The following is a 1,153,433-nucleotide window of genomic DNA, read 5'->3' on the forward strand; positions in this document are numbered from 1 at the left end:
TTGGAGGCTCAACCAGAGGGTATTTCAGGCTCTGATGACGCGATGGGGCCCTTGTAAGGTGGATTTGTTTGCTTCCAGATGGAACACACAGCTTCCCTCTCTACTTCAGCTGGAGACCGGATCCCGGGGTGGGGGCAGTGAATGCCTCCCTCCAGGACTGGTCGATGGATCAAGCTTACGCCTTTCCTCCCTTTCTCCTGATTCAGCAAGTGGCAGCTCAAGTCAGGCGTCAGAGGGCTTCTCTGGTACTGATCACTCCTGTATGGCAATCACATGCATGGTTCCCTTCTCTCCTGGAACTGGTGTTGGCTCCTCCTGCAATCCTTTCCTGTGACCCTGATGGATCCCCTGGGCCATCCACATGCTCTGGTTCTTCAGGGCCATCTTCATCTCATGGCATGGAGGATTTCAGGCGACGTTGGAAAGACTTTAGGCAGTGAGCTGAATTCCTCATCGAACAGGCGTAGGATCCAAGGACTACCAAGAGGGGCAGATTGGCTTGGAGGAGGTGGGTTTGTTGGTGTGTGTGGAGAAACACCTGGATCCCGTGGACACCAGTATTACTGACATCACAAATTGTTTGGCTGAGCTTTTCCATGAGGGACTGGCGTATTGTACCATTCACTCTTTCAGGTCAGCTATTTCAGAGGGCCAAGGGCCGGTGAACAATGTTCCGGTAGGTGAATATCCTTGAGTAAGCAAATATCTCATAGGCATCAGGATATCTCGTCCTGCGGAGCCTGGGTACTCCGGCCTCTGGGATGTAAATCTATTCTTTCACTCGTTATCCTCCCGGCAAGATAACCAGTACCTTTCTAGGAAGGAAATCTCTGCAAAGCTGGCTATGCTGCTCTGTCTGATATCTTGTAAGAGACCTTTAGATGTGTTAACCTTAGACCTGTCAGCTAGGATCTTTACTACGGAGGGGGTTACCTTCACCATTTCCAGGAGAACGAGTACCAGGTCAGTTTCTTATCCAGCTTTCTAGAGGTCCCCAAGTTGTGTGTGGTCAGGTGCCTGAAGGCATATGAGTACTAAAGAGAGATGGGCAGCGCACTCCTGTTATCTAACTATTCAAAAGGTATCTACTAGATGATATAGGTGCTGCAGCGTAATGCCCGCTGTCAATCGGGCAAGTACGAAACTGAATGAAAGAGGACAACCAACTAGTGATTGACGCTGCACACTGTGCTAGGGGTAACTACGTTACAAATGATTAATCTCATTCACAAAACATCAAAAATGCAAAACAGTGATATTCGTTTAAACATATATTTTTCAGCATATATGTAAAGAACATCAAATTACATCATCATGAGGAAATCAACAAATGTACATAATGGTAGTCATCTACCATAAGCAATGCAATAATGTGCATTGCTTTCCCATATATATTATACTATATTGTTTTCCCATATCTTTTTCAGCTATTCCACACCATTTGTTAAATACATCATATAGTTGGTAAGTTGAATTCCCTCTTCTTTTCCTCACGCGTTATTTTTTACACGTGCACTTGCATTTACTTCGTTGTTCTCTTCATTTTTTCATTTTTTAGTTGCAGTTAGCTGCATTCATTTCTGTTTCTCTCATGGCTCCGTAAACATAATATTCGAGGTGAGGTTATAAACCACTCTATCTATATGTCATTACTTTTCATCAGACACTTACTCTGGACTTCTCTCACATTTTCTAGCTCTGTATCGTTTTTCATTTCTAGCTCTTGAGTCACATTCAACAGCTTTACATTCACGCTATTGGGTGTCTGAACTAATATTTTCCTTCAGCTAACGTAGCGTCTATCCACCATATGTGTGGGTCATGGAAAAGTATTGTTTAACATGTTAATCGCACGGTTCTTCACCATGTACTCTTCTTGTATAAATATATTAAGCTTTTTTCTATTGATCATGTAATATATGTACTTTTTCCGCAGATTGCCCCTGACGAAGGGACAGTTAAGTCCCGAAATGCATTGGGCTCACCAACACATCAACTTGTGATTAACTTGAAATATTATGTAGCATATCACATTATTGCATTGCTTATGGTAGATGACTACCATTATGTACATTTGTTGATTTCCTCATGATGATGTAATTTGATGTTCTTTACATATATGCTGAAAAATATATGTTTAAACGAATATCACTGTTTTGCATTTTTGATGTTTTGTGAATGAGATTAATCATTTGTAACTTACAGGCACATGCATCAAAAAGAGAGTTTGCGAGTCCTTATTTGCGAATTTTAAGGAATCGCAAATAAAGACTCGCAAAACACGATGCAACAAAAACATTGCGAGAATATTGCGAATCGCTAAAAATCGCTAAATAAATTGCGATTTCGGCATTTGCGAACTCGCTATTAGCGATTTCGCAATTAGCGAAATCGCTAATACCGAAGTCGCTTTTTGATGCATCCTGATGACATCACAACCAGGAAGTGAGCAGCACCAGCCTCATTTCCAGTGCACAGTGTCAGGGAGAGGAGGGAGCTGGCTCTGGGAGCAGAACAGGAGTGTGACAGAGACAGAAGAAAAACTTGTGATATCAAATGGAAGCCTCACAAACAGCAGAGGAGAGCCAAACAGGCAGGAAACGCAAAATTAAATTTGCAGAAAAAGAAATTGACACCCTCATTGAGGGAGTAGTCCACAGCCATGACAAGCTGTTTGGAAAGGCATCATTGAAAGTGGCAGAGCAGGAGAAAAGGAAAATCTGGCTCCGGATCCAAAACAGGGTCAATGCCATTGGGGTGACACACCGCACCATTGAAGAACTCAAAAAACGATGGTACGACTTGCGCAGTCGGGCTAAGGTGCGCATAGCTGACCGCCTGAAGGAGGCAAAGAAGACAGGAGGGGGAACACCAACAGACACTGGGAACACTCCCATGGAGGACTTGATTGAATCCACCATCCAGCCAGAAGCTGTTGTTGGTGTGACCCAGCTGGACACGTCCGGAGCAGCAAACACATCTGAAGGTAAGATGAATGTATGTTTTCTTAGTGTTACAAAATGTAAAGGTAGAACTCGACCACAGCACAGCCCAAGTGCAGACCCTGAACATCCAGTACACAATGCATTCAGTAGGTGAGGGGCATTATGGGAGATGTAGTCAGGTCAAGCAGTTAAAATGTCAAATCTCAGAGTAACAACCCAAAAAAGCTTAATAGAGTATAAAATCATTTACAAAGGCAGAAATTTATTACTGTGCAATTAATATCACAGACATGAAATAATACAGTGTTGCACTGTTTCACCTCACAGATGCACAACGTGTAGAAGATGTGGATAGCGATTCCCCAGACATGCAGGACACCAGCGCAGGTGAACAGATGGACACACCTGTGGTGCAAATAAATCCCTCACGTCCAACAAAGTCACGCAGGGCTACTGTTCCATCCCTAGTCACCATGGAGTGTGAAGATGATGAGGCTGATGCAACACCAGGTGGCAGCCATGGCCAGACAACTTCCATCACACAAACACAACCACAGGTCCCCAGAACTAATCACAGAGCCCGGCGTAGGAGAGGAAGAGCACTCAGGACACAGCAGGAGGAGCAACCAAGTGATGTCTGGGGTGGTCTTGAGGGACAGATGCTCCGTATGCAGCGCCTGCAGACAAAAAACACACGATTAGTACAATTGCAAGTTGGCAAGATGGCTAGCAACATAGCAGTACTGTCAGAAAGTGTGCAGCAACTGAGCAAGGTGATGCATGAGGGAAATGTATCCCAGAAGAGACAGCATCGTCAACTAATGCTGCAATTGAAAATGTTTGCTAAATCAAACAATAGATTGGCCACGACAACTGCACTGCTGGCACGTAGGTCTGTGACCATGCAAACTGAAATGTGCCATTGGAGCGGCGATGTGGCTAAAGCACTGGACCAGGTCACCAATGCAGTTGATTTGCTAAATGCTTCCACAATTGCGGCCAACAATTCCACGCCCGAAGAGGGTAGTGAGGGTGGCTCAAGCCTAAGTAGTGTGGCAGTTCCAGTCCGCACTGCAGGAAGACGCAACACACGCAGCAGTACCCCCGCCGCTTCCAACATAACGGATGACAATGCTGGGTCTGACAGGCGTCTGGGTGTTCGTGGGAAAAAGCGCTAGACTGGCATGTACAAGTGCATTCCACTATGGTGACGTAACCATTTATTTGGATTTGACTTTTCACAGAGTGACAAGTGAATTGACATTTGCAAACCACTTATGTCCATTGCACTGGTCAGATTACAAGTGTGCTTGAACACTCATAGCAATTTTATTTAATTAAAGAATACTCTGATAGCAATAGTCAGTTTCTGTGTCATCATTACTCACCTCAGAAATAATTTTGTGTGATGTCAAATCTTCTCCTACGCCCTTCTGCTGCGCCTGCCCCTTGTGCTGCATGGTGTTGTGGCACTTGCTGGTTCCCATCCTCCGAATCGCTGTCAGACACCTCGATGTCCATTCCTCCCCTTGTCGCTATGTTGTGCAGCATGGCACATGCCGCTACTATCTTGCAGCATTGTTCAGGGTTGTACTTCAGTGCTCCACCGGTCTTATGTAGACATCTGAATCGGCTCTTCAACAGCCCAAATGTGCGCTCTATGATGTTCCTTGTCGAAATATGTGCTGCATTGTACCTCTGTTGATTGGCAGTTGTGGGATTGAGGTAAGGCGTCATTAGGTAATTACGCAAGGCGTATGCGCTGTCACCTACATGTAATGGAGCAAAGAGTCAGTGGCAGCTTCACATTGACATACGTACAATGACAGTGATAAACTATAACACATATTTACCAAGCAGATGTCCCTCTCCAAATTTTCCCCTGACAAGACGGGTGTGTATGCCACTTTGCCTGAAGATATAAGAGTCATGTGCACTCCCTGGAAATTGCGCAACAATGTCAGTGATAATGTTTTTGGCATTGCAAACAACCTGAATATTGAGGGAATGGTAAGATTTCCTATTTCTATATATATATTCCTGTGTTGCAGGGGGACATATTGCAACGTGGGTGCAATCAATACAACCCAAAACATGTGGGAAACGAGCTATCTGGTAGAACTCCTGTTTGGTTTTTGCAAGGTCAAGCGCGGTGGTAGGGAACTTGATATGAGACCCGATCACGGCCATCATGGCATCAAGGAATGCTTTCAATATTCTTGAAAGTGCGCTTTGTGACACACCTCCCGCAACAGCAATGACCCCCTGAAAACTGCCTGACGCCAGAAGGTGTAGGCAACATAGGACCTGCACATGCGTTGGGATGGCATTGGTCCTACGTGTCTGTCGTTGCATTATGGGGTCCAATTCATTGATTAGGTCATGGATCATTGCTGCATTGAGCCTATACTTGTCGTATATCTCATCCTCTTGCTGGCCTAGCAAAGTTATGCGGACTCTGAAGATGCGCTCATTCATTCGCCTCCGTCTCTGTGCGGCAGCCTGCAGCCTCATCCTCCTCGCCATCAGGTAAATCCCTGCCATTGTGAACAGTGCTGGCTCATTCTGGGTGTGTTTAAATGGGTTTCAGTTGGTTTTCACCTGTCTGTGATTTGCACTCATGATTACCACCTGGTTGTGATCCTTCTTATTTAGCGATCGCTAATTTGCGATTTTCATGGAAATCGCTATTTGCGATTTGTCATGCATACATTTTGCGATTCGTTGTTTGCGATTCGGTAATTGGGACACGCTAATACCGATTCGCTATTTGATTCGCAGAATGTTTTGCGATTCCTTATATTTGCGAAAAAATGGATTTTCGCAAATATACAGTTGATGCATTTCAACACTGACTTTTGCGATCGCAAACGGCCTATTTTTGCGATTCGCACCCTTTGCGATCGCAAAAAGGTTTGATGCATGTGCCTGATAGTTACCCCTAGCACAGTGCGCAGCGTCAATCACTAGTTTGTTGTCCTCTTTCATGAAGGCATATGAGGACATAACAATGGAGGTTCAACCTCCAGGGGAATGGCAACTCTTGATTGCCATTAAAAAACTATTCTAGGCGGTGTCCTCACCAACCATTGCCCGTTGGGTAAAATGGATCATGGCAGAGGCCGGCATTGACACCACTGCTTTTGGGGCATACTCGACTAATGTGGCTATGGCTTCCAAGGCTGTCCAGGTAGGTGGCAGGCTTGAGGATTATATGAATGCAGCGGATTGGTACCCAGACTCCACTTTTAAAAGGTTCTAATTTAAACCTATCTATGACTCGGCCGCATTGGTGGTAAGTAAGCTTTAAACATACATAATCCTCGCCTCCAGTCCTGACATAGAATGAAAAATGTCCTAATTAACATGAAGGAAAATTTCAATTCTATTCTATTAAGGACGCGGATGCAAGGATTATCACCCTAGCATGTTATCTCTATGCTATCCCGCCCTGTAGGATTTACAGGGATATTTTTATATTAACAACTTGAGACGGTGAAATGGATTCCGTGATTAATAGAGAAGTACTGTGGTCTTTATTCAAAGACAAACTGTTATTTGGTATTGTTGTTTAGAGGTTCCTTTTTTCTCGACCTTGCAGGTCTGCATATACTGTGAGATTATATCTTATGGCGGCAGAGTTTGCGCCTAATGTTATGGACTTAAGTTAATAGTTGTAAATGTCATTTATATGTCTTACTGTAGATTAATGAAGTTATGACTCTACATGTCTTTGACAGAGGATTATATGTTCCGTTGGAAGTGTCTTAACGATCTCCATATCCTCTTAGGCTCGGATAGAAAGGCGGCTTGAGGTCCAGCGTACTTAACTTCCTTCAGTAAAGAAGAGGAAGGACTACGGCATGGATTGTGTTATATGGACTAATGGACTGTTACAGGATTGGCTTATGGTCACGATGGTTACTCCCTGTGGTTCATGGGAGTTGTAATACACTGTATAATGGTGTTTTAGTTTTTACTTGTGAACTTTGAACTTGCTGTTTACAAAAAGTGAAGAAACTAATGCATAATCCTCGCCTCCTCATCCTTAATAGAATTGAAATTTTCCTTCATGTTAACTAGGAAATTTTTCATTCTTTCCTTTAAATATACCCCATCCCAGGAGAACTATGTATAGTTGCTGACATGTAAAAAATACTGCAACAACTGCTAGACAGTAAACTAGTACCACAATTAATGTATGTTAAGTAAATTTGTCTTGCCCATCTTTAAGTAGTGCTTAGTACTATTGATAATTCTGACACAAGCATATTCCTTATTTTTATATAAGTGTCATCCTTATTACTAATTTTCTACTGTGACATCTACACTATAGCAAATCACCACGTCTCATTAAAGTCATTTAAAAGTAAAAACATACCAAGTACTCGACTGTCACATGATATGAAAACCAGAGTTCATTCAGCAAATCCACGTCGGACATCTTTAAATCAGACCCATTATTATCTGTACATCTATCACAGGATTCAGTTAAAGGGGGTACCTAATGGCCATTTATAATTGATAAAACGTCATCCTAAGCAGCTAGTACATTAAACAGAATTGCACAATGGAGGAACTTTAGGTTCATTTTTCAGTCATTTTGTATTGGGAATAAACGGACTTAAAGTGAAGCCATATAGTTGGATGCTCCACACAAAATCTATATCAAATTTAAACTCCTTACGCCACATACAATACGGCCAACGCTTCAAGGTGAGTAAAGATACTCAAATCATACTTATAATAGTGTTATCAAATCCAAGTAAAGAAAAGGCACCATGTAATACTTCACTCCTTAAAATATGCCCCAATTGGAATAATTACATGTACGTGACTGACATGAAAGAAACAGCGCACCAAGTTATAAACTCAACCAGTGACATAATTAAGGTCAGTTATACAAATCTGTGTCAGCCATTTTTAGGAAATACTCAGTACTATTAATACATCCTTCACGAGCGTCATCCTTATTTGTATTGCTGTACCTTGCACAACCCCCCAAATATCCAAACATCTCCAAGCAAAAATAGCACCACTTAATTGAGGTGTTTGAAATAGAAACGTGCCAAGCACTGAACTAACAAATGTTATAATGACTAGATTAAGCAGCTCTGTGTCAACCTTCTTTAGGTAAAACCCAGTACTATAGGTACATCTATCACGACGACTATCTATAAGTCATATTAGAGGCACCTCCAAATAGGAACATGAAGAGTACTAAGCTGTCAACTAATAGTATCAGCCGAGTCCGTAAAGCAAGACTATGTCAGCCATCTTGGAGTCCTATATATTAATATACTCAGGGCATGCACTTGGGCGACATTGTATTATCCATTTTGGAAAGTATCGAAATTCAAAATGCCCTAGATATAGATCCTATTGGCCACTAATAAACCCACAAATAAAAAACATATATTAATTGATCTATGTTTATTGCACTCTCACATTATGGGTTCAAACTCCAAACCAATACAGTCTTAGCAACCTAAGTGCTCTTAGGCTGTGCACTGTTAGAGTGATTCTCTCACTGCCAGAGGATAAGCTGTAGAAAATGATGGTATTCACATTCTCTATTGAGTCCATACTGTACTGGTCTAAGGTGACAGATCCATTCAGCCTCACATTGTCTCAAAGAGCGGTCCCACTCACGACCTCTCACATTGCTCAGTATATAATCAGCACCATGGAATTGAAAAGATTATCTACCATTAACGCAATGACAATGGATAAGTGGTATTTTTCTACATGCTCTAAGATGTTTCAAAATCTCAACTCGCTGAGGTACTGCCCACATAGATCCTAATGCAGCCGCAAATAATTACATAAATCACACAATTAGTGAGCCAATTGATGAAATGTCTAATTTTATACGCCCGAGCAGAATTGTATTTAAATTGGATGGTCTTATTCACACTCAGCTTGCATATCGAGCAGGTTGTACAGGTAAAGAAACCCCATGGTTGTTCATGCATCCAGGTTTTGGGACCAATTCGGAATGGGGAGGTGTAACAGGGACTTATAATTACCCTGATGATATGATATATGAAGAAGTTTAAATGTTTTACATTTTGTGTGCTGCTAACTTTTTTATATTATGTATCTACTTTATTATTACTTTTTTATAATTTTTTATTACGTTTTCAGAAAAAGAAAACATATTAATCAAATGAACACATTATGAACAAAATACCACAATGTATTTAAGGAGAAAATATGAGTAAGCAATTTATTGGAGGAAAAGATAAAAAATTAGTAAATAATTCGGTAGATGATAAGATGAAAAGGGGTGAAAAGAAAGAAAAAAGAAAAAGGAACGAAGAAAAGAAGAGGAAAGAAAGATATAGAGGAGAAGAAGAAAAGAAAGGAGAAAGGAATAAGAAATTAGGAGAAAATAAGAAATTAAGTTGTAGGTGCATGTGAAGAAAGATATGAGGTCAAAGGTAGCCAAAGTAGGTCAGATTAATTTTCTGAGAAAGAGAGAAGAAACAGTAGCAATTCTGTGTTCATCACAAATAAAGTTCTGCCAAGTTAATAATGATAATTTAGAGCTATCTTTCCAACAGGACAAAATCACTTTAAATGCTTTAGCAATGAATAAATCAAACAACAAAGTAATATGATTAGAAACATCAAAATCAGGTGAGGAGGAACCTAGAAAATCATTTTGTATCGTTAATGGAATATTACATTGAAAAATTATCATACATTTGGACCAAATAGATTGCCAAAACTAATACATTCGAACATTCATAAAGTTGATGAACTAACGTCCCAGTAGATTCAGAACAAGACCAACATAGGGATGAGGAAGTAGGGGAAAACTTGGAAATATAAACTGGGGTAATAACAGCTCTACTATAAATAAAGTAAAGGGATTGAGTAATACGTGCGGCAATAGAAGTTTTAAATAACTTGAGCCATATTTTATCCCAAGCAGAGAAAAGGAGTGATAAGGATAAATCTGCTTCCCAGAGTAATTCAACATGGGATTTAGGACGTTCAGGAGCTTGAGATAACAATATCTTATAAATAAAAGCAGCCTTAGGCCTATGCTCCTGAGAAACACTATATAACGTTGAGGGTGAAATGAGTAAGGAAGAAGTTAAAGGGAAATTATTGGAAGATAAATAAGACTGCAAAGCTGTTGATATTAAAAGATACTCATTAAAGAATGAGTCAGGTAAACTATATTGTGATTGTAACTCATGAAAGAGAATAACTGAATTATGTTGGATTAGTTGATGAATAGAAATAATTCCCTTCTCCTTCCAATGTTTGTAATAAAATGATTTACATTTATATTTGATACATTTGTTATACCAAATAGTGGAAGACAAAAAACATTGATATGAATCTAAACCGACGGAAAAAATATTATATAATAATTGTCTGGAGTATTTTAAAATAGGATTATCTGATATGAAGGTGCAGTTAGACATATAAAATATCTCTTGAAAGGAAAAATCTTTTAATAGGGAGCGTTCAAAACCAATCCAACGAGGGATAGGGATAACAGCAAAATCAGAAGTCAAAGCAAAAAATTGACGAATTAAAAATGCAGAGTGATGAGATTTAAAATCAGGAAAACATACGCCACCTTCTGTTTTGGGACGCTTAAGTTTCATGAGAGCAATGCGGCGGCGTTATTCCATAAAAACTTTGCACAAATAGAGTTAATTTGTGAAAAATATGAAGCAGGAATCCGGAAGGGTAACATGGATATTGTATAGAGGACATGGGGTACAATCATCATTTTAATAGTATCTAGTCTACCCCACCATGACAAATGAAGGGGAGACCAAGAAAGAAGTAGTGATTGTATTTTGGTAATTAGGACTTTGAACATATAACTAATGGTAGTAGATAAGGTAGATGAAAACCAAATACCAAGATATTTAATTTTTGAGGGACACCAGGTAAAACCAGTGTTATTAAACATATATTGATAACAGAGAGAGTTCAAGGGTAGGACCTCAGTCTTAGTTAAGTTCAACTTATATCCAGAGATACTAGAATATAACCGAACTTCATCCAGAAAGGAAGGGAGGGAGGTATTAGGATCAGACATACATACCAGGATATAATCAGCATATGCTGACAACTTGGTTTCTATAGAGTGATGTGAGAAGCCAGAGATACATGAATTGATTCGAATACGTTCAAGGAAAGGTTCAAGACATAAAATGAATAACAGGGGTGAAAGGGGAAAGCCTTGGCGTGTGCCTCTATGTAGCGGAAAGGATTTAGAAAAACGGTTTTTAACATAAATACTGGCACGAGGAAAAGAATATAACAATATAACATAAGTAATCAAATTTGGACCAAAACCAAACCATTTGAGTGTGATGAACATGAATTGCCAGTTTATGCGATCAAAAGCCTTTTCGGCATCCAATGACAAAGCTGCAAGTGGGGATTTGTACTTTCTTCCGAAGGAGATAACATTAGCAAACATGCGAGCATTGTCTGAAGCCAATCTGCCCTTAACAAAACCAGTTTGATCTGTCTTAACCAATAGTGGGATAATACTCTCAAGACGAGTGGCAAGGATTTTAGCAAATATCTTACAGTCATAATTGATTAATGAAATAGGGCGATAATTTTTACACAGGGAATTATCCTTATCGGGTTTGGGAATAAGGACTATTAAAGGTTCCATAAAAGAGCCAGATGCATTGGAGTCACTAATTAATGAGTTAAAAAGTGCCAGAAGTTTAGGAGCAAAAATAGAGGAAAAAGTGGAAAAAAATTCAACAGAGAGACCATCGGGACCTAGTGCTTTAGATTCTTTTAAGGAATTAATGGCTTCTATCATCTCCTTAAGAGTAACCTCTGCTTCTAGTAATTCAAATTTATCAGGAAGCAAAGGTGGATTAGACAGGCCCGAAAACAAGGTGTGTAAATTTTGAGCAGAGGGATTCTTATCATCATAATATAATGATTGGTAATAATCATGGAGGGTAGTTGCAATATCATCATCAGAGGCCACTAAATTCTTAGTAGACTCATTTAAGATCGGACCTATATTTTTACGTTCAGATTTAATTTTTAAATAATTGGCCAACATTTTGCCAGCTTTATTTTGGCCCCCATGATACTTAGATTTAATTTTAAGAAGAACATTGCATGCATCAATTGTGGCGAGCTTGTTAAGAGCAGATTTGGCCTTAATCAATTCATGAAGAACAGAGGAGCATTTAGAAGTAAAATAGTTATGTTCCAATAGTTTCAGTTGTTGTAATAAAGTTGCATACTTGGCTTTAGCTGTTTTCTTCTTTTTTGCTGAGCATGCAATAGCAAAAGCACGGAAAGAAGCCTTAAAGGCATCCCAATTATTAGAAAAGGTGGTGTCTCAAGCGTTGTTAATATTAAAAAACTCATTAATAAATGTAGTACCTTCAGCTACAAAAACAGTGTCTGACAATAAAAAATTATTACGTTTCCAACGACCAAATTTTGGAGAACTCAGGGAAAGATCAATAGTAGAAATAACGGGGGCATGATCAGAAATAAAAATAGATCAAATCTCAGAGGATTGAATAGATGGGCGTAAGGGTTTACTAACCAAAATATAATCAATTCTAGAGTGAGTATGGTGAACATTAGAAAAAAAAGTTAACTCAAGGGTATCAGGGTTACAAGTCTTCCAAACATTGTATAATGAATGAGAGGCAATGGCAGATTGAAATGATTTATGAGTTTTGTCAGGATTAAATTTCCATTTAGATTGTCTGTCCGAAAAAGGGGCTAACCATTGATTAAAGTCTCCAGCAACAATAATATTAGGGTCATAAATGGAGGATAGTAAGATCTTAATACTATTCCAAAAGTCCGGGTCTGGTTTAACAGGGCCGTAAATATTCAATAAAACAAGTACTTTATTTTGTATAACAACCGTAGCCATTACCCAGAGTCTATCACTATCACATTGTGTAGATAAAAGTGGCAATTACGATCCGGTAAAAAATTTCCCCGTACGACTCGTATCCGGTCTTTTTACCGTACGAATCGTACAAGTGCCGTACAAACTGCCAATTACGATTCGCATGGGAAAAAGACCATACGAATCGCATTGGGAATAACTCCCCACACGTCCTCGGGTCGGAAAATGTGTCCGACACGTCCCCGGACGATTTACCGTACAAATGTGAAATGTGAAGTCCGACCGGGGAATCACGATCCATCCCGTGCGTCCGATGTTACAACCGCATGGAAAAAACACCGTCCGCACCGAACACCCATAGCAACCATGGAGACATGTGCCCGCATACGCGCCCAACACTCCCCCCAGCCCCCGTACGTTCGAGTCGTACCCCCCGTGTATGTACACCCGTGTACGTGTCGTACCCCCGTGTATGTACACCCCTGTACGTGTCGTACCCCTCTGTGTATGTACACCCCTGTACGTGTCGTACCCCCGTGTATGTACATCCGTGTACGTGCCGTACCCCCGTGTATGTACACCCCTGTACGTGACGTACCTCCTGTGTATGTACACCCCTGTATGTGTCGTACCCCCGTGTATGTACACCCCTGTACGTGTCGTACCCCCGTGTATGTACACCCGTGTACGTGTCGTACCCCCCCGTGTATGTACACCCCTGTACGTGACGTACCCCCCGTGTATGTACACCCCTGTACGTGTCGTACCCCCGTGTATGTACACCCCTGTACGTGTCGTACCCCCGTGTATGTACACCCATGTACGTGTCGTACCTCTCCGTGTATGTACACCCCTGTACGTGTCGTACCCCCCCGTGTATGTACACCCGTGTACGTGTCATGCCCCTCCGTGTATGTACACCCGTGTACGTGTCGTACCCCTCCGTGTATGTACACCCCTGTACGTGTCGTACCCCCGTGTATGTACACCCGTGTACGTGTCGTACCCCCGTGTATGTACACCCCTGTACGTGTCGTACCCCCACATGTATGTTCACCCCTGTACGTGTCGTACCCCCCGTGTATGTACACCCATGTACGTGTCGTACCCCTCCGTGTATGTACACCCCTGTACGTGTCGTACCCCCCGTGTATGTACACCCCTGTACGTGTCGTACCCCCCGTGTATGTACACCCCTGTACGTGTCGTACCACCCCGTGTATGTACACCCCTGTACGTGTCGTACCCCCCCGTGTATGTACACCCGGGTATATTAGAGTCGTACCCCCACCCGTGTATGTACACCCGTGTACGTGTCGTACCCCCCGTGTATGTACACCCCTGTACGTGTCGTACCCCCCGTGTATGTACACCCCTGTACGTGTCGTACCCCTCCGTGTATGTACACCCCTGTACGTGTCGTACCCCCGTGTATGTACACCCCTGTACCTGTCGTACCCCCCGTGTATGTACACCCTTGTACGTGTCGTACCCCTCCGTGTATGTACACCCCTGTACGTGTCGTACCCCCCCGTGTATGTACACCCCTGTACGTGTCGTACCCCCGTGTATGTACACCCCTGTACGTGTCGTACCCCCGTGTATGTACACCCGTGTACGTGTCGTACTCCCCGTGTATGTACACCTGTGTACATTAGAGTCGTACCCCCACCCGTGTATGTACACCCGTGTACGTTAGAGTCGTACCCCCACCACAACATCCTAAGTACGGAGCGCACCCCAGGCCCCAACATCACAACCGCATGTACGAGTCGTACCAAGCCACACACAAGGACAGCACTGTACAACAAAATGGCCCATGTACACCCCGTACACACGCTAAAAACGCACGTACACAACCAGGACAAACCAAAACAACACAAGAATACACCATTCGAATGGCACAAAGCCACTAAACATGTCCAACAACCACTAAAACAACACATTCACTGACCTGCAACTGCCAAAAACAAACAGAGGACCAAAACACCACCACTCCTTATAACACACCCACCCAAAGTTCAAACACAGCCACACCCACCAATGGACCAATAAAAAGGGCCCACACACACAAACCATGAGCCTTTGCAACAGACTAACTGCTGCCAGACCCCACAGACAACCTACAGCACCATACTAGAAGCTTTACCACACCTTACACTTGCACACCTTCACACAACCACCTTCACAAACACCCCCTCATCACATTCACACACACACCTGCACAACCACAACCACACACCCACAACCATCCACACACCCCCCCCACCATCCACACCCACACCCCTCACCATGCCCACTAACAAGAATCCAAAGTTCAGTAACCGAGAGTTGGAGGTCCTTGTCGATGAAATCCTCAGAGTCGAGCCACACCTCTTTGGAACATTGGTCAGACAGACCAGCATTTCAGAAAAAACAGCCATGTGGCAGACCATCGTCGATGCTGTGAATGCTGTTGCGGACACCAGAAGGAACAAGCAGGAATGCCAAGCCAGGTGGTACGATCTGCGGAGGAGGGTTTGAGCCAAGATGACGGATGAACACAACCAGGCCAACGTCACTGGAGGAGGGCCGTCCCGCAGACCCGTACACTACCATCCCTGGGAGGAGAGGGTGATGGCCATACTGCCGGTGGAGGCAGTCGAAGGATTAGGAGGACTCCGAGACCCGGGTGAGTACACAAACAACGCACCTCACATGGGGGGGAACGTCATCCACAACCAAACTCACAAACAGGCACGCAACCACCCCAAGCTATCGCATGACTCAACCACACTCCATGAACACGCAACTGGCTCCACCATGCCCCATGCACCCAGCTGGACAATGTCAAGTCACAGGCCACAGAAGACACCAACACATGACACGATAAGCCGGATGGCGGGAGGGTGGGCCCCAAAAATCACATAGTGCAACTCAGAAGCAGACAACAATGCCCTCTGCCCATATGGCCTAGGTCACAGCCTGACAAACAGTGTGTCCCCACACAGGAAAGACTCGCCAGCAAATGGCGGACGCCTTCCATCAACACATGGGGGTGAAGGCACTGTTTTGCACATGACAGCAGCTAATGAACAGCGAACACTGTGAAAGAGTGGCAGCACACACCACCACAGCAGCAGCGCAGACACACACACTACACCCAATGGGTGCCTGGAGATCAGAAACAAACTCACAGCAACAATCCAAGGGCCATTCAAAGAACTGCTAACAGTGTGTGCCCAGGAAGCTGGGCTGAGGTGACAGAGGGTGACACACAGAGGGAGGGAGAGGGGGACAGAGAGGGAGGGAGAGGGGGACAGAGAGGGAGGGAGACACAGGGAGACGGACAGAGGGAGGAGGCTGACACACAGAGGGAGGGAGAAGGGGACAGAGAGGGAGGGAGAGGGGGACAGAGAGGGAGACACAGGGAGAGCAAATCAGCCTTGTGGTGTGTGGGAATGTCTGCTTGTCAGCAGGTGGACTGCGTGCATGTAGACAAGGGTGGCCAGTGCCAGCACACCCCCTCTCCTCCATGGCAAAACACAGGGCCATGTCACAACCTGTGCACGAGCACAACGACAGCTACCTGCATCATTGAAGTGTGTGGAACAACTTCATGTGCCCACGTACAGTGCAACACGGAAGGCGCCAATGCACGGCTCGCCACACCTGCCCACTCCACTGCTGACTGCAGTCACACTTGACGCAGCAAGTAAGACTGTGCCACACATAGTTAAAGGTGCCAAAGCTGTGCCCAAGGGACACACCCATGCACAAGTGCACTGTGAGTGGAATGCAAGACAGATCCAAATTCCCAGAGGAAAAGTTCCAACTTTGAAACTGATGAAACATGGATGTTGCATGGACCAAAATTAACATTGTCTCTCTCACACACAGGTCAACCTCGTGGTTCACCCCCCAACACTGGGGGGGAAGACTCACAGGACCCGGCTCTGCGGGAGGCCGATCCCACCGGCAGCGACGACTCTCACCACTCTGTGGACGACCCCGACCAACCTGGCCCCTCTGGTGTCCAACGACCTGCGTCAGGTACAACGGGGCCAACTACCACCCCCACTCCTGCCACATCCCAGGAGACACCCAGGATCCCTGCCCCACCACCACAAAGCAGCCAGGCTGGCCAGGAGGGACACGGTGTCCCGGGCACCCAGGAGGAGGCAGACGACAATGCCAATGCCACCCCTCAGGGGTCCCAGAGACCCGATGTGCCCACAAGGGCAGGCCAGGTGCAAGTGGGCAGGGGTGGTGGGAGTGGAGGACGGCGGAGGCGCCAGCCTGACCAGTTGGCTGGGGATCCGGTATATTCCCATTTCCGAAACATCCTGGACACATACCGGCAGGACACCACGGGCATGGCCCAGGTTGTGTCCGTCCTCGAGGGGATCAAGACCCAGCAGGCCCAGCAACATGTGGAGCTACATGCCTGTCTACTGCAACACCAACGGAGGGTGGAGGACAGACAGGCTGAGCTCGTGACGGTGTTCACGGGAATTCACAGTACACTCCGTCGGATGGCCGACAACATGGGCAACCCTCCCTGTGCCAGAAGGCGTAGAACATCACCACCCACAGGGAGGGATCAGGAGGAGGAGGAGGAAACATCCGATGGAGCATCCCAAACATCGTCATGGCCTGCTTCTGAGGGTCCCCGCAGGAGGGCGGGTCGTCCACGGAAAAGACCGTGAGGGTCGGCGCTACAGCACCATCTCCCAGGACACCTGGCCTGGCACCTGGCCCACTGGAGCAACAGCAGCACAGCATCAAAAGACATTCTCTGCCACATGGCCTTGCTGGTCACTGTCTGACCAATGTTGACAAAGACTGTGGCATGGACTCTGAGGATTTCCAATGGCAAGGACACCAACTCCCCTACTGAACTTTGGATTCCAAACACCCGGAAAGCCCGTCATGTCATACCCCCCCCCCCCCCCACACTAAAATTAAAAGTCACACCATGAAGAGAAGATGCCTGCTGGTTGCATTATTACCTTACATGTGTCTTGTAAAGTCTAAACATGCCTGAGTTCTCATTTGACTTCAACCATCCACACCCTGGGGCCTGAGTCTGGCACAGGACACACGGGTCACAGTGTATTAGGCAAGACAGACATGGAGCACCATACACACCCGTGATAGGCCCAACCAGCTGAGGGGGTGGCCGCACAACCGTGCCGACAGACATATTGAGTACAGCAACAGTCATGCGCAGAGGTCAGGGATCATGTCCAGTGTCCTGGGGGGCACCCAGGTATGTGTAGACAGGTGGCAGAACCATGTCCTGCAAGCTTGAGTCCGGTGGATGCAGATAATGGGGGCCTGGCCAACGTTGGATGCATGGGGATGGCACATGTCACAATACCCACACAGTCATGGACATCATGCACAATACACAGTCTCATCCCACACACACAGCTTGCATCTTGCTACTCGACACATAGACACATAGCCACTATCAGGGAAAACCATGCCAGACATGCCGGAAGCACCGTGGCAACACACCAGCATTGACTGAGAAGAGGCACCTTGGAGGCATAGGGACACCTTTATTAGTCATGTATTCGGGAATGCAGAGGCAACTCGGAGTACACATCCACAGGTCATGTGGAGTAACATGTGGGTCCAACACTGGCACCCCCCTTCTGCAGCACAAATGCGTGATAGCCATGGAACTGGCACACAAGTGTCGGCTAACAGCTAAACACCCCCTGCTGCTCACGGAGAGGCTGCCATACACCATTGATCCTCTGATGTGGAAGTCCCACACCATGTCAAGCCAATGCAAACCGTATGTATCCGAGGGCAGTGTTCCACACATTGATGCCATCATCACAATCCACTATCCCATCACAGATGACTGTCAACTAGTCTGACCATCTATTCAGGTGTACCCAGCTGCATGTCATGTGTACCATGGTGATGCAACATGTCTGCAGAGGAACCAAACATCGACAGGGGCAGTGTGCACACATCGTAAACAACTGCCACACCCAATACACCCCTGATGCATCCCTTACCCTAAGGAGACTTCCAAACTTGTCTGTGCGTGTAACGCTGAGTCAGCACACGATGACGTGTCCATGAGGAATAGCAGTGCCACAACAATGCAAGCAGCAGACGGCATGCGCAAGTACCTGGGGAAGAGAGACACACAAGAAGTCAGCCACAAAAAGCACAGCCACTTGCATGCGCATTTACTCGACACGTATGGATGACAACATGCTAGGTCACAATTATGACTGGGGAAATACAACCATCACTGGCACCATCACTCCAGTGACACACCCACACACACCACGGACTCACGTGCCATACATGCATGTGGAGACACACATCACAACACATGCCACACGGGGACCAATGCGTGCACACTCAGACACTGGTACTCACCACTAAGCAAAGAAGTCGCGTATGAGCCGAGTCCGGATGTCCTCTTGCGGCTCCACATCCTCCACATCACTAGCCCCATTGCCAAGACCTTCGTCCTCCACGGGTGGATGGTCCTCGTCATCTTGATCCAGGATGAGTGGCACAGCTTTCTCAACTGCCATGTTGTGCAGCATGCAGCAGACCATGATGATTTTGCAGACCTTCGCCGGGGCATATGGGAGGGCGCCGCCGGTCTTGTGTAGGCACCTGAATCGGCTCTTCAGGAGGCCAAATGTCCTCTCTATCACTGGCCTTGTCCGGCCATGGGCGGTGTTGTAGCGGAGCTGGGCCGGCGTGATGGGGTTGCGGAGAGGTGTGATCAGCCATGGCATGTTGGGATAGCCAGCGTCCCCTACATGGAAAGCACATGGACATAAGCAGGACAGGAGAAGCGGTCGTGCTGGAAGTCTAAGCAAAATACAGGACAGACAGACTGTACCCACCAACAACACATGCTCGTTCGTTGCGCAGCTGCGTCATCATTTCAGGCACCCTGCTACGCCTCATGATGTAGGCATCGTGTGCTGATCCTGGAAAACGAGCACAGACATGTGAAATCACCATGTTGGACAGACACACCACAAGGGCATTGATGGAGTGGTAGTGCTTGCGATTACGGTACGCTACCTCCTGTGCCTGTGGTGGTACCAAAGCAACATGTGTCCCATCTATGGACCCAATGACATGGGGCATCCCTCCCAGGGCATAGAATCCACGCTTGACCCCAGTCAACATTTCAGGGGTAGGAAAATGGATGAAGTCATCCAGGTGAATCAACATGGCCTCTAAGAAATCATGCAGCACACGGCAGAACATGCTCTGGGACATGCCACCAACATGAGCTATGGTATTTTGAAAGGTACCCGTGGCTAGAAAATGTAGGACTGCCATTACCTTCAGCTTGGGTGTCAGTGCCGTAGGATACCTGTGCAGCGGTTGCAGGTGTGGTGCCAGTCTCGCCGTCAAATCCAGAATCAACCGTTGGGGGAAGCGGTAGCACCGGATACAGTCATTCTCCCGCATGGCAGCCAAGTCCGGAATTGCTCGGGGAAGATGCGGCGCTCAGCAGTAATTTGGAAGTGACAAGGAAGAGTGAGTGCACCACAACAACAATTATTTTGTACTGAGCACATGTTAATCTGTCTATACACATATGCTACATACGGAGTCAGGTATGTGCCACATGCCCTGGACAAGTATGGCTGCCAGGTGACACTCCTACCAAGACCCAGCTACACACGGAGATTCTGAACCTCCACATGCCATGGCATGGGATTAGCTGTGTCCCAGTGCAAGTGAACAGCCGGACGCAACACAGGAGTGACATACATCCACACATCAGCAGAAGTAGGATGTCGATTGCAGAGACTGGTAGCGGAACACTAGAGCCACAGGTCACATGACATTACACTAGGACAGCCCACACACCTTGCCATGAAGGTGTACATGTCATGACTCACCACACATTCATAGAGAGGATGCAGACATGTCCTTGTTACGCTACTCTGTGTCCCATGCATACATATGCACCTCACATCCGATACCACATGTGGCATGGTGTGCGGAGCAGTGTGCAATGTCAATCTACACACAGACACATGTTGGTTGCTGCAACAGCTGCAGCTTTTGAGGGTGCTCCAACATCAACCTAATGGGAACCCCCCACACATACATGACATAGTCACATCGTGCACCGTGGGTAGTGACATGTCAGGTGTGGTAACCCCTGTACCGGGCATCAGGGGACACTTCCGTGTGTTGGTGTCCGTGCCATGTCAGTGACGCTCATCCCAAGTGTGCAGTACGACATGCACACATGTCAAAGGAGTCAAGGGCATGCCTGGCACACATTGCACCGTCACACATTACATCTGTACACATCTCATCATACATCTGGTGCCTTCTCGACTCAGGAGTAATGTGCCACATCACAGCCTGTCACACCTGTGCCCCACACATGTAGTACTGCCCAGACAATGCCTTGATGTCCATCCATGGACAAGTATGTCAGCCCTATTCCTTCCTGTGTGCTGCCTGTCACCACTGTGATGTGTGAAAACCACCGTACTGCTGCTAAGAGGGCCTGTGTACATTCCCATATCACTATGGGAGTGCTGCCGTATGTGTACCCATAGTGATGGTGAGCGTACAGGCATGTGTACGGTCAGTAAGTACGCATACGCAAGAACACCCATAGTGGTACGGCCCGTACAGGCGTGCGTACGTTCACTATCACCATGGGTGTCCTCGCGTATGCGTACTCGCAGTGGTACGGCCCGTACACACGCCTGTACGCTCACTATCACTATGGGTGTCCTCGCGTATGCGTACTCGTACTGGTACGGCCCGTACACACGCCTGTACGTTCATTATCACTACGAGTACGCATACGCGAGAACACCCATAGTGGTACGGACCGTACACACGCCTGTACGTTCACTATCACCATGGGTGTCCTCGCGTATGCGTACTCGTAGTGATAGTGAACGTACAGGCGTGTGTACGGTCCGTACCACTATGGGTGTTCTCGCGTATGCGTACTCGTAGTGATAGTGAACGTACAGGCGTGTGTACGGGCCGTACCACTGCGAGTACGCATACGCGAGGACACCCATGGTGATAGTGAACGTACAGGCGTGTGTACGGTCCGTACCACTATGGGTGTTCTCGCGTATGCGTACTCGTAGTAATAGTGAACGTACAGGCGTGTGTACGGGCCGTACCAGTACGAGTACTCATACGCGAGGACATCCAAAGTGATAGTGAACGTACGCACGCCTGTACGGGCCGTTGCTATGCATTTGGGGTGCCCTAGGGGCCCGGAACGCACCGTACCTGTGGGTGAAGCTCAATTTTACATAGGGGACACATGAGGGACAAGTATTAAGGCCTACATGCATGCTGGTTGTCATGGAGACCAAGTTTTAGGTTTGAATTTGTTCTGGAAGGTGCACAGCAGAAGTCAGTTGGAATGAATCTACTTTGTTGCAATGTGTTTGTGGGGTTGACATCATGCTGAAGAAAAAACACAATAAGAACCCACTGACTGTGCTAGGTTTGAAGGGATTGGAGGAAACATAGGATGCAAAGGTGAGTGACCCATCACTCTGTACTCCTGTGCATGAAACAGGCCAGCAAGGCAGATATAACGCAGCCAGGTCCCATGAGGGAGCACTTGCCTGCACATATTTCGATTCTACCACACTGCTGCTGCTCCTGATTCCCTTGAACCATGTCAAGGTCTGTGGAGAGGTCACAGCCATTCACCCTGGAGGAGAACCTGGCATTGCTGGATGTGATCCTCCCACAGTACCCCCTGCTGTATGGGCGACCAGGGTATCAGGTGAGTGCAGAGCTACTAGCTCAGACTGTGTCCCATTTTTTGTGACTGTGACTTCTGCCATTGTGTCCAGGTGTGACACACATGCTATGTACTGTAGGGGGGGTCCCGGGGGGGGGGGAATGCCTGATGTCTCCCAGCTGTGCCCAGAGTCAGGAGGGGTGGGTGCCTATCACTCCCAGCAGTGCCCAGTGACAGGAGGGGTGGGTGCCTATCACTCCCAGCAGTGCCCAGAGACAGGAGGGGTGGGTGCAGAGTCCTCCCACCAGTGCCCAGAGACAGGAGGGGTGGGTGCAGAGTCCTCCCAGCAGTGCCCAGAGTCAGGAGGGGTGGGTGCCTATCACTCCCAGCAGTGCCCAGAGACAGGAGGGGTGGGTGCCTATCACTCCCAGCAGTGCCCAGAGACAGGAGGGGTGTGTGCAGAGTCCTCCCAGCAGTTCCCAGAGACAGGAGGGGTGGGTGCCTATCACTCCCAGCAGTGCCCAGAGACAGGAGGGGTGGGTGCCTATCACTCCCAGCAGTGCCCAGAGACAGGAGGGGTGTGTGCAGAGTCCTCCCAGCAGTTCCCAGAGACAGGAGGGGTGGGTGCCTATCACTCCCAGCAGTGCCCAGAGACAGGAGGGGTGTGTGCAGAGTCCTCCCATCAGGGCCCAGAGACAGGGGGGGTGTGTGCAGAGTCCTCCCAGCAGTGGCCAGAGACAGGAGGGGTGTGTGCAGAGTCCTCCCAGCAGTGCCCAGAGACAGGAGGGGAGGGTGGGATGCACAGTGTGAGCCTTTATAATTGATTGTGTCTTTGCCCTCATTCCACCTGTGTACTTTCACTGGCACGTACTGCTTTTGCCCTCCCCCAGAGGAGTATGTCCCTATGGCAAAGGTGCAATGCGTTGGCTGCATGACATGCCTTGTTGTAACCAGCTAATTTGTTCTCATATGTGTCTCTGTGACATGTTGCTGGTGTATTGATGTAGGGTCACTTGTTCATCCTCACAGGTAGGCGCCTCTGCCAAGGAGCAGATCTGGCTGACCGCCGTCAGTGCCGTGAGGAGTGCGGATGGTCGGAAGCGGCGCCTGTCCCAGGTGAGGAAACGCTGGCAGGATATCCGGTGCTGGACGCGGAGGATCGCACGGGTCCTGCTGGGGGACTCACCTGAGAGCCATAAGAACCGCGGGCGCCGCCGTCTCTCCCACATCCACAAGCGTGTGCTGGCGGTGGTATTTCCAGACTTGGACAGGCGCTTACAGGAGATGCAGCAGCAGGAAGGGGGTAGGTACATGTGTGTTTGTTGTGTTTCACCAGCATTTGTAAGTGCACTGTTCCATGGATGCACTGCCAGGGTTTAATGGTGCTGTGCAGATCCTGTTACCCACAGTATTGCAGTGCTCTCCTGCCTCCCTTCCCCTCCTTGCAATGTGTTCCCTGGTCTGTGTGAAGTCACTCCGTCACAAGGTTATGTAGCCTGGCACCTTCTCCACGTGTACAATGCCTGCAGCATCATGTGTGGGGGTGGTGTGTAACAGGTTTTGGGACCTTGCCTGTGCCCTGTCCAGTTCTGGTCTTGTGGGTTCCATGTCAGTTGGCACTAATGCTGAGTCCAGACATGGGAGTTAGTCTCTCAAGTGTGAGGCCTTACAGCACGCATGTCCTATGTGGTGGCCTGTGACATGATGTGCATGAGTGTGCGGTACGCATAGTGCGGGGATGGTAGCGTGTGTTGCAGTCATTCCCATTCAGGAGCATGGAGTTGTGTGGCCACTACTGTCCCCAGGGGCATATTTTCCTAGGTCTCATGTGTGTAATCCGAATATGTTGACAATCTCTGTGTCTACAGCATAGGTTGTGCTCTGTGCCATTGTCCCCTGGCCAAATGTATATTGACGTGAAATGTAGTACAAGTGTCCACTGTACAGACTGACCTGATTTTCCTTGTTCATACTCACGGTGGACATTGCCTATGTGTCTTGTTTCAATCATCTGATAATGCCCATTTGTACATGATTATTTGGACAGGCGCACCTTGGGTATTTTGTGTGCAACCTTGATTTGTTGCATCCCATGTGTATTTCACCCAGACTAAGGGATGTAAGTGCTTCCTGTGTCTCCAAATAATAGTCTCATGTAGGGGGTGGGTGGTGCGGGCATGGCCTTCATGTCACAACCTGATATCTCCTTGCTAGGACTGGCCAGTGTGTGATGTTTGTCTGGACATGCACTCAAGGTGCAGTGGGCCAGTCATGGTGGGCATGTTTTCAGTTTAACCTATGCTGCATGTGCCTCTTGTTCCTGGATATGGTCCCTGCTCATCCCTATTTCCTGCCACGCTGTGTGGTGCAGATGCAGTGCTGGATTGTCCCCAGGGCCTTGCTCCTCAGTCAAAATTCCATTCCATCTCATTTGCTATTGTGTCATGCTCTCCATAGTTTTTCGGTGGCATGGTGGGTCAAACAACTGTGTCTTGCATGCCCTACATATGTACCTTGTTTTGTAGATTTAACTCTTCTTTTGTTTCAGGCTATGCACTGTGACCTATGTAGATTGGACTCATGTGACATATGTATACAGGTGTATGATTAATTTCTGTCTCGTCACCCTGCCCACAGCATCGTCGGGGGACACGGAGGGAGACATGGGCACAGACGGAGCAGAGGGACCGAGCACCAGTGCCAGCGGTGACATCGGGGCTGGCACATCAAGTGGGACTGAGGCGGAGGAGAGTGAAGCCGGGGACCTGTCGACTGGCACAACAGAGTATGAAGCTGACGGGTCCGAGGATGATCTCTCCGAGTGGGCGGCGGCTGCACCAGCAGCTGACAGCGGCACTACATCTCGCCCCGCCCCCTCCATTGCCATCAGCCGCCTCCCACTTGCTCGTGTCCCTTCCCAACGTGCCCGGTCACCACATGTCTCCTTCCTGCCAGGCACCGCACCCCCTGCCCCTGTCTCCACTGCTGCCGCCAATGCCGAGTCTGTGGACATCCAGCGGCAGTTGCAGGTTGGTCAGGCTGCGATCCTTAATGTCCTCCATGGCCACAGCCAAGTACTGCACAACATGGAGGCATACTTGGAGGGCATTCATTCATCGCAGGCTGACCAACGCAGCTTGCTGAGGTCGATAGACTCGACACTGACTGCAGCAGTGGGTCTCCTGCAGCGCTACGTCCCACCCCCTACCCCTGCCCCATCCACACTTCCCACTCCCATGCCTGTCCCACGTACACCCAGACGTCAGCATGCACCCACCACAACACACACAGGTACCACACCAGCAGGGAAGGTCCACCGCACACCTCCTGACACGCACACACAGGGTGATGTAGGCACACCCACTGGGTCAGGGGGCAAACGTGTGACACGCAGCCAGAGTGGGAGTCCGCATTCCACCCAATCCACTCCCTCCAAATCCCCTCCCCTCAGCTCTCCTGGCCACATCTCCCCCAAAGACTCCTTCATGGCCGCTCTGTCCCTGAGCCCCACAGTGACGCCACCACGCAAGCGGTCAAGGAAGTCCTCGGTCAGGGTGGTTGATTCCCCCCCCCCTGTCTACACCCTCCCCCAGTGGCGCTGCGACCCCTCCCTCTGACCCCCCCCCCTCCTTGGGGCCTGTGGTTCCTTCAGGTGCAGGGGATTCCCTGGAGGACCTTGCTAAGGTGTGCAGCGAGATCCTGGCCTCCACCTTTGGCCCTGCCCCACCCCCTGTGGTGGAGTCCTCCATCCCTGCACCCACGACGCCTACCCTTCACCCTCCTGTCCCTGCGGTGCCTGTTTCTTCCCCCCCACATGATGCCCTCACCCCTGTGGAAGACGACGGAATGTAACTATGCAGGCAAGCTAGGGGACACGCATCCCACTGTGTCCCCCATCCAGCTGTGACTTCTGGACTGCCCTATGGGCTGTGTAAATATTGAACTTTCTACTAACATACAATTTTTGATCATGCTGATTAAAGCCATTTTTGTTTCCTTTGAACACTACTGCTTTTCTGATATTGCTGTTGGTGGGGCTGCTACATGATTTTGGGTGGTGATCATGTGTTGGTTGTGTGGGCAATGTAGTAGTGTGCTGGTCATAGGGGGGACCCTGGGATCTGTGTGCCATCACACGGTGTTAGCTAGGTTTTTGTGTTCATGTAAGCAGTTGCTGCATGGTGACATTGTCCAAAGGTGTATTCCTTCCTCTGTGTACCCTGACATCTTCCCTGCAGGGTGTTCCCAATATTTAGCGCAGAGCTGTGTGTACATTAGCTGGGTGTGTGACGGACTCCTTCTACTTTGCGCATGCATGCTGAGCGATGTCTCCACATGCATCATTCCTGGCATTCTTGGTAGTCATTGTACTTGTGTATGTGGACTATTGACATGACTTCATGTGTACATGTTTTCTTTTCTGCGCTATGCATGCGTATACTCCCAGCCTCGCACACATGTGGTACATGTACTGCAGGGTCTTTGTGCACCTGACTGAAATTTGTGGGCATGGTATCTGTGGCTACTCCACCCTTTGCGTTTCATGGGCACTGCTGTGAGTGTTAGGCACACACCCCTCCTGACTCTGGGCACTGCTGGGAGGACTCTGCACACACCCCTCCTGACTCTGGGCACTGCTGGGAGGACTCTGCACCCACCCCTCCTGTCTCTGGGCACTGCTGGGAGGACTCTGCACACACCCCTCCTGTCTCTGGCCACTGCTGGGAGGACTCTGCACACACCCCTCCTGTCTCTGGGCACTGCTGGGAGGACTCTGTACACACCCTTCCTGTCTCTGGGCACTGCTGGGAGTGATAGGCACCCACCCCTCCTGTGTCTGGGCACTGCTGGGAGGACTCTGCACACACCCCTCCTGTCTCTGCCCACTGCTGGGAGGACTCTGCACACACCCCTCCTGTCTCTGGGCACTGCTGGGAGGACTCTGCACACCCCCCCCTGTCTCTGGGCACTGCTGGGAGTGGTAGGCACCCACCCCTCCTGTCTCTGGGCACTGCTGGGAGTGATAGGCACCCACCCCTCCTGTCTCTGGGCACTGCTGGGAGTGATAGGCACACACCCCTCCTGTCTCTGGACACTGCTGGGAGTGATAGGCACCCACCCCTCCTGTCTCTGGGCACTGCTGGGAGTGATAGGCACCCACCCCTCCTGTGTCTGGGCACTGCTGGGAGGACTCTGCACACACCCCTCCTGACTCTGGGCACTGCTGGGAGGACTCTGCACACACCCCTCCTGACTCTGGGCACTGCTGGGAGGACTCTGCACACACCCCTCCTGACTCTGGGCACTGCTGGGAGGACTCTGCACACACCCCTCCTGTCTCTGGGCACTGCTGGGAGGACTCTGCACACACCCCTCCTGTCTCTGGGCACTGCTGGGAGTGATAGGCACCCACCCCTCCTGTCTCTGGGCACTGCTGGGAGGACTCTGCACACACCCCTCCTGTCTCTGGCCACTGCTGGGAGGACTCTGCACACACCCCTCCTGTCTCTGGGCACTGCTGGGAGGACTCTGCACACACCCCTCCTGTCTCTGGGCACTGCTGGGAGTGATAGGCACCCACCCCTCCTGTCTCTGGGCACTGCTGGGAGTGATAGGCACCCACCCCTCCTGACTCTGGGCACTGCTGGGAGGACTCTGCACACACCCCTCCTGACTCTGGGCACTGCTGGGAGGACTCTGCACACACCCCTCCTGTCTCTGGGCACTGCTGGGAGTGATAGGCACACACTCCTCCTATTTAACAATATGTACGCTTAGTCCATACACGTGTGTGGGTTCGCTCCATGGGGGTACGGGTCGTACTTACACTGTTGGGGTGGGAGGTACGCTCCATACGTACGCGGGTGAGGGTACGGGTCGTACTTACACTGTTGGGGTGGGAGGTACGCTCCATACGTACGCGGGTGAGGGTACGGGTCGTACTTACACTGTTGGGGTGGGGGTATGCTCCATACGTACGCGGGTGAGAGTACGGGTCGTACTTACACTGCTGGGGTGGAGGTACGCTCCATACGTACGCGGGTGGGGGTACGGGTCGTACTTACACTGTTGGGGTGGAGGTACGCTCCATACGTACGCGGGTGGGGGTACGGGTCGTACTTACACTGTTGGGGTGGAGGTACGCTCCATACGTACGCGGGTGGGGGTACGGGTCGTACTTACACTGTTGGGGTGGGGGGTACGCTCCATACGTACGCGGGTGGGGGTACGGGTCGTACTTGCACTGTTGGGGTGGGGGGTATGCTCCATACGTACGCGGGTGAGGGTACGGGTCGTACTTACACTGTTGGGGTGGGGGGTACGCTCCATACATACGCGGGTGGGGGTACGGGTCGTACTTACACTGTTGGGGTGGGGGGTATGCTCTATACGTAAGCGGGTGAGGGTACGGGTCGTACTTACACTGTTGGGGTGGGGGTACGCTCCATATGTACGCGGGTGAGGGTACGGGTCGTACTTACACTGTTGGGGTTGGGGGTACGCTCCATGCATACGGTGGTGGGGGTACGGTCCGTACATATCCATACCCACGCTATGTGATGCTTGTGCGGGCCGTACCCAGGCCTTTGCCACGTGGGTACAGCCGTCCCGCCATTGTTGGGGTGACGTAGGTGTGGGCGTGGTACGACTCGTACCCACGCTCTTAAGGCGTGGGTACAGGACGTACCTGTATAGTTGTGTTGCCGGTTCGCGTCGTCAGGCACTTCCTTTGTGGCGGACGCTGGCTTTGCTGGACACTCCCCCACCCCCTGGTGGTGACCAGGGCATGGGGGTCAGGTATGTCCAGGGCATGTGCGCTGTGTGACATTGGTGGTGGTTTTGTGGCCTGCCCCTGGTCCTGCCCCCCCCTTTCCCCTCCTTTCCCCCCCTCCCTTAGTTGTTTTGACCTTCTGCGGCGTCTGCGTCGTAACCTGTAGAGGAGGTCGACTGCTATGAGGGCCGGGATGACACGTAGGTTCGGGTCCATGTCTGTCCGTCGCGTACAGGTACTCCTTGTTTGCGTCGTCCTGATTTCCCCCAGTTTTTGGCAGCCGGAAAATATTCACCGTGCGGGATGACGTTGGTGCGAATCGTAATTCCTGGTTCGTGAATGGTAGGCTGCGTGCATCCCGACGTCATGTCGGCGCTTTCCCGGATCGCATTTGTATGTTTATTTTCGTCGGTCGGGGTTTTGTACGATTCGTACGGAAATGGTGTTTCCGTGCGAATCGTAATTCCATGTTTGTACATTTTGACGACCGGGTACGCGTCGGACGGAGAATTTGCTCCGTCCGACGGTTCGTACCCGGTTTTTACAGGATCGTGATCGGCACCAAAATGTGTACATGAATCGATTTATGAAAAAGTATAGCTACACCACCTTTCCGGTTAGAGGCTGGAGAATAAACAACTTGGCCCACCCATTGTATTTTCAATTTAAGTGATTCTATATCATTACAATGTGTTTCTTGAATAAATGAAACATGAGAATTCAATTTAGATAAATGAGAGAGTACCTTTTGTCTTTTGACGGGGTTTCCAAGACCACGAATGTTCCACGTGACAACATTACACATAATGGAGGGAAGGGAGGGTGCAACATGAATGGAGATGATACACTTCAGGAGAACAACTGGAAGCAAAAAAACACCACTTATTAGGTAAATACAAAAAACAAAATGTACAACAGCAACAAACACTAATAGACACAGGCAACAAGCAAAATATTAAAGAAAGATAAGCACTTGAAAAAAAATAATGAAAAACATTTATACAAATAAAAAATTGATTTTGAAAATGCACCATAGAAAAAGAGTAGAAAGACAATAGGATAATAGGAGAAGGAAGAAAGAGATTAAAGGGAGAAAAACAGAAAAATAAGGGAAGTTAGCAGATCAAGGAAAAGAATGCAGATCTGAGGATAAACAAGCAACAAGATGTAGGGGGCAAGATGACGACACAGGCAAGGACAGCGGTACAAAATAAATAAATAATGTAAATCCTTAGAAATAGGCAAAATGAGCAATAATAATAGGAAAAATAGAGTAAAGAAAAAGATTTGAGGAAATAGAAAAAATTGTTTAAAGGAAGAACAAGTAAGAGAAAGAGGAGAAAGGCATATTTATAGGAGTTACAACAACCAATTAACTAGTAAACCTAAGAAATGATTAAAACATTAGTTTTCCATATTACAAGGAGAGGTATTATTGAGAAAGAGTTTCAGTTTAGTAGGATCATCAAAAGAACGTGACCTTCCTTCATGAATAATTTTGCAGAGACAAGGGTGGAGAATACCATATTGAATGTTCAAGAGTCTCATCTGGGGACGGAGAGCCATACATTCCTTGCGTCGTGCATTCGTTGCATTTGAAACATCTTGTAAGATTAAAATATTATGACCTGACCATATGAGGCGTCGTTTGGATTTAACTGCTTTCAAGACATGCATCAATTCAGTAAATTCTAAGAAAACCATGATGATACCACGTGGTTTGTTAGAGTTAGGTTGAAGACGACCCAAACAAAGCGTCCGTTGTATGTTACGAGGTGATGAAGATTGAAGATCTAAGAGTTCCGGCAGCAACTTTTTCAAAAAGGATAGCATATCTGGACCCTCAATATTTTCTGGCAGGCCATAAAGGCGAAGATTGTTCCTTCGATTGCGATTTTTCAAATCTTCGGTATGATGTTTAAGTTTATGAATTTCTTGCTCTAACAAAGGAATTTTAGTAGAGACATCTTGGAGATCCCCAACTCGTTGTTCAAGCTCCGTGACCTTGCCCTCCATGATTATCCATCGGTCTTCAATCTGTTTCAACTTTTCGTTAGTAGCAACCATAAAGGGCTGAAGACCACGTACCTCCTCTAAAATAGAGTCCAGAACAGGATTTTGTGAGGTATGAATGGGGGAGGGTGGGTCATTCTTATGTCTTAGGTTTAGTGCCTGAGGAGGAGGATCTAGATGATGTGTGAAGGTCATTTGCCATCTTGATTTGTGGAAGAGATCGATGAGTAATAAATAATAGCTGACGAATACGACCCATACACCACAGGAGAAGAAGGTAGAAATAGTGACCATGCAAAGAGGAGTAGAAGTGTTGGATTGAGTAGAGGCACAATAGTATATTACTATAGTCAATGGAGACAAAAGGAATAATATCCAATATTACCTCAGAACGAAGTAATGCCGTCACCACAAAAAATACGATAAGTAATATGTGAAAATATGAAGGATGTACTCATTACAATTCAAAAAATGGAAGATTTGCATTCAGCGCAAAATAATAATAGCAAAGAGTTCTTCCTAAAACATGACCCACAATCTGCCGCAAATTGGCAAAAGTAAGCTGTTATAAAAAAGGCTGCCATCAAAGCATGCCGGAACATGAAGAATTCATGAAAAACTGGGAAAAGCTTTTTCTATTTTCCTTTTGTTAACCCCTCTTCGTGAAATTCATAGTAAAAACGAGCAGAAAAAGGGAGCAGCATTAATTGAGAAGTCATTTGAGACTATTGCAATGAAAGCAACATACCGGCAGCATGTTAGTGAAGGCCATTATATGAAGGCGGTATTCGTTGTCTGAGGAAAAACTGAACGTGAGCGCCGCGTCTTAAAATGGCAGACGCCCGTGTTTCCTTGAGATAGAAATCACCGCCGCAGCCTCAGGCTTCGTGCTACATCTGATGGTGAATAAACACGGCTGCTACATGCACCGGGGTTTCTGGTGTACGGGGCTGCCATTCACGCCGTATACTCCGTAATTTGCGTCGAAGAAGATCAAAGAGGCTCCGCGTTTTAGCGGAACTCAAATGATGTCCGCCATCATGCTGTGGCATCCAAGCCACGCCCCCATGTATCTACTTTATTAATCTGTTAATATTATTTAATTGTTTAAAAAAATCTAGGTGTTATACACCCCCAGGGATCCACGGACCGCAGGTTAACAAATGCTGCTGCAGCTCATCATAAATATTTACCACAGACTCACGGGGGCAAAGGCGAACCACAGACCGAGAGCAGCTGGTGTTCGCAGTGCGTTAGCTTTCTGCACTTATTTTTAGTGCAAAATGCATCCTTTTGCCCAAAGTGGCTTGAGGACTAATTTCAAGCTAAAATACAGTGCCAAATTCCAGGTCTGTATTTTGCGCAATTTCACCCAGTTTTACCAAACATTTGTGTAATTACGCAAATTTTGCACACCCCTAATAATTTCACTATTCCAGGTTCAGGCATTTCTGGAACCACTTTGAGAACATTTACTTATTGGGGCTCCTATGCGCATAGAAACTGTTTTATTATAATTTGAGGTTAAGTGACTTATCATCTACTTATTCTGCTAGCTGTGCACTTAGACCCAGGTGAAGTAATATGTCCAGGAACACTTGAATAACCCAGAGAAAATAAGTGATTCTGACATTTCAAGGAACAGCAGGAGCTCTACTCCGATCAGTGGGCCCGCATATTGAATGCTCATCGGCAGGAAACAGGGGACTGGTATTGCATCCATGCCAACATTTTAAAACAGGAAAGTGGGAGATTCTCAAAAATATGGGGGGGAATGTATTTTACCCATTTACATCTATTAAAGCAGAGGCAATGGTAGGTGAGAGACAGGTACAATAAAGCCATTTTTGGCTTCCACAATCGAGAGTCTCCCTACTGAATCGGGTCTGTTGGCATGTATAGCAATTCTCTGCATCCCCACACAGTGTGGGAAGCGGTGCCCGTGCCAAGGAGGCCCAGATTTATCACACTTTCATGCAACGCAAGGCAGCAGGCAACCTTGCTGTACTGCACTGCGTGAAAGGGAAAGGGCATGAATGTGCTGTATTTAACATTATACGGCGCATTCCTGTTCTTTCCTTCCGCTGGCACATAATTGGGTTGCATTGCACCAATGGAGGTACCCGTGCGTCATGGTGCAAGGGTGCCTGTTTTGTAAGCAGGATCATTTTGTGCAGGAAGGAACTCCTTCCTGCACAAAAACAATCCGCAGAGGCATTTTCCTTTTTCGACGTGGAGAAATAAAGTCATTTCTCCTTGTGAGGTGCAGCATTTTGATGCATTCCCAGGTCTACCCTTCATGGTAAATCTGGGAATGCACCAAAATCCATGGGTAGATGCATGGGGACAACCATGGTCCACCCATGGACCACCTCCCTGGGGCAGAGTAACGCAAGGCAGTGATTTATAAATCTGACTTTAGTGTAGCGTCGCCCTTGCCAGGGCCGGACATGGAACAGAAACCGGCCCTGGAAAACTGCTCGGCTGGCTCCCCTGGAAGGAGAGGGAGGGGTGCGGCCGTGATGTTTGCTAGCGCCGGTTTTGGCCAATTTTGTTACGGGGGGCGATATTGCCAACCCCCAGTAAAATAAATCAACCCCCAGGGGACGAAAACCAGCCCCCACCCTGGTGACCCACCGGGGAAACGACCGGTGCCCAGTCCGGCCTTGGCCTTTGCACCCCCTTTCTAGGGTGACACAACACTATGATAAAAAAAGAGCCTGAGAAACAAGGGGGAGCAGCCACCAGTTATCATCGCCCTTGGCACTAATTGCATGTATTTGAAAATACCGAAGGGCGCCCTCTCCCAAATAAAAATGAATGTCTGCCTAAGGGTGGGGGCCACCGTGTATTTCATAAGTATGAGATCCTTGGATTTCGCTACGGCCATTCTAGGAAATAGGGCATTTCCATTTTCCATGTTACAGGTGTCTTCTTTATGACACAGAAGAACTGCGCACTTTCGCCCCATGGTGTGTGTGATCCTGATAAAATGATACACGAAGCTTAACGTCTCTTTTATGATGGTTGCACATCCTTTGTTCCTCTAGGCGAAAGTACCCCAGCAAAGTTGAAAAAAAGTTTAATAATATCTCAAACATGTTAATCTAAAAGAAAACAGTCAGTGGCGAGTGAAGAATGGACGACTTCCTTGCCAGTCTCGGGGTTAGGCCGATAACCCCGCCAAGCTTGTGTTCACAGAAAGCCAATGCGGAAGCAGTGTGCGCCAGGCCGGAAGCAATCCAGGAGTTGGTTCACAAAACAGGGCCCGTCTATTATTCTCTGCTCTGATAAGGAAGGATCACGCCGCTCTCAAGGTTGTGGAGTGACGTGTAACCCCAGCCCAGCTCCACAAATGCTTGAAAAATCAAGAAGACGAGTCTGAGGTGAGGCGAGTGTACAGACAGCTGAAAACGGGGAGACTGCAGCTTGTGACCTGGTGTGAACCTACACCCTATGTACAAGAGGTGAACAGTAAAGAAAACCGAATATTGCGACAGCCCAGGACTGTGTGCAAGACAGGTTTCAGTCATGAACTATGTAGGGTCTGTACTGCAGCAACTCTTTCATCCTGAGGTGTGATAACAGCTGAGGAAATGCAGTGCTTAATTTGAGCTGGTGGTTTCAGGTGCTCTGCACCGGCTCTTGACAGTCTGCCAAAGGTGTCACTGTCGGACTAATTTAGAGATGACCACAATAACAGTTAACTAATAATTCAGTATACATTAAAAATTACTATTACGTGCCACGTACACCATTCCTATAGTTTTGGAGGACTGAAATTGTGTAAGGCTTGTAAGAGCAAGATGATTAGTAGTGGTGTTGTTACTATCACCGGCAGCGTTGGGAGGGGCAATGTGTGGTGCAAACTGGGGTGGCCTCCTGAGGAGAGCCGTGGCATTTTTTTTTTTTTACAAACTAAGCACTGAAGAAATGGCGAGACTAGCAATGGAGCAGATATGACACCACAAGCCCTAAAACATACTAAACGGCTGTCCATACTCCGTTCTGGTGGCGATAAAAAACAGATATATTTGTGGCGTAATGAACTCATCACACCACTGTATCCTGGTGCCAGCACACCTGCAGAGTTATTGATACTGTTAAGGATTTTTATGCATTTATGTTATAGTGCATTAACAACGTCAATGAGCAGCACTCATTCAAGCACAATTTTGTTTGTTTATTTTTATTTTCATTGTTCATGCTTTTCTCAATTAATCCTCCCCGGCTCAGTTATGAAACTGTATCTTGTTCCAGGTCCTTCTGTCAACTCATTGTGCCCTATTCATTCACAATAACTTTCTGTAGTTTATGTATCAATTTTGTTCCATCATCTCTGGATGGCATTAGCATAGAGTGTGTTAGTACTTAGGGTGCTAACTGTGGCGGCTGGTGACATTTGAAAGTGGTAGGGCGTAAAAGTCGTGGATGAGTGCTACGTCGCAATACATTTTTGAAAAAAAAAATGGGCAAATGGAACATTTAAGGCAAAATTGAGAGAGCAAGAAGAAGGTTTATAAAGCAATTGTGAATCTGTAGACTTGAAATAGTTAAACACATAACAAAATACCCCATATCCTTCTGCATTAAATATGTTCAACAGTTAGGTTACTGTGGTGTGCAATTCCGCTTTATTAGCTGTAATTAACAAGTGAGTCCTGTGATGTAAGGCTCAGGCAGAGCGGGTAACAGAATGAACATGCACGCCCACGCCAAGTCTGCACTAAGCTGGTTTTACATCTGTCCTTGCACTGGCTCTGTGACTTTTAAGCGCTACAGTAATGCTCCAGTCCAGTGGAAAGGTTCTGATACATTGTTCTAGACTAGAATTTTGTGTCATCTAAATAGGTGAATGTGTCCATGTGTAATGTAACTTGTTCATGTAAAGTGCTCCAATACTTTCGAGTCAAATATAGGCTATATAAAACTGCAAAAATGATATATATCTTTTGAATAGTTCTACTTCCTGTGTTTACCCCATGCATTCCTGGTTGACACGTGGTGCACAATTGCATTGGCATGTGTAGCAGAGCGACTGCAATGGAAAGAGGAGTCCAACAGCTACTACAATCGGATCTATTCTATAAAAGCGCCAATTAAATGCAGACAGTGCATTGTGAGGTAAACACATGCACAACCTTGGACAAATATGACATCTTTTAGACTTTCGAAAGCTCATTAAATCAGCTTTTTAAACAGTAATTGAGCATTAGGGTGCTGCCAAAAGCTTTCTCTTCACATCATATAAGCGCCACAGCCCACAGTACTACCTACTTTTGAATGTACCAAGTTCAAATTGTGGCCTTGGTTCATAAGTCATAATCATGTAATTTCGGGCAAATTGCTTTCCCTCTATGCTTAAAAAGGAAAAAATGTCCTGTAGCCTTCTTTGCGCCGTGACTAAGCCGTGGAGGGTTTCAAGAGCCAAATGTTGACTTTCATACACGTGCTGACAACCGGTATCGCAGTTTACAATGCAGGCCATTCATCCAGAGTGTTACATAAGATCGAGGGACTCACAAGCAGGGCTCTCCTGATTTCTAGGTTCATTGTACCTGCCGGTTCTCACACCACGCAGACAAATTAAGCACAATGGGACGAGTGGCAAAATTAACGAAGGTGGGACAATGAGCCTGTAGTTTTAATCAAGGTTTCCCACTCAACCAATTGAGTGTTCCTGTGCACTCCACTTCTCACGAAGCTGACAAAATTTGCATATTAAAGTCTAAATAGACGTAATCGCCTCGCCACCTTTCATGAATCATGACATCTGTGAAAAGGAACACATTCTAGCCGGATTATTCATGTCACACATAAATTTGGACCGAAATAAGGAGTTCATATTTTAAAGCATTACATTCTAATAATGGTATTTTAGCGCAAGAGGTATCTTACTCTCCACTGCACACAACTCAAACGTGTGCATTTGAAAACACTGGGAGTCATGCTGGCCTGAAAAAGCACACAACATTGGTTTATTCCAGGCCTCGCCATTTTTTTTCTTTGCAGTTTTATATACATAAAGTATTGGAGCGCTTTTCAAGAGCACCACTTACATTACACAAGGTCACATACATATTATTAGGCATGGGGAGATTAAGTAATTTGCCAATAATCAAGGGATACTGCAGTCGCAGCCAGCATTACGGGTAGGTGGGGGGGTGGAAATGGGGTCGTTGCGCCACGGGGTTTGAGGCGGGAGGGGTTTAATGAAAAAAAAAATACATAAAATAAAACTTACCGTCCCGCGCCATCTTCTGGATGGGTCCCGACTCCCGCCGTCCGGTCCCGACTCCTGCTGCGTTTTCCAGTTCCGGGCCGGCCCTCATCATCAGCCCTCCCTCCCCTCCACCAATCACAACTTGTGAGGCGAATCTGAGCCATTTCTATGTAGGCTGCTGCATTCAGCAACCTACATAGAGAAGAGGGAGAGTGGGCGTTCCTGCTCGAGGGCAGGGCGGGGTAGGGGCTTGCCCATTGTTGTGCATACTGACTGGTCGGCCCCAGGTCTTCCATACGTTATACAAAGGCACTGGGATTTCTAGAATTGCCAACACTCATCCTCCACCTTTAAATCCCAGCAGCAGAACAGTGGTTTTCTTCCAACATCTGCATTTTTCAGTAGCAACATTACATATTCCTTGCATTTAATCTCAACATGGTTGTAATACCCAATAAACTAAACCATGCAATTACTAGTCCTGTACTTACAAAAATAAAAACATGGAATCTCTTGCATTATTCAAAACCATGTCTCCAAAAGTATAGTTAGAATTCTATCCTCCAAGAAGTAGTCATTAAGCAATTATCCTCTTACCTGGAATTAAATATTCAGCTTCCAATGTGGACTTCATTTCAGCCATGGCATGTGATGGGACGTAAAAGTCCTCTGCATGATAAAGACATGTACCCCTGCCCTGAGTGCCCAATTGTATTGTAGTCTAGATCAGTAATACTGATTTATTTGTCATGGGCGAACACGGATGATGTGTGTGCGTCATGACATTGGCCTGTCTCATGGATTGAGGTCTTTTTGGACCTGCAGGGGCACCCAAAGCACTACACTCGTATCTACTGCCTTCACCAGGAGTTACAGTATATTGAAAAATTGGTCACAGTAGCAACATTTTTTCAAAATGAGAAACATAATGAAGAGCATTCACAATACCAATGTGACTTAGTCTGCAGTGAATGCAATTTATTTTCAAAGCAAATATTCACTTCTGTTTCGGCAACGCAGTTGCTCCTTCATAAAGCGACAATTTAAATATTTCAAGGTGCTCTAGTGTGGGGAAAGGAAAGGGTGGTTTGCTTGAGGTAACAGTGAAAAAGTGATGGTAGTGGACAAGGGAAAGGTGATGTGACATATAAACATCTGATTCACATTGTAAGGCCAATCCGGCCTAATGCAGGTCAATTGTTCCAGTTACATCACATAGCATTTCATAGACACTGATACTGAATTTCAGTCGTCGTGGCTTGTTTAATAGTGGTAGTCAATGTTTTGACCTCTCAAAAGTCCTAGGATTGCGTCCTCGCTTCTCTGGCTTTTTCTCCTTAATTTTTTTTGCTACTGTGACCAATTTTTCAATATACTGCAATTCTGACCCGGGTCTGGTAGCATTTCGGGTAACCCCAATGAAACATAATTCACCAGGAGATAAACAGCTCAAGGGTGGTGGTGGCAATATACCGCGTGATGATTAGAAAAAGTGTCCAGGTTTTGTTGCCCTATGTCATTGGAGTGAGGCCTGCCGGCTACCTCAACCTTTTAAAAGTTTTGCTGCTGTGTGTTTAACTCACCCTTGGTCTACATTGGGGGCACTAGAAAGCCCACAGCAAGATGGCCACACTATAGAGCAGCATTTCCCGGTCGGGCGTTTATATCCAAAAATTATCCTTCCATCCAATACCTTAAATGAGGAAATCTTAACAGAAAAGAGCTGAGGTAAATGAGAGTATTCGTGAAGCCTAATATTGCAGCTCTGCTTTCCTCTCTGATGGGGAGAGTGGCCAGCAGCTGCTGATCACGTGGGCTAAGCAGAGACAGGCAAGGGGCTGCACCACGTGGGAAGCAAATGACGCCGAGGAGAGGGCAGTCGGCGCCCAGAAACTTTGGTGGCCCCATATCCCTGAAGAGGATTTTGCTGCCCTGGGAAGCCGCGGGGGCTGGGTGGATGACCGGCCATTAACAGACGATGTGAGCGCTGCAGGAGCTGGCCCACGGACTGCCCAGGTGGGGCGTCGTAGCAGTCTACCTACTGCCAGACTAGGAAAATGGCAGGAGCCCCTTCTGTGCTTTGGTCCGGTCCCGGAAAATGGCAGGAGCCCCTTCTGTGCTTTGGTCTGGTCCCGCGGACAGAGGTAGCAGCCTGCGACTGCTGTCTGTGTGGACCCCGGGTTGGGGAGTGGCCCAGCCTGCCATGGAAAAAAGAGACACTGCTGCCTGGGGCGCTGATGTGCAACAGCAGGTCACTGAGCCTAAGCAGTCTGCATGGGTGACTCTCTGACTGGCAGTGAGCAGCAGAGCAGGTTCAGCTGTAAACGTACGACGCGAAGGGTCCCATCTGCCATATATCTGCCAAGAGTGTAAGGGCCAGTGCAACTAGAGGCCTGTGCACCGTTGGGTGTGTTGCATGGTGAGTGTGAACCATGCACAGCAGATGGCTTGTAAGTGCTCTACCTGTGAAGCCCTGAAGTACGGAAGAATTGAAATCCTAGAGATAATAACTTTTAAACTCACGCTACAGAATTAAAGGCACACTTGGAGTGGGGGTGTCCTTCTTCATGATCTAAGCCCGGCTGTAGAGGAGTGTATTAGGCAGCTTACAACCAGAAGGTACTGGCGCCCTTTCAGAGCGTGCATCCAGTCATTTGTCCTCTACTATACTGCACAGTGGATTACGAAAACTAACTAGGGGATAAGGGAGGTGCAATTGCAGAGCTTCACTGGTTTAGCCGTGGAGGGCGGACGACACCTATTTGCTTGTCTATTCGATCAGCACCCTGGGAAGAATCCTCCTAGCGCCTATTCATCTGAATACACTGTGCTTATGGTGAATCTACTATCCTAGTGAAGTATACGACCTGGGAGCAGAGACGGAAGTTAGCGGAGGTGCCTACCTACCACTCAACTATTTCAATGCACCTCTATATCTCCTGAGTATAGACCAGGGGCAGTGACATTTTAGAGTCAACAAGGGTTAAACTGCTGGGAGAGCCTCTGGAGTGAGCAGCGATAGCCTTATTGATGACATGCGGAAAACAGAAAGCAGCCAAACACACCTGAACTTTGACAGACAGCGGTCTGCTAAGTCATCACAGAATACCAAGCTGGATCAGGAAAGGGACTTGAACTCACAAGGTGCAACCACAGTACAGTCCACACTGATGGTGATGCAGCAGAGCCTCCAGTCGAACAACTGAGAAATGGAGTCCTTGAAACCTAGCATGGACCACACATGAGCAAAACTGGACAAACAGTTGATGCGCCTCAATGTGGTGGAGCAGAGGATCTCCACTGCTGAGGAGCAGAGGATCTCCACTGCTGAGGATAAGTTATAATCTGTACGAATGAAATGCTTAAACATGGAAAAGGTCTTTGTGGTGATTCAAGCCAAGATTGAAGACCTGGAAGTCGACTCGCGTAGCAATAATTTGCGCATCACCAGAGTCCCAAAGTCGACAAACATGACTCAAGATGGAGACCTATGTGGGACCAACCTCACTGTGCTCTTTGGCTCAGAAAGGATGTTGCTTTTACTTGTGGTGGAAAGAGCGAGTCGCTTAGTCATGGCGGGGCTGCCTCCTGGAAAGCCCCCACACCCAATCATAGCGAAATTGTTAAACTACTGCAATCAGGGTACAGTGCTCAGGCTGTCACAGGAGAAGAAGGACCTAAACATGAAAGGGAACCAGATAGCTTTCTATCCAGTCTTTACGGTGGCAGTGCAGGTGGTCTGCTGATAATTTCTTCCCATTAAAAGACAGGTTTAAAAGGCCAAGATTTCGTACACCATGCTTTACCCGGCGAGGAACCGTATTGATTATGGCAAAAACTACAACATTTTTGCAAACCCCAAGGCTGAAAAGGAATATCTCAAAACTCTGAATCTACGTAAACGAGGCCAATCTACAGAGGACAATGACGAGGAAGACATTTAAAAATGTGCACAATAGCGGGCTGTGGCAACTTCATCTGGAAAAGAACTGGGAACCTTCATAATTGTGCACCCCGAATGGTTATGAGAAGTAGAACTGTTATGATGTGTTACTCAATGTTAATGTTGAAATTCCAAAATCAAAAACTTTGATGTGCAATGGAAGCCATAGGCAAATTTGTGATGCTGACATGGGATGTCTGTTTGTTGTTATACACGACACCAGAGTACTGTTACGACATTAATACCATGGTGTGCTATACACTGCTTATTAGGTTCCATCATGCTGCATCCAAACTCTTAATGGTGATATAACCCAACACATGGGACATGTAACCCTATTGACTTGAACATTCTGAGACTAAATAATTAACAAAAAACCTGACTAGTGCTCTCCTACTTAGATCGACACAAAATCCAGATTGCTTTTTGCAGGAAACTTATTTGAAAGGAAGTACAGAACATGCCATTGAAACACGTTGGGCATTGTACAAGCTGACATCATCCTATTACTTCTACGCAAGAGGAGTTATGATATTGGTGAAATGGGGAGTGCTATTTACAGTTAACCATTCTGTTGTAGATGATCAGGGCCACTTGTATGTTTCCCCTATAACCTTCGAAAAGACATATGGCCCCAATGTAGACAATCCAAGTTTTTTCATCACTCTTTGGCAACATATTCACAAATTGGCATGACAAATATTGTGTGGGGGGGACGGCAAGCAGCTTGCTAGGGTAGTCCGGGATGGGCTGACGAATATTGCCTGGTGGACATTTGGCAGCTACGACACCCAACATTGCGCGAGGGCATGTACACCTCTTCTGTACATGGGTCCTGGTCACAACTAGACTACTGGTTGGTGTTCTGTGAGATGTGCACATGGGTGGAGGCGGCCACATACATGCCCAAGACACTGTCAGATCATGTGCCAGTGCATTAGCGGATATTGATTCCTGCTCTGACACATGCCCCATTTACGTGGAGATTTCAGGTGACATTACTGCTGGACCCCGTGTTTTGGGATGGGCTTCGTCCGCTATTGTTAAATATTTTGACGGGATGGGCACATTATGGGAGGCATTTAAAGCCATACTTAGGGGAATATGCATAAGCACGCAGGCAGGAATATTAAAGGCGAAACGCACAAAACCACAAAAAACAGAAGATACCTTGCGCTCATTAGAAAGTGACTATGAGTGTGACCGAAGGCATGCCACCCCTGCTGCTATATGGTGGGGCACATCACCACATTTAATGACTTAGCAGCACAAGAGTTGCTGTTCTTATCAAAGCACCACATAGCTCGTGCATACGGGGAGGAAGGTCAACCGGACGTAGCTTGGCTGAGAAGATGTGAAAACCGAAAGGATGAGAACATATAGCGAAAATTGTCACCCGAGGCTACATAACACTACAGTACACCCCCTATTCTCATTGATTTCATACGTTTCCACACTTACGCTATAGCACCCATTCATCAGCTACGACGGATGAGATAGGTGCCTATCTGGAGGATATTACACTAGCATGGGTGTCCACTGGACAGAGTGCATTCTTAGAGCAACCATTAACATTTAATGAGATTAAAGAAACCAAATGCAAGCTCCCAAATGGTAAGGCCCCAGGACTAGATGGCCCAACTGAAGAGTTCTATAAAGAGTTTGCTGATCTTCTGACCCCACACTTACAAGCCATGTATGTGGAGGGATATCAAAAGCAGATTTTGTCCCCTTCCTTACGCAAAGCAATTATAGTGGCTTTGCTGAAGCCTGAGAAAATGCCAGAACTTGGTGAGTCATACAGGCCGATATCATTAATTAATATCGATACAAAAATTCTAGCTAAGGCAATGGCAACACGCCTCCAACCGTTACTCCTCAAATTGATAATGCCGGATTAGTCCAGGTTCCTGCGGCCAGATCCACTGCACATAGCTTGCGCACCATTTTTGCTTTGCTGCACCAATCCGCCCCTCCCTGCAGGCAGCGGCGGTCCTATTGGACACCACAAAAGCCTTTGACTCTATCAAATGGAATTATATGTTCACCATCATGGCTCGTATGGAGATTCAGGCAGCATTTCTGTGCTAGATTCACTTACTATACACTAACCCAGTAACCCGAGTGCAAATTGATGGTCACACCTCAGAGGGATTACACATACACAAGGGTGCAAGAAATGGGGGCTCTTTGTCGCCAATATTATTTATGATAACGTTGGAACCACTGGCCTATGTCATTCAACGGAGGCATGCTGCCTCTGCATAACATTTTCTGCTGCATCCCCCTTGTACAATGGTACTCAAAGTACGGCCCAAGGGCCACATGCGGGCCACCCTGACCTTTACATGTGGCCCCCCAACTGAACAACCACACTGGGCTCCTGAGAGCACTTGCATCATAAAGGTGTTAATTAAATTGGCAAGCGTTTATGTACACTAACTGAAAAAGTTGAAAATAAGCAAATAAGGTGTACTCCACTCCTTTGGAACACATTAATTTTTAAGACATCTTTCAACAAACCTGTAAAAAAAAGTATTTCGAAACTTTTTAAAAGTGTATTTCATTAACATACGTTTCACCTTAGTACATCAGATTATATCTATGCTTTAAAATGCATTTTTTAAACGGCACAGTTTGCAGCAATGAACATAGAAACAGTCATGCCACCAACACTGAACTAAGAGGCAAATCAGCTATCATGATAAACCCTCTGTGTGATCTGGGTTATTATAGATGGTCAACATTATGGTTTAATAAATCAAACACAAGAGAAAGTTATAAAACATCTTATATCTTGCCCACGTGTATTTCGAGGTGCTCGTATATGTCAAAATGAAGAAAAAGGAGACAAAAATAAAATAGACAATTGTCTAGGATCACACAATTTGGTCAAGTGGGGAGCCATGATTAATCCCAGGTTTTAGGGTTCCATATTGTGCAATTCTATTTCATTCCAGTTCAACAATTAAGTTATCTCCTTATAACACTTGACCCTCCCAAAGTAAGGATTGCAAGCAAAGAAGGCTTACCCTGAGGTGCGGTAGAGGGACTGCGATTCAGATACAGCGTCATAAAAAGTCCCACTGCCCCCATGCTGGCATTAATGTGGCCCTTGGGCACACCACAGATCTTACTCTGTGGCCTCATGGAAGATGTTTACGAGTACCCATGCCTTAGTATATCCCTCTATACCAATGTCATGGTGCTGTACGTCAGAGATCCCCCATGCATTTGGCACCTGTGATTATTGAATACGTCCGGATTGAAAGCTACTCTGGGCTGAGTATCAATTGCTTATATTCCCACTAACAACTAGCACTAACACCTAGCACTAGAGTTTCCATTAGTGTGGAACATGAGCCCTGTTAAATATCTTGGCATATGGATTCATAGTGACCCAGAACTGGTAATTAGGTACAACTATTGTAGGGTTTTTTCCAAAATAGAAGAATTGGTATCCATGTGACTTGGGTGTCAGTATTTTAAATAAACAATGGTCCTTCTAAAGAGGCCGGATAGAGCTGTGATTAATATAGACTAGAATCAGTGCTATATTAATGCTGTCCAGCCAGACAGTAAATTTAATGAATAAGCAAAGCCAGAACAGATAAACACACAACAATAAGGTGGGACACAATCCTGTGTCCTACAAAATCAAAAGACATATACATTTAGAAGAAAACATACAGGAAAGACAAAAACTACTTGTAAAAAATGCAAATGGTTATAATAAGTTTAGAGACGACAACTATTAAACTTGTTTTATCACAATCGATTAATGTGCAAGCTGTTTTAACAAGTCGACTACGTTTTGATCCTTTGAACCAATACTAGGATCATCATCAGGACGGTTTAATACAAGCCTGAATTTTAGTGCCTCGTGATAAGTTATGAGCAAGCGCGTTATTTCTTGACTCGCTAGATAGGAACCTGGGATTGCTTCAAGGGCTGGCCTTAATGCGGAGGAGATGCGACGCGGTGTCGGTGCACCAAGCGGCTAACACGAAGGGAGCTGCATGATTGGCAGGGCAGAGATTGAGGTCTACGGTGACAGTACACGGATAGACCGGAAGGAGGCGATTCTAAGTCCGGAGCTCAGTGGCTGGGATGATGTCATGCCTGTAGGTTTTCTTCTAAATGAAAATATGAAAATCCGATAATTCATCCGGAAATGTAATAGTTGTGAACAAATCTAAGCGTAAGTACATAGGCAGTGTTTTCTTTAGGAGAAGCCAGATTACCAGGATTTATTTTCCATTTTTTCTCACATAAAAAGCTAATGGCAAAATACTTGGATAGAAAATGGCCATGTATAATCTACAGAAAATCAGTACTAGCCTATTTAGGTTTAGATCATAATATTGGACACTATAGTAACTAATATAGTGTACATTAGTGGCAAGAGAGCACAATCTGCAGGGATCTACTAGGCACAGCCATTTCTCCTCACCACCAGAGAACTAGGAGATGGCCATCATACAAACATCCATAAAATGAACCACACGACATTTAGGATTAGATGCCTGGAACCACATGAGGTTCATTTAGAAGCCCATGCTAGGAATACTGTAGAAGGTGACCTCAGCTAGGCCTACCAGTGCAAGGGGTTCGCCCTTCTCTGCACAGAGTCCTCAGACCAATAGGAAGAAGTTGGCACAGAAACTGGAATAGAAAATACAAAGTTTAATAAACCTCATGAGGTGGAACTACATTCACACAGCACCCTTCGGTATTGAATGAAGTAGCACACTGAACAGAAGGAGCATGGTCCTTTTATACCCACACAGGGGCTTAAAAGAGGGCGGTACAAGTACAGGAGAAGGTTTTATGTCATATAAGGTCATATAGAAATGCACAGTCGACAAGTAGGAGGAGTTAACAGTTTGCCAATGCTAGTAAACACATCCTGACAGTTACATACTACTAACAGCTGCAAGTACAGCTGAAAACTCACTGGGCATGTGCAAAGGTGGAAGATGCTAAATATAGTTCGTTTCTAGGCAGATTACAAGAGCAGTCAACACTGAGGGAGGACAGAGCACATGGTGAGCACGTGGCAGCTCATGGCAAACAAAATGGCTACCAGAAATACCAAATGGATTCCACAAAATGGACAAGATAGCCTCTAAATACAAGATGGATTCCGCTAATGCTAACCCAATCGCTGCCAATTTACAGTCGACCCTTTTAGCATTAGCTGAAGACATTCGTTCCTCTGGGGTAATCTAAATATGCATCCTGTACATCTATTAACATTATTTCGGCCACCTCTTTATTCAACATTTGTTGGGCCTTTGTTTCTGCAACATTCCTTTTGACAGGTATACAGACAGAGATGCAAATGGAGCAAAGCATTGGACCACATTGGATACATACACAGCATGTAAAAAGTATCGTAATCATTACACACAGGATAGTCAGTAGCTTCCAGCCCCAAGCAGAAACAAGAGTCCAAAACCATCCAGCCAAAGTCCAAGTACCAGTCTCCGGATGAATTTCTGCAGCAATCTTATGCAGTTTTGATATTGCGTCATATACTGAAGGTGAGTGATCCGGTATGAATACGCAACAGCTGCTACCGATGATGTGACATGCACCACCTTGATCAGCCAGAACCACATCTAGAACCATTCGGTTCTGGAGAGCTACAATCCTTGCAATTTGCAGCTCTTCCGTAATGTTCCCAAGTGCCATAGCTGTTTGATTGGTAACAGCTTCCACAACTCTAGTCAATTGTCTTATTTTCCTACTCTTTAATGCAGCACCCACAAAGAAGAACAAACCTAAATTAAAATCGACATATTTTTGCAGAGTGGTATCAGTTTGGTCTACTTCGTCAGCACTTATTGTCCTTTTATATCTATTTCTAGAGATATCGTTGAATAATTTAAGGTCCCGGTGGTATGATGCAGGTGCCAGAAACACAGGGGGCAATAGAAAGAACACATAGCACACACCTGACCACCCAGCAGGTACTTGATAATATCCGTGGCTACCACAGATAAAGTAAGTATTATGTGAGGCTATAAAACTACTGTTGTTTACACCTTCAATAGTCAGAATTACAGTACATTCACTTTTCCCCACTGGATTTATTCCAATACTGCTTACACATAGATCTGCTTTAGCTCTAGTAACAGAAATCACAAATTGTTCATTACTGGTAAAAGTTCTCATATTTGTGAAGACATATGGTGTTGAAATATTGTCCGGTTGATACTCTTCCCATTCCCATTTGGTCCCTTTGGCTTGAGGATAACCATCTTTATCTTGGTAGCATACTTTATTAAGGCGAAAAAGAAGCCCGCCTACTGTACGTCTTCCAGATGCAAACAAAAGCGCATACCAAGCTTGACAAGAACAATTATGAGAAAAGGGAAGAGGAATAAAAGGTGTTCCACCTTTCTTTTGATGTGCAATTATCATCCCACACACCCAACAGTTGGTAGTATTTGTGGCATTATGAGTATGATGCAAGATCTGGATAAAGGTATTATTTAAATAAGATTGTTGATGCTTCTGCTCATGGTAGGGAAGCGTAAAGTAGTGGTGTTCAACTGATACTGGAGTAGTGGCGATCAAAAGCTCTCGAGCAGGAGCCACTTTCTCAACAAACTAAGTTATTACTGCTACAGCCACCATAGCAACGACAAAACCTATAGCACAAATAATCTTTCTCTTAGCAACAGTTGATCTCATTGTGGACATGATCAGCTTGTCGTTGGAAACAATCGTTGGAGCTCTTATCCCTGGGCAGCCGTTGGTTTCTTCACCGAGGGTCAAGACGGGTGTCGCTACACTATACAGGACTGATCCCCCCCCCTTGCCACATTGGCATTCCGTTTCACAAACCCAGGGAGGTTGCTCAACCAGTCTATTTCGACGATGCAGGCTCTTTCCATGGTCTCAGTTGGTATTGGGATACTCCAGGAATCGTGTGGTCCGGGAAGACTTCCTCAGGTTCGTCAGGTAATATGGCTTGGCCTCTCTCTGTATCCAGGATGTCCCAATGGTCGATTAAGGCAGCAGGATCCACCAAGGTAGACGGCACTTTCTTACAGTGGGTGGAGTGCACCCAGTTCCTCCTGTTCGTCACTCAGACCGCAGTTCTCGTTGAAAGGAGCACCTGCTCCGGGCCGCGCCACCTCGGTTCCAAGCTGCTCGACCTCTGGAATGATCGGATCATCACCTGGTCTCCAGGTCGAAGTCCATGGCCTTCACCTGCAGACCTATCAGGAAGGGCTTCTCGAACCTGTTGATGAATAGAAATCAAACTGTCAGTCAATTGTGATAAGTAGTCACTCATCAACACACATGGTACATCATGTATGGGACGTGGTTTAGGAATTCCCCAAATGTTTATAGGTCTTCCAAACACCACCTCATATGGTGTAAGACCAGATCGCGAATGTGGCACTGATCTAATGGACAACAGTGTCAAAGGTAATGCGTCTGGCCAACTCAAGGATGTGGAAGCCAGTATTTTTGCTAGTTTTAGTTTAATGGTGGCATTATACCTTTCCACTAGCCCTGCTGATTGTGGATGGAAAAAAGCGTGAAATTTTTGCTTAATTCCTAGTCCCTTCAGGACATATTCGACAACTTTTCCAATAAAATGGGGTCCATTATCGCTCCATAAAAGTTTACACACACCAAATCTAGGGAAGAATTCCTTCAAAAGTACCTTTGCTGTAGTGAGAGCTGTATTGTCCTTCATAGGGTATGCCTCTATCCATTTACTGAAGGCACATACCACTACCAAAACATACTTTAAGTTGTTACAGCGCTCAAGCTGGATATAATCCATTTGCAAAACTTCCAAAGGTGCGGTTGCCGTAACAAACCCTCCTGTAGGAGTTTGTGTCCCTTTACCAGGATTATGCTGAAGACAAATCAGACAAGACTGCACCATCTTTTTAGTTGTGCCGGCAATTTCTGGATGCTCCCAAACTTGCGTGAGCAATTTCGCTATCGAGGAGGCTCCAACATGTGCCGGCCCATGTGCCATATGAATCATAGGTTGTAAATAGGCTGTAGGCAATCTCCACTTGCTCATCTCTTTATTCCTCCAACAGCCCTCATTGTCCAATGTTCCCTCCTTAGACCATTGCTCAATTTCTTCTGCAGAAGCAGATCTCTGCATATCTAGCACTTCCTGTCTGGTATCATGCCAGCGTTCAGCCTGTGACTTCACTACTTACATAGACGTGGTGCTTCGCTGCATGGCAGTTTCACAGGCTGTTTGGTCTGCAAAAGCATTGCCTTGTCCTATCTTATCAGTTACTTTCTTATGTGCGCTACATTTAACAATTGCTATTCTCTTCGGGTATGTTAAAGCAGTCAAGAGATTATGTACTAATTCTCCATGCATTATTTGCATCCCGTGGGATGTAAGAAAGCCCCTCTCCTTCCAGAGTAGCCCAAAATCATGAGCCACTCCGAAAGCATAGCGGCTCTCTGTATAAATGTTCACAGATAAGTCAGTACTAAGTTCACACGCTCGTGTTAAAGCTATTAGCTCAGCTGCCTGAGCTGACTTCTGTGGAATACGAGCTGTCTCAACTACCGTCTGAATTGTTGTAATTGCATATGCAGCTGACCTTGTACCATCTGGTAACTTCAAACAGGACCCATCAACCCATAGTTCCCCATCAACACTTGAAAGGGGCGTGTCTTGCAAATCGACACAACCCTTTGTCTGTTCCTCAGTAAGGAATATACAATCATGAGACTCCTGTGACTGAGACTGAGTCACCGGGTATGGCAACAAAGTGGCTGGGTTTAGTGTAGCACATCTCTTTAGAGTAATGTGTGGGGCCAACAATGTCAATTCGTGTCCTGTCAGACGAGCACTAGTTAAATGCTGCGTCTTCGTCTGATATAAAAGGGCATCAACCGCATGGGGTACTAGCACCACCAGCTTATGTGACAAAACTATCCCTTCACTCTGACGTATTGACACAGCTGTTGCTGCAACTGAACGGAAGCATCCAGGTAACGCACGAGCAACAGGATCAAGTACTGCTGAAAAATATGCACAGGGACACTGTTTGTCACCGTGTGTCTGCACTAAAACTGACAATGCGCATTCATCTTTCTCATGTACAGAGAGTGTAAAAGGCTTCGTATAATCTGGAGTACCTAACACTGGTGCTGAACAAAGAGCTTGTCGTAACTGTCGGAAAGCAGTCTCACATTCATCGGTCCATGGGAGGGGCATTGGAGTATCTTTTGTCAAAAGTGCTAGCAAGGGTTTAACAATGTGTGAAAACCCTAATATCCATTGCCTACAAAAAGAAGTAAGACCAATGAATGCACGGACATCTTTCTGAGTACGGGGCACTGGTGTGTCTAAAATAGCTTGAATGCGATCTGGTGTGAGTGCACGGCCCTACTTAGACAGAAGGTGACCTAAGTAGGTTACCTTCGGTCTACAATATTGCAATTTCTTTCGTGACACTTTGTGATGATGGGAAGCAAGAAAAGAAAGCAAGGACAAAGTACATTTTTCACACTGTTCAGGGGTATCGGCTGCCAACAAGATGTCATCGACATATTGTATGAGAGCCACACCTTCAGGCAAAACGAAAAAATCAAGTTGTCTTTTTAATGCTTGACTGTAAATACTAGGACTCTCAGTATAGCCTTGAGGAACTCTACAAAATCTATACGAACGATTATTCAAAGTGAAAAAGAACAAATATCGGCTTTCAGGATGAATAGGGATCGAAAAGAAAGCATTCTTCAAGTCTATCACAGAGAATGTAGTTGCTGTCGGAGGAACCAAAGTAAGAAGTCTCTTTATGTCAGAAACCACGGGGTATTGTGGTACTACAATCTTGTTAACTTCTCGCGAATCAATAATGAATCGGTAAGTCCTAGTGTCAGTATCTTTTTTCAGAATAGGAAGAATCGGACTGTTACAAACATTGTAAGGAACTTCCTCAACAACCCCCACTTCAACGAGATCATGGACAATGCGTATGAGTGCTTCTTCACCTTCCTGTGAAATTTTGTATTGAGGCAAACGTGGCAGCACAGCGCCCTCCTTGACACTAATATGTACTGGTGGAATAACCATTTGCCCTACATCAGTGTCTGAAGTAGCCCACAAATTACTAGGGAGTGAAGGTAATGCAATATCCTCTTTAACAAGACAAGCTCTCTCCTTCACAGGATGGTTGCCATTCAAGATCACACGTACACCTTCTGGAGAACATCGTATCGTAGCCCTGAAATACTTGAGCATATCAAGACCCACAATATTGTCTGGTGTATTCGGGGAAAGCAAAAATGGACATGGAGCAGTAAATTTATCCACATGGAATGCAAGTGGTTGTGACAGTGGGCTAAGGGAAGGGGTTCCATCGAAACCTATCGATGTAATGGTTAAGCCAGACAGGGGAGCCTTTGGAACCAATTGTTTAGACAAGGTGCTACGAGTAGCTCCTGTATCAACCAGAAACTGATCAGTAGAACCCAAAACATGTGCTGTAACATAGGAACCCCTCTGATCTACTGGAACTTCAACTGATTCCTAACCCCATCCTAGGCAATCCTATGCATAAGCAGAATCTTGAGAATCAGACGGCACATAGTCGGACATTTGATATTGGTTCCTTCTATCAAAAGTATTAAACCCATCCTGCCCACGTATATTAGCATCAAATCTAGCACGATCACCTGTGCTTCCTCTAGGCCCTGAATATCCTGAACGATTTCACATTTGTCCCCGACCACGTGGACACTGCTGAGCACGCAGTGCTGGACAATCGGAAGCCCAATGCCCAAATTTCTTACAGTATGCGCACTGGTCAGCAGACAAATTCAAACGAGTATAAGAAGGGAAAGACAAACCATGAGATCCGCGTCCACCTCTATCACTACCTCTAAAAGGCGGACCATAAGCCTGAGCCAACATAACCTTTGTTTTAATTCTTTAGTCTTCTTATCCTCATTACCCTTTGCTTCTAATTCCTGGCGTTCATAATACTGAGCCATAGTCAAGAGAGAAACCGGAGAAGAGGTAGTCCATGAACTCTCACTGGCTTTTAAGCGACTAGCTATTCCTGGCAACAGGTTTGCGACATATTTATCGACAAACAGATGTCTGACCGTGTCATCTGTCAATGACTGGCCACTAAAATCGTGCAATGCTTCTTCAAAGTGTGTAAAGAAATCAGAGACCGATTCATCTGCCTTTTGCTTACAAGACGCTAAAACAGTCCAATCTATCTTTTTACGGGGAATAATCGTTTTTAACTTAACTAGTATAGTTGCAGGAAGATCTAAAATTAACTGACATGGCTTCTGTGCGGGTTCCTTTTCTACATCCATTTGTTCTAAGTCTTTCCATAACGCCCCAAAAGCTGCACGATCATCAATTTTATGAACAGTTCTCCACATATCAGGCGGTAATATCAATCCGAAAAATAAATCAATATCAGGCAAAGTCATAGTACAAGAGCTAATAGCACCCTCAACTTCCTCATAAAAAGCGGCTGGATTTTTTCGCGGATCAGGCAATGCAGTTTTAAGTGCCATGACATCCGTCCTATTCCAAGGAGCGTAAACCCAATTATAAATAAAATAACCCTTAGCATCGATAGAAGCCTTATCATCACTTGTACCCTGTCCTTTAGGAGGAACATACAAAGGCTTGGCCTCCCGCATAGGTTTCGCATGAACTATCATAGTTTTATCTGTTCCGGAGATAGAAGCTTGTGCCATGCCGGTCTGAGATGTCTGTGCAGCTACGTCTGCAGCCTTTTTCTCCTCTCGCAAACGGACTGCATCAACACGCAGTTTAACCAAACGCCTGATTGTATCATTCACCTGGGGGAAAACAAAAAGACCATCACACATTTGCTTACAATTAACTGCTACATCGTCGGGCTCTAACTTCTCAGAATATTTCCTAAACAGCTCAAGGACCTCTGCGGCAAATACCTCAGTAAAATACAGCTGCTCCCTTTCCTGCCACCCTTTCATACTATCTAGATGTTCAGAGGCGGGGGCAATGCTACGAACTGTATTACGAGCAGCAGATCTAAGCTTGGACGCACGCTCAGCGGTCAACATAGAATGAGTTTCTCGTGCCTTGTGTTCCTCCGAACCGGAATCCTCATCTGACTCATGAGGGGCAGAAGGAACAGTATACGGAGGTGGAGGACGATCTAATAATAAGAAATCATCTTGTGGTTTATTAAGTATAGGATAAAGGGGCCGCCGAACAGCGTATTGGCCAGTTACCTGTAAATTGCGCTCCCTATCTTCTCTCTCTTTTAACTCTTTTATTTCTTTGTTTTTCAGCTCTAATGCTTTCGCATAAATGTTCTTTTGCTGTTCTTTTTCAATCAAGGCTTGCTCACGCTTCAGTCGTTCACGCACTTCTTTCTCCCACATTCGTACACAGTCAAACATATCTTGCCTAGTCTTTCGCTTAAACATACATTGTTCCACATACTCAATCTTTCGTAAATCAAATGACCCATGCATAGGCCAACGCAACTTAGGATCCTTACGAGTGTATTTATTCCATAATCTGCTGTACAATATAGAAGAAAGACCATACTTAATATACATATCCCTATTAGGCATCCCCTTCGGGGGGGCCGGTTGTGCTTCATCGAGTCTCAAATTGGTACCACTACAAAAGCAACACATCCTACGAAGTGTGCTGAAAACAGGCATGCCAAAAATAGTGCAGAATATGCAGTATTATAATCAAAGTAGCACTTAAGGTACCTTTAGTACGATGTGCCGGTCAAATCAATTCAGATAGAGAAAATTCTCCTCATTACCTGCCTATATAAATTGCAATTTATATATGAATCACATAGAAATCTAAGTTGGCCAACACAAATTCCAAAATACAAAAGCCGCAGTAAGTGTTACTAAACTACCTTACCAATCCCAGGCATAAAAACCAACAGCAAGCGCCGCAGAATGACACTTACCAATCACTTGGTGTCCAGGTTCCAACTGCCAAGTTCTAAAATCGACCAAATGGTCACTGCACAGTGAATCAACAGAAGAGATCTCAGTCGAGGACTGGCACCACCTGGATGGTCAGATCAGAAAGAAAGGAAAAACGCCGTGGTTGCCAAGACTCGGGTCTCATCGGGCAGCGATCGCGTCCAGAGCGAGATTCCAATCCTTTGTCGCGACCAATCCTTTGGGCATCCGAGTCGCCGATGAGCCCCACTGGTTGGGTGTCAATTTGTAGAAGGTGACCTCAGCTAGGCCTACCAGTGCAAGGGGTTCGCCCTTCTCTGCACAGAGTCCTCAGACCAATAGGAAGAAGTTGGCAAAGAAACTGGAATAGAAAATACAAAGTTTAATAAACCTCATGAGGTGGAACTACATTCACACAGCACCCTTCGGTATTGAATGAAGTAGCACACTGAACAGAAGGAACATGTTCCTTTTATACCCACACAGGGGCTTAAAAGAGGGCGGTACAAGTACAGGAGAAGGTTTCATGTACATATAAGGTCATATAGAAATGAACAGTCGACAAGTAGGAGGAGTTAACAGTTTGCCAATGCTAGTAAACACATCCTGACAGTTACATACTACTAACAGCTGCAAGTACAGCTGAAAACTCACTGGGCATGTGCAAAGGTGGAAGATGCTAAATAGGGTTCGTTTCTAGGCAGATTACAAGAGCAGTCAACACTGAGGGAGGACAGAGCACATGGTGAGCACGTGGCAGCACATGGCAAACAAAATGGCTGCCAGAAATACAAAATGGATTCCACAAAATGGACAAGATAGCCTCTAAATACAAGATGGATTACGCTAATGCTAACCCAATTGCTGCCAATTTACAACAATACAAACACAAACAGTTTGAACCCCATGACTAATGCAACGTCTCCTTAAATAATAACTTAACCTTCTCCTCGGATCATCGGAACAATGTCGGAGCAATGTTGGATATCTTGCATTGGTGGAGATAAATACAGTGTTTAAATCATGTCACGAGAGTTTTTATACCAAGTGCTATTCAAAACATATATTCGCTCTCTTAATATTATAGCTCACAACACTGTCTGTAAGGTCAAAGAACAAACATCACAAATAGCCACTGAAAGATGGTGAGATCTTTAGGAGAGAATTAAGCCCAGTCCGTCAATTCAGGTCACGTGCTTGTTTCACGCTACGCCACTTAAAACGGCAGTTGCGCCCGCGGGTCAATCCTTTCACGCGTATCGGGATGGAAAACACCGGCAGCACGGACGGCCAGCAAAGTAACAAAAAGCAGGTAAGTGAGACCCGCAGAATAGGAAACCCTAACTCACAGAGGGGGGCACAAAAAAGAGTTCTAAGGGACCACACAAAGTATTCTGCCATAGCGGGAGTCTACAAACTTAGCAGCCAAAATCTGGGGAAAAGCGTGAAGGCATCGGTTCCCAATGATAGAAATGCTCACTTTCTAATGCACTTTTCGCTAAAAAGGGCAGTGCGAAGATAAAAAGGGAGAGGACTAGCGAATCAAAGAATACACACTCATGTTTATGTAATAAGATCAGTGCACTGCCAAAACAGACCGGGGCAAGACTTCTCCTAATGAGACCTGTTGATAAAATTGAAAGAATAGTTGAAAGATGAGCATGATTTTCCACAAAAATAAAAATATTTGATTAGGACTGTTCTTTTAAAAAGGGTACCGCTCAAAATAAGAAACGGTTTAGAAAAAGTGCATTAGGGAACCCGCTTTGATGTTCAAACCATAAGATCAGTGCTTGAAAAAACACATCTATTTTTAAAGTAGTATATGCAGTGCTATACACTTAAGCATAGCTTCTTGAACTTATGTTTCTGATGTGACCATTCTGCAAAAACGATAGAAACCCTCTGATAAATAGGTTACTACTATGCTGACATCTAGGAGTAAAATTACATAAGGAACCTGCCCCCATGTATAAATAGTAAGATTAGAGCAGCTACAAGCAACGCCCTAAGTAACATCTGCCCTCATATAATATTATTCAGTGTCAGGTGTTAAGGCAAAACCTAGTAACAGCTCTATAAATCCAACGTCTGTCTGATATGCATATATTGTAACAAAAGATATTATCTCTTTTATCTCCTTAAGATCTCAATTGTAGAAGAAACTAATACTACAATATAGAAAGTCATCATAAACTTCGCCTACATTCCTATGAAGTAGAGTGAGGCAAAGTAGACCGAAACAGTATAAATCTTCCACGTGTCAAGGCTGGACCAATACAACTTATATGAAAAATCTTACCAAAAAAAGGTAATAAATAGCTTTTTTCTATTCATATTTATAAGCAAGATCTATCACTAGCATAGATAAATAAGGTATACAACAGTAAATACAAAATATGTATTACTTCTGCATTTAGAGCTACGGGGCCAAAATATTATTGAAGAGAAATCAGAATTTACACAGGTGAGTGAGGGTTTCTCAACCCCCGCACCGGATCACAATAGAAGACCGTGATTACATACATCGTATTCTGGGTCAGTAAAAATACCTATTCTTGCACATGTGACAACAAAATATAATATAAATAGGACTAAGCATGAAGCCCATTAAAACACAATAAAATGAGAGAGATATAAGGTGAAAATACATCTATTGCTTTGTCTAGCATGCTGCAAAAACCCTTTCTTTCCCCCCGCTCTAACTTGTGTTTTTACAAAGAAATTCATTCCTCTAAAAAATTTCTGACAAGCAGGACGATTGTCCTATAAGAAGTTTTATGAAGCTTTGGTGCAGGATGGTATCCCCTTTTTAAAAAAAAAAAAATATTTTATTCATCATCTTTTGCGGTGAGAGTGGTAGCTATTTCCATTGTAAAATTAAGTACTTAAGGGTATCCCCCCTTTTTCTAAAGCAATATGTTTTACCTACAGGTTCCCCATTACCCTCCGCTAAAATTTAATCGACAAGGAGTGGTCCTGAAGAAGGTGGTTGTGAATTTACTAACCCACCGAAATGTGCGTCGACATTACAGACATCCAGCGGGCAACAGAATCATGAATAACCTATGAGGGATTCTTACCCGTGATTTATAACAAAAGAAGTGTATGCTCTTATAGCTGGATGAACTAAGTGTGTGAAGTGTATATGTACGAGTATGCTAGTTTAGGTTATGATGAGATGTGAGGTAGTTGTGGTGTAAGGTGGATCACAGCACGGGGTTTCTATGTAAACAGTGTACACAATGCATATTGTGTTGAAATGTTGAAATGATGAACTGCATACAGAAATACTGTACTACTTTAAGGTCTGGGAGAAGGGGAAAGAAACAAGCAACAACATGAGCTACAAGAGCACTCCAACTCGACCTATGTCTAGTGCACTGGTGGCGTAGACAAGTTCACTGGGCTCCCCTTTCCTGTATTGTCACAGTAATAACAACAATCATTTTATTTCAAATTCTTTCGTATTTATTATATTCATTTTATCAAAAGTTAAAACAATTTTTATACGAAAATCAGAAAAAAAGAAAGATTTTTTGTAAAAAAATAGTTTTAACTTAAATCTTACGTTTTAGTGCATTGAGATTGTGTACACAAGTATGAGGGATAGTAGGGGAAAACCATACACCCAGATATTTGATTTTAGATGGAAACCATTTGAAGTTGGTGTCGGAAAACATGAATTGATAGCATATGGAGTTTAAAGGTAAGACCTCAGTTTTGGAAAAGTTTAGTTGATAGCCAGATACTTTAGAGTATAAATCAATTTCCTGTAAAAAAGGAGGCAGAGAAGAAGCAGGTTTAGAGAGATATATCAAGATATCATCTGCATAGGCAGATAATTTGCTGCTGTGAAATTTGTGTTGAAAACCTGTTATTAGGGGGTTGTGACGGATGCGTTCAAGAAAAGGTTCAAGGCATAAAAGAGGGGAAAGGGGGCAACCTTGTCTGGTACCTCAGTGTAGATTAAAATATGAGGACAAAAGACCATTAACAGAAACAGATGCTCATGGTTCTGAGTATAATAATTTAATAAATGAAGAAAATTTTGGACTGAAACAAAACCACTGAAGAGTTTTGAACATAAATGGCCAGTTTATACGATCAAATGCTTTTTCTGCATCAAGGGATAATGCATCTAAAGGATCAGGATATTTTTCCCCAACGTAAGGATATCAGGAAACATCCTAGCGTTATCAAAAAGAAGTCTACCTCTAATAAAGCCGGACTGATTGGGTTTAATTAGTAACGTCATCTAATCTAGAAGCAAGAATTTTCGCAAAAATTTTACAATCATAATTAATTAATGAGATTGGGCGATAATGTTGGCATAGGGTATTATCCTTGTCTGGTTTAGGTATGATTACATACGACGGCAGGCGGTGTGTACAGTAGGTTTACACGCGGTGGCGGATCCTTGACGAATGTGTGACTACAGGACGCTACCGTGACACACAAGACCTGCATGATGCTAATTAGCATCTACCAGTAGAAAATCTATTGGAGATCGGGTGCAAGAATTTAGGTGAGTGCATTAAGCCTCATGATTGGTATGCATGAAGTAAATGCGTAAACACAAGGCAGGGACCTTAAAGTAAGGAACAGAACAACAAAGCCCTGACGAAGGCCCCAGACCCGATAGGGCTAGCAACGTGGGCCGAAACATGTTGGCATTTTAACGAGGGTACATTTGAAAAATTACGTTCAAAAGAACCCCAGTACATGATTTTAATGATACCATAAGTACCCCAAGAATAAAATATTGGAGCGGGGTATACCTGTAGGTATTTTTAACATATCACAACATCTGGTTCCCTGCTTAACCAGCTATTATCTTATATAAGAACTCCCAAAACATCTTTGGTTGAGTCCGCCCAGATAGTACCACCTTATCTGGGTGTGGAGAAAACATCTATGATGAAGCATGTCACTATTAGTGAGTGAGGCGTTTTCTTCAATATCTTGAACATTCCACCCGACTAAGTGAACACTTCAATATATAAGATATCTAGACATCTGGTGATAAAAACAACAGATTTCTCGGTAAAACTGTATGTCCTCGTGGGATTACAGTTCAACAACAGTTGCCTTTAGTGATAAAAAATGATTACAATCAGAGCATCTAAAAAAGATCCTTCAGGTTTTGATTTTGATACAAAGGAATTAAAAAGTACAAGTAAATGAGGGGCAAAAATAGAGGAGAAAGAAGAAATCAGTTCAATAGAAAAACATCAGGACCAGGAGCCCTGGCCCTCCTTATAGATTTAATGGCATCAAGCATCTCTTGAAGAGATGTATAGCATCCGGCACAGAAGGGGGGAGGGAAGATCATCAAAGAAAGACTGAGTGTCACTGTCAGAAGGATGTGTATCATCCATATATAGTGAGTGATAGTAGGATTGAAAAGCATTAACAATATCTGAATCAGAGTGAAGTAAGTTATTAGTAGTAGTGTTACGAACAGGGCCAATAGATTTTGTTTTCCATTTTAATTTTTAAATAGTTGGCCAACATTTTACCCGCTTTATTTTGACCCCCATGATATTTAGGTTTTATTTTAAGTAGAATATTACAAGCATCAGTTGTAGCTAATTTATTTAAGTCTGATTTTGCCTTAATAAGGTCATGGAGATGTGTGGGGCAATTAGATGTAAAGAAAGAGTGTTCAAGAGATTTAATATGTTTGAGGGTAGAGAGATACTGAGAGTTTAATATTTTCTTTTTGGCAGTGTAGGCAATAGTGAAGGCTCTAAATGATGCCTTAAAGGCGTCCCAGTTCTTGTGAATAGAAGTATCGCTAGGCTTATTAAACAGAAACAAATCATTAATGAAAGAAGTAGCTTCAGAAATATAGGATTGATCAGATAGGAGTGAGTTGTTAAATCTCCATCTGGCATGTTAGGAGGTGGTATGGGATAGATCAAATGACAAAGAGACAGGGGCATGGTCAGAAATAAAGATGGATCCAATTTCAGAAGATTGAACAGAGGGTAGTAGGGATTTTGAAACCAAGATATAATCAATATGTGACATAGTATGGTGAACATTTGAGAAAAATGTAAATTCATATTTATCAGGATTGCAGGTCTTCCATACATCATAAAGTGGACAAGAGGCAATAGCAGACTGAAATACTTTATGCGACTTATCAGGTTTGAATTTGCAACTTGATTTTCTGTCCGAAAAAGGGTCTAGCCAATTGTTCAAGTCTCTAGCAACAATAATATTCAGGTTGGTCATGGAGGATAATTTTAATTTGATCATATTCCAAAAATCAGGGTCAGATTAGACTGGTCCATAAATCTTAAAAAAGTGATCGTTTTATTATGGACCTTGGCTTGAAGTATTGCCTATCGTCCATTTGTGTCACATTCAGTAGATAAAATTTGAATCTTTAGGGATTTTTGACATAGGATTGCGACCCCACTCTTACGGTTGAAGCAGGTGAAAAAACAACTTCGCCCACCCATTGACGTTTGAGTTTAAGAGATTCAATATCATTACAGTGGGTTCCCTGCAAAAAAGCAACTTGACAATTTAATTTCGATAAATGAGAGAGTACCTTTTGACGCTTGACAGGGTGACCCAGACCACGGACGTTCAACGACACAACATTAAGCATGTGTCATTTTAAAGACAAGGGTGCAGGAACAATGATGACACACTGCAGAGACAATAATGGAAATAAAAAGACACCATATATAAATGACCAAGTAACAGAAGAATTATAAAGAACATGAAAAGATGAAGGTAAGAGACCCATATGAAGTTGTAAAAAGGGAAAGAGGAGGAAGAAAGTGATAATAGGAAAAGGAGAGAAAAGGATAGCAAAAAAGGGGACATGAGAAAAATTAGACAGCTAGAGGAAAAAAGAGATAGATCAGGAACAAAAAGGCAGATCTGAAGCAAAAAGAGAATCCGATGAGAAACAGGCATGTCAACACCTAGAAACAAGAACAACAGCGGAGAGAAGAGAAACAATTACAAAATAGAAGTAATTCAGCCACGTAAGCTTATGTTTGTAGAGCAAAACTAGGGAATAAAACAAGCCATGTAATAGAAACAGTAATATAACAGCTTTAGGAAGAATGAGCATTTGTGTCCATAGGTGTTCCAGTGATGGATTGCAGGAACAGTCTTAACTTAGTCGGATCATCAAATGAGCGGGAGACACCTTCATATGTAATCTTACATAGACAAGGATGAAGAATGCCATAACGAAAATTCAGGGATCTCATTTGAGGACGAAGTGACAGAAATTCCTTATGTCTAGCATTGGTTGCATTTGACAGGTCCTGAGATATAAATATATTGTGACCAGACCAAACAGGACAACGTTTCTCTCTGGCGCACTTCAGAACATGCATCAGATCTGTGAATTCTAAAAAGAGCATTTTGATACCACGTGGTCTGGTAGAATGAAGTTGGGGATGACCAAGATGATGTGCTTGTTGAATGTTTCAAGTTGTAGTGGACGGAAGATTCAGAAGGTCAGGCAAAAATTTCTTTAAAAATGAGAGTATGTCAGGGCCTTCAATATTCTCTGGTTAGTCATAAAGACGTAGGTTATTCCTCCTGTTGCGATTTTCAAGGTCCTCTGTGTGGAGTTTAAGCTTTTGGATTTCTTGTTTCAGCAAAGGAATTTTGGTTGCTACGTCCTGAATTTGGCCCACACGTTGTTCCATTTCAGTTATTTTGCCTTCCATATTAATCCATCTATCCTCAATTAATTGAAGTTTTTCATTGGTGGTAGTCATGAAAAGTTTGAGAGCACGTAGTTCATCCAAAATTGCATCCAGGAAAGGATTTGAAGATGAGTGGACTGGAGACAGAGAATCATTTTTAGCCCTTTTAGGTTTGGTGCCAGAAGCAGATGTCTTAGAAAGATTAAGCGAGTCGTTAGACATTTTAATAGAACATGACTGGCGTTGAGAGATCCTTGTAATGGTAACAAGCCTGCCCATACAATGAGTGGTATGACTCTACAAATAGCAATAGCAGAGCAAGCACCACTAAAAGGTGCGGAGGCATAGAAGGAAATCCGCTGACTGAAAACCTGTAAGGAGCACCTCACAACGCGTGCATCAGGTACACCATTCCTCAAAAGCCATCAAAAGAGGTGCAAATAGAGCTGACTCAGCAACAGTTTATGACCAAAAACATGCTCCAGGTCACAAACTGAATACACCACATGAACACAAATACCAAGATGTGTGTAGACATAGTAGGTAGCAAATTCATTTCACTTTAGTAATATAAGAAAATATATTAAGGACCAACTGGTGCAAATACAGTGAGAAAATCAAACAAAACAAGCACCAAAGCACAGGTTTGGAGGAGAATCATGACTTCAGGCAAAGGTGCAGAACAAATGGTGAGTTAGAGCGAAGTTACGAAGGAGGCTCACCCAAATGTTCTTGGCCGCATGACGAGCACGGAGTAGAGACTCGCATAAAACACCACTCAAAATGCCGGCCGTTCGCGAGTGAGGAGATCCGATATTGGGGTGTAAAAAGATGAATAAAGAGCTCCCAATTTCGTTCAATAGCTCACCATGAACATTAGGCGTCAGGGACCCGTCTTGTAGGCTCTGGAGGAGGTCTGAATGCGACCATCTTGTTTCGGCGCTCAAGCCACGCCTCCACTCTCCTCATTTTTGAACCTCGTAGGCTGACCCCATGGTTTCTGATAAAATGCCTTTAGGTCATGGCCCTTACTGTCACTCGAGGGAAGGAGGAGTTCTGCAGTGGCCTGAATGTCTGTCAATACTTGGAAAACCTAGGTGGGGAAAAGGATGTCTGATGAGGCGCACCCTGTTTTTTTTTTTTCCATAGCGGATAAACTGTTGCGCCTCACACACCGAAGCAGCACATGCTTTTAACTTGAAAAATAAGAGCTCACCGATACCTAGAGAAATGTAGGTTTTAAAAGCAAACCACGAATCAGCATGTGCATAACAAGGTAGTAGGTGAAGCTTCCTGGCCAATTACTCGCATGACGCATTCCCTGTGTTGGTGCTAGAAGCACCAGTTGACGACACTGGTAAATCATAGCCAGACAGAACTAAAAAGAAGTGGCTCAAATTGTACATGTGATGGCTCACCAGGACTGAAGGCAAGATTTAGATTGTTAAACTGAAGTTATGGTGCATTGGAGGGAGTTAGGTTTGCACTGTGTGACTTCCAGTGGTTGGTAGTTGAGAAAAGATTTTCTATGTCAGATGTAATGTAGTGTATTTAAGGTGGATTTGTAGAACAATGCTTGTAACGCGTGAGGGCATCCAGGCACTGAGTAGGTGAGTATAGGTGTGTGGTGAGGCTAGGCCTGAATACTGGCAGGCTCGCTGGTCCCACGAGTAGACTAATTGAAAAGACAGGAATGTGAAGATGTATTGTTTGTAATGAGTTGAATGTAATGTTTGGGTGTACTATATGGCATGGCTGTGCTGCCTTGCCGTGGAATACATTCGCAGAAACTGTCTTGGGTCCAGTCAGACTCATTTCCACAACCTTAAGCTCAACCCAGGGTAGATATGGCTTCAAGCAGCAAGGCTTGAACAAAGGAACCAGTGTAAAGCATTTTACAGTACCAAAAAAAATAAGAAAGCCACGCAACACAAGAAAGACGACACCAATTTATAAAAATAGATTATATTCTTATGAAGTTTTTGAGCCCAAGATGAGCAAAATGCACAAGGATTCCAGAAATGAAGATCTTTGAAGAAAACTTAATTTTTAATCCAAATGCAAACAAACATTGCTAACCGTAAAATTTGTAAACTTTTAAAAAGTGTGTTTGGCTATTCTGGCCTGGCTTGGGTGACCAAATCCAACAGAGAGATGGTCGGGGGAGGCCAATGGAGTAGATATGGACAGTTACCTGACCACCAGTGCATTTTCCAGTCCAGTTCTGAACTTTAGAGCACAACAGTCATGGACTTCAATGGAGTGGTCCTGATGCTTCAGATGAAGCAGATGAAGATGCTCAAGGATGCTCCGGGTTCTGCGCGGTCAACTAGTGTGCCTTTGCGTTTATTTTTCAAGCCACAGATCAGGTCCCTCAAAGTCCTCTTTTGAACCGTAGAAGGTCAGCAGCGACTGAGCTGCCAGTCTCGGTCCACAGCAATCCCCAGGCTATACTTTGGTAGGAACTGGTGTTCCTCTTGGACGACCAATCTGGACTCAGACAGCACTTTCTGGTCTGGCTGACTCAAGTGCAACTTTGGCCATCAAGGAGCAGCCTCTAGGGATGCACAGCAGCAGCTAGTAGTGAATTTTCTGTTGAGGCTACCAACTTGCTGATGAGGGCTTCTTCAGTTGTTTTGACCCTGGTGCGGGTTCAAGGGGGGCAGTTTGTTGTTCTTTTGAGTCACTCTTAGGTCTGGAGCTGGGGCACGACTTTTCATAGAGCCAGGAGCCACAGGCACAGTCCTCTTTTCGCTAGCCGAAGGTGTAGCAGGTGCAGTCCAGCAGACCATGCAGCCTCTCTGTGTGCAGTACCATGGGCATTAGGGCAGTCCTTCTTCAGTCCTTGTTCCAGGTCCGACGTGATGCAAGTGTCAGGGTGCCAGGAATGCCATAATTATTCCCAGAAAGTGCTCTGGGGATGAAGTGGTCATTAGCCAATGGGATACAGGTCCCTCTCTTGGTGATGACTTTCTGGCTATGTGTGGCATCTAACAATCCCAAAGTGCACTATTCTGCCCCTCTAAAGATGACCGGACCCCCCTTGAATGCCAGGAGCTTGGTAGCCCACCCTAGAGGTGTGGCTACCTGTGGGCTAAATGACCACTGGAAAACTGGATTGGCACTGGTCTCCCCTCTCTTTCCCTGTTTGCAGCCCGTCCACCTGACCGAAGCGCAGTCCTTCTGGAGTGTGAATGTCATTTGCCCACCAAAAGTGCCTTTGCCTTTGAAGCTTGCCTTTTGGGCTAACACCCTGAGTGGCTTACTGTGAAGTGGAGGTGACACCTTACCCTGAAGCAGGCTGCTATTGTTCATAAGTCTGTGAGTCATTCACACTACTTCCCAGACAAGCAGAAAGCAGTTTGTTGGCCAGTGACTCTGTCAGGCCAAACTGGGTCACAGAGTGGCAACTTTCTAAAAGTTCTTTAATAGTGACATTCATTTTGACTTGGGCATCAAGTCGGGTTTGATGCCACAATTAATTTGACACCTTACAGTACCCAGCTAGGTTGTTCCATTCAGAAGTAAGCAGGGCTGAAGGGTCAGCAGGTAAAACTGTGTTAGTCATTGGGGCTACTAGCCTTTCCACAGCAAAACACACATCTTTAAGTGCTGCTATTAAGACATATATAAAAATACATGTCCTACTTAATAAAATACAGCTCCCTGCCTGAGGACTCAAAAAGCCTTTCGCAAGGGAGACTTACATATCTTGCTAAGGGAAGTGGGGCTTTGCCATTAGTTTAAATGACAAAGTCGAACTAGCACTGCCCTTCTAGTCTACAGTGGCAGGCTGGGAACCATTTTGTACATTGTCATACACTGGTTGGCACAAGCGGTGCCGCAGCCCTGGGTGGATACAGCCTTACATGCCCTGGGAACCCTGGGTACCATATACTAGGGTCTTATAAGTAAGTCAGTCCTTGTCAATTGCAGATAGCCAATTCAACATACACTTTGTAATGGGGTAAAACGCTAGCACTGAGTTCTGATTGGCAGGCCTCAGTGAGCACTCGGAGTCGATAAACCAGCAACATCAGTCTAAAAGTGTGGAGGTGATTAAGCAAAAAGAGGCATTTCCTGACATGGCCTACGTCCAGATGAAAGACAATGAGCAACTAACCCTTTTCCTGGTAGTTCTCATCATCTAAACGAAAGAACCTGGAAAGGCCATCTGCACTGGCATGGTCAGTCCCAGGTCTGCGTTACACTGTAAAGCCCTACCCCAGTGGCGGTGGCATGCACCAAGAGTGCTGGGACAGGGGGCACAAAAAAAAAACATAGACTTACTTTCTTGCCTTGCTGCACGACGTCCTCCTCACTTGGGTCTTCTCTCCTTGAAACAGGCTCCAACACGGGACCCAGCCAGCTCCCCAAACCAATCCTGGTGCTGCTCTCATGCTGTTAAACAGCATGAGAGAAGTGCCAGTATTGGAGGGAGCGGCCTCACTTAGCGCTCTTAAGAGCACTGGAGACCTGTACTTTCTCCAGCTGTCTATGACAACTGGGTTGGAGAGGTTTACAATGTGCATGTCTAGCTGGCCATGGAAAAACTGCCGGACAAAGGGACATGCCCATTTCATGTTTTAGCACACAGCTCCCTGCTGCCACTCGGCAGCAATGGTCCCACCCCATCCTGACACTCAGTTCAGGGTGGGTTACTGAAAAATAACATGTTGATAAAGAAACGTTATTACCATTTTATTTTTCAGCTCTGGGGATTGTGAGGCGACGCTCCTTGGCTCAGATGTAGGAGCGCCCCCGTCATACCCTTTAGGGAGATGGATCATCTCAACAGTTTGGGGTTCTCTGCACTCATCTGCATCAGCCATCTAAGAGGCCTGTGGTCAGTTTAAACTCGAAGTGAGTTCCGGGTAGGGTCTCAGCTTCCTCAGGGACCAAACAACAGCAAATCTTCCCTCTCAATGGCACTTCAACACTGCTCTCTGGGGAGGAGTTGCCTGCTGATAAAGACAACAGGTTGATCTTGACCCTGGTCATTCAGCTGTGACAGTACTACCCCAATCCGATGTTCTGAAGCATTAGTTTGGACAACAAACTCTTTGCTAATGTTAATTGCCTTCAGGACAGGTGCTGAGCACAAAGTTTCCTTACGAGACCTTTTGACATTGATCAGTCCATATTTCCTTTCTTGGCTGCTTTTTGAAGGTTAGCTCTGTTAAGGGTGTCCCTATGGTACCATACCCTTTCAGAAATCTCTTGTAATATCCAGTCAGGCAAAGAGAGGCTCTGACTTGGATATGTCTCTTCGGAGCTTCCGAGAACAGAATTGTCTGGATCTTGGGTTTAAGAGGTTGTGCATGGCCTCCACCTGCGTGGTGGCCCAAGTACACTACAGACCCTTGCCCTATCTGGCCTTGATAGTCAGCCCTGCCTGTTGAAGGGCTTGAAGTACTTCCCTGAGGTGGACCAGGTGATCCTCCTATGTGGAACTAAAGACAGCAATATTATCCAGATATACCGCACTGAAGCCTTTCAAACATGGGAGTACTCTGTTCACCAACCACTGGTAGGTGACAGGGGCCTTTTACAATGCACCTGCAATGCACATCACCTTGAACTGAAAGTGTCCTCTAGTATGAGGGCTATCTGGCAAATAACCTGAAGTCAGTTCCAAGATACTCAGACATTTTGCAGCTCCAACTTATCTATGAGCTTATCTGATCTTGGAATGGGGTGGGCATCAGTCTTAATGACTCCGTTTAAGCCTCTGTAGTCCACACATAATCTTATTTATGGCTTTCCCCCTTTGGTTCTTGACTTAGGCACCAGAATATCAGGGCTAGACCATGGACAACTAGAGGGCTCAATCACCCCCAACTCTAGCATCTTTCCAACCTCAGCCTTGATGCTAGCTTTGACCTGGTCTGACAACCTGTATATTTAGCTTTTGACAGGTAAACTGTCACCGGTGTCCATATCGAGGGTTCACCGTGTTGTCAAACCAGAGGCCAAGGAAAAGAGATCGAAAGGTTGTAACAGTCTTTCTGCTGTTGCTGTGTTAAGGTGGAAGAGAGGACTGATACTTCCACTTATTTATCCTTGACATTGGTAGGCAGTAGGCCAGGGAGAGGCTCACTCTCTTCCTCTTCTCCTCCATCTGTCACCAAGAGAATAGTGATGTCGGCTCTGTCATGATGGAGCTTGAGCCTATTCACATGTATTACCCTATGGGGTATCTGGGGGTTCCCAAATCCACTGGATTGTGACTTCACCCTTCTTTCCTAAGATAGGGTAAGGCCCAGTCCACTTATCTTGGTGGGCCCAGGGTGCTACAGACTCTAGGACCTATACCAGTTGTCCAGCCTAGTACTCAACCATGGAATACTTCTTGTAATACCAGTTCTTGACAAGCTTCTGTCTTGCCTCCAAGTTTTGTTTCATCATGCACTCAGCTATTCTGGAACGAATGATTAATACATAGTCCGAAATGTCTAGTTGAGCTCTGTGAGGGGTCTCTATTGCCCTTCTCTTACCAAACTTAAAGGACCTCTTACAGAATATCCAAAGAGTAGCTCAGATGGGCTGAAACCTACTCCTTTCTGAGGGACCTCCCTGTATGAAAACAGCAGGCATGGTAGGAGAAGATCCCATCTCCTTCTGAGTTTCTAAGGTAAACCCATGATCATGCCTTTCATGGTCTTGTTGAACCTCTCTATACGGCCATTCCTTTGTGGATGGTAGCAGGTAGTGGACTTATAAGTCACTCCACACTCATACCACATGGTTTCAGACAGGCAGACATGATGTTTGTGCCTCTATCAGAAATGACCTCTTTAGGGAACCCCACCCTGGTAAAGATGCCAATCAGGGCCTTAGCTACTACAGGAGCAGTAATTGTCCTAATGGGAATTGCTTCTGGGTATCTGGAGGCATGGTCCACTATCACAAAGATTATCCTATTTCCAGAGGCAGTAGAGGGGATCTAGGGGGCCAACAATGTTGATCTCTACCCTCTCAAAGGGGTCCCTACCACAGGCAGTGGTATGAGGGGAGCCTTTGGCTTGTTACCTACCTTGACACTGGCTTGGCAGGTGACACAGGAACGACAAAACACCTTTACCTTTTCTGACACCTGAGGCCATTAAAAGTGATTGATAAGCCTGTCCAGGTCTTGGTCTGCCCCAGATGTCCTCCAGCTAAGGGAATGTCATGGGCCAGGTTGAGGAGGTGTTAGGAAACCACTCACCTGAAATCAAGGCTGTTCCTTTGGTTAGACAAATGACTCCCACACCCCTTAGACTCCTCCCTGACAACAATGATACAAAAGACAAATGATGTCTGGGAAGACTCCAAGGGGAAGGGGATTGGAATGAGAGAAGACAAAACAAACCGGACTGGATTCTGTCCTTCAAATGATAATGGCCTATCTTGAGCCAGCGATCCCAACAACAGAATGAGAATTGCAGGAGATCTTGGCTATCTAAGAAGGAAATGAGAAGTTGTTATTATTGGTGAAACCATATACTGCTTTCGCTTTCAATTACATTAGTCTTGCAAAAAAAATATAAACACATGCCTTTTGAATAATGACTTGACAGTATTCCGATTTTACTATAAATTTCTTAGTAAGGTTATTGGTACACTAGTATTCAACAGCATGTGACTTCAAGTGTCTCTGACGCAGCTTAAGTGTTTTTTTCTTTTTTTTTAGGTTTCCAGATTCTTGCTCCGGAAGCACTGAAAACAGGCAGAGAACGATGTCCGGGAGACGGGAGGACGGGGCGTGGCCAAAGACTTGGACTGGACGAAGTGCAGAACGCCAAATGACATTGTCAGGGAACCGGGGCAAACAGACTCGGGAGAGATCCACGAGCCGAGATATCGCTTGCAAAACTGCCCACAACGGAGGAGAGGAACTGATAGACCGCTGGATTCCAGGTAAGTGTTCTTCAGGAGAAATGAGGCCAAGCACCTCATGTATGTATCAGCTCCTATTTATAGGGCCGAACAAAATGTGGTGGGTGTACCGGTTTTGATCCTCACAAGGATTCCATTAGACTTGCTTTTTTACCTCATGTGTAACAACGGTTCAGTAAAGCACGTTACCGGCCTGAGTCCATGTTGTGCTACTGACAGGAAGTGCATGGTAGAAGAAATAATACAAAGGTCCTTTTGATTAATAAACATTGGTGGCATATAATAATGAAATTTGTTTTTACCGAATATGCATACATTGGACCAGTCTTATATGTTAAACCCAGAAAGATGACATGCCATTTCATTCTGTAGCAGCACTGTTCATATGCAGATTCATGACAGGAGGAACTATCTGTGATGTTGTGGGACCACCACTCTCCTGCTTGACCCTGGTTTAGGCCCACTTGCCTCACTGTACAGGATTCCCTCTTCCCAGTACACCTCATGGGTTCTTGTGACATCATCTTACTCCTGTTTGACAGCCAGCTGTCTCAGTCCCTTCTGGAGGGACCACCTGCTCCTTGGCGTTCTGCCAGGTGAGGCATATCTCATAGAGAAGCACCCTCCTGTTTAGATACCAGGCCCTCTCCCTGAGGGTTGGGCTCCTTCTGGTTCCTGGGACTCTGGGAAGGTCCCTTGCCAGACTTCCTATCTTCTCTCATGGTACTAGAGCCTTGGGCTCTTTTTCCTGCTTCAAAGTCCCTTGACATTCACTTAAGGTCTTTTGTCCTCTACTGGATACGCACGCCCATTCAGGGAGACCCAGCATTGCAGCATGAGTCCTCTCCACCTCTGCCAAGGCAGACGTTTCAAAGTCATTGGTCGGCAGACACTCCACTAGGCTGGCAGGGGACACAGCTACTTTCTTAGGACCAGTAACTCCTCCTCACTCAAAGTCCACCACAGTTACGGGATGCGGCCTTGTAACATTGTCAGAGTTTACTATTTGATGCACCTCATCATGAATTATCTAACCTGGGGAAGCCAGCTTAGCCATAAAAATGGTGATGCTGGCACCTGTATCCCTCAAGTCCTGCACCTCAGTCCCATTGATTCTTGGCCACTGCCTGTGCTTTACCAGGCTGGCATTCCATAATGGACTAAAGGATCAACTTCCACCTCACCCATGAAGACTAAAGTGGCTTCAGTGTAACCTCTGCATCATTAGGGACAACTTCCACCCTCATCCCTACACTGGCAACGCCCTTGGGAGGGTCACCACTGGGTGACTACTTGGTGCATGCAAAATCTCCCCTTTTGTGCCCTGGCTATCTACAGTCATAAAACACCCCAGCCTTTGAATGTTCATAGTTCTTTCCCAGGTACCCTCTTCCCTTTGACTGTGAGGTGACTCTGGGCTCCCCTCCTGTAGCATCTTTTGGGGACTCTGGTTGTTTCTGTCCTCTTTAACTTGGTCCTATCTTTGCCTTGAAGGGTGGGCCTGCCCTCCCATCTTGTGTTCACCGCCCTGGGACATTTTGGGCACCCTAGTGCATACCCATTCACCAACCATCTTCCCCACCTTTCCGGGGCCAGATAGCTTAGAATATACCAGATGCTTATATAACTGCCACAAGATACAATTTATAAGTATGTGCATGCTCTTTTACCACCAAATTGCAGAGACCCTAATATTCATCCACCCTGTTACCCTTAATCTGCCTTCCAGTGACTTCACAGAGGCATCTACAATATCCACCCATGTCTGAATTGACCCCTTGTGTGCATTCCTGAACTTTTGTCTTGGGTCCTCTGGGATCAACAAATAGCTTGAGGGGTCCCTCTCTCATGTGGTTATATAACCCACCTTACCCTCCAGTGTCAGCCCCTTATCTCTTCCTACTGTTGGAATCAGTTCCCACAATAAGGACCCCCAATATTCGCTACACACCCTTTTCATAGGATACCAGCCCTTTGTCTATGTCATCTCATCTACATACTCTGGAACAATACCCTTGGGCAACCTGTGATCATAGGCACCACCCTCTGCATTCACCTCTGGATCCTTGTTGCTGTCAGCATGTCCTTGGGTTTTATCCCCAGGTTGACCCTTTTCTCTTCTAGGGTCAATCTCCTTTCTTCTGGAGCCAGCTTCTTCTCCTGCATTTTTAGGATTTTGAGCTGTGCTTCCAGGTCCTTGGGTCTCCTTACAGAAGTGGAGCTTCTTTCCATTCCAGATATGGAGTCATGCCTTGATCGAATTGTGAGGGCCATCCTCTCATTGTCCCCCTCTGTTTCAAAGGGATCTCTGCCATCCTCTTCATCCATTCAAACTGTAGGGGTGATCTCTTCTTCCAGTGGAGCCTGAGCTCTCCTTGCTTCTTCCCAGGGTCTGAGGGCCTTCTCTAGGTCTTTCTTGGCAGTGATCCCTGGGCTGATTTCCCTATCCCTGCAGAGCACCATCAAATCATTGTCCCTTAGTGTGGGCAGGGTAGCCAAATCGATTTACCTGTTTTCCATCTTTGAAGTTCTTGCAAAACTTTTTGCCACTTTGTGAAGACTTTGTGGTTGACTTTTTAGCTTCTAAAAAACGGTAACTTGAATATACAGAACTTGGCAACTTTTGAAACCTTTTGCTCAGTGTCGACTTGTCAGGTACGTTTGGTGGTTGCTAACTTATTAATTGTCTGGTACAGCCAAACTCAAGTTCTGGATCCTACCGCTGGGCAACAATGTAAGGATTTGGGTGTATTATGTGGTATGGGTGTGCAGCCTTATGGTGGAATACACTGTCTTCGGTCCAGGCAGACTCATTTGTACAACCTTAAGCTCAACCCTGGTTATCTATGCCTTTGAACAGCAAAGCTTCAACAAAGGAACTAGTGTAAAGCATTTAATAATATCAAACAACAAAATAAGAAAGCCATGCATCACGAAAAAAATACAACACCACTTTATATAAACAGATTATATTTTTATGAATTTTTTGAGTTCAAGATGACCAAACTCTTGGAATGTCCCGGGGATACACATTTTTAAGGAAAACATAATTTTTAATCCAACCACAAAAAAGCAATGATAACTGTAAAGTTTGTAAACTTTTAAAAAGTTTGTAAACGTTAGTTCTCTACTCTGGCCTATCTTGGGTGGCCAAATCCGACATGGAGAATGTGTGGGTGGCGAGGGGGGGGGGGGGGCAATGGGCTAGTCTTGGACAGGTACTTGGCAACCAGAACATTTTCCAGTCCAGTTCCAAACTTAACAGTACGACCAACATAGAGTTCAATGGAGTGGTCATGATGCTGTGGATGCAGGAGATGAAGATGCTCAAGTATGCTCCAGGTGCTGTGTGGTCGACGGGGGTGCCTTTGTGGTTATGCCTTGGTCCACAGGTTAGGTGGAGCGACTTTGGCCACAGAGGTTAGGGTCCCACAAAGTCCTCTTTGAGACGGTAGAAGGTAAGCAGCGGAGGGGGCACTGGTTTCTGTCCACAGCTGACCCCGCAATATCATTAAGTGGGGGCTGATGTCCCTCTTGGATGACCAATCTGGACTCAGATAGCAGTCCCAGGTCCGGCTGTCTTGAGTGCAACTTTTGGCCATTGAGGATCGGTATCTTGGGATGCCCAGCTGTAGCTTCAGCGAATCTTCTGTAGTGGATACCAACCTGCTGACGTCGGCTACTTCCGTTGTTCTGACCCTGGTGCAGGTTCCAGGGGGTCATTCCACATTCTTTTTGATACACTCCTTTGGTCTTGGGCATGACTTTTCCCTGAGCCACGAGCCACAGGCACAGTCTTCTTTTCGCTAGCCCAAGGTGCAGCAGGTGCAGTCCAGCACACAGTGCAGCATCTCTTTGTGCAGTCCAGGGGCTGCAGAGCAGTCCTTCTTCAGTACCTGATTCTTGTTTCAGTTCCGACGTCAGGTCAGGGTGCCGGGGTTACCTTATTTTTCCCCTGAAAGTGCCTTGAGAGGATAACGTGGTCACTAGCCAATGGACTATCAGGTCCCCTCCCTCTGGGTGATGCCTTTCTGGCTACATATGGCTTCTAGAAATCACAGAGTGCACTATTGTGTCCCCTCTAAAGATGTTGGGCGCCTTGCTCGGATTTCAGAAGTTTGATAGCTCACCATAGAGGTGTGGCTACCTGTAGGCTACACACCTATAGGCAAACTGGTTTGAACTCTGGTCTTCCCTCCAGGTTCCTGTTGCCAGCCTCTATCCTGGTCAAAGGGCATCCCCTCAGAGTGTGAACGTCATTTGCCCAACAAAGGCTGCTTTGCCTTTGAACCTTTCCTTTTGGGCTAACACCCTGAGTGGCTTCCTGCGAAGGGGAGATGACACCTAGCTCTGTAGCAGGCTGCTATTATTCGTAAGCCTGGGAGTCAGTCACACAACTCCCAAGATGGGCAGAAAGCTGTCTGTTTGCTGGTGACCATGTGAGGCCACTGGACAACTGGGTCACAAAGTGGCAACTTTCTAAAAGTTGCATTTCTTTTATAGTGACATTACATTTGACCTGGGCATCAAGACGGGTTTAATGCCACAAATAATTTGATACCTTACAGTACCCACCTAGGTAGTCCCATTCAGAAGTTAGCTGGGCTGAGGGGTTGGCAGGTAGCCCTGTGTTAGCCAATAGGGCTAATAACTCTTCAACAGCAAAACAACAATTTAGACGTGTTGCTATTAGAACATATATAAAAATACATGTCCTACATAATAATATGCAGCTACGTGCCTTAGGGTCAATAGGCCTTCTTTAGGGGAGACACAAGTGCAGGCTTTGCCATTAGTTTAAATGGCATAGTTGAACTAGAAGTGTTACTACTTCCCTTCTAGTCTGCAGTGGCAGGCTGGGAGGCATTTTGTACATTGTCAAACACAGGTTGGCAAAAGCAGTGCTACAGTCCTGGGTGGACACTCTGCCTTACATGCCCTGGGTACCATGTACTAGGGACTGATAAGTAAATCAATCCTTGAGAATTGGGGATAGCCAATTCGACATACACTTTGTAATGGGTTAGAACACAGGCACTGAGGTCTGATTATCAGGCCTCTGTGTACTCTCAGCGTCGATAAAATAGCAGCATCAGTCCATAACTGTGAGTGTGAACTTGCAAAAAGAGGCATTTCCTTGCACCAGGTCTTCAGCTTCTTGCAGAACTCAAGAAGTGAGGAAGAGCCCTGATGTGTTGGAGAGGTCGTTGCAGGATTTGGTGGCTTGATAGGAAAATGATTGCCCTCCCGTTCTGCATCTGTGGATGTGGGATATGTGTGTGAGTGAGAGTGATGCTGAGTGAAGTTGTCTGGTGGTTGGTTCAAGTGAAGCTGGTGATTGAGGTATACGGGACCCATATTGTGTAGTGACTTGCATGATTGTGTGAGAAGTTTGAACTGGTAGCGCTTCTAGATGGGTAGCCAGTGGAGCTCTCTGAGGAGTGGTGTGGATTCAGTGCAAGAGGTCAAGAAAGAGCCTAGCGGCAGAATTTTCGAAGGTTTGAAGTCTGTGAAGGAGATGGGTTGGGTTGCCGGCACAGACTGTGTTGTCATAGCCCAATCTGCTTGTGATTAGGGCCTGCTTGATGGTAAGTCTGGTGTCTAGTGGGAGCCAATGGAAGAGTTATCGCAACATGTGGAGGATGTGGAAGCATGAGGAGGTGACGGTGTTGAGCTGAGACTTCATGGTGAGGTTGGTGTCCAGGATAAAGCCTAAGTTCCTAGTGTGGTTTGTTGGGATGGGTGTGGGTCCAATATTGATGGGCACTTGAGTTTTGTTGGTGCTGATCTTGAGGCAGTTTTCTTTCATCCAATTGGCCACACTGGTCATGCGTTATTTGAAGTTTGTATTGGTGCTGATAGTGGAGTCCGAGAGGGAAAAAATTAGTTGGGTGTTGTCTGTGATGTTGATTCCATGGGATCTGAAAATGTTTGCCAGAGGAGTGATGTACATGTTGAAGAGTTTGGGGTGGAGTGATGATTCTGTGGGACTCCGCAAATGAGGCCCTTGGGTTTTAAAGTAAACAGCGACAGCCTAACTTGTTGTGTTTTTCCAGAGACAAAGGAAGCTATCCATTTGAGTGCTGGTCCTTGTATTCCAGCTGTGTGAAGTCTGGTGATTAGTGTGTGGTTGTGTGGTGGGAGAGGGTGTCGAAATTGGTGGAGATGTCGAGGAAGATGAGGGCGGTGGTCTGTCCATGGTTGAGGATGGTACACATGTCATCTGTGGCAGCGATGAGGGCTGTTTCGATGCTGTGGTTGTTTCGGAATTCTGATTGCAAGTTGTCCAGGAGTCTGTGGTGTTCTAGGTGATCAGAGAGTTAGTTGTCTGTTGATGGTCTCCTTGATGACTTTGGCTGGGAAGTTAAGATGGGCTGCTAGTTACTGAGTACTTTGGTGTCAGCAGAGGAATTTGAGGAGGGCGGTGACTTCTGCATGTTTCCAGTTGTCTGTGAAGGTGTCTGTCTTGAGGGAGGTATTGCTGATGGAAGTGAGTGCAGCGCTGATCATGCTTATTCCGGAGTTTTAGATATGGTAGAAGCAGGGGTCTGTGTGAGCTCCTGAGTGGACTGAGTACATCATTGCTGAGTGTCCTCAATGGATAAAGAGTTCCATGCTGTCAGTTGGTCGTGTCTGGTTGATGAGGTCAGCAGACTCAGAAACTCAATGGGGGTGTCTAAGATTCGAAGTTGCCATTAATCTTGGTGATATTTTATGGAAGATGTCGGAGAGGTTGTTGCAGCGTTCTTGTGTGTGGGTGAAGGTTTGGTTCCAGCTGTTGGGTTGGTGTATACTTTGATGATGGCGTAAAGTTCCTTGCAGTTGTTGGAGCTAAATTCAATTCTCAGGGTCAGGGCCTTTTTCTTGGTCTCTTTTACTTGATGGTGATAATGTCTAAGTGCAGCCTTGTAGGTGTTTCTTGCAGTGGTTCCTCAGGTGGCTCTTCATCTGAATCTTGAAGTGAATGTGTTCCATGAAAGTGGCTTCTAAGTCAATATAAGAGGCACACTTGAAGGTGTCTCTATTGATGATAGTAAATCCTCTTCCTGGTTTATAGGTTTGGTTCTGGGGCAGGATTTTGGATTCAGTAGGGATTGCTGCAGCAATGTCCAGCGCTGATATGGAGTTGAGCCAGGTTTTGGTGAGGAAGAGGAGGTCCAGTGTGTTGGAATGAATGAGGTCCCAAATCTCAGTGGAGTGCTTGCTGAGTGAGCATGTGTTGAGGAGCATGCATGTGAGTGAGTGTTGAGTGTGTAGTGATGTGTGAGTGCGTATCTTGAGTTATGACTTTGTGAGGGGTGCTGTGTGTGTGGGCGGTGGGAGTGAGTTTGTGGAGGCAGGCAAAGTGACAATGTGAGCAGGCAAAGGTGCCCACCGTGGACTGAGGTGTGGCTGGGAAGCAGTGTTCATGACGGCGTCCAGGGTTGAGCAGGTGGAGCTTGTCAACTATGTAGCTGCTGGAGGCATATGAACAAGGCAGGGGCGGCTGGTGACATTTGAAAGAGGTGGGGCGTAAAATGATTGGCATACTGCACATACCATCAGGAGAAATGCCAACCCGCAGAGGCGACTCGTTTAAAGAAATGGCAGCACACAATCAGCATGTTTACCCAGCTAACAACTTCTGAAAGTGCCCAATTTCCCGGTCCATTAGCCTTGTTGAAAAGTGTAACCGAAAAAGATGCGCACAAACTCAGGAACAGCTGTTGTTGCATCACCTGTCAGCCACATGCATCAGAACCCATCAGCCACATGAATTCACTTCACGCAGTAATTGCCTAATACAAACAAAACCCACTGGTACAAGGGTCTGTTTAGCTTCATTAATTCATTTGGTATTGCTCTTTTCATGACGCTAGCGTAACAAGAAATACTATTTGCAAAACATATAGGGCCCTAAGATATGAACGGACCACCCCGCACCCCCAATCAACATGTGTTAATAAAAAACAGCTATAATTTGGGGATGCAATGGGCCCCTCTGATTCCGGGGTTGTGGTGCCACTGACCTTGCTGCACGTTTGATATCTACGTCTCTTGCTGTAAGGAAGGGAAAGTAATGAAATCAGGAATGCGGATAATATATACCAAATCGCTTTATTTATGTAAACATTGTTTTTTTACCTGGGAATGGGACAGCAAGCCGTTGCATACAAAAAGGCAAGAATCAGAAAACTCTGCAGTTACGAAGCGCTCTATAAATTTCCACACAATGGAATACAATGTTCTGGTAAATGGCGCTGTCTCTTAAAAAATTAAACACTGTTGAGACACACTGGACTTGCATTGATTAATTAACACCGCAAACAATGCAGGCCGTTAACTTGTAAGACACTACGCTAATGGAGTAGACGTGGGTTCATGGATGTTCTTCAAGTGACAACAAAACACAACCAGAAACAGCATAGAGTCCCCCCCTCCGCGTACCACCAACAGAAGAAGTGCAGACAGAGATCATGAGACGCCAGCTGTCCAGCGACAGGACAGCCTACCCAGTCAGTAAAACACAAAACTTTCAATCCCAGTGATAGAACCCTCTCAACCAAAAACTGAAGCGCCAAATACCGCACAAAGCCAATGATAGCACGAGAAACCAGCAAGGAGTGGGGAGCACTGGACCACACGCACGCAGTGACTGGAGAACCAACAGACAGTGTCAGTGAAAGCTCGAGAACCCACCCGAACAGGGACAGGAAACTCGGCAGGGTAATTACAAGAAAACGCACCCAGGCAGGGAATTAAGATCCCACCCAACTAAATCACTGACTTGATTCACTTCACATCAATAAATAATACGGGGGCCGGCGCCGCGGCCAAAGGCAGCGACGGCCCGGGTCACAGTCAGGAAACCACCCTAAAATAAATTAAAAAACACTTACCTGACCGGTGACCGCCTCGTCTTCTCCTGGCCCGCGTTGGCGCCTCTCTGCTCCTTCAAACGGTCCGGAACACCACGTCCACGTGACGCAACAGTGACAGTGACAGTGACTGCCTGCAACCCGGCCCTCAGCCAATCCTGGCGTTGCAGCAGCGCCAGGATTGGCTGACGGCACCGCCTACTCCTCGCCCGCCGTCTGCCCATTAGGAGACCGAGGGGCTCCTAATGGGCATGCGCAAGGCAGCAAAACCTTAAGCACGCATGACTGGGCACGGAGTAAAAATTAAGCTCCATGCCCACTCATGCGCACTTGTGCTGCCTTTCCTAAAGGCGTCTGACAATGATGTCAGTCAACATGACGCCGGACCGCCCACGGTCCGACGTCATGCTGACTGACATTCACAGAGGAGGGAGAGCCTGACATTCACAGAGGAGAGGAGGGAGAGCTGCAGGCGCGAGGCGCGGGCGGGGGGGCTACGTCCCCACGCCCCAATGGACGCATCGCGCCTGGAACAAGGGTTCCTCACGCTGGGCTCAGTCCAGGTACAGACTGGCATAGATGAGCTTGCCTTTGGCAAGTGTGCAGCCTCCATTAAGTCGAGCCTTGGGGAGTGTGAGGGGAGCTTGGGAGGGTGTGGGCGCAGCAAGGGTGGGAAAGTCTGGCAGGGAGAGTGGGAAAGTCAGGCAGAAAGTCAGGAAAATGCGAACGGTAGAGCACGTCTGGTGGCAAAAACTGACACAAAAGACTAGGATGAAGCACTACGAGGAACAAAAGATGCAAAAAGGAGCAGTTAAACAGAGATAGGGGCAGATAGAAAAGACAGAACAAAGAAGGAAGAGCAGTTACTGAGTGGGGGCAGAAAGAGCATCTAACAAGAAAAACAGCAGGAGAGAGACACCAACATGAGTCAGACAGGCAAGGCAAGGCAAGGTTGCACTGAAGCAGAAGAGAGATGCCTGGTCACCTACTCAATTGAGTTGCTTTGTGGCCTCCATTTAGTAGGGCCTAGAGAGTGGGCGTAGCTGGGCGGCAGTGGGCTCACTCAGCAAGATTGAAAACGTCTGCCTGGGAGAGCAGAATAGCCCGGCAGGCAGTTACGAGGAACAAAGGATGCAAAAAGAAGCAGTTAAACAGAGACAGAGGGCAGATGGAACAGATGCCACAAACAATAAAGTGCCGTTACCGAGTTAGGGGCAGAGCAAATAGCTAACAAAAGAAATGTCAAGAGACAGACACCAACACGAGTCAGAAGCGCAAGGTGAGGTCAAGGTCGCACTAAGGCAGAAAGAGAGACCTGGGCACCAACTCAATGGGGTGGCACTGTGGCCTCCATTAAACAGGGCCTTGAAGAGTGGGGGTGGTGGGCTCTCTGAGCAAGAGCGGGAAAGTCCAGCCGGTAGAGAGGGAAATTCCAGTGGCAAGACCGGAAAACACAATCGACGGAGCAAGTCGGAGAAGCAAAAACTGACAGAAGAGACCAAGATGGAAAGCGGAGAAGTAAGAGGAGAACAAAATTGCAAAAATGGACAGTTAAGAGGAGCAAATGATGTAGAACGGAGTAGTGGAACATAGACAGAGGGCAGATAGAACAGACGGCACAAAGAAGAAAGAGCACTTACTGAGTCGGGGCAGAACAGGCAGCTAACAAGAGAAACAGCAAGAGACAAATACCAACACGAGTCAGAAGAGCGAAGCGAGATCAAGGTCTCATTGAACCACAAAAGACATGCCTGGGCACGCACTGGATGAAATGGACTGTTTAGGATATTGAGTTCTAAAAATGGTCACGGACCAGGCTGATTGTTTTCATGATTTGTAATGCGTTCTGCACACATGATCGCAGTGAATTGTGTTCTTTTCTAATCTAGGATGTATATTGTGCCAAGTCTGATGCCAAGTTTGCAACACAATCCTAACTCTTAAGGCGACATTTGCATAATTTAATTCGAAATTCAGATAAAGGAGTGTCAGCTCACAATGAGTGTGGATAAAAGGTTGATGACAAGATTAACCACAATGTGCTAAATGAGATGACTATTGAAGCTAGGACACAAAGATGCTTGTTTATATTATGGAGTTAATGGAGGCATTGCTTGTTGCAAATAGGTGTAGTAGTCCAAACTGTGTTTGTAGATAGTAGTGCCACTGTAAAATCTGTGTTATTTTTAAGGAAAGTTAATGGGTGTCGGGCTTGCGTCCAGAACTGGAGTGCAATTTTCATCAATTGGCAGAACAGGAAAGCACCTCTTTATGACCCACACCCAATATGGTGCATAAAACAGATAAACAGAATGATGTAATACTACTTTAAAAAAATAAAAAATAAAAATTGTTAAGTACAACAACACTTGAAAACCAGAGTTCATCTAATGCATCTTCAATCTACATATACTTACTTCCTTAATGCATCTATATACCTTCCATGTACTTGGATCTATATATATATTACTTTTCTCCTAAAAAGCATATTCAATGCGCTATCCTATTTTTCACTCCTATCAATATCTTTAATCTACATATACTTACTTCCTTTATGCATCTATATACGTTCCATGTACTTATGGATCTATATATTTATTATGTTCTTTTAATTCAGCATTTCCAATGTACTACCCTATTTCTCACCCTATGACTCTCTCAATGTATCTTCTACCTCAACCCTCTGACTAATCTCAAACCTCTTTCTACTAATCTTTCCAATGCACTACCCTATTTCTCACCCTATATAGTAATGGGTGCCAGGATCGCTTTCCAGAAATGGAGTGCAATTCTCCTCAAATGGCAGAACTGGAAAGCACCTCTTAATGGCCCACATCCAATGTGAGGCATCAAACAGACCAGCAGAATGATGTAATACTATGATGAGCAAATGCATCGATTTAGAGCAAGCCTGGCAAGACCTCATGGCCAAGAAACCTTTGAAATGGAAATGTGGGTACTGCTAAAGCACTTCAAAGCTTTGACACACAAAATAACTTTTTACAGATTAGGTCGGCTACACTATTCTGGTCAAAGGGCCTTAGGTGCTTCTCTGGCCAGGGACAACTTAAGAGGGTGACGTTTTATTCAATTAATAAAAAGTTGCTTTCTTATTCTTGAAGTCTGGTCCTAATGGATCCCTAATGGAAGGATATGCTTGATACTTTGCATGTATAATAACAAAAGTAGTTCTGTTATGTTATGTTGTTATGTTATGTTAAAATAATTTTATAATGTGCACAGCTACCCAAAAAGGGTTTCCCAGAGCAGGATTAAGGTCAATGGAAGAGAAAAGTCAAAAGTTTATTGATTAAATAACCAGGTTTTGAGTAATTTGCGAAAATTCGTGTATACTGTTTCTCTACGAATCGTTATAGGGAGAGAGTTCCACAAGAGAGGGCCGAGATAGGAGAAGGAACGACCACCCATTCTTGCAAGCTTGACCCTAGGGACCACAAATGTTTCCTGAGTGGTGGATCGTAACAAGTGAGAAGGTTGATAAGGACGGACTAACTTTTGCAGGTAGTGGGGAGCAGTACCTGTCTTGATCTTGAACATATAGTTCAGAGCTTTAAATTTAGTCCGGTTTTCCACTCTGAGCCAATGAAGAGCTCTCAAGGCAATAGTGGTGGAGGTCATTCTAGGAAGTTTACAAAGCAATCTTGCGGACGAATTTTGAACCACCTGAAGCTTACGTAGTACATCCCTATTTGCACCCAAAAAAAGAATATTTCCGTAGTCCAGTCTAGATGTTACAAGTGCCTGGACAACTGTCTTTTGGGTAGTGTTAGGGAGCATCCAAATGATTTTCTTCAACCATTTGAGCATGGTGAAGCAGGTGGCCGCCATTTTAACCGCATGTTGTTTCATGGAAAGATTACTGTCCATGATAGATCCTAGGTTGCTGACTTGAGAGGAGGGCACAGGGTGAGGACCCTTTGCAGTGGGCCAATGTTGGGGTCCCCATAGGTCTTTGTTTTTACCTAGGATAAGGACCTTGTTTTTTTCGCCGTTGAGCTTGAGAAGATTGCTTTGCATCCAAGATGCAATCTTACTCTAGCCAGTTTGAACAGTAGAAGGGCCTAACTGCTTTTCTGCTGAGAGGGAAAAAATTATATGGGTGTCATCGGCGTACGAAAAGAGACAGCCCAGCCTCTTCTGCAATTGCTGCCAAAGGTTGCGCATAAATATTGAACAGAAGAGGACTAAGGATGGACCCCTGAGGCACACCATAAGGTGAAGAATGGATTTTTGAGGTGGGTCTAGAGGAAAAGACTTGAAAAGTTCGTCTTGATAGAAAAGAGGACAACCAACCAAGTGCCATGCCACAAACACCGAGAGGTCAAAGACTTTATTAACACGGTATGGGAGACCGTGTCAAATGCAGCACTCAAGTCCAACAAAACAAGGGCTGCTGTGTTACCTTTATCTAAGTGTTGTCGTAACAATTCAGTAACACCAAGAAGAGTTGTTTCAGTTGAAAAGTCTGCACGAAAGCCAGACTGGGGTGAATGTAAAAAATTAGAAGATTCGACAAACTCGGTAAGCTGTAGATTACAGTGTTTCTCTAGAATCTTGGAAAAGATAGGGAGTAAAGAGATGGGCCTAAAATTAGAAAGCTGAGAAGGGTCAGCATTGAACTTTTTCAGGAGTGGTAGGACCATAGCATGTTTCCAGTCAGGCGGGACTATGACCTCTTGGAGCGATGCATTAAGTAGCCTCATAATAATTTCCAAAGATGGCAACTCAAATTGTTGAAGTACAAAAGCCGGAAGAAGATCACAAGGGGACCCTGACTTAAGACTGTTTAAAATCTTTCTTAGAGAATCAATATTAAGAGACCACGTTTTGATTTTAGTTGTCAATTTATTCGAAGAAATGGGCTCAGACTCGGGGGCTAACTGGATAGGCACTAGAGGCCTAGTTTTATCTAATATTAAATATATTTGCTCCACTTTATTTATAAAGAAATTAGCAAGACTGTTGCATTGTAACTCATCTAAAGTAGGCGGGATGGGCTGTGTATCTGAGCCAGCTAACTTTTTAATCATAGCAAATAATGTACGTGGACAATTTTTTGCATTGGAAATAGTGGAGGATACATATTCCGCTCTAGCCAGTTTACATAAAGCCTGGTATTTTTTTAAAGCGGTTCTATATATGGTTTTAGATTCAGGAGAATAATTTTTCCTCCAACATCTTTCCAGTGCTTTGCATTTACTTTTTTCAATTTTTAGTTGTCCAGTAAACCAGTAGTCCTTTAGTTCAAAGGTGCATATTTATAATAAAGTTGCGCAGCACAGCAAGTCACCTTGCTGCGCAGCGCTGCCTGAAAGGGAAAGAGCAGGAATGTGCCGTATTTAAAAGAAAACAGTGCATTCCTGCCTTTGTCCATGTGCCAGCGCCATTTTGGCTGCCAAGCGACAACTCAGGCACCCTTGCATCATAGTGTAAGGGTGCCTGTGTTATAAGAAGTATTGTTTTTGTGCAGGAAGGGACAACTTCCTACACAAAATCAATCCCCTGTGGCATTTTTGTCTTTCTGTGAGTACTGCAGAATGCAGCACTCATAGATAGAGAAAGTACAGAGGAGAAATAAAGATATTTCTCCTTGTTACACCTCACCTGGGAAAGCGTAGCATTCTGGCACATTTGCAGGTCTACAACTTTTGGTAAATCTGGGAATGCATTAAAATCCATGGATGTTGCGTAGGAACACCAACGCAACACCCATGGAACACTTCCCTGGTGCAGAGTAATGCAAATCAGTGATTTGCACAGTGTTGAGTAACTCTGAATTTATTAGCACTGAATCAGCTATGACCCACATAATTGACGACGCTTTAACAATCCTGGACCAAAACGAAGCCTGTCTACTAATCTTGCTTGACCTATCCTCGGCCTTTAACACCAACAAGCACGACAACTTGCTTGACCTCCTGAAATACAGAATGGGTCTATCAGGTTCTGTCCTTAATTGGTTCTCCTCCTTCCTTCAAGATAGAACACAAAGAGTCAAGATCAATCTATCCCTATCCAAGCCCACTTCAGTCACCTTAGGAGTACCGCAGGGATCATCCCTCTCGCCTACACTTTTCAACCTCTCTTATGGAACCACTCACCGAACTGCTCAGGTCTTCAAATGTCCATTATCACATGTATGCAGATGATACACAACTCTACATAAAGATCCACTCATTTGAGGACATCAAATCTCTCAATGCAACGCTCCAACAAACACAGACCTGGCTGGCCAAAAACCATCTGAAACTAAACACCCTCGAAACCGAATTCCTTTTAACCGCCCCTCCCCAGTCAATTAACCATCATCCTCGATTGGCTGAAACACTTGACAGCACTCAACGGTCAACCTCTCATTATCGAGTCAGCGAAATTGCTGGGAGTAATTCTAGATAGTAAACTAAATATGCTGAAACACATCAGCGCCTCCACAAAAAGAGCACATTTTCAGTTGAACACCTTGAGGAAACTCAAACCCTTCCTGCCCGCAAATGACTTTAAGCAGGCAGTTCAAGCGCTGGTAATCCCTAGAGTGGACTATGGGAGTGTCGCTCTCTGCGGCCTTCCCAGATTGACGAGGCCTCTCTAAGAGCTTCAATCAATTCAGCAGCGAGACTCATCACAGGCTCCAAAAGAAACTGTCACATTTCCCCTGACCTTCGTGCCCTCAACTGGCTACCTTTTGAGGCAAGAATCCACTTGAAAATCGCCTGTATGACGCACAGAGCATTACATCACAATACACCTAGTTACCTAGCTGACAAATTGGTGCTATCTTGTGGTAACAGATCCACCATGAGCTTAAATAACCTGTTACTGAAACCACAACGTTTTGCTAAGAAGAAAACTTACACTTGGACCTTCTCAGGAATGGCTCCCAGCATTTGGAATGCCTTGCCCCCAGAAACAAGACGGAACCCTTCCACGGCATTCTTCAAAAAAGAAGTAAAATCTTTTCTCATGGCCAAATTCACCTGAAATATTGGTATATCCTTGTATACATTTGTTAATTTGTATTAGTTTACTATTATTGTCTTTATTCTACACTATATTGTGTTATGCGTGTTTCGATTATGCACATTTGCCTGTAAAGCGCTCTGATAACCGTTAGGGCCTTGTTCGCGCTATACAAAACTTTAAAAATAAAATAAATAAATAAATTAGGCCACTCAAGGTGGTCTTGCATGGCTTTATAAATCCCATATTGCATTGCGTGCAAGCGCATGTCAACCTTACTCATACAACACGCCCCAAAGCGTTTTGTAAGTTGTCCCGTGAGTTTTGGACCAATGTCTGAGAGAATTGCTGTATGTAAGTAAGTCTGTCAAAGGCCATCTCCCTCGGAATGCTGCAAGTGGACCTCTTGCTCTATCTAGGCAGGGACAGAAGAAGACACTACCAGTTAATTATTATAACTTAGTTTTAATTAAAAGTTGCATTATAATCATAGTTCACCAGGCAATATTTAATCTACCCTCATCAGTATCTCTTGATACATAGTCAATGTGATGTTTGACACTAATTATACAAGCCTCAAGTGGGCAACTGTACCTTTTCACAGATAAAGAATCATTTTCTCTTTACCACAGCGGTGGAGTTCAGATGATCTAGGCCTAGCGGAATTAAAAAGAGAATAGTTCAGATAAATCAAAACACAACAAGGAGATGGAATCTATTGCAGTATGGGCCAAGTAAAGGCGCCTCCTCGTTAGAATTCTGAGGTACAGTAGGACTGTGTGCCAGACTTTCAGCCAAGTGGGCATTTTCTAACTAAGCCCAGCTTTAGGTATTAATAATAGCACAGGGAGGTTTCTGGTTGAGCATTAGCATGGTAGTCAACACAAGATCTCAGATAAACAGTGTTAGTCACAACTGGTACGTTGTAAATATATAGCACCAAAAGATTATAGGGGGACATTAGTATCATGCTCCACATGGTACTAAACGTGCAATTGAAGAATAAAACCCCAAAATATGTTTCATTTGGAAAATGTGCTCATTACAGCAGAACACATGTCTGAGTGATGGATGTGGGTTGTGCGGGGACAGTAAATGGAAATCCTGAAACTGGCAGCCAGTAATGCATGACTTTTGTACTTTCCCTGTGTAACACTTTTGCAAGATACCACCTCTTTTACTGGAACTTGCTACACCTGCTGCAAGAGCGCTATAAAGTGCACTGCTGGGTCCCGCAGCGCAAGAGAATCTGTGTTGGGACTCCGAGTCCCAGGAGTCAGTGAGGGCTTGGAGGCGGCCCTTCTTTTACTGGAACATGCTGCACCTGCTGCCAGCCTGCTGCACGAGTGCTATAAATCACACTGCTGGTTCCCGCAGCGAGGGACACGTGCAGGACATGCCCATGTGTTGCCTGGACAAAGACCTGGCCAAGAGCGGGCCTGTATGAGCCTAGAGGGTGGTGGTTTGGGCCCGGTATCTTTGGTTTCCCACTCTGCAGGTACATTTTCTTTCTGTATTATTTTAGTCTGGTAAATTAATTTGATCCTATTTAGTGATATTTGGTTTCTCATTGTTTTACAAGTGGGGCACATCAAGTGTGTACCATAACCTCAAAGTCAGTCATGGGTAAAAGGAAACACTAACTTCAACAACATCCTCCTTGTCGACTGGCCAGACCACCACATCATTCTGTTCCACATCAACACAGCACTTCACCACCAATCGTCCTAAAAAAAAAAAAGAAAACTTCAATGGGTGAGAAACATGAGACAATTTCCCCTAGCCAACCTCTAAGAATGAGCAGCCAACCTCTAAGAATGAGCAGCCAACCCCCCCGCCATCAGACAACCTCTCAACAACCATACTCACCTCACCACCCATTACAACTCAACGATGTTCTCCATACTGGACCAAGTAGCCCCTCTAAAACTTAAAAGGATGAGAAACACACCCTCGAGATCCTGGTTTAACAAAGACCTCAGCACAGCTTAGAGTGACAGAAAGACTCTGGCGAACTAACCCAGCCACAGCCCATCTAGTTCAGCTCAGGATGGAATGCAGAAAATACAAAAAAAACACATTTTGACAGAAAAAATTACCATCTTGCGCAACACTCTAGCTAAGGCCAAAAACTGCCATAAAGAGCTTTTCAATATCATCAAGCAACAACCCTCCAAGTCACCCCCAAAAGAACGGCGTGACAACTTCTCCAATTTTTCAATGATAAAATCCCGAAAATAGAGCACGTAATTGAAGATCACAACCAAACTTCCAACAGAAACCCTCCTCCTAGAAAGGCAGATAAGAACTGCCCTTCTCACTCAACTTTCACCCTGTCAACGTGCACCTCACAGGAAATCCAAAGATGTATTCATAACCAAGAGCCCCAAAAAACTCCTAAAAACTAGAAGGTATTCAACCCAATCTCGGAGAAGGACATTTCTACTCTGTTAGCTAAGTCCAAACCCTCCTATCTTGTGTACCACCTCTCAGCATCCCTGGCAAAAAAAACTCAACGATGCTCTAACCCTCCTTTGGACTAAGATCATAAACAGCTCCCTGATGACTGGAGTGATGCCAGACTGCCTTAAACTCGGTCAAGTCACATTACTGCTGAAAAAAACAGGAGCAGACCCAAACAACCTCATCAACTTCAGACCTGTCTCCAATCTCCCCTTCCAAGCCAAAACCCTAGATATTTGTGTTTTCTCTCAACTAAACCAACACATCGAAAACTACAATCACCTAGACCCTCATCAATCGGGCTTCAGAAAGGGCTGCAGCATGGAAACAGCTATTCTCAACATAGTGAATGGCCTACACAAATTCCTGAACACTGACCGATGCTGCCTGCTCATACTCATAGATCTATCAGTGGCATTCAATAAGGTCGACCACAAACTTCTCTTGGACCCCCTCCAAAAGAGGATCGGTGTGGAAGGGGTGGTTCTAAGCTGATTCACATCCTTTCTACAAAACCGCTCTCAACAAATAAAAATAAGCAATATGACTTCTGTAAAAATGAAAGTCACATTGGGTGTCTCACAAAGCTCTGTCCTCTCGCCTACACTGTTCAATATCTACATGGAGCCCCTTACCATCATTTTCAACCAAGCAAACATCCCCTTCAAGCTCTACGCAGATGACACTTAGCTTTATTTGGAAAACACTGGCAATCTTTCAACCACCTACAAACTCAACCAAGATAAGACAAAAAAAATTCTGCTCATATCAAACTCAAAGCAATCCTCCCAAATGCAAGAATTGCTAAACTCCCTAGATGCTCTTAACTGCAATCTTACCCTAACCGACTCCGCTAAGTCTCTCTGAATAACATTTGACCCGAAACTGACCATGAAAGATCATATAAAGAACAGGGCAAGAGTGCATTCTACAACATGAAACTTCTGAACAAAATCAAACGCTACCTACTGCCAAACAACCTCAAATCTGCCACAAAAGCGATGGTGCTGTCAATATTAGACAATGGAAATGCCACCCTCACAGTTACTGTGAAACCCCACCTCGCACCCCTTAGACCCACTCTTAATGCAGCAGCCAGAGTGGGCATCGCTTCTCCCCTGCCTTGAAAGAACTGAAATGCCTCCAAACTGAAGCTCACTGCGGCTTAAGAACCGCCTGTCTCACTCACAAAGCCTTTCATACTGGTAAAACAGCTTACCTCGGCTCAAAACTAAAAAAAGGCTGGCCTGTCAAGAAACCTAAGAAGCTCCAATACCCTATTCCTTATCCCACCTAAAGCCCACAAACAAACAAACATTGCTCGCTCTTTCTCTTGCAATGCCCCTCAAATCTGGAACTCCATTCCAGTGAGCTTCAAGAGACAGCTAAAGGATCTCCTCCTCAGCCAACATCTCAACTAGCAGGATGTCAAGCAACCATTAAGACATTAACCCTCCTGCTCGACCACTGTTGTATTTCTATCTTATCCCAAATGTGTGGTTATTTGTAATTATCCTGCACTGATGTAAAGTGCTCGGATACCCCCGAGTCTTGCACTCAGAAAATAAATAAATAAATAAAAAGGCTTCAGGAGTGCTGGCAACCTTCACTCCAGAAGAAATGCACCTCCATTTAATGGATGTTGGAAAGCGTAGTGGGAGTAATTAACACCAAAATAGCCCTTACCGATAGAAGCTTGTCCTTTAACTCTGGCATTATTCCCCCGCGAGTTGACAATATTCTTTCTCACCACAGCCCTTATTTCAGCCATCCTGCTGTCGACATCAGCGCAGCCTACATGTTGGACTTTCCAACCGGCTCTTCAGTGGTGGTAAAGCCCGATTCGTCTGTTGTATTTAGTCCTAAGGCTCCCTGCAAGAGGAAAAAATCTACGCAGGGTCCCAGGGGCAGCCTGACTGTTGCAACTACCCAGATGAATATTTAGCCAGCATCAGCTGATGCGGCACAACCGCCACTTCTTTCTATGGGTTACTTATTTGCGACCTCTTCGCCCCAATGGCAGTGAGTCCCCTCCGAGGGATTTCCAACTTAATCTCAAGGCTATCCTGCGGGACGAGCTTTCCCCTTTTTTAGAGTGAATGAGGGCTATTGAATCCCAACTTCAACTCCTTCTGCCTCTGCACTTCCATTCTACCAGCAATTCTTTGGCACCCATCATACCAAATAATGTTCCCAGCACTGCTGTACCATCCATACACCCAAAGCCACCAGGTGTTTGTCCGCGATTGACACCCGTGGGTACATTTCCTCTGCTCCCTCCACGATTCAGGTGGCCCAGGTAACTCAGGCATCAGCAGTTGTGCCCCAGGTTGGGGAGCGTGAGGCTAATGGATGCCTGTATTGGGATATTTTAAATTCCACCACCCACTGCTTGCCCCTACATTGAGGTTTTAATCAATATTCCCCTTTTACGGAAAAACCTGGAGGAATCCTATGTGGAGCTGTGCAACAAAGTATTTAACTGGCTTGCCAGAAACAGGGACTTTTCTTTTTCACTATCTGAGGAGATTTTGTTCACTCAAAGAATTGGCTGGATTGGTTCTGGCCTCACCACTGCCCAAGGAGACTGCATCATCATCAACTTCAAATCTCCCCCTATTGACCAGGATATTTTGTGTTGGAACAAAAGTGTGCATGGCTCTGGGAGCCGTATGGTCTCTGTTCCTCTTGGTTACTTCTATACCTGTCTGTACCTCTTCTGAGCTGCAAGCTTTGGCGCCTCTGAGTAACAGGCCTGCTGAAACTTTGGGGTTGACGCCCGACATAGTACAGCCTGGCCAACACCCTTCTTCATCTGTCTCTGGTAACACCCAGTTTACTGTGTCTGTGGAGAGTACGGGCTGATGTATTATCTGAAGTGGACTGACTCTCTGACTTTCTGATTATCCCATAGGCAGTCGGTTATCTGGTTTACTCGTGAAGACATTGCCTGGGATAAGGGATCTGTGGTCGTCCCCGCTGAATCCCGAAACCATTTCTCTCTTGTGAACTGGAACATAGTCTGTCTTAAAGACAAGTTGACAATTCCAAACTGGCTGTACTTTATACATAAGTTTTTTTTTGTTGTTTGGCTGGAAACGTGGGATACTTCACCCAGTTTTTGTATAGGTTTCACTTGCTATTCTTCCCCTGCATTACCCTCCCCTTATGGGAGAGCCAAAGGGGGCCTTTCTATATGGGTGACATCAAACTTGAGGGTGACAGCGACCCCATAAACACAAACAACTCCGCTTTCCAAGCCGTACTCATTAAAGAGTCTGTAAACTCCTTTTACTTTTATATAGTGAACATCAATAATAATGATTTTACTAATTCATTTTTCCATGTTTTTGAGGGGCTGTTCAAGTTTATAGCGACTTGAGCCTATTGGTCCTAGTTTTACCTTACAACCTAGATTCTTACTCTCTGAAGATTTTAATGCCAAATTGGGGAAATAGGCCCTAGGGGTTCTAATGCTAATGACGACCATGTTGATAATTGGAGACACGAGTTGAGGCATTTTTTTTTTTTTTTGCATCAAACGATCTTGTTGATTTAGTACAATTTTCTCTGGATGCCGGCTCAAGTATTACCACTTTCAGGGGGAGAGGGCGGCTTTCCATCATTGAATATATCTTTGCTCCAAGGAGCCTCCTTGAGTGGCTTTCTATGTGTGCCATCCTAGATTCACAGTGGGGGTATCATAACCCACTATGTTTACAAGGGGTTTTTCCTATGAGAACGTTTTGAAAAAGATCATCATTCAAGGGATGAGCTCAGGCTGATTTGGTTCCTTAAAGACCCCAAGAACACATTTAGTCTTCTTCTTAGTAAACACTTGCTTTATGGATTGTCTCATTGAGAACTCAGGAGACGTTCTTTTTGGAGCCTTTCAACTTCTATGCTCAAGTATTAAGAGCCATCTAATGAAACCTGTCCATACAGCCCCAGACTGACCGAGTTGGTTTGATGGAGCTTGCTCCGCGGCCAACAGATGTCTAAGGAAAGTTCTTTCTGAACAACCAAGAGCAGTGGCGGCTCCTCCACAATGGCCTAGGAGCACCGCCCCACTGCCTGGCTCAGAGCCAGAAAATGTAAAATAATACGATGTTCCTGCATCGTTTAATTTTACATGTGCTGGCTCTTAGCCAGTGGTGTTGGGAGGGGCAGGGCCGAGGCATGGGAGGGGGTGTGAGGAGTGCTAGTGCACTTCACACCCTAAGTGCTCATGTGTGTTAGTGTCAGATCACCGATAGAATAACCACTAACCTTTGAAGCCGGATACAGCGGGATCGATGAATGATGCTGCCTAACCCTATCCCCAATATGGAGTGAACTGTGAGTATGTAGTTATCACTCAGCAGACAACACCATGACAGGGGAAAGGGAAAATAAAGGGACAAAGGAAACAAAGACCCAGCTGCGAAATCACACGGTGGGGAATGAACCTGGAGCTGTAGACCTCACTCCTAGTTCTGTCACTTCAGCTGACTAGCCCCATGTTCCCTTTAAGAAGACACAAGCACAACACATGTATAACAACCACAACCTGTAGAGAGTTAAACATATATAGGCTATGTGTTTGTACTTGTGTGTTAAACCTTCCGCATTCGTACTAATGCAAAAGTACAAAGTTCGAAAAATAAACCATAAACAAAAATAACCAAGTTTTCAATTAACAATATTAAGCCTGCACCCTATCCTGTAGTAACACAGATTCCCAGAATGAACAGAAAATAAATGTACTTAGCTGAGATAGTCTTCTTCTGCTATGGTAGATGTGTCTTCAGAAATAGGGCTTACTTACAGCCACCACATTATGCCAGGAGCTTGCCAAGCTGATCCTGCGTGTCAAGTATTGCAAAGAAGAATTATGGGGTAATCCTATGAGCCTCACAACGTCTTTGAGACATGCTCCAACGCTCTCAAAGTGAATTAGCTCGACAACCGGAAATAATATTAAAATAAGGAATCCGAGCCTTTCAAGCAGCTCCTAGACGTGCTCCAGTGCGTTAAATAGACAGGTTTAGAGGGAAACCGCGAGTGAGGGAAACTGCGAGTGGAAAGGCCTAAGAAGCCCAGGGCAATGCAGGTTAGTTCTAGGCTCCCATGAGCGGTCCACAGGACCATAACCTTTTCAATCAATGATATAAAGCACCCTCCCTCTGACGAGTTTGGAGTCGAGAATACGCCTGACTTCGTATTCCTCGTCCCCGTCAATGTCTAGTGGCAATGGCTTTGAGTATAGCCTGGTATGTGGAAGGCAAGGCTGTAGCAGGGAAATATGAAAAATGGGATGGATGTGCCAAGAAGAAGGGAGTGTCAATCTCATCGCCACAGGGTTGATTACTTTGACGATAGGATAAGGACCCACGACTTTAGGTTTCAACCGGGTGTTACCCTTAATTCTCAAATGTTTAGTATTTTGCCACACTCTGTCCTCCACGCTATAAGAAGGCCCTGGGAACGTTTCCCATCAGCGTAGCTTTTGTCATGGGTTTGGGCCTTGCCTAACTGAGCTTTAGCGTCCTGTAAAACTGTTTAGAGATGTGCATGGTGTTCCTGAATGGTAGGGTGTCTGGACTGCATAGGCCATTCAAAGGGCAGCATGTTTGGGTGGCATGCTCCATTTCTCTTCGTGTTGTAGAGTAAAGCATCTAAGATACTGTTCAGGCGTTTGGTTCAGTCTTTCGGTTTTGCCGTCTGTCTGCAGATGGTAGCTGGTGGAGTTGTGAGCATCTACTTTCATAACTTCACATAACGCCTTCCGAAATCGTGAGGTAAACTGGGTTCCTCTGTCTGTAATGAGAACCGCTGGGATTCCTTAAGAACGCACAATATTTTGCAAAAACACCTTGCCCAATTCCACTGAGGTTGGGAGTTTTGTTATGGCAATAAAGTGTCCCATCTTGGTCAAATGATCGATGACGACCAGTATGGTATTATAACCTGAACTAGGAGGCATGTCCACCATGAAATCCGTGGAAAGCGTATTCCAAGGTATGGGTATGGGTCAAAGTAATCCACAGGGTTTGGTATGTTGGGCCTTACCTTGGGTACAAATGGCACATTCCGAAACGTATTTGGAGGTGTCTGCTTGCAACATCACCCACCAGAAATGCCTTTTCATAGTCTGAACAGTTTTCTGAATACCCCATGTGTCCACCCAGTGTAGAGTCATGGATCCATCGCAATGCTTGTTGTTGTAAAGGACCATTTGGTACATACAGACTGTCATCGTGGTATAGTGTTTTATTAATGGCCGACCGTTTTTTGGGTTCTTTGTTTATCCATGCCTGGATATTTATTCCTGCTATTTGTTTTATCACCTCAGCCACAAAGTCTTGTGCAATTGTCAAGGCTAGGATCTGTTCAGGGAAGGATGCTTTATGCAATGTTACGGGAGGTTCGTCCACTGGGACTTGACTGGATTCCAAAGACAGAGCTGGCCTTGACAGTGCATCTGCTTTGCCGTTTTGTGGTCCGGGACGATATTTGATCACAAAGTCAAAGTCAGAAAAGAATAGCAAGAAGCGGAGTTGTCTAGGTGTTAATGCTCTGGCAGTCTTTAGAAATAGCAGGTTCCGGTGATCGGTGAATATCTCCACGGTGTGCTTAGCCCCCAATAGGTAGTGCCTCCACTCTTCACACACCCTCTTTATAGCCAGGAGTTTTTTTATCCGTAATACTATAGTTGACCTCACAGGATGACAACATCTTGGAAAAGTAGGCCACAGGATGGAGTTGGCAAGTGTCCAGATGTCTTTGGGATAGGATGCCCCCAATGGCGTAATGGGATGCGTCCGTCTCTACCACAAAGGGAAGAGTGGCATGTGGATGTCTCAACACTGGTGTTTGTGTGAAGCAGTTCTTGAGAGTCTAGAAGGCCTGTTCTGCTGAGTCCATCCTGAGAAACGTAGCTCCTTTCTTCAACAGGTGTGTTAATGGGTGTATAATCCAGGAGAACTCTTTTATGAACCTTCGATAAAAGTTTGCAAAGCCTAGAAAGCTCTGTAAGGTATTTGCACTGGAGGGCGATTCCCACTGAATAATAGCCTGAATCTTTTTGTTATCCATACATAGGCCATTTGGTCCTATGATGCACCCTAGAAATTCCACTTCAGTGGCGTGGAAGAGGCACTTCTCCAACTTGGCATAAAGTGTGTACTCTTGCAAACGTTCCAATACTGCAGTCACATGACATACGTGTTCTTCTTTGGATGCTGAATAAATCAGAATGTTGTCGATCTAGACGATGCAGAACACGTCCAACAGCCCTCGCAGTACTTCATCCATAAAGAACTGAAAAGTGGCATGTGAGTTGCAGAGTCCGAAGGGCATGACCTGATATTCGTATAACCCAAACTTCATCCGAAAGGCTGTCTTCCATTCGTCATCACGCCTCACCCACACTAGATGGTATGCACCTCTTCGGCCCACTTTTGTGAATATCTTGGCTCCCTTCTACTGGTCCAATAAAACAGGTATTAAGGGCAGTGGATACCTGTTCTTTATGGTGACTCTGTTAACGGCTGTATAGTCTATGCAAGCCATTAAACCGCCTTCCTTCTTAGGTATGAAGAAGAGTGGCGAGGAGGCCGGGGAGGAAGAAGGGCGTATGGAGCCGGAGGACAGCAACTCCTTAAGATACTGTTGTAGATATGTAGTCTCAGCCTCCGTAAGAGGGTAAACACGACTGCATGGAATGAAGGCTCCTGGCTCCAGGTCGATAACACAATCATAGTCCCTATGAGGGGGCAGCTTCCCTGCATCCTGCTTACTGAATATGGAATGGAACCGTTCATATTCAGCAAGTAGTGTGGAAACACGACACAAGACCTTTTCATTGTATCCTAAAGCGAGCAGGCCAGCAGGATTCACAACAACTTCAGCGTTTTGTACCTTGTCTCTGGTGCAGTGTTCTCTACAGAACGAGGAGTTCATGGAGACAGTGCGTGCTGCCCATTGTACCAAAGGATCATGATAAGTCAGCCAGGGCATTCCCAATATAAGTTTGAAGTGGGGAGCATCAATCAGGTCGAACTGGATATATTCAAAGTGGTGCACCCCTACTTGGATCAGAATCAATTGTGTATGGAAACGTACAGGACCTGATGTTAACGCTGTACCATCTACCGCCTTCACTGGTTCGGGTGTTTTCTTTTTTATACAGGGGACTCCTATTTCCTGGGTGTACTGCTAATCAATGAAATTGGCAGTAGCTCCAGTATCCAACAATGCATGGACCACAAGAGGCTCCCCATTGGGCAGTTCCAGTGAAATGCACAAGTTCATATGAGCCACGGCAGCTTGTACGGTGTTAGCTACTGCTGAAGAGACCACTTCCTTAGTGGGCCTCAAACAAGGGGTCTCGGACTTGTTTGAGTACGTCAGTTTCCCGAATTCTCTGTGGCGTAGTCTACCACGGTGAGGTTTCGAGCTTCGGGGTTTGCCTTATTCACGAACTTGGATTAGTTCTTACGTTCCTTGATGAAATGTCCGGGTTTCCCGCAGTACATGCACAATCTTGATCTTTTTCTTTTTTCTCTTTCCACTTGGCTTAAGGGTCCTCGTTTTCCACCGATTTGCATAGGTTCTGTTCCATCGGTGGTATGCAAGTGTTCTTCCTGAACTGGCTTAGGGCGAGGTAGGTAGACCTTTGCTTCTGTTCGGTATTTGTCTCCTTTCCATTCTTGGAGTCTATGATCCAACTGAACCGTGAGGTCTACGAGTTCCTCGCAGTTATTAGGTATATGCACAACTTATGCCAATACATCTTTCAATTCCCCTTTCAACCCTTGATAGAACATGGATGTTCTTTTTTCCACCGGCCAATTGGTTTCAACAAGGAGTCTGTTGAAAGTCATGATATATGTGAGCAAGTCTTGTGTGCGCTGTTTGAGGGTGATGAATTCCTTATCTAAAGATAGTTGATGCACTTTTCTGTCAAACCGCTTGCGCATTTCAATGCAGAAATCCAAAAAGTTATACAGGACAGGATCATCTCTCTCTATCAGAGGGAAAGACCAGCTAGCCGCATTACCACCCAAATAGACATGACAAAGGTTGTCTTGGCCTGGTCATTAGGAAACACAGCAGGTCTGCACCTGAAATGTAGCCTACACTGACCCAAAAATATCCCAAACTTTTTGGGGTCCCCAAAGAATCTTTCAGGAGGGGCAAGGGCCAGCTGCATGGGCTGTATCCGATGTACGGAAGAGGATCCTGCTTGGGAAGGAGTTGGAAAAAGAGGAGGTATAGGGCCCAGCACCATGTTTACCCCCTCCTTCTACTTGATCCGTGCGACTGGAATCAGTGTTATGGGAAGTTAAAGGAGGTGGTAGCGTCCAGTCCTTCATATAAGTGCCGCTCCCCCTAACACCGGAAGGGCTCACACGAGATAGACCCACTACCTCACGCCTCATAGTGCCCATCTAGTTTCTTATGCTAAATTCTCCCCACTGAAGGCATCTACCTCCATCCGCAATGCGTTTAAGGTCTCCAACACTGAGGTAAGAACAGTGGAAGTATCCATCGCTCAGGCCGTAGTTAACCGTGGGCTTGTCAATCTGTCAGACCACCGACAGGATAAAAACTAACCTTTGAAGCCGGATACAGCGGGAGCGATGAATGATGCTGCCTAACCCTATCCACAATATGGAGTAAACTGGAAGTATGTAGTTATTACTCAGCAGACAACACCATGACAGGGGAAAGGGGAAAAAAGGGACAAAGGTAACAATAAAGACGCGGCTGCGAAATCACGCGATGGGGAATGAACCTCTCCTAGTTCTGTCACTCCAGCTGACTAACCCCGTGTTCCCTGTAATAAGACACAAGCACACACAACACATGTATAACCACTACACCCTGTAGAGAGAGTAAAACATATATAGGCTATGCGTTTGCACTTACGTGTTTAACCTGCAGCATTCGTACTAATGCAAAAGTACAAAGTTCGAAAATAAACCATAAACAAAAATAACCACGTTTTCAATAAACAATATTGAGCCTGCCGCCTATCCTGTAGTAACACAGCTTCCCAGAAAGAACCCGGGCCGGGTAGGCAAAGCCGGACCCGATAGGGGCCCGGGCAAAACGCCGTCCGGGGGCGGCGCCCCTCCCCCGGCCAACCCCCTCAGGGATTTGAATAAGGGCTAGGCCGACGGGTGCCAGGATTGGCCCCGAAGGCGTGAGCGAGCCCCCCCCAATCAGGGGTCGTGCTCGAGGGCCAGGGGGGGGAATAAAAGGGGGGTCACCGGGATAGGTGCTCACAAATCCCCCCCCCGGGCCAAGGGCGAACAAAGAAGAGGGGAGAACCCAGTAGAAGATAGATGAGAGGCTCTCGCAATGCCTTGGGGATGCCGCACGGCAGGGGCACTGAGGGAGCCAAAAGGGCGGCACGCCGCCAACAAGGATTAGAGACAATACTCTCCCCATGACCCTTGGGATGCCTCACGGCAGGGGCTCAGAAGGAGACAAAAACAAAGGACCCAGTCACAAGAAGTGAAAGTAGATACACAAGAAAGGCCCTTGGGATGCCAGCCGGCAGGGGCCTCTGGGAGAAGGGAGGGCCCATGTAAGGTCACAGGGCGAGCGGGACGGCACTTGCGGCCCGGACAGGTCCAAACGGAGACCCGCCCAATCGGTAGCAAGCTGAAGCCTAAACCCGGAAGCAGGAAACGCAGAAAGGGTTCCCTCCCCTCCCAGTTGATTGATAGAACTGGGGCAAGAATAACCATGCAATATGTACATGACCATGAACAATGCGTTACGATTGTATAAAGTTTTTTGTGATATGAATAAACTGCGACCTTTTCAGGCACCCAACAGAAGTTGTCAGTGGTGATTTGAGGTAGCAGAGCATAGCAGGAGGGTAAGAGGGGGGGAAAGCAGGGAGGGGAGATCCGCCGCCTGGATGGGGTTTGAACAGAAAATAAATGTACTTTGCTGAGAAAGTCCTCTTCTGCTATAGTAGACGTGTCTTCAGAAATAGGGCTTACTTACAGCCACCACATTATGCCAGGAGCTTGCCACGCTGATCCTGCTTGATAAGTATTGCAAAGAAGAATTACGGGGCAATCCTCTGAGCCTCATGATGTCTTTGAGACGCGCTCCAATGCTCTCAAAGTGAATTAGATCGACAACCAGAAAGAATATTGAAATGAGGTATCTGAGCCTTTCAAATGGCTCCTGGACGCGCTTACCGCGCGTTAAATAGATTCTGCCCAACAAAACTCGAGAACCAATCCAAAAGATATCCGAGCCTTTCAAGCGGCTCCAGGACGCGCTCCTGCGCATTTACTTATGTAAATGTAACAACGGGTGAAAAGCGACTGAAATCAAGTCCGAGCCATGCAAAGGCTCGGGACGCACTTCAGCGCGTTTGAATAATAACCGTCAGGAAAACACAGGTGCTGCGGAATCAATCGTGCGACGGTTCCCAGATGGCACAAGTCTTTGGAATGAAATGCAGCAGAGAGTAAGAAGGTTAATTCCTTCTTGCAGGCACTCAAGACACGGAGTCCCGAACAGATACTGAGAGTAGCTTTCAAAATTGACTAGCACCCGGCAGCTTGTAGGTGGTGCTTAAATAGGGCTCGTGAAGCAGAGCCCTCGGGTCAATCCTCACAGGATTATGGGACATGTAGTCAGTTGGATACACAAAATGCCAGACCCCATGCATACCGTGCCATGTGTGGTCCCAACCCTTCTACCTACGCCTCAACGTGACAGTTTGGCCGGCCGTCTCAGGCAAACCAAAACACACATGCTCACTTAGGTTTTCTCCAGCCCAGAGGAGAGGCAGCGCGATGAGACGTGAAGCTGGAGGCGGCCGGCGGCAAAAGGTAGGTTTACTTTTTTAGTATTGTATTTTTCACCTCCCCCCTGAGCTACCCCACCTGCCCCACCACCCATCGTTTATGGTGGCCGCCGCAGGCCATGAGAAGGGGTGAAGATGCGGAAGGCAATGAGGGTATTTATCATACCATTAAGAACAGGAAAAGGTCTTTAAATAACAGAAGGATGTATCATCTAACCAACCTTTGATATGCGATATATCTGGTGCAAAGAGGGTCTAACGCTTTTCAGTAATCTATCGGTTAGTCGAGGATAAGACCCGAACAGTTGTTGGGGGAAATCGACCCCCACTCCAGGTATCCTTGGAAGAAGTAGAATCAGCCATCAGGCAGAGTTTGGCTGCCAAAGCCCCTGGGCCAGATGGGATACCCATGGACCTCATCAAGTTTAACACTGAGATTTGGGGCACCTTGCTAACTAACCTGTTGAACAGTTCTTTTTTGTACCAGGTTAACAAGTTTGTGGACACTTTCAATTGTTTTTGCCATCTTCAAAAAGGGGGACCGTGGGTCTCCAAAGTGTTATCAGCCAGTTTAGCTTTTTAAAAGTTCAGGAAAAATACTGGGGAGCGAATCAGTAATCACCTACAGACCTGGATTAGTCATAATAATAGACTGTCCCCATGCCAGTATGGCTTACATCCATGGCGCGTAGTACATTGGACCAGTGCCTGAACCTGTATCCAATTGTGGGGAAGTACACCATCTCCAGGCTCTGTGCACTGTACCTGGTCTTCATGGACCGGTCTACAGCTTTTGACAGGGTCAACAGGCCAAAATTATGGCTGATTGTATTAGAGCTGGGAGATGTAGGACCCTCTGATGAAACATTCCGTATACCCTGCATTATGATTTAGGGGCTGGGGTGCGATATTGCTGTGCAAGGAAATCTACTGAGGTTTCCTCTCCATCCAGTGGGGTGCGCCAGGTGTGCATTCATGCTCCTTTACTTTTTATCATTTATATTAATGAGTTAAGCAGTAATTTTTCTGTAGCTGCCAAAGATTTGCCAAAAATATATATAATGTTTTTGTCCCAGCGCTTTTCTAATGGCACGCACCTCAGGCGCCCTACGGGTCTAGGTTGAATCATTTGTTGCTTTCATGGGGAAGCCTAGATAGGTCTACCAATGTTGTGAAGTTCCATATTATCACATTTGGCCCTGGGAAAAAGAACGTAGGTTTCCTACGGATCGCAGACCCATCTATGAGCTCTGTGCAGAACTTTAGCTATCTTAGGACTACCTTCAATACATCAGGCTCGTGGCAGCCCCAGGTAATCGCGGGGTTCGCCTGAAAATGAGCAGGGCGGAAGGATGTTTTTTTAACCTTGTGCAGAAAGCAGGCTGCAGTCATATCATTCCCTACATTAAGATCTATTACTTGCAGTGTGTCCCAGCAGCCACGCAAGGAGCAGGGGTGTGGAGGTTTCATACCGCCTCCCCAATTCAGGTGGAGAAAAGGGTTACTGAATCTCCCAACTACTAGCTCCAATTTCATTCTGCATTCGGAGCTTGATTTGCAATATGTTTTGGACTCCAATAAGCTGCCCCCACTTTTGTTATGAGTTAAGATATGGAGCAGTGCTAGCTTCTGTTTTAACAGGGAGGTTGTCTAGGACTGCCTCAGCCTTGATAGGTCAGTTCCTTGGCTGAGGTATATTATCTCAGGATGGGAAAGGTCACTGGTCTTCATATTCAGGGCAAGCACAGTATGGTGGTTATTGTGTGTTCCTTGACAATTCCAAGGTTTGGAGGAACAATTTAACAGTCTGCCCTTACGAGGGTGCTACAGATAAATCGTTATTGCATTTTATGTTCTTTTATAAATTCCACCAACCTCTATTTTTAATCTGTTAAAACACATCCGGACACCACTGGCGTTCCAGATATGTAATGATGCTTTATTGTATTTGCAGTCGTTAGTCAGCCCAAAAGCTTGTTATGCTGCATGCCGCTTTTAAGAAATGGCTGTTGGACACAGGAAATCAATGGAAGGATAAGGAGTGTTTTTTATGCTTTGCTTTACAATTGTAACTCTCGCTATGTATTTCTGGGGGTACTTTGTCTGTACAAATTAATCCTCTTCTTTGAAACACTGCACTTTATAGGGATTGGGCTCCTCTTCATTCAGTGGTGTTATTATTAGCCTTTGTATTAGTTTCAATGGATGTTACACGCTTGATTCATGGTATCCGTCTTGTTTTAGGTTTGATTCTTTAATGATTTAATTTTTTTAATCGAATAAAGAAGGGGTGTATAAGGAAAGCTAAATGAACTAAAGGCTACCGAAAAGTCTTGGCATCTGGCTAGTATACTTTAAAAGGTGGTTAGTATTATTAAAGATACTATATAAGAGAGGGGTAAAGTAGTGGTTTACCTGATTCAGGATGATTTATGACTCAGAGGGGAATTGTAACAACATTCATCCCGTAGAAAGAGGATATACATTTGAAGGGTCATTACCCCCCCCCCCCTTATTTTTTCTCTATTTTAATTGCCTCTTGTGTGGTTTTACATTTAAAAAAAATTCATTTTCAATTGACAGAAATGTTAAAGAGACCCTTATATATAGGTAATGCTATTTTTAGTTATGTGTTTAATGGATTTTAATACGAAATAAACAATTTAAATGGAATAAAGAATTATTTGATTTGATTGAGCAAGGTTTCGAGACATCTCTTGGGTGCACTGCAGCACTTCTGGAAAATGTGTGTGGAACTTGAGTGGATTGAGATCAAAGGTTGTCTTATCTGTAATTGACAATGCTTTACCCAGTGAAGCGGAAGATGCATATTATTAACTAGAATCTCAATTGGAAGGTAACACATATAGAGACCCCCATTGTCTCATATGTTGCATTGCAAAACTGTTAGATTCAGGAGGTGTCAGAACAACCTATTTAACAAATATTAAGAAGGCATGTGGTCCCAATATACTGACTACAAACACAAGGATGGTAGCTTGCAAGGAGCAGCAGACCACCAACACTCTGCTTGCATTCGCATTCAAAAAGAGGTAACATGTTTCTTAAAGGAACTGGTGTGCAGCTTTGAAAAAACAAAAAGGTTTCCTATTGGGAAAACATGGGGAGATAGCAGGCAGTGGTACTCTGGACCACGGCCTGCTCCCCATGAGGCTGGCAAAACCATTCACAAAGGGAAAGGTGTCCCTAGGTGGGTCGCCTTCCACACTACAAATAAGTTGCCACTTCATTCAAGGTGTGTGTAACTGGTGAATGTTTTTCAACTACATTTGTGGTCACAAACTATTAATACATACGATTACGACTTTCAATATAGAGGGAATGTCCCTTTCACACTCCTTCCTAAGTGCAATTTAATCTGGGTCGGTAAACCCATTTTAAGAGGTGGAAAAGGTTTTGTGGCTCATAAAGAAGATAAATACATACCAAAAATCAATTTTGCAATTGCAAACCTGTATTTGTGTGAATCGCATCGTTAGAAATTGTAAAATGGCCTAGAACATCTGGCCCTTTGCTTCTTAGTGTGATGATCTCTTTTTCTGCAGATAAGAATAAAAAACTGTGTTTTTGTTATGATGCATGCAAACAACATTGTTAATGAAATTTTATAAAAACATGCACGGCCCGAATAGCAAAGGTAATGTTAGACATTTGGTCTAAACTTAGACCAAACGTCTAAGTTTACCACTTTGGGAATTCACAAAGGGCATTTACGAATACCATCTTTATATCCGCACTTGTACGGAGATCCGGCCAGAGTGTGGACATAAAGTTAGTATTCATAAATGCCCTTTGGGAATTCCCACAGTCGTAAACATAGACATTTGGTCTAAGGGGCTCATTATGATGGCGGATGGACTGCCACCGCCAGCCGTGCGGTGGCGATCCGTCCGCCACCAAACGTGAATTGACTGCCTGCCAGATTAGGATGGCGGGCAGATCCACACTGTGACCGTGGCAGACGCAAAGACCGTCCGCCATGGAACCACCACAGGCAGAGCATTCTGCATCCATAAAATTGTGGCGGTGCCTAGCAGGGACGTCCACCATATTATGATGCAGGCTTGATCTAGCCTTTCCATGACGGCGAAACTGTCGTGAAAAGGCTGGCGAAGATTCTATTTGGAGGCCCGCATGTGTTGGGGGGGGAGGTGTGTGCGCACTGGGGGTACCCATGGTACCCTCCTACATTTCAGTGCATTAAGTGGCAGGAACCATGTGGTGCCTACCACGTTGTGCACAAGCTTCATTTCCAACAATGCAGCGGGTGCTGCTGTCAGCAACACCCACCGCAATGTTAAAATGCAAGATGCGACCGCCATGGCGGCGGTCACACCCTAATTTGGTGTAAAGAACCGCCGCATGTATTGCGGACGGTCCCGGTCACCACCACGATGGTGGACGGACTCCAGTCCATCCACCATCGTAATCGACCCCTAAGTTTAGACCAAACCTCTAACTATACCTTTGTGAATCAGGCCCATAATCTTTTTGCTTTTGAATACTTATATGCTTATGTGGTATAACCTTCATGCTTACAATTTTGAAAAAAGCCAACTGTAAAGTGGGAGTTTGTAAAAAAAAAAACCTGTCTGACTAAATAGGCCTAGAAACGCCGAAAAATTATTTGCGTTGAAACAATATATATTGTTGCACAATACATAAATCCCTAAACACAATTTAAAATATTCATAATAATTTATTACTAAAAGATTTTTATATATGTAATATCAACAATTGAAATCTAAGGAATCTCAGAAGTGTCCCTAAATAATTATTAAATCGTCATAGATCATTTAAAGTGATGAAATACAGATATTGTTACAAATGCATCACTGCATAAGTCAGTATCAATCAATAAGCTTTATTCGGCAATTAAGTCATAAAAGCACATTTACAATAATTACATAAAATGATAGTTAATAAATTACCTAAAAAAGAGTTAAAATACAATTAAATTTAGACAACCGTCAAGCTAACAAAATTTGTTTAAAACAGAACAAAAAAGAGGGAACATTCTTTATAGGGTCAGCCCAAGGAGACTTGTGTTACATGGAAATTAGCAAGGTTGAGTTTTACGGACACATGGCTTATCTACTTATATGTGCTATTTATTTTATTTATTTATTTTATAGTTTTATATAGCGCTGAATCACCCAGAAGGGTATCTCTGCGCTTGCGACAGCTGACTATCTTGGGCTAGAAGAGGTATGTTTTCATCAGCTTTCTAAAACAAAGAAGGGACATATCCGTACGAAAATATTGGGGAAGTCTGTTCCAAAACAAAGGGGCAAGGTACGAAAAAGCTCTGCCACCAGAACGGGCCTTATATATTCTAGGAACAGCAAGCAGAGCTTTTGATCCTGATCTAAGTGAAGATATAGGATTGTAGGCTTTTAGTTTCGTAGTTAGATAACGGGGACTCAGCTCATTTAGAGCCTTAAAAATCAAGCAACCTGTTTTAAATTGCACTCTTTTCCTAATAGGCAACCAGTGTAATTCATGCAACAGAGGCAGAGAAGGGGTTCTGGCCGGAGAATCCGTAACCAGTCGCGCAGCTGTGTTTTGAATGATCTGCAATTTATCCAGAGAGGCAGCATGAGCAGAGAGAAGAAGGGCATTGCAATAATCAATTTTGCTCATGAGCAAGGCCTGAATTAGAGTCTTCCTGGTGGATAATGGAAGCAACGGAAAAACTCTTCTAAGGAGACTTAGAGTGTGGTAGCAAGACCCAGCCACAGTGTTAACATGGGTCTGCAATGTGAGTTTATTATCTAGCTTAATGCCCAGATTTTTAGCCACCTCTTTAGGTGCAGGGGCTTTACCCAGCTCCTCCGGCCACCAGCTAGGTGACCAGCAGATGTTCGCCCCTCCGAACAACAGAATCTCAGATTTCTCAGAGTTTAACTGGAGATAGTTGGCTTTCATCCAGGAGGCAATAGCCATCATACCCTGAGAAAAGATGGTTTGTGTGTCTGACCTCCCTTTGTCGAAGGTGAGGAGGAGCTGAGTGTCATCTGCGTAAGAGATGGGATTAAATCCCAAGTCCCTCATCAGTATTGCCAGGGGCGTCACATAGATATTAAAAAGCGTAGGGCTCAAACAAGAGCCCTGCGGGACGCCCCTGGTAACCTGTGAGCGAGCAGATGTGAAAGGACCCATTGACACTGCCTGAGTGCGGTTGGACAAGAAGTCTGACAGCCAGCTTAGTGCGGATCCGCAAATGCCACACTCTAATAGTCTATGCAAGAGAACCTGGTGAGAGATGGTATCGAATGCCGCTGAAAGGTCAAGCAGCACCAGGAGTGCCGCTTGACCTTGATCCAGGGCCATTCTGATATTATCCGTCACCTCCACCAAGGCAGTCTCTGTGCTATGTTTTGCTCGAAAGCCGGACTGCGAAATGTCCAAAGCACCAGAAGACTCAAGGAAAGCAGATAAGTGTTTGTTGATGTGCTTCTCCGCAATCTTGCTCTGTAGAGGAAGCAATGAGATCGGGCGATAGTTTGACACTTCCCCGGGAGAGATGTTAGCATTTTTGCGAATAGGCAAAATTTGTGCGTGTTTCCATGTTTGGGGGAGACAGGCAGATCTTAAAGAAGTGTTAATTATGGAGCAAAATGGGGGCGCCAACTGAGCAGCAAATCTGGAGGAGATTTTAGCGGGAATGGCATCCAGAGGGGATCCGGATTTGGTGGATTCCAATAGAGTTTGCACTTCTGAGATGGTAACAGCAGGAAATGAAGTCAAATAAGGTCCATCCCTATTGGGGTGAAGAGTAGTCTCCGCGGGAATAGAGGTAGGAGTATTAGAGAGGATGATATTTTGATAGATTTTCTCAATTTTTTGTACAAAAAAGGAGGAGATGTCATCACATAGTGTCTGAGAAAATCTAACCGTAGTCTGACAGGATTTAGGGTTGGTAAAATCCTGTACTATTTGAAAAAGCATCCTAGCATTATTACCAGCCTGTTGTAGAGTTTCAGCAATGTGGATTTTACGGGCCAATTTAACATTTTTATGATAAATTGCCATGGCTGCTTTATAAGAAATTTTAGCTTGCTACATAGGATAGAGTTCAATAATGTCATTAGATTTTAGGAGGGGAGGGTTACAGCATTCCTCAAGGTTTTTGACCTTATGCCCCAGGCCCACCCTAGAAATTTGGCCACAGCTATACAGATCGGGGGTGCAGGGTCTGTACTTAGGATGCGAAGAGCTATAGCATACCTTCTGATGCCCAGGAGTTTACAAATTGGCTTTATCCATCTTTCCCGGGGTGCTACATACATTGGGCAGAAGAATAATACATGCCCTATAGTCTCGCATTCTTCCAGACAATTATAGCACCTATCATTCTTACTTCCTTTGCCCCCCCCATCTAGAAGTAAATTCTGCAACGGGTAAAGTACCCACCCGTAGCTGGAAATATAGCTTGCGATCTATAGTTTTTTCGATAATATCCCAATACTCCTCTAAAAGAGGGTAGGTTTTTAGATCGAAAAAACGGCACAATAGCTGGGAGGAAAGACCTTGGGAAATTTCCAGCTTGTAAGCCCATTCCCAATATAATGTTTTCAGATTTTCTTTAGATGGGAAAACAGCATTTGCGGGATCTTTCCAAAGTTCAATCAAGCCTAAACTACCCAGGAGGAGTTTGATCCTGTGTAACCACTTTATTTTTTGGGACCTGTCAGATTCAATTAAGTCCACAAAGCCACTCCTGTAATCTACAAGTTCATCTGTACACCAAAGTCGACGCCAATATAGTATTGGACGGAGCTTCGCCAGGTGTTCAAGTGGCTTTTTGCCAAGGTCCAGAAGTAGAGGTCGCATCGGTGTACTTGAAGGTAGGTTTGTAACCTTGCGTAAAAACGCATTTTCTAGTGTCTTCAAGCTATTCAGATTGTCAAGGCCCCAAAGCTCGGCACCATACAGGCAAGAGCTCAGGACCTTTGTCCCATAAATTTCTAAAACTGGAGAAATTGGCTTAGTAAACGAAGATTTAAATCTCGACATAAGGGCACCTGATTTTTGTTTATGTTGCAACATAACACGGTCTAGTTGACAGCCCCACTGCATATCTTTCTGTAATGTTATACCTAGATATGTGAATGAGGTGACCTCCTCCAAAGGTAGCTTATTCATAAAAAATTTTCATTTGAAGGATTTGTGGACATTAAAAGACATGAACTTCGTTTTTCCTGTATTAATTTCCAGGCCCCTTTCTGTACAAAATTCTTCAAAACACCCAAGGGCCTTTTGTAAACCGCTAGGGGTCTTTGAGATAATTAACGTGTCATCCGCGAACATGAGGATAGGAATGCGCACTCCTGCCAAAGCCGGCGCGTCGGTGGGGGTAAGCGAGAGGCGGCCGGCCACCCCGTTGACAAAGAGCGAGAACAGGGTCGGTGCCAAAACGCAACCCTGCCTCACACCCCTGCCAACCGGGAAATCCTCGGTCACCTCCCCCACACCCCCCCACCGCACCCGAGCGATATTTCCCTCATGCAGGCGGATAATCACGGTAAGAAGCTCAGGAGCAATGCCCATTTCCCTCAATACCTGCCAGAGCTTTATACGTGGGACCAAATCAAAAGCAGCTTTGAGGTCCACGAACACCGCATAAAGGGCTCCGTGCCCCAAGACCACAGTCTTCCAATATAAGTTGACAAAACTAAAAACTTGGTCAATTGTGCTTGTTCGGGATCGGAACCCTGCCTGCATTGGGCTTAAGATATCCTGGTCGTCCATCCAAGTTTGAATTACATTTAGAAACATACGGCCTATGATCTTTTGGATCGAATCCATCAAGCTAATTGGTCTATAGTTACTTGCAATTGATTTGTCCCCTTTTTTGAATACTGGGACAATTTGAGCCCCCTTCCACGAGGGGGGAATATCCGCTCCCTGTGCAATTGCGTTGGCAAGTAACATAATGTAGCTGGACCAAAGGCTTCTACCATTGATAAACGCATCCGCAGGGATTCCGTCTATGCCAGGAGATTTTCCCCCAGCCACTTTGTCTAGGGCTCTGTCAACATCTTTCAATGAGAATATTGCCTTGTCATAATACACATGGGCAAACTTCTCACTAGGGGTGTTTTCACAGGGTGCAGCATATTGGGGTTTAAAGTAGTCGACCCATGCATTCTGGGCCACGTTGTTCTGTGGTTGCTCTGCTAGGCCACCCCTGTCCCACTTATATATGTCCCAGAAGTCCTTGCTGTTCTTGGACCTACATGCATCAAGAAGATCCTTCCATTTTTCATTGTCCCACAATTTCTTTGCCTCCTTCTTTGTCTTCCCATAGTTTGACCTAGCAGATCTTACAAGTAGCGTGTCTTTCTGCTTAAGTGCATTACCTAGTCCAACCCGGGCCTTCCTGCAATCGGAATTATACCATCCCTCTTTTCTTTTGTATTTACAGTTAATTTTGGGAATGGATTTAAAAAAGTATTTTTTTAGGCCCAGGAAAAGCCTGTTATGAACTTCCACCACTAACTGACAAGGACTTTGATACTTAATTGCACTACCCAACGCTTCAAGTGTAGCAGTTACCTCATCGTTTATTGTTTGCACAGTCATTGGGTCTGCTACGATCCGATCCCATTTTAAATGGCGCATATTGTTAGACAGAAGGTGGTCGGGCTCATAAGAAATTTGTTGCAGTATAGGATTACCCATTAAGGACCTATTAAATGATGAGACCAATGGGTGATGGTCGCTCTCATGGTGATTGACTACCTTCATGTCTCTAAAAAAAATGCCAAAGTGCGACATGAATAAGCAAATAATCTATCCTGCTTGCCCTGCGACCATTATCGAAAGTATTTGCCCCAGATTTATCAGAAATACTTCTGCCATTGGCAGCTCTCATATGATTTCCTAGACATAGTCCGTTTAATTGGATGGCCGCCTCCGTCCATCTTTTTACGGGTGAAATCTCTAGAGGCGGAATACCCCAGCTGACGTCTTCATCGACAGTGAGCTGAGGCATTTCATGGTCCAGGGGCTCAAAACATGTATTAAAATCACTGACTACAATAGGTAGAATATTCGGGGGCAAGGAGTCAATTTCTTCTTCCAGTAACTTTACAACTGGAGACTTTTTTCCCCCCGGCTGACCTCGTGCGTAGACATTGAAAATTTCTATCGTATTCCCTGATTTCGGGGTGATCTTAACAGATAAAATGTCATCACTAATTCTAGGTCCTTGAATAGCTCGACATCCCAGATCTTGTTTTAACCATATAGTAAGGCCGCCAAACGGGCGACCTCTCACGTTTTTTGATGCAGGGACGTGATAATTTAAAAACCCATTACATAACAAGGGATCTATTGCCCACGTCTCTTGAAAGAGACATATGTCAAATTTAGATATAAAACCCAGCCAGTCAGGGTCTACCATTTTTGGCCCTAGTCCTGCAATATTCCAGGATATAATGGACAGTACGCCACTCTCGCTGTTCCCTCCTAAGATAAGGCTTGAGCTCCCTGGTAGAAGATAGGTACTTTCATTCTCTAGGTGACCTAAATTGTCCTTAGTGGTACTACATACGATGGTTTCAGTACCAAACTCTTCTTCCACGTCTAAATCTAAGACACAGCTTATAAGAGATGTCTCTCCGGCCCTAATATTCGATTGCTTTTCCTCATCTATCTGGCACTGGTCAAATGTTGTTTTCTCGGCAATTTCTTTGCTAAAATCACATGTTCCAGTTGGGATAGTACAAACAACCCGTTTTCCTACAGATTTTGAAGCTGATTTGCTTATTATTTTTTCCTTCTTACTGAGGGGATTTGGGCGTCAATCACAATCCTCTAATCCAGAGGTCCCTGAAACCCTATACTGGGCATTAGGTCTTCTGTTATGTCTAGGCCAAGTGCCAATACCTCTCTGACCACAATCAGTTAAATTGGGCTGTTGATGGTCAGAATAAAAAAAAGACAGAGGCAGGGAGAGAATGGGGGTACAAGAGGTATGATTCTGCCACTTGCAGATGTGTTCCACTACCCTTATATCTCTGAAGTTAATTACTATGCAATCTCCCTCTAATGTTTTCCTCTTCGGGCCTACCCAGTTAACTCGTCGTGCAAAGGGGATTTCAGTTGAAACATGCTGGGGTAAAGGGCGGTTACAATTTAACCAAAAGACGCATTTATTTTTCAGTTCCCCATAGTCTTCCCTACTATCTTGACCCAGGGGCTTAACCCTTGCCAAAATTATCACATAAGGACTTGATTCTGGGGGGAGGTGTATACTTGGCAGTTTTCTTATATCGGGGGTTTCGAACGCTGCCCTCTCTGGTTGCTTTCCTGCTTGATTATCGCTTACTGTAAGCAGGGCACTCCCTCCAACCTCTGTGTTACATGCTGCTGGTTTAATGAGATTATTAATTGGTTGGTCCATTATACGCGGGTTATCTTTAGCTATAGTTGGGACAAGAGGGGGAAAGACATTAACAGATGTAGTACTTTTGTTAGAAGGCGTGACAGATAATTTGTTACACACCTGACAATTTCTGGAACATTTCTGACGAGTCTGAGTTGACGCATACGCCAGCTCCAGACAGGTCAGTCTGTTTTCAATACCATCCATTCTATCATATATTGGTTGACAGGTTTTATAAAATATTGACTCAATCTTCCCCCAGAAATCATCTTCTCCAACATTTTGTAGATCCTTTGGTAGTGCTAAAAATTACGATCTTAATGTTGCGGTCTTTCCATTGTCCTTTCCACCAATTAGGGTTATTCCTGAGAGGGGGGGGACATTTCAGAGGTGTCCTCTGGAGTAATACGCCTTGTCTTAGCATTTTGGCCTCCATTTGACAGTTCACCGCATTTTCTTTTAGTTCTCTGTTTTCTCGTAGTTACCCCGCTTTTTAGAGGTGGTATTTTTGTCTTGGAGTTCGTAGCAGACCTGGTCTTGACACTCTCGGATACACCAGCAGATTGAGTTGGATTTATTTGATCCGGTCTTGATCTAGTACTAAGGTTAGATCCTTCAGATTCCGGGATACATTGGGTAGATTTTCCATGTGTGGGAGAAATTATTTTCCCTGGCGCACATAACACTGGACTGGCAACTTTGTTTGACCCCTGAGTTGTGCTATGGACCGGGGAACATGCATGAGTCAAGTGGCCCAAAGAAGAACGTCTATCTGCAAGTGGTCCCAGGGATAAACGCTTCTCTGTATAGTCAATTTCCTTGTCCAAAATAGATGACACCCTTACCAAGAATTGATCTAATGTGCCAGCAAGGGACTTCCGTCCTGTATCAGAAGCTGCAGTCATTATATGGGCGTTGAATGTAGTTGGCTCAGCCTAAACCCCAATAACACTCTGCAGACTACTGCGCATACAACACGTAATAGATATAAATATATCCTTTGGGCGTGTGAATCTTATCAGGGGCAAAGTATAACTGACCTTGCTGCGGAGGTTGAAGGGGGGGTGGCCCGTCCCGTCCTCACACGTCCTCTAACAGGCTCAAACGGGCCCGCCCGGGCGCTGCCCGCGCGCGTCCCGCGCTGCGTGAGCACCTGTTCGATTTTAAGGTGTTCCGGCGCTGGGTAGCGTCGTCATCAACAGGCGCTGCAACGAAGAATGCTGGGAAATGGAGTTTGCTCTGGCCGTTCCCCTCACGGCGACCAAACTCCAAGGAAGCACAGCCCAGCAGCCCCTCTGCGAGCCGTTCCCCTCACGGCAGGTAAGTGTTTGTAAGGCTCAGTGATCTGCACAAGCGTGTTTTGTTATAGTCTGTCAGCGTTCTTGGCTGAGTGGCTGCCTGTACTAGACCTGCTCTGCCTGTCTGTGCTGCTGAACTATCAGTGCTATACCCTGAGTGGTTGGTTGTGGAAGTCCTGGTGTGCACAAGTTGTTGTACTCTATCAGCATGAGTTGTTGCACTCTGTCAGTGCTTTACCCTGAATGGTTGGTTGTTGAAGTCCTGGTGTGCACGAGTTGTTGTACTCTGTCGGTGTGCTTCCTGAGTTGTTGGTTGTGGTAGCCCTGATGTGCACGAGTTGTAGCACTCTGTCGGTGCTCTCTACCCTGAGTGGTGGGTTGTTGAAGTCCTGGTGTGCACGATTTGTTGTCTCCTGTCGGTGCTCTACCCTGAGTGGTTGGTTGTGGAGTCCTGGTGTGCACGAGTTGTTGTGCTCGGTCGGTGCGCTGGCTGAGTGGTTGTTGTACTCCTGTTGTGCACGAGTTGTTGTCCCCTGTCAGTGCGCTGGCTGAGTGGCTGGCCGGACGGCTACGCATGTCCTGCTGTTGCTCTCTAGTGGTTAGTGGTGAGTCCATGAGTTAGGCTCTTGAAAAGTTTTTGCAATAAAACACAGCACCGCCCATGGCAAGAGAAGCCTTCCTCTTCTTCCGCCAAGAGACGGGGGTGGAGCGAGATCTTTCACCAGAGCCTGGTTGCTTGCTGCACCAGGAAGTGGTTTAGGGACCTTGTTGTGAAAAGGAAATGACTAAAAACGTCTGTATTCATTTTTAGCGTTCCTCTTATAGTGCAGAAATCTGTGGGAGCCGAGGGCCGTAAAAGCAGCTGAGCTGTCTGTTGCAGCAATATCAGGCTGTCATAGATTTTAGTCCTTTATTTATAATGGGCGAAGAAAAAAAAGCACAAGTAATGGAAAGCAAAGTAGCAGGACTAGCAAAGAACTGTGGACTGGAGTAGCACATCGTTCATGGACCTCTGAAACCTGTCAGTATCATATTCAACCAATTGGAACTTTGCATTGTGTAAACACTTATCTTTAGAAAATTAGTCGATTTCTCTGTTTTCTCCACAATGTATATTGCCAGGTTTTATATTTTTGTGATGAAGTGGTCAGCCAGGGTCACATAATGATTGGGTGTTTTTGGGAGTCATGGTTCTTGAGCTCATTAATCATTTTATGAAGTTTACTTGATGGACAAGAGGCTTCTCAGACGCTGGACAAATGTTATTATCTTTTTGCTATTTTGACCATGTCTTTATAGATTCCGGAATGGCACTTGTGGGCCAGTTTGTCATTACCGCTGTAGGACTCATTCTAAAGGCTTTTCAGCATTCTTCTATTTAGTTTTTGTGAGTTTCCTTCGGATGTCAACCACTTAGATTTCCTAAGTGGTTTTCTATCTGGGGTGGATTTGAGTGAGATGAGGTTGTGGAGGACGATGACAGTCAATGGTATATTTGCTAAATTGTTATTGTCTGGCTTGTGATTCAGCAGGGAGAAAATAGGGAGCAAACGGAGAACACGTGCAGTTTTTCTTCAAGGCCTTACACATATTAGGTGGTTTGAGGGTTTGTTTACTTTTGGTGTCTACGGAATGGAAAGGATGAATACGATTATATGAAAGTCAGTCCAGGTTATGGGATAGTTCAGTCTCTGACAAGGTGTTAAGTGAGACAAATATTGCATTTTAAACGGATCCAGAGACTAGCTGCACGAAGGTAAATTCTAGGCATTTTGCGTCAAATTTTGAAGTCAAGTGGCGAAGCCTTCAAGTATGGACATGTATCAATGCTTTCAGGTAATCTCTGCAATGAGGAATGAGGTCCAAGAGGAGATCAGCAAAGGCCAGGTTAAATGGCAGGCGTTTGTAGATTAGGTTAATGGGCGTGTTTAGGTGGCCAAATGGTGATTCACACTCAGTGGCCGTATAGTCCTCTATCGATTTGGTGAGATGGAGGGGGTTGTCAGCAATGGCTAGACATCCACCAGTCCTTTTGGAAAAACAATTTTCTAGATGTATTTTATAGGTTGTGGGGATCATTTCATTGATAATAGGTGTGAAATCATCATATAGACATGTTAATAGTTTTTTAAAGCACTCGATTACCCAGAGGTGTCTTGGCGCTAGCAGCAGAAGCATCACTGAAAAGAGCTCTGCTTTGAATTAGTGGTTAAAAATCCAGGTTTCCACTTGCTTTCTAAAGGCAAGCAATATGGGAGCAACTTTAATATGCAGTGAGAGGGAATTTCAAATTTTAGAAGCTCGAAGGGTGAAGCTGCTTCCACCCCACTTTGATTTCTTAAATCTGGAAACTACAAAAAATTATTTAAAAAATACCAGTGCCTTGATTCTTACGCCAACGTTTTGCAACCTGTCAATTAGGACTGAGAGATCTACCATATCAAATGCAGCCGACAAGTCAAGAAGAACAAGCGCAGCTGTTTCTCCACTATCCAGCGCGGCCCTATACTCCTCTGTGGGATTTATAAGTGCCATCCCAGTACTATGGCCTGGTCTGAACCCAAATTGTGTTGGGTCCAGAAGTTGGTTGTTTTGGATAAAGGCCATTAGTTGTTAGTTCATGAGTTTTTCTATTGTTTTTGCCAGGAACGGCAAACGAGATATGGGCCTATAGTTAGTTAGGTCCTCAGAATTGAGTCTAAGTTTTCTTAGAACAGGAAGGAATGAGGCTTTCTTCTACACTGGTGGGGGAAGGATCTGTTAGTGATCCAGATTTGAATATCCTAATTAACTCCACTACTTGTTCAGGAGTTACTGCGGTGAACTCCAAAAACTGTGGCTGATGGAGATCTGTTGGAAGATTTCCTTCCTTAGGATTGAGTGCTTTCATAATATTAATCCTGGAGTTTGAATTACTCCTAGTGACAAATTCTGTATAGATTAGATCTACTTTATCCCAAAACACCGGGCAAGTGAATCACAAAAAGCTTGACTATTGTTATCTCCCTTGTAGCCTGGGGGTTTCGTGACCTTAGTAACTACCTAGAATAGTTCTTTGGTGGAATTTTGTGCATTGTCAATCGGCTGAGTGAAATACATTGTTTTGTCTTTTATAAGAACATTTTTATATTTGGACAGAGAGGTTTAGTATATTTCCTTATCAAGTTCATTAAACTGAGCCCTCCATTTCCCTCCTAGTCTTCTACAGTTGTGTTTTTTCATGCAGAAGTGCCTCAGTAAACCAGGGGGCTGATTTTTTTTTCTACTTGTTTTTGATGTCCTAAAAGGGACTGCTACAGAAATTGCTTCACTAAGCCGTTTAGGATAATCTCTTGAGGCTGCCTCTGCATAGTTATAGGATTTTATTAAGTGCGCATATCACCCGGGGGTCTCAAAGTGCTAGCCAAAACCATAGAAGGGATGGAGAGATGGCGGCAGAAGAAGAGTGGTGACCAAAAGAGCCACCAGGTTTTTAGCCTTTTCTGAAACTGACTATGGTCGGTGACCAGACCCAACTGCAAAGGGAGTGCGTTCCACAAGGTAGGGGCAAGATGTGAAAAGGATCTGCCACCATTTCTGGTGGTACGGATCTTGAGAGGAGTGAGGAGATGTTTGGTTTCTGATCTGAGGGTTCTGTTAGGTAGGTGTTCAGTTGAGTTTTTTTGCCAGGTAACTTGGCCCGTTCCAGTGAATGGTTTTGTGTAACAGACTGATGATCTTGAAACAAATTAGCTTCCTGATGGGGAGCCAGTGAAGAGCTCTCAAACTCGGGGCCGATGTGGACCGTGACGGTAGATTTAGTGCTAGTCTGGCGACAGTATTCTGTAGCAGTTGGAGTTTGGCAAGAAATTCTTCGTTGATGGAAGCCATCAGGGCGTTCCTCTAGTCGAGCCGACTGATGATTAAACCTTGCACAAGCAGTTTCCTAGATTCGACTGGGATCCATTGGAAGACCATGCGTAGGCTTCACATTAGTCCATAGCAAATGCCTGTTACATGGTTAACATGGTCTTTCATGGACAGTTTGTTATCGATCATCACTCCTAAGTTACGAACTATGAGGTTAGGGGAAGGACAGGGGCCAAGATTCTGGGGCCACCAGTCACTGGACCAAGATTCATAGGCCTTCCCGAAGTGGATTATCTCCGTCTTACTGGCATTGAGCTGAAGGTGGTTGGATTGCATCCAGGTGCCGATATGTGCCATGCGGTTTATAAATCTAAGATTTAGTGTCTGATGGATCTGCGCCAAGGGTGATGAATAGTGGAGTGTCATTTGCATACGACACTGTCGAATCCATGGGATCCGATCACCCTGGCCTGGGGTGCCACATAAAGATTAAAAAGCGTGGGACTCAAGATAGATCCCTGGGGTACTCCCTTGTTCACCATACAACTTTGAGAGACAAAAGTAACAATTTGACCAATTGAAGTTCGATCCGCTAGATAGCTCCTGAACCAGTTTAGGGCATTTCTCCTGACTCCCTTCTCCCACAGTCGATGTATTAGAGTCCTGTGGGAGATGGTGTCAAGAGCAGCTGACAGATCAAGTAGGACAAGCATAGCTGACTGCCCATTGTCCTGGGCAAGTCTTATATTGTCCACTATCTCTATCAACGATGTTTCTATGCTGTGGGCTGCCCTAAACCCCGATTGAGAGGGGTCCAACAATGTGTTGCTTTCTAGGAAGGTTACAAGTTTCTTATTAACCAAGGACTCCAGGCCTTTCCGAAAAAAGGGAAGGAGAGGACGGTTGATAGTTGCTCGGTTCTTTAGGGTCAATAGGTTTGACCCTGGCTGCCTTCCAATTTAAGGGAACAGTGGCCCAGTTTAGAGATAGATTGAAAAGGTCAGTAAGAATTTTGAGGAGAGCTGGGGCAATGTTGGACAGGATATAGGGTGAGACAGGGTACGTCAGAGAGCCTGATATGACTTTGGAAAGGGCAAGACTCAGGTCCTCCTGAGTGAGTTTAGAGAAGTCATTTAAATAATTTAAGGTAGGTAGGTGCCAGATTGTTAATGGGCACATTATACTGGTATTCCGTGGTCGAATTAGGAAATTGGTCATAAATAGTGTTAATCTTTTCCTCAAAGAAGGCGGAAAGTGCGTTAGCCTAATCTGTTGATAAGATGGTTGCTGAGCAGCAAGTTGCGATAGCAGCTGCTCACTGTCCACCTTTTTCTAGTCCCGTAGTGAGTATTATCATTACAATTTTTTGGGGGCTTTCTGTTTAAGAAGGCAGAGGTTTCTAAGATTATAACGAAGTGGTCTGACCAAGCCATCTTTTGCAAGTAGCTCATATCTAGATTATTATATTTACAGATGTTCAGATGGTTTATATTCATTGATTTAGAGTTAAGGAAAATACTGAAGATAACAATAATAGGTTTCATTTGTAGAAGGGAGTAGATGGCAGAGTGACTAATGGGTTCAAGAGAAGCAGTGGAGGATATGGTAATCACAATTATTGTTGATACTGTTGTGCTGATTAGGGAATTAGAAGTGAGCATGTTAGTCGAGTAGTTAGATTTTGGAAGAAATAAAATGAAAGGGTACTTTAGCATAAATTGCAGTTAAATTATAATTCGTCATCTGTGCATTGTAGGTAAAGCAGATAGCATTGATTCTCATATATACAAGATGATGGACTTAAGAAGCAGACATAAATTGTACTCCCTTATGTCTTGGCATGACAAAAGTAATAACACTACAAATAGAATGTTGTCCATTATTTGGAATTTGCTGTATAATATGGTCCATTTCAAAGAGTAAAGTAATTGTGACATTAGCCTACAAATTAACACCTACTTTATTATCTAAAGAAATGGCAGGCTTTTCTCTTGTTCCTAAAATTAATTGTGTTAGTATTATTTTTATTTCTTTGCTGCTAATGTTGTTAGTGATATCATTAGTTTCTCTTTTGAGAGACATTTTCAGGAATGTTGTAAGGTGGTAAATTAGGTGTTTAAATCCTCCATCTCTGTCATAACCATGAAGGTCTGCGTGGGGACTCCAAACTTGGGGTATTGAGGGATCAAAAGACACTGGGATCAGGAAGGTCTTGATGAATGCTGTTGTGACCTAAAATTGTGGGCACGTGACAACCAGCAGATACATGTTGACAATCTGGCAGTAAGGAGGGGTGAAGGAACTCCTAATACTTTCCTGTCACCACCATCCTTCACGTTTTTAATCCTAGTCAGTGGGCACAGGAATAAATTATTTAACAAAGATACCACTGAACTAGTTTTAATCTTCACTGCACTTTTTATTTCGGTGATCCCAGAACCCATTACCAATATTATTTTACAATGTTTGCATTGTCTTCTCCTCCCTTTTGTTCCACCCCAGATGTTGGTCCTCACAGGGGTGTTTTGAAGCAAGCCCGATGATGAAGCATGTCACAATTTTGTGAGTGAGGGCAGTATTTTTGCACTGAGCACGTGCCACCTCTCTCAAAGAGAACCCTACACACTACTCCTGTGTGTGTGTGTTACAGGGTGTTGCAGTACCAGTGATTGGCCATGTGTAGTATTGGACTTACTGCAGCTTTGAGCTGGAGTACATAAAGAACTGTTTTGGGTCCTTTTTGGGTATAGTCTTTATAGAAGGGCAGTTTGTGAATAGTGGGCATACTCTTGTGTGCAGATCCCTCCCTAAACATGTCCAAAACCTTTCCGTGGCCCCTCTTTACTCCTTCCTTATCTCTTCCTATTAAGTGTTAAGTATTCATTATTTTCCAGTCACTCCTCCATCTGTCGCACATTTACTACTAAAACTAAAACGTATGTGTACATCTGCTCCTTAGTTGAGGCCGAGATCTCTGCACACAAAAGATAGGAGAGACAGAGGTGGAGACTTCCGCATGTAGGTTTGTAAATAGTATATATTAAATTAGTACTAAGGGAATACTACTAAATGTACTACAAAATGCAGTTTCCAAATAGGCCCTTTTTGTCAACATTATTCAATAATATCCTTTTTTGGTTTCAACAACTTAATTACAATGAATGAGAAGATTTGGTTGTGCTAGCTTTAACAAACTGACTTTGTAGCATTCCATTCAATAATTGTGATTGTTACATGTGTTACATTTGGCTTGTATGTAGTTTATAATAGTAAAAGTCAATTGGATTTCTTTTTAAGACTTCAGAACAATTTGGATTGTAATGTGCTATGTTTTTAGTCAAAAAAGGCAAATAATGTGTTCTGCGTGAAGCAGAGTCTAGACTGAGCTATAAAATATTAATGCTCTTTCCACACAAAAGGCATCCTGCAAGATAACCAGCTGTTTCATACAATCTTCATTCTCTTTGCACTGACATTCTCAGGCATTAACTGCACAGTTTTCCCTAAACTTTTTTTTCTTGAAAAGTTTTGTATTTTCTTCATCGTCAAGGGTTAGATATTACCATTCCTTAGCCATGGTTTCCTTATGCGGTAATGTATTTCCTTTTAGTTTGTAACAGAACGCAGTTTGGACAGGATTTTAAATATGTTAAGTTGTTAGAGTGCTTTTGGCACTTAAATATTGCATTCTGTTTAGGTTCCTTCTTGATGGTATAGTATTTTTTTGATAATAGAAAACAATGTGTGCCATTGGCGCCATAGAGTGACAAGCATATACATCGACAGTATTGAAAGCCTATTGGGCATGTGTTCCATAGCCAGTATAGTCTGTATCATGATCAGCTGGTTGGAATTGAAACCAACAATGTGGGTCGTAAAGCCTCGATTGGCTCATTTTACTTTCACTGGCTACATGTTCATGGGGCTATCTCTGACCCGCCGAGCACATAGGAAGGGCGTTCCTAAGTAGGGAACCACCCACTAGACACCCGGGAGGGGGGAGCAGCGTTTGCTTTCCCCCATTATAATCTGGCAATTATCAGTCTTCCTGCCCCCCCAGGGGACATATGGGGAAGAAGCCCCCAATCTGCCCCCCTGGGGGCGGGGGCGGAGAAAGCACACTAGGCACCAGGGATTTCTTTTTGTGCGCAAACGTAGGGGTGGGAGCTGTCCTAAATTGGCAATATGATGCCCCCACACCTCTCAAATATTGGCACAGTCTTTCTGCCCCCTAGGAGGGCAGAAAGCCCACTATGTACCAAGAATTGTTTTTTTATTTTTTAATAATGGAGGGTTGGAGGCTGCCCACAATGGGCATGCCAACGCCCCACGGTCCAACACAAAATATGTGTCGGTCCAGTGATTCACAACTTTCCCACACAGAGATTTGAGGAAAGTGTTATTTGTTTTAGTGGAATTTGAAGTTTGCAGGGGGATTCTGGGGTAAAAACATGTTGGGAGATCCACCTCCTTGGACTCCCCCGGGTGCCTAGTTTTCGGAAATGTCTGGGTTGGGTAGGTTTCCCTAGATAACCCCAAGCCTGGGACCAAAAGCGCAGGTGACTCCCCCACAAATGAATCTCACACAACCAGAAGGGGTGGAGAGGCAAAATTTCCCTACTCCAACCTCCCCTATCGATAACCACAACACAGACAAAGGAGTAGGGAAATGTACTTCAAAGGTGGCACGTACTCAGTGAGGAAAATAATGCCCTCACTCACAAAGTTGTGACATGCTTCATCATTGGGCTTGCTTCAATACACCCCTGCGCATACCAATGCCTGGGGTGGAGCAAAAGGCAGGGGAAAACAATACAAACATAAAAATTGGGATCACCGAAGAACAGTGCAGTGAAAGTTAAAACTAGCTCTGATGTGTCCCCACTTGAAAAAGTATTTCCGGGCCATCTGGCTAGGTTAAAAAAAAAGACATGAAGGATGGTGGTGATAGGAGAAGATTAAGAGTTCCTTCACCCCTCCTTACTGCCAAGGTTACAACATGTTTCTGCCTTCTGATATGTGCCCACAGTGTTGGGTCGCTCCGGCATTCATCAGGACCCTTCGGATCCCAAAATGCATGAACCTCTCTACCTAGCTAAGGTTCGGAGGATTCCCCTAAGTAACGCACACTATATCACCTGTGGTGGGAAAAAAACAACAAACTGGGTGAAGAACAAGTTACTTACCTTCAGTAACGATGTGTCTGTAAAACATTAGTCAGTTAGATTCCTCACCTTAGAATATCCCCAGGCGTCAGGCTGGATCCGGAAAGATTTTTCGTCAGCAATACCCCTTGCTCATCGCTAGGTGTCGTCTGCGGCTCCGCGTCCGTCATCGGCGTCGTGCGCCGGAATGACGGAGTACTTAGACTCCGCCCTCGTGCGCTGACGTCAGTTCTTGTACATAGCTTTCCCCGCCAGGAACGCAGAGCCATGAAAGAGACCGACACTGGTGCCAAAAATGTCTAGGGCCCTGAAAAGGACAACCTTAACCCTAGATGTCAGTTCGCAGAAAGGGGAGGATGGGTGAGTCGGTGAGGAATCTAACTAACTAATGTTTCTTACAGATACATCGTTACCGAAGGTAAGTAACTTGTTCATCTGAAAGAAACACGTTAGTTAGATTCCTCACCTTAGAATAGATACCCCAGCAATACTAACCCCGGTGGTGGGTCTGCGAACCAAGATCACACCAGAAAGTCCTGGAGAACAGAACGGCCAAAGAAGCCGTCTCTCCGGACTTGGCTGTCCAGGCAATAATGCTTGGCAAACGTGTGCAGCGAGGCCCACGTTGCTGCCTGACAAATGTCCTGCAAGGGGACTCCCCGACCCAGGGCAGTCGTCGCTGCTGTGGCCAGAGTGAAATGGGCCCTCAGCCCAACAGGAGGTTCCTTTTTAGCTAAGGAGTAACAAGCTTTGATGCACAAAACGACCCACCGAGAGATGGTCCGCTTGTGCACCGCCCGCCCCTTCTTAGCGCCCACGTAGCCAACGAAGAGTTGGTCATCCACCCGGAACTGTTTTGTGCGGTCCAGATAGAAGGAGAGCGCACGTTTTGGGTCCAGACGGTGGAGCCGCTCTTCCTCTTTCGAGGGAGGGGGAGGCGGAAAGAAGATAGGCAGCGTAACAGACTGCCCGATGTGAAAGGCAGTCACAACCTAAGGAAGGGCGAGTGCGGAGCACAACCTTGTCCGGATGAATAGAAAGGAAAGGAGGCTTAGAAGAGAGCCTGGAGCTCACTCACCCTTCTAGCAGAGGTGATGGCTACCAGGAAAGCAGTCTTAAGCGTCAAGAGACGAAGAGCACAATTATGAAGTGGCTCAAAGGGAGCGCACATCAGATATGTCAAAACAAGATTCAAATCCCACTGAGGCATTACGAAAGGGACAGGAGGAAACATGTGAGTAATGCCCTTAAGGAATCAAGAAACAACAGGGGATTTGAAGAGAGAAGACTGATCAGGAAGCCGAAGGAAGGCAGAGATAGCAGAAAGATAACCTTTAAGAGTGCCCAGAGCAGAGCCCTGCTGTGCCAAAGAAAGAAGGAAGAGGAGAACCTCCGAAAGAGGGGCAGAAAGGGGATCCACAGCCTTTGCTGTGCACCATGCCACAAATTTGTTCCACCTACAGGCGTATACCGTTTTATTGGAGGGACGCATGGCTGCCAGAATCACATCGCAGACTTCAGGAGGCAAGTCAAATGGCATCAACTGTCGCCGCTCAATCTCCACACATGAAGGTGGAGACTGGACAGGTTCAGGTGGAGGACCGTCCCCTGCTGCTACGACAGAAGGTCCTCCTGAAGAGGCAGTCGTATCGGGGGATCGATTGACAGACCGAGTAGCTCGGGATACCAGTACCTTAGTGCCCAATCCGGAGCCACCAAGATGACTTGGGCCCGGTCGCGCCTGATCTTCTTCTGCCCAGAATGCTGAAGTGGTATAGGCGGAATGGCGTACAACAGACCGCAACTCCACTTGCGCCGAAAAGCGTCCCCGAGCGAGTGCCGCCTTGGAAACTCCAACACGCAGAACTGTTGACATTGCACGTTCTCTTCGGTGGCGCATAGATCTAACCAAGGCTCTCCCCATTGCCGAAAGAGGCCTTGCGCCACGTCCGAGTTGAGACACCATTCGTGATCCATCATGCACCGGCGGTTGAGTTCGTCTGCTCTGGCGTTCAGAGAGCCCGCCAGATGTTGAACCACCAGGGTGATGCCCTGATGTTCCAGCCATGTCCAGAGACGCAGAGCCTCCTGACAAAGGGTCCACAACCCCACCCCAGTCTGTTTGTTGCAATACCACATGGCGGTGGTGTTGTCCGTGAACACCTGCACCACACTTCCCCGGACAACGGGAAGGAATGCCTTCAGTGCAAGTCGGATCGCTCTCAGCTCCAAAAGGTTGATATGGAGCCGAGACTCCGCCGGAGACCAGAGTCCTCTGATCTCCGCCTCCCCCATGTGGCCTTCCCATCACAGGAGGGACGCATCCGTCACCACTACGTGCTCCGGGTGGGGTAGGGAGAGGGATCTGCCGCTGATCCAATCGCAGTTCGTAAGCCACCACTGCAACTGTTTTGCAGTGCCCTCCGAGATCAAGACATGGTTGGACAGGTTGCCCCGATGCTGGGCCCACTGAAACTTCAGGTCCCACTGCAGAGCCCCCATTCGCCACCTGGCGTGATGCACTAACAGGAGGCCATCAGACCCAGAAGCCGCAGCACCAACCTGACCGAAACCCGGGATGGAGGCTGAAAGATGGGAATCAGAGCCTGAATATCCCAGACCCGCTGCTCCGGAGGATAAGCCCGGAACTGCGCCGAGTCCAGAACCGCCCCGATGAAAAGGAGCTTCTGGGAGGGACTCAGATGCGACTTCGGCACGTTGATGGAGAGGTCAGCCGTAGTCTGGAGGTGGGAGACTACCTGCTGGGGCGAGCCCGCCTTCAACAGCCAGTCGTCGAGATAGGGGAAGACTGGAACCCCTGATCTGCACAGATGAGCTGCGACCACCGCCATCACTTTCGTGAACACCCGAGGGGCACTGGTGATGCCGAAGGGGAGCACCATGAACTGAAAATGCTCCTGACCCACCGTGAACCGCAGGTAACGCCGGTGGGCCAGCAGGACGGGAATGTGAAAATAAGCGTCCTGCAAGTCCAACGCTACCATCCAGCCTCCTGGATTCAGGGCAGCCAGAACCTGAGCTAGGGTAAGCATCTTGAACCTCTCCTTCCGGAGGAAGGCGTTGACGCTCCTGAGGTCCATGATAGGGCGTAGGCCCCCTTTGCCCTTTCTTGGGAACCAGAAAGTGGTGAGAATAGCAACCACGACCTACTTCTGGACCAGGAACGCGCTCGACCAGCCCCTTGGCCAAGAGGGCTGCAACTTCCTCCCGTAGAAGATTCAAGGGATCCCCCGACATGCGGTGGCACTGCGGTGGCATGACTGGAGGAGTCGTCTCCAAGGGGAGGGAGTAGCCCCTTCTGACGATTTGCAGCACCCACCTGTCCGTCGTGATGGAACGCCAGTAGAGCAGGTGATGGCAAACTGCCTCCCACTGGCGTGGAATGGGCCTGAAAGCACTGACTAGGAGGGCTTTGAGGCGGATGCTGCCGGGGTGGATGTGGACTGACCGGCATGTTGACCCCCGGTACCACCTCGGCAGAATCCACGTCTGCAGCCGGTGGCTAGGCGGACGTGAGGGGGTGCCCCTTCCTTGGCCACGAAAGGGGCGAAAGGCGGAAGTTTGCGGACGCGGCCCCGAGAGGCCCAAGGACTTGGCCGTAGCCCGGGAGTCCTTGAAGCGCACCAGTGCACTATCCGCCTTCGACAAAAAGGCGAGTGCCATCAAAGGGCATATCCATGAGGGTGCTCTGGACATCCCCTGAGAAAGACGTGGACCGCAGCCAGGCGTGGCGGCGGAGCGCCACCGTGGTTGACATCGCCCTACCCAGCGAGTCCGTAGTGTCTAGTCCACATCGAATAGCATGTCGTGCTGCATCCCGCCCGTCGGCAAGAGCCTGGGCGAGCCGCGTCCGGGTCTCCTCCGGACACTGGGGCAGCACGTCCTCCACCGTATCCCACAGAGTGAGAATAATGGTCCAAGAGGCAAGCGGTGTTCAAGGACCGCAGTCTCAAACTAAGGGAAGAGAACAGCTTCTTACCGAACTGCTCTAGCCTCTTGGATTCCCGATCCGGGGGAGCGGACGGGAAGGAGGATTGGGAAGAAGAGGCCTGGATAACCAGGCTCTCGGGCGTGGGGTGTTAGGACAGAAAATTGGGGTCGCCCGGAGCAGGGCGGTGGCGCCGGGCCACGTTCCGATCCACAGGAGGTACTGTGGAGGGCTTGGACCAGGTGCCCTTCAGACCCCTCCCAGTCACCCCCGTCATCCGATTCCTGATAAACAGGGGTAATAATCGGAGCTAGACGGTAGATGAAATTGTCATTCATCGGCGTCTGCTGCGGCGCCGGACCGGTGCCAGGCCCGGACCGGGGCTGAACCAGGGAACGGGAACCGGTGTCGGCGGAGGCGTTGTGAGGTCAACCGGCACCAACTTAGATCCAGGCCTGGAAGGGGACCTGCGGCGTCGGGACCGAAGTCAACGACTGCGCCGGGGCTGGAGCCGCCAGCTTGCTATGTCACCCAGTCGAGCCCGTGGGGCCCGAAGGCGCGCCGGCAGGCATAGCCAGGCCCCTCATGGCCGAGAGGAAGGCACTGATCTCCGCCGGAGTCACGTCAGTCCCAGGGACCGGTGGGTATGGGGATGGACGCGGCTCCTGCGGCGCCGCAGGGGGTGGTACCACCCGGACCCTCGACCGAGTCGCGCGACTGGCGAGGGGAGTCCGAAGAGCGGTGTCGCCTCTTGGACATCTTAGCATGCTTCGACTTACCCGAAGACTTCGATTCCGATGAGCGGTGGTGGTGGCTGCGGCTCCGCAACCGGCCCTTCGACCTCCTCCTGGACCGGGACCATGAACGGCGCGGAGCAGAGTGTCGGAACTCGAGAAGCTTACGGTACCGCTCCCACCTAGCCTTCGAGGTCAAGGCCTGGCAGTCGAGGCACGACTCCGCATCGTGGTCGGCCCCCAGGCAGTAAAGGCACCGGCGGTGGTGGTCCGTCACCGACATCAGTCGATGACAGGAGTCACAGGCTTTAAAACCAGGCATCCTACCGGCACCAGTTCGAATTGAGTAGACAAAAGAGTCCAAAACGTTTTAGTCAAAAAGTGACTAAAGGGGTAAGCTCTTCCCGGATCGGCGCTGTCTGGCCCAGAAAAAAAGAACTGACGTCCGCGCGCCAGGGCGGCGTCTAAGTACTCCGACAACGTCATTCCGGCGCACGACGCCGGACGCGGAGCCGTAGACGACGCCTAGCGAATCGCAAGGGGTATTGCTGACGAAAAATCTTTACGGATCCAGCCTGACGCCTGGGGATATTCTAAGGTGAGGAATCTAACCAACGTGTTTCTTTCAGTTACTTATAGAGAGGCTCACTGTGCCTTCAATACGTGTCCATAAGCAGAAAATTACCATTCCCTGATTGTTTATTCCCATATTACACCACTATCACGAGCCACCACGATGCTCACTATTCCCAATTTGGTGTAGATTGTTAGCATCACGTCCAAATTCGGACCGAACATTCAAAGTGGAACAATGGTCACAAAATATTATACGCAGGAACACGTTTTTTCCATGACCGAAATCCAATTCAAACCCTCGCATCTACTTGTACTGCGCGAGAAAAGCATTAACTCACCAATTCTCCTTTACTAAATCGCTCAAACTACCGAAATGTTGGAAGTGACCCCCCTGTAGTCAAACTCTATAAGGAAATAAAACATAGACATAATGGGGTTAAATAGGAGCATGATTATACCCTCAGGGATGGGTAATCAAGTTAATTTTTATTCATAGTATAAATGCATGTAGCAATAAGGGTTGTGACAGCTGAAAGCGATTCCTGGAATAAAGTGAACAACGGTTAAGGTTAAAACATATCAACCCGTCTACCACCGGGGTCTATTATCTAAGTACAAAACCAAAAATACCCGTATGGAGTACCAAAACAAAGCCCGTCCCGTATTTTAAAATAGCCTCCATTAGATGTTTCGTCCCGCGGGACCACACCCCCAGCTCCTTACTTCATGAAAGTGGGTGCACTGTATGGATAGTGTTCAGATCTGGCCATGTAGGTAGCGAAATCCTCATCATCTCCTCCCCTCTTACAGCAGGAGTTCCAGTCACGTGAGCGGAGTCGCGTGTCACATGACCACAACGTCCGCAACGTCATGCGCTTAGTTTTCCGATCTGCTGCCCGTCAGTGTTTTTTTTCCAATGCTGGCAAGGCAACTTTATTTAGTAACAGAAGGCCTGGCTCCACGATAACCAAACAAGGAACTCCCCTGATGTGTTACTTGACTGTTTATTTCAATGCTGGTGGTGCTGTTGTGTATAATGTCAGTAGCAAGAGAACTGATTTATCGGCAGCACATGGAGAATAATTCCTTCGCTATAAGTAGGCTTTCCTGTTTTCAGTTTCTATTTTTGGTAAATTCTGGTGGGGTTTCAATACCTTAAAAAACAGTGGTTATCAGTGGCTACACATTTTCGCGCCATTAAAAACAACGGACAGTGTTTTTTCGGTGTTTATGGAATTTTATTTTAAATTATTGCTTGCTTTCTGCACTGATAGTGCATGTGTATAGGTAGGGTGTGCACAGGGTATATGAGGACCAAATACATGTTTACTGCACCAGAATGGACTACTAAGTCAATAGCATTCTTCATTAACTCTGAAGATGTAAAGATGCTTTCAGCATACCATCTAGCAAGTGACCAGGATCTCTTACAGGGAAGCACTTCAGCTCAGGTATCGATTTTGACAGGCCATCATACAACTTGTTCATATACGTAGCTGAATAAAAGCAAATACAAACAATATCAGTCCATCTTTATTGAATTTGGTAGTAACTTTTTTCAGAAGCATTCCAAGTGACACTGTGTTCCATGTTTACCAAACGCCTGGTTTCATGTTTTTACCACTATCTCAGATGCTTGGTGACATTCTTTCACATATACCTGTCACTACATCTTGCATTGAATGTTTGAAAATTGGGGTGTTTGGCAATTCACTTACAATCAATACCGACTCACTAGAAAAGGGGGCAGATGTATCAAAGGATTTAACCCATTCTCGATCTGTGGGTAAATGTGATGCTACATATTAGGAAAGATTCTAATGAAACCAGCCATTTTACCCATCAGTGAAGTCAAATATAGTCAACATTTCAAATATGATTTTGATATTTCCCCGATTCTCTACAGTTTATAAAATAACTAAATAAGACCTAAAACATCTTCTAAACACTGCATCTTTAGACCAAAGACCACAAAACTAAAATAGAAGAAGGAAAAAGAGACAATGTTTTAGTGACATTCCTAAACAACAAAACTCAAGCAGAATAATGTTAGCCCAGTCTTTCTTGATACTACCTTGTATAACAAAGCTACATTGTATTGGCCCCTTAAGGACGAAATAAAAAGGACTCTTTCACTCATCTTTTCCTTTCTTTGAATGGCACTTTGTTTGTGGTTACAAAGGTGTTTTCTCAGTGTTTATATGATTGCACCAGTGATGGCTATTTTCCTTTCGGTGGGGTTTTATCAGTTATTATAGGTTTAAATCTAAAACCAATTAGCCTAGCTACAAGTCGACAAAAGAAAAAATGTCAGTCTATTACCCCAAAAAATTTACTTTTAATGTTCACAAACCAACTTTATTGAATATTAGTAACAGACCACTTGGCTTTCTGGTCGTGCAAAAAAAAAAATATATCCTTCATAACTTAGTCACCAATAAAAAGTTTAAATAAAGTGTTTGGCATACTAATTACTCTGGTGTTTGGACATAAAGTATATACATGTTCCAGCTGAATATTGTACAGAAAGAGCGCCATAAGAGTGAGAATACCCCTGCCCTGACAGCAAACAGATATTTCATACAACCCTACCTGTTCAAGGTGTTCCATGAAATGTCATCATTCAATCCCACCTCTTGGCTCTTTAATCTGCTCCCTCATTAGAAGTAGGCCCAGTACGGATCTATCTTTGTAGTCAATACAGTGTGTACAGTGGGGTGACCACTATCAGGGACACACCGCAACAGGGCTGGGGCAATGTAAGTTTTCAAAGTATTTTTGGAAAGGGAGAGAGGGTGCCACAAAATAAGGGAAGTTGCACTCAGCAGTGCCAAAACAGGTATGCCAGGCCATTTGCAGTGACTGTAGAAACAAGCAGCGATGGGAGGAAAGGGGGGGGGGGCGTGGGGGGCACCGCACAGGGAGACCAGGAAACGGAGAGCAGGAAACTTAAAAATAAAAAAATAAAAAAGATGGTAGCTTAAGTTGAACACGCAAGGCGCCAAAGACATGAGCTGGGCTTGCACTGCATGGAAGGGCAGCAGAAGAAAAAGAGTTCTCCTGAAAAACAGATAAGCCCTGAAAGGATAAGGAAGCTGAACTTGACCAGTGCTCCTCAGCCTTCAACAGAAGTGACATAACAGCCTTTGCTGTGCACCATGCCACAAACTTGTTCCATCGACAGGCGTATACCGTTTTCGTGGAGGGATGCCTGACTGCCAAAATGACATCACAGACATCGGGAGGAAGGTCAAACGCTGTCAACAGTCGCCGCTCAATCTCCACTCAAGGAAGTGGAGGCTGGACAGGTTCGGGCGGAGGACCGTCCCATACGCAGTCCGATAAGAGGATCCATAGCCATGCTCAGGAGCTCGGGGTACCAGACTCTTCATGCCCAGTATGGTGCCACAAGAATGACTTGGGCCCGGTCCCGCTTGATCTTCTTCAGCACTTGGGGCAGAAGTGGTACAGGCAGAAAGGTGTACAGGAGACCGCAACTCCACTTGCAAAGAAAAGCATTGCAGAGCCAGCACCGCCTTGGAGATTCAAACGCGCAGAACTGCTGACATTGCGCATTCTCTTCGGTGGCGAACAGATGTAACCAAGGCTCTCCCAGCTGAAAGAGACCTTGCACCACCTCCGAGTGAAAACGTCATTCGTGATCCACCAGGCACCGACAGCTGAGTTTGTCTGCCCTGGCATTCAGAGAACCTTCCAGGTGTTGAAACACCAGGGTCATGCCCGATGTTCCAGCCATGTCTAAAGGCGAAGAGCCTCTTGACAAAGGGTCCACGACCCCACCCCACAGTACCACATGGCGGTGGTGTTGTCTGTGAACACCTGCACTGCCTTCCCCTTGAGGGAGGAAAGGAATGCCTTCAGTTGCAAGCAGATCGCCTGGAGCTCCAACAGGTTGATTTGGAGCTCGGACTCCACCGGAGACCAGACTTCACTGATCTCTGCCTCTCCCAGGTGGCCACACCATCCTAGGAGTGATGCATCGATCACCACCGTGAGGCCTGGATGGGGAAGGGAGAGGGATCTGCCTGAGATCCAATGCTGGTTCGTTAGCCACCACTGCAGTTGTTGTGCAGTTCCCACCGAGATCTGGACGTAGTCAAAAAGATTCCCCTGAAGCTGCGCTCAATGGAACTTCAGGTCCCACTGGTGAGCAGCAGGATGCAGGAGGTCATGAGGCCCAGCAGCCTTTGGGTCATTCTCACTGAAATCCGGGATAGAGGCTGAAACATCGGTATGAAAGGCCGAATATACCGAACCCGCTGTTTGGGAGGATAAGCCAGAAACTGCACTGTGTCCAGAATAGCTCCTATGAAAGGGAGTAACTGAGAGGGAGTCAGGGCTGACTTTGGCATATTGATAGTGAACCCCAGCGAATGAACGAGGTCCACTGTAGTCCGGAGTTGGGAGACGACAGCTTGGTACAACTATACAAAGGGACCGGGGGTCTAACAAGGGCACAATAAGTGATGTGTCTGCAACCTGAAGGCCTTGAGTTATCCCTGGCGATCCGAGCTGAGCATGATTGCCATCAAATTATTACAAGTGATAGAGCTAAATTGTCAAGCCCTGTAAGTCATTGTTATCACTTGGTAATCAGCCACATCCTTGAGGATGACCGTTAGAACGTAAGGGCCTCCTCCGTGGCGAGCTCAAATGCTCTCCGTGGATGCCATTCCCCACCAAGGCAAACAATTCATGCCATCAAATATGCAAAATAACATAGAAAAACCATGAAAAAACTATGTGGTGCAGTGCGGTAAAGAATAAAAAGATTATGAGAAAAGATGTTGGAACAGTGTCTCTTTCCTCACACCTATTAAAACCTGAAGGAGTTAGATCAGGCTCTTACTATTACTTCATAGTCGAGCGCTATGACTCCTTCTCAGAGGTCAACATGTTTCAGCCTAAGTGGAAGTGATCCAGGCTTTCATCAGGACCAAATAAAGCTACTGCATAATAATTCAAGAAAAATTCTCAACACTGTAAGAAACCATACAACCTCGCCTGGTGCGAAGCCTTCATATGCAGGATGCAATCATCACCTAAAATGAGATAAACCAATGATCATACATTGTGCTAAGTAGGACATCAGAGATCAACAGGCATACTAATACGTCCTAAATTCCTCAGATGTGTCAGCTTACCCTGATGATTCAAGGTCCAAACCTCACCTCCCAGGAACCTTCCTCGGGTATAGATGAGGCCCCGCTCTACAGTGAAACAGGGGAAAAATAAAAGAAAAAGAGTGGGCGCTTCAGCCAATCTCAGGCTTACACAGCCAAGGAAACCCCATCCAAAGTATAGGGTCCATTAAGGTAAGGTACCTAATTATACTTCCCAGCTTTACCCTCTTCATCATTAGAGCAAAATCCTGTCGGATGTCACAGACCCAATTTAATCGAGCCTACTAATGTTATATGCAGGAAGCGCAATCGCAAACACTCCTCGCTATATATACCTCTTATGTAGTACTCAGTCCTCATTGCTCGCCTATAGGTTGTATTGTATTATGGAATAATGGACTGAGCTACGATCTTAATCACAAATATGACTTGTTTTACATTGACTCCGTGTCAGAATACATTGCTACTGTACAGTGGCGAAGAAAGTATCACGATTACAAATTGATCGAGCCTGCTAATGTTATACGAAGGAAGACGACAGCTTGGGGCAAGCCCGCCTTTAACAGCCGGTCGTTGAGCTAGGGGGAAGACTGGAAGCCCGGATACGCGCAGATGAGCTGCGACCAACGCCATCAGTTCCGTGAACACCCGAGGGGCACCGGGAAGGCCGAAGGGGAGCACGGTGAGCTGAAATAGGGCCTTCTGTGAACCGTAGGTAACGTCTGTGGCTGGCAGGATGGGAATGTGAAAATAGGCGTCCTGCAAGTCCAATGCCACCTTCCAGGGTCGAGGGCAGATAGAACGTGAGCCAAGGTTAACATTTTGAACTTTTCCTTCTGGAGGAAGCGGTTGAGGGCCCTGAGATCCAGGATAGGACGCAGGCCTTTGTCCTTGGGCACCAGAAAGTAGCGGGAATAGCAACCACGACCTACTTCTGGTGCAGGGGCAATCTCAATACCTCCCTTAGCCAAGAGAGCTGAGACTTCCTGGCGGAGAAGCGACAAATGATCCTCCAACATGCAATCGAAAGATGGTGGCATGGCAGGAGGGGTAGTCTGGAAGGGGAGGGAGTAGCCCCTATGGGCTATCTGCAAAACCCACCTGTCTGACGTGATGGATTGCCAGAGAGGGAGGTGATGGAGAATCCTGCCATCCATTGGCTGCTGGTGGGTCTGAAAAGTCAGATTAGGAGGGTTTGGAGGCTGCTGCAAGGGGGGAAAAGGGTGCACTGGCCCAACCGCTGGTTGCCAGACCCACATTGCTGGGTCCTACGTCCGGGGCAATGCAGAGGTTGGCAGCTTGCATGGGCTGGTGGCTAGACTGGGTCGGATGTAGTGGGGTGCCCCTCCCGTAGCTATGAAAGGGGCGAAAGGCAGACTGTGGAAGACAGGAAGATGCAGCGAGGCCTAAGGATCTGGCCATAGCCCCAGCATACTTGAAGCGCGCCAGCGCCGAGTCTGCCTTGTCACCAAAAAGGTGCCGCCCATCGAAGGGCATGTCCAGCAGGGTCGCTTGAACATCCCCCGAAAAACCAGATGTCCTCAACCAGGCGTAGCGTCGAAGGGCTACCGATGTGGCAATTGTTCTGCCTAGTGAGTCGGCGCTATCCAGTCCACATCTGATCGTAAATTTGGCTGTGTCTCTCCCATCCACCACTGCCTGGGAGAGAATAGCCCAGGCCTCCTAACGGCACTGAGCAGGACCTGAGTGACCGCATCCCAGACTGTATGGGTGTAGCGGCCCAAGAGGCATGCTGTATTCACAGATTGCAGTGCCAAACTGGAGGAAGAGAAGAAACGCTTCCCTTGATGATCCAGCTTCTTGGATTCCCTGTCCGGGGTGCAGAAGGGAATACACCCTTGGAAGAATAAGCTTGGAACACCAAGCTCTCAGGGTAAGGAAAATGGGATCGCCCGGAGCCAGGCGGTGGCAGCGGCCAATCATCCATTCCACAGGAGCCCCTATGCTGGGCTTGGACCAAGTGCCCAGAAGGACGTCTGTGAGGGCTTCATTAAAGGGCAAGAGAAGTTGCTGCCAGTTGAAGCACCTTCATCAGGAGGTTAGTCCTGACTGCCACTGTAGGGAGCTCTAGGCCGAAGGCCTCGGCTGCCCTACGAACCACCCCTGCATAGGATGCCCCCTCCTCCCTAGCCACGGTAGGGGAGAAAGCATGCCAATGTCTGGGGAGGTGTCGAGACCACTGCCATCACCAATTCCTCTCTCCGGTTCAGTTCGTCCAGCTGGTCTGCCAAAGGGTCCAGCGACCACTCCCAGTTCTCATCACCACCCTCAGGGTGATAGGGAACACCTGGGGTGAACAAGGGAACAAAAGTACCCTGCGGTGTCGGATTAGACATTGATCCAGCTCCGTGTCCATCTCGGGGATGGGGACGGCATCGACCGGGGGCAAGGCTGGCGCCGGGGGTGTAGTCACTGGGATTGGCTCCCGCAAAGACTTCGGTTTCATGGCCCGACAGTCGGAGCACGGCTTCGGGTCGTGGTTGCGCTGCAGGCACCAGAGGCACACGAGGTTCGGGTCCGTCACGGACATCAGCTTGTGACAGGATTCACAAGGCCTGAAGCTGGTTCGCCTATGAGACATCCCTCGCTCATCAGGGTTTGAAGACTTGAAAAAAAGAAGAAGTCGACAAAAGTAAAAAAAAAGCTAGTCAAAAAATTACTAAGGGGCAAGTTCTCTCCGGATCTGCGCTAGGATGGTGCGTCAGCGCGCAGGGGCGGTATTTAAGTAGACACTGCGACGTCATCCCAGCGACTACAAGGCTGACGACGGATGCGGAGTCAACCAACGCCACCTTTCGATGCACAGGGGTCCTGCTAGAGAAATATTCTCTGGATGCAGTCGGACGCCTGTGGCTAATTCCAAGGTAAGGAACCTATAGCTAATAGTCTCTTACAGATAGAAGCAACTTCAGGCCACTGTTCGAATAAAAGGGTATTGTGTGGCCCATCCTGTGCAGCAGATGAATGCTTCTTCCAAAGATGTTGCAAGCTGTGCCATCAATGCAGGACGGATCCAGTCAGAACCTCTCTAAGTGAACAGCAACCAGATCCAAGCAATGAACATTCAGCAGTAAGCACTGAATTGACTGAAAATGCTATTTAATTAGAACTTACTCTGATTCAGAATTATCTGCATGTGAGACTTTTGCTGTAAACTAGTTAGCTACAGAACAGCCTAGTAATATATTTGAAATAACTGCTCTACAAAGCCCACAGTGAAGCAGATGAGTAAAAGCAAGATGTGTAATGGAAAGGTAAGCAAAGCCCGCAGACTTATATCTGAATAGTACTAACGACAATTTCATTTCTGATTTGGTGAACAATTATGGTGCTTTTAATAAAGATGGAGTGTTGAGAAATTGAGAATCCTGATCTAGCAGCAGGAAAGCCGAACAAGCATGAAGGGAGTCTTTAGAGTGACTAAAAGTAAATTGATGGCCAAAATGCAGCAAGATGTTGTCTATTGTAAGGACCTGGACACACACCTTTTGTTGAATTTAGAAGACATCCCAGTGACTAGGAGAGGCAAACTACATAGCACTTGCATGTCGATCTACATTCTCATTGATCCATGCATGATGCAGATCCTCATCTCATGTGAACAACTACATACATTTTGGATTTCTATGGTCAATATCAAGAAATTAGCTAATTCTGCAAGGGGAGAAGTAACAAGAATATTCAAGGAACACTTTGTGTGATAGACGCTGATCTTTAAGAAAGAATATATTTCGTTACAGAGCTACTACTGTGACTTTAAAATTGTAAAGGACATTTGAAAGTTATAAACCTGAGTAATAACACTACAAAGAAATATCTGCATTGCAATCTGCTTTGCAGGATTTGAAGTCACAGAGTGTCACACAATTTTTTAATCCTATAAATTAAATAAGCATCAAAATACAAAGCAAACATGATTCAATTTACAGCTTGGTCTCCATAAAAGTTGTCACTGTTTAGTTCTTATGAACAACAAAGTGTTCAATAAGTTTATAAAAATACCAATAAATGCTTCACATTTTGACGGTTGCCCCCTGAAAAAAGAAAGAGGATGCTATACAGGGAAAATGCAATAGTAACTGCATTGAAAAGAACAACCCATTTATTTGAAAGTGAAGAACTATTATAATCTACTGGGATTTTGTCTCTTCTATAAAGAATGTAACACAACTAATAACAGGGTTTTTTTTCCAGTCGAGACAACACCTGGAATGTCTGCTGATCTTCATGTGGCGCAGGACTGTAAGCGAGTGCCAGGGATCCATTGCATCCTGATTATTGCAGATTTTTCATGGCCACCGAGGGGCCAGGGTTCTATTTTTCCTGTTTGCGTCATTGTCCATAAGACCCCTGCTATGCCACTGACTGTGAAAGCACAAACCTAAGCACCACTTCCTGTCACAGTTTATAATTGATCACCTTTTCTGTTCAATTTTGCTCATTGTTTGTGTGCAATCACATCTTGTGCCCTTACTACCCTTTTAGGCGTATGCCACTGCCCCAACTTGTGTGCCTCTCTGCACCCTGCAGGACAGAGGGGCAGGCCAGTGCCCTCTCAGTTAGCTGAGGTGCAGGCCATGGTAATTTTAATTAATTTAGTTAATGCTACATGTGACAACAGCAGCTTAAATTGTGCCAGTGGTTGCAAGTGTTGGGTACTGGACCCTTTTTCTGAAGAGCAGAACTTATTTGTTTATCATCAGACACTGACACAAAGCAAGAGAGGGGAAAAGGGGAGGAGCCTAGCGCGCAACCAAGATGGCCGCGTAGGTGCGAAGCTCCCGAGGACCTCCGCGACCTCCTGAATTAATCCTGATTATATCCTGTCTTTGATGAGGGGACTGTGTCTGTGTACCCGAGCTGAGGCGGCACCCGTTTTCCGTTTTCGAATCGGACCCCGGACACCGGTGGGAGCACCGATCGAAGATTGCGGCCTTCTCCGCGCCGGCCCCCCGGATTGGAGTTGTGGGGCGATCCGGGGACAAAGCGAACAACAGCGGCGGGCAGGGCTGGGCGACTCGCGTACCCCGCGCTTTCACTTTCGCTTTTGCGCCCTCCTTGCCCTCAAGCGAGGTAGGGTTGCGGAGCGGGGTGCGGTGGTGTGGCCTTGTCCCGGTGCCCGGCTGACCCGCCGGCTGTGAGTTGTCCTGCGGTCCAGTGGTCACCCCCCCCCCGGAACCCGTGAACTGGTTTATCGGCCCTTTCGAGGAGATTGGCACGACTTTGGGAGTGCGACATGTCCACAAAGCAAGATGGCGACCGGGAAAAGGTGAAATCGACCCGCCGTGGCCCAGCACATCAGTCTAACAGCATGGACCGCTACACCCTCCAGAAGGGATCTCCAGAGGCACCGCGTACATCCCCCGCGGGCCCGACTGAGGCGTCTGCTCAGCCCGCGGGTCTGACCCTCCGGGACGTCATGGGCGCCATTGCCGAGATGAAGGCCTCGGTGGACCAGCGCTTTGATACTCTGGCGCAGAAGATAGACTCGGCCCTGGTGGATGTGGGCCTGGTGAGAGCCGACTTGTCTAAAACAAATGACCGGGTCGATTCCCTGGCCCACACTACCTCGAGTCTCACTACAGACGTGGCGGCCCTTCAAAAGGAGGTGCACCGGCTTGGCCAGGCGAGCGCCCTGATGGACCGTCGATTGGAGGACTCCGAGGGTCGGGCCCGGAGGAACAACGTTCGCATTGTCGGGGTGCCGGAGGGACGGGAGGAGGAGGCGGCAGATTTGTTTGTGGAAGACCTGATCCTCACCCGTCTCCAGCCCCGGGGGCTGAGTAAACTTTTTGCGGTGGAACGTGCTCACAGGGTCCCCGGAGGAAGACCTAAGGCCGGAGCCCCGCCGCGGCCTCTCATTGCCCGGATTTTTAACTTTCGGGACAGAGACGCTATCCTGCAGACTTCCAGGCTACAGGGACCGGTCAAGCTCGATAATATGGACGTGAATTTCTACCCTGACTTTACTCAGACGGTCCAAAAGCAGAGACTGAGTTTTCTCGGAGTTAAACGTCGCCTACGGGACCTGAACCTTAAGTACTCAATGCTTTTTCCAGCTAAGCTGAGGGTGGAGGTGGATGGTCGCACGCACTTTTTTGACCGTCCCGAGGCGGCTGGGGACTGGTTGGATACTCTGCCTGGGGATCGGGGCCGGGGGGTGGGGGGGGTGCGGTTGGCGGGGAGGGCTCGCCGGATCAGAACTGAGGGGTGAATAGTAGGCCTTGCTCTGGACAACATTCCGGTTACCATTCACTGATCGTGTATGTTCCCCTCCTATGGAGGTCGTACGGGGTCCATTGGGGGCTTTCCCTCCTCCTCTGGGGGACTAGTTAGTTTTTCGTCTATGGGGCGACAGGCACACTGCACTTTGGGGGGGCTGTCTGGGCTCATGCAGGGGTGCAGGGAGGGGGGAGTTCTGTTGGGATGGGTGGGCGGGGGTGGAGTGTGGTTTGTTTGCACCGCAAGGCGAACCCTTTACTGTATTGTTGTTTTCGAGATGCTCTTTGGGGGACGACTGATGGCTTCCATGTATGATGGGGGGTAGGGATTTGACTGTGTTATCATGGAACGTTAACGGACTGGGGGATAGGATTAAGCGTGGTGTGGTCCTGCAGTATCTGAAACGAATTTCACCAGATGTGGTCTTCCTGCAGGAGACACACCTTATAGGTAATTCCTTTCATGCCATGAATCGGCGAGGCTATCGCTTGGTGGCCCATTCGGGCTTCACTTCGGGCTCGCGGGGGGTGGGCATCATGATTAAGAACTCGCTCCCATTGGAGATTGATGAGGTGCGCCATGATGAGAGGGGACGTTACACTGTCTTGGTGGGTAGAATGGAGGGCAGAGTGGTCGTTTTTGTATCAGTGTACGTTCCGCCGGGGTTGCAATCTACCACGTTTGCGGACCTGGGGCGCCTCCTCCTTGACCTCCCGGGTGGGCTTCTGGTAGTTGGGGGGGGACTTCAATGCAGTGGCTTCTGGGTCTATGGATCGTCATCCCCCCAGGGACCTCCCCCGGGCACAGGCGTGGCTGTCCGGCCTTTTAGATACACTAGGATTGGTGGATTGCTGGCGACTAAAGCATCCCGCGCAGCTGCAATACACCTTCCACTCGGGTGCCCATGGTAGCCTCTCGCGGCTTGATTATGTCCTTGTCCCTGCGGCCTATGCTGGGAGAGTGGGAGAGGTGCGCCATTTGGCGCGGGGTATTTCAGATCACTCCCCACTACTGTTGCACTTTGATGTCTTCCCGAGGGGGGAGGGCAGGGTAGCCCCAATCAATGCCTGGTACCTGCGCGACCCCACTTGAGGAGAATGTGGGGTCTGTCCCTTCGGCTATCTCCCTGTGGGAGGCTTTTAAGGTAGTTCTCAGAGGGGAGGCCCTCTCCTTTATCTCCCATGCCCGGAGGCGCGAGCGGGAGGAGGTAACCCGGGTGGAGGCCGAAATTACTGAACTAGAGGGTGACCTGGGGAGCGGGGTGACGGATGCCACATTGCATGTTCTACACCTCAAGCAGGCGGCCTATAGGGCCCTCGTCACGGAGGCGGCCAGGGGCCTCAGTAGAGAGCAACAGGGGCGACTGTATGATGTGGGTGATAAGGCTGGTAAATTGATTGCGTGGTTGGACAAAAAGGAGAGAGCGAGTCGTGTGGTTCCGTTGATCGAGAGGATGGATGGTGTGTGTGTCACCGAGCCGGACGCCATTGTCTCCTGCTTCGCGGATTATTTCCGCGAGGTGTATTCCCCGGTTTCTCCCTGCTCGGAGGAGGATTCCCATGCCCTGCTTCGGGACATCGCGCTGCCCTCCCTTTCGGTGGAGGACAGGGATTCGCTGGACGCTCCTCCCACCTCGGACGAAATCGCCCTTGCTATCCGCTCGGTCGCATCTGGCAAGGCCATGGGCCCCAATGGCATCCCTATCGAGCTGTATAAGCTGCGACCGGATGTACTGGCGCCCCACCTGCGCGCGATGTTCCTGGCGGCCCGCTCGCGGGGTTCCCTTCCGCCGGACCAGCGTCTGGCCACGATCGTGGTGATCCACAAGGAGGGGAGACCCCGTGAGCGGGTCACATCCTATAGGCCTATCTCGCTCTTGAACGCGGAGCCCAAAATCCTCGCCAAGGTGCTGGCCAACCGGCTGGTCGGCGTGGTGGGCGATTTGGTCCACCAAGACCAGTCCGGCTTCATACCCCATCGCAACACGGCCCTTAATCTGCGACGCTTGCACGGGGTGCTCGCGCGTGTCCCGTTCGTGCGGGAACCGGCCATCTTGGCGTCCTTGGACGCCACCATGGCGTTTGATACGCTCGAGTGGCCATACATTTGGGCGATGCTGGCGAAGTTTGGCTTCGGACCGGGCTTCATCAGCTGGGTCAAGTTGTTGTATTCCGGCCCATTGGCGCAGGTGGTGGTGAATGGACGAGTTTCGGCCCCATTCGCACTGGGACGGGGCACGCGACAGGGTTGCCCCCTGTCGCCTCTCCTGTTTGCACTGGCCCTGGAGCCCCTGGCGGAGTGGCTGCGGTGGCACCCTTCCATCCGTGGTCTCCGCTGGACCCCCGAGCATGAGGACCGTGTGTCCCTCTACGCTGATGATATCCTTCTATATCTCGCCTCCCCGCGTAAATCACTGATCGTCCTAGTTGATGTTTTGCGCTCATTCGGTCGCAACTCAGGCCTCGTCATCAACTGGGCGAAATCCTGTGTATATGTGCTTGCCGGGGAGGCTCCGGTCCTACCACGGGACTGTCCGATCCAGATTGCCTCCCAGGGGTTTCAGTACCTGGGTATATATATTACTCTGGACCCGGAGGCCCGCTAAGAGCGGAATTTGCTGCCCCCCCTCCAGCGCTTGAAGGAGGACGTGGTGCGTTGGCGGCGTCTGCCGCTTTCGCCGCTCGGCTGAGCGGCCTTGTTTAAGATGATGTCGTTGCCGCGCTTTCTGTACGCTCTCCAGAACACTATGGACTTGGTCCCGGCGCGCTACTTCCGTGAGGTGGAGAGTTTGCAGCGTCGCCTGTTCTGGGACGGGAGGCCACGTATTGCCTTGGCTAAATTGACGCTCCCGTGGTACGATGGGGGGGTTGCCCTCCCGGATATTAAACGGTATTACTGGGCCTCCCAGCTAGCTGCGATTAATCATGGCCTTTACGGGCCCGCCCTGAACCCGGCATTTGAAATGGACAAGATGCTCCTGCCCGGTGGCGACTACAATCGAGCGCTCTACTCTGGCGCGCCGGACCCTCGCCTGACGGGACCGACGCGTGTCATGGTGCGTGTATGGCACGCGGCTAACGCAGCTATGGGGTGGAAGGACCGTTTGACCCGGGCGTCACCGCTATATGCGTCTGCGAGGTTGGGCTCCCTGTGGACCTCGAAGGGCTTCGAGAAGTGGGACACGATCGGCATCAGCACGGTGGGAGATCTCTGGACGAGGGGGGGATTCAAAACTTTCGAGACGCTGCAGACGGAGTTTCAGTTGCAAGGCAGTGAGTACTTTCGGTACTTACAAGTCCGCCACGCGCTGGGCTCCGTCTTCCCGGATGTCGCGTCCATTCCGGAGTCTTCCCCCCTGGAGGACAGAGTGCTGGATGGCCATGTCCCAGACAGCACGATCTCCCTTATATATAAAAAACTGATCAACGACCGATCGGGCCTGCTGACTGGCCTCCGCGAGGCCTGGGTTGCCGATGGGCTGGAATTGGACGACGAGGACTGGATTTCCGCGGTGGCCTCTCCGAAGGAGGTGGCCATCCCGGCTCGCCTTCGCTTCGTCCAGCTTAAGATCCTCCACCGGGTTTACGTGACGGGGCCAAGGCTTCTACGTATGGGCTTTGCTGAGGATGGACTGTGTAAGCGTGGCTGTGGTGCTTTGGCTACTTTCTTGCATATTCTGTGGGAATGCCCAAAGGTGGAGCGATTCTGGCGTGGTGTGCACGAGGTCCTGCGAGTGGTTACGCGTGTCGCGCTGTTGCCTGAAGCGAGGAGATGCTTGCTGAATGTGTGGGAGCCAACTGACTACTCGGTTCCGCAGACGCGGTGGGTGACTCTGGGATACATGATAGCTAAGCGTGACATTGCTCAATTGTGGGGATCCCAGAGGCCCCCGGCGGTGTCGGCCTGGAAAGAACACATGGATTGGTGTATGTTTCGTGAAAAGGTGGTGTATGTTGCGAGGGGTAAGCCTGGGGCGTGGGTGAAAATCTGGGGCCCCTGGAACGCCTATCGCGGGGGTATTTGCGAGCCGCCACTGCTGCCGGCTGCCTCACCAGCTCCGTCCCCCTAGCCGACCCCCTCCCCCAGCCACGGGCACGTGGTTCCCCAGTCCCTGATCTGTTCTCATTCCCCTCTTCAGAGTTTGGCGATTGGTTGGGCTCCCCCACTTAAGGAGCGCGTGCTGTCACTTGGGATTGCGGGTTGCCTTGCGGGTGTGGTTTTTTTGTGTTGTTGTGTTTCGACAAAAGGAAACCGTATTGTGGGTTTGGAGTTATGTGGCCTGCACTACTGATATCTCCTGATTTACCTTTTTGCACCGCCAAGAGATTTTTCTGTATATATGTCATATGCTTCTGCCACTCTAGCGGCCGGCCAGACGGTTGTAGGCCCATACCTGTAACTATTTGAGATTGCAATAAACGGTTTCAAAAAAAAAAAAAAAAAAAAGAGGGGAAAAGCAGAAAAGTGAGAAAGAGGGTGGCAGAAAGACAGTTAAAACTTGACAAAGGGCTAAAGCAGGGATAAAAAAACATAACCTGCAAGAGAAAGGAAGGTGAAGGTTGTAGTCGGAGGTATGAGGTTGCATCAACATTAGGCTGCTTTAGCCACTCGCAAACACCAGCAGGCACAAATTAAAAATCTGCACTTGTGTTTTCAACAAATCATTGAGAAGCCATGACTGTTTCACAGGAGTGTCATTTGTGATCATTTGCTCAACCAGGTCCTCCCTCATCCTGCATCCCTTGTATCCGTGCTCTAGATCCCATTTAAGCATATGAGGAATGATGAGGTTAGAATAAAAACAACCATCAGCTCATTTATTTTACATTATTTTCTCCTCTTGTCAGTGCTCGCAGTATACTTACCATGTGCATGTTTTGAAAGGTACTTGGAAATTTAACCAGGCAACAATGTAATTTTCAAAATGGCCATTGCGTAGGCATAGCTTTTTTTTGTACTGTTAAAACACATTTACATCAGGGGGGGCAAGGGTTAAGAAACGGATTGATATCCGATCCTGGAAAAGAATGGACAATGGAGCTTTCCAGGAACTCCTTATTGCTACATCTACTCACTCAAGTCTAGGAGCAGAGGAGGGGGCGATCACGTATACTAAGTGGGTAGAAAATGCTTGTAATAAGTTAGCCCCAGTTAGGAGCATTGTACCCAAGAGATTGACTCCGTCTGCCCCCTGGTTTTCAGAGGAACTGATACATGGTACACTCATGTGTAAACGTCTAGAACGTTTATGGAGGAGAGAATAGAAGGAAGTTGATAAGCTGGCTTATAGAAAGGGATTAGCAAACTACAAGCAACTTTTGTTTGCTACTAAACAAAAATTCTTTGTCAATAAAATCGAGCTGGCAAAAGAACTAGTTAAAGTATTATTTAAAACTGTTCTTGATCTCTCCTCCCCGCGTCCTGTTCTATTACAGCCCAGTCAGGAACTCAGCGAAAAAAATTGCCACATTTTTTCCGAATAAAGTTGAAGTTATCTTTTCGGCTTTAAATGGATCTATGGCAATAGGAAGCGACCGGGATAAGGAAGATCTGGGGCAGAGTAACGCCTCTATTGTAGTCCTCGAGAAATTTGAGTACCTGCCTTTAGATCAAGTACGTGGTCTTCTGGAAACGGCTAGATCTGGATCACCTTAGGACCCCTGTCCGGTGGCCATTGCTAAACTAGCAGTAGAACCACTTAGTATGGCTTTTACACCAGTTTTTAATTCCATGATTGATACCAGGTGTTTTCCTAGGCTTTGGAAAAGGGCGTCAATTTTACCCCTTCTAAAAAAGCCCTATCTAGACCCGGTCGACCCCTCAAATTTTTGCCCAATATCTAGGCTCCCTCTACCAGCTAAAATGATAGAAAAGGCATTAAATTCACAATTGGGAGCTTTTCTTCGTAGAACCCAGGCATTGGATGCAACCCAATATGGTTTCAGAAGTGGCCATAGCACGGAGTCAGCCCTTTTGAAGACCACGGACGAGATCAGGAAGGTTGTTGATCTGGGTGGAAGGGCCGCCCTGATATTATTAGATCTGTCCGCTGCCTTTGACACGGTCCACCATGAGCTTTTGGTGGACCGGTTAAGGTCATGCGGTCTTCAGGGTAAGGCCTTGAATCTTATAAAATCCTTCCTTACTGATAGATCTCAAGTGGTCTCCATGGGTGAGCACTGTTCAAGGCCATTTGTGTTGCCCTGTGGGGTTCCACAGGGATCTTCATTGAGCCCGACCCTGTTTAATGTCTATGTTTCATCCCTGGCCCCTATTATTAAGACCTTGGGCTTTGATCTTACATCCTATGCCGATGATACCCAAATTGTGGTATCTCTTCGGCCAGGATTGGAGAAGGGCATGGAAAACTGCTTTCATGAATGCATGATGGCAGTGAGTGGCTGGATGGCAGAAAACTGCTTGAAGCTAAATTCTGATAAAACAGAGGTGATAATGTTCGGAAATATCCCCAATTTTTGGAATGCAAATTGGTAGACTGTTACTATGGGGAAACTCCCTGCCCTGGTTCAGAAAGTAAAACATTTGGGAGTAATTGTCGATGACAAAATGAATTTGGGTGCCCAAATTAATTCTGTTTCTTCTTCTACAGCCTTTGTCTTGAGGACGGTGAAAAAGATTCTGCCGTTCTTGCCAGCAGGGAGTCAGAGAACAATGGTCACTGCCCTTGTGCTGTCAAAGCTTGACTACTGTAATGGCCTCTACTTAAATATTCAGGAACCTTTCTTGAATAAATTGCAAAGGCTTCAAAATGCAGCCGCCAGACTACTTACCGGGGTCCCTAAGTTTGCAGCTATTTCCAAGGAAATTCAAAAGTTACACTGGCTCCCGGTTAGGAAGAGGGTACTCGTTAAATCTTTGAGCACCGTTTTTAAAGCACTTCATGGGGTTGATCCAGGATATTTACAGAATCAATTTAAATGGTATACACCCACAAGAAATTTACGCTCTTCAGGTGCTAAAATGGTGACTGTCCCGAAGATAAAAAAAAGGTCTCCTGGGGAGGCCGAAGATTTGTATTCGGAGCAGCTAAGGCGTGGAATGATCTTCCGGCTCAGCTTAGAAATGCACCGGATCTGTTGTCTTTTAGAAGGGCGCTGAAGACTTGGTTGTTTAACCATTAGAATTTCTCCACTGCCATTTAATAGTCTGACTCTTCTTGGTAATGGCCAGTAGGAAAGGTAACTAGCGCCAGGACACCCCAGGGTAACCGTTGCGCTTTACAAATTAACATAACATTTAGTTTACAATTAGTTCAGTGTCTCAATTAAAGGCTCACATAAACCCATTGTACCAGCCCCTCCAACAATTTCTCTTCCGTTTTTCCTGACAACAAAAACTGAGCCATGCTATACCAAAGCAAGGCGACTGACTAAATTCCTTTGTCTAGGAAGTATGCATTTATATAGTATGTGTGTGCGCTTGCCAGCTGATTGATTTATTCACTAAAGCTTGAGTTTTTATCAGTGCGGCCTGTCCCAGTGGGCCAAAGAGCCATGCTGCACAGATTTAAAAAAGAAAAGATAATGAGGTGTTAACGAGGACATGCACGCTCTCTCCTCAATTAAGTTCTCATGCTAGGGTGGAGGAAAAGACAAGCATTTGCAATGCCATAGATCTCGCATTTACAAGAGTTAAAGCTATTGTCATTTACAATGGCATTAGCTCAAACTCTTGTAAACGCAAGACCTATTTCACTTCAAAGAAGAGGCCATGGCGTGGAAAGCACGTCATGCCTGCAGTAGGAGAAACTCGTTAGAGAAAAGAGTGCTTACAAACTATAAGTCCTACCATGTTGCATCGAAGTAAAAGGGCCAGTCGCCATGGGAGGTTACAAATGCAGTCAAGGCTGTACCTAGAACAGACTAACAACCCTAAGAAAGACTTGCAAGCCAGCGTTTACGAAGGACAATGACACAAGCCAATGAAAAATATGGGCGGAGAGTGCAAGGGGAAGGCATTAACTCAGTTCAAAGGTAAATAAAGTTATCAAAACACTCAAGAATGAGTCTGCGGAGCTGATGAAGAGCTCTTCCTCTGCACAAAGTGCTCTTCAACACTCCTCCAACAAATGCAACTGAACCAGGCTCAAGCAAAAGCAAACCAGCAGTGGGTGATAGTGAAGGAAAGGGAATCCACACTATGGTGGTTACCACCCACTGCTTCCTTGTCCTTATTGATCTGCTCCACTACAGCACTTTACTTTGAGTTCTGCAGTCTCCACCCATGGCCAGATTTATGAAAGCCCAAATGCAAACAGATTTAGCACTGCTAAACCATCCCGCACTCACCACTGTGATGTCACTGCCCTGGCTTATGCATGAAGGGTGGGCTTTCCTCCCAGGGCTCTCTAATTCTAGCGCCAATCCCTCACCGCAGAACAACAAAACAATGTAAGCTATTTTATTTAACATGAGCTGCTTGAACTTCCTTCCCAATGATGGTAGGGCAACATCCCTTTTGCCCTAGAACACCTGCCATCACTGTTTTTATAAACAGAGAAAAGCTCTGAGCACTCAAATAATAACCATCCAATTTCTGAAGTTACGAAGATTTAAATATTCCATATCCATTATGTAGTTCATGAAACGTTGATAGAAGAACAGCCAACACGTTTTGTCGTATGGCACGTATGCCCTCGACTTCCTCGGGGCTACAATGTGAAATCAAAATTATCTATGGGAGAACTACTGATTCATTGAATTGAGGACATACCATCACCCACCAAAAGGTGTCAGTGAATCCAGAAAGTGTGAAAGAGTTAACATAATGGCTAGGATAACCACCAAAGGAAGCATGCAATCTAATGCTTATAAGTATTCCTAAGCACAAAATAGCGACATAATGAGATAATGGGAGAAAATTCAAAGAGTAAATAGTGACATAAGGTGATCAACAAAAAAAAAAAACATCTCATCAGCATGCATTTCATTATAGCCTTCAAACCACCAGTGCACCTTGAGATTAACAACCAGATTAAAAAGGAAAGTGTATATATGTATGTATATAGAAGAAAAATAACCTGAAAGTCGGACTGCGTTGAGTAGTTTCTAGTAAGGCCAAAACGCCAAAAACAGTTCCAGTCACCAAACAGTTTCTATTCAAGAATACATATAGTATATTACAAGGCTACGGTTAAAGTATCCGACAAGCACTAATTGCTGCTTCTTGTTAGAAAGAAACTTTTTTTTTTTAAAAACACTATTTGATACCTATCATAAAACTAGTATTAAACCCAGAAATGTGACATATTACCCAATAGTGTAACACAATTGCTACCCAATCATTTCAAACAGTAAGTAAAGAATAGTCAACAGTCACATCTACCAAAATGTGTCTACTTGATAACTCGACACACGAGAGACCATGAGTCACCGTCAGACTCAATTCTATACTATATGCCCAACTTCGGCAGCCATCTTAAAGTGGTCCTAATTTAATACTGTTCGCTCAACTCCTGCAGCCATCTTAATGTGGTCCAAATTTTACAATTTATTTTCATCATAGAGCAGCGCTATTAAAAACTATTATATATACTATTTCTTAATTAAAGAAAGCGATGCGTATGAGCATACTGTAACTGAAAAAGCACTACCATTACATCACTGGAAGTACAATACAAACAAAACACAGAAATAAATAAAAATCATACGTTCAAAAGAAAGATGAACTAAACCAGAGAAGTGAAAGTCACCCAGGGTGAGAAAATCAACTAGTAAATTGTATTGTGTGGAAAATCACACCAATGTACTCTTGTACCAGTTCTCCACTCACATATGGTCCATCAGAGTACATTCTAAGCAAAAGTACAAACAATTTACAAAGTAGATGGTAAACACATTAAATACAACATCTATTAATACAAACTTTGATACTCTATCAGAGTACAGTATAAGCAAAAGTATAGACAATTACAGAGTGGATGGTGAACACAGCAGGAAGTACAACACCTACTAATACAAACTAGCATTGCAGTGCACTAAAACTCATCTATCTCATCACAACAATAGATTCATTGCACGAGTCCCATTGCAACCTTGTCCTACTACAATACAGTGTGTACTATCGATCTAGACAAAACATATAGTAAACGTCTCAGGCAATATAATCACAGACCAAAGTAATGTTTTTAGAATAACACACAATTCTCTCCAAGTCCAGATGTCAGTAGTCTATTCACCTAGAAAGTACTGCAATACATTGTCTATATTCAGCCCTTGATCCACAGATTTTAATTTAATGATCCAAGTAGCCACACATCGTCCGAGCTCACGGTTACCCCCCACATCCCCCAGGATACATTCTAATATGGTCAATCCCATGGAATCTGAAGTTATGCGGATGTCCATTAGTCTCCTAATCAAGGGTATGCAAAATAATGGGGGTATTTATGTCATTTTGCTTCATGGCACGAAAGGGTTCAGACATCCGTTCACATATTGGCTTAATCGTACTGCCGCATACATTTTTGAGACATTGACTCATGATCACATACTACATATTTTCTACAACAATCAAAGTGCATCTTAATCAGATGTCTGCAACTCTCATTGTAGTTGAAAAACAGTCTTAGCTTCTGCCAATCTGCAAACACTGCAATGGCCACATTTATGAAAATCCTTATTGTGATCTGTAAGCCAATCCTGGCTTAATGGTATGCCTGGAAAGCTGCTGTTATAATGTAGTCACATTCAGCGGAGTCACTGGAACCAACATGGCATCATTGATACCTTGAGACTCCACAAGAAGTGACATGCCGACTTGAAATAAGGTGATGTCAGTTCCACCAACTCTCCACAGCCACAAAGATGTTAAAAAACAGGCACATTTTATTGTTGCAGACTGGGCACATTGCCCAGGGTATCTAGATTTTTTTAATGCATACTATTGCCACATCTCTGCCTGTTATGTTATATAACTTCTAAAGCGCATGAATACCCGTGGATGTCTTGACGCTAAGTTGGGTATTGCAGTGCAGCAGGAACAGGAAAAGGTTAGGCATTGCAAATCCAAGTTTTTAAGTTTCCTGAAATTCAATAGAGTGGGAGCAGCTTTGATATGTATAGGCAAACTGTTCTATCTCTGCCTGTTTCCAACAGAGATGATGTCTTGACACAAAGAAGGAAGGTTGCTTCATCCGAATATCAATACTCTCAGTGACGGAGTCTGAAACTTGAGAGGTCCGTTCTTCCTCATGCTGCAGAAGTGTTGGCTGTCTTTAGTGGCTCACACACACCATGTACACAGGTGGTATAGTCCAAAAAATGGCTACTTTGGTTCTGTTAGCATTTAGTAGACCCACTGCAGGCACAAGTTTTCCTTTTCTTGCCATTTCCCTTGTGGAAAAGGCCTGTAATATTAATAAAGTTAAGGGTTACTTAGTTGCTGTCCTTGCAGGTTTGTTTTTTACCAGCCCAGGGCTCTTTGTTTAGGTCCCGAAGTGCGAGTGTGCAAAGGACATAATGTGGATGCCCTCAGCATTAACTTTCCTTCCCACTAGGGCTATAGCTGCTTTCAGTGTGATCGGTGCTCAGGGAAATAGCTCAGCCGCCTGAGTACTTGTAACCAGAAGAGATGTACCTTTTGGGAGGGGAAGAATCTCCCCTTTCCAACAGTATCTTTCCTTAGAGGAACATTGCGGATAACTCTCCATAATAGAGTCTCAAGGTCCATTCCAATGAGATAGCAACCACAAAAGGCTGCTGCAACAGGGTGCTCTCTTGAACAGAACTGACAGTGTTTTTGCTGGTTGCAAACAGTTTATACCTGGCTAATCCCACAATTGAAATATCAGCGCTACCTCTGATATAAGACTAAGACAATCTACAGTCACATTCTACTTTCCTTCTAGATGAGCTAGTAGCTCAATCAAATTTTCTAGCATTTAATACCCAAACAGTGATTGAGAACCTACACCTTCTTATTTCTTGAAGTACTACATCACAATGGAGTTGTCTGTCAAGATTTGAACAAACTGGACTGGATTAAACAAAAGAAAACCCATCATTCAAGCTTGATGCCTCTCCGCTCCAGAACATGACCTTTGGCCATGGAGGATAAACACTCGCTCCCTTCTGGAGATTCTATGTACACTTCCACTGTAGGAAATCCATTACAACCTTGAAATTAAAGCAGATGTTCTTCAAATCTCCACAGACCTGGCTCCATTGACTATTTGGATTCTATCGAAGAGGCTGGACAGTGATGTGTGGCACTTCCAGACATCACCTCCTTACGTGCATTGTGCGTGGTGTTGTTCAAGAAAGCCGATGGCCATGCTTATGCTCCCACATCTGGCTTTTGGCTTGACTTCTTTCCAGTTGTCTGGCCGTTGACCGCTTACCTCTTCCTGGGTTAACCTGAACCCATCATTTGCCTGGTATTGTTTGCTTTGATGCCTTGATTTGATTTAGTTGCCTGGTTCTTCAGCTTACGGCTTGCTGCCGACGGTTGCAATTCGCCTCATTCTGCAGATGAGCCCTGGCACCAAAGCATTTAGGTTCTAAGCCCCAAGCACTAGTCCTCAGAGCGCCACAAGGCACTGGAGGATCCGGTAGATGGTGGAAAGCCCCGTGACAGTAAAGACGAAGGTCTCACCTAGCCAGGGGGCATTTAGGAGGAGCCGGAGGCCAAGTGTTGAGTGAGTCAGGCATCACAGATCAGGATTTAGTAATGACGTCATCTGGTGGCTGTTGTTAAGACGGACTGAAGAAAAAAGGTACAGGTCTTAGTATTGCATGTGCAGGGCTCGAAAAATCCACTCATTTCTGAGCCAGATTTAATTAGGGCAAGCAATTTTTAGGTTCTACTCGCCCTTTCTGGCGAGTAGGAAAATAAACTGACTTTTGACCTCTGTCTCTGAAAGCAGAGGAAAATTGACAAGAGAGCAAGATTTAAAGACATCTTTATTGCTCACAAAGTAAATGAGCAATAATACTGCCTTTAAATCTTGTTAACTTGCCACATTTGCTTGCTTTCACCGACCGAGGTCAAATGCATGTCAGTTAGGTCGAGTAGATTTTGTAGGTTACTAGACCTGCAGGTCTAGTAAAAATTTAAATATTTCTAGAGCCCTGATGCGCGTGCCCAGGAGTACACTGTGAGAGGTATATGAGCGGTGGCAGCATCTGGCAATATCTGAAGCTCCCTCACCAGTAGTCACCTGGCCAGCTCTATGAGCTCAGGGAACTACATTGGATCTGTTTTTTAATTGCGGTTTATACTGTAAACAGTCTGAGTGAACTAGAGATTTATGAATTCATATAGAAGTAAATAATGACATTACCCAAGTTACGATTACTTACCATGGTGCCCAGGAGGTCCTACACGTAGGAAGGCTGACTTAGTAATAGCAATACAGGCGGCACATACCATATCTAATCTGCCAGGAGACGGACAGGTTAGCTTTATCAACAGCAATATTAACCTCACCTTTGAGCTCAGGCAATTCTACACCTATGAACATTACTGAAGAGCTTGCTTCCTCAGCTGAGCTTGCGGCACCATGGATGACCTCATCAAACTCAAAAGCAGCAAAGCAGATATTACTTGCAGAAAAAGGTTCAGTTTAATATATAATTCGCCCTGGAAGCTAAAGGCCCTTATCACTGATGAATCCAAAGTGCTCTAATGAACAGTATCAATTGAGAGGTCCAGTGACGATTTCTTCCAATTCACAGATAGTCCCACATTTTGCAAAAAGGTGATTTTACTTGGGTGATTCCTCAGAAACAAAACACTGGGAACTGGCCTTTATTGATCAGCCATCTCAATAAGGGTAAACAGTGACCAATGAAGGTTTCCAACGGTGAATCTCAAACTGTTTATGTGACAGATATTGGAGTGCACAAATAGGCGCACTGAAGATCTGAGAACACTATTCAGTATAGTTTGCTAAGGCAGCCAGAATCTGTTTAACAGTCAGTATTTTCTATTTGCCTTTTTTCATAAACTGGTTTAGAAACAGATTCAACACAAACCTCTCAAAACCCAAGGCCTTAGCTATTATACAACTGTCTAAAATGTTTGAGAAACATGTGCTTTCTCACCAAATAAACTCTCCCCATCAAACAGGTATGATAATTGTGCTTGAATGCCCGATAAGAAACCGGTTGTTCAGATACCAGCATGGCGTCTTGAGGCAACAAATGTGCCAACTCAACACACTACTGCACCAACATCTATTCACATTTGCATGGACTGATAGGAGGCATCCATACCATCCTGAACCAATTTTTTCAAAGGACTCTTCTGCCAGTAAAGGTACAGCAAACGTTTCCAAATGACACAAAGCATAATTGAAATATGCATGTAGTATTTGGAGGAAAAAAAGTGCCAAATTGCCAGATGCAAACATCTTTATTTTCAGAGCTTCCAACTTTCCATACTATGAAAGTATGGCACACATGACACTGTTAAAGATCACAAAGAAAACTCCCAGAAAGACTAATGCGATGTCTCGGCAGGAGTTGTTGCAAATATTTTTAACATTGTCTTTTTAAAAGGCTTCAATCTGCTGCACTGACATACCAGCAGTTGAAAAACTTGCCAGCGAGACTGGCTCCGTTACAGGGACTGGCTCCGTTACAGGGACTGGCTCCGTTACAGGGACTGGCTCCGTTACAGGGACTTGACGAATCCCATTCCTCTTCCTACTGTTTTCTGAGCATGTTTTCCTTATGTTTCTTCTGACATCTCTGTGAATAACACAGATCTACACATTTGAGTTTTGAGCTTGAGCATTTAAAAGGAGAACAACCCCCCTTTTTCACCAACACTAAGAAATGTGTCTTTCGCTCAATGCCTTTTGATGAATTCCTTGGCAAAGGTCACAATGCTGCTGACTCAAGAGACCATATTGATATTTAGCCCGACGACATATACCAGTTTGTCCTAAATATGACAAATACAGCAATTAAAAGTGGAGTAAACACAATGGCACTGGATCCTCGTCTTTTAAGGGGGGGGGGGGGCGGGGGACTGATGTCACCAGTGAAGGTGTTCTAGCAGGAATATTAAGAACACTTGACCTCAAAGAACACAAGTAACCATACAACTCTAGAAGATGGCAGAGTAAATCTAATGGTTTTCCCGATCTAGGAAAGGGCCTTCAACACCATTTTCCCTTAATAAGCATCAAATGCAGATCGCGGTCACTATCCAGCCATAGGTCTGTCTTGTGTAAACAGATACTAACATTTATGACTGAGATAGCAGCTTCCAAACAATCGCTTCATCTGCTACAGGGTATTACATGGGTAAGTGATTCCATCCCATCATTAAATCTCCACTCTCAAGTGGTGGAAGGTATTAAACATACCTACAAATAATCCAAAGCAAGTTTATAAAATCTCACACGTCCATCATAGTAAAAGAAAAGTGGATTAAGACACTGTCTCCAGCAGAGCCCTGCAAGTACATGCTGTATGGCGACAGAGAACGCAAAACGAAATCTAGAAAGGAGTGGGGTGTCTAATCACACTGCGCCATCAAGTTCATTGCTACATTATTAAGAGCACCGTATTGCTTATGAGCCACATGACAAGCAGAGGAAGCAGCTCATCAGCTCTTGAACCTATTTAATGTCAAGATTATCTCATATTCCTGACTATTTTCAAGCACATATCGAGTAGAACACAAAACACTCTTTTAGAAAGTGTATCTAGATACTCTCTAGGAGCTACTTATGTTCAATGAAAATTATCCCTAGCTACTATTATTAGTATTGTAATAATGACAACATCAAACAAGATTAGTGGCCATCCTATGCAGGACTACAAGCAGTGAATACCTAAACGAGCCAGGAAGTGTTACCAGCAGCAACGTAAAACAAGCATTTGCAATGCAATAGGTCTCGCATTTACGCAAGTTTTAAGTATTTGGCATTGTAAATGACAATGCGTTTTATTTATTTAAAAACCAAAACATAAATAAAAGGCATTGTCATTTACAATGCCAATAGCTCAAACTCGCGTAAATGCGAGACCTATTGGATTGCAAATGGTAGGCATGACGGACAACGGGAAGGAGGGGGAGAAGGCACGGATAATGGGAGGGAGGGCGGGCGGAGCAACTAAAACAATACATATGCAAATTGAAGCGTGCTGTACCCCTGTGAGCGCCTAAAATGACAAAACGTATTTCATTTTAATAAGTGAACTTGATGTGAGTGATTGCGTAAGAGGTCCTAGGAGTCCGGCTGTTGGGTGGAGTGTGTAAAAGTGAGTTTTCATGAGGTTTCCATGGAGTGGTCGGTCTGTTTAGACTGATGTGTTTCACTATTTAAATTAATTCAAGGCGTGGTGTGTCGTTACATTTCAGAATGAGTGTTTTCAGTGTTCTATTTAGTTTGCACGCAGCCTGTAATCGTAGAATGATTTTATTGATGACTAACTACAGTTAGGAAGCTCAGGAGTATGAGGTGATGACAAGGGGGCAGAGAAATAGGGGTGGGCTCAGTATGTTGCAGCAAAAGTATTAATGAGGAGAGTTGATTTTAACAGCTTCAACCTATAGCTGCGATGATTCTGTGGGAACGATTTACACGTCCAATTGAGTCCTTACCCTTGCACTATGACGCAGTTCATTAAATCAGATTATAAATACATATTCATTTACCGAGCACACCCGCTTCCCCTCCTCACCTACTGTCGGTGCCGACCGTGGTAGTGGTTGCGGTAGCGTACGAAGTCGGCAGATCTCAGGCACTGAGGGGCGCGTCATTGCAAGCCACCAAGAAAGCAGCTCCGGGCTGGGGAGGAGACCTGGGAGGGCTGCCCGCGCATGCGCAGTACCTGTCACTTTCGTGTGCAGCCGGTGTGGGAGCTGAAGTCCCGGGTCCCAGGAGGGGGCCCGGGTGAAGAGCGGCAGATAGCAGTGCGGGGCTCCCATGCAGAAGGAGAGAGCCCCGCGTGGTGCTGGCAGTAGTGGAGCTGGAGTGCTCCGGAAGCCGCCGTTCAGAAGGATTCCCCCCGCAGACCGGGTGAGTTCTCCATATGTCGAAAGTGAAACTAAATGCTGGCTTGCGAGGGAAGAGGGTCAGGAGATGTGCACGCCGCGTGGCTGTAGGCGCGTACACCAACTCAAATCCGCCAAAAGCCTGCGCGTGCACATCTCCTGTCCCCCTTCCGAGGCAAGTCAGCAACAATAGATCTCGCTGGCGACAGCAGCGCTTCGCGCTGTGTTCGCCAGGCGAGACCTAAAAAGGTGCGGTTCATTTGGAATGCCTTTACATAGGTAATACTTAACAGCCATAGCTGCAATACTCATGGGCTAAGGTAATAAAGCTTCCCAACACTACATGATTTATCACTCAAATATCAGCTTTACAATTACTTTGTAAATTCAACCATTTTCTTTCAGACATCTTTTATGAGTATGAAAGTAAGGAATATATTACTTGCCCTATAAGCATCTATACGTGGCATGTAGATTTACATGCTCTGCTTACTTCCACCATCTAGTGTTGGTTCAGGATGTGTGCAAGTTGTTTTTCTTTAAAGAAATCCTTCGAGTCACGAGACAAAATGATTCCTCCTCTTGGTGAACATTTGCATGGGCATCGTCTCCATTGTTTTCCCGCAGGCGGATTAGACCAGAGCGAGAGTAAGTATCAGTAAAGAAATGTCCATGCACATAAAAGTCAAAAGACACTGCAATGGCCACAGGTGTCTGGGTAGGATGGTGGGCGCATGTGAATCTCCAGCACTTCAGTGAGATATTCCGTTTGGGGCATGTGTGGCTGTAGATACACATGCTCTGCATTAACTGTAAAGCAGTCCCTCTCTAAAAGCAGTGGCTAACCTGTGGGTTTTGCAGTTGTTTGAAATAGAGGACGTAGCACTGCCTGACCTACATCGGCTAGTTGGCGTGCCAAGAAATTCACACAATAATGTTTGGTGAAAGTGTGCAGTGTCAACCAGGTGCAGGTGCAATTCCTCTTTTAAGGCCTTCCATAAATGCCTTAATAACTGGTACCCTTGAAAAAAGATAAGTGTTGCCGGTTTTGTAGATGGGCAGCAACTGCAGCTAGATGTGGATGTATTAAAGTGTTAGGCAGACCAGAGGTCTGCAAATCAAGAAGGTAGCAAACAATGTTTTGCACAGTTGCATCAAATTGATTAATTTGTTTACTGCAACAGCAGAAGACAAATCTTTTCCACTTCACTGTGTAGCATGCTTTAGTTGCAGGCCAATGAGCATCTTAAAAAAAATGGCTTTATATTCAGGTGGGAGATTAAGGTAATCAAATTCTATGACCTAAGAAGCCAAATCGCAAAAGTCGAGCTCCTTTGGATTTGGGTGCCTGATTTCACAATGTTTCTAAGTGAGAAGGTCTGGATTGAGAGGAAGATTCTCGTGGGGAACAACAGAGTTTGAGCAGTGTAATGAACCATGGTTGGCGAGCCCAAGTGGGAGTTACTAGAACAAGGGTGAGACATTTGCCTGAACTTCCAAACCACAAATGGAAGAGGCAGAGGTGGAAAAGCATAGGCAAATATCCCTGACCAGTTCATCCACCGAGCATTGCCTTTGAATACTCAGTGTACGAACCTGGAGGTGAAGTGTTGGCATTTTGAGTTGTCTGCAGTTGCCGACAGGTCTATCTGTGGAAACTCCCACTTTTGAAAGTATGGGAGGGGAACTTGGGAGTGGAGTTCCCACTCGTGGACTTGTCGCTGCATCCTGCTGAGGTCAGCAAAGTGGTTGTCCTTCCCCGTGAGGTGTTCGGCTAGCAGGTGGATGCGGTGACGTATTGCCCAACACCAAATCGTCTGAGATAGGTTTGATAGCTGTAGCGAGTGTGTTCCAATCCCCCCCCCCCCCCCCTTTGGTTTTTGTAAACAGTACATAGTTGGCATGTTGTCTGCACCAAGACAAACTTGTCTGCCAGGTGAGTTAGAAATGCTTCTAATGCTAGGTGAACAGCTTGAGGTAGATGATTAGGAGATTGTGGTGTTTGCTATTCCCGAGGCACTGAACTGTGAGAACCTGTAGGTGAGCCCCACATCCTGTAAGGGATGCAGCCACTGTGAGAATGCCACCCCCTTGATAGGTTTTGATTGTTCCACCACTGCAGAGAGCGATGAGTGTAGCTGTCTACCAACACTAGATCTTTTAGCTGACCCTGTGATTGAGACTACTGGTGTTCCCAGACATTCTTGCAGAGGGCGCATATGTTGTCGAGCATGTGGCACTATTGCAATGCAGGATGGCATCATGCCTAAGAAACGTTGTGAGCAAAACTATAATGTTCTGCATTCTGTCCATCAATTCTTGTTTTTGCATTTGTCACCCCGAGTGGGAAGGGTATTCCCAGACGTGGGTCCCTTGCTCTCCATGCCACTGGAATCAAGCTATCCTGGCTGAAGAGGGGTGAAACCCCGAAACTGGTCCTAGGATGCTTGTTTCCAGTCCAGGGAGGACCTGGTTTGGCAGTTCGGGCTGGACTGTTCTCATGAGGCACAGGGTCAAGACTGATTTGCATATGGCTGGGTTCAAACTGGAACGGCATGGTGAGCAAAAAAACTATGGATTTAGGCCCAGATCTCTGTACTGGGGTGAATGTATGACATTGTTCTGCATTCTGTCCATCAATTCTTGTTTTTGCATTTGTCACCCCGAGTGGGAAGGGTATGCCCAGACGTGGGTCCCTTGCTCTCCATGCCACTGGAATCAAGCTATCCTGGCTGAAGAGGGGTGAAACCCCGAAACCGGTCCTAGGATGCTTGTTTCCAGTCCAGGGAGGACCTGGTTTGGCAGTTCGGGCTGGACTGTTCTCATGAGGCACAGGGTCAAGACTGATTTGCATATGGCTGGGTTCAAACTGGAACGGCATGGTGAGAAAAAAAACTATGGATTTAGGCCCAGATCTCTGTACTGGGGTGAATGTATGACATTGTTCTGCATTCTGTCCATCAATTCTTGTTTTTGCATTTGTCACCCCGAGTGGGAAGGGTATGCCCAGACGTGGGTCCCTTGCTCTCCATGCCACTGGAATCAAGCTATCCTGGCTGAAGAGGGGTGAAACCCCGAAACCGGTCCTAGGATGCTTGTTTCCAGTCCAGGGAGGACCTGGCTTGGCAGTTCTAGCTGGACTGTTCCCATGAGGCACAGGGTCAAGACTGATTTGCATATGGCTGGGTTCAAACTGGAACGGCATGGTGAGCAAAAATACGATGGATTTAGGCCCAGATCTCTGTACTGGGGTGAATGTATGACATTGCTCTGCATTCTGTCCATCAATTCTTGTTTTTGCATTTGTCCCCCCGAGTGGGAAGGGTATGCCCAGACGTGGGTCCCTTGCTTTCCATGCCACTGGAATCAAGCTATCCTGGCTGAAGAGGGGTGAACACCCGAAACCGGTCCTCGGATGCTTGTTTCCAGTCCAGGGAGGACCTGGCTTGGCAGTTCGGGCTGGACTGTTCCCATGAGGCACAGGGTCAAGACTGATTTGCATATGGCTGGGTTCAAACTGGAACGGCATGGTGAGCAAAAAAACGATGGATTTAGGCCCAGATCTCTGTACTGGGGTGAATGTATGACATTGTTCTGCATTCTGTCCATCAATTCTTGTTTTTGCATTTGTCACCCCGAGTGGGAAGGGTATGCCCAGACGTGGGTCCCTTGCTCTCCATGCCACAGGAATCAAGCTATCCTGGCTGAAGAGGGGTGAACACCCGAAACCGGTCCTCGGATGCTTGTTTCCAGTCCAGGGAGGACCTGGCTTGGCAGTTCGGGCTGGACTGTTCCCATGAGGCACAGGGTCAAGACTGATTTGCATATGGCTGGGTTCAAACTGGAACGGCATGGTGAGCAAAAAAACGATGGATTTAGGCCCAGATCTCTGTACTGGGGTGAATGTATGACATTGTTCTGCATTCTGTCCATCAATTCTTGTTTTTGCATTTGTCACCCCGAGTGGGAAGGGTATGCCCAGACGTGGGTCCCTTGCTCTCCATGCCACTGGAATCAAGCTATCCTGGCTGAAGAGGGGTGAAACCCTGAAACCGGTCCTAGGATGCTTGTTTCCAGTCCAGGGAGGACCTGGCTTGGCAGCTCAGGCTGGACTGTTCCCATGAGGCACAGGGTCAAGACTGATTTGCATATGGCTGGGCTCAAACTGGAATGGCATGGTGAGCAAAAAAACGATGGATTTAGGCCCAGATCTCTGAAATGGGGTGAATGTATGACATTGTTCTGCATTCTGTCCATCAATTCTTGTTTGTTCAATGTACAAAATTTGTTTATTTGTATTGTATATGATTTTTGTGAAACGTAAAAATTTGGTAAATAAATGACCAAAGAAATTTATAATAATTGAATACAAAAATAAAATGAAAGATTGAATCCAACAACGTGAGTCCAACCCACTTATAGTTTTGCTCATAGGTGAGGAGCCTAAATAGTTAGCTTTATTAAGCTTAGCAGCATTGGCAATTTTTTGGTATATAGATAAGGCAGTGGTTTGGCCTTACTGCTTGGGAACCCATACCCAGTGGTGTCATATAGTAAGAAACGTTGTAGCAGGGTTTGAATATTTAGAATCCTGGCCACATTTGGGTATGCTAACCCCAACCATCTGTCGAGCAAGCCCCCAAATACAGCTGAATCTGTAAAGGCTGAAGGTATGACTTCTGTATGTTGACAGTAACCCCCAGTTGATGGACAGTAGTTGGAGTGTGTTGCCGACACATGAGAAGTGTACTGGCTTTGATAAGCCAGTCGTCCAGATATTGGAAGACATGAATGTTCTGTCTGCACAGATGTGCTGCTACCACTGCTAGGCCTTTGGTGAACACACTGGTTGCAGTAGTGTCGCCAAATGATAGTACTTTGAACTTGTAATGCCTTACAGCTATAAAGAATCTGAGGAATTTGGGATGAGCTAGAAGGATTGGGATGTGAAATCATGCGTTCTTCAAGTCAAGAACTGACTTAAAGGTGTCTTTTTGAAGGAATGGGATCATGTCCTGAAGAGGGACCATATGGAAGTGTTCTTACAGTATGTAATGATTTAGAGGCTTGTAGTCTAAGATGGGCCAGTGATCCGTCCTTTTTGGAAATTAGATAGTATAGGGTATACACTCCGGAACCTTGCTGTGGGATAGGGATGGGCTCTGTGGCTCCTTTGAACAACAGACCCTGCACTTCTTATTTGAGCAGGCTTTGCTGTTCCATGGAGAGATTGTGTCTGCGAGGTGGAATGTTTGGAGGTGTGGTGATGAGCTCCAGACAATAACTATGTTGGATAATATCCAACACCCACTGATCTGATGTTATAGTTTTCCAAGTAGGGAAGAAATGTTGTAGTTGACCCCTCCGACAAGTGCTAAATGGTCAGGGTGGGGATGAGAAGAGAGTGGAGGGTGCAGTGCGTGCAGAGGCACCCTTACAGTGACCCTTGGAATTGTTTCCTCTATATGTAACTCAGTAGTATCCCCTTGAGAGGGAGGTCTGATGCGGCCTATACGGGGAGGTAGAGGCACCAGGGGGGGGGGTGTAGTTTTGGTGCCCTGTTTGTATGAGGGATGTGGAATGGAGCCACATGAAGCAAAGATTTGGAGAACCCCCTTTGATTAGGCTACTTTGGTGTCCTTTTCCCTTTTTTCAATGCTTGGTCTACCTGGGTCCTAAAACATGTCAGAGTGGAGCAGCATGCCCTTGAGCATAGGAAGATATTGGCATGATCTGTGTGTTCTTGACAATGTTTCAAAACAGAAATCGTCCTCAATAGGGTCTTTGTGTAAGGGGACCTGGTGATATGCTACTACCCTAACAATGAGGTCTCGATAGGATGAAGCATCATAAGGGGGTGATGGTTTGGCTGGGTAGAGATCTGGGTCAGTATCACCCAGGGGGATCAATATCACAATAAACCCAAGGATCTGTGGGCTGTGGATAAGAATGATCTTGTGCCCCATCCCCACAAATGATCATCAGTGGAAGTCTGTGGGGACTCCTGAAGTGTAATGTCTCCTGGGTCATCATGTGAATGAGGTGGCGGTAAGAGGGTGGTGGAAGTGGCTGAGGTGGTGGAGAAAGAGGAAGATGCAGCAGGCTGGCCGCTATGTCCTTTTTTTGGAGGCACTGGTAAAACTATACTATAACCTCTTCAAAAGAAAGCCGGTGCTTAGATGGTTGGGGCGCCGGATGCACAGTCTTAACTAAAATACAGACAGTGCGTGGCTGTATATGCTGTTTTTTCTTTTAAAGATCGAGTCGTTTCTGCATGATTTGGAAGATTGGTTCCGTAGGCAACTTGGGTGTCGATGCCAAGGTTTTCGGTGCCAAAACAGACTTCTTTTTGGGAGCTCAGGTGCTCAGAGCTGACAGCAGAGTGCTTGAACCAAGGAGACAGATGGTCGGCTCGGTAACAAGTCTGGCCGGCTCTATGCAGAAGGGAGTGCCTTTGCTTTCAGTGACAAGTCTGAGAGTGGGGAGTCCGCAGCAGATGGTCAGTGCCTACCATGGCCTTTTGGCAGTGGTGGCCCGCGAGCCATACATTTGTTCGAAACCAAGTGTCTTTTGGCTCATTGAACAAACGGCATGGGTACTCACGGTAAGCTGGCCGGAGGAAGATCCTGGATTTGGAGAATGATGTCAAGGTCGGAGTCCTGGATGGAAAAAGCCTCTTCCTCATCTGCAGAGGGCTTATGGAGCTCTTCCTGTTCCTCCCCAACACATTGTTGTCTGAAGAGGTCGGGCGTTTCTTCGATGTCCCTGTGCTGCATCTCTATGCGACATGCCCAACGGTCTCACAAAGTCTTTTTTGACGGAATGGGTTGACAAGCCTCAAAGTCCGCTTCCTGATAGTCTGGAGACAGACATAAGTTGCAAATCTGATGGAAGGGCGGTTCTCGGGTACTTCGTGTGGCACCTGGGGCAGAAGTGAAATGGAGTCCGTTCAATTAGCAGTGCATTCTCGGTTGAAGCCGGTGATATAAAGAGTAGGCCCCAAGGCTGTGAGCGGAGCACATCGAATCGACGGGCAAACGTTTTCTGGTTTTAAGCACACAACAATGGAAATGCAGCCTAAACAATACAGACGAGGGTCGAACTGAACAGTGAACCAAAGTAAGCCTGAGACGGTCTTGAACCTACAGCGCTATAAATCATGTCCGTACCCGATGACTGAAAGAAAACAATCTAATGGAGACGATACCCATGTACATTATCACCAAGAGGAGGAGTCACTTTGTCTCGTGACTCGAAAGACTTCTTAAAAGAAAAACAACTTGCACACACCCAGAACCAACACTAGATGGCGGAAGTATGCAGAGCATGTGTATCTACATTCACACATGCCTCAAACACATTTTCATTTTGCATACATACTTTTCAATTTTGGTATAAATATATCAACTATGTCAAGCAAAATCTTCGAATTGAATAGACTGGGCCAAAGACAGGAGAGCTACTCAAAGGTGGCTGGAGAGCTACCAGTAGCTCGCAAGCTACTCGTTCGAAAAGCCTGCTTTATCCCCTTTCAAAAGTGCCCTTAAAAGCTGGAGACTAACAGTTAACTCACATGATTTTTTTTACCTATACAGACTCACACGGAAACCTATTCTATATCATGCCTTAATAATTTAAACCTATTGACAGACATGCAGATGACAAGTTGATGGATTAAAATATTAAGCTTAAGCACTGATAGTAGGAGTTGGACCAATACACTAAGGCTCAATGCAGACAAGACTGAATTGCTGGCCATTGTCTGATCAGTCTCCACGGTCGACAGACTAGTGGACCAAAAGTCTTGCTGCTGCTCCTGTACCAGGGTCCTCTGTAAAATTTGAACTTCATCTGGCCCATGCTTTATCTATATCCAGTAAGATCAATAATGTTGCACCTGTCTGCTCTTACTTTATGAAAATGCTTCACAAGATGTGTTCACTTCTTCCACTTTCCTGCTGGAAGGTAGTATTTCAGTCTATGCTACTATCTCACTTAGAGTACGCCAAATTGCAATAATTTGGTACCTCATGAGAGCTACTTGCTAGTTTGAAAAGCTTCATGTTTAAATGTCTTTACTTTGTTAATCAGGCCTTTGCTCAGTAAGAATCCATCTACTGACAAACTAAATTTCATCCTTATCCATCCTCATCCCGACAGCCGCTTCTTTTTGTACCTTCTGCCATTAAAATGGAACTTCTTACCACCTAACTTACCTCTTATAGACAACCTAGTAGTGTTTCGTAAATCTCTGAAGACCTTTTTCTCTTTTATTGATGAATCTCGTTTTCAGTCTCATTCCCGTTGAGAGAGGGCACCCTGTCTGTATTTTCACTTCTAAATTCTCCATGAAGTCAAATATTTATAACCATCGCAATCGGAGAACAGTAAAAAAAAAAAAAAAAAGCAAGTACAACCTTAAACAATGAGAAACAAAGGAACAGTGTAAAGGTCACCATTGAGAATACCAAGTGCATAACTTTAATCTCTTGACCCCGGAGATTTAGAGCGTGGAAGGCGATTAATGGAATCCTGTACCACTCACTGATTTTCAGAGTAAGTAGTAGTTCAAATAAGAGGACAGCAACCTAATATAAATCTCTTAAAAAGGCACATTATTAATCTTGTATCAAGGATACATCGAAAAAGTACTTCCCATGACCCATTTACTCTTTTTTAATATATAATGGAACCTTTGCTTTGCTAGAACAAAAATAAAAACGTAATGGTAATTAACATGAACATTAAAAGACAGTGGCTGGTCTTTTAAAAATGTGGGACTAAATTACAGTTCAGAATTGAGGCGTCACTATTAAGTTATAGCTATCGACTGACAGAAAACGTGGTTGCAAATAGGTTAAGCAAAATGCTTTTTGCATTTCTTTGCAAAAGTGAGGTAAGTTCTGTAGGAGAGAATGTCAATATGACGCATGGTCTGATGCCAGTGTAGCTTAAAAATAAGGAAGGTGTTCTTTCAAGCTACTTTCTGTTCAAGTGCAGAATAGATTAACAGCCTAAAAAGTAGCAACTATTGTATTGCAGTAATTGGGGTCTTTCCTATAGAGAGCATGTCATAGACATCAGGTCAAAGGCAGTGCATGGTGTACTACGGACGTGTCTTGGGGGAGGATTGTAATCAAGTATCCTTGTTTCTTTGAAAACACCGTTCTGGCTGCAGTACTTTGGGTGGCATAAACAACATACTTGGTATTGCAGCATTTGAAGGATTGTTTTTTTTCCCCAAGAGTTGAATTTCTGGTTTTATGAATTTCCTAATGTTATTAACTTGTTCTTTTAAAGGCTTAAGAAGGTCTGGCATCCAATAAGATGGAGGGGAAGTGGAAGAGCTTGACAACTAATCCATTCTGGTCCGTAGTGCCATGGGCAAATCGAGAACGATCGTGAGGGGTCAGGCTCACTCATCTGAGAATCGTTATTAACCTTATGCAAAAGTCCAAAAAACATATAACACACTTCTAATTGTTTCATTTCCAGAGCATTTCCTTTTTACCTATTCTTCACAAGAACTTGAAGTACATTAACATCTTAAAATGTATAAATATATATCTTGCCAAATAATATGGTATATTAGGTGTATGTGGGCATTCTTGGTCATACAAGCTAACATATCTATAGAACAGACCTGTGTGGTTAATGATGCATATATAATGGTGATTATAGCAGTGGTTTCTCATATGAAAAAATATCGAACCCTACACAAACAAGAATCTTAGACCCACACATGTAGAAATTAACCTCTTGAAAATCTTGATGCGCGCAGATTGTCAATGATGGTCTTTGAGAATTTTACTGACTTATTTTGAGGGGGAAACCCATTTTGCTTTGTAGGATTATTCTTGAAATCCGTACGACTAAAACTTGTAATATTGGTCACTTTAGTTGAAAACATGACAACGGTTTTTCTTCAGTGCTACTCAGTGATATTTGCATAAACCTTCATAACAGACTTTGGGAAAAGGATTCACACAATATATCGTGATTTTACAATGTAGCTTACAATTAACATACTGGATTTGAAACCTCAATATTCAATGTCCATTCAGAGTAAAAAAAAATGTAAACACAAGACAACATTTTAAATATCAGTTTCCTAAAAGACGGCTATGCAGGTGTCAAGATATCTTTAAATAAACAACAAAAGCAATTAAATAAGAAGACTGTATTGCTTGAATTTCCATCCAAGAAAGTTTTCATGATTTAATACAAAACGTTCTAGTTCAAATATTTATAAAAGGTACAAACTTCATTACTTAAAAAATAAAACGCGTGTTTTTGTAAGAATAGTGTTCAAAAGTTCATCCAATAATGTTTTAGTCCAACATGACTACATTATTTTCAAAATCCTCACTAAAATGTCTGTTTTCAATAGAAAAAGTGATAATATCCTCTACAAAATACTCAATATTATGATGATATCTTACAAAAATGTTTACTAATGAAGCATTCAAAGGCACAGTGATTTGGGAGATGGGCTTCATTCCCAAAGGCGTAGCTTTCATGCATTGTAGTCTTTGTCATGAAATCCTGATTAAACGTCCGTCATGACAGCCTAGAGGAATTTATGGACCCTGAATGCCGATTCTCTTTTGGTTTCTCAATAGTCCCTGAACCTCTGGGAAAGGTTTCGAGTTGTCATTTGCTTTAAACATAGGCGCCAAGAGCTGCATGGAACTCGGTGAGGCATTGCACCAACTGCTGGAATTTGGGTCGTTCTTCTGCATCCAATGCCCAACAGCAGGCCATGACAGCAAACCTACAAGAACACAGAAGACAAAATCAATGTAAAAATAATTGCTGGCTAGCTTGTTGCAGATCTGAAATAGATGTTCAGCTCAAGGAAATTCCTCACAAGGTCTGATAGAAAAGGTTACCCATGACAAGCTGAGGACTGAACTGCTAGCCCATGAAGGAATGCCTCTTAAAATGTATGCGTAGTTATTTAAACTACACTTAAGAAATGGAATATGCCTGAAAGCTTTGGAATAGAGGTAGTTATAGGAAGATCAGTGAAGGAAAGACATAACATGTAAAGCCCTTCACAACAAGTTGCCGTGTGAGATTCCCAGGGAAAAGAGTAGCTCCTCTAAGTCCCATCCCATTCTCACCCCAATTAAACACTTGGCCTAGGGAGATGCCACAGGAAATCTGTTAACATTCAGGAGTTTCCTTGTGTTCACTCCTGATTTTTTTTAAAATGTAGCCCATAAGGATACAAAGTTCTCAAACTGGGCACCTAGAAAAAACAAAAAAAGTTACTTACCTTCGATAATGTCTTTTTGATAGATACTCAAACTGCAGATTCCACACCATATGAATCCTTCCAGGACTCAGAGAAGAGACAGACATTTGTGCAATGGCTCCAGCACACTGATAGGTGGTGTTGGCAGCCTCCTTGTTAGTTTCGTACTGCCTCAAGATATGACAACATGGAACACCACATCTTCATGCAAACGGCTGGTTTCTCTTTTACACATTTGGCACCCTCAGGTGCTGGGTGACAAACAATTAAGAAAATAGTGTACAACCCCTGATACGTGGAATATTGGTCACTTTAGTTGAAAACAGGGTAAGAGGTGTGGTGCAGCAGCCATAGCAACTGACTCCGGAACCCAGGGGCTCACGGTTCGATCACCAGTGCCAGTGGCAGATCAGCCCAGCACCACGTGACTCTGGGCAATAGCTCGCCTAATCTTCCCGACAGACCCCAGCGCCTTGACACCCTCGGGTAATTGTTTGCGCTTTACAAATACTGGACATTTACATTCATGAGGAAGCACTCATCCTCATGCATCTTGATAATTTAAGTGCCCCTGAGTGAACATTCTTTCCTTACCAACCAAAACTTATTCTTAAACCCCAACATTGCTTTATAATCTTCTGATAGCTCTTACAATTTAGTAACCCCTCTTCTCTAATTGCAATGCTTCACACAACATTGTGCCTCTGTTTCCAAAATGTAACAAATTATGCATTTGGATGTTTAAAAAAAAAAAGACATCTTGTCAAAATCAGACCCCAAAGAATACTCTGGATGTTTCACGATGAATGGCTGGTGAGCAAATAAATGGATTACTAATTTTTGCTACATAATTCAAAATCTGTTTTTACGCACACATTCCAAACACAATTCAATCAAGATTCAAAATATAGAGGTTCTGTAAACTTCCTAAATACAAAAACCTCAAAATAACATCTCCAAAATATACACTGAAAAACATCACTTACAGTTCATCAGGACAGTTGATTGGTTGAGCTATTCTGTAGCCATCTTTAAGATATGCAGCCATCTCAAAAGGATCTATGTCGACGTAGGGGGTCTGTCCTAAGGTCATCAGCTCCCATAGTGTGACCCCAAACGCCCACTGAAGGAATAAACAAAAATATACTTTCTATTATGTTAAGCCTCACGTCATTAGAGGACCAGTTAAGCACTTTTTCTAAAGGCATGGTCCAAAAACACTGCAGATGACCAACACAATGGTTTATTTTGTGCTCAATCGCATCAGTGCTTTGTTACAGATCAAGTACAAGTTTACATTCGACTAGAAGTGGACTAGATGCCATGCACTGATTTTCAAACGCTCACAGGTAAACTTTTCCTGCAGTTAAAATACAAATGTAAATTGCTGTAGAAAAATAAAATAGAATCTTGATGTTGACCTGAAAAGTCGTCACCTTAGAATTGGTTAGTAGGACATGATGAAAATGGATCTCTTCAGTATTTAACGACAGCAGTTGAACAGTGCCAGTGAATAACAAAATCAGAAGGAAGGGCAGTGGAATTCACAGAGAGGTGAATAGTAGAAGCACCATGAAAAACCAAAAGGAACTCGATGTACAAAATGGGAACAAGACGCTTGCAATGTATTAAGTGCAACGATGTGGTTCGCAAATGGAACTATTCGACTATTTCTGTCAAACTGAAAACAACTGAAGTCACTTCAGCAACTGAAGCTGGAATCAGTATGTTTGCTCCACAAAAGAAAAGGCTTGGATTTTGTTATAGGAGCGTGGATAACGGTATCTCTTACTACAAAAAGGAAAGGGTGTCAAATTGTATGTGCAAACAATGTGCAGATCGACCTATTTCACAGAGGAACAACATAGTATCTTTAACGTTATTTAGAAAAATATATATTTAAATTACACACATGAAGCCCCAAAAATCCTTGAAATATTCAAGCAGAATATTAGAATTTTTCACCGAATATCTTAATGTTGGTCTGGTGATACGGACGCAACATAACGTGTGTTATTGCACTACGTTGGTTTAACAACTGGACATACAAAGGCTGTAGCATTCATCCAAAAGGAAACATACGTTTCATTGCTTGTAATCAAAGCTGCCTTCAAGCTACCAGAAAACAAACATAAAAACATATGTTTTCGTAGAAAGGCATGCGTGAACAAGGCCGAGAGGATATTGGGCAAAGAAACAATGTTTGTGTTTCAACTTGCCCGACTACCTGTTTTATAGAAGCGGGCGGCGATTCCAGCAGATAAGAGTGCGGACTCCAAAGGGTCTGTGATGCACAATTTACCGTCAGGAAAACGGAGTGTCTGAACAACTTCAGAAAACAGAGTTTTCAGAAGCGAGGCCCAACACACGAACATCGCCAAGTTCCGCAAGCCCCATTTACTCCTGCTTTTAAATGTTTAAGGAGTAAAGCAAGGAGAATGCATTACGATCTAACCAGTATAGACAGGGGTGTAGCTTGGCCACTGAGATTGGGGATGAGGGAATGGGGAATGAGCTTCAGGTTTTCCAACAATCACTCTGAATAGAGTGTTAAAGTACATTATAGACAAGCAGGGAGCGTGAGAGGGGCTTCAGGGGCACTGTAAAGGGAGGAAAATACGAATTCCTGGAGATACTAGGTGAGAGAAAACACAATATTTTTTTAATTCACCAATATTTTTGAAGGCTTTCAAAACAGAGGGGGAGAACTCTCCAACTCTTTCCCCCTCTGTTTTAAAAGTCTTCAGTTTTGGTCTGGGTGTGTTAAAATTACTTGAGAAATCCGACGGACACTTCACCATTTCCGACTGAAAGCACCTGTACCCAACTATGTTCCATAAAATACATTTGTTAGGTGGGTGTAACACCCCTAACACCCCTCCTGAAGCCACGCCCCTTAGCATAGAGTTCTACTTATACAGTGGAATTTTACATATTCATATAAGTTTGATATATTAACAGGTGACAATTGCATCGACTGATTTCACAAACCTTTATCTTTCAGCACAGATTATAAAAGTCTCAATAGACCATGTAAGGGTTCCTACTGAAACCAAAAGCTGCATCTTGGTAAATCAAAATAGGAGGGTAACATTTAAAAAAAATTCAAGACCAAACCAACACTGACAGAACACAACACAAACAACCAATACATGGTAACATCAATTCACTGCACCTCAATCATAAAAAAATAATTACAAATACGTAGGGGGTGTGCAGTCAGGCTTGTTGGCTGTGGAATTCATATGGAAGCTCTGACCATCGTTCGTCCCCTGAGACCGCTTATGTCAGTGGTCGCAGGTAGGAGAAATGTGCATGCGGCATCAGACGAAAGAGCAATAGATGAATCAGGAGACAACACATTTGCAACACACGGAACATCAGCAGGTCTCACCCCTCCTACTAAAAGGAACGTTCCATGCACCCAGAAGACAGACAAAGGTAACAGGGTGGGGCTGTGAACATCGAGAGCACATACATAGTGGTGAACCTACACTAAAGCGGTGCACTATTGGAGGGTAATGGAAAAGATACAAGAGAATCAGAGTGTGAACGCTCGTGGAAAAGGACCCCAACACCATAGGTATCAAAAGAGAAACATTCCATTCCATAAAATGCTTTTTAAGATTAACGATTATTAACGAGGAAGAGTAACGTGAAGCGAACCGGCTTGTTGCAAAACTCTTGATAAGGACGTGTGGAGAACATTAATAGTTAGCACTGCTGAAGTTGACAAATGTTCTCTTTAGTTTCTATATATAATGTCTGCATTTTATTCCAATTCAATAATGTTGCAATTCATCCCTTCTATTAATTTAAGATATAATATTGTGCGAATGTATAGCTGGAAATGTTTTGTGCTTTAGGATTCCTACTTGTTTACTGTGTTTGTATTTTTTACCTGAAAACGCCACAAAGGGGAGTAGCACGGTATAAATTCTCATAAAATGAAGTAACCCAATTCTTAAGATGTAAAATACAGATTTCAATGATCAATCTAAAGAAACAGGACTCTCTCGGAGAAAAATGTGAACACAGTAGGTAAGCAGCACTAACACAAAATTAAAATCATAAAAGTAAACACTAACATTCCCAAACTAGTTTAGTAAAAGGAAGACATGTTCAAAAACCAAAACATCTGACTGGTAAACATAAGTCAAAGAGTTAAATAGTTATGATTTTTTTTTAAAGTAAATGTCAAAAACTACCTACAAGGAAGAAAGACAAGTCAATGTTTCCCTGTAGTGTGTAATCAGGTCCTAGGTGCCTTTAGGGCCAACAGCGATGGAGCACGGAACGGTTACAGTATAGAGGTTCCCCTCAATAAAATATTTTGCTTCAGTACTTAGTGGGCAAAGCAGGATGCTTTGTGGCCCGGGCTTCACAGGGCCAGACATGCTGAAGGAGTCCTGCAGCCCCTCAGTTTTGACACCAAGTACTCAGAGCAGGCTCTAATAGAAATCCGAAGGTCGCTTTAACAACAAGGTAACTTGGATGCCTCTTCTGGCTAACACTGTGTGTACCTTTTCTGAAGTTCAAAATCCTCAAGTAAAGCAAGACAGAACATGGAGGCTGAGCAAGGATTTTCACAAGGTCAGGTATGTTTGATTCAAGTTCATACTGAAGCCTTGGGTTTTAACGATACCAAAGGGGATGATGGACGGAGCGTTTGAGCAAATCAAACACTCACCCCCAGTCAACTGATCTGGGTTTAATCCATCATCATTCTTTAGCTCACTCCACCACCCCATTCAGACATGGCCATATGCAAATCAGTCTGACCCGGTGCCTCGTGGGAACAGTCCAGCCCGAACTGCCAAGCCATGTCTTCCCTGGACCGGAAACAAGCATCCTGGGACCGGTTTCGGGTTCATAACCCTAATCAGCCAGGCTATCTTGAATCCAGTGGCAAAGTGAGCAAGGGACCCACGTCTGGGCATACCCTGCCAACTAAGGGCGAACAACGCGATACCAAAGGGGATAATGGAATTGCTCACTTTGCCACTGGATTCAAGATAGCCTGGCTGACGAGGGTTATGAACCCGAAACCGGTCCCAGGATGCTTGTTTCCGGTCCAGGGAAGACATGGCTTGGCAGTTAGGGCTGGACTGTTCCCATGAGGCACAGGGTCAGACTGATTTGCATATGGCCATGTCTAAACTGGGGTGGTGGAGTGAGCTAAAGAATGATGATGGATTAAACCCATATCAGTTGACTGGGGGTGAGTGTTTGATTTGCTCAAGCGCTCCGTCCATTATCCCCTTTCGTATCGCTTGGGTTTTAACAGCAAAAAAACAGTGAGTGGAACAAATTCCCTTTGCTGTGGTCACCTCAACTCTTTCTCCTTCTACTATTGGACACATTTTTGAATTTTAAATGTTATACCTGGGCAAGCAAAGTTCCATGAGGCCAGATGCATCCTCTACAAGGTCTGGCGGCAGCTTGTATTCTTGTAACACAACTCTGAGCTGGACTAACAAGAAAATCTTGCCTGACTATCTTTGCCCTGATTCTCTGGAGGATGAAAATTGTTCTCAGTCTAAAACTTTTCAAGGTACTGGGCGGCTTCCACCCGGTCACTTCTGAACATCACAGTCCGATAGAGAGAGCTTCTATGATAGCTTGCCACAGATAGCAGTGGTAGACATGCACGGCTACTTACTCCAGCTAGCGCCAAGCCGAAGTTAATTCTCCAACGCTTCCATTCTTTGTCCTTACACAGCGAGTGCAATGGCAGTGATTAACCTGTACTGCCGAGAGTAGAGCCTGCTGTCCCATTAAATAGACTGGCGCCTCAACTTACTTTAGACATTCACATGGCAATGTTATCTGAGAAACTATTATAAGTGCAGCCTGGATGACATTCAATGAAGCCGAGCCAGTCATCTGACACTGAGTGTACCATGTGGTGTTGCAGCGTGGTCACTGAGGTGATGCACAATTAACAAATCCAGACTCACCAGTGCCATTATGTGAATCCCGGGGTCGGTGCTTTGCCTAATTGACCCTTAGGCAGAGTGAGGAAGCGAATGGCAGCTTTTTTTTTTCTTGCAGTTGAGCAGACTTAGAATTGCTGCTCTTCCCAGCAAGACCCCTTCACAGTGGTGCTCACTCTGTGGGGGAGGGTCAGGCAGGATGTTATTCTGGACCTGGCAGCCAGGGCTATTGCTAGAGTCCTGCCGGTTCACCCACCACCTCAACCTTCTATGGCACCAGAGAAGAAATCAACTTCTCACATCCTGCTTTGGTCACATGGTGTGTTTGTTGACGGCATCGTTGTCCGCACAGTGTCCAGTCCCGGCGTGCATAATTCAGTATTTGAAAGCACGCATGGACCACCAGTTTAGCTACTGCCACCACCCCTATGTTGACAGCTCCTCAGCTCTGCCTAAGAGCAGGACAGACTGACTACCAGAACTTGAGGCCGCAGAAACCTGTTGTAGGTGGGAATGCTCAGCACGACAATGGCACACTATCTTTGCAAGCAGCAGCAGTTTATGGCTGCAAGCAGTTAATGTCCTCCTGATAACAGTGCAGAGACAGCAGCATTTGAAAGGCTACTGTGGTAAATGGCCAGTCCAGAGCTTCTCATATTGGTGTTAGTGGTGGTCGTGATAACGTAGAGCCCTCCTGCAGTACTTGGCAACCAGCTCAGTCATTTGAGGCAAGTGGTGGGGAGGAGGCCTCGCTGCTCAAAATTGTATATATTTTTTCATTTTCACTTTCCATGCACTCTTGTTTGGTTTTAATCAAGAGAAAGTGTCACTCTAAGTATCACACATTTGGTCATGAATAGCGACTGAAACCATGGAAATATCACACTCAAGCAATCTGCAAACTTGGCAGCTATAGTGAAGCAAAGGGACTTACGACTATTTTAGGACAGTCCCCACATTCAATTCAAAACTGTTTTGTAGACAATTCCTGGGAGAGGGGTTGGCCTAACGGCTAGGGCGGTCGACCTTGAATCTGGGGAACTGGGTTTGAGTCTTGGCAATGGCGCTGTACATCCTGTGATTCTGGGCAAATCACTTAATCTCTCCGTGCCTAACAAAAAAATTAAATGTGTCCTCATGTAATGCAACTTGTGCTATGTATAGTGGTCCGATACCCAATTCGGGTCAAGTTCCCGCTATATAAAACTCTGTAAAATAAAAAATAAATACAAATAAAATTTCCTGCAACTTTACAGCAAAACAATTCCAGAAAGCATTATGAAGGGGGCTTCCAAAGATGGCAATATGCTGTTTCCCCAGTTGAGATCTGTCAGCCCTCCAGGGGTCTGGCCCTTTAAAACAAGCAGCATTCCTCTTCTTAGCATTTGAAAATCTACAAATACTGGTTCTGGGTCCAAGTTGCGTCCTGGGTTGACAGTCTGGAGTCTAGTGTTGGCTAAGAGAAAGTCATCATCAGAAGCAAGTGCTGTGTTTGACAAACATGCAAATATCAAAGTTCATGCTTGACGTTTCTGTGGTAATCTGTTGTCTCCACTTTCTTACATTTCCAAGGTAAGTAGCAGTGTGCGTTCCTGTAATTAACCTCCCTCAGTCTTCCTGCCAGGAATATTCCTTCAGGGAGATGCCCTAAAAGGATTTTTTGTTCTCTAGATCCACTCAAATGTCCTCCATGGAATGTTGAAATCAATGTAGGGTTGGCAGACTGGCAGATCCACTCTGGATGCTGCCTAGGTTCACATGTCTGAGATAAATAATGTTAGAAGCCGTATTTTCAACATATTAACAAAACGTTAATGTTAACCTGTGAGGTAGAATTTTAATAAAGAAATCCTACACAAGTGTATTTTATAGCTAATCCAAAAACCTATAGGAATAGATAAGAGTAGATCTTCATGAAAATAGAAGGGCTGCACCAGTTGTGTATTAAATAGCTCTTGTGAATCCTGGTTGACAGATGCATACCGGACTCATATTTAGCATATCTCACTTCAACACATTAGACATTAATGACTTGAGGGTCTCAAAATATCGCTTGCATGTAACCTAGTTAATTTTAGAAGCAGGCTTTTAAACATGCTGCAAGAGCTTATTTTAAAAATGACTTGCTGCAGCATGGTCTGCGACCAGTGAAGGTTCTATGCGTAGGACAGGTGCCATGCTTTTAGTGCCCTTCACGTGGTTGGTGCAAGTCTGCATTCAACCCACATTTGGCATCTGACTTTTAGGTGACGGGTACGAATTCCGCAGCTGTGTACTTTGGACTTACCTAAACATCAGGCAGGCCAACTGGGTTACTCAATCAGTTAGTATTTTAGGTGTCGGTGCACATGCAATCAGGGATGTTTAGCAGCCTTCGAGTCCCCAGCGTCAGTCAATCAAGTATATAAACAAAAGGGCATCATGCAAAAAGATGGTCTTTTCTACATGATCAAATACAGTAAATCCAAAGAAGAGACAACAAGTTCAAACAAAGGCGATACACTGTGGTGTTAAAGATGACATGCTAGAGCATGATATAGTGGCAATTGCTTCACAGAGGTCAAATGTAAATGTCGTAGCAAAGTATATTCACATCTTTATGAGTGACCTGCAACATGGAAACAAAAGGCTGAAGTTGTCCTGATAGAGAACAGAAGCCCTCACAAAACCTACATAGATATAAAAGCCCATCAAATGCTGACCATGTGCAGAGGTGCAGGCATATTCCTAAAAAGTGCCATAGATTCACCATTTGCAATTATAGGTTGAAAAGTGCAATCTTGTGCTACATCAGTGAAGGTATATGCAATTTTGCAAGCAAGGTCTCGGGGAAAAAAATATTGTCTCAGTTTGGTGATGAAACCAAAAGCTAATCCTCTTGTTAATTCTCTAGTCTCACTTTTCTTTTAAACACTGATATCCAAAGTCATGGAAACTGAAGCTAAACTTCAACTATGTGTTTCTTGAAGCAAATTCTCGAGACTACTTAGGGTTGGTGGGCCCTTTCTGTAGTAAACGGGGCCTTAAACAGCCATCACTCTTTTCCTCACTAAGAGAACAGACTGTTGCTTTGGCCTCTTTCAGTTCTGCTTTTTACCCTATTACCTGCGAGGTCCCTCTGGATTATTCCCTTAGAAATACACACTGTTTTTACGACCACCTTACAATGGTTTTACATTGTGCACTGAGCATAGAGAAATTCATAAGGTAAAATATGTAGACTGAAAAATGGGTATCAAGGAAACCTGTGTATTTCTACAATGAGCTCCAGATCTGGTGGTTAGGAGCAGTGGTTATTTGCACATCTCTGAATTGGAGGGTACCCATACTAGCATGTATTTCAGAGGGCATTTTTCAAAAGTAGTTCTTTCTTATACACTGACTAACATTTGGGAAGGCACAAATGGAGCAAAATCAAATTGGCAATAATGTTCTATTATTCTATGTTCCTACATGACTTGTGATAAAAATGGCACCTCACTTGTGTGGGTAGGCCTACTGCCCGCGACAGGAAATGGCCCAAAATGGAATATGGACACATCACATTTTCCCACTGAAAACGGACCTTTTTTCCAATGTGGGTAGATGTGGATTTTGGGCCCCTTTGAGGGGGATTGACCATCGGGACTGGCCAATGATCATGCGCATCGTGGAGTTGGCTGCACTCAGGGGCGTGGCCGCAGACAGGCCCAAAAGCAAACCCCTTCTGTGCATGACTGAATGCGCTGTGTAGTGTGGGGTTGTAAATGTAAATGTACAGGAATTTATATAGCGCAAATCACCAAGCGGTCTCTAAGCGCTTGCTTAGGGAACCCGTCCTGGTATTCCCCTGTGAGATAACCCGGCCGGGCATCCGCAAGGTGAAAGCCAGGCATCCCGCCGCGAGGGGCCCATGTGGAGATTAAGCAAGCTATTGCCCAGAGTCACAGAGTGTGAACCCATGAATCAAGTATGCACTGGAGCGAGAATTATCGAGTCCATGGACATTTATGGACTCAAGACCCAGCCGAGCCGGGAATTGAACCCTGGTCCCAGGCTGACCTCTGCTTCCAAGTCTGCCTCCTCTAACCAGTGAGCCACACTTCTCCACGACCTTCTGGCTAACCCCCCACTGTGCATGGCCAGATTCTGTGCGCAGTGTGGGGTGGGCCTAACCTTCTTGCCAACCCCCCCACTGTTCATGGCCAAACGCCGTGAGCAGTGTGGGGTTGGATGCATGGGGGGGCTGCAGGCTAGACCCTGCTGCACTTGTGGGAGGCCCAAAGGCACCCCCCCACTCCTGAGTGGTCCATAAAGTGAAGCTATAGCTAGGCATTGTAATAATATCTTACTTTACAAATAAAATTCCTTAGAAATTCACGAAAAAAACAAAGGCTAAAAGGACATTACGTCAAAACTCCAGTTAACACAATGTTTTAAACTAACAAATAAATTCACCAGCTATAGTTATTTCAAGTGACCAACTCGTGCTCTCGCCATGAACAGTATTATTATAAATGATTTCATTTCAGATGCCAATAGTGGAGAAGTGTAGCTCACTGGTTAGAGGAGGCATACCCTGAAGCAGAGGTCAGACCCGGGACCAGGGTTCAATTCCCGACGCGGCAGGGTCCGGAGCCCAATTGTCCACGGACTCTATAATTCTCGCTTCGGTGCCCACTCTAAGCACAAGTTCACACTATGCAGCTCTGGGCAACAAGCTTGCTTAATCTCCACAACGGCCCCCCCGCGGCGGGATGCCTGGCTTTCACCTTGGGGATGCCCAGTATGGGTTATCTCACAGGGAAAAACCAGGACGGGTTCCCAATGCAAGCGCCAAGATGCCCAAGGGTAAGTTGAGCGCTATATAAGAACACATAATAATAATAATAATAATAATGATATCAATGCAGTCATTTAACATGTCATGAGCGATGTACTATGTGAGGGCACAAGCAGTGCATGGCCAGGGTGTCCGTTATAGCTACTATAGGGGACAAGGGCTCCTGGTCTGCAAGGTATGAGGAGGAGAAAGAGGAGAACCCGTAACAGCTGCTCTACTCTTTCATAAGTCTACAAGAAAACAAACTCGAAAACAACTCGAAGCCAAAAAGGCGAAATCATGAATTCGTTACAATTTTAGCTTACGGCGACACCAACATTTTTCATTACTTCTCAAAGTGTACACCCTTTATTAACACTACTTTCTCGAAAATATCTTTAATAACATAGAATGCCTTATTAAATAGTAGAAAAATGTGAACTACTGCGAAAATACAGCAGAAGAATCTGTTGGAACTCTTCTAAACGATGACCACACACACACACACACACACACACACACACACACACACACACACACACACACACACACACACACACACACACACACACACACACACACACACACACACACACACACACACACACACACACACACACACACACACACACACACACACACACACACACACACACACACACACACACACACACACACACACACACACACACACACACACACACACACACACACACACACACACACACACACACACACACACACACACACACACACACACACTTCTGCATGCTTCCCTATATGGAATGGGTCTCAATTCCGAAACAACGTAGTTTATGAAAAATAGAAGGATATTTTACTGGGTAAGCACTATAACAAACATTGAAAGTGACACGCCAAATGCACATACATACAATGCATGACAAAAGGCACATTTATTTGACTTAAACATTTAAATAATGCCACGCAAACCCATTTGATTGACAAAGTCCCAACAAATTAAGAACCGAGATAATCTGCTGCATGAATGAATTGACAACTGTTTTCATGGTTCGGCTCGTGAACATGGATCTGAGAGACAAGCCAGACCCGGGCTCGTCCCTCCCTATTCATTTGTGGGCTTGCCCACCTCTAGCAGGTAGTTCAAGCTAACAATCTTCTACATTGCTGTTTTTGTGGTCCACACTGCTAACTGAGAAGAGTCCGCCATGTAACCGGTACAGTAAGACATGGTTAGTAACTTGGACCACAGGAAGAACACAACAATACATAAGATAAACTCCCCATTCCGGAAATTGAAACATAAGCATTATTAAACTTAGAATTAGGAAAAGCCAGACTCACCACATCACTGGCACTGGAAAATTCGTTATTCATGAGGCTCTCCAGAGCCATCCAGCGAACCGGCCTGTTCTCATTGTCCCCGAGGCAGTGGTAATCCATAGGGAACAAATCCCGGGACAGCGCATTGTCGGTTATCTTAACCTGAAGTGCGTCGTCAATGCTGAAGGGAAGAGAAGAGAGACCTGGTTAACTGTACTGCAACTTGTACAACGAGCAATGCTTCATGGGCACACTTTTGATCGGACCAAAAGCACCACCTCGATGCACTATGGCTACCACACTCCAAAATGCACCATCAGGAGCAGCTCGTAAAAACACGGTTGCGCATTGTGAAATGTGCATTCTGGAGTTTGAAGTTCTGTCCCTGCAGTCGGACCGTGTCGCAGAGTTGTCATGAACATCTATTGCCTGGTTAAGATCTTGAACTGATAGAACAGAAAGTAAGAAACCTACTATACAACACCCATGGGACAATCTCATTCGCACAGTGCAATATTGCACTTGATGTGTTTGGTATCACAAATAGGAACCGAGCCTATGTACTGAACTGACAGCGCTCGCACGGCTCCCACCAGCTATAGGCACCATGCATAGGTGCCTCAGTTGTTTCATTTTAGTTGCCATTCATACCCGAAACCCAGATGTTTGTTTACCAGTAAGAGATGAACTTACACGCAATTTCGGGCTGCTAGATCTTTGTGAATAACTTCTCTTCTGGCCAAGTAGCTCATTCCGCAGGCAACCTGAATAGCCATATGTACAAGGTCCTGCTGTGAGATTGCCTGAAGAAACAAAAACAAAACACATGAGCGTTTGGGCACAAAGAAAGATACATCACGTGCAATCTCACAAAATGTATTATTTATTAAAAGTTTATCAGTTCCTATGAATAAAATTGTGTGCTACTTCGGACCTAGGCCCTTGTGGTACCTCAAGCACTTTGAGAAAGCGGATCTACCTTGTTATATTTGGCTGATCTCAATTAAAGTGGTCTGTAGCCAGAGTTCACGTCATCAACGTACCAATACACTGCTTTAACTAGCCCAATACAGCAATCGCATGCCTTGTGCCAACCCCCTTCCAGCATTGCTTCTTTTAAGTGTGTTTAGCATTCTGGACCAGCTCACTGGAGAATTGTGCAGGTTTAAATTTCGCAGTGATGACAACAAAAAATATTCAAACAAAGGAGGGGGGATGGGGCATTGAATAAAGGCCAACATGCCAATGACTTTTCCCATGTCTACCCACACATTTTGAAATACATATTTTTGTGAGTATAAGAGGAGAACAGAAAAGTGGGCAATCCCAGCCCAACGCAGCGTGATGTGCATATAAACCCTGGCACGGTTCCTTCTTGGGAGATGCACGTTAATAACTACTGAAAGACATGACACCAAACTTTTAAAGACTGCAGGGCAGGTCAAGGACTGCAGGAGAAACCGGTTGCCAATATGGCATATATTCTCGAGTGGGCACAACATAAATTCCTTTTAATTCAATGGCTTCTTTACTGTTATGGCAGCGATGAGCGTATTTTCTACCTGTATCACTGGGAGCATTTCAATGGTACGCACTGAATACACTTAAGATACGTCAGCATGAAAACAATTGTATTACATTTTCCTTTCTTTGAATGCTCTTGGCTTTGCTTTCCGCTGCAGAATCTTGAGTGCAGAAGACTGTCACCCATGCAACTTTAGTTGCAATAAGGTGGAGGTTAAACAGGATCACTAAGTGCAGGAAGAACAAGATACTTACCATGGGAAAAGATCTTTCACGTGGACACTAACGTCTAACCACAGATTTCCCACCTTTAAAATATAACCCCAGGCATGCAACTGGATCCAGAAACTTTAAACCAGTACTCCTGATAGCCGGTAGGCGGAGTCGTACAGCACCACACCAACATAGTTTAGATCTGGGAGTGATGAGCGGAGTATATAAGCGCTACCAATGTCCACTGACGTTAGTTGCCTTTTTAGGCTGTCCGTGACCGATGATGAAGAGGCCATCAGCAGACAGGCATGATCAGCGTATCGCTAGACTGAGCTTTTTAGATGTAATAGTTCGGATCACATAATGGAAAGGCAGGATGGTCGGTGAGGAATCTGCAGTTACGTATTCGTCACAACGTAACTTGTTCTTCTCATTGACACTTCTAAGCACAGATTCCTCACCTTGGGATTTAATACCATAGTATTACCTCCCAGGTAGTGAGTCTGAACTATCTCAGATCAAAACGTCATGCAGGACCGAATGGGCAAAATAACCCCTCTCGACAGACCTGACTTTCAAGACAGTAGTGCTTTGTAATCTTATGTAACAATGGCCACGTAGCCTCCTGGCAAATGTCCAGTACCGGTATTTCCGAATGCTAGCACAATGGTAGCAGCCTTATCTCTGCAGATTGAGCAGGTAAGCCTTCTGGAGGCTGCTTTTCCGCCAGTGCATAGCAGACAATTGTGTTGAGCACAATCCATCGAGAGATGGTCCGGTTTTGCACTATCATCCTCCTTTGCCCCAGAGGTCTCCACAAACACATGATCGTCCACCTGATGGTATTTGGTACGAAGCTTAGGACTCTCTTAGGGTCCAACTGATGGAGTTTGTCTTCCTCCTTAGAGAGATGAAGTGGGGCATAGAATCCCGGAAGCATGATAGCCTGCCCACCATGAAATGGAGATACCACTTTCGGCAGAAATGAAGCTCAGGTCCTAGACACCAACTTAGGCAAGTTTGTTGTATAAGGTGGGTTGACAGAAATATGCCTAGCTGATCAGAAAGACTGTTTTCAAAGTAAGAAGCCTTAATAAACAACTGTGCAGCTGCTCAAAAGGGGTGCACAGTAAAAAAGTGAGAATCAAATTCAAGTGCCGCCGTGGTATCACAAATGGCGATAGTGGTAACATGTTGAAAACATTTTTTTAAAAATCTCATCACAATAGGTTATCTAAATAAAGAAGGATGATCTGGCAACATGAAGAAGCAAGTCTCAAGGACTGGCTTACACTGATTTTGTACAGCGACACCTCTCAACCTCAGGAGAAAGGTCAAATGAGGTAAACTGCCAATGCTCAATCTCCAAGCATGGAGATGCAGACTGCCGAGGGACAAGTGTATCACTCTGCTCAGCTAGTGTGACAGAAGATGACTTGGTCGTTTCTGATCTTCAGAAATCTGGGCAGCAGAGGCAACGGAAGGAAGGCAAAGAGGAGGCTCAAGCTCCACTCTAGGTGGAAAGCATCTCAAGAGAACCTTCTTGAGCACGCAGACCTGCAAAAGTGCCGACATTGTGCATTCTCAGCAGTGGAGAAAAGATCGGAACAGGGTTCTCCGCATTGATGAAAGATGCCCTGTGTAACCGCCAGACGTAACAGCCATTTGTGGTCTACTAAGCTTAGGTGGCTGACATTATCCGTCCTGGAGTTTTGAGAGCCCATCAGGTGGTTACCAACAGAAACTCCCTGATGGTTCAGCCATCTCCAGAGTCATGGAGCCTGCTGGCAAAGGACACAAGAACACACCCAGTCCTACTTGTTGTACCACCACATAGCAGTGATGGTGTCTGTGAGCACCTGTACCAGTCTTCCTCTGATGGTGGGCAGGAAGACGTTCAATGCTAAGTGAACCACCCTCAACTCCAACAAACTGATGTGGAGTCCGGCTTCCACTGGAGAGGTGATTCAGTGTCAGTGCCATACAGCTTGTGTATGGTAAGGGCAAGGTATCTGTAGCAGAAGGCTGCCTGTGGGAGAAGGGCAAGGCCTTGGTCGAGGTGGATTACGCTGAGAGTCAGAAAGCACGAAAAGCTGTACATTTTTCTCCTGCATCAACACTGGTGAAAGGTTCAGTGGGTAATGCAGGAACCGAAGTAGTCATTGGAGTGGGAGCAGAACTTGAAGTGGGTTCAAGGGATACAGATGGCGCACAGGGAAGACCCACCAGCTAAAGTCTTACTGGAAGCACCTGAGGATTGTTAAGGCCAGAAGGCACACCAGAGGGAGCCAGTAAAGTGCTGACAATGACCAGCATGGCCTCCCTAAAATTGTTTACTTGTGTCAACGTGAACTAAAGACCCAGAGATTTGGGGTACATGGGGATGAGACTCAGAATCAGCTCCGCTGGAGATCAGGAATGAGACTGGGTGGCACGTTGACTGCCTTGCATCCAGTTAAGAATTTGAGAGTGGTGGGAAGCAGACAATTCCCACTTTGATTTCTTGTGCTTTTTCTACCCAAGTACTTCGAAAATGGGCATGGGAATAACTTTGGGGACAGGAGCTTCCTTACGACATTGACTGTTACAGCATAGTCTTTTGATGTTTAGTGACAGTTTCGTCTTGCAGTCCCATATGGCTGTTGGATTCACCAGGCGCAACTGTGACAGGCCTGAAAACGTGCTCCAACATCAGACATACTTCAGAGACATCTGTCACAGACATCTGGTTGTGAAAGTTACTGCATGGCTTAAACCCGGTTGTCTTAAGAGGTTGGATTTTCCCTTGTACACTGGTCAAATGTACAAAAAAGGGTCTTCAAAAGACTAAGGAGTAACTTCGGATCCGCAGAAAGGACAGACGTCTGCACATGGATGCCGCACATATGCTTTTCTGCTAGTCACTTCAGGAGTTGAATGACGCTGAGCACTACCTCCAGACACCCAGGAGTACTGCTTTACACTTTTCGGATCCAATTTGACCCTATTGAGGACACTACTGTTAGATGTATCCATCAGAATGTACTTTTTTGCTTCTATTTATGCAGATGTGACCAATGTCACCTCCTGCAATAGGATCTAAACATTACAAAATGGTCTCGATTGTGTGCGTTGGCGCTTGCAAATACTGTACCAACCAGTGGTGGACCTTATAAACAGGTCACCAGACATGCTCATATCTTAACAGACTTGATCAGGTTTTTTTGATGCCACATTTAGGAGCTGATACAAATTATCTCTTAATAAACGCACCAGAAGCCTGGGAATGAGCTGGGACAAACAGCACCCCTTTAGGACTACACTTCTGCAATTCAGAATAATACTAGGTATCAACAAATGCTTGTTTGCCTAACTGAATCAGGGGTAATGGAAAGGGCTGACACCGCATGTCATACAATACTTACTAAATATAGCCTACTCTAAAAGTGAAAATGGGTACCCATAAAGCAGCTTAGGAATGGGCAAAACGTTAGTATGAAGCACTAAACAAGATAATTCATACATCAGAGCTTCCGAATAATGTAATATGGTGTCTTGTCCATACGGAGTAGTGGAATAAAAGGACACTTCTGGGCAGGTTTTAATTGGAAGTATTCCCATAAATGACAATCAATAAAGGGGATCACTGTTCATTATGGTAGACACCATAAACACTGTTAGACTTTAAAAAACAACTTGTATTTACTTCCAACAACACGGACATAAAAGATCCAAAGACATTTCCATCAAGTTTACTAGAAGATAAACCGAACAGCAGCCATCTAAGCTCAGAATCCAGCTTAACTGAGTCCAATCATCACATCTATCGGTTACACTCCAGAGTGGTTACTCATCCATTCGCAAACAAATCCTGCTACTTGACCTGGCGATCAGCATTCACAGAATATAATGTTTCTGGGCTCAAAGTTTTAAATATGCTCAAACCTTTCTCCCTTACTTTGACCATGTCCATTTCAGGTAATCGTGCTGTATTATAATCTTCATAGAAGCTTCCATACTTTGAGGCCAGCTCTTCCACCACCTACTACCCGGCAACACCACACAACTAGCATATTACTCTCTGTACTTTGCTTCTCTCTCTCTGATGTTTCACTGCTTTCTTGATTTTCACTTTAACAAGCTCGTCGCACTCTGTCAACCAGGACACAGAGGCGCCCTTAAAATTCTCGGCCAGGTCATAACAGTTAAACCTACACTTTTGTAGACCTGAATCATGAATCCACAGTACTTCAAAGTTTTTCTCAAAATCTCTTGGTAATTGAACTTACTCACACTGTTCAAACAGTAACCAGTGATCAACGATTCTATAGATTAATTGCACAGCGATTGTACAAACAAAGCAGTCGTGTTGTGGGCCTCAGCATGCCGATACAAATTAACACACTGCTCTACTGAGCAACACAGCACAACATTAGCAGACACTTTCCAAAATCTGAATTACTTTTTGAGTCATCAACTTAAGCAAAAACTGAACCTCATTCATTGTGAAAAATGAGGTACCAGAACAAGATTATACCTTCGTCCACTGTTAAACAGGCACAAGATACCCAGCGCAATGTTTTACAAGGCTATCCGTGGCATTTCAACCAGTTGCAATGGCACCACTTGTTTCTATTCAAATACACTGCAAAAGACTACTTTAACATTCTAGGGCCACTAAGCTTAGTTGACCTCAAAAAGAGGGCTGAAGTATTAAAAAGAACCTGAGCTAGATGGGGGGTCTTTTGACAAAGTTACTTAAAAATGTGACCGATTCCTAGAGAGGTATCAACAGACAAAAGGCTACAGGTCACGGCAGTGTGCAAACTAATATTTTTTTTGGGGAAACATTTTATTATCAGTAACAAAAATAAAATAATACAAAAGAAATAGTTGGGTACATTAGGCATTGCCTACATCATATGAGTCCAGTGCGGGTCAGTTACACAGGTATAATAATATCACAAAGTGTTGTAAGTTACATACTAAGATATAGCAATAGAAAAATTTTCAGTGCGCCGATCCCGGCCTTTGCTCCGCCTCCTTGTTGGACCCCTTGGGTTAATCGCTCAGGTCAAGGTCCGAGTCTGGTGTTGGAGGGGCACAGATGTTACCACGGAATGAGTTCCATCTACCCCATACCCGTGCCCACTTTTGGGGACACCCTCTGCGTATGAAGACTGCTTTTTCGGCCAGCATTGAGATATCCATGTCCCGACACCATCGTCCCCTCTGGGGAGCCGTCGGTACCCCCCAGTGTTGTGCAATATTACGTTTTGCCAGCATGATCCCCAAAGTTGCCCAGTCTTGTGCTGCATGATTCAGGTCAGTCGGTTCCCATATATTGAGGAGGCGCCGCTTTGGTTCGGGAGGAACTGGGAAACCACTCACACTCGTAATTGTGTCCATCACCTCCTCCCAAAAAAATGCTATGTGCGGGCATTCCCAGAATGTATGGTAGAATGTGCAAACTAATTTTAACAATAAGGACACCCATTTGGCCTTAAAACGTTTAGCAGCCTAAAACCTTCCAGGTGTCTTTGAAGTGCAGCCTCTGTTTTGAGGTAAATCCTTTCTTTGCTGCCTACTACTCCATAACGCTCTCTTAGCTGTTTCCTACTGGCACATTGTTTGGCCTCTTAGGCAGAGGCGAGGCTCTATCCTCTCTGGGCGTTAACGTTTTCCTATTCCAACCTTAACTGCAACAGACAAGTCCCAACAGATGAATTTTTGTGGCCACATGCGCTCACCCTCAGTCTCTGAACACACAGAGGAGAATAAAGATCTTACTAGGGTGGGTTTAGTGAGTGCTAGTCAGGGGTGGAGTGCTTGCCAGGGCTAGTCTAATGCTACGGACAGACAGTCAGCCAGAAGAGAAAGGCTGAACAGGGTCAGTGCCTCACATACGCAGACAACTCTCACCTCCCCATTCACTTGGTAAATGAGCACAAACTCTTTAAGAAATCCCACAGCTCCGTTTAGGTCAAAATATCAGAAAGTTTGCTTCCTTTTATCTTGTCTTTTTAGGTCTCACATGCAACAGTGCATGCATTGCATGCACTCTCACTTGCGAGAGATATTCTATACAACAAACATCAAAAAGTTTGCTTCGCTTTATCTGGTCTTTTTAGGTCTTTACTGTGACAGTGGATGTGCTCTCGCTGTAAGAGATATTGTATACAACAAGGGGATTATTTGCGCTCCATTGTTGATCATTTGTTGGCTTCTTTGTCACTCTTTTTTGCTGCCTCCTAATTAGCCACCAAGTGCTTCCTCTTCTTTCGGCTGGAGGATGAACTCAGTACTGATTGCTTCAGCTTGATTGCTGTCCTTCGGTTGATTGCGATGTGACTGAGGCACTACTTTTATTTATTTTTCTTCCCCGTCATCCTAGCTGAACTGCTTGCCATTTGTAGCTATATTTTTATAATGCCACGTTTATTTAAAAGAAGCCCTTTTATCATGTGAAATGGATTTTTATTGTGACAATAGATGTGATCTCCCTTTATTGTGACAACAGACGTTATCTGCTTCCAAATGTATTTTCATTAAGCCATGGACATAGGAGCAATTGCAACTTCATGTAATAGGATTGTTTTACCAAATGTCAAATTTTTATGGTCTGGCTTGACAGAGTAGCTGTCGCCAGACAATGGTGTGGGAGCCACCAGGAATGGGACTTTGATCCGCCCATATGTTGTAAACCAGGACTACATATTCTGATTGGGCAGAAGCTGTGCATTTGCATACAATAAGTGTTTGCTCTCCACACAGCTGTGATCATTTTGTTTATTTACCCATCTGCCAGTGCTTGAACTTTTCAGGGGCACACATGGCATTGTAATGCTATTAAAGTGTCTCAGTAACTAGAGAAAGTATGCTTTATTTGCTCTGGCAGAGGCACACATGGGACTAGAGCAGTCATTAACCTATATAGATGTTTAGGTCTGGCTTGACAGTGCGACTGTCACCTGACTTTTTAACTTTCACCAATATTATTCTAAAACTCTTGGGTTCCATACAAATACATAGACAGTGCTCAGCTATTTACTTGTAATGCTTTAAATCTCTATATAACTTTCCTTTAAAACCTGACTTGTTGGCATTACCAATGATTGTTTTTTGTTTTAAACACAAGGGGAGATTAACTGATTTACTCAGAATCACAGGGTGTTGTGCAGGGACCTAACAAACATTGGCAAAACCAATAGTTATCGCCTTTGAGACTAATGACTCTGCCACTGCCTTTTGTTCACGGTGTAGAGCATGGGCATTGCTGAGTATGGCAATGATTTGTAGTCATGCTGAATAGCAGTGTGGCTGCAATGCAGCATGGCTAAAAATGATTAAAAAAAAAAGGACATGATGCATCCAACACCAATCCACTTAAAAAACAAAACAAAAAAGCACATTAGCACTAGCTAAGTCATAACGCTTCATTAAATTAGTTTTAGCCACACTGGAAAGCATCCATGCAGCTGTAGATCAGGGCTACAAAACATTGCCAAAGCCAACAGCTCTCTTAGGTGTGACCTATTGACTTTGTCAGAGCTGGTTTTTCCTGTAGTGCACAAAACACACTGGACTCAGAAGAAGCATGAATGTGCTGTACTCAAGTAGTCTATTCTTTCTGCTTTTGTCCTAGAGGCGCTTTATAAGTTCAATTTTCAGGTTTTCAAAATAAGCACTTTTCACCTTTGGAGGGAATCAAGTTAATGTAAGCATTTATAATGCTGATATGCAAAATGCTGATTACTATGAATTTATAAAATAATGGCCTACCACGTTTTATTTAAAAAATAAAATTCATGATCATCACTTCAATTGTTGGAGGTTTGGATAGAATTAACTTTTCTTGATAAACCCCGTTTATCCTAGTTAATCAAACATTTGCTGGTGCAAATGGTGTTTTATTTATAAGGTAAATCGAGCTGTTTGTATCACTAAAGGAATAGCAATATAATGATTTGCCATGAGGTAAGATATACTAATAACAAGCACTGGCATAGCCAATAGGTCTCGCTTTTGGGACCTTATAAGTATTTAATTATGCAGCAGAATATCGTTGGCGCAACAACACCAACTGTTGCATGGCTAAACATTTATAAGGTCCCAAATGCGAGACCTATTGGCAATGCCATTGCCTGTTTGTTGTTAATTGCGCCCTGCATGAGGTTGTAAGACTAGCACACACTGCTACCTAGAACAGCACTTGGACGTCTGGAGAAAGAGAGATTGGGAAGATAAACAGGGAGGCGGTATCCGCTCCCACTGCAGCCCGGGCCACACTCAGAGGAAGAAAGCTGAAAGCAGTTGTAATTTCTTCCTGAATCCTGAAAACCGTAACTTTTCTATCTTATATTAACCTAAAATACCTCTTATTAGCAACGTTTAAGTTTTCTTTCACAGCTGTTTATTACGGATATGGCTTAGCACTTTGATGCACACCTGGGCCACGCCAAATCAAATCCCCAAATGAAAAAATAAATAGAGACATGAAGGCTGAGAAGGGGCTACAGAAAGCAAGAGATTGATAAAAGATGTATCTAAGAAAATAGAGAAAGTTCGAGAGAAGAGTGTGAGAAAATGGGAAATAGAACGAGTGAAAAAAACCTGAGAGATGCGAAGGGCGAATTGCGGGAGAGAAAAAGAGCGCATCGAATGAAGACAGATGAAGGGACAGAGATGGAGAGATAGATAAGAACACAGAATGGGTGCATAAATGAGTAGAGGGGAAGTAAGGACAAGAAGATAGAAAGAAAAGTGATGGAGTGGGACAAACAGGGAGCACGAAAGGGAACAGGAGAGTGAGTGAAAGCAGAATTTAGCCTTAGAAGAAGGAAATGGTGACCTTTAAGTAAAACCATAGAAAGGAAGGCAGATTTAGGGGGGGGCTTCAAGAAGAAAAGAGAGCAGGGAGTCACGGGTGAAGGAAATAGATTGGGAACAATGTGATAAGAAATGTGTGGCTATCAAGTGAGAAGAAGAAATGATGAAAGGAGATGGGCGGCAGGTATCGGCTCCCTCATCTAATTGCCTGCAGTGAAGCCTCACCCACAATATGCTTTGTTAATTGCTTGCATTGTCGCTGTCCTCCGCACGGAGGGGTCCCGGGCGAAGCCTCCCATCTGCCACCTTTGATTTGGAAAAGTTCTGATTAAAAGGAAGAGCAGAGGGAAGTGTCTTGTTGGTTTCTTCCCCTCCCAGCTGTGTTTACCCACTGTCCCTGGAGAGGCTGGCGGGGCCTTGCCTGCATCTTGAAAGGCGGGCACACAAACAGCTCCCAGCCCTGTCAAGACACTCTTTTGTTGCGCTTCTTGGAATAGAAAACTGTTCGTTAAGGCATGAAACAAAGAGAAAAATGGAGAAAGAAGGCAAGAGCAAGCCAAACAGCAGCAGTCGGTATGACACAGAGAGGCACATGTTGGTTTTTAAATGGAAGAAGTGCCTTCCCATTGGGATATTTTGTTGTCAAATTCCTACTACTGAGATATTGTTAAACAAGCATTGGAAAGTAAAAGCGATCGCGCATGTGTGCGTGCCCGCGCATTCAGCTCTTTTTCAAAGCACATACTCGTGCTTGTGGCGCGCCGCTGTGCACTCCCGCAAGCTGTATGCCGCCACAAGCACGAGTATGTGCTTTGAAAAAGAGCTGCACGACGGCTAAAGGTCTCCTATGCAGTGCATGCGCACTGCGTAGGCGAGACCTAAAAAACAGGAAATACAAGTGATCTTTACAGTTCATTCTCACTACATTTTAGTTAAGTTAGTTGTAATTGGTTGTGTTATATGCACCCTTTGGATATTTCCATAGTGGAATGAGGTTCAAAGGGTAGAGGGGCACTGACCTACACAGATACACAAGATTAGAGACTGCACAACTGTTCTTTGTATTTAGGAGAGGCTCACCTGTGCCCGAGATAGGAATGCAGGGTGCTGTGTTCCCAGTGAGCAACTCCTCCATGTGCCAGAAGGAGGCAGACACCTTATTCACTTAAACTTGTAATGCCCCCACCAGGTTTTACACACAGCATAATTGATTCTTACCTTTCAATAAACACATCATGCAAGTTGGAATAAAATGAATGTTCATTAGACAACAAAAAAGGGTGCAGGTCAGCAGTCCGAAAGGGGTACTGTGGAGAAACCGGGGCTCCGTTTCAGAAGAGGTGGTTAATTTCAACTAGACCCTCTGGAAAACCTGGATCTTTCACACACTCCAAACCCTAGTGGTCTCTCACCAGGAACACAAATACTGACAAGTAGGTCCGAGACCTAGCAGATCTAGTCTTGAGCTTATTGTAACACTGAGCTGCCTGCGCTTTGTCATACTTTGTTCTGGTAGCTTGGTTAGTGGAGTTCCATCACTACTACAGAAGAAACAGAAGACACACTATGGGTGAGCATAGTTAGGCCATAGAAAGACATTCCCTCAAACCTCAAACTAGGGTATCTATACTATCTATAGACTGCCAAGACTTTTTTGTAAACGCCATATAACTGAACCTAACAGCAGAGCCCTGCTGATTCTATGAAGCAGCACCCTACCAGGATTAACGGGAAGAACTGACCTGGCCACAGCAGTTGTTTACACTGTTAAACTTGCACAGTATCTGGGTGGACAACACCACCGACACATTTTTACTTAAGTTATGCTTTGGGCATAATGCTTTGATCCATTTTCTTGTAGTGTCTGGTATACATTTCCGGGTGGACTCAAGCTGTGCCATGTAACCATCGTGATCTATGCCACTCCAAACCAGTAGAAGTGGGTGGGAACAAGGCTCGCTTGGGGAATAATCAACTTTACTAGTGTATTATATGTTGAACTATTTGACTATGCCCCAGTCCTGTTCCAGAGTCGTGAGGGTGGGTTGGATTTGATTTTGGAGGTGTTTGGTGGGCAGGGAGGGTGGGTGGGGATTAGGCCAGCGGCTCCTTGGAAAAACAAACAATATTTTGAGTATTTGGATGAAATCACTCCATTTCTAAAGTTTCTCATATACCGTCTCTCAGAAGAACTGGCTCAGACATCAAAAGATCCTCTCACCCAGAGACTTATGGCCAACCCCTTGAACCACAACGAATCACACTTGAATCATGCATGGTGACAACCATACCCACCCAGAGAATCTACCACAACATCCTTTTCATACTTGTGAGCTAGAGACAGCATCCGCTACACATTCACTCTGAAAGGTAGGCTCCTTGAACATAAAGAAACGAAATACCATTACCTGGTTAATGAAATTCTCCAATGTGGGCTGAAGCCAATAACTAATGGGCTTTTATTAATCCCCCAGTCCACATTATTTTTCAAGGAAGGGCGTCTATGATGATCCTTGTCAAGTTGTTGCCCTGACTTCCAATTAAAGTTGGCATGGCTGACATCCTGTGGGAGGACAACATAGGGCGGCCATATCATTAACAGAGCCCTTGAGAGATTAGCACTCTGTGTACAGAAAGGGAAGCTGGCACACGGGCACTGCAGTCCCCAGTATCCTGATGTTTTATTTTAGTAGGCACAGATTATCAGCTAGGAAGGACGCCGTTATAGCGGCTGGATGTGAACGAACTCCCAAACTGGAAGGTTATCATTGCAAAAAATATGGCAGCTCTCCTTGTTGGATGATCGTCGTCAGACATTCAGATTTTCCTTTAGAACAGACTATAGTATTTGTTCTCCTTGGCTCTCTCTCGTTTTTCCAGGAATAACTAAGAGTCCAAATTTAAACCGAAAGACACAACTTTTGATCTGCTAAGTGTTCTAAACTCAATCATGAAACATTCTGTAGGTAACTGACAGAATCTAATGAGAATAATTCTTTCAGTAGAGATTTCTTTACACTGAAGTCACATCCATTATAAAAATAGAGGTGGAGCCCACTCAAGTGTGGTTGTGGCTGCCCAAAGGGAAGGAGAAGAGCCACTGGCAGTCAATCTACCCCCTCCACATCGCAGGCCTTGAGTCAGCCTGAGTGGGAACCAACTCTGTGGCGCCGCTATTGCACAGTGTTCAAAAAGGCAGGAGAGGGCTGGGGGAGGCCCCAGCACCAGCCAAGGCCAATTGCACACCTCAGAGGGGGCTTTGTGTCCCAGCACCGCTGAGAAGGTCACTGTCGTCACTCCAAAGGTAAGAGCGTGATGTGAGGGCTGGTAGGACAGGCCCCATCTCCCCAAGGCTTGTGTCGCCGTTCCAGGGTCGTACGCACAAGGCGACCCTGCCTCCGCAATGACAGTCCCCGCAGTGGCCTGCTGTTTCTCATTCTAGCCCCTTGGGGAAGACCTATCGCCAAGCCTCAGAATTCTGATCAGGTGAGTATGCCCTAAAACCTAAAAATCTGGAACATGGCATCCCTGAAAGCTGCAACTTGCTGCAGAATAGACTATGGCACAGGGAACTTTGGATGCATCAGCTCCAGGATTGAAATTGGATCTGAGAGAAAGACAAAGCCAGAGTCGAGCTTTTTAACCATTAACTGACCGTTGGGTCACTACAGTGGTAATACTTGCACATCAAAGAGTCATGTATTCTCCTTTTGTTCCTTCTTTGACTTTCCCCTCAACTTTTCGTCAGTCTTGAATGACAAGAACAATTTGAACAGAGGATAAATGTGTGAGCTGGATTGGGACAGACCTAGCAGCTTGTGTTAGCCAAAGCAGAGTTTGCGTCCCTAATGGTTCAACAATAACCAGCCAGACACTGTGCAGGTCAATAACCGGCACCGGCTTACACTACTCATGACATGGCTTAAAACCATTAGTCTTCGTAGGTGTCAAAATAATTTGATGAAACAAAAAGGCTTCGTAAAAGACCCAAAAACAGCATCTGCGTTTGAAAGCATGGAAGAACTGACGTAAGTGTGCAGGGTTGGCACCTATATGACTGTAGGTCATCGTGTCTAGTGAGGGAATGTAGTAATGCAAGACATTTATGGTGCATCTGTCTACGCAAAGGAGATACTTGCAAGAGCTTTCGGATCTAATCAGATGCATAGGGAGATTCACAGGGTGAGGAATCTAGTTGAAGAATGCTCATCAGAACGTCACTTCTTTCAGCTGACTATTTTGAAATAGGATCTCAAGTTATTGTTGATTCTATTAATTAATATGCATATTCTTAGAACATATTCTGGTATCTCATGGAAACGATTCATGCTAACAAATATTTGAAATAAATACAATAAATAAAAACATTACCTCGCAACAACAAACAAGTTCCTTATGCACTGGCCTCCGTTTCTGAGCAGTACACTAAAGATGCACTCAACATTTGGGCATAACATGCCACATGGCGTTTGTATGAGCTGCAGCAATAACCCAGATAGGGCATCAAACATCTGACAATACCCTGGATGGAGTCCTATAACAGGACAACACTTCAGATACGGACACAATACGGCACACATGGCCTTTGAAGATAATAGTAATACTCCAAGTGTGGCGCAGAGAACGAGATACTATTCTAGATGAGCTCTCAAGAACAGAACATTACTACAATATTTTCAGCTAGCTTTATTACCTTTCTGCAACAAAATATTCGTATTGCTTTCCTCGTGGAGAAACATGCACACAACCTAATAGCAGAAAGCAAGAACTGCATTGGACTAAGAAGCTCCAATTTGAAATCAGATCTTTCCCTCTGCTAGACGCCTGTGGTTTTGTAAATATCCAATAAACGAGTGAACTGACAATGCAAAGAACACAGGAAGAAACTAAACATCACTGAGAATGGTTGGTGGGTATGGGTGCAGTACTAGCAGGTCAATGGATTAAAGCAGGGAGGAATAAAGGAACAGTAGGAAACGCAAGCTAAGGTAAAGCAAGACTCAGGCGTCCCAAGGGTTAGGATTCCTGTAGAAGTATAGTGATGCCCTATACATTAATCTATGATGTCTTGGGTCCAGTGCACTTTCCCCAAAGGTGTGGTTGTATAGTGCTCTTTCTCCGCCATGGTGGTTGCAGGCCATGAGGTGCATGTGCTGTACTGAAGCATTCACAGCTACTATGCTCAAACATTTCACAAAGATGTGAGCTAATTCATCACTATGGTACTTTAGTTTCTACTTTTGGCAACATGCTTGGGCTGAAGATAAATCTAAAAGGTGTCCTTTCTGCAGAAATTAAAACAATGAACGGTTGATGCCGGTGCTGGTAGTTCCTGTGATGGGGAAACTGGACACTGTAGGGGTCAGTCCAGGTGAGCTGTGAGATGTGGTTGTACTTGACTGTTACAGGACATAAAAATGGGGGTCAAGCGTGTGTCCTGCGATGTGGATGGGGTCGGTGACCTGTTGCTTGAGGCCGATGCTGCTGAAGGTTTCCAGGAGGTAAATTGTGTCGCTGGGGTCATTGAGGAGGAAGTTAAGATCCCCAAGGAAGATGTAGCATTCTGAGTCGATGGCAATCGGAGTGATGGGGTCAGGGATGGAGTTGCAGAAGCTGGGGCATGGTCCTGGTAGTCTGTAGCTGAAGGTGCCTCCGATGGTGCTTTTTCTAGTCTGTGTGAAGTTGGAAGTTGAGATGCTCTATTATCAGGGTCGGGTCGGCTGGGGAGTTCATACAGCGGATAATGTCCTCGTAGATGATGGCAAGTCTGAAAATTTGTCATGGATATGGCCATCCCAGACCTATGGAGCTCAATCCTCGTTGAACCAGTACAGTTTTGAATACTGCATAGTAAAATTAAAGAAAACATGGGGAAAAGCCCTAATGTCCCATGATACTTTAAGATGTAGATTGTTAATGGAAGGCACTCCTTACTTCAGAAATTAGGTCAATAGAAAATTGCGTTTAGCTATCACAGACACATTTGCTTCAAAACTACTTCATATGCCGGAAAAGGTAGCTAGCAATATCTTGAATTTACTGTACATTTTTAGCACAACTAACCAGTTAATTTGTGTATTAAAAATTACAGCATTCAAATTATACTACCTATGCTGCTTAGTGGAAATGCATGTAGAAGCAGTACATAATAGCTATAAAGTCTCCGTTTTATACGCGACGTAAACAGGATACTGTTCGAGAATAAATATCTATTAACTATAATTCCTGTACTGAGTTCCTCAAAACATTTTAGTTATGTGCAGATAGTATATGTATATGCGCGAGTGTGTATGTGTGTGTGTATATATATATATATATCTAGCTATCTATCCAAAACAAACACCAGTTCCCTTGGAGAAACCGGACACCGACACCGCTGATTCAGGTTACTTATCCAACGTTTATTAGCTAAGTTGCTGTGCTGTTACGTGTTTCGACAGATCCCCTGTCTTGCTCACACAAAGAGCTCCACAACTCTCCTCCCTTTGTTTGGAGTTACAGGTCACATGATATGATGCACACAGACAACACTAGGAGATTATAAATCATACAATATCATATACTTCTTAAGCAAATGCCTAACAGAAAATACTTTCCCCTTAATTCATGCTTAATTATATTTCATCAACACATGAATAATAAAATTGCAGTTTTTTTGATAATTCACTTCAATATTTGTTTTTTTAACAATGTTTTCTGTTCTATGTGGCTGCTATGCTGTGTCCTATTTTACATTTTTCTATTTTTCTCATTTTTACTCATGCCACGAAAATAATTTAATTTAAACTGAGTTGGAGTAAAGCAATGCTGTGCCCACTGCTCATCGGTGTGTGTAACTCAGATGTCATTTCAGCTATGCACCGACATTGACCCTTGCCCCCTCTATTTAAAATTGTTTCATATATATAAATATATGTACACACACACACACACACACACACACACACACACACACACACACACAAAGACAGATTTAAACATTTTAGGCAAATGATTACCTTCTAATGAAAGGTAATTAGACAAATCAATGTGTGTGGCAAGGTGCACTGCCCGTTTTTCTGTGTCACCTCCAGGCACATTCAGCAGCTGTGGTGGTGGGGCACACTGTGTGGGGGGGGGGGCGTGGAGCTCAAAATGAAATGGGGTACGTGCCTTATGCCTCTAGAGAGGACATGGAATGTAATAAGTGCAAACTCCATGCTATGGCGGGGTCTGAGACCACATTGGATGGAACCATAATTTAGCACTGTGAAAGGAAGAGAGGATATTATTGGGGTGTTTCTATAGGATCTTGATTTGGAAGTATAAAAGTGATACTGGAATGGTTATTGCAGGGAAAGGAGGGGCGGAAGATGGTTTCTTAAGTTTCTGAGCTATAACCAGCCCTCCATATTAGGGGCCCTCTCTTCCTTCACCTACATGCTAGTTCATCTCAATAATGCGGCCTGTGTCTGGTAATTAATCTGTACAGAGGACTTGCAAATCACAGATACATTAAAATTGAAGGACTTCTTTGAACTCCTGAAGTTGAAATGGACATAGGACTTGTCTTAGCAGGCGCACAGAAAGGAAAGAAGGACTTCAGGCTCACTAACAAGGCAACCACTCCTGAGACTTAAAAGAACAGCTAAATTTGAATGGTATTTTGGGCTATTTCCGTACACCAATTCGGAATTGTATTGCTACTTGTCTGTTAGTCATTTTAATTTCTACAAACATTACTAGCTGAAAGTTTTGCCCCATCATCTCAAATTCTTTGGCCGTTTATCAGTTTTATGATGTTAGTCAGAGTTGGTTCCTTTCCAGTATCTACGCTTTCGTTTAATCTTTGTCACCCTGTTTGCACTTCTCTGGACTTCTGTGCTGGATATCGTACTAGTTCATAACTACCCCACACCTCCCACAGCAAAACTTGGACTGCTTAGCCTCTCTGGCAGGAAAAGTACATACTACGAAGAAATGTGACTTATTTTCTCAATTGGGAGTGTATTATGGAACATCCAAGAGGCAGTTTTGGATAAATATGTGCACAGGACACTTGTTGATAGCCTGTTGAGTTGGACAATAAATCATTTCTATCGCTTAAATTGTTATACCAGTTGACACCATGGATTAAAACATCTTAAGTACAAGTGAAAGCTAGCTGTCACAAGTAGGCTGCAATGTGTTCAAGATTAAATGCCCCCTAACCCATCTAAAAACTGCAAACAAACTACTTAAACGGAATCCTGAAACGCTCAATTCTGATGTCTACTTCTGTGCGAATAAAGAAATTGTAATCACTGATTTATTCTTTATCAACACAAGAGCACAATGGAGGAAAGCCATTGCCTCAACACTCAGGATTAACGCATCTAGAAAAACACCACATGGCCTACTAATGTCCATTACCCCTCTCCGATTTTCATGGCCGAAGCTACCATCTCCCTTTACAACAAGGGAAACCTTCTCACGCAATCATCTGACCGCAACATAGAGCTCTGACTAAATAGTCTTGAGGGTCAAAAATACATTGTCGAGCGATGTCCCCTTCTCCTCCAAAAGTCCACATCTCCCCTCCTGCTCCTCGATGGAAACACAGGCATCTTCCGGACCCACTTCTACCACATCACCTATGTTTCCTCCTGACCACACTCCATTCCAACACTGGAACAATCACGGACGGCTCCAGACCACCATCTCCAAGAGAAGGCTCCTCTCCTTCCCCTTTAATCCACTTATTTTACCTGTCTCCACCCTTAGCTCATATAAGAACCAAAACCCACAACGTTATATCTGGTAACTGCCTTAGCCCAGAGATACTCACTGACACTATGCTGCATCCCTCGATCAATGACACACCCTCCCCTTCTACAACCCAATGAGTGATCAGGTTGGTCACCTCGACAGAAAGCGCTGTCCGTTGCTGGCATTCTTAGGAGACTTTTTACGACTCCTCTTACTATCACCACCCCTAAAAGTCTCTCTCAAATCCCTCATGTTCCTAAGCCTTCCCCTATCACACCCTGCACGTTCTCCGATCCTGCTGATCGACAGACTCCTCCTTCCGCCCCAGAGAGGGCTCACAGGTCTTCCACCCCTAGGCGTACTACAGTCCCTTAGGAACTGATTACGCCCTTCCCTGGAGACTAAACTACCTGATCTTAGTAAAGACTTTCAGCAATTAAAGCCAATCTTCAGAACCTTCTTGACACTGCCTCAAAGCTTGAGAAGCTTCTAAAACTCAACTTGACCTCTTGGACTAAAAGACCCCACTCACCAAACAACATAACTTGCCCCCAGTCGGATGGCCGATCTACTCCTGGCATGCAACTTCATACATCTTCATACATCGAAGAGTCTCTGAACTTAAACTGAAACTCAACCCCATCTTAATCCCAGCTCCAGACCCCAGAGGGTTACTGACCACCTAGCTGATGCGGACATTAACTCCCTTGAGCTATCTTATAGCACCACACATAGGGATTCGCCACCTATGCCAGTCACGATCCAGACTATCCTCTCCAACCCTCTCAGAGAACCTTGTAAAAACAAAAGAACCTTGCACGAGAACAACCAACTACATGTTCTCATAACTCATTGTGAAGCTTTTGTTACCAAATCTCATCTTAGGTCTTTGCTTCTCAACTGCAGGTCGGCTATTAAACACACAGCTGACATTGCGGATCTCATTCTCACACAACGCCTTGACCTCCTCATACTAACCGAAACGTGGCTCAATGAGACCTCTCAACTTTCTTGGACATTCTAGTCCCACCCAACTATGACATCATCAGACTGGACAGAACTGGGGTGGGGGTGAGGGGGCTTACCATGCGTTTACCACTCCATGCTCACCCTGACAAATTCACAAACAGGGCTAATGTCTTCTTGTGAGTACCTTGGTATCTAAATAGTGGGCAAAAACAAGATAGTGTGCAAACTATACACTATTTACCATCCATCTGAAAACAACTTACTTTTCATTGAGCAAATAATGCAGACCATCTCCTCTAACTCGTATCAGCACACCAACCATATCTTCTTAGGGGATTGCAATATACGCTGGAATAACTCTAATGACTTCCTAATGAACACCTTCAAGGTCTTCCTCACAGACCTCAACCTTACCCAGTCATTTAATGGCCCAACACATAATAGAGGCTCCACCCTCGATCTAATCATCTCTAAGCACGACACCATTCAACTTGAGTCCATAACCCCATGCGATTGGTCTGACCACTACAGAATCACCTTACTCATCCTGGAGAAGGTGCTACCTAGAAAGGGCCAACCTCTTAAACACAGACAATGGTCCAGAGACTTGAGAAATACTAATCTCTTAACTTCTACTAGCAACAAGATCTTTCTGCCTCCCACACACTTGACGAATGTGAATGATCTTAATAATCATTCCATACATTCCATGTCTGACCTACTTGATATGATTGCTCCTAAACTGCTTTAAAGAATACCGAGCTGACACTCCAAACCCTGGTTCTATGGCAGCCTTAATGAGGAAAGACCTAACTTAAGGCTAGCAGAGAGATCATGGAGAAGCTCTCTTTATCGCACACCTCAAGCACCTGAGGTTATGTTATGTTACATCCACTTATAACGCGCACGGCTACTCATGAGTGTCCCGGCGCGGTGCCACAAAGGTGAAAGAGAAAGGGTTTTAAGCAAACAGATGAGTCTTCAATCTCCGTTTAAACAGTACAGGGTCCTGAATAGAGCGTAAGTCGAGGGGAAGAGCATTCCAGGCCAAACTGGCCTTAACAGCAAAGGAGCTTCCCTCGAGCCTCTGAAGCTCAAAGCTCAAAACCTGGGCAAGGCGAAGGGACATAAAAAGAAAAACGTTTCTGAAGATAGAGAGGGCCGCGCCCATGGAGAGCCCGATGAGCCAAGACCAGAGATTTAAATTTTATTCTATGCGCCACCGGGAGCCAATGAAGAGAGCGCAGATGATTATGCACGCTGATCCTTTCTGAAATGCCCAGTTGCAGTCTGGCCGCCGTATTCTGCATGACCTGAAGTTTTTTCAGCAAGTAGGCCGGAATACCAACATAGAGGGCATTAGCGTAGTCCAAGCATGACAAAATCAGAGCACAAGTAACTGTTTCTTTCGCCGCCTGTGGGAGAAGCGGAAAGAAAGTCCTAAGAGACTTAAAAAGGCCAAAACAGCAACCGGTCAGTTTCTTAATGAGGTCAACAAGAAGCTCCTTTACCAAACACATCTGAAGTTCCAAAGCAGAATAGTTTAGAGCTCAACTAGACAATGCAAAAAACAGACCCAAAATATTTAACAAGATAGTCAAATAAGAAGCAGGTTTGCAAATGTAACCAACTATCGGTTGACACTGGATCCTTGCCTAGCAGCGAGGATTTCTCCTCCTATTTCATAGGAAAGACCAAGAGAATTTAATCAGATCTGCATCGCACCTCCCAACCAGCTAACCTAGACTGCTGTACAGTCTCCTTCCTGTACAGCACCAGGCTATATTCCCTCCTTTAGGCTATACTACTAAAAACAATGCTACTTGGAGTGCCTTCAAAATCATGATTGAAGCAGCCCGACTCACAATATTAACAATAAGGCCCTCCAACCATTTCATTGTTCCTCTGCCCGCCAAGCTCAAACTACTCAGCCCTTCCATACTCCCTCTTTGGACTAAGATTGTTAATGCATCTCTCAGGACTTGTTTCCTGACTGCTTAAAGATAGGACAGGTCACTCCTATTGTAAAAAAACTGAATGCGGCCTGTCTGACCTCACAAATTACCATCCAATCACAAACATCCCAACACTAGCAAAGCTACTAGAGAAACACGTTCACTTGCAACCACCACAAGCAATTTCAACTCCAAGATCATCATCAATCTGGGGTAAATTTCAGGAGACTTATTAAAACGGACTGTCCAAGAGCTGTCATACTCTACTTACTCTCAATGCACTGAACCCACATAACAAAGGGGTTCTCCCTCTGCCACCTAGAGCCCCTGGGATGGTATCTTAAGTATTGCATACTGCAGGTGCATTGATTAGTTCGATATTAAAATTAAGAGAATTACCACACTATTTGAAAGCACTGAATTTACACTACATTTTCGTTGAAGTGCTTATGATTTATTAAAAGATACAATTAAATCAATTGAAAACATGGCAACAAAATGATTTGTAAAATTTCAGGACCTGGAGATTTATAGGTGATCTTTTCAGACAGTGTGGAAAGAAGATCATCAAAGGGTTAGATATGGACAGGATGAGTATTCCACATTTTGGTGTAAAGGGGAACAATGGAAACAGGATGAAGCACAAGGAAACAAAAGTGAATAAAGGTAAGTTGGGTTGACAAGAGAGACACAGGGTATAGGCAGTACATGATATCTGAAGAGGAAACAACCTCTGGAAACAGCAACTTCCATGCAAATCCTGGGACAATGAGGTAGCCAAGAGAGCTATGAATTATTTGAAGCTAGATATTCTTGGGGACTGCAATGTTTCTGGAAAGCATAAACAGATCCCACCAGAACTCCACAGACCCTCATAGTCCAAGGATCTGAAACATAAAATGTGTGCCTTTAACATACAGCACTGTGTTAGTGGTGCACAAGACAATTGGATCAATTGTTTAATGGAGTTCTACCGTTGAAGGCTATACAGAATTCCCAGGATGTACTACATCCCGAGCAATGAGGCACTACTGCCATCCACATAAAGGGACAGAAGAGCATGGAAGTAACAGCTTTCTCATGGCCATCTTTATCACCATCTGTTCAAGGCCCCCGTAGCACACAGATCATCAAAATCTTCCAGAATTCAATTCCTGTCAGTTAGAACTCTGAACCGTTTTGAGCTACACAATTCTTTGCTTATATATCATGGGGCACACCATTCTGTAAAACAAAAAATAAGTGGTGCGTAGCACTTAGGAGTTGTTTGTGCAGCCATTAAGAGGGAGTGTAACCTAGCAGTTGAAGCAGTCCTATGCCTTTTTGAAAGGGTATGACCGATTTGCACATGGTTGGTCTCTTTTGTAATGCACAGATCCCCTAAACAATGTATAGGAATGCACTGACAACACATAACCCAGTGACTCAAATTATTTCAGCATATCCATAAATTATTCTGTCTAAGCAAGTCACTAAGTAGTATGTTACTCAAGACCTGTATTCTGAGTTCTCTAAGCCAAGCCTTCTAAGGATTTACATTAACAATGAGGCCAAATGTGGCTGAAATGCATCAGTGGTTGCGTGGGTTTTGTTCAGCATGGGTAAAGCATAGCAGTTTGGGGTGCGTTGTCACTTTTCAGATGGAACCACAACTGATTTGCAGATGGTTGGTTGCTGTCTGCATTGACACAGGAGCTAAATAATTATGGAATGGAACCAGAGAAATTAATATTGGTTCTATAATAAAATCAGCACTCAATAAGCAATTTCTTTCCTGGGGATTACAGCACTCCAACAATTACAACACAGAAATCACAGTGGGACAACACTGTTAGAAGGGAAAAAATATTATTTTTCCATCGCTTGCCATTCATCACAGCCACCCACAATGGAACAGATCTATTCCTTGCATTACTGGCTGAAGTATCACTCACCATAGCCAGCAGAGCTATCGCGTGTCATAGTCAGCAGAGCTACCAATCACTTGCTCTGCTGGCTGATCTTTCTTACTGTAGACAAGAGAGTGATCTCAATCTTATGACAGAAGACCTACCCCTATCTTGCACAGCTTCCGCTCACCTGCCACAGACAATAGATTCCCCTTCCAGAAAAAACAAACTTTTAACTAATCTTTCTCAGTAGTGGTCTGCATACTAATAGAAAACTCAACCTCAGAACATCAGAAGACTTCAGCAAACCTAATCTTTAAATGACGCTTGAAATGCTACACTGCCCCCCATCCCGCACAGGCATTAAGAAAAAAAAAAAGTTATGACTATGACTCTCCATCATACCTTTCTTGTTATAAAACCTAGTGATCTTTCTTTTATCATAGTTTTGTTTATCAGATGCTGCTAGTGCAATTATACCCCGGATTTCGTTTAGCCCCCACATTCATTTTTTTACCTATTTTCACTCTTGTTCACTTGCAAGCATCTATCTATATGGTTTAATTTGTTTTCCAGGTTGGTCTCGTGTATATATGCCTTGTGTGTGAGTGAGTGAGTGAGTGAGTGAGTGTGAAATAAAATACTTTATTGTATTACTCATTTGATTACAATAAAAAAACGCGAGACATTAGAAGAATAAATAGTTGGTGATTAAAACTGCTTATAAATAAGATACACATTTCATATTACCTTATTTACATATATATACATATATACACACACATATATATATATATATATATATATATATATAAAATAAAAAGCCGTCTAAACAATTAATGCTTTATAGGCATGCTCTAAGAACAGTACCGTCCTTATTATTGCACTGTCCTCTTTGAGCCTGAAACAGTATTGTACGGCCTCTGCAGTTGTTCTTGTTTTAGCATTATTAAACAAGGGGCGTAAATATGTCCTCCGTATGGGCAGCCGCTCCAGGCAGATGCATATTAAAAGTTCAAGCGTTTCCTTACCAGTTCCACAAAGCCGACATGCTTGAGCAGAATTATATTTTAGCAGATTTGTGCAAAACAAACCTCGAAATAAAAAAATGTCAGTGCATATAACATACCATTACCTCACCTGTTTCAAAAAGAGGAGCCTACCGTTCACAAACAGCAGCACTGTACCTTATTGGTTACAGACAGCAGTTATGCCTTGCTTCTGCTGAGATATCTCTGAATAGGCGCCTACCTGTTTGTTTTTTCTACATCTAACCCAAGGAGAATGTGTTCTAAAGGCAACGCGATGAGGACTCCTCAGGAGCATGGAGCAGACCTTAGGAAAGAGCCTGAGCAGCAGCTCTGGTGTGACAGGGAAAACCAGGGGAGAGGGAGTCATAGTAGCAGAGGAACCCTCACAACTAAGTGACATAAGGCAGGGAAAAATCGCTCACAGAAACACAGGGACTTTGCTCTGAAAAACAACAAATAGTGCAAAACAGGGAAACACTAGTTGCTACTACAAGGAGTCAGAGAAACAGGAGGAGAAAGTTTCTATTACAACTTAGATCATTAACACCACACCTAGAAGAAAAACACACTATATATTCACAAACTCTGAACCACAAATCTTGGCAGGCAAACAGACAAGGAAGGTCACAAGATCTATGAACATCGCCAATGCTGACAAATGTTAGGCAACGGGTCCCTATGACTGAAGTATAATGTGAAATAAACCAGAGAAAACTCACTAAAACTAAATACGGACACAGGTTAGGTTGGAAGGTCGCATGGTCAACTCCCCTCCTTTTTTATGGAACACCTCCGATTATTTTATGGAAAATCACTGTGAGGATGTGTTACACCCTTTAAGCCATCCACTCACAAAGTGGTTCAAGAAAATGCCAGAGTGGAGAACCACCACTGGATGCATCACACTCAGAAGCTGATGTCTCCAGAGTGACAAAAGGCAAAGAAACTGGTGAATGCTGCACTGTACGAATAATAAAAACATAAAACCAAAGAATGTTTGAAGCAGCTCTCTCTCTTTCATGAAAAATAAGGCAACTATGTGGGGTGTTAATGTGATATATAAGAGGTGGCAAAGCTGGATGTGTAATGATTGGACAAGCACAGCTCCGACCCTGCATTAAATAATAAGCAATGCATGTTGGATGGTGGTAGTTCCGATCAACTGGAAATGGGATAGAGTAGGAGGTAAGCGTAGTTTTCGTGTAATAAGATCCAAAAGAGCTTGATGCTACAACAGGTATCTTCTTTGCTCCTAGTTCTGCGCCCCATTTTACTTTAACTCAGAAGTCTGCGTGCTATGTTGGTGACGGACATTCCGGGAGTCTGCCAGCCCCTTTGATTTTAGCTGTGGCCTGCGGCCAGCCGTCCCATAGAGCAGACTGCAACCACCTGCACTTGTGGAGGAGCAGGGCCTGTCAGCGTAATGTATGGCCCTACTGCAGAGAGTGCAAAGGAGCATCGGTCTCCCCTTTACTGAGAAATGACACAAGTTTCCATTAGGGCTCTAGCCAAACTGCGAGCTGCACTGTACTGATACTTCTAGAACCAGCTGCGTAATGAGTTCATTATTAACCTGACATACTTTGTTGAAGTGTTACCATTACTGACGATTCATGGACCATCATTCACCTGATCTTCCAACCTGAGAGGCACTTCTCTCTCACTAAATGAACTCCGTGTTCTGATATTAAACGTCTCAGCAGATGTACACTCCTTCATGACCTAGACTTACTCCTTATCAATTAATCTTAAAATTCCTTTTAAAAAGCGTGTCCAGAAATAAGGAATCAAACTGACGTTTACCTAGCTTGAAACAAACACCTCACTCTTTATTTACATACTCATATCTAGGTTTTACTATCTCACAACTGAATAAGAGCACTCTGCCTACCAACGGATGTATGACGGAACCATGCAAACCAATACCGCGCATGGCTTCACAACGCGGTCATTACAACAGCCCCGACACTACCACAAAAGCCTTTACCACACATGCCTTAACAACAACATTTGTGTTAAAGCATGCATGGTAGAGGCATATGAGTGGTAAAAACTTACCAGGTAAGAGTAACCCTAAATTAAATATAAATATATATATATATATATATATATATATATATATATATATATATATATATATATATGCAGAAAAGAAGGAGAGAACTCTGGGTAGTTCCCAAGTTTAGGTGGAAGGCAGTTCCTGTACAGAGCACCCTCAACACCAGCGACACTCTATATTTCCTCAACACAAATGTCTGCTTTTCTAACAAAGTTTTTAAGCATAGGATTAGCACAGTGCCATCCACGCCGAGATAGAAATGGACAAAGTCTTTTGCCATTTGTACAGCTGGTGTTGAGGGTGCTCTGTACAGAAGCTGCCTTCCACCTAAACTTGGGAACTACCCAGAGTTCTCTCCTTTTCTGCATAATTCCCGCTCCAGTGTTAAAGACCTGAGCCGAAGGTGAGGGACTTTAACAAGGGAGCGGGACTTTAATAGCCGGTATAGCCCAGCTTAGAAGGGCTATAAGGCTAATAGAACATTCTGCCACTAGAGGGCAGAATGTTCTAACAAATAAAACAAAGGCGTCACGTGACAGAGTGATGATGAGCTTAGTGTCATCCGCATAGGAGATGGTAAACTCAGAGTTGGCTGACCTTAGCCAAACGGCGCATGTACATTTTAAAAAGGGTTGGACTCAAAGAAGAGCCCTGCAGCCCTCTTTACTGCAAAGGAAGCACTTTTGACTGAAAGGATTTTTCAGACCTCTGAAAGGTGCGCTCCTACAAGAAAGAGGCAACCAAGCTTCAGCCAACAGTCCGAGGGTGAGAACCTGTATTTTTTACAGCAGGTCTCAGCCTTAACACCGTCTAGCACGCGGTAACAGGCGTTAGGCAGGCAAGTAGCGTGATTCAGAAGTTCTAGTTTAGAGTACTGTAAGGGGGTTAGCTCATAACCACCAGGGTTCCAGGCTTCTGGTACCGTCCAGGCGCAGACGGGCTTGCCTTTCGCGCCGGAGGTGTGCCTGCACTATCATGGCCGTTTCATAGTTAGTTGAAAACGTTAATTCAGACATGCCATGTTAAACCATAAAACCACTGACATTTACCAGTTCTACTTCTCCCAGGTAGCTATAACTAATGCCCTAAAGAAACTATGACCATAACTAAGGTTTTTTTTTCTGTTAAATTTAAAATAAGATATTAAAACAATTCCCAACTATAAAGTACTTCTAACCTTTGTTTTTTCCCCAATAAATTTCTCTGTTTTAAAAAAAAAACTTAAAGTAAGATGTTCATTGCCATGTGTGGCATGGGGTTGGACGCCCAAAGCCTTTGGCTGTGCAAGGGGTGGGTTGTATGTCCTGGCCTGTGGCCACAACCTGCACCCAACTTCCCGCTGCCGCTCAACCCCCCTGCAGCCCCCCACCCTTCAACCCCACATGGCTTCTGGCCCCAGTTGGTGACAAAGGGTCATTTTAAGTAAGGAAGGCCTACTGGCTTTGTCAAAGGGTAAAAACACTAAAATATACAAATCAGCCATATGTTTTGAAAATATATTTTAAACCTCATTTTCTCAAAAACAACTGAAGGGATTTTCACCTAATCGCAAAAGGCATGCTTTCTGGATAAAGGTCTAGCTTTCTTCCAAATTTGGTGAAATTCATTTCGGCTCTTTCGGCTGTCGTTGTGTCTAATTTTCCAATGAAAAACTGATTGGGAAAACGTGTTTTGAGACCATCCTTTTTTCTCGGTCCTTGCTTTACGGATCACACTGAAACTTTTCCAGGAAGGGCCGGAGGTGGATGAGATTTTGTTTTGGGAAGTTGTGTGAAGATTCGCCATATGGCGACACAGCTAAACAAGCATTGGCATAGCCAATGGGTCTCGCCTTTGGGACCTTATAAGTGTTTAGACATGCAACAGTTAATGTTGTTGCAGTAAGGATATTGTGCTGCATAACTAAATACTTATAAGGTCACAAAGGCAAGACCTATTGGCTATGCCAATGCTTGTTTAAAACTGGTGGTGTATGTCAACATGTCCCTCAACAATGAAGTCTTACACACACCATGGCAAAACAAAGCAAGCATTGACAAGACCAAAAGGCTGGCAGCCAATGCCAGACCTATTTGTTTTTCGAATTCTTGTTTGTTTGTGCTGTAAGTGCCCAGCTGGGAATTGCAAGAGGCTGTTGTGACTTATGCATGGTAAGGGGAATTAACAGAATCCTGTCACAATGGTATATCGAGTTAAATATGAGCAGAAATGCAGGTAAGAAAAATGTGCCCCCGTCCATGTATTGGGTACTAAGAAAGAAACATTACTGAGGTTCTGTGAGTCATTCAAAACTCTGAATTCACCACTGCACCTGCTGCACTAATGAGAACTCTGCCCTTGATGTGTGCATGGCATGAGTTTACATGACAGTGTCACATATGTACATGGCATGGGCATTACAGGAGGGTTTTGTTACATGGTAATTGTAGAAGTGTTTCCTAACAGGTGTTTAGCCTGAGAATCACAGAAGAATGATGTAGCATGTGTGTGGTTTAAGGAATGCAGGAAGAGTTCGTGACAGGAGCATGGCACAAGCTTTCCGTGAGGTTTCTTATGACTGGTGTGCAGACAAGACAAGGCCAGAAAGGTATTGTGTTTGGTTTGCAATATGTAGGTGCCTGAGATGAGGATCATGGGAGGCTGTTGTATTTGGAGTATGGCTTCAGGATCCTCGGAGGGTGTTGTGGAATGTGCATGGTATGAGGATCACAGAAGGGTTTTGTGTCAAAAGTGTGGATTAAGAGTTCTACAACAGCGGTTCTTTACCTTTTGACTTCCGTGGACCCTCACTGAATCATTACAGGAATCTGGGAACCCCCACTGAGTCAATATCGGAAGACTGGGACCCTCACTTAGTCATTATCGGAAGTCGGGAAAACTGGTCTAAGCTATTTCTATTATGTGAACCTCAAATACACAAAAATGCAAAAACAAGTATAACAAATGCCCAAACATTGAAATAGTTTGTAAAATAAAATTCACAATCACATGTTCAATGGGGTCTCCTTATTTGTATATACTTTACTAATTTTAGTTGATTAATTTGAATAATATTTAATTTTGTAAAACAGTCGCGAATCCTCTGAGTAGGCCTTGCAGACCCCCAGAGGTCCTAAGACTACAGGTTAAGAACCACTGTTCGGGAAGGGTGTTGTGGGAGGTGTGCAGCATGAGGATCAAAGAACAGTGTTAATAGTAGGGCACAGTAGGAAGGTGCACCACTTGAGGCTCATGAGAGTGTTGTATCAAGGGTACTACTTAAAAATCCTAGGAGAGTGTTGAAGAAGTTGCGTGATATGAAGATAACAGAAGGGTGTGTGTATGGTGCCCAGTGTGCAGGTGCGTCACTTGAATGGAGCATTATCATTTCAGGAGGATGCTAGACCCCTTTGCAGTTGAATGTTGCATAGTTGTATAGTGAAAGTTTCACACATGAAGATTAAGTAAGGGCGTGTCTGTTGTGTGTATCATAGGTTAACATGGAGAATTCTGGGGCATGTATGCAGGCAGTTGTTGGCAAATGGCTCAACTGCCTACGTGACAACTCTGAGGCATCCTACATGTTGCTGCACAGCTCATCAACGGTTTGAGGAAATTCACCCACAATATCCCAACTCTAAAGGAATTCAATTATCTCTCCATCCAGGCACGATCAAGACCAGTTGCAACACCTACAAGGCCATCATAAACAATACTACAAAAAACGTGGTCAAGAATCTAACCTCCTAAAATGCACAACGTCATACCAGAAACCGGGACATTGCTAAAGTGAGGACAAATAACGTAAAAAAGGGGGAAACAGAAGCAGGAATTCTCCTGCTACACTCCTATGACTTGGACCAGCATCACTACCAACATGCGAGCTACTTCAACCCTCATTCGATTCAGGAAGAGGCTGAGGCCTCCTCTCTTCAAAGATCAGGTCTCCTTGCTCCTTACCTAGTTTTTCGTTTTACAAATACCCTTATTCACGTACATAAACCGAAGGCTGCATGACCACAGAACGATGTTGTGTCTGGTGTGCGGCATGAGTGCTGCGGGTGGATTTTGGGTGTGTGTGTACGAATGACGGTTCCATGAGTATGCTGTGGAAGGTGCATCGAGTATGATTACAGAAAGGTGTCGTGGTAGTGAGCAGCATGAGGCTGGTGGATAGTTTGTGGCAGGTGCACAGCAGAAGGGTTGCGGGATATTGTCATGCAAGATGCACAGCACAGGAATTAGACAAGAAAATTGAGCAAGTTGCACACCACTAGAATCGTACGATGATGCTACAGTGGTGGGTAACACACATTTCACAGACGTACTGTGGCAGGCGTGCAGCACAAGCAGCACAGGAACATGTTGAGGTGGGCATATGGCACGACTGCTGCATGAGGTTGTCAGGGAAGGCGGGGCAATAAGCAAAGCACAGGGATAGCACATGCATCGCACTAACGCTGTGTTTGTTTTCCATGTGCCATGTTTGAATGGGACATATGGCGTGCATGTTGGGTGGGTGGCAGCGCTGGTTGTGTAGTGCCTTCAAAAGCGTGCAGGAGAAATGGGAAGCAGGGACCGGAGTGGGGGACAATAAAGAAAACACACAATATATAGAGACAGAACGACACACGCTGTAAATATACAGCCAGCCCCAATTTAATACTAGACGCACGCGTTGCACAGACACAAACACACAATATACAGACATAGTCAAAACACAGACATAATACATATAAATACCCCACTAGTACACAGAGACACAAACACACACTCAATATTAGACATACTATACAAACAAGTTCCTTACCTCCGGTAACGATATATCTGTAAGAAACATTAGTTAGTTAGATTCCTCACCTTAGAATATCCCCAGGCGTCAGGCTGGATCCGGAAAGATTTTTCGTCAGCAATACCCTTGCGCGTCGCTAGGCGTTGTCTGCGGCTCCGCGTAAGTCGTCGGCGCTGGGATGACGCCGGAGTACTTAGACGCCGTCCTCGCGCGCTGACGTCAGTTCTTGTACATAGCTTTCCGCGCCAGGAACGCAGAGCCATTCAAGAGACCGACACAGGTGCCAAAAAATTCTAGGGCCCTGAAAGGGATGACCTCAACCCTAGATATCGGTTCGCAGAATGGGGAGGATGGGTGGGTCGGTGAGGAATCTAACTAATGTTTCTTACAGATATATCGTTACCGAAGGTAAGTAACTTGTTCATCTGAAAGAAACACGTTAGTTAGATTCCTCACCTTAGAATAGATACCCCAGCAATACCAACCCAGGTGGTGGGTCTGCGAATCAAGATCACACCAGAAAGTCCTGGAGAACAGAACGGCCAAAGAAGCAGTCTCTTCGGACTTGGCTGTCCAGGCAGTAATGCTTGGCAAACGTGTGCAGCGAGGCCCACGTTGCAGCCTGACAGATGTCCTGCAAGGTGACTCCCCGGCCCAGGACAGTGGTCGCCGCTGTGGCCCGAGTGGAATGGGCCCTCAGCCCTACAGGAGGTTCCTTTTTAGCTAAGGAGTAACAGGCCTTGATACACAAAACGACCCACCGAGAGATGGTTTGTTTCTGCACCGCCCGCCCCGTCTTAGCGCCCACGTAGCCAACAAAGAGTTGGTCGTCCACCCGGAACTGTTTGGTGGGGTCCAGATGGAAAGACAGCCCCCGATTTGGGTCCAGACGGTGGAGCCTCTCTTCCTCCTTCGAGGGATGCGGAGGCGGAAAGAAGGTGGGCAGAGTAACAGACTGGCCGATGTGAAAGGCAGTTACCACCTTAGGGAGAAAAGAAGGACGAGTCCTGAGAACAACTTTGTCCGGATGGACAGAAAGGAAAGGAGGCTTAGAAGAGAGATCCTGGAGCACACTCACACGTCTAGCAGAGATGATGGCAACCAGGAAAGCAGTCTTAAGAGTGAGAAGACAAAGGGGACAATTATGAAGTGGCTCAAAGGGAGCGCACATCAGAAAGGTTAAAACAAGGTTCAAATCCCACTGAGGCATTACGAAAGGGACAGGAGGAAACATGTGAGTAATGCCCTTAAAGAATCTAGAAACAACAGGAGATTTGAAAAGAGAAGGCTGATCCGGAAGCCGTAAGAAAGCAGAAATAGCTGAAAGATATCCCTTGAGGATGCCCAGAGCAGAGCCCTGCTGGGCCAAGTAAAGAAGAAAGAGGAGAACCTCAGAAAGAGGGGCGGAAAGGGGATCCACAGCCTTTGCTGTGCACCATGCCACAAATTTGTTTCACCTGCAGGCGTCTACCGATTTTGTGGAGGGACGCCTGGCTGCCAGAATAACATTACAGACTTCAGGAGGCAAGTCAAATGGTATCAACTGCCGCCGCTCAATCTCCACGCATGGAGGTGGAGGCTGGACAGGTTCGGGTGGAGGACCGTCCCCTGCTGCTGCGACAGAAGGTCCTCCTGAAGAGGCAGTCGTATCGGGGGATCGATTTACAGACTGAGCAGCTCGGGATACCAGTACCTTCGTGCCCAATCCGGAGCCACCAAGATGACTTGGGCCCGGTCACGCCTGATCTTCTTCAGCACTCTGGGCAGCAGTGGTATAGGCGGAAAGGCGTACAACAGACCGCAACTCCACTTGCGACGAAAGGCGTCCCCGAGCGAGCGCCGCCTTGGAAACTCCAACGCGCAGAACTGCTGACATTGCGTGTTCTCTTCGGTCGCGAATAGATCTAACCAAGGCTCTCCCCACTGCTGAAAGAGGCCTTGCGCCACGTCCAAGTTTAGACGCCATTCGTGATCCATCATGCACCGGTGGCCGAGTTCGTCTGCTCTGGCGTTCAGAGAGCCCGCCAGATGTTGAACCACCAGGGTGATGCCCTGACGTTCCAGCCATGTCCAGAGGCGCAGAGCCTCCTGACAAAGGGTCCACAACCCCACCCTGCCTTGTTTGTTGCAATACCACATGGCAGTGGTGTTGTTCATGAACACCTGCACTACACTTCCCGGACAGAAGGAAGGAATGCCTTCAGTGCAAGTCGTATTGCCCTCAGCTCCAGAAGGTTGATATGGAGCCGGGACTCCGCCGGAGACCAGAGGCCTCTGATCTCCGCCTCTCCCATGTGGTCCGCCCCGCCCCCATCCCAGGAGGGATGCATCCGTCACTACTACGTGCTCCGGTTGGGGTAGGGAGAGGGATCTGCCACCGACCCAATCGCGGTCTGTGAGCCACCACTGCAACTGTCTCACAGTGCCCTCCGAGATCAGGACGTGGTCGGACAGTTTACCCCGATGCTGGGCCCACTGAAACTTCAGGTCCCACTGCAGAGCCCGCATTCGCCATCTGGCGTGATGCACCAACAGGATGCAGGAGGCCATCAGACCCAGAAGCCGCAGGACCAACCTGACCGAAACCCAGAATAGAGGCAGAAAGATGGGAGGCAGAAAGATGGGAATCAGAGCCTGAATATCCCGGACCCGCTGTTCCGGAGGATAGGCCCGAAACTGCGCCAAGTCCAGAACCGCTCCGATGAAGAGGAGCTGCTGGGAGGGACTCAGATGCGACTTCAGCACATTGATGGAGAACCCCAGCAAATGCAAGAGGTCGGCCTCAGTCTGGAGGTGGGAGACGACTACCTGGGGTGAGCCCACCTTCAACAACCAGTCGTCTAGATAGGGGAAGACTGGAACCCCCAATCTGTGCAGATGAGCTGCGACCACTGCCATCACTTTCGTGAACACCCGAGGGGCACTGGTGAGGCCGAAGGGGAGCACGGTAAACTGAAATTGCTCCTGGTCCACTGTGAACCGCAGGTAACGCCGGTGGGCCGGCAGGACGGGGATTTGGAAATATGCGTCCTGCAAGTCCAACGCTACCATCCAGTCTCCAGGGTCTAGGGCAGCCAGAACCTGAGCTACATTGAGCATCTTGAACTTCTCCTTCCAGAGGAAGGTGTTGACGCTCCTGAGGTCCAAGATAGGGCGTAGGCCCCCTTTGCCCTTCTTGGGCCAGAAAGTAGTGGGAATAACAACCACGACCTACTTCTGGACCAGGAACGCGCGCGATGGCCCCCTTGGCCAAGAGGGCCATAACTTCCTCCTGCAGAAGCTGCAAGTGATCCCCCGAAATTCGGTGGCACTGCAGTGGCATGGCTGGAAGGGGTCGCCTCCAAGGGGAGGGAGTAGCCCCATCGGACGATTTGCAGCACCCACCTGTCCGATGTGATGGTGCGCCAGTGGAGCAGGTGATGGCGAACTCTGCCTCCCACTGGCGTGGAATGGACCTGAAAGCTCGGACTAGGAGGGCTTTGAGGCGGATGCTGCTGGGGTAGATGTGGACGGACCGGCACGGTGTTCCCCAGTACCGCCTCGGCGGAACCCACGTCCGCGACCGCGTGGAGGTTGATTCTGCGGCCTGTGGCTAGTCGGACGTGAGGGGGCGCCCCTGCCTTGGCCACGAATGGGACAAAAAGCAGATGTTTGCGGGCGCGGGGCTGAAAGGCCCAAGGACTTGCCCGTAGCCCTGGAGTCCTTAAAGTGCTCCAGCGCACTATCCGCTTTGTCGCCAAAAAGGCGACTGCCATCGAAGGGCATGTCCATGAGGGTGCTCTGGACATCCCCGGAAAAACTCGTGAACCGCAGCCAGGCGTTGCCGACATTGCCCTGCCCAGCGAGTCTGTTGTGTCCAGTCCACATCGGATTGCATGCCGTGCTGCATCCCGGCCCTCTGCAAGAGCCTGGGCGAGTCGTGTCCGGGTCTCCTCCGGACACTGGGGCAGCACGTCCTCCACCGTATCCCACAGGGAGTGGGAGTAACGGTCCAAAAGACACTCTGTGTTGATAGACCACAATCCCAAACTAAGAGAGAACAGCTTCTTCCCAAACTGTTCTAGCCGTTTGGATTCCCGATCCGGGGTAGCGGACGGGAAGGAGGTCTGGGAGGTAGTGGGGCGTTGGGACAGAAAACTGGGGTCGCCCGGTGCAGGGCGGTGGCGCCGGGCCACGTTCCGGTCCACAGGAGGAACTGTGGAGGGCTTGGACCAGATGCCCTTCAGAACGTCAATGAGTGCCTCATTGAACTGCAGCAGGGGCTCCAAGGAGCTTGCTGACGTTTGAAGCACTCACGGCCACAGCAGGCAGTTCTAACCCTAGGGCTTCGGCCGCCTTGCGCAGCACCACAGAAAATGCAGCATCTTCCTCCGAAGCCACGGTCGGAGGAGAGATGAAGCCAGTGTCAGGGGAGGTATCAAGACCACTGGAATCCCCCAGCTCGTCTGCCCAGTCCTGAGATAACTGGCCCTGCCGGGCCAGAGGGTCCTCAGACCCCTCCCAGTCGTCACCGTCATCCGATTCCTGGTAGACAGGTGGAATGATCGGAGCCGGGTGGAAGAGGAAATTGCCACCCATCGGCGTCTGGTGTGGCACCGGATGGCGCCGCTCCGACGCCGGGCCCGGACCGGGACTAAACTGGGGAACGGCGTAGTCTGGGGACGGCGCCGGGGGCGGCACCAGAGGAGCGGCACTGACAAAGGGGTCGTGAGGTCGACCGGCGCCGACTGGTATCCAGGCCTGGATCCCCCAGGGACCTGCGGCGTCGGGACCGGAGTCGACGACGGCACCGGAGCCGCCGGCTTGCTAGGCCTCCCAGTCGGGCCCGAAGGCGTCGACGGCGGAGCCAGGTTCCTCATGGCCATGAGGAAGGCACTGACCTCCGCCGGAGTCGCGTCAGTCCCAGGGACCGGAGGGTATGGGAACGGACGGGACCCCTGCAGCTCCGACGGAGCCGTGCGGGTGGTGCCACCTGAACCCTCAGTCGAGTCACGCGACTGGCGAGGGGAGTCAGAAGAGCAATGTCGCTTCTTCGACTTCTTGCTGTGATTCGACTTACCAGATCCCGAAGAGCGGTGGTGGCTGCGGCCGGTCCCTCGACCGGGACCTTGAGCGGCGCGGAGCCGACTGCCGGTACTCGAGTAGCTTGCGGGACCGCTCCCGCCTAGCTTTCGAAGTCAAGGCCCGGCAGTCGAGACACGGCCCGGCGTCGTGGTCGGTTCCAAGGCAATAGAGGCACCGGCGGTGGTGGTCCGTGACCAACATCAGTCGGTGTCAGGAGTCACAAGCCTTAAAGCCAGGCATCCCTACCGGCACCAGAGTCGATGTCGCCAAGAATAGAACCAAAAGAGTTCAAAAAAGTTTAGTCAAAAAGTGACTAAAAGGGTATGCTCTTCCCGGATCAGCGCTTACTGGTGCGGATTCTGGGCAAATCACGTCATCTCCCTGTACCTAAAAAATGAATGTGTCCGTCTGTAATGCAGTTGGTGCTCATGTAAAGAGCTCCGATGATGACTACGGGTCGTGTTTGCGCTATATAAAACTGCAAATAAAAAAAACAAGTTCCGTTCTGGAACAAGCTGGTCCTGATGGTCTACCCTCGTAGTCATAAGTATTACGTCACCCTACAATCAAATGGATACATTGTGTGGAGAACGTGGAAAAGGACATCAGAATACTTTTTTTGGGGGGTGGGGGTTGAGGCAAGGGCTTTGGACTATAAAGTTTAACTGACAGCCCAGCATAAGCAATGAGGCGTATCATCATAACCACTAAACAGGGATCAGAACTCTACACAGCCTGCTAATGCCAAGAGACACCTGGCTGCCTACTACAAAGATGATATGCCAATTTAAACAACATGTAGAAATGGAAAGAGTTAGTCACAGATGGGCACAGCCGCTGCCTTAGGCAGGTGACGAGGCACCTGAAAACCAACTGTGTAAGACACCACAAGCATGAACAAGCGAGCGTGGCAGCAGGGGGAGGGAAGAGAGGAGGGGGCCTGCGAGATTCACTTGCGGGAGCGAGCGGCTGGCGCCGCGATAATTGATAACATATGGCGCCAGCCGCTCGCTCCCACAAGTGAATCTCCAGACGTGCACGCGTTGCCATTAGAAGCAATGCAACGCGTGCACGTTTTTGCAGGGAAAGCTGTGCCGATGACTAAAGGTCTCTTTCCTATGCAGCGCATGCGCGCTGCGTAGGTGAGACCTAAAAACGAAGCTAAAAAAATTCAATTTCTTTTGGCAAAGTGGTTCCATCTCTTTATCTGTCTAGCTCACTGCCCCCAACTAGGTCTCCGGTTTGCAATCATCCGCCTATGCCCCTGCTCCATAAAATTCTTAAGCTACTGAAGTGGTGCAATTGCTTTTATAAAAATTAAAAAATGTGCTTTAAAGAGGAAAATATATGACTAGAAGAACAAACTGACAAAATCAATAAGTCTCACTTTCAATGGCATTACCTAAACTTTAAGCTTTGCCAATCCTTTTGCCTTTGTAACCCTGTATCCACGTATGTGTGTGTCATGAGGAGGTAACCACTTTATTTTAGTTTTAATTTACCGTTCCAAGATGGATTTTTGCCCAAAAGTATCATCTCAGCATCAAAACAAAATGCAGTTACCAAGCCTGGTAAAAAAAAAAACATTTAAAAAAAGGGAGAAATGTGGCGTGAGGAGCAACAATTGAGAGGGTGGGAAGGGGAAGTAAGTTAACACCAAAGAGCAGCATGGGGCTTGGCCCGGTGGCAACGGATGGGGAGCAACTGGCGAGATCTGGTGGATGATCAACACAGCACAGGGGTGCAATGATAACAAGCATTGGCATAGACATAGGTCTCGCCTTTGGGGCGTTATAAGTGTTTAGACAACGCTATAGGCTTTGTTAACGTTTTTAATATGTGTTGTATAGTATTGTGAATGTTGTGCAGCATGTTTAAAAGTTATAAGTTATGATTAAAAAAAAGTGTTATAACCATTTCTGGCACCTTATATATAACCTAAAAAAACATTATATACAACTGAAGTATCGTAGGTTAGGTTTGCTCTATAAGCATCGGTATTAATAATTAAGTGCCTTGGTAAGTCCCGGAAACCACCAGCTCAAATTAAGCACTATAGGTTACAAAATGCAAAAAGCATATTAAACGGCACACACAATAACAGCATTGCAGTCTATAAATAAAAGCTATATCAGAAATGCGTTTTACTTGTGCGCGTTATAAAAGCCAAAGAGCATGTAAAACATTGCGCACAATAACATCGCAGTTTATAAATAAAAAATATATCAGAAATGAGTTTCACTTGTGCGTGTTATAATGTGTTTTAATATATCTTTAATTGGTGCTTATAAAAAGCACTCCAAAACCTTTGGGTCCAGTTTGCACGGTAAGTGCCGGTGTTGACAATTAAATGCGGTGGGGAGTGCAGGAAAACACCAGCTTAAATTAGCACTATTGTAAAAAAAAAAAAAAAAAAAAAAGAAGAACAGATTAGGATAAGCAAATGTCATTGGGGAAAGCCATCGTGTAACAGGCAAAGATGCAGACTTTAGAGATGGGGAAGAAAGTGCTAGTCTTGGAGTTGGATCAACATCCTGTGATCTTGGGCCAATCACTTAATTTCTATGTTTGTACCACAAATTCTTATGCCCTTAAGTGGTACTTATAAAAAGAACAGTGTTTGTTCCATAAAGTAATATGTTCTTAAGTAATGCTTATAAAAAGCATTCCAGAAACACTGGGTCCAGTTTATGCTATAAGTGCCAGTGTTTATAATTAAGTGCTGTGGTGAGTTCTGGAAAGTACCTGCTCAAATTAAGCACTACTATAGGAAAAGTAATAGATTAGGAGAGGCAAATGCCATTTGGGAAAAGCTATAATATAGCACTGAAAGGTGCCGACTTCAGAGCTAGGGAACAAAGTTTGAGTTTTGGCACTTGCCCAACATCCTGTGCAAATCACTTAGTCTCCACTTTTGTACCAGAAAATATTATGCCCTTAAGTTATGCTCATAAAAATAATTCCAATATTTGTAGGTCCAGTTTGCTGTATAAGTGCCAGTGTTATTTAAATGCTGTGGCGAGTCCTGCAATCTACCGGCTCAAAAAAAGCACTGACGGTTACAAAATCAAAGCACCATATTAAACACCATAAAAAATGAGAATATCAAGATCTGAAAATAAAAAGCATCTCAAAACCCCGAACTCTGACTTGCTCTGCCTCAGCACCGTCGGCCTTTCAGAAGCAATGTCCTGTCCTGATTTCCCTAGACCCCCTGCATCCACCGACAACTTTCACTGTGGTTTCAAGATCCAGCAGGGAACCGTTGGGCTTATTAAGAAATAGAAAATATGAGTGACAGGGAGAGCGAAGGGGAAGAAAGGTGATTTCAGAGGATGAATACTCGAGATTTTATGCAGAAGGGAAAGGAGTAACATAAGCGGAGTGGTAATATATAGGCAAGCATAGGAGAAGCTACAGCATCATTACCGAGCATGGACAGAGGAATGCGCGACTGACGGATCATGGCCGCAGTCCAGATGAAGAACAGGGAACACTGGATAGTTATTACTGCGGAGTGATTAAGGACGGAGTAAGATTGACCACAAATGGAAGGGAGTGAGACTGACCGCTTATTACTGCAGACTGAACAGGCGAAACGGAGCACAAGTGACTGGTGAGCACTACAGATTGCATGAAGGAGGAGTAAGAGAGTGTCACATCATTCATGCATGCGGCACAAGCAGCGGGAGTGACTGATCACTACTCCAGAGTGCACAAAAACCAGACTGAGCACCAGACTGCAGACTGAGAAAAACACTGATGGCGAAAAAGTGACCGATAATTACCAAGTAAGAACTGCCGAAGTAATTTCAACGAAATGGTCAGGTAAAATACAATAGATTGAATACACACAGTAAATCACATCCACAGTACTGAGTTATTCAGAGTCCAATAGATCGGAATTCCAATTTATTGTACAGTGTAATTTCCTTTTTCGTTTGTGGCAACACAGCTGCTCAATGCTCCTAAACTGGTACTAATATTTATAGATATTTACACTATTTGGTGCTCAGGGTAGGGTAATGGGAAAAGGAGTGCTTGTGAACATGGAGGAGTTGTGAGGGTAGTGGACATGGACAGGGTAGTGTGACATATATCCATCACATTTGCATGGCGATACTGATCCGGCCTAAACATAGGTCAGATGTCCCATATATATTACATAGCTTTTCATGGACACCGTCAATAATTTACAATTGTCCTCTCTTGTAATCAGATAGGTAGTTGTCGACGTTTTGACCCCTGTATATTGAACTAGGTGAATCCAGCCTTAGGGTGGGGTCTTCATCAGGACTGTGATAGAGCACCTAGAGGCAATGGAATACTATGTGTTAGGGTGGTGATAGTGTTATCTCGCTGTAGTGGATGTGAAAGCAATGTGTAAAATAAATTATCTAATTGGACTTCCAGCATGTGCCTTGTAGCTGGGGAATTGAAAGAGAATGTGGGCTCGACAGAGCTCCTAAATGCAGAGAAAAAGTCATGGTAAGTATAAAAAAGAAACACAGTGAATGGCTGACTATGCACCCTATGTAGATTGGCACTTACTCAGAGGGGTGAGTGTACGGCCTTCCGTGCACGTACGTGTTGGGTGGCAGATCATAAGATCACTGGCATCATACAGATGTATCTGTAATATTAAAGGACAACAAAGGGTCTGTGGTATTATCAAGTCGATATTTAATAGTAAACACCACATCAATAATGGAGAGAAAAAAAGCCTAGGTTACAAAAGGGTCAAAAAATCTTAGTAAGGAGACCAGGAGAACCCTCCGGTGTCCGTCGAGTGTTCAGCTGTCAAGCACCATGCGAGGTGAGTCAAGGGCCAAAGGCCATTGTGAGCGGCACTGGACTGCAAGCGCAGCCGCGTGTTAGAACAAGGGTAAATAATTCTATAAGCGGCCGGGATGGGTCCGCGAAAGTTAAATTATGCAGGTAGAATGAGCTTAACGCTGGGGCATCGCTGTGCGTTAAACGAAGATTTAAATACAAGTAAAAGAGCGGCGCTGATCTAAGAGTGCAGCCGCGTGTTTGGACAAGAATAAATGAATAATTAACCATGCGGCCGTGATGGGTCCGCGGCAGTCAGAATGTGCAAATATAATGCGCTTTACGCTGGGGCATCGCTGTGTGTAAGACGAAGAGTTATATACATCAGGATCGAGCGTGGATATCCTAAAAGGTTAGTCAAACCGGCCAGGAAACGGGCCTGGTACTATGACCGAGAAGCTCTCCTAACACCAAAACAACGACCAACAGAGATCTCAAGAATGATATGTGTAACCACTTTTTGCACTAGGAGCAACGAAATGAAGAAGATCGTGAATAAACACTGGAACCTTATCTCAGATGATGTGGATATTGCGGACGCTCCCCTACATTCCTTCAAAAAAGCAAAAAGTGTCAGAGATCATGTCATCCAGTCATTGTTAGATATACCTCCACAACCTACCATCCAAGCACTATGGAATCTACCAGAAATAATGGGACATTTTAAATGCACCAAATGCAAGGCATGTAAGCGGACTGTTGAGACAAATTTGTTTTGCTACAAACACCATACTATCGATTTGAAAGTTCACTCAAATTGCAATACAACCAATGTGATCTATGGCATCCTGTGCCCCTGTGACGAACTGTATATTGGTCAAACAAGACAAAAAGTCAAAACAAGAATACTACAACATTGTAGCAGGATTAGATGTGGAACAGTAGGAGCACCCCTAGTTGAGCACTTTACCACCAAACTACATAAACCTGATTCACTGAGATGGCTGGTCCTCGAGAAAGTGACCTTGGGTAACAGGGGACATTAATTCCATCTTAAACACAAAGAAATGTAAATGGATGCATAAATTGGACACTGTAAATAATGGCCTCAATGAACTAGAGGGTACATATGCCCAAATGTCTACCCTTGCTACTAAATAAACACCAATAATGTTTGTCAGTACAGAATTACTAGGTTACCAATGTGTTTTTAAGTGGACCTTTATGTTTACATGGTGTTTTTAACAATTATTCAACTACTGTTTATGAAATATAAGTCTCACATGAGTCATTTTGACACTTCCAGAACATCTGGGCTACAAGGGGCATGTTTAAGAAATTGTTTGTGTTTAAACTGTACACAAAGACAATCGGCACAACCCAATACCTATGCTCCTGCCATAAAATTTAATATACCGACCAGCGCGTTATCAGCAAGCTGCTGTACGCTAAAGACTTATCCTTGCTACTGAATAATAACACTATTAAAGACCGTACAGAGTTATTTTGGTACTAATGAGTTTTTATCTATATGCCTAGCATTTGATGCATTTATCTTTTATTTACAAAATGTAACTCTCGCCCATGAGGCTTTGCGAACCACCATGTGGGACACTTCAGGTAGATACATATACATATTACATGCGAACCATTGTCGTTCCATCTTGGTTAAGATGCAGTTTCAATAACATTGTACTTTTTAAAATTAATTTTATGTACACAGACAACGGGCACAACCCATTATCCATGCCCTTATCAAAAAGCATAAACTTCCACAGCATTTTTGCCAGTCACATTAGTCAGGTCCCACACGTCCACCAACGTGCACTCACTGAGCTGCTGCACCCGACGTGCACGTTTATCCACCGCATCTATTTAATGTACCCGACAACCGCTGGCTCATTCTGCTGCCGGATCTGCAGACTGTTAGAAAGTTTATTAGGTAAGGGATTCCTCTGTCTGCAGCAATCCGGATGTATATAACTCGTCTTACGCACAGCGATGCCCCAGCGTAAAGCGCATTATATTTGCACATTCTGACTGCCGCTGACCCATCACAGCCGCATGTTTACTTATTCATTTATTCTTGTCCAAACACACTGCTGCGCTCTTAGATCAGCGCCGCTCTTTTACTTGTATTTAAATCTTCGTTTAACGCACAACGATGCCCCAGCGTTAAGCGCATTCTACCTGCATAATTTGACTTTCGCGGACCCATCCCGAACGCTTATTGAACTATTTACCCTTGTTCTAACACGCGGCTGCGCTCGCAGTCCAGCGCCACTCACAATAGCCTTTGGCCCTTGACTCACCTTGCATGCTGCTTGACAGCTGGACCCTCGGCAGACGCCGGAGTGTCCCCCTGGTCTGCTAAGATTTTATGACCCTTTTGTAACCTAGGCTTTTTTCCTCTCCATTAATGATGTGGTGTTTACCATTAAATATCGACTTGATAATAACACAGAACCTTTGTTGTCCTTTAATAATACAGATTCATCAGTATGATGCCAGTGATCTTATGACCTGCCATCCAACACATACGCGCACGGAAGGCCGTACACTCACCTCTCTGAGTGTCAATCTACATAGGGTGCATAGTCAGCCATACATTGCGTTTCTTTTTTATACTTACCATGACTTTCTCTGCATTTGGGAGCTCTGTCGAACCCCACATCATCTTTCAATTCCCCAGCAACCAGGCACATGCTGGAAGTACAATTAGGTAATTTATTTTACACATTGCTTTCACATCCACTACCGCGAGATAACACTATCACCACCCTAACACATAGTATTCCATTGCCTCTAGGTGCAATATCACAGTCCTGATGAAGACCTCACCCTAAGGCTTGATTCACCTAGTTCAATATACAAGCGAGGACAATTGTAAATTATTGACGGTGTCCATGAAAAGCTATGTAATATATGCGAAACAACTGACCTATGTTTAAGGCCGGATCAGTATCACCATGTAAATGTGATGGATATATGTAACACTACCCTGTCCATGTCCCCTACCCACACAACTCCACCATGTTCACAAGCACTCCTTTTCCCATGACCCTACCCTGAGCACCAAATAGTTTAAATAGCTGTAAATATTAGTACCAGTTTAGGAGCATTGAGCAACTATTGCCACAAACAAACACAAAAATTACACTGTATAATAAATTGGAGTTCCGATCTATTGGCCTCTGAATAACTTAGAGGAAGGAAAGTCGTCAATTAAGATGAAAGCATTTGAAACAGCAAGAAAGATAACCAATGGTAAGCAATCAGCAGAATCTTAACCCACTCTAAGTATTGGTATTGTTTAGAAAAGTTCTTTGACAACAGACAGCTAAAAGCTGCTAGTAGGCGAGACCTACATTGACCTGATAAAGGTCTCATCTTGGTGAAACACAGCGGAAGCCTAATTAAAGACATCCAACGAGGGGAATGTAAGGGGAAGAATGAAGATCAATAGAGTGAGAAATCTGTCCTCACATTTCCAGACAGCGAAGTTCTTTTTAAAGTTGTCCGACAAGACAATGAAAACAGCAAGTAGTCAGAACGTATATTGTAACCTTACAAGTCCCAAAAGCCTAGTGAATATAAAACGGTGATGGATAGCCAGTTTTTATTAAGACTTTCGAATTTTGGAATAAAACTATTTTTTCAGGGGTTTTCATTAATTCTGTAGAAAATGGTTTATTTCACAGTTAACAGTTTTCCATACCAACAATCAGGTTACTCCTCAATCTTTCAAAAACATCAACAGACCTTTCACCTTGGCTGTAATTAGCTTGCCAAAAAAACACTTTCATTTTAACCCAGACATGGAGCGCAAGATACGAGTGGAAATGTAAGGAATGTAAAACACTAAACTCGTACTTAAAGGAAGAGAAGGCAGCGGATTATCATTCGATCTTCAATAACATGTTATAATAATGTTAGGAACATTTGTCAAACGAAATGAAGTATGTTTTTCTCAAACACCCAGTTATAGAAAAACAAGCAGCCGAAATCGGGCTCATCTGCTTTACAGTTGCACAACGTATAATAATAAATGCATATGAAGACAACCAATGTGCATATAAAGACTAACCAAGTGAATATAAAGACTAACAAAGTGCACAAGATCCAGAAGTGAACGCATAAGTAAGAGGGAAAGAAAGACAAAGACGCCTGCCTTTTCTGAAGAAATCGTATTAATATGGAGAAGAAAAAGCTTGGCAAAGGTATATTATATAACCTTTGGTTGATTTTCAAGCCGACACATTTCAGGACTATGTGTAATTTTCCAAACACTTACTTCTTTTTAAGACTTTATTAATGCTGTGAGACATGACCCTCAAACATAAAAAAGGCTTTCAAAGTCTCTCACTAGAAAGCTTTCTCTATTGTACCAAGTTGAGACAATAAAACCATAACCTTAAATAATTTAACAAGTAGTGGGAATATGAGACAGTTGAATTTGATAATCTACATATTTTAAATAGAAATATCCTTTTGTACACAAGGAAGACTATAACTACTCTTCTAGTTGAATTGATTAGCATCCAAGAAACTCCAATGTTGCATCGCTAAGAACACTGGCGCCAGTCTAAGCTGTAAACAATTTAGAAGTTACTAAACATTTTACACAGAAAGGTTCAAATACATCACATTTATCAGCAATCCTAAAAAATACTATCTGGGGGGGACTAAATCTCAACCAGTCTGTGTATCTTACAGAGGTAACATTTGTGTTTCAATAACAAGGACGATATACTATTTTAAAGGAAAGCACATTTTATTTATTATTCACTTTCCCCCCACAAACCCTCCAAATCCTTTTTTTGCAATCTGCAGCAATATTTTGTGAGGAAAAAGGGGACAATAACTTTTATTCAGGCAATATGGTGCAGACTGATCGAGGGAGCAAGGTTTTAAAGGAGGTAGCAAAAAGTGTTTGAGTTTCATTGCGGAAATCATCATAAGCAACAAAACAAAAACAACTAAAAAATAACTAAGGGTTAAGTTACAAAATCTGGAAAGGACATATGGCTCAGGCTCATTCAATGCCATTTTCAAATTGGTTCCATCAATTTTAAGGAAATGGCAAACCTTTAGCCTTCTGATCTGCATGTGCATGTTATACATATATACTTTAGTCCGCTTGGGAACATTAAGAAAATCGGTTGAATTTTGCAAACTATTTTAGGAGCTGAAAACTCCTTATTTCAAGAAGAAGCTTCATATTTGATCACAGACATCATGATGTTCACAAATCAAATTATTGATATAAAACAACATGTTTAGTTTCCTTCCCTAAACACACAATGTGAACCCTTCAAAAATGGCTGACGAGTTGTAGCAAGGTCTTGTTAACGGGCAAAATGCCCGATTACAAAATATTAGCTGTTTGGTAGGCAACAGGTACATTAAGAAAAACAAAAGCAAGAGCAGAACTGGACCATGCAGGAGTGGCTTAGCCTTAACCACTTATGCACGATCTAACCCTGGCTGTCACAGAAGCAGGGCGGAGGTCAAAACTTAATCAACCAACAGCGTGGCAAGGGACAGAGGAGATAACAAATACGCTCCCATTTTGACAATGAGCTGTGAAGGGTTGTCGTGGTTTAACTTAATCTTTTAACGCTCTGTGCCATGGAGAAGTCCCTAAGAGCAATAGCTTTTTTTTCTCCTCTTAGTTGAAGGAGGGATAAACATGTAAGCCAACTTTTACCCACCCTTCTGGCTGTTAACAGTCATCGGTAGTTGGGGCCATTAATGCTGAGGCAATCAAGATTCGTTACTCCCTGGGACCATTGCTGCTCTTTAAAGTCTGGCGCCAGGGATGCGAATTAATACCTGGGTTGAACGTTCTCCTCCTTACTCCCAAAGTCCACAAATACTTCCTACTATCAGGAGGCAATTCCCCAGTCGTTTGACAAGGGAGTGGGTGAGTATGGCTTGTGTACCCATGAACATCCCCCTTGACTAGGCACCCATTCTTCTGTATCCTGTATCAATGCATTCTTCAACTTTCCTCACTAAATTGAAACTATTTTAAGTTTACAGGATTGGGATTGATTAAAAAAATCTTTGGAAATTCCCTGAAAAACCATTAGTGAAACATTAGTTAACAGGAGGAACAGCAGCAAATTCACCAGCTAACAAAACCTCTTGCACATTATTTCACAAACTTCTTTACTGCGATATCTAAAGTATGTCTATTATTGTATTGTTGACACAAATAAGAAATTACATTTCGAGGGGTAAAAATAAGTGCAACACCACCATACAATTAATAACAACGAAAATGTAATGCTGTATGGTGAAGTGATCAAAGGCAAGCATGCCTACGGATCATTCCATCAATGTGACAATGTAGAAAATAATGTACACAAACGATTGCACAATTACCAATTAACTTCAGTTCTCCCTCCATGAACGTGGTCACGCAAACATTAAAACACACATGCACTCTTCTTCACATATTCGAACGACCTCTGACACCTAATAGCATGAGTGGGAGTCAAGCTTACATTATTACCTCAACTTGAAAATGTTATCTTTGTAAGACTCTGTGTTGTTCACACTATTATCCCAATCAACTTTAAAGATTTTGAACACATTAAAAAACGGCACAACTGATACAAATCTGAACACCAGTTTAACACACCCAAAAAGCCTGCTTACCAACTTAAGTGGAAGAACAGAGCATACAAATACCACAAATATAAATAAATGCGGTCTTTAATTTTCAGTACTTACAATGGCAAATACGACTGCTTACCTTGAAATATGTACACAAATTCACTATTTTTGTGTGCATAGTAACCAAGTATTAATCCGGAAATATATCCATTTGACCACTTAATAGGGTACATCTGACATTAACACTCAATATAAAAGTTACTTACCTTCGGTGACAATATTGGTGTTGGGTATATAACCTTTCTTCAAATTCTGTCAACTTATGAATACTCCTTCAAGGCTTCAGACTTGTATTGTAAACTGTTTCACCAGCAATGACTCTCCAGCACCCACACATGGCTTCAGCCATGACTCCGCCTCTGGAAGTGATAACACACACCAGAGCACAATAGCACAATAGGGAACGGCCACCTCGCTAGTGTCAGTTCCTAAAAATGTTTTGCTGCTCATCGAGTGCCACAATAGTAAGAAAAACAGCACTTAACATGTTTGTATACAGTGGGATCTTATTAACCATCAAACTCACTTATAGAGGAGAGGAGTGGGCAGTGAGGCATACGAGAGGTTTATGAACCCACCAGAAATATCGCTGCCAAAGGTAAGTACCTTTTCCTTCTGTTGGATACATCTTCCCATAGGTTCCTCAGCTTACGAACGAGTCTCAAAGCAGTACCTCCTTGGGAGAGGAGATTGAGTAGCGCCGGTTCACCAAGGATATCAACCGACATACCTTGGCCAAAGTGTTTGTTACTGCATGCCTGACTGAGGAGAAAACAGTGTTTTGCAAAAGTATGCAAGCATGACCACGTAGCTACCCAGACACCAAGTAGAATGAGCCAGAATGATTTATAGAGTGGGTTTTTCTTGGCTTTTGCCCACGGCTCAGCAGATCCTAACATAGTGTTTAGACCAATGAGAAATATGCATTCATTCATCATCATCTATGCGGCTGTAATAAGTATTCATCTTAGCGAAAGCATCTGAGTCGGATTCAAAAATCTCCAAACGGATCAAGCTTTGTACATTGCAGTGGTACAAACAATATAGTCACCTTTAAAATTAGACTTAACCTTCTCCTATGCAGCACAGATAATACTTACCCCCAACTTCTTCTTGGCACCCGTTTGAGTTAGCTGTGGGCAGCATTGCTATTGACTTTTAAATATGTTCTGAAGAAAGCTCAAATTAAAAGGGCAGGGATCTAGCCAATTGTGAAACCGATTTAAGGCACTGGGGCCAAAATCCATGGAAACGCTGCGTCAGGGGGCACTAGGGGTCAGACCTGCCGTCAAGAACACACCCCCTCAGGGTTTTTTTCCAGCATTACTAGCTGGAAAGCCTTGCTGCGCTGGGTCGACAGGAGGGCCAGGGAGCTCCGGTCTCATCTTTTAAGGTGTATGGGGTCACTCGAGGAAGAGCCCAGCATGGTGGAATGGTGTTGAGACTCAACACTCCCAGGAGCAGGACTGCTTCTTCAAGTAAGAAGACCTCTTACAGCAGTTTGTGTGGTAAGATATTTTAAGAGAATGCTCCCTCGAAGGAACCCTTCCATTGGGAGGAGAGGTCCACATGAAACTCTGCCTCTTGATCCCAGATGGCCTTTAGGTACATGAAAGCACAAGAGTTACAGGCCATAACACTACATTTAGTCGGTGGGGGAATCCGCAAGACATCTATTTGCAGCAGCACCATTTGTAAGGCTTGAAAGCTGGGGCATTTTGAGGCGATATTTGACCTAGTCGCTGACAAAAACTGAGACATTTGTTATAGAGACAGCAAGAGTGCTGCCGACCACATTAATAAAGCATGGGAAAATAGGTACTGCCATTAATCTGCTGACTCTCACCTAATATACTCTGGTGAGAATATCAGGCGGAACAGTGGTAGCCGGAGACACTTGGTGCCATGTGGTTGTTTGTTCTGGAGAGTTATAGCGGAGGGGAAAAAAACTAATTCCTTACCAGTCTGAAAGAGCAAAGGATTATTTATAAGATGAGGAATCCGAGGGAAGATGTATCCATAAGAACTTTAAAACTAATGTGTGGGCATGTTCAACCCGCAAACACCTAGGATGTAATATCCAAACGGAAATATACAAAGAGTACTCAAAACACAACATGAACCATGTTTCTACTAGACACTAGCAGCACACCTCAAACAAACATTGGAACATATATTGATCAGAGGCAAGACTGAACCTTTAGATTAGAACAAGCTGAAGTACCTTCCACATCTCTCAACTTCGGAGGACATTCATAATATGGCAAATGGACACCAAGACATGCCAACATATAATTAGTACATTAGGACGATTTCCCAAGTCAAATCCACACTGGCATCTTCTGTGTACAAAATAACTGCTCAATTCTAGATTAATTTATTTCATCTAGGCCACAAGGATAATTGTCATTGTCAATCTTATATTCTGCTGACAACCTGTAGCTGATAACCAAACAAATATAATCCAAATTAGCTTCGATTACTGCTCCTAACGTGAAGAGCTACTTTTCTCAAGTGGGCAGTAGTCTACTAGCCTGCCAATAAACACCAATATGTTTAATATGAGACCACATGACCTTTGTGAGAATATGTCAAGCATGGTTTGTTGGGCTCTAACTCCTTAGTACCTGAGGGTTGTTGGCCTCCACTAGTTTGCACTGTCGAAGAAACAGTTTGAGATTTCCCCAGTTTAAGTATGGAAGCAGAACCATTGGTTTTTCGGACTCTTCTATGCACACATGGTTGATGGGAAGAAGATTCCTGTGAAAGAAGAAAAGAAAGTGAGTCAAGTTTGGGGGGAAAAAAAGCATAAATCGACAGATATTTGCTGTCAACTGACTTAGACAAATGTTAGCAATTATTGTCTGTGTGTCTAAAATATATACTACAGATCGCTGTATAATTGTAGGAGGCGTTACCTGACAGAGTATACTCAATGAGGCGTAAAAGGCAGAAACTTAGTGACACCCTTCCCTTACAACCTAAAATAACTATAAAAGTGATCAAATTCATTTGTTCAGGGGCCTGGAGCAAAACTAAACACGGCCCCGTGTAATCTGAAAAGGAATAAAGGATGAATGTGAAATAATGGCTTGCATTTGTATGTATAGAATAGATACAGGTTGGGAGAACAAGCATTGGAAATTTAGTGAATAATCCTTTGGCCAGTAGGACAACATGGTTAGGATCCCTATTTTCAAAGTAAACAAGGGTCCAGACTGTTTTGAAAAAGGTAATACACACGTTTTACCCCAGCCACACATCTTTGTTTTGTAGTTTAAAAGCCAAGCTATTTCATTCACAAGAAGAAACGTGTAGTGGTGGTAGAAGAACAAGTTACCTTCAGTAGCCCTTTTTCTGGTGGATACTCTGTCTGCAGATTTCTCAACCTGGAGTACTTCCCAGGTACCAAACTGGATCTGGAAACTTTTCTTAGCAGTACTCCTGCATGTCACTAGTTGGTGATGTGCTGCTCCGCACTGCCGCATATACGGGTCACCCCTGCTTGTTGATGTCAGTTTGTTTTTCCCGGTCGCCAGATGCAGAGCGCAAACAACGGTTGGTACCGGTATGGTGAACACTAACCATGGGACCATTTTAGATGTTAAAAAAGGCTACTCCACAGAACGGGAGGTGGAAGGGCAGTAAAGAATCTGAGGTTAGATGTTCACCAGAAAGAGCATTATTGAAGGTAAGTACCTTGTTCTTTTGATGGATACTTCTAACCGCAGATTCCTCACCTTAGAAGAGACACCAAAGCAGTACTTTGCCAGGTGAAGTGTCTGTGGAGAGGACTCGCATCTAAAGTCCTGCAGGACCCAGTGAACAAAGCATCTTTTCTGCCAGATCTGGTTGTCAAGGCAGTAGTGTTTCAGGACATATGCACAGACACACGTCGCAACCTAGCAAATGTCAAGGAGTGAGTTAGCGCAGTAATTGCAGCCTTAGCTCTGGTGGAACAGGCTCTCGGATCTTCCAGGGAGCTGCTTCTTGGCTATTGCATAGCAGAGGAATAGCCACCTCGACAGTGGATGTTTTATACAGCTTTCACTTTATTTGCTGCAGAGAACCTCAAAAAAAGTCATCATCTAAATGGTGTTCCTTGGTATGATCAACGTAAAATGTAAAGCTCTTCTGGGGTGCAGTTGATGGAGCCCCATCTCTTTCGAGAGGTGTGGGAAAGAGAAGAAGGCTGACAGAGTGATGACTTGCCCTATGTGAAAGAGTCATGACTTTTGGCAAGAATACCTACTCCGCTCATACGCTTTAACATTCAGGGACCCTACCAAGTGGTTCACGATCAGCGAAATACCCAGGTACCCCAACCAACTTCAGGGGCACACAACTCCAATTGATTGATGTGACGCTGGGTTTCCGTCGGTGATGAAAATCCTCTCATCTTCACCTCTCCCAGAAGACCTCCCTAGCCCAGCAGAGACACGACCATCAGCTCCGGGTCAGGAAGGGAGATGACCCTGTGGCTGAACCAACTGTGTTTGAGCAGTCAACACTGCAGATTGTGAGCAGCCTTCTTCAAGAACTGGATACAACTGTCAGATTTCTATGATGCTGGGACCACTGGAACTTCACATTCCAGTGCCACCAGGCAAAGCTGACAAGGAGAATGCAGGAGGCTAATGGGCCAAGAGGACTCAGATGCTCTCATCGAGATCCAGGACTAAGGCTAAAACAATGGGATCAAAGCCGGACTATCCTGCCGTGTGTCCAGGATAGCGTCAATGTCGGAAGTCTCTGCATAAGAGGTAGCAGTGACTTCGGCTCATCGAAAGTAAACCTCAATGAGATCAGGATGTTCACAATCATCTGGAGGAGGTTGACAACTTTGGCGCTTCCACCTTCAACAGCCAGTCGCAAAGACAGGGAAAACCTGGCAACCCAGACTGCCTGAGGTGGGCAGCAATCACCACCATCACTTTAGAGAACACCAGAGAGTCACTGGTGAAGCAGGAAGGGATCATGGCAAAGGAAATGCTCAAAGTCTACCTTGAACCAGTATGCAGGACTGCATTACGGGTGTATGAACATACGCATTCAGCAGTCCAGGGTCACCATTGGGATGCTGAGTTATAGGGGAAACAGCATCTGAGCCAGAGTGAGCATTTCAAATTGGTCCTTTTGCATGAAGGCATTTGAAGTCTGAAGATCCAAAAAAGGCCTGAGCCACTCCTGACCTACATCTGCACAAGTAAATAGCAAGACTAACAACTTTCTACCCTTCTCAAGTACAGTATCCTCCTGATAGCATGCTTGTAGGGTCTTGCACCTCTAGCAGCAGAATGAAATTCACGCTAGTGAAATTCACTCTGAATCAGGCGGAATATTTGGCAGGGAAAACGAGAAGGCAGGGCACTGCCATGTTAAATGATTTATAACACCCATCTGTCAGACGTGATGGATCACCACACTTGGAGGGAATGATGATTTCTGCACCCTACTAGATAAGCATGCGTCACCAAGGGCAGACTTGGTGGCTGTTGCAGCAGGAGAAGAGAAATGGAAGGACGGATACCCCTGCTGGCCGGCGCACAGCCCAACATCCATGGCTATGAAACAACTATAGTGACTGTTGTACCAGTTGGGGATACTATCTCCAACTACACACCAGCCCTATAAACTTACTGAATTGGTGTAGAAACTGCTTGGTAGAGGTCAACAGAATCAAGGAGCACTCAGTGACTCCACTTGTCTTAAAGAGCTCCAAACACATTTTGTGTTCTCACTGAAAAGTCATATCTATGAAGGAGGCCTGGACATCAACAGAATATCCTAATATCAGCTAAGGAAACAGTTCTGTTACCACAGAACTTGAAGGTGAATTACTCACATCTAAAAGTCCTCATGCCTTCTCTTTAGTTCAGAGTGGCAGGATGGAGTAGAGTTGTGTTTTGTTTTTATCTGTTTTTGCTTGGACTTCAACTTTGACTTACCAGGGGATTTTGGATGTTTTTGGCAGGAAAGGTTGAGCATGCAGGGAACATGCCAGCGTCATGGAAGAACCTTTGGACTAAGTGCATGACCACCATAATTGCCTGCCACATCTACTTTGTTGGTTGCATTTCAGCTTAAGGATGTGCAGCAGTAAGGTATGTGAATTAATGTAAAAATGAAAACTGAGAAACCACATAGGAGGAAACCAAAATGATGGCAAATTAACTAACCTAAGGTTTTTTTTAGGGTCCAGGAATGGGTGGAGGTTAGGACTGGCGAGTGCTTTTAAAGTTCAATAATAGGTAGAGTTTTGGGGTGGTGAAAGGATTTTAGAGTTCAGAAATGTGTGGAGTTTAAGGCTGGTGTGGGGGTTTTAAGGGTTCAGGGAGAGGTTAAGTTTAGATGTAGAAGTTTTTTTTAGGGTTGAGGGATGGAGGAGTTTAGGGGTGGAGGGGTTTTAGGTTGTCATGAATAGGTGGGTTTCAGGGGAGATGACTACTTTAATGGTTCAGGTACGAGTAAGGTTTAATGGCGGTGCATTGTTTTGAGGGCTCAGGGACGTATGGTGTCTAGACATAGAAGGGGTTTATTTAGGGTTTAGGAATTGATGGAGTTAAGGGGTAGTGATGGGGTTTAGGTTAAATGTTGCGTGGCGTTTAGGAGTAGAGAGGTTTTGGGGTATAAGGGTCGAAGATGAGTGAAGTTTAAGTGTTGAGGGGTTTTTAGGGTTCAGGGCTGGGTGGAGTTTAGGGTTAAAAAGAACTTTTAAGGTTAAGGGATTGTGTAGTATAGGGGTCAAGGATGGGTGTTTTTTATGCATGGGGCTGCATTTTTAGTGGGCAGAGATGGGTGGTATTTATGGATGTGAGGGTTCAGAAAATTAAAAGCATCCAAAGTAATTGTTTGACAATGTAAAAGATATAAATCTTAAATAAAGTCCCCTGACAAAGGATTAAAATAATTAACGTCGACAAATATGTTTCTGAAGGTAAGAACCGCAACCATTTCATTTACACCTTAAAAAAATAAATATGGAAAAACCAATTAAAAAGAAAGATTCTATGAAGTGGTTTCTATGAAATGGTAAATGCCAATCCTCCTGAAAATTTCCATTAAGCGATCTATATGAAATAGTTTCTCAGTAATAGTATTTCATGAAATCGTTTTTCTATCAAATCACATACAACTGTGCAGCGGAGCCCATCAGTGGCACAGGTGTGATCCACAGGATGGTATCTAAGTAAGCAAGTACGGTGGTCACGTATGTAATATGCAAGAGGACTCTTCTGCTGCCATTCGTTCCAATTTACCAGACCAAACCTGTGAAAGTGCATCTGAAGTTTGATTTTGCAACATATACTCTGTTCTCTTCAAAGACGGAATGGCTTCCTTTGCTTGAAACATGTGGCTCTCCCTCACTTTTCCCATTTCCACTTGTTCTTGACCTCCGTTAGCAGCTAGTCTTACATGGGTTTACTTAATGCTACTTTTGTGTCTTTTCACGGCTTTCTCATCCTGTTGCACAAGATTGCAAGCCAATATATGAATGTGGTCAAACAATTTTGTGACAAGATGGAGGTTATCTTTAGTTATATTTCATAGCTCTTTGACAACATACTTACACTTTACTCTATCCCTTGCCAATGCTACTCAAAGCAAGAAGCTCCACTGATCCCCGATAATCCACAACAAAGTAGATGTGCCTAAAATGTGTACATAATAAGCCAGGCGATGTACAGCTGCCATGTGATCGCTGTGATTACTTCATTCTTTCTTTTTTTATAGGTTCTATTTTTCAGAAGCAAAAGAAATGAAAAAAAAGAAAATTAAGCGCCACATGGGTTCAAGTGTGTGCAAGTTCAATGGGAGTACATAATACCCAACATGAGATACACAACATAAGCATTGGCTTAGCCAATAGGTCTCGCCTTTGGGACCTTATAAGTGTTTAGCCATGCAACAGTTGATGTTGTTGCACCAAGGATATTGTGCTGGATAACTAAACACTTATAAGGTCCCAAAGGTGAGAACTATTGGCTATGCCAATGCTTGTTTTGTTATGGGGTGCATAAATAACAGAAGGCTGAAGCTTTGGAAATAGTACCTGTGTAACAGTTAGTGTGATAGTTAGTTTGTTAATGAGTTAGTGAGAGAGTGAGCGAGTTAGTGAGAGAGAACGTTAGTTAGTGCGAGTAGAGAGAGAGAGAGTTAGTTAGTTAGTGAGAGATAGAGAGTTATTTAGTGGGGGAGAGAGATAGTTAGAGAGTTAGTTTGGAGAGAGTCCGTGAGAGAGAGATAGCTTGAATTAGTGTTTTTAAAGAGAGTTTGATAGTGAGAGAGTTAGTGAGAGGGATTGAGATAATTAGTAAAAGCGTTCACAGCAGCTGTCAAAAATGCTCAAGGAATGTGGTGGGCATAGGTACTGAGAACTACAAAAACACAGCATGCTGGTGCCTAGTGTTGCAGTCCATGCCCATGTCTGAGCTCTCAGTGAGTGCAACAATCAAGCGGGGCCAGAACCTCTGGCGGAGAGGCAGAGTTCCAATAGGTTTAATATCCAATGGAAATGGAATGCTGCAACGCCCACATTTACAAGAGATGCACACAAACACACATGACTATGACCCGTGAGAGCTACACATGCACCTCTGAGAAACGTCCCACAGACATATGCCAGAAGCAAGATTTCCAAATATTGAATATGCTACTTGCCAGTATGCATCTGTTCTTGGCATGTAGGGCTGCTGACATTCATATCTGTGCATAGATCGCCGCCTAGTGTTGGGTCCGGATGTTTGCACGTTGTTGTCCTGGAAGAGTCTTCGAAGTATCCTGAGATAGGTGACTCCTCCCCTGGACCACAGTGCGCATGGGCATCCTCTCCATCCTCAGATTGTTTTTCGCCATTGTGGCAGTGATGGAGTAGATACAGAAAGTGATGACCATGCTTACAGTAATTCTGAGAGCTGCAGCTGCTACAGGCGCCGGGGAGGAGGGTGGGCGATATGAATGTCAGCAGCCCTACATGCCAAGAACAGATGCATACTGGTAAGTAGCATATTCAGTTCGAGGCATGTGGGCTGCTGAATTCATATCTGTGCATAGAATATATAGCAGTACCCTCTATTAGCGGCGGCTACCAGTGCCAGCTGCAGCGGTCTGAAAAAGAGTTTTGAGAACAGCCGGTCCTACAGCTGCCTGCTGTTTCGATTGCACATCTACACAATAGTGTTTGGTAAATGTGTGTGTAGTGGACCAGGTGGCTGCTCTACATATATCATGCAAAGGAATGTTTCCCAGGAAAGCCATGGAGGCCCCTAACTTACGTGTTGAGTGGGCTCATGGGGGAATCGTTAATGTGCGTTTAGCTTTTTGATAGCAAATTTGAATACATTTAACGATCCATCTGGCTATACCTGCTTTGGAGATGGTGTTACCTTTGTGGTGTGGGGCAAAGGCAACGAAATGTTGTTTTGTTTTCCTAAAGACTTTAGTCCTGTCTATATAGTACATGAGGGCTCTCTTTACATCCAGTGTATGGAGTGCTCTTTCTGCGACAGTTTGTGGGTTTTGAAAGAAAACAGGCAGTTCAATAGTTTGATTCATGTGGAACTGCGATATCACCTTGGGCATGAATTTGGGGTTGGTACGTAGTACGACCCTGTTGGCGTGAACCTGTATGAATGGCTCTTGAACGGTTAGTGCCTGGAGTTCACTAACTCTCCTCAAAGAAGTGATCACTACTAGGAAAGCTACTTTCCAGGTTAGGAATTGAATTTCGCATGAGTGTAGAGGTTCGAAGGGTGGACCCATCAGGCGTGTGAGGACCAAGTTGAGGTTCCACATTGGAGCTGGTGGGTGGCTTGGAGGAATTACTCGTTTGAGTCCTTCCAAGAATGCTTTGATGGCAGGCACTCTGAATAAAGAGGTGCTGCCTGTTCTGGAGATAGGCTGATATTGCGGTCAAATGGACACGTATTGAGGTGTATGCCAGATTGCATCGGTATAGGTGTAAGAGGTAACAAATTATGTTTTGGATGGATGCGTCTAGCGGGTTAATGTCATTGTTATTGCAATAAATTACGAACCTTTTCCATTTGGCTGCATAGCAAGCTCTGGTAGTGGGTCTTCTAGCTTCCTTAATGATGTCCATACAGTCAGGTGGCAGGTTTAGGTAGCCAAACTCTAGGACTTCAGGAGCCAGATTGCCAGGTTCAGCTGTTGCGGATCTGGGTGCTGAATCTCTCCATGGTTCTGCGTCAAATGCGTGGGTTTGATCCGCAGCCTTTGATGCGGCACCACGGAAAGTTCGAGGAAGGTGGTGTACCATGGTTGGCGTGCCCATGTTGGAGCAACCAGGACGAGTGTCAGTGAGTGTTGTCTGAGTTTGCGTGCCACCAGCGGTATCAATGGTGCTGGGGGAAAAGCGTACGCAAATCTGCCGGACCAGTTCATCCATATCGCATTGCCCTGCGACTGTGGATGTGGGAACCTGGCGGCAAAGCTTTGGCATTTTGCGTTTTCGCTTGTGGCGAATAGGTCTATCTCTGGATGACCCCATTGCTGGAAGTACGGTTGGAGTACTGATGGGTGTAACTCCCACTCGTGCATCTGGTGGCTGTGTCTGCTGAGCAGATCCGCCATCTGGTTGTCCTTGCCGGGGAGGTGTTCCGCCATGAGGAACATGTTCCTCTGAATGGCCCACTTCCACATGCTCTGAGCCAGATGAGACCACTGTGGAGAGTATGTTCCTCCCTGCTTCTGTATGTAGTACATGGCAGTCATGTTGTCCGTCCGGATCAACACGACTTTGTTGCACAAGTGTACTTTGAATGCTTTCATTGCCAGGAAGATTGCCATCAGTTCTAGAAGGTTTGTTGTATTGTCCATAGTCCCTGCACTGTGTAGTTGAGTACATGAGCTCCCCATCCCTGGAGAGACGCGTCCGCTGTCAGTATTATTTGTGGAACAGGCTCTTGGAACGGTCGGCCCTTGCAAAGGTTTTGTGGATTCCACCAATGCAGAGAGTTGTATGCCCGACCGCTCACCAACACTAGGTCTTTTAGTTGCCCGTGAGCCTGATTCCATTGACGTGCTAAGCACTCCTGAAGCGGGCGCATATGTAGTCTCGCGTGTGGGACTATGAAAATGCAGGAGGCCATCATGCCTATCAACTGCATGAACACTCGCGCAGGAAGGGAGTGTTGGGGTTTGAACTTGGAAATCAGCATTTGCATGCTGTTGATCCTCACTAAATTTGGCTGAGCTGTGGCTGCCAGAGTGTCTATGGTCGCACCTAGGTACTGTTGTACGTGTGCGGGTTGGAGATGTGATTTTGGGTAATTTAGTGAGAACCCCAGACTGTGAAGAAGGTGAATGGTGCGGGACGTGTGGCTGGCACATTGCTGGGCTGACTTTGCCTGAACAAGCCAGTCGTCCAGGTAAGGGTAGACGTGAATGTGTTGCCTCCGTAGATGTGCAGCCACAGTAGCTAGGCACTTTGTGAAAACTCTGGGTGCTGTTGTCACGCCGAAGGGAAGAACCTTGAATTGGTAGTGCTGCCCTTGAATAGTGAACCTGAGATATTTTCTGTGTGAGGGGTGAATGGGTATGTGGAAATACGCATCTTTGAGGTCTAGCGTGGCCAGGAAGTCTCCCTGTTTGAGCAGCGGGAGGACTTGTTGTAGGGTGAGCATGTGGAAATGCTCTGAGAGAATGTAGAGGTTGAGGGGTCTCAGGTCTAGTATAGGTCTGAGTGACCCGTCCTTTTTTGGTATTAAGTAGTACAGGGAGTACACCCCCGTACCTTGCTCGTGTGCGGGTACGACCTCTATTGCGCCTTTTTCCAGCATACTTCGCACTTCCTGCTGTAATAGCGCTAAGTGCTCTGAGGACATAGGACAGTTTTGGCGGTATTGTGGGTGGAGTGGAGGTTAATTCTAGGCAGTAACCGTGTTTGATAATATCTTTGACCCACCTGTCTGTGGTGATGGTGTTCCACGTGGACAGGAACCTTTGTAGCCTTCCCCCCGACAGGTGTTATGTGGTCGGGAGGAAGGGAGAGGGCGTCACTGTTTGTTCTTGGGGGAGGACCTGGTATTGCCGTATCCGCGTCCTCTGCCCTTTGTGCTGGAGCCACGATAACCACCCCGGGTGTTTTTATCATAGGTACTTTGTGTGTTGCCCTTGTTGTAGGTTTGCTGTGACCCCTGTCCTCTACCTGCTCCTCTATTTCCGGGGCGACGAAAGGAGCCACTCCGAAAGGTCTGCGTTTGGAGAGCCCCCCATGGACTTTGCAGTGTCTGTGTCCTTTTTTATTTTTTCTAGGGTGGTGTCAACCTCTGGTCCGAATAAGTAGTCGGGGTTGACCGGCTGATTGAGGATGTTATTTTGAACCTCAGGTTTGAATCCGGAGATTCGTAACCAGGCGTGTCGTCGTAGCATGACGCTGGTGTTTATTGCTCTGGCAGCTGTATCTGCGGCATCCAGTGCACACTTAATGGATGCGTTCGTGAGGAGTTGTCCCTCCCTGATGAGGATCTCTGCTCCCTCTTTGTATTGGTCAGGGAGATGTTGGAGTAGGGTTTCCAATGTGTCATAGTGTGCGCGATCGTAGCGAGCTAGGAGCGCCTGGGTATTGGCAATACGCCATATGTTAGCTGCCTGGGCTGCAACCCGTTTGCCGGAGGTCTCTAGCACCTTGGACTCTTTGTCCGGGGGAGGAGCATCCCCAGTTGTCTGCGAGTGCGCCCGTTTGCGAGCATTAGCGACTACGATGGAATCCAGAGGCAACTGGCCTCTAATGTACGTAGGGTCCCCAGGCGCCGACCTATATTTCTTGTCGATCCTGGGGTTTATTACTCTTGCCCTGGTGGGTTCTTTGAAAATGTCCTTTGCTGGTTTGAGGACACCTTTCAACATGGGTAGAGTTTTGATATTCCTTTCTGAGGATGCGAAAGTATCCATTAGAAAATCGTCCTCGATTGTGTCAGAGTGGAGTTGCACACCATGATTGGCCGCAGCACGTTCAATGAGGGCGTTGAATGCGGCAGTGTCCTCTGTGGGAGACGTTTTCGCGCCATATAGCTGCGTGTCCTGTGTATCCATAGGTGCACCCGGGTCTACAGGGTCATCCCAAGCCTGGTCAGGGTCCTGTTGGCCTTCAGGGTCCATCTCCCTAGGGTAGGGGACGTCGTCACCCATGTAGTCCTCCAAAACGTCGGTTTCGGAGGGTGTCAGAGAGAAGGGCTGTGGATCTAGGTAAGAGGTATGGAGACGTTCGTAAAGAACTGGTTCCGAATCCGCTGGCAGCTTTTTCTTTAGCGGAATCCGGTAGGAGTCCAAAGCTCGCTCGGAAGATATTCTCCGCTTGTGGAGCATAATTCTGCCGGTGTCGGCATCGATGATGTGGGATGGTGATGGCTCCGTGGGAGAGCGTTCGGCAGGTGTGATCCTAGTTTGGGTGACACGTGTTCTGATTTCAAACATTTTGGGCTCCGTGGAATGGCGGCAGGCCAAAAGTGATGTCGGGTGTTGCTGGAGAAGCTTTTTGAGCTTTTTTCGGCTCGGAGCCCGACGTGTCCTGGAGGGCTGCCTTTTCTTTGATGCGTTGCAAGGACGCTGCAACTTGACGCACCTGGAACGCCGACGGTTCTTTGGCGCCGAGCGGTTCTGTAGAGGCAGGCGTGGACTTCTTCGGGGCCACGGGGTCATCGAGTCGAGGAGAGGTAGTAGCTGTCGACGGCGTCGATGATTGGGCCTTAGGTGCTGCTTTCGAAGTGGTGTGCGACGCAGCGGCCATTTTGACCTTCGTGGCCGGAGCCGATTGTTTCGGTGCCGGGTGCCGAGGCGGTTTGGCGGTTCCGATGGCCTTTTTCCGTGTGTCGGCGCCGACGTCGGCTGCTGCGAGTTGGGCACCGAAGTCCCGTTTGGTGCGGTCGGTGCCGACGGGTTTGGCTGGCGTCGAAGGTGTAGTGGGCTTCGATCCGACCAGTGTCAATTTCAGTTTCGGTTTCTGCGGAACCGATACGACTATTGGTTTCGGTTTCGAGGAAGGAAAACCAGTCGTTTTGGGCACTAATGGCTTTCGCTGAATGTCCGAGGCCGGGCCAGAGGGCGGGGCCGAAGAACTGCGGGATAGGTCTTGGGTAAGGCCCGAAGGCGATCCCTCGACCGGAGCCATAGACTGACGCACTGGGATATCCTCCGTCTGTACGGGTAGGCCTTGCTCGTCACCGGAGCCACTTTCTTCGGCCCCTAAGGCCTCATCGTAGTCTCCTACCTCGGTGTCGGCTTCTTCCCTGTGAAAGAGTTGGTCTTTGATGTCTTCCGATCCGGAATCGCGTTCGGAAGCGGGGCTGGAGGGTAGGTTCTCCATGCCTTCCACATCTTCGTCCTCGGCGCTGAAGATGTTGGTCGGGGCCGGTGCAGCTTGCTGCGCTTCGAGTCTCGCTGCTCGTCGATTCCGGAGAGTCTTTTTGGATCGGAATCGGGCACAGGCCATACATGTGGATTCGTCATGATCCGGTGAAAGGCATTTGTTGCACACCGGGTGGACGTCGACATGGGGATATTTCGCATTGCAAACAGGACACCGCTTGAATTCCATCGTCGATGTTGGGGTCGATGGTCGGATATGATGCGAAAAAGTTGTTCTTGAAGTCAGTAAACTAACAAGTAACTGTCGATACCGATCGGGAACAGTACCGACGCGAACTAAAGGCCTTTTGGCCTGAAAAAAAGTTTTCCCTAACTTGAGTCAAGATAAGCACATCCGAACCCAATGGCGGAAAAAAACAATCTGAGGATGGAGAGGATGCCCATGCGCACTGTGGTCCAGGGGAGGAGTCACCTATCTCAGGATACTTCGAAGACTCTTCCAGGACAACAACGTGCAAACATCCGGACCCAACACTAGGCGGCGATCTATGCACAGATATGAATTCAGCAGCCCACATGCCTCGAACATTATAAGACCAGAGTATGCCGAACGAACAAGCCAGTGGCAGCCAAACAGAGGACCAGGCGAGTTCAACACTAAAGACGCTTAGCTCAAAGCCAAACATTAAAAACAAAACGACTTTGCAAACACAATTTATTTTGCCAACACATGCTGTACCTGCCCGTGGAGCTTCTCCACCCGGTACCCGAAGAGGATCGGCTCATAACAGCCACTTAGGAGCCGTACACGCCACTCCATGGTGCGAAAACTTTAGACAACAAGAGTGCGGCGAGAGAGCACGAAGCACATGTGAGAGTCATTTGGCGCTAGGCTATGACTGCAGCACGAAAAGAAGACATCTTGGAAGGGAGTCAGATTAAGGAAATAAGTAGAGCGATGCCACATATTTATATTTATCTGTACAGAAATTTCTTAACAAAGATTTGTACATAATGACAATCATGTAGAGAGACTTGTGAAATATTACATTTATCTAGCCCGGCTGTGATACGCAGATTTTCAATCAGTCGACTATCATGAACAGACACTACTAAAAGCTTGAATGAATACAATTCACGAAAAAGTACCATTCTTTCAATGTTCTTTGTGCTAGCAAAGTGGATAAAACATATTACTAAAGGTTGTCTGCCTTTCGTTTAATATATCGTCTGTACATGAGGCTTAAAGAATCAGTCCACTTTCTCTGCAGTGAGGAACAAAGGCGCGTGCGAGTAAGAGGCTGCACGGCTTTCTTTGATGAACACGGCGCACAGGGAGGAGAGCGAACAAATCGGGTGCTATTAACCATAAATAAAAATAAATAAAAAGCATATGCATGTGCATAAATTACAAGTGTAGCGTCCGAAGTGCTTGATTACATTGAAGTGCTTACTAAGTGGGACAGTGTCATGCAGCATGTAATGGGCTGGCTCATGCCTGTTTGGTAAGCGCTCGTAATGAAAACACCCGCGGCCCCCAAAGTGAAAGTCCATTGTGCATGTACAGCGTTTCCCTTCTTTTCAAGCTCGTACCTGTGCTCAGCTGTTTTGAAGCACACTCGTGCTTGTGGCACCATCCGCCTTGCGGGAGCGAGCAACAGCTAATTAGCATGCACGCCGCTGCTCGCTCCTGCAAGGTGGATGCCGCCACAAGCACGAGTATGTGCTTCAAAAAGAGCGCGCTGCGTAGGCGAGACCTAAAAAGCATCCATTCACAGGAAATAAAGTTGAAAACACCAACTGCAGCCCTCTCCACACAGATGTACCACTGCCAATCAAGCCTCCTGACTTGAGGCAAGTCCAGGGTCACCATCCAGAGAGTCCAGTGCATTAAACTCCATCCAGCACCCCCAAATCTTGCAAAACTTACAGGACTATCCCTACTGCGGTAGGTAACCTTTTTTGCAGCCATTTATAAATCAATGCCCCGTCTCCACTTGTACTTCCGGTGCCCCCCTCCAGAGCTTGGCAACATCCAGGTTAGCCACCACCAGACCGAGAACACTAAAGGAGTTTAAAACATGGGACATCTACATCATTACGAATTCCCAGCAGCATTTATTTTGGGTCAAGCAGGAGAGTAACTTCCAATATAGCGATGAGTTCCCGAATAAATGCTACCCAGTAAGCCTGTATGAGAGGACACTCTCAAAGTGTTTATAGGACGCAGACATATTGGCCCTGTACATATTGTGCAAACTGCCCCAATCGTAATATACTCTGCGCATTATGTTAAATTGCATTACGCGAAGACAAGATTTTATGGCCACCTTTCTAGGAAGCATAGGCGCCACCTCGTAGTCACTGTCCTCAAGCTCCACCACGTCCCATAGCCATCTTCCGGAGGGTGATTCTAGATTGTCTGGCATAGTATTATTTAATGTCTTGTAAGTTAGCAAGATTGCTCCCCTGCCCATTGCCTCCAGCAGTATCTCCCCTTCTAGTGGGGCGTATGCCAGGATCTCCATCCCCCCCAACCCCTCAGCCCATCAAGAGTTTCGAAACTGAGCGTATCTCAAGAATCGAGTCGGGAGTAGACTATATTCCAGTTGAAAAGAGGTAAAGGGCATTAGCTCTCCATCTTCTAGTATATCTCCAATGAAAGATATAGCAATGCTATCCCAGGATCCAAATCCCTAGAGTTGCGCCAACTCGCCCAGCCATGTACTCCCCCCCCCCCCCCCCAAACGGGTGGCAACCTGGTGACACTGCGCACCCAACCAATCATTTTCATTGCCTTATGCCAGGCAGCCAAAGACACCTGAGGTGCCAGTGGCACCCAGACAACCCCCCGCCAACCATAGAGGTAGTGTAAATGCGATCTGGGTTCCAACTTAGCCAGTTCCAACCTAAAAGTAGAGTGATCATGGGGTGCGAAGATCCAGTCATGGATATTAATTGAGTTGCCCAATAATATGCCTCTGTCAGGGAGAGAGCCTCAATCTTCTAAGCCACACTGTAAGGTGGCCCCCATCCCAGATCAGAGTCCTCACTTCCCAATTTATTCTAGTGAACAAGACTGGCACAAACTTATAATAGGTGTTCTGGAGCCGAGAGCGCAACGGGGGGGGGGGGGGGGGGGAGGAGTGTAATCATTTTAAAAGAGTGCCGCCCGTCCAAGCAAAGACAAAGGAAGTCCCCCCCCAGCACACAAGATCAGCTTGAAAATTTAGCACCATTCTCTCCAGATTGCGGAAAAAAAACAAGCTCCTTCCGCAATTTCACAGAAAACCCCAGGTATTTCAAACCATCCTCAACCTCTGTGGAAGTGGCAACCCCGTGTGGAGTACAGCACTGATTTATCCTAATTAATCGTATACCAGAGTGCACCCCATAGTCCCTAAAAATCTGGACGAACGCCGGGATTGTGGTTTCTGGGTCAGTGATATATAAAAGTATATCAGCAGCGTAGAACAATATTTTTTCTTCGCTCGTCAGCGTCCGATGTGTGGAATCCCCTGACATTTGGGAGTGAACCCACAGTACAAGCAAGTGACTCCAAAGAGAGGGCGAATAGGAGTAGGGACAGGGGATATCCTTGTCGGGTCCCACTGCAAATCAGGAACTTAGAGGCCAGCACCCCATTCACTCTAACTGCTACTACTGGGTCGCAATACAGCACCCCAACCTACTTTTTAAAGTTCGGGCTGAACCCAAACCTCTGAAGTGTTTGCTCCATATAGGGCCTATGCACTGCATCAAACGCCTTTTTGGTATCTTGAGGGCAAAAGACATGGGAGCCTGGTGACTCTGCACTGTTTCCAACCAATTGTGCGTGTACTTTATTCCTCTTTGCACTAGATGTCTTGATGCTATGGAGACAGGCAGGACCTACATAAGAATTTTCAGTGCTATAGTTAACATATATTTCGGTATTCTGGAGTGCTGCTCAAACACTTATAAAGGCCCATGTTCCGTTACCCCTAGGTTGTGCCCTGGCCTAAATCAATAGACTTATGGAAGCACCAACCATGCTAGTGGAAGGGCTGGGGTAGAGGTGGCAAAGAGCGATGAGACAGGCTAACAATAGAGTAGAGTCTTAGTGTGTGAAAACGAGATAGCTGTGAGTCAGTGAGGGGTCACCGAAACAAAAGATCAGGCATGGACTTGTCACAAGCGGGAGTATCATGGGAAGGGACAGAGAACCATAGCACGAACAAGAGGGCGAAGTACTGCTCAATAAAGCCATGATAAACCCACAGTAAAGCAAGCAAGAGGGAAAGCCCAGCAAAAGAGAAGTGAGATAAGGTGCATGGGAGTATACAGAGTGTGCCACAATAGGAATCGGTGGCAAGAAAGCAATGAAAGTGTACAGCTAGAAAACTGTTGCATTTAGGAGGGCAGGATCTTCAAACAAGGGTCTGGAGCCTCTCAGGTAGACGTATGTTCCTTATTTCAGGTCAGGCCCTTAGGATACGTCAACAGCAGGTAGATTCTGTAAGGATGTCATCCTCCCCCCTATTGTCTATCTCTGGGCTTCACTGGCAGACTACACACCAACATCCTATTGCACCATTAACTCAGCATTCCAGACACCAGGAAGAGTTGCAAAGTGTATAATCTGCATTGGTATAAAGTGGTAAAGCTGTTAGCCTGGCAGTGGTTGGGGGTCTCTTGAGAATAAATCCTCATCTTAACCTCAATGTGCTTAGTGTTCTCTGGACTGATACCACAAAGACACTTTATTGAATAGCTTCAATCACATGTATGTTCATTTTTAACGTAAATATTGAGATGAACCAACTCATTTAGTCCACGGCTCTGACCAAGCTCCTTTCACAAATCTGAAATGTCTGAGTCGTACCGATTCCTCTTAACTGGCTCCATCCATTCTGTGCAAGGAACGTCTCTTGGTAAAGTTCACACCTTTTCCCTCCATTGCAGTTAAGCAGATATGACACTAATGTGGATATTTATAGACTGCACCGTAACTGTATAATTCAAATGTCAAAGTCGCGGGTAATCAAGAGTTCATTAATGACGGAACAAAATAGCCAACTAGAATTAAAAGTGAGAAAGCACAGAGAATAACCACTTCTGTGGCAATATTATGGGACACTATGACTGAAGTTGCCACACATCTTCATAATTGCTGATAAGCATGTTGTCTTGAAGATTTACATTTTATTATGAAAACTAATATAAATATTTTTTTTTTTTTTAAATGGTTTCCATATACACGACTTCTACCTCAACCCCTGAAAAACATAGAAAGAAACCTGAAAAAGGCATCTACCATGACTTTCCATGAACCTGTGAGGCTTCCCACATCCTATCAGTTTAACTGAGAACAAGCATTTGGGGTTACCTATGATGAAGACCTCGCAGTTTGCAGCTTTCTGTCAGCATCATGGTCACTTGCGCCTCAGAGGCTTGATCTGAAGAAAAAAAAGACAGAATGCTGTAAGGGACAAATAGGGAAAAGGTACTTACGTTAGTACGAAATGCTTTCAAGAAAACTATGTGCACTAAAATGCTTTCTTTACCCCTAACAATTTTTTTCAGTCACTGTGTAAATTTGCTTTAACAAGAATGTTTTAGGCAAGCGGCCGGAGGGCATGGCTCTGTCTGCATAAACACTTCAGTGTGGCTTTAAAAAAAATGTTTGTTCAAATTCCTTCATTATACATTTCCACTCGATTGTTCAGCGTGTTGTTTCAGACTAGCCCAAATTGTCTGGGCAGGTTCCAGTGAGTTACATCACGCCATGTTATTTGAAATACAAATACGTGCTCCCCAGGTACAAATAGCGTCCAAGACTGCGGCCACTACTGGAGACCTGCTGAAAGCTCCATTATCCATAAACACACGATGCAATCCTTTCACAATATCGCAATGCACATTAAGGAGCTACGGACAAAGAACGTCAGTCAGCAATCAGTGCAATCACTGCTAAACCAGAGGCACCGTCATACTCCTTTTTTCAAACGTAAATCTGTGTTTTGTTCTAATCACGCCTTGAATAACGTCCGTGTCACAAAACAGATAAAAGCTTCAATGTCAAACTGGAGTTGTAGAAGGTCGTATGAAGGATAGCCAACCACCGTAGCCAAGCTCATGTGATCCTCCAACAACCATCACGAACATACAACTTTTATCTATGCCGAAAATCGGGGGTCATTCTGTTTGCCTCTGGTAAGTCGATGCCCATTTCCACGCTCAACAATCTCTGCAAACACACGCACAGATATTTTATATACATTATGCTGCTGTAATCTGATTAAACACGTTGATGGATTAAGAGTCCTGGCTGTCTTGTGTGTCAATACGTGGACTGCATATGAACAGCGGAAGACGTGTAAGGTATAATTAGGGGCTAGCCACCCCGCTGAGGACTTGCCATCTTAAGTGGCTTGAAAATCGGCGGTATATATTAACCTTAAAAATAATATATATGTATATATATATATATATATATATATATACTTTCACTGGAAAAAACACAGGTTTCAGGGACATTATAGTTAGGCTGATATTTTACTTGTACAAAACCAGAGAAATTCAGCCGTTATAGTTAACTGAGCTAACTATAACTCGCGACCCCGCAATGCACTGCTGATGGTGTCACATGTTACATGGTGAGTGACATCACTGATGTAATCTCAAATGACATCACCGATGACATCATCCAGTGACAGTGTTTCTATAAAGTTTATGCCAAGGTGTATATAAGAATGAGTGGGTGTATGAGTGTCTGAATAGATGATTTAGTGGTGCGTGACTGACTGTATAAGTGAGTGATTAAATGTGTCTTAGTGAATACATGGGTGAATGACTAATCTGTGTGAATGACTAATCATGACTAATCTGTGTGAATGTCTATCAGTATGTCAGTTGGTGTGTAAGTGGCTGCATGGGTTGCTGAGTAGCTACAGGGGTGTCTATATGGGTTAATGATTGGTTGTCTGAGTACATGTATGGGTGTGTGACTCCTTGCATGGATGTGTGAGTGGGTGATTCACTGGGTGTATGAGTTCATGAGTGCATGGGTGAGTGAGTGTGGGTATGGCTGTGTTGGTGAGTGAATGGATGTCTCAGTGGTATATGTTTGAGTAACTACATATGTGTAAGGTAGTATATGTGAGTGTTGGAGTATATAAGTGACTATATGTGAAAGTGAGTGATGGTGAGAGTGGTTGTATGGATGAGTGCGTTTGTGTCCGTGATTGTAGAAGAGATTAAGTATGTGTTAGTATCTGTTAGTATCTGTATGAATAAGTGAGGTGGTGTGTGTATAACTGTATAGGTGAGTAAATGGCAGTGTTATTGATTCTTTAGGTGACTGACAAGGTGTGTGAGTAACTATGGGTGAGTGGCGGTGTGAGTGTGTCTGTATGGGTGTACGAGTACATACATCAATGGCTGTATTGATGAGTGACTGCATGCATGAGTGACTGTATGGGTTACAGAGTAGATGTATGTGTAGACCTATGAATCAGTAAGTGGGTATGCACTAACTGGTATTTGTGGGTGAATGGTAGCCTGTATTTTAGAGTGCATGTGTGAAAGGTTATATTAGGGTGTTAGGAGCTGTATCAGATATGAATTGGATGATGTTATCAGATGTCATCAGTGATGTCATCAGATATGTCACTGACCATGACATGAGTGATGTTATATGTGACGTCATCAGCAGGGCATTGCAGGGGGGGCGTGGCTAAGCACGCGATGAAAGCGGACGTGCCCGGGTAGAGCTCCCGATCGAGCCCTCCTGCCCCGGGCCGTTTCTCCGCTGCAATACTCCTAAACGTTGCGGATTTGGTCGGCGGGCCATCCACGGAGCCTTCTCCGCCACCTGGCCGAGTTTGCGGCGAATCGGCGGTGGAACACCGCGCCGGCCCCGCGGACGAGGCCGCGACCGCACTGCAGGACGCGCGGCCGCGGCTCGCGGCTACGCAAGACCGGGGCGCTGCCCTGTCCCTTAGGCCCGAGGCTGCAATCTGGGGAGGAGCTGCCGCGACGCCGAGCGGCGGCCTACGACTGCGGCGAGGGCGGCCTGGCGACGGGGAGGCCACGCTTGGACCCACCTGGGGGACCCCCCTGTGACACCACGGAAAAGACGGTGACGGACAACGGCACCCCCCTGAGACCGCGTGACCGCACCACTGGCGACGGGTGGGCCTGCGCCTGAACCCCAACGACGACTGCCTGCACAGCACAGGTAGCTGCAGCGTCCTACGAGGACTGGAGGTGCCATAGGGGAGCAGCAGCGGCAGCCCCCCGGATCTGGGGAAACACGCACGGACCTGCCTCCCCGCGCCACACTCTGCCGGGACAGGAGACGCACTGAGGCGGTTCTCCTCTTGGTGACCCTGGCGCTTCAGCAACACGACGCGCCAACACACGCTGCCACCGCCCGCGGAGCCCTGGAACCGCTGTGGAAGCGCCGACCTGGGCCTCCTTGGCACGCACACACAACGCGACCCCTGCGCCACGCGCTAAGGTACGAGCCGACGCGGGAAGAAGGACTCAAGGGGGCCCTGCGGACTGGAAGAGAGACACTGAGAGCTGACCCGGCTGAGACTGAGCCCCCCACTGGCTGAGCCCCTGAACGCGCAGCGAAGGCGACACGGCCTGGCTGGCCGAGGCGGTGAGACAAGGCGAGGTGGGCCGCTCCCATTCCGTTGGAGCAGGGCATCAACGGAGCAACACCCCCCCTACCCCACGACGACGGGGGGGACGTCTTCCGCACGCCGCTGGCTCCATGCCTAGAGGAGCGCGAACCCGCTCCGGACCGGGGTCGACGGCGGAGAGGAGGCGCCACGAGCCACCGAGGCCCGCGATGGATACGGACCATGTGACGGCGAAACTAGACAGTGTCCTGGCAGCTATGGAGAGGATGGAGGAATCGCTGCAGCAGACGCGCACCTCCCTGGAGACCCGCATAGACAGTGTGGCAATTGACCTGACGCACCTCAGAGCCGACCATAAAAAGCTGCAAACGCGAACCACCGCGCTGGAAGACGCCATGGCGGAGGTCGAGCCGGCGACGAAACGGGCCGAAGCCGGAGTGAGCGAACTTCTACACCGGGTGGAACTACTAGAGGGACGGGCTGAGGATGCGGAAGGCCGGGCACGAAGGATCAACATCCGCCTGGTGGGCGTCCCGGAACGATGGGAAGGGGCGAATCCTGTCCGCAAGGTCGAGGACTGGCTACGAGACCTATTACCGGACAACACGCTCTCCCCGCACTTCGTGGTGGAAAGGGCCCATCGCGTCCCCGCGAAACCACCACCTCCGGGCTCTAACCCTCGGCCGTTTCTCCTCCGAGTCCTCAACTACAGGGACCGCGATGCCATCCTGCGAGGGGCCAGAAACCTAGGGGACATTACCATTGACAACGCGACGGTGATGTTTTTCCCGGACTACACGGCGCGAGTACAGCGGCAAAGACACTCTTTCCTGCCCATCAAACGACGGCTGCGTGAAGCGGCCCTCCAGTACTCGCTGCTCTTCCCAGCCAAACTGCGAGTGGTGGCGCACAACAAAACCCATTTCTTCACGAGTCCCGAAGACGCGGAGGCCTGGCTTGATGGCGGAATGCCAGCCGCGCCACGACGGATGACGGGGGCAGGAGCGATGGAAAGATCGAGGGGACCAAGACGACGACGCCACCGCGGGTCGCCCACGCCGCCGCCAACCGGCGGGACACCGAGCCACTCCCCGCCAGCGGACCTTGTTCATCAGGAGCAGCGGGACGCCCTGCGCAGGGTGGCAGAGATCAGCAACTCTCCGGCGTCGTCGGCTCGGCCGGACGCCAGCCCGACGGCCCACTCAACGGACGACGAGGCAATCTACGGCATCCCGGACATACAGGACTCTGGAGGACCCCCGGAGGTCACACCGCAAACGGCGGACCTCTTTGGCTGAGGTGCTCCGGAAATGGGCTGCCACCTGACGTACATTGCCAACCTCCCGAACCCCTGCGGGACGACCCCTCACGGAACTGAATCTGCTGGAAGGGCCCAGGCACCTATGCTGACAACGCCGCGGGGGGGCCCGCCCGTGGGGCCGGACACTGTAAGTACAATCTCTACTTATGGCCGCAAGGCCTACACACACCTGATTTACAACCACGCAGAGACGCCTTTTAGTGCCGCGTGCTCGGCTTGCTGCGGCTACTGGGGGGTCGCGGGGGGGACCGTGCCCGCGTCCTCCCCCTTCCCCCCCCCCCCTCTCCGGGGGCATTCCAGCCCCCCGCTGACCTGATGGCCGGGCACGCAACTGCTACGGCCTTGAACTATGGCCATCGGACGCCCGCCGGCCGGCAGCAGCATGTACACAACGCCTGGGAGACATGCGAGGCGCTTCCGAACCTGCATTGTTTCCGTTCTTGTTCAGAAGATACTTTACCCACCCCCCGAGACTGTCTAGTTCGTAAGCTCGCTTGAGTGTTTGGACGGCGACCTGTTGTGCAGCCGACCTTTTGGTATTCTACAAGTTCTTATCTCTCTTTATTTAGTTGCCATGTTTCGCCTTTCTATGCACCCTTTCTTCCCTCTCCCCACACCCTGTTGGAGATCACGACACTGCATGCACATCACTAGCTTTAGCTGCGCGGCGGGTGCGGGCTGCTGGCCCCGGGGGGCCCTTAAGATGGGGGGATGCGCTCTTGGGGGCGGAGGGAGACCCCCACACACAGGACAGTAATGGCTAGTACCCAAATATGCACCTGGAATGTCAGGGGGATGCACACACCGGCTAGGCGCTACCATATTTATTCGTACCTAAAGCGGCACAGGATTAACGTAGCGCTGCTCCAGGAGACGCATCTGAACGGCGCTGAGGTGAGGGCACTACACCGTAGATGGCGGGGACAACTATACGCTACGGAATACTCCTCATTCGCGCGCGGAACACTGATATGGATCCGCCCGGGGACCCCGTGGGAGGCCACAGACACTGCGATAGACAGCGAGGGCAGATACACGGCCGCGCGAGGCAGGCTAGATGGCCATCCTATCACGCTGATATCCCTCTACTCCCCAAACATCGAACAAGCAGGCTTCCTGGTGCGGCTATCAACGACTATGGCGCCCTGGCATGACACTTCGTGGATTATAGGGGGCGATTATAATTGCACCTTAGACACCACGCTGGATCGCTCCTTCCCGCCCCCCGTGAACACCCCTACCAGGGGAGCCACGAGGGCGTTGCTGGAGTGGGCTGCGCAATGGGGCTTACACGATGTCTGGCGACAGCGCAATCCGGGGACGCGGTCGTACTCCTATTATTCTGGCGCTCACGACTTATACGTCCGCCTAGACCGCTTCATGGTATCCACAGACCTCCTACCTCATGTGACGGACGCGCAATACATGGGCCGCACACACTCAGACCACAACCCACACTTCATGTCCGTAGCCTGGGCCCACCCACACCCCCCTGTCCCCACATGGCGCCTGCAGCCAGCGCTGCTACTAGATGCGGCTTTTCGCGCTGCCCTACTCGAGCGTACCGCGCAGTACTTCGAGGACAACACTGGCACAGCAACTGACTCGAGGGTGGAGTGGGATGCCTTCAAAGCCGTGATACGGGGCCACTGTCTGCGCACCCAGGGGCAGATCAGACACCAACTAGAGGGAGATCTCACTAAGCTGGAAACAAGTTTACTTGCGCGGGAGGGGGAGGCGGCGGAGGGAGACGAGGGCCCGCTGCAGGACGCCCGCTCGGAGCATGCACGCCTCCTGGAGCGACTTCGCCATGTCAACTATGCGGCACACTCGGCGAGGACTCACCGCCTTGGTGACAGACCAGGCAAGCTTCTGGCGTGGCTGATTTCGCGGGATGCCCGCTCCCAGCCGGTGACGGCTATACTGGGCGAGGGTGGGGAACTGGAGTACACGCAAGCTGGTATCCATGATACTTTTACTGCCCACTATACCGCATTGTACCGCTCCCGACTCGCGGTTCCCTACGCTGCTATTACAGACTATCTCTCCCCCCTGCCGATGCCGCAACTGACTATCGCTCAGCAAGACGAACTCGGCGCTCCACTGGAGGCGGACGAGCTTAGAGAGGCCATCTTTCAGCTCTCCAACGGGAAAACTCCGGGCCCGGACGGGCTACCGGCTGAATTCTACAAGGCTGGCTCGGATATCTTAATCCCGGAGCTCCTGCGCATGTACGCGGCGGCGGCGGAGGGAGCTGCCCTGCCCCCAACATTGAACGAAGCCACGCTGGTCTCTATACTTAAGCCAGACAGGGACGGCACGCGGGTGGGCTCTTACCGTCCATTGGCTCTACTAAACACAGACTATAAGATCCTTGCTTCTGCACTGGCTAGGAGGCTGGCCCCTCACGTACCCACTCTTGTACACCGGGACCAAAATGGGTTCGTCCCCACACGCCATACCTCCCACAACATCCGCAGGCTCTTCCGGGTACAGGAATACGCCACGCGGCAGTGGCCCAGGGCGGGATGCCTGATACTGGACTTGGAGAAAGCCTTCGACTCCGTCGAGTGGCCATACCTAAGGGCAGTCACGGAGAAATACCAACTGGGGGGCGGCTATAACGCCATGATCGCCCTGCTTTACAGTGAGCCGACCGTCCGGGTCCGCACGGGCCGCATCCTCTCGACCGCCATCCGAGTTCGCAGAGGCACCCGCCAGGGCTGCCCGTTGTCGCCGTTGCTATTTGCACTGGCAATGGAACCCCTGGCTGCGACACTCCGAGCACACGGGCTGGAATGGGGAATTCCATTGCCGGACGGCCTACACACGGTGTCCCTATATGCAGATGACCTGCTGCTATATGTCAGAGACATGACCGCCATCCCTGCTTCCCTCGCTGACGTTTTCCGCACCTTCGAAGCACTGTCGGGCCTGAGGGTTAACTGGGCCAAGTCGGGAGCCTACCCCTTTGGCTCGGAGACACCTGAGTGTGACGTCCACCTGGGAGGAGACAGGCTGCGGTGGTACCCCACCACCTTCCGCTACCTGGGGATACGGGTCTACAGGACCCCGGCGGACGTCCTGGATGGGAACCTCCTCAGAGCAATCACGTCCGTGCGCACGCAGGTTGGCTACTGGAACACCCTGCCCCTCAGCGTGCCTAGCAGGGTAGCACTGACCAAAATGATAGTGCTGCCTCGCCTCTTGTACTACTTTGCAAACCTGCCCTTGTATGTGCCCGTCAGAATATTCCGCGACCTGGAGGTATTGCTGCGCACCCTAATCTGGAACAAGGGGAGGCCGCGGGTAGCACTGACCAAACTGTACATGCCTGCTGACTCTGGGGGGCTAGCGGTCCCCAATATGGAGCTATATTATCTAGCAGCGCAGATGCAATGGGTGGCGGGGTGGCTGAGCGGCAAGCAACTAGAGGACACTGCTTCGCACGCGGCTGCTTGGACGCGGACGCAAGTCCACGTGCTGTTCCATCCGCTGACTCGTGCGCCCTGCCCCACCCAGGTTTATCTGGCGGTAGCGCGCAGGTGTTTCCAGAGGTGCCTTCGCCTCACGCGCGCGACCACACCGTACGCTCCGGAGTTACCATTACTGGGCATGCCTAGCCCGACGGGACCCCTCACGGAGGCCCATTTGGCAGGGTGGGAACAGGCAGGTGTAGATACGCTAGGTGACCTGTATGAGGACGGCGGCTTGCTGACGTTTGCCGCCCTGACGGACGGCACGGCGCTCCCAGCAGGACAGTTTCTCCTGCATGCCTCCCTCATGCAGACGCTCTCGGCCTCTTGGGGCGACATGACGACGGAGCTACCGACGCATACCTTCATCCAATATCTGCATATTATGGGCAATGGCGCACATGTCATACACTGGCTGGTGCAGGCACTCCTCGCACACTCACGACTGACCACCTCGACATTAAGGGAACGCTGGGCGACGGACAGGGGCAGAGACTGGACAGATAAAGAATGGGCGATGATACTGGCCAGCCCGGTTAACGTTCCACGCAACCCCCGCTTCAAGCTCATACAATATTACATATTGCAGCGAGCGTATCTCACTCCGGAGAAGATCAATAAATATTTCCTGCGGACGGATGCCGCCTGCCCACGGTGCTCGTCACCAGGAGCGGACCTCTTGCATATGCTCTGGCACTGTGCTGACGTGCAGACGTATTGGAGCGACGTGCTGTCACTGATCGAGCGCGGCGCGGATGGATGGCTGCCACGTACGTGGGAAGCGTGTGTCTTGGGCCTGTACAAGCGCACAAAAGCGAATAGAGTACAGGCGCGCTTTTGGGACATGGAACTTGTTACAGCCAAACGCTTGCTCACCAAGCACTGGAAGGCGACGGCCCCTCCGCACATCAGGCACTGGAGGGCGTCCTTCGTCAACTGGGCGCAGGCGGAAAGTGCAGTGCTCCTCCGTGAGGAAACTGCGGGACTCAGGCAGTACCCCATCGCTCACCTTTGGGATGGCCTCCTCGCCACCTTTCAGACGGCCTGCCGAACCCGTGGGATAACCTAAACACCAGGCGGACACTGATACACTACTAGATCGCTGGCGACATGTCTGAGACCCTGGTGCGGTTAGCTCCTGGCCCCCTCGACCTGCATATTCCCCTGACACATCTCCCATGCCACGCGACAGGCTACTACTGTCGGATACTTCTTGCGCTGTGCTCTGGCGCACGCGCGGGACTTACCGCCGCTGCTACCCGAGAAGGCGCGCACACTGAAGAACCCCCCCCTCCTCTTCTCCCCCCCCCCCCCCCTCACGACCGGCCACTCGACGCGCTCCCCGAGCGGCCGGCTACGCCCTGCTGGACAGCCCCTATCTCCTCATACATTGCTGCACGCGGATCTCCACTTCCCCCCCCACCCCCCCCCCTCACCCTTCTTCTGGCCCCTACCCGAGTTCTCGACCCTGACCTTGATCCCTAAAGTTTACGTTGCACACCCGGGGCACAATTCGGCGACTGACTACACTCCCTAGCAGAGAATGTGTTCCATCATAGCAACGGTCGCCACGCGCACCCTTGCGAACTACGCTGCAACCTCCTTGATGCGCTCCACCCCACGCTGCACGCGGGCCACTGGGACTCCGATGCCCACAAAGCAGGGCACTTGACGGGCAACCAAGCACCCAGCACACATCCTTATGTGAGCCCAGGAGCTAGCTGACAACGCTACGCAACGGGCGGATGCGAAGCGCCCCTCTCACACGCGGACAATGCGCTTTAGCTGAGAAACAACGCGACACATATCAGAAAAGCACCACCGATTCGCTTACACGCAATGTACACACCTGAAACCTCTATCTAGGTACAACTGAGATCCGCCGCCGGACCTCCGGGTTGTCGGCTAAACGGCTGTGTTTAAACATTTGACAGTATGTACTCGAACATTGCTGACCTGATGCTCTGTCGCAGAATTGTACATTGCCAATTGATGCAACTATGGTTAATAAAAGTTATCAAAAAAAAAAAAAAATCAGCAGGGCATTGCAGGGGCGCAAGTTATAGTTAGCTCAGCTAACTAGAACGGCTGAATTTCTCTGGGTTTTGTACAAGCAAAATGTCAGCCTAACTAGAACGTCCCTGAAACCTGTGGTTTTTTCAATGAAATAGCTAAGTTTTTATAATGCTGATTACTAACTATAACGTCCCTGAAAACTTGTTTTTCAGTTAATTTCTAAGGTGTTTTTTAATGCTAATTTCCAACTATGCCTACATAGGTAGGACATAGACAGAAAGAGGAAGAAAGCTGCAGAAAGAAGCAAGAGGGGTGCAGAAAGAGGCAAGAGGGGTGCAGAAAGAGGCAACCGAGGTGCAGAAAGAAGCAAGTGAGGTGCAGAAAGAAGCAAGTGAGGTGCAGAAAGAAGCAAGAGAAGTGCAGAAAGAAGCAAGAGAAGTGAGCAAAGAGGCAAGAGAAGTGCTGAAAGAAGCAACAGAGGTGTAGAAAGAAGCAAGAGAAGTGGTGAGAGACAAGAGTGTTGCAGAAAGAAAGAGGTGCAGAAACAGACACGTGAGGTGCAGAAACAGACACGTGAGGTGCAGAAACAGGCACGTGAGGTGCAGAAACAGGCACGTGAGGTGCAGAAACAGGCACGTGAGGTGCAGAAACAGGCACGTGAGGTGCAGAAACCGTTAAGAGGAGTGCAGAAAGAGGCAAGAGAAGTGCGTAAAGAAGCAACAGAGAAACAGAAGGATGCAAGAGGGGTGCGGCAAGAGGGGTGCAGAAAGAGGCAAGAGGGGTGCAGAAAGAGGCAACCGAGGTGCAGAAAGAGGCAACCGAGGTGCAGAAAGAGGCAACCGAGGTGCAGAAAGAGGCAACCGAGGTGCAGAAACAGGCAAGAGCCGTGAGGAAAGAGGCAAGAGGAGTGCTGAAAGAAGCAAGAGAAGTGCTGAAAGAAGCAAGAGAAGTGCTGAAAGAAGCAAGAGAAGTGCTGAAAGAATTAAGAGAAGTGCTGAAAGAAGCAAGAGAGGTGTAAAAAGAAGCAAGAGAAGTGTAAAAAGAAGCAAGAGAAGTGCTGAAAGAAGCAACAGAGGTGTAGAACGAAGCAAGAGAAGTGATGAGAGACAAGAGTGTTGCAGAAAGAAAGAGGTGCAGAAACCGGCACGTGAGGTGCAGAAACCGTTGAGGGGTGCAGAAAGAGGCAAGAGAAGTGCGTAAAGAAGCAACAGAGTAACAAAAGGATGCAAGAGAACTGCAGAAACAGGCAAGAGAGGGGCCGAAACAGGCAAGAGAGGAGCAGGAAGAGGGGTGCAGAAAGAGGGAAGAGGGGTGCAGAAAGAGGGAAGAGGGGTGCAGAAAGAGGGACGATGGGTGCAGAAAGAAGCAAGAGAGGCGCAGAAAGAAGCAAGAGAGGCGCAGAAAGAAGCAAGAGGTTTGCGCACCATTTGTACCAATTTAACACCCACATTTAGAAATAAGTAACATGTGACAAGTCCAGCTTTGCAAAGGGCCTTCCACCACGATATAAAGGTGTCACTGCATTTTTGGTAACATTTGAACCATTTCAGGTAGAAACAAGTTTTTTTTGTTCAAATCTGCATATTATGCGGCAGATGATGGATTATGTGGTAAATGCAGAAAATGTAGAATTATGTGAAAATCGGAGCGGCCGAACAGTAGCATAATTCCAGTGGCCCTCCTCATACCTGACTCAGTCCACAAGAGCTCTTCTGTGGTTGCGCCTTTTTTTGTGTCTTTTTCAATTTATAGTGTAGCTTCTATGGAAACGAGGAAGACTTAACCTGAGGTTCCCACTCCATACCACAATCATTCTCCATAACACACAATCCCACTCCACATAATTCCTATACACTAAATACCACATACTTTCTAGCCACAATTTCGCTGCACAACATACAACATAATTTCACTACACAAAACGTACAACCACTCCAAAAAACATTAGTAAACTTACATTTACAACGCCAATAGCTTTAACTCTCGCAAATGCAAGACGTATTACATTGCAAATGTTTGTTGAACTAATAGTCGTGTTTGCAGAGTTGTGGAGAAAGGGGGCTGGGCCTACAAGCAGTGCTCCGGACTTCCGCTGCGTAAGACTTACAGGAGGTACCAGGAGGGCTTCTTGGCCCCCAGAGTCCCTCAGGAGTAAAGTGGACTTCATCACCCAACCAATAGTGTGCTAGAAGGCACATTTGCAGCGTGGTGGAGAAAGGGGGGCGCGGCCTTCTAAGACTTCTTCGCAATCCCACGGTCTGTGATTTACTGGAGGTAAGAGGAGGTGTAGTTGGCCCCAAGGATGCCCCTGGGGGGCAACTACCCCTCCTATTACCTCCAGTAAGTCACACAGCAGAATTGTTAAGTACTCATAGCAGGCCACGAGCCCTTTGCCCTCCTCTCTGCAAACGCGCTACCTGGTGCGCTCTTGGATGGGGATTGAAATCCCCTTGCCTTTTGAGAGTCCCTGGGGGCCAGCTAGCCCTCCTGTTACCTCCAGTAAGCCCCACACAGCTGGATTGCTGAGAGGTGGACACAGGCCACGCCCCCTTTCTCCACAATTCTGCATACACGCCTCCTAGCACGCTGTTTGTTGGAGGATGAAGAACCCTTGCCTCTTGAGGGTCCCTGGGGGTCAACTAACCCTCCTGCTACCTCCAGTAAGACCAACACAGCTGGACTGCTAAGAGGGGCTCAGAGGCCACGCCCCCTTTCTACACCACTCTGCAAACATGTCTCCTGGTGCACTTCTGCTAGGGGGATGAAGTCCACTTAAGTCCTGAAGTCCTCAGGACACAGGGGGACCTCATCGCCCCACTAGCAGTGCGCCAATAGGCGCGTTTGCAGAGTGGTGTAAAAAGGGGCGTGGCCTACTACCACCTCTCAACAATCCCACTGTGTGGGGCTTACTGGAGGTACCTGGTGGGCTAGTTGGCCCCTAAGGACCCACACCAGTTAAGGGGACTTCATCCCCCCCCCACACCCCCAACGGGCCAGAAGGTGCGTTTGCTCGTGCAAGGAGGGTGCGGGGCATCCAGCGAGTTGCCGGTTTCTTTTATTTTTTTCGTATTTCAAGAAGGGGGGCTGTGTGGACCCACTTCCCTTGACCCTTTTGGGCCCCGAGACCCCATCCCCTGGGGCCATTAAAAAAAAAGGAGAAAAAAAAAATAAAAATGAAGGGAGGGGGCTGTGCAGCCCCCCCTTCCCAGGCCGATTTCGGCCCCGAGGACCCCATCCCCCAGGGCCAGGCCATTTTTTTTTTTTAATTAAGAAAAAGAAGGGGGACCGATGGCCCCCCTATCCCTGGCCATTTTCGGCCCTGGGGACCCCATCCCTGGGGACCCCATCCCTGGGGACCCCATCCCTGGGGCATGGCCTCTGTGTTGGGGACGGCAGGGGAGCCCCATGGCCAAGAAGGGCTCCTGGAGGTGGGCCGCGCAGAGCCCCACCCATCTTCTGTGCAGTCCCGGGGAGGTGGGGGTCCCCGAGGCTTGGGAGGGCCCGCAAGCCCCCCCCCCCACAATAATTATTAAAGCTGGGGAGGTGGCAGTCCCTGGGGCAGCGCGGGGGGGGGGCAGGAGCCCCCTCCACAATTGTTTTTTAATAAAGCCCTGGGGAGGTGGCAGTGCCCAGGGGGGGGGCACGTGGCCCCCTGCATATTAGCATAGCGCTGGGGAGGTGGCGGTCCCCGGGGCTGGGGGGGCCTCCGCATCATAATCCAGCATTGACTGCGACTGATATACTTGTAAAGTGCGCGATTGCCGAGGCGTCTTGGCACAGAGGTGAGAAGATACCGATGCGCAGGCTCGCCAGCCAAATAGCTTAGGGGAAAAGCCAGGTCTTTACCAGTTTCCTAAAAAGAGACCTATTCGGTTGTAGTCTAGGTTGGGAGGGAATTCCAGAGTTTGGCTGCTCGTGGGAGAAGCTATTGCCGCCCCCCCACCATCTGGCTTTTTTTTTTATCTTAAGAACCAGTAGCAGTCCTGCGTTGGCTGATCTAAGACTGCGTCGCGGTGTAAACCAGGAAAATAAGTATTGAATGTCTGCAGCTCCCCCTCCATATAGAGCCCTATGTACTAGACAAAGGCATTGCCCCCGGGACCTTGCCCACCCGGGCGATTCAAGAAAATGAAACATTTTCAGCGGGATTCATGGATCCTTCGTGGAACATTAAAAATAAAAATGCTTTTTTTGGCCTGCTTTTTTAGGCCTGCTCAGGGGGTCCAGGCCTAGGATATTCTACCCTGCCCCCTTTTCTTCATTTTTAGCCTATTTTTCTTGTGACTCGGTTCAACCGAGTCACAGGAAGGCTACCAACACTTCCTGGGTGGAACTGTTGGCAGCCAATCATATTGCAAGGCTCGAGATTGGGAGGGTTCGCAGATCATTCGCGTTGACATAGTTATCTGTAAATATTTTATTTTCTCAAAACTACTGAACGGATTTACACCATTTAACAAAAAGGTCGCTTTCTAAACCAAGAGCTATCCTTTTGCTATATTTGGTGTAATTCCGTTCAGCAGTTCGGTCTGTAGATTTGTCTAAAGTTTACTATGGAAATAAACACGGAGAAAACACGTTTTGGGATACCCCTTTATTCTCGGCCCCCGCTTGACTAATCACCCCGAAACTTTTAAGACAGGAGCTGACTTGAGCGTCCCATTGGTTTAGAAAATTTCATGAAGATTCGTCAAACGGCGCCAACGATATTTGCAACTAGGTCCTAACTAGAACTACCTACTGGCTACTGATATATATATATATATAGTTTAGTATCACAAAAAGCAGCTGTGTAAAAATCTAGACTTCACAGAGTACTGTACAATAATGCACATAGTTACCTCTGAAATACGGATTTCAGCATCATAACAACAACCCCCAAAACCCTCTGCAGAGCTTTAACATTGTAGGGGCAACTAGGTTTATGCAGCATGGATGACAATATCATGCAGGTTGATTAAAATATGCAGCAAAAATGCTAATTGTTCTATGCAATCTGTGAGGCAGTAAAGTGTTTTACCGGTCATGTCGATGTAACTGTATTGGTGTAATAAACTCAAAATCAACTTTTGCACTGTAGGAACTGTTCATTTATTGGTACAGTTCCTCCAAATAAAATGTCTCATTGGGCTGCATTTAGTTTCAAGGGAGGGGGAGGCGTGTGTGTGCATGTTTTCACTGAAAAAGACAAAGGTTAAACTAACATAGTTAGGTGAATAGGTCGGTGGACAATATTAATGTTAAGCCAAGCTAACTATAACTTGCGCCCGCACCATGCACTGCTTATGACATCACTTGAGAAATGTTCTATAACATCACTGATGATACCACTGATAACATCTCAAATTATATCATTGATTACATCATCCAAAATTCATTTGTACACATTGCTGTATAAACATGGATAGCAATAGAGCTATGAAAGTGCAAAATAGCTCAAAAGAACATGAAGCGTCATTACTGCTAACATACATGCAACCCTCATAGGTAAACCAAGCTTGTGTTATGTGCAACATTGACCCTATATTTTGCACTTCAAGGGTAGCCGAGTTCATGTTGACTATGAGCTACAAATGAAAGGGTAACCTATCCGCACACAGTGTTCAATCTGTATACATCTGTTCTGGTAAAACAACGTTTCTTAACATACTGAAGCCCTCAAACCCCCAACTGTCACTGAACGCACATTGAGAAATAAAGTAAATATAAGTAGAAAAGTGGGTACGGTTAACACAGCTTACTCTATGGAGAGAGTTTACTCTGTACCACACTGCTTGTAGACAGTGAAACTCTCATAAGAAATACAAAACGTGTCCAAAGAGAGAGACTATTCACTTAACATACCCAAGGTCTGACGATGCTAAAGATCACATTACTTTCAGCCTTCATAGTGTGGTGAAAACTTTACAGATATCCCATATTCTGAAGCAAAACAATGATGTGTACACAGGTTAGTACCTGGTGCGCACAGTCTATGTTAAGTAGAAATTGTCATGATAAGAAGCTTCTAATAACTCAAGACTGCTTACAATACTTAATACGTAGTACGTAGAATTATTGCCTGCTGGAAACTTTTTATGCAGTACCAAAACACTTGTGTGGAAGATAATGAACACAAGCCGTCAATTGTTACCTGTGCACAGTTATTTTTCAATACACATCTTTATAACTTGTTCAGTACCTCAAAACACCTATGGTGCTTTAGGAGCACATGCATTTTGTAAACAATTACATCGAATAGCAGGACACTCATTGCATGATGTAATCAGTGATGTCATTTGAGGGGTCATCAGTGAGGTAATAAAGGTCAGGAATGAGGTTATATGTGAAGTCATAAGCAGTGGATGGCGGGGTCCTATGCAGCTCTGCTAACTAGAACTGGTGAACTACTGTGTGTTTGTTTTTTTTGTTCAAAACTTTAATGTTGTCACTGACATTCACCTAACTGTAACGTTAGTTTAACCTTTGGTCTATTTCAGCGACTTTTAAAGTTTTTTAAAATACCCAGATCTTTATATCTCCCCCAACTATAATGATATTTTATTACCATACTTAAAGCCAACCCCCCCACCACGCATGGTCAAAGGCAGTGTGTGTGTGGGGCTTGCCAACCGTGCGTATGTTTTTTAAAGGCTAGGGAGGCCATGTGCCACCCCCTTCCAGAGCCTTATTGGGCCCTGGGGACCCCTTGCCCCTTTTTTATTTTTTAAAGGGGAGGGGGTCTTCGTGGCCCTCTCCGCGAGCCTCATTAGAACCTGGGGACTCCAATTTTCAGGGCCTTTTTTTAATGAAAAGGGAGAAAGGCACATGGCTTCCCTCCCCAAGCCTTTTAGGCCCTGGGGACCCCATCCCGAGGGCCTTATAATTTTAACTAAAGGGGAGGAGGGAAGCATGGCCCGCACCCAGAGCCTTATTAGGCTGGAGGGACCCTTCCTCTGTGGGATAAGGTAACATACATAACCCTTATGGGGCTCTAGAGACCCTTGTTAGGTTCTGGGGACATTCCCATAGGGCACTTAAAAAGAAAAATGTAAGGGGAGGAGGACCATGCAGCCCCCTTCCTAGAGTCTAGTTAGGCCCTAGGGACCCCATCCCCCAGACACAGTAGTAAAAATAAAGGGAAGGGTGGGGGGACGCACTGTGCCCTCCTCATGCCTGGTTAGGCCCTGGGGTCCCCATCCTCCAGGGCTACTAGTAAATTTAAAGGGAAGAAGGGGCAGTATGGCCCCCTCCCCAAACCTTGGTTGTACCAAGGGACCACATCTCTCAGGGCCAATAATCACAATAAAGGGGACGGGGACCCTCTCAGAGCCATTCTCGAACCGGGGGCCCCAAACACTGGTACCTGCACTATTAAAGGTGGGTGCCCCGGGGACCACCTAGAGTACCCACCATGCACTTTTTGGGGGGGCAGCGGGAGGAGCCACAGGCCCCCAGCTGGCCCCCTGCATGGTGCGGGAGCTGGCAGTGCTCCCACCCGGAGGGAACAGCTACTAGATCAAAAGTCTGTTCCAATCCTGCTAGAGCATTTTCAAAGCTCCCGCCGGCACGGATCAGACTGTTTGCTACCATTTGGCAGGAGATTCAAAAATGCTCCCGCCAAGTGGGAGCAAACACGTTTCTCTGTCCGGTCTGGTGTGAGCAGGTAAACTGTAATGTATCGGGGACTGGCTCCACCCGGACATACCAAGTGAGATGGCTCCGGAGGATGAGGTCCACGGGGCTATTAATAGCAGAAGGAGTAGGGCTGCGTGGCTCCTCCCTTTTAAGTAGTTAACTTGGCCCTTTTTAAAAAACAATGCCCCCGGAGGGCTTCTGAGGGCCTTTAATGGCGTAGGGGGTGGGCGGGGTGCCCCTTTATTAATGGAATTGCCTTCAGGGGTTGGGCTCCTGGGCCATTTAGAGGCGCCCCCCCCCTCCTTCTATGCAAACTGTAGCCCAGCAGGTAGGCTCCATGGGGCCTTTATGGGCTTTGGGGGGGGGGGGGGGGTTAGCTCCCTGGGACCTCTAATTAATGCAACCCAGCTGCCATTTTCTTTTTTATTTTCAAATCCTGCGTGAGCCCCGTGGGATTGAGGCATTCTTTGGCATATTTTTTGGGCCCCTGGGGGGGAAGGGTCCCTCATGGGTCCCCCCATGGGGTCTATGGGCCAGGGTATTCCTACCCTGTCCACTTATGGAAAATGTTACTTACCCAGTAAGCATCTGTTCTTGGCATGTAGAGCTGTAGATTCACATGCTTTGCCTACTCCTGCCTTCTAGTGTTGGGTCCGGATGTTTGCAAGTTCTTTGTCTTTGACAAAGTCTTTCCAGTCACGAGGTAAGGTGACTCCTCCTTTCGGTGATGGTGCGCATGGGCATCGACTCCATTGTTCAATTGTTTTTCCTCCGAGGGTGAGAATTGAGTTAGTAAGAGTAGAATAAAGATGTCCTTGCATATGTATATAAGTAGGAAACTGCAACAGGTACCCGGGGAGGTGGGTGGGCACATGTGAATCTACAGCTCTACATGCCAAGAACAGATGCTTACTGGGTAAGTAACATTTTCAGTTCGAGGCATGTGAGCTGTGGATCACATGCTTTGCATAGACTATATAGCAGTATTCTCCCAAAGCGGTTGCTAACCTGTAGCTGTTGTCTGAAAGAGTCTTCTAAGTACTGCCTGGCCTACATTAGCTTGCTGCCTCGCTAACACATCTACACAATCGTGCTTGGTGAATGTGTGCGGTGAATACCATGTTGCAGCTTTACAGATGTCACCTATGGGAATGTTTCCTAAGAACGCCATAGTAGCCCCTATTTTGCGAGTGGAATGCGCTCTGGGGGCATTGGTAAAGTTCTCTTTGCTTTTGCATAACAAGTTTGAATACATTTAACAATCCAGCTAGCAATACCTGATTTGGATATAGGTTGCCTTTGTGAGGTGGAGCAAAAGGACAAAGATGTTTTGTCTTGCAAAATGGTTTTATTCTTTATATGAAACAACAATATAACAAAGCTCTTCTAACATCTAATGTGTGTAGAGCTCGTTCTGCCACTGAATCTGGTTGAGGAAAGAACACCGGTAACTCAACCGATTGATTGATGTGAAAGGCAGATACTACTTTAGGTAGAAATGTAGGGTTAGTACGAAGAACCACTGTCTTTGTGAAGTTGGAAATAAGGTTCTTCTATGGTTAGTGCCTGTAGCTCACCTACTTTCCTCAGTAAAGTAACTGGAATGAGGAAAGCGACTTTCCATGATAGAAATTGCAGTTCATATTTATGCATTGGTTCAAAAGGTAGACCCATTAATCGTGTAAGGACTATGTTAAGGTTCAACACTGGGGCAGGTGGAAGTCTTGGTGGTATAACTCTTTTTAGTCCTTCCATAAAGGCTTTGATAACTTGTACTCTAAACAGGGACAAATACTGTCTATTTTGTAGGTACGCAGCTACTGCAGCGAGATGTAAGTGGATGGATGTATAAGCTAATCCGGACTGCGGCAAGTGTAATGAATAACAGATGATATTTTGTATGGAAGAATCCTAAGGATTGGTATTGTTATTATTACAATATATAACAAATCGTTTCCATTTAGCTGCATAGCTCTTGTTGTAGGCCTTCTGGCCTTTTGTATGATGTTCATACAGTCTGGTGGAAGATTCAGATAACCAAACTCTGACTTCAGGAGCCAGATCGCTAGGTTCAGTTCTTTGGGATCTCGGTGTCTGATTTCTACATGGCTCTGGGTGAGGAGAAAGGATGTGAGATGCAGCTTTTGATGTGTAACTACTGACAGCTCCAGCAGGGTTGTGAACCAAGGTTGACGGGCCCATGTGGGAGCTATTAGAATTAATCGGAGGGATCTTTGCCTGAGCTTCCAAACCACTAGTGGAATGAGTGGGAGAGGCGGAAAAGCATAGGCAAATATCCCTGACCAGTTCATCCATAGTGCATTGCCTTTGGAGAGTGGGTGTGGATATCTGGAGGTGAAGCTTGGGCATTTTGTGTTTGTGTGTGGCAAACAGATTATTTAAGGAAAACCCCAATTTTGAACGTATGGGAGGAGAACTTGAGGGTGAAGTTCTCACTCGTGGATTTGCTGCCTTTGTCTGCTAAGAAGGTCGGCAATCTGATTGTTTACTCCTGGAAGGTGTTCTGCTAGGAGATAAATTCTGTGGTGTATGGCTCAGTTCCAAATGGCCTGTTCTATGTGTGACAGTTGAAGAGTGTGTGTCCACCCTTGTTTTTGTATATAGCTGTCATGTTGTCGGTGCAGACTAAGACAGCTTTGCCTAGGAGGTGAATTTGAAAGGCTCTGAGCGGTAGAAACACTACTAACAGCAGCTCTAAATGATTTATGTGGAGATCCTTTTGATTTTGACTCCACAGCCTTGAATTGTGTGATTTTAGAAATGAGCTCCCCAACCAGTGAAGGACGCGTATGCTGTTAACACTGTCTGTGGAAAGATGGAAGGGCTACCCTTTGGATAGATTTTGTGGGCTCCACCACTGCAGAGAGCGATGGGTGTGGCAGTTTACAAGCACTAGATTGGTAAAATGACCCTGCGACTGGTTCCACTGACTCTCTAAGCATTCCTGAAGAGGACGCTTCATGATGCAAGACAGCATCATTCCCAGCAGTTGTAATATACACTCGAGCTGGTAGTGAGTGGCTGGGCTGAAACTGAACGAATAGAGTCTGAATATTGTGAATTCTGGCTGCATTTGGAAAAGCTAAAGCTTTTTGAGTATCTAAAGTGGCTCCTAGATAGGTTTGTGTGTTGGAAGGTTCGAAATGAGACTTCAACACATTGACTGTAAACCCCAGTTGGTGCAGTAATTATGTAAGTGTACTGGAGACACTTTGGGTAAGCGCTGGCTTTGATGAGTCAGTCGTCCAAGTATGGGAAGACATGAATGTGTTGTCTTCTCAGGTGAGCAGAGACTACTGCTAAGCATTTGGTGAAAACTCTGGGAGGAGTGGTGATTCCACATGGAAGCACTTTGAACTGGTAATGCTGCCCACTATCACAAATCTGAGATATTTGCGATGGGCGGGATGTATTGGAATGTGCAAATATGCATCCTTTAAGTATAGAGAAGACAAAGTTGCCTTGCTGTAGAAGTGGGAGCCCTTGTTGAAGTGTCACCATGTGAAAATGATCTGATTGTATGTAATGATTTAGCTCTCTGAGGTCTAGAATGGGTCAGAGAGTCGTCCTTCCTGGCTATTAGAAAGTACAGGGAGTATATGCCTGACCCTTGATATTGTTCAGTACAGGCTCTATGGCTCCTTTTAAAAGGAGAGACTGAACCTCTGGTTTGACGAGGTGTAGATGATCTAGTGACTTTTGTGTGAACGTGGGGGAATGTTTGGAGGATTGGTGGTAAGCTCCAGGCAATAACCAGGTTGGATAATTCCTAGCACCCATTTGTCTGTAGTTATTGATTGCCAGATGGGGAGGAATTGTGAAAGACGTCCCCCGACAGGTGTTGAGTGATCGGGGGAAGCGTAAGCAAGTAACCGTTTGTTAGGTGAAGGGGAGGTTCATGTTGTGGAACCTTTACCTCTACCCTGGTCGTTGTTGCCTCTGTACCCTCCTCTACAGAAACCTCTTGAGGAAGAGGACTGATTGTTGCCTTTGTATGGTGTAGAGGCAGTGTCTGAAGAAATATTCTTGGACCCTCCACAATAGAAGGAGCGACGAAAGGAACCACGGTTGGAAGGGGACTGTAGGGCTCCCATAGATTTTGCTACGTCTGTGTCTTTCTTCATCTTCTCGAAGGACGTGTCTACCACAGGACGAAAGAATGTTGTTTGTCGAATGGCGTGTACAGAATGGAAGCTTAGACTTCGGGTTTAAACCTGGAACTCCTCAACCATGCGTGTCTTCTTAATAATACACTAATTAAAGAATGTGAGATGAGCTTCCCTTCTTGAATCAAGTCCTGAGCTTTGGATATATGCTCATCTGGCAGATATTGGAGAAACTGCTCCATGTCGTCCCAGTGCGCTCAGTCGTACCTGGCACGAAGGGCCTGGGTGTGAGCAATACACCAGTGATTTGCTGCTTGTGAAGCTACTCTCTTCCCGGAGGCGCCTATAAGTTTCGACTCTTTGGCTGGATGGGGGGGCATCCCTTGACGTTTGTGAATGTGCTCGCTTATGGGCATTAGAGACTACTAAAGATTCTAAAGGTAACTGGCCTTTAATGAAAACTGGATCTGATGGTGCAGGCTTATATTTGTTATCTATTTTTGGGGTGAGAATGCATGCACGAACAGGGTCTTTAAATATGTCGTCTGCATGTCTAAACATGCCTTTGATCATAGGGAGTGTGTAGGTTGATCTTTGTGAACTACTAAGGGTCTCAAAGAGAAAATCCTCTTCTAGGGATTCCTTATGTAATTGTACCCCATGATATTCAGTAGCGGTGATTAACAGCTCTATATAACCTACATTGTCATCTGGTGTGGAAGGCTTTGTAGGATAAAGGTCAGGATCATTATCTATGGGTGAGTCAGTATTATAATCCTTCCAGGGGTCTGCAGGTAAAGGATCATCTCCCCATCCACATCATTCTGATCATCAGGTGTTTGTGGCGAATTAGTAGGTGTAATCAGTAAAAGCTGGTTTTGTGGGGAAGGAGGTGATGGAGGAGAAGAATGGTTAGCACCAGCATGCTTCCTTTTTAAAGGAATGAGATAAGTGTCTCCTGACTCAGGTTTATGTTTATGTGGCAATTTAGTAGAAATATGTCAAGTTTTAGGGTTAATATAGAGCTCCTTCTGTTTCGGGTCCGGTTTTGAAGGCAGGACGTCGAAACGGGGCTCTTGTTGTAGTACCGGAGCATCTTTGTGTTAGGCGCAGAATTTTCGGTGCCGATGTTTTTGGTGCCGAAGATTTTGGATCCGCAGTTGATTTTTGCTTCGGTGTCGAAGGATTCAGCTCAGAGTGTGGTTTCGATTTCAGGGCCGAAGGTTTTGGCTCAGTGCCAGAGTGTGAGCGGCACGATCACGAGCTGGAAGGATTTAGTGTTTGTTTCAGTGCCGAGCCAGAAGGCGGGCGTTGGAAACATTTTCTCGTTGCCGACCATGGCCCAAAGTCAGAGGTGTGTTCAGAGCCTTTTTCTTGGGCTGAGTAAGACTTTGGGGCAAGGGAGGTTCGGTACTCACGATACGCTGACCTCGTGGAACCACTTCGTTCACTTCGGTGCTGGATTCTGAGACGGATGCAGGATCTTCCTGTTCTTCTTCTGCCCCCAGTGCATCGTAGGTCTCTGGCTCGGAATCTTCCCTGAAGAAGTCTGGAATGGATCCAATGTTTTGGCTCTGCATTTCACAATGTCAAACCGGACAGTCGCGGGGCGCTTTCTGTGAGCGGAGCGGTCTACATTCGTCGCAGTCCTGTTCGTTGTGCTCCGGAGATAAGCACAAGTTGCACACTTTGCATGAGTCGGTGAGCGGAAACTTCGCACGGCACAGAGGGCAGAATTTAAATGGAGTCCGTTTCATTGACTGCAAGGTGGACCGACGCGGTTAGGCCAGACAGCCTTCCACGAATTTCCCGTTCAAAATAGAGTTTTTATATATCAGACACGGTACGGGAAGAAATGGGATACGGGATTGAAAACTATACTGTTGAGAGTAAGTGAATTGCGCACCGAGGGAAACCCGCTGAACAGTTTAGAACCGGAGCGCAGCAATACATGTCCGAACCCTATGGGGGAAAAATAATCTAACAATGGAGTAGATGTCCATCCGCACTACCACCGAAAGGAGGAGTCACCTTACCTCGTGACTGGAAAGACTTCTTCGAAGACAAACAACTTGCAAACATCCGGACCAAACACCAGATGGCAGGAGTTTGCAAAGCATGTGATCTACAGCTCACATGCCTCGAACATTATTTTTCTTTTGACTGGAGTATGGTAGATTGAAGTGGGGTGGGGCAGAGTGGAGGTAGATATATTGGAGTGGTGTAGGTTGTGGTAGATTTAAGCACAATAGAGTAGGGCTGATATGAGTGGGAGAAATTGCAGTGGAGAATCGATTGTAGTGGAGTGCAGTAAACTGGAGTGGGGTAAATTGGACTAGGGTAGATTGTAGTGGAGTATGGAAGACTGCGAGGGAGTTTGGCAGATTGTACTTGGGTAGTTTGGACTGAAGTGGGGTAGACTGGGGTGGAGTGGAATGGGGTACTGTTGGGTAGAGTGGGGTGGACTGGGGTAGATTGGACTGTGGTGGGCTGGAATGGGGTAAATTGGAGTGGACCAGAGTGGGGTGGGGGAGATTGGAGTGCAGTGTGGTAAATTGGGGTTGACTGTGTTAAATTGAGTAGAGTGGGGTAGACTGAAAAGGAGTGGAGCAGATCGGAGTGGAGTAAATCGGAGTGGAGTGGGGTAGGTTGGGTGGAGAGGTAGATTGGGGTGGAGAGGTAGATTGGGGTGGAGAGGTAGACTGAGGTAGCGTGGAGTGGGTAGATTGAGAGAAGACAAATGTAGTGGAGTGTGGTAGGTTGGAGTGGGGTAAATTGGAAAGGGGTAAATTGGGGTGGACTGGGTTGGATTGGGGTAGATTGGAGTGGGAAAAATCAGAGTGGAGTGGGAAAGATTGAAGTGAGGTAGATTTGAGTGGAGTGTGGTAGGGGTAGATTGAGTAGAGTGGGGTAGATTGGAGAGGAGTGCAGTGGTGTAGATTGGAGTGGGGTAGATTGGGTTGGACTGGATTAGAGTGGGTTAGATTGGAGTGGGGTAGATTGGGATGGAGTGGAAAGGGTAGATTGTCTTAAAGTAGGGTAGAGTGGGATACACTGGAGTGGTGTGGGGTAGATTGGAGAGGAGAGTGGCAGATTGTGAGTAGATTGAAATATAGTGGAGTGTGGTATATTGGAGTGGGCAGATTGGATTAGAGTGGGGTGGGATAAATTAAAGTGGGGTTAATTGGAGTGGGCAGATTGGATTAGAATGGAGTGGGGTAGACCTAAGGAGTGGGGTAGATGAAAGTGGAGTGGGGTAGATGAAAGTGGAGTGGGGTAGATGAAAGTGGAGTGGGGTAGATGAAAGTGGAGTGGGGTAGATGAAAGTGGTGGAGTGGGGTAGATGAAAGTGGTGGAGTGGGGTAGATGAAAGTGGTGGAGTGGGGTCGATTTAATTGGTTTGGGGGAGATTCAAGTAGAGTGGGGTAGGGTATGCTTACGTGGAGTGGGGTAGATTTATTTGGTCTGTGGAGATTTAAGTGGAGTGAGTAGATTGGTGTGGAATAGATAAGAATGGGGTAGATTGGGGTAGACTGGGTGGAGTAGAGTATTGTGGAGTAGATTGCAGTGGGCTGGGATGGGGTAGATTGGAGTGGAATTTTCTGGTGTGGGGTAGATTGAGTGGGGTACAGTGGAGCAGAGTGGAGTATATTGTAGTGGAGTGGGGTAGATTTGAGCAGAATAAATTGGAGTGGGGCGGAGAAGGGTAGAGTGGTGTAGATTGTAGTGAAGTGGTGTAGATTGTAGTGAAGTGGGGTAGATTTGACTGGGTTGTGGAAGACTGGATTGGAGTGGGATAGATTGGGGTAGATTAGAGTGGATGGGGTAGATCGGAGCGGATTGGGGTAGATTGGAGCGGATTGGGGAAGACTGGACAGAATGGAATAGATTGAGATAGATGGGAGTTGAGTGGGGTAGATTGGAGTGGAGAGGGATATGTGGTGTGGAGTGAAGTAGAGTGTTGTGAGGATATACAGGCCCCTTCCATTTTACATGCCCATGTTAGAAGTGTACATCATTTGGGATGATGACCTTAAACACTCATTTGCTTGTGCAGTCTCATGGGATAAAGTACTCAAAACCGTTAAATTTCTTCGTAGGAATATTATCTGGCCTTATAACATTCTGTACAAGGACTTAGGACACTGCGCAAAATGTTATTTGTTGTTGTCCATTCAGTGACAGTTCCTGGTGGATAGAATCAACGACAGCAGGACTGAGGCACGGAATGATCGAGTGCAGCTTATTATATAAACACTACCCCTCTGTTTAGGCAGAGGAGCCTCTCGATGGATTGTCGAAGGTCACCACATGCCTGAATTCTAGCCCAGCTGAATTCCTACACCATCCTTAACCTCTTCAGTGCCCATGACGAGATAGTCTCGTCATGGAGCACGGTTGCGCTGTGCCCATGACGAGACTATCTCGTCATGAACCCCACCCACTAGTGCAACGCCCGGCACAGGAGGGGGAAAGGGCGTGGCACTGAAGGGGTTAAGAGGACGGCAACCTGTCCTCCACCAAGTCTGGCTGCCAGATGACACGGCTGTAGGAAAATGGGGAGTTAGACCACTCTAAGGTATTCTGGCAGACCCGCACACCCTATGCTTTATAGGATAGGCAGCGCTGGGGAAGAGTGCAATTATATGTATTTATATAAACTAATGCAAAGGCACTATGGTTGAATTATTCATTCTGCTTAACATTCTTGTAATGCTGGTAACATTGTTTTGTTCCATTCTATTAATCATTGCAGAGCACATATTTTACACAAGAGTACAATTGCTTCAAGAAATGTTTGAAATGCCAATTTGCCTACTTCTTGTGTCTCCCATTGGGCATGCCTGGTCGTGTAATTCCTAAAAATACATAGGATCTGCTAGTCTGTTTGGACAACATAAACTAAGAGACTGGTGTTTAGACTGATTCTGGACGCCCCCACAGGATAGAGACCAGCTAGCTCAAAGTGCCACTATAAGCCCTCAAACCTTACCAAGGAGCGAATAGTTTCTGGCAACCATTGAGAATGACAACCCTAGACACTTCAGGGATCGTGGAATACAGTACTTTTCGCTCAGTCAGTCGTGCTCACTTAGTCTCAGAGATACACTGAATAAATGTTGGGGATGTTTTTCAATAAGCATTTATTGAACCATCGCCATTCTAATATAGAACATGTTTGCTGTGACGATCAATAAACAGAAGCAAATGTATGCGATTACAAGCACCAATAGAGTAAACAGAAGGTAGAATTCTACTATGGTGATAAAACAGTGAATATATGCAGGCATATAAATATGACAGTAATCAAGCGTACTCCTACGATGCGGACTTTATCTAAGTGTACCTAGCATGTGTGTGAGTGTAAAGCCAAGAAGCCCCTAGGAAAGAGCCAACTCCATTACCTGATGGGAGAGAATGAAGGACCCCGTCTTGGTCACAAGTTGGAAACCCCACAAGGGATGTCAGACCGCTGCGTGTTGAAGCATCAGCGTGCAGGGACCTCAGTGTCTGTCAGCGTGGAAGCGTCTCCTCTAGTTACCTACTGAAGGTGCGGTTCTTTTACTCCAAAAGGGTAGCCTTGGAGTTTCTACCAGAATCAATATGTTGTGAGTAAGATTATGCAAATGAGCCTAAATTAATTGAATTATGCAAAGTAGCCCTGTCGCCCAAGGATGAAGAGAGCGTTGACTTTTGAACTGAGTATAGTAATCCTGTTATGTACGTCATGTGCAAGGCATTTTACCAAGAATCCTCATACATAATAAATGACTAGTTTCAAAGAAACCAATCAACATTTATTCAGCATATAAGTGGTTAAAATGTCAGTGCTAGTACTAATATGCAGAGCAAGGTAGGACAAATGTAGGTGAAAGGTCACTTTGTTACTTAGGCCTAGGTTAGGGAACATAGCCTGAGTTACTAACGGAAGGGTAGCATCTGTTTCCACAAATTCCTTGGGGGAATTAGGGTTGACATGTTCTGAGGTTTCAGACACCATCCCGTGCCCTGCCAATTTAGGGGCCCACATGGCACACTGTGAGCTAGCCAGGAATAAGTCAACATATTCTGGTGGTATGAGTGGACTCAGTTCCACATAGTTTTGAAGCTTATGTTGCCTAAACGCACAGTCTTAATAAGAAAGTAGGAACCGTACGACAAGAGTGGCGACCGAGCAGAGCGGCGACCGAGCAGAGCGGCGACAGAGCAGAGTGGCGACAGAGCGGCGCAGACTCGAGTGGCGACAGAGTGGCGCAGACTCGAGTGGCGACAGAGCGGCGCAGACTCGAGTGGCGACAGAGCGGCGCAGACTCGAGTGGCGACAGAGCGGCGCAGACTCGAGTGGCGACAGAGCGGCGCAGACTCGAGTGGCGACAGAGCGGCGCAGACTCGAGTGGCGACAGAGCGGCGCAGACTCGAGTGGCGACAGAGCGGCGCAGACTCGAGTGGCGACAGAGCGGCGCAGACTCGAGTGGCGACAGAGCGGCGCAGACTCGAGTGGCGACAGAGCGGCGCAGACTCGAGTGGCGACAGAGCGGCGCAGACTCGAGTGGCGACAGAGCGGCGCAGACTCGAGTGGCGCAGACTCGAGTGGCGCAGACTCGAGTGGCGCAGACTCGAGTGGCGCAGACTCGAGTGGCGCAGACTCGAGTGGCGCAGACTCGAGTGGCGCAGACTCGAGTGGCGCAGACTCGAGGGGCGCAGACTCGAGGGGCGCAGACTCGAGTGGCGCAGACTCGAGTGGCGCAGACTCGAGTGGCGCAGACTGTCTTCAAGTGGAGGGGCGTGGAGTGGCATGTCAAGGAATGTTGTAGAGTGGTGTGGCGTACAGTGGAAGGGCATAGAGTGGAGTACAGTGCAGTAGAGTGGTGTAAAGTTGAGTGGCATAGTGTGGAGTAGGCATGGTGTGTTAGCACACTGCCTTTACAGACAATTTAATTGACCGTTTCATTTGCACCAACATAGTTTTACTACGCACAAAAGATAACATGTGGAAATGTAATCACCTAGTGTATTGATGTGCTTTGATAGCATTCACTTACTTGTTTACACCACACTTCAGAATTACAATAAAATGTGCTTCATTTGTACTTTCCAAATTCTGATATATTCTGAAACATCTGCACAGTTAATTTTTATTTTGTGCTAGAACAAATAAAATGCTACTCCCTCTCCTCTCACATGAGTACTCAGCAGGATTTTCAGATACATTTTCTCAATTCGAAGTCAGAAAGAAAAGTAAACACCGAGCTCCCTCAGAAGACAGAGCCTGACATTTGACCTCTATGTTTGAATGCACAACAAATGTTATGCAATGTTAAGCAATGGGAGAAATCCATTCCCAGGGAAGCTTTCAGAATGCCCACAAGAAGTCGTAAGCAAACAGTGCTGTCTGGCAGATTTTGACCTAAAAAAGGCTTAACAGAATTACACTAAATTTGTCAGAAAGCTAGATCTTTACCCATAAAGTGTGCTTTTTGTGATTTGGTGTAAATCTGCTCATAAGTTTTTGAGAAATGTATGTAAAAAATGTATAGCACCAAGGGACTACCGCTAGACTAGCAGATCAAAAGAGAACGATCTGATTGGTTGGTCTCAACATTAACAGATGTTAGGCAAACATTTTAGGACTTAGGAACTTGTTCCTCGTGTTGTGAAAAGTAACTTAAGGAACAGGGTAGGAATACCCTAACCCCATAGCCATCGTGTTTCAATTAGTGGTGTGGTGGGGAGGGGGACAAATCAGGAATCAAAATAGCATGATGTGGTTCTGCTGGAATACTGCATGACCCCAGAAAAAACGTACCTCAACTGATTGGTTAATAGGAAAACCAGAAACTACTTTGGGAAGTAATTTGGGATTGGTGCGAAGAACTACCCTGTCTTTGTGGAGCTGAAAGAAGGGTTACTCTAAGGTTAATGCCTGTAGCTCATCAACTCTCCTCAAAGGGATCGCAATGAGGAAAGCAACTTTTTATGAAAGAAACTGTAAAGGACAAATATGCAAAGGTTCAAAAGTTGGACCCATAAGCCTTGTAAGGACAATATATAGATTCCACACTGTTGCAGGGGGAATTCTTGGTGGTATTACCCTTTTCAAGTCTTCCATGAAGGCTTTGATTACTGGAACTTTGAATAGGGATAAATGCTGTATGGTCTGCAAATACGCAGCTACCGCGGCAAGGTGCAAACAAATAGATGTATAAATAAGCCAGTCCAGTTTGCTGTAAGTGTAACAGGTAACAGATAATGTTTTGCACAGAAACATCTAGAGGATTGATTTTATTGTTATTACGATAGAAAACAAATCTTTCCCACTTTTCTGCATAACACACTCTAGTAGTAGGCTTTCTTGCTTCCTTTAGAATAGTCATACAGTCAGGTGGTAGATTTTAATAACCAAATTCTGACTTCAGGAGCCAGATCGCTAGGTTTAGTGCTTTGGGATTTGGATGCTTGATTTCTCCATGGTTCTGAGCGAAGAGCCTGGAGGTGAGATGCAACTTTTGATGTGGAACTACTGATTATCAGTAGTACCATGGTTGATGGGCCCATGGGGGAGCTACTAGAATCAGTGTGAGGGGTTTTTGCCTGAGCTTGCAAAAAAAGAAACATGAGCGGGAGAGGTGGAAAAGCATAGATAAATATTCCTGACCAGTTCATCCACAGGGCATTGCCTTTGGAGAGTGGGTGTGGGAACCTGGAGGCGAAGTTTGGGCATTATGCGTTCTCGACTGTGGCAAAAAAGTCTATTTGTGGGGAATCCGCATTGTTGGAAGTATGGAAGGAGAACTTGGTGATGAAGTTACCACCCATGAATTTGCTGCCTCTTTCTGCTGAGGAGGTCAGCAAATTGATGGTTTACCCCTGGAAAGTGTTCTGCCAGAAGGTACATCCTGTGAAGGATTACCCAATTCCAAATGGCTTGAGAGAGGCGTGACAGTTGGAGTGTTTCCCCCCCCCCCCCCCCCCCCCTGGTTTGCTGTCATGTTGTCCGTGCGGGCTAGGACAACTTTGCCTATGAGGTGAGTTTGAAAAGCTTTGCGTGCTAGAAACAGTCCTAGAAGTTCCGGGTAGTTGATGTGGAGAGTTTTGTGATTGTTGCTCCACAGACCCTGACAGACCCTGAATTGTGTAATCTTGAAGATGGGCACCCCAACCAGTCAGGGATGCGTCTGCTGTTAGCACGATCTGTGTAATAGGGTCGATGAAGGGCCACCTTTTTGATACATTTCGTGGGTTCCACCACAGCAGAGCGCGATGGGTGCGGCTGTCTACCAACACTAGATCGGTTAATTGACCCTGTGACTGATTCCACGGACGTGCTGAGCATGCTTGTAGAAATTGTGATGCAAGATGCCATCATTCCCAGCAGTTGCATGAATACTCTGGCTGGTAATGTTTGGTTGGATTGAAACTGTAGCATCAGACAATGTTTTGAATTCTGGCTACACTGGGAGAGGCTAGTGCTTTGAGAGTGTCGACAGTGCCTCCTAGATAAGACTGCATCTGTGAAGGATGCAGGTGAGATTTCTGTGCATTGACCGTGAAGCCCAATTGATGAAGTAGGTCTATTGTGGTCTGAGAGTGTAGTAGACAGTTCTGGTAAGTGCTGGTTTTGATGAGCCAGTCGTTCACGGAGGGGAAGACGTAAATATGTGGTCTTCTGAGGTGAGCTGCGACTACTGCCAGACATTTGGTAAATACTCTGGGAGCAGTGGTCACTCCGAACGGGAGTACTTTAAACTGGTAATGTTTGTTTGCTATCACAAATTAGGAATGTGCAATGAGCTGGATGAATTGAAATGTGAAAATATTAGTCTTTTAAGTCTAGAATAGACATAAAATCACCCTACTGTAAAAGTGGAAGTACCCATTGAAGGGTTACCACGTTAAAGTGCCCGAAAGTATGTATTGGTTTAACTCTCGGAGATCCAGAATTGGTCTTAAGGAGCAGTCCTTTTTGGGGATCAGAAAGTAGAGAGAGAGAACCCCTGAACCTTAGTACTGTAGTGGAACTGGTTCTATGGCTCCCTTTAGAAAAGAGACTTCTTGTTCGAGAAACTGCAAATGGTCTGGGGACAATTTGTTAGAATGAGGTGGAATGTTTGGAGGATTGGCGGTAAGCTCCAGGCAATAACCATGTTGGATAATTCCAAACACCCATTTGTTGGAGAGAAACTGTTGAAGTCTTCCTCGGACAGGTGTGGAATAGTCGGAGGGAAGCGTGGGGAAGTCACTGCTTGGTAGGGAAAGGGGTTTTACAGGGTGTGATGCCCTTACGCCTGCCTTTGGAGTGGTTTCCTCTATACCCCCCCTCTGTAAAAGCCTCTTGAGGAAGAGGACTGGTTGTTACCTTTGTAAGAGGAAGCATTCTGGTATGAAGGTGTGGGTTTGGACCCTCCCTGATAAAAGGAGTGACAAAAGGCGGCCCTATTTGAAGGAGACTGGAGAGCTCCCATGGACTTTGCCACTTCGGTGTCCTTTTTCATTTTCTCAAGCACCTGATCTACCTCAGGACCTAAAAGATGTTCTTTGTCAAAGGTGGTAGTTAAAATAAATTGTTGGACTTAACCAAGTATGCCTTCTGAGTAGGACACTAGTGTTGACCTCTCTGTCTACGGTGTCCGCAGCATCTAGAGCACACCTTACTGAAGAATTGGAAATTAACTTTCCTTCCCGTACCAAATCTTGCGCTTTTGCTTTATGCTTATCTGGGAGATATGGGAGCAATTGCTCCATTTCATCTCAGTGCGCCCTGTCATATCTGGCTAAAAGGCCCTGCATGTTTGCAATGCGCCATTGGCAGTTTAAGCTGCTATGCGTTTGCCAGAAGCGTCTGTTAGCTTGGATTCTTTATCTGGGGGAGCAGCATCCCCAGAGGTTTGGGAATTAGCTCGCTTAAGAGCACTGGACACCATAAGGGAGTCTAGAGATAACTGGCCTTTAATAAATGCAGGATCTGTTGGGGAAGGTTTATATTTTTTATAGACTCCAGGAGTCCAGATGCGTGCATGCACGGGATCTTTAAAAAATGTGTCAATGTGTCTCATCATACCCTTAAGTATTGGGAGTGTTTGGCTCTACCAGTGAGTGGATCCAAGTATCTAAAATAAAAAATCCTCCTCTAAGGATTCTTGGTGTGGTACCACCCCATAGTGTTCTGCAGCGCTGGTAATGAGTTCTTGATATCAGATCGAGATGGTTTGGAAGGGTAAAGGTCTGGATCATAATCCAATGAAGGGGGAGGGGGCGGTGGGTCAATTGTGCAATCCCTCCATGGATCTACTGGTAAAAGCATGTACTCCTCATCAATATCGTCCCTGTCAGGCTGAGATTGTGGAAAATCCTGAGGTATGATGTGCAAAGGATCTAGAGTTGGAGAAGAGGGTGGTGGTAAATGCGAAGGACTGGTACCAACATTATTTTTCTTTAAAGAAATCTTGTAATGACTGTAGTCATCAGGAAGCTTGTGTCTAAGAGGCAGTTTGGTGTGAATATGCCCTGTATCTGAGTTAATATAAAGTCTCTTGATTGGGATCCAATTTGGGAGAGACAATGTCTAAATTTGGATCTGAAGGGACATGTTTCGGCACAGACTGTTTCGGTGTAGAGATGGAATGACCTTTGGATGTAGAAGGTCCGGCTCCGAAGGCTGTTTCTTTTTCGGCGTGGAGGGTTTCCGCTCCGAACCAGATTTGGGCTTCGAACCGGAGGGATTCGGATCCAAAGAGGATTAGGGTCGACTTGGTCCCAAGCCGGAAGGCTTGACTGGGTGTTGACTAGGTGTTTCATAGCCGAGCCGGAAGGGGCGTCGAAAACTGTCTCATGCCAACTTTGGGCAGAGGTGGTGCAGAAGCTTTAGGTTTTTTGGGTGTGGGTTGATGGGACGAGTGGTCTTCATTACACACGTTACCCTGGACCTGCGGGATTTCTTCGCGGTGGAGGTCTATCTTGAGCTCCAAGTCCGACTTGCTCCTTCACCACTGATGCATCAATTTCTTCTTGCTCGTACTCTTCACTTCATCAAAGATATCCGTCATATCCTCGATATTTTGATGCTGCATTTCCCAACGTCGAGCCAGACAATCACAAAGGGTTTTCTTCGTCCAAAACTATCTGCAAGCGTCGCAGTCAAATCAAATCAAAGAACTTTATTCGGTTATTGAATAATACACGTAACCATAAAGTACAATTTATAAATCTCAGACAACTTCCATAATTGGGATAAAAAAGATAAATACAGCTAAAAACAAATAAATAGGAATTCATATCACAATTGATTTACGAAATTTAAAAATAGTTTTTAAAAAGGTAGTGACAGAAGCAACAGAAGATACAGTATCTAATTTCTGTAACGCCAGAAATGCCGGGCGGCAGCGTCTCAGTTCCATTCTATTCATCTTTTCCTGGGTATAGAATAAAATTTGCAGAAAAACAGAATATGTTTAGATGACTGGGCTGATATATCATCCCAAGGGCAATTACAAAATGATCTAGACCAGTCATTTACCTCAGGGAAGCTCAGGGTTCTATGCAAGATGTTAAGTCTAAAACGTGTTAACAGGTACCTGTCAAAATCCTTAGTAGTTAACAAGATGTAAGGCTCTATTTTGACTGATCAATGTAAGGTGATGTGCCACCACCGTGGATTTAGTCATTTCACTAGTAAATCTAAGTTCACTCAAATATGACATGCATAAATCCTTTAGATCCTTTCTGGGTACCTGGCGCATAGATAAAGGTTCATTAAAATAATCCCTATGACCTATTTGAGTTAAAAACATCTTAACATAATGTAGCCATCTTATCTTGTTAACCCCATCAGTACCCAATGCATCCTTTAAAATTAGACGGTTAAATGCAGATTCTTTATTGGTCCAGACCCTATGCCACAGAAAGACAGGTTGTGTTTTAATCACGTCCTCGAGGTAAGGTAAGCCAAGTTCTGTGCAACAGATAAGTGTAGACTTGCTGTCCAGTACTGCCAGAAGAAACCGAAGGAAAGTATTTTCAGCTTTTTGTAGCGAACTAACATTAGCATACCCCCATATGCCTGCGCCATAGGTGGCAATCACAACACATGTTGCCCTGTAAATGCATAATAATTCCCCTGGCAAACATCTACCCATTTTCTTAATAAAATTTGTTAAAGCCATCAGTGACTTGCAGAATAAGAGCCTTCTAGTCTTAATTGCATTACTCCAAGAGCCAGACTGATCAAACAGAATTCCTAAACAGGAAAATGTATTGGAATTTTCCAAAGCCTTCGAATTAATAAATATTGAGTTTTTCTTTTTATTTGCCCCAGGCCCACATCTCATCGAGAACGTTTTGGAGCAGTTAATTGTCAGGCCCAAATTTATCATGAATTGTGAAAAAGATGTTACAACCCTTTGCAGACCAATGGGCGTGAGGGCCAGCAAAACCGCATCGTCTGCATAGAGGAGTGCAGGGATTGGGCGAGCAGAAGGCAGATCCCTGCACTCCTTAAGTAGGATACCTTCTAAACCATTGATATATAAAGTAAACAGGAATGGAGCAAGGACGCACCCCTGCCGCACACCTCTCTCGAGATTTGAAAGTCCCTGGTACAGTTCCCATTCTGTCCAAAGCAAACCTTCGCTCTCGCCCCTGAATAAAGCTGCCTAAGGAAGAAAACTATATGATCATCCACCCCCAGCCTTTCCATAATTGCCCAGAGCTTATTGTGGACGACGCAATCAAATGCTAATGTCAAATCAACAAAAGTTAAAAACAGCCTTTCCCCTTTAGCTTTCGTATATTTGTCTAAAAGAATGTGAAGGTTTAGGCCCTGATCAATGGTGCCCAAACCTTTGCGAAAACCATACTGGAGATCACTAATAGCTGATTGTTCCTCCTTCCACGTTTGGAGTCTGTTTAAGACCACACGATCTATTATCTTGACCGTAGAATCCAATAAAAATATAGGGCGGTAGCAAGCTGGACTTGTTCTATCACCCTTTTTAAAGATAGGAACAATAATAGGTTCATACCATGTCAATAGCAGACCCATTGAACATAATGCATTGAAAAGTTGAGTAAGCAGTGGTCCCCATATTGTCACATTGTTTTTAAACAGATCAACCGGGACACCATCAGGGCCTGGTGCCTTGCCGCCCATGCTGGCCATAATGACCTCACTCAAAGTGAAATCCATTCTAAAATTATTTCTAGAGGAAAGGAGCTCTAAGTCTACCTCTGTCTCCGGCAATGCTTGATCATTTAATGATTGATTAGTGTAGAGTTTAGAGTAATGTAATATCCACTCCTCCTCCGGGATGGCAATATCAATGACTGCTTTAGTTTTATCAATAAGGAAAGGCGCATTAACCGCCTTCCAAAATGCAGCGCAATCGCGGTTCTTCGTGGCCTCATGCAGGGCAGTCCATGCTTCCTCTTTTAGTTCATCTTTTCTTTTTGTTAGAGCCCTCTTGCAGTTCCTTCTAGCTTCTCTAATTAGGTTCTGGTCCTTAACTCTGGCTTTTAAAACATATTTAAGTCTAGAGTAGGCCTTAATGCAGATAGAGTCAATCCATCCTTCACTATTATTGCCGCGTCTTTTAGCATTTACCCAAAGATAATTTTTAATTTGGGATGTAATAGTGATAAAGTCCTCTATTATTACTGAATGGGAGGAGTTTTCATCTAAACAAACACTAAAATTGTTTTTACACGTCATCAGTAATTTAGAGAGAAATTCCTCTGGTATCACTTTCGTCCACTTCAATTTATATCCATTTTTTCTACTCAAGATGATATTAATCAGAAATTGTGTGGATCTATTGTTCCTATTAAAGTCTTGGTTAAACACTAAAATATCAACACTTAACGGAAAATGATCACTTGAGGCGTTGTCATGGGTGATAAAGTTCCTGACACGAGCTGAGTAACTACAGGATATCAGGATGTAGTCAATAGTTGAAAAAACACCTTACCGTTAAAAGTTGGGCTAAAAGGGACCTCAGGAGAACAGACTATTTGCAAACCCCAAATCACAAGAGAATATAATGTCATTCAGGAGACGCCCTGCAATGAATGTGAGAAGTGCGGGAGACCAGTATCTTTACCAAAACTAATCCCACATACTCCCCTATGTCCCTTGTTACATAGGGGACAATTAAAGTCACCACCCCAGATTACAAAAACATCCTTGGAAGTCTGCTTGAATAAGTCTTTCACATCACTACATAAATCTTTCACATCACTACATAAATTTCCCAGTACCTCCTCCACCATTTCAACGGGGGAATTATTATAAAAATTCAAGATAATCACACAGGAAGCCTTATCCACATGTAACCTAATAATATGATAATAGCTGTTATTAACCACCATCTCGACTTTCCTGATGTTCAAATAATTGGAGATGTAAGTACAAAGACCCCCTTTCGCTCTGCCATGTGCCGATCTAATTGCTGGGGTATGCAGTGTTTTATAGCCCATCAGATGGATTGGTTTCTCAACCCAGGTCTCTTGTAAGCCAAATATCTCATATTTGCTTACATACTCCACCCACGCAGTGTTGGTCACTTTTGATTTCAAACCAGCCACGTTTCAAAACATGATCTGACATTTGGGGTTGTTTATAGTAGTGCCCAAAATGCCACCAGTGCCCTCACCAAAAGTGAGAATAATTTCATTGTTGAGGATGGAAGTATTGACATAATCATCCCCCTTCTCTTCGTGAATGACCGCTATGGTGGCTGTTGTTTCTAGGGGAAATTGCACTATTCTAACACGACTAGGGCTGACTATTAGTGGGCCTATATAACGGGTGCCATCAAGTGGGCTAATAGTATCTGCTTCATTAGATGCCCCAGAGCTCAGTCAGTCAACTTCTTTAAGCTCGTTAAGGCTGTCAAAGCGATTGTGAGTGGGAATATTAAACTGACTCCTATTGGACGGCATATGGTTCTCCCTATTTAGCCTTTGTAGATTATGTTGTGGTGGTTAATAAAAATATCCTATAGGGACAACCCTGATCTGAGTTTTCCATAGTGTTATCTCCAATTCTATTCAAAATTAGTCTTACAAAATTTGGGGTTTTAAATGTCAACACAATGCAATCCCCTTGGTCATTTTTTGGCCCTCTCCCTAACCAGCCTACCCTCCTGGCCATTTAGAACTCATCAAATAGTTTTCCAGTTAGGCCTGCCCTACGACCCAGCCACTGTAGGGACTTATTCCTTAGATTCACCCATGATTCTCCCAACTCATCATCTAAAGCAGGGACGTTAACTAGAATCACTACATAAGGTGTAGCTGCAGGTGGTAGATCTAAACGTGTAACATGATTTACCCCCGGATTCTGTTTCGCACTACTTGGATTTATTAGATAAGGAATTATTTTTGACTTCAAAGAGGCTGGGGTACTAATCTCTAAATGTACCAATGGATTAGCAGCAAATATATTTTGTGTTGGTTGAGGAGGGGCAATTACATGAGCCTTAAAAGTAGTACTATCAGGAGCAATATGTCTTATATATAAGCTGTATCCAAATGGTCTTTTCCAGTTGTATGATCGACCGAGTTCATTCTACCGGATACTGCAAGCTGCGCGGTATCTAAGAATTTAGCTAGAGATGCCTCGATTGTGCCAATTCTAGTTATCAGGTTACCTACACTATCTCTAATCAATATATCTAGGGCGTCCAGTTTAGTTTTTAATTTTTCTACCTCAACTTGCGTACTTAAATTGGTATTAATTAATGTTTTCTCCCAATTTTCAGATTTAGTTACTGGAAATGACTTAATCCTTTTCAGAGCCCTTTTCCGGGTTTTCGGGGAAAACCTTCCTGCTACAATAGGGTCTGTAGCTCCCCCCCCCCTTTAATATTTGTGCAAATGTTATGACATTTACTCGGATTCCTGGCACGCTTATTTGGCGGTTGGTGCTGCACATCTGATTCTAACTCGCTACCTGACAAATGATCATAGGTATTCACCACGCAGCCATTAATGCCCAGATTACTTCTCTGCTCCTCAACTAATTCAGGGCTCATCAACCCCAGGTTTCAGAGCCTCCTCGACCGTATTAATCTGGCGTTCTATGGCGCCTACAGCACCAGTAAGGTAACTGAGTAGAGACTGGCGAGAATGCTCTCCTGTGATAACTGGTTTCTTGTTCTGTGTGGACATTATTTTCCTCTTCCCCATAATAAATAAATCACAAAAAAAAAAAAAAAACGCGAAAAAGGAGCCCAGTACTTAACCGTGGGTCAAAAATCCTGAGCCTAACCAAAGTTGTATCAAATGTCTATGGACTTCCAAACCTTAATGGTTATTATACCTTTAGGGAAGGTTATTCAAAGTCACAGTACCTTGGGTCGTGGGTTTCAGAGCTGGGACCCAGCCCAGCCCGGCCTCTGTCGGACTATGACGGGCAAGGACGGGCCTGCCCTTGGCCCGGGCTTCGCCCGCCCGCGTCCTGCGCTGCGGGAGGCTAGGGCCGCTTATGAGCTGTCTCCCGGTGTGGTGCGCAGCGTCAGTAAGAGGCGCCTGGCAAAGGTTGCTGGGATACGTAGTTCATGTATCCAAACGCCATTCCCCTCACGGCTGGAAGACCGGGAAATGTAGGTGTTGGCCGTTGCCCTCACGGCGGCTGAGCTGAGAAGTACAAGTGAATCGCGTCGCAGTCTTCTCTGTGCTCTGGAGACAAGCACAAGTTACACACCTGGTGTGAGTTGGTGCGCGGACACTTTGCGCAGCGCCGAGGACAGAATTTGAACGTAGTCCTCTCCATCCTCGAAGAGCTAGACTGATGCGGTTAGGCCCAAAGGCCGCCCACAAAGTTATCTGATCGAAATGGAGAATACGTTGATAGAAACAATACGTGAAACGAAACAATACCAGAGGGTAGAGTGGATTGTGCTCCGAAGGGAACCCGAAGGCCAGCTTCGCACCGGTGCGCGGATATACACATCCAAACCCGATGGCGGAAAAAAAGCAATCTAACAATGGAGTCTATGCCCATGCGCAGTATCATCGAAAGGAGTTGTCACCTTACCTCGTTACCGGAAAGACTTCTTCAAAGAAAAAACAACTTGCAAACATCCGGACCAAACACTAGGTGGCAGGAGTATGCAAAGCATGTGTATTTACAGCACACGCCTCGATCATTTAGTTATTAAAAAAAAAAAACCTGTGGCCGGCTCCCACATCGGCCACAAGGTAGGTGCTGGCTGGGGAACCCACGGAGACGGCGGACTGTGGAGTACTTCGCACTCCAGCTGTGGCTGCCAATGAGAGCATGAGTTGTGGGTGGCCAGGGTGGGAACGGGTACGGATAAAATATAAGAAAACGAAACACTGAGGCTGAAAACTAAGAGAGCAAAGCGGTTTGCTTATAAAATATTCCCTGCTCCAAAGAGGAGTGACCCTTACTGCCCTGCAAGGGCTTTGTTTATGAAGTATTACTTCCTAGTGGTGCCCCAAGGAGGGACAGGAGCACATGCACCGATTTATTAAAATATTGTAGGGTGCTCCTGGCAGTGCCAAGACCTCTTAGGTTGGTCCTATGACTATGCTGTGTGTGCGACAGAATGTTAAAGAAACATGTTTATGGTGGTTTTGATTAGGAGTGCTTTATTTAAAATAATTTAGTGACAATGAATAAACATTGCAATGTGTGCATTACATTAATAATTAATGCATTGGATTATAGTTATCGATTCCCTTGGTTTAATGGTAAATTATGACATGAGTTATTAATGAGGTGACCCTTGCATAAAGCCATTCGGGCTGGCTATGTATGTGATATAGTGAAACCAGTGACAAAGCGAAAAGGCCTGCCTTTTATGTACTGATGTGGTGACCCTTTGACAAAGCCAGTAGGCCCAGCTTATTTAAAAGGTCAACTCCCCTTACGCTGCGAGGCTATATCTGGTGCGGGTGAGGGGATTGCTATTATTGTAGTCATGACCCACTAGGGGTCAAATGTGATTTGAGCGTGTCAACTAAGCTATTTCTAGGTACTGGAACAAAGCGTAGCTTTTAGTATTGTGTGTTTGTAATAAATGTGTGTTTGTAATAAATGTTCCTATTTTTTTTATTTATTTTTTACTAGAAAGAGTACTTTACTGGACCATAAGTTATTCAATGCTCTTGTTGGGTGCCAGCGAATTTGGGATTGTTAGTCCACAACACCTTCCTGGATTAGGCCTTCGACTGTACTGCTACACTACCCTGACCGCGTCAACTGCTACAAGAGGGTATTTGGTTCTCGGTAAGGAGACAATTGTGGACTTACTGCTTGTAATAAGATCTTAATTATATTAAAAAACCTTAGAAATTCAGACAAAAAAACTCAAAAGTTAAAGGGATGTTATAGTTGGGTGATAATGGCAGACATGGTGTTGAGTTTTAAACCTGAAAAGCCACTGAGATTAGCCAGTTTTAGTAGTGAGCTAGCTATAACTTGCGCTCACCCTTTGCACTACTCATGACCTCACATATTAAATCACTCATGACATCTCAAATAACATCACTAATGCCATCTAAACTATTGCTCTTCTGCTTACATGATAAACCAGTTAAAGATTTAACATACGTAAAGAAGTAGTAAATGGTGCAGAATGATGTAACGCGCGAATTACATACATTGATGTGCATATATAAAATGATTAGTGAAGTTCATCCAAAGTACAAAGATGATTTATGTGAACAAACCACTCTCCACTACAGCCCGCGCTGTGGACAGAATCACTCACGAAGACCACACTCCCTCCAGACAACCAAGTTTCATTAGGTGGCCAAGCCACTGGTACACAGTCTTTGCTTTGTGCACAATTTTTCAAAGACAGTTCAAGCCCCTTAGGTGGGCAAGCTCTTACTCTGTAATGTCACTGCAGTGTGTACAACTCTTTAAGAAGAGCACACTACCTCCTGATGCACAAACCATGTTATGTGGTCAAGTCCATTCTGCCCACAGAATTTGACCTCTGCACAGCTCTTCATAGTGCGCCAACTCCCTCCAGATACCCAAGCCCCGTTAGGTGACCAAGCCCCTACCATGCACGGCCTTTTCTCTGTGCACAGGTCTTCACAGAGAGCAGACTCCTAGACACACAAGTATGTTGCAAAGTTTACTCCAATTGGCAATACAAAAGGCACAGAAAATTTGGTCTACATGTATCTTACTAAATGTCTTTCAGTGTGATAAGTGTATAGCAAACCGTCATACTCACCGGACGATGTCACCAATTATGTCATTTGAGAGGTAATGAGTGATGTGATTGAACAGGTCATTAATGATGTAATATGTGAGGCCATAAATAGTACATGGCAGGAAAGTAAGTTATAGTTAGCTCACTGAAATATAACTGGTGAATCTCAGTGGCTTTTCAGGATTAAAACTTAACACTATGAAGGACACTGTCACCTAACTATAACGTTCCTCTAACCTTTGGTCAGGGGGAAAAAAAAAATGTATTTTTGGAAACGGGAAAAAACAAAGGTTAGAAGGACGTTCTAGTTAGTCTGACATTTCCCTCGTACAAAACCAGAAAAATTCAGCTGTTATAGTTAGCTGAGTTAAGTATAACTCGCGCCCCTGCAATGCACTATTGATGACGTCACATATTACATAAATCATGATATGGTCAATGACATCACTCATGACATCACTGATGACATCTCAAATGACATCATCCAGTGACTGAGTGTTTCTAAAAAATTTAAGAATGAGATTTATATATATAGATGGACTTATCTAAATAAATCTGCACCGTATCTGTGGTCCGTGCTTGATCAGAGAAGCAGTGGGAGTTGTCTGGATATATAAATATTTATATATATTTTTATTACCTACTGGCAGTCGCCAGTAGGTAGTTATAGTTAGGACCTATTTTCCGTAGGAAATCCGCAACATTCTATTCCCAATAACTTTGGTGCCGGTTGACTAATCTTCGCAAAATTTTCAAAACTTTTGGCCAGCTCTGGTCCGCTCCTATCCTGAAAGTCTTGGGGTGATTCGTCAAGCGGGGGGGGGCGAGAAAAAAGGGGGGTCCCAAAACTTGTTTTCCCCATGTAATTTTCCATAGGAACCTTTAGTCACAGCTACAGCTTGAACTGCTAAACAGAATTACACCAAATTTGGCAAAAAGGTAGCCCTTGGTTCAGAGTCGTGCCTTTTGGTTAAATGGTGTAAATCCGTTCAGTAGTTCCTGAGAAAATCATAAATAAAATCACATATATATCTGGGCGGAGCCTAACCACACATCTCATCATGAGATCGGATTGTCTGTCAGCACTTCATCCAAGAAGTGTTGGCAGCCATCTTGGGACCAATATACATAATAGCACCTCAGTAAAAAGCATTGCAGTTAATAGAAGGTTTTAAGACTTTAGTTACATTATAAATCATTTGTTGATGGTACCATACTCATTTTAGGAATTGTGGTGTGTTCTAAGGTGATTTTACCATGTGAAAAAGCCTTCTGCTGGGATATCATAAATCATGTTTAAGAGAATACTATTTTCTCACGCTTTTCCCACAGAGGTTTGGAAGGTGATCTATAAGCTAAACTGAGAGCATATTTTCTGTAAATTCACATTATCTTTCTCAGTCATGTTAGAATGAAGTCTGACATTCTCAGTAAAACATGTACATCCAACAAGGGCAGAGACTGTCAGTTGATTCCTTTGTGTTCTACTGCAGCTTCCCAGAGTGTTCTAAAGAACTAGAGCGCTAACAGTCCTACTTATGACAAACGTATTGCACACCTGAAGCCATCTTGATTGGAATAAAGTGGTAACTCTTAAAACATTTAATTTAAAAAGGAACAAAATGAGGGGGTTCATTTTGCCATAGAAAATATGATTAGTGCTGCAGAAAGAAAAATGAGGGCACAAGTTGACTGACTTCTCAAATCCTCTTCTATTTCATTAAAAATTCTGACATGCAGACTGAAAAATGCACTTTGAATAGCAGCAGCAGACTTCCCTGGTGAGCAGTAGCTTTACTACAGTGATCTAATGGGCAACTAGAGTGCTAACATTCAGAATTTATGGCAAATGTGTGACATATCTGAATACCTTCTTGATGGAATCAAAGTAAAAAACAAAAAGCATTTCCTACTGAGGAGACTGCAGTAAATGAGGAAATTAGGAAACTTCATAACAAATAAATCTCCCAAGATGGCCACCAGACACAAAAGAGCCCAAATGCAGCACAAATATCACCCAGATGTAGCCCAATGACAGAAGTGTGCAAAACACTTATTATTTTGTGTTTTTGCAGTTTTATATAGTGCAGACTTGTCAGGTATTGGAGTGCTTTACATGAGCATTGGTTACATCACACAAGATCAAATTCATTTTGGTTGTAGACATGGGGAGATTAAGTGATTTGCCCAGAATCACAGAATGTCGAGCTGAACCAGAAACTCCATCCTGGTTCCCCAGTTGCAAAGTCTGCAGCTCTGGAGGTAACACCACATTCTCTCCCATAAGTGCAACATTTAATCAAGTGGTCAACTGGATAAAAAAAAAAACAAAGATAACAATTTAAAAGTGCTTTGTCGCTATTTGAAAACTCAGAAAATATGTCCTCATTTTAGTTTTTTAGAGCACTAACCATAAATTTGATGCAAATAAGACCCTCTCATATATGTAATTTCTAAAGGAAATGCTCTAGGTATTACAATTTTGATTACATCAAGATGACGTCAGGCGATCCACACTTTTGTAATAAATATAGAATGTTAGCAATCTAGTTGTTCATTAGGATACTGTTGAGAGGCAGAGGCCAGGGGCACGGACTCGGAAAATTGAAAGCAGGTGGGAGGGTGCAGAGGCAACAATTTGACCACACTGGGCAGGCAGGAAGGGCAGGGGCAGCAGAACAGACAATGGGGGCAGTGGCAAGGGGGGCAGGGGCAACAAACCAACAATACAGGACTTGCAAGAGAGGCTGTGGCAATATAATAGACCCCTGTGGGCAGAAGGAAGAGGCAGTGGTAGTACAACCATACATGCCAACAGACCCGATTCAGCAAGGAAACGTCCAATGTTTTTAAGCTCAAATGGGCTTTATTTGATCTGTCTCCCGTCTACAATCTCCTCTTTTTCAATGTAACTCAAAGGGGAAAATCAATACCTCCGTTTTTTCCAAAATCTCCCTCTTACCAAGTTCAAAATGTACGCAAGTATGGTACATTGGATCATGGAAGGAAGGAGGAATTGGGGTAGGGACATGGTCACAGATAACAGAGGACAGGAGGGACATGGAGAGGTGCACCAAACTGACCCTACACGGCAGGCATCAGGGTTTGCAGCAGCACAATACACCACACAGGGCATGCGGGACGGGAGTGCAGCACAAAAATCCATAGAAAGCAATAGGGAGGGGACAGAACCATGCACATGGACAACAGAGAACAGAGGGGAAAGAGGCAGTGGTAGCTAGCTGACCATAATAAACAGACATGAGAGAAAGGTGCAGCATAACAGACCATAAAGGGCAGGAGGGACGGATCAGGTGCATTGCAATGGGACAGACAAGCAAGGAGGGAGGGAATAGGGGTCTGCACATGGAAACAGAGGGCTGGGGGCAGGGCAGGAGCAGCAAGATGACCATGGAGGTCAGGCAGGATGGGCACTAGAAGCAAGACACACCAAGGAGAGCAAAAGTGAGACTATGATGGCATACCCACAGACCATGGAGGGAAGGTGGGAGGGGGTCAGGGGCAGCTAGCTAAAAAGTTGTAAAAAGGGCCGTGGCCTCTGAACACCTCTCTGCAACGCTGCTCTCTGGCGCATACTGGAGGTACCTGGTGGGCTAGTTGCCCCCCACGGACCCTCAGGATTGAGGAGGAATTAATTCTCCAACTTAAAACGCGCCACAGGGCGTGTTCGCAGACATGTCACATCAGCCACGCCCCCTTCCTTCACCATTGTGCAAACGCGCCCCGTGGCACGTTGTAAGTTGGGGAATTAATTATCTTTCAATACTAAGGGTCTCTGAGGGCCAACTAGACTAACAGGTATCTCCAGTATGCACCAGGGAGCTGCGTTGCAGACAGGTGTTCTGAGGCCACGCCCCTTTTTACACCTCTATGCAACGCAGCTCTGTGGCGCTTACTGGAGGTACCTAGTGGGCTAATTTGCCCCTAGGGACCCTCAGGATTCAAGGGGAATTAATATCCCAACTTAAAACGGCCACAGGGTGTATTTACACAGTGGGGAAGGGAGGGGACGGGTCCTGAGGTGACGTGTGCAAACACGCCCTATGGTACGTTTTAAGTTGGGGAAATAAGTCCCCTTCAATACCGAGGGCTCCTGGGGGCTAACTAGCCCACCAGGTGCTTCCAGTAAGCGCCCAGGCCGTGCCACTTTTTACACCTCTCTGCAACGCAACTCTGTGGCGCTTACTGGAGGCACCTAGTGGGCTAGTTCGACCCTAGAAACCCTCAGGGACACATCACCTCAGGTGCCACCCTCCCTTCATCAGTGTGCAAACACACCCCGTGGCGCGTTTTAGGAGGTAGTTTTAATACCCTGCCCTATTATATACTAGGGGCTTACAGAGTAGGTCATGCTAATCACAAGGATACCACAACGCATAGTGTTCCCTAGTGTATGTAGGTGTTTTCACTGTATTCTAAGTATCTATTAGCATAGCACCGGCTCTAGGACTGGTTAGTCAGAGTCAGTTACCACCAGTACCCGTCTGAAAAAGTTGAGGGTACAGGATGATTTTGCAACAAGGCTTCTTTCTGCTCCTCGGTTTGTTCTTTCTGCACGTCTTCCTTCTTCCTGCACTTTTCTTTGTCTTTGAGGACTTCTGTTGCTTCTTTCTGCATTTCTTTTTTTTCCTTTCTGTGCGTTTTTTCTTCTTTCTTCACATGTCCTAACTGTGTAGGCATAGTTAGAGAAACTAGCATTTAAAACACCTTAGAAATTAACTGAAAAAAACATAGGTTTCAGGCACGCTTAAGTTAGAAATTAGCGTTTAAAAAACCATTGAAATTCACTGAAAAAACCATAGGTTTCTGGCACGTTATAGTTGGAAATTAGCATTTAAAAAATCTTAGAAATTCACTGAGAAAACCATAGGTTTCAGGGGCGTTATAGTTAGCTGGACATTTCGCTTGTACAAAACCATTGAAATTCCCCCGTTATAGTTAGTTCAGCTAACTATAACTCACGCGCCCGCAATGCACTGCTGATGACATCACATATTACATCACTCATGACCTGGTCAGTGTCATGTCATGAGTGATGTCACTGACCATGTCATGAGTTATGTAATATGTGACGTAATCAGCAGTGCATTGCAGGGGCGCAAGTTATAGTTAGCTCAGCTAACTAGAACGGCTGAATTTCTCTGGTTTTGTACGAGTGAAATGTCATAAGGACTATAACGTCCCTCTAACCTTTGTTTTTTTCCGTGAATTTTCAGGTTTTTAAAATTCTAATTCCGAACTTTAACATCCCTGAAACCAGTGTTTTTTTCAGTGAAGTTCTATGTTTTTTTAACTAGCAGTCACGTTAGCAGAGTGGGGGAGAAAGGGGGCTGGGCCTCCGAACAGCGCTCAGGAATACTGCTGCGCAGGACTTACAGGAGGTACCGGGAGGGCTTCTTGGCCCCCTAAGGTCCCTCAGGAGTGAAGTGGACTTCATCCCCCAACTAGTAGTGCACCAGGAGGTGCATTTGCAGTGTGGTGGAGAAAGGGGGACGTGGCCTCCAAAAACCTCTTAGCAATTTATTTATTTATTTTACTTATAGAGCGCCCAAATCACCCCCTAAGGGGTATCTCCACGCTGTAGGAAGTGCAGCTGTCAGAACAGACCAGGAGCTGAAAATTTAGAAGAGCTTAGTCTTAAGAAGTTTTCTAAATGAAAAATATTCTGGGCACTTGCGGAGATGAATCGTGGATTCCAGTAGTAGGGGGCTAAGTAGAAGAAAGCTATCCCACCCATACGAGATTTCTTGAAATGGGGAATGAGGAGCAGAGATTTCTCCCCTGATCAAGGAATTTATTTGGCTGATATTGGATGAGTTTTTCAGCTAGATAACTAGGTCCTTTATAGTTTAACGCTTTGTGCACAATACAACATACCTTAAATCTAACCCGCTTACGTATCGGTAGCCAATGCAGATGTTGTAGAAGGGGGAGGGAGGAGAGAGGCTGTTCTGGCTGGTAGGTTCTTGGCTAGACAGGCTGCTGTGTTTTGAACTACCTGGAGTTTGTTTAGTGAAGACTCACATGCTGCAATCAAGAGGGCATTGCAGTAATCCAGGCACCTTATCACCAGTGTTTGAACAAGTGTTTTACACAAGGTGAGGGGAAGAAAAGGAAATACTTTGCGGAAGAGGCTTAGTATTTGGAAGCAGGAACCTACGGTTGCTATCACCTGATCTTTTATCGTAAGTTTCTGGTCCAGGCATATGCCTAAGTTCTTGACCTCTGTCTTAAGGACAAGGGCAGCGTCTAGGTCAGGTGACCACCACTCTGGAGACCAGAGCATCACCAAAAAGCATGACCTCGTCTTTTTGCAGCATTTAACTGTAGATAATTATTTGTCATCCATGCAGCAATTGCGGTCATGCCTTCTGAGAAAGAGGCCCGAGTATTCCTAGAGTTTTTATCAAATGATAGTAGAAGCTGGGTGTCATCAGCATATGAAATTGGAATAAAGCCAAGCTTCCGGAGTGGTTTTGCCAGTGGTGCCACATAAATATTGAATAAGGTGGGGCCAAGGCAAGATTCCTGAGGCACTCCTTAAGTAAGCTCCATAGTACAAGAGCGGAATGAGCTAAGATTAATGGTATGTGTCCAATGGGTTAGAAAGCACGAGAACCATTGAAATGCTTTTCCACAAATCCCAATTTCTTTGAGTCTCCTGAGGAAAATAGAATAGGATACCGAGTCGGAAGCCGCAGACAGATCCAGCAACACCAATTGAACTGCCTGGCAGTTGTCAAGGGAGTGTCCTACATTATCAGTGATAGCAATCAGTGCTGACTATGTGCTGTACATTGGTCTAAACCCAGACTGTGAGGAATCGAGGCATCCAGTGGTTTCAATATATTCTGAGAGTTGTTTGTTGATATGTTTTTCTAATAGTTTACTCAGAGGAGGCAAAGAGATAGGGCGGTAGTTAGATAGATCCTCTACTGGGGCATTAGCCTTATTTCGGATAGGGATTATTTGTGTGGCCTTCCACTCTAGTAGGAGTTGGCCCTCCCTCAGAGAAATTCAGTATTGAGCAGATAGACGGAGCCAGCTGTTTATGCAGTAGAAAAGAGATTCTAGATGGAATAACATCCATAGGTGATCTGGACTTAGCTGTTTTCAACACTGTCATTACTATATCTACTGTGAGTGGAGTAAAACTCACCAAGAGATGACCGTAGGTCAAAGTCAGAGGACAGAGGTTTAAAGTTTCATTCACTGCTCCTGCCTTCAGTAAATTTGTCATAGAAGAGATTGATTAGATGTTCAAAATGATTGGCCATCTCATCACAAAGTTCTTGAGATGGAGGAACTTCATTATTACAAGCCTTCGGGTTAGTGAAAGATTTGAGGATTTGATATAATTCTTTAGGGGCATTCCCTGCATGGCTAAGCTGTGATGCAATATAAGCTCTGCCGGTATTTTTTAGGTTCTTATGATAAAGAGCTACTGAGGTCTTACACATTTCTCTGTCGTTCTGATCATGGGAGTGACGCCACCGTCTCTCCAAATTTTTACCAAGGCATTTCTCCTTACCCAGTTCCTGTGAATACCAGGTTGCATATGTTCGCCGGGTAGTATTAGAATGAGGATTCAGTGGGGCCAGATTATCTACGGCTAATTTTACTGTGGTATGGTAGTCAGTTAAGCAATCGTCAATGTTCCTAATTCCTGGATAACATTTACCGACCATTTTTCATAAAGCGGGAGGCCCCTTGGGGGCCAACTACCTCTCCTATTACCTCCAGTAAGTCCCACACAGCAGGATTGCGGAGTTCTGATACCAGGCCACACCCCCTTTGTCCACCGCTCTGTAAGCACACCTTTTGGCATGCTCTTTGTTGGGGGGATGATGTCACCTTCGCTGCAGGGGGTCCTTAGGGGCAAACTAGCCTACCTGTTACCTCCAGTAAGCACCACATGGTGGGACTGCTGAGAGGTGGTCTCAGGCCACGCCCCCTTTCTCCACCACTCTGCAAACGCGCCTCCTGAAGTCCCCTTGCCTCTTAAGGTCCCTGGGGGCCAACTAGCCCCCCTGTTACCTCCAGTACGCCAGACACAGCTGGATTGCTGAGAGGTGGTCAGAGGCCATGCCTCCTTTTTACACCACTCTGCAAACGCGCATCCTGGCCCACTGCTGCTTGGGGATAAAGTCCACATTAGTCCTGAAGTCCTCAGGGCACAAGGGGACCTCAACACCCCAACAGCAGTACGCAAGGAGAGACGTTTACAGAGTGGTGTGAAAAGAGGCGTGGCCTTCGACCACCTCTCAGCAATCCCACTGTGTGGGGCTTACTGAAGGTAACAGGTAGGCTAGTTGGCCCATAAGGGCCCTCAGCATCGACGGGACTTCATCCCACAACCAAGAGCAGGCCAGGAGGTGCGTTTGCAGAGAGGGGGTGGGGCTCCCAGTGAGTTTCTGGCTTCCCTTTTGATCCCTATTTTAGGATGGGAACGGTGTGCCCCCCACCCCTCCAGAGGCAGATTTCTGTCCCGGGGACCTGATCCCCCGGAGCGTGCAGTTTATTTTAATTTTTGGAGGGGTGCCGTGCTGCCCCCCATACTGAGGCCAATATTGCTCCGGGGACCCCATGCCCTGGGTCTTGCCCTTTATTTTTGGACGGGGCCGCATGGCCCCCCCCATGAGGCTGATATTGCCCCAGGGACTCCATCCCCTGGGGCATGGCCACATCGCTGGGGACTTCAGGGGGAGCCTTAAGGCCCCTGCAGTCCCTGCCAGCTCCCTGTTTCCTGCAGAGCCGGCATTGTTTTTGGCAGAGGGTTCTGCAAACCCGCAGCCCCTTCTGCCCAAAAGTAATTCTGCTTCGCTTCATGGAAGCGAGAGCATTTTTCCTGCTCTTGCTTCCATGAAGCGAAGCAGAGTTTTCTATTGCTTCCATAGCAAACTGCAATGCCCCGGGGGTGGGCATCCCGGGACATCTTGTCTGTAGCCCCGGGGAGGTGGTGGTCCCCAGGGCAGCAGGGGGGGCGGGGCATGATCCCCCCCATTTGAATGAAAATAGCCCCAGGTAGGTGGTGGTCTTGGGGGCTTCATAGAGGGCAGGAGCCCCCCATGCAATCATTTTAAAAAGAAAGCACTGGGAGGTGGTGGCCCCCCCCGAGCCCCGGGGAGATGTCGGTCCCCGGGGCATGTGGGGGCCCGCGCAGGCCCCTGCCTCTCATTTGTCATTGCTCCCGGGACCTGGCCACACAGGGGCTTAAAAAAATGAAGTGTGGTGGCCCGCTGGAGACAGCAGCCTCCAACAGGATCAAGGCAGTCTGACTCCTATCCCTACAATGAGGGTGATGCATAGGGATTAGGATGTCTTTCCGACAGCCTGTTCATGGCGGTTCAGCCGAATTGTGCCATCCACTTACGGAGTCCTTTAAACATGTCTGAGGACTTGCAGCCTGTTTGTGCAGCTTTAAACTGTCATTTCTACCTGGTAAAAGAATGCTTTTGCCAGGCCTAACCCTTCCTTTTTAATACATAAGTCACCTCTAGGGCAGGCCCTGGAAAGACCAAAGGGCAGGTTACAGTCCATTTAAAACGTTTGACATGTACTTTTAAGGTTTATATGTCCTGGTAGTGAAAAACTCAAATTCATTTTCACTACTGCAAGGCCTACCTCTCCCACAGGATAACATTGGAGTTACCTCATTACGTTTCGTAAACTGTACTTCGAAATGGGAACAGTTAACCTGTTCATGTTTGGTGTTTTTGGAATCGTAATGAAAAATCCTCTTATGGTAAAGTAGGATTTTAAATTTCAATTATGAAAATGCCACTTTTAAAATGTTGGCATTTAACTGCCTTAGCCATTTAGTGCTTGTAGCCTGTCACCGGGTCACATGACTGGGTGTAGCTGGCTGTTGGGGTTTGTGTATCTCTCCTAGACAGCCACACAGAACAGATAGCTTAAGTGGGCCCGGATGGGCCATCACTGGCAGGATAGGAGGGCAGAGCTTGGCACAACCCTACTTACACTTAAGTAGGCTGTGTCCTGTCTCCACACAAAGGGCTGCATACCCCCTGTAGTTAGTCTCTAACCAGAGTATGGTAGGCAGCAAGGCACCCACTTAAAAGGAAGAGCTGGGTCTAAATATTGGTTATCAGACACCAATTATTCAGTAAACTTCTAGACCTTTGGAAGACTCTGCCAGGAAGGAGGACCGCTGCTGTGCTGAAAGGACTGTCACTCTGCTGTACTGCTGCTCTGAAGAACTGCTGCATGCTGTGCTGATCTGCTGCCCTCTTGCCTGGGTGAGCCGGAATGGACCTGCAACCTGAACCCAGGACCACCATAGTTACTCCAAGGTGTAGTCTCTTGCTCTTGTATATAGCACCTGGACTCTGCAACTGGGAGTTCTACCCTACCAAGTGGTGCCACCCTAGTCCTGGACCCTTGGAGGTGGGCCTGGAGGCGCTCTGCCAGCCCATCTGTGGACCCAGCAGAATCAATACATTGACTCTGCGTCAAGGGTTCTCTCAGCACAAGAACTTTGGACCAACCTCGCAACCCGAATCAGAATCTGAGGAAGGCCCTTGATTTGCAAATCTCTCACCAACAGCAGCCTCAACAATGCTGTGGGTTCTCGCATCACAGATTCCCAGCTCTTTGGAACTGGTGCATTGCCTTGACCGTGTGACGCATCCTTGACAACGTATCATCGATGACGCAGGACATCGCATCGCAGCTACTCAGAATCGAGGACTGCCTCTGCTGCATGACATCCTTGATTCTGGACCTCGCAACGCTCTGCAAACCAGAATTTAAAGTACTCTTGTTCAGCAGACCTAAATACATTGCGGTCAGCCTGAACTGTGACTTTGTGCCAGTCCGGCACGACTAGATATCCACAGTTGGTGCTTTGTGGTGCTATTTTCATTGAAATCTTTAAATGTGCATATCTGCAGTTCTACTGATTTGATGTTTGGCATTTTTCTCTGGTTTTATTTTTGTTAAATGACTATTTTTCTAAATTGGTGTGATATCCTTTTGTGGTGTGTTTCCACTGTGTTACTGTGTGAACTGTTGCGCAAAACACCTTACACATTGCTTCGAGGTTAAGCCTGACTGCTCTGTGCCAAGCTACCCGAGGGTTGAGCACAGGTTAATTTAGGGTACGCTTGTGACTTCATCCTTACAAGGAAAATGGTTACTGCTTCAGTAGGGGTTCACCCCCTCAACGAGTAACCCAATTTCTTACACATCAAACTCTGCACAACTAGAAAAGTATATGTTCCACTTCAACAGCCTACTCAGCATCAGATTTTTACTTAAGTAACCAATTTGCAACCAAAACAGTCAACTTGCTCATTCTTTAGAAAATACACACCACTAAATCTCAAGATTCATAGCAGGAATGACCACTCTGCTGGGGACTGCAGAAGATCTCTCTCACATATCTCAGGACCCATTGGTGTTTAAGTTGCAGCCATGCATTGCTAGTGCACCAAAAACATGTCCATTCAGCACTGCTACAGAGGCCTACGCACAAATACAAGAGGTTTATCAAAACCCCTTTGAGAGCGACTTCCTGCTGTAGAAATAGTGCCAACTGTTCAATATAGTTCAACATCTGCGACAGTACAGACAAAGTCACTGTATCCTCAGAGTGGGTTACAATGAATCTCTAGATGAAAGGCACATGCCAAAAAATGAACATAAATTGCAAAGAGCTCCACAAAAAATGGGTGTTGCCTTCACCCATTCTTCAGTACTTCTTCTTCAATCAGTACAAAACTGATGAGGCTTGTTGGATAACCCGCAATACATAATTTGTGTTCACCATCACACAACAACAGAGCTAGTCCACAGGTCAACATGGTGCACCCATCTGACAAACAAAAGCAGCAAGATCCGTGGTACATTGGCTATAGTATGTGTGTTGAGGTGGGGAGGAAGAAGGAATGAGTATGCCCTTCTTTGGTGCACTGCAATGGGTCATAAGACCTTAAGCGGCTTGGCATGTGCAAGGACACGCAACACTTCTCCAATGAATGCAAGAGAAGTGATGTGATTTTCAACCTTTGTTATGGTTGTCTGGAACGTGCTGCTGTGTGTGATGCCATTTTTTTAATCAAATGTTTCAAGTCCTTAATAGAGTATGGGTTTTAGGAGTTGCTTATGGGTGTCCTTATCCATTGTATGGTTTGGTTCTGTAGGTGATCGTATAGAAGGGTGCAGACTTGTGTCCACACTTTGTCTATATATCTATTTCCGAGTCATTATAATGGATAGGAGATTGTTTCTGCGTATGTGTATTGCAAAACAGCTCTGCTGCAGAATTGAGGGCATGGATTGTATGACATCAGTGTGCCTGGTAGTTCAGTGTGTGAGGTTGTGCAGAAAAGCCATCCTGTTCTTAGCAGGGCACCATATAAATCTTTGTAATACTGTAAATAAAATACGGAATGAGAGCTACTTATCCTGTGCCCAAAACAGATGTAGGTGGGTGAAGCAGAGGCCCTTTAAATATGAGATGAGTTTAAAATATTTAAAGACACGCCGCCAGATTGGGCCAAGTCGTTATAGGGGTGCAAACGTAATTGCTTGCCTCGTACTTTGTTACACTAGCAGATTGAAGCTGGATGCAGTATGTTAAGAATTGAGGTCACTGATGCCTATATTGAAGGGAAAGAGAGACCCCTCTACTGTTTGCATAATAGGGGGATAGGGGATAGGGGTTTGTAGGTCGTCCTTAATTTAAAAATAACATTGGCAGAAAGAAAAAGTATGGTTTCACATAGCACACATTACCATACTAGTCCCTGGCACTGAAGGAAATACTTTGCATGTGAAAGTAAGAGAGCAAGCAGAAGAGTGACCTGAAATAAAAACGAACAACGTCTTCAAATAGAGAGCAGATGGGGGGGACCATGAAACAGCGCATCGTAATGATACCGAAGCAGTGTCTATAATGGCTTAGCCAGAAAGTACGTACACTAAAACTGAGCATACAAAAGACACTGAGCATAGGACTGAATGAAAGCGCACCAAAGTGATGAGGGAGATCACTGTGGAAATACGTGAAAGAGCAGGGAGGGGACATTTGCACCTGAGTAAATGGAGCCTGAAAGTGCCGGAAAGTTATGATAAATTAGAGCAAAGGGGCACCAGGTTTAAAGGAAGAAAAACACAAATTAAAAATATTTCTGAATGAACAATTTTTGTACAACGGTGGATACATACGGTGGAGTAGAGTCTTGCCGGTGGCAGTGGCAGGCTCTATCCGCTTGCGCTGTGTCATCTTGGAGCTGTGAGTTCAAAGGCTAACGCTGCTTCACAGCGTGATATTTTAAAATTGTACAAGTCGCTACATTTTAAAAATCATTGTGTGTTTTATTTGTAATACCTGTTTCCTGATACTCACCTCACTGTTAACTCCCGCCCCGGTCCGCCGCGTCCATTATGGGCGATTGATGCGGAGGGTGAGGAGGAGCCAGCACTTCCGGCTCGAGCGGCCAGGTTAGCGCTCTAGTAGCATTTCTAGGGAAGTGTATATAACTCTCTGTCTCACGCAGTCGCGCTGTGGAGTAGAGTCTTGCCGGTGGCAGTGGCAGGCTCTATCCGCTTGCGCTGTGTCATCTTGGAGCTGTGAGTTCAAAGGCTAACGCTGCTTCACAGCGTGATATTTTAAAATTGTACAAGTCGCTACATTTTAAAAATCATTGTGTGTTTTATTTGTAATACCTGTTTCCTGATACTCACCTCACTGTTAACTCCCGCCCCGGTCCGCCGCGTCCATTATGGGCGATTGATGCGGAGGGTGAGGAGGAGCCAGCACTTCCGGCTCGAGCGGCCAGGTTAGCGCTCTAGTAGCATTTCTAGGGAAGTGTATATAACTCTCTGTCTCACGCAGTCGCGCTGTGGAGTAGAGTCTTGCCGGTGGCAGTGGCAGGCTCTATCCGCTTGCGCTGTGTCATCTTGGAGCTGTGAGTTCAAAGGCTAACGCTGCTTCACAGCGTGATATTTTAAAATTGTACAAGTCGCTACATTTTAAAAATCATTGTGTGTTTTATTTGTAATACCTGTTTCCTGATACTCACCTCACTGTTAACTCCCGCCCCGGTCCGCCGCGTCCATTATGGGCGATTGATGCGGAGGGTGAGGAGGAGCCAGCACTTCCGGCTCGAGCGGCCAGGTTAGCGCTCTAGTAGCATTTCTAGGGAAGTGTATATAACTCTCTGTCTCACGCAGTCGCGCTGTGGAGTAGAGTCTTGCCGGTGGCAGTGGCAGGCTCTATCCGCTTGCGCTGTGTCATCTTGGAGCTGTGAGTTCAAAGGCTAACGCTGCTTCACAGCGTGATATTTTAAAATTGTACAAGTCGCTACATTTTAAAAATCATTGTGTGTTTTATTTGTAATACCTGTTTCCTGATACTCACCTCACTGTTAACTCCCGCCCCGGTCCGCCGCGTCCATTATGGGCGATTGATGCGGAGGGTGAGGAGGAGCCAGCACTTCCGGCTCGAGCGGCCAGGTTAGCGCTCTAGTAGCATTTCTAGGGAAGTGTATATAACTCTCTGTCTCACGCAGTCGCGCTGTGGAGTAGAGTCTTGCCGGTGGCAGTGGCAGGCTCTATCCGCTTGCGCTGTGTCATCTTGGAGCTGTGAGTTCAAAGGCTAACGCTGCTTCACAGCGTGATATTTTAAAATTGTACAAGTCGCTACATTTTAAAAATCATTGTGTGTTTTATTTGTAATACCTGTTTCCTGATACTCACCTCACTGTTAACTCCCGCCCCGGTCCGCCGCGTCCATTATGGGCGATTGATGCGGAGGGTGAGGAGGAGCCAGCACTTCCGGCTCGAGCGGCCAGGTTAGCGCTCTAGTTGCCCCTACTGCCTATTAATGTGTGTGGGCCAGCGACCGCGCAGCGGACGCGTGCAGCGGGCGCGCCGGAAGCGCGCCGAAGTCGAGCCAAAGTCTAGCCCGTCTGCGCCCGTCCGCGGCCGGACGGGGCGCGGGGCCAGACACCCTGGCCTCCACATACAGTATGATCAACATACTTTGTTGAATCTCCGCCCTACTACACCTCTACCATGCTTACACTCTATGCAGGCTTTATCACTACATAACTGCTCCATGTGCCCTTTTACTCCTGAAATGGGCTCCACAATAGTCCCTCCAAAAAAATTGATAAAAGCCGCTCTGCTTAACTGTAGATCTCTCAGTAAGCACTGCAATCAGATCTACAACCTACTTGAGGATGAGGCATTGGATATACTGCTGCTAACTGAGACCTGGCTTGGCGAATTTTCTGACCCAGACATCATAGAGGCGTTGCCTCCAAGATACTCTCTCGCCAGGCTCGACAGGCAGGAAGGTAGGGGTGGTGGAATAGCTATTGCTGTTAAGGCCCCACTGGAGTGCTCCCTACTCCCCCTAACTATTGACCACTGCGAAGCTGCTTCATTTAGTATTTCACTGGGACCTCAACATTCCCTTTCAGGTATTCTTATATATCGACCCCCAGGTAGACTATTTGATTTTACAGCTAGTCTAGTAGAGGCGACAGCACATCTCGCCCTGAGGAAATCCAAACTCCTGGTTCTGGGCGACATGAACATTCATTTTGATGATGTCCAAGATAAGGACGCCTCCTATATAAAAGATGAATTACTCTCCCTGCAGCTCACTCTTAAGAACCAAGAGCCTACCCACAAACAAGGTCATCTGATCGACCCCATATTTGGTAATTGGAATGGAGTAGAAACGCTTCCTCCAATACCCGTGCCTTGGTCGGACCATCTTGTCATTCCCTTACGAATTTGGCTGTCCGAGCCTGAAACTAGGAGTGATAGTACGCAGCTTTACCAATGTCGTAAGTGGAAAAATTTCAACATAGATACTTTCATCGACATTCTTGCTGCGGCTGAACCTCCTGGAGGGTCAGACTGTGAGGCTGCCTATTCATGCCTAAAGAACCATGTCATAACTGCCCTAGATAAGACTGCTCCTATCCGCAGTTCACGAATCACCAGGCAAACTAGAAAACCTTCCCCGTGGTTTACTTCGGAACTTCAGGTGGCAAAATCCGCCTGTAAAAAACTGGAACGAGAATGGCGCATTAACTTCTGCCCCAAAGCCAAATCTCAATATAAAATAGCGCAAGCAGGATATTACAAACTTATTCGTTCCTCTAAAGCACGGTATTATAAGACCCGCATTGGAGAGGCTGAGAACTCCTCAAAGGAGCTCTTTAAAATCTTTAAGGAGATTTCGGTAGTATCTAGTGAGAGTAATACCCAGAATGACTCTGTTGAAGCATGTAACGATATTGCGAGATACTTTGCTAGCAAAATTACTAACATCTATGCTAATTTTTCAAAGGATCTGCCCTCGGGCTCTGCGTTCACTGAGAATCTGGAGATCACGCAGGATATGGCATGCCTTGATCGCTTTACTGTTCCTTGCACTAAAACCTTAATGAACATCTGTATAAGCATTAAGTCAGGGTCCCCTCGTGATCCTGCGCCTCCTAAGATCTTAGCAGCTAGCCTTAAAGTCCTGGAGCAACATTTTAGATATATTCTCCAACTCTCCTTTTCTACGGCCTTCCTCCCCACGGAGTGGAAGCAAGCCATTGTGCTTCCTATAAAGAAGAAACCCAACCTAAGGCAGGATACCCTTGAAAACTTACGGCCTATCTCGCTGCTACCGTATCTGGCGAAGGTGGCCGAAAAAATAGCTAACAACCAACTCATGGCCCATCTAGAGTCGAATAAGGCCTTCCACAGCTCTCAATCTGGGTTCAGGGCAGGTTTTTCCACAGAAACCGCCCTTCTGAGAGCAACCGAAACTTTACGTGCAGGTGCGGACGCGGGCCAGACTATGGCTTTGATTATGCTTGACCTTAGCGCCGCGTTCGACACTGTGGCACATTCCATCTTGCTGCAGTGTCTGAACAAAGCCGGGGTCACCCAGGAAGCGCTGGGCTGGCTTAAAGCCTTTCTTACAAACCGATGCTTCCAGGTTCAGAGAGGCATACATCGCTCTAATAGTATAACACTAGAACAGGGGGTACCTCAGGGCTCTGCCCTGAGCCCCACCCTGTTCAATCTCTATATGGCCCCGCTGGCGGAAGTGGTTGAATCGTACGGCATTGAATTAGTTTCATATGCCGACGATACCCAACTCCTGCTCTCCCTGTCTCAAGCACCCTCCACTGATGCTAACAACTTTAAAACCTGCATGCAGGCTCTGGCAGGCTGGATGACCCAGCATTGCCTAAAGCTTAATGGTTCAAAAACGGAGGTTCTGGTAATTGGGGGAAGGGAGGCGAGCTGGACCAAGGAGTGGTGGCCATCATGCCTGGGACCGCTGCCTACTCCCTGTAAAGCAGCTAAGAATCTGGGTATCTGGGTTGATCCCAGACTTTCTTATGACAACCACGTACATAAAGTGGTTGGGAAATGCTTTGGGATAATGAAGACCCTGAACCGCACCCTAGATCTTCTCCCCCTGGAAGCCAGGCGCATCATGACCCATGCTTTAGTGACCTCGAGGATAGACTACGGCAATGTGCTCTTGCTTGGAACCTCACAAAAAAATTTTAGGAGACTTCAAGTACTCCAAAATACAGCAGCACGCCTAGTCCTTAGACTTCCGAAAAGGTCAGCCTCTATGCCAGCCCTAGCCACTCTGCACTGGCTACCAATAAAAAAGAGAGTCCTATTTAAAGCGCTTCTAACCTGCTATAGGATTATCTCTCACAAAGCTCCCTCTTATATGACAGATCTGGCTATTCCATATGAGCCTACTAGAATTCTCCGCTCGGGGGGAACTGGTCTGCTTAAAATTCCCCGCGTCAAGAAAGCCAGAATGGGCGGATGCTCCTTTCGTGTTATGGCTGCAAAAGAATGGAACTCTCTTCCCATGAATATCAGGCAAGCGGATTCAGAGCCCTTATTTAGGAAACTTTTAAAAACCTATCTGTTTTCTTCCTAAACTACCCTATCTTGGCTCTGACTTTTCTCCACAGCGCGGGGACACGCCGAGATGGCGTCACCATGCGCTTTACAAGCTTCTTTATATATAATTATACTGCACCATCATAAAAAGGTCACTGGGATTTCAAACAAGTGTATGCCGGTATGTTCTCTCAAATGTGGCAGTCCTGCTGGCATTTCATGATGTGGCTCCATATGGTTTCTATTTAGAGCATCGTCGGCAACCGGAGATTTAATATTAGGGAAGGCGGTTAAGAATCCAAGAAAGGAGCAATTGAGTAAAAGAAAACAGAGGTTGATGTTGATGGATACGGGAGCTCATATACAGGTGGGAGTCGAAAAACGGAGAATGGAAGGTGCATAAAAAACCCCATGATGCGCCGTTGCCTTCACCCCTCGTGTTATTCTCCCACATATCGCCTTATATTCATTACAGGTCAAGACCCTCATAAAGTGCTTAAGGGGCCGTCGGCCGGCAAGCACCATACACTCAACCCAAGTCGAAAAATTACTTTTTCCGCGAGGGTCTGTAATCTCTTTAGGGGCTAGGGTGTTGAGATAATGAAACGATTAACATCAAAAGCCAGGAAATACCGCTAAAAATCAAAAGCCAGGATGTTCCACAAACGTATTAGTAGGACTGCCTTTTCCACTGACCGTGAGGCACACTAGGGCTTCATCAGCAGCGCTCAGAATGGCCGAAATGGGAAATGAAGCAAAGGCAGCCCTGGCAAAAATGCAACAAGCATTGTCCGCGCGCGCGCCTCGCGCTCAAAGTTAAAAAACAAGCCTGGGTGTTGCCTGCGCGCGCATTGACTTAATAACTATTGCGGTTTTGTCATCGGAGAACGGTAGATCTTAATCACTGTTTATATTTAATATTTAAATATTCTATACAAACGGCATCCTTTGTTATTCGAGAAAACATTTTTAAAAAACGAAAACTAGTTTGAATAAACTGACATCCGTTCTTCCCTTCATCTTTTTAAATTCAAAGAGTCAGTGTAATGGATTGTTCATCTCGCTGCCTGCTGAGGCCGAAACTCCATCTTAAGATGGCTGGTACTTTGCAGCTTGTGGCAGGTCACTTTTCTAGTGATTTGTAAACACGTTACAGTAGCGGCTCTTGAGCCGCCACCGAGGCTCCATAAGGCCCGGGCGAAGATGCCCAAATACTGCAAGGCTGCCCATTCTTACAACTGCGCCGGACATCTTTCTGCGGAGAACCGCAAGCTCAGCTTTTACAAGTGAGAGCTACGTGGAAGTGAGGAGGGGGAAGCAAAGCAAAAACCATGGTTGGGGCCCTTTTGAAAGGGAGGGGGCATTTACAGCACAGTTTAATACAAACCCGCGCTTAAAGAAAAACAAGCATTGGCCGCGGGAAGCTTGTAGTAATGTTAAAAAAAAAAAGCGGGTGATGTGCGCGCAACAGCACGTGAAAGTGTTCGCACAAGAAGGGAGGCAGATGGCGGCTGCGGGCGTGCATGCTCGTGTGAACGCAAACGCTAGGCAACCAAAAGCCTGTGGCAGCACTTTGGAAACCCGTACACTAAATGTCTCGCAGAGCAGCACATGCGCTGGCTCAGCGAGACCTAAAAATGATAAAAAGAAGCTATTTGAACAGATTCAGTAGTTTGACCACAAGACAGCTCTGCCAATTAACTTCAACTGTGACTGTTGCCCGGTCTTCTCAGCAATGGGACCCTACGTAGCTTTATCAGCACATTCCAATGTGTATCTGGGTTGCCACCCTCCACCTGCTAAATACTCAAAATGGTCATCAAACATGCTGCACTATTTTTATATTTTTAAAAGTTAGCCAACTTGAAATCAAATCTCTACATTAATTCCTTCTCACTTCAGCAATGAAACAGAAATATGTGCTTTCCCTATCTATAGTAGTCACACAATGTTAATCTTGCTCAGAAACGGACTAAAAAGTCCATTGTTTTCCTCTAGTTCCAATGAAGTATGGTAGTTCATTGTGAGCGGGTTCTGAGATTAAAGATTGACTGCTGCTCAAGTATATAAAGAAAGGCAAATCTTATCAGCTTAACCAGTTCTAGTATCCGTATTGTATGCATCCTCTTATCAATAAGATTTCCTTCTGATCTCTCTGTAATTCAACCTGCTTCTCAAGGAACACAGCAAAAACATTTTTTCATGTTTTCTCTCTAAACACAATGCCATGGCTGGGAATTCAAATTCTAGCACACAAGGGGAAAACCTTAGAAACCGAGAATAGGAAACAAAACATCAGGTGACATCCTGCTCAGTGCTGGGATCACTTGATTTACTGAGATTTAAAGGTACAGTAACAGATTTATAAAGGGATACCCTTAAAACTGGAAAAGTTATAGGTCTGGAAGAAGCTTTAAGAGACTCATCTTTTGAGGTTTCAAAGTGCTGCCAAATGTCGGAGATAAACTGCACAAACATCTAGGTTTATGTCTTTTTATGCAATTGGGGTTTTAATAGATTATAGGTTTTTAGTATACTTAATAAAATGTTAGTGTATAAAACCCTGTTTATAGTTCTTGAAATGGGTTTGACTAAAAATAGATAAGCAGCCCAATCTGAAAATTCACAGGGAAACCAGAGCAGGGTTTGGCCCAGGCCTTTAAGAGGGTGTCGATAAAGGCCTCATTGACAGGCAACAGGGACTCAGTATTGGTTTACACTGATTGGAGGACTTCGATCAGGACATTTAGCCTTCAAGGTGGGGAACATGAGGCAGAGAACCTAGTCTGCCCTCTGCATGACCATTGTGAAGGAGGCACTTACAGAGCATGGGCGTGAGACACGGCAGGTGACAGGGGAGTTGGCAAGGCCACTGGCATCCTGGAGGTCCTCATATTAGTTTTCTTCATAGTAAGGTTGTACAAATTCATCCCCCCACATCATACTCATTGCCAGAACCCGTCCCAAAAAAGGAATATAGTGTATGAGACCTGCCCAGTAGAACTGGGACATTAAGCAACTCCGATTAATCAATCTGGGATTTAGAGCGCAATACTTAACCGTGAGGGTCTCAAGGCGCTGGGGTGGGGTGGGGGGGGGGGGGGGGGGTGACGGGATGCAACTTGGGCAGCTCCGGTCATCAGAAAAGCCAGGCCTTGAGGCACTTCCTGAAAGCTTGCAGAGTGGGGCTACGTCTGATGCTAAGGGGGAGATCGTTACAGGTCTTGGCAGCCACGTAGGAGAAGGATCTGCCTCCCGTTCTGGTTTTGTGGATGCGGGGTCATAGAAGGAGATTCTTTAGTTGAGGTCTTAGGGTCGTGTGTTGTGCAGAGCTTTGTAGGTGTGTGTGTGAGCAGCTTGAAGGTCACTTGTTTTCTGACGGGGAGCCAGGAGAGTTCTCGTAGGTGCTGGGTGATGTGGTCTTGTCGCGCATGCTGAGGACGATTCTGGCTGTGGCGTTCTGGGCAGTCTGGAGTTTGTGGAGTAGAGATATGTTGTTTCCTGCATAGTGGGAGTTCCCCTAGTCCAGCCTGCTGGTGAGGAGTGCGTGGGTTGCAGCCTACCTGGATTCGGGGGGATCCATTTGAAGGTCTTGTGGAGCATGCGGAGGGTGCTGAAGCATTTGGAGGATATGGAGCTGATCTGTCAGTTCATGGTGAGGGAGGAGTCTAGTATGATGCAGAGATTGCGGGAGTGGTACGTAGGAGAAGTAGGGGGTGCAGGGGGCCACCTGGTGTTGTCCCAGGCGGAGGGGGTGGATCCGAGGATGAGGACTTCTGTTCTCTCAGAGTTGAGCTTCAGGCAGCTGCTGTTTATCCAGGTTGCAACGTTATTCATTCCTTCCTGGATTTTCTCCTGGTGGGATCTGGTTACTTGGTAAGGGAGAGGATGAGGTGGGTGTCGTCGGCGTAGGATACTAGGCTGTGTCTGTGTTTTATGACGATGGTTGTGAGGGGGGCCCTGTAGATTTTTAAGTGCGAGGGGCTGAGGGAGGATCTTGGGGTACTCTGCATCTGATCTCTGAGTTCTGAGTGACAGGGCAGGAGTCTAATTCTTTGAGTACGGCCTGAGAGGAGGGAGCGGATCCAGTCTAGAGCAGTTCCCTGTATGCCGGTGTCATGGAGTCTGGCGGCTAGTGTGCAGTTGGAGATGTCTAATGCTGCTGAGAGGTCTAGTAGAATGAGGGCTGCAGTGAGGCCTTGGTCGAGGAGTGTGCGGATGTTGTCCGTGGCAGCTAGGAGGGCGGTCTCGTTGCAGTGGTTGCTGCGGGAGCCAGACTGGGATATGTTGAGGATATTGACTGCCTTCTCTGTGACTTTGGCGGCGAAGGGGAGGATGGAGATGGGCCTGTAGTTCTTGAGGTCCGTTGGGTCTGCGGAGGGCTTCTTGAGGAGGGTTTGACTTTTGCGTGTTTCCAGTCATCGGGGAACATGCCTGTTTCGAGTGAGAAGTTGATTGTCCGTCGTAGTTCTGGTGTGATGGCGGAGGTGGCCCTGTGGAAGATTGATTTGTGGAGGGCAGGGGTGAGTGGATGCTCCAGAGTGTATGCTCCTCATGGTTGAGGTGTCTTCTGTGGTGACCGGGGTCCAGGCTAGGATGGCCGGCTGAGTGGAGTTACTGGTGGAAGGTGTTAGGTTGGTGCCTTGGTTCTGTTCGTCGAAGTAGTCGTAGAGGGTCCTGATCTTGCGGTGGAAGAAGGAGCTGATTTTGTTGTAGAGGTCCTGGAGGGTGGAGGGGGCCTCTGGTGAATTCCTGTATGATGTTGAAGAGTTAAGGACTAGCTACAGTGGTATATTTGTAGGTTTGTGGGCGCCAATAAGAAGAATATCACTGATTAATTAGTTAGGATAGCTATATCTGGGTGACGGTGCTCGCAGGGTGGGGAGAACCACAAGCCTCCTCAGAATTCAATCTCTGTGACCAAGGCCAACAAAAACATTCAAAAATAAGATTACAGAAATAAGCACAGAGTATCTTGAATACAGGTAATGTTTCTTGTTCTTTATTTCCTGTGTGTCTCCAGGCTGAAAGATCTCTTAAGACAGTGGCAGCCAACACTTGTTTCGTCGCAAAAGGGTAATATCCCGTGACTTTTTAAAGGCTCTGTCTTTTAAATAAAGGCTTGTAGATCGTGGTTTTAATTCCGTCCCACGGGGGATAAAATCATCTTAATCATAGCCGTATGATGTCCAAAGGTCAGGATGCTGAACAATATCACATTTAGCGAATCCAGTGTTTAGATGAAGGAGTGTCGTAGGCTCAAGGACAGTCTATGTCTCCAAAGCAGAGTGTTGAAGAGTTCCCTGGAGTTGCGGGAGTTGGAGAGGATTTTGTCCTGGATGAAGTTCCTCTTTGTAGATCTGATGAGTTGGTGGTGTCCTGTAGGCGGTGTGTGCTTCCAGGGTTTTGCTGTTCCACCGCGCTTTCTCGAGTCGAAGGGATGCGTGTTTGGATTCTCGGCTGTCCGTGGTGAACCAGTTGGCTTTAGTGGTGTGTTACCTGTTGGAGTTCTGGAGGGGGGCGAGCATGTTGGAGCAGTTGGCGACCCATTTGTGGAGTTCGTTGGCTGCAGAATTGAAGTCGGTCGTGGTGGGAGGGGGGAGGAGTGCGGCGGCGAGGTGCTCTTCGATGGAGGGGGCAAAGGCTCTGGTTCAATAGACACCGAGCACGGTCTCTGTAAAATTAGGGACAGCGCTGACTAAGTCGGAGAGCATAATAGAATGCTTCTCGTCCTCCGACGTTAATGGAGTCTGCACCGGTGTTGTTTCAGGAACTGGTGTGGTGTGTGGAGCCATAAATGGAGTCAGCAAAGGTAACCATAGATGTCTGCCAGTGGTAACAGAGGTTCGAACTGGTGCCAAAGGTGACCCACTGGCAGTATGCTAGATGGAGGGCTTCTTAGCTGCGTGGGGCCAGCAGTCGAGCCAGAGGGAGTCAGAAGGGATTCAAAAGAGTTGTGACATGGCCTTACGGAACTCTTAAATCTGCCTTGGAGTCACAGACTGCCCCCAAAAACTTTGGTTGAGCTAGGACAAGTTGAATGATTGACTCAGACGTCTACCGACTTCAAGAGCAGGATGGAGGGGCATGGCGATGCCCCCTGCCACTGCTGTCCACCTATTCAGGAGTACAACAGTGGCAGGAAGGGGTCAAGTCCCTCTTGGATTTTCTATGTTTTTACTGAACTTACCCCAGGATTTGGGTCGTAAAGACGATTGAATTAGAGACTGGATTTTGGACCGTGAATGGGCCTGACCTTTGGAATTGGACCAGTCCTGACACTGGATCCTCCAATGCTTACTGACGTATAGCTTCGCCTCACGGTCCTCAATGACCATCAGATTAATCGACGTGCCATCATTGCAAGCCTAACAGTGGTGGCTTGACCCCAGGCTAAAATGATGTGGATCTGTCAGATATGTGCTTGCTACAGGCCTTACAAGGTTTAAAACATGTTATTTTGGAAGGTGAAACTTCACTTGTACAGCCTATACGTTTTGAAGCAAATAAGTATGTAAAGATACAAGAGAAAGCTCAGAAATTGTGTCTGGTGGCGTGGAAATGAAGGAACTGACGTCACTGCGCAGTAGTGGAACCAATATAGGCTCCCCAGGCCATGTCCAGAACAGAATGGTGTGAGAGGAGCCGCACAGCACCACCAGACAGCATGAGGAAGTACAGCTCAAAAGTGCCCAGATCCAATCTGATGCCCGGGGAAGTATTGAAAAGTTGAGGACTCTGCAGCTAGAAGTAACTATCAAAATGAGAGATCAGTAAAAAAAAAATAATTATAATAATAAAAGGGCAGTAATCCGGGTTTGAAGAAAAGCCCTAGTAATGACTGAGTGGAAATGCAGATTTAATGGGAGACACCAACCTAGGTGGCGGCATCCTTGCTCGAGACATCACAAAGCATGTAAAGAATCAAATTTAACCAGGATATCAGGAGAGAGTTGCCAAATGGACTACCTTACTGTGAGGAAAGCGGATTATTATATGGTGTAGTTCAGTGCTTACTTTGTGTCGGTGTTATCCGGTGCTGGGCACCTGCACATAACTCTAAACATGGGGCACTGGTTTATGAAAATAAACCTCATGCTGGAGCTCTGTGTTTTTCCCAGCCAAGCATCAATAGTTTTGCAATACGCAGTATAAAAAAATGATACAACTTATCCTTCCATGCCATCCCTATAACCTGGGTTGACCTGCAATAGTCTATACTGTCACAATTAAGTAATAGTAAGTAGGAAATGCTGGCACTGTAATTTGGTAGCAGTGTAAGTAGGAAGTGCTCGCACTGCCATTCAGCAGCAGTGGCAGAAGCTGTGTGGGTGGTGAGGTAGAAGCGGAATACCTTGAGTCCTGGCACTTACATTTTTAAAAATTAAGCACTGGTGTGGTTGTGGGACCGAATCGTATAATAAACTCATAAACCAGTCTTTGGTCCAGACAGGTTCTTTTGTAAAACATTAGCTCAACCACAGGCAGCGGTGGCTTCAAGCAGTTAGGCTTCGTCTAAGGAACAAGTGCAGAGCATTTAGAAGTACCAAAACTGTTTAAAAAGCAAGATAAAATCTGACCCAAATTAATAACAAGCACTGGAAATGCAATAGGTCTTTTTTTGAGTTAGAGGGGAGCTCATTATACTTGGAATCTTTTGCCAGGAATCATTTTTTGCTGCCTGCCTGCAGCCACCGGATCGGATATTCGCTGCTGAACACTGCGACGGTGAGACCTGGGGGAAAACGCTACTTCCCAGAACACCAAGCGACGCGCTTGCCGCTGATGCCACATCATGCGCCAAGAGGCGCTTAAGTACGAGCTAGGTCTCCCGCAGCACGGGGCGCACGCGGTCAGGCCCGGGCGAAGCCCGGGTCCGTCTGGTACAGGAGGCGGCAGGGCTGGGCCACCCCCCTTGGTTGTGTTAAAGGATCCCAAGTAAAAGCTTGGTAAGGTGATTTTTCGACTGTATTGATATTGCTGTGTCACCCTCCAAGTCGGAAAAATGGAAGAGGAAGCAACCGCAATCTATGGGGAAGCCACATTCAGATAATATGCCCATTATGAAGTATCTAAAATCTGCTGTGGGAATGATTGACAGTGAGATTGTCCTCGTGAAAGAAGAACTGTCAGCGATTAAAACTGCACTTGATGCCGCCCTGATGGTATCAGTACCAGAGGTCAGTCGAGATTCTATGACTCATGTGTCTATAGGTAATGAGGTCTCAGATCCAGTGCAAGCTAGTAATATTGTAACCAAAAAGGACATAGCTACGAGTGCAGGTAATCCGTGTATCTTAACGTCGACGCTGGAGATCTCAGTTTTATCTAACACAGATTTAGTTTCACCACCAGCAAAAAAAGCAAAACTACCCAAAACGAAGAATAGTTCTGAGGAAAGTAAGGGTGTGGGACCCAGTCAGTCAGTCAAATACTCTTTATTCGAATCGTTAGACTCATAAAAGACATATTAAAAACAGCAATACAAATACAATCATCAAATACATATAGGAACATTCAATACAATTTTACATAAAAGGGAAACAAACCCTAAAAAGTACCGGGCGAGTGTTTAATCGTTATTTAAAAAACTGTTTAAAACCTCACTTATTTCATTATTACCATGAGGGGGAGTTTTCTTTCTGATCCTAAGGGCTGCCACTAAAAAGCTTGCCACACAAAACATAATACGGGGGATCCCAGGTGTTGGAGATAAACCAAAGCAGGCCTGACCTGTATGAAGCCAGCCTCTTTCAATAATGGGACCAAATAGCTTTTCCTTATGTTTCTAAAGTTCTCACAAAACATAATGAAGTGTAAAGACCCAAAACAAAGGAGAAGACAAAGGAAGTTGGTAAGCCTGTCGGAATGCCAAAGGGAGAGAGTAATGTAATAGAGAGTGTACAAGGGATGCATAATTTTGAGATATTATTCTAAAAAGTACACTCCAAATTGGACAGTATTGAACGTCGAGTAATGTCAGAGATGAAACTGGTTCAAAAAGACGTAACTTTTCTAACAGACCTGGTGTCGGGACTATTTTCCTCTAAAAATCCAAGGTTGCCCATTGAGAGTGGCAACCCATTAATAAGGCAAAAGGAATAGTGTGGTACTATAATTGCAACCCAAAGTAAGCAAGGAATGACTTCCCACTAAGCTTCCTATAAGGGACAGTTTACAATCTATTCAAACCCAAAGGTCGAGTAATGAACATAAAACTCCCCCCTACAGCACCAAAAGAAACTAATAAAATGGAGAAACCAATCAGGACTATGAACTCAGGCACCACTGCAGATGAGCCTCTACACCTCCCACCTCAGGCGACATCTTACGTTATCCTTAAAACGTGCCAAGGCTGGAAAATAAGAATCGTGAATCCTATGGGAAACTCAAAAAATCAAGTGAGATACTGGTTTACAGTAAACACGAACACTGACATTAATGTCTTACAACGAAACGTAATGCTGAGAAGAGTGAGCTGGGTGGGCAGTTCTAGGAAACAATGTGCGGGAGACTGTTTAGTGGTGAATTTCGCAGTAGGGAGCTGGTAGGGAATCTGATAGAGATATTTGCAAATAATGCTATAGTAACAAACTCTAATATGATGGAATACATAACTGCTGTCCCGCTGGGTTACTTTTATAGGGTAAGTTATGCAAAGGCAAATAGTTTTTATTTGCACAAGTCGATTTCAACCGTCCCTACTTACAATAGGTACGAATGACTTAGATCTTGTAGAGAGATCGATTGACTTAGGGAAAATGTAGAAAGTATTTCTGATCGATTTCCAGAACACATTCCCCCTGCAAATAAGTTAGACGTAGTCTGTGCGCACAAATACAGAGTCAGGACCGACAAGACCTAATAGCTCATAAAAAGGATACCACCTCTGTAACCTTTACTAGGGGATATGGAGGAGGCTGTGTTAAGCCGTCCAAGTATACAAATTCACGAGTCCACGAACATCATGTCTTGGAACGTAGCGGGAATTAAAAATAAGATAAATGATGTATGGCATAAAACAATAGAGGGGTGCGCTGTAATCATGATTCAGGAAACATGGAATATCGGGACCTTTTTTAGGTCTCGCCTAGCGACGCAGCGCATGCGCTGCACGCCTTGGCGAGATCTATTGTCGTGGGTTTTGCGCCCAAAAAGGGACAGGAGATGTGCACGCGTGTCTCTTTTCCTTGCATTAGCACAAGAGACGGCAGATGTGCACGTACGGAGGACAGGAGATGTGCACCCGTACGGCTGAGGGCGTTAGCACAACTCCTGCTCGCTCGCTCCCTCTCTCCCTCCCTGTCTGCGCGTACGGAGGACAGGAGATGTGCATGCCTACGGGTCGGTTAGCGCCGTGCCTGCCTGCCTGCGGTGGACGCAAGAACTCCTGCCACATATACGTTAATTTGCAGCATTCGGATACAAAGAGCCCGTGGCTAAGCACTCGCATCGCCATTAATACAAGCATTAGTTCCTTTTGACTTATTATCTGCCTTTGTGAGGAGGGAGTCGGCGTCGTTCGTTAAGTGTTTTCCCGTGACTAAACGACGCCGCGAAGATAGATCGCCGCAGCACTACGCCCGCGCTACCCATAGACCCTTAAGAGCAAAAAGGATTTATTTCACTTAGATGCTACATTTGATTCCATTGCAGCTCGTACTCTTATTCTAATTTTGGAGCCTAAATAATACTCAGTTTGTGCCTTTGCGACCCATGGTGCTCGACAGCAATAACAGTAGAAGCCTCGCTCTCCGCTTCTACACCAGGGAAAAAACTGCAGTAAATTATACTTTCTGCGGTCTCTAATAAAGATTTTGGATGTAACAGAAGAGTTGTGTTGAGGGCTACCAGAGGACGCTTGTAGGAAGGTGGAATCTGACTAATGTTTGCCCTCAACTTTTTTCCTGGTATTTGAGTGGTTTTTGACAAGTCTGGCTGGGATCCTGCTATCCAGGACCCCAGCCTATCTGCTTTCTCCTTAAAACTGATGTGAGTACCCAAGGTACAAACCAATTGGATGCTGAGGATGCCCTGACAATCCCTTGTAGATGGTACCCTAGGTACCCAGGGCATGGGTCCCTCAGTAGGCCTACCAGGGCTGCAGCACTTATTGTGCCACCCTGGGACAGCCATACAAACTGACACCACCAGACCACTACTGTAGTCTGGGTAAGGTGGCGCTAGCACCCCTTACAGGGATATAGGTACCCTATATCCCACCCCATTACAACACATATACTCTCATAGGTCACCCCTATAGCAGGCCTTGCTAATCCTACAAGGCAGGGTGCTGAGGTATGTGTGAGGGGGGACCCCTACCTGAGTAGGGCCTCTCTGCAACCCTCGTAAAACCATTGCTGGGTTGTTTGTAGTGTAGCCATACCATATACTCTTAACCGTCTATCGCGATAGCGTGATAACTTGAGAATGGCTACACAGAACCATATCGTGTTTGGTGTCAAACATGTAGGAATCCTACCCCCAGTCCAGCCATGGGCATGAGGGCACGATTCCCCCCTGCTAGAGGGGCGATATGGGAAAAGCGGCAGAATTCAGGCACCAATTTAAAAGTGCACAAGTAGTACAAAATGGCTACTACCCGCCACCCACACGACTGTGGCTGGCTGTTGTTGGGGAAAACCCCAGCCTCGCCAGCTGGACAATAGGGCTCCTGTGGCAGGGAGGTGCTAGCATCTCCCCAGACAGGATATGTGGATTGGAACAGGGTGGGTGCACCAAAGTTGCCTTTCAGAGTTGCACGTAGGCAGCTACAGCGCCTACATTCTGCATACACCGCCTGGAACCGGTTCAGGGGCATCCTGCCCATCGCCCAGGCGGGAAACACACATAGGGGAGAAGGTGTAGCCACCCTTTCCCGCCTCACCTCTCATTGGGGACACTACTCTGGACACTCACCTAATCTTGGGGATAAAGGTGAATAACGTTGCCCCAGAGCCTCAGATTAATCTTGGACTTCACAGACTTGATCTTCGATGAGCTGCTGCCCAGCTGACTGAAGAAATCTCCCTTGGGGTAAAGGAGTTACCCCCCTGCTTGGCAGGCACCTGAAACACTGCAAGTGACCCGGTTGGAACTTCGCTGCTCTCACGAACTTCGTCGACTTCCAGCACCCTCGAGGTGGGTTTCCTAAGCATCCCAGAGGCCAGTGAGTGTGCACAGCAAACCTGAGCACCGTGGACCGCGTGGGTGCCGAGATTCCCAATACCCCAGGACACCGGCCACCTCTTGCATAGCACACGATCCTGACCAGTGAGAAAGTTGTGCTTCGGCCCATTTTTGAGCCAACCACCAAGCAGCAATTGTGCCAAAGATTAGCGCCCTAGCCCCCTCCGGTGGCCCGTGGGCTCCCTTTTACGCACTCCATTTTGCTGCCTTCCGCGGTCCCTTGTCTCTCGACTTGTGGGTCCGACATTTAAGAGTTCCCTGGTTGCTCCAGGCCTGCTCTACAGTATCTCCAAAGGAGCCCTCTCACAGACCTCGTGGGTCTGCACCAGTAGCTGATTTGTTCATCTTGCGTGGGTTGCGGTTGCCAAGGCTTAGTGGATCCAATCCGGACACTAACACCGCAGCGATCCTCATCCGACGTGGGACAGTCGCCCTATCGAAGCTGGCCTTCCTTGAAGCCTCCCGGAGCCCGTGGCTGCAGAGCCAAGCTACACCTCTTTCCACTTGAAGCACCGGACATTGAAGGGCTCTTTCCTTTGAGCTCCCTGGTCACTGTGCCGTGACCCAGACTCTGTCCCCTCTGCTTTCAGGTTCTTCTCTACAAGATCTACAACTTCAATCTTCAAGGCATCATCGGCGCTTTTGGCTAGCAGCAGTTTTGAACATTTTCCCATTGAAAATCAGCCCACGACCCGACATCGAAAATGACCTAGGCACCCGGCTTCCCTGGGGCAGGTAACAGTGGTACCTCGGTACTCTCGTGGTAGTGGGCTCCTCAAAAGCTTAACTCTAAAGTTTTAACTTTGTACTCCTGCTAGAAGTGACTTTAATCTGTTTAAATCAAACCGCGACATTCTCCATAGGCTTTAATAGAGATCCCGATAGGAGCTATTTCCACTGCACGCGCCTCCCGTGGGTCCCCTTCCTCATAACCTGGGGTGGATTCTTAAGGGGCCAGCGATCCTAAATGCCCTAGGCATTGTCTGTAGAATGGTCGTGGTTCTTATACCACTTTTTTAATATATGGCTTGGCCCCCCCCCGGGGCCCTATGATTCCAGTGCTATTTATTGTATCTATCAATGCTTGTTTGAATTGTAACTTTGCCTCAGCCTCATAAAGAGACTTGTGGGATTCTGTTTAGAATAAATACATATATTTTATAAATATACCTGTGTGGGCTACTCTTTCATTTGGTCATTCAAGAGGTTATCTATGGTAAAACAATAAGCTTAACACTCCTTCAAGACTTAGCCTGAAGGCTGCTCTCCACAGCTACCACTAGGATAGCTTTCTTTAAAGGTTGTCTTAAACCTATCATCAAAAAGAGTCGAATTGGACTGGTGCAAGGTGTCCCCTATAACTAGGAGACAGCATATGCCAGGCCAACTTCTCACAACGCTAGGTCACCAGGAAGCCTGGTTTCATGCGCAGGGTTTTATCTAATAGAGCAGTCAGGAGATTGGTTGCCTTCCTACAGCTCCTTGACCCAACTGAGCTCTTGCTCACAGCATCATTTTTTAGCGCAGCCCAAGGCTGGATAAGTCTGGCTTCCTGTGACCGGGACTCCTCTGTACAGATATATGCAGAAGTCGAGTTTTATTTTTTGGGGTGTCGTCACAGTGATTTATTTGTAATACATAAATAGGTGTCGAAGCCCAACGTTTATCCTCCACTGCTGGCACCGCCCACACCACCGCCGGGTGCCAGACACCTGCCGGTGCTTGGGTACCTGCTAGCGCCTTCACTGCTGGGCTGCCAATCTCAGACATTGGGGGGGGGAGGGGGGAGCTTACATTTCCACCAGCACCTAGCGGTGTCAGCTATCTTTCAACCCCTGTGTTGCCTTAATGACACATCTTTGTGCCGTAGAGGAGCTGGACGCTCGTTGGATTCAATTTTTTAGTCCATGAAACACTCCAGTGTGTGTGTCCTTGTTGTGTGCCTGTGCCCCAGCAAGGAGTCAGGAGTGGTTTGCATTTTTAAGTAGACAAAGAAAAAGTCCATACTGCACCTGGTTCCTTACTGGAGCATGGAACTGTATCCATCTATGTCCGTTCAAGGAGCCAGCATGGAACTCTTTTCTATGCCCCTGCAAAGAACCAGCAGGGAACTGTATTTCTATGCCCGTGCAATGAACCAGCATGGAACTGTTTTTCTAATCCCCTGCAAAGAACCAGAATGGAACTGTATTTCTATTCCCCTGCAAACAACCAGCATGGAACTTTATTTCTATGCCCCTGCAAAGAACCACCCCAACCCCTTCACAGATACCCAACCAACAGCTGCTCCTGTGCCAGTCAACCTGCCACCATGCACCCACCCCAACCCACACACACACCCAACCACCCGCAGCTCCTGAGCCAGTCATCCTGCCACCATGCACCCACCCCAACCCCTCCCCAGACACCAAACCACCTGCAGCTCCTGTGCCAGTCACCCTGCCACCATGCACCCACCCCCTCCCCAGACACCAAACCACCCGCAGCTCCTGTGCCAGTCACCCTGCCACCATGCACCCACCCCAACCCCTCCCCGGACACCCAACCACCTGCAGCTCCTGTGCCAGTCACCATGCAGCCACCCCAACCCCTCCCAGACACCAAACGACCCGCAGCTCCTGTGCCAGTCACCCTGCCACCATGCACCCACCCCAACCCCTCCCCAGACACCCATCCACCCACAGCTCCTGTGCCAGTCACCCTGCCACCATGCACCCACCCCAACACCTCCCCAGACACCCATCCACCCACAGCTCCTGTGCCAGTCACCCTGCCACCATGCACCCACTCCTTATTACTTTTTGTTCTCCTGAGCTCCCTGTTAGCTCCGCTCCCTTCTGTTTCAACTGGGACGCCATTTGGACACCTTTTTCTTGCACATAAAAGGCCCAGGGGGTGGGGAGAGCTCTTTACTAAAAACAATATCTGTGACAGAAATTACTGGCTGTGGAAAAGATGAACCTCATTAGTACCAGTTTAGTACTTGAGTCTAACAATCAGCAGCTGTATAGTAACGGATTGAACTTGGAGAGACCATTCCAGTGCCCAGCACCATCTGTCAGGCTTTTTTGTTAACTTTCGTTTAAGCTACGTTGTGTTTGTTGTAATCTGAGATTCTGCATTAGATTGTGGATTCCGCGTCGTTTGTGAAATACATAGTGCTGTTTAAAATGTTGTGGCTGCAGCAGCATATAATTCCATTGTTGTTCCTTTTTTCTCCGAACAGCATACTTCTCTTGTCTCCACTCCCTCAACCTATTTCCCATGTTCTGGTTCTCCGGCGCCGCTAGGTCATACGAATGGAAATAGCGCTATGCAGATATCATCACTCCACTACATACAAAAACACAAATGAAAAACACTGCCATTTTTAACAGCAACTGCTCTAGCTTTCACAAATGCGAGACCTGTTGCATTGCAAATGCTTGTTATTAATGGTTTTAAAGTCTATTGCACTAATGCTAGTTCCTCGAGAAGGGGGAGAGCAAAAGGAGGCTTAGCAACTCTAATAGCCATTACTACGCCTCTGATAGTTAAGGAAGTTAATGTCAAGTCACAGAATTATCAGCTGATTCATCTATATTCGGAAGGGAAACAGACAATTGTTTTGATTGATTTTTACAATAATGTTTTCGATAGTACTAGACCAAGGGTAATCAAAGCCCTAGAAGTACATCTGGAGCACTTTGTAAAGCAACTGGGGGGGGGGGGGGTATAGCGATTGTTTTGGTGACCGAATCCTTCATTTTCCACACGACCCAAATGGGGAAGCAATAAATAACAGCATTTTCAAATACAATCTAGTATTTATGGAACCAGAAAATTCAGAGGGTGAAACAGCTATATATACTTGTGAATGGGGGAGAGCATCATCAAACATTGATCACTTTATTGTGTCAGCAAAATGTAAGGGTTTGTTGGAAAAATGTATAATTAGTGAAAATCTGCTTCGTGACCATCATCCACTGACGCTGAGGCTTAGCCTGGCTCAACAACACAGGGGTAAGTCTTCTGGCAGACATGAAACCGCAAGGAAAAAATGCAGTTTCTATTAAATGGTCAGGTGTAGATCCAACAACCTTTTCGGCTAATCTCAAAGGGAACAAGCATTTGCAATGCAATATGTCTCGCATTACTAAAAGTTTGAGTTATTGGTGTTGCATAATTATTTGCAAAGCCAATATCTCAAACTTTCAGTAATGCTAGACTTATTGTATTGCAAATGCTTTACCTTTGGTATAATCGCGGCACCCGAGCTTTACTTATAACATTAAAAGTAAAGTGCGGGTGCCGCGATTATACCGAAAGTAAAGACCTAGAAAAAAAAAATCTATTTCTTTACCTTTGGTATAATCGCGGCACCTGCGCTTTACTTTTGATGTTATAAGTAAAGCGCGGGTGCCGTGATTATACCAAAAGTAAAGAAATAGAAAAAAAAAAATCTATTTCTTTACCTTTGGTATAATCGCGGCACCCGCGCTTTACTTATATCAAAAGTAAAGCGCGGGTGCCGCGCTTATACCAAAAGTAAAGAAAAACAAGTGGCGCGTGCTTCACGCCAGTGTCTGGGCATGATCATAGCTCCTCCCACGGCCTATCGGTGTCTATTACGCGCTTTGTGCGCATAATAGACACTAATAGGCCCTGGGAGGAGCTATGCGCGCGCCTCGGGCCAATTGCGTGCAGTCTTTTAGAAGAAGAAGCACGCAAAGGCCAATGGGGGAGCTGAAAAGGAAACGCACACGCACGAGCGTGTGCAATTCCTAGGTCAGCTTGATTTCCCCGTTTTTCACCTACTAAAGGTATCGCGACCTGCGCAGTGCAACGCAGGTCGCAAGACCTAAAAACAAAAGGATATTAACATTTGTATGAATAGCTCTTCTATAGATACGACAATTATAAATGCATTTACAATATTATCACTGAAATTGCGGGCGATTGAACTCTGAAAAAGAAGAAAACGGTACGTGATAACCCAAGATGGTTCAATAGGGAATGCTCTAGGCTAAACAGGGATTTAAAAACAGCCCTCAAAGTAAAACCAAGGGGTTGTGCTAAAATTAGCACCCTGAGCAAAGATTATAAAAAGAATTTAAACCAAAGAAAAAGTGAAATCCGTGAGGATGCTTCGGCTAGTTTAATAAAGGCTGCAGAAACAAGAAATGCGGCTTCATTTTGGCAGACAAGTGTCCATCCATTTTTCAAGGCTAATGCAATATTGAAAACAGAAATTGCCATACCCCCAGAAGATTGGATTGCACATTTTGAGCGTATTTTTAACCCAGAAGCTACTAATGTCACCACAACAAAAAATAGAAATTTTATATTAGTCAAACCCGTAAAATCTCTGGCAATTACGGAAGAGGAAATTAAATCTGCACTCCAGAAAAATACAACCAGGAAAGCCGCAGGTCCAGATGGGGTACCTATTGATGTTTTTAAATGTAATATGGATTTTTGGACCCCTATTTTACTAAATGTTTTTAATGCTGCTATGGGAGGGGCTCTACCTGCATCATGGTTAGAAATCATTATTGTAATAATTTTTAAAAAAGGAGAAGAGGGAAGGCAAATTGCTACCGTCCCATATCCCTTCTTGACTCAACCTCAAAACTGATGGGAAGAATTCTCCTGGGGAGGTTGGAAGAATGGGTCAATGAGAACAATATCCTCTCAGAAGCCCAGTATGGTTTCAGAAGGGGTATTGGAACGGTAGAACAGTGTTTATATCTGGAGTTACTAATAGGAAAATATACCCTAGCCAAGGAGGGGGCTCTACATCTTTGCTTCGTAGACCTCACAAGTGTGTTCGATCTTGTTAATCATGCCAAATTGTGGTAAACCCTGAAAGAACAAGGAGCACCAATGATATTGTTATATATTTATCCCAGATCTACACTTTTTTAACTTCAAGAGTACGATTTGGAACGAAGGGTGAATGCACACAGGATGTTAGGGTTACAAGGGGAATACGCCAGAGTGGTGTATTTGCGCCACTGTTTTCTTTATAAATCAATAATGTGGACCCTTTTTTACAAAAGCAAATTGTAGACAGCCCAAAAGTTGGAAAACTTACTACCACAGTATGCGGATGATGCTGTCCTATCAAGGACAGCTAATGGACTACAATGTCTAATCGAGAAATTTGCTCAGTACATGTCAAAAAAGGATTTGCAGCTAAACCTTACTAAAACAATTTATTATGACATGTAGGAGCTCTAAGCTGAAGCATAGACAACATCATGTGGGAGGAGTAGTTATAGGTAGAGTTCCAACTTTTTCTTATTTAGGTCTTCTTTTTAATAGAAAGGGCAGCTGGAAATCACACTTTGACTCATGTAATTTGAAATTTTTAAGAACTTGTGCGGGAATTTTTTGATTTTCGGCTAAAATGGGAAATAAACCCATAAGGGAAATTCTCACCCTGTATAGAAACAAGTGTGTGACGGGTGCCTGTTATGGGGCTGCAATATGGGGAGAGCAAATATCACGTCCCTACAAATACAAGAAAATACATTTTTAAAAAGAGTGCTGGCGGTTCCAAATTCAACAACCAACTATATAGTACACAAAGAAGTGTCTGTATCGTACACAAGTGATTTTATTAATGTAGCAGGACTCATATTCTGGCGAGGGTTGTGGGTTAAAGAAGAGAAAACATACCACGGATCTAATAAAGGATTGTTTTGCCCTCGACCATGGGAAATAAATCCCCTGGCTAGAGTATATCCATAACTTATTAACATCTTGTATGATCGACTGACAACATGGATCCGGTGTCTAGTAAGCTTTTTCAATGCAATAGGTCTCGCATTTACGAGAGTTTGAGCTATTGGCAATGCCTTTCCTTTGTGTTGTTTTTAAAACGGATAAATAAAAGGCATTGTCATTTACAATACCAATGGCTTAAACTCTCGCAAATGCAAGACCTATTGCATTGCAAACTTGTTTATTTATTTTATTTGAAAGCGTTAGGAGAGAGCGTGTCCAGCCTGCAGGAGCAGACAGGACAAAGCTATTTGAAAAAATAGTGCTCGGAGGCGGTAATTAAAGCCTATCACATGTAACAGGTGGTGTCGCCATGGGAGGTTACAAAATGAGACAAGACGGTACTAAGGTTGGACTACTAAGCCTATTGACCAATGAACAGCCACAGTTTACAGGTCTCGCCTTTTGGACCTTAGACATGTGTAGTCATGCAGCACATTATCCCGAGTACTGTGCCACCAGGGATTGAAGAACTATACAATTACTACACACTGTTTTTAACTTGGACTTTGGCTGGGGTGTTAATTGATTTTGAAATAATTTCCAATAGTAGAGCCACGCCCACAGGTTCGGAATTAATTAGGATAGCGTGCTGTATGTAATCACACTCCTGCAACAGGTTTACGTGATACCTTTGAACAGTCCTGGCTTTTTAGCCAAAAGAATATATGGATTCTGGGACTTGTAGTTTTGGTTTGCTCGTTCTAGGTATGCCTCCCACTTTTAAATCTCAGCATGCTGAGTGTTAGCTAAAAATACTGGCTAGGACGGCCCACATGACTTCCTTGGAGGGGTTATGATAGAGCACCCCTTGTTTTCAAGCACTACAAATCTGCCGATAGGAAGCAGCAAGTGCCATGAATAACAAATAGGAGCATATTTTTAAAGCTTGTACCAGCACAACTCATGACCAATATGGAAACTTCAGTAAAACTCCATGAAGTACAGGGGATCCAGCAGCAGAGAGCTTTGGGCACAGCCCCCTTTAAATTACTGCAGCTCTGCTGAGGAGTCATGATTCATTACAGTGCTGCAGCCCATCTGAAAGAGCCTGTTTGGGCATCATTATTGTCTTAAAGTTTGCACATAAAGGCGAGTAGGGGTGCAACAGTGAAGCATGGAAGTGTCTGCAGCAGGGTCCCAGACACAGCTAAGACTTGCTGGCATCTGCACATTAAAAATACTGCAACTCTGATGAGTAGTGCTGGGCTTGTTCAGGGAGAAGAGCTGGTCCTGCGCCATAGAAAGACTTGCACTTCTTTTCTTCACAAATACAGACTTGCAGGTACTCACTATTCCAGAGTACCTGCTGATGGTTCTTTCCAGTTCACTGGAAGTACAGCAGCCCAGTGGAGATGTGCTTGTGCCCACTGAAGCAAATGAAACATGGCAGTGCTCAGTATCTGCCCATGTTAAGCATGTGTACTGTTTGATACTATTACATGAACTGGTCAGTATAGTCATCAAGTACTGGTCAATATAGAGCCATTATCCCAGACATCAATAAAGGCATCATTTAACAAATAAAAGTGCCTAGCAGTGGTTTGCAATTTAAAGGATCAGCTAAAATATATGTGACTTTTTTTCTGATTTATAAACAAATTGGCAGTTCTGTAATCTCTCCTTTATGTGTCGTTCAGATTGAAAATAATTCAGTTTTTCCTGTTTTCGGAAGCATTGTTTTGTCATTCCCCCAATTTATTTGTAGCAAAGATGTAGCACTCGTGTGAAATGCTCTTAATGAAATAACCAAGCAGGAATGAGGGAGGGGCGGGGCAAGGGAACAGGTGCCCTCTGAAAAAGTGTCCGAAATCTGTTTTCGGTCTCTAAATGCTATGCAAATGTGATGAGGTAAGAAGAAGATTTACAGGGCTGTTTACAAAAATGGAGCGGAGTTCGGAGCAAAAATGCTCTGCAAATGAAAAGGGAAACTTTGCAAGTCTAAAAAGCTGCTGGCTTTGCCGTAAACACGCAAGAGTTTGCAGCACATGGACCAACATAGGGTGCAGGGAGAGGATGCAAAACGTTGAAAATGTAAGCACTCCTTTCAGTTTGTGTTGCCCTTCCGCAACCCCCACGGTTGTGTCTCAATGTTGTGTTTTGTCAAGCGCTAGCTTGTAATTCACTTTTCTGGGGCATGGGTGGGGGGAGATGGGAGAAGGACAGGGGTGGTATAAAAACGCAAAGGAAGTGGCCAAGTGGGCTGTTTGTACACAGCACCTTTTCACACCAGTGGTGTTCTGTCAGCAAAGAGTTCACAGGGGGCACGGAAGAGGCACCCTCTAAAAACAGGGTCTTACATTTTCTGCTTGGTCTTTAAATGCTCTGTAAATGTGACAAGATAAGAAAAAGATTAGGTCTGTTTACAAAAAGGGAGACGCGCTCTGAGCGAGAATGCTCTGCAAATGAAACGGGACAATAAGAAACAATAGTGCCCCAACGCGAACAAATAAGTACCAAAGAGGAAAGATACCAGTAGTTGGGTGCTGCTCCATGAGAGGAAACAAACAACAACAAGGAGGAACAAAAAGGAAAGATTACCCACTAGCAAGCAAGTCTTTTTAAAGGACAATCACAGCAACAAATAAAAAGGCAATGCTCGGGCTGCAAGCCCACAAAGTGTACACAACATGTCTCAAAGAGACAGTGCAAGTGCTGCCTGACTGTCATTAGTTGAAATGGCAAAGTCGAGCTAGCAGCTCGAAAACTGCTCTGCCAACAAGAAATGGCAGGCTAGTAGTCTTGCTTTGCCACACTCGTGGTGGCACATTAAGTGCTGCAGTCCACAAGGTACAGTAATGAACAGGCCCTGGTTACCCCTGGAACCATATAGTAAGGACTTATAAGCAGGTTAACTAATGGCAATTGTAGGTGAGACATCAGACATACACTTAAGGGTCAACGCACTGGCACTGAAGCCTGTTTGGCAGTGCTTAGTGCACCTTCAGAGTCGCAAAAGGGCAGCATTAGTCCAAACCAAAACTTTAGGGATGATCATGCAAAAAGAGGCATTTCCTTACAATTACATTTGGAAAGCTCATGAATGAGCTTGTTCTAGATAACCATGAGTTCTACAAATTCCCTAAGTTGGGGCATATACTGGAGAATCACCTCAAACTCAGGCCGTAGACGCAGAACTAATTCCTCTATAATTAATTACCACCATTAACAAGCTGGAGGCATGTCAAATATCAAGCATTTGTGAGACACTCAAATAATACTCCGGACTCGATTAGCAAGCCAAGAGCGGTGACAATTAGATATATTGGACCTTTTGGAGGTAGGCCTTAATTCGCCTCAGAGACAGCATACAATGTAAGCTTTGACCATATTCACTTAAGCAGATACGGAGAGCAAAATAAAGGAGAATTTGATTGATGGAGCTTGCCCAGTTACTTTTTGGAGCTGTACAGGCGTTCACTTATTTTGTGTTCGCCCGCGGTGGGGAGAATACTTGCTTAGATGACAGAATTGCTGCTGAAACTTGAACAGAATATGGCACTTTTTTAGATCTTCGTAGACAGGAAGGCTTCAGGAATTTTGTTTCAAATTTACAGCTAGGGAGGCAAGGGTAATTTTAGCCTTTAGGGGTGGGCAGTGGAAAAAGGTAGGTATGGGTAAATTGAGGTTCTGGGGTGGCTAGTGGTATAGGAAGGTTAGGAGTAAATAAAATGGGACACACACACACAGGGAGGGTGTGTCTGTCTGCGTCTGTCTGTGTCTCTCTCTCTCTCCATGTGTGGTAAAGGAATTCATGGTAATGGCATTTGCGGTATACCAAGCGTGGACAAGGCATTGATGTCCTACAATCATGTTTAAAAAAACAAAAAGGGAAATGTCGAGGCTGCACAAATAAGTATAAAAAATGTGGGGTCGTGAGTAGTACCACAAAATTGACAGTGTGTGCTACAGGATTCTGTGGGATGAGTTAAAGATGCAATAAACAGGGCAAAATAGATTGTTTGAGCCCCAGTGAAAGGAATTGACCTGGGCAATGTAAATCGTTGGATGTTATTAGTCGTTACATACACCTTTTTAAGTGAAAATTATTTCTAAGATGTCAAAAGTGTAGGTATAAATATTTATATAACTACACTTACACTGGTGGTATTATAGTTAGGGTGACCAGAGATGGATTTTTTTACTTTTGTCGGTTAATAACTTTGCACCCGTTTGATAAATGTGCACCCGAATGACGAATGTGCATGAAACCTGCTGCCCCAGTTTCACTTTGGGAGGACTAAAGGTTTTGTGGTGTTTGGCCAAGGGGGTATAAAAAAAAAAAAAGGAGGTTCCAAAACAGGGTTGAAATGCAATACTTTTTCCGTAGACCTTTGCATTTCACGTAGCGCGAAAATCGGCAGTTTGATTTTTATGACATTTGCCAGTATTGCATATAAGGGGTACAGATGTTTCCGTGGGGTAGTGCAGGTAAGTCGAGTAAGTATTTCTTAAGTTAAAAGTTTTCAACTTAGTAATATCATGAAGCACAATAGTGCTAAAAGTAGCAAGGAAACCCAAGAAATAAACTAAACTGCACATGCAAAGTTTCAGATTTACAATATGAACAAGTTCAATACCAGTTTATGGTCACATGCTAATGGAAACCTACAAATAAATACATAACAAATGGAACATATTAATCTACATAGTTTTCTTTGCATGCTATCTGACTCACAAAATCAAAGTGGCCCAACAAGCCACACAAAAACAATTTTTCTTGTGCACCCCTGTGCAACAAAATGAAAAACTGACTTGGCAGTAAAGCACAAACAACTATTTGGAGGACATGATTATTGGCCACTAGGGAAGAAATAATGTCATTTTTTAGAACAATACCAATGATGGGCTTTCATTCACTTTGGGCATCATATGTAGCACGATCCTACTGAAAGAAGGAAGAAAGCCCAAAAAATAAACTAGACTGCTTATGTAAAGTATCAAAATTACAGTATGAACAACTAAAAGGCAAATTTATGGTCACGTGATGAACTAATTACTCACCTTCGGTAACAATATAGCTGTAAGATACATAGATTAGTTATAGAATTCTTACCTGAGAATTACCCCCAGGCGTCGGACTGGATCCGAAGAATTTTTTCGTCAGCAATACCCCTGCACGCCGAAAGGTGGCGTCGGTCGGCTCCACGTTAGTCATTTACGTCGTGGTTGCCGGGATGACGTCGCGGTAGCTACTTAGACGCTGCCCTCGTGTGCTGACATCAGTTCTTTTACACAGCATTCCACGACAGAAGCGCAGAGCCATGCAAGACACTGACCACTGGTACACAGAACTAGGGCCCTGAAAGGGCGTCCCTGACACTAGAAATCAGTTCGCAGAACAGGGAGGATGGGTGGGGCGGTAAGGAATCTATAACTAATCTATGTCTCTTACAGATATATCGTTGCTGAAGGTAAGTAACTTGTTCATTTGAATTAGACAATTAGTTATAGATTCCTTACATTAGAATAGATACCCCAGCAATAACAACCCCGGAGGTGAGTCTGCGAACCAAGTTCACACCAGAAAGTCCTGGAGAACAGAACGGCCAAAGAAGCTGTCTCTCCAGACTTGGCTGTCCAGGCAATAGTGTTTTGTGAACATGTGCAGAGATGCACACGTAGCTGCCTGGCAAATGTCATTAGAGGTGATGGCAAATAGAAAGGCAGTCTTTAAAGTGAGAAGTCTGAAAGGACAGTTATGAAGCGGCTCAAAGGGAGCGCACATCAGATAAGTAAGAACCAGGTTCAAGTCCCACTGAGGCAATACAAAGGGAACAGGAGGAAAAAGAGGAGTAATGCCCTCAAGAAAGCGATTTAAAATAGGGGACTTGAAAAGAGAAGGCTGATTAGGAAGCCTAAGAAAGGCTGAAATGGCTAAGAGGTAGCCCTTTAGAGTGCCCAGAGCATAACCCTGCTGGGCCAAAGAAAGGAGGAACAAGAGAACCTCAGAAAGAGGGGCAGAAAGGGGATCCACAGCCTTTGCTGTGCCTCATGCCACAAATTTGTTCCATTTGCAGACGTATAAGGTCTTAGTGGAGGGATGCCTGGCTGCCAAGATAACATCACAGACTTCAGGAGGAAGATCGAAGGCAGTCAACTGTCGCCGCTCAATCTCCACGCAAGGAGGTGGAGGCTGGACAGGTTCGGGTGGCGGACCGTCACCTGCTGCTGTGACAGAAGATCCTCACGAAGAGGCAGTCTGATAGGAGGATCGAGGGCCATGTGTAACAGCTCGGGATACCAGACTCTTCAAGCCCAATCCGGAGCCACAAGGATGACTTTGGCCTGGTCGCGCTTGAACTTCTTCAGCACTCTGGGCAGAAGTGGCATAGGCAGAAAGGCATAAAGAAGACCGCAACTCCACTCGCGACGAAAAGCGTCGACTAGCGAGTGCCGCTTTGGAAATTCCTACGTTCAGAATTGCTGACATTGTGTGTTCTCTTCGGTGGCGAATGGATCTAACCTAGGCTCTCGCCACTTTAGAAAGAGACCCCGAACCACCTCAGAGTGAAGACACCATTCGTGATCCATCATGCACCTGTGGCTGAGTTCGTCCGCCCTGGCGTTCAGAGAACCTGCCAGGTGTTGAACCACCAGGGATATGCCCTGATGTTCCAGCCATGTCCAGAGATGGAAAGCCTCTTGACATAGGGTCCACGACTCCACCCCGCCCTGTTTGTTGCAGTACCACATGGCGGTAGTTTTGTCCGAGAACACCTGCACTGCTCTTGCCCGGACAGAGGGAAGGAATGCCTTTAGTGCAAAACTGATCGCCCAGAGCTCCAGAAGGTTGATGTGGAGCCCGGACTCTACCGGAGGCCTCTGATCTCCGCCTCCCTCATTTGGCCGCCCCATCCCAGGAGTGATGCGTCCGTCACCACTGTGTACTCTGGCTGGGGAAGGGAGAGGGATCTGCAGTTTATCCAATCCAGGTCAGGTAGCCACCACTGCAATTGTCGTGCAGTGCCCGCCGAGATCTGAACGCAATCGGACAGATTTCCTTGATGCTGCGTCCACTGGAACTTCAGGTCCCACTGCAGTGCTCGCATATGCCACCTGGCATGATCTACCAGCAGGATGCAGGAGGCCATGAGGCTCAGCAGCCTCAGAGTCATTCTGACCGAAACCCTGGGATAGATGCTGAAAGATCAGAATCATAGCCCGAATATCCCAGACTCTCTGCTCGGAGGATAAACTCGAAATTGCTTCATGTCCAGAACCACTCCGACGAAAAGAAGCTTCTGCGAGGGAATCAGGTGTGACTTCGGCACATTGATGGTGAACCTCAGCGAATGCAGGTCGGCCGGCCGTAGTCTGGAGGTGGGATACAACAGCCTGGGGCGAGCACGCCTTCAACAGCCAGTCATCGAGATAGGGGAAGACTGGAACCCCTGATCTGCGCAGATGAGCTGCGACCACCGCCATCACTTTTGTAACCACCTGAGGGGCGTTGGTAAGGCCAAAGGGGAGCACGGTAAACTGAAAGTGCTTGTGGCCTACCGTGAACCGCAGGTAACGCCGGTGGACAGGCAGTACGGGGATGTGAAAATAAGAGTCCTGCAAGTCCAACGCTGCCATCCAGTCTCCAGGGCCGAGAGCAGACAGGACGTGAGCAAGCGTCAACATTTTGAACTTCTCCTTCCGGAGGAAGCGGTTGACGCTCCTGAGATCCAAGATAGGACGCAGGCCTTTGTCCTTCTTGGGCACCAGAAAGTAGTGGGAATAGCAACCACAACCTACTTCTGGGGGCAGGAACTCGCTCGATGGCTCCCTTGGCCAAGAGAGCCGTAACTTCCTGTTGGAGAAGGGCCAGATGATCCTCTGACATGCAATGGTACTGAGGTGGCATTGCGGGGGGGGGAGGGGGGTAGTCTCGAAGGGGAGGGAGTATTCCGTTCGGACTATCTGCAAAACCCACCTGTTTGACGTGATGGTGCACCAGTGAGGGAGGTGATGGCGAATCCTGCCGCCCACTGGAGATTGGTGGCCCAGAAAGGTCAGACTAGGAGGGTTTGGAGGCTGCTGCAGAGGGGGTGCTGGTAAACTGGCCCACTTGCTGGCCGCAGTTCCACACCAGTCGGTCCCACGTCCCCGGCCGCGCAGGGGCTGAGCAACTTGTGCCGGCCTGTGGCTCTGGGCGGAACGTGGTGGGGCACCCCTTCCATAGCCACGAAAGGGGCAAAAAGCAGACTGCGCAGGATGGGGGGTGGAGAGGCCCAAGGACTCGGCCGCAACCCGAGAGTCCTTGAAGCGTTCTAACGCGCTGTCTGCTTTGTCGCCAAACAGACAACGGCCATCAAAGGGCATGTCCATCAGGGTAGCCTGGACATCCCCAGAAAAAAAACAGTCTACCTCAGCCAGGCATAGCGTCAAAGGGCTACCGACGTTGAAATAGTCCTGCCTAGAGAGTCAGTTAAATGGTCTCCCGACCCCTCCCAGTCCTCCTCACCCTCCTCTGGTAGCCCATCTGGCCTGAAAGGAACACCAGGGTAGAACAGGGGTACAAAAGTACCAGTTGGCGCCGGAACTGGCATCAGTCGATGTCAGTCCGGCTCCATGTTGATGTCAGGGTGGAGGCCGGGGTTGACGCCGGCTGGGGACGTGGTTCCGGTGGAATTGGCACCGGGAGAGGTGTTATCAGGTTGACCAGCGCTGATCCGGATCCAGGCCTGGATCCAAGGGGATCCTGCGGTGCTGGGGCCAGAGCCGCCGGCGTCCAATGCCCAGGGCCCCCAGGTGAGTCCACGGGCCCGAAGGCGCGCCAGCGGAGTCGAGCTGGCAAAGATGATATGCATCTCTTCATAAAAGCTTCGAAGATGGGCAGGGGTCGCTCTGGCTCCCGGAGAGGGAGGAAAACTCTGAGCCGACCATTCGGGCTCCGCACGCGGAACGGGCACCGTCCACATCCCTTGTAGCATAGGGTGACGGACAGGGAGAAGTCTAAGAGCGACGATGCTTCTTCAACGACTTCTTGTGCTTCGACTTACCTGAGGAGTGCGAAGACTCAAAGCACCACAGGCACAGGCGATGTGGATCCGTCACCGACATCAGCTTTAGGCAGGAACCGTAAGCCTTGAAACCGGGCATTCCTATGTGCACCAGGAGTTGATAAGACTCAAAAACTGTGTCGACAAAAGTCACAGAAAAGTCAGTCAAAAAGTGACTGGAGGTACCGCTCTCTCCGGATCTGTGCTGGCTGATTCGGAAAAAGAAAGAACTGGCGCCAGTGCGCAAGGGCAGCGTCTAAGTAGCTACTGCAACGTCATCCCGGCAACCACGACGCCAACGACGAACGCAGAGCAGGCTAATGCCAACTTTCGAAGTGCAGGGGTACTGCTGATGAAAAAATTCTCTGGATCCAGTCTGACGCCTGGGGATAATTCTAAGGTAATGAATCGATAACTAATTGACTCTTTCAGATTATGTAATCAAATTAACAAAACAATAACAAATACAACAGATAAAAAGAAAGATCACATTAAATAAGATTCTCACTCTGTAGTTAGAGTTAGAATTCCCAAAGAGAGGAATTCCTTGCATATTAGTTCCCTAATAATTTTCCACCCGTTTGACGAATCACGACAAAACTTTCCAGACCTTTAGTATTTTCTACACTTTGGGATTATGTAAATTTTTGTGGTGAATTTGGCAGGAATATACATTATGGTGCAGAAATAATGCTTTTTGTGAACTGCAGTTACGTAAAGTTAGTATTTTTAAAGTTATATTTGCGGTACTTTTGCGGAATTTCACAAATTTGTGTGAAACTACTGGGGTACATGGGCATAAACTTATTTTAAAATATATTTTAAAAAAATGTAAATAATTCCCATACCTATTTCCACTTTAATAAAGCGGTAGGTACCTACTATTTACCTATATCGATTGCCCTAACACTAAACACAGCCAGAGTGTAGGAAAAACAATATGTCGGCCTTTCCATTCTCTAAAAAAACACATACCCCATTCTATACTGACTTGTCATTGCCATGTACTACAGAATACTACAAAGTTATCACTGTATACCATGGCCCAAAATATAACTAATGCAATACTTAAGTTATATTTACAAAGGAACGCAAGGCTACCACATGCATCTACTGGTAAATCTGGAGAAATGAAAGGCAGCACAATTTTACTCTGCACAACATAATCCAGTGACGACTGCTACGGGACATACGTGAGGGTTTAGAAAGAAAGGAAAAAAAAGGAAAGAAGACTTACCTGCCGAACGTCAGCCGCCACCTCTCCTCTGTCCTCTGTCTGTTCCTGGCTCCCGGCGGCACCCAGGCTCCCCTAGCCAGTCACGTCACTGCTGTCACCCTCATGACAGCAGTGTCCCGATTGGTCTCAGCGGCCTGGTTCGGTGCTTAAACAGGGAATGGGTGCCTGTGCATGTTCTCCAAACAGGTTGTGCAATACAGCTAGGTGGAGAACATGCACAGAGCGCATGACAGTTTGGTCGGCTCAAGATGGCCGGGCAAACTGTCATGTGCACTTAAGTGCACCAACCACTCCTCCCCATGCTGGCTGTGATTACAGCCCAGCACCGCAAAACGGCCTCAGTACGGCAAAATAAATTGACAATAATACTTATTTTATTTTTCCTTTTTGTGGGGGAGGCGTACTGCGCCTTAGCGGAGCCACCGCTGCCATAATCTACACTGCTGCAAAATTCCACATACATCTCTATGCAATGCCACTGTAGCCACGCAACTATACACCACTCCGCTCTATTCTATTACACTGTATGCAATTCCATTGTATGCCACTCCAGTCTACGCCACTTTACTACACCCTTCTCCACTGTACGCTATTCCACTCTACACCATTTTACTGTCTGCCATTCCACTTTATTCTATTCCACTGCATGCCACGCCGCTGTACACTGCTCCGCGCCACTCCACTCCAGCGTATGGCACTCCACGCCACTTCATTGTACGCTATTCGATTGGACGCCACTTCAATGTACGATATTACACCCTACCCCACGTCACTGTATGCCACTCCAGTCTACACCACTCCATTATACGCCACTCCAGTCTACACCAGTACATTATATGCCACTCCACTATACACTATTACACTCTACACCACTCCACAACACTCTGCTCTACGCCACACCACGCTACGCTGTGCATAACTCCACTCTACACTACGCAATTATACTGTATACAACTCTATTCTATGCCTCGGTAGTGTACGCCACTCCATTGTATGCATCTCCGCTATACGCTACTCCAGTATATGCTATTCCACCTACGCCATTCCACTCCATTGTACCCCACTCCAGTGTATAGCACTCCACTCTACGTCACTTAATTCTACATTATTCGATCGGACCCCAATCCAATGAACGCCACTGTATGCTATTACAATTTACACATCAACACTGTACGCCACTACAGTCTACGCCACTCCACTGTACGTCACTTCACTGTACAACACCACTTTATGCCTGTCCACTCTACATTATTACACTGTATGCAACTCCACTCTATGCTTCTTCAGTGTACGCCACTCCACTGTATGCTATTACACTCTACTCCCTGTGTACGCCACTCCAGTCTACACCACTTCACTGAACGCCAGTGCTCTGTAAGCTACACCACTATGTGCTATTACACTCTACACCACTCCACTGTACGCTACAACACTATAAGCTATTACACTCTCTACCATTCCACTGTACACCACTCCAGTCTACGCTCGCTACTCCACTCTACGCTATTCTACTTTATGCCACTCCACTCTAATTCACTCTAGTGTACTGTCCTCCAATCTATATAACTACACTCTACAAAACTCTACTACACTATATGCCATTCTATCCCCGTACACTCCACTGTTCAATTTTGCACTTGACTCTGCCCGCACACTCTATTGCACAACACTACTCCACTATACACCGGTTTCCAAAACCCTATGACACTGCACTCTACTCTGTAAGACATCACTCCAATGTAAAGTATTCCACTGTATGCTAGTCCACTTTACGGTAATCCACTCAACACCACACCAGCGTACACCACTCCACAATACGCCACTCCATTCTAAGACACAATCCTCCACTCTATATAATTCCATTCCATAAAGGTCACCACATTTCATGGCACACTACAACATTCTGCTCCATTGTGTCCCTCCTCCATCATCCACTACCTCTTGCTGAGACTCTTATTCTTCATTGGTCTTCAGCCTGAAATCGTGGTATAGTATTTAACTCATCCCTATCTTTCTTTATCCCACTAATCACTGTGGCTTACATTTGCCGACAACAGCTTTGCAATCCAATGAATATTTGGCCTTTTTTGCTAAACAAAAATCTCATAGTAATTGTTATTTTCAGGATTACTAGTCTCTTACCTCTGGCTATTCTCGTAACCCCTTTCAATCTATCTTTAACCTTTCCCGAAGGCTCCTCTCTCATCTTTCTACAGGGAAGTCTAACCTGGCACTCCTTTCATCCATTATCAGGATGGGCATTATTGTTTCTTCTAGAACACCATCTTTTTGTATAAAAGGTTTTATGTTTTGTAGAGAGATACTGTGAAATCTGTATATAGATTTGATAAAATGACAAGGAACACGTAGTACAATTGATGTAGTGTACAACACAAAGTAAAGTACCTCTTAGAAAGTAATGTCAAGCACAGACAGTCCACTGCATGACTTGCGTTAAGCCATATCATGTACATATTCATGTGCGAGAAACTGCAATTGAACTGCGGTTACAGCTTATACAGTGATTCACTTTGAGATCGAGAGAGAAAGCAGATCGAGAAACGAGACCTGTCTAATAAATCAGCAGAAAAGACTGTGCCTTAATCCTAGTAAATTTCAGCTTAAGCTGTTTCCATTAGTGGGTCTATTCGCTGGCAAGTTGTTCATCTTCCACTCTAAACACCACTAATCATTCAGGGTGCCTTGCACAAATCAGAAAATCCAGATATTGTTCAATACACAGTACAGCTCACTCACCCCCCCCACAATCATTGTCTCCACCCTTTCAAAAAAGAAGAGAAATACTAGAAATGCCTGCAGAAATGCATGCATCGCCTGTACTTGCAAGCATTCACAAGATCATGAAAGTATTTAAAATCAACACGGTATAAAAGACAAGTGAAATCTCACTGAACACATACTACTTAGATAAAGTACTGGACAGCCTTCTTCATGTTAAGTGCCTATGTTTAACTAAACACAATATGTAAATTTGCGAGATCTTCAAATGTTTGTGTTGCAGGGCTATGGGAGAAGATGCATAAAGCCACACAATTTAACCAATAAAAGACTCCAGGCTTTGTCTGGGTGAAGTATCCCAAAGGTTGAAAAACCAGCCAGTGTACTCTGACTTTTTGGGGGGTTTCACTTTTTGCCTTGGATCAATGCAGTTCTGAAACCTTCGTCTTCAACAGTAATGACTCACAAAAAGGTATAATGGTACCTTCCTTTCCTAAATTTCCCTCACCTGCAGTCAAGACAATTTTATTATCAAGACCGAACTAATCCAATACCATTGATCAAGACCTGCCACAAATCCTGGTGACAACTACACAGTACAATATGCTGCTGCCCTCATGCTCATGAAAGAAGAGTAAAAAGCATAGCTCTTCTGAGATGGTGGCACTGCGCTGGCTTCCTCGGAGACACACACTTGCATACAACATGCCAGGTTCATCAAAGCAACATGGAATTACTACAATCTGGCTAAAATCCCAAGAACTTAAAGCAAAGAGCATATACAGGCGTCACTACTTTTAATGAAAAAAACTCAGGCTGATGCATAATCTCTGCTAGAAACTTGTGGGACATTATCTCCTGAAATAAACAGACGAATACAGATTATTCAAAAGGGTAAACCAGGCATCGCAATACACGTAATAAATGTCTGGCTCAATTCTGAGCCATAGATTCAGGACTATTCTCTGAGAGCTGTGAGGATACTAAGCACTCAAACACCTAATCTTAAAACTTTGCAAACAGCAGACTCAGATTTGTTGTACTTTTTCATTTCCTTCTGTGGCTTTCTTTTCACCAGTTAATTTCATGTCTTGAAACCATTTACAAAACAATTACGGCTTTCGGGCAAGAGGTGGGGAAAAGATAAAAACGATTGGGACACATGTCCTGGCGTGGCAAAGATGATGCTTCTCCCTAACATGCACCTCTTTAGATGTTCATTGTTTCCTGAAAACAATGTTTTTCCAACTGTGAGCAGCGAAGCGTTTGTTTCTGACAGCAGGCTTTTAAAACATCCATCCAAGCAACAAACAGAAAGCAAAACTGAAACCGGGGATCTTTTAATTGGATGGCACTACCAGACATTAATTTCGCACATACCCCCGAAGAAAGTTACATTTACATTCCACGGTACATGTAAAACATTACACACTATCTTGAATTACTGCGAATTTAAACCTATGGGTGACAATAGGGAGAACGAAAGGTTTATCAATTGTGTTCAGAAATGTGAAAAAACACCTCGGAACAAGGCATTTCTAGCCAGCAGGTTCTTTGCTGTAGGACGCAGTGGAGAGGGTTTAAGGTAAGTTAGTCTGTCTCCGAGTTCCACAGAGTAGCTTCGGCCTCAGCTGTAAGGCAAGAAGCATCCTACTGGTGCTATGGTGAGTCCTGGAAGTTATGGAAATCTGTAAGGTATAGCTTGGAGCCTTGTATGACTTTTTTTCTCTTGTGCTAGAAATGGTTTGAGCCATCATGTAAAAGCTAGAACAGAGGTACAAATCATATAGTACTGATCAGAGACTACACCACTCACTGCCATGTCTTCAAACGTAGACATCTTTGGACTGAGAATGTGCTCAGCATCATGTAGTTACCTACCTAGTGCATATTCTATCTACAGATTACTCACCTACAGAAAATCCCCAGGTGTCGGAGTGGATTTGGAGAATCTTACAATAATACTCCCAATGTGACAATAGATGGCGCTGTGCAACTCTATAGTGACTCTGAACAACAATGGAAGTGATAAAGCAAAGCCACATATCAGCAGCACGCTGGGCGCCAATGTCAATTTTAAAATCTTTCTTTCTTTTTCCATGTCCTCAGATGCGGGGCACTTTGAACAAATTGCAGGCGACAGTGTGCCAACTTCTAGCTTGGGACCTTATTAGGATGTGTAAGAGTCCACCCACATAATGGGGAGGGCAGTGAGATATCGGAGGTGATGGATACTTTTAACTTCAGATTCCTCACCTTTAGAATAGTTATCACATCAGTCACCTAACCCTCCACTGGCCCCAAAGGTTGAGGGACAGGGGTAGACTCATACCAAAAACTCTTTATGGATCGATATGGCAAAATAGTCCTGTCAAGGCAGTAGTGTTTTGCAAATGCATGCACCAATGCACGTCAGATGTCCACCTCCGATACTCGCATTGTGCAGCCAATGTAGCTATTTAAAGTCCTTTAGGGCCCAACCAATAGAGCCTATCCTCTTGAAAGATTAGATGGCACAAAAACCATTTTCAGTGATAGATTGGCCGATATGAAAAGGACTCACAGCTTTGGGTAAGAAGGCAACTCATGTCCTCAGGACTAACTTGCATGGAAAGGAAGTGGTGTAGGGCTGTTGCATCAACAGGGCCTGCAATTCACTCTAGAGGTGATAGCAATGAGGAAAACTGTTCTGAGTATCTGTAGCTCCAATGAGCAGCTGTGCATCGCTTCAAAGGATGGGCTTCGGGAGAAATTTGCAAGTCAGACCTCAGATACAATTCATCACACAGGTGATTTAAAAGGAGAAAGTTGATCAGGTAAATACAAAAAAGCCCAAAGAACTGACTGAGCATAATTACATGTGCCCACTATAAGGCTTGGCTGGGACAACGTTCGAACAAACAATACATATGAAAGTTGGGCCTGGAGAAGGTAGGGAATGACTAGCACCAAATAAAGCAAGAAATTTCTCCCAGTGCTTACTATAGATGGACTTTTTGCCAGTGCTCATCAAGAATCAATGAGATACAGGATGCAATGACTTAGATGAAGAAGTCTCCCCTGTTGCTGCGACAAGAGGTTCTCCCAAAATGTTAACCGGATCAGAGGGATAATGCTCATTGTTCAAGAGTTCTGGGTATCTTGCTCTCCAAAATCAGTTAAAGGTGAATACTGGGGCAGGTTCTTCGTCAGAACTCAAAGCAGGAGAGGTAGACGTGAGACTTCAGCCGGAATGCTTCTCCAATTACCTTTTCTGGAGAAAATTACAATATGCACTAGTTTCCACACTGCACATTTGACAGTGGCGAAAAGATCTAACCAAGACAATCAACACTGATTGTAGATGTCCCTTGGCATGCAGATGCCACTGCTGATCCACCACCAGCAGAGGTCTCCTCATCTGCCCAGGCAATTAGAGATACCTGCTAGATGGTTGTCTTCCAGAAAAATGTTCTGCTGGTCTAGCCACCTCCAGAGACACAGGACATCCAGGCACATGATCTAGGATCACACTCCGATCTGCTTGTTGCACCACATGGAGGGTGTGTTGTTCATGAGGACTTGCTCCAGCCCCCTCTACCTCCATAACGATGGAAGGCAGGTATATTTTCAAGGGCAGATGGATAGTCTGAAGAGCCACAAAACTGATATAGAGCCAGCTCTTTACTGGAAATCAGAGGCTTCAGATTTCCACCTTCGCTCAAGGTGATACCCCCGCTTCCCAATTCAGCAATGATGCATCTGTCACATCCATTTAGTCTGGGTGGAGAAGAGAAAGTGGTCTATCGCAGGTCAGGTTGGAGCTTCTCTACCACCACAAATGATACTGAGTCATCTCCAACGAGATCTGGATGGCGTTTGGGACCCAGCCCAGATGTGCAAACCAATGAAATCTGACGTTCTACTGCAGGCTTGTATATGTAGACTGGAGCTAGAGATAAGGAGGATGCACAAGGCAAGAAGTCCAAGTTGCCTCAGAAACGTCCTCACTGAGAGGCAGGATTGAATCTGAAACATCAGGATCATACCCTGAGAGCTGTGGGGTTGGAAAACCTTAAAGGACACCGTCACTAGGACAGTTCCAGTCAAGGAAATCCTCGGCATGGAGCTCAGATGGGACTGACTCTTTTTGATCGTTTGATAGAAAGAATCAAAGACATAAGGAGTTCCACTCTTGGTGGACCACATCTGACTAAAGTAAGCCCGCATTGAGCAGCCAGTTGTCAAGGTTTAAGAACTTGTGTATACCCGAGATCTAAGGTGGGCAGTGACCATTGCCGTCACTTTTGTGAACACCTGTGGAGCGGAGGTAAGGCCAAAGGGGAGAACAGCAAATTGGAAATATTCTGACAATGGGTGAGCTGCATATTACACCAGTGGGTGAGCTGCATATCACACCAGTGTTAGAGCAAGAAAGGCCAATAAAAACATGTGTCCAACAAGTATACAGATATCATCCACATTCCTGGGTCCGTAGCAGAAACGATCTGATAAAAAAGCATGAGCATTTTTTTATTTGTTTTTCCTTATAAAAGCATGCAGTGGGCGGAGATCTAGTCAAGGCCTGAAGCCTCCTTCATTTGGCATGAGCAAGTAGAGTAGCACCCCTTTCCTCTCTTAATCCAGCAACTGCTCGATGGAACCCTTGGCCAGAGGAAGCTTGACTTCTTGCAGCAAGATTACAGAACAGTCCGCTGTATGTATGGGGTGAGAACAGAGCAGGGAAGAAACAAAACTCATGGCATAGTCCCTTTAAATATTTTCAAGACCCATCTGTCTGATATGATGGATCTCTAGGCTAGAGGGGGGAATGTAGATTTTGTCTTACGGGCTGAGACTGGACCTGTGAGGGCAATTTAAAGAAGAATGGCAGTCCCTGCAGCAGGAGAGGAAGAGCTAGAAGACAGCTTTCTTTGCTGGTGGAATCGGCCTCTGCTGCCGCACCATGACCTCTGCCCCAAGAGGACTGGGTCTGCTGTTGCTGTATATGTTGGGAGAGCTGACATTTTCTGTAAGCTAGCCCCCTGGATTAACCCCTACATTTTCTGTACTGTTGGTTGAACTACTTGGCAGAAGACATGAATCCCTAGGATTGTAGTATGGCTCAGGTGTCCTTAAATCATTTGAGCACTGAATCGGCCTTGTCTCCAAACAATCTGGAGCCATCAAAGGGCATGTCCATCAAGGATGCTTGGACATATTCAGGCAATCACTCTGTCTCCTACCACAGAAACTGCGCAAGACTCCATGACTCAGGCATCAATGTCCTAGAATGGATCCACTCCTTCCTCACCGACCAAACACAGAGTCAGACTTCCACCGTTCAACTCAGAACCTACAGAGATCAGCCTCGGAGTGCCTCAGAAATCCTCCCTGAGCCCCACCCTCTTCAACATCTACATGGCCCGGCTTGCAGCAATCGTCAGAAGCCATGGACTAAACTTCGTCTCATACGCAGACCACACCCAGCTGATTCTCTCCCTCACAGACTAACCCACAGCTGCCAAGAGCAACTTCCACAACTGGATGAAGGCTGTCACCACCTGGATGATGGACAGCGCATAGAGCTTAACTCAGACAAGACCCAAGCCCTCATCCTGGGCTCCACTCCCTCTGACTGGGACAACTGCTGGTGGCCCATAGATCTCTGAACCCCCCACCCCCTACCCCACAGACCAGGCACACAACCTCGGCATCATCATGGACTACTCCCTCTCAATGAACCGCCAAATCAATGCTGTGTTGTCCTCCTGCCTCCACGTGCTTCGCAAGCATCATAAGATCTTTAAGTGGATCCCCACAGAGTCCAGGAAAAAAGTCACCCAAGTGCTCATCAGCAGCAGAATTGACTACAGCAATGCACTCTGCGCCAGCACTGCCAAGAAACTGCAGAACATCCAGAACGCCTCCGCCAGACTCATCGTGAACTCCCAAGCCACTGTCACATCGCCGGCCACTTGAGACCCCTGCACTGGCAACCTATCAACAAAAAGATCACCTTTAAGATCCTCACACATGCCTATAAAGCCCTCCACAACGCCAGACCTACATACCTCAATCACCGCCTTTCCTTCTACACTCCCCCCAGACATCTCTCCAACCAACTGGCCCAGGTCACCATCTCACGGATCCACCAAACCACAGCTGGAGGAATATCCTTTTCTACCTCACTGCAAAGACCTGGAACTCCCTGGCTCTGCACCTCAGGCAATCACCATCGCTGCCGCAATTCAGAAAGGACCTAAAGACCTGGCTCTTAGACGGAACCACAGATTCTTCTCCCCCCCCCCCCCACACACACTCAGCACCTTGAGACCTTCACAGGTGAGTACTCACGTTTTATAAGAGCACTGATCGATGGATTCTAAGCACTACACTGATGCCAAGAGATCGCTACCAGAGTTTGTATTGTGGAAGATGGCAGTTAAGACAAACTTTGCTGTATTCTGGCCCTCATGCATCTTTTGAGCCAGCAAGGCTCGGAGGTCTTCTGGGAAGGCCAGCAGTATTCTCGCTGAACAAGTCCAATAAAGCAACTTTGACGTACTAGCCCACAAGGCACACTGCATTCAAGGAGACAACTACCAGAAGATAGCCTTCTTTTTCCAAAGGCATTAACACGTTTTGACTTTCAAGTCAGAAGGCTCACTGGAATGCCATTAGCAATTACTTTACGGGTCAAATCCCGGACCACCACAGTTTCAGGCATAGTCTGCCTTGCCATCAAATCTGGATCACCAGTCTAAAATAGTCTGGCCAGCTCGACTGACTGAAGGGCCAAATTATTCATAAGAATCTTTTTTACTGGGAATAGGTAGGACCCGATTGAAGGATTTCAGTTAATATATTTGTCTTAGTTTCAATAGTAGGCAACTGTAAATCTAGCACGTCTGCTGCCCATTGCAAAACTATTGCGAAAGAGGCACTTTCTATTGTTTGTGGCCCAAGTGGAGAGTCTAGTTCAAGCCCCGAAAAAATATCTAGCCCATTGCATCCTGGAGATCCAGATATAGCTGGTCATCAGTATTGTGAAGGGGCAGCAGATGCAGATACTCTTCCTTCTCCTCCTCCTCCTCCTCATCCTCATCCTCCACGTCTTGGGGGACATTTTGCATACCCTGGACTGCTTCAGAGTCAGATCCTAATAAGGTCTCTAGCCTCTGATGGTACTGGCGTTGAAGCAAAGGCTGAGGATTAGAGTCTGGTTACGTACTGACTGGTAGTGCTTGTGTAATCTTCTACCCGGACATAGAGAACATGTGGTGGGGTTGAGTCAAGTCCCGTACAGCTTTTCTTGCATTTATGGCATATTTTTTATTTTGACTTACCGGAGACTTTGAACAAGAAAGAGCTCCCCATTGGATTGGCTTCTTAAAGAACGTGAACAGAACCACAAATTGGAGCAGAGCTTTTGTTTTGACTTTAACCTCTTGTTATACTCGGGATGAAGAATTTCACCTCTCTCTCCTGGATCGCTTTGGGTGCATAAGGGCACATTTATTGCAGGACATCCAGTCGTGAGCACCAAAGAATAAGCCCAAGCACCAAAGAAGCACATTCTATGGGTCTGTGACAGTAATATGCTTGCTGCAGTCGTGGAAGAGCTTAAATCCTGTCATTCTGGGGATAGACATCCCCGTTGGCTCACTGACAAATTATGGGATCAGCAGAAAACAGACATTTGGAGCGGTATTCCAAATCCACATCTCAGGGCGCAAAAAGAAAAACTGATATCAGTATTCAGGGGTGGCACTTATATGCGGCTCACTTCCTTCACCTCCAGGGTGGTAGAGAATGAAAACAAAGCAGCAAGGGGGCCACTTAGCGTGCAGGAGCATTGCTTTAATATTACCCGGATCCAGCCCAGAACCTGGGGGAAATTCTAAACTGTGGTTAGAAGTATAAATCAGGAACGCAATGATCTTCAAATATACAGAGTGCAGCCTGCATCAATGCGTTAAATCCTAAGAGAAAGCCAGAGATAGGGACTTATTCCAGAAACATTTCTGCATTCTGAACAATTCTTGTAAACAGTGAGCATTTTCCCCTCATTTCTGATATGTAAAAGCTCTTTCTTCCTCCCAAAGAGGCCCTCTGCAAGGATATCGAAGGCAACAAATATCTGTACGTAGCAATCAATGGGGGTTGAGTAGATTTCCTAAAAATGAATCAAGTTTAAAATGTCCAATCACATAGCAGGAAGAGGAAAGGGTGAACAGGAATAATACATTAAATGCAATAAAAGAGCAGGGATTTGTTTAAAACACCACGATTTAATGGTCAAATTATATTTGGGGTTCAACTAATTCTTGTTCATCATTGACAGCGTGCAAGTTGGGACATGGCAGTAACTCAGAGCTCAACTCGGGATTTGATTTCTCAACTCTGAATACAGAAAAATCTACTTGCTTCAGTTTATACAAATGGCCAGAAGGTAAAAGGTTTAGCTTTACGCGGATGTTGTGAGGAGACCAATCCATGAAAGAATGTGGTATAAATCTCACCTTTGACTGTTTTGACAAAGACGCGCTTCTCTTTGCTGGGGTCTTTTTCATCCACAAGAATCCCATTAAATATTCTACCAAAAGTACCTGAAAAAGAAGCAGAAAGATTTAGTAGAGTTCTTAGTCATCACTCAAAAAAAGATCACAAAGAAGTGTCACACCTTAATCGATGGTGGTGTTCTTTAAGACTTGCATCACAGTTCCCTTAAAATAGGTTTCTGCTTATAAATAGGAAAATTGGCACCATGGCACAACAGAACCTGATGACAGCTGAAATATGAATCTTTATTCAAAAATGTGGTCTATCCGGTCTACATAATCTACATGGATTTGATGTGACTAAGCCTTTAACATGTAGTTGCATCTTCCTAAAAAGGGTAGAATACATAGCCTTAAGAAGCTTTTCAGACAAAGATAACCAAAGTTTAGTAAATAGCTAAATTTAAAAAACACTGCCTCCTGAAACAAGCAGACTAATCCAGAGGATTCAGAAAGCTATCCAAGATCTGGCTCTCCACACACAAAGATGTTTGGTTCATTACTGAACCAAAGATTAAATGACTTCCCTCAGTGCTCAGAGAATAATCAGTATTAAAAAGACTAATCTCAAACTTCACAAAAAAATATAAATCATTTGTGCTTTCTTTACCTTTTGTGGCTTCCCTTTTGGGGGGAAGCTGAGTGTTTTACAAAATGAAATAATTTCATGCATGCTCAATGTAATAAACCATTTTATTAGCTAATGCTCAAAAGATGGTTTGTGGAAAGAGGTCAGCATATATGGTGGTGAGCTAAAGTTACTACTAACTAGATCAAAATCGACTTGATTGTGAATTTGCACTCTCTTAATAGGTAGCCAGTCAGTGGTAGCTAATTGAAGCTGCACTGCAACAGAGGTGCTTCCAGCCAATTACTTTATTAAAAGGATTATATAAATGTAATAAAATTAACAAATGTCAGACATGTAGGTGGTTTGGAATTAGGGTTGACTTGGAGAGCGCTTTAGATTAAGTGACCTTAAAGGTAACTGTATCTTGCTACTAAGCCCAGCCTCTCATTTAGTACCAAACAATTGGTAGATCCGATAGTATGAGGAAGAAAATTAAAGAAGAAGAAAGGGAGCATCTATGCAAACAGGTAACACAAAGACTCTTTATCAACTGTGCTTTGCTTAATTATAAAGCATTAAGAGCATGCATGCCAAATGTGTGTCATATAACCCTCACACCCGTTCTGCAGATATCTCTGATGAGTATATACCTGAAAAAGCAATTAGTTACTTTGGCTTTAGTAGCATGTGCGCAGGAGGTGAAAACCAAAGCATTTGTAACTAGCTGTTGGAACAGAAAAGTGCCCTACATGGCAATGGACATGCACCCCTGCCTTCAGTACCCAACTGTACTATTGTCTGGATCCCCAATACTGATTTTTGTTGTTGTCCTAGACAGACATGGATCAAGCGTGTGCGCCATCACATTGGTATGTTTCACGGATTACGGTTTTGTTGGACTGGAGGGGCACCCAGAGCGCTACCCCCATAGTGGTGGAAGGATATTGCCTTCAAGAGTTAAGAAGCATGAACAAAGTGGTGGCAGAATACAGAGTAGGGATCAGTAGGAAAGAACAGGTACTTTTTAACCTGTGTCACTGGAGAAGGCCTACAGGCTCACTCACCTTTTTAAAAGTTCCGCTGTGGTTTGCTTAAGTCACCATCAGCTGACATCGGTTAGAAGTAAAGTGCTGCACAGGGCAGGAGTGGTGACTCTGCACTGGTTGTATGTGTGCCTGGAAAGAGGACAGTGACAGAGCAGTGCTGTGCAGTACATGTGTGGTGAGTGCATGTACTGGTACATGAACGATGGTGAATGTACGTTGGCAGTGTGTGTACCTGCAACTAGTACACCATGACAATACAGAGAGGATACAGCAATGAACAGCACGCGCAGATTGAATGTATGTGCTGAGTGCAATGTTGTCTGTGGAGGCACAAAGCATGGAGGTAACAGTACTGGATAGTGTGTGTTCTGTATAAATAGAGTGCAAGTGTGCCTATAATGGTACATTACATAGAGGTCACTGGGTCCAAATTTGGGAAGCCCAGGCCAGCACGGTGAGGACATGAGGTTGTAGAGGAATCCCCCTTAGATTTATTGCTCTTTCCTGTGAGCTGGGTGAGACACTCTAGAGAAGGGAGAGACAGTCTCTTCCCATGCACTTCATAGGGTGATCTTTGATTCAGTGCGAGATTATAAGGAAGGGGCCTGGATACATCTCAGGTAGGAGATGGGGCTGATAAGGAAGTCAAAGAGTAGGGCTGGGAGCCCAGGATTAATCTTTTGATGCACATATCACTGTGGCTGATATCCAGGTGTGAACTAGTCACTCCAATGGCCTGTGTTGTGGGACTATTAGCTTTGTAATCTCTCCTGCTGTGACAGACTGCTTACCAAGAGGAAGAGAGATGAGAAGCGTGTACTTCAAAAGAAGCATAATCCCAACTTAAAACTTCAAAGACTCTGACCCTAAATCACATTTGGTGTCTGGAAATGGACTTTAAGAAGGCGAGGTTGAGTCTTAAAATATTCGTCATCTGCCAAGCAGCCAGACGAGCTGTATCAGAATGGGAAGCTCTGCAAGAATCCTGCCTGTGATCAGAACTGAGGGCCTAGGCCTGCTAGTCTATCTGCTGGGTAAGGGGACATTACCAAGAAAGACCCCCTGCTCTGGAGCATGAAGCACCATCACATGCCTACTTTTCAAGAACGTGCCCTATGAAGAAGAGGGGAGCATTAGAGGGAGTGAGGTCCAGTCCAGGTCGCAATGTTGAGTGGACTACCAGTGAGAGTTGTAAGGAGATGGCTGCTGCACCTATCGGGTCGTTGCCCGTCGGCATATTAAAGTTGGTAATCCTCCAGGAGAGGACCGATGCGAAGATAGCCATGAGCACAGTGCAAGAAGAATAAACCTGTGCATCCTCGCTGCTGCCCCGCATACCAGGCGAAGCTGCTGTGGAAGATACTGCCAGATAACTGGGGCTGAAGCCTGATTGGAACCCTAGAGGTGACGTCGTATGCCAGCAGGGGTCCACTGTGGTATGGACTGCTGTACAGTGAGGTCAGGAGGCTTGCTTGGTGGTGTTCCAACAAAACAGAGGCAGAGGGGGCTGCCGCTATTGAGTGCTGTGAGAATGTGGCCTCCGAAATGATAAGCTGTGTGAGTCATAGGTCCACAAGGAAGCATTGAGGATTGCGCCCGATCTGCCCCCGTGAACTGAGGAGGAGGTCGTGGGTCCATCACCACATCATTAGGATCCTAATCAGAAGCATCAGAATCCAACCCCCCCTTCCCCCATTGGGAAGCACAGAACCGAAAGTGCAGGAGTAGCACTGGAGCACATCCGATAGTTGCTGGAGTCAACTGCGCAAGCTCCAGAGCCTCGACCTGAAGGGGAAATGGGTTATTGTTTTTACATGCCAACATTTATTTGAATGCGGAGAGTTAGAAATAAAATACTTTATTTTAAAAATACGTTTTTGACTGGACATTGATTTATTGGCACTTGAGTTGGAAGTAGTGTTCACTAACCTGTATTCACATGCCCCCCTCTACCTGCCCACCCCATGGAGCCTTTAGCTGCTCATCCACAGCTCCCACTGAGAGTCAAGTGCAGAAGGGGTACTTGGCCCAGTTGCTCAAGGCCCATAGTAGGTAGGGCCCCGGTACATCAGGAGTAAAAGGTCTCAACCCCCAAGATTGGGCCCAGTCACCCCTGTGTGCCAGAGTTCCTCTGAAAGTGGTTCTGACACTTATTTACTTTAGTACGGCATTGTTTTGTTCATTATGTGTCAATCAACTGGAGAGGTCCCAAGATGGGCAGTTCCACAATAGGAGGGGTGGGGAAGTGAATTGGGGGATGCAGCAGGTAAGAGTCAGGATAGGGAGGACTGAGTTTAGTCTCTCAACATTCTACTGAACCCATGTGATTGTAAGGTTGGCAATGGTTGTGAGTGGCAAGGTAGGTGTAGGACCTCTCTCTTAAATGTGTTCTTTGGGTTGTTCCATCTGAGGAGCTCTCCCAAAACCTAAATATTACTTCAAGTTGTGTGGCTGTTGAAGACCAGTCCAATATTTTGTGTGGTTTAGTTTGGGACTAATTAGTGATGTGTTCAGCTGGATGGCACAGACAGTGAAGAATATGCAACAGAACCTACTTGAGAGTAGTTGGTATGCTGTGACAAGGCATTCTATATGACAAACTGAACTGGATCGCAGTGTGGTTTGATGTGGTTCAGGTCTGCAGTATGGTGCAGAGGATACTCCTATTGATTGAGGGCATTATGGAAAGAGGCTATTATGGTGTATTAGGCTGTAGTATTTTGCTACATACCAAATTCTCTTGGCATGGATGAACCCATAGGACAGACATGGTAAAAGTGATAGCACAAGGGTTGTGGTTCTGGGTCATAAGATGGGGTGGATGAAGTATGTTGAACAGAGATTCTAACAGGATATCCTAGTGTTTTTACCTGCTTAATTGTGTCTCAAAACAGTTCTACAGGTGAAGAAGATTATTCACCAGAGATTTGGGGGGTGGGGGGGTCCCATGAATTAAACTGTGCAGTCTAAGATATGTGAAGTGTTCTATATGAAGAATTTTCCATTAGCAGAAAATAACAAGCATTTGCAATGCAATCGGTCTCGCATTTGTGAAAGTTAGTTCTCTTTTTTAAAAAGTATCTTTATAGAACATAAGCAAACAAAAGAACAGTCGGCATAAGCACATCTGTTAGGAAAAATTGACATAATAGTGATTACAGTCAGACAACGTATAGGACCACAGTGACGATCATTTACTGTTTGAGTTGCATCAAGGGGGCAGCGGCTCCTCCTCTGAGGAGTGCGCAGGGGCTACACAAATTCCACCCCGATAGTCGTTCCACCTGGCCCACACTGCGGACCACTTTCTAGGGCATCCTCGTGCTACGTATACAGTTGTCTCCCTAAACATGCACCAGTCCAGACTCCTCTTCCAGGAAACCAGAGTTGGAGGAGCAGAAGCCCCCCACAGCTGAGCTCTATCTCGTTTGGCCACCATTGCCCCCAACGTTGCTCAGAGCCTCTCCATACTGGTTAAGTCAGTGGGTCCCCACATGTTCAAGAGGCATCTTTTAGCCTCAAGACGGTTAGATTTATTTAGCACTTCTTCCATCACTTCATGTATTTCCCGCCAATACTTTTGTATCTGCTCACATTCCCATATTATATAGATGAAGGTACCTACGTGCCCGCAATGAAAGTCCGCTCTCGACGTTGAAAATGGAAAAAAAAAATCTTTTGTTCTTTCATTTGGAGTGGAGTGATTATATTTGCATAGCGCTATTGCCATTTGTAGGACAATGCTGCGCTGGAGAACCAGAAAATGGGATATAGGTTATATGGTTAGGGAGGGGGGGGGGGGGTGCGTGGTTTGCCAGCCAACATGGCGGACGGGAGCTCTTAGTGCTCTGGCCGAGATCTCCGGTAATCCGGCGCAATTATCCTTGAAGTGCGCCATCCAAGCCTGTAGAGTGTGGCACCAGACAGCAGAGGTGTAGAGGAGGCCAGGAGACTCTTTATCGAGTCGTTTCCACAGCCGAGGACGCGGTGGCAGACATGAAGGCGGGCGCGGACTGTGTGTGGTGAGGCCGTGCAACGGAGACCCCTGCTGGGTGGCGGCCGCTTGTGCGCGGAAGGTGACTGTTGCTGTGGATACGGCACCAGCGGCGAAGAGGTTGCGGCGGGCTCCCTGCGGTCCCTGCCTCGCGAGGCGGACAGGCCTGTACTACCTCCGCGGGAGGTGCGGCGTCTGGCGAGACCGCCCGCAGCACAGGTGCGGTGTGGTGTGGTATGCGGCCTGCGAACCGCTGACACCCGGAGGAGCAGAGACCCGGAGCGGTCCATCTGGTGAGGAGTGCAGGCGGCCCCCGGGCAGTAATCAGTTGTGCCTGCAGAACGGACCTAAGTGGCGGAGGAGGGGCTGAACCGCCGAGAGACCGCGCGACCCTCATGGGTCCCATCCCGGCCCAGAGGGACCCCTGAGGAGTGTGAGGCTGTAGTGGCAGGGGGCCAAGAAGCAGCGACCCCCGACGGAGCGGAGTTCACCATGCAGGAGAGCATTTAATTTGCAGACCCCCCAGTGGCTCCCCACCAGGAGGCAGGTCGGGAAACAACGCAAAGAACAAGTTACTTACCTTCGGCAACGATGTATCTGTAAGAAACAGTTAGATTCCTTGCCTTAGAATAACCCCAGGCGTCAGGCTGGATCCGGAAAGATTTTTCGTCAGCAATACCTTTGCGCGTCGCTATGCGTCGTCTGCGGCTCCGCGTCCGGCGCCGTGATCGCCAGGATGACGGAGTACTTATACGCCGCCCTCGTGCGCTGACGTCAGTTCTTGTACATAGCTTTCCGCGCAAGGAACGCAGAGCCATGCAAGAGACCGACACTGGTGCCATGAATCTAGGGCCCTGAAAGGGATGACCTTAACCCTAGATATCAGTTCGCAGAACGGGGAGGATGGGTGGGGCGATAAGGAATCTAACCAACTAATGTTTCTTACAGATATATCGTTACCGAAGGTATGTAACTTGTTCATCTGAAAGAAACACGTTAGTTCGATTCCTCACCTTTGAATAGATACCCCAGCAATACCAACCCAGGTGGTGGGTCTGCGAATCGAGATCACACCAGGAAGTCCTAGAGAACGGAACGGCCAAAGAAGCCGTCTCTCCGTACTTGGCTGTCCAGGCAGTAATGCTTGGCAAACGTGTGCAGCGAGGCCCACGTTGCTGCCTGACAAATGTCCTGCAGAGGGACTCCCCGTCCCAGGGCAGTAGTAGCTGCCGTGGCCCGGGTGGAATGGGACCTCAGCCCCACAGGAGGATCCTTCTTAGCCAAGGAATAACAGGTCTTAATGCACAAAACGACCCACCGAGAGATGGTTCGCTTGTGCACTGCCCGCCCCTTCTTAGCACCCACGTAGCCAACATTGAGTTGGTCGTCCACCCGGAACAGTTTTGTGCGGTCCAGATAGGACAGCGCCTGTTTTGGGTCCAGACGGTGGAGCCTCTCTTCCTCTTTCGAGGGATGCGGAGGCGGAAAGAAGGTGGGCAGTGTAACAGACTGGCCGATGTGAAAAGCAGTTACCACCTTAGGGAGAAAGGAAGGACAAGTCCTGAGAACAACTTTGTCCGGATGGACAGAAAGGAAAGGAGGCTTAGAAGATAGAGCCTGGAGCTCACTCACCCGTCTAGCAGAGGTGACGGCAACCAGGAAAGCAGTCTTAATAGTCAGAAGACGAAGAGGACAATTATGAAGTGGCTCAAAGGGAGCGCACATCAGATAGATTAACACCAGGTTCAAATCCCACTGAGGCATTACGAAAGGGACAGGAGGAAACATACGAGTAATGCCTTTAAAGAATCGAGCAACAACAGGGGATTTGAAAAGAGAAGGCTGATCAGGAAGCCGTAAGAAGGCAGAAATAGCTGAAAGATATCCCTTGAGGGTGCCCAGAGCAGAGCCCTGCTGGGCCAGGGAAATAAAGAGGAGAACCTCAGAAAGAGGGGTGAAAAGGGTATCCACAGCCTTTGCTGTGCACCATGCCACAAATTTGTTCCACCTGCAGGCGAATACCGTTTTAGTGGAGGGACGCCTGGCTGCCAGAATGACATCCCAGACTTCAGGAGGCAAGTCAAATTGCATCAACTGCCGCCGCTCAATCTCCACGCATGGAGGTTGAGGCTGGGCAGGTTCGGGTGGAGGACCGTCCCCTCCTGCTGCGACAGAAGGTCCTCCTGAAGAGGCAGTCGAATCGGGGGATCGATTGACAGACTGAGTAGCTCGGGATACCAGTATCTCAGTGCCCAATCCGGAGCCACAAGGATGACTTGGGCCTGGTCGCGCCTGATCTTCTTCAGCACTCTGGGCAGAAGTGGTATAGGCGGAAAGGCGTACAATAGACCGCAACTCCACTCGCGAAGAAAAGCGTCTCCGAGCAAGTGCCGCCTTGGAAATTCCAAGATGCAGAACTGATGACATTGCGCGTTCTCTTCGGTGGCGAATAGATCTAACCAAGGCTCTCCCCAATGCCGAAAGAGTCCTTGCGCCACGTCCGAGTTCAGACATCGTTCGTGATCCATCATGCACCGGGGGCTAAGTTCGTCCGCCCTGGCGTTCAGAGAGCCCGCCAGGTGTTGAACCACCAGGGTGATGCCCTGATGTTCCAGCCATGTCCAGAGGCGCAGAGCCTCCTGACAAAGGGTCCACGACCCCACTCCGCCCTGTTTGTTGCAATACCACATGGCGGTGGTGTTGTCCGTGAACACCTGCACTACACTTCCCGGAACAGAGGGAAGGAATGCCTTCAGTGCAAGCCGGATCGCCCGCAGCTCCAATAGGTTGATATGGAGCCGGGACTGCGCCGGAGACCAGAGGCCTCTGATCTCCGCCTCCCCAATGTGGTCCCCCCATCCCAGGAGGGACGCATCAGTCACCACGAAGTGCTCCGGTTGGGGTAGGGAGAGGGATCTGCCACTGACCCAATCGCAGTCCGTGAGCCACCACTGCAACTGTCTTGCAGCGCCCTCTGAGATCAAGACATGGTCGGACAGGTTGCCCCGATGCTGGGCCCACTGAAACTTCAGGTCCCACTGCAGAGCCCGCATCCGCCACCTGGCGTGATGTACCAGCAGGATGCAGGAGGCCATCAGACCCAGTAGCCGCAGTACCAACCTGCCCAAAACCCGGGATAAAGGCTGAAAGATCAGAATCGGAGCCTGAATATCCCGAACCCGCTGTTCCGGAGGATAGACCCGGAACTGCGCAGAGCCCAGAACCGCTCCGATGAAAAGGACCTTCTGGGAGGGACTTCGGCACGTTGATGGAGAACCCCAGCAAATGCAGGAGGTCGGCTGTAGTCTGGAGGTGGGAGACATCTGCCTGGGGGCGAGCCCACCTTCAACAGCCAGTCGTCGAGATTGGGGAAGACTGGAACCCCTAATCTGCGCAGATGAGCTGCGACCACCGCCATCACTTTCGTGAACACCCGAGGGGCACTGGTGAGGCCGAAGGGGAGCACGGTAAACTGAAAGTGCTCGTGGCCTACCGTGAACTGCAGGTAACGCCGGTGGGCCGGCAGGACAGGGATGTGGAAATATGAGTCCTGCAAGTGCAACGCTACCATCCAGTCTCCAGGGCAGCCAGAACCTGAGCTAAGGTGAGCATCTTGAACTTCTCCTTCCGGAGGAAGGCGTTGACGCTCCTGAGGTCCAAGATGGGGCATAGGCCCCCTTTACCCTTCTTGGGAACCAGAAAGTAGTGGGAATAACAACCCCGACCTACTTCTGGGCCAGGAACGCGCTCGATGGCCCCCTTGGCCAAGAAGGCCGTAACTTCCTCCTGCAGAAGTTGCAAGTGATCCCCCGACATGCGGTGGTACTGCGGTGGCATGGCTGGAGGGGGTCGCCTCGAAGGGGAGGGAGTAGCCCCTTCGGACGATTTGCAGCACCCACCTGTCCCATGTGATGGTACGCCAGTGGAGCAAGTGATGGCGAACTCTGCCTCCCACTGGCGTAAAATGAGCCTGAAAGCTCGGACTAGGAAGGCTTTGAGGCAGATGCTGCTGGGGCAGATGTGGGCTAACCGGCTCTGTCCCCCTGCTCCGCCTCGGCGGAATCCACGTCCGCGACTGCGTTGAGGCTGGTTCTGCGGCCTGTGGCTAGACGGACATGTGGGGGAGCCCCTTCCTTGGCCCCGAAAGGGGCGAAAAGCGGAAGTTTGCGGGCGCGGGCCGAGAGGCCCAAGGACTTGGCCGTAGCCCTGGAGTCCTTAAAGTGCTACAGCGCACTATCAGCTTGGTCGCGAAAAAGGCAACGGCCATCAAAGGGCATGTCCATGAGGGTGCTCTGGACATCCCCGGAGAAATTCGTGGACCTCAGCCAGGCATGGCGATGAATCGCCACCGTGGTCACAATCGCCCTACCTAGCTAGTCCGTTGTGTCAAGCCCACATCGTATCGGCCGCATTCCGCCGCTCTGCAAGAGCCTGGGCGAGCCGTGTCTGGGCCTCCTCCGGACACTGGGGCAGCACGTCCGCCACCGTATCCCACAAAGAGTGGGTGTAACGGTCCAAAAGGCACAAGGTGTTGATAGACCGCAACCCCAAACTAAGGGAGGAGAACAGTTTCTTTCCAAACTGTTCCAACCTTTTGGATTCCCGATCCGGGTAAGCAGACGGGAAGGTGGTGTGGGAGGTAGAGGCCTGGATAACCAGGCTCTCAGGCATGGGGTGCACCGACAGAAAGCTGGGGTCGCCCGGTGCGGAGCGGTGGCGCCGGGCCACGTTCCGGTCCACATGAAGGACTGTGGAGGGCTTGGACCAGGTGCCCATCAGAACGTCCGTCAGAGCTTCATTGAACTGCAGCAGAGGCTCCGAGGAGCTTACCGGTGGTTGAAGCACTTCAGTGAGGAGGTTAGTCTTCACGGCCACTGCAGGGAGCTCCAGCTGAAGGGCTTCAGCAGCCCTGCGTAGCACCACAGAATAGGTAGCACCCTCCTCCGTAGCCACGGAGGGAGGAGAGATGAAGCCAGTGTCACGGGAGGTGTCAAGACCACTGGCATCCCCCAGCTCTTCTGCCCAGTCCTGAGATAACTGGCACTGCTGTGCCAGAGGGTCCTCAGACCCCTCCCAGTCGTCCCTGGTAGACAGGTGGAAAGGTCGGAGTTGGGCGGTAGATGAATCTGTCATCCATCGGCGCCGGACCAGGACCAAACCGGGGGACGACGTCCTAAGACGGCGCCGGGGGCAGCACCGAAGGGGTCAGCGCCGGCGGAGGGGTAGTAAGGTCGACCGGGATCCCCCAGGGGCCTGTGGCGTCGGGACCGAACTAGACGACGGCGCCGGAGCTGCCGCCTCGCCAGGCCCCCCAGTCGGACCTGCAGGGCTGAAGGTGCGCCGGCAGGCCTTGATGGCGGAGCGAGACTCCTCATGGCCACGAGGAAGTCTCGGATCTCCGTCTGAGTCGCATCAGGCCCAGGGACCGGAGGGTATGGGGCCGGATGCTACTCTTGCGGCTCCGACTGAGCCACCCGAACCCTCAGCCGGGTCACGCGACCGGTGAGGGGAGTCAGAAGAGCGAGGTCGCCTCTTCGACTTCTTGCTGTGCCTCGACTTACCGGAATGCGAGGACTTCGACCCCGACGAGCGGTGATGGCTGCGGATCCTCAGGCGGCACGGAGCTGACTGCCGGACCTCGAGCAACTTGCGGGACCGCTCCCGCCTAGCCTTCGAGGTCAAGGCCCGGCAGTGGAGGCACGACTCTGCATCGTGATCGGCCCCAAGGCAGTAGAGACACCGGCGGTGGTGATCCGTGACCGACATCAGGCGGTGACGGGCGTCGCACGGCTTGAACCCAGGCATCCCTACCGGCACCAGGAGTCGAGGTAGACTCGAAATAGGATCCAAAAAAGTTCAAAAAGTTTAGTCAAAAAGTGACTACATGGTATGCTCTTCCCGGATCTGCGCTTACTGGTGCGGAAAAAAGAAGAACTGACGTCAGCGCGCGAGGGCGGCGGGTAAGTACTCAGACAACGTCACCCCGGCGATCACGACGCCGACGACGGACGCAGAGCCGCAGACGACGCCTAGCGACACGCAAGGGTATTGCTGATGAAAAATCTTTCCGGATCCAGCCTTACGCCTGTGGTTATTCTAAGGTAAGGAATCTAACGTGTTTCTTTCAGATCCTGTGTGCGCCGCCATTAAGCTAACTGGCAAATGCGAGCACCTGTAGCTGCGCCTGGGGCCCCGGAGGCAGTTGCACTGACCAAACTGAGGAGATGGTGATCGGCGGAGCCCGTTTCAACAGACCCAGCAAGTGGTGAATAGAGGTGAGACTTGAGGCCTATGCACCCGAGGTGGGACTTGCGGCCTATGCGCCCTGGCGCTCACGCAACAATATCAGGTGAAGCCTTGACAGCATTGGTGGAGAGCTGCAGTGAGACGTGAAGGTACCTTTGAGACGAGGTGGAGGTCAAAGGGGTACTCCCTGTTGTCAGTCTGAGCCAGGCATCTCGAGAAGAGCGCCCAGCTGCCTGAGTAAGGGAGGTCCAGGATAAACACGCAAGTTTCCCGCCCTCCCAGACACGCTGAACAGTTCCAGACATGATCGGTGTTCGGGGGGCCCCTGCCGGATGCCGCTAACAGCAAACGCTTGTGAAGGGACCTGCCTTTGCAACCACACAGCCCAGTGAAGCACCTATTGCGGAGTGCGCCTTATGCTGCGTGCACTGATTCTAAGACTGTGATCACACGGACACATAGCGGACGAGCGCTCGCTGCCCTTCTACATGCTAAGACCCGCCCAGCCCCTAACGGACGCAAGACCCCAATCGCGTGGGGCCATATCCAGTGCCTCGGGAGAGGGAGACACGGCTGGCACCCGGGCAATGGTCGCAGTCGCGGGCAGCCAACGGTCCCTCATTGCACGGCAGGCCAGCTGGGAATAATCGACGCGGACACGTGTCTGGAGTAGCCCTCGTGGGCCAAAGCTACTGCCCACAATCAACACATCCTGAGACGGACTGCCAAAACAAAAGGGCCACAAAACTCTAACCTCATGGGGCGGGACTATTCAGTGCCCAGAGGACGGGAGAAAAGGCTGGCACTCTGGTAATGACCATCATAACAAATCGTCAACAGTCCCTCATTGCACACCAAGCTACCTGGGAACAATAGATACGTGCACATCTCTGGAATTGCCCTTGATTGCCAGAGTCACCACTTGTGTGCATTCCGTAATTACCGCACCCCGAGGCGGACTGCCACGAACAGGACCAGGTGCTAGGAGAGGATACCGGCTGTCGCAAGTAGGAAGAGCGAATTGCACAGTGACCGTGGGACCGGTATCGGAGGGCATTAGTCGGCTAAAGCTGTGCAATTAGTACTGTCATCGGACTGAATAGATCACGTGTTGCACGCCTAGGCAGCGGAAGATCCCTGGCCTGAGCTCCTGATGTAGTCGAGTCGCTTGCGCGGGGACCTTGCCAGGCGCTAGCTGTGAATGCCCACGGCGCAACAGCTTGTGATGGGCAGCATGCGAGCCAAGATGCAACAAGGGCAGCCGTGAGCTGGCAGCCTGGATCCCTCACACCGGAGAAGTGAAAGCGACATGGAGCCGACATCCACGGCACTGGCGGCCAAACCAGACTCTGTCCTTGCAGCCGTGGAGAAAATAGGGACTACTCTAGACCATACCAGGGCATCCTTGTAGACCCGGATCGAGAACGTTATTTCTGACTTCACACTTCTACATGCAGACCACCGCAAGCTGGTGGATAAGGTCGCTGCCCAGGGTCAAGTGCACACGGAACTCCAACCAGTCACTCACAACCATGCGGCTACGCTGCAAGACATGATGGAACGAATACATGCCCTTGAGGACAGAGCGGAGGACGCTGAAGGGCGTTCGCGGCGCAACAACATTCGCGTCGTGGGATTGCCAGAAGGAGAAGAAGGAAGACACCCTGAACAGTATACCGAGAACTGGCTGCGTGACCTTATTCCGCAGGGAACACTGTCAAAGCACTTTGCGGTGGAAAGAGCCCACCGAGTGCCTGCGCAGAGGCCTCAACTGGGAGCTAGACCGCACCAGTTTCTGTTCAAGCTCCTCAACTACAGAGACAGGGACGCGGTGCTACGTGAAACCCGGAAATTGGACGACCAGACAGTCAGTGGTTGCCGTGTCATGATCTTCCCTGACTACACAGCACTGGTGCAACGCTGAAGAAACAACTACATGGCGGTGAAGCGACAACTCAGACAGCTGGAGCTGCCATACTCCCTGTTGTTCCCTGCCAGGCTGCGAGTGGTCGCAAAGGGTAAAACTCACTTTTTTGACTCACCGGCGGAGATGTGGAACTGGCTAGAAGAATCTAGGCTCTGGGCGGGAACGAGGCCGGCGGAACCAGATGACTGCATAGCAGTAGGCAAAAGAAGCAGGCGCCGACCAAGACGAAGGATGACACGCGGAGCAGCACCAAGAACGGTGGCCCCAAGCCCGGAGAGAATGAGAATGGAGCGCCAAAACGTACTGAAAGCGGTGATGACACTCGGCACTCCAAATACTCAGCACCGCCTGGAATCTTTCGTGCAACGCACGGTGGTGTCGAGTGGTTCATGGACACCGTCGACCGAAGTCTCGGAAGAACTATGCATGCCGGTGGTCATCCCACAGACCGCGGATGGTATCCTGGGATGAGAGCGCTACACTGATGAACTCTGTGGACGATTGATCACGCAAGTAGCATGTTGTCGGTTATAATGGTTTGTTTATAACATGCAGGGAGCAGGGGTGGATAACTGTGGACACTGCCTGCAGATGCCAGTTAGTTGTTCTTTGGGGATACCTGCGCTTATGCCTCAAACACCTTGCGAGTCTCTGTAAGGCAATCCCACACGGGTGCGTTGATAACGCGCACTTGTAACGGAGTGCTACTGGCTACGTGGGCTTTACTAACAGGTCGTTTGTGAGGCGCACCACACACGGGGCAAGAGGGGGACAGACAGTAGAACGTTGCCTGCGCGCACACCCCACCAGGCCACACATTGACCTAGTTCCTCCATATGCATGGCTATAGAGTTTGGACGGACAACCACACGAAGTTCGCCCCGAACATTATATTGTTTGCAGTTCACAAGTTGTTTTGGTTAAAAAAAAACGGTTCATACATGCTTGGACAGGCTCCGTGCTTACTAAGGCATATCCCACCCCTAGCCTCCCAGCAGACTGCATATCCCAACAATGACACAGGTTGACATATTCACGTGGAACATACGCGGCATGCACACTCCCACACGACGATACTCCATATTTGCCTATCTCCAGAGGCATTCGGTCGGAATCGCCTTACTACAAGAAACGCACATGACACAGCTGGAACTGGAAAGACTGCGCTGGAGAGGGCAGGTGTATGGTACAGGGTACTCCGCCCATGCTAGGGGCACACTTATTTGGGGGAGAGCGGGAGTCCCATTTGTTTGCACAGACACGGTAATAGACTCTGAAGGCAGGTACACTCTGGTGCATGGAACGCTCAACGGTCAGCACATACTGTTAGCTCCATGCCCCGAATATCGATCAAGCATCATTCCTGACGCAAATGTCGCTGGTGCTTACTCCTTATGCTGGTCTCCCCTGGTTACTGGGAGGCGACTTTATCTCAGTGTTGGACGTACACATTGATAGATCCTTCCCTCCTCTCCGCACAACATCGGCGGTGTCAAATGCGCGGGCGCTTAAGGACTGGCTCTCGCACTCGACATTGTCAGACATGTGGCGGGTCCTCCACCCAGCTGACCGTATTTAGTCCTACTAGTCAGCGACACACGACCAATATGTCAGACTAGATAGGGTGGTGGGGTCCCAGTCTTTACTACCATTAATCGAAACCTTGGAGTATTTAGGACAGACGCACTCCGATCACAATCCCCTGCGGATTCAACTCTGTTGGGAGGCTGATCGTCCCCCTATTACCCACTTGGCGCCTCCAGACCGCTGCGCTGGAAGACTCTGAATATCGCTCCTCACTAGGGACAACTATCCTGACATATTTTGAGCTTAACGAGGGCACAGAAAGTAGCGCACTGGTTGTGTGGGATGCCCTCAAAACTACACTCAGGGGTCACTGTTTAGGCACCACGTGGAATTTGCGGAGAGAGCTGGAGAAGTCCATCACCCGCCTCGAATCCCAACTGTTGCAATATGACCGCGAGGGGGAGGGAGGGGGCAGGTACTCGCATCAACTAGAGGCCCTTCGGAAGCAGCTTGCGGAGCTTCTGGAGCGCTTGCAGTGTCATAACTTTGCAGCCCACACAGCACGCACACACGCCACTGCAGACAGGGTGGGCCGTTTTCTCACCTGGCTGCTCAAACAAGACAGCACTCGCGCTCCGATTGCAGCTATAAGTATGCGGGAAGGAGAATTGGTGTACACGCAAAGGGAGATATAGAGTCATGGTGGAGCATTATACACAGTTGTATCGGTCAAGATTCTACTCTTCGGACCACGAGTTTGAGAGATTCCTCGAACAGATCCAGCTACCCACCACCCCGGACATACATCAGGAGGCACTCAATTGGCCCCTCACTCTGGAGGAGATAGGGGAGGCGATTGCATCCGGGAAAACGCCGGGTCCGGACGGCCTGCCAGCCGAATTTTATAAGGCTTACCGGGAGTCCCTGGTGGCGCATTTGCACACGCTTTACGCAACAGCGTTGGCGGAAGACGAGCTGCCCCCTTCGATGCACAAGGCATACTTGGTGTCCATGCTAAAGCCAGATAGAGATCCCAGGACCTTGGGATCTTATAGACTGCTGGCACTTCTTAATGCGGACTATAAGATACTGGACAAGGCACTTGCGGAGCGCTTGGCGCCAGTGGTTTCGGCCCTGGTCCATATTGACCAAAACGGATTCGTCGCAAAGCGGAGCACGTCACAGAACCTGTGGAGGTTCTTTCGAGTGGCTACGGATAGTGTAAGGGAATGGCCAAAGGCGGGTTGTTTAATGTTGGACCTGGAAAAAGCCTTTGAATACCTGGAGTTGAGGTACTGGTCAGCGTTGCTACAGCGGTATGATTTGGGGCTGGAATTTTTACAAATGGAGGGCCTCTTGTATAAGAACCCTACAGTCCGGGTAAGGTTGGATTCGTACATATCTGATGCTGTGCCCATATGCAGAGGCACCAGGCAGGTGTGCCCACTCCTGTTCACGCTAGCGATCGAACCTCTGGCGGCTGTCCTCCGCGCAACATTAAGGGACGGCATACCGCTGGGAGACGCAGTACACCAAGTGTCGTTGTATGCAGATGACCTGCTGGTGTAAGTGAGAGACGGAGAATATCCAGGACCAGTTGGCCAGCATCCTGCGGAGTTTTGCTGCTATCTCAGGCCTTCAGGTAAACGCCAGTAAGTCCTGTCTTTATGCATTCGGGGAGGGGAGACAAGACCCGGGATACACCCTCAATGGTACGAGAGCACAATGGAAGGGGGATACCTTCCGATACCTGGGAATACAGATATACCGTAAGCTGAGGGACCTTTCTGATGGCAACCTGGGTAGGGCCTCCACAGCCAACAAATCACAAATGTGATTCTGGAGCACACTGCCGCCAACTGTCACGGGCAGAGTGGTGCTAACCAAGATGGTGATTCTCCCCAGGTTACTGTATTACTTTGCTAACCTACCTTTATATATACCTGCGGCATTTTTTGCCACATTCTCCAAGTTAATCATGGACTTCATATGGGGGAGCAGTAGACACAGGCTGTCGCTAGCGAAACTATACCTTCCCACAGATCAAGGGGGGCTAGCAGCACCTTGCTTAGAACACTACTAAGCTGCATAGCTGCAATGGATAGCCCACTGGTTTGCGGATAGGGGTCGGGAGGATACAGCATCTACACTGCCTCCATGCTCCCTGGAGAGGCTCCTTGCAATCTTCCACCCAGCCACCAGGGCCGTGACGCCGACGCCACTCCTTCTGGCGGTGGCGTACAAATGCTACCATAGAAGCCTATTTCTCACCAGAGCGCTGGTCCCATACGCACCAGCGTTACCGCTAGAAGGTTCCCCTAGCGGGATGCAAACATTCACCTCCTTTACACTGACGAGACGCTGGCATACAGACATTGGGAGAGTTGTATCGAGGATGAGGGATTATCACCAGGGCAGTTCCTAATGCACCGCTCACTGATTGCAACCCTGACCGCTAAATGGGGAGACATGTCCACAGAACCCAGCCAGCACCTTACCATACAATACCTCCACGTTAGGGGGCGAGTCAGGCACCTGATCCACTGGTTTGGGGCATCATTGCGAACCCATGCGGCGATCAACTTAGACCCTCTCAGACGCAAATGAGAAGTTGACCTGGGGAGACCGCTGGAAGATAGGGAATGGGAACGGGTATTGAAGAGCCCAGTGCGCATACCCAGGAATATGAGGTTTCGACAGATTCAGTTGTTCATACATAGGGCATACCTCACACCCGAGACGATCAATAGGTATTTCCATCGTACCGATGCAGTGTGTCCTAGATGTACCGAACCTGGGTGGGCCTGATTCACATGCTATAGAGTTGCCACAAGCTACACTCGTACGGGCACACAATCAGCGAGCTGCTACGCGTCAGCACAGGTCGTAACCTACCTTTTGACTGTACTGTTTATCTGTTGCACCAGCTCCGTAGAACCCCAGCCACGAAAGTTACGTCCCGATTCCTGGATCTGGGGTTTGTGGTCGCTAAGCGATTGCTCACCAAGAGATGGAAGGCACAGGACCCACCTCACACGCGTGCATGGAGACATTCGCTCTCCGCATGGGCTAGGGTGGAGGGTACTGCCATCAGACGGGAAGAAACGTTGGGATTGCGGAAGGAGCCCATAGCTGCGCAGTGGGAGGGGCTGCTCCAGACACTTCAGCATATTGAGGAAGCATGCTCAGCAGGGCAGTTCGAGGGGAGGGGTGGGGACCCGGAGTAGATGTCAGGACCTATGAAGGTGTGCGGCTGTACTGTTCCATGTATGTGTTAATTAGCGCTAACACCAAGGGGAGCGCAATAGATGTCAATGCGGGGGAGTAACAGTCAGTCTGTAATGCGGAGATGCGTTGTTGAGGAAACAAGGGGAGGTGGGGGGGTGGGGATATTGGGACTAATGCCGGTCTGTGTTGGGGTTGTTGGGTGTTACCTGTTTTGATCATATTATGTCTGTTCTGAAGTCCACGCTGCACCAGCAGAAAGACACTACTCGTTGGACTGCCGAAACCATGCAGAAACCGGACTGGACTTCATCTTATGTATGGAATGAGCAAAATATTATCATTATATGTATTCCGGTGTGATAGGCACATTTTGTATGTCTACAATGCTCAGTCTTCGTGTAGCAAGAATATGTTTCCATTGCTATTAAGAGCCACCATGCGTAGACACTGCTACAAGTATAATGCCTTTCATGTATCTGTAACTTCAAAAGTTAATAAAAACAGATTACACAAAAAAAAAATAAGGTTAGGGAGACCGGAGTAATAAACTGCCTGAAGAAAGTAAGAAAAAACAACATCCTGGAAAAAGCAAATACTCATAGGGATTTCAAGATTAAGGAAAGCATGTCAGAAGTAAGCAGAGCAACATAGTTACCTGAATATGTTTACACTTATTTAAAACACACAAGATGATGGCCGGAATGTTGCACAATGGCAAAACATTCACCCCCAGTCACAGATCTGGGTTTAATCCCTCTTCAGCCAGGATAGCTTGACTCCAGTGGCGTAGTGAGCATAGGACCCACGTCTGGGCATACCCTTCCCACATAGGGTGAACAGCAGAACACACAAGATGATGGACGGAATATTGCACAATGGCAAAACATTCACCCCCAGTCACAGATCTGGGTTTATTTAGACATTAATGAGTGTTTTTGCCTAAAACGTAAAGGACATGACTACAGGGCCCGGGAAGAGACTACAGGGGCCATCATGCACCGCTAAAAGCCAACAAAGGCTTATCATGCCAATTACGAGAAGTGTGTATGAAAAGAGCAACAAGTGAGATGAAAAGAGCGACAAACTCAAGCCTAAACCAGTGACCCAAATAGGATAACTATAAATCGGTAATCCAATAAGACAATGGACTCACAAACTAACCTTGTAGTTAACGAAAAGCTCATAATCAAAACGAAACGCAGGGGAATTTGGTATTGTGGAACTGTAAAAAAACATGTGCAAAATAAGTGCTAAGATGAAACTTTAAACGGACACATGTGACTACCCTTATTGACAGAAGCACGAAATACCTGAGCCGATGAGCAAACAATTAACCAGTGCAAATGGAAAGACATGGTGCTTCCCAAGGTCCGATAACTGAAACGCCAATGTTCACACCCTTGTGTGTATAATCAAAAGAATGAAGTTTATTGCGGAGCCGTTTGTAAGTAATAAGAGACGCCAAGACGTAAGTGCGTGATCATAAAAACCAAAACAGACACAAATAAAGTGTACAAAACTAACAGAATACAATGAAAAATGCATAATGCGAATTTCCTTGAGTTTCCAAAACAACATTTCTAGCATGCTGACAGTTGAGATACAAATGTAGTTAAGCCGAAATTAAAGCACAAAAGACATTTGAAAATTAAACAAGATGTTGTTCTATGCTATTCAGGTGTGAGACGAAACACCCTATTGGTTGAAGGACAGGAAGCAATGATGGGAGGGATGGGGTGTGAGCGAGGGGCAACAGATGGCCAGAGATGGACAACAAAAGCAAACAATGACTGAAATCACAAGCAGTGGCACAGGAAGGAAGGCAGCAATGATAAGAGGGAGGGCGTGCGACCAAAGAGGCAACAGATGGCCAGAGCTAGCCAACCAAAACAACTAATCGGTGAAGTCCCCTGGGAGGGAACCAAGCACCCAAAGGCGAGACAGATGGACACAATTGAACAACCAGAGGAAAGGAATTTAGAAACCAGAAGCGGTGGGCATGTTGAGAAGCCCATAGACTGAATACAACATGCCTAGCAGAGCAGACCATGCGCTGCCCAGGCTTGAGCTAAAAAAACAGAGGGGCTATATAGGAGATTTGAGGACCCTTATACGTCTAAAAAGACCAACATGTTTCTGCCTAAAACTTTCACCAGTCATGCAGAGGGGTATTAACCAGCACAACGACAACATCATAATAACTCTTGTTCAATGTAGTAACAGTAATGGGAAATAAACATACAACCAGAGTCATGATATAGACCGTAGTTCAATCGTTGGCATAATGACCTGTAGAAGAGCAAATGAGAACTTCATATCAACATTATGTCAAACGTATTTTCTCATTAGAACACCATGCTCTGAGGTTACAGTTCTATCCTTAACACATCTACTACATAACTGTATTCCTTTAAACCATATGATGAATCACCATTACACTTCTGAAATCTGCTTCTTGACAACAAGAAAGCTTGCAAATACATTAGGTAATTCGGTTAGAACCTCAAAGTAAAAAAATATCCTCAGTTAAGAGTGACTATGATGAAGCATGTGTTATATCGTGGGTGAGTGGCTAAAGTTGTAAAGTAAAAACTGCGTAAGGGAAAGGTCACATATTACTCACACTCATATGTCATAAAGCAATGTGTCAAATTTTAAGGACAATATCCTAGGATATTCTAGGTGTAAGCATTCCACTTCAAGCTAGCCAACCATAGCATAAAGATTATTCCTGTTTCAATTTCTTATAAAAGGAACCAAAGCCTGTGCTCACTAGTATAAGATTAACTTAATTTCTTTTTTCTTTCACAGTAAAGATGGAAAGATTGCTTGGAGCTAAGCTGTGGAGTTTATTGAGCTTGCCCTGAACTCCCATCACATTCTTGCTGCATTAGTAGCTCTTTAGGGACTGCCAAGTGAGAAGCTGAGAGAAGAAAGCATGTAGTGCTCACATGGTCACCTTGCAGTCAGGCACTACCCATCCTCCATGACGCCAACAGGGGCTGTTCCTAGTCTAGCCCCACCTCGTAAAAAGAGCTGTCACTGTGTACATGTACTGTTCCATCACATCTTGATGTTATTTCACACATCTGCAAAGATAGGCATCTGCTTTTCATCTGCTAATGCAGGGCAACAATGGCATGCACAATTGATGTTGGCATGATTCCGCACATAAAAACCAGACCTTGCTAATGCTGGTTACTGCACAGTGATGTGATGGCTAGCCCCGGACTAAAGTTGATATTAAACGTCACAGATCAGCTGCTGCAGCAGCAGTAGAGCACAACACATGGCAGCATGTCATATGAGTTGTCAATGGAAAACTTCACACACCCCACTATCTTACACCTCAGACATTTTAAGTACAGCAAAAGAAGCAAGTCAGAGTGTAACGTTTTGTGTGGCTTACATCCAAGTTAACTTGCCAGACTATTAAACTACACGTTTCTTGCATGAGCAGCCAATTCAGAAATTCTCCTAAGTCTGTGGTGGGGAGTTATCTTGAACTAATGCGAACTCAGCTGCTGAATGATGCACTTACCTAAAGGCTCATGTGTTGGCAGCTCTTGTGGCCCCATCGGTTTTTGCAAACCTGGCCACTACTTACGAGTAAGCAACATGCGTTTTTTGCTCTATATCAATGCTCTACGTGCTCTGCACCACATGTGTGTCAAGCTGTTTAACATTATTCTTTACCTATAGTGTTAGGTCTTAAAGTTTAATTGTGCATATTAGAAACCATCATCTTTAGGTATCTTAGTCCATACGAGTATGAATTATAAGAAACCCAAGATGAAGCCCATGTCTGCAGCATCTGGCAGTGTGGAACCCTCTAATCTACTGGCTACCTTTTACTCTCCTGGCCTGTTAGGCCTGGTACTTTCCATGTTCTCTTCATCAGTGTCTTCTTTTTCTGGTGTTAATTCCATTCTTTTTACTTATTCACTTCTCTATGAAGTACCCATTGTTCTATCCCGAGTCTCTTGCTTTTCCTATCGTATACATCTGCCATCTTAACATTTTAAATGCATCTTTTCACATGCAACCGTTTTTCATCGTGTTTTCTTTCTACTCTGTACTTCACGACACTCAAACTGTCTGACTTCCACTAGTTGCTTGAATGGGAGTTGGGGGAGGGTAGCATTTTCTTCCCTTTCGTATTTTCCATCTGCCATCAGAGCCAATTCTTGGTATCATTTTCTACAATTTCTCTTTTGCCTAGCACATTTCCCTGTTTCCTCCTATCAGCCCACAAATGTGCTATCATATGTTACTGAATTAAAAGTGGACTCCTACAGCTGGCTGTCTTTCTATGCCAATATACCGTCTACCATACAGAATTCACTTTTTTCATATTCCAAAGATAAAGAGGAGCAATGAGCAGTAAAAAAAAAAAAAAAACATGAAACTTTTTCTGCAGTAACAACCGTAGTTCTGTTTGAAGACAGTCTGTTGGGAGTTCTTTTGTTATAGAATTAACTGCAGTTATACCCACTTCACAACTGTGTTTGTGGCAGACTTCCTTTTGTGGCTAATGAGAAAGAGACCTGCACAATTACCAACATAAGAGACATTTTGCTAAGCCTTATACAAATGCGTCAGGCAACGGATGAACAAGAGGGTTACTTTACATGCATCATCAAAAGATTTATAAAGGCAGACAAAGGTGTGAAGCCAATGTGGTGTTATCCACCTAATCTTGGAGTGCCGCACAGACTTAAAACGATTCCCTGAACAGTTATAGGCATTTGTCTCAAAGGATGATTTTTAGGTCTCCAGGAGGCTCCTTCTGCTCTTGGCATTTGAGTCGCATGAAGTTTGTGTTAAGGCCTCTTTCCAGCTTTAAATTGTGTATTACAAACTCAAGGCTCAAGCATTTCCGAATACAATGATTTTCCAAATGCAGCTGTTGGTTAAGGACTTTAAATGACACATCAGCGATACCAAGGGGATTAAAAGAAATATTGGAATCTGGTTCCAACTGAAACCTATACAATGAGAATACAAACTGTAGTCTTGTTCACTTCAGTCTGACTCTGCAGAGAGTGGGCAATGACAGCATGCAAGGTCTGCTATATCTGCATATTAAAAAAAAAAGTCAAGGTCAATACAACTGTGGGTGTAGAATCCGTGAGCCAGCATCCATTAATGAGTGGGAATTCTATGAGGTACATGCGTCATGGCTGCAACGCACACAAACCTATTTATTTGAAAACTATTACTGCAAAAATGCATGAAATAAATCACTATCTACTCCACAACACTTTCCTGAGGCACATACTTCAACACCGCCGGGCACATTTTCAAGAGGTGTGGAGTACTGCTGCGACACGGACGCAGAACAGTCACCTAATCCATCAAAGACAGAAGAACATTCAGGTCACATTCCTGCAAACTTCATATTTCTTTCTGCTGACAAATAGATTTGTCATGAATGGTTCTAACAAGCCACTAAGGCCTAAAATAAAAAGAAACCGTCATGTTGGGCATCATCTAGTTTCACGCAATGCAACAAAAGGTTTTAAGCCAACTATTGAAGCCGGATTCGAAAGACACACTGATGAGCTGGTAGATTATATCCTCTTAGGAAACAACTGCCTCACAGTAGAATACAGTTCAGTTCATATAAATGTTTATTTGAACCAATTTTCCAGAAATACAATCTCATATAAAACATATCTGAAAAAAATATTTTTTTTTCTTTTTTTTTTTTTTTTAGCTTTAACAAAACCTTTATTCAGCAAATAAAGTCAGCACACAGCGTTTCGCCTACATTCACCTCGGGCCGGCAGCGTATCATAATGAGCAGAGGAATAAAGTTGTACTCCGCGAAATGCCAACAACCCGAAAGGCCAGCCGCGCTACAGTATAGATGAGTTTTGCATTTTAATAGAACAAAGAGATTATCCCCCAATAACCCAAAAAAATACCAACTAAATACCCCATTCAGAACCAGCTTCACGGTGAGAGCAGTAATAGTCCAACCAGGAAGACTCGGAACGAGCCAGGAAGCATCTGGGTCAATAGACCTCAATCGTGAGGTCGGAATCACTGTCGTGCATATCTGAAACAGCAATATTATCCATCCCTTAGGCAGCCTTAGTGCCGCACCAAAAGATCGAAGCCGGTCGCGCAAGAGCCCCAATTGCCCCAGCACCCATGCAGCCGTTGCATGGAACCTGACACCAGGAGGCCACAGCAACCTCCCAAGGGCCATCAAGCCCGTTCATACACCCTCTGCACACTATGCAGTCTCTAGTCCAGTCGGGGGAGGAGGGGTCTCCTCATCAGGCAGCAGCGGATTATGCAGCAAGTACGCCTTCAAGGGGTCCCATATGTCCCGGGGGCGGGAACCAGTCGGGAGGAGGTCAGAGTAAAGAGTGAGTTGGTCTTGCCAAAGGATCATTGTTTCCAGCCAATCTTTGAATTTAGGTGCCCTCCCCTGCCCCATCTGCAGGCTATCCTCCATTTAGCAAGGAGAAAGCACAGCGAAGCAAATTTCCTATGCAAGACTGGGAGGCTTGCTGTATACCCCAAAATGCCCATCAACGGAGCAGGGGGCAGCACGGTGCCTAGCATTTTCCCCACTGCCTCAAAGACCTGTTCCCAGTATAACTGAAAGGCCGGGCAGCCCCAGGCCAAGTGCAGCATATCGGCACAGTCTGTGCGGCATCTGTCACAGCGAGCGTCCTCCCGGAGCCCATACCTTTGCAGTCTAGCAGGGGTATAATAGTATCTTTGCAGGAATTTGAAATGCGTGATGCGCAGCCTGCCACTAGCTGGCACCCTCTCCGTTTGTGTACAGCAGTAGTGCCATTCCCGGTCCGTGATGTCCCGTCAGAGTTCGCCAGCCCATTTAGCCCGAGCAGGGCTATGCTAAGTGCCAAGTTCGACATATATAGACCGGTATAAAGTGGACACCAAGTGGGAAGCAGTTTTCGCTCCCAGTAGGGCATGTAGCTGAGGGAGCATCGGCGGCTCACGCGGGTAGTCCGGTGTACAAGCCCGTATCCCCTCCCGTAAACGGGCATAGATGAATGTCTCCATCCCAGTCGGGGGGGGAGGGGGGGGCGGGTTCAGCGCACATCTGCTGGAGGGTAGCGAACCTACCATTCTTGTACAGATCTCCCCACGCCCCGATCCCCCCACAGCCGTTGGAATCTTTTAAAAATGCCCTCCTGCAGGAGGGTCAGTCGGGGATGAAACGCCAATGGCAGGCGGGGGGAGTAAATCATTGGGGCTTGCATTCTGCGCGCAATCCAATTCCATGCCCGCACCGTGCAGTCCACAGTTGTAGGGTCTCGCTCGCGCCGCACAGTCTGAAACAAGAGCGCCCCCTCCAGCGGGACGGGCTCCACAAGCCAGTGTTCCGTAGCCACATGGGCCGTATATTTCGGGCCGTGGAACCAGTAGTGCGCGTAATGTGCTTGCGCACAGATGTAATAGAGTTCAAAGTTAGGGAGCTCAAGGCCCCCCACCTCATAAGGGCTGGCCAGCGTCTCCCAGCTAACCCGCGGCTGCCTGCCCCCCCAGACAAGGCGCAGAAGCTCAGTTCGCAATGTGGAGAAAAAGGCGCGGCCTGGATGGTAGGGGATGTTCAGGAAATAGTAAAGAAACTTAGGCAACACAGTCATCTTAATCAAGGAGATTCTGTCAGCAATGGACAATGGCATAGCGACCATCTAGTTATAGAATCTCGTAATGCGTCTATGGCTCGGCCGTAATTGTCAGCTCTTCCCGACCCAGGGCGACGTTCACCCCCAGGTTCCTAACAGAGGAATCGCACCATTCCAAGGGGAAATCGACCGCAAAGGGAGCGGCAGCCGGAGTGAGGGGCAGGATCTGAGATTTCGCACAGTTAATGTGTATGCTAGAAAGGCCACCAAATCGTACAAATTCTCGCAGAAGCGGGTTGAGGTTATTAATCGGGTCCTTTACGTACAGGGTAACATCGTCCGCATACAGTGAAATCAGTATGGGACGCAGCAGGCACCTCAGGGCTTTCTCCCGATGGTGCTGGCGCACCCTAGCCGCCAGCGGCTCCATCGCCAGGGCGAGCAGCAGCGGCGACAGCGGGCACCCCTGTCTGGTGCCCCGCGACAGCGATATTGCCGGAGATGTGTGACCATTGATCTGCACCCGTGCCACTGGGTCAGTATAGAGTAGTTTGAGCAAGGCGGAGAAACCAACTGGGAACCCCATACAGCGAAGCACTGCATGTAGGTAGTCCCACTCCACCGAGTCGAATGCCTTAGTGGCGTCTAAAAAGACAGCTGCCAGCGGCAACTGTGGATCTACCTGCTGGAAGATCGAGAAAAGAGTACGAAGGTTGTGGGATGTAGAATGTCCAGGAATAAATCCCGCCTGATCCGGCAGTACTAGTTTGTCCATCAGTAGATTCAGCCGATTAGCTACCATTTTAGTGAGAATTTTACTGTCCACGTTAATGAGGGACAGCGGTCGATAGCAGTCACACTTGTTAGCTGGTTTCCCCGGCTTCAAAATGGACAGGATAAGGGCCTCTCTCATTGTGGGCGGCAGCGCCTGAGTCTCCTGTGCCTCAGCATACACTTCCCGAAGAACGGGGGCCAGCTGGTCTATGAATAGCTTGTAAAAATCGCTCGGCAGCCCATCCGGGCCGGGCGCCCTGCCAGACCGCAGCTAGAGGATCGCCTCTCTAATTTCCTCAGTCGTGAAGGGGACACACAGGAACTCTCTCGGATTGTCACTCAAGTACCCCAGCGTGATCTTACCAAAGAACTGCGGGAAATCAGCTGCATTGACCCCCTTTGAGCGGTAGAGCTCCGCGTAGAAGTCAGTGAAGGTCTGCAGTATTTGGGCGCTATCTTTCTGGCAATTTCCATCCCCGTCCTCCACAATCTAGGTAGCATAGCGAGGTTGTCTTATGTCCTGCGCCAAGGCTTTCCCAGGCCTCCTCCCCTCCCCATATCGTCGCGCCTGGGTGTACTTTCCTCTGAACCTCACCTCTGTCCGCCGTGTCTGTGTATTCAGTCAATAGCTCTCTCATCTTGGCCCTGCCCTCTCCAGTCCCCCTCCGCCACATATCTACCTCTAAGTCTTTGAGCGTCTTTTCTAGTAGGTGAAGCCTTCCGCGGATATCGTGGAGTACTCCAAAACTTTTGGCCATATATACCCCTCGTATGGTGACTTTAAACGCCTCCCAGAGTGTACCAACTTGTGCGACCGAACCCTTATTCTGGTCAAAGACATCTGTAATTGCCTCTCCCAGCTCAGTTCTGAATACCTCGTCGAGCAACGCCTCGGGGGCAAGTCTCCAGCATCCGAGACTGGTAGCCAAAGCCGGGACATCCAACACCAGGCACACCGGGGAATGATCAGACAAGGTGCGAGCCAGGTGATTTACAGTCCATACCCAAGAGCACAGCCCCCTAGACCCCAGCCAGTAGTCCAGTCTCGACCAAGACTCGTGCACTGTGGAGTGAAATGTCCCCTCCCGCTTCCCGGAATGTCTGTACCTCCACAAGTCCACTAGCCCGCCGCTCTCCAGCAGTCTCCTCAGTGCGCCTTGGCTTCTCGTATAGTGATGAGGTAGGTGTGAGGAGCGGTCGAGTGTTGGGTCACAAACTGTGTTAAAGTCGCCCACCCAGAGTATGTGAGTGGCTGCCACTGCAAGTATCTGCCCCCACAGTACATTCAAGACGTCCGGGTTGTCTATGTTAGGGCCATAATAGCTGACAATCACAGACTGCGCGCCCAGGGCGCCCCCACATCATGCAGAACCTGCCCTCCCCATCACCCCGCGTACCAGCGCATCGAAAGGGGGTGCCTCTCTTAACCAGAATGGCCGTGCCACGAGCGTAGGTAGAGTAAGCAGAAAAAATCCTATCTGAAGCCCATCTACTACCAAAGGTGGGGGAACCTCTAGGGTCAGTGTGAGTTTCCTGTAGTGCCACTATGCTGATGTCGTGCCGGTCAAGGTAGGAAAGTATTTGCCGCCTCTTCCTGGGATCCCTCAACCCCCTCACATTCCATGATAAAAGCTTCAGGCTGTTTCTCCGATCCCCCTCCATTGTCGTACAGCAGTGCAGTTGAGAATCGCACGAGCCTCCCCAGCGAACAGCTAACCAGTCTCAAGGGCTGCGCCTCGCGCTGACGCACTAGCTGCTATGGTGCAGTGTATCAATGTTTTAAAAGTGTGTCCTGGACCTCCACTGTGTTCCTCTCTCTCTGCTCCGTGAAACTGTCCCATAGCCCTCCCTCCCAACTTCCCCTCCCACAACGGTGCCCCAAATGCGCCGGTATCCCATTGCCCGCTCCCCTCTCCTCCCTCCCGCAACATTAATCAAATAAACTAACAAAGCACCGCAGTGCAACAAAATAAAATCGAACCAAACACTAGATCTAGTCTAGTTCTTGAGTTTTGAATACAGGGGACCACCCTCAGTGGGGCGCTAGAGTGCCTTTGAAGCCCCCGTGTCCCACCGTACAGTAGGACTCTCTCTATCTCCTCCCCAGGAAGGCTGGTATGGAGGAGGATTAGAGTCGGGGGTGCCCTCCCCAATAAAGCAGACCCCTTCAAGCCCAGTGCAGCATAAACAGTCAGACTACTTTAACATAAGCATGAACAGCCCAAGCAAAGCCGTCCAACAGGGTTTCCAAAGGGTAACAGCAGAAGATATCTGTTTAAAAATCAGCACACAAGATACTCATCTGGCGATGGCAGTCCAAGCAGAAGGGACCTCTGCGTTCAGGCAGGAGCCCAGCAGTACATCACAGTCCCTGGCCTCGGCCACATGTTCCATCGACAGTTCCATCTCAAGGCACTCCGGAGGCGACCCAGTCTCCCCCGCGGTCGTGGCGCTAAGCAACGGACCATTGTGACTCTTTTAAACATTCAAGCATATTGGCCCAGGGTCTTCAATCCTCGGCCATGGGTGAGTGCGAACCCGAACGCACCTGTTGGAAGGCGGACCCCGAGGAGTCGGCGAGACCACTCAGGGGGGGGCCCCCACACTGTACGAAGTAGCCGAGCGCTGCAGAGAAGCCTCCTGGGAGATCCTTCTCCTATTCTGTACTAGCACAGCAACACCACCACACCGGACTCAAGGAGGTTGTCTCAAGATGAGCAATTCTTTATCAGTACTTTAAAAGGTTACGGGTTCAATATTACACAAAACGGGGATCAAGGGATCCGCAAAAAGTCTCAGTGTCTCTTTTAGGAGGGAAGGGGTAGCGGGACAGTCTTAGGCAGGAGCTTGGTACGAGGGTACCTGGGGCCCAGTTCTTATCCTCAAGCTGGAGGACCTCCGGGTCTCGGAGGTGTCGAGCCGCGACGGTGTCAGCAGGGCTCTGGCGTTCAGTTCGTGGGGAGCCGCGACCAGGTCAGCGGGACTCTCAAGATGGTTTCTGCTCAGCTCGAGCCGCGACGTCGTCAGCAGGGCTCCGAGGGAGGCTTCAGCGAGGTTGGGCCGCGACAGCGTCAGCAGGGCCCCGATGTTCCGGGGGGCTTCAAGGTTTCAGCAAGAAGGAGCCGCGACGCAGTCTGCAGGGCTCGTGGTGGTTTCAAGCAAGAGTTCTTCTCCGTAGGGTCGGCCGCGATTCAATCAGCAGGGCTCTCGACTCCGGGATACAACTGCCGGTCTGTGGCGGGGTCTCCCCAGATATAGGTCTGGAGCCCTTTGATGTCCGGACCCTTGCGCCGGGGGGGCGGAGAGGCCGGGTTGGGAGCGGCCAGACGCCCAGCAGGAGAGGCGCCCGGCCCAGGAGAGGTGGAGGCCGATCGCACCTCGGTGGGTGGGGACGGTTGGGGGTACCATCGATACAGCCCTCCGCCAGGGCGATGAGGTGTTCACGTGACACCCCCTGGCCAGTTCTTGGTGCCTCAATGTCTGGGCCTTGCTGGGGCCGAGGCCGGGTTGAGCGGAGTCATGAGGACTGGTGTGCAGGGTCACGTGGCAGGTGACAACATGGCGGAGCCCCGAGGTGTAGGTGACCTCGTGCGGCCCGGACGGGTAGCTCGTGGAGGCTAGGGCGGGGAACGGGCCCAACCCCCGGGAAGTCAGGACCACGCCACGAGGCCGGGTCCAACAGGCGTCCCCCCCAGCCGAAGGCAGGGAGAGTCACCCATCTTCTTGGGGATTCTCCTCGTCAAGGCGGAAGAAGCGGGACAGGCCGTCCGCGTTGGCGTGGTCATTGCCGGGTCGGTGCTCAACCGAAAAGTCCATCCCTTGCAGGGCAATGGACCACCGCAGCAGCTTGGGATTCTCGCCTCATTTGCATTAACCACCGCAAGGGCCGGTGGTCGGTCTGGACCCGAAAGTGGGTACCGAAGAGATAGGGCCGGAGCTTCTTAAGGGCCCCCACTATGGCGAAGGCCTCGCGCTTGATGGTGCTCCATCGTTGCTCCTGGGGCAGCAGCCGTCGGCTGATGAAGGCCACCGGGCGGTCGAGTCCCTTCTCATTAACCTGAGACAGGACGGCCCCGATCCCATATTCGGAGGCGTCTGTCTGCACGATGAACTCCTTACTGTAGTCAGGGGCCTGGAGCACAGGGGCAGTGCACATCGCTGCCTTGAGAGTCTCGAAAGCTGATTGGCAGCGGGGAGTCCAGTGCACCTTCTTGGGCTGTTTCTTCGAGGTGAGCTCTGTGAGAGGCCCAACAATGCTCCCATAGTCCCGGATGAACCGCCGGTAGTATCCAGTGAGGCCCAGGAAGGCCCGCACAGCGGTCTGGGTAGTGGGGGGTTCCCATGCCTGGATGGCATCGACTTTTGGCTGGAGAGGGGCCACCTGACCGCTTCCCACCTGATGGCACAGGTAGGTCACCGATCCTTGGCCGATCTGGCATTTGCTGGCCTTGATCGTGAGCCCGGCCCTTTGGAGGGCGGCCAGGACGGCTTTGAGGTAAATTAGGTGCTCAGCCCAGTGGTTGCTGTACACGGCAATGTCATCCAAATAGGCCGCGCTGAAGGCCTCGAGCCCGGCCAGAACCTTGTTTACCAGTCTCTGAAAAGTGGCCGGGGCGTTCTTCAGGCCGAAGGGCATCACCCGAAAGTGGTAATGCCCATCAGGGGTAGAAAAGGCGGATCTTTCTCGGGCGCCGGGGGTGAGCTGGATCTGCCAGTATCCGGCGGTGAGGTCCAGCGTGCTCAGGTAGCGGGCGGACCCCAAGCGGTCGATGAGTTCGTCGGCCCGGGGTATAGGATGGGCGTCCGTCTTGGTCACAGCATTCAGGGCTCGGTAGTCTACACAAAATCGTAACTCCGGGGGATGGCCGGGGGCTGCGGCCTTTGGTACCAGGACGACAGGGCTGGCCCACGGGCTGTCAGAGGGCTCGATGACCCCCAGCTTCGCTACTTCGGCCTGGATGCATGCCTGTACTCGGTCGGGTACCCGGTAGACTCGGTGTCGCACGGGGGGGCTGCCCCCGGTGTCGACGTCGTGGACGCACCAGTGGGTCACCCCCGGGGTGAGGGAGAAGAGGGCTGCGTAGTCCTGCAGCAGCTGTTGACAGTCGATACGCTGTTCCGGGGTCAGGGAAGAGGAGAGTTGGACACCTTTGATGGATCCGTCGTGGACGTTGTTCTGCAAGAGGTCGGGTAGGGGCTCGGAGTCGTCCTCGCCCCCCTCGTCGGTCGCCAGTAGCAGGCTCAGTTCGGTCCGGGCAAAGTGGGGTTTGAGCCTGTTAGCATGTAGAACCCGGAGGGGGTTCCGGGGGGACTCTAGGTCGACTAGGTAGGTGACGGGGCTTTTCTTCTCCACCACCTTGAAGGGCCCGGTCCACTTGTCCTGGAGGGCGCAGGGCTCAACAGGGGCCATGACCCAGACTCTCTGGCCTGGCTCGAACTCGATTGTAGAGGTGTTCCGATCGTACCACCGCTTCATGTCCTCCTGGCTGGCCTCAAGGTTGGCTTCGGCCATGGCTCGGAACTTGCAGGTCTGGTTTCGTAGGGTCAGGAGGTATCGGTAGACGTCAGGAGGGGCGCCTGGGACTGGGAGCTTCGTCTCCCAGCCCTCCTTGACCAGGCTGAGCGGTCCGCGGACCGGGTGTCCGTACAATAGTTCAAACGGGCTGAACCCCAGGGACTTCTGCGGGACCTCCCGATAGGCGAACAGGAGGCATGGTAGTAGGACATCCCATCTCCGCCGGAGGGGCTCTTCCAAGCCCTGAATCATCCCCTTCAGGGTTCTGTTAAAGCGCTCGACCAGCCCGTTCCCCTGAGGGTGATAGGAGGTTGTGAATTTGTACGTGACCCCGCACTGCTGCCACAGGGACCGCATGTACTTGGAAATTAAGTTTGTGCCCCTGTCGCAAACCACTTCGCGGGGAAATCCCACTCGGGAGAAGATCCCCATCAAGGCCCGGCCTACCACGGGGGCCGTCACAGTTCTTAGCGGGACCGCCTCCGGGTACCTGGTGGCGTGGTCCACGAGGACCAGGATGAAGCGGTGGCCCAGGGCAGTCTGGGGGTCCAGGGGCCCCACGATGTCAATCCCGACCCGTTCGAACGGGGTGCTGACGGCTGGAAAGGGCTGGAGTGGGGCCTTGACCCGACCCCCCGTCTTTCCGCTGGCTTGGCAGGTCTGGCAGGACCGGCAGTGGTTGTCCACATCTCTCCGCATCCGGGGCCAGTAGAAGTGGGTCACCAGACGGCTGTAAGTTTTATCTTGCCCTAGGTGTCCGGCGAGGGGCACGTCATGTGCCAGGTTGAGAAGGAACTCCCGGAAGCGGAGGGGGACCACCAACACGCGGCTGGCCCTGAGTTCTGCCACTTTCTGTTCACTGTACAACAGGCCCTCGGCCCAGTAGACCCAGTGGGTACCGGTCTGGTCCCCGTTGGCTTGTGCGGACGCTTGTTGTCGGACCCCTTCGAGAGAGGGACAGGACTGCTGGTCTTGCTGGAACTGCTCACGGGTGGGGCCCCCTTCGTGGCGCCATTGTGCAAGTTCTGGTAGGGCGCCGAGGGAAGCAATCTCTTCGGGGGAGGGTTCAGTAGGTCCAGTGTCGGTGTTCGCCTCCCCCTCGCTGCAGGCGGGGGGTGGTGCGAGCCCCTCGGGCGGGGCGGCACCGGGGGCCAGGGACGAGCGGGGGGCCCGGGCGGTCATGGACCGGGTGATGGCGCAGGCCCATTCGGATAGTCCCAGCATTCGGAGGTGCTCTTGTCGCTCCACTTGAGCCCAGGGGGAACTCTCCAGGTCGTTCCCCAGGAGGCAGTCTACTGGTGCGTCGTCGCGGACAGTCACTTTTAGTAGGCCTGTCACCCCTCCCCACTCGAAAGGGACTAGGGCCATCTGGCACAGGCTTTCGCTGTTGTCGGCCGTCCGGACGGGGCACAGCACATTGGGTAGGATCTGTTCGGGGGTCACCAGGTGGCAGCGGACAGCGGTGACACTGGCGCCGGTGTCACGAAGGGCTTCGGCCCGTTGTCCATTGACGGTGACCTGCTGCCGGTACTTCTGGGTGTTGCTTGGGATGGGGGTGCGGGGCACCATTTCTCGGCTGCCCAGGCAGACCAGGGACATGGCCGCCGGCTCCCATTCGGTGGTTCCTCGGTCGAGGGTTTCTTCCTCTTCTTCTCCTTCCCCCAGGGCGGTGGCCGCCAGCTGTCGGGGCGGGGGCCCGCCGGCCCCGCTCCTTCGGTTCAGGGGTCAGACCGGATCGCTGGCATAGTGTCCGGTTTGTTGGCAGCCGTAGCAGGTTGCTGGGGGCCGTAGTCCGGTTCTGGCTGGGGTCGCCCCTCTTCGGGCTAGGCTCGGGGAGAGGTGTTGCTGCGGCGGCCCTCGAGGTGGGCTCCTGGGGGCCCCTGCGGGGGGGTCCCGGTTCCTGTTCGGCCCTCCCCCTCCACCGCGTTGGCGGGGAGGTCCGGTGGGGTTCCTCTGGTACTCCCCCATCGAGTTCCAGGGGACTCGGGTGTTGACCCATCGATCGGCCTCGACGGCGAGTTTTCGTGGGTCGGTCATCTTGCTGTCGAGGAGGTGTTGCCTTAGCTCCACGAAGCAATTGTTGGAGAGATGTTCCCAAACAATGAGGTCGACCAGCTGCCCGTAGGTGGTGACTTTGCTACCCTTGATCCATCCTTCTAGGGCCCGGCTGAAAAAGTCCACATACTCCACCCAGGTAGTACCCGGGATCTTCTTGCAGTCTCTGAACCGCTGGCGGTACATTTCCGCGGTTAACCCGTAGCGGGTGAGCAGGGCCTCCTTCATGTGGTCGTAGGAGGTCATCACCTCCTCTGGCAGCTGGAGCAGCGTGTCTCGACCTTCACTCAGGAACCGGCGCCCCAGTCCTTTCGGGGCACCCGATGGGAGGTCATGGCCACCTCGTATGCCCTGAACCATTGTTGGATGTCGTCATTCTTATAGTACTCCTTGACGACATCTTTCGGGATATGTACCTTGGCCTCGGCAGGCGGTAGGGTTTCTCTATTACTGGGGGTGTCGGTCCCCCCGTTCTTTGCCTTGATTTCGAGCTCTTTGAGACTTCGCTCGTGCTCAAGGGTCAGTCTTTTTTCCTCCAACTCTCGGTGCCGTCTCTTCTCTTCTATTTCCTCTTGTAGCCGTAGCTGCTCTAGGGCCAGTTTCTTTTCCGCCAGCTGGAGTTCGCCGTCCAGCCGCAGTCGTGCGGGCTCTAGTTCGTGGTTCCGGACCTTCTCCCGCTCTCGTATCTCCTCTTCGGAGAGGCCGGTTTCTAGGCTCTTTCTTCCTCCGGTTTCCGGAGTCGGTGTGGTTGATGTGGCCACAGTCAGGGGCAGGGGACCTTCTTCCTGGGAGTGGCCTGCCTCGGCCTCCAGCCAGGTTCTCAGGGCTTTCTGCATCTCCTCTTTGGTACCTAGGCCGGTGGTTGCAATGCCTTTGTCCTTGCAGAACTGTTCCAATTCTTTGTGCGTGTATTCCTCCAACCGTTCGGGCTGGAACTCCGTGGTCGCGTTGTTTTCTTGGTTGCTCATGACTTCTGTTTGTCTGGATGGGTAGCTAGTGGGTTACTGGCTGGTACGTACTGCGTTCGGCTCGGATCCTGTCGCTGGCCACCAAATGTTGGAAGACGGACCCCGAGGAGTCGGCGAGACCACTCAGGGGGGGCCCCCACACTGTACGAAGTAGCCGAGCGCTGCAGAGAAGCCTCCTGGGAGATCCTTCTCCTATTCTGTACTAGCACAGCAACACCACCACACCGGACTCAAGGAGGTTGTCTCAAGATGAGCAATTCTTTATCAGTACTTTAAAAGGTTACGGGTTCAATATTACACAAAACGGGGATCAAGGGATCCGCAAAAAGTCTCAGTGTCTCTTTTAGGAGGGAAGGGGTAGCGGGACAGTCTTAGGCAGGAGCTTGGTACGAGGGTACCTGGGGCCCAGTTCTTATCCTCAAGCTGGAGGACCTCCGGGACTCGGAGGTGTCGAGCCGCGACGGTGTCAGCAGGGCTCTGGCGTTCAGTTCTTGGGGAGCCGCGACCAGGTCAGCGGGACTCTCAAGATGGTTTCTGCTCAGCTCGAGCCGCGACGTCGTCAGCAGGGCTCCGAAGGAGGCTTCAGCGAGGTTGGGCCGCGACAGCGTCAGCAGGGCCCCGATGTTCCGGGGGGCTTCAAGGTTTCAGCAAGAAGGAGCCGTGACGCAGTCTGCAGGGCTCGTGGTGGTTTCAAGCAAGAGTTCTTCTCCGTAGGGTCGGCCGCGATTCAATCAGCAGGGCTCTCGACTTCGGGATACAACTGCCGGTCTGTGGCGGGGTCGCCCCAGATAAAGGTCTGGAGCCCTTTGATGTCCGGACCCTTGCGCCCGGGGGGGCGGAGAGGCCGGGTTGGGAGCGGCCAGACGCCCAGCAGGATAGGCGCCCGGCCCAGGAGAGGTGGAGGCCGATCTCACCTCGGTGTGTGGGGACGGTTGGGGGTACCATCGATACCGCCCTCCGCCAGGGCGATGAGGTGTTCACGTGACACCCCCTGGCCAGTTCTTGGTGCCTCAATGTCTGGGCCTTGCTGGGGCCGAGGCCGGGTTGAGCGGAGTCATGAGGACTGGTGTGCAGGGTCACGTGGCAGGTGACAACATGGCGGAGCCCCGAGGTGTAGGTGACCTCGTGCGGCCCGGACGGGTAGCTCGTGGAGGCTAGGGCGGGGAACGGGCCCAACCCCCGGGAAGTCAGGACCACGCCACGAGGCCGGGTCCAACAGCACCCCATTATTTCCGTGTGTCGGAGACGGTCGTCTCAAGGTCTTAAGGAAATCCTCTGCCTGCTGTGGGTTCGTGCAGATTATTGTGCGGTCCCGGTGCCGTATCCGCAGCTTGGCCGGGTATAGTAGAGCGTACTCTATGTTCGCCTGTCGCAGTCTCTGTTTCACCGGTATATATTTCCGGCGAGCATCTTGGACCGCCAGAGTGAAATCTGGATAAATGGAGAACGGGTTGCCGTCATATTGCAGGTTCGATAGTTCTCTCGCCCTGCGCAGGGCTACGTCTCGATCCCTGTAGTTGAGCAGCCTTGCAACTATGGGTCTCGGAGGGGCTCCAGCCGGAGACCGCGGGCCCAGCGTTCTATGCAGGTATTAACGTCTCCTTCGCCGCTCAGGGCACCCAGCCCCGTGCAGCCGCCAAGTCAGATCTTTCGAGGAGCCTCTTCCCCCACGTCCGTCGGAGCAGCGCCCTGCAGCGCTCCGTGCGGTCGCAGCGAGCCTTGGCAGCCCAAATATATCAGCGCATGGAGCACGGCAATTCCAGGGGTGGCATCAGCAATCCTCCATCCTCCGCACTTTATCTCTGTATAGTTCGCCGGCCGGAACCCTCTCAGCAGGTCATGTAGCATTTATATTCCGCCGTCAGGCCTGTTACCTCGTGGCCGCGGCGGCCCCCGAGTAGCCCGCAGAGCCGTCGCGATCGTCTGCCGGAGGGACACTCTTCCTCCCCTAGGCAGGTCAGGGCTCGATATTTCCCCAGGAAAATGTCGCTGTGTCACCCAGCTTTCAGCGAGTCTTCCTACGCCGCAGCCGCCCGCTAATTCATGCTGCGTAGTCGTGGGCGAGGGGTCCTTGCACGGATGTTTGGCGGATGACAGGGTCAGGCGTCCAGAGCCTCAGATCGGTGCGGCCATCTTGGTTTAGCGCCACCTAGCGCCCCCCATCTGAATAAAATCTAACAAAATTCATACATATAAAATTCATTAATCGCGGCATTAATCATTTCACCTTTCTATTTAAAATACCATATATCATATAAATATCTATGAGAGATTTCGATTCTATTCACCTTAAAGGCTTAAAAAAAAAGATAGTTTTTACTTTTTTGAGGAACTACCCAATGACACATGCTATATCCAAATTATTCATTTCAATTAGAAGATCTACCGCTTGTGACCGATTTTTAATACCATACTTGTTAAAAATTGGACATACAAACATTTTCTTTATATCCAAGACTCCGGCAGTCCAATAAAATGAGTAATATGTTGCATGTGGTGCCCAGATTACAAGTGCACTTCCCTTTAGAATCAATGATAGCTCTTTTCACCCCGTCGTTAGCATACCAGGGGTTAATACCAATTCTTAACCTTAATAGTTCTCTTCTAATACACTGAAAGGGGAGTACGTCAACATATGGGAAACATATGGGAAATGTTTTCCATTTTGCCATGAATTGGCCATGAAGTGTACAGATTTTTCCTCATAAGATAATGCTGATCAAGAGATTTCTCTCCCTTGTGCCCAGAGTTCCCTCTTGTCTACCTCGATTTGTAAATTCTGTGGGCACAACTTGATCCTCAGAACTCTACAGGCTTTAGTTATGGTTTCCCTTGTCCCCTTTGCCCACTTCAGCGCACACTGCAGTATCTCATTTCTACACCACTGTGATATTTTGTACTCTTAGCCACAGCCCAGGCACTGCCAGAATCTTAATATCGCCATACATGCCATTATATCCCATGATACAATTCCGGTTTTCAGTCTTACTGCCTGGACCATTGAAGACATGGGCAACGGTAATACATTTGCCAAACATTTCCATTCTTTGACGTCCCATCTATTTTTACCACTCAAATATAACTATTCTGCTTCCATATTGAAACTGTGGAGGGATCATGGCTGTATAAGCTGTATGGCTGGGCATTGAGATCTCCAATAAACATAACGAACACAAATCATCTGGAGTGTTCTACGTTCATTATTGTGTTCAAACTAATTTGCAATGAACATTATAATAGCCATACTTGGATCAAGAATTGGACAGTACTAGTTGTCTATATCTAACCACGTTGTGTGCACAGGCCATTGAGTATAAATTGTGGGGCATTTTTGCCCCTTATGAAGGGTTGAGGGTTTTCTCTTTGCCTGTAGCACCACATTGATTTTTGAAATTTGTAAATCTTGCGGGTGTTTGGGAGGCGCCATCGCATACAGCATTATTAATAACCCTTCAGTTTACTCGTGCTTTTAAAACCTGTCTGTCAGACATATCTCCATAGTCTGTTAAATTTTTTCAGTCCAATAACAGAAGCAATAGCCCTTACTTTCAGTGCATCTAGGTGAATATGCCAATTCAAATTTTTCTCAAACCACATCCCTAGGTACCTATATTCATTTACCTTTTCCAACTTCGTGGAACCCAAGACCCAACTAACCTTATTATTCTTTTACCAAAGCTCAGTACCTTTGTCTGTTCCATATTTACTACAGGTTTTTTCAGGCTCCAGTATTCATTAAACGTATTCAACTTTCTTTGCAGGCCTATCTCTGTCCAATTGGGATTTTCAGCAATAGGGTCCCCTCTATATCCAGAATTACCCGCGCCCAATTACAGGTATGTAGCATTTGGATTATCATCAACAGATCTTTAAGAATGTTGTATCTAATCAACATCTCCCATAGCTTCTTACAGTCCACCAAATCAAATGTTGCGCAAAAGTCTACGAAGCAGTAGGACAAACTGCCCCTCTGCTCCATAGACTTCCGCTCAATGGTCCAGAGCACAAAACAGTGATCGACTGTAGAATGACCCTCTTTAAAACCCCCCTGTTCTAGGGGCACAATCTGGTTTACTTCTACCCAGTCCTTGAGTCTTTCCGAAATTATTTTAGCAAATACCTTTTCTCCTACATTCAGTAGATTAATGAACTATTGTTCTTCAGAGCTTTTATATCTCCTCGTTTGTGAGCAGATCTTATAATTGCTCCTCTCCAATTTTCAGGTATATGACCAGAGTTAAGTATGCCAAGGAACATCTTTGAAAAGAATTCTGCCCACCGCTCCGGCCTGGTTTTTATAATCACTGCTAGAAGATTGTCTGGGCCTGCGGCTTGAGTCAGGGTTAGGTTAGCTATCATTGTTTTAACATTACCAGTTGCAAAGAGACCCTTAATATCCTCCTACATACCTGGCCAGATTGTAGTTCTCAACCTCTCTGCTCCAACCCATTTTCCATATATTTCCCTCAGGTATCTTCCGGCCACTCTCCCCATTCTAGAACTCCATAGGGCAAAAGGTTTAGGTGCAGCCTTTTATGGGGCGGAGTTATGGGGGCTGGAAAATTTGAAAGATATGGTCCTCGCCGAAAATAATTTTTTTAGGGCAACACTGAACCTGCCTGTAAACACTCCCCTCCTGCCACTTAGACTCGATCTTGGCCTTAGACCGATCAGCCATTTTGCTATTATTAGGGCACTCCTGTTCTGAGTTAGGATTTGGACTAGTGACACTCTGGTCTCGCTCAGAAAGCTCTGGCAGAATTAATTACTCTTCAAAGACAAACAGGTCGCATTAAATGGCTTAATAGGATTAAGGATTGGTTTCTAGGGTTAGGATTAGGGCTCTTATGGGAGGACCCAGGGTCCATTAGAAAATCAATGGTTCCTCTACTTAAAAAAAGGTTCTGGAAGTACACAGATTGTCAAAGTTTAGAAAGTCACACACATGGCATTTTAACCTCCAGTTTTCTTGATTTTAAAGGATATGTTGGTTTTGAGCCATTTATGGATGTCATTGAACCACCCCAGACAAGAGCCTTATATATCCAATTTAGGTATGGTTCATTGCCTCTAAATTCAAGAAGTAGTATCTGGGAAAACGCATCCATATTGCCAGTATGTCCCACCTGCCAAGATGCCACTGAGACCCTTATACATTTTTTATTCTTTTGCCTGTCTTGTGTTGATCATTGGAAAAAATTGATTTTGCGTGTATGTCCCTCCTTAAGCTTCACACGCCCAAATGATGCACTAAGAATTTTTGTGTCTGACTCCACTAGTTGGTTGGTCTTTGCAATCTCAATATACTTATTGTTTGCTTGGTGGAAAAGATCCAAACTAATCAAAAATGCATCCGTGATCAACTTACAACCTTAACAAACGATTTTTATTGAATTGTCCTATGAATTTTTTTTAATATGGCAAAATATAAACTGTTTTTTAAAAAAAGCTACAATGCTGCTATCTATGTTACGGGATGCTTTAAATCAATTTTATTTTGAAAATTATGTATTGTACTGTAATTTTAATTGTTTTACTCATATGATGTGTTTTGATTTCACGATGTAAATGATCATACGTTTGATCGAAATAAAAAAATATATATATAATTCAAGTACCCCTGTATTTTGCCAGCACGTTCTTGAACCAACTTCCAAAATCCTTTTAGGTCTTTGGATTCTGTTGTTGCCAAACATTTTACCCAACAACTCTGTGTTTTATTTTTTTGTTTCCGATTATCATTTTATATCTTTTCCTTAAATTATGGAGGTTGTGGAGCGACTCTACGTCATACTTTCCCCTAAGTCTTCTTTCCCCTTTTCTTACACTTGCTTTTAGTTTACGACATTTTTCATCAAAACAGGTCTCATCTTTGCTCTGGTTTCAATTTTTCCTACCGTCACCCGAATATTTCTTTTCATTTTGACCCTTAGGCATCCAATAGTTGGCTAATTATATTTTCAAACTTCCACTATCCTTAAAGTTAGGGATACTGCTGTACGGTGACTAATCTTTCAATGTGCTCCCCTGATGTACGGGTTGTGAGTAGCATTAGGTTATCAATTGTTTTTTACTTGCTCCAAATATCTCCATCTTTGATGGGTAGGGATCGCATGTAGAAATGCATAATCTATCGGGCATAATTGATGGCCTGTCGTAAACGTGCGATTTGCTGGTCGATCTGTCTCCATTCTACCATTTGTGCAAACTAAACCCATTGAGCCCCGAGTTTTCCCCAGAGCCATATCTTGTACTGATAAATCCATCATAGGAAAGATGGCATCATTTATCTTATATGAAGACAGCAACTCCTTGCACCATGGGTCAATTCTACGAGGGTCTAATTTATGATTTAAATCATCCAGCAAAATAAGTACATCTCTCTGGAAGCGGTCAAGGACAATAGGTCTTCTTGAAATTTTTCCAGTTCTGGCTTATATTCTTTCTTTTTCCCTTCTGTATATAAACATTTACAATAACAATACCTTCATATCGTGGGTCTGGGACTAACAGGAGCACTCTACAAACCATTGCCCAGTTGCATTCTACTTCCAGGGGGACTACCTTCCTGGCAATTTTTGTAGCCATCAACGTTATTTGCCCACTGGAAGGTCATCCAAATTGCTTCTTCTTTGCTGACTTATACTGTTGGACAAACCCTTCAATCATTGGGGTTTCGTCGCACAGCCAGGTCTCCTGAAAACTCACAATCTCATTACTGTTAATAGCTCCTTTAAAGCTTTCCAGTTTCATTATTCTACTACATTTTTTGACGTTCCAGGACAGTATAGCCAGGCTGTGCAAAGGCCCCCATCTCTTAATCGATCTCATCTAGCTAACCATTTAACTCATTTACCAGGGATGCAAGAATCATGTATCCATTTGCCACGAGTAAGCCCTCCCTATATCTATCTGTACCGTTGCACCTTATGGTGATTTCAAGAGCTTCCTTGATGTCCTAACCCCGATCAATCAGCCTTACCTGGCTTATGGTTGTTACAGTACAGCATTTCTGTCCATTGTACTAGTCTGATACCTTCCTTATGTAAGTCGTGCTCTGCATTTACTAGTGCTGACTTCATCAACCATGAATCTAGAAGAACCTTTCCTGTTTACAGTCAATCCCACTTGTCTGAGATCTTCAGAGCCTATGTTCTGTAAACTTGCTCATTTAGATAGGGAAAATAGCAGTTGTGACCGGTATATGGATTTAATTTCCTCACTTTTTGCCGCCTTACCCCATGCACATCGGTTCGAAGAATAACCACAGATCCTGTCTGGTTCTATTCTCAATTTCTAGTGGCCCCCTTCTACCTAGTTGTTCTATTTCCTTCCCTCGACCCATTTGGTCTTTGCAAGTTCCTATTCCTCTTTGCCCATCTGTCTCAATACTCATATCCTTGTCACCCTCTTCCTTACTCATTGATTTTGTCTTAGAACTTTTTTTTCTATCCTAAGGTTCCCCCACTTCTCTCTCCTTCCTCTCCATTTTTTATGAGTTACAAGTAGCTGGTTCTCTTACAGGGGTATTTCCCCCCCCCAAGTTTTTACCACAACCTTGTTAAGCTCTTATTCTGCAACTACATCCTTTTTTCCCTCCTGTTTTATAGTTAGGCCCTTCTTTAGTCCTTTACTCCATCTCCATGGTCGCGGTATATACTGCTTATAACTCACTGTTTCTCCCCGTTTCTTTATAATCATTGGGTATCATGATGTAAATATGCTTTGCTCCTCCTTCCGCGTTGGGGTACCATTCTTCACCCCTTCCTGCTGGGATTTCTCTTTCCCCGCTTGTTGGTCCCCACCCACTGGCCTAACTATGGAGGGCATGAGGTCTTTCAGTCCCCCCACTAAATTTGAAGCATTTCTTTTTGAGTTTTTAAAATGTGATTATTCCTTACCGATACCTCAAACAGGCCTTGCATTATCTTTTGCAGGATTAACATTACTTCCAGCATTGAGGCACTTGAAGTTCCTGTGATCTCAAAGTTTACCATGGATGGATCCGAAGAGTCATTTACTCTATCATGAGGCATTTCCACTTTTTACTCCTTACTTTGTGAGAGTCCCCATCTATGCCTCTCCCCTCACCCTCTACTCCTGATTCTTGATCATCAGAAGGGGGAAGAGTCGGAGTGATGAAGATAGTCTTGGGTCCAAGAATAATTCGGATATATTGGGATGAGTTTGGTATAGAGAGTGGCAGATGTTAGCTGTTTTTCCCCACCCAGCTGCCCTTCTATTAGCGGTTTATTCTTTTTAAAATGTTCCCCCACAAAGTCTTTGATCGACTTTGTGACAGAAGACCGTCCTTTTACCCCACCTAACTCACTTTCCTTGTGAGTTTTGTTCAGTGGCAGTTTTTTCCTTTGTGTGGCTTTTTTGCATGGGATTACTTCTCCTTGGGGACAATTGACTCTTCCCTGCTCTTTCTGGTTTGCTTCCATTCCCATTGACCCCACTTCATTGGCGTTAGGCTTTTTAATACTCTTTCATCCTTTACGCGATTTTGTTCTCCCTGATACCATCTCTTTTTTTAGGATCCTTTTTATATATATCATCCGTTTTAGAAGTCCTCCGGATGTTTCACTTATCCTTGTGCTTTTCAGACGTGGCTCTTCCGGCTCACTTTCTGCCCAATTTTGACCTGGGACACTTACCCTTTAATTACCGAAACGTTCACTGCCCCCAGTCCTCCTTGTACTTACCTCTGCTCCCCTATGTGCTACGCTGCCCTTCTGAATCCTACCAGAGTCAGGGTTTTTATTATTTTCCTCTGTTGCTCCCAATTCCAGGTCCTCTTTGTTTGCTAGAATCCACTTGATGCACTGCCATAGAGTACCAAAGAGTGCCCTGCCCCGTATTGACTCCCCCCACCCTATCCACCAGGGGCCACGGGGGCGACGACACAAACACACAATCTGTAGGCAGCGACTAGACACTGATATAGTTGCTTCTTTTCCTGCAGCTTTTTCTTCCAGTCTAGTCCAGCCCCTATTGCACCCAAGTCTGTACCAGGGGGGCTGAAGGGAGGGGGCAGGCAGGCTTACGAGCGTCGGCGTCAATGTCAGTGACTATGCTGGTAGCGTTGCGTAGCCTCAGGGGGACAGAGAATAGAATTTCATTTTAGGGAAACCACGAATACATGTTAGAGCTGTGGTAGATCGGAATAAAAAGAAACAGTCATGTTGGGCATCATCTAGTTTCAAGCAATGCAACAAAAGGTTTTAAGCAGACAATTGAAGCCGGATTCGAAAGACACACTGATGAGCTGGTAGATACTATCCTCTTAGGAAACAACTGCATCACAGTAGAAAACAAAAGACTGCCAGGTCCAAGAAAAGCCCATAGAACATCAGCATCAAAGTTTGAAATAAAACAGGTGGAAATGAATTTCAGAAAAAAAGTCCAAAAGATCAAGAGCTTTTGTAGATTACAGTTAGACATAAAGGGGCTTCATTAAAATGGCCTAAAATATTTTTAAGTACAAAGAGGGGATTGAGAGAGTGGAGAAAAACTCAGAATAGCCAAAATTTTGGGGTGAAGCCAAAAAAGTAAAGCATCCCTCAAAACTGCCCACAAATAAGTACCTTCAATGAGCAAATCTGCTGGCAATGTGACCTACCTCAAGGTACAACACTCACTAACAGCAGACAGTGAGTTCACATTGCAAAACGCAGACACTTACACCAGAATGGGTAGATTGTTACATTGGAGTTGGATGACAACACAACGCAAAGGCCTCAGCAGCTGAGTTATGCAGCTAAGGCATGGGGAGATTTCATTTTCAAGAGGTCATTTGCAAAGGGGGTGGGGTGAGGGAATTCAAGTGGTACACATCTGCTTCCGATTTATATTTAAAATGTGGCAATAAAACTTTGGCATAGAAGCAAATCTAAATAGATAAGTTTGCTGCATGGAGTAAAGTAGATAAGGTTGTGTTACAGAGCATGGATAAGATTCCTGCGCCTTCCACCTATTTCTGAATAATCCAGGAGTGTTGTTCCTATACCCAACTATATCCTTTTCTAGTGTCTGCAAAAACAAAATTCGTTTTTATTTGTTCTCTTCACATTTCCCACAAGACACCCCCTGATAAGTTATCATTTTTGCTTACAGCCAGAACTTGCCTTTACCAATGAGGGAATGAAAAGCAATGCAATACCATTTACAGCTGCATTGTACTGAATGCCTTTCAATTTCAATCTTAGTCCATCAAATGCTGTTATAGAGCGGTCACTGACATTGTTAAAACTTCTCAATGTTATCCTATAACTTTAATTGCAATAATGGCATTTCTATGACAATTTTGTTAATGGGAGGACACCAGAGATCTGGTAACGATGACATGATACCAGATCATGCCGTGACAATGCACAATATGGAGCAAAATTAATGTTGGCTACAACAGACTTTCACAATTGGCATTCCCCAGGAGCTAAATCTTCAAACTGATGCACTGGCCCATACCTGGGACATTTAACATCAATAATTGAGATCTTTACTGCCAAACATTCATCCCTAAATGGAAAAAATGAATTCAAAGAATATCACTACCTAGAGGAACCCGATGCAACCATGGAGCATTCATGAACTGAAGTTTATTCCTCAATGTCATGGACACTAGTCTTTAGCTCTGGGTAGCAGCTAGAATCTGGGTGCAGACTGTACTCCTCTTTCTATGCAAACTGAACCCTCTCACTCTTGCTCTATCCAAACCACCATTGTTTTACGAACAGGGTGAAAGTGACACACCTGACCCTCACACCTCTAATACAGTTTTTCAAGCATGAGAAATGATGGCTCGTTTTCAAATGAAAATTATTGTGTATGCCTATTTAATTTTTTAACATTTACATGTTAACATATTAAAATGCATTTTACCACGAAAAACAGGACTCTGTCTCCTTGACTCTCTCACCGACCAATGAAATAATCCGTAGTTCTTTGATTCAATCTTTAGCCTGAAATTGCTTCAAGGTCTGGGAAGGCAGTTAGGTGGTGTTCTGCAGACTGGCACCGGCTCATCCACACATAGCCGCACATCCAAAACGAGTTTTGTATTATTTTTTTTCCCTCAAGAAATGTCCCCCCTCATGCGCTAGGGGCAGCTCCCATCTTCTCTACTTTTTGAGACTGTGGCTGCGAGTTAGGAGCTACGTTGTACGTTCATCAGCAGAACCCGGACAGTACTGCTGCAGGGATTAAGAACAGAGGGCAAGTAAAAAGTTGTTTATCAAAAAAAAGTACAGAGGGCAATGGCTGCACAGTCATTCGAAGCTGCTGGGTTCATCCTCTATTCCCTTTTGTGTTAGTCACGTTAGGACTGGGCCTTCCATTTATACAGGCAACCAACCGAGGATGGAGGATGTTCACTTCAATCAAACAATGACTACAATGCTTCTCGTTACAGGGTTTTCTTTGGGTATTTAAAGCAACAGTTCCTTCAAGGCCTAGCTACATCACAACGCTTGTTATCTCTTTGTCAGCACAGTCATTACCTCCATTCCTTAGAGTTTGTTACTAAATGCATTTTCTTTGGTTTTCTTCTAAAGCCTTGCCTACCGATATGCTGCAGTATGATAGCAGTTCAATTCCTTTAAGCGTGGTCAAACTCTGGGTAAAGGTTCTAACTGCAACTGGTAGTCTTTTGTTCGGTTACTAATTTCACTCATCTCTTTTCAGGAGGTTTTTATCGCATTGGATTTTTACGCCTTTTACTTGCGACCTCTTGGAAGCACTCCCTAACAGGATGTAGTATTCTAACTAGATGCCAAAGTGGGTGATTTTGGGAGTAGAATATGTAACATTTTTGTATTTAATTACGGCTGGTGTCTCATGCAATTGCAGTGCCCGCCATATTGCAGGATTAGTTTTAATGCTTCTTCAAAGTGAGCTTTCAGAATGGTGGAACAATGGCATACTCTTAAGTGGTGGGTCTGAGGTAAGGGAGAATGACAGCAAGGTCTGTATGCAGGAGCATAAAAAAAAAATCCATTGAGGTACCCTGCATTGAAAAATTCGAGGGACGGCCGAGGTTTGTTAGATATGGTCAATGTTTTCCTTGATTTTTTTTTTTTTTTTTTTTTTGAAAAATTTTTTATTGAACAATAATTCGGTTACAAGTACGGGCCTACAACCACCCGGGCCGGCTTGATTTAACCTATTTTATAGTGAAGAATTCACTGATTGCACTGAAGAGGTCAAACAAGTGAGGAAAGTGAGAGACAGGATGGGAATGATACACTTGATTATGTTGCAATTAACTCCTAGGTTAATTATAGGTTGTGTTGAGGAGTTTTCTGGGAGAGAACTGAAACCTTTCAGTGTCGATGAGTTATTTTGGAGTTGAATTTTATGTAAAACCTTTGCTTGTGAATCGCTTGCTTGTGTTTGGTGGACTACTAGCAATATATTGGTGCAATGGTCTTCTATTTCATGGTGCACAGCCTCAAGGGGGCACAAGCGTTGACAATTTTTAAGGCTGAGGTTTACTGACTTTCTGTGGCACTCATACCTGTGCATTTATCTGTTACTTTAGAAGAGCAGATAAGTGTAGAATAGGAAAGGTACAGGTACAACTAAGTGTTCAACTAAGTGTTCACCGATTTACCCTGCATTCACTTGCCCACGTATCAGGGAAACATTAGGTTCTTATCTTATTGGTTTTACTTAGGGATGCAGAATAATCGGTATGCATTGTGGAACTAACATTTAAAAGTGACATCACTGCATGAAAACATTTGATTATCTTATCTCTAATCAGTCTAACATTCTGCCACACGTTTTGAGGACTCTTTTCCTGGCATAAGTCGCATTCGTGGCTGTAAAATGGATTAGGAGTCAGACCCTGTACGGTTAGGTTAAAGACTGCAAGGTGACTCAGATTTAAATGCTCACTGCTGAGACATGCAGGGACCTTCCGTCTACGAGTAATAACAGTGGCAAGGTCAGATCCGCCTCCTACCAAGGCACAATAAATTAAGTGAAAACTGAGCATGGATAAACAGGTTAACAAGTAGAACAAGGAAATTAGTGGGGCACCAAAATTACATCGTATAACAAACCATAATAATAAGGGTATATTACGGAAATAGTCTACTGTAAAACCGGATGTCATTTTGGAACAGTTAATGTTGAATAATAGGGTCCAAATTGAGGAGTGTTTGAATAGCCCTATTAATCCAATTTGTACGCTTGCGGCCTATGCTATCACTCAGTCAATAAACAAAGCATTACAGGGGGGCAGAAGATTCACTTCACGAAAAGTTTCTAAATGGTTTGACAACCACTGCAAACAGGTTCACAGCAATCTTAGAATGGCCTTATAGCACAAGCTGAGGGACAATGTAAGGGTAAGATTCTGTAGACACTCTTACAAACAAGCTCTTGTGAGTCGTAAGATGACTATTAGACAGGAGACATGGGGAAAAAACTCTAAAGCCAGCATCAATAAGGATGCAAGTCTATTTTGGAAGACTGTTAATGCCCCCTTCTTTCAGGAGAGCTATAATAGCACCCTTGATGCTGTTATTTCCCCTGAGAGATGGGTTGAGCATTTTTCAACAGTATACAGAAGTGAGGGGGGCTCTTTACAGCCTTTAAAGCTTATGGGTGATTACTCAGATGTTAATGTGGGGTACTTGTCTCCACCCACCAATGATCTCTGGATGCCAGTGTTAACCAATATTCTGGGGGGTGTAGCACTTTTGGGCCCACTCAAATCATGGACTAATGTGATAATAGTACTCATTTTTAAGAAAGGGGATAAGGCAGATCCCAAATGCTATCTCCCAATTTCGGTGATTGACTGAACCTTTAAGTTAATGGGAAGGGTCATATTGCACCGCTTGGAATCCTGGGTAGCCGAGAGAGGGAAGTTTTCTGATATCCAATACGGTTTCAGAAGAGGCTTCGGCACTGTTGAGCAGTGCCTAAATCTCCATTTAATTATGAGCAAGTATATGCTATCTAAGAACGGAGCACTCTATCTAGTTTCATGGATCTAACATCTGCCTTTGAATGGGTGGACAGAGGGGAAATTGTGGAAGAAAATGTTAGATATGGGGATAGATGCCCCTTTGGTCCATTTTTGAGTGCAGATGCAATTAGATGTAAGTGACAGAGTTAGATATGGAGCCGACCCATTAAAATGAATTGCGGAGTAAGTCATGGGTGTGTGTTAGGCCCATTCCTATTTTGTCTCTATATCAATGACTTGGAGAACCATCTCAGGCAGGGGCAGGCTGGCGTCCCAAGGGTGGGGTCAGGATTTTGCTAGCCTTGCTCCATGCCGATGAATGTGTTCTGCTGGCTAGAAGTGGTATTGGCATTGCAAATGTTTTTAAGCAGATTCAATGACTTCATGTGTGATCCTGGTTTAAAAACTAACACAGCTAAGTCTTACGTCATGGTGGTAGAGAACCTTCCCCGTTCTTTGAAGTCCTGTTTCATTAATGGCGATAAACTGTCTTATGTTCCAACCTTTTCGTATTCAGGCAATCCCTTTGATCAGAAAGTAACCTGGTGTCACCTTGTGGATTCAAGGAAAAGATGCTATGAATGGAATGTAGCGGTACAAAAGGGGGTGGTGATGGACGGAGCATCAGAACCAATCAAACACTCACACCCAGTCAACAGATCTGGGTTTGATCCATCACCGTTCTTTAGCCCACTCTGCCACCCCAGTTCAGACATGGCCATATGCAAATCAGTCTGACCCTGTGCCTCATGGGAACAGTCCAGCCCGAACTGCCAAGCCATGCCTTCCCTGGACCGGAAACAAGCTTCCTAGGACCGGTTTCTGGCATTTCAGCCGTCTTCAGCCAGGCTTGCTTGAGTCCAGTGGCAAAGTGAGCAAGGGACTCACGTCTGAGCATACCCTGCCAACTTATGGCGAACAAAGCGGTACAAAAGGGGGTGGTGATGGACGGAGCATCAGAACCAATCAAACACTCACACCCAGTCAACAGATCTGGGTTTGATCCATCACCGTTCTTTAGCCCACTCTGCCACCCCAGTTCAGACATGGCCATATGCAAATCAGTCTGACCCTGTGCCTCATGGGAACAGTCCAGCCCGAACTGCCAAGCCATGCCTTCCCTGGACCGGAAACAAGCTTCCTAGGACCGGTTTCTGGCATTTCAGCCGTCTTCAGCCAGGCTTGCTTGAGTCCAGTGGCAAAGTGAGCAAGGGACTCACGTCTGAGCATACCCTGCCAACTTATGGCGAACAAAGCGGTACAAAAGGGGGTGGTGATGGACGGAGCATCAGAACCAATCAAACACTCACACCCAGTCAACAGATCTGGGTTTGATCCATCACCGTTCTTTAGCCCACTCTGCCACCCCAGTTCAGACATGGCCATATGCAAATCAGTCTGACCCTGTGCCTCATGGGAACAGTCCAGCCCGAACTGCCAAGCCATGCCTTCCCTGGACCGGAAACAAGCTTCCTAGGACCGGTTTCTGGCATTTCAGCCGTCTTCAGCCAGGCTTGCTTGAGTCCAGTGGCAAAGTGAGCAAGGGACTCACGTCTGAGCATACCCTGCCAACTTATGGCGAACAAAGCGGTACAAAAGGGGGTGGTGATGGACGGAGCATCAGAACCAATCAAACACTCACACCCAGTCAACAGATCTGGGTTTGATCCATCACCGTTCTTTAGCCCACTCTGCCACCCCAGTTCAGACATGGCCATATGCAAATCAGTCTGACCCTGTGCCTCATGGGAACAGTCCAGCCTGAACTGCCAAGCCATGCCTTCCCTGGACCGGAAACAAGCTTCCTAGGACCGGTTTCTGGCATTTCAGCCGTCTTCAGCCAGGCTTGCTTGAGTCCAGTGGCAAAGTGAGCAAGGGACTCACGTCTGAGCATACCCTGCCAACTTATGGCGAACAAAGCGGTACAAAAGGGGGTGGTGATGGACGGAGCATCAGAACCAATCAAACACTCACACCCAGTCGACAGGTGTGGCAGAACTGGGGTGGCAGAGTGGGCTAAAGAATGGTGATGGATCAAACCCAGATCTGTTGCTTGGGTGTGAGTGTTTGATTGGTTCTGATGCTCCGTCCATCACCACCCCCTTTTATACCGCTTTGTTCGCCATAAGTTGGCAGGGTATGCTCAGACGTGAGTCCCTTGCTCACTTTGCCACTGGATTCAAGCAAGCCTGGCTGAAGACGGCTGAAATGCCAGAAACCGGTCCTAGGAAGCTTGTTTCTGGTCCAGGGAAGGCATGGCTTGGCAGTTCGGGCTGGACTGTTCCCATGAGGCACAGGGTCAGACTGATTTGCATATGGCCATGTCTGAACTGGGGTGGCAGAGTGGGCTAAAGAATGGTGATGGATCAAACCCAGATCTGTTGACTGGGTGTGAGTGTTTGATTGGTTCTGATGCTCCGTCCATCACCACCCCCTTTTATACCGCTTTGTTCGCCATAAGTTGGCAGGGTATGCTCAGACGTGAGTCCCTTGCTCACTTTGCCACTGGATTCAAGCAAGCCTGGCTGAAGACGGCTGAAATGCCAGAAACCGGTCCTAGGAAGCTTGTTTCTGGTCCAGGGAAGGCATGGCTTGGCAGTTCGGGCTGGACTGTTCCCATGAGGCACAGGGTCAGACTGATTTGCATATGGCCATGTCTGAACTGGGGTGGCAGAGTGGGCTAAAGAATGGTGATGGATCAAACCCAGATCTGTTGACTGGGTGTGAGTGTTTGATTGGTTCTGATGCTCCGTCCATCACCACCCCCTTTTATACCGCTATGTTCGCCATAAGTTGGCAGGGTATGCTCAGACGTGAGTCCCTTGCTCACTTTGCCACTGGATTCAAGCAAGCCTGGCTGAAGACGGCTGAAATGCCAGAAACCGGTCCTAGGAAGCTTGTTTCTGGTCCAGGGAAGGCATGGCTTGGCAGTTCGGGCTGGACTGTTCCCATGAGGCACAGGGTCAGACTGATTTGCATATGGCCATGTCTGAACTGGGGTGTCAGAGTGGGCTAAAGAATGGTGATGGATCAAACCCAGATCTGTTGACTGGGTGTGAGTGTTTGATTGGTTCTGATGCTCCGTCCATCACCACCCCCTTTTATACCGCTTTGTTCGCCATAAGTTGGCAGGGTATGCTCAGACGTGAGTCCCTTGCTCACTTTGCCACTGGATTCAAGCAAGCCTGGCTGAAGACGGCTGAAATGCCAGAAACCGGTCCTAGGAAGCTTGTTTCTGGTCCAGGGAAGGCATGGCTTGGCAGTTCGGGCTGGACTGTTCCCATGAGGCACAGGGTCAGACTGATTTGCATATGGCCATGTCTGAACTGGGGTGGCAGAGTGGGCTAAAGAATGGTGATGGATCAAACCCAGATCTGTTGACTGGGTGTGAGTGTTTGATTGGTTCTGATGCTCCGTCCATCACCACCCCCTTTTATACCGATGAATGGAATGTAGACACACTATTTAGGTTTGCAAAGAAACTGGGCTTTAAACCTATAGACTCGCTAATTAACATCTATAAGGTCCGCTCATGTTCTGTTCTATATGGGGCAGGAATGTGGGGCTTCTGTAATTCATCGTGTCTTAAGGTAGCAGAAAACTATTCTTGGATGTCTTTTGTTGGTGCCCAAGACTACGCCATCTATATTATGCAAAATTGAATTAGGTTTAATTCCCTCGACTCATTGTTTAAAAATTGCTCCTACGATGCTGTGGCATTCTTTGTGGGTAGCCTTCACCCTGGTAGAATGAGCCCTTAATTCCTCCGGAGGCTGCTTTTTTGGCCAGTGCACAGCAGAGCCTGATGCAGAGTACTATCCACCTTGACAAAGTCTTGTTCTTCACTACATTGCCTTGGTTTGCCCTAGAGAACCCCACAAAGAGCTTATTGTTGACCTGGTGGTCTTTGGCAGGATCGATGTAAAAGCTTAAATCTGTTTTCGGGTCCAGCCCATGAAGTCTCTCCACTTTCAAGGGGCGAAGAGGGACAAAGAACGTTAGGAAAGGAAGGCATTGCCCAGTGCAAACAACAACCCCAACTTTAGGCAAAATGGGCCTCCATGGTCCTCAGCACCACTTCGACTGAGGAAAAAAGTTTATGTGCCCGGATTAGGACCATGTAGCGAAGCGGCTCATCTTACATTGTCCTATTGTTCACAATAACATTTCTGCCGTGACCTTTTGCACATATTTGTGTGCACGACAATGCTGGATTAGTTTCTCTGAAACTACTTTGCTTACACATCTAGCTTTGCACAACATTATCACAATGCCTCGAATGCCATGTACAAGGCCCTTCTACACAGTATGTGCAAAAGGCGTTCTATTTACCTTGACGAGGTGACACGGATATCTACATAGCCACAACATCACTGATCTATACGGACATCGCAAGGCTGCTTTCTAGTATAAATAAAGAGCATCCCAAAAGATTTGCAGAGGAGGCACTTCAGCTGACCCAGAGGGTCCCTTGCAAGCTGAGACTTCATCAGGTAGCGGTCGGACATCTCCAAGATGGGGTGCACAGTTCAGGCCCTGTACAGGCTCCTACATTCTCTCCCACCAGGTAACGGGGTTGGATCGCCCTTTGGGGGGGGGATTCTTGGCTTCACACCTACACACACCCTAGGTACACTCAAGAGTAGGGTCTGCCTGGTGGGAGTACACCAGATTACTGCTTTGTTTATATGTCTGCATATATACACTGTTTTAGCACCATGGTAGAAATGTATCTACTATTTACACTTTTGGTGCTTGTAATCACTTTCATCTGCTTCCGTCTACCGATTATCGCAGCACATGTATTCTATAGCGAATGTTGGTTCAATAAATATATTGAAAATGTCCTACTGTGTATTCTCTGTATATTTCTCTGGGCACAAGTAAGCACAAGTGATTGAGCGAAAGGTTCTGATCGGTTTCCACGATTCCGGAGGGGTCAGGGTGGTCATGTTCAGTGGTTGCAAGAAACCATTTACTCCCAGGTAAGGTTAGGGGGCCTTGTGATGGCCCTGTGAGCACTGTTGCTCGGAATCGGTCTAGGCACCTCACCCAAAGTTTGTTGTCCAACAAACTTGCAGGTCCTACGGATTAGTGTGAACTACACGACACGGTGGTGTGAGGTGGCTGCACAGGGGGAGCTTGAAATTCACTCATGCGATTATTTAGAGTCAGGAGACTTTGTGGACAGTTGTGCATAGGTTCCAATGGTGAGCACATGAGAAAATTGAGAACCAAATTAAAATCCCACTGGGGCATCAAAAAGGGTTTGGGATAAAAACAACTCATTCAGGCTTTTTAGAAACCTCATCACAAAAGGGGATTTGAACAAGAATGACTGGTCCAGTAAATGTAAAAAGGCCCAAAGGGCCAACAAATATTCTTTAACCATGCTCACTGCTAGTCTCTGCTAGGCCAGGGATAAAACAAATGCAAAGACATCGACCATTTGGTCTGTAGCGTGTCAATATTGCGGGTGCCACACTAAGCAACAAACTTGGCTTAGCAACCGTCGTAGATGGACTTTGTAGAGGGATGCCCGACAGAAAGAATGACATCAACAACCTTGGAAGTAAAGTTGAACACAGTCAAATGCCACCACTCAATCTCCCCACATGGCAGTGCATATTGCATAGAATTGGGTGCAGGTCCCTGCCCTGCTTCTGTGAAAGGGGTTCCTGCCTAAGTGGAAGCATGATTGGAGGACAGTTGCTCATGACCTGAAGTTTCAGGTGCCACACTCTTGTCCTAACACAAAACCACCAGGATGACTTCGATCTGGTCGTTCTGCAGTCTGGGCAAGAGAGGCAGAAGCAGCAGAAGCAAAAAGGCCTATACTTCGCTTTGTCAGGAATGTGTCTTAGAGAGCCTTTCTAGAAACTCCAGCGCCAGGCAATAACAAGCAACTCCAACAGGATGATGTGGAAATGGGTCTCCGCTGAAGATCAGATACATCCGATTTTCACCTTTCACAGATTATTTCCTCATCCCTGCAGTGACCCATCCAACACCACTATCACTTCTGGATTTTTCTCATTGAATAAGAGAAGAGATTTCCTGGCCGTCCCCATTGCCAGTGCTGAGAATTCCTCTAGGGAAGTTTTTAAATCGTGAAATCCTTCATGAACCCCTCGGCTCTTATGCACCCTGCTGTTCCTTAATTGGTGCTGTGTAACAGCCTCTCAAATTTATTTGAGGATAAAATCTCTCAAATCTATGCCTCCTTCCCTGCGGCTCCCTACCCTGGTGAAGAAGGAGTCTCTCGTGGCCATAGCCAGAACCAGCCGGTGTTTGCTGAGTTCTCTACGATTCCCGTTGATGAATCACTCGCTGAACTTCAGAAATGCAAATCCGGGTCACCTGGTGATCCCTGGCCAGCTAGACAATAGGGCTTATTCGCAGAGTGGCTTAATCCACCCCTCAATGCCATCTGGAACTCCTCACTAAGGCTTGGGGTTTTTCCATCAACCTGGAAACATGCGTTCCTACTTCCCATACTGAAGAAACCCAACGCTGAGCCTGAAGTTGCCAGTAAATTCAGGCCCATTTCTCTTCTTTCAGCCCCCACTAAAGTCCTAGAGATCTTAGCTCATCAGCAGCTGGCTGCCTTTATTGAATCCAATGGGCTACTGCATGACTCCCAGTCCGGCTTTCGCCCTGGCTACAGCACTGAATCCGCACAGATTGAGATGGCGGATTCCATTCGCTGGGCAGTGGATGGGGGCTCTGCAATCATGCTGGTACTCCTCGACTTGTCTGCAGCGTTTGAGACAGTGTCTCATTCCATCTTGCTTGATCGTCTTAAGCAAATTGACATACGTGGGAACAGCGCTGGACTGGATCGCTTCTTATTCCATGGCCGAGACCAACAAGTCTTTCTCCACCCTTTCACCTCTGCTGCAAAACCGCTTAGATGGGGGGGTGCCTCAGGGCTCGGCTCGAAGCCCACTACTCTATAATATCTACCTGGCACCTCTGGCGGAGCTCATTACTAATATGGTGATCAAGGTGATATCCTATGCGCATGACACCCAACTCATGTTCTCCTTCAGCAAGGTGTCGTCTTCAGTCTTTGACTCCTTCAGAGACTGTCTCAAAAGCACTTACGTCTAGATCAACATTTTTTTTAAAGTTTAATGCCGATAAGACGGAGGTTCTGTTTTTCAACCAAGCAGTCCAGCCCCTGGCTGCCTTGTGGTGGCCTGCAGAACTGGGGACTGGGGACTGCTCCTGTACCCAAAGACTCGGTCAGCAACCTTGGAAACAGATGAGACAGACTTCTCTCCTTCTGCCCATGCCCAGCAAGTATCTGATGCCTGCTTTGGCAAGATGAAAACGATTAGAAAATTCATCGACTTCTTGCCAGAGCAATCCTGTAGTAGTGTAGTACATGCGTTAGTCACCTTACATCTCTACCTAGGCCTGCCTAGCGGCTTGATTTGAAGGTTCCTCTCCGCCAGCATATCTTCCCCCACCTCAGACAAATTAATTGGCTCCCTATTAATTGGCTCCCTATGGCCAAGAGAGTGGAAATAAAGGCACTTACGTTCGCTTTCTGGGCCTGCCAAGGCCCTATCTATCTGTGGGAGAGACTTCGCCCTTACCAGCAGGGCAGATCACTGAGGTCCAACAATAAACGCTACCTCACCATCTCCCACTTTGCTAAAGCCAGGGTGGGGCTGGGGGTGGGAGGGGAGGGGGGGGGGGGGGAGGAGAATGTTTTGAGGTGGGAAACTCCAAATGTTGTAATGACTTGCCTCTTTCACTACTTGTGATGCACTCTGAACAAGAGTTCAGAAAGGCCTTGAAGACCTGGCTGTTTACGCGTAGGGACTAGCTCTTCACCAGCTCTGCCCGGTTATCCGCTTTTGCGCCAAACACTTCAGTCGAGGTAGCTGTGCGCTCTACAAATGTCTTTATATTATTATTGTGCGGCAGGGAGAGAGGTCTGCTGCTGGTCCAACTTCAGTTCAGCCACCAATGCAGATCTTTCACAGTCTCATCCAAAACCTGGGTGTAGTCCGACAGGTTCCTCATGTGCTGGGCCCACTAAGTCTTCGGGTTCCACTATAGAGCCTGCATATGCCTCCTGGCAAAGTCTACAACCAGGATGCCAAGAGGCCCAAAAGCCTCTGAGTCACTCTCACCGAGAATAAAACATCAGAATTATAGCAGGAATGACCTGGACTCATTGTGGTGGAGGAAAGGCCTGAAAACTGCACTGTATGAGGACGACGCCAATGAAAGACATCCTCTGTAAAAGAGTCAGGTGCGACTTCAGCATGTTAATAGTGAACCCCAATGATGTCAGGAGGTTCGCAGTCGTCCTAAGGTGAGCTACAATGCATAGTGGTTAGACCGTGTTCGTCGGCCTGGTGTCAAAGTGGTGGAAAACTGGTATTCCCAAACTTCAAAGGTGTTCTGCGACCACCGCCATCACCTTCAAAAATGCCGAAGGGGAGCACGGCAAATTGGAAATGCTCCTGGCCCACCCTTAGCACCAAGTAGTGTCTTTGAGACTGCAGGACATATACATGAAAGTTGGTGTCTTGCACAGCCTAGGCAACCATCTAGTCACCTCGATCTAGGGCAGACATAACATGGGCCAGTTTGAGCATCTTTAATTTGTACAACCTCAAAAAGGCGTTCAGAGAGAAGCGATATAAAGTTGGACAAAGGCCTCAGTCTTCCTTCAACACAAGGAAATACCAGGAATAATAGCCAGTCACTATTTCCGGGGGCCCAGAACCTCTCTGTGGCTCCTTTAGCCAAAAGAGCCTGCACTTCTTGGAGTAAAATTGACAGGTACTCCTTTGAAAGATGTTCTGATGTGGGTAGATGAGAAGGCAGGTAAAATAGGAATGGCAGGGCTTAGCGTTGTTGACCAGCATAAATCAGGGCCAATCTAAACCTTGGTTTAACGAGTCTATCTAAAGCTAAAAAACACTGCAAACAGCTTGAGCAAGTGTGGAGACGTACGTATGATGCAGCAGAGAAAACCAACTATCGGATGGCTATTAAATATTATCATAAGTTAATTCGGAGAGCAAGGGCTGAGTATGTTGGTAATAAAATCTTAGTTAGTTCTAATCCATCTAAGACAATATTCTCCCTGCTCAAGAATATGAAGAATGGTGGTGCGTCCGGGATCTCTCCTATTTCATCCAATAGCCAGTGCAATGACCTGGCCAAATATTTTGTCAACAAGGTTGGAAAAAATATATCAAAGTCTCCCCCAATGGCTAGTTCTGGCAGGAAGATCAGGCTTGATGTCCCGGTCCCCTAAAGACCAAACAGCCTGCTATCGTTTCCTCTGTTATCTCTCGCAGATCTGGAAATCCTTTGCAGGAAAATTAAATCAGGCTCACCAATTGACCCATTGACACCGAACCTCTTCGGTCAATTCCTTCCGACGATCATGCCAGTATGCTTGGAACTGGTTAACCTTTCTCTGGCCTCAGCTACAGCACCAGCATCATGGAAACATGCGAAAGTCACTCCCCTGCTGAAGAAACCATCTCTGGATCCGGTCGAGCCTAGAAATTATCGCCCTATTTCACAACTTCCTTTTCTGTCAAAAGTGGTGGAATTGCATGTACATATTACTCTTACTGAGTTTATCGAGCAGAATGCAATTCTTGACCCTTCACAGAATGGTTTTAGAGCCCGCCACGGCACAGAATCTGCTCTGTTGTCTGTGACGGAGGAAATCCGAGGGATTCTGGATGCTGGTGACTCTGCGGCCTTGGTTCTTCTAGATCTAAGTGCCGCTTTTGACACTGTCTCCCACGAAATTCTGTTGAAGCGCTTGTATGACATCGGAGTGAGAGATCGGGCTCTGGATTGGTGTTGAGCCTTTCTGACAGGAAGATCTTTCCAGATTTGGGTGCCACCATTTCAATCTCAGAGGTGTGCTCTGCAACAGGGTGTGCCTCAAGGTTCCATCCTGAGCCCCCTTCTGTTTAATATCTATATGCAACCTCTTGCACAGGTGGCCAGGGGGAGAGGGATGTCATTGGTGTCATACACTGATGACACCCAATTGGTGATCGCCTTTTCTAAAAAAAGACAACACCAGCTTAGGAAGGTTTAAGGAGGACCTGGTAGAGGTTGCAGGCTGGATGGCTAATAACTGCCTTCAGTTGAATGCCAGTAAATTTGAGGTGCTGTTATTTGGGAAAGACCGAGACCTGTGGTCCGAGCAGTGTTGGCCAGACAGCCTTAAACCGGCCCCCGTGCCTAAAGAGGCAGTTAAGAACCTGGGGGTCTGGATCGATAGCGGACTTACGTTTGATATACAAGCTAAAGCCGTGGCAGGGACATGTTTTGGCCTACTGCGCGGCCTGAAGCCTTTACTTGGCTTTTTCCCCCCTAGGGTACGCCAGACCATTATCCAGGCGACAATTTTGTCCAGACTGGATTATGGCAATTCATTGTATCTTGGGGCCAATAAGTCTTGCGTTCACCGTTTGCAGAGGATCCAGAATGCTGCGGCACGCATTCTGGTGACACTACCGAGATCTGCCTCTGTCTCCCATGTCCTGCCCAAGTTACATTGGTTGCCTGTTGAGAAACTAATCCAATTTATAACTCTTTTCGTTTCACATAAGATCCTTACTCAACAGGCTCCCCTGGGTCTGTCCAAGTTGCTTCAGCTTCATGTGCCTCGGCAGCCTCTTAGATCTGCCAATCAGGCCTTAGTAAGTGTCCCTCGTGTTGTGAGAGCGAGAGCTGCGGGCCGCTCGTTCCGTTGTCTTGCGGCGCAACTCTGGAATCTGCTTCCTGTTTCGATCAGAGAGATCCAGAGTCATCTGGTTTTCCGAAAAGCTATCAAGACCTGGCTTTTCCCTACTCTTGCATAACTGCCCTCTCGCCAGCCACCCTCATTGTCTTTGGTCGCGCTGGGACGCCCCATCGCTGGGGCAGCTATGCTCTATACAAATCTGACAAATAAATAAATAAAGGTGTGGTGCGTTCGGTATGTACTTTTACCTCAAGCAGGGCTTCTTGGTTCTGGTTCCTAGCAAGTTTCTTGGTGTTCTCGATTATTCTTTTGGGGTATCCGCGTTCTTGTAGTTTTTGGGCCAGGTCAGTTGCTTGTTTAGTGTAGTCTCTGCTGGTACTGCAATTGCGTCTGATGCGCAAAAATTGCCCGAATGGGAGGTTCTCCCTTGGGTGTCGTGTGTCGTGGGTGAAAGCTATTGAACTGCAGTAGAGAGTTTCCTCGATGTTGGTTTGTAATATGTGGTGGTGGGGAGTTTTCCACCCTTAGCCTCAATCATGAGGTCGAGGAAAGGTAGTTGTTGCTGGTTGTGCTGGTAAAGCGTAAGAATGGGTCTCGTGTGTTGAGCATGGTTAGGAAGTTGTTTAGGGTACAGCCACCAGTCACGCTGCCTCCAGCAGCAACGGAGTGTGCCTTTCGTTTTATCGCTCTCAGCGCAGACCAGGTTTCACCTGCTCACATGCTTGTTTTCTTCTTTTCCTTAACCCCAAGAGTGCACAGGATTCTCGGACCCCCGGCAGAGACCCTGGGAGTTTGTCCTTTGAAATTAGGAGTAAGCATTGACACTGTATATATAATTATTTTCTCGCCACCATTAACACAGCAAATGACTACCGCCCATAGGTATTAGCACCTTTACCGCATAAAAAAACCTTGTACAAATGCCACATAAACCATCACCACCGCCTATCACTGTTGAATTTCCGATTTGCACATTAGGCACCAGGCGCCGCCTCACATATCAGGTGCCTAAACAAACGTGTCGCTAACTACATGTGTCTGTGGTTGTCTTGTCCTGTCCTTTTTTCCACAGGTACAAACGGAGAGGAAACACCTCTCACAGTTATTACCTTAGTGTGTGCTACACATACAGGGTACTGACAACATATAGGTCCCCTGTATCACCCCTACACATAAACGGTCCTGAAGAAAGCCAGTTTAGAAAAAAGGCCTGGCTGAAACTAGTAGACCACACTGGGCGTGGGAGACCACAAGTCCATCCCTACACGTCCAAAAGCCTTTGTTTTTAACTCTGCCAGGGGCCCACCAATGAAATAACTGTTCGGGACCCCTAGGACAGATTTTAAAACCTCACTCTACACACCAGCACTCACACTCGCGTAACAAAACTCGTCCGCTGTAACCAGGCGTCGCAACACACCTGAGGTACACTCGGTACCTCGGGTGGGGCCCGAAGATGAAGCATGCCAACAACTAGGTTGGTGGGTGAGGGCCTTCATATAAAACCAATTGGTTTCCCTCGCAGACACATACTACACGTATATTGTCCTAGTAGCTAGTTTTTCTTGTTTATTTCATTAATCCCTAGGGGAAACGAACTAGCTACTCTAGTTACTCTCGCTCTCCTTTGATTACAAAACTAAAATTGAGGTGGACCTTTGTGTGGTGTCAAAGGTGTCCATGAGAAAATCTTCCTCCACTGGGTCTGTATGAAGGGCAACCCCGTGGTACTGCGCAGCTCTGTGAAGGAGCTGGTTGAAGCCGACATTGTCCTCTGGAGGGGAAGGACTCGAGGGATAGATGTCATCCTGTGGGGTGTAAGGGACGTCTGGGATACTATAATCCTCCCAGGGGTTTGGGGAGCCAGTAGGGGTAGGGTCCCCTAGGGGTTGATCGTCCGCACCTCCCCCTGCATCATCTGAGGTGTTATCATCATCTACTGGAGTAAGTGATGGTGTAGAAGAGCGGTGTGGTGGGGGAGGAGGAGGAGGAGGAGGAGAAGGAGGAGAAGAAGGAATCCTTAATGGAGAGGTAGCAAATTCTATCTTTTTCGGTGGTGGAGCCGGTGCAGGCGTATCTAGGGGTCTGTTCTTGATGCTAAGCATTAAGTGACCAGTCTTAGGATCCTTCACAAGAGTCTTTTGGGTAGGATCTGGACGAAACAGTTCTTATGTGGGAGGCAGATCCTTCGGAGTCGACGGCTTCGGTGCTGTATGCTTTTTCGGCGCCGACTCGGTAGCGGTTCTAGGTTTGGAACCGTGCAGTTTTGCAGTGTCTTTGTCTGATGCAACCTGTTGTTTTTTCGGTTCCGAGGTCTTTGGCTTCGAAGAATGGGAGTCGGGGGCCCTTTGGTGGTCGTGTTTTGGTCGGCTTCAAGGGTGAGGAACCGGTGCTAGCCTTCGACGCCGAGTGCTTAGATGTCAAAGCAGCGGTCGGCGTGGCTGAGTAAGAGGACGTCTTCTTTTTCAGTGCCTATGTATGTTTTTCGGCACCAAGGGTAGGCTGACTCGAGCCAGAGTCACCAAAAGGCTTAGTAGGCTTCTTTACCGGGCCCGAAGGCGGGGCATGGGAAGCAGTCTTTCGGTGTGCACCTGGGCCCGAAGGTGAAGGTGGTACCGAAACCTTTTTTGATAGTGTCGAGGAGGGGTTTGGGTCGGGGTCGACGTCTGTACTCACGGCCCACTGAGCTGGAGTGATGTCCTTGACGTCGGAGTCATCTGCTTCAGAGGCGCTGATGAGGCCTTCTTCGACCCGACCTTGCTCTGAAACATCGACGCCTTCTTGGAAGATGTCGTCAGGGATCGAAGATGCCGAGGGAGCCATTGTTCTTCTAGATAGTCGGTCCCGGATCGTCTTCTTGAAGCGGTAGGAGGCGCAAACTGGACAGTCTCTGGCCTCGTGATCCGGTGAGAGGCAGAGGTTGCACACCTCATACAGGTCGGTGTGGGGAAACTTCGACCCATATCGAGGACACATTTTGAATGGCGTCCTTTCCAAGAGCCGGAGATGAGGCCCAGGTAGGCCCGAAGGCCTTAGTCGACGACCAGAATCGAAGACTTCGAAGCTGAAGAGTCGCGTAGATTGGGAAAACGCAATCAAAACAATACCGTCCAGAAGAGAAGGATTGCGCGTCGAAAGAGAAAACCGTTAACGGTTCCGAACTGGAGCACGAGAACACATCAGAGCCAGATGGCGGAAAAAAACAATCTGAGGATAGAGCCGATGCCCATGCGCGCTATGATACAAAGGAGGAGTCACCTACCTCGTGACTTCCAAAGACTTTCCAAGACAAAAACAAGTGCAAACATCCGGGCCCAACACCAGATGGCGATCTATGCATAGTGTGTAATCTGCAGGTAATATGCCTCGAACATTGGGGTTCACTCTCCTGGTGGAAGCCTGAAGCACCAAACTTTCATATGTAGGGGGCTATGTCGATGTCAGATCTGCCTAGCAGAGGCACTTGGTTGTCTGGCAACCTGCCAATTCTCTGGTGAACAGAAACAAGGCTGAGACCAGGGGAGGGCTTTATTAAATGGGAGTAAAGGTCAGATGTAGTTTGCCCAGGTTACAAAACGCCCGTTAGCACGTTAGTTTTTACTTCTATAGTTGGCAGTTGTAAATACAATACCTCCACTGTCTCTCAATACCACAGCAAAGGAGGCATTCTCATCCGCTGCAGTTCTAGAGAGAACACAGCCCAGTGTCCATCTCACTGGCCATCTACAAGTCCATTAATAATCATCATCAACATAGTATTAGGGAAAATTTCATCCTCATCTCTACTGTCGTCTCCAAAGGCTGGTTGGCCATGGTCAGAGCCTGAAACAAAAAATTGTTTAATTGCTGGTGCACAGCTCCAAGGCAAATGCATAGTTCAATTGGAGTTTCATTGAATTGGGGCTGGGAATTTGAATGCGCAACCTTGGCCAGGGTCAAGGTCAATTTGGGGAGAAGTCTGATAGGACTATAGGAACGGAGGCTTCTGCCAGCGGTGCGAGATTCAGCATCTGTGTCCAGGGGACCGGTATGTATTTTGATGCCGAATTGGAAGGCAGCTCCAGCATCAGAACGGGATCCAAGGTAGATTCAAGAGGTAGAGTCAACACAAAGGGTAGATTCGCTAGCAGTATCCCTACTAGGGACCTTCACGGATCCTTGGAGGCCAAAAGCGTGCCAGAGGGAACCAGAGAAGTGCCAAAAGTACGCAGCATGATCTGTTTAGAGCCCTGTTGCAATGTCACCGATTCATCCTGAAACTTGTGGTGCCATTCGGATTGGCAACCCGACAGGGGGACAGGGAGCAAAACTACAAAGCACCCTAAGGCACCCTGATGTTCTCTTGACTTCTCAGGCTGAGAGTCGTGGGAGAGGGACGAATCCGGAATGGTGCTTTGACTTTTCAGAAGACTTGGAATGCAATGAGGACCTGTCGCTGGATTGTCCTCGTATGGGAATGGGTCAGTCCCATTTGAGCAAGATCAGGACTTTAAGACTTCTTTCGCTGTTCGGTGACATAGTTGTGCACCAAACCCAACCCCCAGAGACGCACCTTGTGGGGATCTGTCACAGATGTCTGTTGGTGATAGTCCCTACAAGGATTAAACCCTGTAATTTTAGGAAAGGAGATAATTCCCTTGCACACGGAAAAGGAAAATGCTACTTACCCAGTATGCATCTGTTCTTGGCATGTAGAGTCACATGCTGTGCATAGCCCCAATCTAGTGCTGGGACCAGATGTTCGCACTTTGTTTTTGTTCGAAGAAGTCTTTTCCAGTCATGAGGTTGGCGACTCCTCCTTTCGGTGATAGTCGCATGGGCATCGACTCCATTGTTAGATTGTTTGCTGCAGAGGGTGATGATGGAGTTAGTAAGAGATGTCCATGTATGTATGTATCCAAGTAAGATATAACTGCAACAGGGATAAGTACCCGGGGAGACGGTTGGGCGCATGTGGCTCAACAGCTCTACATGCCAAGATCATATGCATACTGGGTAAGTAGCATTTTCCGTTCGAGGCATGCGAGCTGTAGATCACATGCTGTGCATAGACTACAAAGCAGTTATCTACCAAAGCGGTGGCTAACCTGTAGCTGTTGAAGTGCTTTGAAATAGTGTAAGTAAAACTGCTTGGCACACACTAGCTTGCCGTCTTGCTAACACATCTACACAATAGTGTTTTGTGAATGTGTGAGGTGTAGACCATGGTGCAGCTTTGCAGATATATCTGGGTATGTTTCCTAGAAATGCCATAGAAGCCCATAGTTTGCGAGTGGAGTGTGCTCTAGGGGGAAGTTATTTTTGCTTTTTCATAGCATATCTGAAGGCATTTGACTATCCACCTTGCAATTCCTGACTTTGATATTGGATTGCCTTTATGTGGTGGAGCAAAAGCGACAAATAGTTGTTTTGTTTTGCGGAAAGGTTTTGTCCTTTCTATATAGTAAAGAATAGCTCTTTTCACATCTAAGGTGTGTAAAGCGCGTTCTGCCACAGAATCTGGTTGATGGAACACAGGCAACTCAACAGATAGGTTGAAATTACTTTTGGAAGAAATTTAGGGTTGGGCTACAGAACCACTTTGTTTTGATGTATTTGTAAGAATGGTTCTTCTATAGTTAGTGCCTGAAGCTCGCTCGCTCTCCTCAGAGACGTGATAGCTATCAGGAAAGCTACCTCCCAAGTAAGAAATTGTATTTCACATTTATGCAATGATTCAAAGGGTAGACCCATTAGCCTGGTGAGGACAGTGTTGAGATTCCACACTGGAGCAGGTGGACGTATTGGAGGAATGATTCTTTTAAGTCCCTCCATAAGTGCTTTGATGACAGGCACTCTAAAAAAGAGACAGATGTCTGTTCTGTAGGTATGCAGCTATCGCAGCAAGATGTAAGCATATGGAAGAGTCTCTAAATTGAACGCTGCAGATGTAGTAAATAGCAAATAATGTTTTGAACTGAAGCGCCCAGTGATCTATTTGATTGTTATTGCGGTATATCACAAATGGCTTCCACTTTGCTGCATAGCATGCTCTTGTGGTAGGACGTCTAGCCTCTTTGATAATATTTATACAGTCTGGCGGAAGATTATGGTAGCCAAACTCTAAGATTACAGGTGCCAGATCGCAAGGTTGAGATGGCTGGGATCTGGATGTCCTATATCTCCAGTGATCGGAGTGAGCATATTGGGAGTGAGGTGTAGTTTTTGGAGAGGAACTACTGAGAGCTCCAACTGGGTTGTGAACCAGGGTTGTCAAGCCCATGTGGGAGCAACTAGGATTAATGTCAGGGACGCCTGTCTGAGCTTCCGAACCACTAGTAGAATGAGTGAGAGAGGCGGAAAAACGTAGGCAAATATCCCTGACCAATTCATCAATAGTGCCCTTGGACAATGGGTGTGGCTATCTGGATGCGAAGTTTGGGCATTTTGCGTTTAGGTTTGCGGCGAACAGATCCATGTCTGGAAAGCCCCACATTTGAAAAAATGAGAGGAGAACTTTAGGGTGGAGTTCCCATTTGTGGATCTGTTGTCTCTGATGACTGAGCAGATCTGCAAGCTGTTTGTTTACTCCTGGAAGGTGTTCTGCCAGCAGAAACATTCTGTGACGTATGGCCCATCTCCAGATGGTCTGTGCTAGTTGTGACAGCTGGAGAGTGTGTCCCCTTTGTTTTTGTATGCAGTACATTGCTGTCATGTCTGTACAGATGAGCACAGCTTTACCTACTAGATGAACTTGAAACGCTTTGAGCGCTAGAAACATTGTTAGCAACTCTAGGTGGTTTATGTGGAGCTGCTTTTGCTGCAGGCTCCATATGCCCTAAATTGTATGTGTTTGGAGATGAGCCCCCCCAACCAGTGAGCGATGCATCTGCTGTTAGCACTATCTGTGGAACCAGGTCGATGAAGGGCCGCCCTTTTGAAACGTTGTGTATTCCACCACTGCAGAGAGCAATGTGTGCGCCATCCACCAATACTAGATCCCCATAACCGACCCTAGCCTGGTTCTACTGACGTGCTAAGCACTCTTGAAGGGGACGCATGTGAAGTCTTGCATAAGGGACTATTAGTATGCAAGACGCCATCATCCCTAGTAACTGCATGAACACTCGAGCTGTTAATGAGTGATGATCCTGAAACTGGCACAGCAGAGCCTGCATGTTGCTGATTGTGGCCGGATTGGGGTAGGCCAAAGCCTTTTGTGTATCTATTGTGGCTCCCAGATACACCTGTGTGTTGGATGGCTGTATATGAGACTTGGAAAGGTTTACTGTGAATCCAAGATCATGGAGCAACTGCACTGTTTTGGGAGTGTGACGGACACAGCTTTTTTTCAAGCTGGCTTTCATGAGCCAGTCATCCAGATATGGGAAGACGTGAATGTGTTGTCTTCGAAGGTGAGATGCGACTACTGCTAAGCATGTGGTGAAAACTCTGGGGGCGATTGTTACTCCAAATGGGAGCACCATGAACTGATAATGCTGTCCTGCTACCACAAACCTTAGGTATTTGCGATGAGCAGGATGTATTGGGATATGGAAATAGGTGTCCTTAAAGTCCAGAGTGGATAGTAAGTCGCCCTGTTGAAGGAGTGGAAGTACTTGTTGTAGAGTGACCATGTGAAAGTGGTCTGATTGTATGTATAGAATGAGGTCTCCGAGGTCTAGTATAGGCCTGAGCGATTAGTCTTTCTTGGGAATTAAGAAGTATAGGGAGTATACTCCGGTTCCTTGATGTTCTAATGGGACTGGCTCTATTGCTCCTTTTTCTAACGGAGGTTGAACCTTTTTTTTTTTTCCTTTTTTTTTTTTTTTTTTTTTTTAAATCGGCGAGATGTTCCTGTGACACTGCATGTGATCTTGGAAGAATGTTTGGGGGAGTGTCTGTAAGTTCCAGGCAGAAACCACATTGGATAATTTGTAGAACCCATTTGTCTGAGGTGATGGTGTGCCAGACAGAGAAATTGAGAGAGACATCCCCGACAGGAGTGGAATGATCGGAGGGTAGTGGAAGCAAGTCACTGTTTGTTATTAGCAGGTGAAGTGCGTGTGGAGTTGCCTCTGCCTCTTCCCTTACCATTGTTTCCTCTAAAACCTCCTCTACAATATCCTCTTGATGAGGGCAATTGATTGTTGCCCTTGCAAGAGGAAGGATTTTCTGTGGTAACAGTTTTGGAACCACCCCTGTACAAGGAGCGGCGAAAGGAACCTCTACTAGCATGCGATTGTAAAGCCCCCATGGACTTTGCGACCTCAGTGTCCTTTTTAGGTCTCGCGCCTAGCGATGCAGTGCGCAGCACTGCTCGCGCAGGCGAGAGTCCTTTTGAGGAGGGTTCCAAAACGGACCCTGGAATCACACACGCTTGTGCGTGTGCGATTCCTTTTGGTCCGCGGTATTGGCGTTTGCGGTTGTCTTTTTCAGAAAGACAGCACACAATAGGCCAAAGGCGGTCGCGTTGCTCTGCCCATGGCCTATTGGTGTCTGTTACCCACACGCCTATATCTGTTTTCAATTATCGTGCCCAGACACGGGCGCGATAATTGAAAACAGATCGCTCGCTGTGGCGCGCGCGCACCACTCGTTCTGCTTGTTCTTCTTCTCAGAGTTGTTATGCTGGGCTCTTTATTTTTGGGTTTTTTCCTCTTAGCAGGCCGAGGCTGGGGCTTCTCCGCGCACATTATAGCAGCAGGTTTGCACTAAGGCGCAGCAAGCCCACTTGTTTACAAGGGCGGAGTGGCCGTACCGGTAAGGTGACCAGAATTTTGAAGCCAAAAAACCGAGACGTTTCATAAAAATGAAAGAAGGGCTACAATTAAAACTCAAGTGATGTCCCTCTTCTATATCGCCAGCTTTTTCCTGTTCTCTTTTTATGTCTACTTACTTTCCGCTCCTCTCTTCAAGTCCTTCCTCTTTGTCTGTGAAGTTTGATGTCTTAGTTTGAGCAATGGCGGTGGAGTTGCTGCAGCCTACACCTCTGAAGCCTGTGCCTACTCCCCTGGAGCCTATGCCTACTCCTGCGCCCCTTCCGCTTCCAGTCACAAAGCCACCGCTGCCAGATTGCGCCGAGCGGAGGGAACAGCTACGGAGGGAACTCAGCGACTTTGCAGACTCCTGCGACCGGGAGCTGGCAGGTGTAATGGCTGCTTTTGGATGGAGCCCGGAAGCCACTGGAGGGACGGTACTGCAGCATAGGTGGCCCAAGACATGCTTACAACAGCACCAAGCTCATTCTTGATGACTTCAGCCGTCTCTGCACTGCACCAACCTCCCTTCGGCTCACCGGACACCCACTTTCACTCCCTTTTCTGACCATGGCGCCCTCTCGTCTCTTCGGGACCCTGGTGCTCTCTCGTCTCTTCGGGACCCTGGTGCTCCCCTCCCATGTGGTGTTCTGGCAGGTGGAGAGGACAAGGGAGGCGTTGGTGGAAGACCCTAGACAGGGGCACGGTGGTGTATCGGGAGTGGGTCTGTAGAGAGCATGTGGGTTGCGACCGTGTTTGGCGTGTTAGTTATTTATTTCCCATAATCGCTTCACGCTCAGACATGCATTCACTGACTCGCTTTACTTACTAAGCATAAATGTACGGGGCTACTGCAGTAGGCGTGCAAGGGGACAATGTTGATCCAGTGAGCGCCAAATGAAGGAGACCTTCATATCTAACTTCAGGTGTTGCTGCCTGTCTATCACAGTAGCCAGGTAGAACTGTCTATCACCAAGACTAGTAATAGCAGGTCAGTGCTTCTCTCCTCACTAACACCTGTGCAGTTTCCATTCCTTTTCCAGTGATCTGCACATTTTCCCCACCCTGCACATAACTTTATATGCCCAGTGCCCTCCCCTAATCTCCTCTGCTTACATTCACCGGCAAGTGTGGCAGCACCCATGAGGTGCATGAAGATCTGATCTTGTTGTTGCCCCGGTTACTTACTGGTAATCTTTATTACTAAGAGTGTAGTCTTCCTCATCACATGAGTCACTACATCATTTCTGTAGCAAGGAAGACTTACGAGGAGGTAATTGTTGTAATGGAAGGACATCCAGGTAGCCATAGGGTAGATTGTAGAATAAGGTTTATTAAGACTTGGTTACAGGATTAAGATGGAAAGTAAGTAGCAGATAGCCCCCCCAGGAGCAGCCTCCTTGATGCTCAGCCCACACACTCCAATTGACAATCTCTCAACCACACCAGGCATTCCAGCATTGCATTACCAAGCACTCCAGCATTTCACTACATCATATCCATACTGGCTGAGCAGCAGGGAACAGGTAACTGAGGGAAAGGATGCATAGTAACAATTCAAGTCACAACAGTAACGTCCGGGTTACTTACCGATAATCTTCATTACTCAGAGTGTAGTCTTCCTCACCACAGTAAAGACGTAGTGACCTATGTGGCGAGGAAGACTTACGAGGAAGTTATGACCCTGCACTCACTGGCCTCTTAGTAGCCTCGCTTTGATTCTTCTTGAGTTGACACATACTTTAGCCCCTTTCCCTTGGGCCAAACCTGACCCAACGTATGTTGGTGAGGCAGAAATAACTGGAGAGGAGCCAGGACCACCACGCTATGATCTTTCTGGTGAATTAGGATGCAGTTTCATAGAAGTGCTGCTAACTTGTCCCTTACATAGGTAGTTTGGATAGGTGAGACAAACGTGTGTTGACAAGTTCATGGGGGTGAGAAAAAAACCATCAGACTTTGGGTGACATGTGGTTGGTTGATGGGGAGCTTCATAGAGTTTCGGTGGGGTTGTAGCAGTAGGGAGATGCTGTTGGGAGCACACTGTTGATAGGGGGCTGAGCTTACGGAATACCAAAAGGGTCTGTGGTTGATGGTCGTGGGTGCTCCTGCAAAGCATTTAAGAGGAGTATTGATGGAGGCAACATTAAACAAGCATTTGCAATGCAATGGGTCTCACATTTGGGAGAGTTTGGGCTATTGGCATTGTAAATCACAATGCCTTTTATTTATGTGTTGGTTTTCTAAACAGATAAATAAAAGGCATTGTCATTTACAATGCCAATAACAAACTGTAGCAAATGAGACCTATTGCATTGTAGATGCTTGTTCATTTGGGCCAAATAGGTGTTCCTTGTCAAAAGGTTGATTAAGAATAGAGACCTTTACCTCAGGTTTGAAACCTGATATTCTTAACCATGAGTGTCTGCGTAGCAACACGCTTGTGTTTACTGCACGTGCTGCTGTGTCTGCTGCATCGAATGCACATTTGATGAAGGTATTGGTAATGAGTTTTCCTTCTTGTATGAGATCATTTGCCCCATCTTTATGCTCATTAGGCAGATATTGGATACGTTTTTCCAACTCATAATGAGCTCTATCATATCTGGCTAGCAAAGCCTGAGCATTGGCAATGTGCCAGTGATTAGCTGCCTAAGAAGCTACCCTTTTACCAGAGGCATCGATTATCATGAGGAGGGGCCTCACCTGTTTGTGAATTTGTTCTTTAACGAGCATTAGAGACCACCAAAGAGTCTAAGGGCAGTTGACCTTTGATGTAAGCAGGGTCAGTAGGTGCCGGTTTATATTTTATCTCAAGCCTGGGGGAGATAATTCTTGCCCTGACCGGGTCTTTGAAAATCTCATCTGCATGCTTAAGCATCCCCTTAAGCATTGGTAAAGTGTGTGTTGTTTTTTGAGTGGAGCTTAATGTCTTGAATAAGAAGTCCTCCTCTCAAATTTCATTATGTAATTCCACCCCACGATAGTGAGCAGCCCTATTAAGAAGCTCAATATAACTTCTATTGTCATCAGGAGGTGAGGGCCTAGATGGATACAAATCAGGATCAGTGTCTGTATGTGGATCAGTATTATAATCCTCCCATGGATCAGCATCTTGTGGCCTGTTATCATCCCCATCCCCCTCATCCTGTGGGTCGGGTGATAGTGGTGGTGGTGAATTGGTGGGGATAATAAGTAGGTGAGGATTAGTAGGTGAAGGAGGTGGAATATCAGGTGGTGATGGGTTTGTACCCATATTCCTTTTCTTTAGCTGTATAAGCTCATCCTGATGTGCCAATTTCCTTTTTTCAGGTAATTTGGCATGAATATGTCCAGTATCTGGGTTGATAACCAGTTATTTATGTTTCGGATCTGGAGGTGGAACATCGGACCGAAAAAATTTTGTTGGAGTATTTTTCTCTTTAGTTGTAGTTTTCGGCGTCGAGAGTTTCAGCTCCGAACTCTTCAGCACTGAAGATTAAGGCTTGGAAAAAGATGGAGGATGGGCATCCTTGGTTTTTGGCACTGAGGATTTCAGTTCGGTGCCAATAGGTGGCCAACTCGATCCCGAGCCGGAAGGCTTTTCTTTGTGTTTTGGAGCCGGGCCCGAGGGCGTGGTGCTCAAAACTTTTTCTTGGTGCCGAACTTGGCCCGCAGGCAGAGGAAGGACCGGAGTCATTTTAGATTTTGGTTGTTGGGACAAGGGAGTTCCTGCACTCGCGGTACGCTGACCCGGTGTAACTTGCTCCTCTTCTTCCATGTTGAAGTCTGCTTCGGACACGAAGACATGTTATGCTTCTTCGGCTCCTTGAGTGTGTTCTTGCTCGGAATCTTCTCCGAAGATGTCCGGTACAGAGCCACCTTGTTGTTGCATTTCATGACGTCGAGCCAGACGGTCACGGAGCGTCTTCTTCAATCGAAACCATCGGCACGCATCATGTCCTGGGGACAAACATAGATTGCACACTTCCTGCAGGTCGGTGCACGGAAACTTGGCGCGACACTCGGACAGAGCTTGAATGGAGTCTGTTTCACCGACTCGTAGCGAGCCCGGCGCGGGTAGGCCCAATGGCCCTCCATGAGTTTTCCAATCGAAGATTCTTGGTTCGAAACGATACACGGAGAATTGGAAACGCGATCGAGAAACAATTCCGTCGAGGGTAGCGGATTGTGTATCGAAGGGAACCCGAGAAACGGTGCCGAACCGAAGCACAGCAATTCACATCTGAGCCCGATGGCAGCAAAAAACAATTAACAATGGAGTCGATGCCCATGAGCACCATCACCGAAAGGAGGAGTCACCTACCTTGTGACTGGATAAGACTTCTTCGAACAAAAATAAGTGCAAACATCCTGACCCAACACTAGATGGCGGGCTATGCACAGCATGTGATCTACAGCTCACATGCCTTGAACATATATTTTTGTATTAAAAAAGTGTTTACTGATGAGGAAAATGTTGGGAGTGAGCGAGCTCTGAATTAGCAATGAAGGCAAGGAAAAAAAAACTATGCGGACGCACAGGGGCGGTGCTTATATGCATCTCATTCACTTACAGGGTCGAACTAAGTTCATGTGGAGCCGCATTGCACCACCCACTGGTGCATTGGCACAATACGGTTTAAATCTTCTGGATCCAGTCTAACACTCAAGACATTCCATAGAGAGGAATCTGTGGATTAAACTATCCATCAGTAGTACTTTCTTTTTAAAAAATTCAAAGCGAAACACTAGGTCGGACATTCACTTTAGTGGGTCTGCCGGTTGATTGTTAAGCTCTGAGATCGACCAGCTACACACTACCTTCCTGAGAAGCATGTGACTGCTTGTCCTACTACCTTAAGAGCTAAGTGCAGAAGGTGCACCAGTGTGCAGAGCCTCAGTAGGATGGTCCACGGACAGCAGCCGGAAACAACCTCAACCCTCACGGCTGAGGCTTAGTGCTGCCGCCCCTCCCCCATATTGGGTCTGACAGTGACCAAATAGGTTATATAATAATGACAGTGCCTCACCTTTCATGCAAGGTGGCTTGCCTTGGATTGGAAACATGTTGATGCAACTGTTAATAAATGGCATACAAGTGCATTTCCACTAATAGCCAATTGTTAAATTATGAACATGACTGTACTTCGGCACTCTTCCTTTATATTAATGACCAAGACAGATAATTTTAGCACCTCTTTACCTCCTGTAGGTAATATATAAGTGTCCTGCGCACGTTCAATGTGCAGGGTCTATTTGGCCTGTCTTGGCCTCTTGAAAGAAGGCCAACTGCTTTGGATGACGTGAAAATGGATTGGTTCTGAAAACCACCTCCTCTTTATGAATTTGAAGGTTCAGTTCAAATATGGTGAGAAATAGTAATTTGCTGACTTTGCGCATCGAAGTGATGGTTATTAGGAAGGCCATCTTTAGTTTTAGGAACCTGAGGTCTGCCTTGTGTATAGGCTCGAAGGGCTCGGTCATCAGTTGTAGGAGCACAATGTTTAAGTTGCACGATGGTGTTGAATAAACTCTGGGTGGGGCTACCTTCTTTAACGCCTCCAGGAATCTCTTCACCACTGGTACATTGAAGAAACTATTAATTGCAAGTCCTCTGGCATAACTCAAGATAGCAGATAGGTGAATCTTTAGTTTCTTGTAGATTAATCTGTTGCCCATTAGGGAGGTGAGGGTACATTAGTACGGTGATGTCCTCCATTCTGGTTTCAAACCTTCAGCGACGCTTAGAGCCAGTGCAAGTATCTGTTCCATTATGCAGTGTAGCATTTTTGTGTGCTCAGTTTTCTTGCCTCTTTGAGGATTTCCATTGTCATGTAAGGGAGCTGGAGATGGCTGAATTCAGGTATCAGGCTACTAGGTGGAGTGTGGTCGGTTTTGGGAGACCCGTTAGGCACCCCTGAATTAACAGCAGATCTTCTGTGTTTTTTAGGAGTGTTCTCTCAATCCAAGATCTCTACAAGCGCTGAGTAACATGTCTGTCAGGCACATTGTGGGGCGAGGCGGGTGAGTGACATGTCCATTTTACTGAACTTGTCTAGCACTCTTGAGATCAGGGGAATCGGTGGAAAGGCGTAGCCAAATGTCCATGACATGTCTATCGACAGGGCATTCCCCTTGAAATGGTGGTGTGGGTATCTGGGTGCAGTCTTGGCATTTTGCATTCTTTGAACTTATGAAGAGGTCTATGCTTAGATATGCTTCACTTTCCGAAAATATCGTCAAATACTTCCTGCTTTAGCTCCAAACTGTGGGATGCTTATTTTGTCTGCTTCACTGCTTTGTATACCTGGGAGGTGTTATTGCTACCAGGGTTGTAGCGCTTTGAATTTCCTATTTCCATAGGTCTTGTGCTAGCTATAATAGTTGGAAAGCTCTTGTCCCTACTTGTTTGGGCTGGCAGAACATTGTTGTGTTGTCCATCTTCATCAACACAGTTTTCCTCTTCATGTGTGCTCGGAAGACTATCAAGGATAGGAACATGATCTTTAGTTCCAGGTGTTTTATGTGTGTTGCCACCTCTGTGTGGCTCGAGAGACATCTGCTCCTCAGGTAGTTTATGTGTGCTTCCCACCTTGTGCTGGATGATTCCTTAGTTATGGTTGAAGAAGGGGTTGGTATCTGGAAGAGTCTCCCCAGGGTTACATTTTCCTTGTTGCACCAGTCCATCTTATTCTGAACTATTGCAGTGGCAGCCACTAGATCCTTCCAACGGCCAGCTACCATCTGTAGTTGTCACTCTTGGATTCGCTGCCTGTGTAGCCTTGCTTGCAGTAGGAGGGTAATGCATGAGGCCATCATGCCAATTAAGTTCATTATAGTCCTCACTATCAGAGACTGACAAATCGGGTGAAGGCGAGTTTGCTCTGCTACCGCTTTCACTCTTGTGGGCACTGGTTAGGGCTGTGTTGTCCTCTAGGTTAGGTTTGCCGCTAGAAGCACCGAATCCTGTTCTGGTTGTGGGAGAGCTTTCCATATTTATGATGAAAAACAGCAGCACCCTGAACGCTAGTGTACCCTGTTTATGATAAATCTGCAGTACTGTCTGAGTCCTTGATTCATTGGTATATGTAGGTAGGCATCCTTTAGGTCTATCATGGCCATGAAGCCTTCATTCCCTTAGTCGCGATATTACCACCTGCTGTGTTGTCATTTAAGAGTTTGGCCTTTATGAACTTGTATCTGAGGTCCAGAATTGTTATTAGGGTTAGGTCCTGTTTTGGTACTAAAATTATACAGAGCAGATGCCTCTTCCGGTCTCCCACTGAGGAACTCTATGGCTCAATTTTTGCCTTTTGGCGTGGATGTTTTAGTTGCTCTCCTCACAGCGGTGTACTCATAAGTGGTGCAAGAGGTGGTCTTTCGAAGAGTTCTATTCAGCAGCCATATTTTATTATATTCAGTATCCACTTGTCGGAGGGGATTGACCTCCACTCCTAGAGTAATCCCCCAATTCTCTCCCTCCACAGGTATTTTGTGTTGGGGGGTGTTGCCAGCGAGAGTCACTTGATTGACTGGCCTCCGCTCTTCTGGATTGACCTCTCCTACTTCCTCTTCCGCGAAAGGGCTGTCGTGCGGTCTACTGCCATTGTTGATGGGCTGTGTGGGCAGTTGTCTGTTTGTTGCCCAAACCCCTGTCGTTGTTGGGAACAGCTCTGTGTTGGTAGCCTCCTCTACCCGAGTCTCTTCTGGTAAACATGTTCCTTTGTTTAAAGAATTCTGGAATTGTAAGTCACCTATTGCCTTTGCAGATTCATGGTCCTTCTTAACCTGCTACAGTCTCCGTTCACTGCTTGCCCAAAGAGTTCCCAGTAAAAGCATCTTGATGCACAAGGCCTGTACCTCAGTCTTTAACAATGAGGCTCTCAATTATAAGTGCCTGCGTGTTTTCCTGTGCATATTTGTCTGCTTGATGTGTTGGCCGTGTCGAGTTTAGACACGATTTGGTGATGTTCGTGCCCTCTTGCATGAACGCTTCTGCCCTCTTTGTACTCTTCTGGGGAGCAGTGACATGGGAGCTTCCAGCTCATTCCATTGTTCGTGCTCATAGTGGTTGAGGAGGGTGTTACAGTTGGTAATCATCCACAGAGTTGTGGCCTCCGTCCATCTTCCTGCTCACTAGGACAATCTTATTGCTCATTCTGTGTGGTGGTGGGCCAACTGACGTTGGTGCATTGCTGTTGCCACTGTGATAGAATCAGCTGGCACAGTGCCATTTATACGAATGGGGTCCTGAAACTAGTGTGTACACTGCTTGATGCACGGAGTAACCGCCTTCACCGCTGCTGGTTCCAGAAAGGCCTTTCGTTGGTAGAGGATGCTTGGTAGCATGGGCAGGTAAAGGGTCGCCTTCTGGAATGGCATTTGTTTCTCTAGGAGAAAGCAGGAACCCTCCTCCACATTCAATTCAATCAGACAGGTGTCAGCTGCTCTCCATTGCACATGGAGAGGTCTTCTGGCAGCAAGTCTTGACGGATAGTTGTTTATACCTTCCTCTGGGGATTCAGTGTTGAGATCCTGCTGTTCTTGCTCCTCACAGGTAGCAGAGTCTTCATCTTCATAGCTGAAGACCTTTCCTTGTTCTTACTCATGTGGTTCATGCGTCAAGGGGAGTTGGGGTGAGGTGGAGGTAGAGATAGTGATTTCTTGCAGACATTATCCCCCCTTCGGATTCCACAGCTTCTGCAGGATCCAAACCTCCTTGAGGGACGCGTCAAAGTCCTTCTTCCTTAGCAAGGGTACTGCCACTTTGGCTTTAAACCATTGTTTCTTCTGCTCGACTTGGAGCCCCTTGTGTTCAGCATTGGTCAGCAACAGTGCCTTCATCCATCTAGTCTGTGGCTCTTTGGCTTGTGCTCCTTTTGCTTCTACCTTTCTTTGATACCTATGGGTGTCGAGGAGGTTTTCTGAGGGTTTTCCCTTTTCGGTGTCCTTTTATTAGGACACGTGGGGCTCCTTGGATTTAGGCCGTTCTTCAAGTGTCAAAGATTTCAATGTCCGCACTTGGGCGCGCTTAGCGTAATCAGTCAGTGGGCCTCTGGGGCTTATTTACTTACCTTCAGGTTCTTCAGTGCTCAGGTTTCTTTGCTGCCCTCGTCGTGGCCTCCAGCCCCTTGATGACACCCTCCTTGGGGTCCGACTCTCCTCCTTGCACCATCTCGGGTCCTCTGGGGTTCTCCCCCTTTTCCTCGCTTGACAGGCACAGATTCCTCAAAGACTATTGTTTTATCTGCTCAACCATGAAATAGTGTGCTAGGCATGGCCTCTGCTTCACCTTCAGTGTCTTGGGTTAGAATTCAGCACAAGCCTCGCAAGTGCAGATCTCATGTGGGTCTTTTTGTGCAAAATTGTGGTGAGAGTTGTTGCAGACCTCAAAATGGGGTATTCTCTATGCCCCCCTTCCATCCCGCCTCAGTACATTCTCCAGCCACTTGTTCCCGGTCCGATGAGACCCCCTAGTACTGAGAAGGGGTCCACCAATGCCTTGAAACCCTGTGGTGTTCGGTGATAGTTGAAAGGAAAAACAGGGAAGTACTGACTATCAGTCGTGTTGTTCAAATTTTTCTCTTAGCTCCTCCATCTAGCGTCCAGACCTAACGACGAAAAAAAGAATCAGAAGATGGCAACAATGCACAGGAACGTACGTGGCACACGTCTTGGAGCATAGAGAGGATCGACTTCCGACCAAATGGTGGTCGAAAAAGCCCAAAGGAGGTCACAATTCCGGACTTGACCACTAAATGAAGGAATAATACAAAGCAAGTGAATCCAGAAAAGGATTCATGTTGCAAATGTTTTAATGCTGGCAAGTTAGAAGTTTGCAGGACAATTGCAGATCTACAAGGTTTAAGAAATATGCACTGTCTAGGGTAGAAAATCCAAGGGCTATGCGTACAGAAATGTGTTCTTTTGAATCAGCCAGGGTTTTGGTTTTTATTTTAACCCAAGGCCTCGCTAACATTTCAGATGCCAAAGTAGTGCACGTAAGCCCATACACAAGAAACTTACATTAAGCGTGTGTTCACTATTAAATTATTTGCAATGGTGTACGGTACTTCTTGGGTGGTGCCACAGTCTCCTTATAATTAGGTTGAAGAAACTGAAAGGGATCAAGTACATTTTAAAGTAAACACAAGCGATACAAAGGAGGATTCTTGATGACCCCCTTCTGCAAAATGGGAGACAGAGAATCTTGCAAAGATGTTAAAAAAGTAGTTCAATCAACTATCACATTTAAGGCATTCAGCCCAAAAGGGAATTTTTACTTGAATGATTTAATCGTTTGACAAGGCTATGGAGTTCTTATTGATGCACACTGTACTGCTTTCAGCTAAATGATACATTTAAAAAACAAAGTGCCTCACAGTATTTTCACGTTGCATCAAGACCCAGGTATAAAAAATAAAGCAAGTATCGTACCCTCTTGCAGAACATCTTGTAGAGTGACCCGCTCCCTGGAAATGGCAATATCTTTTACTTTTGCCTTGGCCTCCATGAGGGTGACACTTTTCAGGTCATTCTTCTCTATCCGTAGTGATGGATAACCTGAGGAGCCAGCAGATCCAAACAAAAGAAGTGTAAATAGCCTTATTACAAAAAGCATCCACTTTGTGTTCATGAGGGTTCTTCCAATCACATTTTACATTTATCAAAGTTAATGTATTAGGCAGGAAACAGATAGAAGGACAACCCCTCTTAAACCTGCATGGGAAGAAAATATATCAGCTTGTTTTCTTGGCCAATGGGGACACAAAACATACAATCAAATTAATTAATTACAAGCTAAAAGATTTGGCAGAAAATGGGGAAACGGTCGGAATGTGAAAGCAGGAGGGTAATTTTCCTTAGTCTGTACTCCCAGGAGCTGGAACAAAATTCCTGTATCCATCGGGACCACCATAACCCTCCTCCAATTTAATAATCAGTTGAAGATACACCTTTTTAAAGAGCACTGCATCATAAACCAGTAACAGAACACTTCTGCTTCGAGAACCAGCTCCGCCTGACAACACTCACTGACAGTATATTTACCTTTGCAGCCCCTTAGCTAGATACGTGCTGTACAAATAACATGCATATATTTCAAATATTTTCTTTGTAATGAACTTTGTGAGAAACTCTATCATCCCAAAAACACAAACTTACATTAAGAAATCAAGATTCAAGACTAACATCCGTCCCTGTCTGGTCAAAACATGAAACGGAGAACTCTGATCTCCCTTCTGAAAGATGAATAAACATTAGGGAACGCCAATAGCATTAATGCACACTCTACTGCTATAGACAAGCTTCATTAAACATCTTCTGAAACTCACCAGCCTGTCATAAATTAACAATTCTGGGGCTCGTTCTAATTTCTGTCAAAGTCCCTTTACAAGACTCAAGTGGTATATTCTGCTTTATTCCGCCCTTCTTTTTCAGGAATACAGTGTTGCAATCTTGAGAAGTGTGATTTTGCTTTTAGAAAATGCATTTATTGTACTTTATTTCTTTCCTTTTTTTGGCCCCTGTTTGGTATCTTCATCACTTACACCCTGGTTTAAGCGTTAATGTTTGTGGTTCTCACAAACTGATTGTCTTTTGAGAGCTGACTGTTGGTGATGTAGTAAGAAATAAACTGATCTTCAGGTACTGAAGATTAGTTTATTTCTGATCTTCATGTACCTGAAATTCCGAGCGCCATACATGGATCCCGGACATCTGATTTGTACAACTGGAGATTTGGGAAATGCGTGGAGTTTGGCAAATCATTACATATATGGCTACAGCATTTTTCAAAATGCATGCACCTAATGTATGTCGATTGTATTGTACAGAGCCAAATACTCATTTTTGCACGATCTCTATATAAAACGGTTTCAAAAGATATAATTTGTTAGGCCAATATGAAGCAAGTTACTTACCAGTAACAATAGTTTTGAAATTAGAGCGTTGACCATAGGTGGAGGCACTCATACACCCACAATGGCAGACTATGATGCAATCACCTTCAATTACTATTTCCAAACAATGTAAAAAGTATGTGAGCAATGGTATAATGGAGATATTTGCAAACTGAAAAAAGAATTAACTGGACATGAAGAGGATGTTGGCACCGGAAGACATGTGCATCAACACTGAAAAGGGACTGAAGTGAATTTCCGTTGTTTTTTCTTATCAAGATATTTTGCAAAAAATGACAACAAATTTAAATCCAGCGTCTGTGGATATCAATTCATTAGTACATTGTTAGGCTTCAAATTTGTCAGTCACACCTAGAAACAAGAGTGAGCAGCACCTTAGACATAAGAGTATACACACCATTTTAAAAAAATTATTATTTTCCAGTCTTCGAAATTGAAAACAAATTCATCACTTTTATGTGAAAAAATGAAACAAATTACTTATCTGTTACAATAGTTTTGCAACTTAAAGCAATTGTAACTTCACATACTTTGGATTACTCTCCCAAGCTCTTGGTTGGCTTCAAAAAACATGTTGGGGAAAATAAATCTTTGGTTCTGGGTATCAACCATTGGTGGAGTTAGTATTGCACATTGGGATGTCGACCACAAGCACATACCATTGCAGTATCCTCTAGCATTCTCTCTTTGATTTTCTGGTTCAATCAATCAATACAAACGTTATGCGGTTTAAAAATAAATAATAAAATACATAAAAATGCAACAACTCCATCACAAGCAAATAGCTACAACCATTACATATAAATACCATTAGATGCAGAGAGCAAAAAGGATCACAAATAGATAAATATCATACGCAATCAAATTCCATCCGAACAATCAGTAAAAGCTCATGGTACCACTGCTGGGGCAACTACCATCGTCTACGATAAATAAATCAGAAAGCCATCTCAAAACGTTTCTCAAGATGCCAACATACTACGAGTGTATGACTGCTAACCAGTGAATATAGACTAATAATACAATTTATGTATCTTCAGCATCGTCATACACAGGGCCTACAAGTTCCCTAGTTAACAATTGATCATGACAGGGCAAGGTACAATAAAGAACATTAAAAAAACAAGGATCACAGCTGAAACCACAAACCTGATTAGATTGCATACTGGATCTACTACGAACTGCACACTTAGAGAACGATCCAACCGCTGTATAGATGTTAGGGTGACACATTTTGTAAAATCAGTAAGGCACGCCTATATTGTATAAAGTGGCACTTTTTTTCAATACGGTCATGAGAAACCATCTAGTGTTTTTAATATAAAAGCCACACAAAAAAATGCGAAATGCAAACAAGGTTGGGGAGGTGGGTTGTCACAGGACAAGGTGGTACATTGGTAACCCAATGCTGACCTAATAGGACACAGACAATTTCTGATAGTTTCGAATCGGAATCTCAACAGCAGCCCTCATTCCCATGGATTAAGTGTGGTAACCAAATAATGTTCTACAGCCATTGAGGGGTTTTTGAGACTCCACCACTGCCCCCTGACTTATTCTTTCCTCAAGGAAAGCAGTTTTCAGCCAAAGCACATCCGATTTCCTAATGCTTTTGGGGGTCATCAAATAAGGCTGGTCAGCCCAGGCTTAGAAAAGTAGATTTAATGTGCAAAAGCCATGGAATAGGTCTTCCTTGTCACAGTTCAAGTAGTCCAGAATAAGTAGTTGATTAAAAATCGCCTTTTGATTGCCCCACATTTGCAACCAGTTTCTAAGGAGCAAGCCCAATTAAATCCTCACTATAACTCATCCCAAGCTCTTTGTGGCACACAAAATATGGACAACAGGGTGGTTGGGGTAATAACCTGCAACAAAAGCGGTTTTCTTCAGTCTGAAGAAATACAGCATTGTAGTATCCCAGCCCTGGCGCCACAGGGATGCGCTGAGTATTGTATATTGCTAAATGTGCTATTTAGGTACTGTTCGATTAAAAAGAGCACCAATCATTTTAACACAGTTTAGACATCTAACAGTGATGTTACTGTTCCAGGTTCCGGATGTGTCAAAGTTTATACCTAGGGAAGGAAAACTGGTAACCACTGACAAGACATTTCCATCACTCATTTGGTCTCACATCTGATTTCTTATCGCCCCAAATCATGTGACCATATTTACTATAATTGATATCCACAAATTGGTCAAAAAGGTATAAAAAAAAAAAAAGACTGCAAAAGCCGCTAAAGACCCAATTGTGTCTAAACTAATAAAGCAGCATCTGCGTAGAATAGAGCAGGCACCGACTGCCTCCCTACATTCTGCCTGATTTGTACCAAATGGGTGCTATGGTTGTTTATGTGAACAGCACTTAAAATGGTTGGAACTCATACTGGGCAAGGAGTAGACTGCAGAAAAATGCTGTACCCATCGTTCAGCAGCAACATGTCCACTCAAAGGAGTCTTGCTGTGGAAGAGCATCCAACGTGGGTTATGGCTGACCAAAAAAGTCTGGCATCTTGAAGTTCGTTGGCTTCCAAAAGAGTACTTTGGTTATTAGCCCTAATCTCTTCCTTCTAAGTGCGAAGACTACATTTATAACTAGCCCTACGTGCTCTGATCCAGTCATTATTCCTGGATATAAAAGACAATGTGCTGCTCAACCTTCTGTTCGCAGCTGAGCTACAGGAATCAAACCATCTGGGAACTGGCTTTTCCATAGACACTGGTTTCAGACGCATATCTTTCACTATACAGCATAAATTAACAAAAGCCTGTAACACCCTTGATGCCTTAGCTAGGTAAAGTTCAAATAATAATAGTTGTTGATTAGCACTGAAAGGAATTATGTTTTGTTTCGCAATTTCCAAACCAATCTCTTGTTGTTATCCTTGGTAAACATTTGGATACCCATAACAGACCAGGTTATAATAGGGATCAAAGAGCAATCAATATTAAAGAAATGGGATTATGATCACCAGAGCAAAGATTAACAGTCTCACATTTATTGATTAAAAGAATCTGAGATCTGAATATCAAAATATGGTCAATGACTGTGAAACAGCCATGACCAAAACAATTGCAGTACAGAATGGTATTCAGATGGACTACGTTTGTGGGTACTAATTAGGCCCCTTTCCAAAATACAATTGGCCAACTTTTGCCCCCTCTTGATAGACTCAAATGACAGATCGGGTTGAGTACACATCTGAGACTCCAAATCAAAGCTTTCGATGGTTACCAAAGCATTAAAATCTCCACAGATTAAAAAACACTCTCCTGTAAAAAAAATATTCTATGAGAAGCAAGCAAATTATCCATTACTTCAAAAAATATACCAAAGTTTGTAATGTTAAAATAAGAAAAATCATCATTATAAAATTTAACAAACAAACAGAAAAAGGATTACAACATTCAATGTACAGCCTTTCCACCTGGCGTGGAGAATCCGAGATGGCTGCACTCTTGATATCTGCCCGGCTTGATTTCTGCCACGGTCATGTCGCTCTGCTGTACTTCAAAATATCTCCCATCTTAAGGCCCCTTCAAGCGTTGAAGCCAAGGTCCTTTTCCTTGCAGCTGGTCACACCCACCATTAAAAACTGGTGCGTGATATATATATATATATATATATACTTTGTAGCTGCGCATGTTGTTTTTCTACAAACTCAGCTCTGCAATCCTACGACCTCCCAACAGGTCTCGCAAAATTAATTAGTTAAATGTAGTGATAGCATTTTCTCCATGAATTGCTCCGGCCAGGTATTACAGACAAGTTGTAAATTTTAAATTTGACCTCGTTGCTGCTTTAACTCTGATATTGAGCAAGTACCACTTTGTGGATGGAACTCCGCGGAGTGAAACTCTGCAAACTCCGCCCACCCTACGGCTGTCTGCATATTCATCATTCATGGATGTAAATCTGATCTGAGGGAGTCTTGTATGCATCATAAATGTCTCGAGCACAGACTACGGAAAAGTCAATTCTATTTTATTTGTCATTTGACTTACTCTTAAGCCCATGACATTCAGATAGATCTGCCTTCCTGTGCCAGTAAGAGTCTTCCCATAGCGACTCAAGATTTCAGGTTGGGCGGGACTGGTTAGAATAAAGGGATAGATGTTCCATGGAGATTCTTCAATATTCTAGACCTTTCCCTGGTAATGTATACTGTGCTATGCCTAAGAGACAAACTAAGCGTATGTCTCAGGAATTGGGAGGAGATGTTCAGCAAAGAGTTTCCAATGAAGGAATGATTGACTGGACTTTGTGGAGCACTAAGGCTACTCCAAGGAGTGTACCAGTGCTATATAAAGATAAAACAAACCAGCCAACAGTCTAAAGTAGCAAATAGCCTAATTTTTAGAAATACACTGAGCAGTATCTTATTGCTGGTGCAGCGCAGGTTCACAAGGAGAAGATTCCATGCCTTGGTGGCCAGTAGAGAAAATGAAAGGCATCCCAACCTGGAAGGACTAAACCTGGGAATGTGTGGCAACAAGACCGCAGAGGATCTAAGAGTTCTGGCTGGTCGTTAATGGAGAACATGGTCCGAGGGGTACTTAGGACCGGAATTGCAAAACGTGCGATGAGCCGTAACTAAGCGACAATAACGCAGGCGACCTGCACATAATGTGCAAAGTTTCGATAACGTGAGATCTAACTAAATACTGGAACATAATATATTTTGCAAAAATTGTATACTTTTGCAGTGAAGGCGTAGAGTTCGGCTGTGTATTAGACCAAAGGACTTCAATGATTTGGAAAGAAAACACAGCATTTGTTGCATTGGGGCTATAGGCACAGCTGCCACAGAATTTCCTCTGAATAAGAACCCAAATTCATCTGCACAGGCCTAACAGATTCCTACATTCTGCCAGGGAGGTAAAACTAACAAGCTCTCAACACACAAAGGAACTATCAGGTCAAACGGCTTTTTTAGTATTAGCAGTCAAAAGGTGTAATGTGCTTCCAACTGCATGGAGATTATAGACAACTCTTTTGAGCAAGGTAACCTGAACAGTGGGAAGTCAAAACAGTTGACAATATGGAAAACAGATACGCTATTTAAATAGCAGAACAGAACAAGCAAATCCAGGACACTCACTGAAACCAACGTTGTTGGACAGAAAGGTTTATTCTAATACCCTCTGGAAAATGCTTTAATCCAATTGTATAATTTTTTCTTCAATTTGTTGCTCCAGACAGGAACCGACCATATGCAAATTAGTCCTTGCACTGTTCCAAAATGGGCAGTCCAACCAAACTGCTAGGTAACGTCCTCTCATGGGAAAACAAGACTACCTGAAGCACAGAAAGGCTGTTAAAATTTCCAATACAAAAACAATGTTAACTATTGGAGGACGGCTATCATACAGTATGTGAAACAATCAGTCACAGCAACCTGCACAGAGTTAACATACAGCCTTAAAAGCAACCTCAAATAATATAGCATCAATTGCGAACACTACAAAATGTGCTTCGGAGCCTAGCTTCACTCCTTCACTAATCTGTGAGCAATAAGAACATACTTGACAAACATGAGATTACCAAGGGCCGTCCCGAGCTGTTAAAGAGCTCTTGAATTTCTCAACGTGCTGAAAGACAACCTGTCTTCAATGGGTAGCATAACACAGATGCATGGCTTTTATAACTGTCCCCTCAGGCAGTACTTCTCAGTTATTGGCCTAAAAACCAGTTTGAACAATGTTTATGTAGGTGCTGGCCCTGAGCCCAGATTCATTATTTACGTGATAACTTGCCTGGCTGACGTCAAAACTTACAGAGGAATTTCTTGCTCCTTTAAGGATCAGTACCTGCTCTTCCGAAATCTGCAAAACACTTGAGATTCAGCTATCTAGACAAAAGGCCAACAAACTTTATAGCTTATTTGCACTTTCACACTGAACGTAATGTGATTCATTGCTCCTTTTCCCTAAATATCCCATTTGTAAACTCACTCACATAGCACTGGGCCCACCTGGTCTTTAATGAAGAGATTAGTCAGCCCAGGTTAGATAGTCAGGAAAAACAATAGGTGTATGCATTGTTGCAACATTACTTTAGCCACATAACTGAGGGCCCTGATAATATGAAAGTTGATCTGACTAAGAACCACACAAATTTGGTGCATATGTGGGCTGTACAGCCAGTGGCGGCTGGCATCTACGGGGGAGTGGTAGGCAGGCAAATGGGTGGTGGGTAACAAAAAATAAATACCTGCGACATGTCCAACTGCGACCCCTTCCTCGCAGCACGTCTTCCTCCTGCAGCTCGAGCCCCTGAGAAGTGCCTTAACCAATCCTGGCGCTGCTCTTATGCTGTAAATGCAGCACCCTGATTGGAGGGAGTGGACTCATTCACCGCTCCCAAGGACACTAAAGCCCTGCACTTATTCTAACCCAGATGTATTTAGACAGCTGGGTTAGAGGTTTTAAAGTGCGCATGTCTGGCTGGTGATGGAGCAGGGGAAAAACAAAGTATTGTACCCCCTTCGAAGTTAATGACCTCATACCTTCAAAAACACTACCTGTTTGAATGCATGAATTAATCAATAAATGCACCTTTAATTAGACACTACACGCGGGATACTAACTGGCATTGCAAAAATCTAATTTATTTACAAATGTGAAATTAAATTAACATAGGTTTGTGATTCGTGTAGGAAGTAAATTGCATGTATTTCGTTTGTAGTCAAATATATTGTGGCAAAGAATGCAGATGGTAAGTAAAATGGCTTCAAATGTCACCTATGCTAGGTAACACCTAACACGGGTCATTAGAATGGTGGGTGGTAAACAGAAGGGCTTATTTTCTATGTCTAATTTTTGCTATGTTGTTTTATATTAGTTCCGTTCGGGCCTGCTAGGCCTCGCTGGGAAAATGGCCGCTGTCGAGAGACGTGATTGCGTGCGCAGAATAAACATCCCCCGCGCATGAGCAGAGTGGAAGTTCCAGTCACGAGTGTGTGGCCTATGCCCGGAGTGAGAGATGTCAAGGACAGACTGACCTAAGACAAGAGTTGTGCCAAAAAATTCTGCATGAAAGCCTGGGAACAGATGGGAGACTCGAACTCCAGAAGATGAACCAATTCATGACTATCGAAATATGTTGCAAATATATTAAAGTTAAAAAGGACTTGTGGACTTGATGAATCACAAGAGTTTTGTATGAATGGATTATTTGCAGAACCGGTTCACGCAAGGAGGACAATGAGGTGACCATGACCACCCCTCCAATGGACCAATCAGGATGAATGTAGCCCCTAAAAAGTTTAAATTTTGGGTATAGCAAGTTAGTGAAAGGGTATAAAAGAGCTTGTGCTTACAATTATAGGGTTCGGAGCACTTATTCTACATCGATCTATTCAACACAACACTCTGTTGAGACATTTTTCTTCCTGATGCTGAAAAGACTGACAATTTTGGACTTCGAACTTTGATGGGGAAAAGGAACGAGACCGTCGCGGGATTCTAGCCTGGGAGGAATACGTCCGAGGGGGTTAGAGGGACAGTCAGTCAGTTTTGGGTACCTATCCTGTGATCTTCGATTCATGTTCTGGTGAATCATTCTCCTCATCGCCCTAAGGCCAAGGGTAATGAGTATTTTCCGTTTCTATTCAAATCTTTACTTAAATGCTTATGAAAATAATGTTTAGAATATTTGTCTAATAAAATTTTGCTTATTCAATTTATTCAATGAATCTAGATAAATTCTCATGTTAACTCAAACTGAGTCTGGGGTTATTAGAATTAAAGTTATGATCAATAATTGTTAAAAGGTTTTAATTGTGATTGAGCTGGACTTAATCGTCATCAACGGATTCCTACTAGTTGGTCCATCGACCCACATAGCGGAGTACCTTGATGTTTAGAACCGACAATTCCATAGTCAAATGTATATAGTTATTATTTAGGTAAAAATATTAACAAGGTACCCTGTATGTCTTGCAGCTCGTCTACTTATCACTGATCCAGAAAACTGAGTGAGTGTGTGTTTCGGTGTTGTGGGTCCCACCGATGAACAAGCGGTGTAAGGGTTTTTCTGAGTTGATGTCATAAGGAAAGGTTTTTATAATAGCCGCGCTGCAACACTGGCCGTAGCAAGACGGCCAGCCAAAAAGACATGAGCACTCTGAAAAGTGTTGAGGAAGCCCACCCCAATCTTGTCACAAATTTAGTACCATTTTATTTATTCTGGGGCATGGAGGGACATTTTAACCAGTGGGGCCATATATATGGATAATAAAAAGGTGAGGGGAAAAAACTGTTTGGATAAGGAATCAAGTACAACAGGTTCAGAAAAACATATGTGGTCAACTGGTTTGCCATTTCCTCAATAAAGGGGTAATCCATCTGACTATCTTTTGTACCTCACTACATGTTTTGCAAATGCAAATGCTGCCACCAAAGTGATCTCAATGGGGATATTTTCTAATCCTTGGGATTTGAGATGTACTTTTAAAAAGTGATTTAGTGAGGATGCAAGTCAACTTTCTTTAATTTTTGAAGAATTGACCCGCTGCTTCATCTTCTCGACGTGCTGGTCGGAATCCCTAAAGGAATTTGATGGAGCAAGTTAAATGAGCTTAATATATGTAATAAGCCTGTGAAAATGAAAAAACGAGGAATGCCCCCAAACAAGGAAAAATGGAAAATGTGCCTTTCATTTAACATGCGAATTGATGGGCATGATTATTTTTTTGTATTAAGCATCCATTTCTATCGTATTTACATTGTCAAGCTAAACTAGGCCTCATTTCTCCATTTTCTACATTGCCTCTATTTCGATCGGTCTTAAACACGCACATTGGCAAGATGCTGAATGATGCAGTATTAAATAATTCACGTTAGCTTCATTATACATGTCATCTTTGTAGAATGTGCCGACTTTAATATGCTTCCTTTCATTCCTGAGCTACATGTTCTCATTGTATTTGGCTAGATTTTAGATGCAATTTATTCACAGTAATAAATACCAAGAGTATATTAAAAGGACAAGATACTTTCCTTCGGTAACGATTTATCTGTAAGAGACATATATTAGTTAAAGATTCCTTACATAAGAATTACCCCCAGGCGTCAGACTGGATCCGGAGAATTACAATGTCCGTCGTGGTGGTTGCCGGGATGACATCTCATTGCCTACTTAGACACTGCCACTGTGCACTGAAGTCAGTTCTGACACGACTTTCCACGCCAGAAGCGCAGAGCCATGAAAGACTGACCACTGGTGCGCCACACTAGGACCCTATAAGGGTGTCCCTAACTCTAGAAGTCAGTTCGCAGAGTGGGGAGGATTGGTGGGGCAATAAGGAATCTATAACTAATATATGTCTCTTACAGATACATGGTTACCAAAGGCAAGTAACTTGTTCATCTGAAAGAGAATATTAGTTATAGATTCCTTATCTTACAATAGATACCCCAGCAGAATCTATGTCGCATTCCCGCCGTCTTTTTCCCTGCAGGGAATCACAACGCGGTCGTTACAACGACCGCGGTGTGATTCCGCATACCATTACTCCGCAAGTCGGAACAATGACTTGCGGAGGGGGGGCGCTGGATGTTGGAGTAGAATAATTTACTATTCCAACTCCAGTCTGTGCGGACACTAGGGAAGGTGTTGGATTTTAAATCCAACACCTTCCCCCCCCCCCCTCCGCAAGTCGTTGTTCCGGCTTGCGGAGTAATGGTATGTGGAATCACAACGCGGTCATTGTAACAACCGCGTTGTGATTCCCTGCGGGGAAAAAGTTTTGTGGTAAACGTTGTTTACCACCCCAGCAATACCATCCCTGGAGGACGGCCTGCGAACCAAGTTCACACCAGAAAATCCTGGAGAACAGAACTAGCAAAGTAGCCGTCCATCCGGACTGGACTATCCAGGCTGTAATGTCTGGTAAACGTGTGCATAGAAGCCCATGTGGTCGCCTGACAGATCGATGAGTGGAACTCTCTGCGACAAAGCAGTGGTTGCTGCCGTAGCTCTAGTGGAATGAGCGCGCAGCCCCACAGGCCAAACCGTAACAAATCTTGATACAAAGGACTGCCCATCGAGAGATGGTACGCTTCTGAACAGCCCTACCTTTTTTTGCGCCGACATAGCAAACTAAGAGTTGATCATCCACCCAGAAATCTTTTGTGTGGTCAAGGCAGAAGGACAGCGCATGTTTTGGGTCCAGACGGTGGAGTCTCTCCGCCTCCTTGGAAGGGTGCAGAGGTGGGGAAAAAGGTGGGCAGAGTAATAGTCTGCCTGATGTGAAAGGGAGTGACTACCTTAGGCAAGAAAGAGGATCTTGTTTGGAGCACCACCTTGTCCGGATGGACTGAAAGGAAAGGAGGCTTAGAAGAAAGGGCATAAAGTTCACTCATTCTGCGAGCAGAGGTGACGACAACAAGAAAGGCAGTCTTCAGAGTGAGAAGCCTGAGAGGACAGTTGTGATGAGGCTCAAAGTGAGCATACATAAGGTGAGAAGTCAAGACAAGGTTCAAGTCTGACCGAGGCATTATGAAAGGAGATGGAGGAAAGAAATGAAAAATGCCTTTAAAGAAGTGACTTACAATAGGGGACTTGAACAAAGAGGGCTGATCTGTCAGCCGAAAAAAAAGCAGAAATGGCTGCCAGGTAGCCTTTAAGAGTGCCCAGAGCAGAGCCCTGCTGGGCCAAAGAAAGACGGAATAAAAGAACCTCAAAGCCTATGCTGTGCACCATGCAACAAACTTAGTCCATCAACAGGTGTACACCTTTTTAGTGGAGGGATGCCTGGCTGCCAAGTTAACATTACAAACTTCAGGAGGAAGGTCCAAAGTGGTCAACTGCAGCTGCTCAAACTCCACGCAAGGAGGTGGAGGCTGGACAGGTTCGGGTGAAGGACTGTTCCCTGCTGCTGCAACAGAAGATCCTCCTGAAGGGGCAGTCTAATCGGAGGATCGATGGCCATGCTCAGGTTACCAGACTCTTCTTGCTCAGTCCGGTGCCACAAGAATGAGTTGGACCCAGTCACGCCTGATCTTCTACAGCACTCGGGGCAGAAGTGGTACAGGCGGAAAGGCATACAGGAGGCTGCAGCTCCATTTGTGACGAAAAAAGTCGCAGAGAGAGTGCCACCTTGCAAACTCCAAAGCGCAGAAGTGCTGACATTGCACGTTCTCTTCGGTGGCTAACAGATCTAACCAAGGCTCTCCCCACTACTGAAAGATACCTCGCACCACCTCTGAGTGAAGAAGCCATTCGTGATCCACCAGGCCCGACGGCTAAGTTTGTCCACCCTGGTGTTCAGAGAACCCGCCAGGTATTGAACCACCAGGGTTATGCCCTGATGTTCCACCCATGTTCAATGGCGAAGAGCCTCTTGACAAAGGGTCCACGACCCTACCCCGCCTCTTTTGTTGCAGTACCACATGGCAGTGGTGTTGTCTGCGAACACCTGCACTGCCTTCCCCTTGAGGGAGGGAAGGAATGCCTTCAGTGCCAGGCGAATCACCCGGAGCTCCAACAGGTTGATCTGGAGACCGGACTTCGCCGGAGACGAGACTCCTCTGATCTCCGACTCCCTCAGGTGGCTGCCCCATCCCAGGAGTGATGCATCGGTCACCACCGTAAGGTCTGGTTGGGGAAGGAAGAGGGAGCTGCCTCTGACTCAATTCTGGTTTGTTAACCACCACTGCAGCTGATGCGCAGACCCTCCATGTTGTCTGAAAGATTCCCCTGATGCTGTTCCCACTGGAACTCCAGGTCCCACTGCAGAGCCCGCCTACGCCATCTGGCTCGATCTACCAGCAGAATGCACGCGGCCATGAGGCACAGCAGCCGCAGAGTCATTCTCTCCGAAATCTGGGATAGAGGCTGAAACATCAGTATCATAGCCCGAATGTCCCAGACTCGCTACTCTGGAGGATAAGCCTGAATCTGCACTGTGCCCTGAGCAGCTCAGATGAAAAGAAGTGACTAAGAGGGATTCAGGTGTGACTTCTGCACGTTGATAGTGAATCCCAGTGAATGCTGGAGGCCCGTCGTATTCTGGAGGTGGGAGACGACCGCCTGGGGCGAGCCAGTCTTCAACAGCCAGTCGTCTAGATAGGGGAAGACAGGAACCCCCGATCTGCGCAGATGAGCTGCGACCACCGCCATCACTTTCGTGAAAACCCGAGGGGCACTAGTAAGGCCAAAGGGGAGCACGGTGAACTCAAACTGCTCGTGGCGTACCATGAACCGTAGGCACGCCTTTGGGAAGGCAGGACCGGGATGTGAAAATTAGCATCCGCGAGTCTAACACTGCTATACAGTCTCCAGGGTCGAAGGCAGACAGGACCTGAGCCAAGGATAGCATTTTGAACTTCTCCTTCCGGAGGAAGCGGTTGAGGGCCCTGTGGTCCAAGATAGGACGCAGGCCTTTGTCCTTCTTGGGTACCACAAAGTAGTGGGATACCAACCACAACCTACTTCTGACGCAAGTACCCTCTTGATAGCTCCCTTGGCCAAGAGAGCTGAAACTTCTCCTGGCGAGAAGCGCCAAACGATCCTCCGACAAGCAATTGAGAGACCGTGGCATGGAGGAAGGGTTAGTCTGGAAGGGGAGGGAGAATCCCCTTCAAACTATCTGCAAAACCCACCTGTCTGACGTGATGAATTGCCAGCGTGCGAGGTGATGGCGAATCCTGCCATCCATTGGCTGCTGATGGCCCTCAAAGGTCAGACTAGGAGGGTTTGGAGGCTGATGCAGGGGGGGAAAGGATGGACTGGCCTGCCCGCTGGTTCCCAGAACCACTTCACTGGGTCCCACGTCCGTGGCCACGCAGAGGCTGGGCATCTTGCGTGGCCCGGTGGGTGGACGGGGTCGGACGTGGTGGGATGCCCCTTCCGTAGCCACAAAAGTGACGAAAGGCAGACTGTGGAGGACACAAGGCCTAAGGATCTGGCCGTAGCACAAAAATCCTTAGAACGCTAAAGTGCCAAGTCCGCCTTGTCACCAAAAAGGCGATGGCCATCGAAGGGCATGTCCAGCAAACTTGCCTGAACATCCCCCGAAAAACCAGACGTCCTCAGCCAGGCGTAGCGCTGAAGGGCTATTGACGTGGCAATCGTGCTGCCTAGAGAGTCCACGCTGTCCAGTCCACAGAAGATTGTGAATTTTGCTGCATCTCTCCCGTCCGCCACTGCTGGGAGAGAATGGCCTGGGGCTCCTTCGGACACTGAGGGAGCACCTGCGCAACCGTATCGAAAACTGTATGGGTATAGTGGCCCAAGAGGCATGCAGTATTCATGGACCGCAGCCCAAAGCTGAAGGAAGAGAACATACGCTTCCCAATTCGATCCAGCTTCTTGGATTCCCTATCCGTGGATGTGGAAGGGAATGCGCCTATTGGGGGGGGGGGGGGGTTAGAGGCTTAGATCACCAAGCTCTCGGGGGAAGGGTGTTGGGAGAGGAAATGGGATCACCAGCAGCCGGGCAGCAGCGGCTGGCAATCGTCTGTTCCACATGAGCCCCTGTTCTGGGTCTGGACCAGGTGCCCAGAAGGACATCCGTGAGGGCTTCATTAAAGGGCAAGAGACGTTCAGTGGAAGTTGCTGCCGGCTGAAGCACCTCTGTCAGGAGGTTAGTCCTGACTTCCACCGTAGGGAGCTCCAGGCCCAAGACCTCAGCTGCCCTATGCAAAACCACTGCATAGGACGCTCCCTCCTCCATAGCCACAGTAAGGGAAGAAAGCATGCCAAAGTCTGGGGAGGTATCCAGACCACTGGCTTCACCCAATTTGTCTCTTCAGTCCGGCTCTTCCAGCCGGTCTGCTAAAGGGTACAGCGAACCCTCCCGGTCCTCATCTCCACCCTCAGGGCGATAGGGAACACCTAGGATTAACAAGGGAACAAAAGTACCCACCAGCGTCGGCTGACGTCTATCCGGCTCCAGGTCCATCTCGGGGATGAGGATTGGGACGACGTCGGCAGGGGGCACGACCGACATCGGAGAATTCAGTGCTGTGATCGGTGGAAAGGTCGAGAGGCGTCGATCCATATCCAGGCCTTGGATCCATGGGGACCCTACAGCCACGGGGCCGAAGCCACTGGCATCGAAAGCCCAGGGCCCCAAACCGGCTCTGCGGGGCCCGAAGGCGGACTAGTGGAGTCGGGCTGCCCAAAGATGAAGATGTAAAATGCACAAAGCTGGGCAGGGGACGACCCGGCTCCCAGAAATGGGGGGGAGGCGCGGAGTCATCCCGGAATCAGGCACAGGAGAAGGAGCCTTAGAGCGACGACGCTCCAGTTCCCGCACTGGCCAACCGACAGGCAGAGGCAAAGAGCGGCAGTGCTTCTCCACCTTCTTCTTGTGCATCGACTTACCCGATATGAGTGAGAAGATTTTGACGAGGGGTGATGGCTCCGCGACCGGTCTCGAGACCTTCCCTCTAGCGAGACCTGAAGTGATGAGGAGCCAACTGCCGGGCCTCCAAAAGCTTTTGGGATCGCTCCCGCAAAGACTTCGGATTCACGGCCTGACAGTCAGTGCACGACTTTGGGTCGTGGTCACGCTCCAGGCACCAGAGGCACACAAAGTGCGGATCCGTAACAGAAATCAGTTTGTGACAGGAGTCACAAGGCTTCAATCAGGTTCGACAATGGGACATCCCTCGCACACCAAGAGCCGAGGACTTGAAAAAAGGACATCGACAAAACAAAAAAAAAGTTTCGTCAAAAAATGACAAAGGGGCAAACTCTCTCCGGATCTGCACTAGACTATTGTGATAAAAGAAAGAACTTACATTAGAGCGCAGGGGAAGCGTCCAAGTAGGCACCCTGGTACCATCCGAGCAACCACGATGCCGACGACAGACATGGAGTCGACAGATGCCACCTACCGACACACAGGGGTATTGCTGAAGAAAAGATTCTCCGGATCCAGTCTGGCGCCTGGGGGTAATTCTAAAATAAGGAATCTATAACTAATAGTCTCTTTCAGATAACTTATTTATCTAATTTTCTAATCTGAATAAAGAGATTATAAACCAAATTCCTAACAATAAAGGTTTTAAAATTAATCTAAACTCATTAATTGACTAAATATAATAAGTGGTGCTCAAATTTGATACTGACTTGTGCACCATTCCAAAACTGTGGCAAAGATCCAGTTGAACTGAAGAACAACAGGTGAGGAGTTCGAGACCACCTTTGTAAGTGAAGGGTTGAACTGATTTAAAGAAAAGATAGTTACGCGCCAGCAAACTTAAGGAGGTCTTTGCCAGGACTAAGCTCCAGACCCATTTTAGATTTCGGAGGGTTCTTATATTAATGACTGCACTGACTGTAAATAGACCAGTTGTATATTTTGCATGAAATAGCATGCAGATCCACTGCATCATTACTAATTGTGAGACACCTGCACACATTTTATTTCACGCAAGTCACAACAAATAAGTAAAGGCAGGCTAGCCTCATCTGTGGCACTGCCACTCCCTGAAGCAAGGACAGCCTTAAGCACAGCCACCATTGGCTGATTTAAGCCAAGGCTGTCCAGACCAGACTACAGCTATATTTACAGTTAATTCAAAATCAAATCAAATCTTTATTCAGTTTTAGACTATTAAAACCATAAAAGCACATGTTAAATATAGTGGTACAGTAGGAACATCAATTTAAAAAACAATCCTCACAGGGATCAGCCAGCGAATTAAAAAATAACTTGAACCAATGGGAGTGCAAAAATTCAATGGCTCCAATATCATTCATGCGGTACCAATAAAATATTTCAACCAGGATCAATACAGTAAAAGAGAAGAAGCTAGTTAATTGCAAATGGATCTGAGTCGGATGGCGGATTTTAAGAATTTGAGTACATAAAACACAATGCTACCCGTCAGCATTTGTAAAAAGATAAAAACAGTTAAATATGCCACATTTTCAATACAGATCAAGACGCTGACTGAGGCTTGGGACAGGTTGCTTGGTCTCTTGTCGGAAAGGGAAATCTGATTAAGAGAATCATAACTAAAGTGCCAGATCCTTTCCAAAGCAGTGCTGTGTTACCTGGCCATGACATTTTTCAATCTCTCAAATGCTACAGTTTCAAGGCTTAAACTGAGTCAGTAAAAGTGCATGGGTAGAGGAAAGAGACTCACTGTACTCTGTTCTGAGGTGGTTGGGTCCTAACACACACCAAAAAATGTGTTACAATTATGACAGTGTTGTAAATGATATAGTCGATTGATAAAGAGCTGTCTCAAGGAATGGACAACTGTTTAAATATAGAAAAGGTCGGCCTCCAATGCAGGAGAAAACCCGCTGTGTGGGCATCCTAAATATTTTTTTTTAATGCCAATATCTCGTGATTTAGAAAATGTTGTAGATGTATTGCTTTAGAGATAAAAGATCTGTGTAGTCTCAGGTGACAACTCTGTGGCACAATCTAATTACCCCTATTAGAAAACAGATGGCTGTAATTACTGTCCATAGAGAGGCAAGTGTGAAACTGGGAGATATTAAAGGTGATATATTTAAATCTTTTACCGAATTGCACCTTGAACTTGGACAGCCTCAGCAGAGCCTTCTTTCTATGAATATCTGCAACTGAGGAATTCTCTATTAGCCTATCATGAGGCAATATCTTGAGTCATCTATTGTTTGCAGAAATCTGCAATATGGAAAAGGATTGCAACTACTTTTGCAGCTCTCCTACATGCTGAAGACGATCCATTCCGAGAAATACAAAGATGGAGTCAGTTTAAACTCAGAGTTGAAGGCAATAGGCCGTAAGACGCTAATTTATTGAAGGGGGCAACGTTTGGCACTCAAAGCATTATACCACATGTTGATGTATTACATTACGCCACTCCTCACTCGGTTCCAAGAAGCTAGTCGCAACGGTTTGCATTGTAGAAATCAAAAGGGTATGTGGAACATAGGTTCGCAGAATGCCTACAAGATACAAGATTATTGGGCCCAGGTCGAGTAATTGTCAGGGGAGTAATGAGAGAGAGCTTGAAAATGCCAGCTAAAACTGTACCTACCAGAATGTCAGTCATGTCTAGGGCTGGGAGGTCCATTCTTGATCAATCATTCCTTCTCTGCTTGCTAACCGCCTGGCGAAGGAGTGACAAAAGATGGACAGCATAATTCCTCTACCTTTGCTGAATGAAAGCTTGCAATGAAAGCCTCTGCAGTCTGGGAAAATGTTATTAAGCAAGAAGGGGTCTCATGATTAATGGGGATCATGAGTGACTTAACTAAGAGTGTTGGATGGTGAAAGCAATGATATAATTCTATTGTCCATTTCACCATTTTACATCCATCAGTAATCCATTCTATGCAAAAGACATTTCAGCAGAAGCACTTTAAAAAAGACGCTTTGGCAAAGCCAATTGGTAGGTTTGCTACCAGCTTTTGGCTTTGTCAATGGTCGTTTTGGTTTGACAGTTTTTGTAAAACTATTTTTGGAGCAGCTGCCTGGCCTTAAGCAATTGAAAAAAATGGCTTGAACCAAAAATATTTATGGAACTCAAAAAATCACATATTGACCTAACACTTCCTGGCACAGAACTATTTTGAGTGAGATGTGCTCCGTGTGAAAGAGAAGAATGTTATCATTCAAAATGAAGCAAACACAAGGAGATGGACGGAGTGCTGAAACTTTTCAAACACTCACCCCCAGTCACAGATCTGGGTTGAATCCATCATCTTTCTTTAGCTCACTTTGCCACCCCAGTTCAGACACAGCTATATGCAAATCAGTCTTGACCCTGTGCCCGATGGGAACAGTCCAGACCGAACTGCTGAGCCATGTCTTCACTGGACCGGAAACAAGCATCCTGGGACCGGTTTCGGGCTAACAGCCCTCATCAGCCAGGCTAGCTTGAATCCAGTGGCAGAGTGTGCAAGGGACCCACATCTGGGCATACCCTGCCAACTTAGGGCGAACAAAGCAAAACACAAGGAGATGATGGACGGAGTGCTGAAACTTTTCAAACACTCACCCCCCAGTCACAGATCTGGGTTGAATCCATCATCATTCTTTAGCTCACTTTGCCACCCCAGTTCAGACACAGTTCTCGACTGGGGGTGAATGTTTCGATTTGTTCTGGATTCCGTCCATCAATTGTGCGTCTTTTGCTTTCCCGTCCTAAGAGCGCCAGGTATGCCCAGATGTGCGTCCTGGGCTCACTGTGCCACTGGAATCAAGCTATCCTGGCTGAAAAGGGGTGAAACCCCGAAACCGATCCTAGGATGCTTGTTTCCGGTCCAGGAAGGACCTGGCTAGGCAGTTCGGGCTGGACTGTTCCCATGAGGCACAGGGTCAAGACTGATTTGCATATGGCCAGGTTTAAACTGGGGTGGCATGGTGAGCAAAAGAATGATGGATTTAACCCAGATCTCTTGACTGGAGGTGAATGTTTTCATTTGTTCTGCATTCCGTCCATCAATTGAGTGTCTTTTGCTTATCATTCAAAATGAAGCAGCCAATGGCTGAAGTGGGCAGACCCACTGTCCTATGCTGTGGCGGGCAGAAGACAAATATGAATGACAGACGAATGAAGGAGGAGGCTGAAAGCACCTATACATATGTAACATGTTTTCTTTTAGTGAAATCAAAAGACCTAGGCTAAGGCCAGACATAAATATGCACTTTATAGCACAGCACATTAATAACATCCACTTTACGATGGCGCATATATACAAATTCTAGAATTTGAATGTGACATGCTTTTAAGACTATGGGCATTTGCGGCTTTAATAGATTTTTGGATTCAAATTATTGATAAGACACTACTGAGCTTAAAAATATTCATAAGTCAAAAAGAATGGTAATAACAAGGCCATCTGTATGTATGGGGGTGGCAACAATTGTCCTGGCTTAGGATAAAGCTATGCTAGTCTGCCTTCTCAAAGCCTATTTAATTCTCACTAATCAACATGGTTTTATCAATTCTTAACTGATCAATTTTCGTAATGTAGTTACCACAACACTAGTGTCGGATTGTTAGCCTAGAACGTTATTAAAAAAATGATGAAAGTTGTTGGGCTGCCATGTGCCTGTGTCTGGGATTTTCTTGTTGCGGCTGTCCCACCAAACAGAACCTGTGCTTATTACAGTTTTAATGGAATGGAGTGAGAGCGGCCACAGAGGCCCAAAAGCCTGCTTCTGAGCAGGAGCACAATGTGCAGACAGTTTTAGTGATCACAAAAAAAACAAGCATTGGCATAGCCAATAGGTCTCGCCTTTGGGACCTTATAAGTGTTTAGCCATGCAACAGTTGCATAACTAAATACTTGTAAGGTCCCAAAAGCGAGACCTATTGGCAATGCAAAGCAGCCGCGAAAGTGATCGCGATCACAATCAAACATCAAAGCGGCCGTGAAAGTGAAAGTAATCGCGGTAATGCGTGGCGCGCGCGCCAGCGCACATGCACTGTAGCTCTAGGCTGGCCTGGTAGCACTTTTTGGAGCCCTCTCAATAAGTCTTGCCAGACCAGCGCATGCACTGGGTCAGGCGAGACCTAAAAAATACAGACTAAAGTGACTGCACCATAATCTCTTGGTACTAGCGAGGAGAAAAATGGAGGGCCTCTCTAGTGGTCTGTGCAGGGTCAAGCCAAATAAAGGGGAAACAAGAGTGTCACAATGTATTGTAATGTACAAGAGTGTCACAATGTTTTTTGTGGCGGGAGAACGTTTTGGTAAGCCTGAGTAAACTTTTGCAACAAAAGAAACCAGCAGACATTTTTGAAAAGAGATCCTGTCCCTTACTAATTATAGCTGTGGAACAAACCCAGGCTAGCTATGGTGCAATGACAGGCAAAAGCTAATGGGTGAGAGAGGGCCAGTCAGCCAAAAGTATCATGACATGGTAGAAAATCCCACACTCGCCCTTCTTACACCATGTAAAATTCAGAGAGGATTCTGGACCCCAACCCAGCTGCACAAGCAGAAATTTAGAAAAATTCCTACTAGCTGGAATTTTCACCATATTATGTTGTATGGTAATTGCATTTATATAGCGCTTACTACCCCTGACGAGGCGTTGAAGCGCTTTTTCGGCAAGTAGCACGCTACTCCGGAACCCAAGAAGGATTAGCGTTGAATTAGTATAGTGAAATATGAAAGTAATTTGAGTGGTGGATAGTTTAGTCAGTTATTTGGATTCAGAAGATTAGCGGAGGGATAGAAGAGGGAAAAAGGTTTGCATTTATATAGAGCTGGTTACCACTGATGGTGTGTTGAACTGCTTTTTTGGGCGAGTAGCACGTTACTCCGGAACCCATAAAGGATTAGTGGTGAATTAGTATATTGAAATATGAAAGTCATTTGAGTGCTGGAATGCTTTTTTAGTGCTCATCCTTGTCAAAATTCTGGAAGGACGTTCTTGAGCTCATCAGAACCCTCGTTCAAACCCACCCGCAAAGAATTTCTGTTCTTATGAATGGGTTCTTTTGATCCACACTTGGAAAAAAAGTACGAGATAGATATTTATCAGATCTTTTACTCACACTAGAATGTAAAATTATCCTTGGTGACTGAAAAAATACAGCTGCCCTCAAAGCTGCAGCCTAGAACTGGATTACCTTCATCAGGGGAGCTGGCAACATTTCGCTACAAACTTTCCCCTGGAAAGGAAAATCAAGATCGGTTTGGTCCACGCTAGGCAATTTTATGGCTAACAAGAGGTCCCGTGAATAACCTCCACCTTGAGTCCAGAATGGATTGGGGAACATATAACAGTGGCGCTAGTGGTATTAACCGTACCCACAACATTAGCTGCTCCGGATCCCTCCACCATATTCCAGCCTGCGCAATTTGCTGCTCTTGATTATTATAATTATTATTGTTATTATTAGCGTATTCAATTAACTTCTACTTGTGATTGCGACCGCAGAGCGTGCTGTCCGACTGCCAGTCAGCCTGCATTAACTGTATATGACAGCTAGGTTACAAATCCCACGCCTTACATGAATTCAAACCTAGCATGAGCTTCTACATACTTATGTTTTTATTAACATCTTGTTGTTTCTGCTAAAAATGTAATAAAGGTTTCTAAAATTAAAAGGAAAGGCTAGACTCCTGTGTTCGTGGAGTGCTCGTGTGAATTACCATCAGCCTTCGGAATTCAGTTTATCGGACAGATGCAGGCAGCGGTGACAGTGCAAGAAGTCCCGAGCGGAAAGAAGTAAATGATGGGGGAGAAATGGACAGTGAAACCACCTTCTACACCCGTATGAGAAGGGAGAAGACAACTTGGATAGATGAAGCTACATTTCATCACACTGCGTTTTTCAGCTCTCCTCTGGTGGGCGAAAAAAAACAAAAACTAAGGACTGTGTGCAGCCCTCACGTAGCTTAGTGACAAACAAGAATATAGAAACAAGACACAGAAGTTAGAAGCTGGACAAATTCTGCATCTAGATAATTAACTTCTCACTATCACCCTATTTTTCATCTACCTTACAATCCAGAATTCACTTAATTTATTTGATTAGCCTGTTTGCAAAGCACAACTTTTTAACACGGCATTAAATCGTTATTATTATTCGAGGGATACTCGCCTGATGCCAGATTTGATTGACTGGCTTAGGGTCAGCCAGTCATGTTTAAATCACTTTGTGCCAAACAGGAAACACTTGTTTTGAAGACCCGTCTTTATCACCTATTTGGTGAATGGCATGAAGTTAATCCTATATTCCTCCTTCGCTCGCTCTCTCCAAAAGGGAGCACAAGGGAAATACAATATCTCGAAGATATTACATTACTAATTTAGACCAGCATGTTTTATTCCAACTGCTGGGAGAGTCTGAAACATACACTATTTACTAGAGACTGGCGCCCTCTAGTGTACGTGTCAAATTAATGAACACTTTTCTAGCGTACCAGTGCAAAAAGGCACCACGCACGCCACATAAACACATGTACAGTGTATCAAAGACCTTTTTTGCATGCGAACCTTTTCCGTCTAGGATTTCCACTTTAAATGTCCTTGTGCCTTTAAAAATTATCAGTGTTCTGTATGCACTAGCTTCACAAGATGTTTGCCGTCATCAACCGACAGTGAAATGCTGCGCTCTACTGTTTATGTTAAGATAGTCCTCGCCAGGGCCGGGCTGACTACCGGGCGTTTTGGAATTCTGCCAAACAGGGGGCTGATTTCGTTGATGGGGACCTGTGTGTACTGAACGAAATTCGTTTTGCTTTAATTATTTCTAAGTACACGCAGGTCTCCACGAACTAAATCAGCCCCCTGCTCGGCAGAATTCCAAAACGCCCGGTAGTCAGTCCAGCCCTGGTCCTCGCTCGCCGTTCAGGAACATTCCCCGATGAGTGAATTCGAAGTTGTACTATTATGTGGAGCCTCAGATCAAAGGCTGCAATTATTTCGAACCAGTCTTTCTTTGAGGGGCTTGATGCTTGGAGAGAAGGAAAGGGTTGTAAGAAAATTAATGCGCACGTTAACGTTTGCATGCAAAAATAGGACAAGATGGCAGTCAGACATATCATTTACAATAAAATTCGCAGATAAAGTGCATACACATCTTCAAACAAGATTGGTAAATCCACCATATCTGGCATATATTTTGACTAACAAATATTTTTTTAAATCTTACTGGACCAAAAACGAATTCTTTCTGTATACATTGCAGCTACAATAAACAAGCACTGAAAATGCAATAGGTTTCGCCTTTAATTAACCCCTTCCCCGCTCATGACGGAACCACTCCGTCATGAGCCACGGGTGCGCTGTGCTCATGACGGAGTGGTTCCGTCATGCTGCGGCCGTTGGCGGCCGCTCCTCCCACGTGGCACTAATTCCCCGCCTGTGCAGGCGATTAGCGCAGCGGGTGGAGTCATGACGGAACCACGCCGTCATGAGCACAGCTCACCCGTGACTCATGACGGCGTGGTTCCGTCATGAGCACAGCGGCGCCGTCAACCCCCCCAAACCCCCCCAGCGCTACGGCGGAATTCGCGCCGCAGCGAAGGGGTTAAGTTAAAGCCATTTGCTTTGCTAATGGTATTGTATAGCAAAGCAAATGGCTTTAACTTAATAAAAGGCGAGACCTATTGCATTTTTAATGCTTGTTTAAACTAGTTTTCATTCGTCTCTATCATCTTTTCTTTTTTGTACTGTTTTCCTCATCTTGTTTTCCTTCTCTCTCTCCGTTTAATACCGCTCACTCCCCATCTGTCCATTTCCTCCCTTTCTATTGTTCTGTTTGCGCCATTTTTATTTCTTTGGGTCTTTTTTACTGTTCTCTTCCCATCTTTTTTGCTCTGCTCTTCTCACTTGCTACGCTCTCAATTACTTTTCTGCCTTCTCTCTTTTGGAGCTATTATTTCATGCTCTGTATGTTTAGTGCTCTAAATGGAAATCTACAAGCGGTGGTAACTAGGAGCCCTAATCATGATACACATGTGCATAAAGACACAGCTATGCTGTTTAGCATGGGCAATTTTTATTTTTCTGGTTTGAAAGAGCATTGGCAAAACCCATTTGCAAAGCTAATAAGTCTGCATTAGCAAAGTCAAGAGGGAAGCCCTAACAATTGGCTTTGCTAATTCTTGTTCTGCTGGGGACTCCCTCGCTTCCAGTCTTCCCACACATCTCTCCATCTCCTTTCCCTATTCATGCCTTCATTTCTCATGCTGTTCCTATGTCTTGGTGTCTCTTTTCCAGCCTCTCTTTCTTAACCCGTCTCCAACTCTTTCTTTCCAGACAAATCTCTGCCTTTTCCTAGCTTACTTTTCCTATCTCTTGCGACTTGGCCTAGCTCCTCTTCTCCCTATACCTGCGGATTTCTCTGATCTATTTTATTGTCATTATTTTGTCTCCCTCCCTTAATCACTGCCTCTTTCACTTTTCCTGCCTTGCTTAGGTCTCAGGAATCTCTCTTCTTGTCTCCCTCGCTTCTCTGGTCTCTCTTCCTGCCTCACCCCTCTCTCACATTAGGGTTTTTTTCTTGAAGTCCTCTTCCATCCTTTGCTTCAGTTCTGTCTCTTCATGTCAGCTTTTCTAGTTTTACTAATATTTCTTTCTCACGTCTTCCTTTTTTTCACCTTTCTTGTCTCTCTCCCTGCTTTTACCTCGCTCTCTTCATGTCTCCTTCACCTGTGTCTCATTATGTACCCTCCCCTCTCTTATCCTGTCTCTTTTCCTCCTCAGGCTCCCTGTCTCCTTGCCTTCATTTCCTCTCCACGGGTCCCATCCCTGCCTCCTCTTACTCTACTCCCCTCTCTCCAGGTGTCCATCTCTCGCTTTACTTCCAGCTCTGTCTCTCTCGTGCTCCTCTATATTCATATATACTCCTTGCGCTGCTAACACCTCGCCTGCGGCTAGCCCATCATGCACAGACCGAGGAACTCAGGGGGGGGGGGGGGGGGATTTGGGGGGGTGACAACACAAAACAAGGTATCCTATCTCACGCTCTGCCAAAGCGGAAGTCAGGCAATAACGGGCCAAAAAGCAGGTGGCCAATGGGACGCCCACATTTAGGAAGGAACGATCCTGACAAATGAATGGCTTCAGGATGTAGATATGAATTATGAATGAATGAAATTCTATTTGCATAGCGCATGGCTACCCTAAGGCCTCCCAGCGCTGCTCAAAAGTAACACAGAGGAAAGGACAGAGGCCATGCTGCTACGGAAGCATCTTGAAAAGGTGGGTTTTCAGGAGCCTCCGGAAAGCCAAGAGATTATTATTCTCATGAAGAGTGAGGGGGAGAGTGTTCCAGATCTTGGCGGCATTAAATAAGAATGAGCGACCACCCCATCTAGATCTTTGTATTTTCTTGGGGGTGGCCATGCACAAGGAGCTGGAACGCAGAGTCCTGTGGGGAAGATAGGGAGTGACCAGGGAATGCATGATGACCGAACCAGTTTTCCAGATGGCTTTGTGAGCCAGGCACATAGCTTTAAACTGTATCCTGGCAGAAATAGGCAGCCAATGAAGATTCTTTAGTGCTGGTGTTGCAGACTGCCACCGCGGTGTCTGGAAGAGCATGCGCGTTGCACAGTTCTGCATTACTTGTAGTTTGTGGATAGTAAATTGGGGGGCCCCGAGATAAAGGGCATTCCCGTAGTCAAGGCGAGAGAGAATAAGGGCTTGTACCATAATTCTCCGCCTGAAAGGGAAGGAGGGGGATGATTTTCCGCAACATTCTCATCAGTCCATAGCAGGTGGCTGAGAGCTTGGTGGCCTGCTGGTTGAAATCAAGAGAGCTGTCAAGCCACATGCCAAGGCTCTTGATCTGAGTCTTTGGAGGTGGAGCAGGGCCTAAGCGGACCAGCCACAGAGAAACAGGGATAGGGGATGGAGGATTACCCAGGAACATAATCTCCGTTTTGTCTCCATTGAGCCTGAGGCAGGAGAGTTCCATCCACTCGGCCACCGCCTCTAGGCAAGGGCCTAGGGTGCTAGACGACCCCTCAGAGTAATTTAGTGCTACCACTAAGTGTCGTAGTTTGTAAACTCTGGAATTCAATGAAAGCCATGCAAATTGTGGCGATTTACTCTTATTTAGAAAAGGCCAGCAGGTGTAGTGGCACCAGGGCACCAGAGCTACAGCATTCTTTGCACAAAAGACACAGGAAGGAAGCATTTCCTCCTGGTTCCACTTATTTGCACCCTTGCTAATCTGAGCGGGCATTTGGCCAACCTGAAGAAATTAATTTTCTTACTATGCCCGAGCCAACGTTAAGATGGAGTTCCTTTAGGGTGGGAAGCAGCCTGGCTCCTGCAACTGCCACTCTCCCACTATGTGAATGAAGCAATAAGTCACACAGCGTGTGCGCTCACACTTTGAGTGCCAGGGGTTCTCTCACACTCAAGAGCATCAAGGAGTTTTCACACTGCGAGAGTCAGGGGCTCCCTCACACTCAGAGTATAGGGGGAGTTCTCACACTGTGAGAGTGAGGGTCCCCCTTTCACTGCTAGTGTCAGGTCAGCTCACCGTTCGTGTCAGGTCAGCGCGGAAGGTTTGTATCAGGCTCTTCTCTCGATCAAAGTGCGTCTGTGGGGTCCTTCCCACAGCCTCCTGTGGCTGTCTCTTTGGATGCAGCGGGTGTCTCTTAAATCGTAAAAGTAATTGCTTGGTGAAGTTAGGCAGCGACGTTGAGCTGACGTCTCTCTAGGCTCTCTCTGACAGTGGATGTCTCCTTCAAGTTGTAGGCAGCTAGTCACCGGGTGTCTCCGTCCAGTTGTAGGTTGTCCGTCTCTCGCAGTGGGCATCTAGTCTCGGTACAGCTGTGAGTGGCGCGTCTCTGGCAGTGAGTGTCTCTGTACAGCTGCAAGTCGCCCGTCTCTAGCAGTGCGTGTCTCCGTACAGCTGTTGGTCTCCTTTCCCTGGTGATTAGTCTATAGCGCGCTAGGAGTCTCGCCGTAGCTGCATGTTTATTTTATTCGGTGGAGTTGTGCTGTCTCTGCCAGTCTGCTCTCTCCGTACATGCCTGTGGTCTCGGCTGGCAGTCCATGCGCCTCGCTTCATTACCTACCCACCCTCCCCCAGGACCCTGCGGGCTGTAACCTAACCCCTGGGAGGCGCTGAGCAACATTTTGGCGGCCACTGCAAGCCTTGTATCAGAGCCCAGCTTGTTTCTAGTAGTGAAACTGAGTGAAATGCAATCTCCGGAGAATGTGCAATAAGAGGCAGGCGCAGAAACTTGGCTGGAATCTCGGGGCCGGCTAAGCATCGTGTGATTCTGGGCAAATTACTTAATCTCCCCGTGCCTAAAACCCCTGTTTAATGTATCTGGTGCTCACGCTCTAATACCTCCGGGACCATTTTGCTCTAAATAAAACTACAAAACAAACTAAAAACGGGAGCAATACATTCGTGCTGCCCATGTTTTAGCGCTCGCCAGGCAGCTGATGTAGACTTTTCTGTTTCTGCCGTCCCACTTGGACTGCCTGCTTTCCTTCTGAAGTAAAAGGTTTATTATCTTTATGGGGCCATGTGTTGCTCATAAAGATAAGAAACCTTTTACTTCAGGAGGAAAGCAGGCGAGCCAGTCCAAGTGGGACGGCTCAAAAAGAGAAAAGTGTACATCATAAAGAGCTCCTCCCCAATGGCTGACCACCGTTTACCATAAACGGTGGCGCCGGCCAATGGGAAAGAGGGGCGGGGCTTAAAGCCCGATAGTCAAAGCCCCTTAAAATCATAAGATCTCGCCAGCGAGACTGCGCAGCCTACGCAGGCGAAACCTAAAAATGTAGCAGGTGATGATTCAATGTATTTTTGAGATATAAAATAGTTCTGCAGAGCAAGAACTTTGTAGAAAGAAGATAATACGAAGTGCAAAATAGTACGCCTGTGTACTCCAAAAAGTGGATATCTTTGCAAATTGGGGTCAAATCAAATCCGATTTTTGATACAATAAAAATCATAAAAGCACATTTTTAAGAAGATAAAAACTTTTCACATTATATTACACAATACGGAATCATAAAAAACAAATATATATATATATATATATATATATATATATATATATATATATATATATAATCTACTGGCGGTCGCCAGTAGATAGTTATAGTTAGGACCGTGTTTCCATAGGAAATCCGCAACATTCTATTTGGAATAAATTTGGCGCCGGTTGACGAATCCTCGCAAAATTTTCAAAATAGGTGGGGCGCTCCGCTCCTACCCTGAAAGTCTCGGGGTGATTCATCAAGCAGTGGCCGAGAAAAAAGGGGAGTCCCAAAACACGTTTTTCCCATGCAATTTTCCATAGGGACCTTTAGTCCAAGGTACAGCCCGAACGGCTGAACAGAATTACTTGAAATTTGGCAGAGAGGTAGTCCTCAGGTCAGGGATGTGCCTTTTGCAGGACGGGTGTCAATCTGTTCAGTAGTTCCTGAGAAAATCAAAAGTAAAATCATATATATATGTGGGCGGAGCCTAACCACACATCTAATCCTGCGATCTGATTGGCTGTCAGCACTTCATCCAAGAAGTGTTGGCAGCCATCTTGGGACCAATATACATGATAGCACATCATTAAAAAGCATTGCAGTTAATAGAAGGTTTTAAGTCTTTAGTTACATTATAAATCATTTGTTGATGGTACCATACTCATTTTAGGAATTGTGGTATGTTCTAAGGTGATTTCACCATGTGAAAAAGCCTTCTGCTGGGATATCATGATTGAGAGAAAAATATTTTCTCATGCTTTTCCCACAGAGGTTTGGAAGGTGATCTATAAGCTAAACTGAGAGCTTATTTTCTGTAAATTCACATTATCTTTCTCAGTCATGTGAGAATGAAGTCTGACATTCTCAGTAAAACATGTACATCCAACAAGGGCAGAGACTGTCAGTTGATTCCTTTGTGTTCTACTGCAGCTTCCCAGAGTGTTCCAAAGAACAACTAGAGCGCTAACAGTCCTACTTATGATAAACGTATGGCACACCTGAAGCCATCTTGCTTAAATTAAAGTGGTAACTCTTAAAACATTTAATTTAAAAAGGAACAAAATGAGGGGGTTCATTTTTCCATAAAAAGTATGATTAGTGCTGCAGAAAGAAAAATTAGGGCACATTTTGAGTGACTTCTCAAATCCTCTTCTATTTCATTAAAACATTCTGACATACAGACTGAAACATGCACTTTCAATACCAGCAGCAGTTTCCCCTGGTGAGCAGTAGCTTTACTACAGTGATCTAATGAGCAAAAAGAGTGCTAACATTCTGAAAATATGGCAAACGTGTGACACATCTGAATGCCTTCTTGATGGAATCAAAGTAAAGAACTGAAAGTATTTCCTACTGAGGAGACTGCAGTAAATGAGGAAATTAGGAAACTTCATAACAAATAAGTCTCCCAAGATGGCCACCAGAGACAAAAAAGCCCAAATATCACCCAGATGTAGCCCAAGTATAGCCCAATGACAGAATGTCCCAGAGTGTTCTTAAAAACAACTAGAGCGCTTACTGTCTTCATTATGACAAAAGTATGGCACACCTGAAGCCATCTTGATTGGAATAAATTGGTAACACTCAAAACATTTAATTTAAAAAGGAACACAATGAGGGGTTCATTTTGCCATAGAAATTATGATTAATGCTGAAGAAAGAAAATGAGGGCACATTTTGAGTGACTTCTCAAATCCTCTTCTATTTCATTAAAACATTCTGACATGCAGACTGAAACATGCACTTTTAATACCAGGAGCAGACTTCCATGGTGAACAGTAGTTGTACTACAGTGATATAATGAGCAACTAGAGTGCTAACATTCAGAATTTATGGCAAATGTGTGATATATCTGAATACCCTCATGATGGAATCAAAGTAAAAAACTGAAAGCATTTCCTACTGAGGAGACTGCAGTACATGAGGAAATTAGGAAACTTCATAACAAATAAATCTCCCAAGATGGCCACCGGAGACAAAAGAGCCCAAATGTAGCCCAAAATCACCCAGATGTAGCCCACATATAGCCCAATGACAGAAGTGTGCAAAACACTTATTATTTTGTGTTTTTGCAGTGTTATATAGTGCAGACTTGTGAGGTATTGGAGTGCTTTACATGAGCATTGGTTACATCACACAAGAACAAATTCATTTTGGTTGTAGACATGGGGAGACTAAGTGATTTGACCAGAATCACAGAATGTCGAGCTGAAGCAGAAACTCCAACCTGGTCCCCAGTTGCAAAGTCTGCAGTTCTGGAAGTAACACCACATCCTCTCCCCTAAGTGCAACATTTATTCAAGTGGTCAACTGGATAAAAAAACAAAGATAACAAATAATTTAAAAGTGCTTTGTCGCTATTTGAAAACTCAGAAAATATGTCCTTATTTTAGTCTTTTAGAGCACTAACCATATATGTAATTTCTAAAGGAAATGCTCTAGGCATTACAGTTTTGATTACATCAAGATGACGTCAGGCGTTCCACACTTTTGTAATAAATATAGAATGTTAGCAATCTAGTTGTTCATTAGGATACTGTTGAGAGGCAGAGGCCAGGGGCACGGACTCTGAAAATTGAAGGCAGGTAGGAGGGTGAAAAGGCAACAATTTAACCACACTGAGCAGGCAGGAAGGGCCGTGGCAGCACAACAGACTATGAAGGGCAGTGGAAAGGGGGGCAGGGGCAACAAACCAACAATACAGGACTTGCAAGAGAGGCTGTGGCAATGTAATAGACCATTGTGGGCAGAAGGAAGAGGCAATGGTAGTACAACCATACATGCCAACAGACCCGATTCAGCCAGGAAACGTCCAATGTTTTTAAGCTTAAATGGGCTTTATTTGATCTGTCTCCTGTCTACAATCTCCTCTTTTTCAATGTAACTCAAAGGGGAAAATCAATACCCCAGTTTTTTTCCAAAATCTCCCTCTTACCAAGTTTAAAATGTTCGCAAGTATGGTACATTGGATCATGGAAGGAAATAGGGTAGGGACATGGACTTGGATAACAGGAGGAGGGACATGGAGAGGTGCACCAAACTGACCCTGCAGGGCAGGCATCAGGGTTTGCAGCAGCACAATACACCACATAGGGCATGCGGGACGGGAGTGCAGCACAACAATCCATAGAAAGCAAGAGGGAGGGGACAGGACCATGCACATGGACAACAGAGAACAAGAGAGGGGCAATGGTAGCTAGCTGACCATAATGGACAGACAGGAGAGAAAGCTGCAGCATAACAGACCATAAAGGGCAGGAGGGACGGATCAGGGGCATTACAATGGAACAGACAAGCCAGGAGGGAGGGAGTAGGGGTCTGCACATCTAAACAGAGGGCTGGGGGCAAGGGGGCAGGGCAGGAGCAGCAAGATAGCCATGGAGGTCAGGCAGGATGGACACTAGAAGCAAGACACACCATGAAGAGCAACAGTGAGACTGTGATGGCATACACACAGACCATGGAGGGAAGGTGGGAGGGGGTCGGGGGCAGCAAACTGACCACACAGGGAAGGTGGGAGGGGCCATGGCAGCACAGAAGACCATGCATGGCAAGTGGGAGGGTTAGTGGCAGCACAATGGCTATGATGGGCAAGAAGGAGGGTGCAGGGGCATGCACAAAGGACGATGGAGGATAGAAGGGAGGGTCAGGACCTGTGCACAGACAAGAAAGTTCAGGGGAAGGGGCCTCACAACAGACTGTACGGGGCAGGCAGGAGGAGCAGTTGCAGCACAACAGACCAGGGAGGGCAGAAGGGTGTGGCAGTACAATGGACCATGTAGGACAGGAGGAAGAGGATAGGGGCATGGCATGTGGACAGGCAGGGTGGAGGTGGCAGGGACAGGTTACAGTCATCTGACAATGCTAGGCAGGTGGGAGGGGAGTGGCAGCTCAATAGAACACTCAGAGTAGATAGGAGTGGCAGGTCCATGGAACATGGTGGGCAAGAAGGCTGGAGCAGGAGCATGCACAAAGACATCGGAGGGCAGGGGGAAGGAGAATAGGGGCAGCAAGCTAAGCACAGAGTTTAAGCAGGAGGTCAATGATGGGGCATATAATTGGGCAATGGAGGGCAGGAGGAGTGGACAGGTAAATCATACTAAATTGAGGGCAGTGGCAGCACATCAGACCATGCATGGGAGGAGGCTAGTCTATGGATTCACACAACAGAGGATAGGGAGGAGGGGGATGGGGCAGCAAGCTAACTGTTCAGAGAAGGCGGGTATTAGGAACTTTATTGTTTTTAAAACATGTGTCGGTGCGAACTACTTAAAATATGAACAAGTATGCAGCATAATCTCACTTTTATTCAGGAAGAAGAGGACGTTTGTGACTGTGACTCCGGGCTCACTTGGCAGAAACACCCCCTGACCCTCCACCCCCTATCGCAAAATGTAATGCCCGTGAAAAGGGTAGGTGAACACAGTGTTATATAGAACATAGTCCTGAGAGCACGATTGTAAATGAAAACTAGATATAGTGTATGGTATAAACTATGCACCAAAAAGTGTGATATAAGATGAACCGGGCGTGAAATATAATATGCAATACATTGTGCGCAATGACAGATTCATTGGAGAGCGCGAGATAGCACAGGCTCTAGCACATGCTATGCGATATGCGCCTTGGGAGTGTAATATGCACAGGGCAGTGTTGTGTAACCTAACTAGTCTGTAAAGTTGTAATACAAAATATGTGCTGGGGATTGTAACGTTGCATTTGCACTGTGACAAAGATATGGATCCCAGATTGTAATATGTATGGCATAGCACTGTGCGTTATAACATAGGCATCAAGGAAGGCACGTTAGATGGGGCAATATAACCCGTGCGAAGACAAGTGTGGCATGACATATTCACGGGGTGGTGTTACAGTGCACATGGGCTAGAGAGTGTCATAGCATATGCACTAGCTAGTGGAATACAACACAGAGGTGTGTGGCACTCAGCAGGCAATGGTGGGTGTAACACAGCATTGGGCTCTGCCAGGAGCGCGCTGTGACTCTCAAGTGATGTTCGTCCCCTTTCCAGAGAGTAAAATAAAAAGTATTACACATCCGGCAGTGGATGTGTGTTTTATTAACCGTGAGGGGGGTTTCTTGCATAGTTTGTCGAATTTTTGTCGAATCCCCTTTGAATGGCTTGGTGTGCATGTGTATTAAATGTGCCCGTCAATAGCTACCCATGTTTGTATAAATAAACGACAAGGGTGTCTACCGGGATTAGGCACGGTAGGGCATCAGACATGTCAGAGCTTTACTAGTGGTGTAAATACATTCCACGTGGATTCATTGTATGCATAGTCGCCTTTTAATGAATATCATGCAAATCGTCATGGTGATAGGTACGTACGGTTTGTCCAGCATGTCCTAGGTGTGTCTATAAATATATATTTTTTAAAAATAATAAAAAAAACAGTGGCCGGCCCTGGGGATTGGGGTCAAAAAAATATAATTAGGAGACAGGCCCTGGGGGATGGGGTCATCAGGGCCAATAAATTAGAAGAAGGGGAAGCACACAGCCCCCCTTCTTAAAAAACTTAAAATATATAAAAGACTGGCATCGTGCCGGAGGCCATGCCCCCTCCTTGCAGCACTCTGCAAACGCGCCCCCTGGCGAGTTGTAAGTTGGGGAATTAATTCCTCTTCAATACTGAGGGTCCCTGAGGGCCAACTAGCCCAACAGGCATCTCCAGTATGCGCCAGGGAGCTGCGCTGCAGACAGGTGTTCTGAGGCCAAGCCCCTTTTTACATCTCTCTGCAACGCAGCTCTGTGGCGCTTACTGGAGGTACCTAATGGCCCAGTTTGACCCTAGTGACCCTTAGGATTCAAGGGGACTTAATCTCTCAACTTAGAACAGCCACAGGGCGCGTTTACACAGTGGTGAAGGGAGGGGACGGGGCCTGAGGTGACGTGTGCAAACACGCACTATGGCACGTTTTAAATTGGGGGTATAATTTTCCTTCAATACTGAGGGCCCCTGGGGGCTAACTAGCCCACCAAGTGCTTCCAGTAAGCGCCACTGAGCTGCATTGCAGAGAGGTGGTCCAGGCCGTGCCACTTTTTACACCTCTCTGCAACGCAGCTCTGTGGCACTTACTCGAGGTACCTAGTGGGCTAGTTGGACCCTAGGGACCCTCAGGATTCAAATGAACTTAATCTCCCAACTAAAAACGGACACAGGGCGTGTTTACACAGTGGTGAAGGGAGGGGACGGGGCCTGAGTTAACGTGTGCAAAAACGCCCTGTGGCCTGTTTTAAGAGGTAGTTTTAATCCCCCTGCCCTATTATATACTAGGGGCTTACAGAGGAGGTCATGCTAATCACAGGGGGACCCCAACGCATAATGTTCGCTAGTGTATGTAGGTGTTTTCACTGTATTCTAAGTGTCTTTTAACATAGCACTGGCTCTAGGACTGGTTAGTCAGACTCAGTTACCACCAGTATCCGTCTGAAAAAGTTGAGGGTACAGGATGATTTTGCAACAAGGCTTCTTTCTGCTCTTCTTTTTGTTCTTTCTGCACGTTATCCTTCTTCCTGCACTTTTCTTCGTCTTTGAGGACTTCTGTTGCTTCTTTCTGCACTTTTTTTTTCTTTCTGTGCATTTTTTCTTCTTTCTTCACATGTCCTATCTCTGTAGGCATAGTTCGAAATTAGCATTTAAAAAACCTTTGAAATTCACTGAAAAAAAAACATAGGTTTCAGGGGTGTTATAGTTAGCTGGACTTTTCACTTGTATAAAACCATTGAAATTCCCCCGTTATAGTTAGTTCAGCTAACTATAACTCGCGTGCCCGCAATGCGCTGCTGATGACGTCACATATTACATCACTCATGACATGGTCAGTGACATCACTCATGACATCACTGATGACATCTCAAATGACATCACTGATGACATCACTGATTACATCATCCTTGTGATAGAGTGGCAGACCTCCTCTCACCCTAATATAACCTTTGATACACACATTCAAAACTAGAGACTCAAATTTTTAAAACAATGGACATACCAATACCAGTTACAACAACCTCTTCAGTAATTCTAAGATCCACATACACATCCACTCATTCACCAACAGTCCTATACAGTCACTCATACATGTACTCACTCATCATATGTACTCATACACCTATACATCCTGTTACACAATTCCACTCATCCATAGAGTTACTCACACACATAGTCACTCATGCTAATAAAGAATCAAACATACATTTACTTGCATATACAGTTATACAAACACCACCACACTTACTTCTACGGAAACTTACAAATACTTAGTCTTTTAAACAATCACTTATAGAAACACATACTTATTCATACAGGAACTCTTTCAATCTCTCACTCTCACATATACTCACTTATATACACCAATAGTCACATATACTAGTTTAAAACATATGTAGTTACTCATAAAGACACTATTGAGACAGTCATTCACTCACTAACACACCCATGCACACACCCATACACCCATACAGTCCTGCACACATGCTGTCTTCAACACATACAAACAGTGAGTCACTCATTCATGCACCTATGCACTACGTAATACCCCCCACCGAACCATGCAGACACTCAGACTGATACTCAAAAAACCAACTAATAACCTATATAGACACCCATGTAGCTACTCACCAACCCATGCAGCCACTTATACACAAAGTGAGAGACTGATACAGATATTTACATATTTAAACATTACTCACTAAGCCATGTATTCACTATGATACACTTAATCAGTCAGTTATACAATCAATTTTTCAAAAACAAATCCATTTAGACACTTATATACCCATTTATTCTTCCATCGACCTTGAGATATACATATATAAAACATATTTAATTTTCAGAAAAACACACATTCACTGGATGATGTCATCAGTGATGTCATCAGTGATGTCATTTGAGATGTCATCAGTGATGTCATGAGTGATGTCACTGACCATGTCAGGAGTGATGTAATATGTGACGTCATCAGCAGTGCATTGCGGGCGCGCGAGTTCTAGTTAGTTGAACTAACTATAACGGGGGAATTTCAATGGTTTTATACAAGTGAAAAGTCCAGCTAACTATAACACCCCTGAAACCTATGGTTTTTTCAGTGAATATATATATATATATATATATATATATATATATATATATATATATATATATATATATATATACACACATACATACATATACACATATATATATATATATATTACCTACTGGCGGTCGCCAGTAGGTAGTTATAGTTAGGACCACGTTTCCATAGGAAAAGCTCAAGATTCTATTTTGAATAACTTTGGCGCCGGTCGACGAATCCTCGCGAATTTCTCAAAATAGGTGGGGCGCTACGCTCCGCTCCTACCCTGAAAGTCTCGGGGGGATCCGTCAAGCGGGGGCTGAGATAAAAGGGGGGTCCCAAAACGCGTTTTTCCCATGCATTTTTCCATAGGACCTTTAGAACGAGCTACAGCCCGAACGGCTGAACAGAATTACTCAAAATTTGGCAGAGAGGTAGTCCCTAGGTCAAGGAAGTGCCTTTTGTAGGTTTGGTGTAAATCTGTTCAGTAGATTCTGAGAAAATAGCCTTTAAATCAATATATATATCTGAGCCCGCTTACGGTACGCTTACCGTACGCTTACGGTAAGCGTACGGTGGCGTGCGCGAGCGCGATTCTGATTGGCTCTTAGATCTTAGTAAACATTCGAATCGGCCGAAACCAGGAAGCGGCGGCCGCCATTTTCTGTTTCACTCTGAAAAAAAAAAGAGTGAAAAGAAGAAAAGGGGGCAATGAGGAGAGTTACAGACCCCCTAACATTTGTAAGGGGGTCAAAGAAGGACAGAAAAGTACAAAAAAAACATTAATTGATTTTAAAAAAAATCACGGGGTACGCTTACGGTAAGCGTACGGTAAAAAAAAAAAAAAAATAAATAAATGAAAATCAGATTTAAGAGTTTAGAAATTAGGGAGCTCTAAAAAGAGCTGTTGTGTTTATGGAGTCATTTTTTTAGTGGTACCTACAAGTAAGTACCGATGCAGAGTCTAAGGTTCAAGAGGAAGACTCTGTTCCCTTCATCATTGAAGTGCACACCATCTCCTCTATAAATGTCTTGCATGTTGTAACGCAAGTTGTTGTGGTAAATGGCACCCATACCATAGTCACGGAGGAAAGCAGAAACAGATTTGTTGACGTGCTTTCTTGCTTTGTCAATCTGCGGACAGAAATGATTGGACCAGTTCCATTTTTGCCTTTGGCATATGTTGGAAAACACAAAGGCAGTTTTAGGGAAAAGTGAAAACAGTTGTGCAAAGGTGTCCTTCATAAGCATTTCCAGACCTACCCCAGTCAAAGTGCCTAGGTCATTTCCACCACAGTGCACTATTATGAGGTCAGGGTGTTGGTTTTGCATGAAGGATTTCACCAATGGCATCAATTGGTGCCACTTTAACCCTCTCTGACCAATCCATTTAATGTCTACATTTGGCAAAGCAAGGTCTCTCACCATATCTGTTTTCTCTGCAAACTTTTCACTCCAGAAGACATAGCTGTGCCCTACAATCCACACTGTGAACATCTTCAAAGGAGAACTGGATGCACTCAGGAGGTGTCTTTCAGTAGAATGGCAATATGAAAAGAAAGACAGTTTGGAAATGGAGGCATACATATTTTTTTCAAAACAAAAAGAACTGATTGGCTGTTTCATACCATTCTAGAATAAAAACTAGGCTGTATGTGAAAATTAATAGAAGCATGTTTTGTATTGGTACAAAAAAATGTGTAACCAAAGAACAGTACTATGGATTTGCTGTTAGGTTTGAAAAGTCAAGCACTCTTGCTCTGTGGAATTGAAACATTGTGTGTCGAACTTCTGACCTAACTGCACACAGCAGTGTTCCATGAGCTGTTGCTATGGTAGCAGGCAGAAGTCAAGTTGGGGGAAGGGTACTAGGCAGAAGTCAAGTTGGGGGAAGGGTACTTTTGGAAAAGGGTTCGTTTTCAACCAATAGAAATGTGTCATTACATTTGAAAAAAAGGGGGAAGCACTGAGATTTGAAACTTACATGTATATGTGTGGAAAAATAGAGGGAAAGTTTGCCATTATCTGGTTCTGCTGAGAGGAGAGAGGTGAACACAACAGAGATCCTGGCTCTGATAATCTGCTGTTTGAGTGCCACATTTCTTTCACAACTAACTAAATTAAAAGGTGAGTTTACAGTTTGAGAGGGGATGTATGTGGTAACTTAAGAAATGAATAATAGAAATGGGAATTGTTTTTGTTGTAGTTACATAATGTGTCAGTCTGTAAAAGTGATTTCAAATTGAAAAAAGAGATATACACTTGCCCCCGAAAAAAAAAGAGCAGTAAGTGTGCTTTCAAATTGGCAAAGAAATTTCGTTTTGGCACTAATGTGAAAACATGACTCTGTGTGCATAGAAGAATTATAGGCAGAAATGTATTGCGTCTTGCTCTGGTGATTTCACAGTTGCAGTAGATGGAAAAGAGGAGCGAATTTTTGGGGGAAGAAGCAGAGGTTTAGCACACACCCATGTGCTTGCCATGTATAGTCATGCACAGTAATTAGAAGCGAGTGGGGTTTTCAGGTTTAAGTCTGTAATGCAAATACATTCAGCATCACTAAGGCTGGTTGCCCCTGCTGGAGTGTAGGCAGTCACAGAGAATACACACGGTGGTGGTCTGAAAAAAAAACAGCTTGGACATGTGCATTTAAATAAATTTAAAAAAAAGGTTTCAGAATGTGTCAGTCTGTAAAAGTGATTTCAAAGTGTAAAAAGAGATTTTCACTTGGCCCGAAAAAAAAAGAGCAGTAAGTGTGCTTTCAAATTGGCTAAGAAATTTCGTTTTGGCACTAATGTGAAAACATGACTCTGTGTGCATAGAAGAATTATAGGCAGAAATGTATTGCGTCTTGCTCTGGTGATTTCACAGTTGCAGTAGATGGAAAAGAGGAGCGAATTTTTGGGGGAAGAAGCAGAGGTTTAGCACACACCCATGTGCTTGCCATGTATAGTCATGCACAGTAATTAGAAGCGAGTGGGGTTTTCAGGTTTAAGTCTGTAATGCAAATACATTCAGCATCACTAAGGCTGGTTGCCCCTGCTGGAGTGTAGGCAGTCACAGAGAATACACACGGTGGTGGTCTGAAAAAAAAACAGCTTGGACATGTGCATTTAAATAAATTTAAAAAAAAGGTTTCAGAATGTGTCAGTCTGTAAAAGTGATTTCAAAGTGTAAAAAGAGATTTTCACTTGGCCCGAAAAAAAAAGAGCAGTAAGTGTGCTTTCAAATTGGCAAAGAAATTTCGTTTTGGCACTAATGTGAAAACATGACTCTGTGTGCATAGAAGAATCATAGGCAGAAATGTATTGCGTCTTGCTCTGGTGATTTCACAGTTGCAGTAGATGGAAAAGAGGAGCGAATTTTTGGGGGAAGAAGCAGAGGTTTAGCACACACCCATGTGCTTGCCATGTATAGTCATGCACAGTAATTAGAAGCGAGTGGGGTTTTCAGGTTTAAGTCTGTAATGCAAATACATTCAGCATCACTAAGGCTGGTTGCCCCTGCTGGAGTGTAGGCAGTCACAGAGAATACACACGGTGGTGGTCTGAAAAAAAAACAGCTTGGACATGTGCATTTAAATAAATTTAAAAAAAAAGGTTTCAGAATGTGTCAGTCTGTAAAAGTGATTTCAAAGTGTAAAAAGAGATTTTCACTTGGCCCGAAAAAAAAAGAGCAGTAAGTGTGCTTTCAAATTGGCAAAGAAATTTCGTTTTGGCACTAATGTGAAAACATGACTCTGTGTGCATAGAAGAATTATAGGCAGAAATGTATTGCGTCTTGCTCTGGTGATTTCACAGTTGCAGTAGATGGAAAAGAGGAGCGAATTTTTGGGGGAAGAAGCAGAGGTTTAGCACACACCCATGTGCTTGCCATGTATAGTCATGCACAGTAATTAGAAGCGAGTGGGGTTTTCAGGTTTAAGTCTGTAATGCAAATACATTCAGCATCACTAAGGCTGGTTGCCCCTGCTGGAGTGTAGGCAGTCACAGAGAATACACACGGTGGTGGTCTGAAAAAAAAACAGCTTGGACATGTGCATTTAAATAAATTTTAAAAAAAAGGTTTCAGAATGTGTCAGTCTGTAAAAGTGATTTCAAAGTGTAAAAAGAGATTTTCACTTGGCCCGAAAAAAAAAGAGCAGTAAGTGTGCTTTCAAATTGGCAAAGAAATTTCGTTTTGGCACTAATGTGAAAACATGACTGTGTGCATAGAGGAATTATAGGCAGAAATGTATTGCGTCTTGCTCTGGTGATTTCACAGTTGCAGTAGATGGAAAAGAGGTGCGAATTTTTGGGGGAAGAAGCAGAGGTTTAGCACACACCCATGTGCTTGCCATGTATAGTCATGCACAGTAATTAGAAGCGAGTGGGGTTTTCAGGTTTAAGTCTGTAATGCAAATACATTCAGCATCACTAAGGCTGTTTGCCCCTGCTGGAGTGTAGGCAGTCACAGAGAATACACACGGTGGTGGTCTGAAAAAAAAAACTGCTTGGACATGTGCATTTAAATAAATTTAAAAAAAAGGTTTCAGAATGTGTCAGTCTGTAAAAGTGATTTCAAATTGAAAAAAGAGATATACACTTGCCCCCGAAAAAAAAAGAGCAGTAAGTGTGCTTTCAAATTGGCAAAGAAATTTCGTTTTGGCACTAATGTGAAAACATGACTCTGTGTGCATAGAAGAATTATAGGCAGAAATGTATTGCGTCTTGCTCTGGTGATTTCACAGTTGCAGTAGATGGAAAAGAGGAGCGAATTTTTGGGGGAAGAAGCAGAGGTTTAGCACACACCCATGTGCTTGCCATGTATAGTCATGCACAGTAATTAGAAGCGAGTGGGGTTTTCAGGTTTAAGTCTGTAATGCAAATACATTCAGCATCACTAAGGCTGGTTGCCCCTGCTGGAGTGTAGGCAGTCACAGAGAATACACACGGTGGTGGTCTGAAAAAAAAACAGCTTGGACATGAGCATTTAAATAAATTTAAAAAAAAAGGTTTCAGAATGTGTCAGTCTGTAAAAGTGATTTCAAAGTGTAAAAAGAGATTTTCACTTGGCCCGAAAAAAAAAGAGCAGTAAGTGTGCTTTCAAATTGGCAAAGAAATTTCGTTTTGGCACTAATGTGAAAACATGACTCTGTGTGCATAGAAGAATTATAGGCAGAAATGTATTGCGTCTTGCTCTGGTGATTTCACAGTTGCAGTAGATGGAAAAGAGGAGCGAATTTTTGGGGGAAGAAGCAGAGGTTTAGCACACACCCATGTGCTTGCCATGTATAGTCATGCACAGTAATTAGAAGCGAGTGGGGTTTTCAGGTTTAAGTCTGTAATGCAAATACATTCAGCATCACTAAGGCTGGTTGCCCCTGCTGGAGTGTAGGCAGTCTCAGAGAATACACACGGTGGTGGTCTGAAAAAAAAACAGCTTGGACATGTGCATTTAAATAAATTTAAAAAAAAAGGTTTCAGAATGTGTCAGTCTGTAAAAGTGATTTCAAAGTGTAAAAAGAGATTTTCACTTGGCCCGAAAAAAAAAAGAGCAGTAAGTGTGCTTTCAAATTGGCAAAGAAATTTCGTTTTGGCACTAATGTGAAAACATGACTCTGTGTGCATAGAAGAATTATAGGCAGAAATGTATTGCGTCTTGCTCTGGTGATTTCACAGTTGCAGTAGATGGAAAAGAGGAGCGAATTTTTGGGGGAAGAAGCAGAGGTTTAGCACACACCCATGTGCTTGCCATGTATAGTCATGCACAGTAATTAGAAGCGAGTGGGGTTTTCAGGTTTAAGTCTGTAATGCAAATACATTCAGCATCACTAAGGCTGTTTGCCCCTGCTGGAGTGTAGGCAGTCACAGAGAATACACACGGTGGTGGTCTGAAAAAAAAACTGCTTGGACATGTGCATTTAAATAAATTTAAAAAAAAAGGTTTCAGAATGTGTCAGTCTGTAAAAGTGATTTCAAAGTGTAAAAAGAGATTTTCACTTGGCCCGAAAAAAAAAGAGCAGTAAGTGTGCTTTCAAATTGGCAAAGAAATTTCGTTTTGGCACTAATGTGAAAACATGACTCTGTGTGCATAGAAGAATTATAGGCAGAAATGTATTGCGTCTTGCTCTGGTGATTTCACAGTTGCAGTAGATGGAAAAGAGGAGCGAATTTTTGGGGGAAGAAGCAGAGGTTTAGCACACACCCATGTGCTTGCCATGTATAGTCATGCACAGTAATTAGAAGCGAGTGGGGTTTTCAGGTTTAAGTCTGTAATGCAAATACATTCAGCATCACTAAGGCTGGTTGCCCCTGCTGGAGTGTAGGCAGTCACAGAGAATACACACGGTGGTGGTCTGAAAAAAAAACAGCTTGGTTTCATAATGTGACAGTTTGTTATACAGATTTTCACTTGCCCAAAAAAAATGAGGAGTTTGTGTGCATTCAAATTGGCAAAGAAATTTCGTTTTGTGACTATTGTGAAAAGAAATGTAGTAATATATTTAAATACAATAAAGGATTTTTTTTTTAGTTTTTTTGCAGGTATTGCTGAAGAACAGTGAACAAAATTTAAGATGCCTACAAAATCTCGAGTTCAAAAAACGCTAAAAAAAAAACTATATTTGAAGACAACTGGAGGACCAAAGTTAGTAGAAGATGCTGATGTAGGGAAAAAGAAAAAATCTTCTGGTAAGCAAAAAAAACAATTTATAAACAAATTATTCAAAACAAAGAAAAATGTACAAAATGTCTGTTGTCGGAAAAATGTAAAAAAACCTACAGAACAGCAAAAAATTGAGGATTTAGTTAATGCAAATATACCTTCTGCAATTGAAAAGTTTAACATAAACAGAAAAACAGCATTTAAAGAGATACGTAGAAAAATGTTTCAGAGAAGAGTTATGTCCAATTTGATAAAGGATATAAAGAAATATAAGCAAAAGGCTAAATTTTACAAGAGAAAAAAAGAAATTGAAGCCATTGCAGCAAAAGCATTAGAATTAAAAAGGAAACTATTCATATTAATTTTGAATAGGATGCGTACATTAGATAAAATGGTTAATGTACTGAAATCACAAAGCAAAAGCAAAAGAGTAGTGAACAGAACAAATTTTTGTAAAGTGTTTTTAGGAAAGTGGATGCATAGCTCAAGTAGTGAACCTTTTTTTAATGAAGAGAGCTATTTTCAAAGTAATAGTTTGCTGCATGCAGTTGACACCAGAGGTCGTTCATACGAAGTAAAAAATGGTTGCATAATGGAGAAGGAGATAATGGTTCCAAGAGATGAGGTACAAGTGATGGCAGATGAGGCAATGGGGAGACGTCCTAAAGCCCCAGTGTACACTTGGAATTGTAGTAGTATTTGCACTGTGCGTCAGGAATCTATTGACAGATTTCGAGAGTTTCTAAGAGAATATAGTAAAAAAAGTGTAAAACAAAAGATTAAGGTGCTTCAAAGTCTGGATCCATGCAGAGTGAGAGAGAATACTGGTTTGCAGGGTCATTCTCTTGCTTGTCTATCTAGAAAAGTGTGCAATAGTGTTTTCCATCATTTTAGGATGCTGGCTGTTCATCATACTGAAATGAGAAAGTTTGTGAGACGGTTGTATTTTGCCAAAAGTCCAGCAATAAAGTTAAATGAATTGAATAGGGCTCTGTTCCGAGGAACGGTATCAGATGTAGAGAAGGTTGTTGATGAAATTCAGTTTTGTTACTTTGGTCCTGAACAAAACAGTGCAGAGAAGGACACAGTAAATGAGGCAGAAGTGGAAGAGAATGTAGAACCTTGTGTAAGTAAGACATTTAATGATCACATAACAAAATTTGCAATAGTCTCTAATGAAAGACCAAATGTTACTTGTATTTGTTGCCGCAGAACTCATTATAGAAAACAAACTAGGAATGTTGATCTCTACAGAAAGAGTGAAAATGAAGATAATTATAAGTGGATGGATTTTGCAACATATATATTTCTTGAAAATTGTTTTGAATTGGGTGAAGATCAGCGTATTTGTAAATACTGCTACAACAAGTTAGAGGAAAATAGAATGCCGACCAGAGCTGTACATAATAATTTAGAATTGGATGCTATTCCTGCTGAACTTTCTGAATTAAATACATATGAGTCTATACTCATTCAATGTGTTCATCCGTTCCAGACCATAGTACGTATGGAGCCCAAAACTGGTAAATTACCTCCTTCAGATTTACTGAGAGGTTTAAAAGGTAGAGTGGTGTATTTGCCCTTGGATTTGAAAAAAAATATGGAAACTATTGATGCGGATACTTTGGAAACTGAACCATTAATTATTCTGGTTAATGGTGTACCTACAAAGAATAAGAAGATTTGGCAGGAGCTGGTAGATGTGCGGAAAGTACAAAGAGCAAATTTGTATTTGAAAAAAAATAACAAATGGTATGAATCAATTTATATAGTAGAAGAAGAAGATTTACAAGGAGATACAGAAACACCAAGTGGACAAATTGAAAAAGTGGACAAGTCAAAGGAAGAAGAAATTTATGAACATTTTAGCATACATCCTCTCCATTCGAAAGAAGTTATGGGAGACAATATTGATCTCTTTCAGATGAAGAAAGCAAAAGGAAATCCCGTGAGTGTATGGGAGGAGAGCTTGGAAGCTCGATGTTTTCCCCAGCTGTTTCCTAAAGGAAAAGGAGGACGATACGATGAACGTCCGGAACAGATTCCAGCTTCTGAGTATCGGACTACAAGACTATATGCTGAAGATCCCAGATTTCGACAAAGTATCCCTTATTTGTTCCATCTTTTATTTGAAAGCGACTTGTCTGCACTGTCTTATGCAGTAAATCACATTTTAAAAAGTGGAGTACATTTACAAAATGTGTCTGCTAAGGATTTTATGGAGAAAGTGCAGCACCGAGATGATCATTTGGAAACACAACTGATCAATCTGATGGCTTGTCAGCGTGGGACAAATGAATATTGGTACCGACGCCATGGTGAACTAAAATGCATGTTACGCAATTTAGGAACACCAACATGGTTCCTTACCCTAAGCTGCGCCGAGTACGCTTGGGATGATTTACTGGATTTTCTACGAGAGGCCAATTCAAACATTGAAAACATCGAATACAAGACAGCAGGAGAACTGTGCTCATTGGATCCGGTTAATGTTTGCAGATATTTCAATCATAGATTTGAGGCTATGATGTCCTTCATCTGCAATAAAAAAAATCCACCCCTTGGAGAAGTAGTGGATTTCTTTTGGAGAAAAGAGTACCAGGCAAGAGGTGCTCCTCATATTCATATGCTGCTGTGGATCAAGGATGCCCCAAAGTTTGGAACAGATACTGATGAAGCAGTGTTATCTTACATTGAAGAATATGCAATATGTGCTATACCTAAAAGCACAGAAGAGTACAAGTTAAAGGAGCAAGTTCTACGTTTCCAAAGTCATCGGTGTGGAAAATACTGTCGACGGAAATACAAGAGCAAAGAAAAATACTACACTAAATGTCGATTTGGATTTCCTAGACCTGTTCTTACAAATGGAAGAGTCAACAGTTTTATGTCAGCTGTGAGACATACTATCACAAGAAAATCACCTAAGAATACCTACAACCTTAAAAGAAAAGAAGAATCAAAAAATATAAATGACTACAACCCAGTCATTTTATCAATGTGGAACGCTAACATGGATATACAGTATGTTGCTGACAATTCCATTGCTGTTGCTCGATATGTAACGTCTTACATTACGAAATCAGAAAAAACAGAATTGAAGGAAATGTGGGAAGAGATTTCTCACGAGAAGACTGTCAGTAAGAAGCTGTACAGTTTCAGTTTGAAGATGTTATCGCATCGAGAAATTGGATCCTACGAATGTTCAGATAGATTATCTTCTGCAAGTCTCTACTCGAAGTCAAGAAGAATAATTTGGGCAAGTTTAGGCCTTGCAGCAATGAGAAATCGGGTACTGAAATCTGTTGGAGAAATTGAATATTTGGCACAGTTCGAACCTGAAAGTACAGATATATTGAAAACAAACATGTTGGACACATATTATCCCAAGAGAAGTCATCATCTGGAGAACATGTGTCTCTATGAAGTGCTGCAGAACTACATTTATTCACGGAAAGCTGCAGAAGACATCAATAATGGAAAATATAAAGTCGTTGGTGAAGAAGGATGTTTGGTGAAGCAAACCAAAGGAAGTTTGATAAATCACCGGAAGCTGAGTTGCGACACTACCGACAAGAAAGAATTTTACTACTTGGCTCTTTTACAGTTGTTTAAACCATGGCGTTCAGAGGATGAACTACTGGGAGAATTCCAGAGCTATGAAGATTCTTTTAATGCTTGCAAAGACAGCATACAATGCAGTACATTCTCAACTTATCTGCAAATGTTAAATGAAGAAATTGAACAGGAAACTACAATTGCAGCAGAAATAGCTAGAGACAGTTCTCAGGACAGCCAAAGTTCAGGAACATACAGTCAAGATCCCCTAGGACAACCAATCGTTGAAAATGAAGCATCAATAGCCATGAATGAAGTGGAAACGGCTATGAATCAAGCTCAAGAAGAATTTATAGACTTAGAAAATTTGGAAAGACAACTGAATCAAGAGCAGCAACAAATTTATGAAGAGATCAAAAACAAAATTGATCACGGATTTCTACATGAAAAAAAAGAGTGCTCATGCACATCATTTCATCCAATCAGGATGTATGTAAGCGGACAAGCTGGCACTGGAAAAAGTTTCCTAATTAAAGTCATCAGAAGCTACCTAAAGCAAAAAACAGATTCTACTTTGTCTTGTGTGGTTACTGCTCCAACTGGGTTAGCAGCATATAACATAAAAGGAATCACCTTACATCGTTTGCTAATGTTACCAGTGGAGCATGAGAACAAAATACAATTCAACAAGCTAACTGGAGAAGCATGCTTGGAAGTTTCAAGAGTATTGAAGAAGATGCAAGTTCTCATTATTGATGAGGTGAGCATGGTATCAAACTTAATGCTTGCCTTTGTGCATTTAAGAATGCAGCAAATTTTGAAGACAGACTATGACGTGTTATTTGGTGGAAAACACGTCATAGTTTTTGGGGATCTTTTGCAACTTACTCCGGTTAAAGGACAACCAGTGTTTAATACTGTGACACATGAAGACACGAAGAAGTCATTGGGAAGCATTGGAAATACAAATATTTGGTCCTTCTTTGAGTACAAGGAACTTACAACTAATATGAGGCAAGCAAACGATGAAGAATATGGAAGTATTCTGAAAGATATCAGGATTGGACTACTCACGGAAGTTGGGAAAAAAGCATTACAGAGTCGGCTGTTACATAACTTATTTCCAAAGGAAGAAATAGTTGCAGAGAAAATATACAAGAATATTGCAGAAAACAAAAGTGTCATCTGCTTAATGCCAACTCTACGTGAATGCTCAATATTTAATGAGGAGCTTTTGAAATTGGAAAAGGAAGAGATCAGGAAATTGGAAGCAGTGGACAAAATTGAGGATGGAAGAATTACTGTCACAGTAACAGGCAAACTGAAAAATAAATTGGACTCACTAGAGAAGAACATCTCCAAAACAGCAGGATTAGAAAAAAATCTATATGTTTGCATGAACTGTAGAGTGTTTTTAAGGAGAAATTTGGATGTTGAAAAAGGCTTAGTAAATGGAGCGATGGGAAGAGTTGTGGGTTTTATTAATTATCAGAAAAAAGATGGAATTGAATGGTTAAAAATAAAATTTGATCAGATAGAGGAAGTTAAAGACATTTGTCGTTGTTCAGTTCGTTTCATGCTTGTGAAAGACTTATATGTACGTAGGAAGCAGTTTCCGTTTTCGCTAGCATATGCTGTAACTATTCACAAGTCTCAAGGATTGACTGTAGATTGTGCATTTGTGAACATTGGTTCAACTGTGTTCAAAGAAGGTATGGCATATGTTGCTTTGTCACGAGTCAAAACATTATCAGGTTTATTCATGATAGACTTCGATGACTCAAAAGTTAGTGCTGATACAAACTGTGTAAAGGAGTATAATAGATTAAGAAGAAGCTATGCTCCTCATTTAGGTCAGTATCCTGTGTTGGAGAAACGTGTAGTTTCTCGTAAAAGGAGAAATGAGAATATCTGTAATGAAGATGTAGAGAGGAGGAAAAAAAAGAGGAGTGATGTAATTGCAAGCAGAAAGAATAAGGAAAATGAAGAACAGGTTGTAGGATGTCATTTTGAAAATAGCTCTGGTGTCAACTGCTACGCAAATGTAGTGCTGAATGTTGCTTTTTATCTGGAAAGTTTGCAAGAGCAGATAATAATAAATCAGGGAAAAAGATTCTGTTCAGAGCTCAGTCTCCTTTTTCAAAAGCTGAGTAAAGATAAAACTCAAATAGAAAGTGCTACTGATATTAGAAAACTTTTAGATGTATGTTCAGGACGAACACAGTTTTCTCAAAATGAACAGCAAGATGCTCACGAATTTTTGATGTATTTTCTTCAGGTAGTGGAAGAAGAAGGAGTTCCCATTGACATTTTTTTTGGTCTCTCTTATAAATGGGAACATAGTTGTGATAATTGTTATAATATAAGTGGTTCTATTGTTGATAATGAAAGGTTTATTTATTTGACATTGCCAGAGAGTAAAACAGTCACTTTTGCAAACTTAGTTAAAGATGCTAATCATAGCATGAAATGTGGTGAGTGTAATTCTGACATGTTATCAACATTAATTTTAAGGGAATACGGACAGTATGTAATTTTAATGATGCAACGATGTAGAGCTGATGGATCAAAATTGGATACTTTAATAAAGAAGTTTACAGGACAGCAATTATCAATTTCAGGAAAAACTTTTGTAACTGTTGCAATAATTTTCCATGATGGACCTACTGTTACTTCTGGACATTACACAGTTTATCTAAAATGTGAAAAAGGATGGACACTGTGTAATGATTCCCAATTGATTTTCAAACAACGTTTGCCTTTTGATTTAGCAAATTCCTATCTAATCTTCCTGAAACCTAAATTTTAGAGAGACTTGGCAAGATCTGGACAAAATAATTTTACCATTTTACTGGATTACCATTGCAATTTTGTAGAAAAAATATTTTTAAAATTATCATTTGGCCTAAAGGAAAGATAACCAATTGTAATGTGGACTTTTTAAATTTTTAATGCAATTTTGAAAAACCAATAATTTAGAGATTATCGGTAACTTCTGCACATTTTAAATTTTGGAATGTTATTGGACTGCCATTGGAAATTTTTTCAAAAATGATTTAAAAAATTACTATTTGGCCATGTGGAAAAGTAAGCAATTCTATTGTGGACTAAATAAATTATTCAAAAAATTTTCGTGAACCAAAATGTTACAGAGAATCGGTGAGATCTGGACAGATTAAACTTTAGAATTTTAATGGTTTTCCCTTGGAAATTTATTCCAGGGAAAGAATAAAAAATACTATTTAGCCTAAAGGAAATAAAATCAGATGTATTTTGGAGTTATTTGAGATATATTATTGTGAATGTACTTCTGAAACAAAAATATCAGACGGTATTTTAAAGAAAAAAGTATTGTTTTTAGATGACATTTTTTTAGAATAATATGCATTTCTGTAATGATAAGTTTAAATGAGAAGAGATTCTGGGCTTTTTTAATACAATCTTTGAGATTGTTAATTTTTTTTGCCCGCTGTAAAATGATGAATGCAATTGCTTTCACAATTTATAGTGAAATGCAATATATTCTGAAAACAGCAAAAATAAGGCAAAAATTATTTTTGGGTAAAAAATGTAAATATGTGTACTGTATTATAAATTGTTATAAAAATATTAATACTTTTTTCTTTTTTTCCAGATCGATATAGAAAATTTTCGTAAACTACAACCATTTTAAAAACTATTTTTTAAAAAAACAAATGAATAAATTTTTCTTTGAGTGAGTATGGTAAGTCAATAGTAATAATTGTAGTCTCTCAAAGACCTTGTAATGTGATAAATTATTTTTAGTGTTTTTTTTAAAAAAAAAAAAAAAATTACGCGTACCGTACGCGTACGGTAAAAAAAAAAAATAAAAAAAGTTTTTAAAAACATGTAAAAAAAAGATGAAAGATAAGGTTGGCTCTTAAAAGAACCGTTGTGTTCATGCAGGGACAGAGGAAAGAAAGATTGGGAATATTAGACAGTACGACAAGTGTGCTGATCTATTTTACTGTTCACCAGGGAAACACTAGTCTCCCTATAAGTAATTAGATCGTGACAAGTGGCGCACCGTACTTCAACCCTCGCAAACCGAGGATTAATTTCCAGAGGGCCAGCAAAAGGAGATTCTCCCCCCACAGATGAAGGGCTCACCTGACCTGCAGAAGAAGGAGTCAGCCCTGCAGATGATGGTCCAGGCTGAGCTGCTGTGGATGTACTGGCTCGTCTTTCTGAAGAGTTACCTCCAAAAAGATGACCATGTGTCCTTCTGTGTACTTCTTTGAGGTGCCTCATCATGGTGTGATTCCCAAAGGAATACTTCCTGTCAGGATTACCTCTAGAAAGTACACGCTTACACAGAATGCAAGTAACTAAGGGTGCATTCACCTTTTGCTGGCCTTCTGGAAAAGTAAAATAATCCCAAACATAAGAAGGCTTTACTTTCCTCGCTCTCTGCCTCAAGACAGTGCTGCTGGTGCTAGCCTCACTCTCAGAAGGGCTCTGCTGTTCTGCCATCGTATCCCAAAGACAAACCAGCTCCTTCTCCTAAGGGATCACAAGCAGAAATGAGGGGAATGGGTGTGGTGTAGGAGAGTTCTAGAACTGAAAGTAGTTTCAACCAATCAAAAGTTGTGTTTCATGATCACATGACCTACCGTACGCTTACGGTACGCTTACGGTGCGCTTACGGCAAAAAGTACGCGTGCGCGTAAAAAAGACACACGCTTCCGCACATGCGCATAACAGTCACTCCCCGGCACTACCGCGTAACGTGCGCGTGTTGCGTAAGCGCGCACGCGTCCCACGCGCGGCTACGCAAAGTGCGTTACTCTACGCAACCAGCGTGGATAGATTACGGACGTTGCGTAAACCGTACGCTTACCGTAAGCTTACGGTACGCGTAATAAAAAAAAAAAAAAAAAAAAAAATAGAATTACATTTTACTTGTTTATTTTAAAAATTATATATAAAAAAAATATTAATACATTTTTAAAAAAAAGCATAGTCTTTATAAAAGATAAATAAATTAAATTAAAAATATGTTTGAAAAAAATGAAGAATAAAAAAAAAAAAAGCATTTAAAAAACCTTGCAAATTCACTGAAAAAACCATGGGTTTCAAACACGTTATAGTTAGGAATTAGCATTTAAAAAACCTTGCAAATTCACTGAAAAAACCATGGGTTTCACACACGTTATAGTTAGGAATTAGCATTTAAAAAACCTTAGAAATTCACTGAAAAAACCATAGGTTTCACACACGTTATAGTTAGGAATTAGCATTTAAAAAACCTTAGAAATTCAGTGAAAAAACCATAGGTTTCACACACGTTATAGTTAGGAATTAGCATTTAAAAAACCTTAGAAATTCAGTGAAAAAACCATAGGTTTCACACATGTTATAGTTAGCTGGACATTTTACTCGTAAAAAACCAATGAAATTTCCCCGTTATAGTTAGTTCAGCTAACTATAACTCGCGCGCCCGCAATGCACTGCTGATGACGTCACATATTACATCACTCATGACATGGTCAGTGACATCACTCATGACATCACTGATGACATCTCAAATGACATCACTGATGACATCACTGATGACATCATCCTTGTGATAGAGTGGCAGACCTCCTCTCACCCTAATATAACCTTTGATACACACATTCAAAAATAGAGACTAAAATTTTCAAAACAATGGACATACCAATACCAGTTACAACAACCTCTTCAGGAATTCTAAGATCCACATACACATCCACTCATTCACCAATAGACCAATACAGTCACTCATACATATACTCACTCATCATATGTACTCATACACCTATACATCCTGTTACACAATGCCACACATCCATAGAGTTACTCACACACATAGTCACTCATGCTAATAAAGAATCAAACATACATTTACTTGCATATATAGTTATACACACACCACCATACTTACTTCTACGGAAACTTACACATACTTAGTCTTTTAAACAATCACTTATAGAAACACATACTTATTCATACAGGAACTCTTTCAATCTCTCTCTCACATATACTCACATATATACACCAATAGTCACATATACTAGTTTAAAACATATGTAGTTACTCATAAAGACACTATTGAGACAGTCATTCACTCACTAACACACCCATACACACACTCATCCACCCATACAGTCCTGCACACATGCTGTGTTCAACACATACAAACAGTGAGTCACTCATTCATGCACCGATGCACTACGTAATACCCCCCACCGAACCATGCAGACACTCAGACTGATACTCAAAAAAACAACTAATAACCTAAATAGGCACCCATGTAGCTACTCACCAACCCATGCAGCCACTTATACACAAAGTGAGAGACTGATACAGATATATACACATTTAAACATTACTCACAAAGCCATGTATTCACTAAGATACACTTAATCAGTCAGTTACACAATCAATTTTTCAAAAACAAATCATCCATTTAGACACTTATATACCCATTTATTCTTCCATCAACCTTGAGTTATACATAAATAAAAAAAATATATAATTTTCACAAAAACACACAATCACTGGATGATGTCATCAGTGATGTCATCAGTGATGTCATTTGAGATGTCATCAGTGATGTCATCAGTGATGTCATGAGTGATGTCACTGACCATGTCATGAGTGATGTAATATGTGACGTCATCAGCAGTGCATTGCGGGCGCGCGAGTTATAGTTAGCTGAACTAACTATAACGGGGAAATTTCATTGGTTTTTTACGAGTAAAATGTCCAGCTAACTATAACATGTGTGAAACCTATGGTTTTTTCACTGAATTTCTAAGGTTTTTTAAATGCTAATTCCTAACTATAACGTGTGTGAAACCTATGGTTTTTTCACTGATATATATATACATACATATACATACACACACAGAACAGTGCCAAGGAACTCATAACAAAGCTTTACATTGTATTCCGGTATCTAATAGCAGCCCTTAAAAAGGAGGAAAAGGCCGTGATAGTTTGTTCATTTTCCAAGAGTTGTAACCTTAGGAAAGCTGTTCTACATTGTCTTAGGCCCCAGCTTTTGAGGGTGGGCATTAAAAACATTTTCCTCGGTGCAACGTAATATTTACAAAACAAAATGCAGTGCAAAGTTGATTGTATTGAGGTATCATCAAACGGACATAGGGGCACATTTTTGGTCCAGTCATTGGTTTCTGGAAATACGATCATTCTAAAAAAAGACCCACAACGGAAACGAGCTAAAAGCATACGACAAAAACTACTCTGAACCTGTACCAGATAAAGTTGTAACCCTAGACATGTTGTCATCAGATGGTTATCCATGACTGTTTTTTTCTCTCTCTCTCTCTCTCTCTCTCTCTCTCTCTCTCTCTCTCTCTCTCTCTCTCTCTCTCTCTCTCTCAGTAAGCCATCGCTTATTCTCTAAGTGATTCAGGCAGTATGCTTTTAATGTTTGTCTGGATATCTTTTCCATACTGTCTGGAGAGTCAAAATATTCCGGATGGCCGAGATCGTGCGACATTCTTTTTATATAATTAATCCATGTTAAACTAGCCACCCTATCCAATTTAAGACAGTCCAAAATTACATCTCTGTTAAAACCTGTCTCCCTAGATACCCACACCTTATGCCACAATAATAGGGGATTAATTCTAGTAATGTCAGAAATGTATGGAAGGCCAAGTTTCCTATGACAACTAAAAGTAGCAGTAGAGCTTGAGACCACCAGCAGGTATCGGATGAAAGTGTTTTCACAACGCTGAATTTGTTCTACTTCTGCAGTACCCCAGATACCTGCCCCATATGTCCCTGTTGAAATGCATTTAGATTTATAGATATCTAGTAACTCTGGGACAGGTCTGCCACCTAATTTCTTAGAGAAATTAATAACTGCTCCTATTGCTCTAGAGAAGGTCAATTTCCTTGCGTTCATAGCCTCTTTCCAAGAACCATTCCTATCAAAATGTATACCCAAATAGGAAAATCTGTCCGTGCTTTCAATTTTTTTTTTATCATCAATAAAAATGTCACATGTGTTGCACCTTTTTGTTCCACAACTCATTGTATAGGTCTTTCTGAGGTTTACCTTTAAGCCCCTGTCTTTCATATATGCAATAAAACTGGTGACAGATCTTTGTAGACCTAGCTGCGTCCGTGCCATAATGACTGCGTCGTCCGCATACAAGAAAATAGGGACAGGGGTATTCTTAATGGTTGGGTAATCATGTTGATATTCACTCAAGTGTTGTCCTAGGCAATTAATATATAGCGAAAAGAGAAAAGGGGCGAGTATGCACCCGTGCCTCACCCCCTTTTTTTTTTATACAAAACTTTGAACACTCCCAGTCTCCCACAGCGAACCCTCTCCCCTGCCCCCCTGTACAGTTCCTTAATGAACAATAGCAAAGGTGGGTCAACCTCCATCTCTTTAAGAATGCTCCACAGCTTATGTTTAACACAATCGAATTCTGAACTTAAAATCAACAAACGTTAAGAAAAGTTTACCCTTCTTTGCTTGTGTATATTTACCGATGATTAGTGACAAATTAAGTCCCTGCTCGGTTGTACCGAGACCTGAGCGAAATCCATATTGATAATTTGATAACACTCCTGTTTCTTCGGCCTATGTCAGTAATTTATTTAAAATGACCCTCTCTGCAACTTTCATAAAAGCATCCAATAAAGAAATTGGGCGATAGCAGCTTGGTTCATTTCTGTCCCCCTTTTTAAATATGGGGATCACAATTACGTCCATCCAGGTGGGAATGAACCTATGGCGATTACAGTTGATTAGAACATTCGTTAATAACGGGGCCCATAACCCTATATTGGTTTTATAAACATCCATTGGGATGCCATCCGGCCCCGGTGCTTTCCCAGAGGTGCTCTTGGTTATGGCCCTAGTGACCTCCTTAAGGAAAAGATCAATATCTAGGGGAAATACTCTACATTGTATGATATCTGCAGTCCCCATTACCACGGTCGCTGTCTCATTATCAGTAGTCTCATCTTTATAGAGGCCCGCAAAGAATTCTACCCACTTATCCTCTGTGATTGCCATATCTATGATATCGGTCTGCCTATTCCTAAAGAAGGAAGCATTAACCGCTCTCCAGAAGCCGATATTATCTTTCTTTATGCATGCCTGATGCAGCGCCTGCCAAGCTTCCCTTTTTAATTGCGCCTTCAGTTTTTTTTTTTTAAAGGCTAATCGGTACAGGATTCTAGCCGGTCTCATTTCTTCCTTACATCTAGATTCACTATGCAGGACATTTTTCAGATGGGTATACGCCTTAGTACATTCTTTGTCGAACCAGCCCTGTGATTTACACACTCCTTGTCGCTGCTCCCTTGTTAATAATTTCCAGGCCTCTTCTGTTATCTTAAGCAGATTGGGGTCATATCTAATATATCTAAGTAGATTAGATCAAATATACAGTATTTTTAAGTCACTCCCAAAGCTCTGTTAAAATATCTTTAAAATACATACTATTGGTTTATCACGTTAGAAAAAGCGAGCAATCTATGACCTGGCCACACAATCTAGTCACATTTTACTCAAGATCTGTTGTTAACGAGGTACTAGCCTCAGCAGATGATCGGAAACTTTCAGGGTACGATGTATACGAAAAGTTAATGGAAAATCCAAGGCCCTCACCCGGCAATGGATGTGAAACGGGTTTACTTCCAAGGTCGGAGACATACCAGTTGATTATAGAATTGGTAATAACGTACACCCAATTAACAATATGCCTCCAGGTAAGAGAATTCTAATAACAAAATAAGCATCGGGTAGACATATTGCTGTGACTTAACTGTTGCCATTCCTTTTCCTTAACTACATCGTCCCTACTGCTCAGCCAGGATGAGTGCTGGAGTGCTTGGTGATGAATGGAGTGCTGAATGCTTGGTGATGTCACAGAATGCATGGGTGCCTGGTGATTTACTGAGTGTCAGTTGGAGTGTGCAGGCTGAGCAGCAGGGAGGCTGCTCCTGGTGGGGCTGGTATCTCCCTACTTACCTGGAACTTACCTTGTAACTAAGCTTAAATAAACCATCTATAGGATATACACCTCGCCTAATAGACTTCTGATTACCACACACATCTACATTAAAGACAGAGAAAGTGCGCCAATTAATCAAAAAGACTGGTCCAGAGTAGCTGCAGCCATAAATCAGGACCACACAGTAGTGAAGCCTAATGGATTCCGGTTAAAAAAAAAAAAGAAAGGTTTATACCAAGACAGATGCTAGTAGACTCATCAGGTGACAATAGGGGGAACAGATTTACAAGCATGGTTGATATCTCAAATGTCACAAAAATCAATGGAAGAACAGAGTGATCATCCTGGGAGACACACATCTGACATTGGTAGAACTACTTCGCTAATAGACTAAGCTGTAATTTCCACTGAACATCTTCACCTCAAACAATATGGTGATTGGATACTTGTTCGGAAGTGATCATAAATACCAGAGTCTAACTTTATTCTATATCAAGGAAAAATGGTGATCAGATATAGTGTATGAATAATATAAGGGCTGTTTGATCAACAGTAATGAAAAGGGCAACAGTTACATTGTTGGCCGATCACTTAATCTCTCTCAGGCAGTAAAACTAAAAAACTCTCCTATAGGAATACGAAAGATTAATATGTGCTATTAGACAAACCGTGGCCCCATCAAAGAAAGAAGAATATCGTCTAAGGGATCGAAAGAGATCTTCAAAAGAGAAAGCAAAAATCCTGTTGAATAAGAATATTAGGGGGCCTTTTAAAAAGTATGCAAAAACGAGATTAAACACCATAGAAAGGAGGATCAGAACAAACGTAAAAAGATTGTTTGGAATGAAAAAGAGAAAGTGTGGACAGAAGCGATAACAGCCCTCAGACATAGGAAAATTGTTCTGGAAAATTGTAAGCAAAACAAAGGATATTGAAGAACCTCTAGTCACGGAAGAGAAATGCTGCAAATTTATAATGAGCTCTACAGAGTAATAAAAAAAAGTGAGTAATGAAATCCGAAACCTTGTGCTATTTAAGCTAAATTTACAGTGCCCCATTACTCAAACGGACTTTGAAAATGTAATACCATCTGTAAAGGAAGTTGAACTAATTATAAAAAGTGTGCAAAGTTCAGAGGCACAAGAACCAGATGGCTTATGTGCCGACATATTAAACACACTACACAGGGAATGAACAGAAATTCTAACCCCAGTCTTCGGAGCCATAATAAAGGGTCATGACACTGCTGTTTCCTAGAAGGGCAGTATAAGGGTGTCAATGAATAAAAAAGGTGCATGCTCTTCCTCTACAAACTCTAGTTTAATGTTTGGATATACCCGGCAAAGTATAAACTAAACATTTGTTAAATTTCTTTAGAGGAATGGGTGAGAGAAAAAGCACTTTTACCTAAGACCCAGCTTGGATTTAGGAAAGGTGGATGGGTGTTTTGCACTAAAATTATTTCTGTAAGATCACACTGTTAGGAGGAGGGAGCCAATTTCTGCTGCCTATATCGATCTATCCTCTACATTAGATGTCATAAACCGGGAGCACTTCTAGAAGAAAATGTTAAATCAAAATGATCTTACTAGTCCTACTGAAACTGATAAAGCAACTATATGATGGTCATGGATGTCAATTCACCAAAATGGCAAGGGTACCGGAAGTGACATTGCATGCCATTTGACCTTTACTTTGACACACACGCTTACACATACTAACACATTCACACACTCTTGTGTGTAAAAACACTCACACCCGAAGCATGCATACAACATACATTCAACATCCTTTTTTATGTACCTTAGCTTCCAGATAGGGTCATATTCCAGCGAATGTAGTCTATTTTGTATTACACCAATAGTGAATAACACTATTCACTATTTGTATATAGAAAAATTGACAGAAACCAGGCAAGTGGAGCTCCAACCAGCATCCATTAGGTAGAGCTGCCCCCGTGTTCCAGGCACTGATTTTGGCACTTCTGAGTCCAGGGGTCACAATAGCAGAGCCAAAGGGTAAGTCTGGGGTCCCAAACTGCGACCCCTGATTGAAGTCTAGGATGATGGTGCATAGACAAGAGTGGTAGCTGGTAATAACAGATGACCGACTAAAAAAAGTCATACGCCGAACAGGCTACATCAAGGCTGTATGCTGGCACCTCTCCTCTCCTCTATACATACATTGCAGACACACCCAAGGCTTTAAATCATATACAATCTTTCTCCCCAAAATTGGAAGGGGGGCATATCTCTTCAATATTTTATGCTGACAATACGTTTCTACTGGATTTGCCCCCAGTTGGCCTTCAACGGTAACTAAATGCTTTTGCAGAATACTGTGATAATGATCTATTTAATATCTAAAAAGCGAAAATGACTGTTTTTACATCAACTGAATTGGAAACCAAAAATGCACTGTTGGCTTAGGGGTGAGGAACTGCAAACAGTGTTGGAGTATAGATATTTAGGTATGGTTTTTAAGTATAATCACATTTTTAACTAGTACAATATACTGAATGCGTCAGATGGCTCACTCGACAATTGATTAAACAGCATCTACAATTAAAAGCCCAAATTCCATAGTTGGTAAACCTAAAAAGGATACTGGCAAATTTGGATGCTAATATAGAAGTATAGTTGGGTGAAGGAACCGCACAAAAGAGGAAGCATTTATAAACATTATGCTGCAGACAAAAGGCCATAATGAAGGACTTCGAGGACTGAAGGGGCAGGCCTCAACTTTCTCATCTCTTGGATACGACTGTGTTTGCACTATTCTTGAAAAACACAAAAAGATGTTCGGTGACCAGATGGATGCTGAAGCTAAGACTAGGTCAAGTGCTGGCTTTTATAGTATGGAAGCCGATGGTTGGAAATTGTGACTACGATTGGTAATCCAAGCACATGTCCTTTTTGCCAATTGAGTACCTTGTTGACTTGTACACGTGATTATTTTTTGTACAACATTTGACTACGTAAGGAAAAAAAAATATTGCTTCCAGTGTTTAGAGATTCGCTGAGTGAAGAAACTGATCATTTGTGAAGAGATGTGACAACATAAGACTTCACCTGGGGAAATTCCTTTATACTGTAAAGGACAAACTGGCCAATTTATAATAATTTGTTGCCATCTAAAGCTCTCCAGATCAATAAAGCTAAGTATCAGCTAGTGAATTGGAGGCATACGTTCAATTTAAGGAATTGCACTAGGCACTGTGCACTTTTTTTTTATACAGTCATTTTTTTAAATCAGAATCATCTTTTTAAATCCTAATTTGAGCTGTAGGTACAAGGATGTTTGTACATATGAGGTGTTTGCACCAGGTTTTTGGTTCTTTCTGAAATTTTGTTTCCATGGTTTATAAAGTATTTTTAAATGTTACAACTGAATTTGACAGTGGATGAAGCATCTGATTAATGAATAAAAGATGTACAGTCATAGGATATAAAGAGAGAATATTTTTTACCTTGCCACAATTGTTTAGACTTAAGGGTGATGGAAGTGATAAATGTCTGGATGAAGAGGACTGTTAAGAAGAAAGAATAGCAACAATACATTTAGTAGTCATAAGATAGTTATTTTTCACAGTGATTTCATGGCACACATGATCTTGAATCTTCTTCATAATAGTATTAAAATAATTTCTATATGGAGTTAAGGCTACAAAGAATATGCAGCCTGCACTTTATTCAAACTTTCGCTGGCGTAATGAAAGAATTTCTGGTTTCCCCATTTTAGCTAGGCTAACAAGATGGGAGGAGAAAGATAATAGAAGGAACTATCAAAATTATTGGTCTGGCATTAATTCTTTACAGAGGCTTCTATATTTTTAATGGACAGATGAAATGTTATACAGAGTGTAGCGGTGGGTAGGCTTCCTGGGGCATGTTATGATTGAAAGTATAAATTGGATCAGTTTGTTGTTTTTTATCTCGTGACCTGTATAACTTATTTAAACTTGAAATTAAACATTTACATATTTGGAGTTTTTTTTTTTTTAGATGCAAATGATAATTGACAGCTTTCTACATTTTTTTTTGTAAATTTGGCTTGTGTGTGTTGATTGTAATATGTATTTTGCCATGTCTGCAATAGATAAAGAAAAAAAAAAAAGAAAAAATCAAAACAAACTGTTGTGTTTCTTTGCTGCAACATTTTTTTATATTGGTATTTTATGTCTTATGTTTGGAATAAGCTAATAAAGACCAGATTAAAAAAAAAATTGGAAAAAACCATGGTTAATTAAGGGCGACTTCAATGCCACTTAATGAACTCGATGCAGGTTCTATGCGACAGCAGGAGTAGGATAGCAAACACAAGGAGGTGATGGACGGAGTGCTGAAACTTTTGAGACACTCACCTCAGTCGCATATCTGTGTTGAATCCATCATCATTATTTAGCTCACTTTGCCACCCCAGTTCAGACCCAGCTATATGCAAATCAGTCTTGACCCTGTGCCTTATGGGAACAGTCCAGACCGAACTGCCAAGCCAGGTCTTCCCTGGACCGGAAACAAGAATCCTGGGACCAGTTTCGGGGCAACACCCCTGATCAGCCAGGCTAGCTTGAATACAGTGGTAAAGTGAGCAAGGGACCCACGTCAGGGCATAGCCTGTCAACTTATGACAAACAAAGCAAACACAAGGAGATGATGGACAGAGCGCTGAAACTTTTCAGACACTCACCCCCAGTCACAGAACTGGGTTGAATCCATCATCATCCTTTAGCTCACTTTGTCACCCCAGTTCAGATCAAGCTATATGCAAATCAGTCTTGACCCTGTACCTCATGGGAAGAGTCCAGATGGAATTCCCAAGCCAGGTCTTCCCTGGACCAGAACCAATGCAACTTGGGACCGGTTTTGGTTGGCAGGGTATGCCCAGATGTGGGTCCCTTGCTCACTTTGCCACTGGGGATTGCCCCGGGATTATAACTGACGCCCTGTGTACACTGGGTTTTGCCGACTGTTAAGTGGAGAAGTGCTTTACACAGCGGTAAGTGTAAAAAAAAAAAAAGCAGACTGGTGGGGAAACACCAAACACAATCAAGGGCAGTGGTGGGGAGAGGGAGGGAAGAGAAGAAACAGACTGGGGTAGAGGGGTGAAAGATAGCAGCAACATGGAGAAGAGAGAAGGCAAAACTGGCATTACAGTTGCGACTGCAGCTCCTAGCCTGCTTGCAGCTCTGCCTTGAATGTGCGGCCCGGGGCTACAAACTACTAAAAATGTAAAATTAGGTTGCCTTGTCATTTTGGGCAGCAATTGCCGTTCATGATCTAACCACTTTTTTTGCATGCATGCATTTTAGTGCTATGTGAGTATGTGTACAAATATGCATAGTTTATGCAATGGGCTGTGTGTACACATGCATATAAGCATTTTCTACATCTACACTGGTGGGGAAAAGCGGAGGAAGGCGAAGGAAGGCTAGGGTCACTGAAACCAAGAGAGTCTTCAAATATGTTGACAGTAAGGTACAAAGCTATTTTTGGATTAACCAGGATTCACATGACTGCCAAATAGGTTGTGACGCCTTCACATCGTGTTATTAGTCAACCGTACGTTGCATTCTGGGACTTGTAGTTTTTGCCCACCACGAGAATTAGCTAAAAATCACACCAATCAGAGCACAGTTGACACAAAAACCATGACTGAATGGGCCCCCAGGACCTGTGGTTACACTGTAAACTCTACAGCAATCTGTACGCAGTATGCTCCTCAAGCCCCAGTGCCACTGCACCAAGAATAGATATACCCCTGGTGGACAGGCTGTGTCATGTATGCCATGGTATGGGCCATGCACGGACGCATTCTGGGAGGTCCTCCGTGACGTCTGCTACCCACGCATTAGCTATCACTGGCTGGGCCATTGGTGCAAGTTTGAAGTGACCGCAAGATGGCACATTTCTTGGAGCCTTTTGTTATCTGGTTGTCTACCACTTTGTCGAACTGCGCTGGACACACACCGCCGCCAAGGGTGGGGCTGGTGATGGTGCGCCCCTGGTCAATCTATGGGGCTGGTAATGGAGCGCCCCTGGCCAATCGATCACTGCGCAGTCAAACAGTCAAGTCAGACTCTTCCAAATTCCTCCATTCAAAAAGTGTTGGGGAATCTGTATCCATCGGAAAATCCCCAGTTTCCTCCCTTTTAGCCAGTAATTAACCACTGAACCAATTTGCAACTTATTCTAAGTGCCCACCTTCTCCCCCAAGGGCCTGCAACTTGGGGTATGCTAGCAAATTATTTTGAAAGTTACCTCACTCCCACCACTCACAAAACAATGGAGCAAGACCTGTTAATTCCTTTACCTGATGGCCTCTCTCTATTCCCCTCAAACTTAGCTGGACAGCTGCAGTTCTTTACTAAACACCACTCACTGTTTTGTTTTTCCTCGAGAAGGTGCAGAGCCTTGCAGACTATGGTTTTCAAGACTGTCCAAGAGATTTCCTACGAAGCTGTTTTTCAACATACAATAAGCGGAGGGAGGGTAGAGAAGAAACAGATGGGGGCAGAGGGTATAAAAAGAAAAGCAGCACCACGGATCAGGGAGACCGCTTGAAAACACAAGTATTTTTATTTAGTGCCTGAAAAAAAAGGAAAAAAAAATAGCTCCAAAAACCGGGTGCAGTGTAAGGAGACATGTACTTGGTACATGCACTATGGGAGGGCCAAACACAAGAAGAGTGCATGACGCTTTCATACCATGACAAATGGCATCAAAGAAAATGATAGCGATGCTGAAGTTCACCAATGGTAGAGATGGGCGGGCTGTAATCCCACAGATGAAACACAACACGTCTCATCACGACAGCGCATGCGCTGTCTAGCCGAGACCTAAAAAGTTACAGGCCAATAAACTGACAGAGAAGGAAAACAGACAGGCCAAATTACAAAGAGCTGGTCAGACTTGTGATGTGGTCCTGTCAATTAAGTACATAAGAGCTCTTAACTATTGCAAGTATATCTGAATCTGGTTGTGAAAGTAGACTGGAAACTCTATTGCATGACTGAGCTGTGTTGTGATGGAAAAGTCCTCCGCATGGTAATAGACATGCACTCCTGGCTCTGTGCCCAGATGTACTAATGTCTGGATTCTTAATGCTGATTTTAGTTGTCATGAGCTAACACAGGTCATGCATGTGCTCCATGACAAAGGCCCGTCTTTCGGAGTGCAGTCTTATTTGACAGGCAGGGGTACCCAAAGCGCTACCCTCATAGTGGTGGAAGGCTACATACAGCCTTTACCAGGAGTTATGGTTACTTTAGTTATTATAGTACTTTTTTAAAAAATAACCATGACAGCGCAGTGGGTGTGTAGTGAGAAACTTTTTTGGTGCTCTAATGACACACATGAAAATCAGTGATCAAAAATGTGTATCATAAAACAAGACCAACACAGCCCATTTATTCTATATACAATCATTAAAAGAGTCCGTGGTGGTAGTCGACGTTTCGATCATGTGGTTCTTAGGCACAGGTTCCGGAGGGGCCTCCGAAGAGGATTCTTCAAAGGCAAGCCTTTTCTTGCGTGGGAGTGCCTGACTGGAAAGGAAGTTTCACAGCAATCTTGCTGGTGACAAGGAGGATAAAAGAAATGTTTCTGCCTGGTGTCATGCTCGACTTGTATGGAACCTCTGTAGTGTGGATGCCTCCGACTCCTTAGATCCTGCAGTCAAAGCTTTTGGCATCAACTGATCTTTGGTGCTGGCTTAAGGGTGTGTACTCGAAACACAATTCATGTGTAAGCCGAGAAGATCAAAGCCCTTGGATTTAGTAGGGCTCAAGGATCGGCAAGGCTCATCGGCCTTCAGATGAGGCTTGATACACTTCAAAGCCTTCTCTCAGTGTCAGAATGCATCAGAGGACCTAGAGGAGGCAGTCATTTTTTGTCAGAGCTCGGGGTTCGATGCCAGACTCCTTCAGGAGCAGTGCTCTACCTCAGCAGAGGACTTTTAAAACAACCTTCATTAGATGGCACATTTTTGGAGACAGGTTTACGATGATCCAGGACATTTTCTTTGATCGAGGGCCAGAAGCATTTGGTGTCTGTTTGAATTTCTCCTCCTAATCGAGCACTGATTCGCTCGAGGATACCATCTGCGGGGTGATCTGCTGGGGTTCCAAATGGACCAGAGTCATCGCCTTCTTTGGTGCCAAAGGGATTTTGTGTGAAAATGCCAGGAATTACAGAGGATGCTAACTGGTTCATTTTGAGGTGTTCACAGTACCTTCCCTAAGGAAACTTATGGTCAACTTTGAGAGGAAGGTGAAGCAGAACTTGCAGGAGGTGTTGCCGTGTTTGTGGGAGAATTACAGATGACAGACGTCATGGTGATCTGACCACAGAGAGTTCAATTTACAATATGGGCAACATTGGAATGGTGTCAGTTTCTCCAGCCCTTCCAGTCTGCGTTCTACACTGTTGATGGTCAAAGGAGGACAAACAGTACCCAAAGGGGGCAGTGTAACGCCAAGTGTTCAGGTAGTCTGCGGTCCACCAAATATGTGCGGTGAAGTAGAGCAACAGAGGCGCAGCATGGACTGTTCTTCCAAAACGTCTGTGTTGAAATGTACCACGGGGGCCCGAAAAAACATGTAAGGAACACAATGCACTTTGAGACGTCTTGGTGTACACACAGACCCAATAACAAGCACAAAACAAAAGGATAAATAATCCAAAATGGAGTCCTACATAAGCATTGTGGACCAAGTGTGGACTTACTGCAATTTCATGGCTTAAAAGATTTCTTCGAAGAAAAAAACTTGCAAACATCTGAGCCCAACACTAGATGGCAGGTGTAAGCATAGCATGTGAATCTAAAGCCAAATATGCTAGGAACAAGGAACTTGCTCATTTTATTAGCAAAAGTCTCAGAAAAAAATGTCTAGATTTCTGTTCGAATTTCTTTAGTAAATTAAAACAATAGTAAGCAGAAAAAACCCTTCACTATTGATATCCTCATCTAAGGCAATTTCGGATTTCATCCACACCTCCCACAACCTCTATGTCCAAACTCCTGAACATGACCAGTTCAAATGTATTTTTTATGTAGTTTTGAAAAGTACAAGTGTACCATCCTTACTGCCACAGTACCAGCATTGTGCCTAATCTTTTAAACCCCCCCCTTGTATAGCTTGTCGGGGGCACCTAGGGTTTGTGCAGACGGTGGTGTCGCACTTGTTTAAACGGATTAGCTATTTTCTTCTTGGTGATAACAGCTTATTCCTTTTGAGAATGTTTCTTGTGTCTGCTCTTCATCTCTTACATCTCAGTCATGTTTTAGCTTTTTCATTACTATCAACCAGTGCAGTATTCGATTCATACTTTGTGGATTAACTTCAAACTATATAGGTTTTTGAATACAGACCACTGTTTCAACTGGAAAGAACAGATCAGTTAGCGCATACATGGTTATTCATTGAATTTATCTTAAACAGCAATCCGTTTGCAGTAAAATATTTCAAACACATTAACTCTTACTGGTGACTGGGGTGGCATTGTTAGGTGTGTCCGCTCGAAGATATTGTGTGGTTTGAGTGGAGGGCTGAGATAACCCTTGGGAGCTTCCACTGTCGCTCATGCTGAAAGAGGAAAAGGCAAAAACAGAATATTAGTCAACTAATATTTTGACAATTATGCAGAAGTATCTTTCTTCATAAGGGGCATCCAACATAAGCAAGGCTAAATATACTACAGATAATCACTACAAGCATTCATACAAGTATTAGCTCATAATTCACAGGGGAAGTTACATTAGCCTTGGTTTCATCATAATTAAAGTCTCCAAACTTTGCAAATGAATGTATATATGATGATTCCTTTAATGATTTTAATGCTAGCATACACCTTTTGGGACATAATGCTATTGTTCCAGTTTATTACTAGGTAGGTTTCAAAGGTGCTAGCTTTCAGCACAGGTAGATTTGGTGGTACTTTCAGGCAACCCTTGGTGCAGCAGAGGTAAGAAGGTGCACCAATAAAACATTAGTGGAAGGAGGTGAGTCAATGACCATGACTTACTTATTGGTATGGAAATGTTCCCAGGGAACAATTGGGAAAGGCCAACACAATAGGAATGGGTGCTTATTTACAAAAGGAGAAATTCAATCAAGCAGGAGTGGCAGCAAGCTAGATGTTTTAAGCATGAGGTTGCAATCTTAGAGTTGATTGGATAGATGACAAGGTTGACAGAATGACATCTTATTTTGATGACCTTGGTGACTGGAGATGTTAGAGTAAGTTAGCAGCAGCTTGGGTGTGACGAAAAAATACTGGAGGCACTGAGCAGCGCCACTGAATTAAACACTTTGAGGCAGTTGTGTTTGTGTTAATGTTTTGCAAGCAATTTAGTTAATGCCTGGTACAACGGAGTGCCGCGAGGCAAAAAATGAACTCGTATTGGCAACAATAATCAACAATGTCGTGGCCTTAACCCCTTCGATGCTCATGACGGAACCGCTCCGTCATGAGCACAACCCCTGGGGGAAGCGCTGGCGCTTCCCCCCTGGGACATCGATCTTGCCCCCACAGAGGGGGATGGCAGCGGAAGAGTTTCCGCTCCCACCCCCGACCCCCCACGCTTCCCCATGATGTCAGCGCGCACAGCGCTCGCCGACGTCATGAGGAAGCGCTGGTATGCCTGGAAGCCATTTGCTTCCAGGCGTCCCAGCAGGAGGAGGTAGATTTTGCTCTCCGGTGGGGAAGCGGGGGGGATTTTTTTTTTAAGTATTGAGGCATTGGGGGAGAGTATTTCCTCTCCCCTGATGTCTCAATACACGGCATTCCTGCAGCACGATCGCGCACAGCGTCGCGATCGTGCTGCAGCAATGCCCCCAGAAAACCCTACTAGGCACCAGGGATTTATTTTGCATGGGGGGGCATATTGTTGTCTGCTGTTTTCTGCCCCGCCCTTAGACAAGCTCACCCGATCCCTTGGGCAAGTTTACCCCCATTTTTGCAAAGTCCTATTAGAAGGCCCATCTGGCAGATTGACCAATTGGGTAGTGACAGTGTGTTATGTTAATTCTTTTATTTTTTGTGAATTTCAATTGTAATGCTTTTTTTCTCCCTTTTTGTTCTAGTTGAAAGCTTTTACTCTTTAGACTGTTACAGGTCGAGGTTTCGTTACTTTTGGTTCTGCGGTTTGTGTAGTTGCTTGTGTTTGGTAAGAGACTTTTTGTACAATGTAAATCTTTTTCATTTCTCTGCATGAATGTGTTTTTTGCAAATGATGTAAGAATTGCAGTATGTTTCGCTTCTGTTTTTTGAGTGTCAAAAACGTTTTGCATTTGTGCTCGATGTGTATGTTCTTTTGTGAGTAATTGTTTTTTTTTTTCTTTCTTTCTAGTGGGATATCGTTTTTGCGGTCTCTGCAGAGTAGGTGCTGGTGAGTGTAGTGGTCTCTTGCAAGTGAATCGTATAGTTTGAGTATATTGATCTTTGTGATAAAGGCACACATTTTTTTTTTTTTAACTTACTTATTTTGCACAGTGTTGGTTGTTGTTGACTTGTTTGTGCAGTTTCCTTTCTTAGTAAGGATAATGGCTAGCCGCAGGATTACTGCTCAGCAGGTTCTTGGTATGCTTTTTGAGTCTTCCTCTGACTGGTCCAGAGACTGACTCTGATTCTGAGGTAGAGGTGGGAGGGGAAGATTCAGGCAGTGAGTTTTCTCTCCACATGGCATCATCGGATGAGGAAGCTACTCTTAGTGCGGATGAAGCTAATCTTAGTGCAGATGAAGTGCCAGTGTTAGAGGAGGACACTGATTGGCCGATAGTGCGGCAAGAAGCATCTGGGCTACAGCCTGGGGCTGCAAGGCTCCCCATTGGTATAGTGCCGCAAGATACATCTGGGCTGCAAGGCTTCCCGTTAGTGTAGTGCGGCAAGAGGGATCTGGGGCTGCAAGGCTTCCCGTTGGTATAGTGCGGCAAGAGGCATCTGGACTTCAGCCTGGGGCTGCAAGGCTTCCCGTTGAAAGTGCGGACGTCTGGGTTGCCTCAGGGATGGTGCAGCCAGCATTGCCAGACTTTACTGGTGTTCCAGGGTGTAGAGTGAATACTGAAACCTTTTTGCCGATAAATTTTTTTCAGTTTATGGATGATGTATTTTTGGCAGAGATTGTTGAGCAGACTAATTTGTATGCCTATCACTTTTTGAGGGACAACAGTGCCGGCCTTAAGCCCCACTCTAGAGCTACCCGGTGGACTCCCACAAATCTGGATGAGATGAAGTTCTTGGGTTTAACTTTTTTGATGGGCTTGCTAAGGAAGCCATCATGTCTTCATATTGGTCTACTAGTCCCTTGATGGCAACTGCTATATTTCCGGCAGTCATGAGTCATGATCGGTATTTGCTTCTGCTTCGGATGATGCATTTTGTTGATAATGGTTTAGCGTTGCCACGAGATCACCCTCATTGTGACCGTCTTTTTAAGATTCGGCCTGTCCCTGATCACTTTGTTGATCGATTTTCTGAGATTTATTCTCCACGGAAAGAAATAGCAGTGGAGGAGTCTTTGGTGTTGTTCAAGGACCGCTTGATTTTTAGGCAATACATTCCTAGTAAGAGGGCACGTTATGGAACTAAGCTGTATATGGTGTGTGACAGTAGGACTGGATATGTCTCTAATTTCAGGGTGTACACCGGTAAGGAATCCAGGATTAACCCCCCTGGTTGTCCGTCCACTTTTGTAGTGACTGAGAAAATTGTGTGGGAACTTGGTAGAGGATTTTTTAGCAAAGGCCACCATTTATATGTAGATAACTTCTACACTGGTGTGCGGTTGTTCAGGGAATTGGCCAAAGTGGACACTGTTGCTTGTGGCACAATCCGCTCTAACCTTAAAGGTTTCCCAAAAGAACTTGTTTGTCAAAAGCTTGTGCTGGGACAGTGCAGTGCGTTGCGAGGAGCTTCTAGCTGTGAAGTTTTCAGACAGGATAGATGTCTACATGCTGACTACCCTACATGATGAAAGCACTTCACCTGTGACTGTTTGGGGTCAGGTTGCTGAAGTGCGCAAAGCTGTGTGCGTTTTAGACTATAATAGGCACATGGGTGGTGTTGACAGTAGATCAGAGGTTGGAACCTTATGCTGCTCTTCGTAAGGCTTACATTTGGTACAAGAAGTTGGCTATCCATCTTTTCCACTTGGCAACCTTTAATGCTTTTGATGTGTTCCAGGATTCTTGTCCTGAGTCAAAGATGACTTTTGCTAAGTTTCAGGAGTCTGCAATAGGCAGCCTTGTTTTAGTGGAACAGGCAAGTGTTTCTAGAGTTGGAGTGGTGGAGGATGTTGCTAGATTGAAAGATCGCCACTTTCCTGATCACATTCCTCCCACACCCTCAAAAGACTTTCCCAGTAGGAGATGTAGAGTCTTTTGGTGAAGAGGTATGCGGAAGGAGACTCGTATGTACTGCCCCGAATGTCCTGCTAACCCTGGGCTGTGTGTGCCTGCTTGTTTTAGAATGTACCACACGCAAAATAATTTTTGGGAGCATCCATGATTGGTAAAGTGACCTGCCTGCCCTCTATTGTTTAATATTTTTTGTTCAGTTTCAAGGTTGGCATTTGTGTAGTGTATTTAGTTTCAGTTTTTATGTTAGTAGATTTGTATCTATTTGCAATTTGTTTGTGATTTCTTATTTATATAAAAAAAAATCCTAAATGTGATGGCAGTGTGCGCGGACTGGCGCTTGGCTGGCGGTGTGGTGTGCGTGGACTGGCGCTTGGCTGGCAGTGTGCGCGGACTGGCGCTTGGCTGGCAGTGTGCGCGGACTGGCGCTTGGCTGGCAGTGTGCGCGGACTGGCGCTTGGCTGGCAGTGTGCGCGGACTGGCGCTTGGCTGGCAGTGTGCGCGGACTGGCGCTTGGCTGGCAGTGTGCGCGGACTGGCGCTTGGCTGGCGGTGTGCGCGGACTGGCGCTTGGCTGGCGGTGTGCGCGGACTGGCGCTTGGCTGGCGGTGTGCGCGGACTGGCACTTGGCTGGCGGTGTGCGCGGACTAGCGCTTGGCTGGCGGTGTGCGCGGACTGGCGCTTGGCTGGCGGTGTGCGCGGACTGGCGCTTGGCTGGCGGTGTGCGCGGACTGGCGCTTGGCTGGCGGTGTGCGCGGACTGTCAATGACCATGACTTACTTATTGGTATGGAAATGTTCCCAGGGAACAATTGGGAAAGGCCAACACAATAGGAATGGGTGCTTATTTACAAAAGGAGAAATTCAATCAAGCAGGAGTGGCAGCAAGCTAGATGTTTTAAGCATGAGGTTGCAATCTTAGAGTTGATTGGATAGATGACAAGGTTGACAGAATGACATCTTATTTTGATGACCTTGGTGACTGGAGATGTTAGAGTAAGTTAGCAGCAGCTTGGGTGTGACGAAAAAATACTGGAGGCACTGAGCAGCGCCACTGAATTAAACACTTTGAGGCAGTTGTGTTTGTGTTAATGTTTTGCAAGCAATTTAGTTAATGCCTGGTACAACGGAGTGCCGCGAGGCAAAAAATGAACTCGTATTGGCAACAATAATCAACAATGTCGTGGCCTTAACCCCTTCGATGCTCATGACGGAACCGCTCCGTCATGAGCACAACCCCTGGGGGAAGCGCTGGCGCTTCCCCCCTGGGACATCGATCTTGCCCCCACAGAGGGGGATGGCAGCGGAAGAGTTTCCGCTCCCACCCCCGACCCCCCACGCTTCCCCATGATGTCAGCGCGCACAGCGCTCGCCGACGTCATGAGGAAGCGCTGGTATGCCTGGAAGCCATTTGCTTCCAGGCGTCCCAGCAGGAGGAGGTAGATTTTGCTCTCCGGTGGGGAAGCGGGGGGGATTTTTTTTTTTAAGTATTGAGGCATTGGGGGAGAGTATTTCCTCTCCCCTGATGTCTCAATACACGGCATTCCTGCAGCACGATCGCGCACAGCGTCGCGATCGTGCTGCAGCAATGCCCCCAGAAAACCCTACTAGGCACCAGGGATTTATTTTGCATGGGGGGGCATATTGTTGTCTGCTGTTTTCTGCCCCGCCCTTAGACAAGCTCACCCGATCCCTTGGGCAAGTTCACCCCCATTTTTGCAAAGTCCTATTAGAAGGCCCATCTGGCAGATTGACCAATTGGGTAGTGACAGTGTGTTATGTTAATTCTTTTATTTTTTGTGAATTTCAATTGTAATGCTTTTTTTCTCCCTTTTTGTTCTAGTTGAAAGCTTTTACTCTTTAGACTGTTACAGGTCGAGGTTTCGTTACTTTTGGTTCTGCGGTTTGTGTAGTTGCTTGTGTTTGGTAAGAGACTTTTTGTACAATGTAAATCTTTTTCATTTCTCTGCATGAATGTGTTTTTTGCAAATGATGTAAGAATTGCAGTATGTTTCGCTTCTGTTTTTTGAGTGTCAAAAACGTTTTGCATTTGTGCTCGATGTGTATGTTCTTTTGTGAGTAATTGTTTTTTTTTTTCTTTCTTTCTAGTGGGATATCGTTTTTGCGGTCTCTGCAGAGTAGGTGCTGGTGAGTGTAGTGGTCTCTTGCAAGTGAATCGTATAGTTTTTGAGTATATTGATCTTTGTGATAAAGGCACACATTTTTTTTTTTTAACTTACTTATTTTGCACAATGTTGGTTGTTGTTGACTTGTTTGTGCAGTTTCCTTTCTTAGTAAGGATAATGGCTAGCCGCAGGATTACTGCTCAGCAGGTTCTTGGTATGCTTTTTGAGTCTTCCTCTGACTGGTCCAGAGACTGACTCTGATTCTGAGGTAGAGGTGGGAGGGGAAGATTCAGGCAGTGAGTTTTCTCTCCACATGGCATCATCGGATGAGGAAGCTACTCTTAGTGCGGATGAAGCTAATCTTAGTGCAGATGAAGTGCCAGTGTTAGAGGAGGACACTGATTGGCCGATAGTGCGGCAAGAAGCATCTGGGCTACAGCCTGGGGCTGCAAGGCTCCCCATTGGTATAGTGCCGCAAGATACATCTGGGCTGCAAGGCTTCCCGTTAGTGTAGTGCGGCAAGAGGGATCTGGGGCTGCAAGGCTTCCCGTTGGTATAGTGCGGCAAGAGGCATCTGGACTTCAGCCTGGGGCTGCAAGGCTTCCCGTTGAAAGTGCGGACGTCTGGGTTGCCTCAGGGATGGTGCAGCCAGCATTGCCAGACTTTACTGGTGTTCCAGGGTGTAGAGTGAATACTGAAACCTTTTTGCCGATAAATTTTTTTCAGTTTATGGATGATGTATTTTTGGCAGAGATTGTTGAGCAGACTAATTTGTATGCCTATCACTTTTTGAGGGACAACAGTGCCGGCCTTAAGCCCCACTCTAGAGCTACCCGGTGGACTCCCACAAATCTGGATGAGATGAAGTTCTTGGGTTTAACTTTTTTGATGGGCTTGCTAAGGAAGCCATCATGTCTTCATATTGGTCTACTAGTCCCTTGATGGCAACTGCTATATTTCCGGCAGTCATGAGTCATGATCGGTATTTGCTTCTGCTTCGGATGATGCATTTTGTTGATAATGGTTTAGCGTTGCCACGAGATCACCCTCATTGTGACCGTCTTTTTAAGATTCGGCCTGTCCCTGATCACTTTGTTGATCGATTTTCTGAGATTTATTCTCCACGGAAAGAAATAGCAGTGGAGGAGTCTTTGGTGTTGTTCAAGGACCGCTTGATTTTTAGGCAATACATTCCTAGTAAGAGGGCACGTTATGGAACTAAGCTGTATATGGTGTGTGACAGTAGGACTGGATATGTCTCTAATTTCAGGGTGTACACCGGTAAGGAATCCAGGATTAACCCCCCTGGTTGTCCGTCCACTTTTGTAGTGACTGAGAAAATTGTGTGGGAACTTGGTAGAGGATTTTTTAGCAAAGGCCACCATTTATATGTAGATAACTTCTACACTGGTGTGCGGTTGTTCAGGGAATTGGCCAAAGTGGACACTGTTGCTTGTGGCACAATCCGCTCTAACCTTAAAGGTTTCCCAAAAGAACTTGTTTGTCAAAAGCTTGTGCTGGGACAGTGCAGTGCGTTGCGAGGAGCTTCTAGCTGTGAAGTTTTCAGACAGGATAGATGTCTACATGCTGACTACCCTACATGATGAAAGCACTTCACCTGTGACTGTTTGGGGTCAGGTTGCTGAAGTGCGCAAAGCTGTGTGCGTTTTAGACTATAATAGGCACATGGGTGGTGTTGACAGTAGATCAGAGGTTGGAACCTTATGCTGCTCTTCGTAAGGCTTACATTTGGTACAAGAAGTTGGCTATCCATCTTTTCCACTTGGCAACCTTTAATGCTTTTGATGTGTTCCAGGATTCTTGTCCTGAGTCAAAGATGACTTTTGCTAAGTTTCAGGAGTCTGCAATAGGCAGCCTTGTTTTAGTGGAACAGGCAAGTGTTTCTAGAGTTGGAGTGGTGGAGGATGTTGCTAGATTGAAAGATCGCCACTTTCCTGATCACATTCCTCCCACACCCTCAAAAGACTTTCCCAGTAGGAGATGTAGAGTCTTTTGGTGAAGAGGTATGCGGAAGGAGACTCGTATGTACTGCCCCGAATGTCCTGCTAACCCTGGGCTGTGTGTGCCTGCTTGTTTTAGAATGTACCACACGCAAAATAATTTTTGGGAGCATCCATGATTGGTAAAGTGACCTGCCTGCCCTCTATTGTTTAATATTTTTTGTTCAGTTTCAAGGTTGGCATTTGTGTAGTGTATTTAGTTTCAGTTTTTATGTTAGTAGATTTGTATCTATTTGCAATTTGTTTGTGATTTCTTATTTATATAAAAAAAAATCCTAAATGTGATGGCAGTGTGCGCGGACTGGCGCTTGGCTGGCGGTGTGGTGTGCGTGGACTGGCGCTTGGCTGGCAGTGTGCGCGGACTGGCGCTTGGCTGGCGGTGTGCGCGGACTGGCGCTTGGCTGGCGGTGTGCGCGGACTGGCGCTTGGCTGGCGGTGTGCGCGGACTGGCGCTTGGCTGGCGGTGTGCGCGGACTGGCGCTTGGCTGGCGGTGTGCGCGGACTGGCGCTTGGCTGGCGGTGTGCGCGGACTGGCGCTTGGCTGGCGGTGTGCGCGGACTGGCGCTTGGCTGGCGGTGTGCGCGGACTGGCGCTTGGCTGGCGGTGTGCGCGGACTGGCGCCTGGCTGGCGGTGTGCGCGGACTGGCGCCTGGCTGGCGGTGTGCGCGGACTGGCGCCTGGCTGGCGGTGTGCGCGGACTGGCGCCTGGCTGGCGGTGTGCGCGGACTGGCGCCTGGCTGGCGGTGTGCGCGGACTGGCGCCTGGCTGGCGGTGTGCGCGGACTGGCGCCTGGCTGGCAGTGTGCGCGGACTGGCGCTTGGCTGGCAGTGTGCGCGGACTGGCGCTTGGCTGGCAGTGTGCGCGGACTGGCGCTTGGCTGGCAGTGTGCGCGGACTGGCGCTTGGCTGGCAGTGTGCGCGGACTGGCGCTTGGCTGGCAGTGTGCGCGGACTGGCGCTTGGCTGGCAGTGTGCGCGGACTGGCGCTTGGCTGGCAGTGTGCGCGGACTGGCGCTTGGCTGGCAGTGTGCGCGGACTGGCGCTTGGCTGGCGGTGTGCGCGGACTGGCGCCTGGCTGGCGGTGTGCGCGGACTGGCGCCTGGCTGGCGGTGTGCGCGGACTGGCGCCTGGCTGGCGGTGTGCGCGGACTAGCGCCTGGCTGGTGGTGTGCGCGGACTGGCGCTTGGCTGGCGGTGTATTTGGACTGGCGCTTGGCTGGCGGTGTATTTGGACTGGCGCTTGGCTGGCGGTGTATTTGGACTGGCGCTTGGCTGGCGGTGTGCGCGGACTGGCGCCTGGCTGGCGGTGTGCGCGGACTGGCGGCTGGCTGGCAGTGTGCGCGGACTGGCGCTTGGCTGGCGGTGTGCGCTTGACTGGCGCTTGGCTGGCGCTTGGCTGGCGGTGTGCGCGGACTGGCGCTTGGCTGGCGCTTGGCTGGCGGTGTGCGCGGACTGGCGCTTGGCTGGCGGTGTGCGCGGACTGGCGCCTGGCTGGCGGTGTGCGCGGACTGGCGCCTGGCTGGCGGTGTGCGCGGACTGGCGCCTGGCTGGCGGTGTGCGCGGACTGGCGCTTGGCTGGCGTTTGTACTGGCGCTTGGCTGGCGGTGTATTTGGACTGGCGCTTGGCTGGCGGTGTATTTGGACTGGCGCTTGGCTGGCGGTGTATTTGGACTGACGCTTGGCTGGCGGTGTATTTGGACTGGCGCCTGGCTGGCGGTGTATTTGGACTGGCGCCTGGCTGGCGGTGTGCGCGGACTGGCGGCTGGCTGGCGGTGTGCGCGGACTGGCGCTTGGCTGGCGGTGTGCGCGGACTGGCGCTTGGCTGGCGGTGTGCGCGGACTGGCGCTTGGCTGGCGGTGTGCGCTTGACTGGCGCTTGGCTGGCGGTGTGCGCTTGACTGGCGCTTGGCTGGCGGTGTGCGCTTGACTGGCGCCTGGCTGGCGGTGTGCGCGGACTGGCGCCTGGCTGGCGGTGTGCGCGGACTGGCGCCTGGCTGGCGTTTGTACTGGCGCTTGGCTGGCGTTTGTACTGGCGCTTGGCTGGCGTTTGGACTGGCGCTTGGCTGGCGGTGTATTTGGACTGGCGCTTGGCTGGCGGTGTATTTGGACTGGCGCTTGGCTGGCGGTGTGCGCGGACTGGCGCCTGGCTGGCGGTGTGCGCGGACTGGCGGCTGGCTGGCGGTGTGCGCGGACTGGCGCTTGGCTGGCGGTGTGCGCTTGACTGGCGCTTGGCTGGCGCTTGGCTGGCGCTTGGCTGGCGGTGTGCGCTTGACTGGCGCTTGGCTGGCGCTTGGCTGGCGCTTGGCTGGCGGTGTGCGCTTGACTGGCGCTTGGCTGGCGCTTGGCTGGCGCTTGGCTGGCGGTGTGCGCTTGACTGGCGCTTGGCTGGCGCTTGGCTGGCGGTGTGCGCTTGACTGGCGCTTGGCTGGCGCTTGGCTGGCGGTGTGCGCGGACTGGCGCTTGGCTGGCGGTGTGCGCGGACTGGCGCCTGGCTGGCGCTTGGCTGGCGCTTGGCTGGCGGTGTGCGCTTGACTGGCGCTTGGCTGGCGCTTGGCTGGCGCTTGGCTGGCGGTGTGCGCTTGACTGGCGCTTGGCTGGCGCTTGGCTGGCGCTTGGCTGGCGGTGTGCGCTTGACTGGCGCTTGGCTGGCGCTTGGCTGGCGGTGTGCGCTTGACTGGCGCTTGGCTGGCGCTTGGCTGGCGGTGTGCGCGGACTGGCGCTTGGCTGGCGGTGTGCGCGGACTGGCGCCTGTCTGGCGGTGTGCGCGGACTGGCGCCTGGCTGGCGGTGTGCGCGGACTGGCGCCTGGCTGGCGGTGTGCGCGGACTGGCGCCTGGCTGGCGGTGTGCGCGGACTGGCGCCTGGCTGGCGGTGTGCGCGGACTGGCGCCTGGCTGGCGGTGTGCGCGGACTGGCGCCTGGCTGGCGGTGTGCGCGGACTGGCGCCTGGCTGGCGTTTGTACTGGCGCTTGGCTGGCGGTGTATTTGGACTGGCGCTTGGCTGGCGGTGTATTTGGACTGGCGCTTGGCTGGCGGTGTATTTGGACTGGCGCTTGGCTGGCGGTGTATTTGGACTGGCGCTTGGCTGGCGGTGTATTTGGACTGGCGCTTGGCTGGCGGTGTGCGCGGACTGGCGGCTGGCTGGCGGTGTGCGCGGACTGGCGGCTGGCTGGCGGTGTGCGCGGACTGGCGCTTGGCTGGCGGTGTGCGCGGACTGGCGCTTGGCTGGCAGTGTGCGCGGACTGGCGCGTGGCTGGCAGTGTGCGCGGACTGGCGCGTGGCTGGCAGTGTGCGCGGACTGGCGCGTGGCTGGCAGTGTGCGCGGACTGGCGCTTGGCTGGCAGTGTGGTATGCGTGGACTGGCGCTTGGCTGGCAGTGTGGTATGCGTGGACTGGCGCTTGGCTGGCAGTGTGCGCGGACTGGCGCCTGGCTGGCGGTGTGCGCGGACTGGCGCCTGGCTGGCGGTGTGCGCGGACTGGCGCCTGGCTGGCGGTGTGCGCGGACTGGCGCCTGGCTGGCGGTGTGCGCGGACTGGCGCCTGGCTGGCGGTGTGCGCGGACTGGCGCCTGGCTGGCGGTGTGCGCGGACTGGCGCCTGGCTGGCGGTGTGCGCGGACTGGCGCCTGGCTGGCGGTGTGCGCGGACTGGCGCCTGGCTGGCGGTGTGCGCGGACTGGCGCCTGGCTGGCGGTGTGCGCGGACTGGCGCCTGGCTGGCGGTGTGCGCGGACTGGCGCTTGGCTGGCGTTTGTACTGGCGCTTGGCTGGCGGTGTATTTGGACTGGCGCTTGGCTGGCGGTGTATTTGGACTGGCGCTTGGCTGGCGGTGTATTTGGACTGGCGCTTGGCTGGCGGTGTATTTGGACTGGCGCTTGGCTGGCGGTGTATTTGGACTGGCGCTTGGCTGGCGGTGTGCGCGGACTGGCGGCTGGCTGGCGGTGTGCGCGGACTGGCGGCTGGCTGGCGGTGTGCGCGGACTGGCGCTTGGCTGGCGGTGTGCGCGGACTGGCGCTTGGCTGGCAGTGTGCGCGGACTGGCGCGTGGCTGGCAGTGTGCGCGGACTGGCGCGTGGCTGGCAGTGTGCGCGGACTGGCGCGTGGCTGGCAGTGTGCGCGGACTGGCGCTTGGCTGGCAGTGTGGTATGCGTGGACTGGCGCTTGGCTGGCAGTGTGGTATGCGTGGACTGGCGCTTGGCTGGCAGTGTGCGCGGACTGGCGCCTGGCTGGCGGTGTGCGCGGACTGGCGCCTGGCTGGCGGTGTGCGCGGACTGGCGCCTGGCTGGCGGTGTGCGCGGACTGGCGCCTGGCTGGCGGTGTGCGCGGACTGGCGCCTGGCTGGCGGTGTGCGCGGACTGGCGCCTGGCTGGCGGTGTGCGCGGACTGGCGCCTGGCTGGCGGTGTGCGCGGACTGGCGCCTGGCTGGCGGTGTGCGCGGACTGGCGCCTGGCTGGCGGTGTGCGCGGACTGGCGCCTGGCTGGCGGTGTGCGCGGACTGGCGCCTGGCTGGCGGTGTGCGCGGACTGGCGCCTGGCTGGCAGTGTGCGCGGACTGGCGCCTGGCTGGCAGTGTGCGCGGACTGGCGCTTGGCTGGCAGTGTGCGCGGACTGGCGCTTGGCTGGCGGTGTGCGCTTGACTGGCGCTTGGCTGGCGCTTGGCTGGCGGTGTGCGCGGACTGGCGCTTGGCTGGCGGTGTGCGCGGACTGGCGCCTGGCTGGCGGTGTGCGCGGACTGGCGCCTGGCTGGCGGTGTGCGCGGACTGGCGCCTGGCTGGCGGTGTGCGCGGACTGGCGCCTGGCTGGCGGTGTGCGCGGACTGGCGCCTGGCTGGCGGTGTGCGCGGACTGGCGCCTGGCTGGCGGTGTGCGCGGACTGGCGCCTGGCTGGCGGTGTGCGCGGACTGGCGCCTGGCTGGCGGTGTGCGCGGACTGGCGCCTGGCTGGCAGTGTGCGCGGACTGGCGCCTGGCTGGCAGTGTGCGCGGACTGGCGCCTGGCTGGCAGTGTGCGCGGACTGGCGCCTGGCTGGCGGTGTGCGCGGACTGGCGCCTGGCTGGCGGTGTGCGCGGACTGGCGCCTGGCTGGCGGTGTGCGCGGACTGGCGCCTGGCTGGCGGTGTGCGGGGACTGGCGCCTGGCTGGCGGTGTGCGCGGACTGGCGCCTGGCTGGCGTTTGTACTGGCGCCTGGCTGGCGTTTGTACTGGCGCCTGGCTGGCGTTTGTACTGGCGCTTGGCTGGCGGTGTATTTGGACTGGCGCTTGGCTGGCGGTGTATTTGGACTGGCGCTTGGCTGGCGGTGTGCGCGGACTGGCGCCTGGCTGGCGGTGTGCGCGGACTGGCGCCTGGCTGGCGGTGTGCGCGGACTGGCGCCTGGCTGGCGGTGTGCGCGGACTGGCGCCTGGCTGGCGGTGTGCGCGGACTGGCGCCTGGCTGGCGGTGTGCGCGGACTGGCGCCTGGCTGGCGGTGTGCGCGGACTGGCGCCTGGCTGGCGGTGTGCGCGGACTGGCGCCTGGCTGGCGGTGTGCGCGGACTGGCGCCTGGCTGGCGGTGTGCGCGGACTGGCGCCTGGCTGGCGGTGTGCGCGGACTGGCACTTGGCTGGCAGTGTGGTGTGCTTGGCTGGCGGTGTGCGTGGACTGGCGCATGGCTGACAGTGTGGTGTGTGTGTGGACTGGCGTTTGGCTGGCGGTATGCGTGGACTGGCACTTGGCTGGCGGTGTGTTTGGACTGGTGTTTAGCTGGCGGTGTGCGTGGACTGGCTCTTAGCTGGTGGTGTGTGAGTAGTGACTAGCTGCTGGTCACTACACAAACTGGTAGCCAAACGCCACTCAACGCAATCTGTGAGCTGGTGTGGTTGCTGTGTCAGGAATGTGGGCGTATGAAAATGATGGGCCCTTGAATGGCGCTGTCTGCTGGTGTGAGAGTTGTAATGCTTTGCCGGCGGCTGGCGTTGTGAATGGTTTTGTATGTGTCCCACGTATGAAAGGTGTATGAATGGCCTGTAAAGAGGTTGGTGCCTTGTCGTGGCTTTACAGCTCATGAGCTGTGAGTCAATGGTTCAGTTTCTCGTCCTTTCAATTGACAGTGCATTTCATTTTTGTGAAATCTCTGGTTAATACAACTGTATATACTGAACCCTCACTCACCCTCGTGCCAAATCCAACCAGTATGTATGTGTGCTTGAGGAATTGGTGGTTGTGCATAAAAATGTGTCTTTTCTGTTTTTGTCAAGCAGGGTGTACCTTGTCCTTTTTTGTGAATGTTGTAATGTGTTGGTTTTGTGCCTGGAGGTGTAAATGGTCTTGTGTGCATCATGTATGTAAGGTGTGTGAATGGTCTGTAAAGCGGTTGGTGCCTTGAAGTGGCTTTACAGTTCACAAGCTGCAAGTTACTGGTTCAGTTTTTTGTCCATTCAAATATTGACAGTGCATTTCATTTTGGCGAAATCTCTTGTTAATACAATTTTATATACTGAACCATCACTCGCACTCCTGCCAAATCCAACCAGTATGTGTGTGTGCTTGAGGAATAGATGGCTGTGCGGTAATCTTTGTCTGTTTTGTCTCTCTGCCAAGCTGTACATTTCATTTAAGAATAACCTAACTGTAGTTTTTGTCGTAAACTAAACACCCATGGGAGTGCATGGTGATGTCTCTCTTGTGGATCCCAACAAGTTATCTTACCCACAAAGTCCTGCAAACCTCAAAATGGGACTGACATTTTCCTTGCATTATTGTGCCCAACTTTTCACACGGCGGAAAGTAACAATACATTTCCAACCCCTCTACATTTCTCCAAGTATCCCAGTGATTTTTTTTCAGCTAAGATTGAGGTTTGCAGAGGATTCTGGGCAAGGAAACGTTGGGGGATCCATGCAAGCCATACCTCCCTGGAAGCCCCCGGGTGTCTAGGTTTCAGAAATGGGTGAGTTTGGTAGGTTTCCCTAGATGGCCGCTGAGCACGGGGCCAAAAACCCAGGTGACACCCCTTGCAAAACCAGGTGGTTTTGAGATAGGCAATTTTGATGTCACCTCACTACGTTTTGGGCCCTTGCATGTCGCGGGTACTTGGGCCTCCCACACAAGTGAGGCACCATTTTTATCGGGAGACCTGGGGGAACGCTGGGTGGTGGGAAATTTGTGTGAGCCCAGTGATGCCACACGTTTCCACGCAAAAATGGAAGAAAAAAGTGTTTTTTCATCTACAATTGAGGTTTGCAGGGAATTCTGGGTAAGGAAACGTTGGGGGATCCACGCAAGCCATACCTCCCTGGAAGCCCCCGGGTGTCTAGTTTTCAGAAATGTATAGGATTGCTAGGTTTCCCTAGGTGCCGGCAGAGCTAGGGTTCAAAAACTACAGCTAGGCACATTGCCAAAAAAGGGTCTTTTTCACTGCGAAATTGACATGTGACTTTGTTGCGTTTTGCGCCGTTTCCACTCGCGGGCACTAGGCCGGCACACACAAGTGAGGTACCATTTTTCTCGTAGAACTTTGGGGAACGCGGGGTGGGTGGAAATTTGTGGATCCACGCAGATTCCAGAACTTTCCACCACAGAAACGTGGGGAAAATGTGGTTTTTGTGACAATTTTTTAGGTTTGCAAGGGATTGTGGGTAACAGAACCTGGTGGGAGACAGTCAAATCTCCCCATCCTGGATTTCCCTGGGTGTCTAGGTTTCAAAAATGTATAGGTTTTCTAGGTTTCCCTAGGTGCCGGAAGAGCTAGTGTTAAAAAACTACAGCTAGACACTTCGCAAAAAAAGGGTAAATTTTCATTGTGAAAATGTGGTGTGTTCACGTTGGGTTTTGAGCCATTTCCTATCGTGGGCACTATGCCTACCCACACAAGTGAGGTACCATTTGTATCGGGAGACTTAGGGTAATTCAGATTTGTAAAGCAATTGTTATTACCTATTGATTTTTTTTTTTTTTGCAAATCTGTTTTTATTGAGTTTAAATCGTAGTACAGGAGTATATCGTACGGCATCACATTTCACATACATTGAGTCAGAAACTTATACAGGCTAGTAAATCATGCCAACTGTCAAGAGGGGGGGGACAACCTGGTGTCTGTTAGCGCGCCCACCGCCGCCCTCTTGAGATCCAGTCGCTTCACCCTTAGTAGTTCCGATGTCATCTCGTGGGGAGGGGACAACCCCACCACCCACCAGCCATTGAGCCGTACATGGAAACTAAGCTCGCCTACACAACTGAGGCATCAATAAAGTCGAAAAGGTTACATGCAATACAAAAGGGAGAACCCATAACAAAGGCAGCGTTTACAGTGATGCGTATGGTGTGCTCCTACCCCCTGCTCACCCCGACCCCCCCCTCGAACTCCAGGAGCACCCCTCCAAGCCCCAATGGGCGCAGATATCCCCAAGTGTTCCCAGACGCCTCATCTATGGGCCAGTGATAATGGGGGCTATGCTGTCTCGCCAGCGAGGCTGCCTACACTGCGCCGCCGCTTGCGCCATTGCCATCCTGCCTGGCCTCACCCGTGCAGTCTGTGGTACCCTCCCCCACCGAGCGCCGAAACTCAGCAAGCAACTGTTCCCAGCGGTCCGCCATGGGCTCCCTCCGCAGCCCCAGTGTATCCTCCCTGCGGATGGCCGTCCCCTCCGCTCTGGCTCATGCCTGAAACGATGAACTCCAGGCCCTCGCGTACGGCGGGTCGGGTGCCTTCCATCTCCTGGTAATGAGGCGCTTCGCCACCACAAGCCCCAGGTCCAGGAATCTGGACACTACCTTGTCTTTGGGCGATCTGGTAAATTGGTGCAAGATGTGTTCAGGCCAGTCAAAGGGAACGCTGCGCCCCACACTCCCCTGCAGCTGCCCACTAACCGCCCTCCAATAGGCGTGCAGCACAGGGCAGCCCCACAGCATGTGTAGCAGCCCCGCCCCTAGCTCGCGGCACCGAGGGCAGAGCGCATCAGCGCGGTGGAAGTACCTATTAATCAGCTCAGGTGTGAGGTAGTCCCTGTGGACTATGAACAGCTGGATTTGACGAAACCGCAGATTGCGGGGGATACGCACTGGGCTCTTGAGCACCCTCTCCCACTCCCTGTCAGTCAGCGGCCTCCCCAGGTCCAGCTCCCACTTGCCGCGGAGTGGGCCTAGATCAACCGCCGCGTACTCTCGCAACGAGGCGGCGAACCAGCGGACCAAGTGCCCGCCCCTTCCCATGACATGCAGATATTGCATGGTTAGGTGTTGGGCAGGCTCTGTGGCCATGCTCCCCCATTTGGCGGTCAGGCTCGCCAGTAGTGAGCGGTGCAAGAGGAATCGGCCAGGTGGGAGCCCGTCCTCCTACACCAAGGTCTCGTACGGTGTCAGCTCACCATCCCTGTATAGGTCCCCCAGCGTGTGCACGTCCGCCGCCCACCGGCCCGTCAGCACGGGGGCCGCGAGCCCCCCCCCCCACCTCCAGGAGAACCCTCTAGGGGTATCGCCGGCGCATATGGTACTACTGCGCGCGTGAGGTACAAGGCCCTCCTAAAGCACCTGTGCGCCACAGCTAGGAGGAGCGGCAGCGGTCCCGCCACCGCGGCCAAGGGGTGGAACAGCCCTGTCACACGCTCCAGCGAGTAGGGGGCAGCCTCCGTGGCTGTGTCATCCCTGCCCCTGTCGGCCAACCAGCGGGCGATCCATTGCAGCTGTGCCGCCAGGTAGTAATGCTCAAAGCAAGGCGCCGCCAGACCACCCCTGTCCGTCGGGAGGAAAAGCTTTGCTAGCGCTAACCTGTGCCTGGCGTTGCCCCAGACAAAATCCCGCAGCATCCGGTTGAGCCTGCCAAAAAAGGCGGGTGGGACGTACAGTGGCAGGTTGACAAAGTAGTACAGTAGACGAGGGAGCATGACCATTTTGGCGAGCGCCACCCTGCCCGTGGTTGTTAGCGGGAGCGTGTTCCAAAAGGCCACCTGCGACCCAAGCGCCGTGACCGCCCTCCCCAAGTTGCCATCAAACAAGTCAGTTGGGCATCGATAAATGTTCAGGCTGTAACCCGGGTCCGCAGTCTCCTCGCTGAAAGCGTACAGACAAGATTTACCTGCGTTCACGCGAAGCCCCGAAACAGTGGCAAAGGATCGCAACAATAGGGCCAGCCGCTCCGGCATACTACCTACGTCTCTAACGTACACCAGCAGGTCGTCCGCGTAAAGCGACACCTGATGAACCGCGTCTCCCAGTGGTATACCATCGCCCAGGGTCGTCCGCAGAGCCTCCGCCAGGGGCTCCATCGCCAGGGCGAACAGCAGCGGGGACAAGGGACATCCCTGTCGGGTGCCCCGGCCCACCGGCACCGCCTCTGAGACATGGGGCCCAACCGAACACGGTCTGTGGGGTTCCTGTAGAGTAGGTCAACCATCCGGAGGAAGTCCCCATCCAGTCCGTACTGCAACAGCACCGTGGACAGATATCCCCACTCCAAGCAATCAAACGCCTTCTCCAAGTCGAGGAGGAGGCACCCTGCTCTGGGCCATTTGTGCACTGCCTCACCGGCCACCCTAAAGTATCGTCTGAGATTGAGCGACGTGGACCTCGCGGAGACAAACCCGTTCTGGTCAGAGTGCACCAGGTGCGGGACCACCGGTGCTAACCGATCCGCTAGGGCCTTCGCCAGTATTTTGTAGTCGACGTTGAGCATCGCCAAAGGGCGGTAGGAGCCCAGGGCCGTGGGGTCGCGGTCCGGCTTAGGTAGGGAGACCAGGAATGCCTCCCGCATGGAGGGTGGGAGCGACCCCTCTTCCAGCGACTTGCTGTAAAGCTCGCGCAGCAGCGGCACCAGGGTCTCGCGGTATGCCTTATAGTACTCCGCGGGCAATCCGTCCGGCCCCGGGGTTTTGCCCGTCGCCAATGATTGGATCGCCTCCCCGATTTCCTCTAGGGAAAGGGGGCCACTGAGTGCCGCGTTATGCTCCCTGGTAGCCACAGGTAGGTTAATGGAAGCGAGGAACTCCAAGAAGGTGCCGGGAGCCCGTCCCCTGAGCCGCGTACAAGCGTTTGTAGTGGCCTACGAAGGCCCTATGTATTTCACGCTGTGTGTGTACCATCACTCCGTCCTCCCCACAGATTGCTCCGATCGGGGTCCTGCGATCCTCCTGCCGGATTAACCAGGCCAGCAGGCGGCCCGCCCTATCCGCCCTGGCATGCGTTCTGGCGGTGTGCGCCGCATTATTGTGGCAGCGGAGCCGCTCCAGGAGCTCCGCGTGTTGCCCGTGGAGATCCTCCAGGCTGCGCGAGTGCCTGCCCCCTCCTTCTCCTTCCCTCTCATATTGCAGGAGGTCGTTTGAGGCGCACCAGGGAGTCCGAGAGGGCCTTTCGTATGTTCCACTGGGTCCCCAGGCAGTGCCCTCGAATGGCCACCTTGTGGGCGTCCCACTCCACCAAGGCACTGCTCGCCGTCCCCTCGTTGGCGTCAAAATAGGCCAGGACAGCCGTACCAAGAGAGGAACGGAACTCCGGGTCCTCCAGAGCGCTCGGCTGAAGTCGCCAGGTGGGCACTGGCGAGCGGTCCGCCACCCAGCAAATCCGAAGCCATAAGGGGTTGTGGTCGGAATGCGTCCGCCCCAGATATTCCGACTGTTCGATAAGCGGGAGCAACGATTGGGTCCCCACTATCCTGTCCAGTCGTACATGGAGATCATGGACCGCCGAGTAGTAGGAATATAGCCGGTCCATCGGGTGAAGTGTACGCCACAAGTCCTGCAGCGACCAGCGCGTGAGCCCAGCGCCCGGGCGTTAGATTCCACCGCCGTGGCACGGAGGGGTGGGAAGGATCTGTCCAACTGGACATCCAGTACCATGTTAAAATCCCCTCCCAGCAGCCAGGGGAGCCCAGCATAAGGATGTAGGAGCTGCGTCAATCGCGCCAAAAAAGAGGCCTGGTCCGCGTTAGGCGCATACAGCGAGCCCAGCAACAGCTCTTGGCCGTTCAGCTTCCCCCTCACTAAGGTGTACCTCCCCTCCCGGTCCACTACCACCTCTATGCAGACGAAAGGAACACCTGCTCGCACCCAGATGAGTGTGCCCCGCGCGTGCGCCGAATAAACAGTGCCGTACATGTGTCCCCTCCAGCGCCTAGAGAGCCTGCCCAGTTCCGTCGAGGACATGTGCGTCTCCTGTAGGAGGGCAATCCCGACTGAGTGTCGCTGCAGATAGGAGAAGATGGTGTAGCGCTTGGACGGTGTGTGCATGCCCCGTATGTTCCAGGTCACAATGTTAGTGTGCGCCATTACAAGTCCAGATGAGCAAGCCGGGCTGGGGCCAGGGCGCCCGCGCCAGGGAAAGGGGGGGGGCCACAGTCAGGGGGGAGCATGTTAACGCGCTGCCATGTAAACAGTAGAACCAGTATGAACAGTGTAACAAACGGGGCGTATTCCCAACAGGGCATCCGTCCAAACCTCAGTAACGCCAAGTAATATTAGGCTATTGCAGTGTGATAACAAATGGGGTTCGTGCAATCATAGCAACCTTCGGAACCAGTACCCCTCCCCCATCCCAACTGGAAGAGTAAGGAGCAGCATCAGGTCCGGAGCTAAACTGCCGTGCAGGTCCAATGTGAGCCCCCAGCGGGAGGCTTCCATAGATGCAATATTAGGTGACGTACGCATCACCCAGCCAGCCCCCGCAGGGCCAGGCGCTCCCAGTTCTGGGCCATCTGCCCCCCGAGTGGGTCCAGGGTCCCGGATCCATCCAGTACAGCTCCAAGGCCGTCGCGCGACCCCAGTTCAGTGCCCGCAGCTGTTGTCTAACCTTCGGCATCCCGACATCTGGTCACGCAATCAGGTCCGCCGTCTGCGGGGTCACCACCGGCAGGAGCAAGTCCTCCGAGACCACTGTGGACGGGGACGACGCCCCACTCGCTCCCGCCCCGCTGGGTGTGCAGGCGTCCATGCGGTCACTGGCGGGCGGCGTCCCAAGCGTCGCCACCGCCTCCAACGCCCCCCGCCGCTCCATCCTGATCCTCTCCGGGCTAGGTGCCACCGGTCCCAGCCGCGCCGGCCGCCGCGCCCCTCGGCGCCCTCGTCTTCTAGATCGCCTCCCCGGGCGGCCGTCGACCTCCGAACCAGCAGGCCTCGCCCCCGTCCACTGTCCCGACTCTTCCAGCCAGTCCCACACGTCCTCCGGGGAGTCGAAGAAACGGGCCCCTTCTTTTGCCACCACTCGCAGGCGGGCCGGGAACAGCAGAGAGTAAGGCAGAGCCAACTCCCGCAGCTGGCGCTTCACCGCCATGTAGTTGCTTCGTCGCCGCTGGACGGCTGCGGTGTAGTCGGGAAAGAGCATAACTCGGCTACTGCCCACGGTCAGGTCACCAGTTCTTCGAGTTTCGCGTCCCTGTCCCGGTAGTTGAGGAGCTTGAATAGGAACGGTCGGGGCCGGGCCCCCGGCTGGGGTCTCTGCGCCGGCACCCTGTGCGCCCTTTCCACCACGAAGTGTTGAGATAACACCCCCTGGGGCAGGAGGCCCCTCAACCAGTTCTCCACGTACTGCTCTGGGTGCCTGCCATCCACTCCCTCCGGGAGACCCACTGCGCGGATGTTATTACGCCTCGAGCGTCCTTCCGCATCATCAACCCTGTCTTCGAGCGCATGGACCCGGTCCAGTACATCCTGCAGCGCCGCGCCATGGCTCCGCACAGTAGGTTGTAGTTCTTGGAGTGTCTGACCGCGCGACTCCACTCTCTCGGCCAGTTTGCGGTGGTCAGCATGGAGGAGGGTGAAATCAGACGTGACCTTGTCCATCCTTGTTTCCAGGGACGCCCGCGTCTGATCCAGGGTGGCGCCGAGCCTCTCCACTGCCGCTAGCACGGTATCCATTTTGGTCGAGAGGGCCGCCGCTTGCGACTCCGCGTCCCCCCCTGGCCGGCTCTGCGCGGGGTCCGCAGTCCTAGCCCGCGGCTGACCCTGCTGCGTCTTGTCTCGTAGTCGGCCCATCGCGTACTGTTGGGCGGTCGGCATTCACAGGTCGTTGCCAGGCGCCGTGTACTCGACCCGTCGCGGGCGCTCCAATCCACGCCAGCTCCCCGCTCCACTCTGTCACCCGGCCCCTACTCGGACCCCGAGGCCAAGCCGCCGGGCCGAAGTCCGTGGGGGGGGGGGGGGGAGGATCGGGGGCCCTCCACAGTCCGCAACGGCAACCGGCCCCAGGAGGATGGGCCCAACCGGCAGTAGTCCTCCAGGGCTCCGCACCACCACGCCCCCTCACCAGTGCTCCAGTTAGCCGGCGGTCAGTCTAGGCCCGTGCTGGCCCTGCTAGATGCACCCAGGCGCTGTAGCCTCCGCCAGCCACATCCGGGGTCACGCTCCCGGCGGCGCAGCGTCCAGTGCCCCAAGCTGCTCCAGGCGGCCCCCTCAATGGCTGGCGCGCCGTCCTCCGCCGTGGCCACTCGCAGTGCGGCGCCTCGCAGATAAGGGCGTCAGCCCCAGGCCTCAGTGCCCGCTCCACTGCCTCCGGGCTCTCCCGCGCAGCAACTGTCCTCTCCCGGCCGCCCCAGTACAGGCTCCGCCGCACAGGCCACTCCAGCTCGGGGTCCTCCGCCACACGCAGCTCACTCCCATGCACTCCGGACTCCGGACTCACCGCTGCAGACCCCCGGCACAGCCCTTCACGCCTCGCCACTCGGGTCCACTGGCTCCCCCGGTCTCCAGTCTTGCCGGATGGTCGCCGCTCCTCAGTCCTCCACCGCTCTCCGCGATGTGTGGAGATCTCGCGGCCTGCAGGGCCTGGACGCCGCGCTCCGCTCCACGTCTCCGCAGCTCCGCAGCACCCGTCAGGGCTCCCACCAGTCTGCGACCGCCAGAGACAGCAGCTCCCAGCCGCCGAGGCACCACAGCCGCCAGGGGAACAACCTCGCTGTCAGCGCCGTCTCCCGCTCCGTCTCTCGGCGTCCCCGCCGGGTCTCGCAGCAGGCCCCGCCTCACAGGCTGCCGCGCGCCTCCTCGCCGCACAAGCTCCGCTGGGCCACAGCGCCCTTCAGTCACCGCTCGCGGGGCCACACCAGCTGCTCCGCACTGCCCCACATCGGGTCCGCATCCAGCGACCACGATCTGCCCCCTCCTCAGGATGATCGGCAGGATGTCCGGGAGGTAACGGTCGGAGCCTCAGTCGCTCGCGTCCGCCATGTTGCCCGGCTGGCCACGCCCCTCATTACCTATTGATTTTTTATGCATTTCTGCCTTCCAAATTAAAGACATTGTGTAAAAAAGAAGTCATTTTGAAAAATTACCGATAATTCTCATGCTTGTATGAGTATTCCCAATTTCGAAAATGTGCAAATATGTACTGTTTCTAAACTATAATTTGTTCCCATTTCAGAAATACATAGGTGTCTTTCATACCGACTTTTCCATGTATACATTTTCCCACAATAATTGCTATATACCCATAACATAATAAAAAACCATTGCAAATTGCTGCTCAGTTTTTGACTCTGGGTTCGTCTGGTTCTTGGTGAACCTACAAGTCCTATATATCCCCACAACCAGGAAGGTCCAGCGGATGTAACAGTATATTGCTTTCAAAGAGCTGTCATAATTAGAAGTTACAGGTGAAAACGTTGACACAAAAGGCTGTTTTCTTCAACTAATTTTCAATTTTTCATATATTTAACTGTTAGTTTCTATAAAGAAACCTTGAAGGATCTACACAAATGACACCTTGCTGAATTCGGAATTTTGTCTACTTTTTAAAAATGTATAGCTTTTCAGGATCCATTATTACTTTCACACCCATTTCTACCATTAACTGGAAGGGGGTTGAAAGCACAAAAAATAGCAAAAATAGACTATGTCCCAGAAAAATGCCAAAACTGTGTAAAAAATATTGGTTTTCTGACAAAAGTGTAATTCCCTAAAAGCTGGGAAAATTGTGATTTCAGCCCCACAAACCATTTTTTGCTAACATTTGCAGGGAAAAACCCAGCCACTTTCATTTGCAGCCCGTTTTTCCCCCCAAAAAATTTATTTTGCTGTATTTTGGCTAATTTCTGGGACCCCTTCAGGGGAATCCACAAACCCTGGGTACCTTTAGAATTCCCATGATGTTGAAAGAAAAGGACGCAAATTTGGCGTGGTTACCTTATGTGGGCAAAAAGTTACAGGGGCCTAAGCGCGCACTACCCCAAATAGCCAAAAAAAGGACTAGCAGCGAAGGGGTTAAGGGAGAAAAGGATTAAGTATAAAAGATTACTTGAACAAACTAAGAAAAATTGAAATGATAATATCTGGACAGAATTGATTGGTGCAGCAAAAATTAAAGATCACGCCGGTTTTTGACGGTTAGTAGCCAAAGGCAATAAAACTGGAAGATGTAGTAAAGGCCTCTTTTCAGACGCCAACATCTGGGTCAATCACTTTTCCCGCCTTTATTCCATATCCACAACTGAAGTAACACACAGCCTGAAAGATCATGTAATCATCCCTAGCATAGCCCCCCTGTCCTTTAGTTTGGAAGATACTCTAGCAGCAATTGATGCAGTAAAACCGGGGGAGGCACCAGACAAGATACCAGGAGACTTACTGAGGCATGACAAAACTGTTAGATGCCCTAACATTAATTCTGTTTGTAATTCAGCAGCTGCGGGTCCACCAATCCCAGAGTCATGGAAAGGGGCCAAAATTACAACCATTTTAAACAAGGTAGCCGTCAAGACCCTTCAAATTATCGACCGATTAATTTAATAGATATTTTACAAAAAATGTATGCTAGGCAAATTTTAACAAAACTAAATGACTGGATTGAGGAGAACTCCATTCTATCAAAATATCAGGCAGGATTTAGAGTCAAAACAAGCACAATTGACTAGGTCTTTAGATTTCTCAGTATGAGCTGGAAATATACAATTTTAAAGAAAGGTCATCTGTATAATGCCTTTGTTGTCCTGAAGACAGCATTCGACCTCATCCCTAGAAACCTACTCTGGCAATCATTAAAAGATCAAGGGGTACCAGGAGAACTCATTGTGCAAATAATAAGATTGAATGAGGATAACTATGCAAAAGTTAGATGGGTTCCGAGGGGCGAACTCACGGAGGCAATTCCAGTAAAAAGGGGCGTAAGTCAAGGATGTGCGTTGGCGCCCACCCTATTTTCATTGTACGTAAATGATATTCCAGAGCATTTATAGGGTTGCGCACATGATTCACCCAAGTTAGGGGGGGGGGGGCGTCAGAACCAGCCCTTTTATTCGCAGAGGACACTATTTTAATATCTCAAACCCCAAAAGGTTTACAATGTCTAATAGACTCTTTCCGCGCATACGGTGATACTAAGGGCCTAGAAATAAATTCTAGCAAAACCAAATACATTGCAGTTAACCCACATAAATCTTTTTTAAAGGATTGAAGGGTTAAAAATCAGAAGCTAGACTATGTGCAAAATTTTAATTGTTTAGGCATAACCTTGGATACCAAAATGACCTGGAAACCACAACTGGGGAAAAGAAAGACTGTCTTGCTCCAAAATTACCTACCGATAGTAAAGAAACATGAGGGTAGTACTTCTAAGGTAGTATCTCCTGCCCTTGATGTATACAAGTACAGGGCACAATCGGCATCCCTTTATGGGGCGGAACTATGGGGGCCCTCATGTAAGAATACCCTCGCGGTAGGAGAAAATACATTTTTCAGGAAGCTATTATGTCTCCCAGTGCGCACACCTCGAATCCCTATGGTTATGGACCTAAACATTAAACGTATAGATCATCAAGCCATACTGAGACCATTATTGTTTTGGGTGCGACTGTGGTCTACAATAGAACTTGCCCACTATAAAGATGATCTAAGGTTTGATCAAAGTACGAGCCTCCAGTGGCTCAAGTATGTTCTCTGTTGGTTTTGTAAACTAGGGCTGAAGCACTTTTGGGAAGAACCCGCTCAAATGACACTGGCTTCTAAGAAAATATTAAAATCCACCTTTTAGGCGTACATCCAAAATAGTATGTCCCATAATTCTGCTATTGGTACACTAACAACTCAGTTTCTTCTTATGAAGCCAACTTCGAATTTTGAGCCATTTCTGGATGAAGTGCAGCCACAGTTAGCAAAATCACTATACATCAAATTTCGATATGATGTTCTGCAAACAAACTCGAACACCTCAAATTGGATCCGTAAACAAGGGGAGAACAATAGTGAGTGCTGTGTATTATGCCAATGTGAGACTCAAGAAAATGATCTACACAGATTATTCTTTTGCCCTACTTATGCTAAACCTAGGAAGAAATGGATCAAACCCATTTGCCGAAATATGGGCATTAGGTCCTGTCTGGAGGCAGAAAGAATACTGAAAACTAACACTTCTCAAAAAAATTGTTTTCAGTGTCAGTAGATACCCGTTTGATGTGGGTATAATAAGAGTAAAGGTAGGCTTGACATTTTAGTGACCTTATGTACATGTGTATTTGGAATTATGTTGTCAATTAGCCTTGCACTTTATAAATCAATGATAGACTATGATGAATGTCCTGTTAGTTATATTTGTTGCAATTAAAGCATTTGCACTTTTTTTATTTGATTCCTACTAGGAAGCTGCACTTAAAAGATGTAGACAGTCACCTGTAGTCCTTAGTTATTTGCAATGTTATTTGATTCACGTACTCCTCAAATGCCTTTTATAAACGTAACTATACCTAGCATTTTTTAATCTATTTACAATATTTGATAATTGACAAACGATCGGTTTCTTTTATTCTCTTCTGTTTTTAGAATTTTGTATTTTAATTGTGAACTTTTTCTTTTCTTTTATGTAAATGGTCTACAGCGGAACCTTCGAAAGGCACAATTCTTTTGTATGTTTTTTATCATTATGGTGTGTTACTTGTTACTGTGTATCTTTTATGGTTTAAACTAAACCGAAATAAAGATTGATTCAGTTAATATTTTGCTAGCAGTGTGTTTGTGTTGTTCAAGGTGAAGCAGATCTAACCGCAGGAGACTGGTCTATAAGCCAGCTGAACTATACAGAGGGCTTTGGGTTTGATGTTTCTTGCCCGATGCCAGCTACCAATCTGGTTGCACTGCTTTCATTGTTTATAAGTCCTGCAAATACGCATGTTTTTAGTCTGCAGAGAAATAGGGCTGGAAAGGATAATACCATAGAGTAGAAGTCGGTTTATTTTGCAGCATAGCTTCAAAATACTGAAGCACAAATAAACAGTCAATTGTGCTATTTTCAGAGCAGAGATTCTGAAATGGTCTCAATATATCAGCGAGGTACTGTGCACCTAGAAAGACAAGGGTGCTGATGGAAAGAATGCCGTAGCAACCCATGATTCAATGTCAATGTTGGTAGTCTTCTTTATCTGAGTTTGAGGAGTTTTATATAGAGCAAACTAAACCCTTACGGGTGACAGGGGGCTTTACAATAATAAAAACGTAGACAGTTATGATACAAACGATAGGTGATATAAATAAAACTGCATACATATAAATTGGTATAGTTACATAGGCAAGTAATAGGAAGAAAGACAGGAACACAAGCATTCGTTAATACCAGTACGGGTGGAGTCCGCTATGCATCAAGGCGATGTGTAGACTGTTGGGAGGCAGGAAAAACAGCTTGAATCGTTGTGATGTGGAGAAAGGCGTTGTAAAATAGAATGTCAAAAACGCAGCTAGGCGGGGGCATGGCCAACAGCCAAAGAAGATGGCCGCTCACTAGCGTGGCTCCAGCTACCCTAATCCCATAATTATCCCGTCAATTATCCGGCCATGGGAGACTCATCTCGCTACACCAGTTCCCGGAGGGGGCCCGCGCACAGAGTAGCCCGGTCCGACCAAGATTACAGCAGCGGGAAGAGATCAGTACGGTTGCAGCCTGGCGAGGTGAGACGACCATGGACTGGCGTGATCGGCCACCCAGAATGGAAGAGTCGAGACCGGACGAGCAGCCGGCACGCGGCTCGCACAGCAATCGGATCGAGTGATCGTTGAATTAAGAAGAAACCCGCCTGGACAGATGTGTATGTGCCTTCACCTTGTGAACCCCCAGTGAGCGGTAAGGCCCAATGTTGGAGCCGGTCTACTGGGGCCCCACTTTCCATCGTGAGGGGCAAGAAGCTGTGTGTGCACCTCAGGGCTGGGTTGGCCCCAACTATACTGCAAAGAAATAACAGGCCGCTGCACCGGGAAAGTCCATAGAGATACAGTGTCACACAGCGCACTACCATCACCTCTGGCGGAGTGAGATAAGTGCTCCGGTGTACACAGATGGCGCAGTTGCGAACCGACACAGTGTCCTAACGAAGGCTCAAGTTGCGGGTGGTGGTGAATCTGGCCAGTGAGCGGCAGTGTCCAGAGGGGAAGGGACTGCCTAATTTTGCTTGGACAAAGAAGCCCCGTGTGGTATTGCCCCTCATCCGACATATTAAAATAACACTGAAACGAGCTGATTAGCGACTGCCACCCCCAAGCCTCACTCATTGAGCAGCTGTGACACGGTAGAGGGGGGAATCCTACAGGACACGTAGTGCTTACTGCGGTAGGCGGCAGTAAGTACCCCCTAGCCGTGGTCCCTGCGACCGTGTGTCTAAAATGGCAACGAACAAGGGAGGCCGACATGCGCACCAACAAAAAATTTATACATTCACATCCCTTAAGACACAAGAAGGGGGGCAACCAACTCTGGGTCCAGAACAAAACACCCAACAGCAGGAGGGCAAACAACAGCTACACATTCTCCAGGACGTCTTTGCAGCCATTAATGGAGTCCGTACTCCACTTGAGGGTCGTATTAACTCAGTTGCAACCAATGAATATGTGACATTACAACGCATGCAATTACATCACATTCCGTTGCAACGCCAAACTTTACCCCGACTTAGTTGGGGGGAGCGCTGGAAGAAGTTGGAATAGATTAATTTTCTATTCCAACTCCAGTGTGTGCAACAGTAGGGAAGGTGTTGGAGTTAAATCCTACACCTTCTACCCACTGCTGCACACCTTTTCCATTGCAACGGCATGCGATGTAATGGCATGCATAGTAACGGTTGTATGGTAAAAGCTGTTTCCTGCAACCAACATATCCCTCCTTAAAGCGGATCTCCGCAAAATGAACTCTCGGGTGAAAGAAGTAGAGGATGTCATGCAAAAACTTGTTACGGACGTATCTGCACTGAAAGGGCAGGTTTCGGAACTACAACATAAGACTGAGTTATCGGTGGCGCAGCTGTACGACGATGAGGGGAGATCGAGACGGAATAATGTCCGCATCCTTGGAGTGAAAGAGGGTGGAAGGGTCAGCAACGGATCTCTTTGTCGAAGAATTGGTGACCAAGTATTTGCGGCCTAAACACTTATCTAACTACTTCTCCACTGAAAGAGCCCACCGGTACCGGGTGGTAAGCCCAGACTGGGGGCACCGCCACGACCTCTCCTAGCGATAGGGTTTAATTTCTGCGATCTAGACCATATTCTTTAGATGGCCTGCTGTGCCCCTCCTCTTAGATTTGAGAAATGTACAATAACCTTTTTTCCCAGACTTTACTCCTATAGTCCAAAAACAGTTGTTCCTTCCTGGAGGCAAAAAAGGCCCTCAGGGAGCGAGAGATTAAATACGCAATGTTGTACGAGTTACTTACCTTCGGTAACTATGTATCTGGTAGAGACGTTGTCTGGCCGCAGATTCCTTAACTTAGAATTATCCCCAGGCGTCAGACTGAATCTGGAAACATTTTGCAGCAGCACCTCTGCGCGCCGGGGGACGGCGCCACACGACCTGACGTTGTCCACGGATGTGACGTCAGCGAGGTCATATAAGTCTCTCCCGGCGTGCTGACATCAGTTTTCTTCGGAGAAACATTTCCGCAGCACAATGCGGAGACACCAACAAAACTGTGAAAGTATGGGAACAGTGTGCGAAGGAGGAAAAATCCGTAAAACAAAGAAATAGGATGATGCATAACATCATCAGAAAGGACAGTGTTAGACACTGTATACCAAAAAAACAAGAAGTAAGGGCAGAGCACCGCTCTGAGATACAACCCCGCAAAGCGAAACGTAGACCCTCCCCAGATGCTCAGTAACAAGGGAAGAATGTCCTGATAGACAAAAGGAAGGCTGCCATTACAGCGCAGAACTGTGCCGGCCAACAAGGGCGGATAACAGGAAGAACAATCCACTGCAAGGTGACATTACAAGGAATGGCGCATTCCCCTGTAGAGATCGAAGGACCGAGGCACAGCCAAATAGACCCCAAAAGAGGCGACTGCAGAGGAGACAAGAAACCCTAACCGATGGAGGGATGGAGGGAAAAGAACACGAGAAGACCCCACACTGGAAGGACCATAGTGGAGGAATGCAGAGAAAGGTAAGAATGAATCTCCTGTTGAAGGCGAAATCGAAAAGCAGCACTCCACAGGAAGAGAAGCCACCCAGAGGGAGGCGGTTGCAGAAGGCAAAGTCTGAGAGGGTCGCACCAACTTGAGCACCCTGGATGAAGACCAGTGCCTACTGAAAGAAGGCAAGTTGGAGAACCCCACCTGGAAAGGTCCTCGCAGAACAGGGAGAATGGGTGGGCGTTAAGAAATCTGCGGCTAGACAACGTCTCTACCAGATACATCGTTTTCCAAAGGTTAGTAACTCGTATATCTGATAGAAACATCTATCCTCAGATTCCTTAACTGAGAATAGATACCACAGCCATACCCCAAGGGGGAGGTGGGTCTGCGACAGAACAGAAAGTGCCAGAGAGCACGGAGGGTGACGGATAATGGGGAAAGCTGTGGCGGTGCAGCCAATCAGCAGACCAAGCAGCTCGGAAGAGCAAAAGACAATGAGAGGCAAAGGCACCACAAGACGACCAGAAGGGCATGAGACGTCACCCTTGTGAATACGGGATGGAACAACGGCACTAAGCCACAATCCCAGAACAGAAGAGAGCGTTCATAATGAGGGAAGGAAGAAGAACTACTCCCAGAGCCCAATGGCTGCTAAGTTGTCACCAACCAAGATCCAGAGGACAACATGGAGTGACATAACCGGAGCCTACCCGGCGGCCTACGCAAGGGAGGCCGGACCGGTAGCAGCAAGGAAGCGGAGGGCAAGAGGCAGGGACTGAGCAACATCCCAGAAGCGCAGGCGTGAAACACAAGATACGCCAAGTGCAATACTCAGTCACAAGAAAGCGACAGGGTCGGATAGCAACCCGCTGAAGCACACCGAGGCGGACCACACCGAGGAAAATGCACGTAGCAGATAGCTATGGAGACAAAGCAAGTGGCGTGGCTAAGACAATTAAGGGACAGCCCAACAAGGCAACTTGAAGGCCAAGGGGAAGAACGCACCCAAAGAGAGAGAGAGAGATGCAGAGTGCAGCACCCGGGAAGACCCCCAGAAGAGGAGGTGTCCCGCAGGCACACCAGACACATATAAGGGTGAAACCTCAAGAAAAAAAAGACATATCCGAAGGGTGTGTCATCCGAGTCACCGAAGGTGCCTATAGGGACCATAAATAAGTGCACGCAGAGCTGTGGAGAACAACCTCAGATCTCCAGAACCACCGCCTCCGACTGGGAGGAGAAAAGCAACCCCACAGAAGAGTGGAACTGTTTAGTACATGAATGGGACAGACAAGACCCCAAGAAGAAGAGCATCCAGAAGAGGAGGCTCAACCCAGGGAGCGGAACCATGGGAACCCTTGTTGCCGAAGCAGCATGAAAAGGCACCGAAGTGTACTATAAAACGTGCAAAAGAGAAAAGACGCCATGTAGAACGATGGCAAACCTGAGCACAAGGCACCCAACTGCTCCCTGAAAAACGGGTATATAGGACCAGACCTCGAAGAAACGAAGAAAGGCGGAGACGTATAAATGGACACCCAGTGGTCATCAGCATGCGGGTATATATAGAAAGGGCGAGCCACGAGACCAACGCAGCTGCGGGCGCTATAGCAGGAACCCGCCAAATGCACCGGCGGCAGGGTGGCAGCCTCGGCAGAAGAGTGTTGAAACGCACTGAAAATACATCCCAATGGACAATGGCTGAAGAACATTCAGTAACAAGGGAAAAACCTCTAGAATAGGAGTATGAAACACACACAAGGCGCAAGCAGGGCAGAACCTGTGGCCTGTGGGAGGCAGTGCCAGAAGGCACAACACGGAAAACCACCCTAAACGGTAAAATAATGACGCCAGGGGACGGGAGGAGCCCAAAGAGACCTCCCAGCCCACCTGGCGCGGGGCAGTGCTTCACAATAGCATACAGGTACCCCACCTGGGGTATATCACGCCCCAAAAAACAAGAGAACACCTCTTAGGGTAATCCACAGTCAGAGGTCAAGACACAAGCAACCTGTGGAACACCGCCAAAGTCTGATAACTGTCAGCCCAAAACCGCACAGTCCAACTTGTGGACGCTGAATGAAAGTTGCAAAAGGAAGGAGGGGTAACCACCCCAGGGTAGGATGACCTGAGACCTGCCAAGTACAAGACTATGGGGGGGGCTAAAGCCCGCAAGGAGGCGCTGAGTCGGCCTGCGTATTAAACAAAAGGACCCCATAAAAAGGCAGGTCAACAAGGCGCTCCCGAATATTCTCCGGGAAGACACCATCCCACAACCAAGCATGGTGGCGTAGTACAACAAAACCGGCCATAGCCCGGCCTAAGGAGCCAGAGGTATCAAGGGCCAACCGGATAGTAAATTCTGCCAGGTCACGTCCGTCACAGATATTATGGAGGAGGTCAGCACGAGCGCCCTCAGGGGTCGAAGAGCTAAGAGACTCAGCAGAGTCCCAAAGGGCAGAAGTAGCCCGAGCCAACACACACTGTATTGAGGGAGCGAAGAGCCGCACTAGTGGAGGTGAAAATATTATGACCCCACGACTCTAGCAATCTAGACTCCCGAGAGGGAGGAAGCAACAGCGGAGGCAAGGAAGGAAAGGCAGCTTGCAGAACGAGCCCCTGAAAGTCCCGATGAACAAACAAGCAAACCGGATCGTTCGGGGCAGGGTGGTGGCGGTGCATGATGGAACTAGCCACCGGATCACCTGACGCCGGCAGAGCCCAGGTCCCCAGAAGGGCATCATAAAGGGAGTATTCGAAAGGCAGAAGCGGCTCTACATTTCCCGAACCGTGGTGGAGAACATCCAACAGGGGGTCAACAGGCAGGGGAACCGAAGGGAGCTGCATTCTCAGAATGCGGGCGGCCATAGAAACAACCCTCACAAAGGCCACACCAGCCTAGATAGCCCTCCGAGGAGGGCACAGTAACTCATCCAGGGGTGAGGGCTGTAAGCTGAGACGCCCACTCCAAGGGGATTGTCCAATGAAAGGAAAAGCAGACCAATGTCCAAAGGTGGGTGACGCCGAAATTTCCCTGAAGGCCTCCGGAGAGGAGTCGATGATCCGGCGCCGACCTCCCAGAGGAGTCGATGACCTGGCGTCGAGGTGGCGCCGACCACAACCGGCTCTGGCTCCGAAGTAAGGAGCGAAGCCGGAGCTGGGGAGGCAAGTCTACGGCACCGGCTCGGCCTCCGAAAAGGCAGCCGCCTGTCTGAAGGGCCGAGGGGGACTCGGGAGACGAGCTGCGAGTATCAGCGACCACCCCAGACGCCACAGGGAGCCCCAGTAGACTGTGCGACCCGTTAGAGGTGCTATGGGCCGAAGAGGGGGACCCAGCCGGGCCGCGCCCGGACACCGCCATACCTCCATCACCTGAGGCAAGGTGCTCAGTTTGCCCTGGGGGCGAACCCACCGACGAGTCCACTGGAGACCCCGCACGCAGCGGGGGGTCCGAGGACACCCCAGGGCGAGGAGGGGACCCAAGGGAGGCCGCCAGGGCAGCGGCATAAGCTGCCATCTGGGTCCGAGTTGCCCCCTGCGTCAGGAAATGGCGGATAGGGAAGGGCAGACTCTCGGGGGCGCACGTCCGGAGAAGTCCGGAAACGAGTGCCCCCTACAACAGGAGGAAGGGAGGTCGATGACCTCGGCGGCAGGCGCAAGGACTTACCAGGGACGGGCGAGCGATGCACACGGGAACCAGACGGCGACCGACGCCGCAAACGGAACCCCCTGCTACCGGGACCTGCTGCCGAAGTGGGGGCCGAGGGCAGTGACGACTCCGACCGGGACAGGCGAGCCAGAAGTAGCTTCATCCGACCCTCCCGCCGGGACTTCGGCTTGAGTTGTTGGCAGGCGTCGCAATCTGTTGAATCGTGGTGTTCGCCCAGGCACCACATGCAGATACGGTGTGGGTCCGTCGCGGACATTTGCCACGAACAGGAGGCACAAGTCTTAAAGCCCGAAGGCATCGCACACTGTTCCAGATGCAAAAAGCGTCAAAAGGGACCTGAAAACAGGCCAGAGAAACCGCTTACTCCGGATCCGCGTTGCACACGGAAAAGAAGCAAACTGACGTCAGCGCACCGGGAGGGACTTATATGACCTCGCTGATGTCACATCCGTGGATGACGTCAGGGCGGGGTCGTGTGGCACCATCCCCCGGGGCGCAGAGGTGCTGCTGCAAAATCTTTCCGGATCCAGTCTGACGCCTGGGGATAATTCTAAGTTAAGGAATCTGCAGCTAGATGTCTATCAGATGTTCCCCGCTAAGCTACGAGTGGAGGCAGATGGAAAGAGCTGGTTTTTACAGACCCCGCTGGGGTATTGGATTGACTTGACAAATGGCAGAAAGTGGGAGAACACAGACGATCGGAGTGACAACAACGTTGAGAGGACCAGACAACAGCCACTTTGTGGACCTGTCTATCGAAGGGATCTAAATTTCATAGTGACGCTCACAAAGACCTCAGATATCTAGACTCAAATTCCAAAGGACAATCACCTGTTGGGGGTTGCACTGTCATTCGGTGGGCGGTGAGGTTGATACAGGCAGATTACATATCAATGTCTTACATGGTCTCGCTGTTGATGGGGTCAGAACTGCGCTATTTTGATGACATGAGGAAAAATCATCCAGGACTGTAATGAGTATACTTTATTATATACATTGATTTCTGTGGTAAAATTCAAGCTCCTACGAACAGGGATGGGAGGGTTGGGTTGGGCACACGTTCCCCAGTTCAGGGTTGGAAGGGCGACGGGCACTCTGCATAACGGACTCCGTTATGCAGGGAAGTAGGGAGGGGGGTGGAGGGAGTTTTGGGAGGGGGGTAGTTCTGTATGTAGTTTTAGTTTTGCACAGCAATGACACGCCAATATAATGTCACAGATTACAACTGACTCTTATGCAGAGTTGTCCGTTGACTTAGCGACAACGTCTGCGCAACTCCTTTTCAGGAGACCTTTATGCAACATAAAAAGGGGCGGCTTTATCTGAAGGCTCGCTATACGAGCGCGTATATATCATACCAACACTATTATTCTAGTGGGTTGAATCCTCCACTCCTGACACACAGGATACATGTACACTGTCATAAAGGGACCAAATGCAGATCTTAGGTTCCTGACATGGAACGTCAATGGGTTAGGGGGCAAACGGGGAATAGTCCTCAAATAACTCAAAAGACAGACGCTGGATATTGCCCTTTTACATGAAACGCATCTGGTCGGTAACTCCTGTAAGGCCCTGAACAGACGGGGTTATCAATTGATTGCACACGCTGGGTTCACTTCGGGTTCCATGGGACAGGGGTGCTTTTACAGAAAAACTGCTCATATATGGTTAAGAAAACCTGGTCTGATGACCAGGGTAGGTTTGCCGCTGTATCCGGTTCCTGGGAAGGGAAAACGCTGAATGTGCTCTCGGTATATGTCCCCCCTGTGATGCAATACTCCACGTTGCAAGATCTTAGTAAATTTACCCTAGACCTTCCACTCGGCATGCTAGTGATAGGGGGGGCTTTAATCTTACAGTGACGGTGTACTGGATCGTTTTCCCCCGCGCAGAGACCAAACTCGACAAATTCTTATCGGCAATCAACTTGGTCGACATAAGCCGACACCTCAACCCCACAAATGTGCCCATAAATCCAGTCATGCATAGACTACATGTTTACCCATGTACAGAACATCCACGAGTTCAGTAAATCTTGTTGCCTTGACAGGGGAATCTCGAACCACTCCCCCATTCTCACCGGGATGCCGGTTGGCCCCCAACCTCGATGTACGACCCGGACCATAAATCCATAGGCGCTTAAAAACCACACACTAAGGCGGCATTAGTTAAAGATACCGAATTATGCTTCACAGAAAACTTCGGCTCAGTCACCTCAGCCCAAATTTTATGGGGCGCGTTTGGAGCAGTGATAAAGGGGAGGGCCCTTGCGCTGATGGTGGGCCAAAGCAGAGAACTAACTAAACAAATTTATCAACTTTCGGCAGTTATACTGCAGGGTGAAATGGCACTCGCACAATCCCCTGATTACGATGCGCAGCAGTCGCTGGAGGTCAAGAGACTAGATAATGGACAGCTCCTCACTGTGGCAGCCAAGGCAAAACATAAATCTACCCGTCATAAAATATACGAACAAGGGGAGAGAACGGGTAAGTCCCTTGCCTGGCTGGAAAAAAGAGAGCAAGCATCAAGATGGGTGCATCAATTGCAGGGACCCTGTGGCTTGGTGCGAAGTCTGGGACAATTCCAGTATAAAAATAAATCAGGGCCGGTACCCTGTGGCTTGGTCAACAGTCTGGAACAATCCAGATGGGTAAACTTTTTACCACGGACTTATTGCCTGGATTTGTATAAAAAGTTTACCCATCTTGATTGTTCCAGACTGTTGACCAAGACACAGAGTACAGGCCCCGATTTAGTTTCATACTGGAATTGTCCCAGACTTCGCACCAAGCCATAGGTTATTGGCCTTGATTCCTTCACGCTTTCCCTTGGAGGATGTGCTATCCCTCCTTTTTCACTTTTGAGATTGTTCCTCTTCGCGTCTCTCCTGACACCTGCACATCTGCCTGGCTGCCCCCACACTGCGTAGGACGCCTTCTTGCATCAGGGGCTGTCCCCCTGTCGTGATGAAGATCTGCCGCGACACATCATTCATGCGTTGTCCGTGTCGAAACGGCGACGCTTAATCTTGGTTCAGACTTAATATATCTCTGGGTCCCACTATTGAGCAATTTAGCCTTTACCAGAGAGATTTCTTTAATCATTGTTCTGACCATTCTTGAAAATTGTATATACTTGTACATAGCCTCTCAAATGTATATATGCACCTTGTCACCAGCACTGAGCACTCATGTCACTCTGAAACACCTGTCACTTTCTTATTTTGTTTTACTTGGACAGCCCGAAAATATGTACACTTATGTTGTCTGATGAAAATTTTTGAAAATGTAATAATTTTTTTGCAAGCACTTTAGAGTCTTCCATCTTTACCAGGGTGTTCTGATACTTGCTTTTGCTTTGTTGCGCACGCTGATTTATTCTACTTACATTGCTACTGGATTCTTTAATTAAGCATAAGTATCTATACTTCCAATGATTTGTTCTTATCAACAAAGCGATTGGCACTCCCCGACAGCGCTATTGTAGTTTGCTATATCAACGGGGCACAGGGCAGACAACACACGATCAGAGAAGACGCGGCCCTACTGTCCCTCGATGCCAAAATTGCATTCGATACCATCGAGTGGAACTTTATGTTCGCGGTGTAGGAAAGAATGGGATGTGGATACAACTTTAATGGGTTCAGCTCCTGTATGCCTACCCAACCACCCAAGTGGTGGTGAATCGACATACCTCCCGACAATTCCATCTGGGCAGGGGAACCCGGCAGGGTTGTCCCTTATCGCCCTTAATATTCGCGTTAGTGGGGGGCGTGGCTTGACTGCAGAGCGGAATGGCTGCCTGAAACCGCAGCTCCGCCGATCGAGCACATTAATCCGGCAATTATCGGCAAACCAGGTGTCTGGACTCGGCCCACTCGACCCCAGTAGTGCGTACAGCAACTGCGCTCTACCCGACGAACCTCCTGGACCTGTGGTTGGGGCCGCTGCGAAGATCGGGCAGACGAGAAGTGAGCGGCAAGGCGGCCTGGAGTACTCGTGGAGGCCAGGGACTTGCGTGAGGCCGGGCCCGGGAGTGTGCTGCGCTGCTGAGCGACGGACTGCTGCTTTGCCTGGCCCTGTGCCCGCGGCCTGATCGGTGGGCGCCCCCGCCGGCGGAGACCCCGAACAGTGGCAGCGGGATCGGCGCTGCGGACAGTTGCCGACCCGTGTGGGGACGGAGTGCGAGGAGGATTCTACGCCACGCCGCGCAACGAGGCATTGGACGATATCCGTGGGGCGAGCGGTGCGGGCCTGCGCCGGTGGCCGGTGAGTGCTGTTGAACCGCGACCTGCGAGAGCGCAGTGCCCGAACTCCCTGGGACATTACAGCTCCATCCCAGCGGGTTATACACGGCCCCAATGAGACAGCGCCGTTCGGGCCAGGCCTAGCGGAAACGGACGGAGGGCGGCCATATTGCCCGGGGCGGTGGGGATATTGCCGGCTGCACCCTGGAGCCCCACAGCGGAAAGCTTGCCGGACGAGATAGCTACTGCAGCAGATTGCCGCTCTGAGGTTGTGGCGGGGGCGCCGCGCGGCTGTGCTCGGGCCCCTCGTGAGGCGAAGATTTTGCTCGCGGTGGCGAGTCTAAACCACTTAAGGTGCCTGGGTCGCGAGGCGCGCACCGCCATCTTGCCTTGCACCCGGTCCGGTGCTAGAGTGCCCTGGGGCCGTGCGCACTGCCGTGGGCAGGCTGAGGAGCGGCGGGGCAGAAGTGGAGCTGCTGCGCGGAGGGTGGCCATTGCCCAGGAGTCCACGCTGCAACTGACCCGTGCTAGCGGGAATAGCCTGTTGTCACGTAGCCCTGCCCAGGTACAGATGTATTAGGGCAGCTGGCTGACTGGGATGCCTGCCCTTACTGCTGCCTGCTGTGGGCCCCCGGAGTGGGGGGGCTAGCGACACGAGGGGACCTTTGAGCTCCTGTTGCCCTTATCAGACGTCTGTGCAGGGAGATAGCAATGGGCAAACCGGACACGAGGCAGCCGAGGCTCACCTTTGACAAATCCAAACAAAAAACGGCGGAACAGGAACATCGGGATGCTGACGCTGCGCGGGGGGAACAGGGTGACTCAAGAAGCGGACATTAAATCGATGTTCCAAGAACTAAAAGCGAGCTTGCAGGGCATCGACAACAAAATGGACGCACTGGCAGCACGCATGGACAACATCACGACACGAATGGCTAAACAAGAGAGTAGAGTAGATGTGCTAGAAACGCGAGTGACCGACGCAGAAGAATGCCACACGGACCTCGACAAAAAAATGCGCTGCATGGACAAGGTTCTGGCGCTAATTCAACAAAAGAACGAGGACCTGGAAGCACGCTCGAGACGCAACAACGTCCGCATCACGGGTGTGGCTGAAACAACGGACATTACAAACATGGAGCAATACGTTGAGCAGATGCTGAGGGACCTCTTTGGGACAGGTTTGTCGCAGATGTTCCTAGTTGAAAGGGCGCATAGGTCATTGGGGCCGAGGCCTAAACCGGGAGCACCGCCTAGGCCCATTATTGCGCGCGTCTTAAATTATAGAGACCGGGATACAATATTGCGCATGGCGAGAGACATGCAGGATATGCAATATAAAGGCAACCACATCGCCATATACCCGGACTTTACGATGCAAGTACAGGCTGCTCGCAGAGAGTTCCTGCCGGCGAAAAAAATCTTCCAACAAACGGGAACGAAATATTCCCTAATATACCCTGCGAAGCTCAGAGTGCAAGGCCCAGGGAAACCATCTTTCTTTCTAGATGCAAAGGCGGCCCTGCAGTATGCGAAACAACTGGCAAAAGATCAAAAGAACCAACCACATTCAGAGGGACCGGAACTGCGGGACAGGCTAAGTGACGTAGAGTAATTGCAGGTGTTAAGTACTTGATATTGCACTGTGGATTACCTGTCTTGACCGGGTCAGGGCCGAATGCCTGCTCGGAACATTGGGGGCTAACTGACTGTGGCGTGAGAGCTGAGTGAACATGTGGGATATGGGGTGCAGGTGGTTTGCTCAAGTGTATGCAATTGATCCGCACTAGCGGAGGGATGCTGCGAAAACAAGCTGCCTGCCTCCGGGTTGTTGGCTGAATAGCAGTGTACACTTTGATGGTACAATAAAGGTTTTGGAAAACAAAAAACAAACAAAAAAAAAAAATTTTGCGTTACTGCTGGAGCCATTGGCTGTCTGGGTGAGGGGAGACCCACTGATCCGTGGACTTAAATGGGCAGAAAATCATGAAGATCGCATTTCTTTGTACGCAGATGATATCCTGTTATATATGGCCTCTGACATCCACCCTTCATTGTATCCTCCACATATTCTCCATATTTGGCAACCATTCAGGTTATACAATAAACTGGTCGAACTCTCAAATATAAGCATGGTGGGGTTCACCACCGCGCACTCCAAGGTAACATGAAATCCCTATAGCACGGTCGGGCTTCAGATACTTAATATTTATATAACGACTAACCCACCCCGATTTTATGATACAAATTTACATGGGCCCTTGTCATGATTCTGTGAAAATGTTAAAACACTGGCGTTCTCTCCCCCTGACTCTCTTGGGACGTGCAGCACTGTTTAAAATACAGGCACTACTGCACTTTCTTTATGTGTTGCAGAACACCCCCTATAAAAATTCCAGACTCCTACTTCACTAGCATCAACAATACCATACGCACCTTGCTGTGGGACGGCTGCGCACCACGAATTGAGATGAAAAAGCTAACTGTGGGATGGTATGACGGGGTCTATAGCGCTACCCGATCTTAGGTCATATTACCAAGCATCACATTTAGTTGCGATTATTCGCTGGGCACATGGGGACCAAGGAGACATGAGTTTTCGTATAGACTGGTGGCTCATGGAATGAGGAGGGTACAACAGATCACTGTACACGAACCGCTGAAAACTAAACCTTACCGGACCGACAGCACGCACAATTGAAACCTGGCACAAGGTTAACAGACAAATGGGTTGGCATAATAGAATCACCCTCGCGACTCCACTCTGGGAACCCAAACAAATGGGTCATTTGAGTACTTGCCCTGGGTTTGACAAGTGGGACCTGATCGGCATCTCAGTGGTGGGGGACATATGGAATTCGAGGGGACTGGCCACCTTTGCGGACCTCCAGAAGGAATATGAGCTTACAAAGGTCGAAACATTTAGATACCTCCAGATTAGACAGGCTCTTAAAACTGTATTCCCAAGTGGCGGTCAACTTCCTGAGGCCTCCCCGTTAGAAGACCGGTTGATTCTGGATCCCATGAGTAATAAAGCCATATCCCCAACTTGTAAATAATTGATCTATAACAGCCCGGACCCTTTGGCACGTCTACGACAACAATGGGAGCCGGACCTGGGTGGGCTCGAAGAGGACGATTGGCGTGATGCCTTGGCCTCTCCTAGAGAGGTGGCCATCCCCATGAGACTGCTGCTGGTCAAACTCAAGACCCTGCAGCAAACATATGTTACTGCGGGTGTTTTGGTTAAAATGGGCAAATGGGTGGATTCTTCTTGTCTCAATGTCACCAGAAGGGGACCTTTTTCCACATTATTTGGGAATGCCCAGTTATCCGGTCCTACTGGGACGCTCTCACTAAACAGCTGGAGTGGGCTGGGGGGACGAAATTGACTGCCACTCCAAAACTATGTCTGCTAAATATATGGGATGCCACGGACCTTACTCAGACCGAGAAAACATGGGTTTCATTGGGATGGGCCATAGCAAAAGGGAATATTGCACAAAAATGGTGTGTGGGGGCGTTGCCTAGTATCAGAAATTGGGTAGTTGGCATGAACAGAGCCATGATAGCCGAAAAAGATGTCTTCAAACACAGGGGATGCCCCAGAAAGTGGGATCGCAAGTGGGCAGCGTGGAACAAATATAGGGGGGACATACGTTTGTCTCCAACAGTGGAGCTGGATGTAGTGAAGCGAGACTGTACAGCGAATTTGATATTGTAGGGACGTCACCGGTCTAGAGGGTGAAGATGCTATCAATGTAATGTAAATCCATATATACTGAGTGTATACCTAATGTATGTTGGGACTGAAATGCATTGCTGTGCTGTTTGTTATATTAATTAATAAAACAGTTTAAAAAGAAAAAGAAAACTAAGCTAGGCGTCGCAAATGAGGAGAGGGAGGTATAACCTCAGTGTGAGAGGAATCAGTTGGCTAGTAGAGGTTATACGTCTTTCCTGAAGATGGAAGTGAAAGGGTAGCACCTTGTCTTCAGAAGAAGGGAGTTCCAGATTGTAGGGGCAATCCAGGAAAAGGATCCATTGTAGGTTTTCTTTTTGTCGAATTTATGTGGCTTAATTAGAAGGGAGCTTGTGCTTTTAAAAGAGCTGTTTCTGCCAGATAGGGTCAGTTTCTGGGACAGGCAAGAGGGTATGTTGTGGTGTAGCGCTTTGTGGGTCAAACAGGCAATTTTGAGATCGATCCTAGCCACAATGAACAAGTTACGTACCTTTGGTAACGATAATTCTGTAAGAAACATTAGTTAGTGAGATTCCTTACCTTAGAATATCCCCAGGCGTCAGGCTGGATCCGGAAACATTTGTCAGCAATACCCTTGCGCGTCGCTAGTACTTAGACGCCGCCCTCGCGTGCTGGCGTCAGTTCTTGTACATAGCTTTCTGCGCCAGGAACGCAGAGCCATGCAAGAGACCGACACTGGTGCCATAAATTTAGGGCTCTGAAAGGGATGTCCTTAACCCTAGATATCAGTTCGCAGAACGGGGAGGATGGGTGGGGCGGTAAGCACTAACTAATGTTTCTTACAGATATATCGTTACCAAAGGTAAGTAACTTGTTCATCTGAAAGAAATACGTTAGTTAGATTTCTTACCTTAGAATAGATACCCCAGCAATACCACCCCCGGTGGTGGGTCTGCGAACCAAGATCACACCAGGAAGTCCTGGAGAACGGAACGGCCAAAGAAGCAGTCTCTCCGGACTTGGCTGTCCAGGCAGTAATGCTTGGCAAACGTGCGCAGCGACGCCCACGTTGCTGCCTGACAAATGTCCTGAAGAGGGACTCCCCATTCCAGGGCAGTAGTAGCCGCTGTGGCCCGGGTGGAATGGGTTCTCAGCCTCACAGGAGGATCCTTCTTAGCCAAGGAATAACAGGCCTTAATGCACAAAACGACCCACCGAGAGATGGTTCTCTTGTGCACTGCCCGCCCATTCTTAGCGCCCACATAGCCAACAAAGAGTTGGTCGTCCACCCGGAACTGTTTTGTGCGGTCCAGATAGGACAGCGCTAGTTTTGGGTCCAGACGGTGGAGCCTCTCCCTCTTTCGAAGGATGTGGAGACAGAAAGAAGGTGGGCAGTGTAACAGACTGGCCGATGTGAAAGGCAGTTACCACCTTAGGGAGAAAGGAAGGAAGAGTCCTGAGCACAACCTTGTCCGGATGGACAGAAAGGAAAGGAGGCTTAGAAGAGGGAGCCTGGAGCTCACTCACCCGTCTAGCAGAGGTGATGGCAACCAGGAAGGCAGTCTTAATAGTCAGAAGACGAAGAGGACAATTATGAAGTGGCTCAAAGGGAGCGCACAACAGATAGGTTAACACTAGGTTCAAATCCCACTGAGGCATTACGAAAGGGACAGGAGGAAACACATGAGTAATGCCTTTAAAGAATTGAACTACAAGGGATTTGAAAAGAGAAGGCTGATCAAGAAGCCGTAAGAAAGCAGAAATAGCTGAAAGATATCCCTTGAGGGTGCCCAGAGCAGAGCCCTGCTGGGCCAGGGAAAGAAGAAAGAGGAGAACCTCAGAAAGAGGGGCGGAAAAGGGATCCACAGCCTTTGCTGTGCACCATGCCACAAATTTGTTCCACCTGCAGGCGTATACCATTTTAGTGGAGTGACGCCTGGCTGCCAGAATGACATCACAGACTTCAGGAGGCAAGTCAAATGGCATCAACTGTCGCCGCTCAATCTCCACACATGGAGGTGGAGGCTAGACAGGTTCGTGTGAAGAACCGTCCACTGCTGCTGCGACAGAAGGTCCTCCTGAAGAGGCAGTCATATCGGGGGGTCGATCGACAGACTGAGTAGCCCGGGATACCAGTATCTTCGTGCCCAATTCAGAGCCACAATGATGACTTGGGCCCGGTCGCGCCTGATCTTCTTCAGCACTCTGGGCAGAAGTGGTATAGGCGGAAAGGCGTACAACAGACCGCAACTCCTCTTGTGACGAAAAGAGTCTCTGAGCGAGTGCCGCCTTGGAAATTCCAATGCGCAGAACTGATGACATTGCGCGTTCTCTTCGGTGGCGAATAGATCTAACCAAGGCTCTCCCCACTGCCGAAAGAGTCCTTGAGCCACGTCCGAGTTCAGACGCCATTCGTGATTCATCATGCACCGGCGGCTGAGTTCGTCCACCCTGGCATTCAGAGAGCCCACCAGGTGTTGAACCACCAGGGTGATGCCCTGATGTTCCAGCCATGTCTAGAGGCGCAGAGCCTCCTGACAAAGGGTCCACAACTCCACTCCGCCCTGTTTGTTGCAATACCACATGGCAGTGGTGTTGTCCATGACCACCTGCACTACACTTCGCCCGCAGCTCCAATAGGTTGATATGGAGCCGGGACTCCGCCGGAGACCAGAGGCCTCTGATCTCCGCCTCTCCCATGTGGCCCCCCCATCCCAGGAGGGACGAATCCGTCACCACTATGTGCTCCGGTTGAGGTAGGGAGAGGGATCTGCCACTACCCAATCGCAGTCCGTGAGCCACCACTGCAACTGTCTTACAGTGCCCTCTGAGATCAACACATGGTCGGACAGGCTGCCCCGATGCTGGGCCCACTGAAACTTTAGGTCCCACTGCAGAGCCCACATTCCAGCACCTGGCGTGATGTACCAGCAGGATGCAGGAGGCCATCAGACCCAGTAGCCGCAGCACCAACCTGACTGAAACCCAGGATGAAGGCTGAAAGATCAGAATCAGAGCCTGAACATCCCGTACCCGCTGTTCCGGAGGATAGAGCCGGAACTGCGCCGAGTCCAGAACCGCTCCGATGAAAAGGAGCTTCTGGGAGGGACTCAGATGTGACTTCGGCACATTGATGGAAAACCCCAGAAAATGCAGGAGGTCGGCCGTAGTCTGGAGGTGGGAGACGACTGCCTGGGGCGAGCCCGCTTTCAACAACCAGTCGTCGAGATAGGGGAAGACTGGAACCCCTAATCTGCGCAGATGAGCTGCGACCACCGCCATCACTTTCGTGAACACCCGAGGGGCACTCGTGAGGCCGAAGGGGAGCATGGTAAACTGAAAGTGCTCGTGGCCTACCGTGAACCGCAGATAACGACGGTGGGCCGGCAGGACGGGGATGTGGAAAGAAGCATCCTGCAAGTCCAACGCTACCATCCAGTTTCCAGGGTTTAGGGCACCCAGAACCTGAGCTAAGGTGAGCATCTTGAACTTCTCCTTCCAGAGGAAGGCGTTGACGCTCCTGAGGTCCAAGATAGGGCGTAGGCCCCCTTTGCCCTTCTAGGGAACCAGAAAATAGTGGGAATAACAACCCGACCTACTTCTGGGCCAGGAACGCGCTCAATGGCCCCCTTGACCAAGAGGGCCGTAACTTCCTCCTGCAGAAGTTGCAAGTGATCCCCCGACATGCTGTGGTACTGCGGTAGCATGGCTAGAGGGGTCGCCTCGAAGGGGAGGGAGTAGCCCCTTCGGATGATTTGCAGCACCCACCTGTCCGATGTGATGGTACGCCAGTGGAGCAGGTGATGGCGAACTCTGCCTCCCACTGGCGTGGAATGGGCCTGAAAGCTAGGACTAGGAAGGCTTTGAGGCAGATGCTGCTGGGGTAGATGTGGGCTGACCGGCTCTGTCCCTCCGCTATGCCTCGGCAGAATCCACGCCCGTGACCGCGTTGAGGCTGGTTCTGCGGCCTGTGGCTAGACGGACGTGTGGGGGCACCTCTTCCTTGGCCACGAAAGGGGCAAAAACCGGAAGTTTGCGGGCGCGGGGCCGAGAGGCCCAAGGACTTGGCCATAGTCCTGGAGTCCTTAAAGCGCTCCAGCGCACTATCCGCTTTGTCGCCTAAGAGGCGACGGCCATCGAAGGGCATGTCCATGAGGGTGCTCTGGTCATCCCCAGAGAAATTTGTGGACCTAAGCCAGGCGTGGCGACGAATCACCACTGTGGTCGCAATTGCCCTACCTAGCGAGCCCATTGTGTCAAGCCCACATCGTATCGAGTACCGTGCCACAACCCGCCCCTCGGCAAGAGCCTGGGCGAGCCGTGTCTGGGCCTCCTCCGGACACTGGGGCAGCACGTCCGCCACCGTATCCCACAAGGAGTGGGTGTAACGGTCCAAAAGGCACGCGGTGTTGATAGACCACAACCCCAAACTAAGAGAGGAGGTAGAGGCCTGGATAACCAGGCTCTCAGGCGTGGGGTGCACCGACAGAAAGCTGGGGTCGCCCGGGGCGGTGGCGCAGGGCCACGTTCCGGTCCACAGGAGGGACTGTGCAGGGCTTGGACCAGGTGCCCATCAGAACGTCCGTCAGTGCTTTATTGAACTGCAGCAGAGGCTACGAGGAGCATACCGGCAGTTGAAGCACTTCAGTGAGGTTAGTTCACACGGCCACTGCAGGGAGCTCTAGCTGAAGAGCCTCGGCAGCCCTGCGCAGCACCACAGAATAGGTAGCACCCGCCTCCGTAGCCACGGAAGGAGGAATGATGAAGCCAGTGTCAGGGGAGGTATCAAGACCACTGGCATCCCCCAGCTCTTCTGCCCAGTCCTGAGATAACTGGCACTGCTGTGCCAGAGGGTCCATCCGACTCCTGGTAGACAGGTGGAAAGGTCGGAGCCGGGCGGTAGATGAATCGGTCATCCATCGGCGCCGGGCGGCGCCGCTCTGACGCCGGGCTCGGACCGTGACTAAACCCGGGGACGACGTCTTCCGAAGATGGTGCCGGGGGCGGCACCGAAGGGGTCGGCGCCGGCGGAGGGGTCGTAAGGTCGACCAGCGTCGACTGGGATCCAGGCCTGGATCCCCGGGGGGCCTGCGGCGTCGAGACTGAAGTCGATGACGGCGCTGGGGCCGAAGCCGCCAGCTCGCTAGACCCTCCAGTCGGGCCTGCAGGGCCCGAAGGCGCGCAGGCAAGCCTCGGCGGCGAAGCGAGACTCCTCATGGCCACGAGGAAGTCTTTGATCTCCGGAGTCGCGTCAGGCCCAGGGACCGAAGGGTATGGGGCCGGACGCGACGTACATGTAGACCAATCGGGGTTCATGCCTGGTAGAAGCACTAGGCACAACCTGCAGAGGCTTTAAGGGGTGCTGCATAGGACTAATGGCAACGTATCTCAGCAGACAGCATTGATGTCGCCAGTCGCCTCAATGGCCTTCGATAGTATCGAATGGCCATACCTATTTCTGGTCCTTCAGCGACTGGGCTTTGGCCCTTCCTTTTGCAGCTGGGTCAGACTCCTATATGAGAGGCCTACAGCGCGGGTGAATGGTGCACTGTCTAGGTCCTTTCAACTTCGGAGGGGCACTCGGCAGGGGTGCCCCCTTTCCCCGCTCCTGTTTGCCCTGGCGTTTGAGCCCCTGGCTCATTGGGTCAGGAGAGATCTTGAGATTTGGGGATTGCAGGCACCGGAAGTTTGGGAACAACATATTTCTTTGTACGCTGACGATATTGTACTATACCTGGCACGACCGTACCACTCCATAGCGTGGGTTCTCCATATTTTTGAGCTGTTTGGTAGATATTCGGGGTACAATATAAACTAGTCAAAGTCTGTGATCTTTCCTCTTTCGGGTCCCTCCCCACGGTCCTGCAGCGGTGTGCGGCCCCGGTGGTGGTGGATGGTTTTAAATACTTGGGGATTTACATTACCAGGGATCAGATCAGAATTCCTGGTGAGAAACCTGGGGCCTCAAATGAGTCGTCTAACTGCCATTGTTAGCCACTGGCTTCCGCTCTCACTTATGGGACGGGCGGCTCTTTTCAAGATGCTGATGCTACCGGGGCTTCTTTATATACTACAGAACACTCCCTTTCAGATACCACAGACTATTTTTAAGCGCATAGCACAGGAAGTGCGGATTTTGCTGTAGGCGGGAGGGTCGCCGTGAATTGCCCTACATAAGTTACATAGAGGAGTCTTCAATGGTGGGATTGCAGTCCCGGATGTCAGGTTGTACTATTGGGCCTCCCAGATGCAGGTGACTAATGACTGAGACTATGTAGGGATGGAAGAGCCAGCCTACAGAGTGGACAGGGCAACAATGCTGCAAGGCAATTGTGAATCCCTTTTGTACTCCCGGCGGTCGTCCCCGGACTGGCCGGAGCATACTAAAGTGGTTGTCCAATGTTGGAGACGCCAATAAACTACTGGGCTGGGCTGCTGATGGGCAGAACCCCGCTCTGGGCAGACGACCCTCTCAGGGAAGTGGCTACGCTGTCGGGGTTCAAGGGCTGGCGCTTGATTGGCATTGAATATTTGGGCGACGTGTGGAAGGGGGACTCTCCTTGCACGTTTGAGTACCTGTAAAAAGAGTACGATATGCACGATTCGCAGCGATACACGCATCTGCAACTTTTACATGCCCTGCGCACTCATATCCAGCAGGGGGTTTCCATTCCAGACTATTACCCGCTAGAAGACTGGTTATTGCTGGATCCTATACAGGGGAAACCCACCACCGCAATTTATAGCAAATTGATTAACAACCTCCCTGATCCCCTGGCCTCTTAGGGAGGCCTGGGCCAGCGACTTGGGGCTCTGGATGAGGAGGACTGGCAGGAGGCGCTCCTGAGCCCTAGCGAAGTTGCTATGCGCATCAGATTTAGACTGGTACAGCTCAAGATCCTCCATCGCACCTACTATCCTCGCACTCACATTTCTCCTGGGGTCGAGCCGTGTCCGCGCGGTGTGTCAGAGGGTGCGGGGAGGCAGGTACCTTCATACACATACTGTGGGAATGTCCCACGGTTTTCATATTCTGGAGCAAAGTTACGGAAGTCATGTCAGAGATTGTGGGCGAGCCTGTTCCATTAGATCCCAAATGGCTTCTCCTAATGATTAGAGGCGATGCAGACTGGTCCAGATATGTGGGTATATGGCTGGCCTTGTCGGCGGGGGTGGCAAAGCGCAACATTGCCAGAAGCTGGGGGCGCCGGTACCCCCGCAGGTAGAGGAATGGAAACGTGATCTCGATTGGTGCCAGAGGGCTGAGGAAACAGTGTATAAGAGTAGGGGATGAGTCAAGAAATGGGAGAGGGTGTGGATGCCGTGGAGGAAGTACAGAGGGCTGTGGGAGGCAGAATAGTGGTACGTTGGGGGTCACAAGTGTGCCGGCTTAATACAAGAATATGTTGACACTGATTCTCTGTATATTGCAACTAATGTACTCATGATATTGTCTCTGTATAATATGGTCTCTGGAGCATTTGTTAATAAAAAGATTGCCAAAAAATAAAATAAAACATGTGGGCCAGGACGGTTTCGTTTCTGTGGATCGGGCTGAAACCCAATTGACATTGGTTGGGAAATTGGAATTGCTCAATCTGATTGCGAAGTTGTAGGTGGACACATTTTTCTAATAGTTTGGCCTAAGTTGGGATGCTGGAGATAAGGCAGTAGTTGTTGGAGGGTCAGACTGGTCGGAGTTGAGTTTTTAAGATAGAGGTGACCTGACCACATTTTAGGCAGTCAGGTATCTAGCCTTGGATAAGTGATGCACTGATAATCCCAGTCCATAATGGGAGTGGGAGGTGAATGAAATTATTGATAAGTTTAGAGGCAAGGGAATCACTTAAATCGTTGAAATATTTCAGAGAAGTCTTGAGATGTCGTTTTCATGGAAGGTTTTTAAAGCTGGACCAAAAGGCATTGTTTTTAGGTTTATGGGGAGAGGTATTCGGGCATTCTTACTGAACATGATGTAAGTGGCAGGGGGTACAGGCATGGTAAGAGTTTCAAGGCGTTCTGGACCTTGGTGGTGATTAAGATGGTTCTCAACAAAGAAGGAAGCAAACATTTTGCAATTATGTAGGGTTTTGATGGGATATTGCTTTACCAGTGCATTTGGCTGTTAATTTCAAACCGTTTTTTTGACAATTGCAGAATCAAGTTTATTTTGAAAGAATGTTGCTTTGGAATTTCTAATATGCCTATTGTAGGCGCTCCATCTGTCGTAGAAGTTTGAGGTTAGTCAGAGAAGGGGGTATATCTACAAACTCTTTCAGCAAGTCTGAAGCTTTGGCGTTCGTCAAGATTGCAGTTGAACAAAAGGCTGGATCTTTGAGAGGGACTCTAGTTGTTTAGGGGGCAATGGTATCCTGATTTTTGTCATGGAGTGGATGTCGTGATTAGTGAGGTCATGAGCGTCATGCATGTTAGAGGTAGAGAGCAGGTTGCGGTTACTAACAGCTGACAGCGTGAATGGGTCAATGTTGTGGCTGTCCTGACCCAATGTTTGGCTTCCATAGGTTGTCCCCTAGAACTACTGCTCTTTCAGATATGAAGGTAATGCAATGGTGGTTATCCCGGTCACAAGGTAGGATGGATTTGATTTGAATAGTGTTTTCTTTTACGACGATTAACTCTAAGGTGGCACCTTTGTTGTGAGCAGGTGTAAGCTTGCATAAGGTTGAGGTCCTGGAGGAAGGATTTAACACTGTTCACCGGAGGGTTGTTGGGATTGTCCCAGTGAATGTTGAAGTCATCAAGGAAAATCTGGATGTTTCGCTCTGCATCACTGAAGGTGGAGACCTCCTTGATCTGTTGAATAAATGTGTGGTTATCTCCAGGATGGTGGTAAATCGTGTCAAGAGAGCACTTAGTGTTGTCTTCATTAGTGGTGGAGTTGATCTGAAGGTATTCGCAGGAAGCCAGTGATACAGAATGTGTTTGTTTCATAGATAATGTGGAACTGTGTATAAAGGCTAGGCCACCCCCGAGTGGCCTGAATGGTCTAGCCTGAGGATGTCATGACTGGGTGGGACGAGTAGGCCAAGAATTGGGGATGAGGATCCGTTCAGCCAAGTTTCAGTGAGTTTAAGGATGTCAAGTAGAAGATCAGCTAAGTCAGTTGAGTGTTTCACAACTGTGCAACAATTGATTAACGAGCATTTAAGGAATGTTTTAGTGGTAGAAGTGCGTGAGATGGGAACTTGTCTGAGATTCATGATATCACTATACCTCGAGTTAGGGTGTGATTTCCTGGGAGGGTGAGGGACAATAGTCTGCATTTTTCCAGCAGGTATAACAAGAGCACGGTTATAATTCATGAGGAGGAAAGGGGATATCATTATTCGATAGCTGTCTGACTAGCCTGTTAGGGCGGGAGTAGTGGTCAAGATTCGGTTTGCAGCTCCAGCTGGGTTGTGGGCCCCAGGTATTGTCAGGGCTGACACCAGTGTGGCATTTAGGAGATAGGATTGTGGAAGTGAGCAGACTATGAGGACCAAGTATGTTCCAGGCTGGAGGTGATCTACATTAATTTACAGATGTCAGACCTTATCAGCTGTAATTCTGAATTAGTAGTGTAAAGCGCAGAATGAGAGTAATGGCTCCTGATGGACTACCGATTGTGGAAGCACTTAGATAAGGACAACTGTCAGTCAGGATAAGTTGGCGGGGCAAGCATAGGTAGGATCCGCTATCTGAGTCTTGGTAATGGCTGGATGATGGGGAGTAGAGCATTTACCGTTCTGGCTGATGGTCCAGGGTTCATTAAAGGGTGGGAGGGAGTGTTGAGAGGGTTTATGTCATAAGGCATTGCCAGCATTATCAATTGAGGAAAGAGAATGATGGTCAGCAATTGTACCTGTTGGTGTTCGCCAGGGGAGAGAGGTATTGGGACAAGAGGTTGTCGCATGGAGAGGAGTCAGTGGGGAGTTGCGAGTGGGTGGCCGGGGCAGAGGTCGAGTCTAACTTGCTCCTGATGCAGAAGAAGAGATTGACAAAGAGTTCCAGGTTGTGATCTGAAGACTGAATGAGTACAGTGCCGTTATTATTGATGGAGGCTTACCATTGTACAAAGGAGAGGGCCCGATTTTAAGTTTACCGTCATTTGGGTTTTTCTTGATGGAGGTGGTATTGAGTTAACACTTTCCTCTATTGAGCAAGCCAATTAGTAGTGAAGATAAGGTTGTTCAATATAATGCCCTTGTTGTAGCAGAAGTAGGGGTTTGTGATAACAGTTAATTTATTGAGATTGAGAATTTTATGTGTGAGATTTTTAATGGCATTTTTGGATATGTTCGGTGGGTAGTTTATTCTAAATGAGTTACCACCTGCAGGAGTCAGTAAGGTGTTTCATCTTGTTGTCTAGGGATGATTCCATGCTGGGTGATGAAGTCGGGGAGAGCAAGAAGGAGTAGGGTGGGGACCTCTTCAAAGATGGCTGCCCTTTTGGAAGCAGGAGTAGAGGCAACAACAAAGAGAAGCTGTAAAGTCCCTTTTCCATTTTAATTTCCAAATAGGTGTAGATATCCTCCATCAGTTTCTATGGATGTTGATGTGAAAGGTATGTGTGAAAACAAAGGAGCCATCTTGGGAGGAAAAAAGAAAAAGTTTAAAAAAATATACACTAAAAAATGTCACCAGGATGGGGTATAATTGACATGGTGAAATAATTGCAGATGATTGGCCGGGAAGTCAGACAAGCCCCAGGAAGGGAGAGAGTGAGAAAAAATACTAATAAGAAAGCTCATAAGGTAGGAGCCACTTTTCATTACATGCTCATACTCAATCATTCCAGTATAAGAAAAGTAGTATAAACTTTATACTTTGTTAAAAGACCTGCAATACAATTGGACCTAATAAATGAAGCTCCATTTCACTCTTATCCTGAGGAGATCCTATCAATTAAAAAACAGGCCTGGGCAGAGTATGCGGGGTTCAGGTATTTGGAACACCGCAAGGTGCCCAAAAAACTCTGCCGTGCTCCGCAGAGTTTCGCAAGCAGTGGAGTGAAAAGTCACGGTGACTTTTAGCACTGGGAGTTTGGCCCGCGCTGTAAAATCAGCACAAACGACACCATGGGCAATGCAAGAGGGCGCTGCTTCTATCTGCTGCTTGAGTAGATTTTACTTGAGCAGCAGCTTCCTCAACACGGCAGGTTTCTCAATGCTAGCGGTAGCGACCTGCCGCGACGCCCACATTAAGACATCTCGCCAGGCGGTGGTCTAGCGTATAATTTTCCTCGCTCGTGCTCGCCAAGTTAACGATGGTGAGCCATGTGAGAGGAAAAACTCTGCGGCACAGAGTTTTTCGGAACTCCGCGCTCTGCACGGAGTCGGCAAAACTCCGCCAGCAGAGCGGAATTCGTCGCTCAACCCTATTCTAAAGTATTTGCAAATTCAAATACTTTGGTGGTGAGTCTGAAGATCAGATCTGTCCAAATATTGTATACCCAGAAAGTACAATGAATAATCCAATTTTGGACTTTAAACTGTATAATTTACAATTCCACACAACCATTTCTAAAAATCCAAATTAAGTATGCATTTACTGTAGATGCACACAAATGTATTGATTCACTAAAAAAAAAAATGAAAAAGAAGGCAGAGTTGTTTGGAGAAAACTTACTATTAATCTTATTGTAGAAACCAGATACAATGTTTGTTCTGATCAAATTCAAAATTTTTATGGCCTTGGGAAACTTGATCACAACTTTACACCTTCATGTGGGATTTGGAATCATTTGGAAAATTACCCTATTCCTGCAGAATTACAACATTTGAATTTATATGAAAGTATTTTAGGCCAAACTTTACATTCTTTTCAAACTAGAATTAGAATGCAACCGAAATCGGAAAACTATCAAGCTCAAGAACTAGTCCCTCCACTAAAAGGAAAGGTTGTTTTTATAACATTAGATTTTAGAAAAAAAAAATTTAATTATGGGCCTAGAGCACAAATTAGAAAAACCTTTAGTTGTATTAGTTAATGGAGTGCTAACAAAAGATTTATTCTTAAATGGCAAGAACTGAAGCATTTCCAAAATACAAAAGGCTATTTCATACTTGTTAAAAAAATAAAACACTACCAGAACTTGAAACTGAATTACTTTATCGACATCAATGACCTACTAGTTACAGATGAAAGTAGCACAGGCCAATTAAAAGAATAAGTACAGAGTATTCAGAAGAAATACATGACCACTATAGTATACACTCACAGCATTCTAAAGATTTAGAGGGTGATGCCTTAGAACTCTATCAAATGAGGGAAGCTACAGGAGATCCTGTTAGTAGTAGGGAATTCACGAACACCATATAGCTGCACTTAATGCAAGTACATATACCATGGGTGCTCTTTTGAGACTTTCTTTAATAATTGGGCCCCTAATTTGGTCCAGCGTTTACCATGACATTTTGTGTTTATTTAAATTCTGTCTCTTTGTATCGGCTGGCTTCACTGTGAGTTACAGCATTCTGCTCTTTCACAAGGAGCAAATCGGCAAATAAAATAGTTTGGTTCAGTGCCAGTAACTACTGTGGCAGTGTGTGCTTTTTGAGACCAAAAACGATTTTTACAGTTGCCAAGATTTGTAATAATGGTGAGGGCACAGCAGTTTCCACACCATAAGGTTTTACAAAAACCATGCCAAAACAATTCATACATTTACAAAACTAAAAAGCTGACCACCAATTTCAGACCCACTGGCTTTGCCAGTGCTTGTTTATTTTTGTTTCCTGTGATCTTTTTGTAACTGGTTACACTGATTTTCCATTATATTTTTGGGAAATACTAGCATGCATCAACCCATTACTAAATGATGCTGCAAAGAAATGGTACCTGAAATTTTACAGCAGTTTAGCAGAATGTTTTTTTTTCCTGCTTTCAGTTTTTTAATGAACATTTTATTTTGAAAGCAAAGAATCATCAATCTTGCTTTCAAGCTTCTGCAAATATTTGCATCAAATCAGTGAGCATTCTGGGCGCATTATACATAGCCTCATAATGCTAAACATTGAAAACATGTGTACACATTTTTATACTGGAACCAATGTCGGTAGTGCAGTCAGAACTTCTAACATTTACTTAAAGCGCTCACCCTAATAAAGGCTTTCCATTAATGAACCATAAATACAAGTTTGAACAGCATTAACATAGGTGCAAAGATATTCCCTTAACTGCAGACAGTGCCCTTCCCTGTTCCATAATGTGGATTTGCAAACCGGCAGACAAAGGCTTTGTGCTTCAGGGGGTTGGGTCTACTGGTCTCAAGGAAAAAATACACATGAAATCTTGTTGCCCTTGACCCCAAAAATATGTCCTGGGCGTCGAGTATATCTCGCCAGATGCTCCTCTTTTTTGGCCCCTTGCTTGATGGATCACCCCTAAACTTCCCAGGAAGTAGCTGAGGTGTATGATTTATGTTTTTTGCCGTGTTTTATGCAGAACCATCAAATGGAGTCAAGTCATTAGCAAAACAAAAACTGCTCCCCCTATGGAAACTCTGGCCTAACTACAATTATACAGTGGTGACCACAATGCAATAAAGAAATGAATAAATCCATATTTGTTTATGCACATACATGTATACATGTAAGTTATAATGGTGTATTTGAATGCTGTATGTGCAATTATTTTAGAAACAATTTGCATCATGCATGTATTTAATCAATAATTCATCTCATCTCACCTGTCATCAAGCTCCACTCGCTTCATGCTGTGTAGATGTAAGACAGCCAATATTATCGCTACCAGGAAAATCACAGCACAGCAAACCCCAACACTGATATAAAACACACGAGTGGAGGTAGTGGGTGCCACATTTACAGGATCAACTGAATGCAGGAAATAAAAATAGATTGAGAGATATACACTTCAGCTTGCCTTACTGCATGTGTATGTTAGAAAATGTTTGTCATTTAACAGTGCATTAATCAAGGTGTTTAATCAACATGTTTACTGACTGAGGTCTTTAAGACTGGAAGGCAGAGATTGAGTAAGGCTGCTAAAACACTGGTTTCAATCCAGTCCTTACTCCCAACCTCGAACTCAGCAAAGGAAAATCACAGTATCAAACAACAACCTCACCACCAAACAGTCTGCACAGAAACAGTATAGATTGAAGCTGAGGTGGTGGTGAGGGGGTGTTAATACTGTGGCACATAAAAAAATAAATACAGATTCTAGCATCATTTGGTGCTGGCAACGCAAAGTATAATTTGCATACACTTAATATTGCAATTGTTTAATTTCATTAGCATTTAACACTGATGGACATTAAAATTGAAATTACAAATCATGAATATTTTCGAATTGAAAAATGTGTTAATTGCCCTAGTTTTTTTCCTCCATAATGTATCAATCCTGATTTGCTTTCAAATGGCGAGTACACTAACGAACCTTCATAACATTACCACTAATCTTACATTTTTCTCGGTCTCCTAAATAACTGGTTGGGAATGTCTACACTTAACACAGAACTAGATGAAAATGACCAAAAGATTAATTCTCAAATAGTTTTGTAACACATTCTATGAAAGGTTCAAATGCAAGAGACATTTCCACCTGCAAAGTCCAGTTCACACCCACTAAACAGAGCGTCCATAAACCCTAGCCACTGCAAACTTGCTTTTTAGCAATATACAATCTAAGCATGACATGTATTTAACAAGGGGATGGATGGGTGGATGTCAAAGTGCTGATAGCACGAACCAGGACTATCTGAATCACTTGAAGACAATTTTCCCTTACTCCGTTCGTCCTTGATTTCCTGCATTCTCAACTCATTGGAACTAGAGTCTACAAACCAAACAACTTGGGGGAGAGGACACTGCGATAGCAGGAGAGGCTTCTATCGATACAGATGCAGAGATCTTCCTCACGAAAACCTGAATCTTTTGTAGAAGGATTGATCCAGTGATACATACTTACAAAAGGCACGTAGGGAAGCAAATTACAATTTTCTGTAATAGGTTTTTGTCCCTGGTTAGTCAATGATGCTGCCTTAGGTCTGGTGGAATTGGTGTGAAGGCTGGTGGAGGAAATCAATATACACAATCTGCCCACCTGGCAACATTAGTCATAGCGGCTTTGAAAATGAGAAATTAACAGAAGTGTGGCTTTCGATAATCATCAATGGTGTTGTGACAACTACTAATTGGCTGGCAGATTATCCCAAACTACGAAATGGATTATGATATTATATCTCCAAGGATTTTGAGAAACATGCCTAGATTAACAGTGTGCCTATGTGGTGTAACTATACCTAGAGAGACTGAATACAAATATTACAGTGTCCATATACTTCGTTCGGTGAGTTTTGGCAGATCAGAACAGCTCTGGATCCAGTTTCAGAATCTGTATCCACATTTAAGTGGAATTTAAGCCAGTAAAGAAATTTGCTTTCTGGCTAGGTTCGAGGATCTTGGTCTTTATTTAGTTGGATGCGTTTGTTTTGAGGTTCTCTGTAGTTAAACTGGACCTCTGAGGGCTACAGAACACGTGCCAGACAAAAACAATATAAAAAGATGCCGATACAAGATTAATGATTACACAAAACCATAATGACACGATTCCAGATTATAAGAGAACACAGGAACACAAATGAAGGGTTTTCAGAAACATACATATAGGAAACAAAAAATGCATCTACAGAAGAGGGATTTTAAAAACAGAATGTTGTTCGGTAACTTGTGATAAGCATCTAGGAGGATAGAACTGAATTCCTGCAGGTTTCAATAAGTTTAATTTAAGGTTGTGGTGTTTTATTCAGACAGGAGTTTTTCTAGCTCCTGGGTCAGGTATATGTCATTTGGTGATGTTATTCATGTCATCAGCACAGAACTGATAGGAGATGCTGGGAGTATTTTGGAAGCAAACAGAGGACGTGAAGAAAGTCCAGACAGAACTGGGGCCTTATTGTACTCATTGTCTGAGAATAGAGTCTGTAGTGGGAATTTGAAATTGTAATGCGTGGACTTAGGTTATCCAGGTAAGATGAAGACCAGTTTAGGAAAACATCTTTCAGACCCATTGGATAACCATGTCATGACAGGTCAAGGAGGCTGCGTAAGTAGTATTCACCTTGGAGGATGCAGGGAGCATTGTCTGATTTGTAGCATGCGCCACCTCAGAGTTTCAACATAGCCTGAGGCCCCACTGATGTCAAGTAACTTGTTTTCATCTAATTAAGGACTTCAGCTCAGAAGTGTGCACTAGACTCCGAGTGGAGGTTGTTTGCATTCAGTATCTGCTCTGACTTATTTGAGCAGCAGCCACAGCTGCCCCGTTTTTAAGAAGCCAGGGTCAATACTTCAAAGGGAGAGGGCCCTACTCGGGTTCATCAAACGTGTCAGAGAAGAGCTAACGTCTTTGATCAGAGATGTGCGCCAGGATTTTCTGCACTAGAACAGAGTTTGCTTAAACAGTGGGTAGCATGTGAGTTTGAGCTTCTCAATTTTCTCATTTAATAGGGAGAAGTTTTCAAAAATGTCCCTGGAGTTCAAACTGAACAAACAAATAAAGAGCGGTTTGTTGACTTTGACATACTGAACAGTTTAAGATTTTTTTTTAGGTCTTATCAACTAGACCACGCATGCACCGTCTGTTGCAAGATGTACTGTTAGCTTACAGTGAAGTTGGAGACTTCCCATTGCTTACCCTTGGTTGGCTTCACTGTCACTCCTTTTCATGCTTCTTATTCATTACACTATTCTGGTGTTTGTCCTTCTCCTGGAACAAGGACTCAATATATGGATCTTTCCATTGATTTGGTTAAGTACTCCAAGAGAATGCATGCATTTTCCAGTTGTCTCCCTATAAAGCTTCTCTTCCACCTACACGGTCTGTGTTGCACTTTCTTCCCTTTGTGCCGGTCTACTTCTGTTATTCTCTTGTGCATTTACTTTTCCTCCTCCACCAGTGTTCCACGTTCTCTCTCACCCTGTTGATTTCCTTCCCTCCCTGCATCCTCTGTGTGGCTTCCCTCACCTGTGCCCCTGTTTTTCTTCTGCCCCACCCTCTGTGTTGCTTGCCCCCACCCTCTGTGTTGCTTCCCCCACCCTTCTGTTGCTTCCAGTCAACCTCAGTAATTTCTCACCCCCTGCCACATTATTGTGGTCTCTCTTGCCCATGTTCTCCCCCTTTGCGCTTGACTAACAAAGAGCTGAACATATCTGGATCTGATTTGCCAGGAAGCCAATGAGCGAAACAGCTTTTGGAACAACTTCGATGGGTAATAAATACTGCAGCACTCCTCCTAAAGGGACATGGTGGTACCAAGAGCCCTGGGAGCTACAATCACGGCCTGGGGCATCACAGTGGAAGAGGTCAGGCCCACTGCTTTCTTTCACTAAAGTACCCAACTTCCCCCTCTGCCGTCCCAGAGACGCTGCTGAGTGAGTGCTGCATAAGAGCAAAGGGTTCGCTCCTTCACTTTGCTCCACAACTTTTAGTTTGGAATCAGAGGACTCTACAGTATTCCAACATCACAATTTACGTTTCGCCTACGACATGGCTTTTAACTGTCTGTAGGTAAAAGAATATGGAGAACTACAGTGCTTTAAGTGAGAAGACAACGTGCATGTGGGTTGGAGGAGGCGTCTCTAAAAGGACTTTGGAATATTAGGGGCATGGCATAAAACATGTGAACTGCAATCCAGTGTTTTGCTCTACATTCAGCCTCGCCATAATGTGGGTGCCTCTTTTAGAGTTTCCTGCTACTGTATCCAAAAGTATTAGACAGCAACAAACATATTGGCTTTCTGAGTGCTTGTTAGAAGTTTGATATAAAGGAGTAAAAACAATGAATTTGTAGTAAATAATTAGAATTGGTCATTAAAATTGTACATGACTAAACAGCACTATGTGATTACTGGAGAGAGGCCAAAGATTGGATGAGCATGTAATCTGAACACTGTTATGGCCCACTGATTCCCACTGCCTTCAGCCTCTGCTCCAGAGCTCTTAATCATGTCCCATTATGAACACCAACCCACAACCACAACTCACTCGGACACCTAAATGCGACTCCGCTCACATGTACCTTAAAGCATTGGAAACCCCAATAGAAGAGCCTTTTACAGCCAAGACCTTTTGGCTTTGCTGATGTAAAGTAAATTACAATTACAATACACTACAGAAAAGATTTCACAAACGTTAACAAATTCAAAGTCTTTACTTTTGCAACATATGCAATATTTATAGACGGTACCATAATGCTGAAACCACTGGAAAAGCCAGTGTGTCCAAAATATGATACATTGGTTTTGCAAATGCTGGTTACATCTGTAGAGTTGAATCCAATAAAAAAATGCTTTTGTCTCAAAAATGAGCTTTTAGGATTTTCTCTCTCAACATGGAGCTTATCCAGATTCTTCTTGGAAGGGCTTACGCATAAGTACCTCGCTGTGGATCCAAGGGCTTTTTTTTCTTTTAGCCTACTTTTGCTCTAAAGAACCACTGGGCCCACACTTCAGTTTTCTTCCATTTTAGTTTTGATGGCTACCTCATCCATGATCACAGGCACAGTCATAAGTTTAGGTTACCAAGTCTGGTTCTGCTGGGATACCTTAAAGAGTCAAGGGTACTCTATTCGCTAGGGTATCAAGATTAATAGTCTTGTGTTCTCCACTTACGTAGCAAACCTTCAACATTAAGTAAAATGACTTTAGAAAGGGGATACAAAAAATACTGTACGGAAAGTAGGACGCCGAGCTACTGAGAGAACTTTTAATGATGGGTAGCAGGGGTCGCCGTTGTAACGCCCTGAACGTCTCAGGATCGTTTAACAGACACGACAATGAGGACGCAACCACTTGCGAAGGGTTAGTTCTTTTAATGAAGGCAAATAAAATACAAAGAACAAACAAAAGTTATAGTCACTGGAATCCTCCAGGCTAAGTACGTTACCAGCCCACAGCACGGATGGTCCTAACCGTCCTCTGCATATACGCCGATCCCGGCGTATGCCAACAGAGGGCAGAAATGAAATGGCCGACAATGCCAATCGGTAGGCTGTGAGGGGCACGAAGAGTGTTGGGGAGAATCGAGGAGTCAGGGAAACACCCAGCCGGGGTCTCTACCTGAAGGGAGCAGCCGCTCAACCTCTTCCTCAGACTGCACCGGGACGCGGAGTCACCTCCTGGTGATGCGTCACCGATACCCCAATCACAAGCAAGAAGACTGAACCGAGAGCAGCCGCTCGATCGATCCTGTGGACTTCCGAGTCTGTAACGCGGCAAACACCTCCTGGTGTGCGTTACAGCTGGCAGTCCCTGTGTCTCTGGTCGGGCTGGGAGTTACGACTCCAACCAGCAAAAGCGCCACTGCGCTTGGACTCAGCCGAGTCAAAAAGCGAAGCTCAATGGTTGACCGGTAGAGCTTCCGGGTCCTTCACAGGTGACGATGGGGCAAGACACGGCCCAGGGAGTAACGACTCGACCTACCTCCGTTCTTGCCTTACTGGAGCACCACTCCGGAACACTGCTCTTCACGAAGCAGGTACGTCGGTGTAAACACAATATCCGACAGCCTTGTACCTCCCGGTTCCTCCCTTTATAGGGCGTGTTTTCCTTGAGTTATGTAACAGCTCTCCTGTTTACATAAGGGCGTGTTTCCCTTGAGTTATGTAACAGCTCTCCTGTTTACATAAGGGCGTGTTTCCCTTGAGTTATGTAACAGCTCTCCTGTTTACATAAGGGCGTGTTTCCCTTGTATGACAGGAATTCTTGACAGCCGTAAACTACCCCTACCTCATTAGTCAAGTGTAATTTGTATGGTAAAGAAATGTGAACAAAGTGAGTTAGCCAACCATACACCCCTTGGATGGGGATCTGAACCCTCCAACCATTTATATATATTAGCAGGCATACATCAGTGGACTTGTGGAAGGTATCTGCTATAGAAAGCTCAGATCTTTAATCGGCGACCTTGTCCTCAATAATGAATAACCACTGGAAAGCGTTGGGTCTGGAGTAGTGCTATTATTACAACATGCTAAACTAGTGAAAGAAGTCTGGAAGAACGCCCAGGAAACACCAGATGATGCAAACAATGGTGGTAATGCTAGAACTGGGGCAGGATCAAACTTGGCACCCAACCTCTACAAAGTACTGAGAACTGATAAAAATACAGGGGACTTGAATGTAAGGAAACAGAAATTGGATACGCATCTCCAAACCACTGACTGATAGGGAACAGGAAAAGGCTTGCCTACCAAAAAAAAGCCTCCTCAATAATGGATTCAAATTAGTACAATACCCTACATCACACACAACCCATTTCACTACCCAGAGTGAAAGTAAAATGTACCTTACCTAAACAAGTAACTGCTCCAGATACTGGGAACTACACCATTAATTCATACATATGATCTAGTCCTATAGGACTAAAGCCAAATAAAAGAAGCAGATTTCTACTAAGTTGCACCTCCCAAGGGGAAACACTCCTTAATTATTGTTTATGCATGGTCTGCTGCCACAATCATAGATTTGTGCCCCAAGTATGCTTCTGGCTCAGTACCACATAGTACTAAGCTTGAAGCGTACCACTGGCACTGTCTACACACTCGAGACCCGAAGAGGAAAACTTGAGAGAAAATGTGGTAAAGTGGGCACTGGTGGGGGAAACCAAATTAGCATCCCTAGAAATGATGCAAAGCCGAAGAAGACCGAAATGAATGGAAATGATAAGAAAAGTGACAGAGCCAACAGATAGTAGTCCACCAGGAGTCTAGGATTAGCGTGTAATAAAGGGTTTCCTGGATTGAGTTCCTTCCCATCAGGGATCTGAAGCAGGTTTCTTGGAGGAATGAGAATTCTTGACGCATTTGAGAAAGACTTATCTCCTTCAGATTCGATCTTAAAGATCCACCATACCTTTCTTTACAAAGTATTATGATGCTCTGTTTGTGAAGGAGATATTATTTCTGCAAGTTATAGAAAGTAGTTTGCTGTAATATGGAGAGCCATGGTAAGGTGTGCATGGACTGCTGGAACCTGTGTTGTGTACTTTCTGTTCTTAAGTTATTCCTAGGTATCATGAAACCGGGGGTTGATGACTAGTGTGTGGTATCCGTACAATTTAATACTGGGATACAGCCTCTAATCTCGCTAGAACAGAACTCTCGATAGTGGCTGAGAGATTAGGCATATCACTACTCTGCTTTATCAGCTCATCAGGCAATGGATTCTTCTTGTTGTATAGGGCAGGAGAGAATTAATGATTACTTGCCTGGGGCAAGGGTAAAGAGGTTGGAATTTGCAGTATATTCAGGTTGAGAATAAGACACTGGGGGTATGTAGGGACTTACACTTGGGGAGGAATTTCTTGTACTCCAGGAACCGTGGTCAGTAGCGTGTATCATGATTTTCCCATTTTTGCATCCGTCAGCATAGCGAAGGAGCTTGAAAAGAGCCTAATCTACAGTAATATATGAAGTCGGTTTTCTATATACCTTTGCAAGACCATAAGTACTGATCTAAGCTGAGAATTTCGGGGAATTCTTTGTGTAACATCTGCTCAAATATTTAGAAGTATTCTTTGAAAGTGTGGAAGTGTATAGGATTTCAAAAGAGAGCCAACCTAGTTCCAATGAAGTATATCTGGCTCTCTAGGCCATGATGCAGGAGGGGTCCACTTGTAGATATCATCGGTAAATAAAGTGAGTGGATGTTTTAAAAGTACAGCCTGACGGGGAAAGCCTTAGTCATCAGCATTGTAGCCACTAGCATGTAGTTTCTTTGGCAGCAAGGTATGCTGAGAAACTGTTGAAGAAAGTTCACATTATATACAACATCCCAGGTTCAGAGAATAGTGGTTAAACACTTCAGCAACCTAAGGTGAATAAAATGAACAGCAAGATAACAAGAATACTTTGCCATTTTTCGGTATCAGATACTCCTGTAGGAATTGGAAGGTGATAAGGAGGTAGAGAAAGAAATTCATATTTAGGTCACTGAGCACAATGCACTAAGTGGTGCTTAGAGATTTAAAAGCACATTTTCAATGAATTCCGCAGTGGTGTATACCATTTATATTAATTAGCTCTCCTTTTTAGTGTGAAGCACACAAAAGTATTTGTGGTACAAATTTAAATTTAACAATATCTGTGCAAATTTAAACACTGTGAAGAAGGGGCAAAATTAATTACATAAAGGAGTTAAACTTGCAGGCCAAATTAGAGTAGAACTGGATAAGACAATAGTGTGCATGAAGATTCCTTTGAGGAAAAACAAGTACAGTAAGTAGGCTGAGGCCTAGAATACCAGAAAATATCGAGATTTCAATTGGGATTTCTTTACTGTGTGGCTTTTACTGTGTGGACGGATTGATGACAACCAGCAATAAAAATCCAAGATTTTTCACAAAAGCTGTCATGTCTAGGGAGTAACAATTTCTACAAAATGACCATTTTCAGGTGTTCCAGTTGGAAACAAAGAAAAACAAAAGGAGGTTGGGGAGGGCAGCCAACAAAGTTCAGTCTCCCCAATGAGGGAATGGTACAGTCTAGAATTCGCGGACGCCTAGATGTTATAGGCAGGCACGTGCCTACCCTTGAATGAAGCAATGGGTTTCTGGTGTGGCTGCTATGGCTGGCCAATTCTTGTACAACAGGTACCATACTGGCAATGGAGTGTTACACTGCCCCTAGGTCTCAAAAATGAGAACAAGATTGCTGCATCTCTAATCCACGTCAGGACTTCCTGGGGCAGAAGCGAGGAAAGACTGCCTGTAGAGCAGCACCACAACAGTCTCTCCTGCTTATGGATCAACCTTGCCCATCTGCTATGTAGGGTGGTTTTATAAAAAAAGATGTACTATATTATTGTTCAGCACATTGTCCCATTGCAAGTCTACATGTAGAAAAGACAGGCGTCCCAAGGGTGCTGCTGCAGTTCTGGGCTGTATCAGTAGAGCATTCATGAAGCATTAGTACAACTTACAAACAACATAAGGAGGGGGGGGGGGGTTAATCTCTAGTGGCTTTAGAACGACTTCATTGAGTGGGTCAGCATATCTCTAATGATGTACTTACACTTGTGTGCCCAGCCAACAGTATAATCGGAATTGGCAGTCAGCCCCGAAATGCAGTCTCTGGTAGAGGGACTTGGGGGATCAGCCAAAATACAGGGTTTTTGACAGTAGGTGGGGTGAGGAGGGAGGGGGTGGTGCTCTCATGGTGGGAGGCCGTCACTGGAGGTCATGTCTTTACCAGCATGGACCAGAGCGTCCCACAGATCTGAAATGGGTATCCACTGGACCTACGCTTCTCCCTGTTTGCTGTACCCTCAGCTTGCCTCCAGTGTTGTAGGTCAAAGTGCCAGGAGGACGGGGGGGGGGGGGGTGGGCGGTGGGCTGCTGCCATCCATTGTTGAGAGATACGTCGGGGTGTCAGGAGGTCAAGATCCAGGAATCTATTGGCGAGTAGCTCCTATGGCCAGGGGTAGCCCACTAACTGCAGACACGTGACACCTAAGGTAGAGAGGGTAGCAGATTAATAAGACTGAAGCAGCGTGCATTCCCACATCATGTGGGTCAGGTGGGCCGGCATCTGTTGGCATTATGGGCAGGTCGGGGATGCTGTAGAAGAGTGCATGGAGTTTCTGGGTTGTTAAGTATGCCCTGTGAAGAAAACATGTTTGAATACATTTAAAAAAGACAGCTACGAGGGATTTCTGAAGGATATTGAAGTGCAGCCTGCTACTCCCAGTCGTTAAACAGTATGTGGAGCTCATCTCCCAGGCGGCCAGCAGCACATGCTGGGGGGCACCAGCGTGCGTTCAGATCCCCTTCTAAAGCCAATACACCAACCAACATCCGTGTACCCTGGTGTGCAACGCTTGAAGGGCCAAGTGTGTGAGTGGTTCCAGACAAATTGTCTGCCATATCTGGTGCAGAGCCATCCATATCCTAGAGGTGAGGAACTTCCAGGCAGGGTGGACCAGATGGCTGCGCAAGGCCTTAAAGTCAAGGAGGAGGCAGTCTTCAAACAAATCAACAGTGCTCAGACTAGCACGCACACCAGCACACCAATTGACCAAAGGAAATTGACGCTGGCCTGGTTGGCAAACCTTTCAATCGAATGGCCGGGGCATATAGGAGAGCCTCCTCAGGCAGTAACTAGCCATTTTCCAGCCAGCTTTGTAGTTTAAGCTATTAACCTACCGATGTGAGCTCCCAAGGGAGTAAAAACGTATGCAGCAACAATTCTTATTTCCAGCCATAAGACTGCATGCCACTCCCACTTTGCAGTCCTTAGGCAGCAGCCCCACCAACACCCATCTGCATAAGGATAACCGATGGCTCCATGACACCGATAACCATGGCTCCAGTCCTGGCTCGCCATTCAACCACCTAATGCATACTGGGAGTTGAAGTCTTAGCTCACTCTCGTTTACCCAATGTAACTAACCTAAAAACAATAAATTGTAAACAACAAGAGCAAGACTCGAGCATTGCACCTCAGAGTCACCTTACCTAGGCAGTGATAACCAAGCTCACCGTGTATAGCTGAATGCCTCATCCCCAAAATTCCAGCATTAACCTCATCACAATTCTCTTGTTCTTCACATCAACCTTGTCCAAGGTGAGCTTCGTAGAGATAGAGAGATTTTGCGCTGCCACTGACAGCTAATTGAGTGAAGAGTTCAGATTTGACGGAGCAGAATGTTGTGGAGTCAGCCGCCATGCAGCTGTTCCAGTGTGAGTCATGTTTCAGCAAGATGGTGACCCGCCAGCCAGAGTATTGGCCACTGTAGCTGAGCTGCAAGGTAATATTTGTGGAAGTCAGGTGTATTTTAACTGCCCTGGTCAGTGGGGAGGTAGAGTTTGGACAATGTTATCCACTTTCTCCTGGTGCCCCAAATGATGTCTTACAAGATAACATTGAGTTCGCTAAATACCTTTCCTGGAATAAGCACTGGAAGGTTTACTAACTAGTAAATCAAGCAACACCACCATTTCGGAGAGGGCCACTCGCCGTACTGGAGTCAGTGGGAGGGTGGTCTAAAAACTGGCCTGGGCGTGGATTGCCCTTAGTGCAGATCCAAGGTTGCCCTCAAAAATTTCACAGTAGGTATAGAAAATTCTTATATCAAGACATTAAATAGTGTCTGGTGCCCACCTGATGGGGTCAGTCCCCAGTGTAAGTACGTGCAGGATGGCATTCTTCCGCAGGGTTTACCTTGAGCCCACAGAGGCCATGGTACTCTGTTAGCACACGTGTGAAAGGATTAGGTCTATCTGGGCTGAGCAGATATATATTAAAATGTCATCAGCATTAAGAGAAATGAAATTGTATTCCCAAATGGCTCACTGTGCTCTGTACGATTCTCTGGAGTATTCAAACATCTGTATCAGATTCTGTATCTACATATTTACCAACGCTCAATTTGCTAAATTGTTATAGTTTTACAGAATTATTCTCCAAAGAATTTTATCACTCAATGCTATTTTCAATTGGTTATTCTTCATTGCACAAAACCAGTCCTAAAACGTTTTTTAATACAAAGATTTACATTTATGTGTACATCTTGTTGTCGGTAACTTTATTATAAATAAATTCCCTCAGACAACTGACATCTAAAATTAATTATTTTACAAGGACCAGAAATTAACACAGGTATTACGTTACATTCATGCTATCCCTATATTCATATTAGGAAAAGGAACAAGACCAGGCTATTGACAGTTTGCTTGCTCGTTATCAGCCAGTTCTTTTTCTATGGTGCATCAACTTTGTTAAAAAAAAGAAAAAGTTGTAAGAATACATTTTTTGTTTTCATCATAAACTCCACCAAAACTTGCTATTATTAAAATAGATTACAATTCAATTCATGTAGTCCCCAATCAAATATGATGCATATTCCTCTATTCTATTTATTTCAAATGGTAATGACTTTCTTGGTGTGGAAAGATTTCATTAAAGCCAATCTCCACTATTCATCGCGTATGACAAATCTGTATTTTTCGTACTTCCCAATATCTGTGTTTTTCAATTCTAAGTAGATGTCCTTACTTCATTAGATCCTGTTCCTTCTCTTCTCTCCCTGTATAGTCTCGGGTTTTCATTTGGCCACATGCTCGTGTCATTTTTAGTGGTCCTCAGAACTTTATGGTATTCATTCTTCTCTCAGCTTTACAACAGCTTTTCATCCCCTTACTGTGTGACATTTTGTATGGACGCTTCATTTCTGCAGTGTGAGATCGCGGGAATAGATGGAATAAAACAAAAAAAGCAGGTGATCGAGTAGGAGGAAAGCCTAGAGGGGTTAAGATAGGGCCACAAACGTTTCCTAAGCAAGGCAAGCAGACCTATTAAAGATCTACCACAGTTAAACACCACAACTTGCTGTCGGTCTTTAAACTGAATGCGTGCAGGAGTTTGTCAATAATATTAGCAAAATTGAAACAAAAATGAGAGCCTTTAAGTCTCATACTTGTACTCATTTAAATACTTCTAGTGTACCATTTTGAACAGGGGATACTGTGTGGGGAGGAGTGGTGGTGAGGCAGAGAGGGCCAAGGAGGAAAGTTTAAAAGTAAAAGACCAGTCAATTACTGTAAGCAGTACCTCAGGCATTCTTGCCCCAAGCAGCACCTCTGTCTCCCTAAAAATCCCTACTCTGAATATTTTAACCTTCCGTCCCTTAAATCCCTGTCAGCTTCATCATGCTTCGGGAGTGCCAGGGTCCTGATGATAGGAAGACAGATCGTCAAAAGGGTCGTTGGCAGCCACAAGACAACATAATCCAAGCAGTCCTGCCAAGTATCACGCATCAGGCGTTAGACTAAAGCATTTCAGTGTGGTGCTCCACATCACCGCACTGAAATGCATTGTCACTCAATACAGTCATAGCACCTTAGCTGTCAAGCTGTTCGCGGTGCCTACTATGTTAAAATAGAGCTTGAGTGTCTGGCAGCGCTCTGACGTGGGTGTGCTACGCCCGCAGGCTTGGGGGTACAGCTGGATGAACTAGTAGCAGCTGGCTGCTACAATGTATCAATATAGAAGGGGTTTCCTGCCACGGCGCTTCTCTGACTGACCTCAGTCATGTGATACAGTCAGACTTCTTTAGGTGCAGTACGGGAACGTAGCCTCCTGCTAGTGCTGTCGCCAGCTTCTGCAGTTGTTTCTGAGACTGGGAGGCTGGCTAGGTGATTGGAGCACATCATGGCAGCAGTAAATTGTGACCCCACCGCGAATTGCGGAGGATGTGACGCTGCCGCAGCCAGGACTGGACCGAGGAGGCAGCCCGGCGGCAGCTGGCCCGCTGCACTGTAAACCCATTGCTGTGGCTCCGGCCTCGCAAGTAAGACAGCGAGTGCTGCAGCCAGTCGAGTGCGTGTGTTAATTTGGTAATTTAAAAATGATCGCCGCCACATAGGTTTCTGATTGCACTTTCTTCAGTGCACTTTGGGTAAAATAATCTGCTACTACATGCATGTAAACTTGCTGCCAATATGTTTGTTTTAAAAAGATCGGTAGCAGTGAACAGTAGTTCTAAAGCACGCTGTGCTTTTCTTAATGATTTTTATGACTGCAGAGCCACGTTTGTCCCAGGGAACTACCTACTGCATAGCAGACTGGGCTGTATGGAAACCCGCAGATAGAGTGATAGACCTGTACTTCTGAAAGAATAGTAGAGGCGTTTTATTCACGCCCTGCCACGGGACTCCTCCGCCCACACTCACATGGGCTGCCCCAGTGCCTTTCTGGCTGTCTTGCTCCGGAAGCACTTAGTGTGCTGAGTACACTACCAAATGGCCCCGTCGCTCTCTGTCCATCAGAAGAACTACCCTTGAAAGGGTCGGTGGTAGCTGATGGATGAGCGGTGATGCTAGCTCTGCCTGCTGCCCCTCTCTAACCCTCTCTTCTGTCACTGCTCTTACCCCAGCCCTCAGTACACTGACCAAGCCATTGACAAAGGTGTCCAGGCAGCCCACTCCTCTCTCTTGACCTCGACTCTGACCCTCGCCCTATACACTCTGCCCCCTCAGTATCTCAGAATGTACATACAATGCAGTGGAGAACAATCCCGTCTTCATTTGCATAATGTGCAAGACAGGTAACCACGTGCCTACAATGGATCTTAGGACAACTATAAATATGTAAACGCATTTCTAGGGCAGTTTGTGAGCTACTGTTCATCTTGCCTCTTGGATCCTTGAGGTGCACTTCCATCCTCTTTGTTGCTGCTAGCTTTCCACTTTCAGGTTTCTCCCCAGTTGTGGAGAAGTAACTGCCACAGAAACTAGTAAATGTGGATGTGCTGGAGCAGAGTTTTCTGTTGAAAATTTATTGAGTTTTAAGCTCCAGTTTTGTTTATATGTTATGATTAAAATTACTAATTTATAATCACTAATTATTAGTTTTGTTAAAAGTCTTGATTAACCAACATTACTAATGAGAGAAACTACACGTGGGAATGCATATACGTTGCCTAATAATATGTGCAATTTAATTAAATGAGTGTCGCAAAAGTGCTATTTGTTTCGAGTTTGCGCTTTTAAAATAATGTGTGCTAATGCTTCTTTGTGTTGCAGACGGCTAGGTAATTACATACACATAAGGGTATTAGTGGGGATTAACACTGTATAATCATTATGATGTGGTAACATTGTTTTGTGTTTCTTTTAATTAAGATGGTCCGTTTTGGCCTAAACCAAGATGGCTGCTATTTACAGCCTGCGCTCGAGTGATTGAATTTTGACGAGAGGCCTTGCCGAACATGGTTGAAAGTCACCTGACCACAGCCTCTGTCTGATTTAAAAGTTTCCGTGAGGACAGCAGCTCCGGGCATGCTTCCAATTGCCCTTGGAAAAGAATAAAGCCACAATGAACTACGATAACCCTGTGGTGGCTTCGCTATGGTACCAAGGAAGAGCATTCATAAATGTATCGCTTGCAAACTCGAGTTTCCTTCTTCCGTGTTTTTATTTTTGTGATTTTTCCTGAGCGGAGGTTTTCTAAATGTTACCAAGCGACATCCTTTCCTGCTCGCTCTGCTCAGCGGCTCAACGGACACTCAGAATTTGTTTGATACTTTTATTTCGCTAGTTTTATTATAAATAATGTTAGACTAGGGAGGGTCTAAGGCCACTTCTTCCTGAACCTATGCTTGTGAGGATCGATGCTGATCAAGAGGACGGCGATTCGGGAGACTTTACTGAGAGACCTGTCCTTACCCATTTAGCTAGAATAGGTAATTATGAGAATAATGATCTTGCTATTGATTGACTTTCATTGAACTAATTTAGATAAAAAATGATCTTTGTTTGAATATCAGTGTCGAGTGGTTATTTCTTTGTCATTTATTGAGTTTCAAATGTTTTTCCTATGTTTTAAATCACGACTCAGGACAATTTCTTTATGGTTGCATTGACCTCGTTTTAGATGCAGATTGGTTTAGGTTTCTCTCCTATATTCAGTGGGGATAGAGTAATAGTGTGAATTTCAGTGTGATGGGCCCTAGCGTATGATGAGTGTATGTGCGTGCGACTGTGGATTTACTCTGTCCATGGAAGTAGGGAGAATTTATATGCGCCGATCTGCAGCAGTTTCCTGGTAGCAGTATTATGGTTTTAGATTATTGTCTTGATTTAATAGATTGTTTGTACATAGGCTTTTTGATTCATTGATTTATGTTGGTATATGTACTAATACTATATGTTGAGGTCGTCGTGTTGAGTTTTATGTAGTGTGTACGGCTTCTGGAACATGGGGAGCTGGTGACAGTTCCGTAGTAGGGCAGAGGGAAGTGAGTGCTGCTCTCGGGAAAAACAAGATTGTTGGCCCTGTACGTATGCAGGGAAAAGCGTGTGACAATTGAAGTTGCGCGTCACATTGTCTGGGTTCGGAATCAGTGACATCGTCATGTGTTACTACTAGAGATATATTTCTGGTATAAAAGGAGTGCGTATGGTAGCGAAGGTTATCTGTGAAACTCTGGTCTTAAGTCCCAGGGATCCGTAAGGTTTGCCGTTAAAGCTTATCGCTGGAGAAGTAATAGGTATTCTCTGAGCTTGTCTGAAGGACTGGGCAGAGGTAAGCGCTGCTTGGTTAACGTGTGTTATAATTCTGTAGTGGGACAGACCGTTCGCTGTTCTCGGGAAAGGCAGGATTCTGTGTGATTGTGCTACATTTTTCTGGTATGAAAGTGCGTGAATGTATGAGCATTTAGTTGATTGTAAGACTCTTTGGAGCAGTCCTAGAGGAAACAGTTAATGGATGCATGTTAGAAGGGCAGAGTAGAGGGATGTGCTACTGTGTCAACGAAAGTAATAATTCCGTGGTAGAGCAGAGGCAAGCGCTGTTCTAAAGAGAAGCGGGATTCTTGTGAGAAAAATTTTCTTTACTATTCTGTGGTTAGCGAAGCAGACAATGGAGATGTTTATATGTTGTAACTAATAGATTTTGTAGGATCTGAAACGAAGTCTACTGAGAAGGCTTTGTAAAGGAGGGGTAGACAAGTGACAGGAGACAGAGCAGAAGCGACTGCAGCGACTGCTGACGTCATACAGACCGCGCTGTGATTGGGTAGTGGATCAGAACAGTGCTCGTGCTGAGATTGGTGCGTTGGTGTGAGCCGCGCAGGGATTGGAAGGAGTACAGGGTGACGTAGACGCTCCAGGATTAGTGTGAGTCGCGCTGTTATTGGACAAAAGATCGTACAGTTGCGGAAGAGACTAGAGAATAGTGGTAAACGTTAAAATGTATTACCAACCTGAGGAAAAGAAAAAGAAATCCTTGTTCGGTAAAATTAAAAGGTGGTTTGACAAGGATAAGAACATAATAACTAGAGAAGGTGAATTGCTACCTCCAACGAGAACTCCTGCATCCTTCATGGTTGCGAAATATGGGTATCATACCTGTATTTGGTTAGATAACTGGGCTAAGTATACTAAAGAAGATGGTGTCTTAGCGTTCCCGGAACATGGTTCATTTAATATGGCCGTGTTGAGAAATTTACGGGAAAAAATGATGTGTCTAGAGCCTAGACCAAGGCCGACACAGTTTGAGGCGTTGGTACAATGGGAAGATGAGGTGCATGAGCGAGAAAAGCAGAGGAGTGGAGGCAATTATAGGTACATGTTCGGGAGGAAATATGATCGTGAAACTCATCATGATCGAATGAGGAGATGGCGAGATGCTAGTATGTCAGAGGGATTATATCCTATGAGGACAGTTGACGAGAAGGAAGAGAGGAAGGGTACAGAAAGGGTGCCTGATGCAGAAGTGAGAAGGTATGGGGTTAATGATTACGAGGATGAGGTCTTGGATGACATGATTTACAAGAGACCACCTCCGTATAGACCAGAACCAGAAGAAAGTACGCAAGTTGCTATTCCAATAAGAGATACTTTGCGAATTGTGAAAACTGAGGTTGTGACACCTGATCTGAAAAGTGGTAGCTCTTTCACGGAAAGGGAAAGAGAGAGAGAGCGGGAGAGAGAGAATCGAGTCAGTGACGAGAAAACAAGAGAATTAGCCAGAACGACATCTGAACTGACTGAGAAAATTAGAGAGCTGACGAAAAATCTAGAAGCTGTTACAGTGCCTGTAAACATAGGTCCGGTTGTGCCTATTTTCGATAAACAGAGAATGGGTGAAAATGGTTTGACAGTTCCCTATGTTGGAAATGGTTTGGTTGGTACTTGCTCTTTGGAGGAATCAGGAATGAGAACAGGAGGAAATAATTTGAGACAGTCGAGACATGACACATGTAGTGGAGGATCAGATGTACAGCCTAATTCAGGATTGAATACTGGTTGTTTGGGAGGAACGATTTTGGAACCACAGAGAATGACAGAACAAGTGGGTGCAGTGAAAAAATCTACAGAAATAACAGCTGAGGATTTGAATGATTGGTTGAAAGTTCTTCAAAAGAAGGATAAAGATTCACAGGCAATTGATGTAGCCAGGTTGCGCATAGAATTGGAGGAGCTTATTACAGGAACAATTCCTACAGATATACTGAAAAACCATCATGATGGAGAGTTGTTATTCATGTGCAAGAGTATTACCTGGAGGGCAAAGAGTACACATGACAGGTTAAGAGCAATAGCGAGTGAACAAGGGGTTGATATGGATAAGGTGAAAGCTTTGCAGAAGCCTTACAGGGTGGATTTCTCCGACAAGGATATTGAGAATCTTAATGGTGCTGGCAGAACAGGACAGATTAAGGAAATGATTGCCTTATTGCGAAAATGGGGTGATGTGGAAAAATGGAAGGATAGATGGTACAAGAAAAGGGAAGATTCAGTGGACAGGACTTACTCCGCTTTTCCCATGAGAGGAAAAAGAGAAAACAGTGGATACTTATCCTATGAGAGAGATTCCTGGAGGAGGATATGTACATGTCCCATGGACTAGACAGGATATTTTGTCATTTACGAATGATTTTCCTCGACTGAGAGAAAAGCCCTTCGAGTGGTATAGGCAGGTAGACAGGTTTGTGAAATTGTCAAAAGTGCTGTGGATTGACCTGAATAGCCTTTTTGATGATTCAGAGCAAACGTTTTTTGCTATCACTTTAAGGGAAACGTGAAAGGAGAGAGCACAACTGCTGTGGAAAAAACCCCTCACCCACCTACCTAGTAGGTGGCATGCTTCATCATTGGGGCCCAACTCGATTGCCTAGTACAATCCAGCTGTGCTACGACGCCTGGATTACAGCGGAGCAGGATATTGAGCAGAGAGTGGCGTGCTATGTGAGATGTGATTATAGGTTAAAAAAGTCTGAGAAATACCCTTTAGAAAAAACTTTTATTAGAAGGGTCCCAGGACTAATGTTAAAAAGTTAAGCGGGATATATAGTTAGGAATATTATTTTCCTGAAATCCCTTGTAAATAAGGTCAACTAGTTTCAGCCTTCTGGATGGTTCTAGAGGCTTTCGTCAGGACCAGAAAAAGGTGAATGGCCATAAAAACAAGGTATAGGCCACGTGTAAATATCAGCACACACCCTAAAGTGTGCTGTGAGTGTAGTGGTAATGTACTCACAGTATCTCCGTTTGAGATTACCTGAAAATAAAAAGTTAATTAGTAAGGATCTGTAAAACTGTTGTGAATCATGCATATAAACTAAATGCATGCTCCTTTCAACTTGTGGCTGGTGATCTAATGCCAGTAGCATGGTGGGCATGCACGAACACTAGAACAGGCTTGCGTGGCTACAATGTGCCCCAATAGTGTAGACATACACAGGGAATCCGTGAGTGAATCAATATCGTAATCAATTATTACTGGGGCACGCGGTGCTCATAATCTTTATTATTTATCACTAGTGTGCGTGCATATGGCGCAATCGCAAATGTATTACACACACTAGGTGTTGCGAGGCAAATCATGGCTAATCTGGGGGCCCAATATGATTTTTAGGCCAAGTGCGCGTGCATCGTAGTAAATGTTTGTTAAAATGGTGGCGCATACTAACATGGTGCGAAGTATGCGTGAAATTCGACATACAAACAATAAATGACAAACAAACAACAACTTTAAAGACAGACAACATGGAAAGCGGTCTCACTTGAGTAAAGAGGTAGTTATGCCTCTGGAAATCGATCGACGTTTGAATCCCCTCTTGACCTTAATGAAAAGGAAAGGTAATGGCGGGGGGGAGTTGGTTGTGAAACAAATGGAGGCTTCGAAAAATAAAGTTACTGGGGTGAATCAACGTAAAATGCTAAATATAGAGCCTCTGGACGATAAAGTAACAAATCAATCGACATGATCCCTTCCGAGTCTGGTACTCACAGTTGTCAGGGAAAGTAAGGTCCGAGGTACCTAGGACGACGATCGGGTCCGCTTGTTCAGCCCCGTAACGGAAATTAGGGAGTGGTTAAAAAGAAAAGGAAAGCAAACAGGAAGACGGACGGGATGTCACGTGGTGCGGCTCTAAGAGACTAGAGCGCAGTGCCTGCGAGTAGTGCAGACAGAGCCTGTATGCGCGTAATGGAAATGAAAAGAATACACAAAGCAGAACTACACGGAGTCTCGTGGTGATGGCTCCGGGTTAAAATCGAATTAAATTAATTTAAATTGCAAATACATTTCAGTCCTTCTGCGGTGCAGCTGTACAATAACAGGCATAAATAAATAGCCTAGGTTGAGAATGTGCTTGAATATCTCAATAAAGATTAGACTGTGCATAGGTGTTGTTAGAAATATAATTTCAGGCACATGGAGAATAATAAAAGGATATGTACTAAATCCTAAGGGTAAGTATAAAGTCCTAAGGATAGGTGTTATACACTGTACTTATTGTACAGATCGAAATCTTAGATACAACGGCAAATGTGAGAATAGAAGTCTACACAGGGAGGTTCAAGTACAGTGATGGGCAAACGCTCTGTATTATAAGGGCATGAGACTAAGGAGATTATTAAATTGCATAACTGATGCAAGCTATTTTGAGAATGTGCAGATGCAATGCTGAGTTTTCTTAATTACACATGTTGTATTCATGAACGATGTATACTGTTCCAGGGTACATTATCATTAAGCCCTGAGATGTGGGTTGAGAGTCTATATACCCAGCGTTGTTCTTTCTCGAACAAACGTTCTTGGATGTTGGTTTGGTTAGGCTCAAGTTGTTCAATTATGACCCAGGTCATGTCGTTGGTGGTATGTCCCTTGGCTAGATAGTGTTCTGTGAGTTTTGTCGTGCTGCGTTTGCAGCGGATGTTACTGCGTTGTTCGCAGATTCTGATTTTGACTTTTCTGCTAGTCATCCCGACGTATCGTAATTTGCAGGGGCATGTAATCAGATAGATGACATTTGCCGAATTGCAGTTAGTGTGTTTCATAATCGTCCAGATTTTGCCTTGTTCAAGATGTAAGGTTTTGGTGGGTTGGGTAAGATGGCAAATACTGCAGTTGCCACATGGGTAATGGCCTGTCACTTCTGGTAGTCCCCATGCATTCAGTACTGTGGTAGGAGCACTCAGGATCTTTTTTGGTCTGGTAGACACTAAATTGTCTGAGGTTGTATGACCTTTTGTAGGAAAATAGGGGTTTTTCCCATTGTAGCTTACCCGAAGTTATGATTTTCCAATTATTTTGTATCAGTTTGGCTACTTGATTTGAGATGGAATTGAAGGTAGTTACACATGAGAGTGGTATGGTTGTTGGCATATCCACTTTGGGTTCCAGTAGACCTTCTCGGTTTTGGTTCCTGGCTCTTTTTTGCGCTTTATGAATGATTTTGTTGGGGTATCCACGGTTTTGTAGTCAGTTCTTCTGATTGTTTTTTAAAATCTTTTATTTCACTGCAGTTTCGGCGCAATCTAAGGTATTGACCAAACGGTAAGTTGTCCCTCAGTGGCCTAGGGTGGAAACTCTGGAAGTGTAAAAGAGAATTTTTAGCTGTTGGTTTGAAGTGGGTTTTAGTCAAGAGTACTCCATTTCGTGCTTCAATCTCCAAGTCAAGGAAGGTGATGTTGGTACTGCTTGTTGTGTGAGTAAATCATAAGTTTGGGTCAAGTGTGTTGATCCAGTTCAGGAATTCGCTGAGTCTTTGGCTGTCACTTGTCCATATTAGGAATACATCATCGACAAGAAGCACAGTTGGTGGAACAGGCAAATAATCCAGGAAATAGGCCCAGATATGCAGGAAAAGGAAAGGGAAATCTAGAAGAAGCACAGAAGAAGTTCCCTTGTCACAACTGTGGACAATTGGGGCATTGGAGATCCGAGTGTACCAATCCACCGTTAGTGAGTAATGAGAATAAAACCTTGAATCAACAGGTGCAGAACGAGGGGTGTAATCATCAGCAGCAACAGCAGAAGGTTGTCAGACAGCAGAGTCAAGAGCCAAAACCGCCCTTGCCGCAGAATAGAGGGTCCCAAAAGTATAACCAGGACTCAGGATTCTACAATGATGAGCAGGTAAACAAACCGAGATGTTCAAACCCGGTACAGCAGTACTGGTTAAAAAATGAGGGGAGTGAGTCTGAAGGGGACTATTGAAGGTGCCGAAGAGAGGAGGAAGAGTGCATACTTGGTGCAACTCTAGAAATAGACCAGGCAGGACCATTTGTAGATGGGAAAATAAATGGGTAGAGTGTTACTTTTTTGGTAGACACAGGAGCGACGAGATCAACTGTCAGGTCAGCAGATATTAGAAATCTTCCTCTCTCGGACCAAGCAATCCAAGTAGTTGGTGTAGCTAATACACAGATTAAGACTCGTCTTACTGAACCAGTAAGGGTAAGAATAGGGAAATTTTCAGACATGCACAGGTTTGTAGTCTGTGACACTAGTCCAGTGAACTTGTTAGGTAGGGACCTATTGTGCAAGATGAATTGTACAATTTTCTGTACTCCGGATGGAATAGCTTTTGAAACACCAGATGAGGATGTTTTGTACCGGATGACTCTAGACAATAGAGAGAGTGAGATTGTTGGTACATATGCTGTGTTTAATCCAGATGATTTGCCTTAGGAGTTGAGACACACAGTGAAAAGAGCAGTTTGGGATTTTACTGGAGAAGATGTGGGATTGATGAACAATGTAGATCCAGTGAAGATTTCAGTGAAAGAGGGGATTGTTTATCCTAATATTCCTCAGTACAGATTGACACCGGAGATAATTGAGGGAATTACTCCTATAATTGACAAGATGATTCAACAGGGTGTTTTGAGAGAGTTACTGAGTAGCCCGTGTAATTCACTGATAATGGGGCTAAAAAAACCTAATGGAAAGTTCAGGATTGTACAAGATTTGAGAAAGGTTAACAAAATTGTGGTGGCATGTTGTCCCATTGTGCCAAATCCGTCAGTGATTTTGTATCAGATTCCTCATGATGCTGAGTGGTACACAGTGATTGATTTATGTCATGCTTTCTTTTCAATTCCATTGCATCATGAAAGCCAGCTGATTTTTGCATTTCGGTTTGGACAGCGTATTTTAGCATGGTGTCGTATCCCACAGGGGTATACAGAGAGTCCATCGATATTTAATCAGTTGTTGAAAAAATCATTGGAGAGTTTGATTATGCCTGAAAGCTCAGTACTAGTGCAGTACATCGATGACCTACTTGTGGCATCGAAGACACGTGAAGCTTGTGAAGTAGATACCATAGCTTTACTGAATCATCTGGCAGATTGAGGGTTAAAGGTATCTCCAGCCAAATTGCAATTTTGCAAAAGAGAGGTGCATTATCTTGGACACAATATTGAAAAAGGTCTGATAAAGGTGAGTGATGACAGGATCAAAATCATCAGAGGAATGAGAGCCCCGATGACCCAGAGAGAGGTGAGGATGTTTCTGGGGATGGTGGGTTATTGTCGTCAGTGGATAAGTAATTTCTCCCTGATAGCAAAGCCACTGATTAAGCTGACAAAAAGTGAAGTGAGAGACCCATTGGAACTGGATGGAGAACAAATGGCAGCATTTGAGGAGTTGAAGAGCAGAATGTGTGAAGCCCCTGCTTTGGGAATGTCAGACTATGAGAAAGAGTTTGAGTTGTATTGCAGTGAGAGAAATGGATGTGCACTTTCAGTGTTAATCCAGAAGCATGGACAACTGAGAAGGCCAATTGCGTACTTCTCATCGACACTTGACCCCGTAGCTGTGGGTTTGCCAGGTTGTCTGAAAGCAGTAGCTGCTACATGCAGAAGCTTGGAACAGAGTGAGGGCATAATAATGGGATATCCTGTAAGGGTATTCGTACCTCATGATGTGGCTATTCTTTTGACAAGAAGCAGGACTCAGTACATGTCACATAGTCGGCTGACTAAATATGAGAAAATCATTCTGGGAGCATCAAATGCGACTCGAGAGATGTGTGAATGTAAATCCAGCAACGTTGTTACCAGATGCTGACAATGTGAATGTGGGAGATGATGTTGATCATGATTGTTTGGATGTGCTTGATTACTGCACGAAACCCAGACCAGACATAAGAGATTTGCCACTGCCTGAGAGTGATCATGTGCTGTTTGTGGATGGATCATGTCTAAGGACTGATGATGGTGTGCAGCATATGCGGTGTGCAAGGTTTCAGAAGTTATGGAAGCTTCGCCTTTGAAAGGAGTAAGATCTGCTCAAGTGGCTGAATTGGTGGCATTGACGAAAGCTTGCAAGATTGGGAAGAATCTGAGAGTGACTGTGATGACTGATGGTCAGTACGGATTTGGAGTCGTTCATGATTTTGGCCAGCTTTGGCTTCAGAGAGGTTTCTTGACGTCGAGTGGGACTCCAATAAAGAAAGCTGAAGTGATTGGGAAGTTGCTTGAGGCGATACAGCTGCCTAAAGAATTAGCAGTTGTGAAGTGTGCTGCTCATGGACAAGGAGATGATTTTGTTACTCTTGGTAATCATTTTGCCAATGACATAGCACAGTATTGTGCAAAGAACAATCATTCGATTAATAGGGCACGAGAAAGGGAGAGGTCTTTTTGTTCTGTGATGTTTACTAATGTCCTAGAAACGTGGGATGAAGTGAAACAGTTGCAGGATGAGGCAGGTGATGAGGAAATGAGAGATTGGATTAAGGCAGGTTGTGCCCCAAATGAGACAGATCATGTTTGGATCTATAGAGATGGTAGACCAGTCATGCCCAATTCCATGTTGTCGACAATGGCAAGAATGTATCATGGCCAGGGACATCTGGGGAGGGATGCGATGATTAGGTCCTTTAAACAAACCTGGTACAATGCAAAGTTCAGGCTGATTGCAGAGAGCATCTGTCAGAGATGTTTGATTTGTCAGCAGTTCAATACTGGGAAAAAGACAGTGGTGAGCCTAGGAACAATAGGCAGAGAAGGAGGTCCTTTTACCAGAATGCAAATAGATTTCATTGAAATGCCCCAAGTGAATAGGTTGAGGTATGTTCTAGTGGTAGTCTGTTTGTTCTCAAGATGGGTGGAGGCCTATCCGACTAGGAGGAATGATGGAATAACAGTTGCAAAGTTACTGTTAAGAGAGTTGATTCCTAGGTACGGGTTCCCAGTGACAATTGAGTCTGACAGAGGAGGACACTTCTACAATGATCTCATGGGTTTAATTTGTGAAGCACTGAGCATACAGCAGAAGCTACATTGTGCATACAGACCAGAGGCTTCTGGCGTCGTTGAACAGATGAATGGCACAATAAAAAACCGAATTGGTAAGATGTGTTTAGCCACTGGAATGAAATGGCCTGATGTCTTGCCTCTAGTGCTGATGACTATTAGGTCTACTCCAGATAGAACCACAGGGTTGAGTCCGCACGAAATATTAATGGGACGTGCGATGAGACATGCATTTGTGCCTGTCAACAAGTTGATTACAATAACTGATGACATGATTTTGGATTACTGTAAAGGCCTGGCTGACGCAGTTCATTCTGTGTTTCACCAGGTTGGAGAAGACGCTACCACACTTGAGAAGAAGCAAGCCCATGATCTGAGTCCAGGGGACTGGGTGAGGATTAAGGTGCACAGAAGAAGAAATTGCTTGGTTCCAAGGTGGGGAAGGCCAAGACAAGTTATTCTGATTACAACGACTGCAGTAAAGTGTGCTGGTGTGAAAAACTGGGTGCATGCAAGTCATACTCTGAGAGTTCCAAATCCAAAGGATGGGACTGGTAAAGAGTATTTTGAAGAGTCAGATTCCAGTGATGATGCAGAAACTGAACCAGTGAGAAGAAAAAAGAATCCTGAAAGGGGTGAAGGAGAAAGAGAGTCAGGTGATTCTTTTTCCTTCCCAAGAGAGGCTTCAAGAGAAACATTGAGAGTCTCAGAGGAGAGATCGGATTCTGTAAGAGTGCCTGAAGTTCCAACAAGCAGTGGAGAAGAAAGAGGAGAGAGGAGCAATTCCACAGAGACTACACCTGAATCAGATGAAGAGGTTGAAAATCCACTTGAGATTACACCTGAAGAAGCAGGGTCAGAAGAAGATAGAGAGGGACAGATTGCGGAAGACCCCCGAGGAGGTGTAGGGAACATTCCTGATAAGCTAGGTGAAGGGACAAGTAGACAGCAAGAAGATTGCGTGTCGGAGACCCGAGGAGGGACAGAAATAGGGAAATCTCAATCGGTGGTGGGAAAGACTGTGGAGCGAAAGAAAATTGTTGAAGAACAAGAGGCAAATGAAACAGAATCAGATGAGAGTGAGAATGAGAAATCAGAGGGTCGAGTTCTGAGAAAGAGAACCTGGATCGGAGAAAGAAATAATAAAGAAGTGAGACCGAAGAGGGTTGTAAGAGGAGATCTTTGGCCTAACAGGATAAAGAGGCTGAGGTACAGACTGACAAGAGCAAGCGCAAGTTCAAGTTCATCGAAAGCTGAACAGGTGAACAAGGTGTCTAGTCAGAATCAAGCAAAGAGTGATAAACAAAAGGTCTCAAAAGAACCAGAGGAGATCAAGAGAATCAGAAAACCTAACCAGAAGTATAGGTCACCGGAATGGACGTACGTGGCACTGTCTGAAGGTGAAGAGGCAGAAAGTCAAGGAAATCCAGAGGGGACCATACGTGAAGTGGTTGAGGAGAAAACTGTTGGAATCCTGAAAGTTATCTTGACTGACATTGGAGAAGAGTCGGATGCTCAGGATGTTGTTGAAGATCTGATAAAATTTGATGTTGCAGAAGAAGAAGTGAAAAGTGATGAAAATCCAAATTGAGTGAACTAAAGGAGTCACTTGGAGAAAAGTGAAAAGAAGAAAGTCTGAAATTAGCTGTTTGAAATAATCTAGTGTTCTAGTGTTTCAGTAGTGGAGTAGAAGAGGCTAAGTCAAAAGACACTGCCAAAGTAGTAAAATGGCTAACACAAAGAATAACCAAAGTAGATGTGCCTTCTTGAAAAGATGGTGTAGAATGTGCTGCTGCTGTACTGGATTATTAATGCTATTATGGGGTGTACTAGCTTTACTAGTTACTTTTAGAGTTACAATAGACACTTTTGGAATACATACTGAAAATGTGACTAATGTAGAGAAGAGTTCACAGAAAGTAGTTCCAACTAGAATTAGTAACATTTACATACATAAAGATAGGTCAATTAATGATTTTTCTAGCAATGTTTTTTCGAAGTTGTTGTATGAATATGTGAAGACAATGGAAGTTAGGGATTGCTACGTTTGTATGCAATTACCTGCATCCATTTCAGAAGGTGTTACTAATCACCATTTACCAGCTACGTATGGAATTTCATGTAGTGTGCTAAGTAGTGTTTTTTATTTGCTAGGGAAAATAGATTATGAGATGTCTGACAAGGATAATATTTTTGGGCAATTGACTATGAATAAGAAGCTGAATCCAGCTAAAGAAGCTAACATTTTTGGTGAGATTTTTATTGAGAAAGAAGAATTAACATTAGATTACATTTTTAGGAACAATTTAACTTGCAGTTTGAAAGAAGAAAAGGCTTTCCTAGACATGGTAGAGGAAAGGAGAATGAGCATGCATTAAAAAAGGCAGGGAAAAATAAAATGAGTGAGACAATTTGGGATATTGAGATGGGAAAGGAATTGAGGAATGGGGCCAGTCCAACTTTGGCTTTAGATGCACCACAGAAGGGTAAACTATGCATTACCAGGAAGAAATCCCAATATGATAATTACTTTGTTGGGACTAGTGTGTGTCATGATACATACTTCATTGCAACAGGATGGGGTTTTAAAGGTGGAGAAGATCCAGTTTTTCCGGGAGTGTATTATATTTGTGGGAACAAGGCTTATTACAAGTTTCCTGACCATTGGAATGGCACGTGTTATGTGGGCCTGGTCTTTCCAAAGATTTTCCATATAGATAGGATAGAAGATGTAGAACACATTAATTTACTAACACGTTTTAAGAGAGAAACCTGGTCAGAAATCGTTGGTGATATTTTTGGAGCTTTAATTCCAGCAGTGGGAATTTCTTTAAATGCATATGGAATTCGGAAACTGTCAACAGTGGTGGATCGCTTATCGACAAGTACCGCTGGAGGGTTTCTTTTGGTAAATACGGAGATGATTGCCGTACGTGCCATGTCAATGCAAAATCGACTTGCCCTTGATATTCTATTGGCCAAGGAGGGTGGAGTCTGTGGAATGCTGAAGGTTCAACATTGTTGCACTTACATTTCTGATGAAAGCAAAGATCTGAAGGTCTATATCAAAAATATTACTGATTTGCATGAAGAATTAGTACCACTGGAAGCTGAAAGTATCTGGACTAAAATAGCCAATAAGTTGGTTGCTGTTAAGAGTTTTATTGCTAAGATAGGTAGTACTATTATTGGTAAAATATTATTTCCATTGACATGCGTAATTGTTGCTTTATTGATACTAAGATTGGGGTGTTTGTGTTGTAAAAACAGGGGAGGGAAAAAGAGAATAATTAGAGGAAATACTGAAAAGAAACGAAAGAGGTCAAGGAGAGACCCACAAGAAATAGAATTAGAAAACTTGAGGGAGAGTGTTTACTTGGAGTCGAAGAGGGATGATGTGAGAGAGTCTGGTGTTTAATGTTGTGTCATAAAAGACATTTTCAATTTCTCCTAAAAATTGGGACTAAATTTTTTTTTTTGGGTTGGTTTTTGTGGTGATAATATATCACCAAAGGGGGGATTGCTGGAGCAGAGTTTTCTGTTGAAAATTTATTGAGTTTTAAGCTCCAGTTTTGTTTATATGTTATGATTAAAATTACTAATTTATAATCCCTAATTATTAGTTTTGTTAAAAGTCTTGATTAACCAACATTACTAATGAGAGAAACTACACGTGGGAATGCATATATGTTGCTTAATAATATGTGCAATTTAATTAAATGAGTGTCGCAAAAGTGCTATTTGTTTTGAGTTTGCGCTTTTAAAATAATGTGTGCTAATGCTTCTTTGTGTTGCAGACGGCTAGGTAATTACATACACATAAGGGTATTAGCGGGGATTAACACTGTATAATCATTATGATGTGGTAACATTGTTTTGTGTTTCTTTTAATTAAGATGGTCCGTTTTGGCCTAAACCAAGATGGCTGCTATTTACAGCCTGCGCTCGAGTGATTTAATTTTGACGAGAGGCCTTGCCGAACATGGTTGAAAGTCACCTGGCCACAGCCTCTGTCTGATTTAAAAGTTTCCGTGAGGACAGCAGCTCCGGGCATGCTTCCAATTGCCCTTGGAAAAGAATAAAGCCACAATGACCTACGATAAACCTGTGGTGGCTTCGCTATGGTACCAAGGAAGAGCATTCATAAATGTATCGCCTGCAAATTCGAGTTTCCTTCTTCCGTGTTTTTATTTTTGTGATTTTTCCTGAGCGAAGGTTTTCTAAATGTTACCAAGCGACATCCTTTCCTGCTCGCTCTGCTCAGCGGCTCAACGGACACTCAGAATTTGTTTGTTACTTTTATTTCGCTAGTTTTATTATAAATAATGTTAGACTAGGGAGGGTCTAAGGCCACTTCTTCCTGAACCTATGCTTGTGAGGATCGATGCTGATCAAGAGGACGGCGACTCGGGAGACTTTACTGAGAGACCTGTCCTGACCCATTTAGCTAGAATAGGTAATTATCAGAATAATGATCTTGCTATTGATTGACTTTCATTGAACTAATTTAGATAAAAAATGATCTTTGTTTGAATATCAGTGTCGAGTGGTTATTTCTTTGTCATTTATTGAGTTTCAAATGTTTTTCCTATGTTTTAAATCATGACTCAGGACAATTTCTTTATGGTCGCATTGACCTCGTTTTAGATGCAGATTGGTTTAGGTTTCTCTCCTATATTCAGTGTGGATAGAGTAATAGTGTGAATTTCAGTGTGATGGGCCCTAGCGTATGATGTGTATGTGCGTGCGACTGTGGATTTACTCTGTCCGTGGAAGTAGGGAGAATTTATATGCGCCGATCTGCAGCAGATGTGCAGGAGAAAGCGCTTGGCGGCCTTGGTTACTGGGGCTTTGAAGCAGTTTTAAGATCGTATTAATATTAAGAGTTTTTTTGTCACTCAAATGGGTGTAATTTCTGAAATTCATGTTTCCCTGGTCTTCACTGCTTGAATTTTGATTGCGAGGAGGTGCCACTCAGTTGTTGAATGTCACTCATAATTACAGTGAAAGTATGAAAACGTCACACACAAGCAATCTGAAACCTTGGCAGCTATGCCCAAGTGACTGTATTCACATCTTCAGACTCGGGGCCGGCTTTGGGGCGGTGGTGAGCTCAGGGAGCGCTGCGTTTAGAAATATCTTATGGGTTTAAAAGCACTGGATGAACACCACACCTCATGCACAACTTGTTGCCGGTCTGGATATGAATGCGCATAAAAGGGCGGCAGTTTTTTGTCAATAGAAACTGCAGATGTGAAACAAAAAAAAAATGACAGCGTTCAAGGCTCCTACGTGTGCTAACAAGGCATCACAGATCACTTCTAGGAGAAGGAGGACACTGCACCGTTCACTTTACTATATTTTCATTATATCTTAACCACAAATACACACAGACGATGTTCATGTTTTAATTCAAAACTGGAATGCGGTAAATTGAAAGGGACAACGTCTGTTTCTCGAATGTCCTGTAGGGGCCACTGGTGAGCTGCACAAGAATTAGCAATGCTCCTTTCGTACCCAAATAGATAACCTATTTAAAATGTTCCTTCTTAATACCTATTATGTGGGGGAAATAAGGGGTCAAATTACGGTAGGAGTGTCCGAAAGGGTGCCCTACAAGCAATAAATTCACATGCTACAAAAAAGGCCATCACAAACACAAGTCGGTGTCGCATCTAATTTTTCATTCATCTCAGCTGTCTTGTGCATTCGTGGTCTGTCACACGTGAAAGTTAAATAAAGCGTGGCTCACCCTCTGTAGCACACCCTTCACTATAAACTCCTGGCAGAGGTCTCAAATGCGAGGCCTTTTATGCGAAGTGCTCTTACCACTGCATACTACCATTACAACACGTAACTGGTGCACTAAACAGGCTAAAGTAATAAGTAACATGGCAGGGCAGCAAACATTCCCACTTACGTTCAGGGTTCATAAACTCATTACATCAAATATTACGAACAGAAAATGTGGTTGCCATGGATTGCGAGACTGTAGGGAGAACTAACGCATTCCAAGGGAAATGAAAGGAGACCATTAAGGAGTCATTTGGGAGGTGTAAATATCTGCTTGTTTACTACGGGTGAAAAAGCACTGGACGGCATGCTGGCTTGGTGATGTCGACGGTGCTTTATAAGTGGGTAAATATCGACGGAGGCAGTGTTGCTACATCAGGGCAGGCTTCTCCAACGAGTAACTTGTGAGCTGCTAGTACTCTCCAGCTACCTGCAAGTAGCTCTCCTGTGTCTACTTCAGCCTACTAAAGTAGCTTATATGGAAACTGAAACCGGAGTGTGTATTAGAGACAAAGATATGTGTAATTTCAGAAACGATAAGCGGATGCTTGAATTCCAAAATCTATTTAAAGCGGATATTTGAGTGATAAATCATTTAGCATTGTGGGGGTCTTACTACTACTATTATGATGACCTTGGTGCCAGGGGCATTTAAACTACAACAGTTCAGTATTGCCCACAAAGCCAATCCAAATTGACAAAGGCAGTTTTTTACATTACTGCTGGCAATCCTGTCTGGCAAACTGAGATGATCACGGCAGGTAATTTTACACAGGGTGATACCTAATGTAAATCTGTTTGATGTCACTATTACAACACTAATTATATTTGTAGCTCGGGATGACTTTTATTGATCATAAATATCTCATCACAGAAAAGGTCGGAGACCCCTGCACTGGGGGAGCTGGTGCAGATGGAAGAGAACACTTTCCAAATGGATACATTCATCAAAATCTTAGTTCAGTTGTACATAGGGCATTCTTGAGTGGTCCAGAGTGGTTTGAATGTCGGAGCCCATAGCCAGGTAGGCCTCTAGGTACTGTCCCTTTATAAATGTATACTGGATGAATGCCTCAGGGCAATTAAAGATTGGATTGTCTACCAGTTCCATCAAGCAAACTTTGCTTCTGTTCGCTCAGGAGTAGGCCAGGACGGTGAACTCTGCTCCGGTCGCAAAGTTATGCACACTCTGCAGAGTACAAATAAACTGGAGTTTTTTTCCACCCTCGCCAACATTAAGTTAGCAAGCAAGGGAAATCCAACACTAGACCACCTCCCAGCGAGATTTTTCAAAGCGGACGGTCGTGGATGGTAGGCGACCACTCGCGTTGAGAAACCCTCCGTTCGGGTTGAGGAAGCTGCAGCTAGAGTCGAAAATCTACTCGAGTGGCAGAACGAAGCAGCGCCCTCTTGCGCTCCCCATAGTGCCTTTCACGCAGATTTTCCAGTGCGGGGCAAATACACGGCGCAAAAAAAAGAAGCACGAACGGCATGAGATAACACTCGCCACTTGCGGGACTCTGCGTCATGCGGCAGAGTGTTTTGGTATCTTCTGAGCTACGCCCAGGCCTACTCAGGTCTGTACCATTTTGGCAAGTTTCTGTGGATAGGACTTTTACTCCTATTGTTCATCAAGCCGAACCTGGTAGGTTTCTTCTCAAGTCCAAACAGAAAACACGGACAAACGTTAAATCCTTCAGTTAAACTGTAGAATAGTAACTAAATCTTCTAGGGTGAGTCAAGAGGCATATCCCAGTGGAGGATTTCAGGGTGGTTGGTGAAGCACTAGTGCCACCCAGACTGAGCAATGGAAATTCTGCTGAAGAAGGGGTCCTAAAATACTTGGTCATTCCACTTGCCTTTCAAGTAGCTGCGAGTAGGGCACATGTTAATATAGTGGGCAATAAGTGAGTTAACCGTAGCATGTGGGGAAGACTAAATACAGATGCTCAGAAAGAAGTTCGGGTAGGACTAAAGAGGATATTGTGTGTGTGCAGGGGTGGCGAGCAGAACATTTTACCAGCGCAAGTAAAACACACCAGTCAATTACTGCAAGCAGTGTACCTTAGGCATTCTTGTCCCAAGCTGCACCTTTATTTCCCCCAACAAATCCCTACTCTGAATATTTTAACCTTCCTTCTCTTAAATCCCTTTCAGCATCATCATGCTTCAGCAGTGCCAGAGGGCAGACGATATGTGTCGTCAAAATGCTGGTTGGTAGCTGTGAGACAACATAACCCAAGCCATATTAGTCACATCCTTCACCTCAAGGATGGCTTTAGGGTGGTGCTTACAATGCAGTTGCACCTGCCGCTGAGCTTGGGGGTGCTGCATTCAGAAAAATCTCATGTGTTTAAAAGCACCTGATTCACTTTTTCTTGTGTCTGACAGTTTTCCGGCAACAATAAATATTTAAAGTTAACTCTGGTGATTAATGTTCCTGCTGGAGAAAGAGGAGAGTTTTGTCTAGTTGCAGTTTTGACTCATCATAAAAGTAGTGCAGAGGGATTATGTGCCTGATGCAAAGAACGTGTACCATACAGATCACAAAACTGTATTTTATGCGCCTAGCTTAGTGGGTTACTGATCTGGTCACAGAAATCCTTTTGTTACTTGCTGTTTATAAGTTACAAACCTAATATAGCACAGTGGCCTGTGACCTGTCAAAAAGCTGCATGCAAACTGCATGGTTCAGGTTAGAACTTTGTTTTTTCCCCAGTCTTTGATCATCCAAATGTTGCTAAAAAAAAGTTAGTTTGGGTAGAAATATCTTCCTATGTGAAAGAAGGGCTTTGGAGAGATGAAGGCACTGTTGGAGGGTTGTAGATAGGTAATCTATCAGTACTGCTTGCAAACAGGGCCCAACATCAGTTAAACTGAAGGTAGTTTTTAGACCTCTGTGCAGAGCTTGAAATAAATAAGGGCAGCCGCAAACTGCATGATTTAGCCATGTTATATAATCAGCAACAATCACTTACCTGCCTAAAACGAGGACCAGATTGACAGGAATTCCTATAAATCTACTAACTAAAGGCAGATTCTTAAAAAAAGTTACTAACAATCGAAGAAATAGGGAGGACAGATAGAATGGTAGAAAACGAATACATATCGCTGTCAATAACTGTTAGAAAACTCTTTCCAGTCCATGTTTCTTTCTCGTTAAAGCCTTAGTTTTGCAAACACCCTAAAAGCTTGAACACTTGATGACTTTCCTTAAACTTAAGACCAAAAATGGTCAACGATTCTCTTAAATGGATTATCCACAGATTTAAATTACTTGGTGGGGTCTCAATCACTTTCCACATGTCACACTATAAGTATACCTCAATAGATAGGCGAAACTGAACAGACATACAGAAAATGTAAGTTATTTCAGAGAAGGCGGTGGAATTCCAGTCTGAGTTTGGATGCAGGACTTGGGCAAGTGGAAAACTGATTGAAATAAAGAACACTGAGCTGATTAAAGCAAGGTGGATAGCTTGTCGGGGAAGGGCAAGTAAACCATAAGACAAAGATGAATACTTTGCAATCCTACTGATTTAGGCAGTAGACTGGTTTTTCAGCATTCTTAATGCCTACCGATTTCAACCTCTAACACTATGGCTTTTCAGGAAGCCAACATCAAACTCTCTCTGTGTAAAGCCCACCCTAGAAGAAGGCTACCATTCTACTTGATCCACTCCTGCCATTCTTTTGTACTGCCTCTTCGACTCACATGCACTGTGCAGCCTTCAAGGGACCACCAAGTTGAGTTGCAAGGTAACTGTTGCTGGAGCAGAAGTGGACCAACTACAGCCTCCGAGTGGCACAAATGTAATAAAACCCTGTGGTTTCAGTCATGTTCCAAGTTATCCTGTCTTGTACACACCCCAATCAGTTCTTAATTTTTCAAATGATTTACACACTATTGAGCAACATCTCGTTTAAAATGGATGTGACTATTTGGAAAATACAACAGAAATGGAGTTTCATGGTCATTTGATCTGCCTTTTGCCCACATACGGTCTCTGGAAGCTGCATTCACAGTGGGCCTTGGAATTTCAAATAAGAGGCTAGCAAGAGTCACCACCATCTTCATCTCGCAGGAGCGGACGTGAGGGGGATCTCGCAGACCAATGGTACAGGTTCTGGAAACTATGTGGAAGATGTCTGCCCAGAGAAAGTGTTATTTTAACTTAAAGAACTGAGTGACAGTGACTTATAGAATATTGCATAAAACATATCTTAAAATGAAGCAGTATATACCTACCATTCCTTACAGGCTAGCAATAATAAAGACACTAATAAATCTAGTTGAAAACAATAATTTTGAATAGGTAACTAGGACACTTAAGTGTACTAACCACTGATCTAGGAGGCTATGCTAGTGTCAAGTTTAGTTTTTCCCTTTACTTACTCATGAATACTCCTAATGTGAGAGTGAGAATTACGTAACAAAAAAAGTTTTCAGACTGGGAACACTATATGAGATAGAGCATCAAAGTGTAATATATGCAGGTGGAATTGAAACAACAGCAGAGAATATACATGTACATATTTGATTTAGATCATCTTTAAAACTTTTCTTAATGGAATCAATCTATGATCTGTGGAAAAAAAGTAAAAAGTAATTTGCAGCTAAGTACTTACAGTTAATTTTACTGTTGTTCCTGTCAGAAGACACTGGAGATTTCACTTCTTGTTCAAGCTCTGGTAAACAGCAAGTAGGGAAGAAAGATTATTATGTTTAGCACCCACGCAACAGAATCAAGGACAGCTGCAATATGCGGTGTGAAACTTCATGTGGCTAACAAATCACATTTATTTTATGGAATAACAGCCAACCATGCATAAAAGCATGAGTGTATTTTACAGCAGGACAAAAAAATCTTAAAAGATAACAGTACTGTGAGAAATTTGATGCATCAATAAGGAGAGTAAATAACCCGGTAAACAAAGCTTTACTTGTGGACGCTCAAAGGCAATTAATTTATTGAGTGGATGCATAATGAAGTTTGGTGCTCAAAGCAAGAAACTGGACCCCAAGTCCACTCTGGCATCGTTCTGCAGTAGTTGGTGCATCTACATCAGGCACAAGTGAAGTTTTGCCTACATGGCACTACAATAGTCAGGAACATCAACAGAGGAATACAATAAGAGTTAAAGTTTAAGAGCCACCCATCACATGTGGATAAATGGAGTTACCTTTATCAAAAGGTCACTCCTGCCTAACCGGACGGTTTTTAATAGAATAGGATAACCTACACTTTTTTACATCACATGAAAACCACTTAACCTCAGCATAGGACTTTCAAATCATGCTCAAAGAACTCCATCTTGCAACGACTGAAGAAGCCTTAGCAGTTCTACCACACCTTCTCCACAAACATGCTTACGCTAGGACCAAACACACAGAAGCCTGTTTAAGTCATCCTAGCTATTTATCTCATCCCCTTGTGGCAAGTTCCGATTTTGATTCCCACCACTACTAGATCATTATTCTTTGGTCCATATAATATTGAGCCTGCTCAATCAGAGAAGTGAATTGCTTTCGATTTTCTATGCGATTTATTAAGGTTACATTATAAATGGCATTGCTCTTCTGAGTTGGTTGCATTAAATTGTTGCCAGAATCAGAAGAAAAATGTAAGAGGTTCATCTCAAACTCATGCTTTCATCAGGTCCATCGCTGGCTTCCATTTAAAAATAGAGGCTTTTTTGTGCGGTCAACCACATGGTGGGGACTGATTCACTCATGACAACATTTTCTGAAAGCCCACAATGCCACATTATGGGACCACCACCTTAAAACTGCTTCTTAGGTCACTGGATTCAGAGGCAAAGAAATGCACAGGCACGGAGGAATATTTATCAACAGATACCATTACCAGACAGCCGAGGACTTAAATATTGGGGGGAAAAGACAATTGCGCAATGACACAAACCCACTAGTCGGAAGATCATGGACTGATTCATAGTTTTAATTCCAGGATTTCTTTTTCAGCTATTACCAGAAAGTACTTTCAACTTTCACTTCGTAATGACAATTGTTAAACTACCTTGTTAGTTCTAAATCTAAATCTGCTTCATCTATTACATTTGCATCCAGTTCCTTCTTTTGGACCAAACCTGAACTAGGCTACACTTATCACCTTCAGACAACATTAATGGTGATATACTTTTTACAGTCACTCTTGAGTGAAGGGTTAATGTTGCTTGGTGTGTCCTCCACAAGTGAGAGTGGTTACGAGGATGATGGCTAAAGTGGTAATGAGATGATTGTAGACTGTTAACCTTTCTTGTTGGAAGTCTGAATATTCCGAGTCTAGACTTTCCATTTCCACCCAGTAGGATACCTTGGGAAGGAGAGGTGTGATCTTCAACCATGACAAACCTACTAAATCTATTGGCATTTAATACAGTTGGGGAATAAGGCCACCAGCAGCTGCACAGCTAGTAGAAGAGGAGAGGCCTAAGCAGTGAGTAAAAGTTATTAAAATAAGCTATCTAAATGGAAACGTATTAGCCAAAAGCTTTTTATTTTATTAAAACTCTACGTATGATACAATTCTAGGGGCTTTTAGCCAGCGCTCTTCATCAATTGGTCTAATATTGTGCTAGTCACATTTTTCTTCCACCCACTACGGCATGGAGTAATATATCAGTAGCATGGAGTAATGGATCAGTCCATTTTAGTCAATGGTTAACTTCACTGTGACAGCGTTCCGCCCTTTCAAGGAGCCCATCCACACACAAAGTAGTTCTCTGTGCTTTTTGTGACCCCAAAAACATTTTCACTTAAAGCAATTTTTTTTATTTTATAATGACGTGAGCCCAGAAGTTTCCCCAACATTATATTGACACTTTTCACTTCTAAGGAAGGAATCCCTTCTCACGGTCTTCCTTCCCTTTGGTTGAATGATGGGGCTTTCCAAGTAGGGCTCTCCTAGACAAAGTTCAGTTCTTTGTTGTCTTTTATAGGGCGTTAGTTCTTTTTTTAATGAACATTTGCAAGCAGAGGATTTCTCACTTGTTTATCAATTTTAGCTCCTTACTTCTGCCTCTCCATGAAATCTTAAATGAGGTGCTACTGTTTCAGATAACCCTAATACCCAGTTCCTTAATAGCCTGTTCTTAAGAGCTCAAAAAGTTTGTTTTGCATTTTCCTCACTTTTCCATATAATCATTTGTGGGTAGCTGAGCAACTCTTTCTTGACACTTCATGAGTGTGGAGCTTTTCTTTTCATTCACTTGATATCAGGATAATTTTTAACATTACATCTACTTAATGAACAAGTTACTTACTTTCTGTAACACCTTATCTGGTGCAGACTATCTAGCCACAGATTTCTTACTTTAGATTATTCCCCCGGCATCAGACTGGATACGGAATATTTTTTAGCAATATCCCCAAGCGCCGATGGGTTGAGTCATTCAGCTCCACATCGAAGTCGTCTGCTCCGGAATTGACGTGCACGGTAACTATGTAGGTGCCACCCCGGCGCGCTGACGTCAGGTACTTTTGCACTTTGAACGCCAGGAATTGCAGAGCAATGACGAGTACTGAGCACTGGTGTGGCAAACTAAGGCCCTGAGAAAAGTGTCCCTTACACCGTAATTGTTTCACGGAGCGGGGATGATGGAAGTGTCTGTAAGGAACCTGCACCCAGATAAGAGTCTCTATAAGATAAGGCATTACCGAAGGTAATTAAGTTGTTCATCTGATAGAGACTTCTAGCCGCAGATTCCCTACCTTATTAAAGATACTCGAGCAACACCTCCCCAGAGGTGGGTCTGCAAAGACAATTAAATCAGAAAGTCTTGTAGGACCGAAACGCACATCACGATGGACCTAACTGTCCACGCAGTAGTGTTTGGTGAACGTGAGCAGGGATGCCCACGTCGCTGCCTGACAAGATGTCCAGGACAGGGACACCGCACACTAACGCAGTGGAAGAAGTATTGGCTCTAGTGGAGTGAGCCCGCAAGCATTCAGGGGGTAGCTTCTTGGCCAATGTGTAGCAGATCTTAATCTATAGAACATTCCATCTCGAGATAATCTGTTTTTGCACAGCCTTCCCTTTTAGCTCATACATAGACCAAGAAGAGTGGATCATCCACCCGGATCTCTTTTGTACGGTCAAAACAGAACAACTTTTTTTGGGTCCAGACAGTGGAGTCTCTCCTCCGTTTTGGAGGGATGAGGTGGGGCAAATAAAGGTAGGCAGTGAACTCTCTCTGGCCTACAGGACAGGTAGTTACACTCTTCAGAATAAAGGAAGCATATGTCCAGAGAACTAGTTTATCCAGGTAATAGGTGGTATAAGGAGGGTGCACAGAATGCATGCAATTTGCTGCCCCGCTGATCGATGCTATGGGCGCTAAAAAGGCAGTTTGTAGATCAATAGCCTAAGTGGGTAATTATGCAGAGGGTCAAATGGTGCACACATCAGAAAGGTAAGGAAAAGGTTGAGGTCCTACAGAGACCTGATGAATAGCGTGGGGGTAAACTTATGCTGCAGGCCTTTGAGGAACCTAGCCATTACAGGTGACTTAAAAGAGAAAGTTGGTGCGCCAACAGGAAAAACACCAAAATGGTAGAGATAACCTTAAACTTCTCCCAGAGACCTGCTGGGCCAACGATAAAGGAAACAAAAGAATCTTGCAAAAAGGGAGTCAACACTGTGGGAAGCACACCATGACACAAGCTTGACCCAACAGCAGCCGTATACAGACTTGATGGAAGGATGCCTGACTGCCAGAATAACATCACAGACTTTGGGAGAAAAGTCGAGATCGGTCAACTGTTTCTGTTCAATCTCGACACATGAAGGTGAAGGGTGAGCAGGCTTGGGTGCAGAACCCTCCCCTGTTTCTGTATTAGAAGATCCTCTCTAAGAGGCAGCCTGACTGGAGGGCCAATTGTCATGCTCAGCAGCTCGGGATACCAGACTCTCTGTGCCCAATCTGGAGCCACAAGAATGACTTGGACCCAGTCATTCCTGATCTTCTTGAGAACTCTGGGCAGGAGTGGTATTAGCGGAAAGGCGTATGAGGCCAGAGGTCTACTTGAGACAAAAAGAGTCACACAGCGAGTCTCGCTGTGGAAATTCCAGCATGCAAAACTGCTGACTTCGCGAGTTTTCTGCGGTGCTGATCAGATCTGACCAAGGCTCTCCCCACTGCTGTAGGAGATCTTGCACCACCTAAAGATGGAGATGCCATTTGTGATCAGCTAGGCATCTTCTGCAGAGTTTGTCCACTTTGCCCATTCAGAGAGCCGTAAGGTATTGAACCACCATTGAAATGTCCTGATGTTCCAGCCAAGTCCAGAGATGCAGGAGCTCTTGACAGAGGGTCTACAATACCACCAGGCAATGGTGTGAACACCTGCACCAGCCTTTCCCCGATTAATGCCAAACGAATCTCCCAAAGCTCAAACAGGTTGATGTGGAGCTCGAACTCCGCCTGAGGCCAGAGTTCTCTGATCTCCACCTCTCCCAGATGGCCACCCTAGCCTAGGAGTGACGCATATGCCACTACACTCAGCTCTGGTTGGGGAAGGGAGAGAGGCCCGACATTGATCCAGTCGCGGTTTGTTAGTCACCACTGCAGATCTTTTGCAGTTCCCTCTGAGATTTGGGACAGGTCGAAGAGATCCCCTGATGCTGCGCCCAATGGGACTTCAGGTCCCACTGTAGACCCCGCAAGTACCAACAGGCATGAGTAACAAGCAGGAGGCCATGAGCCCCAAAAGCCTCAGTCAGTTTCATCACAATGCAGGATAGAGGCTGAAACCGTGAAATCATAGCCTTCAGATTCTGGACATGCCGCTTAGGAGGCTAGGCCTCGAAACAGCAGTGTGTGAAGAACGACGCCGATGAAGGCGGGGTCTGAGAGGGAGTCCGGTGGGCCTTTGGCACGTTGATAGTGAACCCCAACAAGTGCAGGAGGTTCGCCATAGTCTGGAAGTTGGAAACTACTGCCTAGGAAGAGCTTGCCTTTAACAGTCAGTTGTCTTTATAGGCGAAGACTGAAACCCAAACCTTCAAAGATGAGCTGTGACCACCGCCATCACTTTCGGAACACCTGAGGGGAAATAAACACCTAGCGAGGTAGTGGTGGATACACAATCGCACTTCAAAACCACTCAGATAACGGGCTAGTGTGAACAATATAACTTTGCAATAATAAGTACATTTGGAGCCTCTCAGGATAAAATACCCCACTACCCAGGGTATCAAATAACACAAGAAACAAGAGTAACTTGTGTAGCGTAATCAGCACAAAGGAAACCCCGGCACTCGTAATATATAACATCAATTCAACTATGATACATTATTTGTCTCACTGTGCGAATAGTAGATGGAAATACTAGCGGCTCTTTGGTCACAAATAGAAAAGTCCTCCTGATCTGATGCTTAGTAGCTAAAAGATGTAGGAACGATTCCTTATTTCCTGTCCGGTTCTGAGACAGGAGAAACGTCCTCTCATAAACGTTCTTTTCATATCGGTATGTAAACAGTGACATTAATCATTCCTCGTCTTATGGTCAAACCGTATTCAACTGTTAAGACACTATGATAAGACCCTTAAATATAGGCTTCATGTAGCCCCTGCAATCCATTCCTCCCGTCTCGGCAATCACGACCTGCCTCAACATAGCACTGGATGTACGTCCAAGTACTGATTTCTCAGCTGGAAGCCTTTGCAAAGGCTTTTTTTTGTTACTTCCTTCCACCTTCATCAGTAGTTTAAAAGAGTCCAATGTGTTTACCTTCTTCTATGCCCTCAGATTCCAAATTAAATCCAAAGGAGGCAACCTCTACTTACCTACATTCTTATCGCCAAGACGAGGCTTTGAGAAGTATGTGGTGGATGGGGGGGGGGGGGGAGGGTGAGGAAGTGTACATACATATATATACACATACACACATATACATACATACATACACACAAAGTATCTACTGGCGGTCGCCAGTAGATAGTTATAGTTAGGACCTATTTTCCATAGGAAATCCGCAACATTCTATTCCCAATAAGTCTGGCGCCGGTTGATGAATCCTCGCGAAATTTTCCAAACTTTTGGCCAGCTCTGCTCCGCTCCTACCCTGAAAGATTTGTGGTGATTCGTCAAGCAGGGGCCGAGAAAAAAGGGGGGTCCCAAAACAAGAATTCACCATGCAATTTCCCATAGGATCTGTTGCAGCTACAGCCCGAACCGCTGAACGGAATGACACCAAATTTGGCAAAGAGGTAGTCCTCAGCTCAGACTCATGCCTTTTGCATAAATGGTGTGAATCTGTTCAGTAGTTCTTGAGAAAATTAGGGTAAAAAAGTTAGTGATATCTATGGCCGGGGAGGATCCGCGGACCCTACCCGCACCATAAGCGCACCCTCCCCCAAACAGAGCACGCACCCTCCCGATCGCGCGCTGAATGCTAATTGGCTGTCGAGTGTCTCTCTACATTCGAAACCAGGAACTGTTGGCGGCCATTTTCTGCCTCGGTAGAAGCGAGGCTGAAGAAGCAAGGGGAATAAGTGTGTAAAACATATAAAGGGGGCAGAGTGGAAATACTCTGACCCTCTAGAGGTGCTTAGGGGGTCCAAGAAGGACCCCCTAAGGCCCCCTTTTTTAAAAATAAAAAAAACAGCGAAATACGTGCACGGTGCGCGCATTTTAACGCGTTGGGTGCACGGATTCTCACGCTTAGGGTGCGCGGATCCACAGCAATGTTTTCTGAAAAAAGACAAGAAATCATTGGTTGTATGACTACTTTCTACACTGAAAGGTAGGGTGTATATTTCTGTTTTTTTAAAGGTATGATTCTAATTGGTTAACAAAAATAGATTGTAAGGAACATTATATATGATAAGCTGATGTTTTGAAAAGTCAAGCACACTTCCTGTCTTGTTTAGTAACATTGTGTGCTGAACTTGTGACCAGTGAGCTCAGTGCAGTGTTCCATGACCTATTTCTATGGTAACAGGCAGAAGGCAGATTGGGGGAAGGGTTGAAATGTATTTCAGTAGGAAAGGGTTGAAATGTTTAACCAATAGAAATGTGTGTTTGCTTTTGAGTTTATGTTTGAAGGATTGTGATTTGATGTTTACATGTATATGTGTGGAAAATGAAAGGGCAACTTTTCCATTCTTTGTTTTTGCTGAGAGGTGCACAGTGCAGAGATTCTGTAAAAGAAAATATGGTGAGTGATTGATATACTTCTTAATCTACAAAAGAACTTGAAAGATGAGTTATTTAATTGTGAGAGGATGTATGTAGACTATTTTGATTTTAAATCAGACTAATGTATTTCTCCTGCTAAAGTGTAGGGAGTACTTTTTTTCTCTACAATGTGTGTGCATGTAGAAACCATTGTGTGATAAGCATTTGTGTTTTTCATGTGTTTGTAGACAGATAACTGTGCTGTTTTTATATTTTGGTAGAATTAGAAACCAGTCATTGTTTATGAATTTGTGAAATGAGTTATGTTTCTGCAGTAAAATGTAGTACTCCTTGTAGATGAAGAAATGTGTTTTGGTATAGTGCAAGGGATAGTGTTTGTCTAGAATCACACAGAGAGCCTGTGTGCATTTGGGAACCACTGTGAGAGAAGCATTTAGTAATATCTTGTATTTGCTGACCGATAACTCTTTTAAAACCTCTCATGTTGTGAAGTTTTAGTAGCATTAGAATCCAGTCTTTGCTTATGCGTTGATTAAATGAGTCCTGCTTTGACATTGATGTGGTGTACTTAAATATGTAGATGGTGTGCAGTACCATTAACTCTTCCAGACTAGTGAATGAGTTTTGGTAAACTCCTAGGATAGTGTTGCTTCTCTAAAATCACACTGAGTCTGTGTGCATTTGGGTAAGGATTGTGAGAAGCATTTGGTAACATCGTGTATTTGCTGACAGATAACTGTTTTAAAACCTGTCATGTTCTCAACTTTTATTAGCATTAGAAGCCAGTCTTTGCTTATGTGTTGATTAAATGAGTCCGGCATTGACACTAAAGTGCAGTTGTGAAATATGTAGATTGTGTGCAGGTCCCTTACCACTTCCACTTTAGTGAATGAGTTTTGGTAATCTGCTAGGGATAGTGTCGTTTGTCTAGAATCACAATGTGAGTGTGTGCATTTGGGAACCACTGTGAGAGAAGTGTTTGGTAACATTGTGTATTTGCTGACAGATAACTGTTTTAAAACCTGTTATGTTGTGAAGATTTAGTAGCATTAGAATCCAGTCTTTGCTTATGCGTTGATTAAATGAGTCATGCTTTGACACTGATGTGGTGTACTTAAATATGTAGATTGTGTGCAGTACCATTAACTCTTCCAGACTAGTGAATGAGTTTTGGTAAACTCCTAGGATAGTGTTGCTTCTCTAAAATCACACTGAGTCTGTGTGCATTTGGGTAAGGATTGTGAGAGAAGCATTTGGTAACATCGTGTATTTGCTGACAGATAACTAATTTAAAACCTCTCCTGTTAAGTTTTTGTAGCATTAGAAGCTAGTCTTTGCTTATGCGTTGATAAAATGAGTCGGGGTTTGACACGAAGGTGCAGTACCATGTACTATTCGGTTCACTGTGGCAGAACTGAAAATGTAAAAGTTTTACCTAAGCACTGTCCTAGAAGTAGTCTGATTATTTAGTCAGTTTCTAAGTGCCAAATAGATTGCTTCAAATGTCTATGCAGTATGCATGTAGTGTTCTAACATACTATACACTTGTCTTTTACACCTTCAATTCCCTAGTCAGTATCCATACACTTCCAGGAAACATCCTGTCACTTCCTTTGCAGTCCTTTAGAGACCCATTCAACAGCATGTACTAATCCATTCACTGTGCCAAAACCCAATCACTTATAAATTCACCAAGACACTCTCTTTCCAGTACTCTAATGATCCAGTCACTGCCTAAGTATTCATGCACTGAGCCAGGTCTTAGCACATGGACTTCTTCAAACCCCTATCCACTATGCATGCAGTCCTCTAACCACCTACACACTTGTCTTTCACACCTTCAATTCCCCAGTCAGTATCTGTTCACTTCCAGCAAACACCCCGTCACTGCCGTCGCACTCCTCTAGTGACCCATTCAGCATCATGTACTAATCCATTCACTGCGCCAAACCCTAATAAATTGACCCAGGCACTCTCCTTGCAGTACTCTAATCATTCAGTCAGTAGTCAAGCAGTGAGCCAGGCCTTAGCACATGGACCGCTTTAAATGCCTATGCAGTATGGATACAGTCCTCTAATCACCTACACAGTTGTATTTCACACCTTCTATTCCCTAGTTAGTATTTATACTCTTCTAGCAAACACCCTGTCACTCACCCAATGTGTCTCCTTATAGTACTATAATCATTTAGTCAGTTAGCATGTAGTCTTTTAGTGAGGTAGGCTTTAGGGCATGAACTGCTTCAAAGTAGTGTGCACTATGCATGTAGTGTTTTAACGATCGTCACACTTGTGGTTCAGGGCTATAGTTTCTTAGTCAGTTTTTATATAAAATGTGTTTGTACAGTAATGGAATATTATAAATGGGAAAGTTATTAATTTACATTTATTTGTGATTCTTTTTTACAGAAACAGAACAGGAGTGTTTCTCATCTGTTTGCACTCTTCTCGTGCAAGATTGTTTGGATAAAGGTTCCTTAGGTGTTTCATCATACTTGCTGTGCAGCACGAGTATTTTTTGTTAGGATCCCCTCGTAACAGAACTCTTTGACAAATCTTGCGAGTGACGAAGGTGGCATTGGTCTTTGTTTGCCCCTTGGGAAAAGTAAAAAATGTCCTCACCACTGATAAACGTTGTGGGCGTGGTGCTTTCTGCAAAAAATTTCTCAGATTCGGTAAATATTTTAAAGCAGCAACATTTACAGTTTTTGTAAGTTAAACTTATAAAATTTTGTTAGCTGTATGCATTTTATATATCTGTGATTTGTTTCTTGTGGTGTTTTGTTGAGAATACCATGTTGTTTTTTTTTTAACAATCTTTCTGACTTTCCAGGTCGGTCGTCGACATCCATGGTCCCCACAGGAGTGTTCCGCCTTGTTGTTTTGTATTATTGTTGTTACATTTTGTTTATTAGTTTATTGTTCATATATATGTTAATAAAAAAATAAAGTTTGAAAATAGTTTATCGTTTATATATTTATTATTATATAAAATAAAGTTTGAAAAAAATAATAACGGTTTTGGTTGTTCTCTTCACTGCTGTGTGACTCTTTCTTGTTCTTATTACTGTTATTTGATGGAGTCCACTATGGTGTTAAATTTTGGGGCACTTATTGCTGGAATTCTGGTGATATCTGCAGTTTGCACCAACTTCTGAATAGTGTGTTAGATTTAACTCAACTTTACTTCCGTTAAAGTGCTGATAATGAAATGGAGAGTAGCCGATCCCGTGTAAAAAGACACGAGGTGCACCTTTCCGATTTATTCTAAATACTAAAATCCTGTATTGAATTGCACTGAGGTATTGGCTGCACTTACAGTGTACACACAATCTATTAAGAAATCTAATTGTATTTATATTGATTGGGAATAGTGCGTCAGGTGCTGGATCTTGACGAGATACACTGCTCAGTTCGTATATTGTTCTGCACACGAAAAAAATCACATCATAACTTTCACACCAATTGCAATGCAAAACAAATTCCGGCGATAAGACACGTTCGCACCAGGGATTTTACACCTGCTTTCTGCTGGTGTTAAGCACGACAACTACCTGCACCATGAAAGGGAACACAGCCAAGAGCCACACCAGAACACCCACAGGTGCCATAGAGTCAATGAGCATGATACAGGGATACCCATGAGGGCCAGAAGCCTCATCTCAACAACTCCAGGACCGCCAATGCCCCCCAAACCCACATCTTAGTAAGTGTGTCCCTGTGGTCATCGTCTTAGCATGATAGGCACGAGCCCTGCAACATCACAGTGTGCGGTCACCTCAGCGTAGGCAGTGAGCCTGGATGTGTAGCTACGCACGCATCCTCCTGCATGCACAACTGGCGTGTGCTGGTCAGGGGTTCACATGTCAGTGCAGGGGTGTGCCTATCCGGCAAGGGGAACGGGGTGTCTCAGACATGTCCGTGTACAGGAAGTGCGGTAAGTGTGTCTCTGTGTTCTGGTGTGGCCTGCTACAAGAGCCGCAGCAGTCGATGTAAAGTGGCATGCACCACCTCCAAACGGCACTGTGATGTTGTAGTTGGAATGTAGCAGGACATGTGCAAATAGGCATTACAATGGTGTGCCGTACGAGTGCACGAGATACAACAGCGCACCGTACAAAAGTGTGGGGGCTCGTGGGAGGGAGGAGCAGCCGTTTGGCAACATAACACAGTGAACTCGACCATGTGCGACATGCTGGGCATATCATCCATGATGACCACGGTCGCAGACATCCCACAACACCAACGACTGGCCTTTGTACACATCCTGTATGAATGCAGCGTGGTTTTCACTTCTATGCTCGTTCAGTGGTGTGATGTTGGCGGGTTGTGTGACTTGTGCTCCTTGTTGGTGTGTTTCATTTTGGCCATAAATGTGTGTTGTACTTAATTGTGCATGTGTGCCATTCTGCCCATCTCCCACTCCACCCACTCCCTGCTTCTTCCTCTTCCTAGTGCGGTTGTGCCTATAATTTTGTTGCTGCACACATAAATATATGTAAACAATAAATTAGAATAGTTCCTTGATTCTTTTAGGTTTCAAAACTGCTCTATTGGTATCTTTTTAATTTTCCATATGAACCGTTTTTTAAATATTCAACAACACATAGAAGTGCAACGTATTCTATCAACACACTTTCTAGAACATTCTACAACACGTGCAGGTTAAAAGTTCATACATTTTTTAAAACTTAACGATATTTTTTTGGAACATTTTCTTGAACATTTAACGACACGTGCAGGTTAAAAGTTGACGATTGTTTTAAGTTCGAACAGTGCCTTCCAAATGCAAGTAGCAGGTGTGGTTGAGCTGAGCAAATTTTATCCTATGATATGTACTACACGTTGAAACTGCTTTTTCTTAACCAATCACAAAGATGCTTTTCCACAAAACTAATGTGCACCCTACTTTTAAAAAAGAATGCTTTTCATGATATCTTTAGAGATAAGTTATAGATAGGAATTGGCATTTAAAAAACCTTTGAAATTCCCTGAAAAAACCATAGGTTTCAGGGGCGTTATAGTTAGCTGGACATTTCCCCTCGTACAAAACTCTAGAAATTTCCCTGTTATAATTAGTTCAGCTAACTATAACTCGCGCCCCCGCAATGCACTGCTGATGACGTCACATATTACATCACTCATGACATGGTCAGTGACATCACTGATGACATCTCAAATGACATCACTGATGACATCACTGATGACGTCATCCATGTGATAAATTACTGCATCTTCTTAACACCCTAATTTAACCGTTGATACACCGACTCAAAATTTCAGACGCCCATTCTCAACACCATAGATACTCCAATAACTACATACCCACTTATTAACTCTTAGGTCTACATACACCTCCACTCATTCACCTGTACAGTCACTCATACTTACAGTCACTCCGTACAAGACTATCATATGCATTTATACACCTACATAGACACTCACACACCACCAATCATCCATAGAGGTACTCTCACACCTAGTCAGTCATGCAAATAATTAATTACACTCCCAGTTACTCACCTATGCAGTTATACACACTCAAGTTCACTTACTCATAAAAATAGTACCACATTCTTACGCTCTTATACAATCATTGATACAAGCACACACTCATCCATACAGCCACTCTCACAATCACACACTCTCACATATACCCACTTATATACTCTTACACACATATATACTGCCTTTCACATATGTAGTTACTGACATGTACAACTGAGATATACATTCAATCACTAACACACTAATACATACACCCACCCAACCATACAGTCCATCACAGTTGCACTCTTAAAACCATGCACCATAGAATCACCCACTCACACATCTATGCACAGAGTCACACACACCCTACCCACACAAACACTCAGGCACCCATACAGATACTCAGACAACCAATCAATAACCCATATAGACACTCATATAGCAATTCACAAAACCATGCAGCCACTTATACACCAACACACAGACACATACAGACATTCACACAGTTTAGTCACTAGTCTGTAGTAAGATACATTTAATGACTCACTTATAGAGTCAGTTACACACCTACAAAATCATCCATTCACACACTTGTACACCCACTCATTCTTCAACAGGCCTTTCCCTATATATAGTAAACATATTAAAACTTTACAGAAACACATACTCCCTGGATAACGTCATCAGTGATGTCATTTGAGATGTCATCAGTGATGTCACTGACCATGTCATGAGTGATGTAATATGTGACGTCATCAGCAGTGCATTGCGGGGGCGCGAGTTATAGTTAGCTGAACTAACTATAACAGGGGAATTTCTAGGGTTTTGTACGAGGGAAATGTCCAGCTAACTAGAACGCCCCTGAAACCTATGGTTTTTTCAGTGAATTTCTAAGGTTTTTTTAAATGCTAATTCCTAACTATAACGTTCATGAAGCCTATGTTTTTTTCAGTGAAATATATATATATATATATATATATATATATATATATATATATATATATATATATATATATATATATATATATATATATATATATATAATCTACTGGCGGTCGCCAGTAGATAGTTATAGTTAGGACCGAGTTCCCATAGGAAATCTGAAAATTCTATTTTGAATAACTTTGGCGCCGGTTGACTTATGTTCGTGAAATTTTCAAAACTAATGGGGCGCTCTGCTCAGCTCCTACCCTGAAAGTCTCGGGGTGATTCGTCAAGCGGGGGCTGAGAAAAAAGGGGGGTCCCAAAACACGTTTTTCCCATGCATTTTCCCATAGGACCTTTAGTCGAAGGTACAGCCCGAACGGCTGAACAGAATTATTTGAAATTTGGCAAAGAGGTAGTCCTCAGGTCAGGCATGTGCCTTTTGCATATATGGTGTGAATCCGTTCAGTAGTTCCTGAGAAAATCAAAAGTAAAATCATATACATATCTGGGCGGAGCCTAACCACACATCTCATTGTGAGATCTGATTGGCTGTCAGCACTTCATCCAAGAAGTGTTGGCAGCCATCTTGGGACCAATTAACATGATAGCACCTCATTAAAAAGCATTGCAGTTAATAGAAGGTTTTAAGACTTTAGTTACATTATAAATCATTTGTTGATGGTACCATACTCATTTTAGGAATTGTGGTATGTTCTAAGGTGATTTTACCATGTGAAAAAGCCTTCTGCTGGGATATCATGAATCATCTTTGAGAGAAAACTATTTTCACATGCTTTTCCCACAGAGGTTTGGAAGGTGATCTATAAGCTAAACTGAGAGCATATTTTCTGTAAATTCACATTATCTTTCTCAGTCATGTGAGAATGAAGTCTGACATTCTCAGTAAAACATGTACATCCAACAAGGGCAGAGACTGTCAGTTGATTCCTTTGTGTTCTACTGCAGCTTCCCAGAGTGTTCCAAAGAACAGCTAGAGCGCTAACAGTCTTACTTATGACAAAGGTATGGCACACCTGAAGCCATCTTGATTGGAATAAAGTGGTAACATTTAAAACTTTTATTTTAAAAAGGAACAAAATGAGAGGGTTCATTTTGCCATAGAATGTATGATTAGTGCTGCAGAAAGAAAAATTAGGGCACATTGAGTGACTTCTCAAATCCTCTTCTATTTCATTAAAGAATTCTGACATGCAGACTGAAACATGCACTTTCAATACCAGCAGCAGACTTCCCTGGTGAGCAGTAGCTTTACTACAGTGATCTAATGAGCAACTAGAGTGCTAACATTCTGAATTTATGGCAAATGTGTGACACATCTGAATGCCTTCTTCATTGAATCAAAGTAAAAAACTGACAGTATGCCTACTGAGGAGACTGCAGTAAATGAGGAAATTAGGAAACTTCATAACAAGTCTCCCAAGATGGCCACCAGAGACAAAAGAGCCCAAATGTAGCACAAATATCACCGAGATGTAGCCCAAGTATAGCCCAATGACAGAAATCCCAGTGTGTTTTAAAGAACAACTAGAGCGCTAACAGTCTTATGACAAAGGTATGGCACACCTGAAGCCATCTTGATTGGAATAAAGTGGTAACATTTAAAACATTTAATTTGAAAAGGAACAAAATGAGGGGGTTCATTTTGCCATAGAAATTATGATTAGTGCTGCAGAAAGAAAACTTAGGGCACATTTTGACTTCTTAAATCCTCTTCTATTTCATTAAAAAGTTCTGACATGCAGACTGAAACATGCACTTTGAATACCAGCAGCAGACTTCCCTGGTGAGCAGTAGCTTTGCTACAGTGATCTAATGAGGAACTAGAGTGCTACCATTCAGAATTTATGGCAAATGTGTCACATGTGAATGCCTTCTTGATGGAACCAAAGTAAACAAGCATTGCAAATGCAATAGGTCTCGCCCTCGTTTAAGTTAAAGCAATTCTGTTTGTAATTAGGTGGCTTTTTAGCTTTGCTTTTATTAGTGTTTTTCAAAATTTCATGTACATAACATTCATATATGTATATGTATGCATGCATTTATATTTGTATTTATATAGATATGCAGATTATATATATGTTTATATATGTATATATATATATATATATATATATAAACACACATACATATATAAATGCATATGCATATATGTGCATGTGTGTGCGTGTAGAGAGAGGTAGAGAGGTAGAGGTGTAGAGGTAGAGACGTAGAGGTAGAGACGTAGAGAGTAGTAGAGAGAGAGGTAGAGGATGAGTAATAGAGAGTAGAGAGAGTAGTAGAGAGTAGTAGAGAGTAGTAGCAGAGTGAGTAGTACAGAGTAGCAGAGTGAGTAGTACAGAGTAGTAGAGTGAGTAGTACAGAGTAGTACAGAGTAGTAGTGAGAAGTAGAGAGTAGTAAAGAGTGAGTAGTAGAGGGAGTAGTAGAGGGAGTAGTAGAGGGAGTAGTAGAGGGAGTAGTAGAGGGAGTAGTGGAGAGTAGTGGAGAGTAGTGGAGAGGGAGTAGTAGAGAGTAGTGGAGAGTGAGTAGTAGAGAAAGAGTAGTAGAGAAAGAGTAGTAGAGAATGAGTAGTAGAGTGAGTAGTAGAGAGTAGTAGGGAGAGTAATAGAGAGTAGTAGAGAGCGAGTAATAGAGAGTAGTAGAGAGTGAGTAGTGGAGACTGAGCAGTAGAGCGAGTAGTAGGAGTAGTAGAGAGCGAGTAGTAGAGAGCGAGTAGTAGAGAGCGAGTAGTAGAGAGTAGTAGAGAGTAGTAGAGAGTAGTAGAGAGTAGTAGAGAGAGAGTAGTAGAGAGAGAGTAGTAGAGAGAGAGTAGTAGAGAGAGAGTAGTAGAGAGAGAGTAGTAGAGAGAGAGTAGTAGAGAGAGAGTAGTAGAGAGAGTAGTAGAGAGTAGTAGAGAGTAGTAGAGAGAGTAGTAGAGAGAGAGAGTAGTAGAGAGAGAGTAGTAGAGAGAGAGTAGTAGAGAGAGAGTAGTAGAGAGAGTAGTAGAGAGAGTAGTAGAGAGAGTAGTAGAGAGAGAGTAGTAGAGTAGTAGAGAGTGAGTGCTAGAGAGCAGCAGAGAGCAGCAGAGTGAGTAGTAGAGAGTAGTAGAGTGAGTAGTAGAGAGTGAGTAGTAGAGAGTGAGTAGTAGAGAGTGAATAGTAGAGAGTGAATAGTAGAGAGTGAATAGTAGAGAGTGAATAGTAGAGAGTGAATAGTAGAGAGAGTAGTAGAGAGAGTAGTAGAGAGAGTAGTAGAGAGAGTAGTAGAGAGAGTAGTAGAGAGAGTAGTAGAGAGAGTAGTAGAGAGAGTAGTAGAGAGAGTAGTAGAGAGAGTAGTAGAGAGAGTAGTAGAGAGAGTAGTAGAGAGAGTAGTAGAGAGTAGTAGAGAGTAGTAGAGAGTAGTAGCGAGTGAGTAGTAGAGAGTGGTAGAGAGAGAGTAGTAGAGAGTGGTAGAGAGAGTAGTAGAGAGTGAGTAGTAGAGAGTGAGTAGTAGAGAGTGAGTAGTAGAGAGTAGAGAGTGAGTAGTAGAGAGCAAGTAGTAGAGAGTGTGTAGTAGAGTAAGTAGTAGAGTGAGTAGAAGAGAGTAGTAGAGAGTGAGAAGTAGAGAGTAGTAGAGCGTGAGAAGTAGAGAGAGTAGTAGAGTAGTAGAGAGTGAGTAGTAGAGTGAGTAGTAGAGTGAGTAGTTGAGCGAGTAGTAGAGAGTGAGTAGTAGAGAGTAGTACAGAGTGAGTAGTATAGAGTAGTAGAGTGAGTAGTAGAGTGAGTAGTAGAGTGAGTAGTAGAGTGAGTAGTAGAGTGAGTAGTAGAGTGAGTAGTAGAGAGAGAGTAGTAGAGAGAGAGTAGTAGAGAGTGAGTAGTAGAGAGTGAGTAGTAGAGAGTGAGTAGTAGAGAGTGAGTGGTAGAGAGTAGGAGAGAGTTGTAGAGTGAGTAGTAGAGAATAGTAGAGAGTGAGTAGTAGAGAGTAGTAGAGTAATAGAGAGTGGGTAGCAGAGAGTGAGTAGCAGAGAGCGAGTAGCAGAGAGCGAGTAGTAGAGAGCGAGTAGTAGAGAGCGAGTAGTAGAGAGCGAGTAGTAGAGAGCGAATAGTAGAGAGCGAATAGTGGAGAGCGAATAGTGGAGAGCGAATAGTGGAGAGCGAATAGTGGAGAGCGAATAGTAGAGAGCGAATAGTAGAGAGTGAGTAGTAGAGAGTGAGTAGTAGAGAGTGAATAGTAGAGAGTGAGTAGTAGAGAGTGAGTAGTAGAGAGTGAGTAGTAGAGAGTAGTAGCGAGTGAGTAGTAGAGAGTGAGTAGTAGAGTGAGTGGTAGAGAATAGTATAAAGTAGTAGAGTGAGTAGTAGCGAGTGAGTAGTAGCGAGTGAGTAGTAGCGAGTGAGTAGTAGCGAGTGAGTAGTAGCGAGTGAGTAGTAGAGAGTGAGTAGTAGAGAGTAAGTAGTAGAGAGTGAGTAGTAGAGAGTGAGTAGTAGAGAGAGTAGTAGAGAGAGTAGTAGAGAGAGAGTAGTAGAGAGAGAGTAGTAGAGAGTCAGTAGTAGAGTAGTAGAGAGTAGTCAGTGTCAGTCAGTGTCATTCAGTGTCAGTCAGTCAGTGTCATTCAGTGTCATTCAGTGTCATTCAGTGTCAGTCAGTGTCATTCAGTCAGTGTCAGTCAGTGTCAGCTAGAGCAGCTCTGCTGACCTGGTTCTCTGGCTCTAAAGCAGCTCTGCTGACCTGGTTCTCTCTCTCTAAAGCAGCTCTGCTGACCTGGTTTCTCTGGCTCTACAGCAGGTCTGCTGACCTGGTTCTCTGGCTCTACAGCAGCTCTGCTGACCTAGTTCTTATGCTACAGAGCAGCTCTGCTAATCTAGTTCTCTGGCTCTACAACAGCTCTGCAGACCTGGTTCTCTGGCTCTAAAGCAGCTCCGTTGACCCAGTTCTATGGCTCTGAAGCAGTTCTGCTAACATGGTTCACTGGCTCTATAGAAGCTCTGCTGACCTGGTTCCCTCCCTTTAAAGCAGCTCTACTGACCTGGTTTCTCTGGCTCTGCAGCAGCTCTGCTGACCTGGTTCTCTGGCTCTAGAGCAGCTCTGTTGACCTGGTTCTTAGGCTCTAGACCAGCTCTACTGACCTGGTTCTCTGGCTCTTAAGCAGCTCTGCTAACCTGGTTCTCTGGCTCTAAAGCAGCTCTGCTGGCCTGGTTCTCTGGCTCTAAAGCAGCTCTGCTGACCTGGTTCTCTCCCTCTAAAGCAGCTCTGCTGACCTGGTTTCTCTGGCTCTACAGCAGCTCTGCTGACCTGGTTCTCTGGCTCTACAGCAGCTCTGCTGACCTAGTTCTTAGGCTCTAGAGCAGCTCTGCTGACCTGGTTCTCTGGCTCTACAGCAGCTCTGCTCACCTGGTTTTCTGCACTCACGACGCACGCACCCGACTTCGCGAAAATATATTTAAAAATAATATAAGTTTCTTATAAGTACAAATATATTATTTTGATGAATATCTTACATAATCTCTTGCCTTAATATCTATATAAAGACACATACATATCATTTTGGAACATAATTTTTTTTTTGCGGGAGTCGCGCACCCCAGCACGTATATGATGTCACGCGTGACCCGCAAGCGTGCAAACATCTCGTGCCGTAATGCGCATGTGTCGCGAATGCGCGGGAGCAGGAGTCGCAGACTGGTCGCATACCAATCGCGCATATCACGTGATATTAAATGTATATGATGTAACTGAAAAACACGCAGCCGTCGCACACCATACACGGATCCTTCATGACTTTTCTAAAATGGCAGCTAGAATGCGCGCACCCACCGTGATGTGTACACTTTGAGTGCGCGACTGCGAAAAAAAATGGTTTTGTTTTTTTTTAGAAAATGATATAAATGTATTAAAATAAAAAATGAAAACAAGAAAATTAATCAATATTTCAGTTTTAATTAAAAAATGTTTTTTTGCAATTTTCAGAAAAATATATAATGTTATTTAATGAATAAAATATTTATAAATAAACAGTTAAACTGTAGAAAATCAGTACAAAAAATAGATATAACTACTATCACACTTAAAAGTTAGCATTTAAAAAACCTTTGAAATTCACTGAAAAAAAACATAGGTTTCAGAGACGTTATAGTTAGAAATTAGCATTTAAAAAACCTTAGAAATTCACAGAAAAAAACATAGGTTTCAGGGGTGTTATAGTTAGCTGCCCATTTCACTCGTACAAAACCATAGAAATTCCTCCGTTATAGTTAGTTCTGCTAACTATAACTCACGCGCCCGCAATGCACTGCTGATGATGTCACATATTGCATCATTCATGACATGGTCAGTGACATCACTGATGACATCACTGATGACATCATCCACTTGACAATCCGATACACCACATCATACACTCATCACTCACTGTAAAATACAGAGTACCATATTTGAAACCATTGACACACCAATACCAGTTACTACATACCCACTCACTGATTCCTAAGTCTACACACACAACTATCCATTCAACAACAGAATCATCTATGCATGCAGTCATTAATTAATAGAACACTATCAAATGCACTTATACACATATATAGACATTGACACATCAGCAGTCATCTTAGTCGGTTATGCAGTCATCCTACTCACTCATGAAAAAAATGTATCGCACTTAAATTTACTCACTTACACAATTATCCAACGACACCTCATTTATTCAAACACATAGTAACTCATCGTTAATATGTTAAACAAGCATTTACAATGCAATGGTCTCGGCATTGTTAAAGTTAGAGCTATTGGCATTGCTCACGACATTATTTTTGTTTTTGTTTTTAAAACATCTCTCTCACAAAAATAAGACTTATTTTTGTGTGAGAGAGAGAGAGAGAGAGAGATGTTTTAAAAACAAAAATAATGTCATGAGCAATGCCAATAGCTCTAACTTTAACAATGCCGAGACCATTGCATTGTAAATGCTTGTTATATTTCTCAATGAACAAAATACATTTCTACTTGGAGATCCCACTTCACCCATTAATAAGCAGACGGACCCTTCCGAGCATCACCATGGAAACACGTTAAATGTGCGTGTGTTTTACCAGGTTGGCAGAGACATTTCTAGGTATGAGCAAAGTGGGCATTGGACTCTGTGCTGCTTTAAAAAACATACACGTTTTACAGCTGGAAAAACACCATGGAGGGCAGACATTGCTACCAAGTGGGCACTCTCTTTTTATGAATCTGTCACCACCTCCTTTGACTAACTGGTAACTGTATAATGATTTGCGACCACACTGTAGTCGTAAAGCATTGGTAGATTGCACACCGAAGCACAATTTGGAAGAAACACCTATTTTACGCCCCTTCCAAATTGCAGTTTCCTGTGGGTCTCAAAACCTATTTCACGAGTTGGAAAATATTTTCCGACTCGTAAAATGGATTTCATACATTACAAAAAGCAATTTTGCGAACGTAAACCCAATGACTTAGCAAATGCAGGGTTTACAGTGGCCAAATCTTTTAGTATGTCTGGCCCTAACTCTGGAACTGCAAATCCTCATTCTTTGACGGAGGAGTGGGAATTACTATGCACGAAATAAAAAAGTGAGCTGCGGGGTTTTTTCAAGGTAAAAAAATTGTACACAATTCAATATTAACAACATTAAAAGCATTACTGTGAAAACAACAGCACCAATGTAATGCAACATGCAAAGGACTTAATCAAGCACTCTTTTGATGTATAGAATGACTCCTTAATTTTGAATAGATTCACTTTATAACATAATACATAAATGTAACCTTTAATACCATACAGTATGTCAACAAAACTTGTTTATGTACAGACCATACACTGCACGACAAGACTCTGCACAAGCCACATACCAAAAACAACAAAACTTCTAACACTCAGCCAACACGACTCCATGGCACCCTCTGCCACACTTCATGACAGAACATTCAAAACCAATCAGATTCTCACGACTTCGATGGAGCCGTGTACAGACTCCACTAGCGCTACTAGACCTTACCAATAGAATGTCGGCTACACAAAACTTAAGGCCAACAAGGGTAAACCAGAGATAGAAGGCATGAAGGCGATACGCGGTCGGTGCTCAAAGTTGTTCCACACAAGCATTCAAATGGATGGATGTGAGCAAAAGAATAAATCACATGACCCTATACACACAAATATCCTATTTTGTGCTACAGTGTTGTCTTTGGAACAGAAAACAACAGAGTCAAACAACTGGTGTACATGTTTATACATCAACTTAGTTTCAACCCAGGATAATAAACTGCGGCTGAAAAGGTTTAGTTTGAAAAAAAATCGTTAGTGAGCATTTTCTAAAAACTTCTTGTACAGTGAAACATACAAATATTTTCCGAAGAGATCAATAGGATTAATAAGGAAAGGGAAATAGATTCCTGAAATGGAAACACTGGTAAATATTGAAACATTTAATAGTTTTTGATAGCAAAGTTAAGTGTATATGAAATTGATTACGGTTAATGCATTTCAGAAAATTGGAGGAATCCCATGAGAGAGCTTCTTTTGATGACAGAAGTGCTTTGAGAAGAAGTCAACAAAAAAGGGCTGGATTGAATGTTTGAATCAATCTCAGCAACTGGTAATTACTCGGGGTGGAATCCCTGTCCATCATTATTTTGCACACAATGGCACCTCAGTTTGGACCCAATTCATATGCAAATCAGTCTTGACCCTGCTCCAAATAGACGCAGTCCAGCTCAAACTGCCAGGCCGAAAAATGTGAGCCCGCATTACAGATATAAAAATACCTAATGATATGAAAAAGATTGCATTTATAGGTTTCAGGCGAGGGGGTGCGGTGGGCGGGTGGATCTAACAGGATTTACCCAGATTGACTAAAAGCCTGATTAGAACCCAGGTGCCAAAATCAGCAGTTTAGTCAATAAACAACTCCTCTACAGTCCCGAGGTGATTTAGCCGCATGCATTCTGGGAATTGTAGTCTTGGCCCAAGTCAAAGACATAACAGTACAAAGCTACAAGGAGTACCAAACGTGCCAGGGAATGAAAAAGAGATCGTCAGCTTTCCCCTCCCAGGGTAGAAGAGTTCCCCGAGGCCCTCCATTACAAATGCCTCGAGGTTATAAGATCCACTAGTTCTTAGGATTCTGGAAATGTGTGGGGGGGGGGGGGCGATGTCTCAGCGACATACCACTCACCTCACACATCTGAAGGGCAGAGCGGCAGACACTGAACCCTGGCAAGGCAACCCCCCTTTTCTGAGGGGCTCCTTTAAAATACAGACACATAAACTCTTTTAGAAATAAATTAAGGAGTAAGGCAGAAATGCTACCCCACACCGTGAAGGAGCAAAACAATATACATGCTAAACTGACAGAGGTAGTCGCTGTCTTCATCAGTCAGTAAAAGTTTTTTTTTTAAATTGAGATATGAGCACACAGACAAGTAAGAAGGCTTAGAATCGTTTGACCAAATTTACTTCAAATATTATATGGGGCAATCTATCCAATGGCTTACAACTCTAAAGTGGGCCAAGAGGCCATTTAAATAGATTGGTTTTGCGCTATAAAATGCTTCATTAGATTAAACATTAAAATAATTGTGCTTTACCTTAACGTAAAAATATTTAAGTGCAAATGGTTAATCATGCTAGGTACATAGTTAAAGGTGACGGGTTCTTGATATGTTGGGCAGTGCGTGTTGTAAATACTCACCCCTGTATCATTAGGAAGCAATGCGTTGCAACCGTTGATTCTGTAGTCGTTATTACATAACCACAAACTTCCAAACAGTGAAACAGCAAATCCACGTACCACTGCAAACAGTTCATTTGTCTTTGCTCTTGAAATAAACTCTTTCGCGCGCTCCTTTGTTCGCTCAGTTCGTGTAAACTGTATTAAGTAAAGAGGTCGCATTCTTAGGTAAATCGTGATAACAATGGCTCAGAGTCTCTTAGGGGCGCTCCTTCTTTCATGTCGGCGCCCTTCTGCTCCCACCAGTCATCAGGCCCGAAGGCGTAGCCATAAAATATAATTTGCATTGTCACTGTAGTTTGCTTTCTTTGACTGTTTTTTTCCAATCCTCTTTTTTGCCCCCCACAAAACAGAAATCCTAGACCCCATAAATACCTTGCACGGTCCCCTTTATAACTGTCAGGTAATTACACACAGTTCCTTGATAATTTAACCCGTCAAAGGTTGTCTCATTACTTTGTTCCTTTGGGTAGCGTCTCCCGCTTTGTGTCTGATGAACACTAAACAGGGCCGATATTAACGGTCACTTAATTACACACCATTTCTCTTCACTATTTACCCGATGTAATGGGCAGGTAGGCCGCATCCCTGCCATCTCAATCACTGTCTCCCCGACAAAGGAACCAATAAAGATGAGTCACTTAGAGACGGCTGATAATACAAACTGTGAAGTGAAAATCAGCCTAATGAGCGCCATGCTGGGAGGGGAGATCACATGTCAGAGCAGTTTGCAGATGCTCGGGGGCAAACAATGCCTGTTTTCCTTCAAGAGCTGAGAAACTTACTGCAAGTCTAGGGTCCGGATTCCAGCAGAGACAGGCGCGCAGCAGGAGACCGCGGGCTCCTGTGAAATGGCGCTGCCCGTCGCTCTCACCCACGGACCGCACTCTGAATGGTCAGTCAGAAAAAAGCCCTTGAGGTCTATCTAATATGGCGTCCAAAGAGAGCTTAACCTGTAAAGTATGCTTGCAGAAGAACTCCATTAAAGAGATAAGATGGCAGGCGGCAGATTCGCGTTCGATAAGGGAGTTTCAGACAGCAATTCAGGAGGAGCAATTAAAAATGCGTACGAGCAAGGCTAGAGCTGTAACAAATCGAACAAGCACACCACTGCCTTTCTCCGAGGCGAAGCAGAAATGCCTCGGAGAAAGGCAGCGGCGATTTCGGATTCGGGGGCGTGTTCTCCTCTTGCCATTGGCTGGAGGAGATAATCAGAAAAGTTGAAAAAAACACGCCCCCGAATCCGAAAAGGACGGGGCCTGTTCGGGGTGACGAAGCTCTTCTCCAATGGCTGGCCAGCATTCAAGAGGCCAGCCAATGGAGAAGAGGGGAGAAGAGGGGCGGGTGCAAGCCCCTCTTCTCCAAAACATTAAATCTCCGACTTCCGGTTCTGCCTTCGACAGACCGGACGGTCCTCGACCTAAAAAGCACCATTACAATTATACACTCATTCATATATTTACTCTCACAATCACTGACTCTTACACAAACTTATTTATATACACCAACTCACATACAATGCCTTTTATTTTTTTACTTTGTTGAAGATTTACAACTAAAACATATATTCGCTCACCAACACACAAATAAATACACTCAGTCACCCAAACAACTGTTTCCACATGCACTCTTAAACCCATACACCTAGTCAATCAATCAATCAACCATTCACCCATCTATGCATAGAGTTACACACACCCCATCCAACCACACACAAACTCAGTGTCCCATACAAATACTCACCCAACTAATCAATAACTAATATACACACTCATGTAGTTAGTGACCAACTGAGGCAGCATGTTATACAACAGAGACAGTGCTGCACACATTCACATAGTTTAGTTACTAATCCATGTATTAAGTGAGACACTTAATTACTCACTTAAAAAGACAGACAGCTACTAAATCCTCCATCCAGACAGTTATAAATCCACTCAATCTTCAATATAGATTGGTATATATATATAATACATATTTAAATTTCAAACTAAACCACATTCAGTGGATGATGTCAGTGATGTCATCAGTGATGTCATTTGAGATGTCATCAGTGATGTCATCAGTGATGTCACTGACCATGTCATGAATGATGCAATATGTGACATCATCAGCAGTGCATTGCGGGCGCGTGAGTTATAGTTAGCAGAACTAACTATAACGGAGGAATTTCTATGGTTTTGTACGAGAGAAATGGGCAGCTAACTATAACACCCCTGAAACCTATGTTTTTTTCTGTGAATATATACACACACATATATACATACATATATACACACACATACATACATATATACACACACATTTTGGGACCCCCCTCCCTTTTCTCTGCCCTCACTTCATGGATCACGCCAAAAACGTTCCAGACATCAGCTGAAGTGACTGTCATATTAGTTTTGAAATTTTTCTGAATATTCAACAAATGGCTCCAAAGTTATTAGCAAAACAAAAAATGCTTTGTTTATGGAAACTAGCTATAACTACCTACTTGTGATCGCCAGTAGGAGAAAATTTATCTATCTAGATCTATCATATATCTCACTTGCCTCTTTCCTTGTGAATGATATTTCCAAAGATATTGTTTTCTAAGTTATTTCACCTCCTGCAGTTAATCCCTGAGCTAGGTCCGCCGCCCAGATGCAAACAATACAAAATAGTTTCAACAATGTAAGCAACTTTGATAGAAGACAACCAGTCCAAATGGAAGGGGGCAGAGGGTTTTTTTTTTTTTTTTTTTAACATAAAACCCCATCCCCAGCAAGCACCTATTGCAGCAGCCACTTGTGCATTTTCCATGGTCAACTTACAAGGAGTCATCATCCCCACTCCGGTTTATATTGCTGCATCTTGCTTTGCTAGTCTGCCTCAGCAAATGCCAAAGGCAGCTTAATGGTTTCTTAATTTCCCTCCCCTATGAAAAACCTGCCTTTTATCAGAAGCAACAGTCTATATCCATTACCCACGGTTTGAATTTCTAGGGTAGCTTTACTCGTGGGTTAGTTTCTTTATTTTGCATGGCATGTAAAAAGGTTGGTTATGTCCTGATGTGTGTGGCATATCCTGATAGTGATTTACAACCAATTTTGTTTTAAGGTCTCGCCTAGCGTTGCGGCGCACATGCGTAGCTTGCTCGGTGAGATTTATTGCAGATGAGTAGTTTCTGAAAAGGGCTTGAAGCCCCGCCCCTCATTCCCATTGGCTTGCGTCACCGTTTATGTTAAACGGTGCACAGCCATTGGAAATAAGGTTTCCAGGGTGCCTCCCTTTCGCTTTTTTGGCCGGCCCACCCGGACTGGCTCGCCTGCATTATGGCTGTCGTGACGAAGTTTCTTATCAGAAGTTTCGTCACGCTGCCTTGCACGTGCCAGTCCGGCTCTTTGATTGGGCCGGACAAAATAGCAGACAAGGCGCCACGTGTTTATTTTTGCATCTTGCTTTCACTTTAAAGTGAAAGCGCGATGCGAAAGTAAACAAGCGGCTGCCTTTGCGGTACCGCACTTGTTGTTCCAGTCTGCAAATTCTGCGGCAGTTGGAGGTTAACTGGTAAGTGCAGTAAATCTATAATTATATCATAAATGAAGTCTGCAGTCTTCTATCACCTAACAAAGTTTCCCTATCTTTACAACAATCACCGTACAGAGGAGTATTTATTCTCACACTGCAGCGTCATGTTGGTCCATAACATGACTAAGAAGATTAATCGCGTAAATGAAGGCCGGCTCTCAGCCGCTCTTGAAACATCCCCCAGGGCGCACGCCATTGCTCCACTTGTTGTCTTTGTGGTCTGAAATCTAAATCAGAAGTGGTGGTGCTTTGTACAGACCCCGGAAAAAGGGCAAGAGCTTGGCATTTCCAGCCGGCAAAGGGTGCCCTTTTTTTTGCGTGTGGATTTTTGCTCCACCGTTGGTACACGCTGTTTTAGCCCGGTGCCCGGAATATTACCATATAATGACTACGGGTGCTACGTCTTCACATATTATCAGCCAGTGTTCAGGCAACAGCATTATGTCTCTGTCTGCACCCCAGACGAAGAGCCTAGTCAGGACTACACGGCCCTGGTATTCCACACACCGACATTTAATAATCCTGGTTGCGGACTTCTGAGTAGCGCTTTGGGCACCGGCACTCATTCGTTTAACAAATTAAGCACGGAGTGTTGTGATGCCAATACATTCACAGTAGGTTATTGTTTTATTAGGTTAGTCCGGCTAGACCCATGTACGAACCCCACGGCTTCGACCAAAAAACCTCTTTCTGGTCTCTATTTCCCCTGCCTACCGCCTGTTTCCTGATGGCCTAGTTTCAGAGATAGTTACACTCATCTGTGAAATACAATGTCCGCCCATCTCTTTCCCAAGGGTCTTGCAGCGCCCGCACTCATCCATTACCGGTAACTAAACAAGGCAATACTCGTAGTGCCTTGAAATATTTACTGTCCTCATTTCAGAAACGTCATCTTTGTCACCCACACCACTTTGCCTAGGTTGTCTCTTCCTTGTTCACCCAGTCACGCCAGCTGGCACACAGTTCACAACTGGGCCGTGTACTAACCCCTCAGCCTGGTATTCAAATCCATGTACAGTCTCACCTCGAACTGCCCCTTCTCCCAAGTCAAACCCATTGCAAGCTCAGAATCCTCGACTGCCTGACCATCCTCACACAACCACACCTCTATCGTTGGGTGTTTTATCCTCCTAGCACCCATCAACTTGCACTCTGTGTTCGGCAGAGGGTAACACCCCAAGTCCCACCACTTATATTTGGGAGCAGTTTAAGTGATCTTTAATTTAAAAAATTAAACCTTTTCTTTTCCCGAAACCAATTTATTGATTTTATGGTGAAAGGGCGTGGAATTTAAAGCACAGCATAGGTTACACATCAGATTGTCTGAATGCGTAGGCTACAATGTACAGAGGACATAATTCCAACAATAATCCCTTAAGGACAATTGGCTCAGCATAAAGCAAGTTCCATAAAGAAACATCAGATGATAAACACAGAACTGCTCCAAGTTGATGGGGGTACAAGTTGGTTCCCTCCTGTATGGAGAACAGGCAATTAAGAGGCCCAGCATTAATTGCCTATGCATTCTTGGGGTTATCTAAAGAACAACAAGCATTGAAAATGCAATAGGTCTCGCCATTGATTAAGTTAAAGCCATTTGCTTTGCTAATGGTATTGTATAGCAAAGCGAATGGCTTTAACTTAATGAAAGGCAAGACTTATTGCATTGTTAATGCTGGTTAACTATTGCAAGGCTACCTGCTCCCATAGGCCAGAATGAGCAGTTTGATTATTAGGCAATTTTTTGAGCGCACAAATACCCTTAGGTGTCTCGGCCCTAACATCTTATAATCCTAACTGACCCAGGGAACAAGGTAGAAATTCTTGTTTAGTATGCCTGAACTCAGAATATTAAAATACATCTTTTAGTGAGGGTGATTTTTACATTCTGTCTTTGAAAATACCACTTTTAGAAAGTAGGTATTTTCCTGCCTAACCCTCCAGCATGCCTCTGCTAGGTTTGTGTATTCCATGTCTGGTTTATGAGTGGCAGGGGGCTGGAGAGGGCTTTGGCTCCAGCAGTCGGATGGGTCAGGTCTGGGCTGAATAGGGCCTGCATTGAATAGAGAGTGGGGGGCGGAGATTTCCTTTCACTGACCTGAGCCCTCATAGAATGGAGAGTAGGGGGGAGGAGATTTCCTTTCAGCTACCTGGGCAATGTCTGCTTTCAACAATGCGGTCTCCACCTCCTGCCAGGAAGCTGCACAGAACTGGTTTTGGCTGGTCACAGGCACCCTCTGCCTTCAAAGGACATAGGATTTACTGGTATAAATATTGCGGCCCAGACCCCAGAACTTTAGATCAATTCTGGGAATCAAGACGGACCTTTGCCAAGGAGAAGAACCAAGAAAGCTGAAGGAGGAGACTGCCAATGTGCTGTGCTATTTCTGGGGTTGGGCTGCAGTGGTTACTTTATTTGCCAAGGAAAGGGGAAGAGGACTTTTGTGAACTTTTCATCATCTTGAAGAAGAATCTCCAAGGGCTTGAAATGTGCTTGCCTCCTGCCTGAAGTCTCAGGGATACAAGACTTCACCAGCAGCTCCCCTGAATTCCCTTGCTGGGAATTCTACCTGCAGAGAGATGCCTACTTTTGTTTGGGCCCTCTGAGAAGACTGCGTTTCGCTGGGAGCTGGAAGCGCAACGCAACGAGGAGAAGTGTGATGCCACTGCAGCAGTTGCCGTCGCATCGCCGAAGCGTGCTGCCGCCGCAGCTGTTCACCGCCGCACCACTGACGAAGCATGTCGCCTCACTGGAGATGCGTGTCGCCGCCGCAGAGGTTGCCGTCGCATCACCGGAGAAGCATCTCGCAGGGCCTGTCGCAGCTCAGAAGTTACGGAGTTCGCCACACGGCCATCAGGCGTGCACGCATCGCATCCAACATTGTCGCATTGCATTAAGGCACCATCTTGTCGCATCGTCACCGGGCCACAGTAAGAAACGACGCACCAACTCCCCACACAGTAAGGAAGCGACGCATCACCTCCCCTGCGCAGCAGTAAGGAACGGACGCTTGCACTCCCCTGAGTGTAAGGAACGGCGCATCAACTTCCCTGCGACCCTTTTGTTTGCATTGCGTGACGCATCTAAGGTACTTGGACAGTAAAGTGTCGCATTTACCATCTACATTGAACTAAGCTATTTTCTACCATTTTAAAGACTTATTTTTGATTACAGTATTGTGGATTTTTGTCGTTTGGTCTTGTGTTAAGTCTAGTAAAGACTACTTATTTTTCTAAACTGGTGTAGCGTCCATTTGTCGTGTTTTCACTGTATTACTGTATGTGATCACAAATACTTTACACACTGCCTCTGAGATAGCCTGCCTGCTTGTACCAAGCTACCAAGGGGGTGAGCAGGGGTTATTTAGGAGGGTAGCCCCCTTACCCCGACTAAAAGCTTGGGTCTCTATTTGGACAAAGGTACCTACCTCTGCCAACTACAGACCCCCAATTCTAACAATGGCCATCTATTTCACTAGGAGTTACTTCTTGTGTATCTTTTAGCGATCTGTCATTTCAAGTGGGACATCGCTTCTAGTGCAGCACATGATAAAGAAGAGAACACAAATAATGAACGTTCTGAAGAGCATCAATCCTGCAAAGAGCAATGTTGAGTTAGAAAGTTCCAAACACAGACATATAACAGAAATTGCATACAACAGGCAACGATCAAGACTACCGAGTCCAACGAATTAGAATATTTCTAGCTACATGTATCAGATGGTCTGGTGCTAAACAAATGAGTGCTTTCTTTGGTTGTTTCATATCAATCCGGTTGTAGATGTACAAAAGTTAACACTTTTTAAGCAACTTTCAAAAACACAGAGAACACCTCTAAGCATCCTACTGACAGCTTGGGCCACTCTTGGTCTGCCTAAACTTCATGTGTAGTGGGCCGTCCATAAATGTATGTAAATGTATGTGTCTTGTAAAGCGCACTGCTGCCCTGAGGCGTCGTGGCGCTGTAGACCGCTGGGGAACCCGTCCTGGCTATCCCTGTGAGATGGTCCCTCCTGGGTATCTCCAAGGTGAAACCAGGCATCCCCGGCGAATGTGGGGGGCCGTTGTGGAGATGAGGCAAGCTAATGCCCAGAGTTGCCGAGTGTGTTCCTGGTTAGAGTAGGTACCGAGGCGAGAATTATCGAGTCCGTTTTGACCCTGGTCCACAACCCTGCCGCGTCGGGAATTGAACCCTGGTCCCTGGCCGATTCTCTGCTTGCGGATCTGCCGCCTCTAACCAGTGAGCCACACCTCTCCACTCCAAACCCCACACCTAAAAACATAGAATCACATCAGTTTTTGCCAAATGCCAGATGTTTCAGTAGAATGCTATCCAGAGAACTACACATATATTCCTTACTTTAGTAATAGATAGAATACAAAATTGAGACCTGCTTACTTTTGTAGCACATTTTCCTTCGTTTGAAGTTCAAAACTGTGATATTTTTAGAAGAATTCATTGTCAAGTTGAGCTGCATGTGTAACGTGACCTCGGAGTCCATTTTACCGCTGCAGAAAAGGTCTACTCTGAACACTGAAAAATAAGGAATTAAACAAATATAAGACAACGTACTTCAAGAATTTTCACACAAATGATAGTTCCGTATTACAATTTGTCCTTTAACACTCAACGATTAACATCCTGGAAATACTCTGTCAAATTTGTGGGGTAGAGTTAGTTTCTATTTTACTTGCTTTGCCCTAAATAGGCTCACAAATGCCACTTTTAGGCAGCATTGACAGGATCAAAATTAATGAAACTTGACTGTAATTGCATGTTGGGGGCTCTCTGAAACTCAAATGTTAATCGCGGATATGTGACCCGATCTTCATGTTACAAGTCCCAATCCTAACAAGACCAACTCATCCTTTCATCATTCTTAGGTGGTATCTGGAGTACCATTAAACTGGATAACACTGCCTGGGTTATTGCTTACAAATGCTAGAACTGTGGTATTAAGAAATGTGTTTTTATGAACTAGCTACTACTGATTTACCACTTAATTATACCATACTGGCTCTATTCTACGGCCTCTGGATACGACCTGCAACCAAACTCAAAACAAACCTGGAGCAAGAACACAAATTATAAACGCACCAGAAGCAGTTTATAGGTATGTCCAACATAGGATTCTGAAATATAAGTTCATATCCTTGCCACTAAACAATCATCAAGTGAGCCCAGAGACATAATGCGGGGGACGGGAGGGCCTGGCACTAATAAGAAACGCATGGATAGAAATTAAACAACTATACTGTAGACTTCCTCTCACTCATGATCACTATTAGATCCAGTATCTTGAGCTTACTCTCACTAATGTGAGCAAGACAGCAATGAACTACACTGATAACGGATCCAACCTTGCAGTTTTAGCTTAAACAGTCGGGTAATATGCAGAAGAGAGGCCTAACCTACTTCCTGAACTGCAAGTTAGATACAATGGCACAACTGGATCTGGAATTTTGGGAAGCGCACGCCAATTTTACACTATTGTTTTGTGTGCATTGTTTGATGTACAACTGGTTGTATGATGTGTCTGATGGGGGGGGTGCAGCGTCGGATTGGCAGGACGGGCAATCGGGCATAGCCTGAGGCCAAGGCCAGCTGGTGGGTCGGTTTTTCACATGGAGATAACATCACATTTGCCTGCCCACGGGCTGCTGCAGACCTAGAGGTTAGATCGGAGCCCCTTACAACTGAGTGCAGATAATGTCTGGATCATTGTCTTATGCAGTAGGACAATGAGCCAAAGTGAGCAGGCACTGTATGTGGTTGGTCTCCTCCTGTCCCGAGTCTCTCAGCATGACCGTGAGGCCACTGGGAGTGGATGTGCTCTTTTTGAGAATCACAGCTAGCAGTAATGTTACCAGGGGGTAGGCTGAAAGGGGCTGTACAGGGAGACAGATTACGTTACTATGAGGGGACTCCTGTTCACCACACAACGGGGAAAAAAACAACGCAAACAACCAAAATGAGCAAAAAGAAAAATGTCAATACCCATTTTTTTTTTTTTTTTATAATCATTGTGAAAAACGTTCATTCTGGGCCAAAATGACAAAGGGAAGGGAAAATAGACATGAAAGGAATGTAACAAAATTGGATTGAGTGGGGAGAGCAATGTGGAGAGAGACAAAAAGAGAAGGGAGACAGCAGAGTGGAGAAGAATGACAAAAATATGTGAAGAGGAAAAGGAAATCAAGTGAGTAAGAAAGGAAAGGTAGAGGAGGGAGGATAAGAGTGCTAAAGAGGCAGATGGAGGGAGGGAGGGGAAGAGGTTTGGGTAGAATAAGTGATGGAAGACATTGGAGACAAGGGCAGAAATTGTTAAAAATAGAGAGAAAGCGGAAAGAGAAAGTGGAGAATAGGGAGGAAGGAAAGTAGTAGAGGATGAGGTGTAATTGCCAGAGCTGACGACTTGGGAACTAGGTTTGAGTCTCAGCGTTGGCTCAACATCCTGCGCTTCTAGTGTCTATGTAAAGAGCTCCAATACCATTGGGTAGACGGTGTCAAGCATTTTCTGGTCTATGAAAAAAAAGGATGGTTACTACATTACATGAACTATCCTAGTCTCTCCAGTCTAGGGCTTAGTTTAGAGGTTGCTGGCATTCCAGAGGGTGGTGCTAAATGTAGATTTAAATTCACCAGTGGAATTTCCTTCATCAAACTGATGGAATGGTAAAGGAAATTCCACCTGTGAATTCTTCTTTGGTTTAAACCCTGCCTCCAGGACCAGAAGGACTTTCCATTACTGTCTGCAGCAAGGCAATAAAGGGGACACAATCATATAACTTAAGGTAGAGTACACAAATTCATGGGGCAGAGGTTAAGTGAAAGAGACGGACAGGAGAAAAAGGGAAGATTTTCAATACAGAGACATGAAATAAAGCCTAAAGGAGATATACAAAATAACAAGGTAATAATGGCATAAGAGATATACAATTAACTGAAGAAATAGCGCACAGGGGGACAAGAGTGGGAGAGAGAGGGGGATTTGTAGACAGAGAGAAATATAGGAAGAGAGAGGGGAAATGTGAGAGACCAAAGCACATAGGTAGATTGAGAGACACCAAGGAGAGGAAAAGAAGTAGAGTATGAGAGAAAAAGGAAGAACTAGGAGGGGGCAAAAAGCGATAGTGAGAACGAGAGCGCCCAACACAGCAAATGAGAAAGGGGTATAGAGACAGAAAATGAAAGGCATTTGGAGTGAATTACTGCAGCTGTTCCAGATTCAAATCAATTTTCTACTTAACATACAAAAGATATCAAGTACAAAGTTGTATGCAATTCCCAAAGAGATGCTTGCAGAGAGGCTACTGACTGACAACCAAAAGAGGAAGACCTCTGGATCCTGAGGGTGAACAGAAGCCTCCAGACACAAAGGATGCACATGGTTCTCTGACTCATGGACTGATGTAACACAGGATATTCAGGGATCTTTGGGGCGGGGGAGCACAGACTAAGGGAGCAATAGGTGACTAACACATTCTGACACCCAAAGTAGAGAAATGCATAGGCATGAAGATCAGGTGAGACTTGTGGGTGAGTTGCAGTGGAATAATGGTGTGTTTAGAGGTGCTGCTAGTCTTGGCCAATGCTACTGACCCCATTAGTTTAGAACACTTAATTTATCACAGATCACTCCAGATACTAAGCAGCAGTTCATGAAACGTCATTTTCCACAAATGTGGGCCGCTTTTTCCTTCGGTGCCCGGGCCTAATTTTGTTACCAATTCGACCCTGGTGTGGTGGACCTGTGGTACTTGTGCACTCTGACTGAATTGTTAATAATATAGTAGAACACAGGAAGATCGGACTGGTTTATGTAAAAAAAAAAAAAAAGTCCCCTTCTTCCATTTCCTTTTTAATCAAACTCAATTAACTTCACTACACGGGCAAGATGATTCAACAAGTTAAGCATTCGGAGTGGCATTAGGTATGGCCTACAAGTGTCCAGTTTCAATTCCTTCAGGCCCAATTTTGTATTTTTCTCCTTCCGAGGTTAATTAGCATACTACCATGGAATTGGCCAATAGTAACATTATTACTTAAAAACCCTTAGAAACAGCTAAAAGCATGCATGAAGCGCAAAATAAAAAGAAATTAATGTGTTTTCCCTATTCTTAAATAGGCCTGGGCGGACTTCGCAGAGTTCTGCTATGCGGAACACCACAAAGTGAACAAAAAACTCTGCCATGCTACACGGAATTCCAGCCTCCAGGAACTAATTGCACCCACACAAACTCCCACTTCAAACATCAACACTTGACCTTCCGATTCAGTTCACGCACATACCTCATTGAGGTGTTACCCTTCCTTCAAGACAGGGTTGGAAACTCCATTTCCATCGTAATCTTCTTATAGTATAATTTCTGGCTTCATCTCTGCAGGAACTATGAACATCTTATTCTCCCTAAAGAAAATGTCACTTACTTTTGGTAATAATATTTCTGGTGGATACACAATCTTCCCATTAATGTTCTATCCATTGAATATTTTAGACTGGTCTGACAAACCTTCCATAGCAGTGAGTCCCCAGCTCCACCAGGAGGGGCAACACGGCTCCAGTCACAACTCCATCTCCAAACATGATGTCAATGGAGTATATTAGGCACTAAATAAATCTCAGTGAATCACTTCTGATATTTTTTTCAGCTCATCGAGGCACACCAAGAAGAATAGAGACAGACACACAAATGATAACAGCATTTAACATGTATATACTCTGAGATTTAATTCATCAAAGAAATATCTTAAAGAGGAGGGAAAATAGAGAGCAACCGGAGGAAAGATTATGTATCCACCATAAATATCATTAATGAAGGTAGGTACCTTATTCTTATGATGGATACATATGTGTGCAGATTTCTAAAGCAGAACCTCCCATGGAAATGGGACGGATTAGTGCTAGTGAAAGAAGGAAATCATGCAGCACAGGTTGGGCTAATTACTGGATACTGTGTGCCTGAAATGGGAAGGAACGGAGGTTTGCAAAAGTATGCAAGGACGACCACGCTGCTGCATAGCAGATGTCATCACCAGGAGCCACTGAAATGAAGCAGTCATGGCCCTTTCGGAACTAATAGAAATGTCTTACAGAGAGCCTTTCTTGGCTATTGCATAGCATTTATTGCCACAGAGGATGAACAAACGTGAAATGCAAACTTGCTCCAGATGCCTGCACAGCTGGATTTAGTGGAGGGCTTTCTGGCCGCCCCAATGACGGCTGCCACCTAATCAGGAAGGCAAAAGGACTCGAGCTGGCATTGCTCAACCTCCATAAGTACATCCAGAGAATTTGGGGATTGGGATGGAGGATCTGATCCTCCTGTTGCGAGTACCGGTGTGCTGTGTGCAGAAAGTGAAGCATTGGCCTAACGCAGATCAGAGTGCCAGATCCACCTTGCCTAGTGAGGCGCGATCAGATTCACGGGCAATCATTCCACCCACTGGACTTTGGACAGAAGCAGGATCAAAAGGGAACACTAACTCCTAGACCTGAGAACAGCTAAATCAGAATGCAGTCCACCGGGAATAATCCCATCAGAAATGTATGGAACAAAATTGAGGATACCTCCTGTTCCAAGCTGTGCCGAAGAGATCCATTGAGAAAACCTAATGTGAATAAGATTGCCTCTGTCACCTCAGGTGTAGTTCCCATTCACTGGCTACGTCCAAAGTCAAATGGTCTTCCAATACAAAGGACACAGGCCCACACTGCTCTGCTTGTGGTTAGAACGGACTGTAGTAGCACTTCCCCGTGAGATGGAAGGGAGAAAGGTCTTCTGTGTAAGGACTGCTCATCTTTTAGCACACTTTTGTGCAGGCACTAATCCAACATGGACCAGCGTCCCAACGCTGTGATGCTGCCCAGGTGAGAATCAACCTACAAAAGCACCCATCCATGACCCTGGTACGTGGAGCCCGCTGTAGCTGAATGGATGACCCTGGAAAGGCTGGTGGTCTTAAACAACCAATGCAGGTCCTAATTCTGCAACTTTAAACTATGCACTTACGTTGAAAGACTTCAGTGGTGTTTCAACAATTTGCCTCTCCAGACAGCTCTGGAGGGCTCTCTTCTGAAGTGAGACACAAACAACATGCATTAGGCCATGAGGCTTAGAAGATCTGCAGGACTAGGACCTCGACCTTCATGACCTAAGTGTCAAAGTACACAAAAACAAGGACACTCTACCTCCACTGCAAAGTTGCAATGACAGCAAGCAGCAAAATGTGTAAGGCTGTTGTCTGTCTGAATGAAAGGATAGCAAACCAAAAGTGTTGGAACTCTGCTGTGAACCTGAAGTAGTGCCTATGGGCGTAGAATATAGGAAGATGAATGTAGGCGCCCAGAAGATCCCGGACACTAGCCAATCTCTAGATTTCAAGACCCACAAGACTGACTCAAAGATAGCCTCCTGAACGTCACTTCCTGAGTGAACAGGTTCAGTTACAGAGGTCCAGGATGATAATTCAAGGTAGTAAAATCCCATGTCCTTCTGTCCCGGAGGTACCACTTCTGTGGCTTCTTTTTCCAGAAACGCGCAACCTTCAGGATCTGGCTACCACCTTCAAGACCAAGGCACGAAATGGCAAGCACCTTCTGAAAGAAGTTCTGTGGCCTGGTTGAGGAGGACAGAAACAAAGGGCAGATCCCGGTGCAACATCAGGATTATCCAGCCATCGATTATGATGGTCTTTCACTGAATGGCAAATTGGGAGAAATTCCCCCCCAACAGAAGGTGATGTCACAAACAGGAGGAGTCAGAGGGGTTTGTAGGCAGCAGAGAATATGTTGAGGACTGGATCTGCTGCTGCTGGCAAAGCCTCTTAGACCCAACCCTGCCTTGGAAGGAACGAGAAAGTTGATGCCACATTTAGACGAGCTGGGACAGCTGCCACTGTTAAAAACACGCAACCTCAAACTAATCAAGGAACGCCTGAAACGGTTGGTGAAATTCAAGGGCAGCAGAGGCCAAAACCAGGGTGCGAACAATAGCCAAGTTGTACTTGAAATGTTCCAATGAGGGTTGGTCTTATCTCTGTTAAAAGTCAAGTCAATGAGTTCAGCCTGGACATCTACCAAAATCTCATTGTAATGCATCCAAACGCAGGGTGAGAGACTTACTCACAACCAAGGAACGGTATCCACAGACTCAAAGCCAGACTCCAGGATCTATTTTGATGCATCTTGGTCATCACTCACCAGGTTAAAGAATTGAATCTTCATATGGTCTTGCAGACTAACAGTTGTAATTTTCGCCAGTTCCTCCAAGGCATGGACGTAATGGCCTAAAAGGCAGTTGGAATTAGCAGCATAGCGAGCAAAACCAAGGGAGGAAAAAAACTTTGTGTAACAATACATTCAACTTCTTGGTTTCCTTGTCTGGGGGAACAGTCATTGAAGACTATGCTGGACAATCAGACTTTCACGTGACGGCTGGAAAGTAAAACAAGTAGTGGCAAAGCCAATAGGTTTCACCTACGTGAAATCTATTGTCTTTGTCAATGTTTTGTTTACATGATGCACAGCAGCACGAACTGCAGTGCAACATGAACAAAGGGGGAGGGAGCACACTGCATCTCATCTCAGCACATCCCCCTATTGGATTCTGGTAAATACAGTATGCTTACTTCAAAGTTGCTGTAATATTTCTGGATTTAGCCCTTCAACAGTAGAGAGCAGAAGTAGCAGAGAGCAGAGAAAAGTCTTCTGGGGTTGCTGAAATGCTGGCCAAGTCTTCACAGGTCATAGTACCACTCCACAGGCCCATTGCATCTCATCCCAGCACGGTTCACTCCATTGTATTCTGGTAAATGCAATACGCTTACCTCAAAGTTGCTGCAGTTTAATAGGCTTCCTTGAACCAACGAGGTAACAAGCTCATCTGGGATGCCCCTGTGGAGTGGCACTGTGACCTGTGAAGACTTGGTCAGCATTTCAGCAACCCCAGATGACTTACCTGCTCTCTAGTACTTCTGCTCTCTACTGATTAAGGGCTAAACCTACAAACATGTGACTAGAGATAACCACACTAACTGCACCAACTTTGGTGAAAAACTACAGTAACTTTGAAGTAAGCATGCTGCATTTACCAGAATGCATTGGGGTGAACTGTGCTGGGATGAGATACAATGTGCTCTATCCACCCCTTGTGCAGTCCAACATGGTGTAAACTTAAAAATAAAAAATATGGTTAATTGATCAAATGCATGCTAAATACAAAGAAAAATGATTTAAAATAACCCACAACGGTTTTTACAGACTGTGTGAGGAGTGACGGTCTAGAAATTCAAAGTCAGCCCACCACTTGGCAGAACATGCTAGAGCAGTAACCAACAAAGGGGGCAAGGGAACGCGTGCTAGCCCAGCAAAAAAACAATTCAACCTGCTGGAAGAAAACATGGGCAACATTCAGTCGCAGAAAATTTAAAATTATACTAAAATGAAGTGAGAAACACATCGGCAGCGCAAATCATTCAGCTCCAAAAAACTATTTTGCATAAAAAAGGCAAAATGCCTTTTTTTGCAAACTGTTTACAGATCAGAAGATAACGATTGTCAATGTTCCAAAAAGATAACCGAGGCAGGAATACTCTGAAAATACAAATGAAAACATATCCCCTCAGAAACAAGCATTGGCATAGCCAATAGGTCTCGCTTTTGGGACCTTATAAGTATTTAGTTTTGCAGCACAATATCCTTGGTGCAACAAAATTAGCTGTTGAATGGGTAAACCTTGTACCTTATAAGTGTTTAGTCATGCAACAGTTGATGTTGTTGCACCAAGGATATTGTGCTGGATAACTAAACACTTATAAGGTCCCAAAGGCGAGACCTATTGGCTATGCCAATGCTTGTTATTATACTAATAGGTAATAGCTGAATAAAACTGGAGCATCAGAAGCTGGGACTGGACATTGGTTGGAAGCGGAGGTAGGTAAAATACAGTGAATATTGTGCACATACTGGTGGGTGGGAGAGCATGTGAATGCGTTAACAGGACTTTATGTGCGAGCATTTGTGTATGAGAGAATGAACACGCTGTGAGTGAGAATGAGGGAGACTGAGTGCTAGTGAGCTTGATTGAATGAAAGGGCAGCTGCAAGAGTGAGAAGGCATTAAAATGACCGTGAGGAAGTGTTAAAGAGTGCAAGGTGGTGTGGCTGAGATGGAGTGCGTGACAGTGAGTGTAATGGAGTGAGATTGAGTGCGTCAGTGAGTAAGAATAAGTGAGAACGAGTGAGTTTAACATCGAATGCAAGTCACTGTGTGAGAAAGTATAGGGGAGTGAGACTAGGTAAATATAAGTGATTGCGAATAAATGAGTGACAATGAGAGAGTCAGATTGAGACGGTGAGCATGAGAGGGAGTGGACACGAGTGAGAAAGTATGACTGAGTCAGAGTGTCAATACGAGAGTGCACCAAAAAGTGAAAGTGAATTACAATGAATACACAAGTTCAAGAAAATACGAATGAGTGAGCTCACGTAAGGGAGAGAGAAAGTCGTCATCCTTGCAGGTCTGTCAATGGACCCAGAAAACACTGGCACACTAGAGGTAGTAAGTACTTGGCAAAGAGGCATCTGTGGGAAATGCTTGTGTTGACATACTGGGGCAAGTTCTTTGTATGGGGCACCCTGGCATAATTCTGGATGAAATTCGTGGCATACGGGAGGACAGCCATGAGTAACTGGTGGCCCTCCAAGACTAGGGGTATGTTATAACTTAAGGGTCATCTATAGTATAGAGAATACGCCGGGGAGTCCGGAGGCACCCTATGGCAGAGCCATGGTCGCAGGGAGCACGGGGGGGAGAAGGGAGTGGACACAGATCCTGAAGAAAGTGCCCTGGATGAACACGACAGAGAGGTAACACAGGGGAGGGGAGTGATGGGGAGCCACACCAAAGGGAATAGGAGATTAGATGACGAGCCGACAGCTGTACCGTATACCATACAAGCGCACAAATGGGGTGACATGGGACACACACGTGACCTCCCCCATAGACGGATTGAATAGTTGCCAAAACTGCACAAAATGTATTGTCGACAGCCAGGGGAGAGGAGTTGGCCTAATGGTAGGGCGGTCGTCCTCGAAACTGGGCAACCAGCTTCGAGTCTCGGCAGGGACGCAAAATCCTGTGATTCTGGGCAAATCACTTAATCTTCCAGTGCCTAAAAAAAAAATCAATGTGTCTTCATGTAACGCAACTGGTGCTTGTGTAAAGCGCTCTGATACCTTATACCACCCGCTCACGTTATATAAAACTCCCTTTAAAAAAAAAAAAAAAAACACAAGAGCCACACTTGTGGTATTCAGGTTTTTCTTTTCTTTTTTAACCTCTGTCTTTTATTTGCTCGCTGTCTCCCTACTCCCTTGGCATTGACTAGGAGTCCTATGGGGCTTGTGATACGGGACAAGCTCAGAAAAAGCCCAGACACCAGGTTCTGACTGTCCCAGTCCGAATGAAGTTGGGAATCTTTGATAGGCAGAGACACCAAACGGAAAGTCATCATATGAAGTGCAGTGACTGGAGAATGATATTACACGAACGCATGACAACATACTCGACGACTGACGTCAAATGTTTGCATGAAAGCCTTACACCCAAAGCGACTTAAGATGGGGCAGACGAACTGGCCTGAGATGGAACCGGTCAGAATGAATAAATGCAAATAAAATATATTTGAAAAAAAGACATCATCCATGGCAATGGATGCCACTGACGGCAACATCCTGGCACCAGCATACTGCAAGTAATTTCGGGTCTAAGGGGCGCGTGTGACAAAATATGGCCCCGACACAATGAAAGCAGTTTTAAAAAACAAATGGCAACAAAAACAAGAAGCGCGAGCAAAAAGTGGACGCAAGTGGTGCGTGCGCAAAAAGTGGACGCGAGTGGTGCGCGCGCAAAAAGTGGACGCGAGTGGTGCGCGCGCAAAAAGTGGACGCGAGTGGTGCGCGCGCGATGGGAAAAGTGAAAGTAGGCTGGCGAGTGGTGTGCGATGTGCACGCACCAGGACGAGAGAGGAAAGCCATATGGCGCCTCTGCTCATCATTGTGCGCGTAACCGCAAGCTGGTGGCCGGCAAAAGCCTTTGGAAGCACTTTGAAATGCCACTTACTAAATGTCTCGCCGAGCAACGCATGCGCTGGCTCAGGCGAGACTTAAAAAGGGTAAGTCAGTTGCAATGCAGCATGCACGGAGACTGTGGAACAGGTCAACATAAGTACATCTTGCTTCATCTGTAAATATGTAAGGAGGGGAGGATGTGTGGTACTGACGTGTGGGATGTATTCATGTGTGTGTAGGTGGAGAGGTCTGTTATTTATGGAGAGGCTGAAGTCCTCTGAGAATCAGGGGACAGGTGAAATATAGAAGCCTGTTGCACTTTCCTGGCCGGACATTGGGGTTTCTCGGAAGAGGAAGCCCATACAACTGGTCAGTGTGCATGGTGGAGAACATATGCTGATCTAGGGTGGTGAGGTGGAGGCTTGATTTGACTCAAGGTCAGGTAGAGGCTTTGCCACCTCTATCTTAGCAAACGTATCCTTCACACACCTCTGCGTATGCCATTCTGATGTGCCCTGGGGTAAGTATCTTCATAACGAAAACATTCACACCGGTTGTTACCACCTGCCAGATTGCCACCATCTTCATTCCACTGAAAATGTGTCAAAGCAGACTCTGATCTTCCCACATGCTGGTCAACTGCAGACACTTCTATAATAGCAGGCTTCTCCTTGGCGAAGTTCCATTTTCTGTTCCTCTTCTCCGGGGAGGGGGGATGCAACTTGAAGGATGCTGAAGGTCTCTGGCTTTACAACCTCACACAGCACAAGGGGAGGATGGCAGTCAAGGTGAGGGCTGAATTTGTGTCACTCAAATTTAAATTCTTGCTTAGTGACTGTAATTGTGCGGAGGTGTTGGCTTACTTCATAGGCCATAGCATTCTACACATTTATGAAGAGTGCATACAGACGCATTAGACAATACTGCTAAAATACACATGTGATACTGCTAATAGTAACATTACCATCAGCTTTTGAGGCGTGTGTCCTTACCACCTCATTTTCATGCTTCAGAAGGAGTGGTGGGCATGTAAATTGTATTTTCAAGTATTTATTTTAGGGGTTTCATATATGCACATGTCGTAAAAAGCCAAAGGCCAGAAACCATCTGCTTCAGGCCAGACAATTTTTTTGCCTGATCCGCGGCCCGTCTACCTGCAACCTTGATACCATCTTGATACCATCTCATCTGTTGAAGGGTCTGTGAAACTGTCAAATAATCTAGAAAAAAAACCTTTAAAAAAAACACCTAATGATACCTAAATCTGGGACAAGCTCCCTATTATCTAGAGCTCAAGGTCATACAGTGAATAGAATATAAACAACGTAGTCTGAAATTACGTATTTTTGTTAGACTAATGTATACTGGTACACCTTAAAACTATCATATTGATGCATACATGTCTGCATTTAATGGAATTTCCACCATGTGAGATAAAGATCGTAGCAAATACTATACAAGCATTGGCATAGCCAATAGGTCTCGCCTTTGGGACCTTATAAGTGTTTAGCCATGCAACACTTGATGTTGTTGCACCGAGGATATTGTGCTGGATAACTTCAATATTTCTAAGGTCCCAAAAAGCGAGACCTATTGGCTATGCCAATGCTTGTTTATGTTGGGCACGGGGAGAACAAATGATTTGCCCAGAATCACAGGATGTTCAGCGTTATTGCGGAGACTCAAACCCGGTTCCCCAGATCCAAGGTCGACCGCCCTAGCCCTTAGGACAACTCCTCTTCTCAATGAGTCGCAAAGGGAAGCCTGCCTATTAATGAATCAGGACTTTTTGCTACCGCTTGTGAACGGTGTTTTGGCACAACGACTTATTTGTACATCAGCTGCAGTGCAGAAATGGGTTGTATGAGAGAAGCTAGACGACAACATCGACAGAATATTGTGTCTAAAACTTCTTCTTAAAAAATATTCCGTTCCTCGGTATTTGTATGCGAACGATATTTTTGACACGATATTTAAGTAACATGATATTTGCAAAGTTGTCGCTATGCAAAAAACAGGGAGTGTTTCACGACCTGACATTTGTACATCAGGCCGATGTTTCTGTTCTTCCTGTTTCATTGTAAAGGAGTGGGGTGCCAACACTGTTACACTGCGAACCACCGATCTAATCAATGGCATAAGACTGCTCCCTTAACAAGTGTGGAACGTGATGTGTCTGGTCTGATTTGAAGAGACTGATTCATGACCTAACTAAGAAAATGTTGAAAATTGAGATCCATGATTGGACCATTCACCTGCACATTAAATCTCCATTTATTCCAGCTGGCCTTTGGGTTAATTCATAACCTGAGTTCGGCACGGATAATGAAAGACTTAAGATACAGATGATCACCTCTAGGAACATATCTTCATTAGCAGAGTACTTGGGAGATAGATGGCGGGGTCCTTACACTATAGGAACAGCAGAGGAAAAGGATGAACCAAGCAAAGCTAAATGTGAAGCATTGTTAGAGGATGCCAAGACATTATGTTCGCAGAATCAATGAATCTGTGTCTTATAAAGCGCGACTACTCACCCATGAGGGTCTCAAAGCGCTGCAAAAAAGGTTGATTGGCAGTTAGAGTTGCTGCAATAGCATTGGTGCTTTTAATGATAATTGCAATTAGACAACTATGGCGCTGATTACTTGTGGAGCGATATCCAGGTGCTCTGTTTGCGCACCCAGCTATAATATTTCCAGGTTCCATGGTATTTGATAGTGTGCGATACCGAAACAAGTATTTCTGCATTCAAAATGATGGATCATGAATCGGAATAAGAAAATACTGGTCTGTACATCTGTGCAGATGCAGGAAACTAGCACTGAAGTTGACTTCCTTATAGGCGGATGTGCACATGTGCAAAAGCAATATGACATCATTAACAGTGAACACAGCAAATGGCTGAAGTGGGCTGGCCCACTGCTCAAGGCTTAAGCTAGTGGAAGGAAGCAAATGTGAATGAAACTTGACTCTTGAATAGACAAATGGATGAAGCAGATTTACCCAACACCCCTCTAAGTACATATATATTAATGTAGGAGAGTAGGGTCTGCTATCCTATGGTCACCCCAAATTTTTGCTTTTTGCTTCACTGGTTTTTGACATATTGAGGCTGTGGGCCTGCCAATCAGACCCCCAGCCTGCTGTTCTCTCTACTAAATTAAAACTATGCACCCTAGGTGCATAACCAATTGGAAGTGGATCACCCTGTCAGCCCCTGTACCAGTGTACACTAGGTACCCAGGGCATTGGTGTACCCAAGGCCTGCCAGGGGCTGAAGCATGTATTGTGCCACCCCAGGCTTGGCCTAACAATTTGACACAACTGGCTGATCACTCAGCTGGGGTAAGTTGGTGTAATCACCTCTTACTTAGGTGTAGTATACCTATACCTAACCTTAAATGGGACACATGTTAACCTATAAGTCACTCCTATGGCAGGCCTTAACAATCCTGAAGGCAGAGTGCTTGGTTCCATGTGAGATGGTGCTCTGGCATGAGCTGAGCCTGTCTGCAGTGGTCGGAACAACTTCCTTCTACTGTTTCCAGATATCGTCATACCATATACTCTTAAGTGCATTATGAACCTCGCGGTTAAATGCTATCTTTGGTTTGGCTTTATCAAAACATGTCGAGTAAGGTGTCATACAAATTGGAATACTAACCCCTCGCCAATTCTGGCGACGGGGTTAGCATTCCACCCTTCTAGAGGGACACTACATGTACAGTACCTAAAACCCGGGTAAAATCAGACATAGCCTCAGCTCCACAAAATGGATGCTGACACCACAGACATAAGTCTGCCCTCCTGCTGCTGGGAGTCCTTCCAGCTTGGGAGGTGTGGACAAAGGGTTTCCTGCCAGGGGAGGTGCGTGCACCACCCCAGACAGGATTTTGTGTATTGGTCAGGTAGGGCTTGAAAGAAACCAGACATGCCTGTGGCTCACAAGGAGCCTCGGTGCATATGCCAGTTCAAACCGGTCCTGGGGCACACCAGTCCCGGGCCTGGGGCGAGCTGGACAAAGGATTGGGGGTGTAACCACCCCCCTTCCTGGTCCCACCCATAGGGAGGGACCTAGCAGGTAGTCCGGCCCCTAGAATCCGCTTAAAGGTAGGAGCTGTGTCCTAAGACTTCAGACATCCTGGAATCAACTTGAAACTAAGAAGAAGACGGGAACTTCGACATTCTGCTGCACAGAAGACTGAAGGAAATCTCCCCTGTGGTCAGGGAGTGACCACCTTGCTAACGCAAGCACCATCCAGCGAATCAACGTCTGCTTTGCCGCCGCCTCCCGCCGGAGCCCGGGCCCAGAGACTGACAAGACCTGGACCTCCAGACCTCTCACCGCCCGATCCACAGTCCCTGAAAAGAGGAGACCCGTGGAGGCAACGAGACACGTGGAGCCAGCCATCTTGGAACGACGACGACAAGCTGCAAGTGCAACAACCGAGGCTCCCTCCAAGTTGTGCTTTGGGATCTGAGAAGCCCAACCCTCGAGCAGCATCTGCACCAAAGGTGAGCCCTCCAGCATCTCCACGATCTGCGTGGGGCCCTTCTGCATTTTGCCACTCGACGCGCCTAACCGGTTGCTGGCCCGCTGGCTAGTAGCCATCTTGGCGACGAACTTTACGAAATACACCGCTGGTCTGGTTGCTCCAGACTGGCCCTTGCTCCCCTCCAAAGGAGCAGTCCTTCTGACCTTGCTGGTCAGAACCATCAGCTTATTTCATCTCCTACAACAATTGCTTTTGCCAAGGCTTGTTTGCTTCGATCAAGTCGCCGACACCGCTGACAGCGAGAGCCTGCGTGGGACAGCTCGTGAACCGACTCCTGGACGTCGTCGACCTCCAGGGACCACGTGGCTGCAGAGACAAGCTACACCTTTCTTCCTGTTTGCACCCGACATTGCCTGGTACCCACCTGGTGCCACGCGGGTCACTGGCTAGTGACTGTGAACACTGTCCCCTCTGCTTACAGGTCTTCAACATCTCCGATCCACTCTTGGATCCACCGCATCTCTCCCGGACCGACCGCCTGCAGCATCTTTGTCTTCAGGCTCCACGGAACAGATAGAAGAAACCCGACGCACTTCGAGGCCTATGCACCCGCTTCCTGTGGGTGAGGTAAAGCTGGCACTCCTGTGCCCAAGTGTAGTATTACATCTCTAGTGCCTGTGTTCCAAATCTTGAGTTCCTAGTCCATCCGGAAGATCCTCTTTGCAGTAACTTTGTACTTTTTACGCACCCATTGAAACCTATGGGAGCACGCGTGTGACTATTTGCTCTGCACACGCCACCCATGGACCTCCTGGTCACTAACTGAAGTTAGCTCCTTGTAGGCCCAGCGATTCTAGAGGCCCTAGGCCTTTTCCCTTTTCTGTTCGTGGTACTTATACCACTATTTTAGTATATGGTTTGAGCGGCCACCAGGGCCTATCCATATAAAGTGCAACTTCTGTGTATTCTACTGTAATCTTGTTTGACGATTTGTGCTCCTGTGCTCATAGAGAGACTAGGGGTTACTTTGAGAAATAAATACATATATATTTTGAATATATATCTGTGTGGTGTCCTTTCATTGGTATAAAAGGGGGTTACATTTGGTAAAACAGCTGGCTTAACACACTTCACGAGTTTAGCCTCAAAGACTGCTTAGCCTACGCTACCACTAGGGCAGCTAGTCCGAAAAGGTTGACTTACAACCAGACCATAAGGGTTGCTTGGCATGGTACAAGGTGGTCACTTTAACTAGTGAGCATCATATACCAGGCCAACTTCTCACATTGGTGAGCAGCGGTTGGATTTGAGCTTGCTGTGTTTTACGATTGTAATCTCTTGGTTACCAATTGAAAGATCACATTAGGTACCTGTAGGTACATATAAAACAAGATTAGATATACATAAGTTCTACTGAACTTAGTTGTTGTAGAGCAAAGGGAGTAGCACACCCTGACTACAACTACTAGATAGGTTTAGTAGGTAAACCCAAGTGTAGGTAGATTGCAACACATCCACCCACACTTAAGAGCAATGGCTGGGGCAGAGGGGTCCACTGTACCTATCTCTGTTGAGTGACCCCCGGAGGGCACCATCCATCTTTGCTACCCTGAACCAGAATGAGCTCAGGCATTTGGCAACTCTTAGAGGCCTTAAACAGCCCAAGAACCCTACCTCTGCTGAGCTCAGAGAACTCTTGCAAAATGATGAAAATCAGAGAGAGCTCAAGAAAGCTTCCCAGTTAGCCCCCTTAGGGTGAGGAATAGGAGGCCCCCCTTCTGAAGATGCTACAGAGGTACCCAGTTCCAATAGTCACCCCTTAGATGGCAATAATACCACAGAGGATGAGAGTGATAAAGGTACTGATACAGAGAGTAGTGATGATGAAGGGAGAACTAGCCCAGTGCCAAGTGTTATACTTGGCCCAGCTAAACTAAGGCTATTGGGGACTGACAATGGGATCATCCCATTGGATCTCCCCAGTGGACTTAACCAGGGGCTTGGGAGGCAAAGGAATCGCTCAGGTGACTAATGCTTCTCATGCCTCTAGAGGCTCTCAAGGTCACTCCAGGAAAAGGATGACCACCCCTCAGAGGAGGGAACATGAGGCCAGAATGCAGGAAGCCCAGCTGAGGATCAGGAAGCAGGAGCTAGAGGTAGCCCTGATGGAAGAAAAACTGAACAAGGCTAGGCAACCTAGAGAGAGTGGGTCTATACCCACTGGTGGCAGCATTGTCCCTAAGGACAAAGATAGGGTCTTTGATAATAGGAACCTGTCTAAGGTTGTGCCCCCCTACAACAGTGGGGATGATATCCACAAATGGATAACTGCTCTTGAGAGAGCCTGCAAAGTACAGCAGGTTCCTGAAGACCAGTGGGCAGCAATCCTCTGGCTCTCCTTTGAAGGAAGAGGCAGAGACAGACTCCTCACTGTTAGAGAAGAGGATGTCAGAAATTACAGAGTCCTGAAGAGTGTTCTGGTTGATGGGTTAGGCTTAACCACTGAACAGTACAGGTTAATGTTCAGAGACACCCAAAAGACACAGACTCAGGACTGGTCTGAATATGTTGAATGTGCCACTAAGGCTTTGGAGGGTTGGTTGCTGGGAAGTAAGGTATCTGATTTTACAGGATTGTATAATTTGATGATGAGAGAGCAGATTTTAAATAACTGTCAAAACCAGCAACTGCATCAACACTTGGTTGACTCTGATCTGACCTCTCCCCAAGAATTGGGAAAGAAGGCAGACAAATGGGTCAGAACCAGGGTTAAGCAAAAGAACCAGGGCCAAGGGGGTGATCAGAAGAAAACAGACCAAAAGGGTGGAGATCAGAAATCTAAAGACCAGAAGTCTTCAACAGGGCCCCAAACTACTGCTAAGGAGGGTGGGTCCCAACAACAATCCAAGGGAAAGAAGAAAGAAGGTCAAAAGAAACCCTGGTGCAATCATTGCAAGAATACAACTCACTGGACTAGTGATTGTAAGAAGGGTGGAGCCCCCAACACTGTTGCCCCTAAGGCACCTGCTCCCAGTACTACTGTTAGCAGTGTTGGTCCCCAGACAAAGGGTGTAGTGGGAATCACTATGGGAACTGAAGGAGATTCTGACTTAGACAGAACCCTGACACAGGCGGTCTTGATCTGTGATGGGGACATTGATTTGTCCCTGACTGTGAGCCCCAGTAATCTGGGCAAGTACAGACAGACTCCTTTAATTAATGACAAAGTGGCTCAAGCCTACAGGGACACATGTGCCAGTGTCACTATGGTGACACCAGGCTTTGTGGACCCTGGACAGTACATACCAGGTGAGAATTACCTGGTGACCAATGCCAGCAATGCCACTACTTCACATAGTGTGGCAGTTGTTAACTTCTCATGGGGAGGGGTAACTGGCCTCAAAAGGGTTGTGGTTAGTGCAGACCTCCCAGTAGAATGTTTGTTGGGCAATGACCTAGAGAGTTCTCTATGGTCAGAAGTGGAGTACAGGACTCATGCAGAGATGTTAGGTATATCATCACATGTCCTTGCTGTGACCAGGTCACAGGCCAAAAAGTGCCTCACTGAACCTCAGGTCTTGGATCCTGGAACAATGGACCAAGCACCTACCAAGAAGAAGAACAGGAGGGTCAAGGCTGTGCCTTCCCCCCTGCCTCAGAGTGATGATCAGCCTTCCCAGGAAGCTGATCTAGAGGACCCTGAAGGAACTGTCCCTGAAGAGCTTGAACCTGATCAGGTTGAGTTTCTGGGGACAGGGGGACCTTCAAGGGCTGACTTGAGGCAGGCTCAGTTATCCTGTCCCTCTCTTGAACCCCTCAGACAGCTGGCTGCTGCTGAGGCTGCTGGGAATGCTCAAGGTACCCATAAAGTGTATTGGGATGAAGGGCTCCTTTATTCAGAGGCTAGAGACCCCAAGCCTGGTGCTACCAGGAGGTTGGTTATACCTCTGCAATTTAGGGGCTTCCTTCTTACCTTGGCCCATGATATTCCTTTAGCAGGACACTTAGGCCAGAATAAGACTTGGGACAGACTTGTCCCTCACTTTCACTGGCCTCACATGAATGAAGATACAAAGGAGTTTTGTCGCTCCTGTGTGACCTGCCAAGCCAGTGACAAATCAGGTGGCACAACAAAGGCCCCCCTAATACCACTACCTGTGGTGGGGGTCCCCTTTGAAAGAGTGGGAATAGACATAGTGGGTCCCATGGATCCTCCCACTGCATCTGGGCACAGATTTATACTGGTGGTAGTGGATCATGCCACCAGGTATCCAGAGGCAATTCCCCTTAGGACCACTACAGCACCTGTTGTGGCTAGGGCCCTGCTGGGAGTATTCTCCAGAGTGGGGTTTCCTAAGGAGGTAGTTTCTGACAGAGGTACCAACTTCATGTCAGGATACTTGACAGCTATGTGGAAGGAATGTGGTGTCAACTACAAGTTCACCACCCCTTATCACCCACAATGCAATGGGCTTGTTGAGAGATTCAACAAGACCCTAAAGGGTATGATCAAAGGATTACCTGAAAAGCTCAGGCGAAGATGGGACATCCTTCTACCATGCCTTCTGTTTGCTTACAGAGAGGTCCCACAAAAGGGGGTTGGCTACAGCCCCTTTGAATTGTTGTTTGGGCACCCTGTAAGAGGCCCACTGTGTTTAGTGAAGGAAGGATGGGAGTTACCTCTCAAAAAGCCTAAAGAAGACATAGTGGACTATGTACTTGGTCTCCGCTCCAGGATGGCTGAGTATATGGAGAAGGCATCCAAAAACCTTGAGGCAAGCCAGGCCTTACAGAAAGCTTGGCATGACCAAAAGGCTGTCTTGGTTGAGTTTCAGCCAGGACAGAAGGTATGGGTGTTGGAGCCAGTGGCCCTAGCAGCACTCCAAGACAAATGGTCTGGACCCCATACAATCCTGGAAAAGAAGGGAGAGGTTACCTACTTGGTGGACCAAGGCACTCCCAGGAGTCCCCACAGGGTACTCCATGTTAACAGGCTTAAAGCATATGTTGACAGGGCAGACATGGGCTTGCTCATGGCTACAGATGAGGGACAGGAGGAAGAGAGTGACCCTCTCCCAGACCTGTTGTCTCAGAACCCTGAAGATGGCTCAGTTGAAGGAGTGACCCTTGGAGGCAACCTCATTGCCCATCAGCAGACTGAATGTAGACAGGTTCTACAATCATTTTCACATATGTTTTCCTTGATACCTAGTCAAACTGACTGGTGTACCCATGTGGTGGACACTGGTGACAGTCTGCCTGTAAAGAACAAGCTTTACAGACAACCTGACCACGTCAGGGACTGTATAAAGGCTGTGGTACATAAAATGCTGGAATTAGGTGTCATTGAACCCTCAGAGAGCCCCTGGGCTAGCCCAGTGGTTCTGGTCCCCAAACCTCACACCAAAGATGGCAAGAGAGAGATGAGGTTCTGTGTGGATTACAGAGGACTCAATGCTGTCACCAGGACAGATGCACACCCTATTCCAAGGGCAGATGAGCTCATAGACAAACTAGCTTCTGCAAAGTTTTTGAGCACATTTGACTTGACAGCTGGCTATTGGCAAATCAGATTAGCTGAGGAGTCTAAGGCCAAAACAGCATTTTCAACCCCAGGTGGGCACTACCAATTTGTGGTGATGCCCTTTGGTCTGAAGAATGCACCTGCCACCTTCCAAAGGCTGGTGAACCAAGTCCTTACTGGGTTGGATGACTTTTGCGCAGCATATCTTGATGACATTGCTGTCTTTAGTTCCACCTGGGAGGATCACCTGATCCACCTGAAGAAGGCTCTTGAGGCTCTGCAAAGGGCAGGCCTCACTATCAAGGCTACTGAGTGCCAGATAGGGCAGAGTAAGGTTGTATATTTGGGCCACCTTGTAGGTGGAGGCCAAGTTCAACCACTGGAGAGTAAGATACAATCCATCAAGGACTGGTCTCCTCCAACCACCCAGACTCAAGTTCGAGCTTTCTTGGGCTTGACTGGGTACTACAGGAAGTTTGTTAAGAACTATGGGTCCATTGTGACTCCTCTTAATGATCTCACATCCAAGAAGATGCCCAAAAAGGTTCAGTGGACAGTAAGCTGTCAAAAGGCATTTGATGACCTGAAGGAGGCCATGTGCTCTGCACCTATCCTGAAAAGTCCTGACTACTCCAAAGAGTTTATTGTCCAAACAGATGCTTCTGAGTTGGGTGTGGGAGCTGTGCTGTCACAACTTAATGTAGATGGTCAAGACCAACCCATTGCTTTTATTAGCAGAAGGTTGACCCCCAGAGAGAAGAATTGGTCAGCTATTGAGAGGGAGGCCTTTGCTGTGGTGTGGGCCCTGAAGAAGCTGAGGCCATACTTGTTTGGCACTCACTTCAAGATTCAGACCGACCATAAGCCCCTCTTGTGGCTAAATCAGATGAAGGGTGAAAACCCCAAACTGCTTAGGTGGTCCATTTCCCTACAGGGGATGGACTTTACAGTGGAGCACCGGCCAGGTACTGACCATGGGAATGCAGATGGTCTCTCCAGGTACTTCCACTTAGGACATGAAGACGAGACTGGTCAAGGCTAGTTTAATGTCCCTGCGTTTGGGGGGGGGGGGGTTGTGTAGGAGAGTAGGGTCTGCTATCCTATGGTCACCCCAAATTTTTGCTTTTTGCTTCACTGGTTTTTGACATATTGAGGCTGTGGGCCTGCCAATCAGACCCCCAGCCTGCTGTTCTCTCTACTAAATTAAAACTATGCACCCTAGGTGCATAACCAATTGGAAGTGGATCACCCTGTCAGCCCCTGTACCAGTGCACACTAGGTACCCAGGGCATTGGTGTACCCAAGGCCTGCCAGGGGCTGAAGCATGTATTGTGCCACCCCAGGCTTGGCCTAACAATTTGACACAACTGGCTGATCACTCAGCTGGGGTAAGTTGGTGTAATCACCTCTTACTTAGGTGTAGTATACCTATACCTAACCTTAAATGGGACACATGTTAACCTATAAGTCACTCCTATGGCATGCCTTAACAATCCTGAAGGCAGAGTGCTTGGTTCCATGTGAGATGGTGCTCTGGCATGAGCTGAGCCTGTCTGCAGTGGTCGGAACAACTTCCTTCTACTGTTTCCAGATATCGTCATACCATATACTCTTAAGTGCATTATGAACCTCGCGGTTAAATGCTATCTTTGGTTTGGCTTTATCAAAACATGTCGAGTAAGGTGTCATACGAATTGGAATACTAACCCCTTGCCAATTCTGGCGACGGGGTTAGCATTCCACCCTTCTAGAGGGACACGACATGTACAGTACCTAAAACCCGGGTAAAATCAGACATAGCCTCAGCTCCACAAAATGGATGCTGCCACCACAGACACAAGTCTGCCCTCCTGCTGCTGGGAGTCCTTCCAGCTTGGGAGGTGTGGACAAAGGGTTTCCTGCCAGGGGAGGTGCGTGCACCACCCCAGACAGGATTTTGTGTATTGGTCAGGTAGGGCTTGAAAGAAACCAGACATGCCTGTGGCTCACAAGGAGCCTCGGTGCATATGCCAGTTCAAACCGGTCCTGGGGCACACCAGTCCCGGGCCTGGGGCGAGCTGGACAAAGGATTGGGGGTGTAACCACCCCCCTTCCTGGTCCCACCCATAGGGAGGGACCTAGCAGGTAGTCCGGCCCCTAGAATCCGCTTAAAGGTAGGAGCTGTGTCCTAAGACTTCAGACATCCTGGAATCAACTTGAAACTAAGAAGAAGACGGGAACTTCGACATTCTGCTGCACAGAAGACTGAAGGAAATCTCCCCTGTGGTCAGGGAGTGACCACCTTGCTAACGCAAGCACCATCCAGCGAATCAACGTCTGCTTTGCCGCCGCCTCCCGCCGGAGCCCGGGCCCAGAGACTGACAAGACCTGGACCTCCAGACCTCTCACCGCCCGATCCACAGTCCCTGAAAAGAGGAGACCCGTGGAGGCAACGAGACACGTGGAGCCAGCCATCTTGGAACGACGACGACAAGCTGCAAGTGCAACAACCGAGGCTCCCTCCAAGTTGTGCTTTGGGATCTGAGAAGCCCAACCCTCGAGCAGCATCTGCACCAAAGGTGAGCCCTCCAGCATCTCCACGATCTGCGTGGGGCCCTTCTGCATTTTGCCACTCGACGCGCCTAACCGGTTGCTGGCCCGCTGGCTAGTAGCCATCTTGGCGACGAACTTTACGAAATACACCGCTGGTCTGGTTGCTCCAGACTGGCCCTTGCTCCCCTCCAAAGGAGCAGTCCTTCTGACCTTGCTGGTCAGAACCATCAGCTTATTTCATCTCCTACAACAATTGCTTTTGCCAAGGCTTGTTTGCTTCGATCAAGTCGCTGACAGCGAGAGCCTGCGTGGGACAGCTCGTGAACCGACTCCTGGACGTCGTCGACCTCCAGGGACCACGTGGCTGCAGAGACAAGCTACACCTTTCTTCCTGTTTGCACCCGACATTGCCTGGTACCCACCTGGTGCCACGCGGGTCACTGGCTAGTGACTGTGAACACTGTCCCCTCTGCTTACAGGTCTTCAACAGCTCCGATCCACTCTTGGATCCACCGCATCTCTCCCGGACCGACCGCCTGCAGCATCTTTGTCTTCAGGCTCCACGGAACAGATAGAAGAAACCCGACGCACTTCGAGGCCTATGCACCCGCTTCCTGTGGGTGAGGTAAAGCTGGCACTCCTGTGCCCAAGTGTAGTATTACATCTCTAGTGCCTGTGTTCCAAATCTTGAGTTCCTAGTCCATCCGGAAGATCCTCTTTGCAGTAACTTTGTACTTTTTACGCACCCATTGAAACCTATGGGAGCACGCGTGTGACTATTTGCTCTGCACACGCCACCCGTGGACCTCCTGGTCACTAACTGAAGTTAGCTCCTTGTAGGCCCAGCGATTCTAGAGGCCCTAGGCCTTTTCCCTTTTCTGTTTGTGGTACTTATACCACTATTTTAGTATATGGTTTGAGCGGCCACCAGGGCCTATCCATATAAAGTGCAACTTCTGTGTATTCTACTGTAATCTTGTTTGACGATTTGTGCTCCTGTGCTCATAGAGAGACTAGGGGTTACTTTGAGAAATAAATACATATAAAGTTTGAATATATATCTGTGTGGTGTCCTTTCATTGGTATAAAAGGGGGTTACATTTGGTAAAACAGCTGGCTTAACACGCTTCACGAGTTTAGCCTCAAAGACTGCTTAGCCTACGCTACCACTAGGGCAGCTAGTCCGAAAAGGTTGACTTACAACCACACCATAAGGGTTGCTTGGCATGGTACAAGGTGATCACTTTAACTAGTGAGCATCATATACCAGGCCAACTTCTCACAATTAATATATTGTATTATGTAGTTTTAAACATTAGGCTGGCGAGGCACTAAAATTAACTCTAAGCCAGGCCTGACTCAATGTCAGACCTGAAAACCACCTCAAAACATACAAGTAAACAAAAACGGGAAACAGAAGGTAGAGAAAGCATTGTAATTGACCTAGAAAATGTCAGAGGATCACTCCCATAGGTAAAGCAACTCAGGCAATGTTTGATACAGGAGTTAGATAAGGACCACCCTGAAGCTGCCACAATTTAAGGGAGAGTTGAAGATACACCACTACAAAGAAGATAGACGCATGAATGTCATGGACATATCATTTAAAACAGCATTTTTTGCATTATGCCAATAGGGCTGCATTGAGGTCCAACAAACGTGTGGGCCATAGCGAATACTGCCTAGACAATCTAAGCCAACTAACCCCGTTTACTTTTGCTATAATCGCGGCACGTAAAGCGCGGGTGCCGCGATTATAGCAAAAGTGAAGAAATAGAGAAAAACATCTATTTCTTTACTTTTGCTATAATCGCGGCACCCGCGCTTTACTTTTAACATTAAAAGTGAAGCGCGGGTGCCGCGATTATAATGACCCGTGAAAGACAGATTGTGGCTGCGCGCGTGAACGCAAGCGCTAGGCCAGCCTAAGCGTGGGGTAGCAGCACTTTTAAAACCCACCTACAAAATGTCTCGCAGTGCAGCGCATGTGCTGACTCAGCGAGTACTAAAAAACAGATCATCTTCCTTGACTGCTCCTTGCAGCTCAGCCATGCAAATGGTCCTTCGGCGGCAGCCAGCGAATTGCTTCTTTGAGAGAAGAGAAAGAGCCTGTGTCTGCACAGGACGCTTCCCAGTACTGGGAAGCTCTGAGCAGCATGGATAGCTTCCCCCAGAGATTAATTCCCATTTCCGATGTGTACCTAGGAGACTCAGAGGTTTTATTCAACACCTAATCCAAGCATTATCAAGAGAGGGAAGCATCAAGGGGCTGAAGCTTCCTCCTGTGAGCGTTATGCGCGTGACGGTGGAGAGATGAAAGTGTGGGGAGTGGATGGCTCTTTATACACAAAACACTTTCATCAGTAGAGTACATTTTTCAGTGACACGGTTTCACTAAAATGAAAAACTCAATCCCAGAGTATTTAAAAATACACTAACAAGCGGTGATAAACATCAGCAGTACAAATCATTTAGCTGCAACAGACTTTCCTCAATGACTGCTCAGCGTTAAACAAGGACGGGAGAGGAGGTGGGAGGACTTAAAAGCGACAGGCAGAGCCTACAAAGACATGCAATCTTAAAGAGTGTCTCTTAAAAAGAAAATTACCTGTACAAGCTGCAGCAAGTGGAGGGACACTGGCTGCAGAGACCGGAACTGTTCTTGGTCCAAGCTCTATGTGCGACCGGACTTCAGCAAGCAGCGAAGAGAAAGTGTAAGCAGCAGGAGGCTGAGTGACGTGTGAGCCCACCAATGGTAAGTTATGGTAAGTATGGGGGGGGTCTGTAAGCCTGTGAGATTTTTTTAAATTTTTTACAAGCTTTCCCTGACCGCACATGTGCGCTGTACAGGCGAAACCTAAAAACAGTGGTGCATATAGAGTGTACCTGGTATCTAGAGTTCTGCTTGTGGACTACTAGACTCAAACAGATTCATTCAATGCAGTCAATCTAGGTTCAAAGAAAGCCTCATTAAATTGAAGTAAGGGCTCTGCAGAGGTTGTAAAGGACTGAAAGCTTTACTTCATAATAATAACTTTCATAACTTTCATTTCTGCAGAAGGTAATGTCCGTTTCAAAGCCTTAGCCACATTCTGAGGGCCGTTGCAAAAGATGAAACTGCCAGCAAAGCTGGGCCACGAGAGTAAATGTGACCTTCTCATGGAGTGTCAAGGCCATTGGCCCGTTAACTACACATAAATGTCAGCACCAGTATTGTAGGGTGGCAGGAAGTGCTCAGCTTCTGAGTATCATCCTGCATTCTGCCATAGTTCTTATTCTCCAAAGCCAAGCGGAGTAACATTTGGGCCCAGGGTAGGTACTCACTCAAAGCGCAGTCGTTAAAATTATCCCTGACTTTCTGCTTAGTTACACAGACGATACATCCCCCTATGGACTCCTTAGCTTGCACTATCTCCTTGTGTGGCAGTGCTGTGGACTCCGAAATTGGTGCCAAACAGCATTTCCACATACCACCAACACTCACATGATACAGCTATTAGATCCCTCGACTGTCCTCTACTGTCCTGTCTTCAGCCTACAAAATAAAAATTGCTAATTAAACAGGGCCACTAAAAAAAAAGAATATTTCAAGTTTTCAGTAACTACTACAAATCATCGGTATCTGCTACTTTCATCACAACTCCACAATTTCTGACACTAAATGCCTCAGTCCCCCCTTCAAATGGTCTGCTCTTAATGAAGCCCATCTGGACTCCAAGCTCTTTTGGTGCTGCTACTCTTATTCTACGTCTCATATTCTTCATTAGATAAACTGACCATGGATTTTATCTTCACTTATGTTGTAGGCAAATGGTAGTTCAGCACATGGAGGTGCTTTTAAAATGCAGTACACAATAGAAGTACTGGAAAGTGTCTCACAAAGAAAGTCCATCACCAGATGTCAACCAGGATCCCTTTCATTATTTATTAACAACCACCAGCCAAGAATGATACTTCCTCTGTGATTATAGTTTACAACACTCCCACTAGAAAACTGGTAGCATTTTAAGGCTGACCAGGCATGGGGGGGCGGAGGGTGGGGGGGTTGGAGGATGTGCTCCAAAGACCAAAAATATGATTTGCTGTGTCTGAGTAAGTCGTTTAGCCACACAATTGTGCTGGAAAGCTTGAAATTACACCATTAATAAAGATTTTTTGCTTGCACTTCAAAGCGTTGACGCAGTTTTGCCCATTATTTGATAATGCAGTTCTACTGTATGTTATTCACCCACATCAATCAGTCTTAAAGACAGTCGCACCTCAAAAAGAAAGATTGGCATGTGTTCTCAGGCTATTTAGATTTTGCTCTCAGTAGCCAGTGTGTTTCCAACAAATGAATGAACAGAATAAGTCATAAGAAAGCTTTATTGTGGAATAGTCGCAAACCAAATGCAGGGAGGGGAAACATACTCCCCGCATTTATGACAAGCAAAAGCAGTATGAATCCTCTTCCACTGCCGCACTCTTTGGTAGAGGCTAGTTCAGATTCTGGCTATTGACGGGAAAAATATTTTCGCCTAAGATTATTCTGGCCATAAAAGTTTGAAATACAACACTCAAATCCACTACCAGCAGTAAACAAATGAATGCAAGCATACTAAAAACAACAAGCACTGGCATAGCCAATAGGTCTCGCCTTTGGGTCCTTATGTGTTCAGCTAGAGCTATTGGCTTTGCCAATGTCTTTAAGCGATCTTGCAGAGCAGAGTGGCTGCTGTGCATCATGTTGAAAAGTTATAATAAAGTGTTAAGCATTTTTGTTACCTTGTATATAACCAAGAAATTAGGTACAACTTGAACTACCCTATTAAAAAAAATAATTAACATAACATTTCTTCTATTTTTTTTGGTCCTTCCAATGCTGGCAACTTCTTTTTGCCTGTTATAGCCTTTTTTTGTAATGGAGCGTGGACATAAACAACGGTAGGGTGTAGGGTGGGAAATAGTACCTGAATTACACTAGGAGCAGTGGACAGACACTAGTGAGGAATCCACAGACGCCAGATTCCGATGGCAGACTTCACTTATGGCAATGGAGCTCATTAGAAACTGAGTGGACAGCATCAGAAATCAGTATAATATATATAGAAGCATTGAAGAAAGAGAATGAAACATGGAAGAAAGAGGATGTATGTAGGGGGTAGAAATAAGCATGTGAGAAAGACAGACTGAGTTAGTTGGTATGAGAGGACAGCAATAGAATAGAAATAATGATACCCAGAGGAAGGACAAAGGGTGATAGAGAAAGAGAAACAAGAGCGAGAGAGAGAAAGAAAGAGAAATAGTGTATGTAATTGAGAGAGAGAGAGAGAGAGAGAGAGAGAGAGAGAGGAAGCGAGAGAGAGAATGAGTGAAACAGAGAGGGGGAACAGAAAGTGCATGTCAGAATGAGACTGACCACAGGAGAGTTTTAGAAAAAACAGAGGATGAGTGCCTGGGTGATGGTCCGACAGAGAAAGAGCTTCAGCCATTATGTACATAATGCTTGTGATGCAAAGCGTTCCAGGGCCTGTGTTTTTGCACTTTTAATGCAAACCTCCCATCAAACAAATAGAAACCGTATTAAACTGTAGTGCAGTTATATATTTTGAAAATCTTTACATTGCGACATTCCCCGGAAATTGCACACTCCCCCAATGCAGACACAGACTACAGTTCCTTACTGGCCCAGGCTAGCGCTCTAAAGGCGCAGGCACCACGACAGTGTCTCACCTCGCCACTCGTGCTGCCAAGTATGAAATCTAAAACACTCACACGCACACTCCCCCTTGAAAAGAAGTCCAAAACAAGAACAAACCCTACCAAAAGAAATAGAAAATCAACCAGCCAACAAAAATCACAAAAAGGCTTAAAAGAGGATAGAGAACGCCAAAGTCTGATAAAACAAAAAACAATGTCTTGCTATTTTGTCAGAAAGACTCTTGAAACTTTACTTAGAAAGCATTAAAAGCTTAAACATTCTCCATCCTTTGAAAAATGTGATGAATTGGCAGCAGCAAAAGAAAAAGCATATGCATACACATTGATATTATAAGCAAGTGTGGCAGGAGATGAGGGAGGAACAGGTACCTGAGATGGGGAGGGGGGGAGGGAGTACTAAAGGGTAGAACAGGACTTTGGTAGAAGGAGGAGCGTCATGTGCCTTAACGGGATGTGGAAGCTACAAACAGTATGGCGAAAGAGAGGCCATCTGCAGTGACTTAACTGCTGTGTGGATAAACAAGTGATATGGAGTGGAGGGGTAGAGTGTGAGTTGGCAAGAAGGCCCGAATATCTGGGAAAGCCAGACAGATGGTAATGAGAAGTAAAATAAGTTCGGCAGGGGGGCAGGAATGGACAGGGATGCTGGGCGGTGGAGCATAGTTTCTTTGGGTGCAGACTCTTTGCTGGGTAGTGGAGTGAACTATCTAAGGGATGGGAGGAGAGATTTTAAGTGGAGGACGGTGTCTAAGAGACACAGTGATTGGGTTGCTAGTAGTGTCTGGAGGAGGGACAGTAAAGGTTGGAGAGGCAAAGGAGACAAGTGGTTTGGTGTTCTAAAGGAGGTACTACAGGTCAGGTTGGTGTGCCACAATGTGTGGCTGAGGGAAAAGCAGATTTCACTGGTTGGGAGCACATAATAAAGGTGGAAGACTGACTGCCCCAGTTACAGGGGCCCAGAGTGGGAGCAGTGAGTGTGGATGAGGTTGGAATTAATTTCCGTATCTGGTGGATGGGCATCAGTGACTTGAAGGCTCGCAGAGTAGGGGACAGTGTCTAGAGTGTAGGGGGTAGTGTCTAGAGTGCGGGGCACACTGCTTTGGGAGAGACCAGCCCGGGTAAAGTGGGTCAAGGAGAGCAGAGGCCGCGGTGCAGGGACTTAGCAGCTGGGTGAATGACAGTTTGCAGCCAGTGTGAGGAGGGCGGCATAGATGAGCTGTGCATGGCATACAGTGCACCCACCTGGATAAACAATGGCGAGTGCAGACTTGGCAACGTTGCCACCTCCTACCACCACTAGCCAGTACTTCTCCTTCACTGAGCCATCCTTCCAGTCTGCCATGGAGTAGGGAAGCCATCCTGGCGCTGTGACAGGGGATACAGTGCAGAGGGCTAGAGGGAAAATTCCTGAAGCCAAATCGGGCTTGTTTCAGGATTGGCTGCGCCTGTGTTTGGCAGGCTAGGACTTGGTGTCTGGGCCCACACACTCACCCCCCTCCGCACACCTTTAATCCCGGTGCTGCTCTTGTCACTGCATAGCAGTGCAGTGAAGAGCGAGTGGTTCCATCTCAGCAAAAACCGAAAGTAGTAAATCACACGGTACAAAATGCCGTCCGTGGGGAGGTGGAAACCCTGCAATTTGCTAATACACCTAGACACTAGACATAGAGGACTACATATAAAACAGCCATAGACGAAGTCACTGTTGAAAAGTTTACCTTAAATAAGCACTGTTACTTCAGGTTCGTGCAGCAACTCATACTATAAAATTGGTGCTTAATTAAACAGCGAGCAGCCATGAGAGTGCAGCAGTTGATAAGAAAACTAGCAAAAATTTTGCAGTGAGGCTGGGAGCACACACTGGTGTTTGCAGTAGGAAAGGTGTGGGGATAGTGTGGGAAGGCAGATTCACATGGGAATATATATATATATATATATATATATATATATATATATATATATATATATATATATATATATATATATATATATATATATATATATATATATATATAATCTACTGGCGGTCGCCAGTAGATAGTTATAGTTAGGACCGTGTTTCCATAGGAAATCTGAAAATTCTATTTTGAATAACTTTGGCGCCGGTTGACGAATCCTCGCGAAATTTTCAAAACTAATGGGGCACTCCGCTCAGCTCCTACCCTGAAAGTCTCGGGGTGATTCGTCAAACGGGGGCCGAGAAAAAAGGGGGGTCCCAAAACGCGTTTTCCTCATGCATTTCCCATAGGACCTTTAGTCGAAGGTACAGCCCGAACGGCTCAACAGAATTACTTGAAATTTGGCAAAGGGGTAGTCCTCAGGTCAGGGAAGTGCCTTTTGCATATCTGGAGTCAATCTGTTCAGTATTTCCTGAGAAAATTGCATTTAAAAGCACATACATATCTATAAGCGCGCACCGTGCGCGCACCCTAACGTGCGCAAGCGTAATTCTGATTGGTTGTTTGATGTCAGTCAACATTCGAATCGGTCGAAATCAGGAAGTGTCCGCCGCCATTTTGTCTGTCGCACTGATAAGGAAAGGTGGAAAAAAGGTGGAAAACGTGAAAAGAGGGCAGGGAAGAGAGTTTGACCCCCTAGCCTTAGTCAGGGGGTCACAGAAGGACCCCCAAGGGTGAAAAAAACATTTTATTTATTTTAAAAAAAATCGCGGGGTGCGCGCACGGCGGGCGCAGCGCACAGTGCGTCCAACGCGCAAGCACGGTGCACGTAGCGCACCGTGTGCACAACGCGCGCGCACGGGGCACGCACGGTGAAAAACCTTAAAAAAAAAAATACATTAATAAAAACATAACTTAGCATTTAAAAAAACGTAGAAATTCACTTAAAAAACCATAGGTTTCACACACGTTATAGTTAGGAATTAGCATTTAAAAAACCTTGCAAATTCACTTAAAAAACCATAGGTTTCACACAGGTTATAGTTAGGTGGACATTTCACTCGTAAAAAACCAATGAAATTCCCCCGTTATAGTTAGTTCAGATAACTATAACTCGCGCGACCACCACTCTATCACAAGGATGATGTCATGAGTGATGCCACTGACCATGTCATGAGTGATGTAATATGTGACGTCATGAGCAGTGGATTGCGGGCGCGCGAGTTATAGTTATCTGAACTAACTATAACGGGGGAATTTCATTGGTTTTTTACGAGTGAAATGTCCACCTAACTATAACCTGTGTGAAACCTATGGTTTTTTAAGTGAATATATATATATATATATATATATATATATATATATATATATATATATATATATATATATATATATATATATATATATATATATATATATATATATATATATATATATATGATATACAAAGTGCCCTTGCGGGGGGAGCACTCAAAAGCTGGTGCCGGCCGGGAGGTAAGGAATATATATATATTTGTATATACACACTGAATCCGTCCCTCAGTAGCTTCCAACAGCCGCTACTGCTGAGGCTTGCAGATATTCCAGAAGAAGTTCCGAAAGAGAGCGTTTCTGCTGAAGGAGCCAGCGAGTTATACTTCAGCTGTACCTGCTCGGGTTCTTCCATCTCCGTTGCAATGCTGAAGATAGCCCCACGTGCACCAACACATAAACCACTTCCAGGTAGCAGTTATGGAAATTGAAAAGAGAGAATTGAAAAGCAGGGAAGCAGATTAAGGGCGAAAGACTGACTCAGTTTCCACAACAACACTAACTAAAGCGGCAGTCTTAGATGCGCTATTTTTAGTTACAATGCAGGGAAAGGGTAGCAACACGCACTCTTGTGGAGGTCTGGAAATGAAACATGAGACAAAACAGATGGCCCCTGCACGCAGAACAAGCGCTGCGTGGGAGACAAGCGTGGCCACGCTATTTAAAAACAGACGGCGCCTGCGCGCCGCTGCTTGCTCCCGAGAGCAAAACGCTCTGGGAGTAAACATTTCCGAAGAAGCTGGGACATCCACAAGCCTTTGGCCAATTGCGTACTAAAGCCAGACGCAAAGGCAGATAGCGTGTGAACACCACGATTCAGGAGCTTCTACTAAAGCTGAAGTAATTCCAAGAGGTCGATTTCCTAGAGCAGCGCATGCGCGGTGCCTAGGCTCGACCTAAAAAAGAGGATCAATCAGTAAGTGATGAGAAGCGCTGTACTTCGCGTCCTTCTGAATGCAGAAGAGGAGTATGATGTTTTACAAACATAACTAAAAATATAACGTGCATCTTGTAAACTAAAGAAAAGGCAACAGCTTGAAAACGCAAAATAGTCACAAGAAATCTGGGCTTTTTATCATGTTTTACCAAAAACAGGACTGACATATTTGGTGCACTCCAGCGCCACAAGGAACAAAAATTAAGAAATTCCTCTAATTAACCACTAGGTGTACCTATTCTATAAAAATTAGAGTGAAGGCTATTGATTACTAGCTCATTTTCTAGGTTAATGGGTAAATACACCATAACACATGGAGGTATTTGAGCTTCATACACGTCTTAATTTACATACTATGCTATATATTTTGTGTGTATACTTTAGTGATTGTCAATAAGGTAAGACATTCTGGATTACCTTAAGTAACTGTTAACAGAAAGGTATGCAGTTCCTGATAACATTGATTGTTGGGCATGTATGCTGGACCTACAATAATATTAAGCTAGTTTATTATTGTTAAAGCCCTTCCCCTTCCCCCTTTCTTGTTTGAGTACCTTAAGTAACTACCAAGCACTGGAGTAGTGTGTGACCAAAATAAGAAAGAAGCAGTGACCTTTTACACGTTCGGTCTCAAACTTTAAAGAGGGCACAAAAATAGTGTATCTCTAGCAAAACAACTGGTGTTGTGTCGGGTTTCATAAGTCGGTAAGGTCTCGAAAGCTCAAGTATATCTCTCCCCCGCCTTCAACCTCAAAGACTGCAACAGTACCTAATGGAAAGCAAGAATAAAATAGGATTTCTGTGGGCAAGTTTTGACACATGGGCAAGCAAAGGGAATGAAACGAAATTTAGCGGCACTTTATTTTATTCAGGTTCATTCGTTTTGCAGAGTTTACAGCAGCACAAAAATATGCAAGCTATTCCCAGACAATGTTGCTCTTTCTAAGAAACATATCAAAAGTAAGGGGGAAGGTTTTTGCTACACATCCTTCGTTGAGTTATGGCCATCAAGATTTTCAACAAGAAATCTACCTTTCTTAGTGCTGAGAAGTCACGACTAGAAGCCTCCCAACATGTACTGCATTAGATTAAATGTCGAAACCTCTGTGGAAACGGTCTATGGGCCTCAACCTGACTCCCACCACTGGTTCTACGCACCAGTCACCTCTTTTTAAAGACATGAGCAATAACAGAAACTCATCTCCCTCTGGAAAACATCCGCTATTTATGTCAGGCACAAGACATCGGCATGCAACTTCTGGTCCAGGTGAAAGTGTAGCAATGTGGGAGCATACCTAAGAGATGGGAGGAATGATGTAAAAGGCTCAGACATGTCCAACAGGGGGCAGAAGGGTGAGCAACTATGTGGGAGGAAGAAAAGAGGAATGCAGAGAAGTGCAGAATGGACTGAAAAAATATGTCTGGATTGTTGAACATATTTCAGAGTGGCCTGTGTGCTGCTAACAACACCCTACTCCCTACAGCACACTTCAATACCACATGTTTTGAGCCTGAGCTATTTATGCAACAACAATTTTTTGGGGGTTGTTTGAATCTGCAGCAGAAAAGTGTACAACAAAAGGCAACAGCAGCTTAAACATGTCTTCTACATTTCATGAGCAACAAGAATTTATACAGGCTGATTTAGGCTCTGCTACAATCACAAGGGAAAAGTGACCAATATCTTTTAAGTTGTTTGAAAGAAATATGAACACCACTGACATTTAAATGTGGAATGCTGGAGTGCAAAAGATCACAGACACATTCTTTATGAAGGCAGAAGGGCAAACACAGCCCATTTAGTCTGCCAATTTCTCCACGACCACTTATTCTACTTACTCTCCAACTCTGTTTTGGCTTGCACTCTAGTTTCCTAACTGTTTACCCTGATAACTTAAAAATATTTGGGCATTTCCTTGCTCCACATTACCCCAACTGACCGGAGGATAAATACATTTACCACCTTTGATCTAAATAAAATGCTCTGTTCCGGTTAACATTATTTCCTATTTTATTCTCCTACCTAAAATCTGTGACCTTGAAAAGAAATTAAACATTAACTTTCCCTATCATATTCAAACAGAAGTCGGATATGTACAAGTGTTTACTGTATGTATCTTATCAAGTCACAGCCAGATCAGCAAGAGCAAAAGCCTCATTGTGTGCCCGGATGAATTCAGCCACTGCAGAATCAGACTGGTCCCGTCTCCCTGGAAAGTTTCATGGCAACACATGTCGTGGTGACGAAGGGCACGAACAGCCAACAGCATGAAAGCAGAATTGTTTTTAAATGAAAAATGAAACCACAGTTTAAAACAGCGATTATTGCATTCGTATTACAAAAACATGCAGACAGAGCGCTTTTCAGCTAATTTTGTGCAAAAATCAATTTTTGTGAAATTACGATATACTGGAGGGTCTGTCTAGGGCTTTTGCCAGGAGTTAGAAAAAATACCTGCGTATACAGTGGGTAGACCCCAACTCTCTGATTAACAATTAATAACTTAAACAGTAAAACACATCAACTGATGGACTTGAGTCAAAAAGAACAAGACCTAATAGATTCAGGAAGGGGTTTAAGAGGAAAGCTATAACATTCCACAACGCAAATAAGAGGTCAACAAAATTACATAGCATTATAGCATGCTGTAACGGCCTATACCGATCGTTACACACCTTCTTCCAAGTTGTAGGCCAGAGCCCTAGATGGAGTGAGCATCAGGAGGGGGTTACACAAGAGCTAAACAGAGCGCACAGGTAGGGCATATGGGGGATCACATGGGACAGGGAGGAGAGAAAGCTGGAAAACACATGCACCGTCACCAAAAAGCCATACGAAAAAGAAAAACATACCATAAAAGTGAGCAGGAGAATAATAGAAACTGAATAAACAGATGGTAGTTGTGCTATGCTCCAGGAGAAGGATAAACACAAGATGGTCAAGACAAACCATCGAATAATAAGCAAGCGAAAAAGACAATAAAATCAATCAATGATAAACAATGGGCAGGCAGTAAGCTCCTGTAAGTTTTAGTATGCACACACTAGGTCTTTTGCAACCAAACAACTTGCACTATATGGTAGGCTTGAACAAAAATGGAGTCATGGGGAACTTGGTTGAGCAGTGAGATCAGGACAACAGTTTAACCACTTTGTGAATCAGAGAGGGAGTCATTCAGTATTTGAACTAACCATTTCAACAAAAGAGGGCATTCTTCTGGGAAGCCTTGCTACAGGTTTAATTCAAAGCACAAGATGTTGAAGAGGAAAAACTGTCTTTGAGGTCATCTTGCTCTTATGGAACGCTTACATTGCATCTCATTCATGAGATCTTTATGCTCTTGACCCCTCTCACCGAATAAGCATAAGTGCTAGCAACAAGGGAATACAGTCTTTTATGTGATCTGCTATTGGTCTAAAATTCTAAGCACAAAAGGTTCGAGACCTCTTGATATAGCAGGGACAAAAAAAAAAAAAGACCACAAGAGAATGCTTTGTGAACTGCTAATCGAACTCTGCCCAACCCTTGTGGGAAGCCAGCCTCAAGAAATCTAGGGGGAGATCCTTCAAGTTCCAGTAGGCTATATGAAATCTGGTGAGCAGCAAGTGAAGGGAAACCAGAAGGGCCAAGTGCCCATACAATACTCAAGGTCCTTTATACCCATCAACCTGAATAGGAATTATGAGATTGGAAATATTAAGTTGTTTTGTAAAGACACAATCTACAAAGAAGACAAAAAGTGTTCCAGATTCCTGCACTCACCGGGAATCCAATAAACTAACATCTATGACAGCAGAGTGGATATGGGCACTTTAAAAAAAAAAAAAAAAACACCCCTGATCAGTGAAGAGAGCTATAACCTGGGTGAAAACATGCTGCAGCTTTGGGATAAAGTGGTTTATCCAACCAATCATCAATTGATGGACGACGACGACTATTCCAGCCATAAACATCAGGAATCATGACTAAGCAGTGCTCTACAGTTGCAATGTACAAAATCAACCCCTGATTTAAAGGTAGGTAATAGTCTGCTGCACCCAGGGCTTCATTTAAACTTCCATCTGGGAAGGAGATTGTAAAATAATAATGGTCCAAAATTACATGCAGTCCTTCACTTTTTTTTTTTTTTGAACAGCACAAAACCTTGAGTAGATGGTTTCGCTCATTCACCATGGACATCCACATCTGGTACACCAAACCCGGAGGTTACTCACTTTTCATGAGGAGATCTTAAGAAACCACAAGTGGGTGGTAGAGGTGTGGAAATCCAATCAACTGATGGCCAAGACACATTTGTTTGCGGCTAAGGACAATGTATAAATTGCTCAAATTTGTATAACTTGTTTATTGCTACCAAACCTTCACTTTTAGGGTGAGCACTTAGATATATGCAGTGAGCTTCGCTTGCATTATTGATAGTAACTCCACTATTAAAAAGTGTACACTTGTTACATTTTGCAAACAATTGATACATGATCCACAAAGCACTAATGGCAAGGGTTTGGTTTCAAAATAAAAAAAACACACAAAGAATGTGCAACTTGAAAAAACAAGATTAATGATGGTTCATCAATTTAAACCAATCATGAGCAACATTTTGGGCAACATGGAAATAGATTATGGGTCCAATTCCTAAAGAAAATCACAAAAGTGCACCCGCAGTTACGTCCTTGCACTGGTGCAGATTTGTAACTTTAAAGAATTAACAGTTTATAAAAGCAAGCAAGGAAACTGTGCTTATTTGTGACTTCCATTTCCACATGAGAAAATATACACTTATTAGCTCATGCGGAAACCTACAGAACTGCCACTTCACTTTTCGTGTTACCCCATTCTTATTCTCCCTACCCTGAAGAATCATTTTCCTACCCTTGTCAGAAGAAAATTTCCAACCTTTTCATGTGTGGGATGAGATTAGAGAGGTGTTGGTGAAAACCCTTAAACAATACATTTGAAGGAGTGCACCAATTCTCAGGCAATTCAAACCTTGGAACTAGCATGTTCGACCAACTTTCAGTTGCTTTATGTAGATTTGCGCAAAGGAGACAGAATGAGAGCTTTGCCAGAATCCAAACCGTAATGTAAAATAAGTCCTGACATAATCCAAGTGGCAAGAGCTTTGATACAGTGAAAACACTGCACCGTTTGTCAAGTCACTAAATGGTACCAAAAAGGAGAAAAATGTTTTTTTACAGGACAAATTTCTGAAACACCTTTCCCTTGGACAATAATATATTTCATTAAATGCTATACCCCTGGGAGGTGAACCTAGCGATATGCGTGGGTGGGGGGCTGGAACCCTTGCCCTCTCATAGAACCACTGGATACTTTGTAATGGAGGACTGCCCCAGAATGCACAAGGAATTTAAAGCTGGTTTACTTTGAAAAACGTTCAGTGATTTATATGATTTTGTATATTCTTCTTTCCCATATAGTATTTACTCTTATGTTTATTTATCACTTTTAACATACATTCTGTCTTTTATATATTCCTGCAGTTATATTCTTCACACTTTACATTATATGCAGGCAGCCTTGGTTCAAGACCTAGGAAGTTTATGTAACTTAACTATTTAAGTCATTCAATAGCACCTCGAACAAAAACGCTCTAAAAACCATGAACAGAAAATGTTGCTGGTGGTGTTCGGAGGACTCTGTAAATGCATAAACAGATTTAACTGTCACAGCCTCGGTGTTAGAACCTTTTACACAACTGATACAAAGAGTATCTTGCAGTCAAATAAAAGGTGAAGAACTTGTTATTATACAGTATTGTCTGAAAATAAGTTTAAGTTTAGCGATGTCTTTCTGAATGAGCGCCCCTCCTCATCCAAGCCAATGTCCCAGGAATTTCAAGTAGCACATACATAGTTGGTCGAATTTTGAGGATATAATGTGAAACAGTAGTTATTCCCCCTTTCCTAAACTACACCAAGCAACACAAAGGATACAAAGTGACTGCAATTGATTCTGGGATCAAATTAAAGGTCCCCTCCCAATCCACAAAGCGTACTAGACAGAAAGCTGAAAAACTGCCACTTCATTATGCGCCTCCTACGAACCTACTTTTAGCGTCGAAATATCTGACCAACCAACATTTATTCCAGTGGGTGAAATATGGTGACCACGACCTAGGCTTTGGAATACTCACAACTTTACTCTGTGATCCAAACCCATTCACAAGCAGAGCAGAACTCTGAAGTAACCCGATGGATGCATGCAGCACTTTACCAAACCTCCAAAAGTATATGATAAATACACTAACTTACTCTTGGCAGACTCTTGCTCAGTTTAAACCCCAACTTCCCAGACAGATTTAGGTCCGAACGGGCTGCAAGGAGCAAGAGTCCTTTGTTGTCCTGTGTCATTCGTGCCTGGTGGAAGAACTTCACCTCTTCACAACACGAAAGCTGCTACGCAAGGAATATGCTTTGGGGGGAAGAAATGCTGTCCCGCTCAAGAGCGCTAGTGGGCATTTCGTCCCACTTAAATATTGGAGTTCAAAAGCTGCAACATATCCAGGCAAGCCTTACATTACCCTAATTCCTATCTGGAACGTACGAATAAACTGCTGTTCATAATCAAATATAGCATTTCTCACCGATTCATAAAAGACATCCGCAGCATCATGGGTGAATCTCACAAGCTGCACAACGTCTACCAGTGCAAAGACCAGGGAGTCTACATTCAAGAGGTTACAGAAGGTGTGTAACCTCTGCAGTTGGGCATAAATGTTCCTCCACAGCTCACACGTCCTTTGATTGTGCTAGCAAAGAGAAATGAAGGGTGAAGGGAAAGTGGATCTGACTATTTTGGAACCTTTTCAGTAGTTGCGACAGCTTTAGGGTAGACATTTAGAAATGAGAATTCAAGCCTGCACTGTCTGATTGCCACAGCACTGCTCTGTCACTTGACTTGTGTTTTTCGACAGCTTTCGGACCTTTATGAAACCGTCTGCTCCAATAGGCAAATGCAGTACAAATATAAATATCCCTCAAAATAGGGAGTGCCATATGGAAAAAAAAAGTAAAATAGCTGAGTGACAAGTGCTCACGTTTGAGATTTGTGTTGAACTTCTAAGCATCATGTATGAATACCAGCAGGGAGACTCGAGATTTTAATAGAACCAAAGGATTCTGCCCATCATTCACTGCCTTACAAATAATTTGCTGAATCATAATGGTTGACTTACTAGAGCCTGCGATTAGAGTAGAGAGGCCAGGCATTTACAGTCCAAGATGAAGTGAAGAAATAAATGTTCACTTGTTAATAAGTATGACTGTTAGAGATACTAGAAGTAGTGTCTTGAGTTCAAACAGAGGAACATTCACAATGCAAAGAACTGCATTTGTCAAACTTGCAGTCATGCAATCTAAAGACATTGATGAGGAAACTAGAAGGAGGGGGCCTACAGCAGGACAGAGAAATGCATTTTATTAATTTAGAATGGGAATGGAAAACATACACATCTGGAACTCAAGTGCAATACTCAAAATGACCAGGCACTCAAAGTAGAAAAGGGACTGCCACGGAGGCAGATTCAAAAGGTGCTAGGAGAACGGCCATACAGTCAAACGCTTATCTACAGATCCTCTGGCAATGCTGTTTGTTTGGGAAAGCCTTGGGGGCCACTACCCTACCAGAGATGGAACTCTTGCCTGTTGGAAGGAAGATAGTGCTGAAGACACGCCACAAAGATAACATGGATTTAAGATGCAGGTTCTTAAGTTACAACTGTTGATTATTCACACATTCAAAGAGAATATGGTTTACAGATATCCTGCTTGCATATCAATCCTAATGTCACTGACATTATCTGCAAATACAGATTGTTTGTTGCATAGACACAGCTCTGGAATAATAACATACAAACATTATTAATCAATGGAAACGAATAGTAGTGGTTTGGTTTTCGCACCTTGTTACAAACAAGTATTTTCTTTGGGTCCAGTATAGGTAACAGTAGTAAAAACTAAGAAGATGATGCTATATAGTTATCAACACCCTACTAGACCAGGTGTTTACAAATTGGGTCACAGGACCCCAACTGTGAACAATGTTTATAAAAAAAGAAAACCAAAGCACTCCGTGTCACACAATAGTATAAAATCCAAACAGTAAGGATTGAGTTCATTTTTTTCATTTAAATACTTTATTTCGGCCGTAGGCCATAAAAGTTTCACAATAAAACAAGGTTTTCCAATAGTCCACGATCAACTATATCATAAACATGCGTGGAAATACTGTTTAGGTTTCAGCCCTAAGTGCCGAACCAGCGAAGGAAATGCCAGTCCTTGAATTTATCAATAAGTCCTTAGAAAGCCATAATTTCCAGGCAGTAAAAGTGGATAATTTAAAATTCATAGTATCCAAGATCAGTTGAACCATAAATACAGTGTCACGATAAAACGATTATCGGTCTCAGTAAAAAGTCCATGGTCTGGAGAGAGCGTGCTATTCAGTACAATGTTACAATCTAGACCCCATCCCGATCGTGTATGTAAGATTGTTAAAAACAGTATAAAACGATAGAGTATTTATAATAAAAAGTAACATCCTACACAGTGCAAATTTCAAACAAGGGAATGCATTGTTCACTGCAACATCACAGCTTTAGCTCCTTCTTTCTTCGTATAAACCCTACTGTAAGCAGGTATTTAGATGTAGCAAATATTACATACGGTGCTGTGTTATATTTAAAAACCCTTAAGGCCTCTTGGTGCTCCCTAAATCCCAGCCTATTGCACAAGGGACGAATCCATTTCTTCCTTGCCCTAGCTTATGCTGGGCAAAACAAGAGGATATGCGCAGTGTTTTCAGTAAGTTCATTCTCAGAGTTCCCCAAGTTGAGCTATAGCGTTTGATCTGGAGTATATTGAATCTTAATTTCAAGTACACGATTCTCACCAGATGCAGCTGGATATTGTCAAGGAACTCTTCAAAACATGGGTTAGTTTTTTTTTCCCGTTTTTTTTATTTTTATACAATAAAGCATTTGCAAACAGCTGTTACAGGGTTAGTATTGGTTGAAGCAATTGCTGTTTATACATCGGTGTTTATAAAACTAACCCCACGTGGCTTTATTTATTGAGGAAGAGAGAAAAGCAGACAGAAAGGAGCAGGAAAGCAAGGGGTGACAAGAGAGATAGGAACAGGCAATAAGAAAGATACATCATTCTTAATTACATTTGATATTCTGACATTATGTGAAGGTATTTGGGCTCGCGTGCAGGCCTATAATTGGATGCGGCCATTTGGGTCCAGTTAGATACAGTTGTCTTGATGGACCGATCATGAGGAGTACCAGCGTGTGAAACTAGCATATTCACGGGGGTTCATAAGAGTCTAGGTAAGTGTCCAGGGATCTCCACATCCCTCTGGGGGGCAGTTTCCAGGGTGAGTTCTGTAGAGCAATATTGTCCACTCCTCTAAGATGTGTGATCCAGTTGATCCAGCCTTTGTAAGCTGTTTTGCGAGTGTCCTTGCAGTTGGCTAGGACCATTTTCACAGCTGCTGTCAGTAATAGGCCTAGTAGGTCCTGATCTTGTTCCGTTCTCAATTCCGTGCTCAAAAATGCCGAAGTGAGGGCGGAGAATTCTTTTGCTAGTGTACAGTCAAACAAATAGTTTATGAAAACAAAGATATTTTCCCAGAATACTGTGAGTGTTGGACAGTGGAAGGTAAGATGTGCTGGGTCCCCCTTCCCCTTGTTACAGTTCCAGCATAGTGTGTCCTCCTACAATTTATTAACAGATTCAGCAATGTTGAATTCTTCTGTACATTCCACCTCGTCTCCGGAGACACAAGGAAGACAAGGCCAGAATGGGAGCTTATCATGGACTCTATTATTTAATTTTGACACATTCGGACGCCTGCTTTAAGAATTCTGACATCGAGTTACATGACCTACGTTTTGGACCTGGGATTAGTGGTCTCTTACCACATTTGACTACAGACGGAGCTAACGCTCGTCTATGACCTAAATCATTTCACATCATTACTAGGTGTTGTAACATATTGTGTGAAGGACCCGCACACACACACAATTGGGGCAGACCATTACAAAATACCTTTAGATCCTTTCGCAAAAAACCTGCGACAATTTACTTAGACTATCCAAAAGTTGTACTGGACGCAACTGTATATTGTGTGGGAGGTTATCCCCTACAGTCATAGATAGCATCCAGATTTGACTATATGAATCGCTGAACTATATTTTTGAAGCCTTGAAAAATATCACGTAGCGACGTAACACAAGTCGGCTGTTTGTTGAAGAAAAATTGCCAAAGTGGAATGTACAGAAGAATACAAGATTGCTGAATCTGTTAATAAATTGTACCTCCATTTAAACTCAATCCTTACTGTTTGGATTTTATACTATTGTGTGACATCATATGAATGCTTTGGGTTTCTTTTTTTATAAATACAAACCTTTTTATAAATTCAAACCTTTGTTTGTTCTATACTTGAGAAATGTGTCACATGACAAGGAGCCGAGGACTGGAAAGCATGATCAGGTAGAGTAGGCAGCAGGCTGGAGATACAGTACTGTCTTTACTGTTCTAGAAAAACAGACCACTGATCTGACTTGCTCTTCTCACCGAAAATGGCAAAGATAGCTTTAAGAAGTCACTTGATGTTTACACAGTGTGGTGACTATTCTGCCCCCATTTTCACTGTTGAAGTAAACAGGATCATTAAACAAGTTTGCTTATATCGTCACCGTCACAACAGACTCCAAATTATACGTTTTCTCATTAGAGTTGAAACAATAACATGAGTCTCAAGGAGGAGTTGGCCTAACGGCTAGGGCGGTCGAACTCGGATCTGGGGAACTGGGTTCAAGTCTCGGCAGTAACGCTAAAACATCTTGTGATTCTAGGCAAATTACTCAATCTCCCCGTGCCTAACAAAAACAAGCATTGGCATAGCCAATAGGTCTCGCCTTTGGGACCTTATAAGTGTTTAGCCATGCAACAGTTGCATAACTAAAGACTTATAAGGTCCCAAAAGCGAGACCTATTGGCTATGCCAAGTGGCCGTGCAGCCGCAAAAGTGAAAGTGATCGCGATAGCGATCAAACATCAAAGCGGCCGTCTGCTGCTAAAGTGAAAGTAATCGCGGTAAAAGTGGCGCGCGCGCCCGCGCACATGCACTGTAGCTCTAGGCTGGCCTGGTAGCACTTTTTGGAGCCCTCTCAATAAGTCTCGCCAGACCAGCGCATGCGCTGGGTCATGCGAGACCTAATGAATGTGTCCTCATGTAATGCAACTGGTGCTATGTAAAGCACTCTGATACCCGATTCGGGTCAAGTTCGCGCTATAGAAAACTCTGAAGAAGAAAAAAAAATCCCTTCCATTACATAGAATGAGCATAAAATGCATTTGGTAAACCACGTGGCCAATAACTCGGAGAAGATCATTTAATAATCTATTGCACAGTGCACTTTTATAAAGTAAATGCAAATTACATCAGAACACTACAGGAAATTAAGAATGGTCAAATCAAGTTCTTTAACGGAAAAAATGTTTGTCACTTTTGAAAACTGAGTTATGCAATTGAAACCATAAATAAACAAAAATTTACATAAAAAGCTCTAAATTTGTTCAAATTGAGATTGCATGCAAGTGGTTATGCATAACCGACTAACCATGCAAATCTTTAGAAGATACAACAAAGGAGAAATATTGGTTTGACTACCGTCATTAATTTTTCCATCCAATCATTCCTCGAGGTCTGACTTAAGTAGCAACGGTATAGTTAACTTACCTGATAAGGAGCGTGGTATCTCTCCCTGTATCGAAATATTGGCTTGTGGCAGGTCCATAGCCAAAGGATTGTCAACGTGAAATCCAAGTTTATATTCAACCTAGAAAAAAATATATAATTTGAAACTATAAACATGATCAGAATGTGAAAGGATCTATCTTCATCATCCCTAACCATTTTGGTCTGCCCTCAACAGCACACTCAGTTATTCTTTGGAACAGACCAGCCCACTTACCGTCCATCATCTCCCAGAAAACCCCTGGAGTGGAGTTATATAATCAGTCATATCTGGAGCTGGCCTAAGCCGTGTGTAAGTTTGCATTTGAATTTGGCATCACCAGAATGTCAGATTTTTCTTTTTTTTAATTAGCCCCATAAAATAATCAGATATCCAATAAAACATACTCTACAAAAACACTGTACCTCTTGAAGTAAGAATCCCCTCTTCCACTCCTATTTGTATCTAGTCTGCACATAATATTCAAACTGTGGCATACTGGTGTATTCAGGGTATTTCACTCCAACAAAAAGGCTTTCCAAGCATATCAAGACCACATTTGAAGCTGGCCAATGTGAAATCTTTAGATGCATTTGCCCCATTAGTGTAACTGTAACCTGCTTCTGCCTGTTATCGTGTTCAGGCTAAAAATCTCGACAAGATATGCTCACCTGACTTTTTGGAGCATGGTTATTCTCAAGGCGAGAAATAAATGAATAGCTTGGTTGCGCTGACATTCTCAGAATTAGTTATTTTTGTTTTGTGTGTAACATACAAAGTGACCAATTCTACTAACTCATGAAAAAGTATGCATTTTGGTCTCACCTATAGTCCTATATTTTAAGGGGGGCCCTGGGCAATGGAATGAACTCAGATTCACACACTATCAATTTCCAGATTCTTGTGGCATGCAATAATATTGCTTTGATAGAACAATGAGTGATGGGGTGGAGCTGGACGAAACCTAGACATGAATGGCCCAGGGGTCAAAAGTAGTAATGAGAGCTCTCCATGGAGAGTTTGGCTAGAGGACTGCCCAGAGTTCAGCTCACCGATCAGGTCAGAAAAAGTCTGCTAAATCTAACTTTGAAATGCAAGCTGGATTGCATTTGATGTCCTCACTAGAGATATTTTTTTACATTACTCAAGTTTAAAATTTGTCTTCTGGGAGGGCGACGATGGGATGAAACAGTGTTGGTAGGTAAGGGGCGTGCTATGGGAAACCGGAGTTAAACATGCAGATGAAATCCATGGTGCAGAGGAGGAGTCTGAGTAAGGCTGTCCAGTTGCCTAGGTTCCCTCTAATGCAGACTCTAGCAGATGTGTATTGAAAGAGGTACACTGGTTCGGCAGGCTGAGGCCAATTGTATTCTGATTGGAATTGATTGAGCGTTGTCGTTCTACCTTGACCGCACAAAAGAGTTCCGGGTAGAAGACCAACTCTTTGTGGATATGTGGGAGCAAAGAAAGGAAAGGCAGTGCAGAAAAGAACCATCTCTTGCTGCATTACAATCTGTTATGCCTTGGCGATGAAGCAGCCTCCTGAGGGATTAAGGACCCATTCCACCAGTGGAAGAGGCTGCGACTACGGCCTTGGCACGGGGTGTCCCAGTTCAAGACAACAGCCAGGCAGCGACGTGGGCATCACTGCACACGTTTGCAAAACATTATTGCCTTGATGGTCAAGTGCGCAGGGATTGGCACTCTGCCCGCTCAGTCCTGCAAGACTTTTTTAGTCTAGCTCACGAGTCTGCAACCCACCGCCGGGATGGTATGGCTCGGGTTTCTGATTCAAAGGTAAGGAATCTGCAGCTAGTTACTTACCTTCAGTAACGCATTATTTCATAGCGACTATCTAGCTGCAGATTCCTTACAGCGCCACCCATGCCACTCCGCTCTCTGTGGACTGATGTTGTAGGCCTAGGGTCTCTTCCCCTTTCAGGGCCCTAGTTTTGCACACGTTTTCGTCAGTCACTTCCTGGCTCTGCGCTTCTGCCGTGGAAAAAATAAAAAGTACTGACGCCCGCCTGGGTGGCGCCTATGTTGGCACCAGGACGTCATATCCGACACTACCGACGCCAACGACATCACGCGTAGCCGAATGAAGCCACCCGACGTCGCACACAAGGGGTATTTCCTCAGCAAAAGTTTCTGGATCCAGCCGGACGCCTGGGAAATTCAAAGGTAAGGAATCTGAAGCTAGAAGTCTATCAGATCAATCAAATCAGTCATCAACTTTTAAGGCACAACTTTATTCTACCAACTCACACAACCACTAGTCATCAACTCAGTAACTTAGGTCTCACATTTTATGAAGTCAAGTAAATAAAAAAATATTCTCCAGTATGAAAACTCTGCATTTCTAAACACTGAAATCTAACTGAGATAAGTGCATCACAGTAGAAGGTGCATCACATCCTATGATTCTCCACTAACCAAACCTATATTGAAGCACCTCCATTTGACTTGAAGTTCTTGATGATAGTGCTGGTAAGAAACATTTATTTAACCATCTTCTATGGACACTTACCTTAGATTTAGCTTGCCAACTGAAGTGGAGGCTATTGGTCTCTGTGGGCACCAGTAGATTAAACGAGAGTGCATAGTGATTAATAATATCATTCCTCACATAATAGAGTTCTGCATCCAGCCCTGGCAAAAGGGAAGACAAAAAAAAACAAATGGCAATGAACGCTATATAGTAATAAGTAATCAGAAAAAAATACTATCCAGGAAAGCATAACTAAAGCTGCATGTTAACAATACAGCCTAAAACAGAGAACAACTCAAATATCCAGGGAGAAAATATCAGAATGTAAGTTAACAGACAACTCCGAAAACGTGCCTATGAAATTATTCAATGTATTACATTTTTAAAGGTGAGGTGTGACTATTGAAATACACAATATTACACAATCTTTATTACAGCTATTGATTTCCTTTGTCTGGCAGTTAAATTACAAAAGTCACATTTGAATGGACCACTAGGCAGCATCTGACTCATTTCAGTCATTTAGACAATGGTGGTCAAAATAGGTATTATACCACATCAATAGTCAGAGATCAGATTTCGACGAATATGCTCAATAAAATCCACTACAGCAAGATGAGGGTTGCCCGTGAATGTCACAATGTTATCTTTAACTTGAGTGGTGAGTTCCTGGTGTCAAAATTCATACTCAAGGGGTGTAGCCAGGTAGAAAGACAGACAGCAAGTCCAGCAAAAATATGTACAGCAAATCCATCACAAAGATATACAACAAGTCCAGCAAAAAGATAAGCCAACATCAACCTACAAAATAAACGGTTACAGAAACACCAGATAGTAAAGTCCCATGTATGTATGGGGACTTTGACTATCTCTGTTTCAACTTGAAATCCCCTCGATGTTTGCATTGTTGAGCACTCAGAGCATCTGATAGTCTCTTTGTACAGAGACATTGGACTTTCTTGAAGGTGAGTGGGCTGAAGTCTCTGTCGTCCCATGCGAAAATCACTATACCAAACCAAATCTCACAAAACTGACTAGTCTAAACACAGGATCTAAAAAAAACTTGAGTGCAACCTTTGAATGGTAATACGATAAAATATAGAAAATAACATTCCAAGATAGCGGGCCAGCTCTTTTGACTTTGCCAATGATTGTGCCACAAGATTTGTTTCAGTAATGACACTTGGGACTCTGCAAGATACAAAATGTTCCAGATCCAGTCTGACACCTGTGGTATTTTATAAATAAGAACTAATGTGAAAAGAAGTATCCATTAGGAATACATATGCTCAAATGAAATGGATTGTGTGCAAATTGGTTTGAATGCTAACTGGAAAGTGGCGTTAGACCACATTTTATAAATCTCCACAATTATTCATTTTGCCGGTATATGTTGAGCAACACCTTGTCATTTTGCTTTAACTGAATCATTTTAGATATTACAAGCCTCTGTAGATACAAACAATATGGCAATTTGTGAAATAATAAGCAATGCAGGAAGAAGTGTCAGCCTATGTGAGTTTTTGACTGAACAACCTGTAACTTGTCTGCCGAACGTGTTACCTCGTGCCCTTGGCACTTAATGTGCTCATGTCTTAAAGAAATATTCAAGTCACTGGATGCTTTAATTGAAATACTCATGGCCCCCACTACCCTAACGGTGGCAGTCTACACCCAGCAGTAGGGAGGCCATCACTAGGAACAAGCTACCCATCCATAACCTGACGTGTAGTGTTTCAGGATAGAGAGTCCTACCACCTGGAATTTCATGCTTGCAGAAATCCTATTCTGGTAGGGATCCCAACTCATTATCATGGATGGACAGGTGGGCAGAAGCTAATCTGCATGGAATATTGTACTTTGATTGTAAAACCACAGCGCCCTCCTGGCCCTACCGCTTGTCAGAATTTCTGCCACCGGCCCAGAGGAGCATATGCAAAAAAAGGAGACTGGCCCACCAACCCAATAGAGAGGGATTTATTAGTAGAATAGTTTCGGGTAAAGGGTAACAACCCAGTGGATGAAGACTACTATCCGCACAGGTTGATGGCATTGATGTGCAATCAAATGCTTGGGGTTGCAGTCATCCCACAACATTGCTAATGGCTGTTCAAATGGATATTTATTTTTTAAACCGCCTGGGCCTTTATGCTCACAGAGGTGACATGTGGGTATCTGTGAAACTTAATGAATTTGTCATTTCTCTCCTACAAGACGTAGTGAATTTCAGAGGCTACTGGTGATTGCCAAAGTATTACATACACAGACGGCTGAGAAAGTATAATTTGTTTCATTGACACATAAGCTTCATGTTTCTTCGTAAGACAGGTTTCATTTCAAACTCATTCCATCAAATGACACGGACTGAACCATTAAAAAAAGAACCCTTGACTACTATCTATAGGCACAGAAAAAACACTAAATGCATGGAAGAGACACATAATTTGGTACTGCCTTGATCCATGGCTTCCCAGCGCCCTACACTGGCCACGCTTAAGGATCTCTTAAATGCAGCAACCCGCTTGAAGAAATATCACATCACCCACAAGCTGATTACGTTCTACTGGCAACCCGCCATCAGCTTCAGAATCAGGCGCTTTGTATAAAAACCATTACAATCAACACGCCTACCTATCTAGCTGATGAGCTCACTAGTTCAGGTAGCTGTTGACACATCTTGAGCCAGGACACCATCAAACTAGAGACGAAGAGCAAAAAAGAAAACAAAGCTACAGGACTTCTCAATTTATGTACAAGGGCTTTGGAACGATATCCTGGTAGCCATCTGGATTTCCCCAACCTTGCTAAATTTTATGACGGAGCTGAAGTCATACCTCCTTAAAGAACACTACGTCATGATGTACTAACACTTCACTTTTCCTCTTAGAAACTAGCTACTCTTTCATTCACAAGCAGTATTTGCCTTGGACCCTTTATAGCATTATGCTGCCTTCTGGTTGGGTTTGCGCTATATATACAGAGAACACAAACAAACAAAATGTCCACTGTCTACCCTTTTGCTTTTCAATCGAAACATTTAGAGACAAAAGGAACTCAATCCAGAGTGAAACACTCCTAAGGTCACCCTTCTCTTCTGGATATAAATCATCTCCCAGTAAACACTGCTAACAACTTTACAGGCTCTAGATCAAGGCCTAAAAGAGTTTGGGGAGGAGAAGGGGAGTAAAATTCCTAGGACTAGAAATAATCGTTCCCATCAAATTAAATCTCACAAACAGCGATTCTATACTGATTATCAGACTCCACTTGGTGCATGTTCAGTGTTTTCTAATTAAAAGCCTTATCTATCCCTAGGGCATTGCAACGTTAAGAGATCTGTCACTACATGACGGTCTTAGCTTTTTGTTCTTTGAACATGGAGAATTTTAAGTAGTAAAAACAACTGGACCCAACTAGCAGCTCCTTCATAACGAAGAGATGCTGTCTGCTGAAGCGTTTTGAAATAAAGTGTCCCTGGTATATTCAAGAGTGATGGGCTCAATCATCACTTCTGTTCTGCAACCAGAACTATCTGTTGTAATTACCTACATCAGCAACGCACACTGTACTACATTCCAGCCTTACAACCAAATTAAGCTGAAAAACTGCTGAGGGCGCGGGCCCAAGACCCCTATTCCCATACATTTTACTAACTACTACCATCCCCACATTACACACTGCATAAGCCATTACAGAAATGTAATACTATATTATGTTAGCCATCAGCCTTACTTACACACTCTACATCGCAATCCTTTAATTTAGCGGATCTTAACCTAGAGACTGCAATGGTTTGGAAAATTAAATATTAGCAGATTAATAAAGTATATGCACAAAGCAAATTTTAAAATTGTAAAAACCCCTGAATGTGAAGGAATTTGAAACTGGAGGCCAGAAATTAAGGTAATATCCTTGGCTTTATTGTGAGAGGAGCGCAAGTACAGCAAACAAAATCTACAATGGACAAATTGTGGCCGTAATTGAAGCACCATTAAAAGCACACAAAAAAAGCATGACTTGGAAGGGGGGAAAAAAAAAAAAAAAAGACAGCTATGCTACCGTCTAACATACCAACCACTTCATCTTTCAGATATTATTAAACCAAATTTTGAAAATCTCCAAACATCCCATTAAAATTAAACTCTGCATTTTTTGGGGTGTGTGAATTAAATAAAAAACATTCCATAATGTCCATTTGTTCGATGCACACTTGTTTATGCATTTTGTACATTGCTTTGAAGTTCAAATCGTGGAAACTGCTTAGGCCGGATTACCCGGCTTCAAGTAGTGATTCAGGGGGCGGGGGCAGGTGTGAATAGGGATTAACCAGTTTCTCATAATAACTATGTGGCTGCTCAGGTAGAGGGGGCTCTGGATAGGTTTTAAGCCTTTGTCATCCACATAAAATTTTAAGACTGTACACAAAATACGGCCTTTTAAACTTTCAAATTAAGTATATAGCATGGGTTTTTTTGGTGTTTCTTTTTAGGTGTGGCTTGACAGTGAAGCGGAGTCATCTCATATGTGACTGCTGGAAAAACTCATTAATCATTGAGATAGGTACTCAGTTTCCACCCACACTGATCATAATCACTGCATGTTTCGATTGAGCAGAAGATGTGGGCTTTCACTGGGGAAAAAACTGTTTGTATTTCAGTTTTTGGCAGGGGGGGAAGCTTCTGTTAAATAAGTCAGGCCGGAGTAGAATATGTTGACTAGCCAATGCTTACAGTTGATCTGTTTATTACTAATTGTTATGACAAAGGGAGTGGGCCTGACATTTTTTTTGTTCAAGAAAATATATATGAGGAAATGTAATACACTGCGCTAAAGCCAGTAAAGTGGTGTTCAACAATATGTAATCTCAGAAATTACTTAATTATGCAAACATTTTGGTATTGATTAGCCCTTCTGAAACTCTGGGGGCAGATGATCTGCACTGTGTCAATCTTTGTTAGGCTATTTTACAACCGACTATATACAGGTTTTCCCAACTGTAATTGTGTAATTATTCAAAATGTTTGACTTCATAGGGTAAAAAGCATATGCTAAAGCAAGAAGGGCTTTAAGAGTGGATTGTTATTAGAATGTGTATACACTATGCCACTGCACGCTACCTTGTACCACTGCACGCTACGCCACTCTGGTCTAGGCCACACCAATCTACTCTGCACAACTGCACTCTAATCGACTGCACTCTAGTCCACCATACTGTACTCTGTAACAACGCTATGCCCCTGCATGCTACATCAATCCACAGTACACCATTCTAATCTACTCTGCACCACTGCACTGTACACCACTTTACTCTCCGTCACAACACTATGCCACACTACACCATTTTACTCTGTCATTAAACTCTATGCCAGTCTACGCAACTGCACTCTACCCTGCACTACTCTATGCTACTCTGCACCACTGCACTCCACACTCTATGCTACTCTGTGCCACAGCAATCTACGGCACTAAACTCCCCTCTGCGCCACTCCCCTCTCATCTACGCCACTGCATTCTACGATGCTGTATTGCATACTGCTGGATTCAATGCCACTGCACTCTATTCCAATATACTCTGCAACACTCTACACCAATTGGCTCTACACCAGTCCACTCTACGCCACTCTACGCAATTCCACACTATGCCAATCCATTACACAACACTCTGCCCACTCCACTCTTCGCCATTCCACTCCATGACACCACACGACTCTCCTCTACGACACAAACGTTTCGCCATGCTGAACAGCAGCCACGCAGGTGCATAATATGACAAACACATTGGCAAAGCTAATAGGTCTTGCACGAGCAAGTCCTGTTGGCTTTGCCAAAGCTTACTCTACTTCTAGTCCATATCTTGTATCGGCTTGTTAAGTTTGTGTGGAAGTCTTATAGTGGATGGGTGAGTGGCAGAATACAAAAATAAAATTATCTAAACATCAGTAATGACTAATCGATCTGTCTACAAAAAAACCTGCAAAAACACAGGATAACGTGAAGCCACAGATCAGCTAGTCATTAAGTTTACCCTTCGCAGCAGTCCCATGCAAGCAAATTTCTGATCCTCCCTATGTCACTAAAGAGTCAAAAACGATACTCTGTTTCAATCTACGAGTACATATACAGCAGTCAAATCTCGAACAAGAAACTAAATGCAGCTTGGACAAAATATAAAACATACACGTGTCAAAGTTGATCAATGGATAGGCATCAAAAAAGATCTACATGAGGGTATGTTGTTATTTGTACGGCACTTAGATCCACAATGTAAGGTATTTACATTTTTTTTTTTTTTAAAGAGAGGGGCAAGAGAGATGGATAGGAGGCCTACGAAGAGAGAAAAACAGAGGTAAATACAAAAGGAGGGAGGAAGGAACTGCTGAAAAGGAGGGGGATAGTATCAGATCCCAGTTCCAGTAGCTATTTTTAGGCTGCATCTGGGATCCAGCAGACCCATAGAAATCTGCTTAATTTGTCCTTGTGTCATTTTCCAAATACAGGACAATTCATCACCCCTGGCACATTGTAGGCCGTAGTTAAAGTGGGGGGGGGGGGGGGGAGGAGAACTGTGGGCAGAGAATCAGAGGGCAGGAATAACCAGAGGATTGAGTCAGTGGGCGGAGTCAGAGGTGTGGCCAGAAAGAGCAAAACATCCCAATTTTTTGCATTTGACATTCCACTAACCAGTTACAGCTGGTTACGTTATTTAATTCAACCAATGGATACACATGTTTAAGGTTTAATATGAATTATTGACATTAAAATACGTTCAAAGAAGTGGGAATGCATTTCCAATCACAGAATGTCCCAAATATGCTTAAAGATTTTATCACAAGCCATTTGTCTGTGAACCATGCAGTTTGTCATCAGCAATTCTCGTCCCTTTTTCCACAAGAGCAGTTCAAACATGAATGCAAAATATACTAGTTTGCAAACGTTTTCCTCATAATTATGGCTCTGCCATATTTGCCACATAATACATCTGCTGCATAATCTGATTTGAGCTAAAAACTTTTTGTATCTCAAACGAGTCAAAAGTTACTAAATAATGTGACCTGTGTTGCTGCAAAGTGGAGGTCCCTGTCCAAAGGTGCTGCATTTGTATGTTACACTGGTACTAATTAAGCAAAATGTTTGCAGTGACTGTTAGTATGTGTAAAATGTAAACAAATTAAGTATCAGAAAATGCACCGCATTACCCTGCAGACTTTTATTTTGCTGCATAATTTAGTCAACACTGCAACAAAAAGTTGGCCTCCATTGCTGCATAATTCCAGTGGCCCTAAAGTAGGCAGCACATGTTAAAAGTGCTCGTTCATGAAGCAGAGATACCGTGAAGTTTGCGAACTTATTTTGGTGTGCGTGCAAATCCCACATTGCCGATTCTTGGTAAGTTGCACTGCTACTGCTGAAACAAGGCCAATGGAAGTACCAATGGATGAGGCAAACTGGCTCAAGGGTCCTGTGACCCAAGTGACCGTGTCACTCTTGTGTTAAGAGTGTGCTGCTTCGTAGGCTTGTCTGCAAGACTGGAGGGGAACTTCTGCTGGAGCGGGTAAAATAAAAATAATTTGGTATACCCAATCCATTTATATATGTTTATATTAAAATGACTAAACGATAAATTTAATGATTAAACAGTGTGCTGTGATAAACTAACCAACCTCATTAATCAAGAGAATATACGTGGGAATGCATTTGCATGGCTAAAATAATAGGTGAACTAAGATGGTACGAATATTAAAAATTATATGTTTAGTTTAAGCAATGTTTATTTGATTTACGCTTAAATAAACCCGCATTAACGGCTTTAGTTGTTGCATATGGCTAGATAAATGCATACACATAAGGGTATTAGCAAGGGAATAACATTGTTTATTCATTTCCATGTGTCAATTACGTTTTGTGTTTCTTTACCTTAAGTTGACTATTTCGGCCTGCTAAAAGATGGCCGCCAACCGAAACCACACTAAAGTACATGACTTCATGCAATTGACAGCAGAGGAAGGCGTCTCCACTGACTACGCAGCAACCTCTCCTTGAACCCCTGTACCAGGTCCATGAAGACTACTCTGGGCGAGAAGCCAATGTCCCTGAACACGGATGAAAATGTTGCTAGTTTGGAACCAAGAGCCACCTTTTCCACAATAGACTGATACATTCCTGACCTGGGAACGATTTTCCCATACGCTTAGTTAATACATCATCCGAATGTGAACATTAAATTTTGTTGCTTAAAATCTTGGGACGGGGCTGAATTCAGCCAATGAAATGACTAGAAATTATGAAATGTTTCTTTTATATGCGAAATTTCAGTATAAATATTAGTAGTCCAGAGAGGGAAATTACGCCGGTTACCACCCTATGATATTGAGACGCACCCTGATCGATGCTACTCACGACGCTGACAGCAGAGGACGGGACGCTAGACTCTTTGATGATTTTCTAAGGACCCGATTCTGACTTAGAGAACGACAATTAGCCAGAATAGGTAATTATGACAAAAGATAATATTGCATTTATTGGGATTTGACTTGAACTTTAATTAGATAAAGAATTGATTGTTTGAAGAACTGTGTCGGGTGGTTATTTATTGAAATATATATTTTATTAGTTTAAGTATTGAAGTGTTTATCATCACCTCCCTAGTCAACTAAATGATCCAATTGGCCTTCGGATGGAGGAAATGTCAGGATAAAATTAAATAGATGTGGTCTCCTCCATCCAAGGGAAATAAAGCTGTAGTTCGGAAGGGAATTTGAAGACCCAATCTCCCCTGTAGGCACGGATAGATTGATGTGAATGAATGTTGGTGTTATGGGCCCCACCAGCGTGTAATGTGTGTGTGTGTGTGTGTGACTGTGGAATCATTCCGTCCGTGGAAGCAAGAGGAGATTTTGTGTTCTGAACTGCACCAGTTTTCTTGGTAGCAAGATGATGGTTTTATTGTCTAGGATTGAGGAGTTGTGTGTATATATATATATATATATATATATATATATATATATATATATATATATATATATATATATATATATATATATATATATATATTCACTGAAAAAACCATAGGTTTCACACACGTTATAGTTAGGAATTAGCATTTAAAAAACCTTGCAAATTCACTGAAAAAACCATAGGTTTCACACACGTTATAGTTAGCTGGACATTTTACTGATAAAAAACCAATGAAATTCCCCCGTTATAGTTAGTGCAGGCAACTATAACTCACGCGACCGCAATCCTCTGCTGATGCGAATACTGTATTTAGACACTTATTTGCCCAGGTCTTCTTCCATTAAATTTTAGCTATACATATATTACAAATATTTTTTTTTCATAAAAACACATATGTCATCAGCAGAGGATTGCGGTCGCGTGAGTTATAGTTGCCTGCACTAACTATAATGGGGGAATTTCATTGGTTTTTTATCAGTAAAATGTCCAGCTAACTATAACATGTGTGAAACCTATGGTTTTTTTCAGTGAATTTGCAAGGTTTTTTAAATGCTAATTCCTAACTATAACGTGTGTGAAACCTATGGTTTTTTCAGTGAATTTGTACGGTTTTTTAAATGCTAAGTTACTTTACGCCATTCGTGGCGTGCGCGCCCAGTTAACGCAGTTCGTTCCGTGCGCGCACGGTGCGCTTCGCGTACCGTGCGCGCACAGTGAGCACGCGGTGCGCTTCGCGCACCGCGCGCCCACTTTACGCAGTTAGTGCCGTGCACGCACGGTGGTCACGCGGTGCGCTGCGCGCACCGCGTGCCCACGTTACGCTAGATGGGCCATGTACGCACGATGCGCTTCGCGCACCGTGCGCACATGGAGGACATATTATGCGCTTCGTTTTGCATGGTAATCTTTTACATGTTCAGTTGTTAGATATGCCATGCACAAATGGTATATTATACATATACATATATATATACACATATATATATATACCAGTATTGTGGGTAGCTAGAGATGAGTTTTATTGTTTTAGTTGATGATTTTGGCATGTATATATAGCTTATTGATTATCGATTAATGTTGATATATGTATTAACACTATATGTTGAAGTCGTATTGAGTTTTATGTAGTCTGTACGGCTTCTGGGATGTAAGAAGTCGGTGACAATTCCGTAGTAGGACAGAGGTAAGCGCTGTTCTCGGGAAAGACGGGATTGTGGTTGCCCGTAGGTACACGGGGAAACGCGTATAAATTGAAGTTGCGCGTCGCATTGTCTGGGTTCGATTCGGTGGAATCGCTGAGTGTCGCCAGTAGAGATAATTTCTGTGTGAGAGAAGTGTATATGATAGCAAAGAGTTAGTGAAATTTCAGTCTAAAGTACCAGGAAACCAATAGGTATGCCGATAACGCTTTTTATTGAAAAGGTAGCAGGTGTTCTCTGAGCTTGTTAGAAGGACAGAGTAGAGGTAAGCGCTGCTTTGTTAACAAATGTTATAATTCTGTAGTAGGACAGACTGTACGCTGTTCTCGGGAAAGCAGGATTCTGTATGAATGAACAGTACTTCTTTGTGTGAAAGTGCGTGAATGAAATAGCATTTGAATTAATTGCGGAACTCTGGTGTTATTTCTCAGGAGCATTAAGTTTCCAACTATGTGTTTTAATTCCGGAGAGAACAGTTGATTAATGCGTGGTAGAAGGGTGAAGTAGAGGGATGTGCTACTTTGCCAACGGACGTAATAATTCTGTAGTAGGGCAGAGGTAAGCGCTGCTCTCGGGAAAACAGGATTCTCGGGGGAAAGGTCTTTTGCTATTCTGTGGTTAGCGGAGCAGACAATGGAGATGTTTGTACGTTGTAACTAACCAGTATTGTAAATTTGAAACAAAGTCTACCGAGTAGTTTTGTAAAGAAGGGGTAGACTGAGGACAGGAGTCAGGAGTAGAAGCCGCCGCAGCGACTGTAGACGTCAGAAGGACCGCGCTGGGATTGGACAGCTAGTCAGTGACGTAGACGCTCCAGGATTGGTGCGTTAGTGTGAGTCGCGCAGGCATTGGAAGTTGTGACAACGATGTAGACCCTCCAGGATTGGTGCGTTAGTGTGAGTCGCGCAGGGATTGGAAGTTGTGACAACGATGTAGACGCTCCAGGATTGGTGCGTTAGTGTGAGTCGCGCAGGGATTGGAAGGTGACAGTGACGTAGACGCGCCCGGATTGGTGCATGAGTAAGAGTCGCGCTACTATTGGATTAAAGATCAAACCGAGGTATAGAAGACTAAAAGAGTTCACGGAAGACGGGAAAATGTATTATCATTCACCCGAGAGGAAGAAAAAGTCTGTGTTTAGTAAATTGAAAAATATATTTGTAAAAGACAAGAAAATTGTGACGAGGGAAGGACAGTTACTTCCTCCGGCAAAGACCCCTGCATCCTTTATGGTTGCGAAATATGGGTATCATACCTGTATTTGGTTAGACAATTGGGCAAAATATACAAAGGAAGACGGAGTTCTAGCGTTTCCAGAGGATGGGTCTTTTAATTTGGCCATATTAAGGAATTTACGGGAAAGGATGATGAGTTTAGATTCGCGACCTAGGCCTACGCAGTTTGAGGCATTGACAGAGTGGGAAGATGAAATGCATGAGCGAGAAAAGCAGAGAAATGGATCCAGGTACAGGTACATGTTCGGGCGGCCAAATGATCGAGAAACTCATAGCGATAGAATGAGAAGGTGGCGAGATGCCAGTATGACAGAAGGATTATTTCCTCTTAGAACGGAAGGAGAAAGTGGGGGAAGAAAATGCCTAGAAAAGAGAAATCATGTAGAAACCCGGAGGTATGGGGCCAGTGACACGGACGATGATGTTCTAGATGATATGTTTTACAAGAGCCCGCCTCCATACAGACAGGAACCGGAAACACCCACTACAGGAACACCAGTAAGGGAGACCCTGAGAATCATTAAAACAGAAGTTATGACCCCAGAAGTAAAACGGAGAAATTCACTAAAAGAGAAGGAAACTAAGGCTGAGAATGAAAATTCTAGAGAACTAGCGGAAACCACCTTAGAATTGACTGAGAAAATAAAGGAACTAACGAAAAATCTAGAAGCAGTTACAGTTCCTGTGACCATAGGTCCGGTTATGCCTATTTTTGAGAAGCAGAAAAACAGTGAGCAGGGACTAACAGTTCCGTATGTGAACCAAAGACAGGCAGAACAGTCCCTGATGAAAACGAAAGAAAGTTCCTGGGGACATGCTATGGGTAAAGGTGAATTTCCTGTGTCAAATAATCCATTTTAGTGTTCCGATACTGCTGAGAGAGGCCGAAGGGTAGAGGGATCAATGTTGGTACCACAGAGACTGACAGAACCAGGGAATGCAGAGAAGTCAGTGAGCATAACTACTGAAGATTTGAATGATTGGCTAAAAGGTTTGCAGGATAAAGAAAAGGAATCACATACCATTGATGTTGCAAAGCTGTGGATGGTGTTAGAAGAACTTATAGTAGGGACAATTCCCACAGAAAAGCTGAAAAACTACCAAGATGAGGAACTACTGTTTCTCTGCAAGAGCATCACCTGGAGAGCAAAGAATTTACATGACAGATTAGCAGAAATAGCGAGTGAAATGGGAATTGACAAGGTAAAGGCATTACAAAAGCCCTACCGAGTGTATTTTACAGAAAAAGACATTGAGAATCTGAACGCTGCAGGACGAATAGGGCAGATTAGGGACATAATCACAGTATTAAGGAAATGGGGAGATGTGGATAAGTGGAAGAGCAGGTGGTATAGAAAGCGAGATGACATCTCAGACAGAACATTCCCAGCGTTTCCTGTGAGAGAAAAGGAAAAAGTGGTAATGGAGTTACCTATGAGAGAAATTCCAGGAGGAGGATATGTGCATGTCCCATGGACCAGACAGGACATTTTGTCATTTACCAATGACTTCCCTCGATTACGGAAAAGCCGGTCGAGTGGTACAGACAGGTAGACAGATTTGTGAAACTGTCAAAAGTGTTGTGGATTGATCTAAATAGCCTGTTTGATATAATAGTGCCAGCAGATTTGTGGGCAGAATGTAAAATAGTCATAGACTGCGTCCTGAGATTGGGGACATGATCAAGCAGCACACCGTGGACTGGCAGAGCAAGAAAATAGATGAGATTCTGAGACATGCTAAATATTTTAGTGATGAAATTGAGGTAAAACAGCGGAAACTAAAAGAGAACGCAATGTGGGCTCAAGTAAAAGTTGCAGAGAGGCAAGAAGCTCAGTTAATAGAACAAGCAAATAATCCAGGCATAAAATCAAAGTTTGGTCCAGGAAAGGGAAAGGGTAACATTGAGGAGGCAAAGAAGAAGTTCCCTTGTCACAACTGTGGCAGGCTAGGGCATTGGAAATCAGAGTGTAAAAATCCACCTCTTGCCAATGATGAAAATCCGTCATTAAATCCACAGGTGGTGTGAGGGGAGTGGCCCATCGCCGCAACAGCAGAAGGCTGGCGGTCTACACAATCAGGTGCCAAAACCGCCCTTACCACAGAGCCGAAGTACCCAGAGGTATAGCAAGGAAACGGGATTCTACAATGAAGAACAGGTAAACAAACCACAACGCGCGAGCGCTGTGTCACAATATTGGATGCACAATGATGAAAGTGAGCCAGAAGAAATCTATTGACGGTGCCGAAAAGAGGAAGCAGAGTGCGTACTTGGCGCATCTCTAGAAATAGATCAGACAGGACCATTTGTAGATGGGAAAGTTAATGATGAAAACATTACTTTCTTAGTAGACACTGGAGCTACCCGATCCACTGTCAGATCAGCAGATGTGAAAAATCTTCCTCTTTCGGATGAAACAATCCAAGTAGTTGGTGTGTCAAACACCCAGATAAAAACGTACCTTACTGATCCTGTAAAGGTCAGAATAGGGAAATTTTCAGACATGCATAGATTCGTGGTGTGTGACACCAGTCCTGTGAATCTATTAGGAAGGGATTTGTTGTGCAAAATGAATTGCACCATATTCTGTACACCAGACGGAATAGCTTTTGAAACACCAGATGAGGATGTCCTGTATAAAATGACCATAGCTAATCGAGAGTGTGAGGTTGCTGGAACCTATGCTGTATTCAATCCAGATGAATTGCCCCCAGAATTGAAACAGACAGTGAAAGCAGCGGTCTGGGACTTCACTGGGGAAGATGTAGGCCTGATAAGGAATGTAGACCCAGTGAGAATTGCTGTAAAAGAGGGAGCTGTTTACCCCAACATTCCACAGTACAGACTGACCCCAGAAATAATAGCAGGGGTAACCCCTTTAATTGAGAAAATGATCCAGCAAGGAGTGCTGAGGGATATAATGAGCAGTCCATGTAATTCGCCTATCATGGGACTGAAAAAGCAGAGTGGGAAATTCAGGATTGTACAAGATTTGAGAAAGGTTAACAAAATTGTCGTTTCCTGTTGTCCAATTGTTCCAAATCCTTCAGTAATTTTGTATCAGATCCCACATGATGCAGAATGGTATACAGTAATTGATTTGTGTCATGCTTTCTTTTCCATACCTTTGCATCATGACAGCCAGACACTTTTTGCATTCAGGTTTGGAAACCGTATTTTGGCATGGTGCCGAATCCCACAGGGGTACACAGAAAGCCCTTCCATTTTCAATCAGCTGTTAAAGAAATCTCTGGAAAGCCTTACCATGCCTGAAAATTCAGTTTTGGTCCAGTATATTGACGACCTATTGGTGGCGTCAAAGACACGAGAAGCTTGTGAAGCAGACACCATAGCTTTGCTAAATCACCTGGCAGATGGAGGACTTAAGGTATCTCCAGCAAAACTGCAGTATTGTAAGAAGGAAGTGACATACTTGGGTCATAATATTGAGAAAGGCCTGAGGAAAGTGACCATAGACAGAATCCGAATCATTAGAGGAATGAGAGCTCCAATGACCCAAAGAGAAGTAAGAATGTTTCTAGGAATGGTTGGGTACTGTCGTCAGTGGATAAGTAACTTCTCCCTGATTGCCAAACCATTGGTGAAATTGACAAAAAGTGAGGTGAAAGACCCCCTTGTGCTGAACAAAGAAGAATTGGCAGCATTCAAACAGCTGAAAAACAGTCTTTGTGAAGCACCTGCACTAGGTATGCCAGACTATGAAAAGGAGTTTGAGCTATACTGTAGTGAGAGAAATGGGTGTGCACTTTCAGTGTTGATACAGAAACATGGAAGACAAAGAAGGCCAATAGCCTATTTCTCATCAATGCTAGATCCAGTGGCAATAGGTCTGCCAGGATGTCTGAAAGCGGTAGCGGCCACATACCGAAGCCTAGAGCAGAGTGAGGGAATTGTGATGGGGTATCCAGTAAAAGTGTTTGTACCCCATAGTGTGGCAATCCTTTTGACAAGGAGTCGAACACAGTTCATGTCACATAGTCGGCTGACTAAGTATGAAAAGGTCATTCTAGGTGCGAACAATGTGAGTCTGGAAAGATGTGTGAATGTGAATCCAGCTAAACTTTTGCCTGATGCAGAGAGAGTGGAGATAAGAGAAGGAACTGATCATGATTGTCTGGATGTGCTTGATTATTGCACGAAACCTCGTCCTGATATAAAAGTCCTACCACTGCCAGAAAGTGATCATGTGTTTTTTGTGGATGGATCCTGTCTGAGAACAGAAGAGGGAGTGCTGAGTGCAGCCTATGCAGTGTGTACAGTTGCAGCAGTTAGCGGCATCACCCTTGAAAGGAGTCAGATCCGCTCAAGTAGCAGAAATAGTGGCATTAACCAAAGCATGCACGATTTACGGGAGGCTGAGACGGAGGTGGACTATGCTATTGATTTTTGCTCAAGCACTAATGTGTGGACACTTGTCGGTCCTCTGGATAACATTGTGTGTGTGGGGAACTGTCTCGTCGGTACTATATCCTATGCACTCTGCAGTGAATTACGTTTGTTTTGTTGTTGAAAATGCAAATAAAAAGAATTTTAAAAAACCCAAAGCATGCAAGATTGGGAGAAATGCAAGAGTGACTGATGACTGACAGCCAGTATGGCTTCGGAGTTGTCCACGACTTTGGCCAACTATGGCTACAAAGAGGTTTCCTGACCTCAAGTGGAACTCCCATAAGGAATGCAGAAGTGGTGGGAAAATTGCTTGAAGCAATACAAATGCCCAAAGAATTGGCTGTGGTGAAATGTGCTGCTCATGGACAGGGAAGTGATTACATCACTACCGGAAACCGGTTTGCAAATGACACGGCACAGTATTGTGCCCGAAACAAATATTCGATCAATCGGTCTAAGGAAAAGGAAATGTCTTTTTGCTCCATAATGTTTACTAACGTTGTGGGAACATGGGAAGAAGTGAGGCAACTGCAGGATGAAGCAGGGGATGAGGAAATGCGACAATGGGTAAAATCAGGATGTGCCCCCAGCAAAAAGGATCATGTGTGGGTATATCGAGATGGAAGACCAGTAATGCCTGATAGCATGATGTCCACCATGGCACGGATGTATCATGGCCAAGGACATCTGTGAAGGGACGCCATGATAAGGGCCTTTAAACAGACCTGGTATAATCCAAAATTCAGGCTGATTGCAGAAAGTCTGTCAGAGATGTTTGACATGTCAACAGTACAATCCAGGAAGAAAAACAGTGGTGAGTCTGGGTACCATAGGTCGGGAAGGAGGACCTTTCACTAGAATGCAAGTAGATTTTATTGAAATGCCCCCTTACAACAAACTGAGGTATGTTTTGGTGGTAGTTTGTCTGTTATCTAGGTGGGTGGAGGCATAACCGACCAGAAGAAATGATGGAATCACAGTGGCCAAGCTGTTGTTGAGGGAATTCATCCCAAGGTACGGGTTCCCAATAACCATTGAATCAGACAGAGGAGGACATTTCTACAATGAGATCATGAAACTGATTTGTGAAGCATTGGGTGTACAACAGAAACTGCATTGTGCCTACCGACCAGAGGCTTCTGGTGTGGTCGAGCAAATGAATGGTACCATCAAAAATAGAATTGGAAAAATGTGTTTGGCCACAGGTTTGAAATGGCCTGATGTCTTGCCTCTGGTCTTGATGACCATTAGGTCTACTCCAGATAGAACCACAGGTTTGAGTCCCCATGAGATCATCATGGGACGTGCCATGAGACATGTGTTTGTGCCAGTCAACAAGCTGATGACTATAACTGATGACATGATTTTGGATTACTGTAAAGGCCTGGCTGACGCAGTTCATTCTGTGTTTCACCAGGTTGGAGCGGATGCCACCACTCTTGAAAGAAAACCAGCCCATGATTTGACCCCAGGGGACTGGGTAAGGATAAAAGTACACAGAAGAAGAAACTGCCTGGTACCAAGGTGGGAAGGCCAAGACAGGTCATCCTGACTACAACAACTGCTGTGAAGTGTGCAGGACTGAAGAACTGGATACATGCTAGTCACACTCAGAGTTCGAAATCCAGCAGACGGCATTGGAAAAGAATACTTTGACGAATCAGAATCAGAATCAAGTGATGAGTCAAGCAGTGAAAACACAAAAGCAAAAGAAAACCCTGAAGGGGGGAAAATGAACCAAGATTAGTTCAGACCCCCAGAGAGGAAATTCTGAGGAAAAGATTGCAGATTTCAGACACTTCAGATTCTGGAGACGAGCAAACCGCAAGTGGTGAACACAGAAAGAAGAAAAGAAAAGAACATTGTCAGAATTAACAATTACACCAAATGAGAGAGTAGAAGAAATTCCACCTGAGAAAATACTGGAAGAAGAAGAGGAAGGGACAGTTGTAGAAAGAGAGGGACAGATTGTGGAAGATCCCCGAGGAGGTGTAGGGAACTGCAACATCCATACAGGTGAAGGGACAATAAGTCAGCAAGAAGATTGATTGCCGGAGACCCGAGGAGGGACAGAAGTAGGGCCAACCAAAGAGGTGGAAAAGGAGACTTCTGAAAAAGAAAAATCAAATGAGACAGAATCTGAGGACAGCGAAACAGATACCAGAAGGTCGAGTTCTGAGAAAGAGAACTTGGATCGAGGAAAGAAACGGCAAAGACGGCAAAACAAGAAGGAACGCCAAAGGAGATATTTGGCCTAATAAAATAAGAAATTAAGATACAGATTGACACGAGCTCAACCCTCAGAGGCTGAACAAGTGAATGAAGTAACTAGTCAGCATCCAGAGAAAGAGGGAGAAACAGAAGTGTCAGAAGCAAACAAACGAACAAGGAAGCCAAATCAGAAATATAAGTCACCTGAATGGACGTACGTGGCACTGCCTGAACAAGGAGAAGAGTCAGATAGTCAAGGAAATCCAGAGGAGACTTGGCTGAAACTGATAAAAGAAGACTGAGGAAATCCTGAGAGTTATCTTATCCGACATCGGAGAAGAAGCGGAAGATCAGGAAATCCTGCATGTGGATGACGAGAAAGAAGTGAAAGACGACGAAAGGCCAAGCTGAGTAATTTAGGCGATCCTTGTAGGAATACACAGGATTGAATAAGAAAATTGCAATATTTGGACTACCTGATAAGTTTAGCTTTAAAAGCTAAAGGAGGCGGAGTAGAAGAGGCTAAAGACACGGTTAGATCTAACAAGATGACTAACATAGATGATAACAAGAGTAGATGTACCTTCATGAGAAGATGGTGCAAGACATGTTGCTGCTGTACAGGATTATTAATGCTTCTTTGGAGTGTACTCGCTCTTTTGATCTCTTTCAAAGTAACTCTAGATACATTAGCAGGACATACTGAGAATATGACTAATATAGTGAAGAACTCACAAAAAGTAATACCGGTTAGAACAAGCACAGAGCATGTGCATCAAGATAGGTCAATAAATGATTTCTCTAGTAATGTGTTTTCAAAATTGTTGTATGAATATGTTAAAACAATGGAAGTAAGGGATTGCTACGTCTGCATGCAATTACCTACATCTGTTTCAGAAGGGGTGACTGATCATCACCTCCCAGCAACTTATGGAATAACATGTAGCGTCTTGACTAGTACATTTTATCAAGTAGGAAAATTAGAGTATAATTTGTCTAACATAGATAATATTCTAACTAAAGGATTAACCCTAGAATATATTTTTAAGAACAATTTAACTTGCAGTTTGAAACCAGAAGAGAAAACATTCTTGGATATGGTTGAGGAGAGAATATTGAAAATACACAAGAATCCAGAAGGACATAAAGAAGGGGAAAACATTTGGGCAATAGATGGGAACAAGGAAACACAAGGTGATGTTAGACCAACCATAGCTATAGATTCACCACAGAAAGGCAAATTATGCATCATGAGAGAAAGATCCCAGTAGGATTACATATACATAGGGACAAGTGAGCGTCATGGTACATACTTCATTGCATCTGGATGGGGATTTAGAGGTGGAGAAGACCCAGTTTTCCCTGGATTGTATTATATTTGTGGGAACAAGGCTTATTACAGGCTGCCTGACCATTGGTATGGCACATGTTATGTAGGCCTGGTCTTTCCCAAGATCTTTCACATGGATAGAGTAGAAAATAGTGGACCAAATATCTACTAATGCGTAGCAGAAGAGAAACATTGTTAGAAATTGTAGGTGATATTTTTGGAGCCTTGATACCAGCAGTGGGAATATATTTGAATGCAAATAATATTCGGAAGCTGTCCACCATAGTGGATCGTTTGTCAACAAGCACAGCTGGAGGATTTCTATTGGTAAACACTGAATTGGTTGCCATGCGTGCTATGATTATGCAAAATCGACTTGCCCTTGATATTCTATTGGCAAAAGAGGGTGGAGTCTGTGGAATGCTGAAAGTTCAACATTGTTGCACTTACATTCCTGACGAAAGCAGAGATTTAAAAGTCTATATCAAAAATATTACAGAATTGCATGATGAAATAAAACCAATGGAGGTTGAAAGTATCTGGACTAGAATTAGTAATAAGATGGCTGCTATAAAAGCTTTATTAGGCAAATTAGGTAGTACTATAATAGGGAAAATATTATTTCCATTAACCTGTGTGATTTTTGTATTATTACTACTTAGATTAGGATGTATGTGTTGTAGATATAGAAGAAATAAAAAGAAGGTTAAAAGAGAAATTTACAAAAATAGAGAAAAGAAACCAGAAAAAGATCTCAATGAAATAGAAATGGAAGAATGGAAAGAGAGCATGTATGATAGAACCCAAAGAGAAGATGAAAGGGAAACTGAATTTTAATTAAGCAAAAAGACATTTCAAATATCTACAAATGGGGAAACCAAATTGAAATTTGTGGGTTGTTTGGTGGTGATAAAATCACCAAAGGGGGGGATTGCTGGAGCGGGTAAAATAAAAATAATTTGGTATACCCAATCCATTTATATATGTTTATATTAAAATGACTAAACTATAAATTTAATGATTAAACAGTGTGCTGTGATAAACTAACCAACCTCATTAATCAAGAGAATATACGTGGGAATGCATTTGCATGGCTAAAATATTAGGTGAACTAAGATGGTACGCATATTAAAAATTATATGTTTAGTTTAAGCAATGTTTATGTGATTTGCGCTTAAATAAACCCGCATTAACGGCTTTAGTTGTCGCATATGGCTAGATAAATGCATACACATAAGGGTATTAGCAAGGGAATAACATTGTTTATTCATTTCCATGTGTCAATTACGTTTTGTGTTTCTTTACCTTAAGTTGACTATTTCGGCCTGCTAAAAGATGGCCGCCAACCGAAACCACACTAAAGTACATGACTTCATGCAATTAACAGCAGAGGAAGGCGTCTGCACTGACTACGCAGCAACCTCTCCTTGAACCCCTGTACCAGGTCCATGAAGACTACTCTGGGTGAGAAGCCAATGTCCCTGAACACGGATGAAAATGTTGCTAGTTTGGAACCAAGAGCCACCTTTTCCACAATAGACTGATACATTCCTGACCTGGGAACGATTTTCCCATACGCTTAGTTAATACATCATCCGAATGTGAACATTAAATTTTGTTGCTTAAAATCTTGGGACGGGGCAGAATTCAGCCAATGAAATGACTAGAAATTATGAAATGTTTCTTTTATATGCAAAATTTCAGTATAAATATTAGTAGTCCAGAGAGGGAAATTACGCCGGTTACCACCCTATGATATTGAGACGCACCCTGATCGATGCTACTCACGACGCTGACAGCAGAGGACGGGACGCTAGACTCTTTGATGATTTTCTGAGGACCCGATTCTGACTTAGAGAACGACAATTAGCCAGAATAGGTAATTATGACAAAAGATAATAATGCATTTATTGGGATTTGACTTGAACTTTAATTAGATAAAGAATTGATTGTTTGAAGAACTGTGTCGGGTGGTTATTTATTGAAATATATATTTTATTAGTTTAAGTATTGAAGTGTTTATCATCACCTCCCTAGTCAACTAAATGATCCAATTGGCCTCCGGATAGAGGAAATGTCAGGATAAAATTAAATAGATGTGGTCTCCTCCATCCAAGGGAAATAAAGCTGTAGTTCGGAAGGGAATTTGAAGACCCAATCTCCCCTGTAGGCACGGATAGATTGATGTGAATGAATGTTGGTGTTATGGGCCCCACCAGCGTGTAATGTGTGTGTGTAAGTGTGTAAGGTGTGTGTGTAAGGTGTGTGTGTGTAAGGTGTGTGTGTAAGGTGTGTGTGTGTAAGGTGTGTGTGTAAGGTGTGTGTGTGTAAGTGTGTAAGGTGTGTGTGTAAGGTGTGTGTGTGTAAGTGTGTAAGGTGTGTGTGTAAGGTGTGTGTGTGTAAGTGTGTAAGGTGTGTGTGTAAGGTGTGTGTGTGTGTGTAAGGTGTGTGTGTAAGGTGTGTGTGTAAGTGTGTAAGGTGTGTGTGTAAGTGTGTAAGGTGTGTGTGTGTAAGGTGTGTGTGTGTAAGTGTGTAAGGTGTGTGTGTGTAAGGTGTGTGTGTGTAAGGTGTGTGTGTGTAAGGTGTGTGTGTGTAAGGTGTGTGTGTGTAAGGTGTGTGTGTGTAAGGTGTGTGTGTGTAAGGTGTGTGTGTGTAAGGTGTGTGTGTGTAAGGTGTGTGTGTGTAAGGTGTGTGTGTGTAAGGTGTGTGTGTGTAAGGTGTGTGTGTGTAAGGTGTGTGTGAGTGAGTGAGTGAGTGAGTGAGTGAGTGAGTGAGTGAGTGAGTGAGTGAGTGAGTGAGTGAGTGAGTGAGTGAGTGTGTGTGTGTGTGTGTGTGTGTGTGTGTGTGTGTGTGTGTGTGTGTATGTGTGTGTATGTGACTGTGGAATCATTCCGTCCGTGGAAGCAAGAGGAGATTTTGTGTTCTGAACTGCACCACTTCAACATGGATTGTGATGGACAGGCCTTCGAGGTTAACCCACACTTGCCACTGGTAGGGTCCACCTGCTGGTGCTAAGACACCAGGGCTTCTAAGGTCTAGCATAGGACTGTGCTCCCTCAGGAGAGTGGTCTGGTGGACTGGTCATGAAGGCAGAACCTGGTTCCCCAGTTCCGAAACTTGCACGGCTTTCAGCTACAACCAAATTGTGTCCCGCTACAAACACCTGGCTGCAACTCAATTCAAATTATGCACTAGACAAGAGTAAGATGCAGCCTGGAAGAAAAAAAATAGTAACATCCTGGAGAAAGCAAACACTCATATGGAATGCAAGATTAAGAACAGCATGTGAAATGTGAGCAGGAACAACATGGTTACCTTAACGCGTTTACACTCATTCAGAAATCAATTAGTGTTTTTGCTTGAAATGGTAAGGACATGACTACAGGGCCCGGAAAGGGCCTGTTTTAATGTCCATTGCTTTATCCTTACAAAACATAAGCAGTATGGTTTAAAAGGACCACATCGCGGAACACAGACGAGCCGTAGTTCACATTTTGTAAACTAAAATAAAGAAAACCGCTGATAAGGATCACATTAAAAGTTTTCCACTCCACGCATCAACCAGGTATTGCAGTTAGGAATGGTGCACTTCCCCACCCAGGGAAAACAATACTGTTCAAAGAAAGACGAGAAAAATAATGTTTGGGTGTGAATAAAACCAATCTGCCCACTTTGCGACCATTCTGGCTTGCTTTACTTAGTTATTTATTGTTTTTATTTTAAACCTTATTTCTCTCCGTCCCGGGGATGCACTTTGAAATAGAAATGTGTCAGAAAAAAAAGGACATTTCCAGCAAAAGTGTATCTTTCTTTTTTGGATGATTTCACAGGGGAACGAATGAAGGAAAGGCTAGGAAAGGGAAGGTTTATTGAAATCACGGTTTTCAGCAAGTGAGGAGGTGCGAGGGAGAGGGAGTAAGAGGAAGAAAGAGAGGAGGGGCAGCTGCAGAGCAGAAGTGGACACTGTCCTTGCCTTCGCTGGGCAAGAAAGACAAGACAGCGTGTCCTTTTCTTTTTCTACCCATCAACGAACATGAAGGGCCGAGCCTTAGCTATAGGCCTTGGCTATTTCTGCCGTCCTAGGACACATTTTTATGATAAAAAAGTAGGGGACGGCTTCTATTAAATTTTTTTTTAAAATAGGAGCACGCCGGCCCTGCCGATCCTGCCCACTTCGACCACTGGTTGTAGGCAATTTTTTCCGAGCAACCTGCCGGCAGCCTTTGTTTATTTTAACTATCAGTCACGGTTCATTAAAGGAGATTTATATCACAGTTTATACTGCTTTCACCTTACATTTACAGTTTAAAGTACATATGAATCAGAGGGAAAAAAAACAGCTTTGTGTGATTTTCTTCATTTTCGTACCAGCCTGCATATTAAAATACCGGCAATGCCAATTAAAAAAAACGGCCAGGTGGCAAACATAGCCAGATCAAGAGTTGTGACCTCTGGGACCCTTTACTTTAACTAGCTCGCTTGGCGAAAATGTAGTGCTTCGAGTTTTCAGCAATGTTTCGGATGATGTACGCATTAAAAAACAATGTATCAAATAAAAAAATGAGCCCAATCATGCACTGTAAATATTTGCCTGTATTTATCGTCAATCACTGTCATTTGTCCGCGTCAGTACGTCACTGGCGCCTTGAATGAGAAAGACTTTGAGAAACAGTAACAAAGAAAGGGGACAAGGCGCTTTGCAATGCTGTTATCTGTAAAACTAGAACATGTTTTGAAAAGTTATCACCACACATAACGTATACAATAGGCATCATTAAAACTGAAAGAAACCTGAAGAGTGTTCGTGCTATGCTGTTTTAACTTAAGAACTACGTTTCTCGCTAAGCTTCCGGGTTAATTCTTCACAAACAGCAAAAACGCAAGTATATTTTAGACTTAACAATTTAAACCGCTGACACGGCACAGCGTCTGAATAAGAACGTGTTCGTAACCGTGCGGAGCGCACATTGCAAGTCCCAGTGAACCCTGCAGCACTAAATCCGTGAAGCGCAGTTAGTGCGTTTAACAGAAGAAACAATGCGGCCATATCACTCCCACCGAAGCAACCCTGGACCTCACAGAAATGCCAAATAAGCACACAGAGCCCAGGACGGATATCCAATCTGACAAACGGCTTCCCTTCCTCACAAAAGCCTGCTTCTTTATTTACTCTGGGTTTCCTCAATGGCCAGGAGCAGCTGTAATTAGCCTGCTGGCAGGGCCCGCGTGCGCGCCAGGAGCTGCAGGGTCTTAGCAATGACTAATTGGAGTAACTGAGTAGGCGCGAGTCTTGCCTCCCTCCCAGCTCCTCCGGAGTGCTCCGTGTTAGAATGCAGTTGACCTCGTTCACAGGTCTACAAGTTCTCAATAGATTGCTGGGGCCCCGGGAGGGGGAGGTACTGGGAGAGAAGTATGTCATTCGCAAGCAGCTTGGGGCTAATTTGACCAATTAGAGAGACAATTTGATCCAACTGACACCTTTCTCTCACATGCTATCACGGCGTTATTTTGTTTAAAATGGGCGGGGGGAGATGGGGGGCATTTGAACAATCTCCTTCCTAGTCCACTTCATTAAACCACAGCAGACAGTAGGTCCAGACTGGTGCGGCTGCCACAGCTGTCAAGGAGGCAGAGATTAATACCAAGCAGAGTTCACACTGCCATTTTCAAGCGTCGTACTTTCCACTAGCAGTATTGTTTTTAAAGAACAGACACTGGGGTCTTTGGAGGCGTTGGTGCGCAAAGATATTGAAAAAATTAAATTTATTGGAGGACAACAATAAAGTGATACAACAGCTTCTGCTTCTTCACGTTAGGAACTAGCAAAGGCCTACACTATATTCTAAAAGAGTTATATAATTATACTACTCCCATCCCTAACTACTCATCCAGCTCATGCAAAATTAAAGCCCTTTCAACCTCCGCCCCCATTCAGGCATTCTTCAGTTTATCCACCGCAGGGTCAACCACTCATGCCCTGGTCACCAAGACAGGCTAAACAAACACCCCCATACATACATACATACATACATAAATATTAATACAATCGATTTAAACTTTTCGGTGTACAACTGAACGACCTAATTAAACAAGCATTTACAATGCAATGGTCTCGGCAATATTATAGGTAGAGCTATTGGTATTGCTCATTATTTTTTTATCAGATGGGTATAATGGCATCCAGTACCCCACAACTTCAAGCGTTTTTGCAGAGGCTGCCCCCGCAGGGGGCTCGAGGGCCGGCGCCATAATGGCCGCCAGAGCCCGGGAAGGAACAGGAACTGGTTTTCACCAGCGGGAAGCGCCGCAGGGCAGAATGCCCTGAGGCCCCCGCCCTCTCCCTTCCAAGAACAATAGGAAGGGGAGATATAAGACAACGCTCCCCCCTGTGGCAGCCCACTTGCATATCATGGGAGCTGGGGGAGCGGCGCCAAATACTTTCGAATGGAAGATTTCGACTCGGAGCAGCTGCGGTATCCACCATCATGACCCAGGGGATGAAGGATCCAAACCGGCAGGAGAGAACAGGGGGTGCCAGGTGTCGGAGGACGACATGCCCGAAGTGTTCCCACCCTGCCGGGGCACAGAAGGTCGGGAGGGAATGGACCGAAGCCGAGACACGCGGACACAACCCCCAGCTCCCCAGGCAGTATGACGAGGCTTGCAGCGCCGGAAGCGATGGCAGGGTAAGGGCTCGAGGAGCGAGGAGTGGCGGCGTCTCTGCCGGTCACCATGGCAATGTTGTAATAAGTTGTCCTGCCCTGCCTTTGTTCTATGGCGCAATGGCGATGTGCGAGCTATGCAAGTGTAGGCAAATGTGGCGTTACTATAGGATGGTGGCTCAGCGAGCGGAGGGCTGTTATGTGGAAACATTTGCGCTATCCCGCACAGCGTCTGCCTGACACGTGTTTACTGTGCGTAATTTTGAGAAGAAATATAAGTGTCTGGGCCCTTTCCGGGAGGACACTGCGGCCTGTACCAGGGCCTGGCTTATTCCGCAGAGGGCCTCGCGGCACTGGGGGAGGTTCCAGGATGAACACTGTCCGCAAGGAGCCCCCCGAGGGGAATACGCCCTCAGGAAAGATCAGACACACTGTCTACAGAAACCACCCTGCCCGGGCGGTGGGAGAGGCTCCCGAGAGGATCATACATATCAATTGTCCACAGAGAGCCCCGGGGAGATGGGAGAGGCGCCCAGAAAATATGAGAGGCAAAACAACTGTCCCCAGTGAGCCCGCGGGGCGGGCTGAGCCAAGCTAGGGCTACGAACGTCTCTTTTCTTTCCCTGATACGTATATTTGCCTCACACAAGGGGCAGCTAGACAAGCTGGTGACCCCCTCCGCAGGGATATGCATCCCGTTAAGACCAATGGAGGTGTGAAGAGAGGGACACAGAAGGGCGCGCGGCAATACGAGTTAAAAGACCGGCCAACGCTTAGCTCCAAAGAAGTAAACCATCCCAAGAAGGACTGACTCCAAAGAGGAAGAGGCCGTGAGCCGGGCACACCTGATGCGTCTTTTTAGGAGGCGCACGCATGCAAAAGGTCTGAGCCCTGCAGTGCATTGTTAATTTGTCAGGCAAGCTGTGCGTTTTATTCGTGTTTGTGCGCAATCACTGCGTCATGTAGGATCGAATACAGGGGAGTGAATTCGTTTAATTAAATCCATCTCTGGCCGTTGCACACTTAAATTGTCCAGCCCCCCAGGTGAATGTTCTCCTCTTCCATCCAGATCTTAGCAGCACCCTTTCAATAGGCATCACTAAATCTCCCCGTGCCTGAATGTGTAATGTAAATACGGGGCTCATGTAAAGCGCTCCGATAACTTTGGGTCGTGTTCGCGCTATATAAATGTGCAAAAAAAAAAAAAAGGGTTTGTCCCCATGTCTGAATGTGTAATGTAAATACGGTGCTCATGTAAAGCGCTCCAATACCTTAGGGTCGAGTTTGCGCTATATAAATATACAACACCGTAATTGCGATAAAACACTTTAAGGTGCCGCCAGAGCTTGCAGGGCCACTAGGGTACTGATTGCTCGCAATTCTTTTCCTTTGAATTTATTGATACTCATCTATGAGTCAACAGCACCGTTGGGATGGGAGGTGCGGTAACCCTTAAGCCGGGCAAGGCACTGCGGCAATGCACCACTAGCGCCGGCCATAAGGGCATCCTAGGCGCAAGTACTGAAGCACGATCCTGTCAGCAGGGAACGTATCATTGCAGGGTAAACAAGCCGACCGGCGCGTGGGTGATACGTTAGAACGGCGAGAAAGTGGCACATAGGGCGCAAATGCCGATGCGATAAGAAAAATTCAAGAAAGGCATGTTTGTTTGTTCAAAAGGAACAGGTCTGTGTGATGTAAATGGTGCCCAAGGGAAGCGCTCTGTGTGTGCGATATACAAGCCTGAAAACATGAGCTCCCTTCCAGTTGAATTCTCGGTGAAGCATATCGGGACCAGTGACAGGCTGTACTTTCCAGACGAAATGGACCCGTCGAAGGTGTCAGCAGGGGCCGGCTTAACCTTCCTCAAATGGCACAAGTTTCTATTTATTTAAGCATTGATATAGCGCGATTTTTTTCCCCGATGTTGGCAGTGAGCTGTACAATACCATTCTACCTCCGGGTGACCCTGGAGCATGGTTTGGGGAAAGTGAATAATTGGGCGGCACTTGGGCCCAGCATAGAGCACCAGATATTCCGTATGCAGAACGACACATGCAGGGAACGAAGGTCCCAGCAACCACGTAGCGCATAAAAGCACAGGGCACTGTGCCTACAGATGCAGAATCAAGTAATTCATTAGATCTACATCCTAGGGCCTTACCACCCTGTATCCGCCTGATCCCGGAAGCTAAGCAGGGTTGGGCCTGGTTAGTACTTGGATGGGAGACCTCCAGTTGCTGTAGCGTGAGTTTTCTGGGTTTTTGCGATTTAAGTGAGTTAATCGGCAGAGCTGGCACCCAGCACTGATGGAGGCCACCCCTCCCTTTTGGTGATATCCGAGAGGGTTAACAACTAATTACAGTATCTCTGACCTTTCCGGTCCTCGGGAACACGTGTGGACATGGCTGGAAATTATTCCGCCTGCAATTATCCGAGGAAGTTGATAGAAACTCAGAACTTTCGGTAAAAAAAAAAAATATATATATATAATAAGCCCCCCCCCCACCCGCAGTTCCTTCGCTCGAACACCGTAATCACTGTTTTTCGGATCAACATGTATTCATTTTGGAAATTCAGTTAAATTACTTTGTCAAAAAAAAAAAATGAATGTGTCTGCCTTCAACGCAACTGGTGCCCCCGTAAGCGCTCTGAAAATGGGCTTGTAGTGGATGGGGGTTGAAAAAGCAGGCTTAATTTTTTATCAAAAAAAAAAAAAAAGACTTCCCTTGGATAAGCGGCATTAGCACGTTCTTAAGTTCGAGGAACACGATCTATCGATTGCCGCCTTGGGTAGGGCAATCTGCAAGCTAAGTAGTGCCCAGGGTGGCCTGGCACGTTGCGCAAAGGTCGCCCATTGTACCGCATTGAGGAACCCATAGCGATACGAAGGTTATGTTCCCTGCGCCCCCTGGCAGGGCCTACTCGGTATTTCATTCTCCCACAGTTCAGTGGACTGGATGTAAAGAAAATGTCCGACGTGAGAAAACCACAACATAATAAATAGTTGTGTTGTGGAGTGGACTCCGGTAAATTAAAGAAGCAAATGCACTTCAAATATGTGCAATGGATAATGTTTGGAAAACATATTATGCACTTCATTGGGCGCGCATAATCAAAAAAAAAAAAAAAAAAAAAAAATGTAGGATGAAGGAAAGGTTTAGCGGTAAACCAGTCGAGCTTGACAAAAAGCAACCTGCGGTTAATAACCTGGTTCAAAAAAAAAAAAAAAGTGGGAGGTCAACTAGTGATTTCACCTCCAGGAAATAAGATCAATTTGTTTGAGTCACGGCACGCAGCGCCTTGGGTTAGCAGGCCTGCTGCAAAAACCACACAACAATGAATTACCGGATGGTTGTGTGGACATGAGCAAGATTATACATGCTCTTCACATTTGATCCAAACCTGTTGGCTGGATAGTAATGAAGACAGCCAAGTGCGAAATTAAGGGGTAGTGCACGGAATTACCGAATTGTCATTCATATTGGTATTGGTGCTCCACATGTCTGCGGTACAGCAGAAGTAAGCTGAGTAAAAGACTACAAAACTCCTCGCTGAGATTTCCCGGAGGCCCCCCCCACCCCGACCCATCCAGAGTACCGTAAACCGACCCATCCAGTAGTTACCGGAAACCGTAGTAGCGGAGCCTGGGAGAGGTAGAGGTCATGGTGTAGAGGTGCCTACCGGAAGAGCCTGCCAGGAGCAGGGGTGAAGTAGAGGATGGGATGTGAGCAATGTAGACTGTATCATGCCACCACAAACTGTAGCTGACTGTCTCCCAATTTTGTTTCATGATTGGCCCATGGTGAGAGGAGACAGCGCTGTAAGACTCTGAACAGGACGCAAGCGTCCCGCCCCAAAAATGGAAAAAGGCGAGGAAGGAGCAGAGCTCCATGGCGTGTGGATTGAAGATTGCCATCAGAGCCTACCCGACGTCAGCCACGAGAGGTATGACCCATTGCGGGGGGAGACAGTAGTGTCAGACATCAAAGTAAGATGCAGGTGTGCCAGGGCACTAACGGCAAAGACTGAGCAGAGCGCATCATTGCGTCTGTGGGGGAAGATTGCCGTCGGAGCTGACCAGATTTGGGGGGAGCCGCAGGAAGATGTAAGCCTCCCTTGCGGCGTGGCGGAAACAACAAGTGTATTGGTATTGTATGGGAGCATACCAACAGGGCGGTGTGTAGAAGGAGGGCCACTCACTTTGGGATGCCGCACGGCAGGGTGAGTGCGCCTGACGAAATCGGGGTAGCAAACGGAGACGGCGCTCGCAGCCCAGCCCCCGCCAGAAGGTGGGGCACAAAAGAGACTAACAAGGTAGCGAGTTGGGGGCCTAACTCCGGGGAAAAGGCTACCCCCCCACACGCAAAGGGGCGTGGTAAACAACAAAGAACAATCTATGAGCTGTCAGGTTGATTTACGACCCTAGGAGTTGCAAATGAGCAAAAAGACAAACCAGTGATTTATGGCCAGCCGATGATTTATGGCTGATGATTTATGATGCTCATGCGGAGTGATTTATGACAGCCGAATGATGACAGATTGTGACAGAATGATTTATGGCCTACCGATGATTTATGACCCATGATTTATGACCCATGATTTATGATATGTAGGCAAAATGATAACGAAATTATGATGGCTTGTGATAGAATGATTTATGACCAATGATTTACGACCCATGATGTCGGGCTGCTGATTTATGGGGATCACGCAGAGTGATTTGTGGCAACAAAGTAAGGGCCAATTGTGGCAGAATGATTTATGATGCATAATGATTTATGGCCCATGATTTATGATGTCCAGCGGACAATGCGTGACATCACATCTGTAATAATGTGTGACAACGATTTATGACCCCGGCCTCCAATGGGTGGCAGGGGGAGTTGTACAAGTGCGATTATGTAATAAAACTGCGGCCAACAATTACCACCACATACGACGATTGTTGGCTGTTTTTCTAGTAATGCAGATGCACGAATATGGTACGGTTCCTGGAATGGGCGCAGTGCGGCCGTTATGTGGAGGGGCGCCCTCGCAGCGCACACGAGAGGTGAACAAATGAACGACATCCCCATGGGGTAGACACCGGGGCTGCTACTGGAAGTCTGCAGGACGGGTAAAGGGTAACTGGGGGAAACGAAGGGGACAGAAAGAAAAAAAAAGGCACAGAATCACGGGGACAGCGAAGGGGACAGGAGAAAAAAGGCACAGAATCACGGGGGCAGCAAAGGGGACAGCAGAAGAAAAAAGGCTCAATAAAGGGCAGCAGAGAACTACTGCGCAATTCAAATTAAGGTACAGGCAGGTCAGCAAGAGGCACACAAACACACACATTCCTATATACAACCAATGGCAAAGATAAAAAACACCATCTGTTTAAATAATGCGAAAAACCAACGTGCAACACACTCATTATGGTCAACAATAACGTACCGCTCACCCCCATCAGATCGATACTCCCAGCACAGTGTATTATAGACCCCAGAAAAAATAAATAATAAAATCACGGCCAGTGTCCTAGTGTTAAGCAAGATCATTAATACAGATGTATAAAAGTCAGAACTGCCTTTTAATATGCGTTGTTTAATTTGATATTCCATTGACACTAAGAACGTATAGACACAGAGCAGCAATGATCGTCCATTGACATTCGAAACAATATGCCCGTACTGCTCTAGCGATGTCAGGAAGGGGCGTTTAGCAGTGCGTGCAGTTAAGGTATTGATGTAGGGAACTGGGTTGGGAGCCTGAGTCGTGTGTATGGGGAGAGACACAGGACCATAGAGTGGCTTAATTAATTCATGCCCCTTGGTTCACACGCCCCTTTCACACTTGCCGGGGGTAACCCCCTCAATCAGCACTTACCTGAATTTACCGCCAAGGGGGTCGCCATCTTGGTAAGAATGCAGCGCCAAAGAGAAACGAAAGAGGGACTAATTACATTACACCCAGACACAGAAGACAGACTACAGTGCTTTGCAAACAGAATGAAAGACAGACTGGAAGTACGCGTCTGGAGTTTCATCGAGGCAAGTAAATGACGGAGTTGCTGAAGTGAAACATCAAGGTTCTAACAAATGGGCTAATAAACGACTACCTGTTAGCCGTAAAAGTAGACAGAGAAAAAAAGTTTTGCACTTATGCTTTCTCGTTTGCCTGCATCTACTAGATGCCAGTTCATAACGCACCGAGGTATATTAGAACGATTATAACTAGTGAACTGCAGATTACATCACCTCTTTTGCAAAAGGAGTTACGGCAACTTGGATGAGGCGCCTGTTGACGGGAATGACGAGGTAGCGGGCACCCGGAGGGAAAGACATCAAGGGGCAGGTGAGGAGAGGCGCTGGCTCGGTCGAGTGGTTGGTTCTGTTGTAGTACGAATCGAGAGGTCCAAGGTTCGATCCTCGGTCGGGGTAGATGCGCGTCATTGTGTGTGCATTAAATAACAAGCACACCACTGCCTTTCTCCGAGGTGAAGCAGAAATGCCTCTGAGAAAGGCAGCGGCGTTTTTCGGCTTCGGGGGCGTGTTCCTGCTTGAGCTTGGAAGAACCGGGAGTGCTGGGGTCAGCATTCTGAAGCACGGGGCTTATCAGAGCTTGGACAAACCGGGAGTGCTGGGGTCGGCATTCTGTGAGGCGAAGCAGAAATGCCTCAGAGAAACGCAGCGGCGGTTTCAGATTCGGGGGCGTGTTTCTTTTTCTCTCCTCTTGCAGTTGGCTGGAGGAGAGAAAAACACGCCTAAAAAGGGCGTGGCTAAAAAGTGGAAAGAAGAGCACGGAACACGCCCCCGAATCTGAAAAAGACGGAGCCTATTTGGAGGGACGGCTCTCTCCTCCAATGGCTGGCCTCCGTTTAGGAAGCCAGCCAATGGAGGAGAGGCAAAAAGAGAGGCAGGCTAAATAGCCACTCTAAGAAACATAAGATCTCCGGACTTCCGGTTCTGCCTTCGGCAGACCGGACGGTCCCTCGACCTAAAAAACAATAAACAAACAAAAATGCCTTATGTTGTTTTATCCTTTATTGCTGGTAAACGTCTTCCTATCTGTTCTAATGCTGGTTTGTTACAGGTTTTTTTTTGGTTTGGGGTCATAAACAGGAGGGTGGACGCTGGGAAATAGTACCTGAATTGCAACACGAGCAGTGGAGGTGCTGAGTGGTGCTAGGTGGTGCTGAGACATGCTGAGGTGGTGGTGCTTCGCTGGTGCTCAGGTGATGCAGTGATGCTGAATTGGTGCTTTGCTGAGGTGATGTGGTGGTGCTGAGCTGGTGAAGAATTGCTGCTGAGGTGATGCTGTGCTGATGCGCTCCTGTGCTGATGCGCTCCTGTGCTGATGTGGTCCTGCGTTGACGATGAACTGCTGCTGAAATTGGGTTGCACGGATGCTGAGGTGGTCCGGCACGGATGCTGAGGTGGTCCGGCACGGATGCTGAGGTGGTCCGGCACGGATGCTGAGGTGGTCCGGCACGGATGCTGAGGTGGTCCGGCACGGATGCTGAGGTGGTCCGGCACGGATGCTGAGGTGGTCCGGCACGGATGCTGAGGTGGTCCGGCACTGATGCTGAGGTGGTCCGGCACTGATGCTGAGGTGGTCCGGCACTGATGCTGAGGTGGTCCGGCACTGATGCTGAGGTGGTGCAGCAGTGGTGGTGAACTGATGAGGAAGTGGCGCTGTGCTGATGCTGCAATGGTGCGATGCAGAGGTGGTGATGCACTGATGCAGAGGTGGTGATGCACTGATGCAGAGGTGGTGATGCACTGATGCAGAGGTGGTGATGCACTGATGCAGAGGTGGTGATGCACTGATGCAGGGGTGGTGATGCACTGATGCAGGGGTGGTGATGCACTGATGCAGGGGTGGTGATGCACTGATGCAGGGGTGGTGATGCACTGATGCAGGGGTGGTGATGCACTGATGCAGGGGTGGTGATGCACTGATGCAGGGGTGGTGATGCACTGATGCAGGGGTGGTGCCGAGCGATATTGAGATGGTGCTGGGGTGGCGGTTCGCTTGTGCGGAGGTGGTGCTCAGGTGGTGCGGAGTGATGCGGTCATTTTGCTGAGTTATGCTGATGTAGTAATGCTGCGCTGGTGCTGATGTAGTAGTGCTGCGCTGGTGCTGAGGTGGTAGTATTGTGCCGGTGCTCAGGTGGTGCAGAGTCATGACAAGTTGGTGCTGTGGTGATTCTGTGCTGATGCTGAGGTAGTGCTGCACTGATGCTGAGTTGCTGCTGAGGTGGGGCTGCGTTAGTGCTGAGAAAGGATTATTTATGCTTTTAGGACATCTGTGGCTTGCGCGGAAAGAAAAGAACTGATGTCAGCATGCCTGGATGACACCTATATAGGCACGGCAAACGTCACTTCTGGCGTGCATGAAGCCAAACAACACCAAGCAGAGCTGAACGCGATCTACCGACACGCAGGGGTACTGCTCAGGGAAAAGTTAGATACAGTCCGACGCCTTGGGATAATTCTAAGGTACGGAATCTGCTGCTAGAAGTCTTTATCAGATTAAACTAGCACCGGCATGGCCAACATGACTTGCACTTCAGCTTTACCAAGGCATACTTACTGGCTTCACCAATCTTTTTATTTTTTTAAACTGTCGTCAATCAGCATGTGCAAAAAAAAATTATGGAAACTGCAGACAGACTTCTGATGAAGGACCATTTCTGGTCCTTGCAGAGATAAACTTTGATGCAAATGTTAACCTGTAACTGATTAACCTGTAACTGATCTCTTTGTAGTGAGATCAAACCCCAGAACAAGCAAAATAGTCTGCAGGAAAAGTAGCTATTGAATTGGAACAACAGCCATGGGATGATGACAGAAGGCACTGATCTCCATACCCCACATATTAAATTCAAGATCACTGCCTAAAGTATCGGAGGAAGTAAGAAACCTCGAAATGAGCATAGACTCCAAGCTATCGATGAATGCCCAAGTGGACAAACTAGGAAGATCAAGCTTTGTCACCATAAAAACGCTGCAACACATTTTCCCTCAATTGGCATTTCCACACAAGGTTCAAGCTACCATCTCCCTTGTTCCGTCCAAACTATTACGCCAACAGCCTCTACCACGGATCACCCATACCAACCATGAAAAGACTAAAACGGATTCAAAACTCGGCTGCCAGACTACTCTTGCATATCAAACCACGAGACCACATCTCACGTGCCTTGAAAGCCCTGCATTGGTTACCGGTTGCCAGAAGATCCACGTTCAAGCTGCTTTGTATCACCCACAAAGCAATACATGGAATGAGACCACTCTTCATCAGGAATAAAATCACCAAACATATTCAACAAAGGAACCTCCGCTCTAAAGTGGCACCTCACCTCAAAATCCCAAGATACAAGAAAAAAACATGGGTGGCACATCCTTCTCTGTTCAAGCAGCCAAACTATGGAACACACTACCCCCCAACATAAGATCCACAGACAACCACCTTATCTTCAGAAATCTACTCAAGAATTGGCTTTTCTCCACATAAGCACCATAGGCAAACAAATTTACAGCATATCCCTCTGTATATAAGAATTTATTTTTACTATAGATATGTACCTATCTTTGTGTACTGCTTTGTATAAACATATAGAATAATTATGTTGTTTAAAAAAATGTATTTGTATTTATTTTTTAAAGTACAATAACACTTGAAAACCAGAGTTTATCTAATGCATCTTTTTACTTCCTTTATGCATCTATATACCTTCCATGTACTTGGATCTATACATTTACTTCTTTTTGCCTAAAAAAGCATATCCAATGCACTACCCTATTGCTCATCCTATACCTCTATGAATATATCCTCTACATCCACACTCATTTATCCCAAACCCCATACCACTACGATACCCCCAAAAACCCTGTCTAGACTGTCCAATACTCTACATCTCCTTGCATCATCTGACACCTCTTTTACTAAACCGATCCTCCAAAACAAACCTTTCTAAACTCTACCATCCGACTCTTTCCCCTCCACATCCCTTTATACTCATCCCAAAGCCTCTTCCTACTGCTATGACCTACCCCCCCCCTCCCCCCCCCCCCCCCCCCCCAAGTCTAAATCCTTCACCATTCTATCCCTCCACTATCCTTTTCAATCAAAATAACAGACTCAAATGTTCATTTCTCAAATTTCACTATACTAATCCTTCATGGGTTCCAGAGTAGCATTCTACTCGCCGAAAAAGTGCTTCGATGCCTCGTCAGGGGTAGTAAGCGCTATATTAATGCAATTACAAGACACACACACACACACACACACATACACGTGTTACCATCCTTGTGGGGACTATGTGTAAATACCTGCCTTGTGGGGACTAACCTTTCCAAATGTTTTTAAAACACACTAATAACAGAAAAATGTTAAGAAAAAATTCATTATACAGGATCCTGCTTCAAATTTGCAAATATATTGTTATTTAATCGTGCGCACAGCACCATCCTTGTGGGGACTTGAACATGTGCTACCATCCTTGTGGGGACCTAGTCCGTAACATTATTTGTGATTGAATACAGTCAAAGGCACATGGCTAAATGTTTATTTTATCAACAATATACACAAGCAACATTATAATCTATTCATATATGAATTGCTGCATATATACTAGGGTATACATTAAAGACAGATTATGTTAATGTGCCACAAAATATCATATCATATGCTTAAAGAACCACACTTAAAGCTGAATTTAACCTATTTATTAGTGCTGAAAATCTTAGGAGATAAGGGAACTAACACATAAAGAAATTAACATATGGAACCAAGGAATATGGTCAAGTGGTGTTTAAGTCCCCACAGAGATAGTGTGTTATTATAGCAATGTTCAAGTCCCCACAGAGATAGTGTGTTATCATAGCGATGTTCAAGTCCCCTCAGAGATAGTGTGTTATCATAGCGATGTTTAAGTCCCCACAGAGATAGTGTGTTATTATAGCGATGTTCAAGTCCCCACAGAGATAGTGTGTGATCATAGCGATGTTCAAGTCCCCTCAGAGATAGTGTGTTATCATAGCGATGTTTAAGTCCCCACAGAGATAGTGTGTTATTATAGCGATGTTCAAGTCCCCACAGAGATAGTGTGTTATCATAGCGATGTTCAAGTCCCCTCAGAGATAGTGTGTTATCATAGCGATGTTTAAGTCCCCACAGAGATAGTGTGTTATCATAACGATGTTCAAGTCCCCACAGAGATGGTGTGTTATTATAGAGATGTTCAAGTCTCCACAAAGATAATGTTTTATTGTAGTTTTTTTCAAACCCACACAAAGATAGTGTGTTATAGCGATGTTTGAGTCCCCACAGATATAGTGCATGAATGTGCTTGTGTTTAAGTCCTCATTAAAATAGGGCCCGATTCACAAAGGTAAACTTAGACAAAAGTCTAACTTTACTACTTTTCAGTATTCACAAAACCCCATAAAGAGAATGTGAAGTTAATGATGTTCAAGTCGAAGCAAACACAAGGAGATGATGGACGGAGTGGTGAAATCTTTCAGTCACTCACTGCCAGTCACAGATCTCGGTTGAATCGATCATCGTTCTTTAGCTCACTTCACCACCCCAGTTCAGACCCAGCTATATGCAAATCAGTCTTGACCCTGTGCCTCATGGGAACAGTCCAGCCCAACTGCCAAGCCAGGTCTTCCCTGGACCGGAAACAAGCAGTCTGGGACCGGTTCCGGGATAACAGCCCCTCATCAGCCAGGCTAGCTTGAATCCAGTGGCAAAATGAGCAAGGGGCCCACGTCTGGGTCCCAATTTAGGGCGAACAAAACAAACACAAGGAGATGATGGACTGAGTGCTGAAACTTTTCAGTCACTCACCCCCAGTAACAGATCTGGGTTGAATCCATCAGCTCACTTCGCCACGCCAGTTGAGACCCAGCTATATGCAAATCAGTCTTGACCCTGTGCCTCATGGCACCCCCTGGTGCTTCAAGTCGAAACAGAGCTTGCGTTTATTGACAGGAATGCTCAAGTCAACACAGAGATAGTATGTTTTTATGATGATGTTCAAGTCCCCACAAAGATAGTGTTTTATCGTAGTTTTTTTTTAAGCCCACACAAAGATAGTGTGTTATTATAGCGATGTTTAAGTCCCCACAGAGATAGTGCATGAAGATGATTGTGTTTGAGTCCTCATTAAAATAGGGCCCGATTCACAATGGTGAACTTAGACAAAAAATCTAACTTTTGTACTTTTCAGTTTCAACAATCTAAACTTAGACCAAAAGTCTAACTTTACTACTTTTCAGTATTCACAAAGCCCTATACAGAGAATGCAAAGCTGATGATGCTCAAGCCAAAACAGAGCTTGTGTGTAATTACAGGAATGCTCAAGTCCCCACAGAGATGGTGTGTGACTATAGTATTACCACGGTCGCCAAAGCGAATGTGTGTGATTATAGACATGCCCAGGTCCCCACAGAGATAGTGTGTGACTATAGACATGCCCAGGTCCCCACAGAGATGTTGTGTGATTATAGAGATGTTATGGACCCCACAGAGATGGTGTGTGACTATAGTATTACCACAGTCGCCAAAGCGAATGTATGTGATTATAGACATGCCCAGGTCCCCACAGAGATAGTGTGTGACTATAGACATGCCCAGGTCCCCACAGAGATAGTGTATGATTATAGAGATGTCATGGACCCCACAGAGATGGTGTGTGACTATAGTATTACCACAGTCGCCAAAGCGAATGTATGTGATTATAGACATGCCCAGGTCCTCACAGAGATAGTGTGTGATTATAGAAATGCCCAGGTCCCCACAGAGATAGTGTGTGATTAATGGGATGCACAGGGATAACTGTTGGACCTGGCCCTTTTTGCATGGTCATCCCTAAACTTTTTGCCTTCCTCCTATATTTTTTCTGACCTGTTGTTGGCTGTTTTATGACTCTGGGCACCTTACCACTGCTGATCAGTGCTAAGGTGCATATGCTCTCCCTATGGTAAAAAGTTTTTTTTTTTTAAGTTTTTTTTTATTATTGAATCATCATCAATCTTAACAACTATAATAATACATATTTCAAGACTTGGATCAATCATATAACACAGAAAAAGGTAAATGAAGGAGAGAAAACAAAAACGCAGATGAAAGTGAAGGATACCGAAGCATAGCACATATAAAAAAAAAAAAAATGAAAATTCAACCCAGTCTTGATGATGATATCAGTATACCAATCTTTCAATCCATCAGGTATCGTTTATCATTCCATCTTTGACTGCCATTCAGCTATTGGTGCCCAGATTTGATTTCCCAATTTTTTTAACTTCCTTCCCCTTTTATCATAGAGTGCTTTTTCTAAAGTATATATAGCCAGGATGCGCGATAGCCACTGATGAAACGTAGGTGGATTTGGATCTTTCGAAAGAGATGCTATACACAGTCGACTTACAGTCATAGCCAGAAATAAAAATTCATAACATGCTGCGTCAGTGCCGTCTTTAACCACCCCTAATACCATGACTTCATTTGTTAATCTGATAGAGATCCCAAGTGCCCTATCCATGAATTGTTCTATCAGTTGTTTATACAGATCTAGCTTAGGGCATGCAGAAAACATATGGATAGTGTCAGCCTGCGTACTCTGACATCTTGGACAGGTTATACCACTTGTTCCACCCCAGCAAGCTATTCTATAAGGGGTATGATATAATTCAAAAAAGGTCTTGTAATATTGAGTTTGCAAGTTTGCTACTCTTAAAATTGTGTTAGCAAGTTTTAACGATTTTTCAGGTTCGGTCTTTTCTAAATTTAACTTTCTTCTCCATTTCTCATAAGTGTTTACTTGATCATCCTTTTTATACAGACAGATTACTTTATATAACTGAGTTATTGTGCAGCTCCCTTCGCTTCTGATCAGCTCCATTATTTCTTCTTTCTTAAAATGCATATTACCTGCTTGTTTTTTAGATAATACTGATCTAATCTGCAAGTATTTGAAGAAGTCTTTACTCTCTATTTTATATTCTCGTTGTATTTTTTCAAAAGCCATCATACCCGTACTATCGATGAGATCTCCGATAGCTTTGGCCCCTAGATTATCCCAGCGTTTCATTACTGGGTCGTGGAACACTCCTGGCATAGCCGGATTCTTATAGAGAGGGGTATAAAAATTCATTCTTCCCATAGCTATCTTTTTCCGGACCATCGACCATACTGACCAAGCTCCCCCCAGAGTCTTAAACCTGTTTTTTTTATAATAGTTTGGGTCATAGCACAATAACGATCCTTTAGATCCCTCCAGTATCAATTCGTAGATATCTGGGATATCACCATTATCTCTCCACCTGTCTTTTATACTCCCTCCCAATAATCCCTTTATGTACTGCAGAGTTGCAGCTAGATAATAAGCCTTGAAGTCCGGGGTTGCTAACCCTCCCCTTTCTCTTGATAGGGAGAGAAATGTTATAGCCCTGCGTGTTTTGCCTTTTGCCCATATAAATTGATTAGAAATCCCATCGAGTTCTTTAAACCATATATTACCAAATTTTAAAGGGATAGTGCGAAATAAATACAATACTTTAGGCAGAAAATTCATTTTTATTACGTTGGATCGGCCTATCGTTGTTAAGTGTAAATTATTTATCTTGTCTAAACTTTCCTTAGCTTTCTTTATCACAGGGCCTAGATTTTCTTCCACTATCTTAGTTATTTCTGCTGTTATGGTGATTCCAAGGTAGGTTGCACCCTCTGTTACTCTACTGTCAGTTGACACAGCATATTCGTTTACCACTATCTGGGTCTTCCCTGCGTTTAATTTATACCCCGATAAGGACCCGAAAGACCTTGCTTCCCTCTCTATTTCTCCTAATGCTGTTGTAGGATCAGATGTAGTGATGGCAAGATCATCCGCATACCCCAATATTTTAGTGACATATCCATTTAAAATTATCGGAGGAATGCTTCTATTTAGCTCTATTCTTCTTATAAATGGATCTATATAAAAGGCAAAAAGTAGTGGAGAGCAGGGGCAGCCTTATCTCGTCCCTCGTTTGATCTTTATTAAATCGCTCTCTACCCCCATTACTCTAAGCCTGATAGTGGGTTTTTTATATAGAACTTTCAATGCCTCGATGCAGCCACTTCCCAATTTTGCTTTATGAAGTACTGTCCATAGGAAATCCCACGAGACCCTATCAAACGCTTTCTCAGCATCTAGTAGTATCAAGGCCATAAGGTCCCGTGAGACTGCCGTACCATCGAACAAAGTGCAGACTCTCCTTATATGATCTGCCGTTCCTCTCCCGGGTATAAATCCATGTTGTCGAGGGAGACGATCTTGCCGACAATCATACTCAGCCTATTAGCTAAAATCTTAGAGTAGATTTTAGAATCACTATTCAAGAGGCTTATTGGCCTATACGACCCAGGGTCTTCAGAGGGTTTATTTTTCTTAAGAAAAACTACCATAGTTGCCTCCCCCCAAGTGCTAGGTGGTGTTGCCCCCCCTTGTACAGCGGCCATTAGCTTGAAGATATCTGACTGTAAAATATGAAGAAATTTTTTATAAAACTCCATTGGGATTGAATCCGGTCCGACTGCTTTTCCGGCGGGGAGTTCTTTGACCGCTGTCTGTATTTCTTCTACAGTAAAGCCTAATTCTAAATCATTTTTATCCTCTATTGACAGTCCCTCAACTAGGGCTGACTCTAAGTAACGCGCTATCTCTGCATCGTCAGGTTTAAGATCATTGGAGTATATCGCTTGATAAAAATCGTGCATGACTGTACAAATCTCTTTAGGCGTTGTAGCGATAGCACCAGTGTTAGATATAAAAAAAATTATATCTCCTTTCGTGACGTCACACAGGGATCCTGGTCACACAGGGATCCAGGTCACACAGGGATACATTCGTGAATAGAGGGTGTGTCAGGGAAGCAAGATGGCGTCTGGCTAGCAGCGGCTGAAGATCACTCCCTATCCCATCCGCATAACGCCCGAAATAAGCCCCTGGACACCCGACCCCGATGTACCTTGAATGGATTTGGCCCTGGGAGCTGGTCTGGATGTCTGGAGCGTGGTCAGGAGCCTGGCGGCAGCCCTTAAACTTAAAGCGGTGAGGTTCGTGGAGGAGCTGCAGACTCGGCGGCATCGGCGGTTGCATCGGCGATCCCGCGGTAAAGCTTCGGACGCTGCGGATGATGCGGACGATACGGACGATACGGACCAAGCCGGAAGCAAAAGCAGACTGAACTGCGGAGCTCAGAGAGCTCGATCCTGCAGTCCGCTTCACAGCAATGCATGGGGGAAGCCTATTCCCATTGCACTGCGTCCCCCATATGCCTGCTATGAGGCAGGCGTAAGGTTGTGATGCAGTAGCGTCCTAGAATCTGATAGATTTCACTGTGCCACTTCTACAAGGCTTTTTGCGGGGGAATACCCACCTTACATACATTATACCTGATGCAGGTATAATGTGGCGCACGGCTTTATAAAGTGACGCATCTGCTTAGAAGCGTCACTTTGTAAATATGGTGCAACATGGCGCATTATTTATGCTTTTGCAGCCTCACAAAAAGTGATGCAACAGCGGGGCAAAAGTGTAACAAGGGGCTCATAAATAATCTCCTCATTTTGCAATTATGTTTGTGGTACCTTTGTGCCGAAGTAGAGAAAATGACTAATAGTTCTGTAACTACTCTTTTCATGAGAAAAGGGACATTTTCAAAATGGGTACATGTTAAATATGGTGAATGAAACAAATATTGATTCCAAAATATCATGTGACATAAATATGTTGTCACAAATATCACCACTATAGGGGAACAGAATATCAAATATCAGAAGGCAGGTTTTATTGTATAGAATATGGTAATGAAGACAATTGTAATTAATATTGTGTACTTTAGTATACTTGTAATAAACATTGCTTTTATTAAATAAATATATATATATATATATATACTCACTTAAAAAACCATAGGTTTCACACACGTTATAGTTAGGAATTAGCATTTAAAAAACCTTGCAAATTCACTTAAAAAACAATAGGTTTCACACAGGTTATAGTTGGGTGGACATTTCACTCGTAAAATACCAATGAAATTCCCCTGTTATAGTTAGTTCAGATAACTATAACTCGCGCGCCCACAATCCACGGCTCATGACGTCACATATTACATCACTCATGACATGGTCAGTGGCATCACTCATGACATCACTGATGACATCATCCTTGTGATAGAGTGGCGGTCGCGCGAGTTATAGTTATCTGAACTAACTATAACGGGGGAATTTCATTGGTTTTTTACGAGTGAAATGTCCACCTAACTATAACCTGTGTGAAACCTATGGTTTTTTAAGTGAATTTGTAAGGTTTTTTAAATGCTAATTCCTAACTATAACGTGTGTGAAACCTATGATTTTTTAAGTGAATTTGTACGGTTTTTTTAAATGCTAAGTTATGGATTTATTAATATATATATTTAAGGTTTTTCACCGTGCGCGCACCGTGCTCGCGCTTTGGGCGCACGGTGCGCTTCGCACACCGTGCACGCGCATTGGGCGCACGGTGCGCTGCGAGCACCGTGCACCGTGCGAGAACCCCGCGATTTTTATTTAAAAAAAAAAAATGTTTCACCCATGGGGGTCCTTCTGTGACCCCCTGACAAAGGCTAGGGGGTCAGGAACTCTCTTCCCCGCCCCCTTTTCACGTTTTCCACCTTTTTTTCCCCCTTTCCTTTTCAGTGCGAGAGACAAAATGGCGGCCGACACTTTCTGATTTCGACCGATTCGAATGTTGACTGACATCTAACAACCAATCAGAATTTCGCTCGCGCACGGTGCGCACGTATAGATATTTATATGCTTTTAAATGCTATTTTCTCTGTAAATACTAAACAGATTGACACCAGACCTGCAAAAGGCACTTCCCTGACCTGAGGACTACCTCTCTGCCAAATTTCAAGTAATTCTGTTCAGCCGTTCGGGCTGTACCTTCGACTAAAGGTCCTATGGAAAAATGCATGGGGAAAACGCATTTTGGGACCCCCCTTTTTTCTCGGCCCCCGCTTGACGAATCACCCCGAGACTTTCAGGATAGGAGCAGAGCGGAGCGCCCCATTAGACCTTCTAGTGGACTTGCTTCCTTCACAGCGAAGCTCCGACTGGTAGCTGGTGCTGCCCCTGTTGGTGCTGCTGACCCTTGGTCGAGGCCCACCTCCACCCGCAGGCCCCTGCCTGTGCCTCGTATCTGGTGGTCTAGTTGTAGAGAGTCACTGCTCTGCTGCTGGGCTGTTCCTCTGCCTCTCTTTTCTGATTTATGCCTTTCTGCCTTTATTCAGCTTTTTCCTTTTTTGCCTTTTTCTTTCCTTTGTTTGCCGCCCTTGTCCCTGTTGCTGTGAACCCATGGCCTGCCCCCTCCAGTGACCCTTCCCGGTCCCGCATTTCCTGCCTCCCATATGTCCAGCCCCCCAGCACTACTTAATGGCAGCCGCTGTGCGGCTGCACCGCTGGCGCACCAAAAGCAGGCCTGTCAGCACCCGTCTGTGCCTGGACCATGCCTAGCTCCAGAGACCCTGGTTCTCGGCCCATCCACCGCTAAGACTTCAGCACTTTCCTCACCCACAACTCAGGACACCATACCGCCTGCCACCTTGCGTCACCGAAGAAGACCCAAGGACCCTTCTCCTGCCAGAACTGCAGCCACATCCTCACCCACGCCAGCACGCTAGATTCTTTCACCGAGCAACAGCACACTCGACCCACTCAACTGCATCCTCTTCAATGTGCGGTTCCTCCACAAACACGCCACAATAATCTGGGACCTCCTCGACGTTGCCTCTCCCGACATCACCTTCTTCACAGAAACCTTGATCAACCCCTGATCCGGACAGGACATCGCCATCACCATCCCCGACGGCTACAAAATCACTCGCAAGGACTGCACCGACCGACCAGGAGGAGGTATCGCCATCAACCACAAGGACACCCTCCGACTGACCATGCACTCAAATGACCCAATGAGAACCATCTTGAAACTGGACCTGGGCCCAGCCTGAGTGAGTCGTGACCCCCAGAGTGGTTCTCCTCCAGTCCTGGAGCCTTAGAAGTGGTGCTGAAGGTGAGCAGATGCCTCAAATCTAAAACTTGGGACTTAAAAAATTCTCTGCCCAAAAGTGCCCTGAGGACTGAGAGAAGACCAACATGCATTTCTCACTGATCCACCGAAGGTGCATTTCCGGTCGGCCTGACTTTGAGGTAGATCCCTTACATTCTTCTCCACTGCTTCAAAACCTGTTCAGTGGTCACTCTGGAAGGGTATCCAAACTCCTGGAGCCATCATCTGACCCAGCTGCAGCCTTGTCTGCTGTAGATTTTCGACTTCCAAAAAACGAGACAAAGGCCCAGATTTGCCAAAGAATTGCTTGCCCTCCCGTCATGCAGGGTTACTGAAAGGTAACGAAAGGACAATGCAATCCTTGTGTCAGATTTAACAAGCCAAGCAAGGCCACCTTGCGTGACCCTGTGTGGCTTGGTAAATCTGTAGTAATACAAAGCTGTGTAAGTCACTGCCGTGTGTTAGTCAGTGCCAGAAAGGTGTTTAATGGGTAGAGTTTTGGTGTTCCCATACATCCACCCATATATTCTGGTGCATTCCCAGATTTACTACTACAAGTAAACCTGGGGATGCGTAAACATTGTATGCCTTCCTGATAGAGGCGCAACAAGGAGAAATATCTTTATTTCTCCTTGTTTGTTCAGAATACAGCACACGTAGTAAGAGGAAAATGCATCTAAGGATTGCCTCTGTGCGGGAATGTGTTGCTTCCTCAATAAATACAATCTTTCCAGCAACACAGGCACCCTTTCACTACGGCACAAAGGTGCCTGCGTTGGCGCTAGGTAGCACATAAAATAATCCTAGTTTAATGGTATTTAGTTTTGGACATTTCCGTCTGTATTTATTCATATTTATTTTTTGCTAATTTTATTTGTATTTATCCATATTTATTTTGGGTTTTGTGGAAATATGAAGCTGAAATTAGTATATTTCCACATTTATTTACCGGAAAATATGCACTCATGCTTGAATGCCTACTAGGTTTCAGTGCTGTAAACACCCGCAGAAGATAAATTAATGCACTTTTAAGAAAATATGCACATTTCAGTATCAACCTTGTGCACATCACCTGCTGTTAAAGCCTCTTCACTAAACTTCCTTTATTTTTTAGCCCCCTTATCTATCATACCACACAGCTCTGCGTCTGGCAGTCATGGCAGACAGTATTTAGAATTACTCAAAAAGTAACACTTTTTATCTACATTTAAAAATAAATACAGAGAAGAAAATAAATGTTTTCAGTCTGTATTTATCTGTAAAAATCAGTAAAAACGGAAAACAGGTAGCCTTACACATAATGTACCAGCACAGTAAGAAAGCAGCAATGTGCAAAGTATTTATAAATATGGCACATTCCCGCCCTCTCCATTTGATGCAGTGCAGCATGTTGTTTTGCTGCTTTGCGCTACGTCAAATCTTGATAAATTCAACCCTAAGTCTGAAAGTAGGAATCTTCACCGTTACTTCATCCAACGGCTCCACGAAAACGACGCCTCCTCTTTGGACACCGTTGGCTGCCTTGCACAGCTGAGCTTTAACTTCTCAGACATTTTTCTTCAAAAATTCTTCTTAATCCGAATGTAAGTCGAGACGCGGCCCGATCCAATTCTTGTATCCGAACTGTGGTCCATTGCGGTCAGTCTCAACTTTTTACTTTGAGCTTGTCTGGCACGACTAGATGCCCACAGTTGGTGCTTTGAACATTTAGGCACTATTTTTCACTTTAAAATTTACAAATTCATACCTCTCATTCTACTGATAAAACATAAATATAAACATAAGCTAATATTCGTCCTATTTCAGAAATTTCTCCATTACCTGGTGGACCATTTTTAATGTGTTTTTAACATGATTCTTGAACAGCCAACCTGTCAATGATCTTTCTCCTCATGCATCAAACCATTTGGAGATACTTTGACAGACTGCATACAATGGCTTCACTAGTGTCTTATCTCAATAGCATTTATGCCTCTGCTTGTTGCGTTACCCCCCCATGGAATGGCAAATCCATATTATTAACTTTCTCCTGGGATTTTTATACACTGCACAAAAGAATAGAAGATGAGCCATTCTTTCATCTGGCAAATTACATGCCGGCAAAGCGCTGGACACGCGGTATACGTTCTACCGTTTGGAACAAAAACCACTGAATTAAAGAGATCCAAGTCTGAATTTTACATACAACTGACTATCCACTAGGAGAGTAATAAAGTCAAAATAGAGTTAATAAGAACCAGTACATTTAAAATCCAGAACGGCTACAGTTAGGAACTTCTGAGTCAGGAATTAATAATTTGTTTCTTTGGCACAGTATTCCAATGTATTTTTGGATAGTGTTCTTTAGATAGTGATTGGAAGTGCACCCTGTCTTTGCATTGCACTTCAAAGTCAAGTAATGTTAGCATTGACCACACACTTCTAAACCACAGGATTTTACATTGCCTATCACAATAAGTAATACCAAGTTTTACACCACGTTACCTCAAAAGGACCTACTTATCTTATTTCAAATCTAGCCACAAAGAGAACATGATCACCTGTTTAAAAAAAGACCTACAGAACTTCCCTGTGGCCCGATTCCATTATCTCTGCAACTTAGGTTGTCCATAGCCTTTTATTTTGTGGTAAGCACTCCCACCATGGATAATAAAACCCAACTTAGATCCACAACTCCCCAGTAATTATCGGCTCATACCATGTTATCCTACATTGAGCTAGATCATTGAGAACCCAGTAGGATCACCATTGCAAGTGTACTGAAAACAATATCAGTTATAAAACACCTCTCAGTGTGGATTCCACCCAGCGCTTGGACAGTATTACTGAGAATTAGTGAAATTTTCAGAAAGATAACAGACAGAGGGGTATATGTACAAGCCCCTATCGCCACCACAATATCACTTTTTCTGACGTTCTGATAGGGGCTTAGCCTTATTTGCATTGTGGCTTAACGCCGCCTTGTAAATAAGGCCCCTTTTTGTTAGTGTGAAAGGGTTGGGCAGTGGGTACCATCCTGTACTTAAACAATCTGTAAAAAATAAATGCAATTTTGTGACTTTCATGTGTGCTGCATGGAGCAGCACACACAAAAGTGACAAAATGACACTATAGTGCAAGGGGGCCTGCGTTGGTGCTACAATGCTAAGTTTAGTGCAAGAGCAGGGGAAATGCAAGGCTGCACCATATCCTTGTAATTATGGTGCAGCCTTGCGTTTCTGAAGTGACAGAGTGAGGCGTTATGTCAAGACAGCCTCACTCTGCCACTTCCTCATATATATATCCCCCAGGTTCTTTTAATTGTGATGGGAGCGAATATGTATCAATTCTAGGCTGTCAAACTATTATGTTCCTCTCCTAATTTTGATGTTTTTTATATGTACTTTTGTGGCCCGCGATGTTAGCCTCTCATTGGTCTTTAATATGAATTTCATGTGATAAGGGGTTTCCACTCACGGAAGGATCGAACATGTATCATTTTAAGCTGTTGATTGTTTTGTTTTTATATTATGATGAATTTGATCTGCACTTTTATGGTATTTTTTATATATATATATATATATACTTTATTCCCCAGAGACTGTTGATCTCTGCCCATGTGTCTATCTGCAGTGGTTGAATAGAAAACATCAGCAAAAGGAAGCTTTCCGGCGTTGCATGATTTTTGTCTTCAATGAAGCGCAGACCTATAATTTTCAGGAAAATCAGGACAATATACAGGAAACACTTTTATTTTGGCAGGAGCATCTCAAATATGAGGTGCTGCACACAATAAAATGTGTACAGCACCAGTAGTGACTATTACAGAAACAAGGATGTGATAGGAACTTGCAGAACATAAGGACAGTCACCAATGGAGATAAAGTGACTTCCTCAGATCTGCAAAATGTTTTTTGTCTGGCACTGTTAAAAGCAAATGGGGCACATTTATGTGAGGCTTGCATTGTGTTTGGACAACACAACATGGTACATGCATGACACAAACCTCTAAGTCAGATTTTTGAAGCAAAGTGGCTTTGCATGGCTCTGGGTGGTTCCAAAAATCTGGAGTAACGCAACGCAAATTGCAAATAGCTGCATTGCGTTACTCTGCCCTGGGAAGGAGTTGCATGGATGTTTCCATGCAACTCCCATGGTTTTTGATGCATCACCAGATTTACCAAAACTGGTAAACCTGGGAATGCACCAAAACATTATGCCTTTCCAGGGGAGGCACAGCAAGGGCAAATATCTATATTAAATAGGGGACGGGGGGAATGAAGCGCATCTGGGAGGCAGTAGCGGGAAAACTGGTAGGGGAGAGGGGCCGTGGGGGCAGCAGCGGCGTGCGGGAAAATCTGGCACGCAAGCGGTATTGGAACAACCAGCAAACAGGGAGAGAGGCACAAAAAGTTGAAGGCACAATAACAGGGGCAATAACAAAATCAAAAATGAAGGCACAGTACCAGGACACTTACAAAAATGGAATGCACAAATAGACAATTACAAAAATGAAAAGCACAAATACCAGGACAATAACGGTACAATACCAGGACACAGACAGGTCTTGCACACAAAACGGGCACTAGCAGTGAGGCAGGCAGTGGCCTTGAACACCCACCGGCAGAGGAGACGTGGGGTCGGCGGTGGAGGCTCAACAGCAGAGCTGCTGAGTGAGAGAATGGGTCCCTGGCTGGGAAGTCAGGTGTCCTGCTCCATGGTGCAAGGGTGCCTACATTGGTGTTAGACTGCCAAAAGAGGGGCAATGCAGGGGAAAGGACAGGAATGCACCGTATTGGATTAAATATGGCCGTTCCTGCCCTTTCCCTGTCACTCAGTGCAGTGTAGCAAGGTGACTTGCTGCACTGTGTCACTTTCTCGTAAATGAGCCCCAAAGTGTTGTGGTTCAAAACAATTAACTTACATTTTCCAAACAAAATTAATAAATCACCCATCACCATCTATATTTCCAGCTTTGAATGCTTAGTTTTACTGGACTATTTAAAGACATATAGAATTGCAAATTAATTCACTTGTTTTTGCTAAATCATTACATATGCTACACTTGCAACTGATCTGATATGGGTTTATGAAATTAAAATTGCTGCTGTCATCGCCCATCAGTAGATCAATAAACATTTTACTACTTTATGATATTTATTGTAAAATTTAAAGTTTGATAGCAGCGGCTTGCAAAATCAAAGCCTTTTACATGTGGAGAAAGAGTGCTAACGTTTGTCACAAGACAGAAAAACATCATATAGTATTGTAATACCTGTGAACACCTCCCCTCCTCTCCTTGAACATTTATGTCTGAAGTCCGCATATTATTTTCTAATAATAAAAGTTTAAAGATTTGAAGAGATGTAGTTCTGAAAATGTTCGTTTTTTTACTAAAAAGCATGCTGTAAACTAGTTAAAAGCCAATATTTTGTCTGCTAAGCTCCTCTACAGACAGGTTTGTTTGAGAGGCAGAAATCAGCACAACACATCAGCCCCACTGGCTCTCCTCCGCACTGCCACAACCCCGTGCTGCAGGTGTACCCCAGGAATGCTCACTCTGTATCTGTGTAGGCGCTGGTGCCAGAGTGTGAACAGGCCTGAAAGGAGCGGAGAGCTTCAAGCGCTCGGCCCTTTGTTATGCTGAACTTGGGTCAGAGGCATTCGCACCTAACCCTGGGCCATCGTCATGACAACAAAGGGCCGAGGAGAGGCTCCCACCTTGCTTATGACAGGTGAGCTGGGAGGGCTGATGCAATGAATACGCGCCTGCATATTTCAGGTTAGGAGAGTTAGCCAGGAATGAAGAGCAGGGAACCTACATTCCTGGGCGTTTCAGTAACTTAATGGCTTGACTTGTAAACCCAACGCAAAATTCTACTGTACGAAAATGTCAAGGATATAATGAAATTCCCATATAAAAATTAATTGCCTATCCTGAGTGAAAGAAACATTTTATATTAAATTCCCTACACAGTTCTCCAAAAACAAATCTATTCATGCACTAACGCAGCAGTATTTTTTAAATGCACTCAATGTAAAGTACTTTATGTGAGTTTGAACTTTTTACATAAGTTTAATTTTATAAGTAAAATGTGTGTGATTTTCCATCTTCTGCTGCAGGCATAACTTCTCTGCATTGGCTTAGAGTAGCATATAAACGCGTCTGGAAATTGTATTTTTGTTTTTTCATTTCACACATAGGATTACAAGAGCCAAAATGCGAGAAACCCCCCCCCCCCAAAAAACAAGCACTAGCAAAACAAGTTTTTTGGGTTGCCTGTTTGACAGCTGATTAAAATAGACTTATTTTCAAATATGCAAAACAATCTCAGATAAGCAGTTTCTGAGAGTAGTCCGCCTTGGTCAGTTATAACAAAGCGAGTTCAGATGCACCCCATTGGAAAAACCTTTACCGTTGTGTATACAGCAACAGTGTTATGGTACATGGAGCTGGTTCAAGACATCTGTGAGGTGAGGTCTCCCGGTTCTGGTGACCTTGGGGCAACCACACAACCTTTGGAACAGCAGAAACCAGACTACTGCAAGATCACCGAAATATCTTGGGCCACATTTATGAAAAGTGACGCATCGCTGCATCAAAACAGCGACGCGTCACTTTTCATTGCGCCCTCCTTGCAACACCAATGATGCATCATATTTACAGTATGACTCAACATGTCGCAAGGAGTTACAGATACGTCAGTATTTCTGACGCATCTGTAGTATCTGTAGGCGCAAAAATGACGCATTGCTGGAGTGTGTCCCAAAAGTGACGCAACTTCAGCAATGGGTCATTACACATGGGCAAGCCCCATGTTGATAGTGCCTGCGTCAGTCTTATGCCTGCCATGAGGCGGGCGTAAGATATTGACGCATTTGTGTCAAAGAAATGGCACAGTGAAATCTTATAGATTTCACTGCGTCACTTCTACGACCCTTTCTTGCATCAAAAGGCCCCCTTGGATACATTATACCTGGCGCAGGTATAATGTGGTGCAGGGGTTTACAAAGTGACACATCTACCTAGATGCATCACTTTGTAAATATGACACAACAAGGCACATTTTTTACGCCACTGGTGGTGCAAAAGTGACGCAAGGGCTCATAAATAAGGCCCCTTGTGTTTAGGATTTTGACTTTCAAGGGGTACCAAGGTCAACCAGCAAAGGCTAATTCCTGAATAATGGTTTCAGCGAAGAATGATTAGGCTCAGCTAACAATGTAGCACTTTCAATAATTAGAATGCTCATTTAGTGTTATGGCATTTATAAAGAGACCTTCCCTATATCAAATAAAAATGCTTAGTAAGATTTTGTATTTGAGGTCACATTAGAATTGCCACTTAAGAGTCTGTGGATAAACTATATCTATACTTTGTTCGAGGTCGACAAGCGTTTCTGAAGGGGCTATGTAGCTCTTGAGAGCAAAAATCAAAACAGGTCAAAGTGCTATGTCTGGTTTCCTATGGGCAGACGATTTCATAGTACAGTCTTAGATCGTCTTTCTAACTGACTTAAAGTGTTTGGAGATAAGTACTGCACAATATAAAACAAAGCAGGGCTTGTTATTTACTAAGTTGGAAAATTATCTCCTACTACAAGTTTCGCCCTCCAAAATCATCAGGCAATACGTGTGGATTATGAAGCTTAATCCACCCAAAATGCCACATGTCCCAATGCTAATCACGAATAATTTTACCCCTGTTAAATTCCTGTTGGTTCGACCTGTTGGAACGTCTCCAGGGGATAGAGAGTTTTTTACTCCTGGTAATAATGGGATGAGTTTGGGTTGGGAAGGGGTGGGCGTGGAGTAGACAGATAGACGGACTCTCACAGTTTGGGCAGCTGAAGTCACAGCAAGAAGATGGTACACCAGTGGGATGAATGTCTGAAGGCTCACAGGCCTTCACAAAGTGGGTCGACACCTCCAACAGAGCTGTTTCTCTTTCCTGCGCAGTCAGTGAAGCATTTTTTAAGCGAAGGTCGCAGTCCTTGGGATTTAGTCAGCAGCAACACACTCATGGTATGGCACATGGATGTAGGAGCAGGTGAGAGGGGAGATGCACATCTTTAGATATTAACTCTTATGTTGATCCTGTAAGATTTTGTGATTTCAAGATCTGCAAAAAAGAAAAAGAAAATTCCCCAACCTCTCTGATGTCTGCCATTCTGTGACCACCCTCTCTCTGTGACACACGTCTGCTTGCCCCTCCCTCTCCTTACTTCACCTTTACTTGTTTTCCACACCCCAACCCCCACCAGTCATTCTTTTTCCTGCCTTCCCTGTGGCACCTGTTTTCCTGCCTCCCTCCTCCACTGTACCTGCTTTCCTGGACCTTCTCTCTGCCAAGCTGCCCCATCTCCCATGATCACCCCAGACCTTTGACACAGCCGCTCCCCACATACTTTTGTAGGCATACACCTACAAAACGAAGCAGGTGCTATTTTTTATGTTCTCATGCAGAACCATGTTGAATTTGTAGCTAAATAGAAAACAAACGTACAAAAGTAATTTTTTAAGTGGGTAGGGGCGCAACACAGGACAGAGGAAGCAATATGGGAGGGCTGGAGCAATACAAGGGCACAGGTGAGGGAATAAGAAGCAATCGGCAAGAGACCAACATGGAGTGGGCGAGAGAGAAGCATACAGGCCAGAAGCCAATGGGAGAGTACAGGGGTGGAAAGGAAAATAAAAGAGCAAGAGAGGATGGCGTGGGGAAGCAACACCGAGTCCAAAGTTGGGAAGTAGGAGCAACAAGCAATACAACAACATGGAGTGGTTGGGGGAGAAGCACATGGGTGACAAAGCAACAGAGGGAAGTACACAAGGGTTAGCATAACCAGAAGGGGATAGGAAGAAGCACACGGACGACAGAGAGCAACATAGATTGCAAGGGGGAAAGAAGTACACAAAGGTGCATAGATGCAACACACAGGAAGAAGCAACATCCAAAACTACCAGGTAAACTGGGTGTCCAGTAACTTCTGTACAAAGCACTGTAATCTAGAACATTAGTGCAAATGTTTGAACTGAATTTCATTCACTGCATCTGCCAGCATGCACTAGCTTATTGAATTAATGCTTCAGATAGGAATGCAGCAACGCCCCTGACACCATACCAACCTGGCTCAATGACTTGAACCTTGACAGCTTTGAGCTCAACCTTTCAACGAATGCCAAGTCACTTTGAATTGAAATGAAATGAAAATGGGTATTTAGTAGAGCACACAGCTACTCAAACAAGAGTGTCCTGGCGCTTGCGCGGCGATAAGGGAGGAGTGAAGGAGCCAATATTTTAAACAACCATCTCTTTAAGCTCTTTCTAAAAGAAAGTAAGTTAGGGTCAAACCTCAAGGATTCCGGCAGGCTGTTCCATAATTGTGCACCCAGAAAACCAAAGGATCTGCTGCCAGTACGAGTAAGATGTATTTTGGGCAGAGTGGCCAAATTAGTATTGGAGGACCGCAAGGGTCTGGACGTTAAATAACGGTTGACACATTTATTAAAGTACTCAGCACCAACCTTGTGGAAAGCTTTAAAAAAGATGGTCACAGCCTGATACGGAGCCAGTGCAAAGATTTAAGAACCGGGGTCATGCAAGTTCTAGGACTAGATCGTGTGATGACTGGCAGCCGCATTTTGGACCACTTGCACACGCTGGGTCAGAGATTTAGGGATACCAAGGTATAGACAATTGACATAGTTGAGCTTAGATGTCACACGAGATCCTTCTGCTCTCCAGCGGTAGGAGCGGCAAACTTATTTTCAACATTCGGAGTAAACAGAAGCAAACGCCTGAGAGGTGCTGAATCTGAGGACGCATAGACAATGATTTGTCAATGATTATTTCTAGATTTTTTACTTTCTCTTTTTCAACGGGCCGAGGTGGCAAATCCTTGGGCCACCAAGAGCTCCAGTCAGGTGTCTCATGACCACCAAAGAAAACCACTTCCGTCTTGTCCGGATTGCATTTCAGCTGGTTTACCTTGAGCCAATTAAAAACCTTCGAGAGGCAGGAATTAATCATTGCCCCATCAAAGTCAGAGCCTTTAACACACGAGAAGATAAGCTGCATGTCATCAGCATAAGAGACAATTTTGCCGCTCGCTTCCTCCACCAAGAATGCTAAGGGAGAGAGGTAGATATTAAAAAGGGTTGGGCTAAGAATAGAGCCTTGAGGGACGCCAACATTGATAGCAGGGACTGGAGAGGAGAAGGGTGAAAGCCAGATGTCCTGAGATCTATTTTCCAAATAGGAAGACATCCACTTGAGGACGGTCCCACCGAGGCCAATGTTCTTAAGTCTATTTAAAAGCCTCTCATGTGGAACCGCATCAAAGGCCGCTGACAGATCAAGCAGTATCAGAACGGCCTTGCCTCCCGCATCCAGTGTACCCCTGATAAACTCAGTAACTTCCAACAACGCAGACTCAGTGCTGAAGTTGGCCCTGAATCCAGACTGGGATTCATGGAGAAGCTTCCCTTCTTCAATATGTTCTTGCAAAACTTTGTTTACAAACTTCTCCAAGACCTTTGAAAGGGCCGGAAGCAAGGAAATTGGCCTATAATTACTAGGATCTGTTGGATCCGCGTTAGTCTTCTTTAGCAAGGGCACAATCTTAGCATGCTTCCATGATTTAGGCCTTATGCCAGTGGAAAGGGAAGTATTAAAAAGCTGATAAGCAATTGGATTGATTGTAAAAGCGATCTGAGACTGAATATTAGTTGGACAGGGATCAGAAGGGGAGCCTGACTTGATACTTTGAAGAAGAGACAAAGATTCTTCTAGCCGAAACTCAGGGAAAATGGAAAAGAGTGGACGATCAGAAATGTGGGAGTTACAGTTAGCATTATTGTAGAAGTTCAACTCATCCTCAGTTATGTTAGGGAGTGCAAGTTGGATCAGGGAAGCTTTCCCATGAAAAAATTCGGCAATCTTCTTTTCCCATTCCTCTGTGCGAGGCCCTGTCGTAGCACAGGCTTTTGGAGAAGTAATGGATTTAACTATCCTAAAAATGTCTTTGCTCCTATTTTGGGCATTATCAATTCTTAGTTTATAAAAGTCGGTCTTGGCCCTTTTAACCATAGTATGATAAGATTTTAGGCTATCTTTATACGCCTCTGTGTCCTCGGGAAGGTAATTTTTTCACCACTGCCGTTCCATTATCCTACAGTTCCTTTTACTATCTCCAAGGCGATTACAATACCGGGAAGCCGGAGAGGTTGACCTTTTTGGAGAACGGGTAGTATCCGGGGCAGCGGCCTCGATGTTGGAACGAAGCCACCAATCAAATTGGAGAGCATCCTGGTCAGCCGTGTACATCAGCCTAGGTAAGGAACAATTAAGGGCTTCTGCTAATGCAGGAATAGAAATCTTATGAAAGGCCCTGTTATGGAGGATATTTGCACCGAAGTTGCCGCGGAAGCAACAGCAGCGAGGGGGATGTCAAAGTTAAGCAGAGCGTGGTCAGACCAGGTGATAGGAAGGGGAGAACTGACTGTTAAATTGAAATTATGAAAAATTTGGTCCAAGGTGTGGCCCTTCACACGAGTAGCCAAGGAAATAACTGCAACATTTCCATTAAAAGTTTAACATGGGGATCTTTATCGTGATCCATGTGTATGTTAAAGTCCCCTAAAATAAGACAGTTATTGTATTTTATGGCCAACGAAGGGGTGGCTGAATTAAGTGAAGGAATAAAATTACTGATGGCACCCGGGGGCCTACAGATCAAAAACCCAGCGATGCTCTGGTGAGGGGAAATGATACAGCGAAAACCTAGAAACTCTGTAGACAATAGTTTCAGTAGAGATTTGGGAACAATCTAAGTCATGCCTGAAAATTGCCACGCCCCCCCTTCCCCCAACGATCTGTCTTTGCAAAGAATCTTATAGCCTGTAGGGACAGGCCTAGCAATAGTGGGGTTAGAGACATCGAAAAGTCAGATTTCAGTAGGCACTTTGATTCACCTTGCACACCAACCACATCCTCAAGGAACACATTACCAAAAAAAGTGGCCTGGTTCTAGCTCTCTCTTCCGAAAAAAGGGAAACTGTTTCTTCCTGAAAGCAACTTCAAAACTGCTGTTGAAGTCTTCTTAATCTTGCATGAATATGGTGACGCCATGGCCTCCTGGACTCCCCACTGGCACCCTTTAAGAGCATCCTACACACCATAGCACACCATAGCACATCCTATCCAGGGCCTGAAGAAATATGATCACATCACTTTCATCCTAATGGAATCACATTGGGTGCCATTGCTGGCCTGCACCATCTTCAAAACCAGCTGTGTCTTTTACAAAGTTCACTATCTCTGGAGGTTTTTAGTACATGTACAGCCAGGATACCATCAGACTGCAGAATAAGGAATGTAATTAAGAAAAGGCATAAGGCATTATGCCTTTTCCAAGTATACTCCCCAGGATTTGGAACAACATCCCTATATCCTTCAGAAACGCACCAACGCTACTTCAATTTTGTAAAGAGTTGAAGCCTCACCTCTTTACGAAACACTACATCGCACTGCTTTAACTGTTCACAACCCAGCTGTCTCTCCTATGAGTGGTTGACTTTGCTCCTGACTTAGATCTTGGTGGAGGGTAATACTCTGTCACAAACATGACGGATATCCCATCCGCCGTATTACGATCCCATTATATGCTATTGAGATCATAATAATGAGGATGGGATATCCGTCATGTTTTTGATGGAACATTCCATCCGCCTGTGGAAATGTGGATTTTCCTGATCAGTTATGTCCCCTATCTTGGACCCCAACGGTTCTATATGCATGTTACAAGTACATGTATGTTCCCTCCAGTTCCAGTTTCTAAGACGCAAACATATGTGTGTCTACCGTCGACATGTTCTCTGTCAGATCCGCCATCAATGGGCTGGATATTCGATTCCTAAGCATGAAAGGCCACCGACTTTATATGGCTAAGTTACTACATTTTTACAGTTTTGGCAAGTAGGCCCGATTCTGTCCTCAAAGCCTTTCCCTGCTCTCTGTCTCTGACAGCTTCAGCTTGAGCTCGTATCTGTATCCATGAACTTTGTCCTACTCCCTGTGCAGCTAACGGTGCCTGCCTCGGCCAGTTTTCGCCTGCCTGCCAAGAAGCTGTATTTCACCTTCGAATTATCTATCTTGCTCTTCAGCCGATGCATTCCTGTCTAGTGATTTAGGTAAACATTTCCTTTAGCTCACAAGCAAAGGACTCAGCCTTTCCGTCCTCCTGCAAGTGATTCATAGCCCTGCTGCCATGGAAAGTTTTCTGCCTCTCGCATCTCATATAGACACTTAGGCGTTTGTGCACGCACACAGTCAGTATAGAATAGATTCTGTCCGAGAGTCCTTCCTTGTGGATAACATAGTTCTCTAAAACATAGGATGTTAGATATGATTTGGGATTAGGTTGACTTGACCCCTCAGACTTCTCGTCTCCACATGTAGAGCTAAATGTCAAGTCCCCTTCACCCCCTAGTTGCACGTCAATCACACGTCATACTGCTGCGCACGCATCTATGTTAAGTATTATCGTATAGATCCACCTATGTAAGATAACCAGAGCCAATCATGTTTCTTTTATTCCTTATTACGCCTAGTTTCGATTACGTACCTGTTATGTCACTTTTCTTATCAAATGTTACGCCTTCTACATTCGTTTCATTGTAATGTACTTATTATAAAAATGCATGTCTGTCAATAAAGTATTGTACTTCACTTCCTGAACCCTCGTGGTGACGGAACCTGAAGGCCGCGACTCGAGTCGGCCATTTTGAGTGGAATAAAGCCCATTTAGAAAACCTCTTATACCACGGATTCTGCCTCTTGTTATTCTGAGCTATTTTATTTTATTTCAAGATCCCGTATGAAATTCAGTCCGGTAAAGAAGATTTTATTTACCACATAATGGCGCCCGAATAGGGACACTTTCTCATCTCACGCGCCGGCGGTGCGTTGCAGGCCCGGTCTCCTGCCATAGCTGGACGGACCATAAACGCGTACCAGCAGGATTTCCTGTAAGCTCCCTCCGGTCAAGCGGGGGCGACTGAGGCTGCGATCAACCCAGACGAGGCGGTGAGAAGTGCGAAGTATCCCGACCAGAGCCTAGCTGAGAGAGCAAGATCCGAGGTATACAGAGGCCCACCAGGTTTCTCGAAATCCCGATGTCCAGAGGGTCCGCTGTCCGCAGTCATCGAGTCCTGTCCATTCTCTGAGGCCTTCCGTTTCAAGGAGCTACTCGGTGAGTACCATCGCCGGGGAGGCGTGTTGACGCGCACATAGGTTGTGCCGGTCAAGACGGATTTGGGTACACAAATCCGGTCTGCACTGTTTAGCAGTGTATATGTACTGTTTAGCAGTATATCAAGTATTCCGAAGTATGCAGTTATTGTCAAGAATTCAGCGTGGTGATTAGTTAGGCAGACTGTCATCATTGTCGGTCATTGTTAAATGTTTAATGTTTAATGTTTTCAGAAATGTCTTGCATATTGTGGTATGAATGATTGTTCATTGTACACTGTTCATTATTGGGGTTTTTTTCGTATTAAGTGAGTTCAAGAGTAAGTATCAGATCAGTTGTCAATATGCCGCTTTTCTCGAAGTTAAGACAGATTACTACCAGAAAAGGGGTGCTTGAAGAAGCAGTTCCTATTCCTCCTAGGGACACTCCAGGGCATTTTATGTACCATAAGCATGGCTTAGATGCCATATTGTTTCTTGATCTATGGGTAGATTATACCAAGGGATTGCCGGAAAGTCAAAGGTGGCCCGTAGCGGGAACCTGGGATGCAGAATGCATCATGAAAGTGGAGGAAGAGTTATGGAAAAGAAAGGTCAGACAATCACAGAAAGACGCTGTTGAGTTATGGCGTAAAGAATCTCATAGACGAACAGAAAAAGCACGTAGACAAGAAGAGAGGAGTAAAGAAAGTTCAAATAAAGTTCAAGAAAATCTATTAATTAAGGAAGGTATCCGAGTGAAATCAGAACAAGTAAATAGACAAAGAAATGCTCTTATGAATGGTATGTATCCCCTTCTAGCCGAAGGACTACCTAAGGCTGCTCCAGAGATGCCAAAGGACTTGCCACCCCCATTATTTCCAATTAAGGTACATCCAAAAGGGCATCCCAGAACCGCAGAAGATGTTTTTCTTTCCTCATATCTAGACGACGCAGCTCCCGAGTATGCTAACGCCACACCACATAGACCGTCTGGCGGAGGGGTTCAACGTCAGGATCAGGTATCTGTACCCGTGCAACAGCAAGTCCCGACGCAAGCGTCGGCAAGCACATCTGTTTCCGCATCTGTCTCCGCAGTCGACTCTACAGAGGTATCGACACCCATAGTTGCTGTGTCACGTTCAACGAACCCATTCACACCCGACGCCCCAGATGGGGCCACGGGAGGTGCTAGCATTACCTTTACACCACCCAGAATAAATAAACTTGTTTTTCAAGAGTCAGCGCATTCTCGTACACCTAAATTCGTAAGTGAACGTACGCTTAAAGAACTCCTTGTAAATTGTAGATATGACCCGGTGGTTGGTAAAGAGGATGAAATGGTCCTGGCATCATTACGTATCAGGCGAGCCGCAGAGTATTTAGCGAGGTTACCAGGGATGATTACGCATCTAGATAACATATATCATTTTGTTCAAACAGGACGAGATCCAGGATGTATTAACAGAGCTATGGAATTCCAGAAAGTAGAGATACAGGGGGAACTGTTACGTTTCCTCAAACTGTGTGATCAGAAATCAAGACCGCCCGGGGGTAGACCCGAATGCAATGCTTATTCTTACAAGATGGAGTCAGAATATATCAGAAGGGAGACACGATAAGCAAAATTGTATAATAGCCATGTGCCGAAAAATCCGTAAAGAAATAGAGCGTATTCATGAAGAAAGATTGGGAACAGACGAGTTTGAGCAAGATGAAGTGTCCGAATCAGGGAATTCCGCAAGACAGTCAGAGACCATAGCCTATGTAGGCAGAGGAAGATCCTGTGAAAATACTAGATGTTTTTCTGATCCCATACACTCTGTATGCCCAAATAATAGCAGAACGTATCCGACGCCTGTAATGAATCTGATGTCTCCTGAACATTCGTTTCAAGCCGTAGATAAAATACTACGAGAACGAAGGGGTTACCACCTCCTCGATTCCATGGATGAGCAAGAATTAGCCAGATCAGCCGTTCACTGGATTGACAGTCCTGAAAAATACGGTGATGAGACCGTAGCACACACGTTTTTTAATCTCAGTACAGATGAACAACGTTTAGCTGGAATCTATATGATTCAGCAACTCCTCATATTATATAAGAGCCAACATGCTGACCCTGGTCCTTTACCTGATATATTAACGGAACTACTCACAAACAGATGGGGAGGTTCTAGTAACAAGCTAATTAAAGAGATATTAGTGTCACGTAAGCAGTATGTCCTTTTTGTAAGTCCGGATTCTCTCTCGCTGCCCCGCAGAGAAAGAGCGCCGTACTATATGGATAGACAAAATCCCCTACGAGAAGTGCACCCAATAAAAGGCGAAGACAATGAGTTTCACCGTGTATTTGTTTACACACCCATATCAAAAATGGAATTATTGGAAATGAAGAAAGTAGTACCTAGTCATGACAAAGACCCAGCGGGTTTCCACCGAGAAATTAAAGACATGTTACTGATGGGAGAGTACACCTTTCCTGATATTATGACGATATTAAAGGTGCTTTTGCCTGCTGGCATTTATGAAAAACTGAAAGAAAAAGAGTGGGAAGTGGGTGACCAAAAGATAGACTGGACAGCATTAGCAGAGGAAGAAAGGGGCCGAACTGCAGGTTCAGGGCTCGGGGATAAAGTTAAACTGTTACCAGGTTTACTAGTACAGGTACTGCCACGTTTATTAACTACAAAAAAGGAAGATTGGGGTGCAATCACAGCCTGCAAACAAAAGCAAGATGAAGACACAAGCGATTATTATGCTCGATTTGAAAAATGTTTTGGTATAAATAGTGGTATAAAAGCAAGTAGTGACTCATATCCACATTTATTTGTGACAAAATTAGTGGAAAATGCATTGCCTCCAGTAAAGAATAGAATATTGAAATTCGAGAGTACCTGGCAAAGTAACACTCCGTCGCAAATGCTACAAATGTTACAGTATCATCACAATAGAATTAGGGATGAACAAGAACACGAGCATAGACGCATGAAGGATACAAAAATGAAAATGCTAGTTTCTCAGACAGTACCAGCAGATGGTCACAAAAAGGGTGTGACACATTCTGGTGATTCTGCAGTTCCTGTAAAGGGAACCTGCAATTACTGTAAACAACTGGGCCATTATGTACACGATTGTCCAGTCCTGAAACGTAATATAGCTACAGGTATTGCAAAGGAGAGACCACGATTAGTTAGACAAGATCAGAATGAACAAGGAGCTATGCAGCATGGACAGTCCATGCCAGTTCAACAACAGTCCATGCCAGCCTCACAGCAACCCATACAGTTTGTGCCAGCTGCACCACCGTTGCCTGCTACTGCCACACAAACCACAACACGACAAATGTATCAGACTGCACAGTATGAATACCCTGAGTATCAGCGTTACGCATGAACCAGCCTAGAGAGGGAAGTTGACTTACCGCTTATCGAGATTCCTGTAGATCAAGAAGGACCTTATGTACATAGTGAATTATTAGGTCAAGATAGAAAATTCTTACTCGATACAGGGGCAAGTCGAACAACCATAAAACGTAGTGAAGTTCCAGGGGCACCCCTCTCAGGCTCTCAAAATGTTTCCCTTGGTTTTTCAGGAAAACCTATTGTTAATGAAGTATCACAGCCTCTACCACTTACGATAGGACCTTTGACACGAACTACAGATTTATTGCTTACTAAATCATGCCCAGAAAATCTGTTAGGAATTAAAACTCTGAAAGCACTAGGAGCCATAATATGTTGTTCTCCGGAAGGAGTAAGGTTGTTTTTGCGTGATTTTAAAGGTCACTATGTGTCTAGAGACATGGATCCCCGACTACAGACTTTACCAGTACATCTATGGGCACAAGGCCCTACGGATGTTGGCTGCATGAACATTACACCCTATCGAGTCACACTGAAAGCAGGAGTGGTACTACCACGAATGCGACAATACAAGTTACCGCATGATGCTGTAGTGGCTTTGCTGAAAATCATTGATGAGCTGATTGCCCAGGGAGTAGTTGTAGAAACAGACTCCAATGTATGTAATTCACCGATAATTCCGATTCTTAAACGAACTGATCCTACTGCCCCACCAGTGTACCGATTGGTTATTGATTTGCGTGAACTAAACAAGTGCATTGTACCACAATTCCCTGTGGTCCCTGATATATCATCATTGTTGACAGCAATTGATTCCGAAGCAACATTCTTTACTGTAATCGATCTCAAGAATGCCTTTTTCAGCGTCCCAATAGATCCGGAAAGCCAATACTTGTTCGGATTCAGTTTAAATGGGCGCAGCTTTAAATTCTCACGCGCTCCCCAAGGATTCACAGAAAGCCCCAGCATCTACAGCCAAGCACTGAAACGAGAACTTGACAGTATCCACATGCCAGTCAATACTGCACTGCTTCAATATGTCGATGATCTGCTGATCACAGCGAGAAGCGAGCCAGAATGTGAAAAAGCTTCTCTGACAGTTTTACATTTCCTAGCCGACAAGGGGCACAAGGTGTCTCCTTCTAAGCTGCAATTCTGTGTCCAGCGAGTTATTTATCTTGGTCACTCGCTGTCCAAGGAGGGAAGGCAGCTTACACCAGATCGCATCCAGTTAATTGCTAACATGTCAATACCCCAGACACAAAAGGAGGTGCGAGCTTTCATAGGCCTCACTTCATATTGTAGGCAGTGGATCCCTCAGTACGCATTTCTAGCAAAACCACTCATTCAGTTAACCACACAGGAGGCAGCCACATCGACTGTTCTCCCTTGGACTCAGGAACATACACAAGCTTTTGAAAGCCTAAAGGAAGCTTTATGTCAAGCACCTGTTTTAGCAACACCATGTTATAGCAAACATTTTACACTCTTTGTTACAGAACGCGAAGGTACTGCCTTGTCAGTACTCACTCAGGATCAAGCAGGATCACGCAAACCATGTGCTTATTTTTCCAGTACATTAGATCCCGTAGCTCAGGCTTTGCCTGCATGCCTGAAATCAGTGGCAGCGACAGCTTTAGCAATCAGACAAAGCGATGCCATAGTATTAGGACACCCATTGACAGTACAAGTACCACATGCAGTAGAGGTTCTTGTGAACCGAACACAAACACAACACTTGACCATAGCAAGACTTACCGGTTATGAACTGACATTGTTTCAACCACACATAGAGATCCGACGGTGTAATACATTGAATCCTGCTACACTATTACCTGTAATTGGAACAGACCCACTAGCTCATGATTGTGTTGAAATCATTGAAATAAAGACGAAACCTAGACAAGACTTGACAGACGTTCCATTGTTAGATCCAGACCTGACGTTGTATGTAGACGGATCGTGCATGAGAACAAGTACAGGAGATTTAGTGGCCGCGTATGCAGTCACAACAGACACTGAAGTTATTGAGACAAATTGTATAGATACTTTGTCAGCCCAAGCAGCAGAACTTATTGCTCTAACACAAGCCTGTATTCAAGCCACAAATAAGAAAGTTAATGTATACACTGACTCACGTTATGCATTCGGAGTTGTACACGACTTCGGCGTGCTGTGGCGAGAGAGAGGTTATTTAACCTCCCATGGTGCCCACATTCAGCACGGACCCCTCATTCATGCCCTGTTAGATGCAATACATCTACCCACTGCTATATCGATTATGAAATGTAAAGCACACACGAAGGTTACTGATATCATTTCTCAAGGCAATGATTTAGCTGACAGAACAGCTAAACAGACTGCTCAGAATCGCACATTAGACATGACAAAGCCAATAGTTCAGACACCAACACAGTGTATGACAATTAAGGATCCCGCACTTGACGTAATTGACATACAGACACATGCCACAGCAGAAGAAATAAAGAAGTGGACTGAACTAGGAGGGATCCAGACAGATCAAGGATGGATGACGAAGGAGAAATCTGTATGGTTTCTCCCTGATTCCATGGTTCAAGCCATTATAGCTACAGTTCACAGTCCAGCACATTTAGGAGAGAAGGCTATGCTAGACAGCATTCAGCACATTTGGTTCAACAAACATTTACGAGCAGCAGCTAAACAAAAAGTTCGTACCTGTATGATATGTTGTCAGTTTAATCCAGGAAAGAGTGTTCCCGTAGAGCAGGGTGGATTTCAGCCTCCTGACCATCCTTTTGAAGTCCTCCAGATGGATTATATTCAGATGGAACGTTGTCGAGGATTCAAATATGTTCTCGTAGTTGTCTGCGCTCTCTCCCGTTGGACAGAGGCGTATCCCGTATCAGATTACACTGCCCCGACTACTGCCAAGCAGCTAGTTCGAGAATTCTTCCCACGGTACGGTTTACCACGTGTTGTATATTCAGATAACGGCCAGCCTTTCTCATCCGAATTAATGAAACATGTCTCGCTTTTGTTGGGATATCAGTGGAAATTCCACTGTGTCCGACACCCCGAGGCAGCAGGTCTCGTGGAACGACATAATCAACTTTTAAAAATCAGACTGTCTAAAATATGTCAGGAAAAAGGTGTGGACTGGATAGTAGCTTTACCAGTTGCGCTATTTTACATGAGGATGGTAGCACACTCTCGAACAGGGCTATCACCTTATGAGGTGATCTTTGGTAGACCACCGAATATGTGGGGGACGCCTATACCCCGTAAAATAACTGATGTTGACTGTAATATGCTGACAGATTACCTGGCTTCCTTGATGTCTGCACTACAATCTTGTCGTTCACAGGTAGTCGCAGCTTTTCCCGACAACACCGAGGTGAAACCCCATGATGTAATTCCCGGCGATTATGTTCTCGTCAGGAATTTTGATCGGAAAACCCAACTGGAGCCAAGGTGGAGGCTTCCTGAGTTGGTCCTGCTGACAACTAGAACAGCTGTGAAGATCGAAGGGAGAAAAGGCTGGGTGCATTCCAGCCATATAAAGAAATTTCATGGACTTCCTCCTGACACAAACAGTACTCCTCGTGTGTCTTCCCCCATTGACTCAAAGCTACCTTTGGCTGAGGCCAGTAGCACCGAACTCTATAAGCAGAAACTCAGGTCCAGATCCAAACTGTCGGACGATTTGATTGTTTAAGTCCTCTCCAAGGTGAAGCGGTTGAATCTGTCCCGACATGTATCCCTTAGGTCTGAATGATGTAGAGTCCAGAATCATAATGAAACGACATGCTTATTGTAAATTACTGCGTAGCCACTGTATTGTGACTTTATTAATTTTGTTTTTCTTGAGTTTTTTAATAGTTACTGCAAGTATATTGTTGCATATGTATTATCCTGTTTCTAAACGTGCTTTCAATATAACTGATGAACATTCTTTTAGTGAATTACCCCCACATGAGTTGTCCTATAGACTTGCGCTGCGCAACAACACCTTCATTAGTATGTTACATCATTCCCATCAGACTAGTAATGCCACCAATTGTTGGGTGTGTGGCCGACTCCCTCCCTATCAGAATAACAAAGGAGTTCTGCCTTTCTTTCCACATCCGTTCACACACAATGGCTCCTGTGGAGCATGGTTTAGTTTATTAAATTCCATAGACCCAGACACAGCAGTTTATCAACAACATTGGATATGGGGAAATCTGAATCTAGTTTTATTCAAAGTCTGTCACCCCAATAAGGAGGGTCACCCCAGTAGAACAGGAACTGATTTAGAAAATGAAGTGTATAAATTAGGTAATTTTACGCCTAATCTTATGATTTTGAATGTCAAATCCGAAGTTGAACTAATTCTGCCCACTATGTCAGTATTTCCAGTTAAGGGTGAATTATGTGTAAGAAAAGTTGGTTCCATACACATGGGCCATAGCCAATGCGTTACTACAGTAGAATATAGTGATCAAGGTAAATCTTCATTTAGAGCTTCTCGCCATTCTTACTTTATATGTGGTCAGACGGCATATATGCGTCTGCCTCGAGATTGGGATGGTACCTGTTACATAGCATTCCTTTTGCCACCTGTTTTTCTAGCTCCCCCTGATTATTATCGAAATGTTCATTTAGTACACAATAGAGAGCGAAGAGATCTCCCAGTTGTCGATTATACTGAGACGGCATGGGACAAGTATGTAGATTTCAATAAAGGTATCTTTCCCTATATAGGTACAATATCAAATAGTAAGCTGATACGCAGACTAACCAAGACTCTTGAAGCTGTAGTAAACGAGACTATAGCCGCCCTAGGCAATCTGACAGAGGAACAATCAGTGATGAGAATTGTTGTTCTCCAGAATCGTCTTGTCCTTGACGTCATCCTGGCCGATAGGGGCGGAGCTTGCAGGGTCATCGGATCCAGCTGCTGCATATTCATACCAGAAAATTCGCCATCTGTATATAAAGCTATAACACGCCTTCATAAGATTGTAAGCCAGATACACGAAAATCCAGGCACTTGGACGTGGTCCGGGTGGTTTTGGAGTGTGATATCAGCCTGGGGATGGAGAGTTCTATCCTTCCTAGGTATTGGCCTTCTTATGCTCTTCAGTTGTTGTTTATGCCTGCAATGTGGACCAGCGATTTGTGGTCTGTGTGCCACATCATGCATTCCATATCACAGTTCTCGTTCAAAATGCCGGAAGAAGAAGGAAGAAGAAATGATGCTCCATGAGCAAATCGATGGAATGATGAAGATTGATATCTCTTAAAGGGCAAGTAGGGGACAAGGAGGGAATGTGGAAATGTGGATTTTCCTGATCAGTTATGTCCCCTATCTTGGACCCCAACGGTTCTATATGCATGTTACAAGTACATGTATGTTCCCTCCAGTTCCAGTTTCTAAGACGCAAACATATGTGTGTCTACCGTCGACATGTTCTCTGTCAGATCCGCCATCAATGGGCTGGATATTCGATTCCTAAGCATGAAAGGCCACCGACTTTATATGGCTAAGTTACTACATTTTTACAGTTTTGGCAAGTAGGCCCGATTCTGTCCTCAAAGCCTTTCCCTGCTCTCTGTCTCTGACAGCTTCAGCTTGAGCTCGTATCTGTATCCATGAACTTTGTCCTACTCCCTGTGCAGCTAACGGTGCCTGCCTCGGCCAGTTTTCGCCTGCCTGCCAAGAAGCTGTATTTCACCTTCGAATTATCTATCTTGCTCTTCAGCCGATGCATTCCTGTCTAGTGATTTAGGTAAACATTTCCTTTAGCTCACAAGCAAAGGACTCAGCCTTTCCGTCCTCCTGCAAGTGATTCATAGCCCTGCTGCCATGGAAAGTTTTCTGCCTCTCGCATCTCATATAGACACTTAGGCGTTTGTGCACGCACACAGTCAGTATAGAATAGATTCTGTCCGAGAGTCCTTCCTTGTGGATAACATAGTTCTCTAAAACATAGGATGTTAGATATGATTTGGGATTAGGTTGACTTGACCCCTCAGACTTCTCGTCTCCACATGTAGAGCTAAATGTCAAGTCCCCTTCACCCCCTAGTTGCACGTCAATCACACGTCATACTGCTGCGCACGCATCTATGTTAAGTATTATCGTATAGATCCACCTATGTAAGATAACCAGAGCCAATCATGTTTCTTTTATTCCTTATTACGCCTAGTTTCGATTACGTACCTGTTATGTCACTTTTCTTATCAAATGTTACGCCTTCTACATTCGTTTCATTGTAATGTACTTATTATAAAAATGCATGTCTGTCAATAAAGTATTGTACTTCACTTCCTGAACCCTCGTGGTGACGGAACCTGAAGGCCGCGACTCGAGTCGGCCATTTTGAGTGGAATAAAGCCCATTTAGAAAACCTCTTATACCACGGATTCTGCCTCTTGTTATTCTGAGCTATTTTATTTTATTTCAAGATCCCGTATGAAATTCAGTCCGGTAAAGAAGATTTTATTTACCACACGCCGAGATCTAAATCAGGCCCTCTATGCTTGTCATCGACCCTGTACATTACCATATACATGCATACATATAAATTATTACATAGCCAACAAAAAATGATGAATGCTGGAAAGGGAAGGCAATCAATTTTAAATTACCCCTTTCCTAGGTCATCCTACCCCTTCCCAAATCCAGCCTGAGTTTTATCATTCTCAAAATTTATTTTTACTTAATTCACAGCTCTATCCTTTTCATAGGGGACAACTCCATATATTTAAACTGATGATATTTGATACCTTTATGGACGTTTTCACTCTGGGATGTTTTCTCTCTCTCACACTTAAAAAGTCACTATTGGGTTGATTACAAGTCAAGTGGTTTGTTATCCACAGGGAGATACCACCCCATCTAATTTCAATTTTACCAGGTGCACAAATGCACTCAGTAAAACCACATTTCCATGCATGTTTCATTCCTGCTCAAAGCAGAGCAAAATGGGCATGGAAACTGGCCCAGAATCAGGACTTATCTGCAAGTTAAAAATGGATTGATAATTACGGTCCATGCATTTAGTTCCTGTTCGGGACCTAAGAACAGGGGAGGAAAAAACAAGCCAGAAATGGTCATTCTGGTACCGTATTTCTGAACTCCCTGGACCACACTACCCGTAATCAGGTCTTCAATATGCAGTTCCGTTTGATAATACATCTCCTTCTTAACTCTCTAATCTCCCTCTTGGGTGTTTGCAAATGTTAGATGTAAGGTGCCTCTTCTCCTTAAACAATCACCCAAAGCTCCCCATCTGAATCACCTTACATATTTCCCATGCCATTCTTGTAATTCTCTCCCTGATTCAGCCCTTTCACTCCCTGCTTTCACGGCTCTTTCTACTTCCTATGTGCACTCATCCAGTTCCATACACTTCCCAGATTTTCTCCTCGTCCTATCGCACTCCCCAACATCCCCTGTTGTCTTCTGTCATGTCGCTCCATGCTCTCCACCTAATATTTTCAGGTTGCTCATCTGGTCATTCTTTCCTTCCCCAAATATCTCCATTTTATTGCAAATTGTGTAAGATGTCAGCAGTTTATAAAAACGCAATACAGTAAATATTAGTGTTCACCTTGTGGAGGTCTCTATGAGACATTAAAGCCTTTCCCTTTGCACAAGCTACGAAAAATCTGCAGTTCATTTACTAAAAATATAAGAAAGTGCATAGTAAAATAAGCCCTTCCATTTGAATTGAACACTTTGCTTAATTGTTGCTATTATAAAACAGCAGAGGGATCAAATCTGTGTTCAGACACAGCCTTTGTTTGAACGCCTCAGCCCTATCCTTGTTGCCATCAGGGTCTTAAGTCAATGTCATCCTATGTGGCCTCCCAGGAACCCAGGAAGGTTTTTTGTTAGCCGCAAGCTCCATCCCCCCGTCTGGGAAGGTGCCAGACTTCTAGGATTAAGAGCACACAGGTCTCTTGTGATGCTAATGGCCCTATTGTTATGTGCAAGGATGCATTTGCATCTCGTGCCTGTCCCGCTGAAGTTAGTGAACTCTGAATCAGAATTTGTGCTGCATTGCAGCAATTCTCCAGAAGCTCTGACACAAAATGTTGTGTAAATTAACGTGCGTAGAGTCAGATAACTGAGAGATGGTTGTATGACGTTACAACGCATGTCATTACCCCGCATGCCGTTGCAGCGCAAATCTTTACCTCGACTCGCTAAACCCTAAAAATTCCTTGTGACCCTAACCCCAAAAATTCCCTTGCCACCCAAAAACCCATACCTACCCTACCCTTAAAAAATCCCTCACCTCCTAAAATCCCTTACCCACCCTAACCCCATAAAAAGTCACTGGCCGCCCAAAAAACCATACCCAACCTAAGCCCGCAAAGTACTTACAACCCAAAAACACACATCCACTCTAATCCCTAAAAATTCACTTATCATCCAAAAACCCATACCCACCCAAAACCATGAATTTACCTTGCCCCCCCCAAAAATCCCACCCACTCTAAACATTAAAAATTTGTTTGCCACTTAAAAACCGACACCCATCCTAAATGCAGAAAATTCCCTTGCCACCCAAAAACCTATACCCACACTAAACCCAAAAAATTCCCTTGCACCTAAAAACCCATACCCATCCTAAACCGTAAAATGTCACTTGCCACCCAAAAATCCACACCCACCCTAAATATTCACTTGCCAACCAAAAAAACATACCCACCCTATACCCTAAAAAGCCCTTATCACCTAAAAACCTATACCTCACCCTAAAAATGCCCTTGCTGCAAAAAAGCCCACACCAACCCTAAACCCTAAAAATCCCCTAGTGACTCAAAAACCCATGCACACCATAAAGCCTACAAAATTCCTTGCCACCAAAAATACCACACCCATACTAAATGCAAAAAATTCATTTGAAACCCATAAAACACATTCCCCCCTAAACCCTAAAAATCCCTTACCACTCAAAAACTTATACCCACCTAAAGCCCAAAAATTCACTTGCCACCCAAAAACCTATACCCACCATAAAAAATCCTGTGACCCAAATACCTATACAAACAATCAACCTTAAATGATTCATTACCACATAAAAAACCCATACCAGCCCTATACCCTAAATGTTCTCTTGACACCAAAAACCCATGTCCACCCTCAACCCTAAAAAATCCCTTTCCACCCAAATACCCACACACACCTTAAACCTTAAAAATTCCCTTGCAAACCAAAGGCCCATACACACTGTAAAATCTACAATATCCCTTGACACCACAAATCTCACGCCCACCCTAAAAACTAAAAATTCCCTTGCAACCCATACCCACCCTAAATCCTAAAAAAATCTCTTACCATTCGAAAACCTACACCCACCCTAAACCCTAAAAATTCACTTGCCTCCTCAAAAACCCATACCCACCCTGAAGAATCCCTTGTCACCCAAAAACCCATACAAACACTACACCTAAACGATTCATTACCACCCAAAACACATACCCAGCCTAAACCCTAAGAAATGTATTACCACCCAAAAATCCATACCCAACCTAAACCCTAAAAATTCCCTTATCACCCAAAAACCCATACCCACCCGAAACCATAACATTTCCCTTGCCCCCAAAATTTCACACCCACCCTAAACCTTAAATTCCCTTTCCACCCGAGAAACCATACCCAACCAACATCCTAAAAAATCCCTTGCCAATCAGAAACCCATACCCACCCTAACCCCATAAAAATTCACTGGCCCCCCAAAGAACTATACCCAACCTAAACCCGAAAAAGTACCTTACCACCCAAAAACACACACCCACTCTAATCCTTAAAAATTCCTTTATCAACCAAAAACCCATACCCACCCTAAACCATAAATTTCCCTTGCCCCCCAAAAATCCACATTACACTCTATCCAAACACGGCTTTCAGATGTGCAAATGAAGCAGTGCCTGAATCAAGAGGAAGGACCAGGTTATCTACCATCATCTTCATCTATTTACAACAAAAAAGTGCACTTGAATTGAGTTTGAATCAGATAAAAAAAAAGTCATGTTTTTTCTGCATTGAATGCTTAGTCATAAGCTTTGCTTTTACCAGGAAACAAATCTCTTTTACAAAAGACTGAGGACCAGATTCATGAAAGTGTCATCCAACAGAGTGCAACAGCCAAAAATGCTGTGCTGCGCTGCGTGACAGGGAGAAAGCAGGAGTGTGCCATTTCTACAGAGATATGGCACTCTCCTTCCCTCTTTATAATGCAGGCGCAAAATATTGCTGCCTAGCACCACACACACACACCGTTGCTCCATAGTGCAAGGGTGTATGCGTGAGTCTAGCATGGATTTTATACAGCAAAGGGTTCTTTCCATTACCAAATACTATGCTTGGACTTACTTTGAAACTTTTCCTACTCCTTGTTAGTGTGATGTACTCTGCAGCACACATGCAAAGTAAATGAAAACTTTTCTCCTTTTAATGCCTGCTTTAAAGTGGTGTTAATTTTTTATGCAAAACCCTGTCTGCTTCCGATAGTAGATAGGGTTTTGCATCAAAAAGCATGGTTGGTTGCATGGGAATGCCTATGTAGCACCTATGTAATGTTCTGTTGATGCAGTGCTTCATGCTGCTTTGCGTTACATTTAGGCAACTATCATGTGCAAAACAAGTTTTACGCTAGAAAATAAATAACAAATGTATAATCCTTTGTTGGGAAAGCCTCAGATTTATTTTGCTGCTGAAACTGGCTTCACAACCAGCATGTAGTCTGGGTGGCTACGATGCCCACCTGTGTACTGAGCACAGGGGCCACAGAAATACCTACTCACCAAACAGCTAGCATACAAACTGAAGAAGTGTTGTTTTCCTCCAAAGGTACACCACCAAGTTAGTTCCACGATGTAACACCTCCTAGGAAAAGAAGAACTCCTTTTTTCCACCATATGTAGCAGTCCTAGTACACTGAAGCCCAGTAGTAGCAGTGTTTAGACAGCTGCCTAACCAGATTGGACAGACATTCACGTGCTGAGTCTGATGTATGCACTGTAACTGTAGGAGGCATTGAAGCATGCATGTGCAGGAAACTGAAAACATGGCCTCTCGTAGCTTCACAGGGCTGGGAAGGGCTCTTGAATAACCAGGCACACCTCTGAGTCTTATTGAGTCAGGCTACTGATAGGCTGCTTATATGAAATATATTTCAGGTACCCATCATGTCTTCACCATCACTGAACTCTCCTCAGCTGGGATGCATAACATTTTATGAAGCAACGTCAACACTTCTCATTGCTGGTGCTATACTTTTGCCAGTACTAACAGTTCTTAGCAGTACTACCAAATAAGTAATGATGCAGGACAAACTTTTGTCACCAGGTGAGAACAGATATTCTCTGACTAAAATCTCCTGCTTATAAAGGAGTATAAAAAATATGATAAACTAACAGATTTTCATTCGTAAGACATCTTATAATACTTATGTTAGTACATAATTGTAAAGGTAATTTGATTAATTTAAGGGTCAACAAACACTTGTGGATATATATGAGTTGTTAAGCTATAATGACTTAATGTCCTTGGGTCAGCCTTTGAAGATACTCTGTGCATTTCATTAAACTATCGTAATGAAGCCTATTTTAATGTAAAACCATTGATATAGAAATATTTAAACTGATTTCATTTAAGATTTAGGAATACTGAAGGGAATATTGCAATGTGTATTCTAAACGCAGTATTGGAATTTTAGCATTATTGGTTCAGGAGGATGAAAAAGACAACTCTGCACTGGCATTCAATAATTTGTCAGCAAGTCAGTTGCAATTTCATATTTAGTACAAACACTTTTCAGTAAGGCTGAGCCTCCCATAAGTTTATTGAATAATACTGAAATGTCTTAAAAGTGGTGCTGCTGTACTTTGTGAAAAATACCAGTAGTTCTAGCCAGAGCTGCAGTACCTTCAATGGCACATCTTAAACATTTTTCAGTGTGTCTACTGATTTTGCATTTTACATTACCAAGTCGTTATTGCTGGAATGAAATATATTTAATGGGAAAACCTCCAAAACCCCTACCCTGCAGTGTTTTTAAACTTTTAGTGGACTGTACCAACATTTCTTTGCTTTTGATCAACCAGATACTTATTCGGCATGGTTAGGAATAATTGTAAGTTATGTTACATTAAATGGTATTTGAAAAGCAAATGCCTCCCATATTCATGTCTTTCTGATTTCGTGGCTCCCTTTGGTCCATTCTATCTTCACTTGATTGCCCACTGCATGATCTCCCCTGGTCTTCATGTGTCTGTGTCTTGCTTTTCATGTCTCTCTAAATTAGTGTATGCCTTCGTCTGTGACTTCCCCTACCTATGTGATCTAGGTTTTCCCTTGTAATTTTTCCCTATCTTCCTGTCTGCTTTCCTGTCTCCCTGTGTTGGTGTATATCTGTGTCTTCCCACATTCACCCATTTTCAGTCTTTCTATGTCTATGTTCTCCTGTCTCATGTCTGTGAATTCCTCTGTCCATGATGCTTATGTTCCCATCTTCTGAGTATGAATGCTATCCATTAGCAAAATCAAGTTCTATTATCAGATATTTCTTAGTGTTCAATTAAGTGCAAACATGTAGGGGTCTATTACGATGGTGAGCGGACTTTGTCCGCCCGCCATCGCCCCAGGAAATGGGACCACCCACTATGTGTGCGGCGGTCCGGCATTTGCAATTAGGATGTGCGCGCAACACTGGCAGGCGCATTCCGCATTTTTTGCATTGCGGCGGCCGGTCCTGTCAGCAGCACCCGCCGCAATGCAAAAAAGGCATTTGTGCATTTGCATGCATAACGTGGCAGGCACTGCGCGGTGCCTGCCACTTGGTACATGCAAATGCAGGAGGGTACCATAGGTACCACCATAGGTACCACCCATGTGCCCCCCCAGCCCCTCAACATCCTGGTGGCCCGCAAAGGGCCCCCAACTGAGGAATCTGCATGCCTTTCCTGCTGCTTTCCGCTGCCATTGTAATATGGATGGCGGTATCGAACAGACACGGCCTCCATATTCATCCCTTTTCCACCGGGTCGACTCGTCGACTGGGTGGCAAAGTGGCGGACGGTCTTCCCGTCCTCCGTGGTACCCCGCCATCATGATAGGGCAGGGGGGAAATGGGAGGCGGGTGGGAGATGATGTCGGGTGGATCGCCACCGCCGTGCGAGTGGTGGCGGTCCGCCCGACATCGTAATAGACCTCATAATGTCCAGGAACAGTGGAATGCTGTGCAGAGAACACTTGTATTGTATTAGAAGCTTCTCAAACAAAAATAGGTGCAAGACCAGTAGTGACTGGATTAGAAAAACAAAGGGGCATATTATCAAGCAGGGCGTTAAAATTATCGCCGCTTTAGCGGCAGAAAACTGCTGCTAAAGCGGCGATAATGGGCTTGATAATATGCCCGTGAGAATTCCAATAGAAGCCCATGTTGACACCAGAACATGGGCTTCTACTGGAATTCTAAAGGGCATATTATCAAGCCCATTATCGCCGCTTTAGCGGCAGTTTTCTGCCGCTAAAGCGGCGATAACTTTAACACCGTTTCTTGATAATATGCCCCAAAATGTGTTAGGAAATTGGAGAATAGCAGCACAGTTAAGAGGGGAGATAAAGAGGTTTGCTCTGACTGCAAATTTATGTGCAGAAGTGACTTTAAAACCCAGGGGTCCAGGTGCAAAAGTCAGCAGCACTTTACAGACATTTAGCATTGTATATAAATAAATCGTTTTTTGTTTAAAATACTAATGATTCTATGCGTCTGAATGCACAGACCTCTTGTAACACCCTGTTTAAGTTTATCACATTCATAATTGATTTTTTTATACCCTTAAATATTTTCCATTTTCATCTGGGTTCAGTATTAATGACTAGAAGTTGGCAACATCACAGACTGTGGAGAAAGACGGTTTCGATTGAAAAATGTAATTTGTTATCAAGCAAAGAAATAGGCTTCACAAGGTGCTTTAAATAGTGTGCTTGCTGTCCACTTGTTGAACACCTGTCTATGAATTACTCTGACTGTTTTTGAAAAGTAGAAGAAAGTTAAAGAAATACTTTGCTACTGCAGTTTATGGAAAGCGTGTTTTACGTACTAACTGCTCCTACTGGCAACTTCATTTGGAGGAAGCAAATTTCAGCCTGAAACATCAGTTGAGTTCTCTTCGATCTCCTCTCCCCACAGTTACATTTCCATAAAGCCTTGAGTAGCTTGCGCCCTTGCGAACACTTACTGCTGCCGGGGTGTGAAGCAGACCGAGATGGAGCTGGGAGGGTCAGTCTCTCGGGCCTTTGTTATGCTGAACCTGGGAGAGGCCCATTCACACCTGATTCTCAGCCGTGGCCATGACAACGGAGGCTCTCATCACCCCCTGCCTACATCAACCTGTGTTTGGGGGAGGGCTGCCACAGTGCATGGGGCACTGAACGGGTTCTTATCTTTCAAAGAAAAAGGCCTCTGTGATGGTACACAAAATGTATGTGTTCTTCTCATATTAGGACAATCCTGAAGTACTACATGATTTAATACAAATCCTGCGCGCAAGAAAATTGTCCTAGAAATCTACTGTTTGCTTTAAAAAAAAAATTAGTGTTCCCACGATCATTATTTTAAAATTATTTAACAACCTAATTTAGTTGTTTCTGTTATTCTGGGAAAGAACAGCTGTGGGAAGTTGAGAATACGAGCAACTGCGAACTGATTTTCCATAGGATATTTCCATAACCACAATGCTTTGGACATTGTGAAGGCGGAGACATGTGGCCGTCGAATTAACTGCTCATCCTAATACTCCAGGGCAGAAAAGAAAAAGTTTTCTTTGTGGAAGGAACACCTATTTGCAGTAAGTGGAAGGGGGAGTGCTGTGGTAAAGGAACAAAACAAATATTTTGAAATGTATTTACAATGTGCGAAAAAAGCGTGATATTGCATTTTAATAAAGTATATTTCGCCTTGTGCTTTAACGTATGACCACTCGGTGGTGGAACGTACACCTAACAGCCAATAGCTGCGATTGACAAAGTTGCACAGCAGTGGCTGAGGAAGGCTTACCCGAAGTCCACTCAGTGCACAAAACCGGGACTTGCCCTAGAAACAGAACAAAAACCACGCTTTTGTCCTGACTGCATCTCTGGCATTTCCCCACCTGTTAATTTTACTGTTCAGAATATGAAAATGTGTGAAACTTTCCCCTATAATACCTCCGTTCAAGATTTGGTGGGTGGGGTAGAAGTGCTTTGTGCACAACAGGAATACAAATCTACACATATTTAAATGCAGGAAAAACCCAGACAAGGGAAGGCATCTTTAGCAAAAAACGGCTTTAACAATACAAGACTGCACCAAATAGAGTCTGTCTGAAAATAAGCTTCAAAGCCCTCGGTGTATAAAAAAAATAGACAGGGCAAGCATTATTTTGATCAGCAGGTGTTTTTTCGTGCATTTTTCTGCACTGCTTTTTTACTGGGCCATCTCTCTTCTGTAGAAAATGTAAGTCATATTTCTGATTACTGACTGGGAAGAGGGTAGTTAAGGTCAGGGTCAGAACACATTAGGCATGATATTACAGTTCAAGAAGAACAGGTTTCACATATGATGATGATGCATTGATTGCTCTAGCTGTGGACTTAGGGGGGCAGGCAATTTCTGGAATGTTATCAGGTTTATCAAGCCACTATGGCAGTGAATATACACCAGTGAAGTCATCTTCCTAGAGCACTAATGTGGAACTGACCATCTGTAGGTGAGATGCAATTTGGCTCAGTGAGTTAAACACTTTTTACTGACATCTGTGAACTACAGGTCACATGTTTGAACCTCTGCAAGACCAACATTACCATCCATCCTTACAATGTTGGTAATGTTTCGTTTTAAACCAAGCTCTTAATATTTCAGTTAGAACAACGTTATATCAAAGCCTTTAATAAATATATATGTAAATATAATTTTTTTAAATAACAAAATGTTATTACATTTGTGTATTACACAGCTACATCCCCATATAAGTACAATAATGAATTAACTTTCCACTGGGTCTGATACAGGGGCACTGGCAGTTCCCCAACCACAATATAGCATTACAAAAGCAGCCCGTAATGAGCACACCATTTTCCCCATTTCTATTTATGCTTTTGAGGGCAATCACAGGCCTTGTAGATGGGCGCACACACCAGTCGACACCCCTCTGCCACACATCCAGGCGCCTCCGGTAGTGGGCTATATCTCTTTTCGCCACCAGTGACACCACCCCAATGAATCTCCTCTCAGCCCGTAACTCACCGATTCCCTCCAATAATTCCAGTAATACCTCTCAGGGGCCCAGTTCAATGTTATGCTGCAGGACCACAGAAATCTCCAGTGTCACTCCCTAACAGAAGGGCTTGAGGCACGGAGAGGACCATGTCTTGTGACAGAAGTCTGCTTTTGGGGCTTGACAGCATGTACAACTAGCCCGCTTCTCCCAGCCATCCACTGCATGCGAGACGTGCATCATAATTGTCACAAATACCATACTTTCCATGTGGAAGTGGGCAAAGTGAAAACATGAACTGTTTCCTTAGAACGCCATAAACATTGTGCAAAGAATATTTTGCCATAAAATCATAAGAGTCTTCAATGTAGCATACTAATATGTAAAAAAATTACTTCATTTAAAAGTTTCCAAATTCCCACTACTAAAATTTAAATACAAAGTGAACAGCAATTCCCTCTACTTAACTACAAAAACATAAGGACAGAAGTTACGTTGTGTTGTAAAATATGTGACAGACATGTTTCAGTTCCATTAAATGATTAAACTGCAATCAGTAATTGCTTTATCACATGAAACAGTAAATCTAACATGTACTGTTAATGCAAGAAACTAGATGAAATTGGTTAGTATAATTCTCTAAAAGCAGCTAAAAAAACATTCTTAAATGCAGAAAATACAAAGTCATGGCTTTCATTTTAATTGTACAGTATTTTAATAAACAGAGAGATGGTCACAAGATCATTGTTTTCAGCAAAATGTAACCTTTAAAACGATTCTTCTTTCTGCTGATAGAGAAAGTGTGTTTAATATGCTAAGTGTGTTTGAGGCTGCAGTACCACCACCAGTCTACAGGGGCAGAGCTGAGCAAAGAAATAAACACACATGGTGAAACACAGGTCCCCACAAGGCAATTTTTTTTAAAGTTGTAAAAATTGGCACAGATGTTTCTGAAGTCATTTCCAATCATTTAGTAGACTTTACCTTGTGGGGACTTGGGTTCAGGTCCCCACAGTGCAATCAAGTCCCCACAGCGTGAGTGTGTTATCATACTCAAGTCCCCACAAGGATAGTAACACAAACCCACACACACACACACACACACACACACACACACACACAGAGACACACACACAGAGACACACACACACACACACACACACACACACAGAGACACACAGAGACACACACACACAGAGACACACACACACAGAGACACACACACACCCTCCCCCCTCTCTTCCCCTCCTTTCTCCTCTCTCCCCTCCCCCCCCTCTCTCCCCCCCCCTCCCCTAAGCTCCATCAAGAGGAGTGTTGGAAATTTGACAACATGTTTTATTAAGAGAATTTTGCTATTGCAAACTCTTCAAAAACATTTGGGTGTTTTCATGGAGGAGTATCAAGTGAACAACAACATACTTTGTGCAGAAATAGTGATCAAGCACATGGAACAGCCACTGAAGTAAATGTAAGTACCAACAAAAATAAAATCTCCCTCATTTACCGCTCTATCATATGTAAATATGTCATGTTGAATGGTGAGTATAAAGTTTGAAACCAAGGGTATTTTTTCCTCTCAGAGTACTACCAGTGCTCCTCACAAAAAGATCTTGTGATGAACACTCAGCATAAGCTTGTACAAGACACATGCTGCTATGTGGTATCCTTTTAATAAGAAAAACTTTAAAGATAAAAGTCTCCTGTTCTTGATGATGCATTTATTTTATTCAAGAGCTGCAAGCTAGCCATATTGGTCTAAAACAGCTCCCAAAAACTTCAAGAGTGCCATTTAGAATTGGAACCCCCCAAAACAAGAACATTAAACAATCCTCTCTTCATAGGTATCAGGCCAACTCCACTGAATTTCATACTTCGGTTTGTAGAGTGGTTGATCACATGTAGTCACAGGTATTTGTCTTGGATTCAGAATTGTTACTGCATTCCTAATAACATCAATCAACAGACAGCATAACAATTGACTTGGAAGTGTATTGACAGGAGAGGAGAGCAGCGCTTTATACATGGAATGGACAGTATATCATCATTTTGAACAGAGTGGAAAGTAGGCAAACTTGCATGAACATCTTTCTGATAATCACTGTCTTTTCAAGTAGCCCTGAAACAGGTCTGCACCAAGCTTGCCCATCAAAAATTCCCCTCAATTCTTCTGAAAACACATTTCAAGAGCAGGGAGAGCCTTTCAGCTTGGTAATAGTCACTGGTGTTACTAATGAATAGCATATATGTAAATGTAATTACCTTAATGAGAAAACATCTACTAATCGATGAGTTGGCTGTTGATTTTATTACCAGGATGCCGGAATGGAGAAATTAAGAGTTCCATGAACTGAGCCCTCTGCACTTGTTTCAGTAGGATTGTGATCAACGTTATTGGCAGCAAGTATTGTAAAGACACCAATTCTTAGGTTTGGAGGGGGTACAGTGACAGTATTATGAAAATGAGCCACAGTAGGAGTTCTCTAGTTCAGCTGGGAAGTTTATAAAAATAGCTGCAAGATGTAGATATGCGGACACAAAATAGTGAGTCCATAAGATTTTTAGATCTGGTTTTTGAGTGGATGTCAGAATCTAGAAATAATGGAAATGGTACTATGTAAATTGTACTATGGTAAAGGTCGGTTGAAATTCATCAGGAACCTCACTTTGCATTTTTTTAGCACATCATCATTATCGATATTAGTGTCAGAGCTGCAAAGAACAAGTTACTTACCTTCAGGAAAAATTTTTGGTGGAGACTAAACACCGATCCCTCACTTTAGAATACTCCCCAGGAGTCAGAGTGGATCCGGGGAAATCTTCAGCAGTACCTCGGAGCGTCAGCAGGTGGACTTGATTGCTCCACATCAGAAAAGACATGCTGCGAGGTGCCTATATAGGTGCCCCGCCGCGCTGACATCCATTTCTTTTGTGACTCTTTCCATGCCAAGAACAAGGAGCCACGTTAGTATGAGTGTTTAACCAGTGATCGGAATCCAAAGGATGGTAGAGTGAAGAGCCATGTCACAGAGTGCAGAAGATGATAAGGACAGTGAGGAGTCTCCAGTTAGATAGAGGAGTCTCCAGTTAGATAGAGTCTTGACCAGAAAAAGTGTTACCGAAGTGTTCTTCTGATACAGACTGCTAATCGCAGATTTTTCTATATCCAAGCAGTACCGGGCTGAAAGGTGGATCTGCAAATAGCTCAAACCAGGAAGTTCTGGAGGACCAAACGAGCGCAACAGACCGGACTGTCTCAGCAGTAGTGCTTCGTGAACTTGCAGAGGGATGCCTACATAGCAACTTGGCAGATGTCCAGGACAGGTACCTCACTTGCTAGCACAGTAGATGCAGCCTTGGCCCTGGTGGAATGTGCCTGCAAGCACTTAGGAGGCTGCTTTTTGGTCAATTCGTAGCAGGTCTTATTTCACAGTGCAATCCATTGAGAGGTGGTCTGTTTCTGCACTGCCTTGACCTTTTTCAGTCCAGTGATCACTATGAAAAGCTGATCATAGACCAGATATTCTTTGGTACGATCAAGATGGAAAAAGAAAGCTCTCTTTGGGCCCAAACAGTGGAATCTCTCCTCCTTAGAAAGATGAGGTGGGGTAAAAATAGCTGGCAGCATGATGTTCAGGCCGACATGAAATGGAATGACCACCTTCGGCAGAAAAGAGGCATTTGTCTGAAGAACCAGTTTGCCTGGATAAAAACTTGTGTATGGAGGATTAACTGACAAAGATTGAAGCTCTCTGACTCTCCTGGCCAATGTAACTACCATCAAGAAAGCAGTCATGAGAGTTAGGAGTCAGAGAGTACAAGTATACAGGGCTCGAATGAGCTCATGAGAAAAGTTTGGACCAGATAAAGAACTTAAATAATGAAGGCTGATCCGGCACCTACAAAAAAGCGGTGATTAACTAAAGGTTTAACGGTGCCCAGGGCAATACCTTGTCGGGCTAAAGACAACACAAACCGTAAAACTCCAATAAGGGGCTGAAACATGACAGGAGGAACACCAAGCCACAAATGTGTCCCAACTGCAAGTGTATTAAGTATTTCTGGAGAGACACCTGGCTTTCAAGATAACATCACAGATTTTGAGAGGCTGATCACAGGCATTCAATTGTCGACGCTCAAAGTCCACGCATGAAGGTGGAGTCTACATAGGTTCAGGTGTAGAACATTGCCCTGCTGCTCTGATTGAAGGTCCTCCTGAAAAGGCAGACTTATCAGAGGAAAGATGCTCATGCTCAGGAGTTTGGGACACCAAACCTTCCTTGCCCAGCCCAGAGCCAATAGGATGACTTGGCCCAGATCGGTCCTGATCTTCTTGAGAACTCTGGGCAAGAGGAAAAAAAGTGCCAACAGTGGCGAACAGATTGAGCCAAGGTTCTCCCCAATCTCAGAAAAGACACTGCACCACCTCCGGGTGTATATGCCATTTATGATATGCAAGGCATCAGCCAATGAGTTTGTCCGCCCTGGCAGTCAGAGACCCCGCCACGTGCTGAATGACCAGGAAGAGGTCCTGTTGCTCCAGCCAGGTTCAGAGATGCAAGGCCTTTTGGCATAGAGTCCATGACCCCACTCCGCCCTGTTTTTTGCAATATAATATGGCGGTAGTGTTCTACATGAACACCTGAACCAACCTTCCCTTGATGGATAGGAGGAAGGCTTTCAATGCCAAGCGAATCACACTCCGCTCTGGAAGAATCTCTGATCTGCACCTCTTCCAGGTGGCCACCCCTACCTAGAAGCAATTCTGTCACCACTGTCTGTTCCGGGTACTGAAGGTAGAGGGAGTGTGCCGCTTGTCCAATCGCCGTTCATTAGACACCACAGCAAATTTTATTGAAGTCTCTTTTGAAATCGGGACAAGGTCGGAGAGATTTCCCTGATGCTGCACCCACTTAAGACTTCGGGCCCCAGTGCAGAGCCCACATATACCATCAGGCATACTTCACCAACAGGATGCAGGCCATCAAAACCAGCAGCCACAGCATCAGTCTCACCGGAATCCAGGACAGAGACAAACATCGAGATCATAACCAAATGCCCTGGAAGATAGGCACAGAAATGCACTGTATTCAGAATAGCTCTGACGAAAGGGAGCATCTGAGGAGTCGGCAGGTGCAACTTCAGCATGGTGATAGTGAACCATAGGGAATACAGGCAGTCCCCAGTAATCTGGAGGTAGGCAACGACTCCCTGAGGCAAGCCTGCCTAAAACAGCCCATCATCCAGGTAGGGGGAAGACAAACCCCTGACCACTGAAGGTAAGCTGCAACCACCACCATCACTTACATGAACACCAGGGGGGCACTGTTGAATCCAAAGGGGAGCACAGCAGAACTGAAAATGCTTGTGGCATACCATGAACTGCAGGTAACACATGTAAACTTATAGGACAGTGAAGTGAAAAAAATAGTCCTGCAATTTCATCCCTACCATCAAGTCTCGAGTCCAAGGCAGACGAAACCTAAGCCAATATCACTTTCTTCAGGAAGATGTGAGGGGGTGCAGATCTAGAATGAGGAGATTTCCATTCTTTTTTAGCACCAGAAATTAGCAGGAATAGCAACCTCGTCCTACTTCCGATGCTAGTAATCGCGTGATGGCTTGGCTAAGAATGCATGCACTTGCGCAACCACGTCCTACTTTTGGCACCCTCTTGAGGGATCATTTAGCTAATACAGCATGCACTTTCTGTTGTAGCAAGAAGAGATGGCCCTCCATCAGGTGTTCTGGTGGCAAAGGGAGAGAGGTTTCCATAAAGGAAAGCGCATAGCCCCTGTAGACAGTTTGTAGCAACCACTTGTCAGGAGAGACTTCAGCCCAATGAGGCAAGCAAGGCCTGTTCCTGCTACTAATGGGATGACTGTGATGGGTGAAGGGCTCAGTGTAGCAGCTTGGAGGCAGCAGCAGCTGGAGGGGCGGGGGACTGGACAGAACGCGTAGTCTAGTTCCAGTGCTTTCTGTGGGATTTGCAACCTGGTCACGAAAGGGCTGGGAATCCTGCTGAGCGGGCAGGTAGGCCTGGTATTGCAGACGCCTATCAGTGCCCCAGGCTGCAAATAAGGAAGGAATGAAAGGAATGAAAGGACTAGAGACAGGGTCAAGGATCTGGCCGAGACCTGGCTTTCATAAAGAAAACAGAAAAAATGCTCGAGCTCCGTGTCAGTGTTGTCACAAACAGGCAGAAGCCATCAAAGGGCATGTCAACCGATGATGCTTGGATATCCTCAGAAAAGCCAGTTGACCGCAACTAGGTGTGGCAGTGAAGTGTCACCATAGAAGACATGGTCCTACCTAGACAGTCTGTGGTGTCCAGTCTGCATCTGATGGCGAACTTCGCTGCATCCCTTCCGTCCACTAGTGCTTCATACAGGATGGCTCAGTCTCCTTTAGGCATCATGGGCAGACACTGTGCAACAGAGTCCAATAGAGCATTGGAAAAATCAGGCCAAGAGACATGCAGTGTTCACCAACCACAAAGCCAAGCTGGTGAAAAACAAAATACTCTTTCCAAAGGTTCCCAGCCCTGTGGATTCCTTTTGCGGTGGAGTGGAAAGGAATACATTTGGGTTGACGTTTGATGTGGAGGCCTGCACAACCAGGCTCTGAGGGGAGGGATGCTGGGAGAGGAATGCTGGGTATCCTGGGCAAGGACGATGGGGACAGTCAATCATGCGGTGGACAGGAGCCGCTCTGCAAGGTTTCGGCCAGGCCCCCAGAAGAGCTTTTGAGAGGGCTTCATTAAAGGAGAGTAATGGCTTGGTAGAGCTCAACCCTGGGTGAAGCACTTCTGTCAAGACATTGGTCCGGACCTATATGGCTGACAGTTGCAAGTCAAGGACCTCCGCTGCCCTACGAATCACTATTGCAGAGGATGCGCCTTCCTTCGAAACAGGCCAGAGAGGAAAGCATGCCATAGTCAGTAGAGGTATCCAGAACACCTGCATCCTCCAGCTCCTCATACCAGTTGTCTGCTTGGTTGAGGTCCCCCTAAAAAGGTCCATACCCCTCTTAATTATCCACCCTTCAGCATCTAAAGGTGGCAAGTCCTGAGGTGTATAAGGCCTGGACAAAGCCGGAGTCGACATTCTGAGTAAGAAAATCACAATGGGATTGTCATCTAGTGGCGCAGGGGGGTGCATCAAGAAGACCTAGCTTGGAGTGGGTGGAGGCATCCGTGGAGCCATTGTACCGAATCTAGGAACGATCCAGAGAGCCCAGCTGGCATTGTGGGCGAGCCAGCCTGCAGCAACCCAGCAGGAGCACTTCTCAGCTCTGTAGGGCCCCAAGTTGCACCAGAGGGAGGCGAAGGCCCAAATATAGCATGCATGGGGTCACGGAGTTCTTTTAACTGACCAGGAGTCACTCTGCTACCAGGGAGCATGGGGAAGTGCAGAGTGGGGCCCACTGTCGGCTGTGCAGGTGGAGTGCAGGAGCAGAGCCTGAAAACGCTTGTACTTTTTATTGAGTTTTTTGGACTTCACTGACTTCGAGAAGAACGTTTTGGAGTGTGACGACGACTGTTCGTGGAAACCACCCCGGGAGCTGCCCCACAAGACTCTCTCGAGAGTGGGACCGACACAGAGCTTTCTGCTGCAGCACCGCCAGAAGTTTCTTCGCCCATTCGCGAACCACCTTGGGGTCATGCCCGTACCTCAGGCACAAGAGACAGACCAAACAGGGATCAGACAGACATCTGTGTGTGACATTCCCCCACAAGGTTTAAAACCTCTAGGTTTGTAAGGGGACATGTCCCCAGAAAACTGGGAGCAAATTCCCAATTTAAAAAAAGTCAATAAGTCTAAAAATGTTTATTGTTAACAAAATTTACCAATGTACTTTACCAGATATGCAATGTTGGCCGAAATGTCAGCGCCGTGGTGGTGCCTTTATAGGCACTGTGCACATCACTTCTGACACAGACGCTGATACAAACACCACCTACCATAGGTCCCTGGAACTGGTAGTAAGCAGGCTCTCTTGATCATCGGGCGAAGCTGATGCTCCTCTAGGACTCATGTCCTAGAGGCCAAGTTTTTCGCAGAGGCCTGGCTTTAAAACAGGACTCTAGCAACAGACTTCTCCGGGAATGTTCACTATTGAACAAGCGGGATACCTGCTAGCAGGTAGAGGGCATCGTGGGTCTCAAGTAACACCCTAAATATGAGAGCCATCCAAGTGCCTTCATGTCAACTCTAACCAGTGACTCTCTCCTGGGCTTATTCAGCCTCTTCAATGCACAAACGACCTCACAAGCCCATGCAGGAAAAATATCATGATATACAACGTGAAACCATAGATTTCATCAAAAGAAAGTAAAAATACAAAGAGCCGAGGCAGTCTGCACTGATGCCTAACTTGGAAAATACAACTGGAGACTTCTGCACAGGGTGACACAGATGTAGGATATAGCTGCCTAACGAATCCTCTCCTATTTAAATGAGAGCAGTGCTCCCAACTGGAACAGACATTCTGTCCCCAAGGAACAATTATTGGGGAAGAAGAAAGAAGAAGAAAGAAGAAGAAAGAAGAAGGAAAAAAAAAAAAAAAAAAAAAAAAAAAAAGAAAAAAGAAAGAAGAAAGAAGAAGGAAGAAAGAAGAAGAAACAACAACAGTCACAAGGCCACTGTCTGTTCGACCTTTATTCCATTCGTACAGTCACAATCAAAAGTAACAAACGGGTAGTAAACCACATTTACCATTAATTTACTTTATTGCAAGCCGAAGGGGTAAAAGAGAGAACAAAGACAACTCCTTCCCTCCACATAATCAGTTGTTCTAAATGGGAAAGCATCATTCATTAGATGTAGGAATTTTACTTTGTTCGGTGCAAAAGTAAAATGCGGACTACTGATAAACTGCTTTGTCCAGGACTTGGATGTCAACTTGTCTTTTAATAGAACTAGCAGGAAAAAAAAAAACAAGCAGTGTGGATTATCCTTTCAAATTTCCAGCAAAAACTAAAAATGCCTTCAGTTCTACTCAGTTACCTAGAGGTCAAATATCCAATCTAACAAGGGATACAGGGAATATTGATCCTGAAGAGTTAATAGAAGTAGAAAACAAACTACTGAAAAATATAAATATAAAGTGACCAAAGTAATTTTGAAAATTGGGACATAAATGTTGCTACTAGACGCCTTACATCATCCTAAAAGTATGCTGAAACTAATACTATTACCAATATAGGTTTACCTATCTATAATAACCTTTTTTGTAAGGTTTAAGTATTCATTTATTCGAAGTTATCTAACACTTCAAGTGCTTACAAATGGGCCAAGTACGATATGGAGCACAATAAAACAAAAGTTAGAATGAACATAACATGAAGCAGTAGAACGGGCCACAGATCAGGACAGAGGCTTAGTCTGGCTCAAACAAATACATGTGCAAGTGCAGCGAACTAGCATCGTACCCAGATTTAAATGAGTGAGGAATACTCCGCAGGAGCCATGCCATGTGTTAGACTCCAAATAACTCAAATTTGTACACGTAAGAGAGCACTCCGAAGTTACCATCCGGAGAAACAAGGTGCTATGTAAAACTCTTTACTAAATAAATAATACACCCCGCAACATATGAAATAAAATTGCCATATTATCAATAAAGCATTCCAGGTAAGTAGACGCATCACATTCTTGAAATAAAAAATACAGAATTTTAATAAGGGAGCAATGTTTAGTCACAAACTCCTACACATTCTTCCCCAGATTAATAAATAGGAATTTGATAATATACCCAGGACATTTTCTTTGATTTTGGTCACTGCTCATAAGTTTGACTGCGTGATAGCAAATCTATATTCTACTATCCACCTACCAAACTCAGATATAGTTACGCTACCAATATGCATAAATTCGGAAATCCAGCTTCTTTGAGAAGGGACCCTTGATATCCCTAGAATCGCTGGTCATAGAGTCATGATCCTTCTCTTCGTGGTTGATGCAGTCTTACTATCTGGAACTGAAAACGCAATGTGCAAACTACTAGAAAGATTTGTAGATTATTGTAATAGAAAGGATCTAACCATTAACAGTGAAAAAACAAAGGTTATGCCAATTAAGCCGTCCCATGTCGTAAAGGGGAATGTCAAAGTATATGGAGAACTAAGAGTGTGTAACTTAATACGACTTCTTGAAGATAACTTCACAAGGCGGCTTAGATGGAATGAAATGACCAGAAATCAATTGTGTGCAATTCGAGGGCTTTGCTTGAGTCTAAAGATAGGAGGGTGGTCAATCCATAAGCATAATGATCTAAATATACAAACTGAAAGCAGTGGCTGCTGCAATATATGGAGCAGGATTATGAGGGTGTGGTAACTTGAAGAAGTTGCAAGTAACAGAATGCAAACTTAAGGACCATGTTACAATTGGGTCTACGTACCCCAAAATTGGCTCTATATTTGGAACTGGGCATTACTAAAATGTCAACTTTGGCTGCATTAAAACCAATACTGTAGATGGGGGCGTGGCTTGGCGCCCGCTAAGTATGGTGGCACACGGGTGAGGCTCTCTGGTCTCTTCGGTGGACTCCATGATGCTGGGCAGTTCTTCGTAGCACAGGAGACGACTTTCGACTCATGAGGGCTTTGGGCGCGTGTTGTTGCCGCCGGCGACCACACAAACATTGCTTTTGAGGATTTATTCACAGCAGTAAGTTCTGTTGCGGCTCAGTTTTGATGTGGCCGCCATTTTGTTTCTTTTTCGCGCGTATCCTCGTTTCTTCGCTGTAAAGATGATTCAAGCTTTGTAGTCACTCGTATGCCTCTTCACTGTGCCCAGGAATAGGTCTTTGTTGTTTCTCACGCTGGGATTGAGATTTGAGGATTTGTCTCGCTAACCAGCTCTTGTTGAGGCACACATACTACGCTTTGAGAGGCAGCCATTTTGCGTCCACTAGGAGTTGATGCACCGTCTTTTCGTGGTGCTGTTATGGTAACATTAATTGCTGTGTTTGCTTGCCTATGCCCTCAATGTCTTCAGGACTGGTGAATTCTTGACTTATACACCGGAGCATCATTGGGTGTTGCTGCATATCGTTTGCTGACTCCTGCTTCTGCATGTCTTTCTCGAGTGTGCAGTTCCTGTCATTAAACCTTCACAACACGCAGCTTTAATGAAACCTGCACTTCTCACTTTGAAAGAGGCATCAACGCGCTTCAACATTACCACTGCCCGAATAAATAATAGTTCTTTCATGCTTCCACGCATAGGCTTCTTTTGTCTGTTGCTGATTTGTCTCTCTTTTTCACGGCTGTACATCTTCTCACATAACTTTTGTCTCCCATTGCCATATCTTATGTGCATTCGTTTAGTCGAAAACGAGGTGAACCCGACTTATGGGCAGAACAAAAGCGGCACACCTTTCATCTGTTAAGCCAAGGCACATCTTTATTAAAAATTCAAAAATCTTCTCCGAGTTCTCCAGACTTGAAAACTCTCTGGCGTCTTCTCCTCAGAGTCTGGAGATAACAATGGATTCCTCTGCTGCAGCCCCAGGGAAATCTAACAAACGGCTAAAAAAGGACCCTCCTTCACCACCTAAATCAGCCTCCCCTGTATCTATGGAGCTACTGTTGGAAGAAATCAGAGCTCTCCGACCCTTCATGGAAGAGACAAATACTAAATTTCAAATTTTAACGGATAACTGGTCCCAACTTGAAACGAGGGTCTCATCAGTGGAACAAAAAGTTGCTTCCTTAAAAGAAACCTGCGTCAATGTCTCCCATCTACATTCGCAAGGCTCTTCACTCCAACGGCAGGTAGAGGACCTTGAGAATTGCAACAGATGGAACAACCTTCGTATCTACGGCCTGGAGGAGGGACTTGAGGGATCCAACTCTCTCTCTCTTTTTTCAAGTCATTTCTCCCTAAACTTCTACACTTGCCTGAAGGTACGGTGCTAAACATCCAACGCGCGCATCAACTGGGTCGGGTTCCATCTCAATCCTCAGCTTCACAACGATCAAGAGGAGTCATATTATATTTTTTAGAATACACGGATTTATTGAATGTGCTATCAGCGGTCAAAGCTTCTCCAAGAATCACATGGTCAGGCGCATCTTTGTTCTTTGCACAGGATTATGCCAAGGCCACTGCAAACCGTCGTAAGGCTTTTCTAAACGAGAGCTGATCTAGTCATTAGGGGCCCGTTACGGCATTTTCCACCCCTGCCTCTTCAAAGCTACTTACAACAACGTACGAAGATCCTCTACGTCTACAAAGCTCATAAACTCTTGTAAAACAACTAATATGGAATCTTCCGGTCCTCCTTCTTCATTCAACACTTTAGACTGTATTCTTCTTCAATTGGTTCTCACTGGACCCTGTTCTGTTCTTCTAATGTATGTTTTCCATGAATTGAAGTATCCAGGTTTTCTATACTGGTTACATTTATTGGTATTCTAAGTTACAAATTTTACTGCAAATATGTTCATTGTCATCGTTGCTTACTCCTGTTAGCGTCCTTCCCAGTTACTCTCCTAACTTTATGGTTTCTTGTCTCCACAGATTCTTTATCCTTGTTTCGTGGCGTCTCCCTGGTTTTCCGTCTGGCTGACCCTGGATGTGTCGCCTATTTCATGTGGTTCCACCCCCCTCCTCGCGTTTTTCCTGATCAGGTTTCCCTGACTTTCCTTCTGTAGGTATGTTCTCCTTTTGTATTCTTATCCTATTTGTTTCCCTAGATGTTGGCCTACTCCCCTCCCTAAGCACTTGTCTTATTTTTTTCTTTGGGTGTCGCTCTCTTCCTACTTTCTTTTGATCTTTTTCACTTTGCTATTTCCTCAGGCTGCCATACTCTTCTTTACTGTGACACTGATTTAACTATTACTTTTCTTTTCTTCTCTTCTTACCTTGCATCTTTCACTAATATTATAATGCATTGGGCTTGTATTTCATATTTCTGGATTCATTTGTTTTCTCATAACTTATGTCATTAAAATGTATTACTTGGAACGTTAAGGGCTTGAATTCCCCCATTAAGAGGCAAAGAGTCCTGTCTCACCTATCCAAACTAGATGCGGATATCGTTTTCTTACAAGAAACTCACTTTTCGGATAATTAATCATTAAAATTGAAAAGAGGTTGGGTAGGTGAAGTTTTCTATTCCCCAGGAGATGGCAAACGTAAAGGAGTAATGATCCTGTGTCGTAAATCTCTCTCGTACTCATTTTTATCCCAAGATTCAGATACTAATGGTAGATGGTTAAACGTTAAACTGTCACTAAAGGGTGTTCCACTGTAACGCCCTGAACGTCTCAGGATCGTTTAACAGACACGACAATGAGGACGCAACCACTTGTGAAGGGTTAGTTCTTTTAATGAAGGCAAATAAAATACAAAGAACAAACAAAAGTTATAGTCACTGGAATCCTCCAGGCTAAGTACGTTACCAGCCCAAAGCACGGATGGTCCTAACCGTCCTCTGCATATACGCCGATCCCGGTGTATGCCAACAGAGGGCAGAAATGAAATGGCCGACAATGCCAATCGGTGGGCTGTGAGGGGCACGAAGAGTGTTGGGGAGAATCGAGGAGTCAGGGAAACACCCAGCCGGGGTCTCTACCTGAAGGGAGCAGCCGCTCAACCTCTTCCTCAGACTGCACCGGGACGCGGAGTCACCTCCTGGTGATGTGTCACCGATACCCCAATCACAAGCAAGAAGACTGAACCGAGAGCAGCCGCTCGATCGATCGATCCTGTGGACTTCCGAGTCTGTAACGCGGCAAACACCTCCTGGTGTGCGTTACAGCTGGCAGTCCCTGTGTCTCTGGTCGGGCTGGGAGTTACGACTCCAACCAGCAAAAGCGCCACTGCGCTTGGACTCAGCCGAGTCAAAAAGCGAAGCTCAATGGTTGACCAGTAGAGCTTCCGGGTCCTTCACAGGTGACGATGGGGCAAGACACGGCCCAGGGAGTAATGACTCGACCTACCTCCGTTCTTGCCTTACTGGAGCACCACTCCGGAACACTGCTCTTCACGAAGCAGGTACGTCGGTGTAAACACAATATCCGACAGCCTTGTACCTCCCGGTTCCTCCCTTTATAGGGAGTGTTTTCCTTGAGTTATGTAACAGCTCTCCTGTTTACATAAGGGTGTGTTTTCCTTGAGTTATGTAACAGCTCTCCTGTTTACATAAGGGCGTGTTTCCCTTGAGTTATGTAACAGCTCTCCTGTTTACATAAGGGCGTGTTTCCCTTGAGTTATGTAACAGCTCTCCTGTTTACATAACCTCTCAACCGCTAAGCATCCTGGGAGATGTAGTCCGTTTTCGCTGGTTACCGTTTTCCTCCCCTCGTATGACAGGAATTCTTGACAGTACATCCTCCCTCTCAGCGGCTCCCCACGGGTCCAGCGCTGGCAGGAAAACGCCGATGGAACAAGGAGACCAAGCGCGGAGCATGAACCCCTTCAGCCGGTTCCCATGAATGCTCCTCCGGGCCATAGCCTTTCCACGCAACCAGGTACCACAGCTTCCCCCTGCGCCATTTGGACGCCCGTATGCCCGACACTTCATACTCCACCTCCGACTCCACGCATACCGGCCTAGGTGTCCCAGACGGCTTGGAGGGTGCTGGTTTGAGCAATGATACATGAAAGACAGGGTGTATCCGCAATGACTGGGGCAAGCACACCTTCACGTTCACGGGACCCATACACTTGGTAATTCGATAGGGGCCCATGTACTTGGGATGGAACACACTGTTCTTTCGAAACCTCATGTTTCTTGTGGATATCCAGACGTAGTCTCCAGTGCGGTACAGTGGCCCGGGCCTTCTCTTCCTATCTGCCGCAGCCTTGTATCTTCTCTTGGCCTCTATTAGGACAGCCCTTGAGCGCATCAACGTGTCTTTTATGTGTGCCACCCTGTCCGCTGTGGCGGGAATCCTGTCCTCTCTGAACGGATGTAGAAATGGCAAGAACCTGGGATGTTGGCCATAGTTGCTATAGAACGGAGATGACTGTGTGGAGCTGTGAGTGGCGTTGTTATAGGCTATCTCTGCAACCCATAGCAAGTCGACCCATTCTTCCCTGCCCTGGTCCACAAAACATCGCAGATACTGTTTGAGCGTTTGGTTCAGGCGCTCGGTTTGGCCGTCCGTTTGAGGGTGGTAGCTGGTGGACAGGGCGGTCTTAACATGCAGCGCAGTGCACCAAGTCTTCCAGAATTGCGCAGTAAACTGCGACCCCCGGTCCGACACGATCACCCCAGGTAATCCATGCAGTCGTACCACATTCTTTAGGAGTAGTGACGCCAATTCCCCGGCCGTAGGGACTCTCTTGCAGGGGATGAAGTGCCCCATTTTCGTCAAGTAATCCACCACCACCAGTATTGCCGTCATCCCCTGGTCTACCGGTAGGCCCACCACAAAGTCCAGTGATATGCTATCCCATGGTCTATCCGGGGTCGGAAGTGGATGTAAGAGCCCTTGGGTTCGGCCATGGTCGGCCTTCATGGTAGCACACGTAGGACACTCCTGTCCCCACCTCCTGACATCCACTCTCATGGTTGGCCACCAGAAATGCCGTCCCATGCTAGCCACCGTTTTTTCAAAGCCCAAATGACCTGCGCATGGAGAGTCATGGCACCAGATGAATGCTTGTTTCCTTAGCCTAGGCGTGGGTATCAATAGGCACCTGCCCTTCAGGGGTATCCCGTCCTTCAGCTGCCATTCTCTGTGACTGAGGAGCCACCTCCGCCATGCGAATGACCTGATCCCTCTCTTTATTCCCCTCAGGAAAGTATCCGGTTGGATAACCCCCAATACCATCCTCGGGGAAATGATGGAATGCTCGGTTGCAGGCAATGGTTCCTTAACTGCAGATTGACGGGACAGGGCGTCCGCCTTCCGGTTTTCCGTCCCCGGCCGATATGTGATGCGGAAGTTGAACCCCGCAAAGAAGATCATCCACCGCAGCTGCCTGGGAGAAAGGTGTCTAGTGGCCGTCATGAACTGTAGGTTCCGATGGTCCGTGTACACCGATACCACATGTCTTGCCCCCATCAACCAATGCCTCCATTCGGTGAAGGCGTCCTTGATTGCGAGAAGCTCCTTCTCCGCAATATGGTAGTTGCGTTCGGCGTCGTTGAGTTTGCGGGACATGTACGCAACGGGATGAAGCACCCCTGTGTCGTGGTTGCGTTGGGACAAGATAGCCCCCAGCGCCACATCCGACGCGTCCGCTTCCACCACGTAGGGGAGATCCGGATCGGGGTGAGCCAACACCGGCGCCTTACCAAAGGCGCTTTTCAGGGCCTCAAAGGCTTTGTTCGCTTCAGGGGACCAGACAAACTCCTTGGACTTCCTCAGTAGCTGTGTGATTGGGGCCACCACTCCTGAAAATCCATCTATAAACCGCCTGTAAAAGTTGGCGAAGCCAATGAAACTTTGGACGTCCTTCACGCTTTGGGGCACCGGCCATTCTTTCACCGCCTTGATCTTTCGTTCTGCCATCTCCTGTCCCTCTGGACTCAGCATCACTCCGAGGAATTCCACGGATGTGACGTGGAAGTCACACTTGCTGAGTTTACAAAACAGCATGTTTTCCCTCAGCTTTTGGAGCACAGCTTTGACGTGGTGTACGTGCTCCTCCACACTGGACGAATAGATGAGGATGTCGTCGATATATACGACCACGTAGATATCCAACTCCTCTCTGAATACCTCATTCAAAAAGTACTGAAAGGCTGCCGGGGCGTTGCACAGACCGAACGGCATGACGAGGTACTCAAAAAGGCCGAACCTGGTCTTAAAGGCGGTCTTCCACTCGTCTCCGTCCCTCATGCGCACCAGATGGTATGCCCCTTTCAAATCCAACTTGGTGTAGATACGAGCTTTCTTGACCTGTTCCAGAAGTACACTGATGAGAGGCAAGGGGTACCGATTTTTTATGGTTATCGCATTCAATGCCCTAAAGTCCACACAGGCTCTCAGCTCCCCATTAGCCTTCGGGATGAAGAAGAGTGGCGAGGCGGCCGGAGACTTGGACGGGCGGATGAATCCTAGCTTGAGGAGTTTATCCAGGTACCCCCGGAGATGCACGTTTTCAGGCTCCGTCAGGGCATACAGCCTGCCGCTGGGAACGCTGGCCCCTGGCACCAGGTCGATCTGGCAGTCAAACTGTCTATGTGGTGGTAGCACTTCCGCCTTCACCTCATCAAATACATCCTCAAAACTGTGATAAGCCTGGGGGAGAGCCACATCTTTTTCTGCCGCTGTAGCCACCGTCTGACTCCCGCTCTCATCTGCGTCAAGGGATTCCGTTCTTATTCCACAATGCAGGATGCAATACGGTGACGTCATTTCGATGCGATGTGTTGGCCAATCCACAAAGGGGTTGTGTTTCTGTAGCCACGGCAATCCCAATATGACGCCATATTGGGGCGCTCGGATGATGTTAAAATCGATTTGTTCCAAATGGTTCCTCCCATATCTCATCGGAAGGACCCCCGTGTGCTGTCCGATGGGCCCCGTCACCAATCGCCTTCCGTCTACCGCATAGACGTCTTCGGGTACTGCTTTGGGAAGAAGCACTAGCCCTAGCCTGCATGCCTCGTTGTGGTCCATAAACATGCCAGTGGCCCCTGAATCCACCATGGCCACAACGGGTATCCACTGGTCATGCACTCCCACGTGCACCGTGATAAACAGGTGTCGTTGTCCCTTAGTGACCGAGTTGGAAAGTGAAGGGATGGATGAGTGACTCCGAGATGCCCCTTCTCTGGTCTTGGAGTCCTCTAGTTTTCCGCCGGTATGTCCACCACGGCTGTTACCGACCGGTTGGCCCGATAACGTGACGTCTTCGGTTTGGCAGGGCATTCACGTACGTAGTGGCCTTTTTTGCCACAATATAGGCACAATCCTTGTTTACGGCGTGACTCTTTCTCCGTGGCTGTGAGGCTCGCTCGTATTGCGCTGATGTCCATGGGTTCTCCCTTGGATGCGGTGGAAGTTTCAGGACTTCCCACCATCACATAGGATGGAAGGGATTTTCCTTTTCTCCCATGATCCCCCTTTCTTTCACTTAGCCTATGTTCCAGCCGTAATACCAGGTTGATAAGGCCCTCACATGTCTTGGGTTGAGGGTCAATATGAGCCACGGCGTCCTTGAGCTCATCGCACAGCCCTTGATGGAAGAGCGCCGTCTGTTTAGCAACAGGCCACTTGGTTTCCGCAACCAGCCTTCGGAACGCGTTGAGATACTGCACCAGGTCGTTGGATCCCTGTCTCAACTCAAGCATTTCACGGTCCGCCGTGTACGAGTCAGCCCTTCTGTCGAATACCTTCAGGAATTCCTCGCGAAAAGCACCCCAATCACATAAGAGGGGGTCGTCCCTGCTCACCAGAGGTACGGCCCATTGTGCCGCGTTTCCAGCCAAATAGGATATAAGGAAAGCCACACGAGCCTGACTCGTGGGGAACGCCTTTGGTTTGCACGATAAATGTAGCGCCACTTGTGTGAGGAATACCTGCACTGTGTTAGGATCCCCACTGTACCTCTCTGGTGTTGCCAAGGGGATGGCTACCGGCATTTCCACTACTACCGCAGGGGTCTGGTTCGTGAGGGAGGTGCTGGGCGTGAGCGGGTCCAATTGGATAGCATCCAGTCTGGCTTTTACATCGGCTGTTTCTTGCCTAGAGGCAGCCACTTCAACTTGCATGGCCGCTAAAGCAGCCAGCACATCATCAAGTGTTGCCATGTCTGTTATCGACCGGGAGACAGTTAGTGTTATTAAGGTCGGATATTTTGTAACGCCCTGAACGTCTCAGGATCGTTTAACAGACACGACAATGAGGACGCAACCACTTGTGAAGGGTTAGTTCTTTTAATGAAGGCAAATAAAATACAAAGAACAAACAAAAGTTATAGTCACTGGAATCCTCCAGGCTAAGTACGTTACCAGCCCAAAGCACGGATGGTCCTAACCGTCCTCTGCATATACGCCGATCCCGGCGTATGCCAACAGAGGGCAGAAATGAAATGGCCGACAATGCCAATCGGTGGGCTGTGAGGGGCACGAAGAGTGTTGGGGAGAATCGAGGAGTCAGGGAAACACCCAGCCGGGGTCTCTACCTGAAGGGAGCAGCCGCTCAACCTCTTCCTCAGACTGCACCGGGACGCGGAGTCACCTCCTGGTGATGTGTCACCGATACCCCAATCACAAGCAAGAAGACTGAACCGAGAGCAGCCGCTCGATCGATCCTGTGGACTTCCGAGTCTGTAACGCGGCAAACACCTCCTGGTGTGCGTTACAGCTGGCAGTCCCTGTGTCTCTGGTCGGGCTGGGAGTTACGACTCCAACCAGCAAAAGCGCCACTGCGCTTGGACTCAGCCGAGTCAAAAAGCGAAGCTCAATGGTTGACCAGTAGAGCTTCCGGGTCCTTCACAGGTGACGATGGGGCAAGACACGGCCCAGGGAGTAATGACTCGACCTACCTCCGTTCTTGCCTTACTGGAGCACCACTCCGGAACACTGCTCTTCACGAAGCAGGTACGTCGGTGTAAACACAATATCCGACAGCCTTGTACCTCCCGGTTCCTCCCTTTATAGGGAGTGTTTTCCTTGAGTTATGTAACAGCTCTCCTGTTTACATAAGGGCGTGTTTTCCTTGAGTTATGTAACAGCTCTCCTGTTTACATAAGGGCGTGTTTCCCTTGAGTTATGTAACAGCTCTCCTGTTTACATAAGGGTGTGTTTCCCTTGAGTTATGTAACAGCTCTCCTGTTTACATAACCTCTCAACCGCTAAGCATCCTGGGAGATGTAGTCCGTTTTCGCTGGTTACCGTTTTCCTCCCCTCGTATGACAGGAATTCTTGACATCCACTCTCTTTTTTTAAAAAATATCTATGCCCCTACATGTGGTGAACCCTCCTTCTGGCCCACGTTGGCCGAACGTATTACTCACTGCATTGACGATAACTTTAACCTTGCCGGGGATTGCAATCAGACTTTCGATCCATTTATCGATAGGAACTCTAAAGTCACATATGTTCCTAATAAACCTCATAAGTCTTTTGGCCAAGCTATTACGCAGCACAAACTCCTTGACGCCTGGTGTCTATGCAATCCGACCACTAAAGAATTTATTTTTTACTCTCCATCCCATCAATCTCAATCCAGGATTGATTATATATTTGTCTCCCATAACATCGCGCAAACCTTCACTAATGCAGAGATTGGTCCCATTTTATTATCAGATCACGCCCCGGTCTCAATGAACATTAACATTTTACCCAAAGTTACGGGTCCTAAAAGATGGAGTTTTAATAATGCTCTTCTTTTAGATCCAAAGTTTTCTGGTTCTTTTACTAGCTTCTTTGATGAGTTCTTTGTGATAAATCAAACTCAATCCATGCCCTTTTCCACCTTATGGGACGCTTTCAAGGCCGCAGCAAGAGATTTCATAATTGGCTATGTTGCAAAAAAACGTAACCGTAAATTGACCAGGGACCTCCTTCAGGATATTTAGAGACTGGAGCACTCTTATTACACTTCGCATTTGAAAGACTGTCTAACAGCCCTCATTAATACTAAGATGCAATTTAACAAAAAGTCTACAGAAGATGCCTCTTTATACCTGTTAAAATCTAGCGCAAAATTTTATGGGGGTAAGAATAAAGCTGGGAAAATTTGGGCCAATTACTTAAAAGTTAGACATAATAAATTAAATATTGAATCCATTTATGATGTACACTCGGATTTAAAATATAAAGATGCTGATATTTTGAATGAATTCTCCCTTATTTACAAAACATTATACGCATCTGAAACTACCAACCTACTGTCCAGTCCTTATCACACTTTTTTCCTACCATCCAAAAACCTCAACATTTTCCTTTAGATCTTTCTTCCTTGGAATTAGACTTAACGCAACAAGAATTGTTCAAAGCCCTCCAATTCATCAAGAAGGATAAAGCACCAGGACCAGATGGCTTCACAGTCGAATTTTAACCTGCATTTTTCCAAACTTGTACTGCCCAAATAGTATTCCCTTATTGACTCTTTTAACACATTAGGCGGCTCCTCAGGTTCCTTCTCAGAAGCACACATATGCCTTATACCCAAAGAAGGTAAAGACCCTAAACACTGCAAAAATTATAGGCCCATTTCTTGGGTTAATATCGACTACAAAATCTTTGCCAAAGCATTAGCTATATGATTAGATTCCTATTTACCAGACTTGTTGGGCAAAGAACAATCTGGATTTGTCAAAGGGTGATTCATAACTGATAACACAAGACTCCTTTTTAATGGTTTTACCTAAATCTTCACATTTAAAACAGCCTCTTGTAGCGATTGCATTAGACGCTGAAAAGGCGTTCGACAGAGTCGAATGGAACTATTTGTTTTATGCCCTTAATTGGTTTGGTTTTGGCCCTAAGTTCACGTCTTTAATCTCTCTTCTTTACTCTAACCCCCGAGCGGCTGTTTGTGCCAATGGTCTAGTATCTCAATTTTCTGATTTAGGAAGAGGTGTGTGCCAGGGATGTCCCCATCCCCCTTCCGTTTTAACTTGGCCTTGGAACCTTTTCTATCTAAACTACGCCAAAACCCCAACATACATGGTTTTCAAACATTACATTCCCATATCAAACTTGCAGCTTATGCCGATGATATCTTACTCTTCTTGTCTCAAACAAATGATTCAATCCCTGCTTTTCTAGCAGAAGCACGTGAGTACTCCAATATCTCTGTATACAAATTGAACAATGACAAATGCGAGATTTTACCTTTAACAAAATACACCTTTAAATCAGATTTTAGTGCCTCCAGCTTCACTTGGAGTCCTAGTCACATTAAGTATTTAGGATTACATGTTACCTCTTCAATTTCAGATATGTTATCACTGTGCATGAATAAATGCATACAAAGTTTCGGATTAAACCGCCAAATGGCATCCCCTTTGTCATGGTGGGGCCGTCTTGACACTATAAAGATGATGCTGTCCCCAATAATCATATATATAATTTCTAATATACCAGTCCCAATTCCCACTAAGTTTTTTTAAGAGGGTCAACTCCATTCTTTTCTCCTTCTTATGGAACAATAAAAAAAATATTGAATGTCTCTACTTAAGTTAATACGTCCCAAGACAGATGATGGAGTTAATTTTCCTGATTTTCCGGCGTATCAGAAAGCATTCCTTTTACGTCAAGCCTCCCTTTGGTTGCATAATCCCACAGATTACTGTCCTTTATGGACTACAAATGAGCGTCTCTTTCTGTCCCCCTTTTCCTTCGCTGAATACCTTTCCTTTTCACGTAAACTACAAACCTTATCCACTCCTATAATTAAATTAACATCTAAACTCCTCCTATCTTCTTCTCCATCTCCTCATAGCACCATAGACTCCTTCCTTAACTCCACAATTTGGCAAAACAAAGATTTACTCATTAGGAATAAACCTTTCTATTGGAAGACTTGGCGCCAGAGGGGTTTAATTTGGATACATCCGCTATTCTCACAGTCGTATTTTATGCCTTTCTCATTCTCATTACTTAGTCAATCATTTAGTTTACCTCCTTCATTCATTCACAAATACATTTTGCTTAAGAAAGCTGTGATGGATACATACACCCATGTGTCTGCAATGCACACTTCTCCCACTATCTCCACTTCCACTTCACAACTTTATACCTTGTTAAAAACTACACCTAAGGCCTCTGTCATATATAGTTACCTACACAGTACGGGTACTGTTAGGCACAAATCTAAAATAGAAGAGACATGGGAGCATGACTTTGCACTATCTTGGCCAGTGTCCTTCTGGAATAACATATGGATCAAAATTTGCAAGTCGTCCAGAGCAGCTATTACGCAAACACTGTTTTTTGTTTACAACAGACTTTTTTTGACACCAAGCGATTTGAGTAAAAGATTTGGGGCGGTATCAGGTGCTTGTTGGACGTGTTCCTCTCCAAATGCAGATTTATTTCACATGTTATTTGTTTGCCCTATTGTGCATAACTTCAGGACACCCTTATTCCTATTAATAAACTTTTCTGAACTTAAAAACCAATACTGTATTGGATAAGACTAGATAGCAATTCAAGTGCAGCAAAATACCTTAAATATATGCCACAGATGGCAAACTGGGACATATTAAGCAACTTTTAACCATCCTCCATATAGCGAACCTCTGGAACAATCCAATCCGAGTCTGCCCAGATTCAGTCGAAATTGTGAAAGAACAATACAAGTCCCTAAAGTTTGAGTCAAAGCTTTTTTCAATAAGATAACGTAGCTTGTTGGTAGACTACCTTGCATACATGAGAATTACGACTTAAATAGCGGAACGTATTCAACCCAAAACAGAAACCTACTTTATACATTAAGTTTACAATGGGGACTTTCCCCATTACAGAATCTCTAGTGAGATGTGCCATGCTCACAAAAAAGGAAAATAATATTGAGATTGTACATTGCTGGGAAATATTACACATCTCTTGCTATTTTGCACAGTTTGTAAGTGCACCTAAATGTTGGTTTCTGCCTATGTTCAGGTCTTATGGTATAAGGATGAAATTGAGGGATGCAGCCTGTACGGAGCCGAGGCCCCAAGGGAACATTACAAAGCAGCAGGAATCACAAGAAAGTTTCCAAGCGCCAGGCCAGCGTTTTAAAAACTGCACCAGGCCCCCAAAGTGCAGGAAGTGCATGGGACGCGACTTGGTCAAAGGCGGGCCACCCCCATGGTTTTACGCCAGGAAGCTCTTCTTTGATAAACGTGTTTCCTGCTGGAAGCTGAGACTAAGACGATTCTGCTCTGTTCTCAGAGTGAGGGTCTTCAAGTTGGGCGGCTGTAATTTTGAACATGGTGTGCTCTGCCTGTATCTTTTGCTGGATACATTATTGGTTGGCTAACCATACCGTTATAAAACAGATAAGAGGAAGCACAATAGGACCTGGGGGGGGGGGGGGGGGGTTGGGTCATTGGAAAAATTATCAGGAGACATGGGGGCTCTGAATAAAGATATCAGCAATGCAGAAGCTACAATTGAGGCAGTAATCAAATTAGTTTCATCATTGGTTGAACTCCAGAGTTCCCCCCCAGATTCAGGAGTGAAGCCTGTGGACACTTTGAATGTTCCTGGAAAGGATAATGCAACTGGCCAAGCAGAGGCCTGCACAGAATCTATTATTTCCAGTTCCCCCTTGCAGGTCTTTGCCCACCTCCTGAAAAAGCGATTAAACCACAGGTGGTAAAGGCCCAATCTACGAAGCAGCTTTTAACATCTGGCAGCGCTAGCGTGGAGTTTTTCCCAATCCTGACCTTCAGTCTCTCCAAAATGCGGTGGTTAATCAATGTAGGGCCAAATGCAGCAATGGAGCAGCATATTACATCTCATTTGACCTCCATCTACATTTACAAGACTGGCCTCAGTGAAATCTCTATTGGAGACTAGCGCAAGTGCGTGGGGATTTTCTGGTGAGGCGCAGTCCATTAAATCTCAACAATGTTTGGTTTCAACACAAGTTCAGATTGAGGATCTGGCTCGTGGAGGGGGCATTAATCATGTTCAGGAGAGACATCTACAAGAGTAACCAACCTGGAGCGCAGAACGGTCCGCGATGGCCCCAAGTTCAAGCAACCTGCAATATAGAGCACGCACACCCTATGACCCTCCCTGATAACTCCACCCAGCCGTCACTGACTATTTCGGACTTACCTTCTGAGTCAGCACCTTATGTACTGGTGATTATAAAGGTTCCTCTACTTCAGGAGCTCACAAGTAATACAGAGGAAGCTTAAAAACAAATGCATACATTGGTTGGGATACAAGATGGGACTAACATTTTCTGTTTCAAAATACCGATTATGATTAGATGGGTCCTTAGGGTGGGCAGAGGAGTGAAGAAAAGCAGGGGATTGCATTATAATTAATTTCCGTCACCCTGCTCTGCCCGAGATGATCCTTCATGACTGCTCTGATTCGCATATATTGTCAAAGATCATTATGGTCGTACCTTTAGGATATTTTTACAGACCCTCCGCGATGGCTACACCTTTGGAGAACCAACATTACTCTCAGTTCAATGATAGATCTTGCCCACAATATGATAATGATTGGAGGAAGGGTATCAGGTTTGGCTCTTTCAGTGGTATTAACAGCCAAGATTGACTACCTTCAAATAGGATGCAGCATATTTGTGAATCTCCTGGCACTGAGTTTGTAAACTGTGACAACTCTCCTCTACTCATATCAAATGCTCCCATCGAAACTTATGTTATGCTGTCACCCCCTAGATTAACTAAGACCGAGACATCCTATAGCGTCATGAATGATACAAATGTAGTGTGTCTTATGTCTTGAAACATAGACGGGTTAAAGAAAAAGCTTAATATGGCTGCCTGGAGGGAATACATCTATACATTCCATATCCTTTGTTTCCAAGAAACTTAGGTGCTGCAGAAAGGGTACATTGATGGTTATGTGGTGTATTCCACATCGGCCCAGCCTTCCCGTTCTGTGAAAGTCAAGGAGGTCTTGCAACATATATCACAAACATTCTCTTGGAAGTTTGTGAAGTTTTGTAACGATTCCATATTTTTTCACTTACTTATCTTTGTTTTTACAGAGAGAGTGGAATTGGATTATAGTTAATGTTTATAATAACTGTTTTGATTCTTAAAGGCGTCAGGTGGCGGCAGATTTGGATGCTTCTCTTCAAAGGATTATCGGTGAGCACTCTAAGCCTCTTCGAGTATTCAGTGTAGGTGATTTCAATGTCCACCACTGTAATTGGCCAGCTAAATCAGTGTGGCTTTGATGATTCAAACGGTGAGGGCTTGATGCATTTAGTTCACGATTGCTATGGGACCAAAGTGAATAAACAACCGGTTACTCAAGTATAATCTGATTGTGACCAATGATATGGGTGCAGTTTCCCAAATTCAGCACCTACATTTTCAAGCAATCAGTGGACATCCACAATTCTTTTTTTATGGTCTCTGAAACCATGATTAACAGTGTCAGTGATTTTGAATCAGTGTTTATTTTTTTTTTTTTTTTATTTTTTTTTTTTTTTTTGAAACCGTTTATTGCAGTTTATAGAAGTTACAGGTATGGGCCTACAACCACACGGCCGGCCGCTAGAGCATCAAAAGCATATTACATACATACAGCAAAAAGCTTTCTCAGCGGTGCACAGTAGGAAGACAGGAGTGATCAATGGTGCAGGCCTCACAGCTCCATGCCCACAGTACGGTTCCATTTTCTTAACGCAAAACAACGTAAACAAACCACAACCGCAAGGCAACCCTCGATCCAAAGTGACAACACGTGCTCCATAAGTGGGGGATCCAAACCAGCAGCAAAATTCTGAAGAGGGGGACGGGAGTAGATCAGAGACTGGGGGACCGCGCGCCCGCGGCCAAGGGAGGGGCGCCATCTAGGGAGACGGAGCCGGCGAGGCCGCCGGTAGCAGCGGCGGCTCACAAATACCCCCGCGGTAGGCGTTCCAGGGGCCCCAGAGTTTCATCCACGCCCCAGGCTTACCCCTCGCCACATACACCACCTTTTCACGAAACATACACCAATCCATATGCTCTTTCCAGGCCGACACCGCAGGGGGCCTCTGGGATCCCCACAATTGGGCAATATCACGCTTGGCTATCATGTATCCCAGAGTCACCCACCGCGCCTGCGGGACCGAGTAGTCATTTGGTTCCCAGACATTCAGCAAGCATCTCCTCGCTTCAGGCAGCAGCGCGACACGCGTAACCATTCGTAGAACCTCATGCACACCACGCCAGAATCGCTCCACCTTCGGGCACTCCCACAGTATATGCATGAAAGTCGCCAACGCACCACAGCCACGCTTACACATTCCATCACCGGCAAAACCCATACGTAAAAGCCTTGGCCCCGTCACGTAGACCCGGTGAAGGATCTTGAGCTGGACGAAACGAAGGCGAGCCGGGATGGCCACCTCTTTCGGAGAGGCCACCGCGGAGATCCAATCCTCGTCGTCCAGCTCCAGCCCGTCGGCAACCCAAGCCTCGCGGAGACTAGTCAGCAGACACGATCTATCGTTAATCAATTTTTTGTATATGAGGGAGATCGTGCTGTCCGGGACATGGCCATCTAGCACTCTGTCCTCCAGGGGGGAAGACTCCGGAATGGATGCAACATCCGGGAAGACGGAGCCCAGCGCATGGCGGACCTGTAGGTACCGAAAGTACTCACTGCCCTGCAGCTGAAACTCCGCCTGCAGCGTCTCAAAAGTTTTGAATCCCCCCCTCGTCCAGAGATCTCCCACCGTGCTGATTCCGATCGTGTCCCACTTCTCGAAGCCCTTCGACGTCCACAGGGAGCCCAACCTCTCAGATGCATACAGCGGAGACGCTCGGGTCAAACGGTCCTTCCACCCCATAGCTGCATTAGCCGCGTGCCAGACACGCACCATGACACGCGTCGGTCCCGTCAAACGGGAGTCGGGCGCGCCAGAGTAGAGCGCTCGATTATAATCGCCACCGGGCAGAAGCGTCCTGTCCATCTCAAATGCCGGGTTCAAGGCGGGCCCGTAAAGGCCATGATTAATTGCAGCTAGTTGGGAGGCCCAGTAATACCGTTTGATGTCCGGGAGGGCGACCCCTCCATCGTACCACGGGAGCGTCAATTTAGCCAGAGCAATACGCGGCCTCCCGTCCCAGAACAGGCGCCGCTGGAGGCCCTCCACCTCGCGAAAGTAGCGTGCCGGGACCAGGTCCATGGTATTCTGGAGGGCGTAGAGGAAGCGCGGCAGGGACATCATTTTAAATAAGGCCGCTCGGCCGAGCGGCGAGAGCGGCAGACGCCGCCAGCGCACCACGTCCTCCCTCAGACGCTGGAGGGGGGGCAGCAAGTTCCGCTCATAGCGGGCCTCCGGGTCAAGAGTGATATATATACCCAGGTACCGGAAACCCTGGGAGGCAATCTGGATCGGACAGTCCCGTGGCAAGACCGGGGCCTCCCCGGAGAGCACATAGACACAGGATTTCGCCCAGTTGATGACCAGGCCTGAGTTGCGACCGAAGGAGCGCAAAACATCAACCAGGACGATCAGTGACTTGCGCGGGGAGGCGAGATACAAAAGGATATCGTCAGCATAGAGGGACACGCGGTCCTCATGCTCGGGGGTCCAGCGGAGACCACGGATAGAAGGGTGCCACCGCAACCACTCCGCCAGGGGCTCCATGGCCAGGGCGAACAGGAGAGGCGACAGGGGACAACCCTGTCGCGTGCCCCGCCCCAGCGCGAATGGGGCAGATACTCGCCCATTCACCACCACCTGCGCCAACGGGCCCGAATATAGCAATTTGACCCAGCTGACGAAACCCGGGCCGAACCCAAACCTCGCCAGCATCGCCCAAATATATGGCCATTCGAGCGTATCAAACGCCATGGTGGCGTCCAAGGACGCCAAGATGGCCGGCTCCCGCACAAATGGGACACGCGCGAGCACCCCGTGTAAGCGCCGCAGCTTAAGCGCCGTGTTGCGGTGTGGTATAAAGCCCGATTGGTCTTGGTGGACCAAATCGCCCACCACGCCAACCAACCGGTTGGCCAACACCTTGGCGAGGATTTTGGGCTCCGCGTTCAGAAGCGAAATCGGCCTATAGGATGTGACCCGCTCACGGGGCTTCCCCTCCTTATGGATCACCACAATTGTAGCCAGACGCTGGTCCGGCGGGAGGGAGCCCTGCGAGTGGGCCGCAAGGAACATCGCGCGCAGGTGGGGCGCCAACACATCCGGGCGTAGCTTGTATAGCTCAATGGGAAGACCATTGGGGCCCATGGCCTTGCCGGATGCAACCGAGCGAATAGCCGAGGCAATTTCGTCCGAGGTGGGCGGGGCATCCAGCGAATCCCTGTCCTCCACCGTAAGGGAGGGCAGTGCGATGTCCCGAAGCAAGGCATGGGAATCTTCCTCCGAGCAGGGAGAAACCGGGGAGTAGACTTCGCGGAAATAATCCGCGAAGCAGGAGACAATGGCTTCCGGCTCAGTGACGCACACACCATCCACGCTCTCAATCAAAGGCACCACGCGGCTCGCTCTTTCCCTCTTGTCCAACCACGCAATCAATTTGCCAGCCTTGTCACCCACATCATACAATCGCCCCTGCTGCTCTCTACTGAGGCCCCTGGCCGCCTCCGTGACGAGGGCCCGGTAGGCCGCCTGCTTTAAGTGCAAAACATGCAACTTGGCGTCTGTTACCCCGCTCCCCAGGTCACCCTCCAGTTCTGCAATCTCGGCCTCAACCCGGGTCACCTCCTCCCGCTCGCGCCGCCGGGCATTGGAAATAAAGGAGAGGGCCTCCCCTCTAAGAACCACCTTGAAAGCCTCCCACAGGGAGATGGCAGACGGGACCGACCCCACATTCTCATCGAAATAGCGCTGTAAGGATTTGATCAAGTCGGCACGAATGGTGGGGTCGCGCAAATACCATGCATTGATCGGGGCCACTCTGCCATCCCCCCTCGGGAAGACATCGAAATGCAACAACAATGGGGAGTGGTCTGAGATACCCCGTGCCAAATGGCGCACCTCCCCCACCCTCCCTGCCTGGGCCGCCGGGACAAGGATGTAATCAAGCCGCGAGAGGCTACCATGGGCCCCCGAGTGGAAGGTGTACTGTTGCAATACGGGATGCTTTAAGCGCCAGCAATCCACCAGGCCCAGCGTGTCTAAAAGGCCGGGCAGCCACGCCTGTGCCCGGGGGAGGTCCCTAGGGGGATGGCGATCCATAGACCCAGAGGCAACCGCGTTAAAGTCCCCTCCAACCACCAACAGGCCACCCGGAAGGTCCAGAAGGAGGCGCCCCAGGTCCGCAAATGTAGTGGCTTGTAACCCAGGCGGGACGTACACTGATATAAAGATAAACACTCTACCCTCCATTCGTCCCACCAGAACAGTGTAACGTCCCCTCTCATCATGGCGCACCTCGTCAATCTCCAACGGGAGCGAGTTCTTGACCATAATACCCACCCCCCGCGAGCCCGAAGTGAAGCCGGAGTGGGCCGCCAAACGATATCCCCGCCGATTCATTGCATGAAAGGTGTTACCTATAAGGTGTGTCTCCTGCAGGAAGACAACATCTGGAGAAATACGTTTTAAATACTGCAGGACCACACCACGCTTAATCCTATCCCCCAGGCCGTTAACATTCCATGACAACACAATCAAATCCCTACCCCCCATCATACGTCAAAACAATCGGTCGCCCCCCACCGAGCATCTTAAAAACAACAAAACAGTTGCGGGTTTGCCTTGCGGTGCTAACAAACAACACACCCCCCCCACCCCCCGGTCCCAACAGAACTCCCCCCTCCCTGCACCCCTGCATGAGCCCAGACAGCCCCCCCAAAGTGCAGTGTGCCTGTCGCCCCATAGCTAAGTACTAACTAGTCCCCCCGAGGAGGAGGGAAGCCCCCAGCAGACCCCACCCGACCTCCATGGGAGGGGAACATACGAAAGCAATATATGGTAAAGGAACAATATCCAGAGCAAGGCCTATACAGTCACCCCTCAATTCTGATCCGGCGGGCCCTCCCCGCCAGCCGCGCCCCCCCCACCCCGATCTCCAGGCAAAGTATCTAACCAGTCCCCAGCCACCTCGGGCCGGTCGAAGAAGTGCGTACGGCCATCCACCTCCACCCTCAGCTTAGCCGGAAAGAGCATTGAGTACTTGAGGTTTAGGTCCCTTAGGCGACGTTTAATACCAAGAAAGCTCTGTCGCTGCTTCTGGACCGCCGGAGTAAAGTCTGGGTAGAAGTGTACATCCATGTTGTCCAGCCTGACCGGTCCCTGTTGCCTGGAGGTCTGGAGGATGGCGTCTCTGTCCCGGAAATTAAAAATCCGGGCAATAATAGGTCGCGGCGGTGCACCGGTCTTAGGGCGGCCCCCAGGGACCCGGTGGGCACGCTCCACCGCAAAAAGCTTACTCAGCCCCCGGGGCTGGAGATGGGTCAGGATCAGTTCTTCCACGAAGAGATCTGCCGCCTCCGCCTCTCGGCCCTCCGGCACACCAATAATGCGAACATTGTTCCTCCGGGCCCGACCCTCGGAATCCTCCAGTCGCCGGTCCATCAGGGCGCTCGCCTGGCCAAGCCGGCGCACCTCCTTCTGGAGGGCCACCACGTCCGTAGTGAGGCCCGTTGTGGTGTGGGCCAGGGAGTCAACTCGGTCGTTCGTTTTTGACAAGTCTGCCCTCACAAGGCCCACATCCACCAGGACCGAGTCAATTTTTTGCGCCAAGGTATCGAAACGCTGGTCCACTGAGGCCTTCATCTCTGCGATGGCGCCCATGACGTCCCGGAGGGTCAGATCCACCGGTTGGGCAGGCGCCTCCGTCGGGCCCACCAGGGATGACCGCGATGTCTCCGGAGAACCCTTCTGGAGCGTATAGCGATCCATACTATTGGCCTGGTGCGCCGTGCCACGGCGGGTTGTCTTCATCTTCGCCCGGTCGCCATCTTGTTTGGTGGACATGCTGGCCCTTCCACCGTCGTGCCAAGATCTCCAAACGGGCCGCCACCCCAAATCACGGGTGTCAGGGGGGGGGGCGGGGGCGACCACCGGGCCGCGGGTCAACCAAACCGCCGGCGGGTCAGCCGGGCACCTGGACAAGGCAACACCACCGCACCCCGCTCCGCAGCCCGACCCCGCCTGAGGCAAGGAGGGCGCAAAAGCGAAAGTGAAAGTGCGGGGTACGCGAGTTGCCCAGCCCCGCTCGCCGCTGTTATTCACTTCGTCCCCGGATCGCCCCACTACTCCAATCCGGGGGGCCGGCGAGGAGAAGGCCGCAACCTTCAATCGATGCTCCCACCGGTGTTCGGGGTCCGATTCGAGCCCAAAAAACGGGTGGCGCCTCAGCTCGGGTTCACCGACACAGTCCCCTCAACAAGGACAGGATATCGCCAGGATTAATTCAGGAGGTCGCGGAGGTCCTCGGGAGCCTCGCACCTACGCGGCCATCTTGGTTGCGCGCTAGGCTCCCTTGAATCAGTGTTTATATGTCACAGCCTAACAGTTCTAACGCTCTCAGTCATTCTCTTAAATTCGTGCGACTTGGTAGTCTGTACTATATTTTAGTACTTTTTATTTTTTTACTCCTTGTCTTTAAAACTCCCCATTTCGGGTTCCTCCATACTTGATCAACCAATAGTGCTGATACTGGATTATACAATTTACCCTACATCTATAACAAGTAGTCCTCATTGTGACTACCCCCTAACTCTCGACCTTACACATAGGTAGTCGGGAGGCTACTATATCAAACTACTGCTCCCTTCCATATCTTGCCTTTTTAATATATTCCTGTAAGGTTATTTTTCTTCGTTATCTTTCTTCTCTATATTACCCCGACATCGCTAATTACGATGTTTACTCGGCACCCCCTAGGGACTCAGTCTGTTTACACATAGTCAGGCATACTTTGAGGACAAGATGGCGCCATCGCACGCCGCAAGCAACGTCGACGCTTTCGTCGACGCAGTCCCGTCCCCGGAAGTCTGAATCTCTTCAAAATGTACAGTACGGGTTACCAGGGTAAGATCCGGAAGCGGGCGAGGTCTCGGAAGAGCAGGCATTGCCCTCCTCGAAATCGGTAAGTGAGAAATAACCCTTTGTCCTGTCTAGGCATGACACGCTTTACTTTAAAAACATGTGAACGGGACGCCTCTTCAGGTCCGGAATTACGCACGATTTTACCTTTCCATATTTTCCGGACACTCATCTGGCCTACCCCAATCTTAGCACTTTGGATTTGGACATACTACTGCTACCGCAGTAGAACCGCTCAATAGGGGTCACTCTCACATGCTTCCCTCCCCCTAACCTAAGCTTGCATCAGCTCTACACTCCAAGGTGAATAGTCTCGGTGCAGTGAATATCATTACCTTTAATACCTACTGGGAAATGGGTGTGACTGTTCCCGTTACTTTTTATGTCTTTTTGCACGTTTAATTTTTAGTTAACCCTGCTGAACCCTTTTGGAGCTCGTGTCGCACATTGTTGTACTATCGTTATCAGCATGTATTTGCCTCTGCCCTCTCTCTCCTTATTTTTCGTTTCAGTTGGTTATCCTTTAAACTTGTGGGCCAACTTCCCCCTCCTTCCATGTAGTGGTACTTTCCACCAAGTAAGGTAAGCTTTATCACTGCCATGTTAGCATTTCTTTGCCCCACACGTCTGTGGAGCAGTCCCTAAGGTTGGGTTAGTCGTTTTTGTCAAACAATGCGTATGATCATTAATATTTTTTAATGAGCACTCCCTTCGTTTTAATATAGCTGTACTTGGCTAATCTTTATCGGTGTGGGGGAGAGTTTTATTTACTTTGTTGAATATTACCTTGTTTACCCACTGGCGTGGTTAGCCCATAGTACTTACGTAAGCTGTCTTTTTGTGATTGGACTAAGTCTACTCTTGTCGCTCCTTATGCCCTCTTTGTTTTTTTGTTTTTCCTTTTTGCTTCTCTATCTATTTAGGTGGAGAGGCAAGGTGGAGTCCCGCCTTGGGATCCACCTCCATTCTAATCACACCATCCTATTTTGGATGCTCCTTCTGTTTTGGTGCTCTCCATTGGGGTTCACCTTTACCTACCCTAGGTCCTGAAGAAGTGTCGCTCGATTTTGGAGCATAGATGACACGAAACATGTCGACCTTATAAAAACTCACTAGCCATCTAGGTACTTTACGTCCTGCTGGCGGCACCACTGTTTTTACTCAGTCTCAGTTCTACTTTTTGAATTAAAATATTCTTAGATCTGGAGCCTGTTTTAAAATTCACCCACTCACGTTATTATACACATAGCACTAGTTGCCCACATACACCTCTCACATACGGCGATCTCAGATCAAAAGAACTCCGCCAAAGTAGCCACCAGGCCCGTTGGACATTGCAGCGCCGGTCCGACGAGGAGCGCCCTATGATGAAGCATGATACCCTAACAGGTGTGTGAGAGCATTAAGATCTGAAATTCAGATCTCCCAGCAACAACACTACTGGCATAGAGTGACACCTTCCACATACATGCCTTAACAGAGGAACTGTTCACCCAGAGTGTTTTTGTATATGTTCATCGAGGAGCATGGGAACAGGACCTTTTTAAATATCAGCTCTTCTGTCCCCCAGATTGATTACATGCATATGTCACAGCGACCATGCGGCTCTAAACTTCTGTATGAGGATTTGGGTCTTGGAAGAACACAGCCCAAAGTTAGTAGAACCATGCAGAGGCAGCTAAACTGCCTTGATACAGAAGCAGAGGCCAATGAGGTTAGGTCTGCATTTATTGAAATTTCAGCAAAAATAAAGCCGTCCCTAATATGCTCTAGAAAACCTCCGCCTCGTGAGCCTTATGGGTGGCTCGATAGTGTATGTAATAAAGTACACAAGGCCCTTCATATTGCCCTACACATTAAACCGATGTGAAGATAATTAGGAATGCACAAGCACTTTACAAAATCAGCTTTGGCAGCTAGTAAAAAGCAGACGAAGGAGGACACATGGAATGCCTTGCATTCAGCTAGTGGTCACAAAGTGCTGCTTTTTGGAAAGTGGTTAATGCCCCTTATTTTACTGGCCCGTTGGCTCCTCCTACTGAAGTGCATATTCCGAACATCCATCGGTAGCCTATTTTTCTAACATCTATCCCACCCAGGACTTCTTGGAGGCTTAAGTAGAGGACCAGTTAAGGAATTTATCAATCCCCTCCCTGGTTATTGAGTTTACTGAGGTCTTTAGGGCATTGGATGAAAGTAAGAAGAGGAAGGTTGGATCTGTGGGCCCCTGTGCTGACCAACAAGTTTAAGGCAAAAGTTTTACTTTTTTCCTCTTACTGTGGCATTCTATATGGGTAAGAGAGGAAGCTGTCCTTAACAAGCTTGTCATAAAGGACTGTTTGTGGCTGGACTCTGCCCTAGTTATTTCGTGGCTGGCATATGTGAAGTTCGTTTGCAAGTCAATTGGCAAACAGGGTCTTTTTACCATTCCAGAATCCTGCCACCGCCTTGAAAAGGGCACTTTAAAGCAAGTGTTTTAATAAGAAGGCCACGTCTAAGACAGATTCTTTAGGCAATCTAAAATCCACGGTGCGTTTGTACAATCTGGTGCTCGTCCGTGAAGGCCTCCAACAGCATCTCTTTTTTATTCATTATAAAGCATGTTTTGTCCTCACAAGGTTTCGTTTTAAGTTACTACCACTCCTTGTGGGGTTTACTGCCAATAGTTGCACTTTATCAGAATTAAGTATATGCCCCTTTGATGGGAAGTCAATTCAGTCAACCCTACATATTGTGTTTTTACTCTTTATTTAATGCCGAAAAAGAAGTTAATATAGCCAATGTTTAAAGATTTTAAATTTCGTCCATTTAGACCAGGGGTCTCCAACCAGTCGATCGCGAGCTACCGGTAGCTCGCCGGCCCTCTGGGAGTAGCTTGTACTGCTTTCTGATGAGACGTAATTTCAGCATTTTATTTTGTATCCTTTTGTTGTCTTTGTCAGCTATAAGCCCTTGCCCGCCCTTACACCAACCAGCTGTCCTGAAATGAGCTTAGCTGGGGCGGGACAAAAAACTTGACGTTTTTCTGTAAGTCACGCGCCACCTGCCTTTTCCAGGCTGCCACCGCAGTTCATAATTGCAGGCTCATCCTCCTGGGAAGCTGCGCAGGACTGGTAAGTGTGCCCGTGGATTCATATCTGCATAGTTGGTAAAACTGGCTAAGTTCATTTTAAGGTGTTTAATTTTAACATCGGCTGCCACCACGCTTTACATCTGCCCTCAGTAACAAAGCGCTGTAGCAGCCGATATTAAAATCCAAGCTCCTTTCAGGCACAGAGCTGCTACCGCGGTCGCAGCCGATGTAAAAATCCTAAATCCTTGCCTGAATAACCTGCTTTCACTGACTACAGCACACTTTAAATTTGCCTATGCGTGATAGTCAGTGAAAGCTGCTCCGTGAATGCAAGCACCTCTGATTTTAAGGTCGGCTGCCTCCGTGCTTTACATCAGCCTTCGATAATAAAGTGCGGTGGCAGCCAACCTTAAAATCCAAGGTCCTTGCGGGCACAGAGCTGCTACTACGGTGGAGGCCAATGTTAAAATCAAAAGACCCTGCCTGCCCTGAAGTGCTTTCACTGACTTCCACACGCTTTAAATTTGCCTTCGTGTGGAAGTCAGTGAAAGCGGCTCAGTGCATTCAAATCCCTTTGATTTTAACATCAGCTGCCACCGGGCCCTATATATGCCTTTGGTAATAAAGTACAGTGGTAGCTGACCTTAAAATCCAAGGTCCTTGCAGGCACTGAGCAGCTGCCGCGGTGACAGGCAATGTTAAAGTCAAAGATTCTTGCCTGCACTGAAGTGCTTTCACTGACTATAGCACGTTTTAAATTTGCCTTTGTGTTGTAGTCAGTGAAAGCAGCTCAGTGCATGCAAGACCCTTCGATTTTTAACATCGGCTGTCACTGTACCTTATTATAGCTTCTTTTAATTTTAAAGCGCGGTGGCAGCCGATGTTGAAATCAAAGTGCTTTACATGCACTGCCCAGAGCCTCCCAAAACTGGCCCTTCACCTCTGTCCTGTAACTCCCAGTCTCTCTGTCTCCTACTGTCTTCCTTTGTGCCAAGGCAGCTCTGCTTGTGACACAGAGCTGTGTTTTGCTGCACCACAGCTACGCCAAAAAATTTGATTAGCTAAGTACTTCTATACTACTATGCGTTTAATACAGGCAGCTTCTGTTTACAATTTTAGTGGCTGATGCTGAGCTGATGCAATTTCTTCTTGTGTGTGATTTTTCTGAGCAAAGGCTCATTAGTCCTGATTTTATCCATGCACTTTGATCCCATTGATGTTCTTTATTTATATAGCACGGTTCTTGAGGTGTTACATAGGAGAATGTTGAATGAAGGACTCCTTTACACTGATTTAGAAACTCATGGCCTATGTAGGAGGAAAGCAGGCTGGTGAGTGCAATAGACATCAGGAGTGTGTGTTCGTGAACAAGGTGTGATCAGATTTGACATTTGTTTTTATGGAACAAATTCATGCTCACTCGTTTGGAGCATTTTCAGTATTTCATGATGTGTAAGAGTTTGAATAATTATGATCTGTATATTAGATTTGTTAATGTATAAGTGCGCTTTATTCCTATTATTTCAATAATATGTAAGGTTACACAAGGGGCCTTCTGCTTCAATAATGACATTTTCAATTAAAGCAAATAGGAGCTATAATGCAGCCCTCTTTAGGCATAGTCACAGAAATGTCTGAGAAATATCGGCTTTACTCATGGTCTGGGTGGGAGATGAGAGCCCATTGGAAATACCATGAGAATAAAGCGTTCTACCAGTGTGCTATTTATTTTAAATGCTTATTTTCAGAAAGTTATGTTTTATATCAAAATAATCCAACTATCTGTTTTTGCATGTGTTCGTATTGTTTGAAGGGGAGTCCTGCTCAACAGAAGTGTGATAAGGCTGAACTAGATGAATGTATTGTATTCCTTTTTTAATGCATTACAAGGGTCGTTCCTGGCTTGAACCTGTTATTGATCTGACAATGAAGCTTACTGTTTATTGAGGTATGGCTGAGGGACATTGCCATATGTTTCATGCTACTATATTAATACTGGAAGTAGAAGAGGACTGTGCAGCAAATGCAAGGCTTAGCAGACAGTCTTTTGCTGACCATTGGAGAGATATGCATTTTCTGAAAATGGACTTTGCAGAGTTAAAGCACGTGTTACAGACCTGAGTGAAGTGCTTTATAATGACAGTAAGGTTGCAGCCTTTCCAAATATCGGCCTTTTGTTGTTCCAATAGTCTGCAAAAGCCCCGATATGAATGAAAATCATATGTATTCATTTGTAACATAACTTTTCTCCCTTTGTTTTACTTTTTTTGATAATTAAGAAAGGGGAAGCCTTCTGTTGCAGCATTTTTATAGCGCTTAATTATGTGTGGAACTGATGCACTTATCTACATGGTTAGCAAGATATGGCAAGTGTAGGGTTGGTGGTTCGAAGAGTTTGTCTTTGGTTTTTGAGCCTATGTGGGAAGTGTTTCTTTGTCTTACCTGATGAACACCAAGGTGCAGTTATCATTATCATGTTATGGGAAGCAGTGTGTAGCAGTGTGGTGAATGAGACGTGAGACAGATATACAGTTTACTATGTTATGATTTTCAGTTTGCTGATAGCTTTGAACGGCTCTATAGGTCTACTATGGTCCATATGTATGAACACATTTTCCCATAGACACAGAATGGCTAAAACCCTTTGATACATATGGCCCTTAGTATTTTATTCAAACTATAGTATGGGCCACAAAGAAATTAGGCTTAAAGACAATGAAGCAGGGCGTGGGAGGTGTCTCCAAAAAAATGCGCGAGTTGCTTGGCCTTTAGTAGCTCACGATGATTTTCACTGATCAGAAGTAGCTCTCACTACAGAAAAGGTTGGAGACCCCTGATTTAGACCAACTCTGTTATTTTTACAGCAACTTCATTCCCCTCCGATATGCTGCTCTGTGGCCTCTTATCTGGCAGATTTAAAAAATTTGAAAAAAAGTGCAACACTGTAATTTTTACACTATGAATGCAACTGTATTATTTCACGGTGACAGATTGTTTTTATCTTTTGTGATTTTACTGCGTTTTATTCTTTTCTGCCACAGAAATATGGCGACTAAAGCTATATTTCATTGATTGATTGCCCTAGTATTCAGCTATAGAACAAACAAAGAAAATTCTTAGCTATGTATCCTCTTGTCTATAGGTAGTATGGTGAGCCTTTAACCACTATGAGCTAGATAGTATATTAGGGAAATTTTAATTGTATAATTATCATACTTTTGTAATGAGATCTGAAATTGATATGGGCATGCATATGGGATAAATATAGAAGAACTAGTTCAACAAGGATCATAACATTTTTTATTTGTTAACTTGCACATAATTAAGCACTTTTAATATGTTTTACACATCTGTGGTAATGATTCTTTACTAAATTAACAAAAGGTTTAAAAGCTTGATCCATTCAGTAAGGGAGAACCCCAGCTGTGGTAATAGTTAGGAAGATTTTACTGAATGGTTTTAATTTAAGTGTTTAAAATGTTTAGTCATGCGTGCAAGGAAGGTTTTATTTGTCATTTTCATATTGAGAGGTTAATTTGCTGATGACAATAAAGAAACGTAAATTTAGAGAAGCAATAAACCCAGAAGTCAAAAGTGTTACTTCCCCAGTTAACTTGGTTAAGCAACAAGGCTTACCAAACTTAAACAAGCACAGGTAAAGCCAAACAGGTCCTCCGTTTAGTTTGCCAATGCAGACTTATTGGCTTTGACAATGGTTTTATTGATGGTGTTTAGCATCTATATTAAAAAAAAGAAATTAAGATATATAGGTGTCTATGCATGATGACCAGTGTGCACACATGCGTCATGAAGCTGCCACAGTATGAAAAAAATATCTGAGCGGTATCACCACACATACAATCACTTAGTCCTGCTTACCATAAGTTGGATTTCCTGCCACTTATTTGCCGGTTTCTTATTAGTGTCCCAGCTTGTCGATCTTGCATTTGTCCCAGTCTTTGGATTGGCTAGCTTCTCTGCATCCACTATTTCCTTTTCAAGCATTTCTTTATTTTAGATTAAGCATTCCATGGGAGTGCATGTGTTCTTTAGCTGTCTCCATTGTGTACTTCTCTCCCCTACATTCCATATTGCTGTCAGACTCCAGTGTGCTTCACACTGGCCGACTCCACATTGCTTTCTCACTTGTTGGTTTCCTCCCCACCCCATTATCCATCTTTGTTCACCCCCAGGCCCGCCTCTCGGCCATGGTAATTCCTCCCATCCACCCAGCTTTGCTTTCCTCCCACCCGCACAATTAGTGTTCCTTTCTCCCACCCATCAGGGAGGCTCACCCGACCGGCACTTTTAGAAAAAGGACTTTGTATTCATTTTTATTTACTGACCCACCTCTGTAAATATGTAAATATATATATATATATATATATATACATATATATATATATATATATACATATATATACATATATATACACATATATATATTCACTGAAAAAACCATAGGTTTCACACATGTTATAGTTAGCTGGACATTTTACTGATAAAAAACCAATGAAATTCCCCCGTTATAGTTACTGTAGGCAACTATAACTCACGCGACCGCAATCCTCTGCTGATGCTAATACTGTATTTAGACACTTATTTGCCCATATCTTCTTCCATTAAATTTTAGCTATACATATATTACAAATATTTTTTTTTCATAAAGACATATGTCATCAGCAGAGGATTACGGTCGCGTGAGTTATAGTTGCCTACAGTAACTATAACGGGGGAATTTCATTGGTTTTTTATCAGTAAAATGTCCAGCTAACTATAACATGTGTGAAACCTATGGTTTTTTCAGTGAATTAGCAAGGTTTTTTAAATGCTATTTCCTAACTATAACGTGTGTGAAACCTATGGTTTTTTCAGTGAATTTGTACGGTTTTTTAAATGCTAAGTTACTTTACGCCATTTGTGGCGTGCGCGCCCACTTAACGCAGTTCGTTCCGTGCACGGTTTTTATCAACTTTAATAAGCCCTGTACATTTGGTGGCCTTCGGCCACCAAAAGCACAGGGGGTGAGGTCAATGTGGATAGTGTTTTTTTTATTTCGATTTTATAATTTCATGTTGCCAAAATTACGTTTTTTTTCTCTATTAATAAGCCCTGCACATTTGGTGGCCTGCGGCCACCAAAAGCACAGGGGGTGGGGTAAGTGTGGATAGTGTTTTTTTTATTTTTATTTTTTTACCGTAAGCTTACGGTAAGCTTACGGTAAGCGTACGGTAAGCGTACCCCGCGAAATTGCCGAAAAAAAAAAAAAAACGTTTTTGCTCTTGGGGGATGTTTGGGGACTCCCTCAACATGACTATGTGGGAGGGAGTTGTCAAAACAGCCCCGTAACATGTTTTTGGCCATCATGTTTGATAAACAACACTCAGTGCGAGAGACAAAATGGCGGACGCCGCTTCCTGGTTTCGGCCGATTCGAATGTTTACTAAGATGTAAGAGCCAATCAGAATCGCGCTCGCGCACGCCACCGTAAGCTTACGGTAAGCGTACGGTAAGCGTACGGTAAGCGTACCGTAAGCGGGCTCAGATATATATATTGATTTAAAGGCTATTTTCTCAGAATCTACTGAACAGATTTACACCAAACCTACAAAAGGCACTTCCTTGACCTAGGGACTACCTCTCTGCCAAATTTCTAGTAATTCTGTTCAGCCGTTCGGGCTGTAGCTCGTTCTAAAGGTCCTATGGAAAAATGCATGGGAAAAACGCGTTTTGGGACCCCCCTTTTATCTCAGCCCCCGCTTGACGAATCCCCCCGAGACTTTCAGGGTAGGAGCGGAGCGTAGCGCCCCACCTATTTTGAGAAATTCGCGAGGATTCGTCGACCGGCGCCAAAGTTATTCAAAATAGAATGTTGAGGTTTTCCTATGGAAACGTGGTCCTAACTATAACTACCTACTGGCGACCGCCAGTAGGTAATACATATACATACATATACATATATATATACATATACATATACATATACATACATATACATATATATATACATACATATACATATATATATACATATACATATACATATATATACATATACATATACATATATATATACATATACATATACATATATATATATATATACACATATACATATATATATATATACATATCTCTATATCTCTATATATACACATATCTCTATATCTCTATATATACATATCTCTATATCTCTATATCTCTATATATACATATCTCTATATCTCTATATCTCTATATCTCTATATCTCTATATCTCTATATCTCTATATCTCTATATCTCTATATCTCTATATCTCTATATCTCTATATCTCTATCTATATATATATTCACTGAAAAAACCATAGGTTTCACACACGTTATAGTTAGGAATTAGCATTTAAAAAACCTTAGAAATTCAGTGAAAAAACCATAGGTTTCACACATGTTATAGTTAGCTGGACATTTTACTCGTAAAAAACCAATGAAATTGCCCCGTTATAGTTAGTTCAGCTAACTATAACTCGCGCGCCCGCAATGCACTGCTGATGACGTCACATATTACATCACTCATGACATGGTCAGTGACATCACTCATGACATCACTGATGACATCTCAAATGACATCACTGATGACATCACGATATATCTCTATCTCCTATCGTCATCCCCCCCCCCCCCCACCATTTATAGAGCACACATTTATCCCCGAAGGGAAATCAGGATGCTGGACAACAGCCCTGACCAAATAGGTAAAGAGACAAAGAAGTTAATGCACCAACACAATAACTTCTAGAGAGGAAACTGCCAAGTTTGCAATACTTTTCTGAATGTAATATCAGGGCTGAGGCAAGATTTGAGTGCAAGTGCATTCAAGTGGGTGGTTGCCAAATAAGTTAAAGAGCATCCACTCGTAGGTGCCTCTGCAAAACAACTGACTGATCGGCTGACCCAACTGCTCCAGAAGGCTACTACTCAGAGCCACAGGACAAGTAGAAACGACTGCCTGATGCACATAACACAGCAGTTTGAAAATGGCTCTTTTGCAGACGGGTAGCCAATGAAGAAAGTTTAAACTGGCTGATGTCGGAGTCCTAGCAGGAAAATTACAGATCAGTTGTGCAGCCATATTTTGAATGTGACATAAAGTTCCTAACATCCGACTCCACTTCATCTCAGACAACACTTCTCCCGAATTCTGCCAACTAAGGGTCATATCCATTAGGAACAATAATAGCATGAATTTCGTCCACCCGGATCCTTCGTAGGACTAAGAGTTTATCAAGTCATTCTGATAAAGACCTAGATATAACACCGGATGCGACACCCAGTCTGGAGCAAGTGTTCCCTTATCAATAAGTCAGGGCCATCTAAGAACATTCCTTAGATAATTCTTCATTGAGGTGCAGTCCTTATGGACATCCCCATATCTCATATTGTCTTAAATATGTGCATAAGACCCTTTTCTTAGCATTCTTAATCTAGGACTATGTACTACATTCCTGAAATGATGTCAAAGGTTTACCATCTCTGATATTTAGTATTTAAGGACCACCACTCGACCCCTTAGGTAGGGAGGTTCTTCATCCTAGATTATCCTGCAAGATACCGGCCGAGGCAATCTTGGTTACTGCCGGTACTTGGAGAAGTTGATGCATCTTACCAGATGCTGACAAGAGCGGAGAACCCGTGGGAGGCTGCTACCGCAGCACATGTTTGCCTTTTTGCAGGGCGCGCTTCTGACATGGCTCTTTGGATAAAAACAGCCAGAGTTGTCAACAAGAAACTCTAGACTGCAAGTTACTCTACTACCAGCTTTCCTAGGGTACTGCATAGAAGCAGGGTTTGGGGTGTTACGCTTTTAGATGACATTTTAACCATGTTAGAAATGTTCATTTTATACCGTTGTTTACAACGTGCCTTCTTACTGTTTTTTTAGGGTATTCCGAGATGTACTCAGAAACAGGTTTGTCCTGTTGTAATAAATACTTTTAGTTAAAATTGTCTTTTCTTCTTAGGGCAATGTGTGTGATACTGTGAACAAAAAAGTAGGTTTACTGTTACCACAGTGCCCCTGATGCCTTAGCAGGGGTCGTTAGTAACTTAAAAGCAATGACTTCTCTTCAACTAAGTACTGAGTGGGATTCAATGTGACTACAACAACCTGTGTTTCACATTCAGTGCTGGTGTACTGAACTAAGTTAGGTGGGAAACCAAACCTTGCAGAACAACTCCAGAGTAGTAGTTTATCCAACAAATGCTTTGCAGACAAGAAAAGAGGTAACCGGCCACTTCTATATTCACTGTATTACCATTAACTAGTCAGAAAATAGTGGTGCAAAACTATCATACAGCACTATGAGTTGTGATCAAATAGAAAAGCTTGCGGAGTGAGCACAAAGCAGCTCCCACATACAGCGTTTATCTGGAGAGAGGGGGGAAGAGAGGGGGGGGGGAAGAGAGGGGGGGGGAAGAGAGGGGGGGGGAAGAGAGGGGGGGGAAGAGAGGGGGGGGGAAGAGAGGGGGGGGAAGAGAGGGGGGGGAAAGAGAGGGGGGGAAAGAGAGGGGGGGGAAAGAGAGGGGGGGGAAAGAGAGGGGGGGGAAAGAGAGGGGGGGGAAAGAGAGGGGGGGGAAAGAGAGGGGGGGGAAAGAGGGGGGGGGGAAAGAGAGGGGGGGGAAAGAGGGGGGGGAAAGAGAGGGGGGGAAAGAGAGGGGGGGAAAGAGAGGGGGGGAAAGAGAGGGGGGGAAAGAGAGGGGGGGAAAGAGAGGGGGGGAAAGAGAGGGGGGGGAAAGAGAGGGGGGGAAAGAGAGGGGGGGAAAGAGAGGGGGGAAAGAGAGGGGGGAAAGAGAGGGGGGAAAGAGAGGGGGGAAAGAGAGGGGGGAAAGAGAGGGGGGAAAGAGAGGGGGGAAAGAGAGGGGGGAAAGAGAGGGGGGAAAGAGAGGGGGGAAAGAGAGGGGGGAAAGAGAGGGGGGAAAGAGAGGGGGGAAAGAGAGGGGGGAAAGAGAGGGGGGAAAGAGAGGGGGGAAAGAGAGGGGGGAAAGAGAGGGGGGAAAGAGAGGGGGGAAAGAGAGGGGGGAAAGAGAGGGGGGAAAGAGAAGGGGGAAAGAGAGGGGGGAAAGAGAGGGGGGAAAGAGAGGGGGAAAAGAGAGGGGGAAAAGAGAGGGGGAAAAGAGAGGGGGGAAAGAGAGGGGGGAAAGAGAGGGGGGGAAAGAGAGGGGGGGAAGAGAGGGGGGGAAGAGAGGGGGGGAAGAGAGGGGGGGGAAGAGAGGGGGGGGAAGAGAGGGAGAGAGAGAGAGACAGACAGACAGACAGACAGACAATCAAGAAGCCCAAGTTCTTAGCTGCTTTTTTAGACTTTGGGACAGGGCCCAATGAGGCTGGCCACTACAAGCTATTCTAGACACTGTTGGCTCCCCCAAGTACTAGGATCTCAGTCTTCTCACCACTGAGCATTTGGCAGTGCGACTGCATCGGATGCACTACTTCTGTAAGACAATTCATGAGATTACCTTGTTTCTTCACTGCTCTCCTCAAGGAAGACAATTAACTGGGGTGTCATCTGCATATGAAGTAATTTCAGATCCCCACGCTCTGACAAGATCAGCCAGAAGAGTCTGAGATAGTAAAAAAAGCACAGAACTCCAAGATAAACCCAGGGAACACTGCAATTGACCGCCACAGATTTTGATTTAAAAGGTGGTAGCTGGACACAGACGGATTGCTCAAAAAAGACCAAAACCAATACAGAGTAAAAAAGCACAGTCGGATCTTATGAACTCTTTGCAACAATATGTGATGGGAAACTGTATCAAAGCAGAAGACCGGTCCAGAAGGATGAGAGCAGCAGATTTGCCCTCAACCACCAGAAAGATAGTTGTGTCTAAAAGTGTTGGTTCTGTGCTACTGTAGGCCTTAAATTCGGTCTGGGAGAAATCCAGCAAGTTATTATTCTCCAAATAGAGAATGATCTTTTAATTATTTATCTTACCAAAACCTTCGCAGGTTAGGGGAGGAAGGAAATATAACAATAAAATGCCCCATCTGCTGGCTAAAAGCAGCTTTTTCAGCAGAGGCAGTACCAAGGCATGTTTCCAATCCCATGGATATCTGCCTCTCTGAGGGATCTGTTGAAGGGTTCTGTTAGGTATGGGCTCAGAGAAGAGGCGTTACGAGATAAGGTGCGAACCGGGATCTAACAGCCAACCCGTTCTTTCATCATTTCCTTTTCTACTACTGACCTATTCAAATGATCAAAAGAGCCCTAATGGTCTTAGATAAAGATGGGTGGGTGGGGACTTCCTTGCAAGAAGAGACCAACCCAACTCACCAGACAGCTGGTGTGCACAACCAAAGTGTATCTTAGATATTTTATCGCAAAAAATTAGGCCTAATCCTCACAAAGCGATGCAGAGGCCGTAATTGGCAAAGCTGCCACATCAGGCTGAGCTAGTTCCTTAAGGGAATTGTTTAAAATTGTTAAAGAACAACTATTTTTCTCAATTCTCCTGGCAAAATACTGCCGTCTAGCCCACCTACTTTGACTGTGATAGTCCTTGAGAATATCTTTAAAACTGTCTCTATCTTCCTTAGTTTGGTGGAGCGCCAACTCCGCTCCAACTGCTTAAACTTCCTTTGATAGTTTCTTTTGTGGGTGTGTGTGGGGTGCACGAGTACAAAATGATGACCTGCGTGTCCGAGTTTTTTTTTTTTTTTTTTTTTTTTAAATCACACTGCACAGCATTGGGGATGAGCCATTAGCAAAGTCAATAAGGGTTTTGGCTTCACCAATGCTTCTTTTGTTTACCACTACATTGAAAACTTTACCTCCATCACGTCATCAAGAGTATCTCAGCTGGACTCAATTTAGCGTACCTTTAAATAAGCCCTAGAAATGTAACAAGTTTACATGGAACTACCTCATAAATTAATCCAGATGCCAGCCCCTTTGTCTCACCATTTTTTTGCATATTACTGGCAATGCTGAAGGGAATCTTTTTTGGCTAAGTAAGTGCTCTAGGCATTAAACAAGTTTCCTGCAGTACAAGTTTGTTCAAATGACACGTTGACCAATTGTTTCTTAAGCAAAGATGGACAGATAAGGAGAAAAAAAGCCTGCTTTGTGACTCAATGTGTCCACTTCATAGAGAGATAAAAGTCTGCCCCGAGATGGTATTCAGAAATAGTGGCCGGAACTCCAAAGATAGGAAGGATGGTATCATGCAATGACTCCACAACAAACATCAGAAGGCTACAGGGCGAAGTCACATTGGGCTAGGTCAGTAGTTTTATTACTAAACAAAAATATCTAGGTCACTGGCATCCCACAAGGCAGGCAGAAGCAGTAAGTGAGGTGCAGGGATTTGCTATAGAAGTGATCATTAATAGGGCCCCAGCCCTCTCACTGCCATCAGCCATATGTCCCAGTGCCAGAGTCATTGTGGTGAAATCAGAGACAGACAAAAATACACAGGGACTTCATTCAGGATGGAGCAGCCTTCCTATACACAACTTTAGTGGACACAGGATGCAGCATCAGCAGGGATGATCTAGATCTGAGGAATTAACAACTAGGTCTGTGGCAGAAGCAAGAGGCCTACGATTTGGTCTGTTGGGAAAAGACAGACCAATAGAATAGACAAGATTATAAATCAGCAATGGGTAACTGTATCAGGGAAGTATAAGATTCTCTTCTAGATCTTTAACTACAATTAGGAGCTGTCAAACATTGCAAGGTAAACAGGCTATAACCAGTTTCCTGCACAGTGGATGACTGATCATCACTGGTTCTGCTAAAGTGCGATATAACGTGCAGTGCTGACCAATAGCAGCTAGTCACGCCACATTTACCTTTTTTCAGATGTGTGAAGATAGGAACAAGGTAGGTCTGCATACCTACAAAGTAAAGACTGGTGGGACGTCAGGCATAAAGGGAAGCATAGAATCGATGTCTGCCGCTTTCTTAGAATGTCAGAGACAAGAGATGCTGCAGCTGACACAGCAGCAGTGTGTGGGCTCCTGGTATGTGGGGGGGGGGGCAGAACAGGATAGTACTTTTTCTCCAATGTCAATCAAACAAAATTAATTTAGGTTTTCCTTGACTGGACATAAGAGAAGTAAAAACGATTTTCACATTTCTCTGTGTTCCCACTGAATTACTGAAAACATACCAGAGAACGGAGGAGCTTATAGTTGTGGACTGAAACAAGAAAAGGGAAATCATTACTTTGTGAGGTCTTCGAGCTGGGTTTGTCCAATTGCTCGCAGAATATCAAATAGCATTTTCTAAGGTGTACTTGTGCAACATCAAAAATGTAATTCTGCTTTGCGTGCGAAAGGACAATTGCTCTACAAAAGCGCTTGCATTAGTGTAGCTCTCATATGAAAACAAGCTGAATGGCCACGCCCTGGCGGCTGTTAAAGGAATGCTGACTAAAACTATCCACTTAATATTTAAACTCTCAGACGACTAGTAAAGCTACTAGGTGTCTCTTGCTTATTACAGAATGAGGTACACAAGCAGCACTACACTCCTATCTGTGTATAAATCCAGAAAAGTAATACTGGGCTGAAATGAGGAAGACAACTGATCAATAGAGGGTGAAGCGAGAAGAAAGGAAGGAGCTTATGGTGAGGGAAGAAAGAAGGTTTGCTTACACTGGGATTATGGACACCATCTTCGCTATCATGACGCACACTACAAGCACAATGTATATAGGGTAAAACATTTTTTTTTTTTTTTAAACTGTATGAGATGGCTGAAAGTTTCAACTGACCACCCTCCTCACATCCAGTTTTGTGACCTCTAAATCTGTCAAACATCTTTGTAGCAGACATCTCCGTGAGAAAAATCCACCAAGTACTCTCTAGGAGGCTAAAGCAAAGGGAGACTGTGTATCTTGGGACAAGCAAGGTTTTGGACCAGTGGAACGGTCAATAGGGGTAGATTACCGATGCGCAGTGTAACCAGGCCCTGCCTACTACAAACAAGGAACTAGTAGAGAACATTTTCTGGGACATTCCTGGTAGGTCTGTGCATAAAGAATCACTCTCACTCGCTGAGGTGCTGTTAAAAAGGTAAAAAATGTATTCAGTTAAGTTAGCCTCCGCTCTCCCCCATTTTGTCTGTGAACACCCATTTTGCAAAGTCAGGAGTTACGTATTCACTGAAAAGCTGGTTGTGCTGATAATACTAGAGTGCCAGAGTAAAGGCCCTGCCCTGCTGAAAGGCCCGAGCACACCGATCTTTAATCTATAAGCCCACCAATGCCTGTAACCTCCCATGCCTATCTACAAAGATGACGTGGGTGGGGTTTATCAGGACTTCGCAGTCTGCATTTCATCATGACGAAGTGGTCTCCAATGTGTTTCACGAGGCATCAAACTGTATAAATACAGTGTTTGAACTTGTGCTAATCAGTTCCCTCCCTCGGGTACTTGCAGTGTCTGAATGATGGGACTCCTCTAGAGTGTAATAAACTTGTATTTTGTTTCCAAGCCAGTGTTGATCCTCATTTGTGAACCCGTAGACAGAAGGTGTCCCTGCACCAGTGGGATAGATAAAATTCCCATTTCTACAATTAGCGCCAGACATGGGGTCCATTAAAGACCGCAGCTGGACCAGAAAGAGGTCATTTCGACGAGACAAAACACAGAGGGGCGCCCTGCAAAAGCAGATTTGTTCTCGCGGCCGAGGTGATTTTCAGCTAATCGCCCTGACCTTCGTGGCGGATGTGGGTCTCAACTGGGGCTTTTCTGTTGGCATTTGATGGTGATCTATTGATCTGAGGATCGGCAGGTGGGAGTTGAATTGCGATCAGGTAGGATCGAAATGGTTGTCTTTGTCTTGATAAAAAATTAGTAAATGTTTTAGACCGGTAATGTGAGAAATGTTTCTCATTTCTTGGTACAAGAGTCTCTTAACGACATTGTTAAGAAGAGATTGGTAAACATGCCTGGTTTTAGCACACTTCATGCATTGTGGTGGTGTTGTTGCGACAAGAATAAAATATTGGAAGAAAGACAGCCAGCACCTATAGAGGATACTCTTAATTATGAAATGTACATTAAATACGGTATTTCTTCCATACTGTTTAGCACATTGTGGAATAAATATACGAAGGCAGACACCAATTTACAGTGGCCACTTAACGGTACCTTTGACCTAAATAAATTACAATATGAAGAACAGCTCTTTAAGAGAAAGAGTAGATGGAGTATGTCTGACGCTTTAGGATTATGGAGAAAACAAATTAAACAGAAGCAGATTAAGGAGGAAAAGGATAGGAAGAAATCTGAAGAACAGACAATTTTACAGAAAATAAGAGTTGAAATTAAAAGAACAAGAAGAGTATAGAAAGTGAAGAGAGACGATTTAAACTTCAAATGCAAAAAGGTATATGTGGCAAGAGATGGGAAGGTTAATCAGGGTTAGATGATGAAGATTCGGAGCTTGAAGAATTACTCTGTCGACCATCCCCGCCTCCTTATGCGCCGAATTCCAATGGGAATAATGCGGCCCCAACTGCACCTCACCGGCCACCTCAAGTACCACAAATGTATCTCCCATTACCTACTACTTCTGCCACGACCCCCGTACTAGACAGAAAGGTTACTACCCCCATACTTACCGCTAATACTCAGACGATGTCATAGATCCACCCTTACAGAAAATGACAAATTAATATTAATGACTCGGGCCCATGATTAGATTTGAGACGACGATACACGTTTGGATGAGGTTCTCACGTCCTTGACACAACATCCACAAAGGACTCAGCAATATATTGTAGGGGACATTGCCAATGCGATAATAGAGGACTGGTGGACTAATATTAATGAGGAGGCCCCTAGGGTTTTAAGTAGAATATGGAAGAGGTCAAATGAAGGTATGTTGACTGCCGTTCCCTTAAAACAAGCGGGAGGAGGATATTTTTGCTCATAAAGGGAAGCTTAAGAGACTTATGTCAGCTTCAACGAAAGCCTTCCTTATGCGGGAAGTGGCTCCTGTGTTTCACCAGCCAGAGGGGATGGTCAGGGTGCTAATGCAGCCCGGTTTCAGTTCCAATGGATCTATTTCCCTTGGAAACGATTGGACGTATTGGCCCTTAAAGCTTCTTTGCCTGATCCTAGAAAGAATCAGAGTGCATTTTATGAAGAAATGAGTGCTGCATTGACTTCTTGTGTCATGACCCTGGCAGACATTGACATGTTTTTCAGACTCACATTGCCCATTGACCTCTGGCATATGGTGCGTAGACAGGACCATGCAGATTTTGGATGTACCTGGGCACAGCTAGAAGCAGCTGATATTTATAGGAAGCCAGGGGAGAAACCACCACTGATTATATTAGATTTACCAGATCACATAATTACCTACATGAAGACGGTAGTGTCCCCAAAGAAAATATCATGGGCGAAATTAGCAGCTTGTAAACAGAGAAAAGATGAGGGGACTGTTCACTATTATAGTGGGCAAGACAACTTCGGACACAGGCAAACATCTATTTGTAGATAAATTTGTAGCCAACTTGCTACCTGATATTTCGCAAAAACTACGAGTGGCTGAGAGTACATGGGCCACTTCCACTTCACCTAAAATTCTGGATATGGCCCAATATTATGAGAATCAAATTAATGACGAAAGAGACAAGAAAGAAGGCAACAATAAGGAATCAAAAACTAAAACATTGTTTCAGCAGGCCAATGGATTACAGAGAGGAAGGGGGAGGGGGGGATGCCAGGGTCGAGGGATTTTCAAGGTTGACCCCCCCCCCCGAGAAGGTTTATGCAAGATCCCCTGATGTCTGACCCAGACAAACCAATGTGCGTACTGTAAAAAAGGACATTGGCGATCTGAATGCCCAGTATTCCACCAACAAGGTAGAGGAATGGGAAGGGGAATGACAAGGGATCCCCTACAACGACCTTTTGTTAGTAACAGACGGAATCACTTTGATAATACTGCCCCGAAAAAAGCTTATTATGCAGATGATTTTAACGCATCAGACGCCACAGGCATGTATTTCAACTAGGACAGCGTAGGATGAGACGAGGGATCAGTTTCTATACCGGGAGATCAGACAGGCCCATATGTTACTGCTGAAATATTGGGGACCCTGCAGCAATTTCTGGTAGATACTGGGGCTACACGAAGGGCAATTTCCCAAAAACTGATCCCTGGGACTCCCTCATCTGGCTATAACAATCTGTAGGCTTCGTTGGAAACTCAATTCTTAGTCCTGTGTCTAAGCCCCTGGATCTTACTATTGGTCCGTTCACCACCAACACGCCATTCCTTCTTGCACCAAATTGCCCCGACAATCTGCTAGGATTAGACTTACTCAAACATTTACATGCACGTATTTATTGTTCACCGGATGGTGTATACATTACTTTTGGTAAGTCTAGTCATGATAAGCAGTATGTTATTAATGAATTACCACATGAATTGTCTACTGTACCGCCTTCTGTGTGGGCAGAGGGCGATACGGATGTTGGCTTATTATCCACTGCACCGGTACACATACAGGTTAAACAGAATGCGGTTTTGCCTTGAATTCCGCAGTATAAGGCGAAGGTGCATTAGTTCATATAATAGAAGACTTCATTGAACAAGCATTTGCAATGCAATAGGTCTCGCATTATTAAAGTTTGAGCTATTGGTATTGCTAATAGGAATGCAACACCAATAGCTCATACATTCAGTAATGCAAGACCTATTGCATTGCAAATGCTTGTAATAAACTAGTCCTTAGCAAGTTGTGCATAGTGAGTAGACCAAACCCTCCTTTAAAAAAATTGATACCATAAGCAGTAGCCAAACTTGCTTATCAATAAACATGTGCAAATGGCCACGCAAGTCTGTTTCTTCAAACTAGGATAAAGGTTCCTCGTTCACATTAATTTTCATTTTAGAGCAGGTACCTTGCAAGGAAGGAATCTCTGATGTCATTTGCAAATAAGTTTAAAAACCGCCCTCATTACTTTATTAACAAGCACTGGCAAAGCCAGCAGGTTACGCCTTTACAAAATCTATTGGCTCTGTCAATTGTGTTACATACATAGGTGGGCAAGCCAATGAATAAATAGGGAGAGCTGAGGCAAGGGTCTGGCTCGGATCCTAGATCCCATGCACAAGCCGAGCCTTGAAATCTTTATTCACTAATATGTACATTTCTATAACGCATGGTGGAACTTCTGCAATATAAAATGGTGACACTTGCATAGCTCAAAATTGCTTGCTTTATAAGTCTATCTTCTATGTCAAAACAACTTATCACCCAAATCAACTTATCACCCTGCCCCATGTCCTTTCTTTATTTGGCTCTTAAAAAAACAGCAGCACTGTTTCCCTTCCCCTCATCTCGGTTGAACCGCTACTGGTCCCCCAGCTGCAGACATTATGGTACATGGTGAAATACTTATTAGGCCCCAAAGACGAGACCGATTGCATTGCAAATGCTTGTTCTACATAGCTCAAACTAGACACATGAGCACATTCACTTTTTATTTTTTACAAGGCACGTGGACATTAAGTGATTTAAACAGATTTGTGGAATGTTGAGACGATGTGGGCTCTCGAATCTCCTTCCCCGGTTCCAAAGTCGGAATCTCTGGAAATTAAGCCACATCCTCTCCATTCGCTTCTGCAGAGCAACACCGAATGAATTAAAACGTATGTGAGTGAAGTGGGGAGGCGAGGTTTGTTCGTACAGACTGAAGGACAACCATATCACGTCTTAAAGGTGCAGCTGATAAACAATTTCAAGACTAGGGACACAGAGCATGCAGAATTACTGTTCCTGCGCAACAAATCAAGAGGTACAAACACCAGAACTAAACAAAATTCTAAAAGTTTTAGCGGGGTATCTCAGGAAGTCTTAGAAACCTGACAGACCGCAACACGCTTCTTGTCACTTCCTATCGGGATACGTCGCGGTACTACAGACCCTCCCCCCGAACCCCTATTATAAGACGCAACCTCCCGCCTTTACCCAGCTCCAGCAGATCAGCTGGTCGTTGCTCGGCTCCTCCAGCAGAGTCCAGAGCTTGACAATGAAAGCCGCCACAGCAGCCATCTGCGGGGTGCCGCAGACCTCGGGGTAGACCTCCATGGTCTCGGTGTGAGGGCAGAACTCGGGATTCCTCCCCAGGACTCGTACTGCATCACACACTGGCTCCAGCAGGACAGGCCGGTGACGACAATAATAACACTTGTTGCCGGAGACGCACACAGCTCTGCGCTCCACACTGTGGCTGCGCGCGTAGACATCGTAGACGGGATCGGAAGATTGCATGCGACGCGGCCATCTTCAAATAGTCTTGCATGTCCTTTGGTGCCGCAGAGTTATACATTAAAAACAAGGGCAGTTTTCCGTAGCGCCAAAATAACAAGCGTTCGTCATGACGTTTTCGTTTGGCTTTTTCTGCCGTCCCACTTGGACGGCCTCGTCTGCTAAAAGGTTTCTTATCTTACGATAAGAAACCTTTTACTTCAGAAGGAAAGCAGGCGAGGCCGTACAAGTGGGACAGCAGAAAAAGCCGAACGAAAACGTCACAACCAGCTCTTTTCCAATGGCTGGCCACCGTTTAGCATAAACGGTGACGCAAGCCAATGGAAAAGAGGGGCGGGGCTTAATGCCCTTTACACAAAATACCCCAAATCATCAAATCTCGCCAGCAAGACAGCGCATGTGCGCAGCCTACGCCAGGCGAGACCTAAAAATGGGTGGTGGAAGAAACTGATATCAATATCTGTAACAGCCCTATTTTACCGGTTTTAAAGCGCTCCACCTCTGATATGAATGAAAAAGTCTATAGAGGTCATTGATCTGCATGAAATTAATAAAATAGTGGTGCCACAGTTTCCTGTAGTCCCAGACATTACTACTCTACTGACAATGATCACGCCAACAGCTTGTGTTTTTTCTGTCATTGACCTTAAGAACGCATTATTTTCTATTCCTATTGAACCTTCTAGCAGGTATTTATTTGGATTCTACATTAAAGGACGATCCTTTCAATTCTGTTGTGCTCTTCAAGTGTATACAGAAAGCCCAAGCATTTGTAGCCAAGCTCTTAAACGCCAACTTGATACCTTACATTTATCCCCAGGCACCTCTTTGTTACAATATGTTGATGATCTGCTGATAGTAGCCAACACCACAGAACTTTGTATTGAGGCTACATTGATGCTATTGAAACACTTTCCTAAATTGGGACACAAAGTGTCGAAGAATAAGTTACATTTTTGTCGACCAGAGGTTACCTATATAGATCACCTCTTGTCGAAGGAGGGAAGAACTTTGACTAAAGACAGAATCAAGGCTATCATACACACATCTATTCCTCAAACACAAAAGGAAGTTAGGGCATTGATTGATATAACATCCTATTGTTGCCATTGGATCCCAAATTGTTCCCTCATTATCAAACCTCTCTTTGCCCCTATGACTAAGAATACCCCCATCCCCTTTGCCCTGGTCTTCAGAGTGTCAGAATGCATACCAACAACTTCGAGCAGCACTATGTTCTGCCCCTGTATTAGGAACACCCGATTACACAAAACCATTCTCTCTCTATGTACACGAACATAAAGGTTGCATATTGTCTGTCCTAACACAGCCACACGGAGACAAACAACGCCCATGTGCATACTTTTCTGCAGTTCTGGATCCCGTAGCCAGGGCACTCCCTGGTTGCCTGAAGGCTGTGGCAGCAACTGCCATTTGATTCAGACAGTCAGCGGGACTTGTACTGGAGAAAAAATTGACGGTTTTGGTTCCCCACTCGGTTGATGTATTATTGAATCAGACTAAGACAACACTTGATGAGCACTTGTCTTACTGGGTACAAACTCACTTTGCTAGCGCCACACATCACACTTGCTGTTTGACCTTGAATCCAGCTACCTTGTTGCCATCACCCTCTGAACAACCTAGTGACATACATGACTGCATTTTTACTACTGAAGAACAAACATAGGGTCGAGTAGACCTTACTGATACTCCCCTGCTTGACGCTCAGGGTTACTTGTATGTAGATGGATCTTGTCTTAAGCTACCCAATGGCACCATTACTGCAACTTACGCTATCACTACACTGCAAACAATTGTGGAGACATCTTGAATCCCCTATAAATCCACACAAGCAGCTGAACTTATTGCACTCCTGTGGGCTTACAAACTGAGCCAAGGACTGTCTATGAATATCTATATAGACAGTCAATATGCTTTTGGAGTTGCACATAACTTTGGACGCTTAAGGCAGGAACGGATTTTTTGACATCGCATGGCTCGAAAATACAGCACGGGGAATTAGTTCAAAACTTGTTGCCTGCACTAACATTACCAAAGCGGGTGGCTACCGTTAAGTGTAGTGCACACCAGAAAATAGTAGATGATGTGGGCCGATGAACAGCACGTAGCCATCAGGAAAAAATGTACGTAATGTACTCTGCTGCAGAAAAAATTGCAAATGTGAATGAAGAGGTTAGAGAGATCCGACAGATGGAAACAAAGAAGGAAGTGGAATAGTGGGAAAAGACAGGAATATTGGACAGTGAAAATTGCTGGAGGAAAGGGCCAGATGGGGACAGGTGGAAATTACCCAGCTCTTATGTCCTACCGTTTGTCTTCATGGCACACAGTCCAGCACATGTCAGAGCAAAAAGCATAGCTACGCAATTAGAGCAGATATGGGCACACCCACATAATAAGAAAATACAGCTGAACACCATGTTAGACATTGCATGATGTGTTTGCAACATAACCCAGGGAAAGGAGTAGCTACCCCAAAAGGAGGGTTTTCCCCACCCAGTGCACCATTTGAAGTCCTACAGATGGACTTCACAGAACTTGAAAGATGTAATAATTTGAAATAGGTTTTAGAAATAGTATGTGCTTTTAGTAAGAGGGTCGAGACCTATCCTACAAGAGATAACACTGCACTCACTACAGCTAAAATACTTTGGAAGGAATATTTCCCAACATTTAGGATTTGTAGAATTTTATGGATTAATAATGGATCTCATTTTATTGGACAGGTTATCAAATTAATTACTGAGAGTCTAGGTATACGCCAGAAGTTACACGCTGCTAATCATCCACAATCTGCAGGATTAGTGGAAAGACATAACACCCTGAAACTCAAGCTAGCCAAAATACAGGCAGACAGGACTTAAATTGCTGGACGCTCTCCCCCTAGCACTCCTGTCAACCCGCGCGGTGGCACAAAGTAAATCTGGCCTCACGCCCTATGAAATAGTCTTTGGGTGACCAATGAATGTATGGGGTCCTCCACGTCCCAAGAGAATAAAGGAACTTGAGTATCCAATTGTATTAGATTATATGAAGGAACTGACAGACTATCTTTCTTTGATTCATCAACAGGTACACGATTCCCTGCCCGACAACTCTGAAGGTCCTGGGCACTTGTTACAACCCGGCGACTGGGTCCGGACTAAAAACTTTCAGCGCTCAAAGAACTTGGAGCCTCGCTGTAAGGGGCCCAAGCAGATCCTGTTGGCCAAACGAACAGCAGTTCGAGTCACCAATAGAAGAAACTGGGTCCACGCCTCGCACTGCAAAAAAGGTGCCGACAGACCTGTCCCAGACAAAGGAAACTGAACACTGGAATTGCACAAATTGTTCTCAGCAACGAGGAGAAGACTGACCACTACTTTGTCACACCAGAGGAACTTCTGTTGGCAGATCTGACAACAGCTGGACGAGACAGATACAATTTGAGACCTCGTAAAACGAACTAAACAGAGGCATCGAGAAGAAAGGGGATCCGGCGAGTTCTGGTCTGGTTAGAAGGCCTGCTTGGTGGGAGGCTCTGTGTTACGGAAGCGGCCGAACCAGGTTTGGTGCGGTGTGTAGCCTTAACATCCTGAATCCATACAAACACCCGGATTCTCAACGTTCCTACTATGAAGACACTGTGGCAAATCCATCCTGCAGTATCTGAATGGAAAGGATAAGAGGATTCACAGTGCAGAAAACGACTGACACTGTTCGTGTTTGCATTACAATACTTTGTCCAGGATTAGAGATTGAGCTTGAAATTTCCACAACTTGGCCAAGGAATCCTGTGAAAAGTAAAATAGCTGTTGCTTGCCTTGGACCACAACTTCAGTTCCCCAACTGGATATTACACGGGGACCAGCATTGCATCCTCTGAAAAAGGCAATATATCTAATGGTCTTTCAGGCTGTCGTAGATGAACTTATGGATGACCTTCCTGGAGTACCTGCTATACTGACTTATCATTGCCATAGTCATCCTTGGACTGCAAGTTCCAACAATTTTGTTCAGCTCCTGGTTTGGAGCCTGTGGAGGTGAAATTGTGTTTGCTTGCCTCAAATGTTTGTTTTCCTTCTCATCTTCTCCACTAATTAATATATGCACCATATATAGAGTATAACATTTGAGAAAGAACATTTACGAACAGAGTTAGTAAAAATCATAAGAGACTATACAGTGAGAGACATTGTTGACTTCAATATTGCGAATGCCTATCATGGAGGAAGATCGTCTGGACATTCAACACCCTACATTGAAAAAGATCAAGCCTAAATGGTATTTACTGGTTTGATAGCGAGTCTACTTAGTGTCATAAGTATTTGTGTGATAGCTTGGTTTTTACATATGAAACTTCCTGTGCATATGCTTGTACGCCCAACACCCACACCGCCTGAACACTATTATTTTACCCTTTCACCATTAGACTAAAAACACAGGCTCTCTAATAAGAACAATTCATTCATTCGAATGTTGCATTATACCCATAGCATTACTAATATTTTTAATTGTTGGGTTTGTGGATTGTTACCTGTACACCAGGGTGCGGGGGAACGCCTCAAACCACTCCCATTCTCCCACAATGGCTACTGTCGTGCCTGGTTCGAGCTTCTGTGGGCTGCATAAATTAATGAAGTTTCTAAAGCTAATGTAGGGGGTCTTAATAAGGAGCTAAATACGGCATGTTATCCAGATGACGATGGCAATCCACAAGCAAAGGGGTCAGCATGGGAAACTGAGGAATACGCAGGAGGTAACTCTGCCACAAAGTACGTCTTTGCGAAGACACAAACTAAATTGGGAAAAGGATTCCCTATTGTAATAGTAACGGAAACAGGGCCCCCCCTTTCTGTTACGCCTATCGGTGCCATCCCTATAGGTAATAGCAACTGCAACACCACATTGACTATAACAGGTTCCAATAATAATAGCTTCTTGGCGTCCCATAATACATATTTTATTTGTGAGAATAAGGGTTATTTCCATTTACCACAAGGGTGCTCAGGGATATGCTTTGTATCTTTTCTCCTCCCTCCTGTTTATTTGGCTCCAGCCTCTTACCACAAAACTCAATCACTGCCTCACAATTATTTCCTAGTTAGGACCAAGAGAATGATAGATATCAAAGCAGTGGATCAGACCAATACGTCATTGCAGGAATACATAGACGTGAATTTGGGTCTCTTTTCTTTTGTTGGTCCGCCCCTCAATAGCAGGAACATACGAAGACTCACAAGAGTAGTTGAAGCAGTAGTTAATCAGACCACAGCGGCTCTAGGTAACATAACCGAGGAACTCCAGGCAGCCAGATTCGTAGTTTTGCAGAACCGCATGGTTCTAAATGTTATCCTTGCGGATCGTGGTGGTGCATGCCGAATCATAGGAGCTAGTTGCTGCGTGTACATTCCTGATAACGCACTTTCTGTTTATCAGGCCATCTCCAAGTTACACAAGATAGCGACTGAAATACACCAAGACACAGGAACATGGCCCTGGTCTGGTGGGTTCTGGGGCATTATTACATCATGGACACGGAAATTACTTATTATAATTATAGTAGCTTGTGTAGTAGGTGCTATTCTAGGCTGTTGTATTTGCATCCAGTGTATATGTGCCCTCTGCACTTCTTTATGCATGTCTTGTATCCCTAAGAATGAAAAAAGTTAATGATATTAATGAGAAGCTTATGCACAAGGAACAAATAGATGATCTTATGAGCATAGATATGAGAAGTCTGAACAACGATGGTGTACTTTAAGCTGTTGTAGTATGAACACACTGATTTAGCCTATTATCGTTCGTTTTCTGTAGTTATGAAGATTATTGTACTGGAATATATATCTTTGTTATTCAATTAGACAAAATGCGCTTAGCAGAGGCTAAAAGGAGGGACTGTTAAACAGTAAAAAATGTATTCTGTTAAGTTAGCCTCCGCTATCTCCCATTTTGTCTGTGAACACCCATTTTGTGTTTCTGCTGGGACTTTTTTGCAAAGTCATTAGTTACGTGTTCACTGAAAAGCTGGTTGTGCTGATAATACTTGCGTGTCAGCGTAGAGGCCCTGCCCTGCCGAAAGGCCAGAGCACACAGATGTTTAATCTATAAGCCCACCAATGCCTGTAACCTCCCTTGCCTATCTACAAAGATGACGTGGGTGGGGGGTTTATCAGGCGTTAGCAGTCTGCATTTCATCATGAGGAAGTGGTTTCCAATGTGTTTCACGAGGCACCATACTGTATAAATACCGTGTTTGAACTTTTGTTTGCTTATCAGTTCCCTTCCTCGGGCACTTGCCTGATGGGACTCCTCTCATGACTGTAATAAACTTGTATTTTGTTTCCACTTCGGTGTTAATCCTCATTTGTGAACACGTAGACAGAGGGTGTCCCAGCACCAGTGGGATAGATAAAATTCCCAATTCTACAGTGCTGTCCAAGTTTATTTAAAAAGTACACATGTAAAGACATCAATCAGGAGTGACTTTGTCAGGCGAATCACTAGTCCAATCTTCCCTTCAATTCAAATCACAACATTCCAACACCTTTGAGACAGTATGACATCTCTTCCACAACTACATTACATCAAGCACAGGAAACTGTACTGCAGCTCAGAATACCACACACATTGACACCAAGTTTTCATCCCCACTAAGTTGTCTAGGAGAACACAAAAAGCGAGGCCAAATAAAATCTTTCAGGTGAGCTGGCCTTTCCCCCCGCAATGCAAACTCCTCCTTCTGCCTACTTGCATGTCCTTGCTACCCCACTCATCCATGGTTTCCTCAGTAGCAGAAGCTTCACAGGTGCTCAAAATGTTGTCTTCCTGCACATCCTTGGTGCACCTCTCACTTTCTAACCCATATTTCCAAACAACAACCCATCCCAGGTTCCCTACGCGGTGGTCTTCAGTCTTGAACACATTTTCAGAAAGCTTTATAACCTTCATGGGCCGGCTAAATTTGCCATTCAACCCCCCTTTCCTTGGATTCTTTATCTTCACCCAATCTCTGACAAACACCTTGGCATCCTTAACAGCCATGCGCTTGCCAAAATACACCTTAATTTTCCCCCTTTCTCCTTGTCCCTTTCCAACCAATCAGCATTTGCTCCAGTCACCCCTTGCACACCATGCATCATTCTTATCACCCACACAGGACTTATTTGACTATTAAGAGTTCCTCTCCTAAATAACTCAAAAGGTGCAACTCCAGTAGAGGAATAGGGAGTCCTCTTTTAGGTACACACCTTTATTTTGAATTCCTCCACACGATTCAATCCATTAACCAAAGAATGCTGGACACTATCCTCGAGAACTTTATTGAAGCACTCAATCATGCCTTTGGCCGGTGGATGATACAAGGCAGGTTTTTTTAAAATGTTTTACAGCTCTTTCTTTCAAAACTTCTCCTTGGCATTAGAAGTTAATTGAACTCCATAGTCCGTCAACAGTGTAGATGGGAAACCCTCTCTCCCAAATATCGCTCCTAAAAACCCTATAACATAACGTGTCTCAACGTGTCTCCCTCGTGTTTACAATCTTCACCTCGGGTAAACGGGAGAACATATCAATACAAGCAATGATGAATGTGAATGTACTAGAAATTCTAACAGGACCAACTATGTCCAGTGCCACACCAACCCAAGGACCAGATGCCAATTCCGTGATCACCACGTGTTGTGCCCTATATTTCAAGATCTTATCACTCTTTCTATACTGAACACAATCCCTTACCACTTTTGCTATCAAAACATCAATTCCAGGCCACCAGTAACCCTCCAGGATTCTTTCCTTTGTCTTGGTTATGCCTGGATGGCTCTCATGGACCCCATTCAATTAACTTCAACCTTACACTAACAGGCGGCACTAATCTACTTCCCCCTAGTGATACGACCATCTTCTGAGGAAAGCTCATCTCTCACATGCTAGTACCCTCTCACATCAGCCTTGTCCTTTGCTGTCTACCCCTCCTTCAGTCTACAAATTACTTCCATCAAATCCTCATCACCTTCCTGTTCCATTCATCTTCATTTACAGTGCCACCCGAAATCAAACACAATTTAACATTCCTCACCAAAGTCGCCTTCCAAGAACTCCGTTCCCAAACTACCTCCACTTGGCTCCTCCAAACACAACTTCGAAAAACAGTCAGCCACGTATTAATGGAGCCTGGCAGATGAGATACAATTAAGTCGAATTCTTGTAGTGACACTACCCATCCCTGTATTCTGCTAGAGATTGAATCAATGTCATTCTTTTTAAAATTGTCCTTTAGTGGTTTGTAATCCATCTTAATTTGAAAAGGACTGGCCCAACTTTGAGTTTTCTCATCACCCAATACACAGCAAGAGCCTCCTTCTCAATGACTGAATAATTTATTTCAGCAACTCACAAACCTCTTGTAAGAAACAAAACTATGTTCTCTCTCTCAGCAGATCTCTGCACCAAAACTGCATCAAGTCCCTTTGAACGGTCATCTCTTACAGCACATTATTTCTTCCAGAACTATATTGCATCAACCTCAGAAAACTCTATTACAGCTCAAAATACCACAGTCTGCATAAACAAAGTCCACAACTAGCGTTAGGTAGTAATTTGCAACAGAGGCTAAAGGGTAATTCCGGCAGCTACACTACGAAAATAGCCTAGGTTCTAGCACTCCAAGTATACTAATAATATTAGGACAACTTCTGCTCCATATTTTCTTTGCCCCCAGAGAATGTCAACGGAGCGACTGACATTTCTTCTAGGCCTGGGCAGAATTTTGATTATGAGGGAATAATTTTGGTAATTCCGTGTTACTATTTGATGCAAAATTACAGATACTTAGGCGATTACTACTGCTCATGTAATTAAGAGTATTTTGGTGGGGGGAAAAAATACTACAGCGAGAGTGGATTTAGCAGGCACGAGCGGCTGATCATGCTCACTTTGTGTGTTGTGTTGCATTTACAGCCATTTCTTAGTGCAAAATGCATCCTTGTGTCAATTTTGGATGCGAGGGGGCATTTTTGCACTAAGAAATGGTGCTAAACCCAAACATGCACTTCTTGCTTAATTCCAAGTAATCTTGCGGAATTCATAGGTAATTCCGGGTGATAATATTACACTGATTTCCACAAGTTACGCCTACCCCTAAATTCTTTCCACATTCGTTCCAGTTTCTGGCCCAACGTAAAACAAGCTCCACTTTTACAAATGGAAAACGCTCCCCCTGACATGCGAGTCACTGGTTCAATGAAGGTACAGCTGTCCCATCAGGATCATGGAGCCAGGAGCACTAAGCTGGGTAGAGGACCCGGGGCTCGATTATCAGAGCCCAAAATAATGGACGGGCCGCTTTAGCACCAAATGACCACTGCAACTGAAAGAAGTACAGGACCAGCACAAAAAAGGCACCTCAAGACTGAGCAGCACCCTTTGAATGGACTAATAGGACAGCACAATTCAAAATGGGGAGCTGCCTTAGCGCCTACATCACAGAGAAAAATCATGAGAAGCAGTAGCAGCCGTGAGGAGCAGGACCAGCAGCCCTAGGAGTGATTCATCAGCCCTTGCGGACAGAGACTAATCCGCTGGAGCAAGACAGAATAAATAGGGCAGATACAGCGCTGTGCACCTGAACGGCACAATGCGACTGCCACCTACAGCACGGACTGCAATTTCAGTTCAAACCACCCGAAATTAATAAGCAGCTTGCCTGAACAGGGAAGTGACCTTTTGGAGAGGTGCGAGGAGGAAGTGAGGCAGCTGAATACATCATATGAGCACCGATGTTCAAGCGGGAAGACTGAAGACCTGCCCTTCTGAGGTATATACTACCTAAACAGACCATTAGTATCAATAGAGATGAAGATAAATAAGCTCTCCTCCATTCTCAGTGCCTTTTTCACTTAAAGATTCAGCATTTCGTCCTCTTTATCGGCCCTGTAGAAAATAGGAGTGATCAGCTGTACCAGCATGGATTCAAAACAAGCGTGCCAAGATTCATACGGCTGGAGTTGAAATACAGAGGGTGAAAGTTTGGAGCAAATCTACTTTTGTTTTGTATAGAACTTCACATCAGACTGATTGTGTGCACGCTAGTCTACTGTGGAGACAGCATTAGGACCCATATTCATAACACATTTGTTCCTGTCTTGCTCCTGGCACTGTTGAGAAATGAGTTACCAGCAGACTGATTGAGGATGACAAATGCATGGAGGCGACATCGCAGATTGAATTACATTGTTTAGTTTGGTATCCGATAGACAGACGGTATTAAACAAGGCCAATCTGAGCTGCAAGTCAGAAGGAACAGTCGCGCCAGCACACAACTCAGAACTGGCAGCTGCTGATCAGGATTCTCCTGCCAGTAACCGCTCAAGGGAGTGTATATCTTTTCAGGAGTCAAGACGGCAAGCGTACTTTCACAAAGTACATCCACAATGCATTATATACTTAAAGCACACGTAACCTGTCCGTCGTTCAAGCCATGTTAAACTCCAATGCATCAAAGTGTCAAGTTGCATCATCTCTCTTCTTTGCTCCTTCTTGCACACTATAATTCTATGCACTAAACAGGTAACCAACAAACTCCCATCAATTACTAACCAATTATATTGCCTTTTCTGCCTGCTGCCACCCAATACACACCTCCACGCTTCAGTAGCCTTGCGTCAGTACCGTCAACAAATCCTAAATGTCGAGGGCACATGTCATGACTCCGTTGCGGATGTGTGAGGTGTTGCCCCATGGGGGGGGTTTGGAGTCAGTTGCTGGCCTGGGAGGAGGCGGGGGTTACGGCACTCGGTGACCTCTATGAGGACGGTAACCTTCTCCCTTTTAATGACCTTAGAGAGCGACATGATCTCCTGCAAGGGGATTTTCTCTTCCACGCGGCCTTGACAGCGGCTATCAGAAAGCATTGGGGAAGGGGACTCTTGGAGCCAGATAAGTCTCTCGCTTGTCAATATGTGGTGATGCCGCGGGTACCTTTAAAGCAGTGACCTGGCTCTACCGCCGGATCTCCCGAGATCTGCGGCAGCCACTGACGGCGTTGCGCCTCAAGTGGGAGGCGGATCTGGGGGAGCCCATTGCAGACAAACCTTGGGAGAGGATTGTGGAGCGGCCATGGAAATGTTCTCGGAATGCGCGCTTCCAGCTCATTCAATTCTATGTTTTCCATAGGGCCTACCTCACGCCTGGTAAAATTGCTGAATACTTTGGAGTGGCGACCACTTGTCCCCGGTGTGCCCAGGTTGGGGCGAGTTTTCTCCACATGTTTTGGGAAAGCCTGTGGGTGGGAGACTTCTGGAGAAGGGTGATGGCTGTCCTGCTGGCTGTGACTGAGAGGGAGATAGCTGTGACTCCAGGGGTCTTCTTGTTACATTGGTTCCCCCACACTGCCAAAACCAAATTTACCAGCAGGTTCATTGACCTAGGGTTGGTCTTAGCTAAGAGAGATGTTACTTCCCACTGGAAAGCGAGACAGGGGCCTAGTCTAGTGCGCTGGAATAAAGAGCTGGTGAAATGGGCAGAAAGCGAGGGCAACTATAGGCTCTGTATGGCTCAGCGTAATGGGAATGAGAAGTCATTGGAAATGGCCCGGGCATGGGTAGCACTCCTGGAACTGGTCAAGCATCTGGCTTTGGATGAGGAGGATACCCTTGATGGGAGGGATGTGGAACAGGCCCCTTGAACGACCTTGCCCACCTGTGGGAGTACAATGTGCACTGCGACCCCTGCGAGTATGAGAAGAGGCTTCCCCCTGTGTTTCTGATCCCTGTGCTGCCCCAACCACCGAGGTAGGGAGACTGATAGGTGGTGTGGGAGATTTTTTTGCCTTCTGGATGCTGCAGTATCTGGCGACATGCTTGGGTGGGTGGGTGGGAGGGCGCTATTTGGGGTGTTTTGGGTATGGGAGGGGAGGGAGGGGATCACGAGTTCTTCTTGTAGCTTCACATCATTGGACTGGGTCAAACATGCTGACGGACTGAGCTGCATCACGAGTACTTGGTGGGGGATGGATGTGACCTTGTGCCCTGCTTGTCATATTATCTATAGTACTGTATGCTGACTTTCTCCGTTGCGCATTCCGAGGACCACAGACTTGAATGTATGTTTACTGAAACTCAATAAAAATCTGTAAAAAATTTTTTAACAAAATCCTACATGTCCCCCAGTTCTTATGCCCACTTCTGCTCGACCTATACCCAAACAATCCGTTTCCCACTACCCTCACAAAATCACATTATCTAACTACTTCAAATATCAAATCTTGGTAGAAAAACACACTAGTTAACACAAATAAAAAATCTATGATTTACTATACCTACAAGGACAAGTTACTTACCTTCTGTAATGCTCGTTCTGCTATCGTCTCTATCAAGCCACAGATTCTTCTCTTTTGGAACAACCCAAGGCACCAGACTGGATCTGGAGAATTCTTCAGCAGGGCACAAGTGCGCTGGTAGGTGGCAACATGGGTACTTGCAAACAAGAAAGTGTTCAGCCGCACATATTCGTCACCCACAGTGGTGGGCATCAGTCCATTCTTTCTGCACCTTTCAACACGGATCCAGAGCTCCAATACCAACTCTGTTGGTTTTCTAATGACTCCAAAACATTTTATAGTATGCTAGTGAAGAAGTCCCCAACAAAAACAACAGAATTCAAACCACGCTGAGACAGCGGGAAGCATGTCAGTCACAAACAAGGTGAGTATGTGGTGCTTGGACTACGGCCACAACCAAGTCATTCAACAAGCATGCCTTCATGCATCCAAAGGTGATTTGGGACTGGGAGGCAAAAGTGTTAGCCGCTGAGTACAGGAAGAGGTCATTGTTAAAGCATGGGTGCTTCCCCAAGTCTCACGCTCAGTCTTGATCCCACTCCTGTGAGAAATCCACTGCCCACTCAAAGTCTTCCAGAAAGTCCAAATCAGAGTCCAGACGTAAGTGCAAGACAGACAATTGGGACTTGACCTAATCCGACCACATGAAATTCAGGGAGAAGGTACAAGTTTGTTGAGACCGAGAGAGATGCATCCTGAATTCAAACGGATCTTGCAATTAGTCCTCGTGTGGTACGCTTTCCCTGGGTTGACATGATAATCAAAGAAGCTCACTACGTGCCTCTTCCATACCACAATATTCAATGTCACATCAGGCCAATTAGCATCGCACTAACATATCATCAACACGCAGGCAAAACCTACCCACTACCTACACCCTATCCCAATATGCCATACCACAATAGAATCAACACATTATAGTATACAAGCCCACCTCAGACCACCATCCCCTTAACACATCTACTGAAAAAGCATAATCCTATTTCTTGGTCTTAATGATGCTTGTCATGCAAAAACTAACCCCAACACCGCACCACAGCACTCTGATGAAAATGCCCTCTCCAAAATTAGATCTATTCACATTAGACTGCACAAATCGACCGCAATACCGGTTATAGAGATCAACATTATCACAGGCTCTACCATTATGCGTCATGAAAACATTAAACTTCTGTGGATAAACCAAAGCGGGAAGGCTCTCTATTCTCTCAAGTTTTCTCGGCAAGGTGAATAATATTAAGTTTGAAAGCAGCTTTGGAATATGAGAACATGTCCTGTGCAAATTATATTAAATTACTGCATTAATTTGTTTAAAATAATTGGCATCATTCCATAGGGTGGTTCTTTAGTTTGAATGCAATCAAACACGATCACGGACTAAACAGCTCCCCCCTTTTTTGCCATTTTTGACACTGGATTTAATCTTGAAGTAGGTAGTTTTATCATCTTCTCATCTAATGACTGTAACTTAAACTAGGTTGAACACAGAATTACAAAACCTTAATAGATGAACAGTGGCAGTCTTTCCCCTTTTTTCTCTGTGATAGCAGTTTGACCTGTTGTTCTGACAGTTTTGTGGGCTGTTTTTTTTTTTGCTTAAGGTTTATTGGCTTGCTTGGGCGTGTACTTTTCTTTTAATTTGTTCGGTTGGGTTCCTTTTTTAGGTCTTGCCTTCTATTCAATTTATGTGCAGACTGTTGCGAGACATATTGGTAGTTTGCAATCGACTTGGAGTCCACCCACTCCTGGTATGTTGCCTTGGTCTCCTCACATGCCATCTGTGTTGCTTTCTCCAGTCACTCATGCCCGCAGTGTTGTTTCTGATCCTCCACCTACGCCCTACGTGTTGCTTTCGCTCCCTGTTGTTTTCACCACCCAAATAAAACAAAAAACGTTGTTTTTTTTTTCTTTTTAGTTACCAATGCAACTGGGCTCACCGCTAAAAAGAAAATAAGAGCCCACATAGTTTTGTAGGCGCATGCTAGTGTGGTGTGTAAGCTTACAAAATTCCACTGAAGGTCACATCCAATGCTTTGTCTCTCTTTTTAGGTTGAGGACCGTCCGGTCTGCCGAAGGCAGAACCGGAAGTCGGAGATTTAATGTTTTGGAGAAGAGGGGCTTGAACCCGCCCCTCTTCTCCCCTGTTCTCCATTGGCTGGCCTCTTGAATGCTGGCCAGCCATTGGAGAAGAGGTCCGTCACTCTGAACAGGCCCCATCCTTTTCGGATTCGGGGGCGTGTTTTTTTCAAGAAGTCTAATTATCTCCTCCAGCCAATGGCAAGAGGAGAGTAAAGGAAAGCACGCCCCCGAATTCGAAACCGCCACTGCGTTTCTCCGAGGCATTTCTGCTTCGCCTTGGAGAAAGGCAGTGGTGTGCTTATGCAGTGGTGTGCTTGATAATGCTTGTTCCTGCTTGTCATCTCTCTGCAGGTCGAAGATTTCAGTCGCTTCAGACCGCGGGTAAGTTAATGCCTCAGCTGTGGAGATGTGTGGGTAACTAAGAGATCCCCGTTTTAAACAGCCTGCAGCCTACCGGGTTCTGCACCCCGGGGTTCCCAACCCCCGGCGCGGGCTGTGCGTCCGTGCGCGGGTTAATGGATGCGGTGGCAGGGATCCAGCGCTCCGAAACCACAGCGGCCATCGATCGGCGCCAGCCCAGAGGGCTCTTTGCAAAGCGTGATGAACGCTGTAATTCCCAACAAACAAACATCGTGCGGAAGCGGGAGGAGAGGCGGCCTCGCTGGGTCTCAGAAACACACCAGTTCCGCGGCGCAGAGGGAGGCTGTCCAGGGGGTTTCTGCCTCCTCGCAGGGGTCGCTTACAAATGTCTGGTTTACAAATGTAGTTTTTTTTTTTTTTTTTTTACTTTAAACCGTTTATACATGGGTAAAGTAACCCATGCCGTACATAATAAGTATATTAAAAGTCCCTGTGTGGCTCCTGCCTGCTGAAGCGCCCATTGGACCCACCAGGCAGGCGCTGCACACAGGTCCTTTCTGGGGAGCTGCTTTCAAGGGCGGAGTCAGGATTCCAGGCACTTTATTTACCACAATGCAATTGTCATTAACGTAAACGCTTTGCCAGCCCCCCGCAGTGCTCCTAAAAGTAACTGTGTAGGGTGGGCTTTTTTTCCACTTCGCAGAGCAACAGAGCAGCTCTGATTTGGTACAAATTTTGAAATGTTCCTAATTATTTAATACCCTGAATTACATAGCCTGTATCCTCCGAGGAGGCCCTGTCTCCACTGCGGACGCCGCAGCCTCTGCTCCTTCCGCTCCCGGTCGGGCCCCCAGCTCCTCCTTCGAGGGGCAGACATGGCTCTCGGGACGGGGGCTCTTGGGTTTTTCACCACTTGTCTCTGCAAATTTCAGTAAATTAAGCACATGGCCCAGTTAGAGAGGAGGTAGGTTTTTATATTGTCTCTAGTGCTGAATTAGCAGCACAAAGCAATTTACTTAATACAAATCATACTCTTTGGAAATATTTGATTTAATGTCCCTTAGTTCGTCATTGTCTTTGTTGTTTCTCACGGAGGTGAGCGATGTCAGTTGAGTCATTCAGTGCTTTTAAATCGCTGTCATTTGAGTCATTCTGTGCTGTAAATCGATGCCAAACTGTACTCCTACTTATGTGTTTGTGGAATCCTGATTTTTGGTTTTCCAAATCTAGTCACTCTAAGCTTTTGTCATTTGTCGGCATTACTGACTGAATTATCTAATTTTGAGGTGCTGCCGCTTTAAGATGGGAATTCCCCATTCACTGGCTTGGTCTCATGATGTTATTCTGCTCGGATGCAGGTACAATGATTCACTGAGGGCTGTTCTTTATCAGTCTTGTGTATTGCTGCAGTAATGTGTTCAGACGCTGCGTCCAGACTGACCTCACCCGGAAGAGTTGCTCTCAGTTTACATCAGCTCACAGGCAACTTGTGAACCGCACCCCGCTCAGGGTAGGAGCTTTCATTAGAGCTAAAAGCAAGAGAACAGCTCACTCTGCGCGCCCTCCTTCTCCAGGTACTTTTCTTTCTTTAACTTACTTACCTACTATTGGAAACGTACTGAAAATAAAACAAACCGGTCGTCTCTCTAATATTACAAAACGACATTTTAAAAAGCTGCGCACTGCGCCAAAGTGCACCAAGCACCCACAGGTCAGGAAGTTCCATTCATTTAATCAACGTGTAAGGCGGGGGGGGGGGGGGGGGGGGGGGGGGGGGGCTGTGTGTGTGTGTGTGTGTGTGTGTGTGTGTGTGTGTGTGTGTGTGTGTGTGTGTGTGTGTGTGTGTGTGTGTGTGTGTGTGTGTGTGTGTGTGTGTGTGTGTGTGTGTGTGTGTGTGTGTGTGTGTGTCTCTATTTGTGTGTGGGTTGTTCTATGTGAGTGGCTGTGTGTGTGGGTGGCTTTGTGTGTGTGGCTCTGTGTGTGGGTGCAAATGCAATAGGTCTCGCACGAGAGTGATTAAGCTATTGACATTGTAAATAACAATATAGCTTCTTTAACCTCTTCAGTGCCACGCCCTTTCCCCGCCCTGTGCCGGGCGTTGCATTAGCGGGCGGGGTTCATGACGAGATAGTCTCGTCATGGGCACAGCGCAACCGCGCGCCATGACGAGACCATCTCGTCATGGGCACTGAAGCGGTTAAATGTTTTAAAAACAAAAACATAAAAATAATGTCATCAGCAATTCCAATAGCTCTAACTTTAACAAGGCCGAGACCATTGCATTGTAAATGCTTGTTTATTATGTATCCACGATAGGACCCACGGTGAGATCTATTGCCTTAGCAAATGTTTTTTATTCTTTCCTGGTTTTAGGGTTGCTTGCTTAGGTGACGTTTGTTCAATCAATCAATCAGTGACACTTATAAAGCTGATGATCCACTTCGTGAGGTTGTCGGCGGCCTGGCTGGGGTTCGCTGAGCTGGCAGGAGGGTGCTGGCTCAGGGAGGTGGCGAGCTGGTCTGCTGTGATCTTGTTCCAGCTTCTGCGGGCGGCCTGTTGCTGGTGGTGGTGGGTCGTTGTTTTCTTGAAGGTGAAGTGGACGCAGCTGTGGTCCGTCCATTGAAGCTCTGTGGCGTGGCTGAAGTCGATGTCCTTGCTGGATGAGAAGACAGCGTCGAGTGTGTGTCCGGCGAGGTGGGTGGGGGTGGACACCAGTTGCTTGAGTCCCAGGTTGGCGAGGTTGTCGAGCAGGGTGCTGGTGTTGCGGTCGTTGTTGTTCTCCAGATGGAAGTTGAGGTCTCCCAGGAGGATGTAGTCAGCGGAGGGGAGGGCATGCGGGCTGACGAAGTCGGCGATGTCCTCGCCGAATTGTGTGCGTGGTCCAGGGGGTCGGTAGATCAGGGTGCCTCTGAGGGTGGTGTTCGGGTTGGTGTGGATCTGGAAATGCAGGTGTTCGGCGGTGGTCAGGGAGTTGTCGGTGCTGGTCGTGAGACGGATGGTGCTCCTGTGGATGATGGCGATGCCTCCTCCCATCTGGTTGGCGTTTCGGTCCCTCCGGACGATCTTGTAGCCCTCTGGGATGGCGATGGCGATGTCGGGAGCTGAGGAGGCGTTCATCCAGGTCTCCGTGAGGAAGGCAACGTCTGGAGCTGTGGTGTCGAGGAGGTTCCAGAGTTCGATGGCATGTCTGTGGACGGAGCGTGTGTTGATCAGGATGCACTTGAGGTGGGTGCTGCTGGTGTTCGGCTTGGTGGGTGCTGGTGCGAGGCAGGTCCGGATGCAGGTGAACTTGCAGGCGTGGCAGCTGAAGGGTCCGTGGGTACGTCGTGGAGAGGCTTGATGGCATTCTGGGAGTCGGCCGGTGTTGAGAGCGGTGAGGGTGGCGGCGGAGTACGTCAGGCGGGTCGGTCGGGGTCTTCGAGGTCCAGGGGTCCTGGCACTGGGCGCGGTCCAGGCGCGGACGGGCGTAGACGGGCTTACCTTTGGCGCGCCTTCGGCGCACAATCGACGCGCCCGCTGCGCGTGACCGCTGCGCGTTCGCACGGTCGCCATTTAAGGCGAAGTGCGCGGGTGGGCGGAGCAGCTGGGAGGCGGGAGCGGGGAGGGTACAGAATAGAAAAGGGGCGGGGAAAAGCGGCGGTGGCGGGAAGGGAGGGCGGAGGGCGGACAACAAGGAAGGAAACCACAACACGGGGGAAATAAAAATTATACAGAACGGGCACAAATTCTCAGCAAAACAAGGGAAAACAAGGAAAAAAAACCAAAGTTATATCAAACAGGCACAAATGTTGGACAAAACAAGGGCAAAAACAACCGCAGCGGCGCCCGCCGGCGATCGGCAAAACGAGGCAGCAGCGAGGCAGAGGGCAGGCAAGGGGCACACGCAGCAGCTGGTGGCCGTGCGGCGCGGGGGTGTCCCACAAGTGGGTCACACTCACCTGCGTCGCACGGTCGCCATTTAAGGCCAAGTGCGCGGGTGGGCGGAGCAGCTGGGAGGCGGGAGCGGGGAGGGTACAGAATAGAAAAGGGGCGGGGAAAAGCGGCGGTGGCGGGAAGGGAGGGCGGAGGGCGGACAACAAGGAAGGAAACCACAACACGGGGGAAATAAAAATTATACAGAACGGGCACAAATTCTCAGCAAAACAAGGGAAAACAAGGAAAAAAAACCAAAGTTATATCAAACAGGCACAAATGTTGGACAAAACAAGGGCAAAAACAACCGCAGCGGCGCCCGCCGGCGATCGGCAAAACGAGGCAGCAGCGAGGCAGAGGGCAGGCAAGGGGCACACGCAGCAGCTGGTGGCCGTGCGGCGCGGGGGTGTCCCACAAGTGGTGCTTAGTTTAATTATCTTTCAGCTGGTTAATCAGGTGCATTTTTGTCCCTATGGTCCAGCACATTTACCTGGTTAGTGTGGAACATGCTTCTTGCTGCCCTCTATCAAGAGTTTTGGGTCAAGCCACACAGCAGCAGCCTTTGCAGTGCAAGTCGTTATCATGGAATGCCCCCCATTTTGATTTTAAGCATCAGTTTTATTGTGTCTACAGTATTGTATTCTTACTCCAGCTGGTAAACTCTTCATCTGATGCCCCTGAGTTTGATGCCTTAAGCACTATTATATATGTCTCCAACACTGAAGGTGTAGTTATTCATTTTAAATCGTGTTTCTCATTTTACTTTAACGTAATCCTCTCAAATCCTTTAATTTTTCACAACCAACAGTTGTTTTGAGTTATGACTGTTTTGTTGTTAGTGTTCATTTGAAGAGGATATCAGCATCACTTTATCACTTAAAAATTTAACTGCTTGCTTCATTGTGTGTTAGAAACTGAATTGAGCTGAACGTTGAGAGTCCAGGGTGCGGATTTGACTGATCACTGTTACTTTGCCCCGGTTGTGTTCATCCCATTCCTCTCAAAATGGCCACCTTATTTCTCTGCTATAAGCCCAGTGTTTATTATAGCATCGGCTGTGCAAAAAACAACCTTTGACTCCGGTCAATCTGAAGATTTCAGAGTTGATTGTAACTGCATTAGTGGTGTTCCCCTACTGGCACTAGTGCTTTCTTTGACAGTGCAGACGGAGCTAGATTCTAAACTCTTATCTGCTGTGCCACTCACGATGTCATTTCTCTGGCACTTTATTCACACTCCAGTTATTTGATGGCTTGCACGTGTTATGAGCAAAGTTTGCCATCACTGCCAACTGCCACCACTGTTAGAAATACTTCACTGCAGAAAATGTGGATGTTTGTGTGCTCGTTTTTGCTGACTGGACATTTTCAACTTATTTTTGGTTACACATCAATATTGTCGTCCAGTTTTTTCACGCACCTCAATATTTTGTTTGTGTACATTTTACAAAGGAATATGCTTTGTCAAGTACATGTTTTCGGTCAAGTGTAACCATCTTATGCTGTGTGTACAGGAAGGGGAGAGTTTTGTTATGGGACGGTCGTAACAAACAGGTGTGTGGTGTAGTGTGATTTAAAGACTTCCCTAGCGTACAATACACACTGCATTAAAGCATTTAGGGTTTAACGCAATTGGCATGAGCGAGTTCTTGTGCAGAATGGGTTTTATTTTATTTTCACGTTGTTGCATGTCTTTTGCTTCCATGTTGCTAATCATAAACAGCAGCATGGTGGTAAAACTTTGCTTGCACTTTCCAACTGGCCTCGTTAGCAACATTTCCCCAGCAAGGGATTCTGAGTACATTGTGTTCTACAAGCTCCATAGTGCCTTTTACACAGTGTGCAAGTTCCGTTCAATTATTGAGGAAAGAAAAGTGAGATATTGGTTTTCGGACATATTACATGCACGGCAGCATAACTAAGTAATGCAAAGGGAAAATATGGAAATAAACGAAACCAGTATGGATATTTGACAAACGAAGGGTGTGGTGTACATTTGTTTTCTAAAATTACTTTTTGTTGAGATATGTGTTCATTCAAAAAATTTATTAAAAGGGTTTACATGATGTAACACAGTAACGACTAATTATTATAGATTATCAAGGAGTGCAGATAGATATATTTTGTAGGCGGGGTTCCAGTCAACCAACCAGTTCACTATATCTTCGGGAAGTTTTTCTGGGAGGAACATATTCAATATTTTAAGTATAGACCAAAAAACTTTCGCAGAGAATACAGGTCAGTTTTTCTTTTTTCTGCAGAAGCAAAGCGTTGAGGGATAAGAATATGACTGGATGTGACCTCCAAAAGGAGGGTGCACACTAGATACTCCCTTGAACTTTTATTTCCTTGTCCCTAGTCTATATTTTATGACAGTCACACCAAATGCTTTGGCTTCTCAAGTAAATCCAGGCTAAGGTGTTTTGTATTTCAAGATTCTAATTGGTGTGTGTGTAGATTAGAACCAGAAGAAGTTGGGATGCAGAAGGGTGTTTTTGTGCTGATTACCAGTATTTGGGGGCTCTGACATATAACCTTTACTTGTTCTACTACAGCATAGTAATATAATATCAAATTGAAATTATTTATAAGACTTCTGTAAGTTTCCCGTCTGTTAACATGTGCACTTTTTAATTGATGTATAAAATGGTGGCTAGCGGTACAAAAGGGGTGGTGATGGACGGAGCATCAGAACCAATCAAACACTCACACCCAGTCAACAGATCTGGGTTTGATCCATCACCGTTCTTTAGCCCACTCTGCCACCCCAGTTCAGACATGGCCATATGCAAATCAGTCTGACCCTGTGCCTCATGGGAACAGTACAGCCCGAACTGCAAAGCCATGCCTTCCCTGGACCGGAAACAAGCATCCTAGGACCGGTTTCTGGCATTTCAGCAGTCTTCAGCCAGGCTTGCTTGAATCCAGTGGCAAAGTGAGCAAGGGACTCAACGTCTGAGCATACCCTGCCAACTTATGGCGAACAAAGCGGTACAAAAGGGGGTGGTGACGGACGGAGCATCAGAACCAATCAAACACTCACACCCAGTCAACAGATCTGGGTTTGATCCATCACCGTTCTTTAGCCCACTCTGCCACCCCAGTTCAGACATGGCCATATGCAAATCAGTCTGACCCTGTGCCTCTGATTGCTCAGACGCGAGTCCCGTACTCTCCATGCCTCTGGAATCAAGCTATCCTGGCTGAAGAGGGGTGAAACCCCGAAACCGGTCCTAGGATGCTTGTTTCCAGTCCAGGGAGAACCTGGCTTGGCAGTTCGGGCTGGACTGTTCCCATGAGGCACAGGGTCAAGACTGATTTGCATATGGCTGGGTTCAAACTGGAATGGCGAGCAAAAAAATGATGGATTTAGGCCCAGATCTCTGTACTGGGGTGAATGTATGACATTGTTCTGCATTCGGTCCATCAATTGTTGTTTTTGTAAAATGGTGGCTAGGCCTTTTGAGTTCCCGTCACACTTTTCTGTTCATGTGTAATCCACACAAATAATTCTTAAGAACATTTTGAGAAAGCAAGACTGCTTTTCACTCATTTTTCTGCCATTATCACATGAAAATAAAATCACATGTTTAGCCAGCTCAGTACACAGACTGATCCTTTGTGAGGAGATGATATAGCAGGTCCTGTCAGCAAACGACAAAATGAGCCTGGTCTTTGGATCATCAGCAATGTGGGAGAAGTGGTCTGTGCAGATCTTATGGAAGAAAGGTATAGAATTAATTGGACTAGATTCATCACTATTGCAGAATAATAACTATGTAGAACTAATTTTACATTGATCTATTTCTTTAGTTCTCCTTACCTAGCATTTGTACGTGCTTGATTAATCATGGCTGTAACTGGTGCATGTGCTGTAAATGAAAGTAATACATATGTATGACGCACCATGTGTTTCTAGTGTTTTTACATTATCTAGCTCGGAGCCCAGATACAAATCCCTGCTGAGTGTCTGGCAAGTCTTCTGCATTCTACACTCTAGCTTATCATGTCTAATTGCTTGTAGAAGGAGTTAGTGATATACTGTCTGGACTGTTAGTTCCACATCCCAGGATGAATCTCTAAGTGTCTGTCTATGACCAAGAGAGATCCACTTGGCATGCAACAGTGTTCTTTGGGCAATGGAGGTTGATTGGATCTAGCACCTTTCTGTTTTCGCTGGCGTGCAGATATTGTGAGTTTATGTTTTTTTAGTCATACATTTTATTTACCGGTAAAAACAGTAGAGGATTTGGAATGGAGACAAGAGAGAACGTTGCTGTGGTGTAGATTAGAGCTAGATGGTTAGTAGGGATTATGGTGAAGTATAGCTCTGGTTGACTGTACGATGGAGGTGGTTGTGAGTGAGCATAATGGTCCACAAAGTCTTTCCAAAAATACTTTGTTTTTCCTAGCTGATGCGCACAAATTATGGAAATGTGACTCTTGGGAGAGGCACCACAGCTTGCACTGTCAAAACATTAAGAAACACCTGATGATGCAATCAACTGAAATTCATGTTTAGCAGTGTGCCTCTACACAGACTGAAAACAGCAATGTAACTATAACTAATGACAAGAATTGCGTCGACCTACAAGTAGAAGAATTGGTCAGAAACGTTTTGCACAAAGCAGTTTATTGGAAGCCATTGCTGTCCTATTGATTGTAGTTGGCTGCGGATTTGTTCTTTTTGGAAATTGCAATCTTAATAATTGTCCTTTCTATATAAACTACTGAGCTAGGAATATAAACTAGGGCCCTTGGAGACTATGCTGCACAACAGCAGGGAAGCATCCTTGAATTTTCTTATGTTATTACGGTCTCAATCTCAAATAATTAATATGCTGTTTATAACAAGCATTTTGGATGAGTTTGTGATACATCGCTGCATTCTGTGGAATACATTCTATATTCGTGGTTTGAATTTACTGCTTGTATTTACTCTTATTGTATCAATGTATTAGAATGCAGATTTTATTTGTTGTATATTGTGAGGCTCAGGTTCATAAGCTGGCACAATAAATATGATATAGTAATGACAAGAACACACAAACGGAACTTAATGTCAAGTTAATACATCTTCGTTGTGTGGGAAGTATATGTGGACTTTCATTTTTTTTTTTTTTTTTTTAAATACACACCATGTGCAATTAAAGACTCCAGCAACTTGGAACACTGGGTAAGGAAAAGCCAGAGGAACAGGAAAGACGGCTGTATTTATGTGAAGAAAAGATCATAAGAAGCATCCAATGGGTTTCCCAGACCCAACACACTCAAGCACCACACTCCTAGCCAGAAGACCCTACAAAAACGGTTTCAGTAAAGAGACAGGAGAGAAGAGTGAGTCTCTGGAAATGTAGGCCTAATGTCCTCAACGGCTGGCGATGGCATTACACCTGCTTTACAGATCATATACCTCAGCACCTTAGCTGCAGCAGGAGCTTATAAACAAGAACAGAATGAGAAAAGGAAAACTCTGTAGCAGACACTGGATTGTGAGTGGATAGATCGTGTTAGACTCAAGCCATACAAGTACCACGTAGGATATGTAGACATGCTCATTACAAAGCACAGGATACAGGCAGGTGCCACATAAGATTTAGAGGAAAATTATGAGGGCCAAAATATGAGTGCTTGCTAACTCCAGTTAGTAAGTCTAGTGAATCCAGGAGGAGTATGTGATTACGATAGTGGCCGGAAGCCAAAAACTAAGGTTTATATCCTTTTGTCTATCTTTCCACAGTTTAAGGATACACCAACAGCTATGAACGTTTCCCAATGCCCAAGTGAGCCACCCGTTAATGCATGTCTAGGCTAGTGCAAAAAGTTTCAGAGATCTACTTGGAACTTGAGGGTATACCACGAAATGTGCTGATATGTTCCAGAATGTTCATACTCTAAGAGGAAACACAACTATATTTATTTCTATTTGGAAGAAATGTATTTAAGACTTAGGAGTTGATAGGTGGAGCGGGGAAAATCTCCCAATTCTAGTAAGGTCTCTTCTTTCCTTCTACAATTTGGGACCACTTATATTCCCATAAAACTGAACCTTAATGCTTGAGAAACATTCCTAGACGCAGTGCCCAAGGCTTGCATTGTGCAGGCTACCTGGCACGAAAATGCTACCTCATTGCAATCCTGATCATATTATTGGGGTGGCTTTATATTCCAATGAGTTCTATGTAGGATACAGGCCAAAATGCAGCTCTTCCAATTCCAGCACAGTAGCAAACACTTGGCTTTGCAATGTTAGAATGATCACCATGCAGAGACTGCAGTGACAGTACTTGACCGTGGTGTGTATGCTTAAAGGAACGCATACAGAATCTGAGATTAGACAAATGAAGAAAGGCTTTCAACACAGCCACTGTTAACCATTTCTGCAATGTTCCCTTAATCGTACGTTCCGATAATACACTGGTGCATCTTAGTCTTGTCTGCAGCAGTAGAGGATAAGATGTAGCGTGGATAGCTGAAGCAATAATTTCCTTTCTAGATATTTCTTCAAAGCAACCACTGTTTGAACAAAGGCCCGAGAACCCTACTAGTTGTTCTTCATAATGCATCAGCTCATCTGCCCGTTTCTTTTTTGCCCTCAATCTTTTTGTTCCAGAATATGGTGCTGTATTCAGGAGCAAATCCATTTTCTTGTAGCCTTAACAAGCTGTCTTCAGAAATTATGAACTGAGTTTAGTCATGAGGGGTCTGCAGCTATGGGTGTGCTAATGGGCGGTTTGTGGTCGTAGCTAAGACTGGCAGGATTCGGAGCCCGAACACAGTGGTGCACCTACCGTCCACAGTGCAGGGAAAGTCCTTACCCGGGGCTAAACCATACTGGGATTAACAGTGAAATGGAACTGTCACCGCACCCAGATTAATAAAAAGGACTCTGGAGGGTGCCGAGTATCAACTGCGAACAACCTCCAGTTCAGAAGTATTCTCAAGGGCTCTAAATGGGGAATACCCCCCAAAACTCACCGGTAGCAACAGCAGCATGGGCAAAGAAACAACATGGGTTCATTCCTCACAGGAACGCATCAATAAATTCATAAAGCTTATGTCTCCCATCAGAAGAGGGACACTCGGGGGGGTCTCATCACAGAGGCGCAAGGGCAAATATTCACAACGAGGGATTCACTTCAAGATTTACTGGCCATATTAATTGCTTACTGATATGGTCCGCCGACTGAAAGACAGGGTAGAAGATGTAGACAGGCGCTCCTGCAACAACATTAGAATTGTTGGACATCCCCAACGCAATTCAACTCACAATGTTTGACATACTCCGCCCCTATTGATAGTATCTCCCCAAGTTTGCAGTGGAGATGGTGCACAAATAGAGGGCTACCTGGCCTTCTCCAGGGGCCACACCGTACTCAATCATTGTCCAAAGATTTAACTTTGCAGATAGAGAGCAGAAAACAGGAGTCATTTATGTGCATTTCTACTTGCTTAATGATCTTCCCTGACTACATGCTAAAAGTTCAACAACAGTGGCGAACATTTCTAGAGGTCAAGCAATAACTATTTAAATACGTTAGGTTCTGTTGTTCCCGGTGCGGCTTAAACTCATTTTCAGCAACAAGACCCTCTTCTTTGATACCCTGGAGACGGCATGGTCGTGGGTGGAGGTGCAACCAGACTTCCACCAGGACCCAAACCCACCATGGAGGAGTCAACGGGGAGGATGGGCACTGGCAAGGGCTGAAGACCGCTCCCACAATGGGCCTGATGAAGACCTCGAGCCGAGGCCAGCACTCACTGCAGTCCGAAACACACAAGATCCACATCGATGACCATGGCTGCCACCTGTGTGGGCAACAAAGCACTACTCATCCCTGGAAAATGGCTGACAGACGCAGATTATTTCCCCCCTGGACCTCAGACACTGTGGATAGGGGAATGGCGTACAACAGGCAAGACCTTCCGGAAACCATTATATATTTTCTTTTTTTGGTTTCTACATTTGTGTTATGAGGTTATTAGGGCAAAACATGGTACATAGCAATGGAGTTGGGGTATTTCTGCACGGTTGACGTTGAATCAATATGGAACAGCTGCCAGACACTTTCAGTTCTCAGAGTATTGGGCAGGAAGGAAGGTGGAATGTTTTTGTTGTTTCACTTCACTGGCAGACATGTCTACATCAGCATATCACTGAAACCACATCGATTTTCACAGACCTCTGTATCCCATCCATGACTACCTAGGAATATAAACCATCCCAGGGCCAAACATGCACAGTGACGAGGAATGTTATCATCCTATTTGATGAAAGAGGACCGTACTGCAGGCAGTCACAGATGCCTCACAACAGACATCCTACTCCTACAAAAGACACATCCAGTAAGAAACATATGCCCCTATTTGGCCCGCATAAGCTTCTCACAGGCGTTCACGCTGGCTGTACAAGAGGGATTGATGGGAGCAGCAAGATTAACCCACAACAGTCTATCCCTGTTTGTTACAAAGGCGTGCTATGATTGAGGGCTGAGGTCAGATAAATGGTGAGATCAGGGCTCCTATACGGTCGGCCTGTATCCCAGATTAGTTTTTATGCTCCCTTGCCGCTTTCGATAGACTTCCTTGCCATCCTAGGAGAACTAGTAGTGCAGTTCCCGCTTGGACACTGAGTTTTGGGAGGAGACCTAAATGGGGGTAGTGGATGGGACATTATACAGGACCAGTGGGAGTACGAAATCTCAGTTCCTTGCCACTAGCAAAGTTTATGGCGGAGATAGGCTTCTCAAGCCTTTATCGCCATGAACGCTGCTAAACTTCTATTTCAGGGGCAGACAAAGTATTTACCCACCTGGACTACCTACTCTTGCAGAGTTCAGATACACACTGGGTGATGGGGGTGCACATTCACACTAGAGGATTGTCAGATCACTCACCAGTGAAAGTGAAGCTGCGGTTGGCCCCAGCAGGACAGGGTTGAAATGGCGACTGGGTGCTTGGAATCTGCATAACACTGAAACAAGAACATACAGATCTAACGCCATTACAAGATATCTGACAAAAAACAGGGTCTCAGTAGCATCCCCAACACCACTATGGGAGGCACTCAATGTTTTCCCGGAGGAAGGCTTTATCAGTGACACAGAAGACAAATGCTGCCGGGGCTAGCAGGAGGTTTCACCCTTTGGAGGCCAGCATCCCAGAGCTACAAATGGAGGTAGCACAGTTGCGTTCACCAGTTACCCCTAGGGACTCTGTGCGCACACAGGTCATCCTCTAAGACACTCTTTTGTCTAAGGCACAAACAATGTGCCTGGCCATGCAGAGCCAGATATTCCAATGGGTGACAAATCGAGCAAAACTCTTCACTGGCTGTGAACCAACGCAGCCAGCCAAGAACCCACTGCATATGTCCTGTATGCGGAGGGGAACAGGAAAAGTGGAGACACCAATAGTTATATGCTTTGTATTATGCTGATCTACATTCCCCTGTGATGGGGTTAGGACGGGTCCACGATTCAAGAGTTTGTGGCGGATAGCCCGGTCACACCCCTATCGTTTGAAGACAGGCAACTCCTAGAGGAGGATGTGACAGGGGATAAGTGGGTAGAAGCCCTGGGAAAGATGCAGACTAGCAAGGTATCGGGCCCCAATGGATTCCCGGCAGATTTCTTTAAAACATAAAAGAGCCAACTCTTCGACCCATTGTCTGCGGTCTTTGCAGAGGCCCAGAAAACAGGACAGCTTTCGCAAGACCTTAGAATGGAAGAGATCATGTTTCTCCCACAACCTGGCTGCCTGCCATAGCGGAGTTTGTCCTACCAACCTATTTCACTCCTAAATATCAAGGCAAAAATATGGTGCCTTCAAACAGTCATATGCTCCATGACACAACCAGACCAATTCAGCTTTATGCCCCAATGAGCCACTATACACCTATATACATCATGTCCACAATGTACCATCCCTGGCTGCAACGTTCCACAGGAACCATGCATTCTTACTTGTGGACTTTCACAAGGTCTTCAACTCAGTCAACTGGTCCCAACTATTCCTCCACTTTTCCAAACTCAACTTCACTCCCAAGTTCCTTGGCCATATACACCTACTATACACCCAGCCAACTGCACAGGTGCGAGTGGGCAGCGCCCTCATAAACGCATTTCCTATTCAAAGGGGCAGGAATACCCCCCCCCCCCCCCCCATCACCTTTAAGGTTTGCCATAGAAATAGAACCTCTGGAGGTGTGGGCGTCAGTCAACATACTGGTCCGAGGATTGGAATGGGCATCGGAAGTGGTGGATAGGATAACTCTGTATGCGGACGTCTGTCTCATTTTCCTGGATGACCCGTAGACGTCCGGGCTTCGAGTACCCCAGATACTTCAGATCTTCGGTCGATATTTGGGCTCATAATTAAGAAGGCCAAATCCTCAATATAACCTATAGGCAGTCTGGATGTGGCCTGAGAGTGGGCTATTGACCTGCAAGTCTTAACTGATGAATTTGACTACCTGGGTGTCTATGTAACAGCCAATCCACAGAGGGCATGGGATAGGAATATACAACCCCAGCTAGACCACCTTTTCCACATCCTGGGGTAGTAGTCAAAACTCCCACTATCTATCATAGGCGGATCAGCAATTTACAAGAAGGTGGTCCTACCCCGCCTTTTACAAAATTACCCCTTCCTCCCCTCCACCCGGATTTTTAACGTGACTAGATACAACGCTCTGATAATTTCTATGGGATCATCGACCCTGGCAAAACGCTCTAGCTAACCGCTTCAAAATCGACGCTTGAAGGTGGCGTAGCTGTGCCTGCCTTCCGTCATGTTATATGGACTCTCAGTTGATTATAGTCAATGAATGTGGTTTAAACCAGCAGGCGGTCCAGCGTTCGCAACTGAAAGGTGAGCAATGAAAGATACAACACTCTTACTTCTCCTCTATGGAGTATTTCCACCAAAGTTGCAACCCTAAGCCAAGAAAGTGGTGCTCAAAGCCTTGAAAGACGCAAACAAGACACTGTGGTGGTGGAGGTGTCTGAACAGGGAAACCCCACTAGGGTCTGGCCACTAGTGTGACAAGTAACAACACGTCAGGGCTTCAACCATGGAACACCATAGACAATTTGAGACTGGGCTATGTTGTGTGGCTGAAGGAGTCCTTCACAGAGTTACAAACCGAATTAGACCTACACTTCAACCAGTTCTACAGATACCTGCAGCTCAGACATGCACTCACACCATTCATAAAAGACCCAGAGGAGATACCAGTTTGGCCCCATGGAAGCCAGAGTCCTCCTAGATGAGTTGACCATGCATAAATCATTGACTATGTATCCGCTCTCTAGTGAACGATTTGGCGGACACATTTGACCGCTTCAGGGAAGCATGGGACAAGGATCTTGGACCACTGCTGGAAGATGACTGGAGAGAGGCATGGGCTTCTCCCCCCAGGAGGCTGCCATCGCCTCGCAATTTAGACTCATCCAACAGAAATACCTACACAGGGTATATTATACACAAGGAAAGCTGTGGAAGATGTACAAGGTAGAACCCCCAAACTGCCCAAGATGTGGGAGCCGAGGGTTGGGGGTGGATTAGTTTTACGTGACTGTTGATTTAGACTGTACCAGATATCGGGCCACACTTCTGTTTGGGGCCAGTAGTGGAGGAGAGACACACTGTTAGGAAGTGAAAGAGTGTAGCCCTCCATAGCTAAGGGGCTGGATGAGAGGCACGGATTGCTGCATGAGCCTGGAGATCCGAGTGTCTACCGCTAGGGGCCACTCAAAGAAGCACTACAAGATATGGTTAGAATGGTGCCAGTACAGAGGGATCCTCCTGACCCAAGGGGTTATGCCAAGAACCCTAAATGAGGAAGTTTAAATCTATGGTGGAGATGTAACACCCTAAGAGAGGATGTGGGGCTATACTTTAAACATAAATACATACATACATCTTTAGGCCAATTGTGGTTCTGACATGTCATAATATTGAGTTTTAAGAGTATCGTTGTCTTGGTAATTAATATGTGCGCAAAGAAAAAATCAATAAAATGTGCTCTAAAAAAAATATAAGGATTCATCTATTTCCTCGATCATATCCAAACTTCTGGGAGGGCACATTCCTCGTAGCATTTAGATTACTATAAACTCAATGGAGAGCACACACTGCTACAGTTCAGTCAGGGCAAGTGATCTAGCAGACTAGGCTGTGCTACACTAGAATCAGAGTAAGCCAGGTCACCCTCCTAATCTATGGCTTGTGTCTCGAACCCTAGCATACCGGAAGCCTGAACACTTATAAGGAAATCCATTTTTTGCACTCCGCTAATCCACATTTCTATCAGCTCTCAGTAACACTGGGCTCGGACGATAAAAGTATTGATTAGTGAGACGGAGCTGGAAGAACTCCAAGTCTGTAGGTAAATGCAATAATTATGGAGAAGGAAAAACAACGCAAACATTTTCATGGAGTTTCTCCTAGGAAGTTCAAAGAACACACCAGAACAGGGACTAAAATGTCACCTGTTCAGAAAAAAAAAAAAAAATGCTCACTTATCACAGACAGTAGGCCATCCCTCGCTCTCCTGTGTTACTCGTCATGTAATGTAGTCAGTAGAGCCACCACTCGTTAAAGGCATCAATTACCCCTCACCTGTCCAGAGAGCTATAATCTGGATACAGACTGCACAGTTACCTTGCTCTGCTGATCCACCCCTGGACAGGTGCCTATTTGGTGACTGATTATAAATCTGTTGGTCTTTCCATCAGTGTTTATGTCTTGCTACATTCCTTTGTCTAAGCCCAAGCTCTTACAGGCAAGCCTTAACATGAAACCACTGCCATAGGTAGGTAAAGGGCCTTAAGACATAGAAAACCTCCTACAGCAAAGCACACTACATGATTTATTCAGGACATAAATCTGGCTCACTTAGGTTAGATTGGCAGTCACAAGATTGGTCCCTGCCCTTCAGACCACCATCATAGGGAAAACTTACATGAAACAGCCACAACCATATCACCCACATTAAATAGGCACAGGGGAAGTAAGGTTGAAATGCCCCTTTTTTAAACTCACATTCGCATAAGTCTGCCCTTGAGAACACAAAGCATCTAAAGACCAAGGAACTTGCAAACACTGTTTCTATGCAAATACCCAGAAGGTGAAAATAAACTTGCAGGCTTTCATTAACGGTAGATCCCATTACACTACGATTGAGACGTGGGTACAGGAAGACAATCGAAAAAGGAAAGAATCACAACTCCAAGAGACATACTTACTTTGACTGATTCATACAATTTAGAATCCTTACTCTGATATTACAGATTAACAGACCAGCAATTTGAATCATTTTAACTCCTCCCTGTGTGTGGCTGCCGTGCAATGTGTGACGCACGACGATGCCGCGAGACGCAAGCGGAAAGCCTGGAGCGAGGAAGACGGAGTTAGGTGTTCGGCGTGCTGAGAAGGTGCGGAGAGGAGTAAAGGCCGAATTAGCTCAGATCGAAAGGGCCCACTCCAGAGAGCCGTGCCGCGCCGGTAGTTTGGAAAAGAAAAAAGAAATACCGTTGACACTGCTTGATATTACGGCTGCTTGACTGAGTGGTGCAGGTCCCTCCCCATGTTTTTGGGGGACTCGGTGGGGAGAGCTTGGGACCCAAGTCGGTGGCACATGAAAGACGCCTGTCCCAGGGTGATTAGTGATTTGTAGACAGGCTTGGAGCCTGGGCTATTACATCATAAATAAGATAAATAGCCAGAGGCGCTTGCCTGTAACGAGAAGAACCATGGCCAGCCAGCCAGCACACAGTGGAGGTAAGTGTTTTTAAATTGTCAAGTTTGCTCTTTATTTAAACGTCAGACCTGGGATTAAGTACAGGAAGAGTAAAGAAGTGGCGCTTAATTAACGGCTTAGACTGTGACTTCGAATTGTGAGTTGTGTGGTGTAAGGAAGCAGAGTTATTTGTTCGTGGGCTCATTTGCACTGTTTTGCAACTTACGTGATGTACAGACTATACAAGGAGGATTCCATTAGAATGGCACAGAGAAATGCAAAACTGAGAAACGTTTGCAAAGATCCATCAAAACAGATTGATGAGATTACAGTCGAAAATGAACCCGAAGGGGTGATTGTGGAAAGCCCAGTGGAGAATGAAAAAAGGGGGACTAAGAAAATTACAAAGAAATCCTCCGCTGCGGATTAATCACAAGGTTGTGGGAAAGAAGGTGGTTTAGTGTCCAAATCAATAAAGGACTTTGTGGGCGAGCATTTTAAGAGGACACTTACGCCGGGGAAAGACCAAGTCCAAGATGGTAATAAGGAGCTGCCATGTGCAGAGGAGGTCGCTGAGATTGTCGATCCTTCTCTCACCCAGAGTGACTTGCGTCACATTGACCCCCTCTTGGAACCAAGACTTTCATCTTCGCCTCAAATCTTCTCCTCGTTTGGGGTTGAGGAGTGGAATTAGAAGGGAATGGGTCTAAAGACATGGGGGACCGTATTGATTTGTCTAATTCGGCTACAAGGACCATGTTTGAAAAAAGTACGGGCCACTTAGGTACCCAAAGTTCTAAGTTTATAGAATCCATAAATGAAATGGTGCGGAAAGGCACGCTGGAATTGGATATAACGACATCATCTTCGGCCTCTATGTTGAAAATTACGCTGATGCTGCAAAAAAGGTTGCAAGGGCTGCTGGAAGTTTCAGTGTTAAGTAATACCCTGTTAAATAATCATGAAATACAGTTTAAAAGAATGGTAGAAGATCTTCATGGGATTAGGGGTCAGATGCCATCAATGGTTAGACCAGTGCAAGACCCCCCCGAACAGAAGGCTGTACCGAAAGCAATACTGGGGTCAGTGTGCAAATGAGTGATCAGCATGATGTGCATGTCTCCAGATGGCAAATGTTGATAAGGAGGCGGGGGGACTTTTCCTGGCCAAAGTTCCTGAACCGTCTTTACTAAGTTGTGGATATATTTTAAACCTATTGAATCAGAGATGGGGAGGAAAAAACAAAGGAAGATTGCTCCTTTAAATCGTTCCGATCTTCTATTTTTATTTGCAAAATGCCCAAGCTTGAAAGAAATTGGGACTAAGGATTTGAGACAGGTAGGCTTTAGTAGTAACAACAAAGGCATTGAATACACAAAGGTCCAAATCTACTCAGGGCTTGTTAAGGCAGCAATCCAGAAAGCCGAAAAGGAGATACTAAAAGATGGCATAAGGATAATATCTGAAGTAGAATTCGAAGGGGAAAACCAGCGAGACAGAGTTTTTCTAAGATACCACGCAGGCTTGGGGAAAAGGCAGGTGAGATGGATAGCTGAGGGGCGCGGGGAAAGGGCAAATATTACCATAGCAGTAGAAAATCCGGAGCCCAATAAAAATTGGGGCAATTGGAGCACAGGCAATAGCATTTTAAGTACATCCTTGTGGGATTTGAACGGGTCAGTGTGCCTCAGTGAAATCGACTAGGACACTGAGCTGCTGCATAGCTTGAAAATAATCTCTTGGAACATAAATGGGTTTGGAGGGCAAACAAAAGTGGAAAGTTTAAAGCATGTAGCACAGTACGTTGACATTATTTGTTTGCAGGAAACATGGCTATGCGGCAACACCCCAGTAGTTGAAGGGTTTGTTCAAATTCATAAACCAGCCAGTAAAAAGAAACAAGCATTTGCAATGCAATAGGTCTCGCATTATAAAAGTGTGAGCAGTTGGCATTGCTAATAACAATGCAACACTAGCTATTGGCATTGTAAATGATAATGGAATTTATTTATGTGTTTGTTTTATAACATAGATAAAAAAGGCATTGTCATGAACAATGCCAATAGCTTAAACTTTTGCAAATGCGAGACTTGCTTTTTATTTAAGTTTGTTTTTTTAAAAACATGAGTAAAAGGCACTGTCATTTACAATGCCAATAGCTCAAACTTGTATAAATGCGAGACCTATTGCATTGCAAATGCTTGTTGTTACAATATGATCCTGGCTGGGCATGGTCTGGAGCCTCACACTTAGATGCAAATGCAATGGAGGGGAAACAAAGGCCCATAGCTTGTTATCACTTCACAGGTACTTAAGTGTGGCATGCTTCTGATTTTGTTCAGTCCCTATATACAAGAGATATGCATGCACTGTAAGAATGTCAGATGTGTTGGGTCTGTCCCAGTATTTACACAAATAATTTTTTTAAACATTTTATTGCTTCTATAGTGCTACTCAATTTAATGTTACCATTACTATTGTATTCAAAGATTTACTGGCCATGCATCTCTGCAATGCATACATTAACCCCATAACATATTTTAAAATACAGTCTTTGCAGCTAATTAGACATACCAGACATCCTGGTTTCTCTCCTTGTTGCCAATTTCTTAGTGGCTGAGTTTGAAAACAAAATGAATGTCTTAGTTTTGGCCCAGATTTTGCATCAGGGTTGCGCCACTATATTGACACAACCCCGATGCAAAATCTCAATCGTTAAATCTCGTAGTGCGCTTAAATGTACCCATGATAGACCTGATAAACATATGTGTGAGCTGTGAATATCTGATGGCACTTCTTTTGATGTCACTTCATGCCATGTGTGATGATGCGTTGTGACGCCAGGCACCACGATGTCACTTGTATACTGCTTAACTTGGTTAGTATCCCCACTTATATTTTTTGGGACTTGTGCTCTCCCCACAAGCACCAAGCATCCCCAGCTATTCCTAGCTGCATATCTAATCCCAACCGTGCACGATACTCATTGTAAGGTAGCAGTGTGCAGTGTGCGAGATATTGTGTTTTGTTTGGTATTGCAAGGTGGTGAGTGTGACAAAATCGAGGACAGCAATAATGACAGGAAATATGTGCAGACCGTGTAGTGGGTAATACCACTGCAGGAGCGGTCACTGCGTGTAACGCCTGCACTGCTGTGCTCTCTTCACCTGATCTATGTACATCCGAACGCGCCTTCTCAGCATCTGCAGATCCATGCTGAGTTGCTCTGCTGCTGTCCGTGTGGGAAGGACAGACAGGCGAAGCAGACTACAGCAACCAGTTTGCGATTCTGCTATGGGGCTGGGAAGGGGCTCGAACACAGAAGCGGCTCTCATAGAGCACCGGGAAGGAAAGAATGGCTCTACCGCGGCCATCTTGAAATGGTGAGCGAGTCTGCCAACCGGAGGACCCATTTGCCTGCAAACTGCAGTGAAGACACAGATTTCTAAATAATTATGTTTCAGAAAGACCCGCAATCTCTTGTTTTAAAACCTACAAATTGTTTGTGCTTCTTGGAGGACATACCTTTTATTATCAAAACAGAATATCTTATTTCGGTAACGTTCTTAATACTTACATCAAAACCCTAATATTTTTTATGAAATTCCCCCAAAAAATGTTCAACGTAATCAATCAAGTTTTCCACCCAGACGGCTGTTTAAAAAACACCTTAGAGACTACAGACATGAACAGCTCTTAGCTGCACTGAACTAGATGAAAGACGGACCAACAAACTAGTTACATGTTACTTTCATTTATAAAATTTGAAAGCGGCCATGTTGACGTGCAAATCTTGCTTAGCATTTGAAATAAACCCAAACGAGTTTGTAGTTAGGTGTGCAGTATTACTTATTTCAATTAATACTTCAAATGGCCAAACTATAACTGATATTATGAATACAATTTGAAATAGAGCGTAATTACGTATTTTCTCCGTTTTGTAATCAACTTGTATTTACACACTTTTTAATCATATGTTAAAATATTTTGAATAGCTTCTTCTCTTTGCAATATCATGTCACGAATGAAACGATTGATGTCTAGATCGAGAATATTAGGATGGTCGCCTTTATTGTCTGTTAAAAAAAACCGAGTTTGTGATTCCGGTCTACGCCTTTAGGGAGAAGACAACGTGGAATCAACTTCCGACACATGTTTATCGGAAAAGCGGGAAGGAAAGTGTTTTTTTTTTACAAAAGTGTAGTGTCCCACTTTACCTTGGGTGATGTCCTAAAGAAGCAAGATGAATCCTTTAGATGTCAGTGGCTTAGCCTGCCGACCTTCCCCGCTAAAACGATAACGTACTAAAATCGATTTCAGTACAGGGTGACCTGAATTTAAGGGATGGTTAATTCCCAAAGGTTTCTCAAACCATGTACAAAAGATTGTACTTCACAGACATTAAGATCTGGGCACAGCACTTCCAATGCGGCACCAGATGCGGCTTCCAAGCAAAGGGAAATAAAGGTCATAACAAGCGCGCACTGAAGTTGACGAGGAGGGAGTGGGAGGGGGGAGTGGGGGCGGGCACAGTGCAAATGGTGTGCACTTTGATGTCCTCCGTGGCCGCGCGGCTCACTGAAGGACATCAAAGGGGCCGCGAAGTGATCAGGCAGTGCTTTTCAGGCTGCCAAATGGTGCGCGCGCCCGGCGCACATGCACTGTATTTGGAGGCCTGAAAAGCACTGTTTGCACTTCCAAAACTCGCTTACTAGAAGTCTCGCCAGAGCAGCGCTAAAGCGCCGTCTCAGGCGAGACCTAAAAATGTGTCCGTCCCTCTGGGGGGGATCAAGACTCACCTCAACTAGGATAGCGAAAGAGGTTAAGCTAATAAGTACAATATGTAAATGGTTGTTGGTTTGCAAGGTATCCCAATTAGCCACAGAAGAGAAGGATGCCCAGCTAATTCTCACAAATGTGTATATTCAATGGGGATCCCAAAATGAATGCGATACTGAAATGGGGCTTTTTAAAAAAGATATAAATAGCTTAAATTAAATGTATGGAAATGATACAATGGTGGTAATGGGCGATTTTAACCATAAACAAAACTACGGAAAGATAGATCAATGGTTTGAGGAAATTTTGAGCTCTTATGATATAGGGCCAGCAACATTCCCCACGTGTTCATCCACTAATCAGGATAAAGCGTTCGGGACATTTTTGGGATCTAAAGGATTAATCTGCTTAAAATGGCAGGATAGACCCTGACCGCCCAGGCATACAGACCTTTAGGGTAGGCAACCAAGAGTGCCATATAGACTACATATTTATTCATGCCTGGAACTATGCTATGGTAAAAAGGTTCTGGGTAATTAAGCCTAAGGATAGTGATCATAATGCTTTGTATTGGGAATGTTTAAGGGGGCCAACAAGCCCACGTGAAAGAGAGCTTCCCCAAAATCTGGTATACCCCAAACGCTTGACTACTAAAATGACGGAAGAGTATGTAGAGAAATTAGCAAGTTTTCAACAAAATATAAAGATGAATAGTGCTGAAGGCCAGCAGGTAGCATGGTATGTGGGTAAATTAGAACAGGCCGTGCAATGTCTTAGAGTACATTTAAAAAATAAGAAACAGGATAAGGCAAAGACACAACCCAGGCAAGGAAGGCAATCCAGATGTTTTAATTTAGCTTGTCAGAATTTAAAAAAAATTTATACGAAAATAGAGCTACGCTTGAGGATAAGTTACGACCAGGAAAACCTAATAAATCTGACCAATTTGAAGAAAGAATACAAAACTCTAGTGAGGAAGCAGAAAATGATTTTTAAAGAAAAATGTTGGGAAAACCTGCTAGAGACAATAGAAACAAAACGTAAAAGGGTTCTGGAGGTTGATACAGGATGCCTCAGGTAGGACCCCTGGAAACAGGAGCGGTGTTGTGTTAGAGGCCGCATGGGTAAATTATTTAGGCAAATTATATGGAGGAGAGTAGAGCACCGGAAATAATTAAGGACAAACCTAATTGGACAGGGTCCATAGAAGCTCTAAAAACAGCTTATACTGCAGAAAAAGTAAAAAAAATAATCAAGAAGTTAAACTTATCTCGTGCAACAGGGCCAGATTATCTTCAGGCCAATATAATTAAAACACAAATAGATTGGTGGGCAGGATTCCTATCCCATATACTTATTGCTATTTTAGATTCAGGTTATATCCCCAAATCTTGGAGAGGGGCAATTATTAGACCACTACATAAAAAGGGTGATAGGAAGGACCCAAGGAATTACAGATTAATCAACTTGTTGGACATTGGAGAAAAGTTATTCTCTAAAATAATCCTTGACAGATTAAAGGAGTGGGTGGAGTGGCGGTCGACAGTGCCAGTGGAACAGGGAGGCTTTAAGGAAGGACATTCTACTATTGATCACTGCTTCACCCTATGGGCAGTGGCGCGGAAGTCCTTGGAGCTGCAAGGAAAGCTGTATCGCTGCTTCGTGGACTTTCACGCAGCATTCAATTTGGTGGATAGGGAGTGTTTGTGGGAGACCCTGAGAAACTATGAGGCTCCGGAGGATCTCCTGTTGGTAATTCAGGAGTTGCACAGCCAAAATTGGGCACCGGTAATTAAAGATACATCAGGCGGCCTAACACCCGAAATAGCGATAAATAATGGCCTTAGACAAGGCTGTGTTTTGGCCCCGCTTCTCTTTGCCATATTTTTAGCAGATCTGCCTTCTATCCTGGGGTCTATCAGAGGTGCTAGCCCAAAAGTGAATGGGAACCATTTGTCCTGTTTGCTGTATGCCGATGACCTAGTAATATTGGATCAAACTGAGACGGGTCTACAAAGGAAGCTAAACATCTTCAGCCCATATTGTACAGCAAAACGACTTACAGTAAACATGGACAAAACAAACATTTTGTGCTTCGGGAGGAGGAATATGAAGTTCAATTGGTACTTGGGTCAAACCAAATGAGATATTGTAAATGAATACAAATACCTTGGAATATGGTTTACAAACTCCTTAAAGTGGGGCACGCATCTGGAGGCGCACAAAATAAAAGCAAAACTAGCGGTATGTGGGCTGGAAAGATTCAATTGCAGTTATGGTGATATGTCCCATAGACCATTGCTAACGGCCTACAAAGCAATGATCCCCTCGCAACTCCAATATGGTGCAGAAATTCTTTGTATAGACGGCAAAAGCTTTTGGGATAAGGACGAAGGGAAATGTTTAAAATCATTACTGTCCCTCCCTAGTTCTTCAATGATCCACGCAATTCGATTGGAGCTAGGACTGACCGCATGGAACTTCCAGGTGCAATTAAGCTTACTTAGATTCTGGAATCGTTTGGGATCTGGGGAGGTTGCAAAAGTGTCCCAATGGTGTATGAAGGAGTTTCAGCACAGTGAACTAAAATGGGCCAAAGCTACAAGAAGTAAACTCCAGACCATTTGTAATCACTTGAATGTGAAAATAGATCCGCAGACCTTGCAAATCGATGTAATAAAGAGTGTACTTAAACTGCAGGGAAATACATTGTCTAGAGCGGCAGACATGGATTACCCGAGTAAGAAAGTCTCTGTAGAGTTTAGGAGTAATAGCTGGGAGAAAGAAATCCGTTACCCCTATCTAGAAACACTACCAAACCAATGGCTGAGAATGGAAGTTTTAAGGATAAGAATTGGTATTAACCTGGCTTGAACAAATAGTTTAATAAAAATCAGGCTTGATGCAAACTGATGGAAAATGTACATGTAAGATAGGGACGAAAGGTTAATATTCTACACATGTTATGGGATTGCCAAAGTTTTTTCAAACCATAGAAAAGTTTTTACGTCCAATCTTTTTAAAATATGATGTAAGGTCACGTTCACAAGCATGGGAGCTTCTTGCTGATATGGAAAACTTAGATACTGCAATAGCTATGGGAAAATATATGCAGGGTGTAAATAGGTTCCCTGCTTGATTATAAGTTTAAGTGGAGCTGTGAGTATTGTGTTTTAAAATGACATTTTATTGTTTTAAAATTTTGCTTGCAACTGTTAGGAATCAAGTTTTAAGATAAATAGATGTTTAATACACGGGAACATTGATTTTTAATAGCATAAGACGAATATTCGAAGGTTTTAGAATTCTTCTATTTATTGTTGTAAGAGCTTATGTTATTTAAAGACCTATGGTCTAAATAAACTTTATTTTTGAACTGACTGAACTGAATCAATTTAACCTGTCAGCAATGGTGTTATGTACATCACAGCCAATTCCAATTAGATGGATTGATCAACACCCTAATATGATACACCATAGATAACCTGAAAATAAAACCTCACACAGGTTGGACCCGGAGGTTGGAATGACCAATTCTGCCTTCGGAACAACTACAAAAAAATCCCAATATCCAGCACAACAGCACTCTCACTACATTGAGTATTAACTAAATCAACAACCCCACGGATGAACCTCAGTGGACAAACCCACTAGCCTCCCACATGGCCTAGTAAATGGCAAATGTGCACTGTACAAAAAAGTTCAACATTAAGAGCCCTGCGGCTAAAACCCAGTAATACTAATTTGCCTCAATAGACCCCATGAATAGGCAGGCTCCCACATTCACACAGCCTACATAATTAAATGCTACATGTGCCTCTTTTATCTAGATGTAAAAATATTTAAGACACCCGGTTGGAAACCCCTATTCAAGACTGAACACCTGCTTACTTTCTGCATAGACTTGAAACCCTACCTCTCTTTGAAGTATTCAGTCATGCAATCAGATGGCCAGTACAACCTCTTGCAGCACTTACACGCCCTTCAGTTCACAGTAATGCTATTAAAATCTTCACAGCCTGAGCTGCAACTAACAATTGAGCAGCAACAAAAAAAGATTCAAAGACAGAACATTAATAATAAAGACACAAATGTGAGCAAGATTTAGGATGTAAAGCAAACATCTAAGAATTGCAAAAAGTCAGCAAAGGAATTTCAAAACTGGAAAAACCTAAAAATATTTTGCTTTAACTACATATAGCACAAGGATGAAGGATTTATCAAACGTTTTTGGAAAAGGTCTACAATACAAATCTTTTTGGGGACAAAACTAAGCTGTAAATCAAACAAATATAATTTGTAACATAAGAGAGGGAACTGAAAGGAGGAAATGTTTATATATTTATTTGGTCTATAAGATGTACATAGTAGGCTAAGATAGGCCACTCTACTCTAGGCTACTCTACTCCAATCCACTTTAGGCTAGGCTAAGCCACTACTCCAGGCCACTCCACAACACTTTCCTCTATGCCACAAACGTGTAGCCATGCTGAAGAGCAGCCACAGTGGTGTCCAGCATGGCTAAACTACATTGGCAAAGCCAATACCTCTTGTATGGGCGCGACATATTGGCTTTGCCAATGCTTATTAGTTTTGCTCTCTTCCAGTAAGTGCAAGGCTAGTTCTGTCTTTGTTCTCCTGATGTTGTAGTCCTTGAGGGATTCATGTCCCTTTATTTTCTGATCATTGAGACAACCTGCTGTAGGTAAAAAGGAGAAAATCAGCAGCCTGATATCTAAATTCTGAACAGAAGCTCACCTGTTGTACCTCACCACCCAAAACAGAGCACAGTACTTTACTTCTGAAGGACTGTATATATTTTTCCCATGAAGAGCAATGATAAAATCATAAGGTCAGAAGGGGCTCTAACCATCCAACCTAGCAGACTTTCGTAAACAGCTCAGAAAAAAACCCGAGTGTGTTAGATCGCTTATAATGCATCAATATACAAGTTTCACTTTTCCAACTCTTACTCCTTTCCCTTCAATGTTCCTAAATACATAATCTTTAATCAGGGAAAACAGACGGAAGGTCTCAAAGAAGATGAGAAACATTTCGAGTAGATCTAACAGTTAGGGGCCAACTACAGTTAGCTGCCTCTGTCCAAACAATACTAGACATATTCCCATCCATTTCCCAAAAAGTTCGATTTGTGTTCGAGGAATGACGAGGAGCCACATTCTCAAGTTACACAGAGAGGACTGAGCGAGAACTGAGCGAGGACTTGTAGAGAGGGATCTGGAGTCCGTGCCACAACTAGACCGAAAGACAGAAAAGTGCAACTGAGAAGCATAGCATTAAAAAAATCCCTGCTACTTCGTTGAAATGGGGGGAAAAAAAATCGCCAGGGAGTTCCCAATTGCAAAACTTAACATTTTCAAACAAGAATTCCACTTCAAAGCCACGACTGGCAAGTTCAAGACTTTTGCACTGAAAAGGGAGTTGTTGATCAGATTGGTGAAGGTGCAAATTCATTTTTTGATTGCACAGAAGTCTGACTTTTGTTTTTTTTAAAATACTTTTTTGGATTACTATTGAAGTGCACACATTCTGCCAATTATGAGAGAGATGTGCTCAAAGGACCGCCGGCCTTCATGCACGGGTAAGTAAATATAGATTTTAACAACTAATGCCATAAATGCAGTGAACATCCGACTAATCTCTAAACCATGCATCAGTAGGAAAAGGCCTACATTTTAACAACCCTCCAAGGGACCAGCAGTCAAGTCAGACCAGAAGCACCTCATTCACATGCATCCGTCATCCCTTTTACAGCAATGCAAGCACCCTAAATCACCAACACAGAAGTAGAACTAATGTTTCCATCGGCACAAAACGAGAACTATGAACTGCGGAAATCTATCCACAAATAGAACCACAACATGTTGCTGAAAGTAACCAGAGGAAGGGAAAACTCGCACGGAGGCAAAGTTCGATCAAAACAAACCGATTTACTTTCACAGACCGGCTGAAATACATTTTGTTGAAATATTTATCGATTAATTCATAAAGTTTATCATTTAGGTTACGGGTTGCAATACCTTTCGACGTACGAACAAAATGAGGACAAAGGTGGAATACTATTACGTTTTTCATATATGCTGCAATATTGTGAAGTTTTCTCCTTAATGTACAGCTTTTTGCTCCCAAAAGCAATATAAAATTCAACCGATCATATAAATGAGAGCTGGTTAAGACCTCGTGGGGAGACTGGGTAGTGTAATAATAGAGTTCCTGGGTTTGGCAGGTGTCCAATTGAGAAGCCTTTGGAAATTTGTTTTAACTTGAGTCTTTTATAATAGCAATTATCAGATCCTATCTTGTTTTCTAATCGAGAAGGCAACATTTCCTAAAAGAAAAGGGTTGACAGCAAATGGACAAAATGTGCATATTTTCTTTAAAACTATATTTAAAAAATATGAAAACGTTGCTTGAAAACTACTTGCCTTTCTAAGCATATTACCGTAGTAGGTGACAATAAAAAAATGGTCTAATGTACAGTTTCTCAAATAAGTGCAGCCATAACCCAGGTGAAATGTTATCCAGAACCATTATTTTTAATTGTTAAAAACGAATTAAGCATTCTGACATATGTGGAAACTTCTGAATGAAGAGCTCAAAAGACACAACCCCCTACGTAGCTCAAACATTACAAGTAGAAAGATGACCTTGATGGATTCATATGGGCCATGTTATGAATCACAACTACCAGGCAAACATTTTATCCACCTGAACGCTAAAAAGTTGTCACATTTTATCGGAGGTCATAATTACAGCTACTTGGCTGAAACAAATTCCTCAAACCGTCTTTAAATGGTGGCTAACATCACCAGTAGTCTTTTCATCAAATCTGATTCTAGAGTGCCCTCAAAATAGTCAAACTTTGTGCATTGCTAAAAAACAAAATTAAAAAGTTTAAAAATAAATAAAACTTTAGGCTCATTGTTCTAACATTGGGAAAGATCTTTCAATGTTGTGCAGCCCCTTTAAACCACAACGAACACAATTTCCTAATTTATTACATTCTTATCAATTTGACTTTTGCTTTGTTCTCATGGTGGTGTGTCAAACAGCCAGTCTGAGAAAGGCAGGAGAGTGCTGGATGCTAAAGACACCCAATTGTTATTTATTCTCTGCCTATCTGCAGGGCTTCAGAGTCAATATGAAAGACTTCCTCAGATTGTTTCTACTCCCATGGGGTTTGGTGGTCTTGTTCTAGTTCTACTCCATTTGTTCACATTCGATCTCCCGTTCTTCCTCACGTATTTAGGGAGTCCCCAGGGTTAAATATCTGCACCCGTTATTGCACATCTCTATATTGATCAATTGTGCGACATGGTGATTGGACTAATGTATGTGTTTTTCGATCACTACGCTAATTACACCATGCTTCAACTGAGAGGTTAATCCATTCGTGACATTCTCGGAGGCGGGAGTGTTACAATGCTACAGATCCATGGTCTATAATTTTTTGAAGCCTACTTCAACAAAAACAGATTTTGTTTACAATTTTGTTTTTCCTTTCCCAAGTTCAGTGTTGGCTCTTAAAACGGAAATTAGTGAGAATTTTTCATGGCAAAGTCCCCAAGTTTCACAGTTGACTAGCCACATATTCCCATGGTCCCGAAATCATGTTTTTACCAATTATTATTCGTGAAGAAAAATTAACAACTTCTACAGCTATTCTACTCCTAGTTGGATTGTCCTCCTATTTACTGACTCCCATTAAACATGCAGTCAGTCAGTCAAATAAACTTTATTTAGGAGAATATCTCCATAAAAGATGCATAGAATTATACTATTATAAAAATATTTAAAAACATGCATAGAATTAGTTAAAAAGTGGTTTAAAATATTTAAAACATTTAGAACACCAGGACATCTATATGGCCGCTCGTTACAACAGTCATATACAGTTTAAAGCAGTACAAATTGAATCAGGTGAGCGTTTTCAGGTACCGTCTCCTTGTATGCCAGAAAGCCCCCAGAAATTTGGCCACAGCAAACACAATATGGGCAGCCATTTCACTCTTGAGGATTCTAAAGGCTTCATGACACCTAGTAAAACCCAAGTTCCTGCAAATGGGGATGATCCTTTTTCTCCGCGCCTCACTATAGCCCGGACAAAAGAATATTATATGCAGTTCAGTTTCATCACTTACTCTGCATGCCGGGCAAGTGCTAGGTGCGGACTCAATCCAGTGACTAGTGAGTGCACGGATTGGCAGGGACCCATGCCTCCATTGCAGATACAGCTTCCTTATTAGTACTGGGTGTATATTGTCCAGGGCTGGTTCCAGGCTATAAGCATTTTTAATACAAATAAATTGCTCCGTGAGGGTCCCAGGGGTTGTGCAGGGGTGCAATGTGGGAGCCTTGGAGTCATAGTACATTTTAGTGAGGGCCTTTGTTGGGAGCCTGGGGCAAGCATCTAGAGGATCATTCCATAGGGTGTCAAGGCCTAGACCCACCAGACTACTCCTTACAAATTTGAGCCAACCAATGTTCCCCGAATTCGGAAGGCTAAGGACTTCCTGCAAGCCCTGCCTATAGTGGATCAATTCGGGCACCGCCCACAATCTATGCCAGTAGATCAGAGGGCGGAGCGCCAGATCTTCTTCCAGGGGTCTAATACCTAAGTCAAGTCTTAGTGGCACTAAAGGTGTACTTGGAGGGAGGGCTAAGCACCTGAGAAACCTGTTCTCCTCCTTTGCCAAGCAAGACGAGACTTTGTGGCCCCATAATTCACTGCCATAAATAACGGCTCCTCTGGCTTGCGCCCTATAAATGTGGAGCGGAGGGCCTATAGGTTTAAGAGTTGACCTATTCTTCCCCAACAGCCTTAATATACCACCCACATGTTGTACTAGTTTTAGTTTTGCTTTCTCCTGATGCGGACCCCACCCCATTTTCTCATTGAGGGTTACACCAAGATATTCAAAGGTGTTAACCCATTCTAGCGTATTGTTCCCTATACGGGGAATGCAGTGGAACCTAGGCGGGGGATTGAAGGCCATAAATTTGGTCTTCGTGGTGTTAATCTCCAGTCCGTGCTCTCTACAGAAGTCCACAAAGCCATCCAGAACACGCTGGATTCCCATCGGCGACTTGGAGAGGAGGAGGGTATCATCCGCAAACATAATTGCCGGAACCCTCCTTCCTGCCAGCTTTGGGACGTCAGAATTAGGGACCCCGTTAAGGTGGTCAATGACCCCATTGACAAAGAGGCAGAACAGGGTCGGTGCAAGTACGCACCCCTGTCTTACCCCTCTGCCAACGGGAAACTTGTTGGATAGGGCGCCCTGCTTACCACACCTCACTTGAGCATAGGTGTTGGTGTGAAGTCGAATAATCATCAATAAATCACTTGGTACCCCCACTCTAGCCAGCACTTCCCACAGCTTACCCCGCGGAACCAGGTCAAAGGCCGCCCTCAGGTCCACAAAGACAGTATAGAGGCTGCCACCCTCCAATTGTATTGTTTTCCAATATATGAGGGACAGCCTGAAGACCTGGTCTATGGTAGAGACCTTTTGTCGAAACCCAGCCTGGAGGGGGCTCAAGATTTCCCTATATTCGATCCAGTCCGAAAGTCGATCCAACAGAAGCCTCGCGAAAAGCTTCTGGGGGACGTCTATCAGACTGATCGGTCTGTAGTTGGCTGGAAGCAGAGGTGAACCCCTTTTAAATATAGGGACAATCTCTGCCCCCAGCCAAGTAGAGGGAACCGCCATACCGTGGACAATGGCATTAAAAAGTACGAGGAAGTAGGGAGCCCAGATTCTAACATCATGTTTTAAGAGGTCGCCTGGGAGCTTGTCAAGTCCTGGACTTTTCCCGAGGAAAGGCGAGCAATCGCCATTTCCAGATCCTCCAAGTTAAAATCTTCCATCATGGAAGAATTACCAGTGGTTAGGGACACTATCTCTCCAGCCTCGGTTCCCAGGTGATCCAGCCCAGCTACACTATAGAGGGATGAAAAATGTTCCTCCCACGCTTCGGGCGCAATATTTGCCTCTATAGCCAGAGCAGGCTCAGCAGAGCCATGTTTCACTATTTGCCAGAACTTCCTGGGATCTCTGACTTTGAGAGCAGATGTCATTTCTTAAACATGCACATGACTGCCAGGTTAATCTTTTTTACACCCGAACTGGAAGGCTTTACGTTACTTCCATTATTTTAAACTGGCTGCCATTGCACCTTCCGTTAAATGTCACTCATGCACAACCTCCAAGGATCTCACCTCAGGTTAGCCAGTCTAAGGAGCTGATACCGTAAGAGATGAAAAATAAAGTGATTAGCCATTGGAATACTCTCAAGTTGTGACTTGCTGTTATTTTATTCTCCAGATTTTTTTTCCTAGGGCTGCTTAACACGTCTGTAGAATACACTAACTGTTGAGTTCCAGCTTCTGCCTGATAATTTAGCCTTCTGTGAGCTATACATATCCATTGCTCCGAGATTACTTTCTTGCTCTGGTTTTTAAACTGGTGCAACTTTTATTGTTTATGCTTTTTTGTTGATAGTTTATTTGTTTTATTCAAAGTATTTCTGCAATGTATTCTTATTCTATTTGGTCATGAAGTTTTATTGTTAGCACTTGCGTTTTAACAAGGTATTTGCAGAACACCATTATGTCGGTGTATAAATATATTAAACATTTAAATTATACAGATTGTTAGCTTTTAGTAACAGCAATGTTTTCCACCAAGGGGTTTGGGGGTGACATAAAGTAGACAATATGAGCAAAGCTCAAGTTATCTACGCATTCACTTGGATACCTGAAGTGGAGAACATCCCCATTATTGACAACTAACTACATTTTTTTGTTGTGTAAGTCAACCCAATTACCCATCACCTGCTCATCGGAGCATTGCAGAGGTAGTGGAGTCTTGGAGGAGCTATGCAGAGCATCGCCATCCCTTTGTCAGCCCCCCAACCCATGCTGAATTTTCAAAATAAAACACACCTGCTGTTCTGCTATTCGCATTACCTTCCCCTCCCACATCCAAAGCTTTAAACAAAAACCTCGGTGTCCAGCCACCATTCAAGTCAAAAATGCAATACTCTTCCCTCTTGGAAAAGAGAAAAATGCCTGGGGTCCTGCCAGCGTCCTACACCACCTTTGTGGGCAGAGACAATGCTCAAAGCCGTGCTCTCTAGTCTCATTCGGAGTAGAGCGCCAGCACTATTCTTACAACGGTTCTGCGTGAGAGGCTTGTCTGCAAAAGCTGACAAACCCTGTTATTGCAGGGCTGGAGAGACCCGTGTCTGTCAAAAGAGGTGAAAGTTAACAATGCAAAAGCATAATTCATGCTCCCCTGGTTTGCACTGGTCTGCACAGTCACATGAATGTCGGAGAAAGCTGGCAAGATGGTGGACAGTAAGCTATCATACTATTATGGCCCATCTAAAATTTGGAGACCCAAAGGATGCAGCCAACCACCAACTGCTAGAGCATGGGTATTTGCAATTTTTTTCCACAGGGACCAAAATGTATGGTCTGTGGTGCGACCAAGGGCTGCAATGATGCCATCAGGGAGGGGTTCGGTGGGAGGGGGGGCGATGTAAGGTGGACAAGGGTGCAAAACATGTACACCACAGCACCAAGACCGCCCTCCTCGCCGCCACCGACTACATCCGCATGCTACTCTACCTGGGACACACCGCAGCCCTCTTCCTTCTAGACCTCTCCGCAGCCTTCGACACGTCTCACATAGCACCCTCGCAGCCAGACTCCATGACGCGGGAACACAAGGAGCCACCCTGGACTGGATCCAATCCTTTCTCTCCGGCCGAACCTAGAGGATCAGACTCCCTCCCTTCCTCTCCGAACCCACCTATATCAACTGCGGAGTACCCCAAGGATCCTTCCTAAGCCCCACGCTCTTCACCATCTACATGGCCCCCCTCGCCGCCATCGTCAGACAGCACGGACTCAGCATCGTATCCTACGCCGACAACACCCAACTCATCGTCTCACTCACGAAAAATTCCAAAAGACACTAGACTCAGTTTCCAGGAAGGAATGAAGAACGTGGCAGCCTGGATGAAAGACAGCTGCTTGAAGCTCAACTCAGAGAAGACCGAGGTCCTCAACCTCGGACCCTGCACTTCCGCCTGGGACAACACCTGGTAGCCCACCGCCCTCAGGAATCCACACACGCCTACAGACTACGCATAAAACCTCGGTATTATCCTCGACTCCTCCCTCTCCATGAACCGCCAGATCAATGCCGTCGTCTCCACCAGTTTCAACTGTCTGCGCATCCTCCGCAAGACCTTCAAATGGATCCCCCCCTCCCCCAACTGCAGAAAGACAGTCTCCAAACCATCCAGAACGCCGCAGCCAGACTCGTCCTCGGGACACCGCGCCACAAACACATGACCCAACACCTACGAGATCTCCACTGGATCCCCACTAAGAAGAGGATCACCTTCAAACTCCTCACCCACGCCTACAAATCCCTCAACAACTCCAGACTCAAATACCTCAACGAGAGATTATCCTTCCACGAACCCAAGAGGAACCTCCGCTCTGCCGACCTCGCCCTGTCAGAGGCCCCCCGTATCCGCAGAAACAGAGCAGGCAGGACAGGCTTCTCCTACATCGCCTCCAAGACCTGGAACGAGCTCCCGGTGAACATCAGACGCTCCCCAACCCTGCACACGTTCAGGAAGAACCTCAAGACTTGGCTCTTCGACCGATCCGGAGCTGCCTCCCCAGTGCCTGGAGACCCTCACGTGTGAGTAGCACGCTCTATAAACCCCCGATTGATTGATAGTTTGGAATTTGACTAAAGGAGCTAACAAGAGGGTTTCATTTAAAACCGGCCTCTAAATTAAACCCCTAGTGTCTAGAATAGACTTTAATTTGACAATTCAGTCTTGTGTGTCTGAGTTGCTATCCCAGTTCAGCATCCATTAGTAAGCTTGCTATTGTTGACTTGCTGTCACTAACTCTGCTTGCAATCACTAACTATGGTGAGTCAAGAGTACAAAGGAAAGGATTTATTGAAACGGAATGAAATAGAACCTTGGGCCTCACAGTCTCTTTATTTCTTTAGTTTCTCATCTTTGAACATTAGGAGTCCTTAGAAACAGGCTCAGATGAGGCAGTACGTGATATTAAAAAATCATTGACAAAGACCCGGTAACAAGGTTTGCAATTTACAAGGCGAGTAGGAGAAACGCCCAACCTTTTCTGCTAGATATGGTAGTACAGTAGGAAATGTTTAGCTGTGGCACTGGCACGCTTTGTTTAATCCTGCCATTACCCTTGCGCCAAAATGTGTTGGTAGTGCACTCCAACAACTGGGCAGGTTCCACAACATTGTTTCAATACTTTGGTGCGAGTAATCCCAGAGTTTCACCGTCTGAACCACTCAAACTCAAGTTCTTGAGTAATGAACAAGAAGCAGGCTATGGCACCAGAAGGAGTTTTTTCTTTAATAATCCCAGCCTGATCTTGTGACAAAAATTGTGTGTTCTAGAGCAATCACTAACATATTTTTCTACTCTGGTGTTGGTCCACCTGGCTCACCATACTGTGTTATGACTGTCAAATCAGGTCCTTCCATGTCTTTGTCCCCTTCATTGCAATTATGTGATAGAGGTGGGCAAACCACTGAAGGCAAGAGCCAAGCTTGAACCTCTTGCCAGCTCAATCTTCTCTTGGATCCTCAGTCCCAAAACAAGCCATACCTTCATGTGGCTTCGGTCAGTAGCCCACAATCTAAAATCATGCACCCAGAATTAGAGACAAAACAATAACTATTAATGAAAAACTGGAGAAGTAAAGAAATACTTATCTAGTAGCTGAATTGCACAATGTGAAACCACAAAGCATGGGATCATTTCCGGCTGTGTTTGAACAAACGGTGTGATCCTAGGCAATTGTTTTATTTCACTTTGCATCCTATTTTCACAATCGCTTAGGAGCAAGTACCTTGAAATAAATGAATTTAGGGCGTGTGCTGTACAAAACCCTCTTGTGTTTGATCTGATAGACTATAATGCTGCTATGCGTATAGCAACACTGTAGGCCACACAGAAGGTGCATATGACAACTGACTTGCTTCTTGAGACACAAATGCCAATAACGACAGGGCAGAAGGAGGCATTAATATTTTTAACGTTTTTAAGTTCACCTTTGATAAATGCCACTCAAAGCAGTGATATATCGTGATGTACTAAGGTGAAAAGCTTCTTCATATTAAAGAAATACATTTTTTTCATTCAGAAGAGGCTTTGTCATAGTTGTACATTTGTATTGCAGGATCTCTTTAAACAGATGTTCTTAAAAAGCAGTGGTGCAGCACACATCTGTTCGTTTTTTTCCTTTACTTCAGTTAATGTGTAAATAAATGCTTTCCCGTTTAACATCTTTCTGAATGTTGGTGCTCAGAAAGTAAACAGCAGCTCTGTGCTGTTGTTCACCAGGGGGCTGCATGTAAAGTTCAGAAGGGCAGCACTTAGAGTATCCTGTGCTAGATCATTGACTTCAAGCCCGTTTTCCAATACTATAACGTCAGTGATTAACCGGGTTTCAAATTCAGAGTCTGTGCTAAATGGCTTCCCATGGAAGTTAAAGGAACAGCTGCAGTGATATTATGAAATAGTATATCCAGCCCCATCTAGAGCAGCATATAAAGAACAACGGATGCTCATATCGGCCAGTACTCAAAACGGCTTGGAACAGTGTTCTGTTACTTTGATTGTGCCATCCAGCATTTTCAAATAGATGCAAGGCAATAAACCGCAGACTTAAGTGCTACATAAATAATGTGATGGAAGCAAGTCAAACAAGGCGATTGACCACTTTGTGTTGTAAATGGAAAGTTGCCACGGTTCCTGCACATTTACTACTTTACCAACGGCCTCTCCAACCCAAACCATTAATTTGGAACATCCTCTCTCCCACATACAACATTTTAGAGACTAGAGGCAAAATGACATGACAAATTTAACAAGGTACAAATGTCAACGAGATTGACCTCTAAGACTAAAACGGCTGAAAGACCAAATAAAATACATAAAATTGAGAAAACATCAAAAACTCTAGTGTCAGAGAGAGACCCAAAAAAAAATCAGAGAGATGGAGAGAAAATGATTTGGCAGGTAGGCCTGAAAGAGTCAGAGAGGGCTCCAAGAGATAACCGAGTGAAAGATTAAAGAGCTGAGTGGTAAACTAGAGACTTGTTGCATGCACAGAGTCATGAGAGAGGATGGGCAAGTGATTAGAGCTGGAGCAAGAGAAAGATTAAAGGCACCTCGGTGAACGGTGAGAACTGGAGACCAAGATCGAATCAGGGAAAGGTTTCAGGAAAGTGTGAAAATCCATGGATTGGACCGAGTAGGTTTCGTAAAAAAAAAAAAAAAACACACCACAAAGGAGATCAAAGGAAGATCCTGGAAACTGAGTATTTTCTAACTCATCAACAAGAAAGACTTGCTTAAAAAATAGGCCCATTAGCAGCGTTCAGGATTAAGGACACCACAGACTTTAAAAGGAAGACTGATTGCACAATACTTAGCAGTCCCAATAGTCATCCAAGAAGAATCTGATGAACCATCAAATGGTAAATCCGTAAACTGTGCAACTCTTCCCACTGTACATACTATATCTCCCGCGCATGGATCAGTGTACTCCACCATCAACTTTAAGTACTGATGTACTACTTGGATGAGACACAGTGGTGGTGTTTGCTCTGGTGCCTGTAACAACAAACCTACACATCTCCTAAACACCCAAAGAACTAAATACATGGGCCCAAATTTCCTAATGACAAGTTTTTATGTGAAGGAGGCAGAAGACAAACATCAAAAAATGAGAAATTATGTAAATATCTTACAAGGTCATAGTCCAGAAAGTCACATGACTGACCAGTCAAGACATCTGCTAAACTTTAACATACTGTCTGGCAAACGGGACCACAAAAATGCATAATTCTGCTTTTATTCCCCCAACCGTTATGCATTTGATATTGGTCACCAATAGACATCTGATGCAAATCAGCTGGTGTAAGCAAAACTGTTCAAACACCATTTTCCTTTGTTATGCCACTTTTAGTTCTTATTTATGGAGACTTCAAACCTACTGAAATACAAAAAGGTCTAGTTTCTCCTATATTGAGGAGACTCACAGGAACCATAATCTGAAATCAAATCCCTAATGGCATTTTCCTGTGTGAGGCAGTGAAAAAGGTCAGTTTTTGAGAAACTGAAAGGTTGGCTAGTAGACCTTCTGGCGAGCCAATGACAGGTGGGTACATCAAAATTAATGCGCCACACAAAGTATCTAAAGATCTTCTATTTCACTTGAAATGCATCAAAGTAAAGCAACATGGGAGTTAAGCGGAGGATACCAAATGTTTACTTTCAACTGTTAAACCTTGACAAAAGTGAAAGAAGTTGCACTGGAAAAAATTAAAATTACTGGATGAATCTGGAATTTTCCATTGCGAGTCATTAAATGCACACCCCTCAAACGTGTGGGTAAAACTTCCACTTTTAGCATTAATGTCCCTTCAGTTTCCTGTGATGTTGGAAAGCCAGGCGTGTGACAGCAAAGAGTATGAACCTAATTTTACTATGCTTGATTGAAAAGTGAGATCTGAGCAAAAACACTCTTAGAGACAATGAAAACACAGAAGTCTTCGAAAGAAAAAACTAAATGAAAGTTCATCTGCCCACCGTCACAAATAGGCTTCATGGATCCTGGGACCCAGGTCTCAGGGTCCGGTTGCCATACTTGAGAAATACCCAGCTGTACCTACTAACACTCCCTCAATACATTGGTAGAGGTTGTGAAGTATATCAAACAGTCTACCCCTTGTACCCATTATGCAACTACAGTCGCAAAGCAGGTCTGCAGCACACAATTGGTAAAGAACGTGGCCTAAGAACGGAGGCTAGATAAGACTGGGAGCCACACCATATCATCGTATTCTAACCTTTTTATAAACTTTAACATAAAAATGTTCTGCCTGCCTCCTTTGAAGCGGTAACATATTGAAATATAAGACTTGCACTATCACGCTACCTGCACATAAAAATAGCAAAAAGGACAAGTCATCGAATTAAGGATGGTGGTATCTGCTAAACATTGAACCATTTCAAAATATACACAGCAAAACGCATACGAAGTAAAATAATGTTGTAGCGAATTATTACATCAAAGGGAAAACGGGGAAGGGTGGTCTCTAAAAACCTTTATTAGTCACTAAATTGACTCGATAAATCCCAGAGGCACTTACAAGTGATTAAGTGTATAGTGTGGCTCCCAGAAAAAACACCAGCTGCATAGGAAGTAAATAGAGACCGCATTCTTAAATGAGCAGGGAGTCCCTGTACAACTTCGGAATAAAGAAATCAGTCCAAACAGACAGATGTAGGATTTCTAGAGAGCTGCTCCCGTGCTACGTGCCTCTTGCAGATGAAGCTTCTTACTGACAACAGAAGGAAGTAGCAATAATGTAGAAATGTAGCCTAAGCAGGAGGCAGCTATGTAAATGGAAGGGAAGCACCTCCTAGAAATGTGGAAAAAAATGTTCTCCGAAATTCGATTTTACTTGTGACTATAGCAAGCAATGGTCAATGGATAACCTTTGATTAGAAACACCGCCCGATTAAAGCAATGCAGGTTTTTATTTCATTTTAATATTCAAACGTAAAGAAAAAAAGCCTGAGCAGGAATAGGAGCATCATTAGATTAACATCCTGTTGTGAACAAGCTGACATAGAGCAGGTTTTGTCAAAGCAGATCTTTTTACAAGTCTGGGTGCATGGGAAACAGCCCACATTTGAACTTCAGGGGATGCCTGTGAAAAGAAAGACATCAGATCTTGAAAAACTCTCAACATTATCCCTAGAAAGGCTCAAATAACTATTCTGGTAAGACATTTAGATAAACAAAAGGACAAAATCTGATTGCTTAAAAAAGCTAGGGACTGAAATGAGAACATGAAAGAGAAAGTCCGAAGATCAAAAAAAATTACCAGGAGAAAGAATTCAAAAAGTTAACACCTGGGAAATAAACTTGTTAGTTTAGTTAGTGGGCAGAATTGTCCAATGCAGCTACCCACCCCAGCAGAAAGCAGCTAACCCAAGACAGTACATGGAATCTAACAATAAAGGACAGCATATCCAACAAGCACTGGCAAAGCCAATAGGTCTGACTTCAATGTGATAAGTACTTTAAAGTCGGACATTCACAAATGCTGTTTACACTTGCATGTGGTTGGTTTATTACATTAAAGCCTGTTCAACTGGCCCTGCCAACATGGGGAAAAGATAGCAAAAAGGACTGCTTGTTTTGTATATAAAGCATAGAGGAGATATAGAATTCAACCTATGATCAAGTGTACTTTTCCTATGCAGAATAGTCCTTCATGAGTCCCAATGAACACACTGTCTGGAAAACAGAATGATACACCGAACACCCAAAAGCATGAGGTAAGAATAATACTCCTTTGGGTGGAGCTTAAGCTCACTCAGTGTATGTTTTAAAGAATGGTTAACAAGAGGTCAGCAGACAGCTGCGCTGTCAAGCGAGACCTAAAAAGTATGATTTGCGTTGACTTGTCCTAAACACATTGGGTACCAGGAAAACAGCCGATGCCTAGATGACAAGTCTTGTTACATTTTTTGAAGTTTCAGATAAACAACTTTCAACCGAAATGACTTTTGTGCAACACTGAAAAATTACAGTTCTACAATTAGCAGCAGAAAAGTAATACAAATATGCTTGCTGTCATATTGAAAACAATTTGAGAAACAGTACATTCATGAAAAGATGAATTCCAAAACTGATGAGAGCTAAAGTGGGTAATTATGTCAATTTAAAACAAATGTATGCAAGCAGATACTTTCAAGGAGATAGTGAAACAGGAAGATGATGACAAACCGTGCATCCAATAGATCTTTGAATCTCCAGTCTTGGAGACCAATATAATCAACAGGTAAACAAGGACCCGATTTTCCAAATAAATAGAACCTCAAACCCTATGCCACAACCACGGTTAGAATTTATTTTACCAAGAACATCCTAATTGCAATTATTTTCATTGGAATACTGCTAAGCAAGAAGGTTTTCACGGTGATCACCAAAATGTAAAACATTTGCTATCCTTTTTCCAGAAAACAAATAAATATATTTTTTCCTCTAGATTCTCGTATTCTGCTAGATGATCTCCTGCATCTTTTCACAGCGCCATGTCCTAAAAAACTTTCCCATTGAACCATAGACTCTACATATGCGACTTCACAAGAATACTGTAGATTAAGTGTAGATAGATTTTCCAGCATCTGCAGTTGCTTAACAGGGGAGTTCTTCCTAAAAGTCTAAGCAGATGGCGTGGAATAAAAAAGAAACATCTGGACTTACAAAGTGGGAATGGGTAATTATTTTGCTGTATAATATATTTATTTATAAAGTTTTGTATAGAGCGAACAAGACCCCGAAGGGTATCCGAGCGCTTCACATAAAGCAAGGTAAGAACAAAGTAAAGGTTATTTCAATATAATATATTGCTGATGGCGAAAGCACTACCATACTGCAAATCCCTGCACTCAGGATCATTGTATTTCAGTTTGCCAGACTGTCGGTATGAAAAGGGATGAATAGCACTTTATTTCACCCCGTTTACAGAGTCTTTTTCCATCTACCTTTTTTTTTTTTTAGATTATTCTACAAGAGACCAAATTTGTTACTCGTTTTTTTTCCATTGATGGCTGGTAGGTGATTGTGGATCCCTACAGCACTTCTTCCTGCAGCCCCTCTGTATCCCATCACTCGCTTTCCTACTTCTCCCCCCCACCCCCTACTCATGACTGGTATGGGTACCTTCCAATTTTTAGGTGCCTCTCCTTTGTCACGTTCAGATAAATGACAACCACATTGTCCCTCCACTTTCTCGCGAGAGTGATGGTCAGGGGACATTTTGGCTGGTGGTCCTACTTTATGACTTGTCTGTCCTTTTAGCACGGTGGTGAGCATTTCATTAATCTTTTTCTTTAGTTCTTTGTTTGTGCGCCAGACCTGGCCAATTCTCCCAGCAAATTATTAGAAGGGCAAAATCTCTGTGGGCTCTTTATGCACTACATTTTTTTTTTAGAACAGGGATAGAAAAATGGCATTCTTCTAATGTAGTCAACCACATGGCTAGGCATCATCTTGGCACTCCGCTCTAACAATAACCAAAAACAAATCAAGAAAAAGCCATAAATGGCTCTTATGAAAGTTAGACAACAAAAAGCAACCTATCCCACCAGGGGCTTTCTAGGGCAGGTGGCACATACAAAGTGTAATGCTGACAATGACGCTATTGATGCTTTACGTCTACATTCTGATGCCCAACCTTCAGGGTCCCAGCCTTCATGGCGGCTACTTGACAGGTGGCAGAATTCAAAATGCCAGCTTGACAACAGGGTACAGTACACATGCATGTTTGCAGACCTCAACGGTGCCTATATCTCAAATAGTCTCCCGTAGGATATCCATTGTCTGGCCTAACACCCTCCTTGAGTGCTGAGAGAGCAAGAATTGATTTTTGCAAGCTTTGCAGACTCGAAAAAACAGCTGCAAAATCAAAAAAGGTATAGGATATTAATGCTATCACAACCTCCTTTCTTCCCCTACCTATATCATACTAGATTAATGCAACATGCTATTAACAATGTTTCTTCTTGAAAGTCATTCACTCCTCCAGGGTATCCCTCAAAGCCCTTAAATACAAATTAAAAAAAAGAAATACTAATTTCCAGCACTGCTTTCCTAACATGCATCCCTGACCATCTTCCTGATAACAGGTCATATGCTACCCTACTCAAAACAAGCACTGGCAAAGCCAATTGGTCTCGCCTATGCGACCCATTGATCTTGCCAATGCTTTTAGCAATGTTGTGTCGTGCACGATACAGTGGAGGATGGCTGGCGAGGGGATGTTTTTGTTGACGTTTTTATTGACGGCTAGAGCCAGAAACGCGTCTGCGGATGTTCTATAGCCGACACATACCCCATGAGTGCACCGGACCTTGGGAGTACCATGAACTCCTTGTTTTTGCTGTGTAATAAGTGGTTTCCACCACCACTTCCCGGTTGCACCAGCCACGAGTTCGGCTGGCCCCAGGTAGAATACTGTGTTTTGGATATATATATCTCTCAAAGCTCCAAGGTTCCCGCCTGTGGAGACGCACTCCGACATCCACTGCAGCAACCTTCATGAGGTAAAAGCCGAATCGGCGGGCGGATCCAGTTTACAGCATGCCTGTCGATTCACGCCTGATGTGTTTCGTGCTCATTGCACTCTTCAGAGGAGCAACAGTCATTTTGGCATAGAGGCCACACCTCCCACTTAAAAATAAGAGCCTCCAATGAGTCCGCGTTGGTTTGTGGGTCTTGTAGTGTGTGCCTCAGTTGTGTGCCGCTGTCAGACATTTCAAGCCCACCAATGGGCCTCTATGCCAAATGACTGTCGCACCTCTGAAGAGTGCAATGAGCACGAAACGAGTCAGGCGTGAATCGACAGGCATGCTGTAAACTGGATCCGCCCGCCAATCCGGCTTTTACCTCATGAAGGTTGCTGCAGTGGATGTCGGAGTGCGTCTCCACAGGTGGGAACCTTGGAGCTTTGAGATATAGATATATATATATATATATATACACACACACACACACATATATATATATATATCCCGCTCCTGCTTGCTCCGCTGCATTAAGAAGCACTCAAACATCAAGAGTGAGTTGCAAGCATAACTCTATTTGAAAGGTACGGGAGCCGTCAGACTGCTAATCCTTTCACAGCTCCTACTCCACTGTCGACGCGTTTCGAATTGAATCTTCTTCATGGGCTGTGGTAAGTGAAGGGCCCGATAAGGTCACAGCTTCTCTTAAATTCTCAAATTAGCGCGCTCCTGGATGCGCTGTTCTGAATGAAACTGCGCAGAGAGTTATGGGAGTTGCAGTGCCAGATCAGTCTATATACAATGTGCAAATATATATATCTATATTATCTACTGGCGGTCGCCAGTAGATAGTTATAGTTAGGACCGTGTTTCCATAGGAAATCTGAAAATTCTATTTTGAATAACTTTGGCGCCGGTTGACGAATACTCGCGAAATTTTCAAAACTAATGGGGCGCTCCGCTCAGCTCCTACCCTGAAACTCTCGGGGTGATTCGTCAAGCGGGGGCCGAGAAAAAAGGGGGGTCCCAAAACGCGTTTTCCCCATGCATTTTTCCATAGGACCTTTAGTCGAAGGTACAGCCCAAACGGCTGAACAGAATTACTTGAAATTTGGCAGAGAGGTAGTCCTCAGGTCAGGGAAGTGCCTTTTGCAGGTCTGGTGTCAATCTGTTTAGTAGTTCCTTACAAAAAATATCATTTAAAAGCATATAAATATCTATAGCCGCGCACCGTGCGCGCAACGTGCGAGCACCCTAACGTGCGTGAGCGTAATTCTGATTGGTGGTTACATGTTAGTCAATGTTCGAATCGGTCGAAATCAGGCAGTGTCGGCCGCCATTTTGTTTGTTTTCAGTACGAGTGTGAAAAAGGAAGGTGGCGAACGTGAAAAGGGGGCAGGGTAGAGAGTTCCTGACCCCCTAGCCTTTGTCAGGGGGTCCCTGAAGGACCCCGAAGGCAGAAAAAAAAACATTTTAAATTTTTAAATCGCGGGTGTGCACGCACGGTGAAAAACCAAAAAAAAAAAAAAAAAAAAAAAATTTAATACGTAGTTTATTGTAAAATAAATATATTTACAAAAATTAATACATACATAACTTAGCATTTAAAAAAACGCAAAAATTCACTGAAAAAACCATAGGTTTCACACGTTATAGTTAGGGATTAGCATTTAAAAAACCTTGCAAATTCACTTAAAAAACCATAGGTTTCACACAGGTTATAGTTAGGTGGATATTTCACTCGTAAAAAACCAATGAAATTCCCCCGTTATAGTTAGTTCAGATAACTATAACTCGCGCGACCGCCACTCTATCACAAGGATTATGTCATCAGTGATGCCACTGACCATGTCATGAGTGATGTGACGTCATGAGCAGGATTGCGGGCGCGCGAGTTATAGTTATCTGAACTAACTATAACGGGGGAATTTCATTGGTTTTTTACGAGTGAAATATCCACCTAACTATAACGTGTGAAACCTATGGTTTTTTTAAGTGAATAAATATATATATATATATATATATATATACACACACACACACACACACACACACACATATACATACACACACTTTGTGAGAGGTATGAAGGGTGATTTTCATTATGGAATTAAGTTTGTGACTCAAAGAACCAGAATGCACTTACCAAACACGCCCACTGAGGCAGGACTTAAAGACACGCCGAGAGTGCAGCGCTACTGATTGCCCACCTGATTTCCTACTTCAGCCAGGCCAGTGAACAAGGGACGTTGGTCCAGAAACGCGTATGGCAATGCATTATAGAGCGGATGAATTGCTGAAACTAGCCTACTTGTAATTCTGCAGTCTGCCAATAAAGAATTTCAACACGCAGCATGTGGCGCTTCCAATCAGGAGTGTTTGCATATGGAAAATATATATTATATATACACACACACATACATATATATACACACACACACACACACACACACGTCACATTTCGGGGGGGGCTAATTAAAATTTCGGGGAGGGGGAGCTAATTCTTCCAGCAATCAGCAGAGTGAAGATGCAGGGGCTCTAAGAAGGTGTGAAAGAACAACAAAGCCTCGTTAACAAGTCAATGGTCTTTTAAAGACCTGTGAAGCAAAGTACTCTGTTGCGGCTGCAGTAAGACGGATGCAAGACCGCAACAGCTCAAAAACTGTCTGTGTGCCTGGGAAGCTGTCTCAGCCCGGGCTGACACAGAACCAGGGGGGAGGGGGCTGAAGCCCCCTGAGCCCAATTGGGGTTGCGCGTATATATCTTTTTTTTTTCCCTCTTCTTAAATAAACTTTCACCCCTACTGCACAAAGGTGTGGAAAATGTTTTCATCCCTGGATTTTCTTTGTAAACAGACACCTAAATAAATTCTTTACATGCAATGACCGGAGCGTGATTTTACATCAATTTAGAGTTCACTTAGGTACGTATTTACAAAGGAAATTAAGAGATATTAAGTCTTCAAGCTTTGAAAGTAAATCATAAACACTCAGAATTAAAAGTAATGTTGCACTGGCAAACTAAAGTGAAAATAAATGCACTACATTGAATGTAAATATAACTCACAATACAAGGGAACATGAACATCAAAACTAAGACGAAGCAAACTTGAATATATCACAATATATAGCTCGCATGTTCAGGATAGGACAAAAAAAAAAAAAATCGAATCTTTTCTTCTGTTGTGTTAACTCCTGCTTTGACAAAGTATTTTTTAAATGTGAGACCTAAATATAATTTACAATTCCAGGAATTGGTGATTGAGGTCAAAATCTGAATCAATATGCCATACAAAACATTTTTTCCTGAATGTTTCTAACCAACTGGGAAAAGTAGCAATTTACTGTTTCGCAAATAACTTGTATGTGAATCATAACAGGGCGGGCACCAAGTAAAGTGGTTTTTCGGTTGAAGCCGCTGTCTAGTTTGCTAAAAACATCTTGGGGTCATTCAGAAAGATTCCCTGGGAATGCATTCCACCCGTTGCTTGCTATTGGCTTTGAGGTTTGTATCTCACCATTTCTGGCTTTCTATTTGCTGGATTTATTTGTTTAAGGCTGTTCAGGGCGGGGTCGTCCCTTCCAAGGAGCAAAGCCTTTTCACACCAACTCCCCTATTCTTCCATAAGTTCTCCTTTCTGTAAACAGGCTTGTAAATCTTGTATTTTTATCTTGTCATATTTGCTGTGCATTCAAAGACAGAGGTCAAATGTCAGGCTCGGTCTTCCGTTTGAGGTGGTTGTTTACTGTCTGGGTCTCTAAAGTGAGAGGATTTCTGCAACTATCTTGCAGTATACTGGGGGTACGATAGTTTTTTTCAAACGCACAATACCATTTAAATGAACTGTGCAAGAATTTCAGAACTAAGAACGAACAAATGAAGCAAACGTTTACGAGGGCTTCACTAATTTGTCAAGAACCAACTTGCGCTGCTTAACGTCAGCACAACTGATGCGCATATTCCACTCCTAGTTTCTATTCAGAGCAAACTGATTCAAATCATGCTAAAGCAAGTACAACACAGCAATAGAAGCATACAAGTAATTTCACAAGAATGGCAATGTGAAAGATAGACTGTAACGGTCCACAAGTAGTACGCTAATAGTAAAGCAATAGAATATGGTAGTTTAAGCGCTTTCCTAGAGCATCCAGTCAAGAAATGCACACATGCAAATGAAAGGTTTTTAGGTTTGGATCTCACATGGGTTCAAAGTCAGCTTTGATGAATCCAAAAAGAACATATTTGCCTTCGGGTACACAGGGGCCTCGGTGTCTTCCCCTGTACAGGCAGTGTCCTGGCAAACTGGTGCGACTGCTGGTAGTAGTAGCTTTATGTCCCTATCTGAGAGGAGCGGCGATCCACCTCAGTCACCTACAAGGCACAAATACTACTGAAAATCTGTTCATGGTGGCAAACCTAGGCTAACTTTCTCATTGAATAATGTGAGGAAAGAAATCTGTAACAAAAAAAACATCAACGGATGTGCCGTTGTAAGAGCACAATATTCAATACACTAACATTTCTTTTAACAGTTTTCGTGCAACTACAGCAGGTCTCTCAAAAACGCTCACCTGCAGTATTTAATACCCGATTGATTCCTTGCTCATGATCTACAAAGGAATGCCACGAACTAAAGACTTCAGAGTTAACATAAAGGAAAGAACAAGGAAACTGGGCTCAGACGCAACAAGAAAGGAGACTGCAGCGGAGGGTACAAGACACTAGGACTGCAACACCCTCTGCCACACCATGTGAAACGTACCAGAGAAGGACAACAAAAAATCCAGACATCACAGATGCAGGTTTCACAGAAATAGAGAGCATAACACTTTCAGACAGCACCTGTAACAGTTGCAGCTGTGCAAAGCAAGCCCACCACCCAGCTGCACCTTATGAAAAGTAAGTATTCAGCAGCAAGAGAAAAGGGAGCCAAGAAAATGCCACCACCAAGGAGTAAAGGATAGTGCCATTTTAATGAGGGTGAACAATGAGGGTAGTATCCGATGTTGAAAAGTCTCAGAGGAAGTGCTGCAAAGCTGGTCACAGCCGAGCTTGTGTTAGTACTATACCAAGGTGGGTAGCACCTTCCACGACTGTTATTGATATCTACACCAATTAAATGCACCCTGGTCACCCAATCCTAGCCTGGGAAGCCAACTACTACAAATGTTTTTTCTTAAATTTTAAACCTACACTGACTGAATAGTTGAACTGATCGCACTACCTTTATTTTTCCACCGGATGCCCCCATATTTTTCATTTTTAGACTGAGTTCTAGGGGCCCATCATCCTAAAGGATCTTCCACACCCCAATGGAAAAAAGGCAATGGAAATCTAGTGTAGTGTACGAACTTTTTTGGTGTACCACTGGTCTCTGCATTATATATACCCGCAGTGGCACCTCCCTAGAATCTCTCAAGGAGGCCCTGGCTAGTACCTGCAATTAGGGGGTTGATGCCAACCTGGGTCCCAGTGTAAATTAATTAATTTAAACTAACTCTAGTAAATGGAGCCCATTTTTAATGCAAATATTTTTCACAAATGTTCAACATTAGCTAGATTGTATTTGTAATAATGATGGCAAATGCTAGCACGAACCAAATGGGCCATTTAAACTGTCCATTTACCTTGATAAGTTTAAGATTCACTATCAGCTCTGGAACGTGACCAGCTAAAGATCTCAAGTAGTGTATTTGAAAGTATTGTTACTTTCTGCATTTTTTAAAATAACTACATAAGCACAACTTTTGAAATCTGTTCCAGTGACCCTTGTTATAGCCCTGACTAATGCCAAGATTCTTAGCTACAGATTCTTGACAGAGACGAGTAGTCGTTTCTCTTACAGCCGTTATAAAACGCTCTTTTCGGTTTCTCTAGCTCCAGGCACACAGCATCTCGATAGAACTCCCAGCTCACGCGACCGTTCCACCAACCTCCCGCACGTGACGTGAGGACGCATCAGGGGCATGTGGAGCGCAGAGGCACCGTGTCTGGTAGGCGGATGTTTAACCCTTGGTTTCTCACTCACTCACACTTGTACCTTCACAGCCGCCCTCGAGGTGCAGAATTGAGCGAACCTGTTCCTAGTTCTTGAAATTTGTGAAGTGGCCCGGGTTGTGCGCTTCACACATCTTACTATGCCTCTCATCACCCAGTGAACAAAGATCGTAGGAAGAGAAATTTTGCACAATATTCTCGTGTTTAAAATTAAGCATCGCGGCACTGCTCTTTTACCAAAGCCTACTTTTTGTTGTCGGATTGGTTAGGTTTTCTTGTTCTTAACTTTATTTTTAAAAATTTCCATCGACTTGAAATTCTGGGAGAGGACGGGATTAAATCACCAAGTGGCAGAGTAATAAGCACTTCTTTAACCGAACATAATGACCAAAGGCCAGGCTGACTCGAGAGCGAGCACACTGTAAGACCTACGTGCCTTACAAATTCTGGTAAAATAAAATGCTCATATTCGACAAAAACAAAATTCAGGTGGCAGTGTGGTGAGCAGATAGGGAGACCTAGTGAGGGAGGTCAAAAGAATGCCATAAGAGACTCTTCCGCCTATCCGGGGAAGCTGGCAATGATGCCTCTGGTCTTGCCCCTGCCCTGTGCATCAGGAAGCTTGCATTGCTTCTTCTGGTTCTGTTCCTGTCCTGGGAGTGAGAACAGTTTTCCCCGTGTGCGTTTGAAGCTTCCAAGTCTGCTTCCGGTTTTGACACAAGTGTGTAGGAGAAGCTTGCACTATTGCTGCCAGTGCTGACCAAGTCCTGTAAGTGAGGGAATCATTTACAGTGTTGCAGGTGCTGCCCCTGCCTACCCTTTGTGTGAGGATAGTTTACAGTGCTTCAGCCTGTGCCATCCCTGTCCTGTGTGTAAGGAATGCTTGCACTGCTCCTGTCCTACCCTGTGTGCGAGTAGAGCTTGCACCGTTCCTACTGGTTCTGTCCATCTTGCAAACAGAGCAAACGATGGACGGAATGCTGAACAAATCAAACATTCACCCCAGTCAGAGATCTAGGTTTAATCCATCGTTTTTTTGCTCACCACGCCGCACCAGTTTCGACCCAGCCATATGCAAATCATTCTTGACCCTGCTGCTCGTGGGAACAGTCCAGCCCGAATGGACAGGCCAGGTCCTCTCTCGACTAGAAAAACAAGTATTTGCAATGCAATAGGTCTCGCATTTGCTAGAGTTCAAGCTATTGGCATTGTAAATGACAATACCTTTTATCTATCGGTTTTGAAAACAGACACATAAATAAACATTTACAATGCAAATAGCCCAAACTCTCGCAAATGCGAGACCTAATGCATTGCAAATGCTGGTTTGTATTGTACTGGAGTTGTGTAATTTATAGTGTTTTGTTCCTATTTTACTGAAGGTGCATCTATAAAAGGTGTAAGGTGCTATTTAAAAGTTGCTTTTTACACAAATTAAGTCTGGATAGACAGTCTATCTCTAAGATATTGTCTGACACTGTATCTAACCTCAACCTTCATAACTACTTCATTGATCTAGGACATGACTGCTCAACCAGGCTAGCCCAGAGTGTGCATGTGGTTTCACATACCAACTTATCCTCATAGTTTGATGGCTCATGTCCCTGTTAGCAGTCACACACTGCCCAGTCCGTTCCTGTAAAATTATCCAAAGGTCCACGATTACAAAGATGGCTTGTATTTCTTGTGCTTGTACTCCAGGGAAATCAATAAAACACTGAAACAGAGGTGTTTGCTAAAAGCTCACTAACTGGCAATCACTCGGGACGCTTTCCTGTCCACTAATTTCCAACCACTATTACACTCCAGATGAAGTACCCCCATAGGCAAATGAGACACAATCCTGACGGAACAAGATCAATTCAGCCGAACTGCAGCACCAGGTACCCTCCGATTAGAAACACAGGCAATCCCAGCCCATTGTCAGCTTCCTGGGCCTCATCAGTCTGGGGCAGCTCGCACTCTTGCACACTGAGAACGCACGGGACACATTTCTGGGCATACCCGCCGCACTGAACAAACCGTAGTTTCAACTGAGTGGCAGATTCTTTAAAATGGTTTTAGTGTCACTTAACCAAGCGTACCTGGCTGGGTACGTCGACCTTCGTTTCAATTTCATTTTTTTTCAACAAACAATGGATACACAATGCAAGCTAGAATACAAACAGACCTACATAATCCTGGTGAAAGGGTAATTATTATTGGGAAGTTTTCCCCCACGTACAAACCATGCTCTGTTCAAGCGTTGGCAAACGAGAACACACACACCAATCTATAATAATCCTTCCAATATTCCAATACAAATAACTTGAAACCTAGATTGGTGTTCGGGGAAAGGGGGGCGTCGCCCTGTCAACCAATTTTTATAAGAAATAAAACCAAAATTACAACTTTGCTCAGGCGTTAAGATATGTGGAAAGCACTCAAAGGGTCGCCAAATTTGACAGACTGTTCACTCTGCTTCTTTTGCTGTCTTTGCTGGCTTGGTGAATTTCTGATCCGCGGTTTCTAAGAAAAATCAACAAAACACTCAGGCCGACTTTCATGCATATGTTATGTATACATATATAAAATGTTTGTAAACATCAATTTGAGATTGGACTGGTTCAAGAATAATACTTTCATTCACAAGATTCAAAAAGGCATAAAAATAAATAAACAAAGGGGGGAAACTGTATACCCGAGATCCCACTGTAATGCAGCTTTCGTCTATCATGAGTGATGAAGCCGTTTAGACATCAGGAGTGGTTGCAACCTTGACCCTTACACTTCCCTTCTCTACCTCTTCGTTGGGGAGCTTGAAGTCACTTTTAGTTTGAAAAAATGTTTTTATCCTGACGAAGAAGAACAGACTACCACTGCTTTCACCAAACAAATTAGCTGCACTTTAACGTTTCCGGATATTACACAGACAGTGCTCCTTGCAGTGGAACAGATGAAATGCAGGGTCTTGCTCAGACTTAAAATTCGGGGTGCTCAATAAATCGAAAACCACTGCATTGAATATTAACTTATTTGTAGTGCTTCCAAACAGCAGAAACTTTAGTATTAATAAAATATATAACATTTAGGAGAGCAACAAGCGATAGAGAACCACATCAATTATTGCAGAAGTAGCAATACAGAGAACCTATCGATCTCAGCTGCAGCAAACATTTCCAGAATCACTGCAATGCTAAATGGGCGGCCGTTATCTAGATGACACCACAACAAGCACTGGAAAAACGAATAGGCCTCAACTATCTGAGAGCTATTAGCTTTGCCAATGCCTTTTAGCTATGTTGTAGAGCAGCCCAGCTGCTGTGCGGCATGGCTAAAAGTTAGAAAGAAAAGAAACAAGCATTGGCATAGCCAATAGGTCTCGCTATTGGGACCTTATAAGTATTTAGTTATGCAGCACAATATCCTTAGTGCAACAACATCAACTGTTGCATGGCTAAACCCTTATAAGGTCCCAAAGGCGAGACCTATTGGCTATGCCAATGCTTGTTTAACCTAACGCTGGCACCTTTTATTTTTTACAATGTATATATGCAACTTAACGTTGCAAATATATATATATATATATATATATATATATATATATATATATATATATATATATAAATAACTTGTTAAAGTATTTAGTCTAGCTTGGGTACCTTTTGTAAGGTTACCTGGTTCTTTATTAAAGCAAAAACAGTTGATGCACAGAATGCTGAACAATGTCATACATTCACCCCAGTACAGAGATCTGGGCCTAAATCCATCGTTTTTTTGCTCACCATGCCGTTCCAGTTTGAACCCAGCCATATGCAAATCAGTCTTGACCCTGTGCCTCATGGGAACAGTCCAGCCCGAACTGCCAAGCCAGGTCCTCCCTGGACTGAAAACAAGCATCCTAGGACCGGTTTCGGGGTTTCACCCCTCTTCAGCCAGGATAGCTTGATTCCAGTGGCAGGGTGAGCATGGGATTAAACCCAGATCAGTTGACTGGGAGTGAGTGCTTGCAATGTTCAACACTCCGTCCATCATCCCCTTTGGTTTTGCTTTGTTCGCCCTAAGTTGGCAGGGTATGCCTAGACGTGGGTCCCTTGCTCACTTTGCCACTGGATTCAAGCTAGCCTGGCTGATGACGGCTGATTAGCCAGAAACCGGTCCCAGGATGCTTGTTTCCGGTCCAGGGAAGACATGGCTTGGCAGTTCGGGCTGGACTGTTACCATGAGGCACAGGGTCAGACTGATTTGCATATGGCCATGTCTGAACTGGGGTGGTGGAGTGAGCTAAAGAATGATGATGGATTAAACCCAGATCAGTTGACTGGGGGTGAGTGCTTGCAATGTTCAACACTCCGTCCATCATCCCCTTTGGTTTTTCTTTAGCAAAGCACTCCAACACCTTTGGGTAAAGTTCGTGCTATATAAAATTGCATTAAATAAATAGAAATTGTGGCGGGGGGAATCCTAGAGCTGCAAGTATGAGTGTTGTTAGAGATGCTTCAGAAGCCCACACCACTTGACAACATTTCTGAGCACTTTTGCAGCAGAAAGAGGGAACTTCGTATTTACCTGCTAACTTACATTAGAAATAGTAAGGTTTAGCAGAGGTAACGAGGCACATCTGATAAATAGCTTATTTGACAATTAAACGTGCTAGTCTTCTTCTTAAAGAAGGATACAGAGTATGCCGGAGGGGCGTGGGGTGGACTCATACATGCAATGTTCTAGTGGGAGGGACGTGGATGAAGGGTTCACTTCCCTCACTGCTTCGGAACCACGGTTATGAAGAGGCAAAGCTTAGTTCAATCCTGCGCCACCACTCTTACCCCGGTTGCTCGGACGCTGATGGGCTCCGCAAGGCACGCATGTCAGGCTATTGATGTGGAAGAAATGCTGAGGTCCACGGTTCTCGGTCAGTAGCAGCGGGAAAGAGAGACTCTGACCGGCACATGAGACTGCTCGCAGCAGCAGCACCAAAAAGAATATGTGGGGCGGTATATCCAATCTGCACGTCACCATGGCACTGCCACCGCCACCCCACAATGCACCGGGTGTGCCGGGGGTCTCTCCCGTATGTAGCTGCAAGAAGCAGTCTGTCTTCTATTTCTAAAGCAAGAGGCTCTCAAACTTGGCACAGGCTGCGGCTTAAAGATTGGCGCAGCCTACACTAGGTATGCAGTGACGGAGACAAGAGAAAAGTATTCACATTCTCTGAGATTTCTTGGCGTACGGAGAGATATTCTAGTGAAACGACAGAGCGGCAAGCGGGACATTAATAGAAGGGATGAGTATTTCAAGATGCCCTCAAATGTGGTAATACTGGAAAAGGAGGCACCGGGAAATTAGGTAATTGCGCAGGATCACCTAATTTTGTCAAGCTGGGAATTGAAATTCAACCCAGGTTTCGTGATTGCGTGATTCAGCCACTGAATGTATTTCCCTCCCATTTTTTTTATCAAAAGGTTAAAATCTATGATTCTTTGGAGGAGCTAAATTAGTACACTTAAAAACAAGTGCAATAGGTAGGGAAGAAAATGAAAGTGAGCGGCCGCGCAGCCGCGAAAGTGACCGCGCTGTGAGTGGGCTATAAAAAGCTCGACCACAGCTTTTTGGGTGCCGCGAGCTATGCGCTGTGCGCGCACCATGACGAGAGAGGAAAGCCAGATGGCGACTCTGCTCGTGAGTGTGCGCAAAACCGCACGCTCTATGCCACCCAAAAAGCTGTGGTCGGGCTTTTTAAAGCCCACTCACTAAATGTATCGCCAGAGCAGCGCATGCGCTAGCTCAGGCGAGACCTAAAAACAAAGACACTGACAAAGCCAGGGCTAGCAGCATCATAGAGCTTTTTTTCCCTAGCGGTGGGTGGGAAACATGGACAACGGAAAGGTGGATGGGAAAGAACAGCGGGAGAAAAAAAAGTGCTAAGGCACAACTATCATACAGTGTTTTTTCCGTATGATGGCATGGGGGTGGGGGTCAACAGACAACTAGGAGGGAAGAAGCAACACAGACGACAGGAGGGGGAGGGAAGATGCACGATGGATAACAAGCACTTTGACACGGATGGTCAAGTCAGGGTTCTTTTCTTCCTTATGCAGTTGGGGGGCAACGCAGACAAGGGGAGAAGCAACGCAGACATGGGGAGGGTGGGAGGGGAGAAGCAACGCAGACATGGGGAGGGTGGGAGGGGAGAAGCAACGCAGATGAGGGGAGAAGCAACGCAGACAAGGGGAGGGTGGGAGGGGAGAAGCAACGCAGACATGGGGAGGTTGGGAAGGGAGAAGCAACGCAGACATGGGGAGGTTGGGAAGGGAGAAGCAACGCAGACATGGGGAGGGGAGAAGCAACGCAGACATGGGGAGGGGAGAAGCAACGCAGACATGGGGAGGGTGGGAGGGGAGAAGCAACGCAGACATGGGGAGGGTGGGAGGGGAGAAGCAACGCAGACATGGGGAGGGTGGGAGGGGAGAAGCAACGCAGACATGGGGAGGGGAGAAGCAACGCAGACATGGGGAGGTTGGGAGGGGAGAAGCAACGCAGACATGGGGAGGGTGGGTGGGAGGGGAGAAGCAGCGCAGACAAGGGGAGGGTGGGTGGGAGGGGAGGAGCAGCGCAGACAAGGGGAGGGTGGGTGGGAGGGGAGGAGCAGCGCAGACAAGGGGAGGAGCAGCGCAGACAAGTGGAGGGTGGGTGGGAGGGGAGGAGCAGCGCAGACAAGGGGAGGAGCAGCGCAGACAAGGGGAGGGTGGGTGGGAGGGGAGGAGCAGCGCAGACAAGGGGAGGGGAGGAGCAGCGCAGACAAGGGGAGGGTGGGTGGGAGGGGAGGAGCAGCGCAGACAAGGGGAGGGTGGGTGGGAGGGGAGGAGCAGCGCAGACAAGGGGAGGGGAGGAGCAGCGCAGACAAGGGGAGGGTGGGTGGTAGGGGAGAAGCAGCGCAGACAACTGTCGTAACTGTCTTATGTGTAAAGTAAGTGCTGGTCCCCAAAAATGAGCGCTGGTAGGCTCCACCGGCATAAATTAAGCACTGCTCAAACATGATTGTTGAAGGAATGCCAGATGTATGGAATGAATATATTATGCTTGAATACAATCAATGCAGAGCGGTCACTTGAATGGTTAAGGAGTTATATAAACTGGTGATACAAAGTCTGCCTTGACTGAGAGCTAGTTGCAGCTTGACGTCTGATCCAGCCTCCCTCCAGGAAGAGTACACATAATAAATGGATAAACAGTTCATGCCCTTCAAGAAAACACAGCCATAAGGAACTAATGCCAATGCATTAGCAGTTTGCTTATGTTTAACACAGAGACCAGGATTAAACAGCAGTCGGGGGCGTAGCTTGGTCAGTAAAATTGGGAGGGGTGGCATCAGATTTCCCGACCATCATGCTGTCATATGTTGTTAAAAAAGATTATATTACAAGCAGGCCGTATGAGAGGGGCTTAAGAGGCAGTGGAAAGGGAGAGGAATACGGATTATTATGAGTACTAAATGAGAGAAACAATGTTTTGCAAAATAAATGTTTAGGGCTTTCAAAACAGATGAGAGAGAGAGAGAGTGTGTGGAGCACCTGTTCCAAACTATTAATCTGAAAACAGATTCCCCCTCATACATTTAACACCCCAAACACCTACCCCCTTGAAGCTACGGCCCTGGTAGCAGTAGAACTGGCTTCCCTTACAGAGGGACAGGGTTGCCAGAACACTACAGGCAAGGCACCAAGTTTTCAGTCTCGGGCTTAGAACAACTCCCACAGGGCATTGATTTGTTAAATGAAAGTTTGGGGACAGAGACATGAGGTGCTGCCAACATGGAGCGGTCTGGCATTACTAAAGAGAAAACAAGTACACACAACGGGCCGCTGCAATTACAGTTTCCATATATGCACAGGCAGCAGCAGAGTAGATTAACCTCACATAAAACAGGTGCATCACAGCAGCAGCTGGCAACTACATATTATACATCAGAACGAATGGCTCATTTTATATGTTAGAAAACAAGCAGAATGGCCTTGTCCCGTTATTTTGACTGTGTGCACTAGGCCTGCTGAGAAGACATGGGAGGTGTAGTAGCGTCAGGATCTGCTATTATTGACTTTATAGTAGGAGGTCAGTTGGGCCTTAATCTGGGGAGTGGTACGGGGTTTAAAACACTTTCTTGCAGCTGGGTTTAAAGGGGGTGGCATCACCGCAGTGAGCTCAAAGACATTTCCCACTAGGAAATGTTGGCTATTAATTAGAGTGACTACAGTCTCAAATGGTTATGCCATTATTTTTATGATGTGAATCACAAGTCCAACTTTTTATTTTGCCACAGTACCCAATGAAAACACAAGACTCAAGAAGAATTAGTAATGAAATGCAGAGGAACTCAGAGCTCCAAATCTATCAGCTCTGTTTAGATGGACCACAAAAATAAACTCACAGCTCAGTGTAGCAGAAAGATTTAAAGGAAAGATTTAAAATTATAAAATAAAAATACAAACAGAGTGAAGCATTCGGTATTCCGACTGAGGATAGGCAAAGATTCATTCAAAATGTGTCCTTCTTTATGTAGAACATAAATAACAGTTTTTAAAGCTTTATTGGAACTGCAATTTTGCGTCTCACTGAAGTTTGGATCGCCCACATTGAAATGGTCCTATCAAATGTTTGTGATCGGTTAGAACTATCAGTTTTAAGGTGTGGGTCACCCGAGGCGTTAGAAGGAGGGTGGATGGAGCACGATCTACGGTCGCACCGTCATCCCTTGCATCAGGTTTGGATGGGCAGGTTTTACAAATTTACACTTAAAAATGTAGTTTGCTTACACGTTTTTCAACCTAACCTTTAAGAAGACTAATTACAGAGAAGAACGAGAGCCATGTTGTTCATTTATTGTAAATAACTGATCTGCATATAACAATGTCCATGTGTGCTGCTTACAGCAATCAAACAAGCATTTGCAATGCAACAGGTCTCGCATTTACGAGAGTTTAAGCTATTGGCAATGCAATACCTTAAACTCTCGCAAATGCGAGACCTATTGCATTGCAAATATTTGTTTTACTAGCGTCCATGCAGCGCGTTCACATTTATGGAGGCCGCGCCCCTTTCTTTAGACAAGATGCATCTAAAGAAAGGGGCGTGTCCTACATTAAAGTGGAACCGAGGCATGGGGGCTTTGACCAGAAAAACGCATCTGTTTTGTCAAGGTGAGAAACAGATGTTATTTAGGGTTTTTTTTTGGTAAAAGCGCCCATGCTGCGCTTTCACTTTGTCAGTCGCGTACCTTTCTTTAGACGTAGTTTGTGTAAAGAAAGGGGCACGGCCTTCAAAAATGGGAAATCACCGCATGGGCACTAGTTAACAAAATGAATACATAAATAAATTAGTGTGACCGCGAAATGGGGGCTGCGCTGCTAAAATAACTAAATAAAAAATAACACGGCCGCTATAGTTAAAGCAAACCACCATTAGTAAAAATTTTAATAAAAGCACGCGGCTGTTGCGAGGTAGTGGGTGGAATGGGGGGAATAACATTAGATAAAATAGTGCTCACCGACCTTTAAAGCAGACCATGTGACACCACCAGTAAATGTTAAGTCTTTAAGGGAGGTAACAAAGGCAGATAAGGCAGTACCAAGGAGGGACTAACAAGCCTAATACCCACTCAGAAGCCATCGTTTATGATGGACAATGACACAGGCCAATTAAAAATGTGTGGGCGGGGCTTAAACACCATACTTCAATACTGCATGCCTTGCAGTAGCGCATGAACTGCCAAGGTTCTACCTAAAAATGCAGTCGGGTGTACAGAAGTGGATGTCGCACTGACAGCAAGCAAACGTAGTTGGGGTAGCTTCTGCAATCGACTCGACCCTTCAATAACCGTAACAATGTGCCTAAAAAAGGGATTCATATTAGGTGTCTACTTTAGGGTAAAATGTCAAGACTGTAAAGCAAGGGAGCAGCAAAGGGTTCAAAGATGCCAGAAAGCATGCATTGGTCTCACCTTAAACACCTAAAATGCAAAGTACTGTGGTCCATCTTGTTCATGTGATTAATACATGCTACAGATTAATGCACGAATTACGTGATCATCATCTGTACTGTCAAATTTCTCAATCTCGCACCATTAAAAGATACTCTGCCTGCTATCAGAAACTGCAATATCCACTTCAACGAAGAAGGAAATAAGCAGCTAGAAGGGACCGAAAATTAATACCACCCTATTAAACAAACCATGTCACCAGGCTCAAACCAAGATTGGTTTAAAGATTTAATGGGGCTTGGGGTGAGTTTAAGGGAGAAACCTCAAAAAGTTCAGACAGTACATTCTCCTAATATGTGGCAGACAACTAGCATCCAAATTGCAAAACCATATGGCTGTCATCTTTACAAAGACAACACAGAGAGCGTCGGTTCTTTACAGCAGCAGGGAGGGTGCTGGTGGAGTAGGCTGGAGGGTGGAAAGGGAATTGTAAGCAACATGGAGGGTGCCGGTGGGGAAAAGCAAATGTACAAGAGAGAGCAACATGGAGCTGGTGTGGAGAAGCACACAGGTTAGAGAGATGAACACAGAGTGCAACGTAAGTGAGATAAGTACACAAAGGAGACAGCTGGAAAACACAAGCACTTTCATGGAGTGCTTAAACAAAAAGAAAGAAGTATTAAAAAAACACAAATAATGAGTCCAAGCTCCAGGGAAGGGACCAATACAAGAAGGAAACCCCACACAAGCAGACGAATAAGAAGCAATCAAATGAGTGATCATAAAAACAACCAATGGTAAGCAACAGGAAGGCTCTAAAATCCACTGTAAACTAACAATGTTGGAAGGAAAGAAAGAGAGAGAAAGAGAGAGAAAGAGAGAGAAAGAGAGAGAAAGAGAGAGAGAAGAGAGAGAAAGAGAGAAAGAGAGAGAAAGAGAGAGAAAGAGAGAGAAAGAGAGAGAAAGAGAGAGAAAGAGAGAGAGAGAGAGAGAGAGAGAGAGAGAGAGAGAGAGAAAGAACCCTCTCAAGGAGACAGTTCATCAATGATGAAATAGTTCAAAACTGTTACCCCCTCCAGCAGTAGCGATATAACTGCACCGAGAAGACCACGCACGCCTATACACTGGACATTTATGGCATACATCTGAAGAGTCGAGAGAAAACAGCATATGCTTTTCTTTACATCACAGTTCAAATTGCTTAGTAAAGATGGAACAGACAACTCGACTATATTTGTTAATGGGCAGGAAAAACATAAGCTGTCACATGAAAGGCTGCAATAAATTTGAACGTTGGCACAGCGCTGCAGTTCATCAACATGACCATATGAAAAGCAATTTTAAATTAAACTCGTATGTGAAAAAATAGTTTAGGATAACATGCTGTTAAATGACAAACCCCTCACCCCGCTGTTCGTCAGAAAGAGCTGGTCAAAGGTCAATTACAAAAAAAGCTCTATCATTCCAAGGAGCTTTACCATTTATTCCAACGAGGTAATAAGTGGCAAAAGCGCTTCTAAAGTTTGCAATTTTCTCAGAACTGTGCACTCAGCCATATATTAAGTATTGACAAAGGCAAAAGGTTTGGCGCATACACACACCAAGTCACTCATACAATAAGACAGAAATATACAGATGGATGATCTGATGGATGGGAGAAGGAGTGCATGAATGGGCACTTATTTTAATACATAGATTTAGGAGTGGTTGGATGCACAATTGATGGGGGATGCGCAAATGCTAGGGTGCAAGTTACTAGATGAAGGGGGCGCAGAGGTGAGTCAGGATTCATGCCTTGAGTGGAAGGCTAGATGAAGACATCGATGAATGAAGGTCTGTGGAAGGATGGTCGCCTGGGCATGTATAAATGATTGAGTGAGGGATGGCTTGGCAGATAGACGCCAGCTGATGATGGACCTAGAAATGGAGTGAGGGATTCCAGGGGGATGGATAATTACTGTAAATCATTTCCATCGCTCCTTTCCAAGTTCTTTACCTGCTCCTGGCAATTACAACTTCCTCCTATGCACTACTCCCTTCTATTAACCGAATAACTACAAGTGGATCCGACACCTCTTTGGTGTAAAGATGTAGTGGGGTGTGAAAACTTGATGGGAATTTAGATACCCAGACTTCATAGGCAACACAAAAAGAAGTGGTATAAGTAGCAAACCAATACAATATGCGGTACAGGGAAGAAGACCCCCCACATTGCACAATTAGTACCTTAATACAGACACTTGTAGACGACTTGAATCGGGTTATCAAAAAACAACACATCGCACCTTTGGCAAAACTGAGCTGCAAGAAGTGCCTTTCACATAAGAACAGCCATGAAGTAATTTTCCTGGTCCGTAGTGGAAAGCAGCACAGACAAAAGCGATTAATAGCTGAGATGAACCCACAGTGAAAAGTTGTTGGTGTTGCACTAGCAAGGTTTTAGATTGGACCCACACGTACCTTTCATCCAGCATCAGGGTTGATGGTCTGAATAATTTAACATTTTTCATGTGCAAGGGCCTCCTAATAACTACTTTGTGGTCCATCTCAAACTTTCTACTACAACACACTGGCCTGGCCAACCATTTAGTCATGAATCGGCCATTTTTACTAAATAAACAAGCATTTACAATGCAATGTCTCGGCATTGTTAAAGTTAGAGCTATTGGCATTGCTCCTGACATCGTTTTTGTTTTTAAAACATTTAAAAAAACTGCATTGTTATTTACAATGTCAATAGCTTAATCACTCTCAAATGCGAGACATATTGCATTTGCACCCACACACAGAGCCACATACAGTTTGCGATGTTGTAATGTGAAGGCACACGTTCTTTGGTGTCTGCACTACTATATGGTGAGAGACAACTCATAGCTGCCACTCACAGCCGGCAGCTAGGGCGCTAAGTGGTCAACCAGTATCCTACACCGGGGGGCATCCCTGTGCCCCATTCACCGGTGCATGGTGCACCCATTACCCCCAGACCATGTGGTCGCCCTGCGCCTTGGGAGTCCCCAACACCCTTCCCCCAGTGCATGGTCCCTCATTACCAACACACCTCCCTGCCCCTTGGGTGTCCCTCACCAGGCCCTGGGACCTCATGTCTCTTGGGTGTCCAACACACCCCCAGTGCATGGTCCACTCATCACCCCAGACCCTGTGGCCTACCTGCCCCCTGGGTGTACCCCACCAGACCCTGTGACCTCCAGGCCTCCTGGGTATCCACCACACCCTCAGTGCATGGTTCTTCCATCACCCCAGACCCCTCCCTGCCCCTTGGGTGTGAACCACACTCCCAGTGCATGGTCCACCCACCACCCCGGACCCTCCCTGCCCCACGGGTGTCCACCACACCCTCAGTGCATGGTTCTTCCACCACCCCAAACCCTGTGACCTCCCTGCCCCTTGAATGTCCCCCACCAGACCCTGTGACTTTCCTACCCATTGGGAGTCCCCACAACCCCAGTGCATGGCCCACTCATCACCCTCAGACCTCCCTGCCCTACGGGTGTCCGGCGCACCCCTCGCCCTACCCCAGCCCCTCTCACCTGGCCCAGCTGCAGCAGGTGGATGATGCTCTGCAGGATCCAGCCGCAGAGGCGGCAGCAGCTGGCGCCGGCCGAGCCCTGAGGCACCGCCGAGATGGTAGCGGGCTGGGCGCTGTCCTTGGTGCCGCCCTCCTTCAGGCTGGGGCCCCGCACGGCGGCGCTGGCCGGGCCCGGCCTCGAGTGGTCGTAGACGAACCACCTGAAGCTGAGCATCTGCACCACCAGGGAGGGCAGCAGCACGAAGAACGGTGTGAGCCCGAACCACCAGCGGTGCCCCCGCAGCAGGTAGTGCGCCGCCAGCCACAGGTCCGAGGCCCCGTCCGAGAAGAAGACCAGCAGCGCCAGCAGCACCCACAGTCAGTCCCGCAGCCGGTACTCCCGCGGGACCCGGGCCCCCACCGAGCCACCGCCGCCGTCCGACTTAGCGGCCATGATGGAGAGAAGAAGGGGAGAGACTTCCGGAGGGGCCGGGAGAGGTGGGGGGATGGAGAGCAGGGGAGGAGACAGGATGGGAGGAAACAGGAAGACAGGATCGGCGAGGGGCAGGCCGTGGAGGGGGGGGGATGGGGGGGAGAGATGAAAGAGGGGGGAGGGGACACATCGCAGTAAACACAGAAATGAATTGGGGGAAAATGTAATGCTGCTGGCTTACGCTTCTGCTCAGGCACAAATCATCTCTGCTCCGCAGAAAGCATAATCTTTAAGAAGGCCAATAGCGGGTGAGGAGCGGGCGTGGGGATGCACGGAGACAGAAGGTTTTCAGCGCGCTGGCGCTTTTAGACGTGCCTTCGGCTTCTTGCCGGATGGAACATTAGGCCCAAATGCCTTTGATCAGCCATCATAATTCAAGACGCATGACCCATTCACGCGCGGCCGCCAGGGCCAAAACTTATTTTCTGCGTCGCTTTTCATTGCAACCGAGTCCCCTAAATTAATGTGCTCGCTCTACCAAAGCGGTTGGCGAGGGCGACAAATAGCATTTCCTTCCTGTTGACGCCGATTAGAGCCCACACTTCGGTTGTCTCGCGGTTAAGATTGATGACATGTGAGAAGCCGCGGGAGAGCAGGGGAGTGTCGCGAAGTCTGGAGCGATGGTAAGGTCCACGCTGCGTGACCCCTTTGAAAGGTCATGCTGCGTCCTACCCTGTGTCACAAATGGCAAGAAACAAGCACACCACTGCCTTTCTCCGAGGTGAAGCAGAAATGCCTCGGAGAAAGGCAGCGGCATTTTCGGATTCGGGGGCGTGTTTTCGGATTTAGGGGCGTGTTTCTTTTTCTCTCCTCTTGCCATTGGCTGGTGGAGAGAAAAACACGCCCAGCGAAAAGTATCGAAAAAAACCGCCCCCGAATCCGAAAAGGACGGGGCCTGTTTTGCGAGACAAACCTCTTCTCCAATGGCTGGCCAGCATTTAAGAGGCCAGCCAATGGAGAAGAGGAGAGAAGAGGGGCGGGTTCAAGCCCCTCTTCTCCAAGTCATTAAATCTCGCGAGCGAGACTGTGCCAGCGCAGCCTTCGCTAGCCGAGACCTAAAAAGGGGTAGAACGAAGTCTGAGAGATATAAATGAAGGCATGTCAGTGCTCTTTACCTACATCCCAAGTTAGCTCTCTTCTGTCAGGCGTGTGCAAAAGAGTAGTGACTCGCACTCCACATTCCCTCGGCCTGGTCGCTGCTCTGGTTGGTACCCAGACAGATCTGACTGATGTGAGCTAAAGAGAGGGGGTGCAGGAGGGAGAGCCAGCACGAGGATTGGAAGAGTTTGGAGAGAAGGTGATGGAAGATAGAGATCAAAGGTGAAGAGGTGAAAATGGGGAGGGAATAAGAGCAAGTATTAGGGAGCCAGAAAGAATGAAAGATAAAGTAACAACAAGCATTGGCATAGCCAATAGGTCTTGCCTTTGGGGCGTTATAAGTGTTTAGACATGCAGCATATTACCCTGCGTATGTGGTTAGCATTAAGCATATTACCCTGATTGCTGTGCCGTCATATATCTGGAAGCAACAACAAACAGCAAAATACAAGTGAGGCGGCACACTATGCTGAGCACAGATTTTTAGCTTACGTGTTTTTAAGCCACGCACCTTTGAGACAATCCTCCCCCCCCCCCCCCCCAAGTTTTTTCATCCCAGTTAAAGCCCTGGTTGTAGCTTCTGGCATTTATCGGTTTCCATGGACTTTATTGCTTGATTTTACTCGCGAGAAAGTGTCACTCCAAGTGTCACACATAGGTTATTGAATTTCACTCATAAATACACCGAAACTATGAAAATGCCACACATAAGTAATCTCAAACTTTGGCAGCTACGCGTGAACTGAAATGAGAAAGCGATATGAAACACCAGCAGTGACCCGAGGAATACGGTTATACAACCAGCCAATTTGTGCAACATGGCTTTACGAAATATTTGTACATTGCTCAACATTACTGAACAGAAAATGGATGAACGTGTTCCCTGTAAATGGAGAAACAGCCAACGGCAAAATCATACAAGGGCACAGAAACCCAGCCATCTTCCAGCCACACCACACAGCTTCTGAAACCAGGAAGAGGCCGGCGTTCTACACAGTTCAGTGACAGTCACATGATACTCTAACAAGAAAGGTGAAAGTGGTTGTCGTTCCCGGTCTAAACGCATCCCGTGAATAATACGAAAGATGACATACAAACAAGCATTGGCATAGCCGGTAGGACTGGGTTTAATGCGCTACCACATGCAGACCTGGAGCAAAACATACGAGTGAGACAATCCCGGTGTTGCGCAATTCTTGGGGTGAGTTAGGGAATACGATTCAAGGGGAAGCCAAACTCAACTCCGGGTTTAAATTACCACACACTTATTGCATTTGTTGTACTGCAGCTGCCTACTGCGGCACGAGTACAGACAGGCAGAAAAGAGCGCTTAATGCAAAGAATAATAACAAATGAAATAAAGGGTGAATAAATTAATGCATACACAGAAAAAGCAAGGAAAATATTTGATGGAGGAAATGAAATAAACAAGGGGAAGAGATCGAAAGAGAAAGGAAACAATGGCAGGGGTTATAATAGAAACAAAAGCAAGTGTGGCCGCACTGTGACCGCGCTAATTGGAAACATGATCCCGAACAGATGGCGCCGCTGCTCGCTCCCGCAAGCTGTAGGCCGTGGGCTGATACATTTACTGGGAAAGATGGGACATGCACCAGCCTTTGCCCAATTGCGTGCTGTCTTTTTGGAAAGACGCACGCAAAGCCCAATTGAAATAATGCCGGAAAAAAAGCCACACGCACGAGCGTATGAAAAGTTCAGAGTGATTCCAAGAGGCCCTCTCCTAGAGCAGCGCATGTGCTAGGCTCGACCTAAAAATTATAATCATAAGGGGAATGTGAAAGTATCATTATAAAAAGAGAAGGCAAGGGAAACAATAGAGGGGGGAGGTTAGCAGAAAATTGCTGTAGAAAAAAAATAAAAAGAACAAAAGAGGCAACAAGTATACAGGCAAGCTGTAGCTTAAGAAGAAAATGCAACTGTACAACTATGTTTAGGTCATGGAAGGCGTCTGTTAATGGAATCCAAAGTACATGATCAACCTTTAGAGAAGTTCTGATGCAGCATGATGGCAGCATGGGGAGCAGCTACGTGGGACAAGTGCTTTGTGTATGCGGGGGAGGCAGGTGCTGCATTGTAGGCGCTTACATTTGCATACATAACAAAAGCTTGCACATTTGGATAATAAACTGAGTTAGCACTAGTAGTGTGGGCAAGATGCTCGCTATGGTGGACAGTGGGAAGTAAAGTTCAACCCAATATTATTTGGGTCATGGACAATAGATCTCATTTACTACTAAAAGAAATTCTGCCCTTTCACAAAAAAAGAATAACCCACCCCCCCTTTAGTGAGTTATGTTCTGTTAAAAGGGGAGTGTTAGGCATCAGAATAAACTTAGAGAACCTCTAATCTGCAGATGATAAATGGAGCCCTGCCTTTGCAATACCAAATCAGTACACACTTGAACAGATGACATTTCACGATTATAAGATTATTTCTTTTGCAGCATTTGTCCACAAATCAAGTTTATTAGAATGATCAAAACTATTATAAACAACTCAGTAGACAATATGCAGATCAGTCAAACTGGCAGAATAAGATTTACCTAACCATCCCTAACCTGTCTATCCTCTACCCAAAGTGTCTAGATGTTGGAAGACAACTTGTATGGCTGTATTAGTGTACTGAGCCTAAATTGTGTTAAGTCATGTATAGCTTCCCTGCATACCGTAGGCATTTATAGGGTTAGCAGTCAGCATCTCCCCTAAGCAATACCCATGTGTCTAACCCTACCCCAGTAAGTTATACACATTTATCACCAATGAGGTCTTCTAGAGTGTGGAGGAGGTTGGTCACTCATGCTCAGCTCCTGCTTTGCTACAATTTATACAACGCCATTTTTTCAGAATTACGCGGAACTTCATGCTACTTTTTCCTCCTCCCTTCCAGGACCCAGGCATACAAACTCATCTTCCCTTGCAGCCAAAGTTACACCGTGTGCACCAGAGAAGTGGAAAGATTTCCTTCTGCGTCTTGTTAGATTGAGCAGTGTCAAAAAACATGGAACGTCTAAAGCGGAAAAACATCACGGTAGAGTACACATTGGTTAGCATTTCCATCAAACATTCGGTTTGTTTAGGCCCTGCGCCTACTGCACACATTCTCCAACAAAAATTGTAGTCATGTTTACGTGCAATCAGGCCTGTCTTGCATCATTATTATGCCAATCCCAACCCACTCATGACTCTGCAGGGAGCAGTAACAGATTGGTAGTGCGAGGACTTTTTTTTGTTTAAAAAGGCAGGATATGTGCTGTGGTTTGTGACATCCTGCCCTAGGCCCTACTCTTCTTGAAATATTAATGTAATAACTTCCACCAATGGTGGGAAATTACCACTAGGCCAAAACTAACATTAAAAAAGTACACTCATTTACATTACTCACCACCGTAAGTAAAACCTACTTGAGACGAGGAAAGAGCCCCCACTAAAAACGTGCACGCAAGTGTGCATGTCAACCTAGCTGCCTGTGTTCTATGGAAGCCTTCTTCCGAGTCCACTTAGTAACGGTCCTTGGAATGAATTACTAAACCCTGACGATTTGTCAGGATGCACTTCTGAAAGAGCTGCTAAAACACACCCCTTCATTGCGCCTCTGCATGCAAAGTTCCACCACACCGAGCCAATTCTATGAACACTTTGGGCACAAGATGATTTCCTACTAAACCTGACCATCAAGCAGTTATTTTGTGGAATTGAAATCCATAGGCGAGAGAGTGGTGTGCTAGTTCCTATTTAGCAGTGTTTAACATTACAGGTTAATTTCCATCAATCTATAAAAAGAAAACAAGAGCTGCATTTTAAATATTACAGAAAACTGTAAAGAGCTATACAATGACAAAAACTGCCTGGGTCTGCGACCACAAGGATGACTCAAACATCTCCATGGTGCTGTTATTGCAGCGTCCACAAGATAGTAGGCCTAGATAGGCACCAGAGCACACTAGTGGGAGGGGGGGGAGCAAATGGAGGACGTCTCCCAGATATATGGCCAACCAAGGTGGGAGAAGAACTGTCAGCAGGGAGCTACACTACTAAACTCAACTTAAAACAAGCTTTGGCATAGCCAATAGGTCTCGCCTTTTGGACCTTATAAGTATTTAGCCATGCAACAGTTGCATAACTAAATACTTATAAGGTCCCAAAAGCGAGACCTATTGGCTATGCCAAGCGGGCATGCGGCCGTGAAAGTGATCGCGATCAAACATCAAAGCGGCCCTGCGGCCGCGAAAGTGAAAGTAATTGCAGTAATGCGCGGCGCGCGTGCCCGCGCACATGCACTGTAGCTCTAGGCTGGCCTGGTAGCACTTTTTGGAGCTCTCTCAATAAGTCTCGCCAGACCAGCGCATGCGCTGGGTCAGGCGAGATCTAAAAATGATCGGAACAGACATTAAATCCATTCACTTTCCTTAAAAAAAGCTTAGAACTCTAGTGTCATAAGTCATGATAAGCCAGACTTCTTCAGCAGGTAGCTCGATGGCTGCTGACACCTCTCGTGAGTGCAACCCAGGCTACTAAATTAGAAGATTTTGCTTGCTTACGTTAATATATGTATGTTAAAACTGAAAAGCATGAATGTGAAAAGAAATATGTGCATTTTCAGCAGTCATAAGTTGATGTTTGGTGAAAATAGTAGCAATTCTAAAATATATACAAAGCTGATGTTTCAGTGACAAATCATGTTGTGTCGGAGAGACTTATTACTAATATTATTATTATCTTGGAAACAGGGACATTGCAACTATGGATGTTACACATTACCAATTTGGAGGCATTGCACATTAACAAGGCCTTTTTACACTACCGCTGTCTATCATGCTTGAAGCACTGAGGTAATCACCGATGGTAATGTTATATATGGGAGCCATAAATGTTGTCTAGCCTGACGTAAAAAGAACAATTGATGGACAGAATGTCAAACATTCACCCCAGTACAGAGCTCTGGGCCTAAATCCATCGGGGTTCTTTTGCTACCCATGCCATTCCTGTCTAAACCCAGCCATATGCAAGTCAGTCTTGAAGGACAAAACACTAACAGTGGCACCTTCACTTGACCAGCTTGCAATAGCACACTGCATTACCAAAGCTCACACCCCCAACATGTTATTTCCAACATCCCTTATGGGGAAATGATTCGCATGCGTCGTAATTTTAGTACAGATGATACCTTTGCTCATAATTTAGAAGAAACTAAGAAACGATTCCGGGACCGAGGTTATCCGGAAACTGTATTAAAGAAAGCTCACACAAAAGGTATTGAAGATTTCGAGACAAGACACTTTAACAACTAAGCCAGTTAGCAAATTCCAAAAAGCCCCTATTGCATTTGGAACCCAATTTGATGACCGTAGCAATAAGGTATATAATATCCTAAGAAAACATTGGCATTTGTTGACGGAGATACCAGGCCTTAAGGATATTATACCAACTAAACCTAAAGTTACATACAGAAGAGGGCAAAACTTGCGTAACATACTGTGCCCAAGCTATGCCACCACTTTGAAATCACATACCTGGCTCCAATCCAAGATGATTGGTTTTTACACATGCAATCAATGTAATAATTGCAAATTGGGGAAAAATAAAACCAAAACCTTTAGTTTCAATACTAAACGCAGCTACTCGATAAGCCACCTAATTAACTGCAATTCCAAATACGTAACGTATGTGTTAGGCTGCCCCTGCGATAAGATTTATGTGGGCAGCACAAAAAGGGCTTTGAAAATAAGAATGCAGGAACATGTTCGGGCTCGTCGAAATGGTGATCTTAGATATCCACTCACATATCACATGCAGGAAAATCATGCAATTGAAGAAGAATTGTGGTTTATGGGAATAGATCACATACCTATTAATGTGAGGGGTGGCAATCGGGAACTGTCGCTGAGAAGAAATGAGGCAGGATGGATCTGTAAATTGCGAAGTGTGGAATTTGGATTTAATAGCGATGATGAAATGCATTATTTTCTTTATTAACAGTGGCTTGAAGTTCTGTGATCACTGTTGTAGATTGAAACCAGTAATTTACCATGCATAACCTAAGTTGAATAAACTATTTAGATTGTCTGGAATAAATGTACAAATACACTGTACTTGGTTTCTACCTATGCTACCCTAGTTTCTACATGTTCTTTCACTTATGACTGTACCTCTTTTTACTCATTAGCTCTATTCATTTCTAAAAGAGTATACGTTATTGTCTCTTCCTCCATCGCTCATGTGTTGAATCATACTGACATCATCCTAAGGTAGGCAAGTTTAGACTCAGAACATACGGTCGTCGTCCCCCCCCCCCCCCCGTTTCCTTCCCCTTCCTGTCTTATGCTTAGCTGTACCTATTATTGACGAGTGTCCACTCCGATCTCCATTGACAATGTGTTTACTCCGATCTCTAATGACAATATGAACACTGATTTATTATCTTGAAGCCTGCAATTTAAACAGCCTTAAGTGTATCTAAGTGTTTGCTACACTTGCTAAGTCTTTCCTATTACTATTGATCTCCCTAGGGCTCCATAGCGGGGTTTTATGTTCTTAGAATCTGAATACCACTTCGAGATAGGGATGATTCCCTATGAGAGGGACTGTTTAACAATTTTTCCGGAAAATCGCTTTGAAAAATAGTTTATTTATATGCATATTATGGTGTTTGCCTTTCCATTTCCGTTTCTCTCTGCCCTCCCAGGTGGGAATTTGAATCTTGATAAACCGTAGTATATTCCCTACTGAGGGATATAACAATTTTTCTGAATATACAGGAATTCCGGTTTGGCTGTAGTTGTTTTTAATAACTTTATAAGTGGATAACTTGCGAATTTTTCGTGCAGACTTATCACTACCTCATTTTTGCGAAATAAAAATTATAAATTGTAATAATTAATGGAACTCTATGAGATGTACAGATCGAGTTTGCTTTTTCCAACGATTATTTTTTGCTAATTATATCACTTATATAAACAGAGGGAATTTTGATATGGCTGCCGTTACATGTGGTTCCCATTTCCCTACGCACCATTCCAAGATCGCGGGCATATGGGTTGCCACAAAGTTTGACTGCGTTACTCGTGTTCTCTCCTAAAAAAAATAATAATACACTAACGATATGTGCGTTCTTAGTTTGTGCTTATAAATGGATATCAATTGCTTATCAGACACTTTTTGATAAGAGTATAGGTAATGCCAATATGGCCGCCGCAACGAACGAGTAGGATCCGGCTATATAGGTTGCCATGGAAACCACCTACGCACCATTCCAAGATCGCGGGCATATGGGTTGCCACAAAGTTTGACTGCCTTACTCGTGTTCTCTCCTAAAAAATAATAATACACTGTAACGATATGTGCGTTCTTAGTTTTTGCTTATAAATGGATATCAATTGCTTATCAGACACTTTTTGATAAGAGTATAGATAATGCCAATATGGCCGCCGCAACGAACGAGTAGGATCCGGCTATATAGGTTGCCATGGAAACCACCCACGTGGTTCTCTTATCCCGTCCCCTTACGCACTACTTAAAGTTCGTGGGTAAATGGGTCAGGTTTCTTGCCTGGATATCGGACCTTGATTCTGTCCGTTGGAGACTCTTCCGTGCTTTGTTCATCTGCAACAAACAAATTGCGGTAAGTCTTGGAAGCACAAACCGTCCCGCTCGTTTGAGCCGAATTAGGCTCCGTAGTCTTATGCCGGGACGACCCCCCCCCCCCCCCCCCTTTTTTTTTACTATGCGCTGATTAATGAGCACGGCTTTCTTTTCCTATGTTTATTACGGGCTTTAGCCATTAGTTATTATGTATTTGGGCCCCCCCCTGACTGTACTTCTGTATCAACGTATACTGTTCACTATATGTGGGCGTTGGGTTTTCACTTATGACTTGGGAGGCAGGGCTTAGTCTTACTCATGTGTATTGTGCAACTTATTCAATGCAGCCCTTTATTCTTTCTGGTTATTGCTTTTACTTCCCGACTCATGTCGTTTCTTCCCTCCGTGTCCCATTTATTATTTGTAAAATTCCCTCTAGCGCTATCTTCATATCATTGATTATAATTAAAATTATATATTTAGGTGCAGCTTAAGAAAACTGAGATCACCTTCGATATTTATTTTTCCTTATTGAAGATATATATTTTTCGTTTCCCTTCTAGAACTTTGGGACGATGTTAAATATAAACATCCCCTTCATCTGAGGGTGTCTGGTTCCTGTGACTGTGGAACTCTTGTGACGATAAGCCACTGGATCTCGGCTGTGATATTGATCACTTTGATTTGGCGCTCATTTGTGAGTTACACGCAGGTTATCTGGTACACATACGTTATTGTGTCAGCACTTGCCTTCATTACTGTTATAACCTGAGGCTCATGATTGACTCTAGGTGCCCCTTTTTTCTGTGTTTCCACTTTAGAGCTGATTGAATGGTATTTTGCCTTCTAATATGAACAACTTAAGGATTGGCGAAAATTCGAGGATATATCCGTCTATGATCTACGCTACGATTTAGTGGTAGGTTAGGTCTCCCCTCTTCTGTTTCTCTTATTATTTCATTTTTACTTCCATTTTTGTCTTTATTTTACTAATCCTATCTGTTCTTATCTTCTCACTCAAACATTTAATTTAAGACGTTTTTCTTTTGTTTGGCCCCCAAAAGGATGTTGGATTTGTATTAAATATAATACACTGCTTGGAATGTTTAAAGTGAACTCTCAATGTAGGAATAAAATTACTATTAGGTTTAAATATATTCCAGAACTGGGAATTCCTCTCTCTATCTCCCAGGAAACAATGTCGTTCTGTCTTGTTGGTGTTTTTATGGTGCTTATATTTATGTATAAGTGTTCTTATAAATGTATATGTACTTTTATATGTATGTTATTTATATGTATATTTTTTTGTTTACTGTTTGACAGCCCTGAAGAAGTCCTGTTTCAGGACGAAACGCGTCGGCTGGTCTGTTTGTAGAGTCACACAAACTGATTTTTATGTCTTTTGGAATTATTATATAAATGAAAATAAAATGAATATAAGGAATGGTCTTTGAAGAAATTCGATAATTACAAAGGATTCTTCCGTTCTCAAATCTTTTATGTGGTGCACCTCTCGATTATTGGTATGAAAGTCAGTCTTGACCCTGCTCCCTATGCTGCCAGGCCAGGCCAGGCCCTCCCTGGAACAGAAACAAGCAACCTGGGACCGGTTTTGGGGTATCACCCCTTATGTGCCAGGCTAGCTTGACTCCAGTGGCATGAAGCGCACGGGACCCACATCTGGGCATACCCATCCCACCTGGGGTGGCAAATGCAAAAAGAAGTGGTCACGATTATGAAAACGAATAAGATGAGCTTCGGTTCATTGAATATTAATAGCTCTTCTTACAGAAAAGATAGGAGACCCATGCAATAAACAAATGGCAGCAGTTGTATGCCAAAAAAAAGTTCCCATCATATGTGGGTTGGTCTTACTCTCAGCAATCAAAACATGGTAAAGGTAAGATACTTTTGAATGCAGGACAAACATAAAAATAGACAGCAACACAAAAACCATAAGCAGGGGCGCTGATCCACAAAGCCACTTAAAGTATTTGAAAATTTTGGTAAAAGAATATGAACCATGCAGCTGTAAGAGCTAACCTAAAAAGAGTCAAAAGGAGAATATGGATTGAAAAATATATAGAAAAACAATTAGGGAGACAAATGTAACTTTAATTGGTGCACGTTTTATATTTTTAGTCTGAATTCAAGCAATCAACATGGAGTTTGTACAAAATACACACTTCAACATATAAACTAGTGGGCAGGATTGTAAATGCCCTTCTGAGCCTATTATGTATTGGCAAATAAAAGATAAAAGATAGAGCTCTTGAGGCGGAAGCCGAGAGCAGGGAAACGCAATTTTTAAGACTACTTTTTAATTATTGTGTGTGTGAATACTGTTGGCTCTTCATTTTAAAGATTGATTTTAAAACTGTTGAGTGTGTTATAACTGTATTCCCCTAAAGCCTAACTACTGCCCCCCGACAATCGACCCCTCGCGCAGCTGAGCTAGGCGCTGAGGAGGGTTGAGGACAGCCGCCGTGAAACCACAGGGACACGCCCACCGAGTTAGGCCACACACCCCCCCTTCCCTCTCATTTAAGAATGTGCTGTTTCCGGAGGCGCAGCGGGCGCGCCGGCGGTGCGCCGAAGGCGCGCCAAAGGCAAGCCCGTCTGCACCCGTCCGCGACCTGACGGGGCCAGGGGCCACAACCCCTGCCCCCCACACCATCCAGGTCAGGACATACAGCTCAGCCGCCATAAAAAAGATAAGACCTCCTATTATGGCGCAATGCCCGCACTCCTTCCCTCCAGCCGACCTCCCTATTCAATGCCCTGGCTGCAAACACTCCTTTGACACCAGCGAGGCACCAGCCACGCCACAGGACTACCAGATGTACCTGTTAAACTGCCGATCTCTTCCTCGGCAGAGCATGCAGATATGCCTACTCCTAGAGAACCACAACCCGGATGCCATCTTCTTGACGGAGACATGGCTCACGCCCCATTCAGAGCCAGACATAGTCACCGCCCTTCCCCCTGGGTTCCAGATCCATAGAATGGACCGGACCAAGGGAAGAGGGGGAGGCCTGGCTATCATTCTAAAAGAGAAATACTGCTGGCGCATTTCGACCGAAGCTATTCCCGAATGCGAAAGCATTGCATTCAGAATAGACTTCTCTGCGAACAGCTCCCTTTCTGGTACCCTGATATACCGCCCCCCAGATTCAGGAAAACTGTTCATTAGGTCTCTACCAGATATCATCGCGAATCGGCTTCTAACCCCGGCTAACTATACAGTTCTAGGAGATTTTAACTTCCATTTTGACTCCCCCACAGACCTTGTTGCTAGGGAATTAACAGAGGACCTGGCAGCTCTGCAATTGACTCAGTTGGTTAGGTCCCCCACCCATGAAAAGGGAAACCTGCTCGACCCAATCTTTAGTAACTGCACCGGACTAACGGTCGGGCAACCCATTCGCCTCCCATGGACCGACCATTTCCTCATCCCATTTACCTGGTCTACCATCAAACTTCCCTCATTGCCTCCCCGTCCTATAACTAGGAGGAATTGGAAAAAACTTTCCATAGAGCCATGGACAACTATTCTTGAAGACTCCCGTCCACCTCCCTGTACTAACCCCAACCAAGCAAATAACAACTATGAGGGTTGGATCAGGAAAGCACTGGACACGATCCTTCCTCCAAGGAAATCTGCTCCCAAGAGAGTACACAAGTCTGCTCCCTGGTTCTCAGATTCCCTGAGAGAGACCTGAAACGCCTCTGCAGGAAAAAAGAGAGAGCCTGGAGAATAGATTTCCTCCCAGAAAACAAAAAACACTACAAAGAGGCTATTAAGGCCTACAGAAATGGGGTGAGAACAGCTCAGTCCGCCTACTTTGCAGACCAAATAATGGCAGCAAAATCAAAACCCAAGGAGATCTTCCACCTGGTCAAAAAATGCATTACTGTCAATACTGCCCCCCCAGTCCCGAAATCACTAGAGCAATGCAATGAACTTGCAGACTTTTTCCACAATAAAGTCACGCAGATTTATTCTGCTTTCCCGGTAACAGCCAACAATTCAACTAACCAAAGCCCCCTGAATAATTCCCCCCTGCAAGGACAACCTACGCTGGATCATTTCTCCCCACTAAACCTGGAGACACTGCAACAACTGGCAGCCCAAGTCAAATCTGGGTCTCCCCTCGACCCTGCCCCACCAGAAATACTGCTCCAGGCAGGCCAAGACATCTTTCCAGTGGTGCTAGAGCTCCTTAACTCATCCATTTCCTCCTGCACAGTACCAACCGGGTGGAAGAGAGCCATGGTACGGGCTCTGCTAAAGAAACCCACCCTCAATCCAGAAGATCACTCTAGCTACCGTCCAATTTCATTACTCCCCTGGGTAAGTAAAGTGCTAGAGAAACACATAAACACCCAGTTGACACAATTTCTGGAAAGCTATGCACCCCTGGACCCATCCCAGACAGGTTTCAGGCCAAAACATGGTACTGAAACTGCTTTGCTGGCAGTCGTCGAAGAGTCTCGAAGGATACTGGATCAAGGGGGATCAGTGGCAGTGATCCTCCTTGATCTAAGTGCAGCCTTCGACACGGTCAGCCATGCCACTCTGCTGAACCGTCTGCATAACATCGGTGTCGGAGGCGACGCTCTAAAATGGCTGGAATCATTCCTGCATAACAGATCCTTCCAGATCTTTGATGGGGACATAACATCAGTCAGAAAACCCCTAGACTGTGGAGTACCACAGGGCTCCTCTCTGAGCCCTGTGCTCTTCAATGTCTATATGAAACCATTGGCTGGGCTCGTCGAACCATCAGGCAAAAAAAATTGTATCATATGCCGACGATACCCAGCTAGTGGTTTCACTGACGCAGGAAAGCACCGGCCACACCTCAGGAAACCTGATGAACTGCCTAGAGGATATAAAAAAGTGGATGACAGGCTCTTCATTAAAGCTGGAGACAAAACGGAGCTCATGCTCCTAGGCACTGCTTCACCCACTTTACTCCCCTCCATGTGGCCTGGATGTTTGGGCACACCTCCCATCCCCAAAGAGAGTGTAAAAAGCCTGGGAGTATGGCTGGATAAAAACCTCTCCTTCTCCACCCAGGCCACTAAACTTTCCGCTATCTATTTTGGCTTACTTAGAACACTAAGGAAGGTCCTTCCCCTCCTCCCAATGGAAGCAAAACAAGTGGCAGTTCAGGGCCTGATCCAGTCCCGGCTGGACTCAAATAACGCTCTGTATGTGGGGGCCCCAGAGCTGTCCATGCGAAAACTGCAGGTCGTCCAAAACTGCGCAGCCCGCACGTTGCTGCAGATTCCGAGGACGCAGTCTGCAAAACCTGCCCTGGTCGCCCTACACTGGCTCCCAGTAAAGCAGAGAGTGGCATTTAAGGCACTATGCATCGCCCATCGAGCTTTCTGGGGGTCTGGTCCAAGGATCCTTAACAAACTGGTTACTCAATACCATCCTAACAGAAACCTCCGATCTACGGAAGCCTTTCTAGCCGTAGTCCCAAGAGTGCGGAGAGCCAGGACCAGAGGAAGGATGTTCTCCTTAAACGCCGCGAAGATGTGGAACACACTCCCGCTACTAATCAGGTCCAATCCCAACTTACTTTCATTCCGAAAGCAGCTGAAAACTTACTTGTTTGCTAGATCCACCTAAGCTCGTTTCCATCACTCATCAGTTCTGTTTTTTTTTACGCCTTAGCGCTTGGACGCCCATTGGGCAGCAATCGCGCTTTACAAATCACAATACAATACAATACAAATATTTTAAACAGCAATTTATCAGGACCTGTAGATTATGTAGAGGCACAAGAAGTTGTAGGTATCTTGCCTTTCAGAGAAGTACCTAAAATATGGATATGCTATTCAACCCCTTAAACTATATTTGTGGCAGCCTCCACTGTGATTTCGTAATTATATATGTAGAATATTACAAAATATCCCTAAACCAAAAAACACCCAGATGTCTGCACTGCCAGAAACAGAAAACAAAGTCAAAAAAAATGGATCTCTTGTGTAACTGGAACACTTAGAAGCTCAAGTGCTGAAAATCGAATACGTAGGGTTGTCTTGTTTTTTACAATAAAGTTCAGATTTAAAATTGATTCTTGGAAATAGCGCAGATTTAAACAGTGCTTCTGTGCCACAAAGGCTAAAAGAGGGATTTGTTCTCGAAGATCTAATAACAGCCACAAACCATATTCAGGCTGTGCACGGTAGATTGGTAACAGGCGTAGCCTTAATTCTTTACCAACAACACCAGCACTAAACTGAGGTATTAGCTTTTCTGCATTTAGAAAATGTTGTGTCTAACTGTTAAGCACTGCTAACATTCAGCGCACACATTGTATTCAAGATACCATCCTCTGCTTTATGCATTAATGATACCACCTTGATCTGCAGCTAATACAATAACAAACATTAAAGGAAATCCAATATATTACTCATCTTATAGGGGGCAAGTACTTGTGGAGCACCAGCTAATGTTATAAAGACTTGCCTAAAATGTTAAACAGATGCCAGACCTATTGAAGCGTGCAGCATTATTTGCCACTTCCCATTTTCGTTTGACTTCTATGTGGTAGGCTGCCATGGTCCATACACCCTGTAAGATCCTTTCCACTTCCACAGCCTCACTGCCAAGCACTACCTGGCAAAGGAGAGTGAAAGCGAAAACTGCATCAAGCAGGATCAGTAAACACACAGAAGAGGCAACTACGAAGGATGGTAGAACTATACTCAGACTAGTAGGCCTTTAAAGCGCAGGGATCAACTAATACATTGTACAGTTGCAGGGAAACTGTCAGAAGAGTGGTCAAAAAGAGTAGAGAAAAAAAAATTCAAGACTCGAGAAAAATGTGATTAGTGCCCTACATACACTAGCCTACTGCATTTGGTATTTTATTAATATAGGGTGCAGAGAACACCAAGACAACTAGTGACACTATGAAGCCAGCTAAAGAGGAGGGTATTTAAGGTTCGTCCAAATGGTAATTCTGCATCCAGACCAATGCAAGCACACTGAGCACATCCTGGAGTCCACTGAAACCGTGCAATTGAGGTTTTCAATGGTGGCAACCAGCTCCCCAACCGGTTAAATAACTTTTCACAGTCCTCAACCAATAATGGAGAGTTTTGCTGTGATGTTGAACAGCACAGTCGTTCGGCTGTTAAAATTAAAGATCCCAAAGAGAAGACACTAGAAGCCCCCATAATTCATTAGGTGAACCCCATACAACATAAATGAGCATCACAGCTTTTGCCGCAAGAGCGCATGCATGAAGCAATCCCCCCAAAAATGTCGTTCAACTTAAAACACCACAAGGGCACAAGATAAACCATTTTGAAAAGTGTCTTTACGCAGCACTAAATTTGAAGAGTACCTCTCGGTGTGTTATGGGCTTCTTTCGCCACTCCGATTAGGAGGCTGAAGCCATAAACCTTAACCAGCACACACAAAACCTTTAATTCAGCATTTATAGAACTGGTTTTGTGGTTGAAAACAGAGTGTTACAATAAGTGGTAACACCTATTACCAAAGAAAATCTATAATACAATAATACAATTACTAAAGTCAAGCTCTAGATGACCCTACTTATGGGAGTAGACATTACACTGATGCACAAATGAACATAGGGTGCTTAGCCATGCAGCAAAGTACTGACAGAACGTAGGAAGTGTTCACTGTTCAACTGTACTAGTCGCTGTAATAGAACATTTATGCTTGACTAACAAATAAACAGTGTTAGGTGCTCTCAAGTGACATAGAGCCTCCTTGTACAACCCATCATTTCACATCTTTTGCAAGACTGGCAAGTGCAACTGATTGAGTCCAGAATTCCCAGAACAGCATAATTGCATGTAATTTGAAACGGAATGCAAAGGTTTCCAGACGTGCTTTTTAAAAATGGACAGAAAGCCATAATCTAACCACTCGCCCATTACATTTGTATCTACACTGGGTAGTCGTGGTGTGTGCTGCACATACCATAACAGTGTTAGTGTTCTATGCATACGTGTGCCTTCACACATTCTTTGCATCAACATATTCGGCAAGCACATCATCATAATTAATAGGACACTCCAAACATACCAATGTGTTTTCTCTGCAAAGTGCTTATACAAACCACATGGGCTGTACACACGCTGGGCCACGTGTGCTCTTTACACATGAAGCTGGTGTCTACATTCTGTCTACATTAATTAATATGTACTCCAAACAGATAGGAGTTTTGGGCATAAGGGTGCCTCATCAATGCTTTGGCTTCATTATGCCAATAAAATAAATTTATAAAAAGACAAAAAATAAAAACACATACAAGCACTGGCAAAACTAATGGGTCTCGCCTTTGCAGGTAAAATGACAACCTGCTCAACTTAATTTCTTACTCTGACCGTTATAAGTTTGTAATAGCTACTACTTCATAAAAATCGAGAATAAACAACCCCAGCAGTGGTGTTGTAAACCTGGGCTGTAGCACATGGTTGAGGCCTGTGAAATTCGTCAAGTGAACGCTGACCATGCTCACAGAATGCATTTGCTGAACCAAAATGATTACCACACTCTAAAGCAGACACCATCTGAGTAGCTCGCGACCGGGTATCTCCTTTTACCATTGCATAATCAGCCTTTAATATTTTGTTTAATCGCAAGCCTCTTTTCAGCTTTTACCCGTCAAACAAACCAGCTGCTCTGATTGGCTCAATTGAGCTTAACTGGGGTGGGGCCAGCAGAAGCAGGTGAAATCATTGCAGAAAGTAAAACTCCGGCATGAGCAGTATTAGACTATCCAACGGGAATCGTGCCATCTCCCTTTTGCAGCTAGGGACCAGGATTCCTTCCTACACAACCTGTGTGGCCAGTGGGTCTAAGCAAAAGTCTTAAAACCGGAGCCTTTTTTGGAAGGCCCGGATTTTCTGGTTTGCATACTGTTCAGGTGGTGCGGCACTAGAGCACAATCAGTGAGAGGGCTGGGGCTGCTATAATTTCCAACTCGAGAGGAACGCTGTCCGAAAAATAAAAAGGTACCTTAATTTTTTTTAATGCAAAATTATGAATTCATTTAATCATGGTTACCATGTACAGCTAAAAAGCACAATTATGTTTTATTGAACAGGCTGACTATTCTCTCTTGATTCCGATTTTCCCAACACTGGAAGTGCAAATGGATATGCACTTATTTCAGAGTTTTATATAGCACTAGCTAGAACCGAAGGTATCAGCGCGCTTTACAACAGTAAATGTTCACATCAAAGATAACAAGTCTATACAGAGCATCGGAGTCACAGCGCTTTACAAAAGTAAATGTTCAGAACATAGATAACCAGTATGGTAGACATTTATGCGGCACAATGTGAAATGAACTGTCTTCAGATGCACAGTGTTACCGGACGGAACTGCGTACACCTTCTTGTCCATGTGCTGCGGCTGGCTCCAGAAGGGGGGCCGGTAAGAAGTAGAGTTCAAAGGAAATGACCCATGCTCTTCAAATGTACCGCAGTCATTAGACCAAAATTTAGCAGCAAATGTACACTTAAAGTAATGTCAGCTCTTACTCTAACCTTTACTTTTATTTACAAACAAAAGAAAAAACTCACTCAGCTTAACCCCTTCCCCGCTCATGACGGAACCGCTCCGTCATGAGCCACGGTTGCCGTGTGCTCATGACGGAGTGGTTCCGTCATGCCACGACCGTTGGCAGCCGCTCCGCCCACGCGGCGCCGTTTCCCCGCCTGTGCGGGGGGACAGCGCAACTGGGCGGAGTCATGACGGAACCGCTCCGTCATGAGCACAGCTCAACCGTGGCTCATGACGGAGCGGCTCCGTCATGAGCACAGCGCCACCGCGCTGCCCCCCCGCACCCCCAGCGCTGCGGCGGAATTCCCGCCGCAGCGAAGGGGTTAATTGTACCACAGTACCATTTGACTGAAATTTACCAGCAAGTTATGCCAAATTCATTGTTAGTTTCCTTATATACAGTTATCAACTCATTTCACATTTGTATTAAGTCCAGCATTCTAGGGTGTGTTAACTCGTGCTCTATAAACGAAGAGAGAGGAGCGAGTTTGCAATAAAAAATAATGCAGTTGTAATTCACTGGAAGCTGACGAGATGAAAATATTTTATTTATTTAACTGCCCATATGAAACTTCGTTCTTCTCCACTGATCATGTTTTAGATTGAACTACCCGTTGAACTTCAGAGCTTATTTATTATGACATAATTCACAGTTGTACTAACGCTGCCTTGAAAGGGTTGACTTTTTTCGTGAGGCAACTCCTACTTCCAGCGTGGAAAACAAGCTGAATCAAGAAAGAAAAAAGGCTCACCGTTCAACGCAACATTGATGCAAATGTGAATTATAGAATAATAAAATAAGCTTTGAAGTTCAACAGAGAGGTCACTCAAACATGCACAGCGGAGAGGAACTGAGTCAGTTTCATATGGGCATTTTCAATAAATAATAATGTTTCCATCTCACCAGCTTCCATGGAGTTCAAAACAGCACAATACTTTGAGTGCAAACGGACTCTTCTTGTCATACACAAATCCAAAGTTATTCTTATCAGTGTTTCTAGGGCACTCTAATGCATTTTGTTCAAACCACAGTATTGGCGACGTAGAAATTAGGCTTGAAGTCAGTGAAGCTGTATGAAGGAGGGTTTCTGGGAACAATGTGGGTGTTGCTTGGTCTTTAGTAGCTCATGGTGATTTTCATTGATGAGAAGTAGCTCTCGCTACAGAAAAGGTTAGAGACCTCTGCTCTAAAGTCATGACACATCTGTAGTGAATCTGTCTAGTAGCACGGACATTTGGCTCCAAAAGCACTAGACTCGTGCTGTGAACATGGATAGCCATTTGCTGCATTGAGGCCCACACTCGACCATTGCCTCATATCTTACACCACAACCACCCTCTGATCCCATTGCATGAATACAGACCCTGAATTCAAAACCACTATGAAGCTAGCGCTTCCAACGTTATGCATTAGTTTCCTGTGAGAGACAGCGACTGGTGAACATTAGAGCGCTAAATGGGTTGTGGAGGATTAAGACAGGGTATTAAATGCCAACTTTCTCTAGTCTTCAATGCAATCCCGATTTCCAGTGGTAGGATAAACCTTGTGGCATACGACAAAGGTGGTTTGCATTGCTATTAGAACCCACGATTTCAACCAAATACAAGATGGCTTATGATTTTCCCCTTACAATCCCGATGCATATTTGTTTCTTAAAATAATAGGCATAACCCCCCCCCCCCCATTTAAAACACCTTGCCGTCGACGTACACACAGATATGTCAAGAAAAAGAAAAGAAAAAAAAAAAAACACACATGCACAATCTGTTTTCCAAACAAGGTCTTCTTAAACACACCAACGAGAATAATAACTCGAAAGACAAGTGTTGAAAAACATCACAACCACAGATTGAATCTACAACTTTGAAAGCCCCTGTAACCAAGAGTCATACTTAAAACCTAATTTTGTCTAACCGCGAAAGAGTAAAAGACAATGGCATCAGCAAAAATGAATGCCCCGTGCCAGGGAATGAGGCTGGATGGCAGATCCTGGCATTCGTCACAGTGTACAGTAGATTTAAATAAACTGCGTGGAAAACAGATTGCACAACACTTTTCTTTTGTTATGATTTGGCAGCCACTTAGCATAGTTTTACAGTCCTCTTGATTGGAATATCAGTTCCTAGGTTTTGAACCAAGGCAGAATGAAGAGAAGCGAATCCAAATGAAACTTAAAACAGTAGTACAGGGATGAAGGAAACTAAATCTGCAACAAATTATTTTGGATATATATCAGAGAGAGAGTGGGCACAGAATGTAGGCGAAATTAAGAAAAAAAAGTACAATCTGGGTGTCATTCTGTGTTTTGGGTGTAAAATACCTAGAAAGTTTTGCACTTCAAAACAAAAATATACCTAGGCAACACCAATAAGTCCGAGATTTCTAAGTGACACTAAGCAAAGGCCAAATTTAACTGGACATGTCTCTCCAGCATTTGCAAGTATGGCACAAATCAAGAAGCTCACTGTGAACTATGGAATGTCTTGCAGCAAAAGTTTCTCAGTGGGAACTGTAGAAGTGTCCACAAAGCCAATAATCTGAAACAATTTCCCTAGCCTCCGAGGAGATCCTCAGTAAACCACAATATAAATCACTACGTTTGGGCAGGCATTAGGATATCTAATCATTTTCCACATTCCATTGTTTCAACCACCTTTCAAGGACTATTGAAAAGATTGGTGTGAATCGATGTATTGATGCTCTGCACAAGGAAGATTCCACTACAGAGCAAATGTTGCTCATCCAAACAACCCTTGCAATCTTACACCAACAGTTTGTGAAGACACATGTGGTTGGACCACTCCTCCCAGTTGAGTGGAGCCTGCGAGTGTCAAGATGCAACATTAGTCAGCTATCCTTGTTTACGCTGAGCATGTGGAGTTTGCTACTAAGCACCTTAAGCTATGAATCATGAGCCAGTTAACTAGTCCCAGCTGCCTCAAACTGCTGTGCAAACATGGCACCCCGACTGCCAGGCACATTTACACCGTGTTTACAAAAGGCTGACTAGCAGGAAGCTACACAATGTTCAAAAAGTGTCTCCTCAAGATGCATTTTGCTTCATTTTCCAAGGAGTTTGGTGGTCCACGTGGCACCTGTCTACCAAACAACCAGAAATTGCAAAGGAGGACAGTTTGTTCCTACTCCTTTCAAATATTTTAGTTTTTCAAAAAAATCAATTGTGTCCCTTTTGGATTTGAAAACATAAAATCGATACAGCGAAATACAGTCTACTAATATAAGTCGCAGATTTACAGGAGAACAGGATAGAAGACTGGCTGCACGTTTCGATTCCCGATCCTCTGGCACAAGCCAACAGAAATTAAGCCAAACTTGCGCGACACAGGCAGATAAGAGTACATCAACCTCTAAATGTTTTAGCTAGGTGTTTGCCATTCAATTAATAGAGTAAAACATGAACATACAATGATCAGGAACAGAAACACAAAGTGGTAAAGGATGAGTTTTACTTTCAAAGTCAAAGTTAGACAGTGTTGTGACCTCACCAATTTTTGTCAACGCTCCTGTGTAGGTGATAACTTATAAGAGACCGATCCGGCGTCAACAGTAGACTAGCAAGTTATTTTGCAGTTAGAATCCCGGTAACAGAGTTAAAATACCCTGTGGATGCATTAGAAAAGTTGTGGCACCTGGAGGACTGTCATCACAGAGGGCTGAACTGAGTGCTGGAAATGGAAATATAACAGGAACTTAAGAAATGACTCTCAGAGTGGATCTTTGATTCAATGGACGGGAGGGAGGCTTTCTGAATTTGACAGTAAGTGGCGAGTAACCGACAGAGCACCAGTCAACTTCTAACTGCTCCCACCGAGGATACACATTTGACTAAAGTAACCACTGATTGTCCATGAAGGGAGGTTATGCTTTCACAGCCTTCCACAATGAAAAGAAAAGAGCCACTTATCTCCTCTCTGCAGGCTGCTGCTGCTCCCACTGAAACGTACACACTGTCTGTGTACTGGTGCCAGTGCATGTGTTCCTGTGCATGCACACTGCACTAGGCAAATGTGGAACGATTCGATGGCGCCAGCTCAAGAGTTCGTGTAGAAACCCTGCTGGTTCCCACTTTATTCCAGCATTAGTGCACTGTAGTATCATCAAAAAAATAAGGGGCAAAACACTATTGATTATTTCTGTGTAAAGGAGGGCCAGACTGTACTGGGTCACACTACATAAGACAGGGCATACACTGCCCTTCTATGGAAAGAAAGACTTACGTCACCTCCTTGTTCTCTATCTAAACGTACTGAAAATAAAATAGATCTGGTTTTGACGTGCCAACGCATGATGCATTAGCAAATGAGAGGAATACATATGTGGAGGCAGTCAGCAAGAGCAAACAGAGAGGTCTATAATTGTGAAGTAGTCCTTCAGGCAGTTCAATGCTAGCACTCAAGGACATACCCAAGGGGAAAAAAAAGCATTAGGTGGATGGGTATACGCCACTGGGCTGAGCCAGGACTTGATAAATAGTCTCAAGTTAACGACTAAAGGAGGCTGGCTGAGGAAAGCAATGGTTGGAAGGGGTGGACCCCAAGCCCACTCTCTGTATACTGTTATTAATAGGTCTGTTAGACAAGTGTGCTGTCAAAAACCAGACAGGACACAAAGGAGGAAGTCAGCAAGAGCAGAGCGATGGATACTATTGTAAAGTAGTCCCTCATGCAGTGCAATGTAAGCACTTGAGGGAGCAGAAGGATGCACCCACCCAAACAGCCAATAATATTAAGTGAGAGGTGATCGCTTTACTGGGATGGCCAAGAAATGACTGACAAAGTCTCAATCCAACGGCTGAAAAAGGGTTGTTCAAAGACAGCAAATGGGCATAAGGAGCAGACCCAAAGCCTACTCTTTGCACCCTTTTAGCAATAAGTTTGCTTGTAATCTGTGCTGTCAAAATCTAAAATAAGGGCTGGCAACTACTTTCCGCATAAGGCAGGGCTAGAGAACCTTACCTTCCCCTGCTTAACTCAACGCCGGACACTGATATTTGTATAAAGTAGTGTTGGGTACATTTCCATTCAGTTAATCTGCAGAAAACAGCTCTGGTGACACATCATTTGGGTAATACATGACTGGGCAAATCTACTTATAGCCAAAAAGGATCCAGATAAAGTAGTACTGGACACCTGCTGGCATGCATAATGCAGGGTGCCATCGCACATTCTGCAGAAAGCATGCAGGACATCTCTATGAAAAAAAGCACTCCACCTTCAAAACAATATCACTAGATAGACCCTGCATTCAAAGAGCCCGAACCTCATAATATTCCACAAAGCCAAACCTAAGAAACCTGCAAGAAGCAAAGTTTAGCATATCCACCTCTATTTAAAACGGCGCTTGACAATCCTCTCTTCCTATTTTTAAATGGGCACTAGGCATCCTCTGTAAGTGACGCTTCTATGCAGCATAAAGTAGCACTTGTTGCTTCCAAATCCCTTTGCATAAAGCGGCACTCAGCAGTACCTTTCTGTATATAGGAGCGCTTGGCACTCCTCACTATACAAAGTTGCAAATTGTATACTACTCCCCCTCTACATAAAGAATCACTGTGCCTGCCCATCTCTCCTACATGTATAAAGTGGTGCATGTCATTCCACCTACCTTTAACAATCTTAATATAAAACAGCACTATGCATTCCTATCTCTCCCCCAAAGTTGGTACTTAGCACTCTATAAAGCAGCATATGGCATCCCTTCAGCATAAAACGGTGCTTGTTACTTCCTCCCGCCCCTACGTCAGTACAACATAGCAGCACTTGGAAATCTCCCTCTACATAGAGGTACAAAGATACAAACATCACCAGGAATCTACAATTCGCACGTTAAGCGAATCTAAGCCAATCTTCTGCATAAAACCCGACTGAACTCCGCAATACAATGGATAAAGCAAAACACAGCATCCTTTCCTCATAGATAAAAGCTGAACAACTTCTATTCCCCCGTACCTAGAAGTGCTAGGCACTGTCCACTTATAACGAAGGCCCCCCACACTCCCCCTCCGTATGAATCAGCGCTAGACACTCCCACTTCGTATAAGGCTAGTACGCGACACCAAAGCAGTATACAGTTATGCTGAACAACCCCATCATAAATTGGCACCCACCCCGTTATCCAAATGCTAGTGACCCGCTTCCCCGGCACAGGCTGTGCTTTTCAACCCGAGTACAAAGATGTACTGCCCTCTGTAACATCGTATACAGCAGCTATGCAAACTCACCGATCAGTTTGCGCACCTCCTCCTCGCTCATGTAGACACTGAGGCTAGTCCCAGGGGGGGCCCTCCCGGCCTGGCCCCCTGCCCCGGGCAGCAGCAGGGCGCCGAGCAACAGTAGCATGAGGGGGGCCCCCCAGGGGCGGCGCCATGAGGACCCCGAACTCCTGCTCTGCCCCCGAGGCATGCTCACAGGGGCGGCGCCCGGCGGCTCATGTCTGTCCCGCGGGCTCCGCTCTGCCCCGGCCTTGTTCGTATCCCTCCCGTAATTCCTATCCTCCCTCCCGCTCCAACTAGGGTTCAGTCTGTCTGTAATCAGGAGCAATGACCGCCTGACGTTGCACGCCGCGTGGTGACGTTTTAGGATGTGCTAATGCGCATGCTCCCTTTGCCTCGGCTGAATAAGGCTGTGGCGTGTATCAAACAGTGGTTATCTACGAGACTGTGGGCTGAATGAGACACGACTAAATGAGACATGCAGGCATCTGAATTATCCATCACTTTCTGGCGGATGTGACACGCACAAGAGGGCTTTTACACGTCTCGCCAGAAAGTAGGTGTTTGAAGACATCAAACATTACATCACAGTTCCCACAAGACCTACTCAGCTCTTCATAGGTAGAAGAAGTGACTCAAAGGGGCATGTGAAGCCGTAGAACAGCACACAAGAAGGCAGCGGTTCTTGTTGAAGTCAGCTTTTCTATTAAGAAGACATAACATAAAGTATACATGTAATATGCAGAGGAGCAGGAAACTTGTCCCTGCGACCCTCCAGTCCCCTCTGCATTCCAGCCACACAAGACAGCAGTCAGGAACACAGGTATGTCATACATCCTGTTTTGTTTCAAAGCTTTATAAAATAATTATTCGGCAGTTTACATAGAACTTGCCATAAGTAAAGTCAGCAGCAAAGCATACAAATCATAAGTACGGAGCCGTGGCGGCTGGTGACATTTGAAAGTGGTGAGACGTAAACGTTGGGAATGATTTTTATATAGCAAGCAATGTGAACAAATTCTATGGACAAACCTGGGGTCCAGGGTGAGTCCCTCTCCTGAGAAAGAAATGAAAAAAGATTGGCAAAGGGTGCATTTTATAGAAAATGAATGTAGCGATAAAGCAAGGCTTATTAATCAGTGGGAACGTATAGTCTTGAAATATTAAATACATTAAAGACTGCCCCATATCTTTTTGCATTAATTTGTTTGTACAGGTACTGTAATGTGTAAATTGTTCTGCATGAAAACTTTAGCCCTTTAAAATGTATGCTTGCCCGGTGTCTTGGACTGCATGCAGCATTAACTTTGGAAAAATATGCTCTAACCTGACTTCGAGAAGCACCCACAGATGCTAGCTGTAACCAGTCATATAGAAATATGTGCAGGCAGGTGAGATGAAAAAAGTGGGATCTCTCTATAAAGCAACATGCCAAATACATTTCTGTGATTCCCATAGTGTGCCATCAGACCGGTATTTTGGTTTCTCTCTGAGATGTAATTTTATCCAGATAAATGGCACAGCAACTGACATACGCTTATAGCCTGTCAGTATGATTGGCTTTCTCACTGGGTGTTAGCTGTTTAAGATAAATGAGTAACAATAATGATTTCTTATAAATAGTTAACATTGGAAATGTTTACATTCTGAAACTGAGTCTGTGAATTAAATAGCATTGAGGCCTGTGGAAGGAGTTTTGGCCTTCAATCATGTGTGCTTTATGTTAGATATGTATCCTCCTTTTCTCTGCATATCTTGTTCATCTGCACACCTTCAACCCCCTCTCTTTCCTCTTCAGCATCCTCTTTCTTTTCACTCTTCCCCGAATGCCCTTCCTCGCATCTCTGTCACTTCACCGCCCCCAACATGCACTGCACTCCCTCAAATTTATATTATAAAACACAAGAGCAACCCTTATGTCCCTGTGAACCGGGTAAGTACAAAGTACTACAAACAACATTCACAAGGAACTCATTTGAAATTGTTCATCTATTTCATACAACAACAATGGTTGCTTATGAGTCAATCTCACATATGTAAGCCATGAACAAAAAGGAATAAAGTAAGACTAAATCATAAACTATTGATTTAGTCTTACTTTATTCCTTTTTGTTCATGGCTTACATATGTGAGATTGACTCATAAGCAACCATTGTTGTTGTATGAAATAGATGAACAATTTCAAATGAGTTCCTCCCTCAAATGTAAGCACTTTAATTTCTCTTAGTTTTGCCTTGCAAATATTTTGACATCAGTGTACGCCCTTCACACACACATTCACAGAATTTCAATTGTAAATGTAATACACAAACATTGTTCTGTGTGCTCTGCAGAGAGGCCAACCCACTGACAGGCACTTTGTTTGGCTTTAGCCTTAGCGCCTGAGCGCTCAATCAAAGCCCCTCATAAACACCTGGCATGGCGCAAGCTTCAAAGTATGCACAGAATAAAATACAGATAAACAACATTATAAAATAGCTAACTCATGGGGAATGCAAGATTAAGAAAAGCATGTAAAATAAGAGAGGGACTAAATTGCTGAAATGCATTCCCTCAACATTTTTAACATTCATTGTTTGTAAGTCAATCCATGTTTTTAGCGCCATTGTTTACTTTAGGGGCATGTACACAGGGCCAGTTTTAATGCCATACGGCAGAGAACTGGCCACTGTAAGCACATGTTACACTGTAAGCACATATCTCTCGCTTTGGGCCTGACTCAGACATTTGGATCCATTTCGCAAGGGAACAAGAGCAAACCCTGCTCCTTATTGGGATCCATTTCGCTGGGGAGCAAATGCCGCAACTCCACTTCTAAAGGAGCGAGCAATGTGCAGAGAGGGCCTGGGGTGTCACACTGGGGGAGGTTAGAGTGATGAGGGGTCTCAGCACAATATACAGAACACAGCATTAGCTTGCAAACAAATACCATTACAGAGAACAAGGCACTGTATCAGAAGTGCTTGCATCCACTCTCACGTACGAAGATATGGTGGGATCTACGTCTTTGAATGACGGACGTCGAAATCACACAGGGATGAAGTCTCCTACACCCAAAACCATGACCCTTATTGCGTCACTGGCCTACATTGTGCATACAACCAGAGACCCCAATGGCAATGAAGGGCTTTAAAACAGAAAGCCGTGCGTCGTGTGTCATGTTAAGAAAGTTGATTTACTGCCTGTCTTCCATCTACTGCCTCAGAGCGAGGTGGGGCAGGCAGCCTGAAACAGACAACGCAGACTTTAATACATCAATTTATTTAGAGATACGATCGTCTCTAAATAAATCGCTCTATTTTATATTTTTGATGTAAATGTGTAGGAATTTTCAGAGGGGCGCAGCCCTACAGCCCTAATGGAGAAACCGCCCCTGGTACAGAGAACGCAGTATAGTTCTGCGTAAAATCCAGCATAGACTTGCCTTCTAAAGTGGGGAAAAGGGTCTCCCCTATACAGAAATCCACATGTCCTTTTATAGGACTTCTAACAAAGACATTTCATTTATATATTTTACATGGGTACATGGTTCTCAGGATGTGCACCAATATTAAACGAGCAAGAAGAAACAGTTCCCTACAAAATACATTTGAGGTTTCTCTCATGTTAGTACTACAGTGGATCTGCGGACCTTCTCACTGTTTATTCAAGAAGTTCAATTGATACATTGTATAGCAATAGGCTGGGACAATTGAAATGTCCTTGGTTAGGCACAGAGGGAAAAAAAGTATCCAGGAACATTATTTATTAGTGTGAGTCTAGCAATTCTCTATTTAGAATAAAAAGAACAGCAACAGTCAACACACAATAGTTTGTGACATCGATGCAAGATGGAGGACTGTATAAACAACCTAGTTTAGCATAAGCTCAATTTGTTATGCATTTAATATGTGGGAAAAATAGCTCGCACAACCCTTCCTGATGATTTTTAAATTATCAATTAAATCCTGTATTGCAGAACATCATTCATTAATTTTGGGTTCTTCTTTTTGGATTCACCCAGGTCCTTCAAGGTGTCTTGGATTTCACTTTGCATTTCTTCCATCTTGACATCAATCCTCTTCTTTTTTTCTTCCCCTCATTGCCAATGGATGCGAATATAGAACCTAACCCTTCCTAGGCACCTGACTCTTCCACCTCAATTAATTAATACGTTTTACTTTTGATGTTAATAATATCGCTGTCAACCTGCTTATTTACTTGCAGCACATAAGCACAGCATTCCTGAGCGTGACTGACTTTGCAAACTCCACCTTTCTTCGCGAGGAGTAAGTCCAACACAAGGCGATATTGCATAATCATAGATCTCATTGCAAGCATCTCTATATTTATTTCCGTCAAAGCACCTGCTGTGTTAGTAGCAAGATGGTAAACTAAGGTTGACAGCGTCCTCATTTTCACCTCGTTTAATGACACTTCTATAGATGGTATGAGTGCTCCAAAGATATCACTAAGATCATCTACAGGGGACTACAAGTCCCACATCTCCGCGCTGCCCTGTTGACTCCAGGAAGGAGGGACCAAGCTGACACCTGCACTGTATAGCGTCGAAGGTCTCCTGCGAGACAAACCAAACTTCATCTGCAGGGGACTACGAGTCCCACATCCCTGTGCTGCCCTATTGACTGCAGGGAGGAGAGGCCAAGCTGACACCTGCGCTATATAGCACCAAAGGTGTTCCGAAGCTCTGGACGTACCAAACTTTTTCTGCAGGGAACTACAAGTTCCACATCACTACATTGCCTTGTTGACTGCAGGGAGGAGGAGCCACGCTGACACCTGCACTATATAGCGCCAAAGGACTCCCATGGCCACGCGACAAACCAAACTTTATCTGCAGTGGACTACCACATCACCATGCTGCCCTGTTGACTGCAGGGAGGAGGGGCCATTCTGACACCTGTTGTACATAGCGCCGAAGGTCTCCTGGGGGCGTGGGGCATGCCATGGCCAAGACTGGGCCAAGAGCAGGCCCGTCAGAGCTCAGAGGAGGCTGGGCTGGGCCCAGTCTCGTTGAAGATTCTTCTTGCAAGGTCATGTTTTACACTTTTAAAAACTGTTTCACTGCATACCTTGCAGGAAATCCTCTAACGATCATGCGGATCATCAATAGCAGTGGAAGGGAGAGGGTACTTGACCTCGCATTTCTGAAACAAGATGGGCAAGAAGAAAGCAGCTTAGGTGTCTCCTGCTTCGTTTTTCACGCCCAAGAGCACCTCATTCGATAAAATGTTGGAAAGGCCAGTGAGCATCATCAGTACTGGGATACCGCTTATGGAGAGAAGACTTTCCCTGCACTCTGGCTCCAATTTAGACGCATTAGCCACAGAAGAGCTAGGTCCTTTACTTTTGATTCTGTCACCTCCTAGTACCTCAACGAATCTACCCAAAAGAAACACTTCACAAACTAGAGGCCTAATATTGGACACCTCCCACAGTCCTGCTAAGGTAGTTAAAACCAAGAAGCCTAAGCAGGGTATTCAGCCTATTATGAAGGATGCCGATGTGCAAACGGATTGTAGCGAGAGCATGCTGTTTTTGGAGGGCTGCTACTAAGAAATGGAAGAGCGACTGCAGAGCAAGTTGGCCCCTTTAAGTCACTGTCTCAAGGCCGTTGAATCCCAGCTCGCCCTTTTGGCATCACAGAGGCTTCCCACACGAGTTCTGAGGCTGCTGTTCTCACCAATATCCATGGTCCAATGGAATCCCGATCCATTCTGGGTAGCTTGCCTATTAAGGATGGGGCAAGGAATAATGCAGAATCATACTATCAGTCCTCCCAACCGTCTAATGAGGTTGTGGGTCCCTCTATTTCAAGTGTCTCTGTCACACATCAGTTTAATAGTTATCAAGAGGAAGCAGGCCGGATTGTTGCTCCGGACAGTAGGTCAGAAGGAATAAATCCTCGCACATCGACCTCCCGCACGCAAGCCGTCCATTTGTGTGTGCTCATTGGAGTACCTCCCTTACATGAATACCCAGTCCCACGAGGACCTATCTAATAACGTTTTAGACAGGTTAGCTCGTTACAAAGGCTTTCCATTCCACCTGGCTCACGAAATCTTGATGGTCAGATGAGTTCGTTGGATTGGTCAAGGCCCGTCCACGGGTGTTTGTGTCATCGTTAATTTCAGGTCCCCACAATTGGTGCAGAGGCTTTTGTTTTGAGACTTGTGTAGAAACCTTACGAGGAGCTCTATCCTTGTGGTGCCTCTCAGTTGCTTTTATAGGCCTCACTTGCCCTTACCACCAATTCAGTCCTTGCTGATGCTGTAGGAAGCTGGCTCTGTATATCGTGTACCACTAGGTGGTTATACAGTGCACAGAGTCCAGAGAATCCCCAGAAGTTTACAGGGCTCAATGCAAACCCAAAGTGCTCTATTAGTGGCAGTGTGGGCAAGCATCCTTAGGCCTAACACAAAGGAATGTAAGACATATATTGCACACACACATAGATCAGTAAGGGACACACAACTCAAATGGAGATCCACACCAATTTTAGAAAAATAAGTTTGGTTGGGTTTTATTATAAGACCAAAACCTTCGCAAAAGGGTAAGTACGTTTTTCAGAAAAAAATACTTTATCTTTCAAAAGTCGACACAGTGCAATTTTCAAACAGTTCAATGTTATCCTATTGAGGAAAACAACAATACTGTTTTATGGGTAAGTTCTCAACTTACCGTTCTAGTCTTCAGGGATTAATGTCAGCAGAGGGCAAGGTTCAGGTAAGCACAAAATCTGCCCCACCAGCTGCACAGGGGCGGCCGGGTGCAAAGGTCAAAAAGGCCCTATGCTTTTCAATGGAGACAGGGGGTGTTCGGAGCCACACTGCTTGCAGGTAGATACATCGGTTGCAGGGGCCAAGCTTTTGGGGTTAGAGTAAGCACTGGGGGGGGGGGGCCACAAAGCAGCACCAAGTCAAGTTTATTCAAATGTTCGATCTTTTAAAAGCATTACACCGTTTGATTTCATTTACAATACTTAAAACGTCCTGTAAAAAAGCTAATAAAAAGTATTAAAAAATCTTTGTTCATTGTTCTACACTTAATAAAAATCAAGATCAGATTATATTGTCCATAAGGTGCTGCAACCCTAACATCGTCCTCATTGTACAGTCCATCTTCATCATAAAACGGTATATTAGATTGTTTGATTTTCTTCTGGAACTCTTCTTAATTCCTTTAGATACATATTTATGAATTTCACCCCCCTGCAGACCAGAGGAACCGAAGACCCACCGAACCTGGTGGTTGCAGCTTCTATGCTTGATCGTATGTTCATATTAATGAATATTTCTTTAAAAAGTATCTTTCTTTCTTTTAATAACTTCTGGCATGCACAGAGAAAATGTGAATGGGATTCATGTTTGTGATTGCACAATCTGCAGTCTTGATTTTGGTGCTGAGCTTTCCAGGAGGTGATCAAATCCTTTGTTTCCCACATACCAAAGTGTAAATTCCTGAATTGTTTTTTTTTAATTGTTGAGAAATGTGCTAATAAATGATCCTGAGGTTTCCTGGTGCCATATGACTTAATCACCGTCCAGGCATGACGTCTTTGTAATAAGCTGTTTTCATCTGTTATATTAGACAGGAGTTTTGTTGACAGATTTAATTCTTTGTTGAGGGCCTGTTTCCCCATGCCTGAATTCCAAATTTCTTGAGCGTAAAGATCCTCAATAACCTGTGCTAAGTAGGAACCTTGTATTTTGTTCTCTCTTTGAGCTTCTATTTATTTCCAGCACAGATTCACAATAGAATCGGTTGTGGCTGCTCTGAGCCTTCTACATAGTTTAATAAAAGCACTTTTACTCCAGAATGTTTGATTGGTCAAACCAAACTCTAGTCAGACTTGAGCCGGTGATGTTGCTTGCTGAATGAGGAAGACGCTTATATAAACCTTTGTTTGTATGTTGTTTAGGATTGAGATCTCGCGACCCCTTTCATGTTTTCACTACCATAAGTAATGGAAGGCATTAACTGTGCCAACATAACGGATAGTAAGTGGCTGTAGGATGGACAGCTTAATTTCTTTTTTTAGTAAATTGAAGCCATATATGAGATTTTGGGCTTTGCCCTCGTTGCTATAAGCTGATGCTTATAACTAATTTTTCTCTCAATTTTAAACCCCAGATATTTGTATGAGGCAACAACCTCGACTTTTCCCATCTCGAAACCACAAAGCAGCTCCAAACATACACCATCAGCAACACAGAGGTGTCCAGTTGCAAACACAGCATCGGGCACCCAATGCTCTTCAGTGGAGAATCTGTATTGGACAAACAGGCTGCAAGTGTCGCACCTGAGGCTGCAGGAGGGAGACCAGTGACAGCAGAGTTAAGTTGAGGTGTTGAGGGCCATACGGGCACCGTTGGTTCAGCTCACCAAGGCCTCGGGGCTTCAGGTGCAGGGGTGTCCTTTGACATTGGATTCTTATTCCGGGAGCGGTCATGGGGAGCCTATGTATTCAGTCTGCAGGCATTGTTGTAGAGTCCAGAAGGGGTCAGCCAACACTGAACTTGAGGTCAGGATCACTGGGGAACCTGTTCTGGATCGGTGGCCACCTGGACCCAGGCCAGAGGCGTCGAGTGCAGAGTGGGCAGGAATTGCGGATCTGGAGGGCAACAGAGTCCTTTGTGTAGGTTCCTTGGGGACAGATCCGCTGTCCTCAGGAGTCCCTGCTCTTTGTCGAAGGGCAGGCAGTCTTCCTCAGGTTCTGAAAGTCACCGGCTGCAGGACACGTGTCGTCTTCTTTTGCAGGGTCTTTGAAGCTGGAGACAGGCCGGTAGGGCTGGGGCCAAGTCAGTAGGTGTCTACCGGCTTTGTCCTGTTTTTTAGGTTGGCAGAAACTAGCTTGAGTGTCTGAGGGAACCCCCTAAATACTAGATTTAGCGGCATTACCTATCTGCAACTGGCAGGGCCCAATAGGTACCTTCCCTGGGATGACTACACCCACTATTAGGCCACCCTCCTGTGAGAGGGTGCATAGGCCTAGCCCTGATTGGTTGTGTCTCCTCATCTTCAAGATGGAGGGGACTGAAAAGTATACTCAACTTAGCCTCCCACACCTGAGGGGTGGAGTTGACAATGGAGGGCACATCTTTTATTCTTTCCAAGTTTCCTGGTGGTCCCCCCCCCCCAAAGTGGGGGTCTGAACTGGTGGGAGCCAGCAGCTGATAGCAGCAGAGGCTGGGGCCCTCTTACAAAGGTGGCAGGCCTTTGAAGCTTCCCTCTTGAGCACTGTGCCCATCCTGGAGAGGGGTATGACACCTCTGCCCAGGATGTGCTTTGTTTCTGGCCTCAGAGAGAGGAGGGCTCTCGACCCAGGGGTCCAGGAACAAATCTGGTGGTGGCAGGCTTAGTACAGCCGGTCAGAGACCACACCAGGGTTGGTAGGTTTTCAGAGGGCACCTCAAAGGTGCGATCTGAGTGCATGGTTCAATAAACCTCACGCTGGCGTCAGTATGGGTTTATTGAGACGAGTAGTTTGGTACCAAACACTTCTGTGTTCAGAGAAGCCATCATGGTGCTGTGGAACTCGAGTTGTTGAGTTTTCCACCCATGTACTCTCTATGGCTTCCCTGCCACTTACAATATTTAAGAATAGACTTAAATATTGTAGGGGCATATCTCCCCACACCTGTGATATAGTGCACCCTGCCTTACAGATGTAAGACCTGCTGGATGAGTGACTTACCTATACTTTAGACAAATCTAGTTGGCATGGCACACAGGCAGTGTGCCATGTCGACTTTGTCATTTTGTCTGCACCAGGTGATGCATGCTGCAGTGCCAGTCTGCATGGCCTAGGTGAGGGGTCTCTAGGGGATGCGCTTCAGTCCCAATGCCCTAGGTACCCAGATACCATTTACTAGACACGTACAGGGGGCCTGAAGGACCAATTGTGGACAGTTTTAGGGAAAGAATACTGGTACTAGGAACCTGGACAGCAGGGGCCCATTACTCTGCAGTAAAGTTGCATCAAAAGCCAGGCAAAAAGTGTGGGGGCGGGGTACAGCAACAGAACCCAATTTTCTCACATATACCCTCACTCTCTCACGTGGATGACTCTAAATCTTGGATCTTTATCTATAAGGCAAGGGGAATCAGCACCCATGTCCCAGGAACATTGAGGGTCCAGTTTCAGGTCCCAGTCGCAAACCGATTTGAGACCCTGTTGGATATTGACTGACCCCTAGTAAGGCCTGCACCATCCCGGCCTGGAGGGCCCAAAATGGAAACGTCTGCCCCGGAAAGAGCAGGGTGTGGGGCACTTGGTGTTGGCAGACCTCCATACACACCCATAAGCTGGAATGTGGGAGGTTCTAAGGAAAAGGTATCTGATCCTGACTGGCTCAATTTTATTATGGAATATAACATTATTGCCTTTCAGGAGACATAGGCTACCTCTCCCCTTCAATGAAGCCAATAAGACCCGTTCCAAAATGCCCACGCTGGTTTGACGGACCCTGTTCTGAGGCCAATTGCCGTTGACGAAGGGTCCTTGTATCAACCCCCAGAGATTCCCAGGCAGTTGCAATAGCAAGGAGAAGTTATAAGCTAACTATTAGGGATAGGAACATGTTTTCAGTTAGCAAAGATTGGGAACAACTCGAGCAAACTGTAAACAGTAAATGTAGCAAAAATTTTTGGTGCACAGTTGATAACATTAGAAGGAGTGATGCTCCACCCAACCCTTTATTATCCTGTAGTATAGCTGGCCCGGCTTGGGTAACTATTTTAGCTCTATGTATGAGGTAGAGGAGGATAAGACACTATTGAACTTATTAAGTTCCAGAATTTGTAGCTCAACCCCTTTGCAACTGTCAGTAGTGAGGTTGTGGAAGTGATTAACCTATTTTTGGGTGGGACAGTTCCAGGCACTGAGAGGGTTCCTATGGACCTTTTACAAAGTAACAGTGAACTCGGGGGCCCATTGCTCGCAAATTTATTTTAACATCTTTTTTATCTCTAAAATCCCACTGTCCCAGGCGCTGTCTATTATCGTCCCTGTCTTTAAGAAAGGGGACCGAAACATGCTGAATTGCTATCGCCTTATATCTCTTATAGACAGCACAGTGATAGATTTTGGCAGAGTACTTTTCAAATGCTTAAGAAACTGGTCTAGCCAGAATAAAACTGTATTCCCTTTTTAATATGGCTTTCGTCCTGGACTGGGTACTGTGGAGCAGTGCCTTAACTTACATTTAATTTTGGACAAGTACGCCATAGCTAGACAAGGCCCACTTTACCTAGCTTTCATGGACCTGTCCGCAGCTTTTGACTCTGTCAACAGGACCAAGCTCTGGTTATTGTACCTGGGTATTGAAGAGGCAATCGTACATTTTCTCTACATCCTGCATGAAAATGTATCAGCTAAGGTGAGATCTGGCCCTGCCACGGAAACATCTGACATTTTGCACTTGGCCCGTGGGGTCCAGCAGAGATGCATATTGGCTTTCCTTCTTTTTTCCTGTATGTTAAAATCTTTCTTTTTGGGTGATATCACCGTTGATGTACCAAAGACTGCAAATAGGTTAGTCCGGGCATTATTATATAATGATGATGCCAACTTGATGGCGAGGACTTCAGGAGCCCTGTGAAGCTTAGTGAAGCCTTTGACTCGTTCATGGGTCATTGAGATTTATCAAGTAATTACGGAAAATCCTATATTATGGCGTGTGGGCTTGGGAAGAAAAATCTGGCCTCCATATCACTTAAGGATAAGCTTATGAGTAGTGTGAGCAATTTTAATTATCCTAGGGTCACTTTTAACTGAGGTGATTCTTGCCAGCCCCAGCATATTATTTCATGTATTAAGTTGAGTAGGGCTGCTGGGGCCATCCTGAATCTTACACACTCAACTTTTAAGGGCTCAACTGTACCGTTTATAGAAAAACATAACCATCAGTTTACTCCAGCGGCCGTGTATGTTGCAGGGATCTGGGACTACTAAAATGCACCGGCCCTACAGATAGGAGAAAACCATATCTGTAGATGACTTTTGAATCTCCTGCCCCGAGTTCATGTTTCATCTTGTATTCTGAAATTAATTTGCCATCCATTTCTGACATAGTAAGGCTGGCCCGCTGCTTTTGTGGGTTAACATGTGTGCCAACACTACGGCCAGTTTTAACAGGGAAGTATTATTAGATTCTCTTCGACTTGATAGATGTTTTTCTATTCTCTGGTTGAATTACGTGCCTAGATCTTTCATGGGTATAGGTTCACCCACCCTTTTCCAAGCACCACTTACTTTTAATGGCTGAGCGAACGCAAAGCGGATAGAAACAGGGACACTGCCACTTCTCCGCTCCATTTTAGCCTTTTATTGTTCGTACTTCTTAAATTTTAATTTGCATGTGATTTACTTCTTTGGTGCTTACCTTTGCTCTGTGTCCGGCTCCTGCCCAGGTCTGCCGCAGCTGCTGTGCCATTTGTGTGGAGGGCTAAGGAGACTGTAACAACACCCATTTCCCGAGTCACACGTACTTCTGGGGTTAGAACGGTCTAGTCACTCCAGTAACATCTCTTAAAAGAGATGGCTGAGCGAACGTGCAGTGGGCACGCCACTAGAGCGCTGAAGGGGTGCCTAAGGCAAGCCTGTCTGCGCCCGTCCGGCCAGGGGGCAGAAACTCTGGTCCTTTTGCAGCCAAAGGTAAGATCCTAAACCCCCTTGTTTTTGCATGGCCTAAGGCCTGCACCTAAAAATCATTGTTAGGTTTTTAGTCCTGACATCCTCCCGCCCTTTTGTGCATTCTGCCAGTTTGTTTGCTCCCCTACCACCTATTCTAGGGTTGTTAACCCTTTGTTTGGGCCACTGTTTAGGGATGTTGAGCATGAGATTTTCTAAATCTTCCTGTCCCAAGAATTTCTTTGTTTTAGCGTGAATTGCCACTCTTTCCCTAAGCACCAGCTGCACTTATTTATTTATTTCTGCACTTCCCGCCAATTTCGCCCTGATGGAGGTAAATAGACCTCATAGAATTGTTGGAGGTGTTGCCATCATTTTTAAAAGGATTTGAAATGTAAAATAGAGGATTTCCAGATTCCTAACTGTGAAGCCCTGCTATTTACTCTTTTATTTACCCCTACATTTACGTTCTCTGGGGCACTGATTGACCATCCCCTTGGGTACCCCAGTGGTTGGTGTTCAGCTCTTTCTGACTTATTGGCTCCCCATATTCTTTGGTCAGCCAATTCTACTTTGCTTGGCGATATCAATCTTCACCTAGAGGATGCTAATAACAATATAGCCTCACCTTTTATCGACTACCTAGGCACTCTCAACATCGCTCTCCTCAACTCCGAACCTACTCATTTTGCGGGGCACCTTTTGGACCCCATTTTTTCCAATTTTAAAGCCTTGACTTTCGCTCCTCCTTTACAATTCTGTTGGTCGGATCATTTTGCGGTGCCTTTCAGAATTAGGGTCTCCTCCACCCCTCTCTCTCAGCCTGTTCTTAAACCAGGAGCCAGGAACTGGTCCAAACTCAACATTCCTGGTAAAGTGAGCTGCTTCTTAATATGATGCCCACTCTTATTTCTCAACCTGACACTGACCAAATCTCTGTGCACCAACGGCTTACTGATTCCATCTTGCCACCCACGTCTAAACTGACATGCAGAATTCACCCTCCTGCTCCTTGGTTCACTGATTACCCTCAGACAAAAAAAGAAATGATGGAAAATCCTAGAAAGACAGGGGAGGAAGCTTTATGCTGTTGAGGCTAAGTACGAATATGTGGCGGTGCTGAAAAAATATCATGCCTCTTGTAAATCAGCGCGTGCCAAGTACTTTACATAGAAGATTACTAGCTCTCAACATTATCAGAAGACTCTCTTTAAAGTAGTAAAAGATCTCTCAGCTGCTAGCAACATTCTGTCTCCACTCTCTCTTTCACATCAGTGCGACGAGTTAGCTACTTTCTTTCAAGACAAAGTTGATATGATTCACCAGATGCTGCTAAGATAGAGAGCCTTACACATTTCATTGCCACATCTAAAAGTCACCAGGAAGTGACCGTTTCAGCTAATAAGCCTGGGGAGACCTCCAAAATGAAGGCATGGTCCTCTTTGGATATGGCGACATTAAAAAATGCACTACAATCTATTAAGTCCGGCTCCCCGCTGGATCCCCTCACTCCTGCGAAACTCAGACTTTTAGATGACTCCGTCCTAACTGTCATTCTAAAACTTCTCAATACTTCTTTGAGTGAAGGTAATGTGCCTCAGAATTGGAAGCACACCATTGTCCTCCCCCTGATAAAAAAAACCGATCTAGACCCTTCCTGTTGGTTCAATTTCTGTCCAATTTCCCTTCTTCACGTCTTTTCCAAAATCTTGGAAAAGCATGTTAATACTCAACCCTCCACATTCATTAAACCACACCGACTGCTCTATCCTTCACAGTCTGGTTTCAGGGCTGCACACAGCACCGTATCCGCTCTTCCTGGGAGTCACAGAATGTCTTAGGCAACAGCTTGACTCTGGCGGCATGGCTGCTCTCATTCTGCTTGACCTAAGTGCGGCATTTTACACGATGTCTCATTCCATTCTGACAGGTAGGCTTAAGTCTTTGGGCATAGAAGGCTTGGCCTTGAGGTGGGTGACCTCCTTCTTAAAAGATAGTACCTTCTAGGTCTCCTCGGCCAATGTAAGATTGAAGACATTAGTTCTTACCTCTGGAGTCCCTCAGGGATCCATTGTGAGCCCACTGCTCTTTAACATTTATATTCGTCCATTCCCAGATGTAATTGAGAAGTATGCACTTACCCTCTTTTCATATGCTGATAACACTCAGATCATCTTTTCGTTATCAACTGCTCAACATCAATATCCCTCATTGCTCTATCTGGGCTTGAGGAATATCTCCCAATGGATGAATAAAAACGTGTTGAAGCTTAACAGTGATAAAACAGAGGTCTTCATTTTGGGAAACAACCCTGAGCTCATGGGAGCCAGCCACTGTCCGGACTCCCTTGGGCATCTACCATCTTCAGCGACTAGGTTCAAGAATCTCTGCTTTATTATTTATTGACGACAAGCTCTCCGAGAAGCCACAGGTGCCCAAGGTTATTCCTACTTGTTTTTCTGTTCTCAAGTGGCTGAAGAAGATCCTTTGGCTAATTCCCCTGGCAGCCCAGAGAACAGTTATTTAAGCTCTGGTTATATCTAGATTGGATTACGGCGATGTGCTGTACCTGGGCACAGACAAATCCTCGATTCGCCGTTTATAGATCATTCAGAATGCAAAAGCCCAGTTACTCTTCTGGCTACCAAGGCACACCTCAGCTCCTCCCCTGCTTCACAAATTTCACTTGCTTAAGATTGCTAAGCGCATTGAATTCAAGCCTCTGGGCTATATGTTCAGGGCAAGACATGGTCTAGCTCCCTTGTACATTCAAGATTTGGTGACGGCCTATGTGCCTATGCATTTGCTGAGATTATCCAGTCTCTCGCTGTTCGCTATACGTAGGTTTAGTCTTGCTATTATGAAGGGATACTCGTTCGCTTACCTGGGTCCTAAACTGTGGGATTCTGTCCCGGCCTCTTTTAGGAACTGTCACTTCTTGCTAACCTTCTGTAAGAATCTGAAGACATGGCTTTTCTAGCTGCCCGCAGCGGTCTCTGTTAGTTGCCTCTATCCTGCGCCGGGAGACCCCTTGGCGTAGCTGCGCGCATTACAAGTCCCTTATAATAATAATAATAATAATAATTTAACTAAATCAGATAAGTTGTTCTTGAAGAACAGCTTTGGGGAGTACAAATCAGCGTCTGGACCAGGAGTGTACTAACATTTCTGTGACGAATTATTTTATTACATTGACATCTCCATCTCTAGCACCTTATCTTACTTTGGAGCTGACAAAATAGGAAAAATCTCTCATTTCCTGTTTTACACTGGCACAGTGTGGGAGTGTTAGCCACCCCCCCCCCGAAGTTCGGGTCTAGTTGCGCCCCTGTGTGCGTGTATGCCGGGGAGTCTGGTAGCTCAGTGGACCAATGCATACCACTGCAGGGCCTGTGTTCGACCTTATGGTCACAGGTTCAAATCCCGACGGGTCCACTCAGCCTTTCATCCATCTGAGGTCGATAAAATGAGTACTATTGAGTTAGATAACAATAAACATCTAGGGGTGAACGTGGGCTTGTATATGTGTGTATGTGTGTGTGTATATTTTCTAACTGTAATAGTTTGGATAGCCCATTAAACCTACAATACATAGCAAAACAGTTTTGAGACTCAAGACAGCTCTGATCTAATGCATGCAATTTTTTTCACATCCCTATTGAGTGACACATTTCCTGCATAAACCACTGGCTTGAGGAAGGGCTCCTGTTTTTCATTTGCAGTTTTACCCATTACTTTGTATGATTAAACAAAACATTACTTTGGTGTTGCTCACAGATCTGTTGCGAGATGCAGTGTTGGTCCATCGGTCGTGAGGCAGTGTTGATAACTCGGTCGTGTATCAATCCATCGGTCGTGGGGCGTTTCAGTCCATCGGTCGTGCAGCGGTGTCGGTCCATCAGTCGTCAGGTGGAAAATCAGATTCCTGGTCCTTGTTACCTATTAAACAGTAACAAATGAGCTGGAGAGCTCCGCAATGTCCTACAGTCCAGTTTCCAAGCCTTGCAAACGACCAAGATCGATACATAGCGAACAAAGGACATTCCAGGTATCATGGGAAGAAGTGTGATTGTTTGTTGAATGCCCAAAAGAGAAAGCCACCTGTTTGCTTTGCAAAGAGAAAGTAAATGTCCTTAAGAGGTATAACCTGGAACAGCCCTACAAAACACGACACTCCGGATACAATGAGAACTTCCCATTGAACTCAAAACTGCTTTCTGCAAAAGTGGCATCATTAAAGCAAGCTCTTCTTTCCCAGCAGAAGATCTTCCTTTGCCAGATGAAGGAATCTGAGGCTGTTACAGAAGGATCTTTCAAAATATGCTACTTGCTTGCCAAACATAAGAAACCATTCACAGAGGCAGAGCTGCTGAAGAAATGTTTCCTTTCAGCAGCCCAAATTTTATTTGACAACTACATTAATAAAGCCAAGAATTTTAAAGGAAATCAATGCATTACAGCTATCAGCTTCCACATGTGCACGCAGAATAGAGGCAATGGGTCAAAACGTCCAGGAGCAGGTGATCAAAGCAGTCAGAGAGTCACCATTCTTCAACATTGCCATTGATGAGTCCACAGACATAGGCGATGTGGCCCAGTTATTAGTTTGGGTGAGGAATTTGGACCAATCGCTTCGTCCTAAAGAAGAGCTCCTGTGCCTTCTATCACTGCAAAAGCACACAAGAGAAGAAGATATACTGGACAGCATGTGCAACTACTTTAAAACAAATCGCATACCACTGAACACTTGTCAGCATCACAACAGATGGGGCTCCTGCCATGATAAGCCATGACAGAGGCTTCGTATCTATGCTTAAAAAGAAGCTCATAGGACAGACTGTGATAGACTACCACTGCATTATTCACCAAGAAGTATGGTGTGCAAAATTAAAGCATGGCAAACTGAATAATGTCCTAAAAATTGCAGTGAAAATTGTTAATTTTATCCATGCCAAAGCTCTTAACCATAGACTTTTGAAAGCACCAATGTTGCAGGAATCCGAAGCTGAATATACAGACCTCTTGATGCACACTGACGTGCATTGGCTAAGCAAAGGGAAGGTTCTGGGGGGTTCATCATAATTGCTTCTTGAAATTGAACTGTTTGTGAACAGTAGAGGTCAATCATTCCCGGAACTAACAGATGTGAAATTGCTTATTATGCTCCATTTTCTTTCAGATCTATTCACACATTATAATGCTCTCATTTTGACCCTGCAAGACAAACTACAGCTTGTGTGCTCCATGATGAATGGTATTTACATTTTTGAAAGTAAGCTTGTGCTATTCAAAGAACCACTGGATGATACTGACTTCACCCACTTCCCAAAACGTTTGGCTGTGATGCAGAGGTTTCAAGATGTACAAGAAATTCTGTCAAAGCTAGACCTTGGTGCATGTCTTGAAGAAATTTCTGGGGAGACAAGTTTCCTCTACTTTTTACAGTGGCCCTGAAGGTAATATGTATGTTTGGACTCAGAAGCCTGTGCTGCAATGGACCTGTGCTAAATATCCGGGTATTGCGAATTGCCATGCAATCCCTCTGAAGATTGCTATTGTCTGACAACAAAAATGTATTATAAAAATGTGCTCCTTGTTGGTACATCTGCTTTGGAAATACAGCATTGTCTAGTAATGTTTTGAAACTGTAGCGTTTTATTTTTACTCTCACTGACCCCGCCTCCACCGGTGCGGCCCTCGGCCACAAATCACACTGTAAATTTGGCCCCCGAGAGAAAGTTTGTGAGTACCCATGTTCTAATGGATCATCAAAATCATAATAAAACAGTTTGACGGAATCCTGCTTATAGAAACGGTTTAAAAAGACTGAACAAAATAAATAGTATGACAGAGGTAAGTGAAAGTAGGCTGCTGCTCCCCTGGCTGTGGAAGCTGGAAGATAAGAGCAAACAAAACAGTCATACACCTCCATGACATTCAGCGAACATTTGATACTATACATTACAACTATACATGCTGGGGAATGTGAGACACCCTATTTTTAGGTGGGGAAGGTCTAGCTACAGATTCAAGAATAGAGTTGTTAGGCACATGAGGTATATCTTCTCCCAACAAATAAACATCCAACAGCCATCCAAACATGGAGACAGAAATGGCAACGGGCAAGCTTACAAGCAAAATATTGCAGTGTTGCTGTGCCATGTTAACCTAAATCAGATCAAGGAAATTTTAAGTAGAGTGGTTAGTCCTCTGGGTATTATCCCATCGTCCCTACCCTATCTCGAAAGCTACCGGTATTTTTATTCTGTATCAACTGGAGGCCTAAAGGAGCTATCCTCCTCTGTCCATTACCCTAGCTCTCTATCCATTCTTCACATTTTTGTGAATAATTAGCCTGATTAGGCTCCCGTCCTGTTGTCTTTTCGTCTCAGGGAGGCTCATTAATGTCAGCCAGGCAATCGTTAGAGTCAAACTTGATTTTGGAAAGGAATGTCCAGCCTGGAACGGAATACTTCCGATTGATCTTTACATTCTTGCTTAGTACATGTCGAGTCCAGATTTTTGTCCAGAATGTCAATATGAGCAACATGTTCTTGTTCGTCTAACTCACTGTCTTCCCTATTGTCTCTGGTCTCTTCTTAGGTGTTAACAGTCTCTTTCGGGTTGCTCCAGTTTTTAGCCAACCATCTTGTGCTGGGCCTTGACCCTTGGAGATACTTGGGAGCTTCCTTGCCATATTACCGCTCTGTTTTGGGTTGCTGTGGCAGATTAGTTTCGGCCTTCCACAAATTTCGACTGTCCGAGTGGATGCAACATCTCAATTCAGTGGCCGGTATCTGAGTGGTCACTTGGATGACAACACTCTCATCATCTGCTCTGGGCGATGTTCACCCGATGGAGACAATGGACCCTCAGCCTGGCTTTCTCCTCCTCCAAATCTTCAGACACCTCAAACCTGAGGACCCAAGGAATTAGTGGATGCTGTCTCTGCTTCTTCTGCTTTGTGCCTTGCCCTCTTGGTATGGGAGGCATGAACCCAGTTCGGCAATCTGGTGCACTTAACAACAGTATCGGCTGGAGTAGTGACGTCAACCTGATGTGAGATAGTGGGCACCACACCAGACAATCCTTTGCAGTACTTGAGGACCAGGTCATCTGTGATATTCACAAGAGCAGCTTCAGGAACAGAAGGAATTTGCATAGCTCTCCCCATCAGCATCTCATGAGGGGACAGTCCAGTTCTCTTACACGGGTTACTTTGAATGCTCATTAGTACAAAAGGAAGGGTGTCAGGCAGTTTGAGTAATGTAGAGGCACAGGCTTTTGCAAGTTTAGCTTTGATTGTCCAATTCGGTCTCTCATCAATACCTGATGCCTCGTCCCTGTAGCTCCAGTGGAATCTCTGGTCAATCCCTACAGCTGTACACAGTAACTGCATTATCTCACTCTTGAAGTGAGCTCCTTGATCTGATTCAAGATGAACTGGCATCCTGGATCACAGTGGGCAATATGTTACTCTTCTTTCAACTTATTAAAGGTTTGCACAGTGTTGAGTAGCATGTTGGAGACAGTCTCTCCAATTTCGTCAACATAACAGGTTGCCTTTCGTGACAAAATCATTGTCTCTCTTGTGTGCAGCACAATTCACCACAGAAATTTCCTTTGATATTTGCAAAGCATCTAACAAATTTGAAACATACAGCCCACTCCGTAATGGGGGTGCCAGCTGATGTAAAATATCCATGCTGTCTCCACAACTGGCCCAAATTGTGCACAACTCCAAACCCATACTGACTGCCAGTGTAAATAGTAACTCACAAGCCTTCTGAGGTACAGCAGGCTGTGGTAAGGGCAATCAGTTTAGCCACTTGTACAGATGTTACATGGCACAAGTTTGATGCTTCTACAACTCCGCTCTGTGTACACACAGCATAAAGAGCTCTTAGAATGTAGCGTCAGTCCTTCAGACAAGACCCATCAACAAAAAGGGTATGGTCAGACTCAGGAAAAGGAACATCCAGTATGTTGGGTCTCAGTTTTGTGCACAACTCTGCAACACACTGGCACAGTCATGGTTGAATTCACCTTCATTGTCTCCCTCTGGAGGTTGTAACAGAGAAGCAGGGTTTATTGTGTTACATCTTCGAATGGAAACATTTTCCGGTGCCAACATGTTTTTCTTATAGCGGGTTAGGCAGATATTTATCAGATGTTGGGTTCTGGTACGGGTCATTAGAATCTCTATGGAATGGGGTACCATTATGATTAAGGGGTAACCTATTACTATCCCTTCGGTTTGCTGAATGCTAAGGCTCACCGCTGCAACTGCTTTGAGACATCTAGGCAACGCTGCTTCCACCGGATCAAGAGTAGCTGAGAAGCAACCGATGGTGCTCTAAGTCTCCCCAAGGGCTTGTTTTAGTACAGAGAGTGCACAGTCATCCCTTTTGTGACAAAAGAGCACTAATTCCTTCATATAGCTTGCCATTCCAACAGCAGGTGCACTACAAAGTAGATTTTTGAGCTCCTGGAAGGCCTCAATGCTTTTGTTATCCCTTGATACCGGGTAATTTACATCAGCATGGTCAACCTCATCAAAGACTTTGCCACAAAGGACAAATTTGAGATCCATCGTCAGCAGTAGGCAAGCATGCCCAATAACATCATCACCTCTCTTTGGGTGGTTGGGAACTTCATCCTAAGGACTGTCTCTATGCGCCTATGGGACACTCTCCTCACTCCCTTTTATATCTGATGCCCCAAGTGCATGACTTCCCTCTGGCAGTGTTGTATTTTCTCGGGTGAGGCCTTATGCCTGTTCTCAGTCAAGTAGTTGAGCAAATTAATCATGTCTTGCTTGCAAGCTTCCTTAGTCATAGGCTTCTTCGGTTTGCCAATCAACTGCCCATTTGCACTCCACCAACAGGTCCTTTGGGACCGCCACCTTAAATAATACATCCAAGTCTTCCCACAAAATTTTAGAGATGGTCATAATCTGTTCCAGCTGGGTATACCACTTATCAGGATTCTCCGTAAGCTTCGGAATAGTATTTGTTAAATGAAAGAGATCTGGTTGCGGCCAGGGTACGTGTTCGTAGGCATCCCCCTGCACTTCCTGCAAGGGATATTCCTTTGACACTTGTACGGCTCCTTTGGCCACGCTTGACCCAACTCTCTTCTGCTTCACCATTAACCTTCTCCTTCTTGGACCACAGCTCTCTAAGGGCGAGATGTAGGTGGTCAAAATTCGTTAAATATCTGCGTTACCGACTGGTATTTAGCCATGTGCGATGTAGGGAATACTGAACGCCATCGCAAATAAGGAATCGGTAAAAATAAGGGAAACCAGTTACCGATTCCTTATTTAGCGATTAGCAGACACCGAAACCCCTAAATACTGAATCGGTAAATAAGAATTCCTTAAATAATCGCAAATGCGATGTACCAAAAATCGGTAATACCAAATTTTCGAATTTTCGGTATTTAAGAGTCGCTAATTACCACTGACTCAAAGCAGGTGGTAATCAGGTGCACTGCATATAAACAGCCCCAAAATGCAACAGTGTGAACACAATGGCGGCCCTCTACGTGATACCAAGGCGGCTACGTTTGCGAGCAGCAGGACTGAGGATCTGGAGACGGGAGGAGCGCGTGTACAGACTGCGTGTTACACTGTTCCAAATGGCTGAGGCTGTAATATATATGAGCGGTACAGGCTACACCCCCAAACCATCCTAGACCTGATACGGGACCTGCACCCACTCCTGGAGCATCAAACACCAAGGGCGCACGCCATGCCAATACATGTTCAGGTGCTCTGTAGCCTGCACCTACTTGCATCAGGAAGTTACCAGCTGGCGATAGCTGTGGCAGGTGGTGTGTCTCAGAGTTGCCTGTCCCGTTTCGTCAACTCCTTCTTGGATGCCATGATGCAGAGAATGCATCACTACTTACGCTTCCCCAGCACACAGGCGGAACGGCAGAAGACAAAGCTTGATTTCTACCAAAAGGCACAGTTCCCACATGTAATAGGGTGCATTGATGGGACGCACATACCAATCTGCCCACCTGCAGCTACAGAATACATATACCGGAACCGCAAATCTACGCATTCCATCAACGTGCAGGTGCTATGCGATGCGGACAACATCATCACTGACATCGTGGCCAAATTTCCAGGGAGTACCCATGACTCCTACATATTCAGGAACAGTGGGATCTACACACGTCTGGCTGGGGGTGAATTTGGATAAGGATACCTGCTAGGTAAATCAATGTGACACACCCTGATGTATACCTTGGATGAATGTGTTGGTGACTCTTATTAATGGCACTTCCTTTCCCATTTAGGTGACAGCGCATATGTCGTGTAGGCATTTATCCTAACTCCATACCTCAACCCTTCCACCCCAAGTGAGAGAAGATACAATGTGGCACATAAAAGCACGCGCAACGTTGTGGAGCGCACCTTTGGACTTCTAAAAAGCAGGTTCTGTTGCCTCCACAAAAGTGGAGGTGCACATCAGTACCACCCCATCATCTGCTGCAAAATAATAGCAACATGTGCCATGCTGCATAACCTTGCCACAAAGAAAGGAACAGCAGTGAAACTAACTGACTCTGAGGACGAGTGTGAGGACTGCCCACAGCCAGAGCACAGCTCAGCAGGTGTGGCAGCAGCACCAGATGGGAGACACAGACGGGCTGAGATAACACGCAACTATTTCTGAGTAAGTAAGGGGACACAGCCAGTTACTCTAAGTGAGTGACGGTGTTTAATTATCATAGCACACTACCACAACATGACGAGCGTCACATGCCAGGCCTAATATAAATGCAGTTTCCAAAACCAAAACGGGTTACACCACCCATTTCGGTAAACCATGTGATGGCTGGCATTACTTCCTGCGCCCACTCGCTGCACTGCTGCGTTCCTTGGGCACACTGTCCTCACTGCCAGTCTGTCCTGTGGCAGCGCTGTGCTGTTCGCTGCTCCTCCTGGACTCTGTGATAGGTGGCGTGATGCTAGTAGCCTCTTCACTATCCCCCCATCACCTGTAGTGGCTACCTGGTTGGTCTGTAACACTTCTAGTGCACTGCTCACTGTGACCAGCCCCCTTGCCACATCACAGCTGCAGTGGGCCATGTCCTCCTGCATGGCCATCGAGCGCCTGCAGAGCAGAGAGGTGGCAGTGGAGAGGCGGTTCACGGCCTTGGTGTAGTTGTCAAGTTTTCGCCTCTCCCTGCGCCTTGCCAAATGGTCCTCATCCAATTTGCTGCACAGCAGCCTCACTGCCTCGGACATGTCCCTCATGCCCTCAGCTACAGTATTGTTCATGGAACAGATGCCCTTCTCTGTTCGCAGCATGTGCCCATTCATCTGTACCATATGCCGCTGGACTGACCTAATGGCTTTGCCTTGCAGGCGCTGCACCTTTAGCATGTTCCCCTCAAGACCGGCGAACACACTCTCATCATCGCCCTGTGAAGCTGGACTGGCTGCCCTTGCCCTGCGGCATCTGGCACGTGTGTGGGCGCACTCTGTGGGGGACTGTGAGCCTGCACCGTTGGCATCCTCAGCCACCGTGGACTGTTGTCCTCCTATGCTGTCCTCCTCGGACACCTCCATCTGCTGGAGGCTGGCGACTGCATGCCTCCTGGCTCTCGGTGCTGGTGGCGTTGATGGTGGCGGTGGTGATGGTGGTGGTGGTGATGGCGATGGTGGTGGTGATGGTGATGGTGGTGGTGGTGATGATGGTGGTGGTGGGGTGGTGTGCCCTGCGGGCGACAGGACCTCCTCCTCTTGTGTCCTCTCTGTCCTCGGTGCCTTTCCTTTGCTCCCCTCTGCAGCTCTGTGCGATGGCTCGTCTGTGAATACAGAATGTACATTTGCTCACTTGTCTGGCAGCATTTGTGTAATAATAAATTTCATGCCTGCCGATCAAACTGACTGTCCTCTGCTTGCTAATTGCTGATGTGTGTCACATGCCTTTGGGTTCAGTGGACTGACTGTTCTGACATGTGTTACTTCTGACTACATCTCCCATAATGCATTGCTGGTTTTTAGTAAAACATGTACTGGAGTGGGATTCACAATGCCTCATTGGGGATTGGGGTTAGGGAGTGGGGGGCACAGCAAGCAGTGCATGCATTTTACCTTGTTTGTTGCCAGCTCTGGCTGAGCTGTCTGCATCCCCAATCCCACTCACACTCTCCGGCTGGAGGGTGGACTCGACCAGGAGATCCAGGGCAGTTGGTGCAGGTGATGTGTTTCTCCCTCCACCTGTACGGTTGGCTTGCTTCTTCCTCTCTGCCAGCCTCTCCTTAGCACGCTTCCTCAGGTCATACCAGCGTTTTTTGAGTTCCTCAATGGAGCGCCGGGTTACTCCAATGGCATTGATTTTTTCTTGTATGACCAGCCAAATCTGCCTTTTCTGGGATTCAGGCACGTGCAGAGACTGTTTCCCAAAAGGTTTGTCGTGGTCCTTAGTGACATCCTCAAAAAGGACCTCCAGCTCCCTCTCGCTGAATTTGTGCTTCCTCTTTCTTTCAGCTGCATCCTTCTCCCTCTCCTGGTTGTCCATAGTTGCTCAGTGTTGTCAGCAAATAGTTTGTAGAGTTGGTCCTGGCTAGTTTGCTGTGATCCCTGCCTCACAAACAGCTTCAGGATCAGTGCAGCTGCATGGGTGTGGCCACTTCCTGTTTGGGAGGTAATGAGGATGCACAGGATTGGCTGATTCGACAATTACCGATTTTTAAAATACCGAATCGCTAATTACCGAATCGGTATTAAGGAATTGGTGATAACGATTCGGTAATGGTGAATCGGTATTTAATTTTACTGATTCTTTCCGAATCGCAAATTTTTACCGCTTATTACCAATTCGATCATTTTTACCGACTTTATACGTACATCTGTAATACCGAGTTCTTAATAGCGATTCGGTAAAAATCGCTATTAAGGACTCGGTATTTCAGGATTACCTACATCTGGCCCTAAATTTCTTAGTATAACTTCATTCCTTAATGTTTTCGATCAATTCCTCACGTGTTCTTAGCCCCCTCAATTTTAACATTCTTTGCTCCGTCTCCCCCTTGCCATCCTAGTATTTTTTCACAGCTTATTCCGCTGAATGATAGCTATTCCACATTCATCCCTCACCTTTCCCATCCTTGCGTGTACCTCTTTTGCCACACTTGCTGCCTCTTTACTCATATAAAGCAATTTGTTCTCCCCATAATGTTCTAGATATTGCATCCCCACATTTCCCATGACAATTTCGTCAAACTTGTTTTTTAGCTGGGCGAGGTTTATTTGTTGTGAGGTTTGCTCTGCACCTGGCGAGTTGCCTGATAAACCTGTGCAAGTGGTTTGACCTCCCATCCTACCACTGACTGAATTCCCTCCTTGTAATGGCACTAATGGCATCCCTCCAGGGCTCAGTGCTGTGTCCTGGGGTATACTTGGGATCGGTTGGCTCGGGATGGTGCCAACAAGTGCTCTGGCTGTGGGAGTGAATAGAGCACTTGACGAAGGTAAAGTGCCTTATGAGTGTGGGTGCGGGGATCAGAGCAGAGGACGGGATGGCAGTTTCTGTATAGCTCAGGGTGCAATGACTACTGTGGAAGATTCAGCTGTTTCGATCACAGTCACTGCCGGGGCTCTGGCATCCGGATCAGCGACAGTCACATTGTATGGAGGTAGTCTTACACTGAGGAGTTCATCTATAAAGGAATCCTCTTCGCCTCTGTCCGTGTCTGCTCCCTTCTTCGATTTTCCCTTTTTCTTGCTCTCTCTCAAGAGGTAGGCTCAAAATTCTGTTACTTTCTCTCCCCACCTTCTCTGCATATCCTCATCCTTCACACTTCTCCATGAATGAGCCTATGTCATGATCAACCAGTTCCAAACTTCTCTTGATTTATTGGTGTGCAGGCCTCTTGATGCAGCAGTGTCACAGGATATCACCTTATGTAGCCACTACTGAGACCACTATGAACTTGCCCGCTTTATGTGGTCTCTGCAGACAACACTGTTGCTTGTTCTGGACATATGCACAGATACTTGCATTAGCCCTTGATTTTGCCTGCGCTTCATTTTGCCTCTAATATTATTATCACCAAAAGCACTGTTTTCCTTACACAGATCGTGCTACAAGCGTACCAGTACTATTGCTCCGACTAACTGTACAGTTTGCTTTTTAGTTGTTGTACTGTCACGCGGCCACATCTTTAGAAGCGGCCGCCATTTGAAAATGGCAAAACTATTTAAATCCGACCCTATGTGCGGCCCAGCTCTTCGTGGTGCGCCAGAACTGTCTGAATCACGGTAAGCCCGCTTCTGGGGGCAACGCTCGCAGCACGCTCATAGATGGCAGCAACAGGCCCGGTTCTAGTGGGTGGGCCGGGTGGGCCAGTCCCACCCAAACATGAGCCTTGGCTCTCGCAGGGACGGCTTGAAGGCCAATAGAAAATGGCCACTTTAATTTTAAAACATTCCTCTGAACGGTGTTTTAATTCCTGTTCTTGGAGTTGCGTGAATTTGCCTGGGCTCTTTCTGACAGGCACCCCCAATCATGCATCTCCTTTTAGAAAGGTGAGCTGTGTCATGCAGGTACAATAGTGACATGACGAAGGGGACAAATTCTTTCTTTGGGACTGGCTGCATGGATGTTTCCTTTTCTATTCAGTGCTGCAGAAAAGAAGTTCATTTATCCTGATTCACCTTTCCTGAGCCCTGCAGCTGCTTATCAGATCCTGTGAGGTAGAAGTAGGAAAGGAAATGTGTGACTATTTTACTTATTTTGAAATCTGAATAGGCCCAGGAGGGCACATACTTTGTGTATGCTTCATTTAAATAGTTTTTATCATTGGCCATGGATGCAAGACAACAATAAAAATGTCCAGATAACTGGTGATCAATGATCCTACTGGAGAGTAATCCTTTATTTGTTGGTATTTTTGAAATGCAGATAAACTGTATTTTATGTGGATAGCTCAGTGGGTTACTGAGTCTTTCACAGAGATTCTTGTGTTACAATCCTATCTGAGGACAGAGACCTATGAACGGTCATCAAAGAGTAGCATACAAACCTGAATGGTATAGTTAGAACTTCACTTTCTTTTGTGTTGCGATATAGTTAGAACTTCCCCAGTTATTCTAATGTTGCTAAAAAGAGTACATTTGGGCAGATGTACATTTTTATTAGTAAAGCTTCCCCCCCACCCCACCCCCCCAATCACTGGGATATGCTTTAAATCCTGAGATGGTGCTTCACCAGACCAAACCTTCTTAAAATATACTGTCCACCAGTATGGATGACGTGATACCTACACCTTGTAATCCTCATTGGTTTATGTGCCATTCCGTATGGACTAATTTACATACTTGTATGATTCATTGTCTCTGTATGATGTGTTCGTGATGTAAAGTACTGTGACACCCTACACTGATATGAGTAGCGCTATACAACAAATGAAAAGCATGAGAGAGAGGGGCTACGGAGAGATGAAGGGCTCTGTTGGAGGCTGGTAGCAATGGTATCTGTGGAGAAAGAAGTCATTGGTGGGGCGCCAAAAAATACTTTTGCTCTAGCGCTAAAGCCATGCCTGTCGTGGCCTTTCTGTTTTTGTTTTATTTAATTAGCAGTCAGGTCATTAGGGCAACTGTGGATCATATTTATAAAGTGTGTGCTAATTATATTTACTGCTATATTCAATGTTTTAAGTTTGAAGGTGATTTTACTAATGTTTTTTTACCGGGAATAATGAAAGTTGAGCTGGATGGTGGCTGATATGGGGCTGGGACCATGGTAAGCAGGCCTGGAAGTCCTTGTGTTGAATCCTGGCCAGATGGAATTTGAGGGTTTGCACTTAGGTCCAGACATTGCTCTTACTTTCAAACAACTCTCCACATACACTCTGTACACACAGAATCCTTCTGTTGTATCATGGTTACTGTTTGCAAGTAGATATGATGTAATCTAGGGCTTGTAGGCTACCTCCAGAAGAGACAAATTGGGCCCGCAGTTGTAGAGATGAGGTGGTCTAGTAGTTGCGTGGGCGGAGCAGAGTGGGTGGAGTAAGGGGAGGACTGCCCGGACAGGAAAGGGCGGGGCAAGGGGTCAGCGAGGACAGTAGAGAGTAGGGCCACGCTGGTGTGAGGACAAGAAATAAAGTGTCCTAAGATAAACCCATCGTGTCTGTCGTTATTGGCGCTGCGAAGACACGACAGCTGGCGACGAGGGTGGGATAGAGCTAGATGCTCTCCCAGAACACCAGCACGCTGACGAGACTGGCGAAGGGCCGGTCACGAAGAAATCAGCAGAAGCGCCGCCACTCGCGACACACACCCGGAGCGTGTGAGAGCCCAGCAGCAGAAGGAGCGAGATCGCGAAACGTGCCCTGCATTGGAAAAGGGCCGGCACTTTGAAAGGCAGGAAAGAAAGCGACGACGCTGACACGCGCGTCCCCAGGTCAGAGCAGCGAGCGTGAAGACTCCCTCACCCACCTACCTGTTGTAAAGCCCTGAGTGAAGCGGACGATGAGAGGGGCCGCCTGAGCAGCGCGCAGTCCTGGAATGAATGAGCTGAAAGCCCGGCACCACGTGTGATGTCCATGCACGTTATCCAGCCGGCGGCCATCTTGAAGTCAGGCGGATTTCCAGACGTCCCATGCAAACAGACCCGGGCGGCCATTTTGAAGTCAGGCAACACTAAAATTTAAACAAGCACGAGCAAACACACAAAAAAAAAAAAAAGCAAGGGAAACTACTTGAAACAGCGCGCAAGACTCCTACAGGATTCCCAGAGCCCGTACTGCGCTGAAGCTGCGCTCATTTCACGTGCAACACGATGTCGAACAATGGTTCCCCAGCCCAGTCTCCAACTCGCCAAGAAGCGAAGCCGATCATCATGGGACTATCGCACCTGCGCCCCCCAGAGCCCTTAGCGCTCGTGGTCGGGAGCAGCATGGGCCCTCGCTGGGAAGAGTGGATTGAAGACTTTGAGGACTATATCAAGGGCTCGAAGGTGACAGGGGACGAGGATCAACTGATCGCACTTCGAAACCTCGTGGGTAAGGACGTCAGCAAGATGATAAAGGAACTCCCCGCCGCAGACGCGGGAACGTATGCAAGAGTGCGTGCAGCCCTGGATAGGAAGTTCGTTCACAAGAAGAATGTGGATTACGAACGGTACGTGTTCCAGAGAGCGCGACAGGAAAAGGATGAGGTCATGGGCTCATACATCACACGGTTGCGGCGACTGGCGCGCCATTGCGAGTTCGACGAGTTCTCGACGGACGACGCCATACGGCTGCGTGTGATTGACGGCTGTCAGTCAGAGACGCTACGCAGGAAATTACTGAAGAAGAGTCACACCTTAGATGAAATAGAAGAGATCACGAGGCTCCACGATCAGACTGAAGAGCAAGCCAAGACAATGGAGGCGGGACGCGTGGATCGCAAGGAGTTGGTCTGTCAAGTACGCACCGAACGCCCCCGACGGGGGTCAAGAGAGCGGGAACGACACGCCCGGCCGCCATCGAGACACCGCCGCCCTGGCCATCGACGGCCTGATTCGGGGAAGAGAAGCAGGCGTCAGGATCATGGGAAGAAGGCGCCACTGAGAAGGTGCTACCGATGCGGGTACGACTTCCCACACATCGGAGCGTGCCCGGCTCTGGGACAGCAGTGCCACAAGTGTGGCCGCAACAATCACTTTGAGACCATGTGCGGGGACTACCGCCGGGAGAAAGAAAGAGACTCCACGAGGTTGCCAAGAGGCGAGACGCGCCGCCGTCACGCGCGGGCGGTACGCGACCGCCGGAAGTCCTCCTCCAAATCCTCCCAGTCCAGCAGGGAGTCACGGTCTTCAAGGTGGTCCAGAAGATCACCGTCGAGAGACTCAGAATCACCATCAAGTGAACATGAATATTCCGTAGAATATGCCAACATGATTGCCGATCCAGACCAGCTTAAAAAATACCCTCGACTGGACATCAGCGTAGGCACGCATCCCACGAAGTTTGTGATGGACAGCGGGGCATCCCTCAACTACATCCCAGTGACGGAGTATAAGAAGATGAACCCTCGGCCTCGGCTCAATCCAGCACACGTCCGTGTCTACACCTGGATGTCCAGGAAGCCGCTCCCATGTCTTGGGAAGTTCTCAACGACACTGAGGCATCAAACAACATCTATTCCAGCCGTGATTCACGTCATCGAGGGGCCGGAAGCAGACTGTCTCCTCAGCCTACCAACAGCTGAACGGTTGAAGCTGGTAGAGATCCTGTACCGCGTCAACAGTGACAACGACACCATACACAAGTTCCCGAAGCTGTTCTCCGGACTCGGCAAAATGAACAGAGGCCAGATTCGCCTCCACATAAATGACAAGGTCCGCCCGGTTGCCCAACACCCGCGGAAAGTACCGTTCTACCTCCAGCAAGCGGTGGAGGATGAGCTGCAAGATCTGCTGGATGCCGACATCATCGAACGGACAGAGGGCGCCACACCGTGGGTATCTCCGGTAGTGATAGTACCGAAGAAAGGAACACCAGGGAAGGTCCGACTCTGTGTGGACATGAGAATGCCCAACACCGCCATTGAGAGAGAGCGTCATCCAGGACCTCATTTAAGTGACATGATCGCCGCCCTCAACGGGGCGAGGGTGTTTTCTAAATTGGACCTAAACAAAGGCTACCACCAGTTGGAACTCCACGAGAGCTCCCGATATATCACGACATTTGCAACGCACCTAGGGTTGTTCAGATACAAGAGACTAAATTTCGGCATCTCATCAGCCGCAGAGATATTTCAAGAAGCTATCAGACAAACAATCCATCACATCCCGAACACGCTGAACTACAGCGATGACATTCTAGTCTACGGGGCGAACATCCAAGTCCACGACACGGCCCTGGACAGGGTTTGCCATGCCCTCCTAGAAGCCAACCTCACGCTCAACAGAGAGAAGTGCGAGTTTCACCAGTCGCAACTGAAATTCTTTGGCCACATCTTTTCAGGAGCCGGAATGCAACCAGACCCTGACAAAGTGAGTACTCTGAACAGCACCAGGAGTCCACTTGACGTCAGTGATGTGCGGTCCTTCCTAGGCATGGCGAGCTACTGTTCAAGATACATTAAGGACTATGCCACAATCAGCCACCCTCTTCGCGCTCTCACCAAACAGGGACAAGTGTTTGAGTGGACATCCGAATGCGAGCAAGCATTCCAAGACATAAAGAAGGCCGTGGGCACGGTGGAGAGCCTGGCGTACTTCAGCCCGGATCGCAAGACCGAAATAACCGTGGACGCAAGCCCCGTCGGGCTGGGTGCCATCCTGGCCCAATACGACAAGGACACGGACCAATGACACATTGTGGCCCACGCCAGCCGGAGCCTTTCCGACACGGAGAAGGCCTACTCCCAACCGGAAAAGGAAAGCCTTGCGGTGGTGTGGGCGTGCGAACACTTCCACGTGTTCATCTACGGGAAGCATTTCACCATGGTGACGGACCACCAAGCGCTCGTCACCATCTATGGCAATCCACGGTCCAAAATGCCGCCCCGCATTGAACGGTGGGGACTCCGTCTGCAGGAATACACGTTCACCATTGTGCACAAGCCGGGGAAGGCAGCCAACCCGGCCGACTATATGTCGCGCCACCCGGAAGACTCACAGTGTCACACACCGTCCATGGCAGACGAATACATCCACTTTGTGGTGGATCAAGCGCGGCCACCAGCGGTCCCCCTAGAGGCCATCCTGGACGCCACCCAGCAGGATACAATGCTGCAACAGGTGATCCGAAGAGTTCGAACGAACCGGTGGCGGCACGAAGACTCGGAGGACGAGAGCGGTGACACTACAAAGCGCCAGGAGTGGCAAGCATTCCGGAATGTGTGTGAGGAACTATCTGTTACACCGGACGGCCTATTGTTACGAGATAACCGAATTGTAATCCCTCAGCAACTGAGGCAAGGAGTCGTCAACCTGGCACACGAAAGTCATCGAGGAGTGGTCACGACGAAAAGGGCCCTTCGTGAACGTGTCTGGTTCCCTTTCCTAGACAAAATGGTAGAGCACACTCTGAAAGACTGTCTGCAATGTCAAGTGGTAAGGCAAGGAGACCCGCCAGCTCCACTCCAGATGACGCCCCTACCGCCAGGAGTATGGCAAGAACTAGCAATGGATTTCTATGGCCCCATGCCGTCGGGCAAGTATGTATTGGTCATAATAGATGAATATTCGCGATTCCCCATCGCCCGGTTCGTACCATCCACCAATGCGGCCGCCACGCTCACCATCCTGGATGAAGTTTTTGCAGCCTGGGGTATACCCACAGAGGTGAAAACGGACAATGGCCCCCCTTTCAATGGCCGGGAATTCAGTGACTTCCTGACACTCATGAATGTGCGACACCGGCGGATAACACCACTATGGCCGCAGGCCAACGGCACAGCGGAAAGATTCATGGCCACCCTCAAAAAGACATTCCAACAGGCTGCTCTGGACAAGAGAGACCCGCAAGCGGCACTCAATGATGTACTCCGAGCATATCGGACGACACCGCATGCCACCACAGGCAAATGCCCGGCTACACTCATGCTGGGACGCCCAGTCAGGACCCGGATACCCACCTGGGAGGGAGCACTACGACCCATTTCCCCCAGCCGCGTCCATCGGGAAGTGGAAGCCACCGACAAAGCTCGCAAAGAAAGCATGAAGGCGTACGCGGATGGCAGAAGACGTGCTCGTTCCCTCTCATTCCACGAAGGAGATTGCGTGGTCGTCAAGCAGGAGCAATGCAAGAAGACGGATAGCAAATTCAGAGCGGAACCTCTAACAGTCACTCGACAGAAAGGCACCATGCTGACAGCGGAGTCGGACAGCAGGCGCGTAACCCGAAACGTGTCCCACTTTCAGAAGTGCAGCCCAGTTCTGCAAGAGACGCTTGAATCGCGAATGACACCTTCGAGAACTCGACAGTTAGAAGCACAGAGCGACGGTGACAGCCACCCGGGACAGGTACCCGGCGCCGGCACCACTGCAGTGCCTGAAGGACGTACACTCAGACCACGACAAACAATCCGCCAGCCCAAGCGGCTGATTGAAGAGATGTAATTCTTGGTGACTCATTTCATTTGCTAACAAAGGGGGAGATGTAGAGATGAGGTGGTCTAGTAGTTGCGTGGGCGGAGCAGAGTGGGTGGAGTAAGGGGAGGACTGCCCGGACAGGAAAGGGCGGGGCAAGGGGTCAGCGAGGACAGTAGAGAGTAGGGCCACGCTGGTGTGAGGACAAGAAATAAAGTGTCCTAAGATAAACCCATCGTGTCTGTCGTTATTGGCGCTGCGAAGACACGACAGCAGTGGCTCACCCAAAAGCACTCTTGGCTCACCCAAATAAAAATTGCTGTAGCCGGGCCTGGGCAGCAGGCTTATAATGGGACAGCACTCATAGCACAATAAGGTAGAAAACAATTGAGAAAGACATGCCAGTGCTGAGAAGGAAAGAATGTAGTGCGCTCAAAACTTTGATTTAACCTGCAGTATGTTTAAGTGCTGCAAGTCTTGGTTAAGTCCTCATTGACAGTGCAAAAGAATGGAACATAAATGGTTATAAACAATAATGCACAGAAGTATGTTCGAAGGATATTGTGCTCCAAAACAATACCCTGAATCCCACAATAAAGGGCTTCCTCCGTGTTTGGTGTTGTGCTCATAACAGTATCACGGAAGCCATAGTGAGCACACTTGATATTTTGTTTGGCAAGCCACGAAATTGGCATGATAAGTGTGAAAAAGGAAGTGCATCCTATTTAGAAAGCAAAATCAGGTACATTATAGACTGAGTTATGGGCAAAGGGTAAATGCACTAAATAAGTGCCAAAAATCAGTATTCTGGTGTGAGATACAACACCTCAATCCCATACAGGTAAGAGAGTTTAGAGTTTGCATTCTAAGTATACCAACAGTTATTTATTGTTTCCTGAGACTTCTGACCACATTCTTAACCTTTGTTCATTGCTGTTAAAGGGCTCCTTCCCCGAAGTACCCTCCCGAAAACCCTTCTCCTTATCCAGCCACTACGAACATCTGGTGTCTATAATCATAGTGGGTGCTACCAGGAGGTGGGCATTCAAGGGTACTGCTCCCGAGGAACACACCCTGACAGCCCTGCTGCGGAACTTTAATTCAAGTTTCCTTCTTTTCTTTTTGCTTGCTATTTGCTCCCAAAATATTAAGGCTTTAAAGTGTGTGGGTATAGAAACATAGTATAAATGACTAGGAGAATTATGTGCTTGAAGAGAGGTTTATTGGTAACATCCCAGCCACAGCACAGGTACAGCTTTACACTGAGGGCAAAACTGTCCGCAGTTGGAATGTCATGAGGGAACGTTCTACTGTCCCAAGGAACAGAGGGGGACATGGGCAATGAGAGGAACCACTGTGGAGGATTCCACACATCCCCCTTTCAACACCAAACAAGATGCAAGGGTTAAAGGGAGAGAGAAGGAGGACAGAGGGAGGGGATGGCCCACACTAACAACAAGAAGCAACCATAGAACGGGTAGTCCTAAGGTTGAGCACAGATGGTGGCATAATACCATACAAACAGGTGAGCACACTTTTGTATAAGATACAACTTGTAGTATACAAGGTACAAATGCTGATGGCTTTTGTAATACCAGATATTGCCTTGTGAACATATGTATAAGAGAAGCTTTACAGGATCCAATGCACACAATGAAAGTTTCCTTTTAATCCCATAGTCTTCCAAGTATTTTGGTGGTCTGATGGTACATGTCCATAATTTATACAGGAAACTCCCATTGTGACGTGCAGTATTCAATAACCGATTCCCTCTATCAGGAGGATTGTCGTTGCTTGAGTCTCCTCCTGCTGGCTGAAGGTTTCCATATTCTACCATTGTCAGTCTTTAGAGCATTGCGAAACAGTTTTACTACTTTCATGGCTTTTGAAGACTTGGAGACTTTAAAACGTTCACTCAAAGACTTAATCTTTACCTAATCTCCGACCATCCCATTACGAATTTTGGTATGTTTGTCGTGGTCATATCTTTCTTTTCTGACCTCCTTGTGTATCATTTTTTTGTTGTCTCCAGGGTTGTCTGGTGTTCACGTCTATCCATCCTTTACCCCATTTCATCCATGAAGGAACTAGTTGAGAATTGGGTTTTCTTCACCTTAATACCTCAAATTATGTTTTCAGAGTGCTTTGGTGTGGAGTCAGATGCAATTCTCCAATTCTCTTGATCATTTCCGCCTTCCAATTAAGGTTGTTAACTTTTTCTAATTGCATTCCTTCCTTCAATGTTTTGTTGAAGTGTTCTATGGGGGTGTTGGTTTCTGGGTGGTATAGTGCTGAATGCAGATGGGTGATGCCATTTTCTTCTAAGAATGTTTGCATTTCTTCAGATCAAATGTGTACTCCCTTATTTAATAGGATAGTCGATGGTAGCCCTTCACCAGCAAATATGTCTGTTAGAAACTTGATGACACTCTTTGAACTAATGTCTGAAGTAATTCTGATTTCTGGCCACCTGGAGTATAGGTCTAACAGGACTATAATGTAGGGTGTCACGTTTTCCCCATGTTTGGAACCATTATGTCCAAGGGGCCAATTCGTCCCATGAATTGGCATTATGGTTACAGTAAAAAATTGCTGGGGCACTTCAGAGTTGGATTAAGACTGGGAAGTTCTGAGAATTACACAGAGCGCTAGTGATGATGGAGCTCCCTGACAAGCTATATATAAACATTAGTCAAAGTTTCCCTGAGGTGAACACTCTCTATAGTTGGAATGTCATGACAGGTCTATTGTCCCAAGGAACCGAGGGGGTCCATGGACAATGGGAGGAAACACTATGGAGGACACCGCGGTGAGCCTAGGCTGTGGTTTTAAATCGCACATTCCTTGCCTCAAAATCTTGATTCATAGGATGTGGAAAGTACCACTTAATTGGAATCTGAGTTCCCCATCTTTGCGTGTATATTCAAGACATTGGCTAAGCCACATGTACGTGTGTAAACCTTTTTTTGCTGACATTTGCCTGGCTGGAGTGCTTTTAGGAGAAAACGATTCCTCCTAATTTACATCCTTCTCTTTCTTTGACAAGGGATTCATCATTCTAGCTTTGCATCTCACTCCTCACGTCAATCTCTTGTCCACATGTCCTTTTATAGGACTTCTAACAAAGACACTCATACATTCTACATGAGTACATGGTTCTCAGGCTATACACCAATTGGGAAGAAGAAACATTTTCCTACAGAATACATTTGAAGTTTCTCTCATGGTAGTACTGCATTGGACCTGCGGACATTCTCACAGTTTAATCAAGTGGTTCAATTGATACATTGTATAGCAATAGCCTGGGACAATTGAAATGTCCTTGGTTACGTACAGAGGGAAAAATGTCTCCGGGAACATTCTCTATTTATTAGTTTGAGTCTCACAATTCGTTATTTAGAACAAGAAGAACAGCAACAGTAAACAGTGATGCTTGGAAGTATATTCTGACCATTACGCTTTCGATCACAAAAGCGAATTGTCTTTTGTTTGACTTCCTTGGGGCTGTGATGACACGTGCATGGGCCTTACTCTGCCTATATCCTCGATTAATGGAAGCATTGAGAAACTGTGGTACTACATCCTGTAGCAATTGTGAAAGAGCTAAAAAAAAAGTCTGACTATCAATTGAAGAGATATCTTGTTTGTTTCTTCTCGAGTGATTTATTCACTTATATGCCCTGATGAAGCCTTCTTTAAGGTGAAACGCGTTGGCTGCGTTATTTCTGAGAGTAAAATATATAAGAAAAATTAATAAAGGAAAGAAACCAACATATCAACCGGGACCTGCGCTTTTTTATTAACTTACTTCTTGAACATACTACATTCATGAATTGGTTGTGTTTGCCTCTCTATTTGTATATAGGTATGAATATTTAGATTAGCGTTGCACTGACATGTGTATGCCTCTCACATTCCTCATTGTAATATTTACCCGTGCCATGATGAAGGTTTCCCTCTGTGTACTATTCTTCCGTGATATGCACTTCCACGGCACGCCTTAGTGTAGCAGCGCGGATTTTGTAGTAAGGGATCGGGTGCTCATCTGTTGCTCCTTAGATATGCAATGAAATAAAAAGGGGGAAAGTGGGGGTCTGAATTTGAACAGGTAAAACATCATAAGAGCAGATCCTTAATACGGGTCTGTCCATACTAGGTCACTGAACTGGGACATCTACCAGTCACACCAGTTTCAACTGTAGGGTTGCGTGCGAGGTGATTGTAACTCCTAGCCCCCCCCCCATGGTTACTCATGCATTTTTAGCTATGCTTCATTACATTTGATGTCACTTTCTGGATTGGGTCGATTTTACTATACAGTCCCTTCTGTGCTCTATCGTGCAGTGTGTTCAGTGCTTCAGCTGTAGTTTCTGCATTAGGATTGTCATGCTTGGTAGTTGCGAGCTTGGCTTCCACCTATCCGGGCATTTGTGTAAGACCTCAGGCTTGTCTCTTATTTGTCCTCAATGAGTCATAGGATATTGTCGGGAGTTTGCGGTGTGACAACAGGTAGCCCCGGCGAGTTTGGGCCTTCGGGCCACGCAGGGGTGTAGACCTTTTGTTGAGATTGGGAGATTCCACATTTTGATCAGATGCCTGATTTAGTTCCCGGATTGCTGCTGCAACACTAAGAGCTTCTCTTCTTTCCATAATAATTTGCTGTAGGTTGGGGACAGCAGACGTTGCACTGGAGTGGCCTACTCCCTTATTTCTGCCCCAATGTTTGTTCCTCTTCTCCGACTCAATTCCTACCTGCTCTTTGGTGATGCATGCTTCTTCACAAGGCCGGTACTGTCCAGCCACTCCCAGGCTTCTGATGCCGTGTCAAAGAAGCATGTGGCGCCTTTTGCCACCACCCGCAGCCGAGCTGGGTACAGCAGGGAAGAGTGTAGGTCCAGTTCCCGAAGATGATGCTTCGCAGCCAGGAAGGAGCTTCACTGTCTTTGTACCTGCGCCATGTAGTCAGGGAATAGCATAATGTGAGAATTGTGAACTTTTATTTCAGTTAGCTAGCACGCTTCTCTCAATATAGTGTCAGTACAGTAGAAACAGTATTGGTCTAGCGTTCGCACCTGGATGCGGCTAGCGAGCTAGTACTCTGTGTGCACGTTCCACCACTTATTGGGGTGACAGCACTTTTTCAGGCAGCAGTAGCAGATCCCTTATCCAGTGTTCGATGTAGGCCACCGCATCCTGGCCTTCTTCTCCTCCTGGAAGGCCCACCACTCTTACATTTTTCCTGCTGGAGCATCCTTTTACATCTTCCAGGGTGCTCACCTTGTCTAACAGCATTTGCAGCACATTCGTGTTCGATTGGGCTGCTGACTGCAGTTCCGCTAGTGTTTGCTCTTCGTTAGTCAAACTTTATCAGCCAGCTTGCGGTGCTCCGCCCTAGGTGTGGTCAAGGGCCGCCCCTCTCTTCTCCATATCTTCTAGAGCTGTGTCCAGTTTTGCAGCGAGAGTCAGTGGTGACACTTCCAGATCTAAGTGGCCCTCCTCTGGCAAAGCTTCATTCATGTTGGGTCGTATCTGAGGCATGCGTCCACAAGTAATCCATGGCTAGCTTCTGAGCTGAGGGCATACAATCTTACTCATTGTGTGTTGTGTGTGGAAATTGCTCCTCATTCTGCTTTTGGGTCTCCCGACCTGTGTGCGATTATGGGCCTTGCACGGCAGTCCTGACAGTATCCAAGAAGGGCGTGTAGATCTAACCCAGGAGTCTGTAGCCGTCTCCTTGTGCACAAAGACCCCGGGGTGTCCACCAACATCGGCCAGCACTGCAGCAAAGATGTGAATTGTTTTGGGTCTAGGCCCGATGCAGCCCCTGGACCCCACAGAGTAACTGACAGCCCACACACTTCAGTATGCCTGTGGAGTCCACCTTACCCCCTCTGCCTCATCCCAGATCTCCAGTGAAATAGTATTGTCTTGTTCCCAACTCATTGTTGTTTTTAATTACTCCTCCCTTGCAAGCGTGTGAGCTGCCTTGTGTATCACTTGGATTGCAGATACTGGGTGTCCTCTTCCTGGTCCACCACTCACTGCGAAAAGAAATACTCACTGCGGCCTTGACTTGGGGCTAGGCTTCTGGGACTCCACCCAGGTACCGGCTCCTCTGCCTGCGCACCCGGGGAGCGTGTTGCCTACTACATGCTAGGCCTTGTGTCTGCACATCACCGACTGGTTTCATACAGTGAATTCGCGAGTGTTAGATTCAGTTCATGCGCCCTGTTGGATGCTTGTTTTTGTGGATTATACAGTGTCTGTGGGGAGCACGTAGGCCCGACTCGGCCCCGCACGAGTGCCTGCGAGTCCGGTCAGCTCCGCAGCTCACGCGCTGGTGTTAGAGGTCATTCTGCCCAGGACACGGTACCCCTGGGCCTGATCCTTGTCCCCGGCCGATATTTCCAACCTCTGGGTAATGGTGCCTGTGCACTTTGCTCTCTTGTCGGTCCCAGCCTCACCTTCGTTTGCACCTTCCTTTGCAGCCAGTCCTCGTCTTGCCTCGTCCCCCCATGGCTGCTTGCAGGCTGCCCCCCCCCACAGCTGCGTGCAGGCGGCAAGCCAGCACCACCGACTTCTTCCTCCGCCGACGAGGCGAGAAGATGCCTGGGGTACGCGTACTCCAGGCCCGCCACAATTATTGGCTCTCAGCATGCTTGCCTTTCTTGATGTTCATTCACACAGTGCCACAACAAACAACAGGGGAACCCTACTCACAAGGAACCAGGGTATTACGTTATATACAAAGAAACAATGGTTCCAGTGGATAATAAGGAATAATATATGCAATAAATCTGCACAATCGCAATAAATCTGTAAGGACTATAAGGTCAGGGGGCAAAAGAATTCTCTACATAGTATATTCAAGATGATATTTTATAGAAAAACAGCAATTAGTATATACACTTTTTTAAATCAAAAGCGCAAAACTATGTGCATAGTGTCCCCAAGTGAAACATGGAACCAAAAAGTGACTATACATTGTGAAACAAACAAATTTTTTAGTACAGGGTTTCCATAGATTTATAAAGAACGGCCATTTAGATGCATTTTGACAACAGTCCACATATACAATGATGCAGGCTGGGTAATGGTCCATCCTATGTACTGGTCGACGGCGTTTCGAACCCTTCTGCAAATGTAGGGTCTCTTCAGGAATATCAATGTAGGGACATCTAGAATAAATTAATAGGAATTAGCAAAAGGCCCATATACCGGCACAGATACGAGAAACTATAAAAATGACTTGAATACGCACTAATTACCTGGATTGTAAAAAGGAGCGAATCTTAGTGAAGGTGTGGTGCCTTGGTGAAAAGTGAAAAAGGAAAGAACTCACGTGAGGACCCATCACTTACTTTGTATAATGCGAGCGGACGAGTCTCCGCGAGTAACGCTTGTAATTCCCTGAATCTGGGTTTGTTCCTGGTACGATGACCACGAGTGACTGCGCTGCTGCGTTAATATACAAAAAGTCAGGCCTATCGGTCAGCAGTTCGAACAATTAAGCGCCGAAATTGTGAGCGATCTATTGCTCAGGGTGCCGCGAGAGTAAAAACAGAAGACAGACTAGTGCCTAGACAGCAATAATGCAGAACAATGCTCTAAATGCTATAATTGCATTTTTTAATGTGGATTAAAGTAAATGTATTACTCTTTGCGTATAGTAAAGGAGAAAACCCGCAACAATAAGCATTAGATAGCTCTATCACATCAGAGCAAAATTACAATGTGTACATAGTGTCACAGCTCCTTAATAGGTACGTTACATTTCTGTTTACTGCATGATGTCTTTTATATCGATATGAAGGATACTTAGATAAAAACCGGTTTCTCTGCAACGTACTGAATGCAGATGGATAGATAGGATTAATTCAATCGAACAGGGCCTCAATTCCGTTGAGGAATGGAGCGGCTATGTAACCACCTTACACTGAGACTAATGAATGAAAAGAGTATCATCTGTTCCGTCACCCATTATGAATGTTTCTGTAACCAATGCCCCTACCAACAGTCATATTTCACCACTTTGTTTATATTTCAAAGATAACAGCACAGACGCCACGTATATGCAGCCGATGTTAGAGAAAACGTTTTTTATCTAAGTATCCTTCATATCGATATAAAAGTATGTATAACATAAATTTCATTATTGTTTGTACATTGTAGTAATGAGGGGTTATAGAATGTGAGCAAATATCCCGTATATGAGGGTGTATGACAGACATCATGCAGTAAACAGAAATGTAACGTACCTATTAAGGAGCTGTGACACTATGTACACATTGTAATTTTGCTCTGATGTGATAGAGCTATCTAATGCTTATTGTTGCGGGTTTTCTCCCTTACTATACGCAAAGAGTAATACATTTACTTTAATCCACATTAGAAAATGCAATTATAGCACTTAGAGCATTGTTCTGCATTTTCGCTGTCTAGGCACTAGTCTGTCTTCTGTTTTTACTCTCGCGGCACCCTGAGCAATAGATCGCTCACAGTTTCGGCGCTCCATTGTTCGAACTGCTGACCGATAGGCCTGACTTTTTGTATATTAACGCAGCAGCGCAGTCACTCGTGGTCATCGTACCAGGAACAAACCCAGATTCAGAGAATTACAAGCATTACTCGCGGAGACTCGTCCGCTCGCATTATACAAAGTAAGTGACAACGCGATACAGGCATTGTGGCAGCCCTAATTCCCCTCGATTTTAATTGCTTTCCCTCACACAATTTCTTTAACTTTCATAGTTACCCTATTACGATTCCACTAACTGTGAATATGTGGCTACATTGAGTGGAGCTCTTTAACGAAAGACAGAGCATCACAGCGATAGCAAGAACTTTTGAAGATAACATTGATATATACACATCATCGTAGAGCCAGCGTTCCTTCACGTGAGGTATCTTTATTATCTATATGGAGTACTATGGCTTCTGTGCTCAGTATTCAATCAATTGCCATTAGTTATTCACACGGCAATATCATTCCTTGTTTCCCTTTCCTTGAACACACTATTCAAGAACCCGGCTGGGTCCTCACGTGAGTTCTTTCCTTTTTCACTTTTCACCAAGGCACCACACCTTCACTAAGATTCACTCCTTTTTACAATCCAGGTAATTAGTGCGTATTCAAGTCCTTTTCATAGTTTCTCGCATCTGTGCTGGTATATGGGCCTTTTGCTAATTCCTATTAATTTATTCTAGATGTCCCTACATTGATAGTCCTGAAGAGACCCTACATTTACAGAAGGGTTGAAACGCCGTCGACCAGTACATAGGACGGACCATTACCCAGCCTGCATCATTGTATATGTGGACTGTTGTCAAAATGCATCTAAATGGCCGTTCTTTATAAATCTATGGAAACCCTGTACTAAAAAATGTGTTTGTTTCACAATGTATAGTCACTTCTTGGTTCCATGTTTCACTTGGGGACACTATGCACAAAGTTTTGCGCATTCACACAGTGCGGCCTCTGACCCGGCCAGTGTGTTCTGTTCTCAGCTCTCTCAGTCTCTCTTAGCCTGTGGCCATTCGGTTCTCTTTCGCCACCGCCAGCACAGTCCTGAGCTCACTTCTACCTGTCTGCAGTGTCACATAGTCTCGACTGGTGCCACTCGGCCGGCACTTTTCATGTTTCAGCCTCCCGGTGCCTCCGTTCTGGGCCTGAGTGCCTCCTCAGATTCTCCGCAATCCAAATAGGCTGTGCCCAAAATAGAGTGGTCGACCGGGAACACCAATGCATGCTGGGCACTGCAGAAGGTGGTCAACGCATGAGCTGTGGAGCACATCTTTTATACTTGTTTAATGCGGAACTATTAACCACAGGGTCAAAACTCTTAACAGGTGCTTTTGACAGCAAACCTTCAGTTGTTTCGTCAAAATATTAAAAATACAGAAGTAACACCATGGTGCAAAAAGTGTGATGGGAAGGTCAACTGATGCTTGACCATAGATCATGATGAAATTAGACATTTATCAAAACACATTTACATCACTTCTCGGAAACTTTTAAGAAAGCAGAACTTTTACAAAGGTTACAGATCATGTCCTCATGGCAAGTTTCTGTTGTAGTTTCAAAAGCTAGCAGAAAAACATCAGATATCAGATATGAAGCAATTAGATGTACCAGCTGGCCTCCACCCAAGTCTTGCCCCATGTTGTTCCTCTAACTAAGGGATGTTTTGTGTCTGTGCTTGCTAGTTGAGACCAGTGGGGCCTCGGTAACTTTGTTTATCAAGATGACAGTGAGCTGAGGCCTGTAACTTCTTTGCAAGAGGGACGTGTAAGTTCCGAGGTGGGCGTGGGGCCTATCGAATCTAGTGAATGTTTTAGACAGAATGGTAAAGTTGGCAAACTCCTATATTCTGGCAGGTGGGGCCTATGTGAGGGTCTCATGCTGCAGTTGTGGGGCAGGAATGGCTTCAGGCATTTATATGGTAAAACGGGGCCCTGCTTCAATCCGCCAGCTAGGCTGGCTAGCCACGCCCCCCCAACAGCACTCACACTCATAAGAAGTGATCATGAAGTCAGAAAAGAAGCAGAATGGACTACTTACTACCTTCCTTGCCTACTCGCTTTCAATGCATTTTCCTACTCCAACCCTCTCTCCTTTCATCTACGATTGCTTCCACTTTTCTGCCTTTGCTCTTCCCATCACACAGTCCCTTCAACAATATTCGTTGTTGACTTAGTCAACTCTCATTACTCCTGTGCCCACTCGAGCTCTTATTTTCTCCTTTTACTTCTTTTCATCAAATTGTTCTTTTATTGTTCTCATCCTATTTTACACTCGTTTTAATATGTGTTTCTATTTTCTCCTGTTCTTCACTATCCTGCTCTCTTCATGAACATATGCTCCTTGGTAAATACACACAGTCTCAATATATGCCAACAAAGATGGCTGAGTGAGTTAACACTCACCACTCCGATCTACTATGCTCTGCAGGTCACATGCCTACATCTCAGGAACCCCAAATTCCATCCATCCAAGATCAGTTAAGTGAGTGCCATTAACATGGAAATTAGGAACATATAGCATTGAGAAATGTCAGCATTACCGCATTGATGACTGTATGTAAATGTTGTTATAATTTTTGGTGCTGAATTAGAATAGCAAACACTAGGTTGTGCAGTGGAGCCAGGACTGGTTTTTGATTTGACCTGCTTCCTCGCTAAGACGCTAATTGTCTGGCTTTCTATGCTTAGTGTATTTTACAATGTATTACCTTTTTAAATTATGTAATTTTGGATACGATTGTATTTATTTGTAACATATTACAAGGGTTTTTATTAATCAAGCAATAAAGTTTACCACTGTTGTGACTGGGAGCAGTGTGATTATCAGTTTAGCCAGAGGAGGAGTTAAGCTCCAATACACTCATATATATATATACACTGAAAAAACCATAGGTTTCACACATGTTATAGTTAGCTGGACATTTTACTGATAAAAAACCAATGAAATTCCCCCGTTATAGTTACTGTAGGCAACTATAACTCACGCGACCGTAATCCTCTGCTGATGCTAATACTGTATTTAGACACTTATTTGCCCATGTCTTCTTCCATTAAATTTTAGCTATACATATATTACAAATATTTTTTTTTCATAAAGACACATATGTCATCAGCAGAGGATTACGGTCGCGTGAGTTATAGTTGCCTACAGTAACTATAACGGGGGAATTTCATTGGTTTTTTATCAGTAAAATGTCCAGCTAACTATAACATGTGTGAAACCTATGGTTTTTTCAGTGAATTTGCAAGGTTTTTTAAATGCTAATTCCTAACTATAACGTGTGTGAAACCTATGGTTTTTTCAAAAGGCAAAAATGGAACTGGTCCAATCATTTCTGTCCACAGATTGACAAAGCAAGAAAGCACGTCAACAAATCTGTTTCTGCTTTCCTCCGTGACTATGGTATGGGTGCCATTTACCACAACAACTTGCGTTATGACATGCAAGACATTTATAGAGGAGATGGTGTGCACTTCAATGATGAAGGGAACAGAGTCTTCCTCTTGAACCTTAGACTCTGCATCGGTACTTACTTGTAGGTACCACTAAAAAAATGACTTCATAAACACAACAGCTCTTTTTAGAGCTCCCTAATTTCTAAACTCTTAAATCTGCTTTTCATTTATTTATTTTTATTTTTTTTACCGTACGCTTACCGTAAGCTTACCGTACGCGTACCCCGTGATTTTTTTTAAAATCAATAAATGTTTTTTTTGTACTTTTCTGTCCTTCTTTGACCCCCTTACAAATGTTAGGGGGTCTGTAACTCTCCTCATTGCCCCCTTTCCTTGTTTTCACTCTTTTTTTTCTGAGTGAAACTCACGAAATGGCGGCCGCCGCTTCCTGGTTTCGGCCGATTCGAATGTTTACTAAGATCTAAGAGCCAATCAGAATCGCGCTCGCGCACGCCACCGTACGCTTACCGTAAGCGTACGGTAAGCGTACCGTAAGCGGGCTCAGATATATATATTGATTTAAAGGCTATTTTCTCAGAATCTACTGAACAGATTTACACCAAACCTACAAAAGGCACTTCCTTGACATAGGGACTACCTCTCTGCCAAATTTTGAGTAATTCTGTTCAGCCGTTCGGGCTGTAGCTCGTTCTAAAGGTCCTATGGAAAAATGCATGGGAAAAACGCGTTTTGGGACCCCCCTTTTATCTCAGCCCCCGCTTGACGGATCCCCCCGAGACTTTCAGGGTAGGAGCGGGGCGTAGCGCCCCACCTATTTTGAGAAATTCGCGAGGATTCGTCGACCGGCGCCAAAGTTATTCAAAATAGAATGTTGAGGTTTTCCTATGGAAACGTGGTCCTAACTATAACTACCTACTGGCGACCGCCAGTAGGTAATACACTCATATATAAAAAACAGGAAAAAATTGAGAACGCAATTGATTTTTTATCTAGGTCATCTAACCCTTTCAATCTTAAAACCTGTGCTCAGGGTTACATTTAAAATTGGTGACTGTGATCCAAGCATTTAGATCAGTGTTCAATTTGTAAAACATTAATGTGCCAGGGCCCAAATGTTTGCTCGGAAGCCCACGGCCAACTCTATGAATTTCAAACGTACCGAACAGCAGGAATTCATAATCTTGCTTTCATCTCTTTTTTTTTACATCTACCCCCTAGGCATTCCCTCCCTCTTTATCTCTCTCTTGAAGATTCTTTTTCATTCCAGGGTTCTCTCTTTGTCACTGTTTTCCATCTTTCTCTTCCTCTTTCTTTACCACTTTTGTGATTTTCTCTCTCTTGCTCTGGGTGAAAGTCTGATGAGGAAAAATAAGTGCTGGTCCCCAAAAATGAGTGCCGGTGGACCCCTCCTGCAACCACCGTCTCAAATTAAGGACTGATTTAGATGTTGTTTAAATAATAAAGGGTGCATTTAAAGTCCTACCGACTTACATATTTAATTAGTAAGAGAAATGTTTGGCACATGGTGCATGTATTTCATGTTTTTTTTGCCCTTTTGATCACTTCAAACTGCTAGTCTGGGGATATTCATGTTCTGTTTTGAAAATCTGTAACCCTTCTTGCACCTGCAATGTCTGTGATCACTGTTATCTCTCGGGTTTGACAGGGCAGAGAGGTTGGGAGTTGTTCAGAGGCTTCAGAAAAAACAACATTCTTTGTATTGTTTCTCTGCATGCAGTTCAGAAGTTATTGCTGCTTTCTGCGGGCCTGCAGAAACCAAAGAGTAACATTGGCCTGCAGATCTTCTTTCCCTTCCAAAGGGGGGCAGGGCCCACCCCAGACGTTTTCAGGGGGGTCAAAGGGCCCTTTGCCTTCTTCAAGTCAGCACGAATGTGTGTGGGTGTGTATGACATTCAGGGCCGGACTGGGAACTGAAATCAGCCCTGGCAAAATTTGGCAGACCAGCCCCCGTGAAATTTGGCAGACCAGCCTCCGTCCAGCGCGTAGCGAGCGAGCGCAGCGAGCGAGCCCGACCGCTACTAGGGGGGTTTGGGGGGGTTTTCCCCCCAAGAAAATTTTGGAAAACAACCGACCAAAATGGTGAATTTTACAGCACATTTTTCATTACATATTCAATTGTATCAACTTTCAAACCACAGTAAATAGTAGATGATGACCTTCAAGAGCACCAGGTTACCCACCCAGTCATATGCACCCATAGACATTCTTTCAGAGAGCACCAAAAATAGGCACGAGTAGTAAATCAGAGAGAAATAAAAGTGAGACCAGCCCCCACATGGTGTGTAGCGAGCAAGCGCAGTGAGCAACCACTATTAGGGGGAGTTTGGGGGGGTTGAACTTGTCCCCCCCACACAAGAAATTTGGGAGACAGAAGGCCACAAAAAAAAGTATTTTTCAACACATTTTTCATTACATATTGGATTGTATTAACTTTTAAAGCATAGTAAATGATTACCTTAAGGAGCACCAAGAGCCTTTGTCCTGAACATGAGCTAAAAAAGGCCCCTCACGTTAGGCTAAGCGGGGCAAGTGCCAGAGCCCAGTGGCAACACCAGGCAGTGGCCAGTGGAAAACAAAACAAAAAAGACTCAGTCGTGTTAAAGAAATAATAAAAAAAAACACTAGAAAGCCCCGTTGTCTGCTTAAAATATATTTTTCCGCACAAGCCCCAAGTTGGGGCTTGTGCTGAAAAATATATTTTAAGCAGACTTGCTGACCCCAACCTTCGCCCCAGTTACAGCCCCCCAAGAGTCAAGCAGCACAACAGTGCCACCAAAGGGAGCACAGTCACACGTATCCACAGTGCTGCACTAGCATAGCCAGACTCTTGCAGGCAGGGCAGGCAGCCACCCACCCACCACCACCTCGCTCCGGCAGCAGTGGACTCTGCCGGTGGAAGGAGAAACCAAAGGGTTGCCTGCAAAAGGGAGGTGTAGGTAGCAGGCCCGGCTCCAGGAATTTTTGTTTGGGTGGGCCAAAGGTACATTCGGGTGGGCCACTGCTGGCCTGATTTATCGCTTATATATCTAGCCAGGCCTGCTTCAGGGCCCTCCTTTTATCTCTCCTTGGTCTTACAAGGTACAGTAAAACACACTCTTTTCCAAGTCTCTTTCTAAATGTTATCAGTCTCAAAAAGTGCTTTTCTTCCAAGTAATGTCCCTTTGATGGGAAGAGGAGGTTTCTACGGTGGGAGTATCTAGCAAGTGACTCTACTCGGGCTCCCTCTGTGCGAGCCTTCAGGGAGAAACCCTCTTCATTACTACCTCCACCTGACCCATGACTGTGCAGCGCACTCCCTTACAGACTTGATTATCGACTTTTCTACCACCCCTCTCCATTGCACCTTATCTCACAGCTGACCTTGGGACCCAGCCCCATATCAGGCACCATCGGGCTGCACTTTCATTATTCCCAGTAAAAAACAAAAGTAAAATCACCTTCAAACTTGAAACATTGAATATAGCAGTAAATGTAATCAGCATGCATGTTAAAGTATGCTCAACAGTTGTACTAATCACCTGACTTAATTAAATGAACACAAACAGAAAGGCCATGACAGGGCCGGCTTTAGTGCTGGTACAAAAGTCTTTTTAACCTCTTTTTTGACCTCTTTCTCTGTAGATAACTTACCAACCACCCTCCAACAGTGCTCTTCATCTCTCCGTAGCCACTCCCCCTCATGGCCTCTTCCTCACACCCTAACTACCACCCTCCACCAGTACCTCTCATCTCTCTGTAGCTCCCACACCCCATGACCTCCTCCTCAGATTCCCTCACTGCTCCCTTTACCAGCGCCCCTCATCTGTCTGTAGTTCCCCCCATGCCCCACCCCATGACCAGATGACCTCCTCCTCGGATTACCTCACTGACACCCTCCACCAGTGCCCCTCATCTCTCCGTAGTTTCCCCTCCACCCCGTGACCTCCTCCTCGGATTCCCTCACTGCTCCCTCTACCAGCGCCCCTCATCTCTCTGTATTTTCCACCCCACCCCGTGACCACCTCCTCGGATTCCCTCACTGCCACCCTCCACCAGTGCCCCTCATCTCTCTGTAGTTTCCCTCCAGCCTGTGACCCACCTCCTCCTCAGATTCCCTCACTGGCACCCTCCACTAGTGCCCCTCATCTCTCTGTAGTTCCCCCTGCCCCATGACATCCTCCTCGGCTTCCCTCACTGCCACCCTCCATTAGTGCCCCTCATCTCTCTGTAGTTCCCCCACCTCATGACCTCCTCCTCGGCTTCCCTCGCTGCCACTCTCCACTAGTGCCCCTCAGCTGTCTGTAGTTCCCCCCACCCGTGACCTCCTCCTCTGACTCCCTCACTGCCATCCGCACCCTTCATCTCCCCGTAGCTCCTTCCCACCCCATGACCTCTTCCTGGTATTCCCTCACTGCCACCCTCCACTAGTGCCCCTCATGTCTCCGTTGCCCCTCTCTCATATCCATTCCATTCGTTGTATTGCGCTACTCATATGAGTGTAGGGTAGGGTGTCACAGTACTTTATTACATAGCACACATTATACAGAGACAATAAATTGGTTTACACAAAATGTCACATAAACTAATGAGGATTACAAGGTGTAGAAATCAATTAATCCATTCTGGTGGGTAATATATTTTATGGGGGTTTGGTCGGGAAAAGCACAAAATCCTGATTTAAAGAGTACTACAGTGGTCAGGGTCGGCTTTACTAATAAAAATGTATAACTGCCCAAACTCTTTTTAGTAACATTAGAATAATGAAAGAATGGAGAAGTTCTAACTACATCACAACACAAAAAAGCGAAATTTGCATGCAGTTCTTTGATGACCGTTCATAGGTCACTGTCTTATGTTAAGATAGCAACTTCTGAACTGCAAGTAACACAAGGATCGCTGTGACAAAGGCGTAACCTACTGAGCTATTCCCACACAATTCAGTTTATCTGCATTTATAAACTACCAACAACAGACAAATGGTTGCTCTGCAGCAGCCAGCAGGATCGTCAAGACAAGAACCGGTGGGATTAACAAAGGGTATAGGCCTTTCCCCCGGCCCGGCCGGTTCTGCGCAGCGATTCCCGGCCCCTCGGCCCAGCCCCTCGGCCCGGCCCACAGAAGTGCCAATTTTGAACGTTTGCTGTCCGATAATAAATAATTCAATTGCCACAACAGACAAATGGTTGCTCTGCAGCAGCCAGCAGGATCGTCAAGACAAGAACCGGTGGGATTAACAAAGGGTGTATAGGCCTTTCCCCCGGCCCGGCCGGTTCTGCGCAGCGATTCCCGGCCCCTCGGCCCAGCCCCTCGGCCCGGCCCACAGAAGTGCCAATTTTGAACGTTTGCTGTCCGATAATAAATAATTCAATTGCCTAATAGTAAAGAGTGACACACTGACTCACCTCTGCGTACGACGAGTCGACGACGGATGGTAGAAATAAATTATGGGGTGCGGCGCCCGTGCCGTGCGTTCCCTGTCTTCTGGCTGTTCTAATGCTCCGTCTCCTCGGTCGGGGTCACGAGTCACGCGCACCTAAACCCCAATGCGCATGTCACCACAAGGTGGGTGAACTGAGACCGCGCACACGCGGGGGCTGGCGCCGGCGGAGGTTTCTACGACTACGCAAAGCGCGCGTGCGCGACCCGACGACCCACCCCCCAATGCAGGTGATTATAATAATAACTGAATTTTCAGGCGAATGCGGCGGCGCTGCCCAGGCAGGCATTGTAGAGAGCCTGAGACTAAGTGTGAACACAGTGCGATATGATTGTACTTTTTCTGTCCCGCACGAGAGAGTAGTGAGTGTCAGTGAGTGTCTGACTCTTATGTTATCCAAATAATTTTCTACAAACGCTGTTGTCGCGTCCGCGCGTCGGACGGTCGGACCAAAAAATTGGCCCCAGGAATGAAACCGGCCCCCTACCAAAAAACCGGCCCCCACCCCTGGCAGCCTACCGGGGGATTGCCCGGTGCCCGACATTGCCAGTCCGGGCCTGATGACATTTCTATTCCTCATGTGTCGAGCACTCTTAAGTTTCCACTTTCAAGCTTGAGTAGCTTACCCAGTCCAAGATTTTTCTGTTGCATTTTGGGATCTGTAGTCTTTTTGCTCACATTAAAAATTCAGGATTAAAAGTCTCACAATGCAAAGGAAAAACTTGAACTGGGTGAGCTACTCAAGCACAGACTTGGGAAACATGAGTGAGCTAAATTTGCCAATTTGTGACATCTGTATGTTCGAATATGGCAATTAAAGTGGCCTTTATTTTAAGCAGAAAAGTGGTGCAATGCTTAGTTACACCGGGTCTGTTTGTTTGCACACAGGGATATTACGTTTTGTGCTTATAGTGAGAACATCAAATCTGTAAGTGTCCAAATGCAAGGGAAAAACAAATTATCGAAAGAACCACTGGCATGCATTGCCGGCACATTTTTCAAGTCCCAGCGTGGGTAGGTGGCCCAGTCAATGTTTTTCTTTGCATACTGGCACTTGCAGTGCTGATGTTATAATTAAATAAATAAACAATGCAAAGAAGAAACCCGGACTGGAGCAACTAGTCACTAATAGACCTGGAAAGTTTGGCAGGGCTGAACATGGGACAACAGGATAAGTCAAGCCGAGATCTCAGAAGTTGTCACCAATCCCTGAACTCCAGTGAGTGCTGTCCCAAGGTGCACTGACTAAAAGTGCTCGATTAAGCTTCCCCAATTTTTTCTTAACTCTGTATCAATCTCTGTTTTCGTAATTTATTGATCTACTCATTATCATCCGTTACCATAATCACTTCAAGTCGTCTCTATGGATACAATGTATATTTCATTATTGCATTATTCAGTTGTAACAAAGTACATTGATTTACACCCTCGATCTATATCACTGAGTTATGTTTCCCTCTTCAATTGTTTGCCTCTGATCGAAACATTTGCGGCGTGTAGAGTGCAATTATGTGTACGCTAACCTCTCCTCTATTTTTTTCAAGCCAAAGTACATCCTGCCATATATATTTTTTTTTTTACAAAATATGTAACACAGAACTATCAAAATGCTCCAGGTCTGGCTAAGCAGCTCATCTGTCCTGTTTTATTCATAGCGTCAAAATGTTCCTTTTGCAGTTCTGATTAGGAAAGCAAACTACATGTACCAGAATGCAAAGTAAAAAAAAAAGAGACTTAGGGCCAGATGTATGATGATTGCATTTTGCGACTCGCAATTTGCGTGTCACAAAATGCAATGTACAACAGTGTCTCAGACACTGTTTGCGATTCCCAATGGGGTCGCAAACTGCATGCCTCATCAATATTCATGGCTAGCACTCCCAGGGATAGTGGCATGGTGGGGTCAGCAGACCACCATATCTGCGACTGCTTTTTAAATAAAGCAGGTCTTTTTTTTTAAATGCAGCAGAAAACGGGATGCATTAAAAAAACTAAAATGAAACTTTTCAGTTTCGTTTTTTAAGAGCTGGCAGTGGTCCCTGGGACCACTGTCTGCTCTTAAAAAATATTTATGCGCACACTCACAAAGGGGAAGGGGTCCCCTGGGGACCCCTTCCCATTTGCGAGTGGTTTACCACCTACTTCAAGTAGGTGGTAAACTGCGAGTGTTTTCCGACCGCAAATGCGGTCGCAAAACAACAGGACATGGCGACTCGCTATTAAGAAGGGACACCCCTTCCTAATGGCTAGAGTCACAAATGCTATTTTGCGAGTCAGTGACTCGCAAAATAGAATTTGTACATGTCTAGATCCTTTTTTGCGGTCTCAAACGGGCCGATCACCCGTTTGGTGGCACACAAAGGGGTTGACATCTGGCCCCTGATGCTCAACTTACACTCTAGTTACGGTTGTATAAGGAATGGTTTCAGAGTATATATGTATGTCTTGTATTTCTGAAAACCTGATGAAAACCATGTAGTTACACTTTCAAAGAACCATCCTTCTAGTCATCCTTCATTTATCCATTTACATTTTAGTTAAACCATGGATCCTTTTAAATTAACCATTTTCATACCTAAAGTGTTTAAATATTTTGAGAAAAATGTGTTGTAGCGAAAAGAAACCTTCCTCAACCAAATATGTTTGAAGCAGTGTGAACCCTTTATCGATACTCTCCCTTTCAAAGTAACATTTATAATATGGTTGCATAGAGCAAATGAAAACTTTCATAATTATTTACAAGCACTAACTTGTTTTGTTATATATGGATCCGTTTTGAATATTGGTGCTGTCATGATACTTTTCTGTGGCTTAGTCTTTGAGGCTCTGCCTTTAAATATTGGCTTGCTCTTGATACACTCAAGCTTTGACCATAGATGATCAGAAGTGTAGCGCACAAAATCTGAAACTGCAACTTATGAGTATTTCTAAGTTAAGTCATACACTGCTTCTGGCAGATTCATTGCTTCAAACATAATTCAAATCTCACACAAATCCCACCAATACCGAGCCAGCTGTGGAAACACAACGAGCATTGGCAATGCAATAGGCCTCGCATTAGTGAAACTTTGAGCTATTGGTGTTGCAAATGCTAATGCTTGTCATTTTTTAAATTTATTGTTTGTTTAAAAATATCCCAGCAGTAGCATAAGTAATAATAAAAGAAAATTCATGAATGAAGGAAAGGGTGCAGTACCAGAGGCGTCCCTAGGAAGATCTTAAGGGACCGCTATTAACCACATAAGGTACTGCTGAGTATACATTTTCATTTGTTTGTATTGAACTCCACAGGGACACCTAGTAACAGCCTGAGGTCCTGCACTCTTTCCTTGAGACCTAGTAAGGGAACAGAATTACGTGTGGTCTTGCAAATGGAATTAAAGAAAAAAATGAATAGAAATGCATGGCATGCTCCCGCCATGTTTAAAGTGAATAGATTTAATGTGAGCATTAAGAAGTGGGAGCATTTTTGTTTGTTTGTTTTGTGGCCTTTGCATTGTGGCTAGCTTTAATTTTATATGTTTAAAGCTAAATGTGCGCTGTGCCGTCAATACCTGAAAAGTAAATAAATAGGACATGTATTTGCTTCATTAGCATTTACAGCACGCCGCGCTTTAGCTTCAGATGTTTAAAGCTAAAGCGCAGTGTGCCGCGATTGCTACAAAAGTAAATAAACAGAAAAGCAATGCGGTGGTCACCCACTATTTATTTCCATTTATTTACTTTTGTAGCAATCTCGGCACACCGAACTTTAGCTTTAAACATGTGAAACTAAAGCGCGGCATGCCGCAAATGTTAATAAAGTAAATAAATAGTAAGCAAAAGCTTCACTTTGTAAATGTTACCGTAAAGCAGCGTCACGGGTTGCAGAAGCAGAATAACATGTCATGTCTTGTACAGCAACTACAAACCTGGTCGTGTTGCAAAAGCTGCACAGCATGTCGTGCCTGTTCCAGCAAGACATTAATTAACTAAATAGTGCTCACTAACTGTTAATGAAACCTAGAGAGCAAGGACACATGTAAGAGGGGCTGTCCTCATGGGAGTTAACAACAGGGAGGTACTAAGCAAGGACTACTAAGCCTATTCACAAATCAAAAGCCACCATTTACAAAGGACAGTATGAGGAGCCACTTGAAAAGATGGGCGAACAATGGGTGGAGCTCAAAGTCCATTCCTGAATACAGCATGCTTCGAAGAGACAGCGCAAGCGCTGCCTAGGCGAGACCTAATAAGTATGCCTGTAAGCCAGCCTAAACAATAGCGGTGATGTGAATGTTAAATGCAATGTGTGATACTTGGCAACTGATACTGTGATACTTGGCATGCTTGATTTTGGCACGGTGGCCCATAAGGAAACTTTCGGGTGGTATTACAAGTGTGGCAACATGTGGCAGTCCTTTACAAAACATTTCACAACTTTTCCTTCCACAAAAGAGTGCTGTACACCTCGGAATAGTGCATATCGATTTAAGAATAGCGCACTCCCCTGATTTTCTTTTAGCAAAATGAAGTTAGTTTCATGTGATTGGATGAAATCTATACTACAGCCTATCGCACATCACAATCTTACACCATAAGGCCTTCTACATTGTTGATACTATGATAACTTTACCCTCTCAAATGAACTGTCCTTAACTGAGTTGGTTCGTTCCGTTTTAGCAGTAGCAGTCAAGGCAATGTTACCCTTCTAGTCTACCCCAAGTTCATTCATTTAAGGAGCTGTTCCAGGCTCTGTCATACCATCCCCCTGTTGAACTAATATACATTTTCACTTAACAGATATCTACGTGCAGTGGACACACATGTTTATGGATTACAATGATGCACAGACAATGTTTATTCTCAAACAATCATTTGGTCAAAGCTTAGTCTCGATTCAAAGCTTGTAAAAATAAGGTGCCCTTTTATGAAATTGCACGCTAAACCTTGGAAGTGGCCTCTTTTGATCCAGAAGCCCCCAATCATTTGACCTTATGTTTCCTTTTGGTCTGTTACTAGACAAGAAAATATACACACATTGAAATATACACACAGTGCTAAACTCAAATGATTCTTCCGTATAAAATGCAAACACCCCACAGTCCAAAAGCCACTACAACACAAATTCACAGTGTAAAAAATATCACTCTTGACTAGAGAAATTCTTAGGATTAAACACAATGGCATAAACCCTAACCATATACCCCAAAAACTGTAAATCAGACATTTTTGTCCACAACAAATTATTCACAGAACACAGGTGCTAACGTTGAAGTTGGAGATGTATTCTGGAAGTTTGTTGTTGTGTCGAGGACAGTGGTGTTGGAGTTCGAAAGACCAGGATGCTTACAGTCCTGTTCTGAAGATCTGTTGATGGTGTTTCTGTAGTGCTGTGGAATGGGTATGCTGAAGTTGATAAGGGTGTGGTCGGACCAGGTGATTGATGTGGGATTGTCTACTATGATGTTGCTGAAGAAGATGGAGTCCAGTAAGTGTCGGCAGCGTGTGTGGCACCTTCAACTTGCTGGGTGAGTTGGATAGGTCCTCTAGGAGGTCTCATGTTGGGATTGGTGAGGTCCTCCAGGTGTGTAACAGCTGCCGTCTTCCTCTGGATCTGCACAATGAGATTGTGGCCCACCTCTAGGCAGCTCCAACTCAGTATGCTGTTATAGCACTGAGGCTTAGAGAGGCCAGGCGGGGGAAGGGTGTGGTAAGGGAACTGCGGGGAAGGAGATCTGTAAAGGAAAATTCAGTTAACACGCATAAATCAACAATAAGCTTAATAGCCTTCAAAATTCGTTCCTGTCTCTTATCTTAAATATCTCTTAGATATATTCTATGATCTGCTATGATCCTTCTCATACAGAAACAGATATGATTTCTGCAATAACATCTTGCAGAACTATAAGAGACCCAAATGTTCTGCAATGACTACTTGCAGCATGGTGATACAAGAGCACTACACATAGCAGGTGTATTCCTGCACCCTGTTCAATGGTCACAAGCACTGACATATAAAATAAGACATGAATCTCGAGCTCGAATGATCAACAAACTCTCCGAGAATAGTGCCCCGCGGAGATTCAAGATACGGCGTGACCGGAATGAAGAAATGAACGTGTTCCCCACTAGGGGGGGTCTTACCACTCAGAGCACGGCCTGCTCTGACTATGGCTACCGGAGCATAGCCGAAAATAGAACTGCAGTAAACTGAGTAACCTCTTAGCTCTCGACGGAGGACATGCACCAGCATGGGACTAAGGGCTGAACAATGACTGGAGCGCTGTCGAGCAACGAAGGGGCGTCACACCGGAGACGGAATCCAAGATGCGCTCCAGAAATCCCCAAGGCTGTCCGCTGTCACTTTAACCTGAAGGAGGAAGAAACCCAGAGCTCCTGCTCGGCCCAAGATCGAAGAATAATGAGCAGCATCCCAAGGGCGAGGCTCCTTATATAGTTCTGGACCAGCCCTAGATGACTGTCTTCAGCAGCAGGGAAAACCCAGCAGCTGCAGAAGGAAAACAAATTGAAGCAACAACGGGGAAAACCCCAGCGGTAAAAACCCAGCAGCTGCAGAAGGAAAACAAATGGAAGCAACACCCTAAACAAGCATTGCACTCTGTAACAGAAATTTTACATTAAAGCAGGACACTGTAACCACCAACGTGCGGAGTGGGACAGATGCCTTTTCCCACAGCATACCACTCCCTTACAGGGGCAGAGGGGAGCCACAAAACCTTGCACGCTGTGATCGGTTCGGGCCCTAGAATGCGCACCGCTGCTGCACTGACAGTACTCCCCCCTCCCAAGCACGTTCTAGAGCCCAGCTTGGCAGGATGGAGGAGATGAAAGCACCACACAAGGAGCGGAGCATTTACTTGCTGTGCCTGAACCCAAGAATCGCTCTCTGGGCCGTACCCTTTTCAGGCAATCAAGTACCAGAGGCCAGTCTTGCATCTTTGGCATCCAAAACTTCACGCACCTTATGTTCCCATTCCCCATGGATCAACACTGGAGGAGGAGGGGAACGGGAGTGGGTGGAAGCCAATTTCAGGAGCAAGGTGTGAAATACTGGGTGAATCCGCAGAGCACGGGGCAACTGTAGCTTGTACGTGACCGGATTCACTTGTCGTATCACTTGACAGGGACCAATGAATTTTGGATGAAACATATGTTTATGTTTAAAAGTAATGTGTTGTGTGGATAACCAAGCTTTGTCACCAGGTTGCTATGTGGGACCAGGACGATGTTTTTTGTCATATTGCGTTTTATAAGCTTTGTTAGCTCGATCTAACTGATCCTGAATGTGCTTCTGTGTCTGTTGGAGGGTGTGTAAAGCCTCCGATACCGCGAGTGTAACATCCGCTGAACCAGGGATAGTGATAGGTAGCGTGTCAGGGTGATACCCACATAAACCATAAAATGGAGTACATCCCGTGGATGAGTGATAAGAGTTGTTGTACACCATTTCCGCCAACCACAGGAATTGTAGCCAAGCCTCAATTGTGTCTTCAGCATAACATCGAAGATATTGCTCAAAACTCTGATTCAAGAGTTCTGTTTGACCATCTGTTTGTGAATGGTGACTGGTGGATAACGTGGAAGAAACCTGCAATGCTTTACACCATGTCTGCCAGAATTGTGAGGAAAACTGAGACTCGCAATCTGAAAGGAGCACCCTTGGTAAACCATATAAACGTACTATATGATGGAGAAGCAACATCGCTAGTTGTCTGGATGTTAGTAACTTATTACATGCTATGAAGTGAGCATATTTGGTTAAGCTGTCCACTATGACCAGGATTATGGAACATCGTGGTACCTGTGAAAGTCCAGTGATAAAACCTAGTGTAATATGTTCCCATGCTTTCGTTGGGTTGGGAAGAGGCATCAACAGACCCTTTGATTTGTAATGGTCAGTTTTGCTCCTGGCACAAGTGTCACAATTTTTTACCATTGTCTTGAAGTCTTTTCGTAAGGTTGGCCACCAGGAGTATCTTTGTACCAGTTTTATGGTTTTTGGAAAGCCAGCATAGCCAGCTACGGGAATGGTGTGAAGCCAGTGAAAAACTGTTTGCCGTAACTCTGGGGTTGGCACGAAGAGGCGTGAATCATGCATGGTAATCCTTGATTTATGGTTCTCTTCGGATGCTCGCTGAGCCATTTTTACCAGTCCGAGATGGTAAATAGATCTTGTGACTTATCAAAGAACTTATCAGTGCAAACTGTGCAAAGTATCTTAGATGGAGCAATGATAGACTGTGAAGGTCAGGTTGTGTGTGTTGTAATCGAATCTTGATGGGGTAATGCATCAGCTTTTCTGTTGTCACTTCCCGGTCTGAAGGTTACTATAAAATCGAATTCTGTGAAAAAGAGCATCCACAGGAACTGCCTAGGTGTGAGGAGGCGAACAGAACTCATAAATTGCAAATTGTGATGATCATAGTCTACCGTGATGGTATGCTTGGCTCCGTGGAGATAATGTCCCAGCCAACAATTCTTTTTCGGCGATAACATAGTTTTGCTCCGCTTCATTGAGCTTTCGTGACATATAGGCAACCGGGTGGAATTGTCCCGTTTCATGGTTTCTTTGGGAAAGTATTGCTCCAATAGCTATGTCGGAAGCATCTGCTTCTACCACAAAGGGTTGGTTTGCATTAGGATTGGAGCAGTGGTAAAGGCCTTATTTAATGTACAAAAGGCTGCTTCTGCCTTGATTGTCTATCCAAAGCGTTCTTTTTTGCGCAACAGTCTTGTGACTGGAGCCACTGTTTGTTAGAAATTATTGATGAAGCAGCGGTAGAAATTAGCAAAGCCAAGGAAATAAAGCACATCTCAAACTGTGGTTGGAGTAGGCCATTCCGTCACGGCCTTGACTTTCCGGACTGCCATTTTCATTCCTAATGGAGAGAACATGACTCCCAAGAACTCTACAGTAGTGACGTGGAACTCACATTTGCTGAGTTTACAAAACAGGGGATGTTCTCGGAGAACCAGCAAAATGGTCTTGACATGTGTTTCATGATCCTTTTCATTGTCTGAGTAGATGAGAATATCGTTGATGTAGACAATTACAAACAGGTCCAAAAATTCTCTTAAGACGTTGTTTAAAAAATACTGAAACAAGGCTGGTGCATTGCAGAGTCCAAAGGGCATCACTATGTATTCGAATCATCCATAATGGTTCTTAAAAGCATTCTTCCATTCATCCCCGTCCCGCATTCGAACCAGCTGATATGCCCCACCTAAGTCCAATTTAGTATAGATGACAGTGGATTTTACCTGATCGAGGAGGACGGGAATTAAAGGTAAAGTATACCTGTTCTTCACTGTGATCTTCTTCAGTGCTCTATAATCTATACACGTTCTTAGGGCCCCGTTGGCTTTGGGGGCGAAGAAGAGTGGAGATACGGGCTGGGACTTAGAGGGGCGGATTAACCCATTAGCTAGATATCGATCAAGATACTCCCTCAGATGGTGGTTCTCCTTCTCTGATAAAGCATAGCTGCAACAGCTGGGAGTGGCTGCTCCTGGTAACAAATCAATCTAGCAGTCATAAGGCTGGTGTGGTAGTAGTTCCTCTACTCCTTTTTTGTCACGAAAGCAAACGAAGAGGAAGACAGCGCAGAAGACCAGGAGAACCCAAAGGTGTGGTCTGAAGCTTGGTGAATCCCTGCGGACGTGCAAAAGCCTCTGCAACTCAGGAGAGCTGCAGCAGTAAGCGGTACGTGACTTGGGCAGATGGAAGGAAAGGGGAGAGGGAGGGACGCTCGTGGGTAAGCTCCCTGAGACCCTGAAGTAGGGACCCCTTGATTTTTGCCCTTAGAATCACTCACTATCTTCAGTTGGTATACTTTCCTTTTCCCCCGCACAAATCCATGTAGCAAATCCTTCATGAGGTGTGGTGGAAGCAGATGGCAACAAATTGAGCGTGAAGACTTACTTTCTTTTCTTTTTGAGCAAACCCTCGGGGTCCTGACCAGACCGAAGCAGAAGTGAACAGAACTCCTACTCTGGCGGCCATCCTCATACCTTTCAAGAATCTGACAAGACGGTGTTTTGTTTGTGTGACTATTTTCCTTTAAAGACCTGCCATTTGCAAACTTGAGACTATATACCTAATAATTCAGTCCAATTATTACCTTCATAAGGCCTCCTCACTTCTGTTTCCGCCCGTCCCTCCGACAGTTAGTGTGAGAAGTGGGATCGGGGGAAATGAAGGCCGTTGTTAACAAGATGTCGGAGGACCAAGAAAGACTAGAAAAAATCATATTCCTAGAGATTGCTGAGGCTGAGAGGGAGGCCTTTCATAAGACCCTCACAGGACAAGGACAAACCCAGGAAAATTCAATAGGAAAACTGGTGGAAGTATTAGGTCAACCCCGGGGGTTGACTGCTCCCCCTCTGTGGTAGTTCAGAAATACGTGCCAGGAGAAGACCCTGACTTCTTTCTGTCTAACTTTGAGAGAATGGTGAGAGCAGCTATGTGGCCAGAAGTTAGGTGGGGGCAATATCTGGGCCCACTATTGATGGGGGACCTCCTGTATTCTTGAATGTATAGGCATAGATGATGAAACGTATCGGATTAGGCTGTGGCACATCCGGGAAGGACCACAAGAAAATCCCTGAGCCCTCTGTTACCACATATAGGATGTGGCTGACGGGTGGCTGAAGCCTTTAACATCATCCAAAGAAGCAATACTAGAAAAGATCTAACTAGAACAGTTCCTTACATCCTTACACCCTCCAATACAACTGTGGGTTTGCCAGCATGCAGATCTCACCTTAGAGAAAGCTGTTGAAATAGCAGCAGGGTTTTTTAGGGCCCAGGTGCTACAGAAAGGCCGGAGAGAGAGTAGCTGGAAACAACCTGGGAACACACCCATGAGAGCGACAACACGAGACAGTGACCATTGTGCTAAGTGCCCTTCCTATAACTCCCCGTCCTCTTCCTCCTCCCTCGGGACCACAAGGCTTTCACTGTGGTACTTTTGGACATATTACCAGAATTTGTCCACAGAAGGAATAACCTATGGAGGTGGGGTGTGCACGAGCCCTGTACTGTTCTCCAGAGAAAGGTGCCCTTCCATTTCACAGGAAAGTAGCAGTCAACGGAGAACTAAGAGATGCCCTAGTTGACACAGGCTGTCTACAGAGTGTTATGAGACCCCATGCTATCCCTGGTGGGGTCTTCCCCACCCCAGGAGTAGTCACCGTACAGTGTATCCATGGAGAGAGCAAGACTTACTCTGTGACCAATGTCTCCATACAGCATCAACCGACACAACCCCCTGTGAACTTGAGGTTGGGTCTCTTTCCTAACCTACCCGAACCAGTAATCCTGGGAACCGATTACCCACTTATCCAGAATTGGCTCTGTGATACATGGAAAGAGAAAACCAAATGGAGAGAAAAAGCACCTTTCTCCCAAGTCCTGGATCCTGGCTGGATCAAGGGAAAGGACTGTAAGAGTCGAAAACATAGGAAAAGGGAAAAGAAAAATTGCACTCCTGTTCTCCTAACACACACGGGAAATAGTCTATGGGATAATGATAGGAATTTCCGTTCTGCACAACGAGAGGACCGTACACTTCAAGAAGCTTGGAGACAAGCAAGTGAACAAGAGGACCCTCTCCAAGTAGGTCCCCAGTTCTTTACGAAAAAAGGGTTATTATATCAGAAAGGAGGGAGAAATATGCCCATACAGTTACTAGTACCCCTTTCTTTTAGGGACAGGGTCCTCTATCTAGCCGACAGCCACCAATTGGGAGGGCATTTTGGTGGGGAAAAAAATGAAAAAGCCATATTAGAGAGGTTTTATTGGCCAGGAATCTACCAACAAGTCTGGAAGTACTGCAAAGAGTGTTCGGTCTGTCAGAAAAATAGCTGTTAGATTCCCCCCCGAGCTCCTCTAAAACCCTGCCAGTGATTGACAAACTCTTCACCAGAATAGGGATGGATATCCTTAGCCCACTCCTTCCCTCGCATAATGGTTATCACTACGTATTGGTCTTGGTAGACTATGCAACCCGGTTCCCCGAGGCCGTAGCCCTTAGACAACCCAACACCAAAGAAATAGCTAAGGCCATGATTAACATCTTCTCACCCGTAGGTTTCCCAAAAGAAATCATTACCAACTAGGGAATGTCCTCTACTTCCAAATTAATGCGACAAGTGTGTCAACAGCTAAATATCAAACAGATATGCACTGCCACCTACCAGCCCCAAACCGACTGGCTGGTGGAGCGATACAATGCCACCCTAAAAATCACTTTAAAAAAATTACTGAACCTGGAGGCCCGAAAGTAGGAAGATATGCTTCCCTTGGCCTTATTTGCCATCCAATGTGGGAAATAGAAAAGCCTTGGACATTCTCCCTTTGAGTTGCTATATGGGAGACAGACCTGTACCCTTATGGATATGGCATGAGAAGAATGGAAGGAAGAAAAAGATACAGCACAACCCCTCCTAGACTATGTGGCCGGGTTGAAAACCCAGCTTAACCAAGTACAGGATATCATGAGAACTAATTTAGAGCAGAAGGTCCAGTATGACAAATCCGCCAAAGAGCGAACCTTAACAGTAGGAGACATGGTTTTGATACTAAAGCCCACCTCGGAACATAAACTACTAAATCAGTGGCAGGGCTCCTGTAAGATCGTAGAAAAAGTGACCCCAGTCACATATAAACTAGAGATGGAACCAACTGGAAGCCACACACAAATATACCACTTCAACCTCTTAAAAAAGTGAGAGGGTCCACTCCCTGTTTTGGTTCGGACTACCTCTTGGTCATTAGAAGAACAGAGCATAGACAAGGAGTTATTGGACATATTGAGACAGGATCTGAGAAACGCTATACTCCCTGTCTGGGAGGTGTTCTCCCTAGTGCCAGGTAGAACTACCTTCATTGAGCATGAAATACCCACCCCACCTGGGAAGGTGGTCTGCTTGCGGCAGTATTGTATTCCAGAAACCAGACGCGAAGCAGTTGACAACGAAGTCCATCATATGATGGAACTCGGTCATAGAACCCTCCAAGAGTGAGTGCTGCTCACCCATAGTGATGGTTCCCAAACCCGATGGGTCTATATGCTTCTGCATCGACTTTAGGGAGGTGAACAAGATATCACAGTTCAATGCCTACCTCCTTCCTAGGGTCGATGAATTGATAGAAAGGTTGGGGAAGGCTCAATACATCAGCACCTCAGATCTCTGTAAGGTATACTGGCAGGTGCCTTTGAAGGAGCAAGACAGCGAAAAGACAGCCTTCTGTACCCCTAAGGGTTTTTTCCAGTTTAAGGTGTTACCCTTTGGGCTACACGGGGCACCGGCAACCTTTCAGAGACTAATTAACATCATACTGCAGCCTCATAAAGACTTTGCAGCTGCATACATAGATGATACAATTATCTACAGCTCTACCTGGGAGGAACACCTAAAACACCTAACCCAAGTAATTCGAACCTTAGGTGAAATTGGATTAACGATCAATCCGGCCAAAAGCCACCTGGCCGCGAAATCTGTAAAATATCTAGGATACCCTTTGGGGGAGGGCTATCCCAAGAGGAGAAAGTGGCCGCCATTGCCCAGCTACCCTTTCCCATAACCCGAAAGGCCTTTTTGGGTTTGTTAGGGTACTATAGGCGTTTTATCCCTCACTTCTCGCATATCGCCTCTCCTTTAACCGATTTGCTGAAAAAGGATGTACCCACAGAAAAACATCTTAGGATCACCTCACCCACAGAAGTATAGGCTTTTCAACAGTTGAAGCTACTTATTATCTCGAAACCTTTCTTACTAAGTCCCAACTATGAGAAACCCTTTCTCCTACAAACTGATGCCTCTGACAACTGCCTTGGGGCCGTGCTATCTCAGACAGATGACACCAACCAAGAAAGGCCAATTCTCTCTATCAGCCGCAGGCTAATGTTGACTTTCTCTCTAGATGTCCTGTGGGCCCTTTTCTTGTAGACAAGAAAGTTAGGGAAGGGGGATGGGAGGAAGCAACCTGAAACCCCACTTGCGATCACAATAACAACCGCATCTCCCCCCTATGGGTTCCTTACCTCCAGGATTTGAACGAGGATGAAAAATGCGGGTAGGAATCACCATCAGTGAAAACAGCATGTCATCTCTCTACGCAGCCCGGAAGTGAAACACCGACATCCCTCGATCAATGGACGGGCTGAGCCATGGTACAAACTGCCAATCAGAGATACCGGAAGGAAAGGGGGATTGGACGATAAATCCAGAGGGAACAGCGTCAGAGGCAGAAGCGATTGGAAGAAGGACTGCGGAGAAAGTGCGAGGGTGTTCTGGTGCCGAGAAGGACGTCACGGAAGCGAATGAAGAAGAAGACAGCGTAGAAGACCAGGAGAACCCTGAGGTGTGGTGTGAAGACTGGTGGACCCCTGAGGATGCGCAAAAGCTGCCGCAACTCAGGAGAGTTGCGGCAGTAAGCGGTATGTGACTTGGGCAGAGGAAAGGAAGCGGGGAGGGAGGGACGCGCGTGGGTAAGGTCCCTGAGACCCTGAAGTAGGGACCCCTTAATTTTTGCCCTTAGAATCACTCACTATTTTCAGTTGGTATACTTTCCTTTATCCCCCGCACAAATCCATGTAGCGAATCCTTCACGAGGTGTAGTGGAAGAAAATGGCAACAAATTGAGCATGACGACTTACCGCTCCTTTCTTTTCTTTTTGAGCAAACCCTCTAGGGACCCGACCAGACCGAAGCAGAAGTGAAGAGAACTCCTACTCTGGCGGCCATCCTCATACCTTTCAAGAATCTGACAAGACGGTGTTTTGTTTATGTGACTATTTGCCTGTAAAGACCTGCAATTTGCAAACCTTGGGACTATATACCTAATAAGTCAATCCCATTATTACCTCCATATGGCCTCCTCGCTTCTGTTTCAGCCCGTCCCTCCGACAGTGAGGTAGCGAGTGTTGAGGAGTATGCAGAATAGGGAAGGGTATGATGTAGTGGGAGTCTGGTGTGGGTGGTTGCATGTGCTGGGTGTGAGGTGTCTGGAGGGTGCATGTGAAATGGAAAGTGGTGCACAAGAATGCACCTTCAATGTTGGACCGAGAGGCACGGCTGCACCTTTGGTAGCTGCGACCAGGGTTCAGGGCATGGAGGGTCTCAGTAGAGTAGCACAGATGAGCAAAGAGGAGCATGCTTACGTGCACCGTCTGCCCACGTCCACACTGCAGCCTCCATTAAGGGAAGACAGTTTTAGTGGGAAACCAGTGATGTCACTTCCTGAGCAGATGGATGATGGGAAATCCAGTGATGTCACCTCCTGTGCAGATGAATGATAGGAAATCCAGTAATGCCCCTTCTTTGCAAATGGATACTGGGAAATGAGTCCTTTTGCTTGGCTTCATCTTTTAAGAACAATTTTTTGCGGGGAACTAGTGATGTCACTTCCTGTGCAGATGGATTATGGGAAATTCAGTGATGTCACTTCCTGTGCAGATAGTTGAAAAATGAAGGAGGAAATAATTGAATTCATTCAAAATATAAATTCAGTCCAACCAGTCAGCATCATAGCCTTACTATACTGTGCAATCAAAATTTAACACGAAACCTAAGTATACATTTATCATTACTTCTCAAAATATCACCACACAAAAACAAACAAGGGATACTCCCAAAAAAAATGACTACAGCTGTATTAGCTTCTATAGACAAACATAGCACGTAGTAAATGGCCATTCATTGCTACTTGTTTGCGAATTGTCAACTTGGTTATGAGCATTTGAAATATAGTTTCATATGATGTGATTGAGAGTAGTGCAGCTATCATAAATTAGCAGTTTGGGGTTTATTGAATGCATTGTATCCTAATACTGACATCTATATAGGAAGCTATATGTGTGTGGCTTGCATAGACTGATTTTATAAACACACTAAAGGTTATGGTAGGAATGCTTGCAAATGGTACAAACCACTGGCAGTGACCAGTTTCAGCCTGTTTAGTCCTCATCAGTGGAATCAGTCTGGGGTAGCTTGTGCTCTCTTCTGGAAGGATGGACAGTTCCTGGAAGGAGCAGGGTCAGTATTGATTTTTAGGTCGAGCCTAGAGCAGCGCATTCGCTGCTGCTCGACTTTTAGTAAGGAGCTTTTCAAAGTGCTACACTGTGGCCTAGAGCTTGCGTGCATGTGCCCAGGCACGCGCTTACGAGCAGAGGCGCCATATGGCTTTCCTCTCTCGTCATGGGTCATCAGCTATCAAGATACAAGAGCTTCATTTCACATTCCTGATGTCGATAGCTTCCTTGTTGCTCTTTGTTACTACAACTGTCCACAAGGTGGTGGTGTTCCCACATTGTATATGGAAGCTACTTCATATAGACAACATAGAAGTTAATCCGGCATAGTGTTTCTTCCTGGCCAGTATTGTATCGACACGGCTGGTGTTTGTATGTCACGACTGTTTAAAAAAAACAAGCATTGGCATAGCCAATAGGTCTTGCATTTGGGACGTTATAAGTGTTTAGCCATGCAAAAGTTGGTGTTTTTGCACCAAGGATATTCTGCTGCATAACTAATTACTTATACGGTCCAAAAAGCGAGACCTATTGGCTATGCCAATGCTTGTTATAGGATCGGCCCTTGTCCAGAGTGCCACAGTGGGTGAAAAACTAAGTGTGGGAAAGCTGCTCAGAACTATTGCTAGTGGTTTAGACTATTTGCAAGCATTCCTTCCATTCCCATCAAGTGTGTATGTTAGACTGATATTATTACGGTGAAGTTTGTAAGTGGTAATTTGCCTGGAGAGTTTGTGTGCCATGTTTTATGAGGTAGTGTTATGCTTTGTTGGATAGAACTTGCTTTAGGATCTATGTTGTGAACATTGACTGTTATAAAGCGCTCTGAATCCCATGCTCTGTATAGACCTGCTTGCCTGTAGCCTGCGCCCCTCTCTCCCCTTACCTGCATTTAAAAAACGGCATTTTCTGCCTGCCAAGCACCACCATTTCGGTGGGTCCGGGTCCTGGGGGTCATTTTGGGCGCCATCTTTGTTTGGGACACCTCAGCCAGCGGCGGCCGCCATCTTGGAGCGGACTCGCACGCTCAGGGCTGATTGGAGAGCCTATTTAAAGTCGCTCCCTCACGCGCAGCGTGACGCGCAGGTGGACGCCTTCGCTTAGCCTGAGTCGTGCCGGAGTCCTGCCCGTCTGCGCCCGTCAGCGTCCCGGAGGCGACGGGGCGGCGGGGGAAGCTGGTCCGGTGACACACTGGCTGAGATGATCTGTTATACCTCTGTGATGTTGCGGGATTTGCGGGGCCTCTCTAGCTCCTGCCGTTCCGTTTTCCCGGGGCGATTTAAGGGTAAACGCCGTTGTCCGTGTTGTGGCTGGACGCCTTTCTGGACCCATGTTAATGTTCCTCGCCCTGCAACGGCTGGCGCACAGCATCTTTGTTTGCTGCTGAATACAAGATCGGTAGGCTGCCATGCCCTGCATATTTACGATCTCCTTGTTAGGGAAAATCCCCTTTGCCTGCTACTTACCGAAACCTGGTTGGGAGAGGCTTCCAATCCGGATGTCTTCTCAGCCATTCCTCCGGCGTACAATATCTTCCGGCAGGATAGAGTGAAGGGTAGAGGCGGGGGAGTGGCGGTAGTGGTGAAAAAGAGCGTTTCCTGCTCAGTTCTGCCTCTTAATTCCATCGGGAGCGCTGAGTCGCTCGCCTTCACGCTCAGACTGTCCCCGGGCCAGGCCCTGAAGGGGTTGTTGGTCTACAGGCCACCAGGCCCTTTGGGTTCCTTCCTGGAAGATCTGCAGACAGCTGTCTCTGAGTTGGTGCTGACCTCACAGCACTGCGTCATGGCTGGTGATTTCAACCTCCACCTTGACGTAGCGGATGACTCGGATGCGGTCAAACTGTTGGATATTACATCTCCACTGGGATTGTTACCGTTCGTGTCGGGGCCAACCCATGAGAAGGGGCATACCCTGGATCAGGTGTTTTCATCTGTCCCTCTTACGGAGGTTGATACCCTGCCGGTGCTTTGGTCCGATCACAGGCTGATCAGATTTTCGGTGCTGGAGAGTGCGCGGCCGGATAACAGTGCCTCAGTCTTGTCTAGACCGACCTCGAGAGCGCTGCACAGAGTGACACCTGACATGCTGGAACAGGCGCTTCTGGATCACCCATGCCATCTTTCGGGCGATCTGGATAGCGACACTGAGGCTCTGCAGCGGTGGCTCATTGATAGGCTGGACGATCTGGCCCCCAAGGTAGCCCTCCGATCCACGGTGGCACGGCAATCTGCACCATGGTTTACGGAGGCTCTTCGTGTGGCTCGCAGCCAATGTAAGGTGGCCGAGAGGGCCTGGCGACGTTTGTATGATGGGGAGGCTAAACTCGCCTACAAGGCGGTGGTGAAGGCCTACCATCGGGACATTCTGGGAGCTAAGAGGGACTATTTGGCTAGGAGGATCGAGGCATCCGCGAACTCCTGTAAGGAGATCTTCACCATTGTGAAGGAGTTCACGACCCCTAGTTCCCAATCGCCCCCTCTAATTTCTTCAGATACGTGGGCAGGTGATCTGGCCGGCTTCTTCACTAATAAGATCAAGGCGATTCAGGCCTCCTTTGTGGAAGGACCGGAGGATGGAAGCGGCGTCACCGGGGCTGGGTGCGGATTTCCGCACACACCGACGGCGGTGCTGTCTGATTTTCCTGCTGTTTCCAGCGATGTGTCCAGGCAGCTGTTGGCCAATTTGAAATCTGGCTCGCCACTTGACCCCTGCCCCGCCAAATTTTTGGCTGGGATGGCGGAGGTGGTGAATCCGCTGGTTAATCCCATCCTCAACGCCTCGCTGAGGGAGGGGAGGGTCCCCAGCTCTTGGAAGAGAGCGATGGTGATCCCCCTCCTAAAGAAACCGGGTCTCGACGTCGAGGTTCTGGCCAATTATAGGCCAATTTCACTTCTTCCGGCCCTCACGAAGATCACGGAAAAACACGTCCACGGTGTCCTGTCGCGCTTTCTGGAAGCTAACAATCTGCTCCATCCATCTCAATCCGGTTTCCGTACTAATTTTAGTACGGAAACGGCATTGCTAGAGGTCACTGAGATCATCAGGGAGACTCTTGATGTCGGCGGGAGGGCGATGCTGGTCATGTTAGATCTATCGGCGGCCTTCGACACCGTCCCCCACAGGGCGCTCTTAGCGAGGCTTTATGACATCGGCCTTAGGGGGACGGCACTCAGGTGGTTTACATCCTTCCTTGAAGGCCGCCGCCAGACGGTCTGGGTTTCCCAGAGCTCTGCCGAGATGCCGCCATTGGGAGTTGGGGTTCCACAGGGATCTGTGTTGAGCCCCACGTTGTTTAACATCTTTATGTCCCCTTTGGCGGCCTTGGTGGAAGCATATGGGGCCCAGATCATCTCTTACGCCGACGACACGCAGCTCCTCTTCACATGCGGGAAAGACCAGGAGTTTGATGGAGGGAGAATTCGGGACTGTCTTACATTGGTCTTTGACTGGTTCCAACGGAACAGTCTAAGGGCCAACTCGAGCAAGTCCGAGGTTCTGTTTTTTGGTTGCGGTGTCGATCCGGAGTGGCAGCATTGGTGGCCGTCCGACATGAGCCCTCCTGCACAGTCTTCCTTGGTGGCTAAAAACCTGGGTGTCAAGCTGGACAACCAGCTATCGCTGCGAACACACATTCTGGGTCTGGCTGGCACCTGTTATGGAATTTTGAAAATGCTCCGTAAATTCCTGCCCCTGCTGTCTGAGGAGCACAGGCGTATTACTGTGCAGGCTCTCGTCGGTTCGAGGCTTGATTATGCTAATGCCCTCTTCCTTGGCCTCCCTGATTACCTAGTTCAGCGCCTACAGGTGGTACAGAACTCTGCCGCCCGGGCTATCTTTGGCCTGCGTAGACGAGCCCGAGCTTCCGGGCTGCTTCAGGCGCTACATTGGCTGCCTGTCTGGAAGCGGATCCAGTTTAAATCCCTGACTCTGATGCACAAAGCCCTGTTTGGATCAGGGGCTGGATACCTGCGGCGGAGACTAGCCTTCTATCGACCAGTCCGCTCCTTGCGCTCGGAATCCCTTTACAAAGCGGTGGTCCCTCGGGTGAGGAAGGCCCGCACGGGAGGGCGCTCTTTCAGCTGCAAAGCCCCACAGCTGTGGAACTCGCTTCCTCTTTCGCTGCGCAGCACTGTCAATTTGTTCCAGTTCAGGAAGAGCCTGAAGACCTGGCTTTTTAATCTTTAGGCTGTTCTTATTGCTTCAGTTTCAGTTCTTTTTCTCATTCTTTTGCTGTGTTGTGTTATTTTTATTCTGAGATGCAGGTGGAAAGCGCCGGGACACTCTTTTCGAGTAGCCGTGCGCTATAAAAGAACGCTGTAACATAACATAACATAACATAACATAACATTGTTGATGTGAACATTTACTGTTGTAAAGCGCTCTGATACCTTCGGGTCTACCTAGCGCTATATAAAACTCTCAAATAAATAGGGAGATACCTCAGAAATATGCAGTTAATTTGACAATTTCATTATAACTAGTTAAGTGGGATAGTGATGTGTGTTTTTTGAGGTTTCATGTTTTTAAGGCTGTGTCTTTGGTCTTGGCAAAAACATTTATAATGCTGTCACTCATGGGACACCACTGCCCATTGGTGTGTCACACCTTACATTTTGTACTGTAATCTCTTGCAGACCTAATTAGGATTCCAAACTGTAAAGGAGAATTTACTGGCCATCCTTCCTACTCAGGTTCATTGGCATGTTTGTAAGACTCCCCCACACCCACCCGCTCTAACAAAAAAAAAAGCTAAGGCGCGGCCAGTGCTGTACACCATCCCTCCCTCCATGATGCCTCCCATCAGCAATTAAAAAAGCAATATGATGCATTAAAGTGCTTTTTTCACTTTCACTCATGTTGCATAGCAGCGGCGTTGCTGGACAACATGACCAAAAATCATTGATAAAGCCCTCTTGTAGGCACAACCTATGCTAGTTCATTCTCTTTTGACGCTTCCTGTGGCAAGGACACTGGTCATCCCATTTCTATTCATCTAACTAAATATGGATTTATTGGTAGGATGATTAACTATTCTGTTGCCCCTTGAGAGCTCAGTATTTCATTTAGATTTTCAACTTTTCTACAACACTTTTCTGGCGTTATGACAGGAATATAGGCGAGCTGTTTCTAGGCTATACACTTGAACAAAAGTTATGCCCTTGTCATGACCACCAAAGATTTTAGGCATTAAACCCACATAATTTATTTAGAAGACCACACTCAATTTTAATCCGTGGTTCCCAATTAAATCATCTTACTTAGGTGAATTGCTTTCTTTGTACACCCATGTAATGGTATTATTATGCACCACTTATACGTTTGCTCACTCTTTTATATGTACAGGGTTTAAGTCAAAGCATTTTATAAATGAAAGTAAATCAATATCAAATCAAATGAAAATGTGCAAATCAGAATATCAGGGTACTTCAGATCAGGACAATCTGTAGTGAAGTAAGTACTCAGGAGGCTTCGGAAGATGTGTTGTACTTGTTATACATGTCTTAGCACTTCTTTGGTTTCCCCGTTTCCCTGCCCTTTAAGGATCCTGCATTGACATTCTGATGTTGTTACCAAGTGAACATTCTTGTTCTGTCAGTTGGCTCCCTGGTCAGCTGGGAAGTCTCCATTACGCAGAAGGACAGGAAGGCATTGTTGAAGTGCGCCCCAAGTTTCATAAGAAAAAACTGCAGCAGACCTCTCAAGCAGGTCTTAACACTCCAGCGGGATCTGACACTGAGATGTCAACACAAGGCCCAGTGCGATGGAGCTGGCGGGACAAAACAAAGTTGCAGGTCTAAGTGTTGGCTACATCTGCTTGTGACAGGGTAGGCCTTGTTGAAGTTAAATAAGTCCTTGGGACCAATCTCATGCCAAGGGCACAACAACACCTTCCCACACCCAAGGCTTTTTGTCTCTGTCCTGGGAGCAAGCTCACACCTCATTCACACCGATTGAAATGCTATTTAGTGGCTGGTCGAAGTGAGAGAGCAGAATGCATATTTGGCTTCCAGGGACTTCAGGAAGGGCAAAGGTAACATTCAAAAAGCTAATTTTCGGTATACCTAGATAGAAATATGACTTCACAATTGAATTACATTTTTAATGTCTATTAAAAATATTTTTTTAATTATTTATCTAGCTAGTCCCATTCCCGAGATACAGTATTAGTATTTAATATTGCATCCCAGTGTTTTCCTATGCACTAGACAGACTTGCTATAGTGAGAATAGCTTTAAGGTGCTACTCGCTGTATGAACGTATTTTAACATTAAACTTTTGCATGTTGTCCTCTTAAATAGCATGCACCCAGCCCTACTTAGGGATGCCTTATTTATAAATATTTAAAAGGAAGGTTTAGGCCTGCCAAAAGGGGTTATCTTGACAAGTCGAATTTGCAGTGAAAATCTGTACAGCCATGCTACTAGTGGCAGGCCTGCAGTCATGTTTACATTATCACTACAGTGGATGGCACAATGGGTGCTGCATTCCACTTGTGACATTTATCGTACAGGCCCCTGGTACACCTTGGTACCATATACTATGGACTTGCAGATAAGCTAAATGTGCCAATCACATTTATACCAATTTTACCATGCTGAAAGGAGGAGCACAATTACTTTACCAGAGGTTAGGAGGGGTAAAGTACCCAGAGTTCTATATCCAGTAAAAATATTTTAAAATTATTTATTAACATAACATTATTTATTAAATAATTGTCATTTTAGTTACTTCCCACCCTATACCCATACAAAACTCATACCCACACCCAAAACGTAACTTTAAAAAAAATATTTCCACTATTAACATAAATATGTATCAATAAACTAAGTATCATTAATTAAGAATTAATTATTACTGAATTATAATTAACTTCCCACAATATACCCCCACAAAACACACAATACGCTCCTAAAATGTAACTTAACAAAAAACATGATTACACAATTAACATAACTAATTATCAATGTAATAATTAATATCAATACACAATTATTACTTAATTAAAATTAATTTACTTACCACCCTATACCCCTACAAAACCCACAACCCACACCTAAAATGTAGGAAAAAAATGTTTTATTAACATAATGAATTAGCAAATAAGGAATTATTATTAACTAGCAACTAAATATCAGTTGATTAGAATTAAATTACTTTCCACCCTGCACCCCTAAAAACCCCACTACCTGCACCTAGAAATTAAAAAAGTATATTTACACAATTAATATAATTAATGATCTATTAAATAAATAATATTAATTAACAACTAATTATTAATTAATTAAAATTAAATTGCCTCCCACCCTGTACCCCAATAATCCCCATAATCCCCACAACCTGCACCCAAAATTTAAATTAAAAAAAATATATTGCACTATTAACAAAATTATCAATTAAACAAATAATATTATTTGAAAACAAATTATTAATTTATTAAAATGTATTAAATTAAATGTAATAACTACTAAACATTTAACAACTATGCTAAAAAAGCATAAACAATAATTATACAACAAATTACATCAAGTACATTTAAAATATACACTAAAAATACAATATTATAAACAACTATATTTTTGTAAATGATATTAATGACTTTGATAACTTACCTTTAAATCTATATTCTTGACAGCGGTATTTCCATATCACAATATTTTGGACACAATATTTTGATAGGACGATATTTTAATTTCAATATTTTGTGTGAATACCCATTTAGAATTTGAGGGTGAGAAAGAGTGACTTAACTCACTCCCGGTAACAGGCATGTGAGGGACAACGGAGGTCCTTTAGAATGAAACCAATTTAATTAGAAAGGACACATAAAACCACCACATTGACCAATATGTGAAGAGTGAGCACCCAGAGAGATAGGGGTTGATTACAATTGTGGTCGTACGAGCGACCGACCGACATTGCTGCGGCAACAGGTAGTTGGTGGTCCCGCCCGCCAAATTAGGATCCTACCGCCGAAGAGGCGGTCGTAAACATGCATCTTTGTTTTGAGGCTTGTGCTGCGGCCCCGGAGAGGACAAATGAGATTCCATCTCCTGTATATTTTATGCTGTGGCAACACCTGTTCACCTGTGGGTTACAAATGCACTTCCGTTCTTACCAGAGAGTGGCTATCATCTAAGACCAAAAAATAGTTGGTGGTAAAACTAACTGAAGCCATGACTGTTTAATATGACATAAATTATAAATAAAACATACACTTATATTATGTCAGAGTCTGTCTTTAGAAAGATTAGGAGAGTGTAAGAGAAGGAAGGTCTTTGTAATGGTTTTCACTTTTGGTGAAGGCTTTGAGGTGTTCTGTGTCTTTTTAGTTGATGTAAGTATTGTCAGAGATAGCCTGTGGTTGATGAATATGAAATGTCTAGATATTTTGTTGTGTTCTTTTTAACAAGCGGTGAGGGAAGAATATGAGTGGAATATGGTTTTTTGACTTGTGGGGGAAACATAGGTAAGGACAAAGAAAATTCAAATAGGGCACTAGCAGTTGGGAGGGAAGTGAAATAGGATGAAATTGAAGAGTGAGGATTGAATTGATAGCAATTCAGCCTTGTGTGATAGAGAAGGGAGTGGTGAGGAAGTCATGAGAATGGAACAAGTGTGGTTTAGGGCATGGAGTGGAGTGTTAGATGAGAAATTAGAGAAAGTACGTCCTTTAGTACTCTTTAGGCAGAAAGAGAATGTTTGATTGCCTTGGGATATTTTGAATAAATGAATGAGATTCTGAAGCTGCAGCAACTTAGCTACCAGGGCCACTTTGTAATTTATTAATGGGATATTGTAAGAAATTGGGTTATTACATGCAAAGCATGTGAGTCCTTCACAGGTAAAAAGTCCACAATTGACTTTTCACTGGGAACCTTGAACCTGATTGTATCATTTGATTCTCTCAGTGTAGCGTAGGAGAGTAGTCCAAGGCCTACTCAGTGGAGGTGGTGTGTGCTCGTAATCTCAATTTGCTGGCACACAACAACAATACTCAATAAATTATTGTCCAATCAGTGTATTTTCTTTAAGAAAAAGAAAAACACTCTTATTACAGACACACACACTACTTAATACTGTGCTATATTTGATAGATGGGAGTACTATCGATGACATGCTTCTATCACATTGCATTCCTGAACCCCATAGTCACAATATCCCACCTATATCAGATGCAACATCACCCTATAAGGTGGTGTCAAAGGAAGACCTATTGGCTTTGTCAGAGTATCACCACATTAGTAAAAGCAACCAAAAGTCATGGATCAACCATATCACACTCATAAAAACAATGGGGACATTAACCCATTCATAAGCATTCCTTATGATAAACGTAGCATTTTGACTTCAAAAACATTTGTGTCAGAGTCTTTGTTCACAATCGACACACTACCAATTGCAGCCATATAACCTCCCCCAAGAGGTCACCACACGCAAAAGCACCAACTCTAGGACTGCTTTAGATCAGTGACAAGTTTCTCCTTGGGTCATCATTGTAAGGCCCCAGAAGACATGGTGCAGGTATCTTTAAACACATTCTTGGGGGGCTGCTGCAATTCAGCAGCCTACTAAACACTCTTAGGAGCCATTGATGCTGCCCCTCCAATCTGGGGGGTGCCACAAGAGGAAGTACACATGCAAATTAGGCCCCTCGTGGGGCATCATGGGATGCTCCTCGTACGGTTCTATGTAAAATTAAAGATTGACTTTGCCGTAGGACTTGCTCTGTGCTTTGGGGCCCTTGTGTGATTTCTTTATGCTGTGGGTGCTCCAATCCCACCGAGACACCTATGGACTAAGGTAATCTATTTGGGCTGTTTGGGAACCCTGAGGCCCCTGCAGCCCCTCCAGCTCCCTTCGCTCATCTCCTGTGCTACACGGGAGCCACCATCTTCCTTTTATCTCTCACGATTGTGGCAGCAACTCCTCTTCTATTTCTGCAGCGGGAGCAGCTCTCTGGTGCTGTGTGCGCCCTCTACCCCAGACACTGGCAAGGGGGGCAGCAACTGAAACTGGATCAATCACTGTTAATGATCCTATTATGTGTGGAGGCCTTTTATCCAACTGCTGGGGACCAGTGTAATTAACTGAGCCCAGAAGGAAAGACTAAAGGCCTGGATTCTAAAATATGACAAATCCTGAAGTGCCATAAGGTAAGTGGATGTGGGTTAATGGGAACTGCACATTCATTATTGGGGTGCATGTTTTACCCCAGTTTGGTAGCTTGCTGGTCCTGTAGGCCCAAGAGGAGTGAGACTTTATTTTAGGGTTGATTTTGCCATTAATGTATAATACTGTGAAACACCACAGATTTTCCATCAAGTGTTACTGACCTGCACTATAAATGCCCATTCATATTATAAAATAGCACCAATCACTGATCAGTCCCTTCAACAGCAAGCTACCTTTGTGAAGGTACAGGGCTGTGTACGGTGGTAGTCTCACATGCGCAGACAGCACAGTTGTGCACATGCGTGTGCTCACATGTTCATGTGTAACCAGTCCAGAGCTGCTTACCCTAGCTGCACGGCAGAGGCCTTATCTTAAAATGCGGACCCTCGATTATGCTCCACTCAGTCCAATTTACCATGAGTGAGATTCAGGTAGCAAAAATTACTCGCAGGAAAAGTGGCGGGCAGCATGGGGGTTAAAAAATAAAAATACAACTTACCTGCTGCCTTGCCGCCTCGCCGCACTCTTCGGGTCCAGATTCCCCATGCATACAGGCTCCTAGAGTCCCCTGCGCCAATCCAGACACTATTCTCATGCTGGTATTACTCAGCATGAGCGAAGCACCAGGATTGGGCAGAGCAGGCTTTTTTCTCGCTCCAACAGGGACTGGGAGTCTGTGCTCCTGAGCCCTGCTGATATCGCCGAGCAACAGCCTGTGGATTTTCAAGTGCGCATGTTAGTATGGTCATTCTAAGACAGCCGGCCAAACTGACATGTGCACTTGCAGTGCCCTGTGCCCTCCACTCTTCCTGCAGCTGATGGCTCCGCCCTCAAGACTCGGCTGTGGCTCCAGCTCCTACAAGTAAAACAAAATGATAATAAAGCAGTTTTATGAATTGCTTTATCATCATTTTATTTGACATGTTTTGAACTGCTGGTTCCAGCAATGGGGCGACGCTCCTCCGCCATAACGGATGAGCTGCCCCTGAGTAAAAGCCCAAATCATGGGTAGTCTGAAGCCACAAATCCTGGTGGACTAAATGGGTGACCCCATTTGCAACAGATATCCTGTGAGGATATCTTTTCATTGAAGTCCAATGGGGATTATAGGCTTGAAATAGGTAGTTGGGTAGGGTCTGGAGGAGAAGTTTCTATAATACTCGGATCACTTGGATATATCTTAGTTTAAAGTTTATGGAGTGATTGATGTTTTTCATTTCAGAGGTGGTGTAAAATCTGGAGCAGCGAAACCTTAAACTACCTGGACCACTTAAATATTTCTTCATAGAACCCCAATGGGATTTTCAAAAGTCTTTTGAAGTGTGATTGAGCTTACATTTGGGCTGCTGAAAAGTGGCTTCCCCTGTCTCCATAAAAGTGATGAGTCACTTCATATACCAGAGACTGGATGCAGGATAGTAGCAACATGTGCTATATTGCACAACATAGCAACACAAAAAGGAATACCCATTATCTTGTCATTGCCGGTCGGATGAAGATGCTCTACTAATACTACAACTACATCACCCTCAGGATGGTTCAACAGCAGGAGAAGGGAGAGCCCGATCTGCAGAGATCACTAGAAATAATTTCTAAAGTATGACATTCAATGTACTATAGAAAGCAGACACACAACAATGTAACTTGTACCTAAATGTTTTTATTATCTTTCCTTAAAGCTTAGTTATATTGTCAATAACTGTCAGAATCAGACAAAAATTGCATGTTTCAGAAAATAGGTTCTGCTTTTTACAATCCAAAGTGTAACAAATCGAAAAAATAACAATAGGAGAAACATTTAGCTAATGTTTCTTTCTCCCTTTCATAACACATGCCCTTTCTGTGGTCCCAACATTATGACTTCCTGATGTGTCATTACCAGTAGTCTGTCTTTGAACATGACACAGATTCATGGCTTTCGGAACAGAGATGCTACTGCGGTTTGAAGCCTCTTTACTTTCACCCTCACCTGATTCCCCAGTCGCAGAGATGTGTGATGTTTGCATATTTTTAAAGCACTGGCACCTAGAACAAGGCTATGTACAAAATCCCTGTTGTAGTGGCCCATCTCTACCTGCATGTTAACCATGTGCCTCAATAAAGTGGCAGTAGCATGAGGCAACCAGTGAACAGACCTTCACTGGTCCATCTATTCTGCAAATAAGCTGATGATGGCGGCGCCAATAATATATGTTATATTGTTATGAAATGGCAAATACATTTGTTACAGCTTCTGCTAGTTGCTTGAAATGGTCAGCAATCACTTTTGAACCTCCTAAACAGAGTGATTAAGCATATATAAGCCATCTTTGATGTTTTCAATATTTACATTTATGGAGACTAACTGTGTACTAAGTGATTTAATGTTCATATTTTATAAGTGCTGCACCTCGAACGTATTGCCCTCCAAGCCACAAAAACAGCCTTAGTGCAACCATAATCTGTAGGCCTAACAAAGCCTGAACCTCTCAGTCTGGAAGCAATGTGTCGCCCAGGAATAGCCTCCTAAACATATGTTTGCGTCTTCCAGCAGGTTGTGTTGTATCCATGCCTGTTGTTTGGCCCTCTGACTCCTGAGGGAAATCTGTCATTGGAGACACTGTTGCTCTGTGACTGGAAGACACAGCTGTAGTTTGTGTCAATGCATGATTTTCCTCCATGTCTGAAGGAGTGTCTTGAGATGTCGCATTTTGTAAATCATCGCCTTTTGTGGATGGTACATCTATAATATATAGAAAAGGTTTTTAGTATGTTATGTAAAAGCAAATTTTAATTTAAATGTCTTTGTTTAAAATGTGTTTAGAACTTTACTTTTAACGTTCATAAATGTTTTATGTATTTTCTAAAGAATTGCATATTTAATTTTAGAACAAGTTTAAACTCTAGAGTCTACATCTCCCATATTACATCAGACATTTAATTGATCAACAGTGTTTTTTTTTTCAAATGCCAGTAACTTGAACAATTATTTGAATAACCATTATAACCTACAAGAAATAACTTCAATATTTCACAATTATCTTTGGATGTAGCGGGTGAGGTAGGGCTATCTAGATACGAAAGCCCAATTATGCTTTCTGGCTCAAAGGTGTTTTTGATCACGTCTTCCAGAAGTGATGAAGGTGCCTGGGTTGAGGGACCCCCACCTGCTCCATAGGCCTCAGCAAGGCTACTTGGGATTTTCTCTTTTGTGCACAAACGCAGATCAGTCCGCCCCTTTCTTATCTCTGCAATTGTATGCTGGGTGACTCCCATGACATTAATTTTGTCTGGATGGCTTTCCAGATTTTTCTTCTGGCTATCAGGCACCTGAAATGAGCTTTTCCCAAAAGGCTCATCATGACGGAGAACACATTCTTCAGTGAGCACCTCCAACTCCTTCTCACAGAATTTTTACTTCTTTTTACGGTCACCAGCTTCTTTTTGGGTTTCCTCTCGGGGCATGATGTTAAAAGTTGCTCCAAAAGCCAATATGTAAGCCTGCCTTCCTTTCTGATTCTGAGTACTTTAGAGAGCCTGGGCCAGAGAATAATTCATGACTCCAGAAGCAGGAGGAATGGAGAAACCAAACCCTCCCAGAGTGTAATGCGGGAAGCATTCACTATCAGCTGGCGCAAAACACAAGGAAATGATTTTCAAATGTGCACAGTTCTGCCATCAATCAATTACTGTATTTCAATTATATTTTGATCTTTAAGAGTAATGTCCCTCTATGTTTCCTTGAATTGTTTCTTTGAATTATATGAAAAATAGTGCATTACTGCATTAGAGAATAAAAAATGTTTTATGTGGTGTCTCAGAGTGGTCCACAGCTGTTGATTTTTCTTTTTTTCATTCTCTCTATCCACTACCTAACAACTTTTTTCTTGCAGGAGACCAATTTGTTTATTTTTCAGGGTGTAAAATTGTGAGTGAAAGGCACAATGGGCAATGGCAAGTCTAAAGGAACCATGGAGGTGGTAAGGCCTCACATGATGAAAAAGACAAAAAAACGAATTAGAGAAGGATTTTAAATTACCACCAGATAGCGCTGCATTTCAGGTTGTAAAAGATACAAATTATTTAGAATATGTAACACTTTTTGTGCGCTAGTTTGGATTCAGAAAGGAAATGAAGGGTGATGGCCTGGGTTTGATTCTCTTGAAATAGATGCTTTTGAACACTTGACAGAGACTATAGACTTACGGGGTGACCCATCATGGGATTCACACTATATACAAGATTGGTTACAGCAGTGGCTTTCAATTGCTAAAAATTAAACTCTCCTTTAAAAAAAGAAAGGCAAGGGGAATGCCTCCACTGAGTACAGAGACTGTTCTGCAATAGCAGTAGTGAACAGTGAAGGCTAATAAAAAGGAGATAGAACTAGCCGAGGATTGGCCCACAACTAATAGCCAAGGTTTATTAGAATTGAGTAACTATGTGTAAACAGGACAGCATTTTTATATCTATGGCAACAGTGTGGGTTTTCAACTGCTGAAGCACACGGGATTAAAACGATGTCAAATGCCAATACTTCTATAAGTGCTGCTGCTCTGCTGTGTTTTTGGATGCACCGCCAAGTGAATATTGACAGTTGTGTCAGCGGAGGTCTCCTGTGCCCTGTCCTGTGATTCCGGGAACCTCGTCCTCAGCCTACTTCCCTGCGTCCGGGTCTCCCTCCTGCCGCCGCGCTTCAACACCCGCGGAACCGGCAAGGAGGGGGACTACTAATCCCAGCAGCACCTGGTGGGGCAGGGCGGAAGTGCACGCCCACTGGACGCGCCTGGAGGCGCTACAAATTGGAGCACGCCCTCGGTGGAGCGGGGGTGTCGCACCTGAGCAGTTGTGTCAGCGGAGGTCTCCTGTGCCCTGTCCTGTGATTCCGGGAACCTCGTCCTCAGCCTACTTCCCTGCGTCCGGGTCTCCCTCCCGCCGCCGCGCTTCAACACCCGCGGAACCGGCAAGGAGGGGGACTACTAATCCCAGCAGCACCTGGTGGCGCACCTGGTGGGGCGGAAGTGCACGCCCACTGGACGCGCCTGGAGGCGCTACAAATTGGAGCACGCCCTCCGCGTCGCGGGACGTGCGCGGGCAGCGCCGGGCTGAGCCCGGGCAGAGGGCGGGCCGTCTGTGGCCGTCCGGGGCCGGAAGAGGCCGGGCCGGGTCATATCCTTCATCTCGCTCCCTCCTTCTACCAGACACTATCCTGTAAGGCAAGTACACAACCACTGCCACGGGATCCGGGACATTGAGACTGTCGCAGCGGTTGCTGCAATATTGGTTGTATCAATTGCTCATTGTTGACTGTTTCCTCCTGCTGTCAAAGTCCTGTACCCACCTTGCCCCTTTTACTGGTTTACTGGTTTGAGGTAGTGGTGGGAGATTTCTGTTGTGCGCCGTACCGCCCCTTCGGTGCCCATTAAATCTATAGTTGGTCCGCCCATCACATTAACATCATGGTAAAGAGTAAGAATCCTCAGTCCAGGGTGGAGGGAGGGGTAAAGGGGACCCTGGACGCCTTTATTGTAAGAGCGGAGTCCCTGCTAGCTCACGAAATTTTACTGACGGAAAAGCGGCTTTCCCTGGACTCTTTATTAGCTAAGAAACGGTCCTCCTTGGGAAACTTAGCCCTCAGTGTAACGCCGGGTGGAACTCTCCCCGACCCTCTGCAGGTGGCAGATCCTAGCACCCGGGGGACTTTAGATCTAGTAAGCCCGTCTGCTATAGTTATCTCCCCGACTCTCAGGGTGCCGCAAGTAGCTGGCGCGCAACACTCTGACACTGTCTTAGGAGAAGCAGAAAGGGGGGGGCCCAGTGCACTTTCAACAGTACCAGCCACTGAATCCAAGCAATCGCCTACCAGGGAAGTGGTAACTCGATCGAAAAGATCTCAATTGCAGGCAGGCCCATTAACCGTAGGAGGGACGCACACTTCTAATCCCTCGAGTAGGCCTAGTCGCAGAGGACCAACCAAGGCCACCAAGAATCGCGAGTGCTTTAAATGTCCAACTTGTAAAACCACAAATGGGTTGACAGGGCTGCATGAAACCATCACAGCACTGGAAGGAAAATTGGAACAGCTATTAGTCCAACATCTAGGCCCAGTATTATCAGCAATTTCTAGTTTGGAATGCACGTTAAGGAGGTTGGCAGAACCGGTCTCTGAAAAGCCAGATGGGATTTTCCCACAGAGGAGGCAAGAGGGTGGTGGGAGCGAAGAGGAGTCACATAGGGCCACCAATGATAAAACGGTCACCATTAATACTGAACTCGAGCCCAGAAATAGTAGGGAAGCCGCTTTAGAACAAACAAACACTGGTAATAGGCACTCTGGACAAAAAACCAAGGGTAATATGCGGACTCCCCCTGACCCAAAAACCGCTTCCTGTGGCCCAAATGAGAACGCAGTTTGGCCCAATATTAGCAACAATACTGTCTGCGCTCAGAACACCCCAGGCCTCCCGATTCTAGACCTACCCCCCGCATCCAGTCCCTACACGTTAGTGTTAGTAGGCGTTCCAGGCCTTAAGAAAGATGTTGAGGAATCAACTAGTACGCTGATAAATAAGACCTTACACTGGGTGCGAAATAAATCACATGGGATGAGGCTCCAACACAGGCACATCCTAATGGCCAGGAGGGTGGCCTGGATTGGGAATAGCGCGAAAAGATTTACAGGTGACTGTATTATAGTTAATTTCAAATACCCTGAAATGGTGAGAGAACTACTCGACAACCGACACACGAATGGGGGTTTTGGGTCATGTATAACGATGCTACCCCTGCATTTCTTTTATAGAAACAGTACACTTGAAATTGGGCAGGGATGGCGGGGGCCCTGGGATCCCAATAATCGGAGGGAGGTGGCACCTGTATATGACACAAATAGATTCGCTCTGCTCTCTTGTCCCTCCGTATTGGATGAACAGGACTGACTGACAGAAATAGGGAGCATGGAGCCTGAGTTGGCAAACCTTACCCCGGGTAATACCGAAGATGTTAAAGGGACCCCGGAGCAAGTGGCAGCAGCCGTCCCTGGGGTAGAGCAAGGGACGGAAACGGATGCCAGGCCGAAAACGCCACACGGCCTGGACAAGAGCCCCCCCCTAAGAATGATGCCTAGCACGATTAGGGGTATAGCTCCAAACCTTAGGGATTTGGGGATTATTTCCTGAAATATTTCAGGACTTGCAACCAAGATCCAAAATATTGAATGGTTAGCCTTTATAACAAAATTTCAAATTATTTGCCTTCAGGAAACATGGGAAACTAACAAAACTGTCCCATTCCTGGAAGGATATAAACTGTTTTTTGTGCCAGCCCAGAAATCCAATATGGGAAGAGCCAAAGGCGGACTAATAATGTATGTAGCATTGTCATTGCAGGGGAAATGGCAAGATTTGGGGTGGGACTCCGCCTGCCTCCAGGGCGTAAAACACAAATCGGTGGGCCAAAAGCTGATTTTTATAAACTTTTATAATGCGGGACAATCCTTAACAAACTTGATGGAGTTAGAGGAAAGATTGGTCACCCTTCAGAACTCAGGGGATGAGGGCTATCAGCTAATTCTCATGGGCGACTTTAATTGCCACCAGTGCCCATATCTGAAATGGGAAGGTGGCACTTGGGATAATTGCCCTTCTATTAAGGGTTGGCACCTGGAGCACTCCAGAGAGGGTCTGTCCCTGAGTACAATACTGAGCGAGTTCGCCCTAACCCAGACAATGGACCTGATTGATCGGGGGAAGTCTGATAACATAGCCCCTTCCTTTAAAGGAAGAGGCTGTAACTCAATAATAGACTATATTTTCATATCCACTGTCCTAATAACCAGAATAGGCCAGTTTACGATAGTACCCAGCGCATTTAGCGATCACAATCCCTTGGTCATGTCACTAGTGGACATTTTTCCAGGTACTAAAACAGACAGAAGGACCACCACGGGTGAATTTAAGGCAAAGGATCAAGGAAGAAGAATTAAATGGGAAAATATCGATGGGGAACAACTCCATAGAGCACTCCTTGCCAATGCCGAGAACCACTTGTGGAGATGTTTAGACCCCACTGTTGAGGGGACGGACCTGATTGCAGCATTTGAGGGCACCGCACAGCATATAGACACTCTTCTAAGAAGCAAACCAAGGCCCCAGGTAGATTTCTGCCCTAGATGGTTCGATAAGAACTGCTCGAGGGCCCATAGGGACCTAAAATTGGCACTATCAACTGCCCCTAGGAACAGAGGAGAGATTGCTGAGTGTAGGGCCCGGTACAAAAAGGCAACGAGGTTGCAAAAAATACTCCTACAAACAGAGGCCTGGGAATCCCTGAAAGAGGCCGCGGAGCTCCATGACATGACCAGTTTCTGGAGGATTATAAATGCTCCTTGTTTTCAACCCCCAAATAAGCCTCAGGTGGCCTCCCACATCTTGCCAGATGAATGGATGGCGCATTTCAGTGGCCTATACAACCGTGGCGAGCCGGAGGAGCTGCCAAATAGCGGCACAGAATCCTTTGGTGGTGACTGGTCATACTTTACGGTCCAGGTGGTTAAACTGGGAATTGAGGGCTTGGTGGTCAGGAAGGCCCCAGGCCCAGATGGGATACCCCCCGACCTTTTCAAAAGCCAGGTAGATCTCTGGGCCCCTGTACTGACCAGGGTGCTGAACACAGCCATTGAAGCAGGTATGCCCAGATCCTGGTCCACGGCCACTATTGTACCTATATTCAAAAAGGGCAATAAAAACGACCCGCAGTGTTATCGCCCAATTTCCCTCATTGATGTTTCGGCAAACATTTTGGGAAGAGCTGTTCTAAACCGTCTGTTGACTTGGGCCGATGATAATAACATCATCACGGATGTGCAGTACGGGTTTAGAAATGGGCATTCTACCACTGATCAGTGCCTCAATCTGTACCTTCTGATAGCGAAGTACACTGTGGCCAGGGAAGGCACTGTTTACCTGGCTTTTATGGATCTCTCAGCAGCATTCGACTGCGTGAACAGAAGAAGGCTGTGGGAGATCCTGGATGTGATGGGCGTTGAACCAGGCCTGATCCATATTTTACAAACACTTCATTTAAATACCACGGCACGGGTCAGATTTGGTGAGAGGGGGGAAGTCACAGAGGACTTTGGGTGCAGTGGAGGGGTGAGACAAGGGTGTATCCTTGCCCCTTTTTTGTTTACGCTCTATATTAATGGGCTTGACAAGGCACTCAGAGAGCTGGAGGCCGACTGTCCCTGCATTGGGAGGAGAAGTATACCAGTCCTCCTTTATGCAGATGACGCGGTACTCCTGGCGCGTACAGGAAGGAGCTTGCAGACCCTCATCAGCGGCTTTGTACGCTTCATGGCAGACTTAGACTTAGTTCCCAATCTATCAAAGTCTTATGTCATGGAAGCAGGCAAAACACCTTTAAAGAATTGCACCTTCTCTATAGGCACCCATAAACTTGAGAAGGTAAAAACCTTTAACTATTTGGGGATTATGTTTGATAAGGACCTCTCCTTCAAACCCCTTGCAAAGCATAAATGTAGTCAATACCCGAGAGCAGTGGGGTCAATTATGAATTATGCAAGTAGACTTGGACGGTGGTCGCCTAATGAAATAGTAAAGTTATATAGGTCAGTTTGCTGTGCTAAGACTCTGTATGGGAGTGAGTTGTGGGGTTTCACAGATTCAAGCAAAATCCAAGTGGAAGAAAATAAGTTCCTAAGGAGACTATTGCAAGTGCCCCAATGTATCCCCTCATATATCGCCCATGAGGAACTGGGCATTCCCCACCTCAGTGACAGGATACAGCTTAACCCGATAATTTGTTGGATCAAGATCTGGATAAATCCCGAGGCATTGTTAACTAGGCAAATCTTGGAGGATTGCATGAGGGGGGACAAGGGCCTGCTAATACCCTGGCTCAAATACGTCAGGGATGCATTAGATTTATCGGGCCATGTACCCATCCACACTGGCCAAAAATGACCTGGTCCTCGCAAAGGCTGACCACCTACTACATATAGACAGGGCCAGAGACGAAAACATAGTGTCCGTGACTATCAGCTCACAAAAACCTCCGTGGGGATGGAAGTCTACCTGTCTAACACATACAACAAACAGGATAGATTCCTGATGACTAGATTTAGGCTAAATCTTTTGCATCACATTCTGTCAGTCCCCGCTGGTTTTGTAAGCGATGCTAGGACAAAAGGGTGCTGCGGCTGTGATCTGCGATCTCCGCAAGACACCCTACATTTCGTCCTACTCTGTCCCTTTTACGCACTACCAAGGTCCCGGTTTCTAAAAACTGTCCTAAAGCGAGCTAAAATTAGACAGGCCAAAGTGGCCCTTTTGTTCCTTAAAATGTCGATCGATCCTTTTGTCTTATTTAGCACTGTGCACTTTTTGCGACTTGCAGTTAAATTAAGATTGACCAAAGGAGAGGCCCACTGAAGTAGACAGTGGAAATTTGTCTGGGATTGATGGGATGCACATAGATATATTTTACTCTTTTCTATGAATGATTGTCGCACACAAAGGCTTACCGTATTTGATTGTTCGTTTTTATCTTTTTAACTTGTTTGTATATAGGGATTTTATAGCACTGATTTTATAGGGAATGTGTATAATTGATTCATTTTATTCTTAATGGATTGTAACATTGTAGTATGAACTGCATCTTTTATGGATATCTTTCTTTTTATCCGAATAAAGATTATTGACTATGACTATGAATATTGACATAAATAAGTTGAAGAAACTGTTTATTGCCTCCAAGCCTCGAGGCTTTTGTCAAACTGGGGGAAGGAGCAGACAGTGAGCAAGTAACTGGTAGCATATTGACTGAGGATGAGATGTTGTTTGCTGAGCAAGAAAGGAAAAGAGAGAGAGTGGATGCAAATAGTGAATTTAATTTCTGGATCACAGGAAGAGACAACAATGAGAACAGTCCCCCGACATTGGGATAAACATCCATTCTGCAGGGCCTGTTCTTCCTGCACCTCATTTCTCAGCCCCATCTCCTGCAACTTCAATTCACCCATCACTTTCAGGCCCCTATATTCACTATTAAATAAATAACACACACAAGCAGGCACTGGCTCCAAAACCAGGCTTATCACGTGTCCTTTATTTTCATATGAAGCCCCAGAAAAGGTGGGTTTAGAACACCTGTCCTGAATGGGCACCTATCAGTTGGAGGGGACATGCCACATGCTTTTTTTTATTTTTATTTTTTACTTTCTTTTTGTCCTCATCTCACCAGTAAACATCTGTGGGTCTTATGAAGCCGCTAATGCATTCTGTGGGGAAGGAGGCACCCGGCTTACCACATATGTTTCCATTGGTCGACCAGGCCCTTATTTAGTATGGGTATCTGGTGTAATCAGTGTACCATTGTATTTAGTCATAGATTGTGACCCCAGCTCATAAGAGGATGCCATAGATTGGTAGATTTTCCCTCTACTCTATCGTACTCCAGTCGGGCCATTGCAAAGGAAGCCTTAAGCCAGTTTTCTCTATTGGGTGGTTGGGGATCCTTCCATCTCTCACATATTTCTCTTCGTGCCAATAATACCAAATATAACAGTAATCCTCTTTGCTGTTTTGATGCCTTTATGCAGAATGAGCCATCATCGCCAAAGAAAATCAGTGACAAATTAATCTCGATGTTGAACTTAAAAACATCTTTAAGAATGTCTCCGATTTCCCTCCAGAAGGTCTTTATTTCTGGGCACTCGAAAAATATGTGGAGATCATTGGCTAAGGGAAGCTTGCACCTTTGACATTTTGGGGTTGGCGCTGGGGCAAATTTCGCTATCCTAGCTGGGTTGTAGTAAAGTCTATTAATGACAAAAAAGTGGTTCTTTTTTAAAGCCGCTGGTTTAATATATTTATACAGCAGCTTCAATGATGGCTCAAACAGAGCTTCTATTGTTGGCTCGAGAGGGGACTGCACCCATATTTTAATCGAAGGGGAAGTCTTCGGGTCTACAGCTTCTAGGGCTAGATTGTACCACACCGATATCTCTTTTTTATAACATGGGCAGAGTGACATAGCCTTTCTATCTCCCAGTTTCCTCTTACTTTCTCTTTCTCTGCCTCGAACCACGAAGCCAACTGTAGAAACTTGAATCTAGAGAGACCGGTGCCTATCCTGGACCTTAAAACCTCCCAGGGGTGAATCCCCTCTGAATCTGCCAGTTCCGACCAAATTGTGATTCCAGCTCTCTTAATGGATAAAGCCAAACCATCCTTTAAACAATGAGGTGTCCCGGGGGAATCCCAGATGGGGGCATAGTGTGAATAATACCCTATCCCCCATGTAGTTCTTACTTTATACCAAAGACCTAGGGCTGCCCTTAGGACCTTTAGGCGATCTTTTTTGAAGTACTTTGGGGCGCCGAACTTATACAAAAAGGCCTCTTCTCTTCCTCCCCCTCCTTCCACTCTTGCTATTTCACCCAACAGCCTTCCCCACGCTGACTCTTCAGGTCTCATAAGTAGCATACGGATAGCTTTAAACTGGAAAGCAATTGCATACCAGCTTATATCCGGGAGTGCCAAACCCCCCTTAGCAAGTTTACGCCTCAACTTTTTCCAAGCCAATCTGGTGCCCTTATCGCCCCAGATGAAACTCCCAATCTTGCTCTGAACTTTATTTATTAAATTTTGTGGAAATGTGAGAGGGATAGCAGAAAAAACATAGGAGAGCTTAGGAAGAATGACCATCTTCACCAGATTGACTTTCCCGTATATAGTCAAAGGGAGGTTCCTCCATCTAGAGAAAAGGCGATCGATTTCCTTAATTGCTCTGGTCAAATTTACAAGGGGGATTTTTTCCAAATCTTTAACTATATAGATGCCCAAGTATCTTAATTCTGAGGAGTCGACTCCTCCCCATTGATCAACATTCCAGCCCATCAACTCCGTCTTAGATTTATTAACCAGGTAACCTGACAGTGCCCCAAATTCCTCCGTGATTGACTCTAAACAGGAAATAGCCACTCCAGGGTTGTTTGTATATACTGTCAAGTCGTCAGCGTAAAGGGCTAATTTGCAGCTGTAGAGTTGGGATTTAAAGGGATAGATGTCATTGTCTAGTCTGATGGCTTGTGCTAGCGGTTCGATATAGATATTGAACAAAAGTGGGGAAATCGGGCAACTCTGCCGAGTTCCTCTCTGGATGTTAAAACTTGAGGTGAGTATCCCATTCAGAAGGATACGGGCAGATGCGCCTTGGTAACAATTCCTCAGGGTTTGGATAAAGATTGGGCCAAACCCTAATGCAGCCAAGACCTCCCATAGATAGACCCAGCAAACTCTATCAAACGCTTTGGCCACGTCCAAGGCTATTATAGCCAATGGATCAGATCTTGTAGTAGCCAAGTCGATGTTACCTATCATTAATTGAGTTTGCTCTTGTATCTGCCTACCTTCTACAAAACCCTTTTGGTCCGAATGGACCAACATGGGGACCAACTTCGCCAATCTCCCTGCCAATATGCCCATAAAGATCTTGTAATCGGCATTAAGCAGGGAGATTGGACGGTACGAATCAGCTCTTAATGGGTCTTTACCGGGTTTAGGGATCAACACTATAGTTGCCTCTTTCCAGGACTCCGGAACCTTACCAAAAGGACTATAAACCGAGTTAAACAAAGAAGCTAAGGCGGGGGTCAGTTCTTCAGCCAGAAGTTTATAGACTTCATTTGGGAGTGAGTCCATACCAGCAGCCTTTTTGTTCTTACATTTGTTAATTTGCCCACTTATCTCTTCCAAGGTAATAGGGCTTCTAATTTATTTTTGCTGTCCTCTGTTATAGAGGGGAGAGACTTTGTACTTAGCCAAGCTAGGGGAGGGCTCCAGATCCTCTTTATATAGATCTGAAAAGAGGGAAAGTAGACAAGATTGCAGATCTTCAAATCTACTTGATGTCTCTCCCGTAGTGTCGATTATCAATCTACTGATGTTGTTTTTTGCCCGGTCTATTCTGGACTTCCAAGCAAGAAGGGCTCCTGCTTTCTCCCCGTACTCAAAGTTCTGCATATTCCTTGCATGCCACTGTGCCCTGCACTTTGCTTCTAACTTACCTCTATACTCGCGCCTTACATCTTCTAAGTCTTTTAGGACTTGCGGTAAATGATCTAAATCCCCGAGGGGTAATCTGTTCCTTTCCCTCTCTAACTGACTTATTTTCTCCTCAGCAGATTTTAGGACACTAGCTTCAGATCTGTTCTTAAAACAGATGAGGCTGTGGAGACTACCTCTCAAGTTGGCCTTGTAGGCGTCCCATATAAAATCCATTGACGTAGATCCCCTATTTAGCTAAAAAAAATCAATAGAGGAAAGCTTAACAGCCTTAATAATCTCGGGGTCAGACAACATAGCTCTGTTTAGCGTCCATCTTGACTGTAATAACGCCCCCTTAGCTCTATAAACAAACTGAATTTGCGCACGGTCTGAGAGGTGGCTAGGCTTAACTATTATCTCCTCGATATCATTCAGGGATGGTGTAACTGACAAAACATAATCAATCCGGGAGGAATGTCCATACTTCTTACTATAAAACGTAAATCCCTGTGAATCTCCTTTCTTTGCCCTCCAAACGTCTGCCAAGTCTAAATCCTGTGACATATTAATAAGAGCTCGACGGGATTTTGGAGCGCCAGTATAATAACTCAAGTTAGATCTATCCCTAACTGGGTCAAGGAGGAGATTAAAGTCACCCCCAATAACAAACGGAGGAGTTACTAATGTTAGAATCGACTGGAGTTTACAGATATAAGTAGGATCATCTATGTTTGGGCCAAAGAATGACACACATGACACACATGTTAAGTTAGTATTATCAACCATCAAGTTCGCCACTAACCACCTCCCAGATGCGTCTGACTGCGGGTTTTTTATAGAGCAACGTATGCCTTGTTTTACCAAAATTGCCACCCCTCTGTTGTGGGATGACTGCTGACATGTACAAAAGCAGTCTATCCAGGGGACCCTAGAGAAAAGGAGGGAGATCTCGGTTTTGAGTCTCCTGTAGAATTCAGACCTGAGCCGAGGAAAGTTCAAGGTGCTTTAAAAATCAGCCTTTGTCTGCGGGGGCACCTTAACCCATTGACATTCCAGGAGGTGAAGATGATCTTTCTACCCCCCGTGCTACGGTTTAAAGCCATTTTCGGTGTATCCACCCCTTAAGCCAGAGGCTCCCAATACATGTACTTACTGTGAGATGAGATTCATTTTTTTTCCCTTTTTTACCCACTGCTCCCCACCCGTGCCCTCCCACCCACCCTCTCCCCTACCTCCCCTGTGCCCCCCTCTACCATGAGGAACCCTCCCTTCCAATAGGCAAGCCTATTCTGCCCCCCCTCCCCCTGGACTGAAAAATCAGAAGCTTAAGTCTACTAATGGATTCTAACTTAAATTCTCATTAGTGATTGTTATTAACTTCCATACTCTACTCCTGCTAGAATTACTTTACATATAACTCCTCACCTACCTCCCTATGCTACTTTTAATCCTCTCTATTAGGGCATCCGCTTCCTCTCCTGTTTTTTATTTGGTGCATTTGGTTGTTCCACATTACTCGGAGAAGAGCAGGGACCTTAGCTCCAATACTCTTCAGCTCCTCCATTCTTTTCCCCAACTCCCACTGCCTTGAAGCAGTCGCTTGGGAGATATCGGATCTTATTTGGAAGGAGAAAGGAGTAGACCCCCTGAAGTTAATGGAACCTTCTTTAAGGGCAGGGGACAGAATCAATTCCTTTACTGAGTAAGTTAGAAAGTTAACCAGTATTTTCCTCGGCTTTGATTTAGCCAGGTTCCTCCTAAAAGGATCTCGATGGATTCTCTGGATATCATGAACAAGGTCAATCTCTGGAGCACCTATCAGGACTGTTTCTTTTAAAAGAGAGATGATAAATCCCTTTAAATCGGCGCCCTCCAGGGCTTCTGGAATGTTCAGGAGTCTTAAGTTGTTCCGGCGAGAGTAATTTTCCAGGCGTTCTATATCTTCCCTGAGGTCCTTATTCTGGGCTGATATCCTGGCAAGCTCCCCAACAGTAGAATTAATAGTGTCCTTTATTTTTGGAATTTCTGTCTCTATTGCATCAGTTCTTAAAGTGACCTCATCCAGTCTATTAGAAAGGGCCTCACAAGAAGCTTGAATGGCTGCCTGGTTTGTCTCGGAAATGGTAAATCTTTTTGACAGCTCTGCTTGATTCAGCTCAGATACCCTAAACCTATTGGACAGTTCCTCTTTTATTCCAAGCAAGATGTCAGCCAAGGAATGCGGCTCTGTACCCGAGGTTGCCGAATATGGAGCCGTGTCGGAATTTGCTATTACTGAGCCAATGGCCATAGCTATACCTAAACTATTTGAGGTATCTGGTAGAGTTTTCACACCAGCTGAGACAGAGGAAGTGGTATTGGTAGCCCTCAGTTTGAACACCTCTTCACCAACTATCTGAGGTTCATGTAGAGTTAAGGGAGATTATCTGTTAGAGAGAGATAGAGCGGGGCACACCTCGACTGACAATGAAGTTGTTATCTCGTGGGTGGGTGTAGCCCCCTCCTTCCCTACAGATGGCTGGGTGGGTGGGTGGAGTCAACTTCAGTCGCCTTTGGGCAAGCACTGACTAAAATAGCAGGAGCAGAGGATACGGAAACGGTGGTACTCGTGCTCGAGGAAGACATGACCTTATAAAATGTTTTAAGAGTGGGGGTAATTTTAACCCTTGAGGGAGAGCCCTTTTTGCCTTTCCCACCTCTTACTGTTATCTGTCCTTTTACCCTTAATCTCCGCTCTCCCCTCTGTAGCTCCTCTCTCCGTTGTACCCCTCCGTTTCACTTCAGATATTACTGGGGGGTACGGGAGGGATAGCCAGGCTTGTCTATATTTGAAGCACAAATCACTCTCGTCCGGAGGGTGTATCTGTTTACTTTAGGTATGTCGCCTTTCCTTACCTCCAGCCTCTTAATATCTCCAGAGCCTGACTCCGACTCCAGCCCTGCTTCCATACATTTATCAAGGATGTCTTGACTAGTTTTTAAAGGGTTGGCCTTGCCTGGGGTATAATCAGGAGGGTTTTCATATGTCTCCTCCTTACCAAAAAAATCCCCTAGCTTGATACAGGCCTTACCTCCAACAGAGGAAAGAGAGAAATGCCGACTTCCTACCTGTGGGGGGACTTTCACTCCACAACCCCCACCAGCCCGTGGATCAGAAGTAACCTGCCGGAGGATGGAAACACCGCTGCTTAGACTGTTGCTGCCTCTGTCTTTGCCTCCCGTAACCCGTAACTGGAAGCAGACGAGGTCCCATCTCTGGTACGTTCGTGCGGCCTTCTCCCAGCGCCCGCGCTGCTGAGCTCTATCCCCCCGTCGGCTCCTGTGCCTGTGCCTGCTCACGCAGAAGCGCCGCTCGCGCATTCGGTATGAGCATACACCCGGAGCACCTCGAGTCTCGAATCCAGATAAATTCCGGGGCATATCCATCAGATGTATTGTTAGGAGGGGCTGGGAGGAGTATAATCCAGCAAAGAGAGAGTTTGAAGGTGTAAGGTGAAAAAAAGTTACAATATAGTCATTCCAATAACAATGTCCAGGGGAGAGAAGAGCCGCTGCCGTTTAGCTAGTGGCCGCCATGTTCCTCCGCCCTACGCCCACATGCTTTTGAAACACCAGCCAAACTTCCACTTTTTGTTTGAGGGAGGATTTGGACAATACTGACTAATGATATAGATGACATAGAAAATAGATGGATAAATTGGTAAGAGTCTATCAGGGACACAATTAATGGCCTAGCAATCAAACATGGTAATTTTTCTCAAGTCACGTCCACGTTGCAGAAGTCAGGCGAGTTAGTGGCTGATTACATCTTAAGGTACTATGAAACATGGGATAACAGTGCAGGTGCACCACACACAACAGAGGCATATAAGGTAGTAGCTACTCAGACACATATGAATGGATTGTTAGCTTCTGTGGCCCATAGTTGAAAACTGTGCCACCCGGATTGGTCTACTAAAGGATATCAAGAGTTGTGCATGCTTCCCATAACCAGGGAAAGAGATCGTATTTTCAGGTTAAGGAAGGACACCACTAAAAATGACAAAGGGATAATGTTGCAGCAAGTACAAAGAAAGGAGAAACCAGAGGGAATGTACGATCAGGGGGCACAGCATAGACAGAATAATGGACAAGGATACCAGTAAAGAGACAAGATAAGGGATCAGTGTTATGTTTACCGGAGGTAAGGGCACTGGGGACAAAATTGTAATAGTAATAAAGGCAGAAAAGACTGGAATGAGAGAAGTGACAGGTATGATAGAAATGATAGAAACAACAGGAATGACAAGTTTGACAGAAATGAGATCCAGCCATCAGCCCCACCCATGCCCAGAGACCTCAAAAGACCCAGCACTCCCTCAGGAATCCTTTCCGTGAGCAACTTGGGTCAGCATAGGACTACGCATAGAGAGATGGGACAAACTGCAGAAACCAGAGTCCAGTATTTTATGATGAAGGTATCAGACACATCTGAGGAGAATCCCATGTTTCCAATTAAGGTAGGAGGTAAAGAGATTGATTTCCTAATAGACAGTGGTGCAACCCTATCAGCAGTAAGAAACAAGTTGGGTCCTAGTAGTGGTAAAACAGTCACTATAGTAGTAAATGGAATGATGATGCATGAAGAATTGTTAGGACCCCTTCAAGTTTCTGTTGACGACTTCACACTACCCCATCAGTTTCTCCTGTCACCAGATGCACCCAGCAATTTGCTGGGAGAGACCTCCTCTGTAAATTGCATGCAACTTTTTATTTTTCACAAAATGGGATTTACTTACAAGTACCTGAGGACAGGTTAGAATTGGCAAATAGAGCACTTACTGCTTGCAAATTAAGTAAGGATTCTGTGTTATGTGCACTGCCTGTCTTACCTCTCTCTCCTATTTTCAAAACGGGGTACGGAGTTCCTCAAGTACAGGAAGAAGAGAGATGCGGACCAGGAGGAGACCCAGTCAGTCACCAATTGGTTGTAAGGAAAGGTATAAGGGGAGGGCCAGGGGAGTGCCCTTTGCGGAACTAGAGCTCTCACACACCCAGCAAGCTAGGTGTCATGCTTCATCATATGAGCACTGCCCCTCGTCAAGTTGGCGCTGCAATCCTTGACGGGCTCCCGAAACCGGGGCTCTTTAACAGGGATCTTTTGTTCCTGCCGATATGTGCTTGGGGGTGAGGGGCCTAGTGGAATGGATGTAGCAGAAAATGGAGATGTTTAAAAAGGGTTAGTCAGTCCTAATCATGTATTTATTCTGAAGGTTGACTTCCCTATTAAAATTAGTGTAGAGTGGCTAAGTCGTAGAATTAAGGTGTCTAGACGTGTAGCTCTACTCTAAAAGATCGACATGTTTCTTGCCAAAAATTGTCTGGAGGATCAAGGCAATTCTTCAGGATCATAAAGCTGTCTACATAAAAGTGGTAATGTGGACTCTACATACCACGTCCTAGGTTGCTGCCCTGTGGAGATAAAGTGACAACATGAAGAAGAAAAATAGATTTATAAACATCATCTCTTTATCTAGTACATTATTGGTCAAGTGTGGTGTTGTACAAATCACCATGCAAAAACGTGTAAAATACAACATGATAATGGGTGTATTATTATTAAAAACCAGTGAAAGGGGTGGTGGTGTAGATCTATAACTACTAATGATAAGCTAGTGAAACTCTCATGGACAAGCAGGGGTACACTCACCTAGTGAATTGACTAGATGTGCTAGCAACGGTGCTGGCGGTTATAGAGGACACCAATTGGGTCCTACAATAAGAAAAAGGTACATAAGAAAAAGTCAGTTCGTCAAAATTAATCCACGTGATCTGCCATGATGCCGCAGGACATATTGAGGCGTTTTAGCGTAGTAATGGAACATACTGTCCATCATGACAACAGAAATGGTAACGGACCCAGTTAGCCCGGAGCACAGAATCATAGGTCTGTTTTGGCTCGTGGTTCCCAGCGTGGTAGAGGACGAGGGAGAACGGTGTAGCGTAGCTCACAGAACAATGGAAGATTGTACTCACCAACGTCAGTAGACGTAAATCCCGACGACCTACCCAAAACCGCCAGGGACCGGGGTGGTGAAGTGCTTCTGCCGCTACGGGTAATTATAGTGTTACTGAAATTGATAGTGACGTGTCAGTCGGGCGCCGTTGTGTGGCGCGATGACGTCAGCAGTTGCCAGGTGATGGCCTGAGACGCTCTGGTAGAGGAAACGTAGCGGTGTGACGGAGTGTTACGAAACCGTCATTCGAGACGTGGTGCGTTGCTAAGCAACATGAACGCGTGTGTCGCGCTGCAAAGAGGTTGGGGGAGGAGACATTCTCTGGGACATAGATGATGTCAGGGGGAGACGCGCAATAGTAAGCGTCAATTTTCACATGATTTATACAAGGTCTCACTTAATACAGTATAAGCAATGGGGACACACGTACATCAAAGATATGTGTATCAGGTCTGCCGTGGACGTGAAACTAGTGCATAGTCTCGGGGCAATTGGCTATTCCCAATCCACATACCTAGGTTGATGGTTAAGTCAGATATAGCAGTTCCATTGTATCGTGGAGGCAGAACAGTTAGGATGAGCCTATAAATTCATATTCAGTGATGGTTTAAAGGCCTGTGTGTCATGGTGTTGAAATAACTCCACTCCATGAGCGTGAACATGTAATCATGGTATGGAGCTCCAAGGGATGTCATCATTAAGGCCTAAGGTTTCACATGAGAGTCTATGCACCCACCTCTGTTCAATCCTGAATAAAGAAGTTTTGGAAATCTGTGTGTGGGATTCTAGTATCACCCAATGTAATGACTCAGGGGAGTGATGTGTCTCTAAAAAGTGTCTGTAGAGTTTGGTCGTGGTGCGTTGACAACGTATGTTGCTTCTGTGCTCTATTATGCGGGTTTTAACTGGTCGCATAGTCATGCCAATGTATTGTAACCCACAAGGGCACGTGATCAAATAAACACATTGTTTGGTGTTGCAATTAGTGTGTTTCTTGATAATCCATTTAAAATTGGCATGTAGAGTGACTTCTTTGGTAGTGGTGGTGAAGTCGCAGACAGTACAGGTACCACAGGGAAAATGACCTCTAACAGGTGGAAGGCCCCAAAGTGTAGTCTGTGAAGGGGTAACTTTTCTCTTTGGCCTAGTGTGAACCAACATATCCCGTAGGTTACAGGTCCTTTTGTAGGCAAATCTCGGTCTTGGTATCTGTAATTCTCCTGTATTGAGGATACCTCAATGTTTCAAGATGATTTTTTTGATCAGGGTTGAGTTAGGTGTAAAGGAGGTCACACATGTCAAGGTATCTACAGGTGGTTTAAGGTGTACCTCTAGAAGAGATTCTCTAGGGTTATTGAGAGCCCTTTTCATGGAGTCTTTAATCACCTTGTGTGGGTATCCCCTTGTCATAAGGTTGGTAGCTAGGGACTTGGCTTCCACTTTGTAATCTTTGGTTGAGGTGCAGTTACGTCTTATACGTAAGAATTGGCCCACTGGAAGGTTATCTCGAAGGGCTCTCGGGTGGTAGCTTTGGTATAGCAGAAGGCTGTTGCGATCTGTTGGCTTTTTGAATAAGCTAGTCGAAAGTTGACCCCCCGATAGCTTAATATTTAGATCCAGAAATGCAACTGTTGTATCTGAAATCGTGTGGGAGAATTTAAGGAAAGGGTTCTGCTGGTTAATCCACTGCACAAAGGTGTTGCAAATGTCAGTAGGCCCCTGCCAAAAGATGAGAATATCATCAATAAATCGTTTCCAAAGAACTAGATGTTGATGAAAAGGATTGTGGTCACCTGATTGATTGGCTTATCCAGGAAGTAAGATCTTAGTCTAATCTTGCGGAACAATTTCTGAACCTCGCATACATCTCTAAATTTATCAGTTTGTCGATCATTTCCTCCAACCACTGGTGAGGAACATCCCGTCCTTCATCAGAGACACCACAGATATCCTCAAAACAATCGACTCAATAGAAGACACCACTTGCATTGATTTACTCATAACCCTTGACGTAGAGGCCCTCTACACAAACATCCCTCAGGGTGACACCCTGGCAGTAGTAGAGACGGCCTTAAACTCATTGGAATGGTCTTCTCCCACTCCAATCACGTTTATAATGGACCTAGCCTCCATAGCACTGACTGAGAATTTCTTTGAATATCAGGGGCAATTATACCATCAGTGCCAAGGAACTTCGATGGGGAGCACATTTGCTCCCAGTCTGGCCTGCCTCTATATGGCATCTTTTGAGGAACAGATCATCAATACTGACCACAATCCTTTTCATCAACATCTAGTTCTTTGGAAACGATTTATTGATGATATTCTCATCTTTTGGCAGGGGCCTACTGACATTTGCAACACCTTTGTGCAGTGGATTAACCAGCAGAACCCTTTTCTTTAAATTCTCCCACACGATTTCAGATACAACAGTTGCATTTCTGGATCTAAATATTAAGCTATCGGGGGGTCAACTTTCGACTAGCTTATTCAAAAAGCCAACAGATCGCAACAGCCTTCTGCTATACCAAAGCTACCACCCGAGAGAACTTCGAGATAACCTTCCAGTGGGCCAATTCTTACGTATAAGACGTAACTGCACCTCAACCAAAGATTACAAAGTGGAAGCCAAGTCCCTAGCTACAAACCTTATGACAAGGGGATACCCACACAAGGTGATTAAAGACTCCATGAAAAGGGCTCTCAATAACCCTAGAGAATCTCTTCTAGAGGTACACCTTAAACCACCTGTAGATACCTTGACATGTGTGACCTCCTTTACACCTAACTCAACCCTGATCAAAAAAATCATCTTGAAACATTGGGGTATCCTCAATACAGGAGAATTACAGATACCAAGACCGAGATTTGCCTACAAAAGGACCTGTAACCTACGGGATATGTTGGTTCACACTAGGCCAAAGAGAAAAGTTACCCCTTCACAGACTACACTTTGGGGCCTTCCACCTGTTAGAGGTCATTTTCCCTGTGGTACCTGTACTGTCTGCGACTTCACCACCACTACCAAAGAAGTCACTCTACATGCCAATTTTAAATGGATTATCAAGAAACACACTAATTGCAACACCAAACAATGTGTTTATTTGATCACGTGCCCTTGTGGGTTACAATACATTGGCATGACTATGCGACCAGTTAAAACCCGCATAATAGAGCACAGAAGCAACATACGTTGTCAACGCACCACGACCAAACTCTACAGACACTTTTTAGAGACACATCACTCCCCTGAGTCATTACATTGGGTGATACTAGAATCCCACACACAGATTTCCAAAACTTCTTTATTCAGGATTGAACAGAGGTGGGTGCATAGACTCTCATGTGACACCTTAGGCCTTAATGATGACATCCCTTGGAGCTCCATACCATGATTACATGTTCACGCTCATGGGGTGGAGTTATTTCAACACCATGACACACGGGCCTTTTAACCATCACTGAATATGAATTTATAGGCTCATCCTAACTGTTCTGCCTCCACGATACAATGGAACTGCTATATCTGACTTAACCATCAACCTAGGTATGTGGATTGGGAATAGCCAATTGCCCCGAGACTATGCACTAGTTTCACGTCCACGGCAGACCTGATACACATATCTTTGATGTACGTGTGTCCCCATTGCTTATACTGTATTAAGTGAGACCTTGTATAAATCATGTGAACATTGACGCTTACTATTGCGCGTCTCCCCCTGACATCATCTATGTCCCAGAGACTGTCTCCTCCCCCAACCTCTTTGCAGCGCGACACACGCGTTCATGTTGCTTACCAACGCACCACGTCTCGAATGACGGTTTCGTAACACTCCGTCACACCGCTACGTTTCCTCTACCAGAGCGTCTCAGGCCATCACCTGGCAACTGCTGACGTCATCGCGCCACACAACGGCGCTCGACTGACACGTCACTATCAATTTCAGTAACACTATAATTACCCGTAGCGGCAGAAGCACTTCACCACCCCGGTCCCTGGCGGTTTTGGGTAGGTCGTCGGGATTTACGTCTACTGACGTTGGTGAGTACAATCTTCCATTGTTCTGTGAGCTACGCTACACCGTTCTCCCTCGTCCTCTACCACGCTGGGAACCACGAGCCAAAACAGACCTCAGATTCTGTGCTCCGGGCTAACTGGGTCCGTTACCATTTCTGTTGTCATGATGGACAGTATGTTCCATTACTACGCTAAAACGCCTCAATATGTCCTGCGGCATCATGGCAGATCACGTGGATTAATTTTGACGAACTGACTTTTTCTTATATACCTTTTTCTTATTGTAGGACCCAATTGGTGTCCTCTATAACCGCCAGCACCGTTGCTAGCACATCTAGTCAATTCACTAGGTGAGTGTACCCCTGCTTGTCCATGAGAGTTTCACTAGCTTATCATTAGTAGTTATAGATCTACACCACCACCCCTTTCACTGGATTTTAATAATAATACACCCATTATCATGTTGTATTTTACACGTTTTTGCATGGTGATTTGTACAACACCACCCTTGACCAATAATGTACTAGATATGTTTATAAATCTATTTTTCTTCTTCATGTTGTCACTTTATCTCCACAGGGCAGCAACCTAGGACGTGGTATGTAGAGTCCACATTACCACTTTTATGTAGACAGCTTTATGATCCTGAAGAATTGCCTTGATCCTCCAGACAATTTTTGGCAAGAAACATGTCGATCTTTTAGAGTAGAGCTACACGTCTAGACACCTTAATTCTATGACTTAGCCACTCTACACTAATTTTAATAGGGAAGTCTACCTTCAGAATAAATACATGATTAGGACTGACTAACCCTTTTTAAACATCTCCATTTTCTGCTACATCCATTCCACTAGGCCCCTCACCCCCAAGCACATATCGGCAGGAACAAAAGATCCCCGTTAAAGAGCCCCGGTTTCGGGAGCCCGTCAAGGATTGCAGCGCCGACTTGACGAGGGGCAGTGCTCATATGATGAAGCATGACACCTAGCTTGCTGGGTGTGTGAGAGCTCTAGTTCCGCAAAGGGCACTCCCCTGGCCCTCCCCTTATACCTTTCCTTACAACCAATTGGTGACTGACTGGGTCTCCTCCTGGTCCGCATCTCTCTTCTTCCTGTACTTGAGGAACTCCGTACCCCGTTTTGAAAATAGGCTTCTGGGGCATGTACGTTGGACCTCCTTAAATAAAGCCCCTTGTCCCTCCCTTTGGACTACTTATCTCTCTCTCCAACATGTTACCAATGGACTCCATTACATGAAGATTTTTTTGGGAACGTGTTCCAAGAACTGTTTAAATACAGCCCTGAAATTGAGAGTGACCTGGTCACTCATTTAGTGCCCTTGACATTAGTAACTGGGCCCGTACACTGTACTGCAGCATTTTTTCACAGGGCCAGTTCCTGAATGTACACCTACATATCAGACAAACATTTGTACTGGACAGTGGAGTTGCTCAAGCATACATTATATGTAGTAAAAAAAAGGGTGTGCAGTGAGCATTGAGCTAGGACCACAGGAAGAGAGGTTATTTCAAGTGCCAGCTTCTGAACCAAATGTGTCAACTGTAGCACCAGATTACTCCACAAGGATTTAGGCCCCAGGGTAAAATATCTTCAGGACTTACCAAGAAATAAGGAGTTTACATTACCTTTCGGAATTGTGTCTGTGTTGGGAGATGGAGAAGGTTGGTGTTGGATGTTGTGTATGCTCAGAAATGACAGGACTGCAGTTTATGACAAGTTTGAAGGTAATATGGTTTTACAGCTGACTAAAAACAATTTTCTAGAGCGAGAGAACTCAGAGGTTTGGGCAAAACACAAAAATGAGGCCGGATTATTGGAAACATGCCCTTCCCATAAAGTGACACTTAAGGAAAATGCAGAATTACCTTACGTCTGTCAGTACAGACTGTCACCTCAGGCAGAGGAGGGAATAAAACCTGTGATTGAAATTCTCTTGCAACAGGGTATCATTAAAAAGACCTATAGTCCCTGTAATAGTCCTATCATTTCATTGCCCAATGGCAATTCTGGGCAGTACAGGTTCATACAAGTGTTACGGTACATAAACAACATTGTGGTTCCCTTAGCACCTGTGGTGCCTGATACAATGCTATATTATCTTCTATACCTGAAGAGGCAGAGTACCTTTCAGTCATAGATCTCTCCTCTGCGTTTTTCATTATTAGAGTCCACCCAGAGAGTGAGTACCTCCTTGCCTTTACAATTAAAGATGCACAGTACAATTTCACAAGACTCGCTCAGGGCTTCACTGAGAGTTCCATGGTCTATACACAGGCAATGAAGAGAGACCTGGACAGCCTACACCTGGAAGGTGGTAGCTTCGCCTTGCAGTACGCTGACGATCTCCTTGTGGCATCTCCATCACTTGAGGCCTGTCAAAAAAACACTGTAGTTCTGCTGAATCACCTCCAGGGAGAGGACACCAAGCCTCATATCACCTTACAGGATAGAAATGATTCAGAGCATGCACCAAGAAGGGAATGAAGTCCTTTCTGGGGATGATGAACTACTTCCGCCAGTGGATCCCTGAGTACAAATCCTATGATGGCATCCTGTGACAATGTAACACAACAAGATGCTCCCAACGGCATTGTATGGACTAATGAACTTGCAGACTATTTCAAGAAACTGAAAGAGACACTGTGTACTCTGCCAGTATTAGGCTGCCTGATTACAAACTGCCCTTTCATCTCTATGTGTCAGAGGAAAAGGGCATTGCAAGTGGGGTGTTGACTTAGCAGCATTGCTCAGGAAAACATGTGGCATACTACTCTGTGACTTTGCCTGCAGCAGTGACTGGGCATCCAGCTTGTTTGAGAACAGTTGGTGCAGCAGCTGTGATGGTAGAGAGGAAGGCTCCCATTGTGTTGGACTACCCTTATATTGTCTACGTGCCACATTCGGTACAGTTGTTGTTATTTGCAGCAATACAACATTTTTCGGAGGCCTGGTATCTTTATAGCAATAGTGATACTATTGTGTTGTCTTCAATGTTATTGACCCATGGGCAGCAATTGTGTAGTAAAAGCATCCATTCGGTTTCTGCAGTTAAAATTCTACCTCCTACAGAGGAGGAGCTTGCCCGCAGATATCTTAGAATACAACAGGATGTAGAGAAAGCACGCAAAGAAACGTTTGAATTAATGGCTATAAATATATAACATATAAATGCATTGAATACTAGGATTTCAATGTGTCTATGTTAAATAATGAACACCTCTTAGATGGATCTATGCGCCAATATATGTATGTTATTTAAACACTGTAATGGTGTAAAGCCATTCAAAGATATGTACTTTATTGATACATTGTTACTTTTATGTTTCCACCATGTATATATTTATAGATTTTTTACAATGATATATGATATAGCTATCCTGAAGGGGGGATATTGTAGAAAAAATATATACATTCATTTGTATGTATCACACAGATAGGGGAATCAATTCCAATCCTCGCCCGCACTATCTCAGACCCATTTACCTATCATTGCCTATCTCTGACCAAACTGCTTGCTCTGTCACCCACAATGTTCCCCCTCCATTACAAATCTAATCCACCTCAACCCAATGCCCTTTACTGCCCTCTCTGACACCTACTTGGTTAACAGCTGTCAACATGAACCACACTCTGAGGCCTCCCGTCTCTTACAAGTATAGCACAACCTATTTTCTGTTCCCTTGTTTGCTTATACTGCAATAAGTATATTTTGAACGGTGTCTTGTGCTTGCATGGCAATTCCATTTTTTGTGTTATCCGTATATGGACTGTCTCCCATTTTGGGGTTTTCTGCTGGTGAAAACACTTTCTAACATATATAAACTCCCCACAAAATCAGACTCAGGGCAGAAGAAGCTTGTCCCAAGACGTAACACTGGGATGTTAGTCTGCCTTCTGCCTTGGCATACCAATATGCATTGGTAGTGGCAAATACATTGAGAGAGGGTCCAGTTTTACCATATAACAAATACCCTGGGCCATCCTTGTCACTCAGCCAGTATGAACCCCTGCGTAGACCCTGCTGTTTTTCTGTAGGCCTTTTGTTAAATTGACCAGAGTTCTGCCCCCATTTTTCTGAGCAGCAGGCTCTAAGCCTGTCTGACTAAAAATCACAGCCAGCTTCTCTCTGCGAGGCCTCCTGCTCCAAACTATAGAGCCCCCACCTTTTCAGTGTGCGCAGAAGTTCACTGTGTCACTACTGTCTCTCTCTCTACCCTGTTGAAATATTGCCCACCACATCCTGGGTACATCTGGTTATGAGAACAGAGAAGTTCCCACCGCAAGGGCATCAGACCAGGGTGATGGATGTGGCAACCCAGATGTATAACTATATATTATCTACTGGCGGTCGCCAGTAGATAGTTATAGTTAGGACCGTGTTTCCATAGGAAATCTGAAAATTCTATTTTGAATAACTTTGGCGCCGGTTGACGAATCCTCGCGAAATTTTCAAAACTAATGGGGCGCTCCGCTCAGCTCCTACCCTGAAAGTCTTGGAGTGATTCGTCAAGCGGGGGCCGAAAAAAAAGGGGGGTCCCAAAACGCATTTCCCCATGCATTTTCCCATTGGACCTTTAGTCAAAGGTACAGCCCGAACGGCTGAACAGAATTACTTGAAATGTGGCAGAGAGGTAGTCCTCAGGTCAGGGAAGTGCCTTTTGCATATATGGAGTCAATCTGTTCAGTAGTTCCTGAGAAAATTGCATTTAAAAGCACATACATATCTATAGCCGCGCACGGTGCGCGCACGGTGCGCGCACCCTAACATGCGCAAGCGTAATTCTGATTGGTGGTTACATGTCAGTCAACGTTCGAAACGGTCGAAATCAGGAAGTATCGGCCGCCATTTTGTTTGTTGTGGGTGCGAGAGTGAAAAAGAGAGGTGGCGAACGTGAAAAGGGGGTAGGGTATAGAGTTCCTGACCCCCTAGCCTTTGTCAGGGGGTCCCTAAAGGACCCCAAAGGGTAAAAAAACATTTTTTTTTTTTTTTAAATCGCGGGGTGCGCGCACGGTGAAAAACCATTAAAAAAATAAATACAAAATAATAATAATAAATTAGCATTTAAAAAACCGTACAAATTCACTTAAAAAACCATAGGTTTCACGCACGTTATAGTTAGGAATGAGCATTTAAAAAACCTTGCAAATTCACTTTAAAAACCATAGGTTTCACACATGTTATAGTTAGGTGGACATTTCACTCATAAAAAACCAATGAAATTCCCCGGTTATAGTTAGGTCAGATAACTATAACTCGCGCGACCGCCACTCTATCACAAGGATGATGTCATCAGTGATGTCATGAGTGATGCCACTGACCATGTCATGAGTGATGAAATATGTGACGTCATGAGCACTGGATTGCGGGCGCGCGAGTTATAGTTATCTGACCTAACTATAACGGGGGAATTTCATTGGTTTTTTACGAGTGAAATGTCCACCTAAATATAACATGTGTGAAACCTATGGTTTTTTAAGTGAATATATATATATATATATATATTTTATTCCTTTAAATTACATTTTTCTGCTTGCCCTATGCAATTTACGACGAGCGCTTGGCATTAGAACATAACCTTTCGCCTAGTCTATGTTCCGCATTTAGTAGGATAGGCGCAAAATTTCTGATAAATGTGCGACCCGTGATGTAGTTGACGTAGGTAGGACTGGCATGAGATGACGTTACTATAGGCACTTCTCACTGCATTAAAGGGTAGAAAAAGGAAGCCCACAGGGTTCTTGTTGGACTACCTCCCTGTCTATATGTAGGTGACAGACTGTGTAGGTTTTCCCCAAGAGCTCATGTTTTAGTTTAAGTATACTATTCTATATAACATATATTCTGCCATATAAATGCCATATCTGCTATGTTATTTGCTTTGTTATTTCAACTGTTGTTTTCTCCTTTTTGAATTTTAAATGCTTATATTGAGATTGTAAGGCTGGTTTCTTTTAGGTTTAAACATGAGTATTCTAAGCATTATAGAACAAATGTGTTGTGCATTCTGAGAACATTTTTCTTGATGTAAATCATGTTTTTCATATTGCATTTATAGATGTGCCTTTGAGGTGTGTATTCATTTTCTGAAGAGTCTCTCTCCTAACGATTTCAATGCTTCCATGTGAAAGTGCCTTCTGACTCGCGTGACTCTCTGTGAATGCGAGGTTACTATATTTTGAATTTTAAATGCCTTTTTCTTGAAGCTGCACCTTCTAAATAAATCTGTTGAACCTTTTTGCTTGGTGTCCATGGCTCACATATTTGTTTCCTTCATTTTAGTATGAGCGTTCCTGAGCACCCTGCCTCAAGTTAAGGTGCCCCCTAAATCCTTCCCTCGAACATTTGGTGAAGGTGCCCCCTTGCCCCTAAAACGCTCCCTGTAACAACATTTAATCTGTTTCGGAGCATGCATGGTGGCTGTGTTTTCTTTCTGTCGCTGAGCAGGGTTGGAAGACTGGCTAACATCTATATTTTGTTGCCCCTCTGTAAATATGTATTTTTTTTATCTGGATCGTCCATTAGGTACAGCATTGTACCTAAATAGCAGCCTCCGCCAATGATACCCATACAACTGGCAAAATTAATCCACACCTAAATTTAATGTCAGCCACACTAATCCATCGTTCTATACAGCACCTTCCTTCATTCGTACAATTGTTGGGAAGGGAATGTCTCATGCATGGTAAGCAGATGTTTACACCTGCATTAGGTGCCAGACTGCATGTGAAACTGGTATCCTGACTTATATTTTGGCCTAGCATGATGTTGATTTAGAATGTGAGCCAGGTCTAGGCCTGTCCTTGGTGATACGAGGTCCAGAACCTGTTCTATGACCTAGAGGGATGCACTAAACGTGCCCTCATAGTGGGCAGCTGACTGCTGTCGATGGTTTGGGTACATCACATAAAGCGGTGGTTGCAGCATACAGTGTTTTGTGAATCAGTAGAGTGGCCAAAACCTTTTCTCTGTGACAAGTAAAGTTCTGCTGTTATGTGAACCCCCCATAACCTTACACTTACATTCCAAGAGCATGTCAAGGGCATATATGTGCAGTGAGGGAGTAGCACAAGTATGGCAGTAGGACTCTGCGTGTTGTATGAACCTCAGTCCCGGGATGAGTGAGATCCATTTTAGATGCCCCTTGTAAAGATGGAGGATGAGGACAGCTTTCCCAGACAATGGAATTGTTTTGCCAGTATTCCTGTGGCTGGATGGGGAAAGCCAGACAGTGAAGTGAGGAAGATGGAGACAGGGCTACATATAGAAACACAATGAGAACCTTGCTCTGCGGGCTGCAGTTTCTGTTGTTCAAGGGGAGGAAGTTACTAGGCAAGGCCTGACTATTTGTTTTTTCTCCAGATTACTATTTCAGGAAGGCTGATGACAGCCAGGTGCAGAGAAGCTCATGCTTCATTGTGCCTTTGTTTTGGAGGCTGCAATAGCCAACAAGCATTGGCATAGCCAATAGGTCTCGCCTTTGGGACCTTATAAGTGTTTAGTTATCCAGCACAATATCCTTGGTGCAACAACATCAACTGTTGCATGGCTAAACACTTATAAGGTCCCAAAGGCGAGACCTATTGGCTATGCCAGTGCTTGTTTATAAGGGGAGTGGGACGTCCAGCCCTCCTCCCCAATTCTTTGTATGTCTAGAGAACCCCATCCCCGGGGCATGTTTTTTTAATAAGGTAAGGGGGCACGCAGCTCCCTTCCCCAAGCCGTTAAAGACCCCGGGAACCCCATCCCCTGGTTCCATTTTTCAAAGTAAGGAGAGAGGGTCATTCTGTCCTACTATTAGAGCCAGCAAGGACCCTGGGGACCCTATACCCTAAAGCTAATTGTTTCAATGGTGGGTGCCCCAGTGCCCACCTGGGCACCCACATAACATTATGTTTGGCGGCCGCGGGGGGAGGGGCACAGGGCCCTCGCAGCCCCAGACGATTCCCCAGCCAGTACCATGCCAGGTGATGGTGGGAGCCGGCACCTTTTATTTGCTCCTGTCCGGGGAGCAACATTATTAAACTGCTCCTGCCAAGCGGGAGCGAAGTGGATTTCACTGCAGAGCACTTTCCCTGGCAGAGAACCTCAATGTCCCGAGGGTGGGCTCCCTATGACACTGTAGATTACCATGCCCTGGGGGATGGGGTCCTTCTAATTGTAATTTGGGCCAGTGGATGAGGTCCCCGGGGCCCAAAAGAGGCTGCACGGTCCCTTCCCTTCTTTAAACAGATCAGTCCCTGGGGTTGGGATCCCCGAGGTTCAAGGTTGACGCGGGGAGTGGGCTGCATGCCCCTCGCTCTTTTATATCTGAATTAGCCCCAGTGACGGGGGTTCCTAGGGCAAGGCCTAACTAGGGGAGTGGGGCTCCACTCTCGCTTCCTCTTCAAAAATATGAATAACAGGACCCCTGGGCCCAGGCTCACCCCGGGGGTCTGATTTAATAATTATTAATACGCTGCCAGGTGTATCCCTCCCCTGCCCCTTATATTTACTTTAAAGAACTCTCAGGACAGGAAACTAAGTCCCTGAGTCCTGTAATGGCTGCCTGCAACAGTTTTCTTCATGTTGAAGGCAGCCAATCAGAGTGCTCGCTCTCACAGAAGCATGTGGAAAGTTCCTGTGAGAGCAAATATGCCTAAGGGAAAAAAAGCCCCTGTGCCAATCAGAATGCTCTGTTTTTCTAAATTGGGTTTGAGAGGACCCCTCATCGCCTAGTTAGTCCTTGCCTTGGGAGCCCCGTCCGTGGGTCGAAATTTAGAAATAAAAGAGAGGGGGGCATACAGCCCACTCCCAGGGTCCAGCCTTGAACCTTGGGGATCCCAACCCTAGGGAATAAAAAGAAACATCACCAATTTGGCAATTTGGGTAATGTTAACCTTTTAAGTAGCTGACTCCTGCAGTCTTTCCCAGTGCATCTGTCGGCCATTGGCCAACGCTGGAGAGTGTTTCAGGGGACCCTCTGGTGCTCACACCAGAGGGTTTCTTTTTTTGATTTTGGAGTTTGGGCTGCTGAGGAAGAGCTTGGAGCATTACACTTTCACTGAATTGGTGCTTGGTCATATCTCAGCTTCCTAAGCACCGATCTGCGTGGGTGGGGGGGGGGGGGGCTATCGTTGTCAAGGGGAGAATCTCCCCTTTGCAATGATATCCCTGCCTAGTGAATGCCTGCTGAGGTTGCTGCAGGAGGGTGATCCTCAAGCAGTAATAATCCCACTAGACACCAGGGAGTAGTGCTGGAGGAAGGGAGCGGCCCCCAACAATGGGGAAGTGCTCTCCCCACAGCTCTAAAAGTATTATTGCTACCCCCAGGGAGACAGATGGGAGTTTGTTACCTTCAATCTGCCCCCCGCTGTAGGGCATAATGTCCACTAGACACCATTTAATGAATAAAAGTGATGGGTGCGGCTCGCCCAGACATCTGGGCGAGGCTGCACCCCAAAATGACTCCAACAGTAGTTCTTCCCCCCGAGGGGATATATAGGAGGTTTTTACTTCCAATATGTCTCCCGGGAACGGGGGGCAGAAAGCTCATTAGACAACAGGGATTTTATTATGTGCCATATAAAAAGGGGTTTGGGGTGTTTACCCACATTGTGCCCCAGGGGGGGTCACAAAAACTGTTGTGCTCATACAGGACGAGGGGCAAGATGCGACCCGCTACCACCCCCTTTTTCTGAGCCTATTTTTCCACTGGTGTCTAATGCCTTTCTGCCGCCCAAGTATCAATAGAGCAAGAGGTTGCCCATATAGCCTCACTAAAACTGGGCTAAAAATATCACAAACATGATATATGGATAGCATGAGGACAACTATCCAAAGTACTTAACTGCAAAATGAACTTAATTCGATTACATTACTGTGAATATATCATCTTAAGATATTCAACTATATCTTTATAGCACCTCATGTCTCTCTATTCAATTGCTTGTGTGTACAAGTGTGGTGTGCCTTTTGTGGCTACTACAAAATTTTCTCCGATTTTAGGCAAAGTTTGAGGTTTGCTGGGCATTGTGGGTAAGAAACTTTTGAGGGATTCGTGTAAGGCACATCAGCCTAGACTTCCCTGGGGGGTCTGGTTTTTAGAAATGCCTAGGTTTGGTAGGTTTCCCTGGGTAGCCGCCGAATATGGTCTCAAATGCTGTAGCTCACCCCATTAACAAAATGTTGATGTCTCCACATTGCACAGATTTCAGAAGTTTTCATCACATAAATGGGAAGAAATGTGTGTTTTTAGGCACAGTTTGAGATTTGCAGGGTCTTCTGGGTAATAAACCTTGTTAGAACCATGCAAGTCACACCACATTGGACACCCCAGGGTGTCCAGTTTTCAGAAATGTGTGGGTATGGTAGGTTTTCCTGGGTGGCGGATGAGCTAGGGCCCAAAAGCCGCAGCTGCATTGTAAAAAAGCATGAATTCTGCTTGATGAAATGTCTCCAGGTTGTATTTTGTGGTGTATTGTGTTTCAGACACTAGACCCAGCCACATACGCAGGATACTATTTTTATCAGACACATGTGGGAACACTGAATAGTAGAACATTTGTTATTACCAATAGTATTTCTCAGCATTTTTCTTTCCAAGTGTAAGACAGTATGTAAGAAAGATTTTTTTTCAAAATGCCCTCTGAATTCCATGCCAGTATGGGTATCCCAATTTCAGAGATGAGCAAATATCCCCTGCTCACTATCTCTTGTACATTTTTAAAATGCATACATTTTCTGAATACTCATTGTTCACCTTATATTTTACCATATGAATTGTTGTATAGTCGGTGTACAATGAAAAATCTTTGTAAAGTGCAGCTCAGTTGTTGGCATGGATACCTCAGGTTTTTGGGGAGCCTACAAACCCTATACATAATCCCACATCCAAAAGGGTCTAGTGGATTTAACGGTATACTGCTTTTCGAAATAGGCAATCATGACAAGAAGTCACACATGAAAATGTTGTCACGCTGGCTGTTTTTTCCTACTCATTTTCATTTTTTTAAATTTAAACAGCAAGGGGCAGATTTATGAGGCCCGTTTCGCCATCGGAACGTCACTTTTTGTGACGTTCCGTGGCGCAGAAGCCTGTGTGATATTTATCAGGCAGCACTGAGCCACTTTTTTTGGCTTAATGCTGCCTCATAAATATCAGTCCCTTTAACGCAGTGTTCTGCGTTAAAGGGGCGTGCAATGGGTGTTGCTGGGGGCATTCCCAGCAACATCCATGGCCTTTTGACACTGCCCCAGATTTACGAGATATCGTTAATCTGAGGCAGCGCCAAAAGCTTCCGCCTCCCCAGGGGAGGCGTAAGAGGCGCAACGGGGAGAAATATCTTTATTTCTCCTCGTTTTTCCTTTTTCTATGTGTGCTGCATTCTGCAGCACCCATACAAAGAGGAAAAACCTCTTGTGATTATTTTTGTACAGAAAGGTTTCCCTTCCTGTACAAAAATATTCATCTCCGCAACGCAGGCACCCTTGCACCATGGTGCAGAGGTGCCTGCGTTGGCGCAGGCAGCCCATTGTGCGCCGGCGCAGGGGAAAAGGACAGGAATGCGCCGCATTTTATAGATACGGCGCATCCCTGCCCTTTTCTTTTGCCGTAGGGAAGCGCAACAGGAAGGCCTGCTGCGCTTCCCTACGGCAAAACCTCATAAATCTGCCCCCTAGTTTCTTTGGGAAAACCTTTAGGGATCTACACAAATTACTCCTTGCTGAATTCAGAATTGTATCTACTCTTCAGCAATTATAGCTGTATGGAACCACCCATGGGGTTCACAACTGTTTGCACCAGAAACTGCAAGTAGATTGAAAGCATCAAAATTAGGAAAAATCAGCTTCCACTTAGAAAAGTGCCAAAACTGTGATTTAAAAAATAATGTTTTGTTGATTCAGCTCTGCATGTTCCTGGAAGCTGGAAAGATGGTGAATTTAGCACAACACACCAATCCTTGATGCTGTTTTTTGGGGGGAAAACCAGGCACTTATTTGTGGAAGACTATTTTCCTATTTTTTGCAAAAAGCCCAAAATGTACCTATATTGTGGAACTTTCTTTGTCGACCCCCCCCAAAGGGAGGGACACTGGATACCCTTGGAGCACAAACACTGGGCACAAACACTGGGTACCCTTAGAATTCCCATGATGTTCAGAAAAAAAGACATACATTTTCTGTTGGTACCTCATGTGGAAAATAAGTTGTGGAGTGTAAGTGTGAAGTACCCCAAATAGCCAAAAATTGGCTCACCACTGGGATGGATTAGCCCAAGCAGTTAATGTGTTCACAAAGACAATAAAGTGCTAGACTATGGTAACAAGAGGCATGTAACAATACAAGCATGTGGTTTTAAAAAGAGGGTGTGCAATGCCATAAAGTGGCTTGTCACTTTGGTGTTAGTGAAGCTGAACCTTACGAATTTACTTGTAGCAAAGATGGCAGCCATAGTGTTCACAAAGAGGGAAGCATTGGATCGGAGTACATTATGAGCGGCCAAACCATTTACTAGGACAGGAGATAAAATTTCATTAAATCATTGATTATTATAACAATTTATAACTTTTGGTCCAGTTAATTGAACCATTGTCAATATGTTACTTAAAATCTGATGCATTATCAATAGTCTGCAGTTTTTAGGTCTCGCCTGGCGATAGCAGCGCATGCGCTGCTCTCGCCAGGCAAGTACCTTTTTCAATCAATTCTCCCAAAGGCATGGACAAAGATGGCTGCTCTCGCCATTTGTCCAAAGCAAACAGCATGGGCGTGTCCGTACGGACTGTGGACAGTCCAACGCCATCTTGTGGCAATAGCTTTCTATTGTCATGGCAACCAAGCTTCTTATCAGAAGCGTCGTCACGCTGAATTACATTTATAGCGCGAACTTCACCCTAAGGTATCGGGTATCAGAGCACTTCTATTTCTTCTTGTTATTATGGACAGGGAGACGCTCATTTTGCTGTATCACTGTCATGGTACTGGGGGTATTTTGTATGTTCAACTTGAAAGGTACATGCAGGGTCTATTTTTCAATTAAGGCCGGACTTTGCATTTACGGGAGCCTATTTATCTTATTTTGTACACAACAGCTCTAAGTTAAGCCAATTGAAGTACAGCGATGACTACTGGGGAAGTTTGTGTACCGGAGGCCATTTTTCGCGTAGAGGGATAGTCATTTTGGTGGACAGCGCGGGACATTCTTCACATGTGGAGTAGGAGGTACGGCTGAGGTGTATAATATATATATATGTTTTTAAACTATAAGCTGGGGTGACAGTTAGTTGTTTTTGCTGCAACTGAAATTCTCAGGCTACACACATTCTGAGTCTGACCGAGGCTCTCGCCCCACCCCTCCTTCCTGGGGCCGCGGGACTCTGCTCCTACCGCCCTCCCATGGCCCTTGAGCACCTGTCACTGTGCCAGGCTGACGAGCTAACTTACTCTCCGGCTGAGGAGGCCATGGCGGCCTGGGATTCGAGGCGGCTCTGCTGCTGGGAATGGGCCTGACCCTCGGTGTCTGGGTTCTCCGCTGCTCCGGAAGTTGTCTACCTGCACCCCGGGCTTTGATGCCTCCTCCCGGGTGTCTGTCGGCTCTCCCGGCTGCCTGCTGTCCTCTCCCGTGTTCTCCGCCCCTCTCTCCTCGACTCCTCCCGCTCGATCCGGGCAGCTGATGTTATGTTATTTTTAGCAGACTTTGGACGGGGTCCCAGAGAGACAGCGAGAAAGAGAAAGGCCTCACCCGGCCCATACGAGAGACAAAAGCCTTAGTCACTGTCACCTGCGCCATTGCCATGGCCAAACCCATCATCGGGGTCTGACACCGTCACCAAGATCCGTCAGCCGTACTGACACCATCAACGGGACCATCGCTGAACCTTGACACCGCCATTGCGCCCTGTCAGCCACCCAGGTCTTCTTGACACCTGCAATGGTGGCCGAACGTCACCCAGGTCTGCTATCAGTCAGCTGGCTTACCACTGTAGCCTGACCCAGTCTTTGGGGGCTTGACATCATCACTGGGGCTTGAAACTATCACCAGGTACAAACACCATCACACAGCCTGAAAACTTCACTTTCACCTGTGCCTAATGCCTGTCACCGAGCTTGTCACCTTCAACTGGGTCGGAACAGCAGTACAGTGGATTGACTCTGTCTCACTTGGGCTGTTACTATGGCCTCACAAAGTAAACTTGGGGCTTAACAATATCACCAAAGGCCAGACATCACTGAGTTCTTGCGCCAACACCATCAGAGGACTAACAACAGGTCTGAGGCTCTCACCAGAGCCTGGCATACCCAACTGGCCCTTAACTCAGATCCTGACGCCTTTACCTGGGCGTTAAGCATGGCTTGACAAAGTCACAGGGGGAATCACGGAGGTCAGACCCCATTGCTAGGAACCTGACACCATCATCGCGGCCTGACAATCACCAGTGCTTCACACCATCACCCTTGTCTGGGCCTGACACTGCCACCAAGTCCTGATGTTGGAGGATCACCAGGACTATAGGTGAAGGCTAGTCCCATGTACATGAAGAATAGCCCCCCCCCCCCCATTTGTACATGAAGAACAGCCCCTAGCTGGACACAAGAAACTGCCTCCAACTGTGCACGATGAATATCCCTCTGCTGTAAAAGAAGGCTGCCCCTTCAACTGCGCATACAGAATATCTTCCTCCAAACACGAAGAATAGACCTTGTCTACATCCCCTTGTATGAAAAATAGCCCCTAAGGTACATGAAGAAGAGCCACTCATCTCCAGATGAAATCTCCCACTCTCCATGAAGAACAATTCTTTTGTACAAGTCTTACTGTGCAAAGAATATCCTTCCTGAATATGAAGAATAGTATCTTCTGTACATGAAGGCCAGATTCCCTGCTTTGAATAATAATTTCCGAAGAATAGCCCTGCTCTAAATTAAGAATTAGCCCCTGTACACGAAGAATTGCCCCTATTGTATCGAATAAATAGTCCTCTATCTGTGAAAAATTGCCCGCATTGTACATGAAGAATAGCCCCAGCTGTACGTGAAAAATTACTCCCAAGCTGTGTACGAAGAATAGCCCTACTGTATTGGTACAGTAGTCCCCCATCACCAGGGCCTGACACTCATCACTGACAGGTGGCTACATCATGACTGGGAGCCTGACACTGTCACTCAAGGCCTGACTTCATCACCTTCACCCATGCCCGCCACTGTCACCAGCATTATCAATATCACTGTGGCCATAACCAGGTACTATCACCCTCACGGGGCATCTCCCCATTAATGGCACTTGTGCCTGACACTATCATCAAGACCTGACCCTATTACTGTTGCCATCATCACCAGTGTGGACAACAATGAGGCTCCACACCATCACTGGTCCTAATACTACTCAGAGGGCTTTATCACTGTGGGGTCACATGCGCCTGATATTCACTGGCCCCATCGCCGGGGCCTGACCGCCTCAAGGTTCATGTAACTGTTGACAAATGCCTGACGCCGTCGCCGGGACTAACATTGCCTCTTGAGCCTAATAGTGTCACTGAGGCCTGACGCCATAGCTTGGTACATTGCTGGTGCCTTACTCTGTGGTAGTGAGCTTAACACACTCAAGGTGGCCTGACACAGTCACCAGAGGTCTTGAACTGTCACTGGATCACATATGCCATTTAACAATTATCGGGGTCTGGCAAATCTCAACACTACAGAAAACCTTCGGGTCACAATATGGGACTGCCCTCACATCTCACACTACTGGAGAGCTGTTATGACAACGATCACTCAGGTATGTGGGTTTGAGGTCCCTCCCGAGCCCCGAATGTGTCTACTTAATGTGTGGGAAACCCCTGACCTTAATCATGCGGCACAGAGCTGGGCTACACTCAGCGTCACCCTAGCTAAAAGGAACATTGCAAGACACTGGGGTGCCCGAGTTACACCGACCCATCAGCAGTGGACTCGAGATCTAGACAGTGCCATGGTAGCAGAGAAAGCAGTCTTTATCAACAGGGGATGCCCTCGAAGTGGGCACGTGTGTGGGGGAACTGGAACAACTTTCGGGGAAACATATGCTCCCCCTCTCCCGATGACACAGACATTGGCATAAGTGACTGATTCTCACAATATGGAGATGATATGGGGGAAATATTTACATGTGGCTCGTAATACCGCGGTAATTATGTGGCAGCGGGGGTACGTATCTGCACCTACATGTCCTTTGGTGTATAAGAATTTGCCATGTGTTCCAGCGTATAGCTTCTTAACAGTAAACGGTCATGTCTGTGTGCTGTTTTACTCGCTGTGTATTGAAATGTTAATAAAATGTTTAATAAAAAATAAACCTTCGGGTCTAGAGAAACAACGAAACAAATAGAATGACAACATCCACAATAACCCTTTGAGATTCAATATAATATTAGTGGGCACCAACCTATCCATTTTGTCAATACAATATCCCTTTGAGATTCAATATAATATTAGTGGGCACAAACCTATCCATTTTGTGAATACTTGACTGTCTAGTAACCTTTGTCTGTGACAAGGGAGGTCTCTTTGAAGTGTGACCCACGTGTAATAGGAAACGTCCCAGCAGACATGTTAAGCAGGCTGTAACATTCAAGGAGAACTTGACACTGTAATCTAAACAAGCATTGAAAATGCAATAGGCCTCGCCTTTTATTAAGTTAAAGCCATTTGCTTTCCTATACAATACCATTAGCAAAGCAAATGGCTTTAACTTAATCAAAGGCGAGACCTTTTGCATTTTCAATGCTTGTTTTAAATGCACCAAACGCAGAAAACTGAGTAAATCTACCACAGTATATAGGCACAGCACTGATTGAGCAAGTTCGCCACATTTGTAGAAGTATAGTGCCATCTAGTGGCCAGAATAGGTAGCGGCACAGTATGAGCGTTTACAAACACAATATAGCAGAGAGAGTACCAGGGCTCCAACGCTCCTGGCACCCAGTACCCACTGTTAATGTGTCATCCAAGTCTGGGTCTGGATCTAGCATTAATCTCCTTCCATCGGTGGGGCTGCCAGGGCGCCTGGGCGGAAGGGTAGGGTGTGGGAAGGGCATGGATAAATGGAGAATGCCCGTAGGAAAAAAACGAAAAAACGGACACTATTTTTGCGTAGCACTATTTTCCCACTCCCACCCTCCTCACCCTCAAAATGGAGCTATATTTGGACTATTTTCTTAGTCCGTTCCATGGACTCCACAAACGCGGGAGAGGATGTAAAATGCAGCTTTGTCTGGAGTAGATAATTTACAAAAAATTCTTGATTGTAACAAGGTTTTCATGAATTAGGAGAGGTGTAAGGATGAGCTTACAAAATGATTAGCAACGATTGTCCTTTAAGATATCTGTAACAATAGGGATAAGTGAGTGTTGTATATTACCAAAATATGGTCCTGATAATGTGCAGGAGAATAATAAAAAAAATATATAATATAAATTGTTTTATATGGTGCAAATTAAATAAATAAGTTGGGCCGAATGATATTTACTGGGTGAAGATGTATATGTGTGGGATGTTGTACCTGCTGGGATATATAAAATGCAAACTATAACATGAACAGAAAATAAGAGGGTTAATGTTATATGATGTTCGCACATGGATGAGGAAACTTAATACCCTGCTTGAAAAATGTTATCTCCTAAATATTTCCTCCTCACTCTGTTGCAATATGCCTTTGTCTGAATATCCTTTTCTTCTCTATCCTCTAGCAGTAGGCCTTGAAAACTGCTTCTTTTCAAACTGAACTCTGGCATATAGCATCTGAAAGAAGCCCTTTCCTGAAGAAAGTCTTAGCTCCTTCATACCAAATAAGGTTTAGCAGGGTTCGAAACAACATAATATAGAAGATCATTGAGCTACAGTCCTTTGCTCACTGTGTTTGCATCAACATTTAGAAGGGGAGACTAAGACTTATTTGGGCTTGAAGTGGTTCCATCTATTAAGGACTGGCAGGATTCGCCCAATAAAGAGTGGATCCAAAAGTTGGAAATTCTTGTGGCTGAGGAAAGAGTACAGAAAAGTGTAACTAGATCATTCTCTGTACAACTGACGGAGCCTATTCTAGTATTGGGTGCTGAGAGATGTACCATGCACCCTCTGTATCGCCCCTTGTTGCTGCTACCCCAAACATAAGGGATGAACCTTGATGCAAATGCGTGTTACTTCTTCAGCCCCTAGCCTTACTAAAGGGGGTGAGGATGGCAATGGGATGAACACTGTTCATCCACAAATGAGGCTTTGGGGAGAAATGAAACAGAAATATTCACATTAAGTCAAGATGATTGTATTCAGCCATCAGAATCCTAAAAAAACCTCAGTGAAGCCACCTTTAAACATGCAATACTCGGTGTTCTAAAATCGATATAGACATTACGGAATGCCCCAGCTACCAGATATGGGGCAAGAACAAAATCTAAATAGTCTCCAATAGCACCCTTCCAGCAGAAGCAGTCTACAAATCACAGTGCCTCTTTTCTTAACTTAGAATCTTTTTTTCCTACAAAAAAAAATATCTATTGGAACTATCTAAGGCTGCATCAGAAAATTATACATTGGAGAAATATACATCAGAATCTGAAATCAGTCTTTTCAGTCCTGATGGCTCAGATATGGAGGGCGCATATGATTTGATGCCAGAAGGTCGTAGAACTCATGGAAATAGGGAAGAAGCCTTGTTGAAGACTTCTATGTTCAAGCTTCTGCAGGAACAGTAGTGGTTTTGCATTAAATCAAATCTACACATGCCTCATTGGCATATATGATCCCGATGTAATATTAAGGCATCAATTCAAAATGTGAGGCCTTCACTACTAGATTAGAAGAGCTTGGATCTAGGGTATCTGATATTGAAGATACAAAACAACAGATTCAAGACAGGTCAAGATAATTTCGAACAAATGCTCCTTCGTAAAAAATTAAATAAGGAGTGCCTGAGAACCACTCTCAGTGCTTGAATTTAAGACTGCTGAAGATCCAGGAGAAGAAACAAGGTGTAAATATGGTTGATTTCATCAGCCATCTGTTTAAGGACCACATTTTAGCCAATGCATCTGAGGTCTTACAATTGCCAGAGCCCGTTTGGTACTGTTCATCCCTCCCAGGGAAGACACCAAATGACATGCAATTGCAGTCAACTTAATAGACTTTAGGATCAAGGGCCATATTAGGAGTTTGGCGGTCTGACCGCTGTGGGACCGTGCCCACCCCCGCTTGCAGCCCACGTTGCTGGTGGACCAAAGACCGCTGTATTTCGAGTTGACCATGGGGCCATCGGTGTGGAGGCGGGGATCTTGCAGCAGTGGTGAGTACTTTTCACAAATATATTGATGTCTGTGTGTGCATTTCGACTGCAGATGTGTTGGATGAACACATATGCATTATATTTGTAGAAAAAAACCATATACCATACCGGGGTTCAGCCCAAATGTGGGCAGTCCTGGCAATGAGTATATGGTTAAAAAAGTACTCACCTGTAGATTGCCCAAAACGAGGTTGTAATCCTTGGCGTGAAGATCCTGCTGTGAAGGGGGAACTTTGAGAAAGGGATCCATGTCATAATCTGCCTGGAAGAAGAAAGGGGTAATTACGCACCCCAAATCCTTTGTCACTGCCACCTTGAAGCAGGCGGTCATACCGCCACGGTCCGCTCGTTGAACAGGCAACTCGTGATACGGAAGGTGGTGCAGCTCCCCTGAACCGCCCAATGGTGGCTTCCTTTCCCCGGCTGCGAACCCGGCAGTCGGCGGGCAGCTGGCAGTGTCAGCGGTCCAGCGGCAGTCTTCACAAAGCCGATCCGCCCAACTCATCATATGATGGTCAGAAGGCCAAACTCACCATGCTCGGAATGCCACTGCCGATAGAGCAGTTAATGGGACCGCCAAACTTGTAATAAGGCCATAAAGAAACAATTCTAACTAAAAGAGCTCCAATGATGTCTGTTTTATGCCTTAGGCCTATCCTGCCTCGGGTGACCAACCAATGCTGCACATTGTTTAGTCTAACACCCTTTGGCAGCGGCTACATGTATCTAATATATTAGTACTCGGATTTGAATGAAGTAAGAAAGCTGAAGTAATTTCAGTCTTTACATATTAATGTTGTATTCCAGCCTCTGACATACCACTCAACATGATCTTCTAGTATTTAGAGATAGTGAGCAGTGTCCCTATTGATTGCTTTCAATATGAGTCAGAACATGTGGGACTGATACTCAGGTGACAACCACCCCATGGCAGTTTTGAATAATCTCGGCCTGAAGAAGACCTCAAATTAAGAGAGTCTGAAATAATTATAGGCTTTAAAAAAATGGTTGCCCTAGATGGTGAATAGGAAATTCATTGATTTGTAGAACTATGGTAAGTTATTAGACAACATATAATATTTGTTTAGTGTATTTATTGTTAAGGCATACATTAAGTATTTGGAATTTTATCACCTTCTTTATGCTGTGCTTAAGACATTGACTTTTTTATAACATTGCTTCACATCAGTAAAATAAGCACTTTTGTGTAAACAAAATGATATTCTGCCTTCACTTATAGCCTGAATTGTATATGTCAATCTAGTTCTCAATTAAATAGAAAGTGTGCAACACAATCCTGTGGGACCTCTTTCCTGGTCCCAGCATTCACAGTCTCAAATAACCTGATGACTCCACACTAAATGAATGTCCCAAAACTTTTTTCCAGTCACTTTCTGTCCACAAGATACTAATTTCACAGTCCTGGGTGCAAAGGTTTCCAATTATTGTTATCGGGAGAATTAGGGCAATTGGATTAATTGATGAAAATTAAAACTGTAGCTAGTAGAAAGTACCACAGATTAAAGGAAATTTGAGAGCAAGGCCTGTAAACGTGGTATCCTGACAATATGAAGTGACCTAAAAACCTTATTTGCAGTTGTTGCTGGTATTGTCCTATTCTTTTAATTCTTCTTCTTCTACTGTTTGTTTTCTTTTTAATAGCATTCCTACTTTAGGAGGGCATTGATTTTGTATTATTATTTTAAATGACCATACATTTTGTATCACTTATAGTATCTTATTTCAATAAGACAGCCTTTATAACGTGCTGTTGTAGAGCTGGGACTACAGCATCAAATAACAATGGGAAAAAATGACATGTGACTGATGGAGCAGTGTTAATAGTGCAGGAATGTTACAGAATGAAAGTGTACATTGTATACTGCTGTGACCACACAAGACCCTCTGGCTCTTGGGGAAGTGACAAAGGAGTATTTTAACTTTGGTCAAGCCAATGAAGCACTATTTTATTTTATTTGTAATGAGGACCTCCATGATTGGCCCGATGAGGCGGTAGACCCTCAAGAACAAATGGTCATCAGGCCGTTTAGGGAGGTCCTTGTTACAAGACAGACTTAACATACTCCATTGTCATTTCCCCGTCAGCTATAATGTGTGCTAATCCTCATTATGATGGAGGCAGTCAGAAAGCATACCGGCCGGTCATTCCGGCTGGCTTCCGACGGGCTCGGAGATCCCGTCCGCCAGTTGGAATGTGTCCTGTAATCTCAAGGGTGGCTCTTTCCACCATTGAGATTACAATGCACGCTTTCCGACATGGTTTCTTTGCCGGTCTGTCCAACATGGAAACCATATTGGAAAGCATGTTAGGGGGCCCCCAGCAGGGCCCCCTTTGGTGCATTGCCCTAGTTGGAGGCCGAGGGGGCACCTAAGGTGACACTGTTGATCCCTGCTCCTTGTGGCAAGCACCTTGAGGTGCTTGCCACGGGGTGCAGGGATGAACTGCACCTCCCATTTTACTATTGGAGCATGCATTACGGTCGGTTTATGGCCGGAATGCATGTTCTCATAGTAAAATATATGAATATGACCAAATAGTGTTCTGTCGGATCCTAATGGGGTGGTTGGGACTACCAACCAGGTGTCGGTCAGAAGGGATTCCGCCCAACATCGTAATGATCCCTTAAATATTTTCTGAAGCAATATTGTCTAGCATTTAGACACAGCTTTATGATCAGTAAAATTTGGTAGCAACTTAGAAGCAGGCACTATCTGGTGCCGACTTGGTGGGAGCGCTGTGCTTGAATATACCTTTTGATTTAAAGCACGTGAACTTCCTTGTGCGTCCAGCAGTTTTCAGGCAACAATAAAAATTTCAAGGTAACTCTGGTGGTTAATGTGCCTACTGGGGAGAGAGTGGAAATTTGTCTAGTGGCAGTTTTGGCCCATCATAAAGTAGTTCAGAGGGTTAATCTGCCTGCTGCAAGGAACGTGTACCATGCAGACCACAGAAATGAGTGTGAGTGAACTATGAGTAGTACTATAAAAAAATGAAATGTATGTTAGATAGAGATTATGGACAGATGAGGTGCACTGTTAAAGAGTGGTAGTGAGGGAATTCATTGAGAAGGAGGTCATAGGGGGGCACCAACATAAAGATTGTCACACCAGGCCCCACTATAGCGCTAAAGCTTCCCCTGCTTAGCAGCAAATTCGTCAGCTGCAACCTGACATTTTAGTGAAGTTTCAATTAGATTATTTTTTCCAACATTTGTGAATACTAAAATAAGTACAGCAAGTGCACTTTGATGTTCTTTTCTTACTATTTTGCCATTGGTTCAGGAAACATAAATTGATTTTCCAATTACTTTAACAGATTTTACCTCCTTTTCCTGCACACATTAAAAAATACTTCAAAACAGGTTTCCAGGTTGAATTTTACTTACAATTTGCAGAGAGATTCAACCTGCCACTCTGTCCTGGAATCTACATTATTTAGAACTAATTGTAATTATATGTAGGGCACAAGTCGGAGGTACACACGGGTGGATGGCGTCTACCCACTATTTTCACAGGGTGAACGGCACCTACCCAGCCAAGAAATTGGGCCCATTGTATGCTGAACTCGTCCCGGTGTAATTTTCAAACATGGGACACATTCAGTAGCGCATGCATGTTATTTGCTTTCGAGCTGCAACAACGTGCTGGCAGGGAGGGGGCCAGTGACGGCTGGTGGAATTTGAAAGTGGTGAAGCAGAAGACAAGTTAACAAACTTCGGCGCGCAAGCGAGTGTAATGAACAAGCTTGACATTTCCCAGAGGGTTCGAGGGATTTATATTTTCCCCCCCTGAGAAAATTGTTAAGATTTGGTGGAAAATGGTGCATTTTTTAGTATAATTTCTGCAATAAATTAACCAAAAACTCAAGGAGGCATGCCTTGATGCAGCCCCTGCTACTGCTCCCTTTCATTAACAGCACCTTCTTATATAGATGCAGTAGCAATTTGCATGGAACGGCGGTGGAGGGTGGGGAAAGAGGCCGCCACCTCTCCTCCATCTTTTTCAGCTTCCTTCTTCCTGCAGTCCTGGCAGCAGGGAGCACCTGCTCCCGGGCTTCCCTGAGTTAATCACAACACTGCAATGCAGCATTGTGATTGGTCTGAGCGCCGTGGTTTGGCACTCAGATGGGAACAGGGAGGCTTTAATGTTCCTCACCAGGCTGTGTAATGCAGCCTGGTGGGGAACATACAAAGTGTGCATGGCCGTTTGGTAGGCCCAAGAGGGTAAGTGGTTTGCACACTTAGGGAGTGTGCAAACCACTCCTTCCCCTGTCTCACCAGCCCCACCCCACCTAACCCACCCCGCAGTTACACAAAATAATGATGATAACGATGTTATTTTCATTTTATTTTTGCTGCTCTGCTCTTAGAGCAGTGGGTTTAGCCCTTTCCTTCACCCCTGCCCTTTGTCTTCTTTTGGAACGTTCTTACTGTTGTGTACCAATATTCCACAGCTGCCTTCAGCTGACTGGAACCTGTTGGTGGTGAAGATGGAATAAAGATTTTTCAGCACTGACCTGTTATTACATCTTCTTAACACCGGCAACGAGGATGGGATGTTCGATGAAGGGGATGGAGATTTCAATGTTTATCTAGCAACTGTAAACAAGTTGGAAAAACATTTTGGTCAAGCCACAAACGTTATGTTTGAAAGACACACATTTTTCTCCATAGTGCAAGGCAAAAATGAGAAGATTAGACCCTACATTGCTGTGCTAAAGGGTTTGTCCAACACTTGTGATTTTGAGGGTTCAACAGACTCCCTCATCAGGGACCAATTAGTTAGATGCACTAACAACCATAAAAAACAAGAGAAACTACTGGCAGGAAACCCTGATTTTAACAAGCCATTGAAATTGCGTTGGGAATTGAGCACACTGCAGAGTGCCTAAAAGAAATGAGAGTAAATACAGATTCATGCAATGAAGTCAATCCCATCTCTAAACAAGAGAGTAAGGAGAATCTCAAACTAGGTAAGGATCATAAACAAAAGAACCAAATGGGTGCAAGTATTAAAACTAAACGCTACAGGCTTGGCAACCCAGCACATCTGGCAAATATCCCTTCCTGTCCTGCCAGGAATGTAACGTGTTACAAATGTGGACTGAAGGGATAGTTGGCCAGAGTGTGCCGTGATATACGTGATAAAACAGTATCCATGATTGAACAAACTATACCTGTAGAGCCCAAACTCTTGTTGCAACTAGAAAACAAATATGATATTGTCAAATTTCCAGAGTGTTGTATCACTCTAGAGAACAAACAGGTCAAAGTCAATACAGACTCATGTTCACCATACACCCCACTGGAGGGCAAAGCTTTTGATGTAATGTTCCCCAACAGACTCAGTACACTTCAAGCCGTTGACATCAAACCAGGAGGATATAATTATGATCCCATTCCCCTGGTAGGCATGACCACGATGTTGTTTGGATATAAGGGTAGGAGCACAGTGGGTAAAGTGTATATCACTGAAAAGGGATCCAACCTTTTAGGTTGGAAACACCAAAAGGAATTGGGCATGAAACTTGACCCCAATAGTTCAGACCAAGTACTGTTGGTCGATCGCTTTGTATGTGGGCAAGACATCTATGAAGAATTCCCTGAAGGTTTACTAACAAATGAGGTCTCCAAAAAGATTTCCAACACCACATAAAACTAAAAGACAATGCTAAAGCCATTGCTCATAAAGTCAGGCCAATTCCCCATTTAATGCAAGCTCCTCTTCAAAAAGTGTTAGACCGTCTATTGGAGTTGGTTGTCATAGAACCCATAGAGAGCTCTCAAAGGTTAGCTCCCGTTGTCATCACGTCCAAATCAGCCAGCAAGGATGTCAGGCTTTGCATTGACCTCAGAGACTTAAACAAGAATATCTGGGTAGACAGACACCCATTGCCGAGGATACATGAGGTCTTAACTCTCATCAAGGATGCCAGTTTCTTTAGCGTCCTTGACTTATCCTCGGCATACCACCAGGTGGAACTGCATCCTGAATGTCATCACCCCACCTCATTTATCACTCCCCTTGGAGCATTCCAGTATCCTCTCATGCCCTTTGGATTGGCCTCAGCTGCAGCTGCATTCCAAAGAATCATGCAGCATGTTCTCAAAGATGTCCCTTGCATTGTGTGCTTCCAAGATGACATTCTTGGACATGGGAAAGGCATAAAAGAGCATGATGGCATGTTGAGACACGCCCTGCACAAGTTGAGTAAAGCTGGCATAACACTGAAAAAAGAAAAATGTCAAATTGGGGTAAAATGAATTTAGTCAATGCCATTCTTAATGCTCTTGCTCCTACCAATGTAGAATAATTTAAGTCTTTTTTAGGCCTATCAGAATACTACTCAAAATTCATACAAAACTATGCCATCCGAGTAGAAACCTTACGCAATTTAATCAGAGCAAACAAATCTTTTGTATGGGATGATGACTACCAAACTGCATTCATGGATATCAAGTCATGTATCACCAATGCTTCTTTCTTATACAGATTCAACCCTACGAAAACTACCTATTTGTACACGGATGCCAGCAATAAAGGGTTGGGAGCCAGTCTCACCCAGAGGGTAGGGGACATAGAGCAAGTTGTTGCTTTTGCCTCAAGGACATTAAAAGGAGCTGAACAACACTACTCTGTAATAGAAAAAGAAGCTCTGGTGTGTTTCTGGGCCATCAATCATTTAAGAAAAAAATTGTGGGTTATACCTTTCACTGTCAAGACCGACCACAAACCCCTCACCTTATGTTTTCACGACCAAAAGTTCTACCATGACCACACTAGTATAGCAAACTGGATTTTGGGGTTAGAAGGCTTCAAATTCAAAGTAGAATATGTGCCTGGTAAACACTATGTGGTATGATTTCCGGTATGGTGCACCTCTTATTGCAAGTACAGACACACAAGAGGTGGAAGATGGGGACGTGATTTTGGAAGTAGCAGTTTTGACAAGAGGATTTGGGAGGACTGCAGCGTGCTTGATGAAACAGTATCTCCTTTAAAAGAATACATTAGGGGTGGATGGCCAGACAACAAGAGTGCCTTACCTGAAGCTCTCAAGAAATATTGGGAAGTAAGACTTGAATTATGTATGATTAACAATGCTATTTATCATGGAGAAAAGGTAGTACCTTTCATGGATGGTCAGAAGCAAAATTGTGAATTTAGCACACATGGGACACAGGTCGTAGCCTAACTAAAAGCAAGGTACATGAGTACTGGTGGCCAGGGATGGAAGCCATGGTAGAAGAATTAGTCAAAATCTGTATTGAGTGTGCCAAAAGTGATAAAATGCTGTCTGTAAGGAAACCCCTTTTGTCCCCTATTCAAGTCCCTACTCGACCATCGTCAAAACTTGCTTTAGACATTATTGGCTGACTGAACCTCAAACATCAGAATGAACTATTCATTTTAGTTCTGATAGACTACCACACTAGGTGGGTGATTACGAAACGTGTAAACCAAATTGACACCAAGTCTCTCATTCAATTCCTAAAAATACTTTTTATAAGGAAGGCATACCAGATACCATAGTAACAGACACTGAGGTCCCATTTACATCCGATCTCATGAAGGATTTCCTTTCAGACTTAAGCATTTCTCACCAGAAAACAGCATTGTATTGCCCTAGAGCAAATGGGTTAGTAGAAAGTACGAACAGAGTTATTAAAGAATGTCTTCAAAGAGCAGAAATCACTAATGTAGAAGCAAAATCAGCCTTGCAAGAAATTATATGGGCGTACAAACCCGCACCTAATAGTGTCACAGGGGTGTCTCTATTTATTTCTTTAAAATGGGAGGAAGCCTAAAACCAACATCACTGCTGGATGGTTATGTAAAGACAGCCCATGTGCTGTAGACAGATCAGAAATTGCCAGAAGAATTGAAATACAACAAAATAAATACAAAGCAACATATGACTACACTAAGAATGTAAAAACCCATTTGCATAATCCAGGTGAATGGTGACGCATCGACCTTCTCAAAGCTAGAAGAAAGAGCTATTCCATTTTTTCTGAACCTCTCAAGATAACAAGAGTAGGAAAAAATGTAGCCCAGTTGGAAAATGGACAAACTTGGCGTATGGACATGGTGGTAAAATGTAAGCCTTCCCGAATTGTTCGGGAGAAAGCCGGTCTTATGGCAAAACGTTCCATTTCTCCTCGCAGGTCATCTAGGAACACTGGTTGTCGAGTTTGGCACAAACACTTTGTGGTTGGTTAATTTCTCCTTACCATGTTTTTTTATATTGTTGCTCACTGTTATTTTAGCTCCTTCTGTAATGTTCTTCTTTCCTTGTAGTTTTTTCTTCTACTTCCTCTCTCACTCTTTTTCTTCTTCTTTTTCCCTCCTGCATTTGGGAAGTGCGTTGTAACTCACTTAGTTTAGCCCTTTCCGTCACCCCTGCCCTTTTGCCTTCTTTTGGAACGTTCTTACTGTTGTGTACCAACATTCCACAGCTGCCTTCAGTTGACTGGAACCTGTTGGTGGTGAAAACGGAATAAAGAATCTTCAGAACTTACCTGGTGTTTTGTCTTCTTAACACACACCTCCCTGTTTCCCTGTTGTGGGTGATTCAGGCTGGAAACTAGCGTGTTGTGAAGGGTATCTCTACTCAAAGGCTGTGTTTGGAGAGCAGCCCGGAATTGACATTCAAAAGAACCCCCCAAAATGGTTCTGCAATATGTACAGGGCCGGACTGGGAACCAAAACCGGCCCTGGCAAAGTGCTCGGCCGGCCACCCGGGGCTTGGGGGTGCTGCCGAGCTCTTTGCCAGGGCCGGGTTTCGGCCGATTTTGTTACAGGGCCGATTTTGCAGCTATGCTGCAAAAAACGGCCCTGTAAAAAAACGGCCCCCGCGGGCCCAAAACCGGCCCCACCCGTGCGGCGCATCGGGGGATTGCCCGGTGCCCGCTACGGCCAGTCCGGGCCTGAATATGTACAATTTAGAAACATTCATCACCATTGTTCTGAAACCCTCCTAGGTTGTTTTATACCAGCAGTTGTAAAATTATGTACATCAAAAGGAGATTTACACACTTGAACTGTGATATATTTCCCATATTTACAATTATAGTTATGCTGAAGGTTAGGAGAATTAATCAGAATCACACAATTGTTGCAAGCAGAGGCCAGGTATAAAACCCAAGTCCCAAGTTGCAAAGTTGGTCACCGTACTTTACACATCCCACTACACTGACTTTGCTTGTATTTAGTTTAATCAGTTTGAGCCAAAATGTGCAACCATCTCTATCTCGCGAAAGACAATATAACAATGTCAAGTGCAGCTTAAAACTTGGAACATTCAGAATTCTTGTGTGCGCCAGGAGGTATGACCTGCAAGTTACAAGCTTGAATCTCGACAGGGCCAAACCTGCAGTTCATCTTTCTGAGTTCAACTGTAGAGCATTCCAAATCAACTGGGTAAAGTGATACTTGTTATGTGTAGCACAAACAAAAGGCAAACTGTGGTATTAATCTCTCTAAAAAAAGAGAATAGGGCAGTCGAAAATTCTAAACCGACACTTACGTAGGCACGCATACGTCACTTCGAATTTCATCGCATACTTTTGGAGTGCTGTTAGCTTTTGTAATTGTAAATCTAAAGTGACCCATTTAAAGTCCATCGGTTTCACAAATGTGATGCTTCCTTCAAAGAAATTAAGACGAACCCACCATTTCTGTACAGTACTGGTTAAATAGTTAATAGCATCCCCTGTTATTCATAGTGTTTAGAAAGTGCAGACAAATGTCACCCTAAAATACTAGGCCAGGATTCCAGAAGAAAACTACTTTAAAACGGGCGAAAATATGAAAATACGTGTGTTTGCTGGGCACGTTGTTACACTATTGATGAGCCAAAAAAGATTACGGGTGGCGGTTGTTGCTTGCCGCAATGTATTGTAAAATGAATGCGCTTATTAGGCTGTCAGCGCCTAACTACAGATCTCGCGTGCTTTCCTCCCTCGGGTGAACGTGGGTGACTGACAGGTGCAGCCTTTACAATCCTGTTTGCATTTCAGCCACGCGGATGTTTTCATCTATAAACTGCTAAACTATCGTGTATATCGGAGTGGACGGGGTCTCCGCTTTGTTACTACTAACCAACGGCTTGCAAGGACATATCCTGCCGAGGGCATTAGCAATATTTGTAAATGACGTAAGTCACAACAAAAGAACATATTTATATTGATAAAAAAAGGCACAAGCACCCAGCCCCTCTCCTCTGTAGTGCGGCGGGGCCCGGGGGTAATAGGGCCTGAGCAGCGCCGAAATCCGGGCACACCACTCAGTTAGATGCTGGCGGGAAGACCCCCACCGGTCTCTCGCCGCCTGTTATATCTCCTGGGGTCGAGCCCGCCCACCCCGAGGAGTGCATGCATGATACACTGTGCGACTGGTGTGGCCGCACTGGGCGCTGACCTGTGGAGGGTGCGCTGACCTCAGGGGGAGGGGGGTGCTACGTTTAGCAATAGCTTACGATTGGAGAGATGAGGGATACTTTTGTCCTGTGGTAGGGCGAGAATCTGAGGAGGCGCTCATGAGTTGTGGGGGCGCCAAAAATGATCGTCGCACCGGGCGCCACCAGCCCTAAAGCCGGCCCTGATGATACATTGTCGGGGAGAGCACGGGTGCCTCTACATCCTCGTGTGTGGCTTCCTTTAGCATTACCGCCGTCGGCAAAGGTGACTTCTGGCGTGTAGGGCGTGTTGAAGGTGTTCGAACACTCAAACTGTTTAAATCAAGGAAAGGGCAGTACTAAAAAGTTACGGATACATTCTAATAACGTAGCTGAGTGGGTGAAGGCATCTGCTGCAGTAATAGTATGCTGTGTACTCAGTAGGGCCAACTTTTATTCGTCCAAAGTCGATAGAATGAGCCTATTCAACTGGGTTATAGAAACACGAACACCGGCTGTCCACAGCACTGGAAAGCCTCACGAATACGGCATCCATCCATCCATCCATCCCTCCCTCCCTCCATCCATCCATCCATCCATCCATCCATCCATCCATCCATCCATCCATCCATCCATCCATCCATCCATCCATCCATCCATCCATCCATCCATCCATCCATCCATCCATCCATCCATCCATCCATCCATCCATCCATCCATCCATCCATCCATCCATCCATCCATCTATCTATCTATCTATCTATCTATCTATCTATCTATCTATCTATCTATCTATCTATCTATCTATCTATCTATCTATCTATCTATCTATCTATCTATCTATCTATCTATCTATCTATCTATCTATCTCGCTCTCGCTTGCTCTCTCTCGCTCTCTGTCTGTCTATCTATCTACACAAAAACATTAACTCACCACCAGGATCGACCTTGCGGTTGTCAATGCCCCCTGATGTGTATTTAATATTCATTGCTCCCCAGTTTTGATTAAATATTCATTTTTGTAAAGTTTGAGTCTACCCCAGGTGCAGCTCAGCGGTGGGAGCCTTCACAGATTTGTGGCACGAAGTCCAGAAATCTGATTACAGTGACAAAGGCGGCAGAAGGGAGGGTGCGCAGTCGTGGGTCTCCTCATTTTACTGATGTGCACTTGTGTGAACAGCTACATTTAAAGTCGCAGCACAAACCTGCACAGTGGCAATAGATGCTGCCTGGTGGCCAAGATATTGAACATCCGTGTTCTAATTGTTTGTCACTCTTCTTACCTGTCGACATTCTCTGATCTTGGGCAAACCACCATACCTGCCTCCAAGCGCGTGACCGCGGGCACAAGCTACGCTAACGCCACCAAAACCTTCCAGCCCCCACAATCAATCCAGAGTTTGCTCTCATGCAGCTTCAAGGAGAAAACGCATGAGAGCAATTCCAGGATTGGTGTGAGCATGTTAGTACAGTACTCCAACGGGGACTGGTGGCCTGTGCTGAGTTTCCCAGACTCCCTAAAACAGAGTGTATTTGAGAGGTCCAAGGTGCGCATGTCAGGTTGGACACAGTCAGATCCCTGTCATGCCCAACATGCGCACTCGACCTCAGCCTGATGCCATTGCCAATCATGATTGGCATCACCCTGGTGCCACCCCTGTAAAACGAACACATCAGTAATTTTTTTTATTGGGCGGATTTATGTAGCACAAACTCGACCCGAAGGTATTGGAGCGTTTTACATGAGCACCAGTTACGTTACACAAGGACACATTGATTTTTTGGGTAGACACAGGGAAATGAAGCAATTTACCCAGAATCACAGGATGTGGATTCGACCCCAAGGCTCGAACCTTGGTTTTCCAGCTCCAAAGTCGGCAGTCTAGCCCTGAGACCACAACCTCCTATGCCGAGCCCAATCCTTTAAAGAGTCCGGATTTGGGGAATAAAAAAAAAATCTATGCTCGTGGCTGCACTCAGTAGGGGGTCAATGCACCTAAGCTCCCAAGGTGGAACTGCCCCTGGAGGGGGCATACTTATTTCAGACTCCAGCTGGGCTAATAACAAAGGCCAAATTTAAGGGGTCAGCAGGCCTCTTTTTTTCCAGTCTCCTGGCTGGAGCCTCACACCTAGATGCAAATGCAGTGGAGGGGAAACAGAGGCACACACCTTGTTACCACTTCACACGTATTTATGAGACATGCATTAGACTTTGTTGAGTCACTGTATATGAGGTAGGCATCCACTGTAAGAATGTCAGATGTGTTGGTCTTTCCCAGAATGTACACAAAATAAATTGCATTTATATAGAGCTTACTATCCCTGACTAGGTGTTGGAATAGCAATTTAAATACCACTATTATTTCTTTTATATCGCTACTCATCCCAATGCAGGGTGTCAGAATGCTTTACAGCATACTTACACATTACATATACAATAAATACTAGACGTTTGTAAATCAATGTACAGGATATGTTACATAAACAGTGGAGGTTACAAGGTGTAGAAGTCACATATCATCCTTCATAGCTCACTGTGGTATATTAGAAGGATGACAATGCAACTGCGAATGACATAAGGATCTATGTGTTCAAAGCGGTAACCCTCTTACCTGTCCACATAAAAAAAACTCTGTCATCTGCATTTTACATGATGTGTTTTGCAGTAGCACATAAACCCTCTATGCTACTTTGAGTCAAAACTGGAGCTCGACAAAACACAGATCATTCCATCAAGTACAATAACATCCAGAGTTATCATAACATTATTATTCACTCAGATTTACTGGGGACACAAGGATCTCTGCAGCAGGTACCTTAACCCCATAAGATATTTTAAGATGTAGTCCTTGCAACCAATTAAGCAGAACAGATTTACTGTCAGTTTTCCCCTTGTTGCCAGTATCTGTGTGGCAGAGTTTTTAGAAAATAAATATATAAGTTGAGGGTCAGATTTTGCATTGGGGTTGGGTCACTTTTCTGGCACAGCCCTAACACAAAATCTATTTTGAGATTTACAGTGATACACAAATCTAGCTTGTGTGACTTTGTACAAAATCCTCCAAAAAGTAATGCACTGCAGCGCATTGCCCTGCCTTGCGTTACCTTACGTCAGGGAGGCATTACATGGGTGGTGTTTGGGCATTCCCGTGCATCCCTCATGTATATGCAAACCCATATTTACAAAGACTTGTAAACATAGGTTTGCAACAAACTGGTGAGTCTACCTGAGGCAGGCGTGATGAGGAGAAATAACTTAATTTCTCCTCATTATTTCCTCTTTGCACATATTCTGCATTTTGCAGCACACATACCAAGAGGAAATGGCTTCATAGGATAGTTTTTTGTGGCTTTGCAAAAAAAAAAAAAAAAAACTAACACAAGGCAGTGCATTGCACTTCCTTATTACCGTGCATCAGATAGGCATTACATGGGTCATTACATGGGTGGTGCATTGGCATTCCTGTACATCCACCCATGTATTTTGTGCACAAATAATATATCAAGGCTAGTATTCAGTCGTACCCAGAGTGCCCTGGTATGCGCCTGTGGCTCAGCGGTGAGCAAAACACTGGATGCTATGGTAGAGGCGACAGGCGTCCACAGGCCGCTCCGCCTATGTGGTAAGCCTCCATGAATCCGGTGGCAGGTCTTAGGTCCTCTTGGATTGTTGGGTAGTTGAATTGTTCGTCTGTGGGTAATGGCGTGCTTCTTCTTCACAGTTGCATGTTGCACCAGGGCGGCAGCCCTCTCACTTAACCACGGTGCCCCTTCTGGCATACAGGGTTTGTGACAGCACATACAGGAAAACTGCCCCTTCAAGTCACAGCATTGCACGGGGTGATGGCCCTCTTCTCTATAGAGTAATGCACCAGGGCAACAGCCCTTAATTATCACCGCAGCCCCCACATTGCATACGGAGGCCATGGGCAGCACACAGGTTTTCAGAATTCTTTTTGTGCAAATCAGCCACTAAACAGACATCTCTTTATTTCTCCTATTTCACATCAAAGGTCAATGTTTTGTCTTTAATTCTTGGCTCATGCAGTTAGAGTGTGGCTGGCAGGCAGAGGCCACATGAATGGATCCCATATGTGGCCTATATTCTTATTGCTAAGTGAGAAGGAAGAAGTGAAACAGGGTCCACTCACCTTCCCAAACACCTAACCATACAAAACAGGAGGGAACCCCTACAATGCTTAGCCTATCTCTCCGTACCAGCCCATGGAAATCACCATATGGTATTAAAAGGACTCTCCCCCACTGGAGTTCAAAGTGGCATGATTCATCATAGAATCCTCATCCAGATACCTAGTGTATCTGGGCGGGCTCAACCTTGGTAGATAAGGAAACTCTTTGGATATTGGGTGGGATCCTAGATTTAAAATAGTCTAGGATGTCCTGAGGGTTAATCTTATCTTCAAAGGGCAACCTGATGGAGTTGAAAACAGGTGGGGATACACTAAGGAAATTAGTATCCTCTATATCCCTTGGTCAACATGTTTCAGCCATCACACCAATAACTCACTAGGCTAGTTGGCTTTTGTCAGGATCTCACAAGGATTCCATTACTATCCTATTTGTGTTCAGTCATTTGTGAAACTTCCATTCATCATATCCATACATGCCATACATACCGACCCATTCGGTCCCTATGTTCACATTACTTTAGTGGCACCATATATAGAGCTCCTTGAAGGTAAGGAGGCAGGTGGACCTTGTAGTCAAACTTTCCTCAAGGGTATCTTCCCGACTGTGAACCTATTTGGTTCCTCCTTCCCCTGCATCCTAGATTCTTATCATACATGGCACCATCTTACAGTTCACTAAATCAAACACAAGAGACAGATTTGCCTAGGATAACAAAATTTGGTCAAGCTGGGAAGCTGGGGTTGATCCAAGGTTTTCTGCTGTCACATTGTTCATTTCAGCCATTATATGGACATCTCTTTATTTCTCCTATTTTACAAACTTTAATGCTTTGTCTTTAATTCTTTGTAGTGCCAGACAGATGCTGCAACTTTGCACTTTTCACTTCAAATAAGGACTGCCTTGCATAATCCTGCTTGCTCCTCCAGGACCCAAATATTTCAGTTTTGTGCAGATGTATCTAAATCTGACACACAACAAAAAATGATTTCCAAGCATTTGAAATGATGTGCTTTATTTGCCAGTTCCAGTCACTACATGTTGAAAAACTGTTTTCCTTGAAAGGAAGATAAGTTGCTTTTTTGTAGCTCAGGAAACTTGAGAGCTGGCTATTGCTGTGTTACATTTTGCCAAATTGTTACCATGCAGAGGTGAGGATGGTCTTGTTTTTTGCTTTCTCACAGATATCTACTGCAGCGATGTTGCAAAGTTTGCAATGTGTTGTGTTTTAACACAATAATACAACCTATCTTTGTTTTGTTTTTGAATATTTTTTTTATTGAGCTCCATTAGAGCAAAAAGTTACCAAAATCAACATATACTATACACCACCAGATAAATGCATGTATAGAACAAATTGCATATCAATCAAAATTCATTATCAAACAGGTCAGCCTCAAATAGTTTACGCAATTCATTACTAATAGAATATCAAAAGAATGATCTACACTTTTTCACCTTAACCAGGGGTTTCAGACATATTTTGATCCCAAATGTGATCAAATCTCGAAACCCCTCCACACCGAAGAGCGTCCAGCCTCTCTTTTTTCCTCTCACTTTGCTTCAGCTTCACCACCAATTCACCTACAGAGGGGAATCAACCTGGTTCTCCACCTTTAAAGCAATAAAGATCTGGATCACTGCGACATACATTCGTTTTTGGAATCTGGAGGCTAATCTTACGGCAGAATCATGGCTATTAGCATCAACCACGTACTGGGGACTAGTTGTATCTTCCAAGCTTATTCCAAATAGCGGAATATCTTACTCCAAAGTTCTTGAATGGCAGCACACTGCCCAATTACATGGGACTTATTCGCAACTGCACATGAATTGCATCTAAAACAACTATTTGACCATGCGGCTAAGGCGTAGGAGCGTTGCCCCACTGCCAGGAGCAGCAAAGCAAGGAAAAAATAAAATGATAATAACAGAATGTTATTATCATTTTATTTTTTCCTCCTGTTGCGGCAGTTCGTAAGGGGGCAGAGCTGTATGGGGGAGTGGTAGAACACTCTTGTACGCAATGACTGTTTGGTCGGCCATCTCGGGCCGCCCAAAACAGTCATGCGCACTTCCCTATTCTCCATGCAGGCTGCATTACAGCCTGCATGGAAAACATGCCCACCCCTACAGCCCCTGGCTGAGCACCGTGTCATGGCGCTTAGACCAATCACAACGCGGCTTAGGGGTGGAAGCCTGGCTAGTTGCTTCCTGTTCCGACCTGGAGTCGGACTCAAGCGAGCAGGAGAGAAACTTAGTTGCCAGAACTCTATAAGAGCTCAACAACTAAAAATTACCCTTGACAGATTCTTTAATCTCGGGCCAAATCTTCCACCTTTCTCCCGCCATAAACGTGGCCGCCTTACGAAACCCCATTATCTCCCATTTCAGGACAATGTTTGTGTCCATCCTATCCCTTGGGTCCCAATTTAGTTCCGTCAGGGAAGGAACGGCATTAATATAGGGGATAGTTTATCGCCTATAAAGGTCCCTATGTTTTTTAAAGAACCACAACAAGCTCTTATGGAGGACTTTCGGGGGTGATTTTGTCAATTTTAAAACCTCCCTGATATCGCATTCCTTTAAAATAAAACCCATAAGATTGTTCTTAAAAATTCCTACTGACTTTGTCTCACATTGAATCTGTATATGTATTGTGCAAAATATTAATCTCGCAAATCGGGAAGTCGAAGTGCTGAGTGCTAATCTAGCCGTTTTATTCTGCCAGATAAAAGATGTAAAAAGAGATTCCTCTTTTCTAAAAAAAGATTACAAAAGCACACATGGTATATCCGGAAAAAGGACATTAAACAGGGTAAGACGCGTTGTTTTAATCAATGCCACCCTATCTCGAATGGTAAAAGGGAGTGAGCTCCATTGTGCAAATAATGGTTTTAATTTTACAAGTAAGGGGGCAAAATTAAGGTCGTATAAATCTACAATCTTTAATGAATATCTAATACCCAGGCATCTCTTTGGTTGTTTGTTTACGCAGGTGCGATATCTGGGAGCAATATATCAGGCTCACAATTACAGAGATTTACTACTATCTCCTTCTTATTAGTCCTATAGCCCCCTAATACCTAGTATAAAGAAAACAAACTGAAATTTTTTCTTGAGATCGCGTGCTTACATCAAGCAGCAACATTTGTTTCGGTGCTCCCATACATCTTAAATATCAACGTCGTGATCTGGGAGGGTACCCCAAACTTCTCTAAAATCCCCAAAAGAGTCTCCCAGACCACAAGGTAGAAAGCCTTGTCCGTGTCTAATAGAACAACTGCGGCATGGATATTATTAGCAGAGCGATAATTCAACACCTCAGCTAAATAATGTGTATTTGTCCCTAACTGTGTCCCAGCAATAAAAAGACTCCCATCAAGGCATGGGTGAGGGGGTGAGGGTGGAAGGGGGTGGAAGACTGGTGCAGAGGGGGGGTTGGGGTGCATTATAAAATGAGATCCAGAAGTGAGAATATAGGAAAAATACGCCATCATTGAGTGAAAAACTCTGAGATGGCCCATTCAGGGGGGTGCAACCTAGGATGTGCTGGTATAGCCGCATTTTATGGATCATAATGAATTTAAATTAATGGTTTGGCTTGACCTCGGAATTCGGAAAGAAAAGAGGCTTGCAGCACATTTTGGATATGCAGATTTGCACTTTAGTAAGGGCACTAAAGAACCTATTGGGGAAGAATGTAGTATTAGGGTGGCTACTAATAAGCACAGGAAGCACTTTAGTGACTCAACACACTTTAAGGTTCATCCTGGCACTGTAGCATTTTGGCACTTTTGGCACTTGGGCACTTTAGGTACTCCATGTACTTCGATTATTCATGCTTAGCCCCAGAGAGCTGAAGGAGGGTGCGGACTCTAGGAGTGTCTTGACGTTAACTCCATTTAATGTTAATGAGCCGCACAATAAAAAGAAGTTGCGAGCTGTAGAAGCCTAGTTGGGGACCATAGTCCATTGGGAGTGCTGTTACTGGAGAATCATATACCATCTAAAAAGTTCTCCATGTTTAAGATAGAGGTTTCTCGTCTGCCCCGTCAGCTCACCCGGGTACTGAGCATAGCTTAAACGCAGAAGTTCTCAACTGGGCCAGTGACATACAGGGCCCCTGGTGCTGGGTTAATTTCCTGTTTTTTTCTAGACAGCTCACTTTTCTTAACTAATATACCCCAATGGAAGATAATATTAGGCCATATGAGGAGTCATTTCAATCTTTAATCCAAGACCCAGGGAAGATTATCATAGGTGGGGATTTTAACTTCTTGCAAAATCTTAGGTCAGATTCCTCGGCAAACCTTAAAAGACAGCTAAAGCCCAGGGTAGCGAATATTCTGCAGAGGTATCAAAAAGTCCTCTAGTTAATTGATCCCTTCAGGGTTGCCTTTCCTTTAAAGGTAGAAATTACATGCTTTTCATGGAGGTTTCATAGTGCCTCGCGGATTGATTTTTTTAAAATCTCCAAAACCATGACCTTTAAAAGTCAGTGGACTCTTCCCACTTGATTTTCCGACCATGCACTTCTTGAACAGGGGATTTTATTGGAAAGGGGCAGTCCGTGAGTGAGGAGGTGGGTTTTTAATAGGTAGTACCTACAAGAGGAGGGATGGGGTAGGATATGCAAAGAACTGTATGGAGTTGTTAGAACCTCCTAGAGAATGGAAATCAGATCCAATGCTGGTGTGTGGAATGTTAATCCTTGAATGTGAAGGGTGGTTGGAGCTGAAGAGCTGGAGAGCAAACTGGAGGTATCATTGGACATACTTTGGAAAATAAAGAATATATATTTTACTCTACATTCTCCCCGTGTGGATTTTTACACAGAGATTAAAGAATTTTTGGCAAGGAATCATGGGTCGACCCCGCCACATGTGATAAGGGGTGCTGTAAAAGCCTAAATTAGAGGCAGTTGATAGCAAAAGATGCGGCTAACAATAGAAATGCCAAAGAGCAAAAGTAGGCCTTGGAGAAGGGTGTCCAGCAAGTGCATGATTCATTTTTGAGGCAGCCTTCTGAGACAAATAGAAAGGAGTTTAAGAAGGCTAAACGGGCATTAATTGATTTTTATGGTACTTTGCTTCAATTAGGACCTACATGCAGAAAGTGTATGAGGAGAACAATTTTGTGGGAAGGTTCTTGGCATGGCAGGCCCGTGAACAAGTCTAGAGAAATATGATCTATACTTTGAAGTGCCCAGTCTCAGGTTTTTGCTATAAGGAACAGAGCAAGTTGGGTGAAATTCTGCTTGAGCACTATAGGTGACTTTATAGCCATAATCAAGTGATTGATAAATGAGCATTGGGGGCTTTTTTGAAGGGGCTGGATATTCCTACAATTATAGAGGAAGACATGCATAGTAGAGGCCTCCCTTTTCCAAAAGAAGAGATAGTTGAGCTGGTTAGGAGCCTTCCAAGTTGTAATTGTCTGTAGCCCTGACAGTTTCCCATCTGAGTTTTATAAGTTGTTCCTGGATGTTTTAATTGAGTATTTGCTGCTGGTTGCAAATTCTATGCTGAAGGTTGGCCCCATACCATCTTCATTTAATTCGGGGAATTTGATTAGCTTTTTTGTTTTTAAAAAAAGGTAAGGATGGGGAAGATCCAAACTCATAATGACCAATTACAATATTGAACTCAGATTATAAGATTATTATTAAATTGCTGCCCAATATATTTAATGGCATAGCGGTGAAAGTAATACACCAGGACCAAAATGGTTTTACACGGTAGCTTTGATGTTATGATGCTGTTAGGTCTGGGAGACTGATGTAATTTAGAGTTATGCCATGTATCAAATGAAAGATCATGTGTGCCTATTTAGGGCTGGCTCCTTCAGGATGAGGTCACAGTGAATAGGCGAGCCCACAGGTCAGTGTTACTGCAAACAAGTAGATCAATTAAGCCGTCTCCATGTTGGCAGTGTAACATGTTGAGGATATGCAAAGTTCTTATAGCGAGCGTAGTCTAGTGTACATTCTGATTACTGGCCGTAATTTGTGGTTTCTCTCGCAGTTCCTACGTCTCCCCACCTGGTTAGCTTTTCTATGCAAACTAGTAATATTTCTTTGTGAAGACCAATGTTTTCTTGAAAGTGCTAGTGAGGACTGGAATTGCATGTGCCTTTTTTCTTGTGAGTTACCTTTGTCACCATTTCCTTCTCATCCTTGGATACTGTGTGGCTTACACTTATTTAGATGTGCAGCTGATACCTCTTACTTTTAAATTTATGGTTTATTCTTGGTGTGGGCATTCTGGTTGTACTGATTCCAGGGTGAGCTGTCAGGTTGCACTGGTGAATGCGAGAGTGGTTTAGATATAGTTATGCCAACAATAAAAACATGAGAGATGTCTGCTGCTAAATGTGGAGGTGGCAATTTTTGTTTGTAGGCAGAGTGCAATTTGTAAAAATATAAATGCAGAGCCCCAAACATTGTCTTAAGATTCTACTGCTGAATGGCGATTTGCCATAACCTTTTCTTTCACTACCCTACAATTGCGTATTCTTGCAGGTTCTTTAATTCGTCCCCTTGCCTGCCTTCATCGTTGCTTTCTTATCTCTCCTTCTCCTTTCTTCCCCTTCTCTATTTCTATCTTGCTTTGGGTCATGGTCTGTTGGTGGAAAATAAGTCCCAACCTCCTAAAATGGGTGCAGATGGGTAAGGCTGAGTAAGAATACTATGCATAGAAGAGTGGTCTCACCTCTGGAGAGCGCAGGCAGCGAAAGCAATCACATCTACATGGAAATGTGCTGCATTAGGAATATTATGCCTGTTTGAGTAGGCTTGCGGTGGAGTTAGTTTGTTCAGTCCTTGGGTAAAGGAAGCTTTACACTGGCAGAAGACAACATTGTTTTATGTGTAGCTTACAAAAGTGTTGGGGGCATATTATCAAGAACGGCGTTAAAATTATCGCCGCTTTAGCAGCAGGAAACTGCCGCTTAAGCGGCGATAATGGGCTTGATAATGTGCCCTTGAGAATTCCAATAGAAGCCCATGGTCACACCAGAACATGGGCTTCTATTGAAATTCTCAAGGACATAGTATCAAGCCCATTATCGCCGCTTTAGCGGCAGTTTCCTGCTACTAAAGTGGCGATAATTTTAACGCCGTTCTTGATAATATGCCCCTGAGTCTTCTGCCTAAATCAGCAGGGACTGCATGCATACTCATAATGCACTCAACTGTATTCATGATAGACCTGCTAAACATATATTTGACATATTAAGATCTGATGTCACTTCTTGTGATGCCACTTCCTGTAAAGTCATGGCTTGTGATGCCACTTCCTGTGATGTCAATTCCTGTGATGCCACATGCGATGTCATGTGCTGTGATGTCACGCGCTGAGATGACACTTGCATACTGCCTAACTAGGTTATACCCCACTTCTTTTTTTTGGACTTGTGAGCTGATTTTATGCTAAGACAGAGCAATCAGAGAATAGAATTGGCACAAGCCTCACATATGTTTGTACAATTAAAATATGTGCTCATTCGTCTGCTTCAATTTTTGCAATTAAAATTTCCACAGATGTAGGTGCAATCACAATATGCAGAGTGCTTGTGTTTAGGTGTAAGTGACAACACAACCACATATATGCCTGACAAATACTTGTTTCAAATGTCAATTCCTTCCAAACGGCATTATCCTGTTTCCCACGCCAACATGTTTGCTTGTCTTCAGACCCGGCTTCACGTTTTTTTTTTGGGTGGGCCAAGGATGCATTTGGGTGGGCCACTGCGGGCCCAATTTGTAGCATCCTGTGGCAGCCTACAAGCCCTAGATTACATCATAGCTACTTGCAAACAGTCACCATGATACAATGCATCGATTCTGTGTGTATACAGAGCATGTGAAGAATTATTTGAAAGTAAGAGCAATATCTGGACCTAAGTGCAAACCCTCAAATTCCAACAGGCCAGGCTTCAAAACAAGTACTTCCAGGCCTGATTAACTACTTTTCTACCATCCCTCTCCTGTGCACCTTATCTCACAGCTGACTTTGGGCGCCAGCCCCGTATAAGCCACCATTTAGCTCCACTTGCCCTATTCCCATAAAAAACATTAGTAAAATCACCTTAAAACTTAAAACATTGACTATAGCAGTAAATATAATTAGCACACACTTTAATATGTTCCACAGTTGCCCTAATGAACTGACTGCTAATTAAATAAAACCAGAAAGGCCATGACAGGGCCGGCTTTAGCGCTAGTGTGAAAGTCTTTTTTGGCGCCCCACCAATTACCTCTTTCTACGCAGATACCATTACTACCACCTTCCAACAGTACCATTCATCTCTCTGTAGCCTCTCTCATATGCATTTAATTTGTTGTATAGCGCTACTCATATCAGTGTAGGGTGTCACAGTACTTTACACCACGCACACATTATACAGAGACAATAAATCATACAAGTATGTAAATCATTCTATAGGGAATGCCACATACGCCAATGAGGATTACAAGGTGTAGGAATCACATGCCATCCATACTGGTGGGCAGTATATTTTAAGAGGGTTTGGGCTGGGGAAGCACAAACTCAGGATTTAAAGTATACACCAGTGGTTGGGGTTGGCTTTACTAATAAAAATGTATATCGGCCCAAACTCTTTTTACACAAGAATCTCTGTGACAAATGCAGTAACCCACTGAGCTATCCACATAAAATACAGCCTATCTGCATTTCAAAACTACCAACAGGCAAAGGATTGCTCTCCAACAGGATCATTAATCACCAGTTATCTGGACATTTTTATTGTTGTCTTGCATCCATGGCATGATAATGATAAAAACTATTTAAATGAAGCATACACAAAGTATTTAAAAAATAAAAACAAACAGTAACACATTCTCTTATCTACTCCATTCGTCAAACTTTGTGTCACAGCCTGATCTGATATGCAGCTGCAGGGGTCAGGAAATGTGAATAGGAATAAACAAACTTATTTTCTCCAGCGCTGAACAGAAAAGGAAATATCCACACAGCAGGAAGGTAGGCAAAAGTTACTGGGTGCCAAATAAAGAATGTGTCCCCTTCGCCATGCCCCTATTGTTCCTGCACGACACAGCCCACCTTTCTAAAAGGAGTTGGGTGATTGGGGATGGCTGTTAGAAAGAGCCCAGGCCAAATCACTCAACTCCCAGAACAGGAAGAAAAACAACGTTAGGAGTAACGTTTTAAATTAAAGATTTTGTATTGGCCTTTGCACCGTCACTGCGAGGGCAAGGCTTACGTTTAAGTGGGCCAGGCTCATGTTTGGGTGGGCCTGCCCCCACCCCCCACCCACTCCCCACCCCCCCTAGAACCGGGCCTGCTTATCTTACAAGAGGAAATGACAGTAGGTTCCACGGTATACAGTTAGAGGCTGTTTTGACTTAATTTGTCTTATAGCGCCATCTCACGGTACTAAATCGTCTTTACGGGTGGTTATCCCATTTTAACCCCTTCCCCGCTCATGACGGAACCGCTCCGTCATGAGCCACGGTTGCCGTGTGCTCATGACGGAACGGTTCCGTCATGCCACGACCGTTGGCGGCCGCTCCGCCCACGCGGCGCTGTTTCCCCGCCTGTGCGGGGGGACAACGCAACTGGGCGGAGTCATGACGGAACCGTTCCGTCATGAGCACAGCTCAACCGTGGCTCATGACGGAGCGGCTCCGTCATGAGCACAGCGCCACCGCGCTGCCCCCCCGCACCCCCCAGCGCCGCGGCGGAATTCCCGCCGCGGCGAAGGGGTTAAAATGCAGCTCGGTTTTACTGTGCCAACAGGAGGTTGGAGGCAAATGATAACTGCTACCCAACTCAATGATTTACACTTTATCAACTTTGTGGAGTTGAAATAGTGAGTCGGACCTACGGAATTAGAGCCCGTGACTAAGGGGTCAAACAGAGATTGGCTTAGCAGTTGCATCACTTCCCTGAGCCATCAAACTCAGAATAATGACTTGCCATGCAGAAACAGTTTATAAAAACATGAGAAAGTTAGGTGGAATGACTGTGGCCAGGGTGGCAAATATACAGAGGTAACCATTGACATAATCTAGCAGTACTACAGTCACTGACAGATGGATTCATTTTATTAGCAGCTCAGTTTAGCTGCAGGCACGAGAGAGCAGTAGACGCCTACATAGTAAGGGGCCTATTTATGAAAAAGTCACGCATTGCAGCAAATCCCCTTGCATGAGAGCAAAAGGCATGAATGCGCCTTATTTACGGCAATATGGAGCATTTCTGCCTTCTCCTTTGCGCTGGCTCCCCTTTGGCAGCCTACCTCCAACGTAAGCACCCTTGCACCATGGTGCAAGGGTGCCTGCATGGCATGCAGGATTGTTTTTGTGCAGGAAGGACCCCCTTCCTGCCAAAAATCAACCCTGAGAGGCATATTCCTCCATCTATGTGCGCTTCCAAGTGTAGCACACTTAGAAAGAGTAAGTAACAAGGAGTAATTAACATATTTATATTTATAAAGATATTTAGAAGGTGTATCACCTGGGAAAGTGTTACACCTATCTTGGAAAGATGCATTCCCAGGTTTACCAGTTCTGGTAAATCTGGGAATGTGTAAAAACCATAGGAGTTGCATGGGAGCACCCATGGAATGCCTTCCCAGGGCAGAGTAAGGAAACACAATCATTTGCGCTGCGTTGTCTTACTCCAGATTTATGAAGCCACACAGGGCCACGCAAAGTGGCGTCATAAATCTGACTTAAGGTTTGCATCGTCTTGCACCATGGTGCAAGAGCGATGCAATCCAGTTTGTGAAGAAACCCCTCAGTCTTTTTAGGAACCACTCTTCGAAGTCACTCAGTGACTCGTATCCTATTACTGAATGCATCAAATTGCATGCACTGGAGGAGCATTAAAACGGTGTAGGAGCTTGCAGATACATCCCTGGGCATAGGAACACAGATAAGCTGCTAAGAGCCGTGCACTGAAGACTGGTTGGGAGTGCAGGTGGTACCTTGACATTTGGGCCTACAGATTATTGCTGAAGGGAGATGTGCTTGATGGTGATAGAGATTCTGCATATTTCAATAAGCTTGTTTTCTAAGCTTTCAGGTCTGTTTAACATAATAGCAGCAAGGACATATATTCCTATTTCTGACATCTGTTTAAGAAACATGAATTGATTTTTAACTGTAGTTAAAGCAGAGATTATATCTTTTTTCAGCATAAATTTTAAAATATTTCCATAGCTCTTCACAAATTCTCAGAAGATTTGGACTGTCTTACATGTTTTGTTAAATCTACTAGGCACAGCTATTGGCACCAGAAGTAGGGGTGCAGAGGCAGCACCCCTCAAAACCATCCCAGTGCCCCAGTACAAAGTTTGGATGTCGATCATCCGGGGATTGCTGGAATTGGTTACACAGGGGATGTAAGGCTAGTGTCCAGCCTTAACCTTCTGGCCCCCATTTCTACAAGGCCAGGAGAAAACATGGGAGGTCTAGCTGAAGGGAAAAATAATTCCTTGCCAGCCAGAGACATTAAAGCCCTTAGAGAAAATATTGAATGCTGCCTGGAATTTATTGACCTTTTTCAGGATATCAGCTCAACAATATTTCTAAACAGAGCAAGATTTCTGGCCCTCTTCTATGCCATCCCAGGATTAAGAGTTGTTTTGTCAAGCGACATGAGGGCAATGAAATTGATTAATCAGTCACTTGGGCCAGGTTTAAGTAGGCATAGTGCCTACTCTTCTAGGGTCGAATTTGCACTTCCCAGTATTTCTCGATTGGTTCTCAGCCACATAGATGATTTCCGCATCATGGGTGTGAATGTACTGCACTGCCCAAGCTTAGTCATCTCATCATCAGGGCAATATCAGCCACAAAATCCCCCCTTCAACGCCGAGTGCCCCTCTAATCACAACTCATTTGCGAGGGCATTGAAGAGTGAGCCATTGAACGTAAATGATGTAGCTCATGAAAATGTGTGTATTACTGCTTGTAGCAATTCCAGGTCAATCAGGCTCTTATACTCTGGGAACAAAGAAATCAAAGTTGACCACAATGACTAGACATGGATAGCAGTGGCGCTGGCAGCTAAGGGCCTAATTAAGATATCGGGCAGATGTTGTGGTCTCGGGACCGACCGGCCTATGGTCACCGCTCTCGACACCGCGATTACAATGCGACCGCACGTGGTGCTGTCACATACTCCCATTTGTCTATGGGAGCTTGTGCTATGACCATAAACCGGCCGTAGCACAAGCTCCCATAGACAAATAGGAGAATCCATTCATCCTTGCACCGCGTGGCAAGCACCTCCAGGTGAAGTGATTAACAGGGGGCACCATAGGTGCCCCCTCTGCTCCCAACCGGAGGCCACAGGGCGAAGGGGCCATGCTAGGAGCCCCCAATGTCTCTTTCTGACAGGCTTTACATGTCATAAAGCCCGACATGAAAAGCCTGTTGTAAACCGACATCGTAATCCCTATGGCGGAAACGCCATCCATAGGGATTACATGCTGGTCTCCGACTGGCCGACAGGCTCCTTGAACCTGTTGGAATCTAGCTGGAATGACCGCCTGGTTTTACTTTTTGACCACCTGCATCGTAATGCGGCAGTCGAAACTGAAACCGCAACGAGGTTCGGAAAGTTTCCGACCTGCGTTCGGAGGCTTTCCAACTCTCATCATAATGAGGGCCCTAGTCTGGAAACAATCCTAGATGCGCCTCTGATCAAGTATGGTGGAGTCTGTCACACAAGTCTACTACTTTCCGTCCTCGGCAATCCAGGGCCATTATTAGAAACAAGTTTAATAAAGACAATTTGTACGTATTACCATGGAATATAGAAGGCCAGGGTAGTAAAAAAGAGGATGAGGATTGGTTGAAGTTTGTTGCTCAATATGCCATCTGCTGCTTCCAAGAAACATGGGCCCTAGAGGTTATTAGAATTAATGGTTTTCTAGATTGCAGTAACCAGGCCACCCGCTCTCAGAGGGGTCGGCCCTCTGGTGGGCTCACTGTCTGGTTGTCATGTAAGCTGGAATGTAGGTTAGAGCAACTTGGGGCAGCTAAACTGTCCTCTAATGTTTAACATGTGAGAATTTGGCTTACGGGCCCAGAAGGTGGGGTGATTGACATAGTGAATGTTTATATTCCACCGGGATAGTCCTCAGAGGTACAGGAGAGCTGGAGGAATGTACTATCTTGCAATGATAGTAATAGGAAGGAGGAAGCAATTTGCAAGTTGTTTGGGGAGGGTAAAGGGGCGAAGTATGTGTTATTGATGTGTAGAAATTTTAATGCACACCCATCGGAGGTTGTTATCAGCAATGAAGTCATATTGGAAGATCGTAGCTTGGGTATTCCTGAGTCAGCCTTGAGCAATTTTAAGTCCACCAAGAAGGGAGGCACATTCTTTGAGCTTCTGATAAACTACCACCTGCGCTTTATCAATGTTCGTACCCCCTCGGATAGCACTGCTAGGGCAACTTTTAATAATAGGAGAAGTGTATCAAGAATTGATTATATTTTAATTAATATAGAGGGTTGGGAATGTGTGCACAATATGACAGTTGTCAAGATAGTGGAGGGTGATCATGATCCTATGGCACTTTGCCTGGAATTATGCCTAAGGCAGGGAGCTGTTGAAATTAGCTCAGTGGAAAGGAGTCATAGATATATGACTGTGAAATTAAACTGAATAAAGAAGAAAAGATGGAGCAGGGAGAAATATTTACAAAAACCGCCATTGCTAGAGAGTATATTGATTAAGTATGGTTCTGTAACTTTGAACTTTCCTTGCTGTGACACTGGTGCAATCCTAGCAGCCTACAATAAGATGAGAGAGGAGCTGAAGGCCCTGTGGTCTAAGCCCATTGGGCCAGCAGACTCATTTTTGGATGGTGGGAAAAGGAGCATACGGGTTACTTGGTAGGATGAGGAATGCTATAGAATGAAGGGAGTTGTATAATTTGCCTTAGTACAACACCACCAAAGCCCGCAAAGCTTATTACCATTTAGAGAGTGTAGGGCTGATTATATACATGACTTCTGAGAACCAAGAAACTGCTGCACCAACTGACACTCTGGTAGGAATTGAAGAAGGCTGCACAGGAAGCAAATTCCAAATATTCAAGGAATTGGTATCAAGGGTGGAGAGGAGCTAAGTACACATTATAGAAACTTAAATTGGGACATTTGTTTGGACTAACCACTTTAGTAATTTATTTACTGCCAACCCTACAATCCCCCCGTCAGCCTGAGAAAACATCTGCTGTGGGCCTTGTGTCATTGACATCTTAGTACCAGAGGTGGTAAGAGCCCTGACTTATGCAAAGAAACATAAAGGCCCAGGCCCGATATGGTGCCTATTGATGTATACCGTGAAGGGCCAGCATTCTTACTAGAGTGTTCAATTTGGAACTTGCTGTAAATGCTGTACCCCCTTCATGGCGCTTGAATATTTTTGTGCCAATCCATAAGAAAGGCGATCGATCAAGCCCATCCAACTATCGTTCAATCTCCCTTCTGGATGGTGCAGGAAAAGGTTTCAGGAAAGTCCTGCCCAACTGCCTCCGGGGGTGCATCGATGCCCACATAATTTTGACTGAAGTGCAAGCTGGATTTAGGCCCCGCACTGGGACCATTGTCGAGGCTCTCTGGTTATATACAATATCCTACAGGTTTACGGTGGTGAGGAAGACATTTTTGTACCTAATATTTGTGGACTTGAAAGCAGCTTTAGAGAGAATCTGTGGTGAACCCTGATGGACCTGGGTGTTGACCCCTCCCTATTAATGGCCATACAGGTCCTACATACTAGTAACACGGCCAAAGTATGGTATGGGCCAGGAGGGGAGTGTACTGTACGCTTCCCAGTTGAAAAAGGTGTCCTGCAAGGGTTCCGTGTTGGCTCCCTAGCTATTTAGGAAACAGACAAGTCCCTGGGACAAATTATCAGGATCATGTGTTGAGCCAAAACCTATAACAGTATAACAAATCGTATCTCAATTCACAGTGGTAAATAAGCACAAAATAAACATAAAATCAATCAAATTCAAATTTCAAATGTATTCAAAATACTTGATTGAAAAGTTATATCTCAAAAACTAGACATGATATCAACATCCAAAATTAAAACAATCCATAAATTGCAACACACAGTGCTGAAAAATAAAAACAAAGAAGACTACACAAAAGAGTCAACACGGTGTTTCGGTGTGGCTGGATGAAAACACCTTCTTCAGGACTAGAGTTTTCTAACGGAAAATCGGGCTATTTTTTGTAATCTTTTTTCCGAATGGAACCTTCTTCAGAATTCACTTAAGGCTGGAAATGACCTTTTTATGCGGTACTCAAAATTAATAAATGCGATGTTTTGGAGCCACCGATACAGTCAAGGAACTAATCATTACTTAAACCTTTAAAAGGATAGCTTTACCACGACAGAGAATAGGTGCACCATGATTGTGCCACCAAATCTTTTTCGAACCGTACTTTAAAAAAAAATTAAGACGGTGGTAGAGCTGGTATTGTTGCGTTCAGAGTTTTGCAACTTGGGAGATAAAATCTGATTAAAAGTAAGCGGTCTGCCCGCTCCAACACAAATAACTTACGGGTTTGTATCCTAACCCGCAAGTCGTTTGTGTTGAATCGAGATATGATTTGTTATACTGTTATAGGTTTTGGCTCAACACATGATCCTGATAATTTGTCCCAGGGACTTGTCTGTTTCCTGCTGTTACCTCGTCCCGATTATCATAAATATAGGGTTCCTCCCTTTTTTTTGGTCCCTTGCTATTTAGCCATTTGCAATTGACTATTTGATGGATGACCCCATAGATATTCCAACTGTAGCCGGGAAGCCAGTGCCAATATTATTATACGCGGATGATGTGGTATTGGTGGCACAAACAGAAAATGCCACCCATAGGCTACTAACACGCTTTGTGGACAGGTGACACAGGAGCGACAAAACTCCTTAGTATCTTCTGACATATGGGGCCAGTGAAAGTGAGGGACAAGCCTGTCCCAAGTCTTGTTCTGGCCTAAATGTCCTGCAAGGGGAATATCATGGGCCAAGGTAAGAAGGAAGCCTCTGAACTTCAGTGGTACGACCAACCTCCTGGATGCACCAGGCTTGGGGTCTCTAGCCTCTGAGTACAGTAGCCCTTCATCCCAATACACTCTATGGGTACCTTGAGCATTCCCTGCAGCCTTAGCAGCAGCCAGCTGTCTGAGGGGTTCAAGAGAGGGGCAGTCTAATTGAGCCTGCCTCAGATCTGCCCTTGAAGGTCCCCCTGTCCCAAGAAACTCAACCTGATCAGGTTCAAGTTCTTCTAGGACAGTTCCTTCAGGGCTCTCAGAATCATCCTCCTGGGAGGGCTGATCCACCACCTGAGGCAGGGGGGAAGGCACAGCCTTAACCCTACTGCTCTTTCTCTTGGGTTGTGACTGGTCCATAGTTTCAGGATCCATCACTTGTTCAGTGGTGCACTTTTTGGCCTGTGACCTGGTCACAGTAAGGACATGTGCATCTATCCCCAGCATTTCTGCATGGGTCCTATACTCCACTTCAGACCAAACTGAAGTTTCAAGATCATTGCCCAGTAAACACTCTACAGGAAGGTCTGAACTAACAACAACTTTCTTGAGGCCAGTTACCCCTCCCCAGGAGAAGTTAACAATAGCCACACTATGGGAGGTAGTGGCATTGCTAGCGTTGGTCACTAGGTAATTCTCACCTAGTATGATCTGTCCAGGGTCCACAAAGGCAGGTGTCACCATTGTGACACTAGCCCCAGTGTCCCTGTAGGCCTGAGCCATTCTTTGGTTGATAAAAGGAGTCTGTCTGTACTTGCCCAGGTTACTGGGGCCTACAGTAGAGGACAAAGCTAAGTCCCCATCACAGATCAGAACAGCCTGAGTAGGTATTCTGACTAGGCCAGAATCCTCCTCAGTTCCCAGGGTTAACCCTACTACACCCTTTTGCTGGGAACCACCACTTACAGCTGGACTAGGGGGTACAGTTGCCTTAGGGGCAATGGTGGCTGGGGGCTTATCCTTTTTGGTGCACTCACCACACAACCAATGTGAGTTGGACTTACAATAGTTGCACCATGGTTCCTTTTGGCCATCTTTCTTTTTATCCTTTTTGGGACCACCCTCCCCCTGAGCCTTTTGGGGGCCTGGTGAAGACTTCTGGTCTTTTTGTTTCTGATCATTACCCTTCTGGTCTGCCTTTTTCTGATCACCGCCCTGGTTCTGGTTTTTCTGCTTAACTCTAGTCCTGACCCATCTATCTGCCTTCTTTCCCAATTCTTGAAGAGAAGTCAGATCAGAATCAATTAGGTGTTGATGCAGTAGCTGGTTTTGACAGTTGTTAAGGATTTGTTCTCTCATGATCAAATTATACAATCCTGTATAGTCCTTAACCTTACTTCCCACTAGCCAGCCTTCCAGAGCCTTAGTGGCACAATCTACAAAGTCAGTCCAGTCCTGAGTCTGTGTCTTCTGGGTATCCCTGAACAACAACCTGTATTGTTCAGTGGTTAGGCCAAACCCATCAATTAGAGCACTCTTCAGGACAGTGTAATTATCTGCATCCTCATCACTAACTGTGAGGAGCTTGTCTCTGCCTTTCTCAGAGAAGGAGAGCCACAAGATAGCTGCCCACTGACTTTGGGGTACCTGCTGTACTTTGCAAGCTCTCTCCAAAGCAGGTATCCATTGGTGGATGTCATCCCCACACTTGTAGGGAGGGACAATCTTGCTCAGGTTTCTATTATCATAGTGCCTGTCTCTATCCTTAGGGGTATTGCTGCCACCAGTGGGTTCTGACCCACTTAACTTTTGTTCTCTAGCCAGAGCAAGCTTCTCTTTGGCAAGGGCAAGTTCTTCCCTCTGAATCCTCAGATTAGCTTCCCTCATTCTGGCTTCATGCTCCTTTCTCTCAGGGGAAGTCATTCCCCTGTGAGGGAAACACTAGAGATGCTAGAGACATGGGAGTGGATGGATTCCCTTGAAGGGGATCTGTCCCTCCTGCTTCTCTGGTTAAGCCCACTTGGGGGTCTGTATGGGGGGACCCCATGCAAACTCCCATGTAAACTTAGGTTAGCCTGGCTAAGTCTTCCTACTTGGCCCTGGCTGTCTACCTCTTCATCTGAAGCCCCATCGGACTCCTCTGTGGTGGGTAGACCCTTATCTACAGCTATGGCACCATACTTGGCAGCTCTTTCAGCATCATAGGCCTCCAGAAGCTCCACTAGCTGTCTAAGGGTAGGGTTGGAACCCTGTTTTAATCTCCTGGAGGTACACAGTTGTCTCATCTCCTGGAAAGTGAATGCATCATATCTAGAGGGAACCTGTCTAGGATTCTCCTCTCCTGAGGGAGCATCAGTGTGATCTCCATTCAGGGACATGATTCTAGTGAGGGTGTGGTGTGTGCACCTACCTACACTAGTTGTATCTACTAAACCTCTCTAGTAGTTGTAGTCAGGGTGTGTTACTCCCTTCAACCTACAACCACTAAGTCCAGTAGGACTTAAGTATTATAATCTATGTTATATGTACCTAAACAATATCTGTGTGATCTTTCAATTTAGTATCTCAAGATTACAATGGTATTACAACAGCAAGCTCAGATCCCAACCGCTGCTCACCAATGTGAGAAGTTGGCCTGATGTATGATGTCACTAGTTCTAGTGTACACCTTATATCAGTCCAAACAACCCTTATGGTGATTGGTTGTAAAGTCAACCTTATAGACCAGCTATCCTAGTGGTAGCATGGACAAGAGCAGTCTTAGGCTAAACTCTGAATGGCATGTGAAGCCAGCTGTGATACCATATATAATCCCTTGAATACCAAATGAAAGGACACCACAACAGATATATATATAAAATAAAGTGTATTTATTCTAGTCAAACCCTCAGCACTCTTTATGAGATTAGAGGTAAGTACAACACAGTCTACTTACTCATGCATACATTAAGTCACACAGGTAAGTAATACAGTTAGGCCCTAGGGGCCACGCAAACCATATACTAAGTAAGTGGTATAAGGACCACTGTCACGGAAATAGGATAGGCCTAGGCCTAGGGAATCGCTGGGGCTACACTACACTAGCAACGGTTAGGAAGTGGGAGGCCCACGGGATTCAGGTGCAGAGTGGAAACACTCACGCGTAATGCGTAAAAGTCGATAGAATTACTAGCAGTTAGAAATAAACAGTTTTAGGACACTTCTGGTATAGCTAGAAAGTCGAGACTCGGAAACTAGACCCTAGGATAGTCAATACCCTTGTGAGCACCGAAGTACCCAAGTTACCTAGCCCACAGGCTGCGGGTGCATAGGTGTGAACTTGCGTCGGGTTTCGTCGTGGACTTCTATGGATGCCTGAAGGAAAGTTGCTGACAGGCAGTCAGTGAAGAGTGTCCGGTGGATCCCAAGGCTGGGATCAAGAAGAGAGGAGACCTGCAAGCAGAAGGGACAGAGTCAAGGTCACTAGCCAGTGACCACGTGGAACCAGGAAGGAACAAGGCGATGTCGTGAAGATTGCAGGTGAAGGTGAAGCTTGTCACTGCAGCCACGAGGACCAGGGAACGTCGAGGATGACCAGGACCAGGAGGCGACCTGTCCCACAAAGGCTCTTGCTGTCGGCGGCGTCGAAGTTGGACTAGGACTCACCAAGCCTTGGCAAGCGGAACCCACGAAGACCGGAGGACTTGCTTCTGGTGCAGACCAGGAAGGTCTGGGGTGCTTCTTCTTTGCAGAGAAGCGGGAGCCAGTCTGGAGGAGCCAAACCAGCGCTGAAGATTTCAGGGTGCGTCGTCTCAAAGGCCACTAGCCAGCGGGCAAGCAACCGGACAGACGCGGCAAGCAGGAAAATGCAGAAGGGCCCCACGCAGGACTCATGGAGTGTGGGGGGCTGATCTTCGGTGCAGATGGTGCTTGGGGTTGGGGCTTCTCAATCCCCGGTGCACAACTTCGAGGGTGCCTCAGAAGCTGCGCTTGAAGATACTAGCCACTTTTCCCAGGTAGCCGGTCCCACGTCTCTCGTCGCCTCCACGGATCTCAGCACGGCTGTGGATGTGGATCAGTGTCGGAGAAGTCTGAAAGTCAAGGCTCTGGTCGGGCTCTGCAGTCGGTCCCTCGTAGAACTTCAGCAAAGCAAAGGGTAGTCTCTTGATGGTGCCTGTTTGCACAGGGTAGCCACTCCTTGGCCACAAGGGAGATTCTTCAGTCTTCTTCTTTCGTCGAATGCCGAAGGTCCAGAGTTTCTGTTCAAGTTGCAGGTTCAGGATAATCCAAAGTCTTGAGGCCCAACTCCCACTCTTATACTAATCTGGGGGGCTGGGATACCTGCTAGGTCACGCCTTATGGGTGGGACCTGGGAGGGGGGTGGTTACACCCCCTTCCCTTTGTCCAGTTTCGCGCCAGGACTGGGGCTGGAGTGCCCCAGCACCGGTTTGAACTGGACTATGCACGGGACACCTTGTGTGCCCCAGGCATGTCTCATTCTATTCATCCCTCCCTGCCCCAATACACTAAGGCCTGTCTGGGGTGGTGCTAGCACCTCCCAAGGCAGGAAACCTATTGTCCAAGCCTTCCTTTGCCGGGATCACTCCCAGCAGCAGGAGGTCAGACTCGTGTCTGTGGCAGCAGCATCCATTTTGTGATGCTGGGGCTCTGGTTAACTTTAACCGGGTAAGTAGGTTACAACATGTCTTCTCCCTCTAGAAGGGAGGGATAATATCCTCATCCCCAGAAATGGGATGGGGGTATTATTCCAAAGTGTTAGACACCTTACACGACATGTTTTGATAAAGCCAAACCATAGTTACCATAACCGTTTAAGATTATAAGGCACTTTAAGAGTATATGGTAGGCTATATAATAGAACAGCCATAAGGACATGGTTCCGAAAGCTGCAGACAGGCTCAGCTCATGCTAGAGCACCATCTCACATGTTACCAAGCACTCTGCCTCCAGGATTGTTAAGGCCTGCCATAGGAGTGGCTGATAGGTACACATGTGTCTATATGTAAGTTAGGTATAGGAATACTACACCTAAGCAAGGGGTGATTACACGACCTTGCCCCAGCTGAGTGATCAGCCAGTTGTGTCATAATGGAAGGCCAGGCCAGGGGTGGCATAATACATGCTGCAGCCCCTGGTAGGCCTAGGGTACACCTATGCCCTGGGTACCTAGGGTACACTGTACAGGGGCCAATAAGGTGATCCTATTCCAATGGGTTATGCACCTAAAGTACATAGTATCAATTTAGAGAGAGAACAGCAGGGCTGTGGGTCTGGTTAGCAGGCCCACAGCCACATCTAAGTCGAAAACCAGTAAAGCAAAAGCAAAAAGTGGGGGTGAACATAGAAAGCAGACCCTACTCTCCTACAATGAATACACACAGATAAAAAAATACTGGGAGCTGAAGCAGGACTCTCTTATGAGCAATTATTTCAGGAACACCTATGGCCTTTCGTGTCCAGACTATCTAGGCATGCTATACCCTGAATTGAGGCGACCAGGGATTTCCTTCTACATATACATATACTTGACGGTAGATACGATTGCTGTGATTGTAGCATTGGTGGTCTGGACAATCTAACCCATTTTATGCTGTTTTGTAAAAAATATAAAGCCGCCCGCCAGAGGTGACTCTTCCCCCTTATTAAATACTATGGGGGTCGCCATTTTTATGCACTGTACTTTTACTCCCTGGTGCATAGGCAGATTGTTTACATCTGAAAAGGAGATAATTCCCAAATGTTCTTATGTATTTCTTTTTATTTGATAACAATGCATATGTTCTTCTTTTATTTAGGATTGTGTCTCTGATGGTAATGCGCACCTTTTCCACTGCACTTTATTGTATTTAAAGATTTAAAAAATGTAATTTTTCTTAGGTTGTACGCTTTTGATGAAAAGACACATTTTTAGCATTTTACTGTACTCATATTTTAATTTTTCCACTGAATTTATTAGTAGAAGTCTGTTAGCTGAAACAATAAATTAATAAACGTTGAAACTTTGAAACTACTAGGCACAGCTATTGGCACTAGAAGTAGGGGTGCAGAGGCAGCACCCCCCAAAAACAACCATGCCGGAGTTCAGAAAGCGAATGAGCAATAAAGATGGCTTTACATTTTAACTTAATTTATCACATTTGCTGTATTTTCAAAGACAAAGGTTAAATATCAGGCTATACCTCTGACGAACTGTTGCTTATTCTTTTAACAGGGAAACTCTTCATTCTCAGACTGCACAATGAGAGAATTTTGTAAAAGTGAAATAGATGACAAACCTGCTGGCTACTTGGAGTGTGAAAGGAAAGTCTGTTGGGTGTCATTTTTTCTATAGCTGTAAGTGAATCATACACATACTTAAAAACATATCTGCAACAGGTAAAGCACAAATTAAGCTAATTCTGGACTCTGATGGGAACAAACATTTTAATAGGACCAAAACAAATCCAGACACTTTACATTGTGTTGAAAAAAGAATAAATATTCTCTAAATCCCAATTTCCACACATTCTCGTTTTTGCGCTGTATAGTTTTGTCACCGAAAAATGTGCTGTTCATAAATTGCAGTATGCTGCCACACCAGTGCTCTAAAATGCACACCCTTGTGCTGAATGGGCCTGATACATTTGCTACTGTTTTTGTTTGTGTTAATCTTGGATTTATCATAATACCTATGACTTCAATGAGATTACATTAATGGCAACACCCTCACTTTGAATTTTGATCCAGCGCCACTAGGAGCACTAGCTAATTAGGAAAAGTTCCGAGAGGACCTTTTTACTTCGGAATATTTCGTTCTGTTAAAACACTGCAGCCTGCTACCACGAGATGGCAGCATAGTATAAGTTCACACAGGTCGGATATGCTTTGTGTTGAATCGTTTCCCACACACTGACTTGATCCAATTCACAATTAGTGAATAATAAGAGCATTTTTATTTCTGTATAAGTCAACAACGTAATTAAATACGTACATAAAACTTAAGTTTAATAAACCCCCCCTCCCCTAACGGGCGAACTGCGACAATACTTGATGAAAATCAGAACTGGAATGCAATGCTTTCCATCTGTTGGTGGTTCCTCCACACACACTCTATTCAAGAAGTAAAACAGTGACACCAGTGCACCCTCCTGTGACTAATGTAAACTATTCTTGTCCATTACGGAAGGAGTCCACCGGGTGACCTGAAGTTGTAGCTCGTGGCTAGTTATTCGAGGTGGGTGCCCCAGGAGCAGGGGCACAGCTTCTGTTCTATCACCCGTTCAGGGCCGCTGGGGTAACCACCTGTGCTACGCAGCGCGCGGAGCTAGCGCGCGACCAGACACCACGCCAACAGATTACAGTTGGAGAACCACGCCCCCGAGCGGGCGGCCCCTTTTATTAGATCCCCGCGGGCCACGCCTGGCCGCGGATGTAGTGTGACGACATGTAGGAACACTAGACTGTGGAATACTACAGCTTCCAGCGATGCAGTGGGCGCAGTGGCACCGGGGACCAGACGCCTGAGGAGCCCTGATTATTGCTGTATTTTACCGTTCAAACAGCAGCTGGGGGCCCTTTCTTTCCTTGCAGTTCATCTATGCAACCATTATGCCCTGTTCAGAATCAAAAGCTACTCCCCCCAAGCATTATGCACCAGTGGAGACATTTCCATGGGCTCATGCCCTGGCTGTTTGCTGACGCTCTAACATATATGAGATAAAACGAGCATCCCTCCCCTGAATGTATTTAAGAGTAAAAGCACACTTTCTATATCAGCAAACAGTCACTTTGTGTCAAGAATGCCACGGAGACCGCCTTGCAAGGTCAGTGGTCTTACTCTGCAGTCTCAAAGAGAACCAGAGTGTGGCCTCCCAGTCAGCCAATCCTTTCTTGTAAACATCAAGTTCAGATTGACACATCTAGAATACCTTCAGCGTCTAGATGTCGCTTGTGAGACTTCTTGACCCTGTCCAAATCTCTCCAACGATGGGTGTGAATGAATCGCCCTTGTGGTCAAAGTGGGGTCTTCCTTGGAGGCAATAATGTTGTCTTACACGGGAAGACAGGAGGCTGTTAAAGAGCACCAGACACTGTCATAAATACAGTGCTTTAAATGGGCCGGTACTCACCGGTACGGAGTACCGGCACTTCTCAGTATTCTCCCCCTGAATACCGGAACTTATTTTCGGGCAAGGAGAGTACCGGTACTCCATGAAGCAGCAGGGCTCAGGCCCTGAAGTACGGGTACGTGCAACAGATGGTGCGTGTTGAGGTGCTGCTTTGGCTGGCAACAGCCTGTGTATTTCTGCGCTGGGGTGCTCCTGCAGTGTAGGTTCTCATCAGGCGAGCAAGCCCATTGGGATCAAAGGGCTTCAGACACTCCACCCCCCTCCCCCGTCGTGTGGCAGCCCGGGATGAGACAGCTTACCGGGCGCGCACACAGCCGCACCCGAGTACTTCACAGGTCTTTAAAAGACCAATTGCTTTTTAATGAGGCTTTGTTATTTCTCACCCCTTCTTAGAGCCCCTGCATCTCTGCTGCCTATTGCTGAAAGAATTAGCCCCCCCCTGAAATTTGACTTTAGTTGCGGCTCTGATTCTCATTGGCATCGTAACAAGAATGAGGATATGGTCAGAGGTGCGGAGAGTGGAACTGAAGAACCAGGGTCGAATCCAGATGTCCGCTCATCATCCTGTAGTTCTTGACAACTCCCTTAACCAGTGGTCTTAAAAAAGTAAGCTTTAATGCAGATGTTTTGATTGTATGTAAATTGTAAATGCCCATGGCCCAAATTCGCGAAATATTAAACTGCCAAAATTAGGCTCTGCACGTATGACATAGAAGTTGATGCTTGCCATGTCTCTTATGTAAGGAGGCAGTTTGTTTTTGTGCGAATTTGGCCCATGGGCATTTAAATGCTTTACATGACAATCAGAGTATTTGCGTTAAAGCTTAAGTATGTGGCTATTATTAAATTCCTAGCTCACAGACACGCCCCCAGACAAGCCCATAGACACGCCCCTAAATACCTGCCCAGTCTAATTAGTGAGTACCAGCACTTCTAATTTCCCATTTAAAGCGCTGCTTAAATATATCGGGTCTGGGACCTATGGTAGGGAGTATCTAGCATGCAGAGTAACTTCACCAGTCTTGGCGGACAAAGTTAAATGCAGCGGCTGCCGCCTCAGAACGGGGTGGTGGTGGGGGGGAGAGGATATAAAAAAAATTAGAATAAAAAAAGTAACTTACCTTTTTCTTCTCTGTTGCAGTGCTGCACATCTCTCCTCTGTCCTCTTCCTCACGATCTGCAAGGAGCACCGGAAGCAGCCAGGCTTCCGGGCTCTCCCAGGCAATCACGATGATACAGGAGCAGCCTCGTGATTAGTCTGTGTGCCTGGGGAGGATGGGCATGTTCTCCACAAGGTTGTGCAACACAGCCCAATGGAGAACATGCCAAGTGCGCATGACGGTTTAGCCTGCCCTAAAGGGCCGACCAAACTGTCATGTGCACTTAAGGGAGTGCAAACCCATCCTCACTCTGGAGTCATGGAGCCCTGCCACGCCCCCACCTGGCTCCGAGCTCTGCAAAGAAAATAAAATGATAATAACGGTATGTTATTATCATTTTCTTTTTCTTTTGTGCACTGCCGAATTAGCAGTGGGGCAACGCTCCTCCGCCTTAGTGGAAGAGCCGCCACTGGGTAAATGCAGTCCAGGCTGTACCCCAAGGAATGGATTTGTAGGAAGTTGAAAAAGTTTTTTTTATTCAGCTGCCCTCTCTAAGCCTAGGCTTCATGTTGGAATGAGGTTAAAATGGGCAGTCCATGGCATGCAGATTGAAAATGGATAATATATGGATCATAGATGGGCCGGGCCCACCTTATAAGTAGAAGTGGTGAGGATGTCATAGAGTCCTCAAGAGCAGAAGGGAGCACTCAAAGCAATGCGCCCCCCCACCGGCATTCAGTGGACTTCGTACTGGAAGCGGGCCGAATGAGGATTAACAATGCCCAGTGAGAGAAAATAGAAGTCTGCATGTTTGTGCTGAAGAAAGATGGAATAGTATGATGGCAAAGTGGGGAATGCTAAAATATCTGTAGCAGGAGAGGTATGAGAACTGTGCTTTGGGGTTCATCTGATGGAAAATCTATGTTACATCATGTGGTCGAAATCATGCTTCGGGAAGGGTCAGGAAACTAGAAATGGAGGCATGGAGGATGGAGATGATGCAGTTAAGGGACATACTGCACCGGATTGACTTCTGAGAGAAAATCTCTGTCACAGTTTTCTTCTTGTTCCACCCCGCTCTCCCACCTGAACTGGCTTGTTGGATGAACCTGATCTCAAGTGACTTCTGGAGACACTTCCCATAAAATTTCTGAGAATCACTGTATACCAGGAGAACACTCTGAGGAGAACAATGAGTGGGACTTATCCTCTGGATCCCCAGCGCCAACTGGATTCCACATCGCTCCACATGCACTCCCGCAAAGTTAGAGATCTGTTCTCTCCACTTAATCCTCTTTTGCCTTCCCACCCTCCTGGGCTGAGCTTAGCCCATCTTTTCTTTTTCATCTTAGTAATCCTGCCCTTACAACTCCTATATTTGTTGTGAAACAGTTTTTATCATTTTATTAAACGTGGTAGGCATTGCTTCAGAATTCAATTTGAACACACAGCCATGTGGCATTCCTTGTCGGCTTCTCTTACCACCCTTACGTTATACTTTGGAAGCTCATGTACTATCAATTTATTTTTGGTAAAAAAGAAAGCCACAATGTTGATTTGTTTTCCATTTTTTTTCTGTTTGCAGTAAAAAAGCGATGTTTATTTTACTTTTTTATGGATTTATCATAAAAATCAAGCGTCTTACCTTCACATTACAATATATATATTTCTCCTTTCTCTAATGTTAAAAATGGAAAGTCCATGTTAAGGTCCCATCTCCCAGACATCTTTCTCCTGTCTGCAAAAGGTTTCTTGTAGACCATACCAAAAACATACAGTGGGCTTAGATCCCATGCTTTATTTACTTTCCATTGGTTGGCTATATTATCACTCTCATTTGCTACCTTCTTATTTCATGGCTTAGCTTCCTCTTCTTGGGGTAGATTTACGAACATTTGGCACTGAGTGAGAGTAACAAAAGTGACGCTAACCAGCACAAAATGTTTTTTTTCCTAGTTTACTTTCCAGTGCAAAACTTATTTTGCGCTGGAAAATACCCTAAAAGTAATGGGACGCAGCACGAAGCACTGCTTTGTGTTACTTAGAGCCAAGGGGGCGTTACATGGGTGCTACATGGGCGTTCCCATGCAACCATGCATGCCTTTTGACACAAAACCCTATCTACAAACAATAATATATAGGGTTTAGACCAAAAGTTAACACCATTTGAAAGGAGGCATTAAAATGAGAAATGTTTGTATTTCTTCTTTCTTTTCCGACACTGAATCTGTGTTGCACTGTGCAGACTCACGCACACATCTTAGCAGTATGGCGCTATGGTGTGTGCCTGGCACGCAGCAGCTAAAATCTGCGCTGGGCTATGGAGGTGCTCTCCTGCTCCCTCCCTATCACTCAGTGCATTGCAGCATTTTGGGCGCTACACTGCGTTCCGTGACTGTTTTGAAAATCTGGGCTCTTGAATCATGTGTTTGCCCATCCCTAGAGCATAGCCACTTTAACATTGTTTTCATTGAATAACTTGTATTCTTCCACTGTTTAGAATCATGCAGCTATTTTTTTTCAATCACTCCGTGAGAGTGCATGCTTACTAGCTTTCTCCTTTGTGTGCTGCTTCCCCAAATCCAAATACAAGCCCACCTGCATGCTCTGTGTTGCTCTCAAGCTCGCCAGTTGCTTTCCAACCTCTTGATGGCGTTTTTTAGGTCGAGCATTCGAGACCTCTTGTATATACTTTAGTGTATACTTATATTTGGATGTACTTTGTGGGCTCTGTAGATCAGCCCTAGGACTTGTCTGCTTCCGCTTAGGGACTTTTTATCTGTTCAACTGCCTCTATTTAAATGTCTTGATAGAAAACGACCAGAAGAGGTCAGTAAAATACCAGAATTAAATTACTTTAGCATTCTCTAGATTTCAGTCCATAGAAAATGTCTTCCACGAACACCAGTAGACAATAATGTTTTTTTCAAATCTTGTATTTTCAGTGATATGACCACCGAAGGCCCTGATTATATATTAAAAACAGAACTTCGGACTATACCATTTCCCGCTGAAAGGCAATATTTCTCTCCATGTGTTCCCATACCTGGTGTGTCACGCAGTTTGGTGCTTACTTTCCCTCCATGTTAAAGATCAGTAGATGTTTCAGTACACAGGCTAATGTGCTGTATAGCTAAATACATATAAGGTCCCAAAGGCAAGGCCGATTGCATTGCAAATGCTTGTTTTATTTTCATTATTATCCCTGGGGCTGAACCTCAATTGATCCATTTCTCTCTCGCCCCATGACAACTCCCTGTTGCTTCTCATTCACTCTCTTCTCCACTGGTCCCCAAATCCTTCAAGGTCTTCTATGTATTTTTTTTTTGTTTCGTTTTTTTGGGAGGAGTCCAAGCTGCCATTATCTGCAATGCCACTCTGCAGAACAACATTTTTTGGAACAGCGAAAGTGATCTTTTTTAATTTGCCGATCGAAAGAGCATCTGCCACAGCCGCGTAGCTAGGGGGGTGCGGGGGGGGCGGTCCGCCCCAGGCGGCACTATTTTAGGGGTGGCCGGTATCGAAATCAACACGACACAAAATCGTCATTGACAGCCAAAGTGCATTGCGTAGCATAACTAAGCCTTGCACGCACCACATTAGCTTATTTTAAAAGTGTACCTTCATTTTCGGGTCCGGGGCCGTCAATCTGGTAGCGCGCGAAAGCGCTACCAATGACGGCCCTGCAAACATTTATCATGCAGAGCCCACTCATGGCAGACTTGTAAACTGTCCTGTTGTTTAGCGCGCTGCACGCACCAACGCACGTGGTGACGTGCATGCATGCATCCAGTGACTGACACCTCACAAGCTGTTGACCCGAACCGACTCTCTCCCAGTCTCAGCCCAGAAGCCAGTGGTTCTCAATCTGTGCGCCGGGACGCTCCTCTGCGCCGTTAGGGACGCCGCAAACAGATGCACATCAATTTGGGAACCACTGGACTAATCCCTTCCTTTTACATCGCTGCTACTTTGCTCTACGACCTAAGTTGAAACTCGTGCTTTCTGTTCTGCAGTTCCAACTGAAGTTTTCCTTTCGGTGTACTGATCTCTTTAGTAGGTCACAGCAAGACAGTGCAGGGCGTGGAAGTAGGCAGTGCTCACGCTCCGAATCCGATGTAGACGTTGCGCCAACAGGAGACCCACTGCCAGCATCAGCCAGAGGTAGCCCACAAAGGTCAGCTTAATGGCCGTGCTAAGCGCGGATAACATTTCCCAGGCAGCTGACTTGCAAAGGTAAGAAAGAGTGCGTGTGCTCAAAGGTGCCTCACTGTTTTATTAGAAAGGAGCAACATGGACGCGTGTTTGCAGTTACTGTTAAGTGTGCGGAGCCTGCAGGTGGTGATTTTGTAAACACAGTGGCATCATCTCATACTGTGTTGTTAGCAATCAAATTGAATTAGAATATCAGTGACTTTCTGAAGAGTTATTCACACTTGCTCTGCAGTCTTAAAGCGAGGATATTCCATGTACAAGTTCTGAGGGATAGAATACAAAAAACACATTTCCCCAAGAGCAAGAATTAAGAGTTTCTTGCATCAGTGGACTGCTTCAACTCAGCATATAACCAGTTTGTAAACTGTCCGTAATTTGTAGCCACACCTTGAAACCAACTACTTGTAGGAATCGAAATTTTTGATTTTCGTATGTAAAATGATTTTTCCCCCGTGGCTATTAGGTGTAGAATTTTAGCATTTTACAAGTGCACGCGCAGTTGGGGTCTTTCAGATTATCCTAGAGAAACACTGTGCTCCGAGATGTTAGACTTGCTCCCAGTTAGTGACACTCGACGTATCTTCATATGCTGTTCCCTTTAGGCTTTCTTTTTTATTGCACACAAACGCATTGCCCTGCTCAGAGTTAAGAGCATGCTTTGGATCTGCAATTATGAACGAACATATTCTAAGAAGCAAATAGGTCAGACTTTTTTTGTAATGCATGTTATGTAACACAGGTGGACATAATGATGATTATGGTTTGTGATTTATTTTTGTATGTCTGTGTTTGTATGGATTTTTGAGTGCATAACAGGTACATTGCTTTATCCATGTAATATATACATAGTTGAAATTTGGACTGATAGTGATACAGTTAAGATGGGTCAGTTAAATTAAAACATGATCACTTTATCAACATAAAACAAGCTAGAATCGTAAAATCTGTTAAAAGAAAATTTGGATGGAATAATAGTAGAGGGGAGAGTGACAGCGGGACCAAGGTAAGTCCCCTCATGCTGCGGCATTGACTAAGTGTTACTGGTACTTGAGGGGGATGGAGGTTCTACGGGTCAGTAAGTCCAAGATGACCAACTCCTTCCCTGGACAAACTGATGGGGCTTGAGGGGAGACGGTCAATCCCTCCACCCCGGGATGTAGAATGAGATTGCTGGCATACTGAGTGAGCTTCAGTGGAGAAGCGAGAGCAGGCCCAGGATGACCACTACTCCACGTGCACACTGTGTGCACACTGCGGGCAGACAGAGGAGACAAAAAGTAAACACTTCATCTCTGAGACGCTGTAAGAGCACATCTGGCACACAGTGTCCAGCAAAGGCTGGATGGAAGGCCCTCTAGCACCTGCATCCATGAATGTGCACACAGCTGCCACTGTGGGGTCTGCTGGCAAGAGAGAGGCTGTATGATATTTTACCTTCATCGGCTTCATCCCAATTATTTTCAGGGAGAAAAATGGAAGTACTTCCAAGGCCAGGGTTCCATCACCCCACCCGCAAAAAAAGAGTAACATAATGGGGAGCCACGGCCAACAGCCAATACGTCAAGGGAGCCGTGATTTGAAAAAGATTAGGAACCACTGCCATTAGCGAGTGACTTGCTTCAAGTGTCACTCTGACTGAGTGATTCAGTTGAACCTCGGGCGCCTGGCTGGGGCAGGTCGTGTGAGAGTAATACTTTTACTTTCAACTCTCCTTGTGCTGTGTGCGGGTCGTTGGGAGATTCAAGCAACAGCAGGTTCGTTTTCCCCTAGTTTATACACTGTTTTTTGAGGTGGCACTTCTGAAAAGATAAGATACGCGTCACTCTGGGGGTGACGTTAGGGAAAGCAGGACAGCGCACCAAATGCTTTCTGTGTCATGTGTAGAGAGAGAGTGTGTTGCAGGCTCTGGCCTTGCCCTTGGACCCGGGGACAAACCTTCACAGTAACGGGGAAAGTGTTTTAAATGGGCCTGCACATGTAAATATTTTTCTCTTCGGTAATGGAACATTATTTTGCAGCTTTGTAGCAGTGTAGCTGTGTTTAAAGCAGAAGAAAGTTCCTCGTATATTGAGCAGTTTTGGGCAACAAACAAAATGGCAAGTTAACTCTGGTGATTGATTTACCTGCTGCGGAGAGATGGGAGTTTCGTCTAGTGGCAGTTTTCACTTGTGTAAGGTAGCCCAGAGGGTTAATATCATAGCGACCACGTATTTGCATTGCTGATGTGACATTCCATGTTTGCAGTGACTTCTGAATGACATTCCACAGCAAAACGTAACACTTCAAAAACACTTTAAACTGTGTTAAAATAATGAATTGTGCTTTAAGTCATAAGCTTGGACATCGTAGCACTATAAATACAGAAGTCGTTAACCACCACTCCTTACCTCCCTGCCAGCCAAAAATCTGTTCCTTTACTCTCTGGTTACATTCATCTGTAGTGACGGAATTAATCTATAAGATTTCATAATGCAAACGAATGCATTTCCTGCTGATTACTTTAACTTGGATTTATCTTTAAACATACAGTGCGCCTTTATTTTGAATGCTGTTACCTGAAGGTGAAGACAATCAAAACTAGTGACTGAATAAACCTATTTTGTCCTCCAACCCTCATCCCCCTCGTCCGGCTTGGTACTGCCCCAGCTGCAGCTCTCAAGTTAGTCTAGTGATCAGGTGCGCTGGACTCACCTGTAGTATTCTGAAGGTGCTGCCGGGCAAAGCCTGCAGAGTGCGTGGTGGACCGGTCTGCAGACATTGCTGAGGTTACCTACAGGCCCAAGGCCTGCCAGGCAAGGCTACTCTTTGACCTTCTTAGTCACTGTCTCTTGCTGTTACACAAGGTGCTCCTAAGTACTAGTTAGCAGTGCCCCCTTTAAACTGCGCCCGCCACTGCCCACTGGACAGTCTACAGGGACCCCTTCATGATTGAAGGCCAGGCGCTGGTGATGGCTAAGTTGCTTGCTATCTTTAGGCAAACTGTCCATAGGGCAGAATCTGGGCTGTTCACAGCAGAAAAATTCCCCCACCCTGTTCCAGTGCCAGCTGCCTGCCAGCAGCACAATCATAGAGAGCACGCTGTGAGAGTCTCACAATGCTATTTGCGTGGTGAACATGGTAACAGGAAAACAAACCAAAATTCAGCCACTGGCTGGGATTTTCGTTGCAGGCTTTCTGTTGATGGTACAGAAGTGCCGGATCCTGGCTGTGTTTATGTTCTGCAGTGACACCGGATCACCAGGTGGAGGGCCGGGCCTGGTACAAATGTATTTAAGCTGCAGGGCAGAAGTATATGTGTGTTTTTAGAGAAGTTTTGACACTATAGGTCACAACGCTACTCCCTAACAACCAAAGTGTAGTCGGTTATAAGCTCCTAATTGCGGCGCTGGACAACCAGTAGCGCAACAGGTGCTGGTAGTAGCTGCTTTTATCATAATATGAAGCAACGTTTTGTGATTCTTCCAGGAGCTATAGTATGCGTGACTAACACATTTTAGTGCGGTGATGTGGACATCAGTACTAAAATGCCTTAGTCCAACTCCTAATGCGTGGTACTTGGCAAGACTGTAATACTGCAAAGGACCTGTGCCATGCATATCAAAGAATAATATTTTATGGGCACAGCTCAGTGGGTTACTGCTTTTGTCACAGAGATTCTGTTGTTACTGTGTAGTTCATAAGCTACATTCGTAATCTAGAACAGTGAGCTATGAACTGCTATCTAAGAGCTGCATGGTACATGTTAGAAAATTGTGTTTTTTCCCAGTCTTTCTATTTTGATGTTGCTAAGAAAGGTTTGTTTGGTAGAAATACATTTTTATTAAAGTCGATCCTAAATACTTGTGTTATGTTCTGAGTCTGTCCTTCTCCAGACCAAGCACTCTTAAAAAGTGCCTACCAGCATGGGTGGTATATGAATCTTACACCTTTTGGTGGTCTTTGCCTTATATAACATTTTCTATGCACTAATTCACAAACGTATGATTCATTGTGTCTGGATGTGTGATTTTGAAAATGTGGAAAGGTTTTGCTTTAGGAGCAGGGATTAATGAAGTCCTTTTTAAATGTGGACTGTAACATCTGCAGTTGTAAAGCAAGCATTCAAGCCTTTGGGCATTCTGGCTGTTAGATAAGATGTTTGTTACTGATGAGGTATGTTTCACACAAGTTTTCCTAGTAGGCACACTGTCATACCACCTTCAATTCTGATCTGCTCTGGAGGCACCATGTTTTTTGAGACTAAGTGTGGTGGGGCAGTACATGCAAAGAAGGTGGGACTGTGTGTCTGACAAAGGGTAGGGTGTTGAAAATGCACTGGAGAAAGTTAATTATCATGATATTCCAATGAATGCATGATGGTGCATAAAGCACAATAATGTATGAGATTCCATACATACTAGATGGTACCTCTGCTGTGAGAGAACTCATGTAAAGGCGTGCACCATATGCTGTACACACAAACACACACATGACTCCCCTATGATGTCCCATTCTTTTTCCATCTTCTTTGTCTAAGGGTAGTAATAGTTAGGGACGTCTCTCAGCCTTGCCATTATCATTATCCCATACATACTTGATGGTACCTCTACCTTGACTCTCATATTTAGAGCAATACTCCCATTCTGTGTGAACCGTCTTTCTCCAAGGGCAGCAGCAGGCAGGAGTGTCTCAGAGCTTAGCCAGTAGCATTTTTCCATACACACTAAATGGTACCCTTGTTTTGAGAGATCTCATGTAGAACATGCTCCATAAGTAGCATGCACACACAGTACTCCCTAGTGCTGACCCCAGTCTGTTTGCCCTATCTTTCACCCAGAACAGTAGTAGGCAGGGGTGTCTCTGAGCTTATCCAGTAGTATTCTTCCACATATACACAATGATAGAGATCTCATGTAAAACATGCACCATAAACAGTATGTAACTTTATACTCCCCAGAGCTGCCCCAATTCTGTTTACGTGTGAACAGGACATGGAGAACCCTATATGCCAACGAGAAGCAGGGTAATTGTATTATATTCCATCAATAGTCCTGTGGGACTTATTTATGTTCTACTTCAATCTTATTTTTAAAAAATGTGTGTAGACTCAATTCTATTAGTCAGAAGAAAGGTACAGGATGCCTTCTTATCTGAATAGAAGTTAATTTGTTGTCTAGGAACGATATAGCTCATAAATAGAAAAATAGAAAATACTCATGCAATGAAAGATGTAATGAAGATGAACTGTAAACATCTGCGTCGTTGACACAGTGTACTGTGCTGTAAACAGGACCTGCATTGCTGACATGGATTATCTTTAGGGTTTTTTTATGGCCATTATTGAGAAAGGTGTATATATTTTCGTTCACACTTTGAGCATTTCTGAGATATTGATCCATGCTTTTGCCTTGAAATTTAAGGAGCTGATTATAGTGCCCATTAGTGATCCATTTCAAAGTCAGTTTTAGGAGCTGCTCTGCTTAAATCCATTAGTGGCTGATAGGTTTAAAGGAGCTGCACAGCCTGAGATGTCACTGATCAATGGTGATATGAGAACCGGACTGCACGTATGATGAAGAACTATTAGCGGCGATACTACGTTTCTCTCGGACCTCTTTCAAGTGCTCGCCATCCTTTTTCCCCAGCACCCCTCCCCCCCCAGGGGCGGCAATCTGAGGTATAGCCCCGGGCGCCAAAAGCTCTAGCTACGCCTCTGATCTGCCATATTGGATTCCTTAAAATATAGCAACCGTGTCATTCCCAAGTCATGGGGAGTGGCATTCGTAGTAACACGTACACATGCATACATCAACATGAATGCGTGGCCTATGAAATCATGGCACAATTTTTTTCCTGGTGCTGCACAGCATCGGCACAACTTATTTTTCTGATATTGCACAGTATGTGCAGCAAAGCCAAACGATCAAAAACGGGGGGACCCATTGGCTTTGTCAATGATTGTTTCAGTTTGGTGCTCCCAGCGCAAATAGATGCATACTTTACTGAGACATGAACATAGATGCTAGAACATAGATGCTAGAGACATCATTATGTCGTGTCTGTATCGAGCACAGTCATTTTCTGCTTCCCAATTCCGTTTTCTGGACCAATGGCGCCACTACGAGTCAATTATTGGTATTACAGGCAAGCCAGAATTATTGGCATTGCAAATGACTGGTTTTTTGTGTCTATTGAGACATTCATATGATTAACAATGATATAAATATATTTAATAGAGGTTTTGATTAATTTAAAATCATCCCTCTGCATTATATTACTTAATAAATGTCTCTTTCCCATTGTTGGGTATGCGAACCTTAATGTTTATCTAAAACTTCTTTCGAGTTCTCTTTCTCCTTAATATGTGTGCTTCTTTATTTTCCTTACTAGTAATCCAGGGCTCAGTTAATATATTTTGAATACCTATGTATACAGGCACCACCTCTTTTCCACTGCTAGTAATAGATTGTATGGTTTCCTCGCTTCTTACCCTCTCTTCTTTTATTTCCTGAAAAACGCTGTTTTCACTACGGTGTGAAATACATAATGTCTGTGCGTTCGTTTATCACATTTCCACATATTTCTCTTATCCGGTTGAAAGAATATGCATTATTTATTACTTGTTTTCCAATTTACGTATTTTGTTTTTTTGATAGGCAGTTGGAAGAACCTCACATTAGCCACACATTGAGGTAAAACGAGATTGTAATCTGCTGTTTTTCTGTCACGAAGGGCCATTGTTTTTCAGGAGAAATAAGGTGACGCCTCACTCCAGGTCATTATGGGCGATACTGCCATTCCTCATCTTTTCATTTACAAATCATTGATTTCAGGTGTTAGTCTAATTAGTTTAATGGAAGCAAAGCAACAGTACAACACCAAGAATGCATTAGGTGATCATATTAAAGTCCAGGACTCGAGACCATGCCTGTACTTGCCACAAGGAGGTTGTCACCTTACTTTACTTGCTGAAACATTTCCCAAGTGGGTGCCACATTCAGTCATAAGTAATCCTGAAGAGGGGCTAAAACTTGTTGCATTGTTTAATCTTGTACTGTAACCTGGCTTCCTGAAGCATTTGTGCATCAGATTTGAATGTCAGTATTCTGCAAATGTGGCAAACGTAGAGTGAGACAACGTGCAGCAATGAGAGGCAAATATACCATGCTCTTATCATCACCTAGTGAAGCTGTGGACCTAAAGTACCAAAAATTGTATAGGCCTGTGCTTCATCGGAAGTGTATTGGCCAAATAAATCGACCCATCTTTTTGAAGACTTTGACATGAGGCTGTAGGAACTCTAAGGACAGATCATGACTGTAGTGTCTTGCTAATTAGAAATGATGGAAACATTTTGGCTCTAGATGGACTCCGTAGAACTGTGATGTCAGTGTTAGACCAGAAGGCACGGAAGGCTAGTTTAGAATGTTGGGCTCGCAGTTACACTCAGACAAATAAAGATGTGAAAGAATAAGCTTTGTGTGTTGCGTAGTCCTTTGCGGGTACCCAGGCCGGGGAGGATGCTACAATCACCATTCTGGTTCATAAACTAATCCATGAAATATAGCCTTGCTGTAACAGAAATAGTGTGGAGTGTATTAATGGAGGCTGGGTACCAGGGTAAGGTAGAGGACTTAAATTCAGTGTCATGTGTTGTATTGTGTTATGTGTATTGTGGTGTTGATCCTGAACCAAACATTTGGTAGTCTGTGGAAAGAGAGAACCTAGAGAGCATAGCTCACATCCGGTCCCAAAGCTGAGTTGTATTTTTCTACAATGGCTCGAGCAGCGATCCTGGACACTCATTATTTGCCTTCTCAAAATATGGCATGTCAGTCATGGGCTTGACATACTTCGTGCCCATCGCCATTGCCCTGCTGATGCGCTACATCAGCTTGCCGTAGAATAACAGGTATAGTACCAGCATATTGTAATCAAGCTATTGTCTGACATGAGTATAATTTCCTAAAAGTCGTTAATAAAAATATATACCCTTTGAAGTTAATATTTGAACGTTTACGCCCACGGGACAATATTTTTGGCCATAATATGTAGGACACCATATTTCTGTCAGACTATATTGCTAATGATATTATGACATGCAGCTAAATAACTTGTGCTTTCAAGAGTGATCCCCACTGATCAGCAGAAGAAGTACTCATGCGTTGTGGTATCTCTGTGAACTGAAAAAGTTTGTTTAATGTGTACATGAGAGCAATAAGTGTGTAAAGATAAGCTGATAAATATAATGGCACCAGTTTTTTGCATTATGTGAAGTATGAGGATCTCAGGGTATACTGGTGCTAATGCAAACTTTAGCTGAGTTGTAGCATTTTTTGATCTAATGTACATTTATGACAAAGAGATGCATATATGTGTGATAATTACAAATAAATACATTGATACCCTTGTAAGAAAGGAGTTAATGCTGCATATATCTAGTACCCAAATTAAAGAGAGATTATGGGCTGCTAAAAGTTCCTCCTCAACTGAAGATATTTAGATTTCTTAAGGTGTTGCAAATCAAGCAAATATTTAATGTTATACACCAAATAGATCAGCATTCACTATTTATTGTTTTACCAAATATTGTCTTTTCTGGTCAAAACAACATAATTTTGAAGTAATTTACATCCATATTTCACAAATTCATTCAAAGTCGTTCAGGCTTGTCGTGTGTTGAAAAATTCTTTATTGACAATATGCAAGATATTCACACCAACGTAGCCAATGCATTTTGTCCCTTCTCTCGAGACTTCTTCAGGGCTACAAGACACAGATAAAATATACACTTTAAAAAAACATATTTACACACCAAGCTTAAAACACAGAGCATACTGCTCCGAAGTATTATTACAACACAAGGTGCACTTATATAAATGTGTTGCACAGATGTGCAAAACATAACCCAGAGATGCATTTCTATATACATTTTCCCAACAAAGAAACCTAAATCAATTTTATTTTTCATTTTTTCTTAATGGTTTCAACATTACACTTCAAATGTATACATGGTAATATTCACTGCATCAGCAATAACTATTCCTCTAAATAAACAATAATTGACAGCCATGCTATTGACATTCGTTAAACAGATAGGGTTAAAAAACACTGTTAATACACCATCCTAATATGATGTTTTGGAAGGCCAATTTATAGTCGCATTTCCATAATCAAATTCTCATTGGCTTTACATCTACCTCTCATAGTGGTGGAAAACAAGGAAGAAAACGAATCATAACATACAAGTCTCTATGCTAGACTAATGATCATCCATTTAAACAGAATCTTTGGTCACTGTTTCTTTACAAAAGTGAGGGGAGTTGTGTCTATTATTCTTGAGATTATTTCTTATTTTTCTATTTACAAAAAAAATATTTGTATTTATTCAAAAAAAGCATCACTGATATTAGGTATACTCCTTAAAAAAAAACTATAACCCTTCCTTATATTCCCAACATTTTTTCTTTTGTCATTTCTCGGAGATATTTCTCAGTCATCTGTTCATGTTACATAGTCCAAAGGGTCCTAGAAAAAGTATAACGAGTATCGTGTCACAATCTATTTTCATATGATTAGTTATACTTAAAATATTTATATATATCACTGGTTTGCCCTAACATACCTTAATTAAGAAAATAGAAGTCTTCGTCTTTAAAACGGGAATGTTCTGATTCAGCAAATTTACAGTTTTAGCCCATGTCGGCATATGAACCTGATGCAAAGTCAGTATATATAGCTTAGCAATGCTGCATTTTATTTCTAATCCTAGTCATATAAGTTAATTAACACAGACTGTGTTGCAATAAAATTCATAGTGAGTAGTGGTTTTGTCCCAAATAAGGATTGAGCCAATCTCACCCTTGTCCAAACTATCACTTTAAATAATTCCATAATGGTACAGGTTATATTACCCCCGGTACCAAATGAACATATTTAATGTACAATAATATGTACATTGACACACATTAGATCATTTATGTACTGTATTAACAACATCATCAAGATTTAGCTTTAGTGACCACTCTGTGTAGGAATGATATTCCTGAGGTAGTTGAGCTATGTACGAAGGGGGAAATATTAATATGCCTTCGCATGAGACAAAATGTAACCATATGCCATTAAAAACATATTCCAACATTCAAACAAAATTGGGTCTGGGAGCTATCCTCCGCATATGCGTGATTGATAGAATCCGGTTATATGTACGTATTAATAACAATGGCACACGCAGCATTATTAATCATTATAAATCCCTGTGCCAAAAAAACAGTTAATTTAACAGTCTGGGAGTTATATAAGTACAGACACATGATACCACAAAAGTTTAATCCTTATAATATAGGGATTCAAATGTGATTCGACTGCCCCGACAGACCATGTTACTAGAGCCACCATGTTTGAATGTGGCTATTCACATGCAAACAGACAATTCGTTGCATAAATAACCACTTGTTTGCATATAAAGTGCCATCCCTAAAACATTAACTACGCCGACAATTCTTTTTGTATTATTCCAAAGTCAGGTTATTGTATTAGTGTCAATACATTATATCCCAGAATTTAAAACCCCTTGTAATGTGGGGATACGAATGTGACTACAGGGTACCAGACAATCCGTGTTACTGGAGCCGCCATGTTTGAATATTACTATCATCATACAGGCTGCCCCCGTTCACTACATTGATAACCATTTAGTGCCAAACACTTCATGTGCCAAGAGCAAAAGGGATTGTGATATGCATCTAAAATGCCATCCTTAAACCACTGAGTTATTCAAGCATTCCATCATATATTATTAAAAAAAGATAACCAGACATTGGCACTCTCTCCCTAATACATGACGTCGCTAACTCATAATTCAGAAAAATAGGGTCAGCCCTCCTCCTTACTTAATCGGTAATTCTTTGTGCATGTGCACCGTCTCCGGGTTGTGAGTCCAAACTCGACTCCGTATTCTACCCCTTTTTATACACAGCGTATCGTACTATCAGCGTGCAGCGTCATCGCGGTGCTTGTATCTAACATGGTGGCCATCTGTAAATGGCTGTAAGTAACTTGTTATTTCTCAAACGCTACGTGATCATAGCACATTTTCTTAATCATTTCACAGTTATTATTACCACTTTTAAATGGCAAGGCAATATTGATCATCTGTTGTACTTACTTTTTGTCATAGAGCGATATAGAAGTCCATACTCGACTAGCATTATATCGCCCACTTCTGCACAATATTTCATGTCACTTGCTTGTGACTTCACAGCAGCACATACCCTTCTTATTGTACACAGTCAGGACGGCCATCTTTAAGTGACTATGAATGACTAATTATTTTATAAACTCTCATATAGTCAAGTGTTGGTATCATGGTAGTTATTCAATCATTATTGTCATTCTATTGTTATAGAGTGATATAGGAATGTGAACACGAATACCTTTTTATCGCCATTTCTGCACAACATTTCATGTCACTTACATATGACGTCATAGCAGCACATATTCTTTCTGTTACACACAATCAGGGCAGCCATCTTTAAGTAACTATGAATGGATAATTGTTTTATCAGCTCTGATATAGTCAAATGTTGGTTTAATGATAGTTCTTCAATCATTATTACCATTCTATATGCGATAGCGTGACTCAATCATTCATATTCTTAAATAATTTTTTGTTATTGATGTAACAAACAAATCATTGCTTTATGTGTAAGCAAAGGATTTTAACTAAAGGAAGCAGCCATTTTTAAGCGGGTAAGTCTCTATATTTAAAGAAACTTTTAGATGTGTCCAGCAATCATCTTGGATAAAGAAATTATGTCAGCATTATTTATGAGGCTCAATGGTTCAACAGTCTATGATCAAAACAAGTACTATTTCTTTTCCGCCTCCATCCCTATTACAGATCATTATTGTCTTGCTGATTATAATGAAACATTCTTATTTATAGGAAGTGATTGAACTCTTGATTGCTATTGAGACCCAAATGTGCAGTTCTCAGACGGCAGATCCATCTCGCTTCCGTCTGACGTGTCAGTAATTCCCTATTGCCATCCCATTCACATGTGGCAATCTGTTCAATTGCATGAAACCAGATCTGGCCTTTATCTGGATGATCTTGCTGAATATGCACAGCAATCGGATACCTCTCATCACAATGTTTAATTGCCCTCACATGTTCTTGCATCCTTGTCTTTAACCCCTTCAGTGCCCATGACGAGATAGTCTCGTCATGGAGCGCGGTTGCGCTGTGCCCATGACGAGACTATCTCGTCATGAACCCCACCCGCTAATTCAACGCCCGGCACAGGGCGGGGAAAGGGCGGGGCACAGAAGGGGTTAAGCACCGTATGGTGCTTCCTATTTATATTTTATTACAGGAACAGCCATGGCATAGACCCTATGTGTTGTATTACAATTCGTGAAAGACAGTATTCTGTGTGTGATATTAGTGTTGTACTGAAATTACATGATCTTATTCCATCCAAAATGACACACAGAACAACTTCTACAGATGTAGAAGCCCATGTGCTTGGCGGGTAGCCAATTCCTTGGTTGGTTTCTGTCATTCCTCTTCATCTATTTTCTCCTTGATTCCATGCTCTCCGTCAAGGTCTGTTTTCTGATCAATTTTTGAGCTTTCATTTCTGCCTTCTCAAGACAATGATCATTATACCCACGTTCTTTAAATTTTTCTTTGATGGTCTGTAGTCTGCTTTGAAATCGTTCTTGTTCACTGCAATTCCTGCTAGCCTTCACCATCTCACTATATGGTATAACATCTAGCGAGGACTTAGGATGTGCACTCGTAGCGTGTAACACACTATTACAAGCAGTCTCTTTCCTGTAAATACCACTATGAATGACTCCTTGTTTAATGTATAGCTTCAGATCTAAAAACTCGATCTCTTTTCTGTCAAACTTCATGGTTAATCTAACATTAAATCTATTGCGGAACCACTTTGTGTTTTATCTTGTTTTGGAATTGTTTCCCAATCATGGAGTAGAGAGGGGTGTACTCTTTGGTTTCCTGTACCATTTTTCACTTGCCACACATCATATTGAGAAGTGTGGATAGCTTTTGCCCCAACCCTCTGGTCACCATTATATGTATAGTTAAATCTAGTGATGTTTCGATATGTGTGGTATGCTTGCAGTTCTTCCACAGTCCTATTCCAGATCATCAAAATGTCGATGTATGGACCATAGAAGATGATTTTTTCTATCCAATCCTTTGAGCCAGCTCCACAGACATGCTCCACCTCACACAAGCCCATGAAAAGCTTTGCATAAGATGGAGTAATCCTGGAACCCACGGCTGTTCCCTGCTTCTGTAGGTACCATGTTCTTTTATGCAGGAAGACTTTTTTCGTCAACACTATTTCCGCCATTTTCAGTAGCATGAACGTGTGTTCCAGATGACTAGCACTACATTTGTATAGAAAAAACTTCAGAGCACCCAATCCACATTCCATACGTATACAGATGTACAAGCTTTCGACATCCATTGTAACAAACAAAAGTTCGTCCTCCAACTTGCATAGCACATCCTTGCTATCCCTCAGGTACGATGGAACGTTTTTTTTACAAAGGGTTGCAGGAACCCATCTATATATTCTGGCAAGTGTTCAGTTGGGCCTCCATTACCCAATAAAATAGGTCTTCCAGGAGGAATGTTGTAAGGACTTATGGATCTTCGGCAGGACATATATGCATAGATATCTTGAGTTGTATACCTGTAAATATCTATATTCTTGATCGGAGATAAGACAAGCTTCATTCTAGTCCCTCAAATAGGCATTGATGTGTTTTTCAATATTTGGTATACGGTTGCGCTTTAGTTCTTCATAACACAACCCATCACTCAATTGCCTATCAATTTCACCTAGATAGTCTCTCTTATCCCATAAGACCACATTCCCTCCCTTGTCAGCCTCACGTATTACAATAATTTCAAAGTTGCAATTGCTTAATTTATTTTTGAACAGAAAAGACAATATTTGGTAAAACAATAATTCGTAAGTGCTGATCTATTTGGTGTACAAGTGTGTGGATTATATCCCCTTATGGGGACCCAGGAGGCTGTTTTCCCTTGATCTGAGCACCACTCATTTGTAATATACCCTACAGCTTGATAGGTGCGGTATCTAGAGTCTAGTCCACTTTTTGTAAATCGTATGAATATTTAATGTTAGTCAACAATGAGTCATAGAGTGGAGACAGTGTGCCATGGGTGTGAAAGAGGATATTTAGTTTAATGATGGCTGATGGCTTCATGGAATAGTGATCAGAAACTCAAACGTTAAGCAGTCAAACACTTATCCAACATATTTGGTAGTTTTTGGTGAGAATAAAGGGGAATGGTGGCAATGTTTGAGATGAGATGAGATGAGAACTAAAGATATATTGGTGATGGTACACAGTGGAAGGTTGGAGGTTTATATTTTGGCAGCTGAGGGCAGATGTACCAAAGTTAACTTAGCGAAGGCTGAAGTTAGGACACCTTTAATTTTGTATAGTGTTAAATTCATCTGTAGGTTATCAGGCAAAAGTGACATTGAGAGCACTGTTAAAGACAAAAAGACAATAAAGACTTTAGGGCATGTGCCAAATTTGGCAGCCTCGCATTCCGACATTTTCAAAATGCAGGGATGCACCATATTCAAAAGCCCCCTAGCGCTGGTGCACACAAAGCTGTCTAGCGCCGGCCTGCCGCCATGTTTCAAGGGTGCCTGCGCTGCAGAGATGATTTTGTTTATGTGCAGGCAAGTTTTCCATTCCTGCACTTATACACTAGATGATGGCGATTTGCACCTTTTATTTGTGCTGCAGAATGTAATACACATGGAAAGAGCAAAAAACGAGGAGAAACTAAAAGTAATCCATGGCTTTAGTTTTTGGCACTGCCTCAGCTTTGTAAATCTGGGGCAGCGTCGAAAAGTAATGGGTGTTGCGGTGGAATGTCCACTGCAACAACCATTGCATTCCCCTTTGCCGCAAATGACTGTGGTGGAAAGGGGCATATTTGCACCTTGTACATATGGAAAATGGTGCTGCACCACAGAACGTAAAAAAAAGTGATGCTCCGGTGGTGCTGAGGGCTTGTAAATATGCCCCTTTGTGTGACCAATTAGAGAAGCCCAGCATAGATGTGCAGAGCTCTGTATTTTTGGGAACTTTTGGTATGGGTCCAAAACCGTTTAGTAGGGAAATATGTCAAGATTGCCTATGCTTTAAATTCCCTGACAGTTGCAAAAAACAAATATTCGGTTCTTCATAGGGAGAGCCAATGGCATGCAGCTGGTGCTTTAAGGGGACTAGATTTTGGTACCTGTTCATGGGTGGCTCGTTGCTTTCCAACCCATGTGTAAACCCTTTGTTTGTGCAGGGGTCGGAATTACGAGTTTAATTTAATTTAATGTGATAATTGACGGATGCTTTAAAAAACCTCAACCTTCATTACATTTTGGCAGGTCAAACCAGCCAAAATGTATCAGGAGGAAAGCATACAGTATTTACTGTATCATGCGGATTGTGGTCGGTTAAACACCAAAATTTGCCTTTTATTCCCCCGAAACTCATAATAAGTGCTATTTATCACACCTGATAAATAACATACCCTGTTGTATCGTTATTTATCGGGTGCAATAAATAGCACCTATACGCATAATCAGGGTGTATTTATCTCTTTGGGGCATCCCCTATAACATAAGTTTAGACCATAAGAGGTTATTTAAAAATGTGCAAGGAGAACTACCCCTCGCATTCCTAGATGGGTTGTGGTTTTGTTGGAATTTACATTTTTTACTTTTATTTGTGAGGTGTGTACAACTTTGTTGCAGATTGTTAATCACAGATAATGTCTACAAGCTTAGGGTGACAAAGACAATAATACTGAGTGAGGAGATGTGCATAGATGCAGCTAGCGATGTAAGGTCTACTTGGATTAAAAAGGAATAACTAAGTATAATCAGAGGTGAATTATATATTGTGGAGTAAAAGGTGGCTACGGGTTGGTGCAGGACTATTCATACTTGAAAAAACCAAACATATTTTATTGCATTTTTATAGTACCATTTGGGCGATCACCAGACATAATCCAATTTAAAACAATATATGGACATGTTTAAAGACATGGAGACACCCATGGGTACCATTCTTATATAAAACCAACCTGAAGAAACAGAAAACTTTACGCAGACCTTCCCACCCCACCCGCATTGGCAAGAAAATTGTGATACTTGTGAATACCCAAAGAAAAGAAACAATACCTCATACATTATAGCCCACAAACAGCCCAAAGAAATGTTTGCGGGGATTGTGAAGGAAGAGGACGGAAGACAATACCCCGGTACTCCGCCCATCTACCCCATATTTTTCTATGCTTTTGGTGGCAGCCCCTCGCTTGAAACACTGCTATCTCAGCACCCATACATTTGTCCAGCTCTTGTCGCCACTTTCCTATTGTTGGTGGTAAGGTACCCTTCCACAACTGCGCAATATCACGTTTGGCAATCGTGAGAGTAAGGAAAAGTAAGTGCTGCGTATAGCGGTTCCCCCCTATGCCCTCTGTGCTATGAAGCAGGAATAGTCGAGGATCATATGGAAGGTCCCAGGACAGTACCTCGTTAAGGCAGGTAGAAACTCTGCGCCAAAAAGGCTGTAAAGCAGTGCAACTCCATACAGTATGGAGAAATGATCCCTCCTCCCTGTCCCAGCGTAGACATTGAGGGGATGCAATGACTCCAATCCTCCAGAGACGGAGACGGGTGTAATATGCACGGTGGACATACTTGAACTGAATAAGACGGTATCTGGAGGCTACCGCAGCTCCCCGGGGACTATATATCGCATCCGCCCAGTCATTATCCGTCAGGTCCGGGAGGTCATCCTGCCACGCCTTCCCTGTTTTGTGAAGTCGTGATGGAATGTGTGGTCAGTGTTTGGTAGATTTGTTGGATTTTATGTGCGCCTAGATCACCCATGAGGAGGCAGCCCTCCAATGGATGAAATCCAGGGAGGTCAGGTAAGTTTGTAAGTGAGAAGGTCAAAGCATGGCAGAACTGGAAGTATCTGTAGAACTGGGTTTTATGGAGGTGGAATCCCACCTGCAGTTGCTGAAAGGATTTTAGGGTGGTACCCCGCATAACGTCACCTAATGTGGAAATGCCAATCAGGGCCCACTGGCAGAACCCCTTCAATGTGACCACCTTGCACAGATAGTTACCATGCCACAGGAGCATCGTTTGTGTCAACCGCATGTGCCAACCCATTCGGCGCACGGTGTACCGCCATAGTAGGATCGTCGTTCGAGTAGCATGTCGTAGAAAGTCCAGATTCTGTGCACTATATAGCAACCATAGGAGGGGAGTTCTCTCCATGGCGGTATGTTTATGAGCGAACGCAGGGCCCACAGGTGAATTAGACCACCAATCATTGATGACATTAAAGGTGGGCAGCTATGTAATAGGAGTAAACATTAGCGGCAGTGATGCCGCCGCAGTAGGTGGATTGCGCAAAGGTCTGTAGCGCTACTCTAATTGCCCCTACCCCCATAAGAATGTGTTATGTATAGCATTAATTTGGGTGAACCATGCTCGTCGTATACGATATGGAAAATTTTGAAGTCTGTAGAGCACTCTGGGAAGCGAGACCATCTTGAAGATGGCCGAACCTCCATACAGCAAGAGAGGTAGGGAGGACCAGACAGTAGTCTCGTCACAGAGGCTGGCAAGGAGCGGATTCATGTTGCGTGCCCAGGAGATCTTTGGACAGGGAGACACGAACACTCCGAGATATTGGAACCCTTCTGTAGCATGTTTGCGCTGAGATGCCCATGTAGCTCTATCCTGCTGGCTGCACACCGCAAACAGTACCAATTTAGCGGGGTTAGTGTGAAGCCCGGTCGTTTGTCCAAAGAACCAGAGGATCTGCAGGATACGGGGGCCCGAGATCCATGGGTCTGTCATAAAAAACAAGACGCTGTCTGCATATAGTGCAATACGGTCTGGCTGTGAGCGCAGCCAGTCAAAGCCTCTAAGAACCGGATCCCCATGAACCCATGCCGCCAGGGGCTCCACCGCCAAGGCGAAAAGAAGAGGGGACAGGGGGCAACCCTGCTGTGTGCCACGGCTGATGGGGAAGAAGGGGGGTCGATGACCCGCAATATGTACTGAGGCCATTGGTTTAGTATAAAGTAGGCACATGCAGGCCAGGAAGCGTGGAACGAAATTGATAGCCTCCAATAGTTGGAATAAATACTCCCAGCTAAGGGAATCAAAGGCCTTATCTATATTGGCTAGGAGCAAGGCCCCGGGCGGCCTAGCTCCGGAGCCAAGGCTATAGCGTTATGGACCTGACGGATGTTATGGCAGGTGGCCAGGTGTGGCATAAAGCCGGATTGTCCTAAAGGAACTCAGCTATCTGGTCCTCCGAAAGCTGTTATTTTTGGGCATATAATGCAGTAAAATGATGCGGAAACTCCTCCACCACCTCTCTAGGGGATGTAACTAAGGCACCATCTCTACCCCGATTGTTGGAACTGTGGCTTGCCCAGCTTGACAGAGTCTGTGTAACATTTTGCTGGATTTGTCTCCCCATTGGTATATGCGGTATTGAGATGCCAGCCAGATTTCTTTCGCTTCCTCAGTTAGATGTTGGTGTAGCTGCTGTTGAGCAAGGGACATGTTTCTTCAAAGGGTTGGAGTTGGATCCTGAGCATATTGAGTCTCCAGGGATATACACTGAGTCTCCAACTCCGTCCGCTGTGCAGAGCATTTCCCTTTGTCGTTAGCCCTATAGCTGATGTCCACCCCTCTGATAGTGGGTTTCAGGGCCTCCCACAGTGTTCCCTTAGACGGTACTATGTCAGTATTTAAGGTGAAATATTCCTGAACCGCCATCTAAAGGGAGGTTTTTGATGTTGCAAGAGGAGTGTCACTGTGAACGGAGAATGATTGGACAACCCTCTTGGAAGATGAGAGACACGGGCAAATCTATGTATTTAGCTTTGAGGTGTGAACAGGTAATTTAGGCGAGACATGGAACCATGAACAGTGGACAGATATGTGTAGCTTTTCTCAGCGGGATGGTATGCCTGCCATATATCCACCCAACCCGGGGCCCTGGCAAGCGGCAACAGTTTTGTGGCTACAGCGGGAGAGTCTACCCCCGATTCCTGTCGCTGATCAAGTTGTGATAGGTATCATTCCAGTCGCCCCCCAAGAGAGACAGGCCCTCAGGGAGTTCGCCCCACAATCGGGTGACATTCTCTACAAACGTGGACCCCAGAGGTGGTGGAGGGTACACACTGCCTAGGTTGAGTGATTCCCCGTAGAGCGTTCCAGACAAGAAGATAAATCTGCCACCAGGGTCAGTCCAGTGTTTTTATAAATGAAGGGAACACGGCGGTGAATAAGAATTGCTGTTCGTGGGAACCCCTAGTGAAACCCGCGTGAAACACCTGCTGGTACCCAAACCTTGCGAGGAAGGGAGCCTAATTGCCCATGAGATGTGTCTCCTGTAGGAGGAGAATGTCAGCCCTGTAGCGTTTAGCCTGTCTTAGGGTGACAGCCAGTTTGACCTTATTGAGCATCCCTCTAACATTCCATGTCACCTCCATCAGGTCACCTACCTGTGCTACCGCTGCCTGAGGGGCCATGTGTATAAGCGGGGTCTGTGAGTAATAGTACGCCAAATGGAGATAGGGAGGTGCGTCTGCGCATGTAAACAACAACAAAATAACATAACTCTAAATCCCTATGGTCCCCCCCTCTGCAGCCCCTCCACCCCCCCCCAGATACTGCCAAGAAGTAGGAGCATCTGTCTCGGTGAGGAGTACCCCAGGGCCCCAACCGAGGATCCCAGAGCCCCCCCCCAATGGATCCCACCGATCCCATAGAACATAAACCGCGGGGGACAAGTGTCAGTGTAGGTCAGCCGCATTGCATAGTGTCGGAGTAACTCCAAACTATGGACGTGCATAACTATGTTCGTGAGGTATCAGAGACTGTGGGTCAATCAGGGCACTTGTTCAGGCCTGGAGGAGCGCTTGTCAGAACGTTTTCGCCGTTTCGATTTTGTCCTGCGTGAGCTGTTCCGCTGAGAGCCACTAGAAGAGTCAGACTCCAGTAGTGGCGGAGAGTGCGGTTTCAAATGGGCCCACTCATCCGACCATGTAAAACCTGCTTTGGGAGAGTCAAAAAAGTATGTGTTAGAGTTCTATATTACTCGGAGCCTGGCAGGATATAGCAACATATACAAAATGTTAAGGTCGCGCAGTCTCCGTTTTGCCGCTGCGAAAGACTGTCTTTGTTGTTGCAAAAGACGCTTGTAGTCCGGGAAGATCATAATAGGCCTGGACTCATAGACAAGTTTATACTTATTCAGTCTGGCATACTGTAGCACTGCATCTCTGTCTGCATAATTGAGCAGCATGGCAATGACCAGGTGCGGATTCTCTCCGTGAGGTGGCTTTCTTATGAGCGCCTGGTTGGCCCTCTCCACCACGAAGCAGGCTGAGATCATATCCGCAGGCAGCAAGTCTTTGAGCCTTGTGGTAAGGAGGCTATTGATACTTTTAATGTTTTTTTGCAATTTAGGAATACATTGTTGGTGGTTAAAATGGTTGATAGTGACCGAAAGGTTGGTTTAATTGTCATTGTATCAAGCGAACATCATTGTTCAGTTCATTTCAAAATAGCTTTATTCGACAGCATATATCATAAAAGCATTGTATTTCTCTCAAGAGGAATGTAGGAGGAGCCTAACGGAGCTAAGACTTAGTAAATAAGATAGATGACCTAGTTTGGTAGGAGAAGTTGGGGTGGTGGATATGAGATGTTTGAACTAAATGAATAAAAAAGCTGACAAACCAGGCTATCCGTTACAGTCAGTGTAAAAGCCATTAAACATTTGGAAGAAACTTGCTTTGGATATTATGGGATAACTTGATTGTAAAAGATGTATGCTGGTGCTTCTCGAATAGCTTATAACGTACTTTGAATAGAAGTTTCGTTAGGATGTTGCTTCAAAGGAGATTATAAACATTTTGAAGGACATGTCTGGGCACGAGGGCTTGCTGATGCAAATGACTGCTGACAATGCAGGACTGTTGTGAGACGGTTGAAGTTCTGGAGTGAAAGTCTTATTAACGTTTTTGCATGTCTTTAGTTCATCCATAGTCATTTGGGTTGACAGAGAGGTTTAACCATGTGATGAGACCTCATTTAGTTAGTGCTGACCAGTAGTTGAATTAAATGTGATGTGGTGGTGAATAAAGTTAACTTCTTTAGGGCGACTTCTCGTATGACAACTTGTCACCGAGTGTTTGTTATGATGTAGGGACATGTGTCAAGAACCAAAATTGCTCTATTTTGTTTGCTTGATCTATGTTGGTATGATGTGAATTTGAGAAAGAATGGTCACAGTGTGAGCAATAGAAGATGCAACAGTATTCTACCAAGAGAAAAGTAGTGGCTCAGTTGAGTAGGAGAAACTATGATACATGGCGAAAATTCGCAATTCTCCTTTTGCACAGAAGGTGTTACCTGTTTACATCGATCCAGAACAGGCATGATTATAGATGTCAGGAATTGTCCAGGACAATGTGGGTAACAGTCAGGGACTTGGGCAAGGACTGGGAACTGGGTAGAAAACTTACACAAAAAGAGGAGTACAGCGCTGACCAGGATCATACAGGGAGTCAGAGGAGAAAAAGGGATCCAAAGGGGAAGCCTGTACAAGTGAACAAGATGGGTAAGACTCAGAAAGGAAGGGCACTCAAGAGGCAATTTAGCATTCAGAATAACTACACCCAGGACGAATGTGCAAGACATATATATGAGACAACATTAACAATAAAGGGGAGTGTGGGGTAAAGCAGTCAGGCGCTCCACATGGTAAGACTGCAGCTCAGTAAGTTTCTCACCCACAACTGCTGTTACAGATACTGACTGCAAATACCCACATATAGGATATGCATGCAAAGGCAGGGTCTGTGGAGCTTATACCTATGGTGATGTTATAAATGCAACTCAAAGACAATACTCACAGTGAACAAGAAACACCACTTAGGTAGTCAGCTGTGCCCACGGATCCTGGCAATCAAACAGGACCACGCAAGGCAGTAACAGCAAGGGGGTAGAACTAAACACAAGCACAATAGACAAGGAGCTAGGAAGGAGGAGTGCTTAACAGGAAAGGAAGGAGCAGGTAACAAACATACAAGGCAACAGAAGCAAGGCAGCAGAATAGAAAGACAGCAAACTAGGAACTGGAACCAAGGAAATGGGAAGAAAGGCAGGGACTGTAGAAGGATATACAGAAGGGGAGGCTACAAGGGTATACTAGAATAGTGCAGGTTAAGGAAGCAAGAAAACAAAGTAGCATAGAAGGCAGTGCTGGGGCAGGAACAAGAATTTAGCTAAGGCTCAGGAGTCAAGGTAGCACTGCAGGCAGTGCCGGTTCAGGAACAGGGAATTACTAAAGCTTCAGGAGTCAAGGTAGCACTGCAGGCAGTGCCGGTTCAGGAACAGGGAATTACTAAAGCTTCAGGAGTCAAGGTAGCACAGCAGGCAGTGCCGGTTCAGGAACAGGGAATTACTAAAGCTTCAGGAGTCAAGGTAGCACTGCAGGCAGTACTGGTTTAAGGAAACAGGACATAGCTACAGCTCAGGAAACAAGGAGTCAAGTGAGCACTGCAAGCAGTGCAAATCAGGAACAAGAAAATAGCTGAAGCCCAGGAACAAAGAATAACTATAGCTCAGGAACTCAGGAAACAAGGTAGCACTGCAGGCCATGCTAATTCAGGTACAATGAATATTTATAGCTCAGGAACTCAGAATCACTGGAAACCATGATATCAAAAGGTCAGGAAACACTGGAAACAAGGTTCAGTCTCACCGGAAAACAGCTACAATGACCAACCTTGGCCTGAAGTGAGCTGGGGCTTAAAAGAGCTCACAGTAATCATATGCATAAGGTGTGAGCAGGCTAGCAGCAGCCAGCTACAGGTGAGCTGAATTCCTCCACCCATCCTTGGCCTGCAGGGATGGAGATGAAGCAGTGAGCAGGGAATTCTAGGTAATGGAGTTTCCAGCATGAGCAGACTGGCTTCCACAAAACCCGGCATGGATTGGGAATGGATGTCACTTCCTAAATGATGTCCGAATGCCAGGAAGTCAGGATATGCATACAGGGGAGTGTCTGGAGGCATATTAGAACACTGGAAAGCCCCACGATTCGGCCCTCTGGTGATGGGCACAAGATCACAGGGAGTGAATCGTGACAATAGGCAGCTGTTGTGTTTTGGAGGATAGCAACATGTAGATCTGAAAAGTGGAGAAAATTAATGCTGTCAACCTACCCTCAGTGCTAAAAAGCAGAAAAAAACAAAGAAAGGAAGAAAAACCAAACAACGGAGAGGGAGAAGAGGTAGAAGTGTTCCAACCTGTGTTAATAAAAGAAAGACCTTGCACAACCCTCTTGATACCTAGGCCGAAATTACTGCAACAAAAATATTTGGATATCATCAATGTCTTCCAGAAGTCTTTTGATCTCAAATTCAGACTGGTTAAGTAGAGGTCAATAAGATACCCGGGTTAAGTCTGAGGGTAAACTAGAGAATGGAACATTGGGTGTGGTGCTGTATTATAAATCCAAAGGTGCAGGAAAATACAATAGAAAGCAGAGAGGAAAGTCTCAGGTATAAGATGGGGAAGGGGCAACAGTAACTTCTATAAGGCGCAACATCAGAACATACTGTCAGAATATTGTCTGACATAAGTATTGTGTAATAAATATCGTCTACAGAATTATCGCCTATTTGGAGTTATTAATGGAGAATCTACACTCAATGGGGTGTCTGAATTCTAAACAATTTGTAGAACACATATTTATGTCCAGAGGTGTTTGTGTACACGTTATTCTGAAATATAATCCCTGTAGTCACAAAGAGTCTGCTTAGATTAGTATGGGAATGATCTGACTCAAGCAAATGCTGCATAACCAGAGCTCCAAGTGAACCTCTCGGACCACCAGAGAGTATCAATCAGTCATACATGCATGGGCATTTCAAGCCAGGAATACAATGGCAGCGTGGAGCGCCTAGCAAATGAAGCAAGGATCAAAGAGGGCAAGGTAGAGGGAGTCCTCGTTGGTTTCATCCATAAATATATGGCGACAACAGTAGTCCCTTCAGCAAACTAAGGGCCTCATTTATGAAGAATTGGTGTAGGGCAGGGCCACAAGTCATTTTGCTGCGCTGCCCTATGCCAATTCAAAAGGGCAGGAATGCACCATGTTTACAGGATGTGATGCATTCCTGTCCTTGTTTTTGTGCAGGAAGAGGTTCCAAAACAATCACGAGAATGGGCAGAATGCAGTACATGTGGAAAGAGGAAAAAACTAGGAGAAATGTTAATATTTCTCTTCGTTACGCCTGCTCTGGGGTGGCGTACGTTTGAGGTGCTGCACCAGGTTTACATGATGTTGTAAATCTGGGGCAGTGTCAAAATCCATGGGTGTTGAGTGGGAACACCCACAACAACGCCCATAGAACACATCCATGACGTAGAGTAAGACAAGGCAGAGCTTTGTGCTGCTTTGTCTTACTCCATATCTATGAGGCCATGCAAAGCATCACAGGGTGGCTATGCGTCGCCTCATAGATATGATTGAGAGGCCTGCGTCACCGGACTGTCATAAAAAGTGATACTCTGGCTGTGCAGGCCTCTTGTAAATGAGGGCCTAAAGTTGGAGAACATTAAAGGTCCAGGCACCAGAACCTAGGACACTCACAAGCACAGGTATTACCAATTCAGACGTTTTCTGGACTTTCCAATTCACAAGCAGCCCTGGCTACAAAGCTAGATAAAAAGGGGTTTATTTACAAGCCCATTGCACAGCCGGTACATCACTTTTTTTGATGCACCTGTGGTGCAGAGTGCAGACCCATAACTACGCGGGTGGCTTTTCATGGCCTCATAGATATGGAGTAAGGCAAAGTAGCGAAAGTCGCTGAGTTGCCTTACTCTGCGTCATGGATTTTGACGCATTCCCAGATTTACAAGGACTTGTAAACCTGGGAATGTGTCAAAAGCCCACGCCTCCCTAGGGGAAGTGTATTTCTCCTCCTTTTTTCGTCAAGCGGCAGCACACATAGAAGGAGGAAAACGCCTCCATTGATTGTTTTTGTGCAGGAAGGTGTCCCTGCGTGCACAAAAACAATTATTACTACAACACAGACACTCTTGCACCATGGTACAAGGGTGCCTGTCTTGGCACAAGGCAGCCAATTGTGCGCCAGCACAGTGGAAGAGGACAGGAATGCACCATATCTCATAGATATGGCACATTCCTGTCCTTTTTTTTTGATGCAGGGCAGTGCAGCAAAGTGACTGGCTTGTCTGCCCTGCGTCAAAAACTAGTAAATAAGCCCCTTAGTATCAACACCTGGTTAACTGCGTTGAACTGTCGGCATGGAGAAGAGCAATAGAAAAATATTGTAAAGATATTAAAGTTTAGGATAAGTTATAGTGAAAAAGACAGGCACATACCGAGTGAAATCGATGAAGGTTCCAAGTTCTCACTTGGGCACCTGAAGAACAAAGTAGAGTTCATTAAAACAAACTAAACACAGAAGGAACTTCATTGAGAGATGCAATTCAAGTGGGGCAAGCAGAAATGAATTCACAGATGACTGAGAAATAAATATTAGAGTAAAAAAAAAACATTTGTCCTGGATTTTGCTGAAAGGGTAGCAAGAGGGCAAACTTGAAATGCATCCAGGTGAATTTGACACCAGGAGCTGGGAGATGGAGGTAAACACAAAGAAGGTCTAGCATCTCACATAGTTCCAGTAATGGACAATAATGAGTCGCCAACAGCGCCAGTTCTTCCATTTGGGCGGAGGAGCTCTGTACACCCTGCTGCCTGCGCAGGCAAACATGAAAAATTAAATGGTAATAAAATTATTTTATTGCCATTTCACTTTTCATTGCGGCCCGCCTGATCCAAGTGTCAGGGTGGGGCGGGGCTATTGCTACTGATTGGCAGCAGTGGAGGAGTGGTGCCGCTTTGGCCGGCTGTCTAGCGACAGCCAGCTTGATATGCATGCTTTAAACCTCTCCAACCCGAGCTGTGTTAGATTGCTGGGTGGAAAGCAGGCACAGGTCTCCAGTGCCTGTTGGAGCACTGAGCCAGCCGCTCCAACCAATCCTGGCACTTCTCTAATGTTGCTTAGCAGCATGAAAGCATCATCTGGATTGTTTAGTGGAGTTGGCTCTGAGACTCTTCGATGCCTTGGAGCCACGGACTGCGGAACTGGAGAGGAATAGGTAAGTACTTTATTTTTTAATTTAAAATTGTTTTTTCTTTGCCCACTGTCAGGCAGTATCAGGCAGGAGCTCGACATGGAAGGCACTGTGCTAATTCTATGCTTAAGAATGCAGCTAGATAAAAAGACATTTGAGGTGAATAGGTATCTGCCCTACCCCTCCCTATTAACCTTTAATCAAGGAAAGTATGACAAGGCCAACTCCATTTCTAAATGCACACGGATGATTCACAGGCTCACATCCAACAAGAGAACAATCAAGATCACCAGAATAAATTCATAAGTCATTTAGAAGACATACATTGGATCAAGGATATAAATGAGTGGTTAAATCATGTTAAAAACAAGATCTAGGTAATAGGTGGGCCAGACAAGCCCTCACTGCCTTTCACTTGGCCACCAGTACTAGAGGCATAATCCTTCCCAATGCAGAAAATGAAATAAAATGGTGTTTGGTTTGAGCCACTTCTCAACTTCTTACAGAAAATTACAGCCATCACAAAGAGCGCCGAAGGTTAGCCCATGATGATGAGGAGATTGCTCCCTCTCCTCGAGACAAGACATCAGCAACAACTGACCTTGTCTTTGGTCTTCTTTTGGCTGAAAAATACAATGTAGTCTGCACTTCTGCCCTAAAGAAAGAGATTGAGGGGCATATTAACAAGTGCTTTATCTCCGCTTTTTTTACTTTAAAAGCCAAAGAAGCGGAGATAAAAATATCGCCCTATCATCAACAGGGTGCTAACATGCAAAATCGCATGTTAGCACCCTTTTTCACTACTCTTCCCTTTGCATCTCTAATGAGATGCAAAGTGGGCGTTCCAGAGCAAAATAATAGGAGAAACATTTCTCCTATTATCAAGCTTCACGCTAACCCTGTTAGAGACAAAAAAAGCAGCGCTAACCACGGTTAACGCTGCTTTTTTACGTCTGCTAATTTTCAGACTTAGCCATGTAATCCAATTTGAGGTGGATTACATGGCTAAATCCACCATGGGCTATCAACAAGGATATCCCTATCCTTGTAGTTTTATCGCTGCATTACCAGTGATAACCTCCCAAAATGTCGCTATCGCTGGATTTTTTATCGCCTAGGCGGTTAGCGTTGTTAATATGGCGATAACCAGGCGATATTATCCAGCGATAACGGGTGTTAAAAAAATTAACGCTAAGCGCCCTTAGCGTTAATTTTCCCTGTTCCTTGTTAATATGCCCCTTAGAACTTTTAAAGTATCCAACATCAATGCACCCACATTTTGAGTCCAATTTAGAGTTGGATAGAAAAGGACAAAGTTAACGAGCCTTTGACTGGCTTTGATCACCATTACAGCTGGGCATTCAGGCCTTTGCTACATGCACTCTTTACAAGACAGCAACTCCACTCTAACAAATATATAATACTCCCATGTGCACTGCCAAAAAATAAAGAACAGAACAGAGTAAACATACCAAAGGTGACCCAATGGCCCCTCGCTACTATTAAGAGATGGATTTCAATACACTGATTTTGCCCCCAGCTATTGAAGAAGGCCAGGCAGAACTTGCACCTCGATTATGGATTGGAAACAACTGGACTACACCACTTTTCTAAACCCACCTCTTCCCCCACTTAGCACCTCCCATCTCCTCTCCCTCACGAGACTTAGATTTTGAGGTGAGCTGAGCTGTTTCCATCATTTTTCACTACAACTTTTGAGAATGATCATCGCTCATGCCATTATTGGTGCTTGTTCATCGGTAAGCAACAGTGCTTAATTTGTACCGATGGTTGCAGGTGATGGGTATTGAGACCAGAACTTCGTTTTTAAAATTTTCAGAATTTGGCCCAGAGCACCAATGAGGAAGGAAGAAAGTGTAGAAAGAAGATTGAAGAAAAGAGAAAAATAGTGACAAAGGGAGAAAGCAGGAAAGAAAAAGAACCTGCAAGACTGAGATAAAGAGACAGAAGTATAGGTGTAGGAAAGTGCCCTTTCTGCATGGTCAACCCCCCCTTTCTGCAACCAATGCTGATGGCATGACTGTGATAGCACACTGGAGTCTGCTGCCCAGACCCCAGTGCCTGTGTGCTCTCTCAAAACTGGTATGTTTGACCTGGTGATCCCAAATTGGCAAAGACTTTACCCCTTATAGGTCCATAGTATATGGTACCATGGGTACCCAGAGCATAGATGTTAAAGGGGTCCCCTGGGCTGCAGCATGGTCTTGTGCCACCCTGGGTGAACCAAGCAAACTACTGACAGCAGGCCTGCCATTCCAAACTGCAGTAGCAGTGCAAAGTGGTCAAACTCCACTGTGCCCTCACCATCTGTGGCACAGTCAATGCACTGTCTTTACTATTGACAGCACCCCTAAGGAAGGCTTCCTCAGTCCAGGAGGCAAGGTGCATTATATTAAGGGTGTGGACATAAAAGTGCAAGCCTATATGTCCCTATAATGGTTTTCCCCATTGGAAACTGCTATAAGTATTGGCAGTCCATAGGATAACCTAGGCTGCCAACCGGACGCTCTCAAGATTTTCAGCTCCATTATGGTACCACTAAAATAAGTCATGCTTGGTATCAGACAACGTGCCTTCTCATCTCTGACATGATTCTCGTTCCTGAGTGAGGTGGCATGCACCCAGGTGGCACATTAGAGGATTTCCCACCTGATTGCCCCAGCTTCAATGTGCTCTGGCTGACAAGCCCATGGCTTCCCGCGCCAGCTGCCCCCAAGACAGGATTCTGATCTCGTGCCAGGCAGTGTGATCACTCCAGGAGTCAGGAACAAAGGCTTTAACAGGAAAGAGGTCACACCTCCCTCCTCCCAAGCAGACTAGTGAATTGGCACATCAAGACGGTGAGCTTCAAAGGTTGCACTGCCTCTGATATGGATCTGGGCAGTACCCCAGAGGAGTACACAGCCCTCCCCTTGCCCCAGGTGCACTTGCACCCGGGCAAGGCGAGAAATTAGATATGCAGGAGGTGTAAACCCCCAGGACGGCTGGCCACATATCTAGGTTGGGCAGCCTGATCTGTATACCTAAAATAGAATTCTGCCATTTTTAGGAGGGCAGAAATGGTGGGTTCTGGGTAAAAAATGTAACCTACACTTCCGGATGTGGGACCCTAGGGGCGGATTAGCTGCAGGAACTAGCTGCCCATTGGCTAACAGCTCCCACACCCCTAACTTCCCTAAATCTAGGATTTAATGGACCCCCCCATACCAGAACCTCAGATCTGAACAACTTATTTCAAATAATGACCAAGAGAGTGTTGCCGACAACAGGACGTTTCCCACAGCACAACGCAAAAGAGGGATACTTTGTCCCTGAGGCATTGGACTTGGAACTGAGTGAACGACCCTCGTCCTTGGCTAAAACTTGACAGTCCCAAAGAGAGGGACCCTTGTGGAAGCCAGAAACACCCTCAGTCTCCCCTGGACTAGCGATACTAGTCCTCTGCAAACCGCTGGTGAAATCACTCACCGGATCCAAGGAACTGCTGGCCATCTGACCCTCTGAGGGATCGCCCAAATCCAGTTGGTCCAGTGCATTGTAGGAGTTGTAGTCTCACCTGCTTCGAAATTTCAGGCTGATGCGTTACTCACCCAGAACCAGTGAAGTTCCAGAATCTTTTCGCTGTGCTTACCACTGCCAAGGCTTGTTGCTCACCAATCCAGTAACGACCCGCGCCCTCGACATTGCATCTAAGGGGAATACCGTGCAACCATCATCAGCAGCTGTGTATCTGTTGTGTGTTTGCATACAGTTTCTTGCAGTACCGCCCGCGGCTCCCGTTCAGCACCAAGGACAGCCAGATCAATCTGCAACCTGAGTCCACGGGCTAGGTTACATTGATCTGACTGTTGTGACCTGGTCCTGCATGACCTTGGGGTGCCTTGTAACTCGACCTGCAAGTGACTGATTGTCACTAGTGGTTTTTGCTACATTTTACTGCACTGATTTAATATTGCTTCAAAAATATATCACTCTGGTTATATGTATGCTATTCTGTTGATTTTGGTATCTAAATTAGGATAAAAAACATTATATTTTTATACAATTTTGGCGGATTTCTCTTGAGTCGATCAATTGCTTATCGTCCATGTTGGTACTCTGAAATGCTTAACACATGTTCCTCTAGTAAAGGCTGACCTCTCTTTGCCACTATACCAGGACCGAGTTAAGGATTAATTAGTGTGATTCCAAGGACCATCTTTAGGGTATTGTGATAATGTTACATAGTAAGGCTACTCAGCCATACCACATAATATTCCACTTTCCTACAATAGGTTTGTGGAACGAAGCGCCTTGTGTTATAATCATGACTTAGCAACCTTTGCTTTTGGATACATCAACATTTGCTAGTGCTGGCAGTGGCCTCCTGGGAACAACTTTGCAATTCTCCATTCATTCATTTATTTATTTAGTTATTTATTTATTTATTCCGGTTGTTTATTTATAAGTTAACCATGGTTGACCATCATCCATCTGCACAAGAAGTGACATCAGTAGATTTCCCTTCATCCATCTGCACAGGATGTGACATCACAAGATTTCCCAGCATCCATCCGCAAAGGAAGTGACATTATTGGATTTCCCATCCTCCATCTGCACAGATAGTGCCAACACTTCTCTCACTGGCTTCCCTATCATCCATCTGCATAGGCAGTAACATCACTGGTGTCCCACCAAAACTGTCTTTAAAAAACAGAAGCAATGCAAGGGGACTCATTTCCATCATCCATCTCCACAGGAAGTGATATCACTGGATTTCCATCGTCCATCTGCACAGGAATTGACCTCACTGGATTTCCCAACAACTATCTGTACAGAAAGTGACAACACTTCTCTCCTCTCCCTGACCGACTTAATAGCTGCCACAGTGTGGATGCTGGTAACGGGCACATCAATGCGTGTCAAAGGCACGCCTGTCTATGCCTGGAGCACCAGTAACCCTGCCCCCCCGCCATTACCAAATTGCGACCCTTCACACCCACAACCCCGGCCACCGCTCCACATGCTGTTGCCTCGCCCAACCACAAAACGCAGATGGAAAATTTACCTGGTTTCCTGCAAGTTTTTATACACTTACCTACACCCAACACACATTGCACTGACAGCACCCAACACCCTACTCTCTCACACTCACACAGTCCTGCAAACACCAACACAACACTCTACACTCGCATACATGGTCCTCAACACCAGGGGTGGGCGGTGGACTCCGCTCCGCCAGTGGAGTTCATGGAGTTTTGCTACTCCATGCTCCGCTTGGAGCGTGGAGCTCGGCAAAAAACTCCACCGACTACCAGAGCCTGTTTTACCACACTGGGGTACTTGACCTCATGCCCGCCTTGCACACTCTTATCCCTGATTGGCCTCTCCCTACCCTTAATTGCACGCTCACGCATAGCACACATTCACTGCAGTATTCTCTTGGCTTCTTGTCACTACAGCTTTGTCTGCGATTCTCACTGCTCCTGCGACCTGGTTGCGCAATTATTCCGCAATTATGTAGCCATTTTGCCATTACTCAGCAAATTGATCTTGACCTTGCATTTCCTTAACTAATAATTATATGGATTAGATAATTAGGTAATATCCCCCTACCATCTAGGACGGTCTATTCTTCTGGTCTCTAATACACTTCATACGCTAGATATTACGTTGTATGTCTCTTGTCTTAGTTTTGACCTTTCTGCTAAACCTAACACCAGTCAACTTACTGTTTATCTTTATATTGACCCTTTTAACTAAAACATGACCTTGCTTTTGTTATACTTTTCACAATCTAATTTCCTCCTTCCTCCTTTTTCTTCACACCCTTTCCCCATTACCTTTCTCCCTTTTTACCCCTTATACTTATTCAGGTAACGTTCCAGGCACTTGTTTATCACTTAGTCCTGATGAGATCCCTATACCCAAATTGGGATCGAAACGTCGTCGACACATACATCTTTAACTCTATACTGTAATCTGTATCTAATTGTAGAGTATGAGATGTAACTCTGATTGTGACTTTATGCTTATTTACAATTTCACAAATTGAAAAGTCACTTTTTAAGTCACTTTTCTGTGGTAAGGAAATCGGCTGATTTCCCATTACTCTTTCACGTCTGGCTCACTTACCATTTTTTTATTAACCAAGTAACAAAAGACAGTGGCATACAGGCATACATAGTCTTCCTGCAGGGTACAGTGTTGGTCACAAGTTACAGCAGTTGTGTAACAGCGTATTAACACTATTGTGCTGTCTCAATTCTGGGACTGAAAAAAATGTACTTGTTCGTCTAGGGAGGGGGCCAGTGGGGGCTCACATATGTTCCCACGGTATACATTCCATTTAGTCCATATCTGTATCCATTTTCGAGGACATCCGCGGGCCACGTACACCGTTTTTTCCCTTGCCATACACCAGTCCATGTCCTGTTTCCAGGCATTGATCCTTGGTGGCTCTGTCGCTCCCCAATGCCTGGCAATATTCCGTTTTGCGACCATCTGCCGCAGCGTCACCCAGGTCCTACCTCACTTACCTTTTGTATATTATCCTTGTGTTTAACTTAACTGTTTATTAAACTCCTTATTTTTCATCTATACATCTGTAAACCCAATTTTGATTGCTTAATTGTGGTATTATACCAATTGTTTGGGACCAGTGTTTTCCTTAACATACTTCTACCCTTGGTCCTTTCAGACTTTCAGGGTCTCCTTGTTCTTTTTTCATCTTCTGCAGTGGGCACAACAGAGGGACTCACTACAAGAGTAAAACACACAAATCATTCATGTTTACTAATTGCACCACAGAAGTTAAGGCACAGGACAAATCTTTCATTGAAATACCCATCTTCCCAACAAACTGAAAATCTTCAATTGAATGAAATTATTTTGTTTTCCTTGAGCAAAGGCTTTTGTGACTAGACCGAAGAATGGGCATAGAACATGGGAAATCAGATATCACAGAATGACACAATGAGTAGACACATCCCAAAGGCCCAAAATAATCTAAAAGCCAGCCATAGTACAAAGATTCAACAAAAATAAAACCACAATTGTGGTTCTGAAAGCAAAAGCTCTGATGGCACAGACATAGATGCCACTGCATCTGGTATCAGTGAGAAAGATGACTACTCTAAAACTGAAGTGCACAACACACTGAGCGTCACTTGAATGACTGCAGCACTTACTCTGCCCGCTCGCGGAACTCCACAAAATCTTGTGGAGTTTTCCAGTAAATCCGTGAAAATCCACAGAGTGAAACTCCGCGAGGTCTGGTCAGCCCTACTAAACACTCGCTTCCTCACCAAACACACCACAGAGATCTTGGACCTGCTGCAAGACAATTCCCCTGACCTACTTTCCCTCACTGAAACCTGGACGAACCCTGATTTGGCATCTGATATCGCCGCTGCCATCCTCCCCTGCCATGCAAGACAGACCTCATAAGCCCAGACCAGAAGCGGATTTACCATCATCCACAAGAACACCATCAGCTGCACCATATTCATGGACACATCATTTTCCAACATGAAACACCTGTCATTCAAGCTCCACGTCATAGCCAACTTCACCCTAAGCAGCACTCTCATCTACAGGCCGGGACTGCGCACCAGCTTCACCGACACGATCAAGGACTTTATTGCACGACTCTTCCTCAATGCTAGTAATTATATCCTACTTGGAGACCTGAACTCCCATCTGGAAGACCATGCTGGCTCCAACTCAAGAGCACTCATTTGAGACCTTGGAAGCCTGGGCCTCACCCTCACCCAACGAATAAAGAGACCTAGCCATGTTGCCAGGCACCTCCTTGGCCATATATTGGCCAACTTCAACAAACTCTGAGTCAACAAGCTCACACCTGTCCCCTGGACACACCACACCCTCGTTAAGTCCAGCATCCCCGTTTTGGCCCAACCTACTTGCTCCACCACCATACCAGCCCGCTGAAACTGGATCAGCATCACTAACCAAAACTGAAACACTGCTCTCAACACCCAACGACCCGAACGCAGCATCCTCAAAGCCATCAAGAATTTCAACAATTGGATCACCTTCTGCGAGGACTTCCCCTCAAGCAAGCAATACAACTAGCTCCAGATTGTGCTGAGGTGCTCATGGCCCTGAAAGAAAGTCCCTCTGGGAAGGCTCCTGGCCCTGACTGTCTACCTATTGACGTTTTTAAATCACAGCTGGACCTGTGGGCTCCTTTACTTACCAATGTCCTAAATTCTTTAAATAAAACAGGTTTTATTGACACATGGCCTGAAGCGGTTGTTGTGCCGATTTTTAAGAAAGGTGATAGGAACAACCCTTCTAATTATCGCCCAATTTCATTGCTTGACTCTCTTATGAAAGTCGCAGGGCGAATTATTTTAAACCGGATTCATGCTTGGCTGGGTGAACATGACATAATTTCAAAATTACAATACGGTTTTAGACAAGGCAGAGGCACTATTGAGCAAGGCTTGAATGTGACCCTTATTATTGCTAAATATACCCAAGCAAAAAAGGGGAACCTCTTTGTCACCTTTGTAGACCTTAGCTCTGCATTTGACTGCGTCGACCATGAGCTTCTCTGGGAATCCCTTGTCGAGATTGGCATAGAGCCCCCTATCCTCGCATTTATTAAAGAGCTTTACAGGGGAGCATCAGCACGTGTCAGATATGGCAGACAGGGAGAGTGTTCGGATAGATTTTATATTAAAAGAGGTGTTAGGCAGGGATGTATTTTAGCCCCCTTACTCTTCACTCTCTACATAAATTCTGTCGGCAAGTATCTTAATAGAAACTATCACGACTACCCCACTATAAATGGGAAACCCATACCTATATTACTCTACGCGGACGACGCAGCAATTATGTCACAGACCCGCATGGACCTTCAAAGAGCAGTAAATGATTTCACTGAGTTCATATCACAGCGAGGCTTAAAAATTAACGCGTCAAAAACTTTCACCATGTCCTGTGGCCTAGGAATAGAGAATAGACAATGCTCCGTTTTTATAAACGGCAATAAGCTTGAAAGTGTTGATAGGTTTCCCTACCTGGGCATTACTTTTGAGAAGAAGGGCTCCTGGCGGGCTGCTGCCCAAGCTAGAGGAGCTGCATTTTCTAAAGCTATAGGAGCCCTGATCAATTTCTCAAAAAAACTGGGGGGACGCCCGATCAACTCTTTATCACAGATTTATCGTGCCAAGTGTGTTTCGACTGGAACATACGGAGCAGGGATTTGGGGAATTGATCCGGCAGTTCACATACAGCGCTCCGAGAATTTATTCTTGCGCTACCTCCTGGCCACTCCACGTGGTACTTCTGTTTTTGTAATGCACCATGAACTTGGTTTGACATATATCACTGATACCATAAAATCTGCTCCTATTATTTTATGGCATAAAGTTTGGACCACTCCTGAAACACACTTTAATAGGGAAATTATCATGGATTGTCTCAGCTTGAGTGAGGCTGACAGCCTCAAATGGTTGAATTACGTCAGAAACTTGTCATGTGATATAGGGCACCCAGAATTTTTTACTGATCCCTCTACACTAAATAATATTCCTAGAGTTACCTTAAAACGATTAGTCGCTACCCATCTGGCTAATCGTCGTTGGCTCATTGAAAACTCTAAGCATACCGTGTTGGAGTACCAACTTTCCACCACTGTCGAAGGGATGCAACAATATCTATCTTTAATTCCTTCTCCATTTTCCCGTATGCTTTTGACCCGCTTTCGTACTGATACCTTTTTCAGACTGTTGACATTCCCTGATCAGAATAGTTGGTCAAGAAACTTGGAGAAATGCCCATGTGATGGTCTGTCATCGCAATCTAACATTCATTGCATTTTATTTTGTAAGTTCTACCAATTGCAAAGGGTTATTTATTTGAAAACCATTGCTTAAATCTTGGGGATTACGTTCCTGTAGGGCAGCTTATCTTAAAATGAAAGCACTAGATAGCCCATTAACTATCGCAGTGGTCTCTCTCTATCTGAAAAAGATTGTAATAACAAGGGCTTCTATGCAGATATAGATGATGAATGCTCTCTTCTACGTCATCTATCTTTTCCCTCCATTAAATGAATCTCGTAAGGGTTGTTTCAACACTAAAACTATGTTTATTATTATCCCTTTTAAACTTGTATGTCATTTATGATGTCTTAATACAATTTTATTGTACTTTTATGATAATGTTTTTACATTTCGAATAAAGAATTTTGACTAGTGAACTAGCTCCAGACCCCAGGTCAGCTGGTACACCGAGGAACTCAGACTGATGAAACGTCACTGCAAACAAATGGAGAATGGGCCAGGACAATGCAGACAGGAGCACATTCAAATGTGTCCTAAGCTACTACCACAATGACCTGGACCATCAAATGTGCCACTCTGGGGGACCTCATTGATGCCAGCACTGTAAGAAACTGGCTCTTTATATACTACACCAAAATGAGGTAGTGTGTATAGAGTCCAAGTGTCCCCAGAGGTAGGCAGAGGTTAAAGTTAGATAGAACCTTACTGTCTAATAGTGGTAGCTTGGTCGAGAAGTAAGGCAGTATCAGAGGACAGTGTTAAGCATTTGATGTACACACTCAGTCAGCAAATGAATTCACACACTCAAGGACTGAACTCCAGGCCAATTGTGTTTGTATAAAAATATACTGTTGTTTATTTTTAGAACGAAGCAAGCCTGGTACAGGTAAGCATTGAATACTTTCAGTAATAAGTTATTGGATATAGAACAGTTTGAAAATGCAATAGAAATTGTACTTTGTTTGATTTACAGGGAAGCAGTAGTATGCAACACTCAGCAAATACAGTACATTGAAATGAATAGGCTTTTTCAGTAAATTGCAGGTAAGTTACTTTTTACGTTACTTTTCTAACTCAGTGCTGGATACCTAGATTCAGCACTGGGACATTTCCTGCAAACAGGTGAGTAAACACGTTTTGGTTATTTGTGCGATTTTTAAGGAATATTTTTAGGTTTCAAAATTCCACACTTGTTAACTTTTTTGAGAAAAAGTGTCAATGTTATCCTATGGGAGGAAAACAGGCTATCGGTTCACAGGTAAATAATCAACTGTGGGAGTTAAGGTTCTGGGGTTAGACTCAGGGGTCCCCCAGGGTCAGTGATGCACTGTTGCTGCACCCTCAGCGGCACTAGGGCGGCCGGGTGCAGAGTGTTGAGGCCCGAAGTTATCCAATGGGGGATAGGGGGCCTCCGGTTGGTGGCTGCTGGCAAGCAGGTCACAAGGTTGTGGGAGCAAAGCTCCTAGGGTTGAGCTCAGGGCAAGTTGGGGACCAAAGTAGCACCAAAGGTGCACCCTTAGCGGCACTAAGGCAGCCGGGTGCAGGGTGCTGTTTTGAGGTTGGTTGTCCTGTTGTTTTCAATGGAGAACCTCCGGTACAAAGAAACGCTGCAGGCTCGGGGACGAGTATCTTCTGGGTTCAACTACCACTTCCAGGGGTAAGTTGGGATGTCGTGGTTTGGTTAGGCACCATTGGTTTGGGCACACAAGGCCGTGGGGCGTCGAGTGCAGGGGTGCCTTGGGAGGTCGGATTTTCTTACCCGCTCTGGTCGCGGTAGGGGGGTCCTCTAGAGTGAGGCTACAGGCGTCGTCTGGAGGCTTGAGTGAGGTCAGGGGTCACTGGATCTCGAGTCAGGATCACCGCGGTGACCTCCTCGTGGTGTTTTTCCACTCGAGCTCGGGCCGGGTCCGGCAGGTGCAGAGTGGGCTGGATTCACGGTCTCTGGCTGGCACCAGAAGCTGCAGTTCGAACAAGTCTGGTGTTCACGGGAGATTCAGTCTTTGAAGTGAAGGCAGGCAGGTCCTCTGGGGTTTTTGAGGTTGCTGGCTGCAGGACACACCGGGATTTTGCAGGGGCAGGTTTGAGGGGAGACAGGCCTGTAGGGCTGGGGACAAGTCAGTGGGCGTCGCCCTCTTGTTAGCTCTGCACGGCTCTTCGTCCTTCTTCTTAGCTTCTTTTCTTGTTGTTTCTGGATCTGAGGAAGGAAGGTTCAGGGTGCCCCTAAATACTAAATTTAGGAGCGTTACAGGTAGGTAAAGGGCAGGGACCAATGGGTCCCTTTCCTGGGGTGGGTACACCCCCTATTCTGCCACTCTCTAGTGGGAGGGGGGGCAGGAGCCTGTCTCTGGTTGGCTGGGTCCCCCATTCTCAAGAGGGCAGGGACTTTAGGTTGTGCTTCACCTCGCCTTCCCCACCTGAGTGGTGGAGTTGGCAGAGGTGGGCAAACCTCTCTTCCTCACTTGTTTTTCCCGCCGGTTCTCCCGCCCAAAGTGGGGGGTAGAATCAGTGGGGAGCAGTTGCTGAAAGCAGCAAATGGTCTGGAGAGGCTCACCTCAGAAGCCTCCTTCGTGAACCCTGCCCATCCTGGGGGAGGAGGCTTCGCACCTTGTCCCAGGATGTGCATTGTTTCAGGTCCCCGAGAGCAGCAGCTCTCGACCCAGGGGTCCAGAAACATATCTGGTGGTGGCAGCCTAGGCAGCCACTCAGTCAGGTCACTAGAAGTTGGTCGAGTTTCAGGGGGCATCTGTAAGATGCCCTCTGTAGGACATTTTACATTAAATCCCACACTGGCAATAGTGTGGGTTTAATGTGCTGAGAAGTTTGATACTAAACTTCCCAGTCTTCAGTGTAGCCATTATGGTGTTGTGGAGTTTGTAATGGGATGTGTGCCTTGTTTACTCTTCACTTTGTTCTGCACTAAGACACGCAGCCTGCAAAGGCAGTGTGTGAGTGTCAGGGTACATGGCCTCTAAGGGTGGCACAATACGTGCTGCAGCATTTAGAGGCCTTCTCTGGTCACAGTGCCCTGGGTACCTGTGGTACCATTTACCAGGGCCTGGCATGTGGCCAGAGATGCCAATTGGGTTTAGGCTTCAATACAGTTTTAGGGAAGGAACATAGGCCTTGGGTACCTGATTAGCAGGTGCCCAGGGCAAACTCAGTCAAAGAACGTCAACAATTCAGCAAAATGTGGGGGCATACCATTCAAGAAAAAGGGCACTATCTCACATAGCCCCCCCCCCCCCCCAACCGAAAGATAATGAGACTAACCTTGCCCTAGAGAGTCTTCATTGTCTAAGTGTAAGAACCTGGAAAGTTAATCTGCATTGGCATGGGCAGTCCCACTTCAAAGTCCATTCCCTGTAGGGAGATGGACCACCTCAACAGTTTGGGATTTTCTCCTTTCATTTGCATTAGCCATCTGAGAGGACTGTGATCAGTTTGAACTAGCAAGTGAGTACCAAACAAGTATGGTCTCAACTTCTTCAGGGACCAAATCCCAGTCTCCCTCTCAATACCACTCCAACATTGCTCCCTGGGGAGAAGCCTTCTGCTTATAAAAGCAACAAGTTGGTCTTGGCCTTCATCATTGGTCTGGGATAGGACTGCTCCTATCCCTAGCACAGAGGCATCAGTCTGCACTATGAACTGCTTGGCATAATCTAGAGCCTTCAGAATTGGTGCTGAGCACATTGCTTCCTTCAGGGTGTCAGAAGCCTTTTGGCAACTAACTGTCCAGTTAACCTTTTGGGGTATTTTCATGGAGGGGAGTTCTGTGATGGGAGTCACAATGGACCCATATCCCTTCACAAACCACTTATAGAACCCAGTCAAGCCAAGGAATGCCCTGACTTGGGTCTGGGTTGTTGGAGCTGCCCGGTCCAGGATGGCCTGGATCTTGGGCTGTAAGGGCTGTACCTGGCCTCCACCAAGGTGGCCCAAGTACACCACAGTGCCCTGCCCTTTCTGGCATTTGGATGCCTTGGTAGTTATGCCTGCAGTTTGCAGGGCTTTTAAAACCTTCCCAAGGTGGATCAGGTGATCCTGCCAGGTGGAATTAAAGACAGCAATATCATCAAGATAAGCTGCACTAAAGGACTCCAACCCAGCAAGGACTTGATTCACCAACCTCTGGAAGGTGGCAGGAGCATTCTTTAAACCAAAGGGCATAACAGTGAACTGATAGTGCCCATCAGGTGTGGAGAATGCTGTTTTCTCTTTTGCTCCTGGGGCCATGCCAATCTGTCAGTACGCTGCAGTTAAGTCAAAGGGAATGTCTGACAGAATATCGACGGACAGAAAATCGACCTACAAAAATATCGACACAAAAATATCGATGACAAGAATATCGAGATCCTATCTACAACATGGTAAGTACAAAAATATCGAAAATAAAATATAGAATGTCAAAAATATCGTTATTAAAAATATATAGTATTTTTTAGTTTAAAAAAAAAAGTAAAATAAACCAAATAATACTTATAAATAAAATAAAATAATTAAATATATTTTATAATGTTTAAAATTAATAATTAATATATATAATGTAATAAAACATTAATTAAACATATACATATAGGTGCCGATCACAATCCTGTAAAAACCGGGTACGAACCGTCGGACGGAGCATATTCTCCGTCCGACGCGTACCCGGTCGTCAAAATATACCAACATGGAATTACGATTCGCACGGAAACACCATTTCCGTACGAATCGTACAAAACCCCGACCGACGAAAATAAACATACAAATGCGATCCGGGAAAGCGCCGAGCTGACGTCGGGACGCACACAGCCTGCCATTCACGAACCAGGAATTACGATACGCACCAACGTCATCCCGCACGGTGAATATTTTCCGGCAGCCAAAAACTGCCGGGAAATCAGGACGACGCGAACAAGGAGTACCAGTACGCGACGGACAGACAGGACGACACGAACATGGAGTACCCGTACGCGACGGACAGACATGTACCCGAACCTACGTGTCATCCCGGCCCTCATAGCAGTCGACCTCCTCTACAGGTTACAACGCAGACGCCGCAGAAGGTCAGAACAACAAAGGGAGGGGGGAAAGGGGGGGGGTGGCAGGACCAGGGGCAGGCCACAAAACCCCCACCAAAGTCACACAGCTCACATGCCCTGGACATACCTGACTCCCAGGCCCTGGTCACTACGAGGGGGTGGGGGCGTGTCCAGCTAAGCCAGCGACCGCCACAACGGAAGTTCTTGACGACGCGAACCTGCAACACAACCAGACAGGTACGTCCCGTACCCACGCCTTAAGAGCGTGGGTACGAGTCGTACCACGCCCACACCTACGTCACCCCAACAATGGTGGGACGGCTCGTACCCACGTGGCAAAGACCTGGGTACGGCCCGCACAAGCATCACATAGCATGGGGACGGATATGTACGGACCGTACCCCCACCCCGTATGCATGGAGCGTACCCCCAACCCCAACAGTGCAAGTACGACACGTACCCCCACCCGTGGACGTATGGAGCGTACCCCCCACCCCAACAGTGTAAGTACAACAGGTACCCTCATCCGCGTACGTATGGAGCGTACCCCCACCCCAACAGTGTAAGTACGACCCGTACCCTCACCCGCGGACGAATGGAGCGTACCCCCACCCCAACAGTGTAAGTACGACACGTACCCTCACCCGCGTACGTATGGAGCGTACCCCCCACCCCAACAGTGTAAGTATGACACATACCCTCACCCGCGTATGCATGGAGCGAACCTCCCACCCCAACAGTGTAAGCACGACACGTACCCTCACCCGCGTATGCATGGAGCGTACCCCCCATGCCAACAGTGTAAGTACGACACGTACCCCCACCCGCGTACGTATGGAGCGTACCCCCCACCCCAACAGTGTAAGTACGACCCGTACCCTCACCCGCGGACGTATGGAGCGTACCCCCACCCCAACAGTGTAAGTACGACCCGTACCCTCACCCGCGGACGTATGGAGCGTACCCCCCATGCCAACAGTGTAAGTACGACACGTACCCCCACCCGCGTACGTATGGAGCGTACCCGCCACCCCAACAGTGTAAGTACGACCCGTACCCTCACCCGCGGACGTATGGAGCGTACCCCCACCCCAACAGTGTAAGTACGACCCGTACCCTCACCCACGGACGTATGGAGCGTACCCCCCACCCAAACAGTGTAAGTACGACACGTACCCCCACCTCGAATGCATGGAGCGTACCCACATCCGTGTATGTTATGAGCGTACATATTGTGAAATAGGAGAGGTGGGTGCAGAGTCCTCCCAGCAGTGCCCAGTCACAGGAGGTGTGGGTGCCTATCACTCCCAGCAGTGCCCAGATACAGGAGGGGTGGGTGCAGAGTCCTCCCAGCAGTGCCCAGTCACAGGAGGGGTGGGTGCCTAACACTCCCTGCAGTGCCCTGAGACAGGAGGGGTGGGTGCCTATCACTCTCAGCAGTGCCCTGAGACAGGAGGGGTGGGTGCTTATCACTCCCAGCAGTGCCCTGAGACAGGAGGGGTGGGTGCAGAGTCCTCCCAGCAGTGCCCAGTCACAGGAGGGGTGGGTGCCTAACACTCCCAGCAGTGCCCAGACACAGGAGGGGTGGGTGCCTAACACTCCCAGCTGTGCCCAGAGACAGGAGGGGTGGGTGCAGAGTCCTCCCAGCAGTGCCCAGTCACAGGAGGGGTGGGTGCCTAACACTTCCAGCAGTGCCCAGACACAGAAGGGGTGGGTGCCTAACACTCCCAGCTGTGCCCAGAGACAGGAGGGGTGGGTGCCTATAACTCCCAGCAGTGCCCAGACACAGGAGGGGTGGGTGCAGAGTCCTCCCAGCAGTGCCCAGAGACAGGAGGGGTGGGTGCAGAGTCCTCCCAGCAGTGCCCTGAGACAGGAGGGGTGGGTGCCTAACACTCCCAGCAGTGCCCAGACACAGGAGGGGTGGGTGCCTAACACTCCCAGCAGTGCCCAGACATGAGAGGGGTGGGTGCAGAGTCCTCCCAGCAGTGCCCAGAGACAGGAGGGGTGGGTGCCTAACACTCCCAGCAGTGCCCATCGAACGCAAAGGGTGGAGTAGCCACAGATACCATGCCCACAAATGTCAGTCAGGTGCACAAAGACCCTGCAGTACATGTACCACATGTGTGCGAGTCTGGGAGTATACGCATGCATAGGGCCAAAAAGAAAACATGTCTACATGAAGTCATGTCAATAGTCCACATACACAAGTACAATGACTACCAAGGATGCCAAGAATGATGCAGGTGGAGAATGGCTCAGCATGCATGTGCAAAGTTGAAGGACTACGTCACACACCCAGATAATGTACACACAGCTCTGCGCTAAAGTCAGGGGACACCCTGCAGGGAAGAAGTCAGGGTACACAGAGGAAGGAATACACCTTGGGACAATTGCAACATGCAGCAACTGCTTACATGAATGGAGAAAGCTAGCTAACACCGTGTGATGGCACACAGATCCCAGGGTCCCCCCTATGAGCAGCACACTACTACATTTCCCACACACCCAACACATGAACACCACCCACAACCATGTAGCAGCCCCACCAACAGCAATGCCAGCAAAGCAGGAGTGTTCCAAGGGCAAAAAATAAATAGCTTTATTCAGCATGATCCAAAAACTGGTATGTAGTAAGTTCAATATTTACAAAGCCCATAGGGCAGTCCAGGAGTCACAGCTGGATGGGGGACACAGTGGGATGCGTGTCCCCTAGCTTGCCTGCACAGTTACAAGCCGTTGTCTTCCACAGGGGTGAGGGCATCATGTGGGGGGGAAGGAACAGGCACCGCAGGGACAGGAGGGCGAAGGGTAGGCGACGTGGGTGCAGGGATGGAGGACTCCACCACAGGGGGTGGGGCAGGGCCAAAGGTGGATTCTAGGAGCGCGCTGCATACCTCGGCAAGGTCCTCCAGGGACTCCCCTGCACCCGAAGGAACCACAGGCCCCAAGGAGGGGGGGGTCAGAGGGATGGGTCGCAGCGCCACTGGGGGAGGGTGTGGACAGGGGGGGGACTCAAGCACCCTGACCGTGGACTTCCTTGACCGCTTGCGGGGTGGTGTCACTGTGGGGCTCAGGGACAGAGCGGCCATGAAGGAGTCTTTGGGGGAGATGTGGCCAGGAGAGCTGAGGGGAGGGGATTTGGAGGGAGTGGATTGGGTGGAATGCGGACTCCCACTCTGGCTGCGTGTCACACGTTTGCCCCCCGACCCAGTGGGTGTGCCTACTTCACCCTGTGTGTGCGTGTCAGGAGTTGTGCGGCGGACCTTCCCTGCTGGTGTGGTGCCTGTGTCTGTTGTGGTGGGTGCATGCTTACGTCTGGGTGTATGTGGGACAGGCATGGGAGTGGGAAGTGTGGAAGGGGCAGGGGTAGGGGGTGGGACGTAGCGCTGCAGGAGACCCACTGCTGCAGTTAGTGTGGAGTCGATGGACCTCAGCAAGTTGCGTTGGTCAGCCTGCGATGAATGAATGCCCTCCAAGTATGCCTCCATGTTGTTGAGGACCTGGCTGTGGGCATGGAGGACATTAAGGATCGCAGTCTGACCAATCTGCAACTGCCGCTGGATGTCCACAGACTCAGCATTGGCGGCAGCAGTGGAGACAGGGGCAGGGGGTGCGGTGCCTGGCAGGAAGGAGACATGTGGTGACCGGGCACGTTGGGAAGGGACACGAGCACGTGGGAGGCGGCTGATGCCAATGGAGGGGGCGGTGCGAGATGTAGGGCTGCTGTCAGATGGTGGTGCAGCCACCGCCCACTCGGAGAGATCATCCTCGGACCCGTCAGCTTCATACTCTGTTGTGCCAGTCGACAGGTCCCCGGGTTCACTCTCCTCCGCCTCAGTCCCACTCGAAGTGCCAGGCACGATGTCACCGCTGGCACTGGTGCTCGGTCCCTCCGCGCCGTCTGTGTCCATGTCTCCCTCCGTGTCCCCCGACGATGCTGTGGGCAGGGTGAAGAGACAGAAATTAATCATACACCTGTATACATATGTCACATGAGTCAAATCTACTTAGGTTACAGTGCATAGCCTGAAACAAAGGAAGAGTTACAACTACAAAACAAGGTACATATGTAGGCCCTGCAAGACACATTTGTGTGACCCACCATGCCATGGAAAAACTATGGAGAGCATGACACAATAGCAAATGAGATGACATGGAATTTTGACTGAGGAGCAAGGCCCTGGGGACAATCCAGCACTGCATCTGCACCACACAGTGTGGCAGGCAATAGGGATGAGCAGGGACCACATCCAGGAACTAGAGGCACATGCAGCATAGGTAATACTGATAACATGCCCACCCTGACTGGCACACTGCACCTTGAGTGTATGTCCAGACAAACATCACACACTGGCCAGTCCTAGCAAGGAGATTACAGGTCTTGACATGTAGGCCATGCCCGCACCACCCACCCCCTACATGAGACAAATCTGTGGAGACACAGGAAGCACTTACATCTCTTAGTCTGGGTGAAATACACATGGGATGCAATAATTCAATATTGCACACAAAATACACAAGGTGCGCCTGTCCAAATAATCATGTACAAATGGGCATCATCAGATGATTGCAACAAGACACACAGGCAATGGCCACCGTGAGTATGTACTTGGAAAATCACGTCAGGCTGGACAGTGGACACTTGGAATACATCTCACGTCGATATACATGGTGCCAGGGGACAATGGCACAGAGCACAACCTATGCTGTAGACACAGAGATTGTCGACATTCTCGGATTACACACATGATACCTAGGAAAAGATGCCCCTGGGGACAGTAGTGGCCACACAACTCCATGCTCCTGAATGGGAATGACTGCAACACACGCTAACATCCCTGCACTATGCGTAACGCACACTCATGCACATCATGTCACAGGCCACCACATGGGACATGCCTGCTGGAAGGCCTTGCACTCTAGAGATTAACTCCCATGTCTGGAATCAGCATTAGTGCCAACTGACATGGAACCCACAAGTCCAGAACTGGACAGGGCACAGGCAAGGTCCCAAAACCTGTTACACACCACCCCCACACATGATGCTGCAGGCATTGTACACTTGGAGAAGGTGTCAGGCTACATAACCTTGTGATGGAGTGACTACACACAGACCAGGGAACACATTGCAAGGAGGGGAAGGGAGGCAGGAGAGCACTGCAATACTGTGGGTAACAGGATCTGCACAGCACCATAAACCCTGGAAGTGTATCCATGGAACAGTGCACTTACAAATGCTGGTGAAACACAACAAACACACACATGTACCTACCCCCTTCCGGCTGCTGCAACTCCTGTAGGCGCCTGTCCAAGTCTGGAAAGACCACCGCCAGCACACGTTTCTGGATGTGGGAGAGACGGCGGCGCCCGCGGTTCTTATGGCTCTCAGGTGAGTCCCCCAGCAGGACCCGTGCGATCCTCCGCGTCCAGCACCGGATATCCTGCCAGCGTTTCCTCACCTGGGACAGGTGCCGCCTCCGACCATCCGCACTCCTCACGGCGCTGACGGCGTCCAGCCATATCTGCTCCTTGGCAGAGGCGTCTACCTGTGAGGATGAACAAGTGACACTACATCAATACACCTGGCACATGTCACAGGGACACAGATTAGAACACATTTGCTGTTTACAACAAGGCATAGTATGCATCCAACGCATTGCACCTTTGTCATAGGGACATGATCCTCTGGGGGAAGGCCAAAAGCAGTACGTGCCATTGAAAGGACACAGGTGGAATGAGGGCCACTACACAATCAATGATCCAGGCTCACACTGTGCATCACACTCACCCCTCCTGTCTCTGGGCACTGCTGGGAGTGATAGGCACCCACCCCTCCTGTGTCTGGGCACTGCTGGGAGTGATAGGCACCCACCCCTCCTGTCTCAGGGCACTGCTGGGAGTGATAGGCACCCACCCCTCCTGTCTCAGGGCACTGCTGGGAGTGATGGGCACCCACCCCTCCTGTGACTGGGCACTGCTGGGAGGACTCTGCACCCACCCCTCCTGTCTCAGGGCACTGCTGGGAGTGATAGGCACCCACCTCTCCTGTCTCAGGGCACTGCTGGGAGTGATAGGCACCCACCCCTCCTGTCTCAGGGCACTGCTGGGAGTGATGGGCACCCACCCCTCCTGTGACTGGGCACTGCTGGGAGGACTCTGCACCCACCCCTCCTGTGTCTGGGCACTGCTGGGAGACATCAGGCATTCCCCCCTGGAACCCCCCCTACAGTACATAGCATGTGTGTCACACCTGGACACAATGGCAGAAGTCACAGTCACAAAAAAGGGACACAGTCTGTGCCAGTGGACACTGCACTCACCTGATAACCTGGTCGCCCATACAGCATGGGGTACCGTGGGAGGATCACATCCACCAAAGCCATGTTCTCCTCCAGGGTGAATGGCTGTGACCTCTCCACAGCCCTTGACATGGTTCCAGGGTATCAGTAGCAGCAGCTGGGTCGTGGAATACAGAGATGTGCAGGCAAGTGCTCCCTCATGGGACCTGGCTGCCTTATATCTGCCTTGCTGGCCCATCTCATGCACAGGAGTACAGAGTGATTGGTCACTCACATTTGCATCCTATGTTTCCTCCAATCCCTTCAAACCTAGCAGTCTGTGGGTTCTCAATCTGTTTTTTTCTCCTGCATGATGTCAGCCCCACAAACACATTGCAACAAAGTAGATTCATTCCAACTGACTTCTGCTGTGCACCTTCCTGAACAAATTCAAAATTTGAACTTGGTCTCCATGACAACCAGCATGCATGTAGGCCTTAATACTTGTCCCTTATGTGTCCCCTATGTAATTTGGAGCTTCACACACAGGTACGGTGCGTTCCGGGGCCCTAGGGCACCCCAAATGCATAGCAACGGCCCGTACACGCGTGCCTACGTTCACTATCACTATGGGTGTCCTCGCGTATGCGTACTCGTAGTGGTACGGGCCGTACACACTCCTGTACGCTCCCTATCACTATGGGTGTCCTCGCGTATGCGTACTCATAGTGGTACGGGCCGTACACGCGCCTGTACGCTCCCTATCAGTATGGGTGTTCTCGCGTATGCGTACACGTAGTGATAGGGAGCGTACAGGCGCGTGTACGGCCCGTACCACTACGTGTACGCATACGCGAGGACACCCATACTGATAGGGAGCGTACAGGCGCGTGTACGGCCCGTACCACTACGTGTACGCATACGCGAGGACACCCATACTGATAGGGAGCGTACAGGCGCATGTACGGCCCATACCACTACGTATACGCATACGCGAGGACACCCATACTGATAGGGAGCGTACAGGCGCGTGTACGGCCCGTACCACTACGTGTACGCATACGCGAGGACACCCATACTGATAGGAAGCGTACAGGCGCGTGTACGGCCCGTACCACTACGTGTACGCATACGCGAGGACACCCATACTGATAGGGAGCGTACAGGCGCGTGTACGGCCCTACCACTATGGGTGTTCTTGCGTATGCGTACTCGTAGTGGTACGGACCGTACACATGCCTGTACGCTCACCATCACGATGGGTACACATACGGCAGCACTCCCATAGTGATATGGGAACGTACACAGGCCCTCTTAGCAGCAGTACGGCGGTTTTCACACATCACAGTGGTGACAGGCAGCACGCAGGAAGGAATAGGGCGGACATACTTGTCCATGGATGGACATCAAGGCATTGTCTGTGCATTACTACATGTGTGGGGCACAGGTGTGACAGGCTGTGATGTGGAACATTACTCCTGAGTCGAGAAGGCACCAGATGTATGATGAGATGTGTACAGATGTAATGTGTGACGGTGCAATGTGTGCCAGGCATGCCCTTGACTCCTTGGACATGTGTGCATGTCGTACTGCACACTTGGGATGACCGACACTGGCATGGCACGGACACCAACACACGGAAGTGTCCCCTGATGCCCGGTACAGGGGTTACCACACCTGACTTGTCACTACCCACGGTGCACGATGTGACTATGTCATGTATGTGTGGGGGCTTCCCATTAGGTTGATGTTGGAGCACCCTCAAAAGCTGCAGCTGTTGCAGCAACCAACATGTGTCTGTGTGTAGATTGACATTGCACACTGCTCCGCACACCATGCCACATGTGGTATCGGATGTGAGGTGCGTATGTATGCATGGGACACAGAGTAGCGTGACAAGGACATGTCTGCATCCTCTCAATGAATGTGTGGTGAGTCATGACATGTGCACCTTCATGGCAAGGTGTGTGGGCTGTCCTAGTGTAATGTCATGTGACCTGTGGCTCTAGTGTTCCGCTACCAGTCTCTGCAATCGGCATCCTACTTCTGCTGATGTGTGGGTGTATGTCACTCCTGTCTTGCGTCTGGCTGTTCACTTGCACTGGGACACAGCTAATCCCATGGCATGGCATGGGGAGGTTCTCAATCTCCGTGTGTAGCTGGGTCTTGGTAGGAGTGTCACCTGGCAGCCATACGTGTCCAGGGCATGTGGCACATACCTCACTCCGTATGTAGCATATGTGTATAGACAGATTAACATGTGCTCAGTACAAATTATTTGTTGTTGTGGTGCACTCACTCTTCCTTGTCACTTCCAAATTACTGCAGAGCGCCGCCTCTTCCCCGAGCAATGCCGGACTTGGCTGCCATGCGGGAGAATGATCGTATCCGGAGCTACCGCTTCCCACAACGGTTGATTCTGGAGTTGACGGCGAGACTGGCACCACACCTGCAACCGCTGCACAGGTATCCTACGGCACTGACACCCAAGCTGAAGGTAATGGCAGCCCTACATTTTCTAGCCACGGGTACCTTTCAAAATACCATAGCTCATGTTGGTGGCATGTCCCAGAGCATGTTCTGCCGTGTGCTGCATGATTTCTTAGAGGCCATGTTGATTCACCTGGATGACTTCATCAAGTTCCCAACCCCTGAACAGTTGACTGGGGTCAAGCGTGGATTCTATGCCCTGGGAGGGATGCCCCATGTCATTGGGTCCATAGATGGGACACATGTTGCTTTGGTACCACCACACGCACAGGAGGTAGCGTACCGCAATCGGAAGCACTACCACTCCATCAATGCCCTTGTGGTGTGTCTGTCGAACATGGTGATTTCACATGTCTGTGCTCGTTTTCCAGGATCAGCACACGATGCCTACATCATGAGGCGTAGCAGGGTGCCTGAAATGATGACGCAGCTGCGCAACGAACGAGCATGTGTTGTTGGTGGGTACAGTCTGTCTGTCCTGTATTTTGCATAGCCTACCGGCACGACCGCTTCACCAGTTCTAACGATGTCCATGTGCTTCCCATGTAGGGGACGCTGGCTATCCCAACATGCCATGGCTGATCACACCTCTCCGCAACCCCATCACGCTGGCCCAGCTCCGCTACAACACCGCCCATGGCCGGACAAGGTGAGTGATAGAGAGGACGTTTGGCCTGCTGAAGAGCCGATTCAGGTGCCTACACAAGACCGGCGGCGCGCTCCCATATGCCCCTGCGAAGGTCTGCAAAATCTTCATGGTCTGCTGCATGCTGCACAACATGGCAGTTGAGAAAGCTGTGCCCCTCATCCTGGATCAAGATGACCAGGACCATCCACCCGTGGAGGACGAAGGGCTTGGCAATGGGGCTAGTGATGTGGAGGATGTTGAGCCGCAAGAGGACATCCGGACTCGGCTCATACGCGACTTCTTTGCTTAGTGGTGAGTACCAGTGTCTGAGTGTGCACACATTGCTCCACGTGTGGCATGTGTTGTGATGTGTGTCTCCACCTGAATGTATGGCACGTGAGTCAGAGGTGTGTGTGGGTGTGTCACTGGAGTGATGGTGGCAGTGATGGTTGTATTTCCCCAGTCATCATTGTGACCTAGCATGTTGTCATCCATACATGTGTCGAGTACATGCACATGCAAGTGGCTGTGCTTTTTGTGGCTGACTTCTTGTGTGTCTCTCATCCCCAGGTACTTGCGCATGCCGTCTGCTGGTTGCATTGTTGTGGCACTGCTATTCCTCATGGACACGTCATCGTGTGCTGACTCAGCGTTACACGCACGGACAAGTTTGGAAGTCTCCTTAGGGTAAGGGATGCATCAGGGGTGTATTGGGTGTGGCAGTTGTTCACGATGTATGCACACTGCCCCTGTCGATGTTTGGTTCCTCTGCAGCCATGTAGCATCACCATGGGACACGACATGCAGCTGTGTACACCTGAATAGATGGTCTGACTGGTTGACAGTCATCAGTGATGGGATAGTGGATTGTGATGATGGCATCAATGTGTGTAACACTGCCCTCGGACACATGCGGTTTGCATTGGCTTGACATGGTGTGGGACTTCTACATCAGCGGATCAATGGTGTATGGCAGTCTCTCCGTGAGCAGCTGTGGGTGTTTAGCTGTTAGCCGACAATTGTGTGCCAGTTCCATGGCTATCACGCATTAGTGCTGCAGAAGGGGGGTGCCAGTGTTGGACCCACATGTTACTCCACATGAAGTGTTCATGTGTACTTCAAGTTGCCTCTGCAATCCCGAAAACATGACTAATAAAGGTGTCCCTATGCCTCCAAGGTGCCTCTTCTCAGTCAATGCTGGTGTGTTGCCACGGTGCATCCAGCATGTCTGGCATGGTTTTCCCTGATAGTGGCTATGTGTCTATGTGTCGAGTAGCAAGATGTAAGCTGTGTGTGTGGGCTGAGACTGTGTATTGTGCATGATGTCCATGAGTGTGTGGGTATTGTGACATGTGCCATCCCCATGCATCCAACGTTGGCCAGGCCACCATTCTCTGCATCCACCGGACTCAAGCTTGCGGGACATGGTTCTGCCACCTGTCTACACATACCTGGGTGCCCCCCAGGACACTGGACTGGATCCCTGACCTCTGCGCATGACTGTTGCTGTACTCAATGTGTCTGTCAGCACGGTTGTGCGGCCACCCCCTCAGCTGGTTGGGCCCATCACGGGTGTGTATGGTGCTCCATGTCTGTCTTGCCTAATACACTGTGACCCGTGTGTCCTGTGCCAGACTCAGGCCCCAGGGTGTGGATGGTTGAAGTCAAAAGAGAAGTCAGGCATGTTTAAACTTTACAAGAAACATGTAAGGTAATAATGCACCCAGCAGGCATCTTCTCTTCATGGTGTGAATTTTTATTTTTGTGGGGGGGGGGGGGGGGGGGGTATGACGTGAGGGGCTTTCCGGGAGTTTCGAATCCAAAGTTCAGTAGGGGAGTTGGTGTCCTTGCCATTGGAAGTCCTCAGAGTCCATGCCAAAGTCTTTGTCAACATTGGTCAGACAGTGACCAGCAAGGCCATGTGGCAGAGAATGTCTCTTGATGCTGTGATGCTGTTGCTCCAGTGGGCCAGGTGCCAGGCCAGGTGTCCTGGGAGATGGTGATGTAGCGCCGACCCTCACCGTCTTTTCCGTGGACGACCCGCCCTCCTGCGGGGACCCTCAGAAGCAGGCCATGACGACGTCTGGGATGCTCCATCGGATGTATCCTCCTCCTCCTCCTGATCCCTCCCTGTGGGTGGTGATGTTCTACGCCTTCTGGCACAGGGAGGGTTGGCCATGTTGTCGGCCATCCGACGGAGTGTATCGTGAATTCCCGTGTACGCCGTCACGAGCTCAGCCTCTCCGTCCTCCATCCTCCGTTGGTGTTGCAGTAGACAGGCATGTAGCTCCGCATGTTGCTGGGCCTGCTGGGTCTTGATCCCTTCGAGGACGGACACAACCTGGGCCAGGCCCGTGGTGTCCTGCCGGTATGTGTCCAGGATGTTTCGGACATGGGAATATACCGGTTCCGCAGCCAACTGGTCAGGCTGGCGCCTCCGCCGTCCTCCACTCCCACCACCCCTGCCCACTTGCACCTGGCCTGCCCTTGTGGGCACATCGGGTCTCCGGGACCCCTGTGGGGTGGCATTGGCGTTGTCGCCTGCCTCCTCCTGAGTGCCTGGGACACCGTGTCCCTCCTGGCCAGCCTGGCTGCTTTGTGGTGGTGGGGCAGGGATCCTGGGTGTCTCCTGGGATGTGGCAGGAGTGGGGGTGGTGGTTGGCCCCGTTGTACCTGACGCAGGTGCTGCAGGTCGTTGGACACCAGAGGGGCCAGGTTGGTCGGGGTCGTCCACAGAGTGGTGAGAGTCGTCGCTGCCGGTGGGATCGGCCTCCCGCAGAGCCGGGTCCTGCGAGTCTTCCCCCCCAGTGTTGGGGGGTGAACCACGAGGTTGACCTGTGTGTGAGAGAGACAATGTTAATTTTGTTCCATGCAACATCCATGTTTCATCAGTTTCAAAGTTGGCACATTTCCTCTTGGAATTAGGATCTGTCTTGCATTCCACTCACAGTGCACTTGTGCATGGGTGTGTCCCTTGGGCACCACTTTGGCGCCTTTAACTATGTGTGGCACAGTCTTACTTGCTGCGTCAAGTGTGACTGCAGTCAGCAGTGGAGTGGGCAGGTGTGGCGAGCCGTGCATTGGCCCCTTCCGTGTTGCACTGTACGTGGGCACATGAAGTTGTTCCACACACTTCAATGATGCAGGTAGCTGTCGTTGTGCTCGTGCACAGGTTGTGACATGGCCCTGTGTTTTGCCATGGAGGAGAGGGGGGGTGCTGGCACTGGCCACCCTTGTCTACATGCACGCAGTCCACCTGCTGACGAGCAGACATTCCCACACACCACAAGGCTGATTTGCTCTCCCTGTGTGTCCCTCCCTCTCTGTCCCCCTCTCCCTCCCTCTGTGTGTCAGCCTCCTCCCTCTGTCTGTCTCCCTGTGTGTCCCTCCCTCTCTGTCCCCCTCTCCCTCCCTCCGTGTGTCAGCCTCCTCCCTCTGTCCGTCTCCCTGTGTGTCCCTCCCTCTATGTCCCCCTCTCCCTCCCTCCGTGTGTCAGCCTCCTCCCTCTGTCCGTCTCCCTGTGTCTCCCTCCCTCTCTGTCCCCCTCTCCCTCCCTCCGTGTGTCAGCCTCCTCCCTCTGTCCGTCTCCCTGTGTCTCCCTCCCTCTCTGTCCCCCTCTCCCTCCCTCCGTGTGTCAGCCTCCTCCCTCTGTCCGTCTCCCTCTGTCTCCCTCCCTCTATGTCCCCCTCTCCCTCCCTCCATGTGTCAGCCTCCTCCCTCTGTCCGTCTCCCTCTGTCTCCCTTTCTCCCTCCCTCTGTCAACCTCCTCCCTCTGTCCGTCTCCCTCTGTCTCCCTTTCTCCCTCCCTCTGTCAACCTCCTCCCTCTGTCCGTCTCCCTCTGTCTCCCTTTCTCCCTCCCTCTGTCAGCCTCCTCCCTCTGTCCGTCTCCCTGTGTCTCCCTCCCTCTCTGTCCCCCTCTCCCTCCCTCCGTGTGTCAGCCTCCTCCCTCTGTCCGTCTCCCTCTGTCTCCCTTTCTCCCTCCCTCTGTCAACCTCCTCCCTCTGTCCGTCTCCCTCTGTCTCCCTTTCTCCCTCCCTCTGTCAACCTCCTCCCTCTGTCCGTCTCCCTCTGTCTCCCTTTCTCCCTTCCTCTGTCAGCCTCCTCCCTCTGTCCGTCCCCCTGTGTCTCCCTCCCTCTCTGTCCCCCTCTCCCTCCCTCTGTGTGTCACCCTCTGTCACCTCAGCCCAGCTTCCTGGGCACACACTGTTAGCAGTTCTTTGAATGGCCCTTGGCTTGTTGCTGTGAGTTTGTTTGTGATCTCCAGGCACCCATTGGGTGTAGTGTGTGTGTCTGCGCTGCTGCTGTGGTGGTGTGTGCTGCCACTCTTTCACAGTGTTGGCTGTTCATTAGCTGCTGTAATGTGCAAAAACGTGCCTTCACCCCCATGTGTTAATGCAAGGCGTCCGCCATTTGCTGGCGAGTCTTTCCTGTGTGGGGACACAGTGTCAGTCTGGCTGTGACCTAGGCCATATGGGCAGAGGGCATTGCTGTCTGCTTCTGAGTTGCACTATGTGATTTTTGGGTCCCACCCTCCCGCCATCCGGCTTGTCGTGTCATGTGTTGCTTTCTTCTGTGGCCTGTGACTTGACATTGTCCAGCTGGGTGCATGGGGCATGGTGGCGCCAGTGGCATGTTCGTGTTCATGGAGTGTGGTTGAGTCATGCGATAGCTTGGGGTGGTTGCGTGCCTGTTTGTGGGTTTGGTTGTGGATGACGTTCCCCCCATGTGAGGTGCGTTGTTTGTGTACTCACCCGGGTCTCGGAGTCCTCCTAATCCTTCAACTGCCTCCACCGGCAGTATGGCCATCACCCTCTCCTCCCAGGGATGGTAGTGTACGGGTCTGCGGGACGGCCCTCCTCCAGTGACGTTGGCCTGGTTGTGTTCGTCCGTCATCTTGGCTCGGACCCTCCTCCGCAGATCGTACCACCTGGCTTGGCATTCCTGCTTGTTCCTTCTGTGTCCGCAACAGCATTCACAGCATCAACGATGGTCTGCCACATGACTGTTTTTTCTGCAATGCTGGTCTGTCTGACCAATGTTCCAAAGAGGTGTGGCTCGACTCTGAGGATTTCATCGACAAGGACCTCCAACTCTCGGTTACTGAACTTTGGATTCTTGTTAGTGGGCATGGTGAGGGGTGTGGGTTTGGATGGTGGGGGTGTGTGTGGATGGTTGTGGGTGTGTTGGTGTGGTTGTGCAGGTGTGTGTGTGTGTGAATGTGATGAGGGGGTGTTTGTGAAGGTGGTTGTGTGAAGGTGTGCAAGTGTAAGGTGTGGTGAAGCTTGTAGTATGGTGCTGTAGGTTGTCTGAGGGGTCTGGCAGCAGTGATTCTGTTGCAAAGGCTCATGGTTTGTGTGTGTGGGCCCTTTTTATTGGTCCATTGGTGGGTGTAGCTGTGTTTGAAGTTTGGGTGGGTGTGTTATAAGGAGTGGGGGTGTTTTGGGCCTCTGTTTGTTTTTGGCAGTTGCAGGTCAGTGAATGTGTTTTTTTAGTGGTTGTTGGACATGTTTTGTGGCTTTGTGCCATTCGAATGGTGTATTCTTGTGTTGTTTTGTTTTGTCCTGGTTGTGTACGTGCATTTTTAGCGTGTGTACGGTGTGTACATGGGCCATTTGGTTGTACAGTGCTGTCCTTGTGTGTGGCTTGGTACGACTCGTACATGCGGTTGTGATGTTGGGGCCTGGGGTGCGCTCCGTACTTAGGAGGTTGTGGTGGGGGTGCGACTCTGACGTACACGGGTGTACATACAGGGGGGTAGGACATGTACAGGGGTGTACATACACAGGGGTTGGACACGTACAGGGGTGGGGGTAGGACTCGAACGTACAGGGGTGTACATACACGGGGGTACGACACGTACAGGGGTGGGGGTACGACTCGAACGTACAGGGGTGTACATACACGGGGGTAGGACACGTACACGGGTGGGGGTTCGACTCGAACGTACAGGGGTGTACATACACGGGGGTACGACACGTACAGGGGTGTACATACACGGGGGTTGGACACGTACAGGGGTGGGGGTACGACTCGAACGTACAGGGGTGTACATACACGGGGGTACGACACGTACAGGGGTGGGGGTACGACTCGAACGTACAGGGGTGTACATACACGGGTGGGGGTGTACATACACGGGGGGTACGTCTCGGACGTACGGGGGCTGGGGGGAGTGTTGGGCACGTATGCGGGCACATGTCTCCATGGTTGCTATGGGAGTTTGGTGCGGACGGTGTTTTTTCCTTACGGTTGTGACATCGGACGCACGGGATGGATCGTGATTCCTCGGTCGGACTTGACTTTTCACATTTGTACGGTAAATCGTCCGAGGACGTGTCGGACACATTTTCCGACCCGAGGACGTGTGGGGAATAATTCCCAAGGCGGTTCGTATGGACTTTTTACCATGCGAATCATGATTGCCAGTTTGTACGGCACTTGTACGATTCGTACGGTAAAAAGACCGGATACGAGTCGCACGGGGAATTTTTTTACCGGATCGTAATTGGCACCATAATATATAATATATATACTTACTTAATATTACATTTTAATAATTGTTTTAATAACTTATAACTTGTTAAAATTATTATAAATTACAAATACATCATACACATAAAACAATAACATGAATAAAAATTAAATAATTATATATAACACATTTAAAAAATTACATTTAATTTGAATATTGTTAAAATTAATTATATATTACATTAGCTAAAATAATACAAAAAATATTAAATAGCACCGACAATAAAACTACTACTCCAGCTCCAAGAAAAAACAGTAAAGAAAATGTTGGATAGCGTAGAGCTAAAAATTACTATTTCCACTCCAGGGAGTGTAACAATAGGGAAAGTGTTGGATAACGTACAGGTATAAATTACTATACCAACTGCAGGGAGTGCAACAGTAAGGAAAGTGTTGGATAGCGTAGGGGTAAAAATGACTATTCCAACTCCAAAGAGTGCAACAGTAGGGAAAGTGTTGGATAGCGTAGGGGTAAAAATGACTATTCCCACTCCAGAGAGTGCAACAGTAGGGAAAGTGTTGGATAGCGTAGGGGTAAAAATTACTATTCCCACTCCAGAGAGTGCAACAGTAGGGAAAGTGTTGGATAGCGTAGGGGTAAAAATTACTATTCCAACTCCACAGAGTGCAACAGTAGGGAAAGTGTTGGATAGCGTAGGGGTAAAAATTACTATTCCAACTCCACAGAGTGCAACAGTAGGGAAAGTGTTGGATAGCGTAGGGGTAAAAATTACTATTCCCACTCCAGAGAGTGCAACAGTAGGGAAAGTGTTGGATAGCGTAGGGGTAAAAATTACTATTCCCACTCCAGAGAGTGCAACAGTAGGGAAAGTGTTGGATAGCGTAGGGGTAAAAATTACTATTCCAACTCCACAGAGTGCAACAGTAGGGAAAGTGTTGGATAGCGTAGGGGTAACAATTACTATTCCCACTCCAGAGAGTGCAACAGTAGGGAAAGTGTTGGATAGTGTAGGGGTAAAAATTACTATTCCAACTCCAGAGAGTGCAACAGTAGGGAAAATATTGGATAGCGAAGGGGAAAAAATTACTATTTCCACTCCAGAGAGTGCAACAGTAGGGAAAGTGTTGGATAGCGTAGGGGTACAAATTACTATTCCAACTCCAGAGAGTGCAACAGTAGGGAAAGTGTTGGATAGCATAAGGGCAAACATTAGTATTCCAACTCCAGAGAGTGCAACAGTAGGGAGAGTGTTGGATAGCGTAGGGGTAAAAATTACTCTTCCAACTCCAGAGAGTGCAACAGTAGGGAAAGTGTTGGATAGCGTAGGGGTAAAATTTACTATTCCAACTCCAGAGAGTGCAACAGTAGGGAAAGTGTTGGATAGCGTACGGGTAAAAATTACTATTCCCCCTCCAGAGAGTGCAACAGTAGGGAAAGTGTTGGATAGTGTAGGGGTAAAAATTACTATTCCAACTCCACAGAGTGCAACAGTAGGGAAAGTGTTGGATAGCGAAGGGGTAAAAATTACTATTCCAACTCCAGAGAGTGCAACAGTAGGGAAACTGTTGGATAGCGTAGGGGTAAAAATTACTATTCCAACTCCAGAGAATGCAACAGTACGGAAAGTGTTGGATAGCGTAGGGATAAAATTTACTATTCCAACTCCAGAGGGTGCAACAGTAGGGAAAGTGTTGGATAGCGTAGAAGTTAAAAATAACATAGTTATAAATAAAATAATTATTTAAAATAATTAGTGATTTAATTATTAAATAACTCAAAATTATTTACAAATACCAATAAATAATTATTACAAACATAACTACCAAAGAATAATTAATTAACAATACATTAATAATAAATACCAATAAATAATAATTAATAAATATTAATTACCAAATAATAAATATTAAACGATAAAATATTTTTCATCACCAAAAACATATGAATTAATAAAAAGTAAATACCAATTAAAATATATTTAACAATTTTAAAAAAAATATACCGCAAAATAATAATTATAAAACATTAATTACCAATTAAAAAATATTGAACTATTAAATATTTTTCATAGACCAAAATAATACATATTACACATTAATTACCAATTAATAATTACTTAATAATATATTAATTAGAAATATCAATGCATAATATTTAATTATATTTAATTCACAATTAATGATTAATCAACAATTAATTATTTTTATAACCAAAATATTATAATTTAAAATATTTACCAATTAATAATTATTGTCCAATTAATTAATTATCAATACCCAACAACTAATTTAATAATTACTTAATTAGATTTCAATTACTTCCAACACTATTCCCCTATAAACGCACGACACACTCCACTAATAAAATAATACACTTAACATAATTATCAATTAATCAACTAATTAAAACTGATTGCCAATTAATAAAAATTAATTACCAATTAATACTTAATTAACAATAATATAATTATCAATACCAATAAATGGCAATAAATTATTAATTAATTACAATTAAATTACTTCCCGCCCTATTCCCCTATAAACCCACAACCCGCTACAGAACTTAAACGCAAAAATTAATTAAAATTAATTCATAATTCCTAAAAATGTATAATTAATTCCATATAATTAAATTACTTCCCACCCTATTCCCCTATAAACCCACAACCCGCTACGGTACTAAAACACAAAATTGACTTAAAAAAACATTGTTAACATATAAAAATTGTATACATATATGTTAAAACCAGTAGAACACTTAACTAAAAACATATAACACATACATATTAAATACATAATAAAATATATAACAATAATATAAATATCGATATTAGTAACATCAATATTAGTAAAATCGATATATTTGATGTCGATATTACTAACTTCGATATTACTAACATCGATATTAAAATACTTACCTTAGGATCGATATTCTGTCCATAGATATTATTGACATCGATATTCTGTCCCTTCGATATTTAAAACTCGATATTAGTGTAGGTAGATATTTTTGTTTCGATATTTTGGCTGCTCACCAGTCAAAGGTACTTAGAAATGTGGCTGCCCTCAATTTGTCTATCAACTCATCTGCTCTTGGGATAGGGTGAGCATCTGTCTTGGTGACTGAGTTGAGCCCTCTTTAGGCCACACAGAACCTCATTTCTCTCTTTCCACCCTGTGGATGAGGTTTGGGGACTAGAAACACTGGGCTGGCCAAGGGGCTCTCAGTGGGTTCAATAACCCCTAACTCCAGCATCTTGCTGACTTCAGCTTTGATGCATTCCTTTACTTGGTCTGACTGTCGATAGATTTTGTTTTTGACAGGTGCAGTGTCACCAGTGTCCACATCATGGGTACATCAGTTTGTCAGACCAGGGGTCAGGGAAAAGAGCGTAGCATACTGTTGCACGACTTGCTTGTAGTCAGTCTGCTGTTGGGCAGAGAGGGTGTCTGAAAAGACAACTCCATCTACTGACCCATCTTTTGGGCTATAGGAGAGGAGGTCAGAGAGAGGTTCAGTCTCTGCTTCCTGTTCCTCATCAGTCACCATCAGCATGGTGATGTCAGCCCTGTCATTGTAGAGCTTGAGGCGGTTCACATGTATAACCCTTTTGGGTTTCCTGCTTGTGCCAAGGTCAACTAAGTAGGTGACCTCACTCCTTTTCTCTAGGATGGGGTAAGGGCCACTCCATCTGTCCTGGAGTGCCCTTGATGCCACTGGCTCTGAAACTCACACCATTTGCCCAGGTTGAAACTCAACCAGTGCAGCTTTTTGTTTTGGTCATACCAGTGCTTCTGAAGCTCCTGGCTGGCCTCAAGATTTTTGGATGCCTTTTCCATGTACTCAGCCATTCTGGACCTTATGCCAAGCACATAGTCCACAATATCTTGTTTGGGTTCTTGGAGAGGCCTCTCTCAACCCGCTTTTACAAGACGGAGTGGTCCCCTCACAGGATGGCCAAACAGAAGTTCAAAGGGGGAAAACCCTACTCCTTTCTGTGGCACTTCTCTGTAAGCGAAAAGCAGGCATGGTAAGAGGACATCCCATCTCCTTTGAGTTTCTCAGGGAGCCCCATAATCATACCTTTCAAAGTGTTGTTGAATCTCTCTACAAGGCCATTGGTTTGTGGGTGATAGGGTGTAGTAAACTTTACTGCATTCCACACTCTTTCCACATGTGTTTGAGGTTAGCAGACATGAAGTTGGAACCTCTGTCTGAAGCCACCTCCTTAGGAAACCCTACCCTGGTGAAGACACCAATGAGGGCTTTGGCTACTGCAGGAGCTGTAGTTGTCCTAAGTGGAATTTCTTCAGAGTACCTAGTGCATTATCCACTACCACTAGAATGAATTTGTTCCCTGAGGCTGTGGGAGGTTCAAGTGGACCCACTATGTTCACACCTACCCTTTCAAAGGGAACCCCCACCACAGGCAGTGGCATCAGGGGGGCCTTTGGGTGGCCACCTGTCTTGCCACTGGCCTGACAGGTAACACAGGAGCTGACAAACTCCTTCACCTTTTGGTGCATCTGGGGCCAGTAAAAGTGGCTAACTAGCCTTTCCCAAGTCTTGGTTTGGCCCAGATGTCCAGCCAGGGGGATGTCATGAGCCAGAGTTAGGAGGAACTCCCTATACTTCTGTGGCACTACCACTCTCCTGGTGGCTCCAGGATTGGGGTCTCTTGCCTCCGTGTACAGTAATCCTTCTTCCCAATAAACTCTGTGGGTACCACTTACATCTCCCTTTGCTTCTGAAACAGCTTGCTGCCTCAGGCTTTCAAGAGTGGGACAGTCCTGCTGCCCCTGGCATAGCTCTTCCCTACAGGTTCCCCCTGGGCCTAAGAGTTCAACCTGGTAAGGGTCAAGCTCCATAGGCTCAGTTCCCTCTGGGGTGTCCAAGTCCTCTCCCTAAGGAGAGGGGTCCTGATCCTTTTGCTGAACAGAAGCTGGTTCCCCAGTCTTTTTGCCTTTTCTCTTAGTAGGTTGGGCCATTCTTTCAGGCTCCAAAACTATTTTTTCACCCTGCCTTTTGCTCTGTGCTCTTGTTTTTACACACACCAACTCAGGGATATCCAGCATTGCTGCATGGGTTTTAGTTCAACCTCACCTCAGGCTGAGGTTTCCAGGTCATTGCCAAGCAGACATGCAGCTGGTAGCTTTGGAGAGACCACTACCTGTTTCAGGCCAGTAACTCCCCCCCCCCGTTTAATGTCACCATAGCCATTGCATGATTAGTGGTAACACTGTCAGCATTAGTGACTGGGTAAGTACACCCAATCAAATATTGCTCAGAGGAAACCAGCGTGTCTCTCACCATAGTGACACTGGCACCTGTATCCCTCAGAGCCTCTATCCTAGTTCCATTAATCCAAGGGTACTGTAAGTATTTCTTTAAGTTGGGTGGCCACACAGCTACAGTGGCAAACTCAACTTCCCCCTCTGAAACTAGAACTGCTTCAGTGTGCAACCTGAGTTGCTCTGGGCACACTGTTGATCCCATCTGGAGACTGGCTGCACCAGGAGCAGCTGAAGCTGTAGGACTAGGGGCCTTCTTGCTAGGGCAAGCCTTGTCTCCAGTTAAGTTTCCCAACTTCCTAAAGTTGTTACGCCAGGCCTTTAAAGGATCAAAGTTCTTCCCCCTATAGAGCTGTGGAGTATAGGGAGTTTTTTGGGACCCACCCCCCTGTGCAGATTTTTGGGGCCCTTTAGAAGACTCAGACTTTTTATCTTGGGGATTCTCACCACCTTTCCCCTGGGGAGGTTTTGTGACCCCCTTATTTGGTCACCCCCAGTCTTGTCTTGGTCACTCTAGTCTTGACCCAGTGGTCTGCCTTCTTTCCCAATTCTTGGGGAGAAATTAGACCTAGGTCTACCAAATGCTGATGTAACTTTTCATTTGTGCATTTACCTAAAATATGTTCCTTCATAAACAAATTGTAAAGTCCAGTAAAGTCATGCACATTGTGTCCAGTTAACCAACCATCTAGTGTCTTTACTGAGTAGTCTTCAAAATCAATCCAGGACTGGTTCTGGGTTTTGTGAGCCCCCCTGAATCTAATTCTGTACTCCTCAGTTGTGAGTCCAAATCCTTCATTCAGAGTTCTCTTCATGAGTTCATAAGACCCAGCATCTGGCCCAGAGAGGGTCAGGAGGAGTCTGTCTCTGCAGTTACCAGAGAACAGTTCCCACAGGAGTGCCCCCCAGAGAGGTTTCTTCACCTTTCTCATGTCACAAGCCCTCTCAAAGGCTGTGAACCATTTAGTGATGTCATCACCCTCCTCAAATTTAGGGAAAATCCCTTTGGGGATTTTAGGGTCAAAAGGTTGCTCTTTGTCCTCATTATTTGGATTGCTGCCCCCATTGATGGGTGCTAAACCCATCTCCTTCCTTTCTTTTTCTAGAGCCAGGAGTCTGGACTCTAGATCCAATCTTTTGGACAGCCTTGCTAACAGGCTGTCCTCCTCATTGAAGCTGTCCTCAATGCCCTCACCAGGACCTGAACCACCTGTGAGGCCTCTAGGTCCCAAAAGGTTAACTCTTAGAAGTAAGGGTACCGGGACCCTTTCTTCCCTAGAAAGTGGTGGAGGTGGGTACCTATCTTCATCCTCCTCACCTCCTTCCTCTTCTGCTTGGTCATCAACATTCTCAGAAGGGTGGGCCTTAGCATACTCAGCCAACAGCTCCTGTAGCCTTTGTTTGGTTGGATGTGGGCCCATTGCTATGTTCTTAATTCTGCATAGGAACCTTACTTCCTGAAAAGACAAGTGAAGGTAAGGGGTGAGGTCAAGCTCCTCAACCATGTCCTCTATGCCATAATGGTTAACTTCACTAATAGCTGGGTTCTGTTTTTGAGACATTCTAACAAAAAATTCTAACCCCTCTACCCTTGACTATAGTGACTTTTCATTTTCTAAAGTTCTTATGGGACTTAAGCAAGGCCCTAACAAGACTTTTAGTAGCTTGGTAAAAATGCCAATTTGAAAAAATCAGAATTCTAAAGGCAATTTAAGAGTTCGGTCGTGTGATCAAGTGGTAACCAAGTAGTCCAACAATTGTAAGTTGTGTATCCCACCGCTGATCCACCAATGTAAGAAACTGGCTCTATATATACTACACCAAAATGAAGTATGTTGTTTATAGAGTCCAAGTGTCCCCAGAGGTAGGCAGAGGTTAAAGTTAGATAGATCCTTACTCTGTAATAGTGGTAGCTTGGTCGAGCAGTAAGGCAGTATCAGAGGACAGTGTTAAGCATTTCATGTACACACTCAGTCAGCAAATAAATTCACACACTCAAGAACTGAACTCTAGGCCAATTATGTTTGTATAAAAATATGCTGTTGTTTATTTTTAGAACCAAGCAAGTCTGGTACAGTTAAGTATTAAATACTTTTCAGTAATACGTTACTGGATATAGAACAGTATGAAAATGCAAAAGAAATTGTACTTTGTTTGATTTACAGGGGAACAGTAGTATGCAACACATAAAAAATACTGTACATTGAAATGAATAGGCTTTTTCAGTAAATTGCAGGTAAGTTACTTTTTACGTTACTTTTCTAACTCAGTGCTGGATACCTAGATTCAGCACTGGGACATTTCCTAGAAACAGCTAAGTAATTGCGTTGTGTTTATTCACATGATTTTTAAAGAATATTTTCAGTTTTCAAAACTCCACACTTGGAAACTTTTTGGAGCAGTACATTAAAATGAATGGGCTTCTACAGTAAATTGCAGGTAAGTTACTTTTCATGTTACTTTTCTGACTTAGTGCTGGATACCTAAATTCAGCACTGGGACATTTCCTGCAAACAGGTGAGTAAACACGTTTTGGTTATTTGTGTAATTTTTAAGGAATGTTTTTAGGTTTCAAAACTCCACACTTAAAAACTTTTTGGAGAAAAAGCGTTAATGTTATCCTATGGGAGGAAAACAGGTTAACAGTTCACATGTAAGTAATCGACTGTGGGAGTTAAGGTTCTGGGGTTAGACTCAGGGGTCCCCCAGGGTCAGTGATGCACTGTTGTTGCAACCTCAGCGGCACTAAGGCGACCGGGAGCAGAGTGTTGAGGCCCAATGTTATCCAATGGGGGATAGGGGGCCTCCGGTTGGTGGCTACTGGCAAGCAGGCCACGGGGTTGTGGGAGCAAAGCTCCTAGGGTTGAGCTCAGGGCAAGTTGGGGACCAAAGTAGCACCGAAGGTGCACCCTCAGCGGCACTAGGAAGGCCAGGTGCAGGGTGCTGTTTTGAGGTCGGCCGCCCTGTTGTTTTCAACGGAGAACCTCCGGTACAAAGAAACACTGCAGGCTCGGGGTTGAGGATCTTCTGGGTGCGACCACCACTTCGAGGGGTAAGTTGGGATGTCGTGGGTTGGTTCGGCACTGTTGGTTTGGGCACACAAGACCATGGGGCGTCGGGTGCAGGGGTGCCTTGGGACGTAGGATTTTCAAACCCACTCTGGTCGCGGTAGGGGGGTCCTCTGGATTGAGGCTGCAGGAGTCGTATGGAGGCTTGAGGCAGGTCAGGGGTCGCCGGATCTCAGGTCAGGATTGCCGGGGTGACCTTCTCGTGGTGTTTTTCCACTCAAGCTTCAGCCGGGTTCGGCGGGTGCAGAGTGGGCTGGATTCGCAGTCTCTGGTTGGCACCAGAAGCTGCAGTTTGAACAAGTCCGGTGTTCACGGGAGATTCAGTCTTTGAAGTGAAGGCAGGCAGGTCCTCCGGGGTTTTTGAGGTTGCTGGCTGCAGGACATACCAGGATTTTGCAGGAGCAGGTTTGAGGGGAGACAGGCCTGTAGGGCTGGGGTCAAGTCAGTGGGCGTTGTCCTATTGTTAGCTCTACACGGCTCTTCGTCCTTCTTCTTATCTTCTTTTCTTGTCATTTCTGGATCTGAGGAAGGAAGCTTCAGGGTGCCCCTAAATACTAAATTTAGGGGCGTTACAGGTAGGTAAAGGACAGGGATCAATGGGTCCCTTCCCTGGGGTGGGTACACCCCCTATTCTGCCACTCTCCAGTGGGAGGGGGGCAGGAGCCTGTGTCTGGTTGGCTGGGTCCCCCCATCCTCAAAATGTCAGGGACTCGAGGTTGTGCTTCACCTCGCCTCCCCCACCTGAGGGGTGGAGTTGGCAGAGGTGGTCACACCTCTCTTCCTCACTTATTTTTCCCATCGGTTCTCCCGCCCAAAGTGGGGGTAGAACCAGTGGGGACCAATTGCTGCAAGCAGCAAATGGTCTGGAGAGGCTCACAAAGGCGGCATGTCTTTTAAGCTTCTCCTTTGTGAACCCTGCCCATCCTGGGGGAGGAGGCTTGGCACCTTGTCCCAGGATGTGCATTGTTTCAGGCCCCCGAGAGCATCATCTCTCGACCCAGGGGTCCACAAACATGTCTGGTGGTGGCAGCCTAGGCAGCCACTCAGTCAGGTCCCTAGAAGTTGGTCTTGTTTCAGGGGGCCTCTCTAAGATGCCCTCTGTTGTGCATTTTATATTAAATCCCACACTGGCATCAATGTGGGTTTATTGTGCTGAGAAGTTTGATACCAAACTTCCCAGTCTTCAGTGTAGCCATTATGGTGTTGTGGAGTTTGTAATGACAAACTCCCAGCACCATATACTCTTAATGGCAGCACTGCACTTACAGTGCCCAGGAATGGACTTGGGCACTGTAGGGGTACAGGGCACATGCACCTGTACCCTCACCACTGGCATAGTGCACCCAGCTAGAGGGTGATTGATGTATGCCAGGGCAGTGGTTTGTGGGCATGGCACACAGGGATGTGTGCCATGTCGACTCTTCACTTTGTTCTGCACCAAGACACGCAGCCTGCAAAGGCAGAGTGTGAGTGTCAGGGTATAGGGCCTCTAAGGGTGGCACAATAAGTGATGCAGCCCTTAGAGACCTTCTCTGGTCACAGTGCCCTGGGTACCTGTGGTACCATTTACCAGGGGCTGACATGTAGCCAGAGATGCCAATTTGGTTTAGGCTTCAATGCAGTTTTAGGGAAGGAACATAGGCCCTGGGTACCTGATTGGCAGGAGCCCAGGGCACACTCAGTCAAAGAACATCAGCAATTCAGCAAAAAGTGGGGGCATACCATGCAAGAAAGAGGGCACTTTCTCACAAGCACCAAAAGAAGCAAAGAGATCTTCAACATTGTGAAAGATTTCACTTTATCATCAGCTGCCTCCAGCTCGATCACCCTCTCGCAGGACCTCTTCAACAATCTCTCTCAATTCTTCAGTAACACAATCACTGTCATTTACAGCAACTTCAGTCCGTATCTGGACCCGACATACCTCACTAAACAACTCCTGATCTTATATAAAGAAACAATGCTATCCACATGGCCCATCATCATCCCAGAAGAATCCCCCGCCACCATGAAGTCCATCCTCTCAGGGTCTCCCTATCTCTACCGCACCCACTCCGGAAGACTGCAACTTATCAGCGCCATCCTCACACCCATTCTGAATGCATCCACCTCTTCTGCGACCTTCTCAGATTCTTGGAAACATGCAACTGTCCTCCCATTTCTGAAGACACCCTCTGCAGACCCTTTAATGCTTGCAGACTACAAACCGATCCCCCTGTTACCATTCCCGACCAGGGTCTTAGAGAAAATCATTAACAGACACCTCACTAAACACCTTAACAACCACCAACTCCTCAACACCACTCAGTCTGGTTTCTGACCCAACCACAGAATCAAAACTGCCCTCATCGCCACCATGACTGGCATCTTGCATGACTCTGGACAGAGGAGGCACAGCGGCCCTCATCCTCCTGGACCTCTCCATAGAATTTCACACAGTCTCCCACCCCATCCTCATTCAACACCTACAAGACATTGGAATCCAAGGACATGCGCTCTGATGGATCTGCTCCTTCCTGACTGGAAGGACCCAGTCAGTCAATTTGGCACCGTACACCTTGGATACCTGCAACCTACTCTGCATAGTACTGCAAGGATCCTCTGTGAGCTCGACCCTCTTCAATGCATACATGATCCCTCTAGCCAGAATCATCCGCTTTCATTACATCAATGTCTTCTCCTACGCTGACAACTTGCAACTCATTCGGTCCCTCACTCCCATTACCTGGATCAAGTTCAATGTCTGCATGACTGAAATTGGCCACTGGATGAAGATCAACTGTCAAAAGCTAAACACCGGCAACACCAAAATTGTGATCTTTGGGACGGGCACATCACCGTCAGACTCCACCTCATTGCCAACAGAGCTACGACCGACACCTTCCCCCAGCACCCACGCCAAGAACCTCGGGATCAGCATTGACAGCAGACTCGACATGACCTCCTTAGTCAATGCCGTCACCACCTCATGCTTCTATACCCTAAAGATGCTGAGGAAGATTTTCAAATGGCTCCCAATCAACACATCGAAAACTGTCACACACATCCTGGTCAGAAGGAAGATGGACTATGGGAACACCCTCTATGCCCGGATCAATAAAAAACTCACCTGAAGTCTGCTGACCATTCAGAACTCTGCAGCCAGAATCACCCTCAATCTCTCACTCCACACTCACATTACATCACACCCGAAGGAACTTCACTGACTCCCCATTCAACAAGCATTGGCATAGCCAATAGGTCTCGCCTTTGGGACCTTATAAGTGTTTAACCATGCAACAGTTGCATAACTAAACACTTATAAGGTACCAAAAGCGAGACCTATTGGCTATGCCAATGCTTGTTTTAACTGTTGCAATCTATTGAAGCCTCACGGAGAACATCAAAGCGGCCGTGGGGCCGCGAAAGTGAAAGTAATCGCGGTAAAGCGCGACGCGCGCGCCCGCGCACATGCACTGTAGGTCTAGGCTGGCCTGGTAGCACTTTTTGGAGCCCTCACAAAATGTCTCGCCAGACCAGCGCATGCGCTGGGTCAGGCGAGACCTAAAAATGAGCACAATTCAGATGCCTCACCCACTCTTTCAAGGCACTACATACCTCAACAATTTCATCTGCTTTCACAAACCTTCCAAACACCTCCGCTCGTCTGGACTCCTACTTGCACAAATCCCACGCATACGATAACCAGATCCGGTGGTCAAGCATTCTCCTACATCGCTCCTAAAGTGTGGAATGGTCAGCTGTGACACATAAGGGCCTCCTCCTCATTTCTTGAATTTTACAAGAAGCCGAAGACCTGGCTTTTCGAGTAGTCCCACCAGGCCGTAGGTGTGGCTAGACTCACACCTGCTCAGAGCCAGGATACCCTCCCAGGTGATAGTGCTCTCTACAAATCTGCATACCATAGCATAATCAAGCATTGCAAGGCACCACAAAAGCACTATATGAAACACCAAAATGAATACGTACTTTCCCAAGTGTATTTGTCTCGTAGGCATTTCATTAGTACCTGTGACTTGAAAAGGGGCGGTTTTCTTGCACGGTTACCCATGCATTCCTGAGGAGCATAGAATGCCATAAAAGATCTGCTGATTGCAATCTTTGCATTCCTGACTGAGTTTGCTGGTGGCTCTGCAAACTCGAATCAGATGTTCGGCAAAGGGCATGGCTTTGATTAGGCACGAGGGAAGACTGTTATTGTTTTATTCTGGATGAAAACTGAATGTACAGAAGGACAAAGCCGAGGAAAGAGAAATGCAGGAGTAAATAAGGCCCGTCCTCGCCTCTTTGCTCGTGTTCTCATTTGTCCCTGGCAATTGGTGTTGTTTTCATTCCTGTGTTGTGGTTTTCACTGTCAAGGAACATTGCCATGCAGCCTCCTTCCCCCCTAAAATATGATCCCATCAGAGAGATTTATTAGATATTTCCTCGAGGAAAGCGCTGCATTATTGGAGGCAGATTGAGAGGAACCGGAGGGGAGGCGAGTGCGAGGGCTCAGGGTCTGAGGGAGAGACAAAACAAGGGAGGAAACAGAGGTGTGTGTGAGGAGAACAGAGGGGCGTATCAGCAACAACCTGCGATAATTATCGCTAAGCGCACTTAGCACTAGGATAATTATTGCCGGCTAGCGTGGATTTTTATCGCTGAGATAGCGTGCTATTAGCAACGCTTATCTCAAAAGCAATAAAAATCCTCACGCTAACGTGAGATTATCGCTGGAAACCCAGCGATTATCTCACGCAATGTGGCGTTAGCTTGATGATAGGGACTCACAAACTTAGCCATGATATCCACCTTCCATAGGATATCATGGCTAAGTCAGTCCTGAAGCAAGCGTAAGGAAAGTAGCGATAACAGGGGTAATCGCTACTTTTCTTGCCGCAATGCTTCATAGCGTGAGGCTTGATGATAAGAGAAATGTCGCTTAGCGACATTTCTCCTGTCATGTCAGGTCAGGAACGCCCACTTTGCATCTCATTAGAGATGCAAAGCTGGGCGTTAGGAATTCCTATTCTAACCCAAGTTTTCACGCGTTAGCTTGCTAATCAGGCAATAAAATTATCGCTGCTTTTCGGACGAAAACGGCTGCAAAAGCGGCGATAATTTTATCGCCTCACCTTGCTGATATGCCCCAGAGAGTGGCAGCCGAGCACAGAGGAAAGGGCGAGGAAGAGACAGGTAGCATACAGGTGGGGGGAGGGGCGTGCGTGTGTGCTGTTAAGCACTGGCATGATTACAAAATTTTTCTGATAAGATGATACAGAAGAAGTGAAAATAAACACAAGGATTTACCCGAGTTCACCCCTGCAACGTATAAATGGTCATAACAATCGCCCCATGACCCCTTTTACACACTGCCGCCAGATCCTAGTAATAAGTAAAGCTGGTCGATGAGATTACCGCAATATTCCTTTGTGCCTCTCTACAAAGCTATTCACTTTGCCGCTCATATCTAGTGTAGTCTTCCTAGGAGTGTACCATCCCCCGCCCCCCCTCCTTTTGACTTACCCTGAGTTGTTGGCTCGGTAGTGGACAAAACAGACCCACTGTCAAAATGTGAACTAATTATTAATTCATGAGTTGGTTTTAATGTGGTTAACAAAGTTACTGCCTCCCACCGCAGAGATACTATGTCACCGCATGCTCCACTAGATTTATGTGGTAGAAAACGACATCTACACAAGAAAACTCACATGTGCCACAGCGAGATTTAGACCTCGCAGATCCCTAGGGCCTTATAACTTGAGTTGATTACACGGAAGTTTGGGAGCTATTCAAACTCTGCCCATTGGCCAAAAGACTCTGAAAATGTATTTACAACAGTCGGAGCTCTGTGACTGTCATCGCGAGTCACGCTTTACTACGCTTCTTGGTGAGTATAGTTCTAGCCTTAACTCAACACTTAAACACCGTTCCTCATTCCTGGACACCTCATCTCACTGTCATCTTGTATTGACCGTATTGTTTAGGGGCAACTGTAGTCTCAACTACATAGTGCCAATATCGGCAACGCACTCCCCATCACGCATACAGCAATCTCCTGATGAAATAAACACACAAGACGCCTTTTTCGTGGGGAAAATTGCTGCAGGTTTATTAGCATACAGAAATATGCCAACATGGTGGGTCAACTTTCAGGCGATCCAAGGGCAGGCAGCCCCTCTGCTGCCTGCCCACCTGAAGAGCCAAATTGCACCGTGGCACTAACCAATCGGTGCTTACCAATTTAGGGGGAGGGTTTACCCCTTCCCACCTGTGGACCGCCAGTCCACCCATCTACTCACGCCCCTTGAGGAGGGCGGAGCGTATCCAGGCAGCCCCCTGTTGCTCAGGTTTACAACTGCCCGTAGGACTAACGGGGCACTGTTCCTCCAGGGTCCACCTCCAGGACTTCCTGGGGATAGTTGGCCTTTGCACCCTTGTTGTGCTCGTGAAGAGGGTACCCCTATGTACCTTTCAGCCTCTGGATTGCCCTGTAACTCCGCCTGCAACACAAAATAAGTTAACAGCCTCTCCCACCCCACCCCCTGTACGTACACCGGGTAAGCGGTAGGGAGGGAAACGGCATGAAGCAGCACAGAGAGCGCCAGGTGGGCAGGAGAGGTACTTATACCTGGCTCCCCGCCCACTAGTGTGCCGGAAATGACGCAGGGCGAGCCGGACCCAGGGGGGGGGGTTGCCCAAATCACTAGCATGTCGCCGTGTGCCATCATGTGGCACTAAGCCGACCGCCCTCCTTTGGGGGCCCCCTGCTTGGACCGCGGGCAGCCACATTGCATCCTGGCATGGCCCACGCCAAACATAATTCCCCCACAGTGTGAACAGCCATGAATTGACTGCTGCCTCATCATCTCCGCTCCTCTCCTCTCCTTCCCTGATCTGTCTGTCTAAACTCTGGGGCATATTTACAAGTCCTGTGCACCGCTGGAACGTCACTTTTTGTAACGTTCCTTTGGCGCATAGGGCTTAGCCATATCTACAATGCCATGTAAAGCCACCTTGCATGGCATTTCATGGCCTTGTAGATAAGGAGTAAGGGAAAGCAGCGCAAGTCGCAGCCTTGTCTTACTCTGCGGCAATGAGGCGTTCCATGGGTATTCTCACGCAACACCCATGGACTCGGATACCGGCCCAGATTTTCAATATCTCGTAAACCTGGGGCAGCTCCAAAACCTTGTGCCTCCCTAGAACAGGCATAACAAGGAGAAATGTTTACATTGCTCCTCGTTTTTTCCTCTTTCCATGTGTGCTACATTCTGCAGCACACATGGAACGAGGAAAACACCTCAAACTATTGTTTTTTTGCAGGAAGGTGTCTCTTCCTGCACAAAAACAATCCTGCAAACAACACAAACAGCCTTGCACCAGGGTGCCTGCATTGGCACGCATCGGCTAAAAGTGCGCCAGCGCTGGCTGAAAGGACAGGAATGCTCTGTATCTTGTAAATATGGTGCATTCCTGTCCTTTTGAATTGGCACAGGGCAGCGCTGCAAAATGACTTGTAAATATGCCGCTCTGTCTAAACTGTGCTCCAAACGAGCCTATTGGGCTGCCACATGGAACAGAGCTGGTGCAAAGTCAGAGGCTGAAACTTCTGGCAAAATTTCAGAACCCCATGAACATAAAATGAGTGGAGTAGTCACTCATGTATGTATAATCTCCACCTTCTTTACTCGGAAGAGCTTCACAATCCATCAAGGCATATTTTGCAAAAGTCAATAATCCCAAATCACTAAATTAACCTGTGCTTATCCTTGAGTAGCATGGCACAAAGCAGTTAGGCTTAACTTAGAGGCAATGTGTAAAATATTTATACAGTACATGGACAATAACAAAGTGAAAACACAACACAAGAAAAATCCCCAACCAATTTAGAAAATAGAGTAACTTTTAATAAATTGTTTGACAAAAAACAACAAAAATCCAATCAGTAGAACCAGAGATATTGATTTTGAAAGTTTCTAGTGAAAATAATACCAAAAAGCACAAAGCGCCAACAAGGGATATCTGATCACACCAGACCAGGACAAAGTCACAAGTTCAGGCTGACTGTGATGGAGCACGGGCGGGCTGCAGGAGCCCAGTTAGGCCCGCTGAACACAGTACCTATAATCCTGGTTGTAGAGCGCTGTGTGTATCCGGGTCGAAGATGCACTGCACAGCTGAAAAGATGCATTGAGTCGGAGATGCGAAGAGGCTGCAGTACGAGGTCCTGCTTCGTCGTTATCGAGGATCCCGCCGACAGGCAATGCGAAATTCATCAGTTCTGATGAGCAGCGAGGCTGCGATGAGGAGGCCATCGTCGAGTTTGCTGTCATTGAGATATGCGAGGACCCGTGCCAGAGTTGCGTCGCGCCTTTGGCAATTCGGCAGTTCCGAGAATGGCAAGGGCGATGAAGGCCTTCTGCACTGGGTTCAATCCATGCAGCAGTGGAGATCTGTCGGTTATACTGGAGGGTGTGCCGCTATGCCAAGGAAAAGCCTGGCTTCTGCTCGGGGATGCACCGTCCAGCAGAGAAGATCCATTGGTTGTGCTGGAAAGCACCTTAAGCCCACTCCCAAGGGAACATGACTGGGATTGCAGCACTTGGCAGGGTAAACTCACAGATAGGAGAGTCCAACTGCAAGTGCAAGGTTATTATGTTCCTGAGGCTTCAGATAGGAGGCCAGCCAGCTAGCCCTTGGAGTCACTCTGGGTTCTGGGTTCAAGAGATGTTGGTCCAGTCCTTCTCACCCAGGCAGGAGTGCAGCAGGCAGCAGGTCAGCACGGCAAAGCAGGAGTTCAACAGAGTAGAAGTCCAATAAAGTGGCTGTCCTTTCAGCAGCACAGCAGTCCATCTACCTGGCAGAGTATCCGCAGGTCCAGATGTGTATTGAGGAGTGAGTCTGAAGGTCCTATTTTTATACACTGGTGCCCTTCCTCTGGAGAGTGGGCGAAGTTTCTAGAAAGGTTCTTTGAAGTGCAGGGAATTTCCTTACTCCCCTGCCCTGGCTTCAAGCTGGCTGCAGTGACAATACAGGGTTGATATGCCTATTATAAGGAGACAGGACACAGCCTGTCCTGGTGCAAGTGGGGCTGTGCTCATCTCCATCCACCATCCTGCCAGTTGATGGCCCATTGAGGCACACCTCTCCCACAATTGTATGACTGTATGGGGGAATTCACAAAGCCTAACTGTCAATTACACCTAGTCATGTGACCCAAGACGTGCCGCCGGCACAAAGACTAAAGGCAGGAAAAATGCCAACTTTTGAGAAAAGTGGTATTTTCAAAATTGTAATGAGAAATCCCACTTTAGCATCAAAGAGGGTTTATCATTACAATACCATAGGTGCCAAACATGATATATCTGCCTCCTCTCAATGTGGAATTAAAGCGTATTAAATGTAATAAGGAATTCTCAATGTTATCCTACGGGAGGGGGAGGCCTTGCAGCAGTGAAAAACAAATTTGGAGTTTTTCACTACCAGGACATGTAAAATTTAACAGTACATGTCCCACCTTTTAACTACACAGCACTCTGCCCTTTGGGCTGCCTACGGCCGAGGGGAGTGAGCACAAGCACTTTTGCACTGGTTAGCAGTACCAAGGCAACAAAAATTAATTCGGCAAAAAATAGGAGGAGTGAAGGCAGAACATTTTGAGATGACCCTGCAGAGAGGGCCAGTTCCAACAAAACCTTTTCAGACAACTCACAAATGTAAACCTCCATGCTCTTCTAAGGATATCTGTCTCCCAAGTACCTTTGAAGCGACTCTATTGTTGCCATGGGTCATGCATGGCATGGGGTTGGCTGAAGGGCCTGGCTACGTCAAACCCCCTGGAGGCTGCCAACCACATGCTCTGCACTGCTGAAGCAGGGTGTTAGCCTCAGTGCCTGTGGCCTTGCCCTTTGCCCAACCACCTGCAGGCACCCGACCCCGCACTGCCTGCATCCAGCCCTGTCGCCAACAATCCTGCAGGCATCCAACACCCCTGTAGGTAGCCAGCCCCACGCCGCACATGGCCAAAGGCCGTGTGTGTTGTGGCTTTGGCTGCAAGGTCTGCGGAAAGGCCCTGTGCCCAACCGTGTAGGTAGGCATGCTGCCCAGAGGGAGCAGCCGCTAGTGCTTGCTCCCTACAGGTGGGAGTAATATCTAGAACATCTTCCGTAGCCCATGGAGTACCGCAGGGTTCCAGTATCAGCCCCATTCTTTTCAACATTTACTTACAACCACTCTTTTCTATTATTAAAGCATTTGGGGTCGAACTGGTTAACTATGCGGATGACACGCAATTGGCATTCTCCATGGAGGGTAAACAGGCCGTCCCCATGGAACGATTCCACGAGTGCATGCGGCTGACCACAAACTGGCTGCAGAGTAATTCCTTGCAGTTCAATGGTGGGAAGACCGAGGTACTGTATTACTCACCAGCAAGGGTGCCTCTACTTTCACCGGTGGAGTTCAGGCTTGCCCCAGAGGAAGACTCGCTGACCTCGATTAAGACAATACGCAACCTGGGGGTCCTTATAGATAACAACCTCCAAATGGAATCTCAGGCAGGCAAGACAGCCAATGTGTGCTTTGGGCTACTGCGCCTGTTGCGCCGGATTTTACCGATTCTACCGAATGAGATGCGCTCCCTGGTTGTGAGCAGCACAGTGTTGAGTAGGATGGACTATTGTAACTCTCTGTATTTGGGGGCTCCTCAATATATCCTCCAGGGGCTGCAAAGAGTCCAATCAGCTGCGGCTAAATTAGTGCTAAACCGCAGACGTGCCTCATCCTCTACTCAGGCCCTGAGAGAGCTTCACTGGCTGCCAATCAGAGAAAGGGTCCATTTTAAATCCCTCTGTTTGGTATATAGAGCAACACACGGGATGGGCCCTATACCCCTTCAGGAAAAGTTCACCTGGTACCTCCCGCAGAGACAGCTTCGCTCTTCCAGCGCTAACCTGCTGGTAGTTCCCAGATTCAAACGGTCTAGGATGGGCGGGAGGGCTTTCAGCGTGGTGGGTGCCCAGCTGTGGAATGAGCTACCACAGAAGATTAGACAACTTGACTCATTAACCGATTTCAGAAAGAGCCATAAAACATGGCTCTTTCCGAAAGCCTAATCCCTCCCACCTGTTTATTCTCTCGCACCGGTAATAGTTGTGCTATATCAGAGCGCCAGGATACCCGTAGGGTCACAGCAGCGCTATACAAGAGTCAATACAATACAATACAATACAATATCTGTTTTCCTGCCAGCAGGAGTGCGAGCTGGATAACAGAAGTCTGCTCCCACCTGGAAAGAGTCTTTTTGCTGCTCCCGCCGGGTGGGCCCAGATATACGTTCCTTGCCTACGCTCCATGCCAATTTCTACAAATTATATGGAAAAATATAACATAATTTCCCTATCTATTGCCACTTTAATAAAGTGAAACTAGTTAGCGAACAACAATAAAACCTACTGCTTACCTATGTCAAAACCCTAACCCAGACACATCTAAAGTGTGGTGAAAACTACAGGATTGCTTTTTACTTTTCTAAAGGCGGCCATAAGTCAACAATATACTGCCTTGTGATCAGCATGTAGTGTGTTATACCACTATGTTATTGTGGTGTACTGCAGCCCAATATATAACTATGTGTTTTGTGATTTATTACTTTAACACTACTACCCAAAATTACCCTTTCCACCCAGTAATCTCTACTCCTGCCAAATTGTATCTACATCCATCCACCCATTTGAATGCTATTTCCGTTTAAAGTAGACTCTACTACATCAGATGCCACTCCAATCTACACCACTACATTCTGCGCCACCTCCTTTCTACACCACTCTACTTTCCAATTTTTAACTCTACACCACTCCACTCTACTTCACTATACTCTACGCCACTCCACTCCACTCCAAGCTATTCCATTTTAATCCTGTCAACTCTATGACCCTCCACTCTATGCCACTTCACTCTACACCACTCCACTGTATGCTATTCCAGTGTGTTGTCTCCTCTTTGTAGCAAAGATGCCCCCTGCCCTAAGACTAGCAGAGAAAATGACCCAGTACCCCTTTTGTAAATGCAGACAGTCATAACTGTGATGCAGTGGGCCCCTCACACTCCTTGGTCCCAGTGCCACTGCCACTGCTTCACTAATGATTATCAATGCCTTGAGAAGCAGGCAGTCTCCTCTGCCCTTTGGTCCCTCATTTTGCCGCACCCACTGTAGTGTGGTGAAATAAACACTCAAAGACTCGATTTTAGTTTCCTGACAATAATAGGAAGTTTATTGTCAAATGCAGTACCCACAACTGGTCTGGACAGGAGGCAAGCAAATAATGACTTCGCTGAACTCCACATTCCAGAATCCCAATGATGACGTGGGGAAACTTACATATACAATATTCCATAAAGTAACACATGACAGTATTAAGATTACACAACAATATTATGCTCAAGTCACTTACAACACATCCCCCTTTTTATATAAATAAAACATTTTTAGACATGTTCATATACTAAACATTGATAGTGTAAACAAGTGTCAAGATGGGTAAGAGAATTACCAAACATAATCTCTTAAACGGAGAGGAGCTGTCCTAATTCTGCTACTACTCCTGCATGTCCCATCTCCTTCCCCTCTAATGGAGATACTTTCGTCGGAATGTAACACAGACATACAATATACAGGACAGATATGCAATCCCCTTGGCCTGACAAAGGGGAACTGGTAGGAGAATTAGCACGAAGAGGAACAGTCATGTCACCAATGCCATACCAATCCTCATTGCCGTTTTCACTCTCAAAGTGTTATTCTTACTTCTGTGAATTATAGGTGCTTGCTCACCAGTAAGTTTTACTAGAGCGTTTATGTTCCACCAACCTCTGTTTTGGAGCAGAGCTGCCATGCGTGAGACCTTCAAAACTTTGACAGGTGAAGAAAATTTTGATTGACGTTTGGGAACTTAAATTTTTGTTTATGAAAACCCAATCTCCAGGAATTAACAGTTTATCTTTGACGTGCATACGTCTATCATAATCACGTTTATAAGCATCTTGCTTCTTTTTAACCATGTCCTTTACTTTACTTAAATCAAGAGGGGATTGAGTGATCTTATCAAGTAACCAAGCTGGACTAAGTTTGGAAATGGGTGTGCGACCTCTAAGCAAAATGTAAGGAGAAACACCAGTGGTGCTGTATGGGGCTGTGTTATAGTTCCAAACCTTTTGAAATAAGAAACCAGCAATGTCTAAACCATTGGCCACAGTAGTCTGAATGCCCTCTTTGAGCAAGCGGTTAGCGTGCTCAACGAGTTCAGTAGAAGATGGACTGTATAAGGGCACTAAGATGTGCTTGATGTCAAGTTTATTGAGAAACATATCTACCTGTTGTGAAACAAAATGTGAGCCATTATCAGTAATGATTTCTCTAGGTGTGCCTTCAATACAAAACAAACGCTGTAAAAACAGGATGACAGAATTAGAGTCAGCATTTTTGACAAATGTAAAGTAGATACATTTTGAGAAATAGTCTATGGCCACTATGAGAAACTTCTTATCTTTACCTAAAACAGGAAATGGGCCCGCGAAATGCAGACCAATTTCCTGCCAAGCACCACTAGGCCATTGAATGGGACATAGGGGTGCAGTGGAGGTCTTCCAGTGTTTGTCTGAACAAAGGCATTGAGGACATTGATCAATGTGTTTTTTAACTTGGTTATCAATACCCGGCCACCAGTAAGTTTGTTTAATTTTGTTGATGGTGGCAGTGATCCCTAAATGTCCCTCATGAGCCACAGAAATTATAGTGTCTCTAAGACCTCTGGGTGGAACAAATTTGTCTTGTCGCAGCAAAATACCATTGGAAAATGATAACTCTGGAGCTATTTGGGCAAATGTTCTCTCCTCCATTGAGACATTTCTATCAAGTGGCCAGCCATTGATTACATTTTTTTCGACATTCTTCAAACAATCATCAGCATCATAACTACGCAACCATTCATTTTGGGTAATCTTAGTGTATTGTACAACATCCTTAATGGAGAATACACACTCAAAATCACTTCTGTGCTTAGACAAGTCATCAACACATGGCAAAGGAAGACGTGAAAGGCAATCAGCATGCACATTTTTGCCCCCAGGTAAGTATTTGATATTGAAGTTGAACTCTTGAAGTCTAGTTAGTAATCTTATAAGTCTTGAATAGGCTTTATTGGAGCAGCTATCCCCTAGCATATATATATCAGAGGTTTATGATCAGTGTAGAGTTTACATTTTGTCCTCCAAATGTACATTCTGAATTTTTCCACTGACCATGTGCACGCTAGAGCCTCTCGTTCTATAGTACTGTAGTTTTGCTCAGCGGGATTGAGTGTGCGAGATGCAAATGCTATTGTGCTTTCCTGGCCATTTACCATTTGACTCAAAACTGCGCCAAGACCTTTGGCACTAGCATCCACTGTAATAATGCTTTCCACACCATATGTGAAGGGTTTAATTACAGGAGCATTAATGACCGAATCCTTGACAGAAGTGAAACTATTTTGTATGTCTTCAGACCATACAAACTTTGACATGTTTTTTTAACAAATTCCTCAGAGGTTGTACTAACAACGCAGAGCCTTGGACAAAACGAGCATAATACTCGCTTCAACCAAGGAATGCTCTTAAGGAGTCCTTGTCTAGAGGAACAGGAGCATTCTTGATAGCGTAGAGTAAGGAGGTTTTGGGCTTGATGAAACCACCTGAAATATAATGCCCCAGATAATCAACTTTGTGTGGGAGAAATGTACATTTCTTTGCATTAATAGTCATACCATGCACATGGTCAGTGGAAAAATTCAGAATGTACATTTCAACTTTGTGTGGGAGAAATGTACATTTCTTTGCATTAATAGTCATACCATGCACATGGTCAGTGGAAAAATTCAGAATGTACATTTGGGGGACAAAATGTAAACTCTACACTGATCATAAACCTCTGATATATATGCTAGGGGATAGCTGCTCCAATAAAGCCTATTCAAGACTTATAAGATTACTAACTAGACTGGTGGAGAAGTGTAGCTCACCGGTTAGAGGAGGCATACCCTGAAGCAGAGGTCAGACCCGAGACCAGGGTTCGATTCCCGACGCGGCAGGGTCTGGAGCCCAATTGTCCACGGACTCGATAATTCTCGCTTCGGTGCCTACTCTAAGCACAAGTTCACACTATGCAGCTCTGGGCAACAAGCTTGCTTAATCTCCACAAAGGCCCCCCGCGGTGGGATGCCTGGCTTTCACCTTGGGGATGCCCAGGACGGGTTATCTCACAGGGAAAAACCAGGACGGGTTCCCAATGCAAGCGCCGAGATGCCCAAGGGTAATTTGAGCGCTACATAAGACTGCACATACATACATGTTTCTGCAATGTGTTAAGTACCTTTTCTAGCAGAATGTAGTGCTTTTCTATGGTTTCCGAGTGGATGAGTATGTCATCTTGAAACGCCTGAATACCTGGAAAATCATTTAACATTTGGTCCATTAACCTCTGAAATATGTTTGCAGCTGATGCTAAATGAAAGGGAAGCCTTTTATACATATAAACACCAAATGGAGTAACAAATGTTGTGAGAGGTTGTGACTCTGAAGATAAGGGAATCTGGTGATACTCAGAGCACAAATCTATGGTAGTGAAAAATTTGCTACAACCCAATTTGGGTAGCATGTCATGAATTCTGGGTAAGGGATGACAATCTGTTGTGTGCAGATTTAGATTCCGTACATAGGTTTCCCGATTTGTGACCTTATTCACATTGCCCTTATTTGGACATAGAAATCCGGCCCTTATTTAAACATTGTCCATACAAACCAAATAAAGGCATGGCCACCTACATCCGTCCATCCACGTCACAACGAATTCTTGTAAAACCAGACCCTTAAGCCTTCAGGAATTTCCCTCAGCTTGAATATTGATTTCTCCAAGAACTCATTAAGTATGCATGAACATCTATTCCTTAGGGGTTCATTCATGACGTTCCTCTGCCCGACTTTTACGTCAATACTGGCATTCCTAGACACCTTCAAGGTATAAATATACCAGCACTTGCCCTGGCAAATTACGGTTCCCAGAGGATTCGATCCAACCCAGACTACGCGGTTCGCCACGGCAAGTTCGGAAGGAGATTCCAGCCTGATGCACTGACCTGACGCTGCCATTCTCCTCGCAGAGAATCCAGCTCCAGTGCTCTCTGACTTCCCTTGCGGGGGGTTTAGACTATCAAGTCTAGAAAAGAGATTCCAACCTCTCTCATTCTAAGGTATGGAGCTGACTAAGAACGTAGAGAAACTTTTGGCAACTCTTGGCTAAACTAAAATATAGCTACCTATACTTTAGAAATGGCACCTACTTCAAACCTTGTACTGCACTTAGGTTAGGTACACTAGGGTAGAACAATTTAGAAGCATCAGATGAGTATCACATTTTAGCTTATGTTATTTATGTATGTATTTTGATTAATATATGTCATAGCTACAAACCATGCTATTGCAGTATTATTTTATCTTACTGCTAACCTCGCACATATTGTACTTTGCAGTCTATCTTACGATTGTAGCAATTCATATCTCTTGCATGAGAAATAAGACTGATCAATAAACTCTTTTATTCAAACGCCCGTCTCTCTATTTCTGTGCAACTCTGTAGAAACGAAGCATGCCTGATTGACTGAGTGAAACTGTTATCTATTGTTTCCATGATTCTAAAAGGAAACAAAGTTGTCATGTTTATGTGGTTGTCAGAGACTAATCCCTTCTTGTATATTCAAGAAGTTTCTAGTGACCTCTGAGTTAGCTGGCACACACAAGTAATTAAGTTTAATATACTCAATAGAGACATACTGACCTTAGTCCTATGTCAAATCTATAGTGTATGTTATTCCAATGCGCAGAGCCTATCAGGGATATAGGAACAACACTACATGGCGCCCAACGGTTTGGTAAGGCACTGATTTAACGCTAGATACTGAAGTAACTCAGTCGTGCTTTTCTCAGAGACCCTCTACTCCTAAAACTCCATAAGTCGTCTGGAGTGGGTAGGGATAATATCTGCCATAGCTGAGTAGGACGAAAGTCCTATGTATTAGCTGTTTGGTTTTGTTCAATGTTGAAGGATACAGTGTTCCAAAATATTGTGCACCTTATCTTTGTTTCCTTGAAACTTGCTCTCCAACTTTCATTAAACAATGTCGGAGAACGATGATGCTATCGTCAACAATGGTCAAGCTGCGGCTGACCTTACAGGTCTTCATGAAGACGAGGTGGGTGTTATACACATCCCACCAAATTTAAGGAGAGCCATCACTCTAAAACTTATAAAACATGGTCTGACACCAAGAGGTGGTAGAGCAGTTTTCGTGATAGAGGCATATGAATCTCACCAGACAGAGGCATTCTATTCATGGATAGTATTCCCAGAATCAAATACAGTAACACATGTGTTTCACTTCTACAAAGAAGATGAACCACCTGAGGAATATATTCCTTTCGAGGATATTGAAATTCCACGCACATACCAGGAGCATGAGCTCTGGTTTAAAGGCGCCCTAAAACATTACAATCACATTACCAGGCTCAGTCCACTAGGTAGACCAGGAGCAACGTGGCCGATTTTAGCTGGCTATACACCTAATCCTGACATTGAAATTATGTCAGACATAGATTTACTTGCTCAACTCAAGGAGTTAATTAAGATATATAGACAATTGGTTCAATATGTCATGTGGACTTTCACAGTCCAACAACCATTAACAATTTAAAATCCAGCCCCTATCAGGTGAATACATTAAAAATTACTCCACAGACTTTACACTTAGTCATGGGTAAATTACCCACAAAACGCGAACAAATTGCATTCTGGTTAGCTCAAAACATTACTCAAATCGAAGCAGTATTTCCTAATACAACCCCTTTGGAAAAACACAGAATTTTACCAATTTGTTTACCAATGGGGATCACACCACATCTGGAAGACTGCACCTCTTGGGGCACAGTCTTTGCTGCTATCTACACAAAAACACATGGTGTTCTGTCAATGGCGGTAATACCTGATGTCCTGAAACAGATTCAAAACAAATACGGGCAGAGCCTGCTCGGAATTTAGGTGTGAAGTTACTTAAAAATTTTGACCAGGTGTCAGCAACAATATTATCTAATATTAAAGAGAGAAGCAGCATCAGTGGCGATCCGCCAGAAACGAAGGGAATTTGATGTAACAGAACAACCTCAAGAACTAGCCAGGATAATTGAAAAATCCTATGAGGAATTAGGCAGATACAGTCTGGGAGGGAAACCAGTAAAACCACAACTGTCTGAAAGTCCCGATAAGGTCTTTCCTAAAAACACTCCTACCTCTTCTAAAAAGAAGTGGGAAAATAGTAAACAGAATTCCAAAGAGAAGCGTTCTAATTCCCGAGGCAGATCTCTGAAAGGAGGTACAACCTCAGGAATAGGGATAATTTGAGAAAACCTGACAGATATCAAGATAATGATATACGCCCTTCTCGTACCTTTCAGATATCGTCACAGACATCCGAAAGAAGAGGACGGTCAGAAAACAAGGAAGAAGGCGTGAAGTCCAAAGACGATCAACACGTTCAGAAAAATAAAGCAAAACCTCAATTCTCCAAGAAAAAGGTAGCAGGTCTGAAGATCAGACATGCCAAGAATACTGAGAACCCAACTCAAGAACGAAAAATGGGCCCAGACCATGCTGGGCAGTACAGCAGAAGTTACAATAGCTCGCTAGAACTTGAAGGGACTTCTGGAGACAGTGGACTTGAATGAAGACATACAAGTTGAGACTGTAGACACCAGGGTTAGTTCTCCACATAGGTTATATGAAATAATACTCCGGATGGAGGGAGACATACTAAGAAAAGTGAAAGCACTCTTTTGGGAGCATCTTTCAAAGGGTTATGATGTACTTCTAGCAGAACAGGGCTGGCCTCCAGAATTTGTCAGGGAGTGCCCACATGGCGAGGACATCATTAGGCCTGCCTTCTCCAACCATGTTCCAGTTCATTTAAAATATACATTAGCCAGGAAATGGGCAGTAGCCCAATCCCCAGCACTGTATAAAAATCATGGAGGATGGGATGAGGACTCACCTCACCATAAAATCCAGTTAAAAAATCAACCGACTGCACAAAGGCAGTACCCAGTTAAGCAAGAAGCTAAAAAACAGGTCAGGGAGATTTTAGATCAACTTGAATATCAGGGGGTGATTGAAACATGCCCCATATCAATGAATAATCCTTTGTTTCCTGTCTCCAAACCAGGCAATGCATATTGTCTAGTTTTGGATTACAGACACTTAAATTCTTGTTGCAAAACATTTGCAGTGCAAAATGCACATGGTACAGCATTAATGAATAACATTGTACGTAAAAAATATAAAACCACATTAGATATTTCAAATGGTTTCTTTTGTCAAAATATTGCACCAGAAAGCAGATATTTGACCGCTTTCTCAATAATGGGGACCCAGCGTCAATTTTGTTGACTGCCCTAGGGATTTAAAAACAGCCCAGGGTTATTCTCAGCAAGGGTAACAGAGTTACTACAAACTTATGATGACGAGGCATTGTCATATGTCGATGATATATATCTGACAGACGATGACCTGGATAGGCACTTGAACAGGGTGAGCACCATAATAATGGGCTTCGCCTCAGAGGGTTACAAATTCAACTTTAAAAAGTCAAGAATTGCCCACCTCAACGTCCTTTTCCTAGGATATGAACTATCAACTGAAGGCAAAAGCCTGGCAGCCAACTTTTTAGAAAAGTGTACGCTGCTCCAACCGCCAAAAACGCTGAGAAATTTACAGTCGATTCTAGCTTTCCTGAATTTTGGAAGAACTTACATTTTAAATTACGCAGAAAGGGTTAAACCTCTCTACGAATTAATCAAACCTGATTTTAAAATAACACATTGGACACACTCCAAACAGACATGTTAACAACGAAATACTTGCAAACACGCGTAAACTTACGCAACTTAGTGATCCGAATAATTCCGGGTCAATGCGGATTCATCCTACTTAACTTTTAACGAAGGTGAAAAAGTACCAATTGCATACAAATCCCACTTGTATACACAAGCAGAAATGAAATTCACTTCTACAGAAAAAATTCTGATGGCAGTTCAAACAGCTGTAGCAAAAGAAAGAGCCATAGCACAGGGAAAAGCATTATGGTTGTGACTCCTGTACCAGCCCTAGAGGCAGTTAGAAAGGCTAGCATTCCAAATGCAAAAGCTTTACATCCGAGATGGATACAATGGGTTAATTTTCTTGCTGCAACTGATGTTGAATGCGTTTTAAAAACACAAGCATTCCTGCAATATGAACACGAATGTCCTCTGTCTACTGAAATTCTCCCTCTTGACCAGTACGAATTTATAAGTTATACTGACGGATCTGCACAGCCCTCTATGGGGAGTAAACAAGCTTACAGTGCAGCGTGTGCTATCGTTAAAGGTCGCATGCGAGATGGCAAATTCAGACCAATGGTCATAAAAACCCAAGCTCTAGGAGATTGTACAGCTCAGCGAGCTGAACTACAAGCATTAGGATGACACTTGAAAATACAGATCGGAAATTCCCCACACTGATAGTGTGTGATTCTTTTTACTGTGTTCAATCTTACAATGAATATTTACAGAATTGGATTCAAAATGGTTTCAAAGATGCAAAAGATGGCACAATCAAGCACAAATTGCTTTGGGAACAAGTAGTTCAGTTGCGAAACGGACTACAAAACACTCATGTGATACACACGCTGAGTCACCAACGTGATGGCGTTCACGTTGAAGGGAATTCATTGGCTGATGAAGCCGCGAAGGGGGCGGTGCAAACGGCTTCCGTAGCTGCAATCACTCGTTCAAAAAACGAAAATAGACAGCGAAATAATGCTGGCTGTCAATGCATCAAGCAAAGGCAGCGGTGTGGCATTACCTAAAAAGTTTCCACTCAAATACTCATATATAATTGATGCGAACAATGTTCTGTTTGCTCGAATCCCTGGAGTGGGGGATAGAGTAATTCCAAACATGAAACATAGACTAGGGCTAATCCTAGCGGCACATGAAGAGCTCGCCTCTGCCCATGCAGGTGTTTCAGCCACAGTGGCTATATTAAAACAAAGGTACTGGTGGCCCGGCATTAGGAAAGAGACTAGAAATTATGTTTTGGACTGTGAGATATGCCAAAAGATGAAAGTCTTTACTGTGAAACGTCCTGCGCAGATGCCCCTGTTAATTTCAGATAAACCATTAGCTTGTGTTTACCTGGACCACTGCGGTCCCTTACAAAGGGATGGGCACTATAAATATATCATGGTTGCAGTGGATTCGTGCTCTAGGTTCCTATGGATGTGGCATCGGCGCTCGGCTGACGCTCGAACTGTTATAAAAGATTTGCGAGTCTTTATCGGCACATACGCTATAGGCACTCTACATTCTGACCAGGGTCCTGCGTTTAGCTCTAGGGCTTACAAAGAACCCATGGCCAGTCTGGGAGTAGCATTGCAGTATTCTTCTCCATTCCATCCTGAGGGAAATTCTGTTGTGGAAAGAAAAAACCGGGACATAAAGCAGTCTATAACAGCTAGGGTATTAGGTTCGGGTGATGGGTGGGTCAAACATTTATATGGGGTCCAGAGCGCAATAAACAACTTGCCAAGAAGTTCTCTAGGGAGTGTCACTGTCAGGAAACGCTCCACAGGATCCAGTAGCAGCAGAAAAAAGGTCCACCTCCTGATACCACCAACACCCCTGGTATATTAACAGGGTGTTCGAGTGATCAGGCGAGGGAAAGGAAAGGGAAGGGACAGCAGGGGAATTAGAACCTGTAACAACAAAAGGACACAGATATAATAATTATGCAAAGAACTTCTACGCTCATTCGGTCTCGCTAAAGAATTCAGATGTACCTGGGATGGAACAAGGCTGTCTACAATCCTACGGAGTATACCCAACGTCCGTCGATGAGAACCATATCTGAAACGAGACACTAAATGTAATCACGGTACTTCCCATATGCCATCCAAACATCCGAACTTGTACACACACACATACATTACGTACCACCAGGTTCTAGCTCCGCTGGAGCAAATGACGGTACTAACTAAAGGGAACTAAACACCTCTGAAGTGGGCCATCTTCCAGGATGCAGGGGAAAGATATGATAATTCACCGAGCAGAGAAGAAAAGTCAATTCCTGCTCCAGCCCAGGGATACAAGGTGTAGATCACCACTGTTGTTCGCGGGGGGGGGGGGGTTTCTAGTCACAGCGGTAAACACACTTCCTTAGAGTTTCCAGGGAATCAGATAATGTTTGTAAAATGATCACCAGCATACACGGAAGTACGCGGTTCCTTCAGCGCCGTACTCCACTATGCAACCTCTGCAGTCCACCAACAGTCACAGAGCACAGACGGAAGTACGCGGTTCTTCACCGCTGTACTCTGCTGTGCAACGAAAACGTAAAAGGAAAAGAAACAGAGTCTCCAGCCTCAATACACGGTAATACGTGTCAGCCGCTTGCAGTATTCCGCTATGGCAAACTCCGAAAACACAGAAACCCCGTGAATGGCCGCGGCCTTTCACGAGGCTACTCACGGATCGGGACACGTCTCGCCAGAGTCCAGGAACCGGATCCGAACCTTCGAAAAGCCAGGACGAGGCTTCTGCTACCAGCCAGCACTCACACCTCCAAACGGATCCGAGGGCAACATCAGAATTACGTGCGCTGGCCCGCGCGTACACAGCGCCTTTATTCCTCCCCTTCGAGCATCATGGGAGTTGTAGTCTTTACAGGGATTCCACAAGGTAGGCGCCGCTACACCTGATCCCTGACAGTCACTCCATATGAGGTCCTGTTTGAGACTATAATGTTAGTTCCGGACTTAGATATGAAAGGCACAGTGGTGGAAAACAAATAATTTGATATCAAAGATCGTTTGGCTGTTTTAAAGGACTTAAATGAATTAAGAACGCAACAAATCAACGTGGTCCTGAAGCCAACCACCACTGAGAAAAATCCGGCCATCCCAGCAAGGCCTGTCTGGATCCCAAAGCTTGGGGATCTAGTTAGAGAAAAGATCGAGGATAAGAAGGAATTTGGGCCTTCATACAGACAACCAGTACCTGTCCTAGCAATCCACGGATCAAAAACAGTACTTTTGCCGCCCCTTGCTGGTAAAAAGGAGAAAAGATTTGTGTCCATTGACCAGATCAAACCACACTATGTGGCCGATACTGAACAGTAGGCCAAGTGGACTCCGCCAATATAGCAGACGCACTCCTCTAGCTACAATCCGAGAGCTTCAAACCTTTGAAGATTCGACAGTAAGAAATAGAGGACTAAGCAACAATGCTATGGACCTTGTACCTCTTGAGACCCAAATAACAGTTCGTCCAGATACACCTGTTTACAACGAAGTAACAAGTGATCAACTGGTTCCAGCAATTTCATTAAATACGGATGCAATTTCAACCATTGACAGAACTGCTTCTGGCTATTTCATGAACGTTGATACATTTTCTGAGGATGCCAGTGAGCCTGAAGCGACGCCAGTACAAAGAACTTTCAAAGAACAAGCAACAGACTTTTTTCATCTACTGGAAAAAACTTATCTGGTTTCACCATGGATTGTAGTATGGATTGTTTTGGGAATATTCTTATTTCTACTTTGGTTAGCTCTGGTAATAACTCTGGGTATGCTGATTAATGGAAGATATATTCAAATGGACACAGCAAGTAAAAGGGTGAACTTACTTCTCCAGCCACACAAATCATCCCATCGTGAAGCAAGAGACTTGTCAGCAGTGAACATCACAGCAATTCCTATACCTGATGGTATAGTCTGGGACAAAACCGAATATGACATTTTTGGCCCGTCTGAGCTTTTGAAGATTCCACATTTATTTAAAATTTCATTAAGTGACTCTATTACCTCCAGTACCTTTTCTGATGATTGGGACTTTGAGAGACTGTTAATAATATGATGTCTG

General features: G+C 45.5%; 1 protein-coding gene and 1 long non-coding RNA gene across 3 annotated transcripts; both read right to left on the bottom strand.

The window, feature by feature from the left end:
* Window positions 1–3,187: 3,187 nt before the first annotated feature.
* Window positions 3,188–4,716, bottom strand: LOC146785276 (uncharacterized). Its single transcript, XR_014970605.1, has 2 exons — window positions 4,334–4,716; window positions 3,188–3,622 (listed from the first exon to the last, which is right to left on the bottom strand). It is a non-coding gene; the product is annotated as an uncharacterized LOC146785276 (long non-coding RNA).
* A 160,961-nt stretch (window positions 4,717–165,677) lies between these two features.
* RYK (receptor like tyrosine kinase) lies at window positions 165,678–899,705 on the bottom strand. 2 transcript variants are annotated; one of them, XM_085634236.1, is made up of 15 exons: window positions 899,380–899,705; window positions 663,717–663,838; window positions 661,189–661,288; window positions 616,344–616,478; window positions 584,701–584,760; window positions 548,951–549,095; window positions 493,359–493,459; window positions 426,735–426,860; window positions 347,347–347,433; window positions 246,975–247,044; window positions 229,906–230,038; window positions 179,505–179,614; window positions 178,833–178,992; window positions 167,759–167,895; window positions 165,678–166,286 (listed from the first exon to the last, which is right to left on the bottom strand). In XM_085634236.1, the coding sequence occupies exons 1-15, from the start codon at window positions 899,558–899,560 to the stop codon at window positions 166,175–166,177; spliced, it is 1,779 nt and encodes a 592-aa protein (XP_085490362.1). In that variant the 5' UTR covers window positions 899,561–899,705; the 3' UTR covers window positions 165,678–166,174. The 2 variants fall into 2 exon arrangements, with proteins under 2 accessions (XP_085490362.1, XP_085490361.1); XM_085634235.1 differs by having other exon boundaries at window positions 426,735–426,868; window positions 493,358–493,459.
* Between the last annotated feature and the right edge of the window lie 253,728 nt (window positions 899,706–1,153,433).

The sequence above is a fragment of the Triturus cristatus genome, chromosome 11 (genome assembly GCF_964204655.1).
Source record: "Triturus cristatus chromosome 11, aTriCri1.1, whole genome shotgun sequence".
Lineage (NCBI taxonomy): Eukaryota > Metazoa > Chordata > Amphibia > Caudata > Salamandridae > Triturus > Triturus cristatus.

Excerpts from the sequence above, each read along its gene's own strand:
- RYK (XM_085634235.1), bottom strand. The coding sequence starts at position 899,560 with ATGCCTCGGGGGCAGAGCAGGAGTTCGGGGTCCTCATGGCGCCGCCCC. Across the intron at positions 549,096-584,700 it reads GAACAACAGTAAAATTAACT|TTGATCCTGTAAATGTGGCA; the intron begins GTAAGTACTTAG and ends TCCTGCATTCAG. Across the intron at positions 178,993-179,504 it reads CTAGCAGCCCGAAATTGCGT|CATTGACGACGCACTTCAGG; the intron begins GTAAGTTCATCT and ends TCTTCCCTTCAG.